General features: G+C 38.4%; 8 protein-coding genes and 1 long non-coding RNA gene across 16 annotated transcripts in view; 5 read left to right on the top strand and 4 right to left on the bottom strand.

The window, feature by feature from the left end:
• Positions 1 to 2,583: 2,583 nt before the first annotated feature.
• LOC120535419 lies at positions 2,584 to 58,904 on the bottom strand. Its single transcript, XR_005634898.1, has 4 exons — positions 58,703 to 58,904; positions 30,626 to 30,854; positions 10,544 to 10,691; positions 2,584 to 2,622 (listed from the first exon to the last, which is right to left on the bottom strand). It is a non-coding gene; the product is annotated as an uncharacterized LOC120535419 (long non-coding RNA).
• On the top strand, positions 11,226 to 17,021 carry LOC120535418 (zinc finger protein SNAI2-like). The gene is made up of 3 exons (XM_039763252.1): positions 11,226 to 11,411; positions 14,154 to 14,771; positions 16,306 to 17,021. Exons 2-3 carry the CDS (start codon positions 14,246 to 14,248, stop codon positions 16,479 to 16,481), a joined length of 702 nt encoding a protein of 233 aa, XP_039619186.1. The 5' UTR covers positions 11,226 to 11,411; positions 14,154 to 14,245; the 3' UTR covers positions 16,482 to 17,021.
• A 103,859-nt stretch (positions 58,905 to 162,763) lies between the features above and the next one.
• LOC120535420 (B-cadherin-like) lies at positions 162,764 to 206,529 on the top strand. Of its 2 annotated transcripts, XM_039763254.1 has the most exons (18): positions 162,764 to 162,852; positions 168,032 to 168,116; positions 168,224 to 168,366; positions 169,321 to 169,438; positions 183,837 to 184,066; positions 184,276 to 184,404; positions 184,546 to 184,701; positions 184,788 to 184,932; positions 185,276 to 185,448; positions 189,176 to 189,304; positions 189,963 to 190,148; positions 191,944 to 192,188; positions 197,122 to 197,264; positions 198,227 to 198,454; positions 198,663 to 198,881; positions 200,381 to 200,511; positions 204,805 to 204,948; positions 205,095 to 206,529. In XM_039763254.1, the coding sequence occupies exons 3-18, from the start codon at positions 168,322 to 168,324 to the stop codon at positions 205,299 to 205,301; spliced, it is 2,628 nt and encodes an 875-aa protein (XP_039619188.1). In that variant the 5' UTR covers positions 162,764 to 162,852; positions 168,032 to 168,116; positions 168,224 to 168,321; the 3' UTR covers positions 205,302 to 206,529. The 2 variants fall into 2 exon arrangements, with proteins under 2 accessions (XP_039619188.1, XP_039619187.1); XM_039763253.1 differs by lacking the exons at positions 162,764 to 162,852; positions 168,032 to 168,116 and having other exon boundaries at positions 168,156 to 168,366.
• A 19,752-nt stretch (positions 206,530 to 226,281) lies between these two features.
• LOC120535421 (zinc finger protein SNAI2-like) lies at positions 226,282 to 234,705 on the top strand. The gene is made up of 3 exons (XM_039763255.1): positions 226,282 to 226,706; positions 229,995 to 230,657; positions 231,519 to 234,705. The coding sequence occupies exons 1-3, from the start codon at positions 226,628 to 226,630 to the stop codon at positions 231,698 to 231,700; spliced, it is 924 nt and encodes a 307-aa protein (XP_039619189.1). The 5' UTR covers positions 226,282 to 226,627; the 3' UTR covers positions 231,701 to 234,705.
• A 64,060-nt stretch (positions 234,706 to 298,765) lies between these two features.
• On the bottom strand, positions 298,766 to 384,496 carry LOC120535424 (E3 ubiquitin-protein ligase RNF166). 2 transcript variants are annotated; one of them, XM_039763257.1, is made up of 6 exons: positions 384,103 to 384,496; positions 328,433 to 328,589; positions 327,791 to 327,903; positions 305,965 to 306,079; positions 304,943 to 305,050; positions 298,766 to 302,475 (listed from the first exon to the last, which is right to left on the bottom strand). In XM_039763257.1, exons 1-6 carry the CDS (start codon positions 384,258 to 384,260, stop codon positions 302,410 to 302,412), a joined length of 717 nt encoding a protein of 238 aa, XP_039619191.1. In that variant the 5' UTR covers positions 384,261 to 384,496; the 3' UTR covers positions 298,766 to 302,409. The 2 variants fall into 2 exon arrangements, with proteins under 2 accessions (XP_039619191.1, XP_039619192.1); XM_039763258.1 differs by lacking the exon at positions 384,103 to 384,496 and adding an exon at positions 329,653 to 329,718.
• An 86-nt stretch (positions 384,497 to 384,582) lies between these two features.
• Positions 384,583 to 428,131, top strand: ctu2 (cytosolic thiouridylase subunit 2 homolog (S. pombe)). Its single transcript, XM_039763256.1, has 15 exons — positions 384,583 to 385,058; positions 385,562 to 385,636; positions 390,560 to 390,638; positions 397,630 to 397,689; positions 397,805 to 397,865; positions 398,200 to 398,309; positions 403,089 to 403,423; positions 403,732 to 403,867; positions 405,458 to 405,589; positions 421,408 to 421,499; positions 422,576 to 422,679; positions 423,747 to 423,909; positions 424,235 to 424,301; positions 424,425 to 424,483; positions 427,488 to 428,131. Exons 1-15 carry the CDS (start codon positions 385,000 to 385,002, stop codon positions 427,555 to 427,557), a joined length of 1,602 nt encoding a protein of 533 aa, XP_039619190.1. The 5' UTR covers positions 384,583 to 384,999; the 3' UTR covers positions 427,558 to 428,131.
• A 6,166-nt stretch (positions 428,132 to 434,297) lies between these two features.
• piezo1 (piezo-type mechanosensitive ion channel component 1) lies at positions 434,298 to 810,970 on the bottom strand. Of its 6 annotated transcripts, none has more exons than XM_039763263.1 (52): positions 810,607 to 810,970; positions 809,540 to 809,647; positions 680,944 to 681,039; positions 631,655 to 631,777; positions 609,326 to 609,368; positions 604,752 to 604,911; positions 568,830 to 569,070; positions 556,463 to 556,676; positions 553,145 to 553,316; positions 552,065 to 552,175; positions 544,689 to 544,779; positions 544,311 to 544,414; positions 543,865 to 544,125; positions 543,625 to 543,733; positions 541,987 to 542,165; positions 541,761 to 541,909; positions 541,503 to 541,676; positions 540,884 to 540,987; positions 529,839 to 529,999; positions 527,421 to 527,597; positions 524,153 to 524,278; positions 519,595 to 519,795; positions 519,119 to 519,323; positions 515,387 to 515,491; positions 514,653 to 514,809; positions 511,891 to 512,134; positions 510,012 to 510,108; positions 508,962 to 509,133; positions 500,574 to 500,663; positions 499,189 to 499,265; positions 496,267 to 496,341; positions 494,548 to 494,648; positions 493,876 to 493,996; positions 493,389 to 493,460; positions 493,107 to 493,279; positions 491,714 to 491,868; positions 483,790 to 483,951; positions 479,602 to 479,860; positions 476,682 to 476,870; positions 473,528 to 473,807; positions 473,196 to 473,316; positions 472,888 to 473,035; positions 466,952 to 467,166; positions 462,974 to 463,132; positions 451,435 to 451,582; positions 447,116 to 447,304; positions 444,398 to 444,490; positions 443,475 to 443,647; positions 442,793 to 442,915; positions 440,166 to 440,245; positions 436,328 to 436,523; positions 434,298 to 435,573 (listed from the first exon to the last, which is right to left on the bottom strand). In XM_039763263.1, exons 2-52 carry the CDS (start codon positions 809,601 to 809,603, stop codon positions 435,324 to 435,326), a joined length of 7,689 nt encoding a protein of 2,562 aa, XP_039619197.1. In that variant the 5' UTR covers positions 809,604 to 809,647; positions 810,607 to 810,970; the 3' UTR covers positions 434,298 to 435,323. The 6 variants fall into 6 exon arrangements, with proteins under 6 accessions (XP_039619197.1, XP_039619198.1, XP_039619193.1 ...); XM_039763264.1 differs by having other exon boundaries at positions 544,311 to 544,411; positions 544,689 to 544,782; XM_039763259.1 differs by having other exon boundaries at positions 544,689 to 544,782.
• Positions 810,971 to 857,172: 46,202 nt separating this feature from the next.
• Positions 857,173 to 864,796, top strand: aprt (adenine phosphoribosyltransferase). Its single transcript, XM_039763266.1, has 5 exons — positions 857,173 to 857,420; positions 858,292 to 858,395; positions 860,735 to 860,868; positions 863,172 to 863,250; positions 863,346 to 864,796. The coding sequence occupies exons 1-5, from the start codon at positions 857,332 to 857,334 to the stop codon at positions 863,483 to 863,485; spliced, it is 546 nt and encodes a 181-aa protein (XP_039619200.1). The 5' UTR covers positions 857,173 to 857,331; the 3' UTR covers positions 863,486 to 864,796.
• Positions 864,797 to 874,703: 9,907 nt separating this feature from the next.
• Positions 874,704 to 890,000, bottom strand: part of cdt1 (chromatin licensing and DNA replication factor 1) — a 20,033-nt gene continuing 4,736 nt past the window's right edge. The window contains exons 3-10 of the mRNA XM_039763267.1: positions 889,573 to 889,781; positions 888,418 to 888,612; positions 886,979 to 887,124; positions 884,387 to 884,484; positions 884,095 to 884,283; positions 875,750 to 875,902; positions 875,163 to 875,364; positions 874,704 to 874,888 (exon numbers count right to left, since the gene is read on the bottom strand). Coding sequence (XP_039619201.1) covers positions 874,725 to 874,888; positions 875,163 to 875,364; positions 875,750 to 875,902; positions 884,095 to 884,283; positions 884,387 to 884,484; positions 886,979 to 887,124; positions 888,418 to 888,612; positions 889,573 to 889,781 — 1,356 coding nt within the window. The 3' untranslated portion in view covers positions 874,704 to 874,724. The remainder of the gene's footprint in view (positions 874,889 to 875,162; positions 875,365 to 875,749; positions 875,903 to 884,094; positions 884,284 to 884,386; positions 884,485 to 886,978; positions 887,125 to 888,417; positions 888,613 to 889,572; positions 889,782 to 890,000) is intronic.

Genomic DNA, 890,000 nt, shown 5'->3' on the forward strand with positions numbered 1-890,000 from the left:
AGGCTGGTTCTTCTCAGGAGGTGATTCTTTAAATCAATGGGGACCCCGCTTCAAAACTCTTGCCGATATGTATGGAGGTGAAGATGAATGAACGTATGTCCTCCAGTAACACATGGCTTTTGATGGGTTAATATGTTGCTATGCAGGACTTCCAGTAATATTACTAATTATTATTATCACTTATTATTTTCATACATCCAAAATGTGGGTACATTTTCAATACCTATGTTCAGAGCATCTTTTGTAAAAAGGTCAAATATTAGCAACATAAAACTGTTTTTGTAAGACTGTTAATTACCTTTTTAATTTTTTCTACAATATTATAAACAAAATAAAAACTCAATTTTTCTTTTTGTAAAAACTTGATTGCTTTGTATGGATTGCAATAAAATTAATAAAATAAAAAATATATATATTAATAAAATCTTTATTTTTCTCCATTACATTTACAATTTGAATTTTTGGTTATTTTTGTATTGAAATGTAATCCAAAAGGAACAGTTTTATTTATCAGTTCTGTTGCATTTTTAAAAGTAAAAAAACAAAATTCTTAAGTTTAAATACCATAAAGATACATATGAAAAATGTTTATGAATGATTCAGAAAAAAGAATAAAAGTTTTTATACTCTGAATTTAAGATATGGTGACTTTTTTAAATATAAACAAAATTGTTTCAATAAGACTGCAAGAATGTACATAGATGACAATTTGGCAGCACAATCTATTGAAAAAATCTCACCATTTGCTTGTTGTTTATGTGCAAAATCTTAAAATAAATTTTCATTTTGATCTTTTTGACTGTGAATGTTTTAGTTTTAATCTTCTATGAATCTTTTCTCACTTCCAGTTACAAAATCGGTGCTTTCTTATAGGTGCATTATTTTGTCCATTACACCTTTGTTAACAAATCAAACATGCAGTATGTTGAGATTGGTACAAACTGCAGTTCATCCACGTAGTTTAGAATGTAGAATGAGGTTTGGTGAAGCTGCATTCTTGTTAAATCTGCTGTCTTAATGAGCCTTAGGTGCCTAGCAGAACGGGCAGTGCTCAGTTCTATACATCTGACGCAGCCAGTTGGCTGCATTTTAGCATAGTCACCAGTGCATTGCTTTCATCACCACAACCTCTTCAAATCTGTGTTTTTATAACTGGCTTTTGAGAGTTGCAACAACATCCTCTTGTTTATCTCTATCACAACTTAACAAAAAACAAAAAGAGACGTGCTTTTGAGCAGAAAAAAAAACTGACTGCTTTGTACATATTTTCGCTGCCACCTTTCTTATGTCAGAGTGCTCTTTCTTAATTAAATTTGAATACTTCCATCAGTAAGGGTTATGAAATATGGAATTGGAAAATGTGATTTCTGTGACAGTAGTAGGCCTGCATAATTACAAACTTGTTTTATGATGTGAAGATGAAATATACCATTTGCCTGGATGCATAGAAGAACATGAGATGTGTTCTTCCTTAAATGATGAACAGTATCTGTTTGGTAGGACCAAGATGTCCGTCTGTGTGTGTGGTTGGGGTTTGAGGTATGTGTTTTTTTTTTTTTGAAGACTTGCATGTAAACTTAGACAGGTCCATTTTTCATACATTGGTGCTTAGTTTCCTTAATGAGATAGAAATGCAGTGTATGCTTGTAAATTTTTCTACATTAAACAATTAAGATATTCTGCATTTTGATACTGACATGTTACTTAGTTATCTTGGTAATCAATATCAAGGCTTGCTTACAAGATTTGCATGAGCCACAGCTGTAACTAGTTTGTAACAAAACAATCATACCTCGCTGCATTGAAAATTTGGGAACTTGTGTCTGTTGGTACCTCTTTGCCATTTGTACACTAAGTTCCCTGCTTGCACACACCAGCCTAACCTTTGGTCATCCAAAAAGCAACACTTTTGTTTCACTGTAGTCTTTAGTCTTTAAACAAAAGTTTTACAGTCCAGAATGTTTAATGCAGACCTGGCTTGCTGTGTTCGTGTGTGCATTTTTGTGTTCTAACCTGGTTAAAAGCACTTGAACATGAATTCTGTGTGAATAAAATATTTTCAGATACATGAAGAAGTTAATTGCAAGATTTATTGGCAGTATTGCACAACAAAATGAAAATGTCATGGCTGATGACACTGATGTATCACAATTCTATATTCTTGCATCCAATCAACTTGCCATTAATTACTAAGAAGTGTTTTTGTAATTATATTAAACCAGTATCAGCAAACTGCATGATAACATGCAGTGAATACACTTGACTTGAGCATTCCTAGTTTTCATCCTCTTTCTCTGTACCTTTACCATTCGTTTGTTCAGAGGTTGTTCCGCTTGCTGTTTCCTGAGCAGCTCTTCTTTTCTCCACCCTAGCTGTCCATTTCTTCTCTTCTTTCATTGGCATCTTTTTGTGTTAAAACTGATTAAGTCAGTGTTTGTGTTGCAATTACTTAATACGTTTAAATTTTCACTTAAGCTGGCACTCAAGTCTTCAATCTGCCTCAAGAATGATTTAAGATACGTAGAGGTAGGGTAAGTGACGGTGAAGGTGGTAGGGAATGAGAGCGGCGCCCGTACACATGCACTGCACGGCCCCTCTGCTGGCCGCTGCTGAGAGCTGATTCTACAATAAAATAAAAGTAAAAAGAGAAATAAAAATTATCACCACAAAAGCGGACAATAGAGGTCATAAAGTATATATGTACCAAATTTCAGGTCAATAGATCAAATGATTTGCGAGCTACAGGTAATTTAATATCCTGGACAGACAAATGGACAGCCGCAGTAGCATGTTATATAAGAAGAAGATGTCTTAACAGTTTTACAAACTCTATATAATGTGAAGCACAGCATGAGCAAACTTGCAGTTATGTTGTGCAGTCTGTAGGTAAGATTTCAAGTGGTTGTGGATACTTTTTCCAAAATGTTCATTATTCTAATACAATGCTGCACATTGGTGTCAATTTAAATATCTAAATTAATTCATTATTTTCTTCTTCCTTAACACCTGACCCATCCGACAGGGATACTTTTGTGCCTGTAATTGTTTAAGCAGTAAAAAACACTTTGTGTACCTGCCCAACATACTCTGCAGTCTACGTCAGTTATTGGACAAACATCAGACCAAATTTTTCTACATACAAAAATGGAACAAAAGCACAAGTTAGTCCCAAAATATCAGCACTTTCTAATTGGAAAAGCTTTTGACTGGAACTACTGTTAACCATAAAGCCTGAAACACCATTACAGGTTCAGTCAGCTCACATGGGGTCAGGGTGTGCTCTGACTTGGATTATAATCTATAAGTGATCAGATGAGGAGTTGATAAAACTGAAGCAGTTGTATTAATTTATGATAAGTATTAGAATAAATGTGTGGAATATAATTAAATGGGAAAAATATTCCCTTGACTTGTCTTTTCTTGAAAAGGGGTTACTTTGTGTGAATTGGTGTGGGGTGTTTATGTACACTTACTTGAGGTGGCCCAAGTTTTTACATTTACTGTAATGTGTTCACTTGTGCAAAGGGATTTTAAATCATATTTAAGAAATTACACATGTGCAAATACTGGGGTGTGTTTTAAATATGGATGTGTTACCTTAATTGTACACTGATATGGATATTGGGTTACACAGAATGGTGTGTCAGTACAGTTTTAGGCTGGGTTAGAATTAAGGGAAAAGTGTGTGCTAATGTTGTCTCCATATTAATAAAAAATGAATGGAAGAGAATGTCAAGAAAAGAATAACGGCTGACTCCAGGACTGCAAGGTACAAGCTTTGAGGAAAGACTGCAGGAGCTGTACCTGTTCAGATTTAAGCAAATGGCGCTGAAGAAGACACATAAAAGAGGTGTTTAAAATTAAGAAGGGACTTCAAACAAAAACATGATGGCACGAGTCAACATTGGTGACAGGAAAGTCTTGCACAGATTTTAAAGTACTCCTTCACATGAGCTAGGAATGCATGAAATAAGTTATCCAGCAGTGCAGCAGGTAGCAGTACTTTTTGGACACTCATCTCCCCCCTTTGGTAAGAATTGGTTGAGCTGAATGGCCTCTTGTCAACACCTTGAAATTTTACAAAACGTAGCATTGCTTTGTTTTGTTTTTTTGCTTTTTTTCTAAGGATTTTTTATAACCATAAAACAAATTTTTAGGCCATAAATTTTCAGCATGTTCAGTGTATAACATGCCCATCATTACTGAATAAGACCTCAAAACAACTGAGGGCATCAAACATAAAATTGTATATTTTACACTGTGACAAACAAACATCAATAAGAAACATTAAGGCAAGATTGGAAAAGATGCAGAAAAAATAATAAACTGCAAACTAGTCAGATGTGTAAAACAGCCCATTGAGAAGGTTTAGCTTCCCTTAGAGTACAGACCTGTAGGGCAAAGTTTAGACAAGTCCTCTTAAAGGAAAAGGTACTTATTGTACAACCTCAGAAGTAAAAGTCAATATCTAAGGTGTGTAAAGCAATTCTTTTTAGAGAAAAGTGGAAACATATTACGAAGATTTTTTGGCCACATCCACAGAAGATGCATCTGGATTAAAACAGAAAAAAGGAGAAGAAAAGAACTTTAAACACAGATGCATGTTATATACTTTGGGTCTGTGTGCCATTGGCATGGGAAATACTGTGCAGTTGGAAGGAAGATTGAATTCAAATGAATTAAAAAAAAAAAGTCTTATAAACCAATGACCCAGAGTCAGTGAAGAAATTGAAGCAGAAACTGTTTTTCACCAAGACAAATTAAAACATACTGAAGATCTTGGCATGAAGTATTTACAGGATTAAAGTTCTGGAATTGCTTCATTGAGGTTCATTGATAAGAAGAAATTTTATAACATATCTGCTGCACTGACCTCAGCGTGGAATGGTGAAGTTCTGTAGCATAGGTCTCTTATTTCTGTACTGCAGAGTTTTTTTTCCTAATTTATGTGTCAGCAGTGGCACAAGCAGTAATCAAAGATGATTCAAACAGGATGCAATCTGATTACTTTTGGAAGCTGGATTTCTGCAGAATTCAGGCACTGCAAATATATGTTGCTTTGTGTTTCTTATTAATCCCTTTATGCTGTTTTCATCCTTCATGTGTGTTAATCATCCATCTTTAATCTAGATTATTATGAATTTTTACATGGAATTCCAATGTCTTCACAAAGTAACTACTATGTAAAACTGTTTCATCTGTTTGAAAAACTTAATATTTATTTGTCAAAGTAGTTCCTTAGGCAAAATTGAAATTGGTAGTTGTATAAAAATGAAAGTGCGAGATTACCTTTTTTGACACTAGATGGCAGACAAGCATTTCAACATTTACCTGATCCTATTAAAAAAGTATCATACTGTATGTATGCAATATACTATTAAATAACTATGTTTATTTGTAAAGCCAACTTTTTATGTTTTTTTAAGTATATATACTTCTTAGTAATATCTAACTCTTGCCTACCTGCTGCCCAACCTTCAGTCTTTACCTGGTGGTGTCCCCAATATGGCCCACAGGGAGAAGACCCAGAGGTATACCTAAGACATGCTAATAGCATTGTATCTCTGCTGGCCCAGGAAACATCTGAATATTCCTACTGACAATAGGGTGGCCTGTTCTGTCCAGCTTGCCAAGCTACACCCAAAAGTGGAATGAAAATAAAGAAGAAAACAAATAAAATTATTTAAAAAATAAATTATTAAATGATACTGAAAATTTTCCACTGTTCTAGTTGTTTTTTTTTAAATGTATACTAAAGTTTAATATGGGACAGGCTCCCTCTGACGACACTTCCTGGTGTAATCTATTCAGATACAGAGTTTTCTCACCTTTGTGTCACTAGTTAAAATGGTATTTCCCCTTCTTATCTTTCCACAAAATGCATTATTGTTTAGGAAAATGGCCTTAAATCCTTGGTCCAGCCACTGGCTGTGTAGCATTTACAGTACATGCTCTTCTCTTGCTTGTGTGTGTTTTCCTCTGGGTACTTAAGTTTATGTCCTACATTCTAAAGATGTTAGTGTTAAGTTAAATTGTAATGTAAATTCAGAATGGATGTGTTCATGCATGTGCTCTGCCATGCATACCTTGATCAAGAGTGGTTTCTGTCTGTCTGAACTCTAGTCCTTCCTACCCTGAATTGGACAAACCAGATACAGATAACATATGGATGGACAGAAGAATTGCTGATAGGCATTTACTAGGGCAACCACAGAAGACCATCAGTGACCCTGTGCTAAGTAGAATGGATACTACACCATAAATAAATCAGGAAGATGACATTTTAAAGCCATGTGGGACTTATGAAAATCTGAATCTACCTTTAAACCTCACTTTCTAAGCAATTTTATCTTCCATAGTTGAGCATCTGATGTTCAAAGTTATAAGGTTATCTAAAGATAAATGATTTGTATGATCCAATGTTCAATGATTTTTCTCCTTTCTATTCACATTGCAGTAAATAATTGTATCTGTTAAGTTATTATTATTTAATTCAGGATTATGCCATTGTAATGTTCTATTTTTTGAAAATAAAAGAAATGTGCACCTGGTCAGCCAAACACCAAAAAGGCAGGGAAGGACTAAAGTTCATTAATGGATGCACACATGAGCGTGTCTGTGAAGACTATGCTGATTCATCCTAAGCCAGTCTTCCTTTCCATTCCCCTAGTGGTGATCATTGTTTACCTGAATGATTGTGACATTTATAGTCCCATAACTTCACCGAAATCAGTTCATTAAGTTCTTTCTGAATCTCTTCATCTGGTATTTTACCCTTACTTAACTTCTTCTGCTTAAGACCTCTTTGTATTTCTTCACTGCAGCTCTGCCTTGCCTCAATAGTTCTGTTTGTGCTTAACTGTGCATTATATTTTTATATGTGTTCTATTGGAATGATCTGACAGACCTGCACACATATTTACAAAACAATAACCAGAGGTAAACATTCAAATTTTATTTTGATAATTTCATTTGGCTCAATTACAATGTAGATATAAGGATGAACATATGAAAAGACTGATTGAAAACGTTTTGAAGACTGTATCTGTCATTTCACTTATGAATTTCCCTTGAGTTTGAGGACCCTTTGTTTTTCAAAGTACCTTCCTTCAGACATACGTTTCTATAAGGGCAATAAAAAATTGTCAAAGATAGAAAAATGTCATCATCTTCAGAATAATCGTCGTAGTTTTCATCAAAACATATTTTTTGTGTAGTAAAGGAATCATCAGCTCACAGCTAAAAAAGAACCAAAGAGCTAAATTATTTAGCATAACATGTCAAGGAATAAACAGAGACCAGTCCTACTACCGGTGTACAGTTACAACATATTAAATCCCCCGCTACCAACACACACAAATTCAAAAATTTCAAAACCTTTCAGTCAACGATATGAGAACCTTCCAAAAATAAATACAATTTTGCAGAATAATTTTCATGGCATTGGGGGATGTGATTTTAGAGGCATTCCCTGCCTTATTATAAATACATTCTATTCATGACTGTTCGCCTTGTATTGTTTCTGTGCCTTCTGAATCTTATTCTTCTTCTTTAGGCTGCTCCCATTAGGGGTTGCCACAGCGGATCATCTTCTTCCATATCTTTCTGTCCTCTGTATCTTATTCTGTTACACCCATCACCTGCATTTCCTCTCTCACTACATCCACAAATAAACCTTCTCTTAGGCCTTCCTCTTTTTCTGTTGCCTGGCAGCTCTATCCTTAGCATCCTTCTCCCAATATACTCAGCATCTCTCCTCTGCTCATGTCCAAACCAGCACAATCTCGCTTCTCTGACTTTGTCTCCCAGCTGTCCAACTTGGGCTGACCCTCTAATGTACTCATTTCTAATCCTATCCATCCTCATCACACCCAGTGCAAATCTTAGCATCTTTAACTCTGTCTCTTGCTTTCTGGTCAGTGTCACCGCCTCCAATCCATATACCATAGCTGGTCTCACTACCATCCTGTAGGCCTTCCCTTTCAATCTTGCTGATATCTGTCTGTCATAAATCACTCCTGACACTCTTTTTCACCCATTCCACCCTGTCTGCACTCTCTTTTTCACCTGTCTTCCACAATCCCCATTACTCTGTACTGTTGATCTCAAGTATTTAAACTCATCCACCTTCGCCAACTCTACTTCTTGCATCCTCGCCATTTGACTGACCTCCCTCTCATTTACACACATGTATTCTGTCTTGTTCCTACTGACCTTCATTCCTCTTTTCTAGAGCATATCTCCACCTCTCCAAGGTCTCCTCAACCTGCTCCCTACTATCACTACAGATCACAATGTCATCAGCAAACATCATAGTCCACGGGGATTCTTGTCTAATCTCGTCTGTCAATTTGTCCATCACCATTGCAAATAAGAAAGGGTGCAGAGCCGATCCTTGATGTAATCCCACCTCCACCTTAAATGCATCCGTCACTTCCACCGTAGACATCACCACGGTCACACTTCCCTTGTACATATCCTGTGCAACTGTTACATACTTTTCTGCCATTCCCGACTTCCTCATAAAATACCACAACTCCTCTTGCGGCACCCTGTCATATGCTTTCTCCAGGTCCACAAAGATGCAATGCAACTCCTTCTGGCCTTCTCTAAACTTCTCCATCAACATCCTCAGAGCAAACATTGCATCTGTGGTGTTCTTTCTTGGCATGAATCCATACTGCTGCTCACTAATCATCACCTCACTTCTTAACCTAGCTTCCACTACTCTTTTCCATAACTTCATGCTGTGGCTCATCAATTTTATCCCCCTGTAGTTATTACAGTCCTGCATATCCCCCTTATTCATAAATATCAGCACCAGTACACTTCTTCTCCACTCCTTAGGCATCCTCTCACTTTCCATGATTCCATTAAACAATCTGGTTAAAAGACTCCACTGCCATCTCTCCTAAACACCTCCATGCTTCCAGAGGAATGTCATCTGGACCAACTGCTTTTCCATTCTTCATCCTCTTCATAGCTGTCCTTACTTCCTCCTTGGTAATCCATTGCACTTCCTGATTCACTATCTCCACATCACTCAACCTCTTCTCTCTCTCGTTCTCTTCATTCATCAGCCTCTCAAAATACTCTGGATTCCATCTGCTCAACACACTCTCCTCACTTATGAGTATGTTTCCATCTTTGTCCTTTATCACCCTAACCTGCTGCACATCTTTCCCAGCTCTGTCTCTCTGTCTGGCCAATCGGTACAGGTCCTTTTCTCCCTCAACTCAAACTTACAGTCTTTCTTTTTCAACTTTCAACATTTGATCTTTCACTCTGCCCTCACTCTCTTCCTCTTCTTGATCTCCAACGTCATCCTACAGACCACCATCCAATGCTGCTTAACTACATTTTCCTCTGCCACCACTTTGCAGTGTTCAATCTCCTTCAGATTGGCTCTTCTGCATAGGATGTAATCTACCTGTGTGCGTCTTCCTCCACTCTTGTACGTAACCCTATGTTCCTCCCTCTTCTTAAAATACATATTCACCAAAGCCATGCCCATCCTTTTGGCAAAATCCACTATCCTCTGACCTTCTTCATTCCTCTCCTTGACACCATACCTACCCATCACCACCTCATCTCCTCTGTTCCCTTCACCAACATGCCCATTCAAATCCACTTCAATCACCACTTTCTGTCCCTTGGTTACACTGTTCATCACTTCATCCAACTCACTCCAAAATCTTCTTTCTCATCCACTGCACACCCAACTTGCAAGGCATATGCACTAAAAATATTCATCATCACACCTCCAATTTCCAGCTTCATAATTATTACTCTGTCTGACACTTTTTTCACCTCCAAAACACTCAACATACCGTTCCTTCAGAATAACCCCTACTCCACTTCTCTTCCTATCCATACCATGATAGAACAATTTGAATCCACCTGCCCTTACTCACCTTCCACTTAGTCTCTTGTACGCGCATCATATCTGCTAACTTTCTTTCCTTACCAGTCATACTGTCAACATTCAAAGTTCCTACCATCAGTTCCACTCTCTTTACCTTCCTCCTCTCCTCCTGCCTCCGGACACGTCTCCCCCCTCTTCTTCTCCTTCGGCCAACAGTAGCCCAGTTTACGCCAGTATAGTTGATTTGGCAAGATTTTACACCGGATGCCCTTCCTGACGTAACCCTACCAATTTGGTACCGGCACAAAGAAACACACTGGTTTGTGCATCCCCTGTGGCTGGGTCTTCTGTGCCTTCTGATTACTCAACTTTAGATTATTACTTGAAACCAACATCTGAATCATCGATTGTTTTCTTCTTCTCCTTATTATTCTTTACACTTATATAACGCTTTTCTCACTAGACAAAGCGCCCTCGACACTAACAGTAGATCTTCGTACTGGAAGACAGCAGTACTACTACTGCGCCACCTCCGTGGATTTGTGAGCTGGGTTACAAAAGTATGTTGTTCGTCAATAATTAAACGTACAAGGTCATTGGTTCCCTGCAATATTTGTAAACGAATAAAGAAATGTATATAATAGATTTGAAAACACGACAATATTGAGGGTGTCTCACCTGATCATAGATTTCACATTTCCTTTTAATCCAAGCCTAAAGGTGACAATTTTGAAGTGAGAATTGAGGGGGGGAAGCTGCTGGTACATAAAAGTCAGTCGTTCAGGGCCAGACCGTACCCGCCAATTGACTTGGGATCCACACAACCCTAACGAAAAACCAAACATAAGAAGACAGGTAGATATATACAAAGGTGAACAACGCGTATTAAATTATTATGCGCGGCTATAAATGTGTTTCATCAAACTAAATACAAATAAAAGAACATTAGAACATTTTGACAAAAACAAGCTGTTCAGCCCAACAAGCTCTTCAATACTACTCACTTAATTTCTCTAAGGAGAAAAGAAAGTTCTAAATCATACAGTTCTCGTTATTACCGGAGGATTTTGACTTTTCACTTATTAAATACACTAACGTGGTGTTGTATTTGCGCCATCGCGTCGACTTTAGTGTGCTTGCCAGTTGGGACGAAATTCCCACACTTTATCCTGCGCGCGGGCTGCACCTGTTTTGGGAAGTATGCCAACAGGCACGCCGAAGTTTCGCCCCGTATACTTGTCCTTTCACCCCAATTGGTCCGCTGGAGGTTTATGCTAATCAGCACTGATCCTTTCTGCACCTGACTCGTTTTTACTCTGCTGGAGTATATGAAGCCAAGGCAGGCAGGGGATACCCGCTACTGATTCATCCTCCTACTCATCTGATTTCAACCGGCAGGGCTGTTCTGTGCCTCCTGTTACTGTGGTTCTTTCAGCGGACAGAAAACGAAGCGAGATACAACAAAATAAAAAATGCCACGGTCTTTTCCGGTAAAGAAGCACCTGAATTAGAAAAAGCCAAATTATACCCGGATGCGCAAAAAAAGGTAAGGATCGATTTAAGGGTGGTTCATTTCAAGCTGAATGCGTCTAATTTAACGTGACAACTTTCTGAATGATGACCGAGCTTATGCTCAAACTCTCAGTGGAACAAATCCACATAATTCTCTCTGACGTGCTGAAAAAAATCAGGTCGCTGTGTTACCATTACAGTGGGACGTCTTGTTTTACTTTAGTTTTACTATAAGATCTTCTTTTTAAAAAATTCTGAAATAAAAAAAAAGTTTCTGCTTGCATACTGCAAACGCTGCAGGAGTTCAGCAGGTGCAAACTCTCTTCACAAAAGCTGGTCTCACTGGGGCAGCTTGCTTTGGGAATCTCCAGGGCTCTGTTAACCGACCCGAAGAGGCTGATCCGCAGCTATTTGGGGGCCTTTTTTCACATATAACGCTGGGAGAAACACGTTTTGTACACATTTCGTTCATTGTGCTTGCTTTATTTTTTCTAAAAAATAGTTTTGAAATAAGGAACAGCAGAAAACCTTCACTGATTTACAGAAGGGACGCTTTGAATTACTATAGTAGTTCAGGGAGCTCGACATAATTTATGTTTGATTCTGCCAATGGTTATGTCTTTGGGGAAAATTCTCACCTATAAAAAGAAAAAAGTCTAATAAAAAAGAGAGACGAGCCATTCTGTAGAGATTTATAAAATTTGTCTTTATTAGGTTTTCTTTTTATAGGTAAGAAAACCTTTGCCACAAATCCTGATAATTGGTCATCTGGTTAAAGCCAGATTCATATCGTCTATAGTTTCTCATAAAATTCTTAAATGAAAAAAGCCTAATTTTAACCATGCATGTTGTAACAATAGTGCTCCGTTATTACTAAATGAAATCTTTTTCCACACTCGAGGGTCCCAATACGCAACACTGAATGTACATATCAAGCAATAGACTGGACTTTTTTTTTTGCCTATATGCTAAATCAATGTCACTCAAAGTATTTTTTGCCATTTTGAATAAATGGTCAGTTTCATAAGTCTCCCTACCTCTTCTATTCTTACCAGGAATAATGTTATGCTGTGAATGTGCACGATGGCACTATGGTCAGTGACAAGTCCAGATCTATTAAGTAAGTGGTCAACGTACATCTTAATCTGCGCAAGAAAATGCATGCATTACATTCATCCATCCATCCAATTTTCAACCCGCTGAATCCGAACACAGGGTCACGGGGGTCTGCTGGAGCCAATCCCAGCCAGCACAGGGCACAAGGCAGGAACCAATCCTGGGCAGGGTGCCAGGGTAGTGGGGGAATGAGAGAGGGTGGTATTGTCCAAAAATGTGTCCTCAAATACGCTGTTATGTAGGTTAAATCTTTATATACTACTAGCAGATTACCCAGTGGCTTTGCTCACTGAGTGGAAGGGAAAAATGTGTGGCTCTAATGAGGCAATGGCATTAATGACCCAATTATATGATAGATTTGCCCCTGCATTTTAAATGTCGGCATAAAGCCAGACTCCTTAGTAGCAGGCATAGTGCCAAACGATGTCATCTGAAAACACGAATTGTATTTTCTAATGTTCTGTAGAAAATTAGTTGAATGTGGATTTGCGCCAGAAATAAGAGACAACAACAGTTCAGGTGGATGGTTTAAAGGTGTTAATTTCACCTTGCCGTCCGAACAACACATCCCACGTGATTCAAATGTAACCCTCTGTGCTTGGCAGTACTCACACATGATGTCCATTTCTCCTATTGTAACTTTTGGATGTAGGTAATAATCTTTTTCAATGTTATAATTGAATCCCTCCATATACAGACCCTGACGCCTGTGTGACGTGGTAGCCTGTGAATACTGCATCCGTCAAATTCAATTCTGTTCAGCACGTTGTTCGGCTGTTTGTGAGGCCCTCAACTGTGATTGTCGTATACGTTGATCAGCGAGCCTGCAAGCCTTCTCTCTCGATCTGCTTCTGTCTCACTTTGTCTGTGTAACCTGACTCCTGTGGTCATACGTATGCACGTTGTTCGGGTGTTTGTGAGGCTGTCAATTGTGATTGTCATATACGTTGATCAGCGAGCCTTCTCTCTGGATCTGCTTCTGTGTCAATGTGGTCATACGTAATTTCCGTTTCAAACACAAAAAGAATTTTATATATACAGTATATACTGTAGATTCCACACAAAACATTAATCCTAATGTCACAAACTTTGGGTACCTATTCTGGTATAAGTAATGACGTTGTGACCTGAATAGCTGAAAGGAATCACTCAATACATATAAAGACAGAAAACTCAACCAGAGAAAAATCATGACAGTATAAGGTATGGAGTAAGGCAGCGTCATCTCTGCTGCACCATGAGCAGCACTGAAGGATGCCCCCGTGACCAGTGGTCTCAGTAATGTATACAAAAGAATGTGAGCACTAGCAACTAGAGGTTGTATGTGAGTGGGTCCTGTAATGACCGGGCCATCCAATTCAGTTTGGGGTTTTCCGCCTTGTACCTGATGGTGCAGAGAAAGCTCCAGTCCTTGTGACTAATTGGATTAAGTCAGTGGGAGAACACAATGTTATGTAAATCAGGGTTGGGGCTGTGATTGATTGTACAAGAAACATCATTACCAAGGGCTAAAAGTGCAGACTTTAAATGCTTGTTAAGGTTGAGGACACTCCTGCTGATACATTCAGATTTTTTATTCACCAATAATTGCATGCTTCACTGTAATATAACCCAATTGTAAAGTAACATTCATGTTATTCCTTGCTTTTTTTCCTTTCAGAAACACTTTTCCAAAGACCTTTGAAAGCTCTCTAATCGCTCACATTTCATATGGTGAGTTCCCACCAAATACTGCTGGCATTGAATCTATGAATGCCCAGGCGCGGAGCCCATGTGTCTCCACAGGCTCAAATCACAAGTGACATGCAGGTCCATTATGCAGACCCAGCTAGAGCTGATCAACCTGCTGACTCTTGGCAGCATTTCAAAGTAGGCAGTGCTGCTCTCCGAGATACTCTTAGCAATCTGAACTGTACTCCTTTCCAAATCTGCAGAAGTGGGATGAGCTGTGCTACAGAACCGTTTAAAGAGAACTGTAGTCTCCCAGGGCCCATCCCACCATCGGAGCATAGAGATCTTCACATCAGTGTCCAGGGCAAATTTCAATGCTTTGACTGCCATAAGGCTTATTACACGTTTTCTGGTCTGGCCAAACACCGACAGCTACAGTGTGAGTGGCATTGTCGCAAGTATTTCAACTGTAAGTATTGCGACAAGGAGTATGTCGGCCTGGGCGCACTGAAGATGCACATCCGCACACACACACTACCATGTGTGTGTAAGCTCTGTGGTAAGGCCTTCTCTCAACCCTTGCAAGGACATATCCGCACCCACACAGGTAAGATTTTGTAGCTTATATTATAATAACCTGCAATGTATCCTTTACGGACATGTTTCAGATATTAATATGATGTCCAGTGAAGAGTACTTTTGTAAATATAATGAACATCTGGGAAACAATGAATACTTAAAAAAAATAAATAAATAAATGTTAACACAGAGTAGTGGCATGCTGATTTCTGTCAACCTTGGAGCATACAGACCCTGCTTAAAATTCTGAACAACAGTTCAATGTCAAACTACCTGCAACTGCCAAAAATATCTAGCAAAGAAAAATATATCCATCTATCCATACATTATCCAACCTGCTATGTCCTAACTACAGGGTCATGGGTGTCTGCTGGAGCCAAACCCAGCCAACACAGGGCGCAAGGCAGGAAACAAACCCTGACAGGGCGCCAGCCCACCGCAGAAGAAAAATATATAGCTGTGTATTTTATAGAGCAACAAAATGAATGCCACACGTTAATGAGCACTTGAATTGTTTTCATGTTCAATGATATTCATTGAAAAGCTGGCAATGAATGGTGACTTTTAACACCAATGTCTACAATAGCACATTCAAACATTTTGTACAGAAACTCTGCAGAGGGTGGTAATACATTTCTAATACTGTAATAGGAAATGTTGTTAAAGAATCTTGTGATTCTATTTGTTTCCTTTTGTCCTGAGCTCATACTAGGTGGGCATGGCAGGTATGGACTGTGTCAGGGATGCCAGGGGCGACGACCCAGCCGGGACGCCTTGAAGGACCGGAAGTGGGCGTGCGCCCATCTGGGATCACATGGGGGCCGCCATCCTGGTTGCTTTGGGGGCCACGGGTAGAGGGCTTGGAAGCCCAACCCTGTAGGGACCCGTGGTTACCGCCAGGGGGCACCCCAATGCCTTGGGAACCCTGAACCTCAGCACTTCCGCCACACCAGGAAGTGCTGGGGGGAAGAAGAAGAGGGACACCCGGAGAGCTTCCGGGAGAACAGCCGGCATTTCCACCACACTGGGGCTTGTCCAGGGGGGAATGCCGGGAAGCACCTGGAGCTCATCCGGGACCAGATAAAAGGGGCCGTCTCCCTTCATTCAGGGCTAGAGTCGGGTGGAAGAAGGACAAAGCAGAGAGAGTGGAGGTGGCCCGAAGGAGAAGGCATTGTGTGTTGGCCAGGACTGTGTTGGGGTTTGTGTGGCACTTGAACATTGTATATATTTGTGTATAATAAACGTGTGGTGATGATTTACAACATGTCCGCCTGTCTGTGTCCAGGCTGGGTCCACAACTGATAAATGTAGTTATCCATCCATTCATTTATCAAACGTACTTAATCGAAGTCAGGAAGTAGGGGTTGGAGCTTAACCCAATAAAGAAGGAACCAATTCCTGATGGGATACCAGTCTGACTAAAGTAGTTAATCTTATATAAGTTGATTCACTTTATTTCTGTAACTGGCTATAAAGAAGGAATATCAATTATACATGTTTAGAAACTAAACTCACAATTGCACTGTTTAAAAAGAGGCTTAATTCTCCCATTGCCATTTTAGGAGAGAAGCCCTTTTCTGGTCCTCGGGCATTCGCAGATTGCTCCAACCTGCAGACTCATTTTGATGAGAAGAAGTATCAATGTAAGATTTGTGCAAAGACCTTCTCCAGGATGTCTTTGCTCTCAAAGCATTCTGTCCACTGTCCTGATTCTGTCGCTGCACACCCCATGTCCTAGGGAGTTGAGCTTTGTTCATGCACTTTTGGGTTGGCTGGATGGCATCAGCTTACTGAGAACAAGAATCCAATCAGCTTTTGAAAAGGGCAGTAATCTGATGAGAAGAATATTGAAGGAAATTGGTGAGCATTTTAAAGGAATATATTTGTTTTCACTAGACTTGCATCCCTAGCACATGTTTAAAGTGTTTCTTTGTGTGTGGATGCAGATTTTATTTTAATTCTGAAGCAAACATTAATTTCTAGAGGAATTGTAATTTATTAGCTATAGCAGGCTTGTTGTTTAAGGGAAAACTTGACATTCTAGATTTTAATCAATGGAACAATTTTCCATGCACAGTTTCCAGACATTTCCTGAAAAGGAAAAATGCTGATACCATCTCCAGCTCATCCTCAGTGGTGAAAGTTAAACATTTAGACTCTGAGTACTTAGAAAAAGCTACATAAAAATGAAGATGCAAAACAACTCAAGAACATGAAACAAAGCAGCATTTCTCAACCTTAAAGTATTTGCAACCCGAGTTTTCATAACAGTTTTAATCGCGCCCCCCCCTAACGTTTTTTTTTAAAAGAGCCCACTAATATCAATTTGTTGTTTTTTAATTAATGATATATCATAGATGCATATTTTATTATACCTACTTAACTTTTATCGACATTTATCTAACTCTATATATTTATTTTTCTAGTATCAGAATGCAGTTTAAGTTCATTTGTTTTGGTTTCAATAGATATATTTTTCATATTTTTGATTCTTGTTTTCTTCACATCTTTGCGTTCTCCTTTTTGTTACTTCGCACCCCCCTAGTGGGGCCCGTCCCACAGTTTGAGAACCACTGACACAAAGGATGGCAATATCAAGTACTAAAACATGAATGTCAATTTCCCTAAATTTGTGTAGTACTGTTTACAAATGCCTGCAGTGGGCTGCCTTACGCCCTGTGTTGGCTGGGATTGGCTCCAGCAGACCCCCGTGACCCTAGTTAGGATATAGCGAGTTGGATAATGGATGGATGGATGTTTACAAATGCTTATGTTAATGACTGATCTATGACTGAAGCTACTCACAATGGGTTTGGTTACAACATTGATTTACTTTGCACTACAAAGAGTTTCCTCAGTGTGTGTTGTGCCATAGAAATTAAACCAAATGTATCCTTATTAAACAGTTTTGCACTGCCTGACCAATGAATGTACTTTAAGCAATAACTTTTGTGATTTTGTTTTTGTTAATGGCAAATTTACATTGGGATTCTAAAATCAGATGTGTGGGCAAAGTCAAATATTTAATGATTATTATACAACAGGTGCTATTTGTACCATATATTGTAAAACACACATACATTATATGTATGTATCCATATCTGAGTGTGTATTGTCTAATTCCATTAACTCATTACATAGTCAACTAGCATCTGGCAAGGCAGAAACCAACACTGGATGGACCAATGGTGCATCACAGAGCACACGCATGCCTACTCCCAAACTCCCTCATATTGTCACTAAACAAACCTAAACATGCATGTTTATATAATGTAGAATAAAGCTGAAGCACCTGGAAACATCTGCAAACACTACATACTGAGCGGCCAGATCTGGAACTAAGCTTTGGTCACTGGAGATGTTAAGCTGCAAAACTAATCACTTTGCCATACAATAAATACACTTTGATCAACTTCTGCTCTAAACTGTCTCAGTTTCTGCTCTGCGCACATACCCGCTGCTTATCATGACCCTAACAATGAGAAAAATTATTTATAAAATGTATGTAATATAATATTACATCTATTCATTTTTTAAATTATTTTAGGTTTCTATTTCTTTATCATCCAAGCAGTACATACCTGATATCTGCTCGGCCAAAACTATTTTAAAAAGTAAATTTATTTAACATGGATATATTTGGGGATTTAGAAGGAATTCAAGGTCCACACAGTCACAGGAAGAACAAATTCCTCAAAGACAGCTATTCATTCATCTATTTTATAACCTGCTTATCCATTTCAGAATCCTGGAGCACACATATCTGACTATATACTAAACAGCATCATATTCTAAATTTGATATAATAGTAAGTATAAAAGTTAGAATCAAATTACTTATTTAGTAAGAGTAGCTGCTTTTTTTTTTTTTTTAAATCTTATTTACCATTCTATATTAAAAATAAGGAAGAATTGAAACAAAGGAAAAGCCTTAAAGATCTGTAGTTATCATAAAATTCAGATGTTATTCCAAGCAATGGAGCACTCACAGCAATAATCATTTATATGGTGCCTCTGCTACTCCCTTGCAATGCTGAGTTTTGTCAAATGAAACCACATTTAAACAATCTGTTTATAATAATGCCCCTGTTTGAGTACCTGTGCTTAAATGATATGATCTGGATGTTTACTGTAAACCCTTTCTGTAGCATAGTGGAAGAGGGCTAATGAGCTTTTTCTTTTTCCTAATTTTCTTTTGTAAAAGTTTGTACAACTGAAGCCCATATTCCATTTCCCAGTGGTTTAATCCAACTTGGGGCCACAAGGTTTGGAGCCTATCTTGGTAGCAAGGCAGAAGTCCTCTCTGGGCAGGGTGCTAGTCCATAATGGAACACATTCTCTCTCTCTCTATCTCTCTCTGTCTCTCTTACACATGATCCAAATCCACTTGCACCCTGTCAAAGCCACCAGTCAAACTAACCTGCGTGTCATTAGATTGTGGGAAAGAAAATGAAGTGCCCGGAGGAAAACCTCCAAAGGGCATGAATAGAATTTCAAACAAAAAGACCAAAATTAATGTCTACGTGCCACTATAACATTACTTTTATTGGATTTCATATATTGAGGAATTATCATTGACTGGTCAAACAAATGAGTGGCATGGTGGCGCAGTGGGTAGCATTGCTGCCTCACAGTTAGGAGACCTGGGTTCGCTTCCCGGGTCCTCCCTGCGTGGAGTTTGCATGTTCTCCCCGTGTCTGTGTGGGTTTATTCCTGTTTCCCCCCACAGTCCAAAGACGTGCAGGTTAGGTGCATTGGCAATTCTAAATTGTGTGTGTGTGCACCCTGCGGTGAGCTGGCGCCCTGCCCAGGGTTTGTTTCCTGCCTTGCACCCTGTGTTAGCTGGTATTGGCTCCAGCAGATCTCTGTGACCATGTAGTGGGATGGATAATTGATGGATGGTCAAACAAATATAATTAAACATCAAATGAACTGAATTTTCTATACTGCTGCATTTTTACAGACTGGATCTTTGTTTCTGTTTTTGTCATAAATGAGCAGTCAAGAATCCTAAAGACCTAGTCAATGAAACTATTATAGGGGTTTCATGTAACAGTGTTGTGCACTACAGTATACATAAGATATTTGGCCAACTGGTCAAAAATGGGCACAATGTATCATTCATTTTACGAAACGCCTCTGTCAAAAAATCAAATGGAAAGCACGAATGTTTGATAATGGGCATTCAGACAAAAAGCTTGTTTAACAAAAATGCAAAACTTCATGTTTTTTCTATAAAATGTGTGAGTCCTGCTAATATGTGAATGGAAATAATCAGGCAGTGAGAATAAACCTTCTGTCGACACCATTATCTCTTTGTCCGTGTTCTGATATAACTCAGCTGGAGATTGTTTTCTACTGTACTGAAAGGTAATCAATAAAGCAAGAGTCATTCCATGTCAAATCAACCAATGGCCCTGCACTTCAGACTCAAAAAATTCTGAAAAAATTACCAGGTGTAACCATGTAATCAGGAGACACCCTGTAAAACTTTTTTGATGTAAGATCAATACTTTTCAAGATACAGCCAGTTTAACGAGGAGAGAGGGGTATTGATTTTATCCGGACTCAAGAACTAAACCGCTGAGCAGTCTCAGACATTGCATGCTGGCACATTAAATGGTATAGCATGTGACAAAATTAAAACATTTGGTCCAGATGACCCTGCATGGTCAAAGCAGCCCCTTGAAATTGACCAAAATTTAATTTGAGTTTTTGGATTAACTATGTTTAGGCCTCAGAAACACATATTTGTAACCAAAATAGACTTTTGATTTTTTTCCCTCTTATTCAAATAACTATATAGGCTTTCTAAAAAAAAAACAATAAATGGCAAAGTAACTGTATCAGGGTTTGAACAGAAGATCTCTAAAATCCAAAAAATCATTTTGGATTTCATTTTCAGTGCACCCTAATGGCATATGAGAATGTGCACATAATTTTTTAAATGTTTTTTATTTATTCTATATTGTTCCGTCTTCCTCAAAACACAAACCATACTTTTCTCATCCAAATCTTTCATGTTTCTTTTCCATCCTAAACATAGGTTGAAAGCGCCATGTGTCAGTAATTGAGTTTTCAAACAGTAAGTTATTAAAAATGTCAAACTTTTTTTTCCATATCAATTGACAATGTCCTATCTCATGTTATCGAACAGAGAATGTGATTCTCCATGGCCAAAAGAGTACCTGTTATTCGAGAATGCCACTGGGTGTCTGGTGAAGACCATCAATTGACTGTCCAGATATTAACCACTGAAGCAGCAGCTGAGATTCTGCCCTCTCACGATCACAAACCCTTGATGAATCAGATGCATCCCTTACATTAGACCAGTGCCCTATTGGAGGCTATGTGGGGTGTATGTATGATGAAAACAAGTTGGATTGCTGTAATTCGTAGCATGAGTGAAGTGGAATCAGACATCCTGATCTCTTTCATGCATCCAAACTTTACTCCACAGTCTTTCCATTGACCGTCTAGAGATGTTATTTGTTGGGTGCCATTACAGTGTGTCTTTGCACTGCTTAGTCACCTACAACAGTCACTGGGGGCAGTACCATCTTAAAGACAAAGATGCCCTGCACTCAGTACTTCGATTGAAACAAATTAAATAGGTCACATTCCTGCTGCTGCAATACCAAGATGTTAACATTTGATTATAACTAGTGTTGTATTTAATGATAAATCAAGCAGCTGTTGTTTGTGTGTTGTGCTTAATGTGCCTTTGGTGATTTATTTTTTTCTATTAATCCTACACCTAAGTTAGTGATGAAGAACTTCATGATAATCATTGCTGACAAATGGTGAATTTAACCCATGTTTAGAATGGAAAGTAATAATGAAAAATTCACATAAGAAAAGTAAGACTTGTTTTTTGAGAAAGGGACCATGTAGCATACAGGAAAAATAATTTAAAAATGCTTTGTACATTCCCAAAGTGCATTAAACTGGTCTGAAAACTGGACCCAAAATGATTTTTTCACATTTGACAGGTTTACTGGTCAAACCCTGACAGTTTCTTGTTTGTTTCTAATCTTTTGAAAAGCCCTGTGTAGGTTTCTAAACATGGAAAACATTTCAGTGGGCTGTATCAGTTAGAAGTATGTTTTCTGAAAGCCTGAACATGGCACAGCCAAAGATGCAAAATATTTTCTTTACATTTTTGAAGGACTGCTCTTACCACGGGGTGTCATCTGGACCAAATATTTTGATTTTGTTACCTACTATACCTATAAAGGTGCCAGTAAGCAAAATCTGAGCCTGCTAGGTGGTTTAGTTCTTGAGATATGGTATTGTGAAATTGCTGAAAAAACTAAAGCCATGTCAAATTTGACACACCTCTCCCCTCACAAAATTAGCTGTATCTTGGAAAGTTTTGATCTTAAAATAATTTTGCAGGGTGTCTCCTAGATAACATACTGTAGATACAGCTGATTTTTTTTGTTTCCAGAAATTGTTGAGAATGAAGTGCATGGGATTTCTGGAAAATTGGTCGATTTGAAATTGAATAAGCCACAAATATTTTGTTAGTTTTTAATGTGTTCTTGTTGTCTTATGGTCACCTGTGGTCTTCTTATTTGACAGGAGTGATTACAGATAAAAATATTCTTTTTTTCACTTTCAAAAAGAACAAATCATCATAGAGCTTTTACTGTATGAACAGTAAAGCAGATATATGGATGAGCTGGCTTTGCAATCAAAGGAAGCCTGTTCACCTAAAGCACACTATAATTTCAAACTGAACACTTGATATCCAGGATTGCTCCTTGGACTTTGAGAGTGAAGTCGTCCATTAGCAAAAACCAAAACAAAAGTGCTAAAACAATTTAAACACATAAACAAGTAGAATTTCTAACTAGGATGAATTGGCAAATCTAAATTGATGACTGTGTTCACCCTGCGATGGGCTGGCACCCTTTCCAGGGCTTGCCCCTGACTTGCATCCGATACCTTCTGGTGTAGGCAGTCCTGCTTTACTGTAACACTGCTCTTGGTTTTAGAGAATGGCTGGATGGAAGGATAGGCTATAGAAAAATCATGTTGGTTGATTTTTAACATGAGAAATAAATGGAAAGAAATTTGAGTTCAAGTTAGGTGATGAAAAAGTAGGAAAAAAGGCATAAGACCTCATTGACCTGGTTAGTGACTCTGAGTGCACTTCTTAACTTGCCAGTTTCCTAATAATAAAACCATCATTTTCAATGCACTTTTGATTTTTTGTAAAGTTCCTTTGGATACTGTGATAGCACTTGAGCAGCTTCACTGCAGAACATCTGTTTCAATCGCTGTTACTGAACAGCTTGTAATTAATTAATTTGGAGCCTGGGACACAGGCTTGAGCACATGTTACACACTGTATAAAAGGGATGTAGTGGGGAGTGTGGCCCAAGTCCCACACCTCTTCTTTTCCCTGTTTACAGGAGTGTGTGCAACGAAACATTATGTATATCATTTTTCTTCAGCTAATTAATATTACTACACAAAGCAGCTGCAGTGAATGGAGAAGAGAATTTTATGAGTCTAAATAAAACCACAATGTTTCTCATTTGTAATGGGGCATGGAAAATCTTATTAAATATATCTTGTTTATTGGCAGGTGGAGCTTAGCCAGCTGTACAGAGTAAGGGCTCTGCGCCATCTCTTGGGCTACTGTTGGTGTGTGGGCATTTGGGGGTTGAGTAACAAGGCGAAGAGCCTTCGCAACTCCATAGTTTCCAGTCACTCGGCACAAACATCGCAGTGACAGCTGAGGCTTTGCTCGATTCAGGCAGACCTCTGTGCTTAAGCCTTCTTGCTGCTCTTTAAGACAATGAATGAATGAATGAATGATCAGAATGCATTATTCCATTCACATTAATTTATTTCTAAGCTTCCAGACTCCTTGGAATATAGGCATGTATGAAATAAAATGTCTTATTTTGTTCTTCTGCATTTGCAAAGGTTTTAAAGGCCTGGTTCTAGTCAAATGACTTTTGCAGCATGCAGTTCATTGTGCAGTTGGCAGTCACTTTATTCAAGTGTACATTCTCATTCCATACCTCTGGCCCGTTAGATCTGAATATCACTAGGAAAGCTGAATGAAACATTTTAATTGTGTCAGATTGTGTCTTCACTTACATGACACTATACAGTTCATTAGAGTCAGATTCAACACCCCTCAAAATTGTAAGGCCAGATTGAGCTGCTGCAAATACATGAAATGTGGAACACTACAGCCAATCCGACTTTGACATGCCCGAACAGAGGATAAAGAAACTGAAGCATACCCCACCTACACTGGGTACAATGCTGGAAAATCACATTTATGCACACATGAGCTGTATTGTCATCTATCTATCTATCTGGCTCAAAGAGTACATCAATAATCACTGCAGGTAAACACTGCTTAATAGAAAAACATTCTTCTTTAAAAGACAAATAGACAATAACAATAGACATGCAGGTGTCCAAACCATCACAACAATAGTTTCCTAGCACAATTATAGTTGAAAACCAGAACAGTCTAATTTGACTTATATTATAAATTTTGACTTTTAACATTGAACTGTGTTAAATTGGGTTGAGGATATCATGTTGTGTTATAATATAAAGGAAAACACAGAAATTAGTACTGTATTTTGGTATTGTATTTGGGATTAAGTGTTAAGTACGAATTCAGGCAATGAAAGCCTTCATTTTCTAGTTTAAAAAAGTTGAATAAGTTGATCTAAATGCTCTGTTTATTTCTAACATTTGTTTTGCATAGGTTGATAATTCAGATTTCACAATATTGTGTGGCCCCAAAGTTGAATGAATTACTCAGTCTTTCTTTTATATCTTTATGTCTGTTGCGGCTGGGTGTGGTACCCAACCGGCACGCCCGGAAGGACCGGAGGAGGGATTCCACCTCCTCCAGACCACGAGGGGCAACCAGCTTGGTGGCTATGGGAACCACAGGAAAGGAGCATGGAAGCTCAACCCTATAGGGGCCCATGGTCACCGCCAGGGGGCAGCCCAATGCCTGAAGAGAGCTAGCCCTCAGCATTTCCGCCACACCCGGAGAAGACCAGGGACACCCGGAGTGCTTCCGGGTGCCAGCACTTCCGCCACACCAGGGAGTGCCGGCAGTAGCTCATTGGGAGGCACCTGGAGCATGTCCGAGTGGATATAAAATGGGCCGCCTCCCTCCATTTAAGGGCTGGAGTCAGGAGGAAGAAGGCAAGAACTCGGGTGTGGCTGAGCAAAAGGTAAGTCCACCGTTGGCTGATGGACTGTGCTTGCTCGAGGTTCTGCACAAGCTGGAGGAGTGCCTTCAGCCCAGAGTTGCTTTTGCAGGTAATACGTGTGCTCCGTAGAGGATTGAAGGAGCTGGAGGTGAAGGCGGTCATGTCCGTGATGACGCTGCGACAGTAGGCTGATTGGCGTGATGCTGGAGTCTTCGGCTGAGGGACGCGGCGGTGCAGGTAAGTAATACGGGCACTGTAAAGGAAAAGGGAGGCCCTACTGAAAAGAACTGTGACGAAAGTGAGTGGATTCAAGTGGGGGGTCTCCGATAGTGGACGCGACATGAAAGCCGAGTGCGTGGTCTGGGGGGAGAGAGCAAGATGGCAGGCAAGATACCGGCTGATGAGTGCCACGAGTCCATGTGCCCTATGCCCCGAGCCAGCATCGGTCTCACGTTGCTCTACAGGGATGCGGACAGGATAGGGTCTGTACCTCTCAAATAGGGAGACCCAAACCGTCACAGCGTCCCAGAGAAAGATGAAGAACCGAAGGAACAGAGCCAGTTCCTCTGATAAGGGAAGACGTGAGGCAGGCTGCTCACATCCAGAGAAGGGCTGCCCTCTGCAGAGGCAGAGGGAAACCCCAAAGTTGGCTGAGGGGATGGGGAAGCAAGTGGTCCCGTCTGATGTCACAAACTAGGGGGGCACGGAACTCATGGAGGGGGTGCCGAAAGGGCAAATTCCAGGGTGCTGGTCGGAGGGGGGGAGCCCAGCCTGTGCGTGGCATGGAAGGACGCCAGGTGGTGGTGTCCAGGCAGCGTCTCTGCCCCCATTTCTGCCTTTTGTGTTGCACGACTGGACCCTGGACTTGCAGTAGGACCCGCTTCGTGGGAGAGCTGCCCTCGCGGGACATGCCGCTGGCGATGGGGCACTGTGGCGACACCTGGAAGGACCGGAGGAGGGATTCCGCCTCCTCCAGACCATGAGGGGGCGACTGCCCTGATGGCTATGGGGTCCATGGGAAAGGTGCATGGAAGCTCAACCCTATAGGGGCCCATGGTCACAAGCAGAAGTGCTGGGGGTAAGAAGACCAGGGAGACCTGAAGTGCTTTCGGGTGCATAGCCGGCACTTCCAGCACACCGGGGAGTGTTGGCAGTAGCTCAGTGGGAGACACCTGGAGCATGTCCGGGTGGATATAAATGAAGCTGAATCCCCCCATTCAAGGGCTGGAGTCGGGAGGAAGAAGGCAAGAGCTCAGGAGAGGAGAGGAGGCGGACCTGAAGAGAGGCATTGTGGTAAGGCCTGGACTTTGGGGGAGTACTGGGTTGTGTGCTGTGTCACTTGTAAATAGTATGGTGTAAATAAACGCGTGTGGTGCTTAAAACGATGTCTACCTGTCTGTGTCTGGGTCGTGTCCCACACTGTTTAAAAATGTTGCTTATCTACGTGAGAGACCAATGAGAACTCTGAAGGAGTTACAAACTACAGTGGCTCGGATTTGAGCGACTGTGCAGACAGTGACTACTTCATCAGTTGCAGCTTTATGGGAGAGAAAGCTACTGTTGAAAAAGAGTTAGCCTAAAAGTACATGGAAGACTGGAAGAGACCAAAATTGAGCTTTTTGTCCATCAGATTAAACTCCTTAACATATCACATTATTAAAAATAAACAATCTCAACCATGAAGTAAGGTGGTGGTAGAAGAGAGTTGAGAGCCCTGAATAATAGGTAGGATAACTAAAGTGGACCAGTCCAGTAAAAGGTCCACTCGCGCAGTCACCACAAATGGGGTCAATCAAGAATCACCCATTAACCTAACCTGCATGTCTTTGGGCCTGTGGGAGAAAGCCCCATGCAGATAAAGGGAGAACATGTGAACTCTCAAAAGAGAACAAGGCAGGCATTGGAATCCATATATTGGATCTGTGTAACAGCAGTATTAACCACCACTCCACCCTTCACATAACAACGTTTTCAAATTCATTTAGTCCAATTTCGAGATGCAGCAGGCTGCAGCCTATCCTGATAGTAATGGGTAGGAAGTAGCTTTGGACAAGACATCAGTGTATCTCAAGGAACACCTGAATGCCCCCACACTCACAACTAGACTGGGCCTATTCAGAGACACCAATGAACCCAACCTGCACAGCTTTAAAGATGTGGGAGAATAACAAATGAAGACAGTGACCTGGAATGGGATGTGGCTGCAGGACGTTAGGTCACAGTGCCAACCCTTCATTTAATATAAGAGCAACACCACCTTTTAAAAAGAGATTTAGCAAATTAGTATATACAAGTTTCTTTCAAAGCTAGGCTTCTAGAAAGCACTTTATATTGTTTAATAGTGAGTTATACTGTATGTATAAAATGTTAATGTCTGTCTTCTGAACCTTGATCTTCATCTTAATCAAAAGCTTATAACCTGATATGTTTTGGAATGTCAAAATATTTCTGGTAGCAACAACCTGGCGGGCACTTTACTGGTTGTAAGAAAAATTTAAACTTCAGGCAGATTCATCATTTTTATTGATACAGTTTTGGTGTGCCCTGTGGCAAACAAGCATCCTATCCAGAGTTGGCCCCTGTCTTGTGCCCATTGCTGCCAGGATAGGTTCCAGCCAATCAAAGACTAATTGAAGTCCTTGAATAGGCTCTGGCTGTCCATGAGCCTACAGTGCCTATAAAAAGATTTAATCCCCTCTGAAGATTTCACACTATTAAACAGCACTGAATCACATTGATTTTTTTCTCTTTCTTGACACTGATCAACAGGGAAAGACTCTTTAATGTCAATGTGAAAACAGATCTCTGAACAGTGGCCTTAATTAACTAGAAATAAACATCACCATCATGGATGGATGGAAGAAAGAGCCTGTGCAAAGGTGTTGTTGATGTCAGTGGCAGTGAGGGTACGAAAGTCCCAAACATTGCTTCACTTCCAGTCAGGGATCCACATGGCAAGGAGTGTGCAGGACATTGATTGATAGCATGAAGGTGCACCAGTTTGGATAGACCCTTGAGTGGGAGAGTGGTTGAATACGACTTAATCAGAACCTTACCTGTGACTTTGCTGCCATGGATGGCCCTACCAGGAGTGCACAACTCCAGACGGCAATGCTCAGGGGATCATTGATCATGCAAACCACTCCACCACATTAAGGTGCCAACTCAGTGGAGGGAAAAATATAAAACACAAAATGATTGAATGTATGAATATTCACTCCCTTTAAATGACACATCTATATCATCACTGGTGCAGTCAACTGGTTTTGGAAGCCACAATATTTAGCTAAATGGCAATAACCTAGCTGAGCTTTCAAATGAGTGTAGTATAAATGCAACTGTTCTGGAAGTATCCAACTTGTGGTGATTCAAAACGGTGGTCTAACCTACATAATGAAGACAAAAGAACACTACAAGGAACCTGTGACTGAAAAACACAAGTCACTGGATGGACTTTAAGAAAGGCAAAGAGTGAGTATGGTATAGCTGTAAATATGTCCAGAGTTTTCTACTAAGACATTGAATGCAACCGAAAAGCCAAAGGTGCACAAGAATAGCTTAAAAACCCAATGTGAATGTCCTAGAGTGACTGAGTCAGAGTCCAGATCATAGTCTAACAGATAATTTATGGAATGTCTTGAAAGAGGCTGGTCACTCACAATCCTTATAAAACGTGACAGAGCTTGAACAGTTTTGCAAAGAAGAATAGGGAAAATGGCCGTGTCCAGATGCGCAAAGCTGACCTGTGCATTCAGACTCAATGCTGCCATAGGTGCATCTACTAAATACTGACCTGAGGTATTTTTAATTAATTTAAAACATTTTGCAGAGATTTATTTTCACTTTGGCATTTTTCTGTTGATCAATATCAAAAATGCCAAATTAACCCAACTGTGATTCAATGTTGTATAACAATAAAATGCGAAATCTTGAAAGGGGTGAAGATATTTTCTTGGCACTGTATATTTGATAAAGCTGCTTCAAGGATATCAGTAGGAGTACAAGAAGATTTTTGGTTGCAGTGTATTGTATGTTTTAATGTTCATTTAATCAAAATACATTACTGGCAACACATGGCATGAAAAACATCTGAAAACATTTTAGCAAAAGCGGGCTGGCACTCGATTTGAGCTCTAATGTCTGTTTAAGTAAAGGCCCTGCACACATTCTCCTGCCTTACAGGTGTGGAGTCTGCACAGTGTGATCTTACATTTTACTCTGAGATAAGCCAATCTGCGTTTATAAAATGTATCACCAAACTGCACATCTGCCTGTGCTACCACTTGAGCTGAATACGTAAGTGAGCTACAGCTGCAGCTTTCTAGCTGATCTTCCTATTAGGCTGTTTTTGTTAGAAAATCTTACTTTCATACTTTGTAATCCCATTGGCCAAACACTTGCAAACAGTTGTTAACAGTCCAGGTTTTGAAGATCTCTCAGGGTGAGGAGTAACTATTTATGAAATCTTCAGCTCACAAGTTGCTCTTCATGACGTTGCAGCACCTGACATGTTGTGCCTAACAATAACTGTTGTGACTCCACAAAATTCTGCGCTCTCTATAAATACAACCTGGCCAGAGGAGGATAGGCATGCAGTTGATCCATTTACAGAGTCAAGGACAACAAAAATAGTGGCTCCATTACTATTTTTACCTGCTCTGCAAGCCCCTTCTGGCCACGTTGGTTGAGGCTATGAATAAAAAGTTGGCACAGGGCAGTGGAATCAGACAAGTTTCCGATAGCGCAGAAGCATGGTCTGGAAATGAGTCTGATTCTTTGCCTGCCACCTGTGCTATGGTTTTTGATGTATTTGCAGGTTGATTTTATCTAAGGACAGCAGGTCAGACTCCTGTTTCTTCTTTGTTCCTTAAAATAATTTTAAAGAGAAGAACTTTGATGCTCACTGTATCCACAGTGTTGGTCCAATAGGCTAATAAGACCAGTATGCAAGTGTATTATGGATTATTATAATGAGGATGCTCTTCAAGAAAGTGAAAATAAAAATCAAAATTGTATGATATTTTGAAAAAAAAAGCAATAGTACTATTTAGTGTCTCCATTAAAAGAAACAAATGTAACAAATTGCCTAAAATCAGCTCAATCTACCAATAATACAATTTAATTACAGTGTACTTAATTATAATGATAACTTTCTCAAGCCTGCTTAATCTAATTCAGGGGCATGGTGGACTGGAGCTGAAATTGACTACATCACTAGTAAAGCAGAAACCCAAAGGCAGTCCATTGCTAAGCACTCACATATACCTTCCTACTCTCACACTTGGGCAATTTCAAATCATCAAATAACCTCACATCTTCAGAGAAGAAGAAAGAACAGACATGGAGAGAAAATGCAAACAAACACAGACATGGGATTTAAACCCAGGACATTAGATCCATCAACAAATGTTTATACTTTTATACACAGAAATCATCAGCTCTCAACAGGTATAGAAACCATCACGCCAAATGATAAATGTTGTGATAAGATACAGATGGCATGGGATTGATCAACAGAAAAGCATGAAAAACAAAATTCAATTTAATTCATCTATATGTCAGTGTAAAAGTGGGAACTTGGTGGTGACTTTGATTTGCAGCTATTCATGTAAAAATAAATCACTATAAACAAAAACAACAAGACATAATCTGCTGTGTTTTTCACTTTAAATTATTACCATCTCATACATCTGGGGACTGGTTTACCACCTGTGTGAAGTTTTTATGTTCTTGTTGTGTCCATGGGGGTTTTCTCCAGTTACTCTTGCTCTCTTCTCATAACTGGCCTGCCATGTGCAAGTGTAGGCCAGTGTCTCGATGTCCTTTGAGATGGACAGGCACTTCACACACTACTGATACTTAAAATGTGACCAGTGTTGCTTGGATTGGGTTTAAGTTCCTCAGATCCTATATGAGACAAAGTAGGTACAGAAAAAGGACAGTCAAAATTTACATCCATAGATATTGAAAAGAAATTTTGTTAGAATAAGCTAAAATCCAAATTATGTAAATAATCTAAAGCTTTAGATATTGCAATGTTTTTTTAATTAAATACAAGGTACTGTGCTGTTTTGTGTAATGGTTTTGTTGGGTTCAGTAATCATGATATCTGCTTCTTCAATTGCCCTAACAATGAATTTCAAATTGGTCACAATTGAGCTATGCATCTTAAGCATATTGTCATATTAGATGACTTTTCCAGCGATTTTCAGTCACAGGCTTCATTTACATAATCTTAGCTAGTCAGAGGCAGTCAGCGGTGCGCTCCTATGAAGTTTATCATCTAATGTGACTCACCCAACAAAAGAGACCAACTGGCAAGGATAAAATCTAACATGTTTGATTTTCTCTTTGGTCTGAGGGATGGGCTGTTTGTGTGAAAGAGCTGCGAACCAATGAGTGTTCAGCTGGAATTCAGTTAACAGAATGTAGTGATGAGGCATAAGGAGCATGCGTGTTTTGAACCTCACAAATATAAGAGAAGCGCCTCTCTGTGGTGTCTTGTATTTTATGTACTGAAACAAAATAGAAAAAATAAGAAAGGGCAGATAGTGCAGCTGAACTCTCTGCAGTTGTTAACCCTTTGTACAGTGCTGGCTCCATTTGGCAGCATACTATTGGCTCTCAGAAAAAGAGACAAGCTAGACTGTGCTGGAAGATCACATTTTTGTCTGTCACATACTTTGACAAGGTGCAGCAACAAGATCAGCAACTGCGATCAGCAAATCTGACATCCCTAATAGCAAAAAGACTGCTATACCACATTGATATAGCTGTTGCAGTTCAAAGTAAACCTTTATAGTCTTGTATTTCAAATTTTAATGTATCGATCTACATATCAATTTCCACCCTGGTTATACTTAGTCTTAGCCAAAAATAAACCCTAAAATAAAAATGAATCATGCATTTTTACATAAATAAATTGTCAGCTAAAGGCTTACATGCATAAAAAGAAATATTGGGAAATATTTTCAAAAAGTAACAGTTTATTATAAAAATATATCTCATATATATATATATATATATATATATATATATATATATATATATATATATATATACTGTGTATATATATATATACTGTGGAATATAAATGATACACTTTAGTATTTTGTTGAATATTAAAGTTTCACAGACACTTCCAGAAAAGAAAAAGAAGACAGTTTATTGGAAAAAATAACCTGATAATCAAACATTAGCTAAGATATAATCATTATTCTCAACAGAAGCATTTAAAAGAGAAACATTACATAAATATCCAGAAACACAAGCAATGATGTCTAATTTGAATCCTTCATTTACATTCATCATTAAGCTGTAAAGAAAAATGAAGAAAACAAACAGAATGTCTCACTAAATAAAAATAATTATAATAATACGTGCACATAATACTGTAAGTTAAAATGATAATTTCTGTATGTTTACAATATTTATAGAGCACATGGAAAAAGTATAGGGTGGTCCAGATCTAATTATGCAATTTTTATTACACCATAACTTAAGTTAATTGCATAGAGAATTCACAAAAAATTATTTTTGTTGCCGATAGATGGCAGCACTCACATTCCAAAATGGCGGGGAGATGGTTGTCAGTTGAGCAGCAGGTGCAATGTGTTCGCCTTTTCATAATTGCATAATTAGATCTGGACCGCCTTGTTTACAGACCCTTCCAAAGTTACATATTTTGTTATGTTGCAGCCTTATGCTAATATCATTTTAATTAATTTTTCTCTTTTCAATCAACACTCAATACCTAACAATGACTAAGCGAAAACAAGATGTTACAAATTTTTGCAAATTAAAAACAAAAAACTGAAATCTCATATTGACATAAATGTCCAGACCCATTACGTAGTACTTTGTTGAAACCTTTTTGGCAGCGATTACAGCCTGAAGCCATCCTGGGTATGACTTGACAAGCTTCCTACATCTGAATTTGGGGATTTCTGCCATTCTTCTCTGCAGATCCTCTTAGGGCTCTGACACCATGGATAGAGACCATTGGTGGACAGCTGTTTTCAGGTCTTTCCAGATATGAATGATTGGGTTTGACACTGTGGTCTGTCTGAGCCACTCACAAACATTCACAGAGTTGACCCTAAGCTATTCCGGTGTTGTCTTTGCTTTATGTTTAGGGTAATTGTCATGTTGGAAGGTGAACCTTTGGTGCAGTCTGAGGTCCAGAGCACTCTAAAGCAGGTTTTCATTTAGGAAATCTCTGTAATTTCCTCTAATCAGCTTTCCTTCAGCCTTGACTAGTCTCCCAGTCCCCGAAGCTTAAAAACAAATTCACAGCATGATGTTTCCACCACCTTACTTCACCATTGATATTGCGCAGGTGATGAGTGGTTCCTGGGTTCCACTAGACGTGATATTTAGAATTGGGCTAAAATTTCCATCTTGGTTTCATCTGACCAGAGAATACAGTCTACAGTCTGAGAGTCCTTCAGGTGCCTTTCTAAAAAAGTCCAAGATGGTTTGTTTTCTGGCCACTGCTCTATAAAGCCAAGATTAGTGGAGTGTTGCTGTGATAGATGTTCTTCTGGAATTTATTCCCATTTCTACATATGTTCTCTGGAGCTCAGCCAGAATCACCTTTAGGTTCTTCCCCAGTTTGTCTGGGAGACTAACTCTAGGAAGAATCATGGTTATTCCAAACATCTTTAATTTAACAATAATGGAGGCAACTTTGCTATTGGTAAGGTCAGGTATTGCCTTACCCATACCTGAACCTCAACATAATCCTGTCTCTAAGCTGTGTTGGCACTTCCTTCAATCTCATGACGTGGTTTTTGCTCTGATACATGCTGTCAACTGTGGAACCTCATGAAGACAGATATATGCCTTTCCTAATCACGTGCAGTCATTGGAATTGACCACAGGTGAGCTCCAAACAAGTTGTAGAAACATCTCATTGATGACCAATAGGATGAGATGCACCTAAGCAAAATTGTCAAAGTGTCATAGCAAAGAGTCTGAAAACAATTTGATATTTCAGTTTTTTTATTTGTAATAAATTTTCCTGTTTTCAGTCTGTAATTCAAGTATTGTTTGATGCAGGAAATTTTTAATTTAAATGATTTTAGCATGAAACTGCAACATAATGAAATATGAAAAAAGTGAAGGGGTCAAAAACTTTCTGAAAGCATTGTATTTATATTCTACACAGAGTGGTTGAGAGATGATTGTTTTAGCATAAGGGATTATGCAAATGTATTATTATAATTACTGTATATTATTATTGTTTCTTTTCTTCATTTCTAAGATAGATAGATAGATAGATAGTAGAGTCATGCATTTGTGTAAGGCGGTCATCTTCCTCCCTCATCAGAGTTAAGCACTACCAACCCGGAACATGAAGGGGTGCTGTTTCTGACAGTATTCTCTTTTTTTTCTGGAATGATGCATCTCATTTTGAGAAAGAGCAGATCACCGGATTGAGCTCTGACCTAAAGCCTTCACCACTCTACAGAACTTGACTCAGCCTATTTGGAGGGTCTTCAGCCTGCTACTACTAATACTACTAACATCATACTACTACTAACACCATGAGGAAATATAATCAACTCCTTGTTTTTATTGCTTAAATTTATCACATATTTTGAACTTATTTGGTATCTGGGTTTATAAGGTAGTATTTTTTATTGTAAACTCAAAAATTCAAATCCAGCCATTTATTAAAAATATTACTGAAAGAAAGAGACATTTAAGGGCTTGATATACCCCTAAAATCAGGTGTAGAAGACAACATGTCAGAAACCAGTGGATTATGAAGTAAGTGGCACCCGCTCCTTAATTTTGGGGTTTATTGTCTATCCCTCCACTTGAAAGGTGCCTTGAAGAGAATGTGCCAATTATATCGCAGTGCTGAACGATACTGATAAGAACAAATGCTTTTTTAGAGCTGCGCTTCATGCATTTTTTCCAGAGAGACTGTGTTGTTCCCACCTCAGCTACTGACAATTTGATCTGTCTAGTCTGACTGAAAGACAGATTTACAGTGTTTTAGAAGGCAACTCCTTGCAACATCATTTAAAAAAAGTCTTTGGTAATATATATGCAGAGGTATATATAGAAAGCCTGTGTGTGAGAAAGAGAAAGAGACAATCTGTTTATATAAAGCCTCCCACTATTCCATTGCATATCAGCACAGTAACACAATACAAGCTGCTGTTTATAACACCAGTGAAGATGAAGTGGCTCTATTTTTACCCAGCTGGTGGAAGCTATCTTGCCTGATGGGATATTTTTATTTGAATGACCTCCGCACAGCCTTGCACCAACATGGATTTGCGGAATATGTTCCACAGTGTGTGTTCAGTGTATAAACGTATGCCTTCCTTGTTGGCTCTGAATGACACACGGTGAATGACTGCTATGTGTGCACTTGTTATCAAAAACCCACTGCTATGCGAGGATATATCCGTCCACCCTTAGTAGAAAACAAGAGGTTCAAGCTGTTAACAAGTGTGGGCTTTTAACATTTAAAGGCATGGCGAAAAGCAAAAAGATTACTGCAGCACATGGTGCTCCATTCCCTCTGGTTTCCAAGCCTGATCTCTGCCAGACTGGGTAGACCAGGAGTTCCTCGCACTCCTTCCAAAAGGCTGCATGTCTTCATTAGCTGTTTGTTTCCGCCTGGAAATCTGAAAGCACTCAGGTTTCCATGGAGCCGAGGGGAAGGTGCAAAGTGCTGTATGGCACCTGCTGGAAACCGAAATGGACAGGCCTCTTATGTCATAAAGGGTCTGGACTTTCACTGTGGTTATATGAGTATTTCCTTCCATTTAAATTCTTAAGGCATCATTCCTGGTTTGAATCTCGTGACAGGTTGTCTTCTGTGTGGAGTTTTCCTCCCACGTTCTTAAGCACATACAAGTTAGATTTGGCCATTCCAAACTGGCCGCTTATGAATGCAGAGGTGCGGGTGAGAGGGCCCTGCATTGGACTCATCCACATCCAGACAGTGTTCCCACTTTACACTTCATGCCGCCAGAATTGGCCTGTGACTATGAATAGAATTTAGCAGGTTTGAGAATGTTGCCTGTGTTTAAAAATGGCTGTATAAAGTGTTGTTATAAACAATGAGGTCTGCTAACACTTTGAAATGGCGGTGCTACACTCTGCCTGGTTGGTATTTGAAAATCTGAAGTCTTAATGAGTAATGTCAAAGGAACCTGTCCTCTCCTGGGGCCTCATGTATAAACGGTGCGTACGCACAGAAATGTTGCGGAAGAACTTTTCCACGTTCAAATCGCGATGTATAAAACCTACACTTGGCGTAAAGCCACGCACTTTTCCGCGGTACCTCATGCCTTGTCGTACGCAAGTTCTCCGCTCGGTTTTGCAAACTGGCGGCACCCAGCGTCAAAGCAATGGTACTGTTCTTGTGTGATTACTCATTATTTTCATGACGCGGCTTTATATATACACAGAAACTAACCGCATATTGTTTATTAGTGTAATGCATCTGATTGTAATTAACTCGTAACAATATAATGGTCCAGGGAACAGCCATAGTATTCCAAATACCATAACTGCTTTAGCGTTGTTACTCTCACTTCTTCTTCTTCTTCTTCTTTCAGCTCCTCCCATTAGGAGTTGCCACAGCGGATCATCTTTTTCCATATTACTCTCACTGCACGACTCGGAGTATTTATATCACTGTATCTGAGTGTGAATCACAGCAGCAGCTGATCGGAAGAAATTATCGGTATACAGCTTTAAGGACACGCTGTCTCAGCCACTGCAAAACGTTTTAAAGCCTTTCCTGTACAGACCTCGCGGTTCAGAAACAGTTTAATCCCAAGAACTTTAAATGCACTCAATCAATTGCTCCTTGAAGAACGGTTTGTACTTGTAAGTACAATCACCCCACTGTAAACTTGCACTACAGTTATAATATCTCACAACCTGGGCCACTTTATAAAGCGTATTTACATATGATGACGATATCATTTTAAGGTGAAATGCAGCAAAATATGTTTGTTAAATTATACAGATAAAACTTTAACTTCATTTAAATAATCTATATTCTTCACTGGGAGTGTCGTGAAGGATAGAATAATTAAACATGTACTACGAAGATATTTCAATGTTCTTTAAACGTTTTGAAGAATCGGCGCTAAGCTTACAGATGGCTTAACGTCTATTACAGAGCTGATTGTATGGTGATCGGTTACTTGGGGAAAGTAAAGCAAGGACTCTTGGGCGCACGCCAATATATATTGAATATAAAACAGAAAGAAAATAACAACACAGCTAAAAGCGCGACAAATTTCGACAAAAGATAAATGCTTGTCATGAGCACGAGGCTCATGAAACACATGTTTAATAATGTGCTTTAGCTCCTATCATCATGAAAATGACATCACGTATACATCTCAGTATTTTAGTTATTCAGAGAGCTGTAATATCACAAATGTAATGGACTCTGTGTCCAGTTGGAGGAAGAGAGCCAGTTTAAGAAGCAAGTAGTGATTCACACACATAGATCACATACGAGTAGAAGATCAAATACAAAACAAAGCATTTAACGTGCTACTTTAATTACGATGTGATTTGAGAAACTGGTTAATTAAACGATTTTAAGATGAAGTTTATAATGTTCTACTAAATGACAAAATAAACTACGTGATTAAAGTGGAAATGTCGAGATTGAAGTTGACATTTCGTGCTTTTTCCCCACCGTGTGCCTTTTTTCTCTGTACCCTAATAAACTTTCATATGACACTCAGACAGTGGGCTTACAACTCTTCTTTTCACGGCAACTTTGATATGTGACTTCTTTTTTATTTCCAGCACTGTGCGATTTTGTGAATGTGAGCTTTCAAGTTTCTCCAACACGCTATGTCACTCGATCAACTTCCTTTTGTTGATTATACCACGGTTTATTTGAACAAATAGTATGTTTTTCCTTTGCCTCCACTTGGTATTCCCTGAAATTCTTATATTTTCCCCGTGCTTTTCCCATTGTCTTTTCACAGAAGGCTGCGCTTAAGGGAGATTTATATTGATTTGCATATTCAAATAGGCGTAATTCTGGGAGGATTTGGGCGTTACATAATCGCGTGCACGGCGTTAGTTTTCACGCTGATCGGGATTTATGTAGCGGAAGAGCGTGGAAGTTGGAGATGCACAGATTCCTGCATCTGGATTTTTCTGTGCGTAAACACATTTCGGCTTTTGTGCTTACGCCATGTTATAGTGCGAGTTCTACGCACGGCGTTATACATGAGGCCCCTGATGAGGCTGATTCTAAGGAATCTTTAATTATGATTCTCTATTTTTTGTCCTTCTCATCCCGAAAATTTTTCTTTAATTCTCCCTTTCCTAATTTCTCACTATGGCCTGTGCTTTAATGTTTGAAGTTGAAGTCTGTTAACTAAACTTTCATTGTTTATGGTCTGTAAGGATTTTTGTAAAATCAGCTTAGCATCACCTTATTTGTCTGACATTATGAAACTCCTGCAGCAACTGTTTACAGATAATACATGAACGAAGTGAAGTCTATGGGTGTGAACAAATTAATCAGGAAATGATTGGTGAAACTGTGGAACATTGGGTATGTAATACCAGCTTAATTCCCAAATGGGGGGTCTCTGCTGTGTGGTGCTTGCAGGTTCTGGCAGTGTGCCAATGGCTTTCTTCCTAGAACTCTTGATTCCTCCAATTGTCGAAAAGGCCATTCTGTTACAGAATAAATTCGGTGTTTCTCAAGTCGAAGTTACTTTTTTGCAAACATGGCATATATGGATTTGCCAACTGAAATTGTGTTCTAAACATAATCATTTTCTATAAATCAAAAAAAAAAATTACCTGGACTGGAAGAGCTGAAAAACTTACCAAATACATCGATTATTCAAGTCAAAGTAGCTCTCGAGTATTGCTCCATATCTTGTGATTACATATACTGTACATTGTAAAATCGTTTAAACATGTCATTTTTGAACAAAGCAAAACACCATCATTATGAGATTTAGCCATTTTAAAAGAAGCTTAGCCATATGTGATAGCTTAACACTTAGTCTTCCTGTGTAACAACATATCACTGCCCTGGGAGCATTCTCCTCTCAAAACACCAAATCACAATAAACTTTTTGTGCCATGTAGTCAGTTTTGTTTTGATTTACTTCCATATTTACATGAGAATTTGCACAAGTGAACAGAAAACATATCCTTACCATAAAAAAATAGTACCAGGAGTATGCAATAAAATAACTATTTTCCAGATCTCATCCAGATTCCATCCTAAACATGCATCAGAAACACTGAAGGCGTGGATCAGTAATTAACAACTGTCTTGGCTTGAAAAATGGTTGCATTTGGAAAGTTTTAAAGCTTTTCCTCAGTGCCCCATACCTTCCATTGTAAAGTGCCAGAGCCAGCAAGATTTTTTTATTTAAATTTATAGAAAGTGATTAACTTTGAACTCTGCAACATGACATCATTAATTTTGCATTCCTCAAAGGATTATGGTCAACAGAACACGCTAAACTCTCAGAAATGGTGATGGGATCAGAATGGCATTCAAAATTAATAAAAAGTATTAACTTTTAAATAAAGCAGCAACTCAAAAAACTAAAAGCAAAATGAGATTCATTGGGTAAACCTAAAAACAAAACAATGATTTCAATTTTTACCTACAAATAAAAAAATACAGAAGATCACAAATCATAATAGTTCAGAGTACGAGGTGTGGAAAACGACTCATAATCCATCCATCCATCCATTTTCCAACCCGCTATATCTCAACTACAGGGTCACGGGGGTCTGCTGGAGCCAATCCCAGCCAACACAGGGCACAAGGCAGGAACCAATCAGGGACAGGATGCCAACCCACCACAGGACACACACAAACACACCCACACACCAAGCATAATACAACTTGTTTATCTGGTATTATTTTTCAAGGATTTTTTTGATTTTTAGTTTGGATTTTGTTTTGCTTACTATTTCAGAATTTTAAACTGTATACAGTTATCCCTTGTAATGCGAGTCTGGAAGGGGTTTAGCTTCGTGACACTTTTTGAGTTATGAGGTACTGTACCTTTTTCCAGTGTTACAGATTGTACTGCTAAAACCAGAAAATGGCAGACCACAGGGGCAAGGAAGGAATAAGACTGGAAGATGAGAGTGAAAACTGTTGACACAAATGGGCAGTGGTCAAAAGCCAGAAAGTCAAAATATACTGAATATCAAAAAATCGAAGTCAAAATAACACACAATAATCCTAATTCCATAATTAGAATTTTATAGCTAGCTAATCGGAAAGGTTTCTAGTCACAAATCCAAACGCTTCAAACTCTGCTGATAATACACCTCCATCTTAGGCAGGAAACGACAACACAATTCCTCAGGTGACCTCCATGCCATGTGACCGACCACAACCATAACAATAGTATGCAATATGGTGACAGTCAAGCAAAATAAATAGAAAATGGTTATACCAACACAAAAATATAAATAAAACAAATAGCAGAAAACAAAATCTGGACCTTCCAAAACCTCACGGAATCATAACACAGACAGCAGTATGACGTAAAGGTATGAGAACCTGAGGAGACCATTCCATATCATTCCTTCATTCAGCTAATCTGTCTACTGTCCCTTCTACTGTTGCTATATTTGAGCCCCCACCTTCAACATCTTAATGTTACAATGGTAAAGACAATGTAGATGATCCACAAATGGTGTTTGCAAAACTGGGCACCTCTTTTTCTACATCTTTTCCTCCTCCATTACCCGCATACTCACTGCTGTGATCATCATCTTATTGTTTAGTGTCTCAATGATGGTGTTTTTGTCCTTGTCATTACTGTACAGTTATTGTTTTGTTGCCACATGTGCACTGCTTTTAAAAAATAAATCTCCTTCCACATGAAAACACAAAAATCTGCTGTCAAGCACTGTTAAGAGCATGCCAAAACAATAGGCAGCCATATAACCTTAACTTCAACACCATGTTGGTTAATCAGAAGCCTGAAGAAAGTTATTACCAGTCCAGGAAGGCTAACAACATTGGCATATCAAGGTAATTGTGGTAATTGTGTATGTGGACTGATAGTGAAGTGGAGTTATTCTTCAGTATTACCCTGGAATATAAAGTTAGCAAAACTCAGGAAAACCTAGACTGAGAGTCCTGCCAATATAAGCACACCGACAACCTAGCTCTTTTCTTAGAGCAGTACCCTTCCGAGAAGTCCCCAGAGTTTCCTTATCGCTAGGGGGATATAGCCAGGGTCATCTTACATCAAATCTATACTTTTCTTGATCTGCCTGGTACAAATGTCAGAGCACTGTTTCCGGATTTTTCTTCAGTGTTCAATACCATACAGCCTCACATACTGATTGGAAAACTGAATATTATGAATGTAACCCATTTATCACATTATGGATTCTGGACTTTCTTTTAAATCATTCACAGACAGTCAAGGTACAGGATGCTTTTTCAAAAGTCATTCATTCAAACACAGAAAGTCTGCAGGGATGTGTCTTATCATCATTACTATTTACTCTGTACACAAGTGACCTGCGACAGAACAATGACCACTGCTCCATTATCAAACATGCGGATGACACCATGCTCATAGGACACATATCTGGGGAGGATGAAAGCCACTATCTAAATCAAGTGGACTATATGGTAAACTGGTGTAATAAAAACATTCTCACTCTGAATGTAAAATGACCAAAGAAATTATATTTGATTTTAAGAGATAATAATCTGTATGTTCACCCATTGTTGTTTTGGTGGAGGAGGTAGAAATAGTGAATGAATATAAATACTTAGGAACTAACTAACTTAGATAACAATCTTAACTGGAATACAAATACAAAAACAATATTCTCTAAATGTAATCAGTGTTTATTTCTCCTCCGTAAACTCAAACTATTTAAAGTAGACAAGGACTTCATGCAGTCCTTCTATCGCAGTATGATTCAGTCTGTTATCACTTTCTGTTTCATTGCCTGGTTTAGTGGTCTAACAAACCAAAACTTTAAAAAAGCTCCATCAGATGACAAAGCATGCAGTTAAAGTTATTGGGACTGATGTAGATGATCTGGCAAGTGTGTATCCGGGGAAAATGATAAAGAAACTACAAAAAAACTGATGACAGACATCAATTACATGTAGAACTTAAGTTCAGTAATCAGGAAGGATAGTCACTTTGAAAACCCACACAAATTGCTCCAGAAATTCCTTTCTTCCTAGTGCCATACAACTTTTTAATAAGGAATACCGGAGAAAATAATTAAGGTTTGATATGTATCCTGTAACAATTTTTGTGTAAATATGCCTTATCAAACTGCCTTACATTAATCTGTCTTATGTGTTTTGTTAAATTTTTTTTGTCTTGTTATTAGATACAACTGAAAAGGCAAATTTCATGTTTTCTTGTGTAAACATGACTAAATAAAGCAACCTTGAACCTTGATCGTCACCACTAAATTGAGGGATGCCATGGGGATGATGTAACCCTGCTATAAGTTCCTCTACTTTGGAATCAGTGACAAGTAATTGAATATACCCAGGGCCGATGAGGACTGTAATTGCTTCACATACTTGCCTTATTATTTTATAAAACACCTGTCTCTGTTGCTCAATATAGTAATAAAGTAATTGTACATTTAAATGTAAACATGTAAAATATCCTGTTAGCAAGATTAATAACAGCACTACTTTAGATACGCTCGCCATTGGCGCACATGCTGATATCAAGCAAGATCCTCAGCGGTGCCTACCATTCTGTGATTCACCTACCCCTATTCTTTGCAGATAAAGTCTTTTTTGTGTGTATAATATCTCTCATATTGAATTATAAGGCGGAGTGGTGACTCTGAGGCTAGGGATCTGCACTGGCAATCGGAAGGTTGCCGGTTCGAATCCCATAAATGCCAAAAGGGACTCTGCTCTGTTGGGCCTTTGAGCATGCCCTGAACCTGCAATTGCTGAGCACTTTGAGTAGTGAGAAAAGCACTAGAAGATACTGGTGCACACTCTGACATTACAAGCCAAAAACTCAATGACGGAGCTTCTAAACATCTTCACCCTGGGAGTTTTTCAAAAGTTCAGTTTTCAGGGATCTAAAATGCAGTTAGCATGTTGATGAAAGGCCAAAACTCATACAAAAAGTTATGTTTTAATCAGCAATCAACCACCTGGAGCACTTCCGGGTGCCCATAAAAGGAGCCAGCAACCACTACTCATGGGCCAGAGTTGGTAGGAAGAGTACTAAGCTTGTGGAGGAGTGGTGGTGGATGAGAGAAGGGTGTAGTGGTGTAGTTTTGTGCTTGGGACTGTGTTGTGGCTGGGGGGTTACGTGGAAGACGTGCCCTCCAGCTGCAGACCAATAAACCTTTCTTTATTTTAAACGTGCCTCCTGTGTCAAATCTGTGTCGGGTTGGGCGTAATATAGCGCCTTTCTTACAGAGGGTTTTTCTGGAAGAATGTACACTTTTACTCATACACCAGTAAAAGATTTAACACAGAGTGTCAGCATGGGCGGTTGATACATAACACGGAGTCCTTGATGTAACTGTTCTCACTGGGGCTCTGTTCCTGGCTTTAGGTTTGTTCACTGTTTTCTATTTGTTTTCATTTTCTCTGTAATTGCCTCGTTCCTTTGGTTAATGAAATTGTTTTTCATTTTATTTTCAGTAGTTAATATTTTCTTTTCACCAATCATTAAAAATGTTTCTTTCTTTTGTTTCTTGTTCGATTATACTTTATATCTTACTATTTCCATTTACATTGCGCCCAAGGGACCTGGCCTTCTATTTATGCAGGTGAGCTGCTAAGAGGAGAGCCCCATGGACCACTCCATGTGAAGATATTCCGTTTGACTATGTCTTCTTGAGAAGCTAATGTAAAAGTTAAGGTTATTTTAGTATAATTTTGCTTTTGATAATTTTTTTTAGTTTTTGAATTTTTGGATTTTTTTCATTCTTTACCACAACTATTTTTGATTAAATTTGGGCTTTGTTTTGAGTGTCAAATCTTTTTTTTGTGCTTATCATAATTATTGTAATAATGTTTTTACTGTTCCTTTTTTGTTTTAAAAGGTTTGTGTTACCTTTCCTCTGCTGCTTGAGTAATCTTTCTTTGTGCATAAAGACTATTTAATTATTATTTTTTTCTGCTCATTTTCCTTTCATAAATTTAATAAAAAAAATGTATTTTGGTAAATTATTTAAGTTTTAACCTCAGTCTTTCTCTTTTTGCCTTTAGGTAATGCACCAAAAAATGAAATATGAATAAGAATGGATCGAACACTTTTGCCACTAATATTTTAAACAATGGTATCACTGTACAATGCTACAAACAAAAATATAATAAAATCACTGTGAAAACACTGTTAAACAGACATACATCTCAAAAGATGAGCTTCACAATTCTGGACAATTTTGAAGTGGAGTTGCTGCTCTTGTGAACTGCCTGTCTTGGGTGGCTTGAATATTTGTACCAACTTAAGTGTTAGGTGAGGCATTCAAGGCAGGAACCCTGAAGAAAACCAAATATGAAAGTGCTGATCGATCAATGTGTTGGAGGTAATGTTACAGGAAACACTGGGAGGAACTCTTTGGGCTAACAGTGCAACCTGCAGCAGAGCAAATAATTAGAAATTGGGAAAATGAAAAGGTCTCCTTAAAAATGGCGTGCTATTTTTTATTTTAAAACTTGAATAGGTATTAAATATGAAAAATCATTAAGACATTTTAAGATATATAGATTCTATGACTGAGGATAAGGTCTTCTTGGCGTCATTGGGTGCTAGGTAGGAACATGACTTCAACATGGGTGCCGTTCCTTCACAAGGCGTGCTGCTGCTCTGTCACACACTTGCAGTATTTTCATCAGGTTGACCAAACTAACACACATCTTTAGAATGTGAAATGCAAATCTACACTGGCATGGAGACAATATTTAAACTCCATACAGACACATTTTTAATCAATTAAAATTAATATTTAGGTAATTAAATAAACTCCAAGGGAACAAATTAAATTGTATTTACATTTCTTTGATTGGGATGGACAGTTTAAGGAAATTACTATAATTTCATAAAATCTTTATAAAGAAATAAGTGTTTTGTTTCACAAAGCCTCTATATTGTGATATTTAAAAAATATCCAAAATATGTAAAACTATCAATTCATACAGCCACCTTTTTAACCCCAGTTAAGCACAATGTTTTTACTTATCAGACTGACAACTGTTTTGCTCATCTCAGAATTCTCTTGTCACAACAGCTCATCGATTTCTCCTTGGTTTAGTTTCCCATGCAAAGTACCAGAGAAAGGTGACCAGAGGAGAGGGTGCAGGGTCAAGCTCAAGTGGAAACACCTTTTCAGTGTTCAGGCTCATCTGCCTCGGCCCGACCTTTTGTTGAGTTGAGTGGGTGGCAATTAGGGTGTTCTGTTGAGCTTCAGAAGGCAGCAGGTTGGAGATGCACACACAGTGACAACTTATTGATTTATACAGGAGCAGTGCAACACCACTCTGCTGCCTATCCCTGTGGGGCACAGCAATAGTTTTTTTTTCTTATATCAGCACCTGGCCCACATTTTCAGTCTCTTTCTTGAGTTGCTCTTATTTAAGTCGACTAAACTTATACAGTATGATGTGTAGTGGAAGACTCAACGGAAACTGAAAGGTGAATTAGCTTTAAACACAAAGGATAAGCCCCACATGTAACTCTGGAAAAACACCATACTGAGAAAGCTTCTGGTGATAATGAGGGAATGTCTGCCATTAACATTACAAAACAGTTCTGTTGTGCCTGGCTGCAAAGGCCCAGTGTCTGTGACTCAACTAGAATTACTCAGTGATTAGTCATGCCAGCAGTACATGCCAAGTGATGAAATGTCCTGTAGAAGACTTTAATATGCTTGTCTAGTAGCTCAACAGCTAGCTATTTGATAATACATACATATATATTATATATACATATATATATTGTGGAATATGGCCGGCCATTCATCCCAGCCAATACCCCCAGGCTGCAAGGTGGAGCCCTCCCTGCAGCATGGAGGTGTCCCGAATGCCAGCAAGGAATTATGGACATTGGAGTTTTCCTTTACAGCCCTGCTGGATACCACAGGGGCCGCTAGAAGGCGCTGCAGGGAAAAACAGTGTTTATTTACCCTACGCCCCGGAAGTACATCCGAGTCACATGGACAAGGGGAATGACGTGCTTCCAGGGTGAAGAAAAGGACTTTTGATCTGACCCGGAAGTGTTAGGAGATCACATGGACTTGGTATTGGAACACTTCTGGGTCAGGGATGATAAAAGGGTTGTGGGAGCTCCCAGACGGTGAATTGATCTGGGTGGAAGGGTGGCAACGAGTCTGGGAGTGGTGGAGAGTTTATTGTAGTGATTATTGTGTTATTGAATGAGTATTGTGGAGAAGAGGGTGCTTTGTGAACTGTTGTGTATAAATAAAGTCAACATTTGGACTTTTACTTGGTGTCTGAGGTTTGATCGGAGGGTTCAAGGGAGCGATAGCGCCCCCTATCTGTCACAATACATATATACACATATATATACACATATATAGTGGCAGGCTACTGGGGGCTGTGCCCAGCCAGGATGCCTAGAAGGACTGGGAGAGGGACTACGCCTTCCCCAGCCCACGAGAGGTCAGCCGTCCTGGTTTGTATGGGGCCACGGGAACTGACATGGAAGCTCAACCCTACACGGGCCTGTGGCCACCGTCAGGGGGCGCCCGGACAACTGTGGAGCCCTGGACGTCAGCACTTCCGCCACACCAGGAGGTGCTGTCGGAAAAAATACCTGGGACACCTGGAGTGCTTTCAGGTGCTCATGCGGCACTTCCGCCACACCAGGAACCACCACAGAAACCTCATCAGGGGCACCTGGAGCACGTCCGGGTAAATATAAAAGGGGCCACCTCCCTCCAGTCATTAGCTGGAGTCGGGTGGAAGACAATGAAACTCGGAGGAGAGGAGTGGAGGCGATGAAGGAAGACAGGACTTGTGAGAAGCCCGGACTGAGGGTGTGTGGTGCAGGAGAACTGGGTTGTGTACGGGACTGGTTAAACTGTAAATAGTGTAAATAAATGTGTTGTGGGTTTAAACCATTGGTGTCTGCCTTTCTGTGTTGAGGCTGATCTTCCACAATGGCATCTCAGATGGGACTTCCTGCCTGTTAATCGGTGAGGAACCCATCACAAAAATAATTTTGTGGACAGCCTGACACAGCAGGAAAACCCACACACGCATCATGAAAGCAGTACACGCACAACCCGCGGGAACGACATACCCAGAAGATTGCCAAAGGTTCACGGAAGCACCATCTTTATCCAATGCGGGAAGGGAAGACCTGGCGAGGCATGGGAGCGGCAGACGCCCTGGAACATACCATTGTTGCGGAGTCCCAGGTTGGCAACGCAACGGGGAAGGCCACACGGAGGAGGTTGCCTCTGGCAGACGGGATCCAGGTGGTAAGTCCTGGCCCAGCTCTGGGGGGCTAGGCCGGCCAGACCTTGTTTTTGTGTCTTAGGCAGGGGCTGCCTGGATCCAAGTCGACTGCTGAGTCGTGGGACAGCGCCAGCACGGTGGCAACAGAAAACGCAGGGGACAAGGAACCGCTGCTGCTAAAGAAGCCGCAGCAGCAGAGGAGCTGCCCGGAGGCATGCCACCGCATCGGGAGCAGGAAAAACGAGATGGCGGAGAAGCAGAAGTCCCTCCCCGAGTCTGGCAAAGGATTGGACGGTGTGTGTTGCATGTCTGCCAATGATTGGTTGGAGGCGGGACCAACGAATGTCCATCCTGAGCCAGGGAGGATCTAAAGGAGCAGGGGAAAAGGCTCCGCAGCACGTAGCCGGCGCATAGGACAGATCGAAGGGTAAGTCCACCACCAGCTGACGTTCTGTGTGCGCTCGCAGCTCTGCTCTGCCTTCAGCCCGCAGAGTCGCTATTCCAGACAATACGTGCCCTCCATGAAGTAGTAGAGAAACTGGAGGGAAAGGTGATCGCATCACTGAAGACTCTACAGCAGTGGGTTAAGCAGTGCCTGTCTCTGTTGAGGCTGATCTTCCACTATATACGGATGCGATTATTGTGTTTACTCCAATCTCTAGGCTGTCAAATAAACGAACCACGTGCCATGGCACAGCTACTTCATCATCATCATCAATATCATTCATCATTGGTGAGTACCCATACATTTTGCTGTATTTTAATTAAATGAAATTATTATGTATTTACTCAACTTATAACAAAGAAAATGACAGTGCATACCAAAGAAAACGGGCTTGCATGAATTACACTATGTATAGCGGTAACATCGATATTTTATATTCTAGCACTGCAGGAGACATAGCAATACAGTACTGTACAGTATACAGGTTTACCTTTACATTCTATTTTTAGGTAATATAGTAAGGTAAATGTTTAGGTAATGTATTAATGTATAAAGCTGAGTTTGCAACGAAATTAAAGTGCTTTGGAGCATACAGTATTTAGGGTATAACTATAAAAACATTTATTTAAAAGGCATTTTTTAACCACATCGAAAAGTCGCGATTTTTCACAACTCGCGGGTGCTCTAGGAACGTAATCTCCACAAATTTTTGGGGTGTACTGTGTGTATATATATATATATATATATATATATATATATATACAGTGGGTACGGAAAGTATTCAGACCCCCTTCCAATTTTCACTCTTTGTTATATTGCAGCCATTTGCTAAAATCATTTAAATAATTTTTTTTCCTCATTAATGTACACACAGCACCCCATATTGACAGACAAAAAAAAAGATTTTTTTTCAAAAAAAGAAAAACTGAAATATCACATGGTCCTAAGTATTCAGACCCTTTGCTCAGTATTTAGTAGAAGCACCCTTTTGAGCTAATACAGCCATAAGTCTTCTTGGGAAAGATGTAACAAGTTTTTCACACCTGGATTTGGGGATCCTCTGCCATTCCTCCTTGCAGATCCTCTCCAGTTCTTTCAGGTTGGATGGTAAACGCTGGTGGACAGCCATTTTTAGGTCTCTCCAGAGATGCTCAATTGGGTTTAAGTCAGTGCTCTGGCTGGGCTATTCAAGAACAGTCACAGAGTTGTTGTGAAGCCACTCCTTCGTTATTTTAGCTGTGTGCTTAGGGTCATTGTCTTGTTGGAAGGTAAACCTTCGGCCCAGTCTGAGGTCCTTAGCACGCTGGAGAAGATTTTTGTCCAGGATATCCCTGTACTTGGCCGAATTCATCTTTCCCTCGATTGCAACCAGTCGTCCTGTCCCTGCAGCTGAAAAACACCCCCACAGCATGATGCTGCCACCGCCATGCTTCACTGTGGGGACTGTATTGGACAAGTGATGAGCAGGGCCTGGTTGTCGCCACACATACCACTTAGAATTAAGGCCAAAAAGTTCTATCTTGGTCTCATCAGACCAGAGAATCTTATTTCTCACCATCTCAGAGTCCTTCAGGTGTCTTTTAGCAAACTCCATGCGGGCTGTCATGTGTCTTGCCTCTCCTCAGTGTGTGGAGACAACCATGTACTGCTCATCACTTGTCTAAAGTATAAGGTGCTGTCAAGCACGGGTAAAATGCGTGTCAAAAGAAATCTCACAGTCAAAAAGTTTGTTTTAAAATATTTAGTGAAAGTTAAAAGCAAATAATCCACACACGAATAAAAGAAAAAATAGTTACAAACATACAATAAAAGGCAAAATATAGGAAAAATGCATCTTCTCTAAACTTAGCTTTTCTTGAGAAACTAGTTATTTCTGTACTTAAAAGTTTACTACTTCTTTACTTAGAAATTCTTAACTTCTTATACACTTAAAAAGATTCTTAGCTTCTTCTTCTGTATGCTTTAAACATACGGAACAGCACATAAATTAAGTGCTGTTTTCTTATATATTTACTTCACACACTCAAAAGGCCTGTATGCCGGTTGGCACGGTTTAATACCTTATGCCTTCCACACCTTACTCATGGCAAAGCTGTCACTAACTAACTGAAGAATGTTTACTCAAAGCTGTTAGAAATGGCAAGAATATACCAATACAATTCTACTTACGGGGGTTATAGGAACCTCCCATAGATTATGCATTGTCATCTATTAAAATATTCATGAATCTTATAGAACTAGGAAAATGGTTCTTACAAAATAAATAAATAAAAAAAATGAACTACACTTGGTTTAGCTTTACTAAAGTATCTCCATTATTATTTTTGTCTCTATATCTGCATGTCACAACTCAGTGTTTCATATCATTTATACATAAAGTTTGTGCAAAAGTTTGGAGACCCAGGCCAAATTACATGTTTTGTTGACATGTGAAGTAAAAACTACTAAATACAACTATGACAGCAAATAAACTAAAGCAATAACATTTCTTATGAAAATGTTAATGTGCAGTTACAATTTTGCTTGATAAACTTAAAAAATGAAAAAACAAAAGAATACATATGGTATTTGCAAACGTTTGTACACTGCTAAGTCAGTACTTAGTAACACCATCGACTGGCAAAAATTACAGTTTGAACATTTATTTTTCAGTCAGAAACGAGTCTTTGAATTCTTGTTTTGGAAATGTTTCACCATTCTTCCTTGCAGATTGCTTCCACAGATATTGTCGACTGTCTTCTGTGCATAGCAAGTTTAAGATATACCCACAGATTTTCAATGATGTGAAAGTCTAGGACTGTAAAAGAGTCATTCCAAAACCTTCACCTTGTGTTTCTTCATAGTAGATTTTGAAGTGTATTTTAGATCATTGTCTTGTTGCAGAAGCCGTCCTTGTTTTAGCTTCAGTTTCCTGTCTTAACTGCCTGACATTCTTCTTGAGGATCTGTTGATGTTTAGAAGAATCCACTTGAACAATATTTCATTTGCCACTTACTGCCACACAACCCCAAAACATAACAGATTCACGCTTGTACTTAACAGTTGAAAAGGTGTTCTTTTCTTCCAATGCTGCACCTTTATTTCACATTTTGTGGATGTGGTCAAAGATTTTGATTTTAACTTTACCTTCCCACAGTACTTGATTCTAAAATACCTCTGTCTTATGCAATTATTATTTTACAGTCCCAAAATGTTATTTTTGTGAGGAGATTGCAGGTAGGGTTTCCTTCTGATGGCTCTTCACGAATGCCATTTCTGCGTAAGTAGCATTGTACAGTAGAGGAGTGCATCACCACTTCTCTTTTGGGTAATCCTCCTTGCAGGTCTCCTGCAGTCATGTAGGATTTTTGCTTTGCCTTCCTACACAGGTCATAAGCTGTTCTATCTGGCAGTTGCCTTGGTTTTTTAGATCTTGTCTTTTTGCCCTGGATTGCCATTTCTTAATGATATTTCAGACTGTGGAAATGGCTAGCTGGAAGGCCTTTGATATCGTTTTACAGCCCTCCCCTGCTATGTTGGCATCATTTAGTTTATTTTATCAGATCCTCAGTCCTTTGGTTAGATGAGCCCATGCTTGCCGAGTGTTGTACAATGTTTGAAGAATTAGAATTTATAAGGTGCTGGAATTGTCATCAACTGATATCTTCTAACGACAATCCCTGATCAGACTAACACGTAATGAGCTAAGCCAAACCAGATTAATGACCTAATGAGTTATAAAACCTAACACAATGGGTGCCCAAACTTTTGCAAATGCCATATTTTTTACATTTATTTTACATTTTTCAATTCAAGAAATAAATCTTAACTGTACATTAACATTTTCATGAACATCTGATTGTTTTACTTTGTTTACTGTCAAAGTTTTATTTGCTATATTTTACTTCAAATGTGAACAAAATATGCAATTTGTCTAACGTTTTGTATGGAAATGTGTATGTAGTGTCTGGTGTGGAGTGTGTCATTAATATAGTCTGCAGCATTTCATGTATTTCATTAGTATTGTACGAGACTATATCAATTTTGTAAAGGCAACAGACAAAAGCTGACACAAGACAACATGTTTGCTACTGTTTATGAGTTGTAGTTTGAACAAAAACAGTACAGCGCTCTGCTGTTAGTCTAGTTGAAGCTGAGGTAAAATGAACATGGACGCTTTGCAACAGGATTGCACCATTGCTGAACAACGTGTGTTAGTGAGATTTTTTTGGGAGAGGGAGTGAAACCTGCTAAAACTCACAAATTGTACACCCACAAATGTATGTAGAGTTGTGCAATATGTGCCTCCGCATTTGCAGTTTGTGTAGAAACAATGAAAAGGTGACAAGAACTGTGATTAAATGTGGTGGTGCTGTGGAGATTTCATGAACTGCTGTGAGAATGGTGTTTGTTGTTGTGACAAATGTGTCAAATTGATTTTGAAAAACTATAATAATGGTGGCAGCTGCGATGAGCTATGGCCAAAAGGTTGTTGGTGCCTGACTTAGCAAAATGTCTATGGCCTGATGCAGGAATACTGTAAAAACAAGAGCTCAAGTTATAGAAGCAGTTTATCTCCCACAACTTTGTCAGATAGTGCCGGAAATGATCGATACCTGGACCACAACACTCTACACTACCTGAGCTGTTTAAAATTAAAAACGATGGAACAAATATTGCTGCAGATGCACATGCTGCCATTGCAGATTACCTACTTATTGCTTCTTATTGCAAAGTATTGCTTCTCTGATCAGTCAAGAGGACATCACCGTGGGGGACAGACTGATCAGTCAGAGCAATAACCGTTACCCATATTGAGCATTTATTGAAGTCATACTAAATTATGGGGATTAGACCCTGAAGACAGTTTTCAGTGTGGATGTTCTATAAAGACACACCCAGACAAAATCACAACTCTGGATGGGCTGAACTTGGTATTCAGAAAGACAGCCGCTTACTTGGCCACAAGACATGGACTTGACATATTGGGCCACATTCATGCAGATCTGGTCTTCCAAGAAAAATGAATGGGATGGACGAGAAAATAAAGTTGATACTGATAATGCAAATGCAAAACACCCAGTCAAAAGGATTCAAATGAAGGTGTTCACCATACCTGCGGGTAGTCATGTCTGCAACCAGGAAAACCAGTTTTTGGGACAACTAACAAAAGTGGTTATATGGAGTTTTATTGGCAATGCATTCATCAGCAGCAGCTTTACACACCACCCCTGTAGTTTTATGCATAACCTCAACTTTATGGCTCTTTACCTGAATGAAGAACAGATATCCACTAAGCCTCTGCAGCCCAATTTTGTTAATAGTCAGTGTGTCCGAGAATATTTTCAAGTGGAAGCCACAGACAAGAGGATGAAAGACAGCTCACTTTTAGTGGAGTGTGAAGAATATGCTAAAGGGTATTCACTTATTGCATACAACCTAACCCTGGATATAGAACCAACAGGATATTTATTCACTCATCAAATTAGGCAACCTGAGGGCTGAAATAAGATTTGCTAAACTGCTGCAAGATATAGTGAATAGGACTGTATGTGGTGTTTGACAACATCAATGAAATTAACATGGGTCATCAAATTATTTACAACTACAATTAAGTCATAGACAAGTTCAGAAATGCAGCTACAGACCCCTCTTGCACTGAGGCCACTGACATGTGTCCATTTTCTGGAAGTGTTCCCTTCAGATCAAATGCCCAAGGAGAAGTAGACTCTCAGACCTCTTTAAGGGAGAAAACACAGACCCTTATGATAAACCTGGAAAGCACTGGATTGCAATTTACCTTGGTACTCATGGAAAAGCTTAATATTTTGGATTTGTATGATTTCGCCCACATTTAGAAATATTTCCTGAAGTTATGAAATTTTTGGAGATTAATGGCAACTGTATCACATATAACGGCATTCAGTTACAGGATCTTTATGGACAAGTTGAAGACACCACTGTGTTTTCTACTTCAATCAAAAAAGCAAAGGACTTACCATGAAGCAGATATTGGCTTTGTACCCAAGGTGATGTTCAACAACAAGACTGCATTTTTGTTAGACATTTTCATCAAATAAATTAAAAAAATATATATATAGTTCAACTGGAAACTTGAAAGTGGATATGTTTAGCCATAAATAAGAAACAAGTCAGTCATGTCTTTACTTTTGCTGGGGAAAAATAAAAAATAAATAAAAATAAGTTGCAACTCTATATTCCCTTGCCCTGTATAATAATATAATATTAACCAAGGGTGGCACGGTGGTGCAGTGGGTAGCGCTTCCGGGTCCTCCCTGTGTGGAGTTTGCATGCTCGCCCCGTGTCTGTGTGGGTTTCCTCCCACAGTCCAAAGACATGCAGGTTAGGTGGATTGGTGATTCTAAATTAGCCTCTCAACTTCTAAATGTTTGTGTGTGTCCTGCGGTGGGTTGGCACCCTGCCCGGGATTGGTTCCTGCACCCATGTAAAACACGGATTCACTAAGCCGCCGACAAGTAAGACACCTATGTTGCACGCAGGAAGGAGCCATGCCCACCAACTCCAAGACCATTGGATACGATGACAACTCAGAGCCACGCCCACCAATTCGGACGCGATGACACAGAAGAAACTACGTCATTTACATTCGTCTGTCGTAGAGACCTCATGTACCTCTGAGCCACTTTGACTGTTCATAGAGGCATGTTTCTCACAGAGGTGAGTCGCCATATGCAGCGTGTAAAACGGTTTGCGAGGGGTATCCCATGGGATCCTTAAAACAATCCTTTACAACTGTGGTTAAAACACAATGAAGTAAGCAGTCTTTAAAAACCGAGTTTTTGGTTACGATGCACGACCTTGTGCACCATAGCAAACTGTTTTACAAGCTACATATAGCAATTCCTATCCGCGACAAACATGCGTCTTCTTCACTCACGGACAATTATATGTTACTCTCTCCAGAATTCCATCTTTTCATTCATTTTCTGTTGTATCCTCAAACCCTCCCTTCTTAGACAACTGTGTCTTTCCAGAAGTGTTCAACCATCAATAAATAATTATGCGGCATTTGTTATGCCGCGGGTTCACTATTGTGTTATATTTTGCTCTCTCCAGAGTTCCATCTTTTCATTCACTTACTGTTATATTCTCACACCAACCCGTTTTAGACAACAGTGTCTTTCCAGAAGTGTTTAGCATTCAATATATAATTATGCATGAGATTGAGTGTGTGTCTACCCGGCGCAGAGAGTCGGGGGTAGGCCGTTGAACCCCATTCGGGCTGCAAACTGTGGAATTCCCACTAAGTGCGACTCATACGCTCCCACTAGTTAAGTCCCTACCCTTTGTACACACCCCCCTCCCACCTCGCTACTACCATGGTCGGGTGTCTTGGTGGATTATATATAGAAAGGCAGCCAAAACCGCACAGAGCAATGAAACGTTTACGTGAGTCACAGGTGCATCTGGACTGTGTAAAGACGACGACTCCAGTGACGAGTTGAAGGTGGGCACATGAGCAGGCAGTGCATACTGAACGAGAAATCAGCAGACTAGCATGACGGAGGGAGCTGAATGGACATCCTTCTCTCCTCCCGTTCCACACTCCGCGACTGAGTGCCATGCACCCCCATCCCTCCGTCTGGGAGGAGAAGGCGCGATGGCGGTCCGCCAGTTTTCAGTCACAGACGATTGTGTGTTGGTTCATTCCGTGCATTGTTACAATGTTGCTTTTCTTGCTGATTTATTACATTACCGATTTTTCAAATGTTAATTTTCTCCCTGTGCTTAAAAATCATTAAACAAAAGGCCTAATTATGTGGCGTATGGTACGCCGCGGGTTGGCTAGTTGTGAATAATCCAATAATCTGATTGAGAAAAAGGGTTATATACACTGTAAAAAATGTTAAATTTAAAGTAAAAAAACTGGCAGCTGTGGTTGCCAGAAGTTTACGGTAAAAAAATACATGACAATATTTTTAGGTTTATGATATAACCTTACAGTTAATAACTGTTTTCTCTTTATAACACATTACAATAGAAGTCAATGTTTAACCATAAACTTAAATCAAAGCATTGCCGTCAAACCATTAAAAAATCTCTGTAAGATTAAATATCAGTACACAATTTACAACGCTAAAGTCACAGCAACCAATAGCAAATGTGTTTTACGATTTGATTATATACATCGAAAAATATTTAATGTTGAAGGTAGTTACGGCACATTGTCCGGTGTAGAAGTAAAGTTTGCTTTTGTGATGTATGGTGTCGTACAAGTGTGCCAGCATATTTGAAAACAACCCAACATAAATCAGCTTCCATGACTTCTCAAAGACTTCAGCATGCAGGGGAAAATAAGTCTGCTGACTTTGTTTACGTTTTTTCCTACTGTTTACAGGTATGCGGTTCACCTGCAACAACATGGTAAAGGGGCGTTTCCTTATGCAAATATAACTTCGGCGTTACTGAAACAGAGCTTTACCGTTTTACATTTTGCAATCGTTTACCTTCGCTATTTCAGAGTTTTACGCTGTAAAATGAACAGCGATTTTTCAGTGTAACCGCACTAAAGTATATTAGTAAATGGTATGCAGCAAATTTTGAAGGTAAAAAAATATTGATTTTACAGAACTTGGCAGTAAAAAATAACGAAATGTATTGTTTAAGATATACAGGTAGTTTGCAGTAGAATATAAGGCAACTTTCCTTTTTTCCAGAAAAGGTATTTTACTTTCATCATTCACAGTATTTTCACCGTTAAATTTAGTGACATTTTTTACAGTGTAAATTTGAATGTTCATACCACGTTAATATATAGGCTTGATCATAACGAAATTTGAAATTGTCTAAATGAAACACGCTGGTAAGCACACTATTAAAAGAAGTTTACTTCAATATCAAAACACATTATTTAGTCATGGAGGTTTTTTTTTTTTTAATATTGTAATTGTCTCTTTATCTTTTCAAGCTAGGTGTTTTGCCAGGGAAACCAAATTGTCCGCTGACAAGTCCTTCTGTGCTGCCGTTCGACAATCCCATGATAGGCTGAAGTGACTGCCTGGGTCCTGAAAGGCACTGTCACCATTTTCAACTTTTGGTAGCAAAAACCGCTTGGTCACGTTGGAAAAAAAACTGAACCGGGTACGATAATATCTGCCATAGCATCAAAGAATAAATTTCACCTTTTCCCACCTGTGTTTTAAGTACGTGTTTGCATAGAACACTAGATCAGGTCAGCCATTAGTTACAGTAAAAGAGGGGTTCCTTTATATACAAATTCCAGTTTTCATTACAGGACGATGTGGATGGGTTCAGTGTTATTTTCCGAGGTAGCATTTAAGAATTTTTCTTCTTAGAGATATTGTCAAGTATCTCTCTACAGCATCTTCCATTTCAGACTATATTTATAATAAGATTCTTACATTTAATATCAACTGTTTTGTGGCTCAGACTTTTTGATATTGCACGTCTTCAGAATACCAATCTGTCTGTGATTTAAAAGCAAGTTAACTTTAATTGCATTGAGCGCAATTTCACATACAGCCAGAATCAAATCGTCAGAAGCTGTACACAAAATTGACTTTCTCTGTTGTGGTTTTGCCTTTACAAGCAATCGTATCAGCTCTTTTACAAAAATGATGCGTGTCAATAAAAATATTTTTATCCTTTATCTTATTAAACTGTGGTGGGCTGGCGCCCTGCCCGGGGTTTGTTCCTGTGTTGGCTGGGATTGGCTCCAGCAGACCCCCGTGACCCTGTGTTAGGATATAGAGGGTTGGATAATGGATGGATGGATGGATGTCTTATTAAACCATATAATTCACGGGCTGCTGCTTTATAATTGACGCCCTCAGCCTAAACCTATCTGGTGTGCTGGCGTTTAAATCCATCAATAGAAAGCCAAAATGTGGCTTAGTAACATCTTCATAAGCGTCGATAAAGTAGCGCCACCTTGTGGTGTACCTCTGACGGGACAATTTTAATATTGGTCGTTTATCTCGTGGATTCTAAAACAAAACAATGTACTGTACAGTATTTTGCATTTAATGCTATTGTACGACTTTGTTTTCCCTGACAAATGTTCTGAACAATATAGATCACGCTCAATTTTCTATGATGAACATACTTTGTGAATGCCAATTACATCGCATTACTTTTTACAGGCAGATTGTATGAGATTACGACAATTACGTTTATTTCATCATGGGATAACAATGCGTCGTCATTTAGCGAGTCAGGGAGATCTTCTATATATTTTATACATCTGAATTTGTCATCAATTCTGAATAGAGGCTGCCAAACAGAAAAACAAAAGGGGATATTTGGTGATTCGTGAGACCTAATTTGCGTGTCTGAGTCTAACAATGCTTTCACAAAAAAAACTTTCCACCGTGGCTCGGCCCACTCAAAATACAGGAAAACAGGCGCTGTCCATCCCCAAAGAATCAATTGCCAAAAGGTACCAACACAATTGTTTAGTTAACAGGTCACAATCACGACAACGCCACTTACTGAGAAATGGGCACAAGGACCCTGATCAAAAGAAACTTTCTTCACCTTATTATTTCTTTTGGTTAGAATCTGGGACTAGATGACAGGCACAAACAGTAAATCTGCAACGGCCCGATCAAACCCTTTACAAGATTCATTTAAAACATTACAATAACTAAAACCCATTAAGCAACGCCTCATTTTCAAAAAAAAAGTCACCCCTGCAGTCTTTAGCCTGATCTATCAGCCACCACAGATTCCCGAATACCCACTTTGATGTTTTTGCCATCCACTTGACAATCGTCCTCATCTCCAGGATTAAACTGCAGCATAAAAGGATGGGGGCGTCTGAACAGCTGACTCTGAGTTTGCCACTGCCCATGGCTCGACCCCCAGGATTTAATAATACTTAACTTTTCGACCGGCGGCTTCTTCGTGGCACAAGGAACAGCACATCAGGTTCAATTAATGGACCACCTGGCAACAGCCCTCTGGATATCGAATTTGCCTTGCTGGCTCCCCAGTAGCCACTGCCAGCTCTCCTGCGATCTCCTGAAACAGTTTCCGATTTTTTTTCCTTTCGTTGAACCAAATTCAGAAGTCTTTTTATGGCCGTTGGCAGACCCACTTATGGTGCACTACTGCCACCAACTCGAATAAAGTGTGTTGCAGAATATGAAGGTGAAAAAAAAAATCCGCCTTTCGAACGCTGCATTACCCTATAAAGCCCTATGGGTTTTAAATACTGAAAAATTACCCTCTAGCACAAGCTAAGGTTATTTTCATAACTAATCAGATCTTTCAAAGTAAAATTATTAACCCCTACTCTGGAATTGCTTCCAGGCTTCCTTTCCTCTACTTCACTGTGAAATATTAACAAGTTCCTTTTCTTGCTGATCACATTGCCTATGGAATCCGGATGGATGTTTTCCTATTCGATATAGCGAATTATTTGGCATTGCAAGTCCAATTCTTAATCTAGTTAGAATTTTCTTCCCTTGTTGTTTTTCCACCTTCTCTCCCAAGTCTAACAGTGTGTATTTTGTACAAATGTTCCACAGGTTTTTCCATAATCCAATAATTTGATGGTATCAATCCTTTATCTTTTACATCTTCTTTTGCCAGGCCCTCAACCCTTTCATTCTCTTTAAGCCCCTTATGTGCAGGAACCCATAATAAAATTTTGTAGGCAAAATAAAATCTGATTAACTTCCAATAAATCCAATCTACAATTCAATTCAGTCCATTTTTAATACTCATCATTCCTGAATATGATTTAGAACATATAACAACTGTTTGGCATAATTTGTTCAACCCATTGCAAACCTAGAATGGTTGCCACGAATTCTGCATTATATACAGTGTCACAAGAACGAGACATGGACAGATAAAGAGTTGGGGCAGCCACCCGTATAATATAGTATCCTGGCTGCAAAAGGTCTTTTTCACAAAATAATCAGCACTGAAGTGCATTCAACAGAGTCCAGTACAAGACTGAGGAAACAAAGGAAAAGGGGCAGGTTTTAAAGGGGGAGACAGGAAGTGAGGTCGTATGGATCTGGCACGTGGTCTTCCACCATTGGTTCGTAGCCGGAGGTGACATCAGAGGGACTGGAGCTGGTGTGGCCACCTTCCATTGGCTCAGTCCCGGAAGTGATGTCAGGAGATCCAGGTGAAATCCCCGGGGATGGTCTACAGGCAAGGGAGAAAAAGAGTCAGTGCACTCTGCCACACCCGGCATGCCTCCGAACTGCCTTCACTCAAGCCCTTTAGCTGCCTCCCATGCGCACGTGTGTGACAACAGATAAATGATTTTAAATTCTGTTAATTATTCTAACCTGTAATTTTGGAGCATAGACAGCAACTCCATCCTTTCCATTTGTAGTTTCTTTAGAGTAATCTGTAAAAATTGGAATCATTCCATTCAATTTCTTATTAATATATTGACCAAAAATCACCCATTCTGCAATAACAGACTGACTTTCTTTTATGAAATCATGCAGATTTAGATCACTTTTGGCAATGGAAACAGCCAAGAGGGGTGTTATACCTAAAGCTCCAGCTGGACTTCTCATATAGTTCAGCAGACCCAGATTACCTTTCTGATATAAACCCACCCATCCAAAGCTAATTATACTTTAAGATGTTCCAAACAATCATTCAACACAACAGGATGATTATTTCAAATCCCTCTCAAAATTGACCCAATAGTTCATCATCAATTGCAATCAGCAAAGCTAACTTTCCCATTTCAACTAATATGGCTGAAACATTCTTAGAGCCTGTGCTCGTATCACCTTTAATCTAGAAAGTGCAGCAGACCCTTAAGCCACACATCCATAATCGATAACTGACCTTTTTAAATGGATAAAAATAGTCAATAAAGATTTTCTGGTAGCACCCCAATTATACTCACACAGACGTCCAAATATATTCAATGCCCTTTACATTTGTCGACATTCTCACCAATATGAGGTTTCCATGTATGCTTACTATCCATTAACGTGCCGAAAACTTTGAATATTCTGTTTCCACCCTTTACTGCATGAACCTTTCAAACAGAATATTCAGAAATAAAAAGTTAAACATTCTTTATACCTCCTTCCTGCCAAAACATATACGCTTTTTCACTATAAAAAATACCGCTACTACCAATTCTTTATTGACCTGTGCTTTTCTAATGTTATCTTTTTGACATAAAATTGAATCCAACGTCATTCTACCTTTCCTAAATCCATTCTGATGACCCGTTACTTCTTTCTTTTCTAACAAGTAATTTAAACGTTCTGTTTCTTTTTAAACAATGAGTTTACAGAAGTGCGAAGTTAGCCATATATGACTACAGATAGAAGGGTCTAAAGGGGGTTTACCTAGTTTTAAAATTTGCATCACTGCTGCATCTTTGCATGAAGTGAGAATGCTCCATACCCTTCAAGTCATTTTAGAATGTCAGTTTTACTTCTAAGGGTATTTCTAACATATTTTAGCAACAGACGTTGCTGACGTCCCAGGAGGCTTTGCGGCACTGCGACTAAAATTAAACGGTTAATTATGAATCATTTGATGTTTGATTTCAAACAGTTCTTCTGTTTAATGTTGGGTTATAGCTTTTGGTAATGTGGGTATTTTAGTAAAGTTTAAGGGGGTTAGAGTTTGCCTACCACTACTAACCGATGCTGCCTGGTGTATGAGTCTGGCTATTAAAAGGTAAGGTTTAAGTTGAATATTGTTGTCTTATATAGATTGTGTTGCTTGAATGTACAAGATTTCTTTATTTATTTAGTGTGTTTCTTTATTACAATTTTTTTCAGCAAACAGTACATAAGTTGCCTTTTACAGGAGAACTAGCAACCTTCTGTCTCACTCTGCTTCAAAGATTGTATTCAAATCAAATAACATTCCATACAAATAAGTCAATATTTACAAAAATAGGTTTGAAACAAATCAACAAGTACCTCTTTTTTCTTTGTTACCGACACCTGTTTCAATCCAGTTCCCACCCAATCTATACTAATAAATGGCAAAGCCCTCACTGACTGACTGACTGACTCACTCATCACTAATTCTCCAACTTCCCGTGTAGGTAGAAGGCTGAAATTTGGCAGGCTCATTCCTAACCGCTTACTTACAAAAGTTGGGCAGGTTTCATTTCGAAATTCTATGCATAATGGTCATAACGGTCGACAACATCTGCCATGTTAAACTTTCTTATTTATGGCCCCATCTTCACGAAATTTGGTAGGCGGCTTTCCTGTGCTAACCAAAACCGATGTACGTACTTATTTCAGTGGTATGATGCCACTGTCGGCCACCACATTGAACTTTCCAATGGTCTTTGTTGCCCTCACTGACTCAATCATCACTAATTCTCCAACTTAAGCCCTTCACCTATGGTTCTGCATGTCAGTTGATGGCTGCCACTGAATTGTTCGGTTGTCGCTTTCAAGTGTACCGAAATGGCAAAATATTTTACATCTTTGGGCAACCGGCAATGCCTCTTAAACATCTTAAATTCACAGGTGACGATTCGAGTAGTGGACACTTTGATGTTTATGAATGTTTCAACTCTCAAAAGCTGGATGCGAAGTTATCGATGAAACCAGTTGTATGCTTACAGTGCTTGACAGATGCCGAATGTCACTTCAACACAACAAGTCCTGCAAATACTGTCGTAATTGAAACAAACTATGAAACTCAAACCGATTATGACAGCAGCAATCCAAGCTGTGAGATTTGAAACAAGATTACTGTTCACATGGCCAACTGTACATTACATGCTCAAGAGTAAGCTCAGCGCACAGCTTGGTCATATTACAACCGGAGGGCCGAACTGACAACATGGCATACAAAGAGATCCTTAACAAATAATTATTGGTATATTTTCCCTCAGTTTAAAAAGGTTTACTTTTCTTCTTAATAAAAATTTGAAGGCAGTACTTCGCCCTTGCAAAGCGCGGGTATTTTGCTAGTTACATATAAAACATTTCAAAACACGTGAAAAACACCCAATCAAAGAATACAATTACAACACAAGTGAAATCAATTAACCAAGTACTCAATCAAAGAAAAAACAAAACGTACCACAAAGTGCAAATTACCTAATCAAACAATAAGAACAGTTTAAAAATAAAAAGAATCCTTCATACATTACAATACTGTGACAAACACACACTTGTCATACACAACTTTGTGTTTTTTTCCCCTGGTTTCTATAAGTCTATAAGTCAAAGACCAATTCTTTTCATCTTTCAATCAAAATTCACGTGTTCACTGTCCTTAACATTTAATATTATACCTTTAGCTTTTAAACAGGTTTTACCGCTGGATAACTTGCAACCACTCCTAAATAACAGCCGACTCCTAGCTACCATTCGTTTTCTCTGGTAATATAAATAAATGAATCCGTGTCATAGTGTAATACAGAGCCCCAGAGGGGACATGGTGTAATTTTTTTTTGAAAACTATGTCATACGCACCATTTAGTAACTCCAGCGCACCAGTCAGTATAGCCAATAATACGTTAAGGTCACACCAGCTATTATCGCATATGCGCCACATACAATCAGATGAGCACCAAATACCATCGCGTGCGACTCTACATCATTTTGTGTGAACATGACATATCGCGGGCGGCATGGTGGCGCAGTGGTAGCGCTGCTGCCTCGCAGTTAGGAGACCTGAGTTCGCTTCACGGGTCCTCCCTGCGTGGAGTTTGCATGTTCTCCCCGTGTCTGCGTGGGTTTCCTCCAGGCGCTCCAGTTTCCTCCCACAGTCCAAAGACGTGGTGGATTGGTGATTCTAAATTGGCCCTAGTGTGTGTTTGTGTGTCCTGCGGTGGGTTGGCACCCTGCCCAGGATTGGTTCCTGTGTTGGCTGGGATTGGCTCCAGCAGACCCCCGTGACCCTGTGTTCGGATTCAGCGAGTTGGAAAATGGATGGATGGATGGATGACATATCGCTTATCAGTTTGACAATATATACACAGATACACGTTCGCAGGAATGGATATTGGCAAGTTTATAAAAGGCTGTGCATTGAAGCCCAGGGGCCTCATGCATAAACGGTGCGTAAGAATGTTTCCACATACTTTCTGTCTTAGATGCACATTCCTGACACAGCTTTATAAATACACTGAAACTAACTGCATATTGTTTATTAGTGTAATGCATCTGATTGTAATTAACTTGTAACAATATAATGGTCCAGGGAATAGCCATAGTATTCCAAATACCATAACTGCCTTACCGTTGTTACTCTCACTGCACCTTTTTTTTCTTCTTTCAGCTGCTCCCGTTAGGTGTTGCCACAACGGATCATCTTTTTCCATATTACTCTCACTGCACCACTCGGAGTATTTATATCACTGTATCTGAGTGGGGAATCACAGCAGCAGCTGATCGGAAAGAGAATTATTGATATACAGCATCAAGCACATGCTGCCTCAGCCATGGCAAAATGCTTTCAGAGACTTTCCAGACCGAAACTTGGCTTCCCCCAACAGCCAGGACGCTCATGTTGGGGAATCCACCTTCCAAGCCTCCCAACTCCCGCTGTCTTCTGCAGCAAGCCATCCTGGTTCTGGTCACTCCCGCTCCTCACAATGCTCAGCGTGAGCAACCACTACCAACTGCCCAAGGTGTCGGCCAAACACCCCACTAGGTCTCACTGTCCAGCTGCCTGCGAGCACTCACTCGCTTTCTCCTCACTGCTTCTTGCCTTTTTCCTCACTCCTGCAACATCCGTTTCTTTCTTTTTCTTTTCCCCTAACCTGCTAGCCGCCTCGCTCTTCTATATATTACGGGTGTGTGGATCAGCTGTGGCAATCAGCAGCTCCCGGCAACAATTGCAGATGCAGACGACTCCTCACCTGTGCACTTAAGTGAGAATCGCCCGCCTCACGAATTCCCCAGGAACCGCTCAGCCACACACCACCACGCCCCCTCGTTAAGCCGCGAGTGCGGCAATTATTTATTTTAAAAACTAGCCCTTTTGACATGAGCTGTGGACCCGCTATACCACAGTATGACTGGCAGGTGTTACAGTAGTCTCTTATCTCTCAGGTCTGCGTGCTTGTGAGTTTCTGCAAGCACGTTGTTGATTGACAGATAGTTTTGCATTGGGCATCTGATTATCTTCTTCCTGACTTCAAAGCAAGAGGCATCAAGACAGGCCCTGCATGTTTTCACACACATGTGCCTCTGTTGGTGAGAATAAGGTGCATGACAGATTTTACAATAACAGCTAGTCCTTACAAAGTTTTTCACATCCAATATGCAAAATAATGCTCACCGTGTAATAGAAGAAATATCACTTCTAGAGTTTGGTGGGTGGTAGGACCAGTTGTGAAGTATTTCCAAGTACTTTCATGCATGTATAGTTACTGTAGAAACTCCTAACAGATGCTCAAAAGTTTTCACATCTGAGAAGGATATTTTCTTCTCTTCTGAAAAGCCCAATTGTTTACGCAATTCTCAAGCCCAAAGCAAAATTTCACTATCACTTAGATTATCTTTACTGAGGAGGCAACACACATTCCCTGCAAAACACAAATTGCCCGGTATAAAAAATCAGCTATTAGACGTTGCTTAATGCTAATAATTTTACTGGAGTAGAATGTTAATTTTAATCCTCCCCTCACCTTGCTTGTTTTTTGACAATGGTTACCACTAGGGATACATCAATACCATTTTTCTCAGAGTAAGTACAACTACCGATACTTGTTTTTTTGCATTCACCAGTACAGATACTATTGTAGTGAGACTGGACAATAGTATTTGTTTATGTCTATCAACTCTCAACTTTACTGTTAACATCAAATAAATAATTTGGAATAAAAGAATTCAAAATTGAACATACAAGTCAAAGTATGATACATTACACAGATTAGATTGCAACACCATTTTTAATATAGCTCAAATTTCATAGAAAAAACCAATAGTCACATACAATTAATGTATGTAACCAAACCAATATTTTTTTCAAGTCTTTCAACATGGGATGTAATAGTGCAATGCAGTGTTCACAGGAATTTAGCTAAATATAACAAGAACATTTATTTTATTGGTTTTTTATTGGTTATTTTTTAACTAGCAAGATACCCGCGCTTCACAGCGGAGAAGTAGTGTGTTAAAGAAGTGTGTTTTGTCACTGTTGTGAGTGATGAGTGTTGTTGTCATATATATATATATATATATATATATATATATATATATATATATATATACATATACACATATATACATACATATATATATCTACATATATACACATACATATACACACACACATAAATACATACATACATACACACACATATATACACACAAATACATATATATATATACATACACACACATATATATAAACATATATATACATATACATACATATCTACATATATACACACACAGCTATAAAAAAGCTTTAAATTTTAAATAGAAGGAATTTTTATTTAGTCGACAGAAATATCTTTGGTAGGAATGGTAAAAACAGACAGGAATATTATTCGTGAATAAATCAACTCAAACCTTAAACAACTTATAATATTTTGCTCTCCATAAAAATATATCCTGTCTAAATTATACAAGTTAGAAATAAAGTAAACGTTAAAAGAACAAACATTCAAATTTCTTTACTCTTATGTAATTTTATATAAAAAATAAACTTAGATTTTAAATATCCCAAAAGATTTTGCTCTCCATAAAAATATATCCTGTCAAAATTATACAAATTCAAATATGAACATGCTGCATAACAAAACCTGGAAATATAAATAAAATGTGTTCCTTTCAGCAATAACAAATCAAATCATTCAGTTGTCTTTGCTCATATGTCATTTTAGAGCTGGACGCCTGGCATCTTTTTGGCCACAGGTTCGTTTCTGTTTGGTGTGAGGTTCTGTGTTGTGGAGATTCTCAGGATGGATTGCAGGTGCTCATCAGTGAGGCGACTCCTGTGTGCTGTTTTGTTAGTCTTTATCACTGAGAAGAGCTTCTCACACAGATATGTGCTACCAAACATGCACAAGGTTCGAGCCGCATGTAGACGGACTTTTTGTTCTTCAAAGTCACCAAAGCGCCGTAAACTCAATGCAGTGCGCTCAGTTTATCAGCAAAGTGCGATTTGGGAACACCGTAGTGACGACTTGGTTTAACATTACTTGGCAACAGGGAAAGTGGGGCAAGGTGAACTGGTGCATTTGTGTCTCCCATAAAAGCAGCTTCACTTGAAATCACTTTGTGATTGTGCACGGGTAAAACGTCCGCTGAAGTGTCAGATTCTTATTTAATTATTCTGCTTTCTGTATCTTCTGCATTGCATTCAGGTTACCCTGATGTTTTGTCTCATAGTGCCGCCTTAGATTAAATTCTGTAATTACAGCCACATTAGCTCCACAAATGAGACACACGGGTTCAGTAAACATATACTCCGCCTCCCTTCGGTTTTAAAGGCTCTATTTTCAGAATCAACTTTTCTCTTCAGCATCGTGTGAGCTAGCTTCGCAATAACTTGCAGCATCATAAGGTAGACTTGATTAACGCGGTAAGTGTTTGCAAGGCAGCTGAAGCGCTGCATTATGGGATCTGTAGTTTATTGTGTTACCAGCGCTTCATATACCCGGCTTTAATAACAATAATACAGTATATAAAATGATCTCGGGGCGGATATAATTACGCCGGGCGGATGTGGCCCGCTGCCCTTGAGTTTGACACATATGGACTAAATAGAACTTGAAAAGATATATTTTTTCAAATGTGATCGCAATTCAGATAGAGTTGACGCGACTACAGCCTGCATGCCTCAATAAGTCATCCTCCCTCGCTCTTACTTTTTACCGCTCATCTAATGAATACACTGAGTATGGCTTTACCAAAACAATCATTGATGGCGAATAAAGTATCCATTATTCGAGTATGTAGATCGGGATATATATATACATATATATATATATATACCCGCGATCGCAGCGAGAAGTAGTGTGTTAAAAAGCTAGAAAAGAAAAGGGAACATTTTAAAAATAACGTAACATGACTGTCAATATACAGTATTTGTTTTGTGAGTGTTACTGAGTGTTGCTGTCATCAAGGATTTGATTATCATTATTTCTTTCAATCAGGTTCGTATTTGTAGGATGTGTTGTGTTCAAGTTACATTCCGTGTTTGTCAATCGTTGTAAAGATGACAGGTTTCATTCATCGATTCGTTTCTTACTGCATCAATAAACAGCTCGTCTTCTTCTTTATCTGAGACCTGACACACTGCATGCACGGGTTTTTTTTACACTGTCTTCCTTTAGCGGGACATTGACTTTTTCCAACGTGTGCTTTGTTTCCGCAGTAGTTGGATTTATGAATATGCTTATATGTATCAGACGCTTCATATTTTTTGCTGCCTTTTCAATTGTGTAATTCGGTTTTGTTCAGCTCTTTGGAACTGTTGCTTTTATCTGTGCACTGCGTCAGTTCACGTGAGCCACTCGGTGTACATGCATCGAAGGTTCCCAGCTGTGCTGGTGCCATCTCGTGCTATGTCCATGGCTGTATTTAATGTTACCTTAGTCCTGGCACTTAAAACTTTCTCTCGCAGTTTCGCTGAGTTTGTGTCAAACACCACCCTGACCATCTCATCTTCCTCTCCATAAGCACAGTCCTTCACCCGTGAATATTTAGTGGCAGTTTGCTATTGGATTGCCGCTGACGGACGGCCTTATATGGGCAGGCACTAAATTACAAACGCCAGCGGCAGCCTGTCTATGAACTTAATTTAAAGTGTAGGTTTACATCGTGCTTTGTTTCAGTAGCAGAACTCATGAATATGGTTGTATATGTCACTCGCCGCTTCTTATTGTTTCGCTGCCTTCTCAATTATATAATGCATGTTTTCTTCAGCGCTTTTTGAGGTCTTCCTGGTTTTCTATGTACTGCGTGATTACGTGGGAGGCGTGATGATGTCACACGAAACTCCGCCCCCACGGCGTTGAAGCTCATCTCCATTACAGTAAATGGAGGAAAACTGCTTCCAGTTATGACCATTACGCGTAGAATTTCGATATAAAACCTGCCCAACTTTTGTAAGGAAGCTGTAAGGAATGAACCTGCCAAATTTCAGCCTTCCACCCACACGGGAAGTTGGAGAATTAGTGATGAGTCAGTGAGTGAGTGAGTGAGTGAGTGAGTGAGGGCTTTGCCTTTTATTAGTATAGATCTACCTAGCTCTGTGGCGTAAAAGTCTGCCGGTCAAAACACCTGCCACTGGAAAGGTCGAAGACTCTTGGGAAATTAAGTGGCAGATTCCTTCTGATGGACACATCCATCTCTGCATGTTCAGCTGCAAGCATGTTTCCGGTTTCATTAACAATATGATAGTGCACTGAATAATCTCTCAGTCTCTGCACTACTGCATGGAGTTGAAAGGTACAGTATCTCCTTGACAAAAGAGACAAAGTGAGGAATCAGTACTGTCCAGTACTTAAGTGGTTTGTCTGAATGAGAAACCGTGGTCTAACCCAAGTATGTTTCCAGCTGTACGGCAGCAGCTACCGGAACACAGCGCATTGATTTTACTGCATGTTCATCTATGATCTCATTGAACATACACCTCAAACTACTGTTGGACAGTGCTGCATAATACTGTCTGTGCTTGTTCCTCCTTGCCCAAAGGAGCAGATACCGGTCCTGCTGATGGGTTAAGGACCTTCTACGGCCCTGTCCAGGTCTCCTAGAGTAACTGCCTGTCTCCTGAAATCTCCTTTATTCCCTTGAGACTGTGCTGGGAGACGCAGCAAACCTTCTGGCAATGGCACATATTGATGTGCCATCCTGGAGAAGTTGGACTACCTGTTGAACCTCTGTAGGGTCTAGGTGTCGCCTCATGCTACCAGTAGTCACACTGACCATAGCCAAATGCAAAATGAGTGAAAAAACAAGATGAGAAGGGAAGAATGTCATTGGCCTCTGCCTGTTAAACCATTCCTGTTTTGGGGGTCGTCTCATTGTTGCCCTTCTAGTGCACCAAAGCAGCTGAAACTGATTAACAGCCTCCTCTGCTACTTAACTGACCAGATCAATAGCCCAGACGTTTCATTGACTTGATGCTATACTCTGATTAAAATGTGTTCCTTTAATTTTTTTGAACAGTTTATAATATAATAATTAATATATTAATATATCTGATGACTGTGGTGGGCTGGCGCCCTGCATGGAGTTTGTTTCCTGCCTTGCTCCCTGTGTTGGCCGGGATTGGCTCCAGCAGACCCCCGTGACCCTGTTGTTAGGGTATAGTGGGTTGGATAATGGCTGGATGGATATATCTGATGATGTCTAGAAAATTAAGTAATAATAAATTCTTCAAATTTATTTGCACAGTCATGTTCAGGATACAAATTTGTGAAAATATATTGCTAACACATGCTGTTTCAAAAGAATATCTATCTATTGTGAACTTGAACCCCAGACACAGACAGACATGGACACCAAATGTCCAAAACAGACACTATTTATTTTTTTCTTGGAACAACACACAGTGCTCGAACCACCATAATAAACCCAGATAAAGGTCCTTCTCTTTCTTTTCCTTTTCTTTCCTTCTGCCACCTCCACTCCTCTCATTGCAAGCTCCGTCCTCTGCCTCCCCGAGTGGAGTGAGGCGGCCCCTTTTATAGTGCACCCAGAAGTGCTCCAGGTGCTTCCCGATTAACCTCCGGCAGCTCTTCTAGGGTGCAGATCTTGCTTCCGGACCCCAACCAGTTTGAGCTTCAGAGCCCCAAGCCCATGGCCCCGAAGCAACTCAGGGGGGCTGCTCTCTCATGTCCCGGGGTATATATTGCCCTCCTCCTGGTTCTCTGTTCCTCCAGGTGTCCCAGTAGGGCAGAATCCCCGGCCATCCATCACGCTATCTATCTATCTATCTATCTATCTATCTATCTATCTATCTATCTATCTATCTATCTATCTATCTATCTATCTATCTATCTATCTATCTATCTATCTATCTATCTATCTATCTATCTATCTATCTATCTGTCTATCTGCCTATCTATCTATCTATCTATCTATCTATCTATCTATCTATCTATCTATCTATCTGTGAGAATAAGATATATTCCATTGAACACATTTTTAATAGCGAAAATGTGAAACATTATGATAGAAATATGTGATCTTTCTCATACAAAAGCAAAAATAGCATTGCTCCAGTAAAATAATCAATTTGAATGCACACTCTTTAATATCGGTGCAGGCACAGATACTAATAAAACCAATATGTAAGTTTTAGGTTCATTACTTGGTTGCAGTGTTAAAGTAAATAACAAAAGTCTACACCAATAACACTTCATATTATGAAACAATGATGAAGCCCAGCACGGCTTTCTATTCTGTTGCATACAGAAAAACAGATGCATTGAATACCATGTTTTGCAAAGAAACACACTCTTCATGTCTATAAAAAACACATTTACTTATAATGTGATCCACCAAAATGAGTCTGTATATTAAGTGAGCCTTGAGCATTTTATTTCATTGATTAGAACAGAAAGTAACAAACGGCCGTTTGTTGTTTCCGAAATAAATTCTTCAATTACAAAAAGCTTAGAAGGTAACGAAGGTTTTCCAGCTTAATAAAATACATGAAGAATACATATCGTAGTTTAACTTCCAAAGTTCATTATTTTTCTAATTTTAAGTAAGACATCTTAGCATTTCCCATTTAGTTTCTCCATGACAAGAGAGCATGTGACAAACAGTGGCACATCCACAAATGCTTGTTTTAACTTTGGGTCACAGAGGCGATGCTGAATGTCCCCTAAGCAGAAGTACACTAAGGCAGAATGTTAAAAATGCCCAACTATTTTATGCTTGATTGTCACAGCATCTGCAACACATAGCTGTGCAAAAACGCCGTCTGCTACTTCCCCCAGGAGTGGAAGGGGTTAAAGGCCAAAATTAAAAGTCAGTAAAGTGACTTTTTGTTAGATACACCCATGTACAAATTTTCAAGTCTGTGGCTTGAAAAATAAAGTTGTGCAAAAGGTACAGACAACCAATATTTGTGATGATATTGAGAGTATCCAAATGAGGACATATGCATTTCTAGATGATGGTATGCGCAAGGCCAGCATGTTAAATATTTTTTCCTGAGGCAAAGTACACGTTTACTGCTGCCCCTTCAACTAACCTTATTAGGAATTAGATGGTACGCTTGTCTTAAAATCTGCATTGTTAAACAAACTTCACAACAGAGTTCATTCTCTGAACATCAAAAAAGTAAACTAATAATATATTATTTGTAGAAGAAATGTGAAACAATGAAATAGATTAGCTTTAAACCAATAAAACACAAAATAGACATTTAAAACAAATACAAACGTATAAAATGAAAATCAGCTGTATTGCACCTCTTTCAGACTTATATAAATTGCTTGGCTGCTTCAGAATATTCTGCAAACTAAAAGGTGTTTGCCCTTTATAACTAAACACACCACAGAAATGTAAGAGACTTTTTGACTGACACTTTAAACAGATTTCAGAAATTAGCACAGAAACACACCTCTTTAATTTGAGTTTAATAGTAATATTATTGTTAATTCTGAAAGTATGCTCCATCCAATTGTACTTTGCACATCACTGGCTGCAGTAACTTTGTATTTTAGCTTGCAAATTACTGTACTTGTAAACTATTTAAACATACAGTCCATCCATCCATCCATTCATTCTCTTCCGCTTATCCGAGGTCGGGTCGCGGGGGCAGCAGCTTAAGCAGAGAGGCCCAGACTTCCCTCTCCCCGGCCACTTCTTCCAGCTCTTCCGGGAGAATCCCAAGGCGCTCCCAGGCCAGCCGGGAGACATAGTCCCTCCAGCGTGTCCTGGGTCTTCCCCGGGGCCTCCTCCCGGTTGGACGTGCCCGGAACACCTCACCAGGGAGGCGTCCAGGAGGCATCCTGATCAGATGCCCGAGCCACCTCATCTGACTCCTCTCGATGCGGAGGAGCAGTGGCTCTACTCTGAGCCCCTCCCGGATGACTGAGCTTCTCACCCTATCTTTAAGGGAAAGCCCAGACACCCTGCGGAGGAAACTCATTTCAGCCGCTTGTATTCTCCTCCTTGAACCGTCACCTTATCGTGGTGGAGGGGTTTGTGTGTCCCAATGATCCTAGGAGCTATGTTGTCCGGGGCTTTATGCCCCTGGTAGGGCCACCCATGGCAAACTGGTCCTGGGTGAGGGATGAGACAAAGAGCGGTTCAATAAACCTCCAATGAAAAATAAAAACTGCGGACAACGTTTTCCCTTGCCCGGACGCGGGTCACCGGGGCCCCCCTCTGGAGCCAGGCCTGGAGGTGGGGCTCGATGGCGAGCGCCTGGTGGCCGGGCCTGCACCCATGGGGCTCGGGCGGGCACAGCCCAAAGAGGTAACGTGGGTCCTCCTCCCCATGGGCTCACCACCTATGGGAGGGGCCAAGGAGGTTGGGTGCAATGTGAGTTGGGTGGTGGCCGAAGGCGGGGACCTTGGCGGTCTGATCCTCGGCTACAGAAACTGGCTCTTGGGACATACAGTCCTTTGAATACATTTCTGAGTGTTTCTTTTCATGCTTGCCATTTCAAATTGTATTTAATGCCTCTAACTTGCATCTGCTCATATCCAGATCCCACTTTTTCCTGCTGATTGCCCAATGAAACTGTCATGGACTTCACTTTCCTGTGACTCTGAATGAAAGTTCAGAAAATGACTGGAAAACATAGGTAAAGCTGATAAAGAGCATTAAGTCCAATCCAGCCTTCATCTACTGGGCACCCTCCATATAAGTTAGTTTCCCTGATTTCTTTCTTTATCTCTGTGGAAGGCTATTGCAGACCTCCTCCTGTGACACCAAGCTTTTTCTCTGACTCCAAATCCTTTGCGTTATTTTACTTAAGGAGCTCAATTTATGATGAAAAGGTCCATCATTCACTAGTGGCCATCTTCTTATACTGTGAAACAGAAATTCTCTCATTGCCTCTGTGCTTCTGCATGTTTTTCTCATTCTTCATTGGGAAAGTTACCTGCCATTTGCCACCCTGGTGACACTGTAGTAACCTCCTGTCAAGGTGGGCAAACATTGACAATGGGAAAGGTAAGTTTAGTCAAGGGCTTAGGAGAAAGAAGAGAAAAGCCAATATTGGTAAAAGAAGAAGGCTTTTGCGTAGGAGTATAGGCCCAATGACAAAGTGGCAATAACTCTTGCCACTGAAAATGATTCCCAAGGAGAGATAGAGACCCAATATGGGGCTTTGTTGCTACACCTTTTAGTCAAACAGAAAGATGTCATGAAGGTTCAATAGGTAACTAGGCGATCACTAGGTCTACAGAATTCAGCATATGATCTTAAGCCAGAAATGTAGAACCCATCTTGTCCTTTCTGCTAAGATGCAGAAGGATAGCAGAGTTTTATTTCAGTCAATGAAATGACAGCACATATTGCATGTTTACCAGAAGCAACTTTAGTCTGGACTATATTTAACCAAGTTAGACCAGTCTCAACCCTGCAAGAGATTCTGGTATATGTAATTGCAATTCCTGTATCTCTTTACTAACTGCATACTATTTTTCAACCTGCTTCTATCACTAATGTTATTTACTTTTTCTGTTCATTGTGATTTTGCACCTAACATAATTTTTGTTTATAATTTCATCCATCCTGGACCATCTTCCTTTAGTGTGTAGTTGTCTATTTCTCTAAGGTTTTACAATGTCTTTCATTATTCTGTCTTCAAATATTTCATAGATCAGCATTATTCCCCTATTTGTATTTTAGTGCTTACCCACCACAACATTTCTTTACCAGTGTTCAGTAATATCCATTGTTTCTTCCTTATTTGTGATATTACTTCAGTTGCCATTGCTTGAATTTGCTGGTGCTTTCGAAGTAGGCAAGTGGGAGAGCCACCCTACCTGTTATAATCTGTTTGACTCAAACACAACTCAAAAGACGACCTAGCCTTCAAAACTTGGCCTGATGGCTTTTATAAGGCCTAGAAGCAAAACCAGCCTGGCCCTAAACACAAGAAGCAAGCTTTTGGGCCAACACACCTAAAGAAAGCCAAGCTGATAAATATGAAGAGGGAGAAGGGAACCATAAAAATCCCTGGCTAATTAAATCAAACAATACTTTTTTCTTTTTTTTCTTTTTTTTTTTGTATTTTGCAACACTAGAGGGTGTGGTTGCTCCTCTAACCCAATAGACAAATGCTCAGGACACCAGGTAAAAAGTACTCAGAAGAGTTTTAATTCATAATCTTCTTATTAATATTGTTCCAAGCACCACAACCACCATACACAAGTAAATAAATAACTATAAAGCACACAAATATTTCCACCACTCCTCCCAACAAGATCTGTCCTACTACCTCCCAACTCTGGCTCGTAAGCTGGGTCTCCACCAATCCTTTACATAGTCCTTGACCTGGAGGTGCCTCTGTCCTTCCGTCCACGTGACTCGTCAGCCCTTCTGGGTCAGATGGAGAATTGTATTTTTCTTCAGCCCAGAAGTACTTCTGTGCTTCCGTCCCCGTGACTTTGGAGTACTTCCGGGCTATGTAAACAGTAGGGACTCCCCAGTCTCCTTGCAGCATCTCCTGGAGGCACCCATGGTACCCAGGAGGGCTGTGCTGCTGAACTCCAAGTCCCATAGTGCCCTGCAGGCATCTGGGGTACCTCTGAAGTCTAGGGAAGCTGCCATCTATTGTCCTGGGGGAGGCAGTGTCCCTGATTACCTGCCCCATTTTTCCATTACTGAGGCATCCTGGCCTTAATAAACTGCTGGCCATCCCTTACATATTTAAAGATTTTTTTACAAAAATTAAAAAACAAGAAGGTTAAAAAATGAAGGCCTAAAAGCACATTAAGCCAATTCATAATTTAGAAATCTTAACTCTTTAAATAACTCAAGGGTCTTCAAGTTAGAAAAGGTAGGCATGGGATAACATTCAGGTTAGTTCAGTGACTTAGTTAAATTATTTAAACATTAGTAAGTTATGACATTTTTGTTTATTAATTATTTTTCTAACAATAAATCATATTCAAAAATATCAGCCTTATGGAGCTGGCATGCGGGTTGCCACTGACCCTGGATGAGTGGAGTGAGGTGGAACTGAGACAAAGCAGCTGGGAGTGCATGGCATCTGGGTAGTGCAATGGAGGCAGACTGAAGGACCCACAAAAGTCCTTTTTAGGGCTGCTCTCCAGCAATCAGTGCAAAGTGACTAATTCCATTTCATGTCTCTTGCACCCTTGTGCAGCTGGGTTTTTACAGCATTTAAAAGAACAAAAAGACTGGATCAAAAAAAAAAAACACGTGGGAATTCCTGGCTATAGCATAAGACAACCAGACATGTGCAACCATGCACAAAATCAGAGGTAGTCACCCTCTCATATTGGCATCAATGGCTTCTGAAAAGAACAAAGAAAAACATGTTATTCTTGGCTAGAAATGCAAGCCAACAAGTGGTTACATAGGAAAAGCAGTCAAAAGTAAGAAACACAGAAAATATTGTTTATTGTAGTCGTGCTCCAAAATCAGGGAGGTAGTGAAAAAAACATCATCTGTGAAAAGTATCAGTATCACTAAACAATCCAAACCCAAACAGCAGGCAAAAAAGTCAAAATACTAAAAACAAAATCAGCTAAAGGCTTTCACAGAAGTGCAGACACAATAAACAAGAGTTGCCTGGCTGACCTTTTGATTTTTATTCCACCCATACTGCATATGATTGCATCCTAATAAGTTCTGCTTAGCAAAAGGCTGAAATTGGGGAAGCCAGCAGCCAATAGTACACAAAACCATTATTATATTCTCCATCTGATATAGAGGGGCTTAGACCAATTAAGAGAGGGGAGTAGTTGAGGATTTTTGTGCCTTTTTACTTTGTACTTTGTGTCTTTGGAATCAGCAAACATTATAATGTTGATTATCATAAACTAAAGTGAAGCCTGGAAAACTGTCTATGAAGGTGAGGTATGGAAAATTTCAATGCTGAAAAGAAAAGAATTCAGTCAGATAGCATGACACTTGCACAGCAGAATTAGAATGTTCAGAACATTTTGGAAATAAAGGGTGTGCTCAGTAACTAGTAGAGAAAATCACCCATAGCTTATGGAGGCCATTCCTTTTACCTGGTAAAGGACTGTAATAAAACAACACTTTCCACCTCCATTCTGTTCACTGCAACCACACTGACCTTTCCTCCAACTGCCTTCTGTCACCTATTCCATTACTGACTGAGTACTTCTGGGGGTACTTCAGGGTTCCCATGAAGCACTTCTTGGTCTGTCCCCAGGCCACTGGAATATGCCCAGGTGGCCCCATGTAATCCTGAGATCCTGCTTGCTTATTTATAAAAAGAGAGAGAAACCCTGTTGAGATCTGGACAAAGGTAACAGCAACAGCAATTGGCTGATGCCATCAGTCAGCTTGGATTGTTGAAGTGAAATCTCATTGCGTCCTCCAGTAACCCTCTACTGTATTTGCCCTCCTGGCCAAGTATTGTTACCAGTGGTGCCCCAACTGAGACTCCAAACATACTGTAATCTGCTCTATTGTTAGGTTTCCCTTTACAGATAAACCTGATAATTATACTTCATGTTCATATTACCATGACACATAAATTATAACTGATGGCTATACAGTGTCAGTATTCAGAAAATAACTGGCAACACACCCAGATTTATATAAAAGAAAATGTAGCAAAAATTCTGAACCATGTGAGATGCGAATAAATGGTATGAATCGGCAGTGCACCAATTTCCAAGTACTAGAGAAATATAAATTATGAGAGTTGGGGAAAGAAAAATGCATAACATATCTATTGAAAACTAAAAAATAAAATATAAAATTAAAGAAGATATAACACTTTATAAAATCAGTGAAAAGGACTGTTGGACAGGATTTCAAGAAAGGCCATGGGAAAAAAAATAAACATAGCTAAGAAACTCTACAGAGAGTAAGACATAACTCCAGATGTTAAAAAATGTACACCCATAACAGGAATTACACAAAGGTGCAGTGATGGAATTTAGGGTTATACTGTACATGAAGGTGGAGAGATGGATAAGGTAAAGCAAAAATAGATACTATCATAAAGAATAACCTTTTCTGTTGACCGAAGTCAAAAACCAGCAGTGTGAGGCAGACAGAAAATATGCAAGGCATGCCTGATGTACAGATGATAAGGTTTTAAAATGAGGCAGAATAATAGACGCGGAGATAAATATGATAGAGCTGCGACAAACATTTTGACATGGTGGTGATGGGATATCAGTGGACACGAGATGAGGCGGACATTACACTTTATAGGAAGTCCAAAGGATTGAAAATGGCTGATATTGCGTTCTGACCTCCAAAGGTCATGCGAAAAAAACATTTCCTCTCAGGGACTAATAAAGTATATCAAATCAAATAAAAAAAAATTAGACAAATTTGCAAGTGTATTTTCATACAAGTATAAAGAATAAAACAAAGGCGCCACTGGCATTTAGTGCTGCTTTTATGCAACACCAATGCTTGATGTTCCTATAATAGACACAAAATGACCACAGACGATGTCAGTGGGTCAGAAATATACTGCAAGTTGTATGAAAGGTGTAAATGGAATGTGTTGATCGATCTGATTATATCTGTGCATGCTTGTAGGCACAACTAATGTTAAATTGTGATCTGTGAGCCTGGCTGCTTTTAAATACACTTGTTCTTAGCTTGCATATCTATATTTTTAGTAATATACTATAGCCTGGGGTGTCAAACTCAGATCCTGGAGGGCTACAGTGGCTGAAGATTTTTGCTCTGTCATTTTCTTTATTAGTGGTCAATTGAAACAACTTCTTTTGATCAAATTTTAATTGACGTAAAGATTCATTATCCTTGTTTATTTGTTAATCAGCAGGCAAACACTAAAGAGGTGTAGTAACGACAAGCTAACTCAGGCGTGTCAGACTTAGTTGCGGGATGGCTTTACTCCAACCAATTTCTTGATTAGAAAATATTTCATTTTGTTAATCAGTCAGTATCCAACCCGCTATTATCCTAACACAGGGTCACAGGGGTCTGCTGAAGGCAATCCCAGCCAACACAGGGCACAAAGCAGGAACAAACCCCGGGCAGGGCGCCAGCCCACCACAGGCCACACATACACACCCATACCCACACACCAAGCACATACTAGGGACAATTTAGGATCGCAAATGCACCTAACCTGCATGTCTTTGGACTGTGAGAGGAAACCCACACAGACACAGGGAGAACATGAATACTCCATGCAGGGAGGACCCGGAAAGCAAACCCAGGTCTCCTTACTGTGAGGCGGCAGTAACCACTACCACTGTGCCACCGTGCTGCCCTTCATTTTGTTAATGTAACATATTATTTTGTTTCTATTGCTTATTAGAGGTCTTACTCTGCCATAGCTGACATTTCATAAACTGCTCATTTTCCTTTTCCTAAAGAGAAGATGTTCACTGATTTCCAGAAAACATCCTAGTGCAGAAGTTTTTGAAATACTTTTCAGAAAGCTATGATGTTTGGGGAAATTAAAACACAATTACAAATCAGAAGAATGTGTGAGTTATTTATGGCTGTGACTGAAACTGTGACCAGCCAAAGCACACTAAACAGCCAGTAATGATTTCTGATATCAAAAAGTTACAAATAGCCATCTTTTATAACAAAGAACATTTCAGTAGAATGAAGTTTGTTCAGTAGATTGAAAGTCTACATTGATTAAGGGGGTTAATAAGAATCTGACTTTCTGGCTTATTGTGTATCACAGCAAACCTCAGCTTTAATCTTCTGGGCCCAGCAAGAAGTGTTAATGGACCAGGCTGAATGCTGGGATTCACATTGTGAAAAGGTTGTTTTGCATATCAGTCCTACCTTAAAGTCGCAACGATGACAAAATAACAAAAAAATGACACAAAGAATACATTTATATATTAATTAAATATTTCTTCAGCACACAATTTAAGTCAGGCACTGCAAGGAGAACTCCATTTGAATAACAGCAGAGTGAATACTCATATAGTGATTAGGACATTCTCTCTCTCTCTCTCATTCCTAACCCCCCAAAAGTTAGCTGAGGTTCTCTATATCGACAGACTGGTGTTTGTCCAGATGTGGTTAGCGCATGAACATAAATCTGGAGGGTGGAAAGTTACAGACTGCAGCACTCCATAATAACTATACAAATAATAATATTTCATAAGCAGGTTATGATTGTGAAGGTTTGAAAACAAAAACAACAGTGATGCATTGAAAATTATTTGAACTTTACGACTGGTACATTTACTAAAACCGAAGCTTTCATTTGGGGCTCACACTGGATATAGTGGCACACAGGCCCTTCAAAAGGGGCCAGCTGTTTTATTTGGCCTGGGCTAGACTTGAGCCAAGGATTCATGTCCTCCACTTTAATATTGACTTGAGACACATATGTAGAATTTACTGTAATTCTTAACCAAAATACACAGCTGTGCTGAATGTAAATTCCTTTCAGAGTTGAAAAATGTCTGCCTAAATCATCCCAAAGTACTGGAATATGATGTCATACAAGTACCATAAATGTCTGCTGATGTCACCTGTCCTCCACTCACTCACTGACACATAGTCCACACTTATCATTTTTCCCATTTCTACCATGTTTGGTTAATATTTTAATTTTGTTTTTCTTATCTTGCACCTATAAAGCTGTAAAGCTATATATACTGTCATTCACACACATTTATTTAATCATTATGGTTTTTTGTAATAAATTTTGAATTTTGATTTCTGTTTGGCATTATTTATATATGCTGTAATATAGAAACTAGCAAAGCTATAGGGCCTGCCTGATTTTGTTTGAACAATTATTGCACACTTTCTGTAAATCCAATAAACTTCATTTCACTTCTCAAATATCACTGTGTGTGTCTCCTATATGATATATTTAACTGACATTTTTTATCGTAACAACCAACGATTTATACAGGAAAATAATGACTATTAACAAGGTTGCCCAAACTTTTGCATCCCACTGTATCTTAGCAAAGGCCAAGGCTGGCTAGGCTACCTAAGCTTTAATATCTTAGCAGAGGCCTCCTGTCAGGAATACATTTCAAACACATTATCAATAGCTGGGGCTGGCTTCCTCAGCTTCAATACACAGGGATGTCTATATCCATTAGCTCCTGAATCATTACCCCTGAAACGGCTACACAAATAATTGAATAGAGGCAAGAAGATGCTTATGTATTTCATCTCCCATAATTGCTACCTCTGAAAGAGCAAACACACAACAAATCACATTAATCACTTGGAGTAGATAATATTCATAAACAAGGCAAGTTTCAGTGAAATAATATTCCATCTTTAATTTAATCATTAGTTATATTTATTTGCAGAGAAATCAGGCATCCAACACTTAAAGTGAAGAGTAGAACAGTGAAACCTGTGAGAACATTGCTGTATTTTTCAATCAAAAAATTAATGATATTAGAGATAACATAGTATATCTCCCCAACACTGCAGAACCTCCAAAGCCCCGGTACTCCATTATAAACAAATGAAATGCTTTCACCAGGATAGATTTACCTAAATTACATAGTATAATCTCTCAACTGAAACCCTCCACCTGTGTCTTTGACCCAATACCAACAAGGTTTTTCAAAGAAGTATCGGGCGTGCTAATTGACAATATTCTTGACATAGTTAATTCATCATTAGATACAGGGGTCTTTCCAGACTGTCTTAAGACTGCTGTAGTTAAACCCCTGCTCAAGAAAAATAATCTTGACCCCTCTGCATTTGAAAATTTTAGACCCATCTCTAACCTGCCCTTCTTAAGTAAGTAAGTCATTATGCAGTTAAATGACCACCTAAATAAACATGCTATTCTTGATAAATTTCAATCAGGTTTCAGAACAAATCACAGCACAGAAACTGCACTCGTTAAAGTAGTAAATGACTTGCGGGTAAATGCAGACAGAGGCCATTTATCTGTTTTCATCCTCTTAGATCTGAGTGCCACATTTGACACCATTGATCACAATATTCTTAGAAATCGCCTTAGTCAATGGGTGGGCCTCTCTGGCACAGTCTTAAATTGGTTTGAATCCTACCTGGCAGGTAGAAAATTCTTTGTGAGTTGTGGTAATCACATCTCAAAGACACAGGATATCCGATATGGTGTTCCACAAGGCTCTATCCTGGGTCCGCTGCTGTTCTCAATCTATATGCTCCCGTTAGGTCAGATTATCTCAGGTTACAACGTGAGCTACCACAGCTATGCTGATGACACACAGCTGTACTTATCAATAGCACCTGATGACACCAACGCTCTTGATTCACTAACACAATGTCTTACTGGTATTTCTGAATGGATGAATAGTAATTTTCTCAAACTAAATAAAGAGAAAACAAATTTTAGTAATTGGCAATAATGGATTCAATGAGGTCATCAGAAATAAACTTGATGCATTAGGGTTAAAAGTTAAGATGGAAGTAAAAAACTTAGGGTTAACTGTTGACTGTAATCTGAATTTTAAATCGCATATTCATCAGACCACTAGGACAGCATTTTTCCACTTAAGAAACATAGCAAAAGTTAGACCTCTTATATCATTGAAAGATGCTGAGAAATTAATTCCCGCGTTTGTTTTCAGTCGACTAGATTACTGTAACGCACTCCTCTCCAGACTACCCAAAAAAGACATAAATCACTTGCAACGAGTGCAGAATGCAGCTGCTAGAATCCTAACTAGGAAAAGAAAATCCGAACACATCACACCAGTCTTAGCGTCACTACACTGGTTACCTGTGTCATTCAGAATTGACTTTAAAATTCTGCTTATGGTTTATAAAGCCTTAAATAATCTCGCCCCATCTTATATATCGGAATGTCTGACACCTTATATTCCAAATCGTAACCTTAGATCCTCCAATGAGTGTCTCCTTATAATTCCAAAAGCTAAACTTAAAAGAAGTGGTGAGGCGGCCTTCTGCTGTTATGCACCTAAAATCTGGAATAGCCTGCCAATAGGAATTCGCCAGGCTAATACAGTGGAGCACTTTAAAACACTGCTGAAAACACATTACTTTAACATGGCCTTTTTATAACTTCACTCTAACTCAATACTGATACTCTGTGTGTTCAATTCATTATAATAACTATTCATAGTGGCTCCAAAATCCGTACTGACCCCTACTCTCTCTTCTGTTTCTTTTTCTGGTTTCCGGCCTGCGCCACCACCACCTACTCAAAGCATCATGATGCTCCAACATTGATGGACTGAAACCCAGAAGTCTCCGTGACCATCATCATAAAGTCCTTCCATGAAAACCCTAAATACAAAGAGGACTGTTTCACTTATGTTAGGTAGAATGCCCAGAGGGGACTGGGCGGTCTCATGGTCTGGAATCCCTACAGATTTTATTTTTTTTCTGTCCACCCTGGCCATCGGACCTTACTTATTCTATGTTAATTAATGTTGACTTATGTTTATTTTTTATTTTTATTGTGTCTTCTATTTTTCTATTCATCATTTTGTAAAGCACTTTGAGTTACATTTTTTTTGTATGAAAATGTGCTATATAAATAAATGTTGTTGTTGTTGTTGTAGAAGAAAGCATACAACCCAAATGTCCATGTAGCAAACTTCACTTCAGTATAACCAAGAGAGAGATGTCCATGTAAATTGAAGAGTCAATTCTTCTTAATCCAACTAAGGTGTTCTTTAAAATGCATGTGTTATCATATCTGTTGGGATGTATTTTTATTTTGTAGTTGGTGCTGTAGTCTTTTTCCTCAGAAAGCATAATGTTTTGGTGCATCTTCAGAACTGCCCAAGCCATCTCTTTTTCTCATATTAAAAACGGTGTCATCTCTCTGTCTTTAAAGCCATATATCTGTTGCTTCCCTCACAAGCTGTATAGCATCTGCATCAAGCATAGACTTCTCTTATACCGTGGCTTGATGGTTATCATTAGTAAGTGATATCAGTCAAAAACTGGATGACTGAGAACTACCCTTGGTTAGTGTTACTTGTCAACATGATGTTTTCACAGTATAAGCTAGCTAATTAAAACATATAAGTTAAAAAACTTCAGTTACTAAGCCCCTATTTCTTACAAGTATATACACACTGGTTTGTTTATCTGTGATTAAACATTGATAATTTAATGCTTGTTTTTTATCATATGTTTAACATATTTTTCCCAGAATTCTTTTAATTTGTATAAATACATCCCAGTATCCTATACCTTTTCAAAACACATTGCTATTCCCATTAATTGTTTAATTGCTGGTTCATAAGAGGAACAGATCTAACACCTCCCTTTTCCCTTCTTCTAAAGTGGTCTCAACTATGGCTTACTATATCTTCTAAAACTTTACTTTTCTCATTGACCCTTGCACCTTGTCAACTGTGGCTTTTTCTCTCACCTCTTGACAGTATGTAGTCTTTGTGACCTTTAATCTAACTGTCTGCTTTCAGGAATATCTGTCATGTACCTACATTTGTTTTTCTCCAAAAGTTTTTAGATAAACTCTTACTGAAATACCCTTGGTCACAAGAATGGTCCCTTATGAGCTCCATAATATCAATATAGGCTTGGTCACGCAGTTTATTCACTTAAAAGCTTCATCTTATCTAATTTACTCAAAAATAAAAGCACACAAATTGAATATAATAAGCCTTATTTAATAATCTGAACAGAACTTAAATTTCATTCTCATTACACCACACGTCATATTAAACATTCTTTACCCTCTTCCTAGACAACGAGGAGCTTCAAAATATGAAATGGCCTGGGTCTCATTTGAGCTCTGCAGGGCCTGCTGATGTATTTTTGGTACAAAAAGCAGTTATTCATCTCAGACGAACTCAATTGATTTTTACAACAGAATCAATTTAGTATCAAAGTGGTTTACATTCTTGAACATTAGTATCATTATTACAAAATCTTTATCTGATTGTCAGCTTCTGCCTTCTGATGCTTTTCCAACAGAAGTTCATACTGCAATTCAGTGCAGACATGTGAATTGCACTCTATGACAAAGCCTCTCCAGAATCTTATATGATTTATATATTTGATATATAATGATCTATATATTTGAAATGATATATATATATATATATATATATATATATATATATATATATATATATATATATATATATATATATATATATATATATATATATATATATATGACTAATTAAATAAAGATCATATTTAAAAAGATTTTAAAGAGAATATAGTCATCTTAAATTGACGTCCCACCTACTGTTGTTTTCTGCATGGCATAACTAGGCTGTGGTGTCATGTGACCCTGCATTACATTAAGTAGACCAAAATAATTGATGGATAACAAAAGTGTACTTTCTTGTTTCTCAAACCATCCATTTTCTTAACTCCCTCCAGTGTCTAATCATTCTGAAGCCATGACAGTAGTGTAGTCTTTGCTACTTCCACACAGCTTCACAGCCTATGGCTCGTCTCTGGCTGGACACTCTACAGACAGACTCTACTGACCTGCTACCTTTTAATGAAACTAGCAAAAGAAAAAAAATAATGTCCTTCATTTCGGAAAATTACAGCCCTCAAGGCTAAAGAAATTGTGGATTCCTAGGTTAACACCTATCAAGGTACAGTGTTTATAAATAAATTGTTGATTCTGTGCCTCCTTTTCCACCCCTTCTCAGAGAAACCATCTTTAGTTTTCTGCAACAAATAAACATTTGAGTTTCCATTATTTTAAATAAAATTTGCAATGAAATGTACATTCATCTAACCCACTCATCCAGTTTATGATTAAGGGGAGGTGATCATCTGTCCTGAAAGAACTAAGTGTAAGACATGATCTAACATTGGGCTGGGTTTCAGTCTATCAAAGTACAGAAATTCTATTTTTCTGCTTCACAGAATCATTCCAATTGCTGCTAGACCACCCCAAGGTGAAGCAGTTACCCCTGCCTTAGCGTTTAACTTGCCTCTTTGTCTGTGAATGCTCTGATTTATGAAGCAAGTCTTTAGTCCTCCAAGGAATATCCCTTCATCTTATACCAAGTCTGAATACGTATGGAAGAATATCCTCTTTTTTAAATACAATTAAACAATAAAGTTAAACTGTCACACCACTTATTGTGAAGACCCTTGAGCGGCAGTTCCTGAAACATTTCTGATCCTTGGTTACAGAACGCCTGAATCTCCTGCCACTTGCCCACCGGCATATGCAGTAGATGATGCTTTCATCTACATCCCATAAAACTGACTCCCTTCTGGATAGTCAGGACAATGTCATTGGGTATCTCCAATGCTTTTGGTACTCTCCAAAATCACAGATTTGATTATCAGCTCAGGTTGCAGGTAGATGTCCCCACAGTGTTCAAGATCATTGACTAGCTGATTGACAGAAGACAGTTTGTGAAGCTACAAGACTTGGAGATAAGGTTTGGAGGTGGAGGTCAGCAACAGTGAGACACCTACAGTGATTGCCCTATGTCCCTTTTTACTTGGCAGAGGACATCTGGTCTGGTGTGCCAGGGAGCCCCAGAGGTCAGTCACCATAATGAGAGAAGTGGTGCAGGTGATGCAAACTTGTAAATACCTGAGGCTTCATTGAAACAGCCCTGCTGTACAAAAAGACAGAGAGAAGACTGTTTTTGGAATAGTTTTAGAGGTCCTTTAATTTGTATGAGAAGCTGTTAGGGATGTTTTACCAGTGCATATCAGCCAGGCTACTGTTCTACATAATGGGCAAATTACACACAAACGTCAACTGTTTTCTCAGGACTGGCCTGGAAAGAGTGGAAGAAAACAGGATGATGGCAAAATAAGAGAACATTGCAACTAATGCTGCCAGATCTCTCCTTAGAACAGTATATTGTCATGGAGCACATTTAGCATCCTGCATGCTAAGATATGTTTTTGGGGCTCTTTTTTTACTCAAAGCCTGTAGATCGTATAATGCTTATTTATCCCCATTGTGTATGTACTCATGACAACATAACTACTACTTGTATTGTAGGCAAATTGACATATGGATAATAACTCTTATTATATTGAGCTAATGAAATATACTGATGGAAAAAATGCTAAAATATTCTGAATAGTGAAAAATATAGTTATAGCCTGTGCCCTTTCACAAAACATTACCAAACATAATAAAGTTCATAAGATGTACTTTTAACCAAAAAGATCCATGTGAATCAATTCCTGATCAGATCACCGTTAAAAAGGCCATAATTCAAAGCTTGGGTCACAGTCAAACAAAAGCCAAACTCAGTCAGTTCTTGTATGTTCTTTGAATCTCACCAGCAGTGCCAGTGCTAGGTTATTTTGTGCCCTAGGCCAAGCTTATTAGTGCACCAACCAACTGTTCAGTAGCTAACCTATGATCTGCCCACTAGGCAAATGCCTAATTCGCCTTAATGGTGGTGCCAGCCCTTCTCACCAGAGAAGAACAGAGAGAGGGGGCTGACATGCTGAAAGCAAGCATATCATGTGTCACTGTTATCAAACATTATGGATTAAGCCACTCAGCTGTGTCCCAACTGTAGGCAAGGTTTCAGTAGGCTGAAAGAACAGATAAAATATCTCATTGTCTATGAGTGACTACATCAGAGCAGGACCAATACATCAGCTTTGTCCACCTAAAGGGTTGTTTCAAATCTGCCACTTTTACTGCTACTAAAACTGCCAGTTAACACAGCGTCAGGACAGTCAGACTTATGCTGCTAGCCTTAGAGGAAGGTGACCTGTCAGAGGCTGCCTGCTTACACTTCCTACATGACCTGAGCCCACAGCTAAACAAAGACAAGCCACACAAAGTGACTTTGGCCAAAATGTTCTAATGAATGAAAGCTGGTGAACAGGTTCAACTGTAGCTTGGATTCTCTTTGAACTTTAACCCCACAGAGTATCTTTGGGATGGCTTGGAGTGCAACATCTGAAGATGTGACTCCTCTGTCTGAAAATGGTCACCAACTTTATAGGACCTTCTGTAGAATTGGCACAACATTCATCAACTACAGATGACTGCAAGCAGATTTCACACAAGATGGTGAAGGATTACAAGACAATTTGTTACTAGTCACAAGACAATATTGCTTTACTGTTTATTGTGCTTGCTTTTTTATTGTTTCATTTTTCAATTATTTTCATTGATTTAAAGTAGGGGCGGCACGGTGGCGCAGTGGTAGCGCTGCTGCCTCGCAGTTAGGAGACCCGGGTTTGCTTCCCGGGTCCTCCCTGCGTGGAGTTTGCATGTTCTCCCCGTGTCTGCGTGGGTTTCCTCCGGGCGCTCCGGTTTCCTCCCACAATCCAAAGACATGCAGGTTAGGTGGATTGACAATTCTAAATTGGCCCTAGTATGTGTTTGGTGTTTGTGTGTGTCCTGCGGTGGGTTGGCACCCTGCCCAGGATTGGTTCCTGCCTTGTGCCCTGTGTTGGCTGGGATTGGCTCCAGCAGACCCCCGTGACCCTGTATTCGCATTCAGTGGGTTGGAAAATGGATGGATGGATGGATGGTTTAAAGTAATTTTATAGCAAGACTGAAATTTCATTCCAACAGAAAGTGCTGTGTTTTTTTTAAATCAGAAGAGTTCACGCACTTTTTTTTAGTTTTACGCTGAAATTTTATGTTCTACAGTAGAATACTACTTGTGCAAAGTAGTATCTTAGTATCTATCTATCTATGTCTCAATCTATTGTGAAGGGCAGCAACAATCATTACCTGACCGTGATGCCAGCTGGATGGAAGGACCAGGGGAGAGAGCATCTGCAAGGCATTACCTCCCCCAGGACGCTAGAGAGCAGCCCTCCTGGGTAGCTGTGGCACCATGGATTCACACAGGACACGCTGGGAGTTCGGTACAGCCTTGCTGGGTTCAGTGGAGGCCACCAGGGGGAGCTGCAGAGCCGTACTTTGGGATTTCACCCGATTTGGGAGTGTTTCCAGGTCTGATTAATGAGCCACCTGGAACATTCCCAGGGCCTGCTTAAAAGGAGCCACCTCCCTCCATTTAGGGAGCCAGAGCCGGGTGGAAGAGGATGAAGCTTGCCAGAGGAGGAGTGGAGGAGGAAAGACAAAGGCAGAAGAAACATAGAAGAAGGGACTGTATATTTGGTGCTTGGTGTACTGTGCTGTTGAGGGGAGCGAGGAAGACACACTTCCCGTGTGGAAAGAAACGTGTGCTGTGCTGAACTTGTGTCTCTGCCTGTCTGTGTTGGGGTTGGGGAAACTGGAGCACCCCTGGTTTCCACACTGTCTATCTATGACTAGTATATAGTGCCTCTGAATTCCTTTTTAAATTAAGTAAATGTTTGTTAAACTATTAACCTGTTGTCTGTGTGTGTTTTTGTTCTTGTTTATTTGGATGTTCCTCAGAAAGCCAATTTTAAGTTGTAGTTTAAGTGAAATCTTGACTACATAAAAATCCTTAAGCCTTAATTCCACCTCTGGGCATTATGGCATTATGTTAATGCCTTTCTTACTCTGTTATCCTTGCCAGTAGTTCAACCCATTACAATTTTTTTATCTTTTTTTATTTTTTGTTGTAACCTGAGATAAGTGAAAATCATTTTCCTCCTGCTAAAATGAGACTTTGCCACCAAATGAAAAGACACTATTCTGTGCCTAAACAACACAATTTTCAATCACTTATGATTGTTATAGTTTTACATTAGAGTTGCTCAGCGGTTAGCCTTCCTACTTCAAAAGTCCAAGAGTCTTCAGTTGAAATCTCACTGGGAATAGATTGTCTGAATGGATATTTCTCGTGGTAACTTAGGCGATGGTTTCTCATTCCTGGTAGCCTTAAAAGGTAATCCTATCAGCATACTCTGTACGATTAACCCTACAGATGGCAGAAGAGATCTGAATCAGGAAGACCCATTAAGAAGAACAAAAGAGAAGACAACTCAGGAGCAGACTTGGTTTACAGCAGGACAAACAGATGCAGTGTGTCCAAGTGTCACTAGAGGGCATATTCAGTCATTGGCTTTGAAAAACTAACCTCACCAGGCAGTGTTTGTTGGTTTGTGCGTTTATTTCGACATTAGCTTATGCTGTTACCTTCAACTTCTTGGTTTAGAATCACCAGATCTTTTGTGTTCACATGGCATTTGATAGGAGTCACATATAATCACAATGTATAAGATTTACTGTGGCCACAGGCACAATAATATAATATAATATATTAATATATATAATAATATATTACTATTGTGTTTATTAAACAGCTACCTTTTTAAGGCCCTTTATAATCCCTGTATAAATATTATCCATCCATCCATTATCCAACCCACTATATCCTAACTGCAGGGTCACAGGGGTCTGCTGGAGCCAATCCCAGCTAACACAGGGCGCAAGGCAGGAAACAAACCCCAGGCAGGTCGCCAGCCCACTGCAGGTCACACACATACACACCCATTAGGGACAATTTTAGGATCACCAATCCACCTAACCTGCATGCCTTTGGACTGTGGGGGGAAACCCATGCAGACACGGGGAGAACATGCAAACTCCACACAGGGAGAACACGGGAAGCGAACCCCTATAAATATTATATAAAGTATATTTTAAAAAATTAATACCACATCCCACATGTAAAGCTTGAATATACTTGTACCTTCTGTAAGTCATATAACTGTTGTCAATATTATGTTTTCTTTGTTGTGCCAACAGGAGCAAGAGAAAATGGTACATAGTAGGAAATGACAGAGGAAACCAGGAAAGTCACATGTCTGTCCACTTTCTCTACAGATCTGATGTTATTTCTTTAATAGATGACCATAAACTCCAGTGTAGCTTCCCTCATCTGCACCTTAATCCACATGTCTAGAAATACCTGAATAAAAAGGACTGCACAAACAACCTTGAGTTGCCTGAAGACCACTTTAAACATTCACCATACAACAGGAAATTATAGCCAATACCAGTGGTGCACTCAGCAACTCCTTCACCTGAAAGCTCACTAAACATTGGACTCAAACTTGTATTCATCTTTTTTGTATCTTTACTCTGCAATGTACTGACTTATGGTGAACACAGCATAACATTCTCATTGTCAGCTTAATCCAATTCAAGGTCACAGGTCTTGCAGAACTGAGCTGAAGGCAAGAACCAGTGCTGGACAGGCTGTAAGCTCATTAAAAGACCCTTTCATGCACACTCACTCCAGGTCAGTATGGAAAGGTCTACTATCTTAACAGGCACACCTTTGGGGATGTGAGAGGAAAACTCACACAAACATGGGGAGAACATAGAAACTTCATACAGAGAGGGACCAAGTGTAGGATTTGAACTCAGGATGCTTAGACAGCAGAGCTAACTCTTACAGGAAAGATTTTTCTTTAAAATTAATTAAAATAAATTAAGGAAACATTTTTGACTACATTCGTACTCCACATTTCCCTGCAAACTATGTCTTTTTAAAAAAATAATTTATTCACACAAATAAAAAATATTTTGGTGCCCTCTTCTGGATTTGTGGTAGAAAATAAAAAGAAAACAAATCTGCCAATGGGATAAGCAAAATTTACTTAACAAGATTTCTTAAAATAAGCTAAATAATCTTAAATACAAATTTCTTGATAAGTCAATACATCTTAAAATAAGGAAAAAAAGATTAAATTGTTTTATTTCAAAACATTTACACTGTATATCCACTTGCTGAGATTTAATTTTTAAGTGTGGGTACAATCAATATATTTTACTAGGCTGACCCGCCTTTTTTAGGCGACCGACTTTTAAGCTGACCACTTCTTAAGGCAATTCAATATGTAGATCAATTTGATATTTTATACAAACTCATTAATTTGGTTATATTGCATTTGAGCGGTATTACTTTAATACTCGTAGTTTCTGTTATTTTTGTGATGAAATTTAAACTTTTTTCTATATTGAGGTCGCCCTTTTCAACCCCCCGATATTTACTACGCGGTGAGGCATTTGTACTCCATCAACATTAATTATTTCCAGAGACATAATTTTGTCTATTTTTCCAGCGCATTGCGCACAAAAGCAAGGGAACAATGGGAGCACCAGAACTCTGCTCACATCATGTCGCTTCGTACCGCAAGCTGCAAGTAGTAAGTCTGTGATATGCGGAATACCACTACGCTTTCCACTCATGGGACGGAAGGACAATCCCGACCGCTTTTATATAGTAAGAAAGAAGAAGAAGATATCGCACAGTCTGGAGTAGAAAATCATCTTTTACCTGGAAAAAGGAAACTACAAATCCCATCGTGCATTGCAAAATGGACGGGGCGTGTGTGAAACTCCGCGCCTGCGTAGCACTAATATAGAAGGATATGTAATAGTTTGTTTCTGCTCAAATTACACCTATCTTGTGTTTTGTCCTGTTTTCGGTTACATTTCTTCACCTGCTTCTTCCATTACAGATTCACAACTCATCTGAGTAGTATAGTAGCGGTAGTGCTAGTGGTATTGTCACGTGTGCAGACTACAGCAATATTCTTACTTGAAACACGCAGCACATCACCACTGAACTTACACTCATTTCTATGCTCCCATCACATGAAACCTTGTGGGGAAAAAAAAACTCTATTAACATCTGGTAATATTGTGCCTACTTTGCCCACCTCTAGCATTGAGTGCATGACCAGAACCTAATTTCTATAAAATGACACTCAATCTGTGATGGCGCATGTCCAGGTTCATGCCAGATCAGGGTAGGTACAGGATATTTTTAAAAATAGCATAGCTCACACCTTGTAATTGTAGGTGTGTAAGGGTGACATGACCAGATGTAGAGCCCTTAATGGGAGAATAATCTGCATGAGAATAATCGGCCCTGCCAACCCTCACTGGCCCTCCATGGATGGTTGACTGCATCTGCCCTCACAAAGTGTATACAATGTCTGAATTGGACAGAAAGAATGAAAAAGAAAAAAGATAAAACAGAGAGAGACAGAGACAGGTAATGCAATAGAGAGGAGGTAAAGTGGTTGAGATGCCCTCAGTGGTGTGTGAGGAATGTCACTCCAGGGAGCAGAAGCTTTAGCGGGTTCTGAGTGTACTGTGGCAATGGACTGAAATGGTAAGATTAGTTTCTGGCCACTGATTGTTTTACTAAAAGCATGTTAGACCATTAACTGTTACGTCCTCACTCACCCTAGTCCATCCTCAATTCTGACTAACCTTATCCCAGAACAAGGAAGAGGCCCAAGGAAGGGCATCACTCCATCACATGACACATTAACACACACACACTCTCACACTTATGTGAACCAAGACAACTAATAGTCTTCAGTTAACCCAAAATGGCTTTTAAAAAAATACTTCACCTATAGACAGAGTATGTCGTACAGTCTGTGTTATAAGACAGAGAATGAAACAGTAAACTGAATTTTAGATTGTATCTCTAGGCCCTCTATCATCTCCATATACCCCTAAATATATCCTGGATCAGAACCAGTATGTTGATGAGCTGGGGGTTTCTTCCAGGGTCTCCAGTATCCTGCTAGTTTAAAGCCATGTTGTTGTGGTAATTGGCATTGCTAAACTACCTTAGTGTGTGCTTGTGAATGTGTTTCTGTCAAAGCTCAGCTGCTTCCTCCAGCACTGCATGTTTGGGTGACAAGCTCCAGTTTCCCAATATCCCACAATTGAGCAAGAAAGCTCTGGAAACTGATGAAAAGCTCTGGAGTTCTAGAGGACATCAAACTAATTCAGAATATTTACTGTAAGTTCAGTGACTTCATCTTACAGGAAACAAAATTAATATTTATGAACTAAGTTAAGCTAAGAGTTTGCTGATGGCACTCAGTGCAAAGCTAGAAAACAATTAAACAGTTATCGTGCTGTGTCAGCCAGTTTGGGATATGCCCTTCCACTTTATCACATCATGTCCACCCTAGGCGGCCACAGGCCAAAAACATTTGTCATTCAGTGTCAAGATTAAACCATATCTTGGACAGGAGTAGACTCCCTATGAAATCTGCATTAACATTAGGTCTCAGAGTTGTTTTTTTTATTTCTATTTCTTATCTTTGGTATTTTCTGTTTATGTGAAAGTATCAAATTATTAACTCATTTCAACATGCAAACATGGTGCTCAAATTAAAAAGAGGAAACAACTGAATGATACTTTTGCTTGTGTTTAAAAAATGCTTGTGATCAGCATTGCAGTACCTAGGCTGCCTACAGCTGTTTTAGTTCTGATACTGTGGTTGATTAGAAGAAGTCAAAATTTCTAACTAAGCAGCAGTGAAGGTCTGTTATTTTGGCCTGTTAAACATACAAAATGGAAAATATCTAAAAGGATAGTAAATTCTCAGTAACTCAGTACATTTCGAATGCTCCACAGTGCCACAGTGCTTAGCCCTTCTGCTTCACAACTCTAAGGACTTCTCTTCAGTTCTCATCACAGTTACAATGTCCATGTGCTTAGTTTATTTTTTGTTTTGTTTGTTTTAAGGGAGGTTCCACATCCCATGTTAACCAGAGTTTCAAAATTATTCTGGAATGTGAGAATCCCATGTTATAAACTGGTTTCCTATACAGGGCTTCTTCCTGCTTAATGCTGGTTCTGCCTCCCTGTAACCCTAAAACTGAGACAGTAATAGATGTTTTTTGTTGTGGTGGAATATTCTGTGAATTTGATCAAACTAATTTCTTTCAGTGCCAACTTGTTAGGCTTTATTATCTGGTTTTCTTTTGTGTGGTGATATGCATGTAAACTGTAAGGGGCACTCTCAAGCTGTCCCCAAACCCAAGTAACAATCCAGGAGCCCCTAGCAGTTACAGGGGATGGAATTGCAATAGAGGGTAACAAAAAAGAACACCAAAATATTACACAATTAAGACCTAAACCATTAAGGCCTATCTGCATAAGTACTAACTCCAGATCACAATGAAGGTAAAGATCTGTAGTACATCTCTTCCTTCCACAAGCTCATTCTACTTGGGCCTTCACTTCCTCTTGCCAACTAAGTCATTGTCCAGCACTAGCCTTCCAACTTCAAGCTCAATGGCCAAACAGCCAATAAGGGTTTTTAACGCCCAGAGTAAAACTGCTTCTAGAACTCTCAGACTTCCATACAGGCCCAGCTAAAAACTATACATGAAAAGAGTGTAGACTGAGATTTGACACCACACAGATATGGTATCACCATACTCCATTCATCAGTAGACCAGAATGGTTGACAAGGAGTGCAGGACCTCAGAAGTGTCTCCATTTATGCAATTTCGGACACACTGGCTACTCTGTAGGCAAGCATCAAGGAGTCAAACTTAATAAAGTATGTACAGCTAAAGGAGTGTAACTATTGTATATTTTGTTCTGAATCTTCACTTGTGCTGATTTTGTAATATTCTTCACTCCCAAATTGTCCCCAGACTGATTTTTCCAGAATTATGTTGAACTCTTTTATTAGTCACTTTGGATAAAAGAGTTTGTAAAGCAAATAAATACAAGTAACTGTGTCCCATTCACAGTTGGTTCCTTCGTTGCACCCTATTATCTTCAAGCAGGGCCAGACTAACCGAAGCCCTAACCACATTCCAAAAATGGTGCCCTCTCAGCCCTTCCATTGCTTAATTGACAAGAAATTAAGAGATTAATATAAGAAATGAATACTTACTTTTTTAATGTGAAAAAATAATTAAAAGAAACAGTAAAATAAAAGCTTTAAAATTCCAACACACAAACCATCTAATGAGTTAAATGCTAGCCCGACCCTGCCAGCTGTGTTTACACTCGACTAAAGCGAAACTCTTACGCCATGAGACAGAAACAAATGTAATATCTGATGACACCTTCAAACTAAAACGTTATACTCACTCACCACACTGAAGAAAATATTTTCTGGCAATGTAATTTAAAGTCAAATATGGTAGATAGATAGATAGATAGATAGATAGATAGATAGATAGATAGATAGATAGATAGATAGATAGATAGATAGATAGATAGATAGATAGATAGATAGATAGATAGATAGATAGATACTTTATTAATCCCAAGGGGAAATTCACAAGGACAAATACAAAAAAATCTTACTAAAGTTGAGTGTGGTAGTGAATGAGTTTAAGGCTTGATAGCAGGGGTATAAAACTCTGCCTCCATTTTTCATTATTTTGTTTAATGGTTAATCTGGGGACGTGTCCAAGGCTGTGGCCCTCTGCATTTCCTGAACTGGACTAAATGGCCTTAATAATATTAAATTAAGATGAAATGTTGGAAGCTTCTTTTCATAACTAATCACCCAACCTGTTTCAAAAATGACTACAAAGATCTATAGTGTGTCCTCCTGTTTTCTTTCAGCAATGGCATGAACTGTTTATAATTGTAACATCGAAATAAAACACGACTTATTAGTCATTTTTTCACTCTTGTTGTCAGTCTGGTTTCTGTTACATTGACAGTAATTAGTACAATTGCATTGATTTTTAGTTAAGTAAATATGATGCACACAATGTTAAATATCTTCCAGAGAAGAAATGTTAATCAGCCACATGCAAATGTGATTTTTAGTAACTCTGTAATGGGATTCTCCAAGTGAAGTTCTGATGAGCCTGAACTAAAATGTTTTATAGGATGTTGACCCCATATTCAAACTATTATACTGTAACAAACTCTGTTAGAAGAAAATAGAAAATGAAGGGCCCTTGAGCTGTAGTGTTATTTTGAAGTGAGTTCATGCTGATCTACATATAAACCAAGGTTTGTGATGCCAGTCACGCATAATGAAAGGTGTGCCACAATACAGATCCACAGCTAGGCTTTTCTTAAATGGAGGCCTGCACAGCACACACACAAACACACGCACACAAACACACACACTTTGTAAGAGTTAATTAATGCATTTGTTGTTATTTTATATAACCCTTAAGAGAAAATCTATATTTTATGGTATAATCATTTTTTTATATTTTGCTTAGTGATAAGTTTCCTGTTGATGTACCCAGCTGGATTATAAATTAGACCATTGTTCTTATTTATAAGAAAACAGGATGAACATGCAGAAACTCACACATCTCTTAAAATAAGTATATAAAAATAATACATTTAAAAAGTCATGTACACCCCAAGCTTAACAGACTATCAATCAACTTATCGGACGGCATTAAATTGTGGTCATTTAAGGCATCAACATTTGTCGCGTCCTGTTAGCAACTAGGTGTAACCATTCATGTTAAAAGTTTTCTGACTGTGTAATGAATTCCTTTTTTGAGTAGTGACCTAATCAATGAATTTTATAAATATAGTGCACTTTTTTTCTTTGCAGTACTTACTAATATGACAAGTTGTTTTCTCTTGCAAGGTTTAGATAAAGAGTAATGATTGACGCTTTCTCCTGCCTGTTTTTTATTGCTTAAAATCGGGGCGTTCTAGTGGGGGATGACTGCTAAAAAATTTCTTCCATAGTTTCTGGTGCCTTAACGTGGGGCTCCAAGGTTCACCTGGTGAGAGACCTCACACGGACCTGGAACCTCAAGAAGAAGAGGCCAGCAAATAGTTAGCATCGGGTAGGACCAGAAAACTGGCCCGTTCCTAGTCCACTGCTGAGACCCAAGACACAGAGACTGCGGAGTCTGCGTTGAGGGGATTCAAACCCACGGTCAGGTAGGAGAAAGTTCAATCTATATGTTATTTAAAGATAAGGATAGGGATTTTCTCTGTCAGTTGTGCACAAGGGGGGAATAAAAAAAAACTCAGCTGAGTAAAAAGAACAATCCAGGCACCTGTTTGTGGCTAGACAGGTCCCGTGTTGAATTCAAGCCCCTGTTGGTGGCTACATAGGGGTAAAAATCTGAGCTACAGGTTAATAAATATAAGAAAAGAACAATCCACACATCTGTCAATGACTAGATAGGGCTGGCATCGGAGGTTATACTTGGCCGGCCTTTTCTCCATTTATATAAAATCCAACGTCTGTCTGTCTGTAAACTTGATGCATTAGGGTTACAAGTCAAGAAGGAGGTAAAGAACTTAGGGGTAACTGTTGAATATAACCTGAATTTTAAATCGCATATTCATCAGACCACTTGGACAGCATTTTTTCACTTTAGAAACATAACAAAAGTTAGACCTCTTATATCATTGAAAGATGCTGAGAAATTAGTTCACGCTTTTGTTTTCAGTCGTCTAGATTACTGTAACGCTGCTAGAATCCTACTAGGAAAAGCAATATCTGAGCACAATTCTCCAGTTTTGATGTCACTACACTGGTTACCTGTGTCATTCAGAATTGACTTTAAAATACTTCTTATGGTTTACAAAGCCTTAAATAATCTCGCTCCATCTTATATATCGGAATGTCTGATACCTTATATTCCAAATTGTAACCTTAGATCCTCAAATGAGTGTCTCCTTATAATTCCAAGAGCAAAACTTAAAAGAAGTGGTGAGGCGGCCTTCTGCTGTTATGCACCTAAAATCTGGAATAGCCTGCCAATAGGAATTCGCCAGGCTGATACTGTGGAGCACTTTAAAAAACTGCTAAAACACATTACTTTAACATGGCTTTCTGATAACTTTACCTTCATTTAATCCTGATACTCTGTATATTCAATTCATTATAATAACTATTCATGGTGGCTCTAAAATCCGTACTGACCCCTACTCTCTCTTCTGTTTATTTTCCCGGTTTTCTGTGGTGACAATCCGCACCATCACTACCTATTCAAAGCACAGTGATGTTTCTACATTGATGGATTAAAAGCCAGAAGTCTGCATGACCATCATCATCAATTCCTTCCAAGAGAACCCTAAATACAAAGAGGACTGTTTTTATTTATGTTAGGTAGAATGCCCAGAGGGGGCTGGGCAGTCCCGTGGCCTGGAACCCCTGCAGATTTTATTTTTTCTCTCGAGTTTTTTTTTGTTTTTTTTTCTGTCCTCCCTGGCCATCAGACCTTACTCTTATTCTATGTTAATTAGTGTTGTCTATTCTAATTCTTACTTTGTCTTTTATTTCTCTTTTCTTCATCATGTAAAGCACTTTGAGCTTCATTATTTGTATGAAAATGTGCTATATAAATAAATGTTGTTGTTGTTGTTGTATGTCTGTCTGCTTTTTACGAGAGAACTACTTAACAGATTTAGATCAGGTTTTTTTCTATAATTTGCTTGAACATTCCAGTTAATTTTGCAACTTTTATCATTGCGCTATGTATTATAGTTCACATGCAGTACCAATTTATTTGCACAAATTCTAGAGGCATGCAGCGGGCAGAGGGGAGGGGGACAGGGACCTCCTCACTCATGCACCAGCCTCAGGGTGTGTATCTAACCTTCACTTAGCTAGTGAACGAGCGAACGAACTGCTTAGCATATTTACATCGGGATTTTTTCTATAATTTGCTTAAACATTCCAGTTGATTTTGTGACTTTGCATATCGCACTAAGAATCATAGTTCACTTGCAGGAGTAATATATTCACACTAATCCGAGACAGAGGCTGTGGCTGAGGGGAGGAGGAAGCATGATGTCAGGAGTAGGGAGTCAGGCAGGGCCCTCCTCACTGTCCTTTTTCACTACACGGAGGATGGCAAGTGTGAAATAAATAGATAAATAAGTAAACATATGTATGTGTGTGTGTGTTTATATATATATATGGAAAACCAAACGATTCATGATTGAGCCAAGTTTACACGACAGAGTCCAAAACAGAACTGCCTCCCAGGGAAAAGGTGTGAGGCTTTATAGGACGTTTGGGGGGAAGTGATGTCGTCCTCGGGACCAGGACAGGAAGTGATGTCATCCTCAGGGCCAGAACCGGAAGTGATGTCATCCTCGGGGCCGGAAGTAATGTGTCCCGAATCAAGGTGGAGGCTCCTGGTGGGATTTCCCGGGAAAGACCTGCAGGGAACTTAGAAAGAACGTCAGTGTACCCCGCCCCCCCGGGCAGATGTGTTATCAGTCATCTCTAAGCCCTTCAGCTGCCGTGTGTGACAATATATATATATATATATATATATATATATATATATATATATATATATATATATATATATATATATATATACTCAGCAAAAAGAAACGTCCTCTGACTTTCAACTGTTCTTAATGTGTAAATATTTGTATGAACACTAAAAGAGTCAACACCATAAGACATAAACTAAAAATGTTTCACAATGTGTCCCTGAATGAAGGGAGGCTCAAAATCAAAAGTACCAGTCAGTATCTGGTGTGGCCACCAGCTGCTTGAAGTACTGCAGTGCATCTCCTCCTCATGGACTGGACCAGATTTGTCAGTTCTTGCTGTGAGATGTTACCCCACTCTTCCACCAAGGCACCTGCAAGTTCCTGGACATTTCTGGGGGGAATGGCCCTAGCCCTCACCCTGCGATCCAACAGGTCCCAGACGTGCTTAATTCCTTCAACGATAAACACGAATCCGTCCATCACCCCTGGTGAGACAAAACCGTGACTCATCAGTGAAGAGCACTTTTTGCCACTCCTGTCTGGTCCAGCGAAGGTGGGTTTGTGCCCATAGGCGGCGTTGTTGTTGGTGATGTCTGGTAAGGACCTGCCTTACAACAGGCCTACAAGCCCTCAGTCCAGCCTCTCTCAGCCTATTGCGGACAGTCTGAGCACTGATGGAGGGATTGTGTGTTCCTGGTGTGACTCGGGCAGTTCTTGTGGCCATCCTGTACCTGTCACGCAGGTGTGATATTCGGATGTACCGATCCTGTGCAGGTGTTGTTACACGTGGTCTTCCACTGCGAGGATGATCAGCTGTCCTTCCTGTCTCCCTGTAGCGCTGTCTTAGGCGTCTCACAGTGCGGACATGGCAATTTATTGCCCTAGCCACATCAGCAGTCCTCATGCCTCCCTGCAGCATGCCTAATGCACGCTTCACGCAGATGAGCAGGGACCCTGGGCATCTTTCTTTGGGTGTTTTTCACAGTCGGTAGACAAGTCTCTTTAGTGTCCTGCGTTTTTAGAACTGTGACCTTAAATGCCTACTTTCTGTAAGCTGTTAAGGTCTTAACGACCATTCCACTGGTGCATGTTAATTAATTGATTATGGTTAATTGAACATGCATGGAAAACATTGTTTAAACCGTTTACAATGAAGATCTGTAAAGTTATTTTAATTTTAAAACATTATTGTTGAAATACACAGTCCTGAAAAAGGGACGTTTCTTTTTTTGCTGAGTATATATATATAGTATATGTGTATATATATATGTATATATATATATATATATATATATTGTGACAGATTACGGGGTTTTTCTCACACCCTTGTACCCTCGGACCACACGTCAGACACCAGATAAAAGTCCAAATAATTATTTATTATAATAATTATGTGCACAAATCACGCTCCTCTCCACAATTCTCCAATAATAATCACAAATAACCAATAAACCAATCCTCCACTCCCAGACGCTTAGCCACCCTGCCTCCCAACTCAGCTCATTGTCTGGGAGCTCCCACAGTCCTTTTATACTCCCTGACCCGGAGGTGTTCCTGCCCAACAGTCCACAAGTCCTTATTCCTTCCGGGTCCGGGTAAATAGTCCTTTTCTCACCCCGGAAGCCCGTCGCTCTTCCTATGACGAACTTCCGGGTCATAGAGCATGAAGAACTCTTCGGTCCTCCCTGCAGCTCCCTCTCGTGGCCCCCATGGCATCCAGCAGGGCGGTGCATAAAAACTCCTTTGTCCATGATGCCCTGCTGGTCTTCTGGGGACCTCCATGCTGCAAGGAGGGTTCCACCTGGCAGCTTGGGGGTATTGGCCGGGATAAACAGCCGGCCATCGTCCACAATATATATATATATATAAAAAGAGAAATATTAACAGAACAAGATAAATATATATGTGGGTGATGATTAAAGGGTGATATTCAAAGGTTTGCTGTGGAAGGAACTGTGTGAGATTTTAAAAATGGGATGTGGACAAAGTAAAGAGTCAGTTGAAGCATGCCCTACTTGTGATAATTTTGTGACATATAGGCTTGAACATGAAGGCTCAAATAAGAAAACTAAAGGAAGGGAAAAGAAAAATGATGGTTCACCCCGTAAATTCATAGAGCAGAAAAACAGATATAAAGTTTGGAAAATAGTGTAAGAAATGGCATAAACAGAGTAAAGTAATGTGGCCAGAGGAAGGGATGGGAAATTTAGATGAGGGGCAGGAGATTAAAAGAATGATAATGGCAAAAGCTGGTTCGGGATGTTGTGGCTCAGGCCCATATAGGATGAACAACTTTGAAAAATGGGAAAGTGTAATAAACGATAAAGCATTAGACAGTGCCAGGAAACATAGCAGCCAAGGCACACATGGAGCAAGAGAAAAATAAAGACCAAGAAAAGATTATTGCATTTTTGAGCAATGCCAAACAAAAAGGAGATAAATTGAAGGAAAAGGAAAAAGATGTTTATAGGAAAGGGAAGGATGGCACGTTGGAACTATTGCACTATCCATCATTGCCTCCTCCTTATCTCCTACAACCTCAGCCTTTCACTCTTCAAGCTCAAGGTGAAGAGAAGCCAACATCTGAGGAGGAGGAGGATGAAGGAGAGTACCTTCATGCAATTGCTAGATTTCAGCCAGACATGCTGCCTGGCCTTCCGAGTGCACCTTGTGTGTCTCTGGCTGCTGTGCAAAAAGGAAGGTCTGATCACGAGAGCTCAAGCACAGGCTGCAGGCGCTGCAGAGGGAGGACATCAACACATTCTCCCATTAATTCAAGTTCCCAATCCAGCTCAGTCTAATTCTGATAATAACCCCAGATTCCTTCAAGTTTAATGTAATTAGGATATGCAAGAATCAAAGACATGCAGGTTAGGTGCATTGGCGATTCTAAATTGTCCCTAGTGTGGGCTTGGTGCGTGTGCGTGTGTGTGCGCACCCTGCAGTGGGCTGATGCCCTGCCCGGGGTTTGTTTCCTGCCTTGTGCCCTGTGTTGGCTGGAATTGGTTCTAGCAGACCCCATGACCCTATAGTTAGGATATAGCAGGTTGAATAATGGATGGATGGATGGATGGATAGATGGATGGAAGAATTACAAGAAGTAGCTGCAGAATTACCTTCCGCTGATGAGGTCGGGGACAGGAGATTAATGACAGCCAGCAAGTTGTGGATGATGTGTATTAACTCAGTGAACAGGAGTGGACTATAGTTCTGGATAGAAAGCTTAAGAGTTAATGGAATGATGTTAAGGGTGATTGGAATGATCCTCCGAGAGACGGAAATTTTAACGCACAGTGGGATGCATTACAGGACATATTGAAAATAAGTTTAAGAAAGGCACAGACTGGTCAAAATTAGCATCAGCCTGGCAGAAATATTACGAGAGTGTGTCTGAATGGGAACATCGTCTGTTTGAATTGATGAACAATATCTCTGGTATAGTATCGGCTAATGAAACACAGAGGGCAATTTTATTGAACATTACAGTTGATTTTGCAACCTTTCATTGCACAGTTCGCTTGCAGTACCAATTTATTTGCACGAATCTGAGAGAGATGCAGCAGACTCAACGGAGGGGGGAAGGGCCCGCCTCACTCACATGTCAGCCTCATGGCGTATCTTACATCCGCTTAGCTAGCGAATGAAAGAACTATTTAACGAATTCAGATCAAGCTTTTTTCTAGAATTTGCTTGAACATTCCAGTTGATTTTGAGACTTCTCTCATCGCTCTAAGAATCATAGTTCGCTAGCAGGTGCAATATTTTCTTGCTAATCTGAAACAGAGACTGCAAGCCTTGGGCAATGCGTGACATCAGGAGTAGGGAGCCAGGCAGGGCCCTCCTCAATTATCCTGTTTCACTTCTATGCGGGACTTAAACCTGAGCTGCAGAAAGCTACTAAAGAAACTTGCTTAGGATAGGGAGATTCATGCTGAACGCAATATTAGAGAAAAACAAGTTAAGACCCAAAGTAAGTTACTGGTAGCACAGTTGTCATTCTGTTCTGGAGAACTGGCAGGCTGAGGTAGGGGTCGAGGAAGAGGGGCATACAGGGGTGGGAATAGGGATTCCTAGTTTCTGCAACAAGGTGGCTGAGGAACGCCCAGTTTACAGGATGGAGGAGAAGGTGCATGTTATTTGTGCGGTCATTTGGGACATTTAAAAAAAAAATTGCCTGAATCGCCCTGTGAAATCCAACCAGGCTGGCATAGGGGGTGTTATGCAGAAGCCAGTGCCCAGGCCTGGACCCAGACCCCTGTCCAGGCATGGCCACAACCCTAGGGATTTGTGGGGTTGGGCTATGTTATGGGCCAGTACGCCGCCCTGACTTGGCAACCTGAAACTTACCCAATGCTTACTCTCCTAGTTGATGGTAGATCACTGTCCATCCTAGTGGACACTGGTACAAATAGGTCTACTCTTCAATCCTCTCAGGTGAATGTTGTTGCAGCGACCAGAAGTCCGTATCAATTGCTTCACACTGTACCTTTAAGTGTTGCTTCACCTTTAAACTCATTTACTGTCTCTCATTTGTTTTTGCTCAGTGGTACTTACCTGGTGAATTTGCTTGGATGTGATCTGATGGCAAACTACAAGTTTCAGTGAGTGTCTCTCTTATGGGCAGAGACATCACTTCTCAGGTGCTTGGACTAGTTTCTCTACAGTGCCCCACCTATTATGCAGCGTGGGTGCTCAAGGACAATGATTTTCTTCGCACCAAGATTCCTCAGCCCTCTCAGCTGCACTGTACAGCTTGCTATTTTGATCATCAGTTAGATGAGTCATGGACTGCACATTTTGAGACTTGTCCTACCAAACAAACAATCTTAATGACTTTTCTTTACCTTTCAAATGATAAAGCTGCAGCAGCCATCCACCTCACTGAACAACAGCACATATGGGTTTTCACAGGTTCTGTGCCATACGTTTTCTATGGCAAGACTGGCTCTATCCAGTGGAAGGATTTAGGTATCTGAGTTAGACAGTGTGAGAAGTTGCAGGACTGGAAGCACAAAAAAGTCAAGGTGTTTAGGTGTCCCCCACAGGGGTTCAAAAGACTGAAGTAAATGAACAAGTAGGGGTAGTTCAGAGAGTGCAATCAGGTTCCCCAATAATGTCACCATTTCCTTTTCTGCCCCCTCAATGTTCCTATAGTTAGATGAGCTCCCTTCTACCTTGTGGGCACAAGGTATTGATTTTAGTCGTATTATATTGGCTGAGCCTTTAGTTGTCCATTTCAAGTCTCAGCATTGTCCCCATAAAGCCCAGTATCGACTTCCAGTGGAGGCAGAGGAAGGCATTAGTAAAGTTCATTCAGATTTGGTACAACAAGGTGCAACAGTTATGCCTCAGGGCTACACTGAATCTCCAAGTGTTTATAGTCAAGAACTAGCTCGTAGTTTGGAGGGCTTCCTTCCTCCTGGGGGTAGCATTTTCATTCAGTGTGTAGATTTGTTGCTTTACTCTGACTCAAAGGAGAATTGTGAAAAGGAGAGCAAAGCTTTACTTTACTATCTAGCAGAAAATGTCCATAAAGTTTCTCGCTCAAAACTCCAGCTGGTTACACAGAAAGTTCAATATCTAGCTCAAATTTTGACTCCAGGAGAACAATCTCTTTCCGACTCCTGTATCGAGGCCATAAAACTTATGCCTCGCCCTGAAATTAACCAACAGTTGCTATCATTTCTCAGCATGATTGGCTATTGCCAACAGCAGATCCAAATTTTTGCAGAACAGGCACATCCTTTCCAAGACCTGGTTCATGGAAAAGATCTTGCCCAGACAGATCCTACTGATTGGACCCCTGAAGCAGATTTAAAAGAAGCTCTGACGTCAGCCCCTATCCTAGGCATTCCAGATTGCAAAAAGACTTTTTACCTTTATGTTGATGTAGAGAAAGGGTTTAGGTCTTCTGTTTTGACCCAGTACCATGGTGATCAACAAAGACAAGTTGCATACTACTCCAAACGTTTGGATCCTGTTGCTTCCACTTTTCCAGCTTGCTTGCCAGCCGTTGCTGAAGCTGTTCTTTCTTGTGCAGACATTGTTCTTATGTGTCCATTGGTTGTTTGTGTTTCTCATTCTGTACATTCTATTTTAGTTCAACCTCACACATCTCACCTCACTTCTGCACACCTGCTGCATTATCAAAATGTTCTTATAACTTTGACTAACATTACTCTTGAGCATTTTACTGCCTTAAACCCTGCTACTTTGCTTCCTACGGCAGATGAAGGCAGATGACGGCAGATGACAGTGAACCCCGTGATTGTTGGCAAGTCATTTTTCATGTTACTAAACCTTGTTCTGATTTAGCTGACATTCCTCTTGATTCAGGCCATGTTGTGTTTGTTGATAGGAGTTCCCTTTGTCCCCATAATGATTCTCCCTCTGTCAGCTGTGCTGTGGTAAGAGATAACACCTTAGTGAAAGGTACCGAGCTCCCTTACTCTTGGTCTGCTCTGGCCACTAAACTCTTTGCATTGACACAGATTGAAAATATGCCTTTGGGGTGTGCCATGATCATGGCTCACTCTGGTAAATGAGGGGATTTAAAACAAGTACAGGAAAACCTATCCAACATCACACATTTGTTGAAAACTTGCTAAATGTAATCATGTAACTAAAACAAATTGCTGTGGTAAAACACCAACCACACACAAATGGACAGGATTCTATAAGCCATCGCAATGTGCGAGCAGACTATTGGGCAAAAGAGGCTTTATATAGGACCGGATACAACAGTGTTTCCTATAGCACTAAATCTAGATGTGACCTTTTTACAGGCTAACTTGTCTCCTAATGAATGGCAGATATGGATTGGAAAGGAGGATATCAGGATTCCAATGGAGTGTGGAGACACACAAAAGCTAACAAACCTTTTCTTTCATGTTCTTCTTTTCCAGGTTTTACAAAAGCTGCACACAATATTAACCATACTTCTAAAGATGTGATGGTGGAATGGGTAAAACAGTTCTGAAGAGCTCCAGGCTTCCAGCAACATGTAGCAGCATACTGTCAAAAGTGCACAGTCTGCATTAAGTCTAACGTGGATAAAGGCATACAGATAGGACAATCTGTTATCCTTTTTCTGGACAGCCCATTTAACCATTTGCAGATAGATTTCATTGAGCTAATCCCATCAAACTTGCAAATATTGTCTTGTCATTATTGATATATTCTCTAGGTGTGTGGAAGCTTTCCCTTGTAGACATGCAGATACAAAATCAGTGGCAAAGGCCTTGGAAAGGGAGGTGGTTGCCCCGAAAACTACATTCAGACAATGGGTCACATTTTGTTAATTAAGAGATCCATCATTTAACCGAATGGCTACAGATTGACTTAAAATGTTATTGTGACTATCATCCACAGAGTAGAGGCATGGTGGAAAGGGCAAATCAGACATTGAAATTGAAACTTGCTAAAGTATGTGAGGAGACTAGTTTAAACTGGCCAGATGCTCTCCCACTGGTTTTGGCTGCTATGCAAAGGTGAACACATAGACAGTTGGGACTCTCCTTTTTTGAGGTTCTGACAGGAAGACCAATGCCTGTCCTGCTCCCTGATGGGAGAATTTAACTGGAAACCACTGATGGGGATCTTTCTCATTTTCTTTCAGGGTTACATTGGGTGCTGAAGGGTGCCCATTCCCAAGTAAAGGAGTCCTGGTGAGTAGCCCCATCTGCTGACACTGAGAATGAGAAGATCACCATAGGTGATTGGGTTTTGGTTCGAGACGCTCGATGAAAGCTGGAACCAGCCCCGATGGAGAGGACAGCACCAAGTTCTTCTGTCTACTCCCCCACGCTTTAAAGGTTGAGGGCATCGATTCCAGGATCCACCTTTCCCACTGTAAAAAGACTTCCTTGTTGATGACACCATGAAAATCCAAAACTTGAAAAGACATGTATCTATAGTGGTTCTTTCTCTATTTTTGGTGTTTGTCTTGTGTGAGGCTCTGTCAGTTTTCATACAGTCTATTGACTCTTACCCTCTGGGGAAAGCAGCAAATTTCTCAGATGACTGTACCTATTTTAATGTGTCTATTGTGCGCAGCTGAAGTACTCTTTATCTTTGCAGGTGTCACCCTGGGTTCAGATGGATAACTTGCGGTGGGCTCTTATGGACTATACTGTCTCTAGACTGAAAAATGAATCATGTTATGTTTGCTCTTGACCACAACCTGATTTGCAGGTTATTCCCCAACTGTGTGAATGATACCTCTACTGAGAATGTTACTGATTGAGCATACTATGAGTGGTCAAAAAAGGTTCGTATAGATAAGACGGGTATATCAGATCCTACATGTCCACAAACCTGTATGCTTCTTGTGGGAAGTTATTTGTATCAGTCCCATTTCACATAATGATGTAATTATTCTCGTATTTGGCCGCAAACTGACACCCCTGCCTCTTACGTAACCCAGATAACTCCAAGTAAATATAAATGTTATCAGAGGAGTGGTACAAATCAGGTCAGTACATTCCCTGGAAACTGTTCCTTTTCTGTTTCATTGAAATAAAGAAATAAATGTCAGTGTGGTTCTGACAAGCTTAAACCCACTACAGTGGAACCTGGGTTCACAAACGTCTCTGAACACGTACAAATCAGTTTACGACCAAAAAGTTCACCAAACTTTTGCATCTGTTCACGACCACAGACTTGGTATACGAACAAGCCAGTTTCCCTTTCGGTTTGTGAGCACCGATGATTTCCTCACGTGTTCAGTCTCTCCCTGTGCATTCCCTGTGCTGTGAGTGAGAGACACACACACACACACACGTGCGAGAGAGAGACACACAAGCAGAGAGAGAGAGAGACACACACGCACACACACGCGCGGAGAGAGAGAGAGATAGAGATGGCTGGACACATAAGGCTGAGAAGGCAGTTAAAGAATGCACCAGGCTTGTTTTTAAAGAGACAGATCCGAGCATTGTTTTAACCTCGTTGTATTTAATGAAGACTTTATTCTATTGGATTTTGACCTCCACTTCACTTCTGTTTTCAGCAATCGGTTCGTAATGTTACTTTTCTTGGTGGTTTATTAAATTACAGATTTTTCAAATGTTCATTTTTTCCCCTGTGCTTAAAACTCATTAAAAAAGTGTTTTTAGCAAGCAGTTCGTAGCACTATAGCGCGTACTCTTGCAGTGTCAGTTTTCTCTGTTGTTTAAGGTTTTCTCAGTGTTATTCAAAGTTTTTACATTTAGTTTACAATTACACTGTGCATTCTGTGGTATAATTAACTATATTTGTGCTTAAAAATCTTTAAAAAATATATATTTACATATAGTTTGTACGGTCTGGAATGGATTAATTGTATTTACATACAATCCTATGGGGGAAATTACTTCGGTTCATGACCAAATCGGTTTACGACCAGAGTTTTGGAACGAATTATGGTCGTGAAACGAGGTTCCACTATACTTGTTCTCTTAATTTCCAGAATCATTCATTAGCAGATAGTTTTTGGGTCTGTGGTAAAATGAGGGGGGCACTCTCCTATGTGCAGGTCTTCCAAGTGATTGAGATGGGACTTGTACTTTGGTAATGGTTGCTCATGACATTCTCATAGCCCCCAAGCAAGGCCCTATTTCTTTACTCCCTTATTCCTGATCTAGCGATCTGCTTCTGCCATTTCTGTGTATGAGTCTGACCCTAAAGTATACATCAATGGGACAAAGGTATCTCATACCTTATAAGGCTCAAGATGAGGTGGTTGCTGGATGGGAATCTCTTATTCCCCTTGCAACAATCAATAAGAATGTTGAAAGAATTAATTACATATATTAAATGACATTACATTAATTACATTAATTATAGCAGATATGCTTTTAAGGCACAAGGTGAGCAGCTTCATGCCATTTCTCAGATGGCATGGCAAAATCGTTTAACAATAGATACGCTTTTAGCTCAGCAAGGTGGTGTGTGTGTTATGTTTGGTGAAGTAAGTTGTACTTTTATTCATAATAACACTGCCCCCAATGGGTCCTTTACTCAGGGATTAGAAAAACTGGAAGGTTTTGCCCCCTCTGGGTGGTTTCCCGCACAATGGTTCACTGATCTTTTTGGAGAATGGTGTAGCTGGTTCATCCAGGTAGTAATTCTTGTCATACTTTTGATTGCTGGTCTCGTTTTCTGTTGTTGACTCCCTATCCTTCATAATGTGAGGTCAAATATGATGTCAAACACTAAGATAAATAATATGGTCCTTCGAGTCTCCCCTACAAATCCAACTGCCCCTTTTCTGAATGATTTTATTAATTCATATTACTGATATTGATGACATGTAAGAAAGTGAACCATTTCAGTTCAAAAGGGAGGAAGTGTAAAAGTTGAAATTTGAATCCTGGTCTAATGTGCACCTAGCATGTGTCTGAGTCTCATATCCTTCTGAGATTATGCTTAAAAAGCTAATGCTTTTACTTTATTATTCACTATAATAAATTATTTTTTGTTATTTTATGTAACCTTTAAGAGAAAATGTTATATTTTATTGTATAATCATTTTTCTATATTTTGCTTAGTACTAAATTTGCTGTTGTTATACCCAGCTGGATTATAAATTAGACCATTGTTCTAATTTATATGAAAACAGGATTAACGAGCAGAAACTCACACGTCTCTTAAAATAAGAATAAAAATAATACATTTAAAAAGTCATGTACACCCTAAGCTAAAAGGACTACCAATCAACATATTTGAACGGAGTTAAATTGTGGTCATTTAAGGCATCAACATTTGTCATGTCCCGTTAGCAACTAGGTGTAACCAATCATGTTAAAAGTTTTCTGATTATGTAATGAATTCCTTTTTTGAGTAGTGACCTAATCAATGAATTGTAAAAATATAGTGCACTTTTTACTTTGCGACACTCTCATGCAAGATTTAGATAAAGAATAATGATTGACACTTTCTCCTGCGTGTGTTTTTTTGCTTAAACTCGGGCATTTTAGTGAGGGTGTCTGTTAAAACTTTTCCTCCACAACTTCTGTGTCCTTTTTTTTTTTCCTTATCTCTCCCATTATTCATCCATCCATTATCCAACCTGCTATATCCTAACTACAGGATCAGGGGGGTCTGCTGGAACCAATCCCAGCCAACACAGGGCACATACCCACACAGCAAGAACACATTAGGGACAATTTAGGATGTCTTTGGACTGTGGGAGGAAACCAGAGTACCCGGAGGAAACCCACGCAGACACGGGGAGAACATGCAAACTCTACGCTGGGAGGACCAGGGAAGCAAGCCCAGGTCTCCTAACTCTGAGGCAGCAATGCTACCAATGCACCACCATGCCGCCCTTTCCCATTATGTGACTTCTGTATAATTAGTGTGGCATAGTGACAGACACAGATAGGCGGGACCAGAACAGAAAGGCAAACAGAAAGGCTGAGGAGTAAGCAATTGACATAACTGAGGTCTCTTTCGACATACAGGAATTAGTGATCTTATAATTTTGTTATTAGATTCAATTTTTATTGTGTATATTTATGTATTTTGACAGAAACAGTGAACACAATTTCTAGAGAGACAGAGCAATAAAACATAAGGCTCTTCACTAAACAATCAAACATTTCTGCTAGATTAGTACTTCAACTTCCGTCTTCATGCAAAGCCAAAGCCTCTAGAAATTTTAAGTCTATTAAAAATTATGATTGAAAAACAAATTGAATAAGAGCCAGAAACCTTCAGGCTCTCACAATTAAAAATAAATAAATAAATGTGTTTCCACTTGCCCAATTTCTGTTGTGCTCATAAGGAGGACTCATCATTCCAGGTTTCTCTCAGTCAGAATTTCACAGGCTTTACTGGAAACCAACTCCCAGAAATACCTTCATCTAATTCTGAATAAAATATCATTGAGTCCTAGAGGGAATGCTCTCTGTTGTACAAAAACAGTACTAAATGTGCTATTGTAGTGTGAATCAAAGTTTTTCTATGTTCTCCTAGCCCTGTTGAAAGTCTGAAAGAGTGTGAGATTGCAAGTATAAAACAAGCTCCATTTGAGGTATTTAAAGCACCATAGTGTTGTGTAAATGCCCCAGAGGATGACTGGGCATCCTGCCCAGAACGGAGATGGAGCACTTACCCAGCTGGGATGTCAAAAATGGAAGGATGGATTAAATGGGGGTAGTACCCGGTCAGGACATCATATGATCCCCATCCTGGGTGGGATGCCTGAAGACTACAAGAACTGGCAGGAGAGCACGGCAGGAAGCAGTTCATCCCCCACTTTTAAAGTTGGCAGTGTTCTTCATATAGAGACTCGGTTTGGACACTCTCAGGGCTGCATGGGAGTTGGAGTCCAGAGGAGCAGTCCTATAGAGATTCCTGGTGGATGATAGAGGGTGCTGCCGGGGCAGGCTATCCCTGGCCTTCTCATAACCCAAACGTGCTTCCAACTGGCTACTGCACGTCACCGGAAGTACTCAATAAAAGAGGCTGCATTGCCTTGTCCAGGCAAGTCAGAGCTGGGAGGAGACATGGACAACACTCAACTGGAGGAGTAGCAGTGTGGTGGGGAGAGAGGGAGAGAGAAAGAAAGAGAATGAAGAAGAGACAACATATAAAACTGTTTGTACAAGGTATTTATAATAAACACCCCCTTTATTTGACCCTGGGACAGTGTTTTTGTGTGTTTGTGCCTGGGGTTTTTGGGCTTTGTGGCACCCCCTAGCTGGTACAGTTGTAATATTATATGCTGTAAAGTATTTCTGACCCATAAGAGAGATTCAGCACCCAGTGGAGGTATCAGACAGCAATATGTCCCATGGAAGTGCTTGGAAATTCAACCTGTGAATTCAACACAGCAAGGTACATCAGGAATAGGATGACAATTAACAATGTTGTCTTCATGCATAAATAAATGAAAGTCATTGTTTTTACAATGAGAGTATTTAGCAATATGCCAGCTTTAATGAAGCCAAGTGCTTTTACATTTTCAATTGTATAGCATACTGTATACACACTAAATGAAGTTATAAGAGCTTTTGTATCCAGAAGGAAGGATTAGATCCATAAATGGACAACATTCAATATTTGCAAAGATACTTTAGAAAGGTAGTTCTGCTTACAGTACCACTTCCAAGCCACAACAGCAATAACCACAACAACAACTACAAAAACCAACAAAGACACAAATAATAATTTCATGCAAAGCTTGTATTGAAGGGACATTCAGTGTACAATCCACATCAGGCTCTGCAGAGAAACCCCATTGAATATCAGCAGAATGAGAACATCTGCAGGACCAGAACCTATATTGGTAGTATTGGGTGTAAGGTAGGAAACACCCCTGGACACATTGCCTTTTCATCACAAGACCCACTCATACACCCACACACACACGTACGCACGCATGCACACAGACAAACACTCATACCTGTCCAACATGGAATCACCAATTACCTTAACATGCTCGACATTGGGGATGTGGGAGGATAACATATGCAGTAAGGGGGAGAATGCACAAACTCTACACAAATCAACTGTAGGATTGAAGCCCAGCATGCACAAGTCATTAAGCAACAGCAGTGACCATTGCACTGGCTGATTTGAACTTACCTACTTAAAAGAAGAAAGAAAAACATAAAGAAGGAGGAAAAGACATTGTTACCATATTTAAATCCCACAAATCAACTCAAAAATTGCTAATACTATTTCTTACTTATTATATAAATGAAGATATAATACAGTCATATTATTGTATTATATAATAATGCGTAGTGCATTAATCCGCACTTTAAAAACCCCGTTATTCATATAACTTCTGTTTCAAAAATGGCATGTATACCATCATTAGTTAGAGAAACCAGGTTAACACATGTACTGTAGATTTCTCCACAAGAATTTCCAGTTGCATGACCATGTAAATGTTTAACTTGGTCACAGTTAATGATTTTGTAGTCTGCAAATTTCTGTTGCACTCTATTAGTCTGTCCGTGTTTTTGCTTTGCACACGCATCCAGCAGCCATCTGTAGAAAATGGCATCAGCGTTCACAATGATAAATTTTATGAGGCAAATGCTGAGGTGATGACATTTCTTCTCCTAGATGAACCAATCTGTTTCAACATTTCAGAAATTGCTATATTTATATGAATGATCTGAATGTACAGTGCTAAGCTCAGCAGCACAATATCAGGAGATACGTTTGTTTTTGGATTCAGTGCTGCCACTGATGGTCTTTAATCTTTAATGCAGTGTTTTCCAAGAGAGAACTCCATAGGTGGACTCAAGCATGCTCGTAAATGGGGGTTTTTAAGAAACCAAGTTTCTGCCTTAACCAGTTTACTCACTTTATCCTGGCTTTATGTATGCATGTAAATGATTGTAATGTCCAGATGGTAGTAGAGGAGCGGAAAGTAAACCCTGCAGGTAACAACGCAGGTAAATCTCTGGGGACTTGATGTTTTTAGTAGTTCAAGAATAAAAAGAATTGCTGCACTACGCCAAATGGCCACACAGTCCCTATTCATCATCATCATGAAACCAAGGAAATCTAATTAGCCATGAATCACTGTAAAGTATTGTCCTTCAGACTGATTACTCATTCCACATGAATGTGACGCTGAATTTCCTGATGGCAGGGCAGGATAAGTACTGTGAGACATATTAGCTAGTGTTGCATCATCTTTTATTCTATCATTACAATATGAAATGAGAACATGCAGATACTTCCAACACAACTGTTCTTACTATACCTATCTATCTATCTATCTATACTGCTCAAATCAGAGCCAATCTAATGCTTTAGTGGTCGCTGCTTTTTGTAATGCCTTTCAGAAGTAGAATGATAACTGTCATGGTCTTCTATACTCTGATAGACCACAGTGCAGGAGCAATATATGTTGCTTTAACTGGAAATTGAGAAGGCATACTGGCACACAGTATGTGAGGGTCTAGAGCACTGAGTGCATAGCAGGAACCTACCCTGGATCAGATGCCAGTCCATCACCCGGCATACACCCAGATTCACTCTTACAAGATGTAGCAGATGCCTGGGGCAAGGACCCGGCTGGGACGCCTTAGAGGAGGGCGTGCGCCCATCTCAGACCATGTGGGGGCAGCCACCCTGGTTGCTATGGGGACCACGGGTACAGAGCTTTGAAGCTCAATCCTGTAGGGGCCCGTGGTCACCGCCAGGGGGTGCCCCGGTGCCTGGAGAGCCCTGGACCTCAGGATTTCCGTCACACCAGAAAGTGCTGGGGGAAAGAAGACTGGGGACATCCGGAGGGCTTCTGGGTGTGCAGCCAGCACTTCCGCCACACAGGGGAGTGTCCGCAGGGGAGTGTCGGTAAGCACCTGGGGCCTCATGTATAAACGGTGCGTACGCACAGAAATGTTGCGTAAGAACTTTTCCACGTTCAAATCGCGATGTATAAAACCTACACTTGGCGTAAAGCCACGCACTTTTCCACGGTACCTCATGTCTTGTCGTACGCAAGTTCTCCGCCGGTTTTGCAAACTGGCTGCACCTAGCGTCAAAGCAATGGTACTGTTCTTGTGTGATTACTCATTATTTTCATGACGCGGCTTTATAAATACACAGAAACTAACCGCATATTGTTTATTAGTGTAACGCATCTGATTATAATTAACTTGTAACAATATAATGGTCCAGGGAACAGCCATAGTATTCCAAATACCATAACTGATTTAGCGTTGTTACTCTCACTTCTATTTCTTCTTCTTTCAGCTCCTCCCGTTAGGAGTTGCCACAGCGGATCATCTTTTTCCATATTTCTCTCACTGCACGACTCGGAGTATTTATATCACTGTATCTGAGTGTGAATCACAGCAGCAGCTGATCGGAAAGAGAATTATCGGTATACGCATTAAGCACACGCTGTCTCTGCCACTGCAAAATGTTTTAAAGCCTTTCCTGTACGGACCTCGCGGTTCAGAAACAGTTTAATCCCAAGAACTTTAAATGCACTCAATCAATTGCACCTTGTAGAACTGTTTGTACTTATAAGTACAATCACCCCATTGTAAACTTGCACTACAGTTATAATATCTCACAACCTGGGCCACTTTATAAAGCGCGTATTTACATATGATGACGAAATTATTTTTAAGGTGAAATGCAGCAAAATATGTTTGTTAAATTATACACATAAAACTTTAACTTCATTTAAATAATCTATATTCTTCACTGGGAGTGTCGAAGGATAGAATAATTAAACATGTACTACGAAGATATTTCAATGTTCTTTAAACGTTTTGAAGAATCGCGCTAAGCTTACAGATGGCTTAACGTCTATTACAGAGCTGATTGTATGGCGATCGGTTACTTGGGAAAGAAAAGCAAGGACTCTTGGGCGCGCACGCCAATATATATTGAATATAAAACAGAAAGAGAAAATAACAACACAGCTAAAAACGCAGCGACAAATTTCGACAAAAGATAAATGCTTTTCATGAGCCCCATGAAACACATGTTTAATAATGTGCTTTAGCTCCTATCATCATGAAAATGACATCACGTATACATCTCAGTATTTTAGTTATTCAGAGAGCTGTAATATCACAAATGTAATGGACTCTGTGTCCAGTTGGAGGAAGAGAGCCAGTTTAAGAAGCAAGTAGTGATTCACACACATAGATCACATACGAGTAGAAGATCAAATACAAAACAAAGCATTAACGTGCTACTTTAATTACGATGTGATTTGAGAAACTGGTTAATTAAACGATTTTAAGATGAAGTTTATAATGTTCTACTAAATGACAAAATAAACTACGTGATTAAAGTGGAAAATTCGAGATTAAAGTTGACATTTCGTGCTTTTTCCCCACCGTGTGCCTTTTTTCTCTGTACCCTAATAAACTTTCATATGACACTCAGACAGTGGGCTTACAACTCTTCTTTTCACAGTAACTTTGGTATGTGACTTCTTTTTTATTTCCGGCACTGTGCGATTTTGTGAATGTGAGCTTTCAAGTTTCTCCAACACGCTATGTCACTCGATCAATTTCCTTTTGTTGATTATACCACGGTTTATTTGAACAAATAGTATGTTTTTCCTTTGCCTCCACTTGGTATTCGCTGAAATTCTTATATTTTCCCCGTGCTTTTCCCATTGTCTTTTCTCAGAAGGCTGCGCATAAGGGCGATTTATATTGATTTGCATATTCAAATAGGCGTAATTCTGGGAGGATTTGGGGCGTTACATAATGCGCGTGCACGAGCGTTAGTTTTCACGCTGATCGGGATTTATGTAACGGAAGAACGTGGAAGTTGGAGTACGCACAGATTCCTGCATCTGGATTTTTCTGTGCGTAAGCACATTTCGCTTTTGTGCTTACGCCATGTTATAGTGCGAGTTCTACGCACGGCGTTATACATGAGGCCCCTGGACTTTTGGGGATTGGTGCAGAGGCACTGGGTTGTGCACTGTGAAACTGTAAATAGTGTAAATAAATATGTGTGTGTTGGGTGACCAAACGTTATCCGTCTGTCTGTGTCTGAGGCTTGTCTCACAAAGGCAAATGTAGGGTCACCATTCAAACCTAACTTTCATATTATTGGAATGTTATAGGAATATCCATTCAGGTCCATAGAGAATGTACAAACTCAACACAGATTTGAACACAGAGCTTTGAAATTCTGAGGCAGGAGTCCTACACATTATATATTCAAATATATTTTTTTCTTAGAAGTGTTTTTCTACTGAAGGACAGTTGCTTTTTGGTTTTTGTCTTCTTTATATCTATTGTGACTGTGCCCCAGGTGGGCAAGGAGGTGACAGGGATATCAGAAAGGACAGAAAGTCTAGCGACAATAGGAGTCAGTGCCAACATGAACTTTACTTTGTCAGAAGGCTGCCAGAAAGCTGTGTGCCCACTGAGTTTATGAAGTTTCCCAGAAATAATTACTAGAACTAAATTAACTAGAAGATTACAAGAATAGGCAGAAGACAGAAAGAGCTCCCCAAAGCTATTGGTGGATGCCGAGTGCTCCTGATGTGGACATCATGTCTTGTTTGGTGGGCAAGCAGTAAGCTGTGCCACAAAGGGTGGCTGGCTGTTTAACAATTTAAAGTCGCACAGGGTATAATGGTCCACTACTTTAATTGGGCATTACTGACCCTCTTAAGTAGGTGCAGGGGGTATGCTGGGATAATTCCAGGGTGAGGCATAAAGCCTGCTCCATGTTAGTGGACCATGAAGCCTGTATGAAGGCAGTGCTGTGAAAGTGAGGATAGAGAAGGAGAACTGAGGGAGGTCAATTATTGTTAATTATTGTTTAGAATGATGCTATAAAGAAACTCAAATTTGATTAGGCATGCCTTGGAGTCAGATAGGAACTGGTTTCTGTTAGTTTATTTGATACTTTGTGTTTTCCTTTTAGTCAACCCTATCTTGTGTCTTTTTGTATTAATCAATTGCTGTTTATTTATTTATTGATAAAGTCTGAAATGTGGCCATTTTGTCCAAGATAAGCAGGGCACACAGAGGAGCACTCCCAGTCACACAATTTATAAAAGTATCTTTTAACAATGTCTAATATTCATATTTTCTTTTATATAAAACCTTTCATTCTGAATATCAACCAGGATCATATTTCTTCATATCAAGAAGTGAAGTAATTCATATTTTTTTAACTTTGTGATCAATTTTTAATGCAAGTTTTACGTAATTATTCTGAAGTTTTGTACACATCTTGTTGTAAGCACAATTGTAGTTAGCCGCATATAAAGTACGTGGTAGTGCTGTGGCCTCGAAGTATGGAGACCAGGGTTTGTGTCCAAGATGCTCTGTGCATGGAGTTTGCATGTTCTCCCCATGTCCATGTGGGTTTCTTCCTAGTGCTCCAGATTCCTCCGACAGTCCAAAGACAAACAAATTATGTGGGATGGCAAAGCTAGAATGGCTGTAGTGTGTGTCAGTGGTGTCTGTATTCACCCTGCAATCGATGGGCAGCTGTCCAGGGTCTGTTCCTGCCTTGTACCTGATGCTTGCTTGGATAGACTCCTACTTCCCTGCGACCCTGCTCTGGATAGGCAGGCTTGGAAGATAGATAGATAGATAGATAGATAGATAGATAGATAGATAGATAGATAGATAGATAGATAGATAGATAGATAGATAGATAGATAGATAGATACTGCATTAATACTTTCCCAAGGGGAAATTCACGATGGATGGACAGATAGATGGAGGGGTTTATATATATTGTGGAGCTCGGCCCGGACACGTCAATGTCACCCAACACACGTTTATTGAAGTCCATTATTTACAATGCAACAACCCCAAAAGTCCCCCAAAGTCCTGGCCACAACACGCTGCTTTCCTTTCATCAGGCTGCCTCTTTGCCTCCTCCTAAGACCTCGTCCTCTACAATCCCGTCTCCAGCCATCACATGAAGGGAGGCGGCCCCTTTTATAAGTACCCGGATGTGCTCCAGGTGTGTTCCGGCAATCTCGCACCAACACACCCCAGTGTGACAGAAGTGCCGGCTGCAACCCCAGAAGCACTCCGGGTGTCCTTGCTCCTCTTCCCCCCAGCAATTCCGGGTGTGGCGGAAGTGCTGAGGTCAAGGGCTCCAAAGGCACAGGGGCACCCCCTGGCGGTGGCCACGGGCCCCTACAGGGTAGAGCTTCAAAGCTCTGTACCCCCAAAGGAAACAGGGCAGTTTCCCCCACATGGTCTGGGGAAGGCGTAAGCCCTTCTTCGGTCTTCCTGGGTGTCCAGGCCGGGTCGCCACCCCAGCCATCTCCGACAATATATATATATATATATATATATATATATATATATATATATTGTAAAAGGAAGAGACTTGACACACGTAAAGAAAAGTTTGGGGCAGCCACCCGTATAATATTCCTAGCTGCAATGGATTTTGATTTCCGCAACAATGAAGTTGACGGTACAGAGTCCAAGACTGAACTGCGAAGGTTGTTAGAAATGGTGGTTTTATATGGTCAAACAGGAAGTGATGTTTCAGGCACGGAACGGAAGTGACATTCCTCTAGGGGTGGGAACCGGAAGTGACATTTTCCTAGGCACCGGAACTGGAAGTGACGCTCTTCTAGGTGCCGGAACTGGAAGTGACGCTCTTGATTCAGAAAGGTTTTCCGCGCTGGTCTGCAAAGATAATAGGAGAAGGTTTAATGCACTCCGCCCCTGGCCTGGCGTGGAATTACCTTCACTTGGTCCACACAACGCCCTCCTATGCGCACGCGTGTGACATGGCCCCTCAGCCCAGACCCATCGGGTCGGGCGTACGCCCGGAAGTCGTGGCACCTGGAAAGGGCATCAGCATTGGCCTGCAGAATACCCGCGATAAACGCATCAATACTTATATGGCTGGAGATCCAAAACCACCTCGTGACCCGTGGATTGGACTCCTGTGCAAGGCCATCCACTGTAAGGGTGCATGATCTGTCACAAGAGTGAATTCACGTCCCAAGAGGTAGTATCTCAGCTGAGTAATCGCCCATTTAATAGCCAAAGCCTCCCGCTCCACTGCCGCATACCTGGTTTCCCGATCCAACAGTTTCCGGCTCAGGTACATTATGGGGTGTTCAACTCCATTGACGCTCTGGCTCAGCACGGCTCCAAGTCCTGTGTCCGAAGCGTCCGTCTGGAGAATAAAAGGTTCAGAAAAATCTGGTGCTTTTAATATAGGAGCTGACGTAAGGGCCAGTTTCAAGTCACTGAATGCAGCTTCTGTTATCTCATCCCATACCACATGATTAGGTCGACCCTTCTTTGTGAGGTTTGTCAAGGGCGTAGCTCTCTCGAAAACCGAGGTACAAACCGCGATAGTAACCCGCCAGTCCGAGAAATGCTTGTACTTGCCTCTTGGTTATCGGACGGGGCCAATTTGCAATGGCATCAATTTTGGAACACTGTGGTCTCACCATACCCGCCCACTAGATAGCCTAAATATTTGGCCTCTACCAACCCAAAGAAACACTTTTTGGGTTGATACGAAGTCCAGCTTGTCTAGTGTCCGCAACACAGCTCCAACCTGCTGTATGTGTTCCTCCCAGGTGTTGGAATAGATGACAACGTCATCCAAGTAGGCAGCACTATATGAATTATGAGGACGGAGCACTTTATCCACCAGACGTTGGAAGGTCGCAGGTGCCCCATGTAATCCAAATGGGAGGACACGATACTGCCAGTGTCCACTAGGGGTGCTGAACGCTGTCTTTTCCTTGGCGGAGTCCGTTAAGGGAACCTGCCAGTACCCCTTAGTCATATCTAAGGTAGTCAAAAATTTGGCATGTCCTAGCCGCTCGAGGAGGTCATCCACTCGTGGCATTGGATAGGCGTCAAATTGGGAGACTTGGTTAAGCCGACGGAAGTCATTGCAAAACCTCCAACTTCCATCGGGCTTACTGACCATAACGATAGGACTGGACCAGGGACTATAACTTTCCTCAATCACACCTAGCTCCAGCATTCGTCTGATCTCCAACTCCACTTCCGCCTTTTTTGCCTCGGGAATTCTGTACGGACGTTCTCGGACAATAACCCCAGGTTTCGTCACAATGTCATGCGCAACCAGGAGGTCCGACCTGGGTTTTCACTGATTACCTCAGGGACAGACAGGATAGCTGCTTCGAGCTCCTGACGTTGTTGGCGAGTCAAATTATGTCCGAAATTAAGGTATAATTGACGAGTGAAGAGAGAGCGTAGCTGTCCGGAGGAGGGCTCGGAATCCCTATCCTTCCACGGTTTCAGCAGATTGATATGATAAATCCGCTCACTGGGTCGACGATTCGGTTGTTTCACCAAATAATCGACCAGCCCCTTCCTCTCCTTAATTTCATAAGGGCCTTGCCAATGGGCCAATAATTTGGAGTGTGAGGTAGGAACTAAAACCATGACCCGGTCTCCCGGGCGGAATTCCCGGAGAGACGTGCCACGGTTATAACATCGGGCCTGAGCTGTTTGCGCTTTCTCCATATGTGTTTTCAATATTGGTCTAATTTTTTCAAATCTATCGCGTAACTGCGCGATATATTCCAATATATTTGTTGATGGGAGAGCCTCCTCTTCCCATCCTTCCTTTAGGATGTCTAATATGCCCCGGGGTTGTCGTCCATATAGTAATTCAAAAGGTGAGAACCCCGTGGAGGCTTGTGGGACTTCCCGATATGCAAAAAGGACGAGGGGGAGGAGCTGATCCCAGTTCCTTCCGTCCTCATTGACTACCTTACGCAACATCTGTTTGAGAGTTTGATTAAACCTCTCCACAAGATCGTCGGTTTGAGGATGATATACCGAGGTCTTTAAATGCTTTATTTGAAGTAGCTTGGCAGTCTCCCTGAACGTCTGCGAGGTAAAAGGAGTCCCTTGATCCGTCAGGATTTCTTTAGGGATTCCGACACGCGCAAATACTCCCACTAATTCCCGTGCGATAGCTTTTGAAGTAGCTGAGCGCAACGGAACAGCCTCTGGAAATCGAGTAGCATAATCGACCAGAACCATTATATATTTATAACCTCTGGCTGAGGGTTCCAGGGGTCCCACCAGATCGACCCCTATGCGTTCAAACGGGATATCAATTAAGGGTAAAGGAACTAGAGGAGCACGGTCCCTCCTAGGAATTTGCCTCAATTGACATTCTGGACAGGATGTGCAAAAGCGGCGAACCTCCTCGTTAATTCCAGGCCAAAAAAATCGGAGTTTAATTCTCTCCAGTGTTTTTCGGGCCCAAATGGGCTCCCAGCAGATGGGTATGTGCTAGTTCACAGACCTGTCGCCGGTAGGTTCGTGGTACTAACAACAGTGACCTCATCTGCCCCTCATGTTCTGCTACCCGATATAACAGATCATTATTAAGCACAAAGTGAGGACCTTGTGGCATGGGATGTGACGTGCGTTGGCCGTCTATTAAAACGACTGTATTTTTTGCAAATTTAAGGGAATCATCGTTCCATTGTTCCCTTTTAAATGAAGCCGGCGTCTGCCTGAATTGAAACTGCAGACGTGAGAGAGGATCGGATTCGACCTCATGGGGCGGAGTTTCGTCCCGAGACGTCGGAGCGCTTACTGATGACGTTTCAGGCTGCGACGTCCCGGGTCTTTCGTCGTCATCACCAGAGGCCGAAGTCCGCTCCCAGCCGGCTGTAAACACGGCGTGGAGGAAGTTGAGGCGCTGAATTCGGCGTCCGTGACTAGACCTAGCGATTGTGGAGAAGTGTCTATATTACCGCTGTTTATTTCGACCCAATCTCTTCCTAGGATCACGGGGAAGGGCGGATCATCCATCACTGCCACCATTATTTTTTTAACGATGCCGTCCTGGCATATAAAACATTTGGCGGATCGATAATACCAGACATCCCCGTGAATACAGGTAATGCGGTCTTATTCTTACACCATTGTCGCGGTAATATTAATTGGCCAGCAACAATGGAAATGTTACTGCCGGAATCAAATAAAGCGGTTACTTTAATTCCATTGACTAACACTTTTCCGTATGTGAACAGGCCAGTGGATTAGCAAGAGCACACCGCACCTCCTCCCACTTCACTCCGCAGACCCCTTTGTTGCTTCAGAGTGCCCCGGCTCTCAGGGTCCACCAACATGCCTCAGTTTATAGCCAGGGGACTCAGTATTAGGGACGCAAGCACACCCGGGTTCGCACGGGTTCCGTTCTGACGCCCCCAAGCCGGTTTCTGCCCTAAAGTGATCTATGATCTCCGCTAAGGCGGCAATATCTGTATATCCCCAGGCCGGCTGGGTGAGTTTTCCGGGGAGGCTTTTGAGTAATAAGGCACAGGCCACCTGCTCTGCTATTTGGTGGCTGGTATTTTTATGAGGCTGTAACCAACCAACTACCTTACCCCATAAAGCCATGGCCTGCTTCTTAGTTGCCTTAGCAGTATTAAATTTCCAGGCCATTATGGTTTCCACCTGCCAGCCTGGGTTTCTCCCACCTTTATTAAAGGGCTTGCCCTTCGTGGGATAAGCTGGGGCAGTCCCCACACCTGGTTGGTCATAATAAGCACCCGATCGTTCCCTGATGTACCTGGCTCTAGCCTGTGGGTTCCGGAGCTATTTTTCCCGGACCTTTAACAGGATGATGGGTTGAGGCACATTCCAGTTTTCCCCAACACGCTCTGACTGACGCCCACTCGGCAACTCGGGAGCGGTACTTACCCATCCGATGCTTTGTTGATTTATAAACGTGTGTCAAGTCAAGGTTCAAGTTCGCCTTCCGATCTCTCCAGGAGGCCATCATCCTGCCGCTACGCCACTGTAAAAGGAAGAGACTTGACACACGTAAAGAAAAGTTTGGGGCAGCCACCGTATAATATTCCTAGCTGCAATGGATTTTTGATTTCCGCAACAATGAAGTTGACGGTACAGAGTCCAAGACTGAACTGCTGAAGGTTGTTAGAAATGGCGGTTTTATATGGTCAAACAGGAAGTGATGTTTCAGGCACGGAACCGGAAGTGACATTCCTCTAGGGGTGGGAACCGGAAGTGACATTTTCCTAGGCACGGAACTGGAAGTGACGCTCTTCTAGGTGCCGGAACTGGAAGTGACGCTCTTGATTCAGAAAGGTTTTCCGCGGCTGGTCTGCAAAGATAATAGGAGAAGGTTTAATGCACTCCGCCCCTGGCCTGGCGTGGAATTACCTTCACTTGGTCCACACAACGCCCTCCTATGCGCGTGTGTGACAATATATATATATATATATATATATATATATATATATATATATATTGCATAACCATTTAATTACAGTTGACAGAGTTAGTCTATAAACTTTCTGAAGGTAAACTTTTTCACTCAGAAAAGCCATCCATCCATCTATCCATTTTCTAACCTATCCAGCTCTGAGTGGCAGTGAGTCGCTGCATTGGGTATGGGGCAGTAGACAAACTCAGATAGGATGAGCTGAAGTGTTGTCTTGTTCACTTCCTTCTCCATACTATCCTTCTCAAAAGGAGATGTCAAAGTGTAACAGGAATCAAGCCATCAACAGAAAGAAATATTCTTACCATCATTTGAGACAATACTTTTTAAAAGTAAGATATTAGTCTTGGTAGCAACCAGATGAATAAAATTAACACAGTAGGCTACTAGCAAATTTGATTCCATTCTGTAGTAACAAAGATGAAGTAAAGTTAATTATAATTGGAGACAAAAAAGTTAATAGTTTCCCAACACCATGATACTTCAAATAAAAACACTGCTGATGTGACTTTTCCAAGGTGTGGTAATGAGAAGACAGGACAGCATAACACCTCAGCCTGGGGAAGTGCAACAGTAAGTTCAGTCCCAGATAAAGAGGCAGTGCTGATGGTGGTACTGTACACTAGGTGTTTGTTGCAACCTGACTCATAAGTGCTTAATCAAGTTTAAAGTTCACAAAGTACCAGGCAGTATGAGCGACAAAATTCTAGGAAACTTTAGTGCAGCTGGCTGCAGCTTTCCAGATATTTCAATTTCACGGCTGCCTCTCATCTCTTTATTCTGAGGCAAAAATAACTGTTTAGAAGTTAAGAGCAAAGTCCAGTAATTGGTCAGTTTATTATGTGCAGCTGCGGTGAGGGGGAGGAATAGGCACAGAATAGTTTTGTTTACTGTAATGAAGAAGAATGTGCAGCAAATAAATTATCTTGTACTTCTTATCTTCATTTGAAGGCTATAAATGGTGGAGAGGACATTTATGAGTGATAGGGTATGAACGCACCATTTCTCATTGTTCTTTAGTGTGCCATAGGAAACACACAAAATAGATAAAAGAGTGAAAGAACAGAATGCTCCGTAGTGCTCTTGACTTTTCATTTTTTTGTTATGTTTTCATTAAGGACTTATAGTGATTCAAAATAGGAACCGTTTAAAAGCAAGAGAAAAATAATTTTTTTTTCACTGGAAATAAAAAAGGCTAATAATTCTAAAGTATGAAATTTTATAAATATGACCAGTTTTTGAAAAAAAGAAAGATATTGTGCATCACCCAAAATCATTCTCTGCCCTTGGCAAGCACTTCTTAGTTGATCATTCATTTCCATAATCACTGTATCCACAAAAGCGCCTGACATTTCTTTTGATCCAGTGTGGTTGGGCTGTTAAACCCATGCAGATTTCGACATGTTTTTCTCTTTGGTAATTTTTTTTCTCTTTTTCTCTGTGAGTATGCTCTGTCTAACAGTAAGAGCATTAAAGCTAGTAAATTATAGTTCCAATTAGCCTTTGGCAACTCTTTGTTACACAACATTCTGAGAGCAACTACAAAAGAGAAAGAGTTCTCAGTCTTTATTATCATTTTGAACTTTATTCTCAGGATCAAAAAAATGTGAACTTCCTACTGCAAGCATGAAGCCTCCCTTCAGCCCTTTTCACGTTATGTAAATATAAATGTCAAATCCTGAAGTCATCCCAGATTTCTTGTTTTCTCACCATGGCCACATGTCAGTTGTATTACTTTGCAAATCCCTATTCGTAAGTTTCCACTGTAGCATGACAGATGTAGCATTGTAGTACATATTATGTAATAAACAGTTTGCATCAAAAATTACTTCATATTTTAAAACCTTTAAAAATCATACTGCATAATATTTCTTCATGTTGGAAATGAGCCATGAAAACAAAGACTTGCTATCATTGCAGTTAGACAGCTAGCAATTACACATGAAAAGGAGGATTCTATGATTAATTAAATTTATGTGGTGTCAAGATCTGCCGTCCAATTCAGAGGTCTGGTATGCACTGTTTTCTTCTCACACTGGCTTACCTTCAGAAATACAGCTGCTTGTTAGTCAGTGTAATGATAATAGAGAAAAACACTCAGAATGGTGAGAAAAACATACAGTAAAACATCCAGTGAGTTGCAGTTCTGTGGATGGAAATGCCTTGATAATGAAAGAGGTCAGAGTTGAATGGCCAGAATGGTTCGAGCTGTCAGAAAGGCTATGGTAACTCAAATGACCACCCTGTACAATTGTGGTGAGCAGGAAAGCATTTCAGAATGCACAGCACATCGAACCTTGAGGTGACAGGGCTACAACAGTACATGCCATGTTGGGTTTGACTTGTCTCACCTAACAACAGAAAGCTGTGGCTGCAATGGGCACAGGCTCATGAAAACTGGATAGGTGACGATGGGAAAAATGGACATAGTCTGATGGGTATAGTCATGATTTCTGCTGAGACCTACAAAAAGTAGGGTCTGAATATGGTGCCAACAGTATAAATCCATGCACCCACCCCTTCCTTGCATCAACAGTTCAGGATCAGGAAGGTAATGGTGTGGGAAATGTTTTCTTGGCATACTTTGGGCCCATTAATACCAATCAATCATCACTTGAATGCCATGACCTATTTAAATATTGTTGCAGACCATGTGCATCCCTTCATGTCCGCAATTTACCCACCTTCTAATGGCTACTGTATGTCAAGTATGATAATGCATCATATCATAAGGCAAGTGTCATCTCAACCTGGTTTCATGAACATGGCAATGAGTTCAGAGCTCTTCAGTGGCTTTCCTAGTCACTGGTTCTGAATCCAATAGAACATCTTTGGGATGTGGTAAAATGGGACATTCACAGCATGAATGTGCAGCTGACAAATCTGCAGATGTTGTGTGATGCAATCAGGTCGACATGGACCAAAATCTCAAAGGGCTGTTTCTTATGGAATCCATGACATGAAGAACTGAGGCTGCTTTGAGAGCAAAATGAGGCCCTACCCAGTATTAGTACAGTGTTCCTAGTAATTTGATCTGTCAAAGTATATATACACATATACAGTATATGCAATATATAGTAAATAGTAAAGAGCAGGCAGCAAACCATATGGCAACTAGCAGATGATGCAAGATCCTGCTAGTGCAATCTGTTAAGAGAGTAGTATGGTGGTCCAAAGTGTATGGACTCTGACTGCTGAGTGGAGAGGACAGGGAATCTGGCATTTGTATGTCCCTTTAAATCTTCTGCTTGGGTGTTCAGAAGCACTTGGGGTTACTAGAGGGGGCTTTAGATGTGTGCCCACAGGACTACTACACAGAATAATCCCTGGAAGTGGCTCCTGGGTTTGCCACTGAAGTGATATTGTTATAGCACTATAAATCTGCCCCATCTCCTGTCTCTCATTTAGCTTAGTGTCAGAAGGGGAGTTATTGGGAAGGGTTTAGCTGGTAGAAGGAAGATAAGCCAGAAATGGGAGAGAGAATACAAAAAGGGAATGAGAGAGAGAGTTGGAGGTGATAATGACACTATTTGTGCCATTCTTAGGTAGACAAGTTTACAGCTACACCACTGGTTACACAAGGGTACAAGAATTTAGGTACACATAAATTGTATTCCCTTTCAAATAACTGTTTTGTGTTTACTTTTTTTGTTGATAGCACCCCAATTTTTAATCCAATAAACTTACATTTGGGTATATTGGCTTCCTTGGCTCCTTTATGAGTTCAGGGACTGCTCAAGAAAGACCCCAAAATAAAAATATACATATATTGTCACACATGCAAACCTTGGGAGTGTGCTCTGGTCAGGTAAATAAGTTGGGGAAGGATTTGAATGTGACACAGTCAGTAACACTTTTGTGCATTTGTTTCCCTAGAATGGAGGAAGAAAAGACCTCGGATAAATAAAGTCACTTTCCATTTTTGAAGGCCCTACCCCTTCCAGATTGTCTCTGCACCCAACAAGACAAGCGCCCACACAAAGACAGCTTTAATTTTTAGAGAAATGCTCTTGGCAAAATAGCCTAAGACCTAAAATCCTGATTTCCTTTGTTCTGTTTATTTTGCTAGTTGTTTTGTACAAAAGGTTTAGAACGGGTGGTACAATATTTCTTTGAAAGTTTCTCTGTCTTGTTTCCGCAATACATTTTTAATAGAAAATTACACACAGTAGTTCACAATTCTGTAGAAAACAGTGTTGTTTTCCTTTGTTTTTCTTAATTTTTCATGCTTTTTATGTTTGTGACTCAATTTTTGTATCCACAAGGACTGCCATTTGATGAAAACAACATGCAAACACAAACATAAACGCACATGTGCAAACTATATGGCAATTTCAGCCTCTAAAATAAAGTATGAAAGGACGTCCATCCACTTTAAGCTTCCTTGGTATATTTGTCACTGACTTCCTGCTTCTTGTATTGGTTTTCTCCTTCTAGGATTGTCTCCTTTCATAAACACAATGCTGCCTCAAAAACATAGCTGTTTCAGAAAATGGGTGGATGATTAGTTTGGACTAACAAATGATTACTGAGTGTAAATCTTATTTTGATCCCAGATTCCCACACAGTTTTACTTGCAGTGTTTGCTCAACAACAATTTGTCAAAAGAGTGACTATAAATCGTTATTGGTGATTTTTGTAGTCTCTCTGTATCTTTCTCTTTTTGAGATAAGAATATATAGACCCACAATAGAGGTGCAAAGGTTGCATGTCTGAAAGCCTCCATTCTCTTTTGCAGAAAAGTTATGAATTAAGTTTTTAACCAAGATGACAGGTTAGGAAAGGAAAATGCAAGCTATACAATGAGTCAGGTCTAAAACATCTCCATCATGAGATAATTTTGCAACCTGTAAAATTGTCTGAGCCCATAAGAACCTGGCAGAAACCGAGCTTCTTGTGTTCCCTGCCAGGCAGCCTGTTCAACTCCTCATCTTTGTACAGCTTGGCACACTATCGCTAAATTTGCCAAGATGGTACGCAACCTTGAGGTGGTAATGGATGAGCAGCTACCTTTTTCTGACCATATTTCTACTGTGTCTTGTTCATAAAGGTTCATGCTGTACAATATCCAAAAGTTCAGAACTTATTTGATAGAGTAAGCAGTCTTAAACAAATTAGTTTTAAGTGTAGATTTGAAAAGTGAAAATGATTCAATATTTCTAAGCTCAGTTTGGAAGAACCCAAACTCTCTTCTTTTAAGTCAGTGGGAAATCGATGTGTTATACTATTTGAAACTGGAAAAAATCAAATACTTAGTTAGAGGATCCGTACAGACTTTTTTCAAAACATGGCATGATCTAATCAGTAATATTTTAAAATAAGCTCTTAAAGCACAGAGGAAGCAATTATTTCCATATTTCTCTGTCTTATGCATCCATCTCATATAGCAGAAATAAGAGGGACCAGAGAGGGCAGGCAGACTTTGACCAGAACTGTAGGGAGGGGATCAGGGAACAGGTGGATTGCTTAGACTTATGGACAAGACCTGAGATTTCTGAGAAAGCAGGAAGCTGAAAAGAGGAAAATGAGTGAGTTGGTGGGTGAAATTCAAATGAAGTACTGGAGGAATCTGTACCGTGTGACTGGTGTATCTTCTGGATTTTTTCATTAAAAAAGTACATAACACAATTGCAAAAATCAGTTGAGTAAAGGTGAGAAGGTAAATAATCCGGGGGTTGTGTGATATTATTAAGCAGTGAAAACAATGACTTGGTATTGCCTTCATTGGAAGAAATAATGTGACTATAATAGTTAGATTTAATGTGGGCAATGCAGTCCTTGTAATAAAGTATATGGTTTTTGTACATCTCTTTGTGAACAAAGTGTCCAGTTATTTTTAGCTGAAGTTCAGGCGTGAACCAGGGAGCAGAAAAGGAGAAAGAAACAGATCTAGTTTTAATGGCAGCCAACTGTGCATAAAAAATAAAGTAAGAGATGGAAAGAAAAATCTATGTATTGTAGGTGCCAGGAAGGAAACAAACATCCTGGCCGGGATAAGAGAAGGTTTCATGTCTGGCTAGGAGGCCAAAATGGAAGGAGCTGATGAATGGGCTCACTGGGAGCACTTCATTCCCCCCACACAACAGGTATCAGTGTTCCTAAAGACTGGACAAGTTTAAGACAACCTCAGGGTGGCATGGGAGTTGGAGTCCAGAAACTCAGCCCTGTCAGGGTCTTTGGGTTTAATTTACTGTTAATTACAAGTGGAAGGCATTTTGTCAAATATAATTATTAGAACATAGAACTGTGTTGGGTATTGCAGTGTTTGTGGTTTGGGGCTCAGTGGTGCCCCCTAGTTTTCACAGCATGTATCAAAAATCTGTATCAAGCCAAAGATGAAATAAGGGAGGAGGGGAAGATAAAGCACACACTTAGTAAAAAGGACACAGTTGTAAAACAAAAATAAAATTACCAACTTGCACCTGGTGAAAATAAAGAAAGAAGGATTTTCAGCTAAAGAGTGCCTCTGGAAGATTACACATTGCACCCTGGGATTTGGAAGACCACTCATACAGTGAGCTCCTAATCAGCAAATAAAGTGAGAGATAGTTGCAGTCGGGAAACAGGCAAGAATTTGTTGCTAAACCAAAGTACATCCGATTATACCGGCATTATTGAGTGCATCATGATCGATGGCATCTGACCTCATTAAAAAAGATGTACTATAAATGCAATGGCTGATAGAGCACACAGACCACATTCAGAGCTGGTCAGAAATAGACTGTGATCACTATTAATATGAATGGAAATGCAAATGCATTTTCTATTCACATGTAACAATCAAGTAAAGGCAAAGACAAAAGAATTGTGATGGGTGGCAAAAGCAGTCAGGTATGCAGTAGATGGACCAGTAGCCATGCAGCATTGACTCCTGTGCAGTTAAAAAAAAGTGAATGCATGAAATCAAGCTAGCATTTCCATCATAAGACGCTCACATTTTTTTGCATCTTATTAAAACTATTTTTTTTTATAGCAGCATATTGACAAGCCTTCTTTTCACTTTTTCTTGTTGGGTCAATATGAGCAGCCCATTTTCTTTCTAACTATGGGTTTGTGGCTGCGGTGTGTTGTGCTATACATAAACACAACAACCACTACAAAGGTAAATGTCAATTATGGAGTAAATTATGTATAGAAATACACACTAAAGACAGTTTTTGAAAAAACCAACAATCACTGTGAGCCATATGTAACATGTTTTGAATATTGATTAGAAATAAGGTTCAAGGGCCAGATTTGGCCTGTGGACCTTGAGTTTGACACCCCTTCTCTAGGCCAAAGGATATACAAAAATATTGGCTTAAGGGCTGACTTTTAATAGACTGCAGCAGGCTGCTCTGTTTCACTCAAACTCTGACCCAGGCTGGGGTCTTTTGTAAAGGACTCACTACCAGGAAAACCTAAAGGAGAGGTGTCAAACTGCAATCCAGGAGGGCCGCAGTCGCTGCAGGTATTTGTCTAGCCACATTCCTAATTAGTATTTAATTACTACTGCTAGTGGAACAGACTTATTTTGTTTTGGGTTTGCTTTTTAAAATTCAGAGATCTTCCTTGATTATTTTTTCCTTAAGCAGCATACAAACATTAATTTAGTTTTCAGTTGCAATCCTCACTCAGTTGCACTCATTACGGTTTATTTTTATATAGCACTCCTCACTGTGTGTAGTCTTAGAACATTGTAACAAGTTGACAGGTAAATGCAGTTGTAATTCCACAAGTTACTAATTCCAACATTTATACACATAAAGAAACAGATTTTTTTAAACACACTGTAAAACAAAGACATTCCAGATGGATTAACATAAACGAAACCTAATAATATGGTGTCCATTAACATTATCGTTGAGCTATAATGAGAAGCAAACTGAGCCAACAAATGACCATCTAAAGAAGGGGTCTCAGGGTCTGCTCCCAGAAGGCCACCTTTTTTAACCCATTTAATTTCTTAATTAGAAGCCAATTGGAACAACTTATTTAATGATATGGCGTGTTGCTGCTCTCATTCTGACTCACCAGATATTTACAAAACTGTAATTGATGTTTTTCTGAGACCACAATTGAAATGTTTTGTGGACGAGCACCCATATTTATCAAGCAACACAGAGTAAGAAAACAGTCGTAAAAGCTCAAAAATCTGAGAGTGACACAAAGTTGACCCTACTCTAGGGAGTAGAAATAATTGCATTTTATCAGTTTTCCTTATTTAGGCAACTACCCCTAACTTCATTAGAATTTAGGAGAGCCGTTGAGCTGTCCTAACTCGCTAGCTGCTGACAGAAGATCATGTTCAGGCAGAGACCTTCACGCATATTCTGGGAAAGGCGGAATGTTTTGGAAACGTTACACAATGATGAACTTGAAAAAAGATATTGCTCTGACAGAGATGGAATAATATTCGTAACAAATCTTGTACACGTGTACACCTATATACAGTTTACAATACAATACAGTTTATTTTTGTATAGCCCAAAATCACACAGGAAGTGCCACAATGGGCTTTAACAGGCCCTGCCTTTTGACAGCCCCCCAGCCTTGACTCTCTGAGAAGACAAGGAAAACTCCCAATAAAACCTTGTAGGGAAAAATGGAAGAAACCTCGGGAAAGGCAGTTCAAAGAGAGACCCCTTTCCAGGTAGGTTGGGCGTGCAATGGGTGTCAAAAGTAGGGGGTCAATACAATACAATACACAGAACAGAACAATTCCTTAATACAGCATAATAATAAAAATTTCAGAAGTACGGTTTAACAGTAGATGATATGACATAATTAGGTTTGGATATTTTTAGAGTCCTGGAGACCTCATCCATCTAGCTGCCTCCCCATTTGGCCATGCCACGGCTGAAACGTTGCTCTGATGAAAGGACCCCTCTTTCCCATGATTCCTGTGATCCTCCATCAGGGATGACTTTACCATAGGCAGGCAAACAACTTGGCAGGTGGGCCGTGGCACCAATTGCCACATTTGGGTACCGAGAAAAGAAACAGAATAGGTGAGGGTTAGTATTCAAATATAATTATCATGTTACTTATGTTACAGTGCTAATGACTAACAACAGAGATGCAGTATGTACAGTTAATCAGCAGCTCTAGTCAGGATATGCTAAACTGAAGTAGTGAGTCTTCAGCCGGGATTTAAAGGCTGAGACTGAAGTGGCATCTCTTATGGAAGCAGGAAGACCATTCCACAGTTTAGGGGGCCTGTAACTAAAAGCTCGACCTCCCACTGTTATTTTATTAATCCTTAGAATCCTAAGCAGACCGGCATCTTGAGATCTTAATGTGCACTCAGGTTTGTAAGTCATGTTAAGTTCAGACAAGTAAGCCGGACCTTGGCCATTTAATGCTTTATATGTTAAAAGGAGGATTTTGAAATCTGCCCTAAACTTAACTGGGAGCCAGTGTAAAGATTTAAGAACTGGAGTTATGTGTTCATATTTTCTTGTTCTTGTAATAATTCTTGCAGCCGCATTTTGAATTAACTGGAGGCTGTATAGAGAACAGTTTGAACAGCCAGTGAACACCGCATTGCAGTAGTCAATCCTACTAGAGATAAATGCATGAATTAATTTCTCACAATCCTGTTTATTTAGAAAGCGCCTTAATTTCCTAACATTTTTAAGATGGAAAAAGCCCAACATCGTTTTCTAGCCTGTGCAGTAAAATAGAATGGTCAATGGTGTCAAATGCTGCACTTAAGTCCAACAACATAATTACAGTGGAGTTTCCTTCATCAGAGGATATCAGAATGTCATTTACAACCCGTGTTAGTGCTGTTTCTGTACTATGACCAGTGCGAAAGCCAGACTGGAATTTCTCAAATAAATTGTAATGCGTAAGGTGTGACTGAAGCTGACTGGCGACTATTTTTCTAGTATTTTAGAGAGAAATGGTAAATTTGAAATAGGCCTATAGTTATTTAGTATGTGTGGGTCTAGGTCTGACTTTTTAAGTAAAGGTTTAATGACTGACACTTTTAGTGCATCAGGTACGGTGCCATGCAGTAATGAACTATTGATAACGGTTAGAATAGGCGCTGCAAGAACATCCATTGCACTTTTTACTAGTTTTGTTGGCACTGGATCTAGGGAACAAGTAGTGGGCTTCATTTTAGTAATTAAAGTTAAGACTTCCTGGTGAGTTACAGGATTAAAATTACTAAAGTGCTGAATGCAATGCAGGGTCTGCTAAGCTAGTATTTGGTTTGTACTGTGATGCTGAGATCTGGGATCTTATATTTTTAATTTTCTCATTGAAGAAGTTCATAAAGTCTGTACTGCTAATATCTGATGGTATTTTGCACTGTTGATCTGAATTGCCATTTGTTAATTTAGCCACTGTTCTAAACAGTACCCGAGGATTTTTATTATTGCTATCTATTAATGTAGAATAGTATTCTGAGCGAGCTTTAAAGAGGGCTTTTTTATATTTATTTACACTCTCTGTCCATGCAATTTGAAAGACATGTAGCTTTGTTGTTCTCCATCTGCGCTCCAGTTTTCGACACTCTAATTTAAGAGCTCGAGTATTTTCATTAAACCAGGGAGAGTTTCTATGTGCTTTGATCACTTTTGTTTTAGGGGAGCCACTGTGTTCAGAGCATCAAGGTCACATTATAATGTGATATTAGCTGATCTAAATTGTTTTCCATGTTTACATTTGATGTTAACTGATCTAAATGGTTTTCCACAATTACACTCGACTTACTCAAGGTATCTATAAATTTTGAAGCAGAATTACAATCTAGATGTCGCACTGTCTTTGTTTTAATCTGTGAGTGCTGGCATGGGCAGAACTAAATCAAATGTAATTAAGAAGTGATCGGAAATAACTACATTTAATGGAGTAATATTTAAATTTTGAATTTCAACTTTGTAAGTTATAATTAAATCTAATGTGTGGTTATGATTATGAGTTGGACCTTTGACAATCTGACAAAATCCTACTGAATTTAACAAATAAGTAAAACATTTGCTAAAAGTGTCAGTTTCCACATCAATGTGTACATTAAAATCCCCATCAGAACTACGTGATCATAATTTATAGCCAAATCAGACAGAAGGTTGCTAAATTCAGTCATGAACAATGAATATGGCCCTGGTGGTCTGTAGACTAGCACTATAATTGTGTTGGAATCTGTTTTAATATTTAAAATGAATGCCTCAAAGGATGTAAAGTTGCCTAAATTTTTAGGAGTGATTTGCATTTTGTTACAATGAATTATTCCAAGGCCTCCTCCTCGACCAGAATCTCTAGACTTATGAAGGAACGAGTATCCATCTGGTGACGCCTCAGCTAGGGAAACAGTGTCATATTTACTAAGCCAGGTTTCAGTAAGAAGACACAGATCAGATTTTGTACTTAATATGATATCATTTACCAAAACAGCTTTAGTGCCAAGAGAGCGAATGTTCAATAAACAGCATTTAAAACTGCATGGTTCTTTCTGAACTGCTGATATATTTTTTATTTTAATTTGAATTAAATTTCTATTACAGATGCCCCTGGTGGAGTGTCTGGTTTTATCCCTTGGTCTAATTATACACCTTATTTTTTGGTTATCAATTAATTTATGCTTTGTATCAAGACTAAATTTACTGGATGCCCCACAACAGGGATTATGGGTAACAGCTTCAGGAAAATAACAGGTGGGATAAAGAACAGCCTGTGATTTAAGATCACATGACTGCGGCCTGGATGGTGCTCTAATCAGTCAACCAGGCAGTTTTGCTGCCATATTTTGGGATAATACATAAGATCCCCTCCAGTTAGGATGAAGACCATCTCTTCTGAAAAATCCAGGCCTTTCCCAAAAATCATCCCAATTGTTCACAAATGCTATGCTTTTATTTGCACACCAGGTTTCTAGCCAGCAGTGAAAGGAATGCAATCTGCTATAAATCACATCCCCTCTATATAATCTTGGTAAGGGACCAGATACAATTAAATTCCGACATTTTGACATATATGAAGAAACCACACCATTTCAGCATGTTTTTTTCACCTTGAGGAAAATGTAGCTTTGCAATAGCAATGACTTGGGCATGTCACTCACAACTAACCACTTTCCAAATTTTGCATCAGGTTTTGAATGCCCTTATAACACTATAGATGATATGCATATTTATAAATTTCCCTACCATTTTGTGTGAGGTAATATTAAAGCGAGCTGTATTTGTGCAAATTGCTGGTTCTCCTGGAATCATTGATGTGCCCCAAGTGTGGATGAGCATACATATGTAAATCGCAAGAGTTATCACAGTATGGACAAACAGGTGGTCATGGACACCAACTGTTATTCTTTATGTTGTTGTAAAGTGGCAGCATTTACTTGTGACTTAGCACAAATCCGACCTTATATTTTCCACCTTCTTTTATTTTCATTACTATTATTATTTGTTAAAAGATAACAGGGAGACAGAAGAAGGTTTAGGGTACCCACTCAATATACTTGAAACAAATGCAAAAAATAGCAAAAACAAAATAGTCTTAACAAACTCAGTTCAAGACAGAACTGAACTAATGGGAACAAGATGACATTTTTAGAAGTGGGTCGGAGGCAGGAACCAGAAGTGATGGTGACAGGCTCAGGTAAGATTTCCTTTGGGTGGTCTTCAGATGAAAGAGAGAAAGGGTTAATACAAACTGCCACATTATTATTATTATTATTATTATTATCTTTGTGGTTAAGCCTTAGCGTTATTATCAGAAAACTACAAGACATCATCAGCATGAGCTCCAAGTAAACTACAAACTGCATTAATGAGTACTATTTTGCAGATAAGGATTGGCATAAAATTATGATGTCACTCATTCTCAATTGTGAACTCTTACTTCTTGCTGGGAATAGGAGCAGGATGCTTTATACCTAATTCTCATGTCCTACTCTGGAGTATGACAAATTCTTAATCTTTGTCAAGATTTTTAGTCCAATTCCTAGTAATAATTCTGAGATGCCTGACAAATACAGGCACAGAACGGATCAATATTTCCCAGACCTTCACTTTTTCTTGTCAAATATTTTATTGAAACAGAAATTACATGATAGACACATGAGTGCAAAGGAGCTCAGATTAGCTGGTCATCTGTTTTCTAGGTTTGCATCTCATTATCTTTGGCTCCTAGTCGAAGAAAAAAGAAACAATTAGGGGTTGTGAGTCTTTAAAAGTAAGTCAGTTAAAGTATAAGAGGTAGGTTCTATTAGCGACAGTAATTAGTTGCTAGTGCAGCTACTCCCTATGCATGCACATGGAGAACCTAAGACCTTTCTTAGGTCTGTGATTACATGGTTTTACTGCCAACAAACTCATTCCCACAAAACTCTGTTAATGTTAACAGGTTATGAAAATGTATCAACTGCATGTAAATTAACAATCTCTCAGTTTGCATGACATTGTGCTCTCTACCTTCTTCAGCTTTACTATCCACCCAAGAGAATATCAGATTTAAAAGAAAAATTCCCCTGATTATGACTTTTTATTGACTTTGCAATTTGAGCTTAATTCAGAGCTGCATTGATACTGAATACAAATAGATCATGCTTTGTTTTTGTAATTGTTTTTATTTAACACCACATTAAAGCTACAAAAGTTTTTTATTGCACAAATATAATCTTTAATATACTATACAGCTCTGGTTTTTACAATGCATTCAGTAATATGCTGCTGTACACACTAGATGCATAAATGTTGGCATCAGGTGAGCTACCCTTGGCAGATCAGGTTGACACCTAATCTTCTGCATAAAGTCAGAGTCCCAAGTTGCCTCCAGTACTATGGGATAGTACTGGAAGCTTCATTTTATTTTGTCTTGGTTAAGGGAAAAATACAGAACCTTCTTTCTAGTCTAAGATATGAAGTTTAACTTGCCTGCATTGCTGGGTCACATATTTTGAAAACATCCTACAGATAAATGAGTGACGAAGTTGATTATACAGTACATGTCAAGGAAATGATAAATGTGTGAAGAAGTTGATTTATGTTTGAAGAAGATGATAACCTCCTGAAAGTAACACAGACTGCTAATGAGGTACTTAGTGATTTGGAAATTGTTGAGAGAGAAGTATAGCTTCGATTAAATTGGCAGAAATCTAAGAAATCACCAGGACTCTGGGACAGAGTGGGACTGTCCACTAGCCCTGGGGTGAAATTATACAGAGCTCACCCAACACTCTGAGAGGAGGAGAGGCATTATTACTAGTCTGCTATGGTAACTAACAACAAATAGAATGAGACATACAACTCCTAAATAAGCTGTCTTTTGATCTTTTCAATTCACTCATATAGATGCTGGCGCATGTATGGTGTCATATATTCTGAGGAACAACAAGTTGCCAGGGTCAGGAGTATAGTCTTGTTGAGCATAGGTAGCGTTGTCGTTGTTCCCTTGATTGTTAAGGCCATGCTTTTCCAATCAGTTTTATCACATTCATAACACACTCTGTCTTGTGGTTTGGTGGAGGCGATAGCAGAAAAACAGATCAAGATTTTTGGACTGGGGATGTAGTAGCTTTATTTACATTCTATTCATTTGCTGGACTATCTCTTTCTTTATCCTCCCCAGTTGTTTTTCCCTCTGTCATGTAAACAGAAGTATAACATTCTATTGTCTCTGGCAAGGAAGGATGCAGCAGTTGAACTAACTTTCTCCCTTCCCATAGGGCCAGCCTAATCTTTTGTATTCAATAAATTAAATAATTAATAGAACAACTACTATTATCGTGTACTGCTGTGTACCATGACTAATTATAACTTTGCAATACATAATATATGATGTGGTATAGCTATAATATATTATTGCATGTACTGTATTTCTATACAGAGTTTCTTTATACCCTGCATTCACAACAATATTTCATAATGGTAATATCATTTTCTGTAATACTGAAAAATACTCTCAAATCTCCATCCATTCATCACACTGTAGCATTACAATGTTGCAAATACCTGTTGCTGTTGCCTCTTTATACCATCCAGCTACTGCCTCATCAGCATCACTGGAGTAACTTTCCATTGCTGCAAGTGCCGGCAGAACTGACACACACAGGCAGCGTTTTCTTGTCCCTGGGCATTCATAGCAGGTAGCACTGTGTTTGCTTAATAAAGTACTTGCTTCATAAATTCATTAAACATTTTCGCTTTCTTAATAGGCTAAACATAGCCTAAGTCCTAAAGCCTAACGCTGTTTACAAAAGCTAAGGTGTGATGCTATGTTATCAACTACACTTGTCCATTAGACACGGCATGTTAATAATGCTGGAAACCAAGTGCATTTTAGGCAGTAAAGCGAATCCTGCATTCTACTGTAGCCAGTGAGCTACTTTGCTCTCACCTGCTGCTACTGAACTCATGAACCAAAGCAGTATTGTAAAAGTAATGGATGAAAACTTTTCCCACCTGTGATAAATAATGCTGATATTTTCGTACATTACACTGTATTCTTTTTCAGCAGCATTTTCTTTATTTGATCTTTGCTTTTTCAGCATCACCTTTGTTTTTTATTTTACTTTAGGTATTGTGACAGATAGAGGATGCTATCGTCCTCTTGAACCCTCAGACCAAATGTCAGACACCAGATAAAAGTCCAGATTAATTTATTTGAACTAAACAGTGCACAGAACACCCTCCTCTCCACAATACTCATAAATAATTCACAATACACAGTAATCAATAAACACTCCACTACTCCCAGATGCGTTGCCACCCTTCCACCCAGCTCAGCCCAACGCTCTGGTGTTTCTCAGAGTCCTTTATAGTCCCTGACCCGGAAGTATTTCGGTCCTTCAGTCCACGTAAACGTGTATCATTTCCAGGTCAGATAAAAAGTCCTCTTCTTCATCCCGGAAGTACGTCATCTCCCCTGTTGCTGTGACTAAGACATACTTCCGGGTTATAGGGCACAAACGACTCTCTGGGCCTCCCTGCAGCATCATCTGTTTGCCCCTGTGGTATCCAGCAGGGTTGTAAAGGACAACTCCATCGTCCATGATTGCCTGCTGGTATTCGGGGCACCTCCATGCTGCAGGGTGTTGGCCGGGATGACCACAGTATACATTGTAAGCTGGTTAAATGGGTTAAGGAAATGGATAAAGGGATGGAGAGTTTCAATTTCACAAGAGCAGGGTTGTAACCATTTGACAAGGGGGGGAGTTTACACTGCAGCTCAACCATCCCACCAGGAAATCTTCCGGTGTTCCTGATGGTTACTACACCCCTGCCAGGACCAGATAACATTTATCCTCGAGTGCTTACTAAAGTTAATGAGTGAGGTGATTAAACCCATGACACACATTTATTGAAAATCTCTGCACACTGGAGAAATTCTTAAAAACTGGATGCAAGCAAATATCCCGTTATATAAAACCTGTGTTTGGGCTGAGTAAAATGGGCCAGTGAGCTTAACATGAGTCATAAATAAATTAATGGAAGCAGTCTTTAAGGAAATCATCAAGTAGCTCATGTCAAAAACAGGAGTACTAACAAATAGCCAGCGTGGGTTCAGAGAAGGAAGGTCATGTTTCTCTAATATGTTGGAGTTCTATGAGGAAGCAACAAAAGCATATGATAAGAGAGGTGAACATGACATTATTTATCTTGATTCCCAGAAGGTATTTGATAAGGTTCCACATTAGAGGTTGAGCATCAGACTAAAAGAAGTAGGTATTCAAGGCATGGCGGGTGTGTACAAAAGTGGATCAAAAACAAGGTTGTGATGTGGGGAATTTTTTAAGAATTAGATCATGTTAAAAGTAGATCAGTCCTAAGAACAACTGCTCTTTAAAATATACATAAACAGTCTAATCAAGAATGCAGTATAAACAACAGCCTGGTTAGGTTTACAGATGATATCAAACTAGGTGGAAGATAATAGCAGATAATGCAGAATCTGCTCAATTGTTACAAGGAATACTGGACAGCATACAGGTTTGGACAGACTTGTGGCAGATAAAATTTATTGTAAGTAAATGTGTAAAGTATTACATGTAGGAAGTGGAAATGTTAGATTTGAGTACACAATGGAAGGTTTGAAACTTAAAAAAACACCTTTTGAGAAAGATCAAGTAGTCACAGTGAACTCTTCACTGTCTACATCAAGACAGTGTACAGAAGCGATCAAGAAGGGTAATGGGAAGTCAGGTTATATATCTCAAGGTGTGGTGTATATGGCATGGGAGGTTATACTTGGGTTATATAGTGTACTGGTGAGGCCTCACCTGGTCTCCATATTACACAAAATACAAAGTATTGCTAGAGAAAGTCTAGGAGGGAGAGGCTAAGTTGATTCCAGGACTGAGAATGAGCTATGATGAGATATTGAAGGAGGTGAAGATTTTTAGTGTAAGCAAATGGAGATTAAGCAATGACATAGTTGGAAGTGTTGAGTATTATGCAGGGAATAGGTACAGTGAATTCCAGCTGTTTAAAATAAATTATTTAAGCATCAGTTGGGAACTTGTTATCAGCAGATTTCACACAAATTATAGAAAGTTTTTCTACTTAGCAAAAAATAATAGATGCATGGATTAAATTTCCTAGTGGTGTAACACATCTCAACTTGATGTTATTCTGGGCAATCATGGTGAATAGGAGGGTAGCTTGTTGGGATGAATAGCTTGTTCTTATCACAAATGTTCTATTGTTCAACTTTTTTAAAACCATTTTGGGACAAAAATCTTTGTATATCTGTTCGATAGGCTTGGATTTAAATTCACTCCTAACGCTTTAACAGGAATATTTGGAGCAAAACCAGGTGTGATAAAAGTATGACATGAAAAATGCGTTTTAATATCCACTACAGCACTAGCTGCACAAAGACCTACGGTATTTTGCTGAACTGGGAGAATCCCAATCCACTCTATCACACTCTTAAGTTAAGTTAAGAAAGAACCTTTATTTATTTAGATCTGTAATAGCTGCATACAATGAATAACCATGAATAGATGGTAATAAATTTGTGAAATGCCAATGGGTTCCTGACTTTAAAAGGACCTTTGCTGCCTATGATCACACAGACTAAGTTCTGGTTTTCTTAACCTGTTAGTGTCCTGCTAGGTAGCCTACTACACATTAAACATTTTCAGATTTATTTCTAAATTTCTGAAGTTTTTCAAAGCAAAAAGAGGCAACTTCATATGTAAGGAACCCTTTCCAGAAAGAAATGATGCTTGGTCAAGCAAAAGTACAAGGAATAACACAAACCAGTGGAGAACCATAAAGTGCCATTAAAAGAACTATTATTTTTAAGAGTGCAAGGGAGAACTGATGTGCTATATTATCTCAGATTACAAAAAATCAAATACTTCTTGCATGGATCTCTTCAGAACTTCAGAATTTACTAAGTACTTATTAATGTAGTCTTAAAGAAGACATGCTGAACCTTCTTATTTAACTTGCTATTTTATTCTATATGAAGAACCATTTTAGACAGGGCTTCCTAGTCATAAATTTCTTTTGTTCAGGTGGGTGTTGAATGTTGAGTTTCATTAACTGTTTTTAGAGCATACTATTGTACTTGCCATGTTACTTATATTTGTTTTAAAGCGTTGTGTACTTACTGTTACAATGTTTTTTTTTCAAATAAAATGAATTTTTAATAAATAAAATAGAGATGCACCTGCCTTACTTGATTCAGTCCAGTGAAAGTCATATCCTATCAATAATTTTCCAAAGAGTAGGAACAGCATTGTAGCCCATATCCCATTTTACAGCAATGATAGAATTCCTTTGACAGAAAAATGTCAATTTATCATAAGTTCCCTTAATAATTTCTGCAGAAGTGAACCAGTCTACACTTTTCTTATTTAAAAGTATTCCTGTGAATCAGGCAAGAAGTGTAGATTCAGAATATGGTGGACATACAGTATAGTTTCAGATGATTACTGCTGGTTATGTGACACTTCTAGTGAAGGCTGTATGAGCTCAGAGATACGAGGAGTCAAAACAATGTTCACTGGTTGAAAGGAACAGATTTCAGGTTTAGAAACTGAAGGTCGGTATTGCAATTCATTATTGGCATGGAGACATTCCTCATTCATCAATTCACTTTCAGTCCTGCATAATACAGTTTATACAGTCATGGGAGACCAGAACTTGGGTGAAAGTATGGAACCAACCACTAGCTAGGCAGCTATTAATTCAATGTGCACTATCATGCATAAACTCACTCTTACTTACATTTGGGATTATTCTGAAACACTAATTAGCCTGTTCTGATCATCTGTGTGATGTGGGATGAAAATTAGAGTATCCAAAGAAAAACAATGCAAACATGGGAAGTACAACACTAATTCCACACAGGCAGTGCCTGGACTGGAACTTGAGCCCTTGTTACCTGGAGCAAACCACTATGCTATAATGCCATCCTTGGGGACAACCTGCCTCATCTAATGAGACCTTACCTGCATAGCCAGACCCTAAGAAGGCAATTAAGTGATTTTGTTTTATCTGTGTAGTGACCATGTGTTCTACTACTGTGTAGAATTACCTCAAAATCTATGAAAAACTAAGCTATACCCACATATTCATATCCGCAAGTAATGACTAAGTGACACAGGAGATATTTCTTAAAGTATGTTGAGGTTATTGTGAAAATGATTTGTGCATCAAATCCCAATTCATGCCAGTTTTGCAATAAAGTAATGTCAATTCATTTTAAAACCCATTTAATCCAGTTATAGGATGGTTGAATTCCAGTACCTGCGCTTCCCAGCATAAGGAACAATATGACAGTTTATTGCTGCCACACAGATACACACTCTGACAACTGGCCAATTTAGCTACAAATTAACTTAATCTACATGACACATTTTAAAGAAGTGGGCAGAAAACCAGAGTATCTAGGGGTTAACCAAGGTGGGATTTGAAAAGAGCCTTCTGAAGCTGTAAGACAGTATTGCTGGCTACTAAAGCAACTATTTATAATAAAATAAACTATGAACTTTGTGTAAAAAACAGTCTGTTATGGCTGAGAACAAAATGTCAATTACTGTATATTCTGATTAAGAACTTATTCATGACTTACTTTCTGTGAATCCTCTGATTTAGGTATTTGATTTATCAGTATTGAGTTTGCATGTTCTTCTTATGGGATTTCTTCTGGTTCTTTACTTTTCATCCCAGATGCTGGATTAGTTTAATTGGTGGCTCTAATTGGTGGCTAGGACGTTGGATATCTCTGGGTCCATGGTTCTTGAGGCTAATACTCCAATTAGCTGTGAACTACCCAATCTCACTGAGATTGCACAGGCGGTGAACCAGCTGAGGGGGGGAAGGGCTGCAGAGATCTGTGGTATCCGGGGTGAACTTCTCCAGGCTGGTGGTAAGACTGTCCTCCAGGCATTGCAAGCAATCTTTGCTTCCATTTGGGAGACTGGCATCATCCCAACTGACTGGAAAATGGGACTTGTCGTCCCTATCTGGAAAGGGAAGGGTGATCGCCTGGATTGAGGCAACTACAGGAGGATAACACTGCTCTCAGTGCCAGGTAAGGTCCTTGCAAGGGTCGTCCTCAATAGGATCCGTGATCACTTGCTTACCTACCAGTGACCGGAACAGTCTGGTTTTACGCCTAAGAAGTCTACCATCGACTGCATCCTGGCACTGAGGGTTCTTATACCACGCAAACGCGAATATTGGAGAGTTTCTTTGCAGCCTTTGCCGATTTTTGCAAAGCATTGATCGAGCTGCCCTGTGGGACATCCTGAGAGTTTGCGGGATCTCCTCGAGGTTGCTGGATATCATGCAGAGTGGAGGCAGGACCTCTGCGTTTTTCCCAGTTGATTCTGGGGTTTGTCAGGGGTGTGTTCTTGCTCCTACTCTGTTCAATGCTTGTATGGACTGAGTGTTGGGTAAGGTCATGGGGTCCAGCGGCTGTGGGGCATCTGTTGGTGAAGAAAGATTCATGGATCTTGACTTTGCTGACGATGCTGTGATCTTCGCAGAGTCAATGGAGGCTCTGATCGTAATACCCGAGAGACTGAGTGAGAAGTCTGAGTGTCTGGGCATGCGAGTGTCCTGGATAAAATCCAAGATCCAGGCCTTTAATGACTTCTTGGGCACAGGCACAGCAAGGGGGTTGACCTTGTTGAGAGGTTTACTTACCTTGGCAGTGAAATTCACCTGGCTGCAGCAGATGGAGGGTCATTTCCGGAGGGTAAGACTGGACCGTGTGTCTGCCTGGGGGGTTTGACTTCATGTTAAATAAGCAACCGGAATGATCCCGAGTTGTTTTGCCGTCATAAGTAGTGGCTGGACCAGGGCAAGGGGTGTGGCAGCAGATGGAGGGTCACTGTACCAGTGCATGCTCTCCAACTTGACTTGACTTGACTTTTGGCTCTAAATTGGCCCAGGCTGTGTCTGTGCATGTGTTTGTGTGTGTATATGTGTTTGTATGATCGAGCCTTGGGATAAACTGGTACAACCCATATTTGGTTCCTGTAGATCTGAGAGTGTTACAGTATGTGGTGATTTCCAATTTGAAAGCTAAACAGGGGTAGTACTTAGCTGCATTGTTTTTTAGATCTGGTAGCTTCCACAAATTGATCTATGAAAGGCCTTTTGTAACTTGCCAGTTTTCTGTGTAATTACTCTTTATGAACAAGATCAACTTTGCCATATTCATTTTAGAGCCATTCAATAAAACCATCTGATATACATGTATAGGCAGACTGTTTTCAGTTTACCTAAAACCTTTACAAATGAAGCTGCATATTAATGAACAAAGCAAACTTGAATACAGACCATTCTCACACTTGCTCAATCCATTTCAGAGATGAGTATTGCCAGCCTGGCAGTACCAAGAACAAAGAAGGAATAAAGTCTAGATGGAGCGCCAATCCTTCCCAGGCTCCACTCATCACACACATACTGCCAGTTTAGAATCAGCCATTAACTTTACACTTCCACCAAGACATATGGAAAACAAACAAACTCCATACAGACAGTGATCACACATGGAATTTGAACCCAGGATGCTGGATCCATGAGGCACCAATGTAAACCAGGCAGTGGCAGGCAGTGTGGTGTAATGTAGCCACCAGTTCATTTCCCACTCTTTCTAATCGTGTGATCCTGCAGTAAGTCACTTAACTTGCTTGGGCTCCAACTGTAAAATAGTTATAATATATTCTGACATTATAAGTTGCATTGGACAAAGGCATCAGCCAAACACCTAATAATAATGATAATAACCACCTGTTTTACTTAAACAAAGCAGAAATATGAAAATTGGTTCAGACTACATTTTATAATGATAATACTTAACAATTAAAGTAAAATACAACTGCAACATTTCAGCCATTAATGTATGTAGAGAAAAGCCAAGCAAAATGACACCTTTTATTGGCTAACTAAAAAGAGTACAATATGCAAGCGTTCGAGGCAAATCAAAAGGTGTCATTTTGCTTGGCTTTTCTCTACATTCATAATGGCTAACACGGTACAACACCCTAGTACTACAGCCATTAATGTATGAAATTGATTTTTAAAGAAACAGGAATTCATTTTCAAGTTGCATCAGGCACTTATTCTTAAAGACTACTTGTTGTTTCTCTCGTGCCTCAGATGTGTGCTTTACAGCTTGTGGGGAGGAGAAAACACAAAGTGAAGTCAACAGCCAATGACAAAGCACAAAAGAAACTGGCTGAAATTAAGACAAAACCACAAACCTTGCAATTAAATTAATATATGCAAATTGACATTAATGTCTACTTTCTAGTCTAATGGATGGAGACAATCTGCAAGTTTAACATAATATTTTTTTTTCTTTTATTTGTCTTTTTTCTTAAAACATTTACTGCATTTTTATCATGGCAGCATCAGATGCATGACTGAAAGCAACTATTCTATGGATGCTAGATAGATAGATAGATAGATAGATAGATAGATAGATAGATAGATAGATAGATAGATAGATAGATAGATACTTTATTAATCTGTTAGTCCATAGTTATTTGTTTGTCCACAGAAGCGCATGTTTACATGCTTATGTACCCATTTTCACCCACATTAGGCCAATTTATTTCACCAATACAAACATACATTATGTCTTATCATAAAAAAAATCATTAAAATATTTAAGTGTGTAATAACAACAAAAATCTTTTTTTCATGTCTGAAAGGAGAGTGTGGTGCATCAATGCACTGTCAGAAACACAAAATAATCCTGTTGAACCACTGGACCAAAATGGGTAGGTTTTAATCCTTTCAGGTTGGCTATTTTCCTTAAATTCTTTGCCAGTCTCGTAGGCAGGCACAACATTTTTACTAAGGGCATTAGAGAGGCAAATTAACACCACACACATCGATAGAAAAGAGAACACCAGACCCTAGACAGATGCAGTTTAAATGACACTTTCCACCTGTATATTACCTAAAGAGGTTCTTAACATTGCCATCTAATCTGGAACAAATAATTCTAATTTTATGAATCTGAAGTGGTGTTAAATGTAGGAGTTAATTTCAAACCTGCATTTTTGTTCACTTAGATTATGAGATTTAATACACTATGTCAATTTTATACGTCATTTGTTTAAGTATATCACCTTTATCTGTGGCCACTGTTTTCAATGTTAGCCTGTTCAAATAAGTCAGCTTCTGCCAAGGGACATACTTACTTTTTCACATGATTGTATATAACTCAGAAAGCACCAGACTGTGTTGCCACCTAGCAGCTTGACCCAACATTGCAAACAATCATTCACTCCATTTAAAGGGCAAGGCACTTATGAAAACATCTCTATTTTGTTCCTGCATCATGGCCACACTGACACTAATAAATATTTGGCTTCTCCACATCAGAGAGCTGAGAGGTTAAAGGTGTTTTTGCAAAAGGTACATGAATTTGTTTCCAGGACTCCCAGTCTCCCCTAGAACCAATCTGTTGGACACAAGAAAACTTTCAAGGCTGCTTTCAGTTGCTAGTGTGACACACTCTTAGATACAGAATGTCCCTGATTTTAGCTTTCTTGACACACTTTAACGCAGATGTCTCAGCAGCAGACAAATCTTCAAACTGGGGTTTTCTTATTTTTATCAAGATGTGTTGCTCTGCTTCTTAGTCTGGGAGGATTTACAAAAAGGCAAACAACTCTACGCCAGAAATGTTCTTACTGTCATTTTATGCAACAAGTGTTGCACTATATCTGCTTGCACAATGTTTAGACATGCATATTTCTTTCCTTCTAACCTCCACATTTTTCTGGACTATATTTCCTTCTCTACCTGTAAGGCCCTGTCATCAACTAACATCCTGAACTAAATGGCCTTTGGTCCTTTACTTCCATGAAAAGCGTCACATGATTTAAGTTAAATACAAGTAATGATAATAACTGGTTACTCAAGCTTGGTGTGAAAAATGACACCAAAGGGTCTAAGGTCAGTCTAAGGTGTGGCCTTTCTAGAACTCCACCCTTCACTCTACCCACCACTATTTGATTGGCTGGACTTCTAAGGACTTTCCTAAATTGCCTTTAGCCACAAGTCTACTGTAGTATGACCCAAATCTGTTTCACCTAGATGTCTAGCCTTGTCAGTAGTTAAAGAAAATTAGGCCAGCCCATGAGACCCACTAAACCATACTACCTACATAAAGTGCTTCTTCGTGTTTGCCACCATGAACGGGGCATAAAGGCTTTGCAATCAAATATCTAAGTACTGCTAGACTAAGATGTATTTTCCTCCTTCTAGAGCTTCATTTTAGGACATGACACATGGCTGTCACTCCCTAGTGCTCCCAGTTCTATCAAATTTAGTTACTGGAGTAGGTCTCATTTGACAGGAGCTGAAATTTAGTTACTGCAGCATGCCTTTTTTCACAAGAGCTGCATATTATGAGAGAAGTGGCCTCAGGGACACAGAATGTGCCCTTGTCCTTGAATTGCTTTGACTGGCTGTTTACCCTGTCACAGTAAAACAACAGCATTTTTACAATGCATGCTATACAGCACTTTATTGTTCTCTGCTCTAGCCTGTAACTACTTTGAAATGCTGTTTATATGGTTTCTCACAACTTCCTGTATGTATGCTAACTTGCAGACATGCACTTAATGAACAGAAGATCCAGGCGCTCTAAGCAAGATTTTTGATGATTTTATGATAGTTTCAAATTACAAAAATCCTTAGGGTATTGTGAAACAAAAAACCCATAATGCGTTGTTTCACAGCCAGGGTATAAAAACATGTGTCAGTTAAATTCAGCCTATGTGGCGCGTTTTGTAATTAAAGTCTGATGATGTCAGCCTCTGATCAGCACTGAGTCACTTCTCCTATTTTTTGGAGAGTTTCAGTGATCACATTACTTAATGCCTTAGAGGCATCTGACAAGCATACACCATGGTGGCAAAATATCACAATGAAGAGAGCAGTCATTCAACAGGCACACACGCATGCCTCACTGACATCTGATGTCAACCTTTCATCTAAATAATGATATTACCCTATATTTTACTTACTATGTATGTTTAATGTATCATCCATCAAACTATGAGCCATGTTAAGCTTAAAGGGCTGGTCTTATCTGTTTTTCCTTTGATAAAGATCCCAGTGAACCTCAAGTTGTTTCCACTAATGCCTAATGTTACAGCCCGGACAGAATATACTTGAGTTCACTTTCTTCTTATATAATATATATAGCACTGACAAGAAGCTTAGTTGTCAATTATTGAACATGTGGTTGTTTATGTTGTTCAGATCCACTTTCTTGATCTCAGTATTTAACCTGTAAATAGCGTGGCCAAATATGTAGAAAGTAGAACACACGTACCAATTACTAACCGCGAGAAACCACAGTTTGCATTTTTAATTGAAATGCATTACTGGAGAGAGAAATGGCTACTGGCAGGAACACATTTTTATGATGACTCAACTCTGCAAGCTGTTTTAATATTTAAAAGTGGAAAAGGGCAGGCATAATAGTTTGAAATTTTCATACACTAAGGCCGCTGTCAGGAAAATTAATGAGGCAGGTCGCATATTGTCTATACCTAATCTACAAAGGCTTAAACATTATCTTTGATCTACTTTGTGTCATAAAAACTTGGCCTATTGGAAAAACACATAGTAGGCAGCACATATTAGACAGAAAAAAAGTAAATGATTAACAGCTTGATACCATTCTCATTTCAGAATTCAATAAAGGCAAAGTCTGCAGTAGAGTCAATTTTCCAAAATACAATTTATGGTTGTGGAGACAGCAATTGACCCCAGATAGGGTTCTAGCCCATGATAGAGCTCACTCTGTAACACACATTCATATCAGGCCAAATTACAGCTGGCATTCAAAGTAACCTGCACGTCTTTGGAATGTGGAAGGGATCCAGATTACTAAAGGAAATCGCACGAAGACACAGAGGGAATGTACAAATGTTACAAAAACAGGGATCAGAAGTGAATTTGAAACTACTCTTCTGGGGCTGTGCAGAACCACTGTACTACTGTTTTACCCAACAGTACAGTATACTAATTTCAAAATTCACTTCATCAAGACTTACACTTGGGAGGGTGAGCTACATTTAATTTAAAAACTGTTACTTTCAGTATGTTAACAGACAAAAATATAGATATATCAGTATCCCTACCACGCACAATGCTAAACATGTCAAACAGATTTACACTGCTATCAGAATTATTATTTGAAGCTGAAGTCAGTTCCGTAGTCCTCAGTTCAAATCCTAGTCCCACACTGCCTGTGTTGAGATTGCATGGTCTCCGTTTGTGCATAGGTTTTCTTGCACACATGAGTGATGCATGTGTTAGGTTGTTTGGTGGTGAATTATCAGAATATGAGGGAGTGTGGATGTGTATGTATGAATATGAACTTGTATTGAACTGCTACCCCGTTCACAGTTGGCTTCTACCTTACACTCAACGCTGCTGAAAGAGGCGCAGCTTCCAGGACCCTGAACAGGAAAAGCAGGTTAGAACAGTGATGGATTAGTGGAAGGTTTATTAGTAAAACTATCCATATGCACTATATGCTTGAGCTGCTTTGAATGGAAGGTGTTTAGAGTAGCTAGCCGTTCTTTGGATAACACAGCTATCAACATAAACACAAGGTTGTTGTTGAATGTAAACTTTCTTCAGGTACACTAACCTGAACACCAGGTGTTTGGCTGTAAAATCTTAACAGATATGACCAAAGCAGCTTTTACAAAAACGTTTACGTATACTGCATATTACATCAGTTAATATTACCGAATGCCATGTTACTATTAATGTGCATTACTGAAGACTGCAATGACTACAAGTTAGTTTTTGTTTCCACTACCCTTCATTTTGTTTTCCCAGTAAGGGTCATAGGACAGAGCCTATTCTGGGAAGAAATGCAAGGAGCAAGTCATGGATTGCATCAGTCCTTTTTCAGGGCACTTTGACTTTTACACTAAAACACCTTGAGTACAGAGTCTCAACACTGCAAATCAGTGTGTCTTTTGGACTGTACACTGCAAAATCGGCAGTGTTAAATTAACATTTTCAGTGTACTGTATGTGTGAGTCCATTTTTTCTTTATATACAAATTTATATACAGTATATAAAGACACTACAACAATACATTTAATGCTGGCAATTTTGCTGTGTAAGCGGAAATTGGGGTCCCAGAAGTATAGCCGCATAAAAATACAAGAATAATAAATGCTTACATAGGAGGTACTTCAAATGGTTATTGAAGCCTGGTCCAGGAGACCTATTGAAGCAAACTTACCTAAAGCATCAAAATTCAAAACTGTTTTGCATTTTATAGCAACTACGATATACTGCTTTATTAAAGTAAAACATTCCAGTATTACATTTTCCATCCATCCATTTTCCAACCCGCTGAATCCGAACACAGGGTCACGGGGGTCTGCTGGAGCCAATCCCAGCCAACACAGGGCACAAGGCAGGAACCAATCCTGGGCAGGGTGCCAACCCACCGCAGGACACACACAAACACACCCACACACCAAGCACACAATAGGGCCAATTTAGAATCGCCAATCCACCTAACCTGCATGGCTTTGGACTGTGGGAGGAAACCGGAGCGCCAGTATTACATTTTGTTTTTTGTAATTGTATTTTTGCATTTGTTTTACCTAGGCAGCTCGGAAATGGATTATATGGGTTAAAGAATGCCATGTTATTTTATAAATTAGTAATGTACCGTAGACAGGTTCACCTCTACAATTAATTTACAAAGAGTTTTTAAATTTATGCTTAGTTTTTTTCAATATATCATACCGTAAAAATAAATTATTATATCAGACTTGACAAATACAAAATAGAACGGTTGATCTCTGTATTCAGAGAAAATTACAGATTACTCCAAAGTATATCATTGTTGGTTAGACTGAATGCACTTGCTGGTGTGGATTCTTTGACATTCCTTGAGGGTGAAAAGGCCAGTTTGTGTAAAGAGATATGCTTCACTAACTTCTTCATCAGTGGATCTATTGTGATGAGATCCTAAGGGTAAATAGCACTGAGGGTATCTTCCCCCCTTTGTATCTTTAAAAAGCTAGAATATTTTCTTTCAGTGCTGATACGGACCTATTGCACCTGGCAACCTCCATCCTAATTTATGCCAGAATAGCTTTATTAAATAAAATGATTTACATCATAAAATGATATTGCACATTAAAAAGCTTACACAGAGGTTTTAGTAGTGCATGCTCTGTACATGCACTAAGCATGCAATGCATATTATTCTAACTTTTGTGTTTCTTCCTCCTGCTTTGTCCAGTTCAGCTGAGTTTGTGACACTGACTAATTATAATGTGTGGTGTTTTCTGCTAATCATGGAGGCTGATTCAATCCCAGCGCCCACAACTTCCTAAACATAAGGCATCTGTGTTAACCAATATACCACATGCTGTCTTAAAAAAGATTTATTTGTAACCTTGTATGTAATGCAGGACTTTGATAATCATGAGGATTCTATCTAGTTTAAATAAACATGCAACAAATCACAAGTAAGAGAATGCAATGTAAAATTCAAGTTACTATATTTATGCTGTGCTTCTTCTGGGTCATATTAGTTTTTAAATGTTGTTTATTCAGCCTAAAACATGGGAATTGTACTTAAAATACATCTGTTAAATCTTGTAACAAAACCTTAATTTTTAAATTTAATCTATATTCATTGGGAAAATAAATAAAAATAAATCTAAGCTAACCCATATGTTATAAACATTCTGCGTGTGATTGCTTATCAGCAGATCAAATGACATGTACTGGATGTTTAAAACAGTGCTACATCTAAAAGGAAAACCACTGAAAACCACGTAGCCTTCAAGCCTCTGTCATGTCCTGATCACATTAGGATCTCATGATCAGCCTGCTCTTAAAGTCCATTATGTGGAAACAAGTGCTGCTATTGTAAAAAAAAATCCCTAAAAAGATAGCTAGATTTTTAATAATACAAAAAGAATGGTACATTTCAAAATCTACTGATAATGATTGGTGATATTCTTATCTGTTTTGCATTCATATAGCATTTAAATTTTGAACATTATTGGAAGTAAGGATTTGCAGATAAAAAAATACAAACATGATGTTCAATAGTAATAATTGAGAGAGTTTACCTTACAAACTTCAGCAAAATCAATATTTTATTTTGCATATAAGACATACTTTGGACTTTTAGCAGGAACCGTTCCTGGGCTGAGTGCCAGTCCAACACATGAGTTCACACTCATATAGGACAAATATGAAGTCACTAGTCAAACACAGATGACCTCTGGATGCCGGAGGAAAAACAAATGCAGAGAATGTGGAAATTCCACACTGACAATAACTAAGCCAGGATTAGTACTCCCAAAACTGTGCCACTGTGTCAAATACAGTATTGCTCTGAAATAAATCTCAGTTGCAACATAACATTTAATACGAATATGCCTAAACTTTACTTGCATAGCTGAAACAGTGTTCTATTACTATTGACATAAAGTGTGTTTTTCTTTTAGTAGAACAGCCTAAATAGATACAAAGAAGAACACAACAGATCAGTTTAAGAATACCATCTCTTTTTGTCCACTACTTACTGTTTTTTTTTTTTTTTTTTGTAATTTTTTATTGGTGGATCCTGTGTGCTTTAACACAGCAGATCTTATTTACACATTCTGAGTAAGAACCTGAAACTAATACTAAGCAAAGCGTCATTACTCTACACTGTAATTTTGTTCCACCTCCCTTTGCTGAAGAGCAGTTTCAAGTGAGGTCAGGCCCTGACAGGTTTTTGTCTAACTGGTTTTGCTTTCAGTACCTTTCCATTCACCTTGGAAAATAGCCATCCTTGTACAGACTTGCAGCTGTACCCTTCTTAAGCTCTACAAAATCTAACATTAGATTGGCATCTTATATTGCTGGTTCAATAAAAATTTTAGCAGTGTTAAAAACATTTTAACATTTTTTACTATACAGGTGCATACTACCAGTAATACAGTACATTACTCTATATGTTTGTAAGGCTTTTATTATGTTTTATACATATCTAAACACGCTATACTTGCATACTGTATATGCATTTCAGTGTCATCTTATTTGTATTTTTCAAAACTGTATAAGTAAAATACCTTAAAAGTCATATATATATTTCCATTCTTCTGTTCATCCAAATGTCTAAAACTATGCCAGAAGAAGATTGTGTGCAAGTCAGGACAGGATGCCAGTCCTTCTCAGACAACACATACACTCTCAGCCAAAGTGGGCTAATTCAAAGGTACCTTAGAACTGCCTGCATGCTTTTGGGATGTGTAGTGGAACCATAATAGTGAGTACATGAATAAAATCAGAGGTTGATTGATTGATTGATTTCTGCGGTAATGGAGGGCCAGAGCCTATATCAACTGCCTTAGACATTAGGAAGCAACTCTAGTCAGTTAGGATACATGATTTGTGAGAACACCAGTCCATTTGTAGGGCTCATTCACACACACACACACTCATTCTGAACCAGCTTACAGTTGCCAAACATCCTAACAAACACACACATCTTTATCAGATGGGAGGAAGTCTTAGTATCCATAGTAAGTCCACTTAGACACAGGGAGATTTTGCATACGTTGTCTGTCCTAGAAATGTGGAGTCAGCACTCTAGAGGTGGCAGACAGCAGGACTAAATGCTCTGTGTTCACCATGTGTTCATCAGGTGCAAAGTCATTTTCTAGTTACTATACGGAAACTATATACATTCATCCATTTTCCAACCCACTGAATCCAAACACAGGGTCACAGGGGTCTGCTGGAGTCAATGCCAGCCAACACAGGTCACAAGGCTTCTGTGGCACCAATCCTGGGCAGGGTGCCAACCCACCACAGGACACACACAAACACACACTATGGCCAATTTAGAATCGCCAGTCCACCTAACTGGCATGTCTTTGGACTGTGGGAGGAAACCCACACAGACACGGGGAGAACATGCAAACTCCACGCAGGGAGGACCCGGGAAGCGAACACGGGTCTCCTAACTGCGAGGCAGCAGTGCTACCACTGCGCCACCGTGCTGCAGTACAGTATATATTCAGGTATATAGCTAAAAAAAATCCATGCTTTGAAACATTGCACAATTCATCCATTATGTAGTCAGTTTCTTTAAGTGTTTGATATACAAGAACATTAAGGAGCCTTATTCTGCCAGTAAACTGTGCTGCATTAATAAAGTGAAAATGTATCACATTCTCATGGGAATATTCCTGACCATTAACAATAATGCAGATTGATCTGTGGAAAAAAACAAGCTTGAAACAATGGATCAATAAATCTAAAAATCGTTAAAAACTAACCTAGAGCAAATAAAACATTTGAAAAAGCAAAATCTTAGCAAATCTATAAAGGACAATTTTGAAAATGTAATTAAAGCTTTTACATTTTAAATAGAGCCCCTTTAGCATGACATTGTTTCCACTTTATTATTATTTTGTATGATAATTAGATTTCAGTGTTTCAAGGCTACAGCTAATTACTTCCTTGGCCATAATGCCCACTCTCATGATAATGTCTTCCTTTTAAACTTGCTGCCATTGCAGTGAGCTCTTTATGCTAAAAGTGTAAATCATGTATCTTAACTGCTGTGTCCTGACAAAAATATTAGGGCATCTGGTTAAACGCTGCTCAGCTTTATGTAGGAACAATGCTTCATTTCAAGAAAATAGTCGCACTTCCATCAAATATGCTGAGCGTAAAGAGGACTGCGCTAACTAAACAGGACAGAGTAACCATTTACAAGTACACTGTTACTGCTCCAAAATACACGCAATGTTTCTGAAAAGTGTGAATCATCATTTCCCTCTATTTAAAATAAAATCCACATTCTTGTCTCAGCTGTTGGTGTGATTGGCCTATTGTTTCACATAGCAGGCCTGGTTAAATTATGAATGGCATATTTATTCATCCACTTAAAAAGAAATATAATAAAAAGTAACGATAAAGCTCTCAGTGACATTTTTGGAGATATTTTATCATTATAGACTTGCATATAATATACAGTAGAATGATACTGATACACATTTAGTGTAATTTCTCGATCATACACTGAAAAAAGTGGTATTTTAAACAATTATTTCAACTAAATTTTCAACTTGATTGTACTCTTTTTAATTAATTTCAAACCTAACATAGTGTGGTTAATTGAACATAAAACAAGATCATGTTGATTTAACTTAATTTAATTACTTTGAACAAACAAGAAATATCCTGCTCATTGTTCTCTTTTTTTACATGACTTCAAACATCTTCAAAGTATCGCCAGTGGGAGAGTCTCTGAAGACATTGTCATTCAATGGTATTTTATCACTAGAATTGAGAACAAGAAAAGAAGGAGGAGGAGGGAACAGAATCTTTTTTCATTACAGACATACACACAACTGATAACCATACACCTGAGACAAATACAATATGTAAATATATATAGTACATTAAAATTAAAGGTGGTGTAAGAAATATTAAAATAATCACTGAATTAAGCAGCATTTCACATAATACGGTTTATGTGAAAAAATTAAGTATTATTCATTTTATTAATCTCACAAGTGAGGGACTGTACATTGTACTGCGAGTTAACCTATGTTATTGCACTTTTTTTGACTCATTTTCTTACAAGCGGGCAAGTTCCAAAATATAGACATAAGTTTTTTGATGCCAAACTTGATCTGCTTTAATCAAACGAGTTCATTTTAATAGCAGGGTATTCCCATTTTTGTTGTTTTTGAATCAAATTAATTTTGTACTTTGCAAGTACTTAGTTGGGTGTCACCACAAGAATGGAACATTTAAGTTAATCCAGTTAAGAATTTCAATTTATATATATCTGTAATGTTTAGGTGGCAGTTAACCTAAAATTGAAGTTTCCTCATACTGAAAATTTGGCTTGAATTTATTAAAGAAAACTTGTTGAATTGAATTCAGGTTGTTTTGTTTTCATTATATTAATCTGAATCAAATAATTCTTTAATTTGAATAAACCCAGTTAAATAACTTTTTACTGCATAAAGTATATATATATATTTTAGGTTAGATTAACCAAACATTCTTTGCAATGATAGATATTTAGGTGAAGTTTACATGTTGTTTTGATAAAGCTTACAAGCTGAGAAGACATTACACTAAGTTTCTTGTTATATTTAGATCAGGCTAAAAAATGCTTTGCTACATCATTTAAAGATACTATTCTGAATATCATGTTGCTCACATCTTGAATATGTTATTTGTGTGCACGGTGGACAGACCGAGGGAGTTGTATGCAAGTATCCCACCATTGACAGTGCCACATTTATTGCAGCAATAGGAAGGTGATAGGTGTGGCTTTAGTTTATTGTAGAGGCTCAATTCACCCCCTGCTGCTACAATGATATCCGACTCCCCACCCACATATCTTTCAAGTGATTTTCAACAATTTGCAAGTTTTCAAGTAGGTTGGGGGTGGAAATGCTGTGAGGCCTGTATACTGCACAATTAGATCAAACAGACTTAACTCTTACACAAACTCATTACGAAATCGTAAAGTGAAAGATTTTTAGATTTTGCTTTAAACAGAGTTAGTTTCTGTTTCCACATTAGCCATGTTAATGGCAGAATTGGAAAGTACCTAACAGGTAGGCTTGGGAAAATTCAATGAACTTATGTTTTCTGGAACAGAGGGTGTTAGTTTATGTTCGGGAAGAGGATGATTCAGTCTCTCATATTTCCAGCTTAGCAGTCTAAAGTCACATTTATTTAAGTACACTGGTAAATTAAGTGTAAAATTTTCAGCTTCTTTAAGGGTTATGCATATCTTTTTAAATAAATGTAGAAAACATAGGATTGCTTTTTCCTTTCACTTTATGGCATGCTGTTCAAATAGACTGAGAAGCAGATGAAGTTAAAATACATTGCTATTTGCTCTCATGGGCGTTACCAATGTAAAATGTCTCTCCTGCTGTGACTTCAATGTAATACAAGTTAAAACTATCATACAATAAGCAAAAAGCCACTTGAGGCAAGAGAATTAATGAGGGCTCATGAATTAAGATACTGAATAATTTATATGAAAAGGAACAAATGGAAACTGCACTCAGTAAAATGAAAAGCAAAGTATTTGTGAATTCAGTATTAGTTTCTGTAAAGTAGAACGAGTAGAACTAGACTAAAAATATGTGACCAAAGACACAGTCACTTGGTTGTTTTAATTAAAATAAATTAGTATTAAGATCAAAACAATAGTTCTTCTAGCTTAGACATAAATAATGATAAATTATCTACTACTTTCAAACCTGCTTAATTTAATTTATGGTTGCAGGGGTAAAGAGGAAGTAGTAGTCACTATCAATTTACAGGAGTAAAGATTACAAAAAGATATAAAACTGAGACTAAAATCATAACAACTGCTGAATAAAAACACCTGTTTACATGGCAGACACCTTAGTTGCATGTTCCCTAGAGTCACACTCAGAGAACACACCATTTTAATGCATAATCTTCATGCTTTTTATTGAAGGAGGAGGAATGTGTATTCAGCCATCCAGCTATTTTATGATTCCACTTTTTAAATATTACTAGTACTACTACTACATTACAAGGTAAGAGAGAGACACAGAGACCTGGAAACATCTTGCAAAAGGTTGGGTTGTTTTATAAGAGGTTTGCTCTGATGTTTACAGTTTTGAAATTTATAAACTTTATTTAAAAAGAATGACATGCAGCATGCTGGTTTGAATCCCAGACCAGTCACCATCTGGGTAGATGCTTGTGAGTTTGCCTCATGTCTGCACAGAGTACTCTTATCTTCTCCCTCTTCCCAAACACATGCAAAATATGCAATTTAGACTGAAAACTTTGAACTGGCCTGGCTTGTGTGAGTGTGGTATTTGGTAGACTGGCACTCTGTCCAGAGGTGGTTCCCATGTTATATGCCATGCTGCCCAAGTGATTTCCACTTTCCTGCAACTCTGAGTTGTAAATAGAGCATGAAAAATATGAATGAATAGTTAATATCAACAACATACATACTGCCCTGCATTGCTCAGTTGTCAAAAAATGTATTTACTAGAACAAATTAAATAGCATTAATGTTACCCAAATGAGAAATTGTGTGCTATATAAAAAATAACAAAGTGAAACGACAAAGAAATTAATTTCAAACTTTTCAAATCCGCCTAATCCAATTCGAGGTCACAAGGAACCAAAGCCTTTCATAGCAGCAAATCGGTTTTAAGTTTAATTGTTTTAGCAATAATTTTTAAAGTAGTTTTAACTTCCGTTGTAGGTATTCCTTTTCTTAACAACTTTTGCTCCTAAAAATAAACATTATGTTTTACTGCTATTTACCCTTAATGTAGTTGATCTATTTATCATTATATACCAGAAACAACAACAATAATAATAATAATCATTATTATTATTATTAGTTTTATATATATATATTCTGGGATAGTTCCATCGCTACCGCCTAAATTGGGCCTAGGCCAAGAGATACTTTTATGTTGCATATGTATATGTTTTAGAAAATTTTGTTTGTGTTAAGGAATTTCCCAACTATGTGACATGTATTTAAAATGGCTGCTTTCTGTAGTTTTACGCATGTGTATTGGTTCATATATAATGTCTGTAGGCTTTTGTGTAGTGTATTTGGGATTGTATCAATGGTGGGTACAACATTGAGCACAATGATCACCTTGTCTATCTTCCACAAGTGGTGTATTTGTTTTGTTAGTTCTGTGTACTTATGCATTTTATTAGTGCGTGTATTTTGTAAGTTGTGTTATGTGCTTGGTATGGAAATGTCAATAATATATTATTATTATTATTATTATTTGAATTTAATTAACAACGGAAATGTTTCTTAAAATACATCACAGTCAATCATCTATTAACTGATTTTAATAACATGACCAGACCATGTTGCCTATCTAAGAGCATTTGATGCAAGGCATGGGCCACCTCTGTACAGGAGAACATCCCATAGCTGAGCACAATACAGACAGGGTCAGTTTTAAATCGCCTGTTTGCTTAACCTATGTGTTAGAACATTGCTGGAAACAGGAGTATCTGGATAGAAATGTACACTAACACATGGAGGACATGCAAACTTCATACTGCGAAGAGACAAGGTCAGGACTCATGACAGGATGCACCATAATAGGATGTTTTACAAATTAAAGGAGATTAAAATACACTTAATCTCATAAATTTGTATGGTGAATGAGATTACCAGTAGTAATTAATGGAAAATAAATTAAATGAATTACTAACATATGATATAATTTATTATGCACTTTTAATATATTATGGTAATAATTGTATAAATTGTATGTGAAATAAAATATTCTTATATAATGTAAAATAAGGAAATAAAAAATTAGCAATAGTTGCAATATCTAAAACAAAAGAACAAGTGTTCTGGTATCCTGACACCATACAACATAATCTCATCAATCTCATCTCATTATATCAGAATTAGAGGGCAACAAAAATGAATAACAGAATAAAGTCACCATTAGAAGAATAAGGGACAATGGAGTTGGTATCAAAAAATAAATAAATTGAAAAATTAAATTAGGAAAGTTAGGAAATGGATGTATGGATAGTTGTGCAAAAATTTCCAACATGATACAAGAGAAAATGTTACTCCCAACACTGACACTTGGTTAATAGATCTCGTTAGAAAATTCAGACGATTAAAGGCCACAAAAACAAAGGGTATTCATAGACAGTTTATTGAGAGAGTTTAGGATAGATGAATTGCCAACATCAAAAGATCCAGAATGCTCCATTTTTTGCATGGAATGGCTGCACAGCAGATATTTAGGAGTGTTGCTGAGTTCTACACATGAGTTAGAATCAGACCAGTGTGCCTGTGTAATCCAGCAGACTAATCACTCAAATCATCAGCAGCAACAAGGTGCACCTTTTATAATCTTTTAATCCATCCTGCAGGTAAGGAACTGTATACAGAATTGTACCATACACATACTGCCTATTAAATCATCACAATAGGTAGTGCAAACCAATGAGCAAAGCAGTGAAGTTTAAAATAAACCATCAGACCATTTTATAAGGGAATATTCAATCATCTTTTTGGCTGACAAGTTTTACACACTTTGTGTGTGTGTGTGTAAAACTGGACAAACTGTGTGTTATATACATAAAACTGATAATACTCTCAGTGACAACAAGGCCATTTTTTAAACTATAATAAAAAATATAAAGAGCTAGGTTTGTAACCATAAACTGAAACTAAAGACAAAAGAAGTGATTTCAAAATGCTTGAAAGAAAGAGCTTTCAGCAAGTATGCAGTTTGTATTACAGTACTTTTACCAGGAAACCATCAACTGATCTAACTGAAGCAGCAACTTAAGCAATTTGTGTATGAATGGGAAGTGTTAATGGAGAATTTGATACTTTTAATGCAGATCTGTTTTTTTTTTTTTTTTTGACTTTCATCATCAAAATTAAAGAAAATAAATCCAGCTTGTGAAACTCCCTGATATTCTGGCCCTGTCCCACCAATGTTTCTTGCATTATGTAATATTCATTAGGGCACCATTTTATACAATTTTTAATTTAAAAAAAGCACTTAATAAAATATTGGATACTTATTATTGCAGGAAAGTAGAAAAAAATTTGCTGTTTACCCAAAAGTCTACTTTACATACAGTAAGTGCTTATCAAAACAATTTGTTAATGATATAAAATGATCAAGTAATTTATGACTGATAACATACACAAAGAGCCTGAAATGTGTTACACATGTTTAAGTATTGAAAAATCATACTTGTCAATGGGAAAATAAAACATTTGACATCCAGTGCATTTCCATTCTAATACAGTCATCTGTGGTTGATGTTGCTGTTGGCTATAATGGCCTTAAGAAGGCAGGCTTTAGGATCCTGTGGTCTTCAGAAAATAGGAACTGAATAGCACTATTATGTGGTGCACTTTACAAAGTGCCCAGTCTCTGCTTAATATACACACAGTGTTCTCATTATGCAGTAGAGAGTTACTCTGATTCATTTAGAGGACCTGAAATATTACACAGGTAAGTACCTATATGATTCATTATAAATTGGCATAACAGAAACAACAGTTTTTTACTTTTTATACTTCTTTTATATATGTGGGTGTGCATCTTTATCTCGCTTTCTCTCTCATATACAATATATGTATATGTGTATGTACATGCACATATACTGTATATATGTATGTATGTATGTATATGTATATATGTATGTATTCCTCTGAGGATGATTCCCAGAAGGAATCGAAAGCTTAGGAATAAAAAACAATTTTAAGATATGACTTATTTTCTCCCTTTGTTGATCTCCAGCTATAAGTATATATATATATATATATATATATATATATATATATATATATATATATATATGGATGAATGATGGTTATATATATATATATATATATATACATATACGTACATACACACAGGTACTACACTGGCCTCTATTCATTATTTATTGATAGTAGTGGGGTTACAATAACATATTTGACAAAAAGCGGTAATATACTGCTGCCCAAAATACATTTTGGATTTAAATACATAGCTGAATACCAGTTTACAGCCTTTTTCTCTAGTATAAAGAAATACATGCATATACTTAAAAGGCATAAATTAAATTACACCTAATCTGCCTACTTTAAAAGTGATTAAAAAAACAGATCACTTAAAGTAATGGGTTGGGTAAAAAAAAATAGCAAAGTAATCTTTATACTACAGAGGTACTGAATTGCATGCACAGTGTTGAATGCTTCAGAGGCAAAACGCCCAGGGTGGTATTTACTCATTTTGTTGCTCAAAGAATGGAGTAGACAAGACAAATCCCACTGGCTTGTTAAGTTGCTCTTTTTTAAACCAGGAGTGGTTAGGCTTTATGTTACAACTGTGCACTAAATGCCTTCTCCATGTTTTGGTAAGTGTTGTAGTGATTTGGCTTTGTAGACTTGCATTTCTTAAGGAGACAAAAGCAGTGTTAACAGTTTGGCTCACAAAAAAAAGCAAAAAAGCATAATACAATTACAAACAGCATTCAAATAAAAATTAAGCAGGCTACGGAGATGGGTGGATAGACGGATATCAATATCAATGTTTGGGGTTAGTATGAAAACTTTGTTTTATCCTGTTGAATTCTGAAAGAAAGATCATTCAAGGTCCTTCTCTTTCCTTGTGTACTGTTTTATTTATCTTACTTTCTGGATCTAAAACACAGTTTTGCTGCTTCTGTTTTGTTACGTATGTTGGTAAATTGTTTTGCATATAAAAAAGAGCTTGTGATGCTATTAAAGAGGGTATAAATGAATTAGACAGACCAATTTTTTTAAAGGAACAAACAAAGATAAATTTAAATAGTAATCAATTTTCAGGGACAAACAGAAGAAAGAAAAACATGCAGACTGCATAGAGATAGTTATTTGAACCCCATGAGATAACAGCACTAACAACCGTATACCTGTGCAGCTCAACCACAGAAATATTTTTTTATATATATACAGATCCGTTCCTTAGACAGAAAGCACTTTACTTGTTAAATTTCTGTCTTAACAATAAAAGTCGTATAGTCTCTGACACTGAGGACACTCCACTAACTGTACATTGGTTTGATAATGTACATGGGGTAGGTGGCATGGGAGTCTGTGTTCCTCTTCTGTTTTGCACTTAAGTCTGAGTGGACCCATAAAAGGTATAAAATTTTTGACAGAGGATGGATGAATGATGGTTAGATATCTCATTTTTAATATGTGCCACTGTTACTTTCAAGATCATTTTAAAGGAATACAGTATGTAGTGTCTGGAGAGAAATGTATAATGAATAAAGATATGGACAGATGAGATTAAACAGGTTTTAAAGAAACACACAAGCTGAATACCGCATGAATTATTATGTGAATTCTGAACATTAAAAAATAACGTATTGTGGTGTTTGTTTTCAATTAGGAAAACTAGTCTCTGAGTGTTTAGCTTTGTTAGAGCTTTCTTTTTTAACATACCCAGACACTGTCAATTACAGTAATAAAATCTTCACAGAAAATAGTCACATTATGCACACAGACAACATTAGAGCTTGATCAGTGAGTGTCTGTTTTATGTCCATTAAGTCCTTGTGCTCTGCGGTGTTCATAATTTTGTTTTATCTATCAGTAGTCCTGTTGTGGACCAGCTATTTCAGCATTTAACCTTTGGCAATATCACTTAAATCCTGGCCCAGAATACGACAACTGATAAAGGCTATATTCAGTTGCTTAAATAATTGTTCATTCTATAAAAGATAACCAGACCTAGTGTTTTTGACATAGCCTGCATTCCACGATACCTTTTCATGCACAGACCACTGAATACTGTATGATCTACCTGTTGCTGGAATATACAATACTAGAAAGAGAAGGATTTTTGTTTAATTATGTGGATGACAACTTTATTGACCTTTGTGCTGATTGGTGTTCTTTATCAATGTTTTAGCAAATGTGTTATGTTTTAAGTAATTAAAACAAAATGCACACCTTATTAAAGACATTTCCTGTGTGTAATTAAGCATTAGTGGATTTTTATTAAAGTTTTTCTTTTTGACAAGTGTTCTGCAACTAGAGATTGTACTACCTATGTACTACATTTAACAGAGGCAGTACAGTGGTTACTGCTGCAGTCTTGTGGATTTACAACAACAACAATATTTATTTATATAGCACATTTTCAAACAAACAATGTAGATTTACAAGATGACAAAAACATTTAATGTCTTGAGTTGTAAACCCATGCCTAGCCGTCATCTCTATGTAGGATTTCCATGTTCTCCCCATGTCTCTGTGAGTGTTTCTGTGTGTATTGAGGTACTAATGCTACATCATTATTTCTGATTCTGAATTGGGCTCATGTGGATGATGTGTGCGTGAGTGGACTCTGTGATGGACTGGCACCCTGTCCAAGGTTGGTTCCTGTATTGCACCCATTGCTGCCAAGATAATCTCTGGTTCCCTGTAGCCATGAATTGGATTAAACTAGTCTGACAACATTATATTTATAATCAAATAAGCTACAAGTTGCATATCATATTAAATTATTTTGATACCAATCAATTCCAGTGTATGTTAAAATACTGACATCTTTCAAATATTTAACACACTAAATGATTTGCATAAAACAGCTCATTGTGATCAGTATTTTGGTTTATTTGGATAAAGCAGACTCTATTACCAAATATGCAGTATAACATCCTAATGTGTATTGTATTCTGGTGAACACGGATACAAGGTTAGGTGCAGTACTGCCCAGATCATGGAGTGGACACACATTGTCTTAAGAGAATTCTTGTCTCCCATCTTTGACCAGAAAAGGAGCACTACTAACCTCCACACAACTCCGCCATTCAGCTTCTTAGTGTCTTCCAACCACTAAATCCTGGCTAAAGCCCTTTTGTATTATTTTTTTTTTTTTTGCAGTGTAGAACTAATTTTGCTCAAGGTATGGACCTTTATCCTATTCTTCCTTTTTTGGAATGGTCCAACCATCCATTTTCCAAACCCACATATCCAGGGCAGGATCATGGGAAGCTGATGCCCATCCAGCAAGCACCATGCACAAGGCAGGGACAATCCCTGGACGGAGCATCATTTGTTTGGCATAGTGTGAATTTTAATTTACTATACTATTTTCATTAGTATGTTAAAAACAGTATAATGTTTGCCGTATTCTATTCAGTAAAATTGTTATTTGTTTTCTCATAATTCTGCCAAAACAAATACAAATTCACTTATATCTAAGACTATCGTTAAGTGAATCAAGATGGCCCTTATCATATTTTATCTAACATCACAAGTGGCTCCCAGAATTCCCTTCCTCATTTTACTACAGTCTTCAGGATTCCAAGAGATGGGAACAATTGCATTTGTCACTTCTTCTATGCACATCTTCTTCAACCTTGCTGTTGGTTTCATCTCACATTCCTCTGTCACAGCGCGGCATGATTTACCTAAACAACAGGCTTTCCTCTCTCCCTGTGAAATCCTGTGTTTCTATGTGATTACTGTCATTTTATACATCCTTCTATTCATTATCAGTCCTGCTTAAACCTGATTCAGGTTTTTCATTTCATTTCTTTTTGTTTTAATCTTTACTTTCATCAGCCAAATCACACTTATGAATATCATATATGTGTATATTTTACATCAAAACAAACACAGCCAAGAATTCTAATGGAGTGGCACACTGGTTGCTATTTCTGTATCACAGTTCCAGGGACCATTGTTCAATTCCCAACGTTGGAACGGTCTCTGGAATTTTTTTCCTCACTTTTTTTCTCCTAGAAGACACAGATGTGTGTAATGATTAAGTAGCACCTCTAAATTATAAGTGTGTGTTAGTCTCAAACAAAGGAGACAATGTGGGGGCCTGATCCAGATCTTCAAAATCTGCAAAGGTATTGTTAAGTTAGATCTAACAGAATTATTGTAGGTTAAGGGTGAATCACATACTCAACAACACAAGTGGAAATTAAGGGGAAATGCATTTAAGATACAAAGACAGGAAGCACTTCTTTACACAAATAGCTATGGAAAAAACTACCAAGACATGTAGTTGAAGCTTCAACAGACTTTAAGAAGTATCTGGATGAGACATTGAGAGTGCCTAGCTATTTAGTAAACAAGCAAATTCTTCTCTTTTGACAGATTTCTTATGTTCTTATGAGTGCTGGTTGTGCTAAGGACTGGTATCTCATCCAGGGCTGGTCATCCCTTGCAGCCAATGCAGATGGAATATGTTGTTTAACAAAAAAGCTGGTCAAGGACATGATGAATAACCTAGTTGCATAAGGGAGAAACAAAATCATAAAAATCTCACACAGTTTATATTAACTTTTTTGATGACAGAGTTTTGTTCAGAAGAATGGTTTTTACTATTCTTAAACAGTGAAACTAAATAAAAAAACTTACAATCCCTATACTGTAATGCAACATCAATATTCATATATATTTAATCAACCAATCTTTATATAGTGACTTGATTACAATATATATATATGGATTTATAGTGGAATAGCATAAACTTGAATTATAGCCCTGCTGTTTTCATCAGCCAAGCTAAATTGTAGATTATGTAAACATAATTAAGACTGAAAGAGGTTCTATAACAGGTAGAGACAGGGTATTTTACTACTAGACGTCGGAAAATTAACACAAGCAGACGATTTTGACTTTTTTTTGCCTTCTAGAAACATACACGCATTAGGACCCAGGAGGTGCCGCTACTTTACCTGTTGAGACACACAGGTTGAAGGATGTGTCCATATTTGGAAAGTGAGTCGTTAAACTTTGAGGGCGAGGCTACCTGCATGACGTCGTCCACCATTATCAGGGCAATCTTGCCAGCGATTAAACTCAGTCTGGATTTCCTGCTTGCTTAGGTGTGTCGCAGTTTCGTTGGATTTTTTCTTGGTGAAGACGCATAGGCCTGGTTTCGAGTGTTTTATACTGAACTGAAGATTTAATCAACAGAAAGCTGATGGGGTGGCGGTTACCACTTACGGCAATTACTGTTTTTCTACAGGTAAGTCGAATTTTAATTTCATATTAAGTTCACAGTGTTTTACGTATCATTTCGTATGTTTAACTACTCTTTCGTTTTTTTAGCGAAACTGACCGTCAAGTATCTTTTTGGTTGTAAATCGCCCTATTTGAAAACTTGGTGCATGATGAATACTTTATACTGTGTGGAGAACCCGAAGTCTAATTGGGCCACAGTAAACTCCGGCTAGCTTTATGAAATTCGGTTCGAGTGTGGTTTGGCTTTTTAGTTCCCCAAACTTGAATGCTCCATCCACCTGTTTAACAGTGTTCAAATAAAACTGCTTTCACTAGGAATTTCTTTAAAACTATCAACTTGAGCAGTGTATTTGTAAGTTTAAGAATTCCTACTGCAGCCCCGCCTTTACCTGCCTGATCGTCTCGGTGTTAGGGCGCCCTCCACTTTTTTTCTTTTTTTCCTCTCCTCGGAGCGATTGGGGTGGGGGTTGGGTGGCTAGATAAAAATTTCACTCGGTGAATGTAGCGATTGGTTTGAGTTTAGTGAGGGGCATTTTTTAAATGTTTTTGAATGACTTTCTGCACCTGATACGATTTGCAAGTGGTCACGTTCCGTGAAACTGAATTCAAATTGCGATGAATACGGCGTTCTTAAACCAAAAATGCCCCAGCATTCCCTCTTCAAAGTACTTCTAGACTAACATGTTTGTTTTATATTACGGATTACCCAAAATTGATGCAGTATTTCGTTCGTTTTTGTTTCAGTGTGCTCGTGTTTTGTTTTCAGTTACAATATATTTTTAATTCTGTAAATGTATTTACTAGGCAGTGAAACTTCTAAATAATTCAAACGGTAACACATTTTGCCAAAATGTTTTTTTTTTTTTCTCTCGTCTTGTTAGTCCGTTAGACCATTCCTTTTTATTGTCTCAGTCGTCAAGTGTATAACGCAGTATTCACAATGAAAATATTGTTTCAGATATGGACGGGAGGATTTTGCCGAGAAACCAAACCATGCCAGCCCGGCTTTTCATCCGACAACTTTCTCTTCACAGTTCACAGAGAACGACTGCACCGGGGTAAAATACTGGGTCGAGGTAAGTGAGCTTTACTTCTGCGTAGTCTCGTCAGGTCTTTATAGAAGCAAATCCATTCGCATACTTCTCGGTTTAGAGGGCGTTTTGTCTTTTAAAGTCTATAAAGTTTATAAGGTGCACGATCAGTATTCAGATATTTTCATTCCGTGTTTAATACAGTAGGCAATCGATTTACATTTTTTGGTTATCCACTGGTCCGTTAGTTTATATCGGTCAAATCAATATCACTAGAAGAATGACGTGATCAATTGCTAACCTTTAAAACGGTCAGTCGTTGTACGCGTTTCGAGTTATCGAGAAAGTAAAAAGTTTAAAGATGGTATTGGCGCTTGGATGCCTGCGGCTTTGGCTTTTTTGTATTGCGGGGTGTTGTGTCGTGGGATTGTGTAGCTGCTGTACGAAACTGAGTACTGTATACTGCATAAAGGTGTGGCTGTCGGGCTGAAGCATCTGTCGTTTTTCTTCCTCGTTGGCCCTAGTGCGTACTTCTAGGAATACGACTCTCCTTTTCGGTGTTGGAAACGAAGAAAAAGCAGCGTTAGGTAATGGAGTGCTTTTTTTTAACCTCCTAGTAAGTAAACTACAGCTAAATCACAGCAATTTGTGTTTGGCTTCGTGAAACATACCCCACACAAATTGATAGCATGTTTTTTCCCAGATCAAGTAGAGGGATAAGTTATGGAATCGTCAACAAAAAATTCAGTTGGTACTGTGTTGATCCTACTCAGGCGTATGAGGCCCAGAATTCTTTGAGGCGTTGGCTTTTCCAATGAAAAACAATCAACATCAAGCTGGTTCCAGCAGCTTTTTCTGATAGCAGTTGACAGATCAGCTTTGGAGGGTGGAGCCTTGTCATGGAGTGTTAATTTTTCGCCAAATATTTTCAGTTTGCTGGCCACTGTTGGAGTTGATGAAGCATTTTCTTCAGAACAAAAAGTAACATTCTTTGCTCTGTGACAAGATACATTATGATCCTGAAATTTACTTCATCACCAAATCTATTTTCTAGCAATTGAGTCAGGAGTATCCAACATTTCAGTGTACATCTGTTAACTTTTGAGGTATTGGTGGCCATTTTCCCTGACATGACCGAGTATTTTGTCCCCAGGTGCAAATTTGGATTTTTACAGATTGCTTTTATATACATACAGTACACTTACCAGAATGACTAAAAAGGAATAACATTAGAAAAGCTGTGACTGAGGCATTATGCTGGCTATTGGTATTGGTATGAAGGAGACCTTGTAGTTCTGTTGAATAATTCATTGGCTGAAAGTCTGCCTTGTTACTGTGTACAATATTGTCTATAATGGCACTCAGACTTGTTTTGATTCTTTCATTTGTTACTAACTCTATGGGGTCCAGAGTGTGTCCTATAACTGGGCTTGCCCATGTCTTGATGATTTTGATGTTTACCAGCCCACAACACCACTGTGTAGAAAATTGCACTGGCCATCAGAGTAGTAGATGGTGTGATGAATGTCTCTACCCACATTAAAGGAATGCAGTCTCCTAAGAAAAAAAATATCTGCTCTGTCCTTGTATAGTTCCTCTGTGTTCGGGGATACCACCCAACGCTCCCCCAAGTACTTCTACAAGTGCACAACATACAAATCAATTCCCTAAATAGTGACTGTACACACAAGGTCTTTGGTGTGTCAAAAGTCAATGACCAATTCCTTGATTTTGCTGATAAGTTACTTTTTTCTGCGCCGAGAAACAGATTTCTCCAACTCCTATGGTTTGTCTCATGACCCTTTTCAATACAGTCAATAAGTGCAGAATCCTCTGAGTTTCTGTAAGTGACCTGACCTGGTGCTGAAATTTTAACCGGAGGTGTACAGAGTGAAGAGAAAAGACAATCCTGTTCTTGTGGTACTCCAGTGTTACTTACATCAGCATCTGAGACATAATCTTTGTCAAACTGTGTGGTATGTTTGAGAGAGAGTCCATTCAGTTCCATGTAATTATGTTGCTTTTATTCAGGCAGTAATCTGTGTATTTCATTAGAATAACACCAAATGTAAGATTAGGTATCTTTTGGCCAATGTAGATTTGTGATTTATCACTGAACATCACTTTCATCAAATCGTCCACACTCTATTATTGCTTCTCTTTATCCTGCTATAGCCTAGTTTCCTTTTTAGATGTTAATAATAATTTGTTTGGCTGTTCTATATGCAAATCCCATTTCATGACATCCAGTGGCAAAGCACAATAAAATGGTGAGAGAGAGAATTGGGCTGTTCTTGGGTGACTAGTACGGTAGATTCAATGACCTTGGTTTGCTGCCAGGAATTAGTGTCTAGGGGACATTGTGATAGAAATGGAGATTCTGTAAATAGGGTTAAATTTAAAGCTACAGTGCATCCGGAAAGTATTCACAGCACATCACTTTTCCATATTTTATGTTACAGCCTTATTCCAAAATGGATTAAAATCATTTTTTTCATCCGAATTCTACACAAAACACCCCATAATGACAACATGAAATAAGTTTACTTGAGGCTTTTGCAAATTTATTAAAAATTAAAAAACTGAGAAATCATATGTACATAAGTATTCACAGCCTTTGCTCAGTACTTTGTCGATGTACCTTTGGCAGCAATTACAGCCTCAAGTCTTTTTGAATATGATGCCATAAGCTTGGCACACCTATCCTTGGCCAGTTTTACCCATTCCTCTTTGCAGCACCTCTCAAGCTCCATTAGGTTGGATTTGAAGCGTCGGTGCACAGCCATTTTAAGATCTCTCCAGAGATGTTCAATCGGATTCAAGTCTGGGCTCTGGCTGGGCCACTCGAGGACATTCACAGAGTTGTCCTAAAGCCACTCCTTTGATATCTTGGCTGTGTGCTTAGGGTCGTTGTCCTGTTGAAAGATGAACCGTCGCCCCAGTCTGAGGTCAAGAGCACTCTGGAGCAGGTTTTCATCCAGGATGTCTCTGTACATTGCTGCAGTCATCTTTCCCTTTATCCTGACTAGTCTCCTGGTTCCTGCTGCTGAAAAGCATTCCCACAGCATGATGCTGCCACCACCATGCTTCACTGTAGGGATGGTATTGGCCTGGTGATGAGTGGTGCCTGGTTTCCTCCAAACGTGATGCCTGGCATTCACACCAAAGAGTTCAATCTTTGTCTCATGAGACCAGAGAATTTTGTTTCTCATGGTTTGAGAGTCCTTCAGGTGCCTTTTTGGTTAACTCCAGGTGGACTGCCATGTGCCTTTTACTAAGGAGTGGCTTCCGTCTGGCCACTCTACCATACAGTCCTGATTGGTGGATTGCTGCAGAGATGGCTGTCCTTCTGGAACGTTCTCCTCTCTCCACATAGGACCTCTGGAGCTCTGACAGAGTGACCATCGGGTTCTTGGTCACCTCCCTGACTAAGGCCCTTCTCCCCCGATCACTCAGTTTTGATGGCTGGCCAGCTCTAGGAAGAGTCTTGGTGGTTTCGAACTTCTTCCACTTATGGATAATGGAGGCCACTGTGCTCTTTGGGACCTTCAAAGCAGCAGAAATTTTTCTGTAACCTTCCCCAGATTTGTGCCTCGAGACAATCCTTTCTCGGAGGTCTACAGACAATTCCTTTGACCTCATGCTTGGTTTGTGCTCTGACATGAACTGTCAACTGTGGGACCTTTATATAGACAGGTGTGTGCCTTTCCAAATCATGTCTAATCAACTGAATTTACCACAGGTGGACTCCAGTTAAGCTGCAGAAACATCTCAAGGATGATCAAGGAAACGGGATACACCTGAGCTCAATTTTGAGCTTCATGGCAAAGGCTATGAATACTTATGTACATGTGCTTTCTCAATTTTTTATTTTATTTTTTTTTTATTAATAAATTTGCAAAAATCTCAAGTAAACTTTTCATGTGTGTGTGTAGAATTCTGAGGAAAAGAATTTAATCCATTTTGGAATAAGGCTGTAACATAACAATGTGGAAAAAGTGATGCGCTGTGAATACTTTCCGGATGCACTGTATATACAGAAGTGTTTAAGTATGCTAATATGTTGACAGTTCACTATTTCTTTTAAAAATTAAAACCAGCGAGTTGGTCTTGTATGTAGCTGAGCATGATTATGAAATGATAGCAGAAGCTTGGCTACATTAAGGATGGGGATAAGTAGTGCAGAGGGATATACTAGAACAGAAAAAAGGTGGGTTGCTATTTATGTCAAACAGAATTAAAATGCATGTTCTCTTTAATTGGACAGTGAGCCACATCTTAGTGAGGATATTTGGTCTCGGCTGTTCAGCATTAAGGCAAGAGGCCATATTTTAGGAATGTCCTGTAGATAGTCCAATGCAGACAGTAATTTCAATGCACATCTTTTTAGTAATCTTAATAGGCTAGTTTTACAAGGGAAAACTAGTTGTGGGACTTAACTACCCAAATGTTAACTGGGCTTGCAAATAGTGGAGTACAAGAGATGTTTTTAGACATAAATCGGCAGTATGTTAAAGCACCAATGAAGGGAGAAGCCGGTCTATGTTTAGTCTTTTGTAATAATCCATATAGAATTAAGGGTATAAAGGTGATTGAACCACTAAAATTAAGTGACCATAATATAATACAATTCTCAGTGTTTTGGATGAGCAAGGGTGCAAACAACTTTTTTTTTTGGTAAGGCAAATTCTAATGAGGGTGGACTGGGATATGCTTTTAAGTGTGGAGACCGTCAAGGAGCAGTGGAACAGGTTTAAAAATGTTTTACAGTACATCTAATGCAGTGCTGATACATACCTAAATTTGTATTAGGGAATAAAAAAAACTGTTGTTAGTAAAAAGTTGAAAAAGAAGCTGCAAAGGGAACAAAAATACTGTATATGATATGATTAATAACTCCCTTGAGAATCATAGGGTGTATATAGAGGAATATAGCAGATTGGCCGATAGCCAACTCAGAGATTCTTTCAACATTTTAGTACTAAAAGAGCAGCCAAGAAGGCAGAGTGCATCAGGAATAAAGGGGAATTAAGAAATAGACTATAAAATAATACATGCTCTAAACAAATTTTTCCTAAACTCTTCATATTTGAGGAAGTAGATTACTTCCCAGCAGCAAAAGGCACTCCTAACGGGGGTACTGAGTGATTTGGAAATTGTAAAGGAGGAAGTATTGCTTAGATTAAATGGTTTGAAATCCAATAAATCACCTGGACCAGGTAATGTTTATCCTTGAGTTTTTGATGAGGTTAGCGAGGACACATGTAAACCCTTGATGCTTATTGTTAGGAAAGCATTATACACTGGGGAAATTCTGAAGGACTGTAAAAAAGCAAATTACCTTTTATATAAAACAGGTGATCGGGCAGATCCAAGCAACTGTAGCCCAGTAAGTTCAACCTGCATCACAGATAAATTTAACACTAGAATTACCAGAGCCTGTGAGAACTTGGAAATCCGGCTACCTTAAATCAGTTCGCACCTCTCCGCCAGCGTCTTTTGCCCTGTAAATGTGCCGATTTAAGACAAGTGGCAAGCAGCCAGCTATTCCATCCCCCAATGTCGCAGAATGTTCACTAAGTTTTTCCCAGCTCATGACTTGTTTATCTGGGAGTGAACTGCTGGAGTTTGAGTGGAAAAAATAGATCATTATTTGGAACACATGATCAAGTCCTTCTGTGTGAACCCTAAATACAAAGAGGACTATTTCATTTGTTAGGTAGAATGCCCAGAGGGGGCTGGGTGGTCTCATGGCCTGGAACCACCGCAGATTTTATTTTTTTTCTCCAGCCATCTGGAGTTTTGTTTTTTTTTTTTCTGGCCATCAGACCTTACTCATTTTCTATGTTAACTAATGTCTTATTTTAATTTCTTTTGTTTTATTTTTTTCATTATGTAAAGCACTTTGAGCCACTTTTTGTATGAAAATGTGCTATATAAATGTTGTTAAACACATTGTTAAAACAAACTTTTTTATATTTTAGTAATAAAGGTTATAAAATGTACGCATAAACTGTAGAATGTGTGAAGCCTGAAGTCCAAAGATCAAATAAACACTTTCACAAAAGGAACGATACTATAGCTTCTGTGGCGTAGTAGTAAGATTTGTTGACATGTAATCAACCAAGAGGCCACCGGTTCAATCCCCAAAGCCCCCTGTATTTGCTGTTTTCAGTAGTGCTGCGCTATATATATATATATATATATATATATATATATATATATATATATATATATATATATATATATATATATATATATATATATATATATATATATATATATATATATATATATATATATATATATATATATATGAGAGAGAGAGAGACTGACTATTGGATACGACGACAACTCGCAGGGCCACGCCCACCAACTTGGACGCGACGACACAGACAAAAATGGCGTCATTTTATATTCGTCTGTCGTAGAGGCCACGTGCAGGTCAGGTTAATGTCGTGCATTGACATATGCAGCGTGTGAAATGGTTTGCGAGGGGTATCCCATGGAATCCTTAAAACAATCCTTTACAACTGAGGTTGAAGCACAATGAAGTAAGCAGTCTTTAAAAACCAACTTTTCGGTTATGATGCATAACCGCGTGCATCATAGCAAACTGTTTTACACGCTACATACAGCTATTCACCTCCGCGACAAACATGCGTCGTCTTAGATGTCTTCCGTGTTCCTGCAGGAGCGTTTTCCTGCCCACCAACGCTCCTTTTTCACCGGCTGGCGTCTACCCTCGCTCTGTAGGCATTCAAACTCCCTGCCCATTTGCCCGGATGCAAAAACTCACCGACCACCCAGTTAGTCCCTTTCGTCTGCGGTAAGAGTCCACATGCACATCTGAGCCACGCGGTGTTTGTTATGCCACGGGTTCGCTATTGTGTTGTATTTTGCTCTCTCCAGAGTTCCATCTTTTCATTCACTTACTGTTGTATTCTCACACCAACTCGTTTTTAGACATGTGTCTTTCCAGAAGTGTTTAGCATTCAATAAATAATTATGCATTACATTGACCGTGTGTCTACCCAGCGCAGACAGGCATGGGTAAGCCGTTGAACCCCATTCGGGTAATTAGTCGTCTATCGGTTTAACTACGTTGCATGTATTTTTAACTTATCAACAGTGCAAAGAAATTACATGGTACAAACACAAAATAACACTAATTGGAAATTTATCTAATCGGGTAAAAAATAAGTTTTAAATTTGAATAGGTATGTTTTGTTTCACAAGTTGACACATCCATACAATTATGTAATCTCTACATATACAAGAGAAGTTAAGGTGATGGCTACCTTGGCAGCATGATCTGGCTTCCGGTCCTTCTCATGGCTGACAGAAAAAGAACACTTATGTGGGCTTTTCCTAATGCCAGTGAAACATATTGCACAGGCTGACCTGATCGTTTTCATTGCAACTGCAGGTCATACATTCAGAGCATAAAAGCATATTATAGATGACCAAAGAATTGAAGGTGCTGGCTACCCCCACCGTGCAATTGGGCTTCGGGTCCTTTTCATAGCAAGTGGCACTCCAGCCACTATTTAAAAAAAAAAAATAAATAAATGAATGCATAAAACTCACTGTTCCAGTGTGGTGCTGAGGTGACACCCCCTGCACTCGGATCCCAATCCAGGTAGTTCGTAATGTGGTGGATGTGACAATGTGCTATCGGGGCATGCTCCCAACCAACCTTGCCTTTCAAGAAAAAAATGTGATGACTTCATTTAGCTAAATTTGCTTTTTGTGACCTGCTGGATATAAACAGCTGCTGTAGTGTAAATGAGTAATTAAATGTTATCTGACTTGGACCTGACATTACTTGGACATGCTGCTGCATGCTTGGTTCTCATGCACTCTTCAAAATAAACTGATTCAATTATCATATGGCTGTATTTAATCTGAATGTGTGCTAAAACAGTTCACACAGTATGTTTGTTTTTTTTAAATTAACATCACTATTGAAAACAGTTATTGTATTCCGTATTACAGAAATTGATGATCATGCTGGCACTAAAACAATTTCATGATCTAGGTTTCAACATTACTTGTACATATAAATTTTTCTGCAGGCTGCTGCAAAGACACAAAAAAAATCATACTTTTTTTTTTAAACATGTTGCTAGGGATCAGACACTTAAACATGTTAAAAGCAGTCGGCTGTAACTAGCCATATAATGAGTGCCTCTGAATCGCCGTTATACTCGGGCTGGGTGAATGTTTTGTGATTGGCTAAGGCGCTTGTTTACTGTTAAGAACAGTTTATAACTGTGAAAGCTTGACCTCTAAGGGCTCGTTTTATACTTCACGCTCAGAATGCGTACACTCGCACATCATGGCTGCCACGCGTTTCTAGTGTTGGTGCATTCTCTAAGCAGGTCCTCAGAAATTAACACGACACATGCGTAAGTTGCAGTACCAGCAAAAAGTCGGGGCTAAGGTAAGAGCTAGGTGCAGTGTGATAAAAGTTGGAAGTGACTTTAGAGTCTGTTTACTATCTACATGTGACGGAAAGCCGCTATGCGGATCATAGTAGGTTCAATGTGCACGCTTCGATGTGGTAATGTATATTCCAACTCTCTGCACATTGGTATCAAGTGTAAATCTTAGGATTCTAACTTTCATGATGAAATGCAATAAAGTACGGTATGTATGTTACATTTTACAGATAAATCGTTAATTTTGTTTAATGAATGCTGTTAATTACACACATGGGGGTGACAGAGTGGTAGCACTACTATCTTGCAGGGAGGTTACTGGTATTCTCTGCCTGGAGTTTGCATGTTTTCCTGCTGGGTTTCCACAGTGTGCTTCGGTTTCCTTCCAATGATATGCAAATTTGGTGATACTAAAATGACTCCAGTGTATGTGAGTGCTTGTATTCACCTTGTGATGAGCTGATGCCTCATCCAGGGATTGTTTTTTCCTCGTGCCCAATGCTAGTTGGAATGGACACATCCCTGGATTGATGGATTTAATCATTAAACATCCTTTTCAGGGAGATTGCAGTATGGTGTCATCGGAATTTAATGGGTGTTCCAGGCAATTCACAACACAGCAAAGCTGAACCTGTTCTCGCCGTGATATCTCGCACTGCCACCTGGTGGATTCCTCAAGATTTACGTAAAGTATGAGCGCACGTATAAACAGTAAAACGTTTGCATGGCAGGAGCATCCGCTGCAGCATTTGTCATGTCATGTTAAGTATAAACCCGGCCTAACAGAGCAGCAGTACAAAGTGAAATGCAGCAATTTGATATTTTTCACAATTATTTTATAGGTGAATTCGTAGTCCTATCACAATTAGTATACGATTAATTATGTACCCCTAGTTGTAATTCATGTCATTCTTTTGGGACTCTGGGGGGGATGTAATATGAATGTAACATCAGTAGCACCGCTGCACTGATGAATTTCTTTAAATGTCACTCATGTTTCTCGCTTTCTTGATGTCCTTCCCTTGGAGAGCTAATTGGACAGCAGTGGGTCACTGATGGTTTGCTTACTTAAAATGTCGGATAAGAAGTTTAAAATCGGCAGCACTGGCTAGATATGACACACTTTACAATTGGTAAATTTTCCAAACCACCTGGATTTTTTTCCCTCTCCTCCTTTTAAAGCAGAAGCTGCAGTCTTAAACTTATGAGGAAAATCAGAATTATGACCGCTTTTGCATTAATGAGAAAATTGTAGAATCTTGGGATTATGACTGAGTTGGAACAGGGTTAGATGCAGAATTTATACTCTTGGTGTACCAGATGTGTGTTTATACATGTTAACTGTCGCAGTGAAAAATAGGTAAATTTGTTTTGAACCAATTGTGGCTGGAATGATATTACAGCCATGTCGGGTTAGGTTGATGCACACAGCATTGCAGCTGGCAAAAGTACACTGGCTGGCTAATGTTTAGCTTGCACAAAACACCTGTACATTTTTGCTTTTCTCTCGCTCACATTCCTGATAAAAGATTTTAAGAAAAATCTGCATTAGTGAAGAAAACGCCACAACGGACATAGCACAAGTACTAAAAGATGAGGATATTGTTTAAAGGGTCAGAGGATTTTGGTGTTGTAGAAATATTTTGTCTTTAATTATGAAAACAAGCAGAGTGGCGTGCACTGTAATTTGTGTCGTAAGCATGTTCCCACAAAAGATGAGTAATACCACTAATTTTTTGTACCATCTGAAGCAGTGCTATCCTTCAGAGCACACACAATTACAGTCCCAGACCTAAGCGAGTGCTGCACTAATGGGGATTTCTTGCAGTCTCCTTGAATTTGTACTGAGGAGATAAACAACATTCTGTGTATTTGGAGGTTTTTTTATAACCGTTTTTAAAACAAAGGATACAGTATAAAGGTGGTTTTTTTAGTTTTTTTTTTTGTTTTGTTTTTTCGTATTAATACCTACCTTATTTGGAACTGATTAAGGAATTTACTTTGTGTTCTCCTGTAAAACTTGAAAGCTTTAACGTTTAAGAATTTTTTTTTTTCTGGCGCTGATGAACAAATTTAGCTGTTCTATAAAACCTTTAAGCTTGACAGAAATAGTGATTTGATTTTATATCTTGATGTATAGCAATATCAACTGATATGAAAATTGTGATAATTTTTTTTCTTATTTGCCAGCCCTAGAAGAATGTTATCCAAAATATGGATAACAAAAAATCTGAGTGCAATGTTCTATACTAGGATGGGGAGACCATCCAGGTTTAAAAGCATTGGTTGCTGCCAGTGGAGTGGTGGTTGAGGCCAGCAGTGGGTGCTTACCCTGTGGTCTCTGTGTGAATCCCAGTACTCCACAGCTGTGGTGGGGAAGGGGAGAGAAAAAAGAAAACATCCTTTGGATGAGACATAACACCAAACTCCTATGTGGTTATAAAAGATCCCCGTGAGTCTTTTAGAAACAGTAGGGTGTCCTGGTTAATTTGACCATCGCGGCCTAGTCATTCTAGCCCCCTGTTCATCCCCTCTCAAATTGCCACTCTCTTGCTCAGCCCTTCACCACCCAATAGCAAATGTGTTGTGAATGTATTGGTGCAATATTTGCTGCCATCACTTCATTCAGGGTGACTGCTGCACATTGGTGGTGGTTGAAGTGGCCCCCCCACTGTCGATGAAAGGCACTTTGAGTAGTGAGAAAATAGCTATATAAATATAAGGCATTACTCTGTGACTCAACCACTTTTTTTCTTTTGCCCGTTTTTCATATATTACCCACAGATATGCTTGTATTTGCCATTACAGCCTCAGACAGTCTGAGAACTTAGTTGGTGTCAGTCTATAGATCACCCAGTACTAGTTAACTCTTCGATGTTGTAATCTGCTCTGAGGGTGAAGTAGCTAAAAAGTGGCAACAAACTGTGTTGTGAAGAGGTGTAGCTGCAAGTTTTACTAAAGGTTTACCATAATATCTTATAAAGGCTGATAGTGAACACAATGTGCACACAGATTTGCAAAATACTGTGGTTATGCATAGTGCATTTAAAATAGGAAATGCCAAAATTAGTGGGAGGTATAATGACTGCAGAGCAACTGTTTGGCTGTTGCAAAATGACTTTTTTCTCCAAATAAATTAGAATGTTTGTATAGTGATAAACCCTAATGAAGTTACACCCATGTCCCTGCCTCGACATTTTTCAGTTTGAACATAGGTGTAGCCATCTCTTGGAATATTTAGTAGGTTAGATGCAATTAATTAACTTTATATTTTGTTCTAATGCCTTTTGCCTGGCTTATGAATCCAGATGTTCAGTTATTACAAGCACAAAGGAAATGCAGGATAAAAGGAGACCTTTCATTTTGCATTTCATAATTAATGCATTCACTAGTCACTTAGTTCTTCCTGAGACAACTTGAAATCACACACTTAATTTTTTCTTTTTTTGGGGGGGGATGAATGTTTCTTCCAGCAAACTTCCTGTTTTTATTTGTCCCAAATATGTCTGTTGGATTGAGAGCTAGAAACACTGCTTGTCATTAAACAACATGTATTTATATAGCACATTTTCATACAAATGATGTAGCTCAAAGTGCTTTTCATGATGAAGAAAGAAAAAAAAATCAATAAATAAAAATAACTCGTTAACATAGAATAAAAGTAAGGTCCGATGGCCAGGGAGGACAGAAAAAACAAACTCCAGATGGCTGGAGAAAAAAAAAAAATCTGCAAGGGTTCCCGACCATGAGACCACCCAGCCCCATCTGGGCAGTCACTGTTGTGCTTATGGAACCGGTTTGAAACTAAGAGGAAAAAGTAAATGGTCCTAGCTAATTTGATTTAGTTGTTCATAAATGATGCACCACAACACTGATATTCAATTAGTTGATCTGTTTATGATTGTTTCACAAAGAACAAGTAGTATCTTGGTTGCTGTGTGAAAGCTTAGTGAAGATTTTTTGTGATAGTAATATGCCGAAAGACTAATTCTAGCAATGTCAGTAAATATATTGGGGAGAATAGTCTGTGTCCAACCATCTAAATAAGTGGAATCTGGAGTCCAGTTCATTTTTTTCGTAAAACGCTACCTTCAGCGTCATAGTCCGAAGGGAGCCTGAGTGCTTAGAGGAGTTTTTCAGATGTGCTTCATTTAAAGAAAGGAGGAAAAGGCTGTCAAAACCATGAATAACTTTGATTCCTGAAACTCCTAATCAATTGAAGATGATCCAAGACCATTGCATGTATAGTAGAATTGTGTGTGTTTGTGTTTTGTTTTTTTGGGTGGGGGACTTCAGCACTTATGAGAAATGAGGGTAGCCTGCTGCTTGCTGTAGTGTGAAGCACTTATGGGCCATTTACTCCTGCAATGGGTAGCAATATTTAGTTCTGTGTAGTGAACTTTTGTTGCCAGTTGTTACACATGGGAAGCTTTTAATAGTGTCCTGCCTGTCTTTTATACTTTGTTACTGAGTGTTTACTTCTGTGTGCTCTGTGCAGCCTCAAGATTTATTGCCTCGTGTGTGTGTGTGTGTGTGTATACTGTATATATCTCTCTCACACACAAATAATGGGGCTCTTAATTTGATACTTGGAAAAACCAAAGCAGAAATGTTTTCTTTAACATGATTGTTCTGTATTTTAATAGGTTTTTCTAGTAAATGTTGGTAGGTTTAAATTTACAGTAAAACATGAATAGTGCTGCCCCACTTACTATGCCATCTATTGTTTGCTGCATCCCTTTAGAGTATATGGAGTTGAAGCTGCCTTCCACATCTTACTGCCCCAAAACATAGGTGCTGGTAGCATCATCAAACCTTCTTGTACAGCTTGTGGTATAGCGGGTCCACGGCTTCCGAAAAAAGTCAGGTTTTTTTAAATCCGTATAGCCATGTCGTTCTCCGTGGGCGCGATTGCACAACCGCGGGGAGTTAATGGGGTGATTGGAGCGAGTCGCGCCTGCATGTGAGGGTGCAGTTGCTCTTGTTTGCCTCATTGGCTTCCTGTGGTGTGTAATTAAGACGCTGTGCCTACGGAGGCAGAGAGGTGTATATGGATCATATATAAGCGAAGGTACACCAGAGGGGGCGGGGGGGAATATCATGGGGAAAAAGAGATCGGGGGAGAAAAATGGAAGGCGGTGAAAGGACGGCAATGGCAGTCTAGGCTGGATGATCTGGTCGCCTTAAAAGAGAGAGACAGAGCGAGCAGGGGCCCCGTGAAGGAGTGTTAGATGGAGGCGCTCTAGGGGGCTAGTTCGCCCCACTGACAACTAGCGAGTGGGGTGAGCAGGAGAGGTGTCATTCCGCTGGATCTGAGGAGCGACTACGGGTGCGCGAAAGATCACGGGAGGAGAGCCAACCTCGTCGGTCTGGCAGTGACGTCCGTTTGGAGGCCAAGATGGAGGTTGACAGAAGGAGCTTGTGACTGTTGGGTCTCCGCGGCTGAGAGTAATGGTGAGCCAGGGAGAGAGTGATGAAGGTGGGCCAGAGAACAAGAAGGGAGTGAGACTGCAGTTTTAACTTCTATATTTTTAACCTCAGATTTTAAAGGATTTATTTATTGTTGGTTTTAACCCCACTGGGCACTTGATTTTATGGATTTACTAGCAGAATACCCGCACTTCGCAGCGGAGAAGTACTGTGTTAAAGAAGTTATGAAAAAGAAAAGGAAAAATTTTAAAAATAACGTAACTTGATTGTTAATGTAATTGTTGTCATTGATATTAGTGGTGTAGATAGATAGAGATATATATACATACACACATACACACACACACACACACACACACACACGTATGTATGGTATGTATTTTTTAACCGGTTTTGACAACTGCATTCTGCTTATCTTCATCAGTATTAAATGTACAGGTAAAATGCGAAAGGGTAAATTTAGAAAAGCTTTCATGTAAATGAGCATCCTTTTTTTTTTTTTGTCATTTTCTTCAAAAGAGCACAGTAGAATTTGAATCAAATTTTGCACACTTGCCCTTTTTTTCCAGTGAATTTTGACATCTGCACAGATCGGAAAAGGTTCCCTTTCATTTCTGATGATAATCGGTTCAAAGTGGAAACAGATGGAGCAGTTAAAGTGAAACGTGATGTTATATTGCACCATGGACATTTAAACTTTTTCATTCATGGATGGGATTCGTTGGGCAAAAAAATTACCAGCAGTATCACTGTGCAATACCAAAGACCCCATCACACAGGACATGAACAGAATGATCAGGTACAGAGTGAACTATATCTGAATTTTGGGACTCATGGCTTCAACAATGGGGATTGAACTTCACATAACAGAGTAAAAATGTCCACCAGCAACCTTGCATTGTTAAACATAACTTTAAAAAAATAAATAAAAATACCTTGCATTTTGTCTAATATTTTGATTGCAGTATGTGTCATTTGACCTTTTTTAAAACCCTTTCTATCTTGTAGAGTGAATCTCAAAATATTGTGATGTTTCCTCATTCTTCTGGCAGTAATAGAATTAAGAGAGAGTGGGTGATTCCCCCCATTAATATTCCTGAAAATCAAAGGGGACTGTTTCCCAAACAAGTAGTGCAGGTTTGTAAATTCATATGCCTTAACAGAGTAAACTCCTGTAATGGAGTTTTTCTGTTTCAGTTTTAAGGGGCAAAACTATTTAAATGTAACAAAGGCCTTAACTATTCTGTTGCACTAAATATTTGAATATATTTGCTTTAGATTAAATCCAGCAAGTCGAAGGAATCCATTATACATTATAGCATAACTGGACAAGGTGCTGATTTACCCCCAACAGGACTATTCAAAATGGATAAAACCAGTGGCTGGTTACTAGTAACTGAACCCCTGGACCGGGAGAAGCAGTCTGAATATGTGGTAAGTTTTTTCCAGCCTCGTACTATTTGTATGTACTGCATGGATTGTCATGAAACTAAGTTTCTGAATGTGTGTGTTTTTTATAGCTTACTGTACATGCTGTTTCAATAAGTGGGACTATAGCGGAGGATCCTATGGAAATTACTGTAATTGTGCTGGATCAAAATGATAACAAACCTGAATTTATCAGCAACACCTTTATTGGAAATGTCAGTGAAGGATCACAGCCAGGTATCCAGTTTTATTATTTTTGATATTGCCAAATATGTAAAATGGAAACTGTTTAATTGGTATTCTTTAAATATACAGTTGTCTTTTTTGCAATTTTAACTGTTACTATGAAGATTAATTCACTTTAACACTAATGGCAAATTTAGGTTTTTCATCTTGTCTGAAAGTCGTCTTGAAATTAACTTGGCTTTCAGAATAAATTTGTGTCAGTACTATTTCTTTTCATCTACACATGGAGAGTGAATTAGGAAATAAAAGCAAATGACCAAGTACAGTATATACTTTGGGTAAGAGGTCTGTAAATAGATTGTAAATAGAAGATATGTTACTTTTCTTTTCATAGGTACATCGGTTATGACTGTAACCGCTATTGATAAAGATGATCCTACTACAGACAATGGTATGTTTAAGTATGCAATTATGAGCCAGACCCCACTTGTTCCCAATGCACAAATGTTTACCATTAATCAAGATACTGGGACCATTAGTGTCATCTCAGCTGGACTGGATAGAGAGGTAAGGTTAAACCTATTAACACTTGAAAATAAGAATCTTTAAATACACTGCTCACAAAAATTAAAGGAACACTTTAAAGAAACACATTAGATACATCAGATCTCAATATGAAGTTGGATATCTATACAAATAACTAACAGGGCAATGTCTTAGGAACAAAAGGATGCCAAGTCTTTTAATGGAAATAAAAGTTTTCTGCCTACAGAGGGCTCAGTTGTGTAGACACCCGAAAATCAGAGTGAAATGAAGATGTGGCAGGCTAGTCCATTTTTTCAAAAACTTAATTTCTGCTACTCAAAATGCTTTTCAGTATCTTGTGTGGCCCTCACGAGCTTGTATGCATGCTTGACAATGTCGGGGCATGCTCCTAATGAGACGATGGATGGTGTCTTGTGGCATTTCCTCCCAGATCTGTATGAGGGCATCCCTGAGCAGTTGTACAGTCTGAGGAGCAACCTGGCGGCGCCTAATGGACCGAAACATAATGTCCCACAGATGTTCTATTGGGTTTAAGTCAGGGGATCGTGAAGGCCATTCAATTGTTTCAATTCCTTCATCCTCCAGGTACTGCCTGCATACTCTTGCCACATGAGGCCGGGCATTGTCGTGCATTAGGAGGAAACCAGGACCTACTGCACCAGCGTAGGGTCTGACAATGGGTTCAAGGATTTCATCTCGATACCTTATGGCAGTCGGAGCACCATTTCCTACGCAGTAGATGTCTGTGCGTCCCTCCATGGATATGCCTCCCCAGACCATCGCTGACCCACCACCAAACCTGTCACGTTGAACGACGTTGCAGGCAGCATATCGTTCTCCTTGTCTTCTCAACCAGAAAATTATCAGACGGGTTTAATTGATTTCATGCCAGGCCCAATAAGTGTTACTTTAATTTTTGTGAGCAGTGTATATTCTAGCCCTTTTTGTAATTCTTTTTGATATTTCTTGTTCAGTAATCGCATATTTGACTTAAACTGAATCAGTCGCTCTGAAAAATTATGTAGGTTCAAGTAACTTTGTACACTTTTAACATATCACAGGGAAGATTTTAAGCATTCAGCAGTATAACAGACATCCGATTTTAAATTACCCGCCTTTTTTAATTTCAAGCCTTTTAAGTATGCTGAGGGAGTGTCTTCTTAATAAATAACAATCAACCAATGTTTTCCCTTAATAAGAAAAATTTAGTAGATACAATTATTTAAAACCTTTAAGATCTTACAAAAGGAAATGGGTGGTGTTCTCGTTCTATAGGTTTATAGAGTGGTTAGTTTCTCGGTTTTGCAGCGACTTTGGAATAGAATAGCCTCATAATGAAGACCTGTCTAAGGATTACATTTGTCAAGTGTTGCCTCGAACTACTATAAGTGGTGAAGATTTTTGTGATATCAAGAAACAAGCTGAAATTTTTCTTGACTAATATAAAACTGCACACATCCATCAGTCTTGTCTCTCACTGTCAAGTATGATCCTTATAGCATCCTGTCATTGGTGTGCAATTCAGCAACATTTGACTGAAGGATGATTTGGCCATAGTATACACTGGATTAAATGTGTACCTCTTTGTTTGAAAAAGAACTGGTGAATTTTGTGGTGAATCCAGATAGTAACCAAAGGCACACTGTTAGGAGAACCAATGCAAAAAGCAGGTTCAGAAAACAGATGGTTCAAAGATGTGTATGAAGTGCTTTAGGTTTTATGAATAGTAACCTTGGTTCTCCAGTGTGGCAAAAAAAATCTGTTCTATAAATGCATTTTCCTTAAACAACCATAATTTTTATGATTTTAATTCTATATAAAACACTAGTTCCTGCAGTGTATTGGGTAAAATTAAACGCATAACTCTCAAGCTAATTTTCAAGCTTGAACCCATCCTGGTATCACAGTGTGCATGGCAGGAAATCACTTTGTTCAACGGGCAAGTCTATTGCATGGTTGTCTCATTCACACCTACACCCATGTCCCCACATTGCACTTGCACAAGAACAGATTGGAATTGCTATTTTACCCTACCTGTTTGCCTTTAGAAGGAAAGACGGGTGTGGAGGAAACCCATGCATATGTAGTTGTGTTGTGTGTGTATATGTATATATGTATATGTGTATATATGTGTGTGTGTGTGTGTGTGTGTGTGTGTGTGTGTGTGTGTGTGTATGTGTGTGTGTGTGTGTGTGTGTGTGTGTGTGTGTGTATATATGTATATATATGTATATGTATATGTATATGTATATGTATATATATATGTATATATATATGTATATATGTGTGTATGTATATGTATATATAAAAATTTTCTCCAAAAATTGGTATTGCTCCTTCTGTGTTCTTAAAGGCATATTAACTTTTTTAGATTTGGGGGTTTTCTCCTTTGACACCTGTCACCCTGTAAAAGAAGGTGTTTGGTTTAAAAAAATCTCTCAACTGCTCCTGACTTTTCAGATTTGGAGATCGGAGCTTCATCACACTTCTGTGAAAGCTCAATGGGAAAAAATACTGCACCAAAATCCTTCTAGAAAATCTGGTCAATTCTCCTGTTTGGCATGAACATTATCTTTACTAATCTTTTGCTTGCTAAGTCCTCATTCCTCACTTAATTTTAATAACACAAAGTTGTCACCTACTTTTTGTAAAACAAAACAGAATGCCAATATCCTTCAGTCGGTAGTATTGTACAGGATCTCGGATCCTGAACCAATGGTAAAAAATGTATACATTTCCATTAGACAGAAGTACTGTAAGAATAACCCATCATAGTGTGATAGAGATTTGAAGGGCACTTCTTTGTGAACCCATATGCAGTGTTGTGTATTGTCTGAATAGTTCCTAGCCTTACATGGTGGGTTGTAGTTGTTTGCTTTTGTTTTTTTTTTTTGTGGCCTGGGGATGGAGCAGATTTTTGCATTTTCACACATCTGATCAGTGTGAACTGTAATAGCCAAATTATGACTTCTGTATCGTTTTTTCAGACTGCAGTCTCTGCTTACCTTGTTTGATTCAAGTACGTTGAGCAACAAAACAGCAATGTAATTTCTGAAAGAATGCAAATTAACACTTGCTCCTCGTTTCCGTCCTTGAAGTTGAACTATCTAACGATGGATTGCTTTGCTTGTTCAAATTTGTTGATCATTACATTGATAACGCCCTTATACTGCATAGTTCATTCTCAAGTCTATCATTACAATGGAATCACTTCTACAAGTATACAGTTCACCATACATGCTTCAGTGTGTCATTGGTCAAGATAGGAATTCCTCATCTGGTTGTCATCTGTACTTTTTGCAGTGCAGCACAAATAATTGGCAATATTCTTAGGCACTGAAAGTTCTGGTTTTCACATTAATCTTTCCATGCCCTTTTAAATAGGCAGTGGTTAAGCCAAGGAATTGGTGAAACCAAAGAAAATAAATCCAACTAAAAATACGTAAGTGTTAAAGATGTATGTTAATAAAGATAAGTCCCCACTTTTTTATCAGTGTTTTATGATAGTTTAATTGAGATTCTATAACTTTAATTTGGTATTTTGCACTTTGTGCCTTTTTATTTTAACTGTCAGTTAATATATTAATACAACACCTTGTTCTCTGTAAATGCTTTAATTCCCTTTTATAAGAATGGATGCTGTGGTGTTCCAAGTGATAGTAGACTGAGTTGTGTGTGTATTTATATAAAAAAAAAACCCTCTTAAAGCAGTAGTTAACATTGTATTTTGTTTGCTTCCCAATTTCAGAAAGTCAGTGAATATACACTAATACTCCAAGTTGCAGATATGAATGGAGTTGGACTCACAAATACTGCTACTGCTTCCATCACTGTTCTGGACCAAAATGACAATGCTCCACAGTTTAATCCAACCAATGTAAGTGTGTTTACCTTGGCAGAATAGCAGTCTAGAAACTAAAAAAAAAAAAAAGTATTGTGTTATTGGTTTATTACATCTAGAATATCTAATCACTTTTGACAGTGATACATATTCCATCATGTTTTATTTAAATAAAAGATGTTGCTCTTAGCAACCTGTGTGCGTGTATGTGTGTATTTATTTATGGCATTCGTAGTCTGAATCACAATCTGATTGTATGGGTGGTTACCTACCAGGTAACGCTTGTGGTTGGTCAGCAAGTCGGCTAATGTCCGCCACAGTGCCCTCTTTCAGTTGCGAGAATCAGATCATAGAATGGTTGAAATAGTTTTACTGTCAAATAATGCAGAGAGTACGCGAATGTGTTTCGCCCTAATTCTGGGCTCATCAGACGTACACACTCACTGCACCCCCTCTCGGCAATCGAATCTCCGACGTCCGCGCCAGAGGCAAAGCCTTTTGCATTGCGCCGCGGCGTGTTCCCGAGAGGGGGTGCAGTGAGTGTGTACGTCTGAGTATATATGTATATATACACACACACACACACTTTATTTATTAAAGCCTTGTGTAGTATTCTTATGAGGTATGGTATGGTGCCCCAAAATAATTGGGGTTAGAGTTGGAATTTTAGTAATGCTTCTGTTTGCTTTGGCAGTATAATAGGAGTGTACCAGAAAATGCTGTGGACTTTGAGGTTGTGAGGCTAATGGTGACTGATAACGATGAGCCTCACACGCCAGCTTGGAATGCCAAATACCGTATTGTTAAAGGGAATGATGGAGGCAACTTTGGTGTTACTACAGATCCAGATAGTAATGATGGAATTGTTAAAACTATTAAGGTAAGTAGAGCATGGAAATCGCACTACCTTTGCAATTGCTGTGCGATTTGTGGCTTTTTTTTTTTTGTGTGTGAAAAGTGAAAGTGCTTTTCATGTCGTGTGGTTTAGTGCGTGTGTGTGTTAACAGTCCAAAATGGAAATTGTATGCTGTACTTACGCTGCTATGCTGACAACAAGCCATGGATTACAAGTGGCATCAAGGGCCTTTTGAACCAGAAGAAAAGGGCTTTTAAAGATGGTGATTAGCATGAGCTCAAGTGCGTGCAGAAGGAACTCCTAGTCCAGCTCAGGGTGGCGAAGGAGCAATACAGGAGAAAGCTGGAGCAGAAATTGCAGAATAACTGCATGAAGGAAGTTTGGGATGGGATGAAGATCATCACTGGCTGCAGCTCGAAACGGGGTGCCACCATTGAGAGACATGGAGAAAGCAAACCAAATGAACGACTTTAACAATTTTGACCACCCTAACCCACTCACCTTGGAGTACTGCACCCTCCACCCATCCTCCTTCTGCTGATACCAGCATAGGAGAGACATCCCCCACCCACAATTACAGCAGCCAAGGTGAGCAGAGAGCTGAGGAGACTTCATGCCAGCAAAGCAGTGGGTCCAGATGGAGTATTGACACGACTGCTGAAGGCCTATGTGCTGGAGCTGGGAAGTCCTCTACAGCTCATCTTCAACCTGAGCCTGGAACAGGGGAGAGTCCCGAGGCTTTGGGAAACCTCTTCCTTCACCCCAGTCCCAAAGGTATCGCGTCCTAGTGAGCTGAATGACTTCTGGCCTGTCACTCTGACGTCGCATGTGATGAAGATCATGGAGTGGCTGCTGCTTCATCACCTGAGGCCACCGCTCCGCCCTCGAGCCTCTGCAGTTCGCATGCCAGGAAAAGGTGGGAGCGGAGGATGCCATCGTCTATAATGCTACACCACTCCCTCTCCCACTTGGACAGAGGCAGTGGTGCTGTAAAAATTGTTTCTGGACTTCTCTAGCACCTTCAACACCATCCAATCTCTGCTCCTTGGGGACAAGCTGACAGAGATGGGAGTAGATTCATACCTGGTGGCATGGATCGTGGACTATCTTACAGACCGACCTCCGTATGTGCGTCTCGAACTGCAGGTCTGACATTGTGGTCAGCAACACAGGAGAGCCGCAGGGGACTGTACTTTCTCTGGTCCTGTTCAGCCGATATACATTGGACTTCCAATACAACTCGGAGTCCTGCCACGTGCAACAGTTCATCATAGACAATTTTTCTGATCCTCCCAATCCTCTATTGGAATAAGTAGGAAGTTGGAGTGTGAAGGCCATGGTTGGATTTGAACAAAAGCTGCCAGTTGAGGCATCAGTGTTAACCACTACCATAACCACAGTACAAAATCCAGAAAACTGGCATTTTTTTTTTTTTTTCCTAAGGGATAGCTTTATGTCCCTCAAAGTCTTACATTAATTCAGATAAATTCATAATAAGGATGATTGTGCTAAACCATTTGTAACAGCATCAAGTCTATTTGTCTTCAGAAGTTGTTTTTTGTGTATTATGTGCACACCTATTAAGAGTACAGGCAGATTTCATAAATATTTAACACTACTACTTCAGGGATGTGCCAGAGCATAATTGAAATGGAAAACCAGAAAAACACAGTAAAATCCTGTAAAGTTCAGATTGAGGTGTACTAAATGAATCAAAATATACTAAAATTATTTTGGCCCTTTTTATGCACCATGTAAGCAGTACTAGTTGTCAATTTTTTGTATGTGTGTATAATCATTCATTCATTTCCCTCAATAGGGTCTTGATTTTGAAGCCAAGCGACAATATATACTACTCATCACAGTTGAAAATGAGGTTCCATTTTCCACTCCATCACCAACTTCCACAGCTACACTTACAGTGACAGTAGAGGATGTCAATGAGGCTCCAATTTTCAGCCCACCAACTCTGTCTGTTCCTGTTAAAGAAGATGCACCTTTGAACACTTTCATAACAACTTACCAAGCAAAAGACCCAGACATAGAAATGAAACAGACGGTATCGTAAGTGATTGTTTTACTGCGTTTATTGATTTGAGTTTTTATTTCTATGAAGCTGAGTGTGATTACCAGAAATGTTCATTTTTGGAGGGATTAGTACTTTTTTTTTTTCCCCCACACCAATGTTTTAGGTATTGGGTAATATATTTCTAGTTTTAATTGATTTTGGAGTTTCAAACATTGGCTTTGGAGTTCTGTACAGATTTCATGTATTTTACAAAGCCCAGGACTCACCAAGGATAAGTCTATACTGGGCTGGCAAATCTGATGCCATGACATTTTCATCCTTTGATTCCAAGGCTCCCAGCATCCCAGATGTCTTTCCCATGAGCAGGAAAATGGGCTAGATATAAAGTGGCACAATGTGCTACAATAGCAAACAGAATAGAGGAGGCTTAGTTAGGGTACATAATTGTAGTAATGTTATACAAATGGTTAATAGAGATACAATATGCACAGTTCATTAGCAGTTTTATAGACTAAAGTAGTAAGATGACTTCAGCCTGGTTTAAAAAGCTGGAACTCGAGTGGCATCTTTCCTTGTACTTGTGTGTAAGCCATACATTCATTTTAAAACTTTTTGTGCAAATAGCAGCATTTTGAAATCCACCCTGAAGTTAACCTGAATCCTTTGGAACAACTTAAGAACATGAGTTATGTGGTCCTGCTGTCTAGATCTTGTAATGATTCTTGCTGCAGCAATTTGCATTAACTGAAAGCTATGTATGGAATAGTTTGAGCAGCCAGTAAATAACGTACTACAGTAGCCAATTCCACTGTTTGTTAGTGTGTATAAACCTTAATTTACCAGTATTTTAAGATGGAAAGATTGTTTTTTTTGTAATCTTGTATTTTAGAAGATGTACTGCTATCCTAGAAAATGCCCAAGATGTGCTCTGATTTAGTAAAACTAATATTTAGATATTAAGTCCCAGGGTATTTTTGCAGTCTGCATCATAATCCCCGACTTGTTCTCAATGCTGGTGGGATAAGCAATATCTCTAACCTACCCAGAACTGGATGTGAATGGGTAATGCAAAAATAATTTTTACAAACTAGTCATTTTTATAAAGGTGATTTTTTTTTTTTTTTTTTTTTTTTGAGATCCTGTATGTATCAGGTAATGCAGAAAGAATTTAGTCCCTTTTACAATTTGAAACAAAGCTGTGGGCACTTGAGCACGATAACTTTATACAAAATGCAGATTAAGAATTGTACTATTTGTTTTGGTTTTCACAAAATCACTCATACTAACATCAAATCCAATTACATTTTGTCAACAAGAAAATGAGGGATAATCCATCAGGCCTAAAAGGTTAATAGTAAAACACAACATCTAAAAGCATTTACTATTTTCCTGCAGTAAGATGGGAATTTCAGAGTGGCATTTTATTTATCAACTATAAAGCTATCTATTGCATTGTCAAACTGGAAAAATGCCTTTCTGATATCGGTTATTCTGAGTTTCAGTGTAAATGTTTTTGCAAAATGTATCCTAGTTTTATTTTTGCCCTTTATTCAATAAATTAAAACACCTGAGGAAATTAAACTGGCCTAAAGTTAAAATTTTGCATTTTTTTGCAGTTTGAAATTCAAATTAGCTTTAAAGGGCTTGGAGAGACTGTTAAATTATGGGATTTTGTTTATTAAATATTTGCTCTGTTTATGCGTGTCTTAACAGCTATGTGGTTATTTCTAGATCTGTGTTTAAGAAAATGTTGATGTCAGCTTGCAAGTGCATAACTTGACTATACGGGGAACTTCTTAGATAGTAGCCACTTGCGTGCCATATTTCAAAGTTGGTTTACTGCCACTTAAACAAGTCAATCAAAAGCAGTAATATTTTACATACCCAAGGGGGTGTGTCTGTTGTCTGCTCTTTTTCATTAGTAAAATAAGCTATTTGCGCACACATTGCCGCAGCAAGCACTGCTTCACAGCTGAGTGAACCTGCTTTTATCAATGATTCCACCTATGTCGAGGCACATATGAGAGCATTCCAGTGATGTATAGTAATATGAATGACCAATCATGGACATGTTACATTTATGTTTAAAAGGCAGGAAATATATTGCATGTACGTCGGCCCATCTTTATGCACAGCCCAAGCTTCTGGGAGAGTGTATGGGAATTGTGGTAACCGCCCGATAAGACAGTTTGTACAAGGGAAATGTGTAGGGAAATCTAGGCTATCCTAGAAAAGTTACAGAATGCTAGTGATACAGAATCTGAAGGCCTCAAGTCGAATTCTGATCAGTTTTGATTCTATTAAGAATGACATGTTTTGAAGTTGCTACAGTATGTTTGATTTGTAAGTATCGCTCCTAGTACAACTTTGAAACATTGTGGCATGCATTTTTTTACAAATTGTGCATCATTTGTTCGAATTACAATCCCCGGAGACTGTTATCTGCATGTTGCTGGTACTCTAACTTGAAACTTACCCATTCACAGTTTCAGCTATAAAAAAATTCAGGAATTGGTTTTTGTTTTGGTTTTTTTTTTTTTTGTCATAGCTTTAAAAGCTTAATTAGTGTATTTGTAATTCACCTTTCTGTGGCGTTTGCATCCTTTATCCAAATATTGATATTTAGTGACAAGCATTGCAGACACAGGTGCAAATTAACAATAATTGAGATGTTTAAGGCGGTAAACTTCATGAGGGCAAAAAGTGAATGTAGTGGACCGGAACCAACCTATCCAATCACAGACAATGAATTATTTTGAAAATGCTGTCCAGTGTGTGTAAATCTGAGAAATTTGGTCTTGTGATGCAATATGGATGGGGGAAAACAGGTTTTCAAACACTGATGGGTGATTTTCACGTTTAGACATGGACTTCAGTATTGCCTGCCGTTACCAGTTTTTCTTTTGGGAATTCTTTTCCAACTTTAGTGCATGAACTGATTAGTACTGTTTTCTTTCTTTGAAACATTTTTTATTTTGGCAGGGCTCCCTTTTTTTGTATTTTCCGAAGTTTTTCCAAAAAACGTTTCTAAAGAAACCTTATTGTCACTTGTAACACTTAAAACAGTTCTACTTTGCCCACAAGTCAGTTTGTTTTCTTGTTCCACTGACTGAGACCTTGGCTCATACGCAATACATGCACAATAGAAGAAATCTGTATTTACAATTTCAGAGTCGATAAATTTTAAAAAACCATACACTAGTGTGTTTGGGAAGCTTTTTGAAGCAAAAATCATTTTTAAATGCATCTGTGTCGAATAAGGCAGAGTCCTCAGGTATTGTAATCTGCATCTCTTTGGGATGCAGAAGGAAACCTGAAGATCCAGTGGCAACTCTACACTGGCAAAAATGGAGGCAAATTTCAAACCATGTAGATACCCACGTGTACAAATATATATAGGAACAATTGTAATAAGCACCTCCATATTTAATTATAAATTAAAATACATCGAAGTGATGTTATGAGTTAACATAGTTGCAATATTTCCGAAACATGTAGTTAGTAGGCCTTCTAAAACTGCCTGTTTCATTGTTGAAATCTGTAAATACAAAAAAAGTCACCTTGTGCGTGTGCGCTTTTTTTTTAAGCCAAAGTAATGTTTTAATATAATTTCATAAACAGTGAAAGCTCGTATAACATGTTTGAATAGTAAAGGTGCAAGTGGGATGCATCTCTAGTTGGGAGTAATTTATACACAATGTTAAAGTAGAATTAGCCATTTAACTACTCAATTATACAGGCACAGTCGATAGCAAAAGCCTGATCCATCATATGAAGCACATTAAATGGAGCAAGGGCTTACAGGATTTTTGTAATTTTCAGATGGCACATTTGTATTTTTTGCATGTATTTTAGCTGTGCATTTTCAGTTACTCAATACAAAATATCAGTAAATTCAACAAAATGCACTTGGGTTAATAAAGTGGTCTAATGAGGATCACATTCTACAGTCGTGGCCAAAAGTTTTGAGAGTGAGACAAATATTGGCTTTCACAAAGTTTGCTGCTTCAGTGTTTAGATCTTTTTTTCAGATGTTTCTATGGTATACTGAAATATAACTACAAGCATTTCATAAGTTTCAAAGGCTTTTATTGACAGTTACATTAAGTTTATGCAAAGAGTTAATATTTGCAGTGTTGGTCCTTTTCCAAGACCTCTGCAATTTGCCCTGGCATGCTGTCAGTCAACTTCTGGGCCAAATCCTAACTGATGGCAGCCCATTCTTGTATGATCAATGCTTGGAGTTTGTCAATTTGTGGTTGTTTGTTTGTCTGCCCGCCTCTTGAGGAATGACCACAAGTTCTTAATAGGATTAAAGTCTTGGGAGTTTCCTGGCCTGGACCCCAAATTTCTATGTTTTGTTCCCTAAGCCACTTGGTGGCATCCAGAGAAGAAAAGGTGAGCGCTACCAGGGGATTCATCAGAGAAAATGACTTTGCGCCGTCCTCGGTAGTCCAATCCCCATACCTTTTTCTCGGATGATAAATAAATCTACAAAGCCCAACCCCAACAAACTGTCTCTATTTGTCACACAAGAATTGTAGGGTGTTTTCCCTTTTGAAAAAAGATTGTACAGCAAATAAACTTAAAATCATGCTATTTACCTTAGTTTGGTAATGTTAAAACAAAAAATACTGAATTTGATAACATCACCTGCAAACTTGAAGCCTTTTGCTTGAGTTGGGTCCCAGATAAAGGCTGGGACTGAGATGTTACCCATATGAAATTTGTGGATTGTAAGCAGAAACTTGTACATGATGCATAAAGGAGTTCATCAGCGTATTGCCAGGTCTGTTGATTTGAAACGCACAATGCATGTTGACCGCGTGTGAGCCTATAGCTGTTTCCTGTCTTTTGGCAGATGTTACCCTACACCTTAAACTGGATAAAGTAGGATTTTTTTTCTGTTTTCATATCAATGATGTGTTGCTTTTTTTAATTTTTCTCCCTACTTTTTTTTCCAATCAGATACCGTATGGGTAATGATCCTGCAGGATGGTTGAATGTGGATAAAGACTCTGGAATGATTACTGTCAAGCAAGAAATGGATAGAGAGTCTCCCTTTGTGAAAAATGATAAATATACAGCACTCGTATATGCTTATGACAATGGTAATATTTTCTTCCTACTGCCAGAATAATCATTATTATAGTTGGTTGGTATCATGTCAGTGTTTGGGCACTTGTCAGTGATACCTTATTTACCAGATTTCTTGTAAGCAGGTTATATTAAAAAAAACTACTACTTTAACTGTCTAAAAAGGAGTGGTTAGATATAAGTGCTTAGACCAGTGCTTCTCAAATTCTGTCCTGGGGACCCAGAGGCTACAGGTTTTTGTTCCAGCCAGATTCATAATCGGTCACAACACCCAAGAACACTAATCTCATTTAAATAGCTCTATCTCCTAAACTCTATTTAGTTTACAGTAGCAAGGTTTTTACATTTATAAAACTGTTTCTCCTTTTGCTATAGATGTAAATGCTTAAATCATTTGTTTTCATTATTTTGCTCTTTCTCTCTGCAATTTTCCTGCTTTGTCTTAATAAAAATTAAAAACGAGTACAGCAGATACTTGGGCAAACACTGAATAATCAATGGCTGCATCTACTTTAGCATTAGACCCACTAATTAGTAAATAATGGATTAATTAAGCAATTAACCTGGAAAAATGAAAATCAAGATGAAAATATTGTTTAAAAGATAAAAAAAAAAATTTCCCCCATAACATTTTTTTTTTATTTTTTTTTTTTACCAGATTTAAAAGTTGGAAAACTATGTTCTCAAAACTCAGAACTTGGGAAATAACAGTTCACTTAATTACCCCAGGAGTCCAATTAAAAACCGAGGCTGGTTGGGACAAAAACCTGCAGCCATAGTGGGCCCCCAGGGCAGAGTTTGGGAAGCACTGGTTTAGGGCATACCTTGCCAATTTAGAACAATTTTTGTATTTAAGAATAAGCCAAGTGGCCCAAAATTCTACAAAGATATCTGTTGCCACACGCATTGTTTTCTTTGACTGAAGAAGAAATTAGCTAAGTTTAATTGATAAATGTTACTATTTTGTGTGTTACAGCTAATCCTCCAGCAACCGGTACAGGAACTCTTGTACTCTTATTGGAAGATGTAAATGATAATGGTCCAGTGGTGGACGTTGTGGGTGACGTGCACTTTTGTAACCAGGACCCTCCACCTCAGGAATTTTCTGTTGTTGATCCGGATTCTGTAGGAAATGCCGGACCCTTCAGGGCTGAACTGTTGCGTGAAGCCAGGAGGAACTGGACTGTCAGCATGAATGATACAGGTAATAAAATATTTAATTTTGGGGTTTGTGTGTGGCTTAGGAAAATGTAGAGTATGATGTAATTATCTGACAAAAGTTTAGTAGTACAGAAAAGTGTCAGAAATGTGATATACCTTTTTGCTATACAGAAATCGGAGCATGTACTGCCAAATTGCAATATGTATAAATGCACATGCATTTAGTTATTTTAATTCTTGGTTTGTTGCAGAAAACAAAATCATTCTTTCTATGGCAACACAACTACCACCTGGCGAATATGATGTTATTATTCGAGCCTATGACAATGGAAACAAAAACCAGGACACTACCTTGAAAGTAACTGTGTGTGCCTGCACAGGGGCTGAATTCCATTGTCCCAGGACAGATGAAGCTGGTATTGGACTGCCGGCTGTTTTGGCAATTTTGGGTGCAATCCTTGCTTTATTGAGTAAGTCTATTGAAGGCTAACTTTCTATCATAGTTTAGGAGCATGCACTGATACAGCATTAATCATACAGATTAATACAATGTTGCAAAAATAGGATTTTGTGGCATGTAGCTTTAAATTGACTTAACTTTTTTTTTCCATTGCAGGAAAACTTTAAATGCTTCTTAATCAGTGACTTATATGTATTTTGCAAGATACATTTCTCAGTGTTTTTAATTAAAATGGCTGTTTTACAAAATGTGCTATAATTGGGCCATTGACTAGAAGTAGTGTGTTTTGACCACTTAGAATTCTGGTAGGTCTGCAGTCAAACAACCTGCTTCCACATTTCCTACTTGTAGATGTTCTGCCTATACAAATATTAACATGTTAATCTTGTTGACAGTAGGAGAATGAAAACTGACATAATTGGTAGATGCATTTTACCAAAATATTACCTTGTAATATTCATTCTCTGTCCTTTCACCTTTTTTTAATTTCTGTAAACTGTCAATTGCATGCCTAAAAGGTGCAATTTTGTTGTGCAAGCCTTTGTGATTTATTACTTTTTTTCCCTAAACTGCTACATAATATGTGAATTTAACTTTGAGCTTTATGAAAGCATATGATGCAAGAGATAAAGTGGCATTACCTGTCCCCTGCCTACACCACCCCCCTATTTTTGTGTAGAGTTTTCATATTTATATACATAAGGAAAATGGGTTGTTTTCCAAAATGTGGTGGTACGCAAGCGTCATGATTGGACGCACACTAACATTGTGTGTGCAGTGTAGTTTCTCCAATTGGTTTGTTTAAAGAAATTAGATTTTTAAGGGCAGTTCTTACTAGTCTTAATTGTGAGAATTTACCGATTTCTTTCTGGAAGAAGCTAATATGGTACTCTCTTTTTTTAAATCTTGTTTCTTAGAGACTAGACAGCATTTACATTGATCAAAGATTATGATACAAAGGCTGTAGCTAATGCACTTTAGCTATCATTGAAAGTTGGACTACTGTTTGAACAGTGTGGATATGCATTACAGATAAAAATTTTGGATACTATAAAAATATATAATTGAAAGTCATGAACACAGTTTTTCAAACAGCAGAATGAGGGTGGATAAAGAGTGTCCATCTCTTTGGAGACATCCTCTGGAGTTAAGATATATATTTTAGAAGTAGAACTTTGCTGAACAAGTGTAGTCATATTTTGGTTATGAACCTGGCATATTTAGCTCTGTCAGAGAAAACCATTTAATACATTTTGCTTTTCTGGCTTCATGCATATATGTCAGTTGGAATTCTCCATGCTGGTTAACATCGAACAAAAAGAAAAAAAAAATCTACAATAAACTTGGGCTGTGTATCCCCATTTGACGGGTCATTATGAATAAATCCTTTTTTCAAGGGTATGTTTTAAGTACAATTGTAATTTGTGTTCATATGTTGTAAGGGAGTATGTTAAGATTTGACAATGTGGTGTTTTTTTTTTTTTTTTTTTACCACATCCCCCTTTGTAGTTCTTTTACTTCTGTTGCTCATGTTCCTTAGAAGAAAGAGAAAGGTGAAAAAGGAGCCATTGCTTCCAGAGGATGATATTCGTGACAATGTATTCTATTATGATGAAGAGGGTGGTGGTGAGGAAGATCAGGTTAGTTATACAATTTTTTTTTTTTTCTCTATATAAAGAAATAGGTTTAAAACTAAACCGATTCAAGAAAAATGTATTCGGACCCCTTCAATTTCTGTAAACTTTGTGTTGAAGGAAAAATTTTAAATATAATTACAATTGTGAAATGGAAGAAATCTGGAAACACCAGGGGCCTCATGCATAATGCAGCGTGTAGAATTCACACTTAAACATGGTGTACGGACAAAAGCGGAAATGTTTGTACGCACAAAAAAATCCAGATGCATAAATCTGTGTTTGCCAACTTCCACATTCTTCCGCTGCATAAACCCTGGTCAGTGTGAAAAGTAACGCACGTACCTGCTGCCACTCCCCAACTCCTCCCAGAATTATGCCTCTTTGAATATGCAAATCAATATAAATAGCCCTTAAGCTCCGCTTACTGTGAAAAGGCAATGGCAAAAGTACGGGGAGAAATAGAAGTTCAGTGAATACCAAGTGGTGGCAAAACATTCTATTTGTTGTTTTAAACAGTGATATAAACAACAAAAGGAAGTTGATCGAGTGACAGTGTCAGAGAAATTCGAAAGCTCAAGTTCAGAAAGTCGCATAGTGCCTGAAGTAAAAAAGTTGTCAGATATCAAAGTTGCCGTGAAAAGGCAAGTCGTAGCTTACCGTCAAAGTGTCCTATAAAAGCTTATTAGGGTACAGAGAAAGGGAGAAAAAAAATACAGTGGTTAGGGGGGAGAGAAGCTCAATGTCAAATTTTAATCTTGAAATTTCCATCACATGTCATTAAAGTAGATCATAAACTTCATCTTAAAATCGTTTCATTTACTAGTTTCTCAAATCCCATCGTAACTAAAGTAGCATGTTAAATGCTTTGTGTATTTCGTCTGTGTGCTCTGTGTGAATCACTACGTACGTACTTAAACAGACTTTCTCTTCCTAAGACAGGACACGGAAGCCTTTATGTTCATGATATTACAGCTCTCTAAATACTGAGATGTATACTAGATATCATTTTTATGATGATGGGAATTAAAGCATGTATTAGCATGTGGCACAGTGATTGTTCATGCCTCGCGCAAGATGGATGCTGCGCAGTGCAAAACCTTCAATGAAATTTATTGCAGCAGTACTGTCTCAAACGTACTAACCTCCAATTCCTGTCCTTTTTTCTTTCTCCAAATACCCAATCGTCACACAATTAGCTCTGTAATAGACGTTAAGTCATCTGTAATGTGAGAACGCAGATTCGTCGAAACTTTTAAGGAACATTTGAAATATCATCTTAGTACATGTTTAATTATTTTATCTATCCTTCCAGTGTCGCCCCAGTGACGGGCAGAAACAATCCATGAACAGAGTGCCATCCTCGCATGTTTAATTATTAACAATATAGATTATTTAACACTAGAATTACCAGAGCCTACAAAAAAACTTGTAATTCCGTCCCACCTTAAATCGCTTCTTAAAATCGTTCACAGCTCTCCAACAGCGTCTTTTGTCATCTAAATGTGCTGATAAAAATCAGGCTGCAAGCAGGTGGCTATTCCATCCCCCCACCGACTTAGAACGTGCACAAACTTCTCCCAGCTCATGCCTTGATTGATTATCTGGGAGTGAAGTGGAGTTTTAGAGTGGAAATAATAGATCATTATTTGGAATACATGCATTTCACGTGTGTTCCGTTTCTACAGTAATCCGTGTAAACACATTTTTAAAACAAACGTTTTTCATATTGTAGTAGTAAATGACAAAATGTAAGCATAAACTATATAATGTATGAAGCCTGAAGTCCAAATATCAAACACTGTCACAAAAGGTACAAATATAACAGAACAAGTATGCTTTTATTCAAAAATATAACTGCAGAAAAAAGCCACCTTAGCATGCCATATTGACACACATTTACTACAGCTGCCACGATAGCGTAATGGTATCAGCCGCTGACTAGTATCCAAAAAGGTCATGAGTTCGATCCCACATGGTTCAGTTTTGAGAAGTAAACTGCTCTTATTCCTAATATTTTAGAATAAAAACATGCATTTGATTTCAGTGTGTAACAGCCAATGTAATTTATGATACTTGTAAAGGTTAGTGTTTTTTTTATTTTTTTTTATTCACTTTTCATTCTCTGTCGTGTTCAGAATCCTTCCCTAAACCCCAAATCTGAGAATGCTGTTTGCACATAAAGATGCGCTGTAGCTCTGCAGCGTACTTGTGACTGCATTCTCGTACCAATGCTTGCGAACTGAAGTGCCTGTGCACTTTTCGCGGCATTACACGTCTATTTTTTGAGCATGCCCGTGTCGCTCAAACACAGAAACATATGTTGGTGTACAAGAATAAAAAACAAGTGCACTTTTATTCTAGACTATATAAGTAAAGAAAAAATAAAGCAAGTAACAGTAGGCTGTTGATACAACAGCTTGCGTGGTGCAATGCTAAGAACTGCTGATTTCCGATCCGTGCTATATAAAATCATCACATTCAAATATTAACAATTCCCACACATCCTTCCTACATTCACGACGTGTACTTGTTGCAGTGTACACACCTCTCTGTGCTATGGTTCCTATTACACTGAATGAGCACCTGACATTGTACTTTCTTCCCTTAAGTGAAGTTGGTTTTATCGGTATAATTTTGTTTCATTTCATCTTAAAAATGATTGTCACCATATGTAAATACTTGCTTTATAAAGTGGCTCAGGTTGTGCAATATAACTATATCAAGTGTGCAGTGAGGTAATTGTACTTAAGTACAACCAGTTCTACAAGAAACAGATGATGGACTGATTGCGTTTTATAGTTCTTGGGATGAAACTTCAAGGTCAGTACAGGAAAGGCTCTGAAACGTTTGTCGCATGAGAGCAGTTCAAATAGGCAGCATGGCTGAGGCAGATGCTGTCTCCCAATAATTATTTCCGGTCTACTGCTGCAGAGCTTTGATTCCACACTCGGATACAGTGAGAAATGCTCAGAGTGGTGCAGTGAGTAATATGGAAAAAGATGATCCGCTGTGGCAACCCCTAACTGGAGCAGCTGAAAGGTGCAGTGAGAGTAACACTAAAGCAGCTAGTTTGGCTATTCCGTGGACCAATAAATTGTTACAGGTTAATTACAATCGGATGCCTTAAACTAATAAACAATATGCGGTTAATTTCAGTGTATATGAGAGAGCCGCGTCAGGGATGTGGATCTAAAAAAAAAAGGGAAACCACAATGGAACAAAAGCACTGCTTTTTTGTGTACTCCATGGTTTGAGCTACTGTGAATGTGCATGGCTTTATTACAAGTTTAGGTTTTGTACATCGAAATTTGAGTGTGGAAATGGGAGTACACAACATTTTTGTGCATACGCACCGTTTATACATGAGGCCCTGGGACTGTTGCTAAAAGTTAGCCTTCTGGCTAAACTGAGTAACCTGGCAGGAAGGACCTTGGTCAGGCAACCTAGTGATCACTGTAACAGATCTACAAAAGTAATCTGGTGAAATGGTTGTCCTTCCAGCAGGTTCTCCCATCTCCGCAGCACTCCAATCAGGTGCATGTGACATCCTGCTTGGAGTTTGCCAGATGACATTTAAAGGACTCTGAGCATGAGGAAAAATCTGGTCTGTTGAGACTACAGTTAAATTTGGTGTTTGGAGTTCTGCCTGATGTCAAGAATGTCCCTAGTATAGTGGTGGCAGCGTTGTACTATGAGAGTGCTTCTCTGCAGCAGGGACAGGGAGATTGGTCAGAATCGAGGGAAAGATGAATTCAGCAAAATAGAGATCCACAGACTTGAACTGGGATTCACCTTTCAGCATGATAATGACCTGAAGTATGCAGCCAAGGCAATGCTGGAGTGGCTTCAGGACATGTCTGAGTGGCCAGGCTAAAGCCCAAACTTAAACCCTACATATAATGTGTGGAGAGATCTGAAGGTGGCAGTTTAGACCTCTCTCATATTCTTATTTGAGCATGAGAGGATCTGCCAGGAACAGTGGGATAAGCTTCCCAAAGCCAGATATGCAAAGCTTATAGAAACTAATCCAAGCAAACTTGAAGCAGTTATTGCAGCCAAGGGGGCTTTTGCAAAGTATTGAATTAATGGTCTGAATATTTATATTTAATTTTTTTTTTTTTAACAAACCTTTCTACAAACATTTTTACTTTGTCATGTGCAAAAATGGAAAAGATGTATACATTTAATCTACAACCGTGCGCACAAAGCGAAGGGCTCAGCATATTTTCTGAATTTACTGTAGTTTTATTTGTGATTGGAGTTCTTCAATTCTGGCTTATGTTTTTTTCTTTATAGGAGTATGATTTAAGCCAGCTGCATAGAGGCCTAGATGCACGTCCAGGGGTCTACAGAGATGACGTGGAACCATCTATGATGCCTGCCCCAAAGTACCGGCCCCGTCCAGCTAATCCAGAAGATATTGGCAACTTCATTGAAGATGTAAATAAAACTCAAGTTAATTTTGCTCAATACAAATTTCGTAGAAATTTGTCTTGGCATAAGTGTGGGGGTTCTGAACCTACTATACCAGAATACATTTTTCTTTTAAAGTAACTTATTTTTTTTCCACTTTGTCCTAATTTTAGAACTTGAAGACGGCAGATAATGATCCAACTGCTCCTCCATACGATTCACTGCTAGTATTTGATTATGAAGGTGCTGGTTCAGAGGCTGGTTCTTTAAGCTCACTACATTCTGACAGCTCAGGAGGTGATCAGGACTATGACTGTTTAAATCAGTGGGGACCCCGCTTCAAAAAACTTGCCGATATGTATGGAGGTGAAGATGATTGAAAGCATGTCCTCCCAGTTACATGGGGCTTTTGGTGGGTTACTTTGTTTGTTGCCATGCAGGACTTCCAATAATATTACTAAACTCCAATTTTTAAAAATCTAAAACGTGGGTAAACTTCAGTGCATTTTTTTTTTTTTTAGCTGCACAGTGAAATTTTTCTGTTTGGTTTTTATTCAGCATCTTTTGTAAAGTGGCCAAATATTAGTAAGGTGTGTGTTTTATACATACAACTTAATAAGCACACACTAAGGTGGTCTTTATTTTTCAGCATTGTATTTACAACTTTGAATTTTTTGTTACTTTTTGTATTGTAATCTAAAAGGACAGTTTTTATTCCTTTTTGTAGCGTTGTATTTTTAACAGTAAAAGCAAAATTCTTGTTTTACTAGGAAAATAACTATGAAAAATGTTTATGAATGATTCAGGAAATGGATTACTGTTTTTAACCTCAAATTATGGTGGCTTATTTCAAAGCTCTGATTTTAATTAGACCTAGAATCTAAACCTACAACAATTTGGCAGCACATTTTATGAAAAGGAAAAAAAAAAACCATTTTACTTATCTACAAATTGAAGTGCATGTCATAGTAAATTTTCATTTTGATATTTTTGACTTTGAATGTGTTAGTCTTCTATGAATCTTTCTCACACTCACTGGTTTGGGGCCACCATAATGGGAAGGTTCAGGTTGTTATTCACATTTCAATATCTAATCTGTAATTTTAAGTTTTTTTTGTTTGTTAGTTAATGAACTTTATTACCCAAAGTTAGGCACAAGCTGTCCATGCTGTGCTAGAGTCCTTGTGCATACTGAAGCGTGGCTTCCTTAGAACTGTTGGGAATGCAGATGGGAGAGTTCAGATTTAAGGGGATAAAGATTAAGAAACTTGCAGTGAAGCAGCAGTGCCAGAGCCATGCTCTGCTGCACTGTGTTCTCCTTAATATGCAGTAAACATTAGTAAATGGATGACTATGGAAATGGGGGACAGCAGTTGCCAGATAATTTTACACACTTGTGTGTTTTTCATTTAGTGTTACTCCAATAGAATGTCAGTTTCCCCACCCTATTGATTTTCTTTTTTCCCCCCAATTATACAAACTTAAGGGTGAATATTTTTGGTTAGAGGTGACTGTAAATATGTTCCATATTCAATAATTCACCATTATATGGGGTGACATGTAAATATTTGTATTTAAATAAACTTAATTTCTTCTGTATTTTTAAAAGAACTCTCACGTTTGTTTTATCTGCACTCTTGCTATATAAGACGCAGTATTGCATCATCCATTAATAGTTTTGCCACGTTAACATTAAGTACATAATTCTTTAAGATTCTAACATGCATTCAAATAGTTTAGACCTTTTAATTCTTAATGCTTTAGAGCAGGAAAAAAACTGACTGCTTTGTACATATTTTTTTGTCTGCCACTGGTAGGTCAAGTGCTTTAAGTTTGAATACTTCCATATTTCAAAACCCTTACTGATGGAATTAGAACATGATTTCTGTGCAAAATTGTTTTTTGATGTAAAATATACTGTTTCCCTGGATGCATAGAAGGGCATGAGATGTTTTTGTTTGGTGTCCTTTTTTGTAGGAGTAAGATTTGTGTGTGTGTGTGTGGTTGGGTTTTGAGTTGTGGGGCGGGGGGGTTAGATCTTTAGATATTCAAGCTTGACCTATTTTTCAGACTTTGGTGCTTAGTATCCTTGATAAGACAAATGCAGTGCATGCTTCCAAACTTGTCTACCTTATTAAATAGTTGGATATGGTACATTTTGATATTGACATATTACATGGCTAGCTTAGCAATCAATACCAAGAGTCACTTTTTTTTTTTGGCTTCTGTACCACAAGATTTGTATGAGCTGCTACCGTAACTAGTTTGTAACAAAAGAATCGTACCTCGCTGCATTGAACATAGTGGACAGAAAAATTGGGACCTTGTCTATTGGTACCTCTCTGCCCATTGTACAGTAAGTTCCCTGCCTGCACATACCAGCTTAACCTTAGGTTGCCCCAAAAAACACATTTCACTGTAATCTTTAATAAAAGTTCTGCAGTCCAGGATGTTTAATGCAGTTCTGGGCAAGCTGTGTTTGTGGTTTTTTTAATGTTCTAACCTGGTTAAAATCACATGAACATAAATTCTGTGTTTATGAAATTTTCAGATACAGTAATCCCTCCTCGATCGTGGGGGTTGCGTTGCAGACCCAATTCAACCCCCTTCAGACCCCAAATAGGGCAATAGGTGAAAATTCGCAAAGTAGAAACCATATGTTTGTATGGTTAGTTTTATATATTTTAAGCCCTTATAAACTCTCCCCCACTTTTTATAAATATTCCCTGCACAGTTATATAGCATAATCCCTTTGCATTCTCTTAGATATTAGGTAAAATTCATTGAAATTATGTATGTAATGTAAACACACTGTCTATATACAGTAAAACCTAAATATTTTAGATATCAAGTGTCTCCGATATCACGTTACAGCCATTACGATAGGCCACCAGCAATAAATACGTACAATGCAAGAAAATATACAGTAAATGTGTGTACATTGACACTAAATGTACTTGCATGTACTAAGTACTGTAAGTAGAAAATTACACGATGACACGATGACTTGTCCGATAACGATGAGTTTAGTTTTACTGCACAACAAAGGAGAGTGTTACAGCCACTTCAGGCAACTGTATAGCACCACCGTTATTCTTCTTCAATCCAAAACCGTAAAGCAGATTCCATCCAGACTACTGCCTTATTACATCCACTTACAACTCGTTTTGCACCCTGGTTAAAAGGACACTGCGACCGTAGATCTTATATTCCTTTCCTACTTTTTAAATAAAGAATCGTAGCCTCATTGATGCTGTAATGGCTCCTACAGCGGTGTAGCTTTTCCCTTCCTTCAACAAATCCAAAACGTTTACCTTTTTGGCAATTGTTAACATCTTCCATTGGCGCTTGGGCACAGACCCTGAAGCAGGAGCAGATCGTTTTGGAGCCTTAATGAAGGGCTTGACTATGCACAAAGATAAACACAAAAGAGCACAAAAGTTAACTCTTTGCACAGCGAAACATGTTGATGTTGAATGAGCAAGACAAGACTTCCTGGTTAACGCCGCATTCAGCACGCAGGAACTTTAACTGCGTGCTCTGATTGGTTAGCTTCTCAGCCATCTGCCAATAGCGTCCCTTGTATGAAACCAACTGAGGAAGCATGTACAGGAAGTAAAAAGACCCATTGTCCGCAGAACCCACGAAGCAGCGAAAAATCTGCGTTATATATTTAGTTATGCTTACATATAAAATCCGCGATAGACTGAAGCCGCGAAAGTTGAAGGGCGATATAGCGAAGGATTACTGTATATGTAGAGATTAATTGCAAGACTTATAAGCAACATTGCACACCAAAATGAAAAATATCATGGCTGATGACAATCCTTACACTAATTAATTTTTCTGGACACGGTGTTAATCGCAAAACCCGAAAAACCATTACAGGTTCAGTTTGCTAACCTGGAGTCTGGGTGTGTGACTTAGAATATCGTCCATAAGTGCCCTGGTGAGGTGCTGTGATAAAACTGGGGTAGTTGTATTATTTATGGGCATCATATTCAACACATTTATTCTAATTTTAAATAGGAAAGATGCACCTTGACTTCTCTTGAAAGTGGGCTGTTTTATGTAAATTCATGTGGAGTTTTTATTTATGTTCTTGTATGTGAGGTGGGCCAAACTTGTATATTTTAGTGTGCCAACTTGTGGAAAGGGATTTTAAATTGCATGTAAAATGTCACATGCCAACACTAGGATGTGTTTTAGCTGTGGATGCGTTATCTTAATTGTATACTGATTATGGGTATTGAGTTTCACAAAATGGTGTGTCAAGTTCCATTATTGTTGGGCTAAAATTAAGGAAGAGTGTATGCTAATTTTTTCCTTTTATATAAAAGAAAAGGAATAGGAATTCAAAAAAAGGAATAAGAATGGTTTCAGGACTGCAAGTTACAATCTGGAGAGGCGGAGGGACCCGAACCTTTTCAGATTTAAGCAAGGCGATGAAGACGACACATGAAAGAGGTGTTTAAAATTGAGGGGACTTTAAACAAACATGGTGGCATAAATCAAAATTGGTAAGTCTTGCACAAATTTTAAAGTACTCCTTTACATGAGCTATGAACACATGAAATAAGTTATCAATGCAGTAGGTAGTGTACTTAATCAGACGTGGGTCTCCCTTATCACCATTGAATGGCCTCTCCTGAAATTTTCTACAAAATAGGGGATGTTTTGTTTTAGAGGGATTTTCTTTTTCTAGCCTTAAAACAGCTTTTTAGCTCTTAAATCTGCTACATTCTCAGGTTTAAAGATGTAACATGCCCTTCATTATATGACCTCAAAACAGCTGACTGAAGGTATCAAAAGTTAAAATTGGATATTCACTGTGACAAACGTCTAATAAAAATTAAGGCAAGATACCAGAAAGATCCAGAAAAAGTGATACTGTCTGCATAAACTAGTCAGATCTGCAAAACAGAATCCATTGAAGGCTTAGCTGACCTATGATTAGAGACCTGTAGTAAGTTGTTTAGACAAGTTCATTTTATGGCACAAGTATCAAAGAAACACTCTTCTTTCAGCTGCTCCCATTAGGGTTTGCCACAGTACATCATTTTGTTCCATATCTTATCAAAGAAACTTTTTATGCAATCTCAAAATTTAAGTCCATGTCTGTGATGCAGTTCTGTTAGGAAAAACCTAGACATACTGGCCACATCCACAGAAGATGCAGCTGGCTGAAAACGGCTACAGTATTTTGAAGAAAAGAACTTTTAAACACTGGGGTATTATTACATAGGTGTGCCATTGGCATGGGAAATACTGTGCAGTTGGAAAGAAGGTTCAATTCAAATGAATAAAAAAACTATATATAAACTGACGTAGTCGGTGTAGAAAATAAAACTGAAAAAATATTTTCACCAAGATGATTTAAAACAGATTTAAGATCATAGCATGATGTGATTAAAGTGTTAGATTAACCTTTTAAATTAGTTTGAGTCTTAATTGGCTCATTGATGATAGGAAAGTTCAAACATCTGCTGCACTTTAACAGGAAACAGTGAAGTATTGCAGCATATGTCTCTCATTCCTGTGCTGGAGTGTTTTTACTATTCCTAATGTACCAGTCAAAGGTGGCACAAGCAATAATCAAAGATGATTTAAGGAGGATGCAATTTATTCTTGAAATCTGTATTTCTGAAGAATTTAGGCTCTACAAATCTATTCAGGTTTCTCTGCGTTTTCTATTGCAAAATCTCAGAGGTGAGGTTGGTGCTTGCTGTAGTGTGGAAGCAGTCCTGGCCAGGAGCATCGATTGTTAATCGTAGTCCCTCTGTTTTCATTCTTCATGTATGTTAATCATCCCACATTTATTTAATCTAGTTTTTGGAACACATGGGCCACAGCATTGGGTAGGGCAGTCTATGGAAACCTTTTTATGATTTTTTTTTTTTTTTTTGGTTACCTTGGTTTCTCCACAACTATACATAACTTATCGGTTTGAACAATTCATACCCCGAAAGTAGTTTCTCAGGCAAAATGGAAATTGGCAGTGTATAAAAAGTGTGAGATTCCCTTTCTTGACACTAGAGGGCAGGCAAGCCTTTCAACTATTACCTGATAATATTAAAAAAAAAAAAAATACTGTATCTATGCACTTTATTATTAAATAGCTGTTTATTTGTAAAGTCAATTTGTTTTGTCGTCTTTATACATTTTAAATATAGTTTTATAATATCCTACTCTTGCCTGCTGCCCAGCCCTCAGTCTTCGATTTTTAAAAAAAAAAAAAAATTACAGTAAGAAATGTTCAACAGATGCTCAGAAATTAAGAGAACGGAAATCTGCATGTGTCAAAATTCCAAATTGGGGACCCTCAGTTAAATGGTGCTCAAGAATTTGACTTAGGATGGCTCAATGCTAACAAAACTCACATTAACAGGTAGTTCAAATAAAATTTCTTGTGGTGCTGAAATTACAAATCCTCTGAGATTAATTTGTTACTTTTACAAATGTGGCCTACATTGGTGATTATGCCTCTGATCAATACAACTGAAACAGAATACTCGATCTTCCAACGAGTGTGGTGGTCAGTATTCTATAGATTGGGACACAGATGTAGTAAATTTAAAAAACTGAAATGGAACCAGATGTTTTATATACAGTATATAAAATGGCTGTTCAAACTTCACGCTTAAACAGGTCAGATCAGGTTGGGGCGCATGCAGTGGTAAAGTGTGTTGCCACACCCACCTCACAACGAAACTGCTCAGGACCCTGGTTGGCAAAACCCCGGGCAGATGTACGCTCTGGTTTCCCCACACCCACCCCAGAAATGACCATCTCTTTGCGGCCGCCAGGTGTTAAGTGGGCATCCCCTTGGCCTGGTCCAGCTGCTCTGGTCTTCAACAACGAGGGTCCTGTGAGCTGGATCACCCTCAGGTAATTGCGCCACATGGGCATAGTGCTGTTGGGACTCTGTAAGCAACCACTCATTTCACACAAAGTCAAACCAGTGGTGCCCAAGGATTCTCCGAAGAGACGCAGTACCAATGAACCTGGACCTTCGACCTTTTGCAAAGATAACGTGAGTGCCACATGTCTCTTTCCAGCGACCTCATGACCCAACTCCCCAGTGCTCTCCCAATCCGTCTACTGACTTCATAGTAAAGTCACCAGAGAAATGAATGTCGCTGCCGAGGTAAGTAAACCGCTTGATGAGGTCAATATTCTCTCCACAGATGGACACACTGCTGATGGCTATGCCCAAGAGGTCTTTAAAGGCCTGGATCTTAGTTTTTATCCAGGACACTTGCAAGCCCAGACAGTCGGACTCCTCACTTAGTCTCCTGAGAGCCCCAATCAGAGTCTCTATTGACTCAGTGAATCTTTCTTCATCAACAAATGCCCCACGACCCTGCCCAGCACCCAGTCCATGCAAGCAAGACCATATCCCTGTCGAACCCCATAATCAAATTGGAAAACGCAGAGGTCTTCCCTCCACTCTCCAAAGCACTCACAGTACCCGTGTACAAGCTGGCCATGATATCCAGCAACCTTGGAGGGGATCCGACAAAGTCTTGGCATGTACTACAAGGCGGCTCGATCAACAGAGTTGAACGCTTTACGAAAGACAACAAAGGCAGTAAGAAGCTCTGCTGATATTTGCATTTGCTCTTCATAAGAACCCCCACCCACCCCCAGTACCAGGATGTGGTCGATGGTAGACTACTTGGGTGTAAAATCAGAAAGGTCCGGTCACTGCTAGGTGGGCAAGTGATCACAGATCCTATTGAGGATGACCCTTGTAAGGACCTTTCCCAGCACTGAGAGCAGTGTTATCCCCCTGTAGGTGCCACAATCCAGGTGATTGCCCTTCCCTTTCCAGATAGGTACCTTAAAACCACTAGATCTATTTCTACTAAAATTTGTACAGTAGTCATTTCTGGTCTAGTCTACGTTATAATAGAGGGTAATAATTTTACATTTTCAATGAATATCTAGAAAAAATAAAAATGAGATCATCGTAAAGTTGCCATTTTCAATTGACATGGAGATCTGTGCTTGAGCTGGAGTAACAAAAATCTTATGACGGGAGTGAGAGAAGGTGTGTGTGTGTTCCTTCACTTTCATTTGTTTCTCAGTGTACAAGATGTATTTTACAACTGTGGTACATTCTACATGCTCTGCTATATTTCAGTATTACTGAACAACTGAGAATAAATATTACTGTTGTACAAATTGTTTTGGCTACAAATGAATTGTGCATCTAAATCTTACTCTTAATTTTATAGTAACATTTCATAAAGGCCTAATAAGATTAGTAGCACTACCAGATTCGCAATAATACTATGGTACATTTTATTTTTCATCCAAGCAAAGGCAGATTGAAAAGCTGAGTGTATTAATATAAATGACGAGAAATTTCGCTTGATTCTGAAGATGACCTTACACTGGTACAATCTTTTGTCTAAGGAGGATGTCATAATGGACACAGTGAATGGAGTTTGACCTTTTCAGGGCAAATTCCCATGGTCCATTATGTGCTGGTATTCCTGGGAGGTTCTAAATCTCTGTAGATGGTGGTACGAACTACCAAAGTTACTGTGATGGAGTGTTCCACAGTTCTATAGGCCTGTAGAGGTGATTTACAAGCCACATATATATTAACAACTTGGTCCCCATCAAATTCAACTGAAAAATACATTGTTGTCAAAGTATTCAGACAACGTTTTAGTATGAGGTTCCAGTTAATACCTTTTTATGACAGTGGTAAATACAATGCATAACCAATCTTAATTATTGCCTTCCTGAGTATGTTGACTCTTCAAAGTACTTTTTTAGAAAAATTTGGAAGTGTCATCAAGTCACACCTATTTTTGGTTGCATATTCCTTGATTTTGACACTCTCCCTTGTTTCTGGTGTCCATATTGAAAAATATCAAGTTACTTTCATAGCTGGATAATAAACAGTCCCTATTTTGAAAAACAAACCTGGAGAGAACATGCAAAAATTTACCTCCATGAATGAATATCTCTGTTGCTTTGATCTCTTCTTTTATCTACTCTTGTCTGTTTTATCAAATATACAATACATGAAAACCTAGCAAAACATAACATTTTTGTATAACTTTTAATATAGAATCCTGGAGCCTCATTTATAAAGTTTGCGTAAGCACAAAAAGAGGCTTTAAATTCCCACACAAACCTCAGGATTTATAAAAGTAAACTTGATGGGGGAATGTGTGTATATATTTACAAAAACTTTGAGCCATGTGTACACACCACTTGGGAGAAACTGGGAAAAGACTACATCCTTGATCGAGTTGGGAATGCAGCCCAATCAGATAAATGACGACTTGCATGTATCATTCATATCACTTAGCTGTTATTGTAATGTGTGTTGATGTGACAGACATATTAAAGCACAAATGTGATGAATATGATGCACATACTGTATTTTAGTTCCATTTCATCAGGACCAATGCTGTGTTTTTGCACTGAAGATTTTTTTTTCTGTCAGTTTAGACTACCTATTGTCACTTCTCTGAGAACTGGCCGACATGTTCAGCCAAGCTTCACTCCATCATGTCTGCTATGCTGAAAACCTCTAACTGACCAACAAAGTGCTACATCCAGTTTTAATATGGTGTAGGTCAGGGGAGCCCAGACTTTTTCGGAGTGTGAGCTACTTTGAAAATGACCAGGTTGAAATGATCTACCTACATTAAAAATGCTATATATATATATATATATATATATATATATATATATATCATGGCATTCGTAGTCTGAATCACAATCTGATTGTATGCGTGGTTACCTACCAGGTAACGTTTGTGGTTGGTCTGCAAGTAGGTAACCACCCATACAATCAGATTGTGATTCAAACTACGAATGCCATGAATGTAATTACTCTGATCTACATGCTGTCAAATAAACAAACCACACGCTGTGGTGCAACGTAAAGAGGCTTTGCCCCTGACGCTAACATCCGAGGTTTGATCCCCGAGAGGGGGTGCAGTGAGTGTTTAGGCCTGATGAGCCCAGAATTAGGGCGAAACACGTGTTGCGTACTCCTTGCATTATTTGACAGTAAAACTATGCAATATACAGTTTGTGTGTATGTATATACAGTACAGGCCAAAAGTTTGGACACACCTCCTCATTCAATTTGTTTTCTTTATTTTCATGACCATTTACAGCACTCCATCACACTCCTCCTTGGTCAAATAGCCCTTACACAGCCTGGAGGTGTGTTTGGGGTCATTGTCCTGTTGAAAAATAAATGATTGTCCAACTAACCTGACTTCTGCACAGCACAACTGCTGGTCCCAACTCCGTTGATAAAGCAAGAAATTCCACTAAATGACCCTGATAAGGCACACCTGTGAAGTAAAAATCATTTCAGGTGACTACCTGTTGAAGCTCATCGAGAGAATGCCAAGAGTGTGCAAAGCAGCAATCAGAGCAAAGGGTGGCTATTTTGAAGAAACTAGAATATAAAACATGTTTTCAGTTATTTCACCTTTTTTTGTTAAGTACATAACTCCACATGTGTTCATTCATAGTTTTGATGCCTTCAGTGAGAATCTACCAATGTAAATGGTCATGAAAATAAAGAAAACACATTGAATGAGGAGGTGTGTCCAAACATTTGGCCTGTACTGTGATATATATACTGAGTATACTTTGTATGGGGTGCCAAACAGGCAAATATAATTATTTTCAGAATATATAAAGTCAGTCTTCGGAATATATAACACCAAAATCTGATTATATAAAGTCAGCGGCGGAATATTTAAAGCCACTCCTGAATATATAAAGTCAGCATCAGAATATATAAATTCAAGTAAAGCTGAGTCTTGAAACCATCTGTCAAGTCTGGCAGACAATTTTCAATCTGCTCTGTAGCGTGTGCTATCATGTTGCACACACACCTTCCATTGCGTCTCCAGCTCTGACGCGAGGTTTTTTTGGATGTTCCCCAAATCAAGGCGCTGCAGCTTTGAGGACAGATGTTGCATTTTTTGCTTGAAAGCATTAACTGAGCTAATCATATTGACCATGGAGTTCTCTTTTCCTTGCAGCTGTAAATTAAGCTCATTCAACATGTTTGTCAGATCGGGAAAAAAATGCCAAGTCTAGCGGCCATTGATTGTTATTAAGTTGCTTGTATTCTACATGTTTAATGACAAGAAGAAACTCCTTTTTCTCCTGCCAGGGGTCTTGAAATCTCAGCAGGAATTTCTCCCTAGCCATCTGCCTTAACGAAGGCATCTTTTATCATCTCTCCATCTTGGAAGGACTTCTTATGCTTAATGATCGAGTGACTCACCCGGAACGATGCTTCGGTGTGTCTGCCTTTGCTCTTGAATTCAGCCGAATGAAAAATGACGGCTGTCCGATTAACTGGGATTTTAGTTTCCTCTCCTTTCTCTTTCTCAGATCGCTTTTCAGAAGGAAGTCCGTTTTGTAGTTTTTATGAACAGTTCGAAAGTGCCTTTCCACATTTGCATTCTTTGGAATAGCAATGATAGATTGACAGATAAGACAAACACACTTCGATTATGGCATTCATCTTCCAATTCCACATCCAGCCCATACCCTCCCCAAACAAATAATTTTTTTTTTAAATCCCTTCTTTAGTCAATATAAATTGGAAGGCTAACAAGATCACTTAGATAGCCGGTTGTTTTGCAGTAGCTCGTGTGTTTGATCGTGCGTGCGGGATGACTAGTGTGTTAGAAGAAAAGAGATCTCAGACTGGCCACCCTGTATGTCAATCAAGTGGTAAATGCCACAGGGAGGATATATGATAGACTAACATTTAAAAAATTTTTTTTTTGAATGCAACACGATCTACCTGCACTACCTTTCCGATCTACTGGTCAATCGCGATCGACGTATCGGGCACCCCTGGTGTAGGTGCATATAACATAACATGTTGTAAACAACATAAAAAGGCCATTTGCATCAATGTCCATTTTCTTCATGTGCATTTTATTGCACTCATATTGCAATAAGGGCACCTACTGAGAATGAAGCTGCTTTTGTTAACTATAAGCAGTGACATTCTATTATACACATAAAAAAACATCTTTAGTTGTAGATGCCATTCACAGATCAAAATCAGAGAGTGAAGATATGTATTTTTTTCCTCCTTGCGTTACACGCTCTGATGGTGGCTAACGATTGGAACTTTTTTTATTTCAGGCATTGTGTGACTGGAGTTCATGGCATTTACAGCACCAGTAACATGTTGCCATTCAGCATATTTGTGCTTGTTGCTGACATCCTCAGGCCACCAAATAAAGGCTCTTTTCATGCCTCTTACTTAGTGACGAGAACTTCTATTTCACACTACTGGATACGTTAAGTGGCCGCACATAAAATGTGAACCATGGTCTGTTTTCACAGGTCAGTTAAAAAAACATGTTGTCAAGAAAAAGAAAAGTTCCAGAAGCCCTCTGCAAAAAAACACTTACATGACTGGGAAGGGCATGCAGAATTTCTATGGAATTCCATATATTGACAAAATATCTTCAAAGGGAAAAAAGAACAACTCACTACCAATCTACCAGCAACACGTCAACCAATCAAATTTAGCCCAATGCTCAAAACTACTGTCTCCACAAACTTCAGGTTTATCTCTAACAATCTAAAGTCATCTCTTGGTAATGTGCATGTCACGAAGCAGTTGCACAGTCTTGGTCTACATGATGTCTAGATTTAAGGCCAAACATCACCATGTTTCACTAACTCTCCTCAGTACAGAATTCCAACTAAATAAACTGAAAAATTCTGTTTTACATTTGTGGTTTTTGATACCTCACATATGAGACTCAGATTACGGCACTCCCTGGGAGCCTTGTCTGTTGTCCCAGTGTATGCTCCAACCGTGGTGAGTGATGTCTCGGCGAGGGAGACATTTTATTCTCAGCTTCATTCGGTGGTTGATGGGTGCCCATGAGGTGCTACTCCCCTGGTCATGGGCGACTTCAATGCAGCCACTTGCACTGACAGGGCTGGCTATGAGGATTGTCTCGGTCCCCATGGGTCTGGTGACCGAAATGAAAGTGGCTCCATGTTCCTTGACTTTGCAAAAGGTCAGGGGCTGCGAATCGCTGGATCCTGGTTCTAGCACCTAGAACCGCATTGTTGGACTTGGTACTCCTATACTGGTGGTGCGGTGAAGAAGATCGATCACATCCTCGTGGGCAGACACTGGAGGCTCTTGCAAAACTGCAGGGTCTACAGAAGTGCCAAGTTTGTGAATTCTGACCACAGACCTGTTGTTGCTACTCTTAGGATCCAGCTTAGGTACAGTAGGTTACCACCTACTAGGAAAATGAGCCTGGACTTGGCCAGACTCCAAGATCAGGCTGTTTCTAATGAGTCTGCATGCAGTTTGTGTGAGGAACTTGCAGATTTGGGTATGACTGCCAATCCAAACGTGATGTGGAAGACCTTCCGTGACAAGACCGTGAAGGTTGCTGAGGGTTGTGTTGGTGTTACTGGTGTTCCCAGAAGGATGTGTTTCATCTCGCGGGGCACCCTGGATGTCATTGAGAGGAATCGCAGTACACGGCTCAATGGCAATTCTGGTCTGTACCAGGAACTGAGAAGGACGGCTGTGAGGGCTCTGAGGGCAGATAAGGAAGTGTTTGTTAGAGAAATCTGTGAGCAAGTGACACACCATCTGTGGTTTAGCGACCCACGTCCTGCTTAAAGATGAATCAAAGCTTTACGCATATCTAAATTTGTTCCTCGGAGAGTTGAAGTCAGGGCGGCTGATGGAATGGTCCTTTCGGATGACACTGCAGTTGTGACCCGCTGGGCCGGCTAATTTGAACAGTTGATCAAAGCTGATCCTCCGGCTAGGACGTTGGATATGTCTGTGCCCACGGTTCTTGAGGTTGATCCTCCAATTGGCTGTGAACCACCCAATCTCACTGAGATTGCAGCTGAGGGGGGGAAAGGCTGCAGGGATCTGTGGTATGCGGGGAGAACCTTTCCAGGCTGGTGGTAAGGCTGTCCTCCTGGCATTGCAAGAATCTTTGCTTCCATTTGGGAGACTGGCATCATCCCAACTGACTGGAAAACGGGACTTGTCGTCCCTATCTGGAAAGGAAAGGGTGATCACCTGGACTGCAGCAACTACAGGAGGATAACACTGCTCTCTGTGCTGGGGTAAGGTCCTTGCTTGGGTCGTCCTCAATAGGACCCGTGATCACTTGCTCACCTACTAGCGTCCGGAACAGTCTGGTTTTATGTCTAAAAAGTTTACCATCGACTGCATCCTGGCACTGAGGGATCTCATGGAGCGCAAACGCGAATATCAGCAGAGTTTCTTTGCAGCCTTTAATGATTTTCGCAAAGCGTTCAACTCAGTTGATTGAGCTGCCCTGTGGGACATCCGGAGGGTTCACGGATTCCCCTCAAGGTTGCTGGATATTATGGCCGGCCTGTACGCTTGTACTGTAAGTGCTTTGCAGAGTGGAGGCAGAGCATCTGCGTGTTTCCCAGTTGATTCTGGGGTTCATCGGGGTGTGTTCTTGCTACTACTCTGTTCAATGCTTGTATGGACTGGGTGTTGAACAAGGTTGTGGGGTCCAACGGCTGTGGGGTATCTGTTGGTGAAGAAAGATTCATGGGTCTTGACTTTGCTAACAATGCTGTTATCTTCATGGAGTCAATGGAGGCTCTGATCGGGGCGCTCGAGAGACTGAGCGAGGAGTGTGAGTGTCTGGGCTTGTGAGTGTCCTGGATAAAAACCAAGATCCAGGCCTTTAACGACCTCTTGGGCACAGCCATCAGCAGTGTGTCTGTGGAGAGAGTGTTGACCTTGTAGAGAGGTTTACGTACCTTGGCAGTGACATTCAGGTCTCTGCTGACTTTTCCAATGAAATCAGTAGATGGATTGAGAGAGCATGGGGGCTCATGATGTCGCTGGAAAGGGGTGTGTGGTGTTCATGGTGTCCCGAATGAGGCAAATTACCAGCATTGTGAGGGAGCGTCAGTTACGGCACTTCGGCCATGTGCCGTGTTTCCCCAAGGGTGATCTAGCTCATAAGATCCTCATTGCTGGGGACCCGAGTGGTTGAACCAAGCCAAGGGGTCACCCACGTAACACCTGGCTGCGGCAGATCGAGGGTCATTTCCAGAGGGTGGAACTGCCTGGGGAGTAGCAAACCGGGATCCCGAGTTGTTTCATCGTGTGGTGGGTGCGGCAATGCACTGTACCAGTGCATGATCCCCAAGTTGACTTGACATATAGAAACAGTTTGTGCATTCTCTTTCCCATGGTTCACTCATGCTTGTTAGGTGCAGCAAGTGATGGCTTTTGATCTTGTGAGATATCACAATTCGCTCTATATGCTCCTGCTAGAATTATTCGGATTATGAAAGAGACTACCAGGGAGGAGATTACAAACTCTAGATATGTTTATCTCTCTCTGTCTGGATGTTTCTCTTTCTATCTTCCTCTCCCTACTCAGGAAGGAATCAAACGTCCAGAGCCCAAGACATGCATCATTTGGGTCACCAGAAATCCAGTTAATTCAAAAGTACAAGATGGTCAAACCTGTATAAGAATCACCCATTTGGGTTACAACCTCCAGACTGACTATTAGAGAGCATAGGTACGTGCAAAGAGTCAAAGACTCTGTTTGTGAGGTTTCCTTGAGTACTCCAAGAAATGAAAAAATCAAGAGGTTGAAGTGAAGAGTATAAAAGAAAATCTCTGAATTTGTCAATTGAACCTACAGCCAAAGTTCAGTGTTCTAAATAAACTTTTCTAGCAAGGCTAGTTTTAGAAAGAAAGTACTTACTATCCTGCAAATTGCTGTACAGAGTGCCACCAGTGGCCACAAATGTAAGCATAGAGTTCTTCAATGTTTTATCTTTTACATTATCTTCACAAATAATGTATCTAGTAATAAATAAAACATTATCAAAATGTATTAAGATACAGATTTTCTCACCTTTGTGTTACTAGTTAAAATGGAATTTCTGCTTCACATTTTACCATAAAAAGTATTATTGTACTGTTCTGATTAACCATTATTTGAATTGATTTAAGTAAAGATTAAGATTAGTACCATCTCATGGTGATGTTCAGCATTTTTGTGTACTGAAGGATAGCCTGTCTTTGGTTAATGATGTCATCAAGCTGAACTTTTAGCAGCTTTTGAAAGCATTATCGGTATGTAGAAATGTTTTATAGATGTTTATTTCTTCATATACAGTAGATGCATAATTGAGAGACTGTGTTAGCATTTGAAGTTATTTAATAGAGTATTTTAAGATAAAACATTTCTATACTTTCCATTGTTATGGGAGCTTCTACTGCATTTAAAAAAGTACCAGCGAGCATACCTTTTCAGGCATTCTTACTACTGAGCCAGAATATGTACCGAGAATGATTGCTATTTATTTGAATGTTATTTATTTGTTATAGGTTTGTAAAGAAAAAGTAATTCTGTCATCAAGTTTTGTCATTTTTTAATATATAAGGATTTCTGACATCATTCTGTGCTTATAATTTGCTTTTAGCTTTACTCTGTTCCAATTGGCTTCAATAAACAAAGCAAATCGAATACTCTTGCCTATGTGGTCATTGGAAGGATGTTTATCTGACTATCTACTGAAGCAGGGCACTTGAGACCGAGGACAGGACAATTATCTTTTTAAGAAAATGGTTTTGAATCCTAGGCCAGGCCACTGGCTGTGTGGCATTTGCCCACTCTTCTCATGCTTGTGTGGCTTTTCCTCTGGGTACTTCAGTTTTCGTCTTACATTCTAAAGATGTGAGTGTTAAATTAAACTGTGATGTAAATTCTGAGTGAATGCGTTCATGCGTGTGCTCTGCCATGCATACCTTGACCAAGGATGGTCTCTGCATTGTGCCTGATGCTGCCATAATAAACTCAAGCCCTTCCTACCCTGAATTTGACAAACCAGATACAGATAACAAATCTTTCATTGTGTAGTCTCATCACACCTCAGGTAATGTTGATAGGCATTTACAAGGACAACCACAGAAGGCTATCAGTGACTCTGTGCTGTGTGGAATGGATACTATATCATAAATAAATTGGTAGATAACATTTTACAGCTTATAGAAATTGAAGTCTACCTTCAAATCTCACTTACTAAGCCATTTTATCTTCCATATTTGACCAATTAGTATTTGATGTTCTACAATAAAGTGATAATATTATCCCAGGATAAATAATTTGCATGGCCCAATGTTTAAAACTGGTTGCACTTCTCAATATTTGTTTTAAGTCTGACACACGATAGCAACAGAAAATATTTTTTGATCCAGACATCACTGTATTTGAGCACCATTACTTTCTCAAATAAGAAGTTGAAAGCACTTGCTCCAGCTTCAACCAAAGGGCATAAGGCTAGTGGTTCTGTGAACAGATTGATATTAGACTGAAATATGCAAGAGCTGTTTTCATTTTATTTTTTTTTTATTTTTTTTTTAAATTCTGTTGTAATTGGGTAAACAACAAACTGCCTCGGACTCTCTGTTTCTCCCTCTTCTTCATTCACTGCCTCTTTAAGCTGGTGAATCAGTAAAGAATAGAGTAGGATAAAGGAAAGGGGTGGGGGGGTTTAGGTGGCTCCCGAGCTGAGCTGGGAATGACCTGGAAAGCTGCTTGTATTCAAAGTGTTAAATAGGATACATACTGAGGGAAATGGTTATCCAAAAGAACAATTTTCTACAACAGACGCAGTGAAGAGTTGCTTGTGCTGCGCTCTTTACAGAATCTATCCAACAAATGTCATGTGGAATCATTGCATTCAAGTGAATGACCTACTCTGATTTGTATGACCGTTTGGTCTACTAAGGTTGCAGGGATGTGCGACTTTCCAGGTTTTATTTTAGTTTTCACTGTAAGCATAATATGCATATGGTGTAAACAAGGAAAAAAATAGATGAATGTTAATTCCACACAGAAAACATGAAAAATTAAAACACAATGTCTCAACCATCATTTCTCAAAACATTAGATTTCTAACGCCATTTCTTATTTCTTAGTATTTTTCTTTTGTAGATGCACAAAGAACATAATAACAGAGTTGTAATGTACCTGGACATAGCTATGAAACATAAAATGCAGTTCTTGCAGATTTCAACGGGGCAGGATGGGTGCTGTGCTGAGTTATCCTCTGGCTCTTCTGGCAGATATGACATTAGATTCCAGTTCAACCACCAAGATAATCTAACCAGAAGAATGAGAGTGGAGACAGTATATAAGAATGGCAAAACTGAATAATGACTTCCCCAGGTACTTTTGCTCTACTCTTCCTCAAAATCACTATAGACACGACAAAGAAACAACAAAACCATTCAAGTTATTAGTATTAATACTTCCAAACTCTTATTTTAAGTTGTCCCAACATGTGGAAGCAGGAAAAGTGATTAGCATAGCGGGAGTAATGAACAATATTTAGTTAAATGTCCAGATTTCTGAAGAACCAAGAGGGTTAATTTTTAGTATTTGAACTTGAAAATAAGTTTTATTTAACACAAATAAACATGTTATGCCTGAAATGGGAAGTTAAATATTTTGATTTTAAAAATATCCCAAGAATATTTCAAATGTATCCCAAAAATACAAAGTGTACTATTGGTTACCTAAGAAAATGGAGTGAAAGTAGACAAACTGGGAGCACAATAACTTTTTACTAACACTTACTTTGAGGCCTTTAGCAGTATCTTTCTTCTTATGCAGCATAGGAGAAATGTGCACTCAAGTCCTATAGGCCCAAAGCATTTCATAATTCAGCTAAGGGTTTAATCAATCATATTTATCTGATTTACTTTTGTCCAAAATGTACCCAGGAAAGACCCAACCTTGTGAGCACTGCCATATACCTCCAGCTGCACTAGGTAATATTTGGTGGGAATGCACTAATTTAACATCATTTTAAACCAAAATCTTTACATACTTCTCAAATAGTCTTAGTGAATGGTGATATATGGTGTACTCCAAGATGGCACTAAAATGTAGAAGGATACATTGATTGTAACAGCCTGCTAGCCTACTAGCACACAGACTTTATCTTACTCAACTGGAAGAATTGCAACCCATCTTCTATAACTAAGTGGATAAGCACCATTCTATATTATCTCAAATTAGAAAAAAATAGCAGGTTAGATAATGGATGGATGGAAAATTCTCTTATACAAGGTAAGAATTTGTTATTTTAGAATAAGTAGGCTGGCCCTATAATTAACACACTTATGGTTAATAATTGTATTATATTTAAATAACTTGGATGGGGATTTAGCTTTTTTTCCCATGTCTCTTTTCTTTTTCTCCCTTTTTATTGAATCTTGTCTTTTCTTTGTATTTTTTTTTTCTCCTTTGTACTTAGTAAATATTCTGTCTGTTATTATTATTTGTTTAATTCAGGGGGATGTTATTGTAATGTTCTAGTTTTTGAAAATAATTTAAGAAAAAAAGAAATGTTCACCCTGTCAGCCAAACACCAAAAACACACAGGGGTGGGAAGCACTAAAGTTCATTAATGGATGCACAAGTTAGTCTGTGAAGGTTGTGCTCATTTCTACCATATCCCATATCATTGTGTACTTGAATGATTCTGACACAGCATCATAATTTCACCTACTTCATCCCTTCATTACGTTATCTCTGATTATTTTCATCTGATAATTTATCCTTGCTTAACTTTTTCTGCTTCAGACAGCTTTCTAGTCAGTCAAGTTCTGCCTTGCTGCATTACAGTTCTGTTTTATGCTTGACATTGTACCATTTTTAAATGTGTTGTATTGGAATAATCTGACTGATGTGTCTTCCCAGGTCCTCCCTGCATGTAGTTTGCATGTTCTCCCCGTGTCTGCATGGGTTTCCTCCCACATTCCAAAGACATGCAGGTTAGGTGCATTGGCGGTTCTAAATTGTCCCTAGTGTGTGCTTGGTGTGTGGGTGTGTGTGTGTGTGTGTGTGTGCGCACCCTGCGGTGGGAAGGCACCCTGCCCGGAGTTTGATTCCTGCCTTGCGCCCTGTGTTGGCTGGGATTGACTCTAGCAGACCCCCGTGACCCTGTAGTTAGGATATAGCGGGTAGGATAATGGATGGATGGATGGATGACTGATGTGTACTGTACATATATTTACAGAACAATACTGCAGAACCAGATGTAAAAATTCAAATTTTATTTTGACAGTTTCATCTGCCTCAATTACAATGTAAATAGATGGTTGAATGCATGCAAGGGCTGACTAAAAACGTTTTAAAGATTATACCTGTCACTTCACATTGGAATTTCCCTTGAGTTTGAGAGCCCTTTCTTTTTCAAAGTACTTTCCTTCAAACATTATACGTGTCTTTTAGAGCCACAAAAAATTGTCAAGGACAGAAAAATGTCATCATTTTCAGAATGATCGTGGTAGTTTTCAATCAAAAATCTTTTTCATGTAATAAATGAATTATCACTTCACGGATAAACAGAACCACAGAACTAAACTACTGCACATGACAACTCAAGGTATAAACAGAAACCAGTCCCATAACCAATGTACAGTTACAACACATTGAACTTGAATCCCTCTTAACCAACACAGACACAAATTTAGTAATATCAGTTTCAACACCTTTCAGTCATCGACATAAGAACCTTTCAACAGTAAGTAAAATCTTGCAGAATAATTTTCATGGCATTGGGGATGTGATTTTAGAGGCATTCTGTACCTTACTATAAATAGGTACAGTACATTCTATTCATAACTGCTCTTCTTATAATGTTTCTGTGCCTTCTTATTACACACCTTTCATTTTTCCTCTAAAATCCATAGGTGAATTATTGATTTTTTTTCTTTATTAGTGACTAGGGCTACAATAGCATGTTGTTTGTCGATAATTAAACGTACAAGGTCATAGCTTCCCATTGATCTGAAAACACAACAATATTGAGGGTATCTCACCTGATCATAGATTTCACATTTCCTTGTAATCCAGACAACTCTAAAGGTGAAAATTTTGAAGTGTGAATTGAGGGAGAAAAGCTGCTGCACATGAAAGTCACTCGTTCACGGCCAGACTGTGGCTCCACACGACCCTGAAATGGAAAAGCTGGTATAAGAAGATATACAAAGGTGAACGTCTCCCGTTAAAACAACAGGAAGTACATTATTAAGCTCAGTAACAAATGCATTACAGCAAGCTAAATATAAATTAACATTAGAACAATGTTGGCAAAAATGCCATTAAACCGAACAGTCTCTTTAATACTATTCACTTAATTTCCCTAAGGAAACCTAAACAGTATTGTTCCAATTATTACTGGAGGATTTTGACTTTTCACTTTTTAAATACACTAACGTGGTGGTGTATTTTCGCCCTCCGCTTCGACTGTAGTGTGGCGTGCTTGCCAGTTGGGACGAAATTCCCACGCTTATGTTGAGCGCGTGCTAACAGCTTCGGACTGCGCAGGCTGCACCTGTTTTTGTTGAGGTATGCCAACGGGCACGCCGAAGCTCCGCCCCGTGCACTTGTCCTTTCATCCCAATTGGTCCGCTGGGAGTTTATGCTAATTAGCACTGATCCTTTCTGCACCTGACTCGCTTTTACTCTGCTGGAGTATATGAAGCCAAGGCAGGCAGGGGATACCCGCTACTGATTCATCCTCCTACCCATCTGATCTCAACCGGCAGGTTCTGTGCCTCCTGTTACTTTGGTTCTTTCAGCGGACAGTGAGAGACAACCGAAAAAAAAAAATGCCAAGGTCGTTTCTGGTAAAGAAGCACCTGAGTTACAAAAAGCCAAATTATGGATACCTGGATGCGCAAAAAAGAGGTAATGTTCGATTTAAGGGTGCCTCGTTTTAAGCTGAATGTGTCTAATTTAACGTGACAACTTTCTGAATGATGACTGAGTTTATGCTCAAACTCTCAGTGAAATAAATCCACATAATTCTCGCCGACACGCTGAAAAAATCAGGTCGCTGTAGTTGTTTGTTACTTTTACAGTGGGTCGTGTTGTTTTAATTTTATAATAATCAGGAACAGCTTTAATATAAATATTTGCTTTGTATGTAGTGTTGGTTTGTTTTCAAATAAGAACCTGTTTGCGAATTCTTTAGCCGGTAACTTTGTGCAGTACTCTAGTGCGTTTCAGTGTTAGCGCAGAAGTAGTTTAATTGAATGAGATTTTTTTTAACATTTTTGCTATAAGCTCTACTTTAAAAAAAGATCTGGATTTTTTTAAAAAGTTTCTGTCACGGATACTGCAAACGCTGCTGGAGTTTAGCAGGTGCAAAATCTTTCAACAAAAGAGGGTCTCATTGTGGCAGCCCGCTTTGGGATTCTCAAGGGCTCTATTAACCGAGCTGAAGAGGCTGATCCGCAGCTATTTGGGGGCCTTTTTACACATATAACGCTGGGAGAAACGCGTTTTGTACAAATTTCGTTCATTGTGCTTGCTTTCTTTTTTCTGAAAAATAGTTTTGAAATAAGGAACAGCAGCAAACCCTCACTGATTTACAGAAGGGTGGCTTTGATAAAGGCTACTAATTACCATAATAGTTCAAGAGTAGTTCAGGGAGCTCGACATAATTTATGTTTGATTGTGCCAAAGGCTATGTCTTTGGGGAATCTTCTCACCTTAAAAAAAAAAAAAAAAGCCTCTAATTTAAAAAAAAATTGACAAGCAATGCATTTTGTGGAGATTTATAAAATCTGTATTTTATTAGGTTTTCAATTTTATAGGCAAGAAAACCTTTGCTACAGATCATCCTAATTGGTGATCTGGATAAAGCCAGATTCATATCATCTAGTTTCTCAGACATTCATCAATTTCTTAAATGAAAAAAGCCTAATTTTAAATATCTATATTATAAGAATAGTGCTCCTCTGGAGACGTGAAATTATTACTACATGAAAGCTTTCTGCCCTCAAGAAAGTCCCAATAAACAACACTGAAAATGACTTTACATATGAAGTAATAGCTTGGAAGTTTTTTTGCCTATACAAAATCAAAGTATTTTTCTATCCATCCATTTTCCAACCCGTTGAATCCGAACACAGGACCACGGGGGTCTGCTGGAGCCAATTCAAAGTATTTTTGCCATTTTCAATAAATGTCAGTTTTATAAGTCTCCCTCCCTTTTTCCATCATGACCAGAAATAATGTTATGCTGTGAATGTGGGGTATGTTCACGATGGCACTACTGGAGTCAGAAGAAAGCCCAGATCTTTTAAGCAGGTGGTCAATGCATATCTTAATCTGTGCAATAAAACCCATGCATTAAATTCTTAAATGTATCTACAGTTCATTTTAATTATATATATATATATATATATATATATATATATATATATATATATATATATATATATATATATTCTGAATTTTCCCAAGGGATTTATAAAGTTTATCTAATCTAATTTTAAGGATGTGGAAATAAGGTGTTTAATTTGCTAGTCAAAACCTATCTGACCAAAAAGAAGATAACTAAATATATACTGTATGCTTCCTTCCACAGTAATAATAAGAGGTAAATTGGTACTTCCAGGATTGCTGCTTGTAATAATTACAAACTAAGGAAAATACATAAAGCAACGCAAGTAGTGGTTGGACGAGCCTATATTATGCATATAAACCCACTTGAAATTTAAAAAGGAGGAGGGATGGTGTTGTCCAAAAAGTGTCCTCAAGTAGGCTCTTATGTAGGGAAGAGCTCATCTGAATAGGAGAGGAGTCTTGTTGTTTCACATTATCTCATCTGAGTTAAACCTTGATATACTATTGCACACAAAATATTTTGGTATAGGAAATTATGTTTGTGACCTGAATAGTAGAATGCAAATATATAAAAAGATAGAAAAGTCATGCGAGTACAGTATAAGGTATGGAGTAAGGCAGGTTCATCTCTGCCACACCCTTGACCAGTGGTCTCACTAATATATACAGAAGAATGTGAGCACTAGCTCCATAGGCGTAATATCTGACATATTTGATCACAGATGAGCATTCTTTATGCAGATCAGTTTGGCTTATAACTCAGAATCTATAAAAGCAATTTACTGTATAGTAGTAAAATAAATAATCACAATTATGTCATGAGTATTATAACAAACAACCATTTCTCTATATATGTTCAATAATTGAACAATAGAGGACAGAGGTCTGTATCACTTATAGTTCAGAACAACTACTACGATAATTAGAACACACTTCTTTATAAGCTGCCTAACAGAACACATGAGTCATGCTCACATACATATAGAGCATTTCAAAAATAAGTGTTGCCTCATACAGTACATGACACCTACCTCAGACCCCTTATTGAGCATTTTCCCCTCTCTCACCTGTAATCTCAATTTACATGACTGAAATTAAATAATTTGGCAATAATAACATTCTCTCTAATCACATGCTTCACAATAGCATGAAAACGAACAGGCAAAATGCTGGACTGTAAATTACAAGACAGTTGGTTCAATTTGCACCTATGCCTTACTGGATGATCATGAGCAAATCGCATACTCTGCCTGTGCACACTATGAAAAATATAAGGCACCAGCCACAATACAAAAAGGACAAGAAATGACTTAATATATTACTGTAAATGTACATCATTTCCAAAGGACATTCAACACAGTAATTGTATCTTTGCACGGCAATAAGTAAATCCATACAGGCACTGTCTCTATTGTTTTTTTCTCTCACTTCTTCAAATTGTGCATGCCAGGATGACTGCTGATTCCAAGTTGGTTCCATTAGAGGATGGCTGTCTATGTGAGTGGGTCCTGTAATGACCTGGCCATGCAATTCAGTTTTGGTTTTCTGCCTTGAACCTGATGGTGCCGAGAAAGCTCCAGTACTCCAGTGGGTGGGAGAATGCAATGTTATGTAAATCGGGATTGGGGCTGTAATTAATTGTACAAGAAACATCATTACCAAGTGTCTGTCTGTTAAGGGCCAAAAGTGAAGACTTTAGCTGCTTGTTAAGGTTGAGGGCACTCCTGCTGATTCATTCAGATTTTTTATTCACCAATAATTGCATGCTTCACTGTAATATAGCCCCCTTTTTCAATGTAAAGTAACACTCAAGTTTTTCCTTGCTTTTTTTTTTTCCTTCAGAAACACTATTTCCAAAGACCTTTGAAAACTCTCTAATCGCCCACATTTCTCATGCTGAGTTCCCACCAAATGCTGCCGACATTGAATCCATGAATGCCCAGGCGCGGAGCCCACTTGTGTCCACAGGCTTATCAGTCACAAGCTATGGCGAAACTGCTGAAATCATAAGTGGGCCAATCAACATGCAGGTCCATTATGCAGACCCAGCTAGAGCTGATCAACCTGCTGACTCTTGGCAGCATTTCAAAGCAAGCAGTGCTGCTCTCCGAGATACTCTTAGCAATCTGAACTGTACTCCTTTCCAAATCTGCAGAAGTGGGATGAGCTGTACTACAGAACTGTTTAAAGAGAACTGTAGTCTCCCAGGGCCCATCCTACCATCGGAGCATAGAGATCTTCCCATAAGCGTCCAGGGCAAATTTCAATGCTTTGACTGCCATAAGGCTTATTACACGTTTTCTGGTCTGGCCAAACACCGACAGCTACAGTGTGAGTGGCATTGTCGCAAGTATTTCAACTGTAAGTATTGCGACAAGGAGTATGTCAGCCTGGGCGCACTGAAGATGCACATCCGCACACACACACTGCCATGTGTGTGTAAGCTCTGTGGTAAGGCCTTCTCTCGACCCTGGCTATTGCAAGGACATATCCGCACCCACACAGGTAAGATTTTGTAGCTCATATTGCACACAATATGTGTATCCGTGAAAGACATGTTTCAAATTTTAACATGAGATATAGTGAGGAGTACTTTTGTAAATAGAATTCAATTTCAGGAAATAATGTATTTTTTAAGAAGGATACTTTTGTCAAAAATATTCTATGTTAACACAGAGTAGTGGCATTCTGATTTCTGCCACCTTGGAGCATGCAGACCCTGCTTTAAATTCTGAACAACAGAGTTTCAAAATACCTGCAACTGCCAATAATATCTAGCAAAGAAAAATATATACTGTAGCTGTGTATTTTATAGAGTACATTAAAAGAAGCAAAATGAATGCCACAGTTTAATGAGCCCTTGAATTGTTTTCATGTTCAATGATAAACATTGCAAAGCTGGCAATGAATGGTGACTTTTAACACCAATGTCTATAATGACACATTCAAACATTTGTACAGAAACTCTGCCGAGGGTGGTTGAGGGTACAACTATTGCTTATCAGATACTGTTTTAATGTAATTAGATATGTTGTTAAAGAATCTAATTTGTTTCCTTGAGTTCTGAGGTCATACTAAGTAGGCATGACAGATATAGACTGACCAATGTCAGCTGATAAATGTAGTTATCCATCCACTCATTTATCAAACCTGCTTAATCCAAATCAGGAAGTAGGGGTCGGAGCTTAACCCAATAAAGCAGGAACCAACTCCTGATGGGATACCAGTCTGACTAAAGTAGTTAGTCTCATATAAGTTGATTCACTTTATTTCTTGAACTTGCTGTAAAGAAATAAATCAATTATGCATGTTTAGTCCCAATTGTATTGTTTCGAAAAAGGCTTAATTCTCCCGTTGCCATTTTAGGAGAGAAGCCTTTTGCTTGTCCTCACTGCAGTCGGGCATTCGCAGATCGCTCCAACCTGCGGGCGCATTTGCAGACTCACTCTGATGTGAAGAAGTATCAATGTAAGACTTGCGCAAAGACCTTCTCCAGGATGTCTTTACTCTCAAAGCATGAAGAGGCCAGCTGCTGTCCACTGTCCTGATTCTGTCACTGCACACCCCACGTCCTAGGGAGTTGAGCTTTGTCATGGAATGTCCCTTCTTCATGCACTCTTGGGTTGGCTGGATGGCCTCAGCTTACCGAGAACAAGAATCCAATCAGCTTTTGAAAAGGGCTGTGATCTGAAGAGAAGAGTGTTGAAGTAAAGTGGTGAGCATTTTAAAGGAATATATTTGCTTTCACTAGACTTGCATTCCTAGCACATGATAAAAGTGTTTCTTTGTGTGTAGATGCAGATTTCTTTTTTGTAATTCTGAAGCAAACATTAATTTCTAGAGGAACTGCAATTTACTAGCTACGGCAGGCTTGTTGTTTAAGGCAAAGGTTAATCAATGGAACGGTTCTCCATGCACAGTTTCCAGACATTTCCTGAAAAGGAAAAATGGTGATACCATCTTCAGCTCATCTTCAGTGGCGAAAATTGACACGTTTAGACATGGAAAAAGAGAAGAATTTTGTCATTTAATTTTCTACATAAAAATGAAGATGCATAACAACTGAAGAACACAAAGGATGGCAATATCAAGTATTTAAACATGAATATTAATTTCCCTAAATTTGTGTGGTACTGTTTACAAATGCTTATGTTAATGACCGATCTATGACTGAAGCTACTCACAATGGATTTGGTTACAACATTGATTTAATTTGCACTACAAAGATTTTCCTCGGTGTGTGTTGTGCCACAGAAATTAAACCAAATGTATCCTTATTAAACAGTTTTTGCACTGCCTGACCAATGAATGTACTTCAAGCACTGACTTTTGTGATTTGCTTTTCTAAAAGACAAATTTACTTTGAGATTCTTAAATTAAATGTATGGGCAAAGTCAAATATTTAATGGTTATTATACTACAAGTACATTTGCACCATATATTGTAAAACACACACATATAAGTATATATGATACGTATGTATCCATATCTGAGTGTATTTTGTCTAACTCCGTTTACTCATTACATAGTCAACTGGCATCTGGCAAGGCAGGAACCAACACTGGATGGGCCAATGGTGCATCACAGAGCACACGCATGCCCACTCCCAAACTCCCTCATATTGTCACTAAATTAACCTAAACATGCATGTTTATATAAAGCTGAAGCACCTGGAAACTTCTGCAAACACTACACACTGAGTGACCAGGTCTGGAACTGAGCTTTGGTCACTGGAGATGTTAAGCAGCAGAAGTAATCACTTTGCCATACAATAAATACACTTTGATCAACTTCTACTCCAAACTGTCTCAGTTTCTGCTCTGCACACATACCTGCTGCTTATCATGACCCTAACAATGAGAAAAACTATTTATAAAATGTATGTGATATAATATATTACATATATTCATGTTTAAATTTGTTTATTTTTCTATTTAAGAGTCCTAGGGAGCTGTTGCTTGTTCAGGCAGCTCTGAATGCAAAGTTGAAACCAACCTACTCCAGTGCGTACTGACACCTAAAATATTTTTAAGCATTCTATTTATTTAACATACACATATTTCGATTTAGAAGGAATTCAGGGTCCACACAGGTATAGAAAGAATGAACAAATTCCTCAAAGACAGCTATTCATCTATCTATTTTATAACCTGCTTATCCAATTCAGGATCTTGGGGCCCACATACCTGACTATATATTAAACTGGATCATATTTAAAATTTGTTATAATAAAGAAAAAGTGGAAGAGAATGAAAAGCCTTATTTACTGAGAAGAGCTGCCTCTTTTTTATAATCTTATTTATCATTATATATTAAAGATAAGGAGTTATGACAATATTCCCAGCAATGGGGCACTCACAGCAATAATCATTTATATGGTGCCGCTTCAGTTTTGTCAAATGAAACCACATTTAAACAATCTGTTTATAATAATGCCCCTGTTTGAATGCCTGTGCTTAAATGGTATGATCTGGATGTTCACTGTAAACCTTTCTGCTCAAGTGGCAAAGTGGAAGAGGGCTAACAAGAGCTTTTTCTTTTTCCTAATTTTCTTTTGTAAAAGTTTGTACAACAGAAGCTCATATTCCATTTCCCAGTGGTTTAATCCAACTTGGGGGTCACAAGGGTTGGAGCCTATCTTGGGAGCAAGGCAGAAGTCCTCTCTGGGCAGGGTGCTAGCCCATCACGAAACACATTCTCACGCTTACACATGATCCAAACTCACTCGCACCTTGTCAAAGCCACCAATCAAGCTAACCTGCGTGTCATTAGATTGTGGGAAAGAAAATGAAGTGCCCAGAGACAACAAGAAACTCTAAGAAACAAAAAGGCCACAATTAATGTCTATGTGCCACTGTAACATTACTTTTATTGGATTTCATATGTTGAGGAATTATCATTGACTGCTCATACAAATATAATTAATCATCAAAAGTATTTCATCTTCTATACTAACTGCATTTTTACAAACTGGATCTTTGTTTCTGTGTTTGCCATAAATGAGCTTACAATGTTGTGAGCAGTCAAGAAGTTGAAACAATTATAGGGGTCTCATGTAACAGTGTTGTGCACTACAATATAAATAAAAGATATTTGGCCAACTGATCAAAAATGGACACAATACATTATTTACTTTTAAAAAATATCTGTCAAAAAAATGAAATGAAGTGCATGAATGTTTTAAAATGGGTAGTGGGATTTGCCAAAGTGTAAAGAAAAAACACATTCAGACAAAAAGCTTTTAATCCCCTGATATTGTTTAACAAAAATGCAATGACTTCATGTAAGCAGTATTGTTTTTCAGTTATTCTACTGTCTTCTTAGATTTGATTGAATTGATAAAGTTGTGTTTTGCTGTAACACCTATTTTTATTTTGTATATTTTTTTTGTAAATTTTGAGTCATGCTGATATGTGAATGGATATAAGCAAGCAGTGAGAAAGAACCTTCTATCGACACCGTCACTCTTTTGTCTGGGTTCTGGTAAAATTCCTCTGGAGGTTGTTTTCTACTATACTGAAAGATAATCAATAAAACAAGTATTTTGATAGTTTTTATGTGCTGTTGTCTTCATTTTGTCACCACTGGCCTTCTTGAGATGTGATACTCTTGTTTGATAGGAGTGATGAAACATAAAAATATTCTTTACATAACAACTTTCAGGAAGAATTAAACATCACAGTGCTTTATACTTTATGTACAGTAAAGCACATATACATATTTGCTATCAAATGAAACCCGTTTACCTAATACACCCTAGAATTTCAGTTGAACTTGATATCAAGGATTCCCCCTTGGATTTTGTGTGTGAAGTCATCCTTTAGCGAAAGCCAAAAACAAAATTGTGTTTAAACAATTTCAATACACAAATGGGTAAGATTTCTAACTAGGATGGATTGGCAAAAATAAATTGGCATCCCATGTGTGTTCACCCTGTGAACAGGGTGGCATCCTGTCCAGGGCTTGCTCCTGCCTTGCATCCAATACCTGCTAGAATGGACAGCCCTGTTTCCCGTGACACTGCTCTGGGGTTTAGAAAATGGATGGATGGATGGATGGACCATAGAAAAATCATATTGGTTGAGTTTTAACACAAAAAAATAAGTGGAAAGAAATTTGGGTTATCTGTGTTTAATGCAGGCAGCATGGTGGCGCAGTGGGTAGCGCTGCCGCCGCGCAGTTAGGAGACCCGGGTTCACTTCCTGGGTCCTCCTTGCGTGGAATTTGCATGTTCTCCCCGTGTCTGCATGGGTTTCCTCCCACAATCCAAAGACATACAAATTAGGTGCATTGGCGATTCTAAATTGTCCCTAGTGTGTGCTTGGTGTGTGTGTCCTGCCCAGGCTTTGTTTCCTGCCCTGTGTTGGCTGGGATTGGCTCCAGCAGACCCCCGTAACCCTGTAGTCAGGATATAGCGGGTTGGATAATGGATGGAAGGATGTGTTTAATGCCTAAAGCTACTTAACATGACATAACAGAAAGTCATCTGAAGGTATCCGACCAAAAAGAGGAGGAAAAGTCATTAAGACCTCACTGACCAGATATGTGACTCTGAGTGAAATTCTTAACTTGCCAGTTTCCTAATACTAAAACCATGGTTTTCAATGTGCTTGTGATTTTTTTTTAAGTTGTTTAAAGTAACAATCACTACCCAGTCCCAACTGTTTTTCTTTATTTCATTTGGGATAAGCCAACTATAAGGGCAGTGCTACATCCACATTGATTTGTTACTCAAATGTGATATGCACTTGAGCAGCTTCACTGCAGAACATCTGCTTCAATCGCTTGTACTGTATTTAATTAATTCATTTGGAGCCTGGGACACAGGCTTGTGCACGTGTTACACACTGTATAAAAGGGATGTAGTGGGGAGTGTGGCCCAAGTCCCACACCTCTTGTTTTCAGAGTTTACTTTTTGTGTGCAACAAAATGTATTATGTATATCATTTTTCTTCAGCTAATTAATATGTCTACACAGAGCAGCTGCAGTGAATGGAGAAGAGAATTTTATGAGTCTAAATAAAACCGCAATGTTTCCCATTTGTAATGGGGCATGGAAAATTCTTATTAAATATATCTTGTTTATTGGCAGGTGGAGCTTGGCCAGCTGTATGGAGTAAGGGCTCTGCGCCATCTCTCGGGCTACTGTCGGTGTGTGGGCATTGGGGGAGGGAGAGACAAGGCGGAGAGCCTTTGCGACTCCATAGTTTCCAGTCACTCAGCACAAGCACCGCAGTGACAGCTGAGGCTTTACTCGATTCAGGCAGACCTCTGCGCACAAGCCTTTTCACTGCTCTTTATTTTGTGAGCTACTGATGAGTTGTATTAATGCTTTTCAACTGAGCGGCTTGTAAAGATCCTAGGGACCTGTCTGGCAGCTCATTTTAATTATGAAAGATTATTTTAAACATCTAATTTCCTGGATGTTACAAAAGACAGCAAGGCAATGAATGAATGAATGAATGATGAGAATATATTATTCCATTCACATTAATTAATCTCCTTGGAATATATGTATGTTTGAAATAACAATGATTTTTAAAATGCCTTATTTTGTTCTTCTGGTCAAATGGCTTTTGGCAGCAAGCAGTTCATTGTGCAGTTGGCAGTCACTTTATTCAAGTGTACATTCTCATTCCACACCTCTGGCCTGTTAGATCTGAATATCACTAGGAAAGCTGAATGAAACATTTTAATTGTGTCAGATTGTGTCTTCACTTACATGACACTATACAGTTCATTAGAGTCAGATTCAACACCCCTCAAAAATGTAAGGCCAGATTGAGCTGCTGCAAATACATGAAATGTGGAACACTACAGCCAATCCGACTTTGACATGCCCGAAAAGAGGATAAAGAAACTGAAGCATACCCCACCTACACTGGGCACAATGCTGGAAAATCACATTTACGCACATACATGTTGTACTCATTCATCCATCCATCCATTATCCAACCTGCTATATCCTAATTACAGGGTCACAGGGGTCTGCTGAAGCCAATCCCAGCCAACACAGGGCACAAGGCAGTAAACAAATACTGGGCAGGGCACCAGCCCACCGCAGTATTCTCATTTATTAGATGCCAATTTAGCACCAATCATCATAAACTGCATATCTATAAGTTTTAAAGCCAATGATCCCCCTGGGGACAAATAAAGACCTATCTATTTATTTATCTAATGTAAGAGATAAGACAGATAATGATAAAGAGCTAGGGTACCACCTGGTGACCCCGTATAATTGAAAAGCAGTAGATCAAAAAAACAAGGAGTAGTTGCAAAAAGAATGTCTTTTCTGATAGGAGTTCCACAGTGAACTGATTTCAAAATGGCCAAACTTCTGGTCATATGTCCTCCCAGGAGGAAAAAGCAGGCCCAGGCAGATGGACAAAGATGTTGTAGTTGTCAGTCATCCAGTTTGTAGAGGGAGAAAGAGACAAGGCATTAAAACACAGTGCCAACCCCTGGAATGGCAGATAATTACAATCATCAGAGTCAGTAAGCTGTCCCCTATGAGCATGCATCTATCTATCTATCTATCTATCTATCTATCTATCTATCTATCTATCTATCTATCTATCTATCTATCTATCTAGTGCCTTCACTATCTATCTATCTATCTATCTATCTATCTATCTATCTATCTATCTATCTATCTATCTATCTATCTATCTATCTATCTATCTATCCTATCTATCTATCTATCTATCTATCTATCTATCTATCTATCTATCTATCTATCTATCTATCTATCTATCTATCTATCTATATAATGCCTTCACTATCTATCTATCTATCTATCTATCTATCTATCTATCTATCTATCTATCTATCTATCTATCTATCTATCAAGACAACTGGCTAGTGTCCATGGGGCTCAAAGAGTACATCAATAATCACTGCAGGTACACACTGCTTAATAGAAAAACATTCTTCTTTAAATGATAAATATACAATAGACACTTCATTTTGTTTAATAGTAATCTATCTTGTTCATAAATGTCTATGCGTGGAAGTGTGTGTGTCTGTCCAGCCTGGACGTGAGAGGTGGAGTCGGGGTAACGGCTCCACCTCCGAGGATTCACAAGCGAGGTCAGCACGTCGGCAAAATGAAACCTCAGAAAAAAGTCACTCACTTAGCCGCTAATACAGAAGTGAGGCAAACACATCGGCAAAACAAAACCTCGTAGGAGAGAGATGCCCAGAGTAGTTCCTTTAAATTACCTGACATCTCTACATTTCCATTTTTTTCTGACGATTTCAATGTTTTCTAGGACCCTGGGCTTTTTACCGCATGGGCTTACACAGCTAGTATGTATAATAAAATGCTAATGTCCATCTGTCTCTCAGTCTGCTGAACCTTCATCTTTTTCTTAATCAAAAGTTTATAACCTGATATGTTTTGGAAAATCAAAAAATTTTAGGTAGTGACAACGTGGCGGGCACTTTACTGGTGGGAAGAAGAATTTATTGTAATTAAAGCACAATTCCCACAAGCATATACTGTATATTGTTAATCCTCCAGGACATGAGACACACGTGTTCAGAATTCATAATCAACTGTATACTCATACGCTTGTAAACAACATGTTGTAAGTGCACTGTTGTTATATATCTAGCCTTATTGTATCATTTTATTTTAGGACCTTAGATCAAAGTGTTTCACTAGTATTTGATAAAGTACAGTATAAATCACCTTTCTCGATTATCCAAATTCTAGGTATTTGTTTCAATGGAAAGCCTGCAATTAGTTTGCCTCAATCTCTCACATAATAAACTTTGTTAAACAAACAGAGAGAAGAATGGTACTGTGCTTCACTGAAACTGTACTGAATGTTTTTAGTATAATGTATTCCCACATCTTAAAGATATAAACTTCAGGCAGATTTGCCATTTTTATTGATCCAGTTTTGGTGTGCCCTGTGGTGAACAAGCATCCTATCCAGAGTTGGCCCCTGTCTTGTGCCCAGTGCTACCAGGATAGGTTCCAGCCAATCAAAGACTAAGTTGAAGTCCTTGAATAAGCTCTGGCTGTCCATGAGCCTACAGTGCCTATAAAAAGATTTCATCCCTTTGAAGATTTCACACTGTTAAACAGCATTGAATCACAGAGATGTTTTTGTCTCTCTTGGACACATCATCAGGAAAAGACTCTTTAATGTCAAAGTGAAAGAAGATCTCTGAACAGTGGTCTGAATTAATTAGAAATATGAAACATCATCATCATTGATGGATGGAAGGAAGAGCCTGTGCAAAGGAGTTGTTGATGTCAGTGGCAGTGAGGGTACAAAAGTCTCAAACATTGCTTCACTTCCAGTCAGGGATCCACGTGGCAAGGAGTGTGGAGGACATCGATTGATAGCATGAAGGTGCACCAGTTTGGATGGACCCTTAGGTGGAGAAGTGGTTGAGTCAGTCTTAGTCAGAACCTTACCTTTGGCCTTGCCATCATGGGTGGCCTTAATAAGAGTACACGACTCCTAATGACATTGCTCAGGGGATCATTGATCACACAAACCACTCCACCATTTTAAGGTGCCAACTCAGTGGGGGGAAAAAATGACTGAATGCATGAACGTCCAGTCCCTTTAATATGACACATCTAAATCATTAATCGTGCAATCAACTGGTTTTAGAAGCCACATAATTAGCTAAAAGGAGACTGCATATCTGAGCTTTCAACTGAGTGTAGTATAAATGCACCTGATCTGGAAGGTCCAATTTGTGGTGATTCAATATGGTGGTCTAACCTACACAATGAAGACAAAATAACACTCAACGCATCTCACTGGCTGAAAAGCACAAGTCACTGGATGGAGACAAGAAAATATCCAAGTTACTGAATATCCTTTAAAGTCATTAAGAAAGGCAAAGAGTATGGCATAGCTGTAAATCTGCCCAGAGTTGGCCATTCCCAAAAACAGAATATTTGTGCAAGATGACAACTAGTGAGAAATTGAAGAAGTAACAATCTACAGTGACTGAGATTGGAGAGACTGTTGCTTGGGTGCTTCACCAGTTGTAGCATTATGTGAGTATCAAAGAGAAAGCCATTGTTTAAAAAAAGCAAATGATGCCACAGGTAGAGTCAGCCAAAAGGAGACTCCGAAGTCATCCGAAGAAGGGTCTGTGGTCTGGTGATATCAAAATGGAGCTTTTTGGTTATGAGATTAAACACCATGTTTGAACACTGCAAATTATTAAAAACAAACCATCTCACAATGAAGCATGCTGGTGGTCTGCTTTTCTGTAGCAGACTCTGGAAGGCTTGTGAGGGTAAAACGAATGCAGCAAAACACAAGGAAATCCTGGAAGAAAATCAGATGTGGTTTACAATAAACCTGTGCCTTGGGAAGAGATTTGTTTTTCAGCAAGAGAAAAACAGGGATGAAAAAACCGAGGGAGCGCAACAACAGTTTAAAAGTCCCAATGTTTATGTCCTGGAGGGGCTGAGTCAGAGTGCAGGGGCCTCATGTATAACACCTTGCATAGAATCCACACTTAAACATGGCATACGGACAAAACTAGAAATGTGCATAGGCGCAAAAAAATTCACATGCATAAAACTGTGCATAGGCAAAATTCTACACACTTTCCCTTTATAAATCCCAATCAATGCAAATTTTAACAAACATGAATGAGCCTACTCTGCACCTTGTTTCCTCCCAAAATTTTTACTATTTGAATATACAAATCAATATAAATAGCCCCTTCCATTCAGTGTTTTGTTAAAAGACAATGGCAAAAGCACATGGAAAAAATAAAAATTTCAGCAAATGTTAAATGGAGGTTCTGCTCAGTGAAGTTGATGCAAGGAAAAATGTAATATCGGTGGCTTAAGCAGTGGTATAAGCAACAAAAGGACATTGATGGAGTCCACAGTGTGGTGGAGGCACTCAAACGTTTAAGTTCAGAAAGTCACAAAATGTCCAAAATAAAAAAGAAGTGGTCAGATATTAAAGTTGATGTGAACAGTTGAGTTGCAGCCCTCCGTCTGAGTGTCAACCACTGGTAGAAATGACGGATTTCAGGAGCTCACAACGTTTGAGCAGCAAGCTGCTGCAATTATTGCTGAGACACTTAATATATCTCACCACAACATTATGAGATGTATGTTCATATCACTGATATTTTTCACATTAATAGAGCTGAAATGCTTTCTATTTACATAAGCAAATTAATTTCTGAAGGCACCGTTATAGCAATGTGCATGCAATCAATTGCTCTGATTCATCCATCCATCGATTATCCAACCCGCTATATCCTAACACAGGGCCACGGGGGGTCTGCTGGAGCCAATCCCAGCCAACACAGGGTGCAAGGCAGGGAGCCAGCCCACCGCAGGGTACGCACACACACACACCAAACACCCACTAGGGATGATTTCGAATCGCCAATGCACCTAACCTGCATGTCTTTGGACTGTGGGAGGAAACCGGAGCACCCGGAGGAAAACCACGCAGACACGGGGAGAACATGCAAACTCCACACAGGAAGAACCCGGGAAGCCAACCCAGGTCTCTTTACTGACAGGCAGTAGCGCTACCAACTGCACCACCGTGCCTCCCCACTGCGCCACCGTGCCACCCCAATTCCTCTGATTACATTTGGAAAACAAGACGTTACTGTGAATTGCTCTTTAATGTTTTCCCATTCAACCACAGTGTAAGGAAATCTTATATATTTGGATGACAAGTGGATAATACCATCCCATACAGCTGGCATGGCGTGACATGGTGATGACTGAGAAATATCCGATCAGTTAGCAAGTTCATGTTAAAAAGCTCCTGTGGCTAAAACATTGTAAAGGAGCAGGTACAGCACAATTCCTCAAAGTCCGCCTTTGTAAAACTGGCCCCAGTTCAGCACACAGCTACTTAAGGGATAGTTCATGGAAATCTAAATCGACATAGATGTCAGTCATTATCATGGGACAAGAAATCAGTATGATCTCTAAATATGCGCTCTCTTCTGATTCTTCTGTTTGTGATGTCTTCTAACAATGCTAAAGCAGCCATGGTAGTTAGAAGAGTTTGGCCATTCCGTGCACCATTATATTTATTGTTACAGATGGATTACAATCAAGTGATTTAAATTTGTAAATGATGTGCAATTAAATTTGGTGTTTTTGATAAAACCCACGTCATGGATGAGAATATAAAAAAGAAAGGGAAACCACAAAGAAACAGTAGCTCTGCTTTGACACTGGGTGCCACCCGTTTACAAAACTGAGCAGAAATGTGCGTACGTATGGTCTGAGGCTGCAGTGAAAATGTGACTGACTTTAAGCCAAGGTTAGTTGTTATACATCTTGACATGAGCATGTAAACATTTTTTGTGCATACACACTATTTCTAGATTAGGCCCCAGATTTCAATTCAAATGAGAACTTGTGGAATGTCTTAAAAAAGGCTGGTTACTCACAATCCCTATAAAACACGACAGAGCTTGAACAGTTTTGTATAGATGAATGGGGAAAAATGGCAGTGTCCAGATTGGCAAAGCTGATGGAGACCTGTGAACACAGACTCAAGGCTGTCATGGCTGCCAAAGGTGAATTTACTAAATACCAAAGTGAAAACCTATGCAATCAATTATTTTGTGTTTTATGTTTGTAATTAATGGTGATGTGTTTTCACTTTGACATTGAAAACTCTTTATTGTTGATTAAAAAAGCCAAATTAACTCAACTGTGATTCAATGTCGTATAACAATGAAATGTGAAATCTTGAACGGGTTGAATACAATTTCTCTAGGCACTGTACATTTAATAAAACTGCTTCAAGAAAATCAGCATAGAAGAGTACAAGAAGATTTTTGGTTGCAGTGTATTGTATGCTTTAATGTTCATTTAATCAAAATACATTACTGGCAACACATGGCATGAAAAACATCTGAAAACATTTTAGCAACAGCAGGCTGGCACTCGATTTGAGCTCTAATGTCTGTTTAAGTAAAGGCCCTGCACACATTCTCCTGCCTTACAGGTGTGGAGTCTGCACAGTGTGATCTTACATTTTACTCTGAGATAAGCCAATCTGCGTTTATAAAATGTATCACCAAACTGCACATCTGCCTGTGCTACCACTTGAGCTGAATACGTAAGTGAGCTACAGCTGCAGTTTTCTAGCTGATCTTCCTATTAGGCTGTTTTTGTTAGAAAATCTTACTTTCATACTTTGTAATCCCATTGGCCAAACACTTGCAAACAGTTGTTAACAGTCCAGGTTTTGAAGATCTCTCAGGGTGAGGAGTAACTTTTTATGAAATCTTCAGCTCACAAGTTGCTCTTCATGACGTTGCAGCACCTGACATGTTGTGCCTAACAATAACTGTTGTGACTCCACAAAATTCTGCGCTCTCTATAAATACAACCTGGCCAGAGGAGGATAGGCATGCAGTCGATCCATTTACAGAGTCAAGGGCAACAAAAATAGTGGCTCCATTACTATTTTTACCTGCTCTGCAAGCCCCTTCTGGCCAGGTTGGTTGAGGCTATGAATAAAAAGTTGGCACAGGGCAGTGGAATCAGACAAGTTTCCGATAGCGCAGAAGCATGGTCTGGAAATGAGTCTGATTCTTTGCCTGCCACCTGTGCTATGGTTTTTGATGTATTTTTTGTCAAGTGCAGGTTGATTTTATCTAATGACTGCTGGTCAGATTCCTATTTCTACTTTGTTTCTTAAAATAGTTTTAAAGAGAAGAGCCTTGATGCTCACTGTATCCACAGTGTTGGTCCAATAGGCTAATGGGACCAGAATGCAAGTGTATTATGGATTATTCTAAGGGTGGTCATCGATCAGGGAAAAATGAAAAAGCTTGTATGATATTCTGACAAAAAATATAGTAATAGTACTATCATAGTGCCTCCATTAAAAGAAACAAATACCTGTATATAAAAAGACTAAAATCAGCACAATCTACCAATAATACTTTTTGGTAATTTTGGTAATTGGCAATAATGGATTCAGCGAGGTTATCAGAAATAAACTTAATGCACTAGGATTAAAAGTTAAGACGGAAGTAAAAAATTTAGGGGTAACCATTGACTGTAATCTGAATTTTGAATCGCATATTCATCAGACCACTAGGACAGCATTTTTCCACTTAAGAAACATAGCTAAAGTTAGACCTCTTATATCATTGAAAGATGCGGAGAAATTAATTCACGCTTTTGTTTTCAGTAGACTAGATTACTGTAACGCACTCCTCTCAGGACTACCCAAAAAAGACATAAATCATTTGCAACGAGTGCAGAATGCAGCTGCTAGAATCCTAACTGGGAAAAGAAAATCCAAACACATTTCTCCAGTTTTGATGTCACTACACTGGTTGCCTGTGTCATTCAGGATTGACTTTAAAATACTGCTTATAGTTTATAAAGCCTTAAATAATCTCGCTCCATCATATATATCGGAATGCCTGACGCGTTATATTCCAAATCGTAACCTTAGATCTTCAAATGAGTGTCTCCTTATAATTCCAAAAGCTAAACTTAAAAGAAGTGGTGAGGCGGCCTTCTGCTGTTATGCACCCAAAATCTGGAATAGCCTGCCAATAGGAATTCGCCAGGCAAATACAGTGGAGCACTTTAAAACACTGCTGAAAACACATTACTTTAACATGGCCTTTTTATAACTTCACTTTAACTTAATACTGATACTCTATACTGATACTCTCTCTTCTGTTTCTTTGTGGTGGCGGCCTGCGCCACCACCACCTACTCAAAGCATCATGATGCACCAACATTGATGGACTGAAAGCCAGAAGTCTACATGACCATCATCATCAGGTCCTTCCATGAAAACCCTAAATACAAAGAGGACTGTTTGACTTATGTTAGGTAGATTGCCCAGAGGGGACTGGGCGGTCTCTTGGTCTCGAACCCCTACAGATTTTATTTTTTCTCCAGCCCTTGGAGTTTTTTTTGTTTTTTCTGTCCACCCTGGCCATCGGACCTTACTCTTATTCTATGTTAATTAATATTGACTTATGTTTATCTTTTATTGTGTCTTCTATTTCTCTATTCATTTTGTAAAGCACTTTGAGCTACATTTTTTTTGTATGAATATGTGCTATATAAATAAATGTTGATTGATTGATTGATAATACAATTTAATAACAGTGTACTTAATTATAATGATAAGGTTCTCAAGCCTGCTTAATCTAATTCAGAGGGATGGTGGACTGGAGCCGAAATTGACTACATCACTAGTAAGGCAGAAAACCCAAGGCAGTCCATTGCTAAGTACTCACATATTCCTTCCTACTCTCACACTTGGACAATTTCAAATCATCAAATAACCTCACATCTTCACAGAATAAGAAAGAACAGACATGGAGAGAAAACGCAAACACAGGAATAGGATTCAAACCCAGGACATTGGATCCATCACCAAATGTTCATTCATTTATACACTGGAAAAAACACACGGAGATCATCAGCTGTCAGCAGGTATACAAACCATCATGCAGAAAGGTACATTTTGTGATAAGATATGGACCGCATGGGATTGATCAACAGAGAAGCACAAAAAATACAATGAAATTTAATGCTGCACCCTTATGTACTGTCTCGCTCTCTCAGGTCAGCAGACCAGGGGCCTCATGTATAAACGATGCGTACGCACAGAAATATTGCGTACAAACATTTCCACGTTCAAATCAAGATGTATAAAACCTAAACTTGGCGTAAAGCCACGCACATTTCCACGGTACCTCATACCTTGTCGTACGCAAGTTCTCTGCTTGGTTTTGCAGACTGGCGGCACCCAGCGTCAAAGCAGTGCTACTGTTCCTGTGTGGTTTATCTTTCTTTTTCAGATCCACATTCGTGACGCAGCTTTATAAATACAATGAAATTAACCGCATATTGTTTATTAGTGTAGTGTAACAATATAATGGTCCACAGAATGGTCAAACTATTCTAATAGCTGCTTTAACGTTGTTACTCTCACTTCACCTTCTTTTTCTTTCGGCTGCTCCCGTTAGGGGTTTGCCACAGCGGATCATTTTTTTCCATATTACTCTCATAGCCCCACTCGGAGCAGCTGATCGGAAAGAGAATTATCGGTATACAGTATCAAGCACACGCTGCCTCAGCCATGTTTCCTATTTGAACTGCTTCTCACACAGCAAAAGCTTCAAAACCTTTCCTGTACGGACCTTGCGGTTCAGAAACAGTTTCATCCCAAGAGCTCTAAACGCAATCAATAAGTCCATCAATTGCTCCTTGTTGAACTGTTTGTACTTATAAGTACAATCACCCCACTGTAAACTTGCACTACAGTTATAATATTGCACAACCTGAGCCACTTTATAAAGCGCGTATTTACATATGATGACGATATCATTTTTAAGATGAAATGCTGCAAAATATGCTTATTACATTATACAGATAAAATTTCAACTTTATTTAAATAATCTATATTGTTAATAATTAAAGGACGCGGTGTCGCTACGCTAGCAAGGATCTTGCCTCGCACTCTATGCTTCACTGGGACCAGCGTGAAGGATAGAATAATTAAACATGTAATACGAAGATATTTCAATGTTCCTTAAAAGTTTTGAAGAATCGGCATTATAAGCTTACAGACGGCTTAACGTCTGTTACAGAGCTGATTGTGTGGCGATTGGGTATTTGGAGAAAGAAAAGGAAGGACATAAATTGGAGGTTAGCACGTTTTAAAGAGACAGTACTGCTACAATAAATTATTTTATCGAAGGTACCGTGCGCCACCGTGTTCCCATGTTTAATAACGTGCTTTAACTCCTATCATCATGAAAATGATATCACATATAGATCTCAGTATTTTAGTTATTCAGAGAGCTGTAATATCATGAATGTAATGGATTCTGTGTCCTGTCGGAGTTAGAGAAAGCCAGTTTAAGAAGCACATAGTGATTCACACACATAGAGCACATAGACGATCAAATACAAAACAAAGCATTTAACATACTACTTTAGTTATGATGGGGTTTCAGAAGCTAGTAAATTAAACGATTTTAAGATTAAGTTTATGATGTTCTACTTTAATGACAAAATAAACTACGTGATTAAAGTGGAAATTTCGAGATTAAAGTGCTTTTTCCCCCACTGTGTGCCTATTTTTTTTTTCTCTGTACCTTAATAAGCTTTCATATGACACTCAGACGGTGGGCTATGACTCGCCTTTTCACGGCGACTTTGATATGCGATTTCTTTTTTATTTCGGGCACTGTGCGACTTTGTGAACTTGAGCTTTCGAGTTTCTCTGACACGCTATGTCACTCGATCAGCTTCCTTTTCTTGTTTATGCCACTGTTTAAACCAACAAATAGTACGTTTTTCCTTGCCTCCACTTTGTATTCGCTGAAATTGTTCTATTTTTCCTCGTGGTTTTGCACAGAACGCTGAGCTTAAGGGCTATTAATATTGATTTACATATTCAAAGAGGCGTAATTCTGGGAGGAGTTGGGATGGGACAGCAGGCGCATGCACGTGCGTTACTTTCACACTGACCAGGATTTATGTAGCAGAAGAACGTGGAAGTTTGTGTACGCACAGATTCCTGCATCTGGATTTTCCTGTGTGTATGCACATTCCCGCTTTTGTGCTTACACCATGTTATAGTGTGAGTTCTAAGCACGGCGTTATACATGAGGCCCCAGATAATTTTACGTGTTCCCAAGGCACGATGCAAACTCCGAGGTGATTGGGCTTTTTCAGTTGCAGCCCCAAAACTCTGTAATGATTTGCTGTTGCACATTAGGCAGGCTCCTTCACTTGCTGTCTTTAAATCTTATTTAAAAAAAAAAAACACACTTTTATTCTCTGGCTTTTAACCCAGTATGAAATGTTGGCTATCTGTATACTTTTTATTATGAATCGCTTCAGCTCTTATGTGTTTATGTGTTTCTGTTTCATTTATTATGGTTATTGTGTGTCTTTGATATGTTGGGTTTTTATTGTACAGTGTTTTGGTCAGCCTTGATGTTGTTTTTAAAGTGCTTTATAAATAAATAAATAAATACCTATATATGTCAATGTGAAAGTGGGAACTTACTGGTGACTTTGATTTGCAGCTATTCATGTACTTTGTAAAAAGAAATCACTAAACAAAAGTAACAAGACATAATCCGCTGTGTTTTTTACTTTAAATTATTACCATCTCATAAACCTGGGGACTGGCTCATGACCTGTGTGGAGTTTTGATGTTCTTGTTGTGTCCATGGGTGTTTTCTCCAGTTACTCTTGCTCTCTTCTCATAACTGGCCTGCCATGTGCGAGTGTAGGCCAGTGTCTCGATGTCCTTTGAGATGGACAGGCACTTCACTCACTACTGATTCTTAAAATGTGACCAGTGTTGCTTGGATTGGGTTCTTCAGATCCTATATGAGACAAAGTAGGTACAGAAAAAGGACAGTCAAAATTTACATCCATAGAATCCAAGAATGTTTGCTAGAATAAGCTAAAATCTAAATTATGTAAATGGATATTGCTTACTTTTTAAATTAAATACAAGTGCCTTTTTTACTTTTGTACTCTTGGTATATTTTTTTACATTTTCCTTGAATTATTTAGAAATAGAGCTTATTGTCTTTTTGTATTTTTATTAAAGACATTGTCAAAGACTGTATTCTACCATTTTGGTCACATTGTTCAGAGCTCACATGCTATTTTATCTACCTATTATTTATTAATTGTAATTATCTATAAATTAAGTATTTTGTCTGAATTTTTTGTAGGATTCAGTTATCGTGATATCTGCTTTTTCAATTGCCCTCATAATGAATTTCAAATTGGTCACAATTGGGTTATGCACCTGAAGCATATGTTAAAATAAGACGACTTTTCCAGCGATTTTCAGTGACAGGCTTCGTTTTAGCTAGTCAGTGGCACTCAGCGGTGCGCTCCTATGAAGCTGATCGTCTAACGTGACACAACCAACACGAGAGACCAACTGGCAAGGATAAAATGTAACATGTTTGATATTCTCTTTGGTCTGAGGGATGGGCTGTTTGTGTGAAAGAGCTGCGAACCAATGAGTGTTCAGCTGGAATTCAGTTAACAGAATGTAGTGATGAGGCATAAGGAGCATGCGTGTTTTGAACCTCACAAATAAAAGAGAAGCTCTTCTGTCTGATGTCTTGTATTTTATGTACTAAAACAAAAAAGAAACTGAGACTGCGGCTAAACTCGGTGTAGCTGTTAACCCTTCATACAGTGCTGGTTCCATTTGGCCGCATGCTATTGGCTTTAGAAAAGGGGGCAAGCTAGACTGTGTTGGAAGATTTGAATTCAGTCGGTAAATGTGACATGGGCTGCAATTTCCAGTCATGTAATTTGAGAAGGTGCAATAACTGCAATCAACAACTCTGACATCCCCCATGTCAAAAAGTTGTGTGATGTGTAACGGCTTTAGGTATGCCGTTTTTTGTGACAGACTGTTATTCCACATTGATATAGCCATTGTAGCTCAAAGTAAGCCTTTATAGTCTTGTATTTCACATTTTAATGTATCGATCTACATATCAATTTCCAGCCTGGTTATACTTAGTCAAAAATAAACCCTAAAATAATAATGAATGAATCATACATTTGTACATAAACAAATTGTAAGCTAAAGGCTTATATGCAGAAAGAGAAATATATAAAAATATATATTTTCAAAAAGTAATGGTAAAAATATATTTCATATATATGTAATAACTGAAATTTAAATGATGCACTTTTGTATTTTGCTGAATATTACAGTTTCACAGCCACTTGCAGATAAGCAAAAGAAGATAACTTCTTCAAAAAAATAAGCTGATAATTGAACATAAGCAAAGGTATACTCATTATTCTTAGCAGAAACATTTAAAGGAGAACCATTACGTAAATATCAAGAAACACATATGCTGATGTCTAATTTTAATTTTTTATTTGCATTAATCTTCAAACTGTAAAGAAAAATGAAGAAAACAAATGGAGTATCTCATTAAATAAACATAATTATAATAATATGTGCACATAATACCATAAGCTAAAATGATCATCTCTGTTGTTGTATGTTTACAATATTTATACAGATCCTTTCATGTTTCACACATTTTGTTATGTTGCAGCCTTATACTAAAATTATTTAAATTATTTTTTCCTTTAAGAAGTAGCACTCAATACCTAGCAATGACAAAGCAAAAACAAGGTTTTACAAATTTTTGCAAATTTATTACAAATAAAAAAATGAAATCTTATATTGACACAAATGTCCAGACACATTATGTAGTACTTTGTGGAAACCTCTTTGGCAGCGATTACAGCCTGATGCCTTCCTGGGTATGACTTGACAAGCTTCCTACATCTATTTTTGGGGATTTCTTTGCCATTCTTCTCTGCAGATCCTCTTAGGGTTCTGTCACCTTGGATGGAAGGTCTCAGTCTGTGCTCTGTCTGAACCTCTCAAGAACATTCAGACTTGACCCTAAGCTATTCCTGTGTTGTTTTTGCTTTATGCTTAGGGTCATTGTCATGTTGGAAGGTGAACCTTTGGTGCAGTCTGAGGTCCAGAGCACTCTAAAGCAGGTTTTCATTAAGAACATCTTTTTAATTTCCTCTGTTCAGCTTTCCCTCAGCCTTGACTAGTCTTCCAGTCCCTGAAGCTTAAAAACAAATTCACAGCATGATGTTGCCAGAACCTTACCTCACCATTGATATTGCACAGGTGATGAGTGGTTCCTGTTTTCCACCAGACGTGATGCTTAGAATTGGGGCTAAAAACATCCATCTTAGCTTCATCAGACCAGAGAATCTTGTCTCCTATAGCCTGAGAGCCATTCAGGTGTCTTTCTAAAAAGTCCAAGATGGCTTGTTGTCTGGCAAATGTGCTATAAAGTCAAGATTAGTGCAGTGTTGCTATGGTAGATGTTCTTTGGGAAGTTTCCCCCATTTCTACAGATGTTCTATAGAGCTCAGCCAGAATGATCATCAGGTTCTTGGTCACCTCTCTTATTGAGGCCGTTCTCTCCCGATTGCCCATTTTGTTGGAGTGACCAGCTCCAGGAAGAATCATGGTTGTTCCAGACATCTTTCAACAGACATCTTTCATTTTTAACAATAATGGAGGCCACTGTGATATTGGTAACCTTCAATGCTGCATGTTTTTTGTAGCCTACCCTATACTCGCTCCTCTACACAATCCTGTCTCTAAGCTGTGCAGGCAGCTCTTTCAATCTCATGGCTTGGTTTTTGCTCGGATACATGTTGTCAACTGGTGGAACTCATATAGCCAGATGTAAACCTTTCCTTATCATGTGCAGTCATTGGAACTGACCACAGGTGGACTTCAAACATGGTGTGGAAACATCTCAGTGATAATCAATAGAATGAGATGCACCTAGGCCAGATTTCAAGTGTCATAGCAAAGAGTATGAAAACTCCTGTCAATATATGTCAGTTTTTTATTTGTAATAAATTTGCAAACATTCCTAAAAATCAGTTTCTGCTCTGTCATTCTCAGTATTGTTTGATGTGAGAAAAATGTAAATGATTTTAGTATGAGACTTCAACATAAAGCAATGTGTAAAAAGTGAAGAGATCTGAATACTTTCTGAAGGTACTGTGTATATATTTCACACAAAGAGTAATAAAGAGATGATCATTTTAGCTTACGGTATTATGTCAACTAATTATTATAATTATGCTTTGTGCATGTGTTTAGTGAGACATTTGGTTTCTTTTATTCATTTCTAATGTAGATAGATAGATAGATAGATAGATAGATAGATAGATAGATAGATAGATAGATAGATAGATAGATAGATAGATAGATAGATAGATAGTACTACTACAGTACTACTAATACCCTTGAGGAGATATCAAATCCTTGCTTTTATTGCTTAACTTCATCACACATTTTTAACTTATTTGGTATCTGTGTACATAAGGTACTCATTTTTACTGTAAGCTGTCAAAAGTACCACCCCAACCATTTATTAAAATATTTATAAAGATATAGGCATAAGGAAAATGAGAATATAAAAATAAAACCTTTTTTCAGTACTTACCTATGTTTGACAAAATGTGTTATTACATAACTGTACCTTTTAAACTATAAATACATTTAAGATTTAGTTAATATAGATGTGAAGATTCAACTTCTAGAATGTATTACGTTAAGGAGTCATCTCACAAACTATGACCTAAAAATCAAGTATATTTCTACCATATCTAAAATACCTTGTAGAGGACTCTGTACGTTAAAGATGAAGTCAAAAATATGTGTAGGAATAAGGAATCACAGTTTTTCACTCTTTGCATTTTCACAAAGAACACAATCACAAGAATATAATATGAAGCAGTAATACAGCAGAATAGGTGCAGATGGTTTTGATAATTTAGTCCTCCATTTACTCATAGAATTGTTTCTCACTTTGTGATCATCATGGAAGACAGGCTCAAAATCAAATGGTACTGACTCTGAAATCATCCTTATAATTAGATTCTTACAAATCAAAATTGCTTGTCAGCGGGTTAAACAGAGGGATGGATGGAGGGGAGGTTGGATGAATGGATGCTAAAGCAAAAGCATTGGTATATGGTTCCTTTTTAGGACATCCCTAACTGTTGTAGTTACAAAGAGTTAACCCTTCACTTTAACCAATTCCATGATTGACATCTTAAATTTATAATTGATATTTCTTGCACTGACAATTGTGTCCAAAATGAAATCATAATACTATATCTAAATAAAGGATGCCATCAGTGCACTTCAAGATATTTTATTATTGCCAGACAGTTGATGTGTTTTAAAAGGTACCAACTGTCACACCCATTGTTATTGCAAAACTTTATAATAAAAACTGTAACAATTTGTCAATTTACCACCTGTGGACAATACACACAGATAACAACAACAACAACATTTATGTATATAGCATATTTTCATACATTTATGTATGTATATATATATATATATATATATTTTTTTCCCTTAAACATAGGGTGAGAAGCTCAGTCATTCGGGAGGAGCTCAGAGTTGAGCCACTGCTCCTCTGAACCGAGAGGCGTCAGATGAGGTGGCTCGGGCATCTGTTCAAGATGCCTCCTGGACGCCTCCCTGGTGAGGTGTTCCGGGCATGTCTAACCGGGAGGAGGCCCCGGGGAAGACCCAGGACACGCTGGAGGGACTATGTCTCTCGGCTGACCTAGGAACGCCTTGGGATTCCCCCGGAAGAGTTAGAAGAAGTGGCCGGAGAGGGGGAACTTTGGGTATCTCTGCTCAAGCTGCTGTCCCCGCGACCCGATCTCAGACAAGCGGAAGAGGATGGATGGATGGATATTTTCATACAAATGATTTAGCTCAAAGTGCTTTACAGGATGAAGAAAGACAAAAAAAGACAAAATATATAAGAAAATAAAATTAGGCAATACTAATTAACATAGAATAAAAGTAAGGTCCGATGGCCAGGGAGGACAGAAAAAACAAAAAAAAAGCTCCAGAAGGCTGGAGAAAAAAAAAATAATACTAATAAATACCTTTTCTTTACTATGGAGCATTTGGCTTGAGTACTACTTGTTGCAGTTATTTCTCAATTTCTATGTGCTTTACACACAGAAGGCACAGTGTTGTCATCTGACAGATTCCTCTAATACTTGAAGTTTGCACAATATCCCCACTTGTGCGTCTATCTCATCAATACTTCCTAACATATTCTGCAGACATTGGTCAGGATCACTGATGACTATATCTTGGTCTGGTACATACATATGTGTTTGCACCTGAGATTCCCCAAAGGATAGGTTGATAACTTGCATCCTCTGGTGCAGACTGATTCTCTGCTGCTCTAAGATCAAAAAATAAATTTGCATAGCTATCGAAAACGGACTGTTTTACTACCTAGCCTAGGTTAAGCCCTCCGTTCAGCGTAAAGTACTTTTATTCTTTGACACACCTATAGAAGTTCTGCTCAGGGCTTGATACACCCCTAAAATCAGGTGTAGAAGACAACATGTCAGAAACCAGTGGATTATGAAGTAAGTGGTACCCACTCCTTAATTTTGGGATTTATTGGCTATCCCTCCACTTGAAAGGTGTTTTGCAGTATATAGTGCCTTTAGAGAATGTGCCAATTATCTCTCAGTGCTGAACGATACTGATAAGAACAAATGCTTTTTTAGAGCTGTGATTCATGCATTTTTTCCAGAGACTGTGTTGTTCCCACCTCAGCTACTGACAATTTGATCTGTCTAGTCTGACTGAAAGACAGATTTACAGTGTTTTAGAAGGCAACTCCTTGCAACATCATTTAAAAAAAGTCTTTGGTAATATATATGCAGAGGTATATATAGAAAGCCTGTGTGTGAGAAAGAGAAAGAGACAATCTGTTTATATAAAGCCTCCCACTATTCCATTGCATATCAGCACAGTAACACAATACAAGCTGCTGTTTATAGCACCAGTGAAGATGAAGTGGCTCTATTTTTACCCAGCTGGTGGAAGCTATCTTGCCTGATGGGATATTTTTATTTGAATGACCTCCGCACAGCCTTGCACTGACTTGGATTTGCGGAATATTTTCCACAGTGTGTGTTCAGTGTATAAACGTATGCCTTCCTTGTTGGCACTGAATGACACACAGTGAATGACTGCTATGTGTGCACTTGTTACCCAAAACCCACTGCTATGCGAGGGCGCGGAGGACTAGATATATCCGTCCACCCTTAGTGGAAAACAAGAGGTGCAAGCTGTTAACAGGTGTGGGCTTTTAACATTTAAAGGCATGGCGAAAAGCAAAAAGATTACTGCAGCACATGGTGCTCCATTCCCTCTGGTTTCCAAGACTGATCTGTGCCAGACTGGGTAGACCAGGAGTTCCTCGCACTCCTTCCAAAAGGCTGCATGTCTTCATTAGCTGTTTGTTTCCGCCTGGAAATCTGAAAGCACTCAGGTTTCCATGGAGCCGAGGGGAAGGTGCAAAGTGCTGTATGGCACCTGCTGGAAACCAAAATGGACAGGCCTCTTATGTCATAAAGGGTCTGGACTTTCACTGTGGTTATATGAGTATTTCCTTCCATTTAAATTCTTAAGGCATCATTCCTGGTTTGAATCTCGTGACAGGTTGTCTTCTGTGTGGAGTTTTCCTCCCACGTTCTTAAGCACATACAAGTTAGATCTGGCCATTCCAAACTGGCCGCTTATGAATGCAGCGGTGCGGGTGAGAGGGCCCTGCATTGGACTCGTGCACATCCAGACAGTGTTCCCACTTTACACTTCATGCCGCCCGAATTGGCCGTGTACACTGTGACTATGAATAGAATTTAGCAGGTTTGAGAATGTTGCCTGTGTTTAAAAATGGCTGTATAAAGTGTTGTTATAAACAATGAGGTCTGCTAACACTATGAAATGGCGGTGCTACACTCTGCCTAGTTGGTATTTGAAAATCTGAAGTCTTAATGAGTAATGTCAAAGGAACCTGTCCTCTCCTGATGAGGCTGATTCTAGGAAATCTATTAATTATAATTCTATATTTTGTGTTCTTCTTCTGGAAATTTTTCTTGAATTCTCCCTTTCATATTTTCTCGCTATGGCCTGTGCTTTAATGCTTGAATTTAAAGCCTGTTAACCAAATGTAGCCAATAAAACTTTCATTGCTTATGGTCTACAAGCATTTTTGTAAGACCAGCTCTTTTGTTACGTATTGTCACACTCCTGCAGCAACTATTTACAGTTAATACATGAATAAAGTGATAAACCTTAACTAAATTTTAAAAAATATATATAATACAGAAGTCTATGGGTGTGCAAAAATGTATCAGGATATGACTGGTGAAACTGTGGCGAACTATGTCTCTACTGTGTGGTGCTTGCAGGTTCTGGTCATGTGCTGATGGCTTTCTTTCTAGAACTCTGGATTCCTCCAATAGTCTAAAAAGCCATTGTGTTAAAAGATACGTCTGGTGTTTTTCAGGTTGTTTACATTGCAAAATTGGTTTATATGCATTTGCCACGTGAAACTGTGTTCTAAAGTTAATTGCTTTTTATAAATTAAAAAAAAATTTGCCCATACAGGAAAACCTTAAAAAACGTACCAAACAAGTCATTATTCAAGTCAAGGTAGCTGTCGAGTACCAATCTGCATGTTGCGATTGCACACACATTGTACAATAGTTTATGCATGTCATTTTTGAAGAAAATAAAAAAAAACACCTTTAATATGAGATTCAGGGCAGCATGGTAGCCCAGTGGTAGCGCTGCTGCCCCACAGTTAGGAGACTCGGGTTTGCTCCCCTGGTCCTCCCTGCGTGGAGTTTGCATGTTCTCCCCGTGTCTGTGTGGGTTTCCTCCCACAGTCCAAAGACGTGCAGGTTAGGTGGATTGGCGATTCTAAATTGTGCTTGGTGTGTGTCCTATAGTGGGTTGGCGTCCTGCCCGGGATTGGTTCCTGCCCTGTGCTGGCTGGGATTTTGGCTCCAGCAGACCCCTCTGACTCTGTGTTCGGATTCAACGGGCTGGAAAATAGATGGATGGATGGAATATGAGATTTAGCCATTTTAAAAGAAACTCAGCCATACCTGATAACATAACACTTATTCTTTCTTCACAATAACCTTTCACTACCCCAGGGCGTGGTACCCTCCCTATGCAGTAAATGTTTTGTGCCATGTGCTTGGGTTTGTTTTGATTTACTTCCATATTACTTCCATACTTAAGTGAGAATTTGCACAAGCATATAGAAAACATTTCCTTACAGAGAGAAAAATAGTACCAGGAATATGCAATAAAATCGTTTTTCCAGATCCCTTTTGTTGTCATAACATGCATCAGAAACAATGAAGGCATGGATCCATAACTGACAACAGTCTTGGCTTGAAAAATGGACGTATTTGGTGCATCTTTAAGCTTTTTCTCTGTGACCCATACCATAGTAAAGCACCAGAGCAGACAAGGTATTTCTTTTTAATTTATAGAAAGCAATTAACTTTAGAACTCAATTTTGTGGGTAATTGCATGTCTACCATTGTTTGTGAAGAATTAACTTCAACTTGAGAAATACTGAATTTACCCTTTAAGGCAACTGTGAACTTTAAATGGGTTTGATGTTGATGTGTTTGTCTACAGAAAATGTTTGAAACAAATAATGGATACAAATGCTTAGTCAGAACAATTTGACAAAAAAAGAAAATGATGGAAACCGGAGTACCCCCACGCAGACATAGGGAGAACATGCAAACTCCACACAGGGAGGATCCGGGAAGTGAACCCAGGTCTCCTAACTGCAAGGCAGCAGCGCTACCACTGCGCTACCGTACCACCCATGCAGAAAACTAAGAAAAGCAGAATAACCCTGGGTTATATTTAACCTGGTGTTCCTACTTAGTCCATGTATTGGCTAGTAGCTAGTAAGAATTTACTTTTTATGAACAAACTGTGAGATAACTGCAATCAGAAAAACAAAGCAAATTTGATTCCGGAAGATAAAAGAAAATCGATCATCAAAATTAGGGTTGCCAGATGTTCCTTACATACGGGACATGTCCCATATTTGATAATTTTGTCCCCTGTTCCATAATGACCTGTCAGAGGACACCCAAATATACTGTATTTAGTTAATTTTCAAATTTCGTAATAAAATATATATTTACTACCTTCTTACGGTACTTAGTTGTAACTTTATAAGTAATTATACTTTCTTTTCTCAGATTCCCTTGATGGAAATAACCGAAATGTAACGATGAAACTAGTGTTTGCTGCCTATTGGCAACTTGTTCAGTTGCTATTGTTGGCTGAGGACAGCGACACTCTTACCGTTTTGTTCTCCAGCCGCACTGCTGTGCTATTTAATTTAATATTGTTTCTTTGTATCAGTATACTGCTGCTGGATTATGTGAATTTCCCCTTGGGATTAATAAAGTATCTATCTATCTATCTATCTATCTATCTATCTATCTATCTATAGTACAGTGTCAACAAAGTGTGTTGTTACTACTTGCCATGGCCCACTTTTTTTCTAACTGCCTGTATTAAATAATAATAATATTTCTCTGTTGTCTGTATTAAATAAATATTTTCAAATGACTTCACATTTAGCAGATTTTTTTTTAGCTTGTATTAAATAATTTTCACATGATTTTACTTTTGTTTTCCTCATAACCTATTAAAATCCTTGCTTTATGTTTTTAACTTACTGTATGTCTCTACTTTTATATAATATGATAGTCTGGGTGTGTAGGGGGCATGTATACATTTATATATATAGTAATATAGAGAGAGATTTTAATACTGTCCCGTATTTCTAATTTTCTAATCTGGAAACCCTAATCAAAACCAAAATGCATTAGTAGTCAAAAGAGAGTTGCAGGGGTCAATAACAAATTCAGAAAGAAAGTTTCATGAATCACTAAGTTTTTATCCAATCACGGATAACAAATAAAGCTGATCTTTTATCCTTTCTGTCACATGACATCATTCGTTGTGGATTCCTCAAAAGATTACGGTCAACAGAACAAGTTAAACTCTCAGAACTGGTGATTTCCATTAATAAAATAGAATGACATCCAAAAGTATGTAAAAAATTATTAACTTCTCTCCATCCATCGTCCAACCCGCTATATCCTAACTTCAGGGTCACGGTGGTCTTCTAGAGCCAATCCTAGCCAACACAGGGTGCAAAATTATTAACTTATTAACAGTAAAAATTATTACGTTTTAAATAAAGCATTAACAAAAAAAAAACTAAAAGCAGAATGACAACAAACAAGATGATTTCAATTTTTGCTTACAAACAGAAAATACAGAAGATCACAAATCATAATGGTTCAAAGTACTAGGTGTGGAAAACAGCTAATAATACAACTTGTTTATCTGCTATTATTTTTTGATTTTTAGTTTGGATTTTGCTTTGCTTACTAGAATTTAAAACTGTATAAAGTTATCCCTTGTAATGCGAGGGTGAAAGGGGTTTAGCTTAGTGCCACTTATTTGAGTTATGCTGTTGCTTTCTTCAAATTAAAGTGCGAATACTGTGTACATAAACATGTGTAGTCAGTCTACTCTTTCTAATACTGAATAGAAGTAACAAAAAGCTTAATGCAAGCTTGAAAGCAACATTATTGAGTCCTAAATGAAGGGAAGTGGTCTCTTCACAGTGTGTTTTGATAACTACTATTAGCTATTGAAGTGATTCTGAGAATTAGATTTTTTCAAATAGCATATATCAGTTACCCACTGACTTGAAAGAGGTGGGTTAGGATTCCTCCAGTTGAGCAAGACAAGTCTACGTGCTAGTAGTGAAGTAAAGGCAATTACAGTTTGTTTGTCCTTCTCCATTTCAAGCTCATCTGGGAGTACACCAAACACAGCTGTTAATGGGTTAGGAGGGATTGTGACACCAATTTTGGTCCAGAATGATGTTAATTTGGTACACGCCCAGAACATGTGGCCTAGTGAAGCTGGAGCCCGATTGCAACATTCACAGATTGGATCTTACCCTGGAAACAATTTGGACAGTTTTAAGCGAGATACTTTAGATGTGCTCAATAAAAGATTTTAAGCTGAATAATTGAATGCTCTGCACATATGGAGCTAGAGTGAATTCCGTGTGTGGCTGCCTTCCACTCCGTTTCTGAAATGTTGAGTAAGAGATCCTTTTCCACTATACTCTGGGATCTTTTAAAGAAAGGGGCTTTAAAATGTGTTTATTATAGAAATGCTTTCTGAGTCCCCAAGACTGATCAATATCTCTTCATGAACAGAAATAGGTGGGAGGTGAGGAAAATTGGGCAGATTTCATTTAGCAAAGTTTCTAATTTAGAGTGGAAAAATTGTGTTGATGGCAGGCTAAATTTGGAGTGTAATTATACATAAGATGAGAAGACATTATTTATATACAGATCTCTAAATGATCTAATCCCATTCGTTTTCCAAACATTAAAAACTGTGTATGTTTGAGTGGGTGGAAAATGGTGGTTGTCATGTAGCGGTGCCACAGATAAAATATTCTCTAACTTGAAGTGCTTCCTACATTGGTTCCATATTCTGAGTGAATGAAGAACAATTGGGTTGTTAGGATATTGACGATACCTTGTATTTACTGGTGTACAAAGGAAGGAATATAAAGAAGTACTGCATGATTTAATTTCTATTGTAGACCAAGCTAGTGTGTACTCATATATTTGTGTCAATGTCCAGGTTTTTATATCTTTCATGTTTACCACCCAGTAATAAAATCCAAAATTATGTGGAGCCACGCCACCTTCTGACTTGAGTCGTTGTTGAGTCTCCTTTTAAATGTGTGGGTTTTTTGAATTCCAAATAAATTAGATGCGTCTTTTGATACATTACGGATACAGCAGCTAGATACTCTAAGTGCAGAGGAATTTGATAAACCTCTGAAAATATCAGAACTATTAGACGCTATAAACTCACTTCAGAATGGGAAAGCACCAGGTCCTGTTAGCTCCCCTCTTATTAGCAAGATTTATAGAAGCCAGAGACAAAAAAAAACTACCTCAAACATTTCACCAAACATTTATTACTGTTTTTCTTAAGAAAAATAAGGACTTATTACAATGTGCATCATACAGACCAATCTCACTTCTGAATAATAATGTTAAGATACTCTCTAAAGTCCTAATTAGAAGCATTAAGAAAGTGCTCCGTAATATCACAAGACCAAACCGGATTTATTAGAGGTTAACATTTGGCTTCCAGTCTTTGACACCTATTTAATATAATATACAGTATCTCTCTATTAAAATAAAAAAAATCTTGGGTTGAGATGTGATCTTCTCGGAAAGACACATTGACGGGCCGCGAGACTAGACTTTACAACCTTTGGAAGTAAGACCCATGAGACGGTCACTTTTGCACGTCACGCCCTACTTACAAACAATTTAAAACAAGATCATGGACATTTAACCTCTCAGTTGTTGGAATGCTTTTGGCAGACACACTTCATGTGCTCCCAGCTTTTAAAAATTTTATACGTTCTAGATGGCACGTCAATGACTAAGAGAAGAAGAAAGAGCAGCTATGTGCAAATTCTGAAAATAAGGAAAGTAATAATCAGCCCGGACCAAGTGGAGTTGAAAACCTTGTTAGTCCAGTTGGGGTCAGAAATAAAAGACTTTATAAAGACGTTCAAAAATGATGGCGCAATACACATGCAGAGCAGGTTAGAGATTATGAAGGCAATGGAATTTGATAGGCTCAAATAAAGCATTAGCGTGATACACATGCAGAGCAAGTTACAGATTATGAAAGTAGTAAAATTTGAAAGTATCCAAAAAAGGAAAGTAAAGATCGCATTAGCACAAACAAACGGAAATTATTACTTGGTGAAATAACGGAACAGCAAAAAGTGATCAAATATATGGACATAAGTGATATTTCACAAGTATGTAGATATTGTAAGGCTTTAAAGTTTAAGTCGGAGACTTGTAAATCGTCTAATTCGTGTTGCCATCAGGGAAAAGTTTTGTTTCCCAATGAAGAGGCATATCCGCGAGAATTAAAAGATTTGTTGTTTGGCGAAAGTGAAATCCACAAATACTACAAGCAAAAAAATCAGAGTATACAATAATCTTTTCACGTTCGCATCATTCAATGCTCAAAACGTAGATTTATACAATAATGGACTATACACTATGAGAATCTGAGGTCCCACAACAATAAAAACTACGACATGTTTAATTTCGAAGAAACCACAAATCGGTCACAGAGAAACAATGCAACATAGAATTGAAAGAGTATGTAACAATTCCTATGAAAATAAAAATCTCTTTAAATTGTGTATCCGGATAAACAAACCCGGGGGTGGGCAAGCGAAGCGAGCAGGGGTTGGAGCCTCCTAGTTCACCCATAAAGTCTAATGCTCCAGAGATCACATTGTCTTTGGATTCAAGAAAAAGCATTTGATATGGTTGAATGGGATTACCTGTTCACCACTTTGCATAAATCTGGGTTTGACCCGAACATATGTGCATGGATCAAACTACTGTATACCAGTCCAGAAGCTTCCGTTGGTATTAACATTATTTCAGACTACTTCAAACTAGAAAGCGATATTAGATAAGGATGGCCCTTGTCACCACTGCTATTTGCAATCACAATTGGCTGCTCACTTTCGAAATGCATCAGAGATAAAGGGGATTTTGAACAGAAAATATCATTATATGCAGATGATATGGTATTGTATATATCACCTACAGCTCTAAATGTATCAGCACAATTTCTAAAGATACTTGGACTCAAATTAATTTGACTAAATGTGTGCTTTTTCCAGTGAATTCTCTAGTAAACAACATTAGATTGGACACCATCAATTTTATCTTTGCAGATCAGTTTAAATACAAAGGGGTCAACATCACAACAAAATTTTGCTGTTTGCATGGGCAAAATTAAACATGACATGCATAGATGGTCTACCCTTCATCTTACTTTAACAGGGAGAAGTAACATTGTCAAGATGAATATCCTCCCTTAGATTCTGCTCCGATTTCAAAACATCCCCATATATATGAACAAATCTTTTTTTAAGAAATTAGATTCAATCATAGCTTTTTTTTACTAACTTTCTGTCATGTGCTCACTGTAACTTTACATCTAAAAAAAAATTGCTTCTTGTAGTAAGCGAAACTGTTCTTGTGCTGGGTGCTTTTTTGCCTAATTCCTGCCGAGAGGCTTTGAAGTATTCCCTATATACTTTGCTGTGAGTGCACACACAATTGGAAACTTCTAGTTTAGCGACAGGGCTTAAGGATCATTGCCCCTGTTAAAGTTAAAGCTGCCTGTTGCTACCTTTTTTTAATTGTATGTTTGCATTTGCAGTTTCAAGCTTTCCCCAGTAAAGGCCATATACCAAATGCCAACAAAAAGGTATGAAAAGTCCAGTACCATTTGCTCCCTTAAATGCACTCTTGCTGAAATCTGAAAAACAAAGAATGGCAATCAGTGCTAGAAACAGATCATTCACAAAACATTATGCTGCACCTTGATTTTCACCCACCACTGAGGAGGACTGCCTTAAATTTGAACAGGTCATCAAAGAAGTGTATGTGTGCTCATTGCACTTTGTAGAAAAGAAGCCAGAGGTATGGTGCTCCTGTTTCAAAGAAGCACCAAATCCTGATATGGAAATAACAGGTATTTATGCAGTAAACAATATTATTTTCAGTTTTTTGCTGGGTTAACTGAGCAGCTATTAAATCTCAGCCAGGCTTTCTCCCCTTGGCTGTGATTTATAGTCTCATTTCATGTCCTTTTTGTACTTTGTCGAGCCATTTATGTTAATGCTGCTTTGGTTAATTATCTGGTGTATTTTCTTTACCTGTGTTATGTTCCATTTGTTTTTTGGGTGGTTCCCCAAGAGGTGTGGCCACCAGCCCATCATGGCCAGGAACTGCCCTCCAGCCTATAAATCTTTAGGATCTCCGACAGTTCCTGGTGGTTAATTTCAAATACAACTAGGAGTGGACAGTTCTTCTGTTTTTAGTAAATTTGTGTGTGTTGTGGTTTTCTGGATTTTAACAACCCTCCATCTCAATGTTTTGACCTTGCTATTGGAATCTCTTTTGAGTTTGCTTTTGGATTAGCCTTTAAAGGGCATTGGATGTCCTTTCTTCTCTTTGGAACCTCATAATATTACAGATAATTTTTCTTGCAAGGAATAGAATATTTTTCTGTACAAAGATTTTGTGTTTGCCAGTTTCCCCTTCTGGAGGGCAGTTTTTTTTTGACTATGTGCTTTGGAACTGTCTAGGGCTGGAACTCTCATTTCATACCAGCAGCAAATGGTGGTGTGGCTCTAAATTTACTTAGCTATGGCTGCATTTCGACAGATGAGTACAATATCAAAGAGTATCACAATGATCCGATGCCAACTGTAATAGATCAGACACAAGCATCCAGTTGTTTGATTTTTTTTTCCTGACTAGAAAGACCCTGTATGTTTTACTAGTTATTAGCAAAAGGGGAACAAATTGTTTTGAAATAGAAACACAAAACAGCCAAAAGGAGTAAACAGGCCTTCGAATAAGCAAAAACCTGACCAGGACTCCACTGTTGAACCTTAGAAACAGGCCTCACCCCAAAAAATAGACTTCAAAGCCTGCACAGGCCCAAAATGAGGCTCAGACTAATACATTCTGAAATACTTTTAATTGTCTCAAATAAATAAAAATTTGTAAATGAAGATTTTTTTTTTCAATAAAGAAAAAAGCACAAAATATGGAATGGTAAAGGAAATGGCAAATAAGATATGACAAAAAAACTCAATCCATAATCCAGAGACTAATTCACAATAATTCACAAAAACAGAAAATCCAAACAGTAGAATCCACTAACCACTACTCGCGTTAACATTATTATGGATCTATCTCATCATATCAAATAAAACATAATATAACATGAATACTCAATAAAAACAGAATTGATAACAAAAGATTAAAAATGACTTTCATACAAAAAAGTACATAAACAATAAATAAACTTGAGCCAGTGCAATAACCCAAACTGAAACACAACACAGATATTACTAGTTTCAGTAGGTAAGTAATTGGTAACATTAGAAAAGTCTGACCATCCATCCATCCATTTCCCAACCCGTTGAATCCGAACACAGGGTCACGGGGGTCTGCTGGAGCCAATCCCAGCCAACACAGGGCGCAAGGCAGGAACCAATGCCGGGCAGGGTGCCGACCCACCGTAGGAAAAGTCTGACCACATATTGTAAAATATTTCGTATTGTATCGGCACAATTATAATATGCACTGCCAACCTACAGCAGCAGCAAAGAAAGAAAGAAAGAAAGAAAGAAAGAAAGAAAGAAAGAAAGAAAGAAAGAAAGAAAGAAAGGATCTGGGGAGCGAGCAACCAACATTACTTCCCCACTAGACCACCTCAAGTACAGAAGCACACCAGCAAAAGCAAATATTGAGTTAAATGAGAACTGTTATCATGCAGCAAATAAGAAAGTGTACAAAACAGACTAACCCCCAGTATACAAAGTACTGTGCTGCAGAGATTCCACCCTCACATGAATCATGAAACAAAACACTCAACAAAATATACCACTAATACACAAATTTGAAAAAACAATGAAAACCAGAGACCTTTAAATAATCACTGTTATGGAAGATCATATGCGATCCATTATTGTGAAGGATGCACCAAACTCATGTCCTGGGAAATGTAATCGTACATAGTCCCTTATGTTGGCCCATCAGGTCCTCTCCCTGACCTGACTTTTTCCAGCAAGTACTGTAGTTTTCCTTCTTGCTTTTTTTGGTGTCTGAATTCTCCTTCTGCTCTGGTGCTCTCTTCCCTTCTTTTCACCTTTCTCCTGCCACAGCTTTAAGTACAGTGCATCCGGAAAGTCTTCACAGCGCATCACTTTTTCCACATGTTGTTATGTTACAGCCTCATTCCAAAATGGATTAAATTCATTTTTTTCCTCAGAATTCTACACACAACACCCCATAATGACAACGTGAAAAAAGTTTACTTGAGATTTTTGCAAATTTATTAAAAATAAAAAAACTGAGAAAGCACATGTAAATAAGTATTCACAGCCTTTGCCATGAAGGTCAAAATTGAGCTCAGGTGCATCCTGTTTCCCCTGATTATCCTTGAGATGTTTCTGCAGCTTAATTGGAGTCCACCTGTGGTAAATTCAGTTGATTGGACATGATTTGGAAAGGCACACACCAGTCTATATAAGGTCCCACAGTTGACAGTTCATGTCAGAGCACAAACCAAGCATGAAGTCAAAGGAATTGTCTGTAGACCTCCGAGACAGGATTGTCTTGAGGTACAAATCTGGGGAAGGTAAAAGAAAACATCATCCGTAAGTGGAAGAAGTTCGAAACCACCAGGACTCTTCGTAGAGCTGGCCGGCCATCTAAACTGAGCGATCGGGAGAGAAGGGCCTTAGTCAGGGAGGTGACCAAGAACCCAATGGTCACTCTGTCAGAGCTCCAGAGGTCCTCTGTGGAGAGAGGAGAACCTTCCAGAAGGACAACTATCTCTGCAGCAATCCACCAATCAGGCCTGTATGGTAGAGTGGCCAGATGGAAGCCACTCCTTAGTAAAAGGCACATGACAGCCCGCCTGGAGTTTGCCAAAAGGCACCTGAAGGACTCTCAGACCATGAGAAACAAAATTCTCTGGTATGATGAAACAAAGATTGAAGTCTTTGGTGTGAATGCCAGGCGTCACGTTTGGAGAAAAGCAGGCACCGCTCATCACCAGGCCAATGCCATCCATGGGGATGTTTCTCAGCGGCAGGAACTGGGAGACTAGTCAGGATAAAGGGAAAGATGACTGCAGCAATGTACAGAGACATCCTGGATGAAAACCTGCTCCGGAGCGCTCTTGACCTCAGATGGGGCGACGGTTCCTCTTTCAGCAGGACAACGACCCTAAGCACACAGCCAAGATATCAAAGGAGTGGCTTCAGGGCAACTCTGTCAATGTCCTTGAGTGGCCCAGCCAGAGCCCAGACTTGAATCCGATTGAACATCTCTGGAGAAATCTTAAAATGGCTGTGCACCGACGCTTCCCATCCAACCTGATGGAGCTTGAGAGGTGCTGCAAACAGGAATGGGCGAAACTGGCCAAGGATAGGTGTGCCAAGCTAGTGGCATCATATTCAAAAAGACTTGAGGCTGTAATTGCTGCCAAAGGTGCATCGACAAAGTATTGAGCAAAGGCTGTGAATACTCACTGTATGTACTGTATATGTGATTTCTCAGTTTTTTTTTATTTTTAATAAATTTGCAAAAACCTCAAGTAAATTTTTTCATGTTGTCATTATGGGGTGTTTTGTGTAGAATTCTGAGGAAAAAAAATGAATTTAATCCATTTTGGAATAAGGCTGTAACATAACAAAATATGGAAAAAGTGATGCGCTGTGAATACTTTCCGGATGCATCTTATGGTCAGCTCCTCCACTTACAGTTTATTCGACCCTCCGAGCCAGGTGCTCCCTTCGCCATGAATCATTAGCTGGCATTACAAATGCAGTCATTCCACCCTTATCAGGACCAGGGGCAGGCACAAACTGCCAATAACACCATACACATACATATGACAACAGTTACAGTACAGTATGATCCAACCAAAATGTTTATGCCAAATATGCCACTAGTAATTACATTCTGAAATAACAAGTTTGTTTTACAAGGTTTTTTTGGGAACGATATACACTTGTAAAGAGGGGAAAGACTGTAGTTGAATCATTTTCTTTGGCTTTAGTAAAGTGACCACTGCTTTATCTACGCCACTCTTCTCGTTTTCCTAATAAAAGACCTTCACCACTTTTAATGGAAGAATCACATCAGTGCAGATCTGATGCAGAGTGTCAGCATGGGTGGCTGATGCACAACAAGGTGTCCTTCATGTAACCATCAGGTTCTCACTGGGGCTCTGTTCCTAGCTTTTAGTTTTGTTCACTGTTTTCTACTTGTTTTTGTATTCTTTGTAACTGCTTTGATCCTTTGGTTAATGACTTTGTGTTAATTATTTTAGTATTTCATATTTTCTTTTTCATCAATCATTCCAAAATTGTCTTTATTTTATTTCTTGTTTCTTTATACTTGCTTTTTCCTTTTTATGTTGTGCCCAAGGGGTGGGGCCCTCCTTTTTATGCAGGTGACTTGCTGACCGGACTGCCACGTGGAACGCTCAACGTGGAGGTGCTCAGCTTTTTGTGAGAAGTTAATGTACAAGCTAAGGTTATTTTAGTATAATTTTGCTTTTGAAAGTGTTCTTCACTTTTCATCTTTTTTATTTTTTTATTCTTTATCATAACTATTTTTTATTTAATTCAGGCTTTGTTTTTTGAGTGTCAAATAGTTTTTGGATGCTTATAATTATTGTAAGAATGTTTATAGTGATCCTTTTTGGTTTTAAAGGACCTTTTCCTCTACTGCTTAAATAAGCCTCCTTTGTGCATACAAACTAATTATTAGTTTTTTTTCTGTTCAATTTTCATTTAAAAAATTTCATCAATTTTTTTTTGATAAATTATTTAAGTTTTAAGCTCAGTCTTTCTCCTTTTGCCTTTAGGTGATGCACAAATACACATGAAATATGCATGAAATAGGCATGGTAGCGCAGTGGGTAGCACTGCTGCCTCGCAGTTAGGAGACCTGGGTTCGCTTCCCGGGTCGTCTGCGTGGGTTTCCTCCCAAAGACATGCAGGTTAGGTGCATTGGCAATTCTAAATTGTCCTTGGTGTGTGTGTGTGTGTGTGTGCCCTGTGGTGGGCTGGCGCCCTGCCCGGGGTTTGTTTCCTGCCTTGTGTTGGCTGGGATTGGCTCCAGCAGACCCTTGTGACCCTGTAGTTATGATATAGCAGGTTGGATAATGGATGGAACAAGTTCACCACAAATATTTTAAACAATGCTATCACTGCACAATGCTGCAAACAAACTGGGAATACACAAGGCCAAAAATAAGCAAAAAATATAATAAAATCACTGTGAAAACACTGTTAAACAGACATAGATCTCAACAGATGAGCTTCACAATTCTGGACGATTTTGAAACGGAGTTGCTGCTCTTGTGAACTGCCTGTTTTGGGTGGCTTGAATATTTGTACCAGCTTAAGTGTTAGGTGAGGCATTCAATGCAGGAACCCTGAAGAAAACCAAATATGAAAGTGCTGATCGATTAATGTGTTGGAGGTGACGTTACAGGAAACACTGGGAGGAACTCTTTGGGCTAACTGTGCAACCTGCAGCAGAGCAAATAATTAGAAATTGGGAAAATTAAAAGGTCTCCTTAAAAATTGCATGCTATTTTTTAATTTTAGAATCTTGAATATGTAATCAATTTGAAAAATCTTTAAGACATTTCAAGATGTTACATTCATTCTGCGTTCAGGAACTGGGGGTTTTCTTGGCATCATTGGGTGCTAGGTAGGAAAACGACTTCAACATGGGTGCTGTTCCTTCATAAGGTGTGCTGCTCTGTCACACACTTACAGTATTTTCACCAGGGTGACCAAACATTATAACATCTTTAGAACATGAAACGCAAATCTACACTGACATGGGAACAATGTTTAAAATCCATGCAGATACATTTTTAACACTTGAATGTATGTATAAGGTAATTAATTGATATTGAAATATCTAAATAAATTCCAAGGAAACATTAAATTGCATTTAATTCTCTTTGATTGGAATAGACAGCTTAATAGAATTACTGTAACTTCATAGAATTTTATGAAGAAAGAAACATCTGTTTTGGTTCACAAAACCAATGTATTGTGATATTTAAAAAAAATAGCCAAAATATGTAAAACTATCAATTCATACAGCCACCTTTTTAACCCCAGTTAAGCACAATGTTTTAATTATCAGGCTAACAACTGCTTCCACTCATCCCAGAATTCTGTTGTCCTCAAAACTTTTGTTTCCCTTCAGATAATAATAGCCAGTGTCTTTGCAGCAGCTCATCAATTGCTCCTTGGTTTAGTTTCCCATGCGGAGTAGCAGAGAAAGGTGACCAGAGGAGAGGGTGCAGGGTCAAGCTCAAGTGGAAACACCTTTTCAGTGTTCAGGCTCATCTGCCTCGGCCCGACCTTTTGTTGAGTTGAGTGGGTGGCAATTAGGGTGTTCTGTTGAGCCTCCGAAGGCAGCAGGTCGGGGATGCACACACAGTGACAACTTATTGGTTTATACAGGAGCAGTGCAACACCACTCTGCTGCCTATCCTTGTGGGACACAGCAATAGTTTTGTTTTTTTCTTATATCAGCACCTGGCCCACATCTTCAGTCTCTCTCTTGAGATGCTCTTATTTAAGTCAAGACTAAACTTATACAGAAATTTGTGTAACGGAAGACTGAATGGAAACTGTCTTCAGATGCTCCAGAGCAATGGAAACAGAACAGTGAACTAGATTTAAACACAAAGGATAAGCCCCATATGCAACAGTAACTTTGGAAACAACATACTGAGAAAGCTTCTGGTGATAATGAAGGAATGTCTGCCATTAACATTACAAAACAGTTCTGTTGTGCCTGACTGGGAAGGGCCAGTGCTTGTGAATCACCTAGCATTGCTCAGTGCTTTAGTCTTGCCAAATGATGACATGTCTAGAAGGTTTTGATATGCTTGTCTAGTAGCTGATTTGCTAGCACTGCTGGCTTATAGTTCCAGAATTCACATCTTCTCATGTGCGCCTTGGGGACAGCTTAAAGGCTCTGGTGGTGGTAATTCTTCTCCGATCCACAAGATGGCACTGTTTACTATCATCGCTTTTCTTTCTCTCCCTCTCTACAGCGTGGATGATTGAATGCCCTAACACCTCTAATGTCACGTCCAGTGTCCGTCCCAGTCCTGCCTCTTCCTGCCTGTCCTGTACTTAAACAACCTTCAAGAGTCACTTTGAGACTTGCGTGTAGAAAGATGTCTTTTTGCCCTTTCCAACACGTTTAAAACTAGTGTTCATTTTCAATTATACGGGGCTTGCCTGCAGTTGCTCCAAATCTGTATACGTGTCTGTGCATTTCATAGCTATAAAATTACGAGTATGCGAAACAGTGTTTATTCTTGTATTATTATTGTCACACACGTGTGCTTGGGAGGGCAGAAAATGAGGGCAAGGATTGACAATGTGCACTAACCTTTCTTCTCCCTCTTCTGCAGATCACCTGAACAGAAACCTGCATAGAGCTTCATCAGTTCCTGCACTACTCCCTTCCTAACCATGCCTCCTTCTGACCTCACTTCCGGCTTGAATCCTCATGGACCCATCTCTTTCTCCCCTACAACTACAAAATTTCAATTTATAGGTGTCCTTTCATACCCCAAGTGGTTAGTTGGAGCTTGTGAGTTCTTGTAATAGATAATCGATGAATACAGAGCAGATTGAATATTTTCAAATTAATTATAGTAGGATATTAGAAAAGGGATGAAACCAAACCTCGCTACTCGCTAATTACAAACAAGACTGGAAAGGACTCTGCTTCTTAATCTGATATTGCAGAAGAAAATCACATGCAGCATAATTTAGCCATAAAATGTTAAGTAGTTATGGAGGGTTGCGTTAATGAGAACGATCAACTTAAAAACATAAATAAAATGAACAACACTTGATTTAACTTTACTGAAGCATCTCCATTATTATTTTTATCTCTATATCTGCTTTGCTCTGTAACTGCATGTCACAATTCAGTGTTTCATATCATTTATACAGTTCCATGCAAAGGTTTGGAGACCCAGGCAAAATTACAAATTTTGTTGACATGTGAAGTAAAAACTATTAAATACAACTATGACAGCAAACCAACTAAAACAATAACATTTTTATTGAAAATGTTAATGTGCAGTTAAAATTTTGTTAGATGAACTAAAAAAATAAATAAAAGTAAATATAGAATTTCCAAAAGTTTGGACACTCTGCTGAGTCAGTACTTAGCAACACCCCCAACTGGCAAAAATCAGTTTGAAAATTTATTTTACAGTCAGTAACGAGTCTTTGAATTAGTTTTTTGGAAATGTTTCACCATTCTTCCTTGCGTATTGCTTCCACAGATATTGTCGACTGTCTTCTGTGCATAGCATGTTTAAGATATACCCACAGATTTTCAATGATGTTAAAGTCTAGGGCTGTTAAACAGCCATTCCAAAACCTTCACCTTGTGTTTCTTCATAGTAGATTCTGAATTGTATTTTAGGTCATTGTCTTGTTGCAGAAGCCATCCTTGTTTTAGCTTCAGTTTCCTGTCATTCTTCTCGAGGATCTGTTGACCCACTTGAACAATATTTCATTTGCCACTTACTGCCACACAACCCCAAAGCATAACAGATTCACGCTTGTACTTAACAGCTGAAAAGGTGTTCTTTTCTTCCAATTCTGCAGCTTTATTTCTCATTTTGTGGTTTTGGTCAGAGATGTTAACTTTACCTGCTTAAAGCACTTGATTCTAAAATACCTGCCTTATTCAAATATTATTTTACATTCCCAAAATGTTATTGTTGTGAGGAGATTGCAGGTAGGGTTTCCTTCTGATTGCTCTTCACGAATGCCATTTCTGCGTAAGTAGCATTGTACAGTAGAGGAGTGCATCACCACTTCTCTTTTGGGTAATCCTCCTTGCAGGTCTCCTGCAGTCATGTGGGATTTTTGCTTTGCCTTCCTGCACAGGTCCTAAGCTGTTCTATCTGGCAGTTGCCTTGGTCTTCTAGATCTTGTCTTTTTGCCCTTGATTGCCATTTCTTAATGATATTTCAGACTGTGGAAATGGCTAGCTGGAAGGCCTTTGATATCGTTTTACAGCCCTCCCCTGCTATGTTGGCATCATTTAGTTTATTTTATCAGATCCTCAGTCCTTTGGTTAGATGAGCCCATGCTTGCCGAGTGTTTGAAGAATTAGAATTTATAAGGTGCTGGAATTGTCATCAACTGATATCTTCTAACGACAATCCCTGATCAGACTAACACGTAATGAGCTAAGCCAAACCAGATTAATGACCTAATGAGTTCTAAAACCTTACAACACAATCGATGCCCAAACCTTTGCAAATACCTTATTTTGCTTTATTTTACATTTTTCAGTTCAACAAATAAATCTTATCTGTACATTCATATTTTCATAAACATCCGATTGTTTTTTTTGATGTCAATGTTGTATTTGCTATTTTTTACTTCAAATGTCAACAAAACATGCAATTTGTCCAAACTTTTGCATGGAACGGAGTACGTGTTGTCTAGTGTGGAGTGTGTCATTAATATAGTCTGCAGCATTTCATTCGTATAATACGAGACTAAATCAATTTGGTAAAGGCAACAGACAAAAGCTGACGCAATACAACATGCTTGCTACTGTTTATGAGCAGTAATTTGAACAAAAACAGTACAGCGCTCTGCTGTTAGTCTAGTGGAAGCTGAGGTGACATGAACATGGATGCTTTGCAACAGGATTGCACCATTGCTGAACGTTTTATAATGAGATTTTGTTTGGGCAGAAGGAGTGAAACCTGCTTACATTCACGAAATGCACATCCACAAATGTGTTTAGAGTTGTGCAATAAGTGCCTCCGCATTTGCAGTTTGTGTAAAAACAATGAAACACTGATGAGAGGGATGACCAAATGCAGTGGTGCTGTGGAGATTTGATGAACTGCTGTGAGAATGGTGTTTTTGTTGTGACAAACATGTCAAATCGATTTTGAAAAACTATAGTAATGGTGGCAGCTGCAAGGAACTGTGGCCAAAAGGTTTTTGGCACAATGTCTATGGCCTAATGGTGGCATACAGGAAAAATGAAGAGCTCAAGTTGAAGAAGTAAGCCTATTGAGCAATAATAGCAGGAGGATCTCAGGATCTGATTTGAAATATCAGTAGATTTCAGCCCTAACATTTGCTGAAACTGAGGCATGGAAATGGGGTTGTAGGGTGAAGCCATGCAAAATGTGTTTTGGACAGTCTCAAAGAGGTTCATCTGGTCTATTTGGCAGCTCAGCAAAAGTAGTCAGGACATCAGCACGGCTTTTCTCAACAAGGATAGTGAAAAGTTGACCTCAACTGGGCATATTGTTGAGAGCTTGGAATTTTGCTTTGAGGAACTCCTAATCCTGCAAGGTAAGAGGGGAGGCTATGCTTTAAAAACTGCTTGAGGCAGAGTCCATTATTATGGCTTTGTGAGGTTGCTACACTGATTGTAAGGCTGAAGTATGAGGTGTGACTATTAAATGATGAGATGCTGTAGCTTAATTTTAATGAAGACAGTACATTTCAATTTCTTTTCCCCTCGATATCCTTCCCTCCTGCACCTATGTATCGCTGCATTCTAGTCTTCCACCGATCAAAGCAGTGCTGTAGGTTATCTCTCATCAGTTGTCTCAGAAGCTGTGTTTTCTTCTTCTCCTCCTCAGTAAATTTACTCGAAACGGGGTTTCTTGAGAGCAGACTTGACAATGAGGTTTTCCAGTGCATTGACTGTCCTTTCATCTCAAGAAAGTAATGGAAAATCCAGGTCTTGTCAAATTCTGGAGACAATGCCTCAGAATTTATGGTATTGATAGTGTTCCTTTTAAAATAAAATTAAAAATTTGTGCAAGACAGCATGTTCTCATTTTTAAGGGGTCGCACACCTTAGCCTCCTTAGGAAAGCTAATGCCTGGATCCTGGTGCCGGGGACCTACTCTTTACTTTTTCACAGATTCTTTGGGGATCGCAGGAGTTTCCCAGTCCTATGTGTACTTTGTGGACTTAGAAAAACCTTGTAAGACACTGTTTTAAAAAAAAGGAATAACACCTCAGTAAACTAACAATTAAAAATGTTACTAGCTTTCAAGTTATTTATGGCACACACTTATTGAATGCTTGTTATGCCACGGGCTATTTCCTCAACACACAGAGCAGTGCTGTGACATAGTAGTGTGACTTCATATGACTTAATAGACGAGTACTCGATACCACTGTCTACCTGTGTAAACTGTGCTAATATGACAACTACTGGAATGTGCTGGTGATGGGCAGTAGAAAGCCATGTATTGATATTTTAGCACAAAAGCCATGCATTGATATCTTAGCACAACTTGAGGATAAAACAAGCTGATTCTTTTTAAATTATTAACCTGTGCATGTGTACAAGGAAAAACATTGTCTTAAATACGGCAATAATCTAATTTGTTTACAATAACAACAATCTCCTCTCCTCTTTCAGTTAAGAGTATATACAGTAAATATGCAAATTTGTTTTGTTTTGACAACTTTAGATCTAATTCTAACCTGCCTTTTTTAAGTAAAATTCTAGAAATGGCAGTCTTTATGCAACTAAATGATCACTTGAATAAACATGCTATTCTTGATAAGTTTTAGTTGGGGTTTAGAACAAATCATAGTACAGAAACTGCACTGGTTAAAGTAGTAAATGACTTGCAAGTTAATGTGGACAGACTCTGGTTATCTGTTCTCATCTTCTTAGATCTGAGTGCCGCATTTGATACCACCGATCGCAATATTCTTATAAGTTGCCTTAGTCAGTGGGTGGACCTCTCTGGCAATGTCTTAAATTGGTTTGAGTCTTACTTAACAGGTAGAAAATGTTTTGTTAGTTGTGGTAATTATACTTCGAAGATACATGATATTCTATATGGTGTTCAACAAGGATCTATTCTGGGTCCACTGCTCTTTTCAATCTACATGCTTCCATTAGGTCAGATTATCTCAAGGCATAACGTGAGCTACCACATTAATACTGATGATGCACAACTGCATTTAACAAAAGCACCTGATGACCCCAAGTCTCTTGATTCACTGACCCAATGTCTTACTTGTGTTTCGGAGTGAATAAGTAGTAATTTTCTCAAACTAAATAAGGAGAAAACAGAAGTCTTAGTGACTGGCAAAAGTTGATATAATGAAAGTATTAAAAATAAACTTGATCCATTAGGCTTAAAAGTCAAGACGGAGGTAAAGAATTTAGGGGTAATTATTGACTCTGACCTAAATTTTAAATCACATATTAATCAGATTACTAGGAGAGCATATTTTCATTTAAGAAAAATAGCAAAAGTTAGATCTCTTTTAAATTTGCAAGATGCTGAAAAATTAGTTCACGCTTTTATTTTTAGTCAACAAGATTACTGTAACACACTCCTCTCAGGGCTATTCACAAAAGACATCAATCGGTTGCATCTAGTGCAGAATGCAGCTACCAGAATCTCATCTAGGAAAAGAAAATCCAAGCACATCTCTCCAGTTTTGATGTCATTGGTTACCTGTGTCATTTAGAATTGACTTTAAAATACTGCTTATGGTTTACAAAGCCTTAAATAATCTTGCTTCGTCCTATATTTCAAAATGTCTTTTACCTTACACTACTAATCGTAACCTTAGATCTTCAAATGAGTGTCTGCTTATAACTCCAAGATCTAAACTTAAAAGTGGTGGTGAGGTGGCCTTCTGCTGCTATGCACCTAAAATCTGGAATAGCTTACTTATAGAAATTCGCCAGGCTAATATGGTGGAACACTTTAAAAAACTGCTAAAAACCTATTTTAACATGGCTTTCTCATAGCTACATTTTAGTGTATCCCTGATATACTGTATATGCATTGAATTATCATTTTCATCATTGCTCCGCAATCCTTTCTAATCCCTACGTCAATCTGCACCACCACCTAATCAAGGCACCATGCAGTCCCTACATTGATCAAAGGTCGGATGTCCACATGGCCGTCATCATCGAATTCTTCCATGTGAAGCCTGAAAACCATGAGGACTGATTTAGATCATTTATGTTTAGGCAGAATGCCCAGTGGGAGCTGGGTGGTCTCGTAACCTCGAAACCCCTGCAGATTTTGTTTTTTTCTCCAGTCATCTGGATTTTTTTTTGTTTTTTGTTTTTTTTCTTTCCTCCCAGCCATGGGACCTTATTTGTTCATTCCATCTGTTTTTTTTTCTGCAAGAGTGCTGTGAACAGTCATACAGTCCTGATTTTTTAGATTGTCAACATAGTGGTGAGCTTTTACCTCCTTTGTCCTTTGATATTAAGACATTGGATACCTCAATCAGCCAAATTCCCAATAAAGGCATTACTAAAGATGGCCAGTTTTGAACAGTCATCATGTTCTAAATGTTGAAATTGTAACATGAAAAAAATAAATAAATAAATAAATGGCAGCATTTACAAAAAACAGCTATATAAAACATACCTCAGACACAGCAACTGAAGAGTAATTTGAATTCTATATATTTAAAAACCTAAAATAAGTATAGAAAAACACCAAAAGCGCAACAGAAATGTTAGAAAAAATTACCAACAATAATAAACCATGAAACCAGTGTACCAGTATTTCTAGCACTTTATACCTCTTGCTCTCCTTGTGATAGTGCCACAGCAAGTGTTTTGGTCATTCGTCTCATAATTTCAAGGTAATTTTCCAGCTTTCATATGTTTTTTTTTTGTTTACAACTGGAGGTGATTTTTTAAATTTCCAGCCATTCCCTGCTACCAGTGTTTGTATTTAAATCATGTTTTTTTCAAAGACAACTCCGATATGCTAATCGATAGTGTACTTCACACACTTCACACCTACTTCATTAGATACTAGGGACTTCCCAGAGTATTTAAAGACTGCAACATTACACATATTTTTTACCTAGCATTTTAAAAGTAAAATTCTTCAGTACATTTTTTCCAGTTTAAATAAAGATTCTATTCTTTGTAAGTTTCAGTCAGGTTTTAGAACAGATCATAATAATGAAAACGGTTAAATGAGTAAATGACCTGCAGTTTAATGTGGACACAGGTCACATGCGGTATCTGCTCTTGTTCTACTCGACTTGAGCATAGCTCTTAACATTACAAAGAATCTGGGCCCACTGTTATTGTCAATGTACATTATGCCAAATAATCTCATAAAATAAGGTGAACTACCATAGTTATGCAGATGACATGCAGCTTTACTTATTGCTAGCACTTGATGACCCTGTTGTTCTGGGCTCTCTGGTCCAATGTCTAACTTGTATTTCTGACTAGATATGTACAGTGGGGTGAAAAACTATGATGGTTTTTATTATTTAGGGAGAAAAAAAATCCAAACCTACATGGCCCTGTGTGAAAGTAATTGCCCCCTTGTTAAAAAATAACCTAACTGTGGTGTATCACACCTGAGTTCAATTTCTGTAGCCACCCCCAGGCCTGATTACTGCCACAGCTGTTTCAATCAAGAAATCACTTAAATAGGAGCTGCCTGACACAGAGAAGTAGACCAAAAGCACCTCAAAAGCTAGACATCATGCCAAGATCCAAAGAAATTCAGGAACAAATGAGAACAGAAGTAATTGAGATCTATCAGTCTGGTAAAGGTTATAAAGCCATTTCTAAAGCTTTGGGACTCCAGCGAACCACAGTGAGAGCCATTATCCACAAATGGCAAAAACATGGAACAGTGGTGAACCTTCCCAGGAGTGGCTGGCCGACCAAAATTACCCCAAGAGCGCAGAGGCGACTCATCCCAGAGGTCACAAAAGACCCCAGGACAACGTCTAAAGAACTGCAGGCCTCACTTGCCTCAATTAAGGTCAGTGTTCACGACTCCACCATAAGAAAGAGACTGGGCAAAAACGGCCTGCATGGCAGATTTCCAAGACGCAAACCACTGTTAAGCAAAAGAACATTAGGGCTCGTCTCAACTTTGCTAAGAAACATCTCAATGATTGCCAAGACTTTTGGGAAAATACCTTGTGGACTGATGAGACAAAAGTTGAACTTTTTGGAAGGCAAATGTCCCATTACATCTGGTGTAAAAGGAACACAGCATTTCAGAAAAAGAACATCATACCAACAGTAAAATATGGTGGTGGTAGTGTGATGGTCTGGGGTTGTTTTGCTGCTTCAGGACCTGGAAGGCTTGCTGTGATAGATGGAACCATGAATTCTACTGTCTACCAAAAATCCTGAAGGAAAATGTCCGCCATCTGTTCGTCAACTCAAGCTGAAGCGATCTTGGGTGCTGCAACAGGACAATGACCCAAAACACACCAGCAAATCCACCTCTGAATGGCTGAAGAAAAACAAAATGAAGACTTTGGAGTGGCCTAGTCAAAGTCCTGACCTGAATCCAATTGAGATGCTATGGCATGACCTTAAAAAGGCGGTTCATGCTAGAAAACCCTCAAATAAAGATGAATTACAACAATTCTGCAAAGATGAGTGGGCCAAAATTCCTCCAGAGTGCTGTAAAAGACTCATTGCAAGTTATCGCAAACGCTTGATTGCAGTTATTGCTGCTAAGGGTGGCCCAACCAGTTATTAGGTTCAGGGGGCAATTACTTTTTCACACAGGGCCATGTAGGTTTGGATTTTTTTCTCCCTAAATAATAAAAACCATCATTTAAAAACTGCATTTTGTGTTTACTTGTGTTATATTTGACTAATGGTTAAATGTGTTTGATGATCAGAAACATTTTGTGTGACAAACATGCAAAAGAATAAGAAATCAGGAAGGGGCAAATAGTTTTTCACACCACTGTAATTTCCTCTAGTTAAATTAAGATTTCCGTTTTTTTCTTAATTGTTGCTAAAAACAGAAGTAATGATGGCGTTAGAAATAAACTTGGTCCCTTAGCATTAAAAGTTCAGGTGGAAGTAAAGAATTTAGGCGTAATCATCGACTCTGACATTAATCATAAATAGCATATTAACCGTATTACTAGAACTGCATTTTTTCATTAACAGAACATTGCAAAAGTTAGACCTCGTATAACACTGCAAGATGCTGAGAAATGAACACTTTTGTTTTTAGTCAACTAGATTACAGTAATGGGCTTCAATGAGCTGCAATTTGTTCAGAATGCAGCAGCAAGAATCTTAACTAGAAAAAGAAATTTTCTCCTTAGTTTTTGCATCATTACACTAGTTAACCATGTCTTCTTGAATTGATTTTAAAATGCTACTAATGGTATAAAAAGCCTGAAAATAATCCTGTTCCTTCTTATATTTTGGTGTGCCTGCCCCCTAACATTCCAAGTTACAACATTAGACATTCCAATAGTAGTTTGCTGGATAAGTGTGCAATGTTTATTTTTTGAATGCTGTTTATTCATTATTATTCTTGCCCAATTTAACTTCTATTTCTTTTCTTGTAACCATTTCTTTGACACATGTAAACCTCTTTGAGCTACATCCTATGTCTGAAAATGTGCTTTAGAGGTAAATATTGCGGTTCATGAGCAAATCTGTTTGAAAGACAAATATTCATTTTACTAACCAAGATGCAAACATATGAACAGTGCAAAAGGAATGTATTTTTAAACAAACAGCTTACTGCACGTGTACAAGGAAGAGTACTGTCTGCAAGGTGACAACAACAATGACCAAATCTGTTCCCAATAATAATTATCTTAATATAGCAGCACACACACATTGCACATAAAATATAAATGAAACAGATAATCAAAGCAACACCATTCCACTGATAAAAACAGAAATAACAAGATATTTAAATCACACAGTGGTGCACGAGCATTACTGTCCTTTGCACTGTTCAAAGTTACTTTCCAAATGTTCTTAATTTTGTGTAGATGTGCAGGTGCTCTCCAGCACTGACTCTACGACGGGGACCTGAGAAATCTGCATGCTTCCTCACTACCTCTGTGTCACTATGGCACCCCAGCAGTGCTGCCATGAGCTAAGGCATAGTCTATGAAGGAAAGCTTCCGATGAGAAGGGTCACCCAGGCAACGGCTGTTTGTTTAAAGTCTAGCTGGACCTCATTGAGTTCTTGGTGTCTCTTCTCTTATCCTGCAAAGAAAACAAGCCAAAACAGAATACACTATCAAGAGTATCTTTAAAGATGGTGATTAAGTTTATTTAACCTTTCCAGCTTCAACTCCATTTTCAACCCACTTTGCCTTATGCTGTCATAATCAAGATGAAAAAAACAGGGAATCTTAAGAAGAAGAAAGCCAGACTCCCTGTTCATCCTATCACTCAGTTATCATCATTAATTTATCTGTAGTACAAGTTATTCCCTAAAATCAATAATCTTAACTGTATGCTGCTTATAATAAATTATCTTTAAACTTAGTTTCATAAAAAAAGTAACATGAATAAAACTGTACAAACATTTATGTGTACCATGTTGTATTGCATACACTGTAGTTTCAATCACAGAAACATGGACACAACACCAGACGGAGCTGAACTGAAACAATCACATTCAGAGCTCACCAGTGTAGATACATGACAGGTTGCCTCTCAAAGACAACATGATAATCACCTACCTTAATTAGAAGGCCAGTCACTGGACACAAGAAAATATTAAAGGTAGTATAATGCATCACTCCAAAGTGAATTCAGTTTAACCCCAAACTTCTCTATATAGTGAACTGAAATTCTTTACTCAAACGTGCTTCACCCAGTCTCAACAGGCTTTTCCAAATAAGTTTCCAAACATGCATATAGTGATAGTGTGCTTGACACAGAAAACTTGTCATTATATACGGGGATTTTCTCAGATTTTCTAAAGATTGCAGTTGTTAAACAACCTGATTTAGACCTATTTCAACCTGCCTTTCTTAAATAAAATTCTAGATTTACCAGTTTTCAGAAGGTCAATGATTAACTGAACAAACATTCTAGCCTTGATAAGTTTTAGTTGGGTTTGAGAAGAAATCATAGTACAGAAAATGGACTGGTTAATGTGGAAAATGATTTGCGGGATAATGACGACATAGACATTTCCATTCTTGTTCTCTTAGATCTGAGTAGAGCATTTGACACCATAGACTATAGTATTCTTGTAAATCACCTTTAATAATGGGTGGGCCTCCTTGGTAGTGCCTTAAGCTGGTTTCATCTTTAATAAGTAGGTAACATTTTTTGTTAGTTGAGATGATTGTAGTTCATAGGTCCGTGATATTTTATAAGGTGTACCACAAGGATTTATTTTGGGCTTGCTGCTTTTTTCAATATACATGCTTCCATTTGGCCAGATTATATCATAAGACGGGCGGCACGGTGGCGCAGTGGTAGCACTGCTGCCTCGCAGTTAGGAGACCCACATTCGCTTCCCGGGTCCTCCCTGTATGGAGTTTGCATGTTCTCCCCGTGTCTGTGTGGAATTCCTCCGGGCGCTCCGGTTTCCTCCCACACTCCAAAGACATGCAGGTTAGGTGGATTGGCAATTCGAAATTGGCCCTAGTGTGTGCTTGGTGTGTGGGTGTGTTTGTGTGTGTTTGTCTTGCGGTGGGTTGGCACCCTGCCCAGGATTGGTTCCTGCCTTGTGCCCTGTGTTGGCTGGGATTGGCTCCAGCAGACCCCCGTGACCCTGTATTCGGATTCAGTGGGTTGGAAAATGGATGGATGGATGGATATCATAAGACAAATTCGAACTACCACAGCTATGAAGATGACACACAGCTTTACTAATCAAAAGTACCTGATGACCGAGATGCTTTGGCCTCTCTGATTCAATGTCATTACTTATATTTCTGAATGGATGAGTAGTAACATTCTCAAGCTAAATAAGGAAAAACAGAGATCTTAGTGTTTACCAAAAATGGAAATGATTAGAAATAAACTCCATCCCTTAGCATTAAAAGTTAAGGCTGAAGTAAAGACTTTAAGTGTAATCATGGACTTTGATCTAAGCTTTAAATCACACATTAACCATATTACTAGGACTGCATTTTTTTTTACTTAAGGACCACTGCAAATGTTAAACCACTTATAAAACTACAAGATATGGTTAATTAATTCAAACCTTTGCTTTTATCTATACTAATAAAAGGCAAAGCACTCACTGACTCACTCACTCACTCACTCACTGACTCATCACTAATTCTCCAACTTCCCGTGTAGGTAGAAGGCTGAAATTTGGCAGGCTTATTCCTTACAGCTTACTTACAAAAGTTAAGCAGGTTTCATTTCGAAATTCTACACGTAACGGTCATAACGGTTGATAACGGTCAACAACGTCCGCCATGTTGAACTTTCTTATTTATGGCCCCATCTTCACGAAATTTGGTAGGCGGCTTCCTTGCGCTAACCAAAACCGATGTACATACTTATTTCGATCGTATGACGCCACTGTCGGCCGCCATATTGAACTTTCCAACGTCACTAATTTTCCAACTTCCCGTGTAGGTAGAAGGCTGACCCCATCTTCACGAAGTTTGTTAGGTGGCTTCCCTGCACTAACCAAAACCAATGTACGTACTTATCTCAGTGGTATGACGCCAATGTTGAATTTTTCAAACATCACTAATTCTCCAACTTCCCGTGTAGGTAGAAGGTTGAAATTTGAAAGGCTCATTCCTTACAGCTTACTTACAAAAGTTAAGCAGGTTTCATTTCGAAATTCTACGCATAATGGTCAACAACGTCCACCATGTTGAACTTTCTTATTCATGGCCCCATCTTCACGAAATTTGGTAGGCGGCTTCCCTGCGCTAACCAAAACCAATGTACATACTTATTTCGGTGGTATGATGCCACTGCTGGCCGCCATATTGAACTTTCCAACGTCACTAATTCTCCAAATTCCCGTGTAGGTAGAAGGCTAAAATTTGGTACTTATTTCGGTGGTATGAAGCCACTGTCGGCCGCCATATTAAACTTTTCAACAGTCTTTGTTACTTATGGGCCCATCTTCAAGAAATTTGGTACGCGGGTTCCCAACGCTAACTGAATCCTACTTACGCATATATATCGTCCATAGCCTGCAGCTCAGTCACCGTGTGAGGCGGCATTGGGTCCCCCATCCCAACGCCTCTCACGTTGTTGGCTGCCTGCCTATATAAGGCCGTCCGTCGCTCCAGTCTCTACATTCCCTTCCTTGCTTCACCACGGGATTCACGTCTCCCTGTTGATAACTACAGCCTTTTTATTTAATCCACGGCTTCTCCACTGTTTTATTGTTCATTTATTACGATTATAGTTATTGTGTAGGTATTTTAGACTTACTTTACATTGTTCAGGTACCCATTTCCTTTATCATTCCAACCGTACCCACAGTAACATGTCTATCGAGGTGATCACCATCGATCAAACAACTGTCACTTACTGAGTGGTTTCCATGCCCGGAGATGGCATCTTCCTTTTCCATTCTCTTTGGTACATATTGCACGGCCATATCAGGCTCACTCTTGATATCCGGAGGAACATTGTGTCTTATGTATTGAATGACTGGGACAGGTTCAAGGTGTGGACTGATGACGGTACAGGAGATAATTATACTACACAGGAGCACTAGAAGAGTGAAATGCTTAAGCCCTTCACCTATGGATCTGCATGTGAGTTGATGGCTGCCGCTGAATTGTTCGGTTGTCACTTTCAAGTGTACCGAAATGGCCAAATATTTTACACCTTTGGACAACCACCAATGCCTCTTAAACATCTTAGATTCACAGGTGACGATTTCAGTAGTGGACACTTTGATGTTTATGAATGTTTAAACTCTCAAAAGCTGGATGTGAAGTTATCGATGAAACTGGTCGTATAATTACAACGCTTGACAGATGCCGAATGTCACTTCGACACAACTCCTACAAATACTGTTGTAATTGAATCAAACCATGAAACTCAAACCGATTATGATAGCAGCAATCCAAAGTGTGAGATTTGAGACAAGATTACTGTTCACATTGCCAACTGTAAGTTGCATGCTCAAGAGTAAGCTCAGCGCACAGCTTGGTCATATTACAACCGGAGGGCCGAACTCACAATGTGGTATACAAAGAGATCCTTAACAAATAATTATTGGTATATTTTCCCTTAGTTTTAAAAGGTTTAATTTTCTTCTTAATAAAACTTTTAAGGCAGTACTCACCGCTCGAGCGGTATTTTGCTATATATATATATATATATATATATATATAGATTTAGATATAGATATAATGTGTGTGTGTATGTGTATGTATGTGTATATATATATATATATATATATATACAGAGAGAGATATAGATATATATATATATATACTGTATATATAATGTGTGTGTATGTATGTGTATATATATATACGACAGCAACACTCATAACAGTGACAAAACAATTACATTGACGATCATGTTACATTATTTTCAAGATGTTTCCTTTTCTTTTTCATTACTTCTTTAACACAGTACTTCTCCGCTGCGAAGCGCGGGTATTTTGCTAGTTTGACTAGATAATTGTAATGCACTCCTTTAGGACTACATAAGAAAGACATCAATTGGTTTCAATTACTTCAGAATGCAGCAGCACGAACCTTAACCAGAAAAAAGAAAATCTGAGCACGCCTCTCCAGTTTTAGCATCATTACACTGGTTACCCATGACTTTTAGAAATGACTTTAAATACTACTGATGTTAAAAACTGTAAAGCTTTAAATGATTTTGCTCCCTCTGATATTTTGGAGAGCCTGTAACACTATACTTCAAGTAATAACCTTAGAACTTTGAATAGTTGTCTGCATACTATTTCAAAAGAAGTGGTGAGGAGGCCTTTTGCAGTTATGCACTTTAAACCTAGAATGCATTGCTGATAAAGATATGCCAGAGCAATACCATGGATAACTTTAAAAAAAAAAACTCCTAAACCCCCACTTTTTTGTAGCTGCATTTTAGTTTTACTCCTGATAGAATATATATGCCATAGAATTACCATATTCTCCGGGGATTACTAATCATTACTGATCTCTTCTTTTTTTTTTTGCTTTCTTTTCTGGTTTCTGTGTTGGTGTTTTATGCCCCCACCACGTGATCAAGGCATTATGCAGCCATCTGAGGTGCTCAAATAAAGGTGGGTGCCTAAACTATGAACAAGAGCTACTGCGTCAAATTCTCTAGGACAAAGCCTAGGAAACAATGAGGAATGACATTTTGGCCTAGGGATCCCTGCACAATTTGTATTTTTCTCCAGGTTAACTTTAGTTTTTTTATTGTTTTTTCTGTCTTTCTGGTCATATTACCTTATCATTTTACTCATCCTTAAGAGACTTAGAATAAGAAGTTATTCTATTATTAATTAGTACTCTACTTTTCTACTATACAACCATGTTATGTAAGCTATGTAAAGTATTAATTTATTTTTATTACTTATTCATTATTACTCTTGCCTAATGTCATTTTTTTTTCTTGTAAATGTTACTTTGACATCTAGTAAAACACCTTGAGCTACATTCTGTGTATGAAAATGTGCTATAGAAATAAATGTTGTTGGTGTCACGTGGTGCTTCATGATAGAACATTAAACTGAACACTCCAGAAGCACAAGAGATAAAAACTATTGCACAAAAGAAACAAACAAACAATAAATGTATTGTTGATACATAGTATGGTTGGAGAAACAAACTGAAGTTGGGGAAGAACATTACAACACAGTTGAGTTCACTTCAAAAACCAATATTGGAAAAAAAAGCAAATAAAAAAAAATTAAAAAATAAAAAGAGTTTTAGACCAGGTGGGTCTGTAGTTGTTATCTGAATATTGTGATTGTTGAATCTTACGAAAACAGCATTCAGCAGAGTGGGAGCTCTTCTGACCTGGAGGAAAAAGGCAGAATAGTATTTTTTTTTTTAAATACCAGACTGAAGAACTAATAGCTCAGTGGCATCACATCATATGCAAAGTCAACCTACTTTTTAAAATAATAAATAATCATAGCAGGAGCCACAAAACTAAAGGAACATAGCGAGGACTGGGAACAAGGAAAGCAGCATTCAAATGCTTTAGTTGTCTCTCAGTTTTGTGGAGAAAATGTGTCAAAAAGGAGGCAGACAAGTCTATTTCTGAAAGAAAATTAGTAACGTTGTGTCAGCTAAGCTACAGAATTTTATTGCCATTTGGTTAGAATCAAGACTCTAAGTGTTGCATTTTGTGCTTGCTGTGGTCAGTTCACACTTTGTGAATGAAGACCTAATCACAACAATCCAAAAGAGAGGTGAGGGATAGATGGTATGGCCTCTGTGTAGGAGACTTTTCTTAGAATGGGTATTTAACAGAACAGAGTTAATCATCTATAGCTGAGCAGGAGACCCTAAAGGAACCACGTCTGTCTTGTTTACATTTAGATGAAGGACATTTGTATCAATTCAAGCACTGATATTACTGAGGTAGGTGGGAAAGTAGCTGTCTGAAGAGAATAGGCATTCAAAAGGAGTTCTCATGTACTGTTGAGTGTCGTTCAGTGTGCAAGATGATTTTGAAGATGATTAAATAAACTAGGGTAATCTTTTGCTCTGACAGTTGTTGGTGAACTCAATGTTGCATTTTTATGAAACACTCTTCAATAAGTTAGTCATAACAGTAAGATTATACCATACAACATTTGCATGCATAAACACAAATATTATTAGATAAAAATGACAAAATCATACCATGCCAATTTCCTCAACATGTGGAGTGAAGTGATGTATGGGGATTTATTTTTAATCTACTGTACACTACTGAGCTGAACAATCTTATTTGACCAAAAGTCCCAAGATGGTGAAAATTTCAAATGAAGTTAATTCTGCTCCCTTAATCTCACATGGAAGCTCAACATATAACATTCCACCATAATGTTTGTCACTCACCTTATTTACTTCTTAATTGTGAATGCTGTCCTGCAGGGTTTATTTATCTGCTTATTTAAAAAAAAAAAAGCCGAGAAAAATGACTGGCAGTTGCAGTCCAACAAAAATCAAATTAGGAACCACCACAGTATGCTTAATCAGCAGCAAAGGGTTCCAAAGTAAGTACGGTTGTGCTTGAAAGTTTGTGAACCCTTTAGAATTTTCTATATTTCTGCATAAATATGACCTAAAACATCATCAGATTTTCACTCAAGTCCTAAAAGTAGATAAAGAGAAACCAGTTAAACAAATGAGACAAAATATTATACTTGGTCATTTATTTATTGAGGAAAGTGATCGACTATTACATATTTGTGAGTGGTAAAAGTTTGTGAACCTCTAGGATTAGCAGTTAGTTTGAAGGTGAAATTCGAGTCAGGTGTTTTCAATCAATGGGATGACAATCAGGTGTGCGTGGGCACCCTGTGTTATTTAAAGAACAGGGATCTACCAAAGTCTGCTCTTCACAACACATGTTTGTGGAAGTGTATCATGCAACGAACAAAGGAGACTTCTGAGGACCTCAGAAAAAGAGTTGTTGATGCTCAACTGGCTGGACAAGGTTACAAAACCCTCTCTAAAGAGTTTGGACTCCACCAATCCACAGTCAGACAGATTGTGTACAAATGGAGGAAATTCAAGACCCTCTCCAGGAGTGGTCAACCAACAAAGATACTCCAAGAGCAAGGCGTGTAATAGTCGGCGAGGTCACAAAGGACCCCAGGGTAATTTCTGAGCAACTTAAGGCCTCTCTCACATTGGCTAATGTTCATGTTCATGAGTCCACCATCAGGAGAACACTGAACAACAATGGTGTGCATGGAAGTGTTGCAAGGAGAAAGCCACTGCTCTCCAAAAAAAATTAATTGCTGCTCGTCTGCCATTTGCTGAAGATCACGTGGACAAACCAGAAGGCTATTGGAAGAATGTTCTGTGGATGGATGAGACCAAAATAGAACTTTTTGGTTTAAATGAAAAGCGTTATGTTTGGAGAAAGGAAAACACTACATTCCAGCATAAGAACCTTATCCCATTTGTGAAACATGGTGGTGGTAGTATCGTCGTTTGGGCCTGTTTTGCTGCATCTAGGCCAGGACGGCTTGCCTTCATTGATGGAACAATGAATTCTGAATTATATCAGAGAATTCTAAAGGAAAATGTCAGGACATCTGTCCATGAACTGAATCTCAATAGAAGGTGGGTCATGCAGCAAGACAACGACCCTAAGCAAACAAGTTGTTCTACCAAAGAATGGTTAAAGAAAAATAAAGTTAATGTTTTGGAATGGCCAAATCAAAGTCCTGACCTTAATCCAATCGAAATGTTGTGGAAGGACCTGAAGCGAGCAGTTAATGTGAGGAAACCCACCAACATCCCAGAGTTGAAGCTGTTCTGTACGGAGGAATGGGCTAAAATTCCTCCAAGCCAGTGTGCAGGAATGATCAAAAGTTACCGGAAACGTTTAGTTGAAGTTATTGCTGCAAAGGGGGGTCACACCAGATACTGAAAGCAAAGGTTCATATACTTTTTGCCACTCATAAATATGTAATATTCAATCATTTTCCTTAATAAATAAATGACCAAGTATAATATTTTTGTATCATTTGTTTAACTGGTTTCTCTTTATCTACTTTTAGGACTTGAGTGAAAATCTGATGATGTTTTAGGTCACATTTATGCAGAAATATAGAAAATTCTAAAGGGTTCACAAACTTTCAAGCACAACTGTACATCTGTATACACAATGCAAGTGTTTCATGTGAATAGCAAGTATACACCTTGAGAATGGAAAAATCGCTATATAAAATGAATAATAAAATTATAATCAACCAAATGCATTCTTTTCTTTAAATAGTTAAACTGTAAAAAAAGGAGATGAAAGAAACGGACTAAAAGAACACCGGGTGGCCCAGTGGCTCAACAACTCCAATAATTAAAATCTCAGTGTACCCCGAACAAAATTAATTTAAATGGCAAACATTCTAAAACAGAAAAAAAATCTACCCTTGTAATTTGCAACTCACTTTAAACAGAGGCATCAAGGTAATGAAGACAAAAAATCCTACTGGTGTGATCTTCATTTAAAGTCTTGCTAAAAATGAACTACTCAGGCTGCACCTATGACTTCTAAATCTAGCAACAGAAAAAAGAAACATGATAAATCTTTTTTTTTAATTATATTTATTCATTTTAATTAGAAACAGTTAACATTCCTTGCAGTCAAAAAAAATTAACAAATAAAAGCAAAATCCAATCCCCACCCAAGAGAAAGAGAGCCAGCAACCAAAGCTACTCTATTAATGAGCAAGAAGGGTTATCTTTTCCCCAAAATGGAAGCTTATTCTAAAATGTTATTGATTAGATCCTGCCATATTTAAAAAGAGTGTTGAACAGATCATCCAAGTGAAAATTTGATTTTTTCCAATTTCAAGTAGCATAGAAAATCTGTTACCCACTGACTTAAGTCTACGTGCTACAGTATTAGTGTAGTAAAGGAAATTACCGTTTGTTATGATAAATCTTAAATATTACAAGCATGGGTATATCAGTCTAAGCCTTCTATTACATACTGTATATAAAACCAAAGAAAAAGGATGTGTAGCATAACATCATACAAATTTTAACCTTTCTTTTAGTATATTGTAATAAACAGCATCGATAAAAATGACAACTACCAATACAAAGAGGATGAATCAGTGTTTATTGAAAAAAAAATCTGCTACAAATACATAGTAAATGCATTTATTAAAGTTTAATCAGTATAACAACTTGAAAATTGTTTTTTGTTATTATTGTTTTATTATTACAGTATGCAAAAAAAAACAAACCCCAAAAAAAAAACAAACATATACAACAAAAATACAATACACAATTCCTAGGAGAAATGTAGCCAGTGCCATTAATTTTTCTATTAAAATATAGTAGAAATAGCTAGAGTTTCTTTTTATGATTAATAGTAGAATCAAATTTTCTATTTTACTACACTACACATAACTGCACATTATAGTGTATGCAGCACTAATGATGGACTACAGCATGTGTTGCAAAAGGCCCTGTAGCAGAGTGCTGTATGTAGGACACTCTCTGACTGTAGTTCTTTATATTCAGCACTGGCGTCATTTCATGGGAGTGCAGTGATAACAGACAGCCTGATATCATCTGCCTTCTGGTATACCTATTTAAAACACAACATAAAATTAATGCAATCAGACCTGCAATTCAGTGCAAGAATGCTGAAATGTGCCTCATTGCCTGTCCTGCCAGCTGTGACAAAGCTAATTATCTTTAAATCAGACTATCAACATACATCAACCATGAACATTAGGGCAATAAAACTTTTGAGATAATGCAACTTGACTTCCTTTTGATTGAACACCACTGCACTGTAATCTGAACATTACTGTCATTCAAAGAAACTCCCAAATCAAGGCTATTTTGAAGGTGGTGCAGAACTGTGGGAGGTAAAGTGAATTACAGATTAGATTATTACAGTTGTGCATCAACAATACTTTTTTGAACTCATGGAACTTGAAAGTCATGACAGGTTTACAAGAAATGCTTCTTTTAGTCACGGTGGGCATAAATACACGTTTTATGCATTTTCTGTAACATAAAAAGACCTTTTAAATAGCTTTATATTTACTTAAACTTTGATTTAGCTTTGTTATTTTGTGTTCATCACAAGTATAAATCCATTATGCATCTACCTACCACCAAATTGGCCCCTTTTACCAACCACCAAGTTGGTTTTGGTTTTAGGATTTAGTGGCTTCAGAAAATACATAAGAGAAGTAAGGAAAGGAAAGTCTTGCCAACTGTAATTTAGCATGGTATGACTGGGTGTGGATCTGAGTCGACATATGCCTTGTGATGGACTGCCACTCTGTCTTGGGCTGGTTCCTGCCATGTGTTTGATGCTGCTAGGATTTGTAACAACTTCCCAAAACTCTGAAATGGGCAACTGGATTAGAAAATGGATGGATAGTTGAAGATCAAACACCAACATTATCAGTGAAATTATTCTAAAAAAATCAAAATATGGCAATGCAAATTGCTAAAGTGGGAAGTGGACATGTGACAAAATCAGGAAACTATTTTATTTTTGTGTTCCACATTGTGTATTATCTGTTACTTTAGAATCCTCACAGACTACAAAAGATAACATATTTTAAATCACTTTTGAAGTAAAAGCATATTTAACAAAACCCAGAAAGCTTAATTTAAAAAAAAATATTCGTCAGCATCCATATCAGTCACGAAGCACGAGTTGGGTATTTGTCAGCTCCAGATATCTACACTCATTATTTTTAAAGGAACCTGATTGTCTGTTGTCTTTTGATTGGTCAAATATGTCATCTTCCATAAATCTAGGGTACATTCTCTTAAATTTGATGTTACCTCTTCAAAAACTGCCATCTGATACATGCATCGACTACATAGGAGCATGGTGTACTTGTGTACATGTTCAGAAGATCCACTATAAAAAAAAAGGGAACCATCAACAATTTCCACAATGAATACAAATGGATTTGACCTCTACTGAAGTCCATTTCTTCAGCAAAAAATGTCAAATTATCTTTTACAATTGTCATCACTGGAAATATTAATGACACTGTATGATGTTTTTATTATTTTATTTCATTCTGTCTGAGAGTTGGCAGATCACTTCAGAATTAAGATTTATAAGTGTATTGAGTCAATACATGGTGAGTATATAGAAATTAAAGTCTATTTTCAAAACTATCAATACCTTCCATGAAATAATTTATTTAGAAATCTGTAAGGAAGCAAAAATATACTTCACAGTTAGGAACTTTTTCCAATTCCCAATCCATGGTGTATAGACAAAAGCAAGTGAGAAAAAGTAAGTAGGGCAAACAAATCTTCGGAAGGCTACACAGCTGAAAGGTTGTGGCTCAGGCCTTATTTTGAATTATACTGGGAGGAAATAAGCTTTAGCTTTTTTCTTTTGTGGATGCTTACCAACACAACACTGCACTGACTTATTTGGAAGAAACAGGTATACTTGACTGTAACATTGTTTCTTCCAGCCTGAATGAACCTTACATTAACTTAGCTATCTGAAAGCCAGGAAATGTGACTGATATGAGGTTTGGTCCAAAAGCACTCAACTTTCTAACAAAACTGCAAAATGAACATTGATTGAGGCTCAAGGCTCAATTTAAGTATTAAATATACATTTTCATTAAATTCAAGGCATTTTTTTTTCAAAATTAAGACAAACTGCACATTTCATTTAAAAAGTATTCTACTTTAAAGCAGCTGCACCATTATTTTACAATTAGCCTATTAGGCTAAGATGTCAGACTGTAAAACCATAAGAATACTAATTCAATACTGATCTATGACACTGTGAAGTTTAGGAGTTTACTTCTGCAGCTGGTATTAATATTGTGGTAATATACAAACAACTGGACATTATGGTTTGAAAGTTGTTTTTGTCCGACATGTTAAATAAATACATATTCTATACAACCTTGCACATTTTGAGAGCTTGCTTAATAGACAATAAAAGGCTTTTATTTTTCAAATATACTACATTAATAAAAGCAAGCTGTCCAATTTGAAAAAATCCCAACTAAACTGACAATTTCTTGCAGACTCCTCTCACTTACACAAATAGGATGCAGATAAGCTAGGAGTTTAGTGGTCAACCTTTATTCTTATCAACACTTGGAGTGTATCCCCACCTAGTGGTCGAAATTTACAATACCCTGTAAAGGCAATAAACTTAAAAAAAACAAAAGAACTTATTTCAAGATAGGATTTAAAACAGTAAATCCACTAATAAAAAAAGCAAATAAACCATTATTAACAAAAAATAATTAAAATCACTCAAAAATATTTATCTGAAAGGGTCTGTGGACCACCAGTATATATCTTTAATGTTCTTTACAGGTTTAAATGGCTGAAGTGTAAAATATCTTTTTGATTGTTTCACTTACACAACAGAACATATCTTACTGAATATGTCTGGAAACACACATGGCATTTCCAATTAATTTCTACAAAATCTACCATTTAAGTGATGCTCATTCTTGCAACCAATTGTATTATTAAATAGCAAACTTGTTTTAGCTGCCCATATATTGCATCATGAACCCTAATGCATTTCTTGTTAACCAACAGTACAAGAAAAAAAAAATATACACTTAAAAATTGCAAGTCTGAAGGCAGGTTCAAAGCCACCATAACAGTGAGATGGTTATCCACACACTCCATGATGAAGCTTTAACCTCAAAGCAATGAGAACATTTTAATACTGATGGACCCATGTTTGTGACAAATAACGAGTCTGGTCTCGATCCATGAAAAAACAGGATGACAGTTTAATTTGGGTTCAAGTTTTTTTTTAATATTTCTAAAAAAATTAAACAAACTAACAAAGTTTAATGAATAAATGCTAATGAATAAATATTAACATTTGAAAGTACACTATGCAAGGATGCTAACATACAGTACAGTTGGTTTTTTTTGCATTCAGTTTTAGATTAAACAAAAGACTATTTTAATCTTCAAACCTGACCTAATGTATTTCAGTGATGCCAACTTATCTCTCCATAACAATCCAAATTTGTTTTCCTCTGACGTTGATGCTGGACCATAAGCACTAACCAAAACATATACAATAGGCTTTTTTTATCTGCATGACTGATCAGGCTGCTTTTGCTTTGTACCAAGTCTAGGAAAGTAAATCAATAATACTGTGCCAAACTCTCTTGGTTTAATGAAAAAAATAAAATAAGTGATACTTTTAAGGTCTATGGTAATATTGAATTAAAATCATGGAAGACCTTCTAAAAACTGCTACCAGCAGCTGACTACTGTAGTTCAGTTTTCTAAAACAATGACAGAAACTGTGGCTCTACAAATACAACTGAGAATAGAAGGAAAATACCAAAATCCAATTAAATGACAACATCAGAAAGGGAAAGTCCTACTTTTATAATCCAGCCACTGTACAGTACATAAAAATAACTTGAGAATCATCCATCCATCCATTATCCAACCTGCTATATCAGAACAACAGGGTCACGGGGGTCTGCTGGAGCCAATCCCAGCCAATACAGGGTGCAAGGCAGGAAACAAACCCCGGGCAGGGCGCCAGGGCGCGCACACACACACACCCACACAAAAAGCACACACTAGGGGTAATGTAGGATCGCCAATGCACCTAACCTGCATGTCTTTGGACGGTGGGAGGAAACCGGAGCACCCGGAGGAAACCCACACAAATCAGCAATTGCAAAAACAATTCAATTCAGATAAACTACTTAAATGTAGGTGTACATTTTTGGTTACAACTAGCACCATAACAAAAACAATATTTTTATTGCAATTAACAAATCTATTTTCAGCACTATATTCAAAGGGATAAAGCAACTAACAAAATGCCTATCAGAATATAGAGATATGTAATATATGTAATCTGTGAAATCAGGTCAGTAGCTGATCAGTGGGACTCTAGTTCTAGAGTTTTGTTCTGTAATCTAACAGTGAAAAACTATCAGCAACTAGTAATTGTATCAAATTAGAGGTTTAAAACTAAATCAGGCAAAACATTCAGGCGTTGTCAGTTTTCTTAGAAAACCTATAAATAAAGTTGCTATATTTGGGTCAAATTATATATGCCCAAAATAAGTGTATGTATGTTATGTATACACATATTCATACTCAAACACTCCCATTGTGTGTGTGTGTTATATATATATATATATATATAAACAGCATGTATTTGGCATAACGGTTAGCACTGCTGCCATGTGTATGTGTGGTTTTCTCTATGTGACATGTCTGTTTGGCTAATAAACCAGGTGTGGTTTAGGATGTATAGGTGCACTACAATGGACTGACAAGCTGCCCTAGCTTGACCCCTGCTTTGTGCCCATTGGAATTGCTTCTTGCACAACTATTATCAGTAATGTATTAAACTGGTTTGAAGTTACTTGTAAAAATGTGCGCTTAAATTAAATTAAAATTAACTAAACTATCTTCATTAAAATGTATTAAGAATAAAAATTCTTACATTTAAAAATACTTGTAATGTAACCCAAGTAGCATGCCTAAAAAACTTAGCCAAATAATGGTACAAAACTAATTATAGTGATAAAACTTTGAATGTATCTGACAGAGAAAAGGTCAACATGTCTGTCATCCTTCAATTTCCAGGAACAGTCAGTCTAGTTTAGGGGCTTGAACACAAAGAAAGTACAAACTCTGGATAACTTTCCAGTCCAACACACGCCTGGTTTCATTATTATGGGTCCACATTCAACCTTGCCAATCCAACTAACCTGCACATTTTGGGATTTTGGAAGATAAAACAGAATGTTGGTCCTCCCTCTCTCTCAGCTGTGGCACGTACACTCCAAGAGATACTGTAGTGAGATTTGAACACCAGGTAGGGGATCAGGCAGCACCTGTTTTAATAAGATCAGTTAAAGAGAGGGTCTCTTATCCAGATGCCAGCTACACTTCTGACCTTGTAAGTGGTAACATCATTTGCAGCTGCAAATTCTTTCAGCCTTTAACATTCACATCCTCCTTGAATGAATTCTGGGACTGAGACAATGAACACATACAGAAACATGGAAAATGTGCAGACTCAACGAAGTGGCCAACAGCAGTCGCCACTCTGTCACCTTATTGCTCATCCCCATGTCAAAATGCCATTCTGAAGCTAAATATGTATTTTTTGCATACAACCTTCTCCAGTTATTGAGTTCCTCAATGGCCACACAAAGCAACTACAAGTATTGTAACAGTTGTTTTTTTTTCAAAATTCAGACGTAGCTAGGAATAAAAACATAGCACTAGATGACCATGAGAAAGCAAAAATATATAAAAAATATATATTCAACAATGTGTCATCTTAAAATTTTAGTAATTTACTAATCCATGCTTTTGTACGAGTGTCAAGAAAATCCACTGCAATTGAATGTTTTGTTTTGCATTTTTGCAATGGTCTTTTTTTTTTTAAAGGATGCAATGGCCAGCACTTCCACCTCAGCTGTTGTCCACTTTGAGTTTGCACATTCTCCCTGTTTCTGTGTGGGTTACCCTTACACATCTTCAATTACGTGCCGCTTACGTTAACTGGTAATTTTAAACTGGTCTCGTGTAAGTTTTGGTGTTTATCCTGAGTGGGAACTGCAATTAACTGCCACCCTCTTCAGAGCTGTTTCCTGCCTTAAACTCTGGAATTCTGGGTTAGTCTCTTGTCTTCTCGTGATGGTAATTTGGGTTAAATGGTTTGGACAATATTAAATTTTTTTTTCTTTAAAGAGGAGTAATGGAAGAAATGACCAAAATCAAAAAATACATGAAAAGTGTGGGATACAGATTAAACATCATTAAACAAAAATGGAATGGGTCGAGTGTAAATGTGAAATGAGAAAATGTAATTGCAGAAACAAGCAAACATTTTTTACTGCAATCACAACACCACAGGGAGATTTTTGTGGAGCAACACATGAATGAGGAGATAAATATGGTCCCATTAAAAAAATATATATAAAAGTTCATTTTTATAGTCATCAAATGTCAGCACCACCCACTGACTATTTTTCTTAATTAGGTTAACTGTCTTGTGCACGGTAGTGCAGCAAAATTACAAATCTTAGGGCCTGCAGTTAAACCTCTTATCTATCTCACAAGATGTTTTGAAATTTGAACATTGACTCTGACATTATAAGAAATTTCTTCACAATGAAATTCTCAAAAACAAGGTGCACAAGACTGACATTGGCAACAAAATATTAAAAGCAGCTAAATTCCTTGGCATTAGAAAATCTGCGGATGTGGATTACATTAAAACTTTATAAATGTAACAGGTATATAACACATGTGTGACAGAAACATGTCCTTATTCATTAAAAGCATAAACAGTTTTAAAGTACAGTCCGGGAAGGAACTTTTATTATCACACTGAATGTTTTTTAAAAATATATTTTTTTATCTGATGTGACACAAAAAATATTGCAATTAAGTAGCAAAACAAATTACAGCAGTATGAGGAGTAAATGCATTACATTTTTCAAGTTAACTATAAAATATGAATGGTATCCTATTTTACTCATGCAATGCATCAAGTGCTAATATTCACAAACAAACATTTAAAAGGTATGGTAAATTGTAGCTTTTTGACAATTTCTCTAAGTACATCTACTCAGATCCTAGGAACATGTAATAAAAGCTTAAATGTTCCATCAGACAAAACACCTTATGTCTCATTTCCATTTGTGGCCTGGACAGGCTCAGCCTTCCAAATAGTGCTGCCAAGCAGACAAAGTGATGCAGCTTATCAGAATGCAAGCTGCAGCACATTGCTATAATAGAAATCCACTATAAAACAAAGCTTTTTAAGACTGGAAAACAATAATTGAAGGCAACATCTTAAAACATTTAAGCTTTGTATATGATATATTCTTTAAATTTCTATAATTTTAAATAAATTTACCCTGAGCTAAGAAGTGCATATATAGTTTATAGTATTACTAATTGGTGGCTCAGTAGCACAGTGGTTAGTGGTGCTGTATTACAGTGCCAGGAACCTCTTTTCAAATGCCATTGTGGTCCTTTTGTGTTTGGAATTAAGTTCTCTTTGCGGTCCTATAAAACTTCTCAGGTTCAAGTTTCCTAGCAGATCTCATAGAAGTGCATATTGTGTTAAATGTTGATGCTTAATCAGCCCAGTTTGAGGTTTGACTAATGATATTTTGGTGTGCCATTCAGTGTTGGTTTTTGATGGAAAACATTCAGATTCACCTGTGAGAAGAAGAAACCTAGCTGTCTAATCAATAATAAAGGTCCAAATCCATGGATTTGAATGGCATGCTTCTGACATTTGTAAAATTTACAAATAATAACCATATTTCTTTATGTGACAAGAAACCAGTGCAAAATTCAGCCACATATACAGTGCCAGTGCTAGGTTATTTTTCAACCTTAGCCAAGCATATTATTGTGCCAACCAACTGTTTGGTAGCTAACCCATGTGGCTGCATTTTTCCACCCTTATGATCTGCACCCTAGGCAAATGGCTTATTCACCTTAATAGTGGCACCAGCCCTGCACATATATGGAAAGCAGATTAGGGTAGAGAAACAGAAAGGGTTGGCTGATGTTGGATTTCGCTTCTAGAAAAAGCATATTTCTTGGTGCCAAAAAATACTACTGAAAAATACTACTGTTGCTAATAAGCTTTAACCAATGGGAATAAAGACATTTTAGACATGGTAGGACGGCCAGAAGAGACTGATACAGCCTAAAATACCAAAAGATAATTAAAACAAGTTATAAGACAATATCATTAGAGATCATTTACAGTGTTTGGACATTGCACATGTATTCCGAGAAAAAATTTTTAGTCGACAGCTTAATTATGCGAACCCATCTCTAAGCGCTTTACCTATTTTATATATATACACACATATACTGTATATACACACATATACTATATATATATATATATATACATACACACACATACACATATATATATATATAGATATATATACATACATATACATTCTATACATGTTTTACTATGTACACATGACAATAAACTAAACAAACTACAGTTTGTTGTACTTTTAAAAGTAGAATACAGGAATGTTAAGAGTCTCACTAAGAGCCTGGACCAGAATGGCCCAGCAACTTTTTATTTATTTATTTATTATTGACCATTAGGACACACTGCCTGCCCACATGTTTAAAAACACACAAAAGTACCACCTTACCACTTCCACTTCTGGTAAGAGGAAAATAGAGCTAGGTGTTGAGAATCAAGTGCATTTGTTGAGAATTTCTAGATATTAAGAAATTCTACCATCTTTGTATTAAAGCAGAATACCTTCTGCATTTTAGTTTGGGGCATTTATGCTTGTGGTAATACCATGCTAAGGAAAATGACATCTGAGAGAAGCAGCTGCTGCTTATGATCAGTCTTGTAAAGCATTTAAGGCCACTTTCAAAAAAATTGAAGTCTATCAATGTACAGTGAAATAAATTATTAACCAATTGAGAAATTCCACACAGCTACAAATACACCAACAAAAGTATGATGCTACCAGAAATCACATAGAGTGGAAAAGCTATATGTACTAATCTAAAGACTTCTGTCAACATGGCAAAACTTTACATTCTATTTTTGATGATAGAATCACAAACAATTATGAGTTTCATGGTAGGAAAAGGCCCCTTTTCCCCTGGAAGTATATGCTTGCAATCTTGCTTCTAAACAATGCACAGGACTTCTGAAATGATGTTCTCTGAACAGACAAGACCAGAGCTGCAATGATGTACAATACTACATCTGGTGAAGACCAAACACAGGGGTATCAACATAAAAACTTGTTTTACCAACTATCAAGCACTGTGATCTACAAATGATGATCTGTAGTTATTTGTGAGATACAGGACAATGACACCTAAAAATTACCAAGTCCAATTTGTCTTCCTTCAACCAGAATATTCCAAAATCAGACCATTCTAGTTATCAATCAGGTAGCTAAAGCTTGAATAAACGTTGATCAAGCAACAATGGCTCTAAACAAAACATCAAATATAAAAGTAAATGGCTGAAAAACAATAGAATCAAAGTTTTGGAATGGCTAAGTTAAAAGTCCAGACTTCAGCCCCATTAGGAAGCTACCCCAAAATTTCACACACAAAAAAAAAATTTTAAAAATTAATCAACTGATGCAGTGATGTAGGGAGAAGTAGATCAAAACTCTTCCAATACAACGCAAAAGACTAAAACTGATAAAGATTCTTCCACAAGCATTTGAATTATGGGGGTGTATTTATATTTTTGTACTTGCCTTCTGCATAATGATCCTTTGAACCTGGATGAGATACACAAAACCATAGAAATAAGATATACTTGCTCAAATGACTATAAATGAAAAAGGCAAGTGAAGGTAGTTCCGTTAATTACAAAAGGAACTGGACTAAATGATTGAAAAAAAATGCACCAAACCTTGTGAACCTGACACATGAAAATGCCACACTGCATGAAGATTAAAGCAGTCTTATATGTCTTATAAACACAAAATACTGTCTATAAGAAAAATATTTTCTGTCATGCTAGAGCTAATACGAACCCAGATATGTTAAAAAAAATAATTAAACAACTACATGCTTATTGTGATGAAGCAGTAATAGCACTTAAGAACAGGTTTTAATAAGAACAGGTTGTTGACCCAGCATATCTACTTAATTAATATTTTTCGAGTATTTCCAAAACAGTACCAGTTTAAGACTTAAAATTTAGCAAAGTTCAACCATGCAACAGGTCATCCAGGCTCTATATGTTTACTCTACCTTGAAGTAGAAAAATGCTCAAAGACTGTGTGAAATCTATACTTAACAAATTGTTAATAACAACTTAAAACAGATTCATCACTAGATCTGTATAAGATATTAAACTATGTAATTTTATGAATTCAGAAAGGTTGTGTTGACAGTATAACTTGATCCACATCCACTCTGAACAAACCCAAAAGTGTTTTTTTTTATGAAAAATGCTCCATAACTCCATTTCCTTGCCAAGGCTTGTTGACTTCTAAATACATTCCTCACATTTAGTACTAGTGATCAAAGCCGCAAAAAGATATTTTTTGGATTCAGAAACATGGTGAGAAATCAAAAGAAGAGCAATCAAGACTTTAAATTATGTTTTCACCTACTCACTATGATGTGTGCATTTTGATCATGTAGGTTGCCATAAGCTACATTGTTTAGACTAGCACAAGAGATTAATCTGCACAACTGAAGAAAATAAATCATTTTTTCACTTCACACATTTTCAATGTGATCTTATATGGATCAAATGCTACTAGTAACACTTTCAGCATCACTTTATTGTGTTTGTTTTGAAAAGCATAAACTGATAGCTTTGCAAAGACAGGTCTAACAGCCTACAGAAAAATGAACAAATAAAAATCTATAAAAACTGCATCACGTTTTGCTAGCAGAATAAATAAAGAATTTAATATGCAAGTTTTATTTGCAGTCTAAGACTTGCATACCCACATATTGCTATTCCATTGTACTTTGATACCTGTTGCAACTTAGTGCATGTTTTAATTACATTTTAAATAAATGGTTAGAATTTCTAAAATATAAAGAATGAAAATTGTACTTATTATTATGAGTAAAGATTAAAATCTTACATTTTTCTAACCAGGGTACAAGGAAAATTACAGCTGGTAATTTTAAACTGATTTTCTTAAAGCTTGTATAGGTTTTCGTAATTAAAGATTGAACTATTGTATGGAATGGAAAAAATCAGGTGCCCAACCATGCAGCAAGTGAAAATGAGGCATTACTTAATCACTAACTAAAAAGATCACACTTAAACCAATTCACTGGCCACTCAAAAAACACCCAATTCAACCCAGTGGGAATGCTATATGTCACCAGTTTTGTAATTTGAATTTATTTACCTACTTGTTTTTTTCAGTTGAGCTGGGTGCCATTGTCTATAGTATAAATACAGTACAGACGGTTTGTGAACAGGAAAAAAAAAAAAAAACACACACACACACACAACCTTTTTAGAAGTACAGGTTTTACAAGGGGCAAATATCTTATCTTTTTTGAAGATCATCTAATCCAGGTTCAGAATCTTCCAGGTGCGCTGTTGGAGAATTGGACTGGATTGTTGGTTGAATGTAATCCATTTTGTCACAGAAGCACATGATAAAAATATTAGCCAAGTTTGGTTAAGAAAGTGTGTAGAAACAAAAACTATTAACATTTATTGATGACGGTTTTGCAGCAATTGCTAGGCACATACAGGATTCCATTAGATGCTATGTCCACATTCGAAAAGATGGCACATTCCAACATCCGTCAGCCTCATCAGCAAAATGTGTTTACTTTGAAAGTGTGCTCTGTGCATTTCTTATTTGAACAGATTCACAGCCAAATTGCTTTTTTCCAGGGTGATGCTTCAGAAATTTAATATATAAAATAACTGCAATATCAGTTTTCCTTTAAAGGTTTCTGAAATATACCCTCAATTGTCTAAAGGCCATTGATAAAGCTTCAGCATTTTCAGAAAAAAAATGAATACTAAAATCTAAAAATGATCCAGCAAGTAAAAGTCACAGATGCCCACTGTAAATTGAGGGTGCCCTGCAGCAGGAATGGTGAGGTGTCCAGTGCAAAGAACGGTGGTTATGAAATACGTAGAGTGGCATCTCTAATTCTCAGAGAGTGAAAGAGCCAAGGCTGCTTGCAAAGCTGCTTCCTCATCAATACTATAATCCTGTATTAAAAAAATGAGAAAGTTATGTTGTTAGGTTAATAACATACAACCAATTCAAACAGGAAAAAATGGCTGGAATGAACAAAAGCTAAAACTACCTCATTCTACAACCAATATAGTTCTTCAGTTTCTTACCAAACAGTAAATGTAAACAAAATACCATATTCTGCATAGTAAAAGTAAGTTTTCTAATTCCTATAAAAATGCAGACTACATGAATGACAAGTCCAGTAACTTCTATTCTGATTCTACAAAATAACATCACTTGTAAGCAAATAAGAATTTCAACAAAACTTTAAATGTTTTCAGTTTCAATTGGTCTATTGTTTTCTACATATAACTTTACAACTACCCTAATTCATAAGGTGACAGTTGAGACAGTAAATATAACACACAAAAATACCGAGATATGATCTGTTGCCTCCCAAGTAACATATAACTTGGCAATCATAACAATCAAAAACTAAGCCACCCCCAAAACCCATCAATCTACCAACTGATAAACAGTGACTTGAATATTACAGCAAATAACAAGAAATATTTTTGATTTTTAACAATATTAAACGATCAACAGTATAATTAATGTTTTATATCATTACATTATTAGAGTGCAGTTTGTTCTTTAATCTTGAATAGTTTCCTTATAAGAGCTCAAACACACGGTCACAAAGGAGTAGATGAGGCAATTGTTTCACATTACCAGTTGAATAATGATTCACTTGCCATGAATGCTCAGTTAGTTAGTGAAGTGTTAATTTTTCAACTATATGAAAATTATGTTGGGTACAGTTGCAGCAAATATATTAAACACCATTCACCAAATATATTAAATACCAAAAATGGCTTGGGCATTGAGTTGATTTTGATACAAAATTATAGCACGCCTTCAACAAACAAGCATACATGTTAGTTCTCTTATACTGTTGAGGTGACTTTTAAAAGAGTAAGAAAATTTAATCTTAAACTTGTTTTGAGATTAGTGACAGACATTCCCTCAAGCCACTAATCTATGATAAAATGTTATTGCTTACTGGTGTCACTGGATGTAATACCAATATTACTGTCAGAACAAACTAGAATGTAAATCAACACTTCTTCAATGACAATCTGACACACTGAAGCAAGTTTGAACTAGGGTTAAGTTTCCCATTTTATTGCATATCTTGTCCTCCTGGTGAGGCATAGTTTAAAAACATTCCTCTAAAGCAGTTGCAAACTTTTCACTAGCTCTAAACTATTTACTTAAATAAATATGAAATTGTTCCTACACAAGCATTCAAAGCCTCAAAGGAAGCCAAAGCATTATTAGTACAGTCCATGACCATGCACAGAAGCCTACAATATCCTAGGTAAATCCGTGCACAATTTGCTAATACTGTACTTTTAAACATTTCAAAAGCTCTTTATTATAGAAAAGAAATAAAGGAAGTGCAAGTATCATGTATCTGAGGCACATACTCTCAAATCACTTTTAACTTGTAAAGCAAGGTGAAGTTGTAATTATTAAATAAACAGAGGCAGTAGATGTGTGTCTAATTCCATATCAACTAATGCTGACAGATTAACATGCTTCCACAAGCAAAACAATTTGAGGCAGCACATTTTTTCAAAAGGAACTTTAGAACATTTACATTGATCAATACAGAAATCAATGTACTCATTTAATCATCCCACTGATCACTTTATTTCTTCGACAAATTACTTAAAAATAAACTTGGTCTAGAGTTAACTATCAAGTAATGTTCAAGCACAGAATGTAGAAATAACATGAACAAAAAATGAAATGCATCTTGAAATTCCCAATGATCACATGCTCAAGAATATAATCATTACTGATTAAATAGTTTATCACATCATAATTAAGTTGCCTTTGTTAGCTCTTTGTATAAAAGTTCAACATTTAAACTGTTATGAAAAAGGAAATAAATTAGAATTGTTATATCCTGTTATAAGTCTCTAATTTTCAGTGATAACAAGCACATGAGATCATTGTTGTGTTTAAGGTTTCTTTTTATATAAACTAATCCACTTGCAGGCAGTTTTTCCTGGTATGGCTTTCTACTATCCAACTCTAAAAAACAGTTTTTTCTTTATGTTTGCAGTTTTACATTTTAAGGTGCATGGAACCTAAAAAATTTAAATGTAGCTCATATCACTTTCCCAATACTATATGAGAATTAACTTATGTATTCCAACAGTTATTTATTGACACAATTAAAAGTGAATTTTACTCTTTTAGGACATTACTGCATTTTCAAATGCCATGTTTTTTTCTCTGACATATTCTGTGTAAGGGTACAGTTAGCTGGGGATAATAATGGAAAGTACACTTTAATGAGAAAATAAAATGTAAACTAAAAAAAGGTTCTTTTGTTTCTATGAGAAATCTGCTAAAGTAAAAAAGATGCCAATATATGAGTATTGTGTGAACATTTATCAACTCTTCTACTAACCCCCTTTCACTTACCACAAATGTATCATAAGAGAACTTGTGCCGATGAAGAAGGTGTTGCAAGAAATTGGCACTCTTATAGCTGGGGTCACCCCAAGGCATTGCTGAGCAAACTGGACATACCTGTGAAGACATGAAGGACAATATATTTTAATACATAGGTAGTATGGCCTTTGAATGCAGGGGGCCAAGATGTAGGAAGGATTAAAGAACAAAACACAAATTGTTTCTTTAAATACAGAAAAAAACTCTTAATTACAACAGCTTTACAAATTTCAGAATTTGCAAAGCCATAGCTACATGCTGAAGCAGTAATGCTTTGTGATATACTGGTATTGCTTAATAGGTTGATACTTGTCTTGTACTCATTGAAACAGGGACAGGCTTCAGTCACCTACAACCACAACAAGGAATATGAGTGTACTGAAAAAGGCCAAATAAAAATTAGAGACCACACAAAAGGAAGTGTGTTTTAAAGATATGTGCTCTATGTTTTTCTGACCAAAAAGATTATTATTTAGGTAATGTCTACCAAACTAAATTATGACAATATCTTGCATCTATTGTAAACAAGATTTTTAACATATAAAATCTGTTGTGGTTTTACCAGGCCTCCATCCATGTTCTACTTTTCTTTGTTAAGTCTAATTATGTTGTTAGTTTTTGTTTGAATGCTACACTTGTGGGACTGGCCTCTGTCTTGGTAAGGTCTGAAATGCCTCTTCATACTGTGGAACCATTAGCTACTGCTCTTGTTGTTTAGCTCACATCTGTAGATTCTTATCAGCCTTTGGATACTCTGCCTCAAGTTTTGATTTTGTCAAGTAGATTGGATTTTGTTTGGTTTTGTTGATCTTGAGTAGGGAATATTTTCTCTTTGCTTGGCCTGTTTTTTCTAAATTATAATTATTACTATTATAAGAAACCTTGTATTTTTCATTTGGGCCTAGGGTTTTTACAATTCTTCTTTCAAAGGCTGAATATAATAGCAACACCTTAGTCCTCTTTTTTTAAAATCCAAAAGATTAAGTGCTCACCACTTTATTGGGGTCATTACGATGGTTTTCCATACAGTGCTTCACCAATTCCTGCTGATCTAGGTTTCTTGCCCCACAGTATGGACATACGAACGTTGAGCGGTTTGGAATATTGCTAAACAAAGAGACAGATCCATGTACAAAAAACATTTCAGTGACAGACATTTTTTTATCTAACCTTTCTACAATATAAGCACCTTCATCATTATTTTTAAAAGCCCAGCTCACTTTTACAGGATAGTATTGAAAGGCTATTTCAATAAAATATACAATTCTTAATTCCATTTAATCCAAATCAGAGTCACAGAGGGCTGCAGCCTACAGCAGCAACATCTGATCCATGGAAGGAGTCAATCCTGCATGACATGCCAGTTTACTACAGGGCCCACTCATGTACAATACATCCTAATATTCAAAGTCAGACAGCTTAAAATAATCACTTCTTTGGAGATATAGAATCATTACAAAAACCTGGACCCTAGAAACTATCTGTATTTACAGTAATACATAAAATTAAATTATTCCTAAGTATGGCAGACCTCTTAAAAACTATAAACAAACAACATTTTGAAAATGAAACATCTGTGAAAATCCTTGAGAACAAGAAAGGAGAGCTAAAATCAAAAACAGCAACTGAAAAGATTTACAGCAAACTGATATTGTGGCAAATTGCAATTATAAAATCTATCAGAACATTAACGATTGTTTTATAGTATATAAACCATAAAAGAAACCCTTTGGAATATCATAGCACATAACAACATTTCTTTTCACTCATTATTCACATCTTCTTCAGTAATTGACACAAAATTGATATACTCTTATTTCAACAGTAAAGTCTTAAAATAAATAAATATGATTCCTAGATGACATAATGCAGGTTCCATTACAAGTCAGCTGAAAAACTTTACATTCCCCATCCCCCCATTATGAAAACTTGCATTTTTCTTTAATAGACCTAACACACATTATGTTGGTGTTGCAACTTGACTATTTTAATCCACAAATGCAATTATTTTTTTTTTTCAATTGACTGGCCATATTTGCTTTTTTGAAAAAAAAAAAATTACTGTTACATTCTACAAAATGAACACACTGTCCTCTGTCAACAGCATCAACAGCTCTGCTACTGACCTAAAAAGATGTAGATTCTAACACATCAGCCTACACATCATTAATGATTTTCATATATCCCCTCATCAGACATCTGACATCTTTAGCCACTTGTCTTGTGAACAGTTGAGGGCACCAATATGCTCTGTATTTGAATTCTTTTTTATAGGACATTCACATGCCAGTGGTAAACAATGATACACTATTTGGAAATACAGAACAGATATATATCCGAAGCGGAAAAAGCTACATAACAAGACAACATGCAATATATAGTGTAAATGTTGCTATGGTGTTTTGTCATTATCACATTGCCTAATGTCAACATTACATACTCTTGAATGATCATATTCTACAAAACTTTCCTCCAAGATAAAACAGCAATGTTACAATGTTTAGTAACTTACAGATCTCTAATAGGAAAGGCTACGATGTTAGGTGTAAAAATGAGCTAGCTTCAGCAAGTTGCTAGCCCTCTGCAATTACTATTTAGCCTATTTTTCCAATAAAAACTACTTACCTGATATATTGAGAACAGTTCTTTCTCCATGCCTCTTTTTTGGTCTGGTCTCTGAGTTTTCAGTTGAATAGCAAATGGTGTCATGCTACTAAAACAATTAGTTGTTTAGACTGACCATATAAAAAAACTAGCATCCCTAGATCGATCACAAAAAAAAAATGGTGTCTGTTGCAGGTAAGTTGAAAAAAATTGCATAATTCTGTGAAACTCTTGCATCTAAGTCTATGAGGTTACATCATTGCTTATATGGAGATCTGACCTTAAAAGCTCAAATTTTTTCTCTCTTGCATTTTACATACGTTAATCTCTTAATTGCATGTTTGCACTTGCTGTGTTGAAATTAATTCCAACGCAGTATTGACTGGAGGGTATTATTGTGCATTGCATAATCTATAAAATCTCTATATCTATAAAAGGCCATGTAATGGTGTGCTCTGTAAAAAGTTTAAATAAATGATTTGTCTGTGCAAGATGGTTACACTAATTGGAAAATATATTATAATGTTTTCATTTTCTCATATCAGAAAGCAAATACAGGCTGAGTGTTCTTAATCCGAAATGCCTGGAACCAAATATTTTGGATATTTTCGGATTCTGGAATATTTGCATATATATAATGAGATATCTTGGAGACAACCTTGATCAAGTAGTGAAATGTAGTCAAACCAGCCATATGACAACTCATGTGTATAATAATACATGTCACAGAGCTGTTGTTATAATGTGAGTTGATGTGACAAATATATTAACCCTCAAAAGTGATGAATATCATGTGTAAACTGTATTTTAGTTCCCTTTTAAGAGTTCCAATGCTGTGTATTTGCACAGAAGAACTTTTTTTGTTTTTTGTCAGATTATATTACTTACCCGTTGTCACTTCTTATGGTCCTGGCCAACACGGCAGGAATATCTTGGCCAACCTTCTCTTCCTCATACCTACTGTGCTAGAAGTCATCACACAGCATTGGTCCTCTTAAAAGGGAACTACAACAAAGTCTGTTCATTAAGTTCAACACTTCTGAGGTTTAATACTGTAGTGGTTTCTATGTGTGGAAATGATAGTAAAATGTGAATCAGAGAAAGAATGTTAAACAAAAAAAAGAGAGGTTTATTAGGGAGGTGGTTCAAAACAAGGTATGCATGAATACCGCGGGACAGAACTCATTCAAAAGAAATACCAAAATGAATTATGTACAGTCTTTCCCACTGTTCTGGCCATGGGGAATACCTTCACTGAACTGCATTGACTGCTGTTACTCTCACTGGAAGGGCTGTTATACGTGGTGGATGAAACCAAGACTCTTTCTCTGACAGAACTTACTCATGATGTTCACTAGTGATGGGCAATTCACAAGCAATCATTCTTTATGAACAACCATGTTCAGGGAATCATATGAATCGACTGGTGAGCAGGACCAAATTGATTTAGTGTAGCTCAACAGGAGTGATAAAGCATATTTGTGTCCTACACTGGCAGATGTTTAAAGCACATGCGAAAGGACCATGTGAATCACAAGTCTTGACTCAAATGAAAACAAGTCTAATGATTCTGGTACATATGATTAGTGAATGAATCATTACGGGCTGCACAGTTCTCATTCACTTGTGATTCTGTAATGAAATACCTTATTTTAATTATACGTCTTATTTGTCTTAACATGTATCAAGTACAGAAAAAGGACAATAGCAGATGAATTAGCTTGTTAAATAAATTATTAATCTTATATTTACAGTATATCTCTCAATTATAAAAAAAAAATCCTGGAGAGAAACAGTAGGGCGACGATACATAAAAAAAAAGCACGCCCATTCCGGACGTTGGCGCTATACACAGGCAGAGCAGGTTAGAGATTATGAAAGCAGTGGACTTCGAAATGCTCAAAAAAAAATAATAGTTGGCGCAACACACATGTGGAGAAAGTTAAAGAATATGAAAGTAGGAAAATTAGAAAGTATAAAAAAAGAAAGTAAAGATTACAGGAGCGCAAACAAACAGAAATTATTACTCGAAAAATGGAAAATAATCACCACGGACCAGATGTTATTAAAACAAAAGTAGGATAAAGCGATGTCAGAAATAAAAGAGAGTAGAAAACAAAGTAAAATGTCATAAAAAGGATAAAAAACAATGGGGCCAAACACATGCAGAGCGGGTTAGAGATAATGAAAACTGGAATTCAAAAGACTCAAATTAAAACTTAAGAGCGAAACACATACAGAGCAAGATACAGAATATGAAAACAGAAATTTGTACATTAAAGCAAACAAAAAGAAACTATTACTCGGAAAAATAACGAAAAGGTGATTAGAGATCGAATATATGGACATAAGTGATATGTCAGAAGTATGTAAATATTGTAAGGCTTTGAAGTTTAAGTCAAGAGAATTTCAAAAATGGAGTTTACCTCACTTGCATTTATTGGTTACTTTGCAAATAAATTATTAACTGCTGATGATGTAGATCGTTTTGTCTGTGCTGAAATTCCAAACAGAGAAAGCTATCCTGAATTATGGTACAAAGTCATTAAACACATGTCTCACTGACCTTATTAAAAAGATTCAGCACGCTGGGACTTTGGAAGATTCAAAATATTGTTTTTAAAGAAAAAGAAAATCTTAAAAGTGTGTATCCGGAAAAACAAAAAAGGGAGCTAGTGAGCGAAGCGAGCAGAGGGCGAAGCCCCCAAGTACTGTATAATTAAACATATATTTGTAAATAATTATATACACATAAACTATCATTATATTTATATATACACACACAGATATAACAAAATAATGTATGAATTATTAAATCAGAGAGGACCCCATACTGCCATGTTACTCACTGTTTCTTCGCCACAAGCCTTTTTTCTCATCCTACTCTGGAAGAGTCAGGTATCTCAGCACTCACTGGTTCAAGCTGGCTGCTTACACCCCACCACTCAGTTCTGCTAGTGCTATCAGCTCCAAATTTCGTTTTCGCAATGTGCTGCCACATGTACGGTAGTCATACATGAGTCGCTACAATATGCTTGTCATGTCAATGCACATTATAGTAACGGTTCAGTGATATGAATTATTATACGCTTTGCCTGGATTTTACTACTTGATCACATTTGTTCCAAAAAATATCTCATTGTGTATATAAAAAAATAAATATTTTCTGCTTCCCAGAATTTCACATTAGGGATACTCAAACTGTACTATGAGAACAACTTTGGCCTATCGTTGGCAATTTTACATACTTATCCACTACCTGGCATAGCTGAAACTAAGTAAAGAAAAGGATATTGTTGAATACATGAAGCAATCCTTATTCCAGTGTTGAAGAGAGGTGCTTTTACATTTTCCTAGGTTTGTAAACCAATCTACTATTATATAATTCACTACTGGAATTTTGCCTTTGGTGCTTTTTAATTCATACTTGATTCTAAAGTAATAATTAATGACCAAATCTTTATACATTTAACATACTTCACAGCTTTGTTTGAGCCTCCACATTATCGCTAATAACTACAGTTGGGTATACAGTTGTGGGAGTTTTGAAGTGTAACCGAAAGATAAATTACACATATGCTGGTGACCTACCCTCTACATGGAAATTATCAAGTGTGACAGTAATTGTTTTAAATTGCTCTAGTGTGCACTGAGATTGTAAATCAGGTCTTAACTTGGATCCAAATTTTTAAACCTCTGAAAGAGGTATGCATTAGTTTAATAGATGAACACGACTGAAACTTGAACTAATAAAAATAAACCACATGAACACACTGTGAGAAAAATCAACCCTAATGCAATAAACAAATTATATTTGACAGGTTTCTTCATATAATGCTACACATGCTGAATAATAATAATAATAATAATAATAAAAAGATCAACTTATTTTATATTTTTCTTTGTGTAGACAAACTTGAGAAAGTGAAAACAAGGGATCACCTACAAGTCCAAAATTTAATGAAAAGAACAGCACAGGCTAATTCTGCTTACTTCGACTTTTGACTACATTTCCCAAGACTTTAGAACTATTTGTTTAAAAATTTCTGCTTTTTTGCTTGAAAAATGTTAAATTATTTTTTTTATTTCAGCACTTTGTTGTCGTGTGCCTCAAAACACAAATGGATCTGTTACTCTTTTCATACACTGCACCCCATTTCAAAATATAGGTTAGAAAATGTAGTTAATATGTACTTAAGCAGTAACAAAGAAGATAGGAGGATTGTTACATACTCAAGCAATATGTAAGCATTGATATTTGGGTATACATATCCAATAACTAAATTAGGGTGATGAAAATGTTTATTGCCAACTTCAACATTACTTTTATACATCTCAGTCTGAAAAGCTGCAGCCCAGGGCACAACTATCTTTTTTAAATCCAGGTACTAAATCAAGGAGGGATTTAGGTTCTGATGATATTTATGGACACAGATGAAATTCAATACTAGAGAAATAAAAATACACTATATGGACTTCAAAAACAAAAGTAAAAAGATGAAAATATGTGAGCATGACATATCTCAAAAACAAATAACACACCACTCTAAAATCACTTATTCCCATCCAGGTTGTGAGACTTGACCCATCTCAGCAGCAGTTGGCACAATGCAAGAAATAGCCCTGGACAGGCTAACACCAATTAATTACTGGGCACACTCACAACTGGCTAATTTAGATTCGCCAGTTACATGTCTTTGGGGATGTTGAATAAAAATTCACTATACATGGTGGAAAACCCACCCAGTTATAGGAAGAACATGCATACTCTACACAAATTACTAAAAAGGGCAGGATTCAAACTCACAATGTTGGATCTGATAAGACATCAGCAATAACCACTACATGCAATCTTTCATAAACAAATATTCATCAGAATTTAAGATCAGCACTCAAGGATTACTGTCAACAAGTATGTCTTTGTGCAACACTAACAATGAAGATAAATAAAGCAATGTGGTCTTCTGCAGAAAGTTACCCAAGTTATTTTTTCTCTCTCTCGGTGTATCCACATGGCTTTTTACTTCACATATTCAGGGTAAGCAACATAAGAAACACTGCTAGCTTAAAGATGTTAACTCGCTTCTGTCCATTGCAGATGTTATCATTCATGATAACATAAAGGAAAATCTACAGATGAAATGTTAGTGTGAAAGGGGTTTGATAATGCTCTGTTTCAGCAGCAGACAGCATTCTCTGCATGGCTTAAAATGAACAGATGCACAAGGTGAGTACAAAATATATTTAGCCTACAAAGTCATTTTTTTGTGCATCATTGATCACCGTAGCTGACAAACCACTAAAGAGGTTGAAATGTTAATTGATACCACATCCACCCATCTTTCTTTCTTGTTCTCAGCACTGCAGCTGCCTTTTAAAATGCTCCTTGCCCAAATGAGTTCAATTTGACACTATGTAACCCTGATTGTTAAAGTGCCTTTAGCACATGGCAATCAACAGACCAATTAAGATCTTTTGAAACATCATCACAGTTTGCCTGATGGGAGGTGTTGCTGCTGTATATGACAATGAGCTGTTTAAGTCAAGGTTATATTAAGGGTTAAAATTAAATATCTACATATCATCATCAAACATTAAAATATAAATTTTTGACAATTCTGATTTTTATCCGTTTAGCTAAGCTGAAACTATCACTATTTTATTTTTAAGTGTGACCCTACTAGCTAGGATGTTTTGCTGTTTTGGTGGCACAATGTGGACCTATACAACATTAGATAGGTGGTTTAAATGTGGCTGATTGGTGTAAATTAAAGTTTTCTATATAAGTTTTATTTAAATGTTTTGAGGCTGCTTTTTTTTTTTTTTTGGGAAAAACGTTTAGTGTCAAAATTCTTCTCCATTACTCAATAACAGAAAACACAAAAGTCACCAATATATGAACACTGTATACATGATAATTTCGAAGCATACAATGCCATTCAAAGTAATCAACTATGACTCTTTTGGATCAAGTACATCCGTTGCTCATATTGCTTATATTGCATGGTAATGCCAGTTTTCAGCAGCACTCTAATTACTACTTGCTACTGATGGCTCAAAATCCTTTTTTGACAGTTTAGAGTACAAGACATAAAAAAATACACAAATATCTTCTGCAGAGGTGATATGGCGCTGCTGCTTTGCAGTAAGAAGACCAGGTTCACAATCCAGGTCCCACCTGCATGGAGTTTGCATGTTCTCCCTGTGTCAGAGTTGGTTTGCTCCAGGTGTTCCTGTTTCCTGTTTTCCACTATCCAAAAACACGCAAGTTAAGTGAACTGGTGGGTCTAAATTGGCTCTAGTGTGTGTTTGGTGTGTGAACTATGAATGGTATATTTACCATGCAAAGGACCAGCACCAAGTCCAAGGTTTGTTCCTGCCTTGACCCAGTACTAGCTGAGATGGGCTACAGCACCCCCTGCGACCATGGTCTGGATTGAGCGGGTCATAAAATAACATGACATCTTCCGCAGAGTGTTTTTTTTTGGAGAGTGATATTTGAGTAACACTAGGCCCACTACGCTAAATGACCAATGCTATACCTCCACTTGTCAGTTATTATGGCTTAAATTCAGAGTATTCTTTACACGAACATGTCACATAAATAAAATGAACAAGTATGATGTAGATAAAGTTTCTCCTAAAACAAACTCTGCAGTGCACCAACTCAACACTATTTCATTTGAGGCAGCCAATCAACCATAAGCTTATTTTATATAATCCTAATATTGTCAAAATGTAATGGAAATGATCATTTAAACTTGTTTTAGGTGAATGTAAATGGGAAAGGACAAAGCATTGTAAGATAATGTCAAAGTATTTTATTCAAGATTAAACAAACAAGACAATAAACCATTTTCCTGCCAATAACCACCGCTCATAAAAGATGGGTTACACAACTGGTTGAAGTACTAATATAAAAAGTCTAATTTTTTCACCACTGTAAAGGTGGACTGATTTACATAGATGTAACTTAGCTTAGCCTCCAGGCCCCTTGTGGATTTCCACTACTGAGACTGCAACAAATGTGACTGAAGGTCATATGTTTGCTCAAACTACATTTTGCATTTAGAATCATGCAAATGTGACCATAAGAACTTCCTTCTGAATTCATCCAGCTGAGATTGACCACTAACGATTACACAAGTCTTTTTTTTTTAAGCTAAGCATACCCTAAATACCCTGTCAGCAAAGTCTAAACAGATAATTAACATATGTCCAAATGTACCACATTAAGCAGGAAAATAAAAATTTTAATGCATTTATTTCACGGACAGGGTTTACATGATATTTTATGAACATTTCAATCCATAAGCTTAAGTAACAGAAAATATTCTATAACTGACAATTCAACAGGCTGAGCAAAGAAAATGCAAACCCTATTTTAGAAAAACTACAATGTGGTTCACACCTCCGCAGTGGGGAAATATATAGACACTGCATTCTAAAATACTAACCCAGATCATCAATAAAGTTTTAAAATAAATAAATGTATTTCATTGGTTTGAATCCTACCTGACAGGGAGAAAATTTTTTGTTAGTTGTGGGAATTACAACTCGAAGACACATGATATCCAATATGGTGTTCCACAAGGCTCTATCCTGGGTCCGCTGTTTTTCTCAATCTATATGCTTCCGTTAGGCCAGATTATCTCGAGGCACAACGTGAGCTACCACAGCTATGCTGATGACACACAGCTGTACTTATCAATAGCACCTGATGACCCCGATTCTATTGATTCACTAACACAATGTCTGACTTGTATATCAGAATGGATGACTAGTAACTTTCTCAAGTTAAATAAAGAGAAAACTGAAATCTTAGTCATTAGCAATAATGGATACAATGAGGCTATTAGAAATAAACTGGATACATTAGGATTAAAGTCAAGACGGAGGTAAAAAGCTTAGGGGTAATTGTTGACTGTAATCTGAATTTTAAATCGCATATTCATCAGACCACTAGGACAGCATTTTTTCACTTAAGAAACATAGCAAAAGTTAGACCTCTTATCATTGAAAGATGCTGAAAAATTAATTCACGCTTTTGTTTTCAGTAGACTAGACTACTGTAACGCACTCCTCTCAGGACTACCCAAAAAAGACATAAATCACTTGCAACGAGTGCAGAATGCAGCTGCTAGAATCCTAACTAGGAAAAGAAAATCCAAACACATTGCTCCAGTTTTGATGTCACTACACTGGTTGCCTGTGTCATTCAGGATTGACATAAAAATACTGCTTATGGTTTATAAAGCCATAAATAATCGCGCTCCAGTTAATATATTGGAATGTCTGACATCCTATATTCCAAATCGTAACCTTAGATCCTCAAATGAGTGTCTCCTTAGAATTCCAAACGCTAAACTTAAAAGAAGTGGTGAGGCGGCCTTCTGCTGCTATGCACCTAAAATCTGGAATAGCCTGTCAATAGGAATTCGCCAGGCTAATACAGTAGAGCACTTTAAAACACTGCTGAAAACACATTACTTTAACATGGCCTTTTTATAACTTCACTTTAACTTAATCCTGATACTCTGTATGTTCAATTCATCGTAATAACTATTTATGGTGGCTCTAAAATCTGTACTGACCGCTACTCTCTCTTCTGTTTCTTTTTCCGGTTTCTTTGTGGTGGTGGCGCAGTCAAAGCATGATGCTCCAACAATAATGAATGGATGGATTAAAAGCCAGAAGTCTACGTGACCACCATCATCAAGCCCTTCTGTGAGAACCCTAAATCCAAAGAGGACTGTTTCATTTATGTTAGGTAGAATGCCCAGAGGAGAATGGGCAGTCTAATGGTCTCGAATCCCTACAGATTTTATTTTTTTCTCCTGCCGTCTGGAGTTTTTTTTTGTTTTTTCTGTCCACCCTGGCAATTGGACCTTACTCTTATTCTATGTTAATTAATGTTGACTTATTTTATTTTCTTACTGTGTCTTTTATTTTTCTGTTCTTCATTATGTAAAGCACTTCGAACTACTTTTTGTATGAAAATGTGCTATATAAATAAATGTTGTTTTTGTACTGTACTACATTTTTTTTGATACTGTAGCAACTGACGTAATAAAGTGTCACAAAAGTTCTACTTTAACAATTGCCGACTTCATAACCCCAAACACAACTTTCTAGCATCCTCTCCAACCCCTCCTCCCATGGCTCTCGCCTCCCCCTTACCGCATCAATCAGTACCCAGCTATCAGTCTTCCATGCTGTACTCTGCCCTCCCTTGAACGGACCTAACAGTCACTTAAAACAAAAAAGGCTTCAGCTTGGCTGGGACGCTACAAAACTTTCGAATTTTACTGCTTTCATATTGTGTACCTTTCTCTGTATGTGTATCCCGCCTTGGGTCTCTTTTGTCCGTGCCGCTCTTTCTTCTTTGCCGAGAGCACAGTAAGTGTGCTATGTGACTTTACATGACTGAATGTTTTGCTGGCTGTCCATGCTCTTATTTGATAAGAAGGGCGTCTCTTGCAAGAATCTTATGTTCCACGTCCTTGCGAGACGGCCCTGGGACAATCTCTTGGCACCAAGTCTCATGTTTATGGTCCCCGCGAGACGCTCCATGGCCAGTCTTTTTTGTCTTGCGTGTCTTTTAAATGTCTTCCGAGAAGATCACATATCGTCGCCTTGCTTTCCCATTCCAGGATATATATATCCATATATATAGGTCCATAAATATTTGGACAGAGACAACTTTTTTCTTAATTTTGGTTCTGTACATTACCACAATGAATGCAACAACTCTCAGATGTAGTTGAAGTGCAGACTTTCAGCTTTAATTCAGTGAGGTGAACAAAACGATTGCATAAAAATGTGAGGCAACTAAAGCATTTTTTTAACACAATTTCTTCATTTCAGGGGTTCAAAAGTAATTGGAACAATTAAATAACTGGAAATAAAATGTTCATTTCTCATACTTGGTTGAGAACCCTTTGCTGGCAATGACAGCCTGAAGTCTTGAAATCATGGACATCACCAGATGCTGGGTTTCCTCCTTTTTAATGCTCTGCCAGGCCTTTACTGCAGTGGCTTTCAGTTGCTGTTTGTTTGTGAGCCTTTCTGTTCGAAGTTTAGTCTTCAACAAGTGAAATGCATGCTCAATTGGGTTAAGATCAGGTCACTGACTTGGCCATTCAAGAATTTTCCACTTCTTTGCTTTAATAAACTCCTGGGTTGCTTTGGCTGTATGTTTTGGGTCATTGTCCATCTGTATCATGAAACGCCACCCGACCAATTTGACTGCATTTAGCTGGATTTGAGCAGACAGTATATCTCTGAACACCTCAGAATTCATTCGGCTGCTTCTGTCCTGTGTCACATCATCAATAAATATTAGTGTCCCAGTGCCACTGGCAGCCATGCATGCCCATCACACTGCCTCCAACGTGTTTTACAGATGATGTGGTATGCTTTGGATAATAAGCTGTTCCACGCCTTCTCCATACTTTTTTCTTGCCATCATTCTGGTAGAGGTTGATCTTGGTTTCATCTGTCCAAAGAATGTTTTTCCAGAACTGTGCTGGCTTTTTTAGATGTTCTTTAGCAAAGTCCAATCTAGCCTTTCTATTCTTGAGGCTTATGAGTGGCTTGCACCTTGCAGTACACCCTCTGTATTTACTTTCATGCAGTCTTCTCTTTATGGTAGACTTGGATATCGATACGCTGTTGTGAAGGGGTTTCTCTTCACCATGGAAATTATTCTGCAATCATCCACCACTGCTGTCTTCCGTGGACATCCAGGTCTTTTTGCGTTGCTGAGTTCACCAGTGCTTGCTTTCTTTCTCAGGATGTACCAAACTGTAGATTTTGCCACTCATAATATTGTAGCAATTTTTCGGATGGGTTTTTTCTGTTTTTGCAGCTTAAGGATGGCTTCTTTCACCTGCATGGAGAGCTCCTTTGACTGCATGTTGTCTGTTCACAGCAAAATCTTCCACATGCAAGCACCACACCTCTTTTATCTGCTTAACTGATAATGACATAACAACGGACTTGCCCACACCTGCTCATGAAATAGCCTTTGAGTCAATTGTCCAATTACTTTTGAGTCCCTGAAATGAAGGAATTGTGTTAAAAAATGCTTTAGTTGCCTCACATTTTTATGCAATTGTTTTGTTCACCTCACTGAGTTAAAGCTGAAAGTCTGCACTTAAATTGCATCTGAGTTTTTTATTTAAAATTCATTGTGGTAATGTACAGAACCAAAATTACAAAAAAGTTGTCTCTATTCAAATATTTATGGACCTAACTATATATATATATATATATATATATATATATATATATAGTGTGGTCACGCCCAGGAGGACTGGAGGAGGGCTTGCGCCTCCTCCAGACCGTGAGGGGGCATCCGTCCTGGTTATGTTGGGGGCCTCGGGTACAGGGCTTGGAAGCCCAGCCCTGTAGGGGCCTGTGGCCACCGCCAGGCGGCGCCCCGGTGCCTGAGGAACCCTGGAGCCCAGCACTTCAGCCACACCAGGAAGTGCTGGGGGGGAAGAAGACAGGAGACACCCGGACGGCTTCCCAGGGAGTGCCGGGAAGCAGCTGGAGCCCATCCGGGTTCCTACTTAAGGGGCCGCCTCCCTCCAGTCATGGGCGAGAGTCGGGTGGAAGAGGACGGAGCTGAGAGAGAGGATGGGAGGCGGCCAGGAAGGCACAAAGACTGTGAGGCCTGGACAGTGGGGAATCGGTGCAAGAGGCACTGGGGTTTGTTGTGCACTTAATCTGGTAAATATTGTTGAAAATAAACAGTGTGTGGTGGAGCCAACGATGTCTGTCTGTCTGTGTCCGGGTCCCAGTCCACAATATATATATATATATATATATATATATATATATATATATATATATATATACCTATACACACTGCTCAAAAAATTAAAGGAACACCTTTTAATCAGAGTACAGGTGCCCTGTGCTTATAACAGATGACAGCAGGGTCACCCTGAGCACATGTGACAGACGTGAAAGGGTCTGGAGAAATCATGGAGAACATTATGCTGTCTGTAACATCATTCAGCATGACCGGTTTGGTGGTGGGTCAGTGATGGTCTGGGGAGGCATATCCATGGCGGGACGCACAGTCCTCTACAGGGTAGACAATGGCACCTTGACTGCCATTAGGTATTGGGATGAAATCCTTGGACCCATTGTCAGACCCTATGTTAGTGCAGTGGGTCCTGGGTTCCTCCTGATGCACGACAATGCTCAGCCTCATGGGGCGAGAGTATGCAGGCAGTTCCTGGAGAATGAAGGAACTGATACCATTGACAGGCCCCCATGCTCACCTGTCCTAAATCCAATAGAAAACCTCTGGGACATAATGTTTCAGTCCATCCGATGCCGCCAGGTTGCACCTCATACTGTCCAGGAGCTCAGTGATGTCCTGGTCTAGATCTGGGAGGATCAACATTGTCAGGCATGCATACAAGCACGTGGGGGCCACACAAAAGTACTAAGTATGATTTTGAATTGCTGCAATGAAATTTCGGGAAAATGGACTAGCCTGCCACATCATTTTTTTCACTTTGATTTTTGGGGTGTCTTTTAATTCAACCCTCTATACATTGATAACTTTCATTTCCATCAAATGATGTGGCATCTTTTTCTTTTCTTTCCTAACACATTAACCAGTCCATATTAGTATACAGTCATGACTGAAATTATCAGCACCCCTGGAATTTTCCCAGAAAATGCACCATTTCTCCCAGAAAATTGTTGCAGTTACAAATGTTTTGGTATACAGTAATTCCTCAATCCGTTCCAGAACCCTCCGCGATAGGTGAAAATCCGTGAAGTAGAAACCATATCTTTGTATGGTTATTTTTATATATTTTAAGCCCTTATAAACTCTCCCACACTGTTAACATTATTAGAGCACTCTAGACATGAAATAACACCCTTTAGTCAAAAGTTTAAACTGTGCTCCATGACAAGACAGAGATGACAGTTCTTTCTCACAATTAAAAGAAAGCGCGATATAGCGAGGGATTACTGTACAAATATTTATTTCCTTCATGTGCATCGGAACAACACAAAAAAACAGAGAAAAAAAGGCTGTGTGCAAGGCATCATGAAATCTGAAAACTTCCAAAAGATATTGGGGTGCAATGTAGGGCCCAGTGTCAGAAAGCTGGGTCTGCATCAGAGGTCATGGGTGTTCCACCAGGACAATGACCCCAAAAATAATTCTAAAAGCACCCAGAAATGGTTGAAGACAAAGCACTGGAGAGTTCGGAGTTTTCCAAAGGGCGTGCAACCAAATATTAAGTTGAGGGTGCCAATAATTTTGTCCAGCCTGGATTTTGAGTTTTGTGTGAAATTATGTCAGATTTGGCTTTTTTTCTTTGTTTTTTGTGTTATTCCAATGCACATAGAGGAAATAAACATGTGTATACCAAATCATTTGTAATTGCAACAATTTTCTGGGAGAAATAGTGCATTTTCTGGGAAAATTCCAGGGGTGCCAATAATTTCAGCCATGACTATAGATATTCACCATGATTTTTTTTCCCCATTGAGATCCGATATGTTTTCAAAGTGTTCCATGAATTCTTTGGAGCAGTTTATGAATACATACATACATATACACACAGTATATATATGTTTTGTAATACTGTGATTTTACTGTAAAAGAGCAGTACACATTATCAGTCATTAGCCAAATACAATGAAGCAGCACTGGTATCTTTCTTAATTTGGTTCACAGTATTCATTTCAACTTTACACCATCATGCCTTGCTCATTGTGCTCTGAATTACTTCCACAAGATACTTAAAAACAAAAAAACTGCATAATCATTAAAGAAAAAAAAATCTGGTAAGACTTTTTTGCTGTTCAATGGAGTGACCAACTTAATTTTCTACATGGTGCAAAATGTATTACTTTTACACTATAATAACATACACAGTCTTTAATTTTGGCCACAAGTGTTAATCATGGGCTAAGCAATCCTTAAATAGTAATGAACAGCTGGATTAAAATTAGCTGAGAAAGACAGTGAATAAATAAAGATTACGAAGCAGCAGTTAACTGTATGCATGCTGTATAATTCTTCGATTTCTCAACCACAAATGTACTGAAACTATACACAATACATTCAATAAACACTGGCCTAATCATGCCATATATTGTATGCATCACATAACAGACCTCTTACTGTCTTGTATCATAAGTTAAATGACAGATCAAAACCATTTTCAGACAAGTACTAAAATACACTATAACTAAACTATCCTTCAGATAAGTTGAGCAGGGGCACCAGACAAAAACTCGTCAAAAGCAAAAAGCCTTAGTGAAATTAGAAAAAAATTAAGAAAAAATAAAAGCAAATCTTAAGAAGAAAAATCTTCAAAAGCCAAGAAAACCCTGAGTCAAGACAACACAGATATCTGAATTGGACGGTCTGTAACATGTTGCCATTTTGGCCTTAAAAAGAAAGAATTCTGATCAATAAGTTCCAGTCAGCATGATGAAAAGAACAGCTAATAAATACACAACAGTGCTGCCTCTTAATCAGACAAAACGAGACTTTTAACAGTGCATCCTATACCCTTTGGAACTTTGACAGCAAACAACAAGAATCAATGATAACAGGTAATACTGCTCTGTAATAAAACTTATTACCTCTAGTAATGTTAACTATAGCTGGTAAAATTGTATTTCATCATCCTAAACAGAATACATTAGCTGAATTTGTTTTAATGTCGAACACATTATGTACTCCAAAAACATCCTTAACATTGTTGTGGGTAATTAATCCAACTAACCAACCCGCGGCGTACTATACACCGCATAATCAGGCCAGTTTTTTAATAATTTTTAAGCACTGGGGGAAAATTAACATTTGAAAAATTGGTAATGTAATAAATCAGCAAGAAAAGCAACATTGTAACACTGCACGGAACGAACCAACACACAATCGTCTGTGACTGAAATCTGGCGGACGGCAATCGCGCCTTCTCTTGCCAGACGGAGGGATGGGGGTGCACGGCGCGGAGTGTGGAACAAGAGGAGAGGAGAAGGACATCCATTCAGCTCCCTCCGTCATGCTAGTCTGCTGAATTCTCGTTCAGTATGTACTGCCTGCTCATGTGCCCACCTCCAACTCGTCACTTGAGTCATTGGCTGATTTTCTAAATATAATCCACCAAGACACCCGACCACGGTAGTAGCGAGGTGGGAGGGGGGTGTACACAAAGGGTAGGGACGCAACCAGTGGAAGCGTATGAGTCACACTTAGTGGAAATTCCATGGTTTGCAGCCCGAATGGGGTTCAACAGCTTACCTACGCCTCTCTGCGCCGGGTAGACACACGCTCAATGTCATGCATAATTATTTATTGAATGCTAAACACTTCTGGAAAGACACGGTTGTCTAAAATGGGTTGGTGTGAGAATACAACAGTAAGCGAATGAAAAGATGGAACTCTGGAGAGAGCAAAATACAACACAATAGTGAACCCGCGGCATAACAAACGCGGCATAATTATTTATTGATGGTTGAACACTTCTGGAAAGACACAGTTGTCTAAAAAGGGAGGGTTTGAGGATACAACAGAAAGTGAATGAAAAGATGGAACTCTAGACTTTTCATTGCTCTGTGCGGTTTTGGCTGCCTTTCTATATATAATGCACCAAGACATCCGACCACGGTAGTAGCGAGGTGGGAGGGGGGTGTGTACAAAGGGTAGGGACGTAATGAGTGGGAGCGTATGAGTCACACTTAGTGGGAATTCCACAGCTTGTAGCCCGAATGGAGTTCAACGGCTTACCCATGACTCTCTGCGCTGGGTAGACACACGGTCAATCTCATGCATAATTATTTATTGAATGCTAAACGCTTCAGGAAAGACACGGATGTCTAAAACGGGTTGGTGCGAGAATACAACAGTAAGTGAATGAAAAGATGGAACTCTGGAGAGAGCAAAATACAACACAATAGTGAACCCGCGGCATAACAAACACCGCGTGGCTCAGACGTGCATGTGAACTCTTACCACAGACGAAAGAGACTAACTGGGTGGTCGCTGAGTTTTTGCGTCCGGGCAAATGGGCAGGCAGTGTGAATGCCTAGAGAGCGAGGGTAGATGCCGGCTGGTGAAAAAGGAGTGTTGGTGGGCAGGGAAACGTCTTCCGTGTTCCTGCAGGAGCATCTAAGAAGACGCATGTTTGTCTCGGATGCGAATCGCTGTATGTAGCGTGTAAAACAGTTTTCTATGGTACACGCAGTCGTGCGTAGTAACCGAAAACTCGGTTTTTAAAGACTGCTTACTTCATTGTGCTTTAACCTCAGTTGTAAAGGATTGTTTTAAGGATCCCATGGGATACCCCTCGCAAACCGTTTCACACGCTGCATATGGCATTTCACCTCCGCGAGAAACATGCCTCTATGAACAGTCAACGTAGCTCGGAGGTGCATGACCTGCACTGCATGTGGCCTCTACGACAGACGAATATAAATGACGCCATTTTTTCTGTGTCCTCGTGTCCGAGTTGGTGGTCGTGGCCCTGCGAGTTGTCGTCGTATCCAATGGTCTTAAGAGTTGGTGGGCATGGCACCTTCCTGCGTGCGCCATAGGTGTCTTACTTGTCGGCGGCTTAGTGAATCCACGCCCCTTCCGGCGTGCTTTCCATGGTTGTCTTGCCTTAGTGATGGTTGTCTTACCTTAGTGAATTATATATATATAGATGAGATGCATGAATTGTACGACATTGAAAAGACCCACAGGACAACAGGAGTATATTGAGAGCAAATATATATATATATACTGTATTATATATCCAGCTCACTCAAGAGAGCCAAGAAATGCACTAGGATTGTAAGGAATTCTTTCTGTGTAGTGAAAGAGATAATTAGTTAAAAGACAAAAACAACAGATTGAGCAATGAAATTGAATGTGTCTGAAAGGTTAAAATGAAACATGTGGAAAATGTATTAGTAATATTGTCATATGTACAGACGTACAAGGATAACTTGGTTAACAAATTCTCAATTAATGAAGCTCAATTAATGAAGCTCCCAGGTAATGAACTCAGCATAAAACATGCTGCAGCACAAGCACAACGACAAGTTCAAGGACTTTCTCACTACAATGCTGTTATACATTAGTCATAATAATAATAACAGTAAAACATTTTATTTCAAGGTGCCTTTCTAAACACCCAAGGACACCATACAAACAATAAAATCATAAAGCCAACAGTAAGTTAATATGTGTGTAAACATACACATATACATATATTCATGGAACTGAAAATAAACAAAGCAATCAGACATGCAAGGTGGGTGATGAGGAGACCAGATGTGGAGGACCTGAGTCAGGTTGTAAGTATAAACATGTATGAAGTCAGAGCGGTATAATGGAACAGGGTTATGAAGTGCTTTGAAGGTAAGTAAAAGGATTTTAAAATCAATGTGAAATTTTACCAGAAGCCAATGAAGCTGCTTAAGAGACAGAGTAATGTGTTGTATGGAAGAGATCTGAGTTATAATATTGGCAGCAGAATTCTGAACAAGGTGAAGCTTATGAAGATGCTTATATGGGAGACCAAAGAGAAGAGAATTACAATAATCAATGCGGGAAGTAACCAATGTGTGAGTAAGAATAGCGGTTTTATTTAATGTGATGGAGTGTCGTAGGTGTGCAATGCTACAGAGATGGAAAAAAGATGACTGTGTAACATTATTGATATGGGATTCAAAAAGGAGAATACTATCAAAGATAACCCCCAAACTCTTAACCTGAATCGAGGGGTAGACTGAGGTACCATCAATGTTAAGTGAGAAACTATTAATTTTGATAAAGCAGACCTGGAGTAAATGAAGAGAACTTCTGTCTTAGGGCTATTGAGTTGGAAGAAATTGGAAGGAAACTTTTTTTAAAGTAGACAATCACTGAGGCAGGAAGGAGGAAGGACAGAGCTGGGCTTTGTAGAGATATAGAGCTGAGCATCATCTGCATAAAAATGAAAGTTGATTCCAAATTTCTTATAAATGCCACCTAAAGGGAGTAGATATATTAAAAACAGTAAGGGGCCAAGCAACGGGCCCTGGGGAACACCACCAGTGACTGGGAGGGATTGTTATGAAGAGTTTTTTAGCTGAACAAACTGAGTATGATTGGACAGGTATGAAGTAAACCAAATAAGAGGGGTATCATTAATGCCGAAGGCAGCTACCTGATTCAACAAAATACAGTACTATGTGATACAGTATCAACATTAACCCATTGACTGAACACTGGCGCGTCTCACTGCTGCTATTCTACAGTATAATCAGTATCATTTGTCTTAATTCTTTTTTCTGTGTAACTGAAAAATAGTCATTGTGGATGCTTCCTACACAAGACTTTTTGTGTGTTGTTAACATTCTGCATACTGCAGGACATGATATTATTATACCTGAGTGCTAAGGTATTTCATATACATTGTGCAGTAAGTTTAATAAAACATAGACTATAAAGAGGGCAGAAGGCAGAGAAAAGAAAAGACACATAGCAGAATAATTGGGGTTAGCATCCAGCTATGAAAGCAGCCAGGGCAGCATGTGGAAGATGGGGCACAGATAGAGAGCATTTACCTCCAAGAAGGAGATGTGTATCTCTGCTTAAATCCACTGACCTGGATACTACGTCTTCATAAGAACTCTGGGTTGAATTTGTTCATGGAGTTGGGGAAAGTGACAGCAGATGGTGTTGCATCTGACACCAAGAAAGTGGCAGCCTAGAGTAGACAAAGTAGATGACAGCAAGTGGAGCCAGATGGAAGTAGATCCAGAAAATCAGGGTGGTGGCAGTGTGTTGGAGAGAAGGTGGGTAAGGAAAGAAAGAGCAGGTTTTGTCGTGGAATAAGCAATGACCACCTTCCTTATCCCTGTCAATGCAATATGTATACATATCCATATTTCTCCAGTGACGTTCTAGAATGTATTGTAACTACCTCATTAACTCAGGTATTACTGTTCACTATACACAAACATACTGTGACGTTCCATCGAATAAACACACTCAGGAGCTGCTTGTCCGGGGGAGTCTTCCAAATGCCAACTGGCATTTTGTTGAATATGCTGCAATATAAATGGTGCCCTACCGCCGCCCGTTGTCTGGGTCATGGGGACACCTCCAAAAATAACAAAGACAATTCACCTTTGTCATATCTACCTCTTTAACTGTTTTGCTCCATTCACCACTTGATACTGTTTTCTTTTCACTCCTGCCCCAACTACCACTTCCGGCTACCACCTCCCCTTTTCTTCATGCACCATTAATTAACCCGGATCCCTTTTACTCAGTTCTCTCTCTAAGGAGGTGCCCGAAGCCCTTACAAAAAAATGTTTCCCCAAGACTCCACCCCAACACTGCTTCCACTCCCTACAGCCCATGCAATGGCAAGACACGTCACAATACTTACATAATTATGAGTAAGCAAATCAGATATTTTAACTGGACAATATGGACTCAATCTACAAGATCAAATCATTAGTATGCTAAATAAAAAAGAAACCACCCCACAGCCAAAATAAATAAAAATGGACAAAATGTTGCAGTAGTACCATACCTTTTAGATCAGGAGTTGGTGTTTATGTCATCTGTATAGCTGTATAGATTTCTTCAAAGTTTAAAGACATTTTATCAGGCCACTTTGATCTCTAAATTTTCTGTGTGGCCGTTTATGTCACTGTAATTGACTGGCATTTAATCAAAGGCAGTTTCCTCCTTTGAGCTCCTTCTTGACATAGTCATTCAGAATCACATTCTGCTTCACTTGTAGTTTTTCACTCTGATCTTCTGATTTTAGGCAAACATTGCTGTTTTACATTCTAAATAATATATCTCTGTTTAGCAATAAAATGTATAAATTCTGCTCGCTTCTGTAGTTTCCCTAATAACAATATAAAACAGTACACATCTAGATTATGTTCTTAATAACCTTAACAAGCTGCATAAACGAAAAAGACTTTAAAGTACAAAAAGTATAAAAAATTGCTAAAAACCACGAGTCCAAAACATAATAATAAAAAATGCAATAATATACATATTTCAGCCCACACATTAATTTATACCAAATTCAGTGTATTTTTTTCAAAATATGTACAGTATTACTGGCAAGTGAAGTGACTAACTAATGGTCACTGAGCAATTGTACGGACACCCTTATGATCTTGAAGTATTATCCTTTTTTATTTATATAAAGGGGGGGTTCTTACCTTGGAATGGGCTGGGAGGTGGGTATGACGGGGACAAATTTTGGGCAGTTTGCCATTTGTTCCTGAACCTTTGTACAAGAAGAAATGTGAGACCTCATTTTGACAAGTGTGACCTAAAACAACAAAAAGGGGAAAAAATAACTACCTCCTAGGCAAAAGCAGTTAACTCTGGTTTACCAGGTTGACAGTTGGCATTTACTGTAGGTAGTGCTTTGCAGTCAAATGGCAACTGAACATTTTCTGCATAGATATAAATCATGTGGAAAAATAGTTCTGCTCAGTTTTTAATTTATAGTACTTGTATTTTAAGCATTACACAAAGTAAGAGAATATGAGTCATATTGGCACAAGATTGCTGACTTTTGCATAGACTTTGCACAAGCAATACTTATAGGACAGGCAAAGTTATGCTATGCTGTAATGCCCTGCAAAGTGAGGGTAGGGACAGACTGTGAGAAATAAATTTGTTCTTTATGTCACCACAACTGCTGTAGCTGATAAAAAGCCTCATGAGCATTACCAGCAATGACTGAGGTCCCACACAGCAGAAATTACCTGTATATAGGAAAAAGGTGTAGTGACCTTTATTGACCATTACTTCATCTGATTTTTAATATCTGCCAAAATCAACAAAAAAATCACCTTCTTACTGCAGCCTCTGCAGGGAGCCTTGTAGGAAGAGAGCTGCTTTTCAACATTTGATGATTTTTCCACCTTCTTTGGGTCAAAAGGCATGCGGCACAACGGACAGAGGGGTGAAGGGACCTGGAGGCATGGCTGGAGACATTCACCACAGAAGCTACAAGATTAGGAGAGAAACAATCAGTTATTTTACAGTAACCATATTTTTAATTCCATACCTTATTTTAGTCTATTTCAAATCTACTTCTGTTTGTGCTTTAAATGTACAGTATATCTGTAGGATACTACAAATGAAAATAAAAGGCATCTACAAGAATTAAGTGTAACCAGGAATTTTAAAACTGTTCACTTATATTACACATGGTTATACAAACATTTATACAAACAAATACACACACAAAATTAATAAATTGAGTAGACATATGTAATACCGGCAGCACAGTGCACAGCAGCTCTTTCCAGAAAGGCCCTATAATTGCACAGTAAGCATCTGACCTATACAGATAACCAGATTTTTTTGAGTGCATGACGCACAACCACAACAGAATGGTACAAGGACCTTTCTTTTTTCGTCATTTGATCTCTAAGAGGTGTAAAGCAAACCCAAAATGAGGAAAGCCAATCTAATTTCTCATGCATGACAGATCTTGGGATAGACACTCTATAACTGACCTGCCTGCTGAACATATGCTTTCATTAACTGGAAGCCATACTTTGTTAACTGTGTAAACACAGTAGAGAGAGAGAGAGAGAGAGAGAGAGAACGAAAGACAGAAACTCGTTCTATTCAATGTGAAAGACTGAAAAAGAAATCAAACCAGCCTGAATGGAATTTAAGAAAAAATATTGTTAATAGGCCTTGCATCTTGATGTGCATCTTAGATTTAGTAGCATTATGAAATTGGAGCAAAATAATTTCCACATTTTATCAGATTCACGTAAAAATACACCTTTCAGAGGTTATGCTCTTCTCTCTTCCATTCAAACTATTTTCTTTGTACATGGAAAAACAACATCACTTTCAAGTATGGGCTCAGTACAATAAGAGGATAAAATAAATCTAACATAGCAAAAACACAGGCTTACTTCATTTTTCAATTGCTATAAATACATGCAATTTATGCATAATATCACTTTCCACACAGCAAAATCTAATTTAATTTGCTTTCAACAATTATCTAAAAACACATTTACATTAAAGTTTATTTTTGCAGTCTCACTTGTGCTGTCTTTTTCAGCTACTCTGCCTTCCTCCTTCAGCATCCTGTATCTCTTTTCCATGCTCCTTCACTTCCTCCAGATTTGACCTTCTCTCTGTGCTTCCCATTCCTTCAAAATGCCTCAGTCAGGCATACTCAAGGGGATGAGTTTTTCCAATATATATAAAACATGGCAGGCTCCCACACTCTCTCAACAAGAGCTATATTCCTCTCAATTTCCACCCACCAAATGCAAGGGCAGCAAATCCATTTACACCCACCCAGTGCCCATTATGTCTATTTTTGGAGCCAGAATGACGTGTTCACTTTCAGTGATGACAAAAAGCACTTACATTATAGTACCAAGCAAAAACAAATTTTAGCCCTAAAAATGTAGCCACATAGTTCATATAAGAGACACATTAAGATATGTTACAAATGGTAGGAAGAAAGCTTAACATTAAGCAAACAAAAGCTGTTTTCCTTTTCCTAAAACAAAGGCATACCAAGTGTTAAGGTTACATTTCTTATATTTTGTTACTGAAGTGTGTTTAATGTGTTTAAGTAATCAGGAACAATTCTGTATGACTTTTATATATGCATTACAGGCACACACAGTGTTCCAGTTCCACTTCTCTCTTTGATCCTGTCATTTTCTTGTCATTTTCCATGCATAGAAAGTCATCTTCAATGTGAAGGGCTGGTTTTCAAAGTAAAGTTTGCATTAGTGCACAAGTCATAAGTGCTGCATGCTTTGTAGATATACCATGAGCACCAAGCAGAAATATTAGTAACCGTGAAACATGCAAAGGCAAGTTAAGTAAAAGCATACATGTTTTTGTGTAATTTGACATCCCTAGTTAGAACTCTGTACTCATAGCTGTAGTTTTATGGTAATCATGGTCAGTGATACAGGTTCTTAACATAATACTATTTAGATGGGTAAGAATGTTATGAACTGTTTTATGTAACGCTAGCTGTGATACCATTTCGTAAGACAATGGGTGTCAGTTATAGTCATGTCGGTTAATTAGGTATATCAGAAATACTATAGCGTGTACTGTAACTAAATAAATTATTTTATATCATATTTGTAGATTTTTTTGACCAAGGGCTAATATTATTGGCAGGCAGAGTGTTGTAGTGGTTAATGCTTTGGACGTAGGACTTGAAAATCTGAGGCTGTAGATTTAAATCCTGCTAATGACACTGCGACCATGAGAAAGTCACTTCACTTGCCTGTGCTCCAATTGGGAATACAAAAGAAATATAACCAATTGTACCTCAAATGTTTTAAGTAACCTTGGATAAAGGAATCAGTCAAAACACAAGTAATAATAATAGTAGTTTTAGTTTACTGGAGCTGCTTACTCTTGAATATACACAAATGTCAAAGAGTAAAACATTCCTGCACTAATCAGTTCCTGCTTTTCCTAGTGCCATGGCTTTTGTTGGTCACTATCAGTAATCAGCTATGTTCCCTTTAAGCTGCAGATGTACACTTTTTTCTGGGTGCCTTGCTTCACTTTTGAACTGTCATGCAGCTTTTATCACACTGCTCACTCCTCCTCTAGTTCAGCATTTTTGAAGAACTGCACAACTGTTATCTTGCCTTTCACCTTTTGGTAATGCCTCCGCAACTCATGAAACTACATGGGTCAACCCTCCCACCATCCCCCCAATATTAATGTGCTGGTGCTTTGCAGTGCTTGATAATCATACAAAATGTAAATGTATCATACAGTATGTGTTGGTGATTCAAGGTGCATCCTCTTGCTTGTCATTCCTGTGAAAAAGTGTTTTTTTGTGTTGCTCGAGACTTCAAGGCAGGAGGTCGACAGAGCGGAACAGATAACCAAGATGAGAGCAAGTACGCATCTAAGAGTGCAGACAGTCAACAGCACAAAACAGCTTTGCATATTCACTGAGTTTGCTGAGCATTCTTTTTCCATTTCATAACATGATGATGCCTCTTTTTTCCATTCCAATACACCACCCCCATCTTAAGTTTTACACTCTACTGTTAACTGGTGGTATTCACATGGCCCATCAATCACTTCCCCAGGGTACTTCATTTGCAGAAATCATGCTCTGAGAGCAGCGCTGAGAATGTAAGGTAGCATAACATTAATATTGATAAATTTAAAATGTCTCAAATGAAAAAAAATACACTTGTTGGCTAATTTTCTTTTTTTCTACCATCACCAAATTTCAATCAAACACATCAAATCACTTCTGAGATTTTTAGGTATTTGTTTTTTTTTTATTGTGTTTGCCACCTAAATGTTGATATATAGAAATGTCCTATTTTAGCAGATCCCCACTGCCCTAGATATACCATTCTGGCAAATGTCAGGTTTTTAACTAAATGGGAAATAGTGTCTGTTGATGAGTGAAGAAGTGAGTCAACTTTGCATTATATATATATATATATATATATATATATATATATATATATACACACTCACCTAAAGGATTATTAGCAACAACAATTTCTCATTAATGCAATTATCTAATCAACCAATCACATGACAGTTGCTTCAATGCATTTAGGGGTGTGGTCCTGGTCAAGACAATCTTCTGAACTCCAAATTGAATGTCAGAATGGGAAAGAAAGGTGTTTTAAGCAATTTTGAGCGTGGCATGGTTGTTGGTGCCAGACGGGCCGGTCTGAGTATTTCACAATCCGCTCAGTTACTAGGATTTTCACGCACAACCATTTCTAGGGTTTACAAAGAATGGTGTGAAAAGGGAAAAACATCCAGTATGCGGCAGTCCTGTAGGCGAAAATGCCTTGTTGATGCTAGAGGTCAGAGGAGAATGGGCCGACTGATTCAAGCTGATAAAAGAGCAACTTTGACTGAAATAACCACTCGTTACAACCAAGGTATGCAGAAAAGGATTTGTGAAGCCACAACACGCACAACCTTGAGGCGGATGGGCTACAACAGCAGAAGACCCCACCGGGTACCACTCATCTCCACTACAAATAGGAAAAAGAGGCTACAATTTGCACAAGCTCACCAAAATTGGACAGTTGAAGACTGGAAAAATGTTGCCTGGTCTGATGAATCTCGATTTCTGTTGAGACATTCAAATGGTAGAGTCAGAATTTGGCGTAAACAGAATGAGAACATGGATCCATCATACCTTGTTACCACTGTGCAGGCTGGTGGTGGTGGTGGTGTAATGGTGTGGGGGATGTTTTCTTGGCACACTTTAGGCCCCTTAGTGCCAATTGGGCATCGTTTAAATGCCACGGGCTACCTGAGCATTGTTTCTGACCATGTCCATCCCTTCATGACCACCATGTACCCATCCTCTGATGGCTACTTCCAGCAGGATAATGCACCATGTCACAAAGCTTGAATCATTTCAAATTGGTTTCTTGGACATGACAATGAGTTCACTGTACTAAAATGGCCCCCACAGTCACCAGATCTCAACCCAATAGAGCATCTTTGGGATGTGGTGGAACGGGAGCTTCGTGCCCTGGATGTGCATCCCACAAATCTCCATCAACTGCAAGATGCTATCCTATCAATATGGGCCAACATTTCTAAAGAATGTATTCAGCACCTTGTTGAATCAATGCCACATAGAATTAAGGCAGTTCTGAAGGCGAAAGGGGATCAAACACCGTATTAGTACGGTGTTCCTAATAATCCTTTAGGTGAGTGTATATACACTGTGTGCACAATTATTAGGCAAGTGAGTATTTTGACCATATCATCATTTTTAATGCGTATATTCCAACTCCAAGCTGTATTAACTTGAATGCTTATTGGATTTAAGCACGTCAGGTGATGTGTATTTGTGTAATGAGGGAGGGTGTGGCCTAAGGAGATCAACACCCTATATCAAGGTGTGCAGAATTATTAGGCAGCTAGTTTTCCTCGGGCAAAATGGGCCAAAAAAGAGATTTAACTGACTCTGAAAAGTCAAAAATTGTAAAAGTCTTTCAGAGGGATGCAGCACTTTTGGAATTGCTAAGATATTGGTGTGTGATCACAGAACCATCAAACATTTTGTTGCAAATAGTCAACAGGGTCGCAAGAAACGTGTTGAGAACAAAAGACGCAAATTAGCTGCCAAAGATTTGAGAAGAATCAAACGTGAAGCTACCAGGAACCCATTATCCTCCAGTACTTTCATATTCCAGAGCTGCAACCTACCTGGAGTGCCCAGAAGTACAAGGTGTTCAGTGCTCAAAGACATGGCCAAGGTAAGGAGGGCTGAAACCCAACCACCACTGAACAAGAAACATAAGTTGAAACGTCAAAACTGGGCCAAGAAATATCTGAAGACAGATTTTTTTCAAAGGTTTTATGGACCGATGAGATGAGAGTGACTCTTGATGGACCAGATGGATGGACCTGTGGATCAGTAATGGGCACAGAGTTCCACTCCAACGTGGAGGTGGGGTACTGGTATGAGCTGGTATTTTTAAAGATGAGCTAGTTGGACCTTTTGCATTGAAGATGAACTCAAAATCAACTCCCAAACCTACTGCCAGTTTTTCGAAGACACTTTCTTCAAACAGTGATACAGGAAAAAGACCATGATTTTTATGCAGGGCAATGCTCCATCACTTGCATCGAAGTTCTCAACTGCGTGGCCAGCCAGTAAAGGCCTTAAAGATGAAGGAATAATGACATGGCCCCCTTCCTCATCTGACCTAAACCCTATCGAGAACTTGTGGGCACTTCTTAAACGCTAGATTTACGGGGGAGAAAAACAATACACCTCTCTGAAGAGTGTCTGGGAGGCTGTAGTCACTGCTTCACAAAAAGCTGATCGTCATCAGATCAAGAAACTGACAGACTCCATGAATGGAAAGGCTTATGACTGTTATTGGAAAGAAGGGTGGCTATATTGGTCATTGATTGATTGATTTATTTTTTTTGAAATGTCAGAGATGTTTATTTGTAAATTTTGAGGTGTTTGTTTATTATTCTCACTATAACAGATGAAAATAAACAAGTGAGATGGGAAAATTTTCATTTTTCCTTTAGTTGCATAATAAATCTGCACACTAATAGTTGCCTAATAATTGTGCGCACATATGTATTCCCCTGATGATGTTCACACTCACATTTCCGTTGTGAAACATTCAGGTTTCAGGTTTATTAACATTTTGGATTGACTGATAGCACTGTGTTTGTTCCATATTAAAATTAATCCTCAAAAATACAACTTGCCTAATAATTGTGCACACAGTGTATATATCAGGTACAGCTTTTGTTATGGTTTTTTTTTGTAAGGTAATAATTTTGCCCTCAAGGAAACATTCCACCATAAATAATCTCTTCATGTATGTAGATGGCTCTACTGTAAACTGTACTTTTTTTTATAAAAAGAAAAGAAATGAGAAATTGCTAAACAGACCTCCATCATTTAAAGAGGAACATGGTTTAGCTGTGTAGAATATCTCAAAGAGGCAGAGATAGATGGGCTGATGGTTTAATCCAGAAAAGAAAGCTGCAATAAGAAGATTAACCTAATCTTCACAAGAAACAGTATCACGTTTTTAAGAAATTTAACAGCAATATTACAGTAAGCCTTTTCTACTTTGGTAGCTTGCATGATAGTGACCCCCTAAAGGCTCTTCCACTTCCCCTTCATTTGTTTCACTTTGAAGCAACACTCTTCCTGCAAGCCTTCCAATTTATTCCTTTTATCTTCTGTGCAGCTCCCTTAGTGCACACAGCTTCTTCTTTGTTTAGTATGCAGGTCAGAATTTTTTAGACCTTTCATTTATCATCTTTATTTTTCTTTTCCATTCAGTGACTACCGTAGTACACACTGCTGTTTAGGTTCTGTACTCTCACAATAGCAGCAGGCACACTTCTTAGTGGCCGAGGTAACCAAGGGACAGCACATAATACATTAAAACTCAGTCTCTGATTTCTGATCCATCCATCCATTGCCAAATTTGTTTAATTTAGTGGTGGGTTATTGGGAACAGTCTATCCACTCATCTTTGGGTGCAAGGCATGAACATGAGGCATGAACATGAAGCCTGGACTGTGTGCGAAATCCATTGCAGAGTACATTTTAAAAGATATACACACACTCATATTTGTAAAATCGTTTCTTACACTGGAGCACTGTAGTTTTTACACAAAAGGATAAGCACTAGGCCTCTTCTTCATCAATACTGTGAGGAGTTATACACAACATCTATGCCTACAGGGCAGAGAGGGAAAGAAACTCCCCTCACCCTATTCTCCAACAGGAAAGCCAATCATCTGCTCTTGGTGCACTCAGTGTCGAAGTAGAATGGCCACAAACATTAATGCAAAAGCAGCAATGGAAGAATATAAATTACTAATAATTATTCTTTCATTAAGACCAATCTATTAAGACATTTTATAAAATACTAGCAAAATACCCGCGTTTCGCAGTGGAGAAGTAGTGTATTAAAGAAGTTATGAAAAAGAAAAGGAAACATTTTAAAAATAACATAACCTGATTGTCAATGTAATTGTTTTGTCACTGTTATGAGTGTTGCTGTCATCAAGGATTTGATTGTCATTATTTCTTTCAATCAGGTTCGTATTTGGAGGATGTGTTGTGTTCAAGTTATATTCCATGTTTGTCGACCGTTGTAAAGATAACAGGTTTCATTCATCGAAGTGTTCACTACCCAAATCGCTACTCGTGAATGTAAGATGTTTAACAGGCATTCCCGGTATTAACTTGTGGATTTTCCTGCGAATATTTAGCGGCAGTGTGTCTATGAACTTGTGGAATCTCTTGCGAGTATTTAGCGACAGCGTCTTGTAACAGTTGTCACAAAATTTTTTATTGTGTGCCTTTAACTGTTTCTGCTGCGTGCTTCCTTTTAGAGATTATGTCCCAGTTATTAACCGTCTGTGGGATATCTGTTTAAGAAGAATTGGGGGCAAACTATGCCTGTAGGTCCTTGCTAAACGTACCATGGTGTGACGTAAGGGGAACTGACTGTAAAAAGACAAGGAGGCGTGTATTTTGAATGAAAAGGGAGAAGAGAGTGAAGGAGCGGAAAAGTGAGAAGGAAAACTGTTTAAATAAAGAGCTAGGAAGGTGAATGGAAAGAAGCAGCCAGTGGTAAAGCAAGGAAGACTCCGTAATAAGGACGGTTGGATGCACGTAGAAGGTGTAACAATAAGATTGTTAAGCCTTATGATAATGTTCCCGCATGGAGAATTTAGAGAGACGCACTGGGACATGTATAGAATAGGGAAGCCCGAGTGACTACTTTGCTGTTCTCCTTCCGACAGTTCTGTGACTCTGCATATTTGTATGCACCTCTCTACAGTCAGTTTGTCTTCTCACAGTAATCTTTGTTGCAAACTTGCATCACTGGTTCCGCACACAATTTGGTCATGTATAAGGAAACTTTTAATCTTCCCAAAATTTCATGTGCCTGCTAACACTCCCAGATCTGTGACGTAGTTGTCTATATTTTCTCCCCTTGCCTGATTTCTTGAAAAAAATCTGAACCTCTCTACAGTTTCGTTTATTTTCAGGTTGTAATGTTCATCAAATTTACGTATCATCAAGCTCATGGTTAACTCGTCAGGTCTTACATCACCGGTCAGGGCCTGACACAATTCTCTGCCACTCTCTCCAATAAGATTACGGAATAAGATAACGGAATAATCTGACTTTAGTGTTTTCCTCTGTCTCTGGTATTGCAAGTTCTGTGTATAATCTGAACTCGTCCTTCCATGTTCTCCATGACTTCGCCAGGTCTTTAGCATCGAGGCTTTATACTCTGCGTCTTCTCATTAAACTTGTATCTTGCGATCTTGCGATGTCCACAGCTTTATTTAATTTTAGTTCAGACCCGGCACTTAAAAGTTTCTCTCACACTTTTGCTGAGTTTGTGCCAAACACTATTCTATTCCTGACCATCTCATCGTTTGCATAAGCAAAGTCCTTCACCAGCAATTTTAACTCCGTTAGAAAGTGATCAAAAGTCTCGTTTATACCCTGCGTCCTCTCAGTAAACTTGTATCTCGCGAATATTGTATTCGTCTTAGGCATGACAAATGCCAGCGGCAGCGTGTCTATGAACTTAATTTAAACTTAAGCTTTACACCTTGCTTTCCTACTGATATGTGCACAAAGGCTTGTTCAGCGTCAAAGAGTTTCTGCAGTAGCTGCACTTATGAATATGCTAAGCACAGTCCTTCACCCGCAAATATTTAGCGGCAGCGTGTCTCCCTGACCATCTCATCTTCGTTTGCATAAGCACAGTCCTTCACCCACGAATATTCACCTTATATGGGCAGGCACTCAATTATGTGGGAGGCGTGATGATGCGGGACGCAACTCTGCCTCACACGGTGACCGAGCTGCAGGCTATGGCCGTATATATGGACAAAAGTAGGTTCCAGTTATGACCGTTACGCGTAGAATTTCGAAATGAAACCTGCCTAACTTTTGTAAGTAAGCTGTAAGGAATGAGCCTGCCAAATTTCAGTCTTCCACCTACACGGGAAGTTGGAGAGTTAGTGATGAGTGAGTGCGTGAGTCAGTCAGTCAGTCAGTCAGTGAGGGCTTTGCCTTTTATTAATATAGATGAATAAAAGTACAGTTTTTGTTTCTTCGTTTCCAACAGCCATAGGGTAGATAAGTGGTCAATAAAAAAAAAAACATATTGAGTGCTGCAAGGTCTCTCAAGCTAGTACGCTGACCATAAAACATTTTTTTTTATTAAATGAGGAGCTTAAAGTGTGAAAATGACCTACTAAAACCTACAATTTCACTCACACCGGGGTTAGTTTGTAGGGTTATATAGTCAATATCGTCACATGTAAGTTGTGCAGTGAAATTCTTGTTTACATGTCCTTTTCAGCTTGCAACATGTTGATACTTTTTGTCTTCTTTATTAGTAAGTACATTGTATATTTACAATCGATAACCAACCTAACCTGCACCTGGAGAGTTAAAAAATGGAGTAGCTACACTGACATGGGAAGATGGTGCAAACTTCACAAGGACAACATTTGGAGCTATTTGAAAGCAGTTGGCTGAATATGTGAAGCAGCTGCAGTGATCAATGTTGCATAGTGGAGACACAAAAGAAATTTAAGCAAATAGTTTCAACATTAATAAAACTAATGAAGCATACATCAGCACCATTAAAATTTTCACATTTTTACTATTGGAAATTATTAAACATTTTCTTATTGCCCACCACGGGCTGGCATGCTGTCCAAAGTTGGTTGTCTTCTTGCTCCCACTGCTGCCTGGATAAGCAATGGCTCCTTGCAAACCTGAACTGGATAAGCAGCGATAGACATGGATAAATCAATATATTTTAAACTATTACTTGTAGTGTCTACTTTTTTTCTGGTGTCAGTGATCATGCAACTCGCTAAAGAAAACTCCCTTGAAAACCAATTGAGTAATATCTTTGGTAACCTCCAGGAAAAATGGGAAAGGAAAATGTTAGTAAAAATTGAAAGGGGAGAGAAGACAATATATACAAAATGCATTGAGACATAAAAAGGATAATTACAGGTGTTTGTATAGACTAGTGACAGATGGGAAAAGAGGTTGAGTCACAGAGGAACCATGAAGCATAGGGAAGGGACTGATGTCAGTCATTTTGAATAAGTAGCTTGTCTGAGCTAAGTACCAAGTAGGTAATTCTGCAGAATAATAGTAAATATGCATATTGATGTTTCAAGGAAGAATGTAGACACATCAGTTCACCCTAAAGCTTTGTTGAAAATGAACAAGTTAATACCATTGTAGAAGGAACTAAGTCATGAGTATTGTCTGGAGAAAGCAATAGGTGCAAAGCGTGTTTGTTGTATGAGATGTGCAGTGTATTTAACAATAATGAAGCTGCAAAAAGGAAATGTGTCCAGAGTTTTGCTGCTATACATATCAAGGCTTTTAACATAAATTGTTAAGTAACTTTAAGTTTAAATCATATTAAGGGGCTCGAACTTTATGTTTGAAATTAAAAGTGACTGTTTATGTCCTTGCGTATGCATGAATAGCTTGTTAGATACAAAGCTGTGTATGAATTATGTATCTTTTAATTTTCCCAAGTTACATTGCTATCAGTTTAAAATTCCAGTTTTGACATGTAAAATGTACTGAGCCCTGAAGAAGCATAATTTTCCATTCTAATAACAGTTTTAGAGGGATGGTCGACTTTCATTAATATACGGTATAACCTATTACACTGAAATGACATAATAGGTAAATTTGCAGTGTCTGCTGCTTTGTATCTAAATACAATACAAATTTGATATTGGGCATTAATACTTGTTACTTTCCAAATCATGAATTTGCAGGTGCGACTCAGGTCGTGGTTGTTAAGTTAGAGGGTTGGTTCAGGTTGTGGATTCAATTAACTTTGACTTGCAGGATGCAGTTTGGATGCAGGTCATGAAAACTGGACCCGTGCAGGACTCTAGTGTGGTCTTGCAACTAAGACTCTAAAGTTTAAACCACAAGTTTGCCAGTTCAAATCCCACCTTCAACTTGAGTCTCTCAACATGTCTAATCAAACTTTGAAAAAAAATTTAGGCAAAACAATATTAGTCTACCTTTATACCTATAAAGTAACTTAAGCTGGTGTTTATTATTAGTGTTTATATAATATAAAAGTTGTCATGTTCACTCTTACTCTGCTATTTTCTTTAAATCAGAACACTTCCACTAGTCTCTTATAAACTCAGTTCAACAAGTCTTCAAAAAAAACATAACCCAGTTTTTTTTTATTAAGCAGACACTGCATTTTCTTTATTTTCAACTTTAGAGCAATTCAAAGAAAAAATAGAACAGATAAGCCTTAGTATTTTATATTGTTTTTTTTTTCTCCTTGGCACATTATGGGTGTGGGAGTTGTTTGCTTGTTGTGTGGAGCTCCTGTTTAAGCAGTCATGCCCTCAAGTAATTGATCTTGTTATTCTAAAAGCTACATTGCTTTTGGCATTTATAGCTAAAGCAATTAACGGCTATGCAGTGATGGCTGTGCCACAAGGTATGGTACATGAATATATAATTCAGCTGCAAAGCAGCTTCAGGTCTAAATATGGTTTTAAAATATTTTCCTAAGCACAGTTCTCATATAGACAGTAGGCTAACAAAAAGAAACAACCAAATCAGAATAATAAATTAAGTGGAGTTTTCCAACATAAAAAAATTGGATGATGAAAATCAGTCTGGTGAATATGATCAAGAAAAGGTTGTTAAGCATGAGTGTGCAAAAGTCAGAAAAAGCAGGAAATTTAAAGACAAGATCTGAGCCTTAAGAGTAAAATGGTGCTTCCTAAACTTATCCATTAGATTTTTCTTTTCAAGAAATTTACATCTCTCCTGATTCAAAGGTATATGCTCTTCTCACTAAGCTAAAATGGGTGGAATGCTTATATTTGGGGGAAAAAGACAGTGGAAAAGCAGCCGAGTTCCCTTTCTTTTTACAATGATTAGTTTTAGGACAAATTAAACATTGTTTACTATATAAATATACTGAACAACAAGTCCAAAATGCAAAAAAGATTCTTTATAGAGATGAATTGAAAAAATTGACAGCATGGAAAAATATAACACCATTGCATATGTAATTTGTCACAGTACCTCAAACCCCAAAAATCGTAATGCCAGCAGAAATTGAATAAATTAACAGTAAGCTTAGTATAAGTACATGCTTTAAACAATGCATATTCTGTCACAATCTAGTAAAGCATGAATGTTTAAAAAATATATTTAAGCTGGGAACATGAAATAGCATAATTCAGTCATTAATTAATGATTTCTACTCAAAGGTACAATGATTTAATGACTTAGTAAGATGAAGAATACACTAAAACACAAAAATAACAAAAACAATACATTCAATCTTGACAATCTTAACAAAGTATTCCTATGCAGGTCTAAAATTGATTTCTTTTACACGTGTGTTTCCTGGAAGATGGTTACAAGTGGTCTTAAAACCTGTCTTTTGCACTCTGGGAAAGGGGCAGACTCTGCTTTCTAATACACTAAGATAGGACTAGAAGTGTACTGCTATAGTATTTGATACAGATATGACATAGCATAAAACTGCTTATTGCAGTAGGACATGAAACAAGCAGTTATGAACAAGCATGTCACTAAGTTCAAACAATTATACATCCATCCATCCATCCATCCATTTTCCAACCCGCTGAATCTGAACACAGGGTCACGGGGGTCTGCTGGAGCCAATCCCAGCCAACACAGGGCACAAGGCAGGAACCAATCCCGGGCAGGGTGCCAACAATTATACATTTTTTCACAGCTCTGTTGGTTTAGAAATAGCTTTCTAAACCAAGTACATTGCAACAGCATTTGATTCAAATAAAAAGCATAAATGTGCTTACTGCAGTAGGACATGAAACAAGCAGGTTCGGACAAGCGTGTCACAGAGTTCAGTCATAAAAGAACTTTATCAAGAACTAAAATAAAGTCCTGGTGGCAGTTAGTGTTACTAAATCTAGTTATTGAGTCTGAGGAGCAATCACTTTTCTTACATAAGCTATTTTACTCAATAAATACAAAAGAACATCAAAATGTGTGTTATTTGTTCAATCATAGTCATAGTCCCTTTATGATATGTTAGGCTCTGATTGTGGAACTGACCAAGTAGACTGTGAAAAATGCACAATGAACAAATAAAATAGAGCTGTATATAAAATTTAATTGAAGCATATTTTCTTTACTGTATTATAAAGAGTGGTTCTTCTGCCTTGCAGTTAAAGGTATGAAAAAGGTAACTTCCAGTTATTAATAAAATTTCTGAAATGTTCAGCAAACTATATCTCAACTTATCCATATCAAATGGTGCACTGAAGAGCACATATTTAATGCTCAGTTGTAGGTGGCCTGCATGGCTCTCATCAATGTGGGAAGATATACAGGTAGTCCCCAGGTTACGGACATCTGACCTACGACTTATGAACGGGGCCGCAGCTGCGACGCATGCACCACAGTAACTGCCGTTCCGCCATCTTTGGCCTGGGGACGCTGCAAGCGGAGGCTGGCGATTTCGCTGCTCGCGCAGTGTAGTGTTCCTCAGGCAGCTCCCGGCGGCAAGCGATGACCCGTGGTCCATAGTCACCGGAGCCACAGCTATCGCTCGTGTGCAGGACAATGGTTCGCTGCCCGCCCACTACGCCGCTACAGCTACTGCTCCTAACTGGACGCAGGCTTAATGGAGTGAAGGTGTCGTTTCACTGCCTGCCCAGCACACATGGCTGCCCCGTTCATTCTTAGTGGGCGGCTGGTAATGCTGCAAGTGTTGACCCAGTTGTGGCTGAACGGAGGCCATTAAGGGTGAACGGGGAGGCAGGGGGTAGCATTGTAGTGTACCTCGGATGGCTGCCTGTTGAATGGGGGCGATTCACTACCTGCCTTTGGCCGCACCATGTTCGTTCTCGGTGGGCCGACGCTGCAGGCAGCATACTATAGTAAAGGTGACTGTGTGGTTGCCGAGTGATGAATCCCCCCTCGCTGCCCCCAGTTATTCTCAATAGCAAGCCTGCTTGTACATAGCAGGAAGTGGTCTCTTGTCAGTACATCAGACGTGTTGATGGGTGCCTTCCTGCTGTGATAGCGAGTACAGTGCTGTGCAGAAGAGCTCATCTTAACCTTTTGTGTTCACCCTTCAAGAATGTTTCTGAAACACAAATCTGATGAAAGTGCTGGTGATACGGTAAAGAAAAGAAAAACCATCACCATTGAAAATGAAGTAGAAATAATAAAAAGGTCAGAGAGAGGTGAAACTCCATCATTCATTGGCAGAGCACTTGGTTACAGTCGGTTAACAATGGCATTTATTAAAATAATGTACCTGTTCCGACTTACATACAAATTCAACTTAAGTACAAACCTACAGTCCTTATCTCATACGTAACCCGGGGACTGCCTGTAATTGCCTTCTGCATGTCACATGGTGTACTATTAAGGACACTGCTATTAAAAAAAAAAAGAGCAAAAACAAAAAAAACTAAACATGGTCTGAACAGCCAAATTTTCAACAATATAGTGTTTTGAGTATAAATGATCCATAACAACAGAAAACGACAAGCATGAAATGTCATGTACACACCTACTGTATAAAGTTAACTATATTGCCCCACTGGGTTACAGAGTTTCTTAAACTTTTGTTGCAACCAATTCTAGCCCTTCGTAGTGTCTTTGAACCCATTCATTGCTGGTTGTGAGAGCTTCCCCTTGAGGAATTTCAGCCCTCAGAACGATACTATGAGGAAGATTATCAGAGCAATGATGAATGCTTAATCAACCCACACCGACAAACCATGACCCATTATAATTAAACAAAACAGTGACTTGCGACCCACCAGAAGCAACCCATAACCAAAAACTCTTGAGCAACTCTGGGTTACAGGATCAGTTTTTCCTTACAATGTATTACACAGGATACACTACTGCACATTTTTTGTAAGTGTGTGCATGTGAATTTAACAGATGTTTAGTTTAGAGAATAATTACATATTCTGACTTAAGTCAAATAGAAAGATGTAGTATGTATTTAATTATTCCATTTATGACCAAATTGCTCATTGGTACTAATATTTTACATATTTATCTTAGACCATTCAACTTATTTTTCTGGCTGCTCTTTTTCTACATTACCATTTATGTCCTTTGGAATTTGATGGACATCAGCCACTTATTTTCTTAACCTATTTTTAGGTCTTGTAATCAAACAAAACCAATTTTCTAGATATTTGTGGTTTCCCACAGTGCAACTTCTCTATTACAGACAGCAGAAATAGAAGACTACTTAATCAAGCAAGTTTTATTTTACATAGCATACACTATTATAAAATTAATGAAATAGACCCATGAACATGTAATGATTTATAAGATTTATACTTTCTTAATTCTACAAGATCTTTTTAATTTCTTTAACTTCTAGCAATCAAACTTTGCCTAATCATACTTAACATGGAAAATATATTATTTTATTATTTTTATTTTATTACAAACCACATCAAGACTCACAGCTTGCTTCCAGATGCTTATTTATTAGAAGCAGAAATTCAAAATCAAATGTGACTAATGGGGATTTGCATAAATTAACATATGAATGATATGGTAAAAGTAACCGAGATGGTGTTTTCCTTTCTTGCACCTTTTCCAATATTAACATACATACTACTTTATTAAGGGCTGAAAAGTTCCTAGACATATGCCTAAAACTCCTAAAAGCTCTTGTTCTTCTGTTATGATCCAATGCATGTGTGTATGTATTGCACAAAACAAAGCCAATGCAAAAATGGCAACCAAGACAATAATGCTTTGGTCATTCTTATCTGAAAACAAGGGACATCAACCCATCAATGACCATGCTATTACCACTGCCTCATTGGAACCACTTTTCATCACTGTAAGTTCCAAATAAGGCACGGGATAGAAGAGAGCTGTGAAATTTCACAGGTGATTCCAGGGAGAGGGGGGATAACAGAAGAAGCATGGTTTGTCTAATTCTTGGTACTGCCAGGAAAGTATAACCTTTTTTTGATTAAAACTGTAAAAACAGTCAGTTTACAAGGGTCAAATTCAGAACAGGGTACATCCATAGCACAAGGACAATGCTCTCTGAAAATTCCTGCACATTTTGTTCATTTCTAAAAATATAATTCAAAATTACTGTGTAATAAAAAACACATTTCCCTGTCTTCCTCTTTTGGAGATGGCTTATTTTCAATTTTTTGCCCCATCATAACAAAATCACAAAATTAATAACTTCAATTAATTAGGAAGATCATAAACAGAATGAAGTCTGACAATGATTTACTATAAATTTCTCCTTTACAATACTCATTTGCCTAATGTCACATAATAATGAAATTCTATAATCCTTTTTTTCCGATCTTAAACTCTGTATGAACTTCTCAGCCTGGTGAGACTTCTTCATATTAAATTGAAATCATGGGCTTAAAGTACATTTTCCTTTTAGTGGTCAAACATATGATACTAAATTCAAGGCATATATTGTAACCACTTGAGAGATCAAGATTGATAACATTAGCTGTAAAGTTTCACCAAGATTACCAAAGACAGGTGTTTCATACTGAGAATTTAAGTAACCTGTTCAAATGATGAACGCCTTGTGAGCATACTGTCACTTTTTTATGCAAATGAGATCATAAACTAAGCTTCTAGAAAACGTAATTCCATTTAGAATAATTCCCAAAGAAGAGCTCTAGATTTAAAAACAGCAGCATCAACTGTACATCTGGACATAACTTACTTCTCTTTGCAAAAGTTGACAAGACTGAAAACAATTCCTAGCCTCCTCCCTCCAATAAGACCTCATTTTCTACCTTATTTTTTTGCAATATTCCTACAAAATCACCATCAATTTCATTTGATCTTACTACAACACATTTCTATCAACACAGTATCAGAAGTATTGATGTTTGATTTTTATAAAGTTTTTCTTACTTCATGGGCAATGGGAAACAGAGTAATTAGAACACTTCATTTGGAGATCTGGATACAGGTGTGCACTTCTGGTTAGGTCAATTAACTGACCACATGACATTCTGGCATTAAGAGAATATTTTGTGCTTTGTGAGGATCAGGTGTGCAGTTTTGGGTAGAGTGAATATATTAGAATTTAATTTTATGGTTGTGTCTATGGATCTGATATGAAAGCTTGTAATTCTCTCCTTTTTTCCAATGTTACAGCCAAAAACAAATGTGTTTTTAGTCTCAACAGGTTACAGGAAACTATAAGGTTGACTTCAAATTATTCTTACCCCTGCAAAAGTGATTGTGGCAGTCTGCTAACAAAAGTAATGCAAAACCGTGTTCTGACTCTTTTGTACTCAACCCGTGAAAACCCTGGAGAAATGTTTTTGGTAAAGCTGAGATGTAGAACTCTTTCTTGCAGGCTAAGCAGTGTAATGTTTCCCCCAAACAAAACTTGACATGTCTAGCTGGCTTCACCAGGAATATAAATAATCAAATCAACATTTCTAATTCTTAGTGTTTATAAATACTTAATTATCCAGCGATTTAACCATAATGCACGTTCTCCTCAACAGGGCCTGCTTTCAATTAGTAAGCCTTTCAAGTCTAGAAGAGGGGAGTACATAGCAGTCTAAGTAAGTAAACATACATTTAATATAACATACATTTAATATAACTAAACTAACTATCCAATCTTTAAGAGGTTAATGGAGACAGGGATACAAAAACAGCTCCTATGAATCAGGTTAACTTGATACACAGAATGCAGTTGCATATTCAAGGTTAGGTCATTTTCCTGGACACAAAATAACTGCTTATGGCTACAACTAAATTCTTCAAGCAATTAAGCCAGTCCTTTACAGCAGACAGATACTCATATATTACTTACTTTTAAAATCCATATAATCATTTAGTTAATTTAAATGAGTTCCCTTACTTTGCCTTATGTATTAGTGACCTCTGAAATGTGTCAACCCCAAATACACATTCTTCCTTAGTCAAGCACCAGCAGTCTAAGCAGGGTGGTCTCTGATTATCCAAGATAACACTTTCACAAACACTAAATGTTTCTTCTGAAGAGGGGAGAGGCAGCAGGTAAGCAATAGGCTATGGAATTAATTTGCTCAATAACTACATCGAGTCTTTCACATGGGTCGGCACGGTGGCGCAGTGGTAGGGCTGTTGCCTCGCAGTTAGGAGACCTGGGTTCGCCTCCCGGGTCCTCCCTGCGTGGAGTTTGCATGTTCTCCCCGTGTCTGCGTGGGTTTCCTCTGGGCGCTCCGGTTTCCTCCCACAATCCAAAGACATGCAGGTTACGTGGATTGGAAATTCTAAATTGGCCCTAGTGTGTGCTTGGTGTGTGGGTGTGTTTGTGTGTGTCCTGCGGTGGGTTGGCACCCTGCCTGGGATTGGTTCCTGCCTTGTGCCCTGTGTTGGCTGGGATTGGCTCCAGCAGACCACCGTGACCCTGTGTTCGGATTCAGCGGGTTGGAAAATGGATGGATGGATGGAGTCTTTCACATACACACATTAGTTATCCTTATGTCTGGCAAAAACAAAGAATGAGACATTACCCCAACAAATGTAATAAGGTTTTCAAAGTGAACAGGTGCAGAACAGGGCAGGAGCACTGGGATATACACAGTAGCAAGCAACTAGAATCTTACCTCTAGGACACAATATTATGTTTCGTCTCCTGGTAGTGAAACTAATGTAATGTTTCACCCGAGTTAACAATTAAAGAAATCAGTTTTGAGATAAATGTCCATTAGGGCTGCAATATTTAGTCATTAATGTATTTTAATTATAGGTCTTGAGTATTGCCAAAATAGCAAGTGGTACGCCACAAATATACTCTTAACAGTTCACATGGCTCATATAATTTCCGCTTCTCTTTAAACAAGTATGACAGCAAAGTGTTGCATCACTTTAGAAGCTGGGTTACTGCAATCTATTGTAACACTTAAGTGTCATTTGTGAGTTTATTAGTCTACTTTCAAGCTGTTTTCTGGGTTTACAAAATTTAAAAATATTTTCTCCCAGCTTTTCCATTTCCTTGGTTAAGTTAAGTGAACAGGTGGATATTAAACCCACAATTAGGTGGTGTATGACACACTGTGGTTATTTGCATAAATGCTGTTCTTTTGCTGTTAAAATGGTCCTTACTACTTTAGACTAGTTTAGTGCTTCAGAAAATACATATGTTCCACTGTAACTTTGAGGTTGCAGCTAATGATATTTAGTTTCTTGTTAGAAAAAAAAAAACTTTACTGCATGAAGACAGTGGTGAAGCTGACCACATCCATGTTCTGGTGGGCTAGCTTTCACACTTAAACAAAAGTTCAATGTTCTGGAGCAGAAGAGCTAATAAAGGCAAGAAAAAACAGCATTATAATAATTTTATTAGTGATTCTTGAAATATTTTGTTTTAGTTATTTGCACCGTCCATCTATCCATCTCTATAACTGATTAATGTGGAAAAAGCAGATGGGCCCATGATGTGACTACCATCTCTCTCCTAGTTCCACCCCTTCAGGTGACATATGATATAAGGAGGACTGACACTAAGAGTGGATGTCAGTTACTCAGCCATCTCATTAAAGATGAGACATCTGAGCTGCAGTAACCGAAAACAATCAACTTGCTCTTTATTTTATCATCCACATTGTCAGCGGCAAAATTAAATTATTTATTTATTTTTTAAATTATTTTCTTACTGGGACCCCAACATTCTGACATGTTATCTTTGTATCATCCACACACACATATTTATACATATACACCCACACTCATTCACACTAATGTGCATGTCCATTCACTTAAAATTCAAACTGATCTAAGTATTTGCTTACAGTTTTGGTACTGAGAAATAGGAAATACAAAGTATACAACACTTTTTCATGATTACAACAAACAAGGATGTCACAAGAACCAAGTTTTACAAAAATGAAGAAAACACAATTTTGCTGATTTTTAACATGTCACACATGTGTGCATGGGAGGTAGCTAAAGGGCCTGAATGAGTGTAATTCCACGACAGACAAGGGGATGGCAGATTGCACTAACTCTCTCACTTCTCTACAGACCATTTATGGGAAATCCCGCCTGGCCTAGAAGACATCACTTCCGGTTCTGGCCTCAATGATGTCATTTCCTCAACTCCTCTTTAAAGCCACCACCTTTGTGCCAGAGAATCAGTTCTGTCTTGGACTTGAACCTGTACACATTGTAATTGCTTAAACCTAATTTGTAGCCAGGGAACAATATATGGGTGACTGCCCCAAACCTTTCTGATGCCTCCAGTCATTTCTTGTGACAAATAGTATTCGTAGTGCCTAATGAAAATTGGTACCGTGCCTGTAACTGACTTGAAGTAGAGGAATTACTTGAACACACTCCAATGAATAAGAAAACTGTGAGGAAAACCTATATTATTCTGACCATTCTTGCATCAGTCCAATTTATAGATACTGCTAAACCCCCAAGTCATAATTGTTTAGGAAAGGGAGCAAACTGTACAATTTGGAAAAAAGCCCATGCAGGCATGGGAAGAATGTAAAAACAAAATACTACAGTAGGGATTAAACAGAACCAATGTCTCTGACGTGCAGAAGAAAGAATACTAACAATTAAACCAACTGCATGCTGCCCTTTTCCCAACCAAAAATACAGTATCTTTTGTCAGAGGTGGCTGGGGTGGCAACCCGGCCGGGACGCCCAGGAGGACCGGAGGAGGGCTTGCGCCTTCCCCAGACCATCTGGGGGCGACCGCCCTGGTTCCTTTGGGGGCCACGGGTGCAGAGCTTTAAAGCTCCACCCTGTAGGGGCCCATGGTCGTCGCCAGGGGGCGCCCCATGCCTTTGGAGCCCTGGACTTCAGCACTTCCGCTACACCAGGAAGTGCTGGGGGGAAGATGAGCAGGGACACCCGGAGTGCTTCCGGGGATGCAGCTGGCACTTCCGCCACACGGGAGTGTGTCCGTGGAGGATTGCCAGAACCCACCTGGAGCACATCCGGGTGATAATAAAAGGGGCCGCCTCCCTTCATTCAGGGCGAGAGTCAGGAGTGGAGTGGACTGAGCTTGCTGGAGGAGGCAAGGAGGCGGCCTGAAGAAGAGAAAGTAAGGCATTGTATGGCCAGGACTTTGGGGGTTTTGTGGTGCACAAAACTTAACTTTTGCAACTTATTATTGTAAATAAACGTGTTTGTGGGTGAAATGAACGTGTCCGCCTGTATGTGTCTGGGCCAGCCTCCACACTTTGCATGAATTAAATCTATAATGAAGTCAGTTTGATTCTTGGCCAAATCAATGTTGGTGCGGAGTCTGCTCATTCTCTGCATATGTTTTCAGGGGGTATTTGCTCATTTTAAAGATTAAATATAATTTGTAAGTAGAATAGATAGATAGATAGATAGATAGATAGATAGATAGATAGATAGATAGATAGATAGATAGATAGATAGATAGATAGATAGATAGATAGATAGATAGATAGATAGATAGATAGATAGATACTTTATTAATCCCAAGGGGAAATCCACATATAAGTATGTATTCTAAAGAAAGCACAAACAGTAATATTTGCATGAACATGAAAACACTGCCCATATATAATGTATGTATGGGAACTCAAATTAATTTATGTGAAGTTCTGTAAAACACTACAAAGAAATATATACCTCTGACGTGACAATATTGTTTCTTAAGTGAACTGGTGAGACATCACCAGTACAATTATACAGTGCTACATGGATGCAAGAACAGATACCAGGGCTTACAACCCTAGTTTAGCCATTGCACTACTGAGCTTGGAGCTAGGAGGTAAGATTTTGGCAAGGGCAAGACTGACCTGAACAAGCATGCCAGAGTATTGAAGAGTGACTGTTTTTGTATTAAAGGAAGGTGATCAGTGGGGTGATGTATTGTGTATTTGTAAGAATGAGATACCCCAAGTGACAGGCAGAGCCCCCTGCTACTGCTGCATAAAGTCTTTATTTTCCTTTTCTGATATTTTATATTCTCGTCCATCTGTCATTCCTTTATAATAAACCAACTGCATTTTTATACTGTGGACTTCCTTGGGTCATCTTTAGGTTTGAGGGTGATTTGTGAGCTCCCACATTGATTGTAGTATGTAATAATCATCAATTGCAAAGAACTATTTATATGCCCGTAGTGGTAGCCTTGCAACTACTGTTTTTCTCCTGGTGTTAGGCTCTGGTTGACCTATAAACGAAAAGATGGGAATAATAGATGGATGTTTATAGTGAAGAGTAATAAATAGTGCATATTGTCACACTGTCATCCCACATAACATTTAACATCCACATGAAAAAAGAAACAAGAAGACTACAAAACAGACAGAAAAATCTATTCTTGTTGAAAATGCTTGTGTTCTATTTAACCTTCTATCTTTCTCAAAGATCTTTATTTTTGCAAATGTCTCTGTACCAGTTATTATGATCCACTGAAAGCCATTAACCTCTTCTCTCCAACTTCAACATTCTAGATCCACTGCACAGTACAACAAATTATAATTTTCAAAATACTACAGTCTTCCAGAGAATAGTATTTCTAGGTTGTACAGTTAAGTCTCAAGTTAACATATTAAAATGGTACCAACAATGCACAGGTCACAAGTACTTCAATACTAAGCACCAATATGGCCACCTGCTGAGGTAGACTACAAACCTCATTATAAGGGAATAAATTCATCATAAGTATACACTACATACTACTGCACAAATTCACTGGAAGAAAGGGAGGTATATGTAGTACACTAATGGATGTCTTTAATATGGTAGCCTAGAATAGTTAGATAGATGTACAGCTGCAACAACTGTTAATATCATCACAGTTGATAAAAAATAGTTGCCAATGAATGTTATCATCACTTAATTTCTTTAAGAAATATGTATAGGAGTGTACAATATGTATCATCTACGATAATATCTTAATTGTTGTTTTAGACATGGGTGAAATTATCAAGTATGTCACTCACTTTGTAAACAACAATCAAAAACACGCTTTCACTGTCTCAAGCAACCGAACAGGATATACTATTATTATTATTATTAAAGACTACTGTGCCTGCACAATTCAAGCATGTTGGCGTACGTGGTCAGCGCGTAGCTGCCTAAACATGAGTGAGTAAACGACACCTGGGGATAAAACAGCCACAAAATCTAAATCGTTAAGATTTAATTGCAAGAGGTAGATCATCACCCATGGAGGTGACTTGGGTTTGAAAAGACTGATGTTGCTCAAAAGATAGCAATCTGCAAACTATATCAGAAATTGGTATCTTTGTGCAACATATGACAAAACATGTTTACAAACGCTATAGTTGTTTTTGACAGAAGTTTGGATTTTTACACTATAGTACAGTATGTTAGATTTTTGTTCTTGCTTGTCTGCTGCACAATTCACCTTACAGTAGAACAGTTTATATAATGTTCAGGGTCTGTGGTTCAATTATGATTTAGTATTTTATTCCCATTGGAGTCATATGTTGTTTACATTAAGGGTAAGTTAATATATATTTAAAATACTTTCATTATAACAGTTTTATTGGTCTTAGTGCAATTTTTTGTGTAAATCATATAGGCCAGTTTGAAATAGTTTACTCATACTTGCACTGTTTGATCTCAGTAGTACTTTGACTGGTGTTTTTGATGTTTTTGCATGATTTTACTTCAGTTTTAAGTAAATAAATAAGACCCACTTTCCTTAACTGTTGTTTTACATTAATCTCATTAGCAAGCTACAGTTAATATCCTAATAACAAGACCAAACTAGATCAATAAGACTTTTACAAACATGTTTTTAAAGGTTACAAAATATCATCTAATTATTATAGTCAAAGTCCCAGAAAAAATCTAAATTTTTTGCCAATATCGCACATCCCTAAATGCATGTATTACTGACCAAGACTAATAGTAATAACATTTTGAGATATGGCAGAAATGGAGGATGTTTTGTACATAGAGTGGAGAGTCAAAGAACAAAAAAACTGAAAAGTGTTTAGTCATTACAGCTTCACATCTGATTAGAAATATGTGTCTTGCAAGACCTGTAGAAATTAGCTTGGTACTGAAGAACAACCATGAGTACCTGAAAAGAAAGCACATTGGAGTAATGTTGATTCAGTTCTTATTCATACTATGGGATAATATGGAAGCACTCTCAGTGTCATTTACTTCTACTTCTTATGGCAGTTAGAAAGTTTCATTTTACAGTATACAAACCAAGTCATCAATAATTTACAGAGAATTTCTTTTGATGATTTCAATAGAGACCAATTTCATCTTGAAGTCTTTGCTGCCCATCTACTGGATAAAAATCAAATAATGCACTCTTTGAAAATATTGTTAAAGCTTGGAAATGGTTTCAACATTCTTCATGTCAACAATAGCACTGAAAGTATTAAGCTAAACTTTATAGTTCCGTAACAAGCCTTTTTATTATTCACCTTTTAGGAAAATTTCATTTTAGGGCATACTTGTGCTATTGTTATAAGCAAGAGCACTGTGCAAGAAACTGAACCTTCTAATTTATTTAATAATAATAATTGGTCAACTAATCCATTAGTAAAATTGATACATGGCTTAAAGTTTTTAAATGTAGTTTCTAGAAAGGTTACAGCAATATCCAGATTTCCTGATCTGTTTGACTTCAGACATTTGTAACTGAGCAGCGGAATGCTAAAGATTGTTTGTTATGAAGGCTAATCTAAGTCCAAGAGCTAAAGAAGGTACTACAAAATAACTGTCACAGTTGACTCCTGGAAGTTTCAAAAACAAGTACAAGGTTCCAAAAAAGATCAACAATTGCACATGTCTTTGCTACCTCCTATTCAGAAAAATAGAAGCAGCTTTTCAATTATGCTTTTGACATTAACAAAAAACTCTAATGCAGGATGATTGTGCCAGAAGCCTGACAAGATTTTATAGTTACATTGACTAAAGCAGAATAATAAAGGACAACACTTCAGTCAGACACTTTATATTCCCAAACAACAAGTAAAATCCTCTGATATTTCACCTAAGGCTTATTCATCAGCTTTTGGAATCTTTTGGTCTTTGAGCAATAATACCAAAGTGTACTATTTCATGTACAGTTAGGCATGACTTGTGCATACCACTGTAGTTTCTCCCTTTATTCTTTACCTAAGGAAGTCTCTTCTGTTGATTCATTAAATGCTGATTGTGCCTTTACTAGAGATACTCTGATTGATCGGCTACTGATCTAAATTGGCCGATTTTCACTAAAAATGATTCAATCAATCATTGGTAAACAGGCTGATCATAGAAAATTACCATTTTAGCCCCTGCTTTACTAAGCTTTACAGTAATTTAGTTGCTTTGCTCATGTACGTGAGGTATTATGGTAATTTAGCAAGTGCACATCTTTTTTTTGCAGTGAACTTCCTGTACGGTAAACAAAGCAAGTCAAGGCTTATTTTACAAGACAGCAGAGATGACTGGAGTATTAGCCTCTGCATTAAACAAAGTGGAGTAATAAACTGATAAAAAAGGAATCAGAGAAGTCGTCATGTGCCGTTAAACAAATGGCTACAAAAGCTATTTTAATGAATTCAGACCTTTTTATTTTGTGCTTTAATTAAAACTGACTGAGACTGGACTGCAAGCTTGTTTTAAGTGCCTCAGCTTTTCAATTGGAAAAAAAAATAAAGACAAATTTGAAATTGCTGCTTAGTTAACAATAGTCTTGTTAGCTTAACATCAAAATGTCTTTTACTTATAAACCTGTTAAGCATGTTAGTCTTGTTTCTTCTTGATAAACAACTTATGAACATTTGACACATTTACAGCTTCTTTAAAATTTGTACTGTGTGTCATATAGTATAAGTTTTGGTAAGAAACAATTACTGCATTATTAAAATGGTAATCCATATTAATAATTACACCTCAAGAACTATGGATATTTAGCTGAAAACACCTGTATAAAGTGTCAATTACCATTTTTACAAAGAAGAAGAATTAAGACCCTTTTGACTATTCATCTCAAAAGATCAATCTCACTACTGAATAACAATGTTAACGTGCTGGAGAAAGATTTAACTAAAACTAACTTTTTCCTTGTGGAAAAAACACTGACTCTATTTAGATCTAGTAACATCTTGGCTACTCTACCCACCACTGGTGTGGACTAAACATACATATATTGAAGAAATTATTATAACATTGCCCAGGAGCATCTGTTCAAATAATACAATATACATTTTGCCTATTTTGTATTAGAACATATAACCAGAAAGTGATGATCATTGCTTTTTTCAGTTGTAATTGAACCCTTTGCAATTTGTTCTAAAGAAACTTTCAGTAGTTAAAGGGAATAAGTAGAGCATTGTATAATTTTATCACAAATGCATAATTTTATTCTTGTTTCTTTGAAGAACTAAAGAATTTTTTCAAACCAGTAAATACTTCAGATAATTTATGTCTGTTAAAATCATGCTCCATATGGTTAAGAGAAAATGTCAAATAAGATTTATTCATAGTATTAAGTAACACTTACCTAGCTAAAAAAGCTGCACAGCACATAACCTAAGTAAATTTTCCTACTACGAGACTTTGTAGAGAAAGAAAGACTTTTTTTAAATTGTAATAAATAAAGAGACATCAACTAGTCTCAGGGAGTTTCATAAGCCACGTGGTCAATCTCACTTTGAAAACAAGTTTACAACCTAAATTATGTTTTAGATATATATTGCTGTTTTTGCATTTTTTGAGCACCTACAGTATTTATCATTAAATCATAAGCTAACATTTGACAATGTAATTTACTGTAATTGTCCTTGTAAAGCACTGCATGCTGATGAATGCTATCATGGACAACAACCTATCTGGGATGCAAACCCAGAACACTTGATCTGCAGCAGTACAAAATACTGCATCAACACACTGCTTATACCAGCTTATATACACACTACCATATGTTTTAGAGCACCTCAGTTTAATATTTTAATGTTTCAAGAAATCAGGACATAGAACAAATAAACAATAGCAAATAAAAAACAAGGTATAATTAAGTGTACACAATTTTATAAAAAAAAATTTGATTCATCATTCTTCAACGTAGCCATCTTTTGCTGATATTACAGTCAAACTGTGGTAACCCTTTTGATTCAGAATGTCAGTCACCCAGTCTGACTCCAGCAAAAGGACCCCAGACCATCACACTTCCATGTTTGACAGCTGGTGTCACACACTGAAGAACCATCATTTCACCAACTCAATGGCATACAAACACCCTGCATGATGAACCAAACCTTTCAAATTTTGTGGTGCATAAGACTTTCTTCTAGTCTGCAGTAGTCCACAGCTAGTATTTCAAAACCCAAAGGTAGCTGTTCTTGAAGCTTAGGTGCTCTCAGCTGCCTATCACACAAGCTGGTAACCCTTAGAAACTTGTCTTCTGATTGAGTTGTGACTTTGGGTCTGCAGATCTCTTCCAATCAGAGTTTATTCCAAATTCCTTTAGATTGTATAGGACACTGTACTCAATGACAGTGATTTTTTTTTTTTTTTTGCAATTTCTCTAAATGAAAGACCTATACCTCGAAGGGTAATAATGCTCTATCTCATTTCATTTGGTAGTTGCCATTTTCTTGCCATTATCACTGGAATTTACACCTTTCTACAGTGTAATATTGTCCAAGTAGTACTTCAGATGGTGTAGTAATATGGTCTGTTCCAACTCTGTTTTAAGACAGAGGTTTTTAAGTACAGGGGGTCCTCGGGTTATGACACAGTTCCGTTCCTACGACAGTGATTTAAGTCCAAACACACCCTAGCCTAAGTCACTTACCTATCCTAACACACTTGTAAAATAATAATCTACAACATTAAAACACAACTAAGCCACAGAAAAATGAAACAGTGATGTACTGTACTGTACACTGTACTGTAGTAACAGAAAAAATGACAAAAAATTAGTGTAAAAAAAATTCCTTTATTCCTGTGGTTGTCTTGCACACTGGAAGGGGCATTGCAAGGTGGGAGGGAGTGACCTATTGGGAGGAGTAAGTTGGAGATGATTCTACCTGTACTACAGGTGTTTCATCTCGAGAAGCAGATGATGTACAGGGTACAGGATCTGTTGCAGGCCTCTCTACCTTCTTAAAGAATTGTTCCAGGCTAGTCTGGAAGGTTGATGACTTCTTATCTTCCTGCCTATCTGCCTATAGCATTGCAAGGCATCCATAACAGCTCTGTAGACCTTACTGAATCTGTCACCGCTGGGGTCCTCAGCCTGAAATTTTGCCAACCCATCCTCTATCATCGAAAAACCTTCTGCCAAATCTTGGTGGTAAATCTCTTGGGTTTCGAGGTTTCTATCTTTTCCTCTTTAATCTAGTGCTGGGCGGTATGACCAAAATTCTCTATCATGGTATTTTCAAAATTATACCGGTTTCACGGTATTGGACGGCATTTTTTTCCCCATGCATGAGTGGATGTTAATATTACTGGCTAAGAATAACCTATTCCACTGTCATGAGAACTGTACATTGTACAAAATAACATTTTAATTTGCACACAAGTATTAATACAGGTTTGCATGGACCTATAAAGTGATAGTTTTCAAGGGGTTGGCACTAATGAGGAGAAGGAATCACATTGCATGACAGTTGCAGTCAAAATATACAGCTTTTTTTATTGAACAATATTTGCAAACAACTTAAACTAAAATTTTGACAATATATTTTCAACCATCCAAATAGGCATTTAGACTTAGTAAAATATCCAGAGATTCTTGTCAAAAGTTGTATTGCACTGAACAGTGTCTTAGAAAAGGAATAAATAGTAAATATTTTTTGTAAACCAACTACACTTTGTTAATATTAATAATCTCTGTCCACTGACAAGTTAAAGTGACTTTTTAAACAACTTTACCATCATTAAACTGCATAATATTTCAACTAATAAATAATAACAATAAAATAAATAATAGTGCAACTTCCAGTAATAATATGATTACTTCAGGCCAAGGTGCATTACACAGTATTCACAAAATTAAAATAAAATAAAATAAGTGCAACTTGGTGATGACATCTTTACCAACTGAACCATCATTTAGGCAAATTGCATTAATATGGACCTTGCTTCAAGCTAAGCTATATACATAAATAATAAAACTGCAACTTGCATTTATACTGCTATTTGTAGTATAGCCGCACGGAATCATATTAGGGCCACAGTGAAGAAAAAAAAATACGGACACAGTGAAGAAAAAAAAATATATGGTTGGGTTTGTGATCTGGTGGTCGGAGACACAAACACAGAGTTCAATGGATGTTCTTCTGAGCGGGCTTTCTTTATTGCATGCATGCTGTCTCTTTCTGACATATTAAACCCCCAGTTCCTATCCTTCCTTCTTCTTTCTCCACATAACCAATCGCCACACGATCAACGTCCTTGTGAAATTAAAACTAGTTATAAACTTAGACCAGGGAGTGTTTAGAACTTTACAAAAAAATCTTCGTTATACATGTTTAATTATGCCGTCCATTCAGGGTTGTGCCCATCCCAGCAAGCATTGTGTGCAAGGCAGGAGGAAATCATGAATGTGGCGCCAGCACATCGCAGGGTGAACACAAGCAGTACATACACTAGCAGGGTTAATATAGCATAAGAAAACCCGCCATTCTACATGAATTTGAAAGAAAACTGAAGCACGCCAAAAAAATGCAAATTCAAAGCTGGAAACACCCGGGACCCACACCACCGTGCCCCCAAAATGATTAATACATGCTTTAATGCAATTCATCATGAAAATTATATCAAATATTTATCTTAGCATTCTACATGATCAAGAAGCAGGAATATCATGAAATTAATGTATTCTGTGTGCTGTCTGCGCCTCCTCTTAGTGCAAGAGGAAGTCAGTTTAAGAAACAGTAGCGATTAACACAGCTCCGGGAACACAACACAAAGCATTTAATGTTCTACATAACTTATGATGGGGTTTAAGAAAATCTAGTAAATTAAATATTCATTTTAAGATGAAGTTTAGTTTACGATGTCCTACTTTAAAATTACAAGAATAAAGTCAACATGTCGAATTTATCTCGTCAAACGGTGAGAATAAAGTGGAAATGTCGACTTTATTCTCATCATAAGCGTCGAGATTAAAGTGGAAATGTCGAGAATAATGTCAACATGTCGTCACACTATTACACAGTACCCAGGTACATTACAAAGTATTGAAAAAAATACAACTTGGCTTGCAGTATTATCCAGTAATATAGAAACAGTATTCACACATTTGAACATAATGGTCCACATCGGACCTTTTAAATCCAAAGTATCTCCAGACAACAGACGTGACTCCTTTTTCCAGCAAAAGTTCTTCTGTGCCATCATGTTCAACTTTTATCGCCTGCTACAACTTTAGTTTCGGAATGTTCTTTCTATTTTCACTGCGAAATACCTCTACTAACGCATGTACTGTACTCGGTTGTTTGGTTATTTAGCAGTGTAGCAGTGAAAAAGAGCCTCTGCACAACACCACTGTGGCATGTGTTTAGCGGTGCAGGAGTGAAAAAGGTCCCCCTTAAACAGTTTCCCACTGTGCCATGTTTCGAATGTTGTTTAGGCAATTTAAACAAGTGTTGTGGTATAATAAAAATACATATCATAATAAAAATAAAAAAAACTTTTCTGTATGAACCGGTATACTGCCTAGCACTACTTCAATCAGTTGCTTCTCCAGCTGAATGAGGTCCTCAGCAGACAGCTCCTCTCCATGTGATGCCAGTTGCTCTGTGACATCCTCAGGCTCCACGTCCAAATTAGGCTGTTTACCCATGGCAACAACCATCTCTGTTACAGCCTCCACTGACTCCTCAAAACCATGGAAGTCATACACAAACTGGGGGCACAGTTTTTTCCACATACCATTTAAGTTTGTTCGCCTCACTTCATCCCAGGCAAAAGCAATGTTTTGTACAGCACTGTAAATGTTATAAGACTTCAAAAAGTCTTTTGAGTGTCAGGTTCTTGTCCTTCTCAGATGCATTAAGGGTCATAGCAAATGTCCTCCGGAGGTAGTAGCCCTTGAAAGAGGCAATGACACCTTGGTCCATGGGCTGTAAAAGGGCAGTAGTATTAGGTGGAAGGTAAACCACCTTGACATTTGGGATAAAATCACCCAAGTGGGCAGGGTGACCTGGGGCATTGTCCAGCACTAGCAACACCTTAAAAGGTAGTCCCTTGATAACAAAGTAGTCCTTCAGCTGTTGGCACAAAATGGCTGGAAAACCACTCCTCAAAAATCTGAAGTGTCACAAATGCCTTCTTGTTGGACCTCTAGACAACAGGCAGTTGACCCTTCCAAATGCCCTTTAGTGCCCTTGGATTCTCTGTCTGTTACACAAACAGAGGCTTGAGTTTGAACTCACCTGCAGCATTCCCTCCAAGAAGCAAAGTCAGTCTCTCCTTGCCAGCTTTATGGCCTGATGCAGTCTTCTCCTCCTTGGCGATACAGGTCCTGTTAGGCATACGCTTCCAAAAAAGGCCTGTCTTGTCAACATTAAACACTTGTTCAGCACAGTAGCCGCCCTCTTTAATTAATTCAGCCAACCTATTGGGAAATGTGCTTGCTGCTTTCTCAGCCCCACTAGCAGCTTCACCATGTACCTTAAGGATATTGCAAGGTGGCACAAGCTTTGAAATGCCTGAACCAACCCCTATAACACTCGAATTACCAGAGCCTACGAAAAAACTCGTAATTCCGTCCCACCTTAAATTGCTTCTTAAAATCGTTCACAGCTCTCCACCAGCGTCTTTTGTCATCTAAATGTGCTGATAAAAATCAGGCTGCAAGCAGCGGCTATTCCATCCCCACCGACTTAGAACGTGCACAAACTTCTCCCAGCTCATGCCGGGTTTGAATACACGCTGACGCTGTTACAGAAGGAGTCAGCTTATTCAGTTCAGCAGTTTCAACCAACAGTACAGGCAATATGATTTGAAAACGAACAGCGTCAGATCGGGCGCATATTCAAACCCGATCTGACGCTGTTCGTTTTCAAATAATATTGCATTAGTGCGATGATGTTTTTACATATATTGTCTCTTTCATTCATCTTGCGGTTTGTAATCAGTGACCGCGTGTTTTTCCCCCGATCTTGTCAGTTCGCACATGTTTCTGTATGGTGCTGTTTCTTTTGTACTCCAGGACATGCAGAGGACAGAATAGTACAGAGCAGTAAGTTCAGCGCTATATGAAATGAAACAGACAAACAGGCAGAGAAGGCACTAGATATATAAATAAACAGGGAAGGCACTGTATAATAGATATATAAAAAACAGCTAATGGGATAGATATATAGATAGATAGGAAGGAAAGGCACTATATGATAGGCAGACTGGGAAGCTCCTATATAATAATAAAATTACTGTTATTACTATGTAGATAGACAGGGAGTTCAGCGTCGCAGCGTGTATTCAAACCCGATCTGACGCTGTTCGTTTTCAAATAATATTGCATGTACTTAACTATTTTAGAATAAAAACATACATTTGATTTCAGTCTTTTTTTTTTATTCAGTTCCATTCTCTCAGTCGCGTTCACGATCCCAAAAAAATCTGACAATGCTGTTTTCACATAAAGATGCGCTATAACTCAAATGTGATTTATTTGGAGATGCGCTATACTCGAATGTGATTTATTTGGAGACGCGCTATACTCGAATGTTATTTATATAGGGAAGAAAGTACAATGTCAGGTGCTCATTCAGTGTAATAGGAACCATAGCACAGAGAGATATGTACACTGCAACAAGTACGCATGTCGTGAATGTAGGAAGGGTGTGTGGAAATTGTTAATATTTGAATGTGATGATTTGTGTGGAAATTGTTAATATTTGAATGTGATGATTTTATATAGCACGGATCGGAAATCAGCAGTTCTTAGCATTACACCACGCAAGCTGTCGTATCAACCGCCTACTGTAACTTACTTTATTTTTTCTTCACTTATAGTCTAGAATAAAAGTGCACTTGTTTTTTATTCTTGTACACCAACATATGTTCCTGTGTTTGAGCGACACGGGCATGCTCAAAAAAATAGGCGTATAATGCCACGAAATCTGCACGCAGGCACTTCAGTTCGCAAGCATTGGTATGAGAATGCAGTCACAAGTACGCTGCAGAGCTACAGTGCATCTTTATGTGAAAACAGCATTCTCAGAAGGGGGTCTAGGGAAGGATCCTGAACACGACTGAGACTGAGAATGAAAAGTGAATAAAAAAAAAAAACTAACCTTTACAAGTATCATAAATTACTGGCTGTTACACACTGAAATCAAATGCATGTTTTTATTCTAAAATAGTAAGAATAAGAGCAGTTTACTTCTCAAAACTGAATCATGTGGGATCGAACTCATGACCTTTTGGATACTAGTCAGCGGCTGATACCATTACGCTACCATGGCAGCTGTAGTAAATATGTGTCAATATGGCATGCTAAGGTGGCTTTTTTCTGCAGTTATATTTTTGAATAAAAGTATACTTGTTCTGTTATATTTGTACCTTTTGTGGAAGTGTTTGATATTTGGACTTCAGGCTTCATACATTATATAGTTTACTAGCAAAATACCCGCGCTTCGCAGCGGAGAAGTAGTGTGTTAAAGAAGCAATGAAAAAGAAAAGGAAACATTTTGAAAATAACGTAACATGATTGTCAATGTAATTGTTTTGTCACTGTTGTGAGTGATGAGTGTTGTCATATATATATATATATATATATATATTTATATTTACACACACACACATAAACATATATATATATACATATCTATACATATACACATATATACATACATAAATATCTACATATATACACATACATATACACACACACATATATAAACATATATACATATACATACATATCTACATATATACACACACAGCTATTTTGTATCAGTGCAATACGCTGCATTTGTTAAAAACGGATGACTCCCGCTCTTACGTGCAAGTCTGCGTGGATATTATGAACTATCGTATTTGTTCAAGTTCTATTTAAATTTTAAATAGAAGGAATTTTTATTTAGTCGACAGAAATATCTTTGGTAGGAATGGTAAAACAGACAGGAATATTATTAGTGAATAAATCAACTCAAACCTTAAACAACTTATAATATTTTGCTCTCCATAAAAATATATCCTGTCTAAATTATACAAGTTAGAAATAAAGTAAACGTTAAAAGAACAAACATTCAAATTTCTTTACTCTTATGTAATTTTATATAAAAATAAACTTAGATTTTAAATATCCCAAAAGATTTTGCTCTCCATAAAAATATATCCTGTCAAAATTATACAAATTCAAATATGAACATGCTGCATAACAAAACCTGGAAATATAAATAAAATGTGTTCCTTTCAGCAATAACAAATCAAATCATTCAGTTGTCTTTGCTCATATGTCATTTTAGAGCTGGACACCTGGCATCTTTTTTTGGCCACAGGTTCGTTTCTGTTTGGTGTGAGGTTCTGTGTTGTGGAGATTCTCAGGATGGATTGCAGGTGCTCATCAGTGAGGCGACTCCTGTGTGCTGTTTTGTTAGTCTTTATCACTGAGAAGAGCTTCTCACACAGATATGTGCTACCAAACATGCACAAGGTTCGAGCCGCATGTAGACGGACTTTTTTTGTTCTTCAAAGTCACCAAAGCGCCGTGCAAACTCAGTGCGCAGTGCGCTCAGTTTATCAGCAAAGTGCGATTTGGGAACACCGTAGTGACGACTTGGTTTAACATTACTTGGCAACAGGGAAAGTGGGGCAAGGTGCATTTGTGTCTCCCATAAAAGCAGCTTCACTTGAAATCACTTTGTGATTGTGCACGGGTTAAAGCGTCCGCTGAAGTGTCAGATTCTTATTTAATTATGCTGCTTTCTGTATCTTCTGCATTGCATTCAGGTTACCCTGATGTTTTATCTCATAGTGCCGTCTTAGATTAAATTCTGTAATTACAGCCACATTAGCTCCACAAATGAGACACACGGGTTCAGTAAACATATACTCAGCCTCCCATCGGTTTTTAAAGGCTCTATTTTCAGAATCAACTTTTCTCTTCAGCATCGTGTGAGCTAGCTTCGCAATAACTTGTTCGGCAAGGCGGCTGAAGCGCTGCATTATGGGATCTGTAGTTTATTGTGTTACCAGCGCTTCATATACCGGGCTTTAATAACAATAATACAGTATATAAAATGATCTCGGGCGGATATAATTACGCCGGGCGGATGTGGCCCGCGCCCTTGAGTTTGACACATATGGACTAAATAGAACTTGAAAAGATATATTTTTCAAATGTGATCGCAATTCAGATAGAGTTGACGCAAGACTACAGCCTGCATGCCTCAATGAGTCATCCTCCCTCGCTCTTACTTTTTTACCGTTCATCTAATGAATACACTGAGTATGGCTTTACCAAAACAATCATTGATGGCGAATAAAGTATCCATTATTCGAGTATGTAGATCGGGATATATATATATACATATATATATATACCCGTATCATAGAGAAGTAGTGTGTTAAAAAGCTAGAAAAGAAAAGGGAACATTTTAAAAATAACGTAACATGACTGTCAATATACAGTATTTGTTTTGTGAGTGTTACTGAGTGTTGCTGTCATCAAGGATTTGATTATCATTATTTCTTTCAATCAGGTTCGTATTTGTAGGATGTGTTGTGTTCAAGTTACATTCCGTGTTTGTCAATCGTTGTAAAGATGACAGGTTTCATTCATCGATTCGTTTCTTACTGCATCAATAAACAGCTCGTCTTCTTCTTTATCTGAGACCTGACACACTGCATGCACGGGTTTTTTACACTGTCTTCCTTTAGCGGGACATTGACTTTTTCCACCGTGTGCTTTGTTTCCACAGTAGCTGCATTTATGAATATGCTTATCAGACGCTTCATATTTTTGCTGCCTTTTCAATTGTGTAATTCGGTTTTGTTCAGCGCTCTTTGGAACTGTTGCTTTTATCTGTGCACTCGTCAGTTCACGTGAGCCACTCGGTGTACATGCATCGAAGGTTCCCAGCTGTGCTGGTGCCATCTCGTGCTATGTCCATGGCTGTATTTAATGTTACCTTAGTCCTGGCACTTAAAACTTTCTCTCGCAGTTTCGCTGAGTTTGTGCCAAACACCACCCTGACCATCTCATCTTCCTCTCCATAAGCACAGTCCTTAACCCGTGAATATTTAGTGGGAGTTTGCTATTGGATTGCCGCTGACGGACGGCCTTATATGGGCAGGCACTAAATTACAAACGCCAGCGGTAGCCTGTCTATGAACTTAATTTAAAGTGTAGGTTTACATCGTGCTTTGTTTCCGAAGTAGCAGAACTCATGAATATGGTTGTATATGTCACTTTCGCTCGCTTCTTATTGTTTCGCTGCCTTCTCAATTATATGTTTTCTTCAGCGCTTTTTTGAGGTCTTCCTGGTTTTCTATGTACTGCGTGATTACGTGGGAGGCGTGATGATGTCACACGAAACTCCCCCACGGCGTTGAAGCTCATCTCCATTACAGTAAATGGAGAAAACTGCTTCCAGTTATGACCATTACGTGTAGAATTTCGATATAAAACCTGCCCAACTTTTGTAAGGAAGCTGTAAGGAATGAACCTGCCAAATTTCAGCCTTCCACCCACACGGGAAGTTGGAGAATTAGTGATGAGTGAGTGAGTGAGTGAGTGAGTGAGTGAGTGAGTGAGTGAGTGAGTGAGGGCTTTGCCTTTTATTAGTATAGATGCTTACATTTTGTCATTTACTACTACAATATGAAAAACGTTTCTGTTTTAAAAATGTGTTTACACGGATTACTGTAGAAACGGAACACACGTGAAATGCATGTGTTCCAAATAACGATCTATTATTTCCACTCTAAAACTCCACTTCACTCCCAGATAATCAATCAAGGCATGAGCTGGGAGAAGTTTGTGCACGTTCTAAGTCGGTGGGGGGATGGAATAGCCGGCTGCTTGCAGCCTGATTTTTATCAGCACATTTAGATGACAAAAGATGCTGTTGGAGAGCTGTGATCGATTTTAAGAAGCGATTTAAGGTGGGACGGAATTATGAGTTTTTTCGTAGGCTCTGGTAATTCTAGTGATAAGCCACAAACTCTTCACTTTCACTCCCTTCCCCCTTTTCACTTTTTATTGCCTGAAACAATCGTTTAGCTTTCTCCTGAATCAACATTACAGTAGACTTACTGGTATACGCCGCTGATGCTGGTCTTCCAGCCACAAAATTAGCAATCTTTCCATCTTATTCATTATGCCACTTTGCTGTTTAGTAATCACAGTCAATTTCATAGGGGCTGATCCCTTTACATGCTCTAGGATACGGTCTTTATCCTTGATAATTGTTGCTACAGTAGAGCGACTAAGGCTTAGCACGTGGCTGATGTTCGTCGCTGATTCTCCTTTTTCTGATCTCTTTAAAATATCTAATTTCACTTCCATCGTGATGGCTTTCCTCTTCTTCAAAGAACTACCATCTGAAGACTCTGACTTTCATTTAGAAGCCACGATAACAGCCAAAACTTCGCCAGAATGCACATGTGCCGCACTCAACCAAACTACCTGTAGTTCGCCGACACCCTCACTCATACACCACGTACTTTCGTCACGTGTAACCAAACTACTGTACTGTAGTTTGTCAACTCCCTCACTCATACGCCGCATACTTTCATCGCCTGCAACCAAACTAGTTTGCCCCCATAATCTGTAAGTATGATGCTAACAGTGTATTCCAGAACACTCACGTCTCAATTTTTTAAACATTTTTTTATGGGAGTGAGCGTCGTAAACTCGAAACGACGTATGCCGTGACGTTGTAACCCGTGGACCCCCTGTAATCAACAGAGGTTGGGACACCTGTGCAAATTGTTTTTTTATTTTTGCTAACCTTAACTTTAAATTTAAACCTGTTGCAGTTTACTGCTTACCTTTTCACATTTTACGTCATTCATTGCATTTCAACTGATTAAATCTGAAGAAAAACTGGAAAAATTGAGGTGTTCTAAAACTTTTCACCAGTAGTATATATATTTTACACTCACATATACATAGACAATATACACAGCTGAGCACACAGAAAATGCAACCATTATTATCACTCCAAGCTTAGGGATCATGTAGGACTAACATAGCAGGCTTGATTATATACTTTGCAATCATATATAAACTGAGGAAAAACAAAGAATCCAATACTGATGCATTCCACGTACATCATGTTTATTCAAAGACCTACAATCAGAAGGACACTGGAGAAAATCTAATGTCTTCGCTATTATGCCTTCATCAGATTTGGGAAACACCTGATTAAGTTTACACTGGGGAAAGATAGTACCACAAACATTTTTTACTTTTTTCAGTGTACAAATGACTTTTACTTGTTTTCCTATTAAAACAGTATTTATTGACAATTACTACAAATATTTACTTTTTATGAGTAAGGAAATGAAATATCAGGAAATACTAGAAGCAAAACACAAAAGCCATACACTCAAAGAAAATAATGCTATTATGATGTGATGGATGGGATCACTTGATTCAAAAAGAATAGTAGTAGTTTTCTACATCTACAACCCTTAATTTGATCAAGGAAGTTTGGGAATGTTATGTTAGGATTGGTATTTTTATGTATAATTTTTTTCTCCTGACACAAAACATTTTTTATTTTTATAGTAAAAAATGCCAAAACGGGGAAAGTCATCTATACTGTCATCAATACAAACAAGACAGTGCCAACCATCACTGCCCTCTTACCAATTGAGCATGCAAGCTGAGGCAGAAATGACTGTAAAATAAAAAAAAAAGATTCCAGAAAAACTATTTTCACGTTGAAGTCACTCAAAGTTTCCCTAAAGGAAAAAACAGATGAACCAAAAAATCATGAAGAGAGATAAAGAGAGTGAGACAGTATAGCTCACAATATTAAGAAGAATCGAATACTATAACCTATAAGAAAGTAACGGGTCAATAGCAGAAAAGGACCACCCTTCTTCGCCTTCCTACATTTTGAAGCTTAATAGAGACAATTATCTTTTGAGGCAGGTCAGTGAAGCTTTGAAAAACAGACAGTAAAATATATATATCACTACAAACCCTGTTCTTATTCAGTCAGCAGTGTTACTGCATGCTGGTCCAGACACAGTCAAACAATTAAAAGGCACTAAAAGTGCAAAAGGGTTAAATAAAAATGAGACCAAAACAACAACAACAACAATAACAACCAAAAAAAAAAAAAAATTAAGAGTTTATTTAAAAATGAGTCACATGACAAAAGCTCCATTGTTTTTGTTGACTACTAATACATTTTTGATGGGTTTACAACAAGAAAAACTGTTTGCAGCTATAAATTAAATGTACATTCAAATGTGGAATTTAAAAAAAAAATCTAGTGTTACTCTCTTTATTCATTTTCTAGACCTATTTAGTCCAAAACAGGGTTGCAGAGTGCATACAAACTAAACTGTCTTCTCCATCAGTATAATTATTAACACTGCAGGGCAATGAACTGAATCATTAATCCACTTATCCATTAATTTTTGAACCCACTTATCCAGTTCAGGGTACTGAGAAGCCAGAGCATATCTCAGCAGCACTGGATGCAAGAAGGGAGTCAACCCTGGACAAGGTGTCAGGCAATCGCAAACTTATTAAATAAGACAAATTTATAGTCACCAGTTAAACTTATCTGAACATCTTTGGAATGTGGAAGGAATATATTTTCGTTATAATTATAAAAAATTCAAAGCTATAAACTTTCTTTTGACAGTTCCCCAAACCTAGGAGCAACAGTAGCTGTTATATAATTTTCATTAATGAATAATTTATTGTTTGTGATCAGCTAGTAAATGTATAATTTAGAAATGTCTTTCCAGCAGCAAATGAACCTATACTTTATTAGTAAATTTTCAACTAAGGCATAACGGAAACATTTCTGAATGGTTATCACCATCCTTTCTGTTCTCCTGTACATTTTTATAATAATGCATAACACACTCAATCTATTTCTTGTTGTCAGTGAAGACTTTTCTTCTGATAGCTCCTGCAAAACCTACTGGAGAGTTGGTGACCTTCTAAAATTTACACCACTGGATTATTTTTAACTCTGACAAAAAGTCCTATATTTAAGTGAGGAATGATTCATGTGTCTTCTCTTCTTAGTTCTGAACTCACTGATTATTGTCTTGATAGTACTAAGGGATAACTGTCTGTGTAGTTGAGGAAGTGCAAGGTGGTGTAAGGAGATAGCAATGCTAACTTACAGATTCAGAGATCTGTGTTCAAATAACAGACCTCAGTCTGTGAAGAACCTGTGCATTCTCCCCAAGTCTGCAGGGATTTACTTTCAGGTAATCCATATTACCTCCAAAATTCCAAAGAACTGCATGTCATATTAACTGGTAACTCTAAATCAGCTGAGTGTGAATGTGCCCTGTGATGGGATGGCATACTCATTTGGGACAGGCACCAGCTACCTTTAGCGCTGAACCAAGTAAGCAGGTTAAAAAAAATAAATAAAAAAATTGATGGATAGATGGATGACTTATTAGATTGTGCCCAATATGGTCAGTACAAAATGTGTACATAAATGAATGAACAAAACATATTTTTAAAACAAAATGCCCCTAGTTTGTATTTTTTTAACATAAATACAGTTTTATTATTTAGGCTGTTAATTTAGAAAACCTTTGTGAGCCAAAAGATCTTCAGCTCACTATATGTAAAAAAGAAATGTTAATACTAATTTTTTAACTGAAATTTCCAACTTAATTGCTGGAAAAAAAAAACAAATTAGAATATTAAAAAATCAAAACAGAACAAAAAATAGCAACTGAGAACAGTAACAACTTGTCATGTAGTCTTTCAGTATCTAGAGAGAACACGTGCCTCATGAACCTGCTGGTCATTGGTTAACAGAGGGTCATATGTCTAAATGTTGCAATCAAAGTCATTAAAAGGATGTTATATAGGACTATAATCAGGTGAGAAGGCAGTCCAAGGCAGCACTTGAACACAATTATTCCTCAAAAGACAGTTGTGACCACAACACTTGTGTGTGAGACCTGACATTGAACTGCTGTAGGGTCGGAAGTGTAGGTGGTATTCCTCGGACAAGACCTCAAAGGCCAGCAGTATGGAATGTGTTGCACACCGTTGGCCAATAGATCTTAAACAATCCCTCGGATGAACAACACTGATGTTTCATAAACAATCCCTCAGATGAACAACACTGATGTTTCAGTCCTGCTAGGCTGCTGAAATCTCGTCCACAGAAGGGACACAGTTGAGTAACTTAATCTATAGTGTCTGGAAAGATTGGCACATAACATGTCTGCCTATAAAATGCCATTGGCCCTTATACTTGCCTCTTGTAGCATTCAAGGCTTTATGGAAGGCACTAGAAATTGACTAAGTGTGGCCTTTGCCTTGTTGTACCCAAAGTTTTGTACAGGGACCTATTTAACCTCCTTGGCATTAAATCCAAGTGTGACTCAGGCTCAGAATTCTATGCAATTATGGTTAAACCCAAGTCATGCTCAGCGTGACGTGTAAGGATACATACACTTTAGTAAACTGGAATAACTCTCAGGACAGTATTGTGCAGCCCTTTAGTAGATAATATAAAATAGCCATCATGCTGCGAAAAAAAAAAGCTTTCTGACACTTTATGGTAACTCTAAGGTATTCATGAGTGGGCTGCAGGCTCCTACAAAAAACACAGTGGAAGTTTTAGAACGGACTGAAACTGAACCACTGATAAAACTGACAAACAGTGATGAAGATTTGGTCATCAGACGTTGACACAAAAAATTTAAACTTATTCATGATATGTTAAGAGTATAACCAAACCACTGTGATATACCTAGAAAATACGGTCATATAAAGCTTCACTGTAGTGCAACACTAGCTGAATGACCAAAAGGCAAAGTAATTGTAATTAAGTACGAGGACAAGCAAGAAGATAGCTCCCTAAGTATTATTTACAATGCTGCAACTATCAATGTTTGTGTCAGGGAAAATGCGGAAGTCACTAATTCTTCCACTGTGGTAGCCTGAAATAAAAGAAGGAGTGTGTCGATCATGCAGGACAGACACTGACATTCTAACCTCTTGTGAGTAAACCACAGAAAAACAGTGTGCCAAGAAACATGCTTCTACTGTCCCAACTACAACATTAGGCTGTGCATTGGTGACTGTCTCAAAACATAACACATAAAGAACTTGTTCTAAATCCGCATCAGTAAAGCAGTTGACACTAGACATACTGTACCTAGACAGTCACAGGACTGAGACAAAGTCCACTTTTTGAAAAAAGAAACTCAAGTATAGCTTTCTCATTCAAAAATGTTGTCCAGTCTTTTACATTTACTGTACATACTTCAAAGTCCACTTTAAAAGCTAAAGATTTTAACAATATATGACAAGTGCAAGAAACTATATTTATTTTAGCCCTGAAAACAGTATAGCAGATTCAAACCTTAAATGCAAAATAAAATTCCACCTAGTTTTTCAAAACCACATTACACTTTGTGCGTCCACCTGATTTATATTCATTTCTTGAAGACTTGCATATACTGAAAACTGAAGATTGGCAATCTACCAGCTCTGCTTGTCTCTGTGATGTGTATTAATCATTAAGCATCTCACCAACACAGACGGCTGCATTCTGACAGTTCAAAGACGCTCTCCTTTGCTGGCCAATTTCACTTCACCCAAACAAATTGGCAGGTTTAGTTTCAAACCGACAGCAGGACTGACAACAGTGCTCACAAGAAATGAACCTTGATCCTACTGATATTTAAGTACAGTATTGCTTTTAAGGGGCTTTTCAAAATTAATTTTATATTACTAAACTGATAGATTAATGTATTCATTTAAATAAACCTATCCATGCACCAAAAAATAAAACAAAAATGCAGGAAATTCATAATGGAAAACATAATGCTGCCTCCTGAAGTAATCATAATTATTCACAATTTAAAATGATAAAAAAGAAGAAATTCTCACAAAAGACAGTGGAGAGACCAAAAGATTTTATCCTGTTACCTGTGACTAATTATTTCAGCACATGCTGATCTGATGCTGACAGCATCATTTCCTAAGGGCTTTCTGTGTTATGTTAGAGGATGCAACAGCACAATAAAAAGACCCTGAGCTAGTTATGAAACAAGCTCACTTTGAACATTTCTGAAGAGTTCTTACTAAGGAACATCTTTCTTATGGTTGTCATACTCAGATGAATATATATGTTTCCTATCGAATGAACTAATGAAAGTTCACCATCCAGTTTATATATAATAACAATCCTACACTGGCTAATAAAATACTATGTATAAGAAGCTTAGAAGTCCCATGATAATATCTTAAAAAAAAAGATGTTAAACCAATAAAGCTCCTGTTCTGCTGAATATATTTTACTCCTACCATTTATTGTTCATCATGTAGTGGGTGCGACAAGGTGCTATCAGTGCATGCTCCCAACCTCTCTATTACTGTAAATACTTTAACTTATATTTTATAAGTCTGGATATTTAAACTTCTTACTTTACATAAGCAAAAAAGTTAAAATACATATTCTGTTATGTGTATTTGGGTAATGTGTTTACCTAAAGCAACTTACAAATTTAACATACAATGTAATTTCTTTATACAATTAAATACCTTTTAACAATTGGATACACAGTGAGGAGAAGCCAGAAGTTGAAACAAGCACCTTTGGGTTTTAAAAGGATTTTAAAAAGCCACAAGTACAGGACTGAATAAAATGGTAATCTACAAACAGGCAAAAATAAATGTATTGGGCATACAAATAAACAGTTTATAGAATGTTTCATAGAGACAGTAACAATAATGGCAATATATAAATGCAAAGAACATAAACATATGTGAACATATGCTATGTACTTCTGCCTTTTATTTGTACACTTAACATCTTTAAATTAGCAGAGAAGTCTGGTTTTTTTTACAACTAATTACTCTGAAGACCCATCCATTCAACTCATTTTTGTATTCTGTTCTTCTGTTATGTTCAATAAGAAAGGATAGATAGAAATATAGACAGCTAGAACTTTATTTGTTCCATAATTTAGGCTCACCAGTTACAAAGATGTTTCTGTTTTGTGCATACTCCACAATCACAGCTGCTTCAAGAAAGATCATTTAACCAAACTGATATAAACAGACATTAAGGTAAAAAGAAGTGCAATCTGGAGCTTATACCGGTGGCACTGGATAGAAAGTCAGTCCATCACAGGTCCCAGTCTCACACACATTGTTAATTTGGAAATGCAAATTAATGTAACTTGCATTTCTTTGGGGAAGGGAAAGTGAAAATTGGAGTAATCAGAAGAAAATTCAAGCTGACATGGGGAGAATTTTGCAAACTCCACACTGACATCTGCTGGGCTCAGGACTTCAATTCAGAACACCTGATTCATGGGATGGAAGAATTAAGCACTGTGATACAATGCTACCTAACTTCAGAGAATGTTTTATATGAAAAAAATATTGTTTAAATTACAGGCAAATATACTTACTTCTGGGTGGCGTACAAGCAATAGTCTTTCACAGAAGCTCTGTATTTCGCACTGTTTTTCTTTCTTAATGTATTTTACTAATTAGTCTTAAGATTAGATCTGATACAGCTTCTGGCTTGTCACTGATAGCAGCCACTAGAAATCAGATAAATGGATTTTAAATTTGCCAATGATCTGTAATGCACGCAAACCCAGACTCCAGCTCATCTTATCTGCACTTCACATGGGCTGTTAATTTGGATGGAGTTGTGAAAAGGACTGTGGTATAACAGGTCTGCGGCTTAAAAACAAGTGGCCAATTTTAAATAAATAAATGCACCCTAAAAAGGTGCAGGCTCCAATAGAGGTGCTTGCGTACGTTTTACTCCGTGATTAATTGGGGGACTGCCTGACCACACCGCATACAAGTATAGTGGCGGGCAGATGAGTCAGTCACCTTAGTTAATGCCACAGAGGGAGCAGCTCCTCACACCTGTACCCAATTAGGTAACAGAGAATAAGGAGCTTGCATGGGAAAGGAAGGAGGAGGGTAGAAAAAACAGATTGGAAGAAAAGAAAGAAAGGAGGATAAAGTGGGGTGACAGAGAAGCAGGCAAGAAGATGGGAGAGTGCCAGTGTGAGTGAGCGAGAGAGAGGAAGTAGGCAGCCAGAAGGAGAGCTCCTGGGGGACTGTGTGGCCCGATGTTCCGGGGCTGCTGAAGTGAAGGAGTGATGTGACGCTGAATGGTGCGACTAGCTGCTTAAGTCCAGGAAGGCAGCAGGAGTTGGCAAGGCTCAGATGGGGAACCCTATTGAAAATATGGACAGTAGGGACCAGATTCTGGGTTCAGATTGGGAGCCCTGCTGGGGACCATGGGACAGCAGGGACCTTGACTTGAGAAAGAAGGTCGGCTGCACCTGTTGGTTTGACATCTCTCCGGGCTGCATGACCCGAGATGGGTAAGATGGGAAGATGTTCATAATAAAAGGGAAATACTGTGGACTTGATTTTAAAGGATAGATTGCTGCCTATGTGATTTCAATTTTGTTTTAATGGATTATTTATTTGATTATAACTTTCACTATCACTTGTTTTTTTGGACTGTTTACTGAACTACTGCACTGCACTTTGAAACACTGTTTTATTTGGATTAGTTTTAATAAAGGCACTTATCACTTTCATACCTACACCTTGTTGCTGCATGTGTGTCCATTTGCCTAGCTCATCCTCTGGGTACATCATCAGCAGTAGCGGGTTTGAGAGGCTCCCCGAAGGACCCAGAAGCATGGGGCTGACCCGCACCATCACAAGAACCCAAAGGTTTCCTTATGTCTGCAACACCTGGAAACGCAAGGGACACTGAGAAGATAAAAGCGTGGTGTATTAAAAACTCCTGTAATCAGCTACTTGCGCTGTGAGTACCTAAGCACCTCAGTTTCACTATATCTCAAAAGTTGTCTGTCTAAAGACAGAGAGGGCAATGTGTTGACATGAAAGTAAAAGCAAGGTGAAAAGGTTTTAATAACAGGTCTGGCATCCATTGTAATGGACAATGTTCGATTGTTGGCAAATAAGATGGATGAACTGTCTGCTCTTATGGTCACAGAGCATACAAGTACTGTGGAACTTCGTATTTTATGGAGAACTCATATAAACTTAAAATACCTGACACTGTTTTAATGCTGGATTGATTTCATCTTATTCAAGCCGACAGAGACCCAGTGCGGTGTGGAAAAATGATAGGAGAAGAACTGGTCACCTATGTGAATGAGGAATCACATAAAGGTGAGCATACTGCAGTTAAAAATACAGTTCTGCAATTCAAGAATTGAAATTCTGGCTGTCCAAGTTGGTCCGTGTTATTTGCCCAGGGAAATACCTTACATAATCTTTATAATTAAATTAAAATATAATTTATAGTCTCCCCTCGGTAAATGGGGATTTAACAACAGAAATTATTCGCTCTGCTATGAATATTTCAATGATGACTCTTTCAGACCCTGCAGTTTCGTTATGTGTCGTGGTTACTTCAACTATGTGACTTTGGAAGAAACTATAACAAATTTCCACTCAAAGAAATAACAAGCTGTACCTGCTGTATTCAAATTTTAAAGATGCCCTTATCTACTAGCTGGTTTATGCTGAACTTTATACAACGTGATTCATCTTATCCCCAGCTAAGAGTATTTACTAAAGTGCAACTTGATAAAACCAGTAGAGTGAGGAAGTGGAACATGGAGAATGAAATGTCTCTGAAATGGTGCATCCAAATGCCAGACTATGAAATGATGTGTGAGTCACATGGGGATGATATCAAGGGGCTGGTTCACTGCATCACAGACTATATTAACTCTAGCATTGACACTCTGGTACATTCAAAGCCAGTGTATTGTTTCCAAACAACGAGTCCTGGATTACTAAAGTGATAAAAGGTCTCTTGAATGACAACAAGAAAACATTCAAATTTGGTCACCAATAAGTTCAGAAGAGCACACACACGAGTGCTGAAGAAAATCCTGAGAGAAAGAAAGCAAGCTTAAAAAAAACTAAAATAGCAAATTCAGTCAGAATAAGATGAAACATATATGGAAACAACTGCGCATAATTACTGGACTCAAGCAATTCAGGGTTCAGGTGCTAGAAAAGGATGTAGATAAACATAAGGCCATGAACAGTTTTTTAATAGATGTTCCCACTCTGTGTGACCTTTTTCCAATGATCAATTCCTGGACACCATCCTTACCACATCAACAACTCCTACCACATCAACTGGAATGGTCAGGAACAACTCCACCAGTATGAGCTGATCATAACAGCAGACAAACACAGCAAAAGATGTAAGACCAGATGGAGTTAGTCATTGAGTTCTTAAGGCCTATGCTAAGAAATTTTGTGGTATCCTCTGTCACTTGTTCAGTTTGTCCCTAAAGGGCCAGAAAAGTGTGGAAAATATTCTACATTGATCCTGTTCCAAAGAAGGCAGGCACCTTTTGATGTAAATGACTACAGACCGGTTGTACTTATGTCTGGCATCATGAAGAACTTTAAGGGGCTGGTCCTTTATATAGAAGTCCTGCTGTGGTAGACGACCTGGACCAAATGCAGTTTGCCTACTGCAGTTGTCTATCTTGTCTGCAAGGTCTGTTTTCAACTGGACAAAGTTGGCAGCCTTGTGAAGATTATGTTTTTAATTTCTCCAGTGTCTTGAATTCAATCCAGACATAAGCTCAGAGATATGCATGTGGATATGACTATGATGTCCTAGATAATGGACTATCCATCAAGCAGACTGCACTTTGTGAGGCTCATGGACTATGTTACAAGGAATAATCCTGCCTCATTTTCTATTAACTCTGTACACCTCAGACTAAATATAAACAACAGGTCATGTCACTTGCAGAAATTCTCAGATTTGTCTGCACTTATTGGGTGTATCAATAAAGGGGGGTGAGACAGAGTATAGGAGTAAAGTGGGAAACTTTGTTTCTTAGTATAGAAAGAACTATCTGCAACCTAACATTAGCAAACCATCCATCCATCCATCCATTTTCTAACCCGCTGAATCCGAATAGGGTCACGGGGGTCCGCTGGAGCCAATCCCAGCCAACACAGGGCACAAGGCAGGAAACCATGATTTTTCAAGACACATCAATAAGCCTCAATGACTAGTCACTATTCATGAACTGGATGTAGAGGGGGTGCATGGTCCCACATCAATGACATGTTGGATTGGTCTCTTAACACAGAGGAACTATATACAAAAGGGCAGTGGATGCTTTTTTTTCTTAGCAGACTGCATTCCTTTAAAGTAGGTTGTAACATTCTTCACATTGTCTACTTTGTGATGGCCAGCGTGATATGTCTATACTGCGGTGTGCTTGGCTGGTAAACAACAAGTTAATTAAATGAGAAAGCTTAGTTATGGGATGCACTCTGGACCCCCTGGAGATAGCAATGAAGAAAAGAGTTAAAACAAAACTGAGTGACATTACAAACAATGCCACACATTCTCTTTCTGACACACAAACACTTTCAGCCAATGAATCATTCAGAAGTGTGTCAGGTAAACAATACTGGGGCTCCTTTATACCAACAGGAATACCCCTTGTAATACCTCACTGGGACTTTAACTGCTAATTCACAAGTTTTCTTTCTTTTTAACTATCTTCCTCTTAGTCATTTTGGTGTGTTTTCAGACCATCCTATGTGTGTGTATTTATTTATCTATTTAAATAGCTTCTGTAAAAAGACAAATTATCGTATATATATATATATATATATATATATATATATATATATATATATATATATATATATATATATATATACACTGCTCACAAAAATTAAAGGAACACTTTAAAGAAACACATTAGATACATCAGATCTCAATATGAAGTTGGATATTTATACAAATAACGACAGGGCAATGTCTTAGGAACAAAAGGATGCCAAGTCTTTTAATGGAAATAAAAGTTTTCTGCCTACAGAGGGCTCAATTGTGTAGACACCCTAAAATCAGAGTGAAATGAAGATGTGGCAGGCTAGTCCATTTTTCAAAAACTTAATTTCTGCTACTCAAAATGCTTTTCAGTATCTTGTGTGGCCCCCACGAGCTTGTATGCATGCTTGACAACGTCGGGCATGCTCCTAATGAGACGACGGATGGTGTCTTGTGGCATTTCCTCCCAGATCTGAATGAGGGCATCCCTGAGCTGTACAGTCTGAGGAGCAACCTGGCGGCGACTAATGGACCGAAACATAATGTCCCACAGATGTTCTATTGGGTTTTAAGTCATTGGATCGTGAAGGCCATTCAATTGTTTCAATTCCTTCATCCTCCAGGTACTGCCTGCATACTATTGCCACATGAGGCCGGGCATTGTCGTGCATTAGGAGGAAACCAGGACCTACTGCACCAGCGTAGGGTCTGACAATGGGTTCAAGGATTTCATCTCGATACCTTATGGCAGTCAGAGCACCATTTAGATGTCTGTGCGTCCCTCCATGGATATGCCTCCCCAGACCATCACTGACCCACCACCAAACCTGTCATGTTGAACGACGTTGCAGGCAGCATATCGTTCTCCTTGTCTTCTCCAGACTCTTTCACGTCTATCACAGCTGCTCAGGGTGAACCTGCTCTCATCTGTAAAAGTACAGGCCAGTGGCGGACTTGCCAATTCTGGTGTTCTTGAGCAAATGCCAGTCGAGCTCCACGGTGCTGGGCAGTGAGCACAGGGCCCACTACAGGACGTCGGGCCCTCAGGCCATCTTCATGAAGTCTGTTCCTGATTGTTTGGGTAGAGACATTCACACCAGTGGCCCTCTGGAGGTCATTCTGTAGGGCACGAGCAGTGCTCAGCCTGTTCCGCCTTGCACAAAGGAGCAGGTATCGGTCCTGCTGATGGGTTGAGGACCTTCTACGGCCCTGTCCAGCTCTCCGAGAATAACAGCCAGTCTCCTGAAATCTCCTCCATGTTCTGGAGATTGTGCTGGGAGACACATTAAACTTTCTTGCTGCAGCACGTGTGGATGTGCCATCCTGGAGAAGTTGGACAACCTGTGCAACTTCTGTAGGGTTAAGGAATCGCCTCATACTGCCAGTAGAGATAATTACTCGAGCCAAAACTAGCACGAGTGGAAAACCAGCCAAAAAAGATCAAGAGGGAGAAACTTGAAATGACCTCCACATATAAAACCAGTTCTGTTTTGAGGGTTTTCTAATTGTTGTCACTTTAGTGCACCTGTCGTTAAGTCCATGAACACCAATACAGCTGAAAGTGATTAACAATGACCTCAGCTGCTTAACCAACCAGAAAATTATCAGACAGGTTTAATTGATTTCATGCAAGGCCCAATAAAAAAAGTGTTCCTTTAATTTTTGTGAGCAGTGCATATATATATATTGTGTATATTATATACACACGCACACAAACACACATACAACACAAGGGCTGCAACAACTAATCGCCATAATTGATAATGATTGATTATTAAAAACATTGGCAACAATCTCTTTCATCAATTAACTGGTTATGTCATTAGGCTGAGTACATTGTACCATGCAACTGCATCACTACTTCATTCAGTTGTGAACGGTTTTAAAAAAAGGCAGATGGTAAACTAGTGCCAGAAAAGACAGTGTGACTTAAGAGTTCAGGAGCATTTTACTCTGAATGCAAGGAAAAAAAGTGAGTTGCAAAATGTGCAAGTCTGACCTTGTATGGCATGAGTGTACAACGGAGATGCACAAACATCTGAATAGGAAACACACTTGAAGACTCATCATCATCCCAGTAAGTTGAATGTTACTTCAGCATTTTGTGACACAGATATATAAATGCAGTGTTTGCCAGGCTAGGCATAATGACATGACTTTCACAGTCCAGCCCTCTACAGTGCGAATAAAACACTAGTATATGAAAATACTAGTATATGACAGATGTTCATGATAGGTAACTAAAAATATGTGTCATTAGCCACTAGCTAGTAAAAGTTCAGATTTTCACTTTCCACATTGTTTTTTTTTTTTGACATGGTCACTCTGCTAAATTAAGATGCTGCATTACACACTTGCAAACACGTGTAACATTAAGCGTGTGTGTGTTTACAAAAAATGGCTATGAGAAAATGTAAGTGCCTGAAAAACTTCTTTTTCAGTCTAATTTGCAAAAGAAATCAAAAGCCCCGCAAGAATGTGACAGTGAATCTCACAACACATCATCCATGATATATCGCTCATTCTGAGGACTATTCAGCTATCCGAATTCAACTGGCTCATACACAATCTGGAGGAAGAAGTGATAATGTGCAAGTACTGCTTCAGCAATCCTGGTGTAGCCGGTAAAACAGATTTAATGGCAAATTCACAAAGTTTCAAACTTGAAAACCTAACAGCACACTCTCAATAGCAAATGACATGCAGCAAGCAGGCTGCGACAGTGTGTTGGCTGCAAGCAAATGTGTCAAACAATCTGTGGTAGTAAACAGGTTTCTAAACACACATAAAAATGATGATGCCAAAAGATATGAACTTTCAGTTCAAATAAACTCAGCATACTACTTAGCAAAGAAAGAACTGAGTTTCACACAAATGAAACCACTTGTTTTGCTGCAAAAGGAAAGTAGTCTGGACATTTCCCCAACATATGACATCTGTGTTTGTTGTGCTGAATTAAGTTCAAACAATACTGTACACTTACCAAATAAAATTAAACTAATAAAGTCATGAGGCTGCAACAGATTCTTCTGTGGTGAAATATTATGGTGGTCAGATATTTAAATGATGCATTACCAATGTCTGTTCTGTCTCTTTTTACAGAAACTGAAAAAAAATAAATTATATTAAATGTTTTACTTTTAAGTGTTGTTTTATGTGATTCTAAATACATAAGCCAAATTGTGAGTGTAGTTAACTTCTTAAAAACTGTTGTGTTTAAAGGAAATGTTGTTTGTGTGTTCATTGCACAACCAGAGTCATAAGTGCTACTAAGTGTTTTATTTCTATTTATTTTCAATGTATTATTATATAAATGTATAAAAACTCATGTTTTGTTTAAAATATCAATAAGTCATTTATTTGTAAAAAATATATTTCTGAAAAATGTAGACAGACCTGTTTAATTGGTGAAAGGTTTCATTTAACGCACTTCATGTGTTTAGTTGTAAATTATTTATTTTTTTTACAATCTAACTAATTGATTAATTGACAAAACAATTGCCAGACTGATTATCAAAATAATCACCAGTTGCAGCCCTAATATACACCTAGTCTATAAAAAAATGTATAAATTCAGTGGCACTACAGAGGCAGCTGCCACAGCTCAATAACTTTCAGCTCCAATCTGTAACTATCTTTTCAAAGCAAATACTGCTGTTTCTCAGGTTCTGTGAATAAAATATAAGATAAGAGCTGTTTGACAAAACTATGTACCACAGCACCCTTATCATCAAGGGTTTCACAAGGCAAATGAAAGCAATAAACATTGTAACTTCCCTAAAGTGTTCATTTTGTTAAATAAGAAATACGATGCCACCCAAAACCAAAATGAAGAAAGAAAATACTGCAGCAGCAGGGTAAGCTTAACTGCAAGTAGTTTTACAAAATGGCAATGCTGTTAAAATTTCACAAAATGGACACTTCCAATAAACACATGTAAGAAAAATAAAAACATTCTTGATTAATAATGAACCACACTGAAACAGTTAGAAAAATAACATAAGTCAGGTTACATTTGCCTAAAGATGCATCTTTATATGTATGCCAACAATTCCAGGGCATATTCCTAGATCAGCTTTACCAATTCTCTGAAAATTCTGAGGCAATTCATGGCTGCACAGAAGAGTTGTTTATTCCAGCAGCAATGAGTGGAAGGCTAGATTCAATCCTCACTCTCACTGATAAATGTGCAACTTTGAGTAAGCAATGAATCAACACATGCCATCTTTGAGACAGAGAGAAACGCTCATGTGGACACAAGGATATCCTGGGAACCCAACACTGACAGTACCAGGGCAGGATTCATATCAGGTCTTGAGCTGCTCCAGCTACTAATGTACATCTCTAATTTACACTGACATACTAATAAAAAAGACTGATTAAAAACCTTTCAGAGAATTATTTAAAACAACTCTGTAAATGCCCTTAAAGCTTATTTTATAGAAAATCCAGAATAAACTGATTTTGTTTTGCATAGAAATGATAGACATTTCCTTATAGAAGCATTTTAAGAGTATAACTAAACTTAGGCTGGGCAGAACAGTTTGTTTGTGTACAGATACAATTTTTAAAAAAAAATCAATTAAAAACCACTCAGGAAATAATTAAAAACAACTTCGTACATCCCTTGCCTTTAAAACTTCCTCAATAGAAAATCCAGAATATTTAGATTTTTGCATGAAAATTATACATTTTTTTCTTAGAGAAGCATTTTAAGAGTCTAGTTAAACTTAAGCTGTACATAACAGCTTGTTGGTTATGCAAAGAATTTAGAGCTTTTGATCGTGTAATTTGCTTTACACATGCATCGTGGTACAACGAAATTTTCGCTTGTCTATTAACTCGCGTGCAAAGACAGAACTGCAGACCATCAATACACTAAAATAACTGTAAACTTAATAACTGTACAATTAACAGGTATCCCAATGTAGTTTAAAACTAAACATTTCATTAAGGTGGGCCATAAAAAATTATTAAACGCAAACTAACAGTTCCTGGTAGATGACATCCGTTTTTCTGTTTTTTTTTGTTTCTCAATTTTGTACACAGTTTTGCGGTGGGTCGCGCTCACAGTCCAGCCAGCTAGATTAGCTTCCTTTGTGTAGCGGTTCACACGGCTGCTTGGTAACAACTGGTGTTCTTCGGACACTTACTAATTCAAACCCCCTTACCGCGTTAGATCCGACTAGTTAAAAAAGTTGCTTTTACATAAAATAAGATTTCTTTCTTTATTCCCCGATGAGACATTAGCAAGCACAACAACCCCGCCTCCTGGTGTCGAACGATGACAAGCAGCTCGTGATCGTCTGCACTTATAGCATTGCCAACAAATGGGCTCATCTTTGCCTTGCTGTACATGATCACCTATTGATAACAGTTTTTTTTTTAAACTTCTCCGGAAAAAAATTGCACACGTTATGTATAGCTGTCCCCTGTTTACCCTTAAATTAAAAAAAAAATCGGACCTCTACTGCGGAGTTGTCCAGGTACATAGGTACTTTCCAGTCTGATCTACGACGACACACTGTCCAATAAACACCCTGATACAAATTGGTATAATGCAACCGAGTTGAGCAGGGAATCCCTGCAGCGTGTGCGTGCCTAGGATACATTCGAACGAGATCTTAAGAATAACACTCTGTTTCTCCCCCAAGTCCTTTGTGTTCTGTAGAATTACACGAATATGCTGCGAGTAACCGATTTCAAAAGAACTGCACACTGATCCTAAAAACGTCTTTTAGATAACTGGATTTTTCGCTTAAAAGACCATCCTCCCTCTCTTATCTATTATTACTGTGAAACTCCGTGGGGTATTAATTGTATACCAATGGACAGGTTCCCCAATAACAAAAAACAACACCCCAACTTGAACACGATCCAATCTTTCCTTGCTGAAACTACAGGTGACAGACAAGCGCACTCAACACAATTGCAATTAAACGGGCTGTAAAACGGTCCCATAAGATATGTGTGCACCACCTCCGTACGGCCAGCTTCAGTCCAGCGGCTTGCGTTAAGTTTGCATCCTCTTTGTCACACCAGCTGCCACATATCCACGCTGCACCTTTCTGCCCGTTATTTTTCCCAAACGAACACTCCATTTGCACGCAAACGGATCTTCTTTTCTTCCTCAGTTAGAACGACGATGAACATTATCTTACGTATTGATTCGAGTTGTTTGTTTCTCACTCACGTGTGTCCGCAGTTTCCGATGCTGACGGGTTTGTGGTAGACCTCCAGGCAGATGGGGCAGGAATATTGGCTTTCCAGACTGTCTCCCGTTGTTGCCCCGTTCGTTTGCTGTTGTTTCTGTTGGACACCCGATACAAAACTGCGGAACATCGCCATCATGAAAGCGGAACAACAGGGACACGACCAGAACAGAAAACCAACCGCGTCTCCCTCTCCCCCGCTTGATGTATGTGTCAAAGTGTGTGAGCAGGATAGATAGTGAGGGGGGAGGGGCGGAGGAGAATAAACATTAGATACGACATCAGCGCAGCGACCGAAAGAGGTAGCGCCAACACTGAAGGGCGGAAGTATACATTACATTACGGAGCCAGATAGTAGGGAAGTGTAGTCTTCTTCATATCTATTACAATTAAACCCTACAGAGTGAAACACTACAATACCCAGAAAACACTAAAAATAGAACGTCACGGTCAAAAGCTCGAGAAAGGGTTTCCAATCCATAACATAGCACCGTGACTGAGGCGTTCTAAGGAGTGGAGTTACTTCTTGTTAAGTTAAAAGCCAAAAAGATCCAGTAAATGAGTGTATGATGCCATATCTAATCTAAAAATAGAGGTGACATTTCTAACGACAAAACTGCAGAACGTTTAGCTTCGGCATGTCTGTTGTGGTTATTGTCCCCAAAGAATAAGGACGCTGCGCATTTGTGTTGTACGTCATCGGGAAGCGCGAAAGAGTTGAAGACTGACGAGACACGTTTTGGGATAGAGCAACACTCGCTGCCTACAAGCTACTGCAGCACCTGAAGTGACGGTTTGCTGGTTTTGAATATCTGGTCAATTTTAAATAGTGTAGTTACTTTGCATGATTTTTTTATCTGTTAAATTTATTTTTCGCCATGTGTGACCTGGATGAGGGGAGTAATGAAGACGGCATGGGAACAGACAACGTTGAAAGGTAAAAAAAAAACATTTACAGTAATATGAACCAATGCTTTATTTAGTTTTTTTCGGACACCTGTTCAAATTAACATTTATTGTACCTGTGAGACTGTTATTTGTTAAATGCCGGCTAAGTGTCTGTTGTTTATTTGTTCTGCTTTCTGATACTATTAAACTATATTCATCTGCTTGTACATGTAAATTATTCAATACTAACAATATATGATTTGCAAACTTAATTACAAAAAAGTCGGCTGGTAAGTGAAACGCTTAAAGCATAGCGAAAGTTTTTAAATCCTCCATGACCAGTATTCAATTGAAGACAGTAAAACAACATTAAATGACAAGTACATTTTTTTCCTAAATATAGGCTCATTCCCAATTTATTAATGGCAACACGTAACAAAAAAGTAGGACGTTAGATATTGGATATTAGGTTCCTCTTTGATTTGATAGTAGCATGATCTCCTTGGCCTAACATTACGGATATTTCTTGACAAATTTATGTTTATTTTTCAGGATTTCATCGAAGTGCATGAAATGTAAAGAAAGTCCCGCCGTGCTGATTATTAGAGTTGGAGATGCTTTTTGTCGGTACCGTATGCTTATATTTCTGTGTTATTTGACTCTTGTAAAATCATTGTTTTGAATTTATAAGGTCATATACGATAAAAAACATGTTTGTAGTTTTGATATTTATGTTAATTGGTTAAGGTTGTGCTTAGTAGGAAGTTCATTGTACTCTGTCATTTCATTTGTGGATGTTTGCCACTTAGTAGTTTTTCAAGTCACTTACTTCTGCATATAAAGTTAATGTTAATAATAAGTTAATATAATGTTAAAGTGTTACTTTTTGTATTAATGCCGAAACAGAATTTCACAGTCCTCAGAAGTACAAAGTCTGACTTCGTTTAATACTTCCTGAATTTGGGGTGTTCAATAGAAATGTACATCATGAGGTAGAAGTACACGATAGAGTAATAAACTAGAACAGTTGTATCAAATATTAGAAATATTAAAATGACTGGTTCACTTTAAATTTTTAAAGTTTAAATATTCTCAATTGTAACAGAAATATGACATTTTTGGTCTTTGATACTTGTCCATAGAGATCTTGATCCCTAATAAAAGATCAAAATAACATTGTATTTGTAATCACTTGAAATACTTTAGTCTAAAACAATGCCCCATATGTTTGTGTGAAATTTGTCGTTTTAAACCTTCTGGGGGTGGCTAGAACTACCAGTAAAGAATCAAATATCAAAAATATTATATTTGTGATCAGCAACCTTGAAGTACCATAAAACAAGACATGCATATTTTACTGATCCATATTATTATTATTATTGTTTTTTTGTTTGAAGTTTTATGAAAAGAACTTTGAACCCTCATTTCTCATGAGGAGGTCAACCCCTGGAGGTGGTTGATGTGACATAAACAACTTTTGATCTTTTCTGCTGAAGACACCAATTGGTTTACTTCATATCATAACGGTGTAATTACCTTCACAGAATATGGTCAAAAATGGCCTAAAATGTGTGTTTTGGGTCAAGAGGGCAAAAAAGGGAGGAACCCCTTAAAGCTTAACATCTTGCATAACTGGGTATCAAGACACCTTTAACTTTATATCATGTGGGGGGTTTCTGTGTACCAGTGAATTAGGAGACACCACACACATAAAAACTAAAGTGATTTCAGTGCATTTATTTCACTCCTCTTGTGTACCACTTACTAGCATTTGACTTGCAATTGGTCCTAGTTGTATTCATTCAGTCTAAAAGTAAGTGTGTGGGGTGTGAGCCAGATTGTGCACCGTGATAAACTAGCACCCCTTTCAGAGTAGGTTTACACAGTTGTGCTTGTTACTGAGGGTAGCTTCAGAAGTCTGAGTATAGAGATCTGACAATTTTAATATATATTGGGTTTTGAAGTGTTTATTACTGCATTAAAAGAAAAATGCATTTGTTTGACTGTAGAGTAAATTGTGTGTTTGGGATTGACTGATACCCTGTCCAGGGTTATTTCCAGCCTTGCACATAATGCTGCTGGCCCTGCTATGACCGTAAATGGGATTAAATAGGTTTGAGAATGCAATGATGTGTTGTGTGCACTCATTTAAATGTATTTTGTTGTGGAATAGTTAGCTAATGTTTACAAATTGCAATAACATTGAAGTATTTCAGTTGGGAAAGCATAATCTATATAGTATAAAGTTTGACACAATATCTGGAAACATTAAATAAGGATTTCAATTTAGTTACATGTGCCTTAAGTTAGATAATTATGGTAAAAGTTAAGTGCGCAGATCCAGGTTATTAAGGTTATAATGGTGTAATCTAGCCTTTTACTGGGTATATGAACTGTTGTATAACGGTCCATTGCTCAACACAACTCAGAGAAGCAAAACATTTTCAAATAATAAGTTTATTGGGACAAAAATATTAAAGTTGTTAGAGGTATATATTGTTGAAGGTTTGTGTAAAATAAAAACTTATTTTAGTTCAGTAGCTGAGCACTTCTTTTGTTGATTTTGCATTCTTTCATTAGTTTAAAAGCAATTGTCTTTAATACCTTAATTTTATACGATGAAGTAAAAACATTTGGAAAAGTGTGCATGTGGAAAAAATTGTTCATTTGATACAGATTCCTCATTTTAATTTCAGTTCATAATGCATTTCCAACGTTGCTACACTATGATAGCCATATATGTGTCTTTGCCTTTTGAGGGATTTTCTTTGTTGTCCATGGTTTGTCTTTATTTATTCATGACCATAGATATTTGTGGTCAATTTTACTTTCACTCTTGCATTTTAGATATATTGTGTACATTGTCCAGTATCTCTTGGGGAAAAAAATGGACAGTGAAACTGCTTTGGTCTATAAACACTCTTTTGTTTGATACAGAGCATCACAGGATCAAACTGTAAAAATTAAAAAGAGGAAATTATATAAAAGCTGAAAAGATGTTCTGACACAACTATTGGTTCCCTTTTGACCAATTTGAAACAATTTGATTGTAAAAGCAGGGTTCTCGCTACAGTGAAGTTAGACTGTAACAGATTGTCAGTACTTGCATGACGTGAATTAAAGCATGAATGATGCCTTTAATGCTTCTAAAAGGTAACTTTCGTTCCCTGTTCCTTATTGACAATGCCAAAGATGAGAGTTGTCTGGGACCAACAGAAAAATATGGTCATCAAGCATAAAAATGCAAAAGGGAACAAAGTCCTCTCCAAAGAGCTTGGCATTCTTTCTCGAACAGTTCACCGTGTTATTAAGATGTTTGCTGCTCATGGTAACTCTCAAAAACCCCTCAAGATGTGGTTGGACTGAGAAAATTGATCACCTAAGTCTCCGGAGGTTAGTGCAAACTGTTGAAAAAATACCATATAAACCATCCAAAGAACTTAAAGGTGATCTGGAGTGATGGTTTTAACTTTTACCAAATGCTGCACACGAAACTGAAAATAGCTGTTGAATGAAGGCCAAGGTTGACCTTGCTGTTGAAAGACAAATATAAAAGGTGCAGCTAATTTTCACCCAAATTTGCCTAGACAAATTAGAATCTTTCTCGAAAAATGTTCTGTGATATGATAAAAGTAGAATTATTTGTCAGTGTTCACCAGCAATTTGCTTTTAGGCTACAATGTGAAGCTAATGAAAAGAAGTACACCCGACTTTCAGGTAAATACCATTGAGGTTCCATAATGTTGTTGATTTGCTTTACTTTGTCGTTTCTGGTTCTGGAGATCTTGAACATAATAAGAGAAAGCTGAAGATTCCCAGGGCATTGCAGAGTAGAATATGCATGAAAGAATGATTGGAATGGATAAAATTAACTGTGTTAAATTGGCCTACAATGAATCCTGATCTCAGTCCAACTGCAAAGCCTTGGAAAGAGCTGAAATCGGCTGTTTGTAAAATGAATTATTCAAGATCTAGAACAAAAATCAACTGAAGAGTGGGAGAAAATACCAGCAGAAGGGTATATAATAAACTTATAAATGGGTACAATCATTGCCAAATGTTGTGCAACCAAGTATCGGGGAACAGTGCCTTTAATAGAGTCCACATCTTATTTTCATTTTCTTCTGTGAAAGAAAAAAGTACAATACATGCAAGTTGAAAAGACCTCCAACAACTTTAAACATCCAATACAGTTATTCTCTCTAATTCTTACCTTTTCAAATAAAAAACCTGTTAAATACATTTCCAATTGAAGTTTCTACCCCCTTAAAATCCAAAAATTTAAAATAAACAAAAGGTTTAAAGTGATATGGCACTGACTAGAAATGTACAGTTAAAAAAACCTTTTCAATAGATATCACTCTCTAAGATTGCATTATTGTTTTTCTGTGCACTCTAAACACAAATGCTGAAACAGAATATCATTTATTACCAACACATGCCATCTGGCAGATTCAATGGTACAATACCCAGCCATGGGATAAACGGCTTAGAAGCATATTTACTCAATCAGACCAAGAATCACATCAGTAATTAATGATAAAACACAGATCTTATGGGATAGAAAAAAGGATTTAGATCTTTTTTCCCCTAGACAGCTCAGGATAATATATTGATAGACTGGTTTGCATAGATGAGTTCTAACATCACAAATATCGCTTGCCAAGTGACAGTGCCTTTATAATATTTATCAAAATAAAACCTGCTTTTATTGAATATGTGGCTGATGTAAATTAGCTAAATTTAGGGCCATGACAGAGTACATCTGTAAAGTTTATTTTTGTAGCTTGCATTTTTTCCTCTCGCAAACTTAACCACAAAGCAACTCTTGGTCACCTTCTAGTTACTGTTTTTTAGTTTAACTGACATTAAAATTTAGAAGCTAAATTATAACTTTATATTTCTATAATAGAAGTTCATCAAAGTCTTTACAACTTTGTGGGCAGTGATTGTTTGTTATTTAGAGTGCAATTATTTGCATACGAATATGGCAAAAGGTTAAACAAGAAAAGGGTGTTAATTCCAACACAATTACACAATTCCTGCTCATTTACTGGGTCAAGTAACTTACTATTCTTGAGGTGTCTGAGATGTTACTTTTAGCTACACTTCTGTGTAACATTTTATTGCATTATCTCCACAGAATTGCATTTGAAGACAAGAAATACTTCATTCCAGACATTTCAACAAGCAAAATATCTAACTTTAGTCAGGGCTAACTTTTTTCCTGAGTGTGCTATACTTTAAGCTGTCTCTTCATAAGTTTATTAATTTATTTCTTACAATGAGTCAATTTCATTGATGTATGGAGTCAAACTACCCTGGGAATAGTAGTCACTCGATCTGGACATATTGCACTTCTTGTCTAATAGCCATTTTTATTACAGATATTAATTTTACTTAATGTATTGGCACATGCTCTATGTGTTATTAATTTAAAGATGATATTTTGAAAAACATGCCTTTCACAAGCTGTACTTCTAGAATTTTGTGACACTTTGTTTATGTATGTTGGAGTGACACTAATGAGATAAATTGTTTCCTGTCCAGGAATTGCTTTAAGGAGTATTTTGTTCATAAATTCCGTGCCATGCTGGGGAAGAATCGCCTTGTTTTCCCAGGAGAAAAGGTATGTTAGTATTTTTTTTTTTAGCTTCAGAATTGTAATATATCTGTGAGTTAATAATGTTGGGGTTATTTTTCCTTATGATGCTATTATCGAATTGTTATAAATGGTTAAAGACCACTTCACTATTTATGATATACAGTAGTTATATAGAAAGTAAAATGATACGGTAGTTTGTATTTTTCAATAGCACTAGTCTGCAAACCTTAATGACTTCTGCAGTAGTTTTTGTAGGCAAAGCTCAGCAAGGCAAACCATTTTCCTCAATATCTGAATGCATCTATCTCCATTAACATTTTAAGAAGAAACATGTTCAGATCCATAGAATCAGGAATTTTAGAGTTGATTTTGTAGTCCGTAGTTCACACCAGTGCATTTATATATTGTGTGACGCCCAGGAGGACGAGAGGAGGGCTTGTGCCTCCCCCACACCGCGAGGGGGCGTCCGTCCTGGTTCTGTTGGGGACCACGGGTCAAGGGCATGGAAGCCCTACCCTGTAGGGGCCCGTGGTCACCGTCAGGCGGCGCTCCGATGCCGGTTTATCCCGTATGGTCCGCGGCTGGGGCTGGAGCCCGGCCGGGACGCCTTGGAGGACAAGAGGAGGGCAAGTGCCTCCTCCAGACAGAGTGGGGGCGTCCGTCCTGGTTAGGCAGGGGGCCTCGGGTACAGGGCATGGAAGCCCAGCCCTGAAGGGACCCGTGGCCACCGCCAGGTGGCGCCCCAGGGCCTAATTATCCGGGAGCCGGCACTTCCGCCACACCAGGAAGTGCCGGGGAAGACTTTGTGGCGCCGGAGAGCCGCCAGGAAAGCAGCCGACACTTCCGCCACGCTGGGGCGTGGCTAAGGAGAAGAGGCTGGAAACACCTGGGGCTCATCCGGGGCATTATTTAAGGGGCCGCCTCCCTCCAGTCAGTGGTGGAAGTCGGGAGGAAGTAGACGGAGCTGGAGAGAGGACAGGAGGCGGCCAGTGGAAAGGCACAGTGACTGTGGGCCCTGGACTTTTGGGGGATTCGGTGCAGAAGGCACTGGGGTTTCGTGAGTGCACGAATTTATAACTTTGTATATATTGTACATAATAAACAGTGTGTGGAGAAAAATATGTCGTCCGTCTGTCTGTGCTGGGGCCAGCGTTCACAATTGACATATTACTGTTTTAATTTTTAATTCATTCCATTTCTATTTCTATTACGGGGGTTGGTTTGGAGGTCGGTGGGAGATGAGTCAGGTTACAGGACCCTGGTAAACAACATTCTTGTCTATGGAGAGGAGAATGACCTCATCCTCAACACCGACAGGACCAAAGAAATAATACTGGACTTTAGGAAGAATCCACCCCCTCTACGGTTTCTTCTCATCAAAGGGACTGAGGTAGAGAGGGCCGACAGCCACAGATTCCTGGGACTCCTGGTTACATCAGACCTGAGCTGGACTCTTAACACCACAGCCACAGTGAAAAAAGCCCAACAAAGGCTTTATTTTATTAGGCTGCTCAGGAAAGCCGGCCTGAACTATCGCCCTCTTACCCAGGCCTACAGAGGACTGACGGAGAGTATTCTTACCGCAGGCATCACTGTCTGGTATTGGAACACCACAAAGGCAGAGAGGAAGGCTTTGCAAAGAGTCATAAAGACTCCAGAGAGGATCATAGGAGCAAAACTTCCTTCTATGGACTCTATGTACGCACATTGCTGTCGGAAAAGAGCAGAGGGAATTATCAGGGACTAGCAAAATACCCGCGCTTCGCAGCGGTGAAATACTGCCTTAAAATTTTTATCAAGAAGAAAAGTAAACCTTTTTAAACTGAGGGAAAATATACCAATAATTATTTGTTAAGGATCTCTTTGTTTGCCACATTGTCAGTTCGGCCCTTCGGTTGTAATATGACCAAGCTGTGCGCTGAGCTTACTCTTGAGCATGCACGTACAGTTGGCCATGTGAAAAGCAATCTTGCCTCAAATCTCACAGCTTGGATTGCTGCTGTCATAATCGGTTTGAGTTTCATGGTTTGTTTCAATTACGTTAGTATTTGCAGGACTTGTTGTGTTGAAGTGACATTCGGCATCTGTCAAGCATTGTAAGCATACAACCGGTTTCATCGATAACTTCGCATCCAGCTTTTGAGAGTTGAAATATTCATAAACATCAAAGTGTCCACTACTCGAATCGTCACCTGTGAATTTAAGATGTTTAAGAGGCATTGGCGGTTGTCCAAAGGTGTAAAATATTTGGCCATTTCGGTACACTTGAAAGCGACAACCGAACAATTCAGCGGCAGCCATCAACTCACATGCAGAACCATAGGTGAAGGGCTTAAGCATTTCACTGTTATAGTGCTCCTGTGTAGTATAATTATCTCCTGTACCGTCATCAGTCCACACCTTGAACCTATCCCAGTGATTCAATACATAAGACACAATGTTCCTCCGGATATCAAGAGTGATCCTGATATGGCCGTGCAATATGTAACACAAAAAATGGAAAAGGCAGGTGCCATCTCCGGGCATGGAATCCACTCGGTAAGTGACAGTTCTTTGATCGATGGTGATCACCTCGATAGACATGTTAATGGGGGTACGGTTGGAACGATAAAGGAAATGGGTACCTGAACAATGTAAACTAAGTCTAAAATACCTATACAATAACTATAATCGTAATAAACGAACAATAAAACAGTGGAGAAGCCGTGGATTAAATAAAAAGGCTGCAGTTATCAGCAGGGAGACGTGAATACCATGGCAAAGCAAGGAAGGGAATGAAGAGACCAGAGCGACGGATGCCCTTATATAGGCAGGCAGCCAACAACGTGTGTATATGTATGTATATGTATGTGTGTGTGTGTATGTATATATATATGTGTATATATGTAGGATTCGGTTGGCGTTGGGAATCCGCATACCAAATTTCTTGAAGATGGGCCCATAGATAACAAAGACCGTTGGAAAGTTCAATATGGCGGCCGACAGTGGCGTCATACCACCGAAATAAGTATCGTACATCGGTTTCGGTTAGCGCAGGGAAGCTGCCTACCAAATTTCGTGAAGATGGGGTCCGCCTTCTACCTACACGGGAAGTTGGAGAATTCGTGACGTTGGAAAGTTCAATGTGGCGGCTGACAGTGGCGTCATACTACCGAAATAAGTACGTACATCAGTTTCGGTTTAGCGCAGAGAAGCCGCCTACCAAATTTCATGAAGATGGGGCCATAAATAAAGTTCAACATAGCGGACGTTGTCGACCGTTATGACCGTTACGTGTAGAATTTCGAAATGAAACCTGCTTAACTTTTGTAAGTAAGCTGTAAGGAATAAGCCTGCCAAATTTCAGCCTTCTACCTACACGGGAAGTTGGAGAATTAGTGATGAGTGAGTCAGTCAGTCAGTCAGTGAGGGCTTTGCCTTTTATTAGTATAGATTCATTCCATCCAGATTACTCTCTGCTAGAATTAAGGCCAAAAAGTTCTATCTTGGTCTCATCAGACCAGAGAATCTTATTACTCACCATCTCAGAGTCCTTCAGGTGTCTTTTAGCAAACTCCATCCGGGCTGTCATGTGTCTTGCCTCTCCTCAGTGTGTGGAGACAACCAGGCACTGCTCATCACTTGTCCAATACAGTCCCCACAGTGAAGCATGGTGGTGGCAGCATCATGCTGTGGGGGTGTTTTTAGCTGCAGGGACAGGACGACTGGTTGCAATCGAGGGAAAGATGAATGCGGCCAAGTACAGGGATATCCTGGACAAACATCTTCTCCACAGTGCTAAGGACCTCAGACTGGGCTGAAGGTTTACCTTCCAACAAGACAATGACCCTAAGCACACAGCTAAAATAACGAAGGAGTGGCTTCACAACAACTCTGTGACTGTTCTTGAATGGTCCAGCCAGAGCCCTGACTTAAACCCAATTGAGCATCTCTCGAGAGACCTAAAAATGGCTGTGCACCAACGTTTACCATCCAACCTGACAGAACTGGAGAGGATCTGCAAGGAGGAATGGCAGAGGATCCCCAAATCCAGGTGTGAAAAACTTGTTGCATCTTTCCCAAGAAGACTCATGGCTGTATTAGCTCAAAAGGGTGCTTCTACTAAATACTGAGCAAAGGGTCTGAATACTTAGGACCATGTGATATTTCAGTTTTTCTTTTTAAATAAATCTGCAACAATTTCAAAAATTCTTTTTTTTTGTCTGTCAATATGGGGTGCTGTGTGTACATTAATGAGGGAAAAAGTTAATTTAATTGATTTTAGCAAATGGCTGCAATATAACAGAGTGAAAAATTGAAGGTGGTCTGAATACTTTCCGTACCCACTGTAAATGTGAAATACTGCACAATATCTGCAATATAATTGTATTTATTTGTGTATATATTACCGCCATTTTGTTTAGTGTTGGTATAATTCATATTATGTATTTATATTGTTTTATTGTTTTGTTTTTTTTAATGTTTACTGTGATGACTCTGAAAAAGCTCTGCACAAGAATTCCAATGTACTTTGACTGTTGGTTTAAGCACAAATGGCAAATAAAGAAACCTTAACAAGTTTAAATTCAGTCATTTCAGGCATTAAGAGCTTTTAGGAACACTAGTAATGCCCTGACTACATTTTTAAGTCAGTGTAATGGTATCATGATAAAAAAGGTATCAATTTTTATCTAAAACATGAACATTTTTGAGTGTGTCAAACCTTTTGATTGATTATATGTTATGTGTGCGTGCGCAAGCAAAGTTCACACACTCACTCTGTGTCCCATTTAGTTAAAAAGCTGATATTTGGTACTGCTAGGTCAGTAGGTGTCTGCTAAGAAAACACATTTTGATATCACTATTTAAGGGGTAAACACCCGGGGCCCCCCTCCCCATAAAAAAGCTAAATACCCCAAAATCTCAAAAATGCTTTGACAGATTTAATTGAAATTTGGTGATGTTGTAGAAAAAAATACTTTGTCGATACATCTTGTACTTTTGGATTTGTTAAAATTATGCTAAGTTACATGCTCTGTGTGCTTTAAGCAAATGGAGGACAAAGCAGAAGTTAAAGTTGGACCACATGAAGAGCACCACTAACTAATAGAATGGATAGACCACTTAAGATGGGGTGAACAAAGAGTTGTGATTACGTTGTGAAATGGAGAAAGTTCATTGAAGCTCAAAGAAAATGCAAAGCTCAACACTTAGCAAGTGCTCTTTTTTGCTGATGACTACCTGCTCTCATCTTGGTTACCTGTTCTACTGCATTGACTTCTAGCCCTGATTGTGGTGCTGAAAAGTACAAGGGGGAACCGAGGTACCCAAAACCTGTCTCAACCCCAAATACATGATTGCAGTGCTCAAAACTTTAAGGGAGATTCGCCTCAAACCAATTCCCAAACCCACCAAACACACACTTTTCGATTGTGGTGCTTAAAATGCAAAATACTCCCATGTCAGTTTTAGATAGTGACAGTTTAATTTCTATCGGGGAAGCCACAGAGATCGTGTTGTGATACTCCGTTACTGCTCAGTGCTCATCGCTCTTCATTTTAATATATAGGGTGCCAGCACTTATGTATATCCACTCCAAACACTGCTTTGCATACACATTCATATCTATGACTATAAAGGAGAACTACGTACTACTGATGAAAAATAGAAATACTGTAGTTGAGTGAACGGCATCAATTATAATCACAAATAGGTAAAAATGATAATAATATATACAGAAATTTGACATTATTCCTAATGATTACCTGTTTTGTTTCAAAAGAATACGCTTCCCCATATTTTTCCTGTGTTTTACTTGACCCTCAACAAAAACTGGCAAATTTGACACCCCTCTTCCCTCACAAAGTTAGCTATATCTTGGAAAGTATTGATCTTGCATCAAAATAATTTTACAAGGTGCCTCCTGGATAACATGGGTTGACTGTTATTTTTTTCAGAATTTTTTGAACCCTAAGTGCTTGGGATTTTTGGAAAATTGTTTGATTTGACATGGAATGATCCTATAGCAGCTCCAGTGACCTAATAATAATAATTTAGTTACTTATTTTTTGACTTGTCCTTTTATCTGAGGTGATTTACAACATTTGAGATACAATTAGGTTTTTTTTTTTCTCTTTCTAGTTGGAGAACAGGTGGATGAAGTGAATTGTTCATGGTCACACAGTGTCAGTTGGTGGTTTTCAGCTGCAAGCTCAGGGTCTGAAGTTCTAGGTCCAAAACTTTAACCACTACATCATGCTGCCCTCTAATAATATTAGCCGTTGGTGAAAAACCCCAAAAAATATGGTTACACAGAAAAACGCTTAGTTACATAGTACTTCTTACACACTGTGATTTAATGGTGAAAGCATTCTAAATAAATTCCACTGTCTGAATATGTAGTATTTAAAACCATTTGATTTAATTTAAGGAAACCTTTAAATTGAACTTTTAAACAAAATGATAATCATTCTTTATTTTATTTATAAGCTTTTGCAAATGTCTCTGAAATCAGAAAAGTTTCATGTAATTTTTAACAGCTTGAAGGTTGACACAAGGTGCAGTGGTTAGCACAACACTTTCAAGTTCCTTGAGACTTGGTTCAAATCAAGGCATGGTTACAGTTTGTAGTTTGCAAATTCTTTCTGCTTTGGTATTTTTTTTTCCCTTTTCTCTCTGTTCTAAGAGTTTCGTTTAACATACCAAGAAGGGACTGTTCAGCTTAGTTGGCAATTCTAGTGTGGCTGAGCGTGGTTGTGTTCAGGACTGTGCCTTGCAGTGGACTGGCATCAAATCCAGGGTTGGTTTCAGTCTTCTGTTCAGGGTTGGCCTGACCCTGGAGTTAAGTGAATTCAAGAAAATAAATAAATGAATGTACTGCTTTATTCTTTTGGAGCATAATTCATTAATTAGGATTGATAATTATTATTTTATGGGCAATAAGAATTTTCATGTTGAAGAAAATCTCTTGTACTCAGAACATTAAAGATAAATATTCAATATGACGAAAAATTTTTTTTTCCCTTGTACTCAATAGGTACTGCTTGCTGTTTCAGGTGGTCCTTCATCCAGCTCACTTCTGTTTCAAGTTCAAGAGGTAGATTTTATAAAATCTAAATGAAACACATACAAACACATTTGTTAAATTGTGAATTTAATTTAACTTTATTTTTATAATTTGTTGTGGTCATAAACTGTGTTTTGCTTTTTAGGGTCTGAGTCATAAAGCTTCAAAAAAGCTTCGCTTTGTTCCAGGGATAGTCCATATAGAAGGTAATTACTTCCTCATTTTAATGTCTTTTAAGTACATCCTTAATTATAATTTTTATAATTGTCAGTTCTGCATTTTTATGAAGACATTTGTTTTGTCATCTGTGTATTTAATTGTGGCTTATAATTTAACTTGCTGACAGAAAATGTCTGTGTACATGTAGTTCTACTGCTGTTTGTTTTGGAGTAGTGAATTTTCCTTGCTTTAAAGAGCTCTGTGGTGCTGGGTGCTGCTTACCCCTTCATTCATCTCTCCGGCATTGCTCAAAAAGCCATATTTCAGCTGAGACATATTCGTTCCAATTTTCAAGCATTCATTATTTTTCTCTCTACATAGAGGGTGCTGCATGTGGAAAAATCCAAGAAGAAAGAACTAAAATAGTTGCTGATTTAAAATCAATTTTCTCTACTTCAGGATTCCCATTTGTCATTGTCTACTTGGAAGAGGTAAGGCTAAGAACATTTGTAGGTTTTGTCTGTTGTCAAGTGTTGAATGGGTAGTTTTCAGATTTTGATATTTCCTTGTGAATACATGTCTGAACACAGTATTTTTTTATAAAATGTTTGACTTACTTAGATTAGATGATTAATTAGATAGTTTTGATAGTTTAGATGTTATTTTTTATAAGTTCCTGCCATAAATATATTTGTCACAGAATCCATCATTAATAAGTAAAGAGATGTTTGTAAATTAAACATAAATCTCCAGCAGTTCACAGTTGTAGGCACCAAATGAAATGTAAAATATTAGATTTAAAACTTGCAGAATATGCCCACTTTGAGGACGAGCTTGTTCCTGTATAGTAATTTACTTCTTAATATTGCAAACCTATTGAAAATGTTAATATCCATATAATTTTGCTAAGCTTTTAGTTTTGTGAGATTCCACCCTCCCTGCTGACTTCTTTCCTTATCAGTTTGACAAGTAGCTTTTACCTGTGGATGGTTTTCATGTAAACTAGGTTCAAGAACGCTGAAGATGTTTACATTAACAGGAAAGAATATACAGATGCTCAATTTTATTATTTTGTTTTCTTGTCATAGGTTATTTGCATTTCTGAAACATTTTACCTCTTATGCAATATTCTGCTAATTGGCTACAAAAACATGTTACTTTTGAATAATTCTTGATATTATACCCTACATTTGTATCCAGTTGTCTTTGTAGCATTCCTTATGTAGGCTGTTGTTCATATTCTAAGTCCACTCACGCCAGACATTGGAAGTAGGAAACATGGACTATTATCTAAGGAAAGTCGGTACCAATTGTCCGTCATTAAAAAAAGAATTATTTTCAACTCAATTTTCTTTACATGAACAGGGCTAGATAAATTAGAAGGCATGTTCTCTTGTTTTTTTTCCCCCATTCCCCCCTGCCCACAAGTGTAATCTGCTGGGCAAGTTTCTGGAGCAAATCAGTATGTGCCACAATTGTGAAAAACTACTGACTTCAAAAGTACTGTACTTCTCCTTTTAATAGAATAGTAATTGAAGAAAGTAAAAAATCACAATTTGCTCAGTATACTGTATTCCAGGGGTGGCCAGTTCCAATCCCAGAGAGACACTGTGGCTACAGGTTTTCATTCTGACTGTTTTCTTAATTAATGACTAGCTTTTGCTACTAATTAACTTCATTCAGTTAATTTGCTATTTAAGACTCCAAACCTTTAAATCAGGGCTGAGCTACGTTGGTCCTTGAGGGTCGCAGTGGCTCTAGGTTTTTGTTCCAACCCAATTGCTTCATGAGAAATCATTCATTGCTGATGAAGCACTTATTGTTCAAGAGACATTTTTCTGATACATTTTAGTTGTCTCGCTTGTTAAGATTTTGAACCCTTAATTGCTTATTTTCGTCTTAAAACACTATTCATTGTATTAACTGCTTGTTAGTAGCAATAAGATGCAAATGACAAAGCAACCAGGAACCATCTACCTTGTCTCCATTTCCACCCATATGTATTCATCATTCACTATTTGGTTTAATTAAGAGCTCAAAAAGACACTAAAGATAGAGTGAAGAAGTGAAAATTACTCATTTGTTTTTGGCTTCAGATCACTTGGATGATACATGTATCATTAGAAAGGAAAAAATAATCTGTGATTTAGGAATGAACTGACACAGTAGAGTTAAAACACTAATAAGCCATAAAATTAGATAAGATCTTTTATTGGTGAGGATTGGCTTCCAAGTAAGCAACTGGTTTGGAACAAACAAACTGTAGCCACTGCAGCTCTCCAGGGTTGGAGTTAGTTACCCCTGTGTATTCTCATTTGGAGAGGGTATCTCCTGTTCAGCTTGGATTAATAACACAAAAGTAATACTGTTTAATCAAAAGTGACAGTGCTTTAGAGATACTGTATATATTTTTAAAAAATCAAGTATTGTGGTGACTTTTGAAGATATTTTACAAGATTTTGGGGTCCCAGTTGCTCTTCCAAGTATATGCTCCCATTTTCCTGAATAATAAAAATATTTAAAGTGAATGTAGAAGAATATTTAAATTAGATTTTATTTCCTTCTCATCTTAATAATGATTATCTTTGGCAGTTAAATATTGTAGGGCTTTCATTTAAGTTTAATTAGCTTTTAGACTGAAAGACAATATTTTTTTTTTGTTCAGATATTTGAGCAAACTCCTGATGAGTCACCATAGGCCAGGTTTCAAAGTATAATCCTGTGAGAGTCAGAATTAAAAAAAAAAAACTTCTGTGCAAACAGTGTTTGTTGGCTCTTATAGTCAAAGTACATCAATTGAAAATGGGGAGATGTACTGACAAGTAGCAAATGAAATATAACTGATGGGGGAAATGAACATTTAAGAATGCAAGTACACGAAGGTAGGTTACCCTTCGTTCTAGAGGTATGTATTAGGTGGCTATTGTTGTTTTGCAGTATGATGATAATTCAGTTTTGCACTTGCAAGGATAATTACTTGGACTGATGTAGGGGCATTTTACAGTGCTAATTTTGTAAGTGGTGAAAGGTTAGTTTCTGCACACTTTTTGCTAAGAGTACATTTTATATAACTTGTTGATTATGGTGTACATTTCTTGTTTGCCATCAAGTTCATGTGAATTCTGGAAGCCTGTTTATGAAATAACAGATAGCGCAGGGATTAGATTATAAATCAGTTTAACTATTTCATCATGAGCAATTACAAATGAGCAAGGTCTGTGCACATTGGTTGCCTAGAATGTTGACTGATGATACAAAGCATCACTACATCTAATATTTCAAAGAAGATCTTGATCTGACAAATTTAGAGTCAAGAGAAGTTTTGGGTGAAACTTTGATACATTAGTATGGACTAGTTTCTAAAGAACAATGAAATAATAAAAAGCAATTCTTCAACACCAAAGAATTCCAAAGTCAGTACCAATGCTGGCAAGATTATGTGCACAATATCACATGATGGTGAGAGTGTAGTTCTTTGATTACAGACCTTAAAGGGTTGCATAACCAGTCAATATTATGACGATTTGCTTTTTTTAATTGCAGCAGTCAATGAAAAGCAGCAAGGAAAGCTATTGACCATTCCCACCTTCTTATTCATGACAATGCCTTTGCTCATGTGGCATAGGTCACAAAGGCAGAATTTCATAGCCACTGTATTCTCCAGACCTGGCCTTGTGTGACTACTGCCTGTTCCCCAATATGTATGATCTCAAATCAGCCACAGAAGAGTGGTTTTTGAACATAATAGAAGAACTTTGTGAATGTTCTTAAAAGTGTATTAAGTCTTCATTATGATGAATATGTTGAAGAAAAGAAAAAAAAAACTTTGGGTTTACTAGTATTTCTTTAATTAGGTTAGGTTTTTGAGATTGACCAGGTTCCCAGTAATTCTTCAAAATTCATGGGAGGACCAGAGTCTTCCTGGAGGCACTTCCTTCTGACCTTCGAGCCACCATCCATTTCCCTGCTTGTATTCTAGTACTGTGTTTAGTTTTTAGGGATCTTACCAGTTGTTTCCTCTAGTAAAATTAATCTTTTTGTTATTTGACCATTGTGGTACTTGGATGGGGGTGGTGCCCAGCCGGGACGCCTAAGACAACTGGAGAAGGGCTTGTGCCTCCTCCAGACCTCGAGGGTGCGACCACCCTGGGGGGGCACGGGTACAGAGCTAGGAAGCTTAACCCTGTAGGGGCCCGTGGTTACCACCAGGGGGCATCGCAATACCTGGAGGACCCTGGACCTCAGCACTTCCGCCACACCCGGAAGTGCTGGGGGGAAGAAAAGAGGGGACACCCGGAGTGCTTCCGGGGATGCAGCCGGCTCTTCCGCTACACTGGGGCGTGACGGTGGGAGATTGCTGGGAACACACCTGGAGCACATCCGGGTGCTTATTTAAAGGGGCCGCCTCCCTTCAGAAGATGACTTGAGTCGGGAGAGAAGAGTGAACGAGGTCTCTGGAGGAGAGAAGGAGGCGGTCTGAAGGCATTGTGTCTTGGCCAGAACTGTGGGGTATTGGGGACTGTGAAGCACTTTTGTAAATGTGGAGCACTATAATAAACGTGTGTGGGGTGATTACATCGTGTCTGCCTGTCTGTGTCCGGGTCATGTTCCACACCATATATCCATCTCATACCACGTGGAGGTGGATGCTATAGTGGGATTCTTAACTTGATGTTTTGCCTTTGTTTCTATGCTTGTCTGATTGCCTTGTTTTGTCTACGATAAGCTGCCTACTAGGCCAGGTGAGCAGTTGAAGGCATTTACTCCCAGTTAGGCTGCCCAGTGTGGCATTGGAACAAATAAATGTATGATCTACTCATGTGTTAGTAGTGTATTGACTGAGCTGTTCTATTGCAGAGGTCTTCCTTCCTCTGGAAAGGACCACAAAGGGAGTTTCTCTGCCATGTATAAGATTTATAAAATATTTCTGTAATTTTAAGAAAGTTGGTAACACTTTATAATAACTGTCCATCATTAGAAGATCATTATTTCATCTATGCTCAAAAGATTATAAATATCATTAATTGATAATGATTTGTCACACCTAATCACAACTTTAATTAGCCAATAATAGACAACATATAATACTTTTTTGGATCGCTACAAATCAATTTTCTTTAGTTGTTCTTTTTGCAGTGTATAACTTCATCCATTGTAAAGGTTAGTATAGGTTTATTAATGGAGAATATAACAGTTATCTAAAGATTTATTGAAAAGTTTATAGATTTTTTTCAGATGCTGATTGGAAACAATATGCTTTTGAATCTCAGGTTTTCAGCCTTCCTAGCTCAGTTCTGCAATCAATTTTTTCCCTTCCTACTGAAAAGGATGACCTTTACAAAGAAGCTGTAGCTGGATTCATGCAAAGCTATCACACTTCCGTCAAGAAGAATCTCTGTCATGAGAAAGTAGCTCAGGAAACCACTCTAACAGAGGATCATCCCCATGTGTCACTCCTAAGCACACATGCTCATGCAAATGGAACATCAATCTCTGCATTCAGGGGCGATTTTCCATATTCCCCTGAGCAGACAAAAGCAGTAGAAAAACTGTTTGCATCTGTGAAAACTCTAACAGCAAAAGAAGAGATGCTTCAGACACTCAGGTATATAAAAATGTTTTTCATTGAAACAACCAAAAAACAAAAATTGTAGAAGCTGTTAGTCTACATCTGGTTAAGTATCTTATTATATAAAAACAGATGTTATTTCTCCACATGACAAATGCACATCTGTACCATCATTAAAATATGTATATATTTGTAGTAAATGTTGAGTCCATATCTGATTTAACACTTTTTGAAAGCAATTGCTTCTCTTGTAGATAATTGTGAAAAAAGTTTAGTAAACGAAGTAAGCAAGACTAAATGAGTTCCCTAATCTTATAATAATGGCATTTTCTTTCGACAAACAGGAAACACTTGATTCTACACACTGCGAGAATCAAAGGTTATTCTAAGGTGATGATGGGAGACAGCTGTACTCGTTTAGCAGTGAAGTTGTTAGCCAATATCTGTCTTGGTAGAGGAGCTTTTCTTGCAATGGACACAGTAAGTTCTACAATCTTTTATGGTTTTCAAACAAGTGTGGAAAATAAAGTACATTTGAAATATGATTTTAAAAATGGCATGCATGCCAAGAGTTTTATTAAACAATATACTATTTACTAGAAACTTGGTGCGCGCTATGCTGCTCGTTGGATGACCACAGTTGAAGGACTCAATCGTAAGGACCTCTCGTCGGGAGTCTCATTGACACGCTTTTGCCTCTTTCTTTCGCGATCACTGCGTAATCTGTCTTGTCTCTCTGTAAAGGGTTTCAGTTGCCTTTTGTTGTGCGGCAGAGACGCGTCGTTGAGCTAATCTGTGTGAATGCTGAGTGTCCGTTTCTTGCGAGCGACTGTCAAGCCTTTGCCACTTTGCTTCATGATCACGCTGTAATGTGTCCTCTCTCGCAGCAGCAGGTTTAGTTGCGTTCGTTGGCATTGTTCCGTAAGGTCTCCCCCGTACAAGTGCACATGGGTAGCTGAAGACGGAAAGGCATAGTGAAACACATGAATTGGTGACCTGGGGAACCATCCGACTCAGACGTGGGGCTCGAAATACTCAAGTGCACATGTTATTTATAATTTAATTTTTTTTTGTTGTTATGAACTTCCCCAAAAGAGTTGATCCCTGTAAATAGTTAATAGTATATGAACAATATAATATGTTGTAGTACGGGCACACCTCATAACCTGCATACACCACGTGTTTGGCTGTAACGCCAGAAGCGCGGTGGACGCTGTAAGGGTAGGTTGTGGTTTCTGTTTCTTTCGTGATTTTTTTTATTTCATTTTATTGATTATTAGACAGAGGGGAGAAGACGTTTATGTGACGCTCTATCTATTTCTTTACTTTTGTTTTGAGAAGATTTTCGGGAACAGGAAAAATAAAAGGAAAGGGGAAAGACTGGAGGGGGGTAAGCAGGAATTCTGAGAGGGGACGGACTGGGGCTGGGCTTTTATTATATAGATTGTATGCTTTAATTTAAGCTTGTTTAATAAGGACATGTGCTATTCACAATTTATGAAAACGACTATTACCTGTATTACATATTATAAATTCATTCATTATTCAATCCTGCAATTACAGTGGCAGGGTAACATGAAACATAGTCTGTCAGTGCGATAGTGGGTGCAAAGTTAAACAAACCTGAATGGTGTGGCTATACATTGAAAGGGTACACCTGTGCAATGTGTGTGGTGTTTTTTTTTTTACATCATAATAAGGACGAATAAATCTGCATACATATTTTTACAGATTGATACTATCAGTATAGAAAAGTGAAAATTACAGAATAATCCAGTAACTTTTTTTTGTTTATAGTATTTTAGCCATCAAGTCGCACTTTACAATTAGTTTTACCCTTGATGTAAAAGAGATGTATTTCATTTGTAAAAATATTAACATATCAACTTTTGATATAAAGCCCTTTAACTATTTTTTTCCTTTATTTCATAAGCCACGCTGCCCATATGTCTTCTCCCAGAGTGAATCATGTGTCCAATTTCTGTTGTGAATTCATTATATCCAAGTATGTATATGAAATGCTCTAGATACTACTGTTATATTTAACATTTTCAATTATTATTGAAATAGGGATTCTCTGATCCTCGCCATGGTGATATTACCATAATCCGTCCAATGAGAGAGTACTCCTCAAAAGAAATTGCATTTTATAACAAGCTATTTGGAGTCCCATCTGTTTTTACTGCAGGCCTGAATACAAAGGTAAGTAGTTTTTAGGTGTGTTTACATGCTTGTTTGTCTGTCCGCATGAAACATGTCAGCCTCCCGTGGAACAATTTTGTTGAATTTTGGTACACACTTATTCTTCAAGGAAATTTGTTGAGACAAATCAATGTTGAAATATCTCAAACAAAGCGTGCTATACAAGTGTGAAATTTCAATATTACTATTGAAAAGCATTTGGCAAGCTCATTTGAGTTAAAACGGAGAACCATTCTGTGCCACTTCAGCTAAGAATTAGTTTACTATTTTAACTTTACCATGAGAAAGGTGGCATCAAAATATATATTGTGTATATTTTGCTCTTTTAGTCATCCGATATCTGCTTGGATGACCAATGAAAGTTAATCTAACACAGGTGAAGGTGCATGTGCTTGCTGCTCATATAAAAGATCACATCTCCTGCTGCTATAGATAAGTTAGCTGTAAAAGTAATAAAAAATAACCACAGACGGAACAAATTTTTACTCAGTATTTATGTTACACTAAAATGGCTGCATTATTAACACATAATGAATAGAGTTTAACACTAAAAGGTGTTGGAACTAATCAATTCCACCGGAATGTGCAGCTTTGCTAAATGATATAAACATAAGATGGTTTTAAAAAGGGAGCTGCAGTTGATATGAGGACATCAGATCAGAACTGCTTGGCATTCAACAAGGACCGATTTGTGGTGAAGTCATATAAAGGATGACAAACACTGAGCTGTGGTTATGGTTTATCCTTGCCCAAAGAGTCAGCAACTTTCAAAGTATCGTCAGTCTTTGGTGCTATTAAAGATAAGAATGTATTAAAATACAGAACTTTACTGTAATAAATCCATATCACTTTACCTTATGTGTTCCTTCCTGTTTCTGTGCTCATTTTATCTGAAACCTTGTGGGGAAAAGCCTGATTTTGTTACTATGATAACATTTGTTTTAATCTATCCACCTGCTGCAAAGTTATAGTAATTTGCTTGGAGCAAATTACTGCAACCTTGCCCAGAAGTATATGTTCATGCAAACAATATGATTTTTCACTATTTTATAATAGAAATGGAAAAAGAAAATGCTGTTCATTATCATCAAAACTTTTTGCAGTTGAACATCTACACTCACCTAAAGGATTATTAGGAACACCATACTAATACGGTGTTTGACCCCCTTTCGCCTTCAAAACTGCCTTAATTCTACGTGGCATTGATTCAACAAGGTGCTGAAAGCATTCTTTAGAAATGTTGGCCCATATTGATAGGATAGCATCTTGCAGTTGATGGAGATTTGTGGGATGCACATCCATGGCATGAAGCTCCCGTTCCACCACATCCCAAAGATGCTCCTATTGGGTTGAGATCTGGTGACTGTGGGGGCCATTTTAGTACAGTGAACTCATTGTCATGTTCAAGAAACCAATTTGAAATGATTTCGAGCTTTGTGACATGGTGCATTATCCTGCTGGAAGTAGCCATCGGAGGATGGGTACATGGTGGTCATGAAGGGATGGACATGGTCAGAATCAATGCTCAGGTAGCCCGTGGCATTTAAACGATGCCCAGTTGGCACTAAGGGGCCTAAAGTGTGCCAAGAAAACATCCCCCCCACCATTACACCACCACCACCAGCCTGCACAGTGGTAACAAGGCATGATGGATCCATGTTTTCATTCTGTTTACGCCAAATTCTGACTCTACCATTTGAATGTCTCAACAGAAATTGAGACTCATCAGACCAGGCAACATTTTTCCAGTCTTCAACTGTCCAATTTTGGTGAACTCATGCAAATTGTAGCCTCTTTTTCCTATTCGTAGTGGAGATGAGTGGTACCTGGTGGGGTCTTCTGCTGTTGTAGCCCATCCGCCTCAAAGTTGTGCATGTTGTGGCTTCACAAATGCTTTGCTGCATACCTTGGTTGTAACGAGTGGTTATTTCAGTCAATGTTGCTCTTCTATCAGCTTGAATCAGTCAGCCCATTCTCCTCTGACCTCTAGCATCAACAAGGCATTTTCGCCCACAGGACTGCCGCATACTGGATGTTTTTCCCTTTTCACACCATTCTTTGTAAACCCTAGAAATGGTTGTGCGTGAAAATCCCAGTAACTGAGCAGATTGTGAAATACTCAGACCAGCCCGTCTGGCACCAACAACCATGCCACGCTCAAAATTGCTTAAATCACCTTTCTTTCCCATTCTGACATTCAGTTTGGAGTTCAGGAGATTGTCTTGACCAGGACCACACCCCTAAATGCATTGAAGCAACTGCCATGTGATTGGTTGATTAGATAATTGCATTAATGAGAAATTGAACAGGTGTTCCTAATAATCCTTTAGGTGAGTGTAGTTTTTTTTTTTTGTTGTTTGTTTTTTTTTTTTTATAACTAGGGGGCTTCTTGCTTTGCTCGCCAACCTCCCTGGCCTGCGCTGTGCACCAGCCACTTTGTGTTTCTGCCGTTCGCTTATGTGGGTTTCAATTTCACCAAACAACAAATCTTTTAATTCTCGCGGATACGCCTCTTCATTGGGAAGAAACACTACTTTTCCCTGATGGCAACACGAATTGGACAATCTACAAGACTCTGACTTAAAGTTTAAATCTGAACAATTTATTCAATCTCTTTTCACTGTTCCATTATTTCACAGAGTAATGATTTCTGTTTGTTTGCGCAAATACGATCTTTACTATTATTTTTTTTGAGACTTTCGAATTTTAGTACTTTCATTATCTCTAACCTGCCCTGCGTGTGCATCGTGCCAATGTTTTTGAATTCTTTACGATGTTTTATTTTGTCATCTACTCTTAGTCTTTTTTTTTTACGGCCCTGGGCGTGGTTAAATCTCTTGGCACAAAGTGTCATCTATTGGGACGTGAAAGTATCGTGTCTCGTCACAGGATAAAAAGTCTCATCTCATCCCAGGATTTTTTTTATTATAATAAAGAGAAACGGTCAAATTAAAAAAAAAAAAAAAAAACATAAGGTGATGGAACAAGCAAAATGTATCTTATAGTGGTGAAGATGTGATGCCCTGTATCTTGGATCAATACTTTGTATTGCCAAGTACTTACCATTCATCTAGTATTAAATCTACTGAGACCTCCAAGTTCAAACTTAACTTCAATCAGAGATTGACCCACTTCAGCATAGCGTACTTGCAGTAGAATAACAGGTTCTAGCAGACATTTTGCTAGAATTACAAAAACTATTTACTTTATGGTTCAGTTCTTGGCCAGTCAGTACTATCTTGACAGCTATAGGGAGCATCTTGAGATTGAAAGAATTGTTTATGGAATAGGTGATACAGAGCAGCAGAGTGTGTTCTTGGTGACAGTGGATAACCAAAATTGTCCGGTTCTACTCGGAAGATTAATTAATCAGGAAACAAATACAAAAGTACAGTATTGAGTACACAAACCCAGTTTAGTTATTTACTTGTACTTTCTGTTTGACAGTCTTTTAAATATAAAGATAGGAAACTATAAAAATTAAAATTGTGGTTGCTGTTTTACTTTAAAATTTAAACACAATCATCCCAGTGGTGCACTGTTATCAACATAACATTACTTTTATTATCCCCTTTAGAGGATATCTACTGTTTGTCTAATTCATCTAGTGCATTCTTTTTTAGCTGTATTATTCACAGAAACTATCACAAGTGGTGTTCATCCTAAGAACTTGTGTTAAAAAATTACATGTCAATTAACTATTATAGCCACCATTTGTTGTTAGAACAACAGAAATCCAGTGGCATCATATTAATCAATGACATTTCAAAGTATAAATCATATTTACAGATTCAAAGACATAATATAGTAGTGGTATACATTGTAAATGAATTGGTCTTCTTTTGTTGGAAGGAAAATAGTTACCCTTATACTGTAGCTCATATGTATGCATATACATGAGTGCATTTACTGTTTTTTTTTTTTTTTAGACAGCTGCATTGTGTATCTGTGTTACCCAGACATATCTGTCAGGCTGCCTGAATGCTTGTGAACTCCTATTTTAGTTCTATAAATGTAGCATACTTGGGAATTAACTACTATAAAAGAAGCTGCTAAATAAGAAACCTTTCTTGTGCATAAGTAAGTAAACCATGAGATTCATTTCCTAAGTTACTGAAGGTATAAAACTATAGGAAAATGTGTCAGAATTGATCGTTCTGCTTTGAGACAATTAGTATAAAATTGAGAAGATATTGGACAAATGTAGGTTAACCTACATATGAACTTGGTTCAAAGTTATCCTATAGAGAAAAAGAAAATTCACACAGAATTTTCAGTTCAACACTAGGGCTTCAGTAGGAGTTTTCCAGACCTCTTGTGATACAGCCAATATTCACTTTCATATAGATAGAACTTCATTTGTCCCCAGGGGTAAATTTGGCTTTTGACAGAAGCTCTTTAAATAAATACATACGTAGATGAGTAGATAAGTAAGTAAGTAAGTAAATAAATCTTAGCAGTATGATGCAAGCCCAATTACATATGTAGAAGAAAGAGCCAGGATACATTTGGTCTGCACAAAAACACTATTTAATCTAACCCTGTCTGCTAACAAAAAACAAGTGGAATTATTGCATTTTGGATAGCGAGTTTCTTTCCTTGGAGCCTGTATAGACATTTCACCACTGCTAAGAGAACCATGAATTTTGAATGGTGGTAATATATTCTGCAAATGAATGTCGGGCCTTCTTTCAGTGGCATGAATTTAAGATGAAAATAGGGCGTACAGCATAAATATGATGTTAAATATTCCACAGAATGTCCAAAAAAATATTTGTAAAATAAAATGTTATACAGTGGTGCTAGAAAGTGTATGAAACGTTTAGAATTTTTTCTGTTTGTGTAAAAATAGGATCTAAAATATTAGATTTTTACTGGATAAAGAGAACTCAATTAAACAAATGACACAAAGGCATTATACTTTATTGAGGACAATTATACATTGTGATATATTTGAGTTTATATAAAAAAAGCATGTGAATGTTTGCTTTCAGTAACTGGCATGACCCCACCTTGTGCAGCAATAACCACAAATAAATGTTTCTATTAATCAGCCCAGCATATCAGCTTGGAGGAATTTTAGCCCATTCTTCCTTGCAGAACTGCATCAACTTAGGGATGTTGGTGAATGTATTTATATTAGCTGCTTGCTTGAGGCCCTTTCCCATCATTTGTGCAAAGTTTAAGAATTTGATTCAGCCATTCAAAAACATGGAAGATCTGTTCTTCTTTAAACCTGAGTTGTGTGTTGGATTGCAGTGTTTGCTTTTCGTTAATCACAAAGCTTTTCATTCAAGCTAAAACACTCTATTTAGAACTCCTCCATGCACAGATCATTCTTCTAGTAACCTGGTTTATCCACACAATCCTTAATAAACTTTTAGGTAGGCAGCATTGTTCTTTTTGGAGAGTAGAGGCTTTCTCCTTGTAACCCTGCTATGCACACCATTGTTGTTCTGTGCTTTCCTGTTGGACCTATTAACAGTGACATTAGTCAATACAAGAGAGGCTTTTAGCTCCTTAGACATTACCCTTTTAATCAAATCTCATGGAATATTGCACAGCTTGTTCTTGAAGTGATCTTGTTAGTCGACCACTCCTGGGGAGGCTAATTTATTCTATTTGTATACAATTTGCCTAACAGTGAACAGGTGAAATACAGAATCTTTAAAAATTTTATAATTACCTTTTCCAGCCTGGTGATCATTAACTTTTTTTTTATGGTCCTCAGAAAACTTTGATTGAGGCATGACACCTCAACAACCCTGTGTGCTGAAGATGAGACTTTGATAGTGAGGAAACTCGCACCCGATTATCATCCCAATGATTGGGACACTGGACTCTCATTTCTCAAATTAACGAACAATACAACAGGGTCACATACTCTTTCACATAGAAACATGTAACAGATTATTTTTCCTCAGTAAATTATAGTGTTTTTGTGTGATTTAATTGTTTATGTAGTTTTAGGACATAATGTAAAAATATAATCTTATTTTAAGCTATATTATGCAGAATTGTAGAAAATTGAGAAAGTTTCATAAACTTTCTAGCACCACTGTTATTTGTAATAGACAAACAACAGTCCAGGTCTGAACGCCATAGGAATATTACAGCAAGTGGGTTGATACTGCAAGATAAACAAATATGATTCAGTTGAATCGTTTTTGGGTTTTTTTCTCTCTATCCCTAGAAAAAAGTGTTAATGAGTTGCTATTACACTTGATTATTAGATTATTAAAAGGTTTTGCTTAGAAAGCTCATTATTAATTCTTAAATATGTTTATAATGAAACCTGCGGTGGGCTGGCACCCTGCCCCAGAGATTTGTTCCTGCCTTGCGCTGTGTGTTGGCTGGAATTGGCTCCAGCAGACCCCTGTGACCCTGTGTTAAGATATAGCAGGTTGGATGATGGATGGATGGATGGATATAAGGAAACTAAATTTCAGCTAAGATAAATATTTTGATAATTTGCTTAAGACAAGAAAAATATGAATTCTCTTATTTTAAAATTCAGCACTGTAATAGAGTCGCAGTCAGGGCAGTTGATGGAACAGTCCTTATGGATGACACTGCAGTTGTGACCCTCTGGGCTGGCTACTTTGAGCAGTTGTTCAAAGCTGATCCTCTGGCTAGGATGTTGGATATCTCTGGGTCCACGGTTCTTGAGGCTGATCTTCCAATTAACTGTGAACCACCCAGTCTCACTGAGATTGCAGAGGTGGTGAACCAGCTGAGGGTAGGGAATGCTCAGGGATCTATGGTATCTGGGGTGTACTTCTCCAGGCTGGTAGTAAGGCTGTCCTCCTGGCATTGCAAGCAATCTTTGCTTCCATTTGGGAGACGGGCGTCATCCCAGCTGACTGGAAAATGGGACTTGTCGCCCCTATCTGGAAAGGGAAGGGTGATTGCCTGGATTGTGGCAACTACAGAGGGATAACACTGCTCTCTGTGATGGGGTAAGGTCCTTGCTAAGGTCTCCCTCAATAGGATCTGTGATCATGTGCTCACCTACTAGTGACCAGAGCAGTCTGGTTTTACGTTTAAGAAGTCTACCATCGGCTGCTTCCTGGCACTAAGGGTTCTCATTGAGCGCAAACTTGAATATCGGCAGAGTTCCTTTACAGCCCTTTTTTGTTTTTCGTAAATGTTCAACTCAGTTGATTGCACCGCCCTGTGGCACATCTTGCAAGATCCCCCTCAAAGTTGCTGGATATCATAGCTGGCCTGTACACTGGTAGATTTAGTGTTATGTAGAGTGGAGGCAGAACCTCTGCATTATTCCCAGTTGACTCTAGGGTTCATCAGGGGTGAGTTCTATTCTGTTCAATGCTTGGATGGATTGGGTGTTGGAGTCAGAGTCAGAGTGTCTGAGCTTGTGAGTGTCCTGGACAAAAAAACAAGATCTAGGCTTTTGAGGACTTCTTGGGCACAGCCATTAGTAGTGAGCCTGTCTTTGGAGAGTGTGTCTACCTTGTGGAGAGGTTTGTTTACCTCAGCAGCGACATTCATGTCTCTGGTGACTCTACCTGTGAAGTAAGCAGACGAATTAGGAGAGCTTGGGGGAATCGTGCAAAAGGACAAAAGTCCAAGTTTATAGTGTCCTGGTACTTCCTGTTTTGCTATATAGCTGCAAGACATGCAAGAAAAGACTGTTCTACCAATGCAGAGCAAATGTTCAGGATGAAGAAAATTCCAAAGTTAAGAACTTAGTTTAAAACTCTGAATATTCCTAGCACCTCCCAGTCCACAATAAAAGGGGTAAATAGTCCATACTGCAGTTATGTAGGAGATGTACATTTATTTCAGAATTGAAGCTTATTGCTCGGGGTACAATATGCAACAAAGATATGCTACATCTATTTTATATATGATTTTTACTCAATTAAAAATAATTAATTTTTCTCTTACATATTTATAGAATTTTGTGATTTTTGAATTCAATAAATAAAAAATTTCATTTTGTACATTAACAGATTTTACTAATATTCTGGCAACTGGGTTGGGCGCCGAAGGCGCCAGGGGAACTTGACCCCCCTAGTTCTACCATAAAGCTTTGTTCTCTTCTGATTTGTGATATTTTAAATGCACAAATTAAAAAGCTCTGCACAAGAAAACTTGTCTATAAATTAAAAGCTTTGGGCATCAATCATTTCAACACCGCTGCATATGCTGCTGGTTGTTTCTTTTTTTCCTTTTAATTTAATCTAAACAACATGTACATCAAATAAAAGTGATTTTTTTCCCCCTATTGCATTTATTAAAGATGATGTACATTATTCTTACTGGCATACATGTTGTGGAAGATAGGAGCATTCTGCACCCTAGATCACATGTACACCATGTGATAGACGTCCAGGGACCTTGCCCCACTAGGAAGCCGGGAGAGGGGCAGTGTTTTCCCCAGAACGTAAGAGGGCAGCCTCCCTGGATTGCATGGTGGCCACGGAGCTTGGAAGCTCAACCCTGTGGGGAGATGTGGCCACCACCAGGGGGTGCCGGGACAGCTCCGGAGTCTAGGCATGCAGCACTTTCGGCACACCTGGAAATGCTACCAGAAGAGGAGCTAAACTCGCAAGCAGCACTTCCACCACACCCGGAAGTGCTGCCGGATGTTAATTGGGGAGCACCTGGAGCACTTCTGGGTGCTGTATAAAAGAGGCCACCTCACTCCACTTGGGAAGCCGGAGTCAGGTGGCAGTGGACAGAGTTTGCAGGAGAGGAGTGGAGGCGGAAGAAGGAAAGAAGGACTGAGTATTGTGCTGATTTATACACACTGTTTGTGCTATGTGGAAAAGGGAGAAATAAACGTGTGTGATTTTGGACATTGTGAGCCTCAGTGACTGTAGGTGTCCAGGCGGATCTTTCACAAACAACACAAGTCCTTTGTTTAAGAGAGTCTTATTTAATAGAAATACCTCCAAACATGCTCCCTCTGCTCACAGGGCAGTGCAGGATACTGCAATTCTCTTCTCCTTTTTCTTTCTCCATTCCTCTCCAGATGACCTTTGCCCAACTCCACTCCTGGCTCTGACTCACCTGGCTAAGGACCTGGGAGTTCTTCTGATGCAAAAATATTGCATCCAAGAATCAATTCCAGGTCAGGTGGATGCCCTTCAGGACAGATGAGCACCCAAGGACCCCAACAGGGCTGCCAGTTAGAATTGCTACTCCCATGCAGCCCTGGTTGTCCAGATAGGAGACACGCTAGAAGGATTCTGCTATGCACTGTACAGAGTGGCCACACAGTACTGGGAGGCAGTCTCCCATTGACCTTCCATTATAAGGGAACAGTATGCTTCTTGGTCAGGATGCAAGCCCAACCCTGCCTTTCATTGCAACATACAGTGGGTACGGAAAGTATTCAGACCCCCTTCAATTTTTCACACTCTGTTATATTGCAACCATTTGCTAAAATCATTTAAATTATTTTTTTCCCTCATTAATGTACACACAGCACCCCATATTGACAGACAAAAATTAAAAAAGAAAAACTGAAATATCCCATGGTCCTAAGTATTCAGACCATTTGCTCAGTATTTAGTAGAAGCACCCTTTTGAGCTAATACAGCCATGAGTCTTCTTTGGAAAGATGTAACAAGTTTTTCACACCTGGATTTGGGGATCCTGTGCCATTCCTCCTTGCAGATCCTCTCCAGTTCTGTCAGGTTGGATGGTAAACATTGGTGGACAGCCATTTTTAGGTCTCTCCAGAGATGCTCAATTGGGTTTAAGTCAGGGCTCTGGCTGGGCCATTCAAGAACAGTCACAGAGTTGTTGTGAAGCCACTCCTTCGTTATTTTAGCTGTGTGCTTAGGGTCATTGTCTTGTTGGAAGGTAAACCTTTGGCCCAGTCTGAGGTCCTTAGCACTCTGGAGAAGGTTTTTGTCCAGGATATCCCTGTACTTGGCCGCATTCATCTTTCCCTCGATTGCAACCAATCGTTCTGTCCCTGCAGGTGAAAAACACCCCCACAGCATGATGCTGCCACCGCCATGCTTCACTGTGGGGACTGTATTGGACAAGTGACGAGCAGTGCCTGGTTGTCTCCACACATACCGCCTAGAATTAAGGCCAAAAAGTTCTATCTTGGTCTAATCAGACCAGAGAATCTTATTTCTCACCATCTCAGAGTCCTTCAGGTGTCTTTTAGCAAACTCCATGCGGGCTGTCATGTGTCTTGCACTGAGGAGGGGCTTCCAACAGGCCACTCTGCCATAAAGCCCTGACTGGTGGAGGGCTGCAGTGATGGTTGACTTTCTACAACTTTCTCCCATCTCCTGACTGCATCTCTGGAGCTCAGCCAAAGTGATCTTTGGGTTCTTCTTTACCTCTCTCACCAAGGCTCTTCTCCCCCGGTAGCTCAGCTTCGCCGGACGGCCAGCTCTAGGAAGGGTTCTGGTCGTCCCAAACGTCTTCCATTTAAGGGTTATGGAGGCCACTGTGCTCTTGGGAACCTTAAGTGCAGCAGATTTTTTTTTGTAACCTTGGCCAGATCTGTGCCTTGCCACAATTCTGTCTCTGAGCTATTCAGACAGTTCCTTTGACCTCATGATTCTCATTTGCTCTAACATGCATTGTGAGCTGTAAGGTCTTATATAGACAGGTGTGTGGCTTTCCTAATCAAGTCCAATCAGTATAATCAAACACAGCTGGACTCAAATGAAGGTGATCTCAAGGATGATCAGAAGAAATGGAAAGCACCTGAGTTAAGTACTGTATATGAGTGTCACAGCAAAGGGTCTGAATACTTAGGACCATGTGATATTTCAGTTTTTCTTTTTTAATAAATCTGCAACAATTTCAAAAATTCTTTTTTGTCTGTCAATATGGGGTGCTGTGTGTACATTAATGAAGAAAAAATTAATTTAAATGATTTTAGCAAATGGCTGCAATATAACAGAGTGAAGAATTGAAGGGGGTCTGAATACTTTCCGTACCCACTGTATATTCTGAATTCGTAATTTGTACTATATTTGTAATACGTCATTTTTATGACATGGTTAACAGGAGCTTTGCAGAGAAAAGTAAGTCATGTCTGTGAGCTTCAAAGGATAGTAACTAGACAGGAAAAGGAGTGTAGAGTTAGTCCTGGTTGTGCTGTTTTGCATTTTTTATTTATAGTGTAATACATTTAAATTTGAAGACATTTGCTATTAATCTACATAGGACTGACTTTTTCTTAAGAAAATAAATAAATCATATATATTAATAAAATTTATTAACAAGTGACAGTATAAACTGTGTATCTCAGAAGTTCCCTAACATGTTAAGCCAAAATATAAACTATGAAACTGGTTTGCTTAGAATAGATGTTTCAGTTGTCTAACTTTTGGGACCTTGCAAATATCTGCATTTTGATTTATTTGCTGAAAAGGCAAAAATTCATGGGAAATCAATTTCCTAATGTAAATCCTGAAAATTAACTTTATTGCTAAAAGAAACCATTTGGATGTAGTTTGATTTGGTGAAGCGCATACAAATAAAATCAGTTAAAAATGAAACATAAGGACAAAAGTAATCAATGTACCCTACTGTCTACAAGCAAGCGGCAGAACCCACACTTTTCACATTCGTCAAATTATTGTGGGTGAGTCTTGCGTCAGGATGTTAAATGGTTATGGTTAAATAAAGGATAAATTAACAAGCTTGCATACCATAGTGCTATTGATGACAGTGAAACCACTAATAAATTAAGCAGTAAGTTCTTTGCAGACTTTATTAAGGGAACACATTTCAAAAATAATTGCCCCGATTATAGTCCTGATTTTGAGCAGGCATGCTTCATTTTATGTAAAAAATTTCTTTCTTAAAATACTTTTATCTAATCTTTACCCTTCGTTATTTTAAGATTTTGAGCAAAGAACATAAACTTTAACAGACTTCAAGTAGTAGTTAAATATTTTTGTAGTTAACATTGATATTTAAATGGAGCAGTATTACTGTGTTTAATTTTAAATTGAGTGTCACAGTATATCTATTGCAGTTTATGATCATGGAATTTATTGTACTGCTATATTTTAGTAGACAGAAAAAAACAAAACAATTTAGTGTTTCAAAAAAAGAAAATTCTAAAATGCTACCAAGCACACAGTTCTAAAATAAGATGTGCTAAGTAAAGATGACACTACTCATGCCAGTAAACTAATTAAACAGAGGCATTGACATAAAAGCTTGATATTTAATCCCTTTTGCAAATAACCTTGTCACTGGCAGTGCCTTTCTTTGAATAGTTTGCACATTATGCAAACATGAGTGAATAATGAGCATGAAATTCTAAACCTTTTATACAATCTCAGATGTAATTCTACTAATTTGCACTTTAGATAACTGAAGTTCAAATTGTATTTTAACAAAATCCATTTACCCAAAGCCTATTTTGCGAAGTCTATGCCACTCTGGATTTAGAGTTTTCTTCTTTTTGTCATTGACACTTTTCCAGTACACAGCGCTGATGTTTAATAAAAGTGTATAACAATTTATTTTCCAATTATTCTTGGGGGAAAAAGCTGGCTGGCTTGGATGGGCGAAATGTTCTATTTTATGTTTTATCCACACCATTTAATAATAAAGCATGTCTACTGAATTAGGTTTGTATACTAGTAAAAAAAAAAAAGAAGCACCTCTGTTATTATCTGCAAGATTAACAGCACCAAATGGCAACAAACCTTAAAACATTTGAAATCAAAATTAATTTCCCTGAAGAACTTATATTAGCACTTCACTTTTAGATCTCCTATTATAAATTTCCTGTACTGAGACATTACAAATCTGTAACGCATGAACAGAATTCCAACATAGATCAAGATTCCTTTTGTAGCTTTCTTAGCAATAAATGCTGATACATGCTTTAAAAGGAAGTTATGAATTTCATTAACAATTATTTACTGATGGTGTGACATTAAATTAATTGCATATCTGTCGTCTTTATTTGAAAAGTGTATAAAATAATGTTTTCAGTAAAGTTGGTAGAGCCAAAGTGAGTGTAGCTGTGAAGGGGTACATATGTCCTGAGAATTCACACAAACGGCGTAAGATAAAGCTGGTATGGATTCGAATCATGGTACAGCCAAACCACATATCCCCCCACCCCAAAAAAAATCTCTTTGTTTTGGGTTTTTTATCATTGGTATTTGATTTATCTCCATGTGTTTATCGAACAACAACCAATGGCAGCACCACTGACTTAATTCAGAACACAGCAAAACTCTGAGGCAGTACTCTGCCTACAACACAAGTAAGGAAAAGAATAATGTTATGTCTGTTTTGTATTTTTTTATTTCTATATGTTAAATACTTTTTTTCCAAAAAAATATTAATGTCAGCATAGTCTAATCAGCTTTATCCTTAAACACTCATGCTGTCATGCTTATGAGATTGATATGCCCTAGAGAAAGGAAGAATCCTACAAAGGAAATTGAACACAAATCTGTTAAAAGCATTTAAAACATACATCTATTGGTTATGGTGAGCAGTAGAGCTCTCTCCTTTGTAGATTCATTTCCTTTATTCTATTTCTATGAATTTTTTTCTTGCTGCCTCTGCTAATCATGCAACTGCTTTCTAAACCTGGAAGTTTTGATCTGTTCCCCATAACTCTTTGACTATTTGTAATACTTTCCAAATATAATTGTACATGTTTTATCTAAAACAAGTAAAGAACTGAATATCTTTAATAAGAAAGATTCATCAATGTGTCAGTGATGCCTTTCTTGCAATCTGAAAATGTAAACAGGCTTGGTGGCATTATTACTTTATTTCAAAAGGCCTCCTGAAGTTAATTTCTTCAGTTTATGAAAATACTTGTTTTCATTTGTCTCCAGAATACACCGCGAGGGAGCAGGGTGGGGAGTGGAATGGCCTTGCAGTCTGATTCTCCCACTGCCATGAAAACAACTTATACAGGGGGTCTGTGTTTAAATACTGTCAAAATGAAGACAATCTACAATCCTGTGAAAAAATCATCACAGATACGAGTATTAACATATATTAATATGAGATCCTTTCTACAAAGTGCAGTGTCAGCTTCTCCAGACATAATGGTGCCCATGTTTTTTGTCCTGTTGAGTTATCTGCCTGTACAGCATTATCACAGAACTTTTGAGTATCCTCCAATTGCATTTTGGCAAACCTGAGGTAAACGGGCTTGTTCTCCTTGGTGAATAGTCATGTTCACCTTTCTTTTCTGCAGTGGATCATAGCTGTTTGTCCATCTTTGGAAATTTTCTATGCTGGTTATTGGCAATGTTAGGTTTTTATTGTGAGGGCCTACCTGGTTAAACAGGGTATGTTTTTCTTGTTTTGCATATTTGTTATTTACAAGTACCGCCAAAGTTTAATGCCATTTCTTTCTCTAACAAACCTCTTGATATGCTACCACAAGTTATGAAACAAATGAACAAAATTCACTGTGAAAAATTACCAGTAATGGAAATAGATAAACTGCGACAAAAGCTGTTTTATGGCAGTGCAGATTCCTGAGAGAAAACAGAAATATTCCAAAAAAAATGTAGTGGCTCGCTGGTTCAACAAATTACATTTTCTAGGTACTAAACAAGTATGGTAAACTTTTCTATTAAGACAGAGTACCATCATTTAAATAAGATGGCTAAGGAACGTGACAGAGAACCCGGTTGTGCCACCTGGTGGGAAAACTCAGTGAGGAGCTTTTGTTGGCCTGGTTGTCTGTTAGGTTGAATTGGGCTGTCAGTGAAGTAAACGAGTAAATAAATAAATAGTTCTCATGTAAATTCGTGGACATGTGTGTTTAATAATGATTGTTTTACAGAATATAAAGCATATTTAAATATGTACAGTACTTGTAAGTATGGTGAATTGTTCATAATACGCTTTTATCACTTAAAGCAGGAGTGTCAAACTCCAGGCCTGGAGGGCCGCAGTGGCTGCAGGTTTTCATTCTGACCCTTTTCCTAATCATTGACCAGTTTTTGCTGCTAATTAACTCCTTTTCCCATCATTTTAATAGCCCTGTTTTTAAGGATTCAGTCCTCTGAATTGATTTGTTTCTTCATGAAATGGCAGCCAAACAAATGTGAGACATTAAACGAGCCAACAGATGAGCAGTTAAACTGGGATTTCAAATTCCAACTAATTTCACTCCAACCAATCTATTAATGAGAAGCTGATTCTTGCTGTTAATTAAGCACGTTATATAATTTTGTGGTCTGTTGCTGCTCTCATTTTGCCACAGCAGACATTTCCAAAACTGTTGATTTTCTGTTTGTCAAAATGTATTGGTGACCTGAGAGATCAACCTTAATGAGACCTTCACTTTTCTTTATTTTCATATATTTTGTGATGGCCACGGGTGAGCTGGTCATGTGGTAGCTCGTTTTGTGTCATTATTGTTTGGCTGCTAATTAAAAAGAGACAACTAAGGGGCCAGAGTCAAGTTAATTAAAACTAATGCAAAAGAAGTTAATTAGCAGCAAAAACTGATCACTAATGAAGAAGATGGTTAGAGTGAAAACCTGCAGCCCTCCAGGCCTGGAGTTCGACACCTGTGACTTAAAAAGTGAAATTAAATGTGTATGCAGAAGATTAACGTGTGTGCTAAAATAATTTTGGAACAAAACACATTTGAATCTAAAGGAAACGACTGCTGGTGGAGTCTTCTGGTTTATGGGTGAGCTTGCTGCTGTATCTAGATGATTAAGTTGGCGGCAGCCTAACCTGATCTTGCCCTAGCTGCTCTGTCTCTGTTCTTTGGATGCTAGTGTTGACATTTCCTTTTAGGCTGAAACAACTTTCAGGACAAGTAAATGCACTTTGACACATTTCCACATTTTTTTTATCAGGCACCAGAAAAGGCCAGCATCCAACACCTGACAGAGAGCTTTATTGTCAAACTCCAGGCAGACTTTCCTTCCACGGTCAGCACTATTTACAGGTTAGTTTGTGTGCACTCATCTCCTTGCATATTGTCACTTGTAGTTCTGTTCTTGTAACCATGCTTCCATTTTCTTGAAATGAGAATCTGCTATGGTTACAAAATCATATTAAAACATTAATAGCAAGGACATGACATAACTGGCTTAAGTTGGCAAGAGGTGGACAGCACTTGGTTAATTAAAAAAATGTAGCTTAACCATCTGTTATTTGGATATTTTCTAGATAAAATGTGTGGGACAGTTATTAAAAATTTGGAAGATAATGGCTGCCCACTATGCCTAGAGGCTTGGCAACTTGAAGGAATGAGATATAAATGTGTGTAATTTAAGACCTTTGTTTTGCTTTTTATTTTAATTATATGAAAAAGGCATTTCACTTATGTGGACTTATTAAATTCATATGTAGACAGTGAGATATACTGCAGCTCTGGGTGAAGAGGTTAAATGTTTCTGTTATTTTTTTTTTTTTAAATGCTTAATAAGAGTGAATTCAAAATATTATTTATTTCTGTTTCAAAACCAAACTGCACAATGCCAGTATCATTACATTTCCTATCCAAGGTAGTGAAATTAAATGACTTTATCTCCATCTATTCTCACCACACAAACACACACTCACTTCAAATTTTCAGTAGTTGTTTTTATGTAGCTTAAATTTACCTCAATTTGGAGGAGCATTGACTACTGTGTGACCCACGCAAAACAGGTGTGGCTGTTGACCCTTCACTCAGAATGAAAGTCTAGGAGCTCTACACAAGAATGTGTGCACCATTAGCTTTAGAGATTTCTTACAAAAATGGTTTGTCCATCCTTTCATTCTCTTCGGCTGTTTTGTTCAGTTTAAGGCCGCAAACTCCAGCATTAGGCAGTGGTTTCCTGGTCGGCTACCCACTGAAGTATCAAAATGTCCAATTCTGAGTCTGTAGCTCCATCTGGTGGGCAGCATTGGAACAGCAGAGCATGTTTTAGTAAATTGTTGCTTCTCTCGCTCTTTTGAATAGCAACAAATGTCATTGTTACGTTTTTTTAAAACTATTTTATGATGTTTGACATTTCTTCTTTACTGTCTTTGCAGAACAAGTGAGAAACTCAACCCTAGATACTCACAGACACCTGCTGATGACAAGGGAACTGAAACCTGTCTTTTATGCTCGTGTGCGTTAGGCATTGAACTCAGAGGTAAGGTTTGGAGAAGGCCTTCAATTTAAACCCAGTATCCCATTCACTGGATTATGTGGTTATTTTATTATAAAAAATGCCCATTAGACAGGAACCTTGAAGGAAATTGTTTTAAAGTAAGGTGATCTTTTGACTAATTGATTTATATATAGTACGGTGCTTCTTTAAGTACAAAAAAAAGAAGTGTCAGTGGAGGCTCTTTAGTGGCTAACATAAGCTAAATAAATGACATTTATGATTTATAGTTTATCAATAACTGATGATGATGACAAGCACAGCTAGTGTGAGAGTTGGTCAGTCATTATGGTTGTCCATTTCTTTTTAACTGAAGAGCTGGTGAACTTTGTACTTTTTCCTGCAGACATGAACGAAAACCTAAGAAAGATGTTTATGCAGCTTATGGGGGCTACAGGCAGTCTGCCCCATGGCCACCCTTCCATCTTTATCATATGGAGCTATAAGGTCACTAACAGGAGGCAGCTTTCTGATCAGGCCTGGATATCTGTGTAGGCATCTGTACCACTAAAACCACAAGAGATCTGTCTGTACTTTTAACAGAGCAGAGACACAGTGAAAGACCTGTGAATTATTAGGAAGGCCCTTTTTGATTACATGAATACAGTTCCTTAGCAGAAGCTGTTTTACACCTCATTTATGTAGTGTGTTTCACTTTTTCAGTGCATTTTACACTTGATAACATTTTCCTGTACACACAGCTATTAATAACAATTCAATGTGAAAACAAAAACATTGTCAAAATAAGGAATGTGCTAATGATAGAAGTTTGGCCTGGTTAAGTTTGGTGGAATTTCTCCACTATCGCTGGATCTGCTGAATGCCATAGATGGCTGTGAAGGTTGCATTAAATTAGGAGGAGAGACCACTTTTTTACTGTTTTAAGTGGTATGTGAAAAACCAAGTAATAAACTTTGACTTGCGTTAGTTATAGGGGGTTTGGTGCTTTCCTAGAGTGATGACATTAAATCATTCTCTTTGTTGATCCTGTATTTTCAAGAATATGTCTTGATCTCCCCGATTCCTTTTGTACTGTTTGATATGTCATCCAGATGAGGCCTCTGCATTCCGTGCCATTAGTATCTCAGAAGAACTGTCCCAAAGTAAGAAACCTGAGGGAGGCCAAGTTAGCAGCTCTACGACAGAAGAGTGCTGTGCAGAAAACAAGGTGGAGACCTTGGAGAGCAGTGGGTGTAGCTGCCAGAGCCGGGAGAGGTGATTGACTTCGTATTTAAATGTGACATAGTAATTGTACCAGGGCATGTGAAAAATGTGTGATAAAGTTCAGCTAGTGCTTCACTTCTTAAAAGGTCCGCACGTAAGTAATATGGCAGAGTGGTAAGCGCCTCAGTATGGGTAACATCGGGCAAGACCAACAAGGCACTGGGAATCAAGTCTGCCCTGAAATGGGTCACTTCCTCACAAAGCACCATTTTTTACATTTTGCCATTGAACTGTAGCCTTGTTTCAAGTTTTAGTTCTTATTTTTTCTTGTAATTATTAAAATGCATGTTGTTGTTGTGTTTTTCTTTGTTTACAGAAGAAACCCAACTCCTGACTTGTGGAGTTTACTCTGCTATAGCTGCAAGTTAGTTGTTAAAGATATGGTAAGAAAATAAAATGTAGCAAAAAGAAACATTTATAAATCGTAATGGCATTTGAGAATGAGCTGAACAAAGATGCAGAGTAACATTTTGAAATAATAAATTAGATGCTTAACTTTTTATTAGACCTCCTTGGACTTGTTGCCAGAATACATCTTGGAAGAAGCAAATCGCAGACGACGCAGGCAAGTAGTTTACTAATGCTAGATTTAGATTAAATGCTTTTAACTGTTTAGATGACTTGAAAATACACCTGGAAATCGGAGTATTTTAAAACAATTAGCATGATGCCTCATCTATATGAAACAAATTTGTTAGGTGTTTGTTCATGAGTCACACTAAAACTGCTGGATCGATTGATCCACTTTAAAGACGGGCTGTATGCCATATCTTAGGCTGTCTCCCTCGCCTCTGCCAATTACTTTGTAATGTTATATTTCACATCCTCAGCGTGGTGGGAGATTCTGTCCACTGGACAAGGACCGTGGCATTCTGCTGTTATCAAGTTCATTGTACACTGTACAAGTGGCAATGACTCTGAAATGGACACTACGGTTTTTATCAAAGCAGAACTTCACATTTTTGAAAAGGGCAATTCATTTGTTCTCTGCACATCATTATTCGTTGTGTTAGAGACAAGCCACAGTGACACAGAGCGCATGTGCAGAGTTGCTGTTCAGAATATGGAAGAAAGAGACCAACAGAGGATGGGCGTAGTGACTGTAAACTGTTTTGTGATGGTAGTCAAATCTGTTTTATGTTGAGGCTTTGACGCCAGCACAACGTTGTGATTTGTAGCAATTTTAAATCAATGTAGAATCCTATTTATAATGCTATCGAATACCACCACAGGTGAGCTTCCGTCTGATATCTCGTATTTGTCATACCATGACAGAATTGAGAAGGGAAAGGGCCGAGACTGTGACTCCAGCACTGGCACTGGCGGGCAGCATGTCAGTGGCTGTCACGTGTGGTAAGCTCACAATGCTCTGGAAAAGTGAAACTGTGCTTAGTAGTAAGACAGATGTGCAATTTGTTAGCCAGCAACTGAACTTGGCATGTAGGATGGGATGTTAGACTTGGCATGTGCCAGCCAGCCATGCAGAGCTGCAAATTAAAAATGTGTGATATGTGGTGTTATCAACAACAAGTCAGTTCTCAAATGTTGAATAAATATCACCATTTTCCAATTTTGGAGCCCTACTGGATCTGCACGATTGAGGGGGCATTGCTAGGCCGTAAAAGAGTGGCTTCATCTAAAGACTGCTGCACAATTCAAATGCATTTGTTTCACCTAACATGGAAGAAAACACATTTTTTCTGAGCACTTTTGAGCAAAACCTGCTGTGTCACTGTAAGCGTCAACGAGGTGCCAAGTGATGATGTGGCTCAGAAATTTGGCTTTGTAGTCTTTTATGTTTAATGATTGGTGATAACAACTATGTATGTACAGTTGTGCTTGAAAGTTTGTGAACCCTTTAGAATGTTCTACATTTCTGCATAAATATGACCTAAAACATCATCAGCTTTTCACTCAAGTCCTAAAAGTAGATCAAGAGAAACCAGTTAAACAAATGAGACAAAAAATATTATACTTGGTCATTTATTTATTGAGAAAAATGATTGAATATTGCATATTTGTGAGTGGCAAAAGTATAAATATGTGAACATCTAGGATTAGCAGTTAGTTTGAAGGTGAAATTCGAGTCAGGTGTTTTCAATCAATGGGATGACAATCAAGTGTGAGTGGGCACCCTGTGTTATTTAAGAACAGGGATCTACCAAAGTCTGCTCTTCACAACACGTTTGTGGAAGTGTATCATGGCACGAACAAAGGAGGTTTTTGAGGACTTCATATAAAGAGTTGTTGATGCTCATCAGGCTGGAAAAGGTTACAAAACCATCTAAGAGTTTGGACTCCACCAAACAATCCAGTCGGACAGATTGTGTACAAATGGAGGAAATTCAAGACCATTGTTCCCCTCCCCAGGAGTGGTCAACCAACAAAGATCACTCCAAGAGCAAGTCATGTAATAGTCGGTGAGGTCACAAAGGACCCCAAGGTAACTTCAAAGCAACTGAAGGCCTCTCTCACATTGGCTAATGTTCATGTTCATGAGTCCCACCATCAGGAGAACACTGAACAACAATGGTGTACATGGCAGGGTTGCAAGGAGAAAGCCACTGCTCTCCAAAAAAACATTGCTGCTCATCTGCAGTTTGCTAAAGATCACGTGGACAAACCAGAAGGCTATTGGAAGAATATTTTGTGGACAGATGAGACCAAAATAGAAGTTTTTGGTTTAAATGAAAAGCGTTATGTTTGGAGAAAGGAAAATGCTGCGTTCCAGCATAAGAACCTTATCCCATCTGTGAAACATGGTGGTGGTAATATTGTCGTTTGGGCCTGTTTTGCTGCATCTAGGCCAGGACGGCTTGCCTTCATTGATGGAACAATGAATTCTGAATTATATCAGAGAATTCTAAAGGAAAATGTCAGGACATCTGTCCATGAACTGAATCTCAAGAGATGGTGGGTCGTGCAGCAAGACAACGACCCTAAGCAAACAAGTCGTTCTATCAAAGAATGGTTAAAGAAGAATAAAGTGAATGTTTTGGAATGGCGAAATCAAAGCCCTGACCTTAATCCAATCGAAATGTTGTGGAAGGACCTGAAGCGAGCAGTTAATGTGAGGAAACCCACCAACATCCCAGAGTTGAAGCTGTTCTGTATGGAGGAATGGGCTAAAATTCCTCCAGGCCGGTGTTGCAGGAATGATCAAAAGTTACCGGAAATGTTTAGTTGCAGTTACTGCTATAAAGGGAGAGGGAGAAGGGGTCACACCAGATACTGAAAGCAAAGGTTCACATACTTTTGCCACTCATAAATATGTAATATTCAATCATTTTCCTCAATAAATAAATGACCAAGTATAATATTTTTGTCTCATTTGTTTAACTGGTTTCTCTTTATCTACTTTTAGGACTTGAGTGAAAATCTGAAGATGTTTTATGTCATATTTATGCAGAAATATAGAAAATTCTAAAGGATTCACAAACTTTCAAGCACAACTGTATATGTGTTCAACACATTATAATTGTCAAACTATAACTTAAACATAATAAAAAGAAATTATGTTACTATAGAATTCCTAATAACATGAATTCTTTCTGCCGTTTTCAATACAGGACTCAAATGAAGAGGGAAATACAAGAATACCTTTTCACTTCAGAGGATGATGCGGACACTGATCCCTAAATTTCATCATTGGGAGCATTCAAGTTTTTTTTTTTTTTTTTTTTTAATTTAAAATGAATTTCCAATTTTTATTTATTAATATTTTTAAGAGACCGCACACTCTCCATATCTTTGTTAACATGGACTTCCTGACAGATAGCTGCCTACACGTAAGTGCCTGCATCAGACCTCGGTCATCTTCTCCTAATGTGGTATTTGTACATGTTAATGCCTTCCTCGACTAATTTTCATCATGTTTTAGGTTACTTTTTAAATATTGAACACTTCACAAACCTCATTCTTTTTAAAGTTGAATGTTTGACACTTTCTTTAGGTAAGCAGTTTATCATCATGGTGTCAATTGTTTTAAAACTGATTTTAACTGTGATGTAAACAGATGGGGCTCGTAATATTTTTTTGTAATTCTCTATGTTGCATACATTGCCTTTAAAAGATTTCCACCCTTGAGCCTTATCATTTTACAGTATTTTACAGTATTTTGACACATTTTTCTAGCATGGATTCTTATTTACTAGTGAAACACTCGGACCATGGGTCCTAAAATAAAATGCAAATAAAGACCAGGTTAAAGATACCATGTGTTTTATTACTTCTGGTGGTTCACCTAGAGAAAGCAGAACCGTTCAATTTTGGCCACACATTCTTTAGCTTTCATCATTAAAGAATACAGCTTGACGTTGATCAGAGCGCTGATGCGATTGTGCTAAGTAGTGGTCTTCAAGGAGACACTGATTTAAGGATGTAAAAGCGATACTTTCATATGGTCAGAAGTTTCAATTCATTGGCACCCTTCTCGACTCTCTGTGGTATAGCGGGTCCACAGCTCACGTCAAGTGGCCTGTTTTTAAATAAGTAATCACAAGAGTCGGAGGAAGAAAGCAGGAAGCTGTGTGGAGAGAGCCGGAGTGAGTTAAGGCTCGCAGGCAGGCAGGCAGCTGGACAGGGAGCTAGCAGGGGTGTTTGGCCAACACCTAGGGCGGTTGAAAGTGGTCGCTCCCGCTGAGGATTTTAGGGAGAAACGGGAGTGACAGGCAAAATGATGGCTGGCAGTGCAAGACCAAGAAGGCAGAGGAAATCAGGAGACTTGGATGGTGAATTCCCTGACGCGAGTGTCCTGGTCATCAAGGAAACCAAGTCGAGTGCGCAACCAAAGCCAGGGATCGGGAGGCCTCCAGACCAGAGGAGTGGAAAGGTGGTCTCCTGCAGAAGGGTGACTCTCCTGTTGCGGCGCCCAGATGGGAGAAGCAGGAGAGCTGCCAGGTAAAAAGTCACCGGGCTTTAAAGGATTTTTCTATGGTGTTTTTATCCTCCACTTCTGGTTTTATGGATTATTTGAAGATTTTTTGAAAAGCACTGCACTTTATTTAATTTGAAGATTGTTTTGTTGTTTTTAATAAAAGCACTTGCACTTTTGCACCATCCCCTTGCTCTGTTATTTAGTGCCTCACTGCCGTGCTCATCGGTGACATTACTGATGGTGTTGGGTTCAAGGGCTCCCAGACAGACGATGGGCGCATACAGCAAACCTGCATCATCACACTGTCGCATTTCTGTGTCTCTCATTGCAATTTGTATCCCATAGTTTTGTCTTGCGTGTCTTTGAGCCATCATGCTTGTCTGCTGCTCAGTTGCTCTTTATTCACGATCACTTCTTGCTTGTCAATGTGGTTCAGCGTCTTGTCGTCTTATGGAGGGGCTTATGTAACCCAACAAGAGGTTAGATGTGAATAACAGTAAACTGCACGATTATTGAGATGCATTCTTCTGTTCTCGTTGCATTCTGTCTCTTGCACTTGATGCCGCTCTTCTTCCTATTGTGATGTTCTTCATCACGTAATCAGCCTTTGCAATTTGCTTGATGCTCAGATGTTGCTGCTCTTCTTTTTCTTTCCGCCATGTCCCTTGGTTTTGCGCTCACTTTATTTTTCTGAATGCACAATCACAGGACACTTTGCTGAGGTTGCCACCTGGAATTTGTTCAGTTTCTGCAAAATGGATCAGCGCACAGGTTTTCGAACAACAGAAAGGTGAAGGTGCCAGCCCCAGTAGTTTACAAGTAGTCACGTGACATACAGACAGACCTTTTTTTACCGTGTGTATACAAATAATAAATGACTGATTAGTGTCATCCTCCTTGAACTAGTATTTAGCAGTGTGGAATAAATGGCAGGTCCAGGTTTTTAGTTCCGAGTCCTTGTAGTTATTTGCCTTTTTTTGGGTGTTTATCTTTCCCTTCGTCCATCTTCTATGCAGGTTGATGGTGGGTCACAGCACAAGAAGCCAAACTTGCCCAAAGCACGGCATCATGGGGCCAATTTTGACTTGCCAAGTAACATGACCTGTGTGTTTGTGGGATGTGAGAGGAAATGGAGAGAATGTGTAGAGTCCATAAAGGCACTGCAGGGGTCAAACGTTTAAAGCGTGCTGCTCACACTGCAGGTGGTCTGGCCTGGGTGAGGACTCCTTTAACCCACCGCACACATTCTTGAGTGGAATCGAGGGGCAACATTCATTGGACCAGTTGAAGGTAACTGACCTTTTTGAAGCCCCTCCACGGGCTCGTCGCTGTTCATTTGGAGTTTCTCAAAGCAATCCTAACATCTATGCTGCACAACAAATGTTGCCGTTAGCATTGTGTTGCAGAGGTCTCAAAACTCAGTTTCTGGAGGGCTGCATGTTTTCTTTCATTCCAGATAATTTCTTAATTAATAGCCAGTTACTGCTGCTAATGGATCAGACTTCTGTAGCCTCGATTTTAACCAAATACATTCTGAAAGTTTTGAATCTTCAGTTATTTTATTTTTTCCTTGAGCAGCTGCCAAATAAGCACTGAGCTACTTGAAGAATTTATAAGCATTTGGATGTTCTAAGGAAAAGATCAGAAACATCTGACATGAACATCAGTGCAAGGGCAAGTCATTGAAATGAACATCTAATTAGAAAACCTGAAGCCGCTGCAGCCCACTAGAACTGCACTCGAGACCCCCCACCCCATTCTAAATGTTTTTTTTTTCCCATGGAGGACCACAGCACTTGTTTAAGAAGAAAAAAAAGCTTAAAAATCGAACGGTTAAAATTAAGGCAGCAAAGGCGACATCAACACTGGCGTGTGCTCATTTCAAAATGATCTCCGTCCACACTAAAACAACCGAAAACGCATACAACTACAATGTGCACACGCGCATCGGTGGAAAAACCCTCGATGTGATGGTAACGCTGCCGACTTGTCACAAAACTGTATCAACCGGTCATCTTTGACACCTGAACGAGCATTCAAACCGAACAGAGCGCAATTTAGGGTAGCAACACAAAAAGTGCCATTTAAAAGCAACTCCTCTGTGTCCACATTGTGGGAGTATAATCATCGTCCATGAAGGGTGAGCGACCGGTCAGAGAGTGAGATGTTGTAACGACTCAGGCAAGGATCACAGAAGTACACAACAAGGCTGTGCTCTTAGAAGTCTACACTGATCCCCCATTCACACTGCAACAGCGAGTTGGTCTTTTAAGGAGTATGCGGCTCTCCACTACTGGCCGTTCAAAGCGCTGGGGCAGTATGGGGCCAAAATGGAGACCTTCGGAAGGAGGATGTGGCGGAAATCTGAAGTACTGTACAGTACGTGGCTACTGATTAAAAAAGTGGCTGTATCTTCACCCACTGCGGCTTTCAGTAACACTTTATAATAACTCATTAATAAAGCTTTATGGAATGTTTAACAGATCACAAGTTCATTCAAACCGCTCTAACTGGCATTAAGTGATAATTCATACATTAGCTAATGTACTGTGTATTATAATGAAGCTTTGGGCAGACCATTTCAAGACAATTGAAACAAGGATTAAAGGCTCCAATTTCTTTGTTCTAATTGTCTAGCGATTAGCTTGTTCATTCTTAATCCAACATACTCGGGACATCTAGCCATCATCCAACCCGCTATATCCTAACTACGGGGTCTGCTGGAGCCAATCCCAGCCAACACAGGGCGCAAGGCAGGAAACAAACCCCGGCAGGGTGCCAGCCCACCGCAGGGCACACACCAAGCCCACAGTAGGGATAATTTAGAATCGCCAATGCTACTTTGATAAAAGATTTCTTTAGCCAAAGTAACAATTTCATAGACTAGTAAAATTTGATCTAAAATGAGCTGGCAAATACTGCTTATTATTATTAATCAATTAATAATTTTGCATTTTCTATTTGTATTTGCATTTGTTTGTGTCTCCATTTAAATGTTACATATTTTTTTAGGAAAAACAGCAAATACTTTCAATTTTGGTCGAATGAAAAAAAAAAATATTTCCAATTGAAGAAAAGCTGTAAAACACCACTGCTTAAAATAATTACGGTTTGTTGATACCACGGTAGTGTAATGTTTTATCATAAATCTGTTATTAAGGCAATAAACATGATGTTTTCATTCCAACTGAGCTGTTCCGCTTTTTCATTTTTGTTACAAGGATAAAACTAAAGTGTTCACCAAACTACTGCTTTCCTCCTTCAGCGGGGCGCAGACCCGTCGCGGTGAAGCCCACTGCCCGTTAATGTATTGCTTATCTATTTACACACATTGGAAAAAAGGAAAAACTTCCACAACTAATGAAGAAATGGTTTATAAACTTGTGCCTACCTGTATAATGCACGAAGAGATTCAACTTTAGATTGGACTCTGCAAAAACATTTATAACTAATGAATAAATGATTTAAAATCAAGAGTGAAAGCCGGATCTGAAATAAGCAGCCTAACAGTCCGGACAACTCCTGAACAACACACTCGTGTGTGAGAAATGTAACTAATATTTAAAGATATTTATTCCTAACCAGCGAGACACCAGTGAACGCAGTCTCAACATAAGTAATGTGCTATCAGATGGTAAAGAACGCCCTGCTAGCCTTTTGTTAAATAATCAGAATACACCACCTAATGTACGAATGATCCTTTAATGATGATACTTGTAACTATTTGAATGAACAGGAACCCATGATCTGTTAAACATGACATAATGCTTTATTAATGAAAGTTGCTATAAAGTGCTACCCAGCTTTCTAATTTTAAGTAGTGATGATGGCTTTAGGGATATGATGCGCGTTTTTGATCTTTTCAGGTTGTGGAAGGCGCACATGAGACGGCGCTCTGCACTTGTCGTTCCTGTCAGCCGGCTCGCAGTGCGTGTGTGTGCATTGTAGGCTCCATCAGGCTTGACGTAATAAATGGCGTCAATGGTGTCTTTTGTGAAATGTTTAGGTAGAGAATATTTTCCTAAAAGAAGGGTCTGACTATGTATGTAAATGAGAGATTTTTTAATCTATTTACAAAACTTTCTGGAAATGTGTTTTCACTGTGTCATGACTATATTGAGTTTAGATTGGTGGGTGAAAATGGCAAATTTGTTTGTGTAAGATTTAATCTACGGCACAGCAAGTGTGCACAATGTGACGGGGTCAGAGCACATTAGGAGTCCACTGTGGCCGAAGAGCACTGACAGATTAACAGATGGATGGACTTTTATGTCCCCAAGGAGAAACTGGAACTTTACAGAAGCTTGAGAGAGAAAGTGAGAAACATATAAACAATGTACAGTAGATAAATGAGTTAACAGATAGCTGCGTCAGCACACACATCATTTAAGCACCTTTAAGGAGTGTTCTGCTCAGGTACAAATGTACAAACAGTAAATGAGTCTTGTTATTGATAAGATTAGGATCTGCTGTATTAGCTGCACTTTATTTATTTATTTATTTGCCTGTTTAACTTCGATATCTGCTTTTACCTACAAACATGTGTTTGTTTAGCCGCTAAGCTGATGTTTCAGTCCTGTGGTCTCACTGAGCAGCACATCACACCTCCAGCCGCTGAGTGATGGCACAGGGTCCTGAGGCTGGAGCAGACCCTTCAATTACTGAGCTGTTTTTATTCCTACAATAACTGGTACTGCCCCCCGGTGGCTGAGGCCGGCCTAACTGTGACCGTGTGAACACCAAACAACCTTCTCCATTAATGCTGTGAAGAGGAGTTTTCTCTGCCACTACCGCCATCTGTCTAGATTGTCTGCTTGCTGGACTTTTGTGATATTTTAGAGAATTAGGGTCACATCTCTCAACTGCTGTATTTTTTACATACATTTGGGTGTTTATGTGGAAGAACTACATGGCTCTGTATTTTTACATTTGCTAATCTCACTGACTGACACGACATTTGATTAAACTGAACCGAAAGTTTCCTGGGGAATGCGGGGTCTAGAAGTAACAAATGGGTCATCTAAAAACCATAAAAAAGAATTAAGACGTAAGAAATTAACACAAAAGAGTGGTGTCTTAATGCTTGAATTCAGTAATAATTTGTATTTGACAATTCTGTAAGTTTGATCTTCAACATTCAGGCCTAAGCCGAGGTGTATTCTCAGAAAAGGAGGCTGAAAAGGGAAAAGCCCACGTTTGAGCCCTTAAAAGGGCACAGCCCTGAACGTCACTACACTTTATGTGGACGTTCAGCCAAAGCATCCCAGTGCGGGCCGTCCCACCACTCGCAAGGTTTAGGCATTGCTGCCTTTCATGTTCTGATTTATATTTATGAGCAGGTTTTTAATATATAAATGTATATAATATTTAATATATAAATATACGTTTTAGCAAATCTCCAATCTCATTCGTAGCAAAGCATCACAGAAATGACTGGCGTAAAGATGGGCGATTTGGTCTGGGCGACCTGCTTCCCAGAAAAAATAAAACAATTTCTCAAATGTTAATAAAAGAAAACCTTTTTATTTAATATTTGAACAGATATATTAAACCATTCAGTGGCAGGTAAACAATTGACCATATCACTTATTAAAATTGTATACTACTTGGAGAAAAAAAAAAGGATTCTGCGCCACTTAAAGGCTCTGTGCTTTTTATTGCTTTAGTATTCCATTATATTGAAATGAATAAAATAATTCCAGCACGTGTAACACTTTCTTCTAAGATAATCAACATAGATGTGTGAAAATTCATTGGCGTTAACAGCTAAGGCCATAACGGGAGCCCAAGGCACATCAGAATTTCCTGTATTCAAGTCACTTCCTTTGGTTTAAGAACACTTATGATATAACATTTAAATTACTTTAAAAAAGGAAAAAAAAAAATGATAGAACGATGGCTCTTATATCCATTCTAGATGGACATCCTAAACATGTTTTTTAATTTTCTAAAAATAAAAGAGCCAAACTTAAACAAAATGTTTGCCTCCAGGATCATAAAATACAGTAGTGTTTCTCAACCAAATAATAATATGATATAAATATAAGTATACTTGTCTAAGACAGAAAAATAGCAAATTTCCAATAACTAGCAGTCTTTCATGTGCAGCATCGTAGGGTTAAATACACGGCTCTCTCTGTCCTGGTGCTGAGAACGCCTCACCTTTTAGTGTACAGACCACTGAGTCCACTAAGCAAGTCGGTTGACATTCAGCCACACTTCACTCCAGAATCCAGTGCAATGGACACCTCTTCTCTGTGCTCGTATAAGAGTCCTGTCAACCAAGGAAGAAGGGAAATTGCTAAACTCGGCACTGTGCTTTATGATTTGTCGTGCATACGTGTCACAGGATGACGACCCGACTGGACAAACTCTCATGTTTTGCTTTGCTTTGTTGATTCCTAAGACATTGAAGCTCCAGGACTGACTCGCGAGAAAAGACTTTGATCTCTCCAAACTTAAGGCCCTTCCTCAGTCAAGGCTGTTTTGTTCAGTCCGTGCTCAAGACATCTTCAGAAGAGGCACAACTTTAGTCCTTCTCACGAGTCCACTTGATCATAGTCTCGGGCGAGCGGTACAAGAAAATGAGTTTTGAGAAAAGTTCCTCCTCGAGCTCCAGCTCGCCCGTTTCACGCACCAGGAAGATGTCGTTGCACAGTTTAAGGATGCGGTCGACACAGGGCAACTCCTCAAACATGATGGAGTGTGAGATCTCGCTGAAGAAACCTCGCACAAACTTCCCGATCACCAGCACCACTGACAGGTACAAACCCATGATACTGGAAGGGATAAATAAAAAAGAGCAGTTACTTGGTAAATACTTTATGAAATGTTATGGTTCTCATTTTTCATAGAACATTCTTACGAGGAGCAAGCAGAGAGTCGATTTCTTGTTATACTGTAAATAAAAATCAGGAACTGACTGTAAAAGGTAAACGATGAGCATTTTATAAATGTCTAAAAACCTGAAGATAAGACATTCAAGTGGCAGTAACTTAAAATATTTAACGCCACACGTAATCCTCCCAGAAATCCTTTTCTTCATTAATAATATGGATGTCTCAGGCTGCCCATTGGTCTTTCCAAATGGCTGACCATAAGACTCGCTGGACAGAAAGATCCAGCTGTATCCTCAGTACACACAGAGCACCACATGACAGAGAGTTTTACACACACCATCATGTGGGGCCATCCAGGCGGACAACACTAAAACTTGAACTTGTTTAGATGTTAACGTTGAGCTCTCCTTGCTGTGCGCTAACTGGACCGGCAGCATCAACAGGACGTGGACAAAGGAGCTTACGCTGCTCCTGTAACGTCCTGCACTGTGGACTTGTGTGATTGCAAAGCATAAGGCTCGACTTTTGCATGGAAATAATTGTATTCTTCTGAAAAGATCTTCCTAAAAGGCCCACATCCAACATGTGACTTGAAAATCTGTCTGTCTGACATGGAAAAATACAATTTTCCTGATTTACAGTTCATAGCAGTTTATATTGTATAAAGGACAGGCAGAGAGTCGTCTATTCATACCCGTATCCAGCAAGGAAGCCCAGGCTCGGTGGACTGATTTTGTCACTAAAAATGACCATTGGCAAGACGTCACAATCCTCCTGGGAAGAATCGCAGTCTGAGATGTGAATATCCCACCACTCCTGAAATCCAGCTGAATCTGAACCTTGGGTTTTAATGAGGGTGAGGTTTACGTCAAGATAGCTGTCTTCATAATCTGTTAAATAAAGTAAAACAAAACAGGTTTATTGGTTCATTCCCATTGAAATGATGGCATTCGTATGGAAGTAAAACTAGTGCAGTCCTCTTGTTCCTCCAATCAGCTCTGCACCCGGTCCCTTAGGTGCCACTATAACTGTTGTCTGCTTGGTGTAAAACCACAGTAAGAATTAACAGCCATAGCCAGTCCTCTATTAGGCACAGCAATCATGCCACCCTTTCCTTTGTTTCTTTCATTTTAGAATTGCATTGAGTTACACTGCTGGGCTGAAAACCCACCTTTCAAATGATCGGAACGACACTCAGCAGTACTTCGACTGTATATACTGTATGCATCCAGGCCCACACTTGGTCTTAACAGTTGAAGACTGCCATTCAGCCGTCTCTACTGACGGTTCTTTCCATGGCCCATGCCTCAAATGGACTGCTAACATCCAGCTTGGCCGAAGTGTTACGCATTTAATTTTTTAAGCCAGCCAAATCACGTATTTGATTTTAAGTATTAGTGAGAAGATAAAACTGCAAAGCTAGTTTAACTGAGGCTGAATCAGAGCAAAGTCAAACTCATCCATACACTACCCAAAAACTAGACAGTTAATAAACCATAATAACCTTTGACATTATTTCCTGGATACTCCAACTTAGTCCAGAGAACCCTGGTCCCTGCACTTAGAAATAAACGCCATAGTGCCAAAAAAAATAAAATAAAACAAGAAAATCTAACACAACAAGCTTTTCCATTCCTTTATGGAGACTATTTATATGCAAAGAGATTTCTTTTTAGATGACATGTAAGTAATAAAAAAAAAAAAACACAAAAAAATCTAGAATTGATCTTGAACAAGTCAATTTTCTCACTTTCCACAGCACTCTGTGGCCTTTGCTGTTCATCAGGGATGCCCAATGTGTCGATCGCGATGCATAAAAAAAAAAAAATTTTTATAAACGTTAGTCTATCATATATCCTCCCTATGACATTTGCCACTTGATTGACATACAGGACAGCCAGTCTGAGATCTCCTTTCTGCTAACACACTGGCATCCCATACGCAAAATCAAACACACAAGCTAATGCAAAACTCCGGCTGTGATCTAGTTAGCCTTCCAATTTATATCGACTAAAGAAGGGATTTAAAAAAAAATTGTAATACTATCTATCTGGCATCCCACAAAAATGTATGGGCCGGAGGTGGAATTGGAAGAGGATTTTTTCTCTCACAATGTCACAATCAAAGTGCGTTTTTCTGATCTGTCAATCTATCATTGCTATTCCAAAGAAGGAAAATGTGGAAAGGCACTTTCGAACTGTTCATAAAAACTATGAAACTGACTTCCTTCTGAAAAGCGATCTGAGAAAGAGAAATAGAGGGAACTAAAATCGCAGTTAATCGGACAGCTGTCATTTTTCATTCGGCTGAATTCAAAAGCTCTTTGACTTCATTATTCGGCTCTACTTATTTATGCGAGTCAGCCTTTTCCCACGACGATTATTAAATCCAAATACTGTAGTGACCATAAATGAGTTAAATTGTTATTGTGCCATAAAGGTTATTCAGTTATGCAAGGTATGACAACATATATTTTATGTATAAAGTATACTCAGTATGTACAGTGCATCCGAAAAGTATTCACAGCGCATCACTTTCTCCACATTTTGTTATGTTACAGCCTTATTCCAACATGGATTAAATTCATTTTTTTCCTGAGAATTCTACACACAACACCCCATAATGACAACGTGAAAAAAGTTTACTTGAGGTTTTTGCAAATTTATTAAATAAAAAAACTGAGAAATCACATGTACATAAGTATTCACAGCCTTTGCTCAATACTTTGTCGCTGCACCTTTGGCAGCAATTACAGCCTCAAGTCTTTTTGAATATGATGCCACTAGCTTGGCACACCTATCCTTGGCCAGTTTCGCCCATTCCTCTTTGCAGCACCTCTCAAGCTCCATCAGGTTGGATGGGAAGCGTCGGTGCACAGCCATTTTAAGATCTCTCCAGAGATGTTCAATCAGATTCAAGTCTGGGCTCTGGCTGGGCCACTCAAGGACATTCACAGAGTTGTCCTGAAGCCACTCCTTTGATATCTTGGCTGTGTGTCTACGGTCAATGTCCTGCTGAAAGATGAACCATTGCCCCAGTCTGAGGTCAAGAGCGCTCTGGAGCAGGTTTTCATCCAGGATGTCTCTGTACATTGCTGTCATCATCTTTCCCTTTATCCTGACTAGTCTCCCAGTTCCTGCTGCTGAAAAACATCCCCACAGCATGATGCTGCCACCACCATGCTTCACTGAAGGGATGGTATTGGCCTGGTGATGAGCGGTGCCTGGTTTCCTCCAAACGTGACGCCTGGCATTCACACCAAAGAATTCAATCTTTGTCTCATCAGACCAGAGAATTTTGTTTCTCATGGTCTGAGAGTCCTTCAGGTGCCCTTTGGCAAACTCCAGGCGGGCTGCCATGTGCCTTTTTCTAAGGAGTGGCTTCTGTCTGGCCGCTCTACCATACAGGCCCGATTGGTGGATTGCTGCAGAGACGGTTGTCCTTCTGGAAGGTTCTCCTCTCTCCACAGAGGACCTCTGGAGCTCTGACAGAGTGACTATCAGGTTCTTGGTCACCTCCCTGACTAAGGCCCTTCTCCCCCGATCGGTCAGTTTAGTTGGCTGGCCAGCTCTAGGAAGAGTCCTGGTGGTTCTGAACTTCTTCCACTTACGGATGATGGAGGCCGCTGTGCTCATTGGGACCTTCAAAGCAGCAGATATTTTTCTGTACCCTTCCCCAGATTTGCGCCTCGAGATAATCCTGTCTCGGAGGTCCACAGACAATTCCTTTGACTTCATGCTTGGTTTGTGCTCTGACATGAACTGTCAACTGTGGGACCTTATATAGACAGGTGTGTGCCTTTCCAAATCATGTCTAATCAACTGAATTTACCACAGGTGGACCCCAATTAAGCTGCAGAAACATCTCAAGGATGATCAGGGGAAACAGGATGTACCTGAGCTCAATTTTGAGCTTCATGGCAAAGGCTGTGAATACTTATGGACTTGTGCTTTCTCAATTTTTTTATTTTTAATAAATTTGCAAAAATCTCAAACTTTTTTCACGTTGTCATTATGGGGTGTTGTGTGTAGAATTCTGAGGAAAAAAATGAATTTAATCCATTTTGGAATAAGGCTGTAACATAAAATGTGGAAAAAGTGATGCGCTGTTAATACTTTCTGGATGCACTGTATATACTGGTCATTTTAAAAGTGTGGGCATCCCTGCTGTACATATTATTGCGCCAGTATTGTCACATGCGCACTCAAACTACGCCTAACATTTGAGTACAGGAACAGATGTAATTGACATCTCCTGTGCCACTTCAAGTGTTTCTTACTCAGACATTGAGAATACCACATGTGACCGACAACATGTCATTTGTGTCACTTCTGTTCTACAGGCCCCAGGTACAAGACGCTCAATTTGTTTCTTGATGTTGATGCAACATAGACCATTATATCCATGTAGCTCTGTTGGTGTCAAGTGTTACTCGTAAAAAAGAATGGACTGAAATCCTGGACTGCAAAAACAAAATAACCAAAATGTTCAACAAAAATAAAAGTATCTACAAGTTAACTGTAGCATTTTACCTTCATAGAGCTGCTTCACAGGTTTTGCGTCGGCTCCATTTGGAGCTCTGATGTAATTGGGAAACATGTGAGGCACATTGCTGGAAAGTAAAAAATAAAAAAAATCACGTTACAAAATTTGAAAAACTGTCCCAGTTGTAGCAGCATATGATGGGGAGAGTTAGACGTTGGAGCTCCCTGGATGGGCCACGACAAACACTGCAAAACATTTTAAATGGGAGTGGTCTTGTTTTTAATTAGTAAAAAAAAAATCTGCCAATGGGGTAAGCAAAATTTACTTGACAAGATTTCTTAAAGTAAGTTAAATAATTGTAAATGCAAATTTTTGACAAGTCAATTATTCTTACAGTAAGGAAAGTAAGATTTAAGATCATGATATAAATACGTTTCCACTTGGTTCAGATTTCATTTTTTTTTGCACTGCCAAACAGCAAATAAACATCACAATCTGAGTTAGGAGTTAAAAGCAACTTCATGGCTTCCAAGCCTAAAATGTTATTTCTTGCATAAAAAAATATAGCTCCTTAAAAGTCTGATACATCAAACACGATGTATCTATTCATATAGCCGGTAAGACTTAAAGCAAAAAGACCTACTTCTTTCTATTATTGTTTCCGAAAATCAAAAATATTTTGACATAAATCCCATCTCCATTATCTCCTCCTTTCTATATTAGGTGTGAGAAATGATACAATCCTATTTATTATAAAACAGTGTTCATAAGTAATTACCCAACCCACAGTTTCTCATGATATGGGACCTGGCATGTTCACAGTCTGCCAGTTTCCTTGCTTTAAAGTGCAACTAAGCAAGACCACCACTTAAAACTGCACATGGGGTGAATTACTTTCTGAAAATATAGATACAGCACACAGGGCTGTATGACTAAAAAATGAAACATAAAATAATAAACTATAGCCTTGTGGGAGATGCAGTATGTTGAAGCGCTGCTGCCCCACTGCTATAGGAGACGGCGGTTTCAGCCTCATCCCAGTGGCCATCAGTATGGAGTTTGCACATCTACACACTCGTACGGCTCTCGCCGGGTCTCCTCTAGCTTCCCATTCACATTCCAAATATGTGATGGTTTGGTTCACTGTGAATTCCTACTTGAGCCAATAAGAAAGAGTGTGAATGTGTGTCTGAGTGGGCCATAAAATAGACTGGCATCCCATCTAATGCTGTTTTTCGCCCCTTTCCCCAAAATTCTACAGTTGACGTAAGAGGGTTCACTAAATGAGTGAATGGTACTTCTTGCAATATTTACAGCATGGAACTGCCAACAACATGTCACCACAATAATCCATGCCAACAAGTCAACAGCTGAAATGGTCCACTTAACATGTGCTTGCTAGGTGTTTGTCTGAAATGCTAGATACAAGGTATGAAGAAACCCTGCAAAGTTTCCAAAGTACATCTCCGATGTTAAACCGACAAACAAGGGTGCAAAGACATCAAAGGACCAAAAAGTAATACGTGCCCAGTAAGTGAATGTTGACTGAGCAATGTTCTAGTTGACAATGTGCTTCTGAACATTTGCTTTACGTGTTGCTTGGATGTACTCTTAACAGTTAATTTAATCTACACCATTTCTCAACTCTTCCCATGTGCCCTTTATTTTCTGTATTCTTAATCACCTGTATGGAGCACTTTTGTGCCATTTAATAACTAAATGACATCAAGACAATCCCGGCTACTAATTGCTGTACTAAACTGGTGTCCGCAAAGCTGGAGAGGAAACATGCTTCCCTGACAACTTGTGTTTGCTAGGAAAGGTAAAAACTAACGTCTGGTAAATTTCTCAGAATTCCCTTAGATATCCATTACGAGCAAAACAAGCTATAGTTCAGCGTTTAGAGTGCATGTAATTGTAACAAGCAACCTACAAACCAGGACCTGTGAAGGCTACAAAAACCCAAACCTGAAGCAGGACTACTTGTCAGGTTACCACAGGACTGTAATTTTAATCATGTGCACCTCGGAAAGATTTCAGAAAAGCACAATGAATTGTTGGTTAAAGGTGATTAAAAAAGAAACAAACTGACAGGCAGGCAACAAAACAAGCACATTTAAGTATATCTGCGATTCCTCTTCACCTTCTATCTGTAATTCTAAAACTGCACTTTTTTAATATAATGAAAGAAAGATGCTGGTGACCTCAGAGAAAACACCTTTAATCAGCACACAAAAGTGTGTGTGTAGCCTGAGCAGACCTGACATGAGCGTAGTACCTAAGCCTGCACAGTACAACTGCCAGAAATGTTTAGTTCGAGACGTACTGCATATCTTGGTCATGTGCTTTTCTCTTCCTTTCTCTTTTTTTTTCTTTTTAGTACAAAGAAATATTAGAAATTAGTTCAAATGTAGTCTATATATTCACTTCATCATAAGAATTAGTCCATTTGAAAGCAAAATATTTAGACTGGACTATTCAAGGCTGTATAGTTCAGGACTCTTTACTTACTGTCACTTGTGATCAAAATTAAGACAATATTTTAATAAAATTACTCTATGCTATGACTGCATAGCAGCCCACTTAAGCAGGCTGTGTTGTAAGGTTCACCAGAGGAGCGTTATGAAAATATCTTCATGAAGAAGAGAATAACAGAACAGTTAGCCAGTCGTACACAACATTGGTGTCATTTCCCAGCAGCAGAGAAGCCAGCTGTATACGGACTGGGTCATTGTGCTTCAGGTCAATAGAGTGCTTGTCAAACGCATTCTCAACTGTGCCTCCTCGTCCAGGGTCCCTGTTGAGACAGAAGGGTCAAAACTCATTAAATGCCGATTCCAGGTCTTCCTAGAAAAGGTGGCGGTCAGTCAATCCATACATTACTTACCCCCATTCTTAAAGATGTAATCTCACTTCTTTTTTGTATCCTGCCTTCCCTATGCCCATTCATTTTAAGTTACTAACTATGACTGCTGCTGCTGTTCCATGATGTAATATGCTTTTTGAAAGGACACGCAGTAAAACAAACCATATAAAACAAAGACTAATTAAAAAGGTAAAAGTAACATTCAATTATTTTTTACTGTATAGGGTGGTCCAGATCTAATTATGCAATTTTCTTTACGCTATAACTTATTAAGTTTATTACATAGAAAATCACCCAAAAAATCACGGACCATTGAGAAATGTGCAGACTGACATCGTCTTTGCGCTGAACTGGAATCGTCCCTGCATAAATCAAAGTCATTAACCCTCCCCAAACCACTCACTTAGTAGCACATCTCTTGATTATCATTGAAGTGAGAGGAGAGCAGAATGGCAAACAGAGTTTTAATGACGGAAGACACAAGACTGACCTCTGGAAGGTCCACATAAGGCGTAGTGTCATGTCAGCCGTACTGTTTCTCAACTCTTCTATCATTTTTAGCCGGCTGGGGGGGCTAATACGCCACACAGAGCCTGAGCTGCCCTCTATGTTGGCTGTCACAATGTCCTCGTAGCTGTACATAGTGATGAACTGCATGGCCACCTGTAGAGAGAATTGAACACGCTCAGGCCTCCAGAGAAGGGAAAGGTGGTGGCACCGTTACATCTTATAATACTACTTCATTAAAGAAGGAGGCATCACAATCCAGATTATCTGGAGATATGAATATAAATCTGAAGTCTCCTTTTATGAGTAAAGCATGTCCTTCTTTTCTACTGTGTATAACTCACTATACACGAGACACCACATTCGTAACCTTCTTGAATACACATCAAGTTGTATGATGCTTCAGAAAATAATTCTAATTTTAAACTATGAAAAATGATGTTACTTTAACTTACATATTTATCTAAACTTTAGGCCTTTCAATGATCATTCCACATCCTGCACCCACATTCATCAATCCATTAAATCAAATCAATCTTATCCAGTTCAGAGTTGCAGGGCCTGCGTTTTACCCAGATGAGGCATCAGTTCACCGCACATCGAACTAACAAAAGATACACAGCAAACAATGCACACTGGTGACAGGTGGGATCGATGGTTTCCAGAAGCCATTGCCTTATATACAGTCCCACACCTCACACAGAACTCACATACACAACCCCATTCACGTATAAGCCGGCTATTTTTTCAGTTGCCAAAAACCCCAAGATTGAGTTTTGAGATGTGATAGAAAACTATAGGAAGTTACAAAAAAAACCGGCATCGTACAATCTAATACAGAAAAAAAAAGATGCTTCTGCTTTCATCAGTAGGCCAGTCCTGGTGCTCTCAAGGTTATGTACTCACAGGATTTGTGCCAAACGTCTTTGTGAGGTTGTCATAGTTTGATTCTGTAAATGGCTGGATTGACTGCTGCTGTGCACTCATAGTAAAGAGAGGCTAATGGGGAGAGAGACAGAAAGAAAGAGCCATGAACTGTCAAAGACTAATTATCACATATTTATTAGCAAATCAATCATCACTGCTAATCACAACACTCTCTTGCCATTTCCTTTTAAAATTCTCAGGCATACAAGCACTGTCCTTTTATTTCTTTTTACAGAATATACAGCTGGAAGGACTTTATATTGCTGCAGTAATTCACTGCTAATTTCTAGACTTGCAGAGTTAGCTGAGATGGGGATGAAGCAGATAATTATTTTTTGAGGACATCTGCATTCAACATCCAGAAAGACTGGAATTCGCATTGAATATGTTTTTTCCCAGAAATTCGAATATTTCTTTCATTCTGTTAGTCTTTTTTTTAAATTATTAAATGAAGTGCACATGTTGTTATATTTCAGTACACATGTATGGTGTATATTTGTACACTTAATAAAATGCAAATCCCTACCAGCACATTTTAAAATTTTAAACTGATCTAGCTGGCAGTGGTGCCCCGACGTTGTCAGTAAATGGCTTCAGTTTTGCATGCCCTTTGTTATGTACACACATTTGCCAGAATGCATAAAAAAGTACATACAGTGGTGTGAAAAACTATTTGCCCCCTTCCTGATTTCTTATTCTTTTGCATGTTTGTCATACAAAATGTTTCTGATCATCAAACACATTTAACCATTAGTCAAATATAACACAAGTAAACACAAAATGCAGTTTTTAAATGATGGTTTTTATTATTTAGGGAGAAAAAAAATCCAAACCTACATGGCCCTGTGTGAAAAAGTAATTGCCCCCTTGTTCAAAAATAACCTAACTGTGGTGTATCACACCTGAGTTCAATTTCCATAGCCACCCCCAGGCCTGATTACTGTCACACCTGTTTCAATCAAGAAATCACTTAAATAGGAGCTGCCTGACACAGAGAAGTAGACCAAAAGCACCTCAAAAGCTACACATCATACCAAGATCCAAAGAAATTCAGGAACAAATGAGAACAGAAGTAATTGAGATCTATCAGTCTGGTAAAGGTTATAAAGCCATTTCTAAAGCTTTGGGACTCCAGCGAACCACAGTGAGAGCCATTATCCACAAATGGCAAAAACATGGAACAGTGGTGAACCTTCCCAGGAGTGGCGGCCGACCAAAATTACCCCAAGAGCGCAGAGACGACTCATCCGAGAGGTCACAAAGACCCCAGGACAACGTCTAAAGAACTGCAGGCCTCACTTGCCTCAATTAAGGTCAGTGTTCACGACTCCACCATAAGAAAGAGACTGGGCAAAAACGGCCTGCATGGCAGATTTCCAAGACGCAAACCACTGTTAAGCAAAAAGAACATTAGGGCTCGTCTCAATTTTGCTAAGAAACATCTCAATGATTGCCAAGACTTTTGGGAAAATACCTTGTGGACTGATGAGACAAAAGTTGAACTTTTGGAAGGCAAATGTCCGTTACATCTGGCGTAAAAGGAACGCAGCATTTCAGAAAAAGAACATCATACCAACAGTAAAATATGGTGGTGGTAGTGTGATGGTCTGGGGTTGTTTTGCTGCTTCAGGACCTGGAAGGCTTGCTGTGATAGACGGAACCATGAATTCTACTGTCTACCAAAAAATCCTGAAGGAGAATGTCCCGCTATCTGTTCGTCAACTCAAGCTGAAGCGATCTTGGGTGCTGCAACAGGACAATGACCCAAAACACACCAGCAAATCCACCTCTGAATGGCTGAAGAAAAACAAAATGAAGACTGTGGAGTGGCCTAGTCAAAGTCCTGAGCTGAATCCAATTGAGATGCTATGGCATGACCTTAAAAAGGCGGTTCATGCTAGAAAACCCTCAAATAAAGCTGAATTACAATAATTCTGCAAAGATGAGTGGGCCAAAATTCCTCCAGAGCGCTGTAAAAGACTCATTGCAAGTTATCGCAAACGATTGATTGCAGTTATTGCTGCTAAGGGTGGCCCAACCAGTTATTAGGTTCAGGGGGCAATTACTTTTCACACAGGGCCATGTAGGTTTGGATTTTTTTTCTCCCTAATAATAAAAACCATCATTTAAAAACTGCATTTTGTGTTTACTTGTGTTATATTTGACTAATGGTTAAATGTGTTTGATGATCAGAAACATTTTGTGTGACAAACATGCAAAAGAATAAGAAATCAGGAAGGGGGCAAATAGTTTTTCACACCACTGTATAATAAACCTTTTAATCAGAAAGCATATTTACTTTTCACATTTCAACAGACAGAAAATAAAAAACAGGAGATAATCTACCATATCCTCAATAACTAGACTTTTATAATATAAATAGGTCTCTATGATTATTACAAAATGTGTGACGACCTTGGCATGGATGAGTAGTGAATCTTTTGAAAGCAAAAGAAAAAGGTAAACAAATGGAAAGCTTCAAAGAATGTATACAATTCCTCAACTCCTTTTTGATAATATTTTGAGTGACAGTGACACTTGGCAAGAGACAGGCATCACTCAAGGCACCCAAATGCCATATGAAGTTCAAAAAGGTTCACTAATACAAAGCCTCAAGAAAACCCAGTCATAGAAATCAGTAGTCATGTTACTAGCATCCCAGCATATTCAAAATGACATCCTCCTCGTCACTATTACCTCATATCCCCCAAGCTTGACCGTCACAGTCACATCAACTGGGTGGTTGACCACTCCCACCACAGACCTGACCAGTGAGATGAAGAGAAGTGGGAACCAAATAATGCAGATGAGGAAGACAATGATAAGCCCTCCCATCCCATACTTGACAATCTTTTTCTTCTTTTGTCCTTTTGGCTGGGGGTATTTCTACAAAATTAAAAAAAGAGAATTTTTATAATGCAGTTTATTATTGATATAACACTATACACATTGATAACTTTATTTACAGCAAATCATGATATAAATATCACTTCTACATGACCATATTAATGTAATTAAATTGAAATATTGTACATATGTTGTGCACTATATTTATTACCATTTCTGATTTTAATGGCTGAATAAAATGTATCATATTCAGGAGGTATTTGTACATCACCTACATCATACTACTGTAAATGTAAAGCCAAATGTAACTGTGGTTACTTGATCAAATGTGTATATATACTGTACATATTATACAGCACTGAGTGACAGACTGTATCAAGTATGTAACATCCTGCAACCCAGAACAAGTCACGTACTTTAGACAACCTAAACCCTTCAAACTAGAGCTGTAAAATACTTTTGGGGGTTTCTACCAAGCAGTGCTCAAAAGTAGGTAACCTGTTAATATGCACAATAGAAATGTTTCCATTAAAGGCGCATATTTTGTGAGAACACAGTCAATTGCACAACCCCAGTTCCAAAAAAGCTGGGACACTGATTTAAATGTAAATAAAAACAGAATGCAATGATCTGCAATTCTTATAAACTCATATTTTATTTACAAAAGAACATAGGAAACATATCAGACGCTGAAAATGAGACATTTTACTATTTCATTAAAAACATTAGCTTATTTTGAATTTGATTGCAGCAACACAACTCACAAATGCTGGGAGAGGGGCAACACAAGGTTTTAAAAGTAAGTGGTACTAAAAAGAAACATCTGGAGGAACATATTGCAGCTATTTATGTTAATTGGCACCCCATCACTAAAATGATTGGGCATAAAAAGAGAACTTTCCAGAGGCAGAGTCTCACAGAAGTAAACATGGGCAGAGGTTCACCAATCTGCAAAAAAACTGCATCTACAAATTGTGGAACAATTATAGAATAATGTTTCTCGATGTACAATTGTGAAGACTTTGAATATCTCATCATCTACAGTACATAATATCATCAAAAGATTCCGAGAATCTGGAGAACTCTCTCTCTCCTTCTGTGTAAGGGACAAGGCTAAAAATCAGTATTGGATGCCCGTAATCTTCGGGCCCTCAGGCAGCGCTGCAATAAAAACTAGCAAGATTCTGTCATGGAAATCAATGCATGGAATGAGGAACACTTCCAGAAATCATTGTATATGAACACAGTTCACTTTGCCATCCACAAATGCAGCTTAAACTTATATAATGCAAAGAAGAAGCCATATGTGAACATGATCCAAAAACCCCACCATCTTCCCTGGGCCAAAGCTTTAAAATGGAATTTGGTTAAAGTGAAAAACCGTTCTGTGGTCAGACAAATTGAAATTTCACATTCTTTTTGGAAAACATGGATGCCCCATCTTGCACATCTGGAAAGGCACCATCAATGCCGAAAGGCACATACTGGCTTAAGAGCAATACATGCTCCCATCCAGATGACGTCTTTTTCAGAGAAGGCCTTGCATATTTCAGCAAGACAATCCTAAACTGCTTTATGCATCTATTACAACAGCATGGCTTTGTAGTAGAAGAGTCTGGGTGCTGAACTGCAGTCCAGACCTTTCAGGAACTAAAAATATCTGGTGCATCATAAAATGAAAGGCCACTTTATTTAGCTGTAGACACTGAAGCTTCAAAAGGCAGGCAGTGTCCATTAGTGTAGACACTAAAGCTGCTGGTTCAAACGCTGCCTCTGACTCTCTGTGTGACCCTGAGCAAGTAGCTTAACCTAATGACTATAAAAAGTGTATGCAACAAATCCACTTAGTCTTGCACTTCATATTGGATGATGGCATCAATCTAGACGCATACATACTTTAATAATACAAGGTCAGGTATCATTTTATTCTGGACTAATTTGTCACTAAATATAAGGTACTGACCAATGTAATATAGTATCTATATATATAATTCACTAAGGCAAGACACCCATGGAAAGGCAAGACAACCATGGAAAGCACGGCGGAAGGGGCGTGGATTCACTAAGCCGCCGACAAGTGAGACACCTATGGCGCACGCAGGAAGGAGCCACGGCCACCAACTCCAAGACCATTGGATACGACGACAACTCACAGAGCCACCCACCAACTCGGACGCGACGACGCAGAAAAACCGGCGTCATTTATATTTGTCTGTCGTAGAGGTCACATGCAGCTCCGACCCACGTTGACTGTTAAGAGAGGCATGTTTCTCGCGGAGGTGAATCGCCATATGCAGCGTGTAAAACTGTTTGCGAAGGGTATCCCATGGGATCCTTAAAACATTCCTTTACAACTGAGGTTAAAACACAATGAAGTGAGCAGTCTTTAAAAAACGAGTTTTCGACCACGTGCACCATAGCAAACTGTTTTACATGCTACATACAGCAATTCGCATCCGCGACAAACATGCGTCTTCTTAGATGCTCCTGCACATTGTACACACCCCACTCCCACCTAGCTACTACCATGGTCGGGTGTCTTGGTGGATTATATATAGAAAGGCAGCCAAAACCGCACAGAGCAATGAAAAGTCTACCTCAGTCACAGGTGCATCTGGACTGTACAAAGACGACAACGACTCAAGTGACGAGTTGGAGGTGGGCACATGAGCAGGCAGTGCATACTGGACGAGAAATCAGTAGACTAGCATGACGGAGGGAGCGGAGTGGACGTCCTTCTCCTCTCCTCTCGTTTCACCCTCCGCGCCTGAGCACCGCACGGATGATTGTGTGTTGGTTCGTTCCGTGCATTGGTTAAAACCCAATGAAGGAAGCAGTCTTTAAAAACCAATAAGCCCTGTGCCTCTGTTTCATTACCGTCTCACCTGCTTCACCAATGCACTCCCTGCAACAGTCGAGACGCTGTCTCGGTAGCTGACCTTCTCTGTGCCTGACTGGTTCACACAGAGGCACCACATGACCAGGCGGTGTGTATGCTTCGAGAACGAGGGTGGACGCGACAAGACTATTTAAGAAGAGGCATGTTTGTCACGGATGTAAATCGCTGTATGCAGCGTATAAAACACTGTATTGTATGTTGCCCTCTCCAGAGTTGCATCTTTTCATTCACCTACAGTCGTATAAACAATGGAGTGAGCAGTCTTTAAAAACCGAGTTTTCGGTTACAACGCACGACCGTGTGCACCATAGCAAACTGTTTTACACGCTACTTACAGCAATTCACATCCGCAACAAACATGCGTCTTCTTAGATGCTCCTGCACTTTGTACACAACCCCCTCCCACCTCGCTGCTACCGTGATCTGGTGTCTTGGTGGATTATGTATACAAAGGCAGCCAAAACTGCACAGAGCAATGAAAAGTCTACCTTAGTCACAGCTGCATCTGGACTGTACAAAGACGACAACGGCTCGAGTGACGAGTTGGAGGTGGGCACATGAGCAGGCAGTGCATACTGGACGAAAAATCAGCAGACTAGCATGACGGAGGGAGCGAGTGGACGTCCTTCTCCTCTCCTCCCGTTCCACCCTCCGCAACTGAGCGCCGCACGGACGATTGTGTGTTGGTTCGTTCCGTGCATTGTTACAATGTTGCTTTTCTTGCTGATTTATTACATTACCGATTTTTCAAATGTTAATTTTCTCCCTGTGCTTAAAAATGATTAAACAACCGGCCTGATTATGCGGCGTATGGCACGCCACGGGTTGGCTAGTTAAAATATATATCCTTAAAGATAATTCAAAATTTCTGGTGCTTATTTTTGTTCTTTTTGTTTTCTATTGCTTTTGCCCTAACACATTTGCTGTTGATGACTCAGCATAATGCTGGTTATTTTCCTTTTTTTTCACTTTTCCTAATTTGCAGATTGTACAGAATACTTGGTACAATGACTATAGTTACACCGTGCAGTGTTTTCTAAACCCAACTGTAAACATTTAGTTTCATGTATAAATTCCACCAGAAGCCAAACTTGATAAGCAAGTCACTTAAATCCACCTGTGCACTATTTGTAAGAATATATTAACATAAGAAGAGAACCCAAAGGTTTTATAAAGTAGTTATTGTGTGAAATAAATAAACAGAAAAATGTTAGTACATAGAAAGTTAATTGTATTAATTTGTTTAGTTTGGATTCTGTGACAAAAATACCTTTTCTGTTTCACGGCTGCATTTGATAATGAAGATGTTAGCATAGATGTCCTCCACACACATCCAATCAGACAGAGAAAGGGTGGTGTCTGTCCATACCCAGTCCATTACAGCCCTTAGTTCTACAAGAAATGGCACCAGCCGAAATCTGAAAAAAGAGAGAAAAAAAAAAAGATGGGCTAAAGGTTAAACTTCCACAGAGATTCATGTTGTTTCAAAAAAGAAGCTTATAATACAAAAATAAACTAATTGGTCCTTTTTATAGAGCATCTAAAATTTAGGTTTGGCTGATGAACAACATCTGACAAAAATCTTTATACTTAGCCTGGTTTATGTATTGGAAAATAAAAACATTCTGTTTTGGTTGCAATTCAAAACACATGAAAATATGAACACAGGAATCATCGAAAGCCAATTGCACTGTAAAAATCAATTCATATACTGTATATCACTGTAACAAAGCAGGATTATGATGAAATATTTCATGGAGGTGAGTGTTTATGAAACTGGCACATGAATGCACACTTTGTTCATATTGCTTGGTTGGTCACGGGCACATTGATGGACAATACAAGAAACAGGGCATCAGCTAGTAAAGAAAGATAATGTAAATTTGTTCTGTAAACACAAAATACATAATTTCATTTACAAATAATTATTTGTAAGGTAAATATTAAAGTTGTTAGGGCTGAGTCAACATTTAAAACCACATGCATTTACAGTCAAATTTTCATTAAGTGCCTGTGAGTTTGATGAGTAGGTAGTAATTTTGTGATTTGGGGGCAATTTGTAGCCAAGCTATCTTCGTTTTATTTCCAAAAAAAAAATAGACCTTTGCCTGTGGACAGTTAAGAAATTTGACAAATAAGAGGAGACCATCCAGTCCATCTAGACTGTTTGTTTGCCTAATAGCTAAGCTGTCCCAGTATCTCTCACATTTTTCTTAAAGGTTGTCAAAGTTTCTGCTTCAACTATATGTCTCGGTAGTTTATTCCAAAGTCCCGCAACTCTTTGAGTGAAGTGCTTTCTGACTTCAGTTTTAAATGCACTCCTCCTTAATTTCCACTAATATTCTTGAGTATGTGATTCACCCTTAAGCTGAAAGAATGTTGCTGGATCTACTTTTGCAATGCTTTTGAAGATTTTAAAAACCTGGATTAAGTCTCCACACAGCCTCCTCTGCTTGAGACTAAACAGGTTTAATTCTCCGAGTCTTGAGTGTGTAACATGTCCTTAACAGTAAGTCCTGGGATGCACTTGGTTGCTGTCCTCTGCATAGATTCAAGTGCTGATACAGTGCATCCGGAAAGTATTCACAGCGCATCACTTTTTCCACATTTTGTTATGTTACAGCCTTATTCCGAAATGGATTAAATTCATTTTTTTCCTCAGAAAACTACACACAACACCCCATAATGACAACGTGAAAAAGGTTTACTTGCGAATTTTACAAATTTATTAAAAATAAAAACATTGAGAAAGCACATGTAAATAAGTATTCACAGCCTTTGCCATGAAGTTCAAAATTGAGCTCAGGTTCATCCTGTTTCCCATGATCATCCTTGAGATGTTTCTGCAGCTTAATTGGAGTCCACCTGTGGTAAATTCAGTTGATTGGACATGATTTGGAAAGGCACACACCAGTCTATATAAGGTCCCACAGTTGACAGTTCATATCAGAGCACAAACCAAGCATGAAGTCAAAGGAATTGTCTGTAGACCTTCGAGACAGGATTGTCTCGAGGCACAAATCTGGTGAAGGTTACAGAAAACATTCTGCTGCTTTGAAGGTCCCAATGAGCACAGTGGCCTCCATCATCCGTAAGTGGAAGAAGTTCAAAACCACCAGGACTCTTCTTAGAGCTGGCCGGCCATTTAAACTGAGCGATCGGGGGAGAAGGGCCTTAGTCAGGGAGGTGACCAAGAACCCGATGGTCACTCTGTCAGAGAGAAGAATCTTCCAGAAGGACAACCATCTCTGCAGCAATCCACCAATCAGGCCTGTATGGTAGAGTGGCCAGACGGAAGCCACTCCTTAGTAAAAGGCACGTGGCAGCCCGCCTGGAGTTTGCCAAAAGGCACCTGAAGGACTCTCGGACCATGAGAAACAAAATTCTCTGGTCTGATGAGACAAAGATTGAACTCTTTGGTGTGAATGCCAGGTGTCATGTTTGTAGGAAACCAGGCACCGCTCATCACCAGGCCAATACCATCCCTACAGTGAAGCATGGTGGTGGCAGCATCATGCTGTGGGGATGTTTTTCAGCAGCAGGAACTGGGAGACTAGTCAGGATAAAGGGAAAGATGACTGCAGCAATGTACAGAGACATCCTGGATGAAAACCTGCTCCAGAGCGCTTTTGACCTCAGACTGGGGCGACGGTTCATCTTTCAGCAGGACAATGACCCTAAGCACACAGCCAAGATATCAAAGGAGTGGCTTCAGTACAACTCTGTGAATGTCCTTGAGTGGCCCAGCCAGAGCCCAGACTTGAATCCGATTGAACATCTCTGGAGAGATCTTAAAATGGCTGTGCACCGACGCTTCCCATCCAACCTGATGGAGCTTGAGAGGTGCTGCAAAGAGGAATGGGCGAAACTGGCCAAGGATAGGTGTGCCAAGCTAGTGGCATCATATTAAAAAAGACTTGAGGCTGTATTTGCTGCCAAAGGTGCAGCGACAAAGTATTGAGCAAACGCTGTGAATACTTACTGTATGTACATGTGATTTCTCAGTTTATTTATTTTTAATAAATTTGCAAAAACCTCAAGTAAACTTTTTTCACATTGTCATTATGGGGTGTTAATCCATTTTGGAATAAGGCTGTAACATAACAAAATATTGAAAAAGTGATGCGCTGTGAATACTTTACGGATGCACTGTAAGTCTTTCTTGTACCGTGGTGCCCCAAACTGCACATAGTACTCCAAATGTAGTGTTTTTTATTGATTTTACTGTAATCATTCCATATTCTTACAAAAAATAGGGTTGAAAACAAAACAACCCAACCCCCACCCCTGAGAAAGAGAGCATGACCAACAGAGTAAAAATTTAAAGTCCAAATACATAAATTGATGAGTTTAATAGGCAGATAAAAAAAAGAAATGCAAAGAGAATTATTTCCTCAGTGCTTTAAGAGCTTATTCTCAAATATTATTGATTAGATCCTGCTAGTTTTCAAAAAGTTCTGCACAGATCCTATAACTGAGAATTTAATTTTTTCCAATTTCAAATAGTATAAAACATCAGTTACCCACTGACTTAAAAGAGGAGAGTTAGGATTCTTCCAGTTTAGCAAAATAAGTTTGTGTGCCAATAGTGCAGTGAATGCAATCGCAGTTTGTCCTTCTCCGCTTTAAGCCCATCTGGAAGAACCCCAAACACAGCTGTTAATGGGTTAGGAAGGATTGTGACACCAAGGCTGTCAGAAAGGCACTTAACATTTTTTGTCCAGAATGATGTTAATTTGGTGCAGGCCCAAAACATGTGACCCAGTGAGGCAGGGACTTGACTGCAGCATTCACAGGTTGGATCTTGCCCTGGAAACATTTTGGACAGTTTTAAGCGTGACAGATGTTCTCAATATATAATTTTATGTTGAATAATTGTATGCTTTGTGCATATGTTGCTTGAGTGAATTCTCTGCATTGCTACCTTCCACTCCTTTTCTTCTTGTCCTCTTGGATCTTTGAAAGGGAGGGACTGTAAAATAATTTTATATATTGCAGAAATGCTGTCAGAGTCCTCCAAACTGAGCAATATTTGTTCCAGCATAGAGGAAGGTGCGAGATGAGGGAAATCGGGTAGGGTCTGTTTGACAAAGTTTCTAATTTGATGATAGTGAAAGAAATGTGTTGCTGGAAAGTTACATTTGGAATATAATTGTTCATAGGATGCAAAGATGTTGTCTATATAAAGATCTATAAGCAATTTGATCCCAAATATTTACCAGATATTAAAAACTGCATACAGTGCATCTGGAAAGTATTCATAGCGCATCACTTTTTCTACATTTTGTTACAGCCTTATTCCAAAATGGATTAAATTAATTTTTTTCCTCAGAATTCTACACACAACACCTCATAAAGAAAACATGAAAAAAGTTTACTTGAGATTTTTGCAAATTTATTAAAAATTAGAGCCATGCCACCTTCTGCCTTTGGTCTTTGTAGGGTCTCTCTTTGGATACGTGGATGTTTGGAGTTCCAAATAAATGAAGTTATGGTTGAATCTAATTGCTTAAAAAATTATTTATTGATGTATATTGGAATGTTTTAAAATAAAAAGACAAGCTTAGGAAGGATATTCATCTTAACAACGTTAATTCTTCCAGCTAGAGAAAGATGAAAGGTTGACTATCTATGCAAGTCTTGCAAAATTTTGTTGATAATTAGCTTTATATTTACTTGTCATATCTACCCATAGGTATTTAAACTGTATGCAATGATAAAAGGGAAGATGTCCAATCTAATATTGCATGCTTGAGAATTCACTGGAAAGAGCACACTTTTATTCAAATTCTGAGACCAGAGATCATTTGAAATTCTGTAAGTGCTGTTACGACTGCAGGCACGGTATTGTGTGGGTCTGATATATACAGTATCTTATCATCTGCATATAGAGCAGTGTTTCTCAAATAGTGGGGCGCGCGTCCCCCTGGCTCCGTCAAGGGGCATGGTCGGAAATAATAGCGTCATACTTGCAAGATTTAATCGTAGGCAAGAAATTATTTTCAATAAAGAAATAATCAATTCTTGTGTAGCAATTATGCACTGGTGAGTAGAAGGAATTTGTTCTTGAGTTTGGGTTTACCAACCTCCAGGGGTCTGATAAGTTGTGGTCAGTTAAAAACTGTGTAATTGTCTTTGCAGTGTTAGATGTCATCCCCCCTGTGACAGGAGACCTAAGAGTGGATTTAAAACACAAAGTCCCCAGCATTATAATTTTATGAGTGTTCACATTGGGAATGGATGTAAATACATTTTGCATGAATTCCTTATAATCAACATTGGGTGCATAAACATTTATCAAAATCACTTTACAGTTAAATAAATTGCCCATGACAATCACATATATCCCTTCAGGATCAGATACTACATCTGATACCACAAATGAGACTGTTCTATGTATGAGAATTCCCACACATCTAGTTTTCTTTGTAAAGCTGGAATGGAACATTTGGCCAGTCCTGTCTTTTTGCTGCCGGAACTGATCCTTGCTTAGTAAGTTGGGCTCCTGTAAAAATACTATCTTAGCATTTAAACCTGTTAGGTGAGAGAATACGTTTTATTTAATTCATGATTCTGGCCTTTAACATTCCAGCTCACAAAGTTTACTGTCCCATCATGGAGACATTGATTCTGAATTTTTGATGTCATTTTGTAGTCTTAACTAGAAGTTAGACAGCTTTAACCTTAATTTCCAATTCTCCCACAAGATATTGCCATGCAGCTTATTGTTACATTGGTAGTTATCATTATAAGAATTAAAATAATACATTACATAGAGCTTGCTCTCTTTCTCTCCTCCCTCCCCCCATTTTGCCTCCCCACGTGAGGCTGGACCGCACTTCACAAAATCACGGTCCTCTGACATACCTAGAGACAGAGCACGTCCAAAACAAAACATGTCCCCCAAGCAGTGGTATTTGCAGATTAAAAAGTAGAGATATCTATTGACAATAAAGTCTAAATACTGTAAGCATAAAATATAATCATTAACAGACTATAAGCATAAAATATAATCATCAACAGTCTTGAAATATTCAGACAGTAAACCCAGGGAGTGGTGTTAAAAAGTGGCCCTGGATAAGCATAGTAAACCTTAATGCAATAATAATAATAACAGTAAACCAAGGGTATGATGTTAAACAGTTTTCTTTAGAATAATTAAAAACAAACCAAAAAAAAAGCCTGCTTTAATTTCTTCCACACATACGCCTACAATTATAATTAAAACATAAACAAAAAGTGTCCGAGAAGAGAAAAGGATGTATAATTATAGTACCCGCATCATTGCATGCAGATCAGACAGTAGGTAATATCAGCTTGCCTTATCATGACGGAATGCGACTCACTTTCGTATTTAAAAAAAGCGTCGGGATCAGCTTCCTTAATTCCTTTTCTGCTTCATCCGTGGAAGAGAACATGTGATATTTGTCTTGAATTTCCACTTTCAGTTTGGCAGGATACAAGAGGCTGTATCTGATATCGGCTTTCCGTAACCGCTGTTTAATGTTGTAAAAAGCTGCACGTTTAGCAGCTGTTGAGGGTGAGAAATCAGGGAAAATACAAATATGGGTATTTTCAAATATAATCTCTTGTTTATGTCTGAGAAGTGCCATTACATCAAGCTTAAATTGTAATCTCTCGAATCGGACAATTAAAGGCCTAGGTCTAAAGGTATTTGATCTGCGTATGCGATAAGCTGCCGCTATCTCAGTATCTGATTTAAAGTCCTCTCCAATTATTTTTGGGAATAGTTCAGCTACGAATTTCACTGGGTTTAGACTTTCATGATTCTTAGGTAGACCTTCGATTGTAATATTATTCCTTTTGCTTCCATCTTCCAGAGCCACAAGTCTGTCTCTGAGTTTTTTGCATTTGGAATTCGCAGCTGTACCTTTTCCATTGGTGTTAGATGCCAAATGTTCTGCTGTTTCAATTCGAGCCGTGAATGTCTGCTTAACATTTTCCAGCTGATCGGCAAGTGCTCTCAGTTTAGACGCATTTTCCTGAACGTGTTCCTCAATTTTTCTCAGCATATCTTTAAAGACTGCATCAAAGATAAGATTATATATATGTTCTTCCAAGTTTTTATATTCCTGCCACATGTCTTGCAGCTCCAGCCGCAGCTTCTCGTTTGTCTTGAGCAAGCTATTTATTTCTTTCTTCATATTTTTCTGAATGTCTTTCTTGAGCTCACTCATGGCCGTGGCCAATGTTGCGATCATTTCCTTCAATTCGGACAAATCGTTTCAGCTTTCGTGCTCCGCGGGTGAAGTGGCAAACCCCGCTACAGCCGATGCTTCCAGCTCGCGAGGATTAGATGAATGTGCGGACTGCAAGGCCATCTCTAGTGTCAAGTGATCTTTTGGAATTGGCGAGCTATCATGACCTGCATTACTTGCACCTTCCCTCCCATTTTCGCTCTTGACTGGAGATGTTGCAATGGAGCAGGTTCCTGGGAAGTCTGTGCTTTCGCCTGCCTGTTCCAGATCAGTCTCTGAAAGGCCATGCTTTATACTGGTGCCTTATGCCTGTCCAGACATGGGTGTAGCTTTAAGTTTCTTTTCCATAACTTTCTGACCGCCTTTCTTGTTACTCATATTTATATACTTTAGTAGAAACTCTTCGGGTTGTGTAAATACAGGATACCTCAGGATAATAAGAAATAAGAGAAAAAATAAGCAGCTACTAACAGTGCTCTGCTGTTCATTTTGGCTTCTACAGCAATCCTTATTTCAGTTTCTCTTTATACGTTTCAAATGTTTTTTGATCTCTTGCTTTAGTATTTCAGTATGCCAGAAACACCTGGTTTTTTTTAATTTTCTTGTACTGTGATCTTTTCAGTTTTACTTTTTTGTTTAATACTCCTATTTATCCATTTTGGACAATTTTTTGGTCTTTTTATTTGATTGCTTTTCAGAAGACATTTATTTTGTGCCTGGATCAGAAGATCTCTGAAGAAACACCAACCGTCATTTATAATTGCTGAGTTTTTGCTTTCCCATTTGATGTTTCGTAGATACTTCCTCATCCCCATAAAGTCTGCTTTCCTTAAGTTATAAGTCTTCGTTTTGGTGTGCATTTGTGTGCTTTCAAAGATTATCTCAAATTTTACTATGTTGTGATCACTGTTGCTTAAAGCATCAGTAACGTCTGTTCTTGCTACTCTGTTACTATTGTTTGAAGAGATCTAGACTGGCGTCACCATGTGTTGAGCTTGAGACAAACTGGGTGAAAAAACATTTGCCATCTGCACCATTTCAGTTTCCTCTTCTGTATTTCCAATAGGGTCTTTAAATAATTTAAATTTTAATTTCAATTAATGCTCGGGAAACTGAAATCATCCATGACCACTATACTACGTCCTCTTTGATGCACATCACTCTTATTTGAATAAACATTATCATCTAACATATCAGAATTTGATGGTCTGTAGCAAACTCCAATAACCAGATCTCTGCCTTTCTTCCTTACTAGCTTAACACGCAGTGATTGTGACGTGTTTGCTTCTTCCATCTTGAAGATGTGTGCCTCAATATTATTTTTCACATATAGCACCTTTCGTTTGTCTGTCTCTCCTGAAGCACGTGTAACCACTAATATTATATTCCTCTTCATCACTCTCATTTAGCCCTGACCCTGTAATTCCTACAATATCATAGTCCTAAGTCAATACTGTTGCCTCACGTTCATGCATTTTATTGCTAATGATTCTCATATTAAGGTTTAAACATGTTAAATGAGGAAAGTTACTTTTTATGTTTTCAGTTGAGTTTTCTATAGGTTGGGTTGACTGTTTTTTTGTATATTCCTCTTTTATCCCCATAATCCAGTTGCACACTTCCCTGAATAACCATATAAAGATGAAAGACGCCTCACGCCTGGACAAACTTGTTAAGAAGGCAGGCTCTATTGTAGGAGTAAATTTGGACAGTTTAACATCTGTGGCAGAGTGACGGGCATTAAGCAAACTCCTGTCAATCATGAAGAATCCACTGCATCCACTGAACAGTGTCATCTCCAAGCAGAGGAGTAGTTTCAGTGACAGACTTTTGTCACTGTCCTGCTCCACTAAAAGACTGAGGAGATCGTTCCTCCCCCACACTATGCGACTCATTAATTCCACCCAGGGGAGTAAATGCTAACATTACTCAAAGTTATTGTTTGCTTTTACCTGCATTTTTATTACTCTTTAATTTAATATTGTTTTTTGTATCTGTATAACTGCTGCTGGAGTATGTAAATTTCCCCTTGGGATTAATAAAGTATCTATCTATCTATCAATGAATCATATTCCTGCTCCTAGAGAATGTTTGTCCCTTGCTCCGTAACCTCTGTTAATGTTGTAAAAAGCTGCACGTTTAGAGGGTGAGAAATCAGGGAAAATACGAATGTGGTTGATGTAATCCATCTCGTCTGTAAAGGAAAAAATACGGTAAGAGGCATTCTAGTAGCTGAGAAAAGTAAAGCCTTCTTGGTCATACCTTGCTTTCATCCGTGCATTATGGTTGAATATTAAAATCTGCTCATGTAGTCTTTTTCCTGGTGCTGGAAGGATTTTGGAGAAAAATAATGATTTTGATTTGGTCTGCATCCTGCTCTCCTTAATTTGGACAGAAGTATTCACAATTTTTGGTTTTCACTGGTATAGACTGGTAAGTCTCTGGAGCTGTTTTTCAAGAGCATAAATCTTTGGGGTGAGCTTTGATATTTTCACAATGTTATCACATATCACATATGTAGTCCAACGTGTTAGGATCTTGAATAACAGTCCACAAATTTCAAGTATTGCAGGTGATGGGCTTGAGAACAATTTTTCTACTTTTCTTCTTTACACATTATTCATTAATCCTTTATGTTAGTATTCTTCTATAGAGTAAGGGTTTTAATATTGCTATTATTTGGATTCAGTAATACTGTGGAAAATTTACTCTGCTCTTCTACAGCTCTTTAAATAGTCTGCTAAAGCTACAATGCTACCTACCCTCAATCAACAGATAATCAGCTCTACATGGCCGCTAATCCACAGACAAAAAATCTTTGATATGCTCCTGAATTGACCTTAAGTAAGCAGCAGTACTTGCCAAAAAACAAACTAAAAACTCTACTAGTTACAAGTGAAAACAAATTCTACTCCAACTTACTCTGTCTTGCTACTTCCCGGCATACCTTCTTACACACCCCTTATTAATTTTAAATCTGGTGGTTTTATTTTCTGGACAGCAAAAGTTGAGCCATGAATCAAAGCACCCTAATATTGGTATAATATAATTGAGGAATAGTGATTATAATATTAATTTCAAAAATTGAGTAGGGGAGTAAAGAAATATACGTAACAAACACAATAATAGTAAACAACCCGTGTCATTCATGCTACTTGTAACTTCTGAAAATTGCTGAAAAATATGTCATATAATGAAATTAATGATAGGATTGTTTCTGGCCCTAGTCACATGAAATGTCTTGGTGGCTGAGGGGGATGGGGGGGGGGAACGCTGTCCCATTTGTAACTTTAGACAAGAATAATAAAAAGCAGGGACACTGAAGACAGATATCATTTTGAAATCAAACATAACTTCTGCATTTTATAAGCCATTTTACCTGTTTTATTTATTGCACTGGGGCCACGGGCTTGGGGCTTAGAAGCTCTAACCTGTTTTGGTCTGTGGCTACCGCCGGGGGCGCCTGGACAGCTCTGGAAACAAGATCTGCAGCACTTCTGCCACACCCGGAAGTGCTGCCTGAAGAGGAGCTGGATTCAAGAGCAGCATTTCCTGGAGCATTTCTAGGTGCACTATAAAATAGGCCACCTCACTCCATTCGGAGAGCAAGAGTCGGGTGGAAGAAGACGGAGTTTACGAGGAAAGGAGTAGAGGCGGAAATAGAAAGAGAAGAAAAGGACTGTGAGCCATTATTGTGGATCGGTGCACTGACTGTATTGTGTGAGCAGGTGCAGGAGGATTTAAAAGTGTGTGTTTTCAACATTCTGGCTGTCTCAGTGTCTGTCTGTGTTGGGGCTTCTTTCACAAGTGTTTGTTTAAATTAAGCTCAAAAAGGTGCTTTATACTTCTGCATATACTATAGGCCACTGTTGGTAGGTAAGCAATGCACTGTTAGTAAATACAAATGAATTAAACAATCTGTTTAAATGAAAAAATATCGACCACAACAGTACCTTAAAAAACCCTCTGCTTGCCTCCCACCTACAAGGCAGGCATTATTACCTACTGTTAGTATTTTTTGCTTGTTATTCAAATAAGATAAACAGCCTACTGGCTCAGCCCTATTCACAAGGAGCCTAATCTTGCAATTATTTCCCATTAAGATTACTAACAAACTAAGATCACATTAAAAAAAGCTATGTGGATTAATGACAACATATCTAACTTGTGTTTCTCTGCCCGTTCATTTTAAGATAGCTTAAGTATTTGCACTGTTTTAGCTTCCTATTACGTGGGTGATTTTCACAAGAAAAATCTTTTCACATTCTGTGTTGTAACTTTCTACAGATTCTGTAATCTTACTACAAGTGGTTTGTTTTAAAGGTACCAGTATGCAGAAAATGCATGATCTACTGAGTCCTGAGTGTATTTTCCTGTAAATATTAGCTGCTCATGTCAAACAATAATATCTACTGAGTAACAATATCAGCTTTAAAACATTTTTACTAAGGAATTGTTCTAAAAAACATATGCAGTTTATGCTAATCAATTTGGAATTAATACTTTCATGCAAAGGATATAAATTTGAATTAAAACTGGGTATAACATATGACTGAACATTAAGAAATGAAAAAAGAAAAGCTGTCTTACCCTTGGAAAAGAAACAGGTTAAGATGGTTGTACTTCTTAGTCAGAAAGTTGCCCAAAATGCGAGTAGGATATCCACAGCGGATTTGATAAGCTGATAGGGCGAAGTATATACATTTTACAAAATACCAAAGTTGTGCTACTGGATTCTGACTGAACATCCTGTAGTCAAATTAAGAAAATAAAAACCGAAATACATTTCTTTAGACTGAAGAACGATATAACACCTATTGACACTGTTCCAATAACAGCACAAATGTAATAATTTATCATTTAGCACACTCTTTACCTCATTTAGTGGACATAAGTTTGACTAGTTAATGTATAATATGAGTGGATTTCTCAAAAATTAAAAAGACATTTTTCTTTATTTATTAATTGGAACATCACAATGTAATCCTGAGCCCAAAATATTCATACACATTTTCAGGAAAGATGTAAATATGCTACAGCACATCATTAAGGAGCAGATTTGGACACACTTCTTTCTGTTGAATATATATATATATATATATATATATATATATATATATATATATATATATATATATATATATATATATACACTGTGTGCACAATTATTAGGCAAGTTGTATTTTTGAGGATTAATTTTAATATGGAACAAACACAGTGCTATCAGTCAATCCAAAATGTTAATAAACCTGAAACCTGAATGTTTCACAACGGAAATGTGAGTGTGAACATCATCAGGGGAATACATATGTGCACAATTATTAGGCAACTATTAGTGTGCAGATTTATTATGCAACTAAAGGAAAAATGAAAATTTTCCCATCTCACTTGTTTATTTTCATCTGTTATAGTGAGAATAATAAACAAACACCTCAAAATTTACAAATAAACATCTCTGACATTTCAAAAAAATCAATCAATCAATCAATGACCAATATAGCCACCCTTCTTTCCAATAACAGTCATAAGCCTTTCCATTCATGGAGTCTGTCAGTTTCTTGATCTGTTGACGATCAGCTTTTTGTGGAGCAGTGACTACAGCCTCCCAGACACTCTTCAGAGAGGTGTATTGTTTTTCTCCCCGTAAATCTAGCGTTTAAGAAGTGCCCACAAGTTCTCGATAGGGTTTAGGTCAGATGAGGAAGGGGCCATGTCATTATTCCTTCATCTTTAAGGCCTTTACTGGCTGGCCACGCAGTGAGAACTTCGATGCAAGTGATGGAGCATTGGCCTGCATAAAATCATGGTCTTCTTCCTGTATCACTGTTTGAAGAAAGTGTCTTGAAAAACTGGCAGTAGGTTTGGGAGTTGATTTTGAGTTCATCTTCAATGCAAAAGGTCCAACTAGCTCATCTTTAAAAATACCAGCTCATACCAGTACCCTACCTCCACGTTGGAGTGGAGCTCTGTGCCCATTACTGATCCACAGGTCCATCCATCTGGTCCATCAAGAGTCACTCTCATCTCATCGGTCCATAAAACCTTTGAAAAAAATCTGTCTTCAGATATTTCTTGGCCCAGTTTTGACGTTTCAACTAATGTTTCTTGTTCAGTGGTGGTTGGGTTTCAGCCCTCCTTACCTTGGCCATGTCTTTGAGCACTGAACACCTTGTACTTCTGGGCACTCCAGGTAGGTTGCAGCTCTGGAATATGAAAGTACTGGAGGATAATGGGTTCTTGGTAGCTTCACGTTTGATTCTTCTCAAATCTTTGGCAGCTAATTTGCGTCTTTTGTTCTCAACACGTTTCTTGCGACCCTGTTGACTATTTGCAACAAAATGTTTGATGGTTCTGTGATCACACACCAATATCTTAGCAATTCCAAAAGTGCTGCATCCCTCTGAAAGACTTTTACAATTTTGACTTTTCAGAGTCAGTTAAATCTTTTTTGGCCCATTTTGCCCGAGGAAAACTAGCTGCCTAATAATTCTGCACACCTTGATATAGGGTGTTGATCTCCTTAGGCCACACCCTCCCTCATTACACAAATACACATCACCTGGCGTGCTTAAATCCAATAAGCATTCAAGTTAATACAGCTTGGAGTTGGAATATACGCATTAAAAATGATGATATGGTCAAAATACTCACTTGCCTAATAATTGTGCACACAGTGTATATATACTGTATATATATATATATATATATATATATATATATATATATATATATATATATATATATATATATATATATATATATATATATATATAGTATGTTAATGTACTTATAAGGTACTCTAATCTAAATCAAGTGACTGTGCCTTTAAACAGGGTGTACCCAATATAATGGTGACATGGGCCCAGGAAGAAGTTTCTGTCACTATCTGAAATGATTCTTCATTGGCACACTGTGTCAAAAGCACAAAGCAGATCAAGGCAAGCTATTTATTCTAAAGAGATTATAGATATGAGGATCAAATACAGGTTAAACTGAGGAAGTATGATTTAGAAGTTCTTCTGCAATTGGGCCATGGAGTGTCCTTGTTGGGAAGTAGGATCTACAAATTATTAGGGGCTGTTCATCATTGCCTTTCAATCACTTCAAGTTTAATACAGTTAATCTCTTCTTAGCACTTTGACTCATCACTCACTCATTTATCGCTGCAAGAACATTTATGGGACTAAGGCTGTATTAACTGCATACAGAATATCTCTGTATAACTAGGTGAAGTTTGTCGTTGTGTTATGCAAATTATGGCATTGTCTGTGGTGATGTACTTTTTGCATTATATCTTTCACAGTTTTTTAAACTATATATGTACCTATTTCTTTCATTTTTTCATGCTGGAATCTTTATAATGTAGGTGAAGAGTAATATTGAGTCCAAAAGGCTTAATGTTGGACACTGTACCCTAAAATTGTGTCATACCCTGAAGAGATCAGATATGGGGTTGGTATACAAGAAACAGATGAAGTTGAAGTTTCATTAAGGGAGAGAGGAACAATTTCATAGTATCTGTGGAATTTTCAATTTGTCACATAATGTAAATAATGTTTTCAATTTTTTCTATGTATGTGATGGCAACAATAGCAGCTGCTGCTTGTCTACATACATTTTGATAACATAATAAGAGGATAATTAGAAAAACTGATTTACTTAATGACCAGTGATGTTTGAATAAATATGCAGTTACTGTAGCAAATTATTTCCTAAATTTAGGGAATATCCTAGCTTACGTTACAAACATAGACTTTCCAGACTGAGGTATTGTATTCATTTCTGAAGGTATCCTAGTAATGTTGTTTAAAATAACCACTCATATGCCAGAGATTACCATGTGAACATCCTTGAATAAGAAATAACAGGTTTATACTACTAATATTTCAAAAAACAATTGTTTACAGCAGGTGTATTATAGTAATCTTCAGGAATGTGCTTCTGTGTTGATTTTCCCTGGATGAAATAAGCTCTACAATAAATATAAGCCTTAACAAATGTCATCCTTTAACCTTTATGTGTGTCGGCATGTATTCAACGTGTCAATAAATCAAACCACAGACACTTCAACTTTACTGCCCTCACCACATCTAGCATGGAGTTTTCATGAACTCTCAGAACAGTTTCTTGTTAATTCCAATCATGGAGATCTGTGCTAAAGCAATCAGTGACAAAGACCTATTAAGAGCTAAACACATGGAAACGGAAGTGCACCCCATCTAATTAACTTTTAGAATTGAAATTTCAATGTTTAGTCAAGATGTTTTTGCCTGTTGTAGTGGAGGATCATCTGCTGACTGGTATAACAAGTATAGATTACATTTGTCTCTATTCTATGATGATCTTCAGTAAAATGAAGATCTGCTAAGAATGCATGAATTTAGCTTTTATATTTGATCAAGTGATTAAATAGCACCCTCCATGACCTTGCTCAGGACTAAGTCGATTAGAAAATGACTGTCTGAAGTGATTAAATATAAGGCATTACAACACAATTTATTATTATTTCAAGTCATTTTATCATTTAACATTTAAAGATTACTTTTGATTTTCTCATTCCACTCTTACCTCTCAGTCACAGCAGGCAAGATGAAAAACATCCAGAAGTGAATGCCAAAGACCAAGAAAACCTGGAAGACCAACTTTCCCAACACAGTCTTCCGCAGGTAAAGAGCACGGTCAATCACCATTGTGCTGAACTGGATTAAAAGCATTACCAGGAAAGCCTCTGGTACTTGGTCCTCAGACAGTGTGGAGGCAATATCAGCTGCAGCAGAATGTTTCTGAAAGGATTACAACAAATATGTGTTATCTTTGTTTTTTTTTTTTTACATTAGCTTATTTTAAAAAGGTGAAATGGTTCATTTACACAAAAAGACAGTGCATGCACTTCATAAGAATGATATCACTGGAAAAAAATCTCATTGGTTTTAAAATGACACACATATTATTCCATGAAAACAAAATTCATCACAGAGAGTATTTCCTGCAACATTTAATACCCTCCCTGACTTAAAATAAAAAAAAACAAACCCCAGTTTCATTGCCTCTGATATTGTAATTCCCAATAGTAAGACATCACCAAGGAAGGTAAAGCACAGCCCATAGCAATTATCAGAGTCTACTTACACTCTGTGCTACTGCCATCACTGTATGAAGCAGAAATTGCAAGCCTTACAGGAGGAATGGTGTTTGCTGTTAGGCATAATGCAACAATTTAAATGCAAGTCATTCAGAATACTGATAGTCATTTCATGATTATAACTATAGCCTTCTTCTTCTTTTGGCTGCTCCCGTTAGGGGTTGCCACAGTGGATCATCTTCTTGCATATCTTTCTGTCCTCTGCATCTTGTTCTGTTACACCCATCACCTGCATGTCCTCTCTCACCACATCCATAAACCTTCGCTTAGGCCTTCCTCTTTTCCTCTTCCCTGGCAGCTCTATCCTTAGTATCCTTCTCCCAATATACCCAGCATCTCTTCTCTGCACATGTCCAAACCAATGCAATCTCGCCTCTCTGACTTTGTCTCCCAACAATCCAACTTGAGTTGACCCTCTAATGTACTCAATTTCTTATCCTATCCATCTTCATCACACCCAATGTAAATCTTAGCATCTTTAAATCCGTTACATTCAACTCTATCTCTTGCTTTCTGGTCAGTCCCACCGTCTCCAACTCATATAATATAGCTGGTCTCACTACCGTCCTGTAGACCTTCCCTTTCACTCTTGCTGATACCCGTCTGTCACAAATTACTCCCGACGCTCTTCTCCACCCATTCCAGCCTGCCTGCACTCTCTTTTTCACCTTTCTTCCACAATCCCCATTACTCTGTACTGTTGATCCCAAGTATTTAAACTCATCCACCTTCGTCAACTCTACTCCCTGTATCCTCACCATTCCACTGACCTCCTTCTCATTTACACACATGTATTCTGTCTTGTTCCTACTGACCTTCATTCCTCTTTTCTAGAGCATATCTCCACCTCTCCAGGGTCTCCTCAACCTGCTTCCTACTATCACTACAGATCACAATGTCACCAGCAAACATCATAGTCCACGGGGATTCCTGTCTAATCTTGTCTGTCAACCTGTCCATCACCGTTGCAAATAAGAAAGGGCTCAGAGCCGATTCCTGATGTAATCCCACCTCCAACCTGAATGCATCCATCACTCCTACCGCAGACCTCACCACTGTCACACTTCCCTTGTACATTTCCTGTAGAACTCTTAGGTACTTCTCTGCCACTCCCGACTTCCTCATACAATACCACAGTGCCTCTCGCGGCACCCTGTCATATGCTTTCTCCAGGTCCACAAAGACGCTCTCCAACTCCTTCTGGCTTTCTCTAAACTTCTCCATCAACATCCTCAGAGCAAACATTGCATCTGCAGTGTTCTTTCTTGGCATGAAACCATACTGCTGCTCACTAATCATCACCTCACTTCTTAACCTAGCTTCCACTACTCTTTCCCATAACTTCATGCTGTGGCTCATCAATTTTATTCCCCTGAAGTTACTGCAGTCCTGCACATCCCCTTACTCTTAAATATCGGCACCAGTACACTTCTTCTCCACTCTACAGGCATCCACTCACTTTCCAAGATTCCATTAAACAATCTGGTTAAAAACTCCACTGCCATCTCTCCTAGACACCTCCATGCTTCCATAGGTATATCACCTGGACCAATGGCCTTTCCATTTTTCATCCTCTTCATAGCTGTCCTTACTTCCTCCTTGCTAATCCGTTGCACTTCCTGATTCACTATCTCCACATCATCCAACCTCTTCTCTCTCTCATTCTCTTCATTCATCAGCCTCTCAAAGTACTCTTTCCATCTGCTCAACACACTCTCCTCGCTTGTGAGTACGTTTCCATCTTTATCCTTTATCACCCTAACCTGCTGCACATCTTTACCCGCTGGATCCCTCTGTCTAGCCAATCGGTACAGGTCTTTTTCTCCCTCCTTAGTGTCCAACCTCTCATACAACTCATCATATGCCTTTTTTTTAGCCTTCGCCACCTCTCTCTACACCTTGCGACTTATCTCCTTGTACTCTTGTCTACTTTCTGCATCTTTCTGACTATCCCACTTCTTCTTTGCCATCCTCTTCCTCTGTATACTCTCCTGTATTTCCTCATTCCACCACCAGGTTTCCTTTTCCTCTTTCCAAGCACCCTTCTTGCTGTCACCCTTAATACATCTGCTGTAGTTTCCCAGCTGTTTGGTAACTCTTAACTGCCACCCAGTGCCTGTCTCACTTCCTCCTAAACTCAACCTTGCAGTGTTCCTTTTTCAACTTCCACCATTTGATCCTTGGCTCTGCCCTCACTCTCTTCCTCTTCTTGATCTCCAACGTCATCCTACAGACCACCATCCTATGCTGCTTAACTACACTTTCCCCTGCCACCACTTTGCAGTCTTCAATCTCCTTCAGATCAACTCTTCTGCATAGGATGTAATCTACCTGTGTGCATCTTCCTCCACTCTTGTACGTAACCCTATGTTCCTCCCTCTTCTTAAAATACGTATTCACCACAGCCATGTCCATCCTTTTGGCAAAAATCCACTATCCTCTGACCTTTTTCATTCCTCTCCTTGACACCATACCTACCCATCACCTCCTCGTCTCCACTGTTCCCTTTACTAACATGCCCATTGAAATCCGCTCCTTCCCCACTTTCTGTCCCTTGGGTACACTGTTCATCATTTCATCCAACTCACTCCAAAAATCTTCTCTCTCACCCATTGCACACCCAACTTGCGGTGCATATGCACTAACAACATTCATCATCACACCTCCAATTTCCAGCTTCATAATCACTACTCTGCCTGACACTCTTTTTCACCTCCAAAACACTCTTGACCGTTCCTTCAGAGTAACTCCTAATCCATTTCTCCTCCCATCCACACCATGATAGAACAATTTGAATCCACCTCCAATCCACCTGGCCTTACTCCCCTTCCATTTAGTCTCTTGCACGTACAATATATCAACCTTCCGTCTCTCCATCATATCTGTTAACTCTCTCCCCTTACCAATCATACTGCCAACATTCAAAGTTCCTACCCTCAGTTCCACTCTCTTTACTTTCCTCCTTTCCTCATGCCTCGTCTCCCCCCTCTTCTTCTTTGGCCAACAGTATCCCAATTCCACCAGTACCCTGTTGGCTAACAGTACTGGAGGCAGTTGTTGTTAACCCGGGGTTCAACCGATCTGATATGGAAATTTGTATTGTTGTCCGTATATTGATTTGGCAAAAGTTTACACCGGATGTCCTTCCTGATGTAACCCTCCCCATTTATCCGGGCTTGGGACCAGCACGAAGAAACACACTGATTTGTGCATCCCCTTTGGCTGGGTTATTATAACTATAGCCTACACATAATAAATGTGTTAGTAAATAAGAAAGAAAGGCTGTTGCTGTTTACTCATCCTAGCTTTACTAATGTTATTTACTTTTGACCTATGAATTGTCAAACTGTCAATAAATGTTTCAAGTAAGTAAACTAAAAAAGGAAAGAATCTTGAAAATAGCACAAGATGTGCAAACAAGAACATAGAGAAACTTTGCACCATCACATCTTTTGTGTAACAAGTAGAAAGTATTCTTTAAAAGTATTAATACAGCACCTTAAGTCTACATTATGATTATAAATGCACTGGACATGTGCTTAACAAACTACTAATACAAGATTTCTAGAGAGAAAAAAAATGCTGGACAGATACTTAAAGACAGAGGAATCATTCTGTACAGATTGTTAGGAATTTTATTCTTTGAGATACTGCAGAGCATGGTGTATAGAATGCCTTTTGTTTCTATTGGTTAGCATGCCGTATTCACATTATGCATTTCATTGGTACATCTGTGTTGTTTTTTTAGTGTGCAAAGCATATTCAGCCTCACTCTTTTTCTATTGTACTGAAACTCACCGAGAACAATTTAAAGCATATTTGATAAATAATGTATTCTCTTATTGTATATTTAAAAAAAAAATCAAACTAGAAGGGAAACAATCAGACACATTTCCAAAACTGATGACAAATATGCAACATTGCCCACCACAGAGCTCTACAAAATTAAAAAAAAAATTCAGTTTGTTTACCACAAACGAAACAAAACAACTATTAGTTAAGTCACATCATTCTTATTACAATCATGGAGTAAAAAGTAACATATTTAAGGAATACTATATTAGATGCTTAATAGATCAAAATATAACAAAAATAAGGTTCTAACTGGAGAGCTCCCTGATAAAATAAAAATACCATAAGCTCCAGCTATCACGTAACGTACCTTGAGATATAGGGTATCATTAAATACTTCCTAAGTAAGAAAGCTGTAAGCCTACATAGCTATTAAGCAAAAATTTATTAAAAATGAACTTTGCTCCTAAAGGATCAGTGAAGCAATAGAAAATTACCATCTAACTAAAACACTACCATCAGCCATGAAAATTTTCCTTTTTGCATGTGTTAAAAAAATTGCATAATTTGAAGTATTAAACTTGATATGTTACAGGCAAACATCCACTAAATCTTTAACATATATTCAGTGTAATGCAGTATACATCAAATCAGCAACAGACAACAGAGTGTTGAGAGCAGAAAACAAGTGACACCATATTATGCAAATTTGGATTTGGACACAGTATTTGTGAGTGAATTAAATAATTATACTGCAGCCCAAATGCTTTAGTTTGTGCAGACAGCACTGGCCTTTGTCACTAATTTTATTTCCTATTGAGCTACTTGCCACTGTCATACACGTGCGATTGGGAGGCAGCTCAAGGGCCTGAATAATGGTAGTTCCACGCAGACCAGGGGGTGGCGAGGTGCACTGACTTTCTCTCTCAATCCTCTCCAAACCATTAACGGGAAATTCCACACGATTCCGGGGCCAAAGACAACGTCACTTCCTGTCTCTGCCTTTAAAGCTGTCATCTTTACAGCATTAAATCAGTTCTGTTTTGGACTCTAGCTGGTGAACCACTCACAACAAATTGCCGATTTGCAGCCAGGGCATAATATACGGGTGGCTATCCCAAACCTTTTTTGATGGTTCGTTCTTTTGACACCACCTATTTCCACTACTTGAACTGAATGACCAATACTTGTCCAAGCAAATGACATGACCACATACAACACTCAAAAATAGGACCACAAAATATCTTTATTAGGAAAAATTTAATCAGTGTAAGATATTCAGAAACTGAAAAAGACATGCCAGTCACTATACAAATGCTGCTCAGGATGCAACTAGGTAGGTTCTTGCAAATAGATGACCATAAAATAACTCATAAGTTATGAGTGCTAATGCTTTAAAATGACTGAAAAGCAGAGTTGTCAAAGACAACTGCAGTCACTGTTTTTTATAGCAGCATTTTCTGCTAATGTGCCTTAATACTTTGGTGATCTATCAAAATAGCATATTGGACAACCAAACACATTTATGGATGTTTAATGAGAATTAAAAGGTAGGTGTTAAGATACTTACTCCAAATGCCCAAAAACCAAAGACAATAATGACAAAATCCACTACATCTGTTAGAAACATGAGGGCATAGACATCTGTGGCGGCTCTGTATTTGGTGTGCAAGATGTCATTGAAGAAACCAATGACTGGCTTGTAAATATTCTGAATTCTTCAACAGCAGAGAAAGTATGAGGTAGAAAGAGAAAAAAAAAAACAAACTTAGATATTGTACAGAACTTATGTTTTTCTAGGGCTCTTTTATAGGAAAAAAGCCTAGGGGAATTTTTAATTGATACTAGAGATCTAAAAAAAATATGTAAATAACTAACAGTGTTAACATCACCAGCTTCAATTTCTTTCCTATGGCACGTAGCTTTCTGCTCGCTGCATCTTTGCGTTTTTCTTTAACTTTCATCTTTGGTTTCGCGCCTTCATTCACTATGGATACTTCTAAATAAAAGTAACCAAAAAGTACAAAATTAATTTTATAGGTGAAATACTAAGATAAAACCCCATTGGATTACATGAATTAACTTTTATTTTACAAATAATTATCCATATGCCTATGAGAAAATATTATTGCCATCTGCACATGCTAAAAGTAAAGGAAAGTGAGAAGACTCAACAGTGGGGAAACTAAGAACATTTGTGATTTGTTTACCATCAGATGACCGCTTGTTCTTGCGGAATCGTAACAAGTTCTCTTGCTTCTCTCCTTTTCCAATGGGCTCTTCTAATGTGTGTTCAACTATATCTTCTTGCTTCTTATCTGATTCCACATCTTCCACTGGCTTAGCAGCTGCAGCCTCACATATTTCTGCTTCTTCATCTGGTTTTTTCACAACCTTCTTCAGACAGCTTTCTTCGGTATCTTCACTTTTTTCCACTGCCATTTTCTTTTTCTCTGCCATACCTTCATCCTGGTCCCATAGACCATATCTCTATAACACATGGAAAGCATGAAATGAGTACAAAGAGACAAAAAGTTATTGTGCAAAAATGTTCAAAATGTGGTTAATTAAGTTTGCAGGATAGAAATGGGCAGCTTTACTTTACATGTAATGCAGGACTGGTACATATCTAAATTTGGAATTAATGGGAAATTTAAAACTCCATAGTGGAATACTAATAAGGAGTTAAAAAGGAAACTGCACAGGATAAAACAGATTTATAAGGCATGTAAGTCTAATAACTCCAAAGTGAATCCTAGGGCATATGAGACCATGAGGGCAACCATTAAGAAGGATATTAGAGAGAATAAAACACAGATGGAGAAGAATACAGCAGATACAGCAAAAGACGACCCTAAGAGATTCTTTCAGTATTTTAGTAGTAAAAGAACAGTCAAGGAAGAGGTGAAGTGCATCAGAAATAGTAAAGGGAAATTAAAAGATACAGAAATAGCGGACGCTCTGAACTTGCATTTTTCTGAGGTCTTCACAAGTAAGAAAGTGGATAACATCCCAGAAGTAAACGGGAATACTAAGGAGGTACTAAAGGATTTGGAAATTGTGGAAGGAGAAGTACTGCTCAGATTAAATAGGCTGAAATCAAACAAATCACCAGAACCAGATAACATTTACTCTCAAGTTTTTAAGGAGGCTAGCAAGTACATATATAAAACCTTGACACATATTTTTAGGAAGTCACTGCATGCTGGTGAGATTCCAAAGGACTGGAAAATGGCAATTATTATCCTGTTGGGCAGATCCAAGCAACTATAGGCCAGTAAGCATAACATGCATCCCAAGAAAATTAATGGATTGAATTAAGGATAATATTGAGCTGCACATGGCAGGTATAGTATTTTTTCTGAACAGTCAGCATGGGTTCAGAAGAGGGAGGTCATGTTTTACTAAAATGCTGGAATTCTATGAGAAGGCAACAAAAGGACATGATTAAAGTGGAGCATATAATATTATTTATTGTGACTTTCAGAAAGCATTTGATAAGGTACCACGTGAGAGGTTGGGCATCAAACTAAAAGAAGTTGGAGCTCAGGGTGATGTTTTTAAATGGGTGCAGAACTGGTTCAGACACAGGAAGCACAGGGTGATGGTGCGAGGAACCTTATCAGAATTGGCCGATGTTGAGAGTGCTAGGACCACTGCTATTTTTAGTATGTATAAATGATTTAGATAGGAATATAAGTAACAAGCTGGTTAAGTTTGCAGATTGCCATTATAGGTGGATTGGCAGATAATTTGGAATCTATTAAATAATTACAGAAGGACTTGGGCAACATACAGACTCGGACAGATGAAATTTAATGTCAGTAAATGTAATGTATAACACATAGGAAGTAAAAATGATAGGTTTGAATACACAATGGGAGTCTGAAAATCAAGAGTACACCTCATGTGAACTCTATGCTATCAACTTCCCGACAGTGTTCAGAAGGCATTAAGAAGGCAAACAATGTCAGGTTATATAGCACAGTGTGTGGAGTGCAAGTACAAGGAGGTGTGCTCAAGCTTTAAAATGCACTGGTGAGGCCTCATCTGGAGTATGTGTGCAGTTTTAGTTTCCAGGCTATAAAAAGGACATAGCAGTGCTAAAAAAAGGTCCAGAGAAGAGTGACTAGGCTGATTCCAGGGCTAAAGGGGATGAATTATGAAGAAGATGAGCTGAGCCTTTTCAATTTAAGCAAAAGAAGATTAAGAGGTGACATGATTGAAGTGTTTAAAATTATGTTGTGAATTAGTACAGTGGACTGTTATTTTAAAATGTGTTCATCAAGATCACAGGGGCACAGTTGGAAACTTGTTAAGGGTAAATTTCACACAAAGTTTTTCCTTACACAGAGAATAATATACACTTGGAATAAGCTAACCAGTAGCGTGGTAGACAATAAGACTTTAGAAACTTTCAAAACTAGACTTGATGTTCTTTAAGAAGAATTAAGTGGCTAGGACTGGCGAGCTTTGTTGGGCTGAATGGCATGTTCTTATCTAGACTGTTCTAATGATTGGATAAATTATTATACTGTAAGATGATCTTGGTAGATGCTGATGTCAGATGATGATGATGATAATATTTACTGCATTTTCTTCCCCAAAAAAATATCCAGGAAATATCAGTGCAGTAATCAGCCATATAGCCTGTGACCAGCTCTTGCAGAACTCACTGGAAACCTTTTAATCTGAACCTTTGCTGTCCTTTCCTCTCTGAAAGCAAATATCTCTTTGTAGTGCTCTCTTCTATGATTACTCTGAATTTCCTCTGATTCCTCTGATTTTAACATTCAAATTCAAACCAAAGCCTGGCCTTGTTGTTATTATTAATAAAAATTGACACAGAGGGCTACAGCATGCATTCTTTCTTAAACATCAGTCTGTTTCCTAAACTTACTTTATTTTCCATTTAGTGCTGTAGGGAGACAAAGTTTTTCTCCACAATCAAGAGGAAAAACTAGTAGGGATGCCAGTCCATTACCGGGCCATACAGTACACTAATTCTCACTCACAATGTGACACCAGTTAACATTGCACATCAGGACTGGAAAGAAATTGCACTCAAACAGAAGTACAAGTAACAAGCAAAGTCCACATTGATGACACCATGGTTTGCAAGGACCAAGATGCAGCAATACTACCCAATGTGCCATCACAACAACCTGTTTCTTGAACTGCTAAATTTCTGTTTCTGGTTTATTAACACATAAATCTTTGACTGCATTTTTTTGCTTGCACATAATTTTACTCTAATTCATAAATTTGGTCTACTTCAGTTGATGTTTAGTGTTGCTGATAAAAGCAAACAAAAAAAAACTTCATAATTAGCACAAAAAAAAAAAGTTTGATACAAATACTTACTCGTAATAATGAACGGTGGAAGAAGAGAACTAGCAGCTGCATCAGATCATATCTAATATAGTTGTCTGTTTTCTCCAAGCCTAGAATGCGGGGTGGAAAAAAAGGTTTGCCCTCATTTATCTTGGTGTCATAGTAGCTGTTCCATGGGAAGAAGCCAAACTGGAAGAGGTATTTCACAACCACCATGACCTGTTTAGTAAGTAAGAGCATGCAAAAGAAAAAAGTAACAAATGAGTAAAAAAAATGAATGTACATAAATAAAAATAAGTACAAGCCAGAGCATTTATTTTGTTAAAAGTCATACAACTTAGAACAATGAACAATGCTTTTATTTCTTTTCTTCATGTCATCACAATTTCATATCTATTGGGGCACACATGCTTTCATGCTCCTTGACACTTTCTGCAGGTAATGAGTTTCATCAGTGAGCTCCTACCCCTCTGGTAGGTTAGAAGTTCTTGTGTGTATTTATCTATAGAAATCAACTTAAATTTGTATCTAACAAGTTGAATTTTAACTGATAACCAGTATGAAATACAGCCAAACCCGCACAAATGTCATATAGCACCCTTTATTCAGTATGGTAGCTGGCCATTGCATGCATGCACTGCCTTGTTGGCTTACTAATTGCAGACACTCTTCCTGCCAGTAGATGGTGGCAGAAAGCCAACAGTGAGTCTACTGTATTTTATCATCATGTTTCTGTTGGGAAAATGTCATTGGCAATTTGGGCATTCTCTTGCTATGGGAATCTTCTGATATACCACTGTGGCTTCTCACAAACCTACACCATTCTGACACATTAATTTCTGGTCAGTTTTGGAGAAATGCAAGCTCACTTTTCATATGCTACGTGACTGGCATGGAAAACATTTTCTTTTGTGTTTACTGTTTTACACATCTACAAAGCAACCAAAATAAAAGGACAGGCTTCAACAAACAGCATGATATGATGTGTGTTGTCTCTTGTAAAATATAATGTATATCCGATTTCTGAACAAGCTTTATTCATTAACTGTAAAATGCCCTATGCTGGTTGTTCTATGGACAAATTACTGAATGTTCAACAAACAGAAGTGAGAATAAAATTATGTCGCTTGAGTATTTTTACTAATATTCCAAACACTATGTATTCTGCCTAGAACCACCTTCCCTGCACAATTTGTGACAGTGTATATACACCCTCTCTTTCTCTCGCTATTATATCTGTGCCAGGACATCTCCCCAGAGTCAAGTGAGTTTTTAATTTATTTAATCTTTTTGTTGTCTTTGATATACTGTTTTTGCATATTATTACTTCTGGCTTGGGTTATGTTGTTTTTCTGTTTTATTTACTTAATATTGTGTTGCTAATTGATTATGCTACAGTTCTGTATTATGTGAATTGTATATATGTTAGTTTTCTTTATTTATTGCTCATTTTATGTAAAGCCTATGTAGGTACAGCCTACAGGTATAAGACTTTTGGCTTGTGCATTTATTCTGCACTATATTTCTTGATTTCAACTCTTGCTATTATATGAAGTAATGTTTCTGGTTTTTGATTATAAATAAATCCTGTTTTGTTTTTCCTTGAACCAGTACTTTTTTTTAACTATTTTTCCTGTCCTCCTTTTGTGGACATTGTTACATTGAAAGCCTTTGTCTCATTTTAGAGCTGCAAGCCTGCCTTTGGTGTTTGGGGACAGGCTGTCTGATGTGTCGATGTCTGCTCCCTTGTTGCTGACCGGTGGAGAAAACATTTGCCATGTAGGAGGTATACTTAAGTAGTCTTGCTTTCTGTTGAAACAGCAAATGCTAGTTGATATTTCTTATACAGTAGTTTTAATTAACTAGTATTTTAGCTGACTCCTGCTTGTGTTAGTGCTTTGGTAGAACTTGTATTTGAACTTTGAAAGGACCTTTTTAAGACATCTGAATTTCATTTCCTTGAATGATTCAGATGTAAACTTAATTGTGTGTACTGGATAACTGGCCAAATATTTGTATGACTCTGCAGTTCATTTGTATGGCCAAAGATTGTCCTCTCCGATACGGTGCAAAATCTGTTGTTAATTTAATGTTGGAAAGTTGTCCACATGGTGATGTAGAAAGCCATCTTCAAACTGCCGTTGGCCGAGCTTTTGCCCTTTCCTGATGTGCAAGGCCTCTAGATGTTTTTCTATAGTTTTTAGTCACCTCAGGGAAAGATTACAATTTATTCCCTTGGTAAAATTTACTACTGTCTCAAACTTTCTCTATTTAGATAATAAATCTCTCCATCCTTGGTTTGGTAGAGTCCCAGATGAATGAAAATGGCCCGTTAAGCCCTTCTGAATTGAAAGATGTGCATAATGAACCTTCAGAAACAGTGTAAAGGAATGCTCACTTTGACTGTAACAGAAAGCTAAATTTACACTGGGTGAATCTAGACCAAGTCATGTCTATTAACAAAATGAATCTTAAGCAGCTGACCTAATTATTCCTTTAATTAGGTCATGTACACTACTGGTGTCAGCAGCCATTTGCATATCTAAAGACTTCATGTTTGATTACATACCATATGTTACCTCAATCTTTTCTAAACTATTATAACCCAAATAAATGTCAGACTAAATTCACTATAAAATAAGCAAAAATAGATGTTATGTTATGTTAAATGTTAGAAAGAACAAATACTTCTTTACAGTACTGTATGTCAATAAAAATGATTTACACAAGGAGTATTCTTCAGTACAGTACCTCAACTAGTACAGTAGGTTATTTCTAATGTAATAAACCTGAATCAACAATTATTTCACAGGTATCCACAACAAACTTTTTTCCACACATTCTTTTAAAAGATTAAAAAAGCCTAAGCAAACTGAGACCCGAATAAAAGAAAATTAAATAACATAGCTGATATAACATTCTACATAATCCAGGAAGTTTGATGTCTAACCTCAGTGTAGACGATGGCAATCATCCAGAACCTCTTGCTTGGCCGGGGAATGGCAAGCATTGCCCACAGGAAGATAAGGATAGGCAATACCAGAGAGATGACAGAAGCTGTGACCATGTTGTTAAGCACAATGATGAAGTAACAAACCAGCTCGGAATTGGCTGCCAACAAGTTGTAAAGAGCAAACAGAAGTTTGAGGCCACGGTTTTGGGAAGAGTAGAATCGTGCTGATTCCTCTAATTCCTCAAAAGGCAAATCCCTTCATAAAAAGAAGTTAGATTTTTCATTACTAAACGTCAAAATTATTTATTATATATTGATTTAAAGAGTAGGATGAGTGAAAAACAGATAGTAAAGCTGCATGCAATAAGAAGATAAAGAAATCAATAATGTAAAATGTATATACGGAATAAGGAATATTTCAATCAACGATCACATTTTGTTTTTATATGTTAATTATTCCATGTCACTTGTAGTGATGGCCAAAAAAAATGTTAATCTAATGATTGGTCAACACTCAATAATGGCAAACAATATAAAAAAGTCTATTAAAAATCTCAACATTACATAATCCACATGTCAAGTCATTCAGTCCTATGCTCACAACGTACCATATGTCATTTATAACACATTACTTATACTAAAATGTCTGAAAAACGCTCTCATAAACAAAAATTGAACCTTCTCAGATGCATCCTAACTTTTGAATTTAGCGCATGCCTCCATGTCACACTCATAGGTTCTGGGAGTCCAGCCCAGTATCAGTCCATTCATTGGCTAACATTTTACATCACGATATTAACAAAAAGCATACAGATAGACATGTAACACTAAAGATTAAAACAATATCAGGGACAGAATATGCCTCATACCCATGCATACCCGAGATGCTTCAACAAACAGAAAGTCAATTTACCCACATAGTTTCCCAGACTACCAGTAAGTAATCCCAAGATACTACAGTTGTACCTTAATGGTATGAATATAAATCTAAAGACAGGAGGCAGGTCTACAATTCAAAAGCATGCCCACATCTAAGCACGTTTCGCTTTTCTTCACAAGAGCATTTTGTAGATGTGATTTATTTAACAATTTTTGAGTAATAATACAGTTTAACCTGACATGTGAATTATGGAGTTTTTGATACTGTTTGCTGTGGTCCAACCTTCGCCACCATAGATGCCCTTTGCCATCTCCATTCTGCATCATCATCATCTCCATTTTTTTCTGTTTTAATTAGGTGAATTACATCACATAATAGCAGTAATTGTGCATATTATTGTTAAAATTGGTTATTGACACTTTGACTCCATTAGGCAGTTAGTTCTGAAATAGATTCTTGAGTGTACTGAAACTGCAGTGATGTGAGTTGTAATCATTTAACTTGTAGTGTCACGAAGTTAAAAGAGGAAACAAAGTGATGGCAAGATAAATCACTTTTTTAATACTGTGTCCTATAAAGTGTTTTAATTGGAACAAAACCTTTGTATTTATTCTCTGATTGCATCTAACAAATGTCTGTTTAAGCATCCATCAACTTTTTAACCAGTTTATACAGCTCACAGGCATAGCGGAACCTTGTCTGCATCCACAATTACACTTGCAGTACTTTGCACACTGGCAGTGCTAATAACAGTTGTAGCAATTAAAAATGGAGGCAAGTTTCAGACAGAGTGGCTATTTGGTCTGTATACATCAGTGATGAAATAAGCTGCTACATTTGCTATTACTAAAATAAAATTTATTTCATTTTTTGATGCACAAAGCACTGTGATTATTGCAGTTAGTCGGACAGGCAAAGTTGCATTCTTCCTTGTTAAATCTGAGTATGCAAAAGCTAAATTAGTGTTATTTATTTGGTATTTGAAGCCAGACTAATTTTCATTAGCATAGCCTCTAAAATGTGCCAAATGTAGTGAAAGCAAATATGTTATATATTTGAAAGGTATGCTCCCTAATGTAAGGCAGTCTACCGGTTACAGTGCAGATCCAGTTAATGTTCTAATTTTGCATTAGTACATTGGGAAACCAATAACAGTCTTATCAGTCATATAAAATACTTTGAAAAACAGAACAACAAAGGGTGTTTTATAGAAGTTCTAAAAAATGGAAACCTTAACATTTGGATAAATGTAAAGAAAGAAAGCACCAAATTTGTGATATTTGAAAATTGAATCAAATTGAATTATCTAACAAGTAATAACTCTTTTGTAAGCTTTTTTAACCAGCTAATGATACAAATATAATTTATCTTACAAAAAATGATACAAATCTGTGATTTAGATTTTAAAAGCATGTTGCTGCAAAACAGATTTAAAGAGTTTAAATTAAAATATCCTGTCTCAGAGTTCACCAAGTCAACAGTACAGACGTAATAATGTTTGCATATTTATTTTTAGTGTTGATTTTATACAATAGTTTTCAGTTACTGAATACAAATAAATTAGGAAAGTGCACATAAAATAAATCAAGAAGAATACAATGATATTATATATAGTCTATATGCTGACCCCCCTCCCCCCGAAAGATTATAAAATTCCCTCAAAGTTGTTGATACACTGGGTGAATGACCATGACCACCACACATTAAAATGTAAGCCCTGCATTGTATTTTGATATTTAGGAATGCCAGCACTAGTTTACCTAAATGGGTAACAATTTGATGGACATATCACTATTTTAAAGTTACTGTTACTATTAGTATTTGTAAATTTTATATTCTGCTACAGAAAAGATACCATATTTTTAATTTAACAAGGGAGGTGTTTTTAATAAAAATCCATTGAATGGTATTTATGTTTTTGCTGTGGTATTGAATAGGCATCGGAAAATTTTACTGATATTGGTATTGCATACAAAAATTCTAGTATCATGACATTCCTATACAAAGTATATAAGTTAAGTAACATTTAAAAAGTATCATGTTTTGAGTGGAATATTCTATTAATAAGAAGAAACCTTTTAGACCTAATTGTTCCATGTAAATTAGTAACGTTACATATAAAAGTAAAGATATGAGCATTATGAAAGGGTTTGAAATTAGTTACATTTTTTAGTATCACTTACATACATAGCATGTAAAGAACTCAGGTACTAAGTTTCCATACTACAGTATAATAACAACTACTACACATAACTAAAAGTGCCAAAAAGAAGGGGCAGAACACCACAAAAATTGCAAGTACTGTACATGACCTACCTAAATATTGCCTCCCTTATTTTCTCTTGGTAGGGGTTGCCAGCTTTCATAATACAATTTATAAATAAAATAATACTAGATATAGTCATGATTCCATTACCCTTAAACTGGCTTGATTTCAGAGCACTTTCAAACTCTACTGACACAAAACTATATGGATAAACACTCCAAAGTCCATTTCCATGAATCTCATATCTGCAAGCATTCTACCTAAATGCCCAGGAACTCACTAAAGTAGCAGCACTTTCTGGCAAGTGTATAACTACTGTTGAGTTTACTTTAATAAATTAAGCTTGTGCAAAACGCAAGGTTATCAATATATTATTGAGGATTTTCTTATGACCCCCAAAACATATGAGATGCAATTTTTAAATTCATTTGAGCAATAAATTCTACAGATTTCCCAGCAGTCATCAAACAAATAATTGGTTTTCCCCTTGCCTATATACCTGATTTAACACCTTGGGTGGCATCTCAAAGAGCTCAGCATAGCAAAAATCACAGCTTTAAGGTATCATATTAATAGGAAGGAAATCTAAAGTATATTGGGAAAGTTTTTCATGGAAAAAAACTCAGCAAAAGTGAAGGTTTCTAAAATTTACCTCCTGATGCTCATCTTTTATAACGGAAACTGCAAAGTGTCACCTGGAAGTCACATGACTCACTGTATCTGCTTGAAGCACTAATCATAAAATCCTGATCACCTGGCTAATGGGCAATTTTTAAAAAAATTCTTCTACCTGAATCATTCATTGATCAAACTTTAAAAAACCTTAAATAAAACTGTTAATCTTTTTGTTCTGTTGCGATCAAGAAGGTAAGTCTATTTTTGAGTGTTCGCTTTATTTAAAAGAAATAAATGTATAATAACTGGAATGTTCTGTATTCCATAACAATGATTTTCTTTGACAGTCATAAACTTCATGTTTGGGGTATAGTTAGAGAGTACAGCTTATGACAACAGTTGTGCAAAGTAAAACAAACCATACCTGTCTTTTAAGAGTTCACTGGCAGTCCTTGGGCGCTGGTGGGTTGGGAATGTATTGGACTCCAAATCTAGAGGGTGTTCAGAACTGTTGGTGCTGGTGCTATAACACATTGTAACTGGTGTTTCCCGATCTATAGGAGGTAGCTCTTCCAATTCAAATGCACTTTAAAAAACAGTCACACACAAAAAAAAAATTAATTCACATAAAATAAAATAAGTGCTTTGCCTTTAAAGTGAAACTACTATACAGTACCAAGTAAGTTTACTACTCTCTGTGGATGGGAATTTCTGGCAGGAAACAAAAAATTATCAGACAACTATACATGAGATGTAGGAAGGCATGACATGGAATACTTCTTCTTCTGAAATATATCTGACATAAGCTGTCAGCATTCTAACATATTCCAATTACAATATAGTAAAGAACAGCCATAACAACTTGCCCTGCTTTCAATGGAAAGAAAACTGTAATAGTGGATGGATGAACTGTATCTACGATTATAAGTGAAAAAGAAAAAAGAGATAATAGATAAATAACTTGTACGCTTACATGTTGGTATTTATACATGTAAGTGATGAATATGAATCTGTATTCTCTCTGGCCTTTTGCTCCTTGGGAAGCACCCACTGTTGATTTTCCTGGTTATTTTCTTTGATTATGATAAGTGTTTCTAATTTTTGTATCAACTGTAAATATATTTTATTATGAAGATTTTTACAAGCAAAGCTTAAATGATCTAATGTAGCAAAAGTATTAACCTCTTATACACTAAGCGCTTTTTGGCAATATCTTGCCTAAATTACAAACTCAAAAATTACATGGCTATTATTCTTATGTAATAAAAAAGTGCAAATCAGAATCATAATCACATTTACAGGCCATTTATGAATGTATAAAAGGAATTTAACTCTGGTTTTGAAGACTCCAAGTATAACTTACATAATCAAAATACACACAACTATTAATCACACACCTGAGATAAAATAAACAAGACAGAGAATGTAATTATGTATTTCCTATCACACATGTGCGCATGGGAGAGAGTCTACAGGCTTACTTGGGAGTAACATACAGAGCCAGGGGTCGATGAATGGTACTAATGCCTTTTCTCCCTCTTCCACAGGCCACCAGAAGAAAACCCCAACTAAGACTCCGCCCACTTCCGCCACTACATCACGCCCTCTTGCAGACCTCATTTCCAGCTGAGATATACAAGGTGGACTCACCAGATCTTCATCTGTGTTTCTGTGCTTTCTTCACAATGCATACAAAGTGCAGACTGTAGCTCAGTGCAAGAAATGCTCAAACAAACACTTAAAAACAGGTATTATCAATAAGTAAAAAGTATTACAGGACCCTGGAGACCTGTGAGGTGGGGTGCCCAGCCTAACTAGGCTGATTTAACAATTTGTGAGCTTGATGGCCTGTGGGGAAAAAAACTGTTTTTGTATCTGCTTGTTTTGGCATATATTAATCTACTGTATTATGCCCGGCTGACACAAGAAGTTCAAAAAGGTTGTGGCCTGGATACAAGGGGTCAGTAATGATTTTCCCTGCCCATTTCATAACTCTGGGATAGTACAGGTCCTGTAATGTGGGCAGACTGGTATCAATGATATTTTCGACAGACCTGACTATTCATTGTAGCCTGTTTTTGTTATGTTTAGTCACTAATTCAAACCACATTTTCATGGATGACCCAAGAACAGACCTAATGACTGCTGTGTAGAATGGATCGTTGAACTTCCTCAGCTGCTGTAGAAAGTACATTTGCTGTTGTGCCTTTTTTATAATGAACCCTACCTTTGTCTCCCATTTGAAGTCCCAGGAAATTATGGATCACAGAAACTAGGTTTACACAACTGTCACAGTAGTATTAAGAATGAAGAGGAGATATAATATTGTGGGACCTCTACTAAAGTCCACTGTCATCCCCACAGTTTTGAGAGAGTTTGACTGCACCAAAGGGCCAGCTGCTCAACCTCCTATCTGTATGCAGAATCATCACCATTCCTGTTGAGCCCAATGATGGCTGTGTCATCTGCCTATTTGATAAGTTTGACAGAGGAGTCCTTAGAGGTGTAGTCATTAGTGTAGAAGAAGAAGAAGAGGAGGAGCAGTGGGGGTAGCACACAGTTTGGGGATTTCCTTTTAAAAAAAATGGATTTTACAATACACAACCAAGACATTTTATGATGCACAACCCTGGAATCAATTTCCTTTTGTGCCCTAATGTGTCAGCTATCATTGTCCAAGCATACAGTAGATGTCATATCCCAGTGCATTACAAAATTATACTTTTGGCACTCAGTGTCCCCCTTTTTAGAAACATTCAGTCTCTTGCACCTAAACAATCACTTTAAAGCAATAAGTAAACAATTTGTAACTATGTATGTATAATTATGTACTCATCCACACCTTTACTTTTAAAATTATTTTTCATCCCATATTTTACAACTCCACACAGAGAAACATTTTGTATAACAGTTAGGAGTTTTTATGCTACAATTTACACATCTTCTCCTGCCTTCTGTTGCAGTTGCTCCTCAGAAATTTAGCGTGTTTTCATTTTTTTTGTTTCTTTCTTTTTTGTTTTTACTTATTTGTTGTTGTTACCTTTTTCTTGCATTTCATGTCTGTTATAAGCTAAGTATATACATACATTTTCATACCAGCTTCTTCCAGTGCTGGGTTACAGGGCTGGGAATGATGCCTTAGCTAGCAACACTGGGTGCAGAGCCGGAAACAGCCCTGGAAAGGGCCCCCAAAGCTAGTCACACACACTACACAAACACCGAAACCAGCACTTCTAAGTCACATGTGGTTTGCATGTGGCCATTGTGGAGTTAAAAGCACATGAGACTTGTTCACCGCCTATTCTAATCCACACCACTGATAATTAATCATACTGGCTTCAGCAGTAGGCCATCTAAAACCTCAGGCTGCAATTCAATTACATTTCAGATGTGAGAGAGCAAAACAATTGCAATTAGAAAATTGATTAAAAAAAAAAAAATTTCGTCCAGCACAGTCTATCCCTTCAGTGAGGGTTGAGGAGTAGGGGGAGATTATATTGTGAACAAGAAACTACCTAAAACAGCTTTTTTTTCTCATCTTCGAGACACAGTAACACAAGCAATAACATTATATCCAAGGAGGGGCAGGAGGAGTTCACCATGTGAAATTGCGTGTGGCAGCATTGCGCAACATGATTCAGTGACACCAGATTGAAGAGTGTTCCCCTGTTAAGTTCACCCAGTGTAATTTAGAGACAAGTCTCCTTGTGAAAATGCAATGAGCAGCATGGCACGGCGCTATACAAATACATTCAATTGAAGAGTGACTCCCTGTGATACTTCACACTGCCTGTAACATTTGATCAAAGGGCTACTCATGTGAAACTTTGAGAACGTATGCAAAGAAGGTGAAAATGAAAAAGCAATGCTCAGAAAAATGACAAAGGTAGAATGTGCAGCAGATAGCATCCAAATATTAAACCTATGATGCTTGAACTGTAAAAGTTCACATCACAAAGCTTCAAAGTTATACTAAGCAGTACAAATCAAGCATAGAATCTAGTCCATCAGCTAACGTGTCTTTCTCAATAGAGTAAAAACTGTAACAAGGTCTTCATATTCCATATCACCAGCATTCTGTAACTTTTATAGGACTTCATCAATGACATGTTTTCTTTTCTTTTTGAACAAGAAAACATTTCCTTAGTATAAATTTCAAGTCCTACTGAAAATCAACCAAACATTACATTAATGAAAAGGTCTAAAACTCCTCTATCCAATGGTAATAAGCCTTTCGCTGTATGTGGCTCAATGTAGAAGATTCACTTAGCTGTTATGCGTCACTCGCCTCAGCATATACATATGCAAATCATATATTTTACTAATGAAAGAGAACAGACAACATGGAAACTTAATGATTTATTTAAAAGACACCCTTAGGTTGGAGTGAATCTGGGTGATAAAATGACAAAGAAGAAATATGAAAGCTTTTAATATTTTAGTTTTAGATTTAAGAATTAAAATTTTATTTTATTTATTTGGAGTTGACGAACATATTTAGTGTGTTCTACTACAAAACTTAAAAGCTTTTGACTGGTCATAATTTAAACTTTTTATTTTGAATTACCTATTTTATTTATTTGGAATTGACCAAAGAATTTAGTTGAGTGTGTTGTTTATGTACTAGGTATGTTGTTAAAATGCATCTGGCCCTGCAAGCGGTCCTCCAACTTGTTGGGAAATCATGGAGGTTGGTGGCAGGACTGGCACTGCAGCCACCATAAAAAAAAAACTTCACAAAGCTCCAAGCCGACAGATAGGACTCCTTTTGCTCTCCGCAGGAGTAGCTCTGCTGCAGCTGTCCATAGGAAGGCTGCTCGCATCATGAAGGGGATGGCAGAAAGCCCTCGGGAGCCCTATCCCTGGAAAAGTCAAAACCGTTGGAGAGCCAATAGGGTCAGGTCTTTGGGGATAGGTACTGGTGTGGTGCTGAAGCGTTGCCCGCTGCACAGCAGCACTAGGAGGAGCGGTGTTAACTCTGCATTTCAGTGGCGGCACTCTCTGAGGTATGCAGACCGGGGACTGGCCAGATCTCTGTAGGTGGATACACCTTTTATTAGTCTGGTCAGTCTGATGGCTGTCATACTCGGGGAGTAGCTGTTGCTGCAGCGGATTGGCTTCTTCCAATGTTGTCTGATGTCACTCCTTTCAACGAGCGTATTATAGGACTCAGATTATGGCACTCCCTGGGTGCCTTGTCTGTTGTCTCAGTGTATACTTCGAACATGGTGAGTGATGTCTCGGCGAGAGAGGCATTTTATTCGCAGCTTCGCTCGGTCGTTAAAGGGTGCCAACTAGGTCACACTCCTCTGGTCATGGGTGACTTCAGTGCAACCATTGGCACTGACAGGGCTGGCTATGAGGATTGTCTTGGTCCCCATGGGTCTGGTGACCGTGGTCAAAGTGGCTCAATGTTTCTTGACTTTGCAAAAGGTCAGGGGCTGCGAATTGCTAGATCCTGGTTCCAGCACCCAGAACCGCATCGTTGGACTCTAATACTGGTGGTACGGTGAAGGAGATCAATCAGATCCTTGTGGGCAGACACTGGAGGCTCTTGAAAAACTGCAGGGTCTACAGAAGTGCCCAGTTTTTGAATTCTGACCACAGACTTGTTGTTGCTACTCTTAGGATCCAGCTTAGGTCCAGTAGGTTACCACATACTAGGAAAATGAGCCTGGACTTGGCCAGACCCCAAGACCAGGCTGTTTCTAATGAGTTTGCATGCAGTTTGTGTGAGGAACTTTCAGATTTCTTTCAGTTGCTGATGGTTGTGTTGGTGTTACAGGTGTTCCCAGAGGGAGGTGTTCCATCTCGCATGGCACCCTGCACATCATTGAGAGGAGTCGCAGCGCACGGCTCAATGACAACTCTGGTCCTTACTGGGAACTGAGAAGGACGGCTGCGAGAGCTCTGAGGGCAGATAAAGAGGCGTTTGTTAGAGGAATCTGTGAGCAAGTGATACACCATCTGTGGTCCAGCGACCCACGTCCTGCTTACAGAGGAATCAAAGCATTATGCACATCTGAATCTGTTCCTCGGAGAGTCGCAGACAGGGCAGCTGATGAAAAGGTCCTTACAGATGACACTGCTGTTGTGACCCGCTGGGCTGGCTACTTTGAGCAGTTGTTCAAAAGCTGATCCTCCAGCTAGGACACTGGATATCTCTGGGTCAATGGTTCTTGAGGCTGATCCTCCAATTAGCTCTGAACCACCCAGTCTCACTGAGATTGCACAGGTGGTTAACCACCTGAGTGGGGGAAAAGCTGCAGGGATCTGTGGTATCCAGGGTGAACTTCTCCAGGCCGGTGGTAAGGCTGTCCTCCTGGCATTGCAAGCAATCTTTGCTTCCATTTGGGAGACTGGCATCATCCCAACTGACTGGAAAAGAGGACTTGTCGTCCCTATCTGGAAAGGGAAGGGTGATCGCCTAGATTGCAGCAACTACAGGGGAATAACACTGCTCTCGATGCCAGGTAAGGTCCTTGCTAGGGTCATTCTCAATAGGATCCGTGACCGGAACAGTCTGGTTTTACGCCTAAGAAGTCTACCATTGACCGCATCCTGGCACTGCGGGTTCTCATGAAGCACAAACGCAAATATCGGCAGAGTTTCTTTACAGCCTTTGTCGATTTTTGCAAAGCGTTCAACTCAGTTGATCAAGTTGCCCTGTGGGATATCCTGAGGGTTTTCGGGATCCCCTCAAGGTTGCTGGATATCATTGCTGGCCTGTGCACTGGTACAGTGAGTGCTGTGCAGAGTGGAGGCAGGACCTCTGCGTTTTTCCCGGTTGATTCTGGGGTTCATCAGGGGTGTGTTCTTGCTCCAACTCTGTTCAATGCTTGTATGGACTGGGTGCTGGGCAAGGTCGTGGGGTCCAGTGGCTGTGGGGCATCTGTTAGTGAAGAATAATTCATGGATTTTGACTTTGCTGATGACGCTGTGATTGGGGCGCTCGAGAGACTGAGTGAGAATTCTGAGTGTCTGGGCTTGCAAGTGACCTGGATAAAAACCAAGATCCAGGTCTTTAATGACCCCTTGGGCACAGCCATCAACAGTGTGTCTGTTTGCGGAGAGAGTGTTGACCTTGTTGAGAGGTTAACTTACCTTGGCAGTGACATTCATGTCTCTGGTGAGTCTTCCTGTGAAGTCAGTAGACGGATTGGGAGAGCATGAGGGGTCATGAAGTCGCTGGAAAGGGGTGTGTGGCTCTCCCAATATCTACAGTATGCAAAAGGACGAAGGTCCAAGTCTTTAGAGTCCTGCTGCTTCCTGTCTAGCTATATGGTTCCGAGACATGGACGCTATCCAGTGACCTGAGACAAAGACTGGACTCCTTTGGTACTGTTGGTTTGACTTTGTGTTGAATGAGCGGTTGCTCATGGAGTCCTGAATGAAGCACATTACCTACATTGTGAGGAGGCATCAGTTACGGCACTATGGCCATGTGGCGTGTTTCCCTGAGGGTGATCCGGCTCGTGAGATCCTCATTGTTGGGGACCCGAGTGGCTGGACCAGGCCAAGGGGTCACCCACGTAAAACCTGGCTGCAGCAGATAGAGGGTCATTTCCGGAGGGTGGGACGGGACTGGACCACGTGTCTGCCTGAGGGGTTGCAAACCAGCATCCCAAGTTGTTTCACCATGTAGTGGTTGCAGCAACACGCTGTACCAGTGCATGCTCCCCAACTTAACTTGACTTGTTATTTATGTTCTCCTGTAACACACAAAGCTTTTGACTGGTCAAAATTAAGATTTTAGTTTATTATAAACATCTATTTTATTTATTTGAAATACAGTTGTATAATGTTCTATGTTCAACTTCTGACAGAAAATAAATAATATCTAAACCAAAATTAACCTTATGACATCTTCACATCTCACTTAGGAGTAAAAAATAACCTTTAAGCTTGACAGAAATAGTGATTTGGTTAATATTGTGATATATATTAATATCGACTGATATCAAAAAAATTATCATGATAAAATTTTTTTCCATATCACCCAGCCCTACCTTTGGTATGTAAAAATACCATTTTTGCTTTTTGATTGACTTGTGGGATAACTGCAACATACACAAACAACTTTGAAATATGGTGGTGTCCCACTGGTGAGATACATCATGAATAATTGATATATTACAGTGTCAAGAAATGTATGCATTATAAACACCCAATGGGAAATGTAAATTATTCATGAATTATGTATTATTGAATAAGGCATGATCTCAGCAACAGTACGTCTTAAAGGCATTTTTAGAGATTTTTCTAAACCTGTGCAGAAAAATCCTCATCAGACTTTACAAGATCATCAACTAGAAAAGATACATTTGACTGCACAAAGTATAACTTACTTTGCTGAACTCTCAGGATGTGACTGATCAACTTGCCCATTTACACCTTTGTCCTCATCTACCTCATTTGTGTCTGCACCCTGAATTGCTGACTCCACAGTGGGGCTCTCGCTCTTTTCAGATCTTGCATCATCTGGAATTTCATTGCATGGGACCTACAATAAGAAATACCCAAAATAATGTTAGCAAATGCAGATACTTCCAGACCAAGGTTCAAATGTGAAGAAAACTGTTAACATTTCACAAAGTTTATCTATTATGGTTTTTCTTGATCGCTTACACACCAAACTTATTAACTAAAAACCCAAAATCATACTTCCATCTACCAAAATACAAACTAATTTCCTGAAGCTATAAACACATGGTAAAGATTCGTTTAATTTTTTGTGCAAAACTCCACATACAAATCTCTTCATGTATCATTGGCTTCACTATGTGCTCATTTAGAAAGTAATGGCTTCAGTGTCATTATCTCAAATCAGCACAGCTGGAACACATTTAGCATACATTTCTCCAGATGCAAACACTATAAGTCAAAATTGTTTACAATACCAGTTATAGCCTTAGGATAGATAGATAAAAGTGCCATGGGTCAGTTAACTTGTTTTGGAACAATAGACCAACTACCACAATAAGAAAGAGGAAGAGGAAGAAAACACAGGAGGGGAGGTGGCAGAGGGCGAGGAAAAATAGGAGTAAGGAAACACATGGTTTCAAATGAGATTTGTGACACTCTTGTTGATCATGTCCTTGTGCATGGGATGTTGAAGGCAGAAGCTGGTCAAAGAGTGCGATCAAACTTGAGCCACTTCACATTAGCTTCTATAATACAAAACTTCAGAGAGAAAAATAGGTAGGTCATTTATATACTGCTCACTGTTACGTAATGTTGGTCTGTTGGACTGTATGCTGTCTGAAATGCATTGAATTACTGCACCATTTCACATAGTTACTGCATGTTCATATTGTAAAATATACAACTAGTACTTGCAGTATTTTGTTTTCCAGAACTCTGAGATGACCACCTGGTGGAGACAGAAGAACCCTATTTTCTGAATAGCAAGAGAGGGTGATGATCAATATGGTGTTAGCCAACAACACGATTTGCTTGCAGGAGATACAACAGAGGGTTACTGAGGACCAAGAAATCTTTCAAGGGATTTTTTTTCTTTTTGCTTCCTCCGATTAACTACTGCTCTCTGCATGCAAATACTACAAAATTATGAGATATTGGACCTGCATTAATTTTCAGTTAACTTTCAGATCCTGCTGCACTAAGGGAAGACAGTTGATTATGCTATATTTAACTGTCAAGTACTCATGTATATGTATACTTTACATTTTTTTAACTATTGTACAAGTAAAGTAAATATTGTGTTGGAGGTTTCATTACCTGATTAATGTTGTGTGTGAGGAGATAGCGCTCAATCCACAGCACAGTGGATGTGTCCACATATTGCTTGGTCAGGGTATTAAGCCACTGAGTGATACCATCGACCATTGCCAGAAAAAGAACCCAAAGAAATTTGAGAATATCCAAGATGCGCTGCACAATATCACTCTTTCCTATGGGAAAATAAATAATTTCCTATGAAAATTTACAAACAACATGCAAAAACTAAGATACTGTACATATTGGGCATCAAACATGATTTTTTTAAAAAATTATTCCCACCAGAATCTTCCTCTTCCAGGAGCTCATCCTCATTCTTGCCTCTTACATCTTCTGTTACCTCATCCTCCTTTCCTACAACATATAAAATCATTTGACGTTCATGTCCAAGGGTTAGTAAGTAGTAAATGGCCATATATGCAAGACTCATCCATAAATAAGATAGGATTTGGCTTATCCTATATAAACCCAGATCCACTTTCACTTACAGAAACTAATCAAGATATCTTCCAAAGAAGCCCATACTTTCAGACAGGGTTCTCTCAACACATTGATTATTTGGTGCCCTAGGAATACTATCTTAACTTGAAAACCATGTGCACATGTTTGTATAAAACAAATTAACGTAAAAGACACTAACAATAGATTACATCAGATTTAGATTAGATCCAATAGCTCAAGTTACAACATAACACAGCCTACGTAAAAAAACAATTTTGGAACTGTGGATATCATTCAATTACTAGGCTAGAGAGGGAGGGAAACTTACCTGAATGATGAGGGCTATCCTGTCTTGCTTTATGCTTTGCTTGTCTTCTCATCTCCTTCTTGAATTGTCGTCTCTGCTTCAAAGCGGACTTGGCATTTGTGATCCAAGCCTGGTACGCTAACTATTGTTCAGACAAGTAAAATAGAGCATTTTACTTTGAGCACAGCCAATATAAACTGCTTTATCCAAATATAAAATATGTGACAGAACAGCAGTGAGGCGATAATTCTGAAGTAAAAACTAAGCAAACATGAAGAGATCACATAAGCAGAATTTCAAGACACATAAGTAAACTCTGAACACTGAAGCAGCAGTATTTTTTATCTGTGTTTTCCAAAAAGTAATCATCTGATTTTAAAGTCAATGGCATTGCTATAATTATCAATCAAATGTACATATACTACTGTATGGAATAATGATATAAAATCATAAAGGGTAAGCAAGAAGGTGAAATTTTACCTAAAAACACAGATTACAAAACCTATCTATCATGGCTGACACCTGGCTAAAAAACATGAAAAGGAAGAGCATTGTTCTATGGGTCCAAAGAGGAGGGTGTAGATGGGGATGTGAATTTTTTGTTCTTGTATATGTCAGCTGAAAAAGTATGACAGAATCCATAGTGTAGCACAGGGATTTATGTAATGATTTAATGGACCTCTGTTGACTTACCTGGAAGGCACTTTGTCTAATTGGTTTTTGCTCTTCAGCAAGTAAATCCTCTTCCTCCTCACTGTCTGACTCAAACAGGTAGTACTCGCCTGAGTGCAAAACTGACAAAGGAACCAGACAGCAAAAAAGTGAGAAATGAAAAAGAAAGAAAGAAAGAAAGCAAGCTTGGGTAATTATTGCTTTTTGCAATTTTCTCCAAAATTATATCACCCCCTGAACTGCATATACTGTACAGTGTGATCAAATAATTTCCTCTTAAAGGAATACTCAATCCAAAATGATTTTTTTTAAACATTACTTACCCCATGCACTTTGTATTGGTGGTGGAGAAACAATTTGCATCTCTTACTTAATGAGGTAAGTAATATTAAAAAAAAAAAGTAATTTATGGGTCAAGTACCCTTTTAACAAAACAGGAACAAGATCTTGCTACCTCATGTTTTTGGTTTACAGAGAGAGACAGGATACTCTTTTAAAGAACTCTTCTCCCCAGAAGCTACCACAAAAATCATCATAAACTCACCCGAGCAAAACAGATTTTAACATGAGACCAATAACAAGAAAAATACTTAATATTTAATTTTTAGCCATAATATGAGGTACACAGCGTGAAGCATTCCAAAAGCATCTTCAGATGCGGCAGGAAAGCCAAGAAATGTAGCATTTAAAAGGATAAGGTTTTATATTATATCTTATATACAGTACCATTATATCTTTTTCTGCAAACACTTGCAAATAAAATCTGCTCTGGCCAGCACATGGCTTTCTCCACCACTTGCAACCATTGGGCACATTATATAGTGTGTATTTCACAATTCTATATGCAAGATGTAATATTCCTAACTCCTTACGTTTTGCATTGAACATGCAAAGAAAATTTTTTGCAAATTTTAAGTCCTAAATGCCTATATAAAATTTTGTAAATTTCTGAATAGCGTTGTGCTTGTTGCTAGAATTTCACCAAACACCTAACCAGCTCTTAAAATTCTTGAATGCAAATTGTACACAAAACACACACTCTTTCCAAAAATGCTCAACATGTTTATCCACTAAAAAACATAAGTCCATTATTTTCCATAATATATAAAATATTAAAACATTAAAAAGGAGGAGCAAGTCAGCTATTTTTACTATACTGCCACTACCTCACACAGCTCCAAATTATCACAACAAGCATTTCATCTATTAACATAAACAATTCCATGGGGTTAACCCCAGGTTACTCCTTTTAAAGAGTCAATTTACCTCTATTAAAAACATGTTACAGTTCAGTTTGTTCACTAACTAAGTGATGAACAACACCAGCAGAAAGTTAAACAGTGCAAGTACACTGAGAGAAACATGGAAGTCAAGTATTATAAATTCTTTGTCCCATCTGTACGGAAGAATCTGAAGAAAATTAAGTGCCATGATTAAAACAAACATTCTGTTAAACAGAACAGGAAACTGGGTCAGCTACTTTCTATGTAAACTGAAGGAGGCAGATAAAGTAAATGGGCTCTGGAAAGATAATTTTCTGCTGTTCAGAGTAATAATGAAGCATGTAGAGTACAGATGGCACAGTGATTTCACACAATATGTCTTGTATGCTGTAACTGCTGATGCCCAAAGTTTTCTCCAAATTTCTCCTTACTCTTTAACTTCTTACCTTAGCCAGCACTACCCATTTACTCCTCCCACCCAGGAAATATTTGTTTATCTGCTCAGCATTTTTGGTACCTGTGGCATGGTCTACCCAGGGCCGCCACCACTTCTTTTTCTGCTTGGACGTCTGCTTTCTGTCTGTATCTTGCTCTGTCAAACAGGAGACAGGCTTAATGGTTTAGCTCACAAGCACATTTGGATAGGCAGCCTAAAATGCTTTGTAGCCAAGACTTAGTGGGGTGAGAGCAAACTTACTGACAATGTCCAGTGGGTTTGCTTTAAAGTTAACTACAGGAAGCGCAGAAGGTTGTAAAGAATTTTTTTTTTGCTACTATTGTCACAGCTGCACAGCTCACTAAAAAGCAAGAAATGACAGTAGAAAAAGAACTAGTCATTAAATGCATATCAGTGCATCCACAAGAAGAAAAAGAAAGTCACAGAATAAGAAAAGTTTAACAGTGGCTTTAATGGCAAACACAAGATGCTGAACATTAGAAGATTAGTGAACATGAACATATAATTTACACTGCCTGATGCAACTGTCTCTTTACCACTGAGAGTCGGTATTAGGCTGTGCAAGTGTTTTAGTGCCATGGTTCCCAGATCAATTACTGCAACGTGCAATATCAAGGAGCAGCTCCAGTCCTTGCCTGCATTACTGCATGCTAGACACTCAAGCACACATTCACAGAGACACAGAACCTAGAGACAATGTTACTGGTAAAAAGCATGTAGAATAGAAATCATAAGATAACTAATGTTGAAGAATCGTACTAAATTACCATTGCAATGCCAACAAAAAGGGTAGAATGTCTTTATAACAAATAAAAATAACCCTGGCTACTACACCTGCCTCATTATGATCATTAAAGATAATGTCTGAAGTAAACGTCTGAAATAGGGAAGACATCAGTAACGCACAAGAGGAAAAAATCCTGTAGTATTTTCTGTATATTTTACATTAATACCTTTGATTTTCAGTATTACAAACAGCACTAATTCACTATTAAAATAATTAACTAAGTGTTATAACTTTAGGCTTGCTTTAACAGAAAACGTTCCACTATGCTCACTATAAAAGGCACTATGTATATCTCTGTGTATCTACATAAAATTTGACTATTAAGGAATAAATGGTGTGAAACTGTGGATAAATATTATGATTTGCAACAAATTTAAAAGAGAGTCTGGGTTGTCAAAAAGTATATGGCGTCTTAGCCTGTATGATTTAGTTCAAGAGGATTTCTAAAAATGTACATCGTTAGAATATTTTAAAAAACAACACAAACATAAGACCATTGTCTCTAAGTATATGTTAATGTGGTCATTAATATCACCCTCTAATGTGATGGCTTTATGCTAATATACAATTTCATTATATCATGTTTTATGTTACATCATATCCGATAAGAAATCTTATGTTCATTTTTAGGTGATTTTGGATATTTTTTATTTTATATATATCAAGCTGCTAATCCAAGACCTCATTATAATAATATGCCCATGATACATGTTGCATGTACTTGCAAAAAAACTTGCAATACCTAACAGTAAAAGTAACAAGGAGAAGGCAGATTTATTGTTGGATATTTAAAACACAATCAAATACACACTGTCATTATAGCACATATGAGGGTGATAACATAATGTGTTGATATTAGCTAAGAGACCGGACAAGAAAAAACCACACCACATGTTTAATTCCCACTACTTTTTTCTCGCTATGTGAAACTGAGATTTAGTAGGCCTGCCTATAGTCCACATCTACTAAATGTATCTCTACTACAAATACAGTGTACTGTACATCCTGCAAGTCCCTAAAGGTATTTGACCCACAAAAGCCAATGAAAAATAAAGGCTCTTACTACTGTTTAAGTATTTAGTTTAGAATACAAGTTATTAAAGGTAAATGAAATTAAAATTGTGTTCAGTCTACAAAGGCACGTATGCAAAGTAGAAAAGAGAGACAATATATGGGGCATATTGTCATAATTAATTTCTTTCTAACTTTAGGGATTAGGTGAGCATGGGCATGCTCTAGAAAAACAAACTGATAGTCTAATGTGTTTTCCCCTATTGATAGTGTGCTGCTTTTGTATACATGAAGACTAACCCTAACAAAGTCAGCTTTTAATTTTTGGAGTGATCATCCATTTTCATAATCATTACATTTTAACACTTTATCTTACAGCAATGTTGCATGTGACTGTGTATTTTTTTTTTGGATCTGAGACACAAACAATAAACTTCTCTAAAAACTTGGGATAAAGTAAAACATGTCCTGTGCACAGTGTGCATATCCAGACAGGAGGTCAGAAAGAAAAAAAGTGTTCATAATATTATTTGGTAAACTGCACATCACAGTGCCATAAATAATGTAGCTGTCTCATGGCTGTAAATCTCAGACTCATTGTGGTCTTTTTCCAAGTTCTTCTCATTTCAGCATGGGCTTTCTCCTTGTACACTAGTTTCCTATTACTTTCTAACGACATTACACATCAGGCTGATTAGAGTTTCTAAACTGGCTTTGAATAATTAGATGTGAGTATGTGAGAAAGTGTGTGACTTCTGGTGCCGGCAACGTAAGGATCGAGAAAGAAATGAATGAATGAATTAATGGCAACCTTTAAATTAAGGTCCAGTATACTTGTGTGTACAGTATTTCATTTCTGTGTTTGGTAAAATACTGAATGTCAGTTTAAAAAGTGATGTCAAAATTTTCTCAAGAAGCTCAGTTTTATCATCGTTTTAAAGAATTTCTCATTAAAAACATATGTGAAATCCCAAAATGCATAAAGGAAAAATGTCACATAGTGGAAAATATTTTATGGCAAAGTAAATTTCAGGCCTAAATTAAGTAAGCAAAGGCATATGCCATTCCAAGAAAACTTTGCAAAAACTTAAAAAGCATCGTTACTGCCAAGCTGGCATGCAAAGAATTAGGTAGCAACAAAAGAAATGCACTAGACTAAGCTTTATTCACAATGAAGCTCATACCAGGATGTTCTTCTTTGCTTTCTGAAGAATGGTGGCCCTCCTTATACTTCTGTTGCTTGGCCCAGATTCGTTCCATTCTGTAGGAGAATGACAATAATAAAAATGAAAGCTTCTGTTTTTACAGGAAACTTGGTCTCAAAGGTCTTATGAACGTTTTCAAGTTATCTGGATTTTAAGGTAATTTTGTTTATTCTAATTTTAAGTCTTAAAACACAAAATTAAAATCTTGTTCAACTCCTAGAGAAAAGTAGTATCTTCTTTATATAAGATTACTAATGCAAAATTGCTTTCAGAAGACATAGAAGCATTTATCAACTCTGTATGTCTTTTTCTAATATCTAGAAGTTATGCTCAAGTTCATAAATGGCACTAATCAAATACATCAACTCTATCAACAACTTAAATGGGTTCTGACTTCAAGGGAGGACTGCAACAAGTACTATGATACAAATGGCAGCATGGTGGCTACCAGGAGGTGGTACCAGTGTACAGTATAGGCAGTGGTGGGGGGTGTCAGAGTAATAGACACCTTTTCAACCAGGGGCACTCTAACTTTATCTTAAGCCCTAGTATGTGCTAAATTGAATTGTCAAAGGGAATCCAGCATGTCAACTGAAGCCACAAGCATGTCTATGAATTTCTGAATGTGGCAAATCGCTACATGAATAAATTATAGCATAAGAGTTAGCTTTGATTCATACAATTGGCATCATTACAGAAGTAACTATCTGCTGAGAGTTTGTGATCAAAGTACAGGGTGAGGTGTACTTTAAACAAAGAATACCACTCATCTCTAAGATTGAGGCAGCTGCTGTTATTAACCTTCTACATAAACTATTGCCTTTTTTACATATGGTAATAAAGCAACTAAACATTCATGAATCTTACAATCATCGACACATGTAGATGCAAAATTAATAGCAGTCTCTTAAATTAGCACTTGTCAAGTGAAGGGCAATAAAAAGAGAGATGCAAAGTATTTTCTTATACATGTAGGTGGTGCATTGGATAGGGCTGCTGCCTCATAACCTTACAGATCATGGTAACATTCTGTCCTTATGTCCTTACACGGTTTATGTAGGACCTTTACATTGGTTTTCTCACATATGCAAAAACTGTAAAGATTGAGCTACAACGGACTGTTGTGTGAAAGAATGGGAGTACCCTGAAATTGAATGATGCCCCATGCAGGACTGGTTCCTGTCTTGCACAGTCCCTCTCTGTCCTATACTGACAACGTAGCCCAAGAAAATTGATTTATGGATGAAATGTCTTTGAAAATAATTCTCCCAAAAGAGTCAATACCTTTGATGTTGGATTCATTCTAATTTTTTAGGGTCCTTACCATCACCTATTTGCATTTCTTAGTCAACTGCCAGACTTACTGCCTCTTAAGCTGAGCAATGGACTTGCGCTCTGTCTCTTGGTGGAAATTCATACTCTTTACAATGCTGGCCTTGAACAGTTCAAACCCCCTGTGAGGAATTGGAGACAAATCAGGAAGCTGGATCAGTTACTAATATATACATTGAATATTAACAATTGTTGTATAGGTTTAGTTTTTTACATCATTTGATCTGTACAAACACATATATTGCATATATTAAAATAGTTTATTTTACATAATAATTGTATATAATAACATTATCTAGTATGTGGAATACTTAATGAAATATTGTTAATACATGCTCACTACAGAGTACTTGGCTTGCAAAATGAGTTGGGGTTTACATTTCATCAACATTTCTAACCACACAGTAAAAAAAATGCTGGCAAATACAACAATACTCTAATACATAACATTCATTTTGATTAAATTCACTGGATCACAATCCATGCTTATGAAGATTCCGGACAGCTCTCTCAGACGATTACTGTTCAACAATATACAAAATTGCTGCATGCATCAAAATGAAGCATATTCTTTCTCTCTCTTTATGATGTGGAAATTCCCTATTTCTTTTTTTTTCTCATTCATATTACTGTGATTTGCTCAGATGCACAATACTGTTCAAAGTGGTGCTAGAAATATTATTATTGATAAAATTTACTATAAATGACACCAATTCACACTTACTTAATGCACCTGCTTAAACTTAATTTAGTTTAGAGCATTTGCTCTTTCACTCGAAGGGGCAACAAGGGTATTTGTATTTTATAGCCATTGTAACCCACAATTTATTCTACATAAAGCAGGAAACCTACATTCCATGTACTGTATATATAAATAATGCATGCAGAGAACAACAAAATAATTTTCAAAACATTACAAATGCATGCTAGTAGTCTGAGCATTCTCTAAGTGTCTTTATTCCTTAGTAGGGATGTCAGAAGGCCTGGTACTTTTGGTACCAGTCGATACCAGCATTCCAAAAACAAATGGTACTGTTGTTTAGAATATCAGTTAGCGAATGACATTGTAGACTGCACTCAAGTGTGATTGCACATAGATGAATTGCTCCAGAAAGCACAGAAATACATGAGAAAAATTAACCTAAAAACTATATATATATATATATATATATATATATATATATATACATATATACCGTGTTTCCCCGAAAATAAGACAGGGTCTTATATTCATTTTTGCTCCAAAAGATGCACTAGGGCTTATTTTCAGGGAATATCTTCTATTTATTCACATACAACAATATACATTTATCCAAAAACAGTCATGTCATCTTGTTCTGGAATATTGTCATAACTTTCCACATTCACACACTAAATTTCAGCCTGAATTTCTTGTTACGCTTTTGGGATCCTCCAGGATCGATGCGAGTGCTTCAATGTTTGAAGACTGGTTTGATGTGGTGAAGCAAAATGCCGACATACAAATGTATTCGTGGTGCTTTGATATTCAAGTGTCGCTTATTCCCCAAAGTAATGACACGATACATTTTAAAAGTCTCACATACTGTCTTCTGTGCTTTCTTTTTATTTTTTTATTTTTGCACCTTTACAATACCATCAGAATGTATGGCGGCATATTTGAGCCACAGAGAAAAAGAAAATAAGGACATAATGAACATGTTTATTTTGTGAATAAAGTGGAAATGTCAGCTTTAAATTCGGAATGTCCTCTTTAATCCCATAGTTTACTTATTCATTAAAGCAGACCGTTGTAAACGTCATTGGAAAACCGAACCAGTTGTTAAATCGCTACGTGCTTCTGGGGCGTCCTCCTTTATTGACAGCAGCGGCAAGCAACATCGCCACACAGAACACATTAAATTTATAATATTCCAGCTCTCTGCACATTTAGAATTCTTAGATTCATACTTGATATCACTTTCATGATGAAATGCATTAAAATAAGTATGTTACATTATACATATAAATTGTTAACTTTGTTTAAAAAATGAATACTGCTAATAGTTACACATATGGGGTGGCACGGTGGCAGAGTGGCAGCACTGCTGTCTTGCAGGGACTCACGTCCCTTGTGCAAGTGCTGGTGATACAGTAAAGAAGAGAAAAACCATCAGCTTTGAAAATAAGGTAGAAATAATAAAAAGGTCAGATAGAGGTGAAACTCCATCATTCATTGGCAGAGCCCTTGGTTACAGTCGGTCAACAATAGCATTTATTACAATAATGTACCTGTTCCGACTTACATAAAAATTCAACTTAAGTACAAACCTACAGTCCCTATCTAGTACGTAACCCGGGGACTGTCTTATGTGTATATAAATAATGGATTGCACTGGTCGAAATGAAAAACAGCAGAAGTCATGTCTGGAATTGCTTTGTCTTCAAGGAAGGGGAATTTCTGTGTCTGGCTGTGGGAACTGTTCTTCTAATTATTAAAAGAAAAAAAAAAGCGAAACACACACCCAGCCTTTTGTTATTGCCACGTTTATCCCATTGTGAAGTTAGTTCAGAAATAGCTTCATGCGTGCTTTATGAGTATAACAATGCAACAATTAGATACAACTTTTAACTTTCTTTCTCTTTAATCCATGATTGAGACCTTTGACATTCCAGCTCACAATGTTCACTGTTTGGTCATAAAAACATTGCTTCTGAATTTTTGTTGCCATTTTGTAGTCTTACGTTAAGGAAGTACATGTTACATATGATAGCTTTTACATAGATTTCACGTTATTGCTAGGTGTTATGTCTATGAAGCCTACTGTTATGTTAGCGTTTACAGTTATTGAGCTAGAAAGGATAAATAGGAAATACAAATGCTCCCACCAACCATTTTGCCTCTGAGTGAAGCAGACCATACTTCACAAAGTCCCAGTCCTCTGATATGCCAAGAAACAAAGCACGTCCAGAATAAAATGAACCCCCCAGCAGTGGTGTAGAATATGTTAAAATGGAAATATCTTTTGAAAGTACAGTCCAAATACAAGAAACCTAGGCAATTATGTTAAACAGTTCCCGATACAATAAACCAAGGATATGAAGTGGGGGGAAAAAAACACACACACACACACACACACACACACACTGTAAATAACTAGTTATTTTGTGGTTGTCAAAATATACATATATTCAATGGAAGAAATTTCAATAAAATATATGAAGTTTAACCAAAAAACAAAACAAAAAGGAAAACTGAGCTTCAAAAAATCTACTTTCAATTTGGCAGGGTACAAGCTGGTGTATCTGATTTCAGCTCTGCTGAGTCGCTGTAGAATGCAGTGTGTTTAGAAGCTGTTGCAGGGGAGAAATCTGGGAAAATACGAATGCAGTTATTTTCAAATATAATCTCGTCTTTCCGTCTGAGAAAGGACAAAGTTTTCTTTAGCTTGTGGTTTGTTGAAACGAGCAATCAGATTTCTCGGTTTTGAAGCACTCACTTTTGCGCTTTTCAGGGATACCTTCGATCTGATGTTGTTCCTTCTGTATCTGTTTTCCAGTGCAGCCAGTTTGTCATTGAATACTTTGCATTCTGATTTTGCAGCTGTTCATTTTTCATCAGTGGTGAATGTCGATTGTTCAACTATTTTAACGTAAGTTGTAAACGTTTGCGTAACATTTTTAAGCTGAGCAGCAAGTACTCTAATTTTACTCTCTAACTTATTCATATTTTCCTGTATTTCTTCATCAATTTTGTTGTAGAATTTCTGTAAAGGCTGTATTAAACTTAGTACTCAATCATTTTTGCAGGGGCCTCGTATATAGCAGTGTGCGTAGAATTCACACTAAAATATGATGTATGAACAAAAATGGAAATGTGCATACACACAAAAAAATCCTGATGCATAAAACTGTGCATATACCAAATTTCACACATTTCCCCTTTATAAATCCCAATGAATGTGAAATTAAACGCACATGTAGGCGCCTTTAGCACTACCCCGACTCCTATCAGAATTTTGCATATTTGAATATGCAAATCAATATAAACAGCTGCTTCCATTTAGTGTTCTGTTAAAAGACAATGTCAAAAGTATATGGGGAAAAAAGAATAATTTCAGTGAATGTGAAGTGGTGGCATAGAAAATCACACTATTTGTTGGCTTAAGCGGTGGTATAAGCAACAAAAGGAAGTGATGGAATGATACAACGTGGAGGAGACACTCAAAAGTTCAAGTTCAGAAAGTTGCACGGTGCACGAAATAAAAAAGAAGGGGTCAGATATCAAAGTCACTGTGAAAAGGTGAGTCGCAACCCATCTGTTTATTCTGTTTCAGACAATAAAACAAAAGCTGCCCCCCATGCCATGTATGCGATGATGGTGCTGCTGTGCCCAGCACATCTTTTGGCTCTGGCTGCACACACCATTTGGCTGTGTGTTAACTGTCACTGTTCTGGCGTAACAAAATGCAATAGTGGATTCTGTAAGAGATGTGGCTAATCAACTAAGGAATAAAAGGACTGTAATATGTAATACTGACCACAAATTAAATTAATTTTGGAGAATTTGTTGAATGCTGTCCGATTTGGCTGATCATTTGGTGGGTCTGGTTCATCACACTAAATCTCTTCAGGAACAGGCAAGCCACAATTGTGTGCCACACTATGCAGTACGTTACATGCTTACACAATGCAACACACTTTCTGTGTACATAGCAGCACACTAATAGAGTGGAAATGCTTCCTATTTACATAAGCAAATTAATTTTCTGAAGGTGCTTTATAGTGTAGCGTTGACACCGAGTGCCACAACAGATTAATTCTCTGCTCTTCACATGGCTCTTTGAAGTGACTTGCTATCCTTAAAATGAGTGCCTGCCTTTTGCTACACTAGTTGGAAAAATCACCTGTGACTATGCAAAGTAGCTTTTTTATAGGCTCTCCTGCTATAGATAATGTAATGCCAGCTCATTCTTTTGGTGATTCATCCCTGGCTGATGTAACTTGGCAAGTGTCGCTAAAACAGCAACTGCTCTGATTACACTTGGATTAAAGTTGCTGCAAATTGCACTTTTATGTTTGCCAGTTCAACCATTGTGTAAGGAAACCTTATATATCTGGATGACAATTGGATAATACCATCCTATACAGCTGGCATGCCGTGACTCAATGATGTTTGTGAAATACCCAATTGGTCAGCAAGTTTATGTTGAAAAGTTCCTGTGGCTAAAAGTCCAAGGGTGGACAGAACTTGTAAAGAAGCAGGTTGAGCACAATTTCTGAAAGTCAGCCTTTGTAAAGCCAGCGCCAGTTCAGCACACTGCTTCAAGAGGATAGCTCTTAGAATCGAAATCAACATACAAGTTGGACATCCTCATCTATAAATACAAATTCTGTTCTAATTCTTCCATTTGTGATGTCTTCTAACAATGATAAAGCAGCTATGGCAGTTGGAATAGTTTGACCATTCCATGCACCATTATATTGTTACAGAATTTTTACAATCAAGTGATCTAAATTTGCAAACAATACGTAATTAATTTTGGTGCATTTGATAAATCCTGCATCACTGATGCAAATCTGAAAAAAGGGAGACCACATAAAAACAGTAGTACTGCTTTGACACTGGGTGCTGCCAGTTTGCAAAACCGAGCAGAAAAGTGCGTACATGCAAGGTGGGGGGCTGCTGTTGAAAATGTGTGTGTAAAAAAAAAAAAGAGGGTAAAATAACACTACTGCTAAAAGCTCAGCTTTACAGGTCCATCTCGCCCAAAAGACCAATTTCGATCCCCATGTATAGCACATATTATAATTAAAGCCCTACACTGTAATTTGATATTTCTGAATGACAATACTAGTTTTATTTAAGGCTGTCAAATTAGACAAAATATAAAGTTTGAACATTCAGATTAAAATCAATATATTTAATATTTTCAAATGCATTCAAACTTAGGTTAAGGATTCTGGGTGCTGCATGTACCTTTGAATGTGCTTTATTATACTTTATTACAGTAATAGCTGACAGCAAAAATAAACACAAACAGTAAAAATAAAAAAAATAAATCTAGTAGCACTTAGGCAACTGTTATTTAAATATAACAGTTATCAAAATCTGCATTCCTTTAAAAGGGAAGCATCAGCACTACTGCTGTGTTTTCAGATCTAGTTCTGAAGACTGGGTGTCAAAGTCTTAAATTGCTCATCCTGTTGGACAGAAGAACACTATCTTTCAGTCACTCAACTGTACTGTGCACTCACAAAGAGTGCTTTCCCCTGGAATCCACTCCAACCTTGCTTCCCATTCCTCAGAGCTGTCTTTGCAGCAGAAGCCATGTCACAATAAGTTTTTACCGCAGGGTTCCAGCTCAGTGCTACAAACTACACCAACATAACGTTGTCATTAGTGCCTCGTGCTTTGCAGAAGCACCATTAATAAAAATATGTTAAAATATTAATGATAATATACCCAAGTGTGGTACCATCAAGTGTGGCTCATAAGGATTTAAGCTTCTTTTGATGGCTCATTTTATGGCTCTCTGTCCTGACAAAGATCAGAAGGAATACAGGTCATTTAGTAAGACCATGTCAGGGTAAGAATAGCAAGGGATGTAAAATTGCATGGCAAGTGACAGAAAATTTGAAGGGTAGGTTTATATCGTGGCATTCAGAATAAAATGTCAGTAGGCACCTGTGGACTCATCCGGAAAAGCAAGATCATCAAAGTGTCAAGTCAGGGGGCGTACAATCTGTTCATTGTTTTTCTCCTTTACAAATGAAGAAATATTTTAATAGAGGTACTCTCAATATTTTTAATTAAACTAATTGTTTTAGGCATTAAGTGTCAAACCAGCAGCCACATAATACAGAGACTAATTCTGGGACATCACACAAGAGAGGTGTTTAAAAAAACTTCTCCGAATATACCTGTATATTAAAGTACAGGGCAGTGGGATGTAAAAAAAAAAAAAAAAAAAAACATCTGTGTGGGGTATGGCAGCAAAGTTTTCTAATGAAGATAACAAGCTCATCATTCAAAACTCCGAAAAGGTTGACAATGGATTTGAAGTGCAAAAACAAATTAGTAAAATGATGCAGCTTGGTATAGCATGTCTGGAGTAACTTGATGCTAAAATTAGTGTGCGTAAAACAACCAACTGTGCTGTTAAAACTGAATGTCAGTTTTGTGCCTTCAGATAACATCTTTTTCAAATAAAATTACAATCAAACAGCATCATTTGATCTGACAGCCCTAGTTTGCTTAAATGATAGTTGGGTAACTACTTGATTGACATAACAATATAGCTGCTGTTCCTAGTGTGGCATAGTGGTTAAGGCTTTGGGCTTCAAACCCTGATGTTCTGTGTTGTAATCCTACTATTGACACTGTAGGACCAGAACCCAGTCACATCACCTGTCTGTGCTCTAAATGGTAAAACAAAAGAAATGCAACCAGTTGTATCTCACATGTTGTAGGTCACCTTGGATAAAGATATCATCCAAACATGTAAATGTATTAACATTTATATATTTTGTATTCAATTACAGAAAAAGGAACAATATTGTTTTAATAATGGATATACTTTTAATAAAAAGCAGTTAATGGGGTTTCTGTTATTGCTGTGGTATCAAATAGGTACGGAGTATCATGAAATTTCATTGGTACTGAATACTAAAATTCTTGCATCATGACCTCCCCCTTCTTTAGGTACTTCAGTTTTCCTCATGTATCCCAAATATATGTGTGTTGGTTTAACTAATGATTTTAAATTAGCCCCGGACCAGTCAGTATGTGTGTGATTCAGAGAAAGAGATTCAGTGTCACACAATGGACCGAAGCCGTGTCTATGGTTATGTCTAGTCTTTTGTATAAACCTCCAAGGATAGTCCTTGAATTGGACTACATTGGTATAATAATAGATGGAATCAATCTGATACATGTTATAAAGAATTCTATTAATTAGCACCAAACACAGTATGACTGGAACCCCACACTCAACAAAAGATTCTCGAACATCTATTCAGCTAGCCAAATATATCAGCATGTAAGGTGGAACAATCAGGAAATGTGTCACTGTTCAAAGTATTCACTTTTTTCTAAGATGGAAAAAGCAGTTCTATTCTACTTCTGAGACATTTACTCTTGATTTTAGTTACATTTCAATTAATGATTACACGTACACATCCCATGAAACATCATAGTTCATAATTCTGTTCATGAATAATAACTAACAGTTCCTTACTAGCTTTAAAATAATGTGAAAAACCATATCCTCTATTCATAAACTATGGAGTTGAATCATGCAAACCCCTTTAATATTTTAACTATCCTAGAAATTAGATTTTACTAAAGAATGTCTACCTTGGGTTTCAATTACATAAAAATCATATAAAATGTCTATGAAATTATTAAGCTTTTGCTTTTTCAGTTAACAATGAAAATAATAGGGTATACTTGTCCTGACCTTGAGGCCTGACGTGTAGAGGCCTTCTGATCTGCAGTGACATGAAGGAAGTAGTAGCTGTGAAACACCCTCCTCTGAAGTAAGAGAAAGAAGAAACAAATACTGTCCCAGATGATTCCAGCTTCTTCCACAGGCAGAATGCAGTCCCTATTATCATCTCGTAGCTCTTTGGCTGAAATGTACAAGTAAAACAGATACAATTTGTCAAACTGAGTGTAAAGTCAAAATTTTTGAAGAAATACCATTCACCTACAGTATCTTTCACTCATCTAGTGAATAGCAGAAACATTTTAAAAAGACCCTTGCATATAATATTTCAAAATATCACTAGGCTGGGTGTTAACTATTCAAAATATTTAATTATTATAATAACATGTTACAGCAGTGTTAGCTTGTTTCTTGTCTGTCTTTAAATAATAAATTCAGATATTTAGAAGGGCAAGTGTATAGTCATGAAAGTAAGCAGAAAAAGCGTATATTGCATCTTGCGCGAAATGTCTCTTTAGACCAAGAAATACATCTCTGAGGAGTTTAAAGCAGCACATCATCCTTCTTAAAAATGACTTCAAATAGGTACTTGTTATGTTGGGTTATCTTGTAGGCTGTCTAGTACGCATCTTGGCTCTTCCTATATATAAACCACTTTCCCAAAAGAATGTACAGTATGAAATTGCTAATTAATGTATTTTCTCACATTTAGGGCAGCTAAAGTGACATAAGGAACCAAGCACTTACAAAGAATTTACAGCTCCATCATAAATAAATTATATGAACTTGTCTGTATCACAGATAACAGGAGGATAATAATATGTTTAATAATAGCTGCAAAAGCCATGAAACACGGGGATTATACAAATAATGTTATGAATAAAAAAATATTTAAATACACAAAGATTACTCCGTACTATTCCCAAAGAGAATATCACAAGAAATACACAACAAAAATAGTGGAGGTAAATGTGTTAAATCATGGCAATGGGGAGAATGTAAAAAAAAAAAAAAATACATAATATAACCAAAGGAAAAACTGCAGTGTCAGATCATACTCACGGTTGTAATATCCTTTGACCGTACACACCAAGCTGAATAGTTGAATAACCCAACAAAAGCCACTCTGCATCTGCTCCACAAATACACAGGAAAGCAGCTAGGAAATAAGGGATAGTTAAATCAAGGATAAAGTAAACATTGGAAATTTGATGTACAGCAAAAGTTATTAAGTAAAATGAAGCAACCCAATATACAGTTAGGTCCATAAATATTTAGACAGAGACAACTTTTTTCTCATTTTGGTTCTGTACATTACCACAATGAATTTTAAATGAAACAACTCAGATACAGTTGAAGTGTAGACTTTCAGTTTTAATTCACTGGGTTGAACAAAAAGATTGCATAAAAATGTGAGGCAACTAAAGCATTTTTTAACACAATTGCTTAAAAGTAATTGGACAAATTAAATAACTGGAAATAAAATGTTCATTTCTAATACTTGGTTGAAAACCCTTTGCTGGCAATGACAGCCTGAAGTCTTGAACTCATGGACATCACCAGATGCTGGGTTTCCTCATTTTTAATGCTCAGCCAGGCCTTTACTGCAGCGGCTTTCAGTTGCTGTTTGTTTGTGGGTCTTTCTGTGCGATGTTTAGTCTTCAACAAGTGAAATGCATGCTCAATTGGGTTAAGATCAGGTGACTGACTTGGCCATTCAAGAATTTTCCACTTCTCTGCTTTGATAAACTCCTGGGTTGCTTTGGCTGTATGTTTTGGGTCATTGTCCATCTGTATCATGAAATGCCACCCAATCAATTTGACTGCATTTAGCTGGATTTGAGCAGACAGTATGTCTCTGAACACCTCAGAATTCATTCGGCTGCTTCTGTCCTGTGTCACATCATCAATAAACACTAGTGTCCCAGTGCCACTGGCAGCCATGCACGCCAAGCCATCACACTGCCTCCACTGTGTTTTACAGATGATGAGGTATGCTTTGGATAATGAGCTGTTCCAAGCCTTCTCCATACCTTTTTCTTCCCATCATTCTGGTAGAGGTTGATCTTGGTTTCATCTGTCCAAAGAATGTTTTTCCAGAACTGTGCTGGCTTTTTTAGATGTTCTTTAGCAAAGTCCAATCTAGCCTTTCTATTCTTGAGGCTTATGAGTGGCTTGCACCTTGCAGTGCACCCTCTGTATTTACTTTCATGCAGTCTTCTCTTTATGGTAGACTTGGATATTGATACGCCTACCCCCTGGAGAGTGTTGTTCACTTGGTTGGCTGTTGTGAAGGGGTTTCTCTTCACCATGGAAATGATTCTGCGATCATCCACCACTGTTGTCTTCCGTGGACGTCCAGGTCTTTTTGCGTTGCTGAGTTCACCAGTGCTTGCTTTCTTTCTCAGGATGTACCAAACTGTAGATTTTGCCACTCGTAATATTGTAGCAATTTCTCGGATGGGTTTTTTCTGTTTTTGCAGCTTAAGGATGGCTTCTTTCACCTGCATGGAGAGCTCCTTTGACCGCATGTTGTCTGTTCACAGCAAAATCTTCCACATGCAAGCACCACACCTCAAATCAACTCCAGGCCTTTTATCTGCTTAATTGATAATGACATAACGACGGACTTGCCCACACCTGCCCATGAAATAGCCTTTGAGTCAATTGTCCAATTACTTTTGAGCCCTGAAATGAAGGGATTGTGTTAAAAAATGCTTTAGTTGCCTCACATTTTTATGCAATCTTTTGTTCAACCCACTGAATCAAAGCTGCAAGTCTGCACTGCAGCTGCATCTGAGTTGTTTCATTTTAAATTCATTGTGGTAATGTACAGAACCAAAATTAGAAAAAAGTTGTCTCTGTCCAAATATTTATGGACCTAACTGTACTTCAGTGTCTCTTCCTGTCTAAAAGCCCCTTGGAACAACACTATACTTACAGACAGCATGTTTTTGGAGATAATGACAGCTACATTGTACATGATGAGACAGTCCCAGAGCCTCAGTCTTGCTTTGGCTGATTTCAGGAGAAGGTTGTTTCCAAACAAAAGAAAGTAAAAGCAGGCCATAAGGTAGCCTAATCCAAAGACACTGATTCGAGTTGAACCAGTAACAAATACCACAGCCAGCACGAACCAGAAAAGGTGACGAAAAACTACTACTTTCATCATGTCCAAGTAACACCTTGAAGATAAAATTGAGGAGACAAAAAAAAACTATGAATAAAATTTTTAACTCAAGGTTATGGCCAAAGATTTATAACAGCCTTAAGAGTGTAGTGTGTTTGTACTGTGTATATATATATATATATATATATATATATATATATATATATATATATATATATATATATATATATATATATATACAGTGGAACCTTTGTTTACGAGTAACTTGGTTTACGAGTGTTTTGCAAGACGAGCAAAAATTTTTAATAAATTTTGACTTGATAAACGAGCGATGTCTTGCAATATGAGTAGTATGGATACACTTTGTCTGCTGAGCGTCATGTGATCACAACTGAGCTGATGGTTCTTCTCTCTCTCTCTCCTTATCTCGCTCGCCCAGCGTGTCTCTCTCTCTCTCTCCTTATCTCGCTTGCCCAGTGCGCTTGCCCAGTGCGTCTCTCTCTCTCCTTATCTCGCTTGCCCAGTGCGTGTCTCTCTCTCCTTATCTCGCTCGCCCAGCATGTCTCTCTCTCTCTCCTTATCTCACTCGCCCAGCGCGTCTCTCTCTCTCTCTCTGGCAATCGTCTCCTATTCTCCGTCTGAGTCTGTGTGCCTCACTCATATAGTCAACATCCGTACAAGCGTATACTGTTTACTACAGCATTGTGACTGTGTGTGTGCGCTGTGAAGTGCGAGTCCCCATCTTGCTCCCCAAAACACGAAGCTGAGTCTCAGCACTTTAACACCAGCTTTATTCAACTTGAAACAGCAACAGCGCTGTTATTTATTGTAGCGGAATCTTTCTAATGTTCCTTGTATGACCCATTGACGACAGGCGCTTATAGCATGTCTGCGATCTTTTTGGATGCGCTTACACGGCGAACTGCTACAGCGCTGGGAGACTGCGACTGCTTTGGGACGCTCTTCCACGTGTTGTCCCGTTGGGTGGAATCCCACATGAGTTTAGAAACTCACACCAGCCATGATTCTTTTTAAAGGTAACGTGCAGGTTAATTAGTATTATGTATTTTACTTTATATTTTGTATTAATCATTTTTATATGAATAGTTTTGGGTTGTGGAACGAATCATCTGAGTTTCCATTATTTCTTATGGGGAAATTCGTTTTGATATACGAGTGCTTTGGATTGCGAGCACGTTTCCGGAATAAATTATGCTCGCAAACCGAGGTTCCACTGTGTGTATACATAAAGGTCAAACCATTCAAACATTCTACACTAACAGATGGGCCTGCTAACTTGGATTAATAACTAGGAATTCTCTGTCATGAGCTCAGTTCCATCTAGCAGACAAGTTGAATCACTAAGAAACTGGATTCAAGTTCACAAAATGAAGATCCAGGTAAGTCAACACGACTTACTTATTACCTGCTCTCTATTTATAAGAATACTTAAATCTTTAAATTGTGCTTCTATGGAACCAATTTAGAACATACTAATAAAGAGAGAACTGCCTACTGCTCCATTACAGGATAACTTTGCATTTGAGTCCTCACCTAGTTTCATAGTATTTAAGTCTAGGAAATCATTAGGTGTCTCAACCTATATAAATCTTTACATTGATAATGTGTTTGCATATTCTGATCTACTCTGTTGTAAATACTGAATTCCCACAACACAATTATATTATTATCACTATTATTATTATATTCAGGCAACAGTAAGAAAGAGACTTATTTTAATATTCCAATGGAATTACCGTATCTAAAATAAAGCTGGGATTGGACCCTAATTGTGAATAATGCCAGGTAGCCCTGGAATTACTAGGGCATATGTTAAGTTCAAAACTAAAATCCTTTTGGGGAAATTCTTATACATCAGATACGGTAGCATTTGCAATCATCACAATCCTCTTATACCGGTGCTTGGAGTTTTCTTAGACAGGACTAGACAAAATAGTAATAGTGATTTCACACACTATGCTTTTAGCACATCAATTAATCCTTCTTAAATAGAACTCCCTCCACAACTAAACAGCAAAATAACCAACAAAAACTATAAAAAAATTATTTGTTTGGAACTATGCGGAGGTAAATATTTGACAAAAATGTATTAATGTTATTCATATGCTATTGTTTTAATTAATATGAAGTTGCATAACACAGTGGGCCTCTTTTTATTACCAAATAGCCCTTTGCTTTGGGTGAGGGTGTGTTTTAATGTGGTTTAAGATTGCAGATGGCGATATATTAGGCTGAGCAGTTTTCTTATTGGACTGACTTGTGTTTGATTGTCACTTTATAACACTTCTTTTGTAATGCATATTTCAGAACATAAGTAAGCTGAAATATAAATAAGTAAGTAAAATAAAATAAATGTGCTCCTCATTTAAAAACCCCATCAAAATAAGTATGTGCCACATAAAAGGTTGATTTACAAAGCAGCCTAAGAATAATATAGATAATTATGGATCAGATTTTATTAACTATTAGGTTATTTAACAGTGTGCCCTCTTACTACCTTAAAAAGCTGTGGTGACAAAGAGTGCATAATGTTTTTAAAATGAAAAGATGACCTGCAGTTGATAAAATTAGGTACAGGGTTGACAGTCCTGCCCCTCATAGGATTGGGCTCATCACAGTTCTCTCCAGCCAGCTGAATCCACTCCTGTGTCTTCTCATCCTCAAAAACCTTCCACTGCTGTGATGCGCAAATTAAGAGGAGGAAGTCATCTAAAAAGTAAACATGCATTATAAAGAATTCATAGACGCTACTGGTCATCATGATAGAGTATGCCTTTTTATTTGGAAAATTTACAGAAAACAGGAAGTTACATTGGTTTTAGAATAAACATTCAGATAGATATTACCATCATAAACGATGTTATTCAGCAAGGTATTAATATTATCTCACAGCCCTGGCTGACAAACAAAAAATGATAAATGAATGATCATAATAATAATTAAAAAAATTAAATCTGATATTCACAAAATCACCACCCACATAGGTGGAAAGGAACATTTTCTTGATATATTTGAATTTCAGTTATTCAGACTAAAATACTTTGTATTATCAAGCTCAAATAACCCATATTACTATGCTATAACACCCCTCTGATGGGACACACAATCTACAGCACATCCACTCTATTATTTATTTTCTTTAGCACCATAATACAAATTTGTATTCAGTCTTTAAAACACCGGAAGACTAAAACATTATCACCTGACCTTTGCTCCTATAAGTTTAGCACACTGAGATACACAATGTCACATTAAATGGTCAGAGTGTGAATTCATCAAAACTTACAGATGAGGTTCTTGGAGTTGGGCTGCATAAAGAAGTCAGGTAGATAAAACCACTTAATCAGAGCTGAGTTGAAAGTAATTGCATTGTTCCATCTCCAGGGGTAATCTGAAAAATGTACCCATTTTATTAGATAGCAGTTCTTCAAAACTGTGGAAATATGAGCTGAACACAGTTGCACAATAACTCAAAGAAACTAGGACCCCAAGAGCTATTAGATATATAAGTCTCACTTGCCACTCCGTTTTTGTTACCCTCCAATTGCTGATTTTAATTAAAAATTATTATTCTTAATATCTTGTAGTAGTTAATGTTAAAAAGACAGCAATCATATAGAGGCCATACTTTTCAGGTAATATTACCTCTGTGTGCAGAGAACAACATTTTCCTGTGTTTTACAAACAGACACACCACAACAAGCATAAGTTGTAGTTAGAGGAACAAACACAATTCCCAGAAAGAGTGATTTGGAAATAAATACAAAAAATTGAGACAAGAAAAATTTGGATGTAATTCAAGCATTTATTTTAAAAGTGGATGTAATATAGGTTTTCATGGCATGTTCCTATTCGTCCTTGAATTTTCTTAAATAGCTGTGCTGCAACTCTATACTTCTGCTCTAAAATTCTATTAAGAAATCATGACTAATAATATTTTTTGTTATCTTTCTTCTTCTTCATGAAAGACCCTCTACTACCGCCACAGGTAACACCTTAAAACGCTGGTAACCAGGCATGAATCTTTTCCTCTTTCCTCCAGCTCACACTTGATGGAACTTGCATATTCTTTTTACCTCAACATATTGTCTTCTGCTGCTGTTATTGATATTAATTGAACATTGTTGCCCAAATGTGAACTGATGTCTCTTCTACAGACAACTATAAACTATTCACCAAAAAAGTGTCATACTTTGGAATCACTCACATTGCTTCATTACACAAGATCAAGAAAACAGATGAACCTGAATAATTTTGGTGTTTCATTAAGATAGAAAATAAAAATCAAATATAAACTAACTTAAATTGGAATCACAATGTTCTTCACACAACTCAGAATGCAAAGTACATAGCCAACACAAATTTGACCTAAGGAAAAGACAAAATGCAAAATGGCCCATTGTGGAAGGAGCAAGCCACAAGAGAAGAGCACAAAACTAAAAGACTGCATATTTACAATGTTTAAACAGACATGGCAGACCCAACAATGTATGTAAATGCAAGAATAAACAGTCAGCTAGATGAAGATGCTGATACACATCTGAGAAAAAGTAATCTTCTGATTTAAGTGCAGCTGTATTGAAATGATGGCACACATATTAAATCACATACAATCATAATAGTGGGACAGCAAATTATAATATCACCCAATGGTGTCTCATTTAGGTCAAGTTACAAGTTCCATCAGTCCTTCCTGCTTCAAAATAGTAGTACATTCTTGGATGTGTATCAGCATCTTCATTATACAAAGCACTAGGAAAGAAAGCCAAGTATTTATTAATCGGGCCTGCCATGTCTGTGAAAATGTTGTAAAGAGATCGCCTTTCAAAGTTGTGCTCTTCACTTGTGGCTTGCTTCATCTAGAATGTGGCATCCTGCATGTTATGCTTTCCTCACATCAAATCAATGCTCACTGTGTACTCTGTATATATACAGCTTTACTGCTATATCAGACACTTGGTAGACTTTGTGCAAAACTGCATCATTGTTATAAGTAAGGGCAGAATATAACCACTGATAAACAGTTAATTCCAATAAAATGTTGCAGATATGTCTGCAATCAAATTTAGGAAAGTTGCTGATGTAAATAACTAAAATAGATACTAAAAGTTACTCCCTACTTGGAGAAAGATCACATTTAATAACTAGGGAAATAATATAAACAAGTGAGTAAAATGAAATGAACATAATTTAAACTGTTATACAATGCAAATTTCTTTTAACACCCAGGAAAAATAATTATTTGTAAAGGTGGTTATCTGGCCAGTAAGTAATTATTTGTTTATGAAAATACTACATAACATTAAAATAAAGATCCCTGGGATTGGCTGGTCCCCTCTCTAGGGATTGTTCCTGCCTTGAGCCCTATACTTGCTGGGTTAGGCTTCAGCTCCCCCACGATACTGTTCAGGATTAAATACAGGTTGAAAGAGGTACAGCAATAAGGATAAATACATATTTCTGCAGTAAGAGTAGCAGAATGTCTTGTACTTTTAAAACAAGACAGCATTTTGTGTGGCTTCCCCTATAGCGAAAAAACTACAGCTTTTCACATTGACACACAACTGTATGATTTATTTAAGTAGTCATGATCCAAATTTTTCCAACTTTCTCACAGAAATTGCCTTAACTCTTCTTTTGAACTTAGTTTCTTTTTTGGTTTCCTTTACCAAGTGATCCAGTATAGTTTCAATAATATTGAGGTCAGGTCTCTAAGGTAGACACCGCAATATTGTTATTACTTTACCTGCAAGCATCCACTACAAATAGATATTAATTTTGTTTCAGGATGCCAAAACATTAAGTGTCTGCCAACACCAAAGCTAAAAGATGATAAATCAAAAGCTATTTCTATTTTCTCAGCAATCACAATTTCACCAAGTTTGAAAATACAAGAGCCACTACTGTGCTTCAGAGGTGGTCACAGTCAGGCATCTATGTATTCCATGCCAAATCCTCTTTTAAATACATTTTCACTATTTTGGGCTTATTGCTCCATAAAACTTCCTGCCACTGATTAACACTCAATGTTCTATTGACTTTTTCATACTGCAGTTGCTTTTGCTTGTTGCCTTTTCACCAGAACAGTTTTATTGTTACAACATATCCTACAGGATTGTATTGTTGAGGATTTCTTTGCATGGTCAAAATATGTACTGTGGTGCTAATGATTCTGTCAGATACTAAGCAAAGACTTTAATGGATTTTCTTGTGTTCCTTAAGAAAGTGATCATGAAGTAATGCTCCTCATATCAGTTTCTTCAAATTGCTTTATGACAGTAACAAAAACATATCTCTGGTATGGTGTGTTATTGCTCTCTTAGCTATTTCCAATCTCTCCTTGAGTAATTATAGTTATCATACACTTTTTCAATTGCACCACTAGCACATGTAGTTTATTAAGCACTACTCAATTCATTTTAATCAGGTGTGTGGTTGGTGGAATTTAAAAAATATGGATTTTTGCTTTGAGGAGAGTTTTGGGAACCAAACATGTTTTAGCCATCTCACAAATTATTAATATGTTTAGATAAATGCAAAAAAAAACCCCTGCTTATTTTAATGATATAAGAGTATTTTTACAAGCAAATAAACATTTACTTTTCCAGATAACCAGCCTTAAAAGATATTTTCTTTGATGGCCTTAAACTTTTACACAGTAGTATATGTTCCATCAGTAGCCATAATAGAAATCTACTTAGCAAAATCAGCTGGAACAAGCATCTACAATACTTGGTGCCTCCCATACAATTAGCTTGAGACTCATTAAAATTAATGGATTTTGTTAAAACCATTGGTACAACCCACTAGTAGCATCTCCAAAACATTTTCAATGAGAACACTTGTAATGAATGCCTTTTCAAACATTTTGCGCCAGGCACGATTTTTTTTCCACTACAGACTGATTAAACAGAGATTAAGCAGCAACTGAAATAAACAGAAATGGCAAGAGAATGTGTGTGTCTAAACAATATTTAATTACTATCTTTGCTGTGTATCAAGAGTTGAGAAACCTCACCTATGCAGAGAGCTGGTGGGATGCCCAGGCAGAGAACATACTGGAAAAGCAGGAACAGTACTAGGAAGAGGCAGTACTTGGGCCAGATCTTTGCAATGGCAGCCCGCCTTCTCCTTGTCAGAATTACTACTAGCCAACAGCCATGAAAAATTACCAGGAAATTCATTCTCTGACCAATTACATTTACGGTCAAAAGGAAACAGATCTAAGGGATAAATAAAGAGAACGAGAACATGTATTGATGTCAAAAGCGCTACCACAGGAATTCAACTGTTGGATTACATTGACAATTTGCATTTGAAAAGCAGTACAATGGAATCAAGTATAATAATGAAAGAGGAGAAGAATAATTAAGATTAATAAATTGTGCCATCTTCTGTAGTGACACTTTTTGCTCTTGACAAAAGATACAGTACTGATGAAATAGGAATTTACTAACAGATTAATATGCATTACTCAGTAAGAAAGGGTTGTACCTCAAGGCCAAATTTGTAGAAACAATAGTTTACAAAGTACTTGACACAGCACAGGACTCCGTAGTCTAGGTTCTCTCGTGATGCTTCTGGGAACACTGCTTCAGTGGCCGCTGGTGAGGTCTGATGCTGCCGATAGTAGTGAGACTGATGTCTGTACACAGTGGCTTCAAATACAAGTAGCATAAGCACCAAAAGGTGGTTCTATATGTAGAAAGAAGAGGGTTTAGTCTAAAGCAACTATAGCACTTATCTCATAAAATTAATCACACTAACCATAGTTTTATTAAAAGAAAAAAAATACATCAGTACTGATTATTGGTTGAGATCAATACACAATTGATATTGAAACAGAACCTACCAAATTACCATTTAGCGTATTATTTATTAAAAAAAAAAAAAAACACAGACAAAAGCACTCTGGTAGCTATTGAGTTTGGCCACAAGCAGTTTCAGCTAGATGTTGAAAGTGAGAAGAATATTATTACAGGTAATAACTAAAAATATACATATAGATGGATTTTAATCATGAAGTAAAGTTTGTTATGAGAGATTGTGACAAGAAAAATGTATAGATCTAGAAATACTGAGCTAGCAAAGTATACTATCACAAAAAAATGCCACCACTTTTGGTTTCCGATCACCTGAACCCACCTATATATATATCCATGCTTTCATCAATAAAACTACAAGACTATATATACTTCATGCCAAAACAGCACAAAATTGATTTTTTTTTTCTTTTAAGCCTTGAGTACGTTTATTAATTTAAACAGACTGTTACCAATATGGGATTAGAAGAGGGGAATATCAGCATACATCTGCAAGTTGGAAAAATAAATTGAAGCATGCTGTCTGATTCTGTTATTCTCTGTTGTTAAATTTTTGTTATTTTCCAAAAGAACTTAATCTTCTTTGTTATTATAATGGCTATAAATTATTTTTATAAGCACATTTAATATTGATATTCATTTTCACTTTTTTAGTCAAAGTACAATGTCACAGTTATCTAGGCATAGATTTTGTAATGAAACGAATGTTTACTACTGTCTTTGCATTCTAATTGTCTTCTCTTGGTTGAAACCATATGCATTGCATAAAATAATGAAGAGCAACTTAAAATGATGACTTATGGCATGAGAGAAAAGAGAACATGTTTTGAAGACTCAGAATATTCCAGCTTCACATTATTACACTAAAATTATACAGATTGCCTCAAATGATTAAGTCAGACTGCGCAGGAATGAAGCACTCTAATGGGATTCTGACCACAAAACTAACAAAGACCCTCCAAAAATCAGTCTGGTCACTATCCTTGAGAAATTTCAAAGTAAAATATCTTGACTAATTCTAATACAAATGTTATAAATTAGCAATGACAGTTCCCTTCATCATGAATTCATTGAAATCACAGGAATGTTTGAGCACTGTTCATAAATGCACTGAAGTCAAAGGGAAAGAAGGAATTGAACTAGGGTTTGAGTGGATTATAATGGTACAATGGTGTTTCAATTGCCCTGAAGGCTAGGAAAGCATCTTGCAACTATGTTGGACAAATTATTGTGATCAAAAATGTTATCTGAGCTGTGAGGCAGCAGTGATAACCACTGCACCACCATGCCTCAAACAACAAATGATACAGACAGAATGATTAAAACAAGCAAAACACAATACATAGCCACAAACAAGCAGTAAGTTTAAAAAATATATATATACTGTATGTAATATATAATATATAAGTACCAGCCAAACAATAAAAAGAGTACATAACACATGTTTCGCCCTTATTGGGGCTTGTCAGGTGTACACACTTTTGCATCCCCTTACGGGGACTGAACCTTGGATGTCAGCGCCTGAGGCAAAGCCTTTGATGCTGTCCCAGATTGCAATTCAGAACTACAGTGGTACCTTGGTATACATCCTTAATCCGTTCCAGATCCTTGGACTTATACCAAACTAATTTTTCCCATAAGAAATAATGGGAAAATGATTAATTCGTTCCCATGAAAAAAAAAATCCTATTGTTATTGGCATATTATACATTGATGGGGTTGTATAAAATAATTTAAACACTGCTTAATACTAAAATACATAAATACAAAAGCAATTAGATGAAATAAATGAAAATGACTTGTCCGATAACAATTAGTTTAATTTTACTGCACAACAAAGGAGAGCGTTACAGCTCTTCCAAAGGAGCCTCTTCAGGCAATTGTGAAGCACTGCCATTGTTCTTCTTCTGGCTGTCTTCAATCCAAATCCCTAAAGCAGATTCCATCCAGACTACTGCCTTATTACATCCACTTACAACTCGTTTTGCACCCTGGTTAAAAGGACACTGCGGCCATAGATCTTATATTCCTTTCCTACTTTTTAAATAAAAGAATCGTAGCCTTCAACAAATCCAAAACGTTTACCTTTTCGGCAATCGTTAACATCTTCCGTTTGCACTTGGGCATGGCCCCTGAAGCAGTAGCAGATCGTTTTGGAGCCATAATGAAGGGCTTGACTATGCACAAAGATAAACACAAAAGAGCACAACTCTTTACACAGAGAAACACGTTGATGCTGAATGAGCGAGATGAGACTTCCTGGTTAACACTGCATTCAGCATGCAGGAACTTAACTGCGTGCTCTGATTGGTTAGCTTCTCAGTCATCCGCCAATAGCGTCCCTTGTATGAAATCAACTGGTCAAACCAACTGAGGAAGCATGTGCAGGAAGTAAAAAGACACACTGTCCGCAGAACCCGCGAAGCAGCGAAAAAATCCGCTATATTTTTAGTTATGCTTTCATATAAAATCCACGATAGAGTGAAGCTGCGAAAGTCGAAGCGCGATATAGCAAGGGATTACTGTACAGGTTAAAACTTGGCCCTTTTTTTTTGAAGGTGCGCACCCGGTATACCACACGTGTTGTTCTAGCACACGAGTCGTATTCCAAACAAAGGTCGTATACCAAGCAAAATATTTCGCCTCTAAACAGGATGTATGCCAAGTTGGACTTATTCCAAAGCAGACGTATACCTAGGTACCACTGTGTATATATATATATATATATATATATATATATATATATATATATATATATATATATATATATATATATATATATATATATATATATATATATATATATATATATATATACAACCCTAATTCCGAAAAAGTTGTAACTCTGTGTAAAATGTAAATAAGAACAGAATGCAATGATTTGCAAATCTCATAAACCCATATTTTATTCCCAATGAAACACAACAGAAATTATCAAATGTAGAAAGTGAGACATTTTACTATTTCATGAAAAATATTAGCTCATTTTGAATTTGATGGCAGCAACACGTCTCCAGAACGTTGGGATGGGGCAACAAAAAGCTGGAAAAGTGGTTCTAAAAAGAAACAGCTGGAGGAACATTTTGCAACTAATTAGGTTAATTGGCAACAGGTCAGCAACATGATTGGTTATAAAAAGAACATTTTGGAGAGGCAGAGTCTCACAGAAGTAAAGATGGGCAGAGGTAAGCCAATCTGCAAAAAATAGTGTCTACAAATCATGGTACAATTTCAGAATAATGTTCAACGTAAAATTGAGGAAAACGTATATTTGTCCTAAAGCACTATGTGAATTCAAAACAAAACCAATGGCATTGCCAGCCATAGAAGAGTATAGTACATATCTACCCTGTGCTTACTGTATATATGTGCTTAATAGCCATGACAGATACATCAGTGATATGATATACTGTATGTATGTACTCTTTATTATATGTTACACATGTTAATGTGTACTTTCTCTGTTTACTAAGAAAAAAGAACACTGTACTGTATAATATTTTGCTACCAGTCTCATAGTGTATTAGGCACCTGCACTTTGTGTCCAGTCTTGTTCTCTTGCCTCTTTTGTTTATGTTTCCCATTTCGTTGGTCCTATATTTTCATAAAAGCCACTGCATCATGGACCTTAAATACCACAAGCTTAAAATGAGGTGTGGTGAATAGCACAGGAGGTTGGATGGTTTAATTTGGAACCAGCAAATTAGGGGTCTTTATTAAATATACAGACTCAAGGCTGGAATAGCAGCCAACATTGTTTCTACTACATTCTGACTTGATTATTGGCATGATTGTGTCTTATGTTGTAATTAATTTAAGTCACTTTGAAAAGATCTGTTTTCACTTTGAGGTTATTCAGTCCTTTCTGTTGATATATGTCAAACTAGCCCAATTAAATCCATTATGATTTAATGTTGTACCATAATAAAATATATATACTTCTAAAGGAGGTACAAAACTTTTGAAAGGCACTGTAGCTTAAAGAGTATAAATGAACTGGAGGGATTTTTAATTTTTCCACTCTTAAAATTTTGAACATTTACAGTTTCTTGTTTAACCATAATGATACAGCCTACCCCAAGAAATATGGCATTGGATACAGTTTTCCACTTTACTGTATTTACTGTTCAAGGTGTAAAAATAATTAAATCAGAACTGGCATACCAAGTAAAGGCTCAGCAACAACAGAACAGTCTAATCTTATTATATACTCCAAACCACATTCTTACCTTGATGTAATTAAGAATATTAATGCTCTTGCCAAAGCCAAACCAAATTGCAGGGTCTACAGGCTCCTTATAAAGTAATGAAAGCTGTATGTCATTTTCATTCAGGTTCGTTTCATTTAACTGTGGCTGAAAGTTAAACAAACATTTGTCTTTAGATTAAATATAGATTTTTTATTTTCAAAAAGCTACAATAATCAATCTTTATATAATACAATACATATTACAAGTGACTGCAAAAGTGGCAACTGTATTTCTTTAGCATATCTAGGAAAAATGGACTTTTAAAGAGGAGTGCAATAGGTCATGCAAGATTATAGAAGAACAGAAGGTAAGTGCAATGGCTCAACATTTTGTCCCTGTGCACTGCACAGATACTGTGAGTTCTGCTTCAACCTGTAGTTGTAGTCAGTTGCGAATGTTTATTGATAAAGGTATTGCTATTAACTATTTTTCTTTACAATTAAAGCAGGTTGCAGTACTTTACAGCAAAATGCACTTTAGAAAAAAAATCTGGGTATTACAGCATTGAAAAATTCCTGGTGCACATTATTACACACAGTACTTTCAATCAATTATTAAGGCTTGAATCAGTTCATATAAAATAAATGTATGCCTTTATGTTTTACTGGTGCTACAAGCCTGTAGTAGAAGCTTGGGATGCACTCTGTTAGGAGAGTGCCCAATCCTAGCAATAGCACTAAGCACAATGATGTAGTGCAGACCACAGGATCTCCCATTGTTATATAAGTCAACAGCATCTTATTAACTGCTGTGCCTGACACCTTAATATGTAATCTAAAACCAGCTGTAATTTTGCTTGAAAGACTGTAAGATACACTGTATCCATATACAGCTGCGATAAGGTACTCAGCAAACCAGAAAGGTACTCAGCAAACCAGCTAGACTAATCCTGATATTCAGGATTATGGAAACAATAGAGGGATAAAGCTGATGTCACATACAATTAAATTTGGAAAAGGGTTATAGAGAGAAGACTTAGGGAAGTGACCACCACAGGAGAGGGGCAGTTTGGTTTTATACCAGGGAGAGGAAAAACTTATGCAGTCTTTGCATTGATACAGCTGATAGAAAAGTATCAAAAATAACAGAAAGGATTGCACATGGTATTTTTTGATCTGGAGAAAGCTTATGATAAAGTGCCATGTCAAGAGGTATGGAGGTGCATGTGAGAGAAAGGAGTACCAGAGAAGTAAGTATGGATTGTCCAGGATATGTATGAGGAAGTGAGGGCACGAGTTTAAAGCAGTGTTGGGGTAACAGACAAGATCCTAGTTAGAGCAGGTCTGCATCAGGGATCTTCTTTAAGTCCCTAGCTCTTTGATCTGATCATGGATGTGTTGAATCATGGGATAAAAGACCAATCCACCTGGTGCATGCTTTTTGCTGATCACACTGTGTTGTGTAGCACCAAAAATGGGAAGTACAGAGGATACTGAAATAATGAAGAAGGGCTTTGGAAGATAGAGGGTTGAAGATAAATAGGAAGAAGACAGAATATAGGAGGTTTAATGATGATCAGGATTCAGAAGTTAGCTTCCAGGGAGAGCTATTGTAATGAGAGGATACATTTAAATATCCAAGGTCAGTGGAAGCCAAAAAAGGAAAACTAGATGCAGAGATAACCCACAGAATGCAGTGTGGATGAAACAATTTTAACACTAGAATCCCTGAAGCCTATGAAAATATTTGTAATGCTGGGCCACATTAACTTACCTCACACCTCCTTGTCGGCACATTTTTTTCCAAATGTGCCAATCAGCACTGGCATTGGAATTGTATAAATTAAATAATATAGCATTTTTTGGAATACGTACATTTCATTTGTGCTTCGTGTCTACAACGATCTGTGTAAATGTATGATGACAGGAAATGCGAGGCAAGAAATTTTGACCACATAACTAAAACAGAATTTTTTTTTCATGTTATAGTAATAATGACAAAATGTTGATGTGAAGTACAAAATGTGACAAGACTGAAGTCCAAATATCAAATACACACTTTCACAAAAGGTATAACAAAACAAGTGTGCTTTTATTCAAGAACATAAAAGAAATTGTTAAATCGACATGTTGCTGTCAATGTGTAAAAACTGAAGCCCAAATATCAATCAGTACGAAGCAGACATGTCCACTTGGCTGGTGCAGAGGAAAGAACTGATGTCTCATAATCAAGAGATTGCAGGTTTGTGTACGGGTCCTCCCAGCATTTTGCTTTTTGAGTAGTGAGCTGCTATTATTATTACTATTATATAACAAAAATATACATTTGATTTGAGTCTGTAACAGCCAGTGTAAATTTATCGTACTTGTAAAAGTTAGCTTTTTTGATTCAGTTTCATTTCCTCAGTCACGTTCACACTCCCCGTGATCTGAGACTGTTAGTTTTCAAATAAAAATAAAAACTATTTTCAAATAGTGTCCAACTTTAGCTGCCTGGGTGGATGATGGGTGAGCAGGCCACCTGCTGCCAATGCTCATTGACACATTTGCAGAACAAAGGCACTGATGAGGGGGTGCGAGGGAATTTAAGGTGGCCCAGCATTACAAATATTTTCATAGTCTTCTGGGATTCTAGTGTTAAGAAGGTATAAGGAGTATTGTGTGATGGAAAAATTAAGACAAAGGTTAAAGGTAAGCTTTTTTTAAGGTAGTGGTAAGAGCAGCAATGTTGTATGGAGTTGAGACATGGGCAGAAAAGGTAACACGGGGGGAAATTTAAATGTGGCAGAAATTAGAATGTTGAGATGGATATGTGTACAGTTACAAAAAAGGACTGAATGAAAAATCAGGCCATCAGACAAACAACAAAAGAGGAAGAGATATCTAAGAAAATACAGGAAAGTAGACTGAAGTGGTATGGTCATGTGATGAGGAGATACAGTGAATATGTGGGCAAAAAGTGATGGGAATGGAAGTACAAGGGAAGAGAAAGCAAAGCAGAAAAGAGTGGAGGAGGATGAATAAAGTAAAAAGATCTGAAGGAAAAGGGCTTGAATGGCAAGGAGGTGCAGGTCCAAGCAGTTTGAAGAAGGCTGACTAAGTACATCAACCACACACACTAGTGAGAAAGGATGAAGGGGAAGAAGAATAAGATGAAGATGACCTGCAAACGGCTGAAAAACCAACATGCAATAGTGTTCACATTACATGAATAAAACAAAGGCTAACTAATTAATTATCTAAAAAAACCTAAGCATCTCACTAAGAAACATTAAATAATAAAGATTTGTGTATAGAACATTATATACCTTTGTGCAAGTGCTGGAGTACTCAATGGGGCTGACAACACTCAACTGGTAAAGCATTTTGCAGACAATGATCACACAGGCCCAAACAGTGGAGAGGCAGGAGGCCATACGGCGGAAACGGGAGTAAGGCATGGCAAAACACCAGAGCACAACCAAGACAAGGTTCATCACTGAGGGCTAAAAGAAGACATCTTGGTTGAGGTCTCACTTGTACAAGAAATCTAAACATTGTTCAATTCCTACATATGCTAGAGACAAATATGTAAAATCAGTGTTTCAAGAAAGAAACCTTTACTATATAATAAAATTGACATCCATGCCTCTATTAGTGCACCATATATTTTTATTGTACTTCACAGATGCTTTGTTACCAATGGTGATCTGCCCACCTACATTATAAATACATTCACAGATTCAATAACATGTTTACACTCATGCTCTGTGGCTGATTTATATTTCTTACCTTTTGATTTGCTATAATTTAAACCTTTTATATATTGAAAATTAAAATTTAGTTAATTAGTTGCACTGAAATGTCATGGTGTGAATGAGTATAGGGATATACAGTCATGGCCGAAATTATCAGAACCCTTGGAATTTTCCCAGAAAATGCACCATTTCTCCCAGAAAATTGTTGCAATTACAAATGTTTTGGTATACACATGTTTATTTCCTTTATGTGTATTGGAACAAGACAAAAAAACAGAGGAAAAAAAAGCCAAATCTGACATCATTTCACACAAAACTCAAAAACCGGGCTGGACAAAATTATTGGCACCCTCAACTTAATATTTGGTTGCACGCCCTTTGGAAAAATAACTGAAATCAAGCGCTTCCTATAACCATAAACAAGCTTGTTATACCTCTTAAATGGAATTTCCAACCACTCTTCTTTTGTAAACTGCTCAAGATCTCTCAGATTTGAAGGGCACCTTCTCCCAACAGCAATTTTGAGATCTCTCCATAAGTGTTCAATCGGATTTAGATCCGGACTCATTGCTGGCCACTTGAGAACTCTCCAGCGCTTTGTCTTCAACTATTTCTGGGTGCTTTTAGAGGTATGTTTGGGGTCATTGTCCTACTGGAACACCCATGACCTCTAACGCAGACCCAGCTTTCTGACACTGGGCCCTACATTGCATCCCAATATCTTTTGGTAGTCTTCAGATTTCATGATGCCTTGCACACAGTCAAGGCATCCAGTGCCAGAGGCAGCAAAACACCCTCAAAACATCTTAGAACCTCCACCATGTTTGTTTTCTTTTCTTCGTAGGCCTCATTTCATTTTCTGTAAACAGTAGAATGATGAGCTTTACCAAAAAGCTCTACCTTGGTCTCATCTGTCAACAAGACATTCACTCAGAAGGATTTTGGCTTCCTCAAGTACATTTTGGCAAACTCCAGTCTGGCTTTTTATGTTTCTGTGTCAGCAGTGGGGTCCTCCTGGCTCTCCTGCCATAGCATTTCATTTCGTTCAGATGTTGACGGAGTCTGCAGAACAGCTTGATTATGTTTTGAAGTTGATTGGGGCTATTTATCCACCATTCAGACTATCCTTCATTGCAATCTTTTATCAATTTTTCTCTTCCGTCCACGTCCAGGGAGATTAGCTACAGTGCCATGTGTTGTGAACGTCTTGATTATGTTGCGCACAGTGGACAAAGGAACATGAAGATCTCTGGAGATGGACTTGTAGCCTTGAGATTGTTGATATTTTTCCACAATTTTTGTTCTCAAGTCCTCAGACAATTCTCGGCTCTTCTTTCTGTTCTCCATGCTTAGTGTGGCACACTCAGAAACACAACAGAAAGGTTGAGTCAACTTTTCTCCATTTTATTGCCAGCACCTGTTTCTTGCCACAGGTTAGTTCTAACGAGCATCATATGGTTGAAATTTTCCGGGAGAAATGGTGCATTTTCTGGGAAAATTCCAGGGGTGCCGATAATTTTGGCCATGATTGTATGTGAAATTATTCTATGATGGAATAGTGAACCCTAAGAAATTAATTTCTACCTTTTACAGTCTGGCGCCCTGCAAACCTGTACTAAAGAGAGAGAAATGGTCTTACTAAAACCTGACAGAGTGGGTGGACCTGGGCAAACCACTTAATCTGCCTGCAGTCCGACTTTAAACAATCTCAGTAAAGTTAAATTGTAAATGTATTCATAGTAAAAGGCAGCCAAATATATAAAAGTGAATGAATGAGGGACCAAACAATTTAGATTTGCCAGTTTCACTAGCCCTTAAACTTTTGAGATGTAAAGGCTACCTACTAGCTGAATTTTACCGCTTTTGGGAAAATTCAGTCCAACTGAACATGAAGTAATTCAATAAAAACATAAACAATGACTACATATTGTTGCAAGCTTAGCTATTCATTATATATGACTTATACAGTATAAGAAGAGTGATGCTCACCTCTCTGAGTGCCACCCAGATGTTAAAAAAAGCAACTATTTTAAGAATATGAAGCTCTAGGATCCTCCAGATAAAGCTCTGCACTTGGGTCAGGATTTCAGCAAATTTTTTAAATAAAACCTTCAGGCGGTTCATGACTAGACCCCACTTACTGGGTACATCTGGCAAAAGGAAAAGTAGAAAATCTTCAGTAACCTCTGGTCACTTCACCTTCATAAGCAGTTTGTTCATTTGAGTAATTAATAAATTACATGGATGCTGATGTTCTTTTTTTCATTTAAATCTGTTACATGTATTTACTGTAAGTGTATATTGGAAACAATGCTATGTCTAACATTAAAACATCAGCAGCAAAAACAGATGCTATTTTCTTTCTTTTGGGGATCAAAGAAGCAGAAACACCAAACTGAAGAGGTAAGTACTGTAAGATAGCAGTGCTCTGTTCAGTGTCAAAATCCTTTGAACAATTTTTGTATTTTATTTTGCTGTAGATCACATTAAATCTTGTTCTACTTTTACATATGCCCGCCATATCTCAATTCCAGCATTAGGCTCCACTATATTTAAACTGAAAAATTACTATTATATAAATTCAGAAGATGATCATTATCACTGAAGTTTTTTGCAATTGGTATTGAACCCCTAACTATCAATTACTAAAAATAAAGTTTAAGGGATTCAGAACATGAGGACTTGAACAGAAAACATTTTTATACCACTGATATAGTGTTTTATATCTCCGAAGTGTACTTCTCTTTGCCATTCTTATTAAATGTGTCATGTAAACTTCATAATTTGAATAAAATTATGTTTTTCCATTGAATTCTCTCACACATCAGACCACATTGTATCACTTTTTTTGTTAGAAGAATAGTTAAATACTTGTGGATTTAGCAATGCAAATTCAACTAACTTGCACGTCATTGAACTGGAAACAGGAAACTGGAGCACCAGGTGAAAACCCATTTAGACATGGGAGAACATTCACAATTCATGCAGGGAGAACCCAGGATGCAAACTCCAGTCTCCTAAATTAGACCTAGTGTTTGCATGTCTGTACCCTGTGTGGCATCCAGACGCCCAGGAGGACCGGAGGAGGGCTTGTACCTCCTCCAGACTGCGAGGGGGCGACCACCCTGGTTATGTTGGGGGCCACGGGTAAAGGGCTTGGAAGCCCAGCCCTGTAGGGACTCGTGGCCACCGCCAGGCGGCGCCCCGGTGCCTGAACAACCCTGGAGCCCAGCACTTCCGCCACACCAGGAAGTGCTGGGGGGAAGAAGACAGGGAACACCTGGAGGGCTTCCGGGTGCGCAGCCGGCACTTCCGCCACACTGGGGCGTGTCTGCGGAGGAGTGCTGGGAAACAGCTGGAGCCCATCCGGGTTCCTATTTAAGAGAGATGGAGCTGGAGAGAGGACGGGAGGCGGCCAGAAAGCCAATTTGACTGTGTGCCCTGGACATTGGGGGAACGGTGCTGGAGGCACTGGGAAGTGCACTAATTGTAAATATTGTGTAAATAAACGTGTGTTGGGTGAACTTAAGATGTCAGTCTGTGTGTGTCCGGGCCAGCTTCCACACCTGTGATAGACTGGTGACCTGTCCTGATATTCTTCCTGCCTTCATTCCTGATGATATATAGGATTGGCTTTCAGCAGCCCCATGACCCTGCTCTGGACAAGCAATTTAGGAAATGGATGGATGGATAGGTGGAATTATTAATACAAGAAAAGAAAAATATTTCTTAAAAAAAAAGTTGGTATTATGACGGAAAACATTAGGCAAGATCTTACTTTAGTAAAGCGAATGTTGTTAAAATTAATATACTTTCAAAGCTTTTATATCTTTTACAGAACATCCCTATATATTGCCACACAAATAGGACTGGTTAATCTCTTATAAGTACTGATTTAATCGTGCACCAGGGTACTAGCAGCAGGGTGGAAGGTCTGTTCTCACATTTTCCATTTCCCTCTTGACAACAGAAGAATAGTAACTTCTGTCCTACCACCAGCTCCAATTCTTCCTCTCAACAGGAATAAAGCATTATGTGACTAACAGGGTCTAACAGAGACAAAAAAATTCTCCTACAGGGTGGTCCAGATCTAATTATACAGATCGTCTGGATGACTTTGATTTATGCGGGGATGATTCCAGTGCAGCGCGAAGATGATTCTTCATGTCGTCAGTTCGCACACTTCTCGATGGTCCAGGATTTTTCGGGTGATTTTCTATGTAATAAACTTAAGTTATAGAGTAATGAAAATTACATAATTAGATCTGGACCACCCTATATTTTATTTCAATTCCCTTCAGAGCTCACTAGAGGGTGCAAATTTCACACTTATGATTAACTCCTTTTTGGCATAAAACATGCATTAAATGGATATCTCCCATTGGAAGCCAGTACTTTTATAACTGATTTGTCACTTTATTTACAAGTTAACACTTTAGTTTAGGTACTGCAAAGATGCATCGATTTCTCATACACTGTTATGTAACAAAGCCTTTAACAAAGGCTTCTTTTTGTCTTAATGACACAAAGCATTGAAAAAGTGCTAGTGATATGCTAGTATAATTGCTTGTGAATATGAAGGATTCACAAGTCTTAAGCTGAAGTGTGCAATATCAAGACAAGCACTTGAGTGCTCACTTACATAAGTAACCTCTGACCATTCGAAAGTGAAATTATTTTAGGCTACATAGCAGACATGAAAAAAAACTTAAAGATTCTTTGAAAGTGTTAACGCCAAAAGATGTCTTTGTTGAGATCCTGTTAATTAGTATTATAGAAGTAATAGGTGCATTTTTGAAGTACCTAAAGTGTTACCATTTACTATATTACAGTATATATACACTGTGTATGTGGGGTGTGTGTGTGTGCGTGTGTATATATTTTTAAATTATAAACTAAAAAATATCAAGAACTCATGTCCTGTGAGACGAGACTTTGTGCCAAAAGACTTAACTACGCCCGGGGTCGGAAATAAAAGACAAAGAGTAGGACAGCTGCTGTACAGGCTTTTAAATGTTCGAAGCATCGTGCGAGATGAAGATCAGGCAGCATGGCAGTAGCAAAAAGTCAGCAGCTGATCAAGCAAAGAGGAGGTAAAAAAAAAAAAACCAAAAAAAAAAAAACCACTGTATCACCATTTACATATACATATATATATATATACACATACATATATTTATTATACACACATATATATTTTATATATATATATGTTTATATATATCTATATATATATATATATATATATATATATATATATATATATATATATATATATCTATATCTATATATATATCTATATATATATATATATATATGTTTATCTACATATATAAAGGAGAATTGGGATCCGAGAGACTGTGTTTGTGGAAGGATGGAGAGTTAAGGCGGGTGGGGGAGTCACGTGATCATCTCCCCTCCAATTCACCTCATTTCATTCACTTCATTTCGTTTCGAGCTGAGCTGCGCTGAGCTCCGCAGCTGACACGGTCTTGCCATTCTTTTTCCTTAGTGTTTAGTCCTCTCACCTTTACTGATTTATATAAAGGAGAGTTGGGATCCGAGAGACTGTGTTTGTGGAGGGATGGAGAGTTAAGGCAGCCCCTCCCATTCACGTCATTTCATTCACTTTATTTCGCTCCGAGCTGAGCTGCGCTGAGCTCCGCAGCTGACGCGGTCTTGCCGTTCTTTTCCTTAGTGTTTAGTCCTCTCTCCTTTACTGATTTATATAAAGGAGAGTTGGGATCCGAGAGACTGTGTTTGTGTGTTTGTGGATGGATTGAAAATTAATACGGGTGGGGGAGTCACGTGATCATCTTCCCTCCCATTCACCTCACCTCATTTCATTCACTTCATTTCGCTCCGAGCTTGGGGGAGTCACGTGATCATCTTCCCTCCCATTCACCTCACCTCATTTCATTCACTTCATTTCGCTCCGAGCTGAGCTCCGGGAGAGTTGGGATCTGACGTGATCATCTTCCTCCCATTCACCTCACCTCATTTCATTCGTCTTGCCGTTCTTTTTCCTTAGTGTTTAGTCCTCTCTCCTTTACTGATTTACTGTTTACTAGACGCAGTACTTACTGAATAGTATTTTTTCCTTTAGTGTTTCTGCTTAGTGTTTCTTAGTGTTTAGTAGACGCGGTGTGCTGGTGTGTCCGGCGGTGTCGCGGTTTACTGTTACTTTCTACTTTGTTTTTTTATTTTAGTGTTTAGTAGACTTTTAGTTTATCTCATTTACTGTTGTTTTTTACTGTTGTTCCCGGCGGTGTTGCCGTTTTTCCCGTTTCTATTTTTATGTAGCATGTTCACGAATTAGCCATAGAGAAAATGTATATATTTTGGCTCCAGGAGGACAAACCAAAAATGTTGCATATAAAGAAGCTCTATAAGTCGCATGTAGATACATAATTATTCCAACTACAGTGACTGCAGCGAAGCGCACGAGGTCTGCTAGTATATATAATATATATATATATATATATCTCTCTATATGTTTATATATATATATGTACTGTATATATGTTTATATCTATATATAACACACACACACATACATTCACAGTATATGTACACACATGCAAACTGGGGGCAGCGTAAAGGCTCAGATAATGGTAATTTCCCGGCGGAACACAAGAGGGCACTGTAAAGTGATTCCTTATCTCTTCCTCTCTCTGCACACCAGAAGACTGATAGCTTTAACACCTTTGACATAACTTCCAGTGTTCACCTGCCTGGACCCGCTCCTTCCCGCTACAAGATCTTATTTCAGGAAACTCTTCCATCTTGAGGCAGTCTGTTTTGAAGACTCGTGTCAACAATAATTCTCTTTTTTAATGCATTTATTACCTACATTTTCTTTATTTTATACAGGGTTTACCTAAAGGTGCCCCAAATCTTCATGATTGTCTGTGGATATTCTTACTATATATTATATAATATATATATTATATATATATATTATATACATATATATATACACACATGCATACATACACATTCATATATATATATATATATATATATATATATCCACGACCCAACTCAGGATAAAACAAGTTTAAAAAATAGAACGATATATATACAGAAATCCTTCCTAAAAGAGTCATTTTTAACCTAATTTATATGGAATTCACAATGGCCAAGTACTAAAAAAAGACAACTCCACAGAGATCAAAAGTTGAAAGTAAAACACAAAAGTAGAGAAGAATCAATCAGGAAGTATAAGGAGAGAGCAATTGTCGATGGCCACCATCTACAAAATCATTCTCTTTTTGGGGGTTGTCTCTCTCCAGTGCACCTGTTGTCACTTTCATTTGCACTAAAACTGGTAATGTTGATTCAGAATCGCGTATGCTTCCTAACTGGACAGATTTATATCCTTGAATATTAATTGACCTGGTGTTAGACTATGATGATTAAGTGTTCCTATAATTTTTTGAGCAGTGTATTTGTATCCTTTAAACTGTTATGCCCCAAATTTAATCTCCTAACAACTCTATTTCTTCTTTATATAAATTAGAAACTTTGTCAAAAGTAAAATTACCCAATTTCCCTCATCGTTCATCTATATGTATTCCTGTGGTGATACTGGCTATGTGGATGAAGATTAGCATCTCACAAGTACTTAACAAGTTAATGATCTAAAGAACAGTAGTTCAATATGTGCAAAATATAGAATAATTCAAACGAAAATTGCTGTTTGTTCACATATAGCTCATTTAAAAATTGTTGCATGCACAGAGCAAGTTCCAATTTCTGTACAAAATCAACAATCATCCACATGCCTACATCACATGTCTACACTTAAACCATACTGGTATATCTTTCACAACAATATTTGGAGTAAAATCAGGTTGGATAACATATATGATGTTGATCTCCATGGGGTGGGGGGAGTGTGTGTGCTTGTGCTTCCGTGGGAGGTTGCACATAAGGGTGTGGTCTGTCTTATTTGCTCCATTGGCTTTCCATGGTTTGCAACTGAGGCACTGAGCCCATAGATGCATACAATGGGGAAAAGAAAACAAAACAGGAAGAACACAGAAGAAATCAAATAGAAATGGAGGTTAAAGAAAGGAGAGATGAAAGCAGGAGGTGGGGGGCTTGCACGAGAGAGAGAAAAGGCAAGCAGCTGGGAGGAAGTCCCTAGGGGAGCATGCGGCCAATGCTCAGGGGCTGAAGTAGACCACTCAAGTTCAGCGATCAGGGAGCTGGAGCAATGTGGTCCTCGATGGAGCCACTCGCCAAGTAAGACCAGGAGAAAGGCAGTGGGAGCTGCAAGAAAAGCAAGGCTTGGTGTGTCATTCAGTGGGGGAGCTGTGGACCACAGGGACGCAATTCTGGCAGCAGGAGTCAGAGGTTTGGTGCGGTGCCCTGCTGTGGTCACAGATTGCTACAGGGGCCTGAGCCTGGGAGCAAAGTGGTTCGGTGAGGTGTCCTGCTGGGGAACCATGAGCTGCAGGGATGCGGATCTGTAGAAGACGGATAGCTGTGGCTGCTGGATGGTTGTCTCATCTACTACAAGGCCTTGTGAGAAGTAAGCAAAGGAGACATTGAATTTATAGGATTGCACTGGGGACTGAGATTAAAAGGAGAGTTTCCTGTTTGTGAGGTTTAACAAAACTTTTAAAGGAATTTATTGACTTATGTTTACCCTTCACTTTTGCACTGTTATTTATTTAGTGAACATGTTGAACTGCACTCTTTAATTTTTAATATTAGCACTACATCAGTTTTGCACCTCTCCTCTATGTATGTTTCCTCATTTGCCCAGCTCATCTCCAATACATTATTGATGGTGACAGGTTCAAGAGGCTCCCTGAAGGAAACAGGGAATGTGGAGCCAACCAACACTGTTGCATTTGGAGGCAGTGGTGAGATGAGCTGTGGCAGTGAGGAACAAAGAAAAGAGAAATGAGAGAAATGAAAAAGATGGATGGAGATTAAGAAAAGGACGGAGTGGAAGGGCAGGAATGAATGACAGCTGGTTCATGAGCAAGTGAAAAAAAGAGGAGGCAGACAGCCAGAAGAGACAGCTTCTTAAGGGGAGCATGTAGATGACGCTCAGGGGCTGAAGAAGGTCACTTGTTTTGTGTTGTGAAAGTGATTCGCCACAGAAGTCCAGGAAAGCAGCGAGAGGGTAGGCTCAGATTGGGAGCGCTGGTGGATAGCCATGGGCAGCAGGGACAAAAGCCAGTTTAAGACGGATGGATGTTTCAGTCAATTAGTCGTCTCCTCCTCTAGATCTAGGTCTAGACAGGATAAAGGGAGGAGATGACAGGATAAAAGGGATACACCGGGGATGCAATTTTAAAAGACAGTTTCTTGTTTTAGGATTTTAACCACACTTTTATATATTATTTACTAGCAAAATACCTGTGCTTCGCAGCAGCGAAGTACTGCCTTAAAATTTTTATTAAGAAGAAAATTAAACCTTTTTAAACTGAGGGAAAATATACCAATAATTATTTGTTAAGGATCTCTTTGTATACCACATTGTGAGTTCGGCCCTCCAGTTGTAATATGACCAAGCTGCGCGCTGAGCTTACTCTTGAGCATGCAACGTACAGTTGGCCATGTGAACAGTAATCTTGTTTCAAATCTCAGAGATTGGATTGCTGCTGTCATAATCGGTTTGAGTTTAATGGTTTGTTTCAATTACGACAGTATTTGTAGGACTTGTGTTGAAGAGACAATCGCCATCTGTCAAGCGTTGTAAGTATACAACCGGTTTCATTGATAACTTTACATCCAGCTTTTGAGAGTTTAAACATTCATAAACATCAAAGTGTCGACTACTGAAATCGTCACCTGTCAATCTAAGATGTTTAAGAGGCATTGGCAGTTGTCAAAATGTGTAAAATATTTGGCCATTTCGGTACACTTGAAAGCGACAACCGAACAATTCACCGGCAGCCATCAACTCACATGCAGATGCATAGGTGAAGGGCTTAAGCATTTCACTCTTCTAGTGCTCCTGTGTAGAATAATTATCTCCTGTACCATCATCAGTCCACACCTTGAACCTGTCCCAGTCATTCAATACATAAGACACAATGTTCCTCCGGATATCAAGAGTGAGCCTGATATGGCCGTGCAATATGTAACAAAGAGAATGGAAAAGGTAGGTGCTATCTCCGGGCATGGAAACCACTCAGTAAGTGACAGTTCTTTGATCGATGGTGATCACCTCGATAGACATGTTAATGGGGGTACGGTTGGAATGATAAAGGAAATGGGTACCTGAACAATGTAAAGTAAGTCTAATATACCTAAACAATAACTATAATCATAATAAAATGGATTAAATAAAAAGGCTGTAGTTATCAGCAGGGAGACGTGAATCCCGTGGCGAAGCAAGGAAGGGAATGTAGAGACTGGAGCGACGGATGGCCTTATATAGGCAGGCAGCCAACAACGTGGGAGGCTTTGGGATGGGGGACCCAACGCCACCTCACACGGTGAGCAAGCTGCAGGCTATGGACGTATATATGTAAGTAAGTAGGATTCAGTTAGCGTTGGGAACCCGCGTACCAAATTTCTTGAAGCCCATAATGGCCCTTATGGGCCCATAAGTAACAAAGACCATTGAAAAGTTCAATATGGCGGCCGACAGTGGCATCATACCACCGAAATAAGTACCAAATTTCAGCCTTCTGCCTACACGGGAATTTGGAGAATTAGTGACGTTGGAAAGTTCAATATGGCGGCTGACAGTGGCGTCATACCACCGAAATAAGTATGTACATTGGTTTCGGTTAGCGCAGGGAAGCCGCCTACCAAATTTCGGGAAGATGGGGCCATGAATAAGAAAGTTCAACATGGCGGACGTTGTTGACTGTTATGCATAGAATCTCGAAATTAAACCTGCTTAACTTTTGTAAGTAAGCTGTAAGGAATGAGCCTGCCAAATTTCAGCCTTCTACCTACACGGGAAGTTGGAGAATTAGTGACATTTGGAAAATTCAATATGGCGGCCGATAGTGGCGTCATACCACCGAAATAAGTACGTACATCAGTTTTGGTTAGCGCAGGGAAGCCACCTACCAAATTTCGTGAAGATGGGGTCAGCCTTCTACCTACACGGGATGTTGGAAAATTAGTGATGTTGGAAAGTTCAATATGGCAGCCGACAGTGGCGCATACCATCGAAATAAGTACGTACATCGGTTTCGGTTAGCGCAGGGAAGCTGCCTACCAAATTTCGTGAAGATGGGGCCATAAATAAGAAAGTTCAACAGGCGGACATTGTCGACCGTTATGACCATTACGTGTAGAATTTCGAAATGAAACCTGCTTAACTTTTGTAAGTAAGCTGTAAGGAATAAGCCTGCCAAATTTCAGCCTTCTACCTATACGCGAAGATGGAGAATTAGTGATGAGTCAGTGAGTCAGTCAGTGAGTGAGTGAGTGAGTCAGTGAGGGCTTTGCCTTTTATTAGTATAGATTTGAATTGTGTTTTAAACCTCCACAAGCACTTCATTTTTATTTGATTACTAGCCATGTGCGCCCAACTACGTTGCGCGTGTTAAAGTTGTCTGTGAAGGGTCCCTGTTTAAACGTGGCTGCCAGTCGTGAAGTGGGCCCTTCGTTGCACAGCATTATGATTTTTTATATGGGAAACAAAATTACAAAAGAAAACCCTTGGATATTGATTCGATAGGAACGGCCTACTCGGAATCACTGTCCGAATCGTAATTATGTGGTGGTGTAGGAGCATTTCTGCTTCGGTCTGTTCACAGTCCGTCTCGTTTTCACGACGCTGTCGTTTCCTCTCATGATCTCTTCTCAGCCTTTCTCCAATCTCGCAGGTTGCTTTGTGGCAATCCAAAGAGTAAGGCAATATACACGGAGCAATGGTTATAAAAGGGGGACACATAGGTATCCAGGCTCTTTAAAGCATAAATAGGGATCACTTCACTGACATGTGAGCAAGCCACAGTACAACTGTGAGACGCGCAGCACTTGCCGGCAACAACGTAACAATAATAATTTCCAGAACGTGCTGTTACATTGTCATTCATTTTACCCACTGTCTTTCTTTCATTCATATGTTACGTAGGCACGTACCTTTTATCTTCAGCAGTCTCATTCTCTAACCAGGCCTCAGGAGCTAACCAGCGTAACACTGTCCACCACCCCTTTCGTTATTCTGACATCCGTGAGTAAAAACAATGTATTAAACTGGAAGGTGTTCTACGCATGCATGGAATTCGCGGACAAAGATCAAGATCTTAATGAAGATCTCTTTAGTTAAGGTAAAGCACAAAAATGTGTTTAGTTTGAATGTCTGTGTTTTGAGGTGTGACTGGAGTACTACAGTCTTCAGTAGTATAAGCCTGGAGGAGATTCTTAATGCAATGCCTATGTTTTAGCTGTCTCTCTACTGCCATCTAGTGCTTCTTCTTCTAATTCATCTGCGGTTAAAGAAAGATCAAGATCTAAATGAAGATTATATATAGAGATTTATTTATTGAAGACTGTTTGAGTACTGCACTATTAATTTCAACACTGTTTTTTTTTTTTTTGATGGTTAGATTTTAAATAAAAGTACTGTATCACTTTTACACCTACCCTTTGGTTGGATGTCCTCATTTCCCTGACTCATCTTGGTTACGATATTGACTATGACGAGTTCACGAGGCTCCCAAAAGGCAAGTGGGAGCATGGAGCCAACCCACACCATGACTGTTCGAAAATTATCTATATATTATCCCAAATAAGATCTTTGAGGTCTATTCAGATATTTTTCACAAATTAGCAATTTAATTCTAAATAAACAAGCCAGGACCGTGTTGAAAGCTTTTATTTTTTGCTTTATTTTATATGAATAACAATTTTAGATTGTGTCCTCTGAGTCAGGTTGGTGTTTTGCAAACTGGATATGACAAATTTTCTTTACAATATATTATTGCATTTAAAATGTATAAATTAGATTACTTTTGCTCTTTAAATTAAAAACAATATTTAAATAATTTGATGTTTAAATTAATCTTTATTTAAAACTCTTTCAAAATATATGTGTCACTTACAGTCATCATCTGATTGATTATCCCCAGGTTTAGTCTGTTCATCTTCATGTCCATCCATCTCTTCCTCATCCTGTAAAAGTTCTGCTTCACTTTCTGGCTCCCTCCTGTCAGAATGTAAGCAACCTGTTATTGAGTAACCTAATATCCTGAGGATAGAAACTGTCCCTGAATCTGATGGTTTGACTGTTAATGTTTTTGTACTGTTGTTTATATGAGAAGAAACAGAACAGTAAATATGCAACAGTTTAACCACAAAAGTATGAATATTTGTTAAAAAGACTCAGTTATGGGTGACTAATACTCTCCTATTCAATCCAACAATTTAACAAGGTAGGAAATGGAGAAACCTTATTACACACATCATTACTTGACAGATGTAAAGGACAGAGATGAGATTTAAAGTGGGTGGATGCAGGAAACAAGGAATTAAAAATAGCTGCACTACAGATATTGTATAAAATGTTGCTTTATTTATACATTCTCTTTGACAAAAAATGATCAAAAACAAAAAGAAAGAAAATTAATGACAATTTTGATTTTTTCTACAAATGAGCGTATTATGGGACAAAAACAAAAAGTAAGACTCAAAAATGTATAATGAACTATTAAGAGAAAATACCTAGAAATTGGTCTGCTGTCTCTCAGGGATACATGTTCAAGGTCAGTTATTTTCATGAATGGACGGTGAAAGTAATGAAGTTGCAAGATACATGCCAGAAGGAAGAAACCTGGGATCAATATGCTGGCGAACAAATCTGATAACTTAAATGTCTCCAGACCAATGTCTGCAAGTCTGTAAAACAGAACAGAAGAAAGTGGAGAGATGTTTCATTACATTCTTTATTCTGACAAACCAAAATCAGGTGGATCAACCTACTGCTCTTCAGTAAAACCAGTGAAGTTTTTCCAGTACATTGGGAAGTCTTCAAACTGGAAGGTGTAGATAATAATGAGAACCAGCATAGTATATGCAACAACTAGCCACCAAAACACCTTTAGCAAGCGTCGCCACAGTGAATAATACATCTGAAAATAAAAAAAATGGCAAAAAGTTAACAAATGATTACACATTCTCAATTACACATGAGTGGCAAGAGACTTACCTGATACAGACTGAGACACAATAGAAATAGAAGCATGTACACAATCTTGTACCCAACCAGCTTTCCTGCGAAGCTCACCATAATGAACATCCCTCCGCATACATATATCCAGTATTTGGCATAAAAACTCATTATAAGTTCACCAACAACTTTCAGACGTGTTTCATTGCGACCAGGTTCTGTAAAGAAATAAAAATGGATTCTATCAAAAAAAAAAAAGAATTCTAAACCTTTTGTATGACAGTAGAACAATAAATTATAGCTAGATGTTTTAAAGCAAATAAATGTAAAGAGAGGACAGTTTTTCTGGTCATTAAATTAAACCAGCTTGGATCCTTATTTAACACAATCCTTGTTTATACCCTAGAACTACTCTGACAGCGGCTCAAAGAAAATTTGAAAAAGCTTTACTAGTGAATACTGTTTTCTAACAACAACAGTAAAACAAACTCTTTTCTTTTTAGAAGTACCCAGTTCTTTTTACTCTCCTATATGAAGTAACATTTTAAAGAATAAAGTGTTAGAAGAGGAAAGACGAAGCTACAACTAACTCCATTCTCAAACAAGTATAAAATACTTACTATTCGGCAAATTCAGTGGAAACACAACACAGTGGAAAATTCTGACTACGTTATTTATATTGATACAGAAGTGAGAAGAGATACTGCTACAATAGTATGGAATAGATTGAAAGGACTGAAGTTAATAGTGTTGATTGATGAAATTTGCCAAAGCATTTTTCACAATGAATATGCCATATACACCAGTACCCTTATTTGCTGAATATTTTCCTGTACACTTGCTGTGTGGCCGGCTTATACAACCAAATTTTCCCCCCAGTACCCATTAATGCTGTGTGAGGCCAGCATGATATCACAGAGCTATAGCTGCCATGCACACAACTTTCATGCATGCATACTTTAAAATTGTTAATGAGCTGCTTCTACATGCACGATGTCACAACTACAGCAGTGCTTTAATCTTCCACTCTGCATAAACACAAAACGTTTGCAGAATTTTCATTTGAGAAGCACATCAGCCGACCATAATGAGCATATTATGAGTACTGCCCCAGATATACAACACTGATCCCTGCGCAGCGTCAGAAACTGAAAATACCAGTCAGCTGCAGCTGGTGTGTGACTTTAAACAATGAAGTGAGCCACTCTCATGCCACCACTTTGTGTACTCCAAGAATGAACTCTGTGAACAAGATGATGTATGTATTTTCTACTTATTGCTAGTTTGTGGCCATTTGTTGTATTTTTTTATGGTTCTATCTGCGCCTTCTGTTGTTTTGGGCATGGTGGGGTCATTAGTACAGCTGCCATACAGCTCAGATCACATTTTTGGTCTCGATGATCTGTCCATCATAGATAGCAGATGCTTTCCTAGTCTTCAAGGACAATTAAAACACCTTTGCATCAAGATTAGTCACTCAACCTAGTTTAGTTTCTTCTTTCCTATTGACTTCATTGCATTTTGCGGAGTTCAGAAAATTTCCCAAACATTTCTGTGATTTTGCCAAACTCACAGGGAAGAGATCTCCACAGGGTTCACACATTACTACATACAATTAATATCTGACATCAAAACCTGAAAAAATGAAGACAAAAGTGCTCTATGTGCATTACTCACCAGTTCCTATTGTAACTTCTGTTAAGGGAGTGGATATTGCTTTTCTTCGGGTGAATTTTTCCTTCACAGACTGACGCAAAAGTAACCAAAATGTCAGGGTAAATAAAAGCTAAAAGGGGTAAGGCCAAAGATAAAACAATCATGGTTATCTGTATATACAGTTGTAAAGATGGCAATGTAGAGTGATGATGAGAGACAGAGGAAAAAAAAAAAAAAAAAAGAGTGCAGCTAACTGCTCACCATTGCTCCAAGTCTAAGACAAGGATGCATGCTCCGCTCAAGGCCCAACTGTTTAAGGCTCATGAAGCCAACTCTGTCAGGAAGCTCTGGACCTAGGTCCATAGCCCAGATGTACTGGAGTGTACAGAGTGAAAGCCCATAGAGAAGTATGAAGGGAGAGCACAGCATTGCAAATTGCCGGCGGGCACGAATGATCCATATCAGGCAAGCCCACAACAGCAGGACAAATGTCAGCCAACTGTGATAAGTAATGCTCCATACCTAAATCATTTCAAGAGGTAAGAAGGCAGAAAGAGAGAGAGAGAGAGACAGAGACAAAGAAATAAAGAGAGATTAGAGATTATCTTTAACTTTGTTAGATAGTAAATTTTCTGCATACAATATCAAATCTGACTTCACATTTAATGGTTAAAACAGCTATAAATTAAATCAGTGTTATACAGTACCATCATAGCAATGAGGGCAGAAATATAGCTCTGCTGCATGATCCTACGACCAAACATCTGAAGAGGATTGTCTTTGCTCTGATGTTTTTGCATGCCACAGGCTTCTGAAACACAGTATAAACTCGACTAAACATAAGATTATACACTTTTACCCTGCAAACAATTCAGGAGAAAAGTAAAAGTGTTATTAACAAGTGCTTTTTAACTTCATGCAGAGGTAATACTGCTTTTTGATAATGTATATTTAAAACTGGTTGCAGAGGCCATGAATTTTACTATCTGACAATACAGGTAATTATTTGTTTTGAAACAAACAATGATAAAAATATATAATCAAACCATTTCAGAACAGTACAGACTGTTTACATCACCTCTCACCTGATTTGTGTGGGCTTGAGCCATCAATCACATGCACGGTTAAATTTTCCACTTCACCTTCATGCATTACATTTTTTGGCACCAGGCTTTGCTGCTAAAAAAACAAACATATAAGTTAGTGAATGGCTCATAATCTGGTCATTACACCCTCAACCCAAGCTTGCATATGGCAATTAAAATTCTCAACACTTTAAATTACAGTGTTAGGAGATTCAGTATGCAAACTGTTACTCCTGGTGAAACTTTATGTGAACTGAAGAGGAAAAATCAAAGATTTTAATTTTGTATTTTTGGTTGTGCTCACAGATAATTGGGGTGTTTATGACCCACGATCATACAAAACATGTTCATTTTAATTCTTTTACAAATATATCAAAACACTTTTTAATCAGAGCTCATATATTACTAAAGCAAAATTAAATATTGGAAATCAGTAAATCACAAGGGTTATGTGCTGAGAAGAAATGGAGGACACAGTCTTTTTCACTCTTTTAGACTCCTTTTATCTAAAAAGAACAGTAATCAGAATGAAAAATCTCAAGGCTGAGTAGATGTGAGAAAATCTTGACAAAATATAATTTCAAACTAAAGCAAAAAGTGAATTGTTCAGTTACATTTTCTTCTTTGTCTTGTATGAATTAACCTTGTGCTTTTTCCTTTAATTACATTTTTATCTGTTATAGTCAAAGACTGTAAGCCCAGCTAAGAGATTTTAAACATTATGTATTGCACTAAAATATATATATACATTTATAATACAGTATCTATAAAAAATATTAATGTATCACTTTTCACACTTTTAACTTTAAAATTTGTAAACAGGTTTGATTAATTTTCATACAAAAAGATTTCAATTACATTTTAGTCACTTTCACTGATTTGCTACTTTGATGAGTTATTAACTAAGAAATATTCCAGGAACATCAAGTGGGACAAGTGCAACACCCAGCCCACCTAAATCTGGGGAAAGTCTGATTTTAATGTGTAATTAAAATGTTGTTTGGTTTTCTGTCTTTAGAAAATGTTTATACTATACCAATAACTTTTTTCCCCTTGACAATCAATAACTCATTTGATGAAGCAAAAGAGTAAATATATCTATCAATTCATTTTTGTAACTTGCTTATCCAGTACAGAGTTGCAGGAACACAGCGGCCATCCTTGAGCATGTCAAGAATCAGCCCTGGATAGAGAGACAATCCACCAAAAAATGACAATTATTCACACTCAGGTTCAGTCTATTAAACATCCTAAATAATTTAACACTGAATTATCAATTGCTTACATTTTCTCAATAAATTTCAAAAATACAGATTTTTGCATCAGTGCTTCCATTTTCACCAACTTGGTTTTTACAAAACTGAAAAAGACACATTCCCATGTTTGTGGAAATCTATACTAATAAAAGGCAAAGCCCTCACTCACTCACTCACTCACTAATTCTCCAACTTCCCGTGTGGGTGGAAGGCTGAAATTTGGCAGGTTCATTCCTTACAGCTTCCTTACAAAAGTTGGGCAGGTTTTATATCGAAATTCTACGCGTAATGGTCATAACTGGAAGCAGTTTTTCTCCATTTACTGTAATGGAGATGAGCTTCAACGCCGTGGGGGCGGAGTTTCGTGTGACATCATCACGCCTCCCACGTAATCACGCAGTACATAGAAAACCAGGAAGACCTCAAAAAGCGCTGAAGAAAACATGCATTATATAATTGAGAAGGCAGCGAAACAATAAGAAGCGAGCGAGTGACATATACAACCATATTCATGAGTTCTGCTACTTGGAAACAAAGCACGATGTAAACCTACACTTTAAAATTAAGTTCATAGACAGGCTGCCGCTGGCGTTTGTAATTTAGTGCCTGCCCATATAAGGCCGTCCGTCAGCGGCAATCCAATAGCAAACTGCCACGGGTAAATATTCACGGGTGAAGGACTGTGCTTATGGAGAGGAAGATGAGATGGTCAGGGTGGTGTTTGACACAAACTCAGCGAAACTGCGAGAGAAAGTTTTAAGTGCCAGGACTAAGGTAACATTAAATACAGCCATGGACATAGCACGAGATGGCACCAGCACAGCTGGGAACCTTCGATGCATGTACACCGAGTGGCTCACGTGAACTGACGCGTGCACAGATAAAAGCAACAGTTCCAAAGAGCTGAACAAAACCGAATTACACAATTGAAAAGGCAGCAAAAATATGAAGCGCCTGATACATACAAGCATATTCATAAATCCAGCTACTGCGGAAACAAAGCACACGTTGGAAAAAGTCAATGTCCCGCTAAAGGAAGACAGTGTAAAAAAACCCGTGCATGCAGTGTGTCAGGTCTCAGATAAAGAAGAAGACGAGCTGTTTATTGATGCAGTAAGAAACGAATCGATGAATGAAACCTGTCATCTTTACAACGATTGACAAACACGGAATGTAACTTGAACACAACACATCCTACAAATACGAACCTGATTGAAAGAAATAATGATAATCAAATCCTTGATGACAGCAACACTCAGTAACACTCACAAAACAAATACTGTATATTGACAGTCATGTTACGTTATTTTTAAAATGTTCCCTTTTCTTTTCTAGCTTTTTAACACACTACTTCTCTATGCGATACGCGGGTATATATATATATATATATATATACCCGATCTACATACTCGAATAATGGATACTTTATTCGCCATCAATGATTGTTTTGGTAAAGCCATACTCAGTGTATTCATTAGATGAACGGTAAAAAGTAAGAGCGAGGGAGGATGACTTATTGAGGCATGCAGGCTGTAGTCTTGCGTCAACTCTATCTGAATTGCGCGATCACATTTGAAAAAATATATCTTTTCAAGTTCTATTTAGTCCATATGTGTCAAACTCAAGGGCCAGGGCCACATCCGCCCGGCGTAATTATATCCGCCCGAGATCATTTTATATACTGTATTATTGTTATTAAAGCCCGGGTATATGAAGCGCTGGTAACACAATAAACTACAGATCCCATAATGCAGCGCTTCAGCTGCCTTGCGAACACTTACCGTTAATCAAGTCTACCTTATGATGCTGCAAGTTATTGCGAAGCTAGCTCACACGATGCTGAAGAGAAAAGTTGATTCTGAAAATAGAGCCTTTAAAACCGATGGGAGGCTGAGTATATGTTTACTGAACCCGTGTGTCTCATTTGTGGAGCTAATGTGGCTGTAATTACAGAATTTAATCTAAGACTATAAAACAAAACATCAGGGTAACCTGACTATGCAGAAGATACAAAAGCATCAGGGTAACCTGATTTCAAGACCTGAATTGCAACTTTCCCTGCCAAGTAATGATACAGAAAGCAGAAGAATTTGCGGGCTTTGGTGAAAGAACAAAAAGTACATGAATCTGTTTGGTAGCACTATCTGTGTGAGCTCTTCTCAGTGATAAAGACTAACAAAACAGCACACAGGAGTTCACTGATGAGCACCTGCAATCCATCCTGAGAATCACAACACAGAACCTCACACCAAACAGTGTGCCAAAAAGATGCCAGGCGTTCTAAAATGACATATGAGCAAAGACAACTGAATGATTTGATTTGTTATTGCTGAAAGGAACACATTTTATTTATATTTCCAGGTTTTGTTATGCAGCATGTTCATATTTGAATTTGTATAATTTTGACAGGATATATTTTTATGGAGAGCAAAATCTTTTGGGATATTTAAAATCTAAGTTTATTTTTATAGAGTAAAGAAATTTGAATGTTTGTTCTTTTAATGTTTACTTTATTTCTAACTTGTATAATTTAGACAGGATATATTTTTATGGAGAGCAAAATATTATAAGTTGTTTAAGGTTTGAGTTGATTTATTCAGGAATAATATTCCTGTCTGTTTTACCATTCCTACCAAAGATATTTCTGTCGACTAAATAAAAATTCCTTCTATTTAAAATTTAAATAGAACTTGAACAAATACGATAGTTCATAATATCCACGCAGACTTGCACGTAAGAGCGGAGTTATCCATTTTAACAAGCAGCGTATTGCACTGATACTGAAATAGCTGTGTGTGTATATATGTAGATATGTATGTATATGTATATATATGTTTATATATGTGTGTGTGTATGTATATATATATATGTATTTGTGTGTATATATGTGTGTGTATGTATATATATATATATGTATTTGTGTGTATATATGTGTGTGTGTATGTGTGTATGTATATGTATGTGTATATGTATAGATATGTATATATATATGTTTGTGTGTGTGTATATATATATATATATATATATATATATATATATATATATATATATATATATATATATATATGACAACAACACTCATCACTCACAACAGTGACAAAACAATAACATTGACAATCATGTTACGTTATTTTCAAAATGTTTCCTTTTCTTTTTCATTGCTTCTTTAACACACTACTTCTCCGCTGCGAAGCGCTGGTATTTTGCTAGTATATATATATATGACAACAACACTCATCACTCACAACAGTGACAAAACAATTACATTTACAATCAGGATACGTTATTTTCAAAATGTTTCCTTTTCTTTTTCATTGCTTCTTTAACACACTACTTCTCCGCTGCGAAGCGCGGGTATTTTGCTAGTGCCTTCATATTTGGTTGCTGGACTACAACGGGAATACCTGTTATCTATTTATTTTTGCTTAGTGATGCAATGGCAGATGCTTTACCAGAAGCCCTATATTTTAGTAATCTATACTAATAAAAGGCAACGCCCTCATTGACTCACTCACTCACTCATCACTAATTCTCCAACTTCCTGTGTAGGTAGAAGGCTGAAATTTGGGAGGCTCATTCCTTACAGCTTACTTACAGAAGTTAAGCAGGTTTCATTTCGAAATTCTACACGTAATGGTCATAACGGTCGATAACGGTCGGCCTGTTGAAATTTCTTATTTATGGCCCCATCTTCACGAAATTTGGTAGGTGGCTTCCCTGCGCTAACCGAAACCGATGTACGTACTTATTTCGATGGTATGATGCCACTGTCGGCTGCCATATTGAACTTTCCGTCACTAATTCTCCAACTTCCCGTGTAGGTAGAAGGCTGACTCCATCTTCACAAAATTTGGTAGGTGGCTTCCCTGAGCTAACCAAAACTGATGTACAAACTTATTTCGGTGGTATGACGCCACTGTCAGCCATATTGAACTTTCAAAGTCACTAATTCTCCAACTTCCCGTGTAGGTAGAAGGCTGAAATTTGGCAGGCTCATTCCTTACAGCTTACTTACAAAAGTTAAGCAGGTTTCATTTCAAAATACTACGCGTAACGGTCATAACGGTCAACAACGTCCGCCATGTTGAACTTTCTTATTTATGGCCCCATCTTCACGAAATTTGGTAGGCGGCTTCCCTGCGCTAACCGAAACCAATGTATGTGCTTATTTCGGTGGTATGACGCCACTGTCAGCCGCCATATTGAACTTTCCAGCGTCACTAATTCTCCAACTTCCCGTGTAGGTAGAAGGCTGAAATTTGGCAGGCTCATTCCTTACAGCTTACTTACAAAGGTTAAGTAGGTTTCATTTCAAAATTCTACACATAACAGTTGACAATGTACGCAATGTTGAACTTTCTTATTTATGGCCCCTTCTTCATGAAATTTGGTAGGCGGCTTCCCTGCGCTAACCGAAACCAATGTATGCGTGCTTATTTCGTGGTATGAAGCCACTGTCGGCTGCCATATTGAACTTTTCAACGGTCTTTGTTACTTATGGGCCCATCTTCAAGAAACTTGGTACGCGGGTTCCCAACACTAACTGAATCCTACTTACGTACATATATACGTCCATAGCCTGCAGATCGGTCACCGTGTGAGGCGGCGTTGGGTCCCCCATCCCAACGCCTCCCACGTTGTTGGCTCCCTGCCTATATAAGGCAGTCCGTTGCTCCAGTCTCTACATTCCCTTCCTTGCTTTGTCACGGGATTCATGTCTCCCTGCTGATAACTATAGCCTTTTTATTTAATCCAAGGCTTCTCCGCTGTTTTATTGTTCATTTATTACGATTATAGTTATTGTATAGGTATTTTAGACTTACTTTACATTGTTCAGGTACACATTTCCTTTATAATTCCAACTGTACCCCCATTAACATGTCTATCAAGGTGATCACCATCGATCAAAGAACTGTCACTTACCGAGTGGTTTCCATGCCCGGAGATGGCACCTACCTTTTCCATTCTCTTTGTTACATATTGCACGGCCATATCAGGCTCACTCTTGATATCCAGAGGAACATTGTGTCTTATGTATTGAATGACTGGGACAGGTTCAAGGTGTGGACTGATGACGGTACAGGAGATAATTATACTACACAGGAGCACTATAAGAGTGAAATGCTTAAGGCCTTCACCTATGGATCTGCATGTGAGTTGATGGCTGCCGCTGAATTGTTCGGTTGTCGCTTTCAAGTGTACTGAAATGGCCAAATATTTTCCACCTTTCGACAAACGCCAATGCCTCTTAAACATCTTAGATTCACAGGTGACGATTTCAGTAGTGGACACTTTGATGTTTACGAATGTTTAAACTCTCAAAAGCTGGATGTGAAGTTATCGATGAAACTGGTTGTATACTTACAACGCTTGTCAGATGCCGAATGTCTCTTCAACACAAGTCCTACAAATACTGTTGTAATTGAAACATACCATGAACCTCAAACTGATTATGACAGCAGCAATCAAAGCTGTGATATTTGAAACAAGATTACTGTTCACATGGCCAACTTTACGTTGCATGCTCAAGAGTAAGCTCAGTGCACAGCTTGGTCATATTACAACTAGAGGGCCGAACTCACAATGTGGTATACAAAGAGATCCTTAACAAATAATTATTGGTATATTTTCCCTCAGTTTAAAAAGGTTTAATTTTCTTCTTAATAAAAATTTTAAGGCTGTACTTCGCTGCTGCGAAGCGCGGGTATTTTGCTAGTAATTTATAATTTTTAGATGGTTATATAAACTGCATCAAAAGAACAAAATCCATATAATAGAAATATCAGTATTTTCTGGCAATATATAGCCGGAAAGCAGAAATGTAAAATAACTGGAATCAATGAACAAATACTTTACCAATGAGAGTGTTAAAGAATCCAATAAACTCAAACATTCTAAAGAGAAATATGGATCCAACATATATGTAAGAAGTCATGATAGTGCCTCAATCACATAGTTTTCCAGAAGTGATGAACAAACTAAGAAGTGGACATTATGAGAAGGAAATCTCTAATTTTAGCAATATTTGACTATTTTAAGAACTTCTCTTGCCTTGGGTGTAGAGGTAAAGAATATTAGATCTGAATTACACTGTGGGTGTGTGAGAAATTACATACTGACCTCACTTTCATCCTTACTGCTTGGTTGGGGTGCTACCCAGGACTCCAGCTCCATTTCCACATTATCATTGTGCTGACTCACAGGGGGAAATTGAATGCTAGTATTCTTCTCCTGAAAGGTAATATTACAAATCGAAGAAAATCATGTTACAATATGTGCATAATACAAACAAAGTTTGTAACAGAGCTCATTTCTACCCTGCAAATTAATACTATTCCAAATTTGTGTTTTGTAATGGGAGTGAATTTCAGGTGCCTTGAATAAGTATCTCTACCCACTTTTTGTTTTACTAAAATATATTTCTGCTCCCTCTTACACACACATAATTACAATAAAACAACTTTAAGAGTAATTTCACCAAAAGGCCACAAAGCAACAAAACAATTGCCATGAGGCTAATTTCAAATTTCATTTTCATAGTAGGTTTCAGATTCCTATACTAGAACATTAAAATGTTTAATCCTCTTTGTCACCACTTAATTTGTTAAACACTGGGACTGAAGCATCTTTCATCCAGTATTAGCATTTGTCTGACATCCACTACCTGAAGGAAAGCTTACTACTCAATAAAGTTTATAGTTGCATTTATAATTTTATCATTAATAATATTCCTAGCTGTTTGCTGATGTCCCAAGCAACATTTAAAGCTGAAAAACCATCTCCCATAGAAAGAAAAATGTTCAAATGTGACAAAAGATAAATATTACTTGTACATATTGCACTTCCAAGAAATACTGCAGTCTGCTGGCAATTAAAAATACAAGGCAAAAAAACATTTGCTTCTTAGTAAATAAAAAATAAACATTCAAAAATTAAAATGATGCTAGAAAATGTTTTACAAAGACATGGTGAGGTTTAGAGATGCCTAATCAACTTAAGCAAAATGTTGCTAGAACTGATTCAGAGGTGTTTGGTTAACTACTGTTGCCATGAATATATTTCTAAACTTAAATATAATATAAGCAAACATAATCAGTTGTCAATACAGCACACTCAACAAAGAACTTAAATCTCAACACTGATTTCGTAGTTGCAGATACTTACACATTCTAATGTTAAAAGGCAGGCTAAATATTTTACCTTGACATTAGAACTTGGGTTCTGCAGTTTTAAAACTGTGGCCATAGTGAAATAAAGGAGAAGCAATATCCCTGGGTTGACATAAACCGGCCATTCATGATCCATGTTCAATTCAAGGTCATCTGGTGATGTACAATTGGCTCGTACGACAATTTCTTTGAAACCAAAAAGTCTGAGATTAAAAGAACAGACATGTCAGAAGGAGTTCTGCAAACTGTATGCTTTTGCCAAAGTAGAAAATGAGTGCACAGCATCTACTTATAGTGTTAGTAGAAAATGAGTGCACAACATCTACTAAAGTGAACACTATAATATCTCTGAGAGCAATCTGCTTTAATCTGCAAGACTTTCAGCATAAAGCTCTTGGGTTTCATTAAATTAAGAAACAACAATATGGCCAAAGGATTTTTTTTTATAATTTGTACCAGTTAATTCTTAGCTTGGACAATATGGTAGATTAAGTAAACAGCAGTGACTAACCTCTCAGAGCAAAGCAACACAAAGGAAAGATATCCAACAATCCATATTTCTAAACTTCTTTATCTAAAACAAATTTACAGGGAGCAAGAAGCTATAATTCCCAATAGTATGAGGTATGTTGTAGCCACCAACTCTACATAGGCCTTCCGTCCATAACAGAGCACACTGCAGGATAATTTTAACTAGTTAACCAACGTAAATTAAGAAAACCAATGCAGACAACAAGTAAATCTGCATATTGAACGTTACCAGGCCAGGATCAGAACATAATTCTAGAAAGCTGTAAGTTAGAAGTATGAATAATTATGAAATCAATCAACATGTAAAAGAAACATTAATCGGTGCAGAAACAATGGCAATAACATTTGTGTAACACTAGAATCCCTGATGCCTATGAAAATATTCGTAATGCTGGACCATCTTAAATTCCCTCGCACCTCGTCAGCAGCATCTTTGTTTTGCAAATGTGTCAATCAGCACTGGCAGCAGGCAGCCTGCTACCTCATTCCGCATCAAGGCAGCTGAAGTCAAGTCAGATGTAATATTCTCAGAGCTGGGAGTAATGTGTCTGGAATTGTATAGGGTAAATAATGTATCGTTATTTGGAATACAACAATCTGTATAAATGTAGGATGACAAGAAATGTGAGGCAAGATATTATTGAGCACATAACTAAAACAGAAACTTTTTTCATGTTATAGTAACAATTGACAAAGTGTTGACATGAAGTGTATAATGTGTGAAGACTGATGTCCACATATGAAATAAACACTTTCACAAAAGGTATAACAAAACAAGAGCGCTTTTATTCAAGAATATAACCAAAGAAAAAGAAATTGTTCAATTTACATGTTACTGGCAATGTATAAAAACTGAAGCCTAATCGATACAAAGCAGATATGCCTGCGTGGCTAGTGTAGAGAGAACGACTGCTGCCTCATAACCAAGAGGTTATGGGTTTGATTCCATGTTCTCCTCATATTTACCATTTTGAGTAGTGAGCTGCTATTATTGTTACTATGATGGTATATAATAACATACATTTGATGCGAGTCTGTAACAGCTTGTGTAAATTTATGGTACTTGTAGAAGTTAGTGCTGAAAAGATAAAAGCAGACACAAACACAGCTCAATCAGTTCTTCTTGGTGTCCTGTTGAGCAGACACCACAGTGTCTATAGTGGATGTTACTTTTCCTTGTCAGACATTCACATCAACATGTCATTTGAAAGTTTTTTTTTATTCAACAATCCAAGAATAAAACTGAATACCTTTTTTTTTTTAAATCGTTCAAATGACATGTTGATATGAATGTCCGTGTATGAGGAAAAGTAGCATCTTTTACAAATACCATAAATTTACACAGGATGTTACAGACATCAAATACATGTTTTTGTTATATGATAATAATAATTGCAGCTCACTACTCAAAGTGCTAAATACACAAAAGTCACAGAATTTGAACCTATTACCTCACCATTGCTAAACAGTAGCTTAACCAGTGCGCCATCTGCACAGATCTGTGACAAAGCACCATTACCACCATGACAACAAGGTGAAAATGAAATGCGTAAATGTTCGCAAACATCTTTTAATTTGTACTGATTGATAGTTGGGCTTCAGCAACATGCCAATTGAGCAATTTCTTTTTCTTCAGTTTCATTCTTGAATAGAAGCATACTTGTTTTTTTACAACTTTTGTGAAAGCGTTTCTTGGATATTTCGGATTCAAACATCCTACACTTCTCGTCAAAATTATGTTGTTATTACTATAACATAAGAAAACATTTTCTGTTTTAGCCACGTGTTCAGCATTTCTTGCCCCGCATTTCTTCTGTCATCTATATTTACACCAACCATTGTAGACACAGAGCACACATGAAATGTATGTATTTCAAATCACAATATTTGATTACCTATATAATTTCTCAAAAATGCACTTCCTGATAAACACTTCAACACAGACCTGAACAGTGAGGACAGCAACAGGGCGATGCCTTCATCTGACTGAATGGGAGGTGAGGGTTGTGGTGTAGCAGGATGTGTTCTGCTAATGTGCACATTTGCAAAACAAAAGCGGCCTATTAGCATATGATAAGGAGCTATTAACTTCTTGCCGTATGTCAAGAAAAATTAACAACAGAATCCCTGAAGCCTACAAAAAAGTCATTATGCTGGACCATCATAAATTCCTTCACACATCTTCATCAGTATCTTTTTTTTCCAAATATGCCAATCAGCACTGGCAGCAGGCAGCCTGCTATGCCATTCCCCACTGATGCAGCTGAAGTCGGAAACAAAGTTCACCCATCTCAAGCCTGTTTATGTGGGTGTGAGGTGTCTGAAAATATATAGAGTAAATGTGCTTTTGCTCATCGCCTCGATTGTTCTTTGGATTTGTTTATTGAAATCTTAATCACACAGAGCATGCTTTTAATATTACAAAGTGCTGTTCACCTGGGTCTATCTCCATATCTCATCATCACTCAGCAAACTAGACCATATTTTGTACTGTGTTTAAGTTGATTACTAGCTTGAGAATCATTTGTGGAGGAGTAATTGGAGTGGTATTTGTAAAAAAATAATCGTAGATGTGTTTTGTGTTTGCAAATAGTTTACTTAATGCATTATTTTCAGTACAGTGTCTCTCTGTGGAATGAGTGTGAATTTTGGACCAAGCTAGGTCGTGTCTGGCTTTCCCTAATCTCTGTTAAAACAGTACTTAGTCTTATTACCTGCCAGAACATAAAAGGTAAGTAAAGGAGAATGCAATATTGTGCCTAAGAACATTTTTTAATAAATATCTTCAAATATCATTTCCAGCTTTATTTGTCCATACCTTGCCCAGATACTTTCTGTTGGAAAGAAGTCTTGTACATATGAGAACTGGTAGAGATAGAGGCAGATCAAGTGTCCAGCAGCATAGAAGGCTACCATCACACATAATGCATTAAAGCCCAAGGTGCTGAATGGAAAGCAACAAGCCCACCATGTGCAGACTCCAATGAAGAGCACAAAATAGACACCTGAGAAAGCTGAGGGAAGTGTGATCCCTGAAACGCAAAGACAAGAGAGAAATTACAGTTACACACATACTTGAACCAAAACAAAAGAAAATGATTAGGTAGAAATTGGCAGAATTTACATAAGCTACAGTGTACTTATACCTTGAGAGAAATCTATAAATAGGAAGTAGACAAATGTAAGTGTTATCTTAGGTTTTTCTACATGTTTTTCTAACCAATGAACCCTTTACTTGCAGTGTCAAGGAAAAGTTGTGCTTCCATCCATCCATCATCCAACCCGCTATATCCTAACTGCAGGGTCACGAGGGTCTGCTGGAGCCAATCCTTGCCAACACAGGGCACAAGGCAGGAAACAAACCCCGGGCAGGACGGCAGCCCACCGCAGGGCACACACACACACACACACACACCAAGCACACACTAGGGATAATTTAGGATCACCAGTGCACCTAACCTGCATGTCTTTGGACTGTGGGAGGAAACCAGAGCACCCGGAGGAAACCCACACAGACATGGGGAGAACATGCAAACTCCACACAGGGAGGACCCGGGAAACAAACCCAGGTCTCCTAACTAAGAGGCAGCAGCGCTACCACTGCGCCACCGTGCCGCCCAAGTTGTGCTTAAAACATGTTTTTTTTAATGAAATGCTTTTGATTGGCATTGGGCCACACTAAACAAAAAGCACATTAAAAAAAATGATGGATGAAATGCAAAAAGTCACAAATTTTTTTGCAGTCAAAATATTGCCTTTCTATCTGATGACACAACACAACAGCAAAACAGCTGACCAAAAGCACATCTGTTTAGGTTTTTAATACAAGATTTTTTTTTTGCTGACATAGCATGTTACAGTACTCAATAAAGCTGCAGTAAATGGAAAATAAAAGCAGGCTTGTAAAGCTGGAGAGGTAGCCCAAAGCAAATGAATGCCGCATCTTAAAATCACAAATCTAATTTCCCATGATAAACATTCAGCATCAAAATAATAAGCTTTAAATACATAGTTCGGTAACAGTATATTACTGTATAGTTCAATTTTATTAAATTACCAGCAAGTACAAGAATGTTACTATACTCATGCTATTTATTCTGTTTGGGAATCTACGAACGGGTTCTTTCTCTTTTTACTAACAACCTTCTACTGGTGAGCAGGCTTGATTGTACAAATAATTCCATGCAGCTGGTAAATGTTTCCTCTAAACTGTTTTTGGCTTTAGTTGTTGATTAGTGCTTACAAATTAGAAAACAGAAAGTTCATATTCAAGGATAGTAGTTAATTCAATTCTTATGCTCTGAGGAAGACTCAGAATAAACAACACAAGCCATTCCTATAGCAAGAAGGAGACTAGCAGACTCTATTGCTGCCAAGAATCAAACTGAGGGTTTCAAAGAGCCAATACCCAGGAGAATTTTTATGTAGTGTTGTAATGCTGATGGCCATCAGGGGGCAATATCCCCTCTCTCTTGTAAGTAACAAGTAACCAAATAGACAGAAGAATGCAATAGACTCCTTTACATTGTCCTTTCCAATCACTCCTGATTTAGTACAAGGAATATAGTACAGCTTCCAGGTGTGGGGGTGTGTGGAGTTACTGGGTATGGGGGTTGTGATGTGGCAAGAATGAGATTACTTTTATGCCAAATGGGAAAAACTAAAAGGTTACCCTGAAATGTGCAGATGATGACTTAGGAGCTTTCATTATTTTTGTGGCTTATTGTGAAGTCTCTTTACTGACTAATTTAGCTCATTTGAGAAATATATATTGTATTTCTTGCAGGAAAAACAAGCAGCTTTTACATATTTTTAAACAAGAAAATAATCAGAGAATTCATAATAAAGTACAGTACACAACTGGAAATTTCAAATGTCTCATGTAAAGGTAAGTCAATGAAGCAGCAAATAAATATGGTTTGCTTCGACACTGTTGACACACTGCAGAGGGAACATTGTATGAATTTTGATGATTAATAATCAATAAAGTCAGCCATCCAGAAGGGATGCCATAAATAATCTGTGATTAATACAATAATTTGGAAAGGCTCCTATGTTATTTATCTTGCCTTTCTCTGATGTAGGAGGTGGGTCTCCAACCTTTAGACTTATATCAAGGTAACTGAGGCTGAGTCAATTTTAGAAACATAATAATACAATTTATTGTTAAACACAAACACTATAGAAATATAACTGCATATATATATTGTCACACACGTGCGATTAGGAGACAACTAAAGGGCCTGAATAATAGTAATTCCATGCTTGACCAGGGGGCGGCAAGGTGCACTAATTGTCTCCCTCAATCCCTTACAGACCATTCTCGGGAAATCCGTCCGGTTCCGGCATCACCGATGATGTCACTTCAATTTCTGGCGCTGCCGATGACGTGGCTTCCGATTCCGACCCTGATGACATCACTTCCTCCACTTGTCTTTAAAAGCCACCATCTTAAGGCAGAAATTCAGTTCTGTAAAGACTTGCATGAGTAAAGAACTCTTGACAATTCTTTGCAGCCAGGATATAATACACTGGTGGCTGCCCCAAACCTTTTCATGTCTCATCGTGCCATTGACATATATGACTAAATACAGATGGACTAGACAGACAAACATAACATGAAGGCTGGCTGTTTACTTGTATTTAGGGTTCTACTTTATCTTGGCACATAGATTATGACTCCAAGTCTTTATGGATGATTTCCGATGTTGTGTGGAGTAGCTGCTTTGTTGTTGCTCTTCATTCAAGTAGAAGATTCATCATGCATTAAAGACCACTCGTTCTCTTTGCTGCATGGTCCCTGACAGTGATGTGCTGCTGCTTTCTGCTGTTAGGCACTCTGCTGTTCAGTCTTCATCTTTGGTAATCTGGCACCTGAGTGTAGATGCTGAAGTTCCCTTCTTGATTTGATGGCTGCTTCTCAGCCTTCAGACTGGCTCACTGTTTAGCTTGGCAAACTGGATTTCAGCTCTCAGGTTCACAAACAGAAGACTTTGTCAGGTTCAGATTTCCAAGAGATAGAGCAGCTCATAACATTTTAGGTTTCAGAGGATCATTTTGTGTATTTCCGCATCCTGGAGAGAATCACGGAGAGGGAGCCCTGACAGAATCCCCAGAGAGTTTCAAAAGTGTCCAGAAAATATCTCAGAGAAAAAGATTCTTCAAGATGTTGAAGAGAGTTTTAAAGGAAAGTTTAACCTTCTTTTGATTCGATTAAAGTCACTTCCAGTTACAAAATTAGTATCTTCTAGACGTGGGGTTCTTCAGTTCATCTCAGTTGTTTATGGTTTTTGACCTTGCTTGAGTCCATTTTCAACGTTGTAGCTCAAGAGTTCTACTGAAGGGCCTCTAGAGAGATGTCAGATCACCTCTGATTTACACCTTTGTTATCAGATAAAATCCAGGCAGATCCTGTTACAAGCTAGAGTTCAGTCACTTAGTTTGGAATGCAAGATGAGGTTTGGTGCAGCTGGATGCTTGCACCCATGTTAAATCTGCTTTCTTAACAGGTCTGATGTACCACAAAAGCATAGCAGAATGGGCAATGCACACTTTGTCCTACAATGCCACCCATGCAATTTCTGAAACTTTGTTATGTGTGTGTTTGTTGTTGAAAAATATTAATTGAACTTGATCATAAAACACAGCAAACTATAACAAGTACCATACAATACTTCTGAAATAGTTATATTAATGCAAATGAATAATGTGGGGTTACCTTGTAACAGTTTACCACTAATACTGACAAGCTTTCAGACTGTTCTAAGTTAAATATAATAGTCAGATAATGATCACTTTGTTAATCTTGTTAATGTACCCCAGGACACCAGAGGCTTGATTCAATGGAGTACCTATCTATCTATCTATTGGTGAGAACAGACAATCTGGCTCTCCCAAATCACACTCTGTGGTATGAGAAATATTCAGGGAAACCTGTGACCACTAAGAGGAGCTGCTCAAGGGTACCTGCAGACCTCTGAGCGGTGGCTGGTAACCCAGAAACATCTGCAACGGCTTATAGCTAAGAGTTTCCTGTTCTGGGCTTACAAGGCCCGTGCAGTTAGTACACAGAGGACCTTAAAGTTGAGAGTAAGCCATTGCTAAGCGGCTGAACAAGTAATGGTAGTTGGAGGTAGAGGTAGATGAGTAAGAGAGGGATAAATAGGATGACCAGAAGCCTTCGGTTTTTACTATTTTTAAGCCCCTATGTGTTAATGGGATAATTGTTTTGACTTTTATTACCAATGTGGGTGAATATTATTTTCTTTTGTTACTTCTTTTTGGTCATCATTTGAGACACGAATCTGTGATAATCACCAAGCCACTGATTTCAGTCTGTTTTTTCATCTTTATTATTATGCAAGTGTTTCAAAAGAGTTAATAATGGTTATGCCAAGAAACAGTTGAACAGACTAGCCTTAACTGTCCTGCCAAGTACTATAGTCCAGTCCTATGAGCAATATGCACCTAAGCAGCATCTTTTTTTTGTGCCTCTCTATTCACCTCTTTGTTTCTGTTTGATCTCCTCCATTTTTTGTAACAAGCTGTGAACTGCAAATTATGCTGTTTACCTTGAAAATGGAAATGGTACAGAATGTTACAGATGAAATATTTATATATACATATACACACACATTATATACTGTGGAGCCAACCCGGACACAGACAGGCGGACATGTTCTTACTCACCACCACACGTTTATTATTTACAATATTTACAAATTGCACAGGTCACACAGACCCCAGTCAATGGTCACTCAGACCTAGTCACGTGCACAAAACCCCAAACAAAGTCCTTTCTTCAGGCCGCCTTCACACCTCCTCTGTGCTTCGTCCTTCCTCCTCCCGACTCCAGCGCTGAATGAATGGAGACGGCCCCTTTTATGCAGTCCCGGATGAGCCCCAGGTGTTCCCGGCATTCCTCCCTTAGCCACGCCCCAGCGTGGCGGAAGTGCCGGCTGTCCTCCCGGCAGCTCTCCAGGTGCCATCCTAAATCTTCCCCCCAGCACTTCTGTGCAGTGCTGGGGTAACAGGTCCCCAAGGCATTGGGGCGCACCCTGGCGGTGACCACGGGCCCCTACAGGGTGGAGCTTCCATGCCCTGTACCCGTGGCCCCCAGAGCAACCAGGAAGGCGGCCCCCATGTGATCCAGGGTGGGCTTTGACCCTCTTCTGGTCCCTCACGGCGTCCGGCGGGTTGTTGCCCTGGCATCCCTGACAATACATATATATATATATATATATATATATATATATATATATATATATATATATATATATAATATATTTTATTATATACATACACATTTTTTGCATGTATATATATTGTGGCAGATGGCTGGGGACCCCATCCAGCCGGGACTCCTGGAAGGACCAGGAGAGAAACAATACCTCCCCCGGGCTATGAGAGGGCAGTCGCCCTCATTCACCTGGGGACCACCTCCAGGGGGCGCCTGGAAAATGACTACAGAGCCTTGGATTGCAGCACTTCTGCCACACCAGGAAGTGCTGCTGGAAGATAGTCATGGAGCACATCCTGGGCATTATAAGAATGGACGCCTCACTCCAGTAGACGAACCAGAGTTGGGAGGAGGTGGACAGAGCTTGCGTGGACAGGAGTGAGGGCAAAAGAAAGAGAAGAGAGGAGAAAGAAGGGATTGAAGATTTGGTTTTGGGCATTGTTTGGTAGTGTGTATTACCAGGAGTGTAGTAATAAATGTGTGTTTTTGGACATCTGGTGTCTGTCTGTGCCTGGGGGCTGGTCTTCCACTATATATATATATATATATATATATATATATATATATATATATATATATATATATATATATATATCTAATAATAAAAGGCAAAGCCCTCACTCACTCACTCACTCATCACTAATTCTCCAACTTCCGTGTGGGTGGAAGGCTGAAATTTGGCAGGTTCATTCCTTACAGCTTCCTTACAAAAGTTGGGCAGGTTTTATATCGAAATTCTACGCGTAATGGTCATAACTGGAAGCAGTTTTCTCCATTTACTGTAATGGAGATGAGCTTCAACGCCGTGGGGAGTTTCGTGTGACATCATCACGCCTCCCACGTAATCACGCAGTACATAGAAAACCAGGAAGACCTAAAAAAGCGCTCAAGAAAACATGCATTATATAATTGAGAAGGCAGCGAAACAATAAGAAGCGAGCAAGTGACATATACAACCATATTCATGAGTTCTGCTACTTCGGAAAAAAAGCACGATGTAAACCTACACTTTAAATTAAGTTCATAGACAGGCTGCCACTGGCGTTTGTAATTTAGTGCCTGCCCATATAAGGCCGTCCGTCAGCGGCAATCCAATAGCAAACTGCCACGGGTAAATATTCACGGGTGAAGGACTGTGCTTATGGAGAGGAAGATGAGATGGTCAGGGTGGTGTTTGACACAAACTCAGCGAAACTGCGAGAGAAAGTTTTAAGTGCCAGGACTAAGGTAACATTAAATAAAGCTATGGACATAGCACGAGATGGCACCAGCACAGCTGGGAACCTTCGATGCAAGTACACCGAGTGGCTCACGTGAACTGACGCAGTGCACAGACAAAAAGCAACAGTTCCAAAGGCTGAACAAAACCGAATTACACAATTGAAAAGGCAGCAAAAAATATGAAGCGTCTGATAAGGATATTCATAAATGCAGCTACTGTGGAAACAAAGCACACGGTGGAAAAAGTCAATGTCCGCTAAAGGAAGACAGTGTAAAAAACCCGTGCATGCAGTGTGTCAGGTCTCAGATAAAGAAGAAGACGAGCTGTTTATTGATGCAGTAAGAAGCGAATCGATGAATGAAACCTGTCATCTTTACAACGATTGACAAACACGGAATGTAACTTGAACACAACACATCCTACAAATACGAACCTGATTGAAAGAAATAATGATAATCAAATCCTTGATGACAGCAACACTCAGTAACACTCACAAAACAAATACTGTATATTGACAGTCATGTTACGTTATTTTTAAAATGTTCCCTTTTCTTTTTCTACCTTTTTTAACACACTACTTCTCCGCTGCGACACGCGGGTATATATATATGTGTATATATATATCCCGCTCTACATACTCGAATAATGGATACTTTATTCGCCATCAATGATTGTTTTGGTAAAGCCATACTCAGTGTATTCATTAGATGAGCGGTAAAAAGTAAGAGCGAGGGAGGATGACTCATTGAGGCATGCAGGCTGTAGTCTTGGCGTCAACTCTATCTGAATTGCGCGATCACATTTGAAAAAATATATCTTTTCAAGTTCTACTTAGTCCATATGTGTCAAACTCAAGGGCGCGGGCCACATCCGGCCGGCGTGTAATTATATCCGGCCGAGATCATTTTATATACTGTATTATTGTTATTAAAGCCCGGGTATATGAAGCGCTGGTAACACAATAAACTACAGATCCCATAATGCAGCGCTTCAGCTGCCTTGCCAACACTTACACGCTTACTAGAGTTATTGCGCACTGAGTTTGCACGGCGCTTTGGTGACTTTGAAGAACAAAAAAAGTCCGTCTACATGCGGCTCGAACCTTGTGCATGTTTGGTAGCACATATCTGTGTGAGAAGCTCTTCTTAGTGATAAAGACTAACAAAACAGCACACAGGAGTCGCCTCACTGATGAGCACCTGCAATCCATCCTGAGAATCTCCACAACACAGAACCTCACACCAAACAGAAACGAACTTGTGGCCAAAAAAAGATGCCAGGCGTCCAGCTCTAAAATGACATATGAGCAAAGACAACTGAATGATTTGATTTGTTATTGCGTAAGAGCGGAGTCAACCGTTTTAACAAACAGCGTATTGCACTGATCTGAAATAGCTGTGTGTGTATATATGTAGATATGTATGTATATGTATATATATGTTTATATATGTGTGTGTGTATGTATGTATATATATATATATGTATTTGTGTGTATATATGTGTGTGTATGTATGTATATGTGTGTATATATGTGTGTGTATATATGTAGATATATATGTATGTATATATGTGTATATGTATAGATATGTATATATATATACGTGTATATGTTTATGTGTGTGTGTGTAAATATATATATATATGACAACAACACTCATCACTCACAACAGTGACAAAACAATTACATTGACAATCAGGTTACGTTATTTTCAAAATGTTTCCTTTTCTTTTCATTGCTTCTTTAACACACTACTTCTCAGCTGAGCTTGGTATTTTACTAGTATATATATAGATAGATAGATAGATAGATAGATAGATAGATAGATAGATAGATAGATAGATAGATAGATAGATAGATAGATAGATAGATAGATAGATAGATAGATAGATAGATAGATAGATAGATAGATAGATATATTGTGGTGCCCGGCCGGGACGCCCAGGAGGTTATGTTGGGGGCCTCAGGTGAAGGGCTTGGAAGCCCAGCCCTGTAGGGACCCATGGCCACCGCCAGGCGGCGCCCTGGTGCCTGAACATCCCTGGTGTGGCGGAAGTGCTGGGGGGAAGACGACAGGGGACACCCGGACGGCTTCCGGGTGCGCAGCCGGCACTTCCGCCACACTGGGGTGTGGCTATGGACGAATGCCGGGAGACAGCTGGAGCCCATCCGGGTTCCAATTTAAGGGGCCGCCTCCCTCCAGTCATCGGCAGAAGTCGGGTGGAAGAGGATGGAGCTGGAGGGAGGACTAGAGGCGGCCAGGAGAAAGGCACTGGAACTGTGTGGCCTGGACATTGGGGGAATCGGCGCTGGAGGCACTGCGGTTTGTGAGTGCACTAAACTGTAAATTGACTTGTAAATAAACATGTGTTGGGTGAAATATGATGTCCGTCTGTGTGTGTCCGGGTCAGCGTCCACAGTGGCGTAGTCGGCAGGATCCTCCGCCTGGTTCAAGGCAGGGACCTGCATTTAAAAATAATTCTGTGGACGGCCCGGCGCAGCAGCGGACCCCACACACTTGCCGCGGGAGCGGTGCGTGCACAACCCCGCGGGAGCGGTTCACCCCATGGACCGCTGCCGGTCCACATTATGGCCGAGCTTCCCAGGTGCGGAGGAAGGATAATGGGCATTGCTGGAGTGCAGCGGGCTCCCGCGACATGCGCCCGGGACAGCAGGCCGCCTAGCAAGGCCATGCCGGGGACGTTTCCCCGGACAGACAGGACCCGGGAGGTAAGTTTCCTGCTTGCTGGCAAAGGGCCCTGTGGGCCCGCGTCTGTTTTTTCTTCGACAGGCAGGGCTGCCCGGATCCTTGTCGGTGGCAGGCGCCTGTCGAACCGCAACCCGAAGAGCCAGCATGCCGCCGCACGGGGAGGAAAGAGCCAAAATGGCCGCGGGCCAGATGTCCCGCCCGCTGACAGGCACGGGATTGGCCGGTGTGTTTTGTGTGCCCGCCAATGACGGTACAGATGCGGGACCAAGGAATGGCAGTCTTGTGCCGAGGAGAGACCCAATTGGGCCAGAGGGAGTGACCCACAGGAGGCAGACGACGAGTGGGGATGATCGACAGGCCCGCCGAGTCGCCTTTGTTACAGCTGCTGGGTACTATCGTCGTCAGGTTGGAGCAGCTGAGGGGGAAGGCGGTCGCGTCATGAGAGACGCCTAGTAGCACGGAGGATCAGCGCGACGCTGGAGCCTTTGGCCAATGGAGTACCACAGGGAAGGTAAGTCTTGCCGTCCCCGTAAAGCATGAGATGGGTTTCGGCGAACAAGGCCGTGACTGTGTAAAGGAAGACCGGCTTCGAGTAGGCAAATCCCCAACAGCGGGACGCGGCGGTGCAGACGGCCGACAGAGCGAGGAGAATGAGTACGCAGGAGCTGGCAGGACAGGGGCTGATGAGTGCCCTGGGTCCTAGCGCCCTGCGCTCCAAGCCCGCGGCAGTCTCCCGTCGCTCTGAAGGGGCGCCAGATGGGGCTGGATTTGAGCTGTTGCCATGCTCAGACCCAGACCGTCAAGGCGTCCAAGAGGAGAAGGAGGAACAGAGGGGTGAATACCAGTTCCTCCGATTTGAGGGGACATCTCGCTGAGCGCGAGCGTCCGGAGGAAGGGTGTCCTCTGCGGAGGCAGAGGGAATCTCCTGGGCAGCTGGGCGAGCGGTCCCGCAGACATCGAGAGGAAGGGCATGGAACCTGCGGTGGAGGAGCCAAACAGGAAAGTCGTGGGGGTGGGGAAGAGCGCTGCCAGTACGGAGACCGGTGGGACACTCGTTGCAAGTGTCTCGTCAGTGCTTCTGGCCCTCTCTTTTCTCCTTCCACAGGACCGAAGCCCCGACGAGCGCTGGGACCGACGCAGTGTGGAACCTGCCCTCCTGGAACGGGCCGCTCCGCGGGAGGACTCGCCGCCGGGAGGCCGATGGTGCCCCGGCTGGCGGGGACGGAGGGGACGAGAGCGGCGCAGACCAGAGGGGCACGTCGGTGTTGGAGGGGGTGCCGAAACGAGATGTCCCAGGGTGCCGTGTTGGACCCTGGGGACATAGTAGGACCCTCTCTGGGGGCGTGCTGCCCTTTGGGATTGGCCTTTCGGACCCACGTGTCTTCGCTAGCGGTGGGGCACTGTGGTCCCCGGCCGATGCCCAGGAGGACCGGAGGAGGGCTTGTGCCTCCTCCAGACCGTGAGGGGGCGTCCGCCCTGGTTATGTTGGGGGCCTCGGGTAAAGGGCTTGGAAGCCCAGCCCTGTAGGGACCCGTGGCCACTGCCAGATGGTGCCCTAGTGCCTGAATATCATCATATCATACCACACGGGATATTCAGGCACTGGGGTTTGTGAGTGCACTAAACTGTAAATTGACTTATATAAATAAACGTGTGTTGGGTGAAATATGATGTCCGTCTGTGTGTGTCCGGGCCAGCGTCCACAATATATGTATATATATATATATATATATATATATATATATATGTATATATACAGTATATATATATATATATATATATATATATATATATATATATATATATATATATATATTGTCACAAAACGAGACAAAGACAGATAAAGGGTTGGGGCAGCCACCCATATAATTTGGTATCCTGGCTGCAAAAAATCTTTTTTTTAAAGCAACTAGCACTGAAGTACATACAAAGGAGTCCAAAACCAGACTGCGGGAGAAGGGAAAAGGGTAGGCTTTTAAAGGGGAAGACAGGAAGTGAGGTCATAAGGGTCGGGCACATGTTCATTATTCATTGGATCAGGCCGGATGTGACATCAGGGGCGGAGCTGGTAAGGTCTGTTTCCATTGGTTCGGTCCCAGAAGTGATGTCAAGAGAGCCAGGTGGAGCCTCCCGGGTTTGGTCTACAGGGAAGTGAGAAAGAGAGTTAGTGCACTCTGCCGCATCCTGGCATGCCTCAGAATTGCCTTCACTCGAGCCCTTTAGCTGCCTCTCATGCGCGCATGCGTGACTATATATATATATATATATATATATTGTCACGCTTGGGTCACAGATTTGCACAGAAACACAGGAGGTTGGAGACAGGAACTTTATTCAAACACTGCAAACGAACATTTGTCTCTTTTCAAAAGTTTAAACATACTCTCCACAACAAGACAGGGATAACAGAGAGAGAGAGAAAGAAGCAAAACTATCAATTCCAATACTGACAGGTGCTGTACATACTTTTAAGTATGCGGAGTGCCGCGCGAGAGGTTTATCACGTGATAGAGCGCAAATAAGGTAAGTAGCAATGTAAAGGTAGTTTGTTAACGTTTTTCAGGGGTTTTCCCAGGAAATTCTGTATTCTCTGAGGGTGCGATCAGCCCCCCAGCTCATGTAAGTTATAAAATTTTTAGAGGTGACTGTTCTACCATTTTATATATGTGTTACAACAACACTATTCATAGTTTTAACCTGTAAATGGCAGGTGGATCTTGAACAGAACAAGCCATTAACTGGCAAGTAATGAACAGCAAAGAATGTGAAAATTACAAATGACAAAGTCATCTGCACATTAAACAGGAATTACAGAAGTGTAGAACAAGATAAGTGAAGAAGTGTGTAACCAAGCTGCATGAAATTGTACACCAGTATGACAGCAAATCTCAACCAAAACCTCAGACATCTAGATTTCTCCCAGCTGATCCTCAAATCTTGTCATGAATTAATAGCAAATAACAACTCATAATACTGTCAAAGAACACTGTCAGTGCTTAAGTGCAGAAAGGCTTACCTGCAAGACCAAGTAATGCAATGACCAGGAACCTACTGATGTCCTTGAGGAATCTGAATGCTGTGACACGGAGTTGGGCAGCAAGCAGTGTTGCTCGGTTTGATACTGATGGCTCCCTGCACAACATGTCATATTCTGTTTCATTATCACTGAGAGGCTCTGTAGGTGGTGTTCTTCTTTCTGCCTCATTTCCATTAGTTTCAAAAACATTGCTGTCCTCCCTATCCCCTTCCTGTAGATCCTGAAAAATGAAAGTCACAATTAGAAAAGACTGACTTTACCATGAGTTAAACATCCACTATATTTCAATTTTGTAGAGTACTGCTACTTGATTGAATTTGGGAAATCTTAAATATGGTTCATGACCTATAAAGGTTTGATGACAGAAACTTTCCAAGGATGGAACCCCCATTCCTCTTTTGAAAACTTCAGTTCTAAAACTAGCCTAACAGCCCTGCACCTTTTTCTCATTATATTTTGTCCTGCCATAAGCCCTTATTTATTTACTCTTAGAATACCCTATTTTGATAAAGAAAAGGAAGTGGTTATCTTATATCCATTTCCTGACAATCTTTTTACTACTGATGGCTGCTGCTTTTTCCAGCAGAACACAAAGCAAGTTATTGTTATAACATGTAGAGTGCCAACAATTATTATGTGCATAAGACAACCAGGAGATGACTGAGGAACAATAAATCATGTTTTAAAAGCCAAACAGGAAAAGCCAAAATGAGACTGAGTGACCAGAATCAATGGGCAAAAAAAAAAACTGAAAGTCATATTCAGAAGAGGGTCGTCACCAAAAGCCCAAATCCTAAAGTTAGGGCCTACATGGTAATAAAGTTCACTATTGCTATGAAGATCAGAAGGTTTTCACATCCAATGAAGAATAAAGTATAATGTAAATGCCATCACTTTTATATTTGTTTTTTCCATAATGCTATCTGTGCGACAAGTGTGGTCATGCAATCTTCAAAATTGCATCTCATAAATAAATACAACTAAGACATAAACAAAAGCAAACTTTAAATTACAAAGCAAAACATGAAAATAATACCAGAAATTGAATCCTCATGATTAAAAAAAACAAAATAGACAGAAATACATTGTGGACTGGGACCCGGACACAGGCAGACGGACAACATAGCTCCACCACACACTGTTTATTTACACTACTATTTACACAAATTACGTGCACTCACAACCCCGGTACCTCCAACACCGATCCCCCCAATGTCCAGGCCACACTCTTCCAGTCACTGTCCCTCTCTTTCGACCGCCTCCCGTCCTCTCCCGAGCTCTGTCCTCTTCCACCCGACATCCACTGCTGACTGGAGGCGCGCCTAAATGGGAACCCGGATGGGCTCCAGCTGCTTTCCGGCAATCAGTCCTGGCCACACCCCAGTGTGGCGGAAGTGCCGGCTGCGCACCCGGAAGCCGTCCGGGTGTCCCCTGTCGTCTTCCCCCCAGCACTTCCTGGTGTGGCGGAAGTGCTGGGCTCCAGGGTTCCTCAGGCACCAGGGCACCGCCTGGTGGTGGCCACGGGCCCCTACAGGGTTGGGCTTCCAAGCCCCCTACCCGTGGCCCCCAGTACAACCAGGGCGATCGCCCCCTTGCGGTCTAGAGGAGGCACAAGCCCTCCTCTGGTCCTCCTGGGAGTCCCGGCCGGGCTCTAGCCCCGACCGGGTCCCACACGGGATACTCCGGCATCTGGGCGCCGCCTGCCGGTGGCCACGGTCCCTACAGGGCTGGGCTTCCAAGCCCTGTACCCGAGGCCCCCAACATAACCAGGACGGACGCCCCCTCGCGGTCTGAGGGAGGCACAACATGTATAAACAAAAGCTGTTCTGAATCACCAGCACAAGACCACTATCTTCTACTCTTGCTGCCTGGCACTCCTTCAAGGTGAGTTCTGCTCTCTTATTTATGTCAGATTGTTATCCATCTTCTAAATAGCAAAACTGGTCATCAAGGTTTAAAATATATGCCCTCTGATTTTCTTTAAAAAAATAAACAAACAAAAAAACCTCTGGAAAAAGTCAAAATATTGAAATGTAATACAGATATTAATCAGTGACAAAAGAAAAAGAATGTTAACATGGTGATTTTAGCAGCATGTGAACAATTCACAGAGAGGTATATTGATGAAAAGTTCAGGTTATCTACTTTTGCAAGGAGGCTGAAGCAGCTTCATGCCTCCAATTAATGCACAATTCATATGGCTTGAAAAGGGTTACTAAATAATCTCATGAATAAAACACAATTAGAAAACTTGACATATTTTGCGCAAACAGACCTCATTAATTTGCAGGCTAGTAGCAGAAACTACTTTAAAATTAGTGTTTTATGTAAGTCATGTTTATCTATAGCCAAAATAATTATGAAACCCTGAGAAATGCAGAAAGAACACTTTGTTATACCACAAAGTTTTTTTTTTTAATCTGTGGGGGCCTGGCGCCCTGCCCAGGGTTTGTTTCCTGCCTTGCGCCCTGTGCTGACTGGGATTGCCTCCTGCAGACCCCCGTGGCCCTGTAGTTAGGATATAGCGGGTTGGATAATGGATGTTTTTTATTAATAAATATTAAATGTTGTTATACTTTTATAACATTAGACAGTACTGTTACTTTGCAGCCTTTGAAATCCAAAGTAAACTGTGCTGCTATTTGTGTGAAGTTTGTACTGGTTTTCTACAAGGAGTCAAATTTTCTCCCAAAGAAAAAATGTTGTTAGGATGATAAGCGGACTCAATGATAGGCTAAAGTCACATTTAGTTTGGCTCTTGTTTTCCTCCTGATGCTGCCAGAAATGCTTATAATTTTCTTTAACTACGATCAAAATGATGCCATTGAAGATAGCACAATTGTAAAATTATTTTATGTAAAATACTAATGCAGGGCAGAACACCATAATTAGAAAAAGGTTTAGTGGATATGTTTTTCTCAAATGCCAACAGTTTAAGTTTCTGGTGAACTGTTATGTTATACAGTCTGTCATTTATATCAAACCATTTCCATAAAAAATAAGATGGTTTCAACCTACATAACACAAATTAATCTATTACAGTGTTATGTCTCTTTTGGCACTTTGGTAGTCTTCCACATTAAATGCTATGGCAAAGCTATATGCACTCAGTCCTAAAGCAAAACCATGCATTTATGCTGCAAAAAAATCCATGTTTGTTGTTACTGTAAAGTTGGCAAAGATCAACTGCTACTTTTATATATGTTTTCCACTGGGGATGGGAAGAATGAGGGCAGTTGAACAAGTTATTCAGTCAAGACTGTGTCCAACTTAATGTTCTGTTTGCATTTTCACAAACCACCTTGTAAGTAAATATTCAAAGTTTTTTCAAATGGTTCAGACCTTTCCTGGAACACACACTACTTCATTTTCAGCACATAAAAAATACTTTTCAATGAGTAATTTTCAATGAAGGCATGCATGTTAGTTGACTTTTTAAGACTCCAAAATAACACAATGCTTATTAGGACACTAGAGTTATTATTCTCAATATGTACAATTATACACCACATTCCAGTGGGCTAGAATGTATGGCTTGCTGACAGTGAATGTATTTATTACATTCAAATCACACACTGTTCAATATTTGATAACGTTCACAACAGTTTAAAAAAAGTCTTTCAAAAAAGCTTTTAGTCTTAATCTTTATTAGCACCTTAAGGGAAGAACTCATTCAGCCAGTTTGTTTACACATGTCAACAAGGAACAGCTACTTGTACTTAATTTCATATCAGGTCCACTGTTAAATGACCTATCACCATGCAAATACCCAAGTTATTCATCATCCTTTCATTAAGATTAAAAACAACAATTTACTCTTAATGCACAGTTGATGTACATTTCTTTACATGTTATTCACACACAAATTGAAATAAACTCTGAACTAGAGGAATGCACACTTTAAGGTAATACGTAAATATAAAACACTATTTAGCATTAAGCTCATCCACACCTTTTTATTTTCTATACTTTTCAAATTAAACCTAGCTTCACCTCAGAATTAAACTTTGTAAAGCCTTAACAGTCTGTATTGCCTCTGTCTGTCACACCAATATCAGAATTGTTTACAGATTTTACTGACATAAACACTTAATCATATATCAGGATGCTAAGTTATAACAAACATGGAGAAAAACATCATTCTGTCATTACAACGCAGAAGGCTATTTGAGAAATTAAGGCAATTATTGATGCATTCCACCAACATTTATATTTGATTTGATATACATATTTAAATCAGAATGCCTTTAAAAAATTAATGCTGCTGCATATCGTTTCATGTCCAAGTCACAAGGAATTCAATAGTTTAAAAGAGTTCAAATGAACAATAGTGGTGATGGGGGTATTTGATTGCAATAATGTATTTAGTCCATTATTGGGATTTAGAGCAGATGTAAGACTGAATTTGTAAGAAAGAAAAATACAGAGACAACAGAAATATCTCTCCCATGATTGTGATTCTATTGGTGGGGAGCTCACATGCCTCAAAGATCCATTGAACTATGCACTCATGATGGGGTTGTTCACGGCAAACTGCTGTAAGAGGCAGGACCAGCAATACTAATTTTTAAAGTAACAAGTAATGTAATGCAATGCTTTATTTCACTGAAGCAAAAATACGTGCTGTAAGAGGGGGGACCAGACAAAGAACACTTCATTAATGACTGTCACCATAGTCTAAAATAAAGCAAAGTAAACCTTGCATAGAAAATGGGTAACTGAACTGTATCCCAGAGCCAGGCCTGGGAATTGGATTCACTTGCCAATTATTTTATGTACATCATGTATTAGGATATTTATAAGATGTCCTTGGGCTATACATTTTTTAAGGATGTGAAAACCCTGCGGTCAGATTACCTTTTAAAGTAATGAGTAACATAATGAAATACTTATTTTATTGAAGCAAAAATACCTGGATAACTAGATTGGTCTTAACAGTGTCAAATTCTGTATTTAGGTTAACTGTGGCACGGTTGAGCATTGGGTAGCGCTGCTACCTCGTAGTTAGGAGACCCAGGTTTGCTTCGCGGGTCCTCCCTGCGTAGATTTGCATGTTCTCCCCGGGTCTGCATGGGTTTCCTCCCACAGTCCAAACACATGCAGGTTAGGTGCATTGGCGATTTTAAAATTGTCCCTGGTGTGTGGGTGTGTGGCACCCTGCCCGGGGTTTGTTTCCTGCCTTGCGCCCTGTGTTGGCTGGGATTGGCTCCAGCAGACCCCCATGACCTTGTAGTTAGGATATAGCGGGTTGGATAATGGATGGATGGATGGATGGATGTGTGAGGGATTTTGGAAAATAATGGAGACGGAAAATAAAAGAGAGAGCTTTTCTTTTTTGTAAGGTGAATGCATGGCTTCAATAATAAACTGCTAAGAGGGCTTCCTGCTCACATATGGTGCCCCAGCCTTCATCAAGCAAATTCAGCTTTCTGTAGTACTGTATAACATGGCCATCCATCAAAAAAGGTTTTCATACAGAGCAAAAGTGTTAAATAGTCAGAGTTTCATAGTGAGATATACATTTTTGGTACAATAAAATAAAAAAAAACCTTAAAAAGAGGAACTGAAACAGAAAAATATCTTTAAGATATTAATATCAAACAGTTTACTTTAAGGGGGAAGTCTAAAGGCAAAAGTTGTAATTACCTTGAAAGATTAATTAAAGATAAGAAAATTACAATAAATTTAAAAAGTTAACTGCTAAGAAATTAAGAGTCCTGAAATTTTGCAAGGCTCTAAGAGAATGGAAACATAAGAGTTTTTTTTTTCTTTCAAATTTAATTAAGGATAAAGAGCTGCAAAAGTAAATATGGGAGCTTCAAAATGTTAAGTAAAACTTGGCAGAATAGAGTCTAGCAGCTTCTGGACATAAAAAGAGACCACGCATTACTCTGCATTCTTTCTTTGTGGTTTTTCATGCCACATTCATGCCTGGTATTTCGTTTTGATTCATCATGACATAAATTACAAAACGACATACATATTTTCATAAGCTTTGAAGACTCCCACAAAGAACAGTACCATAGATACTGATAATGAAACTCCCTCATTTCAGATGGCCTGCCAAGAAAGTGAGACTGGTTTCATTTCTTGAATGTGCCTTACAGGTGCAAACAAAAACTAGCTTTACAATTAGAACTTTATATGAAAATCAAGGAATGCAGAGACAGAATGACAGTGCAACTGTAAAGTAGACATTAGTACAAATAAAAAGGCATTGTAATTTAGTATAATTTCTGATGACATCAAGAATGGGAAAGGAGGTTAAGAAGACAATACACAATCTAATGCATTTCTGGATACATTACAGATACCACAAATAGACGCTTTTAGTGTGGAGGAACTTGATAAACCTCTGGCATTATCAGAATTACTAGATGCTATAAAGTCACTCCAAGGTGGAAAAGCAGCAGGCCCTGATGGCTACCCTGCAGAGTTTTACAAGAAATTCTCTGCTCAGCAAGCTCCCCACCTATTAGCAACATTTACAGAAGCCAGAGATAACCAATTCTTCCACAAACCTTTCAGCCAAGCACTAATCACTGTCTTTCCAAAACAAAATAAGGACTTATTACAATGTGCATCATACAGACCAATTTCACTTCTGAATAACAACGTTAAAATACTCTCTAAAATCATAGCCAGAAGGATGGAGAAAGTGCTCCCTCTGTAATATCACAAGACCAAACTGGATTTATTAGGGGCCGACACTTATCTTCAGATCTTCGACGTCTGTTTAATGTAATATACTCACCAACTAAATCAAACACCCCAGAAATATTATTATCATTGGATGCAGAAAAAGCATTCACATGATTGAATGGAAATACCTTTTTACTACATTGGAGAAGTTTGGGTTTGGCCCGAACATTTGTGCATGGATTAAATTACTGTATACTAACCCAGAAGCTGCAGTTTGCATCAATAACATTTGCTCAGACTACTTTAAACTAGAACGTGGCACTAGACAAGGATGCCCTTTCACGCTGCTGTTTGCGATTGCCATTGAACCACTGGCAATACATTGTCGAAATACTGATCAGATAAAGGGGATTAGCAGAGAAGGACTGGAACAGAAAATCTCATTATATGCAGATGATATGGTACTGTATATTTCGGACCCAGAAAATTCTGTGCCTGCAGTCTTAGCAGCACTCACAGAATTTCAAAAGATCTCTGGTCTCAGAATTAATCTGAATAAAAGTGTACTCTTTCAGTGAATTCTCAAGCATATAATATTAGATTAGACACCCTACCTTTTATCATTGCAGAACAGTTTAAATACCTAGGGGTAAACATCACAAGTAAACATAAAGCTCTATATCAACAAAATTTCGCGTCTGCATGGAAAAAATTAAACAAGACTTGCATAGATGGTCAACCCTTCATCTCACACTAGCTGGAAGAATTAACACTGTTAAGATGAATATTCTTCCTAAGCTCCTTTTTATTTCAAAACATCCCAATATACATTAATAAATCATTCTTTAAGCAATTAGATTCAACAATAACCTCATTTATTTGGAATTCAAAACATCCACGCATCAAAGAGGACCCTACAAAGACAAAAGGCAGAAGGCGGCATGGCTCTACCTAACTTCCAGTTTTATTACTGGGCAGCAAATATACAGGCGATAAGAACCTGGACACAAATAGAAGAACATACACAGGCTTGGACGCAATAGAAGTAAAATCCTGCAGTACTTCTTTGTATTCCTTGCTCTGTGCTCCAATAAACACACGTTATCGGCAATACACTAATAACCCAATTGTGCTCCACTCACTTAGAATCTGGAACCAATGTAGAAAGCATTTTAAGACGGAGAAGCTTCTATCTGTGGCACCCTGCAAGAGAACCACCTCTTTCAACCTTCACAAACATATGCAGTTTTAATATCTGGAAAAATTTGGAATTAACTTGCTTAGAGATCTTTATATAGACAACGTCTTTGCATCCTATGAACAATTACATTCCAAATTTAACATTCCAGCTACACATTTCTTTCACTATCTTCAAATCAGGAACTTTGTTAAACAGAACCTTCCAGATTTTCCTCATCTTGCACCCTCATCCATGCTGGAAAAAATATTGCTCAAGGACTTAGACTCCATCTCTACAATAAATAAAATCATTTTACAATCCCTTCCTTTCAAAGATCCAAGAGGACACTGGGAAAAAGATCTCTCAATTAATATATCAGAAAAGGAGTGGAAAGTAGCAATGCAGAGAATTCACTCGAGCTCCATATGCGCAAAGCATACAATTATACAACTCAAAATTATATATCGAGCACATCTGTCTCGACTAAAACTCTCAAAATGTTTCCAGGGCATGATCCAACCTGCGACGTTGCAACCAAGCCCCAGCCTCACTGGGTCACATGTTCTGGGCCTGCACCAAATTAACATTATTCTGGACAAAAATTTTTAATTACCTCTCAGACAGCCTTGGACTCACAATCCCTCCTAACCCATTAACAGCTGTGTTTGGGGTTCTTCCAGAGGGGCTTAAAGTGGAGAAAGACAAACAAATTGTGATTGCATTCACTACACTGTTGGCACGCAGACTTATTCTGATAAACTGGAAGAACCCAAACTCTCCTCTTTTAAGTCAGTGGGAAACCGATGTGTTATATTATTTGAAATTGGAAAAAATCAAATACTCAGTTAGAGGATCTGTACAGACTTTTTCAAAACATGGCAGGATCTAATCAGTAATATTTTAAAATAAGTTCATAAAGCACAGAGAATTTATTAATTTAGGTATGTTTACAAGCCTTCAATTTTATGCCGTTTGGCTTGCTCTCTCTCTCAGGGTGGGGATCGATCTGTTCTTAACTCAATTTTTCTTTTGTAGAAACTTGATTGCTTTGTATGGATTGTAATAAAATTAATAAAAATAAAAAATAAAAAACGAATGGGAAAGGAAAATGCTGTTTTCTTCATTAACTGTATAATAAGCCAATTTTCTCCCTCACTGTCTGTTTTGATATTTTTAACAAAACATTTTTCAATGTTATGTTTTAATGATGGTGTACTATAAATGCTTGTTTTAATTAATCATGCATTGTCTTGTTGTTAAGAATTGTAAACAATTTCACAAGATGCTATACTGCTGTATAATGTGGACACCTTCTATGAACTGCCAAGAAACAAGAACCTATTCTGGCAGCAACACTCTGCACACATAACAAAAGATTTAAACTTGAACCTGAAAGAACTCATCTTGGATGACACTATAGCAAGAAGACGACATATATCTGTGGCAACAGCCTGAGCTGCTCAACATACATACTTCTTTAAGCTTTTAAATCTTGCTTAAAATAAAACTTCAAAACAAAAGCTATCATGTAATTAATTAATCTATAAAATAAGCCAATTATGTCCTACAGCATGTACTGCATTTCTCTTTGTTAAAATTACTTTTTATCTGCAAAAAAAAAAAAAGCATTCCTTGTAAATGTGTTTCATGTGCTTGCACTTAACATATTGGATAGATCTTAGCCAAATCTGATATTTTTTCTTACTATATTTTCAACGAGACTACAAAAAACAAGCAAATATCCTTCTAGTTACTGTCCAGGATGATATGGCACATTGTCAGATGCAAACACACACTCAAGTTCACATATGCTGGCAGAAATATTTTGTAAAACAAATAAATGATGTGGAAAGAAATCTCAAGAGAGGAATGCCAAAGGAAAGAATTATTCCTACGTAAAGGTAACTGTGAGACATATGTCCTTTACTTTGTGATGAAGGAACTATCATTAAGACCATCTGCGATAAGGATCTACATACCTCAGTGATGTTTTTGTGTCACATGAAATATTTAATTTCTTCGTATAAAAATGATAAACCAACATGATATATCATTAAAAATGTAGCTTAGCTATGATTGAGCTGTCTCAATAAACAAATTTGAAATAGAGGACCAGGAAGCAAAACATAATCTGTGACATGCAAAGATCATAACTGAGAAATTAAAATGCTCTTTCAAAAGTATCTAAACACTAAGCAAGAATCATCAGAAACTCTAGCCAAAAATCTGCTGTTAAAAAAAGAGTTCAGAAAAGCAAAAATAAATGTGACAATTTATTTTGGGATTTTTTCCGCAAATTCAGATAGAAAATAGCCACCAAACTTTTTAATCTTTTTATCTAATCGATCTTGAGGTCAGACCCACATTACTATGCCCCTGACAACCTGACTAGCATAATAACAACAAAACCATAAAAATAGCATTAAAACAAACAGTAAATTTAAGTAATGTTAAATTAATGTTCAAAAAATAAAATAACTAATGAGTAAATTTCCTGGAGTAACAAACCATATTAAATTACCAAAAAAAGGGAAAACATCCATGAATAAAATAAAGAACAAAACAAATTTACAAAAGTGACAAATAAACTTTTGAAGGCTTCTTTCTTGAATCTTGAAATCCACTCATCCAGGCATGCAGCACAGTAAACTAGCAGACAGTTTAAGTTAAATTACAGGGACCTTTCAATAAAGGAAAAACAGAGAAAGACAGGGAAAGTGGGATCAGAAGTGTATAATCATCAGGTCAAAGCCTATAAGAAGCCCACAACTACACAATGTGGTTTATTACTACAGTATTTTGAAGCCAGTTAAACCACTGAAATTCTCTAAAGTCAAAACCATTCTATAAGGTTTAAATAAGTTTGGCTGCTCAGTATGGTAAACCCATAGCAACCTGGCCACACCAAAGACAAATGGAACCTATCCTTTGAAAGCAGCCACTTTTTTAGATAACAAGCCATATCCTGTAGTCAGTACATCTGGTAATATATGCAGAACAGGACAAAAAGATGTTTATACTTGATTAGGTCATGATGCTTTCTTTGAAAGTTCTCGTTTACCAGCCACTAATGTTTGTTGGCACTGTTGTCAAGGTTACAACCAAGGAAGGTTTTGCAAAAGTCACAGCTGTGTGCAATGAGTCAACACTGTCCAAAGAAAAGGGGCCACGAGCCAAGCAAAGCTGGAGGGTTTAGGATGACCTCTTAAAATAGAGTACCCATTTGCAAATACAGATTACATCCTTTGAGTACCTTTAGCTAAAAATTTTCAAGGCCATTTAGAATATATTTGACTTATCTCTATACTGGTACATAACACATCATCTTCTTTCCAAGTTATTTTTATTAAGTACAAAAATACAACCAAATGCAGAGTATTCATTTCTGCAGCTTCCACCCCTTCATTTTAACAGCCTGAAAAGAAATTGAAAAAAGGCCACAATGAAGTATTTTACTGTTATAAGAGAATAGCTGAGGGCCTGCTTCCTCTTTTAACTCTTTTCATATTTGAGCACTGGATCAAAAAAAGTCAAATTTCTTTTGCCCTAAGCAATGGTGTAAATAGGATGAATAATAGACTTCTTTCTTTAAGAACATACAAATGTGCTGGTTTTGTTAGTTAAACAAAAACCCATTGATTTATTCATTTTCTCAACTAGTTTCTTATTTGGAGACGGGAGTGCATGCAAACTAAGGGAGCAACAAAAGAATATGATCAGAGAGGTGCATATGGTAATATTTATTTCAATGTTCAGAAGGATATTTATAAGTTACCATATAAAAGGTTAGTAATGATCAAACTAAATGTGGCAGTTCAGGGCATGGTTTGTAGGTGGGTACAAAATTGGTCCTAACACAGTAAGCAAAGGGTTATGGTGAGATGACCTTCTTCAGAAACAGGTGATTTTCAAAATAGTGTCCCAAGGATCAAATCAAACTTGTGGATTCATATTTAAATAAGATTTACTGCATACAAATAACCAATTAAAGCATTTATTTTAAAGTCAGTGGGAAACTGATGTTTTATAATATTTGAAATTGGAAAAAGGATCTCTGCAGAATTTTTTCAAAACCTGGCAGGATCTAATCAATAAATATTTTAGAATAAGCTCTTAAAGCACAGAGGAAGCAATTATCTCCGCATTTCTTTTTCTTCTTCATTCATCTCTATTGGTCTATTATTAGATATGTTAACAAGCCTTAAGTTTTACTCTCTTGGCCATGCTATCTCTCTCAGGGGTGGGGGGCGACTTTTTTTTCAATTCTATTTTTTTTGTTAAAATTGATTTATTTGTATGGAATGATTACAATAAAATGAATAAAATTTATATAAAGAAAAACCATTTATTTTAAATAAAGAAAATTTCTTTAAAGCACAGTTTTAATTTGTGCAGCAACATGCTAGAGATGTTAAATTTGTTCATAGTTGCTAGTGTACTGTTCTAAGCTGTGGACTAATAGGGTATTAACAGCAGATGCCTAAATAAGTTAATCACTAAAGTCAGCTGCAATATGGGACTGAAACTAAGCTAACTAGAGAAAATGAACAAAAAAGAGGATGATGGAATAATTGTAAACAATTATGAAGTGTGTCACTAATTATCTCCACAAGGTTTATCGTATAGATCGTTTAGACCAGGGCTACTCAATGACGATTTCAGTTAGCTAGGCTAGACATTTTCAGCAGCAAGTAATGACAAATTTTAAATTAACAGGAATGTTTTTGAAAACATGTTTATTCATTGTTTCCCTTTTACATTTGGTCACATCCGACTCAAGTACAACAAAAATGTACAAAAAAACAACAAAAACGCTATAACTGTACAGAATCTGAGGTAGTAGCAATACTTTTTTTCCACTTTTGAAATAAATAAAAAATTATCAAAGGGCATAAAATCAAAAAAGTGCACAGTATTAGCAAAAACATTTGTTTCCCTTTTGAAATATGCACCCCCAATTTAAAGGGCTGGTCATAACAGGGAAGGGATTTTTTTTTTCCATAGAACTTAAGACTATTTCATTCACACGGTTTTAATCACTCATATGACAGAGGTTAAATTTGAGTTCCACGTCTTTCTTGTTGAAATTTGTTTCCCCGTCACCCCATAAAAAATACTAACTGAGTAAATGTTTAAGAGTGAGTATGGCAAAAAGTGGATTAGTACATTTATTTTAAAGATGTCTTTAATATACTGTATCTGTACAGAGTTCTTCAGTGTCAAGTAATGAATATTAATTATTACATTGTTTTTTTACTAAATCTTATTTTCCATGTTTCTTTGTTGAGTAGCTCCAGTTGAAGAATTTATTTGTAACAGAACATATAGTGCATACGCCAAAATGACTGAAGTAACAACTAACAAAGTAGCATTTTTGATACCATTTTAACAAAGTTGACTATTCTCTGTCAATCACAGAGCAGCCCAGTAAAACAACTGTAATACACCTTTAACCTTAAAACACAGACTTTATCACTTTGCTGTGTGTGAGAAAACAGCGGGCAGGCGACTGCTCATACATCACTCCATTATTAAAAAAAAAAAAATCTTGGGAGGGAGACTAGGGAGACGAAACATGATCTTCTTGGAAGACAATTTGACGTCCCGCAAGAGACACTTTAACGTCACGTGAGACAAGGCAGTGAGACAACATTTAAAACAAGTTCACGGACGTCTAACCTAGAAGTTGTTGGAATGCTTTTGGCAGACACACTTCATGTGCTCCCCAGCTCTTAAAACAATGACAAGCGACAAGCAGAACACGCAGCTTGCCAGCAGCAGCAACAGCAAGCCAGCAGATGATCCGACTGCTTCTCCTTAGCATGCATTCAGCCCACTCCCCCTTCACAACGCAAGCGGCAAAAGGACAGCTGCTGTTCAGGCTTTGAAATGATCAACGCACATCCCAACAAGCAGAACACACAGCCCACCAGCAGCAGCAACAAGCCAGCAAATGATCCGACCACTTCTCCTTAGTGTGCGTTCAGCGCTCCCCCACTTCACAACGCGAGCAGCGTTATACGTCCTGCAAGAAAGAGATTTAACCACGCGCAGGGCCGGAAATAAAGGACAAGTATTGTTTTTACAAAATTTTTAAAGTAAAAGTGAAAACAATGCTTATGTAACAATTCCCATGAAAATAACAATCTTTTTAAATTGTATATCCAGTAAACCAAACCCGGAGGTGGGCGAGTGAAGCAAACTTTTTTTGGGTTCGAGACAGAGCTCCCTAGTGTTTACTGAAGGATAGGCCGGCATTTTCCATGGAGTATGTGTTAAATTAAAAGAGAAACGGCATTTAAACATGCGTGAACACAAGGAGATCAGTGATGATCACACCTTAGTGTGCCATGCCAAATCAGAAGGGACAAATGAATTCCACGGGGCACAGGTAATTTCGCAACAGGGGACCTACTGTATATGATGAGCAGATGAATTTCAAATGTTTTGCATGCCTACCTTTTACTTTGATCACTGGCTGCATCATATTCAGGCCTTCATTCATTATTCTGAAACCAGTGGAAGCAGCCTCTCATTGAAATTCATGGCCATCCCTTCAGCAACACTGTGTACATAGAAATATTTTCCCGTGTGCATCTCCAAGTCTGACATAATTTTTGCAGCGATTCCCTCACACCCTGCCTGCAATATAAAATAGCCTTTATATGGCTCAGAAATATGCATGGGGGAAGCCAATGCTGACACATATATCATTGGCATCATTGGCACATATGCTTAACAAAAAAAAGCCTTTTGCACCTATTTAAACTTTCAATGATTTCATTCACAACTGGTGAACAAAGTAGAAATGATAATCACCAATGCCTATTGTTGGTTGCATTTGAGACCATTTTAGTTGCAGTCTGGAGCCCTGGCAGAACCATGGGCTGGGCCACTCAGAGATTGCTTCTGGCCGCCATTTGAATAAGCCTGCTTTAGACACTGGCACATTTTAAACAATGAGCCAAGATCCTTGGAGTCACCTTTTTGCTTATATTAATCAAACTGAGAAATGTCTCCTCCTATTATACCCTTTTACACTCTTGCTAGTTATGACATATTGAAATATGACAATTATTAAGGTTATTAGTTCTGCAGTGGGTATATTGTGTGTATAGTTCTGGAACTTGACTTTACTTTCCATGATGCTGCCGGCCAAGTGAATTTCACCTTTAAAATAAATAAAATAAAATCAACTATTCAAACTATTTATCCATCCTTCTACCCCTAAAAAACATATTAAGTATAGAACTTTAACAATACTGGTATTAGTAAAGCAGGAACATAAACAGATTGACTAACTTTGTCATTGTTAACCAGTCAGTTTAAGGCAAGGACTGACACAAGAATCTCACATCCTCTTGAAATCCTATCGTACCACATCTTTTCTGCAGTAAAACTGTTTACAAATCAACCCATCTTCTATACACTTTTATTTCTCTCTTGAACTTGGACAAAGCCATTTAGTAGATAGATAGATAGATAGATAGATAGATAGATAGATAGATAGATAGATAGATAGATAGATAGATAGATAGATAGATAGATAGATAGATAGATAGATAGATAGATCGATCCCAAGGGTAAATTTACATACTCCAGTATCAGCATACAAATAAAAACAATATTAAATTAAAGTATAACAGACAGACAATAATGTTGTATAATATGAACATTTACCCCCCGGGTGGAACTAAAGAGTCACATAGTGTGGGGGAGGAACAATCTCCTCAGACTGTCAGTGGAGGAGGACAGTGACAGCAGTCTGTCGCTGAAGCTGCTCCTCTGTCTGGAGATGATCCAGTTCAGTGGATTTTCCTTTATTGACAGGAGCTTGCTCAGCGCCCATCGCTCTGCCTCTGATGTCTAACTGTCCAGCACTGTGCCTACAGTAGAGCCTGCCTTCCTCACCAGTTTGTCCAGCCGTGAGGCATCCCTCTTCTTTATGCTGCCTCCCCAGCACACCACCGCATAGAAGAGGGCGCTCGCCACAACCGCCTGATAGAACATCTGCAGCATTTTATTGCAGATGTTGAAAGACGCCAGCCTTCTAAGGAAGTATAGTCGGCTCTGTCCTTTCTTACACAGCACATCAGTATTGGCAGTCCAGTCCAATTCATCATCCAGCTGCACACCCAGGTATTTATAGGTCTGCACCCTCTGCACACAATCACCTCTGATGATCACGGGGTCCAGGAGGGGCCTGGTCCTCCTAACATCCACCACCAGCTTCTTGGTTTTGCTGGTGTTTAGTTGTAGGTGGTTTGAGATGCACATACTGAGGTCTGTCTATAAGATAGTCCACAATCCATGCTACCAGGTATGAATCTACTCCCATCTCAGTCAGCTTATCCCTGAGCAGCAGTGGTTGGATGGTTTTGAAGTCCAGAAACATAATTCTTACAGCACCACTGCCTCTGTCCAAGTGGGAGAGGGATCGGTGTAGCATATAGAAGATGGCATCCTCCACTCCCACCTTCTCCTGGTATGCGAACTGCAAAGGGTCGAGGGCGTGGCAGACCTGTGGCCTCAGTTGGTGAAGCAGCAGCCACTCCATGGTCTTCATCACATGAGACGTCAGAGAGACAGGCTGGAAGTCGTTTAGCTCACTAGGACGTGATATCTTTGGGACTGGGGTGATGCAAGATGTTTTCCAAAGCCTCTGGACTCTCCCCTGTTCCAGGCTCAGGTTGAAGATGTGCTGTAGAGGACGCCCCAGCTCCAACGCACAGGTCTTCAGCAGTCATGACATGGCAATACTCCATCTGGACCCGCTGCTTTGCTGGCACAAAGTCTCCTCAGCTCTCTGCTTACCTGGGCTGCTGTAATTGTGGGTTGGGGGAAACTCTCTCCTATGCTGGTATCAGCAGAAGAATGGGTGGAGGGTGCAGTACTCCGAGGTGAGAGTGGGTTAGGGTGGTCAAATCTGTTAAAGAAGTTGTTCATCTGGTTTGCTCTCTCTACGTCTCTCTCAATGGTGGCACCCCGCTTCGAGATGCAGCCAGTGATGATCTTCATCTCGTCCCACACTTCCTTCATGCTGTTATTCTGCAACTTGTGCTACAGCTTTCTCCTGTACTGCTCCTTCGCCGCCCTGAGCTGGACTCGGAGTTCCTTCTGCACGTGCTTGAGCTCATGCTGATCACCATCTTTAAAAGCTCTTTTCTTCTGGTTCAAAAGGCCCTTGATGTCACTTGTAATCCATGCCTTTTTGTTAGCATAGCAGCGTACAGTTCTTACTGGAACTACAATGTCCATGCAGAAGTTGATGTAGTCAGTAGTGCAGTCAACAGCCTCTTCAATATTCTCACTATGTGATCTCTGCAGGATATCCCAGTCCGTAGTTCCAAAGCAGTCTCTCAGAGCCTGTTCTGCCTCAGGGGACCACTTCCTGAATGAGCGTGTGGTTGTAGACAGCGCCTTCACTCTTGGTTTGTAGTGAGGCTGAAGCAGAACCAGGTTATGATCTGCTTTCCCAAGCGCAGGCAGCGGGGTGGTGCTGTATGCATCTTTAACGTTTGCATACAGTAGGTCAATTGTCCTATTTTCCCGGGTGTTACAATACACATACTGGGAGAAGGCAGGTAATGTTTTGTCCAGCGTCACATGGTTAAAGTCCCCAGTAATTAGCACAAGCGCCTCGGGGTGCTGCGTTTGTAACTTAGCAACAGCGGAATGGATGACGTCACCTACTATCTCCGCGTTCGTTTGAGGAGGGATGTAAACAATAACAACAATGACGTGTCCAAACTCTCTGGGCAAGTAATAGGGACGCAAACTTTCGGCCAACAGTTCGATGTCCTTGCAGCAAGTGGAGATTTTAACGTTTGCATGTCCTGAGCTGCACCACTTTGTACTGACATAGAGAGCGACACTACCTCCTTTTTGCTTCCCGCAGGTATTTGCTTCTCTGTCCGCTCTAACTGTGCTAAACCTGGGTAGCTCCACGTTAGCACCTGGGATGGTACTTGTTAGCCACTTTTCACTAAAACACAGCAAGCTGCATTCTCTGTAGGTTCTGACATTTTTCACCAGCACAGCCAGTTCGTTGATCTTATTTTGTAGTGAGTTCACATTTCCCAGGATCACAGAAGGCACTGAAGGTTTGTAACACCACTTTCTCACAAGCCGCTTCGCTTTTATCTTAGTGCCAGCTCTGCTGCTCCGATACTGTCTTCTTACCTCGTCAGGTAAATAGGGCACCACACTGGCACCGGCCCTATTACCTGTATCATAAACCAATAAACCATCAGTGCTGTTTATTAATTAGAAGTATTGATATGCTTGATTCCCTGAATAATTTATGAAGAAAGCGTTCATTTTGGTACAGAAAGAAATCTACGTCATGCCCAGATATATTGGTATACAGTATATATATTTACTGTTATAGAGTACTTAGGTGGTACATTCAAAAATGTAAAAAACATGTCTGTGTGAAAAAAGATATGCTCACATTAACAAAAGAAAACAAAACATTCAAAATTAAAGAGGGTTATTCACTCCATTAAATTTCTTTGGAAAGAAACAACAGATTGATTGAATAATATTATTCAGTCAGCTTCTACAATAAGGTCATAAAACCCGTTCTATACTAACACGAGTCTAAAGGGAGTTATTAGGGCACAGCCTCTTGGTCTCCACCTTGGTCTCCCCTTGCTTCAAGCTTTACTGATGGAAAAAAAAAGTTTAAAGACATAGGTTTTTTAATAACTCACACATTTTTGGAAGTATTAATAAAATTCCTGTACACACTATTTTTGTTTTTAAATGTAGTTGGAAGTTGAATGAAGATAAAGGTGGCACTTCATATCTTTAATCCAGACTTCATTAAAACAATCCTGTAGATGCATTTCCATTTTGATATCAACATAAATTATTATTTTACATTTGGCTAATACCTTTATCCAAGGTAAAATGCATGTTTAAGATACATTACAACTTTTTGTTGTGCTTATAGCCAAACAGTGAGAGAGTGGCAGCGACTAAATTGGAAATCCATGGTTAAAAATTCTGTGAATTAGCCAACACACAACTCTGTCTGCTGTTGTAGATATGACGTTATCAGTGCAAAAACAAACTGGGATGCTAAGAGTCAATAGACCAAGGTCATTTCTCCTCACAACTGGGTAAGATCCCACAGCTCAATCTACAATATCTATACTAATAAAATGCAAAGCCCTCACTGACTGACTCACTGACTCATCACTAATTCTCCAACTTCCCGTGTGGGTGGGAGGCTGAAATTTGGCAGGCTCATTCCTTACAGCTTCCTTACAAAAGTTGGGCAGGTTTAATTTCGAAATTCTACGCGTAATGGTCATAACTGGAAGCTATTTTGCTCCATACACTGTAATGGAGTTGAGCTGGAAAGCTGTGGGGGGCGGAGTTTCATGTGACATCATCACGCCTCCCACGTAATCACATGAACTGACTGTCAATGCAGTACGTAGGAAACCAGGAAGAGCTCCAAAAAGCACTGAAGAAAACATGCATTATATAATTGAGAAGGCAGCGAAACAATAAGAAGCGAGCGAGTGACATATACAACCATATTCATGAGCGAGGGTGACTTATTCAGGCAGGCAGGAGACAGCTCAATAGCTCGAATTTGGATATAAGTAGGTTCTATTTAGTCGCCAGAAATATCTTTGTTAGGAATTGAAGTTGAATTTAGTCTTTAAATTTCTATGGTAAAGAAAAAGTTATGCAATGATGACTAAATTTAACTATATAAAGTCAAAACTTGTATATATAAAGTCACTGTTGGAATAAATAAAGTCAAAACTTGAATATATAAAGTCAGCGCTGGAATATATTTTTGTTTAATCCACGGCTTCTCTGCTTTTTTATTGTTTGTTTATTACAATTATAGTTATTGTATAGGTATTTTAGACTTACTTTACATTGTTCAGGTACCCATTTCCTTTATCATTACAACCCCCATTACCATGTCTATCGAGATGATCACTATCGATCAAAGAACTACCACTTACCGAGTGGTTTCCATGCCCGGAGATACCACCTACCTTTTCCATTCTCTTTGTTACATATTGCATGGCCATATCAGGCTCACTCTTGATATCCGGAGGAACATTGTGTCTTATTTATTGAATGACTGGGACAGGTTCAAGCTGTGGATTGATGACGGTACAGGAGATAAGTATACTACACAGGAGCACTATAAGAGTGAAATGCTTAAGCCCTTCACCTATGATTCTGCATGTGAGTTGATGGCTGCCGCTGAATTGTTCGATTGTCGCTTTCAAGTGTACCGAAATGGCCAAATATTTTACACCTTTCGACAACCGCCAATGCCTCTTAAACATCTTAGATTCACAGGTGACGATTTCAGTAGTGGACACTTTGATGTTTATGAATCTTTAAACTCTCAAAAGCTGGATGTGATTTTATCGCTGAAACCGGTTCTGTGCTTACAATGCTTGACAGATGCCGAATATCACTTCAATACAACAAATCCTGCAAATACTGTCATAATTGAAACAAACCATGAAACTCCAACCGATTATGACAGCAGCAATCCAAGCTGTGAGATTTGAGACAAGATTACTGTTCACATGGCCAACTGTAAGTTGCATGCTCAAGAGTAAGCTCAGCGCACAGCTTGATCATGTTACAACCAGAGGGCCGAACTGACAACATGGTATACAAAGAGATCCTTAACAAATAATTATTGGCATATTTTCCCTCAGTTTAAAAAGGTTAAATTTTCTTTTTAATAAAAATTTTAATGCAGTACTTCGCCACTGTGAAGCGCGGGTATTTATATATATATATACACACACACACACTCACCTAAAGGATTATTAGGAACACCTGCTCAATTTCTCATTAATGCAATTATCTTATCAACCAATCACATGGCAGTTGCTTCAATGCATTTAGGGGTGTGGTCCTGGTCAAGACAATCTCCTGAACTCCAAACTGAATGTCAGAATGGGAAAGAAAGGTGATTTAAGCAATTTTGAGCGTGGCATGGTTGTTGGTGCCAGACGGGCCGGTCTGAGTATTTCACAATCTGCTCAGTTACTGGGATTTTCACGCACAACCATTTCTAGGGTTTACAAAGAATGGTGTGAAAAGGGAAAAACATCCAGTATGCGGCAGTCCTCTGGGCGAAAATGCCTTGTTGATGCTAGAGGTCAGAGGAGAATGGGCCGACTGATTCAAGCTGAAAGAAGAGCAACTTTGACTGAAATAACCACTCGTTACAACCGAGGTATGCAGCAAAGCATTTGTGAAGCCACAACATGCACAACCTTGAGGCAGATGGGCTACAACAGCAGAAGACCACACCGGGTACCACTCATCTCCACTACAAATAGGAAAAAGAGGCTACAATTTGCACAAGCTCACCAAAATTGGATAGTTGAAGACTGGAAAAATGTTGCCTGGTCTGATGAGTCTCGATTTCTGTTGAGACATTCAAATGGTAGAGTCAGAATTTGGCGTAAACAGAATGAGAACATGGATCCATCATGCCTTGTTACCACTGTGCAGGTTGGTGGTGGTGGTGTAATGGTGTGGGGGATGTTTTCTTGGCACACTTTAGGCCCCTTAGTGCCAATTGGGCATCGTTTAAATGCCACGGGCTACCTGAGCATTGTTTCTGACCATGTCCATCCCTTCATCCTCTGATGGCTACTTCCAGCAGGATAATGCACCATGTCACAAAGCTTGAATCATTTCAAATTGGTTTCTTGAACATGACAATGAGTTCACTGTACTAAAATGGCCCCACAGTCACCAGATCTCAACCCAATAGAGCATCTTTGGGATGTGGTGGAACAGGAGCTTCGTGCCCTGGATGTGCATCCCACAAATCTCCATCAACTGCAAGATGCTATCCTATCAATATGGGCCAACATTTCTAAAGAATGCTTTCAGCACCTTGTTGAATCAATGCCACGCAGAATTAAGGCAGTTCTGAAGGCGAAAGGGGGTCAAACACCGTATTAGTATGGTTTTCCTAATAATCCTTTAGGTGAGAGTATATATATATATATATATATATATATATATATATATATATATATATATATATATATATATATATATATATATATATATATATATATATATATATATATATATATATATATATATAGATAGATAGATAGATAGATAGATAGATAGATATGACTACAACACTCATATCAATGACAAAACAATTACATTAACAAACATGTTATGTTATTTTTTAAAATTGTCCTTTTCTTTTTTATAACTTCTTTAACACACTACTTCTCCGCTGCGAAGCGCAGGTATTCTGCTAGTTAGCTAATATAGAGAAGGCACACATTCCTTCCAAGGATTTCTGAGTCTTATTATTTGCTGAACTACAATTGTATAAAGTCAAATACAAATAAAAATTGGCAAATTGAAACTATAACTTAAAACTTTTTTTAATAATGAACAGAGAAGGATTAAACACAATGGAGAATAAAAGTTCAAAATATTATCTACGAAATCCAATAGGACAGTGTTTCTTAGACATTGTCTATGATTGGTCTTCATATAATTGTGTAGTAAGCACAAATTCTGTATCTAGTGATAAACCATCCACTATTTAGCACAATATTTGCAAGAAGTGCAACATGTGAAACAATACCATTAACGCATTACAGCAAACTTTCACTTCTGTGACATTAAAATATAACAAGTATCGCTATCTCCCATCTCACAACCAATGAAATATTCAAAGTGAAAAGACAGACAGCAAAGATATGTAAAAGAAAGGGGGAGATAGGTTGAAAATGGCAGACAAGCTTGTGCAGTGAAGCAACCGAGGTACCACTTTAAAAGGTCAAAATGAAAACAGCAAGTATGGCTCAATGATGTGACGATTTTTGGGATTTGGTGAAGGGTGGGGCAATAGAGTGAGGATACATCTAGTGGCGTGGCAGTGTTTTACACTAAGTGAAGTGTCAGTGGTCATCTGTTTGGTTGCTTATTATGTGTTCTTTTTTTGTGCCATATATTTAATGTAAATCTGCAACTGAGGCACATAGAATACTTTGTATTAAGTTTAACACATCTTGGTGAGAAGAATTCTTTCTTGTCACACTATTTTGAAGTACTTTAATAAATTTCAATCTAATGGCAGTGTGAAAGACATGCTCATTAGACCACTGAGAACCAAATGAACACCAGAAAATTTCAAAAGGGCAAAACAAGCAGTAGACATTTAGCAGATGTTAGTCAGTCGATTTAAACATTTCAAACTGGACTATTCAACTTAATAAATGTTAATTATTAAGATTTATCCTATCACCCATATACAGTACATAGTGTATATATTTTTAAGAACATTTTTTGTTAATTAAACTGTTAAATGGAATCTGGAGAATGTTAAACGATTTGTGAACTTATTTAGAAAAAAGTATGGTTAATGGTGGAGCTAATTTAAAAAACATTATTTTATGTTGTTTAAGCCAAGGCAAATAAGCCTAATTCATTCCTTAACTGCCACCATGAATCAAATTATAAGTTAAGAGGCCTTTCATTGTATGCTTTCAAAAATCTTCATATCCTCACACCAATAATTTTTTACTCTTAGCTTTACTAAGCTACAACTAATCATTTCCACTAGTAATGAAACATCTCAGAAATCTGTTCCTGTCTTGAATGATAATTGATTTTTTAGGCTCAAGCTCAGAGCTTGAATTTCCTCCCTATATTATTGTGGGTTTCCTTCCACAGTTCAAAGACATGCAGCTTAGGTGAAATGGCGGTACTGAATTGCCCCTAGTCTGTATGTATGGTGGGTGTGTGCTTGTGTATGTGTTCACCCTGTGATGGCATTCTATCCAGAGATTGCTCCTGCCTTACATCCTATAGTTGCTGCGATCAACAGCAGCTGCTCCTTAACCCGGCTCTGAATCAGTAGATTTGGAAAATGGATGCACATAATATTATTTAAACAATATGGTTGGATACTACTTTTCTCTTTTAGCAATATTTATTCGAGAAAACAAACATTTACTTTTTATTATGTCTTTTTTGTCTCTTCACAGCTCAAGTGCCACCATGATAATAATCCTTATCTTGGATACCACTACTGTAACAATTTTCTGCACTCAAGTTTCATCAATTTTTTTTTCCCTCTGTCAATCAAACAATACAGTAAGTACTGTTTCATTAGCAGTACCAAGTTCTTATTAGTTTCTGTAAAGTTTTTTATCATGATGAAACACAAATTGTTTTGAAATGTAAACCTATTTCCTGGGAAATAAGATTATTATTATTAAACAAAATGTACATCCATCTTACACTGGGAAAAAAACCCATCACAAACATAAAAATACAAATTAAACTCTGTAAAAGCCAATAAATCCAATTTATCATTACGGGGAGCTCAAACCTACCCTGGCAAAATGTGCAAATCCTGGATGGGGCACCAGTAAATCACTTGCCTACTTAACAATTAGTGCACATCCTTGAGATATGAGAGGGTAGAAAACAGTGCATCCAGAGAAAAAATCCCATGCCAAGTAGTAACTGAGTGCTGGACCTGAACCCAAGGAGCTAATCTGGTACAGTGTTTCACTCTATGCCATCATGCTTTCCTTTTAAAATATAAGCACTGCTAAAATTGGAAACCATATCCCCCAAATGCTTTCTAAGGTTTACAATTCTCTTGCAGAGGATATTCCAAATAAATTATAAGTTTGGGATTTTATTTGCATTTCTCAATTAACATTCAAGTAGGCCTTCCTATAATAAACATCATTACACATATAACAAGCATAAAAATGTGTGAGTTATCATTTTCACTGAGAATATACCAAGTTTGACATTGATTTCTAGAAAAGCAATAATCTGAGAATACTGCAATCTTATTTTCTTTTGTAGATTAGGCAATTTAAGAAAGTTTGGGATAGTTATTTACTTTGTTCTGTGGTTGTGTTCTTTGAAAGTATTGTATTTCTTCGCATATTAGATTTGTCAGTTCTAAGAGTGGACACAAAAACAAATATTGAAGGCACAAATATTCAATTGTTTTACCATAGATTTGTGACAAACAGGAAATTGTAATGTCACCGGTTTTTCATATGCCTGCAGTCCTTTCTACTATTTCCATTTTCTGCCTTAACTGCTTTGTACCTAGCTGACAATAAGTTTCATTTATTCAGATTCAGAATTAAATAATGGGTAATGAAGACAACAGACATTGCTTTATTTAACTAAAATATTCTAAAAGCATTGGCATAACCAGTTAAAAGGAACAATTATAGTTTTTATATACTGCGTCTTCCACTTTTTTCCTGAGGCCTTTTTAAACTTTTCCTACAGATATACAGTGATTGATAAATAAATAAATGATATAGCTATATTTATCAAACTAACTAGAAGTGCAGCTAAATCAGGGTGCATATTCTGACAGAAATAAAATAAGTCAATTCATTCAACAAGAAACAATGCATGAAACTTATAAACACAAATTTTCATGAGTTTAGCTTTCAAATATACACAAGAGTCAAAATGCAACTTTTCTAATTTTATTTTTATTTTCAGCATGTAACTCACAATCATATTTTTGTTAGATTACACACAATATACTTTATTACTTTTCTACACTAATTGTCATGCTGCTCACTAATGTAGTCTCTGTATAAAAATGTACATTTAAAACAACAATTAAAACAAGAACAATTTGCTGGGTTTTAGTATTTAAATAAATAATACTGAGGTATTCCTTTTAAAACTCTCACATTAAAACTGCTGTCATTATAACCTAGTCCAAACTTAGTACAGTAGAGTCTCGCTTATCCAACATTCTGTATTATTCGACGTCCCACCGCAAAAAAAAAAAAATGCATCAATTGGCAACAAGAACTGCAAGTTGTGAGCGTGAGCTTTGTCTATTTTTTATTGCTAAATTAATTTTTTCAGTTGTTTTGTTGTAAAACATGATTACAGTGGATTATGTGGCCAGCCCTATCTGGCGCCAGTGCGTGTGTCTCTCTCACGTGTGTGTGTGTGTGTTTGTGTGTCTCTCTCGCTCGTGCGTGTGTCTCTCTTTCTCTCATGCGTGCGTGTGTGTGTGCGCGCACGTGTGTCTTCGGGTGTGTCTCTCTCACGCACGTGTGTGTGTGTGTGTGTGTGTGTGTGTGTGTGTGTGTGTGTGTGTGTGTGTGCGCGTGCGTGTGTCTTTCTGTATCTCTTGCTCTCTCTCACTGCACAGGGAATGCACAGGGAAAGACTGAACATGTGCGGAAATCATCGGCTCGCACAAACCGAAAGGGAAACTGACTTGTTCCTATATGGAGTGTGTGGTCCTGAACAGAGGGAAAAGTTTGGCGTACTTTTTGGTCATAACCAGATTTGTAAGTATTAGGTTCCTAATGTGTAAAATTATAACATAGTTTGACGTTTAATAGGCTTTTTCTTAATACCTTCCATTATCCAACATTTTCGCTTATCCGACATTCTGCCGGCCCGTTTATGTCGGATAAGCAAGACTCTACTGTATATAGAAATGACAAGTTATTAAGTGTATTAAAGGGATGAAATTAAAAACCAAGTAATAAATGTTTTCATTCAGATATTATAAAAAGAACTACCCATAAGAAAAAAAGTATTAAAAATTAACACATACTTAAAGCATTACAATAATGTTTACTCTGTAACACAAAATTCTAGACTAACAATCACAAAAGTGTTAAAAGTAAAAATAACAATACAAAAGAACAATACTATGCATTCCTATTTTTCCAAGTTGTCTCAATTGCAAAACTTAACTTTATATTTGATCATAAAAATCAGTAGACACACAAGTTCTACAGGAACATATAAAAAATAAAGATGGAAATTGCCAAATGGATTTTTTTACATGTAAGTTTTGTTTATCAATTTTGATGTTGCTTTGGCAGAACAGAATACTGAGTATGTTTTTGAACTGCTTCAGCTAGGCATCTACACAGATGCATTTGACATTTTAATGGAAAAGAAAGAATATAAGATTCTTCTAACCAGCTGACATGTATATATGCAAATCTCAAAAATAACATGGGGCTTTGGTTGTACTATAAGACACCTCAGACATGTGTGAAAAAACATATGTGATCAATACATATGTATATTTATTGAATGGTTTATTTATCTAACCATGTATTTATTGACAGTTATCTTGAAAATTAAAAATAAAGATATATTTAAAAGGTTTGTGCAGTTGAGTAGATTTCCAATACATAAGCCTAAAATGCTTTCATTAAGGTGAAATCTATAGTAAATAGAAAATTTATTGAACAATATAATGTAGATAAACGCACTGTGGCTTCATTAGCCCTTTAGCTGGGCATCACTGCAGCAACCCCTAATGTAAGTAAGAGGAGTTGATGGCATTTCATTAACTGTTACTTTTAACCAAAATGAAAACAGGCTTCTATGTTTTGTTCCTTAAACACAATATAGACACAACCTTCTTGACATAAAACTGATTAAAAATATAATAATGTTTTAAACAGCACTGAAATTCTCCTTTAATGTTGGTTATTACATCTGCCTACAAGTACGTGAAAAATAACAAAAACTCACAACTTTGTTACTTTACATTTTTGAGCTATTTATACTTTACTTGAGTAAATGTTATTCATAGCTATTTTACTTTTAACCCATTACATTTTTACATCAAAAACATTTATACGATAAGTGCCACATGGGGGATGAGCATCCTGACTAGGAAAGGGGACAATTTCTTACCGAGACGGCAGGCACCTAATGGACAGATAGGCATCCCCAGAACACTAGATGGCTGCAGCCCTGGATATTTGTGCCCATTCAGACACCAGCAGGGAATGCAGGGAATTGTAGTCCAGGGTGCCACAAGAGGGAACTGCAGGGAGATGCACTCCCCACTATTTGAGACTCCTGTATGACCTGGATGTGCTTGCAACGGGCCAAAGTCCTAGCACTGGAAGTACTCTTGGGTTATTAATAAAAGCGACTGTACCAACTTATCCATGTTAGTCAGAGCTGGCAGGAAGGCAGGCAATACTCAATTGGAGGATAGCAGTGTGGTAGGGAGAGGAGAGGAGATGAAAGAGGATAAGAGACAACTTGTTTTTCAAGATGCAAGATACCTTTATTGTTACTGTATAATACAATGAAATATCGTTTGGAACAAGCCTATAGATTCCTGAGATAAAAGTATATAAGAGTAGTTAGTTAACATTAAGGGTGGCACAGTGGGTAGCGCTGCTGCCTCGCAGTTAGGAGACCTGGGTTCGCTTCCCGGGTCCTCCCTGCGTGGAGTTTGCATGTTCTCCCCGTGTCTGCGTGGGTTTCCTCCGGGTACTCCGGTTTCCTCCCACAGTCCACATGCAGGTTAGGTGCATTGGCGATTATAAATTGTCCCTAGTGTGTGCTTAGTGTGTGTGTGTGTGTGTGTGTATGTGTGCCCTGCGATGCGCTGGTGGCCTGCCTGAGGTTTGTTTTCTGCCTTGCGCCCTGTGTTGTCTGGGATTGGCTCCAGCAGACCCCCGTGACCCTATAGTTGGGATATAGCGGGTTGAACAATGGATGAATGGAAGTTAACATTAAACTATGAGAAGCACAGTTACTGTTAACACTTCCAAATATACACAGAGTGCGGTAATATTAAAGGTAAACATGTAAGCATAAATAGATACATAATAAATGAAGTCACAAATAAAATGACAGTGAAGATTACAGTCAATGCAATGGTCATGAGTTCCACATGAGTCATGTATAAGTGTGCAACTATGTGTGGGTGATGCAGATGTTCAGTTCAATCTGTGGTTGTTTCTGATATAGGAAGGGGCAGTGATGGCTTACATTTAATAGGCTGATTGTTTTGGAGTAAAGGCTGTTCTTTAGCTTGGCAGTGTGGGTATGCAGGGCTCTGAAGTGCCTGCCAGTGGGCAGAGGAGTAAAAATGGTATGGCCGGGGTGGATTGGATCTTTACAAATGTTCTTTGCTTTTATACTGCAGTGGGTAGTGAAGATATCTCCTAGTGATGGTAGCCTAGTGCCAAAAATTCCCTGAGCTGTTTTGATAATACGCTGGAGAGTCTTCCTGTTCTCACAGGTGCAACCAAAATACCACGCTCTAATGCAGTACGTGATCAAAGACTCTATGGTGCACCTGTATAAGTTAACAAGCAACTGTTGCAGGAGTTGGGCTTTCGTCAGGCACCTCAGAAAGTGAAGCCTCTGAAGACCTTTCTTGACCATTGCTGTCATGTTTGATATCCATGACAGGTCCTGGCTGATGTCGACACCCAAGGACCTAAAACTCTGGACTGTCTCCACCCTCTTGCCGTTAATGCTTATAGGATGGGGACCCCTGTAGTTGAGTCTCCTAAAATCCAGAATCAGTTCCCTTGATACTTGGTATTGAGTTCAAGGTTGATATTCTGGCTCCAACTCTCCAAATTCTTGACCTCTTCTCTATAGGCTGCTTCATCATTATTGGAGATCAGGCCTATCACTGTGATGTCATCTGCAAACTTTATTATAATGTTAGTATCATGGGTAGGTTTGCAGTAGTTTATGTAGAGGGAGTAAAGGAGAAGGCTCAGTACACAGCCCTGCGGTACCCCAGTGTTCAGTGTTACTGATGAAAAGAAGTGTTTACCAAAGTGGTCAGTTTGTGGGCTGTTAGTGAGAAAATCTAAAATCCAGTTACGCAGATGTGAGCTGAGACCGAAGTTGTTTCCGGGTTTGTTGGGGGATGTTGTTGAAGGCAGAGCTGTAGTCGATGAACATCATCCGCATATACCTGTCCCTCTGCTCCAGGTGTGATTGGGCAGTGTGAAGGGCAAGTGAGACAGCACCCTTAGTTGACCTGTTTGCCCTGTAAGTTAACTGGTTTTGGTCCAGGGAGGCAGGGGTATTGCTCTTAATGTGTCTTGGGATAAGTAGTTCAAAGCACTTCATAACAATAGGGATCAGGGCCACTGGGCAATAATCGCTCATGGACCTAACCACTGCCTGTTTTTGAATAGGGACAATTGTAGCAGACTTGAGGCATGTGGGGACAATGGCCTGTTCTAAAGAGATACTAAACAGGCCGGTGAACACTGCTGCCAACTGTTCTGCACAATGCTTCAGGACTCATCCAGGAACCCCATTAAGGCCAGCTACCTTATTAGAGTTAATGTGGCTTATAGCTTGTCTCACCTCACATGTATTCAGTGCCAGAGTGCATAATGGGGCCTCTTGCTGGGTTAATTTGGTGATAGGTTGGTTGCTGTCCTTGTCAAACCATACGAAGAAGTGATTGAGGTCATCAGGGAGAAATGAGTTTCCAATGCTGGTTGAACAGATGTTACCCTTGTAGTCTGTGATGGACCTAATCCCTTGCCATATGCATCGGGAATCAATGCTGTTAAAATGCTCCTCTATTTTTGCTTTGTATCAGCGCTTTGCCTCCTTAAATGGACCTCCCTGTTCATCCAGGGTTTCCTATTAGGGAAAGTGTGGATGCTCTTAGTAATAGTGAGATTGTCCATACAGAAGTTAAAGAAGTTAATAGTAGTTAGTAGTTAGTTAGTTAGTAGTTAATAATAAGTTAATATAGGATAAGACACAGCAGGCACAGGCATTTAAGTCCACGTGATTGTTTTCTGTAAATGCCTGTTGGAACAGTTTCCAATTCATCAAAGCAGTCCTGTAATTCAGTTAAGGTTCCTTCAGGCCAGACTTTCTGCATATTAGGCTTTGTCCTGACAATAAGGGGTTTGAATGCAGGAGTCAAGAACAAAGAAATGTGATCGGACCGGCCGGAGTGGAGGGTGGTCAACAATGTACAGGTATATGATCCATTGTATTATTCCCTCTTGTTGGGAAATAAAACAATTGATAAAACTTGAGGGGCACAGTTTTAAGGTTGGCATTATAAACGTGCAGTCTGGATGAATATTTTGCAGACCATTCATGGCATTGTGTAGTTTAATCAATGCCAGCTTGACATTAGCTTGTTGAGGGATATAAGCTGCGGTGAGGATCACGACTGTAAATTCCCTCAGCAAAAAAAATACTTCAGTATTATGAATTCTAAGTCCGGAGAGAACTGTTCAGCAATGACCGTGGAGGTGCACCAAGCATTATTTACACATGTGCACACTATGCTGCCATTGTCCTTACCGGATTTAGCGGTCAGATCCAACTGGTAAACAGTCCAGTCTGCAAGCTCAATAGCCGTATTGGGGAAGTTGGCGTTAAGCCAGGTTTCAATGAAAAAAGCGCACAGCTGTCCATCCTGTGGGATGAAATCCACAGTTGATCTTGTTGACTATAGATTAGGTGTTCGTGATGAATAGGCTGGGTAGAGTTGGATAGTTCAGGGAGTTCTTCAGCCTAGCATGAACGCCAGCACTCTTACCCTGCTTCTTCTACCTCTCCTGTCTCCACCTGCACTGCCTCTTCACTCGAGTAGTAATCCAGGTGGGCACCAATGTGCTTTGAAGCTCTTCTGGGATATTGGGAGGCGGTGGTGGAACTAAAGCCCTTCATTCCAATATCCAGTATTTCTAGGAAGCTGTATGTTATGGGAACTGTACTAGAATGAGTACAATTGCTCATTATGCTTAAAACTAAAAGAGCGACAATAAAATTAAGAAAAAGCGACATCTAAATGGAGCGCTCCAGGACACTACATACAGGCACTCCACCATCCTTTAATATATAGTGTTTACAAGGTCTGTAATAAACACTCTTTATTTGAATCTGGGACTGTGTTGGTGTTTAATGTTTGGGGCTTACTGGTGCCTTCTAGCCTATGTTACATCTTTTAGGAAGTCCTCATTACTCATTATATTGACCACTGTGACAGATTAGGGTTTTCTCGCACCCTTGTACCTTCAGACACCAGATAAAAGTCCAATAATAGGATTTATTATAATAATAAAGCACACTCCTCTCCACAATTCTCCAATAAATTAAATCAAAACAATCACAATACACAATCCTCCTCTCCCAGACGCTTAGCCACCCTGCCTCCCAACTCAGCTCGTCTGTCTGAGATCTCCCACAATCCTTTATACTCCTCAACCCAGAAGTGTTTCACCCTCTCTGTCCATTTGACCTGGAACACTTCCGGGCTTTTTCTCTACCCAGGAAGCACATCGTTCCCTTTGTCCACGTGACTCTAACATACTTCCTGGGCGTAAGGCAAATAGTCTCTGGTCCTCCCTGCAGTGACTCCTGCTGGCCCCCATGGTATCCAGCAGGGCTGTGCATTAAAAGTCCATTGTCCATAATTCCCTGCTGGCATTCGGGGCACCTCTATGCTGCAAGGATGGCGGCCTGGAGGTTTTGGCCGGGATGAACTGCTGGCCATGTACCAATTCTTACAAATTCATAAAAGAGACCTATCAGGTCTGATATCAACATTGGTTATAGATATGCTAAAAATATGTCCTATTTTTTATCAGGACGGTTCTGTTTTTTTATGCAATATGCCATATAATGTAACAAAATGTCCTGTTTGTTCAGTTTTTTAGACATTTGAACTACAAAAGGAGGAAGAATTTCATTATTAACAAATTAATGCATTTTTCCCCGTTTTGCAATTGTGAAAATCGTGTCAGCCTAGTTATAGTTTAGCATTACTCAGACTCAGTAAATAAAATGCCATATATCACTCAAAAATAAAAATGCAGTAGTGCATCTTCCAATGCTCATTTTGTAGGTTGTTCCCATGCTTCCTGGTCACTGTTAAGACATAGAAACTAAATGTGCATGTTCCCCACAGCCATACTTGAACACTTCACTCAGACTTGTAAAATGCAAAGTTGATTCACTTATAATTCAGTCACTTCTGTGCCTGCCAGCACCTACAAAAAGTCCATGCATGTTGAGGTAAGCATTTCTTTCGTCTTCTTAAGCTTTCATATATAGAGCCCATTTGTCTTTTAAATCTTGTGCAAACAAGTGATAATGGACACAAGTAATACCTTGAGACCACATGATATATATTTTGTGAATAGTTTCCATATGTTCTACACACAAGATACTGTGGCAGATTCTTACAGCACAATTACTGAAACACAATAGTGGGCTCAGCTATAAAAGCCACTGAATAACTGGATAAGACAGACTCAAGGTTCAAGCAAGATCTCATTAGTATAAAGTAGTACAGTAGGATATAATACAAAAAAGTGCCTTTGTAAAACAAAACAATTCAAAGTATAAGTTTATTGAGTATGTTCATCAATTTGGATTCACAAAGTCACCAAACTCAACTGCACACATATAAGGCTTACTGTACTTTCCCTAGAGGGAACAGGTAACACGATTTGGAGCCACGCAATAATATGTTGTGCATACAACATATTGTTCTTGTTTCTACAAGTTAAAACTCGCATACTTAATATACACATCTTGTGTGCACAATATACGACTTGTTATTATAACTTAAAATCTTCCAAAACCCATTTTAAGCTACATTGAAAATAAAACTTATTGTATTTAAACAAAAAAGTATTTCATTTGTATGACATACTGGTGTGTTTTAAACTAGACAGTATTTCTTTAAAACTGGAGCACAACAATTACCGAATTTAAAGGAGCCAATATAGCATTTAAAATCAATAACAATGCAATGAGAAATAAGCTGCATCTTTGTCTGTTTTATGCCACATAATCATCAAGCATGCAAGTACAGTGAAAAGCTTTAAACTGAATAATGACTAGGGTACATTTCATTAATTTCATGTCTAGTACCAATTGACACTTTCAGTTTACAAATCCTAATCCTAATTTTAAGTCATAGTAAAAAATGCACGCTCTTCGCTGTCTAAAGTATTTCAGTATTTTCTAGAAAGGAAGAAATTTGTGGAGGCTTTTTAATGTTTTTGGGTTTTTTTTTTATTACCTATAGGATTCGTTCAGTGGCTACTGTTGTTTGAAAATGAAAGGTTCAGCACTGCAAAAAATTTACTGAGCGAAGACAAGCATTGCTGGACAGCAAAACATTTGAAAACCAGCTATTATTAATCCATCCATCCATCCATTATCCAACCCGCTATATCCTAACACAGGGTCACAGGGGTCTGCTTTAGTCAATCCTAGCCAACACAGGGCACAAGACAGGAACAAGTCCCAGGCAAGGTGCCAGCCCTCTGCAGGACGCGCACACACACACACACCCACACTAGGGACAGTTTAGGATTGCCAATGCACCTAACCTGTATGTCTTTGGACTGTGGGAGCAAACCAGAGCACCCAAGCTGAACAGAAAGCTTTACAGTTTATGAAGTACATAGTTGGTTTTGGAGGAAAATTAGAACATCCTCTGGCTACAACTTTGTACTGATGAAAGACATGATTTTTATTATATTATCATTAATATTATAAAAACTACTTTTTACATTATGTAAAGTATTTTGAAAGCACATACTTATTTACTGTTCCTCAAGTATAATTTCTGAGTAAATTTTTCAACTCTGACTACAAGCTATGACATTTGATTCTTTAAGTCCAGGAGTGACAGTCATCATTTGTTAACATCATTTACCCAAAATAAAAAAGCATTAGCAAAGAGAAGTAATTAAAATGGTAATGTAGTTACAATTAGTAAATGTAGTCTGTAAGATTCAACCAATCCCATATACTGAAATTTTAAAGGCAAATGTAAAAATGTGCACTGTGTTGACAGATACAATCATGAGCCACTTTATTAGGTATACCTTGCTAGTGCCAGGTTGGACCCCCTTTTGTCTTCAATACAGCCATACTTCTTTGTAGTATAGATTCAACAAGGTGCTGGATGCATTCCTTAGGGATTTTGGTTCATAATGAGATGTTAGCTTCACATACGTGTTGCGGATTTATCGACTGCACATCCATGATGAGTATCTCCCGTTCCACCACATCCCAAAAGTGCTCTACTGGATTGAGATCTGGAGAGTGTGAGGGCCATTTGAGTACAGAGAACTCATTTTCATTTTCAAGAAACCAGTCTGAGATAATCTTAGCACTGTGAAATGGTGCACTATCTTGCTGGTAGTAGCCATCAGAAGATGGCTACACTGTGGTCATAAAGGGATGGACATGGACAGCAACAATACTCAGGTAGGCTGTGGCATTTAAACAATGCTCTATTAGTACTAAAAAATTATCCCCCACACCATTACACCACCACTATCAGTCTGAATCTTTGATACAAGCAAGGATGGATCCATGCTTTCATGTTGTTGATGCCAAAATCTGACCCTACCATCCGAATGTCACAGCAGAAATTGAGACTCATTTAACCAGGCACCATTTTTACAATGTTCTGTTGTTCAATTTTGGTGAGCCAGTGTGAATTGTTGCCTCTGTTGCCTGTTCTTAGTTGACAGGAGTGGCAACCAGTGTGGTCTCCTGCTGCTGTAAGCACATCTGTTTCAAGGTTTGAAGTGTTGTGCATTCAAAGAGGCTCTTCTGCACACCTTGGTTGTGGTTATTTGAGTTAACGTTGCATTTCTATCAGCTCAAACTAGTCCGGCCATTCTCCTCTGATGTTTGTAATCAACAAGGCATTTCCAACCACAGAACTGCCACTCACTGGATATTTTCCCTTTTCATACCTTTCTCTGTAAACCATAGAGATAGTTGTGAGTGAAAATTGCTGTAGATCAGCAATTTCTGTAATACTCACACCAGCCCTTTTAGCACCAACAACCATGCCATGTTCAAAGTCACTTAAATCACCTTTTTTACCCATTCTGATGCTCAGCTTGAACTTCAGCAAGTCATCTTGACAATATCTACATACTTAAATGCAATTAGTTGCTGCCATATGATTGGCTGATAAGATATTTGCGTTAACAAGCAGTTGAAAAGGTGAACCTAATAAAGTGGCCTGTCATTGTATTTTATATGATGTCTGAATGATATTAACTACGACATATCCAATATAAATACCTTGATACTCACCTCAAAGCTGCTGTAGCTAGTGGCTACTAAGTAAACAGTTTTTTTTAAAAAAAAGGCTGTCCTTTGTGCATTGGTAAAACAATAGTATGAGACACAGAACCACCTCTGAATACCCATTTTAAACCCCAAATGGGTAGCAGTACAGTCAAATACATATTCTTCAGAAGACTAACCTGAGGAGGGCTTGTTTCCACTGGTTCGTGTTCTTCAGAAATTATATGCTTCCTCTGCGGCAACCGATTGAAAAGACAAAGCACGATAAGTGACACAAAAAAGACACCCAAATCTGGGGCCAACAGTCGTGACGTGTTTGCAGCATCATCCACTGGAAGTCTACAATCACAGAGGAATAAGATGTCAGTGCTAAAACATGTAGAGGACAGGGTAAACCCCAGGACAGCCATATTTCTTGCATATAAATAAAATGCATTTTTCAGTGTTTTTACTGTTAATTAATTTCACTCTAACCCATCTTTTCCATGCATACTTCAAGTATCTCTACATAAATTCTCTGTGTAACATAATAATTCATAAACAATCAGCATTACATAAATGTATTATATAATTAAGTAACACCACTAAAAGGCACCACAAAAATATTTAATCTTTCTAATACAGCTTAGTTCAGTAGGGTTATTACCAATAAACTTTGTTTTCTGGCTTTAAGCATCTGGATTATTAACAGGCCTAATTTTAACATTAAAAGTGCTGTTTACCATGATAATGGTGACATTATTTCATCAATATGTGTGTCTTGCTCCTATCCTTCCTTGTCTTTTCCCAAATAACTCATTAACAAATCATTTATATAAAAAAAAAGATGGATTTTTCTTAGGTTTCTTTTTTTCCTTGAACATTAAAGAACCCCCATTACCAGCAAAAGCAATGCAATTCAATGCTGGTACCAAGATTTGAATTGCTGTTTTTCTCTTGTGGCACACACTTGACCATATTGAACATCCCTGAACTCAAAAAAATCCTCTCCTTCCACTGCTATTGACATAATTGAATGTTGCTGCCCAAGTGTGAACTGCTGTCTCTGTTCTACTGACAAGCAGACAATAATCACAATAATCACTTGCAGCATTTCACTACTATGAATTTCACAGAAAAAAGATGAGCCATTCAAGTAAATTAATGTTATGTTAAATTGATATTTGCATTTAACTAGTTATGTTACATTTTTTTTTTATTATTATAAAGAAAACAGAGTTAAAAAGATAATGGAATGTTTTACTTCAGCTCCTAAAAACTAACATCAAAAGGAACACTCAAATCTATTTGTCATTCTGAGTAGAGATTGATATTGTTCTGTCTTGGAGTTGGCAAGGCATCAAGGGCAAACAGTTTCAAATCGCAACATAACTTGTTACCTGTACCCTGTAACAATAAGTTTTTTAGAATGTATTATAGAAGCACACCACCACAGACCCCTGGGTTATTTTTTGTGCTATGTTTTTCATTGAATTTTCCCTGAAGATTAAAAAAAAAAAAACTTATGCCATACCCTATCTTACCAATTCAGTAAATGCTTGACTTCAGGAACCTAACGATGTTGCAGCTGCATTTCTTATCTTGCATTCACACAATACACATGGCACATAAAATTTGTAAAGTTGTGTGTTGACTGGTATTGTGAACTTACTAATGACTTGAGAATGGCCAGTGAAGTTGGCTCTTTCAAAAATTTGCATAAAAATGCAACAATCAGTTCAGTTTAAATTGCAGTTAGGTGAATTGGTGTTGCAAAATTGGACTGCGTGTGTGTTTGTGTATGTGATTATGTTTATCCTGTGACAGAAATTCTTATTTTACTTGACCAACACACATTATGTTGCCTTTCTGGTGGTGTGATGAGCAAAATGCAGGAAGGTGGGACACTGAAAACATTTTCACAAACACAGCAACCCAACAACGTATGAAACTGTGACAATAAACATTTTTTTTTCTTTTTTGATACCAGCACACACCCTAGATTGTACTAAGATGCCGAAAGGATCAAAGCAACTTGGGATTTCACTATACATGACCTACCATTTAAGAAAAAAACATATGATTTGAAAAAACACCTGCAGTAAACCATTGTGGCATTTTCACCCAAGTATTGTCTCATTGAATTCATACAACTTTGCTGCCTTATCAGACACTTGACACACGTTTGGGCAGAAACGTAACATTTATTGTAAGTGATGGCAGAATACAACCACTGATGAACAGGGCAATGTTGATGCCCTTTAATACATTACATGTAGAGCAAACCTATGTTTGTTGTCAAACTTTGGATAGCCCCTGATGTAAATAGCAAACCTACACTAAATGCTATTCCCTATTTGGGGAAAGATCTCACTCAAATGCTAAGATAAGACTTTCTGAAACAGTGATATAATTTTCTAAGCCTACTAGATGTACCATCCTGCCAAATTTCAGCTTCTTAAATGAATGGGAAATAGTTTTTGTTGATGAATGAGTTAACTTTGCATTATATATTGTGATATTACATGTATTTATTTATTTTATTGTTGCTTTTAAGTGACTGTGTGTCTTACATTTGCTTTTTTCTGTTATGTTATTATTCTGTTCTGCCCCTTTAAGTGTTCTTATGTCTGTTGTGTTTTATGGGTGGAGCCCCAAAAGAGGTAGGACCCCACCCCGCCATTATCAAGTAGTAGCCCTCCAAATTGCTATTTAGGGCAAAGCTGATGGACAGCCCAGGCATTGTGCATTAAAATCTATTGAAGTTGCTGCAAGTACTGTGTCTCTTTTTGTATATTCTGGATATTTGATTATTTTTAACCTTTTACTGGTTTATTCTTACTGATTGTGTATTGGGGTGGGTTTCAAATTTCAGCAACTCCTTTGCTTCTTTTTGAACCTTGCAACATTTTTCCTTTTCTAATAATTATTTATTTTAAAAAATTCCTTGTGAAGACTAGAATCCCTGAAGCCTACAAAAAAAAGTGTAATCCTGGGCCACCTTAAAGTCCTTCGCACCTCTCCATCAACGTCTTCTGTTTTGCCTTCTATCCCATCCCCCCACTGAAGCAGATTTAGTGTACAGCAAGTTCTCTCAACTCATGTCTGTTTATTTGGGTGTGAGGTGCCTTGAACATAACTTTGCACAATACTTTAGCAAGCTCTGTAAGCCCTGCTGTTTCACTGAAGGACACGTGTGTGGCAGATTCAATGGCAGGATGACGACCGACCGCTTGCTACATCCAAACGGTGCCATCTTTCGCCTATACGCCTGATGCAGCTGCATTGTTCTTATGTGTGAGTGGACGTTTCTTGTGGAGAAGGCTTCTGTTCTCTTTCTCCGATGTAGGACCCTCATCCGAGTTCACCTCTGTTATAACACATCTTTATTTAAAAACTACCAGTGTCAGATCAGGGGGAGCGTGAACGTGACTGAGAAAATTACCGTTACACCAGCCAAGCAGATGTATATAGGTGTGTGTGTATCATATCCTATACCGATTTCTTTTTACTTTGGTCAAATTCTTGAAAAAAACGCACTTCTTTTGTTATATCTGTGTCTTTTGTGAAAGTGTTTATTTGACATTTGGACGTCAGTCTTCACGTCAGCATTTGGCCAATTTTTACTAGAACATGAAAAAAAAATTCTGTTTTAGTTATGTGTTCAATATGTCTTGCCTCGCTTTTCCTATCATCCAATATTTACACAGATCATTGTAGACACGGAACACACATGAAATGTGTTCCAAATAACGATATGTTATTTACCCTATACAATTTAAGGCACCTCACACCCAAAAAAAAAAAATTGAACTGGGAAAGCTAAAGCTGCGTCGGTTAGGGAATGGGATAGCAGACTGCCTGCTGCCAGTATTGATCGACACATTTGCAAAACAAAAGGCACTGATGAGGAGGTGCGAGGGAATTTAAGGTGGTCTGGGTTTACGAGTTTTTTCATAGGCTTCAGGGATTCTAGTGTTAAAACAGAGTGTCATTGTGAATAACGCTGCACATCCTCTGTCTGACACAACAACACTGAGAAATTTCAGCCAATTAATTATTCAGTAGAAGTGTGTCAAGAAATGCTGCTGAGGCTCATTTATACCAGCATCAATGCCTTTGCATAATACCTCACTGTGACTGTGCAAGCTAAGTCAGAAATTAATTCTTTTTAATTTTGTTTTGGTCAGACCAAAGTGTGTGTGTATGTTTATTTATTTAATAGTTTTTTTTTACTTACCTATCAATTCATGTATTTATTTATTTAAAGAGCTTCTGTAAGAAGCCAAATTTTCCCTGGGGACAAATAATCAGTGATTAGTGATGCCTTTTGGGGGGTCCTTAAAACCACATTCTCATTATGGTTCTAACTCCAACTCATGACACACATAAAGTCCAACATATTATTTGCCAGAAATCAAGAACTACCATCAAACTTTGGAGAACAGAATGAATATATGGAATAGGCTCAAAATTTATCTCAACATCCTAATGTCTCTCAATAGACAAAAAAAATTTGCTATCTTGGCAGAGGTTTGCCAAAAGTGCATATTATTATATTAATAACATCACCCTTTGTTTAGCAGATGCCTTTATCAAAAGCTTAGAAAAGATACATTCTAGAAAACAGGTCTTATTTTATTGGACAAAAATTGTCTACATATAAAATGTAAAGCAACTGCAAAGTTTCTAGTTGTATGCATTCTCTTAATTACTTCTTACAGTCTTTATCTGACCATTCACCTGCTCCTCACTGTAGATATGCCTTACGTACCTGGATACACCAATGTGTCTTAAAAGGACTTCCCACTTGCTGCCTGTAAGAAAGGAAGACAGCAAGAACTTTCATAATTACAGTTAAAATACTAACAAAAATAAATTAAACAAAATAGGCCTAATGTTTTACAATTTCAAACAGTCACTAATTAAAATACTTATAAAAGCAAAATGAAAAAAAAATGTCTTTCAAATGTTAATTATTATACATACTTTAGCATTCTGCTATACATATTATTTCATTTTTTTTTACAAAGCAAATATAATGCTACAACAAGCATCTAATGACACATTGCATACTCTGACATTCAACATTTAGTTACATTTATAGAGTGAGAATGCATGAAGTAGCTCTATTCATTGTTTTGGCACAAATGTGTCTCTCTTTAACTACATTTAAATTAATAATTTGATGGCCGGATTGTGGTAGGGTCTAATTTTGTGGGATCCTCAAATGCAATACAAATAAAGAAAAATACAAACATATTAGCAATACTCAAAAGTCTAGAAGGTGACAACAGGCAGCCTTAAAAAGCTTAAAATATATCAAAACTAGAAGAGGTGCATTTAAAGCCCGTTTTTAATGGCTATATATCTACTGTGGCCTATAGGGGGCATTGAATCACTCCAAACCCCAAGACAAAACTTCACAACAAAGTCCTGGGTTCAAACAAAAGGCATTTATCTCAGACAATAGCTCCACAGGGTTTAAGTTTCCTTCCTTTTAGACCCCACAACAAGCAAGAAGTTTCTCCTTCTACACCTCCAATGCAGTCTCATCCACCTAATCCCAACACTGACCACCCAGCACGAGATGACCGTGTTTCCTTTAACGCATACATATTTTTTTAAATGAAAATAATAAAGAAATAAGCCTTTTCAAAAAATAAAAATGGCAAATACCATGAGCAATATATAGATTTTTGGGCTTAAAGTGAATCTGCATTTACTACAATAAAAACTGACAATTAAAAAGTCAATAAAATTTAATGACTAGTGAAACATATAAATTACAATAATTTTTAGAGTTGTGAATAATCTTGAGTGTTTTTTTTAATGAGCTCTGAAAAATATGGCCATGCCACTGTTTTATTTTCTGGCGCTCCAACAAAATAATAGGACAAAAGAGGGGATTTACATAAGTTATACCAAAATAGTATATTGAAACAATATCATATCCCATATTGATGGTTGCTTCTCATTAAAGAACTCCATTCTTTTCTGAATTAGTTCTTTATACACCTTTGTCTAAACACTGTCAAAATAAACAATTTTATATTAATCAGTTCCTACTTTAATAAGAGGACAAAACAAATTACCCATCAACACTTAATATAATATAGTGTCTAATTTAGTTTATATGGATACTTAAATAACAGTAAGCTACAAGGATTTTAAAATTCTTTTGTAAATTCAGTTTCTGTTCCCTACACAACTAATGGTTTATCCTATTTAAGGGCGATCACACCAGCACCAAGTCAAGGCAATTTTATTTATGGAGTATATTTATAACAACAGAATTTGACCAAAGTACTGTACAGTTCCCATACACACCAATACATATATACAGTAAATAAATACACCAAAATATGCAAAATATATAAATACATTTTTAAAACAGTACTCTCAAGCAAAAGCTAAAGCAAAATTATTTCAGACTGGCTTTAAAAGTTCCCAAATTTGGCACTGATCTAATATAAAATGGTCGACTATTCCAAAGCTTGGGGACAGCTACTGCAAAAGTACGGTCCCCTCTGTGTTTATATCCATACATCGGCATGAACAGTAACTTCTGGAAAAAAAGGACCTAATTGATCATGAGGGTGTGAGAGGTCAGTAAGATACGAAGGAGCTAAACCATTCAGAGGCATAAAAATAAACAATACTATTTTAATCTCAATCCTGTAGCAAACAGGAAGCCAGTGAAGATAAGCTAAAATTGGTGTGATGTAATTCTGCTTTTGTGTGCCTGTTAGAAGTCTGGCCGCAGTGTTCCGGACCAGCTGAAGATAATCAAGGGATGACTAATTAACTCCAGGGTATGATGAGTTGCAAAAGTCAAGCCGAGAAGAGACAAAAGCATGAATTGGTTTTTAAAACCCATCTGTACGAAGAAAAATCTTGACTTTAGCTAGTATGTCGAGCTGATAGAAACAGGCTTTTACAATGGAGTTAATTTATTTATCAGGCTTGAGGACAGCAAGATTTTTTGTGAAAGGTTTACAGTAAGTTGCCAAAGGGCCACGTTTGTATGCAGAAGCAGAAGTAAGATCAGAAGATCCAAAACATACAATAACTGTTTTTTGCCATTTAAATCCATATTTTTATTGTCTTTCAGACATTCCAGTAAGGGTTTAAGAGAATTTGTTACGCTCTCTTTCAGTGGAAGATATACTGTATCTGTGTATCATCTGCATAGCAATGAAAATAAATTTTTTTTTTTTTTTTTTATGGACCCTAAGGCCAACATGTACAATGAAAAAAAGAATAGGCTCAACAGTAGATCCTTAAGGGAACCCACCAGTGAGAGGGGACAAGGCAGAGAAGAAATTTCCCAGTCTGACTGAAAAGCTTCAGTTTGTTAGGTATTACCAGAACCATTCCAAAGCAGTTCTCTGGATAACCACATACTGCTCAAGATGAGCGATAAGGATGTCATAATCAACTGCATGGTATGATCTAAAAGCAACAAGACAGCAGTATCCCCAGTGTCACTTACTAACAAAAGACTGTTTAGAACTGTTAAAAGTGCTAACTCAGTGCTGTGGTGTACCTTAAAACCAGACTGAAATAATTCCAAAGTTCCATTTTCATTTAAAAAGGTTTGCAGGGGGGAAGAGAAAGAGAGCAGGCTTGATCTATACCTAATCTATCATCTCAATCTTTATAATTATAACTATCAACGTAATAATAAGCTGCATGGCAACAACTCTTGGGGGAATAGGAAATTAAGACCTAAACTATTTCACTTCCAGTTAAGACTATAATATGACACCAAAAACTCAGAATCAGTGTCTCCATGATGGGACAGTTAACTTCGTAAGCTGGAATGTTAAAGGCCTGAATCACGAATTAAAGAGAAAGAAAGTACTTTCTCACCTAACAGGTCTAAATGCTAAAATAGTATTTTTACAGGAAACCCACTTACTAAGTAAGGATCAGTTCCGGCTGCAAAAGACTGGACTGGCCAAATGTTCCATTCTAGTTTTACAAAGAAAACTAGAGGGGTGGGAATTCTCATACATAGAACAGTACCATTTGTAGCATCAGATGTAGTATTGGATCCTGAAGGGAGATATGTGATGGTCATGGGAGACTTATCTAACTGTAAAATGATTTTGATAAATGTTTATGCACCTAATGTTGATGATAAGGAATTTATACAAAATTTATTTGCATCCATTCCCAATCTGAACACTCATAAACTTATAATGGCTGGGGACTTTAATTGTGTTCTAAATCCACTTTTAGATAAGACTTCCTCCACAGGGGAACGGCAACTAACACCGCAAAGATAATTACAAAGTTTATAACTGATCACAACTTATCAGATCCCTGGAGGTTTTTAAACCCAAATTCAAGAACATATTCTTTCTACTCACCAGTACATCATTGCTACTCAAGGATTGATTACTTCTTTATAGATAATAACTTCTTGCCTAAGATTAAATCTTGTAAATACGATGCTATTGTTATTTCAGACCATGCTCCGATGATCTTGGAGCTGAAATTACTAAGCCCCATACACTCACCCGCAGATGGCGTCTCAATCCGCTTCTATTAGCTGACGAGAATTGTACTGAATTTATATCCAAACAAATTGAATTCTTTCTAGAGACAAATACATCCCCTGAGATCTCTGCAGGAATACTCTGGGAAACTCTTAAGGCCTTCTTAAGAGGACAGATTATCTCATATCTTTCCCACAGAAATAAATCCGAAGCGAAGAAAGTAGCAGAGATAAAAAGCTAAATTACTAAAATAGATGAAGAACATGCCAGACTACCAAGCGAGACTCTACATAAGAGGAGGCAGGCTCTACATTCAGAATTAAACCTCTTGACAACTAAAGAAACCGAACAACTAATTTACAAATCCAGACATCATTATTATGAACATGGAGAGAAAGCTAATAAGCTTTTAGCAACAAATTCACAAGCAAGATGTACGCAACGCAATCTCGTAATTACTAACACTAACGGAGATAAAATCATCGAACACAAAAATATAATGTACACTTTTAGAGACTACTATAAATCCCTATATACTACTGAGTTTAAAGAAGACAATATACAATCTAATGCATTTCTGGATAAATTACAGATACCACAAATTGACGCTTTTAGTGTGGAGGACTGATAAACCTCTGTCATTATCAGAATTACTGGATGCTATAAAGTCACTCCAAGGTGGAAAAGCAGCAGGCCCTGATGGCTACCCTGCAGAGTTTTACAAGAAATTCTCCGCTCAGCTAGCTCCCTCCTATTAGCAACATTTACAGAAGCCAGAGATAACCAATCTCTTCCACAAACCTTTCGCCAAGCACTAATCACTGTCTTCCAAAACAAAATAAGGACTTATTACAATGTGCATCATACAGACCAATTTCACTTCTGAATAACGACGTTAAAATACTCTCTAAAATCATAGCTAGAAGGATGGAGAAAGTGCTCCCCTCAGTAATATCACAAGACCAAACTGGATTTATTAGGGGCCGACACTTATCTTCAAATCTTGACGCCTGTTTAATGTAATATACTCACCAACTAAATCAAACACCCCAGAAATATTATTATCATTGGATGCAGAAAAGCATTCGACATGATTGAATGGAAATACCTTTTACTATTTTGGAGAAGTTTGGGTTTGGCCCAACATTTGTGCATGGATTAAATTACTGTATACTAACCCAGAAGCTTCAGTTTGCATCAATAACATTTGCTCAGACTACTTTAAACTAGAACGTGGCACAAGACAAGGATGCCCTTTGTCACCACTGCTGTTTGCAATTGCCATTGAACCACTGGCAATACATTGTCGAAATACTGATCAGATAAAGGGGATTAGCAGAGAAGGACTGGAACAGAAAATCTCATTATATGCAGATGACATGGTACTGTATATATCGGACCCAGAAAATTCTGTGCCTGCAGTCTTAGCAGCACTCACAGAATTTCAAAAGCTCTCTGGTCTCAGAATTAATCTGAATAAAAGTGTACTCTTTCCGTGAATTCGCAAGCATATAATATTAGATTAGACACCCTTCCTTTTATCATTGCAGAACAGTTTAAATACCTCGTAAACATCACAAGTAAACATAAAGCTCTTTATCAACAAAATTTATGCCTGCATGGAAAAAATTAAACAAGACTTGCATAGATGGTCAACCCTTCATCTCACACTAGCTGGAAGAATTAACACTGTTAAGATGAATATTCTTCCTAAGCTCCTTTTTATTTCAAAACATACCAATATACATTAATAAATCGTTCTTTAAGCAATTAGATTCAACAATAACCTCATTTATTTGGAATTCTAAACATCCACGCATCAAAAGAGCGACCCTACAAAGACAAAAGGCAGAAGGCGGCATGGCTCTACCTAACTTCCAGTTTTATTACTGGGCAAATATACAGTCGATAAGAACCTGGACACAAATAGAAGAACATACACAGGCATGGACCGCAATAGAAGTAAAATCCTGCAGTACTTCTTTGTATTCCTTGCTTTGTGCTCCAATAAACACACGTTATCGGCAATACACTAATAACCCAATTGTGCTCCACTCACTTAGAATCTGGAACCAATGTAGAAAGCATTTTAAGACGGAGAAGCTTCTTTCTGTGGCACCCTGCAAAAGAACCACCTCTTTCAACCCTCACAAACATATGCAGTTTTAATATCTGGAAAAATTTGGAATTAACTTGCTTAGAGATCTTTATATAGACAACGTCTTTGCATCCTATGAACAATTACATTCCAAATTTAACATTCCAGCTACAAATTTCTTTCACTATCTTCAAATCAGGAACTTTGTTAAACAGAACCTTCCAGATTTTCCTCATCTTGCACCCTCATCCACGCTGGAAAAATTATTGCTCAATTTCAAGGAGTTAGACTCCATCTCTACAATATATAAAATCCTTTTACAATCCCTTCCTTTCAAAGATCCAAGAGGACACTGGGAAAATGACCTCTCAATTAATATATCAGAAAAGGAGTGGAAAGTAGCAATGCAGAGAATTCACTCAAGCTCCATATGCAAAGCATACAATTATACAACTCAAAATTATATATCGAGCACATCTGTCTCGACTAAAACTCTCAAAATGTTTCCAGGGCATGATCCAACCTGTGAACGCTGCAAACCAAGCCCAGCCTCACTAGGTCACATGTTCTGGGCCTGCTCCAAATTAACATTATTCTGGACAAAAATTTTTAATTACCTCTCAGACAGTCTTGGACTCACAATCCCTCCTAACCCATTAACAGCTGTGTTTGGGGTTCTTCCAGAGGGTCTTAAAGTGGAGAAAGACAAACAAATTGTGATTGCATTCACTACACTGTTGGCACGCAGACTTATTCTGATAAACTGGAAGAACCCAAACTCTCCTCTTTAAGTCAGTGGGAAACTGATGTGTTATATTATTTAAAATTGGAAAAATCAAATACTCAGTTAGAGGATCTGTGCAGACTTTTTCAAAACATGGCAGGATCTAATCAGTAATATTTTGAAATGTTTATAAAGCACAGAGAATTTGTTGATTTAGGTATTTTTAAAAGCCTTAAATTTTACACGCTTTGGCTTGCTCTCTCTCTCAAGGGTGGGGATCGATCTGTTCTTAGCATAATTCTTTTTTTTGTTTTTGTAAAAATTGATTGCTATGTATTGATTGTAATAAAATTAATAAAATAAAAAAAAAAAAAAAAAGGTTTGCAGTTGTAGAAAAATAACCTTCTCCATAATAGTTGAAAGAAAAGTTAACCTCTAGATAGGTCTGCAGTTTCAGAAGTCTGTAAAATCAAGTCAAGTTGGGGAGCATGCACTGGTACAGTGCGTTACTGCACCCACTAAATGACGAAACAACTCGGGATCCTGGTTGGCAACCCCCCCACCCTCTGGAAATGACCCTCTATCTGCTGCAGCCAGGTGTTACGTGGGAGACCCCTTGGCTTGGTCCAGCCACTCGGGTCCCCAACAATGATGATCCTACGAGCTGAATCACCCTCAGGGAACGTGCCACATGACTGTAGTGCCGTAACTGACGCTCCCTCACAATGTAGGTAATGTGCATCATTTGGGACTCCATGAGCAACCGCTCATTTGACACAAAGTCAAACCAACGGTACACAAGGATTTTCCGGAGAGACACAGTACCAGACGAGTCCAGTCTTCGCCTCAGGTCACTGGATAGCGTCCATGTCTTGCAACCATATAGCAAGACAGGAAGCACCAGGACTCTAAAGACTTGGACCTTTCTCCTTTTGCATAGATATCGGGAGCACCACACACCCCTTTCCAGCGAACTCATGAGGGACATGAATGTAACTGCCAAGGTAAACCTCTCGAAAAGGTCAACACTCTCTCCATAAACAGACACACTGTTGATGGCTGTGCCCAGGAGGTCATTAAAAGGCTGAATCTTGGTTTTTATTTAGGATACTCACAAGCCCATATACTCAAACTCCTCACTCAGTCTCTTAAGTGCCCCGATCAGAGCCTCCATTGACTCCGCGAAGATCACAGCATCGTCAGCAAAGTTAAAAACTGTAAATCTTTCTTCACCAACAGATGCCCAACACCCAGTCCATACAAGCATTGAACAGAGTAGGAGTAAGAACACACCCCTGACAAACCCCAGAATCAACTGGGAAAAACACATAGGTTCTGCCTCCACTCTGCAAAGCACTCGCAGTACCAATGTACAGGCTGGCCATGATATCCAGCATTCTCGAGGGGATCCCGTGAACCCTCAGGATGTCATACAGGGTAGCTCAATCAACTGAATCGAACCCTTTAAGAAAATCAACAAAGGCTGCAAAGAAACTCTGCTGATATTCGTGTTTGCACTCCATGAGAACCCTCAGTGCCAGGATGCGGTCAATGGTAGACTTCTTCGGCGTAAAACCAGACTGTTCCAATCACTGGTAAGTGAGCAAGTGATCACAGATCCTATTGAGGATGATCCTAGCAAGGACCTTACCTGGCACCAAGAGCACTGTTATTCCCCTGTAGTTGCTGCAATCCAGGCTATCACCATTCCCTTTCTAGATAGGGACAAGTCCCGTTTTCCAGTCAGTTGGGATGATGCCAGTCTCCCAAATGGAAGCAAAAATTGCTTGCAATGCCAGGAGGACAGCCTTACCACCAGCCTGGAGAAATTCACCCCAGATACCACAGACCCCTACAGCCTTTCTCCCCTTAAGCTGGTTCACCACCTGTGCAATCTCAGTGAGATTGGATGGGTCACAGCTAATTGGAGGATCAGCCTCAAGAACTGTGGACACCGAGATATCCAACGTCCTAGCCAGATGATCAGCTTTGAACAACTGCTCAAAGTAGCCAGCCCAGCGGGTCACAACTGCAGTGTCATCCGTAAGGACCGTTCCATCAGCCACCCTGACTGCGACTCTCCAAGGAACAGATTCCTATGTGCGTAATGCTTGGATTCCTCTTTAAGCAGGATGTGGGTCGCTAGACCACAAATGGTGTGTCACTTGCTCACAGATTCCAAAAACAAACCCCTCTTTATCTGCCCTCAGAGGCCTCGTAGCCATCCTTCTCAGTTCCCGGTACAGGCCAGAGTTGCCATTGAGCCATGCACTGTGACTCCTCTCGATGTTATCCAGGGTGCCCTGCGAGATGAAACTCCACCTTCAGGGAACACCGGTAACACCAACACAACCTTCAGCAACCTTCGGGGTCTTGTCATGGAAGGTCTCCCACATCACATTAGGATCGGCAGTCATACCCAAACCTGCAAGTTCCTCACACAAACTGTGTGCAAATTCATTAGAAACAGCCTGGTAAATCCAGATTATTTAAACTAATGATGGCACCACAGCATGCTTAAAATAGTCAACTATTTATAATGTCCAAAATCTAGGCCCAACCACTTTAAAAACATCTTGAAGGAGATGACAGTGAACAATATCTAACAGACAAATTGTGTGTTTAAGGTGACTAATTAGTTCTGGCAAAAAAAGAGACACAGGCTCTAACTGATGAAAAACAGCTGAAAATTTAGGTGGGACAGAAGGGTCATCAAAAAAGGGTGTAGCATGGAATCTAATGTTTTGAATAATAAAATCTGAGAAAATCTTTGCAAACTGTTGATATCATGTCAGGACATGCATTAACAGATGGGTTAAGAATAATGTCTATAGTATTAAATAAAACTCTAGGCCTATGACAATTCTGGCAGATTTCACAGCTTTCTGGTAATTAGACAAACTGTCCCTTGAAATATTTAAATACACCTGAAGCTTGTGTTTTTTCCACTTCCGCTCTGGTTGCTTACATGCCCGCCTGAGGGTATGAGTGACATCATTTAACCGTGACTGAGGTTTAGGTTGTGGGTTGGATAGGGAAATCACACAGCATCCTTAAAAGCTGCCGGCAGTGGTGGAGTTTATTGTACAAGAGTAGTGAGCCTGACTAGAAATGTTGACCATTTTACAAGGTAAGGGGGCCTCAGTTATAACAGTCACAAGAGTAGAAAAGCAAGCATCACCAATTTCACTGTTGCAGGGAGGTAAACCATACGATAAAACAAGTTCCAATATATGTCCATGCTCATGCTTGAGCCTCTCACAAACTGAATAAGATTAAAAGAATTCTTTAATCAAAGGTTTAGTTGGATAGTACACATGAATATTTAAATTACCAAGAATTAAAAGTCTGTCAAAATTTGATGCAATCTCCGCCAGAAATTAACAGAACTCATGAATAAAATCCTTGTTAAATTTTGGTGGTTGATATACCACTGCACACAACACAGAATGAAATTCTGTGGTCCATTTCAAACAGCTATAATTCAAAGTTGGAGTAACTGTCAGTTGTCAAATGCTGACAGCAATAGTGGTTTTTAAATATTCACAACCCAGCAGGCGAAGGTTCCCATAATCCATGCCACCACCAACTCCATACTAGTTTATAAAAAGACAGCCTCAACTGTAAGCCTTGCTTTGGCCCCCAGAAAGCACATAACTAAGAAAGCAAATGCATCAACAACAAATGGTAAGCACACATATGTATTACCATATTGTGTTGCAAAAAACAATAGTTGTACTCAAATTCAGCAAATATACAAACTAGTGACATTGAATTGAATGGACAAACAACACTGAAGTTGAAATCATAATATTAAATAACATAAGTCTGCTTATATTATGTGTATCTGAAAAATGCAGAGGTTCTGTCTCCACTCTGCACAGCACTCACAGTACCAGTGTACAGGCCGCCATGATATTCAGCAACATTGGGAGGATCACACGATGTCTCAGGATGTCCCACATGGCAACTCAATCAACTGAGTCGAACGCCTTACAAATATTGACAAAGGATGCAAAGAAACTCTGGCCATATTCGTGTTTATGCTCTATGAGAACCCTCAGTGTCAGGACGCATTCAATCGTAGACTTCATAGGTGTAAAACCAGACTGCTCTGGTCGCTGGTAGGTGAACAAGTTATCATGGATCCTACTGAAGATGACCCTAGGAAGAACGTTACCTGGCACCTAGAGCAGTGTTATCCTTCTGTAGCTGCAGCAATCCAGGCGATCACCCTTCCATTACCAGACAGGGACTACAAGTCCCATTTTCCAGTCAGTTAGGATAACGTTTGTTTCCCACAAGGAAGCAAAGACTGCTTGCAATGATGGATTTTCATAATAATACTTTACAGATGGGTAGATTGTGGCAGTTCAGGTCAGCCCCATGCTCCCCATTGCAACCGGATCATAAATGATCAAAACCGAGACAAGCCAGGCAAATGAGGAGACATATATCCAAACAAGAGGTAGGTGCAAAGTGAAAAGTGCTTTATTAAACTCTATCCCCAAAACAAATAGTGATCCAAAAATGCAAAGCATCCATCCATAAATAGATTAATAATCCAATTAAAACAAACAATGTCCACGTGGAGGTTAAAAACAGTTCAATAAATATTTCCTTAAAATCAGAGGTTAAAAACATGGCAGGAATCCATCCATCCATTATCCAACCTGCTAAATCCTAACTACAGGGTCACGGGGGTTTGCTGGAGCCAATCCCAGCCAACACAGGGCACGAGGCAGGAAACAAACCCCAGGCAGGGCACCAGCCCACTGCAGGGCACACACACACCAAGCACACACTAGAGACAATTTAGGATCGCCAATGCACCTAACCTGCATGTCTTTGGACAGTGGGAGGAAACCGGAGTACCCAGAGAAAACCCACACAGACACGGGGAGAACATGCAAACTCCATGCAGGGAGGACCCGGGAAGCGAACCCGGGTCTCCTAACTCCGAGGCAGCAGTGCTACCTACATGGCAGGAATCTTCTCTTAAAATCTCAGTCCTCAGTACTTCCCATTAAAACCGATATCTCCTCTCTAAAGGCAGTCCGTCCATGCTTTCTGGCCCTCATCAAAACCCAAACCAGTTGACTTTATTAGAAATGGTCATGTATTTCTCAAAGAGTCTGCAAAAGGTCTCCTTGTTTTTGCAATACTCTCCAGTTTCTCCAATACTGGCAATAATTTGGCACAGTTCCGCCACTTCTTTTCCACATGGATGTGTGTTTCCTTTCCTCTGTGTTCTGTATCTTATCCTTCCCTGGCTTTCCCATAACTCTCTTCTTCTTTTTTGAATTGCACTGTCATGGCCATATTGTTGCTGAAAGAACTGTGTTCCTGATATGACGTGCAATCATTAACCCACTTCTCCCTGTTCTGTTTCAGCTCTTTAATGATGCTGAAATCAGCAGACATTCTACTGTCCTCCCTCTCTGCATTATCCTCTCTCTACATTACATATATCAGGACCAAACAGGAAATACCATTATCGAAGTGAGTCTCCTTTAACAGTAAGATCAAGGCATTTTTGTTTTTTTGCAAGTTCAGAAACTGGTCTCCAATGCGGCAGCCACAGGAGCACCAATTTCAACTAAGTGCAGGCTGCACCGGCCAATCTGTTTGAGTGGCTAGCAGCAAAGAGAGTCCATGCACAACTGAGATTCATGGACACAGCTGCTTAGGGTAAGTGGTCTCCTCAGACACAACAGGGAGCATGCAGCCACCCTGACCCTCACATTTGGTGGCAGTGGTGGGATAAGCCATGGCAGTGAGGAATGAAGAGAAGGCAGGAACAGCAAGTGGATTAGGTGCCAGACTCATTTTAAAGAACCCACAGAATCAAGCCTAAACTATTTATTAATTACTGGGTTTAGTGTTATTTTAAGGTTCTTATTTATTTTATGTCCTGTTGTTACAAAGGGGAGTGTGTGGATCACACCCATTTAGCTGCAGGCTCCGACTGGACATGGGAGTGTGCAAAAATGCTTCGCTCCAGGGATGAGTTGGGGTGCCAGGCTGATTGCCTATACACTTGCAAAGAATGGTATTAATTTTCAAAAAATGTTATCACTATTGTGTGAAAAGACAACTAATTAGTTTGCAAGAAAATACAAACATCTGTAATGTTTTTCCACTCGTGACCTGCTCTCCATAAAGTTTTTTATGTAAAAGACTTGTTAACCAGAGCATTATAACTTATAGCTTTTAAAATATATACATGCACAGAAAATCAAACATTCACACTCTTGTGATCTCAGGGAAAAACTCCATGGACTCCCTGAAAGTTTGAAAACAAAACTTATACACATCTTATAGAGTTATAAATTGCATAATGCCTATTACTGCATTTGGGAGAAAAAAAAACTGTAGCAGGGTACAGAGAGTTCTTCAAAGGCTTTAGGCTGTACAGTACAACAGGAGTGTGTGGCAGTAGACTGGATTGGGAAAGATGTCTGACTGGCAGTAAACCTTTAAATCAGGAGAAACTGATAAAGAGGACAAACATTTTTGGGAAACAAATGACTCAGACCCCTAGGGAAGTGCTAGTGCTTGCCATTATGGGGCACCATTGCAATGATGATGACCAGTTGTTAATGCTATGGTATTGACAAGGATTCATTTACAATTGTTGATTTGTATCCAATTTGTTTGTTTTAATGTGAAAGCTAATTTTGCAAGCAATTCAAATTTGGTATCACTGTGTACCTACACTGAATCTACAAAATTAGTAAAAATTAATTAATCAGACATGATATCTACAATATATATTAATTAGTAATCTAATAGACAACTATAAGTCTACAGTTCAAGTCCCGGATTGTGGGTTTCCTCCAGGTGCTCAGGTTTCCTCACACAGTCCAAAGACCTAGGGCATCATGCATAACGTCGTCCGTAGAACTCACACTAAAACATGACGTAAGCACAAAAGCCGAAAGGTGCTTACATACAGAAAAAAATCAGATGCATAAATCTGTGCATTAGCAAACTTCCGTGTTCTTCTGCTACATAAATTCCGGTCAGCGTGAAAAGTAACACTCATGCACGCACCTGCTGTCCCGCCCCAACTCCTCCCAGAATTATGCCTCTTTGAATATGCAAATCAATATAAATAGCCCTTAAGTTCAGTGCTCTGTGAAAAGACAATGGCAAAAGCACGAGGGAAAATAGAATTTCAGCAAATACCAAGTGGAAGCAAGGAAAAATGTACTATTTGTTGGTTTAAACAATGGTATAAACAACAAAAGGAAGTTGATTAACTGACATAGTATGTTGGAGAAACTCTAAAGTTCAAGTTCACAAAGTCACACAGAGCCCGAAATAAAAAAGTAGTTGTCAGATATCAAAGTTGCCCATCTGGGTGTCCTATTAAAGCTTATTAGGGTACAGAGAAAAAAAAGGCACACAGTGGGGAAAATGTACGAAATGTCAACTTCAATCTCGAAATTTCCACTTTAATTACGTAGTTTATTTTGTCATTAAAGTAGAACATCATAAACTTCATCTTAACATCGTTTTAATTAACCAGTTTCTCAAATCACATCGTAATTAAAGTAGCACGTTAAATGCTTTGTTTTGTATATGTTCTTCTATGTGCTCTATGTGTGTGAATCACTACGTGCTTCTTAAACTGGCTTTCTCTTCCTCTGACAGGACACAGAATCCATTACATTCGTGATATTACTGCTCTCTGAATAACTAAAATACTGAGATGTATACGTGATATCACTTTCATGATGATAGGAGTTAAAGCATGTTATTAAACATGGGTTTCAAGGTGGCGCAGTGATTGTGCGCAACCTTTGATGAAATAATTTATTGTAGCAGTACTCAGGGGCAGCTCTAGGCTCATGGCGGTCTTGGGCAGAGAAAGAATCGTCGCCCCTTCGTCCGCCAATGTCAGTATGGTATCTTATGCACGGCGGATGGCCACGCCCGTTGCAGACACTGCATAGCCACCTCGTGCTCATGACACAAGCTTTTAACTTTTGCTGAAATTTGCCGCTGTGTTGTTATTTTCTCTTTCTGTTTTATATTCAACTAGCAAAATACCCGCGCTTCGCAGCGGAGAAGTAGTGTGTTAAAGAAGCAATTAAAAAGAAAAGGAAACATTTTGAAAATAACGTAACATGACTGTCAATGTAATTGTTTTGTCACTGTTGTGCGTGATGAGTGTTGTTGTCATATATATATATATATATATATATATATATATATATATATATATATATATATTTACACACACACACATAAACATATATATATACATATCTATACATATACACATATATATACACATATATACATACATATATATATATATCTACAGTACATATATACACATACATATGCATACACACATACATACATACACACACATATATACACACAAATACATATATATATATATACATACACACAAACATATATAAACATATATATACATATACATACATATCTACATATACACACACAGCTATTTCGTATCAGTGCAATACGCTGCTTGTTAAAATGGATAACTCCCGCTCTTACGTGCAAGTCTGCATGGATATTATGAACTATCATATTTGTTCAAGTTCTATTTAAATTTTAAATAGAAGGAATTTTTATTTAGTCGACAGAAATATCTTTGGTAGGAATGGTAAAACAGACAGGAATATTATTCGTGAATAAATCAACTCAAACCTTAAACAACTTATAATATTTTGCTCTCCATAAAAATATATCCTGTCTAAATTATACAAGTTAGAAATAAAGTAAACGTTAAAAGAACAAACATTGAAATTTCTTTACTCTTATGTAATTTTATATAAAAAATAAACTTAGATTTTAAATATCCCAAAAGATTTTGCTCTCCATAAAAATATATCCTGTCAAAATTATACAAATTCAAATATGAACATGCTGCATAACAAAACCTGGAAATATAAATAAAATGTGTTCCTTTCAGCAATAACAAATCAAATCATTCAGTTGTCTTTGCTCATATGTCATTTTAGAGCTGGACGCCTGGCATCTTTTTTTGGCAACAGGTTCGTTTATGTTTGGTGTGAGGTTCTGTGTTGTGGAGATTCTCAGGATGGATTGCAGGTGCTCATCAGTGAGGCGACTCCTGTGTTTGTTTGTTAGTCTTCATGACTGAGAAGAGCTTCTCACACAGATATGTGCTACCAAACATGCACAAGGTTTCGAGCCGCATGTAGACGGACTTTTTTTGTTCTTCAAAGTCACCAAAGCGCCGTGCAAACTCAGTGCGCAGTGCGCTCAGTTTATCAGCAAAGTGCGTATTTGGGAACACCGTAGTGACGACTTGGTTTAACATTACTTGGCAACAGGGAAAGTGGGGCAAGTTGCATTTGTGTCTCCCATAAAAGCAGCTTTACTTGAAATCACTTTGTGATTGTGCACGGGTAAAAACGTCTGCTGAAGTGTCAGATTCTTATTTAATTCTTCTGCTTTCTGTATCTTCTGCATTGCATTCAGGTCTTTCAGGTTACCCTGATGTTTTGTGTCATAGTGCCGTCTTAGATTAAATTCTGTAATTACAGCCACATTAGCTCCACAAATGAGACACACGGGTTCAGTAAACATATACTCAGCCTCCCATCGGTTTTTAAAGGCTCTATTTTCAGAATCAACTTTTCTCTTCAGCATCGTGTGAGCTAGCTTCGCAATAACTTGCAGCATCATATGCTAGACTTGATTAACGCGATAAGTGTTCGGCAAGGCAGCTGAAGCGCTGCATTATGGGATCTGTAGTTTATTGTGTTACCAGCGCTTCATATACCCGGGCCATTAATAACAATAATACAGTATATAAAATGATCTCGGGCGGATATAATTACGCGGGCGGATGTGGCCCGCCCTTGAGTTTGACACATATGGACTAAATAGAACTTGAAAATATATATTTTTTTAAATGTGATCGCGCAATTCAGATAGAGTTGACGCGCACTACAGCCTGCATGCCTCAATAAGTCATCCTCCCCTCGCTCTTACTTTTTTACCGTTCATCTAATGAATACACTGAGTATGGCTTTACCAAAACAATCATTGATGGCGAATAAAGTATCCATTATTCGAGTATGTAGATCGGGTTATATATATACATATATATATACCCGTGTATGCAGCGGAGAAGTAGTGTGTTAAAGAGCTAGAAAAAGAAAAGGGAACATTTTAAAAATAACGTAACATGACTGTCAATATACAGTATTTGTTTTGTGAGTGTTACTGAGTGTTGCTGTCATCAAGGATTTGATTATCATTATTTCTTTCAATCAGGTTCGTATTTGTAGGATGTGTTGTGTTCAAGTTACATTCCGTGTTTGTCAATCGTTGTAAAGATGACAGGTTTCATTCATCGATTCGTTTCTTACTGCATCAATAAACAGCTCGTCTTCTTCTTTATCTGAGACCTGACACACTGCATGCACGGGTTTTTTACACTGTCTTCCTTTAGCGGGACATTGACTTTTTCCAACGTGTGCTTTGTTTCGCAGTAGTTGGATTTATGAATATGCTTGTATGTATCAGACGCTTCATATTTTTGCTGCCTTTTCAATTGTGTAATTGGTTTTGTTCAGCTCTTTGGAACTGTTGCTTTTATCTGTGCACTCGTCCAGTTCACGTGAGCCACTCGGTGTACATGCATCGAAGGTTCCCAGCTGTGCTGGTGCCATCTCGTGCTATGTCCATGGCTGTATTTAATGTTACCTTAGTCCTGGCACTTAAAACTTTCTCTCGCAGTTTTGCTGAGTTTGTGTCAAACACCACCCTGACCATCTCATCTTCCTCTCCATAAGCACAGTCCTTCACACGTGAATATTTACCGGCAGTGTTTGTATTGGATTGCCGCTGACGGACGGCCTTATATGGGTGGGCACTAAATTACAAACGCCAGCGGCAGCCTGTCTATGAACTTAATTTAAAGTGTAGGTTTACATCGTGCTTTGTTTCCGAAGTAGCAGAACTCATGAATATGGTTGTATATGTCACTCGCCGCTTCTTATTGTTTCGCTGCCTTCTCAATTATATAATGCATGTTTTCTTGAGCGCTTTTTTGAGGTCTTCCTGGTTTTCTATGTACTGCGTGATTACGTGGGAGGCGTGATGATGTCACACGAAACTCCGCCCCCACGGCGTTGAAGCTCATCTCCATTACAGTAAATGGAGAAAAACTGCTTCCAGTTATGACCATTACGCGTAGAATTTCGATATAAAACCTGCCCAACTTTTGTAAGGAAGCTGTAAGGAATGAACCTGCCAAATTTCAGCCTTCCACCCACACGGGAAGTTGGAGAATTTGTGATGAGTCAGTGAGTGAGTGAGGGCTTTGCCTTTTATTAGTATAGATATATATTGGCTTGGCGGCCCTGTGCAGGTGCACAGTTTGCACATGCCAAACGCCGCCCCTGCAGTACTGTCTCTTTCAAACGTACTAATCCCCAATTCCTGTTAATCCTTTTCTTTCTCCAAGTAACTGATTGCCACACAATCAGCTCTGTAATAGAAGCTAAGCCATCTGTAAGCTTATAACGTCGATTCTTCAAAACTTTTAAGGAACATTGAAATATCTTCACAGTACATGTTTAATTATTCTATCCTTCACGCCAATCCCAGTGAAGCATACAGTGCGAGGCAGGAACAATTGTGAGCAGAGCGCCAGATCCTTGCTAGCGTAGCAACACCGTGTCCTTTAATTATTAACAATATAGATTATTTAAATGAAGTTAAAGTTTTATCTATATAATATAATAAACATATTTTGCTGCATTTCATCTTAAAAATGGTACCGTCATCATATGTAAATACAGTACACGCTTTATAAAGTGGCTCAGGTTGTGCAATATTATAACTGTAGTGCAAATTTACAGTAAGGTGATTGTACTTATAAGTACAGATAGCTCTACAAGGAGCACTTGATGGACTGATTGAGTGCGTTTAGAGCTCTTGGGATGAAACTCTTTCTGAACCGCGAGATTCGCACAGGAAAGGTTTGAAGTATTTGCAGTGTGAGAAGCAGTTCAAATAGGAAGCATGGCTGAGGCAGCGTGTGCTTGATGCTGTATACCGATAATTCTCTTTTCAATCAGCTGCTCAGAGTCGTGCAGTGAGAGTAATATGGAAAAAGATGATCTGCTGTGGCAAACCCCTAAAGGAAGCAGCTGAAAGAAGAAGAAGAAGAAGAAGAAGAAGAAGGTGCAGTGAGAGTAACAACGTTAAAGCAGTTATGGTATTTGGAATAGCTTGACCATTCTGTGGACCATTATATTGTTACAGGTTAATTACAATCAGATGCATTAAACTATTAAACAATATGCGGTTAATTTCAGTGTATTTATAAAGCCGCGTCAGGAAAAGAAAGGATAACCACACAGGAACAGTAGCACTACTTTAATGCTGGGTGCCACCAGTCTGCAAAACCAAGCGGAGAACTTGCGTATGACAGGGTATGAGATACCGTGGAAATGTGCGTGGCTTTACACCAAGTTTAGGTTTTATACATCGCGATTTGAACGTGGAAACGTTCTTACCCAACATTTCTGTGCGTATGCATCGTTTATACATGAGCCCCCTGAAGTTTAAGTTTGCTGCCGATGCTAAACTTACTCCAGTGCGCGTGTGTGTGTGTGTGAGAGGATACCTGTAATGAGCTGTGTGTGTGATCCAGCCTTGTGTTCTATGCTTGCTGGGAAAGACTCCAGCTTCCCCATGACCCTGCTCAAGATTATCGGATTTATAAGATAGATGAATGAATGAATGTTTGAAAATTTATCAGCTCACAATGGCAAGTCAGTGGAATTACTGTAAGTAGATACTGCTTGGTATTACTGCTTGAGCTTGGTCCGCATTGCCGGCAGTAAGTCGAGCCTGTTTCCAGTGAGAGTTGGACTCTGCCAGGGCTGCCCTTTGTCACCGATTCTGTTCATAACTTTTATGGACAGAATTTCTAGGCGCAGCCAGGGTGTTGAAGGGGTCGGTTTGGTGGACTCAGGATTGGGTCACTGCTTTTTGCAGATAATGTTGTCCTGTTTGCTTCATCAGGTCGTGATCTTCAGCTCTCTCTGGAGCGGTTCGCAGCTGAGTGTGAAGCGGCTGGGATGAGAATCAGCACCTCCAAATCCGAGACCATGGTCCTCAGCCGGAAAAGGGTGGAGTGCCCTCTCAGGGTTGGGGGAGAGATCCGGCCCCAAGTGGAGGAGTTCAAGTATCTCAGGGTCTTGTTCACAAGAGAGGGAAGAATGGACCGTGAGATCGACAGGCGGATCGGTGCGTCATCCTCAGTGATGCGGGCTCTGCATCGGTCTGTCATGGTGAAAAAAGAGCTGAGCCATAAGGCAAAGCTCTCAATTTACCAGTCGATCTACGTTCCTACCCTCACCTATGGTCATGAGCTATGGGTAGTGACCGAAAGAACGAGATCACGAATACAAACGGCTGAAATGAGTTTCCTCCGCAGGGTGTCTGGGCTTTCCCTTAAAAATAGGGTGAGAAGCTCAGTCATCCGGGAGGGGCTCAGAGTTGAGCCGCTACTCCTCCGCATCGAGAGGAGTCAGATGAGGTGGCTCGGGCATCTGATCAGGATGCCTCCTGGATGCCTCCCTGGTGAGGTGTTCCGGGCACGCCCAACCAGGAGGAGGCCCCTGGGAAGACCCAGGACACGCTGGAGGGACTATGTCTCCTGGCTGGCCTGGGAACGCCTTGGGATCCCTTGGGATTCCTTGGGCAAGAGCTGGAAGAAGTGGCCGGGGAGAAGGAAGTTTGGGCCTCTCTGCTTAAACTGCTGCCCCCGCGACCTGACCCCAGATAAGCGGAAGAGGATGGATGGATGGATGGATGGATGGATGGAGGCTTTTATTCCTTTTCACATTTTTATTTAATGATCAAATCTGTGTCACAAAAATGAAAAGAAATTTATTTGCGAAACAATAACTACAGAAAGTGAGTAACTTTGTATTTAACAAACCAGCAAAACAGGTACTTCACAGTGACAGTGGCAATACATAGCACCAGTGCTTTGCCATTAAGAAATCTTGAGTTAAACAATGCAATATTAGCCGATGTTGGTTAGTTGTGCACAGATACATAACCAGAGTTTATTTTAACATATTGCAGATTTGGCACACTGACACTCCTATTTTCAAAGCCACATGTAGAATGGCAAATTACTGAGCAAATGCTGCCAGTGAAGTTTTCATTCACAGCCCGGCTGTGGCGGCGGCCTGACCCACAATGTAAATATTTTGGGCGTCAGACGATACCATTGTCTTTTAGGACATTCCAGTCTGACCATTTGCTATGGACAAACTGTTTAATATGAAGCACATATAGAAGGAATCGAGAACAATCCAGTGTATAAATTATAATCAAGACGATAGACCATCCCAAGCTCATAGATCATCATGGTTCAAAGAAATGTCCATAGGGCTCGTCCAGTGTGCCACAGAAAGATTCGGTTATTCCCTAGGCTGCAAACCCAGTCAAGGCAAAGTCCATAAACGTAAATCCAAAACAACACAGTTCAAGTCAATTGCATCCATGAACTATACATTCAGTAAAAATAAAGTGAAGAATTGCAAAAAGTTTAAGTTTAACGCAAATTTTAATGAAAAATGTTGATAACAGGGAAAAGCGGCAGCAACATGTGTGTGCCAGCGTCCCCTCCACACTTACTTAATTAAAATAAAGCATTCCAGAGAAGATTGTTCAGAAGGTGGGAGACAGTAACCATCTAGTTCAGTGTATGCATGTGTTTGTGAAAATGGTAGAAAAGCCCACTTTGCAAGAGAGAACATATAAGCTTCACACAGACAACTGTGCTTGAGCTTCAAATGCAGCAGCACTAGCAAGTGTCCTTTGCAATCCCCACTACATCTACTGTGTTTAAGATTTGCAAGAATGTACGACACAGAACAAAAGGAAATGCATTCAACAGCCTTTGAAGTCCCTGAGTGTAATATCAGATATTAGTCTATTGGCCATTAACACTATAAGAATAATAAAGTTCTTAAGAAAGAAAACAGAATGTCAAAATGTTTTCAAAATAGTCACCTGCAATATATTTCAGCTGCCTGGAAGCATGATTTTAAAATTATTATCAAGTGGAGCTAATCAGTGTCTTTCTTTATCATTAATGACAAATTAAATTTTTACAATTGTATAGTATGTATTGAAAATCATAAACATTACAGTAACATTTTGATGCATAAAATGTTTATGGAAATGGATGATAATCAATGTGTACATTTTCGTAAAATATTTATCTACAGTGCTGATACTATTTTATAGTTTTATCTTGAAATTTGCCCTCAAAGGGCACAATTAAATAAAAGGTATTATTACTGTTTGCATTTTCTACAAAAGAAATTTGAATTTTTTCAGTGAGGAAGTAAGCCTTAAAAGTACATATCACTGTCATATATTGCAGGATAATGACAGTTTAAAAATAACAAAAGTCGAAATGGTGTTCATTTTAAATTCCTTAACTTAAGAAAACACTGTTGTTGATTATACTGGTAGCACACCACTTCAACCTCTCACTGCTTTAGCTGATGGATTTTCACTAGAAGCCCAATATTAAAATTTCTGAAATGGTACCATTGCCTGAAATGTGGTACAGGCTACACGGGGTGTAAGAAGGCAAATTCCTGAAGTGCAATACAGGCTACGGGGCGTGAGGAGTCAAAATCTTTCTTGAAATAATACAATCATATTTGGAAAATCACAGTATTATTTAGTTAAATAAAAATAATAATAATTACTTACAGTTGTAGGCTATCTCTTCATCCAGACCAGGAATAGTATGTAAGCAGATCTGGAAGGCCACATGAGCAAGGAGAAAAATAATACTGGTTCCAAAAAGTGCTTTAATGAATCGTCCTGTGTGACCTAACAGAAAAAAAAAACACAAAGATTTGATTTACAACCAAGTTTTCTAAGAATCTTTTGAAACTAAATGAATCCCATAGAAAATAATACCATTAGACTGAATGAAATAGACAGAGAAATCAAAATGTATACACAATCCAGCACTATGGCTTTATCATAGCATTTTATAAAGTTGTCAATGCATGAGCACAGCTAATCAATTTAGACATATGCATCAATTAAAAATATTTTTTTTTATCTTTTTATGAACCTCCGGAAGACAGAGGTGATTATTTAAATACCTGACATCATTAATTGTCTGCAATAACAAGCATGCCTGACAACTGAAATCTTTTCATGCCATCGTCCAATGAGCTCAAGCTCTAATTGTAATATCTTTGGCAAACGATAACTGAGCTATGTGACTGCATCCTTGTAGAACTCTCCCCGAGTGTGTGCTTTGTTTATAAAGACATTCAAAACTTGCCTAAAAACAAAATACACTCCTTGCATTACTGATGAGCTGTATACTATGTATTAGTTTTTAATAACCTATACTATTTTACTGATAGTACTTATTTAGAATTAGTGAAGATATTATTTTGTTCTTATTTTAGACCATATTTTATAGATTTTTGGGGTGTTCTGATTTTTGTGATAAATAGTCATTACACCAAGAAGTATTATGATTTTTCTCTTTATGTTTGTTAATGAGCTTCCTTGTGCTTCCACATTTAAATCCAACCGTTCGGTACATTTGGCTTTGCTGCACGGGTCTGTTGCCATCAACACATCTCAAGATTTCTTTATTTCTTGATCTCAAAGATTGATAGCCACACTTTATTATCTGTTCCCTGGACTAAGAATTTTCAGTATGATACTCATACTAAATGCTGTTAACCCTTAAGCAAACTCACTAGAACACCATGATTCCACATAACGTTAGAAAAATTACATTTGATATGCATATTTTTTCATTCACATCCTTTTCAAAAAGATGCCTTGGAAAATAAAATTTTTAAATAATTTCCATTCTAGCAATTTCAATATACAAAATTTCAATTTTTCTCACCAGTTTACTGCCAGTTTAAAAAGTTGCTGCCACAATTTAGCCATCTTCATTTGACTTTTTAAGCAGATCCATCTTTGTTTACTTTTCAAATCTGTCTTGTGCTTTGTTGAGAGCAATTGAATTAGCGTCAAAGGCAGCCCAAACTCAGCTGTCTCCATTCACCGGAGGTTCATCTGGCTAACAATTTAACTTTCACCAAACCACTAGCAAAGATCCAGGTGTACCCTTGAACCCTCTTGTTCTTGTCAAAATGTGACCTGTATTATTTTTCGCTACGCTTTTGTACAGTCAGGCTTTCAGTTAATCCTAATGCTAACATATAAAACAAAAAAGCCCAATGCTATAGAAGAGGTATAAAAATACCGCAGACAACATAAATAAATCACCATACAAAGAAATCAAATGGGCATAGGCTGGTCTGAAAGAATTGATGAGACACAATGACTGTTTATTATTTAATTCATTTTTTTCATTTCTGTATTTAGGATCACAATTAGCCAATTGTATTAGAAAAATAAAATTTCTTTTACCTCATCTGTCAGTTACCTGTGCAAAAAGGGATAAACTGAGGCAAAAGATGTAATCCTGGTCTGTTTTCCATTTTCAGAAATACCAACTCATAAAAATAAGCTTGTAAGAAAAAATGTGGTATATGATTGCAAAGGAAAGATGACATCTTCTTCTTTGCTGCAAGCCACCTGACAACACCTTTGACTTTTGCAAATTGTGATTAAAATAAAAATAGGAATGACAATAAGCAAAAAATACATACTTTTGATTGAGAATTAATATTGCTGGTATGGAATAAGTTTGCCATCAGTCTTATTTTTATCTTTGCAGTAGTAAAATGTTACCTTAACGTAAATACACAGACACTCAGACAAAATGGAAGATATAATTAGCGTACAGATTTAAAACTGCATGACATGACACACGTCTTCTTGTTCTTTTTCTTTCGGCTACTCCCGTTAGGGGTTGCCACAGCGGATCATCTTCTTCCATATTTTTCTGTCCTCTGCATCTTGTTCTGTTACACCCATCACCTGCATGTCCTCTCTCACCACATCCATAGACCTTCGCTTACGCCTTCCTCTTTTCCTCTTCCCTTGCAGCTCTTTCCTTAGCATCCTACTCCCAATATACTCAGCATCTCAAATCTGCACATGTCCAAACCAACACAATCGCCTCTCTGACTTTGTCTCCCAACCGTCCAACTTGAGCTGACAATATAATGTACTCAGTTTCTCATCCTATCCATTCTCGTCACACCCAGTGCAAATCCTAGCATCTTTAACTCTGCTATCTCCAGCTCTGTCTCCTGCTTTCTGGTCAGTGCCACCACCTCCAACCCATACAACATAGCTGGTCTCACTACCGTCCTGCAGACCTTCCCTTTCATTCTTGCCGATACCCATCTGTAACAAATTACTCCTGACACTCTTCTACACTGCCTGCACTCTCTTTTTCACCTCTCTTCAACAATCCCTGTTACTCTGTACTTTTGATCCCAGGTATTTAAAATCCTCCACCTTCGCCATCTCTACTCCCTACATCCTCACCATTCCACTGACCTCCCTCTCATTTACACATATGTATTCTGTCTTGTTTCTACTGACTTTTACTCCTCTCCTCTCTAGAGCATATCTCCACCTCTCCAGGGTCTCCTCAACCTGTTCCCTACTATCGCTACAGATCACAATGTCATCAGCAAACATCATAGTCCACGGGGACTGCTGTCAAATCTCATCTGTCAACCTTTTCATCACCATTGCAAATAAGAAAGGGCTCACAGCTGATCCCTGATGTAATCCCACCTCCACCTTGAATGCATCCATCACTCCGACCGCAGACCTCACCAGTGTCACACTTCCCTTGTACATATCCTGTACAACTCTTACATACTTCTCTGCCATTCCCGAATTCCTCATACAATACCACAGCTCCTCTCGAGGCACCCTGTCAAATGCTTTCTCCAGGTCCACAAAGACGCAATGCAACTCCTTCTGGGCTTCTCTATACTTCTCCATCAACATCCTTAAACCAAACATCGCATCTGTGGTGCTCTTTGTTGGCATGAAACCATACTGCTGCTCACTAATCCATCACCACACTTCTTAACCTAGCTTCCACTACTCTTTCCCATAACTTCATGCCATGGCTCATCAATTTTATCCTCCTGTAGATAGTACAGTCCTGTACATCCCCGTTATTCTTAAATATAGGCACCAGTACCCTTCTTCTCCACTCCTCAGGCATCCTCTCATTTTATAAGATTCCATTAAACAATCTGGTTAAAAACTACACTGCCATCTCTCCTAAACACCGAAATGCTTCCACAGCTTTGTCAAGTTACTTCCTCCCTGCTAATCCGTTGCACTTCCTGATTCACTCCACATCATCCAACCTCTTCTCTATCTTATTCTCTTCATTCATCAGACTCTCAAAGTACTCTTTTCATCTGCTCAACATACTCTCCTCACTTGTGAGTACATTTCCATCTTTATCCTTTATCACCCTAACCTGCTGCACATCTTTCCCAGCTCAGTCCCTCTGTCTGGCCAATCGATACAGGTCCTTTTCTCCCCTCCTTATTGTCCAACCTCTCATACAACTCGTCATATGCAAACTTTTCTTTAGACTTCGCCACCTCTCTCTTCACCTTACACCTTATCTCCTTGTACTTTTGCTAATTTCTGCATCTCTCTGACTATCCCACTTCTTCCTTACCAACCTCTTCCTCTGTATACTCTCCTGTACTTTCCCATTCCTCCTTCCTCTGTCCAGCACCCTTCTTGCTGTCACCCTTACTACATCTGCTGTCGTTTTCCAACTGTCTGGAAACTCTTCACTACCACCCAGTGCCAGTCTCACCTTCTCCCTAAACTCAACCTTACAGTTTTCCTTTATCAACTTCCACCATTTGATCCTTGGATCTGTCTTCAGTCTCTTTTTCTTCTTGATCTCCAATGTCATCCTACCGACCACCATCCTATGTTGCCTAACTACACTTTCCCCTGCCACTACTTTGCAGTCTTCAATCTCCTTCAGATTGACTCTTCTGCATAGGATGTAATCTACCTGTGTGCATCTTCCTCCACTCTTGTACATATTCCTATGTTCCTCCCTCTTCTTAAAATAAGTATTCACCACAGTCATGTCCATCCTTTTGGCAAAATCCACTATCATCTGACCTTTACCCCAGCCACAGGGGATGCACAAATCAGTGTGTTTCTTTGTGCCGGTCCCTAACCTGAATAAATGGGGAGGGTTACGCCAGGAAGGGCATCTGGTATAAAATTTTGCCAAATCAATATGCGGACAACATGATACTCTGAACTATGCCATTAAGTAATTTGCACTAAAAATGCTTTCAGACATAAGACTGCCAAATTTCTTGCTACTAGGTAAAGGATATATACACTGTAAATAAAATCTTTTGTCCATAACATCAGAGCCATCTATTACCTTTAAACCATATCAACATCTATAAATTGTGGAAATTATACTATTAGATAAATATTTTGTTTCTTTTAAGGTTATAAACAATATAAAGCCACCACAATTTGCTTGTAAAACTTGTTTGTCTCACCAAAACAAATTGGAAAGAAAAAATTAACATACGTCGTCTTATCAGATGAACTTCAATTATGTAGCTTCCCAAGATCTAAAACTGAACTACTATGCATTAGGCAATTGAACCATTACGCTACTGCCTAGCATACTGCAACATATTCCTGCACTTGGATGAATGGAAAACATGCACCATTATTGGTGTGAACATTGCTAAATAATCCATAGATGCAGTACAAATTGGTAACAGACTAACATACTTGGGGACTATATTGTTAAAAGCAAACCCTTAGTAATCATTAATTATCAAATGATGAATAGCCAAAGATCAGGAAAAAACGATTAAACCAGAGGTTCGACAATGAACCATGATGAAGGATAGAAGAGCACATCGGGACTCGTCCTCTTCTGCTTTGACAAAGTACGTTTGAAATGGAGGTGCACCAAGTTTTATTTTGTCTTTAGTCACAGAGGCAGGCCTACATGCATGACAGCAGACTACCAAACAGAAGACAGGCTTGTTTGTCTGTTGTCTCATGTTTTACATACAATGACTGAATTGAAAGAAAAAAAAGAGGGTGTTGGGGGGGGTGTCGGGGGGGGGTTGTATGGGGGATGTTAGAGTGGCAGATGAACTCACTTTACCTGTAAACTCTATGCATGACAGCCAACTCTGTTAGAGTGCACGTTATTGGTTGTCAGAAAAACTGGTAATAATGACTGTGCTAGAAGGTCAGAACAGAGTCAGTAAACTAGACATGCTCAGCAGTTTTAAGCCATTTAAATTGACATGGAGTAGCAAAGAGATTAGCAGCTGCAGTCTGCAACTGATGCGCCACAGAACTAAAAGACATTTAGTTGAGGTTTGTTCAAACTAGCAAATTAGGAGCTAGTGAATATAGAACATCACATGAAGGGACAACCAGTAGTATAAATAGAAATAAATAAGATAACTTTGAAAAATTTAGTCCACACTTAAAAAGACAAAAATAAAGTAAACAATACTTTATAACAACTGGTTCCATTAATACATGGAGTGTTAAGAATTCATTAAGAGAGATAGATTTACATGTAGCTGCATATAATTATGATACAAAAGAAACAACAGAAACCTGGCAAAGTAATAAAGACAGCAATGAGTAAAATATAAACAGGTGCAGATTATTTAGGAAACTATGCAAAACCACCCTTTTAACTACCATTCAAAAGTTCAGACACATCAGAAATGTTCATGTTTTTGATATAAACAGATACCTTTTTAAATCAAAATACCATTAAACTGATTTAGAAACATAGCCAAGACATTACTAGTGTTGCTAACGGCTACTACTGCTTGAAATGGCTGAATTTATATTTATTATTCACATGATTACAAAAACATATTCTCAGCAGTCATTTGTCCTTATGGTCATCCTTTGTTAGGTCGTTCTTATTAGTCATTTTAAGTGCATACTGTTTATTACAGAAACATTTCTCTTTATCACAACTGAAACCGGATATTCTGTTCACTTGGGTTGCAAGGAACGGGCATTCATAAAGTTTCGTTTTGGGCTTATAAATGGCCAAAATAAAGCACCTTTCTCAACACTAGAAACCCTGAAGCCAACGAAAAAATTCATAATACTGGGCCACCATTCCTTTGCACCTCTCCATTAGCATCTTTTGTTTTGTAAATGTGTCGATCAGCCCAAGCAGCAAACAGCCTGTTATTCCATTCTCCCACTACTGCAGTTCAACTCGGGCAACAAGTTCTCCCAGGCTTTTAATCTGGGTGTGAGGACACCATGTCATTCACACCCGCTCCTCAAGGATAGTCAGTGGGCATGATCCAGCCCTAGAGCACCAAACCATTGCTCCCACTCGGGGCAAACAAAAGCACTGCCTATACCCACATTGGCTGGCTGGCTGGCTCGAGCTGCCTCTCCCCACGCCACTGTTCTCATGGCTATTTTGTTCTTTGTCTCCTCCTGTTTATCCCTTGTGCTCCCCTTTTATATGCTGGGAAGCAGTTGCAGGTGCGATCGCTTGATGCTCGCCCCAGGCTGATAATGAGACAATCAGACTGTCCGCATGTGACAGCAACACAACGCGCAAATGGCTGTCTGCCTTCACACCATCCCAGACACGAGCCATCTTCTCCTCAGATCGCTCATATCTGCTCCACACCCCAGCACGTGCGTGTTCATTATTTATTTACCTAAACTCTGCCACATTTTTCTGAGCCGCAGACCCACTATACCACAATAGGACAAAGCCAACTAATGTATTATAGTGGTGGCACTGTAAATAAAAGGTAATAACCCGGTGAAAGATAAGTTCTGGCACAGTTATAAGTTTCTCACTAAACACAGTAACAAAGAGCAGAGCAGCATCTCACATACACATTCAAAGAATTCTGTGAGTGGGGGTTGGTAAGAAAGTGTGGAGACTAGCTATGAGCAAATGAACAACAGTGCGGAGACTAGCTATGAGCAAATGAACAACAAAGTGCAAACACGAGAAGCTTAAAAAGTAACTAATGAACTTACAGTTCATCCGGAAAGTATTCACAGTGCATCACTTTTTCCACATTTTGTTATGTTACAGCCTTATTCCAAAATGGATTAAATTCATTTTTTTTCCTCAGAATTCTACACACAACACCCCATAATGACCATGTGAAAAACGTTTACTTTTTTTGCAAATTTATTAAATAAAAAAACTGAGAAATCACATGTACATAAGTATTCACAGCCTTTGCTCAATACTTTGTCGATGCACCTTTAGCAGCAATTACAGTCTCAAGTCTTTTTGAATATGATGCCACAAGCTTGGCACACCTATCCTTGGCCAGTTTCGCCCATTCCCCTTTGCAGCACCTCTCAAGCTCCATCAGGTTGGATGGGGAGCGTCAGTGCACAGCTATTTTAAGATATCTCCAGAGATGTTCAATCGGATTCAACTCTGGGCTCTGGCTGGGCCACTCAAGGACATTCACAGAGTTGTCCTGAAGCCACTCCTTTGATATCTTGGCTGTGTGCTTTGGGTTGTTGTCCTGCTGAAAGATGAACCATCACCCTAGTCTGAGGTCAAGAGCACTCTGGAACAGGTTTTCATCCAGTACATTGCTGCAGTCATCTTTTCCTTTATCCTGACTAGTCTCCCAGTTCCTGCCGCTGAAAAACATCCCCACAGCATGATGCTGCCACCACCATGCTTCACCGTAGGGATTGTATTGGCCTGGTGATGAGCGGTGCCTGGTTTCCTCCAAACGTGACACCTGGCAATCACACCAAAGAGTTCAATCTTTGTCTCATCAGAGCAGAGAATTTTGTTTCTCATGGTCTAAGAGTCTTTCAGGTGTCTTTCGGCAAACTCCAGGCGGGCTGCCATGTGCCTTTTACTAAGGAGTGGCTTCCATCTGGCCACTCTACCATACAGGCCTGATTGGTAGATTGCTGCAGAGATGTTTGTCCTTCTAGAAGGTTCTCCTCTCTCCACAGAGGACCTCTGGAGCTCTGACAGAGTGACCATCGGGTTCTTGGTCACCTCCCTGACTAAGGCCCTTCTCCCCCAATCGCTCAGTTTAGATGGCCAGCCAGCTCTAGGAAGAGTCCTGGTGGTTTCGAACTTCTTCCAATTATGGATGATGGAGACCTCTATGCTCATTGGGACCTTCAAAGCAACAGAAATTTTTCTGTAACCTTCCCCAGATTTGTGCCTCGAGACAATCCTGTCTCAGAGGTCTACAGACAATTCCTTTGACTTCATGCTTGGTTTGTGCTCTGACATGAACTGTCAACTGTGGGACCTTATATAGACAGGTTTGTGCCTTTCCAAATCCTGTCCAATCAACTGAATTTACCACAGGTGGACTCCAATTAAGCTGTAGAAACATCTCAAGGAAAATCAGGGGAAACCGGATGCACCTGAGCTCAATTTTGAGCTTCATGGCAAAGGCTGTGAATACTTATGTACATGTGCTTTCTCAATTTTTTTATTTTTAATAAATTTGCTAAAACCTCAAGTAAACTTTTTTCACGTGGTCATTATGGGGTGTTGTGTGTAGAATTCTGAGGAAAAAAATGAATTTAATCCATTTTGGAATAAGGCTGTAACATAACAAAATGTGGAAAAAGTGATGTGCTGTGAATACTTTCCGGATGCACTGTAAGTTCATTAGTTACTTTTTAAGCTTCTCGTGTTTGCACTTTGTTGTTCATTTGCTCATAGCTAGTCTCCGCACTGTTGTTCATTTGCTCTGTGAATACTTTCCGGATGCACTGTATATATACAGTATATACTAGACAACCCACGGCGTACCATACGCCGCATAATCAGGCCGGTTTTTTAATGATTTTTAAGCACAAGGAGAAAATGAACATTTGAAAAATTGGTAATATCATAAATCAGCAAGAAAAGCAACATTGTAACAATGCACGGAACGAACCAACACACAATCGTCCGTGCGGCGCTCAGGCGCGGAGGGTGGAACGGAAGGAGAGGAGAAGGACGTCTACTCCGCTCCCTCCGTCATGCTAGTCTGCTGATTTCTCTTTCAGTATACACTGCCTACTCATATGCCCACCTCCAACTCGTCACTCGTGTCGTTGTCGTCTTTGCACAGTCCAGATGTACCTGTGACTCATGTAGACTTTTCATTGCTCTGTACGGTTTTGACTGCCTTTCTATATATAATCCACCAAGACACCCGACCACAGTGGTAGTGAGGTGGGTGTGTACAAAGTGCAGGAGCATCTAAGATGACGCATGTTTGTCGCGGATGCGAATTGCTGTATGTAGTGTGTAAAACAGTTTGCTATGGTGTACGCGGTCATGCGTCGTAACCGAAAACTCATTTTTTAAAGACTGCTCACTTCATTGTGTTTTAACCTCAGTTGTAAAGGAATGTTTTAAGGATCCCATGGGATACCCCTCGCAAACCGTTTTACACGCTGCATATGGCAATTCACCTCCATGAAACATGCCTCTATGAACAGTCAACGTGGGTCGGAGATGCATGTGACCTCTACGACAGACGAATATAAATGACGCCGGTTTTTCTTTGTCGTCGCTACCGAGTTGGTGGGCGTGGCTCTGTGAGCTATCGTTGTATCCAATGGTCTTGGAGTTGGTGGTCGTGGCTCCTTCCTGCATGCGCCATAGGTGTCTCACTTGTCGGCGGCTTAGTGAATCCACGCCCCTTCCGGTGTGCTTTCCATGGTTGTCTTGCCTTAGTGTATTGTACATACATACAAACATACATACACACACACATACATATACTAGCAAAATACCAAGCCAGCAAGGAGAAGTAGTGTTAAAGAAATAATGAAAAAGAAAAGGAAACATTTTAAAATAACGTAACATGATTGACAATGTAATTGTTTTGTCACTGTTATGAGTGTTGCTGTCATATATATATATATATATATATATATATATATATATATATATATATATATATATATATATATATATATATATACTATATATAATACATAGCAAAAAGCGCTAAGTACTGCATTAAAATTTTTATTAAGAAGAAAATTAAACCTTTTTAAACTGAGGGAAAATATTCCAATAATTATTTGTTAAGAATCTCTTTGTATACCATGTTGTCAGTTCGGCCCTCCGGTTGTAACATGACCAAGCTGTGCGCTGAGGTTACTCTTGAGCATGCAAATTACAGTTGGCCATGTGAACAGTAATCTTGTCTCAAATCTCACACCTTGGATTGCTGCTATCATAATTGGTTTGAGTTTCATGGTTTGTTTCTATTACGACACTATTTGCAGGATTTGTTGTGTTGAAGTGACATTGGTGGTTGTCCAAAGGTGTAAAATATTTGGCCATTTCGGTACACTTGAAAGCGACAACCGAACAATTCAGCGGCAGCCATCAACTCACATGCAGAACCATAGGTAAAGGGCTTAAGCATTTCACTCTTATAGTGTTCCTGTGTAGTACAATTATCTCCTGTACCGTCATCAGTCCACACCTTGAACCTGTCCCAGTCATTCAATACATAAGACACAATGTTCCTCCGGATATCAAGAGTGAGCCTGATATGGCTGTGCAATATGTAACAAAGAGAATGGAAAAGGTAGGTGCCATCTCCAGGCATGGAAACCACTCAGTAAGTGACAGTTCTTTGATCGATAGTGATCACCTCAATAGACATAGTAATGGGGGTTGGAATGATAAAGGAAATGGGTACCTGAGCAATGTAAAGTAAGTCTAAAATACCTATACAATACAATATAATTGTAATAAACAAACAATAAAACTGCGGAGAAGCCGTGGATTAAACAAAAAGGCTGTAGTTATCAGTAGGGAGACGTGAATCCTGTGGCGAAGCAAGGAAGGGAATGTAGAGACCGGCGTGACGGACGGTCTTATATAGACAGGCAGCCAACAACGTGGGAGGCGTTGGGATGGGGGACCCAACGCCAACTCAAACGGTGACCGAGCTGCAGGCTATGGACGTATATATGTACGTAAGTAGGATTCAGTTAGCGTTGGCAACCAGTGTACCAAAGTTCAATATGGACGTTGGAAAGTTCAAAATGGCGGCTGACAGTGGCATCATACCACCTACCAAATTTCGTGAAGATGGGACCCTAAATAAGAAAGTTCAACATGGCGGACGTTGTTGACCGTTATGACCGTTACGCGTAGAATTTCAAAATGAAACCTGCTTAACTTTTGTAAGTAAGCTGTAAGTAATGAGCCTGCCAAATTTCAGCCTTCTACCTACACGGGAAGTTGGAGAATTAGTGACGTTGGAAAGTTCAATATGGCGTCCGACAGTGGCACCATACCACCGAAATAAGTACCAAATTTCAGCCTTCTACCTACACGGGAAGTTGGAGAATTAATGACGTTGGAAAGTTCAATATTTTGCGGCTGACAGTGGCGTCATACCACCGAAATAAGTATGTACATTGGCTTCGGTTAGCGTAGGGAAGCCGCCTACCAAATTTCGTGAAGATGAAGCCATGAATAAGAAAGTTCAATATGGCGGACTTTGTTGACCGTTATGACCGTTACGCGTAGAATTTCAAAATGAAACCTGCTTAACTTTTGTAAGTAAGCTGTAAGGAATGGGCCTGCCAAATTTCAGCCTTCTACCTACATGGGAAGTTGTAGAATTAGTGATGTTTGGAAAATTCAATATGGCGGCCGACAGTGGCGTCATACCACCGAAATAAGTACATACATCGGTTTTGGTTAGCGCAGGGAAGCCACCTACCAAATTTCATGAAGATGGGGTCAGCCTTCTACCTACACGGGAAGTTGGAAAATTGGTGACGTTGGAAAGTTCAATATGGCGTCCGACAGTGGCGTCATACCATCGAAATAAGTAAGTACATCAGTTCGTACCTAAGTAAGTACGTGTAGAATTTCGAAATGAAACCTGCTTAACTTTTGTAAGTAAGCTGTAAGGAATAAGCCTTATTTTTACTTTTACTTTTATTAGTATAGATATATACTCAGCAAAAAAAGAAGCGTCCCTATTTCAGGACTGTGTATTTCAACAATAATGTTTTAAAAATCCAAATAACTTCATTGTAAACGGTTTAAACAATTTTTTCCATGCATGTTCAATTAACCATAATCAATTAATTAACATGCACCTGTGGAATGGTCGTTAAGACCTTAACAGCTTACAGAAAGTAGGCATTTAAGGTCACAGTTCTAAAAACGCAGGACACTAAAGAGACTTGTCTACCGACTGTGAAAAACACCCAAAGAAGGATGCCCAGGGTCCCTGCTCATCTGCGTGAACGTGCATTAGGCATGCTGCAGGGAGGCATGAGGACTGCTGATGTGGCTAGGGCAATAAATTGCCATGTCCGCGCTGTGAGACACCTAAGACAGCGCTACAGGGAGACAGGAAGGACAGCTGATCATCCTCGCAGTGGAAGAGCCCGGATCTCAATCCCATTGAGCACGTCTGGGACCTGTTGGATCGCAGGGTGAGGGCTAGGCGATTCCCCAGAAATGTCCAGGAACTTGCAGGTGCCTTGGTGGAAGAGTGGGGTAACATCTCACAGCAAGAACTGACAAATCTGGTCCAGTCCATGAGGAGGAGATGCACTGCAGTACTTCAAGCAGCTGGTGGCCACACCAGATACTGACTGGTACTTTTGATTTTGAGCCTCCCTTCATTCAGGGACACATTGTGAAACATTTTTAGTTTATGTCTTATGGTGTTGACTCTTTTAGTGTTCATACAAATATTTACACATTAAGTTTACTGAAAGTAAAAACAGTTGAAAGTCAAAGGACATTTCTTTTTTTGCTGAGTATATATATATATATATATATATATATATATATATATATATATATATATATATATATAGGTATATATATATATATATATATATATATATATATATATATATATATATATATATATATATATATATATATATATATATAAATAAATAAATAGTTTTACTGTCAAATAATGCAAAGAGTATGGGACACGTGCTTCGCCCTAATTTTGGGATCATCAGGCGTACAAACTTAGTGCACCCCCTCTCGGGAATCGAACATCAGACGTCAGCGCTAGAGGCGATGCCTCTTCCATTGCGCGATTTGTGTGCCGCCTTTCTTTGTGCTTGTTGTTTATCAAGATCTAATTCAAATGGCTGAATTCAGAATGTGCTGGTCAACAAAATGTTTACCATTTGGATAGAAAAATCACGAGTGAGTAACGTTTCAGTTTATTTCTCAGGTGTCTCCTTTTTGTTGACAGCAATTCACCTGCCACTTCACACAGGAGAAATCATTTTTACTTTCTCATATACGAAGTATAGAGAAGATATAGTACTCATGAAAAAATTCAACCTCGATATTTTGATGAATCTTAACGTTATAGACTAACCAATGTCCAACAATACTGTTTTTTGGAATTGTATGTGCGTGTGTCTGTGTGTATACACGATAACTCAAAAATACAACTAGATAGATGGATGAAGTTCGGCATGTGGTTGTTACACCATAATTGCAGATCTGTATTAACTTCTGGGCCAAATCCATCACCCGGAAGTGGTACTTTACCTGAACACATACTCGATGGTTTTTATTTTTTTATGTATGCTGCAGAGTCTGATTTATTCAACTTTACTTTATTAATAAATTGTTCAATATATTATTCATTTTATTTGTTGTTGATGGTTCCTTAATGTACATAATATAAAAATATAATCATTGTCTTGTGGTTTACTCTTCAAATATCCATCCCCATATCTGAGTATACAAGAAAGTTGAGAGGAGACCACTCCCAGTTTTCGAAAATAAAATGCCACTAATCGAGATACTGACTAGGTCATCATACAAGATCAGCACGTTGTTACTGACCAATCACTTTTGCTTTAAAAACATTGTTTAACAATGAAGCGATGCAAACAAAGGTAGAGTCTGACAAGTGATGAAAAACTACTAATTGGTTTTTGTATTTATTCCATATTTATTAATTTATGATTTTTAGTTCATATTCACAACTCAAAATAACTGATATTGTGAAAGTAATTCATTAGCAGAATTATATTTTAAAATATTTGTCTCCCTTTTTTCAATGTTTTTCTCCCTCTCTCTCAAAATAAATAGTTGAAATACCATATTCTTTTTGTTTTTAACATCAGCCATATCATACATATTGCATACCAGGAGTTTTTCATGCTGTGGATCCAAACCTGCTGAGGCAGGCTCCAGGTTTCCTGCAATCCTAGTCTGGATAAACAGGTTTAGATAATGTATACGTTGTTCTTAATCTCAGATGCTGTCTCTGTTGTTTTGTGCCTGTCCATACTCTTATTACCTGCTCTTGCCATGCTCATTATGGATTTACTGTTCTTATGGTGGGCTATTCAAGATTCACCACCCCTAACCTTGACACTGGATGCTTGTTGTTCTTTGTTTCCCTTAATACAGCTAAGTGGGGCCTGCACACTAATTCAAGTCTAAGAGCTCTGTTCTTCCTAAGCCCCTATGATTTTCAAGAAAAAAATGCAAAAATTATAAAATTGTGTAAAATCGTTCATATTCAATGTCTAGTATTGATTATGCTTGTTTTTATCAGACAAAAACAAAACCAGATAGTAAGCCAGGTAGTATAGTAAGCTTCCACTAACATTAAACTCATATCCAAATCTGTTAAGTGTACAGTTCTGTCTGATTGTGACACAAAACTAGGCGCTCCATGCCATTACTAAAACTGAAACTAATATATCTATACTAATAAAAGACAAAGCCCTCACTAACTGACTGACTGACTGACTGACTCATCACTAATTCTCCAACCTCCTGTGTAGGCAGAAGGCTGAAATTTAGCAGGCTTATTCCTTACAACTCACTTACAAAAGTTAAGCAGGTTTCATTTCGAAATTCTACACGTAACGGTCATAACGGTCGATAACGGTCGACAACGTCCGCCATGTTGAACTTTCTTATTTATGGCCCCATCTTCACGAAATTTGGTAGGCGGCTTCCCTGCGCTAACCGAAACTGATGTATGTACTTATTTCAATGGTATGACGCCACTGTTGGCCGCCATATTGAACTTTCCAACGTCACTAATTTTCCAACTTCCCGTGTAGGTAGAAGGCTAACCCCATCTTAATGAAATTTGGTAGGTGGCTTCCCTGCACTAACCAAAACCGATGTACGTACTTATTTCGGTGGTATGACGGCACTGTTGGCCGCCATATTGAATTTTCCAAACATCACTAATTCTCCAACTTCCCATGTAGGTAGAAGGCTGAAATTTGGCAGGGTCATTCCTTACAGCTTACTTACAAAAGTGAAGCAGGATTCATTTCGAAATTCTACACATAACGGTCATAACGGTCAACAATGTCTGCCATGTTGAACTTTCTTAGTCATGGCCCCATCTTCACGAAATTTGGTAGGTGGCTTCCCTGCGCTAACCGAAACCAATGTACGTACTTATTTTGGTGCTGTGACGCCACCGTCGGCAGCAAAATTGAACTTTTCAACAATCTTTGTTACTTATGGGCCCATCTTCAAGAAATTTGGTACGCGGGTTCCGAACGCTAACTGAATCCTACTTATGCACATATATACGTCCATAGCCTGCAGCTCGGTCACTGTGTGAGGCGGCGTTGGGGTCCCCATCCCAACGCCTCCACGTTGTTGGCTGCCTGCCTATATAAGGCCGTCCGTCGCTCCAGTCTCTACATTCCCTTCCTTGCTTCGCCACGGTATTCACGTCTCCCTGCTGATAACTACAGCCTTTTTATTTAATCCACGGCTTCTCCGCTGTTTTATTGTTCATTTATTACGATTATAGTTATTGCGTAGGTATTTTAGACTTACTTTACATTGTTCAGGTACCCATTCCCTTTATCATTCCAACCGTACCCCCATGATCACCATCAATCAAAAACTGTCACTTACCAAGTGGTTTCCATGCCCGGAGATGGCACCTGCCTTTTCCATTCTCTGTTACATATTGCACGGCCATATCAGGCTCACTCTTGATATCCAGAGGAACATTGCGTCTTATGTATTGAATGACTGGGACAGGTTCAAGGTGTGGACTGATGACGGTACAGGAGATAATTGTACTACACAGGAACACTATAAGAGTGAAATGCTTAAGCCTTTCGCCTATACATCTGCATGTGAGTTGATGGCTGCCGCTGAATTGTTCGGTTGTCGCTTTCAAGTGTACCGAAATGGCCAAATATTTTACACCTTTGGACAACCGCCAATGCCTCTTAAACATCTTAGGTTCACAGGTGACAATTTCAGTAGTGGACACTTTAATGTTTACAAATGTTTAAACTCTCAAAAGCTGGATGTGAAGTTATCAATGAAACTGGTTGTATACTTACAATGCTTGACAGATGCCGAATGTCTCTTCAACATAAGTCCTACAAATACTGTCGTAATTGAAACAAACCATGAAACTCAAACCGATTATGACAGCAGCAATCCAAGCTGTGGGATTTGAAACAAGATTACTGTTCACATGGCCAACTATACGTTGCATGCTCAAGAGTAAGCTCAGCGCACAGCTACAGCTTGGTCATATTACAACTGGAGGGCCGAACTGACAACGTAGCATACAAAGAGATCCTTAACAAATAATTATTGGTATATTTTCCCTCAGTTTAAAAAGGTTTAATTTTCTTATTAATAAAACTTTTAAGGCAGTACGTGCTGCTGCTGCTGGTATTTTGTATATATATATATATATATATATATATATATATATATATATATATATATATATATATATATATATATATATATATATAATGTGTGTGTGTGTGTGTGTATGTGTATATATATATATATATATATATATATATATATATATATACACAGAAAGAGATAGATATAGATATATATAGATATATATATATATAGATATTATATATATATATATATATATATACTGTATATATAATGTGTGTGTGTGTGTATGTGTGTGTATATATGACAGCAACGCTCATAACAGTGACAAAACAATTACATTGACGATCATGTTACGTTATTTCAAGATGTTTCCTTTTCTTTTTCATTACTTCTTTAACACACTACTTCTCCACTAGTGTGGAGCGGGTTTTTTGCTAGTTATGTTATTAAATAACGAAAATAATGCAATTATTTCTAAAGTATGTATTTGGCCATGTCTGAACCACAATAGAGAAAGTGGAAAGTACAGATCTCTTCATATTTCTGGCATCCCAGCTAGAAAATGAAACTGAGATCTCTCACTCACTCTTCATTAAATTTGGGGTGACAAGTTTTGTCTTTGACTGTTGACTGTTTAATTTATTACCAGCATTGCAGAATGTAAGACTGATAATTAGTTATCCCCAGTTTATTATTATTGATGTCCTGGGCTCAAGGAGGTGTATGCCAGCTGTGGGAAACCCAGGCATCATAAATAGTGCCAGAGGTGGAATGGGCTGGACGCAGTGAGCAATGAAGATTAAAGGTCAATAGCAAGGAAGACTCGATGACTGATTTTTAAAAAGAACCCACATACCCAAGATGAAAGGACTTATTTGAATATTGAACTTTTAAGGGACTGTTTATTCATTTTTTAGTTGTGTTTTAAAAGATCTTATTCCTTTAAAAATCCTATTTTTAAAATGGTGGGCTTGGATGTATTCTAGTGTGAGGTTTTAAAGTGCTTTTAGCGAGGTTTAGATACAGGCCAACTTAGAGACTCAAGTTACCAGCTGTACTGGTTGATCTCACTGGACTTCCCCAATCTACAACTCTGGGCAGCTTATAAAAGGGAATATATTGGGGGTTGTGGGGATTATCCTGAGGGATTTGAAATGCATTTGGGGTTCATGGCAGTTCATGAGGTGTCAGGCGTGAGGCGATAAAAAAAAAAACAAAGCTCTCACACTTCAGACAGACATAGTTACACACAGTACCATGGACAAGAGGCTCACCAATGTAGATGGGAAATTGGCAGAGCCCGTGTTCACGTGCAGACATCCACAGTAAGAATGTAAAGATATTTCATGCCATGAAATTTTGCAATTCAAAAATACAATAATATGCTTCATGGATATATAGATGTTCATCACAATAACATGGAATCTGTTTCTTTAATTGCTAATAAAAAGTTGTGCGTTCTCTCTTAAATGCTACATACATGCATTAACAAGTCTGACCTTAGCTTTAGTGTGTGTGGTCTAGTGCAGAGTAACCTAAATAATAATAGAGTCAGATAAAATAGAAATTAAGGATGCCCCGTCGTCTTTTAAGTCTGCTGTCTGGCAGAATTTTCTATATATGGTTAAAAGAGAAAATGGCAAGAAAACAATTAATAAGACAAGGGCCGTATGCAAGAAAGTTTTGACATACATTACAGCAAACACTATCAACATACTAAACCATGTACAATGCCGTCACTGTGTCAAATACAAGTCACCACCTGCAAAGAAACTGTCTAAAGGCCAAATGTCTCTGGCAAATTTATTTGCAACACTGCTTCCAAAGTAAAGTGCAAGGGATGCAAAAAAAAAAAAAAAAGTGTATTGGTGTTTCAATTGCGATGGACATGGGACCATTTTCAATCATTTGAATGAGGGGTTACAGCTACTTGTGAACATGCTACAGCTAAAGTACAGCATTTCCTCACTCCCGTTCTATAGTGGCACTGTATCGTCGGCCCTTTACAATAACGGTAAGATGAGAATGAAGGATCCTTGAAAAATGTGACACACATTACAGTAACTACAGAAAGCTGGACCTCCTGGGTGAGCCACAGTTATATTACAATCACAGCTCATGCTATCACCAACAACTAGGAAATGGAGAGCTTTGTGCTTCAAAATCGGCCTCTTTCTGAAACCCAATCTGGACACTGTACAACTGCTTAAACTCATCAAGTCAACCACCACAGTCCTATGCGATTAACAAATCCACACTGTGTTTCTCACCATGCCACAGCAACACATTATTAGGCAAAGCATGGCACCAAAGAGGAAAGACTGAACCAATGTGTCAAGTATATAAAGTGTAATTCCTAAAGACCTCACAGGCAAATAGAGTGGGGACTATGATTTTCTTGTGGAGAGCACCATGATGGATGCAAGATTTAGAACTCTGCCACATCTGGAAACTAGCCAGTGAAGTACTGTATTCAACAGGGTGAAGGAGAAAGCAAAGCAGTTATAACGCAACCAGATATTTATCTACTCGGCATGTGTGTGTGTTTGTGTCTGTGCTCATCAGTAAAAACCATGTTTTGTAAAGTGCTAGTAACACTGCTCACAATAGTATCTGAGATAGAAAAAAAATACTGCAACTAGTTATTTTGATATTAAAAAATCTTGTAACTGCTTTTATTTGTAGACACAGAAAAGAGGGGGAATAGGAGATAGTGGAGCAGAACAACATGCAGAGTTGAAATACCCACCTCTCAAAAAGTGGGCTCTGGAAGATCTGCTTGGAGATTATTTCACTGAATCAGTGGCACTGCCCATGAGTGGGACAGAGCAAGAAATTGCAATGTACAGAAGAGAGTCCCCTATTGCATTCACATGCTATTGATTGAAATGGAAGAAAGAACATTCTGCAAAGTTTCCACTGCTTTCCACAATGGTCAAAGTATACTATATCCCTCAACTCCAGCAAACTCTGTCCTAAGTGAACATGTTTTTTCAACTGCAGGAGATAGTGTGAATGCCCAAAGGTCACAGTTGCTACCTGAAAATACAATCACAACATCCCTGAAGCCTACGTTGATTGGGTCAAGCTACTATACAGCAATGTTAGTAGTGTCACCCAGTGTCCAGTGGGAGTCTCACCACCTTTCGCAATCTACATTGGAGTTTACCAAGGATCCACCCTCTCACCACTCTTGTTTGTCTTATGCATGGACGTGAGAACTTCTGATCTCCAAACACCCCACCCATGGTCGATCCTCTACTGTGATGATATATTCATTCCGGATTAAGACTGTGAAGATCTGGAGCGGCTAACACAGCAGTGAAAGACTTGCTTGGATGCCAATGGTATGTGGCTTAACATCAAGAAGACTGAGTACATGGAGTGTGGCCCGCAGACCAACGGCACCATCCGCACTGGTGACCTGAAGAAGGTCGCTGACTTCAAGTATCTCGGCTCAGTCATCAGCAGCGACAGCAACCTGTTTCCTGACACAGGATCAATACTGCATGGTTGAAATGGTGAGAGGTCACCAGAGTCCTCTGCGACTGCCGCATGCTAGACTGTCTTAAGTTCAAGATATACAAAATGGTGGTGCACCCAGTTGCCCTCTATGGCAGAGTGCTGGATATCTACTGCAGAGCATGAACGGGCCCTTAGTATGATGGAAACACAGATGCTGCAGTGGTGCCTTGGTTTGACGAGATGGGACCATGTCATGAACACTGACGTCCAGAAATGGATGGGAGTTGTACCAATCATGGAAAAGATGCATGAGGCATGGCTACGATGGTATGGGCATGTCATCCGTGGTGATGAGAACTCAGTGACCAGAACAGCACTGCACCCGAGCCCCAAGGCAGATGCCTGCAAGGGAGACCTAAGAAACGTTGAATGGACCGGATCAAGGAGGACATGAAAATCGTTGGTGTTAACCCAGAAGACACCCTGGATCACACCAAATGGAGGAGACATTGCAGACGGGCAGACCCTGCAATCACGTGGGATTAAAGCTAGGAAGAAGAATCAATTTATAATTAGGCAATTTTATCTTACAAAAGGTGTTCCTAGTGCATGCACATTGTCTGGCAGCAATAATTTAATCTGAATGGAGTAAACAAGCAGCCACAGCTTATTCCAATTTATGAGCAAAAAAACTGCACTCTCTTCCCTATAGCCTGCTCTCTCAGGTAAAGCAGAATTTTTAAAAAATCTGTATTACTACAGAGCAGTTCCTTAATCTCAACTAAATCTCCTCCTCTCTCTCTTTCTTCGTTCCTTTGTACATTCCCCTTAACTTTCATGGATGATTCTCTCCTTACTAGGTGACCTGGAAATCACCTCTAACAGAAGTTAATGATACCAACATTCAGAAAGCTGCTAAACCTATACTAGTTGTTTTGTCTTGGTAAAGTAATATTTTACTCTACTTTACCCTTTTGTATTATTAATATGTAGCCTTTGTCAGAATGCCTCAAATTTCCCAGACTTACCACTGTTTATAAGGTATTGAACCATATAACTTCCCCCTACCTTCCCTTCTACATGTATAACATCAGACAATCAGGTTTAGTAAAAGACAAGCAGGAGTTCAGTTACACTTTAAATAATGTATTATTGATAGTATTCATAAATAATAACAATATACAAATTACATTTGAATACTGGCAAACATACAACCTGATAAATGGTGATGTGTAGTTTTCAGGCGGCACACATACTTGTTAATTACTTAAAATGTCTCTAGTTAAGGCAAATTTTTTGGTCAGCTTTCTTCAGAACAGGCTGCATGCTTGTCTCAATATGGCTGCCAAGCTGTGCTCTTCTTTGTGTTGTCCTTTTCAGTTCATGATGTGTGATGGTCTTTCATCAGTTTGGTAAGAGACAGAGCGAGAGAGAGTGAGGTAAAGCAAGCATGTTGTCTGTCCAATCTCTACAGCCAATAGGATGTCATGGTACTTAAAGGCTTCTGATACAAGCCAGTTCCAAACAGCCATACTTCAGATCATTGGGACAGAGAACACCTACACACCTACCCCTGTGAAGCTTGCCAGTTAGGCAGTCTGGCTTTCCTGTGGGGGTTGACTGGGAGACTTCAGCAGAGAAATAAATATTAGCCAAACTTGTCTGAGGCACTTCTCCCAACCCTGTTGTAAAATTCAAAGAGACCCATTCCTAAAAGGGGGAAGGGGTTCTTAAACCATCAAACCATTGCTGTTATTACCAATAATGTAACACTAATATTACATTGCTTTGTCTAAGTTACAAATAAAGACATACAAAATATTTATCAACATGTATGCAAAATTTCACATCACAACACTAGTATAATTACATCAAACAGTATTACAATGAATAAAGCTGAATCTGTTCTGTTGATAAAATTGCATTGTGTAAATGTGATGAACAGGGATGGGGCAAACATAACTGCCTAAAAAAAGAATTGCATCTCTTCTGGGCAAGAGCATTCTGCTAGAACTGTAAAATAAAAAAATGTATCATTTTATAACCTGCCTAAACAAGCAGAAGGCCACAAAGGTCAGAGCTTGTCCTTGGAGTATCAGGCATATGATAGGAACCAGGCCTGGCGGGAAAACCATTCACATCCACACTCGGTCATAAAAGATCAATTTAGACTTACTAGCTAACCTAAAATGCATGTGTTCTGGATTTAAACTGAGGACTGTACAGTGGTGTCAAAAACTATTTGCCCCCTTCCTGATTTCTTTTTCTTTTGCATGTTTGTCACACAAGATGTTTCTGATCATCAAACACATTTAACCATTAGTCAAATATAACACAAGTAAACACAAAATGCAGTTTTTAAATGATGGTTTTTATTATTTAGGGAAAAAAAAATCCAAACCTACATGGCCCTGTGTGAAAACGTAATTGCCCCCTGAACCTAATAACTGGTTGGGCCACCCTTAGCAGCAATAACTGCAATCAAGCGTTTGATAACTTACAAGGAGTCTTTTACAGCGCTCTGGAGGAATTTTGGCCCACTCATCTTTGCAGAATTGTTGTAATTCAGCTATATTTGAGGGTTTTCTAGCATGAACCGCCTTTTTAAGGTCATGCCATAGCATCTCAATTGGATTCAGGTCAGGACTTTGACTAGGCCACTCCAAAGTCTTCATTTTGTTTTTCTTCAGCCATTCAGAGGTGGATTTGCTGGTGTGTTTTGGGTCATTGTCCTGTTGCAGCACCCAAGATCGCTTCAGCTTGAGTTGACGAACAGATGGCGGACATTCTCCTTCAGGATTTTTTGGTAGACAGTAGAATTCATGGTTCCATCTATCACAGCAAGCCTTCCAGGTCCTGAAGCAGCAAAACAACCCCAGACCATCACACTACCACCACCATATTTTACTGTTTGTAAGATGTTCTTTTTCTGAAATGCTGTGTTCCTTTTACGCCAGATGTAATGGGACATTTGCCTTCCAAAAAGTTTAACTTTAGTCTCATCAGTCCACAAGGTATTTTCCCAAAAGTCTTGGCAATCATTGAGATGTTTCTTAGCAAAATTGAGACGAGCCCTAATGTTCTTTTGCTTAACAGTGGTTTGCGTCTTGGAAATCTGCCATGCAGGCCGTTTTTGCCCAGTCTCTTTCTTATGGTGGAGTCGTGAACACTGACCTTAATTGAGGCAAATGAGGCCTGCAGTTCTTTAGACGTTGTCCTGGGGTCTTTGTGACCTCTCGGATGAGTCGTCTCTGCGCTCTTGGGGTAATTTTGGTCGGCCGCCACTCCTGGGAAGGTTCACCACTGTTCCATGTTTTTGCCATTTGTGGATAATGGCTCTCACTGTGGTTCGCTGGAGTCCCAAAGCTTTAGAAATGGCTTTATAACCTTTACCAGACTGATAGATCTCAATTACTTCTGTTCTCATTTGTTCCTGAATTTCTTTGGATCTTGGCATGATGTCTAGCTTTTTTGTGGTGCTTTTGGTCTACTTCTCTGTGTCAGGCAGCTCCTATTTAAGTAATTTCTTGATTGAAACAGGTGTGGCAGTAATCAGGCCTGGGTTATTTTTTAACAAGGGGGCAATTACTTTTTCACACAGGGCCATGTAGGTTTGGATTTTTTTTCTCCCTAAATAATAAAAACCATCATTTAAAAACTGCATTTTGTGTTTGTGTTATATTTGACTAATGGTTAAATGTGTTTGACGATCAGAAACATTTTGTGTGACAAACATGCAAAAGAATAAGAAATCAGGAAGGGGGCAAATAGTTTTTCACACCACTATATAGATGAAGGCAAGAGCATTAACAACAATGTCACCATGTTATTCAATTTCATTATCCAACATTCAGAAATTCATTTTGGTGTTGCTTTTTATAATAAAGTAAAAATAAAAATTAAAAGAAAAAATCACAATAATCCACAATAAAAAAGCAAGTAACTGAAGCTAAGTCAGAAAATTTAAAATTGTAGCTAACAGAACTTAGTTATTTTACAGTGTTAATAAAATGTGCATATTGATCAAAGACAGGAAATTGCATGCCCTGTTCACAATCTGTACAATGACTTCTGGTGTAAGAAAAAAATAAAAAGGTGGACATGCTGGCCTGTAGCTGTATTTTTCCAACACTTATTTGGTTTTTATATCACTGCAGACAATATATTAAGGTTATCCTTCGCTTTCCATGACAGGAAGTGGGTGGGTGTATGCACAGGACACTAGGTCACTGAACAAAGGCCCGCAGGAAATCCCATCTTAAGTATTCTATAACCATGTATATAACAGGCTGGGGTTTTTAATTTATACAACAATCTCTTACTCCAGTGCTGATAGATTTTCTTTCTGATGTGATAGAAGGCAAGTGAACTTGCCTGACAAGATAAAACGGAAAAGCTAGTTTCACAATTAAATCATGCAAAAAACTTTTGTTTTATTATGTGTTTAAGTGTGAAATAGTATCTCTTAAATAAGGTCTGTGCTTGTGAAGTGACTTAAAATAAAGCATCATTGCATCCTATGTTCCAAGAAGAATCTTAAGTTAATAAATTTGAACTGAAAGAAATGTAATAAGCATTACATAACAGGGGATGAAACGCTAATACATCTCTTCACCAAAAAAAGTCATCTCCCAAGCAACTGTTAGCAATATTACATGCACAACATTTTATGATGTTGAGGATATAGTCCATATGGAATACATGCCTCCAAAAGCCTACATAACAAGTCAATATTATGCTGGTGGTTATGGAAGTCTCTCTGGGGAAAAGCGGTCAACCATCCTCTTTATGTTTCACAAAATTCTGGATGCAAAGAGAGGCCACAACCACCCTATTCTCCAGGCCAGGTCAAGTACCTGAAGTGTTAGTCAGATACAGAAATACAGAACATTTTAGGGCTGCTGCGATTAATCGATGTAATTGACTAAAAATTTTATTTTATTTTTAAACATTTTATTAAATTTATTAAAATCAAATAACATTCTATACAAGCAAGTCAAGTTTTACAAAACTAAGTTCAAAAACATATGACCCAATGAGGCTGGAACTTGACTGCAACATTTGTAGGATGGATCTTTACCTGGAAACATTTTGGACAATTTTAAACGAGACAGATGCACTTGATATATAATTTTATAAAAAGTTTTTAAAGTTGAATAATTGCATGCTTTGTGCATATGGAGCTCGAGTGAATTCTGTGCACGGCTGCCTTCCACTCCTTTTCTGAAGTGTTGAGTAAGAGATGCTTTTCCCACTGTACTCTGGGTTTTCTGAAAGTTTTTATATATTACATGAATGCTGTCTGAGTCCATAAGTCTGATCAATATTTTTTCTGGAATAAACGTTGATGGGAGGTGAGGAAAATTGGGAAGGTTTTGTTTAACAAAGTCTCTAATTTGGAGATAGTGAAAGAAGTGCATTGCTGAAAATTTATATTTGTAGTGTAATTGTTCATAGGATGCGAAGACGTCATCTATGTACAGATCTCCAAGTGATTTAATAAAATTTTAGTCAAATTGTATCCCTAACCATCCCCAACATTGAGTGTCACCACTCTAAAAAGCTCTTTACTATTTTTGAGCCTGCGCCACCACCAACCTACTCAAAGCACCATGATGCCCCAGCATTGATGGACTAAAAGCCAGAAGTCCACGTGATCATCATCATCATCATCATCATCATCATCAAATCCTTCCGTGAAAACCATAAATACAAAGAGGACTGTTTCATTTATGTTAGGTAGATTGCCCAGAGGGGACTGGGCAGTCTCATGGCCTGGAATCCTTGCAGATTTTATTTTTTTTTTCTCCGGCCGTCTGGAGTTTTTTTGTTTTTTCTGTCCCCCCTGGCCATTGGACCTTACTCTTATTCTATGTTAATTAATGTTGACTTATTTTCTTTTCTTACTGTGTCTCTTATTTTTCTATTCTTCATTATGTAAAGCACTTTGAGCTACATTTTTTGTATGAAAATGTGCTATATAAATAAATGTTGTTGTTGTTGCAGTTGCACCACATTCAGCTCAAGAGTAATCTCCCACATAACAGGCAAAATTCAACACATGAACACCTGAAGAAGTATGCTAAATAATAGCAACAGACAAGCCAAGAACAAGATAAGTGATCCACTTACCCATGATTATCTGTTTGGCACTAGTTCTTTTAGTACTGTGACGCTTGTTAACTTAAGAACTTCATCCTAGGGACTAGCAAAGGGACAAAAGCTAGAGCCACAGTATTTATTTGTGCAGAACAGATAAATTATCTGCTAAATGTACTTGTTAATTGCCTGTGTAAGTACTAGCCAGTGTGCTTAAGTAAAAAAAAAATAATTACATAGGCAAGTTAAATACAATAGAACAGCTTAAGAAATGTTGTGTGGTATAAATGTTTTTCTCTCATTTCTTCTTTACACATTTTATGTCTGAAACATTTTTTAGCAGATGTTGCAATTGAGTTCATTTGTGTTGCATTGAACGTTTGGCTTTTGCACAGTATTTTTGATGGATTATTAATGTGTACATATGTAGTAACTGACACATTAAAACATCTAGTTGGTTGCTTTTAAAAAAGTGAAAAATTGCAATGAACATAATAATAATAAATTTTATTTATATAGTATTTTATAGTCGTGGCTCTGAGGCTAGGGATCTGCACCGGCAATCAAAAGTGACTCCACTCTGTTGGGCCCTTGAGCAAGGCCCTTAACCTGCAATTGGTTTGTATTCGGTATGACGTTAATCTGCATCCAATCCTGCAAGCAGGTCCTCCACCTTACAGGGGAAACCTAAGGGTTTGCGGTAGGCCTGGCATTTCAGTCACCATAAAAAACCTCACACTGTTCCAGTGTGGTGCTGAGGTCTCACCCGCTGCAATCGGGTCCTAATGCAGGTGGTTCAGCGTGTGGTGGGTGTGGCAATGCGCTATCAGCACATGCTCTCAAACCTCTCTCCTCTTTCCCACAGAGCTTAATGTCAAGAATTTAAAATAAACAAATTCAATTACATGAGTATCTTCAGCTGTGCTCATCATCGTTTTCATAAATAATACATGTTTAAATGTGATAATGAAAGGAAAAAAATGATTAAAATTCAAATAGCTGTTCTAATTATTTGGACAAAATTAGTGATTAGAACAAGTGAAAAAATAATCGAAAAATAATCCTATGTGGCAGCCCTAGTGCTTACACAAGAAAGATGCAACATTTAATCTAAGTGGCAAAAATAAGAAAGTTTATTAGTGTTCAGGTGGATTAGGTGGAAAAATAAAACGTCTTTGCTTTTGCAGTACTGTAATTTCTTTTCATACTGTAGGTTAGGCTCAAAACTTTCAGAACTTTTTTTCATCCCTTGTACATGTATGTGTTTATAAAAATGTATTTGTATCATGGCTTGAATTCTGGACTGCAATTGTGGTTTTCTAGACATATTTTTTTATTCCACATAGTTTAATTTAGTAAAACTGGAAAATCTTGCGGCACTTTCAAGGCAAAAAAGGTTTTCATCATTGCTACTTGTATGCCATTACAGAAAATAATTATGAATAAAAATACATTACTTGTGAATGCTTTGAGAGCCCAATTATGAGACTAATCAAATGTCAGCTGACTCAGTTGAACGAATGGCAAAATTATTTGCTTTTTAATACAGTTCCATGCACAGCTGCAATAAAGAAACAGATTATTTCCATTTACTCTCTGATTGTTATGAACAAAGCCACAGTTGTCCATCCAAACATAAATACTCTCACCAAAGTATTACTGGAATGGGAGCTTACACAAGGGTGCCAACCTTGCACACATCAATCTAAACACAAACAAATTACAAAATAATATTTATTACATTAGTGTTTCACACTTCCAAACTGGTGAGCTCATAATGTTTCGAAGCAATTGTATGACATGCAGTGTCTTAATGGAAGCCCTTATTCTTAAAGACACACAATGATCTTAGTTACTGAAATAGCAAACTCAATTTTGGAAGATGGATCAGCTAACCTAAATTTGTATTTTTAGTTCATATTTTAAAAAAAGAGTATAACGATTAAAATATGTCTAAAGTACATATGATACATATTTGGTACCTGAGAGAATAAGATGCCTACTCAGTTACAAGTAACTTCTGCAGTTACAGTCAGTGCTATTCAGTGACAAATTCTGAAATAACAGGCTTAAACAATACCCAAATGAGGTATGTGAGGGAGTGTGAAAACTGTTTATAGGAATTCTGAAATAATCTTAAACTGACAACTTTGAGGGAAAGATTTGAAAAACTAAGGCAATATTAAATATTACTATTTATAAGGGTTATTAATCAGCTAATGTTTCTTCCATATACTTATGCAAATACAAATTTCATCTCATGAAATATCACAAACCTGACGTAGTGTTTTTTCTGACAAACCTGGTCTGAAAGCTGTACTTCTAAAAAATAATTTGTGCAAATGAAAGTATACTCTGTACAAAAATAATTCAGAAATTCATTTGACAATTATATGATTATTTATTAAATTTTATTTGTAAAATAAATTAGGTAGTCCATGATGATCATGTTTTTATGCATTCTATGATGAAAAAGTAAAATTCCTACCAAGCCAAACCAGCCCCCTTTGTTGAAACATTGGAGTGGGGGAATGAGTCTCAGTCAAACATTAAATTTATATATAATGCATATATCGTATATTATAAGTATGATTAATCTTTAATATGATAAAACTGAACTGTGTTTTAACAAAACTATAGAACTAAAGTCTGGAAAAAACAGACCAGATTGCCTTCAAAAGTTAAACTTCGAACACAACATGCTTCTTTCAGAATAAAGTAATGGCACAAAAACCTCTGAATGTAATAATAGGAGGCTCAGAAAACATTTCCTGATTAAAAGAAATGTAATTTGTTTCCTGCTAGTTCCCCATGTTCTCTCTACTGCAGCTGCAGCACTGGTCACTTTCTGCCCTTCTACTTTATCATTCAGAAGGCATGTCGTCGCCTTCTGGTTGTTTTCTTTGCATTACCCCGTTTGATCCTTCTCTAGTGCTGGGTATTTTTGATGACTATTATACTCTGTCAATGTTTATTAATATATTAATAAGTATACATTAATAAAATTATTACTAAACTTTCCAACATTAAATCAAGAGTTTGCAAGTTTAAAGATTTAGTGAAGGAACTAGAGATATCACAAGAACAGATATTTTGGTACCAAGCCAGTTTCAAAATTCAGAAAATGTAACAAAGCTACAGTAGTTATTTACAATATCTGAACAGTACTGTAATTACTTGGGAACACAAACCAATATATGACAAAAATGTAATGAAAACCTACATATGAAAATGGCTGACAGCAGCGATGCTACAGCAGCAGCACCACTCTGAAACGTAATAACAAAGACTGCTGCATGACATCATATTACAAGTAAAATCAACAGTAGCAGGATTTGGTGATTTTATATAAATTACTAAAACTCATTCAAAGTAGATTTAAAATATTTATCAATCACAGCTATGCATTACATCAAAGGCTAAAGTTATAATTGCCTCATCATATTGTGGACTAGAATAAATCTCTACTGACACAAAACAGTAAAAGTTATTACTCTGTCAAAAATCCCATCCTCAGCCATACAATTTCCTCAACAACTATGAACTGGTTTACGCTATATAAATGCACCAGTAACTGGTTCGTGGCTCTGCATTCTATTTTATGGTGGTTAAGCTTTTTTGAATAATGTACTTTAAAAAAAAAATGCCAATATTTTCTTTTTAACACACATGAATGCAACATTCATGGAAAGCACTTAATGGCAAGTTTCGATTGCCATTCTGAAGATAGTAATGGTACAAAGATGGACAGTGCTGTTGGCTCTCAGAGACACATAGGTTATGGAAAAAATAACATTACAGAATATAAAAATCTAACTGAAGTAGCATTGGCTTCATGCTTCATGAACAAAAGTCTTGACTGGAAATACTTTGCTTTTGAGACAGATGCTCAGGTTTTTTAGATTATTAGTATTCCTAAAACAAAGGGGGTACTCTGTCTTCATTGCATAGGAAAAGGAGAAGGCACAGTCCAGCCATGATGTCTGTGTCCCTGTCCTGGTGCACTGACGTAGAAAAATAACCTTTTTTTGAGTTCAGGCCCTGTACTATGGAAAAGAGAACGTTAAGGTTAGGGTTTTGAGGTCAAAGGAGGTATTTATTAAGTTTTTTTTTTAAACTGAGATTTAGGCTATCTACTAGGGGATTTTTAAGGTTAGGGTTGGGTGATCTCTGTAGTAGGGAGACAGGTAAGGTTCCGATTTTGGGGTGGGGGAAATAGTATCCCAAAATTATTGTCTTACCGATGATATTTTGTCAAGAGTAGCCCTGACACATATCTAACACACAATATTCTATACAGTGCTATTCTACAAAGTGCTATACATCCAAAGTATTCTACAGAGTATTGTAAAAGGTATTCTAAAGGATGTTACACAATGTAAGGTATTCAATGACTGTACTTTAAAATGACAATTAATACATAATCCAACAAATGAACAATACAAATGCATTATCCTGTCCTTTTATCCCATTGTGTCCATGTTGCCTCTATTTTGGATGTTTAGCCCCATTGAATATACAGTGTTCAGTTTCTTTATCCATTCCTTCTACTTTAATTTTCTTTCTCTCCCTGTCTGTGATTGTGAGGGTCGGCTCTACGCTACCACTCATGTTTGGGAGCCTCTTGAACCAGACACCGTCGGCAGTCATGACCAGATGAGCTGGCAGATGAGGACACAACACGATGCAAGTAATACATACAAAAAGTGTATAAGTGCTTTTATTTGAAACAAATCAAAACACTGCCCAAATAGTGCAGTGCTTCCAAATCTCTTCAATAAATAAATACAAAAAGGGAAATGCAGGAGGTAAAATCTACCTTCAAGATGAGGGATGTAAAAGACCACTCCCATCAGGTCTTTACTGCACAGTCAAATGAGCCTATCACAACTTCATCTTCATCTTAATCTTCCCGGCTTACCCATTGCTCGCTCAGCCAGCAGAGACCTTAACAGTCGCGACCAAACTTCCCAACCCCCATCTTTGCAGCCCACATGGTTCTGGCCAGAGCACCCAGGGTTGGTCCTGTTCCCATCATCAATCTTGCACCCAGAGTCGTACCTCGGATCCCTGAGGAGGACTCCTCCATGCTTACACCCACTCCACACAGTTATTCAGTGGGGCGAACCTACCCCTGGAACATTACTCCATCATGAAGCTGCCTTTTTTTCCACTAGGTGGCTCCACTTGATACTCTCTCTCAGCTGTCCATTCTGTTTCCAGTCTCTCCCCCGGTCTATTCTTTCCCCACAATCCGTGAAAGCTCTTTTAAAATGTCCTGCCTTATTGGGTGCAGGTGTGAGGAGCCACTCCCTCTGTGGCATCATTAAGGAAAGTGACTGACCCGCCCGCCTCTGTACGTGTATGTGGTGCAGCCAGCCAGTGCCTCCACTAAACGTGGAGTAAAACACTCTTACGCACCATGGCACCTGCTTGGAGGTTGCACCTACGCAGGGTACATTTTTTTTTTTTGACATTTGATTACATAAATACAATTTGAATGTTCTAAGGACAGATTTTGTTTAACCCCGAAAGTGCTGTTATTCCCATTGTTTTGAGGGTTCTTATTTTAAAAAAAAAATGCTGGTGTTGGTCAAGGTTGGTTATTTCTTGCCATCTGTAGTTTGCTCCCCACTCAAATGGCCTGTAGGCTTTTATTTTTTCTGTACACTGAAATGGCTTTGTGCTCCCGTAATATGGTGGGTCACAGATTGGTTTGAAAGTTATTCCTGATCTTCCTGGTTGCCTTTACACTGGGAGTATTTGGAAATGGAAGGTATATTCCCTTTATTATCCCTTTCTTTTCTGTCCAAAAATGTCCTTCTCACTTGCCTCAGGAAGCTCCTGCCATAGGCCCTCATTTTCAAGGCCTTGAGGGGTGTCTGTTGCCCTTTCAAAGTCTTCCTGTTGAGTGCAGATCATATGGAACCTCAACAGCTGAGATTTTACCCAGCCCTTAAACGCGTGTTTGGGGAGATAGCTGGTTTTGTGTAGCAGGGTGTGTGTGTCCATTTCCTTACAACAAACCTTAATGTCCAGCTTCCGAATAGTGGCAAAGGACTGTCCCTTGTAAGTTTGGTCCAGTAATTTGACCTCCATTTGATTGGTACTGTATTTGAATTTTATGGAGGAATGGTGGCTGTTCAGTATATCTATGAACTTCTTGAATTCCTCCAGTCCATGTGTTCAGGCCCCCCAGATGTCATCCAGGTACCTAAAGTAGTGGTCTGGTTTGAGAGAGCATTTCTTAACTGCTGTTTCCTCCCATTCTGCCACATATATGTTGGCATAGGCTGCGGCAAATCATTTGCCCATTGCAGTTCCACTGATTTGTAAAAAGAACTGGTATCCAAAACATAAGTCATACCTGGTGAGGTTGTGTCATAGGAATTTTAGTATTTCCGAACTCGGTCTGTTTTGACTGCTTAAAGTCCTTGTTTTGTTTCAATGTTTGTGTATAAGCTGGGAATGTCTATTGTAATTTGTCTCCACAATTGTCTCCTTGATTTTCTCAACAAAGTCATATATGTCCTTAATGTAGCTCGAATGTTTTGTGGAGATCAGATTTACATAAAAAAAACTGAATTCTGCTATGCCATAAGATTCACTGTTTCAGTCCGAGACTATTAAACATCCTGGTGGAATCTCATAGGGAACCGCCCAGGTCTCAGTGTCTTTATGAACTTTTTGTACTAAGTAAAAAACCCTAGGCCTTGTTAATTCCACCCCCATTAGATATTTTATTTGTTTACTGGATAGCTTGGTGTCTTTAACCATTTGTTCCAGGATCCGTTTGTTAATTTATCTGGTCTGTGGACAGACTGGGACAATCAGTCTGCAATAATGTTCTACTATTTCCACTTGCCTCAGAGCTTCATGTATATACTGTCCTTTGTCCATTATTACAATACTGCTGACCTTGTCTGCAGGTTTGAAAATTATATTTTGATTTATGGACAGTTTTTGTAGAGCACTCATTTCTTCTCAAGATAAATGATGTTGTCATATGTATCCTATGTGAGGGTCTCTAATTGCTTGGATATGTTGTTTCATCTCTGTTTTGACTTCCTCTGGTAGCTGCCTACCTGTTAGATCCCAGTTGGATTTTGGTTTGAATGGATTCCAACACCGTTCTGTAAATTATGGCTCTAACCAATACAAACCAAAGAAGGAAACATGTCAAACCTGGCTAAGAACCTGAAAGACCAACAACCTGACTTTATATAAAGAGTAAGGTTCAAATCAAGTTAACATTATACTGTATTAATATCTAATATTAATATGACATTACATTATTTTCCATAAATACACATATTGCATTATTTTTTGCTTGGGATGACTATTTATTTATTTACATGCAACTATATCCGGCAATAATTAGCCTATCAAACATATTTAATATTTAATATAGCTAAGTGCTAAATTATGTTATAGTTTTGGTTATAGTCTGTTGAAGCACCCCTTACCATTTAAACAAGCTCCAACACAGTTAATGGTAGTCTTTTAAGTAAATTTTGTAGATACAAGAATAGTTTGTCAGCATGTCAGAAAATGTTGACTTCTGCATTCTTACATTTATGAAAGTCTCAAGTTTTTTTTCCTCTTCTTAACAGTGTTCAGTACATTTAAAAAAATTACTTGGAATAAAAAAAAATACTACAATAAAGTCTACATTAACCCAAAAGTGAAAAATGAGAAAATAAAGTTTAAAATATTCTTATTTATTCCATTCTGACGCTTTATCATAAGATAGATAGATAGATAGATAGATAGATAGATAGATAGATAGATAGATAGATAGATAGATAGATAGATAGATAGATAGATAGATAGATAGATAGATAGATAGATAGATAGATAGATCTGTCACTGAAGCTACTACTCTGCCTGGAGATGACACTGTTCAGTGGATGCAGTGAATTTTCCATGATTGACAGGAGTTTGCTTAGCGCCCGTCGCTCTGCCACAGATGTCAAACTGTCCAGTTTCATTCCTACAATAGAGCCTGCCTTCCTAACAAGTTTGTCCAGGCATGAGACGTTTTTCTTCTTTATGCTGCCACCACAGCACACCACCACATAGAAGAGGGCACTCGCCACAACCGTCCGGTAGAACACCTGCAGCATCTTATTGCAGATGTTGAAGGACACCAACCTTCTAAAGAAGTATAGTTGGCTCTGACCTTTCTTATACAGAACATCAGTATTGGCAGTCCTGTCCAATTTGTCATCCAGCTGCACTCCCAGGTATTTATAGGTCTGTACCCTCTGCACACAGTCTCCTCTGATGATCATGGGGTCCATGAGGGGCCTGGTCTTGCTGGTGTTGAGGTGTAAGTGGTTTGAGTCGCACCATTTAACAAAGTCTTTGATTAGCTTCCTATACTCCTCCTCCTGCCCACTCCTGATGCAGCCCACGATAGCAGTGTTGTCAGCGAACTTTTGCACGTGGCAGGACTCCGAATCGTATTGGAAGTCTGATATATATATAGGCTGAACAGGACCAGAGAAAGTACAGTCCCCTGCGGCGCTCCTGTGTTGCTGACCACAATGTCAGACCTGCAGTTCCCGAGACGCACATACTGAGGTCTGTCTGTAAGATAGTCCACGATCCATGCCACCAGGTGTGAATCTACTCCCATCTCTGTCAGCTTGTCTCTAACGAGCAGAGGTTGGATGGTGTTGAAGCCGCTAGAGAAGTCCAAAAACATAATTCTTACAGCACCACTGCCTCTGTCCAAGTGAGAAAGGGATCGGTGTAGCATATAGATGATGGCACCCTCCACTCCCACCTTCTCCTGGTATGCGAACTGCAGAGGATCGAGGGCATGGCGGACCTGTGGCCTCAGGTGGTGAAGCAGCAGCCGCTCCAAGGTCTTCATCACATGAGACGTCAGAGAGACAGGCTGGATGCGCTGTAGAGGACTCCCCAGTTCCTGCGCACAGGCCTTCAGCAGTTGTGGTGATACTCCATCTGGACCCGCTGCTTTGCTGGCACAAAGTCTCCTCAGCTCTCTGCTCACCTGCGCTGCTGTAATTGTGAGTGGGTTTGTCTCTCCTATGCTGGTATCAGCAGAAGGATGGTTGGAGGATGCAGTACTCCGAGGTGAGAGTGGGTTAGGGTGGTCAAACCTGTTAAAGAAGTTGTTCATTTGGTTTGCTCTCTCCACGTCTCTCTCGATGGTGGCACCCTGCTTCGAGCTGCAGCCCAGTGATGATCTTCATCCCATCCCACACTTCCTTCATGCTGTTATTCTGCAACCTGCTCCAGCTTTCTCCTGTATTGCTTCTTCGCCGCCCTGAGCTGGACTCGGAGTTCCTTCTGCACGCGCTTGAGCTCATGCTGATCACCGGCTTTATAAGCCCTTTTCTTCTGGTTCAAAAGGCCCTTGATGTCACTTGTAATCCATGGCTTGTTGTTAGCATAGCAGCGTACTGTTCTTACTGGAACTACAATGTCCATACAGAAGTTGATGTAATCAGTTGTGCAGTCAACAGCTTCTTCAATGTTCTCACTATGTGACCCCTGCAGTATATCCCAGTCTGTAGTTCCCAAGCAGTCTCTCAGAGCCTGCTCTGCCTCAGGAGACCACTTCCTGAATGATCGTGTGGTTGTAGGTAGCGACTTCACTCACTGTGAGTGCTCAAAATGATAATGGTGGTTATTGTGACAATTAATAGCATGATCAGATGGTCTGTATTTTTATTTTGATCCATGTTTTTTTGATTTGTGTTTTATAATTTTTTTAAAGGGTGCCACAAGGGTTTTGCTTGGAAAGCTATGCAACAGAAGGCTCATTGTATTTTGACATTTATGAATGTCTGTACTAGTTCATTTAAATAACAGTTGGGTAACTATTTGAAGGCTATGCCACCATTTTAAAGCTGTTGTTAATGTTATCATTTATATATTTTTTACGTTGTTACAATAAAAACATAATACTTTTCTCCAGAATGAGAAGTACTTTTAATTAAAACCATCTGTCTAGTTACTTAATGACAGCATGCTATTGTTTACATTTTTATTTATTTATATAAAGCTTTTTATTAAATGAATGGTAATATGTTGAAAGGGATTCCTGTTTTTTCCATGATATTGAATGGGTATCAAGTATCATGAAATTTCAGTGGTATTGGTATTGTGGTAACATTAAAGGTAACAGCACAAACAGCTTAAAGTAAGAGATATTGTGCCAGTCAAAGCATATATCTGTGGCATGTGAACTGCAAAACAATTTGGAAATCATGTAAATAGACAGCATGTGTGAATCACTCTCTTTACGTTAGTAGCACAATGAAATATTTTTGCTTAATTTTACCACATCTGACAAATAAGGTTTGTTACACATTCATGGATCCACAGCATATCTTAATTCATTAACTCAGTTTCACATTTAAAACGCATTGAAAACATCAGTTCAACTTGCATAAATTACCTGTTAGTAGTAATGTCCTAGTCAACATTTAATATAGTGTGCATAGTACCTTTTAGAATGAACACATACCCAAAGCCATTTAGAGACATATAAAATCAGAATGTAAAAGCACTGCCATTCAGCAAGTAACCCTTAACAAGACAGCTGACCTGCCGTTACTCTGTCCCTATTCATGACAACTTTAAATGTGCTGTTGGCGTAAGCAGTGTAAAAATTAAGATAAAATTGAAAAAGTGCCTTCAAAGTGAACCCACAATATAAATGCCTCACACCATTCTCCACATTGACAAGAAGTAATTTCACAGAAAAAAAATCCATTATATAAGTTCATTTTTAAGATCTCACCTCTTTCCAAAGTCCCATGAATACATGACTTAGATTAGTTTAGCAGCTGTATATGATCTTCAACATTCGCAGCTGAACATCCACCACATATAGTGACATTTCAGAAAAAAGGGAAACCTGTTTTAGATGGATGGCGACAATCAGTGAAACATCCATGCTGATTAATACTTCTTGCTTTATTCACTGAAACCAAATTTTGTTATAATGAAATATTTTTATGGTCCCATGAATTTCGTTACAACGGGATGCCACCTGTATTACCTAATATTTTTTGACATCTGCTTTCTGTAAGAAGAGTGCAAAGGCACCTATAATAAGAATAATTTTTATCAGTGCTTCACACCTCTAAAATGGAGCCGTCAAAAGCCATTCCACAATTTTCCCCTTAATATGTTAATCTCCAATTAGTTTTCCAGATTTGGAACATGTATGTAGGCTTTTCGGCCTGTGACAATGGCATTCTGCCATCTCTCTGTGAACAGCTAATGTTATAGTCTGGAAATAAAATGAGAAAATACCTGAGAGATATTCTGTTTTTGTAAAAAGCTACTTGAAGACACCCACAGCAGGGTGCATCTGAACTATTCTGGGCCAGAGCAATAGTCACAGCATGTTACAGAGAGTACAAACAAGGAGGTTTCATTACATGGTTAATTTTGCCTATGATGAGGTTTCAATTTACTGGTCTGGCAGCTCTTCGAATTTTCCATTCAGGAATAATTTTCCTTTGAGAGTTAAATGTTGATAGCAATTTTCACATAAAACTAATGGGAATGACTTTTTACAATTAAAAAAACTAAAAACTAAACATAAGGGGCTAACTTGTTTGGATTCTCCAGTACTTGTCAGCTGTATTCACATTCAAATACATTTATCAGCATACACTTTAAACTCTTTGTAATGGATATCTCATCCTAAGGGATTAATCTTGAAAGAGAATCCTGAGATAGAATGTTTTTCTGTGTATACTTTCAGGTTCATTGGTGATACTGCCAGCCCTAATATGCACTCTATCCCAAACTTATGACCAAAGACAACACAAAAAAGCACTGCTCTAAATGGATTATTGAGCTCATTTGTCTAGGTTCTTACAAACAAGGAAATACAAATTAAGAGCAATTCATTTTCTTGCTTATCTCAAACAGGAAATGATGTGTTTCAACAAGTTTCAAGTGGTGACTGACTGCTACTGAGATAACAAGTCCTTGCAGAAGAGGACTGGCAAGCTGTGCCATCATAAACACAACTATTCCTTGTATACAATGAAAGTGTCAGGAAATAGGTTGACAAACAGAAATACATTGGCACACATTCAAAACAACTGCACACTGATGTGTATTTAAAAGAAAAATTGAAAAAATTACCAAAAAACTTTTAAATTTGAATAATTACAAAGTAGCTGCTTTCATAGGGCTGCTGGTGTCATCTCATACATGGTGGATATCTGTCAGCATAAATTTTAGTATGAACATCATTTTCAAACAAATACCTTTTATTTATTTTAGCATCTTTAGAACTTTTCAGGAATACAGATATCTAGTAAATACTATTACAACTACCACTGGCTCTTTAATTAACACAGAAAGAAAAAATAAGTATTTCAACATTCAGACCACTCAGAATGTTCTTCTGTAATCATTTCATTGCAGTATCAATATGTCCCAGTCTCATAAACCATTTGGATCTACAGTACATCTCATATTACAATGAATCACTATTTTAAAGCTCCTAAGAAATACCATAATCTGCAACATACAATAGACCCTTACGATTCATGAATTTACAATTCACAGATCAGCCTATACGCAGGTTTGCCATCAATAATTAAATAGAAATGATTCTGCAAGCTTTCCAATCTAACACAGAAAACCAGAGATGATGTGCATAGACTAGAGATGGAAAAGTAAAAAGTTATCCAGTAAGTTATACATGCATAAAATATATGTAATACTAATAATTTTAATTTTTTTCTGCAGTAAGTTAAATTTTGTAAAAAATTACTGTGAGAGGTCAAGCAAAATAATACCTTTTATTGGCTTTTGCTTGATTTCTCACTGCATCTATAATGGCTAACACAGTACAACATCCTAGTAAAAAGTTACAGTTCACTAAAGAACTGCAGAACTATGCACTTTGTCTGGGGGATGCCACTCATCTTTTTCACAGCAGCAAACTTCATAAACGCGATTTGCTTGCAAAGTGATTTTTCTATCTTATGTTTCTTAAAACTTGTTGAATCTTATTTAGGGCAATAAACTTAGAATATAAAAATGGGTCCTTCTAGTGTTCTAAAAATGCTCACTTTAGACAGAAAAAAAAGATGACCCTACAAGAAAAGGTTGTATTATTGGATATGTTTCATTCATTCATGTCAACTGCTGTAGCTGCTCACCAGTATAGTATTTAAAAATAAAAAAAGCAGGAAACCAATAAAGAAGTTACAGCAGCTGCTCCATTTTAGAAATTGGATATTAATGTTTCTTCTCCAAGTATACAGTACAAACTTGAATTTTGTGTTTTCTAAATACAGTAAAGTATAATATTGTAATTGTGCTGTAAATGTATGGCATCTCATTCTGTGTGTCTGTGTGTTTGTTAGCCTACGTTATCAAACGTATTCATGGATTTTCATTTCATTTTTTTTTTCATAACCCCCATGAAACACAAGAGCAACTGTACTTTTATTTTCTGTATTAGGACTACACATAGATATTTATTCAGTGCCACAGACCACCTTTATTCCAGTTATTGCCGGGAATTGTCAGAGACTTTTTGCCAGGTAACAAAAGTAACATAGTGGGAAAAGGGTACACCATTCTATGAACGTCTTCATAAATCATATCTAGGGCAGCAAAGACTATGGATAGTATGATGAAAAAAAATCAATGGTGAAAGATTATGCAAAAAATATGCAACCTTTATAGAGTATTCACTTATAAGGTCACAAGACTGAAAAGTGTTGTGGGTTTTTTAAGTTGTTCACAACAAAAACAGTGCTTTGAAAGGAAACTTCCACCAAGTGTTAAACAGAAAGGTGAAAACTAGAAGTACACATAGTACCTGATCCAAGACAGAGTATTCTAGAAGCAATATTCTATAGGAAGGGTGGGTCAGTGCTCCTGTCTCACATTTTCATCAAATTTGGTTCAAATTCAAGTCTAGTCTCTGTATATGGGAAGTCTGCATATTATTCTCATGTTTCCAACTATTCTCATTTTCTTCTCGTATCTCAAGTAGCTTCCTCCAAATTTAGTGTTCTACATTTATATATGCACACATATTTGCATAATTACAATAACTCCTATACAGGGTGACGTGCATGTCCAGGTGAAGGAAAGGAATAAAGAAAGAAGTGAAGATGGAAGTAATGTCAATAATATCATTAATATTCCTCTACTACAGTCTTAGAAAAAGGATGGTTTCCAATTACAGAATTTCACCTGAATTCAAAGAGAGCAGGCCATATGCATAAGTAGAAAAATAATAAACAAATTTCCTCCAGTTGAATTATTACTGCGTAGAAAAACACATACTTAAGTAAAGGTATCTTATATTGAAACTACTCAAGTAAAAGGGTAGGTCTGGTAAAGGTTATTCAAGAAAAAGTACAAATTGAATTTATTTACAAAAATGTAATTAAATTAGTTAATATCCTATAATATCCCTGTTGTGCATTAGGAAGTATAAGTGGAATATACATAGCAATAAAAAAGATTTTATATATCAAAAGACATATGCACGTACTTATACATATTTACACTGTATACTGTATACATACATATATTTTATATAGTGTACTTTATATGGCAATTACATTTCAAAAAAACTGAATCTATATATGATGAAACACAAAAAAATATTTTTAAGAAAATCCAAAAGTACACAGTAGTCTTCTTGATTTTAGCTTCCAAAGGGTGTACTCACAATTGCAGTTTGTTCCGTGCCCAACCAAATTTGTCCGCATGTAATTCCCCCAAAAGCCTAGTTCGTTTGACCTAGTGTGATCACTCCATGCTAGACCAAATGTACCTCCTTCAAGCAGGCCAAAGCAAGGCTCAGTAGGATTCTGGAACAGTGTGATCGTTAAACATGCCTAAGCATGAATCACAGACAACTTTAATGACGAAATGTTATTTTTATTTATACCATTTGAGTTAAACACACATTTTTATTGTCAGTTTACAGATGTGAATTGTAGTTGGCAAGAAAAGCTGCAAATTCCTCCCTTAACATCATTTGTCTCCATAAAAATCTTATTGTATGTACAGCACAATTAACAGCAAAATGCTGTGCTTAACTCTCATTAAATCTATAACAGGGTAGAATGTTATCCTGTCCTATATGACTCCAAAAAAACTACAAAATAAGGAAAATCATTTTGATCTGCATGCTGTCACTGTGTGTTTGGATCTTATTTTGGCCTTAAATATTAAGTCGCTTGCTGATGACAAAAGCGTGCCCGGGCCCAGAACGTAATGTGAGTGTAAACCAGCAGGGGAGGAAAGGAGGGAGGACAATCATGCTCGGGCACCATACAGTACAAATGTGCCTAGTGTGAGTACACTCTAATTCTTATGGTACACCTCTAGCAAAATGGGCCCATTAACAATTGCAAAGAATGGTGTACAGTTCTTTGCTTAACTGGAATGAGACTTAAATTTATTTAGTACACAATGATAATTAAGATATGAATTTAATAAGGTTGCCATGTTATTTATTCGAACTTTGTTTATAAAAAAAAGGTACAACCTTGCATGACATACTGCAATTTTGAATTGTTTTATTAAGTGTTGAGATTTGACTGACAAAATTATAAAATTTAAAAATGGAATAAATACAGTATGACAGACAGGGCTGTGGAGTCGGAGTCCGAGACAATTTTGGGTACCTGGAGTCGGCAAAAATGTACAGACTCCAACTCCTAATAAATTTAAATTGTAATGAAAAACAAATACAGCAAGTTTAAATGTCCCATTTCACAAACAATAGTCATAATTATGTACTTCTCTGATGCAAGAATAAAGCCCAGTGCATAGTTGTGTTACTACTAGTGTGAAGTTCAGCTGAGCTATTATACAACCTGACATTCACATATTGTAATCTGGATTATGGTACATCACAAAAAGTGTTTTCGTTTTATTTCAGACTAGGGGGCTACGCCACCTGCTCGCCCACCCTCAGGTTAGGTTTACTCTATAAATTTAAAGAGACTGTGAATTTTCATTGGAGTTATTACATATGCATTATTTTCACTTTTACTTTAAAACTTTTGTAAAAACAATATTTGTCCTTTATATACTGCCCCAGGCGTGGCTAAATCTCTTTTTCGCAGGACGTATAACGCTGCCCACGTTGTGAAGTAGGAGGGGCTGAACGCATGCTAAGAAGATGCAGTCGGATCAGCAGTTTTGGAAAAAAAAAAAAAGTTTTGAACTTTTGCTGCTGGAGAGATGCATGCTCTGTTTGTCGCAATGCACGTCGATCATGTAAAGGGTGTCACCTTACTTCCTAAGGTTGTAATGTCTAGTCTCGCGTGTCTCTCAGAGATGATCAGGTCTCGTTCGCTTTGCTCTATGCTCCTGCCACTTTGCGTTTCTCCCACTCACATTGTGAAAGGGGGGAGCTGAACGCACACTAAGGAGATGAGGATGGATCAGCTACTGGCTTTGTTCTCCTGCTGCCAAGGTGCGTGTTCTGCTTGTCGTGCTGCACGTCGATCATTTAAAAGCCTGTACAGCAGCTGTCCTTCTGTGTCACTGCCTTGTCTTGCGGGACGTCAAATTGTATTCTGAGAAGATCACGTCTTGTCTCCCTGGTCTCCCTGCCAAGATTTTTTTTTTATAATAGAGAGATATAATGTGTTTAACAAGTTCACTTGAATGTAAATAACTGTAATGATGTAGGTGTAGGTTTGTGCTATGGCCTGATGTGTGTTCATGGGTTCTTGCCTCTTGTTTAAACTGGCCAATACAGTAGAGAGTCAGCCAATAGTTCTGTAATTAAATGACGTGTATGTTGCCTTCCTTTAATCAACATGGAAAATTATTCGCATATTAAATACAGAGGAGTTGGAGTTGGGGAGTTGGAGTCAGAAGTACCGAAACTAAGGAGTCGGAGGATTTATCTACCAACTCCACAGCCCTGATGACAGAAAAATCTAGTATCAGTAGCTTTCTTCTTGGTTTCAGCAAATGAAAACATTGTCATTTTCAAACCAAACTCCAAACAAACAGTACAGCAGCAATGGTAGAATCAAACTGAAATTCTGTGTACATCGAAAAAATTGGGTCTTTCATGTACTGCAAAATGCCTTGTACTCGCCATCCTTAGAATGAGATTTAATTTATGAAAACAACATATTTTATTGCTACATGCGTGCTATATTAATTACAGTTTGAAATCAATAAGCTTGCTATAATATTTGAATTTTTAATACATTTTGTATTAAAACGTTGTTGGCCCCAATCATCTCAGGCTATTACACTAATAGTGCACATCACTAAAGCAACCTATATATTTAAAATATCCAATAAATAACAATAAAGGCATAGTAAGCATTTACCATTACCTTTAAATATCAGCTAACAATGCAATCTGTAATTAACATTAAAAAGTATATTTCTAATGTCATTAATTTTAATTAATTAAAACAACAATCCATACAATCAAATTAAACTTAACAAAACCAAAATTCAACCCCCACCCAAAAGAAAGAGGGGACAGCCAGCCAACAAAGCAAATCTTTAAAAGCAGCAAGGAAGGAAGAGTATCATTTTACCCAATATAGAAGCTTATACTAAAATGTTAAGATTAGATACTGTCATATTTTAAAAATGTTTTGAGGTGATTCTAAGTGAGAATTTAATTTTTTGAATTTTTTGCAATTTCAAATAGTATAGGACATTAGTTTCACACTGACTTAAAAGTGGTGTGGTGGGATTCTTCCAGTTGAGCAAAGTTAAGTCTACATGCTAATAGTGAGGTAAAGGCAATTAAAATTTGTCATTCTCCACTTTAAGCCCATCTGAATGTACACCAAAAACAGTGCTTAATGAGATAGGAGTGATTGTGACACCAAGGCTGTCTGATAGGCATTCAAAGATTTTTGTCCAAAACAATGTTAATTTGGTACACTCCAAAAACATGTTGCCCAGTGAGGCAAGCTACAGTAGTTTGAAATGTTCACAGGTCTAATCTTGCCCTGGAAACATTTTGGATAGTTTTAACTTGAAAGTAGTGGAAAAACTGTGTTGTTGAGAACTTAAATTTGAAACCTAATTGCTCATAGGATGCAAAAACATTATTGCTGTACAAGTCCCTAAATGTTTTAATCCTAAACATCCCCTAAGCATTAAACACTGTGTATGTTTGAGAGGGTGGAAAAAAGTGGTTGTCATGTACAGGTGCAACAGATAGGAGCTTCTTAAAGTTCCTCCTACATTGGTTCCATATTCTGAGTGAATGAAGGGCAATTGGATTATTAGTGTATTGACAATACTTTGTATTTACTGGAGCACAGAGTAGGGAATATAAAAAAGTGCTGCAAGATTTTAATTCTATTGTAGGCTTGTATATGTTCATCAACTGTGCAGACGTCCAGGTCTTTATGGCCTGTGCCATGCCCCCATCTTGTTTAGGTCATTGTAGAGTCACCCTTTGGATGTATGGATGTTTCAAATTCTAAATAAATGAGGCTATGATTGAATCTAATTTCTTAAAAAGATTTGTTAATGTATATAGGGATAGTTTGAAATAGAAAAAGAAGCTTTCAAAGGATGTTCATCTAAAGAGTGTTGATTCTCTCTGCTAACCTCTGCTAGTAGGGGACCATCCCCTACTGCCCTCAAAATGGTGAGCCCATGGACTGTAGCTGGGCAAAGGGAGAAGGGTATTGTGTACTTGCTAATCCTCTGTCTCTTTCTTAAACAGTGGTGGTAATAGTTAATGGGCAGAGGGTGAAGGCTTTTTGATAGATTCCAGCAGCAACATTTCCATTGTTGCACGCCATTTTGTGTTACCGTGAAAACAGTTGAAAGGCAAAACCAGTCTGACCTATATCCACAAGTCTATGAAGGCTTGCTAAAGACACTCATTGCAGCGGCCCTCCTGAAGTCTCCTTTCTCAGTGATTTTTGGGGTGAGACTGGTGTAATAGTAAAAGTGATTTTTCACAAACCACTCTGAAAAACGTTTTGGGTCTAGTAACAGATGGGGATAGTTCACCCCAAGGAGTCACATGGCCTTGGAGTTTGATGTGGTGACTTCTGGAACATCGCGGGATGAGACTTCCTTTACATTGCCATCGATGTCTTGGGATGAAACTATGCCATTTGAGGTTGACCCTGACCATCTCTCTAGATTACAGCTTCAATTCAGGCAAACTCCGGCCTCTTTTAAAAGGGAGCAGTGGAACGATGAATCCCTCAAGTTTGCAAATAATGCAGTAAATGTCCAACGCACACAACATCCCATGCCACAGGGCCTCACTTTGTACTACATAATAACTTTCTCTATCAGGTACCCAAGCTTTAATGGGAGATTCGGACATTGTTGCTAGTATTGCAGCTTTACAAGTGGCAGGTCTGTGAATTATTATACACCCACCTCCTGGGAGCGCACTTGGGGAATGAAAAAACTCGAGTGCATTAAGCTCCGATTCTACTGGCCGGGGATTAGTAAAGAAGTTTAACGGTATTCCACTTCCTGTCCAAAGTGTCAATTGTGTCAAATTCCTAAAAAGGACAGTGCTCCACTAGTCCCCATTCCCTTTATGGATGTTCCCTTTGAAAAAATCAGGGTAGATCTGGTTGGACCTCTACAGCCTTCAGTTAGAGAGCATAAATTGTGACGTGCGAGTCCCTGTCTTGCACCTAAAACATGAGGCTGTCTTGGTACCTTAGTAAAACCAGTTTATTTAGCCTGTGGTTGCCCTGGTGACAGATAAGATGTCTTCCACAGATGCGGGGATCATGCTTCGGGGTGCTCTTCAGTGTGTTCTCCTGTTAGAGGGAGTCCCAAAACAGTTTAGATAATTTACAAAATAGATTTTAATCCTTGTAGATTATGATACCCTGTATCCTGAAGCTGTCCCTATACATACAGCTACTACAAAAGCAATTGCATGGGAGTTGGTAGGGGTCTTTGCAAGAGTCAGCATCCCTAGAGAAGTCCTTACAAACCAAGGGACAACTTTTACCTCGGAGAGGTTCAGGGAAACAGCTACATTACTCCAAATAAAGCATTTAAAAACCATGGTGTATCATCCTCAAACCGATGGTTTAGTGGAAAGGTTCAACCAGACCCTAAAACAAATGTCACGCAAGGTGGTCAACGAGGACGGAAGGGACTGGGCTCATTATTTACCTATCGGGAATTCCCTCAAGCCTCCACGAGTTTCTCACCCTTTGAGTTGTTATATGGGTGACAACCCCACGGCATTTTTGACATTCTAAAAGAAGGCTGGGAGGAAGATTCCTGCCCATCCACAAATATACTAGAATATACTGTATCACAAAATTACGCAATAGATTTGGAAAAATTCTGGCTATCCTTAAGGAACGCAAGTAAAAGGTGTAAATATCACAGGCCCGTAATTATGACCGTGGCATGGCTCTTCGGGAATTCCTTTTTTTTATTTTATTGCTATCACACAATATTTCATACAAATAAATCAATTTTTACAAAAATAAGATTGAAAACAAATCAACTCCCACCCCTGGCTCTTCAGGAATTCCACCCAGGAGATCACATCATGGTCCTAGTGCCCACCTCACATTCTGAATTGTTGGCTCAGGGTCAAGACCCTAACAAAGTTATTAATCTGGTTGATTATCTGGTAAAGCAACCAAACTGTCAACTGAGCGAACGGGTTAACCTACTGATACCGTGGAAGGATAGGAATCCCGGTTCCTCCTCCGAACAGCCCTGTTTATACTTTGCTTGGAAAACAACACTTAACTTCTGACCCACTTTGACAGCCCATCAACAACAGGAGATGGAAGAATTATCCTATCTGTGCCCGCCGTGGTAAGTGAGAGACCGGGACATACCTCTCTGATTGCACCTGACATTGTGACAAAACCCAGGGTGATTGTCAGAGAACGCCCGTATCGACTCCCAGAGGCAAAACAGAAAGAGGTGCAACTTGAAATCAAGTGTATGCTGGACTTAGGTATGATAGAGGAGAGTCATAATCCCTGGTCCAGTCCCATTGTCTTGGTGACTACGCCTGATGCGAGTTTTACAATGACTTCCTTCGGCTCAATCAGGTTTCACAGTTTGACGCTTACCTGATGCTGCAAGAGGACAACATCCTTGAGTGACTCTGCAAAGCAGAGTTTTGACCATGCTTAATGTGACAAAATGTTACTGGCAGGTTCCTTTAACAAACTCTGTCCAGGTCAAGACTATGTTGGCAGTATTGTGTCATTCCATTTGGGTTACATGGGGCCCTTACAACCTTCAAACATCTGGTGGATAGAGTGCTCCATCCCTATAATTCTTATAGAGCTGCCTAAATGGATGATGTTGTCATCTATTCCAGGACATGGAAGGATCACCTACAGCAGGTTTGAGCAGTACTCAATACACTATGTAAGGCTGGCCTTTGCATCAACTCAAGGAAATATTTCTTTGGATTGACCAAAGATAAATGTTTAGGTTACCTGGTAGGCAAAGGTAAGGTGAAACCGCAGTGTTCAAAAGTTGATGCCATACACAACTTTCCCCGTCCAAAGACCAATAAGCAAGTCCATGCCTTTCTCGGGACATGGCAGGGTACTAATGATGGTTTGTACCCTGTTTTGTGCCGTTTCACTGGCAGAGCAGCGCCCTTGACTAATTTAACAAAGAAGAGGGCCCCAAACAGTGTGGTATGGGATTAAAAAGCAGAAGCTGCATTTAGTGACCTAAAGTAGGCCCCAATGTCAGTACTAGTATTAAAAGCTCCTGATTTTTCTTTGCATTTTATCCTCCAGACAGAAGCTTCAGACACAGGTCTTGGTGCTGTGCTAAGCCAGAGCATCGACAGTGTCAAATTCCTCATTGTGTTCCTGAGCCAGAAACTGTTGGACCAGGAGAGCAGGTATGTGGCAGTGGAGCAGGAGGCTATGGTGATCAAATGGGCAATTACGCAGCTAAGGTATTACCTCTTAGGCCTTGAGATTACCCTAGTTACTGACCATGCCCCATTAAAGTGGAAGGTGTTACATATGGAGTCGAACCTGAGAGTCACAAGGTGGTTTTTACACTTCCAGTCTTAGACGTTTTCGGTCATTCATCACCGTAGATCTCTCCACGCCAATGCCAATGCTCTTTCTCAGATTCACAACCTCTCGGTTCAGGCTGCTCAACCAAATGGGTCTAGGCTTAGGCTGTGTCACAGACATGCACATGGGAGGCAGCTTAAGGGCTTGAATGATTGCAATTTCATGCTAGACCAAGGAATGGCAGTGTTCACTTACTCTTTATCAGTTTCCTCTGCAGACTAGTCAAAAGAAATCCAATCCAAGTCTAAGGACATTACGTCTGTTTCCGGCCTTTCTGACATCATTTCCTCCAGTTCACCTATATAACCACCATTTCTATTAGTGTTATTCAGTTCTGTATTGGACTCCAACCTGTAAAGATGCCTTTGCTACAAACCTACTTTTTGAAGTATAAGGGGTGGCTATCCCAAATATTTTTCTGTTTTTGTGTTCTTTATTTCCATAGTACATACACATTTTAAAGACCATTAAAATTAAATAGGCACATGGAATGAATATTGAGTGTGTACTCGTTCCCAATTCAAGTCACACTGTAGCTGTAGCTTTAAAATTAGAAACTTTATGGTGTTTTTCACTTGCTTCTCATATGTACACAAATATTTCACAACTGGTAAATAATCAAAGACCTATAAATAAAGGGAGAGATCACACATCTAAATGACAGGCACTGTTATTCAGCAGGTACACTGCAAAATCTTTTCATGACTTGGAAAAAAATGTTATCCTTAAAGAGCATATTTGTCTTTTAGTGCAAAGCAACAAAACAGTCACCTTACCTTGAACAGTGTGTAAATTTGGTCCGTGGAACCATGGCAGCAGAAGAAGAAAGAGGAAATATACTAAGGATAGGGCATTATACCGGAATAAACAAGCTGGAAAGAAAAATGAAAAAAAAATTAGTACTAATGTAGGTTACTTACTTTAAATAGAGAACCATAGACACTTGGAATAAGCTACCAAGTGGAGTGGTAGACAGTAAAGTTTAGGGACATTCAAAACTAAACATGACGTTTTTTAAAAAGAAGAATTAAGTGAATAGGACTGATAAGCTTTGTTGGGACAAATGGCCTGTTCTCATCCAATGTAGATTGTTCTAATGTTCTAAACCAGTGCCAGAAAACAACTTAAGGTTACAAAATGCACATTATTGGCAAATTAAATAGGGCTGTAAAGTCATGGCCAAAAGTTCTGAGAATATTAATTTTCACAAAATTTGCCTCAGTTTCTATGATGGCAATTTACATATACTCCAGAATGCTATGAAGGGTGATCAGATGAATTGCCATGAAAATGAACTTAATCCCAAACAAACTATTTCCAATGCTGTTGTGAAGAAGGATTCAGGGAGCCCAAGAAAGTCCAGCACGCACCAGGACCGTCTCCTAAATTTGATTCAGCTGTGGGATCGGGGCACCACCAGTGCACAGCGTCCTCAGGAACTGCAGCAGGCAGGTGTGAGTGCATATGCAAGCATAGTGAGTCGAAGACGTTTGGAGGATGGCCTGCTGTCAAGAAGGGCAGCAAAGAAGCCACTTCTCTAAGGAGGGCGACAAAGAAGGCACTTCTCTCAGGAGGGCAGCAAAGAAGGCACTTCTCTAAGGAGGGCAGCAAAGAAGCCACTTCTTTCCAAGAGAGGCAGCAAAGAAGCCACTTCTTTCCAAGAGAGGCAGCAAAGAAGCCACTTCTTTCCAAGAAAGGCAGCAAAGAAGCCACTTCTTTCCAAGAAAGGCAGCAAAGAAGCCACTTCTTTCCAAGAAAAACAACAAGGACTGACTGATAATCTGCAAAAGGTACAGGGATTGGACTGCTGAGGACTGGGGTAAAGTCATTTTCTCTGATGAAACCCCTTTCCAATTGTTTGGGGCATCCGGGAAAAAGACTGTCCAGAGAAGAACAGTTGAGCGCTACCATCAGTCTTGTGTCATGCTAACAGTAAAGCATGCTGAGACGATTCATTTGTGGGGTTGCTTTTCAGCCAAGGGAGTGGGCTCACTCACAATTTTGCCTAAGAACACAGCCATGAATAAAGAATAGTACCAAAACATCCTCCGAGAGTAACTTCTCCCAACAATCCAAGAATAGTTTGATGACGAACACTGCATTTTCCAGCATGATGGAGCATCAAGCCATAAGACAAAAGTGATAACTAAGTGGCTCGGGGAACAAAACATCGAAAATTTGGGTCCATGGCCAGGAAACTCCCCAAAACTTAATCCCATTTAGAACTTGTGGTCAATCCTCAAAAGTTGGGTGAATAAAAAAAAAACCCCAAATTCTGACAAACAGTCAGGATTTGGCAAAAAGTTGATTGACAGCATGCCAGGGCAAATTGCAGAGGTGTTTAAAAATAAGGGCCTACACTGTAAATATTGACTCTTTGCATAAATGTATTGTACTTGTCAATAAAAGCCTTTGAAACTTCAGCATACCATAGAAACATCAGATAAAAAGATCTGAAAACACTGAAGCACTGAACTTTGCCAATACCAATACCTGTGTCATTCTCAGAACCTTTGGCCACGACTGTAGCATTGCTCATTTAAACCAAATGCTCCATAGGAAAGGATTTTGTTCAAGAAATACAAGAGTAACATTTCTGTCATCCCTCTTACGTAACTGATGCCAGATGCCAGGAAAACATTTAGGGACTTGAACACTGGCACTATACATGCTGTACAAAATTATATTCTTATTACTAATGGTAAGTAATAGTGGTGAAGTGAAAATGTATCTCTAACAAACAAATTCTAAAACACTGTTGATGAAAGCTAATAAATATAAAAAGCATCCCCTGGCAAGTTATTTTTGAGCACACTGCTATGTGCTCTTGAAAACTAACTGGTTCTGCCAAGCAATGGCATGCCAGCTTATACCACTTATGAGGTGCCCTCGACACAAGCCTGACTAGATTACTATGACCAAACTCAATTCAGACTAATATTCTATGTAACTAGCTTACATGTCTAATGTTCAGTCATTCAGTCTTCCACTTATTCATGATTTTTTTTTTTTTTTAAAAACTCTCCACACTTTATGCGACATAAAGCAAACAGCAGAGACACCTTTATAATATGTCTAAGGTTACTATCAACTATGTAACAAATGATAGTAAAGCGAGAAATTAGATGTCAGATGTGATTGTATTTGAGAATATTTGGGGGTGTTTTCAGAGGAGCAGTCAGTTCTCTTGTAGCTAAAATACACTGTATAAAAGAGAATTTAAAACATAATAAACTAAAGCTATAATTACGGTATATTTAAAAGACAGATGAAACTTCAATTTACATTTGGTTTTCAATGTGAACATACCGTATTCTAAAATAATCTGCAAATTTGCAAATGTCATACCACTTCAAAAACATTATCAATCATACTATAAAGTACAATATAATAAGTCATAATATGTGTTTTTTTTATAAGTACATGCCAGTTGTCATAATTAAGTTGTGCAAACAAAATAGTAACAAATATATTTTTCTTTAAGATCACTGAATTGTAATTAAGATTTAGGGTCAGGAATAAGAAAGCCACTGTTATTTTAAAAAAACAAGGCATCCAATAAGGACATAAATTAAAAACATACCAAGGTCAAAATCAAGAGAGTTAATACTTTTTTGTGTTTTCAATATATTTTACTTCTTTTCTAATTTATCAGTCTCTATATTTAGGTCATTATTCAGAGACTAATGTCATACATTGTATCCAGGTATCGTTTCCTATTTCTTCAGTAAATAGTGCTTATACTGTACTTAAAAAGTAAATTAAATGCTTTGTAGTTACATATGGAATTGATTGGACGTTAAAGTGTTTGCAATTAAGGCTCCTTAATCTCCTGAACTAAAATAAGAACTGATCATAAAACAATAAAGACAATTAATTCAACTCAGAGTAATTGGGTACGAAACACAATCCAGCAGCAGCAGCAGGTACAAGGCAGGAAATAAACATACACAAGGAACTAGTACAGCGAAGTACACACTCACAAAAACAACTGCACTCATTCGTTCTGGACTAAATCAGTGCTGCCAAATAATCTAAAGTGTAAATTTTTTAGGTTGTGGGAGGAACATCGGAATAACAGCAGAAATGTGGTGCTTTGCTGTCCTATATTTGACCTCAAATCTGTCATCGGCACGACTGACATATAATTGAAAAACTGCTGGGTGCTGGATGCCCAGGTTTTTGTGAAGCATTTCACAAATAAACATGATCAATCATCAGCAATTTCCAACTACTTTAATTGATTCAGCTTCAACTGTGAAATTGAAAAAAACACTCTGCAGGCTTTGCTGGCAGACATTGGTTGTACTGCCAACAGAGTCCTGCCTGTTACCTGCAGAGCTACTAGGGCCTTTTTCCCTATAACACTGATGTTGGTTGTAGATGGGAGGTCTGACTCATTTGCCAGACTGATAGGAAGCTCAGCATGGTTTTTACTTTAATCGTTACAAGCAGCAAATGCAGCTGCTATGGAACTCCTGCCTTATAGTAGTAACAAAATTATTATTATCACATCCACTATATACTATGAACAATTTTTCTAAAATGTTAAAGTTAAATGTACAACGCAATGCATAAAAACACAATAAAAGACTATAGAAATTACATTACTGATGACACCACAGACGAAATAAAAGGCAAATAGCAATATCAGTAAGATTTATTTAGGAATGCCAAATGGGAGAAAAAAGCCAAAATCTTAAAATGGCAAGAGATGGCTGCAAATTCAAGAGGGAACACATTAGTGAAAACATGCTGAATGAAATAAAACATTGCGAGTCTCATCCCAGCACAAATGGAAATGAATAGCTGCATCAAATGAGTTTGATTTTGAATATGTAGATAAGTAAAATGTCAAAGCAAAACAACTTATTTAAAATCAAACAAACATGTACATTTGTAAAGGTTTGTGTGAGTGGAATTGCTATGTCTTTTTTCCAAGATTTTTGCTGCATATTATTACATTTACACACTCAGTATGTACTCACTCATTCTACATTCTATTACCTTCCATATTCTATTTTAAAAAATCACATTTCATTCCAGAGTCCCCATAATTCTCTTCATGCATTTTTAATATTCTTTTTGACTATTCTCTTAAAATACGCTACGTGAACAATATATTTAAATTGAATGGTTCCTATTTCACCAAAAAGCATAATTTATGCTGAGCAGTAGGTTGCTCTGATGTAGTCTTGGCTTGTGCCAACTGATACACGTTCTTTTGCCAATGTCTTTAGTCATCTGAAGAAACAAGTCAAAAATACCCTGTTTGCACTATGCACTTCTCTTCTATCCTGAATGTACACAAACAGGCTATAAACACTATAAAGAAATTGCAATTACACTACAAACAATAATTCATCTTTTGCAAAAAGATACAAATCCAATTTCATTTTACCTGGCAACATGCCAATTAGCAATTTGACAACCATTGAAAGGTTTAATGTGTTAGGTGTGCTGTTGAGTACGATTTACATTTTTACTGATATTTAAAACTCACAAAAGATGTTTGCAACATAAATTATTAAGAGAAGACAGAACACTCTCTTGCCACCTTATCCAGTCCTTTAGGAATCAATCCACGAGTGCATTTAGAATGAGTGTTGTATGTCTCCTGCTGAGCTGATCAGAAAGCACCATCAGCTTCCCACAAGGTAAGTGGCGCAGTTTATTGGTGCAATCGACGGTTAACATATCACAGTCACTGCTCCAAAAAGAATTTTGCACAGATTATTAAAACTTAACTTCAGGCTATAAAGGACCACTTTCTGTACAGGTGTGCCATTTTGGTGGTGTTGAAGACTGATATATGTGGCTTAGCAAAAATAAAACGTATGCTTTAGAATAATACATAAGAGAGATTGCGTAAAGCAACCTTAATTTATTCAAATAAATCATGTAAAATGACTGTGTTACCACTTTGTACTTCTCACACAGTCCTGCATATATTTTGTGCTTTTTCTAAATTTAAAATCACCAATAATTAATGGCTGGTGAAATTAACCTTTATCGCTTGGTCTAGCAGCATTGGTTAAACTTGTGTAGTCTGCTGAGCATAAATGATTATGTGAATTTATCATTTGTGACTCTTTCGCAACAACCACCTTCCTGCTTAGGCAACAAATAACTGGTTAAACTGTTTAGTTCACCATGCGCATTTGCTTTGAAGCCAGGTTGATTTCTTCTTAACCAACCATTTTCCCCTCTGTGCTTTTCTAGATTAAGCTATGTAATTTCATACTTCACTACAAAGCATGGCTATTAACAGTGAGGACACCCTGTGGCCAAATTTAAAATTACAAGAACTGCAGAAAATCTCTGTTGGGTAACTGAATAGGCTATATGCACAAAGTAGTGCTGACATACTTCTGATGAAATCTCAGCCAGTTCAGTCACTTCCACTGACCATACTGTACTTGAGATTTTTGTTTAGTGGCGAGCGTTTCAGTGTACAGATACCTCCACAGCTGAACACTGTTGTGTACCTTTATGTCGAGCTTCCAGTAAGTACAAGGTATTTATTTTTCATACGTTTCCCCCGATGCAGAAACTGATCTAAATGGATCACCATTTGGAGAGAAAGAGAGCTTTACAGTTACCCAAGCCTGTAGCCGGCATTTTAAAAAAAAGAGGATTTTCACAAACCAGTGTCTGAGACAGGCAGCGACTGTTGAAGAAGGAAGGGGTTCCTGCGTTGTTTGAGTGGAACAACTTCTCCGTTCCACTTTCAAGACCAGGGGGTTTTGGAGAGGAGAGAGCAACCAACAAAAGATGATGCACCGGGCGAGGATGAGGATGATAAAATCCTCAACAACTACAACTGAGCTTCAGCTCCAGATCCAGCAGTTGTTGACCTAATGCTTGATGAAAATATGACCCTTACAATGAAGAAGAGGTTTGGCATTCACAGTTTTCCTGGCTAAGACAGAGGCATTCACTATTTTCCAAGGTAAGATGTCCAGCAGGCTCATGCAAGTGCCACAATGGATGGATTCACTCCTCTTTTCATGGCTCTTTGAGGCGGCTCGCTATCCTTAAAAGGAATGCTTGCCTTTTGCCACATTACTAAGAAAAAGCGTGTGTAGCTGCGCAGAGTTGCTGTTTTTATAGGCGCACCTGCTATTGATAATGTAATGATAGCTCATTCTTTTGGTGAATCATCCCTGGCTGATATAACTTGTTCAGCACCATTGCAGTATTAAACTTACATACATATTCATCTGTCCCTGGATAAAGTTTAATGACTAATTACTGAAATTCTGTTTTTTTAAGAAGCCTAATGTAATCACATATTTGCCCCATGTTTTAATACATTTGGATTTTACCTTCATAAATGTTGCTTGAAACATATAGTTTACTGCCCTTCTCCTTTTTAGTTCCAGACTTTTGGAACATCATTTGAATAATGCAACTTGCATCATTTACTTTAAGTCCGGACACGTCTTGAAGCATTCAGGTAGAAAAACACCACAGCTAGTCCATTTTGATATCAGTGCTGGAAGTGCAGCAGCCGGCTGACTCAGAATCCGGAAGAGAGTGTGCATATAGCCTATTTAAATGGTTAACTGAGAATAGTGTACGTGTGCTACACTATGGACTAGCAACCTATTAAAGATCTTATTTTGTCCTGATAGAACTGGATTAAGATACCTGTGATTTTGCATTAGACTAAGCAGGCAATGAAAATGCATGGACAAATGGATCTTACAGAGAAGTTTACAAGTGTAATTAGGGACTAATTAAAGTGCTAATTTAAAATAACAAAAAGGTGCTGGTACCTTAAAAGTATATTATTTTTATATTAATTAGGCTGTCCCAAGGTTTAAAGAGATGGGTCATAATGCATTAACATGCACCTATACATCTTTGCACTTTGAGCTACATATTAAGCACTTTGAGCTACATTATTTGTATGAAAATGTGTTATATAAATAAATGTTGTTGTTTAAACCTGCTTTGGAATAGTTTTGCTGTTAAAAAGCATTACAGTAGGCAAACTTTCTTGTATCAAGAGCATTTACAGTGATCAAAAACAAACATCAGTATTTTATTTGACATACAAAGATTGCAAAACCAGGCAATGTGATTCTAGCATCATTAGTTATTTTAGCCTTTTCTTTCTGTTGACAATATATTGTATTACATTTGGCTTAAAACAGGTTGCTGTTGGTTTACTGCAAGAAATATACCACATGCCGCACACTTGTCTGCAATTGTCATTCTTCTTAACCTATTTAAACGTCCTTAACAGACGTTTCAGGAAAAAAAACTCACACGCAGCAGAAGCAGATGCTATCTCCACAGTTATTTAACCTATTATTGCTTACAACAAAGATATAAACAAACACTAAGCCTAAATTAGAAATACCAATCAATCAGCATGTTTTTGGACTGAAAGAGGAAATTAAAGTCCCAGGAGGAACATTCCCACTCCACACAACAGTCTTAGTTTGCAAAACAGCAAATAGTATCTGTTCTCTACTACCCTCCCCCATCCCCCTTTTTCTTAGTCTACACTTGATGCCTTCACTGCATTCTTGCAGTATTAGCCAAATCATCTGCTTTGTTGTGCAATGTGATTTTGCACCACCTTGTCAAATCTGCTAATGTTTAAAATATTTGTTACTAATGAGACAGGTTATAAATGTACTCCTGCTGGAATTCTGCACTCCTTTGCAATGGATGAATAGCTCTTCCCAAAAATTGGCAGAGTTCCTAATTTTCCAGAAACAATTGAGCTTGAGGCATTCTTACATTTTTTATTCACTTCTCGCATTTGGTTCAGTAAGATTTTATTTCTTAGTGAAAAACTGCTATATAAGAATTAAGCTGCATCTTTAACAAAGGTGTTAGACTTTCATTCATTTTATGTCACTAACAGTTCAGTACAAAATTGCCTATAATTTTACAAAATCAAATAGGATTTGCTAAAGGAAGACACTTTCACATTTTTGATGAGTACTCAATACAATATATTCTTTTGTAGCCACTGAGCTTCCCAAGATAAGGTTATCTTTTTAAACTTAAAAAAACCTTTCACAGTGAAATTAGCATATTATCTACTATACAGCATAACATTGGGTATGGACCCACTTTTTGTGTGTGGATTAAACTATTGTAATCTACAACTGTTTGTGTTAATTATAAAATCTTTGAAAATTGTGCTTTATAATACAGAACCAATTCTTTGCCACTGTTGTTAAACCTCATTTACATTAATAAACTAAAGATATTTGGAGGACTGCATGGACAGAAGTATCTTATCATGCAGAAGATATACTGTACTACTATATATTATTAATCCATTGTCATCAGAACTAAGGGAGTTAGGGATATTGTAGAAATTTCACAAAATACCCAGGTCTAACTTGAATTATAGTATATCATTCCCAATAAGTGTTCTTGCACTTCCAGCTTGAATCAGATCAGATTTTACTGTATCATAACAGCTAAAATATCAGGGAATCAATTCCATAACATTTTAAAGGCATATTTAAAGTTAATTTTTGCATCTAAATGGAAGTGTTTACCTTACATTAGCTGGAACAAACACCCAACCAAAGTTTTTACTTTTTTTTTTTTAAAGAGCATTTCTATATTTATAATCACACAATTTGCATCTGGGGACCACCTTCCAGGCTTTTTAACAGTAAGCAGTACCACCTGCAGACAAGAAGGGACACTGGCACTAACCACTTCTTACCTCTTCACCACAGATCCAACAAGGTGTCCAAAGACGGTGCTTAGTACCCCTCACAAGGCCTGGAGAAGGCCCTGTCCTTTCCTCCCTGGAGACCATAAAAATGGGTGGTCCCTGAAAGGAGGTGCTTATTGTGGACCAGGACTTCAACAGAGACAGAGCTCCCACTGAATTACAATACGTTAGGTTAGAAAGCTTTGGTAGTAGAATGCTGAGAGCACAAATCTTTAATTTTTTTTTCACGTTCATTAAAGGGAAGGTTTGGCAGCCCAACCTTTCTTCTGTCATCTCAGTCTGTTCACCCAGACATTACTATATACTGTACAGTGGAACCTCAGTTCACGAACATCTCGGTACACGTACAAATCAGTTAGCCAAACTTTTGCCTCGGTTCATGACCACACACTCAGTATACGAACAAGCCAGTTTCCCTTTTGGTTAGTACATGTTCAGTCTCTCCCTGTGCATTTCCTGTGCAGCGAGCGAGCGAGCAAGAAAGAGAGAGAGAGTGCAACACACACACACACAAAGGTGCGCGAGAGACACACACAAACAGGCGCGGGAGAGAGAGAGACTCACACACACAGAGGCACGCGAGAGAGAGGCACAAACACACACAGGCCCACGAGAGAGGCACACTCACACAGGTGCGCGAGAGAGAGGCGCACACACAGGAGCGCAATAGAGGGAGAGACACACATAGGTGCTCCAGGCTCGCGAAAGAGAGACACATGCACACACGAAAGAGAGAGCGAGCGAGAGAGGGAGGGCTGGACGCATAAGGTAGAAAAGGCTTGTTTCCGTTTTCAGTCCTGTTTACAGCGATCGGTTCATAGCGTGCATTGTGGCAATGTTTCTTTTCTTGGTGGTTTATTAAATTACAGATTTTTCAAATGTTCATTTTTTTCCCTGTGCTTAAAACTCATTAAAAAAAAAATGTTTTTAGCAAGTGGTTCCTAGCACTATAGCGTGAACTATTGCAGTGTTAGTTTTCTCTGTTGTTCAAGGTTTTCTTAGTGTTATTCAATGTTTTTACATTTAGTTTACTATTACGCTGTCCATTCTATGGTATAATTAACTATATTTGTGCTTAAAAAGTAAAAAAATATATATTTACATACAGTTTTTACAGTCTGGAACAGATTAATTGTATTTACATACAATCCTATGGTGGAAATTGGTTTGGTTCACGACCAAATCGGTTTACGACCAGAGTTTTAGAACGAATTATGGTCGTGAACCGAGGTTCCACTGTATACAGGGTGAGCCAGAAAGATGTACCGCATTTCAAACATTTATTCTACAAAATAAATTTCATTACGACACAAGAAAGGATATACAAAATAGATTTTTTCACTGTTTTTTTAAAAATGATGTCTTCAAGGTAGTGGCCATCATTAGCGATACACTGACAATTTCTGAACATTTGCATGACTCGTTTGGCCATTTCAAGGGTAGTATCGGCAATTTCATGGCAAATAGCATCCTTGAGGGCTTCGAAGTTTTGAAGTCTATGTTTATATACCTTCTACTTGAGATAGGCCCACAAGAAGAAATTGCACAGAGCGAGATCAGGCAAATGTAAAGGCCACCGGACATTGCCGTACAGGGAGATCAGCTTCCCCGGGAACATCTCCTGCAAAACTTGCATGGATTTCCACGCCACATGAGCTGTTGCTCCATCCTGTTGAAACCAGGCATCCACCATATCCATTTTTTCCAAATGTAATGTTCTGAAGTAATGGTGACCATTGTTCCCCCCTCAAAAAACTAAGGGCCTACAATGCCAAATTCTGCAACAGCGCTCCAAACTGTAACATGCTCACTGTGCAGGGGTCTCTGATGAAGTTCACGAGGGTTGGTTTCAGCCCAATAGCAAATGTTTTGCTTATTTACGCTACCATTCAAATGGAAATGTGCCTCATTGCTGCACATGATGATGGCATCTCAATTAACATTTTGCAGAATGTTCGTGCACAACTCTTTACGGCTCTCCCAGTCTCTCTCAGTGATCCCTGCATTACCATCATTTTGTATGGATGGAAATTAAGGTCCTCATGCAAAATCCTCCTCAAAGATGTGTTGGAAATGCCTAAGGCAAAAGCATGTTTGCACGCTGAATGCCTAGGAGACTGCAAAATTGATGCCCTTACAGCTTGGATGTTTTCAGGTGTTCACACAGTCCGAGGACTGCCTGGAGATTTTCTGTTCAATTTTGTACCCGTCTGTCTAAATTTAGTCACCCACTGAAGAATTGTTTTCCGATTTGGGACGTCCCCATTAGGAGGAATGCTGAAGAGCATTCGTAAGGCACGTTGCGTAGTGATGATGGATTTTTTGACGGACCAAGGCATGTTGCTGAATGAATCATCCATCAAAAGACCCCAACCCACTCGGCTGCCTCTACCTCGTGCAATGATCTTGAGAAATGTGGTACTTCATTTTGGCTCACCCTGTGTTTGTGCATGTATGTATGTATATATATATATATATATATATATATATATATATATATATATATAAATGTATCATATATATTTAGAATGCAGAGAGGCCAAGAAGGATTGCAAACTGCAAAGAACTAAAGCAAGCTGTGAATAAATTTATTTGAAGACTTTGGAGAGATGCAAAAATTAAATGAAACTGCATCAGCATGCTAAGCTATGGAAAAGAAACCCTGTTTCATCTCATGTTTGTATATTTTGGTCTGTGAACTCAAAATTACTTACTTATTAGGAGTGTAATGGACCGCAATGGACCATGTTGTTGACGATGAAGTATCTACCTTATTACTGCATGTCGGCACTAATCATATTTATTTACAGCAATCTGAGGTATTAAAGAGGAACTTCATCTCTATGCACCAAAGCTAAAACAAAATGTCGGAATTTAATTGTATCTGGTCCCTTACCAAGATTATATAGAGGGATGTGATTTAAAGCAGATTGCATTTCCTTCACTGCTGGCTAGAAACCTGGTGTCCAAATAAAAGCATAGCGTTTGTGAACAATTAGGATGATTTTTGGGAAAGGCCTGGATTTTTCAAACCAGATGGTCTTCATCCTAACTGGAGGGAATCTTATGTATTATCCCAAAATATGGCAGCAAAACTGCCTGGTTGACTCATCAGAACACCATCCAGGCCATAGTCATGTGATCTTAAATCACAGGCTGTTGCTTATCCCACCTGTTATTTTCCTGAAGCTGTTACCCATAATCCCTGTTGTGGGGCATCCAGTAAATTTAGTCTTGATACAAACCTTAAATTAACTGATAACCAAAAAAGAAGGTATATAATAAGACCAAGGGATTTAACCAGACCCTCCACCAGGGGCATCTGTAATAGAAATTTACTTCAAATTAAAACAAAAAATATATCAGCAGTTCAGAAAGAACCATGCAGTTTTAAATGCTGTTTATTGAACATTCGCTCTCTTGGCACTAAAGCTGTTTTGGTAAATGATATATATTAAGTACAAAATCTGATCTGTGTCTTCTTACTGAAACCTGGCTTAGTAAATGTGACACTGTTCCCTAGCTGAGGCGTCACCAGATGGATACTGCTCCTTCATAAGTCTAGAGATTCTGGTCGAGGAGGAATAATTCATTGTAAAAAATGCAAATCACTCCTAAAAATTTAGGCAACTTTACATCCTTTGAGGCATTCATTTTAAATATTAAAACAGATTCCAACACAATTATAGTGCTAGTCTACAGACCACCAGGGCCATATTCATTGTTCATGACTGAATTTAGCAACCTTCTATCTGATTTGGCTATAAATTATGATCACGTAGTTCTGATGGGGATTTTAATGTACACATTGATGTGGAAACTGACACTTTTAGCAAATGTTTTACTTATTTTGTTTTTTCAGATTGTCAAAGGTCCAACTCATAATCATAACCACACATTAGATTTAATTATAACTTACAAAGTTGAAATTCAAAATTTAAATATTACTCCATTAAATGTAGTTATTTCCGATCACTACTTAATTACATTTGATTTAGCCTTTCCAACACACTCACAGATTAAAACAAAGACAGCGCAACATCTAGATTGTAATTCTGCTTCAAAATTTATAGATACCTTGAGTAAGTCGAGTGTAATTGTGGAAAACCATTTAGATCAGTTAACATCAAATGTAAACGTGGAAAACAATTTAGATCAGCTAACATCACATTATAATGTGACCTTGAGAGATGCTCTGGACACAGTGGCTCCCCTAAAACAAAAGTGATCAAAGCACATAGAAACTCTCCCTGGTTTAATGAAAACACTCAAGCTCTTAAATTAGAGTGTCAAAACTGGAGCGCAGATGGAGAACAACAAAGCTACATGTCTTTCAAATTGCATGGACAGAGAGTGTTAATAAATATAAAAAGCCCTCTTTAAAGCTCACTCAGAATACTATTCTACAATAATAGATAGCAATAACAAAAATTCTCAGGTACAGTGGCTAAATTAACAAATGGAAATTCAGATCAACAGTGCAAAATACCAACAGATATTAGCAGTACAGACTTTATGAACTTCTTCAATGAGAAAATTAAAATATAAGATCCCAGATCTCAGCATCACAGTACAAACCAAATACTAGCTTAGCAGACCCTGTCACATTGCATTCAGCACTTTTAGTAATTTTAATCCTGTAACTGAGCAGGAAGTCTTAACTTTAATTTCTAAAATGAAGCCCACTACTTGTTCCCTAGATCCAGTGCCAACAAAACTAGTAAAAGTGCAATGGATGTTCTTGCAGCACCTATTCTAAAATTATCAATAGTTCATTATTGCATGGCACAGTACCTGATGCACTAAAAGTGTCAGTCATTAAACCATTACTTAAAAAGTCAGACCTAGACCCACACATACTAAATAATTATAGGCCTATTTCAAATTTACCTTTCTCTCTAAAATACTAGAAAAGTAGTGCCAGTCAGCTTCAGTCACACCTTACGCATTACAATTTATTTGAGAAATTCCAGTCTGGTTTCGCACTGGTCATAGTACAGAAACGGCACTAACACGGGTTGTAAATGACATTCTGATATCCTCTGATGAAGGAAACTCCACTGTAATTATGTTGTTGGACTTAAGTGCAGCATTTGACACCATTGACCATTCTATTTTACTGCACAGGCTAGAAAATGATGTTGGGCTTACAGGCCGTGCTCGCTTGGTTAGTTCTTATTTATCAAATCGATTCCAATATGTACAGAAATGTGCTGACAGTACTCCATCATTATACACAGAAGTTCAATATGGTGTCCGCAGGGCTCAGTACTGGGACCTTTACTGTTTTCACTTTACATGCTTCCACTGGGATCTCTCATTAGGAAACATAATGTTAATTTTCACTGTATGCAGATGACACCCAGTTATACCTTTCATTTAAATCAAATGAAGTTTCTCCGATGTTGTCTTTAATTAGTTGTGTTAGTGAATTAAAGGAATGGATGAATGAGAACTACTTGTCTTTAAATACAGATAAAACAGAGATGTTAATTGTTGGAGGGAATGACGCTGATCACAGCAATATTTTGTCATTTAACTCAGTTGGAATCCCAATTAATTTTACTGAATCAGCCCGCAATCTAGGAGTTATCTTTGACTCTAGCATGTCATTTAAAGCATATTACAAAGTTGTCCAAAACATGTTTTTCCATCTTAAAAATGTTAGGAAATTAAGGCGCTTTCTAAATAAACAGGATTGTGAGAAATTAATTCATGCATTTATCTCTAGTAGGATTGACTACTGCAATGCGGTGTTCACTGGCTGTTCAAACTGTTCTTATACAGCCTCCAGTTAATCCAAAATGCGCTGCAAGAATTATTACAAGAACAAGAAAATATGAACACATAACTCCAGTTCTTAAATCTTACACTGGCTCCCAGTTAATTTAGGGCAGATTTCAAAATCCTCCTTTTAACATATAAAGCATTAAATGGCCAAGGTGGCTTACTTGTCTGAACTTATCATGACTTACAAACCTGAGCACATTAAGATCTCAAGATTCCGGTCTGTCTTAGGATTCCAAGGATTAATAAAATAACAGTGGGAGGTCGAGCTTTTAGTTACAGGGCCCCTAAACTGTGGAATGGTCTCCTGCTTCTATAAGAGATGCCCCTTCGGTCTCAGCCTTTAAATCCCGCTGAAGACTCACTATTTCAGTTTAGCATATCCTGACTAGAGCTGCTGATTAACTGTACATACTGCATCTCTGTTGTTAGTCATTAGCACTAAAACATAAGTAACATGATAGTTATATTTGTATACTAACCCTCACCTATTCTGTTTCTTTCTCGGTACTCAAATGTGGCATTGGTGCCACGCCCACCTGCCAAGTTGTTTGCCTGCCTATGGTAAAGTCATCCCTGATGGAGGATCGCAGGAATCATGGGAAAGAGGGTACCTTTCATCGGATTGGCTGGCAGCACTGTTTCAGCGTGGAATGGCCAAATGGGGAGGCAGCTTGATGGATGAGGTCTCCAGGACTCTAAAAATATCCAAATCTATTATGTCATATCATCTACTGTTAAATTCTGTACTTCTAAAATTTTTATTTTATGCTGTATTAAGGATTTGTTCTGTTCTGTGTATTGTATTGTATTGATCCCCTTCTTTTTGACACCCACTGCACGCCCAACCTACCTGGAAAGGGGTCTCTCTTTGAACTGCCTTTCCTAAGGTTTCTTCCATTTTTCCCTACAAGGTTTTTTGGGAGTTTTTCCTTGTCTTCTTAGAGAGTCAATGCTGGGGGGCTGTCAAGAGGCAGGGCTGTTCAAGCCCATTGCGGCACTTCTTGTGTGATTTTGGGCTATACAAAAATAAATTGTATTGTATTGTAATAATGCCCTCGGCTCACAATTTGGTTTTATTCATGATACTATGTTCACAATTTCATACTCTAAACATTTTTTAAACATTTGAATGAAGTTATAATTTCAATCTTTTGTTTATTATTATTTCCAATGCAATTCCTTTTCCTTTTTTGGGCAATGCAAAAATATATTTTCTTTAACACTACTTAAAACAATGTGCTGACACTGTGGTAATGGTCTTGTGCTTAAAAAAAGCACACCTCAATCTTACTATTCTGCTTAATATTTTGCTTATAAAATACAACTTAATTTATTTTAAAAGATTTTGTTACGAGTAGATCCAACAATAATTAATCTACTTTCTTAGTCTAGGAAATCTACAATTTTTTTTTTTTAGAAACACAAGTACAGTAGACCCCCACAAAGTCGCGGTTCAGAGTTTGCAGTCTCAGTCATTTGCAGATTTTTCCTTAGAACCTATCTAATAATTATTAGCGGAAACCGCAAATATCCTCTGCAATTTTTATGCCTTTTTTCATGGCAATACTGTATTGTAGGGAGAACAGGAAGCAACTGTAGAAGAAAACACAGCTTGGGATGGTAAAAGAAGCCAATAGAATTTGAAACTGCAACTCCCAGCAGTCCCTGCAGTGCTTGGTTTTCTGTTGAGGGTGCTGGGGTTGTTGGTGTCACAAGATGTCAGCGCAGCTTTTAAAAAGGGGGCCGGTGACCAAAAGCAAAAAAAAGTTTTTGTAATGTGTGTTTCAAGTTCCTGTCTGTCTGTCACATCGCTCCCTTACTTGCTGGGCTTACTTGCAGCTGCTCTATCGCGTGATATGCTTCTTGCGTGACGCTACATTTACTTAAAAGTCTGAACAGCACCTGTCCTCTTTTTGCTGATTGCTTTGTTTCTCTCTCCTCCCTCCCCTTGTGCTCCCCTATGATGTCTATTCTTTAATCAAGAACTAACTGCATACTGAGCTCGTTTTACTTCTGAAAGAGACATGTTTGTTTGAAGTGTTTGAATAAAGTTCATGTCTCTACAATCTCCTGTGTTTCTGTGCAATTCTATTATCCAAGCATGCCACCCTGCAGCACTGCAGCCTCACTGTCTCTGGGATTGAGCCGCTGCACTAGACTAGCCTGCAAGTATCGCCGCTTACCTCTATGTGCTTGCGTGCATCCATTTCAAGTACAGTTGGCTCAGTGATTAACTTAATCTCATCAATGGCGTCAGTTGCACTTTGTACATATTGTTCCAGTAGTTTTTAAAATAGTTTTCACAGTTCATTAGCAGTGTGTAAAATTATCAGTGCTGCAGTAATTGTGATGCTCTTTGCATGAAAAAAAATGTGTTCCATTGAAATTTCACTTTTTTTTGTGAGTTGTGACGTTTACTTAAAAAGTGCAGCAAAAACGTGTTTGGCGTCCAGGGATGCATGAACACTCAAGTATGTGGCAGATTAAGGGTTAAAGCCCCAAGATGCCGCCGAACGCCCTGTACCTTCTAAGACTTCTGGCAATGAATACACGCTTGCAAGAATTACAGTACATATAGTGGTAACATCGGTATTTTACATTCTAGCATTGCGGGAGACATAGCAGTATAGTACTGTACGGTATACGGGTTTACCTTTACATTCTTTATTTTTAGGTAATGTATTAAGCTGAGTTTGAAATTAAAGCGTTTTGGGGGCATATTTAGGGTTTAAACTATAAAAATAGGCATTTTTTAAACCACATCCAAAATTCACGGTTTTTCACAATTCGCGGGTGTTCTAGGAACGTAACCCCCACAAATTTGGAGGTGTACTGCATATAAACATTTTTAGGTAGCAGCTGTGACCTTAGACATTCACAGTATCAACTACAGTTGAAAAGAATTCGATGGAGCTGAAAGATACTTTATGTTTTGGCCAGTTGGGAAAGCAGCAGATATCTTGGAGCCTTTTCTCTCCAATATTTCAGTGGACAGGAACTGAGTGCAATAAGGGACTCTTTTCTGTAATTCTCAGTTTCCTTCTCTATCCCACTTCTGGGCTATGCCAATGATTCTGTAAAATAATCTCCAAGGAGATATTCAGGTGCCGACTTTTCAGAAGGTGTTTTTTCCAACTCAGCACCATATGCTGTGCCTGTCAGCAGGTCAACAAGTTCTTTGTTTGCTTCAGTGCTAATGTTTGCACCGCTTTCTTCTGTTCTCTCAGTTTTCTGGATCTACAATTAGCAGAGGATAAATGGCAAGTTTTTTAAAATAAAAAATAATAACTAGTTGCAATTCTATTTTTAATGTCTACAAGCAACTTCTGAAGAATGAAATGAGAAGTCAGGCAAAATAGCACCTTTTATTGGCTAACTAAAAAGATTACAATATGTAAGATTTATAGGCAATTCAGGGGCCTTCTTCAGGCAAAATGTAATCTGAAGAATTAGAAATAATTTGGTCAGGTCAAGTCAAAAATGTATTTATGTACAGTAACTAGTGTAAATTCCATTACATGTCAGTAATTCTGCTTGCTGCTCAAGATAGTGATCTATCATTTCTTGTGTATTTTTTTATCGCTTTATGATGTCAACTATCATTGTATGTGACGGAAGGTCCAATAATTAATGTTAGGGAGCAAACATAGCTGTGGCATTGGAGATCTGGTGAAAAAGTGACAACCCATCTTGCATAGACAAGCAGACAATTGAAGTGTGGCATGCCCACTACAAACTGGGTAGCTACATTCGGAGTATGTCCAAAGCACCCAATAGGAGAACAAAGTCTAACCTCTCTGACTACTGCACTCATGTTACAGGTGCAAGGTGCTACCCGAAAATTGAAAATTTCAGCACCTTAGCAATATTTACTCCAAGTGATGTCCAAAAACAGGTAGAGTTTAAAGTAGAAAACTCAACAATTTGCAGTTGTTGGTGATGTCATGGGCTGTGATAACTCAGATTTGCTGTGAAGGTCATAGCTTCTGAAATGCTTCTTTCATGGTTTTTATACACTGCCGGCAATACAGAGCCACTAAAGTGCAAGTGTGAAGGAATAATGTACTTAGACTCCAGTGTGTTCACAAGCAGACAAAACCACTCAGTCTCAACAACAGAAAACTGTAGCATGGCCTTCGCAGTAAAAATACCAATATGCCTTGTTCTTTGGCCTTTGCACTTGACTGTGGAAGTGGGGCTGCAAATACATTTTACTAGAGATGTCTGCCATTTTGCCAATTGCTTCTTTGTGGGCAAAGTATTTGTATTTGTCAATGTAAGTGGCTTTGTACAAGGTTCAACTTGTTGGAAATGTTAATCGATACGTACGTAAAAACTCACTTGCAATGCATGCAAATGGTCTGTCTAAGTAGTTTCTCTATTTTCCATTTTAACTGGAAATCCAAAATGCTGCCAAACAACATACTTTAAGGCAACAAGGTATCTTCTGTTTTTATATAGTGTAACTCCACTCTTATTTAGGTTGCTGTGCACTTAGGCACACTCACTCAATCTAGTGCCATAGTTTGTTAATCTATTTGTAAAGTTGACTGTGTTCTCTGTTGTTAAAACAGAGCATTTAAGAAGAAGAGAGAACAAATTACTTTTTGTTAGAGCTATGAGGAACAGATTGAGGTAAATATTTATATATCCACGATGCAAATATTTGTATTTTTGATTACATAATTTCATTACAATCCTATGTACTAATGTCACTTGCACAGAAATCTGATGATCTGACAATTACTTGGAATATGGTAGCCATGTAAAAGATATTTTAAGTCCAAAACATTACTACCAATTGCATCAGTACATGAGAACCGTCCCCAACTTTTAACATTTTAGTATACATAATATGCTTGCATTTGTATCTTTATAGATTACTATATCGAAAGTACATTTGCATTCTTCAAATACCTGTCTAAATTTAAATATTTCAGGAACACATTATATGCAAATCCCTATTTTTTTTAATTATCCGCCAGAATTCACTAATCTTCTGCAACTTCAGTGGTAAAAACTAATATGCAGTATTTATACACTCTGTGATCCATCAAAATGCTTCCCCTTAAATGACTTGATGAAGCATTAGCAAGTACATCTGTCATGAGAATTCCATATGAGGAATGAAAATCAGCCATTGACATGATGTTCTCTTCATTAAAGTGAGCAAAGCATAGTATAATCAACTAAAAATGGTACACTATATTCATACACTACATTCAATTATCTTGACTTAGATTATCTAAAAGGTATCGAGACCGAAACCCTAACTGTTAGTAATGTCAACAGGTATCCGCCTGTCTTGCTCATTCTGTGAATATACAGGAGGAAAGAATCTCTACTTACCTGTAATACAGTATCAGAAGCCATATTATTCCTATACCATATTCATTAGTGTTCAGAGTATTAGTGAACAGCATAATATTGCAATATTGAAAACTATTAATCAATGTCCTATTCTATATAAAGTTAGGATCAGATAAAATTTTCCATCCAAGGAAATGTCTAAAGTTTCTTTAGAATTTGGCAAAACTTTATTAAATTGTCATAAGAAAGTCTGTGAGTGTCCATTAACTTTCTAGATGCTTCAATACCTTTAACTGATTCATATACAGTACGATAAATATACAATGGGCTATCTGATGAGTTAAGAGATGGAGTGGAAGCCTAATACAATATGGAATATTGACCAAACAGTAATTAGTAAATAATACTATACCACTTTTCATAGAATATTCTTTTAAAGCTAATAAAAATACCAATAAAAGTTTTGAATAACAGTCAAATGGCACAGTAACAGACATACAAAACAGCACAGTATTTGCTGGAAAAAAGTACACTTTAATAGGCTGACACCTCTGATGTGTGATTTTTGGAAAAAAATTAAATTTTGAATGGAAAAACCAACAAATGGGCCCATAAAGATTTTCTAGAACTTAGAAAGGCATGCTGCTCATTTCCATGATTTATTTTGATAATAACTTTAATTTATACAATTCTGATATGCAGTAGGTTGGGTCATAGCCAGCCATTTAGTCCAGTGGTTAGCATGTATGCTTAGGCCATAACGTCTCATTTCTTTCAGAAACTCCAGAAATCAATCAGAAGCCAAGTCTAATAATTAAGTTAACACAATGGTGGTCATATTCCCAGCTCCTCATTCAGCCTGCTAGTGTGTTGGACTGCCGTTGTTGAAACTGACACACACAAACTGTAGTGAATTCTTTGCTGTGCCCACATGCACACTTTCAGGGTGACTCTTAGAAAGAATGGAAAAATGTTTCAGCATATGCATTCTAACTGACAAGGGTCCTTTTCTTTTTCTGCCTTTCTGACAGTTTAAGTAAAATGTGCATGTACAGGAGAACCCTACAAAGTATTTAAAGTGGACCTGCAGAAATATGTGACAATTTTAAACATGAACAGCTTTGTTTGAACTGGATCACCTAACCTTTTATTTACTGTATTTGCTTTTATTTTACATAAAGACCACCTATGTGTACAATGAAAACATACTAAATGATGTCACAAAACTAAACACTTCTGTTTAAATAATAAACAAGTAATCCTAAAGGCAAAAAGAAAATCTGTAGGTCATGTTTTAAGTGAGGATACCTTGGGATGTAATCTTTATGTGTAAAAATGCCACACCACTAATCACATAAAACACTTGCTCTCCATCATCTACTTCCAGGTAATTCCACTGAATACTTACTAATACTTCTAAAACTTAAAATAACTAAACCCTGACAATTTGATAAAAATGAACATGTGTTCACCTTACAATCATAATGAGACTTCCAAAAACCGCCCACTTAAATAGTCCTGGATTTGGTAAGATTTTCTTTCCCCAGTATATTTATGGACACATTCACGATTCTCCTTTCCAGTCTTTCTTACATGTGTCTTTCAGGGAGTTCTATTCTACTCTAATGGGTTCCCAAGTCTTTCCACTTATTCATTTGTCTTGTCTTTCATTTGCAGCTCATTAGTCTCCCTAGCCTTTTTCCATCCTCTTCAGAAATAATTAGCTATCATTCCTTATTGCATCTCATATCTAATCTCTACTTTCACCTCTACTTTATCACATCTTTTATTGGAGATTTGTAGTCCTGAGTAAGATTCTGAACTTTCTGGTAGCTTTATATGTTCAACCCTTTGGTATTGTTTCAGTAGCTTGGCTTGTTCACTTACAAACAGGGTTTGAATTTCAGTGAAAGAATCCAGCCTTTTTTAAATTCGACATGGGAATATTCCATTATGCTTTCATGGCAAAAAGACTTTCACTTTTATTTTGCCAATTTTATTCCATTATGGATTTTTTCAGATCATTAATACAGGCTTTTACAGTAGGATGGTGTGACCAATCAGTTCCACATTTTAACAAAGAAATTAGAAATTCTAGCAAGATTGCTTTTTAAGACAGAACCTATAATCTAAACAGTCTGTCAAACCATAGATCTATTTCTTAACTGGCTTATCTAGTTCCTGGTTGTGAGTAGTTGATAAGAGTTGTGCTTGAAAGTTTGTGAACCCTTTAGAATTTTCTATATTTCTGCATGAATATGACCTAAAACATCATCAGATTTTCACTCAAGTCCTAAAAGTAGATAAAGAGAAACCAGTTAAACAAATGAGACAAAAATATTACACTTGGTCATTTATTTATTAAGGAAAATGATCGAATATTACATATTTGTGAGTGGCAAAAGTATGTGAACCTTTGCTTTCAGTATCTGGTGTGACCCCCTGTTTGCAGTAATAACTGCAACTAAACGTTTCCGGTAACTTTTGATCATTCCTGCACATTGGTTTGCCCACTGCCGAGAGTTGAATTTACAATAAAATAAAATAAAAAGAATAATAAAAATCATCACCCCAAAAGCAGACAGTATCAGTCACGTAGTATATATGTACCACATTTCAGGTCAATAGGTCAAACGGTTTACGAGCTACTAGTGATTTAAAATCCTGGACAGACAAACGGACAGCCATGGTAGCGTATTATATGAGAAGACAGTACAAACTGATAGGCAAGTGCTTTCCCCCAGTGCTTTTATGTTTTAGGTAATGCATTTTCTAAATTCAATGCACTGATGACTTAGAAAGTAACAAACATTTTCTGTATCATTTTTCATGTTGAATATTATTTAATATGCTGATTCTGATGTATAGAATCTGAAAGAAACACACTCAGATATAAAGGCAAGCTTCAGAGTATGTGATATATTTAGGGCTATACACTGGGTCAGTTTAGGGTCAGTGAGCTGATCCTGAGACCTTGCAGTTTAAAGATCAACAGATTCCAACTTATTAATTGTCCATCAGATCTTCTATGATTAGTTTGTGTAAGCATAGAAGTTGTTGTCTTGCAGATCCTAAAATTCTGTAAAACAACATTTCTCAACCCATGGGTCGCTGAACAAGCTATATGAGTCATCAGCTAAAATAAAAAAAAAAAATTGAATCAGTCATTGCTTTAATGTTTTAGGGGGCTACTGATAACAGATTAAGCAAAACACAACTTGTTATACACCATGTGCTTCATAAAGAAGCCAATAAACCTAGACACATTCCTTAAATGCCCTGTAGCATCACCTACTCTGACCTGTTTGAACTCCATAACAACCTGCCAATATAGGTCACAAAAACTTGAACCAAACAGGTAATAAAAGAATATATAACCCAGATTCCTTGAGGTATAGCTTTGCTTTTAATGCAACGTACGGCAAGCAAAAGTTGTTGTGCATCATCTTTGGTGTGGTACTACCAAACAAGACCATGAATCCTCCACTATAAAGACATTTGGAGGTAAAGCGTGCAACTTGTGGATAATGGTTTGACTTTTTTGTAATTGAAAAAGTGAAAATCTTGAGGACTCACAAAAAACATTCTAGCATATTAGTACTACAAGCCAGCAGGCACTCGGGTCATTGTCTTTTTGAACACTAAATTCGCAATTATAAGAAAGATCACACTATTGCAGAACATCTAATCTTGCCTTGTGTAATAGATGTGTACATCAAAATTCTAGATGAGTCAGATGCCAGCAGACTAAAACTCATTCCTCTCTGCAACCACTTCACGCCCCAGCAAGAAATCTGAGGACAAGGCAAATGGAACTAGATTCATGAATAATAAGTCTAATTTTAGACTGTCTTAAGGTATGTCTCTTAGGCACTGTCCATAGGGCTGCACAATTTAGTGACGAATCCTGTATTCTGTTTAGTACTCCCAATACTTCATAGATCCAGGCTTTCACAGTTACAAACTGTTGTAAACAACAAATGAGTGTTGTAGTTAAGCACTGGCATATTCCCTAAGCATAGTGCACTAGTAACAGTTTCTTCCATAATGCATGTCTGTACCAAGCAGGCTACTGAAAGCAAAAATCAGACAACAGTAGTCAATGAGTTTTATTTATCAAATGATAAGGCTCTTATTAAAACTGTGTGCAAAGAAAGTTTTAAATACTGATCAACAATAACAGTAGGATAAGTAATATCTACTCCCTAAGTTATGTTGCCTTTACTTTATTCCAAAAGTTGGACAAAAATCAAAACGGATTTGAAACAAGTACCACTTTATTCAACAACACGTAATTTGTGGTTGAGTAGAACGACAGAAGCATGCCTGTGCATAATGGTTCATTAGATTAAGGAGGAATATATGCTGAAAAGCACATGCTTGCAATGCTGCTTCTTTAAATGTATGCACATTTCGTAATATTTTCGTTAAGACTGGGTATGTAACTGCTCAAGGACTGAGTCTGGTAACAACATGTAACAATGTGGTGCTATCTAGAACTGTACTTCTTGAGCTTGCTGTATAAAAACGTTGTTACATATAATGTGTTTATATGGATGTATAACCGAATGTTTAGACTGTGGTTACATTAACTTCTTTATCTTGCGTTACTGTCATATATAATTTTAAGATCATTCTTCTTTGATTTTGCACATTCATAAAACATATTTACTTAATATGACTAAAACCAATTTAATATTTCCATGTTTAACATTTTTCCACATTTTACATTTTTGAATGATGAGTGGTGATGAAGCCTGGTTTTTCAGAAGTAACATTTACTTTGGGGGGGAAAAAGGAATATATATATATATATATGTTATGCTTAAATCGTATTTTAACAATCTGTATATTACTAATATTCTATATTTACTGTATTAAAAACAGTGAAACAAATCTCAAAAGTGCCTTAAAAGTTTTGAGTGAAATTCAGTCACATTAAACAAAGAAAAAAATTAACCAAACTGTGTTTTTTTTTTGTTTAATTTGTCAATCTTTGTCGATAATAATGCTTTACAAGTGAGCTATTCTTAAGGACCACATCCTTTTTTCTTCTGAGCTCCGCAAAGGAAGGGAAAAAAATCATACAGAGAAGTATGGCTGCCACTTTATGCAAATTAATGTTGCTAACAAATCGAAGGTGAAGGATGAATGCTGCGCAAAGCTAAAAGTTGACATGCTTAGCAGATTGAAACCTTCGGTATACAGTACCCCATATTCAGTCAGCTCCATGTCACCCATGGATTATTGATCATACTTATTTACAGGACGTGAAAACTGGGTGGAAGAAGACAGGCCCTTGGTGTTGAAATACATGCAATATTAGAAAGAGCTGAGGTGTCCCTTTGGAAGTCAGACTGCAATGTGCCACTACACTCCCGTTTGCATATTGTTTTGATTTAAACCAACCAAAACTTTGTGACAGTATAATACTGCAGATATTACATTCAATTCTGATTGAAGCTACCAAAATTTTTTTACAGGATGTTCTAAAGGATTAAATTATTTTTAAATACCAAATTAGCTTGAATTCAAAATAACAGTCTCCTGACAAACTGAATTTTTCCAATGATCATCAACTAAAGCCAAAGTCAGACTCTAGGAAAAGCAAGGATTGATTTCTGGCACAAATGTTTTACTCCTGGGCAATTGTACTGTATGTAGCATGTTCAAGAGTAAGGCGCTCCAATGAACTAATATTATCCCCTGGTATGAATGGATAAATACATACATACAGAAAGGTACTCAGTTAGTTATACACTATTTCTGATACATCCGATTAGGAACACTACAACTGATGCCTAATATCTTAGGAAATTTCCCAGCTTGCTAATTTTATAATAAATACTGTATATGTTGTACCTATATAGTAAAAACTAAAAAAGAAGAACTAATTAAACACTAAATCTTTAATTTATTTCTTAACTGATACAGAAATTAACAATTACCTAATTAAAATATTTTAAGTGGTTTACTACAAAGCGGGGATTTTACTATACTGTGTGTAAACAGAATACAGTATATGCAGTTGGCAAGACAAAGTGCATATCTCATTATGCTGTTAACTGAAATTAACAATCACAATTATAATATCAAAAACAATTTCAATTAGTAATTTTATCATAATGGTGCATCCCTAATTGCCCATAACACCTCTCATTAGCCATAATGTGGTGCCTCTACATGGTTGTTGACGTAAATATCAATTTTTTATATGGAGTGTTTTACAGACACATTAACAAGTTAACTTCACATTTACTTCAAGACATTCTGAACTCATTGATATGTTGTGTGGTATAGCGGGTCCACTGCTGAAAAAAAGGTGGCCAAATGTTAATAAATAAATTATTAATAGGGTGGCTCGATCTCTGTAGGTGTATGTGCTCCTGCAAGGAGGCCACTTCAGTCAAGTGCTTTAGGAGCTGGAGTGACTGAGACGCTGCTCGGTTAGAGTGACTTCCTCAAAAGGTTAAAAGAAAGGCAGCAGGAGCTGCAAGGGTATTGAAGTCTCAGCATCCTGTGGGTGGTGGCATGGATCACAGGCATGCAAGCTTGGCAGCAGGAGTCAGAGGCTTGGCATAGTGCCCTGACGAGGCCACAGAGAGCAGCAGGGGCCCGAGTCTAGAAGCAGCACAGAAGGTTGTTTGAACTGCCAATTAGGTGCCAGTTTGGCTGCAAGAGCCCGTACTGGGTGAAGCTAAGGAAGTGTCCGCTTTTATGAACAGTTTAATGCACTGTGCTTCCATCATTGCTTTAATTAGATTATTTCATTGATTGTTTTTAACCTCCACCTTCACTTTCTATTGGATTATGTATTATTTGAACTTTTGCACTGCACTTTTGAACACTGTTTGGCTTTGACTATTTTTAATTAAAGCACTTTTGCTCTTTTATGTGCCTACCTTTTGCTCTGTGTGAGTGTCCTATCTTGTTGGCTCATCCCTTGGGTACACTATTGGCAGTAGCAGGTTCAAGAGGCTTCTGGGATGTAACCAGTAGTTTGGAGCCAACCCACACCGTCACGTCACGTCCAACATTCACCACTATTGTCAGAAATCTCCCAAGATAACTCATTTTAAATTAACCTACAGATGCTACAATGCACTAATGCGTCGTGTTCCTGGAAACATTACAATAACTTCCAAGCCCTGTGAACCCACCTAAATAATCGTATTTGCAGGCAAATATGCTATTAGATTTTCCTGCCTTTTGTTCTAGTTATATAAGGTTTTTTGGAATCATCGGCTGGTTTTCATATTTTGATTTGGCTGCTTTCCTTTTTGTTAGTGTTTTATGTTATAAATATTAGTATGACAGGTGTCTGATGCCATTGTTTTTTGCTTCAGCCTCGAATTTGGGTGTTTCAGTTTAGGTTTCATTTTTAACTTTTGGTTTCTGGTAAGCAATTTAATTAGCAGAAGCTGTTTTCATGACATTGGCATTGCTTGCGTCCGACTCACTCCTTAGAGCATGCCATCATTAAATCAAGGGGCACAACATGACACAACATATGGGGCACAACATATACTACTTCTATGAAAGAACATAGTTAATATGAAACCATGTTCAGCACTCTGATGTCACTGATACATTGCTCTACTTGCATTAAGGGAACATGTGACAAGAAATTAGACCACCACCTTCCAGGGGGTTGGATCCCCCATTAGACCACCACAATCCAGGGGGTAGGATCTGTTGAATTACAGTTTTTTTTTTGTTTTACAATATGTCATGGCATGAAACAAGAACTACCATGATTGATCAAGCCAGGTCCTTTTTTCTAATTCTCTAGAATCTAGTATTTTGTTGCTTGGCCAATTTCAACTTTATGTTGTAGTTTTCTGATAACATGGATGAAACTAGGTTGGGTTGTTGGCTTCTATAATACATAGTATTAGTCAAAAAGAGCAGGGAGATGCGCATGTTTCTTTCAATACTCAGACTTTGGCCTTTCTGTTAATCTCCACCTGTTTGTTTTTAAACGAAGAACCACCATTGTTTAGGAAGCTTCTTTTATAGTAATCCATTCCTGATACATAAGAAAAACAGTCTTACATGAAAAGTCCAGCAGGGCTGCTATTTATAATGTACTGTAGGAACATCTGCTGCTAACCTCTATGCCACACTGGCAGCCATTAAAATTGTTAGTTTTGCCCATTCCCAAAGCACACACATGATTTTTATTTGCCTACATACTTTAAATAGCATTGTTTGTGCATATAATACTTTCACTGAATGAACAGTCAATTACTTGGTAAGGGAAATTATCACCACTCAGCATATTCTTCTGCACAAACATACACCAAGCTACTGCACAGATTTTTTTTGTATGTGCTCACCATATTATTGTGGTATGTGCCATGACAAGCATAAGATCAACAGTGAGTTTTTATTTTCACCAGCATATCTCTAAATATAACAATATTTTTTTTTTCCTTAACTCTGCATTTCACACATTATCACGGGTTGTGCAGTTTTAGGTTCAAAAGCAAGGCTCTTATCTTACCATCATGATTTTGGAGGGTGTAATTTTAAATTAAAAAAGTGTAATTGTTGAGCAAAACTGAAGACAAAAAACATTTAGATGATAAAAAATAAAAGGTTAACACCTAAAATTGCTTCAGCCAGTCCTTGTTTTGTGTACTCCAATGATGCACACACTGATGAATACAAAAATGGATCCCACAATGGCACCTTTAATGATACAAGCATGTAAGCAACAAGAAGGTTAGTCAAGCAGAAGAGAAAAACATTAGAGAGAAAGCACACTTCAGTGAGACTGAATTACTGGACAGTGTATAGTGGAGACATTAAGAAAAGTAGTGTCAGACCTTTCTAAAATTCAGGACACGATATGGTGAATACAATAAGCAAAGTTTATCATATCATATATATGATAATATATATATATGATAATATATCCAACTGCTTACACCTTGGACCATGAGCATGTCACTTCACCTCCCTGTGCTCTAATTAGAAACACAACAAATGTAACGAAATGTATCTCAGATGTTCTTTTTCCACCAGACCACTATCAACCTTTTTATTATATAAAATTTTGCTTAAGGTGGTTGTGGTCTTTTGCTGCTATGTTAAATCAGAGTTTTGACGTATCTAATCAATGCATTACAGAAATACTACCCATCAAATGTTATCACAAAAGTCTTATTCAGCATGCAGTACTAAAATGTCCTTATACTGTAACTACTATTAAAATCTGATCTACGCCTGATCATTTTATCTCTACAATAAAATGAATGGCAGTTATCATCATGATGATTGTTGCACCATGGTGAATATTATATAGCAGTAGTAATTGTACTATCAGGAGTAGCAGCAGCATTATTAAAATTGTAATAAATAGTCTCAAAAGGTGCTGTTCATATAAACAATAGAAAAGTTGACTATTTCATAAACCTACACCTTACAAATGGATGGAAAATACACTTGATTAAATGTGTAATTTAAATGTGGTTGTGTATTTGTGTAACAACTTGAACACCAGCGTCACTTTTACTATTAACTGTTGTGCTGTAGATCACAACTAAACAGCTTTCTAATACACAAAGATACAGAAAAAACAGAAAATCTAACATTCACAGCAACAGCCAACATGTTTTCATAACACACAGTTATATTTTCCAAAGACAGTAGTGCAAAAGTAAAATGAACATTTTTGCCAAATTGATACTGGTGCCAAGTTTCAATATTTAACTATGTCAACACAAGTTAAAGCCAAAGCCCAAAATGTGTCAAAGAAGACCTGTGTACATTTTCTATGGCTGAACAAAATTACTAAAAAATAGCTTTGCATTAAGTAGCAAATGTGTGTTTAGCCACTGTCTGCCACATTCTTATACTTGTTTCCAAATAAATAAGAGGGAAATAATTCTCCAGCTATCAACAAAATTAATATTTGTAGATATTTTACTAGGAACAGGACCTTTTCTTCTTAAAAGTCATTAAAAAAACTTGGATTAAAAAAGAAGGGGAAAGACAGATTACACAGCAAAAAAAAAACACAAATGTTATTCAAAGGCATGGGCAATAAAAAAAGAAGTCAAATGGAAAACATCTGCACTATCAGATGAAACATCTGCTGGTTGCATTTGAGTATTAGATTGCAAGTGACTAACTTGCCAAGGAAAATACAAATCACATAAGACTAAAAGTATAGCCCATAAAACATAAGACAGGCCACTGCACTGTCGCCAACTTGACAGTTACAGGAAGTGCTGCTGCAGTGAAACAATACAGGTAAAATTTATTCACCATATTTTTATGACCCTTCTATTTTGAACATGTATTCAGATGAAAAACAAATGGTTAAAAAAAAGATTAGGTTTACAAACACGCAAATATTCCAATCTTAGGCAGATAGGCAAAGTATTCTGGTTATGACACTGTTCAAATAGACCTTCCACAAGCAAATCCCAGTTAAACCCATCAGATTATGCAAAATGAAATAAGGTGGGTTGCATATTCGTTTTCTAGTCCAAAACAAGGAAAGCAATTAGTAAACTGGTTTAATTAATGTAATTTGAACTTGGGATATGTATAAAACAACAAGTTATTGCACTCAAAAATATGACTCATTAATGACAAGCCTTCCTGTATACTTTGTATTGAAATGAAAATCGAAGCAAGCAGTATTCAGTACCATAATCCAGTTTCTAAGATAAATAACAGCTCCCATGACAAGGAGTAGAGGAGCCCAATACTGGCTGTACTAGTTGGCATATATTTCTTCAGACCTAACTAATGTAGATGTTTTCTCTATATCCTCTATCCCTATAATCAAGCATCACTGTCCTTTTATCACTACATATATTTCACTGTGGCATGACTAGCATGTGACACATGCTGCTGTCTGGTGCTGTGCAGATTATTAGGATGATTATGAAAATAGTTTGGCGGAACAGTTTATTTTCTATCAGTGTGAACTATTGAAAAAACAAATTATAAAATTACCTTGTTTGCTTATCTCTCATAAATTTCCAATGCTACAAAATGTATAAAGAAATCAAATTCTGCATACTGCATAACAGGTCTCAAAACACAATATCGAGCAAATTATGAATACAAGAATAAGAGGAGTTTTGTTCATGTTTATGTTTATGAAATTTAGAATAACAGCAGATATTTGAAAAATAATGTTCACATTAGTCTAGTAACAGAAAGAATTATAATTCTGTACGTTTGGACTTGATAAAAGAAGAGTGTCAGGAGTAATTTGTGACAGACAGTTATCAGCAAGAGTGACCAGAAAGCAGGAGACAGAGCTAGAGGTGGCAGAATTAAAGATGCTAAGATTTGCATTGGGTGTCACGAGGACGGACAGGATTAGGAATGAGTACATTAGAGGGTCAGCTCAGGTTGGATGGTTTGGAGACAAAGTCAGAGAAGTAAGAGTGCGTTGGTTTCGACATGTGCAAAGGAGAGATGCTGAGTATATTAGGAAAAGGAAGTTAAAAGATAGAGCTGCCAGGAAAGAGGAAAAGAGGAAGGCCTAACAGGAGGTTTATGGATGTGGTGAGAGAGGACATGCAGGTGGTGGGTGTGACAGAGCAAGATGTAGAGGACAGGAAGATATGGAACAAATTATCCACTGTGATGACCCCTAACAGGAGCAGCCGAAAGAAGATGATGATGTTTGGACTTGATAAATCATAGACAACACCATTGACTTACTTGATTACACAGGTTAGATGCTTTAATGTTTTCTTTAATATTTCTAAATTATTAACCAATACAACAAAACTCCCAAAAAATTGTCTGGTAATAACAATCCTACCTCTGTTATAAATGGGCAAAAAGCACAGTTTGATACCTGCATTCTGTTTTTGAAAACAAAAAACATGTAGTTATCATTTTTGAACTAGCTGTGTACCTTGGATAAAGACGTCAGTCAAATAATACAGTCATATGAAAAAGTTTGGGAACCTCTCTTAGCCTGCATAATAATTTACTCTACTTTCAACAAAAAAGATAACAGTGGTATGTCTTTCATTTCCTAGGAACATCAGATTGGGGTGTTTTCTGAATACAGATATTTAGTGAAGCAGTATTTAGTTGTATGAAGTTAAATCAAATGTGAAAAACTGGCTGTGCAAAAATTTGGGTCCCCTTGTAATTTTGCTGATTTGAATGCATGTAGCTGCTAAATACTGATTACTTGCAACACCAAATTGGCTGGATTAGCTAATTAAGCCTTGAACTTCATAGACAGGGGTGTCCAATCATGATAAAAGGTATTTAAGGTGGTCAATTGCAATTTGTGCTTCCCTTTGACTCTCCTCTGAAGAGTGACAGAATGGGATTCTCAAAGCAACTCTCAAAAGATTTGAAAACAAAGATTGTTCAGTATCATGGTTTAGGGGAAGGCTACAAAAAGCTATCTCAGGGGTTTAAACTATCAGTTTCAACTGTAAGGAATGTAATCAAGAAATGGAAGGCCACAGGCACAGTTGCTGTTAAACCCAGGTCTGGCTGGCCAAGAAAAATACAGGAGCAGCATATGCGCAGGATTGTGAGAATGGTTACAGACAACCCACAGATTACCTTCAAAGACCTGCAAGAACATCTTGCTGCAGATGGTGCATCTGTACAACGTTCTACAATTCAGCGCAATTTGCACAAAGAACATCTGTATGGCAGGGTGATAAGAAAGAAGCCCTTTCTGCACTCACGCCACAAACAGTCGCTTGTTGTATGCAAATGTTAATTTATACAAGTTAGATTCGTTTTGGAACAAAGTGCTTTGGACTGATGAGACAAAAACTTAGTTATTTGGTCATAACAAAAAGCGCTTTGCATGACGGAAGAACAACACCGCATTCCAAGAAAAACACCTGCTACCTACTGTCAAATTTGGTGGAGGTTCCATCATGCTATGGGGGACTGTGTGGCTAGTTAAGGGACTGGGGCCCTTGTTAAAGTAGAGGGTAGGATGAATTCAACCCAATATCAACAATTTTTTCAGGATAATATTCAAGCATCAGTCACAAAGTTGAAGTTACGCAGGGGTTTGACATTCCAACAAGACAATGACCCAAAACACAGTTCGAAATCTGAAAAGGCATCCATGCAGAGGGAGAAGTACAATGTTTTGGAATGGCCATCACAGTCCCCTGACTTGAATGTCATTGAAAATCTATGGGATAATTTGAAGCAGTCTGTCAATGCTTGGCAGCCATCAAATTTAACTGAACTGGAGAGATTTTGTATGGAAGAATGGTCAAAAATACCTCCATCCAGAATTCAGACACTCAACAAAGGCTATAGGAAGCGTTTAGAGGCTGTTATATTTGCAAAAGGATGCTCAACTAAGTATTGATGCAATATCTCTGTTAGGGTGCCCAAATTTATGCACCTGTCTAATTTTGTTATGATGCATATTGCATATTTTCTGTTAATCCGATAAACTTAATGTCACTGCTGAAATACTACTGTTTCCATAAGGCATGTCATATATTAAAAGGAAGTTGCTACTTTGAAAGCTCTCAGCCAATGATAAACAAAAATCAAAAGAATTAAGAGGGGTTCCCAAACTTTTTCATATGACTGTAAGCAGTAATAATATTAGGTCACTGGAGCTGGTTACTTCTGAACATTATATACAACTGTATATATGTAAAATAATCTTCTTGCATTAGATCAATTTCTGCTTTTCCTAATGACTTGGATTTTGTTGATGGTCAAAGTGCAGTTTTACAGAAAAGTGTATTCTTTTAAATTGAACAGGTAATCAGTAAAAATAATGGGTGATAACATATTGTTATCAATATTAGATGTTGTCACATGGGAGGCAGCTAAAAGGCTTGAGTAAGGGCAGTTCCGAATCATACCGGGATGTGGCAGAGTGCACTGACTCTTTTTCTCTCTTGCCTGCAGACCAATCACAGGAGATTCCACCTGCCCCTCTTAACGTCACTTCTGGGACCGAGTCTATGGAAGAAGACCTTGACAGCTCCGGCCCCTGTGATGTCCCATCCAGGCTCGAACCTATGACTGAAGACCTTCCTGAGCCCGACCCCTTTGATCTCACTTCCTGTCTTCCCCTTTAAAAACCACCCCCTTTTCCCTATTCCCTCAGTTCTGTTTTGGACTCGGTTTTGTGCACAGCTGTGCAATCATTTAAAACGTTCATTTGCAGCCAGGAAACCAATTATACAGGTGGCTGCCCTACAGCTTGCTATGGTTCTGTGTGGAGTTTGTGACAGTGGCATAGTCGGCAGGATGGAACAGTCCCGGAGGAGAAGAGGACAGAACCGACAATGTACCCAGGTGGGAGTGTACCGGGACCGAGTTTTCAGGCGGGGAGGGAGTCCCATGGTTCAGAGAGACCCGGTACGAGCTTTGCTCCCGGCACACTTTCCTAGCCAACCTAGGCAGGCCAGGGAGTGTGCGGGGGGGGCTCACAGAATTGGGCTGCTCTGGAGGGGGGAGGCAAAAGAGGCTTATTATGATCTCTCAGAGGAGAGTGCCTGCATCTCTGTGAAGCCAGAGCCCCGATTTCCACCTAGGGGTGCCCCAGACTGGCAGGTGACTAGAGTGGAAAACTAGAGGTTCGACCCAGAGCAGCCAACTCCTCAACAAGCATGGTCCTTATGGGCAATGGTAGGGCAGTGGCTACGGCCACAAGAGAACAAGCCCTACCAATAGAGCAGGTGGCCTTGAAAGCACTACCAAGTGGCTTCACCCAGCCAGTCTGGAGTAAACAATTTAAGATCATGGCAGAGCTAAAAGAGCTCATAGAAACACATAGGACAGCCTCACAATATGAGGGAGCAGTACCGTCCTTTAGTCGAACTTGGCTGGAGTACGTCCCAAAACCTACCCCAATACAACCCAGAGCTTGTGTCAACGTCCCCGGAGTCGCAGGCGCGCAAACCGCTAGCGAGCGAGGAGGAATGCAGGTAGAGGGGAAGGAGGGGTTGGTGTGCTCTGACTAACCCGTTGGCGGTCCCACACACATACCCGTAAACGGGTATAAGACCACAGCTTTATTCAATTCCAGCATCAACATTACCATTGTTGCCCGCCGGTTTGTGCTGCCACGACAGTGGTTGAAAATTAAGACTAGTATAACCTGTGTCCATGAAGAAATCCACTGGTACAGGTCCGCCATCTGTGTCATCAGTTGCGGAGGATCGGTAAAAAAATAACCATGGCGGTCCTCCCAAATCCACCACACCCGGTGATACTGGGGCAGGACTGGTCTGAAATTAAAAGCAGCGAGGCACATACCACTCCTGGGTTTAACTTAGGCCTAGTTATATATGGGGATGAGCTGTCTCAAGCTGTCTCCATGCCGTGTAATCAGCAGGCAGAGAGAGAGCAAGCGACCTCCCTGAGTGACATGGCAACTCCCCTTGAGGTCGGCCTGGACCCTCTCAGTCTTTTGCACTTTCAATTTACAGAAACGCCGGGTTCTTTTAAAAGGGAACAGTGGAATGACGACTCCCTTAAGTTTGCCAAAAATGCAGTGGTTCTGGTCAATGGTCAATTTACTTGAGGACACTAGTACATTTTAGTCCTCGTGGATTACGCTATCAAATACCCCGAAGCTGTTCCGTTATGCTCAGCTACTTCTAAAGCCATCACATGGGAAATGGTAGAGGTCTTTGCACATGTCGGCATTCCTAAAGAAGTCCTGATGGACCAAGAGACACCCTTTACCTCGGAGACGTTCAAGGAGATTGGCAAGTTACTTAAAATAAAGCATCTAAAGACCGCGGTATATCATCCTCAAACCAATGGTCTGGTAGAGAGGTTCAATCAGACTCTCAAACAAATTCTTCGCAAGGCAAGGTGGTCAACGAGGATGGAAGGAACTGGGATCAGCTCCTTCCCCTCATCCTTTTTGCCATTCGGGAAGTCCCATAAGCCTCCACGGGGTTCTCCCCTTTTGAATTATTGTATGGGCGACAACCTCGGGGCATATTAGATATCCTAAAAGAAGGTTGGGAAGAAGAGGCTCTTCCCTCTACAAACATACTGGAGTATATCACACAATTACACAATAGATTTGGTAAGATTCGGCCCCTCCTTAAAAGTCACATGGAAGAGGCACAAGCAGCACAGGTCCGATATTACTACCGTGGCATGTCTCTCCGGGAGTTCCGCCCAGGAGATCGGGTCATGGTCCTAGTACCAACCTCCCACTCTAAGTTGCTTGCCCATTGGCAAGGTCCCTACGAAATTAAGGAGACAACAGGACTCGTCGACAATTTGGCGAGTCAACCCAATCGTCGGCCGTGGGTTTATCATGTAAATCTGCTGAAACCATGGAAGGACATGGATCCCGATCCCTCCTCCGGTCAGCCCCGCTCACTCTTTGCTTACACGGCTAGCCTTAACTTCGGTGCAGATTTAAGTCCCAGACGACGACCAGAGCTGGAAACTGTTATCCTGTCTATTCTGGAGGTAGTGAGTGAAAACCCCGGAAGGACCTCTCTGATTGGGGTTATAGTCTGAGAACATCCGTATCGTCTTCCCGAGGCAAAAAGAGCTGAAGTGGAGCTTGAAATCAAGCACATCCTGGAACTAGGTGTAATCGATGAAAGTCATAGTCCCTGGTCCAGTCCCATTGTATTGGTCGCTACGCCTGACGGGAGTTGGAGGTTTTGCAGCGACTTCCGGCAACTTATTCAAGTCTCCCAATTTAATGCTTATCCAATGCCACGAGTGGACGACCTCCTCGAGAGGCCTGGACAGACTCAATATTTGACCACACTGGACACGACAAAGGGGTACTGGCAGGTTCCTTTAACGGACTCCGCGAAGGTTAAGACCGCATTCAGCACCCCTAGCGGACACTGGCAGTATCGTTTCCTTCCATTTGGGTTACACGGGGCTCCGGCAACCTTCCAGCATCTGGTGGACAAAAATCTCAGGCCTCATAACTCATACAGTGCTGCCTACCTGTATGATGTGGTCATCTATTACAGCACATGGACGGAACACCTACAGCAGGTAAAAGTGGTACTGTGGACACTTGGTGAGGCCGGGCTTCAGATTAATCACAAGAAATGTTTCTTTGGATTGAGCGAAGCTAGGTATTTAGGCTACCTTGTGGGTCGGGGTACCGTGAAGCCACAGTACTCCAAAGTAGATGCCATTTTGAAATGGTCCCATCAGCGAACCAAGTGGCAGGTCCAAGCCTTTTTCAGGTTAGCAGGGTACTACCGCCGGTTTGTGCCCCGGTTCTCAGAGAGAGTGGCGCTTCTTGGCTGATTTGACAAAGAAGATGGCCCCAAACATTGTGGTATGGACTGAAAAGACAGGCGCTGCATTTAATGACTTGAAGCAGGCCCTTACGTCTGCAGTTATTTTGAAAGCACCTAACTTTTCTTTACCTTTCATCCTCCAGACAGACGCTTCGGACACAGGCCTGGTGGGCCGTGCTGAGCCGTGCTGAGCCAAAGCGTCGACAGTGTGGAACACCCCATCATGTTCCTGAGCCAGAAACTGTTGGACCGGGAGACCAGGTATATGGCGATGGAAAGAGAGGCTCTGGCGATTAAATGAGTGATTGCTCAGCTGAGGTACACCTGTTGAGCCGGGAGTTCACCCTTGTCACAGACCATGCACGTTTACAGTGGATGGCCCTGCACAAGGAGTCGAATCCGCAGGTCACCAGGTGGTTTCTTGACCTCAAGCCATACAAGTTTTCACTCATTCATCACTGGGGCACTCTTCACACCAAGGCTGATGCTCTTTCTCGGGTTCACGACCTCTTGGTCAGGGTTGCCAGACTCAACAGATCTGGGCTGAGGGCGTGATGGCTTTTGGGCCTTGTCACACACGTGCGCATGGGAGGCAGCTAAAGGGCTTGAGTAAGGGTAGTCCTGAATCATACCGGGATGTGGCAGAGTACACTGACTCTTTTTCTCCCGTGCCTGCAGACCAGTCACGGGAGATTCCACCCTCTTGACGTCACTTCTGGGACCGAGCCTATGGAAGAAGACCTTGCTGGCTCTGGCCCCTGTGATGTCCCATCCGGGCTCGAACCTATGGCTGAAGACCTTCTTGAGCCCGACCGCTTTGATCTCACTTCCTGTCTTCCCCTTTAAAAGTTTCCACCTTTTCCCTTTGTTCTGTTTTGGACTCGGTTTTGTGCACAGTAGTGCAATCATTTAAAACGTTCATTTGCAGCCAGGAAACCAATTATACGGGTGGCTGCCCCAAACCTTGCTATGGCTCTGTGTGGAGTCTGTGACAATGTGTACAATTTCACTTGTTTACGTCGTTCATTCAAGTATATCTTTCTGTGATTTTCGCCAGTTCTATATTCAACCTTATATTATTTTTTTTTTCTCATGGACAAGGGCAGTCAAAGTTCAAACACATTACATTTTGCCTTATTACAAACAGCAAGGATATGTACAGGCTGCACATTTAGGCAGGTTAGCTAGGTTAACTTGATTACAACATAAAGGTTTTCCACACTTTGAGAAGCTTTTTTTATAAACTAATGCAGACACACTGAGCAAAGAGACCTTTTACGTTTGTTATTCCACTCTCTCTGCTACTTAAACAGTAGCTTTTTTCTCAAGGTTTATCCAATGTGTACCTGATGGGAATTATAAGCTGAAAGGAAGGTTTTCCAGATTGACTAATGGTCGTGAATTTTAACTACTTCTTAAATCATTTCATCCAGAGATCTTTGTCCCAGGCTAGGACTCATTTTAAATTCAACTGATGTACTTTGCTTGGTTTTTGACACTGGCCCTGGTTTTCTCCTTCTGATCACATGACAACCAAAATATATGAAACTAGCCAACCCGCGGCGTACCATACGCCGCATAATCAGGCCGGTTTTTTAATAATTTTTAAGCACAGGGAGAAAATTTAACATTTGCTAAATCGGTAATGTAATAAATCAGCAAGAAAAGCAACATTGTAACAATGCACAGAACGAACCAACACACAATCGTCCGTGCGGCGTAGCGAGGTGGGAGGGGGGTGTGTACAAAGTGCAGGAGCATCTAAGAAGACGCATGTTTATCGCAGATGCGAATTGCTGTATGTAGCGTGCACAACACTTTGCTATGCTGCACACGGTCGTGCGTCGTAACCGAAAACTCGTTTTTTAAAGACTGCTCACTTCATTGTGTTTTAACCTCAGTTGTAAAGGAATGTTTTAATGATCCCATGGGATACCCCTCGCAAACAGTTTTACACGCTTGCATATGGCGATTCACCTCCGCGAGAAACATGCCTCTATTAACAGTCAACGTGTGGGAGGGGGGTGTGTACAAAGGGTAGGGACGAAAACAGTGGAAGCGTATGTCGCACTTAGTGTCAATTCCACGGTTTGCAGCCCGAATGGGGTTCAACGGCTTACCCACGCCTAGACACATGCTCAATCTCATGCATAATTATTTATTGAATGGTAAACACTTCTGGAAAGACACGGTTGTCTGAAACAGGTTAGTGTGAGAATACAACAGTAAGTGAATGAAAAGATGGAACTCTAGAGAGAGCAAAATACAACACAATAGTGAACCACTCGCAAACTGTTCTACACGCCGCATACAGCGATTCACATCTGCGACAAACAAACTGTTTTACACGCTGCATACAGCGAATCACATCCGCGACATGATTTTTCCTAGATGGTCCTGTCGCGTCCACCCTCGCACTCGAAGCATACACACTGCCTGCTCATGTGCCCGGTCGCAAGCCACGTCCAGCCTCGTTCTCGAAGCATACACACCACCTGGTCATGTGTCTGCTCGCAAGAGAAACTCACGGAGAGCTGCCCACCAGCTGCCTGTGTGTGTGGCTCTGTCTGTCTCTGGCGCGGCTTTCTCTTGCGCTGCCTCTGTGTGAACCGGTCAGGCACAGAGAAGGTCAGCTGCTGATAGAGCGTCTCGACTGTTGCAAGGCCTGCATTGGTGAAGCAGGTGAGACGGTAATGAAACAGAGGCACAGGGCTTATTGGTTTTTAAAGACTGATTCCTTCATTGTGCTTTAACCTCAGTTTTAAAGGATTGTTTTAAGGATCCCATGGGATACCCCTCGCAAACCGTTTCACACGCTGCATATGGCAATTCACCTCTGCGAGAAACATGCCTCTATGAACAGTCAACGTAGCTCGGAGGGACATGACATTAACCTGACCTGCAGTGCGTGTGGCCTCTACGACAGACGAACATAAATGACGCCATTTTTTCTGTGTCGTCGCGTCCGAGTTGGTGGGCGTGGCCCTGCGAGTTGTCGTCGTATCCAATGGTCTTGGAGTTGGTGGGCGTGGCTCCTTCCTGTGTGCGCCATAGGTGTCTCACTTGTTGGCGGCTTAGTGAAGCTTTTCATGGTTGTCTTGCCTTAGTGAATTATATATATAGATTCTGTCTGTGCCATTGATGGTCTGACACAGCTAAATTGGTTGTAAGAAAGAAGAGATTAAATATAACAAAACTACTGCTGATTTTTTATATTTATGTTTTATCAATAGAGGGAAAGGGAAAATGAGACATCTTCTGTTGGTGTTTTATTATTATGCTTATGTTGTAATTGTGTGTTATTATGTGTTATAATTCAACTATTCAATTTGTAACATGTGTATAGACCATCATGCTTATTTAAAAGAATAAATTGAAATGATGTGAAATAATTTCCATTTACCTTTCCACTAGGTTAGAAATGTATTTGCAGTCATGGTCAGAAACTTGGCATGGAAGTTTTCATTGTAAAGGGCTTGTGATATGCATGTGTCATGCTGTAAATGCAGCCCTGTACGTGTGTGGGCCTTCATCTTAAACAAGCATGTACACACATTTATCAGAATGGCAATTTATCTATAAATACAAATCACTGATACATGAAAGGAAACAAAAGTACCTAAATAATCCTCAGTTGAACACGAGGAAAGCATGCAAACCTAGATTAGGAAATCTGTGTCCCAGGACTTGTGATGCAACAGCCTAACTAAGCCAAAAACTTACACATATTATTGATACAGTAAAATGCAGACACTGAAAGCTTAAGTAGCTACATTGCAAGCTTCCTAACTAAACAACCTATAAATTAGGTATGGGTAACAAATACATCTGCTATCCCACAACTTCACAACTAGCACAAAGTCAAATTCAAACTTGGTGTACTTGCTTTATCTTTATATATAATACTCTACACCGTGGCTGTTCGCTTGTCTCTCCAGAATTTTTAATCACCTGTAGGTCGCAAACCGTTTGAACTATTGACTTGAAATTTGGTACACATATACTACATGACATCTACTATTTGCTTTCGGGGTGATGATTGGCCTCCGCTTTTTATTTTATTGTAGAATCAACTCTCAGCAGCAGCCAGCAGGGCAGCCGTGTGGCGCCGTTCTCATCCCTTCGCCATCACTTCCCCTACCTCTTCAAATCTTAAATCATTCTTTAGGCAGGTTGAAGACTTAAGTGCCAGTTTAAATTAAAAATTAAAGAAAATGTTCTAATTGCAACAAAAATGTACTAATTGCAACACAAACACTACCTTAATCAGTTTTAATGTGAAGAGAAGCCGACAAAAGAAGGGAAGAAGCGGGTCGCTAGGGTGGAGAAAAGAAGAGCCGCTCAAGAAGCAGCAAGTGCATCAACCTCTGAGCAAACGAATGCTAAACATACAGAGAAAGAGTCTTAAAACTAGTCGAGTGTATTAACGTGCAACGCGCCATTACTGTTTAAGGATATTCGAACTAGTCTTGGTCTTCAACCTTGCAGGCCATGTACATCTCCTCACCATTCAGAAACATGTGAAAACAACTTAAACAAAATGTCACTTGGTAATCAATATCACCATTTAGATATTACTTCATGATTTTGTAAATTACCAGTGCAAAAATTATATTGGAGATGTGGGACTATAAATATGGACTATATACACAAACACACAAACACAGACAAATAGGGTAACACAGCGCACATTTAAAGCTACACAACTAAAAAAGAATCTGCCTACCAAAAAAATTCTGAAATTGCAATACGCCTCATAAAATGCACTTAGGCCCTGTTTGGCCATGGTCAGGAAAAGTTATTTGTTACCAATCATTTTCATGCAGTAATAAATAAGACAAAATTTAAAATCATATTCTCCTGCAAGGAAGGCAGAACCAAAGCAATGCTTCATAAGTGTTTCCTCTGAATCCTTCTCAACAGAAGTCTCATGGGTGTATTTGCCATTGCTCAGACGGAAGCATGAGCAAATCTTGAAGAATCCTAAAATGAAAACACTGCAATACAATGACTCACCAGCAATACTGATTCATATAGGACCACTTCTCAGTTGGATATAGTTTACAAAAAATAAATAAAATATTGCACAATTTCAAACAAAAGAGAAAAAAAATGTACTTACGTGGTATGGCAATTAGTAGAGTCTCGGTGGAAAAAATTATGACAAAAATTATAATTTAGAAAGGGGAAAAAAAAGGTATGCAAGTATAAAACACATAATCCAGTACAGAAATCAAATGGAATGAAAAATATTGCAAGTCAGGAGTTTAATCTAACCTTAGGCGACAATTCCTCCCAAAAGAGAGATACTAAAAATTAACCAGGAGAAACTCAGAGTGATGATGAAGAAAGAGAAAATGAGGTAGATTTTTTTTAATGCATATCAAATGTATAAAGTAGTTTCACATGGACTGCTATGCATGAACAAACAGGAACATAAATGGTGAATAGCCTAAAAGAAAGTAGTGAAAGGACTAGAGATATCACAAAGAACAACTTCAGTACTAAAGTTCTGAAAACCTAATGGTACCAGCTTTTTTCAGTATTGGTACTACCAAAACAGTCAATACTACACTCATGCATGACTGCAAGTAGATGAACTACTCCAGAAGGCACAATAATGCATGAGAAAAATTGCATATAAAAATGTCTCCCTGTGGTAACAATACAGTACCACATCAACACATACAAAAAGGAAAAAAAGCAGAGATCACGTCTGGAAATGCTTTGGTGTTCACGCAGGAAAATTTCAACAGGTGAGTGCAAAACATACATTGGGTTGAGTTATTGCACCTTTATACCATTAGAGAATTAAATCAGAAACAAATTTGTATGTACTTTGAGAGCGCCATAACATTACCAATCAAACGAGGTATAATCATTTAACATATACTGTCATACATTTATAAGACTAGATGAAAAGATAAAAAGATGAATTACTTTAAATAGTGTCCTAAACAACCCCAATAAATGAATGGATGCTTTGAATAAATTGTCTAATTTTTATGTGTTTTACAGATGTCCATCAGTCCAAGCATCTGCCCATTGCCCCAGATAGCTGGGGACCCTACCCAGCCGGGACGCCAAGACGGTCAACGAGAGGGACGATACTTCCACTGGGCTACGAGGGGGCAGCCGCCTGGGTGTGATTTTGGGCCACTAGAACGGAACTGGGAAGCTCATCCCTATGGGAGGATGTGGCCACCGCCAGGGGTCGCCCGGACAGTTATGGAACCCTGGATGGCAGCACTTCCACCACACCAGGAAGTGCTGCCGGAAGAAATCCCAGGGGCACCCGGAGTATATTGTACTATATATTCGAAAGGTAAGTTGATGCCGTTTCAAATTTATTTTATTGAGTATCAGTAACAACAGCCAAAGCAATTTTCTAATTTTGGATTTGGACGCAGGGCGGCACAGTGGCGCAGTGGTAGAGCTGCTGCCTTTCAGTTAGGAGACCCGGGTTCGCTTCCTGGGTCCTCCCTGCGTGGAGTTTGTATGTTCTCCCCGTGTCTGCGTGGGTTTCCTCCCACAGTCCAAAGACATGCAGGTTAGGTGGATTGGCGATTCTAATTTGGCCCTAAAGTGTGTGCTTGGTGTGTGGGTGTGTTTGTGTGTGTCCTGTGGTGGGTTGGCACCCTGCCCAGGATTGGTCCCTGCCTTGTGCCCTGTGTGGGCTGGGATTGGCTCCAGCAGACCCCCGTGACCCTGTGTTCGGATTCAGCGGGTTGGATGATGGATGGATGGATGGATTTGGACGAAAGTATAAGAAATTAATTCTGATCACTCATGCAAGAAACCTTGAAACAAGTAAAACAAAAACTGTTTAACAGCAGTTATGAAATGAAGGATTCATGTAAAATTGACAAGTTTGATTATTTAGTGTGGATTTTATACAGCAATTTTAAGTTGCTAGACAGAAAATGTCAGAATAAATGTAGAATATACACATGCTAAGATAAATCAGGTAGTTTATTATTTTATCATTGTTTTATAAACCCTATGCTGAATTTTTCCCAATATTATAGACCCGCCATTTATTTTTACACCGCTGCACATAAAGGTTAATTTCCTGCATTCTATTTTTATATTTATGAATGCCAATAAAAGTTTATTTCAGCAATATTTGGGTAATTACTTAATGGATATACCAGCATTTTAAACCTTTTGTTACTGGTTATATATTTAATACTGTATTACAGAAAAATGTGCAATATTGTTCACTTTATTAAATTGAGTTACTTTAATAAAAGCCATTGAATGAGAGTTCTGTTTTTGCTGTGGCATCAAGAGGTATCAAATGTTGTCCATTTTCATTTGTATTAGTATCAAGTACAAAAATTTTGGTATCACTACATCCCAACAAAGGACACCAAAGCAAAGAGAAAAAAATCACTGACTCAAACATGAATTTTCAGAGTTCCCAAATCTTACATGCTTGGTATCAAAAAATGTAAGAATACTTAAACTGAAAAAAATGGGTTAACATAAGCAGCCAAAAATAGAAAAAATATCCGTTCTTGTCTGGGATTTTCTTCCACTGGGAGTTTGGATTTTCCCTTTGTAGTACAATTTCCAATCATATACCAAACACATTATATAAGAGCATGCTCTGGGATGTAATGGCACTTTGCTTAGAGCCAATTGTTGTCTTAGATCCAGTCCTCTTAAGTTAGATTTTTGCACTGAGAAAATTGTCCCCAACTACAGGTTAGCAAAGAATTAAAACCTATCCTGGCTTTTTCAAATACAACCTAGAATCTAAAACAAAAAGAAAATACTAATTAATTGCAAGACATACTTACAGACATATAGTAACACTTACTAGTACCCAGTAATACAGAGGGCACCCATTCGCTTAATATTATTATTCTCAATAATTTATGCTTTATACCTGCATTAAACTTAACAGACTTTTGTTTTCTGGTGGTTAAGGCAAGACTAAGTGTAGACTGTTAGTTGCAACACAATATTCCCATAGTGAAGACAGCAGGATCCAGGAAGCTAGTCCCTGGTATGCTAATGAGAACGGTAGCCCAAGGTAAACAAGCAGCAAACAGCTGTAATATTTTGCTTTGCTGCTTGTCTAAGAAAAACACAAAAGGAAAGATTTGTCAGTAGCAATCATCTACCTGCTCAAAAAAACCTCCCAGCTGCAACAGAATGTGAGAAGAATTTCATCTATCTCTATGGGTTGCTATATTGAGCACTGAACACTGAAGTGAGTCTTGTTTTCGTCATGACAATATAAAGGCAGGCCACTTCATAATGGAAACATTGCAAATGCAGTATACAAATATGCAGAAAGTAATAATTTTAGTCTCACTGCTACTGTGCATCATTTAAAAATGAGTCATTCAAGCTTTGGCAGTTTCCGCTTTTGGCATGGGAAGTTATAGGAACAAAGAAACGGTTTTCATACTGGGATGTGGAGTCCAGCCTAACAGTTCAGTATTTATTTCTTATTATTGTATGCCTTTTTTCCTCTTCATGATCACAACTCCTGTCCACTATACTTAACTGTGCAGTTCGCCCAATTGTAGTCCTGCTTAATCTGATGTAACTGCAGCTCCAGAGGAGCTTTAAAAACATATCATGTACAATGGCAAACTTCTGCCTGCTCCCATATTCCAAAGAGAGAAAGAAACAGACTTAACAGAAACCAGAGAAGTTTTAGCAGAGCAAAAGGATGGATACAAAACAGCAGCCCACACTTAGAATTTCCGTTAGCACAATCTTACTTTTAATTCAGGTGCTTAACATCAATATTCTCAATAATTTTTGCTTCCAGCTCATATTAAGAAATTAAGCAACATGTGCCATCTATAATTGTAAAGTAAAAAAGGGTAAAAGGTGATTGATGCAGAAAGAGGTCTTCATATTATATTAAGCAACAAAAAGCCTCAGAAAGATTGAAAAAGAAGTACTTTATAAAGCAAATACAGACTGTTTACACAAAAACATTATCAGCAGTATTCAAAAATTAGCTTTTCTCTAATAAACTTCACACCATTCTAATACCTTCAACTATGTAGGATGTGAAGCAGCAAGCAGAAATGAAAGATGGCCAACTGTGAAATGCAACATGTTGTTAAAGAACTCTGGGCCTTTGAGAGTCAGATTCAGCAACTAATTGCCAGACAGATCCACCTCAGGGAACTGAAGGCTCATCGTCTAAAAGACACGTCCTCAGCAACTCAGATCGACGCAACCCATCTCGATTCTGCAACATCAACCCTGCAACCATGCTACTTGCTCACTGGGCCAAATGACTTTTACCCCAGCTCCTACTCTAAACAATGACAAGGATGGAATCTCAATGTTTTAGCAATGCGGGGTTGAAGGCTCAAGGATAAAGATCAACTCTGTTTGCTCAGGCATGCATCACCATCTAAAACTGCTTTGACCCTCTCCGCTCTTCCACCGTGCCGGCATACTTTGGTGATATTTGTTATTGGGGATTCAACTGTACGTAACCTCAATTTTTCATGCCCTAAACAGAAAAGTTTTGTTTCTTGTTTTCCCTGTGCACAAGTATGAGATATTACAAGAACAGCACAGACAATCATCGAGAAGCACAAGAACAGGGCTGTTGGGACCATTGTACTACATGCTGGTGTAAACAATATTCGATATCAACAATCAGAAGTTCTAAAGATGGACTTTGCAGCACTCTTTCAAGCCATGAAGGACATAACCCCAGTTATGAGAATCATTATTTCAGGTGCCCTGATTTAAGCTAGAAAGTCAGATGAATCCTACAGTCATTTGCTGGCCTTGAACAACTGGCTGAGAGGCTTCAGCAAGAGACTAAACATCAGTTTTGTGGACAACCGGAATCTTTTCTGGGAGGGCCAGCATTTCTTCAGATGCAACAGTCTGCATCCAAACAGATTTGGTGCCCAGGTCCTCCATAACAATATCTCAAACATAATCGGTCTTTCCTGACTATGTAACCTTAGTCTTACTATTTTCTATAATTGCCTTGTTAGAATGTTATAATTCTTTAGTGAGTTCACCTTCAGATGTGAACAATATTAACATTATAATGATTAACCATAATCTAACAAAAATCCCAGACAAACAGGTATAAATGAGAATAATTTAACTGTGATTTCACCTATAGATAGGCACTATAGTAGACCTACAACAGATCATAGATTAAATAAAAAATCCACACTAGGCAGCATTAACACAAATAACTTAATTACCATTTTAAGTTGCCATAAAACTCCAATTTAGCTCTGCTTTTCTGAAACCTTAAATGTGACTTCCTACATTAATGATTTTATTAGTGATAGGAAAATCTACTTTTTTTTTCCCATTTTACAATTAGTGAAACATGACTCAGCTCAGATGGTACGGCAGTGTTAATTGAAACAGCGCCTCAGACTCGCACCTTTGCTCATTTGGTTCACCAAGGCCAAAAAGGTGGCAGTTTTGAGAGTATTTACTTGAGCCATTTAAATGGTAAAAATGCCCGTTTTGATATTTATGTCTTTTGAGTATCTTGCAGTTGTTATTCAAGGACTGTCCCAGTCTTATGTATTGACCATTTACAGACCTCCAAAATAAAATACGTCCTTTATTGAGGAATTCTCAGACTTGGCATCTATAATAATAACTAACTGTGACAGGTTCCTAATTTTAGGCAATTTTAATTTTCATGTGGATAACCAGGGTGACCCAAAAGCCTGTTAATAGTGCTAACAGTTGGTGAAAAGACAGTTAAAAAATCCTCCAGCACCATTATACCTTGGAAGACCCAAACAGTGTCTGATTTAAAGAGATCATGCCGGAGAGCTAAGCGTAAATGAAGAAAAACTAAAATGATAGTCCACTATGAAATACTGAAGTCGACAATAACTGAATATAACAACGCAGTCCGCCTTGAAAGGCAGTCCTGTTTCTCTAAAATGATAATGCTGGAAATCCAAGAGTTTTATTTTCAACTACTGATTGTCTTATAAACCCAGCACACTCAATGGAATGTCTCCTAAAAACTACTAGTGAAACTTGTGAGGCTTTTCAAATATTTTTAATCACAAAGTAAATGATATTGGAGATAATATAGTACATCCCCCCAAAGTTAATCTTGTTGAACCCCTGCATGCTCTTTTAAGCGAGTCATATTCTTTCACTTGAATAGATCTACTCGAAATATGTAGAATAATTTCTCAACTGAAACCCTCCACTTGCGTCCTTTACCCAGTATCAACAAAGCATTCTGTCAAAGAATTCTCTGATGTGCTAACTGATAGTGTACTTAACACAGTGAACTCATCATTAGATATGGGAATCTTCCATGACTGTCTAAAGACTGCAGTTGTTAAACCCCCACTCAAGCAAAATAATCATGACTCCTCTGTTTTTGACAACTTTAGACCAATTTCTAACCTGCCTTAGGTAAAATTCTAGAAAAGGTAGTCATGAAGTAGCTAAATGATTATTTGAGTAAACATTCTGTTATGGACAAGATTTATAACGAATCATACTATAGAAACTGCACTGGTTAAAATAGTAAATGATCAGCAGGTTAATGCAGACTGAGGACATATATTTGTACATGTTCTCTAAGATTTCATTGCTGACGGACAGGTGCTGCGTGCTGAGTGAGATTGTGCATCAGCATCTTTGCAATTATGTTGTGTTCACGCATTGATGGCCTATTTCTCACTTACCTTTTCTGTCCAAAGTTCTTGAGCGTGTTGTAGCCTCCTAACTCATCAATTACTTAACTTCTAATAATTTGATGGAACCCTTTCAGTCTGCTTTCAGAGCACAGTACAGATGTGAAACTGCTCTGCTTCAGGTAACTAATGATTTCCTTATGGTAGCAAACTCTGTACAAACCAGCATATTAATTTTGTTAGAACTTAATTTAGCATTTGACACTGTCAAGACATGATGTCCTACTGTCCAGAATGGAGAACATGCTGGGTATCTCTGGCACTACCCTCCAGTGGTTCAAGTCCTATCTGACTAACAGGCAAAAGTCCGTTAGACTTAGCAGTAGCAGATCCAACTCAGAGCCAGTCACACATGGGGTTCCTCAGGGCTCTGTCTTCGGCCCTCTACTCTTCTGTACCTGTTTGCTTCTCCTTGGCCATATCATTTGTAGCTTTGGACTGAGTTATCATTTTTATGCAGATGATGCTCAACTCTATTTCAATGTTAAAAGTGAAACTTCATCAGGGCTTTCTCAACTCACAACTTGCCACAGTGAGATGAAAACCTGGATAGAGCAGAACTCTTTAAAATTAAATTGCAACAAAACTGAACTCCTGCAAATTGGCTCTAAAGTACAACTTAAGAAAATGAGCTCCTTCTCAGTCACTCTTGACAGTGTTCTCATCAGACCTTCTTCTAATGCAAGGAATCTTGGTGTCAGTTTTGATTCCTCCCTTTCTTATTCTGCCCACACTAACCACAATAAGAAGCCTACTTTAGATAGATAGTAACCTGCATCACATAACTCATGTTTGCTCTATCCTCTCCTTTTCTAATGCTGAGAAACTTGTTCATGGTTTTATCATATCCCACATCAATTATTATAACTCTCTACTGGCAAGTGCCATTTCTAACCTTATATCACAGCTCCAGTTAATTCAAACCTCTGCTGCAAGTGTCCTAACACAGACCAGCAGCAGTGAACACATAATACCCATCATGCTTTTTCTCCATTGGCTCCCTGTGTCTTACAGAATTGAATATAAAATTCTATTATTAACCTACAAAGCTTTAAATGGCCTTGCACTTGACTACGTCAGTGACTTTCTCCATTGTTATGCTCCTGTTTGCCCACTAAGATCCTCTAATTCTTGCAATCTTGTTGTGCCCTGCACTAACATACACTCCATGGGTGACAGAGTCTTTAGCTGTATAGTGGTCAGACTTTGGAAAGACCTCCCTAAATTACCATATTATTCACTCCATAAGACGCACTTCTTTTTCCCCCAAAAGTGGGTGGAAATGTCTGTGAGTCTTATGGAGCAAATATTGCGTCACAGACCGTGATGTGTATTACCTGACCTGCAGGCAGTAGCGAGAGCTGTTAGAAGAGGAAGTGGTAGGCCCACAAGAAACCCCTGGGGACACTTAAATGTCCCACTTTACTGGTGAATCTCAGGGCGTCTGGTCAATTGCCATCCACCTCTGCCCATCACCCAGGACCAGGGAGAGTGCAGAGAGCCACCTGACACTCCCAGCTACAACCACTGACCTGGGTGGGCGATCTTTCCAAAAAAAATCATATCACAAATCTTTTAACACAAAATCACCATCCACAATTTGAATTGCAATCTGTCTTTTCAATGTGGCATACATTTAAGAGAATATCCGGACTCAAACTCATCAAGACCTAAGTAATAGCGGGTGGTATGGTGAACGCTGGCGTGACTGCTCGCCACTGCCTCCCCCCTTTTTAGAGATTAACTTCTTAAATACCTTTTAATTAACTTCTCTTAAGCATTTTTGAACTCATAACAACTCATAACTTTTGTGGACTCTCTGTGAACGCTTCAAGTAAACTTTTAACCAAATTGAACTCGATTTGAAACCTTATCGGGATTCGCTGGGTGCGGTCAACAACTCCTAACGATGGCAGGATTAGTGCAAGGAAACTGGATATGTAGGGCTCTTACCTGTCTAGCCCTTTGTCTCCTGTCAACGATGATTCAGCCGGTTATAAGCCTGTATCAATATTCAGCGGCGGATCTTCTTCGACTTCGTCCAAGGATGACTGTATCTCCTATGGACGTCCTGTTAACCTTCCCGGACATTTTTTTTCAGCCACGACGGAGATATATCCACAGAGGCTCCCGCCGGAATTTTCAGCTGGATACTCGAGTTCCAATAACCTCTTACTGGTCCACTTCTCGTCCATCGCTGTGGCCATCTGGCAGAGCTTCGGATCCGAGTGTGTTAGCTAGTCTAGCTACGGTGGCTAGCGCTCCTGCTCATCTCAGCGAGGATACTATCAACTTTGCTCATCTCAACATCCGTTCCCTCACAGGAAAGACCCATCTCATTCAGGATCTTCTCATGGATCGTAACATCGACATCCTCACTCTAAATGAGACGTGGCAGCAACCCCAGGACCTTACTTTGCTCAACGAAGCAACACCTTCTGGGTTTGTTTACATGGCGCAACCTCGCAACTCTGGTCGTGGAGGAGGTCTCCCGATACTCTACCATGAGACAATGCGAGTTATGCCGCTGACAGTTTCTTCCTACGGTTCATTTGAGTGTCTTGTCTGTCAACTACCTGGCTCTATTCCCACCATTGTTGCAACTATTTACCGTCTTCTTCCATCAATTTAAATAATCCACCAGCACGTCTTGTCACGTCATGGGATACCGAGCATTTAGCAGATCGGCACCTTCCTTATGGAACTCATTACCTACTTACCTTAGGAACATGACTACCCTTCACCAATTTCAGGCTAATCTCAAAACTCATTTGTTCAAAATTGCTTATTCACTGTAACTGTTATTGGTGTTTTATCTGGGTTTTAAATTTTCTAGTCATTGAATGTTTTTATTTTTTTCACCTGATTGTACAGTGATCTTGAGTTTTTTGAAAGGCGCTCTAAATAAAATGTATTATTATTATTAACTATTTTAAATATCAATGTGGAATTCAATTGTCCTCTCGTTCACTATGTAAGTGGAGTTAAGGAACACACCCCGAAGCTTGCGAGTGAGTGAGGAAGGCCTCTCCCCTCAGCCTGGATTTGTGCAATTAAATCGGTACCGCAAGCAAGCAATGATATATAGCAAAATGAGAGAAGTCGCAAAATCAACCGGAATGTTCAAGCAAGTTATAGAAAATAACTCGATCTAAATCCGTTAAGTAGTTTTCTCATTAGAAGCAGACAGACATATAGACAATTGGATTTTATATATTACTAGACAGTAATGGCGCACTGCACAAATACACTTGACTTGAGCATTCGCAGTTTTCCTACTCTTTCCCTGTATGTTTAGCATTCATTTGCTCAGAGGTTGATGCGCTTGCTGAGCGGCCTGCTACTTCTCTTCTTTCGTCTGCATATTTTTGCGTTAAAACTGATTAAGTCACTGTTTGTGTTGCAATTACTTAGTAAGTTTTTCCTTAATTTTTCACTTAAGCGCCATGCCTCAAAAATTATTTAAGATTTGTTAATGACAGTGATGATGGTTCTTAATACCACTGTTGATTTTACATGGTTGAAATATTGTTCTGCTATATTTTATTAAATATAAGGTATTAGTACACCATTTGGTTCAGAATATTTTTTCTTGTTTTCCTTCTCTAAACATAGGTGCATCTTATGGAGCGAAAAATACGGGTAATTTGATTTGTTTGATCAACTATTTAGCACTCGGCTCATAAGGGTTCAGTGCATTTAAGTGCTTAAGGGTTCAACACATTTTTCTGTGAACGCATGTTAATCTGGATCACTGTATCCGGGATTTCCAGGGCCGATTGAAATCTGATGTTCTGGAACCAGCTAATCTGCTGGTACAAAATCACATGAAAGCAAATCAGGATTTGTTCTAAGCTCCAAGATTATCTAATCTGTTTTTCTGGAACAGACACCAAGACTTGATCAGTATTTTGTCAATAAACAAAATCCTGATGCAGTTAAAATTATGTAAGCAAAAGGCTGTTCATATATCATTCAGTGCCATAAATAAAACCAATCAGAGTGGCTGCACAGAGTTTCAGATTATAATCAATTAATTGTATGTGAAAATAGGGTCAAATTGACGACAGACAACACCCCACCACAAGTGCAAAACATGTTTAAATGTAGAAAAGTAATAAAGTACCTAATATATTACACTAGTGACTTTGTAGTCTGTTTTGGCTTGGTTTTATTCTTTAAAGTTGTCAAACTCATGAGCAAAGGAAACATGTTTGTATGGCATTGTAAAGATGACGTTTTTAAAAATACACGTAAAATAATTGAATATGCATAAATACATGTATATTTTTAAATTAATAACTACATATTTAGGCTATGACAGAAACTGAATTTATTTTTGAGACAATTAAAGTTCTAAATATATCTTTCTCTCAGAGTGTCTCTCCTTTTTCCATCAATCTAGCTATCCATTTTCTTAACCCAATTATCTAGGGCAGAGTCATGGAGCATCTGGAGCCTATAGAAGCAATCAATGGGTACAAGGCAAAAGCAACACTTGGTCAGATCACCAGCCCACTGTTGGATGAGCATGCACCCACACTCATACTAGGTCTTATTTAACTAGGCCAATCCACCTAACCTAGCATGGGAGGAAACCAGAGCACCCAGGGAAAACCAATGCTGACAAAAGGAGAACATGCAAATTCCAAGTGGGGAGCACCCAGTACTTGGACCCTCTTTGTTGCAGGACAGCAGCACAAGCACTTCTTTTTTAAAAAAAAAGATCTGTTTAAATGACTTAATGTCTTTTGCTTTCAAATTACACATATAAAATAATTTATTGAAAATTAACATTCAGCAAAAATGTAGGTGCTTAGAATTATCTAAACAAAATTAGCTGTTGAAATTAATCTACTATAATAATCAATTAGAGAATAATCTTTTACAAAATTATAATTAATGTTAACCTTATTTTGACTGCTCTGCTTTAAAATAATCCCAGGGAAATTGTATTCTTGAGTTACTGTTTGCACTTATACCATATATCACCAACAGGCAGCATGTCCACTGTAATGGCAACCTTATTACATCCTTACCTTGTTCCATGTAACTTTATTGCTTCATTTTACCAAAGCAAAAATTTTCAGATGAAAAACTCATCAAAAATACATATTTACACTTTAGGAGATCTTATGAAAGGTACCCTGGTATAGCTTAAGTTGTAATTTGCAAGTAACAGTTTCCAGACATTGCAGCACATTCCGCTCTTGGGCTCAACAGATGTACTTGGCAGATTCACACAAACCAGTTTATCTGCCAAAGCAACAAATGAGAGGAGTTCTTCCAGATGTCCAAGGGTTAAAAAAAAATCCCACACATACACATACTTCCCTCACTACACTCCAAAACTGACTGAGATAGAAACACAAGCATGGGGAATCTCAAAGATTAAACACTACCCCCCATACACTGAAGTGGCACATATTCATGCAACATTTCAAATATCTCATAGTATAGCTAAGAGCAAATGACCAGAAACAAAGGATTGTTTTTACATTATGTAAAAATGTGAAGGGAGAGGCAGCGGTTGAGAGCAGGACTAGGTTATCAAAAGTATCTTCATGAGAAATAACCTAAGAAAAGGCCACAGGTCACTGAAACATAGAAGAATCATTTAGGTAAACATAAACCATCAATAGCAAATACTTAGGAAATGCAGAGGATGGTCTGACTATAAAAAAAGCAATCATTCTATAGCTTAGTCCTACTTACTGGTAAAAGTAACAGGAAAATAAGCTACTGTAATGGACATACACTGTTACATCATTAAAATAAAACAGTGGGCAAGCATTTCAGTGTCAGTTAATTCTTAGGGCAAACTGTAAAATTAGTGACATCTGTGGAATATACAGTATATGCTGAATAAAAAGATAAAGCATAGAGGTGACATTGCTACATTTTAACAAATTCAACAACACAAACACTGCATCTTGCAAAGATGCAATACCACTCTGTTTTATAGGGTACAAATGGCTGCCGGTGATACTGCCAAAGATTTCTGGCTCTATAAAAAAGGAAATGGTCTGGGGACAACATTTATTACAGGACTCTTAAACCAAACTAAGAGCACATGTGCTCTGTTAATGCAAATAAGTGGCAGGGATAACTCTGACTTGACATTTGGAGGGCCTAATGCCAAAAATAATTTAAAAGGGTGGCCCAGAATACCAAGCATGGATTTAAAGGTTATCCCTTAATAGTGATATACAGTAAGTCCCAACATTCCATAACCATTTGCATCCTTACACATTACTTTTCTTCCGGACAGTGTGTAAAGTAAAGCGGTTTATTTTTCACACCTACTGCAATATACATATACACATACACACACACACACCCCAACAGGTCATCAAATAGTTACTCAAGTCAAATCCATATTTGCATTTGGTTTCTACAGCTACCAGGGTGAAAGGAATGTATAAACTGTTGCTTTTGTACAATAGTCTTGAATATCAAGGTGGTTTAAGAAAGTAACCCAACAAAATACAGTAAAATACAGAGAGATAACCGTACAAGACACCTGGCATTGATGTCAATGCCTCCACAAAGGCAAAAGAATTTGCTTGGAAATGATTTAAAAAAACATTAATCCATATTGGTGACAGGGCTTCGTGTTATTTGAATAGCCAGACAGACTGGAAGAAACAAATTTGAAAATTATGTAATTTACAGACAGCTGCTCTTTAGGTTTTGCAAGTCTGAATGTAAACCCCTTTGTTGACCATGATGCCTCATCATTAGTTCAATATTTATTATAATGCTTTAGTATTTAAATTGATTACAAAAGTGTGAAACATTAGTAGTTCCTACGCTCTAAGCATTTTTCAATCAACAAGTATTTAACCATGCAGTTTCAGAGCAAAACATTTTTTAAGGCAATTAAATATGTATGCACCAATAGCCAAATAAAGAAAAAACTGTGTCACTATTTAAAGTGGGAATCCAGTATCACAAAAAAGATTACAACTACTCCCAAGCAGACTACAGGCCAACAGTAGTTTTCATTTTCAAAGATCCAAGTTAATATGTATAAATTCTGTGCAGTGTATTCTGAAGAAACTAGAAGGCATCTATGGACAAAATGTTTAAAGAGATAGAGAAATAGACCTTGTCATGGTTCTCTTTTGGATAAACATAGATGGGATTAAGTCCTACATATGCAAGTCTCAGGTAAACGTCAAGTCCTGACCTGCAAGGTTCAAGTCAAGTCTTAAGTTACAATAATTAAATTCAAGCAAATAAAGTTTAGTTGCTGAATTTAAATTAAGCAACACAAGTCACTGTTTTTATTCAAGGAAGCCATATTTGAGAAGACTTAAGTAAAAACAATTACACTTTCATCACTCTCTGCAATTAATCTCATTCTAAGAATACTTTCTCATAGAAAACTAGCCTTCACAAGTATTAGAAATAGGTATGTAATTATTTGGTTTATTTTAAAATAATTTGCAGTGTACTATACATTTTCCACAGTTGTATCATACTGTTAGCGCAATTCATTTAAAATGCACTGTATTAAAAGAAAACAAAATTTGAAAGACTATGCCACTTCAGAGTAATGCAGCTACATAATCTACTCTCATTTTAAAAGAGAGGGGGGAAAAACAAGCGTACTGTAAATCGCATTTACACCCTATGTGGAGAGTGGGTGACTTGGCATTAAAAATGGGTCACCGGATGCATGGAGCTGACATGCCACACAGGAGACAGGCTGAAGTGGTACCTTAGTTGGAACAATGACACATCAATTACAGTATTTGAGGCCAACTCTCTGATAGGCATAATTGTCTTTATGTATTTTGAAATGATAAAGCTTAAAGATATTATTGTGTCAGTGACTTTTAACCTGCAATATTTTAGATGGAAATTGCATTCTTTGCATTCTTTCCACAGTGCACTATGATTAGCCAAAATTGAAAATCCTCAGTGCGGATTCCTCCAACATGCTGATTAACCCAGATGACTTATGGAGAATGAAAAGTATATTACTTAAATGTAAATTAAAAGGAATGCAATTTGAGAAATAATAACTGTGGCAATACAGTATAACATGAGACTCTAAGTAATTTATGTTAAGTCGAAGTCAGGTTGCAAATCATCAACAAGCAAGTTGGTCCCCCCCCCAATAATGTTAAGCAAGTCACAAATCAATAAAAATAAGACCAGAGTCCAATACAATTTGCAGACCTCTATACATAAGGAAAAAAACTCTATATTTTCTACAACTATCATATGTTTAGGAAAGGCTCCAATAGATGTAAAGGGGAATATCACACGTGAATTTAGAAGAAAGACTGATAAATTAAAAATCAACTACAATCCTATAATGTAAACACAGCTGAAGTTTTATTTGGAACAGTATGCAGCGCTTTTCCAAACAAAGAGATGTAGGATTAATGTTACAGGTTGTTTTAACTGTATAACCATAATCTTTCAGCTTCTAATATCATTCAAGTCAGTTTATTCCTCATGCAAATAGCCACAGAATGAAAACAGTTCCACACCCTAGACTCATTTTGGACTGGCTAATTTAAAATGCATCAGGTCAAATTTTACACATGTGGAACTGTGAGATAAACAGCCAATAAGGCCTAAAGATAAGACAGACTTACTTGGCTATTCCTACTATTATTTAGTTTGTTAGTAGCATGAGGTCAGAGCAAGAAACACTCTCTGAGGCATGAAAAAGCCAATGGCATTAACAAGCGATTGAGATTCTTATACCCATATACCCATTCAGCTTCATACTTCCAGTATTTCTGCATTTTATAGATTTGATAGCAGACAAAACTTGGATTAGTCTGAACATTTTAAAGACTAACTACATGACAGTTTCTGCTTTTTCCATGTGAAAGTATCTTTAATATTAGTCATTTAAAGTAATGATGGACAAGAGGGCCCAGAAAAGAATCTATTGTAGTAACTTTAAAAAGGCATAAAATGTACTCAATATTTCTTTGTAATTAACATTTTTTTGTTGTGAATAATGGAAGCAAAGAATGGCAAGACAGCAGGATCAAATTGAATGCCATGCCTCCACCTGTATATTCTGTATTTTTTCTGTAATATGCATAGCTAAGTCCAAAAAAAGCATCAAAATGTGTTTTACAAATTTATTGAACTGATTAAGTCTATGAGTGGTCTCATTAATTAAATACACAAACACACTATGTTAGGCAATCTCCATATCTGCTATCTCGGCTATATCCTATATAGGCAGTTAATTTTGTTGTTGCTTTTTGTTTCTTCATCCAGTCTAATTTATACAACATAATATTTAATTCTTCAGTCGGACACTCAGATGCTGTGATTTGCCTGTTATTTTGGGCCTTAACGCTGGTTCTATTATCACTTACAATGCCCTCAACAAAAAACAATGTGTTAAGGTGAACATACCTGTACAATCAATTCAAGAATTGTTGGCACTCTTCATGGAACTGAGCAAAATTGAACATATAAAATTTACAACACACACAATAAGTTGGGTAAAAACAGAAGGATGCGGTCTACTTTTATTTTAATACAAGCTTTTTTCAAATGGCTGCATTTTTTTGAGTTGGTTAAATTTTACTACAAAGGCAGAATTTCAAAATTATTAATACACCCACATACAGATAAATGATTGCAGGAACAGAAAGTCAATGTTTTGCAAAGGTATGAATTCTATTGAAAACCTGCTTTCTGAATTTAAGACGGTTATTCACAAGAGCAAACCAAAGACTTTCAAGGATCTTGAAATGTTCTGCAAGGAGTTGTACTTTTTCTAAAGGTGTGATACAGCCTTATTACATTTTATACAGTTCAAAGGAAGCCTACTCCCCAAAACCCTGAAATGGATAAGCCTGCTATTAAATAGTTTCTCTAAACATCCATCTATTTGTAGCCATGTCCATTACATTCAGAAGCTCCACGTGAAGCCTTCATTCCTAGAGTTTTTAAATTTGCTGTGAAGAAAAGATTTTAACGCCCTCATTCAACTAAATAAATATATATACAAGTGAAAATTTCTGCAACTAAAAGTTAATTGTCACATCATCTTGGTCTCAAAGCATACACAAATCATGCACTTTTACTTCTGGACTAATTCCAGAATGGGATACAAGTGGCAAAATTAACGTCTTATTGTCTTTAAAGAAAAGTGGGATTTACCATTTTATTAACTTAAACATTTTTAAATAACAGACATAATTCCCTCATTTCAGTGCTGAAATCCAAGCCCTACACAATTATTTTGTGCTGGAGGTTTGTGGAAAATGCCTTTGTATGATCGGTAGAGTGTTTACAATACTATCTGACACAGATCAAATTATACAGTCATGGTCAAAAGTTTTGAGAATGACACAAATATTGGTTTTCACAAAGTTTGCTGCTTCAGCATTTTTAGATATTTTCGTCATATGTTTCTATGGTATACTGAAGTATAATTGCAAGCATTTCATAAGTTTCAAAGGCTTTTATTGACAATTACATTAAGTTTATGCAAAAAGTCAATATTTGCAGTGTTGGCCCTTCTTTTTCCAAGACTTCTGCAATTCGCCCTGGCTTGCTGTCAATCAACGACTGGGCCACATCCTGACTGATGGCAGCCCATTCTTGCATAATTAGTGGTTGCAGTTTGTCAGAAATTGTAGGGTTTTGTTTGTATACCTGCCTCTTGAAGATTGACCACAAGTCTTCAATGGAATTAAAGTCAGGGGAGTTTCCTGGCCGTGGACCCAAAATTTCAATGTTTTGTTTCCCAACCCACTTAGTTATCACTTTTGCCTTATGGCACGGTGCCCCATCATGCTGGAACAGGCACTGTTCATCACCAAACTGTGCTTGGATGGTTGGGAGAAGTTGCCCTTGGAGTATATTTTGGTACCATTCATTATTCATGACTGTGTTCTTAGGCAAAATTGTGAGTGAGCCTACTCCTTTGGTTGAGAAGCAGCCTCGCACATGAATGGTCTCAGGATGCTTTACTGTTGACATCACACAGGACCGATGGTAGCGCTCACCCTTTTCTTCTCTGGACAATGTTTTTTCCCCAGTCAATCGGAAAGGGGATTCAGAGAAAATTACTTTACCCCAGTCCTCAGCAGTCCAATCCCTGTATGTTTTGCAGAATATCAGTCTGTTCCTAATGTTTTTCTTGGAAAGAAGTGGCTTCTTTGCTGCCCTTCTTGATACCAGGCCATCCTCCGAAAGTCTTTGCCTCACTGTGCATGCAGATGCACTCACACCTGCCTGTTGCCATTCCTGACTAAGGATCTGCACTGGTGGTGCCCTGATTCCACAGATGAATCAACTTTAGAAGACAGTCCTTGTGCTTGCTGGAACTTCTTGGGCACCCTGAAGTCTTCTTTAAAACAGCAGTGGAAATGTTTTTTTTTGGGATTAAATTCATTTTCACAGCAAAGATGGACTTTTGCAATTAATTGCAATTCATCTGATCACTCTTCATGACATTCTGGAGTATATGCCAAAAGCCAAAATAAAAAATGAGGCAGTAAACTTTGTGAAAATTAGTATTTGTGTCATTCTCAAAACTTTTGGCCATGACTATATTGAAACAGAGCTATACTAATTAACTAGAGGGAAGATTTCATTATGAATCACTAGTGTTTACAATACATCCCAATTCAGTTCAAATGTGATCTGTGGTAAAATGTGTAGTGTACAATAGGACTATTGTGAATGAGGAGATGAAACTCAGATATAAGAAAACAATGATAAGCTGTATTATATAATGGTACCAATAACCGTAACATCTCCAAAAGACACTAGCCACCCAAATTGTAAAAATATAGACTTTTTAAAACCGTGGCTGCTGCTGATTCACTCTGCAGGAATGGACATCTGTCTCACAGCTACCATATGGCACAGATGTAAACAAAAATGCATTATCATGCTAACCACAGCATGAGAAAGTATTATCTCCCACCCACCCCTGATCCCCTTGCTAAAAGCCATACTTAAATTGACAGTTCTATGTGCTAATACACAAGTGCATTTATTTTCTGAAATGTCTTTTACATTGTCTCAGTTTAAATACACAAAATCTGTTCACATGGTATCCAAGGACAGTTTTTGGTATTTTGTTTCTGACTAGTTTGTCAATAAAATAATTTTAGATAAAATGCTTTATTGGATGGAAAAGTATACATTTTCATTTATGTTGACTTGTAAGCCTTAACATTCAGCTTACAAATCCAACATAAGCTTACATTAGATATAACTACAATATTTCATACACTGTTCACTGACAAAACATATGTTTTAGAAATGTTCTGGGCTTCCATAGCAATTTGCCTTCCATTCAAGCCAAGTATCCCACCTGTTATCCAAAGCAATAGATATACAGTATTGCTTTTGTAGTTTGTGCTGTAGTGAATGTGGAATTATCGCACAATTTTAAATAATTTGTAATTTTAAGTATTTTAATTTCATTTTAATTAAAATTTTTTAATGTTAAGGAATTTAATTTTAAGTAAATTTTAAGCTGTACTGATTACTACGTTAAACTGCATCCGGCCCTGCAAGTGGTCCTCCAAGTTGCTGGGAAAACTTGGGGGTTGGTGGCAGCATTGGTGCTCCAGCCACCGCAAAAACTTCATGCAGCTCCAAAACGGCAGACAGGACTTCTTTCTGCTCTTGGTGGGAGTAGCTTTGCTACAGCCGCCCATAGGAAGGCTGTTTGCATTATGAAGAGGATGGGAGAAAGACCTCGGGAGCCTCATCCCTGTAAGAGTCAAAACCGCTGGACTGCCAATGGGGTCAGGCCTGTTGGGGATCGAAATTGGTATGGTGCTAAGGCGTCACCTGCTGTACGGCAATACTTGTGGTCCAACTTGAGGAAGCCCATCCAAGTAAGAATGTTGAACATCTTGCCTCTTCGGAATGATGATCATCTTCCTCTGTTGTTGGAGGAGCTTTGTGATCTCTGCATTTGAGGTGTGCGGACCTGGGATTGCCAGATCTCTGTAGGTGGGTAGATCATGCATTAGTCTGGTCACTCTGAAGGGTGTCATTCTCAGGGAGTAGCTGTTGCTGATCAGATACCTTCTGATGGTGTCCAATATCACTCCTTTCAAAAAGCCTATTATGTGACTCAGGTTATGGCACTCTCTGGGTGCCTTGTCTGTTGTCTCAGTTTATGCTCCGACTGCGGCGAGTGATGTATCAGTGAGAGAGACATTTTATTTGCAACTTCACTTGGTGGTTGATGTGTGCCCACAAGGTGACACTCTTCTGATTATGGGTGACTTCAATGTGACCACAGGCACTGACAGGGCTGGCTATGAGGATGGTGTCAGGCCTCATGGGTCTGGCAACCATAGTGAAGTGGGGCTTCATTTTCTTTGACTTTACTAAAGGTCAGGGGCTGCGGATCGCTGGATCCTGGTTCCAGCGTCCTGAACCACATCACTGGACATGGTACTCCAGCACTGGTGTTGCAGTGATGGAGATGATCACATTTTCGTGGGCAAACGCTAAAGGCTCCCACAGAACTGTAGTGTCTACAGAAGTGCCCAGTTTGAGAATTCCAACCACCTACTAGGTGAATGAGGCCAGACCTGGCCAGACTCCAAGAGCAGGCTGTTTCTAATGAGTTTGCACACAGTTTATGAGAAACTTGCAGACTTGGGTGCGACTGCTGATCTGTGGTATCCAAGGTAAACTTCTCCAGGCTTGTGGTAAGGCTGTCCTTCTGGCATTGCAAGCAATCTTTGCTTCTATCCAGGAGACAGAAGTCATCCCAAATGAATGGAAAATGGGTCATCCCTATCTGAAAAGTGGTGGGTAATCGCCTGGATTGCAGCAACTATAGGGGATAACACTGCTCTCGGTGCAGGGTAAGGTCTTTGCTATGGTCATTCTCAATAAGATCTGTGATCACTTGCTCACCTACCAGCAACCGGAACAGTCTACTTTTAAACCTAAGAAGTCTACCATCCACCGCATCCTGGCACTGTGGGTTCTCATCAAGCACAAACGCGATTATTGACAGAGATTTTTTTGTAGCCTTTGTTGATTTTCGTAAACCATTCAACTCAATGGATTGTGCTGACTTGTGGGACACCCTTTAGACTTTACAGGATCCCCCAGAAGTTGCTGGATATATCATTGCCAGCCTCCACAATGGTACTGTGAGTGCTGTGCAGAGTGGAGGCAGAACCTCTGCACTTTTCTGAGTTGATTCCCGGGTTAGTCAAGAGTGAGTTCTTGCTCCTGCTCTGTTCAGTGTTTGCATTGACTGGGTGTTGGGCAGGGTTGTGGGGTCCAGTGGCTGTTGGGCATCTATTCGTGAAGAAAGATTCATGATCTTGACTTTGTTGATGATGTTGTGATCTTCACAGAATCAATGGATGGTCTGACTGGGGCTCTCGAGAGAATAAGTGAGGAGTCGGAGTATCTGGGCTTGCGAGTGACCTGGATAAAAAACAAGATCCAGGTCTTTAATGACATCTTGGGCACAGCCGTCAGCAGTGTGTCTATCTGCAGAGAGAATGTCAACCTCATTGAGACATTCAGCAGCAACACTCACTCACGCCTCTGGTGACTCTTCCTTGTCAACCAGGATCCTAAGCTGTTTTGTCATGCGGTGGGTGTAGCAACACACTGAATATTCCCCAACCTGACCTGACAATTTTAAGCATAGATCTGAAATGCAGGTTTTGTAGTAGATGAGGTTCATTATGTTATTGCTTCTTTAAAGATACCAGCAAACATGTTCTATAGAAACAGGGAGGGAAACATTCTTTCATAAACTTCTGCAAAACTGAGCTAACATACAGAATGGTTGCATATGCTAAAGCAGCAAGTGACAATGTCATCAGTAAATATGGCTTTGCAATGACTGTATTGTCCAACTTCCTTCATTTTCACTACATCTTTCACTGCTGTGCTCAGAATTATCTGGTAATATCTCTGTTGACAAAATAATTACAGCTTCAGAAAACCTGTAATGCCCAGATCAAAACAGCAAATGCAGGCCTCTGAAGTCAAATAATGAACAATACTGTTTGTCTCATTTCAGCTGTGACTTAGTAATAAGACTTACCCAACCACTTCCCTTGAATCAGCCACTATGTGAAAATGTCAGACAGTGCACAGTTTTTATTTGACTAAATTTTTGTCTGCACCCAATGTACATTTTTTAAGTTCTTCAGGTTGTATTCTTGTTTACTGCCAGTTTTACTACTAAAACTCCAGTAGTCTGTGTCAAATTTAATACAGTACCTGTAATTTTACCCAAGTATGGTCTAATACTGAAGAAAGGAACACTAGCCAATATCAAGCATAACATAAAACAATTTATTTTTACCTTAAAAACTGTACTAGAAACAATTTCACCTCCCAAAATGTACTGTAATTCATACAGTATGAATGCCATATCTTTAACTAAATCAAGGCAGACAATAAATACAGTGTATAAAAGTCACTACAACAATATTTATGTATATAGTACGTTTTCATATAAATGAGGTAGCTCAAAGTGCTTTACAGGATGAAGAAAGAAAAAAAAGACAAAATATAACAATAAAATTAGGCAATATTAATTAACATAGAATAAAAGTAAGGTCTGGTGGCCAGGGAGGACAGAAAAAAAACACAAAATCTGCAGGGATTCCGGGCCACTAGACCACCCAGCCCCAACTAAGCATTCTACCTAACATAAATGATTCCTCATGGTTTTCAGACTGCACGTGGAAGAATTAGACAATGATATCATGTGGACCTCTAGTCTTCAATCCATCAATGTAGGGACTGCACAGTGCTTTGATCGGGTGGTGGTGGCGGATCACCACCACAGAAAACAGGAAAAAGAACAGCAGAGAAAGTAGGGGTTAGTACGGATTTTGGAGACACGAAAAAAAATTATAATTAAATGTACATACAGAATATCAGGGTTAAACTAAAATGAAGTTATGAGAAAGCCATGTTACAATAATGAGTTTTTAGCAGGTTTTAAACACTCCACCATAATAGCCTGGCAAATTTCTATTGGTAAGCTATTCCAGATTTTAGGTGCATAACAGCAGAAGGCTGCCTCACCACTTTTTAAGTTTAGCTCTTGGAATTATATGCAGACACTCATTTGAAGATCTAAGGTTACGATTTGGAGTGTAAGGTGAAAGACATCTGAAATATAAGATGAAGCGAGATTATTTAAGGCTTTGTAAACCATAAGCAGTATTTTAAACTCAGTTCTAAATGGCACAGGTAACCAATGTAGTGACAAAAAAATTTAAGAGATGTGTTCAGATTTTCTTTTCCTAGTTAACATTCTAACAGCTGCATTATGCACTACTAGCAATCGACTGATGTCATTTTTAGGTAGTTCTGAGAGGAGTGCATTACAGTAATCTAGCTGACTGAAAATAAAACCGTGAACTAATTTCTCAGCATCTTGCAAAGTTATAAGAGATCTAATTTTGCTATATTTCTTAAGTGAAAAATTGTTGTCCTAGTAATCTGATTAATATGTGATTTAAAACTTAGATCAGAGTCAATAATTACCCCTAAATTATTTACCTCTGTCTTGGCTTAAGCCTAATGGATCAAGTTTATTTCTAATACCCTCGCTATATCCATTTTTGCCAATCACTAAAATTTTCTATCTCCTTAATTAGTTTGAGAAAATTACTACTCATCCATTCAGAAACACAAGTGAGACAATGTGTCAGTGAGCCAAGAGAGTCAAGATTATCAGGCGCTATTGATAAAAACAGTTGTGTGTCATCAGCATAGCTGTGGTAGCTCATGTTATGCCTAGATATAAGAAAATGTTAGATCTTATGTAAATAAATACAAAACCAACATACACAGAAAAACATTTCAGAAGCCTACAGTATACACAGAAATAAACAAATGATGACACTCATTACATACCTTATATTCAAGGTAGCTTACCTGCAGACGTTACTTAAAAAAAAATACAACATTACTAAGAGTTATAGGGTAACAAAAATGTAATGCTTTTCTCTTTCCAAAATTATAGCCTCACAACAGAAGTCTTATATTAAAATGATCATTTTTAGGCACAATTTCAGTCTGGCTTTTAACCCCAGTATTCAGAAGTCTAATGTAGAAAATGATTATGCTTGTAATACAGTTGAACAAAACATTTGACTATACTGTGTGGAGAGGTGATTTGCTTCCTTCATTTCCACAAATGTACATTTTCCTGCATGTCTAATAGTCAGATGAAAATGCTGATGTAAAGGAGTAGGCATTTAAAGGAATAATCCACCCAAAAACGCCTCTTCCTGTCATTCACTGGTCAAGAGTGCTATCATCAATTTAAAAAGTTGCTTGCATGATTCTTTGAGATTCCTGTTGACATACAGGCTCATAATGAGTTATCTACTGTATAAAAGACATATGGATTATGTGATGAGAGTAAAGCTAGATTTTTTTTTTTTTTTACATGGCCATATAAGAACTTGCCCCTGCAAAGCACTGGTCACCTATCAATCCCATTTTATGAGAATCTCTCTTATGTACTTTTTCCAAGAAAACATGAGATTCAAATTTTTCTCAGCCACCACTATAAAGTAAATGGAGTAAATAAAATATTTGAAAAAACAGAGATAAGGTAATAGAGAGGTAATTACCCCGATCTCCAGGCTGTCAAGTAAACGAACCACACACTGTGGCGCAATGTAAAGAGACTTTGCCTCTTAAGGGCTCGTTTATACTTCACGCTCAGAATGCGTATGCGCCCGCATCATGTCTGCCATGCGTTCTCAGCGTTCATTTGATGCATCCTCTGAGCAGTTTGCGCGAGTTGCAGTACCAGCAAAAAGTCGGAGGGCACAGTGTGCTAAAAGTTGGAATGTGACGCCGGAGTCTGTTCACTACTATATGAGACAGAAAGCTTTACGGATCCTACGAGATTGGTGTGCGCGCTTCGATGTTTGATGAATGGTTCGATGTGGTGAAGCAAAATGCCGACATACAAATGTATTCATGGTGCTTTTATATTCAAGCGTTGCATATTCCCAATTGTAATGACACAATACATTTTAAAATTCTCACATACCGTCATATTTGGCGTCTTTTTTTTAGCGCTTCCTCCGGTCCTGACAGCACCGGATCGCCAGCAATAGATCACCACACTGAGCACATTAAATGTATGATATTTCAAATCTCTGCACATTTAAAATCTTTAGATTTATACTTGACATCACTTTCATGATGAAATGCATTAAAGTATGTGTTACATTTTACAGATAAATCGGTAATTTCGTTTAAATAATGAATACTGTTAATAATTACACACATGGGGGTGACACGGTGGCACAGCGTTAGCACTGCTGTTTTGCAGGGAGTCACGTCGCAGATATTCCCTGCCTGGAGTTTATATGTTTTCCTGCTGGGTTTCCTCAGTGTGCTCTAGTACACTGGTGTCATCGGAATTTAATGGGTGTTCCAGGCAATTCACAACACAGCGAAGCCGAACCTGTTCTCACCATGATGATATCTCGCACTACCACCTGGTGGATTCCTCCAGATTTACCTCCAGATTTACGTAAAAGTATGCGCGCAAGTATAAACAGTACAACGCTTGCGTAGCAGGAGCGTCCGCTGCAGCACGCATCATGTTGCATGAAAACTTAACCCCGGCCCAATGCCAAGGGGATCTCCCCAGTGAGTGATGCAGTAGTGTGTGTAAGCCTGATGAGCCCAAAATAAGGGAGAAACACGTGTCGCGTTCTCTTTACATTATTTGACAGTTAACTATGTAACATTCTATGACCTGCTTCTTGCAACTGAGAGGGCACCCGTGCCGACTTACAAACCAACCACATGCGTTACCTGGTAGGTAACCACCCATACAATCAAATTGTGATTCAGACTTCGAATGCTATATATCTATACTAATAAAAGGCAAAGCCCTCACTGACTCACTCATCACTAATTCTCCAACTTCCCATGTAGGTAGATGGCTGAAATTTGGCAGGCTTATTGCTTACAGCTTACTTACAAAAGTTAAGCAGTTAATCATTTCGAAATTCTACACGTAACGGTCATAACGGTCGACAACATCCGCCAAATTGAACTTTCTTATTTATGGCCCCATCTTCACAAAATTTGGTAGGCGGCTTCCCTGCACTAACCGAAACCGATGTACGTAATTATTTCGGTGGTATAATGCCACTGTCGGCCGCCATATTGAACTTTCCAACATCACTAATTCTCCAACTTCCCGTGTTGGTAGAAGGCTGAAATTTGGCAGGCTCATTCCTTACAGCTTACTTACAAAAGTTAAGCAGGTTTCATTTAAAAATTTTAAGCGTAGCAGTCATAACGGTCGACAACGTTTGCTATGTTGGACTTTCTTATTTATGGCCCCATCTTCACGAAATTTGTTGGCAGGTAATATGCACTAACTGAAACCGATGGACGTACTTATTTCGGTGGTATGACGCCACTGTCGGTCGCTATATTGAACTTTCTAATGGTCTTTGTTACTTATGGGCTCATCTTCATGAAATTTGGTACACAGGTTCCCAATGCTAACTGAATCCTATTTACGTACATATATACGTCCAGATCCTGCAGCTCGGTCACCGTGTGAGGCGGCATTGGGTCCCCCATCCCAACGCCTCCCACATTGTTGGGTGCCTGCCTATATAAGGCCGTCCGTCGCTCCGGTCTCTACATTGCCTTCCTTGCTTCGCCACGGGATTCACGTCTCCCTGCTGATAACTACAGCCTTTTTATTTAATCCACAGATTCTCTGCTGTTTTATTGTTCGTTTATTGTGATTATAGTTATTGTGTAGGTATTTTAGACTTACTTTACATTGTTCAGGTACCCATTTCCGTTATCGTTCGAACCGTGCCCCCATTAACATGTCTATCAAGGTGATCACCATAGATCAAAGAACTGTCACTTACCGAGTGGTTTCCATGCCCAGAGATGGCACCTGCCTTTTCCATTCTCTGTGTTACATATTGCACGGCCATATCAGACTCACTCTTGATATCCGGAGGAACATTGTGTATTGAATGACTGGGACAGGTTCAAGGTGTGGACTGATGATGGTACAGGAGATAATTATACTAAACAGGAGCACTAGAAGAGTGAAATGCTTAAACCCTTCACCTATAGTTCTGCATGTGAGTTGATGGCTGCCGCTGAATTGTTTGGCTGTTGCTTTGAAGTGTACCGAAATGCCCAAATATTTTACACCTTTCGACAACCGCCAATGCCACTTAAACATCTTAGATTCACAGATGACGATTTGAGTAGTGGACACTTTGATGTTTATGAATGTTTAAACTCTCAAAAGCTGGATGCGAAGTTATCGATGAAACCGGTTGTATGCTTACAACGCTTGACAGATGCTGAATGTCACTTCAACACAAGTCCTGCAAATACTGTTGTAATTGAAACAAACCATGAAACTCAAACCGATTATGACAGCAGCAATTCAAGCAGTGAGATTTGAGACAAGATTACTTTTCACATGGCCAACTGTACATTGCATGCTCAAGAGTAAGCTCAGCGCAAATGCCTCCAATTTCCAGTAAGGCTCCGCTTCACAATGACAATAAGTCTCAGGGACAGACCCTACAAAAGGTTGGCACTGATTTGAGGCAAGATTGCTTTTCACATGGCCAACTCTACTTTGCATGCTTAAGAGTAAGCTCAGCGCACAGCTTGGTCATATTACAACCGGACGGCCGAACTGACAACGTGGTATACAAAGAGATCCTTAACAAATAATTATTGGAATATTTTCCCTCAGTTTAAAAAGGTTTAATTTTCTTCTTAATAAACATTTTAAGGCAGTACTTCGCCGCTTCGAAGCGCGGGTATTTTGCTAGTATATGATAAAAATAAAAAAGGAATCACCAAATACATAGTTGAAAATCACTTAAAAGGCTGCAGACAGGCAATGAAACTACAAAAATGCAAAAAATGAAACAAGAAACTACAAGTAAAACTGTATCCTACATCCTTAATGAAGGTCTAACAAACAAAATAGCCTACAAAACTCACACCCATTTGATTAGTTATAAGAAAAAAAAATCTCTAAAAGATGTTACTATTGAGTAAGGAAAAAAAGTCTGTACCAAGATTGAAAGTTCATAAAACAAAGGTAAATAAATCCAACAGTTGTTAAAAATGGTTTGGTAACTAACATAAAACAATCTTATCTGTTTCAAATACACAACAACAAGAATTAAGTCATAGCAATTGCCACCTCAGTAGGCTGCATAAAGATTGGTGCATAATGGTGAGGATTTAGTATGAAAATGGATGCTTTAGTCAAGATGTTTTCCTCTGTTTAAAAGTAAATTAGAGGACTTGGAAACTGTTGTATTTACTGTCAAAAGAACCTGAGAAAAATCCAAAGTGTGAGTCACACAGCCCTGGCTCAATAGTGACAACTTCAGACAAGAAATTCATGAAAAATTCTTCCATTACACTATATATCATTTTAAATTTTTGTAGATCTAAACTGCTGGAACTACAATATGGAATAAAGTTGTGCTGTTTATATATTCTTATTTTGGTTTTACTGCAGTGATTGTGTGATTTAACTTACATGAACTAAAGATGATAATCTCCATGCACACTTCCAAACATTCCAAAAATCCAAAAAACAGTTTTGTTTGTTGCTTAACTTAATGGGATTATTCCTCTTAGTACCATATTTGTATTTTTCTTTCAGATATTCTCATTTATCAAGTACTAGCAGAATACCCGCGCTTCACAGCGGAGAAGTAGTGTGTTAAAGAAGTTATGAAAAAGAAAAGTAAAAACTTTAAAAATAATGTAACATGATTGTTAATGCAATTGTTTTGTCATTGATATGAGTGTTGTTGTCATATCTATATACTAGCAGAATACCCGCGCTTCGCAGCGGAGAAGTAGTGTGTTAAAGAAGTTATGAAAAAGAAAAGGAAAAACTTTAAAAATAACGTAACATGATTGTTAATGTAATTTTTTTGTCTTTGATATGAGTGTTGTTGTCATATCTCTCTCTCTCTCCCTCTCTAGCAAAATACCTGCGCTTGGCAGCGGAGAAGTAAAAAGAAAAGGAAACATTTTAATAATAACGTAACATGATTGACAATGTAATTGTTTTGTCATTGTCATGAGTGTTGCTGGCATATATATATATATATATATATATATATATACACACACACATACATACATACATACATACATACATACATGTATACATATATACACACACACATATACTATGGGGTGCCAAACAGGCAAATAAATTGATTTTGTGAATATATAAAGTCGGCGTCAGAATATATAAAGTCAAAACTTGAATATATAAAGTCAGCTGGAATATATAAAGTCAAAACCTGAATATATAAAGTCAGCGTCGGAATTTATAAAGTCATTCCTGATTATATAAAGTCATCATCGGAGTATATAAACTCACTCCTGAATATATAAAGTGAAAGTCAAAATCTATTGATTGATACCACTCTGAACTGAACTAAGTTAACAAAAACGTATTCAGAAAAATAAATAAAAAAAACACTGTTCTGTTAATGTTTTGAAAATGATGCATGTGCCCTGCCCAGGATTGGTTCCTGCCTTGCGCCCAGTGTTGGCTGGGATTTACTCCAGCAGACCCCCGTGACCCTGTGGTCGGATTCAAAGTGTTGGGAAATGGATAGATATTCCAGCGCTGACTTTGTATATTCCGACGCTGACTTTATATATTGAAGTTTTGACTTTATATATTCCAGTGCTTACTTTATATATTCCGAAATATTCCCACGCCGTCTTTATATACTCAGGTTTGGACTTTATATATTTGGTAATGACTTTAGGCTATACATTCAAGTTTTGACTTTATATATTCCAGCAGTGACTTTATATAATCAAGTTTTGACTTTATATATTCGAATGACTTTATATATACAAGTTTTGACTTTATATAGTTAAATGTAGTCGTCATTGCATAACTTTTTCTTTACCATAGAAATTTAAAGACTAAATTCAACTTCCATTACTAACAAAGATATTTCTGGCGACTAAACAGAAGCTACTTATATCCAAATTCGAGCTATTGAGCTGTCGCCTGCCTGCCTGAATAAATCACCCTCGCTTCGCTCTTACTTTTTTACCGTTCATTTAATCATGGCTAGTGGCGGAAAAATTATAAAATGGAAGGAGGATTACACTGAGTATGGCTTTACCAAAACAATTATTGATGGCGAATCAATTATTCATAAAGCTTCAATTGGTGATCTGTTTTTCTGTGTTAACCTCATATTTTTCATACTTCTTCTCAAACCAAGGGGGTGCGAGGGTAAAATGAATCGGGAAGCGCTGATCAATGTAATCGGTGTACTAGGAAATCATGCATTGACAGAAGTTCCCCTTTGCTTGTGATTAAATGTGTGATTTTTTTTAACGTGTTATGGAGCACATGCATCGAAGCTTCTCAGCTGTGCTTGTGCTGAGAAAAGGAAACATTTTAAAAATAACACGATTGTCAATGTAACCTTTTGTAAGTAGTGCCTGGAGGATTCAGTGTGGAGAAACTCTAGACACAGCGTGTGTATTAACTTGTGGATTTTTCTGTGAGTATTTGGTGGCAGCATCACAAAGTCGTAGCACTGCGTTAGCTGCGGAGCGCAGCTCAGAGCGAAATGAGGTGAATGGGAGGGGAGATGATGACGTGACTCCCCCACCCGCCTTAACTGTCAATCCCCGACAAACAGTGTCTCTCGGAATTTGCATAAGCACAGCCCCTCACCTGCAATTTTAACTTAGTTACAAAGTGATCAAAATTCTCATTTATATCCTGCATCCTCTCATTAAACTTGTAACCCGCATTACCCGTGGGCATGAGAAACGCCAGCAGCAGCCTGTCTATGAACTTAATTTAAACTTTAGGTTTACACCGTGCTTTGTTTCCGAAGTAGCAGCACTCATGAATATGGTTGTATATGTCACTCGCTCGCTTCTTATTGTTTCGCTGCCTTCTCAATTATATAATGCATGTTTTCTTCAGCGCTTTTTGGAGCGCTTCCTGGTTTTCTACGTACTGTGTTGACAGTTAGTTCACCTGATTACGTGGGAGGCGTGATGATGTCACACGAAACTCCGGCCCCCACGGCTTTCGAGCTCAACTCCATTACAGTATATGTAGAAAAATAGCTTCCAGTTATGACCATTACGCGTAGAATTTCGAAATGAAACCTGCCCAACTTTTGTAAGTAGGCTGTTAGGAATGAGCCTGCCAAATTTCAGCCTTCTACCTACACGGGAAGTTGGAGAATTAGTGATGAGTCAGTGAGTCAGTCAGTCAGTGAGGGCTTTGCCTTTTATTAGTATAGATATAAAGCAGTGGTTGTCAAACTTAGCTTTGGGGAACCCAGATGGCAGGTTATTTATGTTCCAATGAGTGTAGCAATCATTGAGTCATTTTACGTCTAACCGATCTCATGTAATTAGCTGGTCACAAAACAGTAGCAGTATGATTTCTGCATTAATAAAACATTTAAGAATATTTGTATTTTTGCCCTTTGTCTGTGTTGTTTGCTCCCTTAATTGTAGCCCAATAATGAAAACTAGGAAAAAGCAGAGCAGACAGCCTGGAAAACAATATTGACTGCTAAAAACTGCATCTAGGGATGTCGCAATACAAAAATTTCTACATTCAATACCAATACCAGTAAAAGCTTGCAATTTCAATATCACAGCAAAAACAGAAATCCATTTCAAACACTTTTTATTTAAGTATCCATATATTGAAGTGTACAACACAGTACCTTTTTCCAAATACAAGATAAAATGTATAAATACTAACGGTACCAAAAGCTTTAAATTACTGCCCTACAGAAATGACACAACTATAATTTAAGTAAACAAGCAATGCACAACAATACAAGTTAAACAATTATACCTTATTTGACTGTTAAAGTTATTTCTCTTTCAAAGCAGAGACAAATCTGTTTTTGAACTAAATTGAACTAATGGGATAAAAGTGGCAATAACACAAGCCTCTATAACAAGTACGATTTCTGCACTCGCACACTGAAATTCTCTTGCACAAACACAAAAGCATTTCTAGACATGACCTCTGCTGTTCTTTTCGAAATGTGTTGATGAGGTACTATGCCATCACCATAAGTGAACTATTATAGTTTGTATTCAGTTTTTAATCATGTAATTATGGTGCCTTTCGGAGTAATTTGTCTACTTACACAAGTACAGTACAGACTTTCACAGTACTACTGATGCTTTAAAAAAGCTGAAAATAAGAGTTATTTTGGATCCCTTGGTGTAATCACTTCAGCATCAGAGTCACTAACATACTTATAAATAAACAATGGATTACACAATCCGAAGACCTGGGGGGTATTTTTTCTACGTGGATTACTCATTTAGCTGGATGTAATTGTTGACGATTTGGCATGATCTTGGATCTGTTGGTTTTTCGAAACTCTTGCTGGATGTGTTTTCATAGCAGCAGATCCAAATTCTCAAACCTGCTCGGAGCAGGTTTGTTCTATGTAAACAAGGATTAGCTCACACACTTAATCAGTGTCCGTGCATGGAAATCATTCAGTCATGGCTTTGTCGTTCATGAATGAGCAACCAATTGATATTAGTGTGTAAATTATAAGAGAATTTCATATAGAGAGGGTTTTGCGTGATCAGCAAGATCCTTTATTGCTCCCGGAGGAAATTCTTTTCGAAAGATACCGCTTTAGCCAAGGGGGAATATTGTACCTCAAAAGATTTATTAGCACCTTATATTCGAAGTCAGACTCTGTGAAGTCGGCTGTCACAACCACACAGACAGCATGCATTGCATTGAGGTCTTTTTCAAGCGGCACTTACATACTTTAGGCGATGCGGAAAATCTATCTAAAAGTGCAGTTTGCCAGGCAATTCGTAAATTCTGTTTGGCTCTAAAATATTTCCTTCGGGTTTTCATAGTGTTTCCTGGACACCTGCAGGTGCAGACAATAAAAGAAGCGTTTCATGCCATTGCAGGTACACAGTCAAAAACACCCACAGTTCTATAAAGAATCTTATAATCAGCCTAACATTCTCATTACCTAGGATTTCCAAATGTGATTGGGGCACATGGGACTGAACAGAGTGGAGTTTCATCAAACATTATTTGGAAAATTGACCTCTCCTCCTGATGAATAATCAGACACAGTGTCTTCATTAAATATACTGCTCAAAAGAATTAAAGGAACACTTTTTAATCAGAGTATAGCAAAAAGTCAATGAAACTTATGGGATATTAATCTGGTCAGTTAAGTAGCAGAGGGGGTTGTTAATCAGTTTCAGCTGCTGTGGTGTTAATGAAATTAACAACAGATGCACTAGAGGGGCAACAATGAGATGACCCCCAAAACAGGAATGGTTTAACAGGTGGAGGCCACTGACATTTTTCCCTCCTCATCTTTTCTGACTGTTTCTTCACTAGTTTTGCATTTGGCTACAGTCAGTGTCACTACTGGTAGCATGAGGCGATACCTGGACCCTACAGAGGTTGCACAGGTAGTCCAACTTCTCCAGGATGGCACATCAATACGTGTCATTGCCAGAAGGTTTGCTGTGTCTCCCTGCACAGTCTCAAGGGCATGGAGGAGATTCTAGGAGACAAGCAGTTACTCTAGGAGAGCTGAAGAGGGCCATAGAAGGTCCATAACCCATCAGCAGGACCAGTATCTGCTCCTTTGGGCAAGGAGGAACAGGATGAGCACTGCCAGAGCCCTACAAAATCACCTCCAGCAGGCCACTGGTGTGAATGTCTCTGACCAAAGAACCAGAAAGACTTCATGAGGGTGACCCAAGGGCCCCATGTTCTTTAATGGGCCCTGAGCTCACTGCCCAGCAGCATGCAGCTCGATTGGCATTTGCCATAGAATACCAGAATTGGTAGATGCACCGCTGGTGCCCTGTGCTTTTTACAGATGAGAGCAGGTTCACCCTGAGCACGTGACAGAAGTGAAAGGGTCTGGAGAAGCCATGGAGAACATTATGCTGCCTGTAACATCATTCAGCATGAGCAGTTTGGTGGTGGGTTAATGATTGTCTGGGGAGGCATATCCATGGAGGGTCACACAGACCGCTACAGGCTTGACAAAGGCACCTTGGCTGCCATTAGGTATCAGGATGAAATCCTTGGACCCATTGTCAGACCCTATGCTGGTACAGTGGCTCCTGGTGCACGACAATTCCTGGCCTCATGTGGTGAGAGTATGCAGGCAGTTCCTGGAGGATGAAGGAATTGATACCATTGACTGGCCACCACACTTTCCTGACCTAAATCCAATAGAACACCTCTGGGACATTATGTTTTGGTCCATCCAATGCCACCAGGTTGCACCTCAGACTGTCCAGGAGCTCAGTGATGCCCTGGTCCAGATCTGGGAGGAGATCCTCCACAACACCATCTGTCATCTCATTAGAAGCATGCACCGATGTTGTCAGGCATGTATACAAGAACACAGGGGCCATACAAAGTGCTGCGTACAATTTTGAGTTGCTGCAATTAAATTTTGGCAAAATGGACTAGCCTGCCACATAATTTTTTCACTCTGATTTTTGGGGCGTCTTTGAATTCAGGGCTCTGTAGGTTGATCATTTTCATTTCCATCAAACGATGTGGCATCCTTTTGTTCCTAACACATTACCCAGACTATACCAGTATAGATATCCAGGAGGATTTCTTTTTCCCATTGAGATCTGATGTGTTTTCAAAGTGTTCCTTTAATTTTTTTGAGCAGTTTATTTGACCTTCGTCAATATCTCGTTTGTCAGACACAGGTTCTAGGGATATGACATTCCCTGCAACTGACCCAACAAAAAAAAATGCCCTCAGAAACAGGACGATGGGCATTTTGCTGGAAAGCCAACTCTTCTGCAGGAGTTAGGTCTGGACCCCGTGGACCTCCAACTTTTTTTTGCTTGTCTGCTTTCTTATTAGCTTTAAAATTATTTTTTTTTATATTATATATGATTCTTTATGTCAACAATTCTTTAAATAGTTATATACCAACATTTACCAGTGTTATGGTGTATAAAATCTGTACATTTTGGTTTCCATTATATTTTGTTCAAGACAAGACAACAGATGAAATTAACAAATTAAAGCAGGTTTTCTTCCCTTACACCTTACTTTTATAACACTTGTTCATAGCTTCGTGCTAATTTGGTTTTATAGCCTGGGAAAGGATGCTGAGCTGATACCTCAGGCTATTGATCACTTTATGGATGGACATCTGGAACAACAATTTGTTTTATAGCCTGGGACAGGAAGAACTACTGCTACCTCAGAGCACATCAAAGGTTTTGTTGTGTGGGAAAACGGACAGTGAATTAATTCATCAATCATTTGGACAGCCAGCCAATCAGGTGCATGTGTTTTGAAACCAAGGCTTGACATTTCATAATAAATATGCCTTGGTTTGGAAAGAAGAGGAGAGAAGCAAAGGGAGAAGAAAGAGAAGCAAAGGGAGAAGAAGAAAGAAGAAGAGGAACGGATGAAGACGGCCCTGGTCGTCAGAAAGGCATCATGAACATTGATTGCTAAATCAAACGCCTCCCTGGGACATTCATCCTTGTCATCTGTAACTTTTTCGTAAGCTTTTTCTAAAGACTATATATATTCAGACTTTCCTATCACTACTCATTTTCTAGTATTCTTTGTTCTTGTGGTATTATTATCATTCTTGTAATAAATACCATGCTGCTTTTAACTTTCAATGCTTTGTCTTAATGTCTAGAGTGATTGAAGTAATAAGTTAGATTTCTTTGAGCACCTGGTGACAGCCGGATTTTTGCCATTATTTCTGTGCTGCGAGGTTTATATTGCTGAGATTGAAGAGCGCTATACTCAACAGAAGGAACAAATACGAGAAAGAAGGTATTCTTGGCAGATGAATGGCTTATAGTCATGAGTGCAGAGTCTTTGTATGTTTAAATGTATTCTTGTAGACCAAAAGTAATATTTAGGTCTGAGATATCACTAAAACATTGTATTGTTGTTCGTGCCGAAAATAAGTAAGTCTCTTGAAGTGCTGAATGACAGGCTGTTATTCCTATAGCACTTGTGTGGTTTAAAGTGGTAAGGGTTAATCAGCGTGTATGTGTCATTCATGGAGCACTGTTGTGGTTAGGGTCTGTGTGTGTGTTTATCTATGTGTGTGTGTTCATCTTAAAGTGCAACAGTAGACCCACCCGATAACGAACTTGATGAGAACACTTACCCTTGAGGAAACAGGTAAAAGGGTAAGTGGAGGGAAATACCACGATAATACAACCAGTTTGAAGTATATTCTTGTACTTCACTTTAACCTGTTCCCATGTTCTTCTTGTGCTTATGTTTCATCTGGAATTATGACATATTAAATAATAATTAATCTGACACATAGGAAATGAAACGCTGCATTCAGTAAGTACAATGCACACTACTTAGCGTTTAACTTGTCGGCCACTTTTTGCCAGCCGTCTTTTCTGGTTTGGGCAGCTTTTGCAATGCTACCCCTTGAGCATATTAAATCTTGTAATTCTTCATATCCTTCGAATAAAAGGTTCTGCTCCGCTTGTGTGAAAAAAAAAATGCACCCGTTCTTTCGTCATTTTGTTACAGCCTATCAAAGACTTGCAGATCATGTTTTCTAGACTCAATATATATGGGCTTTTCAATCAGCGCAGGCGCACGCATTTATCTCGGATGATTAGATCCAGCTAGACTAATCTACTACACGGCTGCATTTTAAAAACTGACTTATCCCGGATGAGCTTCACCGGCATTAACTCATCCAAGATGAGGCATCTGATCTTGGATGATTTAAGCGACGTATGGAAAATACCCCTCTGGAAAAGCAGAATGAAAACCATGATGGTTTGATGGTATTCTGATTTCAAATATCATATATTTATCTTTTGTTTATTAGTGAGTTATCATTATTTATCCATTCTGTACTATGGGTTTGTTGATATTTATATGATGCTATAGTTTTTTTTTCTTTGACTGTCCAAATTGTACTGTGAAGTGGGATACTAATACTTTAACTTATAATTCACTCTAGCCCATCTTCCCTTTCTTTGTCATTTTGTTGATGTTGAGCTTGTCTGGTGATGTTAGTCATTTGCTTGAAAATGCCAACTGACATTTAAAGATGTACTTTAATTTAAACAGATGAATATAAATATTTAATATCTTTTCAATCTCAACTAAACATTCTTCATCCATCCATTTTCCAACGCATTATATCCTAATTCATTCTCAAACAAATATGTCAAACTTGCATAAAATAAAACCTGTTGGCAATGTGTATATAAACTTAGACAGGAAAGGTGGGATATGGGGTCTTATTTACAGAATGGATTTGTTTTTAATGTAAATGTATAACTAATAAAACTTGTTACTATTAGTTATTACGGCTACAGAAACAGAAGATGGCCATACTACTGAAGCAAGTTGTTTAAAATAGTCAGGGAATGGCTGATGATTAATTAGGTTTTATGTCTCTGAAGAGAAATTACAGCTCACTACTTTGTATTTATTTTACCATTTTAGTATCATGAGTGAGAATGTCTGTACTTCCCAGTGCAGAATTTTATTAATTTTCCATAAAAACAGGATGAGGTTGGGTGAGCCTGTAGTTTTGACTTTCAACTAACAATATAAATATTTGTAGATTTCTAATAGAGTAACTTTTCCAAAGTTTTCAGCTTTCATTGTAGACTTCAGTTACTCTATTGTACTTCAATAATATGTGTCAGTCAATAAGACCTTATCTCTTTATTTTTGAAAAGATGGGATAATTTTTAAGTCGGTGGATTTGGAGCCATGCTCCTATACATAGGTGAAGCATAACAATTGTCAGACTGTTTTGATATAGTGCTTAGCTTATGTAATGCCATGCAGCAAGATATACTACATATAAGATATTTACTATTTAGTGTGTGATTTTGTGCATGATTAATTTATTAATGGTTGGAGGAACTTGCTTCATGAATGCACAGTGGTGAAAGTGAATATTTTAAAAGAAAAAAATATTAATTTTACTCAAACCTCTACAACTCCCTACAAAAGTGATTTCTAATTATATTTGAAGAATCAGGTAATTTACTCCACTCAAACAGTACTGTTTTCTGTATTTTTACTGTTACTTTTTGCTTTTTCAATGTACTTGTCTGATAGAACATAGTACTGCATATTAAATATCCTTAAGTCTTAAGGGTGCCCACATGAAACCAAACTGAAAGCCAAACTACTTGCCTACATGCTAACTTTTGACTTTTGCCTTTGTAAAATGAAGATTAGTTACAGTGTGATTAATGTGATGGTAAAGCTCTATTGCACATTTGGATTGGTTATACAGTATGATGAACCATAATGGTATATAAATGGTATTCTGATTTCCAGTATGCAATATTTACTTTTTATCTATTAATGTTTTATCTTTATTTATCGCTTCTATGCTATTGTGTCAATAATATTTAAAGTCTGCAATATTTTTATTTGACTGTCCAGGTTGTACTGCGAGACATGGGATACTATTTAACATACAGTACAACTGGCTATATACAAGGTTGGTTTAATTATTTGTTTTTAGTTGAACTATTAGACCAGACCTTGGAGCCCAATGTTCAAAAGCAGAAGAAATTTAAAAGCACATAGAGACCTTGTTTACTCCATAGATTGAAGAGCACAGGCACACAAAACTGTGTCAACAGCTTCATACTCCCCAAGAGACTACAAGCAGTAACTGTATTATTGCATTAATAAGCAAAAATAAGGATACAAATACTATGAATGAGAATATGCAATTTAGAAGCAGGGTTGACTTCCTGTCCCTTTAAATGGGCAATTATGGGACAAAACGTCTAGGAACCTCCAGGTGGCAACATAGTAAGTCCGCATGCTGCAGTGGATGCTCCTGCTGCGCAAGCGTTGTACTGTTTATACTGGCAAACGTACTGTACGTAAATCTGGAGGAATCCACCAGGTGGCAGTGCGAGATATTATCAGAGTGAGAACGAGTTCAGCTTGGCTGTGTTGTGAATTGCCTGGAACACCCATTAAATTCCGATGACACCTTACCGCAATATCTCTGAAAAGGATGTTTAATGATTAAATCCATCAGTCCAATCCCTGGACGAGGCATCAGCTCATCGCAAGATGAAAGCACTCACATACACTAGCGTCATTTTAGTGAAACCAAATCTGCATATCTTTGGAAGGAAACCAGAACACACTGAGGAAACCCAGCAGGAAAACATGTAAACTCCAGGCAGGGAATATCAGTGACGTGACTCCCTGCAAGACAGCAGCGCTATCGCTCTGCCACCGTGTCACCTCCATGTGTGTAATTATTAACAGTATTCATTATTTAAATGAAATTATCAATTTATCTGTAAAATGTAACATACATACTTTAACGCATTTCATCATGAAATTGATATCAAGTATAAATCTAAGAATTCTAAATGTGCAGAGAGTTGGAATACCATACATTTAATGTGCTCAGTGTGGCAATCTATTGCTGGTGATCCGCTGCTGTCAGGACCGGAGGAAGCCGTAGGAAAAAAAACGGCACAGAAGACAGTATGTGAGACTTTTAAAATGTATTGTGTCATTACGATCAGGAATATGCGACACTTGAATATAAAAGCACCATGAATAAATCTGTATGTCTGCATTTTGCTTCACCACTTCGAACCATTCATCAAACATCGAAGCGCGCACACCGATCTTGTAAGATCTGCAAAGCGGCTTTCTGTCACATGTATATAGTAAACAGAGACTCTGACGTCACATTCCAACTTTTAGCACACTGTGCCCCCCGACTTTTTGCTGGTACTGCAACTCACGCATGTGTTGCCTTAATTTCTGAGGACCTGCACAGAGGATGCATCAAATGAACGCTGGGAATGTGTGGCAGCCATGAGGCGGGAGTGTACGCATTCTGAGCGTGAAGTATAAATGAGCCCTAAGTGTTCCCATAGTTATAGAATAACTAGGTGATGGCCAATTCTTGAGCAGTTTGGCACTTAATTAGAGCTTTGCATTTGTCTAACTGTGTAATCGGTACAGATGTCACAAGAATCAGAACATTGGTTCCAAGTCAATACCAAAATTCAGAAAATGTTAATGGATTTAGCTTTTTTTTTTTTTTTTACAGTATCGGAGATACTCAATGAAAGTTGAAAGTGCATTCGTGCATAACTGCAAATAGACCAGTTACTTCAGAAGAGACAATAACAAGTGACAAAAATGTGAGCAAAAACTACTTAGAAAAGTGGCTTGCAGTGGTTACGACACAGCACCACACTAACACAAGTCAAAAACATAAACAGCAATAGTCATGTCTGGAAATGCTTTGTGACCAAGGCAATAGAATTTCAGCGCAAGATTGCGTGAATTGTGCTTATGATTTAAAAAAAAAAAAAAACACACAAAACATGAAGATTCACACATACTTATTGGGTTTCATTACTGCCAATTTTGTTATATTACAAAGTTAGTTAAGAAATAGATTCATACATGCTTTAAAATCACATTGATGTAACTGATCAAATGTGACTTTTAACTGATTTTATCTTGCAGTGTGAAGTCGTAAGAGAAGACAAAATGATTGAGTGATGAATCACTTTTCCATAGTGTGTCCTACACAGTCCTTATAGAGGAACTCTGATTGTGATTTCACCAGTTTGCAGGTCAGGCAAAACAGAATAATTTTCTAAAAAAATGCTAAAAATGAATATGTAAACTCCAACTTCATTTGGCTTTTATAAAGAAAAAAATATTCATTAGTATAAGCCCTTAAATGTTACAAAAGCACATACTGTACAGTAATCCCTCCTCGATCGTGGGGGTTGCGTTCCAGTGATAGGTGAAAATCCGCAAAGTAGAAACCATATGTTTGTATGGTTATTTTTATATATTTTAAGCCCTTATAAACTCTCCCACACTGTTAAAATTATTAGAGCCCTCTAGACATGAAATAACACCCTTTAGTCAAAAGTTTAAACTGTGCTCCATGACAAGACTGAAATGGCAGTTCTTTCTCACAATTAAAAGAATGCAAACATATCTTCTCTTCAAAGGAACGCCGTCAGGAGCAGAAAATGTCAGAGAGAGTGCTCGCTAAGAAAAGCAAACAATCAAAAAATCAATACGTGCTTTTAAGTATGCAGAAGCACCGCGATAAAGCGGCATTTTGTAGAGGAGCGTCCGTATCTTCTAGGCAAACAGCCCCTCTGCTCACACCCCCTCCGTCAGGCAGAGAGAGATAGAGAGAAGCAAACAATCAAGCACCACGCGGGAAGCATATCTTATATCATTGAGGAGTTTTAGTTAATATGTAATACATGCTCTGATTGGGTAGCTTCTAAGCCATCCGCCAATAGCGTCCCTTGTATGAAATCAACTGGGCAAACAAACTGAGGAAGCAAGTACCATAAATTAAAAGACCCATTGTCCACAGAAAGCTGCGAAACAGCGAAAAACCTGTGATATATATTTAGATGTGCTTACATTTAAAATTCGCGATAGAGTGAAGCCGCGAAAGTCGAAGCACGATATAGCGAGGGATTACTGTATATCATATTTTTGAAAGGTTCACTGGAGAATGTAATAGCAGTTACACTGCAGGTCCAGTTAATATTCTAATTCTGGATCAGCACACAAGCTAAGCAATGAAAAAGTCTTATCAGTCATATAAAATACTTTGATACAACACGGGCTGTTTAACAGGAGCACTGAAAAAATTGATTAATTAAAAACTGGTCATTTTTATTTAACACAGGAAATTAAAGTTTGGACAAATATAAAAAAATAATTAGGACAGATTAAGAAAATCAAGGTTTCAGGATTTTGTGACATTTGAAAATGTAACCAATTTGACTCAACAATGAAATATTACTCTTTACCAGGTTTTAGGTAATGATGCAAATATACAGTGCACCCGGAAAGTATTCACAGCGCATCACTTTTTCCACATTTTATGTTAAAACCTTATTCCAAAATGGATTAAATTTAGGGATGCACGATAATATCGGATTTATATCTGTATCGGCAGATAATGGGTTAAAATAATTTTATCGGCATGGACCGATAATTCCAACCGATATTGGTGACTCATTCACTGTGTTCCGGATGTGCCAGACGTTTAGGCGACGCTGGGCTACTGTGCGAAAATGTCTGCAGTGTGGAAGTTTTTCAGTGAGTGACAGCAACATAAAATATGCCATTTGCAACTCTTGTTCCACTAATGTTTTGTGCGGAGGGACCAAAGTGCGAAATTTCAATACCACCAATTTAATTACACACTTGAAGACACGCCAATATACAGAATTCCTCAGAGCAAAAGAGGAGAATCCTGTGCCACTGCGTACAAAATCAAAAACTACAGTTGCTCAACGCGTTGATCAGTTACTTGAGAAATCAAAGAAATTTGATAAAGATAACCCTAAAGCTCAAACAATTATTGCAAAGGTGATGGAATTTATTGCTCTGGACGATCAGCCATTTTCTGTTGCAGAAGATACGGGATTTCGAAGGCTGCTTGAGCATCTTGAGCTCCGTTACCAGGTACCCAGTCGCGTTATTTTTCTGACATAGCGCTTCCAGAGTTACATAAGATTGTGGAAAGTCATGTGCACAAACTCCTTGCTAAAGATGTCACAGCCATAAGCTTTACCACTGATATATGTACATCTGATACGAGTGCTATTAATATGCTTAGTTTAACTGCTTAGTGGATCAACCGCAAGTTTGAATTGCAGAAAGCAATCTTATACGCCCAAGAATGCTCTGGATCACACATGGGTGCTGCACTCTCTGTGGCGTTTAAAAGAATGTTTGAAACATGGAAAATACCCAAAGAGAATGTTCATGTAGTATTACGAGACAATGCACGCAACGTTGCAAAGGCTATGGAGGAATGTGGGATTCCAAGTTTGCCATGTATGGCTCATACTTTACAGCTTGCCGTGAACGACGGCGTACTATCCCAGCACAGCGTCTCGGATACAATATCGATTGGCAGAAAAACAGTCGGTCACTTTAAACAATCACAGCTAGCCAACTTGCGTCTCAAAACTATACAAACTGAACTTGGTATGCAGCCAAAAAATGCTTCAACAAGACGTTTCGACTAGGTGGAACAACACATTCTATATGCTGCAAAGCTTGCTGGAGTAGGAAAGAGCCCTTGGGGCTTATGCCTCCGATTTTGAGTTACCTGCAACTAACGCGTAATCAGTGGGGTTTGATTGAGAACATAATCACACTCCTTGCTCCATTTGAACAACTGACTAAAAGAAATTTGCCAGTCTGAAGCCTTGGCTTATAACGTTATTCCCTCAGTTAATGCTTTAAAACGACCGTTAATTAAAAGCGCTCGTACTAACTTCGGAGTCACCAGTAAAATCACTCTCTTGGTTGCTGTAAACAACCGTTTCATTGATATTTACACAGAATCCATGTACTGTGTTGCCACTATTGTAGACCAGAGATACAAAGACCGCTATTTCGATGCAGATGTAAAATCACTGGCACTCAAAATGTTGCCAGCTCAGATGGAACTGGCATCGAACGAAATGCAAACGATAATGCAAGATAAATGACGAGGTGGCATGCACGCTCTTTGAAATGTACAACGAAATTCTTGAAGAGAACACATTGATGCCTCGGGAAAACAGCCAGATGACAACAGAGGCGAGTTTTAAAAAAAAAAAAGCTCTGTGGAGCTCTTTACAACATTGTTTTAAGTAAATAACTAGGGCTGTTGGATCGAATATCACTATTCTAACATAATTCGAATGCATACAAATCTTAGAAGGCAAGAAAGAAAAACGGCAATCGAATGTAAAAGAGCGGTACGTTGGTTTTACCGCGCACTAACTTTGGCTTCATGTTACTTAAGACGTGCTGGACACTACTCTGGGATTTTACAGATCTGTTTTTGCACGTAACTTTTTAGGATCAGCCTATACGTGTTTCTAAATTGTTAACCCATATTGTTATTTGTCATTAGTTAAGCGGTCGGCATCTTCTGTGTTAAACACAACCATTTTAAAGATCGCTAGTTTTCATCAAGTGACTGAGCCAACTATAGCCTATGATTCTTTGCTTCATATTATTTTTCGGTGCGTGTTAACTAAATAGTTTCATAAATAAACACAAACTCGTTTTACATTTTTTGTTACTTTGAAAAATGCTGTCTTCTAATAATTGATTATAATACAGAAAATACTTAAAATACCTCAACAAAGTAACATTTAATACACTTGTTTCATTTGTAAAACACTTAAAGGGTCACAATGCTTCAGTTTATTTACTGTAAAAAAATAGACACAGGAATATAAGGTCCTCTGGCCTCTAGGAAAAAAAGAAAAAAAAAGATTGCATTTACTTTGTTTAAGCAATCACTGACAATTTTGTTTGTTTTTCTTTTGAACATTGTCTTTAGAAAGTGTCAGTGCGGTGTGTGTCTTATGTTGCTTTTTGTGCGAGAGCCAATCACATTCATGGAAGCCACTGTTTTCACTGTTTTTCAGTCTCTTAAGCAATAATGAGCAACTTGTAAGCAGATCATGATCTACAGTGAAAAGCAAAATATTAATAATAAAATATTTCAAAAAACAGCAAATACAATACAGACATGCATTCAATTCAAATGCCATATACTTATTTTTATTGTAAGGATTCTAATCTTAATCTGACAGCCCTGGTAAAAGCCAAAATGCAGATCTATCTTTTAGATATGAAAGATGATGCAGAATATAATACTGTATATGTATGCATGCTACTCAGCAGATGCAGGGATTTCTTTCTGAAGCACCAATCCCAAGGAATGAAAATCCACTGAAATACTGGAACAACTGCCGTCGGTTTGCTACCATTGCCAAAGTAGCACGCAGGTTCCTGTCAGCCCCATGTACTAGTGTGGACAGCGAGAGATTATTCAGTTTGGCTTCTAATGTGATCAATGGGCAGATGCTCTTGTTCGTTAAGAAAAGCCTCCCCATCATGCTTAAAAAATAGAAAAGAATGATAAGCCTCCAGAAAAAGTTATTTCTTTCTTTACTGTTGTACACTTTTCTGTTTTTTAAAATTATAGATTGGTTAGACTTATTCCATCAAAAAGAAAGAAAAAATGTTATGTGATATTTAATACTGCAGACTGTAAAACAAAGGATCACATAGCCAGCCAAATGTGGTTGAGCAGAAGACATTTTAATGATTGTAAATAATCTGCAAAAGATGTTATTCTTAAGTGGTATTGCTTATTTTATTGTCATTGTACATTTTACCATTTTTTCAGTTTTCATTTTTTCGATTATTGTTGAATTTGTTGTATTTGTTCCATCAAAAAGAAAGAGAAAAATGTTATTTAAAGCAACAGCCTGCAAAACTGTTTCCCATATAACCAACAGGTAGCCAGCCAAATGTGGCAGATATCATTTGTTTATAATGACTGAATGTGGTGTGCAAAATTGTTATACAAATAAATGTTCACTTTGTCTGTAATTCTTGTCCAGACAGATCAAGTCTCATTTTTCTCTGTATCTTATAAATATGTATATCGGCATCGGTAGACAAGTACATAGACATTATCGGATGTCAGCATCGGCACAAAATTCCCATATCGGTGCATCTCTAATTAAATTCATTTTTATCCTCAGAATTCTACACACAACACCCCATAATGACAATGTGATAAAAGTTTACTTGAGGTTTTTCCAAATGTAACAAAAATAAAAAAAAAAAAAACTGAGAAATCGCATGTACATAAGTATTCACAGCCTTTACTCAATACTTTGTCGATGCACCTTTGGCAGCAATTACAGCCTCAAGTCTTTCTGAATATGATGCCACAAGCTTGACACACCTATCCGTGGCCAGTTCTGCCCATTCCTCTTTGCCGCACCTCTCAAGCTCCATCAGGTTGGATGGGAAGCCTCGGTGCACAGCCATTTTAAGATCTCTCCAGAAATGTTCAATTGGATTCAAGTCTGGGCTCTGGCTGGGCCACTCAAGGACATTCACAGAATTGTCCTGAAGCCACTCCTTTAATATCTTGGCTGTGTGCTTAGGGTCGTTGTCCTGCTGAAAGATGAACCGTCGCCCCAGTCTGAGGTCAAGAGCACTCTGGAGCAGGTTTTCATCCAGGATGTCTTTGTATATTGCTGCAGTCATCTTTCCCTTTATCCCGAACAGTCTCCCAGTTCCTGCCGCTGAAAAACATCCCCACAGCATGATGCTGCCACCACCATGCTTCACTGTAGGGATGGTATTAGCCTGGTGATGAGCAGTGCCTGGTTTCCTCCAAACGTGACGCCTGGCATTCACACCAAAGAGTTCAATCTTTGTCTCATCAGACCATACCCAAACTCCAGGCGGGCTGCCATGTGCCTGTTACTAAGGAGTGGCTTCCATCTGGCCACTCTACCATACAGGCCTGACTGGTGGATTGCTGCAGAGATGGTTGTCATTCTGGAAAGTTCTCCTCTCTCCACACAGGACCTCTGGGGCTCTGACAGAATGACCATCGGGTTCTTGGTCACCTCCCTGACTAAGGCCCTTCTCCCCCAATCGCTCAGTTTAGATGGCCGGCCAGCTCTAGGAAGAGTCCTGGTGGTTTCAAACTTCTTCCACTTATGGATAATGGAGGCAACTGTGCTCATTGGGACCTTCAAAGCAGCAGAAATTTTTCTGTAACCTTCCCCAGATTTGTGCCTCGAGATAATCCTGTCTCGGAGGTCCACAGACAATTCCTTTGACTTCATGCTTGGTTTGTGCTCTGACATGAACTGTCAACTGTGGGACCTTATATAGACAGGTGTGTGCCTTTCCAAATCATGTCCAATCAACTGAATTTACAACAGGTGGACTCCAATTAAGCTGCAGAAACATCTCAAGGATGATCAGGGGAAACAGGATGCACCTGAGCTCAATTTGGAGCTTCATGGCAAAAGCTGTGAATACAAGTGCTTTCTTAATTTTATTATTTTTAATAAATTTGCAAAAACCTCAAACTTTTTTCACATCATTATGGGGTGTTGTGTGTAGAATTCTGAGGAAAAAAATGAATTTAATCCATTTTGGAATAAGGCTGTAACATAACAACAATGTGATGCGCTGTGAATACTTTCCGGATGCACTGTAAATCTTATAGATCATACAAAAGCAAATATTACAAATGAAATGAGGGATTCTCTGACAAACTAGATTTAAAAAGAAAATTGTTACAAAACAGCTAATTTACTAAAGTAATAGCACAGATATGATAATGTTTGGATTTTCACTGATAATATTAATTTTATGCCTTATTTTCCAATTACTGGAGAGAAAATATCAAAGAATAATTTTCAAATTAGTCAATCAGGTAATTCTCTGATGATCTCATCTTTTATAAACCCTATGATGAAATCCCCCCAAAGATTATAAAACTCCCTATTTATTGTTACAATGGGGGAATCCCCATGTTTATCATACTTTAAAATTCAAGTCCTGCAATGTATTTTGATATTTATGACTGCCAATACTAGAGACTTGGGTATCTTCTTGATGGATATACCATCATTTTAAAGCTGTTGCTGCACTTAGTATTATATATTTGATATTATATTGCAGAAATAAAGCACAATATCACTCACTTGAATAATGGAGTAACATTTAATAAAAAGCTGTTGAAAGATGATGATTTCTTTTTTTTGCCATGGTATAGAATAGTTGTTGAGTATCATGAAATCTTACTGGCACTGGTACTTAATGCAAATATTCTGGTTTCATGACATTGCTACTTCTCTGAGTGTTAAGCTTATTTTCTAAGCTGTTAGGGTATTTATCTCTTGATACTATTTTTTAGTTCATAATTCACACCTCTCCTAGGTCCTCTGTCCTATGTTCTTGATGTTTGGTCTGACTAGTTTCTGATACACAGTACATTGTCTTTTATTCCTGTGCCATTTGTTAGTTCCCACACAGATGTGAAAATTTGCTATTGACCTTATGGGTCAGAGATCACTGGACAGCAAATAATAGTAATTTCATCTCAAATGTTACTTCTACAGTATTCTAGAGGCTTCTTTTTCTATTCTGAAGAAGAGCAAGGTCTCCATTTGCATTCTTATAAATAATTCCAATCCACATTACTTCATTATTCTAAATCAAAGATCTTTATTCTAAATCTCAATGACAAGTTATTTGCTTAGCGAAACACTAGCACTAGTATTGAGGATCAAACCAGCAATTTGGTAAATGCTTTACAGTCCAATGCCTTTTTGTCTTCTGCTCATATCCGTTTGCCTTAATTTAGCTGTTCATATATGAGACATAGGAGTAATTCAAATGAAATCTCAGTGACCAGCAGCCTATGATCTGCTAGATCCCGTATTCTTCACTGCCTACAGCAGATAACTAGCCAGGAAACATAAGTGTCGACAACTAATGGACCAAACATAGAAAGGCTACCTCCACCTGGAACAGCAAAGTAATCTTCAGAACATGCACTCCAAATTCTCAAAACATACAGCAAATGCTAGTCTAGCGTCCCAGTTGCACACAGTGCACTAACACAATCTTGAAACTCTCTGTGCCTCAGGTCAGGCACTGAAGTGTCCCTTTCTTTCCCTGGACTGAAGTAGTTTATTGTTTAATGCTTATATAACCTTACATGATTCATTTACTGCCTTTAGAAAATGCACTGTAAAATGCAATTTGTATATGTATTACAAACATGATCACAAATACGATAAAAAGAAATTCAACAAGCCAAAAAAACATAGATGTACTGTACAATATATTTATAGCAGTCTGGAATAATGAGATGGAAGTTACAATACAGGCCCAATAAAAATTAAATGAAAAATAAATTGAAAAGGTATAAAATGTTGAATAGTAATCATGTAATCTTCCTCAGAGAAAACAAACCATACAGATACAAATCCTTAAATGTCCATAGTTAAAGTAAAAGGAAACAAAAAAATAACAAAAATGTTTGTACCTTCCCTTTTATGATTTTATAGTGGAACTAAATATATTTCATCATATACAGAAATGTGGTGACACTGCTCCTTCATTACATTCTTAAGTTAAACATGGGATCCCTCAGGATTCAGTACAGACCTTTGAATTTTACACTTTATATGCTTCCACTGGCAAATATATTCAGAAAACATATGCAATTGACACTTAGCTATGTATAGCTGTGCCCTCTACAATAATATTTGGGACAAAACTAAAAGACAAAAGTTTCCTTGATTTAAAATTATAAATCAAACAATTCAGACATGATTAAAGTGAATATTGCAGGCTTTCATTTAAGGGTATTTGTATACACTGGTCACACCTTGTAGAAATTATAACACTTTTTAAACATGGGTCCCCCATTTCAGGGCACCATAGGGCTTGGGACAATTGGCAACTCAGGTGTTAGTAATTACTCAGTTTCACTGCTTCATCAGGTCAAGCATAAAATTCCTAGACTTGCTTCTACCTACAGACTACATTTGGAGCCTGTAGTTGCCATTGGTCAACATGAGGATAAAAGCTGTGTCAATGAATGTCAAGGAAACCATTATGAAGCTGAAAACTATTATAAAACCATTAAAGACATCTGTAAAACCTTAGGATTACCTAAATCAACTGTCTGGAATATCATTAAAAAGAAAAAAACATACTGGTAAGCTCAGTAATCACAAAAGGGACTAATAGGCCAAGGAAGACCTCCACTGCTGATGACAGAAGAATCGGCACTATAGTAATGGAAAAGGCCCACAACCATGACAAGCAGATCAGAAACAGTCTTCAAGAGGCAGATGTGTACGTGTCAGAGACTATTATCTACAAAAGACTTCTTGAATAGAAATACAGAGGCTCAACTGCATGATGCAAACCAGTAGTTAACCACAAAAACAGAATGTCAGATTACACTTTGGAAAAAAACACTTAAAAGAGTGTGCAGAATTCTGGAAAAAGGTCTTGTGGACAGATAACACAAAGATGAACCTGTATCAGAGTGATGGCAGGATAGAAGTATAGAAAAAAAAAGTAACTGTCCAGAACCAAAGCATGAGACAACATGTGTTAAAAATGGTGGTGGGGGTGCTATGGCTTAGGCACGTTTGGCTGCCACAGGTACTAGCACACTGATCTTATTGATGATCTAACTACTGACAGCAGTTTCACAATGAATTCTATGGTGTGTAGAAACATCAAGTTCCAGTAAATGCCCCCAATCTCCTTGGATGGCGCTTTTTCCTACAACAAGATAATGATCCCAAACATACTACAAATGCAACACAGGACTTTTTCAAAGCTAAAAAATAGAACATTCTTGAAGGGCCAAGCCAATCACCTGATTTAAATCCAATTGAGCATGTCTTCCATAGGCTGAAGACAAACCTTAAGTGGACCAGCCCCCAAAACAAGCAAGAGCTGAAGATGGCTGCATTAGAGGCTTAGCAGAGTACCACCAGAGTAGATACTCAGAACTTGCTAATGTCTATTAATCGAAGACTTCAAACAGTCATATGCAACAAAGTACTAAATAAGACTGCTTTAATATATCCACCATTGCTATGATCCAAACGTTATGGTGCCTTGTAATGTCTACATGGTGTGACCGATATGTATGCAAATACCCTTAAATTAAAGTTTGCAATGTGCAATTTAATCAAGTCTGATTATGGCTTGATTTATAATTTTAAATTGTGGAGCAGACAGGCATATCAAGGAAAAATGTATCTTTGTCCCAAACATTATGGAGGGCACTGACATTTCTTCTATAGTGACCTTAATTAACTGTGTCAGTGAATAAAGATGGAATAGATGGTAACTGCTTGTTTTTAAATACAGGAGAAACAGAAATATTATTAATTAGGGGAATGTAAAGACTGTAAACTTTTGTCTTAATTCTGCAGGTTTAATTCTTATTTTAATTCTGTAGGTTTAATTCTGTATTGTTATGTTCACCTAATCAACCCTAACTAATTCATTGTCTCTGACACCAGTCTATCTTGTTTTTTTCCAGGTCAAACATACTGAATATTATAACTTTTTGTAAATAGGGGAGATAATGAGAAATAAACTGTGCACTGTTTTTAGTGGAATTGATTAGTGCATTGCATTATTCACAGGCTGTTCAAATCATTACACATGTAAGGTTTAGCCAATTCAAAATGCTGCTAAAAGAAACATTACTAGAACCAGAAAGGATCATCACATACTCTTCTTCTTCAAGTTTTTACAGTGGCTTCTGGTTAAGCTTACAAAAGATTTCAAAAGTCTCCTTTAACATATAAAGCCTCAAGTGGCTTCAGGTCTACTCAAAATTCTGAACTTATTATTATATACAAATCAGAGTACAGTATGCTGTTAAGATCTCAAGATGCCAACCTAGTAATGATTCCACAGATTGATAAAACAAAAGTGGAAGGTTGATACAGCGGTCCTTAAAGATGTGGAATGACCATACTGCTTTTATAAGCGCGGTTTTTAAATTAAAAGTGACAACTCATCTATTTAGTCTAGCACTTCTGGGTAAAGTAGCTGATTAACTGTTCTCTGTTTGTTAGTAATTTCTACAAAAATGTAAGGATTAGCAGCTACACAAGCAAAACTGGGGACCATAGAATCAAAGGTTGAAAGGATATTGTCATCTTATTAGACTGCCCTACATAATGTTTGTAATGCTTTAGAATGCCCAGGTGGTGTTGAGCCGCCATTTGGCCAAAGTCTCCAGATCTGGGACTGAGTCTAACTTTGTCTTTGACTTTTTGCTACAACAGACTATAACCACCTAGAAGTTAAGTTTTCTTCTTTCGCTTTGTTTTTTGTATTCTTCTTTAATTTAGTCTATTGGCACCAGTTTGCTATTATATTGTCTTTTAGGCAAGCCATTCTGACTCCTTTTTGATCTTTGTCAATTTTGATATATTTTTCTTGTTTTCAGTTGGAGTTTAAGCTATTTGGAGTTAGGACTATTTTGAATATGCAGAACAGGCCTGGCCTGCTATGGTTCTAGGCTCCAAAACATAACACTTTTGAGTCTGTGCTTCCATAATATACTAAACTTGATTAAAATCAGTGACAGTTCCACAATTCTTCTGTATCATTTTATTGTAGTTCACAGTCACTCAGGATTCCAGAATCAAAAAAGCAGCAATAGAGTCTACAATATAATTTTCCACTATGTGAACAACTAAGTTCTATCATTATGTATATTGCATTGACTTGCGATAATGCTTGTTAATAAAATTAATCTAACCTAAGGAATGTGCCTATTTGTCTGTACAAAACATACAATTTTTTTAAAGTAACACAACAGAGCAGTACTTTAAGATCTTAAGCCAAACACCCACTTTAACTCTCTTCCTCTAAAGCCTATAATTTAGTTTATATATAAATTTCAATTTAAAGCTATGAATATTCTACAAATACTATTGAATGTGTTGTGTGGCATCAGAAATATGTCTTTTTCAGTGCAAACAGGTAACAATGTAAAATTACTTCTGCCTGGTACAAGCAGCAAAAGAGCTTTGCTGTCCATTGGCACCTTCCCACTTGCTGTACACAAAATGCTAGCAGGAAAAAAAAACATACTAATCAGTTAGTGACTTAGTATGCTATTTCAGGGTTGCCTCTTGATACAAACAGTCAGTAGTGTATGAAAACGAATGGTTGTTTCAATAGCTCCACACAGAGAAAGAATTTCGCAGTGAAATAATTAGGGAAAGAGTAGAAAGTATTTTATTTTTTATGGGGAAATTATTTTTACTCCAACAGACTAAAATATGGGCAATTAAAAAAATAAATATGGGTACTTTGTAAAATATACAAAATAAAATTTTACATGTGAAAGTGACTAAACGTGTGTCATCGATAGCAGAAGCAGTTTCTGTTAAGTTAAGCAGTGTATACTTTCAATTAATTTCCTTTTTATTAAATTATCAACAGAAAAAATAACATGAAAACTTAAGCAATGCATAAAATCAATTTACTTTCAGTTTATTGAAAAAAATGTCAAGTTACAAGCAGTAAGCAATATACTGATCAAATCAAAACAGGGATGAACAAATAGGTAGTCCATATACCTGGGACTACCAGACAACCGAATTACAGACTTACAAAGCCCAGTGTACTACCAGATGTTTCATATCCTTGGTCCATGCAATACTGTCCTAATCAAAAACAATTTGATAAAAACAAAGTGCCCAGTTTGTAATGTACAATCTTAACCTTGATGTCTTTTTTAAAGACAGCTGCGTATAGCATGCTAGACTGCTGTAACCACCATCTAAAGCCTGGTTTATACTTGCCACAACCACGTTGGTTGCAAGGGCAGCACAGCAAAAATAACTTCAGAGGCAGAGACACACACTGGGTCTTTGCCACATACTGCACAAGGAATTTTTCTATGTAGCTATGCAGGAGTGGTACTGTGTACCCTAAATGGTGAATTTCTATTAGTGGCTGGTCACATGGGTGCCAGAATGATGAATAAAGGGCTGACAATGATGTAACAGGTCAATGAAGTGCAAGAAAGACATGCAAAAAAATCTGAAGTGGATCTCTTCATTAAGTATGTCACCCACTCACAAGAATACTATGCTCGCCCTCCCTTCGTCATTGTTGGTTAATGGGTCTGATGGCACACACCGACTAGTGAGCAATATATAGAAATTGTGCCAGGTTTGCAAAGCTAGTAGCCCAGCAGACTACCATATGGATTTACAATATGTCTACCCCTGCAAGAGAAAATGTTTAATAAAACTTACTAGTATTTAAAGTGTTTTAGACCCTAGGCCAAGCTGTCAAAATCCAACACACGGCTAACCACCTATGACCATCAATCTCTCTATTATATAAAAAAAATCTTGGGTCGAGACGCAATTTACACAGAAACAACTGTGGGACAAGGAGGACAGCTGCTGTACAGGCTTTTAAATGTTCGAAGAGCTGTGCGACATGCAGATCACGCAGCACAGCACAAGCAGCAGCAGCAGCAAGCCAGCTGATTGAGCATAGAGGAAGTTAAAAAAAATGTATTTGTTTCCCATTGTATCACTGTTCAAGGGGGGGGGTTTCAGAGGAGCGACCGCATCTCCTTAGCGTGCGTTCAACCCCACTCTTCACAACACGAGAAGCAGAGATGCAAAGTAGCTACCGCGTAGCACACCCTGGGGTGAGAAGGGGGTGGGGCAAGCGAAGCGAGCAGGGGGCAAAGCCCCCTAGTTACTTATTAAAATAATTTTAATAAATAGTAAAACAGAATTTTTTTTTATTGAATTTGTATTTCAAAGCTCCAGAATTTAGCCAGTGATCAATAAGAACTTCATGGTTATGAAAATAGCATAACAGCAAGCAGCCTGACAGGGGATCATCACTGGTTATATGGAATTAAAGAAGTGCAATGGCCAGATCCTCTCTAGGCTTACATCAAACTGAATTTAAAAGAGAAACCTGCAAAGCAACACATAAAAGTTGGATTAACAAAAAACAACAAGAATAAAGCAGTGTCAAGCAAGAGAAAGACAACAGGTGACCATAGTGATCAGGAACAAAAAGTTGTTACTGCACTATTAGGCGTGGAAAAAATGAGTGGAGGTGCCTATGTATAAAAAGTGACATGCACGGTATATTCCCATTGCTCATTAATCCTGTTGGTGCATTATGAATTTTGATGCATTCCATGACGCCAGCTTTAGGCCAATTTCTCATGGACCTATATTAATTTTCTGCATGGATGTAGTGCGAGAAACACCTCTGGACAGGGACCACTAACTCAAAAATACAGTGATTTTAGAACTGCCACTCAACCTAACCAGCAAATCTTTGAAACTGCTGAAAAAGAACAGAGACATTGAGAAAATGTTCTGAATTTATATAGACAAACGCAGTATGTAGGATTCCAACCAGAACCCTGGATCCATGAAATGGCAGCACTATGTATACATACACATCACCATGCTGCCCGCAAAAAGCATCGTTTTTAAATGATCAAAACCGAACTGCAATGAATTTCATACCGCATTATAGATTGCGTCCAAACTGTTTGGCCATTGCTCATCCCAATTTTGTTTTTATTATGAAAATTAAGATCAAACTCTACTTCTATTTGTTCACAAAGTGTGCCTTCATACCATTTACCTTTAACATCCCAATAGTAAGTCTGGTAAGACAATTGTATCCAAGCTGTCTGCTCGTTCTGCTTTGCTAAATAAGCCAATAGTCCTGGGTTTGTCAAACTTTAAATTTCACTTTTTGAGAAACTGCTGATACAACACTTTCCCTACTACATACAACACTTTGCCTACTACCAAACAATAAAATTGAGTGGTGCAATGGCTTCTCATGGATCCAGCATCTTGGGTTTGAATCCTACACCCATTTGCTCTCTTTGTGAAGACTGCATGTTCTTTCGGCATCTGTTTGGGTTTTCCTCAATACAGGTAGTCCCCAAGTTACGGACATCCGACATACAATTTACGAACTGGGCCGCAGCTGCTACTTCATCTGTCTGGGGGACATGACACAGGCTCCTAAGTAACTGCCACTCTGTCATCTTCAGCCAAGGGACGCTGCAAGTGGTGGTTGGAGGGGGCAGTTTCGCTGCTCGCACAGTGCAGTGTCCCTCAGGCAGCTCTGGTTGATGAATGGGGCAGTGGGGGCCGCACCCCATTCATTCTCAGTAGGAGGCTGGGTGCATGGCAGGCGCTTGTGTCCAGGATGGAGGCTTGATGGGGCAGAGAATGGGGGTTCACTGCTCGCCCACCAAACAGACTTGGAGTGTCTCTTGAACGGCTGCCCTGTTCATTCTCAGTGGGCAGCTGGTAAGGCTGCAAGCGGTGACCCGGTTGTAGCTGAATGAAGGCCATTGAGGGTGAATGGGGCGGCGGGGGGCAGCATTGTAGTGTGCCTCGGTCGGTTGCCTGTTGAATGAGGGCAGTGGTGGACGATTCACTACCCGCCTTTGGCTGCACCCTGTTCGCTCTCAGTGCGCTGACGCTGCAGACAGCATATATGCAAGTGGAGGTGACTGTGTGGTGGGCAGGTGGTGAACCGCCCCTCGCTGCTAACATTCTTTCTCAATAGCAAGCCTGCTTGTACCATCACGTACATAGCAGGAAGTTGTCTCTCATGAGTACACCAGACGTGCAGATGAGGGGTGCCTTTCTGCTGTGATAGCATGTACAGTGCTGTGCAGAAGAGTTCATCTTAACCTTTTGTCTTCACCCTTCAACAATGTCTTTGAAACACAAATCTGACACAAGTGCTGGTGATAAAGAAGGGAAAAATCATCACCATGGAAAATAAAGCAGGAATAATAAAAAGGTCAGAGAGAGGTATAAATATATATATATATGCAGAGCACTTGGTTACAGTCGGTCAACAATAGCCTCTATTAAAATAATGTACCTGTTCCGACTTGCATACAAATTCAACTTAAGAACAAATCTCGTAAGTAAACCGGGAACTGCCTGTATATACAATTTTTTATCCAATACCCCTAAAGACAAATGAGTTATGTTAACTGGCAATTCCAACATGACTGTGTAAAATTATGAGCAATTATAAAGAAAAGTCTCAATGGTATTGAAAGGTCCATACCAGCTGTGTTTGACTCAGTGTTAATAAGTGATTCAGTGTTAAGTAAAGTTACACTCAAACTGTTCAGTTTTTTGGCTCATCTGCAATTTAAGTTGACTGTTCAAAGTGATTTTGCAAGTGATTCAGATTCAATATGTCTGTATAAAGATATTGATCCTGAAACTGCAAAATTAATAAAACTTAATTAATCAGAACAATGTGATCTAATACAAACATGAAAACCAACTACATGTTGAATTCAAATTGTCTGCAAAGTGATCAACTCGTGATAGCAATTGCACAAATGTGCTCTGCATGGAATCATCAATGCCAAATGAGTCTGCAAAACTCTATACGAAAGGTATGCATTTGAGCATGACATTGCAGAAAACATTTTTGTTTTTCTATATTGGCCTGTTTTTTTCCTTTTCCATTTCTCTAAAAATATTTAAAAATGTTTCACATAAATGAAAAATTACATTTATAATATAATTCAAAGAGAATGTATCTGGTGGTAGCTCTGTATTTAAACTACCAGGTACCTTATAGTGACAGCAACAAAAGTAATAATTTTTACCACTAATCCACAAAAACTGTATCCATACAAATTATACTTATTTGAACTAAACAGACTAGCCTAATATAATCACAAAATTCAATGAAATCAGAATATAATGGTTAGCCGTATACATTTACCGATGAATACTGTGTCACGTATCCTCATTAATATATGCAAATAAAAGAATATTACCATCCAAGCCAGTGTTCTCCCCAGAAATGTTTTCCAGCCGGGTGGCAAGAAAAAGTAGCCGGGTGGGGCGGGATGGGGAAAATTAAATGTGCACTATTTTTATTAGTTAATTATTATTAATTATTTTCCAAAGCTCAATATGACTTCCTTTTTTAAGGTTTGACACTTGTGCCAGAATATTTTTATTAAATTTAAGAAGTATCCAATTCAGGATCCTGCAACCCTAACAAAAATTTTAAATAACAATTGTAATGACATAAACCAAGAGACACAAGTATTGTCGCTGTCGAGAAGAAAAGTGAAAACAATGAAAAAAAAAATATTGGAAACCGAATGAAGAAAAATTTAATAATATTCTTCAAAGCCAACTTGCATATGCAGAAGGCGTCTTTAGTTAAATATTTATTCTTCTTTTCTTCCTAGAGGCCCAGTTGTCTGCAGCTTTCTCATAGTCAAAGTCCCCAGGATCTGGGCCCTCCAAGGAGATCACTCGTCGTATACTGTCGTAGTGACTGTACTGCAAAGTCATCAGACAGCCATCTAGTGCCACTGGCCATTTTCAGCTTAATCTGGGGAAATTTTCTGAATATTTTGAATTTCCGTTAAACCAGCCATCCTAACTGAAGAATTTTGGAAGAAATAGAATAGCTGCCTTAAGATGTTCAGTTTTGTTAAATAAGGTGCAGCAGCTTACTTGCAAGGGCCAATCTGCGGTTTACACAGTGGCAGTTGACCAAGAGTCCAGATGTTTTATCTCTAAGCAGTTTTGCCACACCTTTCTGTTTCCCAGTCATAACAGCTTTTCCATCTGACCCTAGTCCAACCAGATTAGCAGTCTTCATGCCCAGAATGTCCATAGTCTCACTCAGTGTGTTGGTTATAGGCTCCGCTTTGCCATCAATCATGTTGCGGGTTGATATAAAACTAATTCTGACCTCTTAAGTGACCTAGCAAACATATTTAATGTAAATAATGAATTGTTTTACATCTGAGATATCTGTGGTTTCATCACACAGAATACTGAAAAAACATTTCTGTGTGTTTATTTTTCAGTATGTTAGATTTTATTTCTGATGCTAAGACATCCAGCAGCTCTTGCATTATTTTTTCAGAGGTGTAATGTGCAAATTTACCAATATTGAGATGTTGTAAAAAGGAACAACCCATTTCTTTACAGTGTTCCAACAGCTTTTCAAACAACGTTGTATGTGGCAACTCATTTTTTGCCAAACAATGCATGGATCTTAAAGCTCCCATAAAGGCATCTCTCTGTAAGTTATTTAACAGATACAGATCTTTCAGTTTGACCGATTCCAGTTTGCTCTAGTACACGCTTTCCTAAAAGGTCAGCAGAAGACTTAATGTGCATTTTACTTTTTTCATGGTCCAGCAAGCTTTCTTTTCAAATTCTTGTGTATGGCACGTTTACCCAAAGTAACCCTTCCTTGGGGGGTGTTTGTTTGAGTATTTCATGCACAATAAGCACCACATAACATTTTCTTTGACCATTAGCCAATCAAAATCTTTAAACCATTGTTTGTTTATGCTGGATAAGCGGTGCTTAGATTTATCAATTAGCAGAGTGTGTGCTGAAGAGACTATCCCTGATGGACCAGCCTCTGCAATGTCTTTGTCTGAAATTGCCACATAAGGAGTTGACGCCGCACCTTCATTAGTTTGTGACGTCTCTTTTCTGAAATAACTGATCAGTGTTGTTTTCTGACTACTTCTTTTGCTCATGTTGGTAAAACATTTGAAAAAATTTAAAGTACCTATGAATAAGCCTTTTCAGTGGGAAAGGGAGAGCGTGTTAGATATTCAGTTCACACTTGCACTACGGCAGGTACGCATTCTCGACATTTCCACTTTAATCTCGACGCTTATGTCGAGAATAAAGTCGACATTTCCACTTTATTCTCACTGTTTATCGCGAGTTAAATTCGACATGTTGACTTTATTCTCGTAGTTTGTCATTAAAGTAGAACATCGTAAACTAAACTATCTTAAAATGAATGTTTAATTTACTAGATTTTCTCAAACCCCATCATAAGTTATGTAGCAACATGTCGACTTTATTCTCATCATAATAGTCAAGATTAAAGTGGAAATGTCGAGAATAAAGTCAACATCTCGACTTTATTCTCGACACAGTTTTTTTTTCTTCACATCGTCTGTATTTTTTTTTCTTCACCATGGCCCTAATATGCTTCCGTACAAAACCCTCAGTAATTCAGTGACAAAACTTTTGCTCAGGGCAAAGTGTGTGCTGCAAGGGTTTCTGCACACTTTTTTGCAATATGGACACAGGTCCAAATATGAGCAAATATAAGAGTGGCAGATGGGACCACTTTAAACAGGAACCACAGTGAGTGCTACAAGGATTTTTGCACACAGAACACACCTAATGCTTAAACAACATAGGTATGTAGGTATACAGGTTTGCTATGTACTGTATAAGAAGAGAGCTGCTGTTTGTCAGCTGCACTATACAGACTGCGCTGACGCTAAGAACAGAGATATCACTTCCTGACACCTTTTTTCTGATATCTGACAGGCTGGTTCAACTAGACGTTTTTTATTTTATCAGTCCTCCTCTTGCCAGCCCACCTCCATATCCTGTTTCCATGTGAACTGCCGCTCCACTCCTGCTATTAGCATGTACAGTCCCCTCTCGTCCACCCACCTCTCCATACTCCTTTCTACTGTATTAAGCTGCTACACCCCCACTATTGCCATGTACAGCCCACTCTCGAAACCCCACCTCCCCATACTCTTTGTTTGTGAACTCTGCTCTGCCTCATCCCCGCTCTTAGCTTTAGCAATATTTGCCCACCCGCCTGCTCGTCCCTTGCTATCACTGCAGATCATTAGATCTGCCTGTGCCTGCAGATCTGCCGATGTTATCTCACAATGTCATGCGAGATGACAGCCCAGCCAGGCGCTCAACTAAATTTGCCGGACGGAGCGCCCAGCTAAAAGACGCTAGGGAGAACACTGCAATCAATACAAAGCATCAGTTTTTCCAGTTCTTCATATGGAGAACTTTTTTAGTGCGACAGGAATGACTGTAGATATAATCAAGATGGTGGTAAACAACAGAAAACAACATTTGCAGAGTTTTAATACAAGTATTAATATATGCCCACTTGATAGGCGCTTAAACTTTGAATTAAATCAGTCTTTAATAATGTACTCCAAGTCTACATTTGCACTCCTGCTGCTAAGTTGATCATTTAATTTTATTTTGCCATGCCTGTATCTCCTATATTACACCAGTGTGTTACTGGATTATTATTTACATTATTGCCTATACATTTTTGTTCCCGATTTTTATGAACAGTCAGCACCCATGTTACTCCATTGTATATATTCTAATTATGTACTTTTGTAAAATTTTGCAAATTTCCAAAATATGTTATGGTGTGGGTTGCACGGTGGTGTAGTGGTATCACTGCTACCTCACAGTAAGGAGACCTGGGTTCACTTTCCGGGTCCTTCCTGCGTGGAGTTTGCATGTTCTCCCCTTTTATGCATGGGTTTCCTCCCACAGTCCAAAGACATGCAGGTTAGGTGCATTGGCGATCCTAATGTGTCCCTAGTGTGTGCTTGGTGTGTGCTTGGTGTGTGGGTGTGTGCCCTGCGGTGGGCTGGCGCCCTGCCTGAGGTTTGTTTCCTACCTTGCACCATGTGTTGGGTGGGATTGGCTCCAGCAGACACCCGTGACCCTATAGTTAGGATATAGTGGGTGGGATGATGGATGGATGTTATGGTGTCAGACACAATGTCTTTTAAAAGTCTCTTAAGTTTGTAAAATGCATAGTTATTTTAAAAGAGGAGGCACTTTTTAGCCTGTAGGGCAATTTTGAAACAGCAAAATTATTTAGTGAAATTTGCAGGAGAAGCAAGGGTACAAATTCTGTTTTGCATTCCATTTCATATTATATATCTGTTGTATTGAATACCTATATTGTGTTCTATTATTTTGAGCTAATCTTTTTTGTCGTTTTACATTTTTTTCCAAAAACAATACATTTATCTGCATGATGCTCAGAGAATGCACTGTATCCCAAAGCCTGCATAGGAATATATACTGTATGTGAATTAAATGTATTATCTCATATGGAAAGGTGGAGTGGGGGGTTTGTTTGTGCAGCAAAAATGTACTTTGCTTCAGGAGGCTTTACTTAACATGGTAGGCATGACTGGAACACCTCTAGGAGCTTGTGTTTAAATCCAAGCTCTGTCACTGTAGGAGAATTTCCATGTGTTCCCAGTAATTGTATGCTTTTTTTCTGTTTTTTCAATTTGCATACAAAGACATGCCACCTGATGACTTTAAATCGTTCCTGAATTAGTAAGTATGATTATGTGTGTTACACAGGGTTCGTACACTACATTTCAAATTCTAGGACGTTTAATGACTTTCCAGTATCAACCAGCACAAAAACCTAGGCTTACATTACACTCCAGTTGAGAATATCCACAGCAAAATTACATGAATCTCATAACAAATATGAACTCAAATACATGGCCTATTTTAAATTACTTACAAAACTGAAATTAAAGGTCACAGTATTTATCCAGATTAATAGCATAATTGCATAATTGTATGCAATTCTATGCAGGACTGCTACACTTTACAAACAGATATATTTTTTTCTAGACAAAGAATGTGCCATTATAATTCTGGTAGGCGCAGACCTGGCTAATACCAATATTTTTATGTGCAAGCAAAAGACAAAAGAAAATATGAAGAAAACATGTCTTATTTAAGTGCTTTATACTAAAACAACACTTTAAGACACATGTAAAAATAAAACTTAACTGTGTTAGGGTGCTAGTGACCTGATATATATTAGGAGAATTTATGATCATAAAAAATATTTTTGGCATATTTTAGGTAGCAAATTGTTGCAGATGAAAAGTATGAATTATACCTAAGAAAGGCAATCCAAATACCCTTTAGGACTCATTATCAGGAAATGTTTCCTGAAAAGGTTACCCACATCTTCACTTCTTGACAAGTATGAATAATACTTCTCTATGACATTTAACACCTAGAGGATTTCAGACATTCACTTTTATTCAGATATGAAGACAAAGATGGTAATATAGTGGAAGTATCACTAGCTCAACTAGAGCTCTCACTAGCACTACTGACGGCTAATCCACTGGCACTTGAACAGGTCAACAATAGCGCTGCAAAAGGTCCAAAAGAATTCTTAACAGAATTACTGGCTTCCTTTCATTTCCTCGGTTCACAATGTTTACTTCCTTTTATATAGCTTTTTCTAAGCAAACTGAGCAATATTCCAAATGCCAAACTTCTTCATGCAGTAATGGCACCCAGCCATATGCTTATTTGATTTGTCTTATTGCAGCCAATCTTTGTAGTCCGCATTTCTCAACCATTTCAGGTTAAACACACGCTTACCTGGTGTTTTGACTGCTCAATAAATCACACTGACATGTGTACTATACATAATGTAATTTATTTTGCTAACTTTACCAATTTAAAGCTAACTCAACACTAATAATTCAATGTCAGGCTAATGGCTACTACATACGGTATCTGTATCAGTTTCTGCATGTGCTCATACATAGAACACAACACGAGTTGATATTAATGGGTGAGGTCATTAAACGTGACATTAATGAGAAATGTGGGTGTATTGTTGGGAAAATATTAGATATTTTATTATATGATATGTGATTTGCCCATAGAAGCTTGTGTACTGTTCTACGCTGCAGTCTCCTGAGGAAGCAACTTGAGCTCAAAAGAATCACAATGCCTGAACATACATATTAGGAAAGCCTGCCCCATCATATAGCGAACCTTGGAGACACTGGAAGCTGTTGTGGAAAAGTGGATTGTGGCAAAATTGGACACCATCATGAAAAATCCCCTCCATCCCGACCAGGTGACACTCTCTTGGGAGTGCTTATCTACAGGCTCATTCTACCATAGTGTGCCAAGAAGCGCATCGGGGGGGTCTTTGCTGCCCACTGTTGTCAGGCATTTCAATTCTTCTTCCCGATGTACTTGTTAACTTAATTTTTAAATATCTGTATTATACCAATTTATTTATTTGTATTTATTTATTTAATTTACTTATCAATTGTTTAGCTGTATTATTTGGGAAAGGTGCTATGTAAATAAAATGCATTATTATTATTCATCCTTATTCATCATGGGTCTATATCCTTATTTTCATGTTTCTATTGCTGTATGCATCTTAAGCTCCTCATGGGATTACTCACACGCCGATGTTTTGTGCATTATCGCCGAGTAAGATTCTGATATTTCAGAGATTGATTTTGCTGAGAGTGAGGAACTGGCATCAGCTGATCGGACACCAGCCAATGCCGCCCCAGCTGAGCGCATTCGCGCCGCCGATGCATCTACGGCAAGGTTCGTGTGGGAGGAATACCCAGACATTGATCCGTCAAGGTGCGCTCTCACCACATTCTCGTTTTTCAAAGTGGAAACCCACAACAAAAGATGACATGAAGGGCTTTGTGGCATTACAAATAGAGATGGGACTAGATTGGTGATATAACTTCAGTTACTGTTACTGACAGTGATGATGGTTCTTAATATTGCTGTTGACTTTACATAGTTGAAATATTATTCTGCTATATTTTATTAAATATATTAGTACACCATTTGGTTCAGAATATTTTTTTTCTTGTTTTCCTCCTCTAACCCTAGGTGTGTCTAATGGTCAGGTGCGTCTTATGGAGCGAAAAATACGGTACTTAAATCCTTTTGTGAATGGGTCTCAGACAATGTAAGAAGACTATGCCTTACTAATTTAAATAACTCCAATAAAATTTTAAAACTACACATTGTGAATTTGTGTTCTCGTTGGCTGAAAGTTCCCCAGTGGTCACACCATACAGTCCAATTAACTCAAACCATCATCAGTAATGATAAACACTTCACACACTCTGCCTTCCTCTCCACAAAATTAAAAGTTATATTCTACAAGCAATGGTATTCTAGTCACTCAAGGTCCCCTTGAATGAGGAAAAAGTACTGAAGCCATCTACCAAAAACCCTAATGATTTTAATTGTACAACTGTAATGGAAAATGAATTGATCTAAGATATACATTTATACTACATTGCTTAATTATATAAAGTATAGTATATACAAGTACTGAGACACATGCCAAGTTAAAATTCTAAAAATGGAAAGCATAAGCTAATCAATCATCCCCAGCCACCATCAACTAATCGACTGACAGAGAATTATAGTTATCTCTAGTACTAAGAAGAACTAAACAAACTCAATAACCAAACCACATAAATTGCCTGAAAACTGGGCTATTTCTTCACTCATTAAGTCACATAACCCCACCGTGTTCCAACTGATAAAATACATAATATACGGAGATAAAATACAATATGCTTATTTAACTCCTCTGTAAATGTACACTTTCATTTGGGTATCTTTTGCAATTACAAGCTAGTATTGAATAGTAACATGACTCTGCCCAGTTCTCTCTCATTTGTGTTATTCTTTAAACAAACCCTAGGCCACACACACAGTACCACAACATGCTGCATATAGGCTCAAAATATAAGCCTGTTGTATATGTAACTGACAAAATATGTAGGTCTTTTGCCTTTTTACAATGTCTGAGTAACAATCACGACAAAACCCCAGAAAATTTTAGCAGCCAAATGAGACAGAAAAATCTGCACCATGCAGACTTCTAATACAGACACTTTATGACAATGATTTATAACCTATGAGACAAGGCCCTTTGCAGTAAACAGATTACTGTAAAGGTGATGCACAAGATATTTTATATAACCAATATTCTGATTACACAATGCATAATTAATCTGATTAACTTTCATAAATAGTATTTCAATAAGACTAATAATTGTAGACACTGCAATTGCTGCAGTGTTTAAACATTTAAATGAATGAAGGAAAAGCTTTTTTAAGTAGGAATGTTTAAATATATTTAAAAAATTAATTTATACAAAATGGGTTAGTTAAATGAAAAAAAAGCGCACATTAGTCAGTCAGGCTTGCTGACCTTCAAGACTGTACATGACTACCTATCAATTAGAATACATCTTCATGTCTATTATTATGTACTTTGGTCATTTTTTTAGGAACTTCACTACAGAGAAAAGAGTAGAGAAATAAATAACATATTACCATGAATGGCATACAGCAAACATGTCATCTCAGCTTGGGACATGACTAAAAAGACAGTTAAGAAACCACATTTACTTAAGGAAGCAAACCTAAAAATGGCAACTGCAAAAAAACTTCTAAACGTCCTCCAGGGGAACTGGAGAAATTGGATTTGACTCTGGGTGAGATTTTGATCAATGGTATTACAATTCAGCAAATAATATACAACTAACATTGGACCTTCTCCTCCACTTTGACACAGTTAACTGTTATTTTGTGTTATATCTATTATGTCTCCACTTAAAATAATATGCCTGAAATGGCGGGCAATATTCTTTATGAGACTTGGTCTAGACCAGGAATTATCTTAGTTTGCCAAAACTATCCTTGGGACGTATAACAATAAATAAGATACAATTCATATTTTGTATGAGTGTTAGATATACTGGTGACATTAAAAAGGGCCATATGATCCTGGTGGAAAGAGGAAATGCAACATATTTCAATGGGCAGAATGTGAAAATAACTTTGACACTCAACTCTCAATGTGTTTTCAATGAGAAAGTTGTCCTTTATAGGGATATAAAAGTGCATACAAGGTTTGATTTATCAAATTAACAATACATCCTTTAACACTGTGCTGCAAATAGGGCATCACAGATGTCAAGTGCCTTTAATCACTTACTAACTGCCCGGTAGCAGCTAGGTTTTTAAAACCTATCACATGAAGTCGATTACATATTTTCTAATTTGAATTTCAATGTGGACACTGTACATGGATTTCAAATTTATCAATAATTGTAACCCATCTTTAATAAGTACTAAAACAGATCATTTGGTAGCAAATTCACACATTATTAACATAGTAAGCATAGTGGGAGAGCAACCGAGAATTTTTTTTGATGAAAATGTAATCATTCAATCCTCTAGTTTGCTACAGGTTACAGTGACTAGAGATGTGAAGAGGTGCTTTCTTCCAGAATGCCCTCTACCCTTAATTTCTTTTCTTGTCCCTCTGATTTTGAATTGGATTAAGTGGAATGGATAACAAATGCATGGTAGGAAAAAATGCTATATAATGTATACAAACATACGTGTACACATACAGATGCATTCTAACACTAGAAAACAAGGACATTCAGAACAAATACCAAAAGTTAAATGCCTAAAGCACTATTAAAAAAATTAACTACTAATTATTAATTTTTTGACATCACCAATCGTGTTTTCTTTGCATGCATGGGTTTCCTCCCACAGTCCAAAGACATTAAGGTTAGGTGGATCGGTGACACTGAACTGGCCCTAGTTGTGATTTGTGTGTGTGTGTTAGCCCTGCAATGGACTGTCTGCCTTGCTCTGCCACACCTCACAACCATGTTCAGGAATAAGTGGGTTAGAAAATGACTGACTAACTAATTTTTTATTTGTACAGTGAGCTATTTCACAAAACATTTAAAAAAAAAAGTTACTCTCTTTACTTTGTAGTGATTTTGGCTAACATGTATCTCACAATACTGAAAAATAGCAAATATATCCCAAACATCTACATGTAAATCTAAACTAATTTAAAAAACTAGACTTGCCTGGTTTTAGAAAATAGTTACTCTATATACACTGTGTATGTATGTATGTATGTATATGTATATATATGTCTCTGACACTGTATAAAACTGAATCTAATGAATCAGCAGCTAGTCAGCATCAGAGTGTCAAATGCCATGCAGATTCCACAGTTACTAATGTGGTTGAGCAACAAATATAGTTATAAAAACAGTTTGGAGGCAGAACCCTAAATCACTAATCATTCTACATTAGAAGTTCTAAAACAATAAGAGGAAGTAGTAACTAATCTAAAAGAAAATGCTTTTCAAACTCACTTTCCAATCCTTGAAATAAATCAGTAGACACTAAATCTATTGCAGTTCTGAAATCTTTCTGTTACGCTTCAAATTCTAGGTGTGCAACCAAAAATTTTGTAAAACCTCTACACACTTTAACAGGGCTGATTCATGACAAAAGACAGCTATCAGGTTCTTGAATACATGAAATTTGTTCAGTGGGACTTGAAGTGTAATCTGTGTGAGAGATTAAATCAAAGTATGTTAGCTATCAAGATGATGTGGTTTCCTGTTAAATCATTTCTAGCAAAAAGTTTGATCAAGTTTTACCAGTCTCTTCTGAACCCCCACTACTCCAGTAGGCTTTACTGCCTGCATAAACAAGAGCACAGCACATGATTTACCATCACATAATGCAGCTAGATGAGGAAATGACATGCCAAAAGTAAAATAAATAATAATAATACTGCATCAGCTTTATATAGGGTGGTCCAGATCTAATTATGCAATTTTCATTACGCTATAAATTATTAAGTTTATTAAATAGAAAATCACCCAAAAAATCCCGGACCAGCAAGAAGTGTGCAAACTGACAACACGAAGAATCGTCTTCGAGCCGAACTGGAATCGTCCCCGCATAAATCAAAGTCATCCAGATGATCTGGATCTGCATAATTAGATCTGGAACACCCTGTATATAAGCATTATAATTGCAATAAATATTATATAATACATTGTAAAATAAGAGAACATTACAATCCTCTCAGACTGATAGATTCTGTATTTTGAGAATTACCGTTTTCTTCTTTAATTTAAAAAGAGAGTCTGATGCCTTTGGAGCAGATCTGGGTTGTGTCTCTTAGCAACCTTGTAAATCATACTTCAAGATATTTATACATGTTTCCATCCATCAAATTATTGAAACTGCTCAATTTGAATTTAGGGTCACAGGAAATTGAATCCTATCCTCCCAGAAATAGGCAAAACCATCACCATACCAGATACAGCTATATACAGGTCAATGCTAGGGAAGCCACAAGAAGTAATACTTTAGTACCAAGTGGACTCCAAAAACACATAATAGTACTAGATTTTTTACAATTTCAGCAGTACAGAGTGGAAGTCAGTAATGCACTCATGCATGACTCCAAGGAGACAAGTTATTCCAGAAGGCACAATAATATGTAAGAAAAATTCGAGTCAAAAACTACAAATAAAAATGTCTCAAAGAAGTGATTCTACAGCACTGCAACAGCACTGCAACAACACAAGTCAAAAAAAAAACAGCAAAGGTCATGTCTGGAAAGGCGTTGTTTTCAAGGCAGAAGAATTTCATTCTTATACTTACTATAAAAAAAATTTATTAAATTTAAAGACACACCCACATATATTGTTGCCATTTTAAACCCATTACGGAGTTAATTCAGATTGTGATTGTACTGTTCAGATGCGAGTCGTAATCATTCAGCTTGCATTGTTACAAACTGGTAGGAGGAGACAAAATGATGACAAGATGATCTCTTTTTAATAACAACATGTCCTTCACAGTGTCTAAAAGAGAGTGGAAGCTTCACATGCATTTTCTCATTGCATAGAACATGTCTACAAATTTTCATTTGAGCATTTATCTTTTTAACTGGTTTATACAGTTCAGCCTCACAGAGGAAACTTCACCCATTGTTTTGTATATTGGCAGTACTAATAACAGTTGTAGCAAGTAAAAATCTAGGCAAATTTCTGATGAAGTGCCAGTGTGGTTTTTCTTTACTGGTGATGAAATGAGCTGCTCTATTTGTTAATACCAAAATAAAATTAATTTAGTTCTTCAAGGCACAAAGCACTGCGACTGTGCCAGTGAGGAGGATACTAAAGGAAATAGAATACGTCATTGCAAAATACAAGTACGCAAAAACTAAATTTGTATCACTCTTTTGGTTTCTGAAGCCAAACTAATGTTCATAAATATAACTCCTAAAATCTGAGAAATGTAGTAAAAGTGCATGAGTCATATATTTCAAAGTTACATTGGCAAATGTAATGCAGTATTCCAGTTACAAAGCAGGTCCAGTTAATATTCTAGTTCTGAATTTGTACAGAAGCTAAGCAAAAACAAGGTTTCATCAGTCACATAAGATATTTTGAAAACACCACAGCAATGCATTTTTTAAAATAGTTCTGAAACAATAAGTTAATGGTAGCCTTCAATTGTGGATACATATACAGTAAACCAAAGAAAAAGGAGGAACAGATTTGTAAAATTAAAGCACTGGGATTTTGAACATTTATTAACATTTACTGAATCAATTTGTGTTGTCTATTAAATTTTAACGTTAAGAGCGTTTTCTGTCCAGTTAATGATTTAAATATAAATCTTACAACAACAAGTGAGTGATCCTCTGACAAGTCGGCTTTTAAGCATGCTGTTACAAAAACAGCTTTAAAAGCTTTAAAAACAGCTTTAAAACGTTTATTCAAATTAAAAATATCCTGAATAACCTTGAAATTTGATAATTATGTAGTACAGATATAATAATATTGAATGTTTAATGTTAGTGTGGATTTGAAGCAGAAAATGGCAGACAATAAATTGTGAATGTTCACATGTCATGTTAAATCAGGTGGTCTATGATGATATCATCCTTTATAAACCTTATGTTGACCCTGACAAATTATAAAATGACACCAATTTATAATTATACTGAGAGATTCCCCTTGTTTACCTCATTAAAATTCAAGTCCAGCATTGGTGCTGGGCCAAACAGCACTTTCATAATGTGCTAATTGAAAATCTTTAGTTTTTGAACTGAGAAGAATGTGTATTGACTTAGTTCAGTTAGTCATAGTTTTTTAAGGCATCAATAAAGCTGCCTCAGCAAAACTCTTCTAACTCCAAATCACAAAGAGGAATACACAAGTGCAAATTAAGGATAATGGCACTCAGGAAGAAAGCATAGCCAAAATGTATGCAAATACTCTCAAATGAAAGTCTGCAATGTGCACTTCAATCACGTTGAATTGTTTGATTTGTAATTTTAAACTGTAGGGTAGAAGGGTAAATCGAGGGAAAATGTGCCTTTGTACAAAACATTATGGAGGGCACTCTGTATTTACTTTTCTTGATTGTTTCTGGGTTGTCTTGTTAACAACTGAAGAATCTCTGAAACTTGCTTAGAGTTTCCTTAGACAGAGATTTTTGTTTGCTCTTTGCATTTTCAGGTATACGATCCCCACCCCTGAGAGAGAGAGCAAGCCAAACAGCGTGAAATTTAAGGCTTGTAAACATACCTAAATTAATCAATTCTCTGTGCTTTATGAGCTTATTTTAAAATATTACTGATTAGATCCTGCCATGTTTTGAAAAAAGTCTGTACGGATCCTCTAACTGAGTATTTGATTTTTTCCCATTTTCAAATAGTATAACACATCGGTTTCCCATTGACTTAAAAGAGGAGAGTTTGGGTTCTTCCAGTTTATCAGAATAAGTCTGCATGCCAAAAGTGTAGTGAATGCAATCACAATTTGTTTGTCTTTATCCACTTTAAGCCCCTCTGGAAGAACACCAAACACAGCTGTTAATGGGTTAGGAGGGATTGTGAGTCCAAGGCTGTCTGAAAGGCAATTAAAAATTTTTGTCCAGAATAACGTTAATTTGGTGCAGGCCCAGAACATGTGACCCAGTGAGGCTGGGACATGGTTGCAACATTCGCAGGTTGGATCATGCCCTGGAAACATTTTGGAGAGTTTAAGTTGAGACATATGTGCTCGATACAGAATTTTGAGTTGTAAGGTTTGAATATTCAAATTAAAAATAAATCAAACTTTGAATATATTCAAACTTAAAAATTCTGTGTTAGTTTTTATACTTACAGTGGTGTGAAAAACTATTTGCCCCCTTCCTGATTTCTTATTCTTTTGCATGTTTGTCACACAAAATGTTTCTGATCATCAAACACATTTAACCATTAGTCAAATATAACACAAGTAAACACAAAATGCAGTTTTTAAAATGATGGATTTTATTATTTAGGGAGAAAAAAAAATCCAAACCTACATGGCCCTGTGTGAAAAAGTAATTGCCCCTGAATCTAATAACTGGTTGGGCCACCCTTAGCAGCAATAACTGCAATCAATCGCTTTGCGATAACTTGCAATGAGTCTTTACAGCTCTGGAGGAATTTTGGCCCACTCATCTTTGCAGAATTGTTGTAATTCAGCTTTATTTGAGGGTTTTCTAGCATGAACCTCCTTTTTAAGGTCATGCCATAGCATCTCAATTGGATTCAGGTCAGGACTTTGACTAGGCCACTCCAAAGTCTTCATTTTGTTTTTCTTCAGCCATTCAGAGGTGGATTTGCTGGTGTGTTTTGGGTCATTGTCCTGTTGCAGCACCCAAGATCACTTCAGCTCGAGTTGACGAACAGATGGCCGGACATTCTCCTTTAGGATTTTTTGGTAGACAGTAGAATTCATGGTTCCATCTATCACAGCAAGCCTTCCAGGTCCTGAAGCAGCAAAACAACCCCAGACCATCACACTACCACCACCATATTTTACTGTTGGTATGATGTTCTTTTTCTGAAATGCTGTGTTCCTTTTATGCCAGATGTAACGGACATTTGCCTTCCAAAAGTTCAACTTTTGTCTCATCAGTCCACAAGGTATTTTCCCAAAAGTCTTGGCAATCATTGAGATGTTTCTTAGCAAAATTGAGACGAGCCCTAATGTTCTTTTGCTTAACAGTGGTTTGCGTCTTGGAAATCTGCCATGCAGGCCGTTTTGCCCAGTCTCTTTCTTATGGTGGAGTCGTGAACACTGACCTTAATTGAGGCAAGTGAGGCCTGCAGTTCTTTAGACGTTGTCCTGGGGTCTTTTGTGACCTCTCGGATGAGTCGTCTCTGCGCTCTTGGGGTAATTTTGGTCGGCCGGCCACTCCTGGGAAGGTTCACCACTGTTCCATGTTTTTGCCATTTGTGGATAATGGCTCTCACTGTGGTTCGCTGGAGTCCCAAAGCTTTAGAAATGGCTTTATAACCTTTACCAGACTGATAGATCTCAATTACTTCTGTTCTCATTTGTTCCTGAATTTCTTTGGATCTTGGCATGATGTCTAGCTTTTGAGGTGCTTTTGGTCTACTTCTCTGTGTCAGGCAGCTCCTATTTAAGTGATTTCTTGATTGAAACAGGTGTGGCAGTAATCAGGCCTGGGGGTGGCTACGGAAATTGAACTCAGGTGTGATACACCACAGTTAGGTTTTTTAATAAGAGGGCAATTACTTTTTCACACAGGGCCATGTAGGTTTGGATTTTTTTTCTCCCTAAATAATAAAAACCATCATTTAAAAACTGCATTTTGTGTTTACTTGTGTTAGATTTGACTAATGGTTAAATGTGTTTGATGATCAGAAACATTTTGTGTGACAAACATGCAAAAGAATAAGAAATCAGGAAGGGGGCAAATAGTTTTTCACACCACTGTAATTATTATGTTAACAGCAAAAACAAAAAAAAAATTCTACTGGTACTTTGGTATGATAGGAACGATAACAGTAGTTGCAAAAAGGATCTGAAATCTTTACAAGTGACACGCACTGGCACTGTGTTTTTATTTACTTGCGCTTCTGCAAATAATGAAGCACTCATGACACTGATGCATGGGTCCTGCTTACAACACTCAGCTGGAATCTTGTGGTGCAAACATATCATCTACTGTTGAATTCTGCTCTGTACATGTAATATTTCTATTGCACTATTATATTGTATTGAGGATTACTTGTGTTCTGTTCTGTATATTGTATTGTAATTACCCCTTTTTTTGACACCCACTACACACCCAACCTTCAGGAAGGGGGTCTCTCTTTGAACTGCCTTTCCCAAGGTTTCTTCCATTTTTTCCCTACAGGGTTTTTTTTTTTGGAAGATTTTCCTTGTTTTCTTAGAGAGTCAAGGCTGGAGGGCTGTCAAAACGCAGGGCCTGTTAAAGCCCATTGCAGCATTCCTTGTGCGATTTTGGGCTATACAAAAAAATATTGTATTGTATTTTGTGACGCGTCTTGCTGACACATTTTAAAAACAGGAGGAATATGGGTTAATTAGTAAGACAGCGACAAGGTGAGAACTGCAAGCAAAGTGCAACGGTCAGCGGCAGGGTCCTGTACATGTTGGGTCATTCTGAATAAAAAGCCAATCAACACCTGTGGACTCACCTGCAAAAATGGTTCATGTGTGGCTTATAGGATCGTCATGGTATCAAGTCAAGGTCCAAATAATCTGTTTATTTTTTTCTCTTTTAAAGATGCAACAATATTTTAATATGGGTGACCTGAATATTTTTGTTATACTGCATTGTTTTAGGCATTGAGTGTCAAGCCAGCCACTACATATGACAAAGACTAACTGTGGAGGACACCAGGCAATAAATAGAAAAGAACTCAATTAGTTTAATGTGCATGTATATATTTAGGATGCAGGAAAAACTCACAGTACCTGTAGTAAAGTACTGCTAAGTTCAAAATACTACCTGAAGTAAATGTGGGAATAATAAATAAAGAGGCAAGGCATCAGACCAGTGCATCATTAACTGTATGACAATTTCCTGAATTATTTTTAATTTTGCATGAAGAGGTGGAAGAAGGGTTTATAGTCGTGCTAAGGCTTAAAACCTGTGGTGATTCTGGTGACTCTGATCTTTCTCTGTCTGCACTCAGTATCATTTTCAAGCTTCTTAGCTAAAAGAAAGATTTGAATCAATTGGAATGCATTTTGTACTGCAGGTAGCAATAAAACACATTCATTCCAATAGATGGTGCTTTATGAATATGTGTAGCAATGAAATGCATTTTGTTTGTCATTCCAACAGAATGGCACATTACAACAGCACTGTTTTTAAATCAAATACTAAATAATATAGTCAAAGTAACTGGACCTACACAAAGATACACATACACTTTTATTAAGATGTGTATACAAATAAAAACAAAACTGTCAAAAACTCCTTCACAGCCACCATGCTGTCACACTATAGAGAAAAACAACATATAGTCTTATTAGTGTCACATTAGCAACTTCCATTATTGGGCAGGAACACTAGCCTCTTATATTTTTTTGCTTCACAAGCAGATATTAGGGTATAGAAGTAACAATCTACTGAAGCATTCTGTAAAATTTTAAGAATAATGCCAGTTACCTTAAAGTAGCCTGACTAACCTGTAATATAAAGAGGTTAGTTCCATAACATGGGTTTGTATTAATTCTTTTATTCCACTAAAAAAGCAACCACTCTGCTACTCTAGACATATAGTAACTGGTCATCATTATTGCCTGTGTTTGCATTGTAGGAAGTAAAACACAATTCTAATTTTTCATTTTGTATCCAATGTATTATTTGCTTGTGGCCTACTACCTGTATATAGTCAACTACTCCATTCAAAAAGGTTGTAACGGCCGACTCACTCTCCCTAACGGGCAGCAACACCACCAAGACCCGTGGCCTGGCAAGAGGAGAACATTAGATCCGTACTTCTTCCAAATAAGCTTACCCAATCAATGATCAAAGATACACTATATATCACACCCCAACCAGCCCTGACATAACACTCAACCCCAAAAGTGACCAGTGAAATGTAATAAAAAAAAACGTGGAGCAAAAAGTTAATATACAACACAAACCCTCCCTTGACCGCACACTAAACATGAAATCAACGAGACGCACAGAAAACATGAAACACACATAAAAGTCCAGCAGATTAAACTGGAGATTAATAATGTTTGTGAACCTTGTTCAGCTGGAAAAAGTGTCCTATGGCAATTATATACAGATAAAAATGATGGCTTGCTCCTCTCCCCAAACAGCAAGAAACAGTCTCACTGTGCTTATCCTCTGCACATCGGTGTAGTCCAGAACCCCGGGGTTTTGCATTGCAAAGGTGAAGTTGTCAGGCGTTGAAAGTGGCATGTAGAAAAAGGAGTAATGATCTGGATCGCTGCTTTCTCCTGGCTCTGCAATGAATTGGTGGTATAGTAAAATGGGATCTCTTTTTTTTTTTTTCCTTCTTCTTTTTGACCTCCTATTTAAATAGTGAATATCCTGGATGCAGGTGATGGGACTGACAGGACAAATTATCATGAGGGACCATGGTTCCACAGTGTTATTCTTCCCCTTTTGTTTCCCAGGGGAGCATATTTACATAGACACACAGACCATGAGAACAGGACAACACTACGAAAGACGTGACTTAGCACAAAATACACTTATGACGACATTAATCATGTAGCACCGCTACAAGGTAGTATTCTAAAATACTTTAAAATGTGGCACAAAGTATACACCACTGAGACAAAGCAATGATACCAGTAAATAAAGGTGATGAGAAAACTCAAGAGCATTTTTTTTTATTTGCTTTTCATATTTTGCAATAGCACTGTAAGTATGGCTGAAGATATTCCTTAAAATTATTCCACACCACCAGATATTCCTTAAAATTATTTCAGTTGGCAAAGACAAGGGCTAAAAAAGTAAAATTAAACATTTCATCACCCCAAAGCTCCTGTGAGATGCCTTTTAAATTACTTCATCCAAAGTCACTCATTTAAGTCATATCATGACAATGCTAATCCACTTAAGTTACATAAAATAAAGTGGAAAAAACATTCTGCTACAGTTATCCAATCTAAAGATCCACATGAGAGTAACATTGTAGGAAACTGTATTGTATGGTAACACAGGAACCAAACTAATTGCATATTGAAATCCAAATTCTAGAATAGGAATTCATGAATCATTGTCAGTTTGCCCAGCAGGGAAAAATACCATCACTGTTCAATGTGACTATAACAACAATAAAAAAATTAAACATGCTCACTCTTTTTAAACCTTTTTTTATCATTTATGTTAGGTAGAATGCCTCGAGGGGGCTAGGCGGTCTCATGGCCTGGAACCCCTGCAGATTATTTTTTTCTCCAGCTGTCTGGAGTTTTTTTGTCCTCCCTGGCCCAGACCTTACTTTTATTCTATGTTAATTTGTATTCTCGGATTTAAATTTTTTCTCTCTCTTCATCATTGTGGAGCCGACCCGGACACAGACAGGCGGACATGTTGTTCTTCACCACCACACGTTTATTATTTACAAAATATATACAATAAAAGGTCACTCAGACCCAGAATACTCCAAATAGTGCACAAACCCCAAACACACACGGCCTTGGCCACAATATGCCTTTCTTCGGGCCGCCTCCACTCTCCTCTCTTGCTTCGTCCTCCTTCCACCCGACTCTAGCCTCGAATGAAGGGAGACGGCCCCTTTTATACATGACCCCGATGAGCTCCAGGTGCTTCCGACACTCCCCCGTTGGCCACACCCCAGCGTGGCGGAAGTGCCGGCTGTTCTCCCGGCAGCTCTCCGGGTGTCGTCCAAGCAAACTACATTCATGATTACGAGTGGAAAAACTAAATGGCTTAATCAATCATGAAGAAAGGCCATGCATTATAATGTAAGGAAGGTTATACTTCTCTCTGAAATTATATAGCAATTGAAGCAAAAAGTGAAAAGGCAGGCAACAACTCACTGTTAACCTCTGGTTCCTACACCCAAACAAATAAATAACATTCTCAAACTATTTAATCTAGTTTAAGTGGCAGAGTAAAGGCAAAGCCTATCATAACAACACTGGGCATAAGTTAGGAAACAGAAATTAATATATTCCATTAAAATATAAAACACAGGAAAAAAGAGATAAATATCAACTTGAATGTTTGCACAGTGTCAAGTTCAGTTCTAAAGAGACAGAACTATACTGGTCATACTGATTTTTTTTATTTGATAATCAAAGGTAAATTCCTTCCTTGTACGAACCATAAAACAACATGAATTGTAAATAAAAACTGCAGTCAGTGTGGTCCAACAGGACTGACATTGCCAGTTTATACTTTAAAGTAATGAACCAGACCCACATACAAAACATAACCACATCAAACAAAAATGGAATCCAGCATTAACTGCACTTTTTTCAAAGTATAATTACGTCCATGCAGTGAGTTCCATAAGAGCTGGCTATATATCCGACAAATTCTCTGGTATTGGCCAGTAATTTTTGAGGGAGAAAAAGTGCAGTAAACTATCTGCAACTAAGACATGATGTTGATTTATCCAATCCACTTGGCCATGTATTTTTCCTCCAGTTCTTCAGGTAAATTAAAATGCACACAGCTTTGCAACATACTCCAAGTTATGATTTGCAAATAATTTAATGTACTTCCTTTAGTTTACTTTTGGCAAGTGCCCCTCACTGAACAAACAAAAATTCAAGGGATGGATTTGAAACTGGAGCAGCTTCTTCCATAAACTGTTGCACAAGTTTGAGTCAAACCAAAATCTACTCATTTATTTTTTGTTTCCCTTCTTAGCTGGACCAACTTGCACAGAAGCAAAATACTTCTCAATTAAAGAAAGAATTTGAAAAGAAAAAAAAAATAAAACAAAAGTGTACTCACAGGCATCCAGTTAAATAACTATTTAGCGTTTACCACAAAATAAATATAAAGGAATTTCTTTTTCACATTAAATGTACAAGCACTGACTTTTAGTAGGTAGAGCCAGACCTGGGGCCTCATGTATAATCTTTGCATATACCCATTTCCACTCTCACATCACGATGTATAAAAACTAAACTTGGCATAAGCCATGCACATTCTCATGCCAGCTCAATCCATTGCGTATGCAAGTTATCAGTTCGGTTTTGCAAACTGGCAGCACCAAGCATCAAAACAGTTCAACTATTCCTGTGTGGTTTCTCTTTCTTTTTTAGATTCATATCCCTGATACTGCTTTATCAAACACACTGAAATTAACTGCATATTGTTTATTAGTTTCAGGCATCTGATTGTAATCAACCTGAAACAATATAAGGGACCAAATTGCCAAACTATTTCAAATTATATTGCTTCTTTAGCATTGTTATTCTCAGTGCACCACTCAGAGTATTTTAACCCACTGTATCCGAGTGTGGAATCACAGCTCTACAGCAGCTGATCAGAAAGAGGATTATCAGGATATAGCATTTAGCACATGCTGCCTCTGCCATGTGCACATCTATTTGAACAGTTCCCATACGGCAAATACCTCAGAGCCTTTCCTGTAGTGTTCAGAAACAGTTTCATGCCAACAGCTCTAAACACACTCAATCATTTCATCAAGTGCTTCTGGTAAAACTGTTTGTACTTATAAGTACAATTACCTCACTTTAAACTTGCACTACAGTTGAAATACTGCACAACCTCAGCCACTTTATGAACCATTTCACTATCTTTATTATACTGTATGTAAGTGTATATTATACATCTGCTTTCAGATTATATATTTCTATTGTATCATTATTATTACTGTTATTTCTTCATTTTATAGGAAAATAAGTTTATGGAAGATTTGCATATTGAATCTCACTGTACCATGCAATAACAATAAATAAATTCAATTCAATTCAACAGAAGAAAGTGTGTAATTACATATGATGACAACTGGCTTCTAAGTCAATTTAGAGTTCCAAGCGCTATCTTCTTGGAGCTCTTGATATCATTTTAAAGAGGAAATGCAGCAAAGTATGTATATTACATTATACAGATACATTTTTAACTTCATTAAATAATGTTTACTGTTAATAATTAAACATGTGGGCACAGTGGCACAGCAGCAGTGATGAGCTAATTCAGGGATTGTTCCTGCCTCGGCTGTGTGCTTGTTGGGACTGGCGTGACCCTGGATGGATAGATGGATGGAATAATTAAGCATGTACTACAAAGACAGGTGTGCGGAAATCCAATGCCCCACTAATCCGACACGGGTAAATTGACCGTCGGACAAGCGTGTTTTTCTGGTTTCAGTTGTCCGCGGACAAGTGCAATTTTCTGGAGAAAAAAGAATTATATGTGCTGTGCAGGGCACATTTTTACCACTACTTAAAAATTTTAAACATTTGGGTACGTACTTTGTGTGGAAGCAGTCTACTTAGGCATGTTCTTCATAACTCAAATTGGTATTCAATATTGTTTACAAAATGACGGCTGAAGGGGAATCACTCTTGTGGTCTTAGATAAGTATTTTACCCTACTATTTACACACTTGGAGATGCGGTCATTTTTTTCATCCCGACATTACGATGTAATTTGATTATTTTTCATTATAATCGATAACTTTTATATATTATTGATAAAATTCATTTTTTCTACATAAAAATGCGGTAATTTCACCTACAATGCAATTGTTTTCTCCACATAAAGCTTGTTAGGCAGTTAATCTTTCCTGAAATTTGTGATTTCGCGTAGGTTGTGATATACTGAGGAGTTAAGAAATTTATTGCGTGACATCAATTTTAATGAGCTGTCTATAGATCGTTTTTGATTAGAGAATTTTTCATATAAAACAAGTTGGTTTCGCGCTGTCAGTTTAATAAAAATAAAGAAGAAAACATTCTAACGGTTTCCAAATGTTATGAAATATCAATAAAATTCTTCACTTAGATGCGATTATTTTTTTTCCGACAACATTGGTAATATTTACTTCTTTGGAAATGTACCATCTTGCGGAATTTCGAATATGTCATTAGGAATTACCTGCGTAACCCATAATGCACTGCGGTAAGCACTTTGTTCTCGCTATATGCGTGTTGCTGAAACTGAAACAAGTAGCATCGCGGATGAGAAATGGATCACTGCTTGATTAAAACTGGCACAACAGGCCCTGAAAAACCTATGGGAGCGTATTAAGGCCACGGTGAAAAAATACGGACACAGTGAAGACAAAAAAAAAATGTCGAGATTAAAGTCGACATTTCCACTTTATTCTCGTAGTTTATTTTATCAGTAGAATGTCGCAAACTAAACAGAATTCAATGGATGTTTTTCTGAGCAGGCTTTCTTTATTGCATGTTTGCTGTGTCTATCTTACATACTAAACCCCCAGTTCCTACTGTTTGTCTTTCTACATATAACCAATCACCACACGATAAACGTCTTTGTGAAATTAAGTTACTAGTTATAAACCTAGACCTAGAGTTTTCAGAACTTTAAAAAAAAATTTCGTTATACATGTTTAATTATTCCATCCATTCAGAGGTCTAAGCTTATAACTAGTTTTAATTTCACAAAGACGTTTATCGTGTGGTGATTGGTTATATGTAGAAAGAAAAAGAATAGGAACTGGGGGTTTAGTACGTCAGATAGAGACAGGAGTCTACAAGTAAGAAAAAAGTTGGTTCAATTGAAAAAGTGTTTTCTAAAGCTGAACGCTCGGAGGTTAAGCGTTATGCTAGGCTGTTCAATACTGCTTCTTTAGAAGAGTTTGACCCACGACCAGCTGTGGAATTCTGGCTGTCACCTGGCAACAGGCACATCACTCATAAAAAACCTGAAAAGTCATCAGCATCCACTTCTGCAGGACCATCAGTCCAAGAAACCAAGCAGTTCAGCTCAAGCAGAAATGAACAGCATTCAGCCCATGCTGTCTTGAAACAGTAAAAATTCTTGGGGGAGACGATGTTGCAAGACAAAAGCTGAAGAACATGGCAGAAAATGAATCAGGACAGGGTTCTGTTATGTATCTGTAATATATGAAAAAAGAACTAGTGTAGCTATAATGAAGGCATTGTTTATTAGCCATTTAAAATAAGGGAATCTTTTATATAATGTTCTAAAGCAAGGTGGCAAAATACTATTCCCTGAAAGAACTTTTTTCAGTTTTAAAATGCAAGGCATTTTTGGTATCAATAAAAGAGATAAAAAAAAATAAACTATTTTTCACTTTTGTTATTTGTTTATGGGCAAGTGAATTTAACTGGCGGACAAGTGGATCTTCTAAGTTTACTTGTCCGTGGAAAAGTAGAAACAAATTTGATTTCCACATCCCTGAAAGACATTTCAATGCTCCTTAAAAGTTTTGAAGAATCTGCATTCTAAACTTTGAGATGGTTTTACATTTATTGAAGAACTTATTGTGTCATGATAGGTTACTTGGAGAAAGAAAAGGAAGGACAGGAATTGGGGATTAATATGTCTGAAAGAGACAGCACTGCTGCAATAAATTATTTCATCGAGGGTCACGCATGGTGCAGCAAGCATCTTGCAGAAGGCAGGAACAATCCCTGGACAGGGTGCCAGCACATCTCTATCACTGCACCACCGTGCCCCATGTTTAATACATGCTTTAATTCCTATCATCATGAAAATTATATATCTTAGTATTTAAACTGTTCAGAGATCTGTAATATCATAAATGTAATGTATTCTGTGTCCTGTCGGCGTAAAAGAAAGCCCTTTTATGACGCACGTAGTGAATCACATACAGAGTACATGGAAGAACACATAGAATACGAAACTTTTAATGTGCTACTCTAGTTATGTTGGGATTTGGGAAACTAGTAAATTAAATGATTTTTTGATGAAGTTTATGATGTTCTACTTTAATAACAAAATTAATTATGTGATTAAAGTGGAAATTTCAAGATTAAAGTTGACATTTCTGACTTTTTTTTCTCCCGCTGTGTCCCTATTTTTTTTTTTTCTTTTCTCTGTACCCTAATACGTTTCCATATGACACTCACATGGTGGGCTATGACTTGCCACTTCACGGCAACTTTGATATCTGGCCACTTCTTTTTTACTTCGGGCATTGTGCGTCTTTCTGAACTTGAACTTTCGAGTTTCTCCGCCTTTCTACGTCACTCGATCAATTTCCTTTTGTTGTTTATACCCCTGCTTAAACCAACAAATAGTACGTTTTACCTTGCCTCCACTTGGTATTCGCTGAAATTCTTCTTCCCCCCCCGGTTTTGCCAATGTCTTTTCAGAGGACACTGAATTTAAGGGGATATTTATATTGACTTGCATATTCAGAGAGGCGTAATTCTAGGAGGAGTCAGGGTGGGGTGGCAGGCATGTGCACATGTGTTACATTTCACACTGACTGGGATTTATGTAGCGGAAGAATGTGGAAGTTGGTGTACGCACAGATTTATGCATCTAGATTTTTTTGTGCATACGCACATTTCTGTTTTTGTTCATACACCATATTTTAGTGTGAATTCTACGCACAGCGTTATACATGTGGACCCGATTCATCTCCACCTCTGTGCCTTTTGACTGTGCAGTTAGGACTTCACTTTTGAAGGCAAGTTTAATTCAGCTTTTATAGTTAACTCACTGTTCTCTGAACAGTTTAGCCTAATGAATAATCCTTTGAATGTATTAGACAGAACTACAATTGTCCATCCAATAGTCCATCCATTTTCTACCCCTATGGTTCTCAAATCAGGTTACAGTATGGGTACCAAACTGTCACCAGATAAATGGATGAATCTGTTCCTTGTGCTTTGTGGGTGGAACCACAAGACAATGTCACTACTTTGGGACTTCCCTATGCCTTTATATTGAGGTTGAGGAGATGATCCCAGCAGTGTTTCTTTGGAGTTGGTGGATTACCGATCTTTCTAGTGAGTATTGTTTTCTTTGGAGGTTTCTGGTTTATTAAATTTTGATTTTTGGTTACTGGATTTATCTCTTTGGATACAGGATTGTACTTTTTTCATTGGGTTGTCTTTTTAGGAAAATCGCTTTTGCTCACTTATGCCTTTCTTGTCTATCTATTAGTACTTTTAGAATAAATTCTTTATGAAGCATCTTTGTTACCTTTTCCTTTAAGGCATAGGGTTATTTAATGCTTTTGCTCTCCATTAAAGGGGGCTTTAGTATAGTTGGGCTATATAAAAGTATTTTTGAACTGAACCCCATTTTGGACCTTGAAACCTGCCTGTTCAGTGTAATATCCAGGTTGCCTAGGTTGAGGCATGCTTCTGAGGCTAACTAGTGAAGGTCCTGATCTGGCTCTTCAAGAAGATCAAAGCATCAAAGGAATGTTTTGCTTTTTCTCAGTGAAGGACTTGAAGCTCAAATTGTTTACAACTCAGGAGGGTCAAAGGGGCTTCCACAGTTGTCCAAAGTTCCCAGGTCCATCTTTTCGGGCCACTTGACCTCAATACCACAGCTGAAATAAGTATCCAGAAGAAAAAAAGTCAGAGTAAAGTGAAAGAATGCTTTATGTAAGGAAGTTACTTATGTATTTAGTGGGCAAATGGAAACTGGCAAAAGGACACTTTTAAAACTTTTGTGGAGTTTTAGAACATTGATAAGAAACTGTTCTTGATTTTTACTTCTACTGTTATAGGACATTTTTATAAAAAGTTATGGAAAGTTTGGGGTATGAATTTATTTCACAGTGGCTAGAGCACCCCTCAGAGGCCACAAAAACAGCTATAACTCTGTCTATACAAAAGTATTCTAAACAAATGAATGAATAGGCTGTTAACATTTTGCTAAAATGCTGTTTGCAATTGTTTTGGCCCTTAAACAACAGGATTATTAGGACATTGCTATGATGCTTTTGAAAAGAGAAAAAAAAAAAACAGGACATGGTCTTCAATTGTTTTTTATTCTATTGTTACCTATTTTCAGACTAGGCAGCACAGGAAAACTCTCTGCTTACTTCACTGGGACTCTGTGTCATAAATACGCACTTTATATTTTATTTGCCATAATGTGCTTCCTGCAGAAAAACCACAAATATTTTCCATAGTATCACATGAGGAGAAAACTTTGATTGATTAGAAGTCTGCAGCGGCTTGTGGAGAAAAGCAAAAATTAAACATGTTCCACATTTTAAAAAAGAAGAGATTCCAACTGGCATGAAAGATGTCACAGAGAAAACAACCATTTTCAGAATAACATAATTAAATTCTTAGGGGTAAGGGTGAAAAAGAGAGAAAGTCTTTCACAGCAACACCAGGGTCAATGCAAGAACCAGCCACACTCACTCACATGACTTGATTGTGTCACTGGGAAGTTGAAAGAAAAAAAGGATACATAAATGTTGAGAGAATATGCAAACTTGATAAAGCCAGAGACCAAGCTGGAAATACAACAGTCTCCTAGAGCTATGAGAAAGCAGTGCTAACCACTAACCATCACACCACCTAAAAGGATACAGACCACCTCACACCCACCAACTTTCCGCAAAGAAATAAAAACAAATGCTCATACTTAGGATGAAACCACCTAAACCAAAAAATTCTTCAAATCTTGAAAACTCCAGATCACCATTATCTTAGGCTCTGCAGTTATACATGTAATTAAGGACAGGTACATACCTAAATTTGGAAATAGTAGGGAATTTAAAAACTCCACGATGGGCTAATAAAGAGTAAAAAAAAGAAGCTGCAAAGAAAAAAGTAGCCATATAAAGCTTATAAAACTAATAATTACAATGTGAATCGTAGTTCATATGAGAACATGAGGGCAACCATTAAGATGGATATTGGGGAGGCTAAAAGACAGATAGACAGGAATATAGCTGATAAGGCTAAAGATGACCCAAAGAGATTCTTTCAGTATTTTAGTAGTAAAAGAATAGTCAAGGAGGAGGTGAAGTGCATCAATAATAGTAAAGGGGAATTTAAAAATACAGACAGTGAAACGGCGGATACTCTAAACTCACATTGTTCTGATGTCTTCACAAGTAAGAAAGTAGATAACCTGCCAGTGGTAAATGGGACTACCAAGGAGGTACTGAGGGATTTAGAAATTGTAGAGGGACTAGTACTGCTTAAATTAAATAGGAAGAACTCAAACAATCCTCCAGGATCAGGTTAGCGAGTACATATATAAACACTTGACACATATTTTTAGGGAATCACTGTGCAGTGGGGAAATTCCAAAAGGACCAGAAAAATGACAAACATTGTCCCATTATATAAAATGGGTGACCTGGCAGATCCTAGGAACTACAGACTTGTATGCTTAATGTGCATCATAGGAACATTAATGGAAGGAATTATTAAGGGTAAGATTGAGCAACATGGCAAGAGCAGAAGTTTTGCTGAACAGTCAACACAGGTTCAGAAAAGGGAGGTCACGTGTTAGGTTATATAGCACGACGTGTAGAGTACAAGTCCAAGAACATCATGTTGATGCTTTATAACGCACTGATGAAGGCACATCTGAACTACGGTGTACAATTCTGGTCTCCAAGCTACAAAAAGGACATAGCAGCACTAGAAAAATTCCAGAAAAGTGGAACTAGGCTGATTCCATGGCTACAGGGGATGAATTATGAGGAAAGATTAAAAGAGCCTTTTCATTTTAAGCAAAAGAAGATTAAGAGGAAGCATGACTGAAGTGTTTAAAAGTATGAAGGGAATTGGTACAATGGATAAAGGCCAATATTTTAAATTGAGTTCTTATATATCATGGGGACACAGTTGGAAACTTTTTAAGGGTAAATTTCACACAAACATTAGGACTTTTTTCAACACAGAGAACCACAGACCCATAGAATAAGCTTACAAATAAGTAGTATGGTACAGAGTAGGACTTTAGGGACTTTCAAAGCTAGACTTTATGTTTTTTAGAAAAATAAGTGGATAGGCCTGACAAGCTTTGCTAGGCTGAACGGCCCATTTTCATCTGGATTGTTTTAATCTCCTTCTTATGAGGCAGCTATACTACTATTGTGCCAAAGCGTAGATCTACAGGTCATAGTATTGGATTTTTATCCAGACACATTTTTTCAAAAGATCTTATCATCAACTGTTAAACATGGATATGATAAATGCCTTAAACACAACCAGAAAAATTAGTATATGAAAGGTGTCACAGTAAAGAGTGCGTTACAGCACCAAACTCCTGAGTCTTGACAGTAACCAGGGGACTGTATGTGTGGAGCCTGCGGGTTTTTTTTGCTCATATCAGAAATAAATTCCTTATGCCAAATGGCGACTTCAATTTGGCCCTTTGTGGGTGTATGTAGTTTGACATATACTGTACTGAATCCTGCCTTGATCTTGATAATACCCAGGCCATTATAAAGTTAAGCTGAATTGAGAGCGTTTCATTATGGATGGACGGAATAGTTTAACGACTTTTCAATTTCCCTGAAGGGATCGACACCTACAAGTACCCGTAGCAGTATAGTCGAGGAGCGGAATGGTGACTCTGAGATCGAGGCTGTGACTGTTTAGATCCTGTCCTGTCCAAAGATGTGCAGTATGTGAGTGCCGTATACATTACATTTATTGAAGAACACAATACTCCCATGCACATTTATGTGACCAATAAGACTGTAGGAGATCAATCAAGCCACGTAAAACCCACACACTACAGTAACGCGACAAGACTTAATTATGAAAAGGAAGCGAAACTTTCATTCAAAACGCGACATCAGCATATCAATCATTACCAACTTTTGTTCAATAGGGTGACAGCGTGAAGGTGCACTCACCTGCGAGCAGGGACACCGGCAACAGTAGCCAGTAGATCAGCCAGCAGACCACCTGAATCTCCATTCGTACGTTCCAAAGCACCGCCGATCAGTCCTGTCTTGTCAGACCTGTTTGGTCATTAAAAGTAAAGGAAGTTCAGTTACTCCAATAGGCATAGTTTTGCAAACGAGTACAGCAGCATTCTACTTCTTCCTGAGCTGGGTTCGACTAAAACAAATCCATATTAAAAGACGTACAAATTTTCCTTTGCTGTGGGCTCCATTATTTAAGTCCCTGAAAATGTTTCTTCTGTGGCTGTTTAACAGCCTAGCTTTCAGAAAAAGAAAACAGGGCTCTGCATGGAAAATCTGAATCACCCCGTCTACAGCATCTAGTTATCAGCCTAACCTCCTAAACGAGCCCCAAACTCCACACAGCGGTCCATCCACATCCGTTCACATCATTCAAATGAAAAAGAAAACCAAAAATCTCCCAGCGCCTGGACCAAACTTTGTGGATGGAACCCGCGACTGCTCCTCTTTCGGTGCAGCACTTGCACGCGCTTAAACTACACCCACTCCGAATTGAAGCGCCTACGTCTCCCGTTTCCTTTTTACGAATGCAGCAGCTCGTTTTTCTTACTAGGCAGTCTAATCCATTACGCTTGTTACGAGGCTGTGGGCTACATATTTCCTGCATAAGTCTTCCAAGATGAAATGCGACTCTTAGGATCACATGTGATTACGGGGGGTTTGGGTGCTAATTTTAATACTTTGTTCTATTTTGTTTTAATGACGTCTCCATACGTGTGAATGGAAAAATAAAGGGTATCCAAAGTTTTAAATGGGGGTATATTTCAAAGCGTTATAGAATTGCGTGCACACGTGTGTTTCTAAAAGCAACGGGTTGAATTAAAAAAAAAAGTTATACATAAAGTTTCTGCTTTACCTCGCTGTTAAAGAAAAAAGGGAGGGACGCCAACACATGTGACTTATGTGTTCCGCCTAAACTGCTGGTGGAAACGTCGTTCAAAGCAGAACAAAATAAGCAGAAAGGGTGCCGCCGTCTCGGACGCTTCAGCTCTTACCTCACCAGTTCTGCGCAATTCCAAAACTTGTTTCTTCTTGTCTTCGTTTTATTGCTCATACTTTATCCTTCAGTGTCGCTCTCGCAATACTGCAGCAGAGATGAGAGCCAAGGGGTAATACAGCGGAACTCCCCACCTTTCTTCACTTCAACCTTGACTTTCGAGTAGAATTAAAGCACACCATCTCAAGAAGGGTAGCCCAGTAAGGTTTAGACCACGTATGACACGCGCCAGAAAGCACGAGGAATAAAGAGACGAACGATGAGAGCCGTCCTTCTAGTAGCCCTGATCCTTAGTCTCATGAGACGCGGCAAAGTTTTTCGTACGGCACTCACCGTCAGCTCAACTCCTACCTTCTCGCGCCGGCGCGCCAGGCGTTGACAAAAAAGTTTATCAAACAGAATCTTGCTTTTTACTTTTGGTGTCAGACAGTAGTTTGCACAACTTGACAGGAAGGAATTGTGCAACAGCGACACTTGCTGGAGATGAGCTGACGTGCAGAGAAATAATGACAACCTTGTTGTGAAGTGGAGTCTACAAGCTTCTAGTTTGCAGGTTCCACTTTACCCTTTTTTTGTCCGTTTTCAACTACTTTGATTTAACTGGCTATAACTTCATCATCCTTCATTCAATATTGGAAAAAACGATTAGACATTTCTCTTTTAGAATTTCTACATCTGGAAAATTGGTTATGTTGTACACTTACGTTACAGCAGAATACGTTGCAAAATTCAGAAACATTTTTACAATAAATGCACTTTGAATATTATTATTTCGATAGGTGTTGAAATAAGCTTCCAAACACTATAAAACTGTCAATGAATTTATCAGGAGCACCTAAAAATTGCTATAAAATATCTACAAATAATATGTCTACTTTTACTGTTTTGATGCAGTACAAAAAGCAGGATTCTTTTTTTCCTCTTTTACTGTTTTTAAGTAAGCATCCATAGCATACATATCCATTATTGAAGATCAATGACCTACATATCATTCTGAAGAGCAGATGTTTCTCTGTCAGAATATACAGTGCATCCGGAAAGTATTCACAGCGCATCACTTTTTGCACATTTTGTTATGTTACAGCCTTATTCTAAAATGGATTAAATTCAGTTTTTCCTTAGAATTCTACACACAACACCTCATAATGACAATGTGGAAAAAGTTTACCTGAGGTTTTTTCAAATTTATTAAAAATAAAAAAACTGAGAAATCACATGTACATACAATAAGTGTTCACAGCCTTGGCTCAATACTTTGTCGATGCACCTTTGGCTGCAATTACAGCCTCAAGTCTTTTTGAATATGATGCCACAAGCTTGGTACACCTATCCTTGGCCAGCTTCGCCCATTCCTCTTTGCAGAACCTCTCAAGCTCCGTCAGGGTGGATGGGAAGCACCGGTGCACACCCATTTTAAAATCTCTCCAGAGATGTTCAATCGGATTCAAGTCTGGGCTCTGGCTGGGCCACTCAAGGACATTCACAGAGTTGTCCTGAAGCCACTCCCTTGATATCTTGGCTGTGTGCTTAGGGTTGTTGTCCTGCTGAAAGATGAACTGTCGCCCTAGTCTGAGGTCAAGAGCGCTCTGGAGCAGGTTTTCATCCAGGATGTCTCTGTACATTGCTGCAGTCATCTTTCCCTTTATCCTGACTAGTCTCCCAGTTCCTGCTGCTGAAAAACATCCCCACAGCATGATGCTGCCACCACCATGCTTCACTGTAGGGATGGTATTGGCCTGGTGATGAGCAGTGCCTGGTTTTCTCCAAACGTGACGCCTGGCATTCACACCAAAGAGTTCAATCTTTTTCTCATCAGACCAGAGAATTTTGTTTCTCATGGTCTGAGAGTCCTTCAGGTGCCTCTTGGTAAACTGCAGGCGGGCTGCCATGTGCCTTTTACTAAGGAGCGGCTTCCGTCTGGCCACTCTACCATACAGGCCTGAGTGGTGGATTGCAGCAGAGATGGTTGTCCTTCTGGAAGGTTCTCCTCTCTCCACAGAGGACCTCTGGAGCTCTGACAGAGTGACCATCGGGTTTTTGGTCACCTTCCTGACTATGGCCCTTCTCCCTCGATCGCTCAGTTTAGATGGCCGGCCAGCTCTAGGAATAGTCCTGGTGGTTTCGAACTTCTTCCACTTACGGATGATGGAGGCCACTGTGCTCATTGGGACCTTCAAAGCAGCAGAAATTTTTCTGTAACCTTCCCCAGAATTGTGCCTCGAGACAATCCTGTCTCGGAGGTCTACAGACAATTCCTTTGACTTCATGCTTGGTTTATGCTCTGACATGAACTGTCAACTGTGGGACCTTATATAGACAGGTGTGTGCCTTTCCAAATCATGTCTAATCAACTGAATTTACCACAGGTGGACTCCAATTATGCTGCAGAAACATCTCAAGGATGATCAGGGGAAACAGGATGCACCTGAGCTCAATTTTGAGCTTCATGGCGAAGGCTGTGAATACTTATGTACATGTGCTTTCTCAATTTTTTTTATTTTTAATAAATTTGCAAAAATCTCAAGTAAACTTTTTTCACATTGTCATTATGGGGTGTTGTGTGTAGAATTGAGGAAAAAAATGAATTTAATCCGTTTTGGAATAAGGCTGCAACATAACAAAATGTGGAAAAAGTGATGTGCTGTGAATACTTTCCGGATGCACTGTATGTATAGTAGTTGGTAAAGTAGTTATACTGTGTATCCAAATTACAACACCAATAGTTGCCAGATTAAAAAAATGTCCTTACAAAAAGAAAAAAAAAATCTGGAACAAAGTGAAAATTATAGAAAGTGTAATGAGGTGTCATTTGAAACCTGAAACACCCGTCTTATTTAGTAGATAATAGTCTGTTCATCAAATTCTGCAGAATTGAACTGAGACATTCAAGAAAGCTGTGGGGGGAGGTTGGGGCAGGTGTTGCTGTGACACAGAAATTTGGCCATCTTTGATAGAAAAAAGCAAAAGATTGCAAAGTGGCGTCATGGTATGCAATACAGCATTTCAATGGCAAAACACTGTATTTTGATTATAGCAACAAGGAAATGAATCATTTTATGCAGGTAAAAAAACTGCATTATTGTTCAGTCCCACCAACAGACACAAAACAATGGAGCATAGATAGATAGATAGATAGATAGATAGATAGATAGATAGATAGATAGATAGATAGATAGATAGATAGATAGATAGATAGATAGATAGATAGATAGATAGATAGATAGATAGATAGATAGATAGATAGATAGATAGATAGATAGATAGATAGATAGATAGATAGATAGATAGATAGATAGATAGATAGATAGAGATACTTTATTAATCCCAAGGGGAAATTCACATAATCCAGCAGCAGAGTAATAAAAATGCATGTAAAAACAGACAATAACTTTGAATAATGTTAGCATTTACTCCCAAGTGGAATTGAAGAGTCGCATAGTGTGTGGGGGGGGGGAACAATCTCCTCAGTCTGTCAATGGAGCAGGACAGTGACAGCAGTCTGTCACTGAAGCTACTCCTCTGCCTGGAGATGACACTATTAAGTGGATGCAGTGGATTCTCCATGATTGACAAGAGTTTGCTTAGTGCCCGTTGCTCTGCTACAAATGTTAAACTGTCCAGCTTTATTCCTACAATAGAGCCTGCCTTCTTAACAAGTTTGTCCAGGCGTGAGACGTCCTTCTTCTTTATGCTGCCTCCCCAGCACACCACTGCGTAGAAGAGGGCACTCGCCACAACCGTCTGGTAGAACATCTGCAGCATCTTATTGCAGATGTTGAAGGACACCAACCTTCTAAAAAAGTATAGTCGGCTCTGACCTTTCTTACACAGAGCATCAGTATTGGCAGTCCAGTCCAATTTGTCATCCAGCTGCACTCCCAGGTATTTATAGGTCTTTACCCTCTGCACACAGTCTCCTCTGATGATCACGGGGTCCATGAGGGGCCTGGGCCTCCTAAAATCCATCACCAGTTCCTTGGTTTTGCTGGTGTTCAGGTGTAAGTGGTTTGAGTCACACCATTTAACAAAGTCTTTGATTAGATTCCTATACTCCTCCTCCTGCCCACTCCTGATGCAGCCCACGATAGCAGTGTCATCAGTGAACTTTTGCACGTGGCAGGACTCCGAGCTGTATTGGAAATCCGATGTATATAGGCTGAACAGGACCGGAGAAAGTAGAGTCCCCTGTGGCGCTCCTGTGTTGCTGACCACAATGTCAGACCTGCAGTTCCCAAGACACACATACTGAGGTCTGTCTGTAAGATAGTCCACGATTCTTGAGATTCTGGAAAGTTTGACTAGCATTTTAGAGGGCTTAAAAGGGTGGGCCGCAGGGGCTTGCCCCCCGAACGGATGCGCTATGTTGCTAAAAAATAAATCTTCAATAAAGTGTTGTTTTTTTCCTTTAAAGTTTTTTTTCTTAAGGCTGCAGCTAATTTAAATATTGTAGATCCATTGGCATGTGCTGATATGGAACCTTCTGTTCTTTACATAGCCTTTTTAGGAGGCTTGCTATCCATAAAAGGACTGGACTAGATGGAATTCCGTTCACAACATTGCAGGATTGCTGTTTTTATAGACACACATACCCCTGGCTTTGAAGTTACTCATTTGCATGATGGAATGTGAGCTCATATTATGGCTGATGAATCTTGCCAGTGTGATTACATACTCCTTCCTTTCTAAGTTGCTAAGTTTCTAAGTTGCTCCCCCGTGACCATTTCCAACTGCTTGAAATGACAGACATCTCCTCAAAATGACAGGGTGATCTCTTCTGCTGTGGCTGTGCAGCTGGTAACAAGGGCATGTCAGCAGGGGTCTTGAGCGCTTCCTTGTCAGGTGGTGCAGCAGGGTGTTGGGTGATGTGTTTTCATTTTATAGGGCAGAGGTGTTAAACACTGCACCTCTACGTAGTGATCAGTTGGGTGAAGTTAAAAGTTGTGTCCCAGAAGGGTCAGTGCTGTGGCCCATTCATAATATATACATGATCTGGATAGAAATTTAAATGACAAGCTGGTTAAGTTTGCAGACAATACTAAGCTAGGAGGATAGGCAGATAATCTGGAATCTGATGAATCATTACAGAGGAAATTAAATGTAAGTTAAGTGTAAGTTTTACACATATGAAGTAAAAATGTTAGATTTCAATAAACATTGGCAGATCTGAAAATTGAAAGTACACCTTGTGAGAAAGATTTAAGAGTCATAGTGGACTTATCACTATTAACTTCCAGAAAGTGTTTAGAAGCCATTAAGAAGGCTAACAGAATTTTTTAAAGTACAAGTCTAAGGAGGTTATGTATTAGCTATATAATGCACTGGTAAGACCTCATCTGGAATACTGTTTTGTCTCCAGGCTATAAAAAAGACATAGCAGTGCTAGAAAAAGTCCAAATAGGAGTGACTAGGCTGATTCTAGGACTGCAGAGTATGAGTTATAAGGAAAGGTTAAAAATGGCTGAGACTTTTCAGTTTAAGCAAAAGGAGATTAATAGGTGACATGACTGAAGTGTTTAAAATTATAAAGGGAATTAGTATATTGTTCAAAACTGTTACTTTAAAATGAGTTCAAAAAGAACACAGGCACACAGTTGAAAACTTGTAAAGGGTACATTTCACACAAACATTAAGAAGGTTTTCTTCACATAGATACATGGAATAAGTTACGAAGTAGTGTGGTACACAGAAAGCCTACAGGGACCTTCAGAACTCAATGTTATTTTGCAAAAATTAATTGGATAGGACTGGTGAGCTTTGTTGGGCTGAATGGCCTGTTCTTGTTTAATTTTTTCTAATGTTCTAATGATTGTAAGTGAGTAGCAGAATCAAACAGTAGGTCTTCTTTTCAGCCCACTCCTAACACCAATGTAATACCAAATGCCTGAATGGATCCACTTACTCCTTAAATTACTCTTTAAGATGGCTTGCTATCCTTTAAAGGACTGTTTTTAAATGCTGCACTAGATGAAACTCTTTTCAAGACATTGCAGCCTTGCCGTTTTTATAGGTGCACCTGCTGCAGGTTTTGAAGCTGTTCATTTGCATGATAGAATGTCAGCTGATAGTATGGGTGAGTCATCCATGCTTGATAATTACTTAATGATAATTAAATTTATCCTACCTTACTATTCTTGCACTTTGCCTTTCCACAAAACCAAAACATTCTGTACTAAATAAACTACAGAATAGTTTATTGTTCAACTTTAACTTGAGAGAGGTCATTTCAACTTCTATATTTTGTATACAGTGTTATCCTCTTATTAGACAGCCACTCTTTTAGGAAAATAGACCCTCAAATGTGTATTAATGCCTGCAGAGTCATGTATGCATATATCCTCTTAGCCATGTCTAATGCTTGAATGTGCTGGACTCAATTGTCATTCTGGGGCATTCTCTAAATTGGACCATCCAATTTGATGAAAGGAACTTTCCTTTCACTGAGTCCAACACTCCTTTATCTGAGATGGCTTTTCCATATTTGAGGAGCAGTCTGACAACAGAGCAGTGGCACCAAGTGCTACATCCAGATACTGAGAAGAGAAACAGAACAGAGGTGGTTTAGTAATAGTTTATAATTGTTGAAATACTTACATTTCTATAAAAATAGCTAACAAACAGGAATGTAGTATGCAGAGCTAATCAGCAGCTCCAGTCAGAGTATGCTAGACTAAAGTAGTGAATCTTCAGTCTTGATTTAAAAGTTGACACTGAAGGGGCATCTCTTACATTAGCAGGCAGATCATTCCACAGCTTCAGGGCCCTGTAAATGAAAACTAAACCTCCCACTGCTATTTTATTAATTCTTGGAATCTTATCTAGGCCAACAGCTTGAGATCCTAATGTGAACTCTAGTTTACAAGTAATGATATGTTTAGATAAAGAAACAAGAGTCTTTGCTGTTTTAGTTTTTATATGTTAAAAGGAAAATCTTAAAATCAGCCCTAAGCTTAACTGGGAGCCGGATTTATGCACTTATAATTTACGGATTTATGCACTTATAATTTCTGGCTCTTGTAATGATACTTACAATAGTATTTTGAATTAACAGGAAGCTGCATAAAGAATTATTTTAAAAGTCAGCGCATAATGTTAATTGTTGGAAGTAGCAGTGCAAAATAAAAAACAATCGAATGTAAGCCAGATCTTTAACATTGTTTTTCTTAAATTAAGCCAGTGCAGTTATGTTACTAGGATGTCATCCTGAGGTGATATTTAGATATGTAAGGAGTGCAAAGTAGGTAAAACTATATTTTTGTTGATTTTTTTCATTAAACTCTTTTTGGATGGCCCTGCCCACCTCCTGTCCACCTCATAACCATGCCTCAAGCCAGTGGGACATCAAGTTTTTATCATGTTCTTGCCTCCTTATAATTAATTCCCATTACGTTTATTTTAAATTTGTGCAATATATCGTTTTATATGGTTCAACTGTTGTTGAATATAATTAATCTCATTTTCAAAAGCTTTTAATTTCTGCTACTTTTGATGTTGCTAAGTATGTAAGACATTAACAAATACACCATAACATTTTCAAACTCACTGTTCATGGGTGCAGGGAGCCCAGCAGCAAAGCATGCAAGACTGGAAACCACCCTCAACAAGGTGCAAGTTCGTCTCAGGGCAATGTAAGGCAGTATACAAATACAAATTCAGTGATTGAAATATGCAGTACAGTGGTGCAATGGTTTGTGTTGCTGACTCTTGAGCCCAGTGTCCCAAGTAGGAATGTTGTCTTCTGTTGTTTCTGCAATGTTTACATGTTCTATTTATATATATTGTGGCAGTAGGGGGCGCTAGTGCTCCCTTGAACCCACAGGTACAATTCCAGACACCGGATACAAGTCCAAGACTCTTTATTTTTCTGTAACACAGTGCACGAAGCACCTTCCACACTACTCATATATTAAATACCACAATAATCTTTCCTTCTCGCCCAGACACTTTGCCCCTCTACCTCCCAGCTCAGCTCAGTGTCTAGACTGGCCCATCGTCCTTTTATAGCCCCTGACCCGGAGGTGTTCCTGTCCAATCAGACCACAGTCCCTTATTCCTTTTGGGTTAGGGTAAACAGTCCTTTCCTTCAACCCGGGAGCACGTCGTTCCTTCCTGTCATGTAACCATGACGTACTCCCGGGTTATAGGGCATACAAGAGCCCACGAGCCCCCCTACAGCGACTCCCGTTGGCCCCCAAGGTATCCAGCAGGGCTGTGTATAAACACTACATAGTCCATGAGGCACTGCTGGAACTCGGGGCACGATCCTGCTGTCGGGAGAGCTCCTCCTGGCAGCCTGGGGGTGAGGGCCAGAGCACGAAGCCGGCAGTCCTCCACAATATATAAATTTGCCACTGCTAATTTGATTTCCACCCATATCTGAAAAAATGGAAAGGTTAATTTAATAGTCAATTCCAGATTGACACAGTATGATTGTGAATGTGTGTGTATGCTTGTGTGTGAGAAAGGGGTACTGTTAAGGTCAGGAGAGTTTGGAGAAAGGATTGCTAGCAGAAGGAAGAAAGTCCAAGGTGCATAAAGAAAGAAAGTGATGGGAGATGAAAAAGTGGTGGTTGGGACGTTACTTGAGAAGTAGACAAAAGGACAAGCCACTTGTATAGACAGGTTCAGAGCAGTATGCTTTTGGTTTTTTTTTTTTTTTCCTCATTCCATTGTACTTGGTATTCTCCTTGTTTATTCTATCAATGTGCTCTTTGTTTAAAGAAAATAAACACATTTATGGTACATTCTATGTTACTAGCATTACTGCAACTAGTAAGACACACCAGGAAAGTACTATACCTGTTAAAATATATATGTAGCTGGCATAGTGGCATAGTGACTGGCACTTTTGTCTCTAAGCACCAGGAAGTTATGTTTATATTCTGGCCTGACTGAAGTTTACACAATCTGTCAGTGTCAGTATAGTGTTTTTTGTGGACATTTCAGGTTTCTATATAAAGATGGGCATGTTAATTCAATTGGTTAACCTATATTAGCCCACAAAGTATATATGTGTATGAGAGTTTGCCCTACCATGGACCAGCAGCCTATCCAGACTTTGTTTCTACAAATATCTAAGTTTTGGTATTCAATATAATTTTCTCTTTACTATATCTCGTATCATTGCCTGTTCATCTTGAATTAGATTGCCCATACGCTGTAATCTTAGGCTTAGCTTAACCCTCATTACCCAGAATGGAAGAGTGGTTGAACAGATATCTATCTATCTATCTATCTATCTATCTATCTATCTATCTATCTATCTATCTATCTATCTATCTATCTATCTATCTATCTATCTATCTATCATTATCCTTATGTTATAAATAAATTGTGTTATTTTGTTTATTGCCAACAAGCATGTCTGGGTTATTTATGAAAGTAAGTCTATGCCACAACAGAGAAAATGAAAGTGTTTAATTTTAACTTTCTCCGATTTGTGAACCTTTTTATAATTTGTAAAGATTTCTTTGTATTTTACAACCCTCACTCAACCTACATTTAGCTTGGTGTCCATTGGAGTGTCTTGTTGATTGTTTTAAATAATTACCAGCAGGTAAAACTGATAATTACTTAACTGATTGACATACAATACACCCTTTCCTATTGCTCACTCATCATTATTATGATCTGTTCATTATAATGAGATTGATAAAAAAACAACAAAACTGAAACTTCATTTACACATAACCTGAGCACAAAGTCTGCTTGGTGCTTAATAGTAATGGCAAGCCTTCTTTCTTTCAGAACCTGTTTTTCTTTCATTTAAGGCATTGTCGGGGAACTGGTGCGCCGCGAAAACTTTTGTAAAATATTTAAAATTGCTAGTGTATTTGAACTTTTGGCTGATTAAAAAGATAATGTTTACAAAAAAATATTTTATGTTAGAAAAACAGATAACGGAACACTTACGGAAATGAAGTCTAAGAAACGCGAGAGACTTCAAATGATCGACAAGGAAATGCGCGTCTGTCTTTGAATTGATCCTCGCATCAATCTCATATGTGTTGAAAAACAATCGCAACGTTCACATTAATTAATTTAAGATTTTTCCTTTGATTCCTTTATTAATAAAATGTCTTTCAAACTTGTAAAATTAACCGTTTTTATTGGCGATTGTCCATAGATTGTGTCGTCACGACTTTATTTATGGGCAGTCCCTCAGGTGCGCCGCGAAAGAAAATTTTTGGACTTAGTGCGCCGCAACTCGAAAAAGGTTGCCTTTCACTGATTTAAGGGTATGTTCACATACACATCCACATTCACCTACATTTAGTTAGTTTTTATTTACCAATTATCCTCTTTAGAGTGTGGTCCTGAGAAGGAAACCAGATGGCCTATAAACAGTATAAGATGACTGCCTGACTTCAATCACTCCACACCCAGAAAAATGCCATCTTAATTCTTTTCACCACTTGTTTACAGCTCTCTTTCTCACTCTCTTGGCTGCTTCCTCCCATCAGAGCCTATGCACCAAGCTGTCTGCCCAGCTTCAGACACAAAGGAACCTTGGCCTAAAGATACCTAAAACCACAAGTTTATTTCCAGTTTATGCCTATAGATGTACTTTTCATGACAGGCATACTGGGACTCCAGAGTAAAGCTCCTTTTAGTAGTCTATGGTGCTCCACCTATTAGCTCTTAAATGGCCACATCTCACAAACCAGTCCTTAGATGAGAACTGTGTACTGTCCTTTGCAACTTTGTGGGAGAAGATGGCCACCTGCAAATTCAAAACGATTTCAGGTTCAATGAGTGCAGACCTTGTATAACTGCTAATTGAACATGTGGCCTTTTGAAAACCCTACACTCCGTTTCTTCTTTCATTTATCCTAGAGTCCAAGAGTACCATTGCATAGTTTCAGTTAAGGCACCACTCCCTACTGCTATTATGATTTTCTTGCAATGTTGCTTTCTTTCTTTCTTTCTTTCTTTCTTTGGAGATCTGCAGGTAGACTTTTTTATCCTTTTTGCTATTTTAATGATGACCTTAACTCTTAAGAATATACATGTTTTTGGGAATTCATACAGGTCAGCACAACTGCCTTCAGCTTGAATCCTGCTTGTGTGAATTTTGCATGTTCTAGTAGTTTCTGTGTGTGTGCATCTTTGGATATTACCATTTTCTTCCAAAATCTCAAAGATGGGGGTCTTAGGCTAACTGATATCTCTTAACCAGCACAGCATAACTGAATGTTGGAATGTACACAAATATGTCTTGTGATGGACTCACACTCTGCAGCCTTAGCAGTAGCCCCATCTCTATTCTTGATTCCATTGCTTGGGGGCTTGTAGTACAACACCCAATTGTGGGCATTTTGAAAGTGTTTAGGTAGGTCTGAACGTGTTTCATAAGCAATTCAATAGTAATAATGAGTCCTATATAGAAAATACTGAGGCCCTGCTACTGGTTGATATTGGATTTCAGTGTCTAGCTTATTCAGAGTGTCACAAAGTTGAAGCATACTCAAGGAAAGGTTTGGGGCAGCCACCCGTATAATCTCGTTTCCTGGCTGCAAAAGTGTTCTTTTTATAAAGATACAGCACTGAAGTGCATACAACGAGTCCAAGACAAAACTGAGGGAAAAAGGGAAAAAGGGCAGGCTTTTAAAGGGGAAGACAGGAAGTGAGGTCATAAGGATCGGGCACGTGTTCATCACTCATTTGATCAGGCCCGGACGTGACATCAGGGGGGCCAGAGCTGGTAAGGTCTGTTTCCATTAGTTAGGTCCCGGAAGTGAAGTCAAAAGAGCCAGGTGGAGTCTCCCAGGAATGGTCTACAGGGAAGTGAGAAAAAGAGTCAGTGCACTCTGCCACATCCCAGCATGCCTCAGAACTGCCTTCACTCAAGCCCTTTAGCTGCCTCCCATGCGCACGTGTGTGACAAGAGAAAAGCTAGGATTGCTGCTAGAAGAGGTGCTGTAGTGTGTGTCAAATTCATAAGTCACTCTGTATGTGTCTGTCAGTCCATGTTGAGATCACGGGATGAAATCAAACAAATTACTGTGTCAATACAGCACTGACAGCTTTGCCCCTATACAAAGTGTTGCCACCAGGGAGGCACTGCAGCTCCCCAAACTCCCAACAAAAACCAGGCTTGGATACAAGTCTCAACAAACAGTTTTACTGTGAGAAACTCTTAAAGTAAGTGTTTCCCATGCCACTACCACAAGACAACAAATAGCACACAGCAATGCTTTGTCTTCTCTTTTTCTCTGATGCTCTCTTTCTCTATCTTCCTCCACTTCTCCAAGAAAGCGTTGTCCAGCTCCTCCAGACTGGAATTGAGACAGGCAACTTCTTTTATGTGATTATGTCCCATAATCGTGCCCCAGGAACACTGAAAGTTGGAGCTTGACAAAACAGGGCTCACAAGTTCTCTCTTTGCCCTCTGGTGGCACCCATCGGACCCAACAGGACTGAGCCAAACAACTCCAGTCCCCATGATGCCCTGTGATTATATGAGGCACTGCCGCAACCCAGGGGGCTACCATCTAGTAATTCAGGGGAGTCAATACCCTGCACAAATTATCTCCCTCGGTCCTTCTAAGCTGTGGGCATCCCATCCAGGTAAGGCTCCTGGATGGCATCCCATGCAACAGTATAAAAGTGATGTTACTGCAGGACTACAGAAGTTTTTTTTAGACCAGCTCTTTAGTTTATAGTGTGTATATATCTGGACATTAGCATTTTTGCCCTGTTACAGTTTCTTATTGGTTACTATTCATGACCAATGCAATTTAATTTAACTAATAAGCAAGCTGTTGTACAAAAGTGAGTTAAATTAACTTAAATGTAGAAAGGAGACAGTCACATTTCAAGCAATGGTCCTATGACATTCACCACTTTAGATCCATTTGCATATTCTTCAAGTGCCCACTGCTTTGAGGGCAATATGGGCTTTTGGATCAAAGATAAATACAGTAATACCATTGCTTTCCTAACAGATATCATGTCAATTTACTTCCTTATATCAGTCAGCTTTTTCTAACTGAAATATCCTTTCCTAAAGGGCTTATGTGAAGAATAGTGTTGTCTGTGAAAGAGGAGCAGTATCAATCCAATTTCATCCCCATGTAGTGTTTTCATTAAGAAGATTGAGAAGATATATCAGACGTACAAAGCACTAAGCTGGAAACTATGCTTTATTGAGCATGTTCTTCTTTATGAGAAGGAAAATGTTGCAAAAGTTTTCATCTGTTAAGGTCTTTGTGTTAAATGATCTCTATACATATTAAGGGAAAACATTAATTGTGATATTTGCAAATCTTAGAAAATTAAAGAGGATGATATTCAATCATACAGGCAACAAAAATCATTAGTATTTAAATAATCAACCAAAGTTTTAAATAGTACATTGTACACAATTTAAACACAGTAAATGAACCATTCATCCATTTCCTTAACACAATTTTTCCACTACAGTGTTGTAGAGAAGATCGACCTATGTGGTAACAAATTAATTCACTCCCAGCCAATTTATTTAAACATACAGTATAACAGCATATCCGTAAATTCTTTTCAGAAGAAAATTTACAGAAACACCTGGAAAACGTATCACTTTCAAACAGAAGGTATCCTAGCCCTGAACTGAAATTGGACCAAAACACTGCAAGACTACACATAGCCACTCTATGATCCATCAATAAATTAACAAATGTTTATTTTAGTGCTTTTCACAAGGAGCTCAAGTAAAACATTTTATGCAAACTAAACATGAACACATTAAAGAACACAAATAATAAAAACAGTTAATCTTGGATAATTTAATGGAAAAAAGGTTATATAGCAACAGACATGCATGTAAGCCAGCAGGGAAGTTTCAACTTTTGACCTTGTTGAAGCATAGTTTATACAAATTGCTCAATAAGTATGAATAAGTCATGAAAGGAAAGAAAGATAGCAACATTACTAATAGTTCAAAATTCTTTCCATTTCTTACAAAGTGCACCTGGAACTGAAATTAATGTTTAGAAATTTCAACGTTTTTGCCAGCTTATTTTCAGATTAAAATGTTTCTTATAGGAGTGTTAACACATACACATTTAAAATATTTAATACATGTAATTTTAACCAAGAAGCTTGAAGGATAAAATTGTAACATCTTTTTATATAATTGGCTGTTCGTTTGTCTGTCCAGGATTTTAAATCACCTGTAGCTTGCAAACTGTTTGACCTATTGACCTGAAATTTGGTACACGTATACTATGTGATGTCTACTATCTGCTTTCGGGGTTATGATTGACCTCTAAGGTTATTCCTCTTTTTATTTTTATTTTATTTTATTGTAGAATCAACTCTTGTAAGTGGCCAGCAGGGTGGCCGTGTGGTGCTTGTGTACGGGCGCCATTCTCATTCCTACCACCTTCGCCGTCACTTCCCCTACCTTTTCTTAAATCATTCTCGAGGCAGATTGAAGAGTTAAGTGCCAGCTTAAGTGAAAAATGAAAGAAAACGTACTAAGAAATTGCAACACAAACACTGAGTTAATCAGTTTTAACGCGAAAAGATGCCGACAAAAGAAGAGGAGAGAGGCAGCCACTAGGGTGGATCAGCCTCTGAGCAAACAAATGATAAATGTACAGAGAAAGAGGATGAAAACTAGGAATGCTTAAGTCAAGTGTATTCACTGTACGTTAGGAAGCAGCAAGAGCATCAACGTCTGAGCAAACGAATGCTAAACGTACAGAGAAAGAGGATGAAAACTATAAGTCAGGTGTATTCACTGCACGTTATCATGCAGTGCGCCAGTACTGGTTCTAAATAAAAGGTTATTTTAATAACCTGTCAGATAACTCCATTCTCCAAATCATTTGATTCAGTTCATAGTCACTTGGGGCAACAATCTATCCCTACAGCAGCATTGGGCTCTAGGCTGGAGCTAACCCTAAACTGGACAGCAGAGGACCCACACCCACACTCAAAGACTCATTTTAAATCCCCCACATTGTTGGAAAACTGGAAAACATAGAGGAAAACTCACAAAGACATTAGTAGAACAAGAAAACATTAGAACGTTTTAGTGTATAAATATAATAATGAATATTAGTAGCACACATTGCATTCTCAAAGTTGCTAAATCCACTTTAAGACTACAAGACCCAGCAGCATCAGCAGTAAAATAGGAACCAACAATAGAAAGGACACCAGTTCATCATAGGGCCCACTCACACACTTATAATTGCCAATAAACCTAACACTTAACATCGTTGAAGTGTGAGACTAAAACTGTAGTAACTAGAGAAAAACTGCACACAAACATTAGAAGAAGGTGTAAATGTCATAGAAGTTGCAACTGCAAGACAAAGATTCAAACTCAGGACACTTTAACCATGAGCCATGAGCCCTAAACACTGTGTTGACATGGTACTGAGCTTGTCACAGGTTACCATAAGTACATGGAACATATAACACTACTGACACAGACTCTTGCACATGTCCACACTTAAACATACTGGGCCTGTTTATAGCTCACACTTAACTTAAAGTTAATTTGGGGCATGAGGAGAGTGTGTGTGCTGGACCTGTGAACAGCCATTATCAGAGTGTTTGATATAAACATGGGAATGGCTACATATGTGAAAGTGATTAAGCAGTTTGTTCAGCAGTTTGAGGGTAATTTCCTAATTCTTTGTATTAGGGGAAATTAGAAGGCAGTGTATTGGTTGTCATGTGTGTGCGCATAGGAGACAGCATAAAATAGGGCTATTCAATTACAAATTCAGTTGGGCGAGATCTTCAAACCAGGAATTTTAGCTGGGCCAGACATTTTCAGGGGCAAGTAAGCAGCAGGTAATAACAAATTTAAAATGAACACAGATTAATGTTTTTTATTCATTATTTTCCTTTTAAATTTGGTCACATCCGACACTGGCACATTAAAAAGGGCATAAAAAACAATACAAAAGCTATAACTGAACAGAATATAACATAGTAGCAATACTTCTTTCCACTTTGGAAATAAAAAAACAAACATTTTGGTCATATTCAACCCAGGCACATCACAATGTGCATACAATCAAAAAAGTGCACAGCATTGGCAGTAACGTTTGTTTCCCTTTTGATAATTTGATATAAAATAAATATTTTGGTTACATATGACTCAGGCACATCTCAAAGTGCATTTAACAGAATAATGCAATGCTATCAGTGTACAAACCCATAACAAGTGATAACGGCAACTAACACACATAAATACAACGGCTACTGCACACTGATTAGGAGTGACTTTTTTGTAAATACATACATTTTGTTTGGATCGAGTTTGAGGTACTTTGAAGGTGTGTAGAAGCTGAGAGTCCTAGCGCTATACTGTATGTGTTGTTTATTTGGTGTAAAAACATAACATTTAAAATTTGAAATTGACTAATCATCAAGTATACTGATAAGAGTTCTTTATATAGCACTTTACTCACTACTCAAAGAGCTTTGCAATCTCCACACAGGGAAGACCAGGGATGCGAAACCTTGATCTCTTCATTAATTTGCGAGGCAGCAGCACATCCATTACACCACCTGCGTAGGTGTACTGTGCTGCATAATATTGTACTTGATAGTTTAAAATTACAAACACAGAATTTCTAAATTTCAAGAATATTTAAAGCCGGTTAATAATGAGCTCTGCATTCTACAAAAAGTTGTTATGTAGTCTCACAAAGAAATCAGTACTTAATCTGATTGAGTTTTAAAGACAATGTCAAACCTTTTGCATATTTTCATGAAATGCAGGCTTTCTGATTCATTCTTTGCTTTGAGTGTCAATGGCTGATCGTCGTCCTCATAACAGTTATGAATCAGCAGGATTGAAGCGTGTGAGTGAGTGGAGGGCCAACCAATCGTATAAAGAGAAGTACAGAGACAGTGCTTGTCAGTAACAAGGCTCTCATTGGAGTAACAATTAGATTCATGAGCGGAAACTCACATTTACACTCACTTGAAGAAACTGGACTACAACTAAGACTCAGCACACAATTGATTATAGAATCATTTAATATGTAGTTGATGCCACGATCAGCTGTTGCATATCATCACAAAACAAAAAAAAAAATCACTGTATCATAGACTTCTACCACCACTACTAGACACACTACAACACACTGCATTGTGGGTTGAATATTGCTAGGCTACACAGAGTTTCCAATCATGGTCTGTACTACTGTAGGTATTTATGTAGGAATTTCTGGAGGCTCGCAAAATTTGCTTTTCTTGGCTTTTTTCTTCGTTTCTGGCGGGACCACAGGCCACCATTTAAATATTCTTAAAGGCTCTAGTGATGGTACTTTTTTACCATTCCACAGGTTGTTGCTGTGTACTAACACCTTTTCTCTTCTTCCTCTGCAGACTGGAAGATGATAGCTTTAACATCAATGATGTCACTACCAGCGTACATCCACCAGATCGCACCGCTACAAGCCTGAAATACTTAAAACAGAAGAACTCGGACTCTTAGTCAATTTAGCATTAACTGAAAAGACATTACGTACTAAAAATGCATTTTTTTTTAATTAATTATATGAGTTTGCCTGTGGGTGCCCCAAAACTTTATGTGTCTCAGTCTTTCTCTCTTACATGGTAATAATTCCCTGGTGCTTGTTCATAATCCATGCATAGCACAGACTAACTAATATAAATATTTGTTAGTTAATATACAATAGATGTTAAATAAACGTGAAGTGTATGGGTAGACTGCTTATGTTGAAGAGTATGACAACTGTAATTCATGCACAGGCTGATTTATTTGATGAGAACCAAACCATAATTCTTCTGTAATATTGTGCAGTAGTAGAAAAGCAAAGCAGGTTGTGGTATCTCAGCCTGGTTTAGAAGCCTTTCACTGAATGTTAAGTCAAGAGTAAAATGCCTTATATGGGAAGAAATTAATATCATGGGTGGCGCAGTGGTAGCGCTGCTGCCTCGCAGTTAGGAGACCCAGGTTCGCTTCCCGGGTCCTCCCTGCGTGGAGTTTGCATGTTCTCCCTGTGTCTGTGTGCGTTTTACCTCCCACAGTCCAAAGACATGCAGGTTAGGTGGATTGGTGATTCTAAATTGGCCCTAGTGTTTGCTTGGTGTGTGGGTGTGTTTGTGTGTGTCCTGCGGTGGGTTGGTTCCTGCCTTGTGCCCTGTGTAGGCTGGGATTGGCTCCAGCAGACCCCCGTGACCCTGTGTTCGGATTCAGCGGGTTAGTAAATGGATGGATGGATAGATTAATATCATTGGAGTTTGCATTACACAAACAGGCTACCCTTAGGTAAGCAACACAGATCATACACATGTTCTACACCCCGAGCTCCCACTTCTCCCATCAGATAAGTGTTTCCAGGTTACTCAGTGAAGGCAAAATGGATACAAAAGAATGTTCATAGCTATTTCATGCAAAGCCCTTAATTGTATAAATTACAGGAAACTCAAGGGGGCCTTGTCATGGCCTTGTAAGTCTGTATTTAACCTAGCTGTTTATCGTGTCTTATTTCATTGTATCTTGCAACAGTGCTACCCCACATTTTGAACTGTGTTATTTACAATTACTTGTTAGCAAACTATATCATTGTTTTTAATGTAAAAGGAATTATGTATAATGAGGATTAATTGTTTATTAGCATAGTAAGTATTTCAAGGATTAATGGGATTTTCAGGGTTTCCTATCACAGTATAAATATATTTTGGTTTGATGGTGACCCTAAATTGTGAATGAGTGTAGTGTATGTATGGCAGAGCAGCCAGAGTTTTTTCCTTCCTTGTACCCACTGCTGTAGGTATACAGTATATCCTAGCTCCTAATGAACTTGACACAATGAGAGGCAGTTAGGCTTTTATTATACAAAAAAAGTAAATTTAATAAAAAAAAAAAAATTCTAAGTAGGGGGCATAGTGGCAGTGATAGTTCTCCTGCTCGCAGTAAGGAGACCGGAGTTAGTGTCCCAGGTCCTCCACAGCATAAATACATGCAGGTTAGGTGAATTTGCAAAACTAAATTGGTCCTGGTGTTTCTTTGATGCGTGGGTATGTGTATGTCAGCGTGTTTTCCCTTTGATGGACCGTCGCCTTGTGCAGGATTTGTTCCTGCCTTGAACCCTATGTTAGCTGGAATAGGCTCCAAGAATGACCCAGGGTTGGATTAGGTAGGTTTGAAAATGACATGACATATTCTAAATATCAAGCTCAATTACAAATCTTGAAAATTCTTCAGCCTTATAGTTACCCATGCATTCACTCATAAAATTCAAGCAAGTGGAGTTTTTGGATTATTACACTGGAATCCGAGGTATGCCAAGGGATTGATTAATGGGTGGCACAGCTGTCTCACATTCCTTGGTAGTAATGCTCATTTTCAGGCTTGCTGTTCTCTTTCTTCAGGGGCTTTGCTTTTCTCCCACAGTCCAAAGAACTCGGTTTATTTGCTGATTTTAAATTAAAGATAAAAAATTGATTCCACGTGTAATTGAAAATATACATTCATTGAAAATTCCTGTTTTGGTATTGAAAAGCAAGGAACAGAAGGCTACTAAACTGAAGTCTTTATCCATTCACTGTTGTTAAAAACAAATATTTAAATGTTAACATGGTCATTTCAGGTTATGTAAGTTCATTGAAATGTATTTTGATCTGGTAGAGCTTTGATTAATCAAAAGATAAATAAGAGAGGAGAGAAAGAGAGGAAATTGAAAAACTAAGATTTAGATAAGAGAAACAATCAGCTTAGATTACACATTCACACATTGGGCATCAGTTGCAGTGTGAGCACATTGGGCTGTTGACTGTGATACATGTGCATGGTAACTTGAAAAAACAGCTTATTTTTTCAGTTGATCGGTTAAAGTAAATAAAGAAGTGAAATATATACAGTTTTTTTTATTATATTAATGTGGTGATTAATCTGTTAGGCCATAGGTATAATGACTGGAAAAATGCCTGTGCTATGCAATTCTTCATTTATTTTTTAAAACATTTAAGTGATTACTGACATACAGAGACTAAGACACTAATCTCTCTCAAGTTATCAAAGGCAAAAGAACAAATATTTTTACATTTTGTATTTAATACAAGCATTTGCACATTGAGAGAATGTGAGGACTTTTGATATCTTCATTGAGCAACAGACTCACAAATGAAATTAAAAATGAGCTAACATGTCAAAATAAAGAGCATTTCAAGGAAAATACCTGCATAATTAGCTGCTCATTTTCAGATGCAAATAGGTCTCTCTCAGGGTGTTTGTTAGGGGTAGCCAAAATAAATTGGGTATCATTGGTGGTCAACTTTAGAACAGCATGGTTGTGTTTCTTTAGGGCTTTGACTATGTTAAAGGAAACAAGGGTATGCATTATTCATTACTTAACCTGCTTATTTCAGTTTAGAGTTGTGTGAAGTGGAGACTACCCCAGCCGCTTTGAGCACAAGGCAGCAATCAATCCCAGCTCAGACGCCAGGGTAGACAAGGTATTTACTTATTGAATTTCCACATATCCAGAAACTAATATTTGGGAGCACATTTAAAGAGTGGTGCAAGAAAGCCACCACTTATGTTTTCAGAAATATTTAATCAAATTGCCTTTTGTCACTTGAAATCCACCAGTCCTGTTTTTCAGATTCTATTGATCTTTTTAAAAACAAAAGCATATCTCTTACAGAGAGTTTATCTGTATGATTAAGTGCTATGTGCAAACTAATTTATAATTAATGGTATCAAAATATGCTTACTTTAAATATAGACCTGCTAGTAATGAAAAACAAAACAGAAACTTTTGTACATGGCATTAACACAGAAAAAACAAAGTACTGTATAACACTGTATGTTTCTGAATTGGGTTGTAGTAAAACTGACACCTGAAAAATTATTGCTGGTCCCACTGTTGTATTTACTTTTATATTATTAATCTCTGCAAGTTTGCATATGGCACTAAACTAGAAAGAATGGAATTACGGCAGAATCATCAGTTCATCAGAATCATTACAGGCAGACCTGGACAGTATTCAGACTAGGCGAGATATGTGGCAGATTAAACATAAAGTAAAAAAGAAATATCAACTTTAACAAGTGAGTATTAAAAACATTACTCCTGACTAAAAATTGGGGGCAAGTTCTGAAACTACACAATACAAGAAGGACCTAGTAATCGTAGAGGTCTAGTGTGTTTGCCCATGCAGCTTACAAAACAAATTAAGAAATCTAATAGAATGTTGGGTTATGCAGCACACTGGGTCAAGTGTAAATCAAGGGAGTTTATTCTTAAACTGTTTAACATTCTTGTTAAACCTCATCTTGAATGTTGCCAGCAGTTTTGATATAACAAGTTAAGAGAAGAGTGACTAGACAGATTCCAGACTGTGGATGGCATAAGCTATGAAGAGAGACTGAAGGAGTCAAATATGTTAATTTAAGGCAAATATATATACTAGACTATACTTTCTGAGAAGGTTGGCATCCTTCAACATCTGCAGTAAGATGCTGCAGATGTTCTACCAGACGGTTGTGACGAGTGCCCTCTTCTACGCGGTGGTGTGCTGGGGTGGCAGCAAAAAGATGAAAGACGCCTCACGCCTGGACAAACTTGTTAAGAAGGCAGGCTCTATTGTAGGAGTAAAGTTGGACAGTTTAACATCTGTGGCAGAGCGACGGGCATTAAGCAAACTCCTGTCAATCATGAAGAATCCACTGCATCCACTGAACAGTGTCATCTCCAGGCAGAGGAGTAGCTTCAGCGACAGACTGCTGTCAGTGTCCTGCTCCACTGACAGACTGAGGAGATCGTTCCTCCCCCACACTATGCGACTCTTCAATTCCACCCGGGGGAGTAAATGCTAACATTACTCAAAGTTATTGTCTGCTTTTTATTTTTTTAATTTTTATTACTATTTAATTTAATATTGTTTCTTTGTATCAGTATACTGCTGCTGGATTATGTGAATTTCCCCTTGGGATTAATAAAGTATCTATCTATCTATCTATCTATCTATCTATCTATCTATCTATCTATCTATCTATCTATCTATCTATCTATCTATCAAGATGTGGCATAACTGAAATTATGAAGAGATTTAATATCAAAGATGGTAGCTATTTTTAATAAATGGGTTCTGCAACAAGAACACAGGGACAAATGAGGGTAAAATTCACACAAAATTTTTAAAAATTACTTAACATAGAGAGTCATAGATGTTATACATATGAATACTCTGGAAATCATCAGATCTCTAAACGAATGAAGTTATTTGAATTAATGAGGTACGTTGGGATGAAAATCTTGTTCTCATCAAAAATGTTCTTTTATTCATAATACATGACCCCTTAGCACATCCCTGGGTATTCCAAAAGGTGTATCATAATAAACACAATCTTTGATGACTTTGTTAAAATTCATCAACTATTCCCCATTTTATAAACATATTTTATCTTATCTTGACTGAGACTACAGTGTAATTTAAAAATTTAACAAGTGTGAAAGCATTTACACTTTAAACTCTTCAACTTATGTGAATAATTTACAGTGTTTGATAAAGTCCGATATAACTTTCAGGACTATTTAAAAATATCAATACTTTTAAACATTTTGAATTTTAACAAATACATTAGGTGCAGGTTAGATGCAAATTAACAAATACAATAAGTGGAGACTGACACAGTGATACTGTGGTTGCACTTTTGCCTCATGGTTGCTAAATCCTTGTTTTGAATACCAGAATGTAGCCTGTGTGGGTTTTACAAGTTCTTCCATATCTTCATAGTGTGGTTGGCTCCACTCTATCTGTTCCTTCTGGGATCTTCCTTATCCTGCATTGCTGATAGCTGTAACCGAGATGAGCAGGGCCAGTGAGGACACTCCCATAGCAAGGGGTAGATGCAAAACTGATTCAGTGGTTTTATTACAAACAATCAAAACAAAGCAGTTTTCCAAGTGCTTAATAAATAAATAATCCATAAAATTCTCAGTAATCGTGGCAGTTAAAACCAAGTTCAAATAAATATAACCATAAAAATCAAGGTTAAAATCCATACAGGAAGCTGTCCTTTAAAATTCCCAAGCCCTGGTGCATCCCTTTAAAACCAACATCTTCCCAGCTTACCCTGCTTGGGTCTTGCAGCACGGAAGAGACGTCATCCAAGAGCTGCAGACAACCCTCAGTTCCTACTCGTGTCCCCACGGCCCATCCCATGGTGTTCAATGGGTTGTTCCTTGAGCTTTTTTTCTTCCATTGTGACGGCAAAAGAGGGAAAGGTGTGAATTACAGTGCCAGCTCAGGGTGGTATTATCATTAATATACAAGCCCTGAAGATGCACCCTATTCATTTGCGTGGGACACATATTTAGTCAGGTGCAGGCCTTGTTGTCTTTTTATTTTTTTGTATTAAATGTCTGATTTTTGCTAAACGTTTGCTTCTTGCATTTTGTTTTGTTATAGATGACTAACACAAGGAGCACCTTCTATCATAATAATTATAAAGAGACTTATTGATTGAAACAGAAAAAAATGACTGCCTGACTCACAGTTACAATACATTTCATTTCATTACCTACGTACATTTTTCACTTATCCTTAATGCTAGTTTTATTCAATGTAAACAAATTTAGAACAGTACAAAATCAATACCAGGCATTAATTTTATTTTTGCCATTTTCTTATCATAGATTACGTAATTTATGTAATTGCAGGTTTGACTAAAACTGCGGCATAGTTTCTTGTACTTTCCTCAGAAGTTTTTAAAACTTACCTTCATCAAGATGATTTGAACTATCACCTTCAAAGTCATGTAAAATCTTTCTTTTTTTTTTCTTGTTGATCTCAAGTTTCTCCAATTACATTTTGTCTCTGTAGCCTAATAGAGAACACTCTGTAAATCCTTCATTGTCCACTAGATGTCACTGCACATAATCTCTGCAGCAATTCCCATTTTGAACATTTTGTGCTTTCTGTAATGAGCCTTCCATACAGCACAGACACTAGCACAGGCACAAAGCACACTGGAGAAAAGGGTTCTGAAAATCAGAGATAAACTAATGTGCGCTGTAGTTTATTAAATTGACCACAAAAAGTTCTTCTTGGCATTGTTGCCAGTAAAAGAATAAAATGAGAAAGAATTAATAATAGCCAATCAATACAAGTGTTATATAAAATGTAATATTATCAGCCTTAACAGTAGTTTTAACAAGAGTATGCTGTGCTTGATTTAACTCAGTGTTTCCCAAACTCGGTCCTGGGGGCCCACTGTGGCTGCAGGTTTTTGTTCCAGACAGATTCCTAATCAGTGACAACACTTGATAGCACTGAGCTCATTTAATTAGCTGGTATTTTTTTTTCTCTTATTCTACATTCAGAAAAGCACAGCAGTATGATTTTTACATTTATAAGACATTTAGAAATATTTCTGCTTTTTCTATAGATTTAAAGGCTTAACTCTCTTTTGTTAATTTCATTAAATTTTGCCCTTTCTCTGTGGAGTTTTTGCCCTTCGTTGTATCTTATTAATGACAATTAAAAACCAGCAGAGCAGACACGCAGGCAAACAACACTGAATAATCAAAGGCTTCTACTTTAGCGTTAGACCCACTGATTAGTAAATAATGGATTAATTAAATAATTAGAACACCTTGAAAAGTAGAATGAAAATCATTTACCAAACTTAGTTTTCTAATTTCTATATTGTTCCCAAAACACACAACTTGGGAAACAACACATCACTTAATTAGCCCAGGAGTCCAATTACAAACAGAAGCTGTTTGGAACAAAAACCTGCAGTCACAGGGAATCCCCAGGACCGAGTTTTGGAAACACTGATTTAACTGCTAAGACCATTGAGGTGTTCCTAGGTCCAGTTTTTTTTTTCACCATGGATATTTTTTATTTGTTTTGACTTGTTAAAAGGCCATTTCTCTAACTCTGTTACTCATTTACCAGCCTAGGTCTGTTAATCATTACATCAATTTCACTTTCTTGGACTGCCAGCAGTGTGTCAGACTGTCTTCATTCTCATGGCCTTTAATTTGTTATTCTACTTCATTTATTCTTCAGCATATACTTCTATGATCCTTACATAAAACAAATTAAGGAATTCTCAGTACTAGGGCTGTTCAATACTAGAAGATAGATATAACAACATTCACCATATTGATAAGATGTCTTTTAGTTTTGTGTGCTGGGTAAAGTGCAAGAAAACATTTTGGTTGGTTTGTAAAACGGGAAATATCTATGCATCGAATGTTTTTTCTGATTACCCGTGAAGAGAATGATGGGAGATTAATTATTACAAATATACTGAGTAAGGTTTATAAACATTATGCTTGCTAGGTTTATGGCTCAAGCTATATACTATACTATACTACAAGCACAGATGAGAATTATTAAGGATAGAGCAAAACAATCTACTGGGACTGATTTAAACTGAAATAATAATTGAAAACATTAATAATATGCAGTATTAACTCCTATGCCATAACTGATGGCCACAGGTACCAAGGACACCTTTTTACCCCCTGCCGTTCTTTCTTAAATTCTGTAAGTGACTTGAGCATGGGAAATGTGCTATATAAATAAAATGTATTATTATTATTATTAGAAATCAGTAATGGAGTATAAAAATCCACATCTCCAGATTTAGTCTTCTTTGAATGTAAGAATCCTGCTAAACTCTTTTCTAAAAAAAAATTTTACAGTTTATACTCAAGGGGACTCGTTCTTCTTCCCATGCCCTTGTGGTTTTCTCCCACAACCTAACAACATTTTGTTAGGTTAATTGGTGTCAGTAAATTGTTCAATTTTGGGGGCATATGCCATGTCCCACTCCGAATTGCTCCCACTGCTCCTGTTTCACGTCATTCATCAGTTATAGTGAGAGAAAGAGGATGGACATTGGGACAGAATGTGGAAGAAAATTTAGCTGGAAATTGATCTTGCCTGGAAACAAAAGAGAAAAAATATAAAAAAATATGGATAACAATGATATTAATACTAATAATAACTTGTTTGCATAGCAAGTTTTACATAATAAATCCAGCTCAAAATTGTTTACCAAAATACAATTTACATTTAGGAAAAGATATATAGAATAGCGCAGCACGGTGACGCAGTGGTAGCGCTGCTGCCTCACAGTTAGGAGACCTGGGTTTGCTTCCCTGGTCCTCCCTGCGTGGAGTTTGCATGTTCTCCCCGTGTCTGCGTGGGTTTCCTCCGGACGCTCCGGTTTCCTCCCACAGTCCAAAGACATGCAGGTTAGGTGGATTGGCAATTCTAAATTGGCCCTAGTGTGTCCTTGGTGTTTGTGTGTGTCCTGCACCTTGCCCAGGACTGATTCCTGCCTTGTGCCCTGTGTTGGCTGGGATTGGCTCCAGCAGACCCCCGTGACCCTGTGTTCGGATTCAGCAGGTTGGAAAATGGATGGATGGATAAATAGAATAGCAAATCTACATAAAATATTTTACTGATATTGTATAAAAATAGTACAGTGCAATTACAGAAAGAAGATGAAGGAAAAATATCTATAAATATAAAAAGTCTACATCCATCCATCCATCCATCCATCCATCCATCCATCCATCCTCTTCCGCTTCATCCGAGGTCAGGTTGCAGGGGCAGCAACTTGAGCAGAGATGCCCAGACTTCCCTCTCCCCAGCCACTTCTTCTAGCTCTTCTGGGAGAATCCTGAGGTGTTCCCAGGCCGGCCGGGAGACATAGTGCCTCCAGCCTGTCCTGGGTCTTTCCCCTACTCCTGGTTGGACGTGCCCAGAACACCTCGCCAGGCATCCAGGAGGCATCCTGATCAGATACCCGAGCCACCTCATCTGACTCCTCTCGATGTGGAGGAGCTGCGGCTCTACTCTGAGCCCCTCCCAGATGACTCAGCTTCTCACCTTATCTTTAAGGGAAAGCCCAGACACCCTGAGGAGGAAACTCATTTCAGCCGCTTGTATTCGCAATCTTGTTCTTTCGGTCACTACCCATAGCTCATGACCATAGGTGAGGGTAGGAATGTAGATCGACTGGTAAATTGAGAGCTTTGCCTTACGGCATAGCTTCTTTTTCACCACGCCAGACCAATGCAGAGCCTGTATCACTGCGGTCGCCGCACCAATCCGCCTGTCGATCTCACGCTCCATTCTCCCCTCACTCGTGAACAAGACCCTGAGATACTTGAACTCCTCCATTTGGGGCAGGATCTTCCTCCCAACTCTGAGAGGGCACTCCACCCTTTTCCGGCTGAGGACCATGGTCTCGGATTTGGAGGTGCTGATCCCCATCCCAGCCGCTTCACACTCAGCTGCGAATCGATTCAGAGAGAGCTGAAGATCACAGCCTGATGAAGCAAACTGGACAACATCATCTGAACAACACCCTGGCTGTGCCTAGAAATTCTATCCATAAAAGTTATGAACAGCATCGGTGACAAAGGGCAGCCCTGGCGGAGTCCAACTCTCAATGGAAACAGGTTCGACTTACTGCCGGCAATACGGACCAATCTCTGACACCTGTTGTACAGGATCAAACAGCCCTTATCAGGGGGTCCAGTATCCCATATTCCCAGAGCACCCCCCCACAGGATTCCCCAAGGGACACGGTTGAATGCCTTTTCCAAGTCCACAAAACACATGTAGACTGGTTGGGCCAACTCCCATGCACCCTCCAGTACCATGCTATGGGTGTAGAGCTGATCTACTGTTCCACGACCAGGACGAAAACCACACTGTTCCTCCTGAATCTGAGGTTCGACTGTCCGACGAACCCTCCTCTCCAGAACCCCCGAATAGACTTTTCCAGGGAGGCTTAGGAATGTGATCCCTCTGTAGTTGGAACACACCCTCCAGTCCCCCTTTTTAAAGAGGGGGACCACCACCCCAGTCTGCCAATCCAGAGGCACTGTCCCCGATGTCCATGCAATGGTGCAGAGACGTGTCAACCAAGACAGTCCTACAACATCCAGAGCCTTGAGGAACTCTGGGCGTATCTCATCCACCCCCAGGGCCCTGCCACCAAGGAGTTTTTTGACCACCTTCAAGGAGTTTTTTGACCACCTTGGTGACCTCAGTCCCAGAGATGGGGGAGCCCACCTCTGAGTCCTCAGGCTCTGGTTCCTCATTGGAAGGGGGATTGAGGAGGTCTTCGAAGTACTCCCCCCACGGACCCATAACGTCCTGAGTCAAGGTCAGCAGCACACCATACCCACCATATACTTGACACTGCACTGCTTCCCCCTTCTGAGACGCTGGATGGTGGACCAGAATCTCCTCGAAGCCGTCCGAAAGTCGTTCTCCATGGCCTCCCCAAACTCCTCCCACTCCCGAGTTTTTGCCTCAGCAACCAGCAAAGCTGCATTCCGCAATCACGCTCTTCCAGGTCTTACTGTCATTGTCCACGTGAGCATTGAAGTCTTCCAGCAGTACGAGGGAGTCCCCAGAAGGTATGCCCTCTAGCATCCCCTCCAGGGACTCCAAAAAGGGTGGGTACTCCAAACTGCTGTTCGGCACATATGCACAAATAACAGTTAGGACCCATACCCCCACCCGAAGGTGGAGGGAGGCTACCCTCTCATCCACCGGGGTAAACCCCAATGAGCAGGCTGCAAATCGGGGGGCAATAAGTATGCTCACATCCACTCAGCGCCTCTCACCGGGGGCAACTCCAGAGTGGTAGAGAGTCCAGCCCCTCTCAAGGAGATTGGTTCCAGAGTCCAAGCTGTGCGACGAGGTGAGCCCGACTATATCTAGCCAGAACCTCTTGACCTCACGCACTAGCTCAGGCTCCTTCCCCTTCAGAGAGGTGACATTCCACGACCCAAGAGCCAGTTTCTGTAGCCGAGGATCGGACCGCCAATGTCCCAACCTTCGGCCATCATACAACTCACACTGCACCCAACCTCCTTGGCCCCTCCAACAGGTGGTGAGCCCATGGGAAGGGGGACCCATGTTGTCTCTTCAGGCTGTACCCGGCTGAGCCCCATGGGCGCAGGCCCGGCCACCAGGCACTCGCCATCGATTTTAAAAACAGATTGGTGTATTTTTGTTTTTTGTAAGGATGAAAAAGAACAAAATGAAGTTTCAAGACTATGACCCAAGAATAATGATTGTATAGACCAGGGGTGTCCAGCTCCGATCATGGAGGGCCGCAGTGGCTGCACATTTTCATTCCAACCCTTTTTCTGATTAGTGACCAGTTTTCTTTGCTAATTAACTTTTTTCCCTTTATTTTAAGCCATATTTTTAAGGATTCAGTCTTCTGAATTGATTCTTTTCTTCATTAAATTGCAAGCAAAGAGAAATGAAAAGTAAAATAAGCCAACAGATGATCAACTAAATTGGGGATTCAAACCCCAACCAATTTCACTTCAAAAGGTTTCTTAATTAGAAGATAATTGTTGCTGTTAAATAAACCTACTATTTAATTCCATTGTTTGTTGCTTTTCTCATTCTTCCACAGCAGGCATTTCCAAAACTTGATTTTCTTGTTTTGAAGAAAAAGTTGTTGATGACCTAAGCAGATCAACCTTGCTGAGACCTTCACCTTTCATTATTTTCAGACACTGTCTGATGGGTTTGTTTGACAGCTCGTTTTGTGTCTCATTATTGTATGGCTGCTAATTAAGTAAAAAGAAACAACTAAGGGGTCTTACTCAAGTTAATTAAAACAAAGGCAAAAGAATTTAATTACAGGCAAAAATTGGTTATTATTTAAGAAAATGGTAATAATGAAAACCTACAGCCACTGTGGCCCTCCAGGACCAGAGCTGGAAACCCCAGGTATAGACAATATTCTTCTTCTTTTGACTGCTCCTGTTAGGTGTCACCACAGCGGATCATCTTATGTTTAAATTGTAAAGGATGATAGTATTTTAATGCTGCTATGGCAATTAAAAAATATGGATAAAGGATAAAATCCTTATTCATTGAAAATTTGCTGTGAATATACAGGAATCAAGGTGTGTAGGTCAAACAAGGAAATACACTGAGGCCGGTAAATTACCCTGAAATATTAATGTGCAATTTTTGTAAACTTTTAGAAAGAAAATGATTAACGATAGATTTTTTTTAGAAAAACATGGATCATTAAATTTCTACCAAAATGGTTTAAAAAGGGAACATCAGCTCCTGATCATATTTTAAACTTGACTGTTTTTCTTGTTAGAGAAAAATAATAGAGCATATGAATTTGTTTCATAGTGCCTTAAGCATACTGAAGGCTGAACGCATTTATATATATATAAATGTTGTGGCGGACAGCTGGGGTCCATGACTGGCTGGGACGCCCCTTCGTTATATCCTCAGGAGGAGCAGCCATGGACTGTGCAATACCTCCCCCTGGACACTAGATGGCACCGGGGGTGCTGCAGCTGGAACTCCTTAACCCTTATGGGCACTGTTTTCACCACACCCAGAAGTGCAGCTTGAACTCGGCAATCAAGCACCTGAAGCACTTCCGGGTGAACTATAAAAGGGGCCAGCAGCCACCACTCTGGCAGCCAAAATCAGGAGGAGGACGACGAGGTTGTCTGGGAGGAGTGGTGGAAGAAGAAGAATGTGCTTTATTTGGGTTGGTCTATTAGTTGCTGTGCGGGGAAGTTCGGAGAAGATGTATGCCTACAGGTAATGAAAAATAAACAGGTTATTTATTTTAAGTGTGTCTCCGTGTCTAGTCAGTGTTGGGTCGGGCACCTTTTCACAAAGTATATTTTGTTAACAATTAATTATCACTTCATAAAACATCCATCTTAATAAAAGGTTAAGTATCTGGGTTATGTCTCTGTCATTCCAACAGATTGTGTAAATATTTGTAGTAATGTATTTTATTACCAAGAATGTGTGTGATGCGGCATCTGTCGGGAATGACAAATGCAATGTATTTTATTACTACATGCATTACAAAATAGATTCCAATAGATGGTGTACTGTAAACTTTAATGCTGAGATCTATGCTGATTACTTAGATTTCAACCTGTTTTAGATGGGGTACAGCTAGTCTGGAAGAAAAATCCCAGCCTCTTTTACACAGGAGAAACTTCATTGATCAACATTAAAAAACATTAAAATATAAATTCCCATTAGAATTATTAATAAACGTGCAGTTAACAGCGTACAATAAAACAAAAAAACCCTTTTTAATTACTGGAGGTTTAGGTCTGGCTATAACAAAGTAACATTTTTTGTGATTTAGACCAACCTGCTACCCTCCTCCTTCTATAAATTGTACAGTATCATTAGTAGATGTTAGACAGCCTGATAGAAAGCAAGCTGAATTAAGGCTTCCAAAATTTGTGATATCATTTTCCATCTGCAGTAGTAGCAACTTGGCAATGTAACCTTCTGAAAAGAGTAACAGAATAGAGGATGGTGAATAATGTGTCTGTGTCTGTCTGCTGATCAAGTGAGGACAGAGCTAGGAAACATCTGCATAAACAAAGCTTCAGGACCGGATGAAATCAGCCCCATGGTGCTAAAAACATGTGCCAACCAGCCCTGCAGGGTCCTTCAGCACCTGTTTTCCCTTTCCATGAATTTACAGAAGGTTCTCCAGCTGTGGAAAGCTTCCTGTGTGGTCCCATTACCAAAGAAAGGGCATTCCAGTGATTTCAAGGACTTCAGACCTGTTTCTCTTACTTCATACATCATGAAGACCTTTGAGAGGCTGGCCCTAAAACAGCTATGACCCATGGTTTCAGAACATCTGGATCCTCTGCAGTTTGCCTATTAGGCACATATAGGTGTGGAGGATACTCAAACTTGGACAGAGCTGGCACCACAGTCAGGATAATGTTTTTTTTTTTTTTTTGCTTTTACAGTGCTTTTAATGCCATTAAGCCTTGTCAACTGGGGAAAAAACTCAATGCTTTGATACTGGATGATCCCACACTCTCTAGGATCATAGACTACCTTATCAACAGAGTTCAGTTTGTGAGGCTGAGGGACTGTGTGTCAGTAATGGTGGTGTGTAATACTGAAGCACTTCAGGGAACTGTACTGTGTCCCGTCCTGTTCACCCTCTACACAACAGATTTCCAGCACAATACCTGCGCTTGCATTCTACAGACATTTTCAGATGACTCGTCCATCATAGGCTGCATTAATAATGAAAATGAGTCAGAGTATAGGAATGTTGTGGAAAACTTTGTCTTGTTGTGCAGGGACAACAACCTACAACTCAACATCAACAAAACAAAAGAGCTGGTGGTAGACTTCAATGTGCCAAGAAGTCAACATTCAGGGAGAGGATGTAGAAGTGGTGTAGAGCTTCAGGTACCTTGTGGTTCACATAAACAACAAGCTGGACTGGTCTGACAATACAGTGATGTTGTACAAGAAGAGCCAGAGCAGATTGGACTTGCAAAGTTGACTCAAGTCTTTTGAAATGTGCAACAAGCTTCTGTGAATATTCTATCAGCCCATGGTATCCAAAGTGGTGTTCTACACTGCATTCTCCTGGGGAAGGAACTTGAGCTCAAAAGATGCACAATGCCTGAACAAACAAAGCAGGAAAGCCTGCTCCATAACAGGCCAAATCTTGGACACACTAGATAGAAGCTGTTGTGGAAAAGAGGAGGGTGGCAAAATTGGATGCCATCATTAAAAATCCCCTCAATCCCCTCCAGAAAGCACTCTCTTGGATTACTTTTAGCCACTCATTCCACCACAGTGTGTTAAGAAGAACCTCTGAGGGTCTTTTCCTCCCATTGCTATCAGGCAATTAAATTCTTCCACCTAATGTACTTGAGTTAAGTTTATATTTATTTATTTATTTTTAATAGAGTGTTTGATTGATTGGCTGTATTATGTTTCCTGTGAATCTATATTCTTTTTTTTTATGGTGCTGCTTCTGTATGCATCTGGATTTTCTCATGTGATTAATAAAGTTTATCTAATCTAATGTTCCTGGCCTTTTCTTTCTGAATTAATGACTAACATATACAGCTTCACTTTGAGTCCAATTACTACCTCTAATCAGAGTTTGTTAGACTAAAATTGTGAGCCTTCAGATAGAATTTAAACCCTGAAACTGATCTCTTAGGCAAGTAGGCGGCAGGTCCCAGGTCTATAACAGGGGGCTTAAGCTACTACAAGGTGATTAATTCTCTTTCTCATTCTTTGAAGACTAGGGACTCCATCATAATGTACTCCATGATATGTATATGCTTATAAGCTCTGTTAGGTATGTAAAAAAGGTGCTATATAGACGCCTCTTGAACCCTCCGATGACACGTTAGACACATGATATAAGTCCAATATTTTTATCTTTTATTATACTACTGTGCACAAGCACCACTATTCCACACTACTCCAATAAACAATACAATAAACAATCAATCCTCCACTCCTCCCAGCAGCTCTGTCGCACTTCCTCCCAACTCCGGCTCGCCCTGCTGGGGTTACCCATAATCCTTTTATACTTCTCGACCCGGAAGTGTTTCTGTCCCTCAGTCCTAGTGACTCTTAACACTTCCGGGTCAGGTGAAAACTCCTTTTCTTTAACCTGGAAGTACAACAACATTCTGTCCCCTCGACTGGGAAGTACTTCCAGGTTATAAGGCAAATAGAAGTCCCTGTGCCTCCCTGCAGCGTCCCCTGGCGGTCCCCATGGTATCCAGCAGGGCTGTGAAGAGAAACTCCAAGGTACATGATGCTCTACTGGAACCCAGGACATCTCCACGTTACAGGAAGGACTCCGCCTGGCGGCTTGGGGGTATTGGCCGGGATAAGCTGCCGGCCATAGTCCACAAGTAATTAGGGCCAAAGTCATGGAATGACTTTATGTTATGTGATTACATTTCCTAATCGTAGTAGTTATCCTTGCAGCAGCATTTTGAATTAATAGGAAACTACTAAAAAGAAAGACTTGAACAGCATGTGAATAAGGAATTGTAGTTGTTAATTCTACTAACAATCATCATCATCATCGCTAGTTCGACAGCCATTTCCCAGGTTTACTCAGGTTAACAGAAAAACTAAATTAAAACATTTATTTTTAATAAATTCTTCTAGAAATACATTCATAAGTTGACTTCTTTGTGTCTTTCATACATACAAAGTACAAATATCTTAATATTCTTATATTTTACCTAGAAAAATCAGATTTTGGATAGTGTTGCAACATGTGTGGTAAAAATTAGACTTAGACCTAAACTGATTCTGTAAAAATTATGTTTAGGCCTACTAAATTACAATGTGACTTAATTTTATCTGTTTTTAAAGACAAGTAGTGGAGAGAAGAGATTGGTAATATCTAGCATATATGGTGATAAATATTCTGTAGATTTTTTTAAATTGCTTTTATACTCTTATTTTATTTTTAATAATGTTTAAAGTCATTGCTTGAGCACATTTAACAGAAGTTTATCTCCCAGCTGAAATTCCAAAGCAGTAACTGACTGGCCAACAAGCCTGGGAAAACGGCTGGCCGAAACAAACAGCTGGGGATTGGAATGGTGGCTGAGTTGCGCCTAAACAGGACTGGAATGAGCCAGGGGAGCTGGCCCTGTACTACAACATCTCATTGGTCAGGGAGGCACATCATGGAAGTTGAACAATTAACATACATTATGCTACAAAGAGTGGCTCAATGGCTTTGTTTTATCCATGGAGATGGGCTATGCTGTGTCTCCATCTAGAGGCCATGCTGAATCAAGGGCTATTGCAGATCAAGTTGGACCCAGAGAACAACCAACAGAAAGCAACCTGCTACTAAGCTTATGGGACGCAAGGCAAACTGCTTATTATTAGGATGTATTAATTTACTAATACTCATTATACTGTACTCTATTTTGGGCACAATTGAAAATCTTAAGTTTATCTACTGCAGGAGTGCCCAATACATCGATCGAGATTGACCGGTAGATCAGAAAGGTAGTGTAGGTAGATTGCGTTGCATTCAAAATTTTTTTTTTAAATGTTAGTCTATCATATATCCTCCCTATGGCATTTGCCACTTGATTGACATACAAGGCGGCCAGTCTGAGATCTCTTTTCTTCTAAAACACTGGTCATCCCGCACACACGATCAAACGCGAGAGCTACTGCAAACTCCAGCTGTGATCTAGTTAGCCTTCCAATTTATATCGACTAAAGAAGGGATTTAAAAAAAAAAAATTTTGTTTAGTATGGGCTGGATGTGGAATTGGAAGATGAATGTCATAATCGAAGTGTGTTTGTCTTATCTGTCAATCTATCATTGCTATTCCAAAGAATGAAAATGTGGAAAGGCACTTTCGAACTGTTCATAAAAACTCCGAAACTGACTTCCTTCCGAAAAGCGATCTGAGAAAGAGAAAGGAGAGGAAACTAAAATCACAGTTAATCGGACAGCCGTCATTTTTCACTCGGCTGAATTCAAAAGCAAAGGCAGACACACCGAAGCATCGTTCCGGGTGAGTCCCTCGATCATTAAGCATAAGAAGTCCTTCCAAGATGGAGAGATGATAAAAGATGCCTTAGTTGAGACAGATGGCTAGGGAGAAATTCCTGCTGAGATTTCAAAACTCCTGGCCGGAGAAAAAGGAGTTTCTCCTTGTCATTAAACATGCAGAATACAAGCAACTTAATAACGATCAATGGCTGCTAGACTTGGCATTTTTTTCCCGATCTGACCAACATGTTGAATGAGCTTAATTTACAGCTGCAAGGAAAAGAGAACTCCATGGTCAACCTGATTAGCTCAGCTAATGCTTTCAAATGAAAAATGCAACATCTGTCCTCAAAGGTGCAGCGCCTTGATTTGGGGAACATTCAAAACCTTGAGTCAGAGCTGGAGATGCAATGGAAGTCGTGTGCACAACTTGACAGCATACGCTACAGAGCAGATTGAAAATTGTCTGTCAGACTTTAACAGACAGTTTCAAGACTCAGCTTTACTTGACTTTATATATTCCGATGCTGACTTTATATATTCAGGAGTGGCTTTAAATATTCTGACGCGGACTTTATATAATCAGGCTTTGACTTTATATATTCCGCCGCTGACTTTATATAATCAGATTTTGGTGTTATATATTCTGAAGACTGACTTTATATATTCTGAAAATCATTATATTTGCCTGTTTGGCACCCCATATAAAGTATACTCAGTATATATATATTGCATAGTTTTACTGTCAAATAATGCAAAGAGTAGCCTACGCGACACGTGTTTCGCCCTAATTCTGGGCTTATCAGGCGTAAACACTCACTGCACCCCCTCTCGGGGATCAAACCTCGGATGTTAGCGTCAGAGGCAAAGCCTCTTTATGTTGCACCACAGCGTGTGGTTCGTTTATTTGACAGCATGTAGATCAGAGTAATTACATTCATGGCATTCGTAGTCTGAATCACAATCTGATTGTATGGGTGGTTACCTACTTGCCGACTTGCAGACCAACCACAAGCGTTACCTGGTAGGTAACCACCCATACAATCAGATTGTGATTCAGACTACAAATGCCATGAATATATATATATATAGCATTTTTAATGTAGGTAGGTCATTTCGACCTGGTCATTTTAAAAGTAGCTCGCAAGCCGAACTGTGCACCCCTGATCTACTGTGTATATGGATAAAAAAACACTTCCTCTCCGGCCTTTTCTGGTCCTTTATCAAAGTGTCAGGGAATATAGATGTAAATGACATGGGAAAGTACTGAACTAAAATAGCAGTCAGTTCTGACAGTGACCAGGGCTATACATGGAATAAGGGGCTTTCTGTTAATGTCTATTCAGTAAAGAGTCTAAAAGGGAAAATCAGGTCACCTTAGGACCCTACCAAAATAAAAAAATCTGTTGACATAATTAAGGACACAATAGGAGATATATTATTGGATCTAAAGAAGAAATACAGATAAGTATTATCAACATATGAGTAGAAGTTAATAATATGCTTTCTAACTACATCACCAAGCAGTAACAGCTAAAGTGAAAATGATAACAGTTCAAGTACTGAGACCCCATAGACACTAAATATAACTTCAGAAAATAAGGATTGCACTATGTAACATTTTCTGTACATACTGAAATTGATTTGGAAAGTATAGACTAAACTGTGCAAACCTCAACAGAATGTGTAATAGAACAGTGTGGTGCAGTAAATAAATTTTGTCAATAACAGCTCCTAAATCTAACAGCATAATAACTGTAGTGTTGCTTACTTCAGACCTTAGCAGAAGGCTATTGACATAATAACTAATGCTGCTTTTATACAGTGACCAATGTGACAGCCACCCTAGAATTTTACAAATAAATTTCAACAGGTAAGGTGAGACTAGAGCTATATAGCTACTACTTTTTAAGTTCTTAAGAAAGACAAGATTAATTTGAAATAGGTCTGTCATACCTGGGTGTAGATTTTTTTTTTCCAGCAAAGCCTGACAAAGAAAACATTTAGTGGCACAGGAACAATAATAGTCTATAACGACATTTTGATAATGTTAATAATGGGTGCTACCAGAACAATGACTGGGCTTTTTGCTAGTTTTATTAAAACTGAGTCTAAGGAACAGGTAGTAGATTTCAGTCTAAAAGTTAGAGTTACATCATTAAAGTTCATTAAATTACGCCACTGATGTTTGTAGGTATTTTGATTTGTAGATTAATATGTTCATTTGTCATACAAGGAAAATGAGGTTATTTCTATTTTCATTAGTTAATCTGGAATAGCATTGGGTAAAGACCAGAAGAAAAGGCAGTTATATGCTCACTATGTACATGGGAGGGTTTTCTAGATATGGTTTATTAGAAAATAATTTAGCAACAATGCATGTATCTGAGAAATTTTGATCATTTAATGCAATATCAGAATTATGCGACATGAGAGATTTGAGATTTCTTCATGGATGTGTTGGTATTGTCCCCCCAAAGCTCATTGTATCAGGAATTTTGTTATTACCATTCTGCATGAAAACATGAGATGAACATTTTTTCTTGGCTATCACTACAAACAATGTGGGGAGGATAGCAGATTTAAAAATATAATTTTGGGAAAAAGAGTATTTCTTTAAAACAGAAAATATGGTCTTATTTAATGACCTTCCTATAGAGTAGAGTGGTGGCTTTGAGGCTAGGGATCTACACCAGCAATCAGAAGGTTGCCGATTCGAATCCTGTAAATGCCTAAAGTGACTCAACTCCATCGGACCATTGAGCAAGGCCTTTAACCTGCAATTGCTTCTTCCTTGGTATGATGCTAACTGGTAAGCAGGACCTGCAACTAACAGGGAAAGCTTGTGGGTTATTGGCACTCCAGCCACCATCAAAAACCTCCCACTGTTGCAGTGTTTTGCTGAGGCTGCACTCAGGTCCCAATCCAGGTGGTTTGTCGTGTGGTGACTGTGGCAATGTGCCGTATCAGCACAAGCCCCCAATCTCTCTAGCTATCTCTCTTGACCAGTGGGGGTTTGGGTGGTCTTTTGGCCTTGGAACCACTGAAGATTTTGTTTTGTTTCTGTCCTCCTCTCCATCTGACCTTACTTTTTTTGTTGTTACTTACTTATTGCCTAATCTGATTTGTTTTACTTTTCTTGTAACTTTCTCTTTGTTATATTGTATAGCACTTGCTATACATACATAGCAACATAGAAATGTTTTTTTTATCTATCTATCTATCTATCATGCTTATTTACATATTGGAAGTTTGAAAAGTGTGAACAAATAAACATTTATATGCAGATGATGGTGCTATATGAACATGAGAAAAGATTGTTAAATTTGTTGCGAGTAAAATAAAAATCAAAGTAGGAAACTAGAATCATGGTTAAGAAAAAATGGTATTTACAATTTTAAAATAATTTTTTCACAAGTAAATGTATATAAACACATGCTTAAATGAAAACAATTCCAAGAATGAAATTATATTATTCCCACATTTATTTGCAAGCAAATTGTTACAGAAAATATATATCAAGGATGATTTTAAAAATCTGAACTGAAGGCATGACAAAAGAGGGGTGCAGGTGTTGAATGTCTATGTCTAGCCTGTGGTGGACCTGACAATTCTGGTATTCTATGGCAAATGCCAATTGAGCTCCATGGTGCCAGGCAGTGAGCACAGGGCCTACCAGAGGACGTCGGGCCCTCAGGCCACCCTCATGAAGTCTGTTTCTGATTGTCTGGTGAGAGACATTCACACCAGTGGCCTGCTGGAGGTCATTTTGTAGGGCTCTGGCAGTGCTCATCATGTTCCTCCTTGCCCAAAGGAGCAGATACCAGTCCTGCGGATGGGTTAGGGACCTTCTAAGGCCCTGTCCAGCTCTCCTAGAGTAACTTCCTGTTTTCTGGAATCTCCTCCCATGCCCTTGAGACTGTGCTGGGAAACACCGCAAACACTCCGCATGTATTGATGTGCCATCCTGAAGAAGTTGGATTACCTATGCAACCTCTGTAGGGTCCAGGTATCACTTAAGGCGCTTTTCCACTGCATAGTGCGGCACGACACGGTTCAGTTCAGCTCACTTTTGGGGGGTTTTCCACTGGGAACAGTACCTGGTACCTGGTCCTTTTTTTAGTACCACCACAGCCGAGGTTTCAAGCGCGCCGAACCATTACCAAAATGTGACATGTAAACTCTGCTGGTCACTGATTGGCCGGAGAAAATCGTCATTACTGCGTCACTGAACTTGCGACACGAGACACAACAGACCCGCTAGATTTTTAGCACAGTCAGCGAAGGTTCGGACGCACCATTTTGTTTTAACCAAAAATGGCTGTTTCGTGGTCTATTGAGGAAGTACAGACGTTCCTCTTGTTGGTAGCCGAGGAGCGGATCCAGCGAGAGCTGGATGGGGCGACGCGGAATGAAAAAGTTTTTCAGGAGGTCGCTAAGCTCTTGGGCGCACATGGCTACCATCAGACTTACAAACAGTGTAGGGACAAGTTAAAAAAAATGAAGAGCGAGCAGTAGAGGCGGCGCAACTATAACGACACGTGAATAATCCCGCCCACTCTAAAGCGGTAATAAACTGCAGTCGAAAGGCAAACCGAGCCGAACTGAGCCGAACCAAGGTGAGCTGTACTGAACCGTGCTGTGCCGTACTATGCAGTGGAAAAGCGCCATTACGGTACCAGTAATGACACTGACATTAGCCAAATGCAAAACTAGTGAAAAAAAACAGAAAAGATTAGGAAGGAAAAATGTCAGTGGCCTCCACCTATTAAACCATTCCTATTTTTGGGGTTGTCTCATTGTTGCCCCTGTAGTGTACCTGTTGTTAATTTCATTAACACCAAAGCAGCTGAAACTCGTTAACATCCCCCTCTGCTACTTAACTGACCAGATCAATAGCCCAGAAGTTCTATTGCCTTGATGATATACTCTGATTAAAAAGTGTTACATTAATTTTTTGAGCAGGACACAGGGCATTCATCCACTCTATGTAGAACTGTAGTAGCTCAGTTGTGTGCACGGAGTTGATTAGCCCACTTAGATAGCACAAAGTTATTGTTTCTCTCACGCAATAAAGAGACCATGGGTTCGTGTCTTTGACCCTCCCCTCATAGAAAGATTTTTTTTTTTTTTACAAAAAATTCCACCGTGGACCGATAGCGAGCGATAAGAAGGGGCAGGGGGCACGCATCCCTAATTATATTATGTATTGTAATGTGCAGGCAGTGCTTTCTAACCTTGTCTGAGGGAAAGGCAGGCCTGGACGTGGAGGTTTCTAATTGTAAAGGGCAGGCACACCTCGGAGGGATGTTTTGTTTTGTTTTGTTGTGTTGCGGAGGTGTGCTGGGGGACCAGAGGATTCCCGGAGTCAACGAGACTGCTCCATTTTATAGGACCAAGTCAACCAAATTAAGTCGAAGAGGCCCTGACAGCTGCGAGTGCTCCTGTTCTTATTTACGCTACAGTATTATATGTAAAGAGTTTAACTCACAAACATATTAAGCTTCATATGTGAGCGGTTGGAGACACTGCTATCGTACTGAATTTGCATTGTAGAAGAACAGAACATAAACTACTGTTCAGCATGCTTAAATGTATTTTTTATACAGTACCGCACTTTCCTCTTAGGACGAGTCCCTATAAACTGTTTCAGCCAATCAACGCCTTCCAAACATGCCGCATGATATTGCGAACCTTCGTCGTGAGCGGCATTATAACGTCACTTAATTTCGTTTGCTTAGATTGAGTTGTTAGACTATTTACTGTTGAATATTGTTTGAGTTACTGTTTAGTATAACAGGTGACTTACTTAGTTCATAACTCAATATTCAATTGCACACACATGCCTGTTAAATTAGATACTGAAAGGCTTGCATGTGCAGTGTCCGTTTCAGGAAGTCATAGTTTTTACTTGTTTCATTTTTATGCATCATAATTCATCAGTGTTATATATTATTCGTCACTACTCACGAGTCCCACTTCTTTGAGATTCTGTCTTATATGCTGTAAACGCGAAAAATTTAAAGGGATCGTTTATTGAACTGACTTCTTAAAATGACTTACCTTCTATGATATTAACAAGTAATCAAAAGATCAAAAATCAAGGAAGTTGTGGGTTTGTACGGACTGTGCTGTTTTTTTCATAGCATGTCTCAGTACAGATAGCTGTGCCTTTAACAATGCATTATGTCCTAAATGACACACAAGCTTTTTGGATATTTCCTAAAGGCCAACGCGTCTGTTTGTTCACTAATATATTTTAACAGCGTTTTATTTTTAATATAATCTGAATTATTTTAAACATATTACCCACAAATCAAATTTTAATAATGAGGCCAGTGCAATGCAAGTCCTGTTGGATGTTGGACTTTTTAGATGATGGTTTGGAAGAGCCAGTTGTCTATGAGGGCTACATCTGCAAGAGATGCCAGCTGATCCAGCACCTCGAGCTCAGGGTCGCTGAACTGGAGGAGGAGTTGGCTGACCTGCGTTGTAATAGAGAATTGGCGGACTTGGCCCAGGTGTCCTTTAGAGATAGTGTGCACCCCTAAGGTGGCGCGAGGAGATTCCAGACCAGACAGGTAGGAATAGGTGGGTCACGGTCAAAGGCGTAAGGTAAAGGGTGCACACTGTCCGGGGGCATCAACCCCAGAATTAGAAGTGTCTAACCGTTATCATGTCCTGGCGGAGCTGGACGGTGACTCTGATAATTCTGAGGTGGTAGGCAGGGTTGAGGAGCCCCAACGGGCCACCTCAAAACCAGTTCCCAAAAAGAGAGAGGTAGTGATAGTTGGGGACTCAATCATTAGGGGGATTGAAGCGCAGGTGTGCTCCAGAGAGAGAGAGTCTCAGTACGGTGTGTTGCCTTCCGGGAGCACAGGTGGGAGACCTCCTGGAAGGGTGGATAGGCTCTTGGCCAGAGCGGGGGTGGATCCAGTTGTCATTGTCCACGTTGGAACAAATGACATACATAAGGGTAGTCTGTCAGTTCTGCGATCCAAATTCAAAGAGTTAGGTACCAAGCTGAGGAGCAGAACTGACAAGGTAGTCTTCTCCGAGTTCTGCCTGTGCCACGCCAGTCCAGGTAAGATTGAGGAGATTAGAAGGCTTAACGCGTGGCTCAAATCTTGGTGCAGGGTAGAAGGGTATAGGTTTATGGGGCATTGGGACTCCTTTTGGAACAGATGGGACCTGTTCCGCGTGACGGGTTACATCTGAACCGGAGGGGCACCAATGTATTGGGGAGGCGTATGTGTAGGCTAGTCGAGGATTGTTTAAACTAGGGAATGGGGGGGCAGGGAGTTTAGGACAGGCCAGATTTAGATCTATACATGGAAGAACAAACAATGGTGTAGAAATAAAAATGCATAGTAATGTAAATTTTAAGCAAACACGTAAAGATAGAAGGATTAACACATTAAAAATAGCTTGCCTTAATGCTAGAAGTATCAAAAATAAGGTAAGTGAGTTGGAGTTGTATGTAGCAGAGCACAATTATGATATTATAGCAATAACGGAAACCTGGCTAAATAACAAAGATGGGGATGAGTGTAACATAGAGGGATACACATTTTTAGGAAGGATAGACAGAACAGAAAAGGAGGTGGGGTTGCTGTTTATGCCAAACAGGAATTAAATGTAAGTCATCTTCAGTTGGATGATGAGCCCCATCTTAGTGAGGACATGTGGCTTCGCCTGGAAAATATTAGGGAAAAGGTCTCATTTTAGGAGTGTGTTATAGACCACCCAATTCAGACAGTAATTTCAACACACATCTTTTAGTAATATCAAAAGGCAAGTTTACAGGGGATATTATAGTCATGGGGACTTTAATTATCCAAATATTAACTGGGATAACCTTACAGATGGAGGAGCACAAGAGCAGGAGTTTTAGAAGTAATCGCGACTGTTTTTAACACAGCATGTTAAAGCACCAACAAGGGGTGAAGCCTATCTGGATTTAGTATTCTGTAATAATCAGGATAGAATTGAGGGTGTAGAGGTGATTGAACCACTAGGGTCAAGTGACCATAATGTAATACAATTCTCAGTATTTTGTAAGAGTACAGATGCAAAGACTAAAATTGTTAAGTTGAACTTTAGTAGGGCTAATTTTGAGCAGATGCGACAAAGTCTAAGTAGGATAGACTGGGATAAGCTTTTAAATGTGGAGACAGTCGAGGAGCAGTGGAACAGGTTTAAAATGTTTTACATGTAATGCAGGACAGATACATACCTAAATTTGGAAGTAATAGGAAACTAAAAAATCTCCACGATGGATTAATAAAGATTTAAAAAGAAGTTGCAAAGGAAAAACTGCTGTATAAGGCATATAAGACTAATGACTGCAAAGAGAACCGTGGCGTATGAGAACATGAGGGCAACCATTAAGAAGGATATCAGAGAGGCTAAAAGACAGTTGGAGAGGAATATAGCAGATAAGGCGAAAGAAGACCCCAAGAGATTCTTTCAGTATTTTAGTAGTAAAAGAACAGTTAAGGAGGAGGTCAAGTTCATCAGGAATAGTAAAGGGAATTAAAAGATACAGACAATGAAATAGCAGATGCCCTAAACTTACATTTTTCTGAGGTGTTTACAAGTGAGCAAGTGGATAACCTGCCAGAGGTAAACACAACTACTAAGGAGGTACTGAGGGATTTGGAAATTGTAGAGGGAGAAGTGCTGCTCAGATTAAATAAGATGAAATCAAACAAATCACCAGGCCCAGATAATATTTATCCTCGTGTTCTTAAGGAGGCTAGTGAGTACATATATAAACCCTTGACACATATTTTTAGGAAGTCACTGTGCACTGGAGAGATTCCAAAGGACTGGAAAATGGCAAATATCATCCCATTATATAAAAAGGGTGACAGGGCAGATCCAAGCAACTATAGGCCAGTAAGCTTAACAAGCATCACAGGAAAATTAATGGAAGGAATTATTAAGGATAAGATTGAGCAACACATGACAAGGACAGGAGTTATTCTGAACAGTCAGCATGGGTTCAGAAGGGGGAGGTCGTGTTTTACTAACATGTTGGAATTCTATGAGGAGGCAACAAAAGGATACGATCAAAGTGGAGCTTATGATATTATTTATCTGGACTTTCAGAAAGCATTTGATAAGGTGCCACATGAGAGGTTGGGCATCAAGTTAAAAGAAGTGGGAATTCAGGGTGATGTTTTTAGATGGGTGCAGAATTGGCTCAGACACAGGAAGCAGAGGGTGATGGTGCGAGGAACCTCATCAGAACTGGCGATGTTAAGAGTGGTGTTCCACAGGGGTCAGTGCTAGGGCCGCTGCTATTTTTAATATATATAAATGATTTAGATAGGAATATAAGTAACAAGCTGGTTAAGTTTGCAGATGATACCAAGATAGGTGGATTAGCAGATAATTTGGAATCCGTTATATCATTACAGAAGGACTTGGATAGCATACAGGCTTGGGCAGATTTGTGGCAGATGAAATTTAATGTCAGTAAATGTAAAGTATTACACATAGGAAGTAAAAATATTAGGTTTGAATACACAATGGGCGGTCGGAAAATCGAGAGTACACCTTATGAGAAGGATTTAGGAGTCATAGTGGACTCCAAGCTATCAACTTCCAAACAGTGTTCAGAAGCCATTAAGAAGGCTAACAGAATGTTAGGTTATATAGCACGATCTGTGGAGTACAAGTCCAAGGAGGTTATGCTCAACCTTTATAATGCACTGGTGAGGCCTCATCTTGAGTACTGTGTGCAGTTTTGGTCTCCAGGCTACAAAAAGGACATAGCAGCACTAGAAAAGGTCCAGAGAAGAGCGACTAGGCTGATTCCAGGTCTACAGGGGTTGAATTATGAGGAAAGATTAAAAGAGCTGAGCCTTTACAGTTTAAGCAAAAGAAGATTAAGAGGTGACATGATTGAAGTGTTTAAAATTATGAAGGGAATTAGTACAGTGGATCGAGACTTGTATTTTAAAATGAGCTCATCAAGAACACGGGGACACAGTTGGAAACTTGTTAAGGGTAAATTTTGCACAAACATTAGGAAGTTTTTCTTTACACAAAGAACGATAGACACTTGGAATAAGTTACCAAGTAGTGTGGTAGACAGTAAGACGTTAGGGACTTTCAAAACTCGACTTGATGTTTTCTTGGAGGAAGCAAGTGGATAGGACTGGCGAGCTTTGTTGGGCTGAATGGCCTGTTCTCGTCTAGATTGTTCTAATTCTAATTCTAATTCTAATGTATTGTCCGTGTGATATGTAACGTTTGGTGAGAATAAACAAAAAAGTAACAACACAGTAGTTATGGTGCGTGTTTTATAATTAACAAAACTGATCGTTTGTCTGAAATGTTATACTTTGGATTTTTACGTTTGGCAATTGAATACTTCAGTATACAGTTAATTTCTGCCACTCCTGAAGGTGTACATTGTCAGTATTCTTCATTGCATTTGTCCCCAGTGTAATGCGTGCCAGTGGGTGCGGCAGACGAGCTTTCGAAACGGGAGACAAGACACCCCCTCACCCTGATGCCCAGACTCTTCTCATAAATATTCCCATCTTGTGTTTTTGTCATTTGCTATATTATTATTGTTATTGAACAAGTACGTAGAAGAAATATGTGCCTTATTTTATGTATATGAGAAGGACGGTAAAGCCTTGAATGAAACACTGAGTTGATGTTTTGGGTAACACGACATGCAAGAAGTAGGGAATGTCAAATTTGTCAGTAACCGCAGGGGATTGCGTAACTGGAAGATGGTTTAAGAATTCAGAAGCAACAAAAGCTCACTCTTTCAGTAATTCTATTTACATCAATTATTTATTCTACTGTGCTGCAGTTCGGACGACTTCTAATTTACTGATCCACCCAGCCTTTGAAAAGATGCATTCACAAGTGAAGGATGCTGCGGACAAAGTCAGGTGCTTTTTTTTGAAAGTTTGGCTCCAATGTGCTTAACCAGCTGTCCCTTCTCAATATTTGAGTGATCTTTATGTCGACCTCTGGATAAATTCGTAAAGTTTCTTTTCACATTTTGTCCCATTAAAGCAGAGGTTCCGAGGCTTTCTCTAAATTGCATTCGATTCTGTTTTAAAAACAGTTGTAAAGATTCCGCGTGTCGTTCCTTCTGCTCCCTCCCCCGCCCCCATAGTCCGCGCGGAGGGCACCTGTTTATACGCTTTGTGCCAAAGAAAACCAATAGCGGACTGGCTGACCAAATCGGCTTCTGACTGCGCAGATGTCAGTGACGTCATGGCGCTAGCGTACCTCAAAATCACGTGACTGGTATATTTGAAGCACGCCTTGAAGCGGTGCTTTGAAAACCAGCATTGGGGAAGCTCGGCACAGTGTCGAAACGTTAGTATTGAACAGCCTATCACTAGAAGAGCGCTGTATGAATTAAACGCAGAAACAACCATGCAGGAGAGCCGCGAAGAAAAATTAAATTATATCATGGGAAAAATTAGGCCCTTTAATGATTTCCCATCCAAGGGCGTCCTATTCAGGTAGGTGAACTTATGGATCCATTGCCAACAAAAAACGTTTTTGTACAGGTACTCTAAAAATCCTCTCAGTGCTGGTACGTGTTTGCAGAACTACCTTTACAGCAACGTGAAGCTGTACGTAATGGGGAACCCCCACTCCTCGAACCATGACGGCTGTTAATCTCGGTTTGTGCTTTAGAAAGCGGCACCAACTCGAAAAAACTGCAGTCAGTGTCACGGTGATGACCTGAAGTGTGGTACTAGATGAGACACCCCTTTCCAGGGAGAGTAAACGTTAAACGTTTATTCATCTTTTGCCATTTATTTTTAATTCAACCTATTCCATATAGTTTTCACCCCTAATTTTATCCAAATGCTAACAACACTAAATGCTAAAGTGAAGTAATGACTTTAGTGCAACAGTCACTTGCCTGCACTGCTCATTTGTGGAACTGTTTCATAATAAACAGGTATGTGGCAATGGCAGTGTAGTTATTTGAGATCAACGCTGTTTGCTTCTGTCTGAACTGCACATTGCTAATCAACATTTGGATATGATTAAAGGAGAAAGCTCTGCGGAAAAGGTTAAATTAAAAAGAAAACGGCCAAAGAAATGTAAATGTTTGGAGCTATGGCAATAAATGTGCATATTGGTGAATTTCTTAGAAATATTTATAGGCCAGATAATCGAACGATGAGATTGCAGCCATCAGGGAACCTCCAGGACTGAATTTGAAAACCACTGGTTTAAGCAATGTGAGAAGCATGATCTTATTTATATAGATAATTTTAGTTTGATTTTGGATCACTGTCGTGTGACATTGTAATAAATGATTCATGGATTCCCATCCTTATTACTATTCTTTTTTTTTTTTTCTTTATTATCTTTTAGAGACATTTGCCCATTAATGAAAGACCATAAAGCTCTGTGTGCTACAATTGATTTGTTTGAAGAATATGTGAAGCAGACCTTTCCAATGGTTGATTCCATTGTGGGTTAGTAAATTAATTTGGGGAGGATTTTTATCACCTGCTGTTCATAACAAATATCATGGTTATGCTGGAATAGTTGAGCTCCGTTTGCATTTGTTATTATAGTTCCTCTTTCCTAATAATTTAATACTAAAAGTGCTGACCTATGATATGAAGTAGCACTTTCACATTGCTAGTCAGCACATGGTGTTAAAGGTTTCTGAAATAATGATTCCAGTTGATAGCTTCTTGAAATTTATTATTACATAAGATTAAGTTCTAGTTATTTGTAAATTTGAAATTTAGATTCAGGAAAAAAATGAGATGTGAATATTTTAATTCCCAGAATGAACCTGTAGAAAAAAATGTGTATGCATCTGCATTATTTTGTTATTTAGCTCATTTTGTAAAGCACTTTGAGCTACATTTTTTTGTATGAATATGTGCTATATAAATAAATGTTGATTGATTATTTAGATGATGATGCCATTGTGGAAACATACCTGGAAATCTGTTTCTGAAATACCATCAAGTTTCATTGTCATGTTAAGCTGGATGTCATAAATGTCTGAAAATCTTTTGTCATTTCATAGCAGGTTTTATTTTTAGAGAGAGCCAGAAATCACAAGGGGCTCTTAATGGGATAATCCAATTTGATATTTTATTTTTTAACCAGGAAGTTGTGAACACTGAACACATCATGGCTTAGGATGTTGTCATGGATGATCCACTTCTGGCATTGTCATTCATATTTTCTTGCCCCTCCTATGGCACTCAAGGATATTTGGCATCCTCAGCCACTTTCAGCAGCTTCAGCATTTCATTGGCAATTTTCTAACATGAGCAACACTACACGGCCATTCTGTGATTTTTAAACTGTCACACCTCGTACATCACAAGAACTAAATCAGGGGCACGTGCAGTGTCTGGCAGCACTGTTTTTGTGCAAGCGGTGTAACTACTATTCATTTTGTTTTTTAGATTATGATGAATGTACTATAACTTTCATGACAAACAAAAAATATATATTTTTAAGATATTACCATCCTAGTCACTGTTAGTCGCAACTTCCACACATACAGTATAACTCCAGCAATCATTGAGCTAAACGTTCAGAGACAATTTTCTGGGCTTATCTGCCACTTTTAGCCCAAGCAAAGAGGTGGAGATTCAGTAACTGCATGCTCACCCCTTTGTGTTTAGTGTTTTCCCTAAAAATAAAATTACTGTAGAACAGCAGTGGGTGAACTTTGTGTTTGTTTAAGTACTTAGTAAATATTTGAGTATTGCAAAGACACATTTGAAAGTTGATCCAGTTTGCAGGTGGGAAACTGAAAAACAGTAGTGTCAAATATTAAGCAGCAAGGATCTTAAAATGCATGCGTCTGCATTTTTATTTGTTTCAGAAAGCTGCATGAAAGTCCGTTTCTAACTGATATATGCCCTTGTCCTGTCAGAATGTGTAGCTCTGGGACAGCATTGTGGAGTACCTATGTACAAGTGTTTCATCTGTGACTTTAAAGGAGACTAGCTCTCTTTCTCAAATTTTTTTTCAGTTTTCAAACACGTTTGAAATCCCTAACTTCTGTGATGTAATCATGCTACACCTTCATTCATCATCGCCCAAGTCTCATGATTGATTCACTCATATGAATGATAGTGTGCCTTTTATGAGGATTCTGTTACGTTTTTCTTAATTTACCCGCTGATGTGTCTGCCCAGGAAATCGCAGGGTAACTGTCTTGGGAGACTTGACTCTGCTTTGTTTACAGATGTCCTCCATTCAGGAGCTTACTGATAAATTCCTACACTGGCTTGCTTTTGTGTAGTTTTTAATATTCATGTTTCCCACATGCCATAGATGTGCTTTTTACTCTAAGTGACTTCTCTAAATTGACTTGGTAAACATCTGCCCAGAGTCCGAGTGTCTCACCATCCAGGAGTGGTTCCTGTCTTCTACACAACACTGGTAGCATTGGATTTGGTTTGCCTGAATTAAGTGGGTTCAGGAAACACAACTTTGTAAACTGCTTGTTGTGTAAACAATTGTCTTATGGCAAGAAATCATCCAAGAATTTGGTGCCTGGTAAGGTAGTATTACTCGTGTACTAGCCATTGACTTGGAGAATGCTTAATGCTGACAGAAAGGACATCTCATCATTAGCATGGCAGATTGATTGTACAGCATATGTCTAATAATAACCTTTTTATCTAGCCTTTATTTTTATATAGTGCCTTTCACATGGAACATTGTTAATCTAACGTATTACTTAAGTACAGGATAGTTGTTGCTGAACGAATATTTCGATGCAGCTGATAGATTCTTTTCTAGTGTATTTACGAGACTCTCCTCCTTCCTGTAGGGTTGGATGCACGAGGTTTCCTCTTTGGCCCTCTCTTGGCACAGCGATTGGGTGTGGGATTTGTTTTGGTTCGTAAGAAAGGTAAACTCCCAGGTCCCACTGAGTCTGTTTCATACACACTGGAATATGGCCAGGTATGTAATGTTGAATAAAGTAAGATGCTGGGATGCTGACCTTAGAGGCAGAATTTCAAAGAAAAAGTGATATTTGAACCTGGCAAATAAAAGGAAAAAGTTAAAGTGGGGAAATTTGTAGAATCACCTAGAAATTCATTGTCTAGTGTTTGTGTTCTTTTGCCCATTTGTAACCTTTTCCTTTAACTGTTCAGATAACACTGCCATTTGGTATTTCCTTATTACTGTATTTAAGCCGGCTGAGGACCTGTAAGGTGTCTGTACTCTGATGTGCTTATCTTTGGCACACCTTGCATCTGGATATTCCTCTACTTTTTCTATCCTGGTTAGCTCCATCTTTACTCAAGACTGTAGGAAACAACATTACATGAAATCTTCAGTTTTTTTAGCAATCTGTTGCATGGAATAACCTTCACCTTTGCAAAACCACAATAGATCGATGCGTTCTTGAGAAAGCTGTTTTTGTTTAGACTATTTTTGAACTCAGAATTGAACTGTTAGGTATGCCAGGAACTTGCAGCCCAAGGAAAGATTTACTTTGAGTATTAAACAGAATAACTGGTCTCAACCGTGCTAACAAAATCCCAAAGGTTTCTTTAATAACCAGTAGCATTTATGTCAAGGTTACTTTGTCATTAGCAACTGTGAACATGTACATAGTAAGATGAAACAATCTATCTCCATGAGCCACAGTGTAACATACAGCAACATACAACAAAGTGCAAGTTGTGACAGAAGTAATACACTGAATAGATAATAGACAATAAAAAGACAAATACACTCACCTAAAGGATTATTAGGAACACCATACTAATACAGTGTTTGACCCCCTTTCGCCTTCAGAACTGCCTTAATTCTACGTGGCATTGATTCAACAAGGTGCTGAAAGCATTCTTTAGAAATGTTGGCCCATATTGATAGGATAGCATCATGCAGTTGATGGAGATTTGTGGGATGCACATCCAGGGCACGAAGCTCCCGTTCCACCACATCCCAAAGATGCTCTATTGGGTTGAGATCTGGTGACTGTGGGGGCCATTTTAGTACAGTGAACTCATTGTCATGTTCAAAAAACCAATTTGAAATGATTCGAGCTTTGTGACATGGTGCATTATCCTGCTGGAAGTAGCCATCAGAGGATGGGTACATGGTGGTCATGAAGGGATGGACATGGTCAGAAACAATGCTCATGTAGTCTGTGGCATTTAAACAATGCCCAATGGACACTAAGGGGCTTAAAATGTGCCAAGAAAACATCCCCCACACCATTACACCACTACCACCAGCCTGCACAGTGGTAACAAGGCATGATGGATCCATGTTCTCATTCTGTTTACGCCAAATTCTGACTCTACCATTTGAATGTCTCAACAGAAATCGAGACTCATCAGACCAGGCAACATTTTTCCAGTCTTCAACTGTCCAATTTTGGTGAGCTTGTGCAAATTGTAGCCTCTTTTTCCTATTTGTAGTGGAGATGAGTGGTACCCGGTGGGGTCTTCTGCTGTTGTAGCCCATCCGCCTCAAGGTTGTGCGTGTTGTGGCTTCACAGATGCTTTGCTGCATACCTCGGTTGTAACGAGTGGTTATTTCAGTCAAAGTTGCTCTTCTATCAGCTTGAATCAGTCAGCCCATTCTCCTCTGACCTCTAGCATCAACAAGGCATTTTCGCCCACATGACTGCCGCATACTGGATGTTTTTCCCTGTTCACACCATTCTTTGTAAACCCTAGAAATGGTTGTGCGTGAAAATCCCACTAACTGAGCAGATTGTGAAATACTCAGACCGGCCCGTCTGGCACCAACAACCATGCCACGCTTAAAATTGCTTAAATCACCTTTCTTTCCCCTTCTGACTTTCAGTTTGGAGTTCAGGAGATTGTCTTGACCAGGACCACACCCCTAAATGCATTGAAGCAACTGCCATGTGATTGGTTGATTAAATAATTGCATTAATGAGAAATTGAACAGGTGTTCCTAATAATCCTTTAGGTGAGTGTATAATAAGACCATTTAAACATGATTAATTAAAAATGTGCTAGGGCAGTTTACCATTTTGAAAATGGGGCTTTGCGGTCATACTTGAATTATAGCCAATAATAATTTGTAACATTAATAATGTTTTGACTAAACTTCTAAAATCAGTTTTAAAGGTAATTTGTAAAACAAAACAAAAAAGATTTCTATCAAAATTTCAGATTTCAAATGTATATGTATGCTGTATATGTTGGATTTTTTTTTTTGTTTTTTAACATATTCAACTTACTGTGCACTGTGCAGATTGATTCCTTTTTATTTATTAGGCTGAGGTGGAGGTCCAGGTAGATGCAGTTGAAAAAGGACAGAGAGTTCTCCTTATAGATGACCTTATTGCCACTGGAGGTAAGCTAAGAAATGTATTTGTGTGATCTGTTTACTTCTGGGGAATTTGCAGTTGTATTATGTAGTGCTGTTCTCATTCCTTTCCATTTTAATAGGTTCACTTCATGCCGCCTCTGAGCTGATGAAGAAATGTGGGGCTGAGGTACTTGGGTGCCTTGTTCTCATTGAACTGAAGGACTTAAAGGGAGTGGAGAGACAAGGATCCACTCCAGTGTTCTCTCTTTTTCAATATTAAAATCAGGATTGTATTTCTGTTCCCAACAATCTGCATGTCTCACAAAAATCGTTTACAGCCATTCTTCCAATGCTTGACCTAAAGGACCCCCTGTTTTGAATTTTCTGAATTTTGTTTGATAATGGGAATGTTTGTTGAAAGGTTAATTAAGACTGAAAATCATTTTAACTGTGAACACATATGCACTCAAAATACCGCAAGTCTTTACCTAAGCCTATGCTATTTGAAAGGGCCCACATGAACGAGGAGTGTGTAAACTCCCCAGAAAACACTCCCTGATCTTGAACCTGTCAGCAGCATGACATAATGGAAGAGAGTATGCTATTACATTTTCATCTTTAGATAAAACCAGCCCTAATAAAGTAGTTTGTGGAGGTACTGTTATTTTTGTCATGGTATGGTCCAAGGTGTCCGTTTTCCCCATTATACACTTTACTAAGAAACACGTGACCCTCATGTCCAGTACTGCTTTTCTTTCTGCCAAACGACCGTGTCTAGCACTACTCTTTTTCATATTACTTATTTGTTACCACCTTTATGCTAGATATTATTCTCCATTACAACTGTCTAGTAGTTTTTACATAAAATTAAACATATAAACAATATTTCAAGAGTTCTGACACTAGATATCTGTATGGCAGTGTATATTCAATGATGATTGGACACATGAAAGGTATTTCTTACAAAACAACACAAATCTGCTAACGGCATCATCAGTAATGTTTATTTTTACTAACCTCATGACGTGGTTTACTTGAATATACAAATGCTGAGGATAAGCTATGCCTACCTAAACAGTGACAGGATGAATGCTACAAGAAAGTGTTCATAAGTCAGCATTTGCGTCAAGATTTTTTAATTTAAAACCTTATCCAGTCTCTTTAATTTTAGGACCATTTTATTTCTAAATTTTTAAACAGTCCTTTTTGTGGATTATATAAATTAGCATGTCAGTCGATTGAGAAAATGAAGGTATATGTGGTTGGTAGTGATTAACTTTGCACTTCTGCAGCAATTATGGCTAAGGGCCACCTTTAATACGACACAGAATGGTTTCTTGCCATGATTGACTATTTATGACAATGGCATCTTTAAAGGATGAGGTTATGCTGTGTTAGGCAGCAGTTAGTTTGAAGTCACCAAAGCTAATGTGTTTCTGAAACAACTGTAAATTGTATTTGTCAAGTCTAAATGTTGACTTTTGTATCCTTTTTATAACTTAAAAGTACACTGTGTAAAAAACATGAACCATTGATATTTCGTAAAAGCCAATGACTTATCAATAATAAATACCCTTGTTCTGTAACCATATTCAGTTTGGACACTTGTTTTTTTCGTTAGATGTGGTTAATGCTATGTTTACAGAACATAACTATCCTCCTCTTGCATGTAAATGTTTCCAAGATCAAATGAAAGAATTCTGTTCATCTGTGATACAGTCACAGGGTCTCATTCAGGAATCTCTCAGATGGACTGTTGTAGTGGTCAGGGGCCACTAAGATTCACACTATCAAAAATGACAGCGATTTATTTATTTTAGTGAAGGAGAACCCAGGGACACCCCCAGCCTTGGTTTGACCCCCACACATTTACAACAGAGACCAAATAAAGCACACTGGGAACATTAAACAATTAAGAATATACTGAAATTAAATTAACTAAATGAACACAATACCACCACCCCTGACCTTTTTGGTGATATTACATTTAACATATAAACACAAACAACACACAGTAAAGTCCATGAAAAAACCAAACCGGATGAAATGAAAAATGATGAGATTGAGTCCAGCGATCTGTATGTAGAAAGGGAATGGAAAACACCGTCCTACCGGTAGTTGCTTAAAGGATGACGACAGATGGATGGTTCAGGATTGCTCCACTCTTCCAGGAAAGCCAATGAATCCAAACACAGTCCTCAGTATACAGGTAGACAGACGATCCAGACTCCAACAAACAAATACAATCCAGGACACAATGATGATATATGGCAGAATTAACGGCAGGCAGTCCAACAGATAAATGCAACACACAACAACAAAAAAACACTTTTTTCTTTTCTTCCTGACACCTGTCCTCCTTTTAAAGTCCTCTGGCCACCTTTGACCCCAACAGCCCATGCAAGGACTGCTGGGAGATGCACTTCTAACTACTAGTAGCATTGCTACACTGTATATCCACCATTGTGTCAGCAGCTAATTTCTGAGCAGTTAAATGTCCAATTTGTTCTGTTCTGCATGAATGTAAGGCCAGTTTGTAGCCTTCTAAAATAAAAGTGTCATATCAAAAAATAAAGTAAAAATGCAGGATATTCTGACACCAGGTGTTTTATTTGAACATCTGCCTGAAGTTGTGATGGATTTTTGAGACACAGTAACTAGGTTCTTTTACTATTATGACTTTATAATGGAGTATTTAACTTATGGCAAGAGTTTTTATATATATATATATATATATATATATATACAGTATAATATAGAAAACAAACTTTCACAAGTTTGCAACATAGTTTCACAATATTGGCCAAGTTCCATATTTTGAGATTTGAAGTCAAATAAAGAACAATTTTCACAGCAAACACCATTGTTTTAATATATAGGTAAATGTATTTGATTAAACTGCAAAGGTTACAAGGTATTTGAGCATCTCATTAGGTCAGTATTTAATAACACCACATTTGGCAAACATCACAGCTTACAAACTTTTCTAACCAAACATGATACTTTGAATTTTTATTTTGGACATGGATCTGCATTCTTCCTTGCAGATTGCTTCCAGCTGCGAGGTGTTTTAAGATCTATCCATGGATTTTTCAATGCATAATTTCAAAGTTTATGTTAGATCATTATTTTGTTGTAGAAGTCATTCTTGTTTCAGCTGTGGTTTCCTTACCGATTGTGTGTCATTCTTCTCAAGGATTTGTTGCTATATAGTGGAATCCATTCTTTGTCATACTTGGCACAGGAAATTATGCCAGGAGCTGCCGTACAACTCCAAAGAAATGGTAAATCCATGTCTTTAAGTAACAGTTGGCAAGGTCTCTTCTTCAAATGCACCTTTTTTCTCCCAAACATTGTATGGTTGTGGTCAGAGAGTTTGATTTAAATTCATTTAGCTGTAGCACTTGGTTTCAAAATGTGTCTGCCTTGTTCACATAATGTTTTGAAAAGTTATGTTGTATGGGATGAGATCCCAGGTTGTTTACTTCTGATGGCTCTTCCATAGAAGTGTCACTACACAGAAAATCAGGTCCCCAGCACTCATCTCTCAGCTAAACCTAGATGTAGGGCCCTTCCATTCCTGGGGATTTTTTTTTGTCTTCTTCCACAGTATACAAGCTGATCTGCCAGTTTTCTTGGTCATCCAGTTTGTGTGTTGACCTCCATAGTTCCCCTTAACTGTCATTCCTTTTTGATATTTTGCACTGTGGGAATTGCAAGCTGGAAGCACTTTGATGTGGTTTTTATAGCCTTGCCCTGCTTTGCAGGCATCAGTTAATACAAGTTTCAGATCCTCAGTCAGTTGGTTAGAAAAGCTCATGGTTGTCCTGCATCATTTTCAAGGAGTCACAGAATTTATTAGGCTTTGAAACTTTCATCACCTGACAACTCCTAGTAACCCTTCTGACCAGATTAAATTTGTCACAAGACACACCAGACTAAAAACTTCTGTGACCTGACAACTGAAAGGGTGCCAAAACGTATGAATATGCAACATTTACGTTTTGGATTTTTCAGTTCATTGGTAAATCATAACTGCAAATTAATATTTTCATAAAAAATGCCAGTTTGATTACTGTCAAAGTTGTATTTACAATTTTTACTTCAAATGTCATAAAGCACACCTTGCAAGTAAGCCTCACTTAAATTGAGATGCCAGGATTCTTGGAGCTAGTTTTGGTTCTAAAAAATATCAGATTAAGACTAGGTGTGCTTGGTAATGAAAAGCAACTAAAACATCACCTCTTAGTCTGCTCTGTCTCTGGCTAAAGATGAAGCCCAACAGTGTCGTTGGAGAGTTCATGCAATTCCTATTTAAATGAGAAAGACCTTTCAGAAATGCAAAAAAAAAAAACAAAACTGATGAATTTTTATTTAAAATCAATCTTACATGTTCATTACAAAATGGTCAAAAATTAACTATTCATTAAAAATGAACAACATTTAAAATTGTCATTTGTTACCACCCTTGTTGTCAGTGACAGGATTTTTCTTCCCCTTTTAAACACATCTCATGTTGCTGTATTCTTGGTTACACTACTGGTAATATGTTCACTGCAAAGTGGTAAAGTTTTAAAATCTATTCTGTGTATTGAAAACTGAAAAGAATACATTTAAAATTATGCCATTCATCACCATTGTTTTGTCAATGAGACAAAAGGAAAAGATAGTGATTAAAATAGGTTTAAAAAAAATGCATGTTACAAAATGTCTAGTCACTGATCAAGTACCAATTCTAAGTCAGTAAACCTCAAACACTACTATGAACATCTTTGTGCTAAATGTACAAGAAAAAAAAATTGCAACACTTAAGACCTTCTAGGATCACCTGTGATGCGCTCTTGTCTTCATGTACTAGAGCCTTAAAACACTAGCACAAATAGCAAAAAGGAAGCCCATTGTCATTTGATAGGTCATGATGGTATTGGCATGTACACTGTAAAATAAATATAATGGGTTTGGTTGCAGACTTCAATAATTAAATGCATTTGATCTGTTTATAATAGTTCATACTGTTCCCCCCCCCACCAGTATATAGTAAAAATAAAAATCTAATTGAGGAATTCACAGTAAAATAGACAAAAATTATGAAGTCTAGTACTTGGGATTTTCAAAGAGGTTTGTGGTTACTTTCAATGCATAAAAAGTCAGTTTCCTTTCAAATCCAATAAATGGGGGAGCTTGGATTGGCTGTGACAAATACTTTTAAAGGACAGCATGGTCCCCTTGGCACTTCCTGACAACTGTAGGTTTTCCCAAAAAACACCTCTACACACTTTACATGCTACTAGCTGCGTTACCCAGCTTCACCCAGGGAATTTCTTACTTACCATATGCATAGCCCCTGCTTGCCTCACTCCCCCCGAGGCCCACACTCGCCTCTTTGCGTCTCTGCTGCTTGCATTGTGAAGGGGAGAAGAGGACGGGGGACGACACTGAACATGTGCCAAGGAGATGCGGACGGATGAGCTGCTGCGTGATCTTCATGTCGCACAGCACATCGATCATTTAAAAGCCTGTACAGCAGCTGTCCTTTTGTCTCACGGGACTTCAAAGTGAGATGATCATGTCTCGGACCCAAGTTTTTTTTATACACACACACACACACACACACACAGTATATTAGTTCACTGGAGCATCTTAATCTTGAACATGACACATACAATTGTCTTAACGTAAAACTGCTGTAGATCAGTTCATTTTCTACTGACTATTTTGCAGTAACCATGAACAAAGTCCAATTTTACAGGAAACTGTTCTTTTAAATAGTAGCAATAATGGGATTTTAGGTGTAAATATAATTTCACCCTGTAGCACATCCAATAAAAATAGTAGCTTCAGTCAGAGTTGAATGCAACGCCTTGATCTATAATTCTGTACCACTGCCAACTTTAAGGGTTTAGATTAAATAGTATACGGGGCTTGAATCTAATACACACAGTATTGACATTTACATGATCTATGAAATGAATGTTAAAAGCATTGTATAGAAAACAGGTGAAAAGAAATAATCTTGTTACCTAAATATACAGTACCCACTTTCTGTATGCTGTGTCCATGAAGCAGCCTACTGAACTGTGTAAGAGTTTTAAAATGACCAAGGCCTGCCATTACTCCTAGCTTGCATTGTACCCAGGGCTTGAAAAGGGCCAGTATGCTACACGGACAGTTCTCCAATTGTGTTCTGTGAATCAAAATGTAGTGGCACATTGTAATCAATCCTCTAAGATCTCCACAATGTTGAACATATTTTTACGAGCAAGGGCCACTGCCCCAATCCAGATTTTTGGAGCTATATAATACACTCCATCTTATATTTGATTGCCTGTCATGCCACATCGTGAGGAATGAGAAGCAGCTGACAGAATAGGGAGCGATTACAGCATGTACCCAAGGAGACCACTTGCTATCCACATGTTCTTTGTGCTTTGCCTAACTTTCCTCCTAACTCTTTGTATGTCATTTTCCATGCAGCTCACCAATTTCTTTCCAGTGCAAGGTAGCTGCCCTTCACTCACCAGTGGCTCAATTTCTCAACGATTACAGCTTGTACAGTGGGACTATTCTAGTTGCACTATCCATTTGCGTGACCAGCAAGCCCCACTTCTGCATGCAATTACTTGTCATTGCTAATGTGAAGAAAAAAAAAAAACTGTTTAAAACTCCACTAACTACAGAGTTACCAACCCCCTCCCTCCCCCTCCAAAAAAACCACAAACAAGGGGCAGCTTTTTTCTTCCTAAAACACATCACCAAATTTAATAAGTCAAAATATTTGGGATATTTAGTTTTTCCCCCCAAGTGAGGGGGTTACCCCCTAAATATTGATATCAAAATGTCCTCTCTTAGCAGACACCTACTGCCCTAGATGCACCATCCTACCAAATTTCAGCTTTGTAATTTAACAGGAAACACTGTTTTTGTCGATGAGTGAGTAAGTAGATTAGATGAAACCATATATTATGAAGTCCATTAGGCAAATCATTTGCATCAATACCTTTTTTGGGGGAATATCTAAAGGATTTAGCCAAAGCTGTATCAGTGAATTAGCCAATGTTATTTAAGCTTCCCAGCCATCACAGGTGCAATAGACTGCACTGGGGTGCAAATAATGGCAGCATTGAGCTCATTACAGGCTATGTAAACTACAAATCATTGTGTGGCATCGACGCACAGGTCACCTCTTAAGTGGACAGAATGTTTAACTGCACAATATGACCAGACATTCACATCAAACTCAGTCAGCAGGGAAGGCACTTGGTGCATCACATCAGTGACAAACTGCCGTTTTTTTTTCTTTCCCCAACTCTGAAATGCACAGAGTGTGTGTATATATATATATATATATATATACACATACATACATACACACACACACACACACACACACACACACACACACACATATATATATATATACACACACACTAGCAGAATACCCGTGCTTTGCAGCGGAGAAGTAGTGTGTTAAAGAAGGAAAGAGAAAGAAAAGGAAACATTTTAAAAATAACGTAACATGATTGTCAATGTAATTGTTTCGTCACTGTTATGAGTGTCGCTGATATATATATATATATATATATATATATATACACATATACACATATATATATATATACACATATATATATATACACATATACATATATATATATATATATATATATATATATATATATAGATATATATATAGATATAGATATAGATATAGATATAGATATAGATATAGATATAGATATAGAGAGAGAGAGAGAGAGAGAGAGAGAGAGAGAGAGCAAAATACCCACGCTTCGCAGCGATGTCATGTGTTAAAGAAGTTATGAAAAAGAAAAGGAAACATTTTAAAAATAATGTAACAGGATTGTCAAAGTAATTGTTTTGTGTATTTGGCGGCAGCATCACGAAGTTGTTTTCTCACAGCTTGGATTGCTGCTGTTATATATACACACACATCTCTATCTATCCCTATCTACATCATACACACACACACACACACACACACACATATACATACATATACATACATACACACACATATACATACATACACACACATACACACATATATATACACATATATATACACATACATACACACATACATATTTGTGTGTGTGTGTCTATATGTGTGTGTATAGGTTTGGACACTGAGTGCAAGGGAAAAATAAATTAGTCTATAAGTTATTAAACAGTAAAACATTAACGTTTTAAGAAGTACAGGTACATTGAAATTACATTTTCTATGTGAACGTTCAAATTTGTGCCTCTGGTAATGTGCCTTACCGGCATTTAAAGAAAATTAGTTTTGTGTCCTCTGCAGTGTTAAGAGAGAAAGGCTTTAGTTTGGGATAAAAGGAAAAAAGGTGTAAAGAAAGGAAAGTTGCCTTTTTCTTTTATATAGTATAGAGAGATGTGTTCGCTGACGTTATGATCGCCTTTTGGGGACAGTCGCGGTGGGTCTTGTGTAGACTGGTGAGACGTCCCTGCCACTAATCGGCTGTGATGGCACTGTCAGTCCTCCACTCCTGTACGTGTCTTCATAATCCGAGGTGAGGACCGCATAATCGTATACGTGCAAAAGAAAGTGTGAATCGCCTTATTATTTTGCCGTGGTGTAGAAAAGGGGTCCCGTGTTTGCACTTGTCTGGGCTATAGCGCAGGGGGAGGATGAAAAAAAATAAAAGTGCTCACTTTGACTTAAGGCAGAAGCGCAGTCAGCGTCTCAAAGGCTGGCACAGCTATGCACGCGCGCTGGCTGCTCGACTTTTGCTGGGCAGGAGACCCCAGTTTTGCAGACACGCTCATGATATCAAAAGTCTCAGCTCTTTTGGAGGTCATTCATATATATATATATATATATATATATATATATATATATATATATATATATATATATATATATATATATATATATATATATATATATATAGCAAAATACCCGCCTACCACAGCGGAGAAGTAGTGTGTTAAAGTAGTAATGAAAAAGGAAACATTGTAATAATAACGTAACATGATTGACATTGTCATGAGTGTTGCTGTCATATATATGCCTGCCTAAATAAGTCACCCTCGCTTTGCTCTTACTTTTTTACCGTTCATTTAATAATGGCTAGTGGCAGAAAATTATAAAATGGGAGGATGGCTTTACCAAAACAATTATTGATGGCAAATCGATTATTCATAAAGCTTTAATTGGTGATCTGTTTTTCTGTGTTAACCTCATATTTTTCATACTTCTCAAACTAAGGTGGTGCGAGGGTAAAATTAATCGGGATGCGTTGATCAATGTAATCGGTGTACCAGGAAATCATGCATTGACAAAAGCTCCCTTTGCTTGTAATGCAAAGTGTGATTAAATGCATTATTTTTTAACGCATTATGGAGCACATGCATCGAAGCTTCTCAGCTGTGCTTATGCTAAGAAAAGGAAAGATTTTAAAAATAACGTAACACGATTGTCAATGTGACCTTTTGTAAGTAGTGCCTGGAGGATTCAGTGTGTAGAAACTCTGGAGACAGCGTGTGTATTAACTTGTGGATTTTTCTGTGAGTATTTGGTGGCAGTCTAACGAAGTTGCTTCGGAAGACGGCGTTAGCCGCGAAGCTCAGCTCAGAGCGAAATCAGATGAATGGGAGGGGAGATGACGTCACTCCCCCACCCGCCTTAACTGTCAATCCCCCATAAACAGTCTCTCGGAATTTGCATAAGCACACCCCTTCACCTACAATTTTAACTTGGTTAGAAAGTGATCAAAACTCTCGTTTATATCCTGGCCCTCTCATTAAACTTGTATCCCGCATTACCTGTGGACATGTGAAACGCCAGCGGTAGCCTGTCTATGAACTTAATTTAAAGTTTAGGTTTACACCTTGCTTTCTTTCCGAGGTAGCAGCACTCATGAATATGGTAGTATATGTCACTCGCTTGCTTCTTATTGTTTCGCTGCCTTCTCAATTATATAATGCATGTTTTCTTAAGCGCTTTTTGGAGGTCTTCCTGGTTTTCTACGCACTGCGTTGACAGTCAGTTCACGCGATTACATGGGAGGCGTGATGATGTCACATGAAACTCCGCCCCCCCCACATCTTTCCAGCTCAACTCCATTACAGTTAATGGAGAAAAATACCTTCCAGTTATGACCATTAGGCGTAGAATTTCGAAATGAAACCTGCCCAACTTTTGTAAGTAAGCTGTAAGGAACGAGCCTGCCAAATTTCAGCCTTCTACCTACACGGAAAGTTGGACAATTAGTGATGAGTGAGTGCTTTGCCTTTTATTTTATTTTTATATATATATATATATATATATATATATATATATATATATATATATATATATATATATATATATATATATATATAATTTGCATACTTGAATCTTATTTAACAAAAAAAAAAACCCAAACACACAAATTAGACCCTTTTCTTCCAGTTGACACCAAAAAGGAATGAGACATGACCAGATGAATTCATAGATCAACTGAGCCACTTTGTCTTACTGGGTTAGGGGGGTGGCAGATTAGCATATTTAAGGGTATTGTACTTCACCACCACTGCAGACTAGCTAATTAATACAATTTCTTGCTTCAGTTGGACAGTCTGAAATCAAACCGATTTTTGCATTACTCGATACCCCCATCAAAATTTGCAGCACAGATACCTCAGCTACATGACAGACATGTTTTCCTTCCTCATCCTCTTTACAAAGTGTCAAATACAAATAAACTTGAAGGTATACATCTTCATATCAAAGACACTCACTCCTGAAGCACTCTTCTTGCTGGCTTTCATTTCCATCAATTTTTCAAAAGACAAGTCCTGTCCATAACTGTACTCGTTTAAACTGAAAACATTGGTTTCCCTATAAAAGTGGGATAATTTAAGAAAATATTTTACTGACAAGATTAAGGTTTCACGTTCGTTTTGCCAGATAAAGGCCAGAAATGCATTTTTTTTTGCACTATATAGAAACTGAATCAATCCAAATATCAGAATTCACCACTGAATTCAGTTAAACTATGCTGATTATATTTATATGCAGCAAATCTACTTACCTAAAAAAAAAAGTTACTGTAGTGTAACCCAACATTACAATTATGGAGCACTGAAGATGTACTTTGCTAGGTTTGTGGGCAAACGGAAGTACTACCACCAACCAACAGGACATATACTGAAGGAGGGCTGGAAAAAGACTGCCGTTGGAACAGATTTTAAAAAAAAAAAAAAAAAAAAAAAAAAAAAAAAGGACACCTTTTGAATGTTAAGGATGAATGTTTTATTTCAACAATGTAATTAACAAATTTCCTATGTATAATGCAAAAAAGGTGTCAAACCTTAATCTAGCTTTTAGCAAAATTTTGGTTTTATGAGAAGTTTTAAAAATTGGACAATAAAAACACCATGTCTGAAACATTGAGCTTAAAGTACTACTAAAACCAACATGAACGTTTCAGAATGTACATAAACAATGTACATCAATTGCACTTTACTAAATAAAATACGGGTGCTGGATTACAGCTTCATACTCTCTCCTCCTCCTTGATCTTCTGATTGAGTTTCTCCAGTACAACATTAAGGTCCAGTGATTTGTTGATTTTGAGATAGAGATCTTTCCTGATTGGGTGTACAGTTAACCAGTCAGGAAGCAGCACTGATGCCAGTTTAAGGTGTTTCTCCATTTCCCCTGTAAACAGTCATGGTGTTAAGAATTTTAAAAAGCCGACTACAAACTAGGCAGACTTACAGCAACTAACTTTAAAACTTACATAGGTAAAAATAAATCTAACAGCACCAGAAAAACACATGCAGTTCTATGTTAATCATTAAAAATCGTTGAGAGTACAAAAACAAGTTAATTGATTCCAAGGTCTAAAGATTCTTTATGCAAAGCAGTAAAATAGTTATCGGGTCACTGGAGAGCAGCTGTTCAAGTGCTATTTTGTGAAATTTGAGTTTACCTTGTGTCATAGTGGAACGATAACTGGAAGCCACTCTGCTGCATGCCACCTCCATGCTAAGTGCTGCTTTCTTTTCTGCCACAAATACATTGCGCAAAATCCGCACAAGTTCCACCAGTCTTGACATCATTGTCAAACGTTCTTCTTGCTCTGGGTTCCGAGTCATCATTGCCTGCATTTTCTGGGCCTCCTTCGCTCTTATCTGAAAGATAGCATGACTTGAGCACAAGGGCAGCATTGTGGGAATTTCCCACAAAATCCAGTAAGAGCTCAAAGTTACACAAGGAAAATGTAAACTCTGCAGAGCTCTTGAAATTCAGCATAAAAATTGACAGACAATATCATCTCAAACCATAAAACTACTCCAGTCCCTACCCTGTCAAGGGGTGGGTTCAGAAACCCTCAAATCTCACTAGTCGATATTTAAAGACACAATTCACAAATATGCAGCAGTGGTAGGGATTGGTTTGCGGGTTGGGGACAGCTACTTGCTTCCAGCAAAACATGCTCAATGAAAGTGACATTTTCATGCTTGCAGTGAGATTACCAGAAGAAAATCAGATGAATTAAAAACAATTTATATATACCCTCTCCAGAAGGGACTGGGATACTCCTTTCAAAGCACTTGGTGTGGCTGAAACAGCAGCAACTGGAAGAACACTTGTCACTGAAGTCTCTTTTGGCTCCTCGCCATGGCTTTCTGCTGTCCTTAGAGCAATATTAGCCAGGGCTTTTTCCATCTGTTCATAAAAAAGCAAATCAAGCAGGATGAATTATATAAAACTTAAAAGCAGAGAGACTTCAAGCAAAAAATGAAGGTGGTAACAAGTGGAAGAGAATATCTGCAGCCAAAACTACGGTTCAGAATTTCAAATATAATCATTCCCCCTTGTAGGTATGATGTCCTGTACTCTTACTGTTACAGTGTATGCCTGATTACAGGCATCATTACTTGTAATCAGCTCCGTGTTAGGGGAAGTGGCAGAGATCGATTTTAAGTATTAGCTTTGCTTTTGTTAATACCAGTAAATTAGGCATTTCAGGAAGCCTCCGCTTTGCTTTCTTCACTTTCCTTTGCAGGCCATGGAGCTTGGCCATTAGACATATAGCAGAGTAACTGAAATAGACGACACCTTTGTTTGCATTACAAATTAAAAATTGATTAAAAGCATTATTTACTTCCCACACAAGTCACAAGTAGACTGCAGAGCTTCCTGTTTGACACGGGCACGTTCAAAAAATACATCTACCAGTATAATGCCACTTCAGTTTGTAAGCAAATGGTACAAGAATGCACTCAGACTTCTTTTGGGCATATACATCGTCCAGATCTAAACACTAGATTGGAGAGTCGCTCACGTACAGAAGAGTCTATAGCTGTAGGTGGAAGCTGCAGTCGCTGTACTTTGCATATAAGAGCCAGATTGAATGTTATTTACCTTGATTTATTTACTTATCTTCCTACAGTGCAAAGTCACAAGTAGACCGCAGAGCTTCCCGTGTACATATACAAAGTACAGAGCTGGCAAAAGTGCGATGTAGAACCTCATCTGACTTCACCTCTTGGGGGAAAGCGTGAACATGACTGAATAAAACAAAATGGGACGGTGGCGGGGGGAATGGTTGGAATCTAAAGCTAACCTTTACAAATATCATAAATTTACACAGGCTGTTAGACTGAAATCTAATGTTTTAATTTAAAATAGTAAGAATAAGAGCAGCTCACTTCTCAAAATAGAGTTGTCTGGGGTTGAACCCGTGAAGTTTTGATTACCAGTTAACAGTTGTTACTGTTGCGCCACCAAAGTGGTCGTAATCAAAGGGGTAACAATGTCACACCCCAACTCAGGTTCTTTTTCTGCATTTATATTCTTGAATAGAAGGGCACTTGTTCTGTTATATTTTTACCTTTTGTGAAAACGTTTGATATTTGGACTTCAGGATTCACACATTATACACTTCATGTGTACATTTTGTCAATTACTAAAACATGAAAAACATTTGTTTTAACGAGGTGTTTACATAGATTGTTGTAGACACAGAGCACACATGAAATGCATGTGTTCCAAATGATAGTCTTTATAAAAGGGGTCTTTTTGCTTGACTTCTCACTAGGGGTGGGCGGTATGACCAAAATTCAATATCACGGTATTCAAAATTATTTCGGTTTCACGGTATTCAACAGTATTTCCCCATGAATGAGTGGATGTTAAATTTTCCACTGCAATTACTGAAGTAGACTAGCTAGGAATAACCTATTCCACTGTCACGAGCAATGTACAAAAAAAAAAAAAAAAAAAAAAATTGCACACAAGTATTAATACAGGTTTGCATGGCCCCATAAAGTGATAGTTTTCAAGGGGTGGCACTAATGAAGAGAAGGAATCACATTGCATGACAGGTGCAGTCAAAATATAGAACCTTTTTATTGAACAAATTTTGCAAACAACTTAAAACTATAATTGACAACATATTTTCAACCATCCAAAGAGGCATTTAGACTTTGTAAAATACCCAGAGGTGCTTGTCAAAAGTTGTATTGCACTGAACAGGTCTTAGAAAAGGAATAGATAGTAAATATATTTTTTGTAAACCAACTACACTTTGTTAATGTTAACAATCTCTGTCCACTGACACGTTAAAGTGACTTTTTTTAAACATCATTAAACTGCATAATATTTAAACTCAATAAAATAGTATTACTGATAGTTACACTACTACTTCAAGCCCAGGTGCATTACACAGAATTCACCAAACTAAAACAAAACAAGTGTAACCTGGTGATGACATCTTTACCAACCGAACTCTCATTTAGGCAAACTGCATTAATATGGACCTTGCTTCAAGCTAAGCTATATAGAGTGCATCCGGAAAGTATTCATAGCGCATCACTTTTTCCACATTTTATGTTACGTTACAGCCTTATTCCAAAAAGGATTAAATTCATTTTTTCCCTCAGAATTCTACACACAACACCCCATAATGACAACGTGAAAAAAGTTGAGGTTTTTGCAAATTTATTAAAAATAAACAAATTGAGAAAGCACATGTAAATAAGTATTCACAGCCTTTGCCATGAAGCTCAAAATTGAGCTCAGGTGCATCCTGTTTCCACTGATCATCCTTCAGATGTTTCTGCAGCTTAATTGGAGTCCACCTGTGGTAAATTCAGTTGATTAGACATGATTTGGAAAGACACACCTGTCTATACAATGTCCCACAGTTGACAGTTCATATCAGAGCACAAACCAAGCATGAAGTCAAAGGAATTGTTTGTAGACCTCCATGATAGGATTGTCTCGAGGCACAAATCTGGGGAAGGTTACAGAAAAATTTCTGCTGCTTTGAAGGTCCCAATGAGCACAGTGGCCTCCATCATCCATGAGTGGAAGAAGTTTGAAACCACCAGGACTCTTCCTAGAGCTGTCCGGCCATCTAAACTGAGCGATCGGGCGAGAAGGGCCTTAGTCAGGGAGGTGACCAAGAACTCAATGGTCACCCTGTCAGAGCTCCAAAAGGTCCTCTGTGGAGACAGGAGAACCTTCCAGAAGGACAACCATCTCTGCATCATCTACCAATCAGGCCTGTATGGTAGAGTGGCCAGACGGAAGCTACTCCTTATTAAAAAAGGCACATGGCAGCCCGCCTGGAGTTTGCCAAAAGGCACCTGAAGGACTCTCAGACCACGAGAAACATTCTCTGGTCTGATGAGACGAAGATTGAACTGTTTGGTGTGAATGCCAGGCGTCATGTTTGGAGGAAACCAGGCACCGCTCATCACCAGGCCAATACAATCCCTACAGTGAAGCATGGTGGTGGCAGCAGCATCATGCTGTGGGGATGTTTTCAGGCAAGAACTGGGAGACTAGTCAGGATAAAGGGAAAGATGACTGCAGCAATGTACAGAGACATCCTGGATGAAAACCTGCTCCAGAGCGCTCTTGACCTCAGACTAGGGCGACGATTCATCTTTCAGCAGGACAACGACCCTAAGCACACAGCCAAGATATCAAAGGAGTGGCTTCAGGACAACTGTGAATGTCCTTGAGTGGCCCAGCCAGAGCCCAGACTTGAATCCGATTGAACATGTCTGGAGAGATCTTAAAATGGTTGTGCACCGACGCTTCCCATCCAACCTGACGGAGCTTGAGAGGTGCTGCAAAGAGGAATGGGCGAAACTGGCCAAGGATAGGTGTACCAAGCTTGTGGCATCATATTCAAAAAGACGTGAGGCTGTAATTGCTGCCAAAGGTACATCGACAAAGTATTGAGCAAAGGCTGTGAATACTTATGTACATGCGATTTCTCAGTTTTTTTATTTTTAATAAATTTGCAAAAACCTCAAGGAAACTTTTCACGTCGTCATTATGAGGTGTTGTGTGTAGAAGTCCGAGGAAAAAAAATGCATTTAATCCATTTTGGAATAAGGCTGTAACATAAAATGTGGAAAAAGTGATGCGCTGTGAATACTTTCCGGATGCACTGTACATAAATAAAACTGCAACTTGCATTTATAATGCTAATTTGTGGTATAGCCCTACGAAATCGTATTAGGGCCACAGGGAAGAAAAAAAAAAAAAAAAAAAAAAGTATATGTTGAGAATAAAGTCGACATGTTGACTTTCGACATTTCCACTTTAATTTTGACACTTCTGTCAAGATGAAAATCGACATTTCCATTTTATTCTCATAGTTTATTTTAGAATTAAAGTAGAATGTCGTAAACTAAACTTCATCGTAAAATCAATGTTTAATTTAGTAGATTTTCTCAAACCCCATTATAAGTTAATGTAGCACATTAAATGCTTTGTGTTGTGCTCCCCAACCCAGTTGTTAATCACTACACTTCTTAAACTGACTTCCTCCGCACTAAGAGGTGGCGCCGGCAGTGATCACCGCATAGAATCGTTTCAATTCATGATATTCCTGCTCTCTGAAAATTTAGAATGCTAAGATTTACTTGACATCATGTTCATAATGAAATGCATTAAAGCAGGTATTAAACAACATGCATGGGAGTGAGGCGGTTGTGCTGCTCCCTCGCAGTAAAGGGGTCCCCAGGTGTATGTTCAGTGTAGAGAACTTTATTGGCAGGTGGGACGAGGCTCCAAAAAACTGGGTGTATGAATGGGTATTGCAAAGGTTTAAACTTAAATATTGCGGAAATGTTGGGTTTATGATCTGGTGGCCGGAGACATGAACACAGAATCCAATGGATGTTCTACTGAGCGGGCTTTCTTTATTGCACGCGTGTCATCTGTCTGATGTACCAAAACCCCAGTTCCTATCCTTTTTCTCTTTCTCCACATAACCAATCACCACACAATAAGCGTCTTTGTGAAATTAAAAACTAGTTAAACTTGGCCCACAGAGTGTTCAGAACTTTAAAAAAAAAAATCTTCATTATACATACATAATTATGCCATCCATTCAGAGTTGCGCCCATCCCAGCAAACATTATGTGCAAGGCAGGTGCAAATGAAATGAGTCACCAGCACATCACAGGGTGAATACGAGCAAAACACACACTAGCAGGGTTAGTAAGGCATAACAAATCCCCACATCCTACATGACTTTGAAAGGAAACTGAAGCACGCCGAGTAAACCCACTAGATATTCAGGGAGCTGGAATATCATGAAATTAATGTGCTCGGTGTGCCTCCTCTTAGTGCAAGAGGAAGTCAGTTTAAGAAGCAGCAGCGATTAACAGGGCTCGGAGAATACTTAACACAAAGCATTTAATGTGCTACATAACTTAAGACGGGGTTTGAGAAAATCTAGTAAATTTAATCTTCATTTTACGACGAAGTTTAGGATGTTCTACCTTATTGACAAGTTACGTGAATAAAGTCAACATGTTGACTTTATTCTCGTCATAAGTGTCGAGATTAAAGTGGAAATATTGAGAATAAAGTCAACATGTCCTCACACTACAGGGTGGGCCATTTATATTGATACACCTTAATAAAATGGGAATGGTTGGTGATATTAACTTCCTGTTTATGGCACATTAGTATATGTGAGGGGGGAAACTTTTCAAGATGGGTGGTGACCATGGTGGCCATTTTGAAGTCAGCCATTTTGGATCCAACTTTTGTTTTTTCAATAGGAAGAGGGTCATGTGACACCACTTATTGGGAATTTCACAAGAAAAAACGGTGTGCTTGGTTTTAACGTAACTTTATTCTTTCATGAGTTATTTACAGGTTTCTCTTTGTTTACAGCCATTGACATGTCGCAGAGGTTAACACGTGAGGAGTGGCATTAGTCGAACATCCCTTCAGCGTATATTAGCTACCTCACAAATGGCACCCTTACAAACTCCAGCTACTGCAGCATCTCAACGAGGATGACCCAGATCGGTGCACAGAATTTGCAGAATGGGCAAAAAAATTGAAACAGGACCCTCAGTTTATGCAGAAGATTTTGTTCAGTGACGAGGCAAACTTATGTGAATGGTGAAGTTAACAAACAAAACCACCGCTATTGGTCTGACACTAACCAACATTGGATAGATCCCTCCAAGACTGTTGGAACAAAAAAATTGATGGTATGGTGTGGTATATGGGGTACAAAGATAGTGGGGCCATTCTTCATCAATGGAAACCTCAAGGCCACTGAATATGCGAAATTGCTACATGATGCGTTTCCCTCTTTATGCACTGAAGCTGGCACCTTCAAGTTGTTCCAGCAAGATGGCGCACCACCACATTATGGGCGTCGGGTCCGAGCATTCCTAGATGAACAGTTTCCTGGAAAGTGGATTGGTCGTCGTGGGCCAGTTGAATGGCCCCCAAGGTCTCCCAATCTGACCCCTTTAGACTTATCTTTGGGGTCATCTGAAGGCAATTGTCTATGATGTGAAGATAAGAGATGTGCAGCACCTGAAACTACGGATACTGGAAGCCTGTGCTAGCATTTCTCCTGCGGTGTTGCTATCAGTGTGTGAAGAGGGTTGCATTGACAATCCAACACAATGGGCAGCACATTGAACACATTTTATAAGTGGTCAGAAACTTGTAAATAACTCATGAAAGAATAAAGTTACGTTAAAAGCACACCATTGTTTTCCTTGTGAAATTCCCAATAAGTGATGTGTCACATGACCCTCTTCCTATTGAAAAAACAAAAGTTGGATCCAAAATGGCCGACTTCCAAATGGCCACCACCCATCTTGAAAAGTTTCCCCCCTCACATATACTAATGTGCCACAAACAGGAAGTTAATATCACCAACCATTCCCATTTTATTAAGGTGTATCCATATAAATGGCCCACCCTGTATTACACAGTACCCAGGTACATTACACTGTATTGAAAACAAATAAGTACAACAGTATTATCCAGTAGTACAGAACCAGTATTTACACATTTGAACATAATGGTTCACATCCGACCTTTTAAAACCAAAGTATCTCCAAGAAACGGAGGCGACTCTTTCGGCAAAAGTTCTGTGTCATCATGTTCAACTTTATCGTCAGCTACAGCTTCAGTTTAGGAGTGTTCTCTGTCCATTTTCACCGTGCAATACCTACACTACAACTACCTACTGCGCGGTGTAGCAGTGAAAAACAGCCCCCCCGCAACAACTCTGATTAGCGGTGTAATAGTGAAAAAGGTCCCCACTTGAACAGTTTCCCGCTGTGCCACGTTTCGAATGTCATTTAGGCAATTTAAACTGGTGTTGCGGTATAAGAAAAATCCATATCATAAAAACGTTTTTCGTTATGAACTGGTATACAGCCCAGCACTACTTCTTACTCAATACAATTCTAAGCAAGTGACACGCTGGTAAACAGACTTGGAGGGAGGGAGAGAGACAGAGACAGAGACAAACAAGTTTTTCCGTAGTTAACTGCTCATGAGGCTGCATTCCACCACATGCATGAATATACAAAATACAAATCAAAACATGAATTAAAACAAGAGCTTAAAAAAAATGGCATACAGTCTCACTGTGGGGCTAAAAAGCAAAACCCTGCTGATGCCCCATAAAAAAAGCAGAGTTCACAGCAAATTTCAAGGACTAGAATGTTAGAATTCAACACTATGATAAGCCAGCGGTTAATGTTCAATACCTCCTGGGGAAAAGATTTCTGACATACAGGCCCAATTGGAGCATGTAGCAGGCGATTAAATCTTATTGCTGCATGTCACCACATGTACTGCAAATGTGGTGTTCACTGGATGTTCAAATTGTTCTTTGTGTAGCTTCCAGTTAACCTAAAATGCTAAAAGAATTACAAAAGCAAGAATATGAACAACTCCAGTTCTTAAATCCTTACACTGGCTCCCAGGTAAGTTTAGGGCAGATTTCAAAATCCTCCTTTTAACATATAAAGCCTTACATGGCCAAGATCTGGCTTACTTACCTGAACTTATTACTTACAAACCAAAGTGGACATTAAAATCTCAAAATGCTGGCCTGCTAATGATTTCAAGGATCAATAAAAGGTGGGAGGTCAAACTTTTAGTTACAGGGCCCCTAACCTGTGGAATGGTGTGCCTGCTACTATAAGAGATGCCCCTACAGTCTCAACTTTCAAATCCCAGCGGATTATTCGCTACTTCAGTTTAGCATATACTAACTAAAAGCTGCCTATTACCTGTACATAATGCATCTGTTAGTCATCAAAAGACAAGGCCTGTTAAAGCCCATTGAGGCATCCCCTGTGTGATTTTGGGCTATACAAAAATAAATTGCACTGTATCTAAATGGACAGACATACATGTTTCCCAAAAAAAAAAAAAGCATTCAAGGTGAAATTCATACATGCAGAAGAGGCTCCGCACTTTCAGATTTTGTTGGTACAACCACCACTTCTCAGGGTTACAGTAACTAAAGCAAACGGCAAATTAACTGGTATGAACACATCTCAAAGGATTTTTTTGCACAATCAAAAGGCAAACAGAAAATTTTAAAAAGTAGTAACCTTTGGTGTCATCATACTGCGTGCCTTATCAAGAACCTCCTGGGCAGTTGTCAGTTTATCCACCTGTGGAGGACGGGGCAGGTCACTTGCTGCAATGTCTGGCACCTCATCTACATTGAATCGAGGGTGCCAACGGGTCAGACGATCATCCGGTACATTTATAGGTGGATTCAGAGAAGACAAGAAAGCCTGCAACATGCAGTTTTAATAGTTAGATCTTGTCTTTGCAGAAATTCTAGGTCAGAAACACTTAAAGATCCATTATAAAAATATAAGGACCAGCTGATCTCACCTTGTGATGTTGTTTCATAATATTCACCAGATACCGACTAAAGGTTTGTTTGCGTTCTAGCATACGTGATGCAGAAAGATGAGGACGGCCAGCGTTTTCTGCAAAACACAATTAGAAAAGGGCTCATGGTCAAGATTGACATGTTTGTGAAAGTTGTCCTTGCATTACTACAAGTCTGCATAGAAAGAAAAACTACATAAGCAGACGCCAGACAGAAACAGAAAATAAAGCATGCGCTCCTAGAGCTACCTTTATTTGGGTGCTTATCAAGAAGCCATTTTACCCATTAAAAAAAATTAAAAACCAAAAAGAGCACATTACTGAAAACCTTCACATATGCAGAACTCATTAATGTGTAACCCTAATCCTTGCCACATTTTTCTAAAACACTCAAGCATTTCTCAAGAATACTCCAAATAACTTACTAACATTTTAAAGCCAAACCTTCAACTGATCCAGTGAAATGTGATTGAAGTGTGCCAATAGACTGCTTGCCTCGTTTAAACTACAAAATTATGCAGTGAGCAGTATGCTGGCGTTGCCCAGTCACGAATGTCATGCCCCATACGTTGAAGCTGAGGTTAACAATGAGATGGAGGATAATGACGACAACATTAACCAAGGAAGGTTAACCAAGCACAGGGGTCACTATCTTCATATGAGACTAACTTTATGAACTAATGCTAACAAATAGCATCTGCTATGTTTTTATTGAACTTTTCTATTTCAAACAAGGATACACCTGGGAATATGGGAATTTCAAAGCGAAGGGTAACTTGCTATTCTTATCCCTCTAACCACACCAAGGAGAGGCAGAAACCATCCAATCATATCGGATATCTGTGCCCAGTTTACAGATACCTATGCATTGTTTAGTGTTTGTTACAAGTGATATTTTACCAATCAAATTTTAAAACGACTTTAAGAGACCGACCCCAACAACCACTCTCAACAAGTGCTGAATTTTAATCAAGCAGAAAAAAAAAAAAACCACAAGGACAACAGTCCAATAATTGTCCAGTGAATAGAGGAGAATAAAAGAATAAAACAAGGAAGCTACATCACAAAACAATCCCCACTCAGTTTCTGTTTAAATGAACTGCACTAAGCTAACTCTGAATTGCAGAACAGGATGAGTTGTTGACCCATGATGCAGAAAGTTAAGAAGGCTAGGTTATAAGAAAGGTCTTCCAGTAAGCCAGGTAATCTCAACCAGAATCCCAGCAATAAGGGTTACAGTAATAACACTCTACTGCAGAACAGAGGAGAAACCCAAAAAGAACCACTAGAGATAACTGGGGAACATGCACAAAAATTGAGAGAGAAGCAACTGCAGGACACTGCTAAAATATGTGGAAGAAAGTGCCAGGCCACTTAAACAGATGACAAAATAGTTTTGAAACCATGTTGACTGAATGGCACTCATCAGGGAGCTTGACATAATCCATGCATAATTTTGAACTGAACAGAATTCCTGCACACTGCATGTGATAGAAGATGAGGACACATAGCAAGGAGCATGTGGCTACAATTGTGCCATAACTGCAAAAGTGTAAACTGGGTGAAAGAAGAGTAGCAAGGAAAGTTTCACATGTACCAAAAATATACCTCAGCTACAGATAAAAATTTTAAGGAATGGCAAACTACAAGGATTGGAAAAGTCCTGAATCATCATCTCCTAATGTGCAACTAACTCATTTCAGGCATATTAAGATAAATACAAGAATGGTTGCCATTGATATTTCCTGCTGGGTTAGATTGAGCATGGTTCGAATAATTTCTCAACATATCACCATATCTAAAGGACATAGGAAATAAGGAGGCATGGCTAGAAATGGATACAGGGTCTTAATCATTACTGCTTGGATTACCAAAAAAAAAATAAATAAATAAAAAATAAAAATAAAAAAATCAAGCAACACCACCACACACCAATATGTCTTTCCAGAAATTTCCTCTCTGAAGTGGACTCTAATCTGAATTAAACAGGTTAGGTCCCAGTTGGGACTACCAATATTACAAACCTCTGCACCAACAGGAAGTACGTGATTTGGTAGTTTATCCTGTGTGTAGTCTTTACTTACTAACGAGCACACTATATGAAGTGTCACTAAAGAGGAGGATTCTATTTGTGTTTAACGGTTAACTTGTAAATACATTCAAAAGAAACAAACAAGTATTGAATGGTTTGACAAATGACTTGAACACCTATGAGTAGGTTCTCTGTTCATCATTACAGCCTTTAAAAAAGTTAATCCTTTAAGTTAAACTTCATTTGCATGTTAGTTTCAGATCATTGGTCGGCCCAGGTACTGAAACAGATTCTGCCAAATCTTACTTTCTGGAACAGACAAAGCCTCAGCTCATTCCTAAAAGCAACATTAGTAAAGTTTACATCATCTGCTTTGTGGACCATGGAATTATAGGTTACTCCATTCCAGAAACATTGGTTTGTCTAAATCAAGATTAGCCCATTTTACTTTAGCCAGATTCCACACTAGTCCTCTTTTTTGGAACAGATCCCAGGTAAGCAAACACAGGTAGGTGAGAGAGACCCCCACACACAATGCAAAAGTGTCTTGTTCACCTCACCTGTCTGCAGAAGGGGCTCTATGGTGAGTTGGTAGCATGTCTTCTTAACACTTGGGCTAAAAGATGGAATATTCTTCTCTTGACGGAAAGTATAGGCAGATGGGTAGACCGTTTTTATTTGGCCAACATTATGTTCCTCAAATTTCCTGTAAAACGGAAGAAAAATGTTATAACAACAACATTTGCTAACTTAGAAGCTTTAAACTCCAAATGACAAACCTACAACCTTCCACCAGCTACAAGGAGTCTACAACTGTCAATGTTGAATGAGGGTGAGGACTTGGACTAATTCTGGAGTAAAATGTAGATCATGCCCTCCTTGTGGGTGGGGAGGAGAAGGAAAAACACTCACCACCACAAAAACTTATTTCCTTTAATCCAATCTTACCTTCTGTGGCTACTCTCACTTTAAACAGGTAGTCATTTTACGTGAAATGCTGTTATTACATACTTATACACACAATTAAGGTTAATTAGGTGAAATGCACAAATACCAAATATTCACTTAGTTACAATCTTAATTACACAATACTGAGCAGACTATGGTGCAAAACTCATGAACAGGAACGATAGACCACGCAGGCTACAAAATGTCCGAGTTGGTAGAGATTATATCCAATTCTGAATAACTCATTCCACCAATGCTTTGATAGATTGGAATCTGAGGAGATGGGGTAGGCTTCTGTTGGGCAGAAACAAACATTCACAGAAAACTGTCACCTGATGGCAGTTGTATAAACGACATCATTGTTGATGTAATATCCTGGGTCAATGGATCTGACCTTCAGATGCAACATGGCAAATAAGAAAGCAAGATTCATCGAGTAAGAAACAATCTTTCAACCCACCACGTCAGGTAGGGGAGCATGAACTGGTACAACACGTTGCTGCACCCACCACATGACGAAACAGCTCAGAATCAAGGCTGGCAAACCCCCCCAGGCAGACACACAGTCCAGTCCCACACTCTGGAAATGACCATCCATCTGCTGCCGACAGGTGTTTAGTGGGAGTCCTCTTGGGCTGGTCCAGCCACTCAGGTTCTCAACAAGGAAGATCCTGCAAGCCGGATCACCCTCTGAGAATTGCGCCGCATGGCTGTATTACCATAAGTGTCACTCCCTCACAATGCAGGTAATGTGCCTCATTTGGGATTCTGTGAACAACCACTCATTTAATGCAGTCGAAACAGTGGTTCCCAAGGATTCTTCGAAGAGACACAGTACTGACGGAGTCCAGCCTTCAACTCGGGTCACTGGATAGGATCCAGTCCACCAATCTATTAATCAGCCCACCATTCACACTCTTTCATTCAACTAGTGACAGAGGTAGAACAATGTTGGGTTGTCAACAGTGTTATCCTAACCGTGCTCTGTGTGTTATGTACGTCTTAACAGAGAGCCACCATTACTTACAATTAGACAAAAAACATTACTTACTTGCGCATCATATCCTGAATACCTTGTTTAACCTTGGCAAAGGTAGCAGTTTCAGAACGGTTATAGAGCATCGCTACAATGGTGTCCATACTGCGAAACATCTCTGCAAGCAGCCTGTACTTATAAGGCAAGGTAAGCCCCGGTGCAACATCTTCAGCAAGCGTGTGATATCTCTGATAGGCTGGTACAGGTTGGCTGCAAGTTACAAATTTAATAAATTGAAATGCTGTTTTTTTTATGATCATTCCCAACAGTTAAATACACACCATAAAGTAGTGCAAATGTATTAATGTTTATATTGTAAGCTTAAACTTTCACTAGAAAGGAGGGGGAAGACCCTGTCCCCCGGTGAATTTCAGGTGTCATTTGCAAACAAGTACCTGCACTGGTGATGTGTAATAACTTAAGTTTATTTGCATTTGTACAAGGCTGACAAAAGCTCAAATGACAGCAGCAAAATAAAGTGAAATACCTCCTGGGAAGAAAAGGATGCTTTATGACTGTCATTACTAAGGGGTGAAAAAGGGGGGGGAAGGACTGAAAGGAAAAGTGTGTGAACAATCCCAAAATAAAAGGATTGCTGGAAAGAAATTGTTTAAAAAACAGGGATCCCTAGGAAGGAAATAAAGTGCAACAAAGATGGGAGAAATGCACTGTGGGTAGTGTTTTGATAATACTGTGTATGACATAACCTCAAGAGAATGCTTAGTATAATCTTAAAATTTGCAATTAATCTCAGTCCCATACTTCAAAATATACCGACAATATTTTGTTGGATCATTTCAAACATTATGTACTTTAAGAATCTACAGTACATAATTTAACCTCCCCTTAAACTTCAAGGATAAACCTCAAAAAAAGGTACACCTATACCAAAGAGGTTCTATACAAACACTTCCAGCACACATCTGTTAGACATTAGACAGATCTTGCAGTTCACAATAGCCTCACCAGCTTTGACTACTTATTGACCAGAGGTACTGCATGTCTCCTGACAAGGGAAAATTCACAAAACCCACTTCAAGATCCGTACATAAAAAGCAGCAACATTTGAATGTTTTTCATGAAATAGTAAGATGTGTAAAAATATGTTAACGGATACAGATACACTACCAAGACATCCTCAACATCACATTTTATCATGTATTTGCGTACCTTTCTTCTGTCTGTGGTTGCGTTTCTGCCACATCAATTTTTTTTCTTTCTTGCACTTTGGCTTCAAGCTCCCGTACTCTCTTTAATCTTGACTGAAATTCTGAAGAGGAAGGTGGCAAAGATATAGCTGCTCGGGATACCTGGTCTCCCTTTTCACGGATACTTTGGATTTTGGCTTTTAGAGTCTTCATGTCATTCTTGGAAAAACTCTACCAGGGAATAAGCACATCCACAAAACATTAGCACTTCACTATGGACAATACTTCTGTAATTACAGGCCATGGGACTGCAATAACCATATTAACTAATTTCTCTCACTAAGCAATATAAGGTGGTATCATTTGTAATTACATGCATCATGCGGCTTCAATTTAGCCACAAGCACAGTAGCAAAATACAAATGTTGAGAATGGCAATTTAAAAGACCA

The sequence above is a fragment of the Polypterus senegalus genome, chromosome 9 (genome assembly GCF_016835505.1).
Source record: "Polypterus senegalus isolate Bchr_013 chromosome 9, ASM1683550v1, whole genome shotgun sequence".
NCBI lineage: Eukaryota > Metazoa > Chordata > Cladistia > Polypteriformes > Polypteridae > Polypterus > Polypterus senegalus.

Coding starts and splice junctions, on each gene's coding strand:
- LOC120535418 (XM_039763252.1), top strand. CDS start 14,246: ATGCCCAGGCGCGGAGCCCATGTGTCTCCACAGGCTCAAATCACAAGT. Junction 14,772..16,305: donor ACATATCCGCACCCACACAG/GTAAGATTTTGT, acceptor TTGCCATTTTAG/GAGAGAAGCCCTTTTCTGGT.
- LOC120535420 (XM_039763254.1), top strand. CDS start 168,322: ATGGGGTGGCGGTTACCACTTACGGCAATTACTGTTTTTCTACAG. Junction 189,305..189,962: donor CACAGTTTAATCCAACCAAT/GTAAGTGTGTTT, acceptor TTGCTTTGGCAG/TATAATAGGAGTGTACCAGA. Junction 198,882..200,380: donor TGCAATCCTTGCTTTATTGA/GTAAGTCTATTG, acceptor CCCCCTTTGTAG/TTCTTTTACTTCTGTTGCTC.
- LOC120535421 (XM_039763255.1), top strand. CDS start 226,628: ATGCCAAGGTCGTTTCTGGTAAAGAAGCACCTGAGTTACAAAAAGCCA. Junction 226,707..229,994: donor CCTGGATGCGCAAAAAAGAG/GTAATGTTCGAT, acceptor TTTTTCCTTCAG/AAACACTATTTCCAAAGACC. Junction 230,658..231,518: donor ACATATCCGCACCCACACAG/GTAAGATTTTGT, acceptor TTGCCATTTTAG/GAGAGAAGCCTTTTGCTTGT.
- LOC120535424 (XM_039763257.1), bottom strand. CDS start 384,260: ATGATGGCGATGTTCCGCAGTTTTGTATCGGGTGTCCAACAGAAACAA. Junction 328,590..384,102: donor ATCGGAAACTGCGGACACAC/GTGAGTGAGAAA, acceptor CTAATCTTGTAG/CTTCTGTGGTGAATGTCTCC. Junction 327,904..328,432: donor GCAGAGGCTGCAGTAAGAAG/GTGATTTTTTTG, acceptor TTGTTGTTTTAG/GTCACACTTGTCAAAATGAG.
- ctu2 (XM_039763256.1), top strand. CDS start 385,000: ATGTGTGACCTGGATGAGGGGAGTAATGAAGACGGCATGGGAACAGAC. Junction 385,059..385,561: donor GGAACAGACAACGTTGAAAG/GTAAAAAAAAAA, acceptor TTTATTTTTCAG/GATTTCATCGAAGTGCATGA. Junction 390,639..397,629: donor TTGTTTTCCCAGGAGAAAAG/GTATGTTAGTAT, acceptor TGTACTCAATAG/GTACTGCTTGCTGTTTCAGG.
- piezo1 (XM_039763259.1), bottom strand. CDS start 809,603: ATGGAGATTCAGGTGGTCTGCTGGCTGATCTACTGGCTACTGTTGCCG. Junction 512,135..514,652: donor CCTAATTTTATCAACTGCAG/GTCATCTTTTCA, acceptor TTTATCTTCAAG/GTGTTACTTGGACATGATGA. Junction 436,524..440,165: donor TGTGAAGCAGCTCTATGAAG/GTAAAATGCTAC, acceptor TTTATTTAACAG/ATTATGAAGACAGCTATCTT.
- aprt (XM_039763266.1), top strand. CDS start 857,332: ATGCAGGAGAGCCGCGAAGAAAAATTAAATTATATCATGGGAAAAATT. Junction 858,396..860,734: donor AATGGTTGATTCCATTGTGG/GTTAGTAAATTA, acceptor TCCTTCCTGTAG/GGTTGGATGCACGAGGTTTC. Junction 863,251..863,345: donor TGACCTTATTGCCACTGGAG/GTAAGCTAAGAA, acceptor CCATTTTAATAG/GTTCACTTCATGCCGCCTCT.